This window comes from Pyricularia oryzae, chromosome 7 (genome assembly GCF_000002495.2).
Source record: "Pyricularia oryzae 70-15 chromosome 7, whole genome shotgun sequence".
Classification (NCBI taxonomy): Eukaryota; Fungi; Ascomycota; class Sordariomycetes; order Magnaporthales; family Pyriculariaceae; genus Pyricularia; species Pyricularia oryzae.
Window position 1 is genome coordinate 1,350,206 of NC_017854.1, and position 1,023,758 is coordinate 2,373,963.

Sequence of the window (1,023,758 nt, forward strand, 5' to 3'; positions counted from 1 at the left end):
AACCTGGTAAAACGAAAACACAATACCTATAGGTCTCATGGACATTAACGTGCACGTGTGCTATCAAGATCTGACGAGGCTTTGAGGTAGCTTTTAATCAAACCCCAACCAACCAAGGCCGGAGAAAAGGGCTTCGAGTAGGTAGGTTTGGGGGGGTTCGCTTTGTTTTTGCGCCGACCTTGCCGAGTCTGCCAAAGGAATTCGATCATTGGATTATTTATTGTACTGTACTAAAACTAGCACAAGGTAAGATATGCAGTACTGTATGTGGTTTTGGTCTCATACTTGTAGGTGCCTCCATGCCGGAAGAACTGGAGCTCAATTTGTCGTCAATCGTCATCCGTTTTATATATTAGCTTTGAGATGCCGACTTTGCACAAGCTTAGCTCCACTGTGCCTACATTACATTACATACATAATACCTACCTACCTACCTACTTACCCACCTACCCACTACCTACGTACCTAGACTAGGTACCTACCTACCTTACCTATTTATAGGGAGCTGTTCAATTTGCTCAATCTTTTGTGTCCATGTCTAGCCAAGGTAACTAACTTCCATACCAATTGACTGACTACCTTACCTACGACGTACCTTGTACCGATAATACCCCAAAGGGAGATACGTACCTACCGTAATCACCCTTGAAGGATGCAGCGGGCATTCCCGATCCACTGACCGAAAGCCGGGAACCCAAAGTGACATGCGGACAGAGCAGACATCATCCCCGCAGCTGGACTGGAGCACGACCCCCAGACACGACAAGCAATTGATTGATTGATTGATTGATTGATTGATGATTGATCCGTCCATTCACGTCCACCAGAAGATCCCACATCCCACTCCCGGGTCCTTCTCCGCCCACCCCCCCGTCGCCCCAAGCAGGCATAACATCATAGCCCAGCCAGGGCAAGGACTGAACTGGGTTTTTTTGGCAATTGGGAAGGAACCACCCTGGTGCAATCGATCAAATTGGCAGCCCTCCTTTCTCCTCGTCTGCCCAGATCGATGCAACATTTATTTTTGTCGGGCTCTAGTTGTAATCTAAACACAACTCCAGCTTCTTCTGTCTTGCAACCGACAAAATTCTCCGGGGAGAAAAAGAAAGACGAAGAAAGCACAGAGTAAAGGACTTGCTTCATGTAGCTCCTTCGGCCTTGTCCAAACCCAATTGGCGCCGAACAGTTATTACCTACTTGGGGGCTGTTCGTTGTGGGCCCCCTCAAAGAGGGGGTTACAAAACCTTGATTTTCGAAAAAACCGTGGGCCAGCAAATTTGTTAGCAGATCGCTAACAAAGTAGCTCATGAAAGTTCGATTCACGTTCGTAAACACTACACCCACGAAAAAGGTTAGAATTTGCAGATAAATTGAAGCCGTGAATTGCGCTGTAGATATCTATTTCTGGAGTTTTGGCTCAATCGCCCTTTTCCGGTCGCTCAAGCGGTCACAAGGCGACCCGGGTACTTCCAACTCATCCTTTCTACCACCCGGTATTGGCGGCGAGGAACGGTCTTCAAGCGGTCTCGTATCCTGAAGTTGACGGGGAGAGGGTGTAGCCAATGGTATATACCGTGGGAACGGTTTGGAAGGCCTGTTTGGGGCGGGAGGTGAGGCTGATTGCGAGGATCGTGATACGCATATGCTGATAGAACAGGCAAAGTCGGTATCCACGGTAATATTGATCTGGGTACTTGTATTTCCAGCTGAAATTGGCCCTTTATCGACGAACCATGACTGTGAGGGCTGTGAATCGGTCTTCTTCCTTTTTCCAGGGCGTTCCCTGACCGCCGGAACGTTCTCCGGCGTGAAGCCGAGGTCCTCCAGATATCTCTTCTGTTGTATCTTAATCCCGTTGGGCATGCCCTCTGTTTCTCGCCAGCGTTGAATAGCCTGATTCTTATCCCTATACCACGCATCTCTGACGAACTTTTCTTGTTGGTATAGGGCTGTTTCCTCGATCAACGCCTGTTTGGCTTCGTGAGCGACCCGCATATCTTCTAACGTATTAGCGGTCTGGAACTGCTTGTCTTTTGACTTCAACGTCATTTTGACTTTGTAACGTGAAGCGCGTTGAAGGCGTTTTTGCTTATTCGTCTGCTTTTGGGCAACGCGTTGCTGTAGGATGATCGCCTCGTTGGCAACGGCTTGTAAATCCGAGATAGCATCAACGGTATCTGAACTAAAGTGGTGCGCCTTGGCCGCCATACGGCTTGCCGCATATTTGGCCCGTGAAAATCGTTCAGCGGTAGGAAGGGAGTCCGGATATCGCGGTGTATTCGCTGCCGTGGCGTGGCCACGCAGTTTGGCGAGCACTTTGGTGCCGTCGACAGGAAACAAGCCTGTATCTTGGAAACCGCTTATTACGTGGCCAGTTGTGAAAGCCGTTTGCCAGCAGCGCTAAGTTAAGGGAAGATATATCAGTTTACCGCTAAATTAACCTGTAGATCGAAAACGACTTACTCGAATCGCAGCAACGAAATCTGAGCGGGTGAACACCGGAATACCGGTGTTTATATGCTCATGCAGGACCGCCTGCAACTCGTTTTTCAGGTGAGTGAACACGGATACGTCCATGGGCTGCATATAATGCGTTGAATGAGGCGGTAAAATAACGATCTCGATATCAAATCTGAGGCAATAATCAAGTATCTCCATGCCAAAGTGGCCGGTAAAGCCGTCGAGAAAAAGCCACCTCCAAATACGTGTTTTGGCCCGCTGTGAATTTGGATCGATTTTGGCCGCAGTGCGGTTCACAAAGTCGAATCTGACGTCAAAGTCATGACCAAACCACTCTTTCAACGTGGGAGATCCGATCGATTGCACGGCAGCAACTTCTGGCCACGAATACCGGTTGAAATGCTGTATCCAGGTGAGCTGGATATCTCCGTTGGAAAACCCCGTTTCTGACCGCGTAAAAACGATACCCTCAGGCAGATCCAGATCAAGCCAATCGCTCGTTGGCCACTTTGTGAAGATACAGAAGGGCGGTAGCGACTGCCCAACAGCGTTGCCACCGCCTATCAACGTACAACTCTCACGGTTAGCCGGATCCGCGGTGCGTGGCTTTTCATGCCTCTTTTTCGTCACGACCAATACCGGTATCCGGCCATCTCTCACACCGATTCTAGTACCACATTCGTCAGCGTTCCAGGCCGCTGAAGCCGTGATCCCAAGCTCTACCGCATGAGCCGCCGTGCGGCGATACCAGGCCTCCACAAGATCGATCTGTTGCTCCCAACTAAGGCGAGTAATCTCGACGGGTTGTTGTTTGGTAAGTCGCAGTTCCGGGTGTTTTTTACGCCAACGGCCGTACCAGTTCATTTGAATTGGACCACAGGGCGGTATACGTGACTGACGCATCAGATTGGCCGCAGATATTACGTGTTGTGAGTCGGGATATGCACCAAGTTTATCAAGCTGCATGATATACGCAACGAGAGCTTGATCTTCAGCATCAGTCAACAATGAAGGCCGCCCGCTGCGCTTTATCGATATCTTAGGACTGCCATTGATCAGGAGATTACGAGCATGCCGCTGAGTACTCGAATACGGGTAACCGTTCCTTTTACAGAACGATCGTAGCGATTCTGGCTTGGATCTGCCCTCCCGCGCGGTATCCGCCCTACTGCGGTGAGTTTCGACATATTGGGCATACATGCGGGCTCCTAAGATAGCTTGAGATTCTGGGGACGTCATGATATAGGTATATTTGCGGTAAGTGCAATTGTGTTGTTATGGAACGGGATTACACTCGGCATAAGTTAAATTGTTAACGATTTTCTAGGTAAAAAACTGATGCGGGGTGGCCCACGGTTTTTTCGAAAATCAAGGTTTTGTAACCCCCTCTTTGAGGGGGCCCACAACGAACAGCCCCCAAGTACCTAGGTACCTACCTACCTTACCTACCTACATAACACACCGCACCATACCATCCATACCTTACCCTACCTTACCTCAGCGATCTACCTTGACTTGCCTTATTCTAGTACCTCGTCACCAAAGTACTGTACCTTATCAAATCCCTCTCCAAAGCCGCCAAATACCGCGCTATCTTTGTGTTCATTCACTTTGTATTTAGGTACTTACCTACTTACCTCAAGCCATCTACCTGCCTATCTTACCCTTCTTTACCTTACTTCCTACATCTCCCTCCCACTTCCTTGCTCGAACCAACAAACTACCTCGACAACGGCAGCCGTCATCCCAATATCTGCGAGTCAACCGCAACTCAATCCCGCCTTGTCCGCCGCCCCAACCGACGCTGCACGTAGCCGCAACCCCGGGGTCTCACTCAGGTCACCCTCTGCAGTCTTACTATTTATTTTTTATACTTGTTACTTTTTTTTGCCTTTTTCAAACGGCGAACCAGAGACTCGGAAGGAGGACGTTTGGTGCAAGGGGGGAAGGGGATAGAGTTTACGTGGTTCCCAGCCCCGCATCCCAAACGCCTTGGCTCCGGCCCTGACGCCGGCTCAAAAAAATAAAAACATCAAGTACAGCAGAAAAAAAGAAGAAAAAAAGAAAAAAAAAAAAAGCTTCGTGGGCCATGGCGGCTGCTCTGGCGCATTCGTCGGGGATGATTCCTTCCATGGTTGGAGTCCCACCGTCGACATCATACGAAAATGGCAGCGGCGGCAACAGTAGCACAACAGCGGGCCATGGATCGGTAAACGACGGCAGCCGAACCAGCCGGAATGCGCTGCAAGGTGACCTCAAGTCCGATGCCGCATCTGCCCAATCACAAAATAGGAAGCTCCAACTGAGTGACTTTAAAAAGGTCCGGACGTTGGGAACAGGTGAGAGAGATATAGCATTGGCTTTTTTTGTTTTTGCTTTCTTAATCTGCATGCGCTTGGCTGTTTCTACACCAAGGCAACATGCAAGCAAAGAGTGGTCTCCCTCTCTCTCTCTCTCTCTCCCCCATCCCACTAACATGCTGCCGACCGCCTCGCAGGAACGTTTGCCCGAGTCTGCCTTGTCCGACCATCGAACCCGCAGAACGAAACGGAGCGCAACAAGGTCTTTGCGCTCAAGATACTGCGCAAGTCCGAGGTGGTCAAGCTCAAGCAGATCGATCATGTGCGCCACGAGCGCGCCATCCTCGCCGACGTGTCGGGGTTCCCGTTTATAACAAACATGCTCGCCTCCTTCTCCGACCACGACTTCCTCTACATTGTGCTCGACTACGTGCCCGGCGGCGAGCTCTTTTCGTACCTGCGCAAGTACCGACGCTTCGACGAGGACATGGCCCGCTTCTACGCCGCCGAGATCGTCCTGGTGCTCGAGTACCTGCACGAGGCCCAGGACGGCGTGGCCTACCGCGACCTCAAGCCCGAGAACCTGCTGCTGGACGGCCAGGGCCACATCAAGCTCGTCGATTTCGGCTTCGCAAAGAGGCTCGGCGGCAGGAGGGACGGCGACAACAGCGGAACCCAGGAGACGTACACCCTGTGCGGAACCCCAGAGTACCTGGCCCCCGAGGTTATCCATAACAAGGGTCACACCACCGCCGTGGACTGGTGGGCCCTGGGCATTCTGATTTACGAGTTTCTTACCGGGTACCCGCCGTTCTGGCATCAGAACCCAATCGAGATTTACAAGCAGTGAGTGGTCTTGTCTGCATTCTTTGTTTTTTTCTACTGCAAAAAAGTATCCCCTTTCAAACCTAACCTTGTTTTCCCTCGCACACAGGATCGTCGAAAAGCCCGTCGTCTTCCCGCAAGACCCGCCAATTTCTCCCAACGCACAGGACATCATCCGGCAGTTCTGCACCGTCGACCGCTCCCGCCGCCTCGGTAACATCAGCGGCGGCGCCGCGCGGGTAAAGGAGCACCCCTTCTTTGAAGGCGTCGACTGGGAAGCCATCTACAGCCGCAAGTTCCCGGGACCCATCCTGCCGCCGATCAGATACCCCGGCGACGCTCAGTGCTTTGACATTTACCCCGAGGAGGACGTCGGCAAGGATCCTTACACGGACGAGATGGCTCAAAAGTACGACCACTACTTTCAGGACTTTTGAGTAAAAGCTCAAGCGGAAATCCAAACAAGAAAAAGGACAAAAAAAAGAGATTCATCTGCACAAAGCTCAAATAGCTGTATTAATACTGTCTCATTGTGGCGCTTGTTTTTTTTTTCGTCTTTTTTTTTCTGTCTCTGCCTCCGCCTCTATTACTGACAGTGAAAGTGGAGGCTCCACTGAAGATTACCACACTTGGGCATTTACCTTGTTGTTCTGCGAACAAAGCACCTGTACATTCCTGATCGATACTATGACACGCTGATTTTTCTTGTCATGTTTTGTCTTTTCTTCTTTGTTCTCTCTCTCTGTGTTTTTCTCTTTTTTCTTGATCTCAGAAATGTGCCATGCCAAAGATAATGACTCCTTTTCTTGTCCATACCCCCTACCATATCTGTGAATTTTTTTTTTTTTTTGCCTCGCTTCGTCATGAAAGCATCATGTAAATAACTGCCTCCCATTGTCATGTGTTAAAGCGCACCAAACTTGTTTCTGAAAGCATAACCTCACATAGCAAGCACACTTCAGGGCAACCCAGGAAGGCTCAACGGATCTGGAGTTGGAGGACTTGAGCTTTGTTCCCGGAACGGGGAACCGGAACGGCCCTCGACTGGTTTAGATTTAGTTCATTTTCCTGGTGAAAGCCTTACAAATTGAGACTGAAATTTTATCAAGGATCAAAGCAGTCGAGTAGTTTACTCCTCCTTGTCAAATACTACTGCGAGCATGGACTGTTTTCTGTCGGCGAGTTGTCCCCCACAATGTGTCTTGTGTTTGATAGCAAATCACTTGAATGAAGGCGCTCGCATTTCAAGGTAATTCTGGTTGATTTCAAGGTCTGCGAATAAAATCTACGTTTCTGTGCGTGATCCCTTAGGTGCTTCTTGCAAGCAAAGGAAACCTCTGCTAAGGGACACTGTAAAGCTCCCTCGACAACACTCTTGAGCCATTCCTTAGCTCCATCGCAGAAACTAATGACCCATCGTACCAAAAGTCTTGGCCCAAGGGTGCAAACAACAATGGGCAAAGCAGTTTAACAAAAAAAAAAAAGAAAAAAGAAGAAAGAAAACAGCATTCGAATGCATAAAAATGCCGTCCAGGCAGTTACCACATGCCATATGCCAGTTAGATGGACCGTACCAAAGCACAACGCCATACTCCATACTCGTCGTAGTAATCGCGGAACCACAAACCACCGCAAGGAAAAAGAAGAAGGAAAAAAAAGAAAGAATACACGTAGAGCAGCGCCATCACCGACCCTCAGAAAGCCACCCTCCGACGACAGATGCGACAGAGGCTGCCGGCTTCCTCCTCTAGAGCACTTGGTACAGCCAGTACGTGCCCAGGGCCAGCACGGCCAGGGAGCCGAGCGCGGCCGCGCCCTCCTTGGTGCACCACAGCAGCATGGTCCAGCCCGACATGAACTCGCGGGACCTGGCCACCTGGCGGCGCGCCGTGGCGTGTATGTCGAGCGGGTAGGGGAGGCTGATGCGCACGTCTTGGTCCTGCGGTGCCGAGTCGCCGGCGGCGCTTCCATCTTTGCCTCGTGCTGCTGCTGCTGCTGTTGTTGTCGTTGCTGCTCCGGCCTTTCCGTCTTCTCGCGAAGAGTCCAGAACCTGGCCGGCGACGCCCTTGGCCTTGGCCACTTCCCTGCCCAGCTCCGTGGGCGTCAGGATGGGTACGTCGAGGCGCAGGAACACGGGCTGGTGGTCCGAGGACCGCATCAGCGGCATCGAGGTGTAGGCGCGGGCTGCAAAGGTGTGGTCCTCGCCTTGGCCGTCGTGCTCGGTTTTGGCAAACTCGGGCACTTGCATGTAGAGCACCCGATCGGTCCAGCTCGGCCACCTGTGCTTAGCAAAGCGGTACGGCACGACCAGGTCGGCGTCGCCGCGCTCCATGGCCTCCCTGGCCTCGGCCTCGTTGATGGCACCCTCGGCCGAGTGCAGCACGTCGTACTTGTACGTCGGCGGGAAGGCAATGTCCTCCTCGGTGAAGCAGCGGAGCACCTTGCCGGCCGCCTTCTCCTTGCTCAGCTGATCCCTCTCGAGGAGCGTGGGCCAGTGGTCCGGAGAATCGGGATCAAAGCTCGGAAACCTGTCTTCCTTCTTGGGGGACTTGTCCGCAGTGCGGTAGTTGAGGTCTCCAGCGACAAAGACGTGGCTGCCGGGCCTAAAGATGGTCATGTCGCGCAGCGCCTCTCGCATGTGCCCCGCCAGCACCCGATCTTGCTCCTCGGCCTCCCGCAGCAGCGCCTCGGCTTCAGCCTCCTCCTCGGCCGTCGGCGCCGGGCTCGCTGCGCTGTCAGAGACCCTGCCGGTGGAACGCCGCCTCAACAGACCCGACACCACATCCTGGTCCTCGGGCCTGGCAACCTCTTTGATGGTAGCCACCGGGTCGCCAAACAAGAGCGCCGAGCAGATGCTCTGCCAGTTGGCGTGCCTCCTCTTAAGATTCCACTCCATGGGCGCGAGGTGCGTGGCCACCAGCGTGAGCTGCGTAAAGGACCCGTCGCCTGCCGAGGAGCTGCTGCTGCCGCGCGGCGGCGTGAAGATGCACCGGATGGCCACCGCGCCCTTGTTGCCCATGTCGAGCGTGCCAAACCCAACCTCTGCCAGCTCCACGCTCGAGATGGTCGACGGGTGCAGCGCAAAGAGCATGATGGCGGTCATACCAACATTGTGCTGCTTCACGAGCGTGTAGGGACCCGGCGCCCGGCGGGATTTTCTCCACAGCGGACCCAGCAGAGGCGACTGCTGCTGCTGCTGCTCCTCCTCCTCCTCCTCCTCCACGCCTGGGCTGGCCGGCGAGGCCACATCGTCACGTTCGTCTTCGGCGCTGGCAGATGCCGGCGTGGCGGGGGTCGAGGGGGTCGATTTGATCTTGACGGCTGCTATGTTGAGCGCTTCTTCGTATCGCGAGAGGAACGGGGCCAACAGGGGACCCCCGATGAATGCATAGCTCAATGGGGAGATCTCTTGAAGGGAGCTATAGCCAGCAGCATGAAAAAGAAAGACATTGGTTGCGTTCAAGAGTCAGCGGTCTAACTCTCTTTGGGGTGTGATTGTCCTTTCTTGTTCACTGCTGCCATGGCGTTATGGGTCCGGGGAAACAACAACAGTTCAAGGTGAAAAGGAAACATAAATCGTGAGAAGCAAACAGAGATGACAGGGAAAAAAAAGAGACAAAAACAAGAAAAAAAAAGAGAAAAAAAAAACCTACAACACAACCACCTCTGGCAGCGACGTAGCATTGGTCACCAGTGTCGTCTCAAGATGGTGCGCAAAGACGCTCGAGTCAACCATCTTCTTTGCCGCGTTGAAGCTCAGGATCAGCAGATCCAGCTTCTTCTTGTTACCACCCATCATCTTGGGATGCTGCACCGAAATCTCGTCGAGTCCATGCGCTGCCTTCTTCCCTGTCGTCTTCCCTGACATGCTTGCGGTGAACAAGGTAGGGCAGCGAGATAGGTAAGTACCCGGCGAACGGGACTTTTTTTTTTCTTTTTTTTTTCTTGGAGGTGCAGCGTCCCGCTCTGCAACCAGCGTGGAGGACAGACAGTTACAGGGCAGGGTATGTATCTTCTTTCTTTAGGCAAGGTTAACGTAACAATCTATCAAATCAGCTTGTCAAGTGGGAAATGACTGATTGGTACGGCAGCTGAAAGCATCCAGCGGCTGATGCTGGTTGGAGGATTCACCCCACCGATTCTGCGGCTGCACGTAGGGGGGGTTTTGATTAATGAATGGTGAAAGCTGGGGGTGATTTACACAAGGCAAAGTGACGTACCGTACTCCAAGGTGGACCCGCTTGAACCAGGCAACGGGCAGCTAGTTTCCTAGATAACTACTACCTAATTACCTACCTTACGTACCTTTGCCTAGGTATTAATATTCCTCAACTCTGCAAGGTTAACAGACCAGTTCTTTTAAACAATCTGTTTAAACATTCACAACACGAGGTACATTTCTCTACATAATAAGCTGACTAGAATACCTTACTATCAGACGTAAGATTCAAAGTACTTACATACCTAGGTACTTATCGCCTCCATAGGTAATTCCTCGAGGCACCTATTTTACCATTTCAGCTTCCTCGGTAGGTTAGCAGCAAACGTCAGGCTCCAGTGTCAAGACATCATCCACCAGAGATCACATGGATAATTCCACCTTGCTTACATAGGTACTTATATTATTCGGATAAAGCTCCCCCCTGACTGTAGGCAATTTTCACACTAGGTACACGTAAGCTCTTACATTTGTCAATAACGTTGCGTACCCCCTGTTCGGCACCCCCCCTGTTCGGCACCCAAAAATAACAACACTTTTATTTTTATCCTCCAACTTCTATTATAAATATCTCGATGAATCTGTCACTTTTGGATTTACTTTTTTCTGATTTTAATTCTCCATTTTCCAATGAAGCAATATACTGAAAAACAGCTTATATCTGCAATTAACGACGTCAATAATGGCAATCCAATTGCAAAAACCTCCCGAAAATGGGGAATACCTAGGTCTACACTTCAAAGTCGACTTAAAGGTTCTCAACCTTATAAAAAAGCACAAAGCCCTTTTCAAAGGCTTTCCACGGAACAGGAAAAGCATTTGGCTGATTGGGTACTTACCCAAACAGCTTTAGGGCTTCCGCCAACGCATCAAGAATTACGCTTTTTTGCCGAACGAATTCTTCAAGCCGCCGGAGAGACAAAAGGCCTTGGAAAACGTTGGATAACTCGTTTTTTGGCTCGTTATCCAATCCTTAAAACCCAAAGGCCCCGTCGAATAGATAACGCCCGGGTTAATGGCGCTACTACGGAGGTAATTAAATCTTGGTGGCTTTATATTACGAACCCGGTTATTAACGCTATTAAACCGGAAAACCGTTGGAATATGGACGAAACCGGTATAATGGAAGGCAAAGGATCTAATGGCCTAGTATTAGGGCTTAACGGGATCCGGCCGTTGCAACGAAAAGAGCCCGGAACGCGTGGTTGGACGACTATAATCGAATGTATATCGGCTACGGGCGTTGCCCTCCCTCCCCTCGTTATATTTAAGGGAAAAAACGTACAACAACAATGGTTTCCCACGGATTTAAGCCCTTTCGATAATTGGCAATTTCATGCAACCGAAAACGGGTGGACAAATAACCAAACGGCTATCGAATGGTTAAAAAAGGTGTTTATTCCATATACCCAACCTTTAACCCCTGAAAAGCGGTTATTAGTTTTGGATGGCCATGGATCACATATGTTAATAAAAATGGTGCTAACAGGGGATATAGGGGTAAACCCTAGGTGCGGCGTGGTAAATAACCAGTGCTAAAAGCGCTAAATAATAGGTAGAAATGCACTATAATTTTGGTACTGATAAATAATTGGTTGGGGGAGATTTTGCTTTATTTCCCTTACATACTCTCCGACATCGAAGTGGGGGTCCGCACGCCAGAAAAGGTTCCGGTGCCGCGAATGAATTTCCGAAAAACTAATTTGTATGGGTTTTTGAAAAAACACCCTCATTTGCATACAAACCATCTCTGGGTTTGCATTTAAACGTTGACTTGGTGAAATTTTCAACCCGGTACAGGGTAGCTGACTCGCAGGTGCAGGGTGGGTATTAAACCCGGTACAGGGTAGCTAACCCCACTCGCTGACCTTTAAATTGCATTCCTGCATTAACAAAGTAACGGAATTCCACCATTCCCCACTCCACTTCGGCACTAAATAAAATTGGCTATATACAAATAAAAGTGGGCTTATTACATGCAAAATAATGCATATAATTAACAACATATAACGGACGAATTTATGCTTCTTTGCTTGCAAAATAATATTCAACTCCTATATTTACCCCCTCATTCGTCACACGTTCTTCAACCATTGGATCTATCGGTTTTTGGGCCGTTAAAAGAAGCTTATCGACGTCAACTTGGATTTGTTAGCCAATTTTGCTGTTCAACAGTTATTGGAAAACGAAATTTCCTACTTTGTTATCGAAAAGCCAGATTAAAAGCATTTATAGCAAAAACCATTCAATCTGGTTGGCGTACAACGGGGTTATGGCCGGTAAACTTGGTTAAACCACTTTTAAGCCCTTTTTTGTTAGAAAATAGCAACGCCAACGTTATAAAAGATAAAAACAACGGTTTGCAAAGGGATAAAACACCGGAAAGCCCAGCCCAAAAAATTAACGACCCGTCTTTACTTATTTGGAAAACCCCTAAAACGACCCGAGATATCCGACTTCAACTGCAAAAACTTTCCCAATCCAACAAAACCAACGCTACTTCACGTCTTTTATTTGCAAAAGTCCAAAAAAGCTTCGAAGCCAAAGATACCCTTTTGGCTAGCGCCCAGCAAAAAATCAGCTTATTGGAAGCACAACTGGAGGCAATACGGCCGGTTAAAAGGAGGAGGGTGGTTCCGGATCCAAACGAGCTTTTGGTTAACAAACAGAACATTATTGGATTGCAGGAAAATGATATAGAAAATTTGGAACCTTTAGCTGATGAAGAAGAGGTTAATGAACCGGAGAAGCGTGAAAACGATTGTATTTTTGTCCGTTGATAATTTTATATTTAAATCAGTTTATAAAAGTAGGCATTTCGTTGTCAGATTTTCAGGGTGCCGAACAGGGGGGGTGCCGAACAGGGGGTACGCAACGTTAAACTACTTTACATTTACAACCAGCAAGTAAACTCAGGGAATGCCAGAGGCCTCCTCCACTTGCCCTTGCAATCCCAAACCTCGACCAACAAACGTACCCCGACTGCTGCTCCTCTCGCTTGACCAACCTGCGCCTAATGCAGCTTGAGGTTTTGGCCTACCTGGGGTAGGTAGATATCTACCTAGCTACCTTTTCAAAGCTCAATCCCAGATATTGCTGCTTATCAAGAATAAAATTAAAAAAATTCATATGGCTTAGTGTCACTTTACGCATACTTGGGTAGGGAGAGAGAAAAGAACAGACACACAATGTTAAGAACCTATCTAGTTGTTGCTTTGTAATGACCCACTACCTTGTCCGGTTGTGTCAGCTATCCCACAAGATCCCGCCCTGATATCAGAGGAGATGAAGGCCATGTCCCTCAAGACAAACCCTTCAGAATTCGAGCCACACAAGTTCTCTATGGCCACCGCGCCAGGGAATGAGATACTTGGTGTTGCCTCCACTGCCGTCGAACCTTGTAGCAACTGCCGAAAAACCATATTATGACCAGGGAGTGGAGAGAAAGAAAACTCGACCTGAGCTAGAGACCCATAATTGAGCCTCTGGCAGAGAACCAAGTGTTGCCGCCAACATCTTCCAATCTTCTCCAACACGTTCCCATGCAGAATCGCCTTTGTAGTTTGACAAAACTAATGATACGGTCTACCCCCACGTTCGAGGGTCGAATGCCGTGCCCACTTCCAAAGTCGACTTTTGCATGCGTGATGAATCCACGAAGCCTGCACACTCTCAACTACCTCCTCGTCCCCATAATTTCCTCCCCACAAGCAGGCTCCGAAGCGATAACCACCAAAGCGAAGAAAGAGATACCAAGGTTCCTGGTCCGAATGAAAGGAAAACAATCCAAGGAGATAACGATCAGGAACAAGCAGAAATGAGGCGTCCACGATGACCGGAGGGTGGGAAAGACTGAGACAATGATCCTCACTTCCGTAATCAGGTACCGGATGCACGTCGAGGTGACGCACCTCGTGGCTGACACATTGAGGATGTCACCCACAAAAGCCCGGTAGTCGATGTGTTTCAAATTTCATCCGCACAATTCGGAAAAAAATCCCTCTTGTCACATCAAACCCCTCCGTGCCATCGGACATGCCGTTCCACCAGTCGCGGGTTGATGCCCACTCGCAGCGGCGAATGGCTTGACAGCCATACGCTCACTGCTAAGAGCTATTGTACCGAGAACTGATCGAGCAATGGTGAAGGAAAAGTTGAAATGTCGTCCACAGAAGAAAGAAATTGAAAATAACAAGTTGTTACTCCGCGTCGTGGTTGAGTGGGGTTCGTGGTTGCTTCCCATTGCCGTGCTCACCCCTGACCCGAGCAACTCATTGCACATGTTACTAGGCGGTGGTAATCTAGTAATGTGTCTCGTGGTCGCCGGGTTGATAGGTGAGACTGAGACTGATTGCGAGAACAAAGATGGCATACAACACGCTCGTGGTGCTGCTCAAAAGCAGCCCACGATGTTATACTCCCAAGCTCAACGATTAACAAGTCCAGAAGGTTTCGTATACTGACTGGGCCTTGCTTCACTTCGGTCGGTAGGCAGATTCAGCGTTCTTGTAAGCCGAACGCAGCCTGTTCATCGAGGGCTGAACGTCAGTAACCGTGTCAGCATTTTCCTCCGGCCAGCGTTGTGGTATCCGCACCAAACTCGAAGGAAAATGATTCCTTACAAGGAATGATTTGTAACTGGGCTTTACTAAACACTCACATCCTGTCGCTGCCGCCGACGGCGCCTCTGGTGTTGGGAGTATCCTCGCCGGCAATCAGGTTCTTGTTGCGGGGGCGGCTGGACTGAGCAACAGTTCCCGGCTGGGCCTGCTGGGATGGGTCCTCACGGCCCTGCTTGTCCTCGCCCTGGCGGATTGCCTGAGCATTCTTCTGGTACTTGTACACAGTCCAGTCAAAAACGTAGTCGTACTGGAAGCCCTCGCGGACAAACAGATCACGGAAGATCTTGCGGAGGTAGCTGTAGTCGGGCTTGTCGTCGAAGCGCAGCGAACGTGTGTAGTTCAAGTAGATGGCGAACTCGTTGGGGAATCCGCGGCAGAGGACCTCGGTGGGAGTAGTCATCTTCTTCTCCATGATCCTGTCGTACTTTTGCTTCTTGGTGGCTGCCTTCAGACCTTGCCAGGGAAGAGAGCCACGGCAGAAGTAAAGCATAACATAGCCGAGAGACTCCATGTCATCACGGCGAGATTGCTCTATCAAAAAAGGCAAGGGCTATTAGTATGCAAGGTAAAGTGGGGCCGACATGGAATTTCAGCGGATTGAACATACCGACACCCAAGTGGGTGTTGATAGAAGCGTAACGAGCAGTTCCCGTGAGGTTCTTGTTCTCCCGGTAAGGGATGTGGAAATGAGTCTTGGGGTCACGGTACTTCTTGGCGAGACCAAAGTCGATAACGTTGACCTGGTTACCACGCTTGCCGATGCCCATCAGGAAGTTGTCGGGCTTGATATCACGGTGGATGAACGACTTGGCGTGGATGTACTCGATGCGAGAGATCAGCTGGTCGGCGAGCAGCAAGACTGTCTTCAATGAGAACTTTCGGTTGCAGAAGTTGAAGAGATCCTCCAAGCTGGGTCCCAGGAGATCGAGAACCATGGCGTTGTAGTCGCATTCGGTACCGAACCAGCGGACGAAGGGAATGCCAACACCACCTGCGAGCGACTTGTAGACTCGGGCCTCATACTCGAGCTGGGGGTGCTTTGCCTTCACGCTCTCGAGCTTGATGGCAATCTCCTCGCCCGAGATGATGTTGGTACCGAGGTAGATGTCACCGAAAGATCCGGAACCAATCTTGCGGCCGATGCGGTATTTATTACCGACACGAAGATCCTGCCAGATACAAATACACAGTCAGGTTTTGTCACTAGAATCGGGCAAAGAGACCAAAGTTCCCCGACTTACCATTGTCGTCATTTTGACGATTGATTTTCCCGACGATCGGGGAACGATAGAACAAAGAGTGTGGTCGTGAAAGAGTGCCCTGAGGCTAAAGACTTGGGCTGACTAGACCTCGAAGTCTGTAAGGTGTCGAGTTATTTGGTTAGCAAGCTCTCTGGACGCGTGATGCCGGTCTGTTAGACGTTGTGGTTGTGGAGTGCGAGGGTATGCGAGAAGCAAAGTTGAGATATCAATCCAGAGGGGGGCGAAAGTATGAGGTGATGATAGATATTGGTTGGGTCGGGCGGGGATGCCTGAATCAAGGTAGGATCCCTCGAGCCGACAGGTAAGGCCGAATCTTTGAGTGCCAACGAGTGGGTGTCGAGTTGGCTAATCAAATGCCAAAACTATCGGCAGAATTGGCAGTCGAAGCCAGGAAGGTAGAGAGGATGCATGGAAGGTATGGTAGATATCAAAAGGAAGACTGGGGTTGATGATTTTGTGCTGAAAAAAAGGCTCACCTTGACTGTGTGATCGTGGGTTTGATGGGAAACTGTACGTTTGAGGTGACCCAGATTAGACTTCAATACTGAGAAAGTGGTGACGAGGTGCGAAAATTCGAGATCGAGTTTCGGCCCCGACCGTGGTTTTGGTAGCAGAGCCAATGTCGTGTTGTGGTGGAGGTGGAAGAGGAAGAAAAGTGATGCGGGAAGTTGAGGCAAGCGGTGACAAAGCGTCAACGACACATCGGACCAGACCGCTCTTTGCTGCTGGGGCGTTTGACGGATGGAAAAGGAAAACCAGTCAGTGAACGAACCTTTCGGGCCTTGCTTTTCGGACAAGGACAGCTAGAAAACAAGAAATGACAAAAAAATGTTGTGTTGTCCCTCACGTCCGCCTTTGATCAATCAGATGCTGCGGCGTTGTTTGAATGCGTTTGCTCAAGCAGCAGGAAGAAGAGCGGGTTTCTGGGATTGAGAAAAGGGAGGAAGGAGGGAGGGAGAGGATTTACGTGCGCTGTGCCTTGTGCGGCAAGCCTCAATTGCTCAGGCAAGGTATTAATGCTAAGGTACCAACTAACCCCCAGCCATTCTTTGCCGCCTGCCGTGCTGTCAGCACAGTTTTCAGGGCCAGCCACTGGGCACAGCGGCCGCCGGGTTGGAGAGGTGGGTCCCAAACCCAGGTCTGGCCTGTCGCGGCCTGACCGGGCAGTAGCACAAACGTACTGGTACAAGCCAATTTACTCCGTACAGTAGTAGAGAAGGGCGTCGGGTGTCCGCCTATTTCCGCAAAAGGGGTCTGCGCCAAGACTTGTACCAGTTGGGCATCGACCCCTCCAGCCGAAGCCATGGATCTTGCGCACATTGAGGGGAAGTCCTTACCGCCGGTTGAAACCAGGCCAGTGTACCGGATGTCACAGTGTCATTTCATCGGTGGCACAAAGAATGCACGGTATTTTGCAGGATCTTTACTCCGTTCTGGAAAAAAAACCCGAGGGCGAAGGCGAAACCAGTGTTTGCCATCCCATCATTGACGGTAGTCAGGTAATTAAATCAAGCTTGTCAAGCAACCAACTAAGAGAGATATGACTGTATCAGAAGGGTTGCCGACGCGAGACTTGCCTGACTAAATCAAGGAAGGCTTGGCAAGACAGAGAGAGAGATGCCGACTACAAAGCTCTCGAAGGCTCAAGTCGATCAACCACCTGACTGTACGCCCGTTTTATCGGACTACTTAGCTCCAGCCCAGCCTGTTGTCTGCGACAATCCTTGCTCGGACGAGGGACTGGAATAAATATAAAAAAAATGCGAACTACCATGAAGGCATTCAGTCCGCCTCGACGCCCGACCGACGACCATTTCGGCCCCAGCATGCACTTTTCTTAGTGGCACTTCCCAGCGACCTGGTATACGGGATGTTCTGCGCAATCGCCGTTCTCTGGTCGGAGTGGCAACTTTTGCATGGATTTCCCGATAAAAATTTGGTTTACCATAGTACGTACAGTACCGTCCTCTTCTCCCGAAGTAGGTACACGACACGACACCAATTCGGTTCGGTCGCAGGTCTAGCCCAGTCATCAAATCCGACGGATCGGTGCCCGACCGTGATCCTTGCGTTTGCGTGCGGTGCATGGCGCTTAGTGGCTGCGAGTCAAACGAGCATGATCTGCAATTGCTGGTGTCTTCTTTCCCGCTCGGTTCCGCTTTAACATCCATGCTGGGGCCGCATCTTATAACTCGGTAGAGTCTTCCGATTTGAGTGATGCAGCAGCTTGCAGCGGACCAACCATGGAATATTCCAAAGCGAAGGGCGCGCGCATGATGGCCCAAGACTTAAGCCTTTTATGCGGAACGGACGGGGTCAGGTTTGGGTCTCCTCGCTACGTCGTCACGTCCACGTCGACTGTCTGTTCTGTGTGGGTTATTCGGCTGCAAATGATGCAGATTTGCCGCGCCAACCTCGCGGAAACAATTTTTCGTCCTGTCCCTTGAAATCGACACAGTTCTCTGTCGAGAGCTAGGATATCCTGTCCACAAAAGGGCTTCATTTGAGTACTGATGCAAATCAGGCATGACCCCATATGCTTAATGTTGTTGCTCCATCAACGTGCCTTTGTGTATATCCATCCTGTGGAAACTCATTTCTGTATTTTCTTAAATACTGGGCGGCTAGCCTGACTGGCAGGCTGCTGGCGGCTCTTGTGGGAGATGAAGTTATACGAAGAATGACATATGGTGTTTATGCAACCTCTTCAATTCCATACGCTACCGACCTGCCTACCTAGGTAGGTACGAAGACGTAGGTACTAATTATCTATCTATTATCTCCCTAGGTGTAGGCTAGAATAGTACGGCAAGGTAATTACCCCGAGTGCCTGCCTGCTGCCTGCGCAGATGGACAAAAATTAGCCTTTCGGTCCTGAGCCCTACCCGCCCATCATTTGTCACTGCGAACTTGGTTGCAGCCACAAACGCCGCCAATTGCATTTGTCGCCCTACCAAGGTTGGTTTTGTCTGTTTGTCGTGACGGGGCAACATTCTTGACATTGCACACAGCCAAAGCCAACCAACCCAACCCCACGTTTTGCTGCGGTTGCCCCTCAAACTCACAATCCGACTCTTTGGCAGGTGCAGGTCCCGTATAAGCAAACGCAACATGCCCAAGGATTGAGTTTGTTTTTCTCTCTTTACGTCTCGATGTCTGAGTGTCACCAATGCTTGGCTCCAGACTTTTTTTTTTTGGCCAAACTACTCCACCTTACTCAAGCGTCATCCACGGCCTGGACCATTCCAGCACCGCCCAGCCTTGCCGATCCCTCCCGCATCCTGGTGCCGCCTGGAGATCAGCCCCTCATTTCATGACGTTCTTGGCCGCCCTGCTGTAAAGTGAGGGAGAAAAGGCGTCTTCGGCTGGACACCTCGTACCAATCATTCGATATATACGATACCGTCTCATCATGCGATATGTATATTGAGCTTGTTGAATAATCCTCTCTTCGAATCAAACGAGGACTTGCGGAGTGACAAGAAAAGAAAAAAAGAAGAAAAAAAAAAAAACTACTATAGCCTGGAGTTACACAGCTGACCGGCCTGTGTCACGAATTCCGCTCGGACACAGCGACATGTTTGTTAGCTTTGTACTCACTCACGTAGCACCCGCCGCTAACAAGGCAGCCGAAATATAAAGCTGTGAATCATTAACACATTCGAGTACTCCGTAGGGAAACGACCAGAGAAAAAAAGGTAAACCAAGAACTAGTCTGTACTAGGTAGTAAACTGACAGCACTGCAGAGCACGTGTCCTACGAGGTCCTGTCAGCATTAAAACCGCACACACACATTGGTCTCATCCTCTTAAACTTGTTGACGCCTCTTCCCCCAGGAAGCTCGGGATTTTTCATGCAGGCGCTTTGCACCGCCCTGGTCTGTGCCGCCCACATGACCTTTTTTTTTTCCCTTGCAGTAACAAGGCAAAAACGCACTGTCTCCGACCCCCCCATCAGATGTGCAGAAGTAAAAAGGCACCGACTAAACGGTAGCCTTCTTTTTTCAAGGTTCCCGTCCCGCAGCCAGCACTTTGCCCTTCCGTCCTAAAAGTGGAATCCCCTCGCCGGGCGCTTGTCTTGTCATACCCAGGCCCCTTTTTTATTGCTTCTCCGCTGCGGGCTTGATCACTTGTGATACTCGCCTCTTTTTTTTCTTCTTAAAAAGAGAAATTGCTTCTCTGTTTGGGTTGGCCGCTAGGCCCTATTTTTGAGTGACTTGTCGGCCAAAGTGACGTCTCTGGGGGTGGGGGGTTTTATGACATGAACGGTTACGAAAAAGCGGTTACGGAAAAGCGGGATTTGGAGTCATAACCCGAGCGGGCTCGATGGTCTTGTATTCACCAGCCTGCACAACTTTGAAGGGCAAGATAGATATAGGTATATTGCCAGGTGGTTCTCGCCTGGGACAGTCAATATCGAGAAATAACAGAGAAACGCCAGTTACAAAGCCATATTTTAAATCGTAACCTCTTCCGGAAGCCAAGTTAACAAGCACCCTCCAACACCGAAACCTTGTGTCTCCCATCCCAATCGGGCTTATCTTCCAGAAAAGCCATTTACGTGTGTGTGGTATAGTAAAGTAGAGGTTAAGGTATATAAGGTTTATATGTCCAAGGTAGTAGTTAGTTGTGGTAGGGGGGGTATCTCAAAGCTCGCCCTTGTTTCTATGCAAGGGGCGGCGACAAAAAAAAAAGATCATTAGTTTCTATTCTTATTTCCTCACAGAGCATAATTCTCCGTATGCAGGTATATCTCCTCCAGCATGTCATCTCCCCAAATCTCGGCCTGTAGACGCGCCACGGTGTTGGCGACCCCGACCCTCATGGCCGGGGGACCGCACACGAACACGGCGGTCCTGCGGCCCAGGATGCCTCGTCCGTCCGAGCCTCCAGTGGCCCACTCCTTGAGCATGTAGCCCAGGTCCGGCCGGCCGTACTCGACAGACCAGCCGCCGTCGATCTGGTGAGGCACGGGGAACGCGAAGCGCATCAGCGACTTTTGGAACTCGGTGGGCGTCTCGGGGAAGCCAAACTCGAAGCCCGAGGGCGGGCCAAACGTTGAGGTCGGGCGCACGGGACGCGTCTGCGGCTGCTCTGGGATGGTCAGGTGCGTGAGGCCCGGGCGGAGGTGCGCCAGGTCTGGTGGGCGAGGAGCGTCTGACGACGCGGCTTTGCTGCCTGGCTGTGGGCTGCCGCCCGGCTCAGGGGTCGGGTTTCCGTCGGTTCCCGGGGGCGTGAGGAAGAGCTGCGAGTACCTCGCGTGTGCCACGGAGCCCGGGGGCGCGTGTTGGAACTTGGGCACGTCCAGCCGCTGCGGCGGGGTGAAGTGGAACTCGCCATCTGCAGACTTCTTGTCTACTGGATGCGACTCCCTCTTGGTTTCGTCTACGGGGAGGGGCTCCTTCTTGTCCTCGTCGCGGTTCTGGTCGATGCTGGGATCGCGGCCTTCGAGCCTCCGAAGGGCGTCGTTCATGGCTGACGACCTGTCCTTGAAGGAGGCTGGGGGGTTTGGTGGCGGTGGAGGGATGCTGTGGGGCTGGAGGTACTTTTGCTGAGGGAGGGCTGTGATGCGGTCCTCATCCTCGGCCCTCAGCTCCCTCTCCCTTTCTGCATCACCCCTCGCCTCTGCGTGGATAAACGCCGAGTTTCTCTTGGACGCAATGCCCGCGACGAAGCCGTCCAGCTTGTCGTGGAACATGTTGCTCAGGGGTCGAGGTGCCCGATGGTTTTGTTGTCCAGCGGCACCGAGATACCCCTCGCCCCCGGGGCCCGCCATGATGCCCGGCTGCTGCCGCACCGCCTTGGTGACGAAGAACTTGCAAGTAACACTCTCGGGCGGCGCAGCCTCCCGGCAGATCCTCAGCTCTTCGCGGAACCAGTCCATGGCCTCGAGCCTCTTCAGCGCCCACACCACCACGATCTTCTTGGTGATGGCCTTTCCGTCACGCATGCGCTTGATCAGGTTCAAGAGCTGAGACATGAGCGCGGTGATGCCACTGCCACCTGCAATCAGAATGACCGTGTCGAAGGCGGCCAGGTCCCTGCGCATACCGCCATAAGGCCCATCGAGAAAGGCGCGGTACGTGTGGAAAGGTCCCTTCTCGATGGCCGTCTCGAGCACCCGCCTGGTAAAGCCACCGTAGGGGCGGAAAACGAGCACGCAGTCACGGTACTGTTCGCCGTACTCGGACGGGAAGTCTTGGCTGCACAGCGAGGATATGGTGAATGGGTGGTTGTCCAGGAGTGAGATTCCCGGCATGCGCAGGTACACGAATTGCCCGGGCTTCCAGCGCATCTGCGTCGGTATGGTGATCTTGACGGCGTTCTCGGCCATCAGAGTGATGGCGGCTTCGTCGCCGACCATGAAGGCCATGCGCCACGGCTTTGCCCAGTTCAGGTTGAACAGGCGCATTATTGAGCAGATGAAGAATATGGCCAAGGTGGCGATGAGGTAGTGCCAAGAGGAAAGAAAGTTCTTGGTGTGCCAGAACAGCACGGCAACGTATATCAAGCCAACGGGAACGTGGAGCATGACAAAGATCTCGTAGGCGATGCGGCGTATAAAAGGGAGCGAGGCGATGCATAGCCATGCGAGGGGCACCAGGCACGCGATGCCCGTTCCGTAGATGGCACCGCTTCCTTCGGGGAAGAGCCTCGAAAAGACCTCCAAACCACCGTCGTCCCACACGGGCTGAACGTAAAAGGGTATGCAGTGCACCAGAGACAGGAACAGCGTCAGGTATCCAGCCCAGCGGTGGAAAACATTGAGGCGCTCGGGTCCGATGCCGGTGACAAAAGTGACCAGGTTCGCCTTCATGCTGGTGGCTATGATCCAGGGGGTGAGGGCCACGGCGATCATGCCTGCCCTGACAGCCACCGGTGGCGACCCAAACTTGATGCTCTGCCAGTACAGCGGCTGCAGCAAAAAGCAGTAGAGCGTGACAAAGACGAGAGCCACAAAGACGACGGCCAGAACCGCCAAGGACGAAAAGGTGATTCGGTGCTTGCGCCACGTTATGTCGGGTATCGGCCGGTAAAAGATCCATCTGAACAATGCCAAGGTGTCGTTGACAAAGCCGACCGAAGACATGTGTGCCTTGGGTCGGAACGCCATCTCCTCCTTGCCAGCGCTGTCCTCGGGGAAGAAGTGCTGGCCCATGCTTCGTCCTGTCTGTGGGTTTTCGGCCGGGTTCGAGAAGAGCAGATTTGGATCATATGTTTGTCGATTGTGGTTTTCAATCTCCTGTTTGTAGATGGCCTGGCGGATCTTGTCTTGCCAAAAGTGCCACACCCTTGTGAAGAGAACGCATGCTACCAGTGCGACGGCAAAAAATGTCCATCCAAGGGCGTATTTGCCCGACTCGATCCAGGGGTCAACCGTGTTGGCCTCGATCAGACCCGGTGGGCTTGTCGGCGTCAGTGGTATGTATATACGCTTTGCAAGCTCAGAAAACGTTTTGGTTGCGCCACTGACCAATCCCTGAAGGACTGATCCTGATTCCGGTTGTGAAGCCATGGTCGACCACTGATGATGTCTCAAGTTGTTGCTACAGCCGAAAATGGTCGTTGTGTTCGCTTCGGCTCTGGACAGACAGCTTTGCTGACCAAAGCTACCAGTACCGGTATAGGCGCAAATTCAGAACCTGAACATGGGAGGCTCCCAATACCTCAGAAATGTGTAAACTTCACAGCAATATGCATGTCGATGCCGTCGTCGTCAAACTGCTGCAATTACCGGCCGAGGGTCTGTCGGGAAGCGGAGGATGGAGCAAGCAGGCCAGAAGTCAAGACCTGTAGGGGGCGAAATCCGGGAGAGCTGTCCGGATATATTGGCTGGGGTGTGTGCGTGTGCGTGTGTGTGTGTGTGTGTATGTATGTGTGTGTTCGTGTGTGCCGATCCGTACATACCGGAAAGTTAAGTACCTCTAGACATCCAGAACAAGAAAGGACCGCGCTGCAACCCTTTTGGGGATACCGTTGCACCGTCACGCCGCATACAAGAAAACAAAAAGGGGGGGCCAGGGACTAGCCGCCACGGTTCCCGGGGTCTGGTGCAACTGGGATGGGATGGCAAGATGGATATAATATGATATTGGGTGGTCTCTGCCTTGAACTAAACAAAGCTTGGGGAAGCTGCAAGCTTGGCAGTTGAACGAGAGATACTCTTCTGTAGATGTGTATGTACAAAGTACAAACAAAACACCCGTGTGAGCTCAGGGATGTGTGCTCAAGTGCAGGCCCAGAGGCCCAGCGGTTGACCGCACTTTAATATTGGCTGGTCGGGTTAGTGGCCGTTCCCCGCTGCTGCAGGTCACATTTGAAAATACAGGGGTGTAGTGATGACAGGCAGGGGTTTATGCTTTCTCTTGTCAAGCAGCTTGACGAATGGGGGCATGCGAATCAATCAACGGCGGGAGCATCTTTATCGAATGGTTGGTTGGCTGCACCTCTTGCGCCAAAAGTTGCAATGTGTTATACATGTTGCTCGGGGTACCGTCTGTAAGTAGATTTGGTTACTACCGAATTGTCAGACATGACTTTGGCGGAAGAAGAAGAGCTCTGTTTACCTGTCTACGTAGGCATGTACCTGACGATGGTATAGTATACTGGAATCGAATCACAATATCGAGCTCGAGATCTCCGAGACTGACCGGTTTGACTGACTAGTTTAGCACTCCACTGACGATAATCATCGTGACAACCGGCATATTTTCACACCGTGCTCGCATTGTTGCAAAGCTTCCCATTGGCCTTGGCCTGTGTGTTCATTTCATTGTGAGAAGTCGCTGGCAAATGAGTTGATGGCGTCGCACAATGCATGAGAAAGAGTAGGTACTTACTGTAAGCTCACCTTCCCAGCGGAGCGCTGTGATATCGACTCCGCAATTCACTTGTTAAGCTTGCCGGCCCCCATGTCCATGAACCATCGATCGACCAGAAAAAAAAACCCCCCCTGGACTTTCTTCGTTGTTATCCTTGAAAGCCCTGCCGACCGTTGGACACTTCCTTTTTTCTTTGTGCGCCCGATGCGACCCTGCTTTTTTTTTCTTTTGTGTCCAGGAGTTCCAGTTATCTGTACGCAAGCAAGCGAGTTAGCTGTCAAGCTGGACTAGACTAGTAAAGTAGGTACCCGTGCAAGCCGTGGCCCCCGCTTCTCGCTTGATCTGTACCATCCCCACACGCGGTTTGTTATCTATTACAAAGGTGCTTAATCTCTGGATGGGATGGGGGATTGGGGGCTTTCCGAAATCTTGAATGGTGTTGTTTGTGATTTCTCATTGGAAGAATGCGCCGTGATGGGAATTATTAAACCCATGGATATGTGCTCCTCGAGGAACGGCGACGGCAAAACTTGATTCGTCCCCGCTGCAAAGTGGAGGTGTCATTGTATCCGTAATCGCTGCATTCAGCGCACATGGTACGAGGTAATAGTGGTGGGGAAGAAACGAGCGGTTACACGCGAGTCCTGATTGGTTCCTGGGGGTGCTTAGGAGGAGCCACTTTTTGTTCGGAGCAATTGTTTTTCACACAACGCACAGGATGCAGCGGGAGAAGACATTGATCGAATTTTGGCTGGTACCGACTGTGCCGTGATGGATGGGCCTCTTGTTTCTTTTGCTGCATTGTCTTTCCAACAACCAAGGACTATTGCACCAAACGAACAAAAGACCTGGGCAAGGATACCCATACTCATCACGAAGAAACTTCCAATGTGAACACAAAAAGGTAACAAGGACATATTCCGTTATATGCAGGTTGTACAAGACTCATCACAAACTCGAGCCAACACGGAAATCACCAATCTAGGAAGGAAGCTTGACCGCCTTTGACAACAGCGGAAAGAGACTCGTATACTCGGAGCTATACGGAGTACGCAGGCAAAAGAGCACCTGCTATATCGTTCTGCAGTTAATACCCACAGGCTTTTGGAGGATCAACTCAACAAATGGCTGACCAGCAATCAGCCAGCAGGATTCGCCTCCCCTTCCTATTCCCGTGGATCTTTTGGCCCGAAGTGGTTGCCTGTCAGCTTACTATTTCTCCGCAGTGCAACTGCGAAAAGTATCCCCGAAAGAAAGAGAGACAAACAAAAAAAAGTCTTCTTTTTGGCATTCGATCCACGACGACTGCGACCGCCGAGCCTCACTTGCATGGTATTTACAGGTCAAAGCCATGCTTTGCGGGAGGGTTGCCTAGTCCCATCTCGGAGTATTGGATCACGGAGTGAGATCTTGTTTTAGAAGCTCTATCTGATTCTTGTGCTACGGCATCGTCCTTTTCTATTTTCGACTACATCAGGGTAGCAGTGTCAACCACGGCCACGCTGGATGAACCATGTCGGCCCGCATAACTAGTCCAGATATAGTTTCTACTCCGGTAACCCCCCTTCAATTCAAGAGAAAACAAAAACCACCTCATTTGTTCAGCCTCGGAGCCCTCTCGGGGTCCCGCCAGAACAGACAAGCCTCGCGCCTGGCGTCATCCTTTTCGATCTCGGGCCCACCGGGGTTCATGACCAGCTGGTCCGGCGCCGCGCTCTCGATGCCGTAGCCCTCGGGCTTGTACTTTGGCCACTCGGGCGACCCGGCGAGACGGTAGGTGTTTGGGTCGCCGGTCAGCGCAAAGCTCGCAATGTACGCGTGCTGCGCCTTGCCCAGCTCGGGGAACTCCACCGTGGGCTCGGCCCAGATGTAGCTCATGTCCGTGGCGTGCTGGATGCCCCTCCAGGCCGGGAGGTTGTCGCCCGCGTTCCAGCGCGACTTCCAGACCGGGAGACCGGCCGCGGCGCTGCGGTACGAGTTCTCCTGCGACGGGCAGATGTAGGCGTAGTCGCTCCACGCGTCCGACAGGCGGCTGAACTGCGTGCTGTTTATGCTGTTTTTGTACGGAGAGTTTGGATCCGTGGCTGGGTCTGGGTACAGTTTGGCCATGAGCTCCATGTCGTCCTCCGTCAAGGCCGGTGAGATGTTGTGCATAAAGTCCAGGAACTCCTCGTCGGTTTCCAGGTTGCCCGGGATGTACCGTCTGGCCTCATCCGTCGTGGAGGAGGAGATGACTGGCACGTGGTAAAAGGTACCGTCGATCATGGACTGAGAGCCTGATTTGGCAAATAGAGGACCTCCTTGAACCGGTTGCCACGGCCACGTGACGGCCTTGTCGTACCGGTTAAAGATGCCCACCGAGGCATCGCGAAGGGCGTCCCAGGGGATTGCACGTAGGCAGGCGATTGTGGCCTCGTCATCGTCTCCAGCGCTGTTGCAACCAGTAAGCTCCAGGAACTCGCTGAACTGCTTCTGATACATGGGATAGTCAACACCGGGGAAGGCGCGAGCGGTCGAAGAGCCGGACTCGTAGTACACGCGCGCGAACAGGGGCTTTACTGCCGAGTCGCTGTTGTTACCGATATGTTGGATTCCTGTTCGGTTTTTGTTTTGTTTTGTTTTTTTGCGCCTTTGTTAGCCTCTCCGACCCATGAGTTGTGCCCGCAAGCCAAGCAGCCAAGCCAAGCCACTTACCGACACCATGAGCACCAGCACTCAGTCCACCAATTGTGACGGTATCAGGGTCACCTCCGAAGCTGGATATGTGCTTCTGCACAAACTCGAGCAGCAGCCTCGAATCTCTGACTCCCAGGTTGAGGCCGTCATGCCTTTCGAAAAGGTCGCTGGTCGGGAACCCCAGAGCGCCGATGCGATGATGGAACGACACAAAAACCATGGGCTTGGGCGAGTTGGCAACGAAGCTCCCGCCGTCGAAAAGCTTCTGGTTGCCGCGGTTGAATGCTCCCCCCATGAACCAGATCATGACGGGGAGCTTCTCGTCCAAAGGAACACCTGGGGTCCGCCAGACGTTAAACTGCAGGCAGTCTTCGGCTTGGTCCTTATTGGGCAGGACCTCGGTGACGGCCTGTGGGCAAGCCTTTTTGAACTCGATGGCGGGCTTGATCCCATCAAAGGGGGCCGGCCAGCCGACGGCGCGGAAGCGGTTGTCGCCAACCGGCTGCGTCGCGTAGTCCATGCCGAGCCAGGCGTCCACCGGCGACGGGAGCGACTTGCCCGTAAAGGTTTCGGTCACGACGAGCCCCGAAAAGGTGCCATAGTCGGCCAGGGTCACCGGCATGTACGGAGTCTCGATGGGGCCCGCGAGGGCGCCGGTGAGCTGGCAGCTCACGGCGAGGTAGAAGAGGGTTGCCTTCATGATGGGATCTGCTTGGGCGTTGGCCTGGAGACAGCACCAATAACTGGCATGATGACGGAAAGAGTCGACCTGGCGAGCCAGAGTGCATGCGGTTCGGGGCTCTTTTTAAAGTACTGGCCATGTCCTTGCCCAGCTCGCTCGTCTGCCCGTAAAGGCTGAAGCTGGATTGTATGCCCCATAGTCCCCCCGCACACTCGTCATATCGCTGGATGGGGGTCGTGGTTCTTGTTCGGACTGTCGGGTGCCCTGCCGAAATCGGCAGACGGGACGGACGGGACGGTGATCAGTGTTCCTCACGAACCCGTAGACCTCACACCGTCTCTCTAATCTGTGGTTGTGGATTGCATGTCAAGGGTGGTTATACATAGTAAAAGAAAATGTCGCATAGCAACCCGGTGCTGATGGAACTCATGATAGGAGACAGTGTCCTTGATTAAAGGCACCATGATAGCAATACGCTCTGTATAGTGGAGAAAACCCATGTTTACGATCAACATCAAGTCTCATAAGGCTCTTATCTGCTTTGCTATACGGCTGACGGTACTATTAGCCAGCCTTGGCACTTTTATACCCCATATATCAGCGTGCGGGGTTTAAAGAACCATCTCCACCAAGGCCAGCTAGCTGGGTAATTAGCTATCTACCTACCTTACCTACCCAAGCTAACTTCCGATGTTTTCCCATTGTTGCTCGAGTCATGTTCCTTGAACCGCCTTCAAGGGTCTTTCTTTGTCATTGCATCATAATTGGAGAAGCTTTGCCATCAGCGAACCTCGGAGGGCGAGAGCCCTTGTCTTTCCCCAAATTCGCGTCTCCGAAATCTTTAGACGAACCTAGACAGAGCAAAGAAATCCACGTCTCCAATGCTGCTTCCCCTGCCCATTACCATCTCGGCGGCTACTTTCCCCGTCCCCAGGCTCAGATTGATCCCCCACGGCCCATGTCCAGCAACAAGAAAGACGCCGCCTTGGCCTCCGCCCCTCGTAGTGACGCCATTACCAAGCATTTCGTCCGGCACCCTCGAGATGATAGGAGTTCCAATGTCCGTGACCGGCCGGAAGCACAGAGCTTCCCGCGTGAACTCGAGCTCGCCCTCTACCAACTTCCTCGCAGTATCCTTTAGCCTCTCCACCGACTCTGGCTGGATTTGTTTCTTGGCCTCGGTCGCAACTTTCGGGAGTGGCATGGCCGCGTCATTCAGCCCGGCAATGTAGACGGTCCCATCACCCCATGAGAACATCTCGGGTGCCATACCGCTCATCCGCGCCGAGTACACTGCACGCGATCGTTGAAACCCAGTGTCTACAGTGTTGGCCTTCCAGTGAGGAGTTTTCAGCAATAGTGAGTATCCAGCAAGACTAAAGATCGGGAGACGCTCAACCGGTGAGTCGGGGAAGAGTGTCTTGAAGACTTGAGGAGACCATGCGCCGGCCGTGACAACCACCCTCGTGCACGGAATATCCGTCTCCAACGACGACTTGGTATCGGCTATCCGTACGCTGGCCAGCTCGCCACGGTTGTCTGCATGTACCGATAGCACAGTGGCTGGCTGGTGTAGGTGGACGCCAGCATCAATACATTGGCTCAGTAGAAAGCGACAGAGTGCCGCAGGATCGCTAGCCAAATTACAAGGTTTTTCTTTTTGCTTAGTTTGGTTCAAAACTGTCGTGCAGCTCCGCAAGAAGTGGAGCAACACGACGAACATGTTCGGGGACGGCGCGACCTACACCTGAGCAACTGTGTCCACGCTGAGACAGTCGATCCTGTCGCCCTTGTATCTCCGTAGCCAAGCCGGCGCTTGCTCCTCAACCTGGGCAGGCTCTTCCGAGTTTGCTGCCTCCTCGGACCGACTGGTTCCCTGTCGTAGCCAGTCGCCAGAAATGGTCTTGGCGGCGTCTGCCGTTTCTGGGGCCGGGATATACGAAAAGGCAGTTCCGGTCCGGTATCCCCATTTCTCGGGTCCTCCTTGCTCGCGGGCTAGCCTTTGATGCTCCTGGAAGCTCAGCTGGGCCAGACGGAGCATCGCGCCATTGAACCAGTCTTTGGCCAAGAAGCCTCCGGTGAATCCCGATGCCGACGAGAAGAGCACATCGGAATTATCTACCAGATGAATCGAGCTGGGAGCTTCTGACTTGGATAGATAAAACGCGGTGGCCACGCCAATGATCCCTGAACCTACTATGACGGTCGACATGGCATTCGGTATGGCTTGAATCTAACCATCAACTGATTGATCCCTATCAAGGTGCAAGGCTACATGATCGAAGGAGGTCCTGGAGACGGACTGCAGGATAAATAGGAGAAGCTGCGCATTATCGAATGATTGTGATGGTGAATCCACCAATGATATCACACAACCTTTCCATGTACATGAACATGAGGTGTAATCAGTAGGTGCCCATTCAAATGTGCCCCACCTCCAGAACTGAAAGTTACCAGGGACAAAGTACCTCCGGGGCCCGCCGTCATTCCTTCACCCCAATCCCACTTTCACCTGCAAAATTTCTCGAGCAGTAATTACCTAACCTGCGACTTCAAGACGCGACAGGTACAGTAGCATTTACAAGCACGGCCAAGGACGCCGGAGAGGACAAAGGAAGCAACATAAGATGGCATCAAAAGTTGTCATTATTACCGGTGCTAGCCGGGGCATTGGATTGGCAGTCGCCCAGCATCTCCTACAGGCCAACCACAAAGTAGTTTTGGTTGCAAGAACCGAGGACAAGATTTTGAAGCTCAAAGAGCAATATCCCAACCAGGTCGCCTTTTGTAAAGTAGATCTGGGAACAAAAGAGGTACGTATGCTCTTGATATCCAAATATGCGTCCCATGCCATCAACTGACACATTGCAGCCTTCAACCTCCGTCATCACTGAATCTGCAATCAAGACATTTGGACAGCTCGATGGACTTGTATTGAACCATGGTACCTTGGAGCCTCTAGGCCGCCTTGAAAACGCAAAAATCGACGAATGGATCCAGGCATACAACACTAATCTGTTCAGTTGCCTATCCCTGGTAGGTCTCCAACGTCTGCATTTTCAACGTCATTGTACGGACATCTGACCACTCGGTCCTATCAACAAGATCAAGGATGCCATCCCCCATCTCCGCAAGACAAAGGGCCGGATTGTCTTCACTTCATCGGGGGCTGCCCTGAAAGTTACTCTTCATGGGGCGCGTACGGATCTTCCAAAGCCGCGCTGCACTCCTTGTGCCAACATGTCGCAGTTGAGGAGCCAGATGTTGTCTCCGTTTCAGTGGGACCTGGTCGCGTCGACACCGACATGCAGAAGCTCATTCGAGAGACCGGAAAGGGTGTCATGGCAGACAAGGACTATGCCGGCTTTCAAACAGCGTTTGAAGAGGGCCGTCTGAACAAGCCTGAGTGGCCAGCACAGGTCATGGCCCAGCTTGTCTTGGAGGCAAAGCCTGAACTAAGCGGAAAATACGCTACGTGAGTAGTCCAGAAGAGCACTAGCTCGCCCAAACACTTTCACCTGCTGACATGACAACAGGTGGGATTCCGAGACTTTCGCGCCGTACCGAGAGTAGCGACTGCACTGGGGGTATCTATAGCTGAATAACATCCATTAGCATCCTTAGTCTTATCGATATTTTGGGATCAAAATGTAATCAGGGTATGAGCCTCAGTTGAAAGATGAAAAGCATATTGCGTATCCACATGTTAATTCAGTATTAGCATGGAATATTTTTTGCATCATCGGCTCGTCGTCGTGCTGCGTGGATGGACATTCAAGATCGAGAAAAAAATATAAAAAAAAATTCAAGCCCTACCCTTCATCCATCTGGGGTGTCTGAAGCCCTAGTAAGATCACTTGACCGCCTGACGACACTGGCAGGTTAGCCTGGCAGTCATGGGATCGGTAGTTCTGATAGTGACCCAAGGTTGTGCCGGTAATCGCTCAGGACTGATGTTGTCGCTCATGATTGAGATTCGGAATTGGAATTGTACAATATGAAGAGCATCATAGCGAAAGGGATCCCAAAGATCTTGCTGGGTTTGAAGCAATCAACCCATTCGAAAGAACGGCGAGAAAAAACCTACTTTACGGCGAATGTTAGCGCAAGCACTTCCTCGACTTGATGAAAATGGACGAAAATATTCATGATAGGCTTGAGATCAGTGTGTCCGTTTGGAAAGACGTTGTCGATCACCATGTATAGGTAAGACTGGGGCGACATAGAAAGTTCATCATGTTGGCCTGGGGTGGAGAGGGAGCTTGAGCGAAAGGGAGAGCTTTAGAAAGCGACATACCATTTATCCCATGAAATCTTGACGAGATGATACTGCGTCTAGTGCTTGCCACATGCCAATGGCGGCATCTAGATATAGCGCTAGATCATCCCGTAAGTTGAGTGTCTGCTTCACTACTTCCTCTGGTGAAGGAAGCGAAGTAAACATTTTGATCATGAACATGAAGAGGAAGAGCAAGTGGAAGAGCGAGCTTTTGAGGAAGGAAAAAAAAAAAATACTTGAAGAAAAATGGGTGAGCATGGAATGGTAAGTGGGGCTCTGGAGCTAATCCTTTATCGATAAAAATAACGTGTACATGGGTTCGCCCGCGCGCTCCGTGGCTTGGGAATTTTATAAGTGAACCTGCCCCGCGCCCCTTCAATCCGGGCGCGCGCGCTCTCGGGCGGCCATGTCAATTTGAGCGACGACGGGACTGGCACTGTCAACCTATGTGCAACAATCACACTTGTTTTCACTTTTTCACTTGAAAGTCAGCTGCTTTTGAATTTCTTGTCTCCCTTGGGTCAAACTTGATTCTGTCAACTGCACGTCCTTCATCTCCCTCCAAAGCACATTGAACTGGAAGACGCGACAAAACCTCAAGTCACCCAGCACATAAGAATCAAAACACGTGACCTGGCGAAGTTATCGTCATGTCTGACAACGAGTTTGGCGGTATGTTTGCAGCCCAGGATGTTTTCAGAGATTTTTTGAGGCTTTCTTCTTTCTTGAAATTCTCAGAAGCTAATATCGCATCTCAGCGAATGACGATTTGTCGCTCCCAAAAGGTGAGCCTTCCAAAACGGCTCTCCCTAAATCACTGCCTGTGCACGATCCATCTCCCTGATATGGGAATAACTGAGCCGCCAGGAAGCAAAGCACCACCAGGGCTGCTTGCTTGAACATTGTTTTTCAAGCAATGATTCTGGGCTGTCGATTCCACGTTTGAGAAAGACTACTTACCACTTTCTCAAATTTAGCGACGGTCCAAAAAATCGTTAGCGAGATTCTGCCCCAGAGCGACGGCATTACCTATTCCAAAGAGGCCAGGGATCTTCTGATAGAATGCTGTGTAGAGTTTATTACACTCATCTCGTCTGAGGCAAACGAGATATCGGATAAGGAGGCCAAGAAGACAATTGCATGTGACCACATCACCAAAGCGCTCGAGGTCCTGGGTTTCTCCGAGTATGTGCCGGCAGTGCTCGAGGCAGCGGCAGAGCACAAAGAAGTCCAAAAGGTTTGTCCTCCTGGTCTCTTGGCGATTTATGCTACCAATTATAGGGTGTCGCTAATCTAAATCGATCGCTTTCAATAGGGACGCGAGAAGAAGGCCAACAAGTTCGAGCAAAGTGGACTTAGTCTTGAGGAGCTGGAGCGGATTCAGGCAGAGGAGTTCGCCAAGGCTGCATCGAGGCATCATTAATCAGGACGTTGGTTTTGGATTTGTTACTAGGGACGTTTGGAGTTTTAAGGGACGGATTAGGGCGTGCAATGAAATGGGCAACCTGCACTCAACGACTTTGCATTTGTTTTGGCGTTTGGCCTTGATGGGAATGAGTTTTTCTCTCTTTAGCCGCTATTGATTTAGCAATTCAAGCACATAACTTCTCCCTACTATGAATTGGCTGGCGCATTCTGCTCGTAGCTGTTTTGAGCTTTGTGAGCCAAGGCTAGCATTTCTCAATTTGGAGCTTACACAACCCAAACCCACGGTAACCTTGGCTTGCGCGTCTAAAGAACTCCTTGTTTTGTTTTCGATTTTCAGTTTGTTTTCCTTACCAAATTTCTTCACGACGTTGAAACTCGTCAATCACTTGCCAATCGTAGCAATTGCAACCCTTCCCCTCAACAAGCTTTGGTTGTGTGTGATACAAATAGCGCAACAAGAGAGAACAAATACCTATTTGCGGTCGAGTCGAGTCCCTCGTTAACAGGCATGCACCACGACTTGGCAGCTGGCAAGGATCCAGGCTGACGTCGGTCAACTTCATGCATGCGCGCGCTGACCACCGGTATCGAGGACCCTTAACCGACAAGGCAGCGGCGTTCCAAGAGCCACACTTTACCGAGTACCCAATTCGACTTGATCTTTGACACGCTCTTTTTTTTTGTACTTTTGTTTTTGCTCTCTCTTCACCTGAGCATCAATTCGCATATTTTCCAACGCCGCCACAGATCTGCGTTGGAAAGCAACCTGGCTACCCCGCCGGAGGCAGTGCAGGCTACGGCGATCTTAACATACTTGGTCCAACTCAACGCTCCACAATAGTTCAATCATAGCCCTGTTCGCCAGACATACATACCGTCTCCGGGCTTCCATGCACCGTCTTGATAGCCGCGACCTGCACCCTCAGAGGGTGCTGGCGATAACTTGGGGAAACAACCTTTTAATGACATGACAGGTCTCGAGACCGCAAGGGCACGAACGAGAACGAAAACAGTGACGAATCCAGCGCGAAGAAGGCCACCAAACCAAGAAACCAAGCTCTAATAGAGCTCCTCTTTCACAATGGCCACCTTGGCTGTCAACCGCCCGAGTCGGTACCGTTCCTCGACCTCGGCCTCCACCCCGCCCGCCACATCGAAAGCAGTCGAGGTTCTTCAGTCTTTGTTCGACCAGCTTTCCCAGGCCGCAGACCACCGCGCGACGCCCAGCGGGTACCCTGAAATAAAGAAGATAGTCAAACACGCTCGGGAGCTCCACCAGATCGTCGCCAGTAGTAGCCCTCCCTGCCCAGCACAGGACAACTTTCGACATCTTCGGGGCTTCCACCGGATTCTTGATGTCCTCAGGGCCTTTTCGGGCTTTTATAATCCACAGGTGCGGACAGAGGAAGAGAAGAAGGCCTTGTTCGAGCTCCTGCACATTGTCCTAGCAGTCCTCTCGGCTTCTTTCCGGGAGCACCATGGAAATAGGCGGTACTTTAGACAGCGGGTTGAGGGCGGCGGCTGGGAGGCTCTGGAGCAAGCACTGGCAAGCATAGGCCTTGGCGGGAGTGACGCCGACCTATGGACAAACTGCCAGCTGTTTGGGAAGCTCCTTTCCTTCTCGCTCGACGACCAGAGGCTACACGAACTTTGTCTATGGGTTGGCTCGAGCGCAAATACAACCACGGTAACGACAGGTGACAACACAAAGGCCGAGAATGGAACCACCGATGCAGACTCAACTGGAAGTAGCCAAGCGCAAACCAAGGGGGTGGAGCAGCCCGTGGCTCCGGAGATCATACAAAAGAAAATTGATGACATAGTCGGTGTCAAGACGGTGCTTCACAACGCAGAGATCCTGAGGGCGGTGGTCGACTTCTGGGAGTCGATACCGCGGGAAAAAGGCTCCGAGGCTAACCTTGCATCCGTCCTGGTCTTGAGCACCTTGACTTCAGTTGTCAAGACGTCATTCTTCAACCTATCAGCTCTACACTCGACAGGAGTGCTGTCCAGGTTCTTACACCTGTATTTTGATCCTTCATCCTCACTTACCCAAGGAGAAAGAGAGAAGATCCTTCCGCTTTGCAAGTCACTCATGTCTCTTGGAGTGAACAACCTTGCAGATGCCCAGTTCCTACTCACAAGTCGTGACCCTGCAGCGTCGGAATTCTGCCTGGAAATGACTGAGAAGTACGACAACCCCAACTTTGTGCAATTTGATCTTTCTCTGCATGGCCATGCCTCGATTGAACTGCCTAACCTTGGCCGCTCATTCCCGCCACAGTCATCTCCGGGATATACCTTTACTGCCTGGGTGCGCATAGACAAGTTTGACCCCAACTCTCACACGACTCTCTTTGGCATTTTTGACGCCACTCAGACATGCTTCCTCCTTGCATATCTCGAAAAGGATACCCACAACTTCATTTTGCAAACCTCTGTTACCTCGCAAAGACCCAGCGTCAGATTCAAGGGTTATTCCTTCAAGCCAGGCCAGTGGTATCACATTGGTCTCGTTCACAAGCGGCCCAAGACTATGTCGGCGAGCAAAGCGGCGCTATACGTGAACGGCGAGTTTGTTGAACAGATTCGGGCTTCTTACCCCTCCGGTCCGCCTCTCTCCAACGCTAGCACCGAAAGCTTTGCGTCATTCAGCTCGAATGCGAACAAGACGGTCCCAGTGCAAGCCTTTCTCGGTACGCCGCGGGATCTCTCCACGCAGGTCGGGCCCGGCCTGGTCTTCTCTCGTTGGTCACTTGCTTCGGCCCACTTGTTCGAGGACACACTCAGCGATGATTTCCTGGCTGTACACCACCGACTTGGTCCGCGTTATGAGGGCAACTTTCAAGACTGTCTCGGTGGATTCCAAACATATGAGGCTTCGGCTGCCTTGGGCTTGCGCAACGAGCTCTTGCATCCGGGCAAGGACGAGAACTCGGATATTTTGCGCGCAATCAGGGGCAGGGCCAGCACCATCCTTCCCGAAAGCAAGGTTTTGTTGGGCAGCATGCCGACCGCCATGTTCCGGACAGATGATCAGTTTTTGGAATCACGGCTCTTCCGCTCGCTCTCAAAAGTCGCCGCCAACAACCTTCTGGCTGTGACTACTAAGAGTGGAACAGCCGTTGCAATCAACACTGCGCTTCCATGCGTCAACGATGCTCTCGTTCGTGCGCATGGCATGTCAGTCCTCTCTGGCGACCCCGTGCTCGCCGTTCCGCGAAACTTTGACGATAGCCTATGGCGGACGGCTGGATTCAAACCAGTTGTTCTCAAGTTGATAGAGAGAGCATCCACGCCAGAGGAGCTAGTCAGGATTGTCGAGTTGACGTTCCTGTGCATCAACAAGAGCTGGAGAAACAGCGACTCCATGGAGCGGGATAACGGATATGGGTATGCCATCCTGGCCATGCTCATTCGTGCAAAGCTTGGCTATGGCGGTGTTGATAACCCAAACTGGCGTCTTAAGATGACTGCCGAGGAGCGCGATCGAACGAGTTTCCAGCTCCTTAGCTTGGTGCTTGCTTTCGTCGGGTACAAGCATGCAGACCCGGTTGATTCATTCATCATTAACCCGCTTGCCTACCGTGTTCTTTTGATAGACCTGAACACATTTCGAAAGTCATCCCTCATCACCCAGGAGCTCTATTACAAACAATTCGTAACCTTTGCTGTCATGAGCAAATACCACCAGTTCAACAGCCGGAGGTTATTAAGGATGCGTATGTAATCAACCGTCATCTTACAGACTCATGTGTCCATGTGTGGATAAGACTGATTTGCTAACAAGAAAAAAAAAACATATAAAACAAATTCACAGGAATCGTCAAGCGCCTCCTGGATGCCATGAAGGCCGAAAGTATTCAAGAAGAAACTCTGCCACACTTCCTGTCGGCCTTTGAAAGCTTGACCAAATGCAATCTTAGCATCGAGGTTCACCGATCACTCGCTCTCTTCATCACATATGCTTTCCATACATCGCCCAGTTCACAACCTCGGACCCCTAAACCTTCATCGGCTACGGCAACTCGATCGGCTTCTCCCCTTGTTCCCGTAGCAACTCGCACTGCTCAACGGAGATATACGGGAGAGCTTGTGGCACCAAAAACCCTTACCAGAAAACAGCTTGGTGTGAAGATACTAGAGATGTATGCCGGATTACTCTGTGACCAAGGAGGTCTTGCGGAAATAAGAAAGTTTGCCCGTGCAGTGACAAACAAGGTAAGCCCATCCGCACGCTGGATTGATGCTTCACCCCAGGTCGTATGACCTATGAACTGACCATTGAAATAAAAGTGGCTTCTTTGCCTCATTAGTGAAGATGACCCCCAGGTGGTAGTCCTTAGCAGCAAGATCTTGGCACGCCTGTTGGTGACCCACGGCGTTAGCTACACGTCCAAGTTTGGATCAAAGACCGGAGGTTTCTGGATAATGGCTCACCGACTGAAACACTGGTGGGATATTTCTACACTATGGCCGATATGCTTTGCTATCCTATTTGGCAAAGACGTGGCCCAATTGGATTTCAGCAAACCTTTTGATGCTGCGACGTTACTGGCAATGTTTGGCAGTGGTCGCGTTTCCCTGCCAGACGTTCTTCCCGTAATCATGTCAATGCTCCAGCATGGGCTAAGAGATGTCATGAAATACCAAGACGACCCGGACTCACCAGTTTCCTCGTTTGAGGCCGACAGGACAGCCAAGATCCAGCCACAAAACGGCCACGAGGTTCAGGACACCGCTGACAAAGAGGGCGGACGGCCAAGGGCGAGGTCTATGGCTTTGGCGGACGAACTTGCTTCCAGGCAAACCTTCCGACCAGACCAGGAGAGGGTGAACACCCATTCAGCCGTGCTATACATTGTCATCCGCTTTCTTTCGGACCTACATACGAGGTCGTCAGACTTTAGAGACTTTTGTCTTGGCTCCGATTACGTCAAGATGATTCTGTCAGCGCTCTACCCCATCTTGCTCAGCACCGATCCCGTTAATCCAGAGACAGAGCTCAACTCCAAAGACTCGGCACTGACCTTTGAGGGTGGCGATGTAATTATTCGACCGGTGTCCGGGTCAGGGAGCGCCGCGCCGATTGTCAGGACAACGACTGCGAGCCTGCTTGATCGACCTTCAGCGGCACCCCTGCAGACGGCAAAGGGCACTCCTCTTCGCAAAGCATCCTCTTTCGTTCTGCTCACGTCGTCCAAGTCACCCCAGCTACCGAGCTCGGCTCGTTTCAATCCGATAATGTCACCCAAGCAGAAAGTGGTCACCCAAAAGGTGCTCAACATGGTTTTTGATGGACTTTTGGATCTTGTAGTCAAGGTCTTTGCGGATCAGATTTTTGCCCGAAAGGAATTCCAAGGCTTTGCTCTGTCCTCCAAGATACCACCTGGCTTTCAAGAACACCAAGCCTACTTGGAGTCGTACATCCTGCGCAGCACCATCTCCCATCTCGACACCACGCTTCAAAAGGATCAGAAGCTACTCTGCGAGCCCAAAATTCTCGTCAACATGTCTCGCTTCACAGTACATGTGGTCGAGGCTATCTTTGAGGGATGGTTCCTTAACGGCGCCGAGATGATGCTGGATTTTGCAGGGACGATGCTTGAATACCTCCAACGGCCGGACATCAGCTCCTTGAAGAGTGTACGACTCTGTAGTCAGCCCGTAAACACCATTCGTCATTCTTTCCTGAGGTTGGCACTGTTGAGGTTGACAGAAATGGGTGACCCGCAAATGTCAGACGCAGAGGCTCTGTCAGTGATGAAGAACATCTTCTATTGGCAAACCGTACTGCTCAGCTCGGTGTCGAGCGAGGATGATTACATCAAGCTGCTTTGGTATCAGTTGTACGCGAAGCTTGTCGATTCCAGGGAACAGATTCGTCTCGTTGCCGCCAGTGTATGGCGCATCATGCTGGTGCAAAAACCGGATGAGTCTGCCAGCATACTACGACAATGCGCTACTATCGAACAGCAGCCGTTGGTCAAAAACTTTTGCAAGCTCACCGAGGTGGACGATGGCAACTTTGTCAAATGGATAGATGAGCATCGCCCATCGCTCGATTTGCTCTTCTTTGGTGGCATGTCCCGGCCCTGGGAAGAGTACGTGGCTGTTGAGAACCAGCGCACCATGGACACGGCGCGTTCAAGACTCTCAAGGAGGAGGGAGAAGCTGCGACAGTGGCATGCCGAAGGCCTTGAACGGGACAACGTCCTCCTGCGACACGACATGTCCAATGGTGCTTGGGCAAAGAGCATATATCTCAATGAGCACCACAGACATCAGCGCTTGATGCAGGATCAACAGGACGACCTTGCGTTTCACGCCTCGGCCTTTGCCAAGATGGACCGAGACCTGAGGCGCCCAGGTGCGATGTTTGCCGAACCGACAACCATCAAGTGGAAACTCGATCGGACCGAAGGTCGAAATCGTATGCGTCTAAGGGTCCTACCCGACTATACTCCCCAGCAGCCGGAGTACCAAACCAAGCAGCGGAGGAATACCGGATCTGGCCCCCAGCCAAACATAACACAAAGTCCAACACCCGGTCTCAAACTGAATACCGATGTGAATCTGGTTGTTCACCCGCCGTCGGCTGGAGGCATCGGCTCAACGCCTCTTCCACCGGAACCTGGACAAGGACCTGACAAGAGTAAAGACTTTGACTTTGCCGCGGAGGCGGATGCAATTCCAGAGGAGGACGCAGACCCTTCCAAAGGTCTGGGGCCGGAGGATGACTTTGAAGTCATCGAGAACCCGGAACCCGATGACGACTTTGAAGACAAGCAACGCAAGGTGATGCGTCGCCTTGAGCACGGCGACCAGGTGCGCAGTGTCTACAACATATCGCGCATCATTGGTCTTGATGCCTGCGAGGGCATCTTGCTCATTGGAAAAGATGCGCTGTACCTGATGGACAACATCTTCCAGCGGGCCGACGGCGAAATCGTAAACGTTTGGCTTGCGCCTCCCGAGGAGCGTGATCCGTTCTCACAGATAATCACACAGGACAAGCCACCGGAGAAGCGACAGACCAGCAAGCGGAGTGAGCAGGAATCTCGGCACTGGAGATGGTCGGATGTGATTAGCATCTCCAAGCGTCGGTTCCTGTTCCGTGACGTTGCCATCGAGATATTCTTCCGCGATGGGCGTAGCTACCTGCTCACAGCTATCAACCCAGTCATCAGGGACGAGATCCACGGGAAGCTGCTGCAAAAGGCCCCGCATACGACTGGGCCGAACTCATTGCCCAACCCCGAGGATGCTTGGCGGCTCGAGGCTCTCAGAGTCTATGAAGAGGCGCCTCAGACCTTTGGGTCAAAGTTTGGCAGCATCTTCAACTCCTCGCCCTGGAACCCGATCATGAAGCGGTGGCAGAAGGGAGAGATATCCAACTTTCACTATCTTATGCTGGTCAACACGATGGCGGGCCGGACTTTTAACGATCTCACCCAGTATCCAGTTTTCCCTTGGGTCTTGGCTGACTACACCAGCGAAGAACTGGACTTGAATGACCCAGCCACCTTCCGTGACTTGTCGAAACCCATGGGAGCCCAGACGCTTAGTCGACAGTCTGACTTCCGGGAACGATATAACGGCCTGGCTGAACTGGAACTGCCCCCGTTCCACTACGGAACACACTACTCATCCGCCATGGCTGTTGCGTCTTACTTGATACGGTTGCCGCCTTTTGTCGATTCCTACCTGCTCTTGCAAGGCGGTCACTTTGACCACCCAGATCGTCTCTTTTACTCTGTGGCGGGCGCATGGAAGTCTGCCTCACAAGACAATGGCTCAGACGTCCGAGAACTGATCCCCGAGTTTTTCTGTCTCCCCGAGTTCTTGACCAACATCAACGGGTACGACTTTGGCATGCGTCAGGATGGTAGCAGAGTCAGTGACGTAATTCTACCGCCGTGGGCCAAGGGCGACCCGAGAATATTCATCGCGCGTCACCGTGAGGCCCTGGAAAGCCCATACGTCAGCCAACAGCTGCATCGCTGGGTGGACCTGATTTTCGGATACCAGCAACGGGGCGACGCAGCAGTCGAGAACCTGAATGTCTTCCACAACATGTCGTATCACGGCGCCATTGATCTAGATGGTATCGAGGACCCCCAAGAAAGGAAGGTTATTACTAGTATCATTCACAACTTTGGGCAAACGCCGCACCAGATTTTCAGCAAGCCTCATCCGTCGAGGGAAAATGTTCACTGCCAGATCAAGAGGCTTGACACCAGCATCTTTGCGTTGACGAAGCTACCGTACCCGCTTCTTGGTAAGCCTGAAACTGTGATCCCTCCAAGCCTGCAGATGTCCAGGAAACATGTGCTAATGCCGACTTCTTCTCCCATCTGTTCAGAGAGTCATGAGAGGGTAGCCTCGCTCATATACGCGCCCAAGTTGGACCGTCTTCTTTGCGCATCACCGTTCCGAGTGAACCTGCCACCGCACTATGACAAGTTCCTCGAGTGGGGATACGCAGACAACAGTGTCCGGTTTTATTTTAGTGACAACAGAAAGGTAAATAACATGCACATTCCCCATCGCAGAGGCAAACAAAAAAGTCCTCAAGCTCATCCAAGAAAAAGAAGGCTAAGGATAAAAACGCAAAGCTGGCTGGCATATTCGAGAACCTGCATATCGGGCAGATTTCTTGCGTTGCCTTTGCCGATTCAAAGACCCTCATAACGGCTGGCGAGGATGGCGTCATCTCGGCCTTCACCATTCAAACGAGTCCCGGAAAACCAGTCGAGCTGCTGCCTCGGTCGTCCATGTTTGGACACAAATCCCCCGTCACCACTCTAGCCGTTTCCAAGAGCTTCAGTACCCTGGTCACCGTCGCCAGAGACGGCGAAGCGTTCCTTTGGGACCTGAACCGGTTGGAGTTTATCAGAAAGCTGAAGCATTATGGCCGACGTCCAGTCGAGTGCGCCCGAGTCAACGACGTCTCGGGAGAGATCATGCTGTGCTCTGGGACGAACGTCATGCTCTTCTCGGTGAATGGAGATCTTCTCGTCGACCAGAACGTCTGCGGGACCAATACCAGCAACAGCCGGGACGATTACGTGCACTCTTGCGCATTCTACGAAGGCAGTGGCGGGAACGAGTGGCTAGAGAACCAGCTTGTCTTTACTGGTCACCGGCGCGGCAAGGTCAATATTTGGCGCAGAGTTGTTAGTCCCAAGACTGGGAAGTGGGAGCTCGAATTCCTGCGGAGGCTGGATCATATCGATACCAAGTCGGAAACGGGCGCCAATGTTGAGGCAGCCATCACTTGCATCGCACCCATGCCTCAGGTTGTTTATACTGGAGACGAAGAGGGTAGAGTGGTAAGTTGATCCCTATAACTCCTCAGTCTGGAGGGAATCGAGCTTGAACCTCTGGCTAACAAAACAAACTTCTAGTACGAATGGAACTTGGTGCAACGAGAGCGCTAGAAACGGCAACCTAGGAAATGGTGGCGGAACGCGTCGATGATTCCATTGATTCAGTGGCCCCGGCATTTGGGGATCGTTCAATACTTGATTAGGCCCTCTTGGTTTGTTTGATATTAAACTTCATGCTGAATTTTTGCATTGTTTTGAGCGATAGGGGGAAATATAAGGATGGCATAGAAAAGCATATTTGGCTAGCGTTCCGACGAATACACATGCATCTGAAATCTTGCGAGCGCGCAGAACAGGAGAGCTGCTGCAGTTGACTTTGATTTCCCCTTTTTTTGCATTTTCTGTTCTTAATATTTCCCAAACGCCTGCCGTACTTATGTACAATGGTACAACGAAGAAGCTAGCCCAACATGGTCGAAGGGCGCCGCTTCTATGTCACTGCCCCCTACTCAGCACCTTGGGAAAGACGGCAATACTGGCTGGCGTCCTTCCGGCACTTTTAATAATTCCTTCTTCCTCTACAAGTCTCTCGCTTTCCCTCATGCAGTTTCCGTGTCGTCATCGTAGCCGGTCAACGTCTTCCTTGGGCCCCTGGGGACTATATAGATGCAAATTTTTGTTTTAGTATGATGGCGACCTAGACTCAATCCGTCTAGTCCAGTGAGGGGGGAAGGGAAACCTTGGGGCTACGCACTCGGGTATGTCATGGGAATTTCGGGGGCGTCGACATCTCCCAGGCGGTACCTGATGGGAGGGACGACGAGGAGGGTGACGGGACCCATGGAGCCGATGACGACGGACCAAAAGTACGCCGGCCTCTCGCGGGCCGCCCAGCGGCAGTACCTGAGGGGCGCGGCCCAGAAGCGAGGCGAGGTCGACATGGTGGCCGCAGGGGGGGGCGTCTCGAGGGAGGGTTTGTGGAAGGGGGGGTTTCTTTGGTGTTGCTTGCTCTGGAGGAGAGCCGATGTCAGTTTTACGGGAGCGCTTTTTTGGGATACGGGCACAAGCGCTGGGATTTCCGAGTTGTGCCAAGTTCGCGTCGTGTTCCGGCAGGTTTCGAATCGGTCTAGGTGTTTGTTTTGTCAATTGCACTCACCGACGTCCAAAGGCGCGTTCGCGTGGGTTTATGCCGCAAGCTGTCGGACCTGGGTTGGGTGGTTTTTCGGCCGGGTTCAATCAAGCAGTCAATTCATTGATCGATAGAGTCCGGAGCTGCAGTCGGGTCCCAGAGGTCGTCACCCACTTCACTGTGAGAGTAAAGACCGGAAAATCTGTCGGGATAATTGGGAGTGCTGATTGGCTGGAGAGCTCGACGGACCCCTGCGTTTGATGCTGCTGGTGGGGCCATATGTCACCATCCGTAGTAAGTAGTGCCTTAGCTTCGAGGTGGGTGGCAAGATTGACTGAAGCGGTTATAAGGGCGAGATGCCTTTTCCAGCATCTTTCTACATGGCAAAAGTATCGACATTCACTCAAAAAGCTCTTGACTCCGATCTAAAACCTCAACCTTTATCCCTCATTTACAATTTATCTGCTACAAGGAGTTGTGGGAGAGACTCGTGTAAGTAAATGTACATCAAAGTCATCGGATGTTTCCACAAACGTGCAGCTAGCTTTGTCACCCTCGGTGGTTCGTACCTCGACCCCTGCCCCCTGTACCTCCCCAAATGTCTTGGCAAAGGTTTACGTTGCCAAAGTGAACTGGAGCTCGTCAAGCTCCATGACGGCGGTTCGCGACAACTGTACTGCGCTGCATTTCAAGCCCGCAAACCCCCGGAATAGGTGAATCCATGCAAGCATTGGAGCACATCGGGGCGATTTCTTACGCCAGTCACCTCTCCTCTTGATACCCGGCCTCTTCATCTTTTCTGTGTTTTTCTCATCTTGTTTTTCGCAGTCACGGAGTTACCATGTTTAAGCCAATCCTCTCACTGCTCTTCCTGCTGCTGGCCGCCACTGTGAGCGCCGTGAGCTCCAGCGGCAACAGGCTACTTGCGGTATTGGAAGATGTCGCAGAAAAGGAAAAGTACTCCAAGTTCATGGGAGATCTGCAGAGTATGTCTTCGTCAGCACATCATCTCACTCAGTGAGATAGGGCATAATTGGCTAACCCGACGCTTCCCACGTTGCAGGCAGAGGCTTCAGCATAACATACAGCACACCCAAAAGTGATTCTCTCAAGCTTTCCCACTTGGGAGAGCGGGTTTTTGACCATGTCATTATATTCCCGACCAAGTCAAAGGGTATGCAGTTCAGTCTTTCAGTTCCAAGTACATCGTGGTGAGGGCATTATGATGGCGGGGTGGTGGGTGGCCAGGTACAAAACACTAAATCGGACTTACGACTGACGTTACACACCTTTGACCGACAAAGGTCTTGGCCCCAACTTGACTCCCGCTCTTCTCCTCCAGTTCGTCAAGGATGAGGGCAACGTTATGTTGGCTCTTTCTGCCGAAACCGCCGTGCCCATCTCGATCGTTTCGCTTCTCCACGAGCTCGATATCCAGCTCCCTGCCGATCGCACCGGTCTTGTGGTCGACCATTTCCACTATGACAAGATCTCTGCCGCTGAGAAGCACGATGTCATCCTTGTCAAACCCAGGCCGGTTCGTGACTTCCACAAGGACATCTTTGGCAGCGAGAAGCAGACCAGCCAGCTGCTTGCGGTTCCGCGAGCCATTGGCCAGACCCTTGGCCAGAGCCCCCTCCTGAACCCTGTCCTTCGCGCCCCTCTCACCGCCTACAGCTACGATCCTAAGGAGCAATCGGAGGTCGTTGATGACCTTTTTGCTGCCGGCGAGCAGTTGAGCCTCGTCAGCGCTGTGCAGCCGCGTAACTCGGCTCGCGTTACAGTCGTTGGCTCTGCCGAGATGCTGCAGGACCAGTGGTTTGATGCCGAAGTCAAGCCGTCCAGCTCAAACAAAAAGGTCTCGACCTACAACCGCGAGTTTGCCAAGAAGTTGAGCGGCTGGACCTTCCAGGAGTACGGTGTCCTGCGCGTCAACTCTGTGGAGCACCACCTGAACGAAGCGGGCGCAAGCAACGTTTCGAACCCGGCTATCTACCGGGTCAAGAACGATGTGGTAAGCTAGCAGCGGATGCTGTTGTTTTTACGTGTTAGTCTTTGTGATTTTTTGCATACTGATCAGGCTGGACCGTAGACCTACACCATCTCTCTGTCAGAGTACAAGCCCGAAACTCAGTCCTGGGGACCATTTACCGTTCCGGATGGCGATGAGATTCAGCTGGAGTTTTCCATGCTGTCGCCCTTCCACCGCTTGGGCCTCAAACCTACGACCTCCACCGAAAGTGATGCTACCAAGTACAGCGTGTCTTTTACGCTGCCCGACCAGCACGGCATCTTCAACTTCCGTGTCAACTACAAGAGGCCATTCCTCACCTACATCGACAGCAAGGACCAGGTCTCGGTCCGCCACATGGCCCACGACGAGTGGCCACGCTCGTTTGTCATCTCAGGCGCATGGCCCTGGATCACTGGTATCGGCGCCACCATCACTGGATTTTTGGCCTTTTGCCTGGTTTTCATGTTCAGCGCACCCACTGGAAAAGCCACCGTTACCAAAAAGACTCAATAAATTGGGAATTTTGGAGAGGCTTTACTACAAGTGCCAGAGAAGCCTGAAGCTTTGGACGTTGAACCTCTTAAAGCGATCAAGGCTCCAGGGCAGGTCACGTCGTGCCGGTGCTTAGTGGCGTTTGTCTGTCACTAGTATCCGCTACTGGAGCATATTGCAGAAATTTGGATGGCTCACTGGAAAGGCTGAGGAAGTTCGATTGATGACTGATGAGCTGAACAGTCTTTATTTACATTTTGAGCCAGCTGTATGTATAATTCGGAAAATGGGTACCATAGGAAATAGGCCATTTGGTCATGGCCGGTTATGAGACAATTATGCAAGTGTCTCTTAGATTTTTCACTTTAAACATTGCAGTTTGAAAGTACTCCGTTGATGCGAAATCAAAGAAAACTTTTGCCGTGGTAATGATGTGACTTGTGACTGTTTACAAAGTAAGGGATGAAAAGTGTGTTTGAAAATTGAATGACTTGATGTTTCTTTGAATACTTTATATTTCAGGTTATTGAACGTCGCTGTACAGATCCCAATCCTGCCCAATGTCATGGCTGAAACGAACCACTCCATATCATAGGACCAAGAGTAGGAATTTGATATTCATTTTTGTACCTTCAATGTCCACTCAGATAGAGAGAAAAAAAAAAAAAAAAAAAAAGATGCAAATAGCAACTGTACCGGATATCTGGTTACCCAGTGCAGGAAAACTTGAAAGAGACGTAGCTACTTACTGCAATATAAATTGTCAGCGTCTTCACAAGCTTTAATTGCAACACGACGGGAAAAATGAAAAGGAAAAGAAATTACAAAGGTGCCCTCAGATTAGCTCTCTCAAGTTCTCATTGACCCAGCAGGCAAGAGCCGCCCAAAACCTCCCATTCCATACCGGGCCGCGCCTCGCAAAGGGACCAGCAGCAGGAATCAGTGGTTGGGCAGAACTCGAGCCCTTGAAGATGCTGAAGGTCTGCAAATTTGGCTTTTTGGACACAATGTCATCACCGGGCCTTTGTGTGATTTCTTGACAAAATGAAAAGAAAACGGGGGGAAATGAGGACCTTGACCGATTTCACCCCCTTCCATCCTCAAAAAATAACAACAAAACAAAAACAAAAATGAACGGCATCTGATTGAAAACTACAATATTTCTTTGGGTCATCGGTTCACCTCCCTCATGAACCACAATTAGGGCCCGCATTCCTGCTGAGAACAAGGTTCCCAGAGTAGCTTGGGGGCATGGGTTGGCTGAGAGAGGCTTTGGGAACCTCGAGAAAAGCAGATTGTCGTCATGGCCGCTGTGTCTTTTCGGCTTTGCCATGTCGTGTAAAGTGGGATAGATAAAGGGGGTGGAATCGGGGGGAAAGGCTCCTCGCTGCTCAGATCTCTGTTCTTGTTAGGGGCTCGCATCGGCCATGGGGAAACGCAGATGCCCAATAAAAGGCTGATCGGTTTGCATCCCATGCCTAAAGACTAGCATCTACGTGATGGGTTTGTCGTCATCGCAGGGGCGAGGATTGTCCCAGATGCTGGCAGTTGGGGTGTGATGAAGGAAGACAGAGAATGGTGAGATGGCCGTTGCTTGAACAGCTAGGTAGCTTCCTGCCTGACTGAGGCTGGAGCTTGGAGAGCAAGTAGCCGTGAATGATATGAGAAGGATTGAGCTTACCCTTTTGTCACGTTGTCGCCCAAAGATAGTCAAGTATATGAGATTGCCCTTTTCTGAAGACTGTTATTTACCTGCCTGTTTTACCTGGGTTTCAGAACTGGGTCCCCGACCAGAGAGAACTTTTGAGGGTACAAAACATCTTTGAAGGTGGACGAACGGTTGAATGATTGAATTTCCAGCGCGACGATGAACGCGTCCTGCAGGCTCATGGCCCACTCGCCCAACCCACAGTAGGTGAAGGCCCCCACTAAAGAAGTTCACAAATCCCCGCATTTATTTCTTATCGATATCTCATACCGACATGGTTCTGTCGTCGGTGAAGACAATCCAACGGTAATGACCCGCGTCTTTCGCCGATTGTGAATCCCGCCCCCAAAAAAAGACCCGTTCCGACAAAGTTGCCAGTCCGCTGGTGTCGTGCTTTGCTCAACCTTCAAATCTAGCCGCCCCGAGGCCTATTCTGTATCTGTCCACGACAGTCTTTAGCATACAAGGTCTCGGTCGCACAGGCGACAACCCGCCGGCAAGATGGTAAGGCACCTCTCCCTCCCCCCCGGATAATGCTCCGTGTCCCCAACGTTGCTAACCCCGTTCATTTTCCCCGTTCCACCAGGCGCGCAACTCAGAAAAGGCGCAGTCGATGCTCTTCCGCTTCCGCGAGGCGCAGGCGGCGGACCTGGGCATCATCGACGCGGGGCGCACGCGGCGGCCGCGCGCCATCACGGAGCAGGACTCGATCCCGGCGTGCGAAAAGTGGCGCGGGCAGGTGCTCAAGGACATATCGCGCAAGGTGTCGCGCATCCAGGAGTCGTCGCTGTCCGACTACCAGATCCGCGACCTCAACGACGAGATCAACAAGCTCATGCGCGAGAAGCACATGTGGGAGGTGCAGATTCGGAACCTCGGCGGGCCCAACTACACGCGCGCCGGCGGCGCCAAGGTCTACGACGAGGCGGGCAAGGAGATTGGCGGCGCCGGCAGGGGCTACAGGTACTTTGGGCGGGCCAAGGAGCTGCCGGGCGTCAAGGAGCTGTTCGAGGCCGCCAGGGCCAAGAAGGGCGACGAGAAGCCCCTCGAGGCCAGGGACGACTTGAGGAAACAGGTCGATGCCGCGTACTACGGCTACAGCCCGGACGAGGAGGACGATGAGCTGCTGGCGTATGAGGCCGCCAAGGAGAAGGAGGCCTTTGAGAACCTCGCCGACAACAGGAAGGGAGAGCAGCTTCCTCCCGGTTGGGAGCCTCTGCCGGGCGATAATGGAGACGGGAAGGGTTGGGAATTGCCAACGGTTGAGGAGGTGCAGCAGGAGCTAATAAATCGGAGGAAACAGAGGCTGCTTAATCAGTTATAGTTGGCTGATGCCATCTCGGAGCTGTGCCTGTGTAATGTGGGGGGGGGGGGGGGCGTTTGGCGTCTAGGGGCTGCATTTGGCTTTAATTCTATTTCAACTTGAACACCAACGAAATCTTTTCTGTCTTGGTTGTGTGGATTGCGTAAATGTATATATCACACTAAGCTGGGGTTAATCTACCTCGTTTGACATTATATGAGAAGAAACAAAAGAAATACCGGATATATAAAGTGTGCCAGTCCCCAACGCCTAATAACCACAATAAAATCAATAAACAATCTTCATTCTTGTACAAATGAGCTGTTCAGCAGTCTCCCTTCCAGTTCTCCTGGATCCAGTCGGCCATCATCTCGGTAAAGGTTCCGTTCCGATAGACACCAACGTCATCCGAGGTATAGTCGCCTCCCGCAAACTTGAGGGCGAGCAAAACCCACGGCTGGATGAAGCTGATGAAGACAACGTCCACCTTTTCAGGGTTCTTCTTCTTTCCGTCATCATCGACGGGAAAGCCAACCTCGGCCTGGACACAGTTCGGTACTCTATAGAATGACAATGGCGAATGCACCGCATCGTCGCCATCATCAGATATGTCGTCCTTGGTTGTGTAGCCACCAATCAAGGCCGGTTTGTGTTTATCATGATGGCTCAAAGGCTTCTGGTCGAAATCCTCAGCGGTGAATGAATGAGACGGGGTCGATGTCGAGTCGGTGACGACGACGTCCTCGGTACGGAACCACTGCTCTGGTGAGGCCATGAATCGCAGGTCTGGCACACCTTGTCCGGCCGCAAGAATCGGTCCGCCGTTGTTGAGCAGCTTAATGAGCTTTTGGGCAACCTCATATGGTACATCCTTGACGTAGTTCAGTCCCGAGGTGAAAGGGCTGACAATAAAAGTCGAGTCCCTGGTAAACGGGCCCTTGAAGATGTCGAACCTTATCCCACCGGTGTTCAAGATAGCCAGCCGGGAATTGTTCTTCCTCTCTTCATTGACGGCGACTTTTGGCAGCACTTCCGTTTCCAGCCAGGTATAAACGCTCTCATTTCCAGGGTAAGGAGCGCGGTTCATCCAGTAGGTCTGAGGTGCACATCCGTACTTCTCATCCAGCTTGAGCTCTTTTCTGGCGGCCGTAATCATTTCAGTCACTTCTTGGCCCTTCTTGGTAGGAAAGGTGGACTGGTTGAGTCCAGTGTGATGGTACAACCCCAACAGGTTGTTGTCGATGTACCGCCTCTGGAATTTGACTGGCGTCTTGCCCTTGGTAGTGTCTTTGTAGAGCCCATCTACCGACATCCACCCTATAGTCTCAAAGTACCGACCACTTGCGATAGCATAAGCGCCGTCGTCGAACTTGACGGCGTCTCTAACATGCGCATGTCCTCCAAAGAAAGCAATTGGAGTGAACCAGTTTTGCTTCCGGATCTCTGTAAAGATGTGCTTAAACTCTTGCATCCGTAACCCGACGTGTCCAATTATGACAAAGATGTCAGGCTTCTCCTTGATCGCATTCTTGAACCACTCTTCCTCGACAGTGTCCTCAACAGGTTGTACGACTGTGTTGTTGGCGTTACCGGTAAAGTCAAACAGAAAACCCATGGCTAGGACGTCCATCTTTTGGTTCTTTGTTTTGAATCTACGAAACCGCTGAGCCATGGGTTTCTTCTCGCCCGTCTCTGGGTGTATGTAATCGAGGTTGGAGGCGATGTACTTGTCCTTGAAGTTCGGGACAGTCTGCGACCATTCGCGGTCAGCGGCGTCGGCTTGGTAGAGCTCATGGTTGCCGGTGCAGATGATATCAATGTCCTGCCGACGGAATATGTCGTAGGTGAAGCGGCCCTTGGGGTCCGAAGAGTCGTAAAGCCCGTTGCCCTCAATCCTGTCGCCCGTGTCGACCAGCAGCAAGTCGCGGCCTTCCTGGTCGGCGCGGTGGCGGAGGTGCTCGGCAAAAGAAACATAGTCACCCCAGTCTGCCGAGTACTGGGACTCGAGGAGGTGACCACCGTGCCAGCCGTGGGTGTCGGTCGTGTGCAGAAAGTTGAGCTGTGCCCACTGGAGGTCCCTCATCGGAGCTTCAACCGGTTTGGCTGCTCCAGGCTGGGACGCGCGCCCGACCGTGGCCAGCGCGGCCGTGACGCATCCGACTAGTGTTGTTCTAAAAGCCATTGTGTGTTGCTCTGATAAAATGATGAATGTAACGAGATGGATTTATGACGGCCAGTTCATTGTGGGGGTGCTACTAGGACGGCTGTAGATGCCAGAATAAACAATAACGGCAGCGTTGAAGGAAACTGCACGGATTACTGTGTGGCGTCATTCATTGTAGAATTAGGACGGTAGATAAAGCTCATGCAGCTCGAGTGCAGACGACGTGGGAACTTCAGGCAGGAACCCTGATGGCCTGGTGACGTTCCCCTCGCGCCAAACATTGCCAAGGGCCAAGATTGCAAGGGTCCGTGGCCCGCTTGACCTGCAGTAGCTGCGGGGATCCGATCCGTCCTCGGATCAGAGCGTATTTGGAAAACTCGAGATTGATTCGATTCCCCTTGACTGCAATTCCATTATATATTTCAACACATCTCTATTCTGATCGTCATCGTAATGAATAAAACAAAAGACTCAAAATAATGTCTTGTCTCGCTTCTTGAAGCATCAGCTTGTGCTAGGCAGCAACACACAACACAACAAACCGGATACCGTACCTTATCTACCACACCCACAACTCAAACGCGACAGAGTTTGCCATCCACTTCCTTCCAGCGCTCATTCCCCACACATGGATGACACCAAAAGACATCATCTGGATCAACATCTCTCTTAATGGTCTTTAGCCGATCATAGTTTGAGCCCCAGAAAGCTCTCTGAAAGTTGGGCTCGTATGCATTTGCCTGCATTCATTTTCTTCGTCAGCAAGGCCATTCTCTTGGGGCACTTCACTGCACTCTACAGTTTCTGTTCGTAATGGCGAATAGCTAGGCTCACCTCGTTCATGTACGCTCCCATGTCCGGCGCGAGGTCCCTCAAGGCCGCCACACTTTGGTCGACTGCTTTGATGGCCTCGGCTTTGGCAGTCGCATTCAACGGCGGGAACCCCATTCCACAAGCTATTTTTTGAAAGACTTGGTGTAAGCATTGCAGCACCCGACAAGCTCAGTCATGTCGGCAGAACGGAAATAGTAGTATACTCACTGGCATGGAGATACGCCCTCCTCCAAGCTGGCAAGACTGCGTTTCCGCCGCCCCTAAGCTCTCCGTCCCTAACGCCCTTGCCGGCCACCAGATGCAATGTCGCCCATCCCCGAACTGCAAAGCGCTGAAAGGCGTCTTTGAGCTTCTCTCGGCTTCCAGTGAGCGCTTGTTCGTCAAGGAGCCAGCTTCCTGCAAGCCCGTTATCGCCCACCGGGTTGGAGTCAAAGTGAACCTGGATCCAGTCCCAGAAGCTACTGTAGTGTCCCATTTGGTTGGCGCTCAGGAACAAGCCAGGCCAGTTAGCTTGAATGTAGGCGTCGATGGGTTGCCAAGGGTTAGCGACGCTGCCATTGTTCCCACCCGGAATGGTGAGGGCACCAAAGAATCCCGTTATTGGTCCATCTACACCAAACCCGGGGACTGTGAGATTGACCACGGGATACAAGTATCCAGAAACTCCAGCCTTGCTCAGTCGAGGCATCTCGCTCAAGATGTATGCAACTAGATCCCAGATGGCCGTTTGGTCGTCTAGGAGGGCGGGGTTTTGGAACAGGGCAACTGTCAGGGAGCTGATCTGAGGCGTTGGATATGTTTTGAGGGTGGCTGAAGTGATGATGCCGAAGGTCGAACCTCCTCCCTTCACCACGCGAATCTAATGTCAGTCTCGGACAAGGAAGCAGTACAGGTTTGACGCGAAAATACTTACTCCTCGCATCGCCCAAAACAGTTCTTTGTTATTGCACTCGTTGAGCACCTTTATATCTCCTGTTGGAGTCACGATTTCCAACTCGAGGACCTGATCGGCGGCGAGTCCATACTCGGTGCTCAAGAGAGAGTGCCCGCCGCCAGTCAGATACCCGCCCACACCTACTGTGCTTCCGCTGCCCCCAACGACAGCCTCGTCGAACCTACTGGCGAACTCGTGGACCTGTTGCATCCGAGATGCTGCCTTGACGGTTATGGCGCTGCCGCTGTGTACGGCGCCATCTTCACTGCAACACTTGGGTTTGAAACTCCCGGCAGAGTGGTGTTGCATTCCTGTCAAATGGTGCGTCCATATCGACAGCGAGTTTGGCGCCACAGACCGACCGACATAATCGTGCCCTGTTGCTTTGACAACCAGTCGAATATTGTGCTTTTTGGCTACAGTGAAAAGCTTGTCAGCTGGCCCAGCTGGAAAATGCGAACGTATCATGTCGACCTCGACAAAGAACCTACCAAACTTGACACCAAGCTGGACATGCTCAACGGCCGATGCATTGACAACATAGACTGGATATCCACTTCCGCTGCATGGAAAGCTTGGATCCGGCAGGCAGGAGTCGTTGGTCCAAGTGTTGCCCATCATGGAAACCGGGTCGTTGACGTGGAGTGCAAAGCCCTGCCAGCCGCCGGTCTGGACTGCAGCACAACGCTCGGCATTATAAGAGGGCTGGTCTGGATGACAGACGGCACCCGGAGGAGTTGGTCGAATCAGTTGACCGCCCAGTGAGGTGTTGAATGCCTGCCACTGCTCCTCGGATGGCCACTCGTGGGCGCCGGGCACGGCTTTGCATCTCGGGGCTTCTCGCTTGTGGTGATCCTCAGCAGAGACGTGCGCTGCTAGCAACGGCACAACGTGGGCCAATATCAACGGAACAAGCATCTTCTCGGAATTATGCAAGAACATGAAGGCTGGGCTAATGGTTTATTTGTGCCTTGAGGGTGTCTCAAGATGAGGAAAGAATGCCTCCCGACGACTATCTACACATCCGACCCCAATATGCAAACTCTGGACATTCCTCTCGTTTATTTATACTGCTCCTATTCATTCGGAAATAATAGGAAACATTGCGACAAGATATAGGGTTCAACTCCACGCGGCCGGCCGGGTCATGGGGTTATTGTCAGCATTATGTGGAGGCATACTTGCTACAGCCTACAACAAATAGGCCACCATAGGCAAGGCGGCAGGGATCGATACCCAGTGGTGGAAGCGACCTCATTGGTCAGACAACGGACTGTTTATCCAGAGCTGTGTTAGCGTGTGCAGTCTCCGGGGTTTGTACCCGTGCCGGGAAAGCGATGGCTGAAAACCTGGACAGGCTGGTTGTCAGCCTGGAGAAGAGCTTGGCATCGTCAGACATGGACTGAGAAGACGTATGCGTTGGCGTCAACTTGGGCCATTTCCCAACAAATCGGGTTCATTGTAGGATCCTGTCAATTTAGATTGCTACTGGGCAAGGCCTGAAGCCCTTGTTCTCGCACATGGCCACCTTCGCCGTCAACGTCACCCTCACCCTCACCGTCGCAACCCAACCCAACGCAAACAGAGTCTAACAGGTCGACCTGTGAACACCAGTTTCCATCCTGCCCGTCCTGCCGGTGGCCTGGTGTTTCTTGTGTCGATCGTCCCTCTCCTTCTTGGCCTGGGCTCTCCCCTCTTTGCTAACATCGGCCTTGGTACAAGGCCCCTTGTGTCTGCTCCCTTGCAAGACGTTGAGGTCGAGCTCGTCCTCGTCCATCAGCTTCTGCGTCACCTCGCAAATGTCGGACAGGAGCCTGTCGAGCAGATCCAGCGACATGCTCTCGCGGACCACGACCCTCAAGATCTCCGTCTTCTCCTCGTTGGGCGGCAGCGCGTAGTTTGGTATGATCCACTGGCGTGCGCGGAGCAGCACCGACACCGTCTCCTGCTTGACGTGTGGGAACTGGCGCCGGAACTCGTCCGAGAAGCAAAACGCCACCACGGGCAGGCCGGCCACGTAGTCGGCAGACGTCTCCTTTGCATGCTCGGGCGTCACTTCGGGCTCCTTCTGCTTGCCGTTGCTGCCGTTGGAGCCGGCCGTCTCGACGCGGCGGTGGATGTCGGATACGCAGGTATACCACCCCGTCGCCTCGAGAGATTTGGACAGCAGCCTCGCGTTGGCCAGGCAGTTCTCCATGATGGCCCGGTAGCCCGAGAAGCCCAGATGGACGAGGTTAAAGTACTGCGTGATGACCTGGGCGCCGGGCCGCGAGAAGTTTAGCGTGTACGACTCCTCGGTGCCGCCTAGGTAGTGCAGCTCGAAGATGAGGTGCTTGGGCAGGAAGGACTCGTCGCGCCAGACGATCCAGCCAACGCCGGCCGTCACAAGGCCGTACTTGTGGCCCGAGGTGTTGATGGATTTTACTCTGGGGAGTGAGAAATCCCTGTGTTTTGTTGGTTTTTGTCAGCTCTCAATCACGCCTTGAAGACTTTTTTTTTTCTTCTTTTGGACACTAAAAACTTACCACTTGGGTCCACCAGCTTGTGCATGAGTAAAGGGGGCAATAAAAGCACCGCTTGCACCATCAACGTGGATTGGGATATCATGCCCAGTCTCAGCCTGGTACCTAAACCCAGGAGTACGACCATGTCAGTATCTTCTGCATCTACCAACTGAAGAGTCCAACATCCCAATGTGACACTCACTTGTCCAAGATTTCGGAAATCTCCTCTATGGGCTCATAATGCCCCGTATAGGTGCTGCCCAGGATGATGAAAATCCCTATGGTGTTCTCGTCAATGTTGTCGCGCACCATGTCGGCATCGAGCCGATACCTGCTCTTTTCCGACACGGGCAGGATGCGCGCCTCGACGTCAAAGTACCGGGCAAACTTCTCGAGGGCGACCTGCGCGTTGGCGCCCATGATGATGTTGGGCTTGCTGTCGTCCTTGCCGGCGGCCCTCCGCGCCTCCTGCCACCTGCGCTTCATGGCGAGACCGCCGAGCTGGATGGCTTCCGAGGAGCCTGTGGTTGCGCTGCCAATCTATTTTTCAGGTGGTGGTTTTTCCTCCTTTCGTGATTAGATTTTCGCTGACGACGACTGGCAATGTACCGAGTGGGGGAATTGGTTGGCTGAGTGGCACGGCACATACCGCTTTCTCTCCTTTCTGGACGTTCCAGAGGTGGGCCAGGATGCTCACGCAGCGCTGCTGCATCGAAATCATGGCTGGGTACTCATCCGCATCGGAGAGGTTCTTGGCAATGTTCTCTACCATGAGCTTCTGGGCATTGTCTTCGAGGTAGGTGCCCACGAAGCTATTTTACAAAGAGGTTTGGGACAATTCAAAAGTCAGCTCGAGGTCAAAATTTCACTTGCAGCAGCTAGCTGGCTGCATGAGCCGGTTGCCAGCTCGGTCGGAATTTACCTGGCCAAGTTCAGATTCGGCTTCCCGTCCAGGTCAAGCTCATCGCGAATCATCGAGTAGACCGTGTCGGCCTCGGCGCCCTCCTTGGGGAGCTTGTACTTGGGCAGGCTCACGTTGCTCGCGTAGCGAGACGAGTACGGCGTCAGGTGGGAAATCGCAGCCTGGGTCCGCGTGTCATTGTCGCCGTCCTGCTCCTTCAAAGACGAGTTGTGCAGGTGCTGGACAATGTCGTCCGGGTTTACCTGAAAGCCGGTTTGGGTTAGTGGGTTGCTCTCTTGTTCTTCTATTCAGGAATGCCAACAAAAAGAAAACCCCCCGACTGATGCTTACATGGCGTGAGAGGACCATGTTTGATTATTGTTCTCTTGACGATAATTGATACAGGTGGCAGGAATTGCAGTCCTTGGAACGAATGGGTTGGGGGAGAAGAGAATCCCCAGATGCCAATCACAGCAGAACGCCCACCTTTAAGGCAAGTCTGTCTGACTAAAAACAATGTCGGAAGCTAGGCTCGACAACGCGTGAACCAAACTTGTTGACAAGAGTCAAACCTTGAATAGTCTAGTTCTAGACTGGTTCGGTTCGGGTTGGCAAGTTGGCAGTTTGCCATTCTTATTCCCGTGGAGATGCATTGGCTACATGCTAACGCGTAAGCTCACTTGAGACACTATTGCTCCTCAACAAGGTAAGGAACTTTTTGAATCAGTGACTATGCTATGACATCGTTCGTATAGACTGCTTCGTGATGACGACATATATGGGTCACTAGCGGGACTTTTCATGCGGGGTTAACAGGCGGGTAGAGACCCAATTGATTATTATATGGAAATGCCTTTGTGTAGGGCGGAGGCAGCGGATGAGTTGCGATAGTTTTATTAGTTTCGTTAGCATGTTGAGTATTCATAATTAAGCTTCTTTCTTGCCGTCTTGGCTGCCAAGGAAAAGGTCGGGACAAGCTGCAGGCCTCCCTTTTTAGGTGGTGAGATTTAGCCGTATGGGGTCAGCATCCGACTGCCACCAAAGCCCCTGCGATTAAAAGAAAAAGAAAAAGGGGAAAAAAAAGAAAAGAAAACACAATCTTGGGGTAAAAATATGTGAACAGTTCAATACTCAAACCGGTAGACCAACAGCAAACCCACCGCCTGCGAGAGGAGAAACAGGGACCGCAATGTTGGAAACATTCTTGCAGTATGTCAGGTTGAAGCCTTGGCTATCAATGTTTCCAAGCGTCGGGTCGTCGTCCATGAGCTTCTGGACATGGGTATGATTGGTCAACCTCCATATCGAGTTTCGAGAGAGATCAACATGGACGTGGCTGTCACTGTGTTCCGCCACGGCCGACCCGACCCATTCAGACATTTCCTTCAGCTGCAAGTCAATGCCGCCCCTGCCGCTGACCACAATGTCACCTCTAAGGGAGGATTGTGCAACACTGAATATCATAGCTGTACTCTCGTCTCCAAAGTGCCTCTTTTCGAATCCGCTCGAGCCATCCCAGGCAGGCATGCCGGCGGCGACAGCTCGGACTAGAGTACCATTGGCTATGATTGTGCTCCGCGCCATATCCACCCTCCCTCCGGTGTTGCTGAGCCACATGCCCACCGCTTCGGGCTGTATAGCTTTTATAACCGTGTCGTTCACCCTCAACCAGGGTGTAGGTCGCGCGTTCGGACGGCTTGTATTGTCAAACATGACGATGGCCGCAAGCCCGCCTGCCTCGGCCTCAACTTGATCCAGACTGATTACTAGACGGTCCTGCCAAACAGCCTTTGTACTGTCGACTACAAGAAATGGGCTCCGAAACGAGACGCATTTGAATTGCCGGACATTCAAAGAACCACCTAGACTGAATAGGCATGGGCTCCCGGGCCCGAAGGTGAGCCCTTGTGAGTTTTCTATCCGGACGCGGGAGTACAAGGTCGATGCAGCCGCGATGCTGCTCCGAGGGCCTGTCGTTATGGCCGATATGCCGCTCATGTTGATGAAGCCGCCACCTGCAGCAAAGACCGAGTGTCCGACTGGGCTGCTGCTAGACAGCTTGGCGCCGTTCAAGGCAACCGAGGCACCATGGACGAAGAGGCCAATGGAGCCATCGTTGGCTTGGACGTTGACATTTCTCAGTATAGCGCTTGCCCCGTTGGCCTTTTTCGATGATTGATCGATTATATGTCAGTGAGCTTCAATCATACCAGCATTTGGCGAGATGGCTCAGGCTACTGACGACATTCACCGCAGCATTGGACCCCTAGGTCTCGGCAGCCAACATGTCGGAGCTTCTGCCCGATTTGACCACCTCCAAACCATCCGCCTCCCAATGCGTGCCACTGGGGACTAATACGGTGACCATGTCATCTGCATCTACCGTAAAGTGGCCTTGTCGAGTGATGGAACTCTCTGGCGTGATAATCCATGCCGACTTGACTGGTCCTTGCTGAGTGAAGTCGCTGGCGTTACGCGTTTCTTGCCACAGGCCGTCTGCTATGGTTTCTGCTGATGCCAAAGCGACATGGCAGACAAGGACTTTAATGGCAAGCAGGAGCAGAAGCATGTTAGCGAGCGGGCTCAATGTAAACCAGACAAACGGGTCAAAGTAAAATGTTATAATGTTGGGGATACTAAATGTTCCGATATGAATGCCGCAAGGGATGCGAAGTTGGACTGGGCTGGGCTACGAGATTTGAGGCTTTCGGAGGGTTTCTGCAGAGTGTTGGCAGCATCAAAACTGGAGTGAGTCGAGCGAGATATCTGCGTTCTTTTAGGTAGGTACCTACCTACCTTAGGTAGGTAAGGCAGGTAGGTAGGTAAGGTATGTACGTCAGCCTACCGCGCGAGTTGAAGAGCAGGTGCCGCCCATATATTCGACTTTGGCACCTTCCTCAGCCAAGTGTGAAATCCATCAGGTCGCTACATCCATCCAATCCCAGCCCGGAGCGTAGCAACCAGGAATAACCTACCCATTGTTCCCGCCACATTTAATGTCAAATGCCCGCCCAATATGGTAAGCCGGATATTTCGCATAGGCTAGGTAAGGTACTGTACTGTACGTATCGTAGGACTAATAATTTATTGAGCGTGACAGTTATATTCTTCAGCAACCAAATCTACCTAGCCAATCAGAGCACTACTTCCAGAACTACCTAGTTCTGGTCAAGCTGCCCGAGCGCCCTAGCGTTAAGCCTTGCGGCAGCCAACCTCGAAGCCTGCTTGGCCGTCCTCCCGGTCTGCTTGCCGGCTCCCGTAGCACCACCCGCAGCAGCACCCGCGGCGGCAGCGCCTCGGCCGCGTCCAAAGGGATTCTCGTTGCCCACGACTCCCTTCAATACGGTCGCCACGTTGATGCCCTTGACGGCGCCGTCGCCGCCCTGCATGATGTTTTTGTAGTTGTCGGCAACCAGCTGGATGCCCGAGACGAAGTCCTTGCCGTCAAAGGCGCAGTGCCCGCCGTTGGGCGTCGCGTCCACCGTCTGCAACGCGTTGATCTGGTCTGTGCTGAGACCAGCGTCCGAGGCGAGCTTCTCGTACGCCTGGATGGCCTGCGGGATGCTCTGCTGCAGGCTCGAGAGCTCCCGCTGGCTGCTCTGGAAGTGGATCTTTGTGGTTGAGAGGGTGGCGGCCGCGTCCTTGAAATCGACCGCCGGGGGCAGCGCTCCGCAGTCGAGGAGCACGCCGTTGCCCTTGAAGTTGGTCAGGTGCGCGGGCATGAAGAAGCCCGACAGCGTCAGGGAGCCTCCGGAAACACCGGTGAAGAAGACGTTGGACTTGTTGAACGCCACCATTTGGGGGAGGACATCCAGGATCAAGTCATTGACCGCCTGTGCGTCTGCAACGCCATCGGGACGATCGTTACCAGCCGGCTGGCCCTGACGGTTACCCCAGAGAAGATTAACTAAATAAAACACGAGGTGGGAAGGTACCATGGGTTAGTGTGTTGCCTGACTTAAAAAAAAAAAATAGAACAGAAGAACAAAGACTCACCCGACGGCGCAAGCACAACAACACCCATAAGGTTACCCTGAACGGCCTGGTTCGGGAAATCAAGGAAAGACTGTCCACCGTCTCCATGAAGCAGCACATTCAGTCCCAAGTTACCCTCGGCGCCGGCCTGTTGAGCGCCGCCCTGAACCCCCGAGGCTGCTGTAAACTGGTCTGCAGGACCGCTGATCTTGAACCTCAAATCAGCGCCGTTGACCTTGGCCGTCATGTCGAGGATCGTGGACCCATCGGTAGCCTTGCTGACACCCTGGGGAACCTGGGCAAATTGCTGCTGAGGAGTCTGTCTCCGCCCACCCTTCCTCTGCGCCTCGACGCCGCCGCTGAGGACGCCGAGGAGCAGAAAAACAACAAGATTGAAAAACGAGCGAACGGTCAACATTCTGGCTCGTGGGGAGAAGCGAAATTAAAGAAGAAGAAAAAAAGAGGCAAAAAAAGGTGAAATACAAAACAGAAATAAAGCAAAGAAGCGGATGAAGAAAGGAAGAAAAGAAGAAGAAAAAAAAAGAAAAGAGGCCAAGCTCAGAAGCCAATAAGGGACAAGGCGAGTAAGTGGGAACTACCAGTTCTAGATGCGGCACCCAAATATCTAAAAAGCCGTTGTCTGTCAAGTCTGAGACATGACGGGTCTTCCCTTGCATTTGCAACCATCAGACAACCCTGTCCGGCGAAGAACCGGGGGTAAACTGAAAAGTTGGGGAAGCAGGACGAATTACTACTTGGGGCGATGCCAAGAGGCTACTGCGTACACTGTAGTAGCCAACGTGTGCCAATGTGAGACACTCGGTTGCCCTATCACTCAGCACCAACCCAGAAAAAAAACATGGGATGGATGCTGTGCCTGTAAAGCCCTTGCAGCGACCGGGCACAAAGTGCTACTGATACATACAGCTAAGTTGAGACTGGAACCTAATTTGTCCGGCCGCATTCTCATCTCATGTAGAGCATGGTTTGCAATCAAGTCAGATCGGGGAAAGAGTGCTCTGGTGCAACAAGCTGGGTTTGTAAGATGAGCGTTTGTGTGACACTCGGCAGAAGTCTGTTTTAACCATAAAGAGGTGCGTGTTTTAGCCAAAACCCCATGTGCTGTAGGGGGGGTTCGCGACTCTGTGGTTTTGGGTTGGTGGAACCTTGGACCCTGTCCGTCTCCCTTTGTGATTTTACCAAGGTGAAAGCTGCAAGTCAATGACCAACAACCGCGCGGCTTTTTTTTTTTTTTTTTTTTTTTCAAAGGTCTCAATCGACAGCTTGAACCGTGTAATTTACTGGTTTTAGCACGACTAATTATGAGTGTCAGTCAAAAAGCAAATCTTTGCCGAGACACACAATGGTAGCAATAGCGGATGGGGGATAAACTCGAGAGGTGTTCCAGAAAATGACCCTCTCGAGCACAAGCGATGCCCATACTTTTTAATTTTCCCCCCAGAGCACAAAGCGCACGCGCGCGCGAGATGCATGCTTGCCCAGATTCCAGAACCTCGGCGGAAACAATGTTGCATCAGTTCCCGTTCTCAAACGTGGTAGTGGACCGGGAACAGAGTGGAGTGGCGGAAAATACTTGATACAAAAATAACTCTGGCAGTTCCGATTGAAAGGACGGAAACATATTTTACTATTAAGCGTTAACCCGAGAAACAAGTCGATAAAGCATTAGTCTTTAGTGCACACGGTTACGATGGGACCGTTAAACACTTACCTGAGAAGAAGAAGAAGAAAAGTCAAAATTTGGACGAAATCGAAATCGGTTGCGTGACCCTCGAGGAGCGAGACTACCAGATCTTGTATGTACAAACGAGGAATCGACACAAGCAAGTGTCCTACAACTTGGAGCCCTGACTCCGCCTCTTCTCCTTTTCCCTGTCCCGCAGCAGCCTCCTCAGGATCTTGCCCGACGGGCTCTTTGGGATCTCGGCGACGAACTCGACGCCTCCACGCAGCCACTTGTACGAGGCCTTGTGCTCCTCGACGTGCTTCTCAATCTCCCTGGCCAGGTCATTGTCCGACTTGCCCTTGCTGTAGGCGGCGTTCTTGACCACAAATGCCTTGGGGACTTCGCCCGAGTGGTCGTCGGGTATCTGGATGACGCTGCAGTCCTCGACGGCTGGGTGGTCGAGGAGGTGTGCTTCCAGCTCGGCGGGTGCGACTTGGTGTCTCTGTTTGCAACATTTCAGCAAAAAGAAAATAAAAAAGAAAAAGAAAATAGTCAATGTGAGCCCCGTGATCAACTCCAGACTTACCTTGACCTTGATCAATTCCTTTATCCGGTCCAGGATGACCAGGTGCTCATTACCACCCGGCGACAGCGTAAAGAGCACCTCGTCGCCCGTCCGGATCCAGCGACCGTCCTCGTCCCACACAAACGTCTCGTGCGTCGCCTTCTCGTTGTTGAGATAGCCGAGCGTGACGGATGGCGACTGGACCCAGAGCTCACCAGGCGTGTCGAGCTGCGTGACCTCGTTGCCGTTGGGATCCATGACCTTGGCCTTGACCCCCGGCAGAAGCGAGCCCGACGACCGCGTGTAGATGTCGTCTTCGCTGGTGCCGGACACCACCGTTGCCGTCTCCGTCATGCCGTAGCCCTGCACGACGACCCAGTCGGGGTAGATCTTGTTGAGGTTCCCGACCGTCTCCTCGCCCAGGGGGGCCGCGCCGCTGAAGACGCTGTGCACGCTGCTCAGATCGTATTGCTTTAGCTTGTCGTGGTTCTTGACCATCTGGATGATGATTGGCGGGACCTTTTTTTTTGGTAGTTACTTTTGCGTTAGCGGTTGAACATGTCAAAAAGGAAAAGAAAAGAAAGTCTATCTTTTCCAACGTCTTTCTCTCAAATCCCCGCCCAACATACCAGATAAAGCATTGAAATCTTGAACTTTTGGATCGCCCCGAGAAAGGTGGCCAGCTCAAACTTGGGCAGGGTGATGATCTCATCGCCCCTCCAGGTGCCGGCGTGGTTGATGACGACCAGGGCGTAGATGTGGCTAAACGGCAGGAGCCCCAAGATGGCCTGCGTGGTGACGCCCCTCTTGGCGAGGCTGGGCCCGTCAAAGACGTTGTACTGGAGCACGTTGGCGATGACGTTGCGGTGCGAGATCATGACGGCCTTGGGCAGGCCCGACGTGCCGCTCGAGTAGCAGAGGAAAGCCGTCTGGCGTGCGCCGGTGCCCCTTGCCCACCTGAGCCGCTCCAGCTGCGGCAGGCTGCTGCCCTCCCGGATGAGGTCGTCGACCGAGACCACGGGCGTCGAGGGTGCGGGCCCGGGCATCCACATGACAAAGATCTTGTCCCGGGCTATGCCGGCCTCCTTGGCGGCGGCCAGCGCCGTGTCGAGGAGCAGCGCGCACGTCACGAGGGCCGAGGCCCCCGACGACTTGAGCTGGTGCGCCAGCTCCGGGACCGAGTACACGGCGTTGGCCGGCGTCACGATGCCGTTTAGCCTGTGCACCGCGTAGGCGACGGTTTGATAATCAATCTAATACATGTATTCCGGGGGGCGTAAGCGCAAGCTTTCTTGTGGGGAAGAGGCAGAAACTTTGTCCTTCACTGACCGTGTTTGCCGAGAATATCCCAACCACCTTTTCCCAGGGTGTGTCCTGGTTGGGAGACCAGCCCATCCTCTTGCCCAGAGCTCTCGAGAGAAAGTCGGTCCGCTGTTGGACCTGTAAGATGCTGTACGTCTTGCCGGTCAAGCCACAGGTGAAGGGATTCCTGCTCTCGGCCAAAGGTCGACGGCCGCATGTTTCATTTTTAATGAACTCCTCAATGGTCATGGAGTCCGGGGGGTCTTTTGTTTTCTCTGGTCAGCTCGTCATCGCTCTGGGGTACTCATCAAATCCTGCGAAGCCGTCGCCGACCTAGATCCAAAACTCACCGAACGGCAGTTTCGGAATGTACTCCGGCGGAAAAAAGACCATATTTGCTGGTTTACAGATATGTATACGTAGGTAGGTAAATGTCTAGATACGTTTGATGTACAGTTCAGACACTGGCAGGGAACAAGCTTGAAAGAATAAATAAAGTAATTAATCAATGCAAGCCCAGGTGGAAGAGGGAAAAAAGGGAAAGGGAACCAAACACAGCCCGCACGGCCTCTCGCACAAAAAAAGCCTACTGCTGGGACACGACTCTTTTTTGTGTGTCCTTCCTTCCCCAACCAGCATAGCCGGCACAACAGTGAGGAGAAGCAGTTCGACAAAGCCGAGCCGAGTGGGTCTCTCCCCCAGGTTTACCACTTGAAACCCCGCATACCAAGAGTTGGAGGGTATGACAGAAAGTGGACAATTCGGGGCTGTCTATGGGGAACATTGCCGCCTTTTCTTTCTTGGCCACGAGCGCATTGGAAAAGATGATGACTGAATAAATTAGCCGCATTCCGTTTCTGCCACGGGCTTACAGAGTGTATTAGGTACCTATTAAATAAACCCACATGATTTCCATGACGATAAATCTTAGCAGAGTCCTTTTCTCTGGTGCATTGCACATCAACTCTTTTACCATGCACGCAATACAGAACAGTCCAGACAACAAAGCATTTCTTTCAGCTCATTCTCGATTCAACACATCATGTGGGTAAATCTTTCATATATCACAAAATACAATCCCAAGTCCTGAGATTCTTTTTCCTCCCCAGCTAGGAAAACACTTTGATAAAATTACAATTTCGAAGCGGGCCTGGCGCTTCCGGGTGTCGTGATCTCGTTATACAAAAGCCTGTCATGACATGTTAGCATCTTGAAAGATTTGTGGGGAAAATAGCAAAAAAACCTGAAGAAAGAAAAGAAAAGAGTATACTCACGTTGTCAAAAAGTCGGCATAATCCTCGCCGGTAACCTGGGTGGCAAAGTACTGCGAGGCCAGCTGCATCTTGTTGCCGGCGGGCAATGACTTGGCCATCTTGTCTGCCTCCTCCCGCAAGAGACGGAGCGCATACGACTTGTCAACCTTTTTGCCCTCTGCGGTGCTCACGCCGTGCTTGACCCACTGCCACAGCTGGCTGCGGGAGACTTCGGCAGTCGCGGCGTCCTCCCTATTTATTGATCCTTGTGTGAGTAGATGTGTCTGGCACAAAAACATTTACCCGGTTTACCTCGGCAGCTCAGAAGATTGGGGGGCCGAAACGACAAAAACAAAAAAAAAAAAAGAACAAAAAAACTCACATCAGGTAGTTGATGGGCACGCAGCCAACGCCGCGGATCCAGGCCTCCATGTAACCGAGACCAATGTACAGGTTTTTCCTGATTCCATCCTCGGTGATCTTGCCCGGTACATTCATGTTGAGCAGATCCATGGCCGTAATGTGCACGTCCTCGCGCCTCACAAACAGCTGGTTGGGCGTCGGCATGTGCTTGTTGAAGATGTCTGAAGCGATGGCCGCCAGGGCCGGGTGGGCAACCCAGGTACCGTCGTGGCCCGCCCGCACCTCGCGCAGCTTGTCGGCCCGGACACCATCCATGGCGCGGTCGTTGGCCTCCTTGTCGTCCTTGATGGGGATCTGGGCAGCCATGCCTCCCATGGCGTGCACGCCGCGCTTGTGGCAAGTCTGAATCAGCAGCTTGACGTAGGCGTCCATGAAGGGCACCGTCATGGTGACAGCCGAGCGGTCGGGCAGCACAAAGTTGGGGTGCTGGCGGAACTTCTTGATGGTGCTGAAAATATAGTCCCATCGGCCGCAGTTGAGGCCGGAGCTGTGGTCGCGCAGCTCGTAGATGATCTCGTCCATCTCGAACGCAGCCAGGATCGTCTCGATGAGCACCGTACCGCGGATCGTGCCACGGGGCATACCAATGTAGTCCTGGCCTAGGTTGAAAGCATCGTTCCACAGCCGAGCCTCCAGGTGCGACTCCATCTTGGGCAGGTAAAAGTATGGACCGAACCCGCGCTTGACTGCCTCATGTGCGCTATGGAAAAAGTAAAGACCAAAGTCGAAAAGCGATCCACTGATGGGCTCTCCGTCGATGGTCACATGCTTCTCCTCGAGGTGCCATCCACGAGGCCGCACAATGAGCGTTGGTAGAGTCCTGTCAGTCCGCAGCTTGTATTCCTTGCTGCCCTGCTTGAAGTCCACCTGCCGACGAACGGCGTCGTACAGGTTAACTTGCCCGTTGATCATGTTTTCCCATGTGGGAGCGCTGGAGTCTGCTCCGTGGCATTGACAACACAAGGTTAGACAAGGGCCTATTTATGCCTGCTATCTTACTTGGAACCGAGGTACTCACCCTCAAAGTCGGCCATGTACGTCCACACATTTGAGTTGAGCGCGTTGACAACCATCTTCCGGTCCGTAGGGCCCGTGATCTCGACTCGGCGATCAACCAGGCCCGGCGCCGGCGCAGCTCCCTTCCAGGTCGAGTTCTCTCGGATATGCCTGGTCTCGGGCAGGAAGTCTGGAAGAACGCCCTTGTCAATCTCGGCCTGGCGCAGCTTTCTGCGCTCCAGCAGCTGCTTGCGGCGCTCGTTGAAGGAGCGGTGAAGCAGGGCGAGAAAAGCCAGAGCAGGTGGTGTCAGAATCTTGCGCTGAGACTCATTGACCGTGCCCAGGACGTTGACGCCCTGGAGTATGGACTCTGTGGAAGCCATGGTGGGCGCTGTGTGCTGTTGTTGTCTTGTAAGGTGGTGAGGATGCCAAGTAGCAGGCCTGTTCTGTTTGCAATGTGTGGAGAATTCCCGAGACTACTACTACGGAAGCTCCAACCTGTGGTAATAAAAAAAAGGGTGTTTACTTTTCGGTAAAATGACGGCAGTTACAGAACAAAAGGTACTGTCGAGCATTCAAGTCTGCAGATATGTAGTGCGCGAGAGATGTGGACAGCAACAGCTCAAAATGACAAGGAAATATGGAGCTATAGCTTATACCGCGGAATCCGAACAACCTAGCTAAGGTAGGTACCTACCCAAGGAGGTGGGCAATGAGGAGAAAGCAAGCGGAGTGATTTTGCCTCAGGACCTAAAGCCGAGAGTTGCAACGATGCCGCTGGACCAGTGCAGAGGCAAAGACCAACTTGGGATGACGAAAGGGAGACGATTGGCCAAGACTCTCAAGGTTCGCCGGTACTGTACATGGCAGGATGGGCGATTGTGGATGGAGTGGAATGCAATTGATTGCACATGGTTCCGAATGCACGCTTGAACCGCCATTGCCCGAGCTCGGCTAATCGGATGGTACTGGGGAGGTTTTGGAATCCCTGACTTGAGCTTCCAAGAGCCTTGCCCATTATTTGCTGTCAAGGTAGGCAAGTAAGGTACAGCAGGTACCTAGAATTAGGTGTCTACCTTGCATGCTGAATACTTGACTACAGGGTTAGACTGTGGGGGAACTGGGTGGAAAGCTACCTGCGCTGCGCTAAGTGGTACTAAACCAACGCGACTAGTGCCATTTGACGTGAGCTTGCTAAGGTACGGACGGGTACCTCACTCAACCTTTAATCCGCATTGACATGTGCTTCTCCTCACCATTCTCTACCTTTGCGATTCCCCAACCTTGTGATGTGAGGTCACCACCCAAGAAATGGAGGGGCTGATCCCTGGAGGAGCTAGCTCGGGGGTACGGAATACCACTGGCAAGACTTGGCTTCCGGCAATGGAATATGTGCACCTCGGTCGGCCGGCTCTGACGATGATGTTGGGTGTATCTTCTATGCAATTGACGATGACTGACGTTTGTGATCTGCACAGTAAAAAAGTATTATATTACCATTCATTCCAAACCCAATGCTGATTGTTCAGGCAATGTTGCTGTATCATCAGACAATTCATCCTACCGGGAAAGTGGCCCCTAGCTAGATTGTCTGTCTTCAAGTCTGAACAAATAACAAATAAGACACAGTACGGTACGGTAAGGTGGGCAGGCACGTTCAAAGCTTGATGCACGTGCCGGGTCCACATTCCCACCGCTCGTGGAGCCAAGGGCTGAACATGACCACTGTTTATTCCGCGGAATAAGGAAGCTCACCCACGGCACAGGCAGGCAGACTGTCCACGGTGCGTTATTGTCGAGGGCATTGGAACAAAATCGAGCATGAGTCGACATCTTTCAGCGTACCATATTGATCAATATGTTGGGATGCGTGTCCTAACATGTAACCTTTTATTTCAAAGTTGAAGCTAAACAAGAATCATCTTCTGTAGCAAAATTCCAACATGCGCTTCCTAAACCCCGTCTTCCTAAACTCCGTCTCCCTAAACGCTAAGCCGAAACTCTATGCTGCGTCCTTTATCAATCCACTGTTAGCTTCAGTAATTTACGGACGACAAGATTGACACAGGTTGATAAGTGCAATTTTTGAAAGCCGAAAAAGCTCCCGGGTTGTGGTCAGAGGGTATGTTTCTTGCATCCGCACATTGTGGCTAGGAAGTCAAGCATTATATTTGAAAGATCATCATGGAAATGCAGGAGAGAAGTAAGACAGAGACAAGAAGCTAACATACCTTTTGACCACCACCAAGTATTGGCCGGAGAGTATTCAGCCAAGTGCATAGCGTGTTTTGGCCATGGGTTGGCCATGGGATTACCCAGAGAAGATTGACGACGATGCACAATGAATCTATGTGGAAAAAAAGTCTTGCGGCAAATCTTATCATGCTTATCAAGTAAATTCCAGTCTCCCCATCGGCCCCGCCGTCCCCCGGCCAACCAAGCACCGTTCAGTTACTTTGTACGATTTGTACAATTAATTACATGTCAGAGTACGCATTGAGCGCAAGCTGGCCGCCCAAGTGCGCATACAAGACGTTGCTCCCGGGCTTGATCTCCCCTTTGCGAATCATGTCCATCATGCCGGCCAAGCTCTTACCCTCATAGACGGGATCGGTGATGAAGGCCTCGGTGCTGGCCCCGAAGCGGATGGCGTCCTTGGTCTGCTGGTCCGGGACGCCGTAGATGCCGGCGTGGTAGCGGTCGTCCAGCTCGACGTCCTCGGTCGTGACGTTGTCGACGCCGTCCTCGAGGCCAATCTTGCGGCCCGTCACCTGCGCGATGCGCAGCACCTGCTCCTTGGTCTGCGGCACCGTGGCCGAGGCGTCGATGCCGATGACGCGCCGCGGCTTGGACCCGCACTTTTTCTGCGCCAGCTTGAACCCGGCCACCATGCCCGCCATGGTCGAGCCCGTGACGGCGCACACAATCACCGTGTCGAAGAAGACGCCCATCTGCCGCTCCTGCTCCTCGACCTCGAACGCCCAGCGCGCGAAGCCCAGCCCGCCGAGCGGGTGGTCGCTGGCCCCCGCCGGGATCGCGTACGGCCTTCTCCCCTGCGACTGCAGCTCCGCCACCGCCGCCGCGAGCGAGTTCTTGTGCTCGATGCCGAACCCGGACGGGTCCAGCTTGACGTCGGCGCCCATCAGCCGCGACAGCTGGATGTTGCCCACCTTGCCGTACACCGGATCCGACCAGTCGGGCACCCAGTGCTCCTGCACCAGGACAGCCTTGAGCCCGAGCTTGGTCGAGACGGCCGCGACCTGGCGCGTGTGGTTTGATTGCACGCCGCCAATGGACACGAGTGTGTCAGCGCCCTGCGCCTTGGCTTCTGCCGCGAGGTATCTGCGGGTTGTGTGGTTGGCCGTGTTAGCCTGCCTTCCCTCTGTACTTTTCCGTCGGAAAAGTACCTAGCCAAAAAGGGGCGGGGGTAAAACATACTCTAGCTTCCGCGTCTTGTTGCCGCCATATGCCAAACCCGAATTGCAGTCATCACGCTTTGCGTAAACGTTCACCTTGCCGCCTAGTGCTTCTGAGATGCGTTCCAGGTGCTGTATGGGCGAGGGGCCAAATAGAAAAGTTTCCCGAGGAATGCTCGCAAATGGCTCAGGGAGCTTGATATCGTTGGTGCTCATTATGTCGGCCATGGAATTCGATTCTCCTCTGTTCAAGTTGACAAAACTGGACTAGTGAAAGACACTGTACAAAATCTATAGAGACTATAAGACCAAAATAAAATAGAAACAAGACAAGAAAGATGATGCTCTACAGGGAGATAAAAAAAAAACAAGGGCCGTCGTTGTCCGTGGCCTTTTATATAACATGGGCCCTGCACCTGGGCTGGCTGACGGAAAAGTTGGCGAGTCAGGCTGCGGAGGCGGGGCTAATGGCGTGCGTCTGCTGCAGTTCGGGGCATTTGCCCGATACTTTCAGCGGAGACTCGACGTGTTGGAGCCAGTCAAGTACTCTTCTCAGCAACATCGGAGCTCTCGACGCCAGCTTGCTAGCATTTCAGTACTTTCCGAGATTTCTTGGCGCCAGCTTTCCGCCGGGATCGCACTCTTCCTCTCTGATATGCGGCCGGTTCCGGCTTGTCGACTGGTGCAACACTGTTATCATCAATTATGGGTTTTCCGTCATGCTGTGTGGTATACTTGATATACTTCTTCGTCTAGCTGAACGCGAAAACACATGAGATTATGAGATTACCTGGATTAGAGCCAGCTCATCTATCAAGCCATTTTTACATCGACTAGACTCGGCTTATATTTCTGGCCAAGTGAGGCTTTACAGTTTTTGTCCGTTCTTTGAGGCTCTGCCATGTATTCATAGTTCATCTTTACCTCCCGAGCCTGTGTTTCCCAAGGGGGGAAGGCTCTTTCGCAGAAACGCCTCGACCTCGTCAAGCTCCTCGGGACAAGCGGAGTGACCCATGCCTCTGTAGAGATGCATTTATCGTCAGCAGAAGAAAAAAAAAGAAAAGAATAAAAAAAGTAGCTGCGCTTACGGGTATAGCTTCATCGAGACCTGGTAGCCCTCATCCTTGAGTAGAGCCTCGGACATCATACCCAAAACAGTCGGCACCACAAGATCAGTAGTGCCGTGCCCCATCCAGATCGGAGTCGCCTTGTTCGCTTCACAGCTAGCGACTAGCTCCTTGAACTTGAGCGACAGAGGGACGTATGCAGACATTGCCACAATGGCGGCGAGCTTGACCTTGGCCGTCAGGCCGGAAAAGATGGACATGACGCCGCCCTGTGAAAATCCGCCCAGCACGATGCGCTCCGACGGGATGCCCGCGTCGATTTCTTGCTGGATCAGTTCATGAAAGTACTTTTGGCTGAGCAGAATACCCTCCTCGTCCTCGTCCTTGCGGAGGGACTCGGGAGTGCCATCAATGCTTTTCTGTGTTGCGGTAGCCCTAGTTGTCAGACTGCTGGCAGTGTTCCTTGGAAAACAAGAGGAGAATACAGGGAAATGGTCGATCAGCGTACTCTAGGAACAGTGGTCCTACTTACTATGTCATACCAACCGGGCATCCTCATTCCCATCTATTGTCCAGTGGCAATCTAGTCAGTCATCGATTTTTTTAAGTTATTTGCAAACTGACGAAGTTCGTCTCCTCGAAAGCTCTACAGGGCTCGCTGCTTCGGGAGAATGCCTTGCTCGCGTACACGGACAGCACGAGGCGAGGCCCCGCAAGAGTCCTTGGACTTCAAAGACAGTACCGTGCTTCAGATCAAGCCTGCAAGCTTCCGGCTGGCAAATCTGCTTTCCTTTGCCAAAGCACACTCACATTGCACGTGACGGGAATGGTTGGAGCGTGAGGCAGTATGAACTTGACCTCGTCAAGCTTCTGGCGCCGCCTCCAGTTCTCGACGGCCGGTGCCCAGCCATGACCACTATCCCCAAGTCCGTGGATAAAAATGACGGTTGCCGTGTGGCGGCCCGCAGCGGGGAAGCGAAGAGGCGCTGGGTAGTTCGGCATGGCGCTGAAAAAGAAAGTGATGAATGGATGATGAACAGAGACAAAACCACCAATTCCACTGAAGACCCGCTGGAGGTTTGGTCGACTCTTCTGGTTCTAGTTCTAGCTGATAAAAAGGTGGGGATATCAGCAAGGTACCTACCCAGGTGTAGCTTAGGAACTTGTTGTCCAAGGGGACCCACAACGAACAGCTGGTATTATACCTAGGCTTGCTAGGTAGGTGACGTAGATAGCTGGTAGCTTTGGGTTCTTCGTTAGAGTTCACCTGGATAATGTGCAACCTGTTGTGGTGAATGGCTTGGAGAAGTTTAATCCGGTCGTGCTGCTGATCTAGAGATAAAAGAAGAAATGGACTCATAAACTTTTCTGTCCAAGTTAACATGGAACAAGCCAAGCAAGCATGCATCCATTCAGCCTCTAGTTCCATCACGTGATACAGAGTCTCTCATCCCCTGGTCTGGTCCCCGCTTGGTGGATCATGTTGAGAACCTAAGCCAGCAGGTTGGACTCTAGCTCGTCTGGAATTATTTTGGGCTGCCAGCCCGCTTCCACTCGAGATCATTATCTGTTAGGTACCTACCTGTAAGTAAGGTAAGTGTACAAAATGTCATTCCGCTTGTACTTAATCTTTTTTTTTTTACTTCAAATTGATCCCGGTGTCTCCACTGCTTTCCCTGAAATCTTCAGCATTATTCACTGACTGCCCATGCAGGTTATTGTGCACCTCGATTTAGCATATGAAAAGACATCAGTGACTGCGTCTATGCTGCCTGGATATTAAAGGCTTCCCAGATGTCTTCCAACAGTCCCAATTATGACCAGCTGTGGTCCCCCACTCACTCATCCCATGAATAACAATCGTCAAGCTTCAGCCTCATCTCGATACAATCAGAGGATCCCACACCAACTTCCCCTCCTCTCTTGATTTTTGATGACCATCCCCATCCACATACTAAAAAGAAATCGTCCCACTACACATTTGTACTGCCATGTCCAAACAATGAGCAAGTAAGCTCCCAAGTAGCACCATCAAACACAAACATACCCGCTTGATCTGGTAGTCTGATCATCAGCACTGAGATTCTAAAAGTCCAAGCTGCCACGGGCTTCCAAGATGGAATGGGGTTGGCGGCTGGTCAAAAGCCCATCTCGTAACTGGCTTTTTTGTGCTGCCAAATTCAGCTTTGTTATAACATCCATTAACACCCAGAGCGCCTTTATCTCAGCCTAAGATACTGTTCAGGCAAGACACGGTGCATACACCGGGGAAAACAAAAGTCAAAAAGTTCAAGAAGGGAGAGGAGGGTTGTTGGGTGCCTACGTGAAGTGTCGGCGATTCGCCGACTTCACGAATTCAAGGTTTTGATCATCATTTTTGCCTTGCTCTTGTCAGTAACAAGAAGATTGCGGTTGCCTAACACGTCCCGCATCGTATCGACAACCCTTTGGAAGCTGCTAGCGGCGCCCTTCTCTTGTGTAAATCGAACAATGCTGAGGTGGTTACGTTTGCCGTGCTCGATTACTGTTATGATCTCGCACGCGAGTGCGACCTCCTTGATGTTGAGGTCTAATCGGCCCTCACTTCATTAGTAAACTGTTCAGCTCAATAGCATCTGCTGAGTCGGTGATAAACTTACGATTCTTGCTGCTTAGACGCGCAAAAACAACATTACGTTTCTTGTCAACCTCCACATCACGAATGCCATACTTGCGCCAATCACGCAAAAGAATGGCTACCTCCTGACGGGCTCGGCGCCGAGAAATCGAAAGGCAGATAACCCTTGTCACCGGCTTGACTCTGAACAGACGTGCAAGCCAGTTCTGCTGTGGCTTGATCATGCGCTCAGCAGACTCGGCGTCACCGAAGTTAAGTAGATTGTTTCCACTGGTCTTGTGCGACTTTACCGCCGCGTTGGTTTCTGGGCTTGGACTTTCCTCGAAGTCGGGCTCTACAACGGAATGTGTCAGTTTCAAAGCGCTATTCAAGGGCATGAAAGGAGATTACGCCGAGACTCCAAACTTACCTGCCAGTGACATTCTTGGCTCAGATTTGTGCCGCCAAAATGGCAAGAAAAAACTTTTCTTCTTATTCGAAGTCTTCTCCGGTGGGCGATGGCTCATGTTGATGCTTGAGTTGTCCCGCTCATTCTTGATAGGTCCTGATGTAAGACCATGCGGTACGTCGATGCTCTTTGTATCATCCAATTCATCGCAGAGTGAGCCCTTGGAGCCCTTAGACTCTCTAGAGAGTCGTTTGAACCAAGAGGACGTTTTCTTCCGCATAGCAAATGTTGAAGCACTGCCATGGGATGAGGTTTGCGCAAGTTGGGCATTCCTATGGCTGATGATGGAGTCATCTGCGTGGTAAAGGTCGATAGAAGCCTGCTTAACAGGTCCAGTTGACGTTCCCACCATTTTTGAAGGCTTGGCATTGGCCTGAATGGGATGGGGGCGACGAGTGATCCCGGACTCGCGCTGGGCAGATGGCGAATGAACGATCCGAATTGTCTGCTCTGCATTTGACAGAAACTCCAGTCCCCTAGCTTCATTTGAGGTTGGGGCCGTAGCGACTGGTTTTGCGGGCAGTGACACGATCCTCGATCTGTTTACCTCGTCCTGAATTGTATTTGGAGTAGCTTCTTCGATTGAAGGCAATTTCCCGGTAGCGCAACCTCCATATTGACCACCGTGAACAGGTGCGGAGACTACGCGACGATCAGATGGTGTCGGGGTCATTGCTACCGGCCCGGATCTAAGATTATAGCCCTGGGTGGGAGGCTGACCTCGTCTGGCAAGAATGCTTGGGTTTTCGCCAAAGTTGACGGCGGATTCCTTCTCATGGCTCGAAGAAGGGGGAGTTGGCGGCAGCGGCCGCGAGTCCCATGGTCGCGCTGACGGACGAGGAATCGTTGGTGTGACCACAGGTGTGACTGGAGTTGCAGACACAGGTGTGCCCAGGCTCAAGGAAAAAGGAGAGCCTTGTCTTGACCGATCGCCGTCAAACTGGGACACAGAAAGAAGAGAGCTATTGAAAGCCTCGTCACAGTCCTTGGCAATGCTGCTGCTAAAGTGTCGCAGCTCCTCGTGCAGGCGATCCTTGGACCTCAACCTGGCATTGCTGCTGTCAGCAGTATCTCCCGGAATATCAGGATCTGAGGAACATTGTATGTTCCATCCAGTCACCGTCTTGCTGCCATCAGTACCAAGCAAAGTCTGTTGATTGCTGAGTTTTGCTGCTGCCGCCTTCCTGCGAGCAGTGGAGAAGTCCATAGCTCTCTTCTGGCGGGAGCTGGTTCGCGAGCGAGCATGAAACTTCCTGCTGCTCTGAACTGAGCTAGCAGTGCTCCGTGGTGTGAGGATTCGGCTGCCCAGCTGACTTCTACGCGCCGGGCGCTTCCAACTTCCGGTGGAATTAGCCCTAGGTCTACGGTGGGAGGTAGATCCCAGTGAGGCTGCGTTTCGATCTGTGTCCGTGGAATCGCGGTGTATGACAATCCTGGCGTGTGTCGCCTGCGGCTGTTTCACTGCTGGAGATTTGTACGGATCATAGCTTCGAACTGTACCGAGATTTGCTCCTGTTCCTGTTTCCGTCACGTTCGAGATCACTGTGAATTTGGAGATGCTACGTCCCTGACCATTGGCCTTGTTCGTCATGAACTGGCGTGTTGAGACCTTAGTCAACCACAGCGGAGGACGGATGTGATGGTAATCACTGGGAGAATGTGTCAAGCTAGGATCGTAGTTCTCCAGTTGTCTTTCACGATAGCTATTCAACAGCCAGTAGAAGAGCTTCTGATCGTTCGGACTAAGTTGCGGCGACGAAAGAAGGGTCTCCTTTGTTAGTAATTTTCTCGACTTCAACATACGCCGGTTACTCAGGATAAGGGGGCTCACTCGTCGCTGATCAGCTTTTTGACCAGCTCATCTTCAGACAATGTGTGCCACATCGACTGTATCGGTCGCAAGATCTGAGGGTCAATGTCGCACAAATCCAAAGGCTTGATCTCCTGTCGAGTTCTAGGGTTCGGAACTTCGGGAATTCCTTCGCCCCCGAGCTCATCGAGATAGCCGTATTTCCACACTACGGGGTGCTGCCACATCTGCCTCATGGAGAGCCTCTTTCTCGGGTCAACCTGAAGCAAACGATGGATAAGATCCTTTGCCTCGTCACTGAAAAAGGATGGCATATGGTAGATTGCCTTTCTTGCTTTGGCAAACATGAGGTTCATGTCCTCGTCATCGAAAGGCAAGCGGGCAGCCATCATCGCGAATAGGATAACTCCCATGCTCCAGATATCTGACTTCTCCCCACGGTAAGCCTTCTCACGAAGTAGCTCTGGAGCTGCGTAGTGTGGACTTCCGCAAAATGTCCAGAGGGGCGTGCGAGGACCCTGGTGAAGAGCCGCCATGCCAAAGTCTGCGATCTTGACTTGACCATTGCTTTTGAGCAAGATGTTCTCTGGCTTCAAGTCGCGGTGGCAGATCCCATATGAGTGGCAGTACTCAAGAGCACTCATGATCTGGCGGAAAACAAATATAGCCTCCTCCTCAGGCATTGGCCCATGTTTACTAATGAAGTCGAAGAGGTCGCCTCTTTCAACGTATTCCAAAATCAAGTATCTGCGCCAGCCAGCAATTAGTCACTCTAATGAAGACAGAGATCATCAGCATATATGCCCACTTACATCTCATTGCTGTTTTCCCAGATGTCGTAAAGCTTTACGATGTTGGGGTGCTCGATCAACTTCAGAATAGCCACCTCGCGCTCAAGGGCTATAGGCATCCGCCGCATGCCTTCCACTTTTTCCGGCGCCGCACTGTCAATCTCGTCCAACTTTGCTAAGCTGCCCGCTTGGGTCATTTTGCAAGTGCTCTTGGCGACGATCTTGACGGCTACATACTGATGAGTTGAGGTGTGGCGTGCCAATCTGACGCGCGCAGATGAGCCTTTGCCGAGAGTTTTTCCCAACTGCCAAGGTCCAACGTGCGTCTTCGGTTTGCGGAAAGTATTCGAGCTGGATGATTTGTACGAAGCGGTTGATGCTTGAGACTCTCGCTTGCTCTGAGGCGTACTTTGTGCCTCTTCACGGATTTCATAAAGTCGCGGGTTTAACGGAACATGAGAACTGCTCACGGGAATATCCCGGCGAGTTTTCTGAGGCTGGGCGGGTCGGATGTTCTCGGTTTTCAAACCTCCATGTTGATAGTTGGGTGGAGTAGCAGAGTTCTGACTTATGGAATAGTTTGTTCGCATGGATGCCTCTTCGAGGACCGGTCGTGGAGGCACCCGAGCCTGGGGACGAACTTCCATCCTTGCTAAGCTATGTTCCTGGCTAGAACATGCTAATGATGCAGGTTCGTGTAGAGGTACGACGAGATAGGTAATTGCCAGTGAACTCTTGCGTGTGCCAAAGAATTAGATGCTGAAGAGTTGCAAGCGGGTAAAGATCGAAGCTGGGTCGAGCTGTTTTGACCGATAAAGCTAGCCGTGGGATTGCATACAGCTCGCCGCAATACAGGATCAAAGTTGTGAAAAAAGAAAATAACGAGCGTGATGAGGTAAGTCAAGGTGCTGATGGCAAAAGAGACAATGTGTGACGAAAAAAGATGAAGAAAAGAAAGAGCATTGGCAAGGCAAGAAAGCTTGATGGATACGGTGCGGGCAGAACGAGAGATTGCCGGCTGAAAGAAAAACAGAGTGGGCTCGGCGAGAATGGCAGCAAAGGTCACCACCAAATGTTGAGAGCCGGGTATAATTTTGCACAAGGTAACCTGGCTGGCACACACAGCCAAAAGACGGGACGCGAAATGGAAGAATTCTGGGCCGGCGGTGGTTTTGGAGAGTTCGGAATGCGAAGCCGGAATGAAGATGTTGGTCAAATGTAAGGCACCTAAGGTAGGAGGAGGAGTGTGGGGTGGGAATGGAGGTGAATTCTAGATCTCACATGGGTTAGCTCCTTCCTCCTCGAGAAAATCTGGACGGTCGACTACAGCACCTCGCTGTGGCAGTGGAGTCCAGTGCGACAAACGGCCTGCCTGCAACATAAGAACCATTCTAGATCAGCGGGCAGTTGGATACCCCCAGGCTAAATGTTCCATCAATGCAATTGTATCTGTGCCTGGCAAAGCACCGCCTGCTTAGGCGGTTGATCTTGCAGAACTTCCAAGCTTATAAGCTGCGCTTCCCTAATGAATCTTTTTCTCTCTCTCTGTTACCACTGCCATTCTGGTCTATCTCCATCTGTAGACGTAGAATGGAGAGTCACCAGAGGCCCAACTAAGCAAATCTGAACATATAAAAGCGGTGTAAACGTCCTAAGCTTCCCGATTCACACTACCAATCTAAAAGACATGGCCTTATATCAGTGCTTAAATATCAGCGGCTTCAACAAATAGCTAGCGTGTCGTGAGACCTACAATACTCACCTGCCTGACCAAGACTTCCCAAAGTCGTCTAATAGAATACTTGCCATAATTTACTATGCTATGCATGAGCTTGCCATTAAAGCTTCCAGGAAGAAATCTAGAAGATAAGGGAGTTATCACCGAGTTCGTGGAAGAGCTTTCAAGGGAGTAAACCCAATTCCCTTCCTGGTTCGGGTGGAAATGAGGGATTGCGTAGTCCCACGCTCGCATGCCGTCTTGACGGTATCCCAACCACTCTGCTTCTCATCAGAGACAACCTAGATCTTCTGCTGTGCCTCACTTTGCCACAATAACTAAGACGAATGTTTCTTTCACTGTCACAAATGGTATGTCAAAGACCGGGTGGCTACCTACGTGCCTAGGCACCTCTAGACCTAGACTTCAATTTGTGTCGTTGGAATTTGGAAGCAAACATGATGCTCCGCCCCACATTACCCACCTCTTTGTGCCCCGCGATTCGATTCGATAGGTCCAAGGATCAACTTAGCTGCATGGCCCACTGCAACTTTAATTGAGCGCGTCTTTCCAACGCGTCAAGGCCGAACCAAGACGTCGAACATTGGACTGGAAGACTTTTCGATAATCAACTAGGCCCGAACCTGACGATACGACTGCAAAAGGTGCCCTGTTCTGTAGGGCTAGGTGACGGAAGATGGGGCCTACATCCCATCGCCGTTCCAGGTCCGCCTTTGACGATGCTCAGAACGAGCGCAATGGCGACGCCAGCCGGAAACGAGTGAAAGTCCGCAAGAGCGAACTAGAAGAGGAAGATGTCGAGGAAGAATTCCATTCCTTCGCGCCAGAGAAAGTAGAGGAGGAGTTGAGAGAAAATGGACTACAAGCCGCGTCACAGCCGCCCTCAGGGCCACCAGGCAGGCAAGCTGCCACCTTCCAGGCCGGGTTCCAGCCGGGCGCGATCCTCCGTGTAACAGTCGAAAATTTCGTAACGTACGAGCATGCCGAATTTCTCCCCGGGCCGAACCTCAACATGGTGATTGGACCGAACGGCACGGGCAAGAGCTCCCTTGTTTGCGCGATTTGTCTTGGGCTTGGATACCCTGCAAACGTTCTCGGGAGGGCGACTAAGCTCAACGAATTCGTGAAGCATGGCAAGGACGAGGCGACGATAGAGATCGAACTACAAAAAAGACCCAAAGATGCAAGGAACCCTGTCATCAAGCTCCGTCTTCTCAGCACTGAAGAGCAGAAACGCCAGTTCTGGCTCAATGGCGAGCAGGTGCCCCAAAGGGAGATTCACCGGCTCATGGGCAAGTTTAGGATTCAGATCGACAACCTATGCCAGTTTCTCCCACAAGACAAGGTTTCCGAGTTCTCTGGTGTGAACCCTGTAGATCTATTGTCCAGGACGCTCCAGGCCACGGCGCCGCCAAAGATCATCGAGCAGCAGGTACAGCTTAGGGAGCTTTACAAGAGACAGAAAGACTTCAAACAGAATAGCGAACAGGATGCCGATACGCTGAGGATAATGTTGACCAAACAACAAGGCATGCAGGCAGATATGGAGAGGTTACGAGAGAGGGAGGAAATTGAGAAGACAATTCATGACTGGGAACGCGCCCTGAAGCACTGTCTATACCAAGAGGCCCGGCGTGACTACAAGGAATCGAAGAACAAGAAGACGGAGGCCGAAAGAAAGCTCAGGCGGTTCCAAGCAAGAGCAGGGCCTGCGATGGAGGCGGTTAATGCCAAGCAGGAGTACGCAAGGCAAATCAAAGAATGCATCCCTCATCTCAAGCGGCAAGTCGCACAAGACGCCCAACTCGCAGAGCAGATGGCAAAAAACATTGAAGCCATGGACGACAAACTGAGAGAGACCGAAGGGAAGCGCAACGCCCAGAGTGATGGACTAGGCAACAAGAAAAGAGAGTTGGCTGTGATCAGGAAAACGATCACGGACCTGGAGAATCGGCTCAAAAACCAAGAGCCCGATTTCGACGCGGCTTCCTGGAACACAAGGATTCGAGAGAAGGAGCACCGTTCACGAGAAATCGAGAGCGAACGACGCCAGATTCAGGAGGAACTGGTCAATACCGTGGTACCAAAGGGAAAGCAAACATCGCGAGAGAAGTCAAACTTGCAAGGCCAGATTAGAAGCCTAGACACAAGAGAGGGGCAGGAGCTCAGTCGTATTGAGCACCAGTTCCCGGATGTGGCCGCTGGCTACAAATGGCTGCTGGAACATCAAAGTGACTTCAAAAAAGAAGTGTTTGGCCCGGCAGCCCTGAGCTGCGCCATCAAAGACGAGACATACTCAGACCTTGTCCAGAGTGGTCTTCAGCAAGACGACTTTCTCTGTTTCGTCGCGCAGTGCAAAGAAGACCATACCAAGCTGAGTGATATCTTCTTCAAGGAGATGAACCTGTCTGTCAACATCCGGACCTGTACTACACCACTGCAAAGTTTCCGGCCACCTCTTAGTAATGAAAACCTGACCAGACTTGGCTTGGATGGGTTTGCCATCGATTTTATTGACGGTCCGGGGCCCGTGCTGGCCATGCTCTGTGCAGATAAGCAACTGCACAAGTTCGCTGTTGGCAAAAGGGGCGTATCTGATCAGCAGTATGAGCGGCTCATCCAGCCTGACGGCGTCGGAAGCTTTGCAGCCGGAGAGCATTACTACAAGACGACGCGAAGAGCTGAGTACGGGCCACAGGCTGTATCGACCATGACGAATGCTATCCGGCCAGGCCGTTTTTGGACAGACCAGCCAGTGGACGCCGAAGAGAAGAATCGACTGAAGCAAAAGCTCAACGAGGTGATGGAAGAGCTTACTGCGCTTTCAGATCGAAAAAGGGAGTTGGATACTCGGACGCAAGCTCTTGACAGCAAGCACGATGAGATCTCCCAGGAGCTGGTAGGTCTGAACCTTTCGATAACTCATCTACTTCTACTAAATAGCTGACTTTGACTTTCGACAGCGCGAGTTGAGGGCTGCCAAGAGCGAGCAGCAGAGGGAGTACAATCAATGGCGTTCTCTGCCAGACAAAATCGGTAAGAAAGCCGTGTATCTGTGTACTTTTTTGCTTCAAGCTTGAGATTGGTCTGGTCTAACAAACACATAGCTTCCGAGAAAGCAAAGCTTGAACACAAGATCGAGGAGTTGCGCGAGGTGCAGTCCACAATGCGACAGCTCGCCAGTGACATGGACTCGCAAGCCTTGGAGATTGCCAAAGAGGCATTGCGCCACAAAGAGCAGCTACCCAGGATAGAACAAGCCAATCTCGCACACATCGACGCCCAGATCAAACTAGCTGAGGCCGAATCTGATGTTGCAGCACTGAAAACAAAGAATCAGCAAGTACACGACCTGCTGGAGGAAGGCAAAAGAGTCATCGCGAGGCTCGGGCAGGAAGTAGAGACCCTCAAGGAGCGTGGCTTGGCGCTCGGGGCCGAAGTGCGAGAGTCAATGCAGGAAACCACAGAAGAAGATCTTGCGCATATCAACGAAATGCTAGGCGAAAAACCCTCAGAGGAAGTACGCAACGAGCTTCAAGCCCAAAAGTCACGTCTCGAGTATGTTCACGCTGCGGATCCTGGCATCATCCGACAATTCGAAATGCGTGCCAAGGAGATTGAGAAGTTGCAGCAGACAATGGCAAGACGACAGGGGCAGGCTGATGAGCTTTCTGGAGAAATTGATCAGATCCGTGCTGAATGGGAGCCTCAAGTTGACGAGCTTGTCGGCCGTATTAATGATGCCTTCAGCTACAACTTTGAACAGATCAGTTGTGCGGGCGAGATCAGCATCCATAAGGATGAGGACTTTTCACAATGGGCCATCAACATCAAGGTCAAGTTCCGGTACGTACAGATCTTTGTCTCAGACGGCCGGCCTTTCAAACACTAATTCATTGTTCATATTACAGCGAAAACGAGGAACTGCAACAACTGGACCAACATCGCCAGTCTGGTGGCGAGCGGTCCGTCAGCACCATCTTCTACCTCATGTCGCTTCAGTCAATGGCCCAGGCGCCCTTCCGCGTTGTGGACGAGATAAACCAAGGCATGGACCCACGCAACGAGCGCATGGTTCATGAACGCATGGTCGACATTGCCTGCGATGAGCACTCGTCGCAGTACTTTTTGATCACGCCCAAGTTGCTTACGGGTCTGCGGTATCACCCAAGGATGAAAGTGCTTTGTATTGCATCCGGGCCCTATGTTCCTGCAGACAATAGGAAGATGGATTTTAGAGAGTTTGCCCGGATCCAGCGGAGGCTTATTGCAGCCGCTTGATTCCCTTACAGCTGTATCCAGTATTTTGGTCTTTTTGCGTGGAGTCTGGCGCTGTCATTATTAGGCACAATGACGGGATGGAATATTACTTGTTTTTCTATTTAATTAAATGCCCGCCCAACTTGCTTGCGGGATACTACCGCGTCTGCAATCCAGATGACCATTTTCAGGGGCATTTTCATAGTACCAATATGCAGTACTAATTGATAACTACGTCACCCTATGAGTAATCTTTCGACAATCTAGGGCCGCGCCTTGCTGTTTACTTCTACTTGAGCTCTTTGCTCACGTGGTTTTCTGTGCCGCTGCAGACTTGTGGCGTTTGGCGTTTGGCGTTCCTGCGCGTGCCGTGCACTACGGAAGACTTCATAGCCCGTTCTCGCCCACTTCACTTGACCTCCTATTCCCTGTAAAGAGCCGCGTTTCGACCGCATTCTGGCCTACGATGGAGGCGTGGGCTAACGCCAGCAGCCCCTATGGAGCCATCCAAGCCCCCTATCAAGGTCTATTTTCCCGGCGGGCCTCCCGGCTTTTAGGTAGAATCAGGCGAGAAGCCAATTCGGGCCGAGCACCTAGGTCTTCAAGCCATCAACTATCAGATATTCAGGGCATGACGTTGGCTGGGACTTTTTTTGGGTATGGGATGTGGCGGTGGCATCTAGAAGTCGAGAATCCGGGGTGTCGACGGATGGGGCTTGACTTGTTGTCGGCTCATTTAAAGCTCTGGGCTCTTGGAGCATTGACTGATCTTTGTTGAGAATACTGAGATTACTGAGAACATGCTGCTCGTCCTCACTGACTTGCCCTGTCTGTAAGTAAAAATATATTACAGTAATTATAGTCCGCAACTAGTCTAGATAGTCGAAACTGGTGAGTTACATGCTAGACCTTGCTCGGTTTCAAAACTCAACATCTCTCACATAGCATTCATTGTGTTCGCTGATGGGAAGAGGAAATGCTCTCTCGAGTAGGGTAAGACTCTACGGCTATCTTGAATCAAGCCTGTAAATATCGCATGACCCATTAATATGTGATCAAACAACTTGGCCAATAATTCACACCAGCTCAAAGCTGGCAGACGGCAGACGGCAGACGGCGGCTTCGCCACAGCAATCTCTGACTGTTTGGATACCAATCATTCAGACTTTCTGTTGCTGACCCATAACCTATTGGACCTGTTCTGGCGCCGTGTTTACAGAAGTTGTGCAATTTCAAAAAAAAAAAAAAAAAAAAAAAAAAAAAAAAAAAAAAAGAACAAGCACAAGGGGTAGTGGCCCGCTTGCAACGTTGCGATATCAGCAGACGGGAAGCTACATCTCAGCTGAGAAGTAACAAGTCCACAGCCGGGAAATAATTAACCTTAAACGGTGACGTGAAAGGGGCACAGGAACGAAAGCAACTGATATGGCAGGCAGCGTGTGGACCGGCGCGCCCCTTTGACAAGCGCTTCCGTTAGCGCCCAGAGTCTTGAGAGATACCAGAGGCCCCTCTTCCGATCCTACAGGTTTGGTGGTTGCCACTGAGTCCGCGTACGGAAGCGCGCTTCGAGATGCATTTCGATGAGCTGACGATCTTTAGCAAGCATGAGTTGCCGTGACGATCACCATGGCTGCAGCACACGACCAGAAGAAGAGACCCGGTCGCGGCAGCTAGCTAAGCTCGACGACTGGACCAGCTTCGTTCCACGTATTTTATTCCACCCCAAGAAGCCATGGCCGGACGGTGGTAGACCCGAAATTACACCTGCAGCCGCGAGAGTATATGCAGCTCTGTCGTCCTACTGCATCAACATAACCCCCTTCAGGGTTGCTTCCAAGTCAACCAGGTGAGATAACTTCTTTGGAGGTCCAGCCACAAGGTGGAGAGCGGCAAATCAGTCGAGGAGCTTGCCACCGATGCTAAAGCACGGCAGACTGCATGGTGTAGTGGTTGGTGTAGATCCTCCTGCTACGCCGTAATTAGGGGATATGCAGGTGTGGTTGACTGTATTGGTATCTGCAACGCAACCACTGATGACCGGCTGATTACTGGGTGTTAGCATGGGTTTGATATAGTCACATATTTCGAGGATATGGTACCAGAATATCCAATACTTTGGGCAGAACCTCGTCCCATGAGCCCGACCAAGGAGCCGCAAAGGGCAAAGACGCTGAGCTGGCGGACCGGTAGTTGATTATTCGACTATGGCTTTACAAAAAGAAAAAAAAATAGGAAGGAGAGCCCGATTTATCCATCAGTTTCCCCCAGACAGATCCCTGCGATTCTGGGGGTTGCGGCTCCCTGGACCCGATGGTGACGCAACAGTAGCTGGGTTGTGGGTGATCATGGCAACTCAAGCCGCGGCAGCATAACCCACAGCTGTCTTGGCTCTCTCTTTTTCTCTTTCTCTATCTCTGTTTTTTTTTTTTTTTTTTTTTTGTGGCGGTCCGCTTGGCTCGTTCATGGGTAGGAACACAGCAAGACAGGTCAGAGGGTAGGCCAAGAAGCCGGTAGATGTGGTTTGGTTAATACGACCTCAAGTCTTATTGGGCACCAAAAGGTCGGCTCGACTGGTTCTGGTCCGGCGATGCTATTTGATGGAATGTCAATTATGGAACAGCAGAAACTACCACCCGGGATTTTCAGGCGCTTGAAAAGTTCACAGTTTGTCCAGCGGCCGAGGTTCTCCGTTTATTTCCATGTACCTACATGTCTGGACAACCGTCTGAATATTGCCTGGCAAGCCTGGCTAGAAGGATGGACAAGACGAACCACTAGCAAAATGCAATCCGTGCTTCTTGTTGACGTACTGTTGTACAATATAGAGAAACAAATGCGAACAGCCAGGCGGGCTTCACAGCATGCAATCCATGTAACGGGCCGAGGCGTCGTGCCTCGACGGAAGCGCTCACGTTGGGTGACGCGAAGTAGAAGCCAGCCGCTGCCAGTAACACTAACTACCAAATAATTACTATACTGTAATTTGCCGTAACAGAAAATAATAGACGTGGCAACCGGACTTAGAGTCTCAAAGTTTTTGTCGTCGAGGGGTCCATCGCCGTCCGAAAGATCCGCGACCAAGGGTCAACGACGCCGACCGTTATGGCGGACCAGGGTTGTAACCGGAGGCTTTGCACCGGGCTCGCCGATTGCTGGTCGTTTTGTGCGGTGATGCCCTCGACACGGACCCCTAGTCAAATGGATTGATGTTTGCAAGGGTCCGTTATGGAAAGGCTTTGGAAAGGCTTTGAATTGAACTCTGCTACGAGGTTGCAACCTGCAGAACCTGTCCACGCTACAGTAGAAGACACCCACCTCCTGCATCGACCCATTGTCACGCAGGACCGAATTAGGCGACCATTCTATCGGTCGGCATAACAATCATAATACAAGCACTCCCTCACCGGGAAGTTCGGATGGATGGGCTGGCCAAGAGGAGTGATTGGATGTCCGGGAAGAAAAGTCAGCAGCGCAGGCATCCATTGACTTGGCGAGCGAGTTTTCTTCTATTTTTTGTCCGATTTCTCTTTTTTTTTCCTTTTTTTTTTCCTTTCTCCAGTCCCATTGCTGTTGAATTTGCTATGGACCAGGATGGCAATTTAGAAAAGGTGGGGTTGGTCGGCCCAAATATCGTCGGATCAAGTCAGGGAAATTGTTTGTACTGACTGGCAACAACCAACAAAAAGGCAAATTCCTCTACTACGGTATCTCTTTCCGGGTCTATCGGACTGTTAAGCTTTCCGGAATCTGATCACTCCTCACACTCGCCTGATGGTTATTTCAGCCAATTTCGTCTAGTATTGATCATCCAAAGATGCTTTGTTTTCTACCGCCGACTAGTCTGTTGTTCCAGAATAGGCTCCCTCATTCGGGAGCATCCATCCCTATCGAAACAATCGCTACGCGTCTGAAAGTCAAGAAGGTTCAGAGGCACAAGGCCTACATAGTACAGTCGCGAAACATGCGTGATGTAGACTCCTAAACCGATCGATTGAGGGATGCCTGTCGGGGCCAATTCGCAAGCCTGTGTTGTTGATGCTACGGAGGAGTATTTCGCCTATTACGGAGTAGAGCTAAAATGTTTAATATGATGCATGTGGCGCGCATGCACTCACTCGCAATCACATCACCAACGCGGTTGGTCGCGTAAGATAAAAAGAAAAACCTGTTACATGTTGGGTTTGTGTCACCACAATCCAGGCCTGCCCTGGTCGAATCAACATGCTTTTTCTTCTCTTTCTCTCCCTCTTTTTTGTTTGTTTCAGTGGCGTTCAACACAGCCTGACCGTTCACCTGTCACTTAGTGACGTGTACTGTACTGTACGTTTCAGTTACCTTTGGGAGAAACTTTGGCAATCAAGAGTAAAAGAGGAGACAGTCTCAACGTAGAATTAGGTAAACATGACAATTACTACCACTAGTAGAAGTCAATTGTTGCATTCTATGTTGAGATCGTCTGTTTGTTTTTCATCACATATATGAAAGACAAAAAAAAATCGACACACTACGTGGTTCCAAAGGCTGTGCCTGAAAGTGCGACACGGAATTGAATACCTTAGCACGAAGTACCTTAATTATGGACAAGCAAGCTATGGAGGTCTAATTATAAAAGACACCAGGAACCTTCACCAGATACGGTAAGGCTCATGGAACGTACGTCATCAATTTACGCCTTCATCAAGATTTTACTTAGGCTCCGCCTTTGCGGGACAGGGCCGGCCATGTTTAAAGCGGGCACCCAGCACAAAGGTACGGGGCCAAGACTCAAATACTACAGTTTGACTTTGGTTCAAGTGGAACCCACCTGTTAACGGTCCCATAAGCTCCAGACAGAGCGCCCCCACCTATGTGAGCCTTTGTGGCCGCCATCGCGATCGGCCTGGGGGCGTGAGAACCCAAAGCCAGAGAGAACTCTCGAGAGTCAAGCCCAGGTCTAGTTCTAGTTCTAGACCAAGAAGACCCTTTTGCATTGCACGACATACAGTACTTTTTTTTTTTTTTGTTCTCTCTCTCTCTTTCTTTCCACCATGTGAGCTGACTTTCAGACCGAGGCGTTCATCTATCTGAGGGGTGATGAACGACCGGTTATCTACCTACCTATATATCTGAGTGTTATTACTGCCTGCCTTTCCTGGCATCTATAACTAATTGAGCTGTATAGTAATACCAACTGGCGGTGATATAGTAGTAAACCGAGACAGATAATATCGATTTTCCCGGAGCTGGGATTATATTGTAATACAGTAGGTAATTTCCGAGCCAAGGCGACTGCGCCCTCTCTCAGTGCTTACCGCATCATCAGTGGCTCGTGTACTGTCGTGTTGAACAGTGAGGAAACCCAATCAGCCGCTGCGCCTCCTCCACAATTGCACCGATTTTCGTTATTTATTGTGTACCGTACCTTAGTTCGCAGTACTGTGTTACTACTTACTAGATTGCTGTTGAGCTTTTTTTTTTGGTTGAGACCGGCCAGCTCGGAAGTACAAAGTAATTACCTCGTAAGCCGGGCTAATTCTTGATTTTATTTTATCTTACTCGATTTGCGTTAGTCTTTTGGGTTTGCAAACTTGCAAAGCGCGAGGCTCGAGATAAAAATCCAAGGAACAACAAAATTCCACACGCTGAAATGTAAATCAAGCGTCTCTCTTACGCCCAGAGTCAAAGCACACCTCCTGTAAATGCTTGGCTTTTCTACAGTACTCCAAGATGTCACTCTTGCCGTAGGCACAGTAGATTTGACATTTGTATCTTGAGCCAAGTTTGCAAGGATTTGTCAGCGGGCGCAATCTAGATGCAGTGGCTGAGAGATAGGCGTTGATGAACCGCACGCAAAAGAATCAAAACCGCTTGCAAGGTTTAGGCACCCAGCCTAGGTACCTTTATCAATCGGTCAAATCTACGATCTATTGTACCGACAAGCCGACTATAGAGCCCTATCTCCAGCCGGGAGACATGCCACTTATATTTGCGAGAGTGCTTCTTCTGAATCGGCCATTTTTTGAGAGATGCAGGGCTTCCCGTTCGCGAATTTTTTTATCCCCGCTCGCTAGCTTGGTTTTGAAGGTGGAGAACTTTTTTTTTTATTTTTTTATTTTTCTCTTACCCCCTACAATGGCATAGAATACGCCCGCAACGCATGTGGGCAATCAATCAGCCGGATGGCATCGCATCATTGGAAGGATGATGGCTGCAGGTGTCAGGGGTCCATTGAACTGTTTGATTTTGGGAACCTAATGTCATTGACAGCCCATCCACCCAAGAGTCCGAAGCTCTCTAATGGGTGTGCTCAGGCTGGGCGTCTCTTCGGGTCCCCTTCCTAGAAAGTGCTTTTTCATTTAGTTTTCGGGAAGCACCACACGGAATGTCTATCAATTGACCTACCTACCCTCCTATACAAGGTACCTTGCGCGTGTCTATGCAGCCCAGAATTGCTGTATAACCCAGCCTGCCAAAGGCTTCAACACGGGCTTGATCTGGGCTCGTATTCGTTGTGGGAAATCGGTAAATCTTGTAGAAAAAAAAACCCCCCCGGAACTCTTACTCGGTGGTACCCATTGTTAAAGGTGGTCTAGGAGTAGATAGTCATTCAAAAGTCTCTTGGCACGAGAACGAGGAACGGAATATGAACACATGCAAAGCATTTTTTGTACGGAGTACCGTGGATATTTCATGTGTGATTCGTGTACACGCATCTACGGAGGCTCTAAATTTTACTATTGGTCAAGGTGCGGCAAATACTAAAGCAGTTGATTCAGCGAGATGCTAATTAGTTGCTTGACTGGTGCGTTGGATTCACTCGAGTAAGTTTGCCATGTGGCAATTCAGCATGAACGTAGTATGAATGACCGCGGATATTCGAAGCACGGCGTAGCTGCCAAGCTGCGGAAACTGATCTAAGGTACACCTTCACCGGGCTTGGAAATATACATGTACGGAGTATGTCTTGGGACTGGGGTTGAGCGTATTGTCTTGGGATTGGAGGTTAATGGTGAGTGTGGGTGGCTTGGCTACAATTGTACAAAGTACCTGCCCATCCGTAAAAATGGATAAAAACAATAAGAAAAACTCGCCAGTACGACAGACAGTACAAGCTGGAATCGCCGCTGCCTGCTGTACAGAGTCCAGTTCCAGTCAATTTACCGAAAAGGATTTGTCATCGGCCGCGTTCCTTTGAGGAGCATTGTCTGCCATCAAACTTTTCGAGATTCATTCAGGCACAATCGAAGTGGTCAGAAACAGGAACTGGGGTGCGTTGAAAAGAACAACTGCCTGATAAGGAATTCTTGGATGTTTGACCGAGAAAAGTATCCGCGACCTGTCGGCCCCACTAAAAAAAGCGCAAGAAGCAAGTCCCCGCTACGTCTGCGGCACAGCCTTTTGCCCGCTCCCCACCTTCAATTTCCATCCAGCCGGGATTCTTCTGTCAGTTTCTTGCTATTGGGGCGTCAACCCCTGGGGCCTCGCTCAATCGATGCAGTAACAGGGCAGGCGACAACGGACATCGCAGTAATCGAGGTCCCGTTATTGCTACCCTAACGTAGTACCACCACCCAGTGCCCTGTCCACCCGTGCCTTGCCTGCTCTCCATACCAGAACCCGGGATCTATTTTCGCTCCACGTCGCTGTCCTTGTACACACACACACGCTTGCGGGCGGAAAACACATTGCAAAACTTGATCCAATCCACCATTCGCTGGCTGAAGATTGAGGATAGCAAGCTGTTTCCCTGCTAGCGAGTGGCCCCCCTTTTCTACACTATCTAGATTTGCTTGCGACCATTCCACATTTCTCCTTGCCTTTCACTCGTTGTTTTGCGTGCTCTTTTAGCGATTCCACACTCGTTTACAGTACAACGCAGCTGCGATTAACAGTAAGGAGAGCCGTTAAATCGTCTCAGCTTGTGCCGCAGAAAAAAAAATAGGGATTCACACAATAAGCAAGCATTGAAGATTCATTCGCTACGAGCCCTCTCCGGTACCCGTCAAACGCCCATCCACCACCAGGCCTGCAGCCGAGCGGAGAGTAGGGCAACCTGACGATAACCACCCATCAATCTGGTCGAACCGAACGAGACCACCGTCGAGCACAACCCTGGCTGCTTTCCGGTTTCTGACGTCTTGTTTTGTTCAACCTTGGCTGGGAAACCTCACGTTTGCTGGTGCTAGCCAGAGCTTCTACCACAACGCATCGCACACGCACGAAAACAAGCACATTACCTGCCCTGGCCACTTGGCTTTCGCAGAGCACAATTACTACATACAGTCCCCTCGTGCTTGGCTGAACAGCAACGCCCTTCTCTCGCCGCATCGACGAATTTGCCTGTGTGCTTCTGCCAAAGCCCCAGCGCAGCCATCCCGTCACACAAGCCACCTCGACCACATCCCGAAAGCTTGGCTGTACCCTCAGACGTCTGTTTCTTGACAGGTGACAGACAAAACATATCACGACGAGTAAACAGAAGGACTGCTGTATAGGAGGTGTTTCGACAGTCCACTTATCAATAAAAGACAAAAGCAAAAAAAGGGGGCCTCGGTATCATCGGCACCCAATATCGAAACTGAGACCGACTCGCTGACGCCACAAGAAGGGAGGAGGCGCTGAAAGTCTACCACAGGTGTCGTAGGTGACGATCTGCGCATTCCAGGGGCCCACGAATTAGTGCTACATACCCTACAGGTACCCTATTGCAACGTAGTTCTGCTGCGTGTGCTGTGCTGTCTGTTTGTTGTGTGTGGGTCGCCCTCCACTCTGTCAGCGGCACTACTGGTTTGGAAGTGGTATAGCGACAAGGCCTGCCGACGCGGGCCAGATTAGAGCGCCCCGCCAACAAGACAAATCACAGCAGGTAGTGCCAGGTACTTGGCGAAAAAAAAGGTGCGCCTTAAACTACTTTGGGCTGGCCAAAATGGCACCCATGACGCCCCGGCTCAAGATTCTCTCAGGTATGATTTCCTCCCCTCCTTTCCGTTCATTGGCCATAACCGTTCCGTTGCCTTGTCGTCCCTGGTTCCGTCCCAAGCCTTGGGGGTATTACTGTACCAGTGTGACAAGCCGCATTCTTGGGCACCCGTTCTTGTCATCAACTTTTTTTTTTTTTTTTTTTTTACTTTTGTCTACCCATTCTCTTGCTGTATCCTTTGCGCCTTCATTCTTTCTGGGCTTCAGAATCGGCCTCACGTTCGCTACTCTTTTTCTTTCATCCGCCTTTCCGCTCGTTTCTGTTTTATCACGCACATGTTCCGCCTTACATAATCGCCAGAAATTCCTCCGTGCCCTCTGCTTCCTTTCCACGCGCCGACCACCGACCATGGCGAGCTGTGAGCTGATGAAGGTGATTTCAGTTGGCGGGAACCCAGTGTCGGCCTTTCTGTCTTGGCGACTCCAAGCGACCAATGCCTGCGACGTGACGCTCGTATGGAAGTCCGGGTTTGAACATGTCTCCCAGTATGGCATATCGTTCAAGTAAGTCTCAGTTCTCCATTCCTTATTTTTCTTTGTTCTGGCGATTCTTCCGAGTCTCTGCTGTCTCCGGTATGACCACAGCTCTAAAACCCGTCAACTTAGGTCTCCGGTCTTTGGCAACGAAAGGTTCAAGCCTCGTCATGGTATGTGCCCTCAGCATTCCACATGCGCCTCCCTCCCTTGGTGTTCCGCTATGTAGCGCCTTGCTGACACCTTCTGAACGTGTACAGTCGTTAAATCCCCAGAAGAGGCCGCCTCGCGCAAGGACGGCGCGTTCGACTACGTTATTCTCTGCATAAAGGCGCTTCCCGACGTCTACGATCTCGCCGCCATCATCGATTCGGTCGTGACCCCTCAGCACACGTGCATTCTCATCAACACGACACACACATTAGGCGTAGAAGCCGCGATAGAAGAGCGATTCCCGACCAATGTGGTCCTGTCGCTTGTGTCAGGTGCCGAGCTGACGCAGTTGGGAGCCAGTGAATTCGAGCACAAGGGTTCAACAGAGGTGTGGGTTGGTCCCGCTAATTCTAATAGCAATATTCCGACAACGATCCAGGAAGACATGGCGCAAGCTCTGGCTATGACCTTGAGCTCTGGTCAAGTTGACTGCAAGGTGTCCTCGAACATTCGTCAACAACAGTACGAGAGGGTTGTTGGGTAAGTTTCTTTTTTTCGAGTTGAAGTCTCAAATATGTGCGCCACAGCTGCTAACCTGCCACATCCAGCCCCATTGCCTTCCACCCCGCAAGTGTAATTTTCGAAACGCCTAACCACGCCGCTTTATTGGAGAAGGTTGGGGTTCGACAGATGATTTCAGAAGTAATAGACGAGCTCCTGGCGCTTGCATCAGCCCAAGGATGCAAAATGCCGGAAGACTTCAAGCAGAAGACTATGACGGATATGACACAATCTCAAGGACCCGAGAGCATCATGTGGCAAGATTTTACCGCAAGGCGCCCCATGGAAGTGGAAACTTACCTTGGTTCACCTATCCGACTTGCCGCTGAGACCGGCATTTCAGTGCCTAGAATCGAGACTCTATATGCCATCCTGCACAACATCAACATGGCGAACCAGAACAGGCCTAAATTCGAACCCGCTCCGAGATCTATGGCCGGCTCTCCTGGCCCATCGCCCTCGCCAGTTCCGCGTGGCATGGTGGGCCAAAACGGTCCACCTCGACCTATGCAAAACGGTATGCCCAACGGTCGTGGGCCCAGACCAAGGGGATCATCTGGCATGGGACCTCCGGGTATGGGCCCCCCCGGCATGGGGCCGCCTCCTGGCATGCGCCGGCCACCGCCACCAATGAACGGAGGCCCACCAAATGGCTACGGTCGACCGCCCATGAAGGGCGGACCTAATGGATACCCTGGGTCACGAACAGCATCGAGGCGAGGATCGATGGAAGGGGCGGACTTGGAGGAGTTCAGCCACTTGGTGGTGTACGATGATATTCCCGGATCTGGAGAAGCAAATTATACCCCGGACGCCCACGAGCTTGCCATACGAGAACGCGAGCTACAGCTGCGACAGCGCGAGCTAGCCCTGAGGGAACAGGAAATGAGAATGAGGCGAGGACCTGGCCCTGGGCCTGGCCCAGGACCTGGCCCAAGGCGCGGCCCTCCCACCCCGTCAGTACGTAACGGTGGGATGTACGATGACGAGGATGAGGACGACGACTATTTTGATCCTACCGGGGCCCCAGTCCCGCGTATAGACCCCGACAATTTCGACATGATGAGCGTGACTTCCAAGAAAAACCGGAGAGCAGCGCCCCCGAACCCCGCCCAGTTCCGCAAGAATCCCGAGTTTGACCAGGGGCCGCCCTCGAGAACTAGTCGGTTCAGGCCGAGTTTTGGGAGAAATAGGTCTAGCCAAATTGGACAGCCGACGATCATGAACGAAAACTTCCTGGATGATCCTTTAATGAGCTGCTCATCCAACCGATATGGAGCCGTGGACCGGAGCACTATGAATGCCGAATCACGAGCCAACTCGCTCACTGCCTCGCGCATTGAGGATATGCAATTTGGCCCTGGAGGCGGTCCACCTCCCATGGGGATGAATGGAGCATTCAGGAGGGCGAGCCAGTCACCCGGCAACCCATATAGCCCTTCGATGCGCGGTGGTAACGGCAGGCCATCACCTCCCAACGGTTATGGTGGTCCGCCAGGGATGATGAATGGAGGACGACCCTCACCGCCTGATGGCATGCGACAGCCAGTGCCGCGGTACCCTCCTGGACACGGAAACGCCGTTGCGCCGCAACAGGTTGAGCAACACGCCGGGGTGAGCCAGCTCCAGATACCAAAACGCCAGAATGTTCGAAGTCTGACTGGAAGTGCGAGTGCCAGCGCGGGCAGTGGTGATTCCACCAACCTCGACTCGGAACCGTCTGCCCATAGCAGCCAGAGCAGTCTCGGTCCTCGACCTCCCATCGGCGTCCGTTGAGGCCTTTCACTTAGGACAGATTAACCTGCCTATAGGTTGGGGCGGGCATGCGTGAACTTTTGTTTTTTTCTTGGAAAAAAAGAATCAGGCACGAAGCGAACACGACTCATCATGACCCTTTGCATCGACGAACACATAGAAGCTGCTTGTTTGGAACCAACGCTTAAGCGTCCGACCGCCGACTCGATTCGATTATAGCAAGCTCGAGGGGAGCTGTCAATCCAGTTTTCTTTGTTATTAATGAACACTCGACTACCATTTTTTTTTCCTTTCGTTATCAGACAGGGGAGGGCGAACGGGGAGCTACCGATCAAAGATAATGGCCTTGATTTACGGTGGTCTCTGATTCATTCGGTCCCCATTTTGCCCAAAGAAATGGGAAGAAACACGCCAGGGAGGGGCGGGATCTCATTTACTGTGCTTTTATTTATCCGCTACCACATGTTTAGAAATGGTTTTGGGCTATCCTTTTTCACGGCGTACACATAATCTTACAAAGACATATTTCCGTTTTGGGGAGGAGAAAAGTCCGGTACATAAAGCATGTTCTTTTTTCTCACCTTGACCTGTCTTTTCATTTCGTTTCTGTTTGCGTCTGCTTCATCGTTTTTCTTTTGTTGAATCTCCTTTTCTATTCTCATTTACGATGGGGAGAACCAGCAACTTAACAGCTTATTTGTTAATACCTGCATTGGAGTGTGTAAGTTTGGCTGGTAAGCGAGAATGAAGGGATTAATCCACAGATGTCGAGAATCGGATGTGCGAAGGCTGTTTGTTTGGTGGAGAAAGAGGGTTGAGAAGTATATGGATGGTGTGGCTCCATGTCTCTTAGCTTGTCTAAATTTCCAACAAGGCAAATCACCATGACACGTTATTCTTGCCTAATTGCGAAGTGATTTTGTTGAATTCTGTCCTCTGATTCTAGTTCTAGTTGCGACAGGAACGCGAGGGAGGCCAAATCGCAGGCTGGCTCAACCAAGACTGTGAAGCTTATTAGTTCTAGGTAGCCGGCCAGGATGTAGACTAGAAAATGAAAGATCCTATTGATCATAGCATACGCGTATATGACCCGGTACTCGTACCAAACACTCATTGATCACTCGGTCTGGGGCAGAGCCTGACTTCATCAAGAATGGATTTACTGAGGGGAACGGACCGAGCTTACATAATCCTCACCAGAACGCTCACTTGAATTGCCAAACACGGCGTCAAGAACGCGCCGCCCCGCCAAATATTTATATTCACATTATCATTTCGTACCTCACCCTCGCTGCCTGCGCGAATGGAATACGCCAAAGATAGACTACAACCAGCGGAAAAAGACCAAAGACGACAAGGGGAATAACATTACTTTCAATAAGCAAACATGTCTACGCGCAACAACCATACGATGAACATGACAACCTCGCAAGGAGCTGCGCGGCCTTCAATGGCGACCAGTTCAGGCGGAGCCGTCAAGGCCCGACAGCTTGTGAGACCCCATCCCGCTAATGCCCCATTTCTGAACGGAACACAAACAAAACATGAGATGTATATGAAAATCTAAAAAGCAGGGCACTAATTTCAGTGGGAAACTCACAAAAACAGGCGCAACTTCACGCTCAACTAGCGCAATTGTCGAACAACCTTTCAGATACGGAGAATCTACTACGTATGACAAGCGTGCAGGCAGAAGCAATGCGTGGACTAGGAAGTTGGCATGCCGGAATGTGAGTTTTCCCTTAATTAGATGTCTATTCCCTTTTTTTCGTCTCTCTCTTTTGAATACGACATTTCTGCAACAACTTATTGAATGGGCGGCTTTCATATACTACGATGTACATGATGCTGATTAATTCCACAGGTTTATGGCGGCGAGCAAACTCGGCGAGGAGGCTGTCCGGGATCAGGGACAGGGGGATTCCAGGTCGACTTGAATCTTGGACTCCCAGTCGCAGCAGGACTAGATCTGTCTAAGCTGATCAACAAAGACGTCTGACTACCATCTGCTCCGGGAAATAATCATCGGGGCTGCTGGATCGTCGCGAGATGCATGATCTGAGAACTCTGACCGATGTGCCGGCATGATAACTGCGAGGAGCCCCCTTCGCCATATTATATCCAGATCCCAAATCAATATGGCGAGCTTCGGCGCAAGGTATTGCCCATCACATTTCATTAGTTGGGTCGGGAATTCCAGCCAGCAGCCTCGCCGGCACCGAGTTGGTCGGCCCTACGAATAGCTTGGATCTCCACGACGGGGAAGCTATTGTAAGGAGCCCGCGGCATGGCAACAAGTCAAGTGGCCAGGTGGTACCAGAGACACGGGGGCACTCGGGATTGAGATGTGCATAGACATGGAGTATGAAGATGGATAGAGGAAATACAAGCAGCTTCAGCTGGTCGTCATCTCTGTATCGTGGGTTTCGTTGACCTTGAGCTTCTCGTTGTCCTTGCTGTCCTTAGTCCGGAACGGCCTCCGTTTTTGTCTCGGAGCCGCAACAGGAAACCTCTTTTCTCTTTGGCATGTTTTGCATTTGACGACCAGGACGTCAGCCCATGGTTTGCTTCCGTCTTTACTCCTGTTCTCCACAAAAGAAGTACAGGAATCGCCCTCGACCAGTAGGGTATCGCAGAACTTGCATAGTTTGCGCTTGATGGACGGATCCATGCGGATCTGAGTCTTGAGCCCAACCTGACGTAGATCCGTGACAAAACGACGAGAAATGCCTCGTAGGTTTTCAGGACTGGGAGTTTGCTCAGGTGCTGTGTCACCTGATTTTGATGTCTCCGTTGGCTCGGCGACCTCTGCGGCTTGGTGAGTGGGGACCGGTGTGGCGTTTGGAAATCTCGGGGTGACCATGAGCGTCGCTGCTTGGTAGAGAAATGACACACGCGAGTAGGCGGGACGGTTCTGTACGCCATTGCCTTTGTCTTTTTGCTTTTTGGCCATGTTCCCCTCCCGAATTACCTTCCAGTTAGACTGATAACTTGTTGGTATATGCCAGGTTTTGTCTGGGGTGTTTGCCGAATGAAGTTTGGTTTGATATAATAACAAAATGTGATACGCAAGCTGCACTGCCAATGCTTCTGTGATGTTTTTTTATTTATTTCGGGATTGATTGATTCGTGCAGTGCAGTCACAGTGTTTTCGCCCTGGCTCCAAGCATGCAGGGCCAAGCCATGCTTGCCATTCCACTTGACTCAAGTCAGCTTGCACCGATCGGGACTAGCGCAGTTGTCAGCCTCTCTCCACTGACACTGTTACTGATCTGGCATGAGGCGGTGCACTTGTCAGACTGTGCAGTTGTCGCTGTCACCTTCCAGAGGCAATCTCAATCAGCCCGGTCATTTCTTGCCGAGTTTTCCTTCTTGGTTGCAGCGACCAAGCTCTTTTCCCATCCAAATCTTCGCCATTGTTCATTCAAAACCACGGCCTTTACGACCGGGACCGCGTTTAATCGCGAACGACCGGAATATTCACTTTAATCGCCTATCGAGGCCCGCCCTTTCTTTCTTTCTTTACGTGCAGCTCACAGCGATCCATAATCGGCCCCTTTACAGCCGACCTCGATTTGCTTACTTTTCATCCTCGACACCCATCTCCAACCAAACCAGATCACCGCCGCCAAAATGTCTGCCGAAGAAGATCTCATCGACTACTCCGATGAGGAGCTCAACACCAACGAGACCGCCGCCCCGGCCGCGGACTCGAACGGAAAGAAGGGCGAGCTCGCTGCCGGCGGAAACGTCGACAAGAAGGGCAGTTATGTCGGCATCCACTCGACCGGCTTCCGCGACTTCCTGCTGAAGCCGGAGCTCCTCCGCGCGATCGGTGACTGCGGTTTCGAGCACCCCTCGGAGGGTTAGTTCCCCGAAACAAAAACACGTTTTAATCTCCCAGCTCTATCCATCCCCTCCAGACCATTTTCTCTTCGGTCCGGGTCCGTCCATCTCGCGCAAGCAATTCAAGTATCTACAAGGCACAAAAGGCAAACAAAAACCACACATGTCGCACATTTAGGCGCGCAACAATGGGGAAGGGCAAATCAGTTGTTGGTGGTGGCGCATCATTGTTCACGAGAGTACGATGTCATCGTCAAATCGGACTTGATCTCTGTCGCATGTTCGGCGACTGAAAACATGACGGTCTTTATTTGGCAGCAGCCTCGAAAGAGCGTTTGCAGCGAATGTTGGTTGACTGCGATTTTTATCGCGGATGACAGCTTCGCCAGCTGGAGTGTGGGAAGGTCCCGCTAAAGTCTGGAGAAAGGCTTAGAGGCCCCATCTGATTTAGATGGACTCAACATCCTATGCGGATGTCAGGGAGGAGCACATGCTTGCATTGTGTGTCGCACTTTATGATACTGTGTTTCTCCCAAGTCGGCGAGTGATTGACTTTGGTCAACATCACGAGCTGTCAAGCCTTTGGCCTCTCTTTCAAAAGGGATTCGACTTTTAGTTTCTGTTTTTTTGGGTATCGCGCTGATATCGATTGCTTGCCTTGCCTCTGCTGCGACGATGGACGGACCTTTTCGACCCAGCCCAACCGTCCAACCCAAACGTACCTTTCAAGACGCGATTATCTAACATCGATCGACCGCACAGTCCAACAGACATGTATTCCTCAAGCCATGTTGGGAGGAGATATCATCTGCCAAGCCAAGTCCGGTCTCGGAAAGACGGCCGTTTTCGTTCTCACCACCCTCCAGCAGGTCGAGCCTGTGGCTGGGGAGTGCTCCGTCCTCGTCATGTGCCACACTCGTGAATTGGCTTTCCAGATTCGTAACGAGTACAACCGTTTCTCCAAGTACATGCCTGACATCAAGACTGGAGTGTTCTTTGGCGGTACCCCAATCCAGAAGGATGCTGAGTTGCTGAAGAACAAGGAGACGCACCCTCACATCATTGTCGGAACACCAGGACGACTTAACGCGCTTGTCCGTGACAAGTTCCTGCGCCTTAGCAGCGTGCGCATCTTTGTCCTCGATGAGTGTGACAAGATGCTCGATCAGATTGGTAGGTGCTGTCGGCCTCGGATTGGATCCAGTTTAAAACATTCCCACGCTCTTCCGTCGTACTAACTGTACTGTAGACATGCGCCGTGACGTGCAGGAGATCTTCCGTGCTACGCCCCAGCAGAAGCAGGTTATGATGTTCTCTGCCACTCTCTCGGATGAGATCAAGCCGATTTGCAAGAAGTTCATGCAGAACCCGACAGAGCACTACGTCGACGAGGACACCAAGTTGACGCTGCACGGTCTGCAGCAATACTTTGTTGCTCTTGAGGAGAAGGAGAAGAACAGGAAGCTCAACGAGCTTCTGGATGATTTGCAATTCAACCAAGTCATCATCTTCGTCAAGAGCACCCTGCGTGCCACCGAGCTTGACAAGCTTCTTCGCGAGTGCAACTTCCCTTCGATTGCTGTACACTCTGGTGTCAGCCAGGAAGAGCGGTATGTTTTATTTGCAGATCACGCTATCCATCTTGCCCAATGCCTGTTGGCGACTGACAGAACTGTGTAGTATCCGCCGGTACAAGGAGTTCAAGGAATTCAACAAGCGTATCTGCGTAGCCACCGACGTGTTCGGCCGTGGTATCGATATCGAGCGTATCAACCTGGCCATCAACTACGATATGCCTGCTGACGCTGACTCATACCTTCATCGTGTCGGTCGTGCTGGTCGTTTCGGTACCAAGGGTCTCGCCGTCTCTTTTGTGACCAACGACCAAGACAAGGAGGTCCTGACTGCTATCGAGAAGCGCTTTGAAGTTCCCATTCCGTAAGTTTCTCATCGAATCCTGTGAACGCTTGGATGCGTGTATAACATACTAATGTGTGTCGTCTCTAGTGAGTTTCCCAAGGACGGTATTGACGCAAGCACCTACATGGCTTCGTAAAGGATACACGCGATTTTTAGTCTCTTTGATGGGTGGGTGTTTAGGGACGAAATGTTGGTTTTCCCCTGGCGAGGATTTCTCTCGTCGCTCAGACTTGGGTGCATGATTTTTTTTCCTATCGGGTTGGAAGTCTTTCGTCGCAAAATTTGAACTTAGCCGCGGTGCACGAAAAGTTCTTTCTTCACAAAACTGTAATGGGTTCGGGGCTCGCATTTCTCTCTATTTTCCTCGAGACCCATTTGCTGAGACTGTAAAAGATTTCGCGGTATTAGTGGTTGGTACTACTAGTCACCAATACGATGGTTCTGGTATTTTACAGGCAGTTCTAGCCGTCTATCTGCCGAGCATAAGCTCCGAAAATGGAGCTAACCATCCCCACCTGGGCATTGTCGACCCATTGAACGGTGTGTGATTCTATTAATGCAGTTGAAAATGTGGTGATTTCCGTTTATACACCAGCTACCGGTCCGGTGGCTTGGTACTTGCTACTCAGGCCAGCTCGTGCCTTTCGGTTGCAACAGCTTACCTGTGGCTTCGACGATGCTCGAGTACAGACTATCATATTTCTCTTACCAATTTCTTATGATGAATAAGGGGATACTCTGGGTAGGTCCCTGGTAAGCAAAAGCCACTGCCACACCTCAAGCTGCGTCACTTTTTTTTTTCTTCTTTCTCTGCTTGGTTCTTTAGACGCATGACATCAGTGATTACCCTGGAATTACCAGCGGCGTCAGATCCCTTTCACTCTTTTGCTTCCTTTGTGCGACGAATGAATTGTGGCGCAAAGGTAGCCGAAGAAATGCCAGGCTCAACGGAGAGTCTCGACCGGGCCTGGGCCTCTAGGCTTTCAATCTCAATAAATTGATTGGCTTTCTATCTTGCTTTTATGGGATATGATCTTCCTCGTTCCGTGATTGCCCATGGGGGTGGATGCTATCACCCTGTTGGGCTTTTGACGTATGTACGTTTTTTGGACGATTAGGGGTATCAAATGACGTCATGACGTCACCGCCCCGAACAACCAACCCCCTTAGCTTTAAGGTGACCTGAGGGATTGAGTGAGCTTCGCCATGTAAAGGAGGGGGGGGGCCAAAACCCCCAAAACATCGTCATGACTACCTAAACAAACGGAAACATTTCCCGAAGATGAGATGGGTTGGTACCGTACAGGAGCTGAACGCTGTAAAGATGACCTCACCTCCTGTCGGGGAATTGCCGAGCCCACCTATAGGATCTGTTTTAAACCGTTTTACTTGGGCCCAGAAATTGTGTCTGCATGCCGTCTCGTACCACAAAGGAGGGATGACTACACGTCGAAGCTTTTCCTTTGTCGATCAGCAATGGGGGAAACGATTATCACTTTGGGAGAGCAGGTTTATGTTGATTTGTGTACCAGGGGTGGATAAGGATAGATGCGTTCATGAAAGTCATGGGAGCAGCAAATGACATGATTCCATTGGGAAGGGCAGCAGGCAGGTGAGGCAGGTAGGGGGTTGGCTTGTGTGACTTGCTCCCTTTTTTTCGTTTGTCGTCCTTCTGTTATTTAATAACGGCCGTGGCATCCCATTGCTTAACATTTTGATCATCTGTTCTGATCATCATTCAAACAAAATCTTAACCACACACGCTCATAAATCCTCACAGCTCAGGAGCTACTTAATCCTTAAGCAAATACAATCAATCATAAACATAGCAGAACCCCCTATACGCAAAACAACAACAAAAAGCTGCCAAAATGGGTGCAGTAATGTCAAGCATCGGCAACTGCCTTCGTGGCATTGTCAACGCCATCGGCTCCATGATCCAAGCCATCATTTCGGGCATCGTCAGCATCTTCAACGTCCTCATCAACTGCATCACCTGTGGTATGTTTTATTCCCCATTTCTGGCCCGTTGTCTCCAATGTATTTCTACAAAAAGAATTGCAAACGCTGACACAGATACCTTCCTTCCAGGTTACGCAAGGCGCAGCGGTGGCGGTCGTCGCCGAACCAGGACCCATAGGACAACTCGCGTATAATAGGACCCATCTGCCGCAGAAGGAGTAGAGGCAGGTGGGTGATTCTACAAACCCAAGGAGTTGGAGCATAGGGAGTTGGCTGCGATGTGTGTTGGCGTTGGACTTTTGTAATACTACGACTACGATTACCCCCTTTTTGTTTTCTTTATTCGCTGCATTTACTCGCAAACACGTCACAACGCAGCATGCAAGCACGACATTACGATTTGCAAGAAGGTAGTTGAACAGATACCCATTTCGTCTTTGAACTGCTTTAGTGCCTCTTGTGTTGTTCTATGTTCCACTTTTCGAGCCATGTGATGTGTGTGCACTATACGAAGCTTGAATTAGTTCTAGTTCTAGACCTAGTTGTTTGATTGGCAGTCCTAGTCGTCGTCAACATCTTCTATCACATCCTTGTTAAAGAACCCATAAACCTGTCGAGAGACCTCTTTGCCAGCCACGACCTCCAGCTCTGGGAGTGGCATATTTGCTATATCCCTCAGATTATCAACCTGGGCCGTGATCGCCTTAATGTTCTTGGGCGTGATCCCCGGCACGATGCCAAGCATCTCCTGCGGCTCCGTATTAAACGGTTGGTCATCGCCAACCCCCGTAGAGCCGTCCAACCCCGCTCTGACGGCTGCTATGGGATCTGGCTCGGGCTCCTGTGCTTTGAGCCGCTCGAATATCTCGGCGGTCTCATAGGGCGATGAGGACCAAATGATGCGTAACTTGGGAAACGCCAGCGTGAGGAGCACAAGACGAGATTGTAGATCCGATGGCTGAGCTGAGGGCCGGATGCTGTTCAGAGTACCCGACAAGTCCGCAAATGGCTCAAGCGTGAAAGACTTGTTCTGGTCAAACTCAATAAGTAACATCGGGTTTTTGTAGTGCTGGAACATGGATTCACACTGCCCAAACAACCGGCCGTCCTTGAAAGACGAGATCAAGTCAGAGATGGACTTTCTCTCGATGCAGATATTTGGCGACAAGATGTAGTCGCCGACCGTCAACATGCACGGCACGACTACCAAAGACCGACCATGGATGAGTGACGGCAGAGACGAACGAAACTCTCGCACATCAACCACAACGCGTGGCGGTTCCGCAGTTGCCTTGGTCGTCATTCTCCCACCGCCTGCAATGCGCGTGTTGACTGTCCGGAGAAATGCCTCCTGGGGGTCGTCTGGAGCACCGTGCGGGTCTGTAGTGATGGTAATGGCCATTGATGCGCGCTCCTTCAGGAGCTTGGTGAATGAGTCCTTCTCGCGACGGATCGTCGACAGGTACCGTTGCTCTTCTACGGAGCCACCGTAATACATAAAGTAGACACGCACGTTGCGGTCATTGTGTGAGCTCCGATAAACCTCGACGCGTCGGATAAAGGACGCATCGGGCTCATACATGACGACGTAACGGGGCTTGACTTCCTCGAGTACATGCTCGTCCTGGTCACCATCGTAGGCGTGAACTACCACGAGATCTTGCATCTCGTAAAGCTCGTAGTAATCGTCCATGTTCTCCAGAGCGTCGGGTACGGCCATGACGTCGACCTTTTGTTCCGCCTGCTCCTCTTCCTCGCCGTTCAGCTGGACCGATGCCATGAGCTCCGCCACTTCACCTGGCTTCTCAAAGTATTGGTTTATGCTGCCATTGTCAGCCCTGGCGCCACCAACATTCACTGACCCGCCACCGCGAACTCTGCGTCGCTTGTTTGGGGGTGCACGGCCGGAACCCCTCGAGTCTGTGGCGTTGGATAAGGCCCTTTGGTTTTCGGCAAAGAGGGTGGCGTTGACTTGCGCAAACTCTCGCTTCCACTTCAGATAGTTGCGCAGCTTCCGACGCATAAGATAAGCTGCCGATGGTTCCTCATCATCTTCCCCCTTTATGGCTGCCGACTTGTCGAGCTTACGCTCGCTCCGTGGTTTTACGTACATGAACTGAAGGAAATCACGGAGCTGCCGACAAGTGTTGGTATCAGAGCACATGATTAGGATTGTTCCGTTGGAATCACCTCGCGATGTAGGCTCGAAGTACGTGTCGCGCTCGATCTCAGTCAGAACATCGGCTAATACAGACCATTTTGGCTGCTCTTCCAGTACTGGTTGTAGAGAGTCAAGAGAAGCGTTTGTACCTATTTCCGTCCCCGAAGTGACAGACCTAGTGTTGCTGGCGGCATAAACTCTCTTCTTCGCCGTTTCGAATATGGTCTGCGCAGCATCTAGGAACAACCAAGGTGACTGTGTCTGTCTGGTTGAGCCTGGTGGCGGCTTATGGGCGGCGTGGATGGTATCTAGCAGCTGCAAAAACGAGACAGCGTCTAATGATACAACTGAGTGCAGCATCCCACGCAATACAGTAAGATCCCCAACAATTTGCTTCGTCTTCCAGCTGACCCGGTGCCAATTCGGGTTGAGCTGGCGCCGGATGCTGACGTCAAAGTTCTGCGTGAGAGCGCTGTCGAGGTTCCAGTCCTCCATATCAAGGAGCTGACCCGAGTTGCCCTTCTTAAGCTCGTGGATACTAACCTCCACACACTCCATAATGGCCGTCTGGATGGTGTTCATGGCTTCCGTCATTTGAACTTCAAGTTCAACCACCTCGGCCGTCTTCTTTCCCTCTAGGGACTTGGCGACAGATATGTGAAACCGCGGCCAGAGGGACGCCTTGCGCAGGAACATGTTGCGCATCATGGTGGCCAACGGAGCAAAGCCATAGGTGAACGCTTCGGGATTGTCCGAGAGGGCCTTGAGAAAACCAACTTTGTTCTTCTGGCGGTAGATACGCAAGATGAAGGCCTCAAGCGAAGTTGCCACAACCTTGTCGGCATGTAGCAACACTATACCGGTGATGGAGACCGGATCCAACAGGCCTGTGAGCAGGTCGACGACTAAGATGCGAGATGTGACGCTAAAGATGCCGCCCCCGGCATACAGCCGCTCACGCTGGCCTACATTGGTGAAGTCAGTGTTGACGACGGTCAGGCCGCGCGCCAGGGGACTCGCACTTATGGCGGCATGCTCAGCAAGCGCCTCTCCGATCCAGCCAATCTCGCGCTCGTCGGCGTTGACCACAAGGACCAGGTTGTTGCCAGCCGCATCATATGAGTGCAGCAAATTGGTAACGAGCCTCATGAGCCCCAGGCCTCGGGCAATAATGATGAGTTGATCATCGGCGCGGAGCTCCTGGAACACGCTCTGTTGGTATTCCAGCGGGAGGGAAAGCTTCACCGGCGGAGGTTGAGCCGGAGCCTTGGCGGCGGACATGGTGAGGTTGCGGAGCAGTCCGGATGACACCGGCGGCTAGTCGTTTATCATCTAGGGTGGCACATTGTTTTCACCGTGTTATAGTCTTGGGTGCTGGGGTTTCTGCTCTGAGGCCATGAGGCAGCAAAGGAGCTGGTTACGTCCGATACCTCCGATTGAGGGTCAGGGTTGTTTTGGCACAGAATGCGTGGTAGATCTGAGCCGGGAGAGGGGAAAAAAAACAAAAAAAAACACACACACACACACAGGGATTTTCCCAAAAATAATTTAACACCAGAGTTCCAAGAACTACGCAGCAAAGCCGCCCCAAAAAGGATTGGCACAAGGGATGTGCTCGTCCTAACACCGTCGAATGTACAAACTCAGGCTGGAGGTGCAGAGTACGTCAGTTGTTGCGTGTGCCTTCAGGCGGCATGAAGCGAGACAGCCTAGGAGACCAGACCACCTAGACATGGAACAGCCAATTAGACTGAGGTTGACCGTAGAAAGTTCGCGGTCGAACACTGTTTCGCAACTGGTGGCTGCCTCCCTCACCGTGTGATCCACTTTTATCTCTCAAATCAGTGTACCCCACCATGCTAAGACGAGGAAGCCCAATCCAGAATGCACAAAGACGACGTCATCACTGATCACCGACTGACTGTCTGCTTTACGACTGTAGCTTGTTTGCCCAGTGAGTGACGATGCTAAAGTGCACATGATTGAGTATGGGGCGTAACTTGAGCTGGAAGGATGTGAGTAAACGGCAGGAGGATTTTGTCTTAAAAAGTCGGAGCAACGCCTCGTATACAATACTCCGTACATATTTCATCTCTTGACATCCATCCCAAACAAAATCCACCAAGACACCATACCAACACACACAACTACCCCTATCTTGCAACAATAACTAAACCTCCAAAAACACATCCACATCACTTCAATATGGACTCTAGCAAAAACCAGGACCAAAAGACCCAAGTGGTCCCTAACCCCGACCAGGTTCGTGCAAACATACTTCCAGTGAAGAAACATACAAACCATTGCTCATCTTTACATGATAGACCGACGGCTAACATGTGGCCGACTTGCTTCTCAGGGTAACCAGGGCTCCGTGACGGACAAGATCAAGGCCGCCTTCCAGCCCCACTCGGCAAACCCAGGACCGGCCATTCCGCAAGACTTCAAGGCCACCGAGGAGGGTACCAAGGAGGAGCGCCGGGCCAAGGCTCAAGAACTGAACAAGTAAATAGACAGGGTGTAATTAAAACAGAAGTCGGATAACGCATGGATGACATCGCACGTGTTGGCAGGCGGTCGTTGAGGGTTGTGGCCAAAGATCGGCGAGGACTGCACACCGCAACTTATCAGTTAATTAATCAACAATCCTGTTAAACACACCATTGTTCTCCCAGTAATTTTGACTGTCGGTTGGCAGATTGAATATTATCATTGTGGCGGGTAGGGGAGGGGGGGGGGGGGGGTGTTGAAATCCGAGTCTCAATGGAACCTTCCAGCTGAGGAGGCCATTCCCCACCGTCCAATGAAGCAGTCTGCGTAAACTGAGCGCGTCGGACCTAGAGTATTTTACGTAGCGGGCGCAAGAAGGGTTCGGACCATTTAATATATAGTGAAATTTGGCATATATCTATCTGTTCCCTGACAAGTAGTTGCTAAAATAAGATATCTGAGACGTGCGTATTTCAAAAAGATTGTGCGATTTCAGCAGAAAACCCCATACTGAATTTCAACGTCTAGGTCATTTCGGCAACCTCCTCGACCTAAATCCAACGGTTCTTTGGGGTGGGCCGTCCGTTTGGTGACAACCCACCCCCAACTGCCTGAACAGTCGCTGGGCTGGCTGACGAGTCTTGCTCTGCAAGCGACGAGAGTGAAACGTTTGCGTGTGTTATCCACGTAATTTTTTTAAGAAAATAAACAAGCTTTGCTGGGTGGTAATTATGTTTCTGCCTTGAAAGTCAGCTCATCAAACTGGAAATAGGGGTAATTAGGCAAGTTCCAGGTATTGTAGTGTAATAAACACGCCTGTAGCTGTGCTTGCTTCCACTGGGTCTGAAAATGGTCCGTGTCCCCAGTCTTGTGCTTTTTTAGTTATTCGTCAGCCATGGTCCCTGACTTGCCCAATTCAACCCACCGCACCCCGCCAGCGAACCCACCCAGGCATCGGTACCATACTACCATACCGTATCATACCCAGCCCAGCCCAACCCAATCCAGTCCGACAAAATCCCCAACCGAAGCTGTTCATTTGCTCACTCAGCTTGAATATTGAGAGGGGAAAAGATTGGAGGGAAAGTCGGGTCTACATATATCTGATCTGATCGGAAATCAGGCCTCACACACTACAACAACCCGCCACATACCTTACCTACCTTAGATTACACTACGTATATCTTACCTAGCAAGCCAACTTTAATAGGCAAGGTAGCCTTCCGAGCTGATCTGACCGGCGGGAAAAATAAGCGCCGCCAACACATACGCACACAGACACACGCATACATATCCGCCCAGTCACTCGCTCACTGCACTGCAACGATTCGCTCCGACGCACGCGCACACGCTTGATCTTTTCTCTAGGTTTCGCCCGACCTTTCCAATCGCAACCAACCAGCCACAAGATTGCCCGCTACAGACCTTCGAACCACCGCGCCCAGGCAGGCAGGCGTAGAGGGGAGAATGGCACGTTGGGAAACCAAATAGAGCTCGCAAAGAACACGACACCGACACCGACACTCTCGCTCTTCCCGACCGCATCCCCAAACAGAAAAATCTATCGAAACAAGCAGGCAGGTACGCACGTGCCGACTGCGACCACGACGACTACTGCAGGATGCCGTCCATCCTGACGGAACAGGACAAGGAGACGGTCAAACGCTTCGTTCCCAAGCACACGAACAAGATACAGGCCGTTGCTGTCGCCAAACTTTATGTTGCATACCCGAACAGGTCAAAATGGACAGATACGGGACTGCAAGGAGCCGCTGTGCTCTGCAACGACTTGGTCGGGCATACGTACTGGGTGAAGCTCGTTGATATCTCGGTAAGCTAGCTAGCTTCTGGCTTGGAGACCTCGATTTCTGGGGGTGACAATGGTTATGCTGAATGGGCATTTTGTTTCTGTGCTGACGGCTCTGACAAACTACAGCCAGGTGGAAGGGGCGTTATCTGGGATCAGGAAATCTACGACACATGGAGTTACAACCAGGACCGTGTCTTTTTCCACACTTTCGAGCTCGAGGAATGCCTTGCTGGACTCAGTTTCGCCGACGAGAAAGAGGCAAAACAGTTCAAGAAGAAGATGGACGAGCGAGAGAGGAATGCCAGCAAATTGACCAGAGTTGCGCCTTTCAGCCTTGCCGTCGGAGCATCAGCGGCGCCAGGTTCAACAGGAGGCGCTCAGAAACACCACGGCATCTTGGGTGGTCTGTTTGGCCATCGGCACTCGTCGGCACATACTCCCCCCGATTCGCCCCAAGCTGCACTTCCCCCTCCTCCGTCAAATGGACATCAGCCAAAGCTATCTTCGGGCAGCATCAATGGCATGAACGGCCGCAAGCCCAAGTCCGAGTTCGCCATACTGGACGCGTTTGACCCGCTATGGAGGGAGCACTTTGGTGACGATCTGAAGGACAAGGGCCTGACTGATGACTTCATCCTGGACAACCAGGAGTTCATTGTCGACTTCCTTAGGCAGGAGCAACAATCCGCGCGCAAGGAAAGCCCGCCAGCCCGTCAGCAAGCCCATGCTCATCCGCCGCCACCGCCACCCCCATCAAACGACCGATCGAACAGCTTACGCGCCCCTCCGCCTCCACCCCCGGCACCTCCGGTATCATCAAACACCCCACCAGCGCCGCCTCCGCCGCGAAGAGGAGCTGCACCACCAGCTCCGCCAGCTCCGAGACGAGGTGCTGCCAAGGCTGAGGCGCCCATGGCACCACCCTCTCCGCCTCGTCCGCGCTTCGCCGCCCCGCCACCGCTCCCCGACGCGGGAAAGTATGCTCACACGGCTCCTCCGCCGAGGCAGGCACCAGCGGCCGGGCCTCCTCCACCGCCCAGGCCTCCAAAGACACCTGTCGACGACAAGGAAGATTCATCCAATCACAGATTTGGCGTACCGCCGCCTTTCCAACGGAGCGTTCCTCCACCCCCGGCACCTCCCAGCCGAGGGCCTGTTCCACCACCTCCTCCATCAAGAGAGCCAGTACACCATGTACCTCCTGTGTCCGCAATGCCGCCCCCACTCCCTTCAAAAGTTCCTGCGGCGCCAACGGCCCCGCCTTTGCCGCCTCCCAGCACACGGCCTCCGCCTGTGTTGCCGGTCAGAGCCCCTGCTGCTCCGCAGCCGCCACCTTTGCCTTCATCCCAAGCCCCACTGGCACCACCCCCTTTGCCTGCCTCGAGCGCACCCCCGGCGCCTCCCCCGGCTCCTCCATTGCCTCCGCCATCCAGTGCTGCGGCTCCTCCACCAGCACCCCCACCACCACCGCCTCCAGGTGGCCTGGCTGGCGCCCCACCAGCACCTCCGCCCCCTCCGCCTCCCGGTGGAATGGCTGGCGCCCCGCCGGCACCTCCGCCACCCCCTCCGAACAGAGATTCTGGATACGCATCAGGCGTGCCTGCCGCAGCTGCGGACCCTGGGCGTGCCGGATTGCTAGCCGGTATTCAAAAAGCCGGCGGTGTTGGGTCGCTTAAGAAAGTGGACAGGTCACAGATACGCGACCGCAGTGCCGCACAGGTTGGTGGGGGCAGCGATACTGGCCCGCATGGTAGTGGGTTGCCTCCTGCAGGCGCTGGTGCTGGTGGTGGTGGCATGGCTGATGCGTTGGCTGCGGCACTGCAGAAACGCAAGGAGAAGGTCAGCAGAAGCGGTAAGTTTTGAACGAAATCTCTCCCTGAACCTATCACGTGAAGCTCAAATACTAACTTAAAAAATAGATGACGAAGCTTCAGATGATGATTGGTAGAAACATAGAAAGGGATCGCACATTGCAATGCTGGGCGTGTTATGAGTATCGGAAACAAAAGTGCTTCACTAGAATGGCCGATGGTATCTTGGCCGCTTCAGGGAATTGATTCCCACCTTACACATTGTTTCAGGTGCCTCTGTCATAAAATAGGCAATATCAACCGCTATAGAATGGAACAAAGAAGCAAAGCGAGGCGCGAGCCGCGTTGTCACGGTGTGAAGCGATGGTTGTACAATCCCCAACAAATAAAAGTTAAAATGGGATATGAAACGAACATTGATAATCAATGTTACGGGGTATCTGTTTGTGCTACTTTATCAATACTCCTACATCCAGAGTAGGCCGACTGACCTGGATTGGTGGAGCAAATCTTGTTTATTCGGAACTGTGCGCGCGTGATCTTTTGCTTCAAGTGTGATTAATTATATGAGGTGGTAAAGAATTTAGTATTACACGTGGGCCCACCCATTCTCGGCAAGCACCTGCATTTCGTTAATCAGACAGAAAAGGCCCGTTTCGTCTTCCCCATCGCCCGCCACGTCGTTCCTCATACCGTCGTCTCCCGACGACCTCCACTGCTGGACCAACCTCCTGACCTTCCACTCCTTGACCGCCGGGGTGGCGGTCATCCTCCTCAGCCGATTCCTCCACAGGCCGGCCCAAATATCCCACCAGGACAGCCAGGCGTGGCCATCGGAAGGGTGAACGGCGTCGTAGGCGTCGCCGCTGTAGCCGACACGGACGTTGGGGTTGAGCCACACTCCGCGCGTGGCGGACAGTGGGTTGTCGGCGTGGATCAGGCAGCACTCGGACCCCTCGAGGTGCCGCAGCGCCAGGCTGTCCGGTATGCCGCGGAAGAGGAGCGGCGACTCCCTGGCTGTGAAGACGCTGGCGGGCATCGCGACTTTGGTTGTGGAGGGAAGGAACTGGGAGTTAGTAGGGCGTCTTTTTGGTATTGATAGTTGAAATTTATGGTAAAAGGGGGTTGTGCTCACCGATGCCGTTCCAACAGCTCTTGACGGGAACCGGAATACTCATCTTCAGGGCCTGTCGGGACTTTGAAGAGCGAAAAAAGGCCCAGGTGTGCGTGGCGTGTTCATGCCCCTCAATGTCCCTGAGTGCAAAGGTGTCGTAGTACTCGGGCGGTTTTGCAAAGTCGATGGAGCAGGCGGCGGCGTAGTGACCCTCCTTTGTCAATAATAGAGCTAGCACGTCGTCGACGGAGAAGACGACGTCATTTAGAAACAGCACCCTGTCAAACGCAAGCGTTTCGTTCCGACCTTTGCCCCAGTCATTGGCCTCGGCCATCTCCCGCAGCCGAGCGATAGATTTGTTGCGCAGGCGAGCGAGGTAAGGTATGCGCCGCAGCTCGCGCCTTCCTCGCGGCGTCTCAATCCAGCCTGGCGTCCCCCCGGGCGGCACGTTCTCGACCTCCTGCTTGTGAGTCCTGCTGTCGAGGACGATATCCCGTGCGACGCCAAGACTGCTGAGCTGGGCGTCAAGCTCGCGCAGGGCCGCGGCGGACCCATCCCAGCTGCCACCCTCGTGGACGGCCACGAAGACGTTTTCGGGGCCCAGGGCGCGCACCAGGTCCAGCAGGGCGGCATTCCAGTGGCTGCGCAGGATCTTCTCATTGTTCCAGTGCAGGCTGGCGATGTAGATGCGCGGCCGGCGCTTCAGGCTCAGGGACTGCTGCAGCGAGCTGATCGAGTCCTCCCACCGGCGCTCCCTGACAGCCCGCACGTTTCTCTCGTGATCCTCTTTGGACTCGAGCTCCGAGGGGGAGTCGGGAAGTGGAGGGCCCGTCGTCATCAGGACGCCCTGCTGCAGGCTGCGGCTGATATAGTGCACCTCGACGACGCTCCACACCAGGAAGATGAAGGCAAGGGCGCGAACGATCCGCCGCCCCCTCAGTTGGCGTGAGAGAGAGCGCATGGCAGTTTTTGAAAAGATGAACAAAGAAAGCAGGGGAACTTTTGAAGCGCTTTTCGTTGCCTATAGCACGGTTCTGTGGTGTGGATTTGAAGCCATCAAGACTTGTGGAGTCGCATACGTGTTGGTGTATCAATGAACGCAATAACCTAAATAGGTAAGGTACGTTGGTCGTAGCTTTGACCTTTTAGCTGTTGAAAAAAAAAAAAAAAAAAAAAAAAAAAAACACAAGGCCCAATCAAATAGGTAGTCAAACGTTGGTTGTGACCATTGACCAAGTATCACTACAGCGGGCTTCTTTTCTACAGTTGAACTGTTGCCGAGTTTGATCAATGAATGTCTTGTCTTCAATGTGGCTTGGCCGGGGCTTTGAATTGAAAGTATTATTAGCGTCTGTCTTATTTCCCCTGAATCTTTGACGTTGTTTGGAGTGGACCCACCCCAAGTGCTTGTTGTTGCATGACAGTGGAGGCACGATAAGCGATAAAACCCGTGCAGCCAATGAATTTGGCCGGTTGTCTGCTGGTAGACGAATCAAAACCCCTGGGATTTTAGGTCCGTACCTAGATAGATCAAAGCAGGCTGTGGCTGCCAAATTTTGACAAGATTGATATGCATCTCTGTCTACCTCACTCACCTTTTACAACAACTTTGCCTGCGACACCAAACTCACTCACAAGCACATGATCTTCAACAGACCTTACAATATGAATGGCCAATCCCAAGAAGCTTAGGTACTTGCCGCTTCATGAGGACCACTGCGAAAACGCTCTTACCCGGCATGTGGTACAAAACACTGGTCCCGTGTGGTCATTTCATCTGGCGACCAAGCCGCGCACACGGCGCGGCCTTTCCATTTCAATATGAGGGCATCCGCCGGACGCATTCTGCAAGTCCTACTACTGGGAAATTGCAACCGTATCCCGGGCAGATAGAGTCCATAAAAAGCGTAGTAGAGAGGATGCGCGCTGTTGGGATTGTGCTTCCAAACGACAAACTCCGCAAAATCCAAACGAAATTCACAAAAGTCTCCAAAAAGGCTAAAATAAACGACCCCATAATGCATGCGCAAGAAAGAGCCACGGCACCAGTCAAGGAACTTCTCTCGTTTTCCGTGAGTGCTTGGCCATGGCACCGGGTAACGGACATTGTCCAGGCTGATTATTTCTCCACCCCGAAGCCTCTGACGGGGAGGGTGGCCTCACGCCTCATCCACCGGAGCCAGACGGAGCCTTTGTGGATTTGTACTGCGGTGAGGGGCAGATCAAATCAGTCCCTTCACATCAACAACTGTTGCCAGTCGATAAGGACTCAGCAGGTAAAAAGAGCCTTTCAGGTGGCGCTTCGGATGCACGGCTACGATAAGCACGGGAGAAGGTTTGAGGAATCGAGCGACAAGCCTGAACAGCTGTATGGGACGTGCAATCTTGTTGCCCATATGGACGACGCTGCCAGTATAAAAAAGCCGGTCCTTGTTCAATATTATTATGACATAGTCGGCCAGCTGATGCCGCATTTGGGGTGCGCTTCTGGCGAGATACCACCCGTCCCGCTACACCACCGAAATACGCAACAAGAAGGGACTGAATAAATGGCTCGTGAGCCGCGATCCAAGAAGTACACATCAAAGATGCGGGACAGGGCTGTACTATTCTTATTTTGTATAATAGAAACATGAGCCGGTCAACCTATCCAAGTTACCTACGTAAATTAATTGTATCCGGCGTGAATCGAACTTATGTTTGTCGCCTGCTTGAATTGCTTGACCCTAACCCTTCGAAAGAGGTAGTGGATCCTTTTCAATCCCATTATGTACAAGGCTTGCAAAACACCTCTATCAAGTGCCTCCACGGAAGCTCCCGCGGCAGCTCAACCCTGCAAGGAGTTCACGAACCGTGACCGAGACCAACCGTTAGCTTGTTTGGACGCCAGGTGTGGACACATTGTGCAGCACCAATTCCTGGCTGGGATCCAGCAACGAGCGGCCGGCTCGCAACTGATCGATATTGATCCAAAACACATACAACAATTTGCACGCGACTTGCGACAAATCGCCCGCACCCTCCATCGACTCCACCATATCTGCCCAACAGCCTAAATATTGCCACTGCTGTTTAAGGAACTGAGGGCTTATTATTCTGCCACACATACATAAACACGCGCAACATCAAGATGTTGGTCTCCTTGACCGTCGGCAAGGTCGACGCTGGCGTCACGGTGTTGCTGACCCCAGACAAACGCCTCGTGAGTCGATTGCCCACCTCCTTGTCATGGAGATTTGCTTGCCAACCAGCGCGCCTGGGCAATCTAAGAAGAAATTTTGGGATCAGCTCGAGGCGAGCTTGATTGCATCGTGAAGGGCTGAGCACTGACAGACCATGGCAACCCTGCGCCACATAGATCGAGTTCCCCTCAATCCTTTTACCACCCGACATCGAATCCGGCTCAATCGTCGACATCACCGTCTCACGCAACACCGCCTCGGAGGTCAAGGCCGAACAGCTCTTCCGCGCTCTGCAGGACCGCATCTACCAATCCTTTGGGGCCGCCGAGCCCTCGCAGCCCGTCCTGAGATGCCGCAACGCGACGCAGACATCGGTCGTGCTCGAGTGGGACCCCATCCAGCTCGCCACGGCAGACCTCATCAGCCTGGCGCTGTACCGCAATGGACAGAAGGCTGGAAACATTCCTCGGCCCATGAACATGCACAGCACCAAGATCAGCGGCCTGGCCGTCGACACCGAGTATACCTTCCACCTGGTACTGCGCACGACCGCGGGCACGTTCAGTTCTGAAAAGGTCACGGTCAGGACGCACAAGATGACGGACCTCAGCGGCATCACAATCACCACGGGCATCCTGCCGGCGTCGATGCGGGAAGGGCTCGCCGCGGCCGTGGAGAGGATTGGTGCCAAGATGGTCGACAGCGTCCGCATCGACACGACTCACTTTGTCACGACCGAGGGTAGGGGTATCCAGTGGGAGAAGGCCGTGGAGATGAACATCCCTGTCGTGAGGCCGGAGTGGGTCGAGGCATGTGAGAAGAACGGTAGGATTCTGGGAGTTACCAAGTTCTACCTCGATGCCATGCAACCTGGGCCCGGCAGTAGTATGGGAGCGCCTGGTGGGAGTGTCGTTGCCGAGGAGCGTTCGGTGCCGCCTTCCGCGGCCGCTGCACAAACACCCGCGTCTGCCACGTCTGCGGCCGCTGCACATAAGGATCTGCCACCCACGCCAGCCCCTGCAGCTGGACCCTCGGGCGGCAGTGGCGAGAATGGAAACGAAGAAAGCAGCGCGGCCGCGGCCGGATATCAGCCCGCGCAGAGTCATCAAGAAGCCGAGGATTCAGACGCAGCAACAAGGGACAAGGAGACCGGAGGCGGACGTGACGATGACAGTTCTTCCGACGATTACAGCGAGGATGAAAAGGCAGAAGAAAGCTCCAAGTCGGCGGCACAGGACGAGCAGAAGTCACGAGCCGAGGACATAGCACTGCGGCCGACGGCGCTGATGCCATCCAGACCTCTGGACGATGACAATGATAATAGTCGAGGGGACGAGTCAAAGGTCACTTCACCTGGTGACGGTAATTCTTTCCAGGATGTCGCATTATGAGGGACTGGCTGGTTGGTTGCGAGATGCGGTAATAATGGGACTGGACAGGCAGATATAGTGACTTGGGCCTTACTTTTTGACGTCAAGCGAGGGAAATGTGGTGCATGCCCACCAACTTATATCTAGACTGCCGCGGCTGCGCTGGCGAATTTCGTTTTTTTTTCTTCTCCCACCGATTATCATGGGCAGTGTCTTTCAAAAGCTAAATCTGAATTCATCTCTGTGATATATCGAGAAGAAAACGCGATTCAACATGCATAGAACTGACACAAGAGCCGGCATCTATGGCGGCACCTCTGTTCCCTTCCAGTCCCAGATCCTGCCTCTCTGCTCAGGCTTCAGCCCCAATATAACATCCAGCATCCTCTCGGCCGCCTTTTCCGGGTCCTGCAGGTCCCCTCTCGCCTCAGCACCGGACCAAAACTCCTTTGAGAAATCCGTCTTGACGGTCCCCGGGTGGTACGCCACCGCGAAGGCAGCCTCGCCCCGCCCGGCACGATTCCGAAGCTGCCAGTCGAAGGTGCGAGTGAGGCTGTTGACGGCGGCCTTGGAGGCACGGTACGTGTACCAGCCTCCTTGCCTGTTGTCCTGGACGGACCCGACACGCGCCGACATGTTGACCCATACCGAGTGGTTCGGGAGCACCCCCTTGTCGTCACCACCCTCGCTGCCCATGTCTGAGCGGCCGCGGGGCAGGAAGCGGGCGAAATGCTTCATCAGCATCAAGGGCCCGAGGGTGTTGATCCGGAACGAGTCGAGCGTCTGGGCGTAGTCGACGTGCTCGACGGCCTTGTCGACGCGCAGCACGCCGGGCAGGGCAAAAGCCAGCCGGAGGTGGTGGCCCCCCTCCCGGGGGAAGTGCTTGGACGCGCACGACTCGGCGGCGGCGCGCACGCTGTCCTCGTCCGTCACGTCGATGCGGGCCATGTGCAGTCTGGACGAGAGCGAACTCTCATCGCCGGGGAGGTCGGCCAGCAGCGCGGATTTGGTCCCGTCTGGGTCGGAGCGGCACGTCGCCAGGATGGGCAGGGTGGTGCGGCGGAGGAGGGCGCGCGTGAGGTGGTGGCCTATGCCGCGGGAGGTCGGGCAGACCAGAGCCCAGGGTTTGGACATTTTTATTGATTTGGAACGGGTGGTTGGGATGGATCCAAAGGCTTGAATGGTTGGTGAGATTTGTGATGCCGTTTTGCAATTCAAGAGTCGGATGGGTCAGGTCACTCAGCGTCGACAGCTCACAACTACAGCCATGAAACTGGACAAGTGTCGTGCGTTGTTTAGGTTCTCGGTGGATTTTATTTTATTCTATCGAGGCAGGCACAGCGTGTAATTGCAAACTACTGCTTCGATGATACAAAGTCGTCCACGACGTCATGGACTCGATCGTTTGCTGGTGGATTGCGCTGTAGACATCGGGCCATTTAATCTGAGCACTGCTCATAGACATGGATTCAAGACAAAATGAAAAAGGCAATAAAGATCCCGCAATCCTAAGACATCCATAGAAGGAGCTTTGAGGCCACTTGCAAGTAGCCTAAATGTATAGACGTACCTACATAATTCATGGTAGGGCTCATGTAGAAGGCGACGAGACAAGGGTTAAACCGCAACGATCAAAATCCATCGTTTGGTTCGGGGTGGGCTGTTTGCGGAATTGCTAGACCACGTGATGGCCTGGCTAGCTGTCGACCACGTCCCTTATTATACTGTACTGTACCGTATAACAGGAATGTTTCCATCTCTCTCCACCGAGGAAAAGTTTATAAAACTTTGAAAACTTAAAACCACATATTCAAACGATAAGAAGGATCAAATTGCCTTGTGGACTCGCTTTGTCTAACGTAGAAAACGGGAACGGAAACAAAATGGAGAGGAAACAGGAAGTAGAGTTGGCCCGATGACATAAGCACTCCACACCGTTTACCGAGGCTCTGTTTCTATTCACAGCGCAAACGACAGCAGCTTGCGCACAGCCCATGCGTTCGTGGAAACAGCTACAACCTCGCCAAGGCACCCCAACTACCGTATCGCTTGTCTCCCTGCCTGCCCACCTTTACCTACCTTCCCGCGTGCATGTCTCGTTACCTTATCTGCGGCACTTACCCTAATTGACCCATGTGCAAGTAGCTTGGGTCAGTACCTACCTAGGTAGGTTGGCAGGTTTAAAAGGGCATTCGGAGAGCTGACATCCATTCAATGCCAAGATTCCACATGGGCAGAATTCTTTCTTTCATAACTGCAGGAACCTAACACCACGGCATCCTTTCTCCTTGCTCTCTTACCTATGTCCTACCTAAGCAGGTCCCTTACCTTAGTTACCTCGGCACCGAACACTGGATTTGCCGGTCGCTTCTGAACAATCGATAAAAAGCACAGTCTTTCATTGTCCCCCTACCATACCTACGCGCTCGCCTGGATTGACAACCGTCTCTGGTTCCCTGTCCTAAGCTGTCCGCTCGCTATCCCCTCTCTCCTCTGTATATACGCCTATACCATTGACTACATACCTGACCTTGCCTGCCTACCGAGGTACACCTCCTTCAAGCCTGCCTGTTGACAATGAGCCAGTCGCCCACTGAAAATGGGCCCCCCTTCGTCAGCCTCTTCTCAACCTGCTACGCCCAAGGTCACCTTGGCCGAAGCAAGTGAGGTGAGAGCCCTTGATGCCAATATATATTCTGCGAATTTCCACAAGGCATTTCGAATTGCCATGGGTGGGTAGCCTCCTCGTTCCGCAAAGACACACGTATCATGTCTACCTTATCCATCTTACCTCACGTCCTTACCTACCATCTACCTACCCAGGTACTTCGGTTGAAGCGAGTGCAGATTGATTGTCCAGCAGAGTACCCCTCGCTAATCGAATCGCATATATAACGATCGACTAATAAAGTACCCCATGGAGGCTACGTTGCAACATGCTTCCTCCGTGTGGCGGCACTTCACCTTCGCCGGTCCTCCCGTGACCAGCCAGACACGATGACTGCACACCTCGAGTATCTGGACCGCACCGAGGTGGGACCCGCCATCTTCGTTGTCGAAGAGATGAAGGCTGGCAGACAGACCACAGTCCTGCAAATCACGCTCTATCAAGCACGCGATGGAGTCAAAAATCCGCTGCCAACCTCGGCCCCGTGGCTCCCGGCCGATGGCACGGCAAAGCGTGAGGTAGTGGCCTTTGTTAAAAACACGGATTTTGACAAGCTGGAGGGCTTAACGCTCAAGACTGGCTTCAAGCTCGAGCCACCGCCCGATGCTATGCCCCCCAGCCTTGCGCGCATGCGCCAGGGCCACGACCCGCTCTGGTGTCGATATCCCGCACCTGCCCACCATCGTGCCTTGACCCAGCCTGCGTTCAAAGCCCTCGAATATTACAGCCCAAGGGCAGAGTCCAAAGCCGGCCCGACTGCCGCAGCAGGTCTCCTCGACAGATGGATCCGGTTCGCAAACGGGGAAAGGTTCACCGGCGAATCTCTGGGTTTCGTGGCAGACGCGTGGCCCATGATCGTCGAGTCCTACCGCCCGGACCCGCCACCTACGGACGATGAGACGGAAGCAAGCCAGACGCCATTCCCTTGGGACTCACTATTCTGGTATCCCACTCTCAACATGAGCCTGGAAGTCAAAAAACGACTGCCTGACCAAGGCGTTGAGTGGTTATTCTTTCGCGTGCAGACCAAGCAGATTCGCAATGGGCGCATGGATATGGAGATTGTTGTGCTCGACGAGACGGGGGATCTAGTTGCCCTTGCGACTCATGTATGTCTAGTTCTTGGACTTTCCCGCAACCTCGCTGGGCGCGTCAAGCACAACGAGACCATACGCAGTACCAAAGATGAGGGCGGTTTGATGAAGGGCAAGAGCCGCATCTGAGTACAGTGTGGGTTGGATAGGCGGACGAAATACAAACGCATCCCGTTCACATTTTGGCTTTGCACTCTATTGTTCGGTCACTGGAGGCGCTATCTATCATACGGCTTGCTTCATTCCGCTGGTGTCGTGCTAAATTTGGTCGAGTGGCTGGTTGATTGCACATCTCCTGTGGAAAAAGAGATGGGTCCAGTCCGGAAAATGCACCTCTGCGGCTGATCAAGCCAATCAGATGTAAAATTGCATCTTGTGCCACAGGTTTTCTAGGCAGACAAACAAGAGGCCTGGGGCAGTTGGACGCGCCAGCCACGCCGACCTCCTGGCATAATGCACTCGATAGTTTTGGGTTGGTGGCGTACGCCACAACGAACAGTTTCCCCTGGAACCATGACGCAAAGATGACTACCTGTAGTCCGTTTCCAGGCTAAAAGTCCAATGAAATAAGCACATACAAAGCCCTGATGCTTCTACGGAGGGTAGGACCACCCTAAAAATTCTCCTCGAGCTTACCAACGTCAACCTGCCAAGATAGCCACCGGTGCCACAAGGGGCCAGAACACTCACGAGCAGTGCATTTCTTCCCCAAACAGTTTCTTTATTAACGCCTTACATTGACGGAGAACGGGCGTATCAAAACGTACAGCTCCCTGACCCACCGGAACTCTGAATCGCTACCCGAAAATGTCCGAGTTCTAGGGTCTATCGTAGTGCGTTGTGGGGGGAAAGCCTCACTCGACTAGGTACCTACGTACTACGTACATCCGGAGATGCCACTAAGGACCTGAATCGTTAGTCTTCGTTGCAACGTTCAGCTGTCTGTCTTGTGGAGAAGACCAAGAATGGTTGGCTATTTGGAGACCAGCTTTTCTTTTTTTTTTTTTTTTTTTTTTTTTGTTGCAATTCCCACCCCTGAACGCGCCAATGTTTGGATGGCTCAGTGGCGGTTGTGCACAATGCACCACATTGGGTTTCTTTTAATTAACATACTTTACGGTTTACAACACATGCTCAGCCGTGTTTGGGGGTGCCGGTGCCGGTGCGCACATATCGGGTAGTGCCACCGAGCCAATCTGTTCGGTTTGGTTCGTTTTGACATGGGATTACTACTGTACTTGCCTGGCAAGCTTTACAACACATCCCGGCCGAGCCCATGAGGGCGGGCCACCGTCCATCACGTCTATCCAGTTCCAAATTATGGGACGGATCGGCCAAACGCTAGGCCCCTGGTCTGCATAGCCGTGACCAGTGTTTCCAACATGCAGTCTAGCGTCGATCCAGGACTTAACCTTGGCTCTTCTAGATTAGTCGACCCTTGTACAAGCTCAGCCGAGAACCGAATATGGTCCCGGGTTGGTCCCTTCTTGATGTTTCCCATAAGTAAGGGTCCTTGAATTGGTTTGCCCTAGACTAAATTGCATGTTTGATCGGTTTTATGACTTGTCACTTATCACGGCATTCACGGGTCTCTTGGCTCTTGATACTCTCTTGGGATTGACGAATCGGAGACAAGAGCCCGTCACAAAGTGCAAACATTGCTTTTCGTCAAGTTCTAGACGAATCGTAAACCACCGGAGCTCTTTCAGCGGGGTATTGCTTTTTTAAACTTCAGGCACTCCAGAGCTATTCCGAATGGCCAACCCCCCAACGTCGGAAACTTTGCCACGCGGCCAACATGTCTCTACCAAAGGTGGTGAATTCCAGTTAGGTCTAACGACGGCTACCTCGCCCGCGATAGAGCTGGAGTATCTCATCACCAACTCGGGAGCGCCTTCGACAATATCTTCCGGCTATCTAGCTACCGACAGTGGCAGCATTGAAATGCCGTCTACCGCGGTGACAGATGAGAAATCACACTCGCATGCCAGCCCATCGGGATCATCCATGCGATCGCCTGCAACAGGCTTCCAGAACGGAGGATCGTCTTCTCGAAGACACTCATGGGTATCAGCAGGGTCCAGCACGGGGTCTCAGGGGTCCTTGAGGGGTGACCCTCGCCTGCGCATGGTGATCAGGCAGCGGAGGGAGTCGCAAAACCTGCGCGAGTTGGGCGAGTTCCTGCGCAGCAAGACGCCGCCTCCCAGCAATGTGAGTTGGGAAAGGACGACTGAGGAGAGGACTCTGGCAGCGACGCGCCGACTTGAGAAAGCATGAATCATGTTACTGACCATGATTACGTAGTACATGTCGAGAGAAAACGAACCTGCTCCGGCTGCCGCGCTCTCCGAATTGGCCAAGAAGAACAAGAAGTTTTCTTTCAAGGCCGTACTGGCCCGCAAGCCAGCGCGCGAAAGCAAAGGGAAGCAGATTGCGCAGCCCCTGCAACCGATAAAACTACCCGACACAGCCGTCGCGGGGAGGACGGCAGCAGGACATCGACACATTGCCATCTCTATCCCCGTCGAGCACTCGCACCTAGGCCCCGAGATCAAGTCGCAGTATCCCATATTCGAGCCCGAAAATGCGCTGGCACATCTCGACCCCATTGAGTCATATTACATTGACCAAGACGAGCCCCTCACTGGAAACGTGTTGGGACCAGTCCCCGAGGTCAGCGGGGAGTCCGACGAGAATGAGCCGGACTTGATCAATACATCGCAGGCGTCGTCTCCGTCGTCACCTTGTACCCCGCGGACAGCTGCAGAGAGTCAGTCCGACTTTTCTGCAGTCTCGCCTAGGCATTTACGGTCCATGAATTCCGACGATAGGTTCCCGAGCAATGACATGTACAGACCATCCTCGTCCTCCGGCTACCCCCTCGAGTCCTGGGCAAGGACAGAGACGCCAATGAGCGAGCTTTTCGTTACAGCACCAAACAGCGTAAAATCGGTACCATCGTCCCCATTCGAACCCACCTTTTCGCAGCGCAGCGGCGTCCACCCGAAAGACTTTGTTGTTCACCGTCTGTCAGTAAAGAAGAAGGGCTTGGCAGCTCGCAATCGACGCGAAAACCCCTTGAGGGAGATGGAAACTGCCACGGATTCTGACGACGGTATAGGCGCTACTGCAGCGCAGCCAGCCACTGACGAGTCTACTAGCAACCAATCGGCTGCTTATTGGCAGCTAGATTTAGACTCACCGCCGAATACCGCTGTCTACACGCCGCCCGAACACCCCGAGGACATCATCCATGACGATCATAGCTTCGGGCCAGCTTGGGAACGTGGGAGGAGATTGCACAATGCGTATGACCTAGTCAAAGGCATTGATGCGCCCGGGGAAATGATCCCGGGAAGCCCAACGTCGCAAAGGACAATCACCCCTCACCAGAGCATCGACGACATCTTTCATAGATCAATCTCACCAATGGAAATAGCGCTAAGGGAACAGGATTCTGGCCTTGGAATTTCCACCGTTTACTCGTCAAAACAATCGTCGGCCCGCAAAGCTCTGGCTCCGCTCAAAACCACCACCGACTTTAATATGGGCCAAGAGGCAGCAGAGCCCAATGCAGTTGGTAAAAACGGCAAGGTCACTTTGGAGACGAAGGAATTTCCTTTGCGCAGAGAACTACGATTGTCTCAGGTCCTCGAACCAGGGCAGTCTACGCCCACGCCCTGGTCTGCGAATTTGGAAAAGCAGGCACTCCAGATGGAGCACGACGTCGATGCCATGCTGTCACCGCCACCTGAAGACATATTGTCGGCCTGGAGCGAGACCACACCGTTGTCCGCGGTTCTAAAAGAGCCCACGCCACCAAACTCACCCGAGGATCCAGTCGAACAGGCATCGGACAATGATACGCAGCAGTCGCCGATCGAGCACATGCTCAAGCCACGACCTCAGCAGTCCGCTGAAACCTCGACAACGCGTGGACTTCCACAGCAGGACCGCATCTCGCTCACGCGGCGCATCGAGCGGCGCAAGAAGCTTGCAGCGGCCGCGGCGGGGGCTCGCCAGGCTGATCTGTTTGCGTCGATCGCCGAAGTCGAAGCCAAGGCCAAGGCACTCCGAGAGCAGGACGCTAGCAGGGAAAGGCGCAATAGTCTAGCCAATCCCTTGGCCCCGCATGCTGCTCCCTCTGAATTTTCCCGATCAACGACGGATTCGGAGTCGGCGGACCAGCGCGTGGCGGAGATGGAACGGCGCGTCAGACAGCTGGAGCAGCAGCTTGAGCAGAGCGGCGAGGCCTGGATGGGAGCCCTGATGCCGCTGCTTTCGACGCTGAACAAGACGCTCGAGGGCCAGCGGGCGCAGCAGGACATGGCCGCGGAGAGCCTGCGGAGGCAGCGGAGGAGGTCGAGCGCGTCTGATTTCGGGTTCGGCTGGGGTCGGTACGACGAGTCGGCCGAGGAGCCACAGGCATCGCGTCGCAGAAACTCGACGCAAAGATACCTGACAGAGCACGATGATGACGATGAGCGTCTCTTCATTTCCCGCAAAGGCGTATCTCCTGCCCCGTCGAGGCAGTATCGCGTAATCACGCCGATGGAGGATGAGGAACAGGATGCCACCACACAGGCTACGATGCAAACGATGCGTAGCATGCGCAGGAGGAGCCTCGGCAGCACGAGCACCGGATCCTTTTACGGGCACTCGCGAAAGCCCAGCACGGTCTCACAGGATTTTGAGGAGGATTACGACTGTGGTCCGAGGAGAGGGTTTGGTGGCGAGCCTCACTGGCAGGGTTTTGACAGGTACAGCCAGCAGCAGCAGCAGCAGCAGCCCACGGCGCGCCACTGGCGACATCCCAGCATCTCGACGATTGGCACGGAGAGCATGGGTTCTGCGTGGACTCCTGGCCATGGCGCACGGCGATCGCAGGGGCCGCAGTCGCAGGGCAAGTCGAGTCGGAGGGTGTCGTTTGCGAGCAGCATGGATTTTGATCCGAGCAGAGAAGATAAGAAGAAGAAGAAGAAGTCGAAGCGTAGGGAGTCGGTCGGTGGCGCGATCGATGGGGCCAATAAGGCGCATGATTTGTACGGTCTGGGGACGTTGATGAACGAGCTGAGGGATGCCGCGAGGGTGAGCCAGGAATTCCTCCCTGAGCGCGCGACCATGACTGGCGATGATTACCTGGACTAGTTTGGATTCGGAATATTAGGGGGTGGGTGAAATATAAGGGAGTTTGTCTTGTCGAAAAAAAGAAAACACACAAAAAAAAAAACAAAAAAAGCATGGGTGTACAAGCACAGGAGTTTCGGAAAAAGGTGAAACGGCAAAGTCCATTACATGTATTCTACAAGGCTTACATATTTTGCTTGGGGCCAGAGCAAAAGAAGAAAAAACGTGTTGTTGATATGTTAACTTAGGTACGTTTATCCACAATTTACTCCATGTCTACCTTGTTAGTCGGCATTTTGTGTAAGAAAGTATAAGTGCGCGCTTACACTTGGGGTTTGTTTCATCGCAGCCTGTCAAATTGTGACTCTTTGTCCCGCTAAGGCCGATGGATGCATCTCTGCTGCCTGCGCCAGCCAGTCCAGTCACTCCACCCATCCGCCGGTTGCAGTCAGTAAATAAATCTTGGTCTTTTCCCTTACCTGCTTTATGCCTTGCTAACCGGCCATAGGGAAGCGATCGTTTGCTTGGTTTCCTCTACGACTCCATCAGAGAGCGAGGAGCAGCTTACTTTGCTTAAGCCCACCGTGGTGCACAGCTTCAAGCCTTTTCGTATCAAGCATATGGCAGCGGGCTCACACCACTCTTTGGCATGTACCGAAGATGGTCGGGTTCTGGCCTGGGGTAGGTGTGACGACAGTCAGATGGGAGTTGCCCTGAACAATATCCCCCGAGACCATTTCAAGTTCGACTCGGCTCAACGCCCCAGGATTCTCAACATACCGACTTTAGTCCCAGGTAAGAAAAAAAAAACAGTGGCGAAACCAGTACAGAGCTTCACCGTAGGGGCTTGCTGACATCTAGGCTTTTTAGGTGTTGACGCTGTTTTTGTGCCCGCCGGTATAGATAACTCGATGGCTATATCAGAGGATGAAGAACATTTTGGTTGGGGATTTTCGTCCGAGTATAGCACCGGCTTGGGAACCGAAGACACGGTTGAGAAGCCTGCTGTTGCTAGGCGCGGTGATACTACGGGGAAAATGGTCTCCTTTGTCGGCTGTGGTGGTCAATTTTCCATCGTTGCTGGTCCAAAGTAGTTTAGACCATGGCCTATTGGAAATGTCCCCAAATTTATTATACAAGGAAAAACTGCTGCAGGGGGAAGACACTGCCGGGTGGTTGGCACCTACTTTACTCCTACAACAAACAACCAAATCTTCCGGGAAAACGACACTAGGTCTAGTCCATCTATCCTCTGCGACAAGGCATCTATCCGAGTTTCTCCTCATCAAAGCATACAAACAGCCATAGCTTGACCCTCCCAAGGCATGTCTCTCACCCTTAGCCCAGTCTGGCCTGACTTTGTGCTCAAAATCCTGCTGTTTTCTGTTTCCTGGTTGACCTCGCGTTTGTTCCTTTTCTTTGGTTTCTTTCTTTTCTTTCCTCGGCCACCCCTCTCCTCCCACAAATACTTTCCCAGACACAACACCAAGTTTTTCTTGTCGTCTTCCAAAACAACCCAAAACTTCCGCGACCAACCATAGCTGACCTGAACATTCTTTCAGTCACTTTCAAGATTCGAGAAAGATGCTAACTGACCAAGCTCCCCGAGTAGACGTGGACGTGGATGAGGACGAGAACAACAATGAAGACTATGAAAACGTGGACCGCCTGAAGCGCCTGAACCGGGAATATGACGAAAGACCTCGTCGTCGACTTGTAATTGATGATGATGATGTTGAAATCATCTCAGATGACGAAGACAACGACGGCGGTCTCGAACATATTGACCTAACCGGGGACGATGAGGATGATGATCAAGGCGGCGATGGCCATGGGTTCTTCAGGAACCGGGGTCTTAAGCAGCACCAAACCCGCCTTGAAAGTTATTATCGCAATGGCCTGAACATTTCCCCAGGTGTTTTGGTGGAGCTACATCAAAGGCTGCAGCCTTTCAACATTGAATTCCTCCAAGTCAAAATGATTTATTCTCAGCCTGGAGACGGAGAGAGAAGAGTCCTTGTCCGCGGAATTCCATACGCCCGCAACCGCTCGTTGAGGGCTATGTTGGAACCACACGGCAACGAAGTTTGCCAAATCTTTGAGGTTTGTTCCCATTCCTTTTCTGGGCTTATATCGCTAGCTATTTCCCATCAATATGAGCGAGTCACAGCTAATGCCTTTTTTTCCAACTTGATTCGGCAGGTTGATGACAACGATCCCAGTCCGGCCCATGATCAAGCACTGGTCGAGATCGAGTTTGCGGCCATCAAGCGGGTTAGGCAGTTTGCTATAACGAATACCCCATACCCAGAAAACTCGTGCGTCTTGACAGACTTTAATAATGACAAGGCCAAGGCTCAGCGCATGGGCAGACTGATTTGTCGGTGGAGGCATACCATATACTACCGTGACGCTGGCAGGAGGTGCAAGGAGAAGGCGCACAGATGGAGATTAGAACATCTCAGCGAGACTGCTTTGTCCACAGCCGGGCACAGCAATCTCCACATCAAAACTTCCGACTCGAACACAATGATGTACTGGCGAGGAGGAAGAACCAAAGGAGGTTCATATTTTCCAGGGAATCGCCCGCCCACTATTGACCTCTCAGACGAGGACGACCACGGCAACAGCAAGAAACGGGCCCGAGGCCAGAAATACATCTTTGGGGACATGTTCTGCGGTGCCGGAGGTGCTTCTCAAGGCGCCAGGGCGGCAGGATTCCGGTTGGGATATGCCGTCGAACACTGGAACCACGCAGCCGCAACGTACCGGCACAACTTCCCCGAGGTAAACCTTTTCGAAGGTGACATCTTTGACTTTCTGCAGCGCAACGACCTCGATTTCGTCGACATTCTGCACCTGTCACCGCCATGCCAATATTGGTCACCTGCAAAGACTCGCCCTGGTAAAAACGACGAGATTAACAGGGCCGCCTTGTTTGCGTGCGGAGATGTCGTTCAAAAACTGCGGCCCAGGCTCTTTACGTTGGAGCAGACCTTTGGCATTCTGCGAGAGATGCACAGGCCCTACTTCAACAAGCTCGTACAGTGGTTTACCACTCTACGGTACAGCGTCGAATGGGGTATCGTTCACCTACAGGACTGGGGTGTCCCTCAGCCGCGGAGGAGATTGGTAATGATCGGGTCTTGCCCCGGTGAAGTGTTGCCAGCCCTCCCTCCCGCATCTCATGGCAAAGCCCCTGGCCTTCGGCCTTATACCACTGTCAATGACGTCCTTGCGAGCATCCCGCACGGCGCGCAGCTGCACGACGTCCAAAGGGCCGAACGTCTGGGAGCCGCCGGGACACCGTGGAACGGAAACACGATTCTTCGGGAAACCCTGTGTTGTGGTCGTGGCAAGACGTGTCACCCAAGCGGCCGGCGGCTTTTCACCGAGAGAGAGTTGGCCGGGCTTCATGGCTTTCCGCACTTTTTCGAATTCCAGGGGAGCAGCGTCATCAAGCAGATCGGAAACGCCTTCCCGCCTTCGGCTGTAGAACATCTTTACAAACATCTCCTCGACCATCTCCAAAAGGTTGACTTTGTGGCTATGAACCCGAGCTCACACCCTAGCCATCAGACTCGGCCCAGCGGACAGAACCAACCTGTACGGCAGGATGTCGCGTTGGCGGTGCGTCCTCGGAGGAGGAGGGACGACATTGTCGTGATTGAAGATAGTGACAACGAGAGCACTTCCAGCTCTATTGTCATTTGTGGCAGGCAGGAATCCCCTGTTGACAGCGACAACATCACACCACAGCGTCGGTCTTTTGTGCTCCCGCAATATCCCGAGAGCATGGTCGTCGATGGGGATGGAGACGACAACTTTGCAGACTCGGATGGTGATTCGGGCAGTGATGTGACAATGGATGGCGAAGAGGCTCCATTTGTTGAGTTTCTGGCTCGTCGCCAGGCTGAATCTGGATACCAATGAATGCCTGCAGTCCATGAACATGTTTGTCCCTATTACCGGCAGCGGAAGGCTGTACCATGCGCCTTCCACATTGCTCTCATCTCTTCAGCAGTTCTTGACATTATATGGTTGAGATTAAACCCCTTGTTCATCAAGAAGGGAAGGCTTTACCGGCTTTCTCTCTCTTTTTTGCCGTTCAATACGAGAAGCTGTCTGTGTCTGGATCGTCAGCTTCCACTAGGCTTTTCACCCATATTTCTAATCTGTTTGTTTCAGTCTTTGGTCTCTCATTGCGCCAAAACAAAGATTGAAGACATATGTGTAGTTGTTTGTGTATTTGTGTCTTCATGCTTTTTCTTTTTTTTCCCCCTCTGATCCTGGAGATACCAACCAAGGGGAGGATACGAAGGAAATGTGTCGGCATGTCAATACTGACCTACATATGGATCATGGGCTTGGAGAAGAGAACTCGACAAACTTGGGGCTGACAATGAATGTGAAAGCGGCGGGCAAAGGGACGGGAGGCTGGATTACACAAGGCCGTCTCACCTTTTATCCGCAGCATCGAATAACTAGTTCTAATACATGATAATCCGAAATTATAAAACAGATTATCATATTGATATCCAAAGTCTTCAATAGGTACTTATAAGGCAAATCCATTCATGCATGCACGCGTTCAGACGGCAATCTGAGAAAAGTATATCCAAAATCTCGTTTGGAAACAAGAAAAGAAAAAGAAAAAAAGAAGCAAATCAATCCCATACCAAATGCCCCTCAAACAAACCCCTTGCGCCTTTCCGTGAATGTCCCGTTTTACCGATTCCGTTTTGTCTAAAATGGTGGTGGCTTCATAGATCGCCAAACGTACGCTTAAATCAAAGGACCCGACATCAAATACTCAATCCTCCTCACTGACGTCGCTCTCCTCCGCAGCCAGCTCCTGTTCCAAGGCTGCCTCAAGATCTTCCTCCAGGTCGCCAAAATCATCCTGGTCGGGCTTGTTGTACTCGTTATAGTTGGTGCTCTCGTGCTCTGGCTCGTCCTCATCCATGGCCTCGGCGACATCGTGGTCGGACTCCGGCTCACCATCCGCATCAGCGTCCTCATCATCCTCATCGTTATGGTCCTTGATAAACTCCGAGAAGCGCCGTGTTGGTTGAGAGAATGGTGGCGAAAAGGCAGCGCCTTTGTTCGCCCGAGGTTTGGCCTCCTGCGAGTCGGTGTAAACAATCTCGAGGCCGTCATCGGAATCCTCGTCGTCCTCATCGTCTGAGTTGACTTCCTTCTTTTTCTGTTTTTGTGGCGGCGGCGAAGCCGGAGATGGAGCCGACGGTGCTTGAGGTAGTACCATAGTTTCTTGCGGTGCTGCTGGCTTCTGAGGGGGCTTTTTGGCAACCTCTTTCTTCTTCGGAGCCTGCTTCTTGGGTGCTCTCAAGGCAGTGTTTGGCTTAGCCTTTCCTGCAGCCTTGCCGGTGCCCGCGATTGCCGCCGCCTTTAGCTCGAGATGCCGAGGGACTCCATGGCCCGAAAGGAACGGGTGTTGCTTCTTTAATGCTGCCGGATCGTCATTGTCGGGCGTGCCGACGAGGTTCATATTGAAGAGCGAATCGAGCTTGTGTAGAACAAACGTGCGCTTGTTGGGGTCAAAAACCAGCACGTACTGGCCGTCGTTCATGGCGCGGGTTCCATTGTAGCTGTATTTGGTGCCGTCAGGCTCACGAAATGCCAGGTCAAACGTGCCACTGCCGGGCTTCGACGGGGTTATTCGTGCGCTCCCGGGTGCTTCCTCTGCTGGCCTGTGGTTGTCTACGTGAGTGGAAGGCGTGGATTAGTCGTCTGTTGCGGGTCACGTCTTCGGAACAATAGCACTCCGATTGTAGCCTTACATCGAACGCCCGTAAACACCTCCTTGGTGCTCTTTCCCAAGAGCTCGTCGCCAATCACAACGCGGAACTTTTCAGGCTTGGTCGGGTCGACCATGCTGCCGGAGGCAGCCATGGTTTCTGTCGACTGTCAAGAGCCAGACGACCGACCAGACAGGGAAGGCTTGGTGCGAGACAAGGCCGCTTGCGGCTTCAATCGGCTGACGGTAGAATTACAAAAAGTCGCTGGGCAATATTCTGATATTGGAACAGGCACTTCTGCGCGCAATAATCGAGTAGGCAAAAAGTCATTCAATTGGTGTAGTTGTGGTAGAAACAAGCCAATTGAGTGAACAAAGTAGAAGTGAACAAAATAAAACGAATGCACGGGCGGGCGCGTTGCTGACAGGGTGAATTGCAGTGATTCAGTTGTTGCTGCTGACTATTATCACAAGCCTAAAGGTTACCCTGAACCATGTGCAGTCAACAAAGAGTTGGCACGGTCCAGCGCCGACAGGAAATCAAGGGCCCAGGTGGGGTGAGGGTGGGGGCAGGTTGACGATACAAAAAGAAGCCCTCCAGCCACTGTATAGATCAGGCAGGCACCTTGTCGGAAGTAATCAGCATGAGGTGACACCACTCATCAAGGTTTTGATTGACATGGAACAATCCTTAGCCCTTTTGGACGAGTATTGAAGTTCCGGGCTTCCTTGTCATTAAGTATTTCCGGACCGACACTGAAAACGACAGCAGATTGTCCAATAAAGTTTGTTTGCACCATTTGCGCTACTCTCCCTAACCTTCTTCTCTGCGCTGTGATACATCCTTTGAACCAGAACATCCTTATTCCACCTTTTTCTCGACATTTCTAATGTTTTGCCATGTATTTGCTCTGGCGATCCATGCGTCTGAATAACGTGGTATAATGGTTCTTTTCTCTAGCTGTGTGGGTATTTCCTTTCTATTTTTACCTTTTACCTGGCATATTCCGCATTCACTTTCTATAATATTCTTTCCTTATCAATAAAGAGAGACAGTGTCGATCAGGATACCAGACTGTGGCGATACTCCACGCTAGTGACGCCCGAAAATGGGGACCGTCCCACCGAAATCGAACCCCAGATTTGCCTCCATATACAGTAAGTAATGTATGGAAAGGACTGACCATAAAGGTACGGAATAATGAACCTACCTTCCATTTTCTTTGTCTTGTGAAGCAGCAAGCCATGTGAATATCTCATCTTTTGTGATTTGAACAGAGAACGCCCGAAGACCAGAAATTTATTCCAAGAGCTACAAACCACATGTAAATGCCCATATATAATCAAGCTATTTGTACCTACCTACCTTCCCAAGAAGGGCAGCAACTTTGAAGGTTACCAACATAAGTCATCTCCCTATTTTCCTACGAAGAGTCAGGATGCTTTGCTTTGTAGGTCTGAACATAGGGTAATTGGCCTATTAATTCGTGGCCCTGATGAAACGGTCAGTTGATGGCATCGAGTATTACTTTTGGGACTGTAAGTGCTTCTATATTGTCGCGGGCGCAACTGCTTTCTCGCTATTCCCTCTGGCTCAAGGCTATACGCAGCGAGACTGGGGGGTTCAGAAGGAGCCAATACTGGAAGTATGGGTATTTACTCGACCCATGAATTTTGTTGAGGAAAAGGGAAGCGGACTGTGACTTTCCCCGCAATGGCCGGTGAAGGTAAAGGAGTTATGGTCTTTCGATGTTTCTGAACTTTTTATTATCAGCCTCCCTGATGACAATGGGCTAAATTGCTACCGAAGCACAGGAGGGGCGTTTTTTTTCTTTTCTTATCGATTTGCTCCATCCATCAGTGCTGGCGATTTACCAGGGATGGGATATATGGGTCCTTTTTGTCTCTTTTGCGTGGAAAGGTCGATGCGATCCATTCCTGGATAAGGCGACATTTCCACGGATAGTGATGAAAGTCGTACCCAAAAGCCAGCGCACCTAGGTTCAGTATATCCGACCCAAAATCCCTTTACCTTTGTTCATCCTAGGTCTAGAACACAAATTGTACTTTCGTAGGTACCTCTCAACTTACCTAATGTACTAACTACTCTTGTATTTTTTGCACTTTTTAGGAAGGAGTTCCCGGGGTACCGGGGCAGCTATCACGCCTGCCAATGGAAAATATCAGCACGAATATTTGCCCCGCTCAACGCAACCCTTTGTATGGAGGCAATGGCCAGGGGTTGGGTAGGTATCCACGACAATTGTATTGACAGGTCGCGTAGGGTGGGTAAATAAAGTCGGTTCACATTTCTTCCGTTGTCTTGTTTACCTCAGGTGGAACGGAACCTAGGGAGGTAGGAAGACAGACATTTCTTATCAACCAAAGTCACGTCGAAGGTTCAAGTCCACGAGGTATTGATTCTCTTCATCTATGCCAGGTACGCAAATATCTTCTCAGCCGGTAATTAGGTAGTTCCTCAAACGGGTTGTTGAAAATTACTGGGTCTTCAAACTCAGGTACCTCCCAAGGTACCACCAATAGTGCCCATGGAACGAACCCCAGCGTCCAAGTACAGCCTTACCAACCACCACCCACTCACAACCAGATACGAAGTTAACCGGTAGCTAATTAATTTCGATTGAACACGCCAGCCTGCACATAGCCATTGCATCAGAAGTGCAGGGGTACGAGCTTCAATTGGCTCAAGGCGTGTTACGAGTTGCCCGCATCCATCTTCCTTCTCACCCACGGTTCAAACGTACAATGTGCCACACAACCAGCACTCACTCTCTATGGAGATGGTCACGTCGTGATCCACAAAGGTCAGCCAGCCATGGGTGCGCTTTCTTTACACAACAGCCTGCCTCCCCGCAGGTTTGCCTTCCTGTCATCTCACCTTTTAATAAGTGAGTGTTGGTTTTGAGGCGGGCGGTCCTTTCACAAAACATTGCTCATTTGCGACGGGCTCACAGGCGCGACCTTGAATGATCGCGGTCACTAATTGGAAGAGGCTGCCTCACCTACCTACCTCCCTACCTTACTTTTAAGCTGTAGATGCTGCTTCTCCTTGTGTGCGAGTCTGCACGACAACTCGGTGGCACATGCGAGCCCAAGGGCCAATTCCCGATTCAACTGGTTGCCTCGACTTTGATTTGCCCTCCATTGTCAAATCCTTCGAAGGACTTAGAGCTAGCTATAAGCTTCTGCCACCAGCAGTTCGTCCGGTAGAACACGCGCACATCATCCCATCTTCTGCATGTATACTCTGACTGTCTGTCAGCCGCTAAGTCTATATACTGCTTCGTCAAGTATCAGTCCAAGATGTGGCGTCGACTTGGGGCTGGCTGCTGCTTGGCATCGGCCTCGGTGCTCGCCTTGACTGGAATCGCGCAGGCTTATACTCTGGATCCCAATTCCACAGGTTCGCATATACTTCTTCCGAGACTTGAGGGTATCGGCTGTTATTTCGCAAAACTGACGCTATATCCTTTGATGCTCCCCAGACTCTGTCAAGATGGTCTCTAGGCAAATTGCAGACGACATGATCGACAATTACTATTTTGGCCACTTGCCGGGGAACCAACCTGGGTTACTACCAAAGCCATATTACTGTAGGTAATGTTCCCAAACTAGCATTCGTACTTCCCTACTAACATCGGTCGATGACTATGCACAGGGTGGGAGGGAGGTGCTCTAATGGGCGCTCTGATCGACTATTGGTACTACACGGGCGACACCAAGTTCAATAAAATGACGACGGAAGGTCTTCTCGCCCAAGTCGGCGAAGAAAAAGATTACATGCCGGCAGCTCAGGCCTTCAACGAAGGCAACGATGACCAGGGTTTCTGGGGAGTGGCAGTTATGGCGGCAGCAGAGTACAGGTTCCCTGATCCGCCCCCTGATAAGCCCCAGTGGTTAGCGCTCGCGCAAGCCGTCTTTAACACGCAGGCCTCGCGCTGGGACACGGGCAACTGCAACGGCGGGCTGCGTTGGCAGGTCTACGACTGGAACAATGGCTTCGACTACAAGAACACGATTTCGCAGGGGTGCTTCTTCAACATAGCATCCAGATTGGCGCTCTATACGGGCAACGCAACGTATGCTGAGTGGGCAGATCGGGCATGGGACTGGATATGGGGGATCGGAATCATCGACACGGAGACGTGGTGGATTCAGGACGGAGCCAGGATCCCGGGAAACTGCACCAGTATAACTCCATACGTATGGACATACAACACGGGCGTCTTGATGCACGGCGTAGCGGCCATGTACAATTTTACGACCGGCGCAGCACGACAGAGGTGGGCGGCCCGGCTCGATAAGATTGTCGACATGTCCAAGATCTTTTTCAACGGCACGAACAAGGACGTCATGTCCGAAGTAGCTTGCGAGCCCGTCGGACGGTGCAACATTGACCAACAGTCGTTCAAAGCATACCTCTCGCGCTGGATGGCGGCCACGACGAAATGGGCACCCCAGACTTCTGACCGCATCATGCCGCTGCTAAGATCTTCGGCGGTCGCTGCAGCACAGCAATGCACTGGCGGCGAGAATGGTCGCATGTGTGGTTTGCGGTGGATAGATGAAGGGAGGAATGACGGGCTGTTTGGACTAGGTCAAATGATGGCAGCGCTCGAGGTCGTTATAAGCGTCATGGCTGTCAACTCGAGCGCGCCCGTGACAGACAATTCAGGTGGTACGTCGCGGGGTGATCCTGGTGCCGGCGGTAGAGACATTGGCAGGACTCGCTTCGAAGCCTTTGCGCCCATCAACTCAGGAGATAGGGCCGGAGCATACGTACTTACTGTAGCCAGCCTGGTGGGTCTTTTTGCAGCCATTGCGTTCATGCTGTTGGATGAGACGGAAAAGAAGTCATGGCCGCAGCGGTGGTCAGAGCTGCGCTTATTCATCGTGCATGGAGGGAGGTCCGGTGATGGCGCGGCCGCTATAGCAGCGGGAGGTTTGCTGCGCAAAAAAGGCCCCTCAGCGGAGGAAAAGGGCAAGGCCATCGATGTCGTTGATGAGGTGCATCGGTCTGACAGCGATGGGAATGGCGGGACAGCAATCGCAGAGGCCAACAGAACCAAAAACATCAACAGCACGCGGGTCTTGCCTATAGATCCGGCCTCTGTCAGAAAAGCCCCTGACAGCGGACCTGCTCCTGAACAAGGAGCAGGTTTTCGAAGGTCCGCCACTCAGCAACTTGAGAGGGCAGGGCCTACATCGAATAAGCGCAACTCACTCAAGAAGTCTGCGGCGCCGAGCAGTCAAAGACCGTCCAGGGTGTCTGCCTAGTGGGCGAGAGAGGGCAGGCGGCTACGCAAGAAAAAGACCCCGGGCTCGGAGGTTTGAATGGGACAGAAACATACGCTGTAATGTCAGCTGAAGCCCACGATGCAATGACCCGCCCTTATCTTGGATCTTTTGGCTATGATCGGAATACTGCCAGGCTAATAACATGATTCTGATATTCCCATCTGTTTGCATATTGGAATAGCTCGTATTTACTAATGTTACGGGGGAACGGGATCGAAAACGCAATAACAACATGAACAAAATGCAGTACTGAAAGATTCTTCTTTTTGGGATAGCATCAACAATGATACGATATAAAAATGACACGCACAATCACAGGCCTTCCAATTGAATGCCCCGTAATCGCATCGCCATCTGTATATTGTCTGTCGGGCAATATATCTGGATCGATTCTTTGGAATTGCAGATAGAAACCTGGAACTATCCATAACTAAAGTAGGCATCTTTCGACCATAGGTAACATTCAAAGTACTTGCTGGCTGTGGTGGCTTCAGGACATGGAAGAGCTTCACGGAAGGGTGTCATCATTGTTACATGTTCAAGTCAACCCTCGATTTTGGTGGGCGTTTCAAGTACCTGCCTACCAAGTGAGGTGGATACCGAGATAACTCACCTCGGACAGCAAAACGGCAAAACTGATCAGTTGGTTAGGGTCTATAATTAATTGTGGTAGCGCTTTTGTTTTCTTGTCTCCCATCCCAAACCCTTCTCCTGTGACAAAGTTATACATGGTTAAATCCGTCGCACATTCGGCACCTCAGTAAGCAATCAACACAGTGGTGTGGATCTTTGATAGTGGATGTCCGACTGCAACCGCTCCAGTGATCTACAGATGTGCGTTGCGGTACAACGTTACAAGCCTATCACAGCAAGGTTGATATCAGAAGACAAGGAACGCCTAAAGCTTGTTCGCAAATATACGTACCATAGTAGACACGAATACTAATTCCTGGTGCAACAAACTGAATAGGGGTTGATACAGCGTTAACCTTTTAACGACACCATAAAAACCCAATGCTGCTACTACTTTAGGTGGTATTCGGCGGAACAAGGAAGTTTTTAGCAGGATAGTAGTACTGCGTACGAGTCTAAAGTTATCTTGCATCTATATTTGGTCAGGCTTAATGGGCAAAATGGAGGCTCAGCTGTTCGAACCGGCTTACCATCCATAGCATCAATGAATGACACGCACTAAATGGAATATCACCGAATGGAGTTAACGCTGTGGTGTTTTGTTTGACAATTGCGCTGGAGTAGGCGCTGTACATGTTGACATGCCCTGTTTTTGTACCCCGCCACAGCTAGGTAAGCATACAGTATACTTGAAACAAGGGTGCAAAAGACGCAGGAAGCCCCCATGATAACCTAGTGCTTAGTATTAGTAGTACATGCCTGGAAATGCAAAGTGGCACTAAGGCCTAAACGGATATTCAGCTTACCAGACCTCGGCTGATCAAAGCACATACTATGTATGGCAGGCCCAATGATCCCCCTTTCCCACTTTGAGTCGTACAGTGTGATCCGCCCCAAGAACTCACTAGTTCTAGACTAAACAAAGAAAGGTACTGTGGCAGATAGATGCTGCATAGTACTTTGAGAGGAAGCCAATGCGGGGGCTAGTCTAGAACTAGAACTAGAACTGCGGGAGATGATTGCACTCCCCGTGATGTGGTGTCATGGATCTCACTACCTAGGTAGGTATGTCAATTCCTCTACGCTAGTATGCAATTGGTAACCACACTGCCGATTAGGTGGTAGGTATTAATCTGCAACTTTCCTGAAGAGTGCAGAGTAAAATGGCGATCAAACTACCTAATCACCTGCTCTACCACAGTTCGTTCACCCAAGGTGCCTACCTAGGTACCTTGCCTAGGTACATACCTAGGTAGGTACCTAGGCAGGTAAATGGGTAGACAGATACCTGGTAGGTATGTAAGGTGGTTGATTATACTACCGGAACCAAGTTAGCTTGATCAGGTACGTAACATTAGAACGACCAACCAAGGCTCGAACCTACGAACTGGAGGCGAATTAACCTCGCCGAAACAGACATCGGCGACCTGTTGGGAGGGAGGCGAACTTGGTGGAGGTACATAGTATTTATTCATATCCTCCAGTCCCCGCTCACCAAATGTTTCGTAAACTGTCCCCGAGCACGGGTTCTAAAATTTTCGGACGATCCGTCTTTTCCCCCTCCAAAATCTCCCGTTCTAATACCCACCTATCTACCTACCTTCCTGCCTAAGTAATCAGTATCGGCATCCACTCGACAAGATGAATCGCATAGCCCTTTGGACCGTTGCATCATTTCTTCTGGTACCCTTCACCGCACATGCTTGTCTCCAAACATGGCATATTTTGGCGGGGACCTCTTCTCCAACTGGAAAATGGAGGAGCCGGGCTACTTACATCCTGTCTGGGCTGCTGCTCAAGGTACAGTACGACCTCTTTGTCAAACTGACACTTGAGCTGCGGGCGCGGCGCCTGGGCTGCCTGCCAGCCAAGCTCTACCCGCACAAGGACCCTGTGCTCGGCTTGGACTATTTTTTCAAGGCGTTGCGCGCGGCTGGCGCTGGGCAGTTCTTCCCGTTTGCGAGGGAGAACCTGAAGACTATCGGGCACACGCATTATGCAATGGCTCTAGGGACCTGGGTCCTGCACACGGACGAACCCGAGAACATCAAGAGCATCCTGGCAACCGATTTCGACAGCTGGGAGATAGCAGGCCCGAGGCTGCTCCCCGTGCTCGATGTGCTGGGTCCCAAGAGCATCTTCACCAGCAACGGGGAGGGATGGCACCAAGCCCGTTCCATGCTCCGGCCGAGCTTCGTACGTGATCAAGTCGCCGACCTGGCTTGCTTCGACCGCCACATCAGTCACCTGCTCAAGAAGATCCGCAGCTCCTGCCAGGAGGGCATGGTTGCCTTTGACCTCCAGAAGCTCTTCTTCCTCATGACCATGGACTCGAGCACCGACTTTCTGCTCGGCAGGAGTACTGATCTCCTGGTGAAGGCCTCGCCCGAAGCCGAGGATTTCCTCAGGGCCTTCGACTACGTCCTGTTCCAGGGCGCGAAGATGGCACGGCTTGGTCCCATCATGATGAAGCTGCCACACCGCAAGTTTGACGCGGAGGTCCAGACGGTAAGAAGCTTTGTCCGTAAATACGTCTCCAAGGCCATGGCCGAGAAGGGGTACCAGAAGGAGAGGAGCTATCTGTTTCTCCACGAGCTCGTTGCATCAGGGGCCAGTGTGGAGTACATCACCGACCAGGTTCTGTCCATTATACTTGCAGGGCGGGATACGACTGCTGCTGCGCTGGCTGCCGCCTTCTACTTCTTATCAAAGTCACCCGACATTGTAGACAAGCTGAGGCAGGAGATGTTGGAGATGGGAGAGGAGAACCCGGATTGGGAGACGTTGAGAGGCATGAAGTATCTCCAAAATGTGATCAAAGAGGGTAAGTTTAGTCAGAAAATCTGGTCTTGGGATGAGACGACACTTTTGCTTACGCCAAGTCGCGTGTTTCCAGCTTTGCGCCTCGCGCCTCCCGTTGCCACCAATTCCAGAACATCATGCAAGGAGACTACCCTGCCCCGTGGCGGTGGGCCCGATGGAAAATCGCCAGTCCTTATCCCCAAGGGTACATCGTGTCGATGGAGTAACTATTCTGCGTACCGACGGGCAGACATCTATGGCCCTGATGCAGACGAGTTCCGGCCGGAGAGGTGGGAAGATTTGGTGAGTTCAGAATCCTAGCCCTAAGTACCGTGTTAGGGCAGCAATGCTAATGCGAATCGTCACACAGAGGGTTGCTTGGGAATACACTCCGTTCAGTGGGGGGCCGAGAATCTGCATTGGCCAGCAGTTTGCCCTGACGCAGATGTCTTTGGCCATATTCAGGATCTTACAAAACTTTGACAAGATCAAGTCCAAGAACGAGGGCCCTATGGGGATGCGGGCGGGCGTTACTGTATCGCTAGCTGATCCGGGGTGCTTGGTGAGCATGACACCGATTGCCTAATATGATACTTCTGTTATATTTTTCTTGATAGCTTGTCCACCCGATCCGAACAATATTCAAGAACATCATGAAAGATCACAGCATGTATATTATAAGATGCCCAGCTTGTCAGAGAAGCAGGACAAAGACAAGAACAAACGTTAACCCGACTTGACACCCCATATACAATTTATTTGTTCGAAGTGATGAACAAGTGAGAAAACACTCACTGGGCAGCCCGTGCCTTGAGTTGGGAGGGCGTTTAGGTGCGAGTCCCCAAGTGAGCTCCCAACTGCACCACAGGGGCAAGTAACGAATCCCAGCAACCCCGTTGCGCGTTGGAAGCATGCCTTGGGAGAGCTCTTATAAATCACTGGGGTTCCGTTTGGTGTGTTTTTCAAACTGTCGTCTGTTTGCCAGCCGGCAGGCTCTGTCCCGTTCCTGCTCTGGTCTCGTTGGCTTTCGTAAGAAACATCCTTGTCCTACCACCCACTTGACCTCCTGGAATCGCGTCTTCAAACAAGGTGACGCACGTCACACTTTGCCCGCAACTGTTTCTCAAAAGAGCAAAAACCGCAAGTACAGGGATTATATTATCTGCCAAGATACCTCACCAGGCTGCATGCACCCATCCGCATCCATGATGGTGTTCCGTGTATCCGGGTCGATCGACGGGTGGCTTGCTGGGAGAGGTTGGTCAAACGCAAAAGAGATGATTGCGTGGTGAAACTGTTACATGGTGTCTAAGATACCCAAGTACCTTGCATATCATAGCATAGCATAGTATGGCACCAATTCTTTCCCCAAATTTGTTGTCTCGAGGCGGAAATTTTGTGGCTTTACGATCATACTGGTAGGTGTAGAAGCACCTGATTCCAGTCGCTTTTGATGAGCCCATGGTAGGTAGGCAGAGATCATAAGCAGCTACAAATGCTAGGCAAAACAGCATGACCGAGTAAGCGGCTGGACAATAGAATTGAAGCGGGTCTAGAGGAGAGAGGATTATTGTTGCTGGATTGACCAGACGCAATACCCCGTAGGTCTACAAAGCTTTCGTCTACACCTATACCTTAGGTAGGTACGTAAGGTAACTTGACAATCCACCGTGTTCCTGTGTTTCTAGAACAGACCATTTCCACATATCATAACCCAAAGCTTATAGAATTGGTGCAAAGTAGCCAGTGAGTGAACCCTTGTGTTGGTTGTGCCTTCCTTTGGTGTTTTACGGCCGTGCTTCCACGGATGCAACCGCCCACTCGCTCTTTCTGTCTTTCGACCTTCCCGCAAATCCTCGACAAACCAGCTCGCCCGTTTGCTTGCTACACCTTGTGAGGCTTCCACATTTTTCTTTGCCGTGCTTCCACCCTTCTTCCATTCTCACTTCAATCTCAGCGGACAAACAAAGCCATCCTTTGACTTGATATCACGCTGCTTGGTGTTTGCAGCGGTGACATCTGGTCGCATTTGTTTGAGAAAAGCACATTGACCAGACCTACGTCAACCTGCCACAGCATTCTTCCCCGACTGTTAGAATCAAGGTGTGTGCAGTTCAGGACCTCACGCTGCTCCCGTGCTAGGATATTGAACAAGTACATTGCGGTTACTGACAGCTTTCAACCAGGGAGAACCCAAGAAAAGCGGAAATCTCACAGGCAAAGAGGCACTGCGAACAAAATTCAGCTTCGACGGCATCTGACAAGCCATGGCAGGCTACGGAAACGTCCCGACCGACAGGAACGCCTCGTCGGCCGTCATCGACCAGGGCTCCTACCTGGGCGATCGCGGTGCCGCCTTTTCCAAACTGAGCGACACCGAGGTCGGCATCATCGTCGGCGTCACAGTGTTCTTCACGGCCGTCATTGCCACCATCTTTACCTGGCAGTTTCGCAAGAAGAGGGCCAGGGCCAGGGCCTGCGCCGAGGCCAGCGACGCCGAGCTCAAACAGGCCTCCCAGACAGAGGATGATCAGCCACCCAGGGCCCCTGAGAGGGCTGAGCTGAGATACGACGGGAGTAGGCCTGAACAAACCGTCGATGGACTGTTGAGGAGCCTGAGGGAGGGGAAGCGTCCCGGCGCCGGTGAGGTCTGATGTGCGTTACGGCACTTGTGGGGGTGGGGGTTGACGCTCATTGCACTCGTTGAGTTACATGGGAAATTTTGAGCGGAAGAATTGCTTGGGGGCTCGCAGACTGTCAATTTTTATCTTCATTTGTGATCAGTTTGGTGTGAAATGGGTGAAAATTAGCCAGTTTTGAGCGCTATTCTGCCTGGCAATCACACAAGCTAGCCATCATATTGAGAGTACCAAATCTTCCAAGCTGTCACCCAAAGTTCCAGGCAATCTGGCCAAATCAACAATATTACACTCTTAATGGCCTCTCCGAAGCCAGCCGTTCATACTTGAGGCTCCAGCAAATTGTGAACGATTCCGAAGCACATCATATCATCGTTATGTTGAGCGGGCGGCCATTTACACAGCTCGAACTTAAGCTTCTCCTACTTCTTCTCCGTTGATCGAGTAGTATGCGGAAGGTAGCGACTCCTGAAGGCCTGGCCTATCGTACTCATCCTACTTCCGATGGTTCCATCCTGCATGTTACTTGCCAACGCCTCCTCAAGCGCCGATTGCGTAACTGAAGCGTCTACGAGATAAGAAATGTTAGCAGCGGTACTTCAATAAGGGCGTGGTGTGGGTTTCTTCAAAAGTCTCACCATCCAAGTCGCTAAAGCTACTGCCCATGCTGGGCGTTCCGCCATCGCTCCCATCTCTGGAGTACCCCTTTCCTTTACTATTGGATCCTGCTCTCCCAGAAAGCTCGGCCGTGCGCCTCGGACTAACGGGTGTGCGGTAGAATCGCTCATCACGGACAGGTGACTTGTTTATCAAAGCCGCAGATCCGGTGGAAGAGTCCGACGTGTTGGACTGGGTGATGGATCCAATCCGGTCTTTTGTCGACTGGCTTCGGACCGGCCGCCTTGAACTGTGAGGTTCACCCCGTAGCGTGGCCCCGGGATCCGAATACTGCTCACTTCTCGCTTCTTGGGGTAGAAAGGCAGGCTCAACGTCTTCGTCTTCTGGAGATTCCTGACCGTCGCCAGTTTTGCCGCCACCAGAAGGTGCCGAGAAACGAGGCGGTCGACGGATGATCCGGGACTGCGCAGGGCTCGAAGACTCCGACGATGACTCCGAGCTAGAGTCTGCCGGTCCTGGAGATTCGGTATCCTCATCGTCCCGAAATTGTCTGGCGGTGCGCATTGTTGCAGCGGTAGGAGTGGTTGGCATGCCTAGTGACGAAAGTCGCTTGCGGGGAGGATCAAGGGGCTGTCGCGGCGTGTTCGCTCCTGTCTTGCGCTGCGGTGCCGGGCCCATGCTCCCTGGGCCCGTGCCCCCTGGCGATGTACGGGTGGCGGGTTGTTTTGCAAAAGGTGCCTTGCCAGCTGTTGTTGTTGAGCCAGCTACTGACACAGGGTCACTCCTAGGGGTCTGGACATCTCTTCGGATCGAGAGAGATGAGGGGGCTCGAGCCTGCCCAAGAGCAGCTCCAGCCCCTGACCCTGTCCTCCTCATGTCAGACGCGGTAACTGCAGCCAAGTCGGACGGTGGGACTGGTGACGGCGCGGCCGATCCTTTGGCTGCCGTGAGCTTCCGCATCTGTGCCCGGACTTGGGCGGCATGGCGTTCTGTAAGGTACGTAACTTGTTGGAGAAGAAAATCGACAGTTACGTCGAACTCGACGGCACTGGAATGTACAGCATCGAGTCAGTCTCAGTCCTTATGTACTCATCACATTGCAAAATCAATTTCAGCATAGTGGAAGGCCAAAGCCATATCCCTTACATAGCATCCCCTGAGTTCGAGCAACGAGTTAGTCTTGGTTCCAGAAGGATTCGGGTCCAAAATTAAGATTCAACCAAGGTGTTGTGGAAGAGAGTGGCACACGTACAGTCAATCTCCCCCTTGGAAACACCAGACAGAATGTTCCACAGAGCTTCGTCCTTGGCGGAATCCCAGTTTACCTTTGAAAATAGAGTCATATGACTTTGTCAGCAGATGCCATTTGAACCAAAATAACAAAAGTAATTAATGACGCATGAATCCATCGCACTGATGAAAAGATAGAAGTAAAGTAGGGAATAGACTAGAGTTGCATTGCTTACAGGTGGAGGATCCACAAAGTCTCCTCTTGGGAAAGGGAGACGGATGAAAACGGTATATGTTGGTTCCGACTCCATTTTCGATCAATCAGTCAATCAATCCCTCTGCACAGTCGACGGCTTGGCGATAAATGGTACAAGGCGGCGATTGTATGTGCAACTAACTGTTGCTGGCAAACGAGGCCCGACTGGGGTAATACGTTGTAGTTCACCTATAGGTCCATCAGAAGAGGACGATCAATTGGATAATCTGACAAGACGGGGAGATGGGAGTGTATGTCCTCAGTAAGTGCCCTCAGGTCTAAACAAGTTCAGTAAAGCGAGACGTAGGTAAGCAGCTGCAGGCAGTGCAGGTGAGGGACCATCCATCTTACCCCGGATTTCAGATGACAGTATGGCTATCGATAAAGCTTTCAGTGGATAATAGGCACCGGGATGGACCCACCACATGAGCACTGTGAAGACCCATGCACTGACCAGGATCCCTGCTATTCGCTACGAAAAAAGCACGTCCTGGTCACAACTGTCGTTGCTGTGGAAGAAGTTTTGACCTCCACTGGAAACTTTCAGATCGCGTTTCCATGCGACTCTGCCTATTGTTCGATATCAACAAGCCAATTTTCGAGGAGCCAACAGCACAACACTTGCTGGAACTTCGCCCACGCAGTACCGGATTCTTGTGCCTTCTACGAATTAAAAAAAAAGTTCTTTCTTCTGTCAATCCAAATAACCAAATAATACAACCAACGCACATACAATGGCACCTTTAATCTTGCACAACGTCCCCGACGACGAGCTCTACGTGGGCGAGGACGGAAAGCAACGACCGTATGCTATGGTCTTTTCACAGTGAGCTTCCAGCACCCAAATCCAGCTTTTGAACATCATTCTTCTTATTCGTGTATTTGTTTACTGACATGGCATGCCAGAAACGAGGGGCATCATGCCTCAGCCCGCGGGCGGCGAGCCGTTGCGGAGACCGGTTCCTTCGGTCGTTCCGCTCGGAGATCACGCTCAAAGACAGCAACACCAGCCCGGAAAGAGGATCCTACCCTCGCAGCAGCAGACCAGGTATTCAAGCAGTGGTTTGCAACGCAAAAGAAATCGAAAGACGAGGATGAGGCACAGCCCACACAACAACGGAAACCGAGCGGTGGCCAGTCGACCGATAACGAAGTTGCTTCGGCAACATCATCACAGTTTAGCCAAAAACAAGTGCCCTTCGAGGTCATTCTCCGTGGATACAGGTCGGCGCGCCAGCAATACGCCGCGATTGCTCACTACGAACAGCTCGCCGGCCCCATCTGCGAAGATTACGCGAGAGATCCCCCGATCGACAACCGTCGGTACAAGTCGGAACTGAGAGACTCGGCTTTGCAGGCGGCGCACAGGAGACGGCGTGCATTGACTCCCGAGGAGCGCGCACGCGTCAATCGTGCTGATGGTGGTGAGCACTGGGTTAAGGTGACATTTGAATCGGCAGCAGCGGCCGAGGCAGCCATGTCTGTCTCGCCCCAGCGAATTCTCGGGCACCTTGTGTACTGCGAACCTTACCAAGGCATCCCACCTTCGGACCAAGCCGTACCAGACAACATTGGCGAGGCAGGAGAATTATTGGCTGGATACCAACCTCGCGCGTCCTTGTCATTCCCATCCCGCGGCCCGCCAAGGACAGTCAATGATTACGGCGGTGGCTCGACGACCATTCCCAAGTCCATGTCAACGCCTGCACTCCCGGGCAAATTCTCACCCTCCAACTCCTTGACATCTTCCCGCACCATGGACACTGGCACTCTCGACTCGCTGGCCGACTCGGCCACAGTCTCATCCGCCACCGCAACCGGACAACCCGGCTTCACAACTGCCCTTGATGTCAGCGGATCCTCTTCCAAAGATAGCGCATACTGCCGAGCAGCCCCTGCCGTTCGCAAGACAAGGCTACTGCCGGCGGAGCAGGCTCTGTTACCCCAGCAGTCGTATGCACAGCGTGCGCTCGACAGGATACCATTCCTCAAGTGGTTCAGCGGTTCCATGATCGGAAACGAAGTGCCGCGCACCGAGACTGGCGAGTTTGACTGGGACAAGGCTAGTCTGTATTGGAAGTTTATCTGGTGGCTGGACTCAACCTTCAGGTTGTTTGGCGGAGAAATTATAAGCGCGGACAAGGATGACTAGATGACTTGCATGTATAATACTCGAGGAGCGATTTCAGGGTGATCATACAACTGTGTTGAGAGAAGGCCACAGTGTTTCGGGTCATGGGTTCATAAGAAATCAGGATCTTTTAGCGTTTGCTTGTGTTAAAACAGGGCCTCTGAGGCGTCGACTATACTTGTAATGGCGGTTAATTTTGTCGGAACCATGGTCCAAGCTCATGAGCGGAATTTACTATCCTGTGTATTAAAAACGTGTGCATAAAAACATGATCGTAAGAACCTGCACGTATTGTAACTGCGCCAAAACGATAATGGGTCATGTTGCTCAATGGGGTAAACCTGCAAACATGTGACCAGGAAACATCAGGCTAGCCTACCGTTAGCTCTTGTTGATGGTAATTCCATCTGTTGGTCTCAAGAGGTAGCAGGACCCCCAATCCTGAGCAAAGGAGTGAGATATACATAAATAGGTCAAGCAAAAATATGACGAGACTGCAAGAGTATTGTCAATAGTGGTACCGCAAAACACACTGCAGCCCTAGTACCTAACCAAGTAAGAATAAAGGGGTATACTGTAAGATAGTAGTTGTACAGAAAAAAAAGCATCATCAAACGACGAACAGAAAGCTGTATAAGAGAAAACAAGAAAAAGGACATAACCCTAATCACAAGCATGTTCAGACCCATGGGAAGGCAAAGTCGTCGGCGGCAGAGGCCTCTTGAAAGCACTGTCTGCTGGTGATCGTTCATCACGCCAGGGGCTCTTGTGCACACTACTGTCATCATCTGCGTCATCGTTATCGGAATTGTCATGCAGTATCCTGAACATCCTGGAAGCCCTTGGTGTTGGCTCCTCGAGCTGTACTGGAGAAGATGATGAGTCGGTTCGAATCGTCTCAGCCTCGTGGTCCCCCGATGCTCCGGGGTCACTGCTCCCGCCTCCCATGGGCAGCTCGCCTGGATCGACTGGTATGGGCTCTGGTGAGAACGGCCTCGCGCCTCGAGGCTGGTTGAAGATACTGTCCGAATCGACGCCGCCGCCGCCGCTGCGGATGCCAACCGCCCCACCCTTGGTCGGCGAGAGCGCCCGCGCAAGACTCTGGTAATGAGTCTCGTCCGGGTCCACCAACAAGCTATCAGCCCTATGATGGCCAGGCCGGGTGGTCTCACTCGCCGAGTCTGCAAGTATGCTTTTGGGCGGCAAGATGCTGAAAAGCCTACTGGAGTCGGCGGGAACGGGCAGGTCCGCCGCGCTGGGGATGGGCTCGTCGCTGGCGAACAGGTCCGTCCCACGCTCCAAAAGGTCCTCCAGCCCGCCGCCAGTCCAGCCCTTGCGGGCGAGGCTCTCAAAGATGTCGACCTCTGCGCGGGCGATGCTGCATGCGGCGTCAAGGACACCGACGCTGGTGTCCTGGCAGTCGCGCAGCAGGGCACGCGAGTGATCGGCGTGCAGCGTCGTCAGGCCGTCGAGTTTTGCAGTCAGCTCGACGAGGTGTGTGCGGAACTGGGCGACGTCCCGACGCTTCGGGGTCTTGTGCATCTTGACCCCTTCCTTCTCCAGCCGCCTGATTTCGCGCCCCTGGGCCGTGGCGGCGGCCGTGTAACGCGCCTGCTCGTCCTCGACGCTGTGGCGCCACTTGTCGAGCTCATGGAGCAGCGGCACCTCGAAGGACCGGTATATGGTCTCGCCCAGGATCTGGTGGTGGTTCGCTATCAGGTGCTGCAGGCCGGCTGCGGCGAGGAGCTGGTCGGCTGTGCAAGACGACGAGAGTTGGTTGGGAGCGCGGGCTATGAATGAGGCGGTCATGGACGGGGGCATCCCACTCGAGTTGGCGCCGCCGTCGCCGCTCGCGGTTGGTGATATGGCTGGGGCACGAGCTTCTTTTAACCGGGCACATGCCTCGAGGGCGCTGCCGAAGGCCGAGGCTGCGGTGCCGATAGCTGCCAGAGCTTGTCTGTAGGCTTTTGCGGACGCGATCAGATCGGCGTAGGCGACCTGCGAAGCCTCGAGATCGGCCTTTGTCATGGTGGCATGGGACTGATGGCGGGGCGGGGGCGGAGGCGGAAGCTGATATGCGGCGAGGGGGTTGGCCGTCGAGGCATAGCTCATGGCCGGAGACGACGGGACGGGTGGGAGTTGGGATGGTGACAGGACGCGGCCATCGTCTGTGGTGGCCGTTGGCGACTGCCGCAACGGCAGGTGCTGTGAGGTTGTAGCCATGACTGACTTGGGTTTTGAGTGATGGACCGGTCCAGCACCAACCAGCGTAGGGCTCTTTGTGCTGTTGTGATTCGATTCACTGGGGGCGGATTGTTTACTCCGAATCGCAGTTGGGGAAGTGGGGATCTTGTCGTAGTGTGACGGCGGGAATTTTGGTCAGTGCAACCAGCGTTTATCGAAGCGAAGAAACATTTATCCAGCCAAAATCAATAAAACGCTTGCTCTTTGTGCATAAGCTACTGCACAGACCGAAAGCATAAATAAACAAAAAGAGGCCGCTGCTCAGCACGCAGCCAGTAATCGACTCGGTACTTGAGAAAACTGACGTTAGCATAAAAAATGATCGTATGAGGTTAAACCACACTGCAATAAACAGGAAAGATAGCTAAGGGCCTTGATCACAAGATCTTGGCGGGGCTTACCCATGTCACAAGCTCAACCAAAACCAAAATGATAACGAGCGAAGTCCTTGGAAACGCCCCATTTTTGCACATCCTGCTACCAATTTTAAACTTTTCCTCATCCATTTTACTCTGTCCAGGCGGGCTTTTTATTCACAAGACATGCTCCTACGAATACAGCACTACAAAAGAACCAAACAACCAATCGTACTTTCGTGCCGCTGTATGCGAACAAGTGGATCGGATCGAATCGGGCTCTTTCGATGCTGCTGCATTCCTTCAATTCGGCCGTTGCTCTCTATTGGCCCGCCCATCCATGACTTTACTGCAGGACGCAGAGCCTCCAAAAATGTTATTTCTTCTTGTCAATCTTCCCGTCTTGTTCTTGACAAGCAGCATGACGTGATACGCATATTACGATCGCTCGTCATTGCGTCTAGCCGCGAAAACTTTAGTGTCGGGTTGCCACAAGATGCGTAGACCAATCTTGAAAATCGACAGCAGGCATCCAGACCAGGACCCAGACACCGAGACGGGCCCAGCCGTTAATCTGACAGCGCCATCATGCCCCAAGGTTCCCAGGTATTGCCCCCGCTTCGACTTTACCTCCGCTGCGACTAACCCTCACCTACCCAATATCGCCCCCAAGGCCCCCAAATCAGTTCAAGTAGTATGGAAATGTGACCCTGGATTATTATCAACTCTCTAATCTCAAGACTTGTCTGATCCGGGTGGCGAGGGCCCGGTCTAGGCGAGCAGCCACCCTCCAAAACTCAGCAGGCAGCAACGAATGGGAACATGAAATTACTGCTGTCGGCTTAGATGTGCCGTGGATTGGAAGCCTCTGTTTCCCATGTCACCAGCGTAGGTACCTCTGTGGGCACTTGAATATTTCCCCTCTCGTTTGGTCAAAAATGAGAATAGAATACAAAGCGTACATTGATCACACACTGGCACAGGTATGAAAATAATCGACCTGTGCGAGTTGCGGGTATGATGCTGTGATCCCTAATGATCACCACGTGGTGAGGTTGGAGGGTTGCCTGGAATTCAAGTCAATAATCAATAGGACAGGTAACTAATATACTGTACGTAACGATCCATCAATTTGGTGGAGCCCCTGTATTAAACCGGCGTCCTTTTACACTTGCAGCGTTCTGAACGGTCCGGCTTCAGCTGCCAATAACTCGCCTATTGATTACAATATCCACATTTCCTGATTTAACGAACCCATGTTTCAACGCTCACTCTTTTTGGACATTTTCCCGAGAAGGATCTCTAAGCTTTCAGGACCAGCTCAAAACTACCTAAATATGGTGGTGTCCATAGCCTAGCCCCCTCTTTGACAGGGGCCATATGCTAGACGGGCCGTACATCGACAGGTACCGACAGCCAGACAAGCCAGAATACCCGTATGAAAGAGCAACCAAGCCTCTGAATGCTACCCAGGTCTGACAGTCAGGCGAGGGTTATGAACAGCCATGACGGCATCAACCTGTTCAAAATTGCTGACAGGCTATGAGATAGGCGGGTCCATCCTAATAATCTCTGGCACCATATTGCGGCATGCTCAGCTTCTCCGAGCTCGAGAAGTGGCGTAGTTGCTCCCGACTGGAGCTTATAAGCAAGCATCATGTATCTGTCAGGAGTGGATGCTGGCTGTTTCCAGTCCAGGATTCCATTGTCTGGCATAGACATACTTCCCCGTCTTTGAACCTCTTATATTATCATGTCTTTTACACATAATAGAGTTTTCGTCACTGGAGCCACTGGCTTCCTTGGCAAGGTGCTTCTTGAGGAACTCTTTCGTCTTAAAGCCGAGCTTTCCATCCACGAAGTCGTTCTTCTCATCCGGCCGAGCAAAACCTTGAATGCTTCTGAACGGTTTGCGGAGATTGCAAAGAGCCCGTGCTTTGACAATCTATATCAAGGATGGACTGATTCCGTCCAGGTCTTGGAAGGTGACCTCAGTCTACCTCGCTGCGGCCTGGAAGACGCCATCTATACCAGCCTGTGTGAAACGACTACCCACATCATACACACAGCCGCTTGCATCAAATTCGACAGCTCTGTCGATGAGGCCTTGTCGGCCAACGTGGATAGCTCGCTCCATATCCTCCGGCTCGCCAAAGACTGTCCAGATCTCTGCCAGCTTGTTATCACCAGCTCGGCATATGTCTCACCGCCTCAAGCTGGCCCTATTTACGAAAGCCTCGTGGCACTTCCTCGGCCAGCATGGAGCCTGCTAGAGGACCTTAGGAGCGGCGCCCTCGGAAAGTTGGAGGCGATCGAGCTCACAGGCCACCCAAACATATATAGCCTTTCCAAATGTTTGGCGGAACACATTATATGTGAGACAAAGGGTTGCCTTCCCCTCTCCATCGTGCGACCCAGCATCATTTGTGCAGCACTCGAATACCCAAGTCCGGGTTGGATCGATAGCCATGCCGCTTTCGCCGGAATAGCCCTGGGGTTTGCGAATGACATCCTCAAGGTTGTGAATGGGCGTCACGATGCGAAGCTGGATATCGTGCCGGTCGACAAGGTTGCGGCCTGCCTGATCGATGAGGCGTTCCCGATGGAAGAGCGCGAATATGAACCGCCACAGCCTCGCATCGTCTTTTCCGTTGCGACCACGACGCAATCCCTCACTCTTGGCGAGGCCTGCCAGATGCTGGAAGCATTCTTCAAGAAAGGGGGTTTCCGGTACATCGGCCCGATGGGTGGCTACACCTTTGACATACAACATTTTCTTCACCACTACCTTCGGCTGCAACTTGCTGCTGCCGCCAGTCGCCTCTCTGGCAACAGGGTCAAGGAGGCTGCTGCGATAAAGGCTTTGAGGCTACTGAAGGGCATGAATAACGTCTTTGGGCCCTATGCCAGTAACACGCATGACTTCCGGCCTCACCAGTCGAAGATTAGATTTGATGCCAAGGACTACCTGCAGCTCGTGTGCGAAGGAGTTTCTCAAAACCTTCTGCACTCGAAACTTTGAGAATTTATCGGGCTAGTGCACGATATTTGTTAGCAGTATGATGTACCGATATGAAAATTCACTGGGTCGCCGATAGGAAGGATTCAGCTTCGAGCCGGAATCGTTGCGGTCAGCTCAAGTGCGAAGCTCACAGCCTATATGCTTGTTCTTCTGTTGTTGTTATCATTTCCACTTTTCCCCTTCAGTCATTAATTTCATTTTTTTTTCTCTTCTTTCTATTCTTTATTTCGAACAAAACATAAAAGTGAGAAAGATATTCAGTAAGTAGGGACACGAGCCATTCCAAAGGCCCTATACATACGCTGCATAAACTATTTAGTTCTGGGTTCTATTCTAGATTTTCGTACTATGGTAGATCTGTCAAGCCCCTTGTCCTCTTCTTTCAACACTCTTGGCCTTGCTCTCACACAAAGACTTGCGGCAATATAGCTACGGATGACTCAAAATCGGGATCACTCGGACTCGGGCGGTCGGGAAAGAGAGCACTAAGAGGCTTGGCTCACAATAGGGTCAGCACTTCTTCGTCCGGGGCGGCAACGGGCAGCTTGACCAGATTGTGAGCAGAGCGAAGGCGACGTCGGCCTGGGGAGAAATTTCATGAGCAACGCAGAGACTTCATTCAAGTGGACGACCTGGGTTAATATGAAATCTAGGGCATGTAATTTATAACAAGACATTTGACTGGCGCCTCCGCCTACCTATGATAGATGGGATGTTGTTAATTGGAATGGTTCAGATTGATGTTCGAGGGGTGGTCAGCAGCGGGGTCGCCCCCAGTTGCGGATCTGAAGTCTCGGTACAGTGCCTAGTTGGGAACCTAGCCTACTGTAAAAGGAACCGACAGGATCCGATGGAGGCCATATTTAAATACCTTAAATAAAGGACGGACGCACTACCTTTCATCATCTGTATTTCCCTCATTTCTAAGGACTTTTCTTCTTCTTTTTCAACAAGTTGCATCCATAATGGGTGCCTTTGCAAAACTGAGCATTGTTTTTGTTGCCATATTTGGCGTACTCTTTCAATTGTACCTGAAAGATGAAATTGTTAACCTATTCGCCATAGGCAGGACGATCCAGCCTATCAGCGACTTCCCTTACACATGCCGACGCATAGAAAATTCTCGCTTGCAGGCCTGTGAAGACATGTGGCTTTCTGAACAGACGCGCCAGTTGTTCATGGCATGCTCAGAGCCGCTGGGCCGGGCCGCATGGCTGCCCGCGTGCGTTCATTTCTTTCTTCTTGACTGGTCCGCTAGCCGCGGCACACCCGTCATCTCATTTGACTAACACGCAGTTATTAAAATGACAGTGTGATGGAACTTGACTGGGAGAAACGATCGCTCAATGACGCTGTGATAGTTGCCGATATCGACAAGCCCCATGGGGACTTTTTCGTCACCAGGGTGCTTTCGACCCAGGGCTATGAAGGCATCTCGGGTGACAACAAGCGGATGTATCTGCATGGCATAGATGGTCTGGATGGGCAGTCGGAAGATGGGAAGCCCAAGATTTCCATTGCACTCATTAACCACAGGGCGTCTGTTGATGCTGTGACGGGCAAAGTTCTGGATGCCTCTGCTGTCGGAGGCAACTCTACCGTCGAGATATTCGAGACAGGCCCGGATGCTACCGAGCTAAGGCATGTGCAAACATACGCACAGCCTAATATCACTGTTCCGAACAGGGCAACCTTTGCTGGAGATGATGTTGATGCTGGCATTTACGTGACCAACGAGAGCAAGGCCAAGGTTGGCTTCGTAAGCACCATTCCCAGATCCAACCAACTATCAATTGTCTCCTACTAATGATCCATTAGGTAGCCAATCTGATGGCGATCCTCTCGATCGGCAACGTGCAGTTTTGTGATGCGACAGGCTGCGAGGAAATTTCGAGCCGCATTCGGTTTCCAAATGGCCTCTATCGTGCTCGTGACGGCCTTCTCTATGTGCCTTCGTCTGGTTCCTCTAACATCCGCGTGTATCGCCATACCCCTGGGGCAAGCAACAATGAGGGGCGAAGACACCCGGTCGAGGAGGTCGGCATTATCAACATAGGATACAGCATCGACAACATCTCGGAAGATGCCGACGGCAACTTGTTCGTCGCCGCCTTCCCCAAAATTACCGAGATCCTCAAATTCGGCGATGACCCCATGAATAAATGGAGCACGGCTACCATTTTCCGCATTCGCAAGACCCAGGAGGCCGACGGAAAGTTGAGCTTCACCTTTGAAAAGCTCATCGAGGATAGAGACAAAGAAGTCCTGCCTGGTGCAACCACGGCCGTGCGTGATGCCAAGACTGACCGCCTATTCCTGGGAGGTAAGTTTGTCGCAGCGGATTGACATCCATTTTATTGCAGAACGTTTCCATCGTCTGCTCCCCAAGTTGGCATCAGTAAGGGCCTGAAATTTTTTCTGACACGTTTTTTAGGCGTCACCACACCCTTTATCACCGTCTGCGACCCAAAATAATGGTCGCTTACAAGATGAATCAGGGAGCCCTAGAGAGGCTTGAAAATCGTGGCATCCTTTTGTACAGATTACTCGTCTGCAGTTTTGTTGGTCTTGTGCATGACAGCCCGAGCGAATCCGGAGCCCCACAGGTGGGATCGAGATCGGGAGTAGCCGGGACCGGGGTTTGCGTCTTGGTCTGTTCGCAACTTTTCGAAGCTGGTTTGGAATTTGTTGGGTGCAAATTTTGCCGGGTGATTTCCCGATTAGTTGGCCCAGCCATCTGTTTACAACTTTGCATGTAATATTTTGTACAATTTCCCATCCTCTTCTTCTAGCAAACTGAAAAAAAAAACAACAACATCAATTCGATCATTTGTTAGCTTGCACCGAGCTAGAGGCTTAGGCAACTCTCAAAGCAAGACTTCTCGACCGAAAGGGATCCATCTTGAATTTTTAGAGCGTACTTTAGCCGAAGTACATCACATACCAACGAAATCCCTTTACCTAAGCCAACCGAAGGACAGACCGGACTTCAAGGATGATGCGACAGGTGCAGGCGGCTGCGGCCAGGTCTTTTCAGACATGTGGGCCGAGGTTAGGTGCTTCAATTAACCCCTCCGCAGCTGTAACGAGGAGGGCATTGAGCAGCTCCAGTAGATGGACTAGCTCCCCTCGTTGTACCATCATCGCATCTTCACCTTTCTCCAACACTCAGACGCATATCTCCCGCAGCTCCAGGCTGTTCCACTCCACACCAGTTACCATGTCCGCGAACACTAGGGCTGAGACCGATGCCTTTGGCGAGGTTCAGGTGCCTGCCGACAAGTACTGGGGCGCCCAGACACAGCGCTCGCTCGGCAACTTCGACATCAACCAGCCTCAGGATCGCATGCCCCCGCCAATTGTCAAGGCTCTGGGTATCCTCAAGGGCGCCGCCGCCACGGTGAACATGAACTATGGCCTTGGTATGTCTATGCTATTCCCCCACGCCTCTTGCTTGGTTGCGATTGCTCACACGAGTCCCGTTCCTTTTGATGCGCAGACCCCACCATCGGCAAGGCCATTCAGCAGGCGGCCAAGGAGGTCGCTGACCTGAAGCTGCTCGACCACTTCCCCTTGGTCGTCTGGCAGACCGGCTCTGGCACTCAGTCCAACATGAACGCGAACGAGGTCATCTCCAACCGAGCCATCGAGATCCTGGGCGGCGAGAAGGGCAGCAAGAAACCCGTCCACCCCAACGACCACGTCAACCGCAGCGCCTCCTCTAACGACACCTTCCCCACCGTCATGCACATCGCCGCCGTCCTCGAGATCGAGGGTGAGCTGATTCCTTCCCTGCGCAGCCTGCGAGACGCCCTGCAGGCCAAGGTGGACGAGTTCGAGGCCAAGAAGATTATCAAGATTGGCCGCACACATCTCCAGGACGCCACGCCTCTGACTCTGGCTCAGGAGTTCTCTGGCTACGTCGCCCAGCTTGACTTTGGCATCAAGCGCGTCGAGGCTACCCTGCCGGACCTGAGGCTGCTCGCTCAGGGCGGTACCGCTGTCGGCACCGGCATTAACACCTTTGAGGGCTTTGCTGAGGGCATCGCCGAGGAGGTCAGCCGCATGACTGGCACCGAGTTCAAGACGGCCCCCAACAAGTTCGAGGCCCTTGCTGCGCATGACGCGCTTGTGCATGCCTCGGGCGCTCTCAACACTCTCGCCACCTCGCTGACCAAGGTTGCTCAGGACATCCGCTACCTGGGCAGCGGCCCGCGCTGCGGCCTGGGCGAGCTCGTTCTGCCTGAGAACGAGCCGGGCAGCAGCATCATGCCTGGAAAGGTCAATCCGACCCAGTGCGAGGCCCTGACCATGGTTTGCGCGCAGGTCATGGGCAACCATGTTGCTGCTACCATTGGTGGCATGAACGGCCAGTTTGAGCTTAACGTCTACAAGCCCCTCATCATCCGCAACGTCCTGCACAGCGTCAGGCTGCTGTCAGATGGCATGCGGTCGTTTGAGAAGCACCTCGTCGAGGGCCTCAAGGCCAACGAGGAGAAGATTGCCAGCATTATGAAGGAGTCGTAAGTTTGCAGTTGTGGTGCCCTGGCTACTGGATCCTCGTATTAGATTTACTAACGGAATTTGCGCCAGTCTCATGCTTGTCACCTGCCTTAACCCCAAGATTGGCTATGACATGGCTAGCAAGGTCGCAAAGAACGCCCACAAGAAGGGTCTGACCCTAAAGGAAAGCGCCCTCGAGCTCAATGCTCTGACTGAGGAAGAGTTTGACACCTTGGTCAAGCCCGAGCTCATGATCACTCCCAAGCCCTACAAGGCCTAGATGTATTGGAAATTCCATTGTAATAATGGGGATAGGCGCAAGGCTTCGCTGCGCGTGTAATTCCTGGCTGTTTCCGCACGATACCCTTGTACATGAACCGACTTCATTGTTCACACAAACTTTAACAAGCAAATGTGATTTTATAGACAAGGCATTCTTGCGCATTCTTTATAAGGGCGTCAAACGCACAGGTACGTCATATTACTTTTGCTGCTTTCTTCTTTCCTCGAATTTGCATGATGATTTCCAAAATTATAATGCTTGACTTCCTAGCCACAATGTGCGGAACAAGATGAACTTTCACCTGACCACAATTCGAGGCCTTTGGCTTTCACTCCCCTCTTCTCGGTCTGAATTTCGCAACATTCACGGAGTACTGAAGCTGACCACTGTGAGAAATCAGGGCATCAGGTTAAGCTCCAGCATTAAGCAAGAGAAATATAGCATTGAAGCGAGCGCATGCCGGGATGTTTACGACAAAACATAGCATTTGTACCTATTTAATTGTGATCAATACCATATGTGACTTTACAAAAGTTTTCCGGGATCCCTCGGTACTTGCAGATGCAATATGCTCTCAAGCTGCCTACCCCTGCAAGTACCTTCTTCGGTTTTGGGTTAGAGAGTGGTTAGGCAACCTGCTCCGTTTGCATTTTATTTTGAAGAATCCGGTGATGAAGGTGCCAACATATTTAAGATGGCCGCCGCTCCTCTATTCTCCTTCTATCGACAGTTCAAGATCTCTATCGCTTGGTATCTAGTCTCTCAACATTTTTGGTCTTCGTCTTGGTTCGTTCAATGAGCTAGACAAAATACTCTTCAAGCCTTCATTCAAGCAACTGCAGTCAAGACCCACTATTTAAGCTCGTTAGTCAGCTACCACATTCCAGGGTCTTAAGTGCTAACGCGCCACGGTCTCTATGGTTTCCGCGTAGTAGCGTGCCGGGGTATCGGATATTATCACAAAAGATCAGAACGAAGAAACGAATGCACGTCATTTTGCTTTTGCTGTCTACTCTGTCTAGTACCTACCTTCCTACCTGACCTCACCTATCCTCCAACCAATTTCACTTGCACAGGCAGTATCTGACGCCAGGCACGGCCCAAGTGGCTCTTGAGAATTGAAGCTCCATTCTCTTCTACCCTACCGTAATCCTAATTCCCTTTACTCGCCAATCCTACCACGGCCACGATTGCTACATCCAACTCTGATCTCAACTTCACTTTTCCACCACCTTCCGATAGGGCTACCCTCACCCGCATGACCGCACAATTCCGACTCCAGAGTTTCCGGGCCTGTGTCCCTATCGCTGCCCATCATGGATCCGAACGAGGTTTACGAGGAGATCATGGCGAGCTATACGCAGCTTGAGAAGTTTCCTGAAGATATGCATCTCTTCTGTCCCAAGCTCAGCGAAGACGACGAGGTCGATTACGAAGATCCCAACGAAGAAGTCTGGGATGGAGAAGTACAGATCACTGCCGAACAGAAGAAGGAACGGATAGAAGACTCGGATAAGCGTCTTCACATCGCAACAACGGCGTCACTCCTCCTCGGCATCAGTAAAGATGCAGCTTCGGCGTGGTTGGACGGCTGGATAGAGCGAGCTGAGAAGAACCTGACAACCTGTCCAAACTGCATCCGCGCCTGGCACAAGAAGAGGAAATCATTCCTCAAGCTACTCGGCGAGTAGGTTGACCCTCGAGGATACCCTCCGCAGTTCCCAGAGGCTAGCTGACGACCTTCTCTTGCAGTAAATTCGGCGATGAAGTCGCGAGGATTATGGCCCAGAAACTCGACGAATTTGACAAAAACCGAATAGATCGTGGACTTCTCAAGGCAGAGTCACTGCTGAAAGAGCATGGGCCGATGAAAAGCAGCACACTGACGAAAAAAGAGCCTACCGCAGTCGTTGCGCTGTACGAGGCACTCTGCTGCATGTCTTACTTGTCACGACCCCAGAATCGCATGCACTTCAACTTTGTCTTTAGCGAGATTCAGAAGATCAAGAGGCCGCTTCGGCTTGGTTCTGGAGTCATTCCCACGATGACGTTTTTCCTCTTCCAGGAGGATGAAGATGGGTACCGCAGCGGCTTCGCCAAGGCTGCTTGGGAGACCATGCCTCCTGGATCCTTGACGGCTAACCAGTTTGAATGGGCCGTTCAAGATTATTTGGCCAGCGAAATCTCGGCCGTGTTCAACCCAAGCGTTCCCGAAGCACGGATCAAGCGGTTTTGGGACGGTATTGCCATCATAATCCCCTCCATGAGTGCCGACTTCGTTCTCCATACGCTGCGCGGTATGGAAGTCCAACCAGACATTTATCACATCGCGTTTCACCATCTCAGCTATGTCCAAAGCCCCGAAGTTTTTGCAACACTCATCAAGGGCATCATCTCTTTGATTCAAAAGTCTCCAAAAGCATTCTGGGATGCTTTGGCGGATGTTTCCCCCGCCATTTTTACACAACATACCCTAGGATCGAAAGCTTTCCCTGCAATGATGGCAAGGTCATTAGAGCCCAACATGCTTGTCCGCGTGGGCGATAAAGATATCTTTCTGCTTTCTGCATTGGTCAAGATTCTTATGGAATCTCTACAGCCTACTGGACGGACTGATTTGTGTGATTCTACGCTACACTCACTCATGGATCGCTTTCGGTCCGAACCATCCCGGGAGGGCAAGTCGGCTTGCGCGCACGCGGCGCTTATGTCTATGATTTGCACCCTTGAGTGTCTCTCGGATCCTAAGCTGTCCTTTTCCACGGCACTGGTTTACATTGACATTACATACAACATTGTTCTTCGTCACAAAGATTTTGTCATTAATTGCGCAAGTCTAAAGAACGGCGACCAGTACAATGTGGGCCTCTCCGAGGCAGCACTAAAAGTTATCGACTTGGCACTCACACTTGACTCTGAGACATTTGAGAGGGAGTCCCTTGCCATCAAGGAAGCGAAGAAGCTTTCTTACGCGGTTGAGCGACGCTCCTCCAAGCTGTGGGATGCCTTTATTGATCATCTAGAGCCCTCAAAGACAACTTCACTGGCTAATGTGATTTTGGGAGCAACATTGGGCCTGAGGGGTGTCGAGAAGTTTCTGCCGCGGAAGAGAGAAGCGGTAGTCAAGGACCCCCAGAAGCTCAATTTTAACCAAAAGTTTGAGGCGACGGCTGAGTCTATAGGTCGCCTCATTGGAAGAGTCAGTGAGTTCTCTTCGCAAGAACTGCGGATGCTTTCCGAAGACCACCGAGCCTTGGGGGCAATCGTTGCGTGTTTGACACACGGCGAAGAAAACATCAGCGATGCTGCTATGAACTTTATTAAGATGTACACCGGAGAAGACAGCCGCTCCGATGCCTTGGAAAAGATGTTGAGCTCCCATCCGGAGCTTTTCTTGAGGTCTTTCTCCGATGCAGTCGGGAAGAAGATACCCCATCCTGCAAATGCAGAGATGTTCCCACCTGTGGCCAAGGTCTTGGGTTGGTATCGCGATATTCTGGACGCCGTCACCGATTCAGCGAGCGGATTACTACGCAGGGATCTCTCAGAAGAAGTCGCTGAGGCAGTTAAATATTGGTGGAAGCGACAGTGGGTATTCCTCGGTTACTTTTTTAACCAAACTAGACACTGGTCAGAGCAATACGTGCCCAAGGAAACCATGGAAACGCTTTGTCGTGAGGCTGTCGAACACGCAGATAGGCTGCTTGCCGAGGATGGCTTGGTGGCCAATGCTATCAAGTGTCTTGTGAAGTCTGACGGCCAAAATGGAGACGCGAGAACCGCGGCTATGAAGGTTGTCCTTGATCAGCCTCGAGTGATCACCCCTGCCTACTTTGCCATGTTGCAGCTTCGAGACCAATGGCTCCTTGGTGTCTTTGCGCGATCCGTAGGCAAGCTCGTTACCCGCCTCAACGAGTTCGACATGGCCCTTCCCCCTCGGCCCCTTCAGATGTTGAGAGATATTTGCATCAAAACCCACGACGGCAGGTTCAAAGTCAACTCGAACTTGCGGCCTGCGCAGAAGGCTGAACTACTGAGGGCACTGGGAACCGACTCGAGTGATGATGAAGAAGTGCAATTTGTCAGCGAGGCACAGAAGCCGCCCAAGGCTGGCATGCCTAAGAAGCAAAGCAGTCTCGCTGCGTGGTCGAAATCTGGATTCTCCGGGGAGACCGGAACAGCTCCTACTGCCCCGGCACGCACGACCTCGAAAGCAACGTCCGACGAGCAACAGCTCTCGATCATGCAATCTATAAAGGCTCAAGTACAATCAGAGCGCAAGCCCAAGCCTCAGATGCTTTCTGCTGCCGCCATCAAGTCCAACCAGTCCAGCTTGAAAGAGGCTCGCGCAAAGGAGCAAGCGGAAAGAGCCAAGGCAAATGCAGCGTCTGTTGCGAGGGCCAAGGCCATACGTGAAGCTTTTAGCTCCGGCAACAAAATAGTCGCGGGAGAAGGGTCAGGTCTTCAAGGGATATCAGGCGTTCTTGGAAAGGATCATGCCCCAACAAAGAGCGAAATTATGGTCGATAGCTCGGAGGAAGAAGGTGGCGATTCCGATGATGAAATGTCGGATCTCTTCGGGGCTGGCCAGGCGGGTAAGGATGCTGCTGCCCAACGCTTGAAGCAGCTTGCGGCTAAGCAAATGGTCCCCGTCAAAAAGACGAAGATTCAACGATCCAAGAAGGATCTACGTGCAAGAATCACACCACCAATGGAGAGATTGCACGAGGCCATTTTGGAGTGGGACATTTTCCACGAAGGCAGCGACCCTCCGAACGGGTACAAATGCAAAGAGGTCGCCAAATCTTACACCAACCCTGTGGACTACAGGGAAACCTTTTTTCCTATGCTTGTCAATGAGGCCTGGCGTTCTTTTGTAACCTCCAAGGATGAGTCAACTGCAAAACCTTTTGACATCAAAATCACTACCAGGACCTCTGTTGATAAGTTTCTCGAGGTGGCGACGTCGATGCCCATATCAGCCAATAAAGACAAGGACCGGGATCGACTATCAGATGGTGATATCGTCCTTTTTTCCACTGCTCAAGACCCTCTAAGCAGCAAAGAGAGCCCTCACTGCCTTGCCCGTGTATTCAAAACCGGAAGGAAAAGGGGAGTGCTTGAGGTTACATACCGCATCACTAGCAAGGGCAACAGTCGATTTGCCAGTGACCACCTCCTTCCAGGCAACGATTTGCGAGGTTTGAGGATTACGAATATGACGACAGTCGAGCGAGAGTTTGCTGCCCTGGAGAGTTTACAGTACTACGACCTGATGACTGAAGTCCTTGACGCAGAACCCTCGCCCATCCTGAACTTTTCCAATGATCGTATACAGTCCTACCAGGACAATTATCAGCTCAATCGTGGTCAGGCCGCCGCGATCATCAACGCGAAAGAGAACGACGGTTTCACCCTCGTACAAGGACCTCCGGGTACCGGCAAAACGAAAACCATCATTGCCATGGTTGGTGCGTTACTCACGGGAAAAATTAGCAGGGCGCCCCCTACGCGCATCAAGCCGGCCAATGGCGCCGATGAACCTATGGCACAAAAGCTGCTTGTATGCGCACCTAGCAACGCTGCGGTCGACGAATTGGTACTGCGTTTGAAAGCAGGCATCAAAGACACAAATGGAAACACCCACAAGATCAACGTCCTACGTCTGGGTCGCAGCGATGCTATCAATGCGGCAGTTCGGGACGTAACATTGGATGAGCTGGTCAAAGAGAAGATGGATGCAGCTTTGAACGTGAACGGGAGTGGCAATAGCGGTCCTACTGACCGTGAGAAGTTGCACCAGGAAGCTGGCGAAATCAAGGTTAGGGTGGCAGCATTGAGGGAGGCTCTAGAACAAGCTCGCGCAGCCGGCGACCATGGTCAAACCAACAGCCTGCAACGCAACTTGGACGAGCTGAGGAAAAAGCAGGGTCAGATAGGAGCACAAATCGACCGTGACAAGGCAAGCGGCAACACATATGCTCGTGAGGCTGAGATCAAGAGAAGAAACATCCAACAAAGTATCCTCTCCGAGGCCCATGTGCTGTGTGCCACCCTCAGTGGTGCCGGCCATGACATGTTCAAAAGCTTGCAGGTCGAGTTCGAGACGGTCATTATCGACGAAGCGGCTCAATGTGTGGAGCTCAGTGCGTTGATCCCGCTCAAATACGGTGCATCAAAGTGTATCTTGGTCGGTGATCCGAAACAGTTGCCTCCGACAGTCCTATCTCAATCGGCCGCCAGGTACGGCTACGACCAGAGTCTGTTCGTGCGTATGCAACAAAATCATCCCGGGAAGGTCCATCTACTTGATTGTCAGTACCGAATGCACCCTGAAATCAGCTTATATCCGAGCAAGGAGTTCTACGAGGGGCTTTTGGCCGACGGCAGCGACATGGCCAAGCTTCGGCAACAGCCTTGGCACGACAACCCTCTGCTGGGCCCCTATCGCTTCTTCGACGTGGAGGGTATCCAAGAGCGTGGCTCTCGGGGCCAGTCTTTGGTCAATACGAACGAAATCAACGTCGCCATACAGATATATACCAAATTCCAGGCCGACTATGCCTCGAGCATTGACATGAAGGGCAAGATTGGTATCATCACGCCTTACAAGGCGCAACTATTTGCATTGCGCCAAAAGTTCCAAGAGCGTTGGGGTGAAGGTGTGTTGGAAGATATCGAATTCAACACTACGGACGCTTTCCAAGGACGGGAATGTGAGATTATCATTTTCTCGTGTGTACGAGCCAGTCCCACTGGAGGTATCGGTTTCATGACAGATATCCGTCGTATGAACGTCGGTCTCACTCGTGCGCGCTCGTCTCTGTGGATCCTTGGAGATTCGCGTGCCCTGCGGCAAGGCGAGTTCTGGAACAAGCTCATTGAGGATTCCAAAGCGCGAGACCGCTACACACAGGGGAGCATCATATCACAGCTGCGCAACTCAAAGGCAATCAAAGGAAGCTACGTGCCTCCTCCGCCGGCTGTGCCAGCTCCAATTGGCAACGTGCAGCGACGCGGCACTGAAGGCAGTGATGTCGAGATGTTTGATGTTAACGATGGCCGGGCTCGACAGCAATCTCTACCTCAGCAAGCGCCGCCGCAAAACAACATGGCCTCTCATTCATCGAGCGCTGCGCCCCCGATTAAAATAACTGTCCCCGGACAGCCCCCTGCACGTGCAGTCAGCCAGGCACCACCGATACGGTCGTCAGTTGATATGGGGAGAAAACGTCCGGCATCTGAGGAGGCCCGGGACCAGTCCTCAGCTAACAAGCGGGTATGTTCAAAGCTTGACTAGTCGACTATACGGCTACCTAGTGACACTTCGACTCCGGCATTGAATACAAAATTAATCCGATTTAACCACTTTAACTGCAGAGCGTTTCAAACCACCCACATCCTCCTACTGGCCCGCGGGCTGGGGCACCTAGACCTCCACCGCGACCGACTGATCCCTCGGCGATGCAGGCACTTGGGCTAGCACCGCCTGATCGCCCTGCAGCTGTAAGTCAAGCTTTTCATCCCTAACAATTCTACCGCCGTTTACTGACTTTGCCGTTTCATTTTGCAGCAGCAGCCGCCGCCACCACAGGCACCTCGACCGCCAAAACAATGGAAGAAAAAAGCACCAGCGAACGTCTTTCTCCAGCCTAAACGCTAATATCCCCTCGTGCTTCTGCTACGACGCCTATTTTTTTACATGCTTTAGCGTTTCATGCGGGGCTCATAGGTTTGATCACAAAAAGCAGGTGGCATCGAATCCACGAGGTTTTTGCATTATATCGGAGTTTATCGGTTGTAATTGTCTAGAATATTGAGCATAATGGCGGCAAGGGCTTGAATTTTTCTTTGATAGAAGAGATGTTGGGCCGCCCGGATCTCTGTCGATTGTTAGCACTAGAGGGTGGACCACATTAACGTGAGGATGGCAACATGAGCATGAGAGTAGAAAGGCGTAACATGATGAGGTGCTGATAGTCTCGGATGGATCTCGAGCGGTTGTCTGATCGTTCAAGTAATTTATGCTTCAAGGCAACGATATTAAGCCCGCGAGCTTATAATACGGTACTTCACCTCAACTGACCACACGTCTTGGCTCCTTTTCCACACGGGCGATTCCACCTTGTCCAAGGCCGTCCACACAATCTGCTCTGGTGTTACATAAACGGCCCCAAGATTGTTTGCTCGCCATGCACCCAAAGCCTCGGCCGCCACGATGTTCCTGAAACATCATCACTGATTCTGTGCAAATCTATTTTCTTTGAAGGGCTCCAAAAGAAGACAAGGCTTGCAACAGCTGCAAACATAACTTTCAACGTCACACCGGTGGCTGCTCTCGTCAGGGGACTTGGCTCAGTTTCGGGATAAGGGGGAATAGAGGCCCCTCTCTGTTTGGTTCAGATACGTAAAATGTAGGATATCTCAAGAAACTGCACATCTGGGAGGCTGAGAAGGCCCCAAGAACCGTAGTTTCGTCACACAGATAAGAAAAGTACGTGACCTTGTTATATCTTTCCAAACTCCTTCGCGCGTCTTCAATCTCAACCATCCTTGACCTCTGGCGCCCTCCTGGTGTTTGTTGTATTATTGTTGGCGTTTTCGACATTTTCGTTTTCGATAACACCACTCTCAACGCGGTGGAGCTTGTCGGCCGCATTGGTGGCAGCCAGGACGTCATTCTGCTCTCCGTCAAAGAACTTTGCAATTTCCTCGATAGGCACGTATCGCGTCTCCACGACGAAGAAATACTAATGCCGGCGGTTTACCCGTTAGTACACGAATTCTATTTCTGGACCCATGCTCCCATCCCTAGATGCAATAGATAGAGGGAATATACTTACGATAAACCAAACTTCGAAACCCAGGAAAACGCAGTAGACAATGTAATAGCGCCATGCCAGCGCCTTAAGTGCGATCGGGTTGATGAACTGATTGAAGAAAACTGCCGCCATAGTGATAAAACCACCGATCATGGCCGCCTAATAGGAAAGATTAGTCTCGATGCTCTGTCTGTCGATAAGGCGAACGTCTGAATATGATTCACCTTTGCTCGCAGGCCAAAAGGCATGATCTCGATGGTGTATGTCATGGGCATTCCTGGCTCGAAAGTTAGTAAAAGCTCATCACCCTGAAGCAGGACTTTGCCTCGAAGCATTGCAGCCTAGCTTACCGGTCCTGTTCAAGTTTCAGTGTCAGCATGAAGCCCAAAGAACAATTTAAGCATTCCATAAGAGGTAGATTATACTTACTTCAAGTTGTACGAGAAGTTGTACATGTACATTACTGCGACGACACCTCTTCCAAGGTCTAGATTTACTCGTGTCAGCTGTATTCTTCCAGTTGTTGTAAAGGTCAGGCAGTGAGTGGCCTCATAAATCTCTGGGTCCAGCAATTCATTGATGCGTAGGCTTTAAATCCATGTCGATGCATATATCACTTACTTGGGTTTGATCGCCCTCCGAGGTCGTGCTGCGCGCTAAGAATCGTCCAGATGATGAAGCACTAAGAGGTTCACGTGTAAGCAGTAATCCATGTTGTTATCTAGGAAGCCGAGGCCATGAGTATCCCCTTAAATGGTGTACTGACAATCGTCATTCCCAGCGTAGAGATCATGAGAATGGGGCGGCGTCCTAGCTTGTCGATGTAGAAGGCGACCACAAGGTTCACAAGCAGCGACATTGCCTTGCTGCCACCGTTGATCTAAAGTCCGATATAAAGATACGTCAGCTTCAAAAAATTATTATAGAGGAGCAGATAGAAAGAGAGAGAGTGAGAGAGAAACAAGAAAGGAGAAGTCTTACGCCAAGCTGGTCAGACGGTGACTTGATGTCGACACTATCAAGCACGAGCTTGAGGTAGTAGGCTATAATTCCATTTCCTGACCACTGGGCAAAAACTGCAAGAGCAATGACCAAAGACATTCGGTGACGGTTGCCTTTTGTGCTATACAAATCGCTCCATCGTGTGTTCTAGATGCACATGAAAATTAGTTATACTATATGGGGGAAAGAGCGGGGACGTAAGGTGTCTGGCATCTCGTACGGTCTGGTTCATGCGATCGAGGTCAAAGGCCGCCCTGATCTCACGGAACTCGAGCTGGACAAAGGGGTCATCCCTGTCACCCTCGGCATGGTACTTGGCTAAGACCTCGATCGCCTTCTCGTCCTGGTCGCGAGCGATCCAGTACCTCGGCGACTCAGGGATCCACCAGATGACGGCAAAGACGATCAGTGTCGCCCAGGCCTGGAGCAGGGACGGCAGGCGCCAGGCCCAGTCACTCTCGATCTTTAGGGTACCAAAGGTGGTCCAGGCGGCGACGAAGGAGCCGACGGCATACGAGCAGCCCATGAAGGTGGTGATGATAGCTCGGTCCTGAGGAAAGGCGATCTCGGCGCAGAGAAGCGGGCCTGCGTTGGTGGAGAGGGTCATGCCGGCACCAATGATGAAGCGGGAGGCCAAGAAGGCATTGTAGTTGGGAGCACTGGACTGCAGAACAACACCGATGATGGTCATAACACTGCCAATGATGACGCCCTTTTTCCTTCCAAGAGTGTCGCAAATCCAAGGAACCGTTCCCATGGTTATCAGGGAGCCCAGACTCATAGCAGAGCCCAGGAGGCCAAGGGTAACACCCTCAGGGTAGCCGAAGAATCTCTGCCAGTAGGGTAGGGATTGCAGAGAGTTCATCATAGAGCCATCGAAGCCATTGGCGATATTGACGAAGATGAGCACTGTTTTTGTTTTGGTTGTGTTTGACGTCGTCAGGAAGAGATATTCATTGCAAGAGAAATACGAGTGCACTTACCGAAGCAGTAAAAGTATAGCTTGCGCATGTTCGGACGCGTCCACCACTTAACTCGAGGGTACTCCTTGTTGCCAAAGAAGAAGTATCCCTTGGACGGCTTCTGGAGCTGGGCAGCCCTTTCGGCCTGGCTGGCCTTGAGCTCGACCTTCATTGTGACGCTGTTTGCTCACTCAATGGGTCGAATTGAAAACGCTTGACACGAAGAGACGTGTTGTACGTTGGGTGTTGGACGGGTTGAGTCTGAGTGAAACCTGTTGGCCCACAGTCTCACAATTGAACCGGCTCATGAGTGATTTATACTGACAGGCCCGAGTAGCGTGCCCACCCGCCTGCCTGTTACCCTGTGTGCGTTTCCCAAGTTGGCAAGCAGGCAAGTGAGCAAGTGAGTAGCCAAGCCTCCAGCAGTACTTTACCCCAGCTCGCTTCCCCCCCCCCCCCTCCCCGCCATTCCCCAGACTATTATCCAGTTGCTGCATAGTACTTTTCATGATGATCATTCCCCCCTAATAGAAACAAAAAAAAAGAAGAAGAAGAAAAGACGGGGTCCCCGCAGTTTAGGCAAAACTGATAATGACCCGCTGGCTTGGGTTCCCCAGGTTCATTGAATCTGGGGAATGGGGAAATGGGTCGTCAAGGGTGGTTGGTTGGGCGGGCTGGTGGTCATTACTGCCAAGATGGCGTGTTGCTCCCAAGGCTCCGTATACCATGGTGTGGTTGGTCGCTGGGTCAATACCTCGAACGGCTGTTGAGCCGTGCCAATTGTCAAACGAAAACCGGTGCTGCGGAGCTCCTCTTTTGGCTCAAGGGATGCACCCAAGAAAATGACAAGCCGGTTAATATCATACAAGCCGAACTAAAACCCCTCACGAGGATGGGGAAGGCGACATGGGGTCCATGATAAAGATCCAAGAGAGTGTGAGGGGACGAATGCACGAATGGTCACCTGTAATCAGGTAGTGTAAGAGCCCGCGGCACATTGACCCGAAGCGACGGCTTTTGTTTCGGCGAGCAAAATTATTGTCTTGGAGCATTCCACGTCTCGAGTGAATGGTACGAGTCTGGGCATTTCTTTTTTTTTTTTTTTGTGTTTGTGTCTCGGGTTTTCACGTGGTACTGTAGTATGCACTGCAGGTACTTGTAACATACCTGTTGTTGGAAAGAGCCGTGGGTCGACCAACTTATGTATTTACGGTTACCACAATTCTACAAAAAGACTCCGCAGAATGTCTACGCTCATGCCTAATGTAGGTACCTAGGTGCCTTAGCTGGTACCTAACGTAACTACGCTTGGTTGGTGTCCTGCCCATCGTGAACATGCATCGATCTGGACCAGACGAACCAGGACAACCAATGTAACTGCAATTGCAGCTTAGACATCAAGATCCCAGATGATTCTTGTAGAGCTCCGTAAAACATACCAAAATCGGGGATCTGTACCTCGATGTTGATTGACAAATGACAGAGTAATAACACACGAATCTTACAATTCCACATATACTCTACTCTATGGATTTGGTGACAATATACATGAGTACACACCGCTTTAAATGTGCTCCAACGCCCAGCTATCATCCTCAAACCAACCATCCCTGTGTTGGTGATGATCTCTCCCTCGTCGTCTGCCTCACCCCCCAATACTGATGGTAAAGGCCTCCTGACTGTAGCCATAAGCTAGATTCTCTCTCGCTATCATCAGCCCCGTGTCAAGCCAAACTCGATGCCAGAGACTCAGCCACTGCCACGCGATCTCCCAGACGACACTATGCCGCGCCGTCAAGGGGGACACACACACACACATGTGCACTACTTTTCCTTGCACCCCTTAACCAGACACCAACAGCACCACGCTGCCAAACTGCCTCCTCACATCCTCCTTCTCCACATCATGAGTGTCCTCGACCTCGCCCCACACCTTGGTTTGCCAGTTGACCTCAACGCTGACAGCCTGCGCGGCCTCCTCGACGCCAAACGCGGGGGCCTCCTCCCCGCCGTCCGCGGGCTGCAGCGCGGGGCTCCACTCGCAGACCAGCCTAGTGGCTGCGAGGAGGCCCTTGCCGGCCAGAGTAGCCCTCTCCACACCGGCCAGGTCCCAGCTGCTGAGACCCATCAGCCAGCCGCGGATGACGTCGCGCACGCCGGGCGCCTGGGGCTTGGGCAGGAGGCCGCCGTCGTCGAGGGCCGGCTCGATGGTAACGCCGGGCCAGACCTTGGTCTGGAGGTGGGCGATGATGGGCCTGGCCGCTTCCTCCTGCGCCTGGCGGAGCGTGCGCCCGTCGGCGGCCTCATCGCCTCCTGCCGGCGCCCAGCACAGCAGTGTGTCGGTGTCGAGGTACCGGAGCACCGTGTCGATGATCGAAGTGCGGATCGAGCCACCGGCGGCGTCATCGGCGGCCAGGTCGATCGCACGGCACACCAAGCTCGTGAGCGGGATCAGGTGCTGTTTGGTAGCCTGCTGTGCGCTCTCCAGCTGGTCCCACTCGACAGCGAGGGCGTATGCCAGCTGCGGTTTGGAGAGGGGTATGCGGACGATCTCCTTGGTGGTCGGGTGTCGTAGTCCTCGGGTGTCGAGGTGGACTTCGTATGCGCCTGTGCTCGCCAGAATCCCAAAGTCAGCGTTTCCATGTTCCCTATGTAAAAGCCGCTTCTCCTATATCCTGCATCTGGCAGCAGACGCTACCCAAAGAGGACACCAAAGTAAAAGAAAAAAGAACAAAACATACCATCAACCTCCCTCACATGACAATCCCTCCAGAACCGCCTTTTCAGCCCACTGGCCCTCGCCGCCGCCCCCGAGCCGGAGTTGCTCTTCTCCCCGGACCGCAGCTCCTGCGCCCGCTTGAGCATCTCGGCCTGCTTCCTTCGCTTGGTGATGCGCGCGTCGAGTCCCGTGCTGCGGTCGCTGGCGATGGGCCTCGGCGGCTCGGGCGGCGGTCCGTTACCCGACACGGGGTGAACGCTGGCAGGGTTCAGCGTCGAGTTGTGGATGAGCCGCAGCTGCGGCCTGACGGCGAGACGCCGCACGCCCGCGAGGAGGGCTCGCGTCGGTGGCGTCATTTTCGGTATAGTGCGGACTGTAGAGTTTTTGTGTCTGGCAAAGTGGAAACCTTGGGCTTGGTCTTCCTCGATGGTATCGCTGCTGAACACTGGGAAGTGTGTTGGCGTGGTGGTAAAAATGGCTGCCTAGAATAGGCCAACTTCCAATACCCTGATGAAATTTTGAAGTTGCTTTGCAGGGAACCCAGCTACCAGCTAGGTACCTAGCTAGCTACAATTATTGTACCCGTCATGCAGCAAAACAGCTCCAACCGCTCCACTGGATTCAACCCTGTAAATTTTCCGATTGGCTGCGCCTCCAGACCTCGCCCCAGTAGCATCCACGGTCGTCAATTAATAGGTCTAATACCAAGTAGTACAAAATCACATACTAGGCTAGGTGCATGACCAAAATCTCTAGCTCAAGATCCTCGCTAAATTGAGTCGGTATGCCTAAAGATATAATGGTCTCATCCGCAAGTTCTATAGAATGAGGTGACGAAGAAAAAAAAGAGGAAAAGAGAAAGAAACCACGACAAACGAAACAATGGACGACACAAGCTAGCGGCGCCGCGCCTTATAGAAGGGGAAGACAGTACAAAAAGAGTCGCCTCGCCCAGTTTTCTCCCCATTATCAACTTCCAACTCCCCCATGTGAAACAAGTATTCATCTTGCAAGTAGAAAGACTACCAAAACAAAGAAACACAACGTCCCTCGCTAATTTTGGCAGGCACGCTTCGATGGAAAGATGGCCCGCTATATCTTTAATCTAATAACAAAAGAAACCAAGAAAATCCGAGCCCGCCATATAAAAATACACAAGAGCTACGCAACATCGCTCACAAAACATCTTTGTCTTCACTCACAACCTCAGCTAAGCCACCAATATGGGATAGCTTTGGCCAATCTCAACCCCCCTCGGCCGACTTAAGTGACTTCTAACGTAGATCGTGCCGATCCGTCTCCTAGTAGACCGGCCTTGTCACATTACCCAACGTGCCTTGCATATCCTTGGTATCGATACCCAGTAAAAGGGCGTCCAGGTCGAACGCAGAATCGCCCCCAACCACGCCATGGCCTGCGGACGTTGCAGGCCTCATCGCGTGCGGGGCGGGTGCGGACGGGATGCTCCCGCTCCTGCTGTGCCTGCCCCGGCTCTTCAGACTACGCGTCTTTGCCGGTCGGATGGCGCTGGATTCTAGACTGACGGGCGGCAGAACCGGTGCCTGGGTACTGGGTGACCGGGGCGACGGCGACTTTCCGTCACGGGACGGGGGCAGGGGTGGGCTGCTTACCCCTGACGGCAAAGGAGGGACAGGTGGCACCCCGTCGTCATCGTGTCTATCGTGGCGGCCATCTTCTATGGTCCGGCCGTTACCGTTACTTTTCCCAAAACTGTTTGAGCGACTGAGCTGGTCGAAACCCCCTGGAGATTCTGCGCCACTGCGACTGGCCGCTCTGCGTTCTCGTGAATGCGACCTAGATCGAGACGGGGGTCTCGGAACAGGGTGTGATGGAGTGTAGGTGACGCTTCCCGCATTAAAAGACATCTCAGACACCGTCATATCATAACTAACGAGGCTGTCGGTACTATCGTCTGCGCCGAGGCCACCAGCACCATTCCCATGGCTCGTTTGCGCACGCACTACCGCAGGCGCCACTTGGCCCGACAGTACCATCTTCAACTGGTCAACCGACGTGACGCCACTCCGAATTGGTCCACTGCTGGCCGGCGACGGGGTGGCATTGCTTCTCAGGCTCGACTTCCGCAATTTTGCCAGGGGGTTGTTCTGAGGCGCGAGGGTGTCTTTGCCAGCTGGCTGCGAGTACGGCCTGAGATTTTGCTGGCTTGCCATGGGAGATCCGGTATTTCCACCCAGCCTGGCATTGGCATAGCGACTGGTTCCTGTTGTTCCAGTCTTGGACCCGTTGAGCGAAGCAGATTTGCTCCCTGCCTGCACCATGGCAATTACCAAATCGCGCGTCCACTCCACGTACATCTGGTCCCGGAACCGGGATGGCACCTCGCGCTCATCATCCGTCGCGGTATGCGGTGACAGCCCGCTCATCTGCGAGCCGAGAATGGGTGAAGTGAAGCTGCGGCCAGGCGAGGCCGCAGGACTAGTGGGCGGCGACGCAAATGACTCCTGGTAGCCTGTGCAGATACTGTCGATCAGAGCGAAGCGATCGTCGAACGGAAGCAACGCCTCTGACTCTATCTGATTGAGTGGCATTTTTGGCTGAGGCTTGACCATGCCAGGGGTGCCGATCAGCTCCAACAACGGCGGCGGCACGTGCACTCCCTCGATCCAGAAGTGCTTACTCCTACGTCTGATGATCTCGTTATGTATCGCCCGGCCGACAAGTGTGTTCTCAAAGTCGAACTTCTCGGTCAAAGCCCAGAGATATCCGTGGACAAGACAACCGACCCGCACCTTGCCAATAGGAGCATCCACTTCCTGGATGTCCTCCTGCAGCCGGAATATCATGGGCAAGCCGTAGCGCACCGCATTGATGCCAAGCCTGTCGACCAACTTTGCTAACAGCACATGCAATAGATTTATGTCGGTTTCGTAATCAACATACTGCAGAGCATTGTCGTAGATCGCCACATGAATAAGGTTGAGGAAGTGCAGGCGTGTCGGCTTCGGTTCCCTGCGAGTCGATGCACTAGAAGCCGCTCTCCTGGCCGGCGACACGTCCATCTTGCCCAGATCCCTGGTATAACGAATAGATGCGCGAGGGTTGGGCGCGCTTTCGTCGACTGCTTTGAGGTCCCCCTTAACCGTTTCCCTATCCAGCCAAGTGATGACAGCGTCTGCATATGCCTTGCGTACAAGGCCTTCGGGATCGCGAAGTAGCCACTGGGTGCCCTCCCATACGGATATAGAGACTTTGTTCCGTGCCAGACCGAGATTGCCGGCCATCTTGGTTCGGGGGTTTGCCACAAGCAAGATAGTCTTGATGGCCTTAAGGGCTGCTACCTTGGCAACAGTCAGGGAGAAAAGCGACTCGACGGTCGAGTCCTCCGGGCTAGCGACTTGACCATCAATCTTCTCTCCTTGCGGCGAGGTATTGCCGGGGCTGTTCGATTTCGAAGGTCGGAGTCGTTGAATGATGGCAGAGATCATGTCTGATATTTGGTCGGCATAGTAGACGTGTGTCGCTAGATCCCCAATCGTTTGTTGTATCCGTTCAAGCAACTCCTTGCGAGCGGCAGCCGTGGCCTGGGCAGCCGTAGAGGCGGCGATCGTAGTCGGGGATCTTGGATCCGGTTGACCAGGGAGCAGCATGTCCGAGGCGCTGGCGCCACTGGGATCGCCCGGCAGCTGAACCAGCCTCTTCATGTGCTGCATGAGAGCCAAGAGCACATCCATGACGCTGAGCCCAATGAGATTCACGTCGGACCGTAGTAATGCTCCCATCATGGCCATCCAGACGATATGATGCCGCATCGATTCGTCCGAGAGGGGCATGCGAACCAGCGTGTCCATCGTTGTCATCAGTATGACATACCTCTCCTGCACCGGTGCCCACCGAGAGATGAGTCCAAAGATCTTGATAGCCCAGCCGCTATCCCGGCCCGTCCTTGCGCTCTTCTTGACCACATTCTCATCCTGGTTCACTCTCTCCTCTATAAACTTGAGCAGCGCCACCGTAGCAGCATGTATTTGCGAGCGGTTCGGTCCGACAAAGATCTGCTTCAAGCAGGTGATGGCCAAGACACCTATGTCCTCCTCTGCAAGTTTGTCGACGTCCATGGCCGAGCCTGAGAGGGCTATGGGGTTCGGCTCGTTGCCCCCCTCGGCGGTGCGTACCGTTGCAACACTAGTCCTCCGCCTAAGCAGTAGCTTGTCGGTGTCTACTTTCTCTTCGAGATGAGCCCGGTGCAAAAGAATCTCCAAGAATTCCTCGTTGTCCGTCCACAAATTTTCCAGTATCATTGGAACGAGTATATCGTATTGTGTGCCCTGAACCGACGCAAGAGCATCCGAGGAGGCCACGCTTCGAATAGCCTCGAGGCCGGTATTGCGCCATCGCATCGCCACAGGCTTGCTCGGTGTTGTCTTGCCGGGCGATCTGCGTGTCGATGCGAGGGACGCGTACTGGCGGACGATCGACTCGTACTGCTTAAGATACGCCTGATCGGCAAATAGCGAGGATGCATCGTGGTTCGCACAGAAGGCTTCGAAGGTAGGTGTCGAGGACTCGACCATCGTTATGTCATTGGACTTGAGGACGAGATCGAGGATCTTGAGGACGGATGGTGCGAACAGGGGTAGATCCTTGGGGTTCTTCTCGATGAGGGCCTCGAGGATCTGCAGGGTAACTTGCACATTGCTGCATTTTTGACGGTTAATGAATTAGCCTGACAATCCAGATAAGTTTCGTTCCGGGAAAGGGCAAAAGCGGGCATGAGGCATTGGAGGTGCCGATGTGCATCTTCTTGTCCGGAAGGCCCGGGAGGCAATGCCTCTCTCCGAGTTCTTTTGCTTTCGTTTGCGCGGAGGAACGATGACAGTGCCGAGCAGGGAACAGAAAGATTCAGACGAACCCAATTCGTAGACGCCAGACATCGCTGGCCGTCTTCTTCTCCAGAAACGAACCAACCTTCTGGAACTTGGACTTTCGCGATGCTGCATAATACAGCAAATAGCTGAGCTCGCTCGAATTTGGCTTGACGTCAACGGCCCCTTTTGTCGTCCTTGGGTAGCACTTGAGGACGAGGACCTGGTGCTTGGGACGGCACTTTTGCTGGATGGCGTTCATGGTCGCGCCGGCTGGTGCGCCGCTCCAGATGATCTGGAGGCTGCTGTTTTTTGTTTGTTTTTCTGTGCCAGTCTCGATTGTCGCTTTCCACGGAAGGTATTCGGGGTGGTGTTTTGGTGACCGTTATGCGGAGATGTGTTCGTTTTGGAGTCTGACAGGAGGTTTGCGTTGCGTTGCAGGGGGATGGTTTTTTTAATAATAATAAAAGAAAATTATTAAGGGAAAAATTCAAAAGAAAAAATCCGACACCGACCCAAAAGCCAGACAGATCGACGGACCCCAAAAAAAAAATAAAGCCGTAAACCAGATTTAGCCCGGAGTAGGGTACGTGCACAACAAGCCCAACGCGTCGGCGTCGGATGATCGGTCTGGTCAATTTACGTGTGTGGCTTGAGCAAAGGGCAGTATTATTGCCTGCTCATCGTTGGCGTTGTTGATCAGGTACAAGGCGGAGTGTCTTGTCTTGTCTCGCAGTTAACGGTGGTGGCCCAGACCAGTGTTTGGTTGTACCGGGTGATTATGTCTGAGGTTCTTGTTGGTTGTCCATATACCTTTTGTTCCTCCTTTTTGGTACCTGCAGCAGGTTCTATTTTTTTTTTCTTTTTTTCTTTTTTTTTCTTTTTTTTCTCTTTCTGTTCCTGGGTTTCCGCAACAACGAATGACACGACCGAAACGGCGCCTGCAAGTTTTGGGTTCTGGGGGGGGGGGGGGGGGGGTTTCCAGCAACAGTGTCAAATCTCCCCTATCTGTCGAAAGCTCTTGTCAGGGTACGTCGCTCTCGCGGTGGGCCGTCGATCTTATTTGGGGGCCTAGGATGTGCTTGGTGTACAAGTGTGTACAATTTGGGGGTATGGTCGGGATAGAAGCTCCTTGTAAGATTAATGAGCCATGCAGATCGCAGCTGAGCCTGGCCTGTTCAAGCTGTTGTACCGTCGAACGAGGAGGGATCGGATTTCCCGTCTTTATCCCAGAGATAGATGAAGATGAACAAAAGCTAAGCTGGACAATGCATGTCGTCGTGGCCCTCTATCTCTCTCTCTTCTCTGCCTTCTTTTTTATTGGGGCCCTTTCCGGCTCGGATGGATGAGCAATCCAGATTTGGAGTCTCCACAAGGTTGTCAGCCCCACCTTCCAGGACAAAGATGGACTCGGAGTGACGCTGCTGATGAGTTTGTTGCACTTCCATTCCATAGCTTCATCCACATTGGGGATTGGGTACGTCTAGGTTGGGTACCTGGCTAGCCTGACTGCCTGGTACCTACCTACCTACCCCTTACCTCCCTTACCTAAGGTAGGTAATTAACTAAAGCGCCTCTGTGTTGGTGTATGCAGATACGGGTAGATTGGTATACTTCTCAACAATTTATTTACTTTACTTTACTTGTACGAAAAATAAACCATGATAGTGAATGTCAGTAAAAAAAATTAGCACAAGATGAAAAAAAAAACCCTCCGAGCGAAGCCAGCCGCGGCTCTCATTCATCCCAAGGAAGAACCCACATACGTCTGTCTACTGGGAGTTTTAGTCTCCTTTTAGCCACCTGTCTTCCCAAAATCGTCGAAACTCGGAACCTTGCTGATTGGCAGCTATACCACAAAAGTCTGCAGCCACTCCGCAGTTGTATTTTCAGTCGAGACGACTCTTTTCAATCCCTCATACTCGCGTGGCAATGACATCAGCTTTCAACACGGACGGATCGCTTCGCACGGAGCAAAGTTGCGGTCACGACCACAAATCCGAAAAGCCCCCCGTCATGCGATAATTTTAAGATATTCACCGCAAACATCGCTTTTCTGTATGCTTTGTTGTCGACGCATTGAATTGAGTACCCAACTAATGCACTTTTTTTTGTCTCTCTCTTTTCTTTTTCTTTTCACCGGTCAAAAATCCAAGGTACCGGGTTGTTTAATACCTGCTTACTCCGTGTACACGCACTTGTTACCCAAGGCAGGTAGGGTCTAGGCAATGCAGTCTAGCCTAGATAGTCGTGTCTAGCACAGTACTCGACATAAGCCGCGGAGACAGTGTTCAGGCTACTAAAAATGGAACTAAGTAACAAGTAGAAAAGAGAGAGAGAGAGAAAAGTCAGGACGACTACTGAGCAAGCAAGAGTCAGTGCGAGGCCTTGTGAGTCGCTAGAAAATGTTCATGTGTATCTGAGACTTTGTAATAGCCGTCTCGCAGAGGGGTCTGAATCATATTTTGGAGAGCAGTTGCAGTGGTTTTACGAATTCGGGAGGTTTTATCTACTGCAGAGCAAATAAATTGTACCGGTAGTCTTTTGCAGGGCTATCCCGTAAGTACTCGGGCCAGAACTAGCTTTAGATGTTCCACTCCGTAACCAGTCTCGTTGGTCCAATCGGCGACAACTAAGGGCCCAAAGTCATGCGAAGATACGGAGAAAAAAAACAAGACAAGATAAAAGAAGAAAAGAAATAAACCAACATGCATGGCATTTCCCTGCTCGCTCTGGGGCCTCGGACGCTCGCTCCCGTGTCTCAACATTTAGTTTGGCTCGGTTTCTTGGGCCCCAGTCGAATCGACCACTTGCCCAATCGAGCAACTAAATCTATTCTTGTAGTCCCTCCCAGGGTCCCGGGCGTAGAAAACACTCGGGATTGTCTTTGTTTTACTTCTTCCGTTTCTTTTTTGCATGTGTAGTCCACAAAATGCTGCAGCTTGGTTACAAAGTGGCACACATGGATTACATGGGATCATGAACCTGCACCCCAGTGTTAGTTTTTTGTGTCTTTGTTCCGCTCAACCTCGGTAGGTTCGGCAGCACCCCTTGCACCCCTCCAGTCCGCAAAAAAGTTTTATCTTGGGACCTTATGGGCTGAGGCGGGGGATTGTACTTAGCTCTAGATATTTTTGGGCTCGGAAACAGGCAGTTAAAAGTCTTCGGCTCAAGTTTCGACGCGAGGATATCATGTACAAACAGCGATGGCAAAAATGAGGCAAATAGACGTCATGTGCCATGAAGGCGAGACGACGAATAGCCTGTGCAGAGAGTAAACAAAACAAATCATGTTTAAACATGCATTCCTCCAAACCCTCGAGCGAGGCGCAGTTCCCTTGAACCCTCGTCGGTCCTTGCAACTAAATCCACGATCCTGGGACCCCTGACCTCAACCGCCGCCCAGCGCTGCTCACGGCACTCCCTCGGCCCCAAAGCAGCACCTCCGCGACTTCCGGCCCAGACTCCCAGCTCGTCTAGCAGCACCTCAATAACCCACGAATACCGCACCGCACCGGTGTCGCCGCCAGAGAACAGCGCCTCGGCATCCTCGCGTGCCCTGGGGAGCAGAGTTGCCAGGAGGTGCAGGTCGAGCAGCTGGGTAAATAGCAGGCCGTAAACGGGTTTGTTGCGGCGGGCGGCCGTCGCGCTTGCCTCGGCGGCTCCGGGGTAGTTTGAGTTTGGATTGTACGACATATTGAATATGGATCTCAAAGTTGGATCTAGCGGTCTGTTTCGGTTCTCACCGCTGCCGCCGCCGCCACCGCCACCAACGCCAGGTATCTCGGGCGAGAAATTACCATCGGCCCTCCGTTGATTTTGTTCCGGTTCCCAATCTGGGGAGTTTGTCGCATTGAGAATCATTATTAGTGGACATCCGTACTCTAGAGACCGGGATATATGCCGCAAGTGCGAGGACAGCAGTGCCAGTTGTGAATGTGCCGAGGGTTTATCACGTGTTCGGAATAGCGATCCCAGTAGAGATGACATGTGCGTGATGAGGACCACATCCGCCGTAGCAGATATAGGTCTTTGCGGTGCCTGTTCTGTTGTGCGAGACTCCTCGGGCTGCTCGACGGGCTGCTCCTCTGCCACGTCCTGATCGACCTCCTGCGTGGTATCAGGTTGTTGCAATTGATGACGAGCCGCGGCCTCCTCTGCGCGAGATGAATATGTGGATGGCGGAACTGGCGACGACGGTGGTGACGATAACTCCGACGATTCGTCAGACACTGGAAGAGCATCGTCATCGCTGTCCATAATCTCTGTTACTTGCCTTGGTGGCTTTGGGGACGGCAGCGTAGGAGCTTCATGGGGCTCTGCCTCGTTCATAACATCTTTGATGGGTTCTTGAAGAGTCCCACAGTCCATTGGATGAGAGTTGTCATGCGCTGCCTCGGGCGAAGGAGGGACATCTCGCGCCGCCAAATCTTCGTGCAGGACCTCCCAGACCCCGTCCATGTCAAACACCCTGGAGATGGCGATTTGCTCCAGGCACCCAGCTGCCACGGCTCGCGCCTTGTCCTCGTCCTGGCACTGCAATCCAGCCTGATCAAAGAGAACCGCCCTTAGCGTAGGGAGCAGGGTGCTCATGGCGAGGGTGGTGATGACAACAACCCGGGGCCTATCCTTACCCAGGCTGCCCTGCAACGCGTCACCGACGAGTAGGCGGGCAATAACTTGTAGTCCAAGCTACGCGGGACATTTACATCAGTTCAGGAAACTTATTATAAGCTAGCAATTTGCGCGGGAACTTACCAACAAGCCAAAATCTTCCTGCTCGGAGCTCACGCCCACCACGCAGCCTCTCTCGAACCCGCTAGATAAAGCTTCAACGTCGAGCTCCCTGCATCCCGAAAGACAGTTTCCCCGCTCCCGCAGCAGATCACGCCTGGCTGCTTCGCGGCGGAAGAGCACGTGTCCACTAAAGGGATCGAGAGGGAAGTGAGAGCTGGCCTGAGAAGCATCAGGTGGTGCCTCAATGTCCTCATGGGCTTCCATTACTCCCGCATGATCTGCCAGTCGGTTTAGATCTGCTTTGGACGATCCATAGTCCTTTGGTCCTGTACAATGGGTATCATGTCGCCATTCCGGATTGGGTGGGACCTCGTGAGTGGGCAGCACGTTGGAGTTTTGCTCCAAACGGGACGTAAATTAGGTAATTAGCAAGTGATCAGAAGATTTTTTATACAGCCGACAGCCAAAGGCATACAATCAATAATTTCAAGGCAGATCTTGCTCTTTGTAAAATAACACAAAGAAATAGCCCTGGAAGTCGCGTGGTTGCCCAATCGCCAATCTTCAAACCAAGTGTTGACCAATTGGGAGAAAATCAAGGCCATCAGCACGTGACTGGTTGCAGCTTGGTTCCGGCCAGGTTTCGTTTGCACATTACCTAGAATGTATCCAACCTAATCCAACCACTGCTGTAATTATAGTGATTAGAATTGGGGGGGTTTTCCCTTTCATGTTTTCGGAGCAATTTGGAACGGCGATATGACGAATGTAGCGCATTATCTATTCAGGGTATAGTTCCCAAACCCAACGTGCATTTGGGCAGCTGTGGTGATGTAGTATACGAAACTCGGGTTAAATATATTTTCTTTTCCAAAGGTTCACGATGTTTGGTAATAAGGACCACGCATTCCGAAAAGACTCCGTATCGTTTATGTTTGAGAACAAATGCGTAAGATAAGGAATAGGAGCAATGAGACGGGAGAAGACAAACGAGATAAGGTCGCATAACATTTCCTGTAGAGGTTTGAGGGTTTCAAGGATGACAATGTTGATCATCGAGTCACCGACATAGAAAACAAAAGAGACCCCCTTCCAATAACAACTGAAATTATCACAATTTGTGAAATGTCCACAGCCAATTCAATTTTGTACACGAAGTCTACCATCGTCCCCATATACCTCTCTGAATCATCAGATCGTGGACCCCGTTTGCGAATTCAAAACCGTCCTTAGATCGACTCCGCAGGATTTTCGCGGAATCACGAGGCAGACAGGGCCGGATGATTTGGCACGGCGCAGCCGCACTGACAGCGTAGTATGTGTTAATAGGCGCATTAACCATAGCGGTAAAGTGTTGAAGGCAGTATTTGTGAACCGTGTCCGAGATTCAAAACGTTACATCCTCGTAAACGATAGCAGTGCGGACTGCCATGTGCCTGCTAGGTGTCGGCGTCGTTTGGGTCCTCGTGATACCTGAGCGCCCCTAGGCTGCGGTACCCGGGGCCGGAATGGCCGAAGGAGAGGGCTGGTCCGGAGGGCTTGGCCTGGTTCGTCGTCCACCCTTTAAGCTCTTGACACGTGCGAGCAGTCCGCCGCCAGCTCGGGCAGCCTGATCGTCATCACCACCTGTGACACGACGCTCAAGTGGCAGGGAGTCGGGGCTAGTGGGAGACTTCACACGGGGAGCAGATCCATCTCTCCTACGGACCGAGATTGATTCCTCTCCATTCTTGGCACCGTCATAGTCGGCAAAGAACGGGTTACGCTCCGCTCGCGAGCTCGACATGCTGGCTGAAGAATTGGCACCGGGAATCGGAGGCGATCGGCGCGACGAGTAAACGCCTTCGGGGTTTGTCATGCGGCCGCCCGCCTCGAAGTCGCGGCGAGGGCGGTTTATGCCGCGAATCCTCTGAGCAAGCGATTTCTTCCGTTGGAGGCCACTCTCCATGGTGTCCTGTTGCTGTTCGGCCTCACGCCGCTGAATAACCGTTCGTGCGGCCGGTGTGCCCTCCAAAAAGGTCGAGGTTCCCAGGCCCATCGACTCGTCGCCGTGCAGGATCGTGCCACGGCTAAGAGGGTCGAAGACGGGTGGCAAGCGGCTAGAAGAGCCCTGCTTCTCACCTTGGGAATACTCTCGGAAGGCCTCCTGGTCGGCATTGCCCATAAACGTCGCATGATCTGGACGGGCGTTCAGCGGGCCCGACCCTCCCATAGAGTTGTTCAGCGAGTCCTTCGGGAATGCCTGCATCGGCGCGCGGCTGCTTCCTTTCTTGTTCCGGTGAGGGTTAAGAGCATCGAATGGTCCATCGTGATGGAAGACTACATGCTTGTGTCAGTCACTGAAGTCTGCTTAATTCATTTCTCAAAAAGGACAGATGTATCACCACTTACGTCCGGTGCCATAAATGCTTGTGGCGTCCAACTGATCAATAATGTCAAGTTTTCTGTTGCTGGGTCTCGGTTTGCTTTTAGAGTCTCGGTCGCCTCGCTCTCGGTGGCGGCGTTCCCTCTCCCGGCGCCGCAAATCACGGGCCTTCTTTTCCTCCTCTGTTAGATGCTTCTCCTTATCGGTGCTGATGACTGAAGACTCCGAGTTACGTCGCAGGCGTCTTTCCGATCTCCTATGAGGAGAAGAAGACTCTCCGTTGCGGCTGTCTCCGGCGCCGCTCCCCTGCAGCCTGCGTGCTCGCATCGCTTCTTCCTGCGAACGCGTAGGCCTGTGGCTTGGGGGAGGACGACGGCCACCAGGAGGCGGCACGTTCTCTCCACGTGGAGGCCCCGGCCGGCCCATTTGGGGGCGCGACCCTGGTGGTGGAGGTGGCTTCTTGTCATTTCTGTCATCGAGAGTTAAAGAGTCCTGCGGCACCACTAATAGTCAGCAGCTAATCACTAGTCGAAAAAAATAGTCTGCCCCGTCGATTGGTTGTGTCTGTCGGAAATGGCGCTCAGGTAACTATTTTCGACACAAACTTGGTTCACGACGGGCAAAAGCCCACTGAAATTGGCGGGTCACAACTTACAAAAATCTCCTCGGCCGTAGGCGACATTCGGTCAGATTTGGAAGCCATGCTGTCTGGCGACAATAAAGGTTGTTGCAGTTGAATTGGCTTGTTGGAAGGATCGAGAAACGGATTCCGCGAAACTGGACGAGGCGGCGGATCATCAAAAGGAGAGGCCGGGCTCTGTGGCAGATTGTTAGGGGAAGCCGCGCGGTTGCGAAAGGGATTGTTGGATGAAAGATTGAGCGACAATCCCGCCGATCGTTGACCTGGTGCAGGGAGGAAAAGTAGAGACCGGGCAGGTTAGTGGTCGAACAAGGCATGCCAACAGCGTCCAAAAGGTGAATGACGAGATGATAGGGGCACATGAAACAGCAATCTCCTCTACATGACACAGCGTCCTCAACCGGCTAAGTGGACCGAGTGCGGGCGATTAAAAAGGTCAAAGAAAAAAAAAGCCCAAAAATCCAAAAATAAAATAAAATAAAAATTCCAAGAAACCCGTTCCTGGTTACGGCCTGAGATTGGTCTGCGCGAGGGTGAAAACAGGGAAGTAGAGTTGAGATGGGCTGGGTTGCAATGCAAATTGGCTTTGGGCAGAATCGTCATTGAATGACTGGCTTGGGCTGATTGTATTGTTATGCAGTGTACTGTAGGCACTTACCAGAGTGGTCCGGATGCATTCCCGATGACATTTTTGCGGAGCAAGATCTTGGGAAATGCGATGCGGCTTGCTTGGTTTCTTCGCAGCCTTCCTGTCTCGGAAGTATGCCAGACGAGAAGCTTTAGCGAAGATTTTCGATGCCGGTTCTTCCCTGCGCTCCTACTGTAAAGCTATCACAGTGTTTGTTTTGCTGTAGTTGGGCGTGGATTCTGTTTGAGCAAACCTAGGCGCATACCAAACCAAGATAAAGTCCAGAGGACCCCGGCAAACACAGCCCGAAAATCACGGCTTGGCTGCCCCTGAAGACCGACCAGGCGAGCGACACTGTGCAAATCAAATCGACTTGCTCACGGCAGGCGTGTGCGGTATACCTAACTAGGTATCTAGGTATGTTTCTCCTATCGATACCCAGCAAAGCTTTTTTTCTTTTTTTTTTTCTTTTTTTAGGGGTGTGTATGTGGACAGATACTGTCGTCGACCGGGCGCAGCCGGGCAGCCGACAACTGTGGCAGGACTGCGGCACCGATGTCTTGTGTGGTGTGGTACCTGACAGCGTGTCTGTCGCAGGGCGGCGTTTTCGGACGAAAGCAGCAACTATGATTCCGCTCGTCGGGTATTAAGTTGCCCTTTTGTTGAGTGACAACTCGTGACTCGATCGTCGTCGTTCCTTTCCGTCTTCTCGCGTTATTTGGAGGGCGTAGGCGGGCTGGTAAAGAGTCGCGCGGTGTCGCAGAAGTGCACCTTGCCGTATTTCGTCTGTGTTCCGTCCGACGTCACTTCTCAATGTGGAGCGACACAGCAGCAAATGTGCGGTAGTGGGTGCGGAAGAGCGGACGAAAGAATAGACGAGAAAAAAAGAGACAAACAAAAAGAAGAGAGACGAGAAAAAAAATAGTCAAAAGGTCGTGGTAGCAAAATTAGTTTTTATGAATGGTTGTCTCTGGCTTTCACCGGATCACAATCTCCCGTCGACAGCTCCGTTACGATCGTTGTCGTTGCGAAGACCGACGGCTGCGCGGCGAGCAGGAGGCGACAGGCGTTCAATGAATGGCTTGTCTGGCTGTCTGGTCCGGTCTGGTCTGGATCGGATCTAGGTCTGGTTTTACTGCAGCGCGAGGAATTGAGTGAAGGCACGCGTTGCTTTGAGGGGAGAGTGGACGACTGGGGCCACCTGACCACTCGGAAAATGAGGCCCAATTCTCGTGTCCTCCACTTGTCATAAGGCGGATGGAGGGTCTCGGCTTCCTTTCTCTATGCTTGAGTCCTTTCCGAAATTCGCTGTGATTCCAAGGCTCGAATCGGGGCGGCTGCAAGCGTAACCGTAGAAATCCGTGATTTTTCAATTTTTTTTTTTCTTGCTCTCTTTTCTTCAGGGTCCTCTTGCTGCTTGTTCGCCAGCTGCCGTCAGTTCCATTTTCCTTGCTGGGGTGCCTGTGCTTGCCTCTGCTTGGCCGTCCTGAAAAAGGCGGGGGGTTACCTTTTTGGCTTGACCGCTTGGGGATGGATTAGGGGCCCACCGAGTGCGACGTGAAATGGCGTTGAATACGACTCTGCCCACAGGATCCAAGGTGGTGTCGAGAAGAGATGCCGTAATTGTGATCTTGGGGAAATATGATGAGGATGAACACCTAATTAGGTGCTTTTCAACAAGAGAGAAACGAGCATTGATCAACTGGGGAGATTTGTTCAGCCACCTAGACGAGGCATCAGCGGTTTAAGCGGTTTTGCTTTTTTCTTCCCTTTCTGCATGGTACCTTTTGACAGTTTGTTTTCTCTCTAAAAGGTAGGTAGGAATTCTTGGCATGCAAAGCTGCGGCTGAGGTTATATTTGTTCCGAGACGGTACTCTTTAGCGCCTGGCGCCGTCTATTGACCTTGGGTCCAGGTTACTGGATTACAGACACCATTCTATACCTAATGGATATGCTCTATAGTGCAAACTTGATTGACATTGATTCCACAAGAGACGTTATGTCTGGGCGTGTAATCTTTCACATCATGGGAAGCACGTAGTAGACAGGAGGCCATCATGTTCTCCAAGTCAAATCCCGGCACACCTACGGCATTGAAATTGACCCGCTGAAATAAATCCGCCAAATTGGAGGTTTTGATGTGGCAATTCCGCACAGACATTAACATCCTTTGACAAAGCCCCATTGAAGAATGCAAAATAAGACCGTTGACTTCCGGCCCGTTGCGGTTTCCTTGCCCGCCTAGGTTGTTTCACAGACTAACGCGGACGATGCTTTACTTCGCATAAGGCGGCGAGGGAAGGGGCTCCATGTAGGTTGGCTTGCGGTCTTGTCTGATTGGGATTTGTGCCGGGTCTCTCTTTGCAAGTAAGCCCCAGTCTTGCTTGGCCTAAAATTTGATTTCCAATATAAGAGACTTCTATTCTGTATTTGGCACTTGAAGATGGGAGCACCGGTGTTAAACGCAGACCCCGAAATGTCCGTCTAGCAAATGCATGTTATGACATGGAAATTTACTTACTCCGCATTGCATCTAGCTAGCACACGAGATGCGGCTGACCGGTTGCCATGGGCAAAGACAGCCTCTGTAGGGCAGAACAATATCCGTAATTGTAGGTACAGTACAAATTTCAGTGGCGGTCCCTGCATCTTCAATAAGGACCTGTGCCACGTGCGCCGTCATTCAATTTCCTCAATTGGCCATGGAAATTATTGCGTAGATTCTCCTTGGATGTCGACCTACATATTTTGTTTGCGATTGACATGATGGAGACATGGACGTGTTTGAATAGGGGTGCTCGCTGATGGGTCCGAATGAACCCATTTATGGCTGGTACGACATGGAGGCTGGTGGTTCCAGTCCTGCGAGTTGTGTTGAGATGGAGTAAAAGTCCCTGTACCGGTAGGCGCATAAAACCCTTACAACTTAACCAGTAATAGCAAGTTACCCCTGATCTGTACCTGTTCACCCACATGTTCTGCACGCTGGACCCGCCCCGCCCCCTTTCTCGAGCGGTGGAAGCGCCGTACAGTATGTTACAAAGAGTACCCACAGTAGTGCTTGATAGTGTTCCGTCATTCCGTGATCCGTGACAACAAGGGAATTTGGCAACTGGTGCTTTTTTGCTACCGTCCGCGTCCCCACGTTCTGGAATGGAATCCATGTTTGCTCGTTTGTTCTAGCACTACACTAGAACTAGAACAATCACCGGTATACGTACAATACCGGGTTGTTGTACTTTCTTTTTTTCGTCTTTTTCTTCTTCTTGCTGGCCTTCCCTTTGCTTTTGTTTCGTCAACACCGTCGTTAACAGCAGCCCCAGTTAGGCATTGTTCACGTTTCTTTCCATGTGTTAGCAGTAAACTTTATTCTTGCAAGCTCGTCAGCTTTTTTGTTTTCCTTTTCCTTTCTTCTCCTTTTTCTTCTTTATCTTTTTATCATCAGACCCGGGACCAGAATCCAAGGTTTACTGTCACAAGTCTCAATGCGTGTCAATACCAACACGTCATCATCTCTCAAATGCATTACGGTGCAAGCCCAGTGGGCGATCGAGATTGCTACTTCGTACATACTTTTTCTGTCCCCCAAGAAAAACTTAGGGCATTCCTCCATCCTGGCCCCCAGGAGGGCTTGGCAGTCCAAACAACCTAACATGATCATGATCGTGTTGAGGGCAGCCCTGCAAGCCCTGCACGCTGAATAGTGCGCATTGTTTGCCGCCACGTCTCTGTCAATGACTGGGCCGGTCGGGGTGACGCTTGCACGATCGGTCTATGTATAGCTTTGAGAGGCTGCTGTTTTTTTCTTCTTCTTCTTTTTGCTTTGTCGGTGCATCCCGGCTTTCAGAGGATGGATCCTCCAAACGGGACTCGGCCGCAGCTCCGGGACGACTAACTTGTCGATAGGAAGTAAGTTGATCGGGCTTTGACCGATTTGTGCCCCTTGCCAGCAAAGCAAAATGGGCAAGCAAATTGTATCTGCATTGGGCAGAGGACGGTTCTACTTACCGTACTGTACAGTATTGCATTCGTCCTTGTAACCGCTTATCAACGATGGCTACCTGCCCTTGTTCTGGTCTTTTGATGACTCTAGGGTGTGCGGAGTGTGAGTCTAGTCTACGATAGGGACAAACCCCAGTCACGCAGCCCCGGTTTTATCGGCATCCGTGGTACCGGACGACGGTAAAATACGGGTTCTTGGTCGGGACCTCGTATGGCGCATGCGTGCTTTCCTCGAGCCAGGGGACCAAGATAACGGGGTAGCTTACAGTCGGTACTTTTGTGTCTAGGCTTGATAGGGTATGGACGACGCTGTGCCGCATAAAGCATCATGCCAGGACATGATTGTTGTTTTGAGATGAAGTAAGCAAGTAGCCCTCATCTCAGTCGGTGGCATCTCTGGCGTCGTTGGGGAAAAAAAGCAATATTTCTTGTTAGTTGGATTACTGTTATGGCCGTTTTGGGGTCGATTTCCTTGTCTAACACCTTGTCTAACAACCGGCTAGAATGAAGGTGCGAGAAATCCATGTATAGTTAGCCGTTGGTCTTGGCTACAATCAAGTCTTGCAAGTATGTGATTATCAAGCACCCACGATAAGCAAAACAGCCACAAAGCCGTGGTCGCTGCCTCACTCTCCCCGGGCAGGCGGGATCCGGACTGGGATGGGAGGCCTCGTCGATGTTTTGCACGGTTCATTCGGGGCGGCCGTGTGGTGCCCCGCGGAGAAGCGTCACGGCGCGGTGGCCTTTCCTAGACGTCTACATCTGGAATCAAGGGCATACGGGGTATAGGCGGCTAGCACAACTACTTGACTAGATGCCCTGCTGGTCTCTCGAAGACCCCAGAGAAAGTGAGAAACAGAGCCTGGGTTGGGTGTTATCGATCCAAATGTCCCAGATAGGGTATGGTTGAGTCAGTTGTGTCACCGCAACTGGAAGAGAAAAAAAGCGTCAGTAAAAGTCGATTATACACCACAAACTTGGGTATTGCACAAAAGCTGGCACAAGTCTCGAGATGATTACACAGAAAAACCGCATCTTATTTGGCGACGTCTCGGCTATTTACAGCAGCTGGAAAACAAAATGCTCTCTCTGGTAAAAAACGACACCACGGTTTTGGCAACCCTCCCAGATTAACGAATGGACTTTGACCAGTGCCCATTGCACAAGGCTCCAACTCGACACATACATATCGACACATACATATCGACACACTTATATCTCACAATAATAATAACAACAACAACACCAACAACACCTCAACCACCAGGGGTAATCCGGTCCAATTTCCTCGGAACAGTCGGATAGGCCATAATCAAGCGACGGAAGATATCTTTTCGAGAAAGGGGAGGTCCCTCTGGAAGAAGAAAAGAAAAGTCACTTTGTGTTTTTTTTTTGGATCCTTTGACCAAATTAAACAACAAGAGCAACGGCACGCTTGCCGGGCTGGCCACCGAGGCCGGTGATGCCCTGGTCAAAGGTCTGGCTGATCTGGTCCAGCTGCTGCTGGGCGATCTGCTGGCCGACGGCGGGGATCTTGGTGACGACGACCTTGCCGAGTTCTTGCGAGGCGGCCTTTTGCTCCTTGAGCGACGTGATGGCCTGCTGGGTGGCGCCGAGCTGGTCGAGCACCGACTTCTTGGCCACCAGGTCGTCCATGGTGGTCTTGGCCTGCGCCGGCAGCTGCTGCGCCGTCGCCTGCAGGCCCAGGGCGTCCTGGAGCGTGAGCTCAGACGAGGCCTGGATGGCCTGGGTCGAGTTCTTGATCGTATCCAGCAGTGCGCTCGACTGCTGGAGAAGCGTGACGCCGGACTGGGCGTCCTGGAGGGCCTATTTTTTTGGTTGTGTTGTGTGAGTTTATGTAAAGTCCAGCTTATCAAAAGATCGGGTAGGGCTTTTTTTTTATCCTGATGCTCTTCATTTCCTTACCTTGACCGAAGTGTCGAGCTGTGTTAGACTCTGGGTGATGTCCTGAAGAGCCTTGTTGATAACCTGAACCTGGCAGAGGCCGGCGCCAACCAGGAGGGTCTGGACGAAAATGGTCTTGAGCTGCATGTTGAAAAAGGGATTTAAAGTTTTAAAGTTGCTTGCTGAAATTCGTAAATTTTGGTGATGGAAAGCTCAAAGATGTCGAGATGTGATGGTTGCTTTTGGTGTTTGTGTTGTTGGTGTGATGATGAAAAGGGCTTACGAGAAAGTGAGCAATGAGACATCATGGGCATTCTTATATGTTTTCCCCTCCTCATCTCCCCTTGCTAAACCACATTGGTCATTGAGGGAGGGAGAATCATCCGACGATGACTATCTTTTGGGCTGATTTGCTGTCATGCATGCTAGTTGACCGTTTTGCCGTCTGGTCTTTTTTTTTCACTTATCTCCCCCCCTCTTTTTCTTTCTCGAGATGTGGGATCCCTCGACCGTCCGAGGATCCTCGAACAGCCCTCTCGCCGTCGAGTGACCAAGCCCTGTATTGAGTCGTCATTCCCCGAGCATCAGCTAGGTAGGTACATATGAAGATGCGGTTATCTACGTATACTGTGGAGTACCTGGCTTACAGGAACTTGATAGCATATGGCCGATGTATAGAAAAAGAAAACCATATACTCGCAAGCCAGGCAAGCGTGACAGCGTTGTACGTACTTTTGTAGGATCCTAAGCCATGTTTCTCGCGATACCCCTGCGTCAAGCTTCACATTACGCGGTACACTGCGTTAGGACCTGTATTTCTCCCCACTTTTGTTTCTTTTTTTACTTTGAGTGCAAGTTTTAGTTCTAGCCTTCTTTCTGGTCTTCTTTGTTTCCTGCCATGGTTCTGAGCACGGACTTGGTGTTTTGTTTTGTTTGACTGCGTCAAACACCAAAATTCAGCTTAGGACGTTGGACTGATGGCCGACCCTGCTGGGATGATGGCTGCGGAGTGTCAAAGGATACAGACGAGCTAGGTAAGGTAGGTATCCAGGCTTCGGTGCTGAGCTAGTTTGCTTGTAGTGAGGCAGACGTCACTAGCAGAATGCTTGTTTTGGCTGCAGCTGCAATGAATGCCAAGTAGAGAGTAATGCATTGCAATTGGCTCTTGTGGATATGCAGCTTCTTCGGACGACTGCAAAACATATCTCAACCCCACCGACAGGACCATCAGAAAATTCACTTGTCTGGAAGGAAAGAAGGGCAAGGAAGAAAGGAAGAAAGAAAAAAAGAAAAGAAAAAAAAAGGTCAGACATATCCGCCAAGCAGTGTGTCATTCCTGGTAGCCCAATCGCAAGGCGCTAATTGGTCACGCCCATAATGTTTAGTCGTGGCTCGTCAAACCATCTCAGGTCTTCGCCGTTGACAGCCGAGCCTGAACGAGTTGCGTTTGTTGGGTTTCCATGATGATGAGGTGACAAATCACTGAAATAACTTAGGTTGGCTTCAGATGTACCTCCAACAGAACGTTTGGGTGTGTCCCACAATTCTTTCTCTTCATCCGGAAAGGTCAACCAACCTCCGCTTGCTGAGACTCAAAGAGAAACCTTCTCGCTTTCTCTCGCTGTTCTTTCCCCCAAAACTCAAAACTGGAGACGGGGACTGGCCTATTGTGATAAGCCAGGGAAGGCGCTTTGCTAGGTGATCTACCAGTAGGAGAATTCACTTTTTGTGGTTCGAAACGTGACGAGTTCATCCTTAGACTTCCCCAGACCACTCCCACCCTACCTACCCAATGAACGCACACTTCTATTGCTACGAAGCATACAAGGTAGGTATACATCTACACCCATACCTCCAAAGCTACTGTCAACGTGGCTTGGCTTTGGATGTTTCGATCGTCCTCTCCTTCCCCACGTTACGTACGTGGTAAACCCTGGAGATCTCCGTGACCCCATAGATCGTCAGCGGAACGGATTGCATTATCCGGGGAAGCCGGGATGATACATGAAAGAAATGAAAACGTCCAATAGTAGTAGCAATCCAGGGAACGGCAGAACCACACTCTTCTTACACTCCTGACGTACGATCCGTGGCAATATTCCCTTGCCAAGATGAGTTTTATATCTTTGTGTGGATCTTTGATGTGTACTAGTGTACTGCATGAAAGCAACACTGTCTTTTTTTTTTCTTTTTTTTTGTTGGTGAAGCACAAGTCATGGAGCGAACCAGATAATGTCAGATATCCCATCTCCTCGTAGTCTCAGCGAATCCGAAAACGACAGTGACTACAGCTACTACCTATCAATGTAGATTATGACTCGTAGTAGCGCTAGATCTGGGAGCCCTCAAAGTCTTCAAGATCTCACGGTACGGAACCATGGAGTGCTCACATTGTGGAGTCCAGACACCTGTCAGAGACGAGTCGTGGATACTAGCGTAGGTACTATTATAAGTAACTTGTTTGGTTTTCCCCCACTATCGTGGTACTAAATACATAGTAGGACCCTCGTGGCGATTGGGGGGCAATGTAAAAGGAAGAGGAAGCACATCGGATAACCAGCTTCATGACTGGAGTGACTTACGACGCCCGGCTGCGTTGACCAAACCATGCTACGTAAGCGTGTGACGCTCGTTAGGGTTTTGCTTTGATGGTCAAACGTTGGCTCGCTCTTGTATCTCCATTCTCTTCTCCATCAAGGCTTTTTTTCTTCTTCTTTTTTCTCTCGGGTTTCCGGGACTTGGGAGTTACCGAAACCAAAGAGAGAGGGAACTAGCCCCCGGATGTATCAGTAGTAAATGTTCCATGTCAAGGGCTGGTGATCTTCCCCACAAAGACTCGGCTTGCCCCCGGGCCGGAGTTGAACTGGTGATTTGTTACAGGTCATCCAAATTCTCCAGTGGCAACGACTGGAGAACCCGGAGGAACAGCCTTATGGGATATCTTTTTTTTTCTTCTTTTACTTTTGGTTGGGGGCCCCTCTTTTCTGGAAAAACCAAAACAACTTTGCCCTGACCAACCCCGGGATCAAGGGTATCAAGGGTATCGAGTGGGTGGTATTTCCCGGAGCTATGGAATACCAAGGACTATAGTACGGACTCTGTTGATTTTTGGGTTTCCACGTTGCCATGGATGGGGGACTCATCTAAAGCTTTGCAGTCGACTGATAAACATGGCCCAAGCAAAGTTGAACAACGTGGGGGAGACTTCTTTGATGGTATTGGGTGATACCCACCAGGTGTGACATACATACTACGTACCTACTTATTCAGCTTTGATTCATCATTGCTGGGCATCCAAACCACTACCAGCAGTATGGATGTTGTGCGCCGATCAGGGATTTGTTATGGCTTTCTTACCAAGTGAGGATGCCCTTGTTTGAACATCAACCCAAAATACGCCTGTTTGACAATCCCGTTCACTACATATCAGTATTCCCGCCCGACAGTTTTTGACGACTATACGCCAGAACTAGAAGCCAGGAGAAGTCGGCCCGGAACCTTGGACTGCAACCTAACTAACTACTGCTAAGAATATTTCCGCTTATACTTTACATGTCCTGCATTGTGCTTGCCAGGAGTAGTAGATATCCATACCTACCTAGACACCACGCAAAACCCTCCCTATATCGTCTTTCCGTCAGTCTCAATATGCGAGTCATACCCGTCGCATGTATACTAAACCAGAAGCTTGCTTGCAGTTCAAAAGCCGAATCAAAGGCAAGGAAGCCAAAAGAGAGGCAAAATATACACTGGGTAAAACAACAAACTCAATCGAGCTAGACCCTCAATTTTCTCTGTGGGTTTGGACTGTTGGGTACTTTGGCAATCGCAACCCAAAAAAAAAAAAAAAAAGCTCTGACCGGTTGGTCTCAAGTCACTTACACCCCTCCCCTCCACAAAACCTGTTTACCACTTGTACACAAGGAACGTTTTACTTCATCCCGATAGCCGGGTTGATGGTCGTCGGCCTTATTACCTCTTTTTTTTAGTCAAATCGATATTGTCGGCGGCGGTGTATGTTGGTAACATGTATTCCCGATCAGGTAGTTTTATTGCTCCCGTACTCCATGCTTCAAACCCCTCTGAGCCTAGTACCGATAGCGAAAGCGCGCATATCGGGTCTTGGTTACCAGATTTGGTAATTTGTTACGATGTAGGATTTCAGTGGGTATTGTGTGTGTGTGTGTGTGATTATTGGCCAGTTTTTGAACCCGAAATCATGTATACCTCAAATCAATCTACGTCTTTCATTCATCAATCAATGAACAAAACATCTAGCCGCGCGGGTACACCCAGGCACTATTGCCTGCCGCCAAGGTAAAAGGAAGGAAAGAGGGGGGCGAGTTTGATCAAAAAGTATTGCCAATTGCGTGGCGAAAGGGCAAAGGAAAACGGGGGCCAGAAACCTCGATCTCTGAATGTGCTGACCAAAAAGATGTGGGAACACGGCAAGAAGGGTTGCGCAGCTTTTGTGCATACGCATACAGGGAAAGGCTGCGCCTCGGGGAGGAACTGCGGTTAAACATGTTTTGACGAGGGGCTGGGGGGTTGGGGCTTGGGCTTATGGGGGGAAGAGAAAAAAAGAATTATGACCTGCCTACCCGCCCTCGGCCCCCCGTTGCAACCCTCACACGTAGGTCGGCAAGCCGGCTAGCCCACCATTCAGACTTGGCAGGGCATCACCACCACCACGATAAGGCAGTGCGCTGCCTTGTGTATTCGCCCGCCACCCTTCCACAAATGGAAGAGGGAGAGAAAGAAGACATGAAAAAAATAAGACTGACAGAAAAAAAAAACCAAAAAAAAACGAACCCCACAGGATTTACGCGGGCTCGGCGGTCCGAAAAGCGCGGGCTGGTACGGCACGGGCATGCGGCACAGCGATGGGGCTATTGATCTGGTCGGGTCGGATTCATGATGACCTTTTTTTGTTGTTCGTGTTTTGCCGTGATCAAACTATCTGATTGAAGCTGCCTGCCTGTGACCAGTTCGAGGCCCAGAGGGGCGTCTTGCGCGGCAATCTTTTAACCGCGCCGCCCCCATGTTGTGCTTCTATTAGAGCATCAAACCCTCATAATAGTCAGATTGTGTTACCAATGCCCTTTGGCTTTTCCTCTAATAATGCCAGCTTGTATACTTTTGATACTAACTCGCCCCAGAAAAGAAGCAGTCAAACTCATCTATCTTTACACCTTTGGTCAGGCATAAAAGAAAAAGAAAAAGAAAACACCAAAACCAGAACTTGATGTCAGCCACGCAAGGAACATTCAGCGTGGCCGAGCTGGTTGGCATCGTCGTAGGAACCACGGCAGCGGTGCTCATCATCATATCAGTCATCTTGCTCTCTGTCATCAGGCGCAGGAGACGGAGGAGGGAGACGGCAGGCCGGGACTGGGAATATCAACCACCACAAACGTGGGAGGAGACGTTGCCAAGGCAGAGCCAGGCAGCTCCTATACCACAGCAGCCGGTAATGCGACAGACGACACCTCCCATGGACCTCTCGCCCATATTCTCGCCAACTTCTACACACAATCTAGAGGAGGCACTTCTCCGCGCTGAAAGGATCAACAGCCACACACGGCCAGAACCACAACCATATCAATATTCACATTCACAAACGACATCGCCCATTCAGTATCATAATCACCATCAATTTCCTAACCACCCTGCTCCTCCTGCGCCTGTTATCATTCCTCTTTACCACCGCCACCAACAACAACACATCCGCAAAGAAGCAGACTCCAACTCCCCCCAATCACCAACCCACTCTTCTCCCATATCCCCATACTACCCATCCCCCCAGCAGCGCTTCGCCCGCGCGGCCACCACATCGAACCCAGCCGGCAGCAGCCGGCAGTCCTCGACGAGGAGCAGCAGCCGGCGGGACTGGCCGCTGCAGCGCCAGGACTCGTCGGCGGGCGGTTTCAGAAGGCTGTCGACGCTGAGCGGGCGCATACGCGGCGCCCGGCACAACAACGACTCCCCGGCCGAGCTGTGGACCACGGCCAACGTGGCCGAGATGGACGACACGCAGACGCCCAGGCCCAAGGCGCCCTCCTTCTTCGAGAGCCCCGTGCTCGGCACCCTCGGCCTGCACGTCAGCATAGTCAAGCCCAAGCACAGCAAGGGGAGCTTGCGGACGGGTTCTGTGAGGAGCGGTGGCTGATACTTTTTTTTGTTCTTTATGATTGGTAATTTATGATGTTATGATGGTGGGCTTTTGGTCGGGGCTTTTGTTATGTTCTTGGTTGGAGGAAACAGCATAACCAGATATATCTAGAGAGTTAGATGCGGATAGTCACTTATTCCCTTGGCCTGTCTCGGGTCGAGACCTGTGGGCACGAGGTACCATAATGAACTTTTAGTACCATGATTGACTACGGCTGCCACATCGGCATATTGCCCAAAAATTATCCATCATATTCTGTATACCAGATTAGGCAGCAGACACAAAGTAGCGAGATTCCAGAAAAAGTACCTAGTTACCTACACATTCCACTATGATAAACAACTCCCAATGCTATAAGCCCTCAACTCCTCGGCAAACCAAGACAAGCTCACCCCTCGAGAAGCGGCATGGAAAAAATTGCTGCCCTTCAACCTGCACACACATAAAAAAGAAGATCAGTGCACATACCAGCTCCCCCATTCGTCATGTAAGAAAAAAAAGGCACTTACACAAAAACCCATATATGCACACGGGCGATATCGTCTGTGCGCCACGCGGCAAGCCTAGCGTAGGGCTGCGCTGCATTAAATGCATTCAAAGAGTAGAAGAGATCGAGAGACAGAGAGGGGAAAAAAAGCCCCGAAGGAAACGACAACAGCCGCACAGGCCAGATGAGCTTGCCGGCGACGGCGCCGATTTTGTGGCACAAAGTGGCGGGCCGCCGGGGCGGATGGGGACAAAAATAAAGAGACGGGGAAAAAAAAAGACAAGAGGCCTGTGAACCACGCACGCACGCAAATAAAAAAAAAATAAAAAAAAGGGGGGAAACGATTGTCCGGCAGCGGGTGTAGCCTTTTTAGTGTGAATCATCATGCACGATCGTCAATCTTTTTTTGTTCCTGCAGTTCGTCCCTCTCGGAGATGTGGGATGCTAGGTTGAAATGTCCTACAGCCTGCGTGATGGAAACAAATGCATAAGTTTTGTTCGTCATGTTCTAAATGCTATGGTGCAGATCAGGGACGACGGTTGCTAGGCTCACTTGTAATGTAAAACGGCGATGCCATGATGAGCATCACCCTTGACCAGATTCTGACAGCAACGCGTTCGTCTACACTCGGCAACAACCAAACCCCCCTTCATCGAGATGCGTCTCCCAGGAGACCACACAGGCATGAATCAGGTAGACAGTCTAGTCTCCGGTTCGACATTGTCATTTGGGATACGATGGTCTGGCGGCAGGCACCTACCGCACACAGCACCACAAGATAGGTACCTACCTACTCTCGAGTGCTAGCTAGCCCAAAGTCATGATCTAATGCATGCTGATGATCACCACTCTGCCCCCTATTTCCCACCTGGACGAATGGCTTCCATGAACCAAAGGTGAGCAAGGTGAGGTCGTACCAAGAGGTCTCAAAAAAGCCCACCTATCCACAGTCGATTGATTAAGAATGACGCAGTTCAACCCTCATCAACCAGTGCTCGACGCGCGTTGACGGGGGCTTGTTGGTTTCTGACCGGTAAAAAAAACCCCAGGGCACCAGCGGCCGGCAAAAATGACAAAACAAAAAGGGGACGTCGTCGAACGGCGTTGAACTCAACGGCTCTCCTGAAGCTATTGACAAGAAAGGGACAAGTTCCAATTGTCCGCCCATTTTGGACGCCGCGAGGAGAAAAAAAAGAGACAAACCCCCCTCAGAGGCGCCAACTAGCCAAGCTAAGGGTAATCTTAGCTCCGCCTGTTCCCCCCCGTCGCACCCGGTCGCCGTATGTAGGTACGGTACATTCCTACCTAGATCTAGGCGCCGCTCTTGATAGGAATGCTAAGGCGGGCTAGGCTAGCCATCATTGGAACGCTTGTTCGCAACGTCGGGCTTGCCGGACTAATGCAGGTGTTTTGGTGTAATGAAAATAGGTAGGAACCTCCCGCGTGAAGCTCCTTTACGGGTTATTTGCCCCGGTTACATCTCGAGTCCAGGGGGGGGTGAGACAGGTAAGCTTTCATGCCTCAAGTAGGGTATGGTATGGTATTTGGGTCTGTTACTTCTTGAAGTGATGCCGATGAGGAGCAATCTAGGTAAGGTAGGTTTGCCGAGGCACTCTTTGGGGATTCTGTGGGAGACACCAAGAAATGACAGTAGAATCCGATCTGGCACGCTCAAATCAGCTTGCTTGAAAAATTACATGCCTACAGCAATCCCAAGGAACGCTTACCTATTCCCTCTTCAGAATGCCCTGAATTTTGCTCGCAAATGATTGCCCGAAATTGGCGACCCGGAATTCCTAAACCCAGGCAGGGAGGCTCAGGTAGGTTGTAATAAGGGAGATCTTGGGGTTTGGTAGGGTCACAAAACTTAATATACAATCAGTGTTTACAGTTAGTATCCTGTACGTTAGTTAGCTGGCAGCGCATATTATCATGGATCGGGGCCCAGAAGCTATAATGGGCTTGCCGAGCCCATTACTGCATGCTCAACGGCAGGCGGCAGGGTTCGCATCACCCTCATCCACCTGTCAATTCTCAAGACAGTACACTTGCCTCAGACCACGGCGCCACTGCGCCTTATCTGTTGAGCCGCATCCCGCTACAGGCATCGACTTCTGCATGAAGCTTCTGGGGGATGGCTCAGGGTCAGTGGGCAGAAAAGGTGGCTTTGCGGAGAAGGAGCGTGAGACCTAAGACGGTGCCGGCTGGGGCTTGACGCCTAGGTAGGTTGTTCAACGAATGGATAGGGAAAGGGCCCCGGCATTCGGCGCTCGGCAGAGGCGTCTCAAGTGCAGATGTATGAGAGGTATCAGTCCTAACAGTAATTGTTTTCGGATGCAAGCCCACCAGTTAAACATGGCCATGTGTTCCGGGATGTCGGTCCCCGACATGCATTCAGAGGCGGAAAACAGGTGGTCGTCGCCTTGACGCTCCCATCATCACTTAAGGTACGATTTCAACCATGACTGAGTTTCAGTGCAACACCACAACCTGATTAGCAATAGCTGTCATACCTGCTCGCAGTGGATCCGGTTCGGCCGGACAGTTGCAGTTGTAAGTACGAGAGCAAGCTTCAAAAGGTCGTATGTATCACAGACGTAAGGTGGGAGAGAATGTGTAGGCTTGGCGGAGCAGCGGGAATCTAAGGGCCTCTTCAGCTCCTGGCGGTGGCGCAGCTAGTGCCGTGCCAAATTATTAATTTGTCTTGAGTGCCGTGGAACCCAACGAATGATGACGGTACTGGTCGATCAAGTTCGGTCTAGCAGCATCCTGGCTGCATTGTCCTAGGCCATGCTACGTGGTGCTAATGTTAGTGTCATATTTTTTGGTTTCTTAGTTTTCTTGCAAGTGCGGTCCACTCCGAGGGCTTTACGGAGTAGGCCTTGATTGTTGTTGTTGCTGTTTTTTTTTTTTTTTGTTTTTTTTTCTCCCTTGGTTGCTTCTGAAGTCCCTCACCGGTGAACTTGTTTTGCCTCCTCCAATCTTGTTCGAGAGTTTCTTCTGCGTGTTTCTTATGCCAAACTGCATCAATCCGACAAGTTGGGCATGGCAAGCGAACGGAACGGAATCAGCGGAAGACGGTGAAAGGAAAGCAGACAAGGGGTCCAACCCCCATCCGACACGACGTGTCAACCTTGTGCATCAGGTTTTTTGTGAGAAAAGAATAAAAAACCCCCAAACAAAAAAAAAAAAAAAAAAAAAAAAAAACAACCATGAAAAACATCAAATCTCCAAATCGGAAACTAAGGAGAGCCTATCACGAGTCTCGTAGAACTCTGGCATTCACGGCGTGTGACACTAGGGGGGTTCTTGAGGGCCTAACTCTACCTAGTTCTGGTCCCCCTCTCGCATGCGCACGCGGCGACAAGTATAACGAAAGGGGTTTTGGGAATTTGGGTGACCTGACTGTGTCGGCAAGGGCGCCGAGCGGGCTGGACGCCACCAGCGATCACTTTCGGCTGCTGCCATGTCCTGTGGAGAAAGGCTTGGGGGTGGGTAAAAACCAGCCCCCCATTAGGGTGGTATCCGGGCAGATCCTCAGCGGCATCTTCTTGAAGCGGGAAATTCTTCATCGTCGTGTCGACGAGGAATTAAAATTGCCAAACAAAGAAATGCAGCTCTGTGTGGGCGAATAAAAAAAGAAGAGAAATCCAGAGCCCCTACAGAACACGCCATTTGACCACCATATCTCAGTATTAGAAGCCTTCGAGTCTGGACTCATTCGTGCTGCCCCTCAAAGTCTAACATTACGATCATGTGTCGTTTTTAGTGCTTGGTCTCAAGAGGGTTTGCGGCCTTTTGCGTTGACCTACATAAACCTTTTTTTTTCCTCTTCTCTTTCTTGGCGCCATCAGCGTAGTATTGTACGTGCTTCCCAGCTGCGAAAGAAAATAGCAATAGAGGGTCGCCAAGAGGCGGCTCGTTCTCGCGAGTTTCGCTCGTTCAAAAAATAACTCGGCGGCGACCAACACACCAAATCCAGGTTGCTCGGTGCCGGAATCTAAAAATTGCTGAGATGGGCGGGGTGGGTCAGGCAAATGGATACAAAGGGAGAACAATCGAGGTCAACACTTCCAAGCCACTAGGCCAGCAAGTGCCATGCTGCGTAACATTGAGGAATATGGTTAATCAGGCACACTATTGGCCCATTGTGTTTTGTGTCATATTATCATGAACAAGTATGATGCTTGAAACTGCATTAAGTTATCGTTGTAGAAAAAGGTTCTGCGAGCAGAAGCAATTGGCGGGGTGTGCATAGTAACTTGACTCCTCTTGTGATGAACATGATTACGTGTAGGCGGTAAGTATGTGCCTCTGCATCTTATGCCGCGTTAGAGAGATCACGGATGTGTCCTATCTGGGTAAGAAAGCGGGATCTTTGTCAAGACCGCCAAGAAAGGCGGTAGGTAGATAAATGTGCGTGTACGTAGGGAGTAAATGAGATAGATGATCAAGTACGGAGTACTTCGTACAGTACGGAGCCAAGGCGTCTCTTGGATCACACTCTCCTTACCAACCGGAACGCCCACAGTCGAGACATGGTTCGTGCGACAGCGGAGAATCTGTGCAACCACGGACAGACTCGATGTAGGTACCTGGTCACTGTTGCCTGGGGATGGGCAGTGAAGCCCACCTGGCCATTTGAGATGGCCCCCAAAATGGGCGAACGAAGAGAAAGGATTAATTAGGTAGGTAGGTAATTAGGTAGGTAGGTAATTAGGTAAGGTAGGTAGGTAGGTACCTAGGGATATGATCACGTTCAAACTGGCCGTGCCGTGAAAAAGTCGTGTGGGCTTGAACCAGGGGACGAACACGTGTGGTGCAGCTGGGGTAGTAGAACCACTTTTTAGGTGTCCGGGAAGTTGCATAAAGGTAATTAACTCGGGGGCCTGGAAACACAGTTGAGCGCGACAAAGTCCTCAAGACATCAGAGAGATAAAAGAGGGAAAACGAAAGAGATTCAAGGACTGATTTCGTATCATAGCCTCTGACGATATGCTCAAAGTTTGTCGTCTCGGTCTGAAAGGGTTTTTCGGAGTAGCCAAGGTAAAGTACCTAGTGTACCGGTAGATTCGGTAGGTTGTTAGGTGCTACCTAGGTAGGTATGTACCTAGGCAGGTACGTACCGTACCTTCCTTAGTCTTGGCCTCGATTTTCGCCAAAGCCAAGTTGCCTAGGATGATGGCTGCTCGTCATAGAATCTCAGTTACAGGGTTGTGCTGTTGACCTAAAAAAGCAGGAAAGGATAAGTCGATCCGATTCGCGCACAGATGTTCATCCCGATAGAAAGTGGGGCAGAATACGGTAATGACCCCACATCCGGCAAATCAAAACCGTGTGGATCTGTTTACTTTACTATCTATAGTATAGGTCTACTCCTACCCTATTGGGACACCAGCTATTATCACGGAAGGTGCCTCACAGGCTCCATTGGCACTCAGAGGTACCTTGAGCTTCATCACTTAGGGTGGGGCTGGCTGCATCGATCGAGGACTACTGTACAGTGCAACTACCGATAGTTCTGGAAGTAGATCACATCACTACGGAGTACAGGCTCGAAGCTCTTCCACCAAAGGTGCAGTCCGTGATCATCAAAATTATCAATGCGCAAATTACGTATATCATTTCCTTGGTAATTGCAAGGAAATCAAGTACGAGATAACAAGTAAGTTGTAGTCGAGGATATTCGTAGTCGGGTTGCAGCATGGAAGATTCCCGGACGATAAGAAGAAAGTACTTTCGGTATAGAAGCTTGGAAAGGTACCAAGTATAGCACCATGTTTTTTATTATGGGAACAAAAACACAGTTTGGCTGGAAGGTAATATCCGAATTGCGTTTACAGCTGGTGGGTGCTAACATATCACCAGTCTTATGGTTTTCAGATGCAGACAACACACAGACGAAGGAAAAGGGTTCTGTTTTCTGCGCCTCTGTCCCCACTCTCTCCATTTCTATCAAGCACAGTAACAACCTTACATTTCAATAGCTACCTGGATAGGTAATAACGTACGGTAAGGTAAGGGTAGGGTACATACCTAGTACCTTTTTTTTTAATTCTAAAATTCCTTTCTTTTTTCAGCTCCCCCCAACTGCAACCTCAACAAACCACACCCACGACGATTTCCGAAGCACACCAAACACACGCCCCTACCTTTGCCAAGAGAAACACCCATCCACGTCCGAACCTGGATTACATTACGATTTTGATGAGCAGGGGTCCTCGCAGATACCTCAGGACGGTGGCACACTCAAACAATCACAAACCCTGCCCCTCTCCTTCAGCTCCTCCTATCATCTCACGTCTTTCGCCTCACCGACCGATTGCTTTTTGGGGAAAAAGAACAGAGAGATCCAGAAAAGCTCAGGATGCGGCTGCCCATAGCTGGTTTGGATGCTTCACTGGCAATCTTTTCACAGTCAATCAGTGACAGACGGACGGGCGCTAATCTTTGCTTACCCTCCTCCCTCCAAGAGTGCCCAATGCACTTACGGAGTACGTTTCCTGCCTCTCCAACTGAGCAAACCCGGGGCCCCTAGACTAGCTCGTCCGAGCTGTCACCCCAAAGTTAGGTACCCTACCTTACCTAGGTAGGTAGGTAATACTTACTTGTCTGTCTCGCTAGAATAGCCACCGGACAGCGGGGCTCACTCGGGCCAGGAACATGGTACATCTAAACACGCGTTTATCCCCTGTTATGCATTGTTCTTTGCTACCTGGACAGTTCTAAGGTCGCCATGGCTGGCTGTCACTCTTGTGTGGCGCATCTATGCTAGAGTTAGTTTATCCTCCATACCTACTGTACTTCTCCTTCTGGGCCAGATCAGACAGTACCCACGGAGCACATAGCTACAGTACGGAGGTTCGTGGTCGGAAAAAAAAGCATCCAAGGCAAGAGCCACAGGGACTCGCCCAAGAGCAAGGACGTCGCGTTCATCAAAGGTGGCAGCAAACAAGCAATTGGTTCATCCTGTCACGTTGCAAAGGCTGCCTTGGCTGCCATCTCATCTCGCTGCGAGCCCAGTACCGAGTCTGTGGTGCGGCAGATGCTCGGTTAAAGCGTCAGCTAAATGACATCGTCCGAGCGATTGGGTCGCCCTCGACATGGGACAAAACATCTCACACAACATGTAAGCAAGCAGCCTTACTGCCAGCCCTTTTTTCGTCCAGCATATTCTTCGCCATAACCTCCTATCAAATGCTGGAGAACTGCATCCCTAAGAACGCCTCCGATGCATGGGTTGATTTTTGTCCCATTAGATACAAACTGTGAATGCGTGTCTTTGATCTGGCCAAATGTTTTAGCATGTCCCCTGCACTCGACCAGCCGTCAATCATCATGTGTTCATCTGCCAGTGAAGCCAACAAGCAAGTCACTCTTCATCCGCCAATTGCCCCTTTGGCATGCTAGGTATACTGTACTGTACGGACCACGAGAAAAAAAAGGAGCCAGGAAGATCCTGTCTAGTTCCCTCCTCTCTTTAAGCATGACGACGGACAAACAAGCTGAAGCAAGGAGAGAAAACACGCAGAAGAAAAGCAAAAGTAAGTCGAAACATTCCCGTGGCGGCAGCAACCCAAATGCCACAGCACCTACCCACTGTACTGTGTCCGGTACCCCTGCCCCCCTGCATTCCCTTGCTTTCAGAAAGATTGAGACCTTGCCCACTGCCATTCAGCCCATCGACACTAAAAAGGACCTGGCCCTCGTTTAGTGCCAATCACGCTTGGTAGACGTACCCCACCGCGGCAAAAAAGGCCGAACCAGTGCTCCAGTCACCTTCTCCCTCAAATTACCATCGGGGCAAGGCTCGTCTTCCCCTCGTAGCTTGCTCTAGGTAGGTAGACGGTACTCGATCCAACAAACACTCGAGGCAGGCAGTTCCCACAGGCGGCCGCCTAGTTTTGTCGACTTCAACTTACCTAGTAAACCGTCTCAACATCCTGTTCCAGGACATGGATTGCTCGAGGGTCTTCTCGGCTGATCACTGTCCCTGTATTTTTCTTTTGCTTTATTCCAACAGACCAGTCCAGTGCTGTCCATCTTACGCATGGGGTAGCTGATACTTAGGGCGCTAGCCATAACACATACCTATAATCATAAAGGTCGTGGTGGCGGGCTTTGAGGACAAGGGAACCACGTCCAGATCTCTGCCTGGGGTGGGCACTTTCCGACCTAGACGGGGGGGGGGGGGTTTAGCTGTGTTGCCCATTCTTCTTAATCACTTGCGATACCATCCTTGCGCCGGACACGTCTTTTTCTGCTGAGATGTGAGAGCGAATTTACACACCCTCAGGACGGCCGAACCAGTTCACCCTAACAAGAAACCTACTCTCAGCTTGGAGACCGGCGATATCCTGGAGCGAGAAGGTTGATAAGTACGCTAGGCCGAGCGTACCAACCGACGGCGTCTTGTCTTTCCTGCTCTAAATCCAGACTTCACTCATTCAAAGACGGCCCTGCGCCACTTTTGGACGACATAACCTCAGTGAGATCGCTCGTTGCTTCAACGGGAACCATCTAACCCTTAACTCGTCTACGGCATTACGCACACGCCCGGGAGATCACCAGCTCTTGATCAACACAACCACCACCATCATCACAGTTGGATACCATCCCCAAGGGCTGCCAGGTCCAGAGTCTCGTTGACAGTAACCTCTCAACGTCCAAACCGTATATAAGGGGCTGCCGCCTCTTTTCCGCCTCGTCCCGCGCCCCTCACACCAACTGGTTCTCCACACCCACCGTCGCGACGCCCTGGCTTCAGTCTGGGACCGTTGTGTCTGAAGTGGCCTTGCCATATCTTACAACCCAAATGCAGCAGTCAACCTACCAGGGCCACCGGGCCCAGCCAAACTACTACTCTATGCCATCCGGCGCCAGCAGAAGTGCCGGGGAAGACACGGGAGTTTCTCTCGCCTCGGCGCCGTATGGTATGCACGGAGGCATCTCGTCGATGCTTTCTTCCAACGGAGGAGGCGATAGCAGCAGCATGGGATCAAACCAACCATCACTAGCATCACAGTTGCCGTCAACCATGCCAACATCAAACTCTCACCTGCCGCCGCTGCCGACACTGTCGCATCTGTCCCCTCAACTCACCACACCCTTGCCGCAGAACCCATCATCTTTAAACCACCACGCCGCCGTTTCGCAGGTATCCGAGACTTCCCACAACTCATCACCAGAGACCTACCGCCAGCCGAGCTATTCTTCCTACAACGGAGGCCATGCATCTTCATACTCCGGAAACTCTAATTTCCAGAGCACTCACGCCCCAGCATCTTCACTGCGCTCGCCACCGTCTACGTCCGAAATCTCACGAGCACCCTCGGTTCTGCCGGCAGCGCAATCACACCTGTTATCGCCATCACCAATGGCGCCGAACTACACATACTCAAGGGGGCCTGCCCAACCCTCACAGAACCAGTACCACTATCAACCGCAGATGATGACGCCGGCCGCCGGTCATACGTACGGTGCATCCTCGATGATGGGCCACATGGTTTACCACCCTGGGTTCCCGCCGCAGCATGCAATCTATCCACACCCGCCTTCTGACAAGTCAAACTCTGCGCGGCCTTTCAAGTGCAGCACATGCTCGGTGGCGTTCAACCGGAACCATGACCTCAAGCGGCACACGCGCATCCACTTATCGGTCAAGCCTTTTCCTTGCAAGTCGTGCGACAAGGCTTTCTCCAGGAAAGACGCGCTCAAGGTTAGTTTTGTTACCTCCGGGCGCAATGTCTCCCTAGAGTCTATCCTGTTGTCTGCAGGAAACTGAACCAGGCTGACTTTTTCCTGACTTTTAGCGGCATCGACTTGTGAAAGGCTGCGAGGCAGAGCCCGAGAGCAAGAGTAATACCGAGGAAAAGTCACCATCCCAATCCAAGCGTGACTCGGAGTCGAGGAGCGTTAGTACTGAGCTATCGCCGCACACGATAGCCCCGCCGGTATACAGCTTGAAAGGCGACTACCCGTACATGAAGCAGGACGCCTACATCAAGCATGAGTCTTTTATCAAGACCGAGTGAGTTTTAAGTTTTGAGAAGTTTTTCATTCATAGTTTTGGCTGCATGCACTCATGGTGGGCGTTTTGGTTGCCTTAAAAAGCATGGGCATTGGTGATCAGGGAAAGAAAGGCAAGTGTCTTGCTAGGGATTTCATACCGGGTTTTGGGTTTCTTTCATGTGGTCTTTGATCTGTTTTATTTTCTGACCCATTTCTCATTCTTATATTCTTCTCATCTATTTCGCATTTACACTCTTGGATCTGTTGACGCAGTACGAGCTGCTACAGGATCGGTCGTCGGGACCGCGGCCTTTTTGCCTTGTTTTGACCCCAACGTTGCTCGGCAGCTCTGCTGCTTCACGTTCTCTCGAGATACCCTACAATCAGTTTATTGTTTACCATTCAGTTTTTTTTTTGTACTTGCTGGATTATCCTGTCATGCTAGATCACGTTTTTGATCACATTTACATGCCATCTATCGACGTTCATATGTCACAGGCTATCCCTTGACATTTAGCTAATATGTCATTATTATTTGCCACCTGGGGCCATGAGGATCAAAATAAGCTGCAGAATATCCACCTAGTATTCCAAAGCGCTGGCCAAATATTGACCATAATTTGAATGCGGTGAATAAACTTTGGGCTTTTGTGTAGTAGAAAAACAAAAGAAAAACTAGACCTCTGCGTTTAGTCACCTGGACAGAGTCTACAGCAAACATCACATTATCAAGCTCGATTGCGTACCTACATCACGGCACACAGCCACCCCGTATGGCTTGATCATGCAGGGCCAGTACGGAGTACCCGATTTTTTTCATTCTGAAGGAGGTAACCCACTAGTAATTCTAGTATCTCAAGATACAAGAAGATTTAACCTTAACCTTTAGCAAAAGCCATTCCACCACAACCTCCAGCGGCAAATTGTACTTCGCCACAAGTGCCAGGCCCAGGCCTACGATTCCCTCCTCTTAACCACATGGCTGGCGAACCCAAAAAAAAGCAATAGGAAAAAAAGATTTACATGGTCATGGCTTTCGCATGTGAGCATTGGCATTGGGCCGCAATGCTGCGCTTCCGCTCCTGGATCCCCCCCCCCCCCCCCCCAAAAAAAAAGAAAAAAAAAGCAGGGTTTTTCCTCTCTTTTCTGATCGCTGTACTCTGTACCTGTCTTGCCGTCCCGCAGCTCGAGGGTTTTGCGGTGACCATTTGTGTGTGTATGGTATGTATGTATGTCTCATTTCTTTCTTTGTTGAGCAGTGAGGGGGTGTGCAGGTTTGCAAGCACCCTCCTAATACCTCCGTACTTATTTTTCATTTCCCCTCCCGACCTTTATCGGCAGCATGAACACTACCCCGAGGAGGTCGTGGAGGTGTTCGTGGGGGCAGGGGTTTGAAGGAAACACGGCTCGGAGTTGGCGGTGTGGACAAGTTGTGAGACATACATCTTCTTGTTTTTTGTTTTGTTTTTGTTTTTGTTTTTTTTCGCGAGTATTAGGACGGTATCTTTTTTTGCATCAGATCCCCCTCCTGGGGAAAGCCTTGCTTAACTTGCATGATAACAATGACAACAAACAACTCTCTGAAAATGGTCAGGCGGGGCGTGAATTGTCAGTGATCATCAACAGACACCCCGAATACACATTGGCAAGGGCAAAAAAAAAAAAAAAAAAAAAAACAAAGAACCGAAACAAGATATCCCAACAACACTAAGATGATTTCCATCATACCGTAAAAGGTTGGCAAGGTTGGGTACTTCGAGATGTTTGTAAGCCAAGACCAGCCCAGCCCAGCCCCGATTTGGATGCGGATATTCGCGCACACCTTTTCTGCTCTGCCGATGAGCAGAAACCCCCACACATGCGGCCCCAAAAGCACGGTCAGCCCCTTTTGTGTGCCACCCCGCTGTCTTCCTTTTCATCGAGGTGTGCGGGTGGTCTGTTTTCTTTCGCCTTGCCTGCGTTATATTGCAAACAAGGTGTGCATTCTGAAAATACGGGACCGAGACAACCCAAATGCAATAAAAGGCCGCAGAGAGCCGTGACCTGCCCCCCTTATACCTATTTTATCACTTTAATGAGAGTGGCGGTACATATAATATAGCCCAAGGAATCATTGATTATCCCAAACCTGCAAGCTGATTGCCGACCACATTTCTCCTCTCTTGGGAAGGAGCGAGTACCCGGTTTGTCAGGAGACTGTATGGTCCAGGAGGGTAGGGTGCGATTTTGATGATGCTTCAATCAAAAGTCCATGACCGACCAGCCAAGGAATATATTGTAACCACGGAAGAACCCGAAGCTGTGTTCGGGTCGGCGATCGCTTATCTTCCGGGCGGGCTGTATGTACGAAGTAGAGCTGAAATCACTTGGAACAGGGTTCTGATTCCGACTACTCCAGATTTAGACGGAGAATGGGGGGCGGCCAAGACAGACAAGGCCCTTGGGCGGTTGTACCTTAGATATATATGGAAAAATTCAAGTTGGTCATCGAATCTTGTCGATGAAGAAATGCGATGAGCAATATTGGGAGTCCAATACCTAAAATCTGTTCAGCTTGGTCTTGGTCTTGTTAGCCTTCACATCCCCACGCGCCTCCAACCCTATGACAGCAAAAGGTATAAGCACTAGAACTAGTCTAGACTGAATGGTTTATTTATGTGCGTATCATTTTCTGGCCAGAAGGAATGGTATATTTGCAAGCGATCAGGTCGATGCGGAAAGGGCGAACAGCAAAGAAAACGAAGAGAAAGAGAGATGGAGAGATGGAGGGGGAGAAGTAAGAAAAAAAATATATAAAAATATAAAAAAAAATAAAACTCCTTGACACCGATGGGTCCATACGGGAGTTGAACTGGCGGCACTTGAGCAGGAGATTTGTAACAAAACCTACCCTTTACATCCCGGGAAGACCTGCTGTGAATCAGTCTAGAATGGGTAATACCAATCTACCTAGTCAAGTTAAGAATCCATGCTCAAGACATTCGACAGCAGTATAGGAGGATCCTGGCCACATCCCTCGTATTACCCTGTCCCCACATCTCTTTGCTGCCGAAGCTCTCCCTTTTGATCTCCATATGTGCGTGCCAGCCGAGGATAGACTAAACTCACAAAGACTCATTTTATCCATAACTGCCGGTACTGCTATTGCCATTTAGCAACGCCAATTCTTAGTGAGATGGAAGTGCGAGTGACAGAAGTGAGTAGAGTTGGAGTTGATCACAAGACTAAATAAAGGCCAATGTTCGTGAAAACGATAACAGCAAAAATATGACAACTGGTCTTTTGGTTGGGATAGCACTGTCACTGCTTCCTTTAAAGAAAAAAAGCCCTCCAGAATTCAAGTATAAGGCCAAGGCGAAGCTTCATCTTGCCCAAGTTCGATTTGCGTTAAGGAGGCGGGCATTCGATGAAACTTTCCTACGCCAAAACAGCCATAAAGTCAGTAATACTTAAGAGACAAAGATGGTAGTAACTCTTGCATGCCCCGACGAAGCATTTGCTTTATTCTGCATGTGACAAGATGCGTTTAGTGGCTATTCGATGTCATGGTGTCAACGTTGACTATCACTTGATAGCAAAACTTTGTGACGTCGCACCATACTTTTTTCCCAACACTACAAAAAAAAGTCGTTATTTGGAAGCCAGATGGCCCAAGGAATATGCTGCGTCCGCTAAGGTTTTTAGTAACGGCCGTTCCCCCCCGGATATCACTAAAGACTGAAATTGCGGCCGCCGATGATAGTAACCACCACCATAACAGGAAGTTATGTTGCAACTTTCATTCACCCGGGCGTGGTATGTTGCCCGATTTGCTGCGAAGTAACCCCGACCCGGTCCAGACTGGCCTGCTAGAAGTTTGTGAGAACAGTACAAAGTTTCCCTTCTGGGCCCTGTGCTCCACCTGCAGGGGCGAACAATCGGTGCCGGGTGCAAGCTCGCCAAGGTCTGCAAATACCTTGCTTGGGGAAGGATCCCATCCCCGATGCTGAGCGACGGATCATGTAAAAGGTGATCGCAAAATGACAAATATAGTAAAACCGGACAAGTCTGGCTGAAAAATGTGCCGAACAGCATTTACCATGATTGGGTATGTGGTGGTAGAGGAAACAAGCTCACCACTGAGGCAAAAAAAAAAAAAAAAAAAAAAAAAGCTCAGTTCGGCCGGAGTTCGAAACAAACTTCGGAAGGACGAAAGACCCGACGGTCGGTGAATAAAGTAGGCTCTTATTGGCAGGTTTTATGATGCAGTCGTTTCATCGGCGACGTGATCCGGGGGGACAGCCAGGGAAGGGTTCAGCAACGGAGGAGGGTCTAGTTCTAGAATTTGGCAGTCAGGGGCCCGCAGGGCATGGGTTGTTGAGAAAATATTGGGGGCAAAAAGGGCTGAAGGCAGACGATAGGAAACGTGCCTCAGACTTGCAAGGAGAAACTAACCAGACGTCCGTCTGGAATGTACTGTAACTGTGATTTGATTTGCCTTGATAGCTAAACGATGGGGGTTGCAGTTAATGTTTTGAATATGTGGCTTTCAGGATACAAGAGCAACTCAAGAGAAGCTAATAAATTGCAGTCAGTATGCGTGCGATGCACGTGCCGTAGATAGAAGAGGTATTTTACCATGTTTATCTTGACTTGCTTTGCCATGTTGTTGGTTGCAATCTTTCGTTCCTCGACTGTTGTGGGTTTCAAGACAATGACTCCGTGCGCCACCCGCGAGGATAAAAACAGAAAAGTCCGATGTTTGCATTATGGGACAGGCTGATGGTGCGGTGCCTGGGGAATGGTGCGTTCGGAATAAGCTTGGCATCAATGCTTGTTCTGATATGGATCATCCGCCTATCATTAAACGGTGATCAGGACCTTGTGACTTTTTGGCCTTCCTAGTTGAAATGTAATTAATATACTGTAGGGAGCCGGTAGGTACAGTAGGTAGCATAGAAGTAAGGGACGTTGTGCATGTGCGTTTGCGCAACCTGGCTTCGTAGTGGTGAGACGATAGATGGCGTTTGCTTGTTTTCATTCCTCGCAAACTATCAGTCTTCCCCGATAGGTTACCGAATCATTTTAGATTTTGTCTGTTTTGGCGACATCTAGAGCCCGTGTAAATGTTACACACAAGGTGATTTGAAGCGCCGTGGTGGTGGCTGTGTCTGTGTTCAGTTGAAGAAACGTGATGCAAGGGCGATGATGGTCGGAGATTGAATTGACAGACAAGCCGCGGTTTGTTTGCGGTGCCACCACCGCACCGCATTCTTGCTTGACCAGCGCAAACTCGCTCACTGTCTCTCTGCACCTCGCCTCGTGGTGAGCACATTTTTTCAGGCTAGTCGTGTACCTACCTAGGTCGGTACCTTCTTCCATGCCCGTAAGGCCCGGTGGGTAGGGTACCTACCTACCTACCTACGTTGCTTGGATAAACGCTGTCTGAACTCAGGCCTTCCCCGGCTTGTGCCTCTAATTAATTCAATTAAACCATCCCTCCATACCAGGTACCTACCTTACCTACCATCCCAAAAAAAAAAATAAAAAAATCGGGTTTTGCATTCCCAACTCTAGTCGCCTAGGAATTCATTTCTCCCCCCGGCCCAGTCGCCATCCATCACGGATATACAACTTTCTTTTCGCCTTCCCTCTAGAACTAGACCAAGGCTGGGGTCTGTTACGAATTACGATTGAAGATTTTTAAGCTACAACGTGAACAGAAACGAAGCTATCTTGGCTACCAAAAGAAGCAAGTCAAACAAACCCCTTCCTTGGACCCCGGACTAAGAATCGCGACGGAGGCTGTTTCGCTCCAACCACCGCAAACTTGCTCAACCCACCACCCCGGTCACCCCCCACAGCTAGTTGCGACCCGGCCTGAAAGTCACCATACAATAACCTCCGATTCATCCCACACCTGGAGATTCCCGTGGCTACGTTTCTGTTCATTCCGACAAACCTACACCCGTTCCTTTCAATCCCTCCCATCTACAATCCTCAGCCCCCCGTGCTAGTCGCGACGGCCAACAATTCAATTCACAAATCTCGCTCTTCACTCCGACACATCAGTCAAACTCATATCATAATCAACCAAGATGATCTTCCCGAGGCACGGAGGTGAAGACCACGGCTCTACCGGTGCCGGCGCAATCACGGGCGCCGCCACCATGGACGGCATGCCCGGCATGAACATGTCAGGCGACACTAGCGGGCACTCCCATGACGACTCCAGCAGCGGCGGCATGATGATGATGATGATGTCCGTCTTCCAGACCGACCCCAAGACCCCCCTCTACTCGACGGCATGGACCCCGAAAAACGCCGCAGGATATGCCGGCACTATCATCTTCCTTATCCTTCTGGCAATGACCTTCCGCGGACTGCTTGCCTTCAAGGCCAAGATGGAGGCGCGCTGGCTTGACGCCGAGCTCAACCGCCGCTACGTCGTCGTCAACGGAAAGCAACCAATGGCCGAGCGCGCCAGCCAGGACTCACTTGCCAAGCACATGGTACTCTCGGAGAATGGGCGAGAGGAACAGGTCATGGTCGTTGCCAAGAAGACATCCATCGCCAGGCCGTGGAGGTTCTCAGTCGACCCAATCCGTGCAGTCCTAGACACAGTCATCGCTGGCGTTGGCTACCTCCTGTACGTATCCACCATTCCCAGATTTTGTGTCGATAGACAGAAATCATGTAGTACAAACGTTTACTAATCACCAACCATCAACCTACAGCATGTTGGCTGTCATGACAATGAACGTCGGCTACTTCCTGGCAGTCCTTGCTGGCGTGTTCCTTGGCTCGCTGGCCGTCGGCCGCTTCGCCACCAGCTCAGAGCATTGAGCGGCCAGTGTCTTGCTGGTTCAGGACACGAGAAGCAAAGATACAAAAGCCAACAGAGGTCATGGGTGACTATCGAAGATTTGATGTGTAAATTCAGCGGGCGTTTCGGGTCGGATACGGGTGGATATAGTCTCTCTGATACCTAAGATTGCGATCTTTTTTCTTCCTCTTGCTATTTCCTTGTCCAACCCAAGGGGTCTTCCGCCACTCGTTTCTACAGTCTTCGAAAACTCCGTCCACTCTTTACAGGATATCAACATCTGGCTGGCCCCCAGCCGCAGCGAGTGCTGTCTGTCTGCCAACGCGTGTTGACATGTAGGCGCTTCGATTCCCTGGTATTCTTAACCTGCTTCACACTTTGCGTGCGGCTACTCGCAAGCACCCAGATAAGTTCAGTACCTTCAAAGGTGGTAAATATTGCTACCTTTGGAGGAAATAGGCTTCCTAGGACAGTGCTGGCGGAAACCTTCTCAAACGTGCTCACAAAATTGCCTAATCGGGCGCTAGATCCGCCGGTTGTAGTCTAGACCGCCCCACACCCTTATTGCTCAAACATATCGGCCCCACCCAATCGACCCAGGCGAGCCAGGCTGCCCGGGGCAGACAAGTCAGGGACTTGAAGTCATGCCTACAAGTCCGTCCACTAAAAACCATAGCTAGCAGTCACTTATGGCAAGTGCGTACTGTACTGTACATCACCAAAATGTCGACTGGCGTGAAACCAGCGACTTTTTTTGATTTGATCAATTGATAAAATTGTATTCCCGGTCATTTTTACGCTTTGTTGTCTTGCAATAACATATATTGGCGATGTATTTTTGAGTTTTCATCTTGTACTCCTACGAGCAGCTGGTACCTAAAATACCTATCTTCAATCGGAGTTCCGTAACAGCTGCAGCTGCAGCTGCCAATCAATAGTTGCAGGCCCTTTTTCAGCCCTGTGCTCTCCACTATCGTGCTCGATCTGGAAACTGCAAGCCATTTGCACCGACCGATCAACGCCGTACATACCTTACCCTGCACGCTGCACGAGCTACTGGCATCTGGCTCTCAAAATCGCACTGCGGAGTAGAAAGTATATCTGATATGGGACTCACACATGGTTGGCTTTTCTGTGTCCCTGCTCCTCATGAAATCACCAGGACCTAATATCTCTTGACTGGGTGACGTGTTATTTTTATACACGCTCGCTGTTTATTCGAACTATCTCCTCCCCTGATCACATTACTCATGTCCTGTTTTTTTTTCACTCTGGTTATCAATGCTCGCTGCATAGGCAATTACGACCACAATGCGGCTTAACACAGCATGGGCAATAGAAAGCTAGGGTTGGGCTAGGACAATCAACTGTGAGTAGTAAAGTACCGAAGAAAATCCCCGGAGAATCCGCACAACGATAACCTGCTTGGATGTGGGAGCGTTCTAGACAGGTCGAGGGTGACATCATGTCTCCGCCTGCCGCAAGATGTGTCCTCTTCTTCCGTCTAAATTTCTTCGGAGATGTGTCTATCGGTCAACACGTTCTCCGTTACCAGAGTTGTATGGTTTCCTGACATGACAGGCACTGCATAGCAATGCGGTTTTTGAGCACCAAATCCATCGGACATGTATCCACCGCATCGTCCCGGAAAACAAGGACCGGCAAGATTACGCCGCCAGTTTACTCTCTTGCCTCTTATTTTCCTGCAAGCACGCACCCCTCCTTAGCCAAAAGCTCCGCGTGCAGATCAGCCCGCGCAGGACGTTTTTTTTTTCTTCTTTTTTTTTGGAAGGCGGGCGCAAGTTGCTATCTCGGAACTCTGTACTGTATATCCCTCTCGGTGATATGCAGTGTTGCTTCTGTACCCCGTGGGCACGGGCGCGCCTTGCGGTTGCACAGCGGTGGGAAAACCACAGATGATAATCACTGGCGGAGCCTGAGCACGACAAACAGCAGCATGTGCAGTCATTCGATCAAGCTTGTGTGATCGGTCTCCTGATTTTCTTTCCCACGAAGAAAAAGACGCCCCTTTTTGTTCTGGTGGTCTGAACGCTGACTTGAGCTGTTCAACCAATGCTTCCGTCCCCTAAATCAGCTGATATGCCATTTCCCTCCCCAATATTGAATTCCGGTTGGTAGCACTGTGTTGGTGACACAAAAAGAAAAAGCCGCCCGTAAAGCTCGTACTTGAACCCCCCCCCCCCCCCCCCCCCCCCAGTGTCTACAGAAAGCCGCGATTGAGACCAAGGCAGTGTGACGTCGCTAGGGCGGGCGGATAGTAAGTCTTGCGCCCCCCAAGAGCCCGTGCTGCTTTTGTCTGTTGTGCAGCCACAATTCCCAAATATAGCCTAGGCAACTTAGGATCCAGGCGCGCCACAACCAAATTACCCCAAGATCTTGGGGGAAGGAGTACCGCCGCTAGTCCAACTGGGGACGGGCTGGGACGATGATAACCTTGTTGGGCGACATGACATCTGAGATGCCACAGATGACACGGGGTTCGCGCGTGTTGACCTGACTGACTGACATCTTAGCAATGGGTAGTACAGAAATAAAGCACACGAGTACGAAACTAAATACTCCCCGGTACCCTCTGTACGCTTTTCGTGTGACTGTTTCTTGGACTGAGAAATATCCATCATATTGTTTGAGGTCAGCTGAGATCGCAAATCAAATCAAAATGTATCCAAGAAGAAGCAATAAAATAGGTGGGGGAAAAATACACAGCAAAGCCATAACTTTACAGAATGGCCACCTGCATTGTAATTTGTAGCCAATCTGTTATCGTTTGTTCGCGCTCGGATGCCGCCTGGTCAGTGTGAACGATACGCCACCATAAAGCCGCCAGGTCGGCTAGGCACATGTTAACCAAACGGGAGCTAACGCCGGGAGCTTGGGCCCCCAATGAATCTGGAGAAGGCATCATTGCGCTTTCGTCATCGCTTTGGCACCATCAATACCATCATGGGGCAGCTTCTATGTCTCGAGGTTGGAAGGTTGCAAGGAGGAGGCTGGTATTGAAACTGCAGACAGCCTCGACCGAGATTACCGGGGAGATGCTCTTATTGAAAGCATTCGAACAACTCTCAGGAAGAGTATTGCAATTGCCAATCATATTCTTGTGTATATCGTTAATGGCACCATCGCAGTTCTGCACACATGTTCCCATAACCCTCCACGCAACGGGAAACCACCAGACAAAGTAGTGTAAGGAAAAAGGCTTGAGGAAGCATAAGGAGCAAAAAGAATTGGAAAGGAGTTGTCCGACAAATCTCAAAATACCGCAACCTGCACTCCGCCGGACGCCTAAACCAAGAAGAATGGGTAAAAATTAAACCGATCTGTGATAAATGCCTTCCGAGTTCACCACTCCTGCTTCCAAAGCCAGACTTTTCAATCTTCCAACAAGGAAATAGAATCTGCAGATGATGTTGTCTTCTTTGTCAAAAGTCAAAAGCCCCGCATGGAAACCCAGGTCGGAAACATCGATGCCACCAAAACGATATGTATAGGGGAAAGCCATGAATGACCGACGCAAAAGAGGAGTGGTAGCGTGGTCATAGTGAGTGGCCGAATGGTATATACCGGGGGTTGTGGGGGCAGTGAGAAGGAGGATTGTTCATAGGACTGCCAAGGATGATGCCACCACTGAATAAACGCCAAAAGCCGAAGAAACTGTATGAATTTATTACCAAAGAAGCCATCATCAATACCATGATGTCCCGGAGAATGCGGAAATCGACTACGTGACGTCTCATAAATGCATGAGTGGGGTATCGGTATCGGTATTCGGAGGCGCAACGCAAATTTTCGTAGACGGAAAGCAGCAAGGCGCATTCCAACTCATGACTGGTGAGAGCTGTGTTGCGGCATACCCGACTGAGGTGGCATACCGTATTGCGGCCCTCCCCTCTGAACATAGCTTTGGTAGGCCATCGCTGATGGGTCCATGCCTACATTTGGCATGTTGTATTGTGGCATGCCATGCGGGTTGTGCTGCGATGGGATGCCGGGTGCGCGGCTTTGTGGCGGGGGGATGTTGGATGCCGGCTCCTCCGGCGAGTCAACTTGGCCATCATCGACACCATTCTCATTGCCAGCGCTAGGTTCTGGCGCATTTAGGCATGCCTAAATTGAACAAATGTCAGTGTCAGTCAGAGTTGCTGCTTACTGGCTGGACCTTAGTAGCCGGATAATATTAATCACGCGTCACAGTAAATGACAACGCGCGATAGGGCTATACATACCTGGATCAAGTTCTTGCCCTCGGCCTTGGTGACCAGAGGCTGAAGCTTGGGCGTTGTGAAGGTGTAGACCAGGCCGGTCTCAGAAACAACAAGTAGTAGAACTTGGGTGCCAGTGAGGACGGATAGCTCGTAAGCCTATGATGCCGAGACGATCGTTAGCAGAGAATTGATGCAAAATATGATTGAATGTCGAGTGCGTTCAGGTTTTCAGTCGCGATTGAGGGAAAAGATGGGCGCGTCGCGGAGCAAGTGCAGTAAATACGTGGGGCAGCCGTTGAAAGGCAGTTAATATGGATGCTCAACGAACCTTCTTCATGATACCGGCCTTGCGTTTGGAGAAGGTGATGTGGCGACGCGACTTGTCGTTGATGAACTTGATTTCAATCTTGCGGCGTTCGCGGCCGCCCTTCTCGTCGTCGTCGTCATCGTCGTCGGGGGCGCTTTGGCGTGCGCGCTTAATGCCTCGGTTTTCTTGGGCAGCAGAATTGCCGTTACCGACCGAGTGCGCGTCCTCGAGCTCGGTGGGTGAGGTCTGGTCGTGCTGGTCCGTGATCTCGGCCATTTTGTTTTTGTTTATGCTTTTTTTTGTTCTTTAATTAATTTCTTGTTTTGTTTTTTAAATCGAGTTGCCGGGCTGGCACGATGCGTTGGTCGCGAAAAAGGCAAATTGGTGGAGTTGCTCTTTTGAGAGGTTGGTGCCGACGCTCTAGACTGGATCTGGCTTTTGGGGCGGAGAGAGTTGCCTTGTCGCAGAACCTGGTTGGGCGTTGTGCGGCGGCGATTGAAGAAGCACGCGTGGTCCGAGTGTTCTTGCTTGATTGAGCCTGGTGCGAGCCGCTCGACCAGAAGAGGCAATTCAAGCTGTTATTCTGGCGGTCCAAGGCTGCAGTACCGTTGTGGGCGGACAAAATAAAAGCAAACGAACCCGACGGTTCCTGCAGAGGAAAAATTCAATTGCAGCAAACGTAAAGGTGCGAAAACGAGCCAAGGGGCAGGAGATGCTGTAAATTTTCCTACTCGAAAGAGAGGTAAAAAATAGGCAGTGAGGGAAAAAAAAAACACAGACTTGACTTGAGTAGGGGAGACCAGAAAGGTGGGAAGGCGGTTTGGTCAGGGTTCCTGTTTGGGAAGTAGATTGATGGACAAAGTAATGTGGCTCAATCAGTGCCAATTGACGCGCGCGCTGAAAGTAGCAGCAGTAATTGTTGTTAAACTGGCGCACTGCACTTGTCTTTGGTCAACTTTTGATCTTGAGAGTAATTCAACGGCTCGAGAAATTTCATTCTTGGGTCACGTCTTCGTTGTGTGCAGAAAGGGAGCTGTGCACTCAGTAGGAAAACCCTCGACTGGATCAGGTTAAGCTTGGGGCGGAACTGCAGTTTGCGTTGAAAGAGTAGCACGGCCTGGCGGGACACCACTTATCGCAAGCGGGAAAGGATTAAAAAAAAAAGCTAGAAATGGTGAGGAGGGGTGGCGGTCTTGCAGTCTTGGGAAAGTGCGAGACTGAGGGCTGGACCGACCCCGTGGAAGGCAGACAAGGGGAAATGGGGATCTATCTGGCACGGCCAAACTGTGCAGGAGCAGACCCAATAGAAACCGCGCTAAAGCAGTCCCCCGCACTCTTTAGAGCAGGCAAGGGAGCTAGGTACCTCTCAGTGCAAAAAGCACTGTATACACCCCCGCGTCGGTACGGAATTCGCACATTGACCTTTAGCGCGAGCAGAAAATGATTACCATGGACTGCACTGAGGTGCAACAAGATGAGTCGGGGAGCTACAAGTTTGCGTAGAGAATAGGTCTCTTAAATGAAATACGATTCAAGCGAACTTTTTGAATGTCGTTCTGACTTTGTTTTTTTCCGCCAGTGGGACGGTTATATGCCAGGTTCACAGCTAGACATGCATAGCAGTCAGGTTTAGGAAAGGTGCTGGAATGAGGGAGCGCCTTAAACCGAGAGAGGAAAATGCCAAACGTGCGTCCCGCGCAAGCCGTTGAAGATGGGCGTGGCAGCTCTTTTTCGTTCCTGTCGCGCCCGGACAGTGTGCCAGAGAGGCCCGTGCGGTAAGAGCTTGATCAGCGGGAGACCAGCGTGTAAGTACCAAACCCAGCAAGGCAAAAAGAGACACAGAGAGCAAAAAAGAAACAGACCCCTCCCACCGAATTGGTTACTTCAGCCAAGAAGTGTCTGTCGCTTGTTCAACTGATATACATGGCACCACCGTATCTATATCCATCCGATATTAATTTCTGGAATACTTCGTAGATATTTGTGCCCTACTTCGTAGGTTCCAAAGCTTCGATACCATCGGCACAGCTCAACAAAGTCGAGAAAATCTGATTGTTCTTCTTGTCGATTAATCTACCCCCTGATTCACACTGTCAGTGTCAAGGCATCCTGATCCTCGCTCGGGGAGGATTGTTCTGGGCATTTCACTAGTGCGTTTTTCTCCTCCTCCAATCCAATCCCTGCACAAAGCGTCGAGCGTTCTGCAATTTTGGTTTCGGAATTTTACGCGAAGCTAGGAAGATGACACTTGATCAGTCGCTCGCGTCAAGTTTCTCAAGCTCCAACTCTACCAGTGTACATAGCATACAATATTCGACGACATCAGCTTTATATAAACTAAGAATATAAGAGATTGCATTAAGGGAGGATAAACTGGCGACAGAATTTGGGATACGTTCTTTATTACCTTATCCGGGTGAGTAAGAATTTATTATCTTACAGGCCGTTTGCGGCAACCAAGCCAAGAAGAGATCAATCTCCACAGTTCCTGGGAACTCGTCTCAGGCGGGCGGAGAAAACGCACAGTATGGAGTATATGGAATGAGCAGAATGGCGTTTCTCGGTTTACCGTTGAAGTTCGATGCGTAATACTGTATGTCTACTTACGCGCAAAAGTGAGAGAGTAGCGGAAATATATACCCGAAATGCGAGGCTTCACTCTTGCTACCTCATGGAAAAGACATGATTGATATCTGCCGTCCGGTCAGCTTTTTGCTTACGGAGCACCAGCAAGATCAGCTGTGTGTTGTTGTTGAAAAGGTTTACGACTCCATTCTCAACTAGTACTGGGATAGCAGATCTACCCAACTACCCTACCCTTGTTGCCTAGTTCTAGTTATCATTTTTCACATTCACCAGGCTAAGGTACTCGATTATGGTTGCATCTCGATGGGTCGACTGAAATGGTGTGGTCCAGATCACCACCGTGCGGGAATGCGTCTTAACTCCGCCACGTTTTGGGGGCGAGTGCAGGTTCTTGATAAAATGGAAGCCAATGACAAGAGGGCAGTCGTCCAGAAGAGTCAACACTCGCACCTACGTGGTAATCCATCTTTCGACACTCTCCGCCCATCACACACGCTGTTCCGCAAAAGGAGATTTTTTCTAGACTTACATTTAACATATGGTGCAAAAAGAATTCGAGGTTTTTCCTGGCCGAATCGGGTGATTTCTGCCTCACACTATTTTCAAGCTCGATCGCCCTCTATAAATATTCCCATTACCAATAAATTCTGAAATTGATTCTATTTTATGCTGAAGATCATTCGGTTTGGTTTCCCCCTCCCCTCATATCGTGTCAATCACAAAAAAAAAGTCAGTCTCGTATCTAATTCCAATCAAAATCTGCTGGGCCACTCCATCTGCTCATCACCGCTGGAGCTAGCTAGGTTGTTAGGTATCTTGCCCAACCCCGTCTTGCGCGTCCCCGCTTTTTGGTTTTTTTTTCTTCTCTTTTGTCCTCCTAACCCCTGCAGCACCGCCTGTGCGGCCTCGGCCAAAAGCCCGGCTCGCCGAGCCTCAGACCACATAGCAGCCAGTGCTCTTCTTTGATCTGATCTGTTTGTCAGGCGCGGATCGAATTGCGGCAATATAATGACTTTGAGGCCATCCGTTTAAGTTCGATTCACATTTTTATCAAAGGTGAAACTTCAAAGGCAGAAACCAAGCAAGTCTGTCGTCAGAAGACATGAAAAATAAGCCAAACAAAACAGAGCGGCTGGTCCTGGGAAATGCAACCGTGTCTTGACAGCTTGGCGGGCCGCAATTTGCCTCGAGTAACAACCATCACAACAAGCACTGTGCTGAGGTTGCATCGCTCTGCAAAAGCTCCCGCATCAAATCTTATTCAGTGCCCCCGGAGACCATGCTCCTCAGCATGCGTTCGATAGCGCATCTTGCATAATATCAACGGCGTGCAATCACAATCTCATCTTTTCATGTCACCGTATCTATGAAGTGGTGATGTGCGATTATTTTTCTCCTGTTGTTGAGCTTTGCCGCAAGGACAGAAATGAAGGGGGAAAATGCGCAGGAGGATAATAAAACAATTGTTAGTCCTAAAGAACGAGTTTTAGAGGTAATAAACAACTGACAAATAATCAACCAATAGCAGCAACATCGCATAAAGAACAAGAAACTTAACAAATACTGTACCTGTACCATACCCTCCAAAAATTGCCTTTTGTAGCGTAGTGGATGCTGCTTCGTTAGCATGGAGGGCAAGTGCCAACGACCGATCTTCTGGGTCAGCCACGGCACTGGGTCGTTTCCGCGCCATCATCTATCAGTCCCATGGAGACACTGAACGAAACCTTGTGAGAATTAGGGTATAAGCCTATTGACCTATTGTTGATGATTGATAGACTAATCAATATCAGTCGATTTTTTGAGAAGAAGAGGAGAGAAGAAGAGAAAAAAAACCTATTGGATAAGGTATTTTGACGTCGTTCGTTATGAATTGCTTAATCTGGTGAATTTTAGGATTCGTGCAGCATCACCTGGAGGGTAGAGATGTCGTTTGGGCCCCTTTTGAGTCGGGTCAGCCAAAAGAACGAAAAAAGTAGCGACGACACGACGAACAGGCCAACCACATAGAGAGATATCAGTCACCTCACCTACCTACCTATTCATAGGACCAACATCGGTTTGTCGGACAAATATGCAAATGACATGACAATTTTAAGAAATACCATTGACTGTCAATGCAATTGGGTATCACCAGGTGGGGATATGCTTCCGAAAGTTTGCTTTGACAGGTGCAATTGATTACTAGACTAGAACTAGTTCTAGACTATACTGCAATGTGGCAATGTCGTGCCCAACATGGCAGTCAGTCGGGCGTATCGAAATCTCGTGATACTCGAACATGTAGGTACTATTAGCAGTACGGCAGACAGGCGAATGCGAGTCCACGTGCGCTCAAGCCCTGCTATAGCGGCGATATGCCCCTTCACTGTTTTCTTCACTTTTCAAGCGCCAAGCACATATAGGCGGCGGAGAGTCGCCAATTTTCGTCGTCATGCCACGGGATGTGGAAAGGGGTTAACAACACGCGCGTCAATGTCAATGTGGTAGTTGACCTCCACAGACCACACTACCTTAACACGCCATTCTAATGCGTATTAGAGCTACTCCGTAAGATCTTAGTTACGAATACCAAGGCAAGCCACCGACTTAATAGGGGCCTAGCCCAGAAAAGAGTGGCTGAGTCAGGCATTGCCCTTTGCCCCTGGCAAAAAAACACACTAACAACATAACGTGCCTTGTGTGCTTCTCCTGGCCGGGGTTTTGCGGCTGAGAAACTTGGGATCAAGGGCCAAACAAAAGAACCAAATTCATGTCAGGATGTGGCTCCTCGGGCTGGCCCGAGTGGCGACGCACTTGTCATGTTGGCAGGCTTGCGGACAAACGAGCTGGGTTGTGAAATTTTGCTGGAACCAAGAAAAGGTGGAAACCAGGGCTGTCAAATTCGGGACATTCTGCGGGTGATGGCTGCGAGGGATTGTCTTCAATCGGCTAGCACGTCAACTACTCAGTACACCTACCTGTCGTCGGTAGTCCAAGCTTGCAGATCTTTAGTATGTATTGCAAGATCTGCCTCGATAAGGCTGTATTGACTACCTAGTCTAGTAGTAAAACTTCGATTTTTTTTTTGTTCTACCGAATATCAGCCACCCGTTTTCTGCTAAAGCCAATAGGTAATTATCATTGGACTGAGACCACTACGAGTACAAATGGGTCGGCCATGGCCCGCTCTTTATCACTCCACTTGCAACCCTGTGGTTTGTCAAAGGTGTAATACAATTTTCAAAGTGCGGCATAGCCCGTACATCTATACTTGGGTAATATGCATTTTCGCACACGTTCGTACAAGTTTTAGCGACCAAGGCTGTGAAGGAAAGGGATTTTTCGTCAATAGTCCGTCCGAGGCGTACAGAGTACCCTGGGTAAACGTAAGTAGCATGTACGATAATTAGTCTAAAGGAAGCGGTATGATGTGATGCAAACTTTGTCGGGCTTCTAGTAATATGTTCCCACGAGAATTCAGACGAGACTCGATATTGATTGGGGATCGAATGGTTTCAAGCATCTTGTGCGGCTAATTGGCTGGAACCTGCCGACTTTTGCGCACCCAAATGTTCGACGGGCTCGAAGGGTGACGGCTTGTGGCCTACCATTTCTCGACGGACCCACTTCAAGCGCCCTTGGAGCCCGGCAAACGGCAAGCCCCCCTTACCCCTGTTCCGACATGACTGAAACCCGCGTGCATCACCCAAGAGAGAAAACAGCCCATGTTCGCCCAAATGAACGAGTTGGAGCCATGGAATCCTCTCCTTCATTGTGGGTAAACGCTTGAATTCACACCAAGCTTCGTTCGTTCACTTCTCTCGTGTCCGATTCACACTCTCTCAACACATCCACGTATTCTGCCAATTCGTTTCTTTTACTGCCCGGCTGCAGATTCTTTTTGCGTTTTTGGGTGCATAACGTGTATGCAAATCTGCCCCTGTACGCCGTCCCTCTTTCTCAAATCCTCCTTGTGGTTGCACTTTCGGGGGCATTTTTTTTCCCCACGGGTATTCTTCCTCTTCTTGCTTGACGATACCGTCACCCTTTTCCCCTATTCTTTTTCTCTTCTTTCTTCTTCTTACCCAGCCTTTGTATCCCAAGGACACACACATCACACTCATTCAACACCTCCGTGTCGACACGAAAGTCCGGAGATTTAGTGGCGGATTTCTCTACCAGGTAAATCCGAAGTTGCTGGTCGACCACACGTTCCTCCGTCCGACCACCAAATATCTCGACTGGGCTCGACTGTCCGACCGCACCGTCATTCCTTTCTTTCCCACGGGGAAACAGCGAAAGGCCTAAAGCGACCTTGACGCTAACAGACGCCGGCCGTCGACTCTCATCACGATACACCATACTTTTTATTGTTATTACCGGCCATTGAGGAGAAACAGTACAGAGGACATTGAAGCCAAAGAGGCGTGGGGCGCGTCCACCTTCGCGGGGAGAAAGAGATTGTTGGGCAATCACCGGCCTCGTAGCGGACGATCGCGAACGATTTCGATACCGACCGACGAACCTCTCACTTTTTCACGATGGCGAACAAGATTCTCGTGGCGTACATCTTCGCCGACTTCCTCTTTGTCCTTATGGGCGCCCTGATGCTGGGCTTCTCGATAGTTGTCGGCAATGTCAGGGACGAAGTTCCTACGGAGGGCAACCAGGCCGCTCGGAATTTGTTATACCAAAAATTTCCGTTGACGGCAGGGATAGTCAATGCCATCTTCATCTTCATTACTTTCCTCCTGACTATCCCGGCACTCAGCACACCTGCCCGCGGCTGGCTGAAGATGTCGGGTTACCTCGTCGTCGTGAACGCCCTTTTCAGCCTCGTCATTGGTCTGTTCCTTTGGATCATGACCCTCAAGACCAGGGACGACCTTTTCCCTATCTGGGTCCAGCAAACCCCCCAGGTCCAGTCGCTCATGGAGGTTTCGGTTAGTCATCCCTGATTTTCGAAGGACGGTGTCGATTTCATTGCGATGGTGGTGTAACATCTTGAGCTAATCGGGAGTACTCTGTAAAAAATATAGTTCAAGTGCTGTGGCTACTACAATAGTACCGCGCCCGCATTCGTCACCAACCAGGTCTGCCCTAGCCCAGCAGCTTCAGCCTTGATGCGCGGCTGCGCAACCCCCATCACTAGCTTCGCCAACGTCTTCGTTGACAACATCTTTACTGGTGTTTTCGGCATGTGTGGTATGTTACGCCTTGTTTTCCATACCATTGAATAAGTCTATTTTTTAGGTTGGTTGCTAACGCGAGATGCCATGCTAGGTATCGATGGTCTCCTGGTTATCGCTACTGCCTGTCTGCTGAAGGACCGTAAGGAGCAAGAACGCTTCCGCCACATCGACCAGAAGACCGGCCCGATGAGCACTCTGTGAGCGTCTTGAATCGCCACCGGCACGATTCAAAGTCGCGATGCCATCGGCCTCCCAATTCTGTGACATCCCACGGGCCCGCCTGAGTGGCCCCTGGGCCACCTGGCGTGACTCGCTTGGGAACAAGATAGCGAATCTGCGGTTGCATCACCTTTCCAACTTTATGTCTTGATGTATTTAGCGGTCATGTGGGAGGCTCTCGGCATTGCATCTTAGTTTTTTTTTTTTTTTTTTCTCTTTTTTTTCTCTTTTTTTTCTCTTTTTTTTTCTTTCTTTTTTTCTTCTATCTCGAAGCAAACGCTTCCAATGTTCAATACTCAGTCAGGTGATTGTTTCTTCGCGGACATTTTCGGGGCTGAGCGTCCCATTTCGCCCCAGTCGATCTTTACCGCATATGTTCACTCAACACACTCTACCAGCGAGGTTTTTGAGATTTTCGTCGCTATCATTCCCCATTGTATAGATTTTATCCTGTTGTATATACCGTAGTATCTGTCTGACCTGAGTTGAAAAGCTATGTCTAGAAAGTGTCTTCTCGAGCTGTTTATGATCTCAGGATTTGGTGGAATTAAGAGACCACTTATCTGTGGATCAAGACTCCGCACCGTTCACTATCTTGTGTTCAATTAATTTGGCAGCTTAAAAAGACATGTCTCGGGGAGATTTTTTAATGTTGCATCTCATTTGGGAAATCTTATTCCAAGCTGTTTCGGATGGTGAACTCGAAGTGTGAACGATGGTGTAAGACACTCGAGGGATTGCATTCGGTCCATGGTATCCAATTATTTAGCCGCCTGCTTACTACCCCGAGCGGCAGTTGGTGCCGCTTGTATTAGGCAGGCAACTCAAGTCACAGGACAATCTGTAACAAATAGGAATATTCTCTAATCTTGGCCAAAGTTACACAGCCCCGGTCAGACTTCAGTTGTGAGGCAAGCGGGTCTTTGCCAGATACAGATGGCGCTTACTACACGATAATGCCTACCTTTACATGAACCATTCTAAACATTGCAATTTACTATACAAACTTGAGCACTCGGCACTACGGCATCGTGTTATTGGAGATAGAGGATTTTCATCCATGTAATACTTCCTACATTTTCAACCCCTGACCAATCTCTTGGTGTACAGTAACAATGCTATGTCTGCTGGTTGAGGAAGCTTGTCTGCGATATCAATATAACTACGCATCGCCATAGGAATATCATACCTAAAGTTCGTTTTTGATATGCTATCACGACTGCCCCTTGGTCAACATCCAACATGCTGTGGTTTCATACCTTGACGACAGTGCTTCTACATCTATCAGTAGTATTGGCTGCAAACACAACGGACTGGAAGAGTCGCAGTATATACTTTGCGCTAACAGACCGCATCGCCAGGAATGAAAGCGACAGCGGTGGAAATTCTTGCAGCGATCTCGGCCAGTACTGCGGAGGCACGTTCAAGGGACTGCAGTCGAAACTAGATTACATTCGAGGGATGGGCTTCGATGCTATCTGGATTTCTCCGGTTGTTGAGAGTATGTGATATGGACACAGTCCCAACCGAAACCAAGTCGATTGACCACTTTCCAGTATAACCAACTGACTATGCTCTTCCATTAGATCACAAGGGTGGATACCATGGATACTGGGCCAAGGACCTTTATGCCATCAACTCCAAGTATGGCACTGCTGATGACTTGAAAAGTCTAATCAAGGCTGCGCATGACAAGGTATGCTCCCATACCCAGAGGAATATACACCAACCGATATCTCAACTGTTGCTTTGTTCGTCTGCTCACATACTGTCCCTCAGGGATTTCTGCTCATGGTCGACGTCGTCGCCAACCACATGGGCAACGGTCCCATTTCCGAGAACAAGCCGGCACCGCTGAACCAGGAGAGCTCCTATCACCCAGAATGCAAAATCGACTATTCGAACCAGCAGAGCGTCGAGCGGTGCAGGCTGGGCAACCTGCCTGACCTTAACACCGAAGACCCAAAAATCCGCACCCTGCTGACAGACTGGATCAAGTGGATCGTTTCAGAGTTCAAGGTCGACGGCCTGCGGATAGACACAGTTAAGCACGTCGAAAAAGGCTTCTGGCCCGGATTCGCCTGGGCGTCTGGCGTCTACACCCTGGGTGAGGTGTACAGCGAAGACGTCGACTACCTCGCGGGCTACGACAAGACCATGGGGGGCTTCTTCAACTTCCCCGTGTACAAGTCGCTGGGCCGGTACCTGCAGCAGGGCCAATCGCCGCAGGGGTTGGTTGACAACCATGATAAGATCACGCGCAAGTTTTCGGACCCGACGACGCTGGCCAACTTCCTCGACAGCCATGACGACCCGCGGTGGCTGAGCAAAAACCGCGACGCAGCGCTGCTCAAGAACGCGCTGGCCTACGTTCTGCTGGCCCGCGGCATCCCTGTCGTTTACTACGGCACCGAGCAGGGCTTTTCGGGTGGCGCAGACCCCTGGAACCGCGAGGACCTCTGGCGCGCCCGCTACCGCACCGACGGGGACCTCTACCGCGCCATCTCGCGGCTGTCGGGCGTGCGAGCCGGCGCCGGTGGGCTCCCCGCTGACGACCAAATTCACCTGCTCGTCAATAAGAATTCGTACGCGTTCAGTCGTGATGGCGGGGGCGTGGTGGTCTTGACCACAAATCGGGGCTCTGGTTTCAACGGCCAGGAGTGCTTCGACACGCGTGGGGTGACTGCCACTTGGGAGGACAAATTCGGTAGCGGTACATACACATCTGATGAGTCGGGTAAGGTATGCGTTCAGGTAAAGAACGGTGAGCCAGTGGTCTTAGTCAGGAAGAAATGAACAAACTCGGAGCAAGTCGTACTATAGTCGTAGTCTATATTGATGAAGCCATAACTTAAGGAGCAAGTTGAAACAAAGGCAACGAATCAGACTTTGACTTTGACAACATGGAACCATCACCAGTACAGATGTTAAAGCATTTCAAATTAAACGCCTACTCCAGCTCATAGTCAAAATTTATACGCTCGGATCGTTCCCCGGTGGCCCGTCACGTCTCGAAGAGCTCGGACTTTTCGGACTTGGCCCACCCTGTTCTTCATCATCAGGATCATCCCTATAAGGGGGGAAAGCAGGCGTGTCATCCCCTTGTGGATCGGCAGCAGGGCCTTTACCCTTCGACCCAGATGACGTATTCCACCACCTATTTCTCCAGAGCCCGTTAATAGCGTCTTGGATCCCCCCTGAACTCTTCCTTCTAGTCTTCCTAGCATGAAATCCTGGAAATCCGGTGGACCGCCTCCTGCGACGCAACCGCAAACGGCCATGCTGGGCCTCGGTATCCGCATCATCTCCTGCGTCCTCGGCGGCCTCAGAAACTGCCGCGCCGCCGGGACTAAATGGACTACTGCTACTGAACCCTCTGCGAGGTGGCATGTCAGATCCACCGGCCAAGGAAGGTAGTGTGTGGCTCCGACTTCTGCTAAAGGCTGGAGATGCAGGTCGTTCGAGGTCCTCGAGTTCGCCCCAAATTTCGACACGTTCGGCCCAGCTCGTACGCTTCGAGGAGTAAGACGTCTTCTTCCTTGTTGGTGTGAGATTCAAGGACAGAGGCCTTGGTCGATCTCCTATTGCGAGCAGCGATGGTCTGCGTTCACTCCCGACCCTCTGGTATGTGGTGTAAGTGCTCGACGCTGGGACATCATCCTCGTCCCCAACGCCTCCAAAGTCCGAGCCGAGTAGGAGACCTTCCTCGTCGTCTTCTTCGCCATCCGTATCCTCGACTAGGCCAAGCCCTGGAGCAAGTGTAGACTGACCGACAGCTGGCGGATGCTGCTCATCGCTGAGACGCCAAGAGAGTGCCAAGACACCGGACAGCAGAATGAAAGTGCCCAATGCTATAAGTAGAGCACTCTTCAGGCTAAGCTGGTTCATTTGGTCGAAGTAAATGAGACCGTCTAGGATGGCGATGATGTTATAGATGCAGAACACCAATGGATATAGAACCGACGTGGAGACCAGCTTGAGGCCCCGGTGTAGATAGTATAGCTGCGTTAGGGCCAGTGTCACGAGTGCAAGAAGTAAAACCCATGATTGCCAATGAACAAACTGGTTACTTCCGCCTGTCAAAGTTTTGATGACAAGCTCAACCGCTGATTTGGCCACAAGCAACGAGTGGGCTGACAAGATACCACTGATGCATCCATAAGCCAAGCCTCGGACCAGCCGAAACCTAGGGTTCTGCGCTAGTTTCTTGAAAACATGATTGAGCGACTCCGTCGCAGCCGCCACAGCGATGACAAGCACGGCTTGCAAACACATCCAGACGACGAATGGCGTGCGGCCGAGCAGGATGAGCAGCTCGTCGAGCGTATGCGGAGGGCTTGGGATGGCTCCAAAGATGGCGATAAGTAGCGCACCGGTGCAAACAAGCAACGTGCCACCGATCGACCACTGTGTGAACGGCTCTCCCAGAATGAGGGAGGCGCATATCGAGTTGAAGACCAGACCCGAAGCCTGGAGAGTCGAGAGAACTGGGAGCGGAAGCGTCGAAATCTGTACGGTACTACCCAGCAAGTTGGAGACTATAAACATGCCCATGCCAATTTGCCATCGTCTCCTGCGGTGTGGCGGTCTTCGTATATCGTGGGGACTCTTTTCGTCCTCGAGGATGTGTGACTTGCGTTGAAGCGTTATCCCAAGGCTTTGCACACCGGTGGATAACAAGCCGACAACGATTCCGACCTGTGGGAGCGTTGTCATTCACTGTTAGTTGTTTCATACTCTCGGCGATCGTCCTGACAGGATAATGTTTGTCTTACGGCTATGCTCCCTCCTGGGGAGAGATCGCCGATTGAGCCCATTGCGCTGGTGAATGGTAATCAGGGTGTCATCTGGCGGCAGTATAATACAAGCGATGCGCTCTTCCGACTTCGCATAGCCCGGAGAATTCTACTGTTTATTGGGGCCAAAAAGCGAAACGGCTTTCTAAAGCATATAGAAAATCTAGGCGTGTCTGAAGCAGATCGAAATGTCGTCGAGATGGATAAAAAAGAGAAGTCGCCTCTGGTGCGAGTGATTGTTTTAAAGTGATGATGTCGATGATGGGCCCCTCGTGCGCCGTTGCTTTGTGACTGGCTCGCGGCGACACGGCTGAGCTTCTATAACTGGATGAAGGGAGACCCCAAAACGGCGCCAAAGGATTCAAGACATGGGAGGCATGATAACATATAGCAGGAGACTGTTAAGTGGTTTTTGTTGGGGCAGTTGTTCGTGAATCGCACATTTCAAGGCGGTGACCCTTTGTCGCGCTCGCTTGCCGGGTGTGGAGGTACGGTACATGTATAAGGTATGTATGAGTAGTAAGATGCAGTTGCGAAGCGGAGCTGGGCTTGGGTCTGGGCTGGGAAACGGACGGTGATCGAAACGCTATGATGAAGGGCTGGCGCTCTGTTTACAGGGGTCTTGATCGGAAACATGAGACCGGACCCTCTATTGTGGCGGGATCCGAGTCTGGCACCATATGATTGGCCTACCGGAAACAGATTATCCGGATGCGAGCTCCAGTATTCGCTATTGCAGCCAGTGCGCCACATTGTACCTTGCGTCCAGATAAAGCGGGGTGTCAGCTGAGGCTTGAAAGCGTTTGTGGGGCTGGCTTGCAGCAGGCTGTTGCGTTACGTGCCGTCATCAGGCCAGCGCGGGAGGACTGAACTGGAGCTGGCGAAGGCCCCGGCCGAAGCTCGGGGTAACTTAACGACTGAAGCTCATTGTAACCGTACCAGGTTCGACTTTCAACTGACCGAACCTTGAAACATCACCGACCTCCAAATTGAAGTCTAACGAATTCGCATCGGCAACCACATCAACAAACCGCTCCCGGCATATTGTTATTGTGTCTTGCATATAGTGTTGATCGTAATCCTACCGCCAAAATGTCGCAAGTCCACGCCCTGTCCGACGACCAGGTACGCAAACATGAACGCCGCGTAGGGGCGCCATCTCAGACCGACGGATGCCTAGAATTGAGATTGCTATACCCATGCGCTGCTGCTGCTGCTATGTATCGCTATGGCAAATTTGACGCAGACTTGTCAAACGCATCACAATGCTAACTGGGGGTCAACTCCAAATAACAGGTCGGGCAGGAGCTCCGCAAGATGACGGCGTTCATCAAGCAGGAGGCCATGGAGAAGGCGCGCGAGATCGAGATCAAGGCCAACGAGGAATTCGCCATCGAAAAGTCCAAGCTGGTGCGCCAGGAGACCGACACCATCGACAGCCAGTACGAGAAGAAGTTCAAGCAGGCCACCATGTCTCAGCAGATCACCCGGTCGACTGTCGCCAACAAGACACGTCTCAAGGTCCTCGGCGCACGCCAGGAGCTGCTGGACGACATCTTTGATGCCGCGCAGAAGCGCCTGGCCGAGGGCACCAAGGACAAGAAAAAGTACCAAGAGATCCTGAAGAACCTGCTCCTCGAGGGCTTCTACGCCCTGCACGAGCCGCAGATGCAGGTTCGCGCCCGCAAGGCCGATTATGACATTGTCAAGAGCGCAATTGATGCCGCCGCCAAGGAATATAAGCAGAAGGTCGGCTCGGAGATCAAGGTGACGATCGACGAGAGCAACCCCATTGCTGATGGAAGGTGAGCTGCTTGCTTCCCCCCTAACTACTACCATGCACGTTTCAACATAGTAAGGACACATTACTGACAATTCGACAGCACTGGCGGTGTTGCTATTCTGGCCGGTGGTGGCAAGATTGAGATTGACAACACATTCGAGGCAAGATTGTCCATTCTCAACACCAGTGCACTGCCTGCGATGAGGGAGGCTTTGTTTGGAAAGAACCCGAACCGCAAGTTCCACGACTAAGAGCGAGATTATTCCAACATATATCATATTCCTCCAGCATAACATCACCTCATATTGACTTCTGCCCGACAATTTTCTTGCATTACGGGGCGCTTGCCTAGTCTTTGTCTGTATGATACAGTACCTCGTGGGGGCCTAGCACCTTTCGAGGCCTGCTGCAAACGAGATCATCCCATTTCAGTCTTGGTATCCGTCATCACGTGAATTGTGTCTTCCCGTTTCACGATCGCCCCTAATCTTGCGCTGAACATTTTCCTAATGTCTTGTCCAACAGGCTCTTCCTCCTCTGTACTGTAGATGTTTGACTTGGGTGGACGTCTTGTGCGTACAGTGTACTTGAGCCTATCAGGGATCCATTCGGCCAACGTTTTAGCGTCTAGCCTCGAACTATGGCCGCCTCCCGTCGCAATGATATTGCTCCATACGGACTTGAGTGCGGCTGTAAGTTCATCAACCTGGTTGTCGAAATTGTCTTGTGTCCGACCAAAACCATCATCTATGGCGATATCCAGTAATCTCAAGACGGCTGCAGTCTCTTCATAGTTGGTGTCGTTACGGATGCTCAAGGTTGATCCTACATGGCCGATGATTGCCAGCATATTTGCCGATTCGTCTGGTGCCTGACGGGCGCAGGCCATAGAATCAAACAGGAAGACCAGTGCAAGTCTGCGCCTGAAATCATGTGAACGGGGGGTCTCTCCTACAATGTATGAAAGTGGTTGCCAGCGGAGGTGGGCGGTTTCAACACTCCTGTACAAAGATTTACTCGCTTCGTAGCACTAATGTCATTGTCAGTATTAGACAGTCCATGTCCTAGACAATACCGGGGTGTACTTACGAAATCGTTCCAGTCTTCATCTGGAACGCCATCGAACAGAGAGTCGAGAGCAGAATGATAGCTGTTCATCACATCCGTGTTGTCCATAACCGCTCTGTCTAGACCCATACGAAGTAGGATTTGAGTTGCTTTGGTTGTCGCAGCCAAGGTAAGCCTGGGGGGTGTACCAGGTTTCCTTGCCGAGACTACTGCCGCTAGAAGATCCAGAAATGATATCACATGGGACCAGTCAGAGTGGGGATATGGTTCACTAAGTTCGTCCTCGAGGGGAAGCTTCACGAGCATCGCGTCAACGCTGTTGGGCTTGCTGCCCAGCCCCTTTAGCAATTCTCGAAGGAGGGTGTCATCAATCCCATGGCCGAGTTCAGTATTTTTTACGGCTGCAGCGGCCGTGAGAATGTACTGATGACGAAGCATTTTGTTCTCCTCGATAGGCAATTGTCGAAGAATCCAGAGGAAAAGCTCCGACGGGAGATTATGATGTCGTTTCGCCAGTTGTTGTGGCAGACCAGACAGAAAGTGGTGTGATCTTTGTTTGGAATTCTTCAAGAATTCCCAGCATCCAGTGGCAGCCTTTGTAGGAAACTTGTCCTTCCCTAGCTGCTTCGAGGTTGCGGGTCTCAAAATTTGCTCAAAAAAATAGTAACATTGACTGGTAGAATGCGCTTCAACCCTCTTGATGGCTGTACGCATTCTCTGCTTGCCAATATTGCCCTTGCCATCATCTCCCGGCTCGTAGCTCGCCAGCTGCTCTTCAAAAGCATCGGGCTCAGCGCTGCTGTCACGACTACTCCTGAGCATATCAGAAACCCTCTTTTGACTGGCATCAGCTTCCAGGTCTGCCTGGGTCAAGCGTTTCAGGGCGTCCAAATTGTACTTTTGATTCTCAGCCATCATACGCTTAGCACGAATGGTGAGGGGCGTAGTAGCAACTGCAGAGCGCTTTGCCCGCGGAGGGGTGATAGCCGCAGCCACGGCTGGACGAGCGGTCGCTGCGGCCGCAGCATTCGGGTTGACCCGCTGCCATATTGCAGTCACGTCTTCGAGAGAGTCTGACGAGTCCGACCCTTCATCATCTGAGGCGGCGATGACTGCATCGCGGGGCCGAGGTTTCGGGTTAGGTTGGCGGGGTGGGGTGTTGCGGCGGAAATGGGAATCTACTGGGGTTGAAGAGCAAGACCTTTTGGCAGGCGGGAAGGCCGTGATGGGTGTTGGGGAGCGGGCTCGTTTGGTTGAAGCACGTGAGGCAGGCGATGGCGGGGCTGAAGATAGTGCCGATGATTCGGAAGAACCGACGGGTTGGGGAGACGGGGATTTCGGCTCCGGCTCCGGCTTCGTACCCCGTTGGAAGAAGCCACGGATATCCTGTGATTTTCCGACCATCCTGCCGCATGTGGCGCACAGAATAATGAGAGTATGTAGGTAAGGTACTCAGGATGCGTAGACTTGAAAAGATCGTCCGTTTGATGAGAGTATGCGTTTTAATCCCGAACACGCACCAACAAAAAAAAAAAATCTGCTGCATTTATCTAGGTAGGATAGTTGTTACAAGATGAGGTAATCACATCTAAACATCCCAGTGGGTATGGGAAAGAAACAATTTGATGGTGTACTGCAGTCGCATGAGACTACCCAAAGTAAACTCTTTTTTGGTGAGGAAACCAACGCGTCACGTCACGTCTGCAATTCACGTACCAATTAACTAGGTACCTACCTAGGTGGCCAGCAGTGCTAATGGTTGAGGTGAGCAAGAGGTGTGCAGCTGCGGCAGAGTGGGGATGGCATTTTTTCTTACTACCCTACCCCGCCTGTCATTAACACAAGATATGTGGTTATTGTAGGTCACCTTCCCGTTATTTGCATTTGCTTACCTTGCTAGGTAAATGTCCATATGTATGTAGTACACGCGAGGGCTAAAATCGCCCTGCAAACTTTGATCTTTGGTAAATTTGCAACGCCCCATCAAGCTCTAAAACTACATCCAAGCAATTCAGAGTTAGTACAATCCTGTGGATGCAGGTACAGTAGCTGCATGCAGGTCAGTCCTGTGATGACTGGAAGTACGTCTTTGACGTCGTGCTCTGCTCCAGAATATGCACGCAAGGCAGCTGTCTGTACGCTAGTAGGCTTGGATTGCTATCTACGGAGACGGAAGATTGTTATCCGTCTTGTGTATTTTTTTTTTTTTTTTTCACTTGATTACTTTACCGTAATCTACATACCAGGGCGTTTTGGAGGCCGTGGAAATGCATCTTATGTCTCAGTTCTACTCCTACGATCGATTCCAGCATTCAGCAGAAAAGGCTGGCCCTCTCCGATCCAGAGCGCCAGCCTTTCCTTGGAATTGATTTTCGGATGCTGCCGACCTGCCGACTGACTGACTACATAGACCGTCCACTTTACGTATACCATACGTAGGGACCTGACCTAGGGGACCAACGGGCCACCTAGCAAGCAAGCTAACAAGCCAGCAGCGACGCTACCATTGAGTAGGAAGTAGGCCAGTGGCGTACACCACAGAGTCATCGTTCAGCCACATGACCCATTCCTCCTAGCTCAAAAGGTACAGTAGGTATTTTGAGTATGTGAAGAAGCAAAATGCATCATTGCTTCGTATCTTTGATCAGTGCCAGAAACCTGGACCAGCGACCGCCCGAGAGCGATGGATGCAAAGGGTGGGACGGGGGCCCCGTCGCGTAACCAAGGGAAAAACTGGGCCTACAACGAAACAAATTCCATCATGTCCTGCTTATGGACCAACGGTCCAATTAAAGGGCATTGAAGAGCATTGCCAAGTTGCATTTGAGCAGCCCCTGCCCTGCGGGACCTTCAATTTGGCAGGCCAAGACAGGCATTGAAGATCGAAGTCCCAATCAAAAGATCCGCATGGCAGGTGTTCTTGGAGATGCGCAGCGGTGTGTTGCTGACTGTGTCGCATTGACTATTTCATGCAAATACTGAGCAAAAAAAGTCATTAAAGACTCCGCTCTAGCAAACAACCAGAGATAGCGTGCTGTTACAATAGGTCAAGCGTAGGCGTATAAACCGTCCGAAATTGTTCAACGCTTTAGACCAGATATTTCTGACCATACTTCAAGACTTGCAGCTGAACACGGCTGTATCTGTAGAGTCTTAGATAAATGGGTAAACTAGGGGTACTTGTAGCACTGTGGCTGTATTCGGTTGTCTTGCCTAGCAACCAGGCACCTGGGGAACAAAAAGGGGCAATGGGATTTTCTCTCCCCTCCTTCTACTGTACTGTGCAAAGTGGAACGGGCGTTGAGTTTAAGCCAAGGTACCATCTACATTAGGCGAATGCAAGTTTCTGCACAGGCAACAGGCTATTTTCGAGGTACAATAGGCAGGAGGCTTTACGACGTAGGGGTTTAGCCCCTGGATCCTAATACCGTAGATGCGGGCTTGGACCTAGCAAACGAAAGAAGTAAATCGGCCGTGTGGCATCATTTAACTTGTTAACGGCTGCTCGCCAACCGGCGAAACTGGAGAACGAACACCGAGCCGCCACGAGGAGTAACGAGAAGGAACCCTGAACCCGAGATTCTTTTCTATTCGTTCTAATTCCATGCGTATAAGAAATAACCATCGCTCTCCTGCCGTATGATACATGTGCTTGAAGAGAGTATGCCTTGACTGTACTGTGCAGTTCCATGCGAGCCGTTGTTTCCCGAACCAAATGTGCGATTGGTGATTCAAAAGAGGGATTGTTCGGCGATATGCTTTTGCCAAAGCAGCGGGAAAAGCCTACTTTAGGCTTGTTAGGTGACGAATCTTGGGCAGGAATCTGAAAAAATGATGTCCTAAACCGGTGGGGCTGCACCGAAGCGGGAAACCTCCACGTTTGGTGGTTACGGTATTCACTACTGTACTGTTGTTACTCGATAAATCAAACAAGAAAAATAAAATCATAGTCTTCGGATGATGGGTTGTTACCCACCAGGGGCTCGGTTTTCGAGCTACAGGTTAGGACGGTCGTCGCTACGGATATGCTCTGGGCCTGACAGCCCGCCGTCGCCCCTGTTCGGGCTCTCGGGTTTTGCAATGCTGCGACGCGCGACAAGAGTTTACACACCGAATCTTACAAGTACAGTCGGTACGTCCCGGTACTTTTCTTTCAAGTAAAAATATAGCATGCATGGATTGCCAGGTGATTATCATAACCGAGCCAGTTAAATACAGAAATCGATCACGGGGAGATTCGCCCAATGCCTGCCTTCTGACTGGCCACCTAAAAAAAAAAAAAAGTCCCCCAAGTTGACGTGTTCATTCCAATACAAGCCTGGTCCCTGAGCGCGAGGGAAAGATGAGACGAATTCCTTAGTGCCAATTTTACAACCTTGACCACCCAGCTGGGTCATTCCTCGGGGAATCCAAGCATCTCCCTCGTCGCGGCTGATACACTGCTTTTAAGACGTATGTTTACTGTGGTACATGCCAAAGTGAGATGACATTCTAGAATCCATTCCAGACATGATTGTTTCGGTAATCTTTATTATTCAGCATCACCGTATCAGTAATTCAGTACCGGTACCTGCGCCCCAAGGTCACATTCAGGACAACTCGGGAAGCGAAGGAGCCCATCAGATTGTGTAATGCGGCGGTAATTCTACCTGTACTCGATCCACTCGTGTGCCGCCCGACCCACTTATTCCCGCCCCGCTCCGCCTTGTCCGGCGTTAAGAACTTAGGAGTCGGGGGTAAGGCGGCGACATTCCCAGGAAAGTTGATCATGATCAAGGAAATATAATGGGGATAAGGCGTTGCTCAACTCCAGAAAATGTGGCGTTTCTACCTACTGCGCGTGCTAAGTCGTGGACTGGCCCGATGTTACACAGCTGCTCGGATACCTCGGGCTAAGACATTCACGCTAATAAAGGACTGAACAAATGCAAGATTGAAACCATCCAAAAGACCAGGCGACAGAAGTTGAGAGATGAAATAAATCAGACCCTGATTCACGGGGCGCCTTGCCGTGAGTGCCCCGGAAATCAGTAGCGTGTCAAGCGTGTATCGGGCACCGATTCAAGGATGTACAGTACAATTAGAGTAGGTAATATTACCTATCTTAAGGGAGGTGAGAAAGGTACGGTTACTCGGGTCGCAAAGTCTCCTGACGAGCAAGGCAGTAATCTGCGGTAGGGCGTCGGTGGCTTTCCGAGGAATAATTAAGTAGGTTATGGAAAATAACGTAAGGTAAGCTGAGGCTATGAGTCTGTCGGACTTTGGTCCAATTGTTACGCTAAACTCCTCATGTATGCTATCAGGCCAGGGCCAATCGATCCAATCAACGCTTTTTTTTTGTTCTGGGACCGATTCCATACCAAGGATCTCTTCTACGGTAAGACGGGGTGTCGGTACTCCAGCTTGTCCAGGTACAAGCAGAATGCCTAGTGATGATTCTGCCTCACGACTGCGACTGGTGACTCGCCTAATGGCCATGTATATTATTAATTAGTAATTATATGTCTGTAAGTACTTTAGGTATGTTCATCGATTGCACAGGCACTGACTCTGCTTGCACGCACCTGCATTATTTCTGAGACCGCTCAGATTGCACACCGTGAGAATTGTTGATGGCAAGGCAAGGTTTCCAAGTCATGCTGGTTGGTCTTGGTTTTGGCCTTTCTGCTTCTGTAAGAGGTAGGTAGGGAACCGAAACCTGCCCATCTCGTCGACACCCATACGAAGAAACATTCTGTTTAGCTTTCAAGATCAGTACACTTAAACAGTACAGTAGTGCGCCGCAGTGATGATTACCAATTGGGCCCAAGGCCGACCCGCAGTTCCCACCACACGGGCCCCCTGTCCTTCTCTCCGCCAGCCTACCCCTGCCCTTTTCCTCCTTTAGGCGGCACGGCGGGTTGTGCTACTGTACACTTCCCTTTTTACGCTCGCTCGCCCTTCCATTGATCTTTTCTACTCCGCGAAACCCGGGCCATCCGAATTATTACCCAGAACCACCAAAGCAACTACTTCACGACCCCAATCTGATTTCCAACCCGAACCGTCCGGTCTTCCAACACACTAGGGCTTCTTTCACTATTTTCGCGACTTTTCTTTCGGTGGAAGCTATCCTAAAACGTCACGAATGTGCAAGAGCGAGGGGCGACTCACGACAAGACATTCGATTAGTCAAAACATACTACCATACTACCGTACAACCAAACACTGGCTTTTTTGACCATAACGCACCTGACACCAGCCGGCCAAACCCTCCGCGAAGTACGATCTCTGGGGAACTCGCGAGCTGTTTCTCGGCAGCACTCACAAATTTCGAAGCGATTGGACATTTTACAACCGATTTGATTGAAGCACAACAAACGAAGCGCGATTTTCCTCACTGGCGACGACCGCGAGGGCGGCGCGGCCATAGCGACCCGATCTGGCGTTCACCAAAAGTTGATCGGGCGTTTGCCCGCAACTTGAACATCCCATGGAGTCCTCCAACGCAGCGGAGACGTCTACACTAACGCCAGTTGCCACCACACAACGGGCAAGATGGGCCACACGCAAGATGACCATCAAGAGCAGCGGCTTGAAGCGGCTGTCGCTGCTCGGTAGGGCCCAAAATCGAGGCTCCTCGACTGAGAAGAAGAGGGCGTCGATGGGAAAGGGAGGCGAGTCGCTTCAACAATCTTCAGAAGGAGACAATGAGGATCAAGACCAGGGCGAACATGATGATCAGCCAGAAGGTCCTGGACCACGAACACTTTACTTCAACTTACCGCTGCCTCCTGAGAAGTTGAACGACAAGGGTGAGCTCGTCGACACTTATCCGAGAAACAAGATTCGGACTGCCAAATACACACCCCTGTCGTTCATCCCAAAAAACTTGTGGTTGCAATTCCACAACATCGCCAACATTTATTTTCTTTTTCTTGTCATTCTAGCAGTAAGTACTACTCCTCTAGGACCCTGTCATTACTTCCCCAATCTTGGTGTGGCCAGTTTTGTCGAGCACAGCCTCAATGTCAATCCGTGCGCATTATAGTTTTTCCCTATATTTGGCAGCGTCAATCCCGGCCTCGGCGCCGTGCCATTAATTTTCATTGTCACGGTTACGGCAATCAAAGATGCGATCGAGGATTCTAGGAGGACTCAGTCCGACATTGAGCTCAACGATTCAACCGTCCACCGTCTCTGTGGGTGGAATAATATCAACGTCAAGGAGGATAATATATCCTTATGGCGAAGATTTAAAAAGGGGAACACCAAGGTGTTCGGTGGTCTGTGGCGCTTCATGGAGACTTTGTGGAGCAAAGAGGCTCGTGTGAAGAGAAGGGAGAAGGCTGCACAGGTCGCCGATACTCCCAGAATATCAATCGACACTAGGAGAACCGGCAGGCCCGAGTCGGTGATCTCGCCCCACACCCACCGAACATCTTTTATATCCGCTCGAGAGGATATCCCAATGACCCCAGTCACGTCCCCGTTGCCGCGGGCAGAGGGTCAGCAGAACCTTGAGGTTGTGCCACAGCAAGAAGGTCTTGCATCGGGGCGGCCATCGTCCAACTTCTCTTTTCGGGGCGACTCGGCCGAACTGGCTCATATCAAGACTGACCTCATCAACCGAACCATTCCTGCTGAGGGCAAGGCGAGGTTTCGCCGCGACAAGTGGAAAAACCTGCAAGTTGGAGATTTTGTCCGCATATACAGCGACGATGAGTTACCGGCCGACATCATAATATTGGCCACTTCAGACCCCGAGGGTGCTTGTTACATTGAAACCAAAAACTTGGACGGTGAAACGAACCTCAAGTTCCGCCAGGCATTGAAGTGTGGGCGAAACATGAAGAACTCTCGAGACTGCGAAAGGGCCCAGTTCATCGTCGAAAGCGAGCCTCCGCAGCCCAACTTGTACAAGTATAATGGAGCGATCAAGTGGAATCAACCTATCGAAGGTGATGCCTCTGGCTCGTGGCGTGAAATGACGGAGCCCATCACCATCGACAATACGCTGCTTCGTGGCTGCAACCTGCGGAACACGGACTGGGTGTTGGGCGTTGTTCTGTTTACTGGCCACCACACCAAGATCATGATGAACTCAGGTATCACACCCAGTAAGAGGCCACGCATTGCGAGAGAGCTCAACTACAACGTTTTGTACAACTTCTTCATTCTCTTCGGCATGTGCCTCCTCTCGGCAATTGTCAACGGATTTGCCTTCGGCACTTCAGACAACTCCATAGCCTTGTTCGAATATGGCTCTATCGGCCCGACTCCTGCCATGAACGGCTTTATCACGTTCTGGGCAGCCATCATTCTATTCCAGAATTTGGTACCGATATCCTTGTTCATCTCTTTGGAGCTAGTGCGTCTTCTCCAGGCTTTCTTCATTTACAGCGACGTCGACATGTACTACGAGCCCATCGATCAACCTTGTATACCGAAATCCTGGAACATCTCAGATGACCTAGGTCAGATAGAGTACATTTTCTCGGACAAGACCGGAACCTTGACTCAGAACGTGATGGAGTTCAAGAAAGCAACCATTAATGGTCAGCCCTATGGTGAAGCCTACACAGAGGCACTGGCTGGTCTTCACCGTAGAATGGGTATCGATGTGGAGAAGGAGGCGGCTGAGGCCCGTGTGCAAATCGCAGCAGACAAGGAAAAGGCTCTTGCCGCTCTCCGTAAAATTCACGACAATCCTTACCTTCATGATGACGACTTGCAATTCATCGCCCCAGATTTTGTCGAGGATTTGATGGGTGCTAACGGCCAGGAGCAGCAACAGGCTTGCGAGCGCTTCATGCTTGCACTCGCCCTGTGCCACACCGTCATACCAGAAAGGCAACCGGGCGAGAAAGCCACTATGCTATACAAGGCTCAGTCTCCAGATGAGGCGGCTCTTGTCTCAACTGCCCGTGACATGGGCTTCACTGTGCTGTCTTCTAACTCGGATGGTGTCCGTCTCAACGTCATGGGCGAGGAGAAATACTACCCTATCCTCAACACCATTGAGTTCAACTCTTCTCGAAAGAGGATGTCTGCGATTGTCAGGATGACGGATGGCCAGACAGTGTTATTCTGCAAAGGTGCCGACAGTATCATATACTCGCGATTGAAGAAGGGCGAGCAGAAGCAATTAAGGACAGACACTGCTCAACATCTTGAAATGTTCGCACGGGAGGGTCTGCGTACGTTATGTATTGCCGAGCGCGTCCTCGGCGAGCAAGAATATCAGGCATGGTCAAAAGAGTATGCCGTGGCAGCTGCGGCTGTAGAGAATCGCGAGGACAAGATGGAGGCCATTGCGGACCAGATCGAGCAAGACTTGACCCTTCTGGGTGGGACGGCTATCGAGGATCGCCTTCAGGACGGCGTGCCACAGACGATAGCTGTACTGGCTGAGGCCGGTATCAAGCTCTGGGTGCTGACTGGTGACAAGGTCGAGACGGCCATCAACATTGGGTTCTCGTGCAACCTCCTCAATAACGATATGGAGTTACTCAACCTCAAGGTTGACGAGGATGAGACAGGTCTAACAACGCGAGAACAGTTTATGGCCAAACTCGAGGCCGAATTGGACAAATATCTCAAGATATTTAACCTGACTGGTAGCGATGAAGACCTGGCAGCAGCCCGCAAGATACACGAGGCGCCTCAGGCCACTCATGCCGTTGTGATTGATGGTTTCACCCTGAGGTGGGTCCTCGAGGACACGCTCAAGCAGAAGTTCCTTCTTCTTTGCAAGCAATGCAAGTCGGTTCTTTGTTGTCGTGTCAGCCCGGCGCAAAAGGCCGCCGTCTGCGCCATGGTCAAGAATGGCTTGGATGTCATGACGCTCTCGATCGGCGACGGTGCCAATGATGTGGCCATGATCCAGGAGGCCGACGTCGGTGTCGGCATTGCTGGAGTCGAGGGTCGTCAGGCCGTCATGTCGTCCGATTATGCCATTGCCCAGTTCTCGTTCCTCCAGCGACTTGTCCTGGTTCATGGACGTTGGTCCTACCGACGCCTTGCCGAATCGATCAGCAACTTCTTCTACAAGAATCTGGTGTGGGCAATGCCTCTATTCCTGTTCCAGATCTACTGCGATTTCGATATGACTTACCTCTTCGATTACACCTACATCCTCATGTTCAACCTGCTCTTCACCTCGGTCCCCGTCATCCTCATGGGCGTGCTGGATCAAGATGTGTCCGATACTGTTTCCCTGGCCGTGCCCCAACTGTACCGCCGTGGCATTGAGCGCCTGGAGTGGACGCAGACAAAGTTCTGGTAAGTCTTGTTATTCGTATCCATTATGCCTCTTTTCCAAATGCGGTAATGAACTGACGCAACCCTCCCTCAGGCTTTACATGTTGGATGGCACTTACCAGGGTGTGATGAGTTTCTTCATCCCCTACTTGGTTGTGGTTGGCTCTCCCTTCGTCACCACGAACGGCCTTGACGTCACTGATCGCGTCCGATTTGGTGCCTACATCGCTCACCCTGCCGTCGTAACCATCAACCTTTATATCCTAATCAACTCATACCAGTGGGACTGGCTCATTGTCCTAGTCGTCGTTCTGAGCGACCTCTTCGTCTTCTTTTGGACCGGTGTGTTCACCTCCAACACTTACTCGCAGTGGTTCTATGAGGCGGCCCCTCAAATTTACGCACAGCCCTCGTTTTGGGCAGTTTTCATTATCACTCCTGTTATGTGCATGTTCCCACGCTTTAGCATCAAGGCGTTACAGAAGGTTTACTGGCCTTACGACGTCGACATCATCCGCGAGCAAGTCCAGCAGGGCAAGTTCGACCGATTGCAGCCCGCTCCTGTTGGACAGACCCTTCCAGGAGGCCGATCGACTGCCGGTTCATCGCCTTCACTTGCCAAAGGCAACCCGGGCACTTTCAGCGGCCAAGACGACGAACGACCCATCTATCCTCCATCCGTGGCAACGCACACCCGAACACAGACCGGAAGCGACGGTACCAATTATACGGGTCACAGAATGTCCATGGAACAGCAACAGTTGGAGCACCAACCATTAGACCAGCTCACGCCCATGGAGCACATACCAACAAGACCATCGATAGACCGGGCACGGCCATCTTACGATCGTGTCAGGGCATCGATGGATCGCGTACGGCCCAGCTACGAGGCGAGCAACGACTTCACCTCGGCAGCGCGGCTTTCCAGAGTCGAATCATCACGTTCGCGGGGCGGACCTCCACCAAGTTCCCACAACCTGTTTGCTGGGCGACTTCGTGGGCTGTCCATAATTTCAGCAAAGAGCAGACATGGACCCGACTCTCGAGGTGGCCAATAAAGACGTGGTCACTTACCAAGACATGCCGGATGTAGGCGATGATCCCACGCCTACCTCGAAAGATTCACTTTTGCCTTTCTCTTGTAATTATACGTGGCAACACAACCAACATACAGTCCATTGCCCGGTGCTGCAACTGCTGTTCTTCTCAAGTTTTTGTCCTTTTTTTCTGGCCTCGTGATTCTTTTTCTTGGCTTATTGATATCCCCAATTCCAGATCTAGTCATGCTCTGATGATTTGCATGAGCGATCTATGAATTTGTTTTAGCTTCCTCATACGCTAGTCTTTCTCTCTCCCCCTGGGTTCGGTTGAAAGGCAGGAAGCATCCTTCATCAGTGTAACGGCACCACTCCAAGAATTGTTGTTCATCAAGCTCATCGTATTTCACACTTCAAATTTTGCTTGGGGGTTTGTCAGTTTCACATGCTACTCGCACAGCACACACGCATTACTTATTGACGTTTTAATCACCCTCCTTTCATTTTTTTTTTTGGTTTCTTTTTTTCTTCATCAGATATACATCCAAGACAGGAGCCATGGCGTTTAGAACGGAGTGAGTGGGGAGTAGTTTTGATGGTTGAGCTGGAGGAGAGAAGTGGAGGAACGTAGCATGAGATCATTCCTATAGAAACCCAATTTACTCAATTCTGAGCGCTTCTTATCTGCTGCCGACCGCTTAGGTGTAATTAATGGTTGACGCTGTGTAAATAATCCGTTGGTCATCGCACACCAACTATGAAGTACCTAGGTAGGTAGGTAGGTATGTAGGGTAATTAAGGTCAGGTACGGAAGGAACGGAGTGATGTCGAGTTGGAGAATTGCAGCGTTCCATTGGCTAACCGTTGCAGTTAATGTAACCCCGCTCCACCTTGACAAATGATGGTGAAAGTAGTGTGGACCCTGGGAAAAGGTACAGTCAGGGACGTTAAACATAGCTCAATCTGGTCTGCATCCTGTTCCTATTTCTACAAAAACAAAGCCTGCTGCAACCGCCACGGTACCCCCCATCCCGCCGACGAAAAGGCCACTCCTTTGATCCACTGGACAGGCCTTTGGCGGCAAAAGCGACCTCAGTTCACAAAATGTCGAGCGAAGCCGTCCAGTCGTGGGCTCGCCAGGTCCAGAATCTGGCGCAAGAAAAGCTGTGCGGAAGCGCCCCTGCCCAAGCTTCCAACGTCACAGGCTTTACTGACTGCGTCGCTCTGCTCAGGCCCTTCGACATCAGCGATGTGCCCCAGTATGTCTGGGCTGTCGTTGCCGCCGTCCTTGGAGGCCTCGTCTTCCTGAAGGCTTTCAGCGGCGAGAACGACAGGCCAGTGCCGTACACGGTGCCCTCGCCCAAAACGCCTGAGATGGTCGAGATACTGCAAAAGCCTAGCATCAAAGTAAGCTCGCTTTCCATACATTTGTTCCTTGAAAATGCGGGACTTGGTGTTGCCAGTGGAAAGAAGCCAGACGAAAAAGAAAGGGGGCAATAGCATAACGCTAATCCTCATCCTTTTCACACAGGTCTCTGGCTCGACCGCCATCCAATGCTACAACCCAGCAACAGGCCAGTTCCTGGGCTTCGTGAACCCTGCCACCCCCGCTGCCATCGATAGGGCCATCGAACAGGCCGCGACAGCGCAGAAGAAGTGGGCACTCACCAGCTTCCGGGAGCGCCGCAAGGTCCTACGCAGTATGCTCCAGTACATCCTCGACAACCAGGAGGAGATCTGTCGGGTGGCGGGCATGGATTCTGGCAAGACCATGGTAGATGCCCAGCTGGGCGAGATCCTGGTGACTGTTGAGAAGTTGCAATGGACCATCGCCCACGGCGAGAAGGCACTGCGGCCTGAGCGCCGGCCGACGAACCTGCTCATGATGTACAAGCGTAACAGTGTCCACTACGAGCCGCTAGGAGTCATTGCGGCTCTGGTGTCCTGGAACTACCCTTTTCACAACCTGCTGGGGCCGATCATCTCGGCCATCTTTGCCGGCAACGGCATCCTCGTCAAGGTCTCGGAAAACACTGCCTGGAGCTCATCCTACTTTGCCAGCATCGCCCGAGGCGCACTTTTTGCCCACGGCTACGACCCTTCCCTGATCCAGACGGTCGCATGCTGGCCACAGGTCGCAGGACACATCACGAGCCACAAGGGAATCTCGCACATCACCTTCATCGGCTCCCAGGCCGTCGCGCACAAGGTCGCCGAGTCGGCTGCCAAGGTCCTTACTCCAGTCTGCGCTGAGCTTGGTGGCAAGGATGCCTTCATCGTCCTGGACTCGGCTGCCAAGGACTTGAACCGAATCGTCGAAATGATGCTCCGCGGCACGTTTCAGTCAGCCGGCCAGAACTGCATCGGTATCGAGCGCATCATCGCCACCCCGGCAGTCTACGACAGGATCGTGCTTGCACTGGCGGAGCGTGTGCGTGGCCTGCGTGTTGGCCCGGGGCCCCTGGATGCTGATGTCGGTGCCATGGTTTCGGACGCATCTTTCGACCGGCTGGAGCACCTTGTTGCGGATGCGGTTCGCTGCGGCGCGAGGCTACTTGCTGGTGGAAAGCGCCTGATCCACCCGCAGCACCCCAGTGGCCACTATTTCACCCCGACCCTGGTCGTCGATGTGACGCCCGACATGGCGCTCGCCAGGGAGGAGTGCTTCGGCCCGATCATGACCCTGATGCGTGCTCCGGCCAATACCGCCAAGGCTGTTCTCGACGTCGCCAACGCACCCGACTTTGGTCTCGGCGGCTCCGTCTTCGGTCGCGATTCTGACCCTGTACTCAAGGAGGTTGTACGCGGACTCCGCACGGGTATGGTGGCGGTCAACGACTTTGCTACCTACTACGCTGTCCAGCTGCCTTTCGGCGGTGTTGGCGGCTCGGGCTACGGCCGCTTCGCCGGCGAGGAGGGCCTCCGGGGCATCTCCAACGCCAAGAGTATCTGCGAGGACAGGGCTGGATGGTTGGGTGTCCGGACGGCCATTCCACCGCCGATGCGTTACCCCGTTCGCGACCAGGATCGGAGCTGGAGGTTCGCCAAGGGGGTGGTAGAGCTTGGGTATGGGCTTACTTTGGGCGCGAAGGTGCGCGGTTTGGTCGGCCTGGCAAAGAACAGCTAAAAAGTTTAGTTGTTTCAAGTGGGTTGGTTGGATTTCGGTGGAAAGAGAGACTACAAGTTACTACTGGCACCCCTGAAGTGTAGTTGCAGCTTATTTGAGATGGATGATATCCATGATATAGAATTTCAGCAGCTCGTCTGACTGTAGTACACGAGAATAATGTAATAAAGGCATAGGATGACAGCTTGAGGCTAACCAACCGGTATGCGTGCCCTGGTTAACACATCCATTGGGAACGGAGAAATGTCTTGTCATCCCCCAGGTATGAACTTGGGTGGATGAAAGCCCACACCTTGCCTTAAAAGTCAATTTTGAAGGTTCTCTGAGATTTTCAGAAACCGGCCCTGTTAGTTCTATAGCGAGTAGTGAATATCAAAGTAATCAAATTGTCGTAAGCACTCACCGCGGTCTCGATGCCAGGCCCGCAGTACCTTGCCCAGTGGTAAAGGTGATGGGAAACACGCAGCAATACAAGGACACAATGGTTCTCGAGCAAGGCCGCTAGTGATGTCTGTCACATACGACCATACCCGCTGGAATATACGGGATCCCGTCCGCTCTCCCCTTGTCAAACCAGTGAGGGCTGAACTAGTACTCAGGTGGGTGACCACTGGGGAATCCTCGGTGTTGTATGTTTTTCATTTTCTTTTTTTGGCCCTTATTTTTCACCCATCTCTTGGGAGCTGCACTTCTACCGTATTGATGATGTACATTCGTTTACGATCTTGGGCAAAAATGCTGTCAAATCGATACTTGTGCAAATTATAAAGGTGTGACGCTGGGCGTGAAGTGCAGAGAGTTTGTGACCTCCGAGCCGGTTGTGCTGATGATCATTGCTCCCGCATTCTCAACGCCGGCCATTGGGCAGTGATGACAATACAAACTGTATGGCTAGATGTATCCAAATGTCAGCCATGCTGCTAAGAAATCGTTGCCAGTGCAACCCTCGAACAGCTTGTCGCAGAGTCTTTTGATACTGCTACTCACTCTGTAGGCTCTGTAGGCTACGAGACCAGCTCCTCTGCAAGTCATGTCCACGAGTGATGATTGTTGCGTCCCGGACGGTAGGGGGCAGCCGTGCTCCGAAAAACCGCGCGGGTGGACACGTATGCGGCCTGTTGAGCTTGCTTACGCCAGCAGTAGCTGAGGGCGATGTAGGATTCGGGACGGAGATGCATTATCAAACGCTCGACCAGCTTCAGAAGTCCGGGATCGCCGACATCAAGTAGCGTTGAGGGGACAAAATCATGGGAGGAGCTCGAAGGCCTACAATTTTCATGTTCCGGACACAAATGTCGATCCAACCGAGGACAAGGCGAAGCTGCTCTGGAGAGCCAAGGTCACTCAGATGGCACGCACTACGGGGGATATGAGGCGACGATCCTGACGATACGTTAGCAGATTCCATTGTGGATTTTTGATGCGGCACGGATTGGGATGCTGGTGTGAAACTAGCAGCACCTTTCCAGGAAGCGATCGGGAGCTCGGTTTCGCACCTGTGATAACTGCCCGAGTATTCTGCAATCCGGGCTTAATATCCAATCCGGAGCCCATAGAGCTTCCCTTGTCAAAAGCTAGCCCTCATAAAAACGGCCACTTCCTGCCCTGTGGACCGATTGGTACAAGATTACATGTGCAACCAGCGTTGGGTGCATTTTCCAAGCTGGTCGTTGATTTCAGTACAAAACCCACAGCCGCACTCCTGTACAGCGATTGCGCTTCCAATACAAAGGCCCTTTCTCTGAAGCCAGCTCGTCAAAATCAAGGTTACTGTAGCGCCCGCATGGGGACTTGTGGCCTGGCCCGGCCACGAACATGGCGGGTTGTTGGGCCATACATTTATGAGCCGCACTTTCACCCTATGTGCATGCGTTTGGATCTGATATGTAGTGGCTCTTGTGGTTTATGTACATTGTTGCTTTGTACAAGTCCATTAATTCATACGACCTCCATCTTCGGGCTCCTAGTCAGCGATACTGTTATATCCCTTGACCTGTTTAAGTCAGATCGACTTTTCGGGTAGCCTTGATGTTTTTGCGCGCAGTACGTCAACCAGCCAGCCGAGGTTGGGTGTATTCTCCAGCGCCGCCCACTCGCGCGCCGGTAGCTTTGCCCATATATCAAACCGCTCAAAGAGGCTCACGATCCGGCTCACCGTGTTGCGAGTGTCTTGGTGATCTGGCGACCCTGGTCTGCTGAGCCTGGCAAGAGCAATCATACGGTCTAGAGCCTCAACGACGAGCTCCCAGGACTGGTTCTCGGACATGGTGGCGCCGGCCCTCCCCAGCCAGAACAGCAACCTGAGATCCTCCTCGATCCAGGGGCCGGTGATCAGCCGGTCGGGGATCGAGGTCTCGGGGTGGACCTCGAGCATGTTTGGATACGGCTGCTGGACCTCCTCGTCATCATACTCCGCGAGTACAACCTTGTCAAACTCGAGGTCGAACTGACTCTGCACCTGGAAGTCTTCGTCCTTGATGAAGCCTTCTCGGCCAATGCCTGGGGCCTTGCGGCGGTGACGAACCTGCAGAAACGGGGACGGCACGCGGTAGAAGACCGGCTGCGGTCGCCGGCCGGTTGCGAGCCACACCTGTTGGGCTTGCAGTAGCCTGGCCGTTGTCAACCACTTTTGCTCGAGGATGCTGGTCTAGAGAAGCGCATTTGTGTCAGCGCTGGTGTGGAAGGAAATGAAATAAAAGCATTGACAGACGTGGCCAAGACAAGCTACTGCCACCGTCCCTCACAAACAACGTCTCCGTACCTGCAATTTAGCATCGCCACCGAACCTCTCGAGGTCATGCACGCCCATCCGGTGCGCGACGGGCATCGAGTAGCTGGCAACCTCCTCAGCAGCGCAGCCGAACCAGTTGTCCCAGGTGGGCGCAAACGCTTCAGCAATCAAGCGACGGAAGACATAAGGGTGGGAGAGGATGCGGCCGATGAAGCCGCTGCAGCGCGGGAAGCTAAAGTTGCTCTCGGTGAGGAAGATGTCGACCAGGAACCACTCGGGCAGGTCCCGCAGCGACGTCTTCCTCCTGCCGCGGGAGCCGTCGGGGTTGATGCCGCTGCGGCGGGCGGCGAGCTTCTTTTGGAGCTTGGAAGGCCGATTCTCGCTCTCGTCTACTTCGAAACTACCGCGCCGTTTGCCTTTTTGGAGGGTTTTGTTGCCTCTTGCGCCTTTCTTTTTGGGAATCGGCGTCAACTTCATCTTGACCTCCGTTTTTGTTTCCTAGAGCACCCGACCATGATCGACTGGTGAAAGTCCAGGCAGCTTGGAAAGTATGAGTAAAGTTTCTTGTGTGAGGAGAACAATGTTTGTTGACCTGAACCTGGTGAGTTGTTGTCCTAGTTCTGGTTGACTTCAAGAAGATCCAGGGAGATACAGTCAGGGGGCAAATCTTTCATTCATTAATTGTTGTAAATATCCCACTCGCGATTTGAAGACCTTTTCGGGAATATAGCGCCAATGTTTGCTTAACCTACAAGAACCAGATGCGCGATATGACCCACCACCGTAATTCACCTGGACCTTGAAGGCTATTTTTTTTTTACTTCCTTTTTGTCTTTTGTCTTCATCGGGTTAAGGATGTCCATCTGCAAAACAGGAAGAGAGATATCAATCATTTGTATGCTCCATAGTACTTGCATTTGTGCACTCTCTAGGTATTCAAATTATTGTCGCCGGCCAATGATAGCCCACCGTTGCAGCCATGGTGGGGCATTTCCAGAAAAAATGACGGCAGCAAACCAACTTTTCGCCAGGAACGCTTCAAGCGCGTTCAGTTATTACTACTACCTACCTACTTAGTGTCTGTAATATGGCAGCACAACAACGAACTCATTGGATTCGGCCGTTGGAAAATCACAACGGGCTTTGTTGACAAGATCAGCATATTCAACTCCCGATTTTTTCATCCAAATAAAAAAAGAAAAAAAAACTAATCGTATGGCCGGAGTCGCATTCTTTTGTTGAAATGCCTCGGTTGGCGGCACCACCTCTGCCCGTTCCCTCCCACAACCTGCTTCGATTCTTGCGCTCCCAGACCGATGGCCTACTCAGCTTCGATGCAGCCAGTGCGACCACCTGCAGGACCTCGAGGGTCGTGCCCTCCGCTCACGGCCCCCTAGGTCCGCGCGCGTTGACATGCAAGGCCAAGACGCTGGCTCTGCCACCGGGGCGTCGCTCGTTCTGTACATCCAACCTGCGACCTCAGCGGACGGAGGGGGATGGTAGCAGGAACTTCATCTTCGACATGAACAAGATCCTGCCCCGGGTCTTTCGACGGCAGAGGGGCTCCACGTCGAGGGGTACACAGGAAGGTCAATATCCGGACGAAGACCGGCCCAACGCCTACCCCCGAGCCACCAAGCCGACATGGCAGGAGAAGCTCGGTTGGGGCGGGGTGAAATCTTTGGGGAGCGACATGGGAGGCCCCGGCAGCAGCGACGACTGCGGGCCAGACAACAACTTTACTTTTGGATCCAGACGGGCGCAGCTCATGCGCGCTCCCATGGACCCAAGACTACGATGCACCGAGGTTGACGAGAACGGGGAGGTCATATTAGTGGATGGGGAGTACAAGAAGAGCGAGCTGATCGCAAAGGTATGTCGCACTTGTGCACACTCGACCTGCTTCATGGCTACGACCCGGCGATTGACACTGCGATAATGACAGTACGGTCTGCTCCCTCGAGATCTCCGCAAGATCGATTCGTCAAACCTGCCGCACATCCTCGTCCGTCCCTCGGCCATTCTTATTAATTTACTCCATCTTCGTGTACTCATCAAGTCGGACCGGGTGCTTCTCTTCGACGTCTTTGGCTCAAAGACGTCATACAACCAATCAGCGTTCATGTATGACCTACAGGGCCGCTTACGGCAGAAACAGCCGGCCGGAAGTAACGCGGTGCTCCCGTATGAGTTCCGTGCTCTCGAGGCCGTCCTGATATCGGTCACTAGTGCCCTCGAGGCGGATCTCCTCACGGTGCGAGAGCCTGTGGTTAGAGTGTTGCGGGAGCTCGAAGACGACATCAACCGTGACAGGCTGCGCATCCTTCTTGTTCTGTCAAAGAAGGTCAGCACGTTTGAGCAAAAGGCCAAGCTGGTGCGAGATGCCATCGACGAGCTGCTCGAAGCCGACGATGACCTTGCAGCCATGTACCTGACGGAGAAGAGGCACGACCTGTATAGGGGTGTGGATGACCACACTGAGGTTGAGATGCTCCTCGAGTCGTACCACAAGATTTGTGATGAAGTGGTTCAGGAGGCGAGCAGCTTGGTTTCCAGCATCCGCAACACGGAGGAAATGTGAGTTTTCAGAATTGTCGTTGCTCACCCTCTCCGCACCGCACAAGAGCTAACCAGGGGGTTTATTACAGTATTCGCGCCATTCTTGACGCCAACCGTAACTCCCTCATGCTTCTGGACCTCAAATTCAGCATCGGCACCCTTGGCTTGGCCATGGGCACCTTCCTGGCTGGTCTGTACGGTATGAACTTGGAGAACTTCATTGAAGAGACCAACTGGGGTTTTGCTGGCGTCACCACCTTCTCCATATTCTTCTCTCTCCTGGTCTGCCGATATGGCCTTGTCAAGCTGCGCAAGGTCCAGCGGGTCAAGATGCATGGCACCGACGGCGGCACCACCTCTTCGTGGTTCCGGGAAAACGTCCAGACTATTGAGCAGGGCAACGCACCAGGTCTTGGTGGGAACATGGGGTCCATCGACAAGTTCCGGCGGATTAAAAACAAATCCAACAACACCTCTTCCAACCCTGGGAAATGGATCTAATGACACCAGAGATCACCCATGTTCTTTTGGATCAAAAGCGATCAACGGTTGCTGACAACTGACGTAAAGGGTCTGGTATTGTCCTTCTACTCACACCAGACAAAAACGGGAGGGCTGATGGAGCTTTTCCAACTTGAATGTACCAAAAGATGTAAAATAACTACGGCTCGGGCACGAGTCCATACTTTGACGCAGCGACCAGCTGGATTTTTAGAGATACCTATCATATTCTAGAGCAAATGGCTGGGTACTTACCGCCACTCTTCAAAGGGATTTTCAAATAAACACCGTACCAGGGTATTGATACCAGTGTCTTCTCAAACCTCTATCCAAGGAGTTGCGGACCTTGACACTTCTAATCAACCAAAGCCCACTTGTCTTAATATTCTTTGTTGGCTGCAACCCAACAGCGATCATGAGTCCTTTGAGTTAGATTCTACAACCCTTCCTCGGACATTGACTTTCACCAGCTGACAAAAATGACGCACGGAGGACTTATCAGCTCGTTTACCGTAGTTGCTCGCGATCCTCGGGTGATAACGCCCGAAAACAAGCTGCCCCTCAAGGCAGCAGGTCAAGGAGCGTCTTACTTGGATCGACTGTCGCACGACGAACAGGCACCGGGGACAGCGGCAACGGATCACAATGGATCACAAAACGCTACTCGTGGGTCATCTCCAATATCACGAAAGAGTTATCGACGAGCAAGCCGTACCCAAATACGCGCATTACCTCCCGGAACTCCGAGCATTTCACTTCGACACAACGGAGTTCGGGAGTACACAACCTTCGCCTAAACATCCCACCCGACATGCGACGATGCAGCCAGGTGACGGCACGTTGCTAGTACCAAGCAGAACCGTCAAGACAGGGGCGACTAACGGCGAGTCGGCCCTTTACCGCCTCTCTGGGGCCCATCATGAGCGCTATGACTGGGACTCGTCTCCGAGGGAACAGCTAGGCAAGACTCGATGATGACGTCCCTTTTCGAACATGCCTCTGACTCCCGACACAACCGCCGAGCGACAGGGAGAGAGTCCCGACACGCCGAGTAATGCCCCCACAATCGTCGCCATCGTCAAGGGGCGATAACGCTCTGTCGTGAAGAAAGTCAAAATAATCCGCCAAGACCTGCTAGTGGGCATCACGCATCTCTCTCTTATTTTTTTTATCTTCCCAATCTGTGACGCCCTCCCGTCCACGTCCAGACCATAGTAAGCATTCCTTCAGCAGGGCTCGTATACCATGCCGTCTGCGACAACAGGGAACTGGGCGCAGCTGAAATACCACATCGTGGCAAACAAATGAGAGGGAAAACATCTGGGAGGATGACACAGAAAAATATCACTCAGCCGGAGGGCAAAAGAGCCTCAGAAAATGAGGTGGCGTCAAAACGCACAGGAACCAAATTATCTCAAGGCCTCGGCCTAATGTACGTACCCGGCCCGAGCAAGTAGATGATCATCCCGGATCATCCGGTCTTGGACATGTCAAATCGATACCGAGTTTGCCTTTGTTTGCTTTTTACACGACAAAAGAAAGCGCGAATAAAATCTCCGACCTAATCTTGCCAAGGTACCTGTGTAGGCAGGTAATGGAAAGTTTACTGTACCGGTATGCTTGACTAAGACCTTGGCCTTTTTGGTTTGATAGCTAGGTACCTACCTTACCTACCTTACCTACCTTACCTAGGAGTCATTCTTTAAAGTAGTGGGGACAAAGACCAATCAATGTCAGTCACTCATAGCGTGAACGAGTTCACGAGTACGGCCCAACCTTTTCAGCGCCCCCCTCCCCTGTAGTCCTGCACTGTTAATTATTGCTTAGCTGTAAAACATGGATCTCTGGGTCCATGGATGATGTTTGCAAGTCATGACGAACTCCAACGAATAAAGCCACAATGAGATTTTGAACAGAAAAACGAAAACAGACAAGCCAATAAAAAAGCTGAAGAATGTACAAGACCCTTCTCTTCATATACGTAGTAATATCAGATTGGGTTGGTAGTCTAATTTACGCCCCAGGAGCTTGACCGCCTTTGGGGAGGGGGAGCCACCAACCAGGGATTCTTGTGGTTGCGGAGCCTAGGTTTGGTAACAAGTCCAAAGTAGCTTTACTTGCGTGAATGAGTCACTCGATCGCTGGTTGGAAAGCTGAGAACAACGCAATCTGCCATTCACAACCATTCACACCAAGTCATCTATGTTTATGACCTGGGGGTGAGCGCCACCTCAGCTCGCACGAGGTTTCGAAGGCAGTGGAAAGTAAGCGCGTGGGCTTTTTTCCCTTGCCATTTTCCCCCACCCCTCCCGTAGCTTACCCTCATGTGCATGTGCCCCCCGATTATCGGTCAATTCTGTAGATTTCTCGTAAGCGGGGAAAAAAAAGGCCGTAGATTGTTTGGTGTCGTAGATGCATAACCCGTCCACAGGCTGGCTCCTTGGCCAGCCCAACAGGACTATCCCTCGCACATGAGCAACATAGTGAAAGCCGCCTCATTTTGGCCAAATTTCGACGTAGCTTGACTGTTGTCAAAGTGAAGAAAGGATCAAACCCTGTGAACATGTTCCCTAACGGGCCGTCACGACTTGACGTGTATGTTTCCGCATGAAAAATGCACTGCGATTCATGTATCATCCACATAACATCAACAAGCGCAGCCAAGTTTCAAAGACAAAGGGAATGTGAATTAGCGAGACATCCAAGCAAACCTCTCTGTATTGCTGGAGAACTCGATAAAGTAGAGGCATCTTGCCTCGCACTAGTAAGTCTTATGTATTTTCGTTCAAACACCCGCCAACCGTCTCCTCTCTCCTGCTCTCTTTCTCTCATCGTACAGACCACCGAGATACAGCGATGGTTATGCAACAACCAGCCGCCGTATATAACTTTGTGATATCAATCCGCCTGCTAAAACTTTATAGCAGCAAACTCCAATCAGAGGTATCCCCTTGTTATGCTCTAAAAATTCGTGCGCCCCCAAACCTCGTCCATGACATGTTAAAGAAAACAAAAACAAAAGCCCCATTTGATCCATGCAATGCAAGAACAGCAAAGAGGACCAGCTTGTTACGCCCTAAAATATGACTTTTCGAGATGAGAAGCATCAAAGTGGTATACCGCAAACTTCAACGACTGTAACTTCCCACAATAAATGGTACAAGTCAAGCTCAAAAGAAGTGATTTTTTTTAGCAATCGGGACGGGGAAAGTATAGGAAAAATGTGGTGTCACAGAACCGTACGCGTCCTGCAGATGCATTGCAAAACAATATCAAGACCAAGGCGTAATGGGATAGTCGAGTTCAGTTAAGAATACCATCCCACATACCAGGTCCCCCCATTCCACCTACGGCAGGGTGGAGGGGGTTTATTGTGAATTGCTTTGCAGCCTCAGTAGAGCAGCAGACTCGCTTTCGGCCGTCGCCCCGAAGGGCAGCGTGCGACAGGAGGGGCTCACTGATGGTCGACCCGAATCTCGGACGCACTAGGTTATCGGTCCAGCCAGATGAAGTAGAAACCGGAGTTGCCCTCAGCAGCTCCCTCACTTGATCCTGGGTGATGTCCATGGATGCCGTGCGACCTCGCTTGGAACCAGCCCGAGGGGCTGGAGCAGGACGCTGCACCATGGACTGGTGGTTGTGCAAGTCTTGCAGTGCACGCGCAGCAGCAGCATCGTCAATCTCCCGTTCCCTGCGAACCAGGGGCGTTTCTGCACCTGTGTCTTTGCCGACCGGGTGGCAGTAGGGCTCCGGGGACGAGGTGATGCAGTTCTCTTCGTAATCCTCAGGGACAGTGGCGATGATGGGCCTCAAACTAGACCTCTCACTGCAAAGCTTCGCGTAGCGGCATCGCGCCTGTACATCCAATTTGGTAGACGGCGCGCTTGCCAGTGACGAAGCAGATGAGATAGAGGACGAGCGTGAAGTCCGGGACAAATCCGAAATCATCGACTCTGGTGAGGAAGCTGTAGAGATAGTGTTTGCCAGGGAGGAACGACGAGCTGTGAAATAGCTGTGCGGAGAAGACGTGACAGCCGTGGGCCAAGGAGTTTGGATCGACCATGGTGCTTGCGCGGCAGTAGCCGAGCTGGCTTGAGCCATTGCAAGACCCATAGAAGAACCCTTGTTCAAGAGGTGGCCCGCAGCACTCACAGCGGGAGTGCTGAAGCCGCTGGACTGAGGAGTCAAACGTGGGGTCGGAAGTAGGCCCAAGGCAGGAGCCAGCCGGCCGGGAGTATATACAGTTGCCGGTGTTGGCTCCATAACCATGGGCGCAGTGTAATGGGTGAGCGTGGTAGGGGTCACAGTAGCCTCGGGTGAGGCCCGGTCGAAGCTGGGACTCTTGTCCGACGACCAATTTGAGTAAAGAGAACGTGGTGACGAAGCCAGCTCCTGAGTCTTGGATGGAGACGATGGAACGAGAGCCTCGAGATTAGTCAAGTCAGGTGTGAGATTCAAAACGAGATATCGGAACTCGTCGCACTGCCGTTCGAAAAGCCTCTGCGCAGCCCCACCCGGAGACGGCGGCTGTGAAGGGGTAAACTTCATTACGCAGTCGGTCCAACGGTTGTAAACCTCGTTGGTGATGTGTAAATTCCAGTTGACGGCAAGTAGAAAGGCGATCTCGTTCTGGTTAATCTCATGAGTAGCCAGGCCCGAGATCTTACTCCATGCACGCGCAGAGTAATTCCTATCCTGCAAATACTTGGAAGCCAGTATCAAAGCAGCCAGAAACATGCGTCGGCCGCATTGGAGGGCGCGGCTCGCGTGGCAGTCGTCTGGTTGTTCCATGGTGAAGTCGTGTTCGGGAACATGAGGCTTGACAAGAATCAAATAATAGAGAGCAACCTGTAGGGTAGAATAGCTCGTTCGGGAGCGGCGCAAGGTTTCCTGTATGAAGGTCCGCAGTGGCAGCACGCTGTTGCTGGATTCACTGCGGCAGATCACCGAGGATGTAGGCCAGATGGCCTCAACAATCTGCGTTGAAGAATCTGGAGAGGGAATGTGAGTATATGTGATCTGACTGCAAGCAGCCACTAGAGCTAGTTGTCAATATGGCTTACCAACGAGGCTGTCAACAAAGTTAACCTTGCGGTCGGCTTGGCGCACGAGGGTAGGAGGGCAGCCGATGCGAGACGTTGCCCCACTCGCAGAACGTCGAGGGTTTTGTCGAAGCTCTGCAGATACCGGGACATCGACGTGCAGAAGCTGCTGCTGCTGATTTTGTGCCCTTGCCCATGAGCTAATTCGGGACTGTGCATGAATTTCGGCGACGGCAGCGCCGGAATCCCGAGGTAATATCCTTCCACATTGCGAATCGCAAGAGTCTGACTGTGAAGTGGCGGAAGAAGCGGAAGAGTCATCGGAGGTTTGGGAGATAGAGTCGGACCAGATTTGGCTTGACGTGTCCGAAGCGGAGGCAATCGATGCCGATTTTGCTAATGACGAAGACGGGTACACGGATGTATACTGAATCTGGGACGCGTTGTAGTTGTTCAAGAGGTCGGGGCGCAAGGCGGCGGTGGCGGACGAGTCACGCGCACCACTACTCATCTTGGCTTGAGTGAAGGTCGATGAAGGGGGGTTGATTCGATATGCGGGAGGTGTCAGGTAACACAAAGTGTAAACCAGACTAGTCCAGTCGCAGCCAAACAGCTGTAAGCCAATAAACCGTATGTTGTCGAAAAATCGTATACTCGATCGGGTGCGTTAGAGCTCTTATAGTATAAGAGCTGTATTATCCGAAAGAGATGCAGAGGGCTGCTTCACACAAAGGCACCTCGAGTTGACTTTCCAAGGGCGGTTACACCGGGGTACGAGGCTGAGATGGCGGCGACTGGGGTAAGCGATGTGATCGCAAGATGCATCGCGTATTTAAGGAGGGAAAAAAAGGTTGAGCGGAGATGGTCCTGTGTAATAAAAAGATAAAGGGGTGACGAAGAGAGATGCAGTTCACTGTAGACGCATCAAGAAGTAAAGATCGATGTCATCGGAATAAGGTATCAAGAAATGTAGATAGGAAAAAAAAGGTTAGCCCCAAAGGCAAGGGAGTAAACGGAAGCACGTAAAAAGCTGTTGGGAGTATCGGATGGGTGGTGGTGGTGGTGGTGTTGTTGTTGTTGTGTTGATTTGGTGGTTTGCTTGCTTGCTGTCCTCGATCTTCGGTCGGTTCGGGCTCCCGTGGTGCGTTGCAAGCAGGTCGGGATTCTGAAGACAGACAGTGGGACGCCTTTATTGAGGTGACAAGCCAACAACCAAAGATCGATCACAGGCCGGATGTGACTCGATGCAGAGGCAAGGCGTGTTCTCAGGGGCGAGGTTTTTAGGTAGCAGCCCCCAGTAGTAATAGCCTGCCTGGTGGTGTTAACGTTATGGGGGGAGAATGACTGATGACTCCTACCCCTTCCGAAGTTAGGAGGCGTGAATGGCAAAGGAGAGTGGCGAGACCCGCGTGCCCGATTTGTTGCCGCTGGGGCAGGACAGGTTTGGGACTTTTGGGCTTGTAGTGGGTGGGTCGAGGCGCTGTGAGCTGGACACCAATTGGGAAATGGTATGACAGGGTCTCTGGCGGAAGCCTGGAAACGGGGCCCTCAGTGAGTGTGGCGAGTGAGAGATGATAATAAGTGGGGTCAGGATGACAGGCGTGTTGTCATACGTTCGTTCGGTCCTTCGGTAGCTGTTTGGTGTGACTGCGGAATCACGATCACCTCTCCTGATCTGATAGCTTTGGTTTTTCTTCGCTTCTTTTTTTTTGGGCCTTTAAAAATGCCTGTGGTTATTTCTCTTTGTTGCAGGGTGCAAGTGAATGCCGCGCAGCTGAGAGAAAATCTACAGGCTTTGTCAAGGGCGGAGTGATGAAGGCGGGTGACGAAAGCCCTTTGCCACAAGACTAAAGGGTAGCCGTTGTGTAGAGGTACGGGAGTAGAGAGGCAAGTGGCGGGTGCAAGATAAAAACGGTATTTTTAATAAGAAAAGAGAAACAAAAAATGAAAATGTAAAAAAATAATAGTCATGTAAAAACCCTCTTTTCTCAATTCAATTCAAAACTTGTTCTTTTCTTTCTTTCAAAGCAGACTACAAGAGTCGCTTTGTTCATTCAGAGGGCGTAATCGAACATTGCGTTGGTTCGATGGGGTGGGAAAGGGGAAGGGGGGACAGTTGATGGCGGAGTTTCGAGGCGTTGCAGCAGTTTTGAACATTCGTCGCGTATCAAAAAAGCCCAACTCCGCCCGGGTACGTAGCGGACAGGCAGATAGCGCGCAGGCACAGAGAAAAAAAAACGTGTGAGGTAAGGGGAGCAGGTATTCTTCGCTGCGCGTTTTGGGATCCTCTTGGCTTCTCTTTGGTGCTGCGCACTGGTGGACTTGTGAGTGGGTCAGTCAGCTCCCTGGCGACGTGCTACTACTGGCTCGACGAATCCTCTGGCCGGGGGCATATTGGACGACTGCGGCCCACCACTCGCAGCTGTTAAATCCAACAAACCTAACCCCGGCTCAAAGTATTAAATTTGGCACGTTTGCCGTCCCCGGCGTTCCGAGTATTGCCGTACTGGGGCTAGTTTGAATAATTTATCTCGGATGGGTCACTGAAGACAGGCAGTTTATTCGAACCAACCAATGAGACATTTTATTTGCGTGCAAGTTGAGGTGAGTGAAGTGCAAGCAAGACTCATACGTACATACAGTAGGTAGGTACGGTACATACCTAGATACGATAGGCACCTTGCCTCCCACATACTCCCACGGGTCGACCGGCCAACAAAGCTGTTAGACTGGGAGGGCCCGTTTGGACAGCGAGGCGGCGACAAGGTGCACGGTGGTAGATGACAATGATGGATGATGATAGTCGTGGCGTACTGCCTGTAGGTATGTAATTGCTGTCTACTACTGTACCGTACACGCGCACGCGCTCGCTCTCGCTAAACCGAGTTTAGTTACCTACCATCGGTAATCCTCGTTCCCCATACAAACATAAGTAAGGACTGTAGTAATGCCCCGAGATGGGACGATATGGATTAGAATTAGGAGGGGTCTCAGTGGCCCGCCACTGCCGGCACCTGGTGGTACTCTTCTTTTTCTGAGGGCTTTGGCCCGAGATTGGGGCCACGGGTGCAATAAGACGACGCCCCCTCACGGACCAATACGTATTCGTCGTGTCGTGATGGTAATTAATGGACAGACAATCTTCACGACATGCCAGCAAATCGGTTTTCCTGATTCTTGTGGTCAATGTGGCCTGTTGAAGTCGCCACAATCAAGTTGCCAACCACCAGGAAAGGTTTTTCTCAATAGTCTGTGGTCTAGGACAACATGACACTTGGCATATTTTACCATCTGCCCTCGTCATCGGTACCGCCGGACGCGGAGTGCATCCTGTTTGTTACCTTCTAGAAAATGTTTGATCCATCAAGCCTGCCTTCTTTTTTCTTGGCGTTGTCCAATTGCAAAGTAAGATTGGGAGTCAGGCAACCAACCTAAAAGGGATCAAATAGTCCGAGACGTGTTAATTAATTAGGTGCTCATCTCGTGGACTCGACCAGTATCCGTAACTTCACATCGTGCACCAAATATTGCTTAGCTTGGTCTAACGACAGGGCCTCCCTCGCTCCACTTGGCGAAGACGTGCCTGTGCTCCTCCAGGACAACATTTTTCGACGGGGTCTTTAACGTTAGACGACGTGAGACAACTTTGAGAGTGAACGATTACTGGGTGTGGGGGAGGGGTCGTCGGCTGTTGGCCTGACGGCTCTTCGCCTCGTCTGGCCCCTTGTTACTCAGCCCTCCCGCCATGGCTTTAAGATCTACGGAGTATCTAGGAAGTACAGTACATGTGCCAAATATATGCATGAATCCCTACCGAGTATTTCCTTGCAAAGAGTCAGGAAATTACTGCCATGAAGGAGTTTTTGAGGCAGTAAAAGTTCCCGAAAATAACGTGCAACGGTAGGAAATTGTGCTTCTTCCTGAGGCTGTGGGCTACGCTGTCCCTACCTTCACGAGGGAGGGAGCAATAAAAAGCACAGTAGTGATTTGTTTGCATTGCTTCACACCGCCGACACCAAACCTGGTCATGCTGCTTTCGGCGTATGCGTGTCCCAAATTCAAAAATGTCCCCGCCAAAATGGAGAGCGAGTGGTCCCCAGCGACAAGTCTCGTGACCTCGAGCGCCTCTCCTTCATTATCTTGTACCTGAAGAGATCTTGTACCTGAAGGAGAGGCAGACACTCGAGACACTGTGAAGACGATCAAGCCGGCAACTGGGTGCCCAGACGTGCCGGCCTTGTTACGTGTCCGAACCCCACTGTGACCTCCCCACCTCTGACTCACAGTGCGGAGATACAAATCTCAATTTGACAGGTTGTAGATAAGCCCATGGTGAAAATTTAGCTGTTTAGGCGAATTTGGGCCGTCAAATGATGAAGTATCAGGCTTTAAATCGCATATTGCTTGTGTATAGCATGATGCAAAATGACTGAGATGGGCTTGGAAGTTGAAGTTGAAGTCTCTTTTGGGCAATTGTTGAACTTCTCTGGGCACAGTTCGCGCTCGCGTTGATTTTTCACGACCCACAGATTCGATGAGTCGAGACACTGTGAGTCTTCCAACATCCATGCCCCACTCCTCATTTCTGCATGTACTGGTCCTACCGGCCACGCCGCAGCAGCTTGGCTCGTATCCGGCGGGGCCACAAAGACCAGCTGACGCATTTTCGATTGCTTTGTGCAAACATAATGAGATTTGGTGTGAGCATTCAGAGGCAGCACAGCGTGTGATGTATCTATCGCGCAACGCCATAATTAGTGTTATTGTCAACTCGATCTTAGTAGTATTTGACTTCTGGCACTTACGTATCTGCATACGTGGTGGATTCAATCTCATTTCTTCAAATCTTACAAGTCCCAATCCATGTTTTCTCAGCTTCATGTTAATCCGTAAATTTCTTTTGTAGGCTGAAACCAGCCCTTAGTTAATATAACGTGCACATTCACTCGCTCCTATGTGTGCCTTGTTGCATCTGCTTAGTAAATAAGGTGGCAGAAACTAGATTCACGTAAGGATTACCTACCTACCTAGGCTTGCTAGGTAATGAGGACCAATGAGAGATGCCCTTCTAGCGTCTTACTGGGCCTGGATTAAGACCAACTGGCTGACTAGCCAGCCTATGAAATTGCCTGTGTAGCTTATTGATGTCCTTCAAATCATGAAGTTTGTCTCCTTTTTTGGTAAGTCTTCTTGCTTCTGAGAAGGTCTCCCACGTACAACACCCGGCGCGCCGTACAACAAGACTTTTCACGCGGCAAGAGTTTACACTTGCTGCATCCGATCTCTTGAGAAAGGAAAAAATTGCGGAGTCATGCGGGCCTTTTTTTTTAATTCGTTACTGGTGAACAAGGTAGGTAAGGTAGGTCGTCACTGGGTAACTATCAAAAATCACCAAGGAGGGCTGCAAAGTGTCCAATCCTCTCGCTGCTTTACCTTTCGTAACAGAGGTCTTGGCGACATAACCGTGCCGCTTCGCTTGCGCCCAATCGACGAGACGCATGGCCATGAGGCACCCTGGTCAACGATGTGGTGAGTCAACTTGCATCGATCGTTTATGTCGAGTGGGACATGTTTTGGCATCATGATGTGCGGCTGCGCTTCAACCTTGGTTGCTTTTTGATATTTTCTTGTTTGCTGTCCTCATTGTCGGGTCGGTTACCTTTTATTCAGGTTGTGCAGGGACAGAGGCCTCATGGAGTGGGTTAGAGTACCTATCGACACTTGGGTCATGGTGAACTTGTGATTAAGAAAACAAGTCAGCAATCCAAGCTGCCTAGGTACCTCCCCACCTTGCACCTGTGTTCCTATGGTGTATACTTCGTAATTGTCCTACCCAAGACCGCCTACTTAGGCCTGTTAGTCTCAAACCTTACCCACCAGGCAGGCCAGACAGGCAACCAATAAGACTTAGCGTATTAGCTGAAAAACACTCTGCAGCTTCATGCGTACATCAACTCCAGTTGCCTTCTTTGACAATGTGCTGAAAACCCCCCCAACGCCTCCGACTCGCAGATGAACGGATTCCTCCGCGCAGTGAACTTAATCCTTTTGGAGATGTCTGTCTTTGGGCCTCTTTCTGCCAAGTCGTCATCCTACGGTTGGGAGAGCAACACACCCGGGGCGACGGGATCTCATCTTTTGAAGTACAGTAATCTGTCTCTAGACTTGCCCGGTCGTTTTTTGCTACTTTGTGGCCCTCTCCAATCCAACTCCGATGCCCGTGATTTATCCCTGGATACGAGCGATACAACACGGTAAAATATAGCTCCCTTGCCGAACCATTAGCGCCGTGCCTCGAACCGTCCGGATCTCTTTAGGTAACCTACCTTACCTAACTTGCTTCCCTTTTTCCTCTGGTCACGCATCATCCTACGGATGAACCGAGACATACTACGTACTACACCAACTCTTCCCATCCAATGAAAATCTTCCGTATCAGAGGTGGGATTTATTTGCCTTTCTTGAATCCCAAATCGGGCGATACCTGCAGGAAAGGCTTGCTGTCAAAATTATTTCCCACTCGCGTCTCCTTCCAGCCCCGTCGCTATTAGATTCGCTATGTCAATGGATTAGTTATCATGGAGGCTGAGCTTGCAGGCCTGTAATTTTGTCCATCAGACAATGGATCGACTCCCAGGTCAGATGCAACACCTCGTGGGCGCAAAGTAAGCATCCATCAATGTCGCCCATGTAATCATGGTCCTGCTTCTACGACTCTATCCCTCCGTTGCCTTGGACTCGGGCAGGGAGGACTGCTTGGCGCTGACCTGCTGCCTAAAGCAGGGCTCTCGACTGCAAAGGAGTAGACCCAACCCTGGGTATAGTCCGATATTCAATTCTCAGAGTGAGAACTACCCTAGAAGCATCACGTTGGATGTTTTCAAATGACCCTGTCATTAGTGATTCCCATGCCTGACGCTCATATGGGCGCTTCCATGTTAAGCTTGGATGTAATAAGAACCCATGATATTTACCAATGTGGTTGGGCCGAACAGACCAGGCACTCGATATGTCATTTGATTATGGGGCAAGATGCAATCCTTTGCTACATAGGCTGATCCCGAATGAAAACGCAAAAGTATTTTAAGTGACTGAAAAAAGAAGAACAAGAGACAAATAAACCTCAGAAATCTTCATGAGATACTTTCTGTTCAGGATCAGTGACCAAGGCCTTCTGAGACGTCAAATTGCTTGCCTACCGCAGATATCCCAAGCCTTAGCAGAGTTACCTCATCTTAGGGCTCACAGCCTGCCAACAGTGAAAGTGGATGAGCTTCCTAAAGCAAAGCTTACCAGCCACTGCCCTTAGTCCACGAATCGTCCATCTTCGCATCTCCATTTGCCTTGACAGGACTCCAGCCGTCACCGGTAGATTTGGCAATTGGCTCACGAGTGCCCCAGCTGTTGTTGTTGTTATCATCGGTGGCATCGTCGCCGGTTGCCCCCTCAGTGTTTCCATCTTGGCTATTGTCAGTGGATCCCCATCCACCACCAGCGTTGTCGTCAGCATCGACATTATCCTCAAAGTCAGAATCGGCTTCGAACTTGAGGTTCTCGCGGGCATCACCATCTGGGATGTAGCCCGACAGGAACTCAGGAATCTCCTGGTTGGTCTCGAGCATGGTGCGCACCAGGACACTGGCTATGGCCTCGTCGCGATCTGTATAGAAAGAAGTGGCCAGTCCCTTGTTACCAATACGTCCAGTACGGCCGATTCGATGTGTGTATTCCTCGATGCCGCCATGATCCATTGAAGGGAGGTCGTAGTTGACGACGTGAGCCACATTGCGCACATCAATACCACGAGCTGTGACGCCAGTAGTAACGAGGATGGGGGCAGTTCCTGCACGGAACGCACGAAGGGCATCCTCACGCTCACGCTGGGTACGGTCAGCATGCATAGATGTGCAGGGCAGCTTGCATTCATTGTAGAGATAGTCATCGAGCTCGTCAGCAGTCCATTTGTTGTTGACGAAGATTATTGTGCGCTGGGGAGGCATCGAGTTGATAAGGTCATTCAAGGCCCGCTTCTTGTTCATGGGAGCCGTCTCGATGACAGTCTGGATGATGTTGGAGTGCGTGCTGCCTGCTCGGCCCACTCGGAGCTGGACATGATCCTCAGAAAGATGCTCACGAGCCAGATCCCGGATCTTCTTTGGAAAAGTGGCCGAAAAGAGCAAATATTTGATCTCCTGAGCGGCTGCATTTGAAACAAAAAGTCGGATTAGTAAGTGACACATAGCCTAGCAAGCCTCGAGAAAGTCTTCATGAGAAAGAAAAAAAGGGTTCGGGCAAAGATGTTTCGTCGGGGACTTACCACCACCGGCGCTCATGATCTTTTTCATATCCTCCTCCCAATCAGCAGTAAGCATCTCGTCAGCCTCATCGATCACCACATAGCGGACGCGCTGGAGGTTCAATAGCTCGGGCTTGTCCATGAAATGAAGCAAACGGCCCGGGGTTGCGCATAGAATGTCACAGCCAAGGCCAATCTGGCGGATCTGGTCCATGAAGTTACCTCCGCCATAAACGACACCAGGGCGAAGCATACTCCGGTAGCACAGCTTGCGGGCCTCATTGAAAGCCTGGATAGCGAGCTCGCGAGTAGGGCAGACAATTACGACCAAAGGTTCTGCTCGGACAGGGCCATGGATGTCCATGTTATACTCAACTGGGTTGGGACGGGGCGCGGCAAGCTTCTTGGCCTTTCCCATTAATTTGTTGATGACTGGTATGAGAAAGGCAGCAGTCTTTCCAGATCCTGTCTGAGCGATACCTATGACATCGTGACCTTTGTGAATTGCAGGAATGCAATAAGCTTGAATAGGCGTCGGCACTTTGTAACCGCACAAATCGACGTTCTTCAACATGGCTGGATGCAGACCAGCATCCTCGAATCTAAGGGCTGGTTCGACGCGAACAGGGCCCTCTTGAACCACAGCGATCTCTCGAATGACCTTAAAGTCAATGCCAGCACAAGACTCGCCGCGCTCGCCAAAGAGCTGTTTCTCAAGCTCTGGGTACTCGGGACCAAGGTCTCCCTCTTCACCATCCCAGTTGTAGAGCGGGGCGCTTCCATCCCACTGAGGACGATCAGAAGGGTTGCCCGTGTAGGCGTCGTAGTCAATATCAGTGCGCTGAACCCAACCGTCCGCAGAAGAGAGGTCCTTTGGACCTTTGGGCTCATCATTCTGTGGGTTGTTGGAAGCGTCGTCCAGCTGACGACCAGTGCCAGCTGCACCGGTGGAGTTCTCCCAGTCGGCCATATTCAGGTACGAGTGACAACTGCTGGAAAACCGACAGTGTCAGTGCCACTAGAACCCGTAAAGGAGCATAAATTTGAAAGTGGGTTGCGCTGGCTGAATGAGGCTTACCTGGCCCTGGTTTGGTAACCTGAGATGAAAAGTGAAGCTCAGCTGATTCTCACGCGAAGTACCCGAGAAAAGAGCTGCTTGCGCTTTATGTCAGTTTTTTTGCTCGATGATATCGTCTTCGGAAAGAAACAATATAGATGAAAGCCCTCTGTACAATATGAACATGCGATAAGTAGATGGGGCAGTTCCGATGTCAAAGGTAATGCTTTGAAGTCGGGCTCAGATGAGATTTGGGGGTAGAGCGACGGAGGAGGTGGAGGGCAAATGAGGTTGATGAAGGTACTGAGGTGATTCTGATCTGAGAATCTCCGGTTGTTCAAAAAAGATACCTAAGGTAGGTACCTATGGATTGGTGTAAATGAGATGGGGAAAGGCATGAGCGCTATTATGGGATATGAACGAGTAGAATCATGCTAGACCAACGAACAACCTAACGTACCTAAGTGCGGTTGGTCAAGTGGTTGCTTCAAGGAAAGCAGAACTTCTCGCCTATTACGAGAATGAAGTCTACCGTGATGTTGGGAAATAGTAGAAGAAAATATGAGAAGGAGAGAACAGTCCGTTTGACCCAGGCCGGGTAGGTAGGGAACGGAAGAAGACCACGAACAGCTTGAACTGGGTGTCAACCCAAAGCTGCTCGAAAATTAAAAGCCTGAAAACGTGGAGAACTTGATGAATAAGTGAAGGAAGGGGGGAGAACAGGTTGGAAGAAAAGGAATGGAGGTCAATAAAAGCACAAAGTGTTGGACGCAAACCAGTCGGGTGCCCACAGGAGAACTGCTCAGGAACCAATCAGTGAGTGCAGACAGGGCGAAGCGAAAAGGTTGTCCTTGACCTAATCACTTCAGAAAAGGAAGGAACGATAGGGGCTAGCTAGACGGTAGCGGGCTTGGAACTGGCAGTCAATGCTGGCAGGGTGAGGTGGTTACAAACAACTAGACTAGAGGGAGAGAGAGACCTGGATCCAAGGCCAACCAACTGCCACAGCTTTGCCTCTCCCAGGCAGGACTAGCAACATCTAACTGGCAAAACTCGAGCCTTGGGAACGTTCAGTTCGATCTAGAAACTACCTACTCTATCTACAGGTAGGTAAGGTAGGTACTAATGGAACGTATCTGGGTACTTTTTGGGAACAAGCATGCGGAAAGTAAATACCGATATAGTAGCAGACACAATGTCCACGTTTTCCATTATTGGTCATGTGTTTCCATTTTTTTCTTTTCTTTTGTTTCCCAACCACCAGTAAGGTAGCCTGCCTGAAAATACAAGTCTACAAGCCATTGTCATCTGAGGCAAACGCGGTAGGCCAAAAAGACGGTAGAAAGATATGTAGACCAGTCAGCGTTCTTTAGAGCCATAAACTGAAAACGCAATAGCAGTAACTCGTAAATGAAAAGGCACACCTACATGTTGCCTCTGGGATGTATGTCGATCACGTTCCCATCAATGCGCAAGGTTTCGTAAAGAGTGATGTCTTCAACAGTCCGTTGTTCATAATACATGGTCATCGTAATCTGCTAGTCCATCTTTTAGTGTCTGATTTAACACAGCGCCCGCACGACCAACCGCACCCCCTTCCTTCTTGGCCTCTTCCAGGCCCTTGGTAATGACCGCGTGCCATTTCCTCGAAAAGACCCGTTGCCGGTCCTCACGATCAGCATATATCTCACTGTCTTCGTCCCTTGGTGCCCCAAAGAGGTTGAGATACCCAAAAGGATTCGAGGTCCGCGGAAGACGATAGAGGCTGTTCCAGAGGGTTCTTTGTCCACCCGACCCTGTAGCCTCTGGCCGGAATCCTATCTCAAGAAACTTTGCGAGAGCAAGAAGCTGTCTTGCGTATGAAGCGCCTCCCTTGGCTGCACCGAACGTGCTCTTGGGCGCAGATGTCCAACCCTTGTTGCGGGGTGCGGATCCAGCAGCAGCAGCAGCATTTGCGGCCACGATGCTGCTCCAGCCGAGCATAGCGGCAAAGACGTTCAGCGTCTTCATCCATCCACCGGCGCAGGAGACAACCTCACTGCCAGCAACCTCGAGCAGCCACTCCATTATACTCAACGTATCATCTCTGATATCGGCCGACAGGTGTGTCATGCCGGCCCGAACATACATTGAGATCCTTTCCACCTGAGGCTGTATATCTGCAGATGGGAAAGCCTGCAGCAGCTTGTACAATTGGGTGCGGACTCCTGAGTTGGAGTCTGATATCAGGGGAAGCAGCTTGGCCAGTATTGCTGGCGTACCAACTGGATTGTTGGGTGGTTGGTGAGACAATTGGGTGGTTAGAAAAGCTAGGGCATCTCTGCGTTGATTCTCTGAGCGAGAAGTAGATGCAAGTGACAAGTAGTGTTTGAACTGCTCGACTGGATTTGGTCCCTCAACCGTCAAAGATGATTGAGCAACAACGATGGCTGCAGCAAGTTAGCGCAAGATCGACAGAAAAAGCGACAGAGTATGACGCCCAAGGTAGACGAGCAGCTATAGGAATTCTCATACCTCTTGACTTGAAGCTTGTGTCTGTGAAGCTGGCGGGTTTCTCCTTTGCCTTGCCGACTTTCAGTTTGGTTTTCTATAAGATAAACCATTATATCGTAATTAGTCAGGAGTTGTTTCCCTTTTTAAGGGGCGATAAGATTCAACAAAGTGCACTCAGTCGGTACCTGAAAGTCCTTCTTTTTCTCCTTCTTTTTCCGAACACTCGACCCCATTATATCGTCATTAACAGAAAACTGCCTATGATTTTATCCTAGTGCAAGGGCTGAAGGATCCAGATAAACCGGCCGTATGGAGGACAAGTGAGTGAGCATTACAATCAAAGAAATTTTGGTGGTGTACAGTGGCAGAAACTGGGATTTGGCGAGTGGGGTAGTCCCATGCAGGTGCCGCGATCTTCTTCTGACAAGGGTCGGGCTAGTTGCTTGGTGCTAGGTGCGCGTGGGGCGAGCTATGTGTCAAGCATGCGCGAATTGAACCTCCAACAGGGCCCAGCCAGCCCATACGCAACGGTTGCATTTCCGCGACCAATGCTCAAGAAAACGCCTCTACTATTGCTTTGCTATAGAAAGCCAACGCGCTTGTAAACCCGGCAAAGGCATAGGATCGATCAGCGCGCTTGTACACACATATATCCTACGCAGCCATGGCAGAGATGGAATTTCGAAGCCCAACGAACCAGATCCCGCCACCGGGGAGCGCGGGGGACACACCCATCACTGACGCTTTAGAGGAAACGCTCGGCCGGTTGAGCAAGAAGGCCGGCGTCAAAGCTACAATCGTGCTCGATCGTTCGACAGGAGCCATACTCAAAATCAGCGGCGACTTTACACAGATACGGCCTTCCAAAGCAGCGGGCGAAAACGTGGGGACGTCGCAAACCGACTCTTTCCCAAAGGAAGTCACATCAGCTACAGCAAACAGCGAAGCGAGTGATGGTGCGGAGCAGCTTGCGGCCATGGTATGGGCGTTCATCGGCGCGGCAGGCACTTTGGTAGAAGATCTTGATACTGAGGTGCGTTGCTAGGCAACTTTTGCTTCCTTCTGTTGCGGCTGCGCTGTCGACCGAGTCATGAAATCAAAAGGATATACGCTGATTGTTTCGGAAACACAGGATGAGCTTAGGCTTTTACGGCTACGGACGAAGAAACAAGAGCTAGTCATCGTTCCCGACCCGAAATACCTCTTGATCGTGATCCACGAGACACTCACGCCTGCGTCATGAAATGAACCCCTCTCGGACGTTTTATAGGAGATGAAAAAAAAAAAACTTATTATTAGCAGGGGAAAACTCCGTTCCTGGTTAACAGGGAATGGGAGGATGAACGCTCGGGTGACCAAGACGCGTGCATGGATGAGTGCAATCAAGCGCGTACGTTTCCCGAATTTAAACAAAAGGTGTAACCTGTCCCTGCAATATAAAGTATTGCACTTAATTGGGATCTTATTTGCAGCTGCTTGTTGGCGGCGTAGGCCAACAAGTGAAAGCCCCAAAGAGATACCGCAAGATAAAAGGCTCGATAGCCTGCCCACAGCTTCAAGCCTGGGGCTGATGAACATGGTGTCTGGAGACCTAAGTCTACTTTAATAACCGACATTTAATTCACCATACTTATTTATGACTTTTGCGTAATGAGTATGTGCATTGACTCTTTTCTTTATTGCTCCGATGCATGTTGCCGTCCTCACCGTCGCATTCTGGATTCGGTCAAGGCCCAAGATATGAGTGACGGTGGGCAGTAATCTACCTGGGGTGGTTGCATTCAATTTTTAAAGGACATTTCGCAGTCCGACAGACAGGTACAGCTTGCATTTCCGTCCTGCACGATGCAGATTCAGCCGACATTAAAAAGGAAATGAAATACCAACAACAACCACAACGGTGTGACAAATCATCATGACGACATGTAGCGGTTGAGACACGGGTACATGAAAAACAAATTTGCAGGTAAGGGCAACATGTATGATCTCACCATATCGCTGAATGAAAATTAGGACTTTCCAAGTATCATCTACCTGTAGTTACCCTACCTACATATCATTTCCCATTGTTCCGCATTTTGAGTCTAGGTTTTCCCGCGAGCCGTGATGCCGAAAGTACCAAGGTAGTCAAGCTCCACTACGACCTGTCAAAAATCCATTGTGGAATCTGCTGAGTTGGAAAGATTCCGGTCGATGTTTGCCAAGACAATACGGAATGACCAAGGGGCTGGTTTTAGCTCCAAACTCAAGTAGAGGGTTTCTCTGACTATCAACAGCATTCGATTAGCATTTGAAATATGTGCCAGTTTTTGACTCTCACAATCTCGTGTTTGTGTGTGTGTCACGAATCTGGTCCTTGAGTCTATCGCCTTGCGCCTTTTAGCCATTGTTCCGTTTCAAGTCATCGACCCAACCTCTCGTGTACGTGCAGTAAGAGGTAGCTAATTCGTAGGTCTTCGACCAACACCTGGTTTTGTTATCTTTAGATGTCTCGTATTACGCTACTGCAATACGTAGAATGAGGTAGTATTCTGTGCAACCAACCCTGGCATTGCCAAGCATTCAAGATCTAAAACCGGTAATCGTGGGCTTTTTGGCCCCAAGGCCCACCCGAACAGGCCTTGCAGGCTCAGCTTGCATCAAGAAAGAAACATGAGATCAAATCTCAACTTCAGTCCCCCACTGGGTAGCTCGTCCACTCGCGTCAGATCCAGAACAAAAACCCCTTGCTCCAAAGACGATCAATCTAGCAAGCATAACGACGCCAGCCCTACTCGGGTCGAAACATTAGGCAGACTTTGCAATGCTCACTTATCGGTCCCTGCATTTGTTAGGCAGCAAGAGAGTCAGGATTGGAAGGATGACCAGGAGGACGGGTCATCAAAGTAGCCTAGCTGCTATGACGTGATCACCATAAAGCCCCAAGGAAGGCAGGTTGTCAGGCTCTGGGCTGAAGTTGTTTACTGTAGAAAACCAAGGTGCCTGTTATGTAAGAAGACAAGCCACCCAAGTAAGCTCGATTTGCGACTAGACTAGGTCTAGAAGCAAGAGTTTAATTATCTATCGTCCTGCGATGTTGCCGACTTGCCCCGTTATGTGCCAAGGTAAAGTACCTACCTTGCCTACCTGGTAATGAACCTATCTTGAGGTAGGTAGGTAGGGTACACCTGCATAAGGTGCCAGATACACCCTACCCGTTGATGAGATTGGCTTGAATTTTAGCTGCAGCTGTGGTCGGGTCCTGTTCGTTGGAAAGGAGGGTGGGTATCAGGAATTCGGGTCCATAATCAATGCCAGACTTCCTGGGCAAACCAGCTGCCGCAATATCCCGAAGGAACCTTCATCTCTTGGTTTGGATAATTATTTTAACGTTTTGTCATATATTTATTTTCCCTGGACACCCTCCACAACGCTTTCCACCCCTCGAGCCTTTGCTTGCTATAACCCATTGATAATAAGAGTTATTACATTACACCTGAGACAGATAGTGATTTATCGAGTGGTGTCGGCTTTCTGGGACCGCCCCTTCTTCACTCTCACGGCTGCCCTCCCGGATGCTAACACGACGTCTTTTTACTTTTTCGTAACCCCATCCGATTTCCCAAGGTGCACCTCTTCAACTCACCCACTGCAAAATGGAGTGCGCACACTTGTACAGAAGCTGACTGACTGACTGACTGACTGACTGACTGACTGACGCATAGCTTTTTGAGGGCTTATCCTTATTCTTTTCTTTTCATCCAAATATCTTCTTTTGCGCGGAGACAAACCACATGGAACATACCTGTTTTCTTTTTTGAGTTTGCGTCCCGTCGGCCCTGGGCTCTCCAGCCAATATCAAGCAATTTCCAAAACAAGCACATCGCAGTATCAAGCAATTCTTCATAACCCCATCTACTTCCTGTCGCAAATCCATCATTTGCCAAGGTCTCCCTCTATCCGCGAAAGCCGCTCCGGGATGCTCAGACAAAGCGCCTGCTCTGATCTCCAGCAGGTTGCATTGCCTGTCAGATAATGCAACTTCAGTCTATGCACAACAGGAAACCTTGACAGCTTGTGGCTTAGATCTAGGGTCTTTGACTGCTGTCAAAAGGTGCCCGGCCCTGTTTTATGCTGGGTTGTGGGGATTGGTCTGTTTGTTTATGAATGAGCGATTGCTTTTTCCTGGATTCGTCCCTTGAGTCGGAAAAACAAGAAGCAGAAGCAATAGAAGCGACCCAAAAAAAGAACAAAGCAACAGTACTACTGGGTGTACGGAGTAGGAGGTGGCAAAGGGCAGCAACTGGGCGGGATGCCGTCATTTTCTATCCTCCGACGGTCGGCAAAAGACCGAAAGCAGTCGGTCCCTGGGAGCGATTCAACAACCCACAGCGACGGATCTACAAGCCCAGATTTCAACCAAGAGACCGGCGCCGGCAGTGAAAGAGAAAGGCGAGGGTCAGCGCGGGAACTAATTCAGGACCTCATCAACCGGTCCATTCGAGGGGCCAGTAGGTCAGGGTCGGTTTCTGCAGCTTCTTCGAGTGGCAATTCGAATTCAACACCGTCCGTGGGTTTTGCTGCAGCGCTAGGGGCAGCTGGTACCCCTCGGCGAGGGCGGGGGAAGCCCTGCGATGTTGAACCAGCAAAGACGGGTCTAGCGGTAAGTCAACCCCAAGTCATGCTATGCTCCAAGGCTCCTCTTCCCCACACTTTGATCCCCTCTCCAAGTCAGACCACTGCATGTCTACAGTAGTAGCACAGCACGCATCCAACCACCCCGTCAAATCCCATACTGCTATGACACACGTCAATTCCATGGCCTGGTTCAGTTCGGGAAACCCCATCCATCCCAAGCCCATCGAGCAATACTTGGGTGGGCGCGTGATCAATATACACTCTAGGTGGTTCCTGCATCAATCGTATGACGAGGAAGCCTCCGAAACCGAATCAATTGCTGGCTCGAAACACTTCAATGCCAATCGATTCTTTCACCACCTCAGTCTAGCATTCCCGCCTTGTGTCAATGACATGAGCATTGTTAGAATCGAGGGTCCCCTATACTACCCAGCTCCCTATCTTTTACATACTGCCCACAAATCTAGAGAAGCAAAATCATATACTCAGCCCAATCTTCATCCCGCCTTAGACAGACCCTTGATCTATTCTAGTCCCGGTCTGAAGGGAGGTCAGCACCTGGTCAATCATCAAAGCACGACGGGGCCCGCAAAGCTGCAGCGCCCTGTCCCTCAGTACTGCACCCAAGTGTTGCAGTCCTCGCATGTGGCCAATTCTTTTTGACCTCTCCGCTGGTCACAACCAGCTCCATTCATCTTTGACAGACAAACACCTCCTCGCGGAATTGTGCACCGCACATGGTTGATCTATGCGTGCCAGGCCAGCACAGATAAAATAGTCGTTGAATGGAAGAACTACAAGCTGACATACGCACCTCACCCCGACCATCTGTCGGGTTTGTGTTGCACGTTATAAAAGTCACCACCTCTTAGTCCACGGTCTCCCATCAACGCAAACAAGCCACTGCCATCTCCCCCTCCAGCGGGAAGTGAAGAGCCAGTAAAACCCAAGCCGGTACTGAAGCTCGCGCGCATCATGTCCACTCTTAGCGATTCGGAGCTCGAGAAGCTCTTCTCCGGTGCCCCGCAGTTCTTTGCCCGCTCAGAGGGCGTAAATACCGGCGCCCCCAACCCGAGCGTCGCCTTTCCGTGGGATGAGACACTCGAAATTCGCGACCTGACAGATCATACCCAGATTGAGGACGAGGCATGGGGATGTGTGACGGCATTGCCGCACCTCGTGCGGAGCCCTCGGCGGCGCAGCAGCGTTTCGAGCATTGGCAAGATAAAGCGAGCACATTTCTATCCAAAGTGCCGAGAACGGCCGAACATGCTGAGCATGCAAGGTCTCGAGAAGGGTACGGTTGGCTTTTCGGCGGCGCTGGAGCTCTCGGCTGCCGACGCTCTGCAGGAAGAGCAGTATGGATTTGAAAGCGCAGGAGGTCGCAGACCTGATCCCATCATTGAGGCACGGCAGAAGATGCTAACCTCCAAAGATGGATTGCGATATCTCGAAGAACCGGCAATAATGGAGCAACTGATCAAAAACGGGCGGCGGTATGTCACCAATGATTTAAGAGACAACATGCTCTCGACCGACTTGTATAATGAACTTTTCCTGCACATCCTTCACCCGCCAACTCGAGTCCTCGATCACCAAGACCCTTATAGCCTCTCCGTCCAGATTCAAGCCTTACTAAAGGTGCTCAACACGCCCAATGTATGGGTTGACTTTTCTCACGTCGAATGGCGCATCCGCTTGGGGCAGGTCCTCTGGGGCAGTCCTAGTATGGCAGACGTCGAGGACGTCCTCGATGGTGAAGAACTTGATGCGGGCGATAGCATCGAGGCAAGGTCTGAGGAACGCTACTGGTTGTTATTGCAAATTCTGTTGGCATGCGAGCTTTGGATCAGGTTGGACGCTATAGTCGAAGCTGATGATGCGGGGACAGAACATATCAAGCCCCGTGAGATTTATCGGTTTCAACAGGAAGCCAAGACCGCAGTTAAATGGTCGATGCTGCTGGCCAAGTCATGGCTTGAAAACATAGAGGTAACGAAAGTCGAAGGTCTTAAACCGGACGAAGCAGCCACACGGCATTCTAGTGCGGGATGGCTTGCGACTTTCACGAAGCGGCTGTCTCTAGCCAGTGATAACGGCGATAAAAGCCTCGCATCCCTCGCACCAGGATCGCGACCATCAAGCCGCGCAACAGCTGACCATCCGGCGTACGATATGAGAGGGAAACACGGCCAACGGCAGGTGGATGGACTGACACATTTTGCACGCCGGCTTAAGTGGCCAGGAATCGATGCGTACGAAGCCCGGATTTCTAACAACGTCCGAGCAGTTTCGGAGAAAACACCTCTGAACACCCCCCTTGCGAGTCCCGCATCCGACATGCCCTCATACTTTGGATCAGCCGCCGTTGTGGGGAGCGGCAATAGTGCAAAGACCTCAATGCACATAGCTGACCAGGTTCGTCGTCAGCCATCCAAGCGTCGGAAAATTGCCGCAGCACTGCACCCCGCGGGCTGGCTTTCTAAAAGCTACGTTTCGGGACTTATGCTGCCAGGGGAGGGCCTCAGCCACTTTTTAATGTCGACGCTCTTGGAGAACGACACAGAGGCCATGGATAAACTGGGCCCAATGGCAAATCTTTGTGGTGGATTCGTGTATAGCGGAAAGAGTTTCTGGAGCACCTCGTGTATTGTTGGCCGTGTTATTGCCGCTGGGAAGGGCTCTGTCGAATGTATGGGATGGATCTCGAGCGATATCACCCCATATGGCTTGTCGGATGGATGGGTGAATGTAGAGGTGGCGGATATTCCTGGTAAGTGAGCCAATCTGAATAAACCTTTTCATCGGCGCGGGGCTTTTTACTGACTAAATACCCTCGGATCACAGGGGAGTCATCTCGTCTTGGAAGACAGGCCCGAATCTGGGGTAAGGCAGCAATTGAACGACAATCTTCCGTCCTAGGTGACGGTGACCTAGGCTCAGTTCTTCCCGCCGACTTCATTATCCCCTTCGAGAACCTTTATAAAGGGCTACCCCCACCGGCTCTATGGATTGAGCTCAAGGCTCTGAATCTGTTTGCCCGGCCTGATTCTGAGAGCACCACCCCAGCAGCGGAGTTGAGTACTCCCCTGACGCAGTTGACCGAGACCACGGCTAGTAGCAGTAAGACGTCGCCAGACATCCAAACATACCCAGCAGCTGTCAAATTCACAGTAGGGAGGATCGACGACTACAACGACTACGGAGATGGACTAGGAGACGATGGGGTCGAAAAAGAGTATACATTCAACCTCACCCATGATGTCTACTTTGCCACAGCCCATCCCTGTGTCCCATCTCAGCACGTCAAGGTCTTGAAATCACCTTCGAGTCCCACGATTCAACAAATCGATTTAGAGTCCAGCACTGACAGCATCAACAACGAAAACTTTTCCAACAAGCGCTCAAGCCCGGTCAACATAACCGGTCACCCTCTCCATAAATACTATACTTACACCGCAATCCACCTCTCCGAGCTTCTCGACCGCCGCGATTCGACCCTAGATGATCTACTCAACAACCCTGGTCCAAATGAGGCATATCGTCGTCCGTCAATAGCGCCTGGGCCGCATGGAAATAAGACCGCTCGGGTTCTAGTAGTGGACTGCATCACAGGCTTCCAACCTCTGCCTCAGGCACACGAAATCCCGCTATCACCCGTCGTGAGCCGATCTAGCTCGCTGAACATGGCAACTTGGGAAGCCTCGCCACCCAGGACGCAAGTACCAGTCTTGCAAGAGCCGTCCCCGCCGCGCTCGGCATTTGCGGCTGCTTTTGCTGCAGCTTCTTCTACTAGTAGCAATGACACTATGAGGTTGAAAACAACACCACCAATTAACACTAACAACACTGATGTAGATGTCAATGGCGTCGCTGTTGGTGGAGCCGTACCCGAATCGCCGGGACACAAGATGCACTCAGAGACACGAAGGCGCCAATTCGGCTCCGACATGGAAATTCTTATTCGAGCGCTCTGTGCTGAGAAGGGCTGGAATGCTCTTGTCAGTCGGAGGCGCAGAGGATGCCTGGCTTGCGCGATCCGTGAGGCAGGGGCGCTCGGGTGGAAAGTCATCATCAGGGTCGATTAGGAGTAGACCTTGGCGGGCTACAGTTGTTGCATCATCTGCGTTGAGTTTTATTGTTTGAGTCTTTGTGTTTGATTGTCTTTCTATACACTTCTCCCCTTTTCCCAAGCAGCAACGCTGGTAATGAATGATGAAAGCAACTTATGATGTTTTTTTATTTGTAAATACGGCAGGCATACATGTTTAAAGATTGGAGATGTACGACACATGTTTGTAAGCAAAAGCCATACTGTGGTTGGGGCGCTTTTTTGTCGTCCGAGATACCATCTTACTTTCTATCTCAACTCTTGAATATAGCTCTCGCCACTCTAGGCATAAGCGTCAGTGTACCAATTCTGGATTGGTGATGACAGTATTGTAGTTAAACAAGTCAAATAAGTACTTGAGTGATGAAGGTTAACTCTGTCAGTTAGGCCATGAATGAAATATATCCTAGTCTAGCAAAAAAATCGTGGCAACTCGTGGTCACAAACTAATCAATAGGAGTATGACTTTTCTCCTTCTTTTCTTGGGTAGTGTCCAGGCCGTAATACTGACGTTACAACTCTGGTACTATAGGCGAGGTTGTGGCAAGTCAGTGCTGTTGTGTTGTAGGGGGCGTTATCCCGACTGACCCGGTGTTCAAGAGTAAAGATAACAAGGGAAGGGTTATTTGGGTCAAATATGAATGCTCCTCGCCAACAGGAAGCCGTCTTCGTTATATTCGGCGAAGAAGTCAGCGAGCCCCCTTTCGCATATGTACATAGTAGATCATAGACGCATATTGCCACTTAACTGAGCTAAATGGCGAGACAGAAAGCCGCAAAAAAAAAAAAAAAAAAAAAAAAAAAAAACCAAGGAAAAAAAGAAGAAGAAAAAACGACGAACGTAAACCGCGACACTATTCATAATCTCTTCACAAATCTGCAAGCTCTCTAGTGCTCCACTCCTTCCATCCAGGCTTCTCGCCTGGAAGGCGCAGAGATTCCCATTCTTCCCTCGTAACGTCCTTCCACTCCTCAACTGGAATCCAGCCAATGTAAGCGCGGTCACCGAAGCCACCGACCCAGTATACCTTGGTCACCACAAGGCGCACCCACTCGGCCTCGTGGATCGGGTTCCCGGGGAGCCAGTACTTGGCGTCCGGGTGGGTATTGACGTAGCATGCCGCCACGCTCAAGTGCTTTGCCGGCTCAATCCTCTCGAGGTAGCCCATGAGCGAGAACCGCGGGAGGTTGGCGGCAGAGTACGGCACGGTGTCGGGACGCTCCTCCTCGGCGCTGCCGCCAACACCAAAAAAGCTCAAGAGGCTAGACGCCCACGACATTGACTTGATGCGCCGGCTGGGCGGGTAGGGCGGAACCCAGGCCAGAGCCAGGCTGATGTTGCTGCCGTGCGCGACATTGCGGAACGACGTTCCGATCTTGAGGGAAAGTATGGTCGGGTCTCCGCCCTCCTCGCAGTCGGCGACATAATCGTTCATGCCGATCGGGATGCCGGCGACTTCCGGGTGGCTCTGAGACGCGGGGAATACGGTGGAGAAGGTCGCCAGCGGGGTAAGGGCGAGAATGCGCCGCGCCATGGCGGCCGATTCGCGCGACGTCGGGATTCTGGTCGACGAGTCGGAGGCAGGTGGGTTCGAGAAGAGGTATGCGGGATTCGGAGGCGGCGGCGGTCCCCCGGAGCCTGGGGTGGCTGCCGCGTTTGCCGCGGACGACGCGAGGAGGAGCAGGATGCCGGAGAGTTTCATTCTAGCGACAGTCCTCTTGAATTGTCGGAGGAGGTCGAAGTCTGGAGAAAAATGAGAAACAGGAGAGGTCGGAGGAGGTCAAGGGAGAAATGATACTTTGCGGGCGGAGATAGGCTTGGTATTTCAACTCGAGAGGAAGTGTAACTGAGTTCCTTACTACGTAAGTGTGGGAAAAGATCGGAAGGTTTCTGTAGTGGCAATGCCGGGCTGCCAACCGAAGATGGTCTCATGAGGGGAAAGGATCAAGGCATGACCCCTGGGCCGGGTCCGACAAGGGACAAGTGATAAACGATTCAACGGTGGGGCGGCGTCGGAGTTTAGCGCTCTTGGCTGGACTGGCAGTGTGACTTGTTGACTTGGCGGGGAAATAAATGTGCTAGTGAAGATGAAAGGGATAGAGCGCACATAAAAATAAAACAATACTCAGGCCGAGGCTATCTAAGAAGCCGCACTGCTAGAAAACCCGTTTCCTTTCAATTGAAGCGCTTGGAATTGCATTTGCTATGCATCCTGTCAGTCAACGCACTTCAAATAAAACCCCACAAGTGACAACAGTATGAGATGAGTGGAGCAATCCACAAATGCCAAGACATCTAATCAATCAGATCAGTTGGTGCCTGAGGCGTTCATGAATAAAGTGGTCTGCCCGTCGGTGTGGCTTGCAATCCACTCGTTGCTGAGCCAACGTCCTCGTCCCACCTGCCCAGTCCGATCTACCTTAGATAACCTACCTTGCCTTGTGTGGTGGGATGCAAGCCAGCGTGTGGGCGCCCCTCATTTTAACGCCCAAGTTGTTGCTAAGGTACACAGGCGGTCTGTTCGTTCATGTCATCCCGCCCTTGTCCAAACAACCAAGCATTTGTTTTGCTGCCTTATTCCCTGTTTGGGATATCTGAGCATCAATTCATAATCCATAAAATTCTCAATTGATTAAATCAAGCATCATTTGGATGATTCTGCAGATCTGTCCTGCTTGTTGTGTCTGCATTTTAACAATCACAGAAACACCCCACGAAGGCCGATCCTTGGATTTTCCCGACTTGAGTGTTTTCGTCATTTCGCGTTCAGACTTTTTGGTTCGCTGAGCATCTTTCGACGACAGTGCCTTTTTTTTCACCAACCGACAGCATATACTATTCAGCACAGTGAAATCTTCGCGTCAGCCTCGCGACCCTTCTCGCCATGGCGAGCTTCATTGGCACCCTCTTCCCCACCGGGAAGCAGGAACGCACTGAGCGCCCGGGAACGCCCAATCGCAACAGCTTCATCAATCCAGCCAGCACTCCCCAAGGAAGTCCCAGCAAAAAAACTGTCCCTCCTGGTGCCAATGAACTACCAAACGCTCTGGAGGGCATGAAGCTCGTCCCACCAGTCCTCGATCCCTCCATCAAGCTCGGTCGGCCACAGAGCGTCGTGACCCCTCTATCACCCGGCCGAAACAATGTGCAAGCCACGGACGAGTCCGTCTTCGTCGACGACAGCGTACTGCACAAATCTACAGCCGCACCGGGAGCGCACATGATGAAGCAGGGCCAAGAGAATACACCTCCACCATTGAGCTCTGCACGAGCTGGCGGCGGCCTCAATATAGCTCATGCTCACACAGACCAGCAGGCCGCTCCTAGCCACAATCATGCTGCAGTATCCCGTCATGAGCACTATCTCAGGGATAGACCGACGACGCCTGCCACGAGACGATTTAACACGAACCGTGGGTTGACGCCGGAGGAGCTGGAGATCTTGAAGAAGCCAAGCATTAAGAGGCTTGTCAATGTCACACAGCTTTGTGAGTGGCCATTATATTTTAAAATTGTGAAAAGTTATGGAATATGCCCACTGACCTCTTTGTATTTTGATGTGCTGCATAGATTTCCTGGACTACTATTTCGATCTTCTCACCTATACCGGCGCTCGCCAGAACAGACTGGCCGCTTTCAAATCGGAGTACCCGCCGCCGCCAGAGACAGATGAGGAGACATACGCAGCAATGTGGCACAAGTATACGGGTCGTGAGCGCGCAAACTTGCGGAAGAGGCGTGTCAGACTTCGACAGGGTGACTTCCAGATCCTCACCCAGGTAGGCCAGGGTGGCTACGGCCAAGTATTCTTGGCACAGAAGAAAGACACGCGTGAGGTTTGCGCACTCAAGGTCATGAGCAAGAAACTGCTATTCAAGCTCGACGAGGTTCGCCATGTCTTGACTGAGCGTGACATCCTGACTACTGCCAAGAGTGAATGGCTGGTTAGGCTTCTCTACTCTTTCCAGGACGATAAGAGTATCTATTTGGCGATGGTGCGCACTTCTGCTACCCCTTGGTTTCACACGACTCTGGACCGTATGTACTGATACATAAGTGACAGGAATATGTGCCCGGTGGAGACTTCCGCACACTCCTTAACAACACGGGCGTTCTCTCAAATCGGCATGCTCGCTTCTACATTGCCGAGATGTTCTGCTCTGTGGATGCTCTCCATCAGCTAGGATACATTCATAGAGATCTCAAGCCCGAGAACTTCCTCGTTGATTCGACGGGACACGTCAAACTCACAGATTTCGGACTGGCTGCTGGAGTCTTGGCGCCTGGAAAGATCGAGTCGATGAGGTTACGACTTGAGAAGGCCTCAGAGACCTCTGTTCCATTTGGAAAGCCGATGGATCAGCGTACTATAGCCGAGCGGCGAGAAGGCTACCGGTCTATGAGGGATAAGGACGTCAACTATGCCAAATCGATTGTCGGCTCACCGGACTACATGGCACCCGAGGTACTACGCGGTGAGGAATATGACTTTACAGTGGACTATTGGAGTTTGGGATGCATGCTTTTCGAGGCACTCACCGGCTTCCCACCATTCGCGGGTGCGACGGCCGAGGAGACTTGGCGCAACCTGAAGCACTGGAAAGAGGTTCTCAAGCGCCCCGTATGGGAAGACCCCAACTACTTTCTCAGCAACCGGACCTGGGGCTTCATCACGACGTGTATCAACTCGCGCTCGAGGCGCTTTGCCAACATCCGGGACATTTATGCCCACCAGTACTTTGCCGAGGTCGACTGGGAAACTCTGCGGGAAACCAAGGCGCCTTTCGTACCGGAGCTCGACTCTGAAACCGATGCCGGCTACTTTGATGACTTCAGCAATGAGGCAGACATGGCCAAGTATAAGGAGGTGCACGAGAAGCAGCAGGCACTCGAGACTATGGCAGAGCGTGACGACGAAATGGGCAAATCACTGTTTGTCGGCTTCACATTCCGCCACCGCAAGCCTCAGGGAGAAGACAGTAGCAGCCCACGAAAGCCTTTGACAGCAGACACTTTCCAGGCAGAGACGTTCGGCACCATGCTGTAGGGACAGCAAAAGAGCCCAAAAACTATACAGCAGCACTGGCCATATGGCCAGGATCAAGATCGACACTCTCAGCCACCACATTACCATGGTGACTTAGATAACAGTCATTGCAGCGGGTTGGTGGAAGATTACTACCCCGACCACATGGATGTGAGCTATTATGGAGACTGCGGCAGTATCAATAGCCGAATGACAGACACGTCCCTCTTTGGACGCGTCTGCGATAAGGTCACTGAGCGCCGGGCATATGGGCACCGCGTATATCGTGATCAGCACAAGGCAGAACAGACGGCTTTCCGTCTGACGAAGCGATGAGCATTGATGAGGACGTCATCGGGTATGGAGCGTTCACAGGCGTTACTGGCCTTCCAAGTCAGAAGTGAGTGAGTTTGGCTCGCCTTTTAACTTTTGCAGGAATTTGGTTGCCCTGCCCACATGAGCCCTTTATGAGTCTAGGTTGTTTTCTTTTCTATACCAATTAGCCCGCCCAACACATTGGTTCCTACCCAATCATGCAGCTTCTCTCTCTTTTTTTTTGTCTCGAGTTTACCACTACCAACCATCAATTGCATGTTTGGATTACGGGTTTTTCTTTAATGTTTTTGTCGGGATGAGTTTATGTAAACATGGCGAAGTGGTCTTCGTCCTTCGGTTGCTTCAATGGGATATGAGGGGCATAGGGTAATGCGGCAATAATACCGTCTGAATTGTCTTGTGTATTGCAAGCCTTGGCTTATTTCTTTTACTGCGTCGTTTGGCATTCGGTTGAGTCCCTGGCTTTTTAATCAGTGATGGCAGGTGGGAACGCCGGGAGTACACATCGTGTTAGACCAAGCAAGGGTCATTTGATAACATGCTATTCGGACTGAATCCATCAGACAGAAAGAAGAAGAAGATACCTCCACGGAATTTGCAGTCGTCGCAAGCCGGTGCCACTTCATTGGGGGCGCAGGCCTCATAAACTTCAACTTTTTGCCACGAAGGGGTTGCCATTCATGACGACGACAGGACCAAACCGTATTGTCTTGAGCATTGTCGGAGAATCGGTGTGGGAGCCTCCGATAGTCCCATTCATGTCATGTTGGTACTGTACGGCCAAAGAGAGATATTAAAGTGGCAGAGCTTGGCAACAACAGGTGCACCGCCTCAATTCCTGAAGTATGCTAAATATAACAAACAGTACGCTTTTCTTATGAAGGCGGGCCGAACATGGGCATCTGGGCATCAAGGAATGAATGAACCTGCTGAACGGCGAAAGCACAGGCGGCTCGGCGTTTCCCCAAGCACGGTCGTTGCTTTTGTGCTAGGAACGGGTTGCTAACTTGTACAAGCACACGCCACGTTGGGTATCAAGAAATATCTGATTCTAGAAAACAAAGCTAGCCTTACTCACCGAGGACAAGCTCTGTAGCATGCCAAGGCCAAGTCTTCTGTACCAACCAACAGCCTGCTTATTGTCGTATCAGCGTATTGCACTTTGTCAAAACGGCGCTACACCTTGACAACTCCGATAGTGACAATATCCGTAGACAAAGCCAAGAAATTGGGAGAGACCATTTAGGTCAAACTCTTGAAAGAGCACACACTAAACCTAACACTTTATTGTTAACTTTGGCAGTCTTTGTGGCGCCGATCGACATAAAAGTTGGTTGTCTGTGGCATCCGGTGCCCGGACATACCCCAGGACGATGCCCGAAATCCGGTACACAACAGATTGCTCATGCCTTGCCTTGGCTTACAAAGGACTCCCTCGCATTGGACAATTGCTCAGCGACCTCTCCTAGCTCTGGGTCCCCGCCCCGCAGATCTGTAGTGCGCCTTCAGGTCTTGCAATACCGGTGGTGCAAAATAGACTAGGGGGAGCATTTCTTTGGTCAACAGAACTTTTTGAACAGCAACGTGAAGGTTTGTACGCGCGGCTACCCCAACGGGTGGCTTCGAGGCTATGGACGCTTTCCTGTCAGCCTTCAGATTTTGCTTATCATTGGGGCTTTTTTGTACAACGAAAGAGGCACACATTATGGGTGAATCAAGGGTTCTCGTGATCATCATGGTGCTGGGCCTCGTTTCTTTTCCCTCCGCTTCTTGCTTGTTCGTCCGAGCATTACCCGCTGCCTTGCCGTATGCACCCTCAAGCCCTACCTCACCGATCCAGTATACCTCGGGTCCCCTGATCCCATCAGTAACCCTTTTTTTTCCTTTACTGACCGCTTGCTGCACGACCCTTCACCTTTTTCCCCCCATATTCATCTGCAAGTCCATCTGAAACATGGGTTATAAGCCTCACTAGCATGGAAAACAGAGAAGGCGCATGCATTGCATGCTGCAGCTGCACGGCACACGGCTATACGTAGTAGCCCTTGTAATCCCTGACCCAGACACAATGATCATGATGTAACCCAACTCGAGCCTATGCTTCTGTTCTCGTCTGTGCCAGAGGATCTGTGAATCACTTTTGCAAATGTCTTGGGTCTGAGTATAGGACGGAAAAAAAAGGTATATATATACGAAGAACGATACCCCTAAACAACTAACCGGATCTCTGGTTCGGCATCAGACTCGCATCTCATCGACTGCAGCCTGATACAACAACGAAAACATCAGTTCAAACACTCTCATCCTTTGCATCATCATCTCTGCCATCTGAGCAGGATCAGACGAACACACTCTTCAACAAACTTCTCATCCCAACTAAACAACAGACAAGATGAAGGTCGCAGCCATCACTGCCATCCTGGCCCCTGCACTGGCCAACGCCGAGTGGTGGGGAGGAGCCCCTGGCTGTGCTGTAAGTTTTGATTTCCCTACTTTTCACATCATCACCATCATGATCGTCCAACCATTGAACCGACTCAAAAAAGCTGACCATGACCCTCCCCCGCATATAGGCTACTTGCATGTCCCTGGCCTGGAACGACGCCAACTCGTGGCCCTCGGCGACCTCATTCTGCGCCACCCCTGCCCCGACAGTCGCCGCGTGCGTCGAGAACGCCTGCGCCGCCACGCCGACCGCCTGGTCCAGCTTCTCGGCCATGTCCTCCAACGTCTGCAGCCAGTGGTCGTCGTGCACCAACGCCGGGCCCAACAACGTGCGCACCATCACCGCGACCGGCGGCACCTGGGGCGGCGGCTGGTTCAACGACGCCGCGCGCGGATGGGACGACGCCAGCCGCAAGGAGTGGGAGGACAAGTGGAGGAGCCGCGGCGGCCACGGCGGCCCCTTCCCCTGGAAGCGTGATGGTCCCGGCCACTTTGGTCCCGGCGGCCCCAAGGCCCTGACCTCGGGACAGGTCTACACCGTCACCGGCTGCGACTGGAACGACGGCTACTGGGGCGGCTTCGGCTGGGGTGCTGGCTTCGGCGGACCCTGGGGTTGGGGCACCGGCTGGACCGCGCTGGCCACCTCGACCGGCATGGTCACCCGCACCCTCACCACCAACGGCGCCGTCATCACGACCACCGAGGCCGCCACCGTCGGCGTTGCCGTCAGCAACGGTGTCACCATGACCTCGACCTTTGGCTTTGCCCAGGCCCAGGCCACGGGCACCAGTGACGCCGGCCGCGTCTCTGCCAACGGCGTCAAGGTCGTCGGTGCCGTGCTCGGAGGTTTCGTTGCTGTTGCTGCCCTTCTGTAAAAAAAAACCCAGAAGTCGCAAGACAAAGAATGACATGCGATACGTCGCTAACTAGAGATGATGGATGATACAACGCACGCTTCTAATGCCCCCCCTTTCCCGGCCTTTTCACTTCGGATAGACTAGATGTTTTTTTTTCTTTCTTTTTGTTTTTCCCCCTTCTTCACTTCTTTTCCTAGGAAAGAAGTCCTTCACTGCTTGTTATCCTCATGGGGGATCGGCGGTGTTGTTTCTTTCAGAGGTTTAATCAGGATTAGACGGTTTGGTGGTTTGTTCGGACTATGTTCCATTCTTAATGTATCCTAGGACGGGGTATCCCTATTTTATAACCCATACTATCAATGACTCTCGTTAAACTCAGCTTCCAGCACGCCTTCTTCAGTGATACATCATACCGTTGTGGGCCAGATTACAGAGATTACGATGAGACATGCATCGAATGGCTTCCGATAGGTACGTACATGGCGTCGACTAGTTTCGGTAAGCCTGCATTGATAGATCTGCACGTTTAGATCTGCCAGCACAGTTCAAGTTTGACCATCTCAAATTTAACGATGCTACAGAATCATGTAAACCTCTTGAAGTATATGTTGTAAATTATAGGGCACCAACTGAATAAAAGTGCCTGTTGCATGCCTCACGATAACGTCGTACAGAGCTCAGAAAGTGGTATCAAACGCTGCCCAAAGACAAAAAAAAACAGACAACCCCGCCCAGCCTCGTAACAGATAGATCCCAAAAAGAAATATGAGGGGAAAAAAGACACAAAGGGAGTCATTATATAAACAAATCATGCGGGAGAACACAGCAAGGCGTCCCGCCTGATCCTCTCTCCTTGTCGATACCCCCCAAAAAATAGACAAAAACCGCCAAGGATATCTCGTGATAGGTATCAAAAACTGATGATCAAAGAAGCAAAGATACTGACCCATAGGATATTGAAAAGTCGCACAAATCCAAAAAAGGAAGTCACCTTCTATATACGCGGAAGCGCAAATGTAAATAAATGAAGAGGACAGAAAAGAATCCGTGTGTATAGGCACCGTTGAAGCCTTGTGAGTGACGGAAAAGGTTTGAGCTGCTCCTTTTTCCCCTGTTGTTTTGGGGGAGAAGTTTACAGACTCATGGTCAACCAATCCCACTCCTGGGGCACAGTGGCAGCGGCTGAGCCTGAAGACAAGAGCCCGCCAGTCGACGAAAGTGCGCTTGTCGACATGCCACCTCCCAGCATCCCCGGTGTGATCATGGACCGCGTCGACGCTGACATGCCAAATGAGTTGGATGTCAATCCAGCGAATGACGCTGACGTAGCCGTGGTGCCGAATCCACTTGGCCTGGTAGCAGCCTCGTTCGAACCGGTCGAATTTTCGGGGCTGTCGACCTCCATAGCGTCGCTATGATTGGCGTTGTTCATGCCGATAAGACTGGCGTTGGCCGGCGACGGCTTGCTGTGTCGGCGCTGCCTCTTGGGTCCGAGGGCAACTGTTCTCGCAGCCGCCGCGGCTCCAGGCCCAGGCATATTCTTAGGGGGTGCAGCTGCTATAGGCACCACACCTTTACCGCCGACAGCCACCGAGCCACCGCTGTTGTGACTCGTCGGTGTGCTGCCGGCCGTGTTTCCACCACCAGACATAGGGCTCTCGCCCTCGTTAGCGCTTCCTGCTCTGCTCTGGGAAGCTGCCGGTGCAATGGCTGGGGTAGGCGCAACCTGAACATTAGTGGTCGATGCTGTCCGAGAGATGGCCAAGGAAGAGTTCTTCCTGGTGTTCGTCCCCGAGACTGCTGTTGAGGTCGCCCCCTTCTTCGACCTCGAACCCGAAGTAGCTCCAGGAACGTTGGATCCAGAACCGCGGTTTCGCTTCTTGATAACATCAGTCTTCAAACTCAAGGGTCTGACCACGCCATGGAGCTTCAAGAAAAGACCGCAGGCATTGCAGAGGGGCTGACCCTCAGGGTTTCGACGCCAGAGCGGAGTCGTTTGAGTTGCACAATTGGTACACGTGGTGGGTGCATCTCCGCCCTGGTTGTTGCCCTGCTGTTGCAAGTTTGTCGTCGAGCCATTTTTCGAGCCTGGCGGCGGGGAAGATGGCCGGCTGTGCACAACGGACGAAAATCCTGAAGTGTGACCATTGGCCATATCGGCCGGGGGTGAGTTGGTGTGGCCTTGCACGCCTTGCTGTTCGTACTGCATCTGGCTGTTCGGGATAGCCGTCGTTGAGGCGTTGCGCGGGATCCTACGGCGAGCGTCGGCCTGATTACCGTGGAACGATTGAGACTGTGAGCGGGCCAGTCCACCCTCGGCGTAGTCCCCGTTCTTTTCACCAAACTCTGATGGCATCCCCCCAATGGTGTTTTGCCTGCGAGGAGGGCCGGCCGGATACCTGGCTGCCTGTGTGCTAAAGTTGCCCGGTAGCGTAGCATCCCAGCCCATCGGGTTGGTGCCGAAATCAACTGCAGGCTCGTCCATGGCTCCTGGAGAGAATTCACTGGATAGTGCCAGGTTCCGGTCTGCAAACACACCACCATCCTCCTCGTCGTCCGAGTGGCCACCAAAATTGAACGCATTGTTCTCCTGCATCATATTGAAGCCTGGAGATTGGGCAGTCTGCTCGTTCTGGAAGACCTGGGCGGGATCGATATGCCCAAAAGTGTTGCCTGACGTCGCATATGACGAAGACATGCCGTTACTAGCCATCGATTGTGGGAAGAATCCTCCTCCTCCGTTGCCATTATAGGAGAACGGCTGCGTCTGCATGTTCTGGGTAGCCGATGGCTGCCTGAAAGAATGAGACCGTTGATGACGAACATCCATACCATTTCCGAAGAAGAAGGAGCCGTCACCATTTTCGTTCATGGGGTGAGGCGTAGACACCTGAGATTGGTAGGCAGACCCAGGGGGCGAGTATAGGTCTGGGTTTGCCAGTGAGTTCGTTATGGATTGCCCGTTGAACATGTGTTGGGGGAACCCGTTGGACGCCATAGGCGACGTTGATGGCGAGAAGGAAAAGTTCTGCTGGTACGGGCCGGCAGAGTGGATCATCGGTTCGCTGGGCACGTTGAAAGCATCGATAGTGAATGGGCTACGGCCATTGGTCGTCATCGGTTGGCTGACATTAATGCCATTGGTTGAATCAAGTGTGTAGTCATTGAAACCAGCATCGGCGTCCAGATCGTTGGACAAAGTGTCAGTGACGATAGAAGGAACCTGGAAGGGAGAGCATCCTCTTGGTCGTTTACGGGTTGTCTAGTACCGTGTTATATCTTAGCAATCATCGGACGACTATGCAGCCGCCATGCCGGAAGGTGCTGCACAGGAGGCGCAGGTTGCTGTGGCTCTCCGGGAGCTGTTGGAAGAAAACTCACCTTTCGATCGTCAATGCTAGTCTTCCTGTGGTGTCGCTTGAGATACCCGAACTCGTTGTCCATTCTGCCACGCTGGGCAGCAGCAGGGACCGACTGCGGGTTGAACTGTGACTGAGCAGCTACCTCGTTCTTACGAGACTTATTAATGGGAATGGCTGAGGATATGGCATTAGTGGAGGTGCTGTCGGGCTTGCCGGCTTCCGGAGAGCTGGAAGCAAGGCCCGAAGTGGCCGAGCCGTGACTGGAATCTATAAAGTCATCTAGGCTCATCTCCCCTGCTGAGCTCTTCTTCTGTGTCGGTGTCTGACGCAGTTGCTGCGCTATACCACTCGGCGCATTGGTCTTTAGTGGTGGTGATGATATCCTTGAATCATAATAGATTGTTAGCTTGTTCTCCCTGTGCCCATGCCCTCTCTGCACAGTAAACGCTGAGCAGGGAACACAACGAGGTCATGATCTCGTCCGCAAGGCAAAGGCGGTGGTCGATTGTGACGATCGATCATTCGTCTGTGGGCCGCTCAGACCATGCATCTGCAGACAAGTACATACCTCGCGGATTCTTCCTGCTGTCGCTTGCGCAGATTGACGTGCATCATGCGCCATGTTAAGTTCTCCATGCGCTCCTGGTTCGGCAACATGGTCTTGGTTTTGCTGAAGAAGCGCCATACTTGGGCGGCGAGGGGGTCCTGCTCTTGCAAGAGCTCGGGGGTGTCCTTAACACGAGCCATGCCGTTCCTCAAATCCTCAAAGGCCTCTGTCCTGGCCAGCTTGTTTTGGGCGTCATTGAATGCAGACTGACGGTCCGAGTTGAGTTCGCGGAGCGAGGCCGGCAACGGATCGTCACTCGAGTCGGAGCCGGGATCGCGGCCTGGCGCCGCGGGTCGGCGGGGGAATCGGAAATCGTGCTCTGTTATTGTGGGATTCATTGTTGCGGCTGGATCCTTTATTCAAAACTATTTGGGGAGACCTTTTTGTCGCAAGCGACCCGGTCGGGGTTTGTTGGGGGTGCAAATGGCGTTGCGGTGGTCGCACAGAGACGTTTTTTGATTGTCGTCAAAAGCAAATAAAATGGGCAAGACGAGACAGCGGAAGCGTCAAGGCCGAGAGGAGTGCTTCGAAAATGATCAGGAGCAAGCCAGGCGATCGTTGCCTTCCCCCCACGTTCCCAGTCTTCTGTGTAGGTAGGTACGGTAAGTGTGGCCTGTTTTACGTAGGTACCGTAGTCAACGCACCAAGGGCCCAGAGCAGACTGGACTGAGCTCTGGTGGTGGGTTGGACTGGACCGGACCAGCGCAGGACCGTCGGTTACGGCGCACACCAATTTTTTTTATCCCCCGCTGCTAGAATATACCCGATGAGACCAGGTAAATTCGGTCAAGTCTTATTTTTCCCAGGTCTAACCCCGTCTTTCTTTGTCTTTGTTGCCGTCCCTGTCGGTCGCAGATCGGGCGGCGCACTCTAATTGGCGGGGTTTGGAGGTGCGAGGTGACAGCCGAGGGTGAGCTATGAGAATTTCGCGCTCACTACCGCAAGCCAATATGCCTAATTTGAGTCTGATTGCTCGGGGAATGTCGTACAGGTAGAGTTGGGTTCAGTTTTATCGACGAGGGGAAGAACCTTCTCTTAGTGCTTGGTTTGGCGACCACCTTGAAATCTATGTGTGGTGCTTTCGTGTCGAGCGGGTATAAGGGTAAAGGGGTGTAAGGGTGGAAGAATAAAATAAAAATAAAAAAGAATAATAATAATTAGAAACCAAATTTGATGGAAACAGCCGGGTCACTACTAGGGGGGGGTTGGTATATTGTAGTGTGTAGTGGTAAGGTTGCGTGTTTTCCAGCTGTGGAAATCCAATTGCTACACTCTTACGAAGTACGTACACACACAATTCATTCACGGCCGGAGGGAAGGGGGAGAATCATTCACAGCCAAGCGACGGCACAAGTTACTTTGCTTTACAAGGAGCAGCCGATGCAGGCCGCTGCGCATCTTGCAGCTGACGGGGCGCCCCAAGGCAAAGGGGAGGGATTAATAAAAAAAAAAAAAAAAAAACTCACAAAGCAAGCAAGCCCACCCGCTCTCCTGGGGCCCTGCAATTCAGCGAGCGGTCGGGGGGACGGGCTGGGCTGGCCTGCAAAAACAATTATTCTTAGCAGGTTTAGTTGGCAAAAAGTGTGGGGGTCCCCTCTCTTTTCCTGCGCTGCAGCGGGGTGTGGTTCAGGGCACTCGCTTGCCTGTGATGTGTGATGATGCTTGATGTCGTCGCTCATCCTTGAGCCGAACAAGACAGGGAGGCCATGTGATGCATTTCAATACTTGCACAAAGTGTTCCATTAAACATCCCCCTCTCCGTGTATCCTTTTCGATCCGCAATCACATCGAAGATGTCGGAGGGGCTATAGGATACGATGTTATTGTAATTACTGCTTGTTGCTATGGATTCCATTGAGTCGCTTCACATATAGGCGATTTGCGCAAGCAAGAAAAAAAAAAAAAACTTTTGCCTGCAAAAAAGCTAGCTTTGACATTTGATACCATCCAGTCTTTCTTCAATTTCTTCACACCACCCATCCGAGAAAGCCACCCTTGTCGACCCCCCACCCCACCACCACCACCGCACATAACATTTAACCACCCCCGGACCAAACGCACGCACTCCACGACCCAACCTGCCACGACGAAAAAAGGAGGGACAAATACAGGCAGAAAGAACACCACTGGTAAAGAAAGAAGACTTTCCTGGACCGGCGCCGGTTTTCGGCAGGGATGACACTATGTGGAGTGCACCCAAGGATTAAAGCATCTGGTTGATTGGCCCAAGCATAGGGCCCAGACCCGATGACATCTGGGATTTTCCTGCAGGGCTGCACGTCGTCTCGTCTCCTTGTCCCTGCTGCTTTGCTCCTTGCAGTCGCGCCTCGCGTACAGACGAAAGAAAAAAATGACTCTTCCGCAGGCCAGCTCCCTCCAGTTCGGGATAGGCTTCGGGTCTATATTCGGCGTATACCCAATGCTGTGTCGAGAACAGCCCTTTGAAACGATCGTTCAAGGGGCTTTACCACATGCGTGCGTCCTTTTTTTTTTCTCTCTTCCCGTCTTAAGATACATGCGTTTGTACTAAGACTTTTCTGTGCATATTACTAAAAGTAGTTTTGAAGTCTAGACTACGAAAAAACATGAGGCTATACCGGAAACCCATAATTTTGGAACCTCTCCCTCGGTATAGTCTTTAGTCATTACCTAGGATGAAGTCTAGAATACCAAACGATACGGTAGTATATACACAGTAGCATGCATTGCTACTCAGCTTGTCAGTAACCTGCTCGTAACCCCGTAGGACTGACTTCGGGGGCGAGGGTGTTGTTTGCCCGTCTGGTCCACATCGCCCAACATATGGTTACTTGCGTGTGGAGTTTGCGACCTGGAGGTTCGTCGATGCCCATCTTACCTGGAAAAGGGTTGTACTACTTAATTAATAGGGTATTTCCCGACTCGTTGGGCTGTCACTGTTTACTGCTACTTATTTGCTCCAGGCCCCCAACAGGTCTCCAGCAAATCTCCAGCGCGGAGTAATGTGGACTTCAAAAGTGGACGACGAGGACCCCCAAGGTCCAGCCAGGCAAAAAAAAAAAAAAAAAAAAAATCCCCCAGCCCGGCGCCGCAGCAAACAAAGAGAAAAATCACGACAATTAGTAGGTCCGATATCGAGCATGTAGAGTAGGGAAAAGTCGCCGGTTAATTAGCCGACAGAACCCGCCGGAGCTTCATCCATACGACCCGGTGAGGCTCGCAGCCGCATGGTACTGTAAAATACGTACCTACTGGAGCAAGATAATACGGTACCCAATCCAAGGTCGGCATAAAGCACGGTCTAATTGAGGGTCGTCGACGATGTTCGTCAACAAAGAGACCAGACCATGGGACGTGCTTACTGTAAATATGGGGAGCATTAGTAGTCATGTTGGTGGAGCATACAACCTACCATGGTAAGGTGAATAACCCAAGCAAGGGTAGGTAGTCTTGAGAGTCTTGGTAAAATACATTTAATAGGATTTGTTATTGATTACAACGCACCTTACGTAGATGGACCGAAGATGCTGTGGATAAAGTGGCGGCTCGAGTGCAATTTGCTCAGCGTGCCTGGGCCCTGAAGCCCTGAACTTGCCTCTTTATTTTATTTTATTTTTTATGTTTATGTATTTTTTGGTCCATTCCTCCTCCCCCTCTCCGTCACGGCCACGATGACGACTTTATACCCGCAGACTATTCTTCGGTCCGAAGCCAAGGGGAGGAGGACCCTCAATCTAGGCGAAGTACATACATGCGGGCGGGCCGAAGAGCTTCTCTGGTGATTGCGAACTACATACTACTACGTAGGTATGTTGCAGCTGCCTTATCTCCTAGGACCCGTCGGGGCGAAGATGTTTGATATCCTGCTTTGAACCACAGCCCAGCCCACCGGTGATTCCCGAGCGACGAGCATTAACCCGGTAGTTTCCGACCGTTGGGGGGAGTCGACACCCCTGAGAGAGTAGGGGGGGACATGGCAAGGCCACCCTTACAATTGTCACATGCAGAATCACTGGTACAACAGGCAGTACTTGCCTGTTGTGTAAAAAGTGCAAGTTGACCGTCAAATAAGGTCGTGGTTGTCAGCAATTGAAGGGTAAGCGGACCCGGGTCCGGTTCTGCGTGCTAAAGTACTCTAAAGACGGCTCTCAGACTCAGATGCATCAATCAAAGTCCGGGAAAAATCCATTTTGCCCATGGCAAGAAAGCCCGATCGTAGGCGTGGGCTGGATGAACTGCGTGATCGGGGCGGGCGGGGTTACGACACTAGCACTTGTCGTCCGGACCCATCCTGTTCGGGACGAAAGTCTTTTTTCGAAGAATCCTAGGCGAAGTTTTGTCGGGGGAAAAGTACAAAGTAGTTTATTGACGATAATCAATACCACGTAGCATTGGGGAACGGAAGTATTAGCCTTGGATTGACGGGACGAAAGGAGAGCACAATTTAAAAAATAAAATAAAAAATAAAGAAAGAGAGAGGGAAAGAGAAACAGGAGAGAATGATTGAATGAATCGAAGGAAATTGTAGAACAAAATCTCCAACAAGGATATCACCTGCTGTGTGCTATTCGGGGTTCTCTCCTTGTACCAGAGTCTAGGAACCCCTTGCGACTCAAAGCATCGCATTGAAGCTTCAACGTCAGTGTTATGGCGGTGAATGTGACTACTATGCTATCAATGCCGCTACGACTTGACATGACTTGAAAATATTCACATGTCCTGCTTTGTCGAGAGGAAATTTCAACAAAAGAATTAATCTGTCAGCCAGTTTTCGCAAAATGCTAAATCAGTCATCCCAAAGCTGAAAGCACTTTAACCTACTTAGACAGCTAAGGGTCTTGCTATTTTTTTGCGGGGGGCCCTACCTGAAAGATGATTCGCACCAAGCCCATCCCGTTGTCGGAGTCTAGGCCGTTGGGATTGCTTGGAAAAATCAAGAGCAGCAGTTCAGTTGAAGCGGTGTGTGTGGGTAACGGTAAAAGGGAAAAAAAAAAATGAAAAAAAAATAAGAGGAAGCATGCGCGTGCTTCCTGCCCCGCCCATACCCGCGCGCACGCACAACCGAAAAGTACATGGTACAGGACTGTAACAGGGCAAGGCAGGGCAGGACAGGGCGAAAAGAGGCAGGGCCAAGGAAACAAAAAAGTGTCGTCGGTACCTAGGTAAGCCCAACGAGGCCCGGCTCAATTAATAGCCAGCCACCTTGGCACGCGTTGCGCGACTGTCGGCGGTTTTGGTCGCGAGATGAACCGAACGAACGAACGGTGGGAACTACCTCGAGCGAATGAGGAGCTCCAGGCTGCAAAGCTGGTTGATTCACGGATGAGCTCCCCCGAGCTGCGCGGCATGCAAGCGAGCGAGTTGGAAAGGACAGGAAAAAAAAGGCTGCCTTCTCCTTCTCATTCATCCTTCTCAGCCCCCGCCCTGGTCGCGGCGCTAGAAAAAGCTGCATTTGCATTTGCATGCACCGTGACGCCCGAGATGCACTACTACTTACTACGGGAAAGTGGGAGGGGGGTGGAGAATGATGGATTGGCAAGGAGGGCAGCGGAGGCTTTTCATTGTCGCAACCAACCAGCATTCACTGTTGGTTTTCCGATTGATGGGTGGGAGGGATTGTGTGAGTATGCGTGGGATTTTGCGAACAAAAGGGGGGTGTGGTACTGTATGCTTGTTCGTTTTGCATGTGGCGCGTGGGGGAAAACACGGAACGGGATGGTATTATGTACAGTATGAGATGGTACAAAGCAAGTGATGTGTGGCATGGGATTCGCTGGGGCAGAAATCGAACAGGTTGTTTTTTCTTTCCCGGGATTCAAATGTACCGCAATAGGTAGGTAGGAGTTAAAATTGCCCTGTGGTGGGTGGTTAATTTTGGAGGGCATGCAGGCAGCATGAGGCCCCAAAAGAGACAGAAGCAAAAAACCACGACAGGGATCGGATTCAGTGCGTGGGGGTCACCATGCGATGGATGGTTTTGTGTGCCCACACCCCTTGGAGTCTTCGGCTTGCTTTCCGTGAATCGTCTTGGCGGCTCGACTCGGGGTACCGGGAGTATTGTTTCGTCCAAGAACACCTTTTTGGACTCTTGGAAGGCACTAACAAATCCCTGTGATAATATAGGACCCTTACAGATCGATTTTGCATTCACATCCGAATTGATCAAATACGAGTCTTTACGTTTGCCAACTTTTGGCTGTGAAATGCCACAATGACTGACAGCTTTGGACGCCTTTGTTGGCAGTGTCAATATCGCACCTCCAAACTAACTGGCGAGCAGTAGAGCCTTGCAGAGGGTTGATTTTTGTTCTGTCCCTCGTCCTGATGTTGCCTTTTCTACATCAGTCTGACATCGAGCTTGATGTGCCAGCGTGTCATGCTTTTATCGGGTACAAGAGACACTCGGTCCCTGTCTCGTCCCCAAACATCTCGAGGTCGTGCGGTTTACATGCCTAACTGATGCCACTATATACAGGCCCAACTCGGGTCAAGGGTCCACCGGGAGACTACAGCATCTACAACTTGAAAACAAACGCCAATGTAACCATGACCAAGCCAACAACAGTATCGTACATACGCCTTTGCTCACAGATGTTCAAGGGCTCTCCTCAAAAGGGCATGTACATTTCTTATCTACGGAGTAAAGCATCCAGGGCGCATTGCCAAGGCTAGATGACTGGCGCTGTGTGTGCTGCTTCCCTGCAGAAGAAAGGTTGAAGGCCAATACCACGAGCTACATGGAATGCACCACTTGGAGAGGTGGCAGCAGCCCTGCATCTGTGTATAATTTATATGGGGGCTAGATCGGAATGCTTATCTTGATGTCCCACATTCCTGGGGTAACATGGACAGGTATGTAAGTGAGCCCTTGGACACCTCTCCGCCTTGAAGACCCCGACATGAAAGGACTTTGGCAGGGTGTGTGAAATCCTGTGATCTCTGTTAATGAACACACCAGACGAACGAACAAACACCTGAATGACTAAAAAGTTCATTGTCATATCCGTCACTCCTCGCCAGCCAAGGAACAATATGTTGAAAAAAAAGGCCCCCGAATCCGGCTCCCAGACCGGATCCGATTGCTGTTCTTTGTTCGCGGTGACATGCTCATCATATCTTTGTCTTCACCACACCCTCATGGAACCAGCAATATCACGCACGCAAAGATACTTGACCCCTGGGATAGGCCCGTCGAGGTTAACCTTGACGACGTCCAAAACCACCATGACCAACATCAAGCTCCCGGCATGCTCGTGACTTGAGTACCTGTTGAGCAGAAAAATGCATGCACTCGCCAGCGTGCGGAAACGAAAAGGCCTAGGGCCTATCGATCTTGGGTTCATCCTCCTTCTCCTTGCCTCACCGGCTCGGGGCGACGAAGCCCATTCGGACGTGACGGTCACTACCAGCATGATTCTGACCCAGACCATCACCACGCACCTCGGAGCGAGGCCTACCCAGCCGGCAAACCATGCCGGGTATGGCCTTCAGGGCTGTTACAGGAGACCAGACAACGACGGAGATGTAGGGCTCGAAGTCAAGATGCCGCTGAGCAACGCCGAAGCCAATGGGTTGACTACGAGTAAATGCCTGGAGGCGTGTGTCAGGGCCAGCTTGGGCAAAGGAGTAGAATCTTACAGCTTTGTAGCCGTCGGCGAGGGACGGTGAGTGAGCTTGGTGAAAGTGTTTTGTGGCAGTCAAATATGACATGGACTAACAAACTTCCCCTTATTGCCATGCAGGGAATGTTACTGTGCAACGAAGCTATCCCCCGAAGCCAGATCGGTCGGATCCAGCAACTGCTCAACCCCCTGCGCTGGGGACAAGAACCTTGCATGCGGCGGCCTGGACCACATCTCGGTGTATTCCCTCGTGGACGCTGCTGCGGCAGAGCGCTATGCAATCCAGGGTATGGGAACCGGCGACCCCGGAAGCCCTGCGTTTCTTGATAGCGGCAAGAACCGAGGCAAGACTGCAGCCGTCGCGATGGGCTCTCTCGCTGGCTGTGCCACCTTTGGGCTGCTGGTATTTCTCGGCTGCAAGCTCTACAGACGTCGCAGCGACCTCACATCTGGTTGGAGCCGCTCACGGATGGCCAAGGAGACGGCAGAGAAAGACAAGCACAAGAAGGACGACGGCGTCCTGGTCATCAAGGCCCCTGAGTCCGATGAGACATGGCCCGGACCGCAGAGGCCAAGACCTCCACCTCCCCCTCCTCTTTCGCCCTTGGCTGGGCTCGGCAACCATGTTGAGAGACGGGAGGAGATCATGCGCGTGCAGTTCGTCCACAGCCCACACCCGAGGAGCGAGCAGGGTGCGACGGGAGGGAGCACCGCCTACCAGCAGCCTTCCGCAATGGTGCCGGCCTCTCCGCTCTCGCCTGCCGACGATGGGCTGCGCCAGAGACGGCGGTCGAGCAGCAAGCCCGTCGACTGGGCTCGATTCGACGCCGTCATCCCCAACGGTCAGTTCTCGCCCACCACGTCGCCGACCAAGGACCGCTTCTTCCACGAAAGGCCGCGCCGTGCATCGATGACGGTCTACTGCAACAATCACGGTGCCGGTTCTGCGGCGTACCCGTGCTCTTCTTCCGACTCTGTCGCCGCAACCCCAGTCATGCACCCATCGAGCAGCCGGAGCAACGTGCGTGGCAATGGCGACTATTCTACAGACAACGCCCCTGTCCAGGCCTACCGTCCAGACAACATCCGCGTGAGTGCTTGGTCGGCATCGACGGCAGAGCCGAGCCCCCAATCCACAACGACCGTCGGCAGCAGCATCCTCGACGTATCGCCCTCGTCACCATCGACATGCAGGTTGAACCCGAGCCAGATGGCCGCGCCCGCACCCGCCGCGACGGGCGGGTTGGGCGACCGGGCCTGGAGCCGACGACGCCTGAGCACGCCGTTCCCGCCCCCGGGCGGCGGCAGTCCCGCGTCGAGCCACAGCAGCGGCTCGCGGAGGTCCAGCCTCGCCGACATTGTGGGGGACTACCACGGCGTCCGGGTTGGGCGTGTCGAGCAGCTACGGGAGAAGGAGGAGGAGAAGGAGGAGGAGCAGCAGCAGCAACAGCAGAGGGATGACCTGATGCCATCGCCGTTGCACGTCGTCAAGTGGAAGCAGAGCTTTGCCGACATGCGGCGGGCTGGGAGCGGTGCTCGCAGGGGCGACGACGGTGTGGACGACTCGCCCGTCCTGTCCGTCTGGGACATTGCGCGCACGACGCCCAAGGTAGAGGAGCTCTCGCCGAGGGAGTCGTCCAAGGGCAAGTTTGAGGACGAGATGCCGGCGTCGCCGATGTCGGCCAAGGGAACCAAGGGGCTCGATAAGGGAAGGGATGGGCAATACAAGTCTCAGGGGTCTGCGGAAAATGGGCAGGATGGAGGCAAGGCGGCGCCGGTGGCTGATGAGCTGCTCATTTTGCCAGCGACCACATTTGACGGCGGGAGGGCTTTGGCTGCTGCTAGGAACAAGAAGATGATTTAGGTTTTCATGTTTTTCTTTTCTTCTTTTTACTTGCCTTTTCCTCCTTATCTAGGTAGGTTTGTGAGGCAGTGGCTGCTCACGCAGGAGTTGCAAGGCTTAACAAACGCGTTATGGGGTTTGTTTTCTCGTATTTTTCTTGACTTTCATGGACTAGGCAGCCATAGCCAAAGCCCACACTCTAATTTCAATTGTTCTTTTTTCGTCTCATACAAGTGCAATTGTAACGTTGCTAATTTGGTCATTGTTTGCTCGGTCCTGTGCTACTTGTCAAGCGGCCTACAAGCGTTGATGAGCCACGCGTCAATGGAAAAAAGGCACGAGTATGTTCCTAGAAAATATCCAAACCCTACTATAGTGCTTTTAAAATTGAACTGGGACTACAGTACGAATTACAGACGAGTCTAGGGCGACTGCACTACGTTGGGGGTAAGTAGCTGAGGTTTCTACGTAGCTCATGACGAAGGATTAATTCAAGGCTTGAATATTAATGATTTGATAAAAATATGCCATATATGTGAAAGAAATGTAAAACATAGACGCAAGTCTAAGAAGAAGATAGTTGAGAAGGGGGCAAAAAAGTGGTAGCAGGAGGCGAACATGGCATAGACCTCGGGATATCAAAAATCGTGGAAACCAATTAAAAAAAAAAAAAAGATAGATGGTCCAAATTGAAGGCAAGAAACGAAACAGATCAAAAGAAATCACCACCAGGCACCAAAACAAAGATCAAAACCAACAGACCCGAAGCAAGCAAAGCTGCCAACATGGCCTGCACAAAGATGGTGTCCTGGATCTGCCTCAGCGCGGGCTCCTGGATCCAGACCTCGCGGTCAAAGATCTTGCGGACAATGTTGCGCTTCTTGTACTTGACGACCCAGGGCTCATCCTCGTAGCTGTTGCCGCTGCCGAACGAGTCAAACGACCCCTTGCTCATGCGGCCGCCGTCCTCGCCCACCACCTCAACGTCGCGCTCGTCCGTCTCGAACAGCTCCCACGGCCGCACGTGCCGGTGGTGCATGCCGTGGAGCACCACACACATGCCCTTGTACGCCGCCACCAGCGTCGACACCCCGAGCATCCAGCCGATGGCGCCCAGGGCCCGGTAGCCACGCCCGGCCGAGGACAGGGCCAGCACTATCGAGGCCGTCAGCCCGATCACGATCAGGGACACGCCCAGGGCCCGCGCGAAGAAGACGCGCGCCGGGTTGCCGTTGCAGATGCTCCAGCGGATGAAGTTGGGGTGCGCCTGCCGCCGGAGAGAGTGCTCCACCGTCCTGGCCACGGACCGGAATGCGCTGGGGTGTGTCGTGTAGGCGAGAGCGTGCACCAGGACGTCGCGCTCGCGAGAGGCGAGGTTGAGCTGTCGGGGGGAGTCCTCGACGATGTAGTTTGCAATGACGCGGTCGATCTCTTCGCGGAAGGGCTGGATGGTGACTAAATGATGCGTTTAATGGTTAGCGTCTTTGACACTGACATCGCTATATGCTATGAACTATGTAAAAAATGCAGGTAGGTGTGTCAAAAAGGTCATGACTTACAAGGCTGCTTAGCACCGGCCGCAGTAAAGGCCTCCTGGGCCTGGGCCTTGTAGTTGGTCGACTGCGAGCCGATGATTGTCGACTCTCCATCGCCAGACTGGGAGGCGCCCCAGTCGGACTCGTTGCGCTCGGCGGCGGCGGCGGCGTTCTTGTCAAAGTCGGTGCCCTTGAAAATCTGCGTGGCGGCGGCGGGCTCCTTGCGCATCTTCTCCGTGTGCTCCTTTTGGAGCTTGACCGTCAGCTCGTCCTCCTTGGCCTGCGTCCACTCCGGCGCCAGGGCAATGTCCGAAGTCGAGGCGGCCTCGAAGCGCGTCTTGTAGTCGCGCAGCCAGAGGAAAAACTGCAGGTTCTCGGCCGCACGCTCGACGTAGATGAGGTAGTTCATAAAGTCACGAACGGTGCACGGCTGGAAGAGCAGAGTTAGTTTTGGTCTGTTTTGATGTAAAAAAAAAAAAAGACAGCTGGACCTCAAAGCACTTACAGGACAGGTACCCCCCTCAATGATCTTGTCAAAAGATAGAGCCGAGGGGATACCCCTGCTCATCCCAGACTGACCCGACTTTACCGAAGTCCCGGCCTTCTCGTCGATGCCGGATGAGCTGCCACTATCGGTCGAGTTGGTCGTGGCACGACTTGAAGGCCGCACCTCATCCGGCTTGGGAATAAACTCGGGACGACGGTAAGTAAGAGGCAGAAGACCCATTTTGGCTGTAGTGCTACGGCACGACCCTTGTCCGACAGACGGCTTGGAGACTGTGAGATGGAACGGGATAGTATCTGGATGGTCTGCGGCGGAAAGCGTTATCACCCAAACCAGATGTTTGTCCACAGAGAGTGACTAGCCGAGACTTTGTTGATAATGAAGAGGCAATCTGGGGAGTTGGACCGTGAGCGGCATCATATAAACTTATATATCATTGACCAAAATAGCCCACACAACCACTTGCAACTTAGACGTGGAGGCGAAAAATAAAACAAACCAAATAAAAAAACGGGGTAAAAAGGGGGAAAGCCAACCACCCAAGCCACCTCAACGACACAGACCAAGTTGGCTTAGGGCTGGAACACAAGTGGGATATAGACATGAGACCACGAACCATAACGGACCAACCAACGGGCGTGAACCCAGACCAAAAAGTCGAGATTGGACCTGTTTCCCTTCTTCCCTTCTCTTTCTCATCAGTATGTTTTGGATCAAAAGCCTCGCCAAGTCTTCGCTCTGTGTAAGCAACGTGTGGAAGAGCCACTAGTCCCAGGGGCCGTCGTCTTTTCGCGTGGCCCTACTTGGGGCAAATGGTGGCTTTCCTTCGATTTCGACCTAAGGGCTGCGGCTGGACCTGGTTCGGTTGGAACAAGCGGGTTTAAGTGCTTGCGTGCTAGCCTAGTCCATCGGTCGAGGGCAGTCTGCCTGCCCTTCAGGGCGGGGATCTCGTTGTTTTGTTCTTGCCCCAGAAATTAGATAAACAAAGCTTAGGAAGGAAGGAACGCCAATGGTCTTTTTGTGTTCCTGTTTTCTCCGCAAATCCTCTCGGAACATCCACCAGTCACAAACGACACTCTTGAAATGATCTTTTCCCCGGCTAGTGTCTAGACCTAGTAAAATCCGTCAGTCCACTTAGGTCTCTATCGTATTGTCCTCCCCGTATGAGGGTTTCACAAAGCAAAATCTGGAAGTGATGGGCTTTGAGTCACGAAAAGTCCGTCCGAGAGCTGAAAGTCCATGTCCTGCAAATCGGAATCCACAAGAATGTCTCTGCCTGCCACGCGTACTTTAGCGTGGCTCCCTTCCGCATCGCAAGCTGACCGTCCTCCTTGCGTGGGACAAAGAACAAGAACAAAAAGCCACCTTAGAACTAGCAAAAAAAAAAAAAAAAAAAAAAAAAAACCCAATAGCCTCGTTTCCCTTGGTATCATACTTGGCGCTCGCGGGCAGAAGAGATACGAGCCATTTGTTTTTGAAAGCAAAGACAGATGTGCATCCTCCCTCATCTTGCCTCCCTTGCAAAAATCCAGCGCTAGGCTTGTTTCGTGTTGCCTGTTTCTGGATCTTTCAGTCTTGGAATAAATTTCTTAGAAACAACAGAAAAAGCATGTAGATCGTCGTTGATGACAATCTATTCTAGAAACAAATCGGCTGTGCTTTGGCCTCCCCAGATCTGCGTGTAGCGGAAGCAAGTTATAGCTCGATCATCGGCCTCCCGCAGTCCCATTCACGCTTAAAACGGTTGATCGCCAAAAGCAACGTGTAGGGCGGGCGGCGGGATGATGTGAACAAACAAAGAAAATGCTCGCCAAAACAATATTCCGCCGATGCTAATTCTATTGTGATGTGACAGAACGAGTGGAGAGCTGAACAGTGAAAACGGTCTCGGATGACCGGAATTCTTCCACGTGAGCCGACGGCTCTTAATTGTTCACACACCTACCCCCCTTCTCGTCGCGCTCCCGATTGTTTGCCTCTATTGGCAGCTGAAGCCTCTGCGAACAAATAGCCTGGCAGAGGAGCCCCTCTTGACCGTTAGGTTAAAGAGCTAGCCGCAACGGTGGCTTAGTCCTGAGATGCTCCTGGCTGCACACGTGCTCTGTGAAAGAAGCCGTCTTTTCTGTGGATCCATAATCGTAACCCGCATTATAACTAGGAAACAAACAGCACAGTAGACTAGCGGAGCCGCCAAGCTTCACCTCAACCAGGCCGGACCCAACAGCCGCGGCAGAGACCGGTGGCAGTGTTCGGTGCCACATTCTGCCTCGAGCGTCTCGATTTGCTTACTCGGCCGCGCCACTCGGCATGACCGGCTCCACCGGCCTCTGGTCCTCATCCTCCCTAGCGCCAAAGACACTGCCACTGGTGCCCCTTTCCCTCATCCTCCTCGTGGCGCTCTCCTCAAAGCTACCCCTCCTGCCCCAGTTGCGCGGCTGCCTCTTGAGGAAGGCTCCAACGGCGCCCAGATAGCCCTCGTGCCTGAGGAAGTATGCCTGCGACGCGCCTTTGCTCCAGAACTTGATGGCGTAGCTGAGCGTGTTCATGGTTTGCGGGTGGCCCCTAATGAAGGACCCGCCAAAGTATATGGCAGACAGCTTGTGGATCTGCGACTGGAGGTACGCAATCTGCCCAATGTTGTTGCTGATGGCGTAGAGCAGCGACCGCGACATGTCGGCCGCCGAGAAGCCGCCGCCGTCCTCGTCGGCATCCCCATCTCCGTTGGTGACGTCCTCGCCCTGTTCGGACCCCACCTCTGAAGACCCCGGTCCGCAGTCCTCGGCTGCCGACTCGGCCTGCCGCTTCATGCGAAAAACTTTTCCAAAGGACGACGCGATGGTCGAGCTCTTGAGCCCAATCTTGCCATAGTCCGTCCCGTAAATGTCACCCACCAACATATCCACACGGGAGTTGTCTCCCTTGGAGGCAAGGTCCAGCATCTCATCAAAGGACCTCGCGCCCGTCAGCAGCGATAATAGGCCCCACAGTGTGCCACCCCCCAGGGAAGTTCCCCCGACGCGTTGGTACTTCCTGGGACCCTCGACCTTCAGAAACGAAACCCCAGATCCGATGTTGACCAAAAGGTACGGGTATATCTCCCTCCCGTCGTCGTCGCACCCGGGTGTCGCAAAGTGCATGGGATCTGTCTCCGAGTACGTGAAAACCTCCCTCGGGATCTCATGGATGAAGAAATCCAAGCCGATGATCAGACACTCCATCTCGTCCTCGCGCAGCACGTCAATCTCGCCGCCCAGTGCCTCCCGTATCCGGTCGTAGTACTTGTAGGCGCCGCCGCCAGTCGCCATGACGCATAGCTTGTTCGGGACGGAGCCGTTGAGAGGCTGCTGCTCGTCGCGCAGGCGGCGCATGAAAGAGAAGCACTCCTCAATCTTGTCCGTCTCGAAGCTCGTAAAGTTCAAGCGGCCTCCAGGATCCGTGGAATCGGCCTCGCGCGAGAAGTAGACTAGTTTGGCGAGGGAGCCACCAATCTGCCATCCGGTGCGCCCGTGGTGTTAGTAGCCGAACCTTGTTGGTAAACGCGCAAGCAAAGTTTGATGCGCCTTCTAGGGAACAAAGGAGTTGATAAGTAGTAAGAAAGAAAAACATACGTCAATGGCGACATGGCTCACAACGGCCGTGTGGTTTGGGAGTCGAATATCCTGGGTCTGGTGGTGGTCCGGCGAACTGCGCCCGGTCAACAAACCGTTGCCGTTGCCGTTTCCGGACGGGGTCGCCGGCGTTTGTGTACCGTCCACAATGAATGCGCCTTTCACATTGATGCGCACAGCGCCGGGCCTGCTGATGGTGCTGTCGATCTCGGCCGTCGACGTCGCGGTGCGGGGCCTCGTGATCTGGCGCGGGGGGAGAGTCGACGTTGGGGAAAATGTGGCCGAGGGAGACATTGCTACGCCATTGGGGGCCTCGCTTTCGGCAGCGTGTGATTCTAAATGATGTGCGATGTTGTTCTGACCGGAGGTGTCGTCACTGACATTATTACCAACGGCGAGGCCATCTTTGCCGAGGCCGAGGCCGCTGCTGCTCAGGGCCAAGGTTTTTCTGGTGGGATGGAAATGGGCTGCAGTCCCGAAACCTTGAGTTCCGCCCTCGGTAAAACATGTGGGTGCGGCCTCGGCCGGAGCTCTGCTGCGGGAGCTGTGGCTCGTTGGATCCATGACAACCCCGACGGACTAGGAGCTGTGGTTTTGCGGGCGGTCGTCAAGGCGGGGTAGTAGTGTTTTCTGTGGGCGCGCCGGTTTTTGGGGAGCCTGGCAAGAGTGCTGTGCAGGTTGTCCGTTTCCAGGGACTTGGTAGTAATCAATGATCAATTTCAATATGATGATGATTCTGGTGCTTTTCTTGTTTTCCCCTTTCTCTATCGTTACGGCGGCATTTGCGCTATGTTTTCCACAGAGGCGATGTCGTGAAAGAAGCTTTGAAAGAAGCGACCACCATAATGCCCCATTGTACTCCTCGATCTTTCTCTCTTCTGTATTGCTATTTTTTTGCTGTTTTCAGTTTTTGTGTCTCGGTTGTGCCTCATTCTGAGAATTACGGTGCAGTTTTCCTCCTGGTAGAATCTGTAATAGTGATTTGCTCCTTTCGTACAGTCAGTTTAGTTGAGCTCCATTGCCATCCGTTATCTTTAGTGGAGCAGACCGGGTCCGTTCTCAAGCCGTGTGCAGGCGGGTTTACCGTCAACCGTACAACAACAACAACCCAACAGCAGCACAAATGCGTGCAGGTATGTGCACGCACCAGATCGGCGCTGCTGCATTACACTGCAGCTGATGCCCACGGGCCGTCATTGGACCTTACGTCACATGGACCCTGGCCTGACCTGCCCAGAGTGCCCTGCCCCTTTGGACCGACAGCACCCATTCCGCCAGGCCGCTATTGGCAAATGCGGTAAATGCTTGGTTTCAACAAAAGTTTCGGCAGTTGAGGATGAGAGATGGATCCGTATCTAATAGTACAAGCTAATAGAAGCTAGGGTTGGTAAGTCCCCGGTCCATTTGCTGATCCGACCTCCGTTTTGAACTTCATCCCATAAATCGGATCAATCAAACATTCTCAACCAAGAGACGTTCGGAGTTCCGGGATGCATAAAAGGTTGCCGTCGGCCAAAACAAACCAAAACTCAAATCAATTCTGTCATTGTTCAACACGACGCAACATGACGTAGCGTGATATCATCTAGTCTCGGTCCCGACGTGAATCATTCTTCGACTATCTCATCAAAGCCGCCACTAACACCGCAAAACTATCATGCGTTGTTCGTCGTGGTGTTGTACAACCACCCCGGAATACATCCAAACAAGCCAATGTAGGCTCCATTGATATCCAAGACAGACACGCCAAAACTGGTTAATCTGTGCTCATTTTGCTGCGCAATCGAAAGGCTTGACGGGCCGATTTTAGACATGATAGTGCACATGTTCTTTTGATGGTGGTTTTTGCTATGCTTATGCTGATTTGATGTAGCTTACATAAAAACCGCATCCGAACCTATTCTATAAAGCTATTGGACAAAAACCTCGAGATAGTTAGGCCTGTCGGCCTGGAAATGAACAAGATGCTTCCCGCGGTTCGTCGTTTTGAAAGCACCCTGTAGCAGCAGCAGGTCGACGAGCCGCATCTCATGCCCCGCCAGCTTGAGGACGAGCTTCTCGCCCGCCTCAAAGACCATGCCGCCCTGCTCGATGGGTATCTCCAGCCTGACCACATCGCCCGGCCCGGTCGGCTTGGCCCTTGCTGTCGACGACGCGCGCAGCATCCCAATCGGACCCAGGTGCTTGAGGGTGCACACATCCGGCACCTCGGCGGGCGACGACAGGCCCAGCTTTCCCAGTGGGATGTTGAGGCTCTGCAGCAGGGCGCCGTCGGCGCCGGCCTTGCGCAGCTGCGCCCAGACGTCGAGGTCATCCTGCTGCTCCGACGCCACGTGCACGACCAGCGTGCTCGGCCCCGCCAGCGTGGTCCGCGTGGGAAACGTGTACTTGAAGGCCAGCTCGTCCGGGTCGTCGCCCGTCTGCCGCGTGGGTGCGTCCGCCTGGTATGCGAGGACGGCCGGTTCGGCGCTCCGTGGCGCCGTCGGGCTGAGGGACTGATCGGCGTCCAGGTAGAGCTTCGTCCTCTTCGCGCCCGACGCACGCCAAGGGAGATGCGGAAGCGACTGGACCTCGTTGGGCATGTTGAAGCCCAGCAGCGAGATGCGGACGGTCGGGGTCTCTTCCCACCCGTTCTTGGCGTCCTTCATGTAGAAATCGAAGAAGCGCGCCAGGTCCTCAGTGCGCTCCCGGCTGTAGAGGTCGTACCACTCTTGCGTGTCATGTACCACCAACCTATTATTAGGATAATCCTGTAAGCTGGAGAAACAAAGGCGCGTTTGACGGGAGGGCAGAGCAAAAGCAGGCAGGTAGTTTACCATTTTTTTTCGTGGGGAATCTCTTCAAACCCTCGAAAGGAACCTAGAGTGTGGAGGTTGGAAGAGTAGCTTGCGCCGATGTAGGCCGGGACCTGAATCAGACCGATGTCGGCGCGCTTGTCCTGCCAGTATTCGTTGTAGTTGGGGTGTTTTTCAAGCATGGCTACTACATCCTCCTGCTGCTGTCGACCTGGAGAGAGCAGACCCTGCTAGTCAGACCGGTGTTCTGGCTCTCATGTTTCGTTCATTAAGTAGGCAGGTAGGTTGGAAGACAAGCTCGTACCAGGTAGCGAATGAGCAATGAGTCCGGCGAACCCAACGTCGGGAATTCCACCGCGGCAGAGTTGCTCCTGGTGCAAATCAGATGTACCTTCGAGGGGCGCGATGCAGGTCAGGTGAGGCGGGCGCTGGCTCGCAATGAACCACTGAGCAATGGCCAGCCACGAGTTGCCCGCAAAAGCCACGCGGCCCGAGCACCACGGCTGGGAGGCGATGGCCTCAACCAGGTCATGACCGTCCTCGCCCTCTCCCCGACCCCACCAGCGGATGTCGCCCTCGGAGTCGCCCGAGCCGCGCGCATCGGCGTTGACAATGGCATAGCCTCGGCCCACCCACTCGGCCGGGTCCAGTCTTGAAGGGGAAATAGTATCAGTCAAAAAGGGCCATGATCCGGAGACGACGATGGGAGGGCCCTTACCCTTCGAACGACTCGTAACCTGAAAGGGCGGATTCCGGGATGCCGCACCGGAGCGGGAACGAGGCCAGGTTCAGAGGACCAGAGCCCGATTTTCCGTAGGGACCCCATATTATGATGGCGGGAACCGGGCCAGAATCCGTGGGCCGGTAGATGTCGGCTCGGATTGTGACGCCATCTCTCATGGAGAAGGGCTGGTTATGGTCAAAAGAAATAGGAACGGGGAGAGTCCGGCTATTGGGCTGCCGGCGGTGACCCTTGGGCAGGATGGTATTACTAGGAGGTGTCGCCGGGCCCTTGAGGGGGGCGCAAGCTCGTTTGAGAATGTCGACCATGATGAAGTGGAAAGGCTTGCGGGCCTTAACTTTGAAGATATGATGGTGTTGTCTTGCAATTGGAATGCGTCAGAGGATAACTTTGCAAGATCCTGACGCATAACGACTGTGCTATACATGCCTTGTCGTCTTTTTTTGTCTTGTTCTTCTTGAGCACTAAGACGGACAAATTAATACCATGTTGCCTCTCTAAACCCGAGACGCCGTTGGCAAACGGCCTCTCGGTGATGGCAAAAACTCCTGCGCTCCGCTCCGGCACTGAGCCCCGGCAATCCGCGTCTGGGCTTACGCTTGTGGTTACAAACCCTTATAGTACGTACGAAGCTTACGGCTCGGCGCCTCGCTAGTTTCCACGGCCTTATGCCTGCCTACCTTACCTATCCGACCAGCCCCGTCTTATTTTGGACCGCGGCAATTAGATTCGCCGCGATCAAATGTGAATAAACTTTAGCATAACACATGGGCCAATTTTATACCATTTGTAGATTTCGTAGCGAAACTAACGATATTATTGCTTTTGTGTTTCGTTACACGTTTTTCAAAATCGAAAATGGGGTCGAAGCAAGCCAGTCAGCCAATCTGACCTCAGTATGATAACTGCGGGAAAGCCGGACACAACGCAAACTTTTGTATAAAAAAAAAGAAAAAGAAAAATGACGAAGAAATAACCAATGTATCGACTAGATAGGACCGCTTGTACCAATTCTGTCCTCATGGATGGATGGCTAGGAACAGCTGACTGGATCCCGTATATTCCAGTAGCCATGGTCGTATGTGCCAGGTGCCATAAACAGTCTTGCCCAGGTGTTGTCGACCAATAGTGATTAAATCGGGTAGCCCCTTTTGCAAGCGTAACGATGAGGAAAGTTAGTCCAAAGAAGTGGGAGACCAACAGCTCATGGGTATTGATGCTCGGGCGACTGCTGTTGGTGCAGATCATCCAACCGAGACCCATACTGTTCCGTATCAAGCCGCAAATGCGTAGATGCGGCATCCTCCGGGGCAATGAACGGTGCATCTGTAGGTAATAAAAACTGCTGCCGCTGCTCTTGTGCTTGATCTCGATGCGGCTGTGCCCAGATTTGATCGTCTGGCTGTTGAAACGAGCCCATTGCATCTGGCTGATATGACATGGCGCCGAAGCCAATCTGCCCAAGGAAGGGTAGCTCGGGTATGAAACTGATCGCAGCTGTGCGATCCAAGAGGTTGGTGTGTGGCGTATCAGCAGTATCACCGTTTGCGTCCGGGTTTTGATATGTTGTATTTCCCGGTGTCCAGCCAGAGGCCTCACCCATGCTGTTTTGCTTTTCAAAATGGTCCGTAACAGAAAAGGTGTTCTGGTCAGGGGCCCCAATGGATAAAAATTGTTGAAAAGGCTGTTGCATAAAGTTCTGACCTGAAGAATCCCGAGTCCTGGACTTGGGTAGATCCATTGGTTGAGTCCAGGCTGCTACACTCATGCCATCGATTTGTGATGTGCCCAGATGGCCAGAATTTCGCAGCTGGCTTGCATATGGAATGCCAGGGATTGTTGCAGGTATATCCCAAGCCGTACATTTGGCGTCTGAGCAAGTCGACAAATTCTCGGCGCTTTCTTCCGTGGAGATGGATGCAGCCGCAGTCGAGGCGAAGAAGGGTTGCGGGTTCAACGCTTGTGGAGGACTCCATGATGATGTTTGCGCCATTACAGGAGCGGGTACAGTCGGTACGTTATCCAATTCATTGTCGGAGCCTTCATCTGTATTGAAATCAAAGGAATCCGTCTAACATAGCAAGCAATATGGAGTCAGCTGGATGAATGCAAAGCCAAGCCAGTGGAGAAGTTTGAAGGTCCATCATACAACTTGATCTTCGTTCGCAAGGTGTGATCCTCTCTCTGTCTTGGTGTTCATGAAATCAGGCAACAAGTCTACGACTGATTTTGCCGCGTTAATGACAGGCTCTATTGGATTCCTGGGCGCGAGAAGAGTCTCCCTTAAGGACTCAAGAATTTCTGGTCCATTATACTCAAGTTCGCTTTCCTCATTATCCGTATTGGCACGCATCTGTGAGGGCGATATCAGGCGTGGCCGTTGTTGCGGGATAGGTGGCAGTGCTGGATAGGTGGCAGTGCTGGAAGCTGTGCTGTTTGACGTGCAGCATCACCGCCGCGAGGAAATTGATCCATGCCCAGTGTCGAACGCTGCCGGAGAACGCGGTCGCAAGTTGTCTTAGGCCAATGGTTGGTGGTAAATCGGGTGATTAACTCAGCCAAAGACGAAGCTGTGCCGCTGCTGAAGAAAGGAGTTGGATATGTATTATAATCCATGGCAACAGACGCCTGCTGCCCAAGAGCTGCTATGTGGGGTATGGCAATTGGATATCAACCTCCCATGCCAGTAATATATGCGAGAGTCGCGTTTCATAAAGAAAACAGGAAAAAGTCATCAATCCCAAGACCGTGGCAAAGGGGGAAAGATGGAATGGGTACAGTTCCAGATGTCTTCTTGGCGCACTTAGACCCCCTCGGTCGACTCTAATCCTGACGTAGGACCCTGTTGAAAAAGCATTACATATATGATGACAATTATAACATGCAACTAGGGCAGGACAAAAACTTCCGGGCAGACTGGGCCTGGGCATGGGTATCTCGGTATGAATGATGAAGATTGAACTTTTTGCCTTCACCGCTGCTTGCTGTCATTGTAACACTTGCCAATTTGCAGCTGCATATGGCTGATGGCTTCTAGAAAGCGCGCGATTCGACAGAATTGTCTCATATTATTTTTCAGCTTTGTGTCACAGCTGAAAGTTGATGGTGGGTGTGCAGCTTCGGCGATATTTCAGCTATGCCGCCAGGCCCTTGCTTCAGCGTGCCCTATGGTGTCGGCTCCGTGGTATTACCGCCTGTGGCGGTGTCTTGGTCACTTGAATCCTTGCCGAGCATCATATTGGACATCCAGTCCTCAATCTCATTTTCGCCCCCCGGATCTGGGTCGCCTTCCCCGGTGTGAATCTTCCTCCTTGCTAGGACGCGCAGATCATCCATACCCGATATGTCAAAGGCCCAGCTCAGGCCGCCCGTCATCATTATGGCAAAACTAAAGACGTTCAATGTTGCCAAGCCCAGGGCCTGGACGGCTAACGGACCCCCTTCGGCTTCTGGGTCGATGACTTTTGTCGTGTTCCCCTTTGCATCGACGCGTGGTTCCGGTTTGATGTATTTGCTGGGGGAAAAGAACTTGGGTGCCGCAGCCACCTGCTTGCGAAGAACGGCGCGGCGCGTGATGCCGACGGTGCAGGCGAGGAAGCCCGCACCGGCGAAGAAGAGGCCGAGCTGTCTGAAGGATCGCGGGCCAAACCAGGTGTCGAGGGACTGGCGGCATTCTTGCAAAAGCCTTTGTTCCTTTTCTCTGATCTGCTTTAGCTGCTGCAGCTGTTGCTGCAGCTCTGGGTCTTGTAACGCGCGAGAAGTCAAGTTCGCTTCTGCCGGCTCGGATGGGAAACGCCACTGGAAGCCCATGGTCGATGGTCGTGGTCGATTAGGATTGATGCATCGAAACAAGAGACAGACTTGCGGAGGTATAAGAAAGGCGCGGCCGTGATGGCGGGAGTTGTATTTTGACGACGGTGGAGCTCGATGAGCTCTAGTTCTAGCTAAACTGGGTACCTCCGCATGCTGAGCTCCGACTCAGTGAAGCTCAAAACAGAAACAAAATTTGGGTCTATGCTTCAATGGAGGTCAGGATCCATCAGATAAAGTGGGCTATGAATTTAGAGCCTGGGTGAGCTTGTAGCACACTGTGATTGGATGAAAACCCACAGACCCCACTCCTGGATTTACAGTATCTAGGTAGTAGGTAGGTAGCTACCTAGGTACCTACCTATGTATTACTTATTCCCCTTAACCAATTTCTATTTTGGTCCAAGAGGTAATTACCCAGGTACCTCCCGTCCCTATCTACCTAGAAACCTTTCACCTAATGCTAAGAAGAACCGTTGAATTTACCCCTTCTTGCGCTCCTTTCCATGTCAATTATCACCCTTTTAGGCGTTGCTTCCATCGAAACCATAGCCCTTTTTCACCATCTTGCGGTCGAGTCGACAAAATCTTGCAAGAGCGGCAGCGCTGGATCGGGCCGGTACCACTGTCTGTTTTTCACGTCTCCGTCATGCCTCCACCTGTCCAGTTTCTGCAAAATGATGAAGCTTGATCTTGGGCCACCACTGTCCAGCACTGTCTTGCGCACCTCCAGGATGTATTTGTAGGTCAGACTCCCGTCAAAGATGAAAGCTTCAGAAAAATCTTCGACCTCCTTGTCAAATATGATCTGTTGCTGTTCGATCCACTGTTGCGAGAGCTTGGTTAGCACTTTCCACCAAAGATGTCCGAGAGCTATACAGTAATCGAAGGGAGGGGGGAAACTAACCTCAAGTTGGTCATCTGGCCAAGTCATCCTGCAGACTATCAACAAGATTTGCCCACAGTACTGCATATGGGCGGCTCGTGCAAGCCGTCGGTCGTTCCTCTTCAGTTCTGGCCTGTAGAGACCCCTGTACTCTTGCCCGTCTGCAGTTTCGGCCCATATGCGAATGGGGTAACTGACGTAGGCTAGAATCTGTTGGAGATGCCTGGCCGAAGGGTACTGAGTTGGGTTTGCAATGAGGGCTTGGTAGAGCTCGACCATGGTCCACAACGACAGCGATATCAAATCGGCTGTTCTGATGCAAGTCTCGGCACATATGCCGTTCAGCTTTTTGACCGTCTTCCAGTGCGACTTTGTATTCGGAGGAACACTGAATCGTGTCCTTGGCTTTGGTGGCGGTACCTCCTCGTGCTGCCTTGTAAGAGGTAAGAGATGAGCCTCGAGCTCTGCCTCGATCTGCAGCCTACTCTCGTCCGTGACACAGAATCTGGATAGTGCTTCCAGGGCCGCGCTATTGCTGAGCTTTCGCCTAATGACCTCTTCATGGACTCCGAAGAGGAGTTGCCATGTAAACCGTTCCATGCAGAGTATTTCTGTCATCAAACTCATCTTGCTGTAGAGAAAAGACCTGTCCCGGTGTTTCACACTAGGTATGGGACATAGAGTAGGTGAATGGATGAGCTGAGTGGAGTTGAGAATATTAGGTCGTATATTGCAATGGTTAATTGAAGATCCGAGATAAGTTGCGCCGCTCAGTACTGTGCAGGGGGAAAAAAATGGCCTAGACCATAACTAATTCATAATTACGGGACAATTCAGATGTCCGCATCTAAATGTCCGCCAAAAGCAAGTTGAAAATCACAACTGCTCAGTGTGAGGCTGCCTGGCATACTTCCCCACAATGGAGATGGCCTAATATGGCGTGCAATGCGAATCTGGACATGGATTCGGCAACCCTGAGCTTTCTTCTCTGGCAATCGACCTTGCCAAAGTATACTTGGCGGAGTATATTAGCACAACCAGCGACGAATTACAGTGATGCTTCAGCACCCCATACATCCAATTCCCACCGCTCGAGACTCCATTTTCACAACGATTTCCACCACAATCGATCATTTCGATCTACAAAAACACACCTTTTCGGCTACGCAAGCCACACTTAACTCCGAGACAACAAAATCCTGGCGAATTAAAACGCCAAAGAACAAACGTCGGAGAATAATCCGAACCCCCGCTGAGATGAAATCCCCGGGCAACGAATAGGATTCCAAAAAAAAAGAGAAAAAAAAAAGCATTTTCTCATCTATCATCATACAACCCACCATGCCAAAGGACCGGAAGCAGGCCGGTGCCAAACCCGCGGCCCGGGGGCAGTCTCAGGCACATGCAGCAGCAGCAACGTCACAGTCATTATCGTCGCAACAAAGACAACAACAAGAGGCCCAACAGCCACCAGCATGGCCCATCTTCAAGCCCACACTGCCCGTATCAGATCTGTCCCTCGACACCATAGTGCCGGGTAAAGTTGTTGTCATGCACAACTTCTTCCCGCGTTCACTGTGCAGGGACTACGTAGCCTTCCTCAAGACCCTGCCCCTCGTCACGACTCCCGCCCGTCCCAAGAAGGGAGAGGCGGTCAGGCAGAACGACAGGTTCCAGGTCAACGACCCCGACTTTGCCGCTAGGCTCTGGCTGCAGACGGGATTGAAGGAGGCGTTGACCGGTAGGCCTGGTGATGATTATGATGATGATGATGACGATACAGCTGACGGGCGCCTCGGTCTCTGGTCAGTGTTTTTGTTTCAGTTACAGCAGCCACCCCATCGTCAAAAGGACCTCTGCCAAGTACTACACGGGGATCATGTCTTCCTATCTACTATAGGAGGCGGCTCTGTGCTGCTATAACTCCATAAACCAAGCTGACTGTAAACCAATCCCGTGCGCTTCTAGGGGCGGTGATGTAGTTGGACTATCTCCAAACATCCGTGTATATCGCTATACCAAAGGTCAACATTTTGCACCGCACTGTATGTTAATGGCTATCTTTCTCCCTTTTCTCCATCTTTTGTCACATGCTTCCCTCCCTTATGCATGACTACCCAAAGAGTGCTAAAGAAACCGAGGCTTGGGGCTGGAAGGCTGGAAAGGCTGAAAACATTCCACCCCTCCCTTCATCTTACATTCCATCACACACAGAACCCACCCGACTCTGCGCATCCCTTGCCTCCACATGTCTTGGAACAGGGGAGAGAATACTGACAAATACCAAAAAAAACCGAACCATCGGTATCTAAACGCAGACGACGATTCCAACACGTTGACCCTGGACCCTCCCCCCACCAGACCGCAAGATGCCGGGACCAACAGTAGCACCATCAGCAAGCCACCATCTGTTGCCGTCAGAACTACCTGGACCCTGCTCCTCTATCTGACAGGGACGGCAGGAGGCGATGATCAGTGCAGTGGCGGTGAGACCGTCTTCTACCCCAACGACCGCGTCAGCAGAAAGGAGGAGATTGCTGTGGCGCCCCAAACAGGCCTCCTTCTCCTTCATAAACACGGCAACGACTGCATGTTGGTAAGTTTCACTCCTGACGACCTCGGCGACGCCACAATTCTTTTCGCCTACTTCTCACGTCTGACCCGTGGATGGCATACAGCACGAGGGAAGAGAAGTGACTAGTGGAGAGAAATGGGTCATCAGAAGCGATTTATGTGTCACAAAATAATGAGGTTTGATGCAAAGTGCAAGCCTATCTTCATTGGCTATTTCGTATATTATTTACATGACAGTGTCGATAGGATCCTCGTCGTATTATCCTTCCTTTTCTGCAGCTCAAGCCGCCATATCCCCATTTTCGCTCCTCCTAGTAATTAGGCGAGAATCTCGATCCATCCATTATCTTATTTTCCACCTATCTTACAGCACCCCTGATTACGTTTTCTTGATCCCATGCACCTTCACCGACCCATTGTGAAGCTTGAATTTGAATATTGGTACTGGGCAGGGTCCTTCAGCTAGTTGGGACCCCGCCAGGCAATCTAGGCGAAGGGGAGCTTACCCTCAAAGTAGTGGTACAGCATAGCACAGAAATGTACCGGTCTGAGTGTCTCTGCGACTTAGTCGTCCGAGAACATCTCAAGCAGACGGCCTATAGCTGTCTCGGCCTTGGCTGTCGGCAATTTCTGCTCGAGTTCAATCAGGTCTCCGATCTCATTGGTCGATTCTATTTCTAACCTCATTACCCGCGGCGTGGTCGAGGTAGCCAGAGATGATGCTGCCGTCTGCTTCCCACTTGCCGAGCATATAGACGTCATGATTCTCTCCTGCAAAATCTCGGGAGTGAAGGCAATGCCAGACAGTAGGTCATAGTTTTCATTTTTCGGCTACATAACATGGCGAGCCAGTATTAGTAACGAAAGCGAAAAGTCGACCGTAGATTGAGTAGCCACGGGTTTACTCAGTACTAGATCTAGATTTAGCACGCACCTTGTATGTAGTTGATTCAGCTGCGTCCAATGTAACCAAGCTGCTTTGGGGTTCTTGGTGCGTCAGCTCTTCATCCCTATGCTCGGGCTTTTCCGTATCAGGTTGCAGATCAAGATCGTAATCATAGTTCTCGCCACCCTCTCCGGCACGAAAGAGACTGTTCAAAACCACGCCACGGTGGATCACATGTCCATCACGCGTGCGTGCGTACTCGATATTACGAATTTCTTGGTAGCTGAGATCGTTCAACCGAATCGGAAGCTGAAGATGATCCAAGTCTATGGTCATGGACCCTGCATCCAGCTTGGAAGGAGTCAAGCAGGGAAGGTTAGATTTACCAGTGACCAGCTGAACCAGGATCTGGTCAAAGATCCATGGAAACGTGATCAAGGGCATCGACTTGGGGTTTGCTTTCACTCCGCGAGTCTTGCACTCATGCAGTGCAATCTTGATTTCCTCGTCAGTGACCTTGTACATGGCGACAACAAAAGGTCCAAAGGCTTCTATGTCTCGCGGCTTGATGCCTGTTCGCCCGGAAACAGTCTCAAGGGCGGCAATGCATTTCTCCCGAAACACCGTCTTGAGGGTAGCTGATTGTTGTCCCACAATTTCCCCGAGTTTGTACTGACTTCCCACCCGACGGCTTGAGAGGACGAACGCCGAAAAGACCTCAAATTCAGTGGCAATTTCGTGCTGTCCCATAATACGCATAATTGACTGGTCATACAGGGTTTTGAGCTTTCTTGCCTCTCTGAGCAGCTTAGGGCCCAGGTCCCCATGCTGACTGAGTTCCCCGTACAGGCTGAGAATTTTGACGTCGAAAGGCATTTCGTAGGCGGGATGGAAATTAACTGGTTTGACCTGGTCGTAAAGTTTCCCTAGAATCTTTCTTGAGTGGTATCGACCTCGCGCCTTTTCCATGAAGTGTGGGAATTCATTTGGCATCAATCTGGGCCTGATGGCCGCCGGCACTCCCGTTTTGGGATAATCAACCGCCAACGAGTGCAAATAGGCCAATTCAAGACACTTCTCGTCTTTTGCGCCATATTTGTCTGCCTGCGCCAGGTGAGCATGAGCAATCCTTGGAAGTGAAAAGTTCTTCATGTATGTCACAAAAAACTGGCAAAGATCATCTGCCGTAACTTCCCGGTCAAGCTCTCGGGCAGGAGGGGGATGATAGCTTGCCGGCTTATAATTGCGCTGCGAAGGTAAAGGGAGAAGCCGCTCATCCCACAAGACGAAGAAATCGTCACCATCCAAGTCTCCTCCAGAGCACATGCCAGGAATGTCTCTATCTCCTGTTTGGGCAAAAACAACGACGTCCCTGATGTGTCGCAATTGAGGGACATCAATTGCCTGGACCACGCGGATGTCTCCAGGGTGTAAAGACGGGTTGCGGCCAACAAGGCAAAGTCCGGTTATGACTTTATAGTCACGGCTAGGGCCATCAGGGACCTGAAGGAATATCTCAGGCAGCTTCATATTGCCATTGAGGCGGGGCCTCTGGTTGGGACTGGCGGGAATATGGGTGAAGTGGCCATGTAAGGTCTTGGTTTCGTCGACACAGCCAAGAACGAATGCACCCTTCTCAACGACGAGTCTTGCCTTTTCCTTGAGAGTCTTAACTGACCAAGTCCTCCATAGGCGCAGCATGGTGCAGACAAAAGGCTCATGCGACTCCATAAAGCCAGCCTTCACAAGCCGGGCCAATGTGTTGGTCATTTGATTTTCGTCAACGTACTGTGTCAGGAGCGTCATAGCTGCTGTCGCATCTTCCATCGCCCTGTTGTATTTTGCCAGCTGCTCTGCCAACATACTTTCAAACACCTCATTTTTGACTCCCAGGGAAGTCAAGACGGAGATTGTTTGTCGGTTGAGAGACGCCACAGAGAAGTGAGAACAGCGAATGACCTCAAGGCGACTATGGTCCGTCTCAAACTTGAGCTGAGAAGGACGTATGTGAATCTCTTGGCCTTTCACGTCTTCCCAGACCACTAGAACACCCTTACAGCCGCCCATACGGAACTGGAACGCCGAAGGGATATAGTCCAGCTTCAGATTCTCGGAAATGACAACAGCCCACAAGCTAGAGATTTTGCCAACGCCGTCTGTGAAGCAGTAGCCGTTCTTCTCGATGTCTGGTATTGTCTTGATCCAGGGCATTGCCACCCTGTCAATGCTCCTTGTGGTCGAGAAACACTGCCCCAGACGTGCCGCATACTTGCCAACGTTACGAATGTGACTGAACCTGCCCATCCAAGCGCGGATGCTATCGCAAGTAACGTCGCCGGCATCGCAAAAGAAGTAGGTCGAATTCTCCCGCATCTGTGATGATCCGAATGCTAGAAACTTGTAGTGTCGGTCGCCAATGTGAATGCCATTCTTCAGGACGCGGTACACTCGACTGAAGATCTCATCATCAGCGCCCAAGTCATTGGGGGCATGAAGGCGGCCTGTTGGGAGTTCATCCGTGAACTGAACACGGAGGAAACGATCCTTGTGTTCATTGTAGTGTCTAAGAACCCTGTTTGTGGTTTCAACCATCGGGCTACTCAAATACATCGTCGACGGAGTGACAGTAACCTTTCGTGTCATGGTGCAATACTGCGGAAGCTCTTCCGGCGTGATATCAGGCCAGTAGGTGCTTGCGCCTTCATCCTTGAAAAGCTGCATCGGATTGTAGAGCTTGACGTTTCTATCAACCACATACTCGAGCATAATTCTGGCCTTGGTAGGCCTCATTTCGGAAAGTTTCTCAAGAAACTCGAGGGTAATGTTGGGCTCGGCCAGCATACGGTGAGAGATGCATGCTTCAAGTTGATACCTAACCTCCCAGGTCAGCTGAACCTTGGTGGAAGAAAAGAGCATTTCGAGTCCATAATTATCGCTTTCAGGGCTTGGTGGCTTCTCCAGATGGTCCCAGATGACTGTGGGATGATCATCAGGGCTTGCGAAGTCGAAGTCCGAAGTTTCCTGGGTACTAATTCCATAATCGCTTAGATAGCGCTCCATGGCGCTCCACTGCTGAGTGAGAAGCTCGATCCGGTAAGTAGTCCAACGACCAAGGTCCATGAACTGGGTATGCTCTTCGTTGAGGCCAAGCGGCATATCTTCGGCCACTTGAGGCTCATCGCGGAAGTGAACCTGTCTCTGCCAATCCATGACAGAAGTCCATGTCAGACTCTCGTCGTTATGCGTGATGCGTTTGTTGTCAATCTCACGAAAGAACTGGGGAGGGCATTCGAGTGGTATGAGCAAAAAGCAGCTATCTTCGTTGATGTTGACTCGAAGTAGTTTGGTGATGTTCCGGAATTGGACGTCGACTTTGTAGCGAAAGTGGCGGTAAGAGTCCTTGGAGGGATCTCGCGTGTCTAGTAGCGCTAATGTAAAGAACAGATTGATTCTTCGCTTTGTGAACTTGATCTCGAGTTTCAAGTCGTCAGGATTTCGCAACGGCTTGATAGTTCCCATTACCAACATGCAGGTCTTGTCAGTCATTAAGCCAACGGAGAGGCTCGATGCTCGAATGGATTTCTCGGATGGAACCGGATTGTTGAGGGGACTGTAGATTTCATTATGAAATCTAAACCCACGAGGATCAATCTCCACGCGGCAGACGACCATAGCTTGCACATCGCGGCGGATTTGCAGTCTTCCATGCCACAGGTCAGTGGCTGGCGGTATAATGCGGACCCTGGCCATGGACCCATTCCTGCCCTCGAAGATGTCGATGGTGAGGACGTCAACCTGGGCGTCAAAAGCACGCCATATTTCCCAAGTGGTAATGTTCATGGGAAGCCCAAACAGTTGGAGGTCCATGGAAGTATAGTCCTTCCACCGATCCACTGGAATACAGATGTGGGAGATTGCTGAGCGTTGAAAGGGCCTTGCACCACGCCCGGTTGGACTGAGACCACCGGACCTCTGTGGTGGTGGTGGTGCTGGTGGGGGGTCCATCCTGACATTCTATGACGCCTTAAGTGTCTAAACGGGCAGAGAGCAGGTGATTAGGTGCCTTAATCTTGGAGGCAGAAACTATAGCTCAAAATCAGGCCAAGAAAAGTGAGTTCCAAGAACTTGGAAGTCTAATAGCCAAGGTATTGGATGACAAAAAGAAGTGAAGAGACAGGTGCATTACGTACCTTCTGTTCTATGCCAGCAAAGAAACTGATGCGTCCAGCAAATCAGAGTGCACCTAACGATTTGATGCTTGTGAAACAGAGTCACAAGAGGCCCGTCCGCTAAGATTTAGTGCCCAGGATAAGAAGAATTGCCGTTTTTTGTTTTCTTTTCTTTTTTTGTTTGCAGTCGTGATGGATCATGTAAGTCAGGGTAGGAAGCTGATGTGAAGCTGAGAATGAAAGCACTCAAAAGACCAATTCTGGTCGAAATATTAGGTCAGAAACGTGATGAAAGAGATAGACAAAGATCAAAACTTGGTGTGAAATGAGGAAGGCTCCTTTTGCAGGTGAGCCAGCCAGTTTTGTACTTGTTGCAAGACCAGAAGCATGCCCTGTTGTAGTTGCCTGTGTCGAGCAAACAAGGAAGGAAGGAAAGAAGGAAAGAAGGCGAGGGGCGAGCTCGACAGAACCAAACCTGTCTGGCCGGGGGCTGTTGTTTGTTTGTTGTCTGTTGTTTGTAAGATAACGGCAATCTTGTATGCTGGAAGATAATTCTGAAAGATCAAGCAGCCTCTCGTGGATTTCGCTGGATCCGGTTGAGGATTGAGTCAAAATGGAAATATATGCTCGGTAGAGTGTGAAGTAATTCAAGAAATCATGTCCACTTGACGAGAAGCGGTATTTTGATAAGAAACAACTGCTCGAAGTATATGAAGGGCTGAGCAGATCCAAAACCAAAAAGTCAGCGACCTTTCAAGACTGAGACTTGTCACCGTCGTGTCTATCGAATATTTTGCCGGGATTCCTGTGGGTGGTTGTGAGAATTGTTTAGTTCTGCCTTCTTGACACAGAACAGCCAACAAAGGGTAGCCTAGGGAAGGCTCTGGAACTCACATAATCCAATGGGGATCCAATGCGGCCTTGATGGCTTTCTGTAAGTCCCAAGGGGGTTAGAGTCAGTTCCGGAGCAGCAGCACCAAGAGAATGACGTTTGTCCACCAAAAGAACCGGGGAGGGGCACAATCAAAGAGCAAGTAAACGTACCATAACTCCAACGGTCCCTGCGCCCAACTCCACCAGAAGAGATTCCTTCTTTCCCCAGCCAATGCCGTGTTCACCTATAACATCGCCAGTCAGTTAAACTTTCCATCCAATGGCTATTTATATTGAGATCAAAGAAGCATGTTGACTTACCTGTGCAAGTGCCCTCCATTTCTAGAGCCCGGTTAACCATGTTCTTGACGCACCCCTCTACCTTTGCCCTCTCGACCGGATCCCCGCGGTTGTACATAATGCTCTCATGAAAGTTACCGTCGCCAATGTGGCCCAAGATGCTTGCAAACAGGCCTAGGTCGTCCATCTCACGCTTGCTGACCTCGATCAGGTCCGCCAACCGGGAGAAGGGCACGGCGACGTCGGTGCTAAAGACCTCCTGGCCCTCCTTGCGTAGCGCCAGCATGGACCACAGCGACTCCTTGCGCGCCGACCACAGCAGCTTCTGCTCGCGCTCGTCCTTGGCGAACTCAAAGTTGCTGCCCTTGTTGGCCTTTGCGATCTGCTGCACCTTGCCTATATTCTCCTTGACGCCCGCCTTGGTCCCCGAGAACTTGAAGAAGAGCGTCGGCGTCTCCTGCCACTTGCGAGGCGCCGTCGCCCCGCTCAGGTTTACCACCCGCATCTGCACCTCGTCCATGATCTCCATGGCCGCTACTGGAACTCCGGCTTGCATCACACCGGCTGCCGCCGCCGCAGCGTCACGGATCGAGGGGAAGGTGACTACGGCTACCGAAAGCTCTTCTGGAATGACTGCAAGCTTGAGAGTGGCTGTTGGGCAGTCTGGATTAGCATATAAATTGCATAGATGCAAATTCCGCCGAGAATAAACAAGGACCCGACAAACAATACCTTCAGTTACAAGACCCAGTGTGCCCTCGGACCCAACAAACAACCCGTTGAGGTTATACCCGGCAGACGACTTTCTCGGCCTTCTCCTCGTCTTGATGACCGAACCATCAGCCAGAACAACCGTCAGGTTGACGACCCAGTCTCTCATGGTGCCATACCTGACGGCGTTGGTCCCCGAGCAGTTGGTACCCACCATCCCACCTATCTTTGCACTTGGGCCCGGGTCGATGGGGAAGAACAACCCCGTGTCCATCTTGAGCAGCTGGGCGTTCAGGTCCTGCCACCCTATACTCGGCTGCACCGTGACGTCCATGTCGTCCTTGCTGAACCGCACGATCTTATCCATAAAGGCAAAGTCGACACTGACGCCGCCAAACGGCGCCGAGAAGTTACCCTCAAGCGACGTGCCCCCAGAATACGGAACCAGCGGTATGCGCTGCTTGTTGCATATCCGGGCGATGACGGCAACCTGCTCAGTGTTGTGCGGGTATGCCACGGCCACGGGGAGGGTGGTCGGGTTGACAGTTGACCACTCCGAGTACCCGTGCGCATGGAGGTCATCTGGGTCCGTGGAGATGATGTCGTGGTCACCCAGATCACGCCGTATCTCCTCGATTGCCTGCATCCTTTGTCAGTCCGAGCGGAGAACCCCCTGGGATCGTCCTCGTTGATCATCCCCAGCAAAACATACCTTGTTCATATCTGCCAGGCTTGCATACTTGGGCGTCGGTAGCCTACTGTCGTGTATTATGGGAGTATCTTCACGGACAGTACCGCCGGCTCCGAGTGATACGGCAGCGCCATATCCGACCAGACCAGCCGCCAAAGCTACGGCAACCACGGCCGAGACTCCTATTGATCCCGAAGAGCTCTGCCTAGTCGACGAAGCAGCGCTGGATGAGGCGTAGCGCCGGGGGCGAAACAAGGTGATTCCTTTGCTGTGGCTTCCTGTTGCCACCCTCCGGACCGACTGCCTCGACGCCCTAGCCAGGAAGTTGCCAGACATATTGGCAAGCAGAATACACGCAGATCAAGCAAGCTAGATACTGCCAACAAAAACAACAGTAGGCAAGCAGCACAGACAACCGCCCCAGAAACAAGATTGCCCCCTCAGCTGTCAGTTTTCAGAACGCTAATAAATTTGAATAACTAGATGTACAGTAGAAAGTGTTTTTAGAATCAACACAAAGCTGACAAGAGGGGCGTGTTAAACCCGGAGCCGACAACCCTAGGATCCATGTCTGTCGTCAATACCCCAAAAGCTCGCGCCATCCAACAATGGGGTAAAGTGTGGGGGACACAGTAGGGGTCGGCCGAAAACTGTATGGGCCTGGGGACATGACAAGCTCGGCATTTCTTCCCGACAGCTCTGTGCTTCCAGTGCTTGCATCCCAGATATGTGCCAGATTGAGCTAGTCTCGTACGTGGTCGGACATCCCGGACGCCCATTGACTACAGTGGCTTGATGTGTCAACTCGTCGAGGCTTCAGTTCGCTCTCGCCGTGATCTGGGACTTCACTGTGGACAGAAACCATGGAAGGGATCTACATAGAAACCCACATACCAAGGTACCCTAGGTAATTATGAGGGGGGCAAATGCAAGGTAAGCAACCCTCGTCGGAGAAGATTCCGATGACCGGCGTGTTCTAGTGCCTGTTCCTGATAAATTATAAACTGGCATTTGACGTGACGAGGAGTTGTTTGGCTTACTTCCTCTGTACGAAATAGTTTATCCGAACGCCGTCTAAGCGTACGTATAGTTCATTCAGTACGGTAAGTCCATTTCTCTGGGCTGGGTTCTGTGTAGTAACTGCACAGTTGGAGCGACTAGACTAGACTAGGTCTAGACTAAACCAAGGACAAAAGTTGCTGAAAACCGTTATACCGCCGCATAAACCTACCATCTAATTCTAGACTACCCAATACATGAATGCAGCTTACCCTGAAGCAAGAAGAGCCCTAACCGACTGTCATTCTCGGGTAAAGGCGGATTTGTAAATTTTGTCGAGTTCATGGTGTGACATACTTACTGCTTGCTTCTGGAGCCAATCTACATGCCGATAGATAGGAACATTGATTGTTGTTTTAGGTAAAGGCGCCTCAGCTGAAGCGGTCGAGCTATTTTAACCTGCGCAGTAGCTTGCTTCGCTTAAACCACTCATAGCAAGAGTTCGCACTGATTGCAACAAGCCACGCACATGACAGCAACACTAGATGGGGATCCGGATGGTTCTTCATTAAACTGGACATTTCATCATCCTCGTCTCTCCTCACTGGAAGAGGGGAAAATCAGTGAACAAGTCTCTCGACTTAGAAGCTAGCATATCATGCCCTATGGAAAAACAAAGCGCCATCCTGGACTCCGTGACCGTAATGTAAACCCATGACCTTCTTTTTTGATATCACCCAAGCCAAATGCAGAAACCAATCCGAGTGCAATCGCGACCAGTTTAGTGGCCGGCGATGGTCTGGGCACGCCTGCGGTCACGCTCCTCAGCGATGGTGAGCTTGACACCCTTGCCCTTGGGCAGGGAGATCCAGGGCTTCTCAGTGCCGATGACGAAAACGTTGCTCTCACGAGTGGTGAAAGTGTTGTCAATGGCATCCTTCAAGTGCACAATGTTGAAGCCACCATCGTGGCGCTCACGGTGGGTGATAACACCAACACGACCCATGTTGTTACCAGCGGTAACCATGGCGAGGGCGCCAGTGTCGAACTTGATGAAGTCGGTGATCTTGCCAGTGTCAAGGTTGATCTTGACAGTGTCGTTGACCTTGATCAGAGGGTCGGGGTAGCGGATGCTGTTATTTACGAATAGGGCACATGTTAGTATCAACCAGAGCTTTCAGAATACATACCAGCCGTTCCGTCCCCAAAAGTCCCACTTCCAGCCCAAGACTTCATATCGAAAAAGATCTGAGGGCTCGGGCCGTCCGAGAGGACCCTGGGGATCGACCAAAGCTTGGTCCAACGGCTGATAGATGGAAGAACTCACGTTCTGGCATCATGCGTAACCAAGAATGGGATCCCGCCGCGGCCGAGCTGAACACGCTTGACCTTGCCGAGCTTGTACTCGGCCTCCTCGGCCTGGATGCGGTGGACGGTGAAGCGTCCCTTGGTGTCGTAGACGAGACGGAAGTTCTCGCCAGTCTTCTCGATCGAAACAACGTCCATGAAGCCGGCGGGGTAAGTCGAGTCGGTGCGGACCTTGCCGTCAACCTTGACCAGGCGCTGCATCAGGATGGCCTTGGTCTCGCGGCCATTGAGGGCGTACTTGAGGCGGTTGCGGATGAAGACGATGAGCGGCAGGCACTCGCGCTGCTTGTGAGGACCGGGCGAGGGCTTGGGGGCGTAGGTGCCGCTGAGCTTGTCCAACAGCCAGTGCGAAGGCGCGGCAAGGCGCTTCTGGTGCTTCTTACTGTGATGGTCAAACGCATGTTAGCATTTTAGTCCCAGGTTGTCGGTCGGCAATGCAGTAATAGCAAGCTGGTTATTTAGAATGACCACAGAGCTTTACTGCATCGGTCACAACATATAACTTACGGTCCTCTGCCCATTTTGACTGCTGTTTGACGATGTCGGTTAGTTGATGAGTGGCGGAGGAGAAGTCGTCGTTGGGAGTTCGGTCAGAACACAAGGGCGGGAAACTTTTGATATTGGTGTACGAACTTTCGCTGGAGCCCTAGCTAAGCCCCGCCGTGCACAGACCGTGTGCAAATCACGTGCATGGCGTGTGAGATCTCCATTCTGCATCCACGTGACCTTGGCAACTATAGGCTGAAGACATTCAGGAACAGCCCCCAAGTACTCATCAAAGTGGCGCAAAATTTTCGCTGGCTATTGTGAAGGATATCACGTGATAAATGGGGTACCTACCTACTGAGACCTACCAACTATTACATAGGTGGTAGGTAAATAATTACCTTATATACTCGTTGAGGGTCAGGGTTGAGGAACGGAAATAGCACCTACATAATAATACCTAGACTCTAGTTCTAGAACTAATAGTCTAGTATCAGTTACGAACTTACAGGGAGAGTGACATTGCGGAGCAAAATAATGAACATATGCACAAGGCTTATCAGACACACTCGACTATTTGACTCGGGCTTTTTGTTCAAAAAGGCAAAACTCGCTCAATTGCAACAAGTGACCGGCGTGGTCTGTGAGATCGCTCTCGTATCTAGTTTAAACCTTGGTCTTGCGACCTTGCCCTGTTCTCAGTATCCGTGTGTCCAACCCCGACTCCGAGGGGAATTTTTCACAAAAGACAGTACACCCTTTCAGTTTCTGTACCTGTAACGACAGGATTTGTCCTTTTCTAGAAGTTCCGTTTCCCAGCTGAAAAGAAAAGCACATTCAGACTTGCCTTTGCGGCCTCCAATCTAGAATCCCGAAAAAGACAGAATATAAGGAAATATAAAGCAGACACAAAAACAAAACAGCAAACTCGATAAAAGGTATTAAGAAATAGGGAATAGAGCAACAAGGCCGATGGAACCGGCCGGCGAAACCTGTCCGCCTGTAGATCAGCGTCATAAGAACAATACTGAGGATGGTAACACCCATGTTGAGTGACTGGAAACATTCCAGAAACCGTGCTTCGAAAAGCATTTGCTGTGGCTTGGAAAAGCAACTTGAGCCTGGTGGCATAAATAAATGCATGATGCAATAGAACATTGTCATAACCAGAACGGTCATGCAGTTACCACTTCGTTGGGGAATTGCTTGCGTCCACACAAAGTTCTCCCCATGGAACGCGAATGGCCGGGTTGAGAAACCAATGAGGAACAAGGATCATTTCTGCGTGTCGTCTAGAAGCAACCTCGAAATGTCCATTTCCCCGGAGTTCCCAGGGAGTGACGATCCTGGTTGGTCGTGGTGGCCCGTTGTGCTCGTCTCGGACGTGTCGTGTGCATAGTGCTGCAACGACCACTTTGGGAGGTTTTCCTTTGAACCTGTACGGTTCAGTTGAGCTTCTAGAGATGACCCTCCTGATTTGTTCACCGAGGTGAGCGAATTCTCAATGGTAGTGTTCACCGTGGGCTCCATGAGGTTGTTACGATGACTGTTGTTTGGCTCCTTGATGATCTGAAACGCTCCCTTCTCTATCTTGGCGTAGATATCTGGATACTTGTTGCGCACGCGGTCCCTTAGATCGGTTGGCTGACGGCTTGACAAATTAAAGGCCTCATCCCTCTGTATCTTGGTCCAAGCTGGCCCGTAACGGTGGATTCCTTCCAATATTTCCTTGTCGTCTTGTTCGGTGAAGGGTCTTCGCTCGCGTCGGTGTGACTTTTTGAATGGGCCGCTGATTCCAAGCTCAGCAAGATCCTCAAGCTTTTTTCGGTGAGCTCGACTCTTACGGGGTTTCTGGGATGCATCTCCGGATGCTTTTGGCTGGGGCTGGGATGACGAAGAGACAGGCGACGTGCTCGTGCTGGCTGCCGTGGCGTTTGCAGGGCTCATGTTCAGGGCATCGTGTTCCGGCTGAGAATCATTCCCAATGAGGATATTCTCAAGCATCAGAGTCCTCTTGGTTCTCGCTTGGGTATCTGTTAAATAAGTAGGCGAAGTGGTAGCTGCCTGAGAAGCCCTTCCCTTGCCTGCACCGGCGCCGGGGTTAATCTGACCCCTCAATTCATCGGGGCAGCAGGTGCGGAAGCGGTCCTTGAGATCACCGGCAGTCCTGTCGTTGAACTGAAAATCAGGGTCCTCCAATATACTGGTCCACTTCCCGACCCCATGCCGACTAACTCCAATCAGCAGATGATTCGTCTCCTCCTCTGTCCACTTCCTTCTGGGCTTGGTCCTGCGTCTGGTCTTGACAGCTGGTTGTGCTGTCTTGTCTTCAGTCGGCGTGACCGGTGCATGCCTGTCCTCTGGAATATGACCCAGGTCTTTGAGCGGTCTCAAGCTCAGCGAGTGGTCGCCATTTCTGAATTCGACCGAGGAAATCGGGGGAAATACAGCCGCGTTAGGTGGTGGTTCGTGAAGGCCATTGATTATAGGTGGCATGACCTGCTGTGCCGACTTCTGTTTCTTCAGAGGCTGTGGAAGTTGCACAAAATCCTCCTTGCCGGCCAAAGCCCGATGCCGCTTCTTGGTTGTGGCATCGTCATGAATACCTAGCTCGGGCGGCAGGTCGTCGAGTATTTTGCGAAGGGAGTGAGATGAAGACTCTACAGGGCTGGAATCTCCTAGGAGGGCGCGTATTGACTGGTTGGCTGTTTGTGGAATTCGAGCGGGCCCATCAAAGACGTAGGTGGGGTTTGGGAGTCTGGTCGGAGGACCGGATCGATGAGGCGCATCGTCGAGACTTTCGAAAGTCGAGAAAGGTGGGATCTGCTGGGACGAGGGCGTATCCTCAGATGACTCAACCAAAGACAGGGGCGGGATGTGTTGCGCCGAAGCATTATCGTCGAGGGAATTTAACGTCGAGAACGGAGGTATGTGGTGTAGTGGCGGTCCGGCCGGAAGCTTCACGGCAAATTGCTCATCACGCTGTTCGATTTCTAGGCTGAGCGAGGGGAGCGACACGTGCACAGCTGAGCCCTTGGGGATCGGGAACGACTGTAGAGGCGGAAGTTCGTTTGGATCATGATTGCTCTTACTGTCGTTCAGCAAGTGCATTAGCCGTGGCTCGATGGTGGCCATCCTGAGGAACCAGGCCGAGCGCAAGCATTGGAGATGCGAGGAAGACGACGACTAATAAGAAAGCGGAGCATAGAACGAAGGCGGAAGTAACGAGAGGACGCAAGAGAGGGGGTGAGTGAGAGAGGGATAGAGAGAGAAGCAGGGAGGGTGGGCAGAAAAAAATGATAGGTAAGGTATTTACGAAAGATAGAGAAGTAAAGGACCACAAAAGTGTTGCTGTGTATGGCAACTAAAACATGCAAAGGCCGCGAGGGGAACGATAGGAAAGGTGAGGATGGGGAGGAGCCATCACGAGAATAAGTTATCACCCCTGGAAGGTAGGCTATAACCATGTGCCGTCGACGAAGGTGGGCACGCACACCAATTTAAACCCCCGTCCAAGCTTAGTCGTCACGAGCGTTGACACATGATGGGCCGGCTTGCCGATAAAAAGATACCGCTGCGATGCGAGGAAACCCCGCTCTTTAGGTACTACTTCATATGGGGCACGCCTGTGAGCTACCTGACAGTGGGCCCTGCACCGGTTCTCGAGGAGTACCGTCTACCAGAAAGGTCTCACAAAAAGGCCCACGAGCGCCTCCCAGTTTCACTCGTCCGCTCAAGGCAGCTATATTACTTTTTGTCTTTCTTGCTTATGCAGGAATGAAAAGCCGGTCAATTCCGCACGATTGGGCTCTGAACAAGGATCTGAGAAGGAAAACAAAAATCCCTTGCAACCCGGCAATGTTAGGCTGCTCGAGGTTGATCAGCTTAAGCAAGGACGAGAGCTTGTCATAATGTTTTAGGCTTGGCTTGCTCCGAAAATCTGCAGCCCGATGATGTGATGCAGCAGAGCGCATCATTGTAAGGTCCCGCTTGGCGCCTAATACCGTGACAGCAACAGCGCCCGTCAGAGTGGATCTAGCGCTCCTACACCTTACTTACGTACTGGCTTCACTCATAATTACTCTACACCTTGATTGACTGGGATGAAGTTGGTTGGTAGCCGGTACAACCAACCATCGCTACCAACCATCAATACATCGTTCACTCAACACCATCCATCCATCCATTTCACAGCTCAATCACGTTTTATCCAAAGCGACACAATTGACTACGGAAAGCATAAACTGACCTTATTTTTACCCTCTGATCGTTGCCGATTTTTTTTGTCACATTTGCCCCAATATTTCAATTGTTGACAAAAACTTTCTTGTACAACCACACCTCAGTCGTGAGGCTTCTTCAACAATGGCTTGTGCGTGGCTTCATCCATTCCCACGGTTTGTCTTTACCGTCTTCGAGCCTATATCACTGTGAGAATCCCAGCCCCATTCTGTTCTCTTACAGCCCAACTGTGGCCAGGCTTATGCAAGTTGGCCGTTTCTTTCACAATGACTGGATGATCTGGACAACCGCTGATACGAACACCAAAACCAGGCTCGCGGGAGCCATTCCTGCCATAGCCCAACCAGCTTGGTTCATACAGGAGCAGATTACACAGCATGTTCCCGTGCCAGTTGTCCCATCCTCAGAAGGTGCTCTACTGGTAACTCGGCAGCTTGGCAATGCCTTTGGGCTTCTGGCTATGTGCGGCGTTGGTGTACTGTACACCACCAACGAGCCCAAGGTCGTGAGAAACTACCTTGTCGCGTTGTGGATAGCAGATATTGGTCATATTGCCTTGACGTATTTTGCCCTACGCCACGACAGGTTCATGGCTTTCGGGTCGTGGAACGCAATGACATGGGGCAATGTTTTTGTCACGGTTGGACAACCCCCTCTCTATCTCGAGAACCTGGCCCTCGTACTAATTTTATCACGTTGTCTAGGCCATGTTGTGCCTGACTAGAACGGCCTATCTATTAGGCCTGTTTGGGCCCGATAGGCCGGTGCCTGCTGTATCCAGGCCAAAGAAGACACGTTGAAGTGGATAAAGGTTATGGTTGCCATCTGTCTCCAGAGTCAATACGACTTGTATTACAAGTGTGGGATTATGAGCTGTTGTTGCTCTCAGTGAGAAATCAATAGCACCCATATTAGTTGCCTACCTATTCAACCACGCGTTTCCGGAATCCTTCGCGTCTCCGATAAGACAGTACGTCCCAACCTGCCCTTGTGGATTGCACGGGTATCGATGTGTGGCTACACGAAGCTACCGTACGTGGGTTCACCCGGAGATTGTAAGTACTCGAGTGCAGAACAGCCTCAGATCCTTACAACCTTAGCTAGCTATATCCCAAGCAGCCCGTACATTGATATCTCGCAGACCTACCACAAAAGACATACGGCTTGACACACCTAGAGGCAGCCAATACTGGAATGAATCAGACGGAGGCGACGGGTACGAGATCCGGTGGCCTAGATATTGGTAATCGCGCAGTGTCATATCTGTCCTACTAACTGAAAAAAAGTCTGGTCACCGTCTTAGTTCCAGATTAACATGACAAGAGTAAAGAAGAACAAAGAAAAGAAAAAAGCACCATCATTTACACTGACATTTCTAAATCTGTGGAACCTGACGAAACATCCTCCATGGTGTCGGTGTCTTCGGCTTAGGCGAAGCGACCAGGGCCATCTGTACGGAATCGGTTCTGATTGGAGACTATCAGAGTGACTTGCATGAAGGGGGCCGCTTCATCCTCGCCCAAATTCCTTGTGCCCGTCCAGCTGCTGCTGCAGCCCTGAGCGGCACATTCAGCAGCTAATTAGGTCTTCCCCAAAACTGTCGCAATGGAGTTGGGTTTCAGTCCAGAACTTCGCCAAAATGTCGCACGAATTCTAAGTCGTTCGGTGCTAACCTTGCACACTACCGCTTGCCGAACTCCAGTCAGTAACATATGCAGCGATACATACCAACTACCTAGTCTGAATAAGCATTTTTTTCAGCCGGTTCCAAATCTACAGTATACCTGCATTTGTACTCGTTTTTTTTTTCCTTTCGCCTCGGCTCGAGTTGGGCATCAATCCGTCTGACCAGGGAGGGGCTCCGCACCAGAGAACACACATGCAGCCCCAAACTATTCAGTAGCAGCAACAGTAGCATAGCAGCCCAGCCAGCCAGCGAGGGGGAAACATAATCTCCTGCAAGACATCGCACCAAAAATAAATAAACAATGGACCGTGACGCATCATCGCGCCAGTTGTTTGAGACCCTCAGGGCGCGCCTCGGTAGCCTGTCAGAAGCCCTGTTCGATAAAGCGCCATGCACACGGCGGAGCGCTTCCCGCCCCGCTACAAACAGCTTCCGTGGCTCCGGCCCTGATCTCCTGATTCTCTGCCGGGGCCTCAGCGCCGTGGATACGGTCCTTCGGCGGTTTGAGCAGAAATGGTATCGCTTGACCGTCGAGGATCGCCTGGCCATCTGGAACGAGTGGGACATCAGACTCGAGCGGCTGCACGGGGATGTCAGGGACCCATGCGGGCTGTGTTTCGTTGCGCCGGGATTCGGCGCCCCGGCAGCCGCCACGTCGTACGACTGCGCCGTGTGTAGCCATAAGGTGACGTCCTTTACGGAGGAGATGGAGCGGTATGCTAGGCGCCTCGATGATAATCTCGAATATCTTGCAGCAGTGTCAAGTTCACCACCCCCAGTCGCCCATCCCACATCAGAACCTTCTCCAGCTCCTGAGCCGCCTGCCACACCGGTACCACCGCCGGTGCCGGATGACACTGCCAAGGACGACAGGATCAGGGAGCTCGAGACAAAATGTCAAGATTACAGTGAAATTCTGGAGCAAACCCAAGATGTTTTGCAAGCGGTCAATGCAGAAAAGACTGCCCAGGAAGAGACAGCAAAGGCCTTGCTGGAGGATCTGGCTACTCTGCGCAAGGCGAGAGAAGAATCCGAGGCTCTAAGCAAATTACTCGGGAATGATCTTCAGGAGGCCATGAATGGTATTGAAAAGTATGCCGAGGATCTAGATGATTTGATGCGCTGGCGTAAGTTTGTCTTGATGCTCGCTTTAAGTCTTTTTTTCCTATCAACAATATTTCTCCTCCTTTTCTATCTTTTTCGTGGGATGGATTCGCCCAGGCGACGTTTTGAACTCAGTGCTGTTCCTGAACGGCCTCGTATCCAAGGTATCGTATGTACGCTAACAATGCAGCACCGCAGAGACGGCGCAGGTTGCATATGCACAGCTGCATCGCTTATTACACAAGCAACTGGACCGCATTATTGCTTCCACCAACGAAACAACAGCAGACATCGAGCAGCGCCGCAAGGAGCTTGATGTAAAGTCACTCAGACTGCGCCACAAACAATCCGTTGCCCTGATGCGGCTTGGTCGTCACCAAGAAGCCGAGGTAATGTGTGCAGAGGTATGGGACAGGAGAGAACTCCTCAGGGTAGAGACTTCAAAGACAGTTGTCCGTGCACTGGTAAAGGACTATTGTGATATGCTTGTCCGCAACGGCAAGCATGACGAGGCAGAACGTGAGTACCGCCTCTTGTTGTTGAACGAACTGCACGGAACGACAGACCGCGAGGATGAGAAGGAGAGGTTCATCATCTACACGCGGCTGGGGGATATCAAGATGGAGCAGAAGAAATACATCGAGGCCGCGATGCAACACAAAGATGCCCTCGAGAAGATCATGCAGCTGCAGCCGCTTGACGTCGATCAGGCTGCCGAAAGCGTGGTCAAATGCCTAGTCGCGCAGAGAATGCAGGAGGAAGCCGTTGTCAATCTGGACAGCACGATTGGCAAATATCTGGAGACAATATGGGTCAGTCGGCCTGAAAATTTTGAAAAGCCAAGCGTCCTCGCGTGCGGCCACGAACATGGTATTCGTCTTGTACAGGAAGGGAAGGACGAGAGTGCTATGGCGGTTCTGCTGGCTGTCTGGGAGCGCAGAAAAGCCCTGGTCGGCCATGAGGATCACCGTCCTGGCGCCATGGAAACAGCGCTGGCCTTGGTAGATCTCTCTGTAAAAACGGACAATCTCTCCCGCCTCGAGACGCTTTTCCACTGGATAACACAGAACCCGATCCCGGATCAAACAGAAGGGGACCGTCTTTGGTACCGCTATCGACTTGGCTGCGTTCAGGCCGTCCTGGCCAAGTACGCAGTGGCTGGCAACAACCTCCGCAAGGCCCTCACTCGACAACGAGAGTTGTTCGGCGCCGACGATCCGGACACGCTGCAGTACACCCAGCTCCTAGCTGAGGTCCTCAGAAGAGAACGACGAATAGAAGAAGCCATCACCCTAGTCCGTGACATCTGGGAAACTAGGCAACGCTACCTCAATGCTCGTGGCGGCGTCCTCCAGGCCATCCTGAGGATCGGGCATATATACGGCGACATCCTTGCCGAATCCAACGACCCCAAGACCCTGCTGGCGGCAGAGACGATTCTGCGAGACGTGTGGGAGATGGTCAGCACCAACCTCAGCACCATCCAGCTGTCCCTCCTCAGCCTCAACCAGCTCTCGGGTTTGATCTCCGCCGGCGATTGTTACGCCTTTGTCCTGATGAAGCGGAACAAGTTCGCCGCCGCAAAGGACGTCCTGGCCATCGTGCTGAACTGGAAGCGTTGGCCGTCGCTCAATTGCGACCCGGCCGCCGTCGAGCGCACCGCATACCTGCTCAACAAGGCCAACGGCCTAGAGCAGAAGGAGGCCGAGGCCAAAAAGGTCAAGTACCAGCCCTCCAACGTTACATATCATATCCTCCGGCTGAGGTATTTGTTGGATCGCTGGTATAATCCAGGTGCGGTTACTGGATATATTACAAACTCTTGAGAGAATGTGGATGCCGTCGACCGGAATCCGAGCCAACGAGCAGTCAGCCAGTATTTGCGAGGGTTATGTCATCATATCGGTAGGTTGCTTCATGCTTTTCAAGTCGTGCTCGTTGGATTCCATCCTGCTGTCCGGTTCTAGCCGCCAGCTCAAGCTTTGTATCATGAACCGTCATGCTTGTTACTGGGGTTGCTGATGTTGTTAGCTAACTCCCGCTACATTGTTCTAGAGCCAGTCAGGTTTTATACACCCCAGTGGGAGTCCAGTCAAATTCAACGGCACTGAAAGATCACCCCGCTCACTAAGCAACAGCTCGCTAGTTAGTCGGGTTCATTGGATGCGCAGATATGGTAGTTTGCGCCAACAGGACCCGCAGGTCCTCCTGGGCACCCATGGAAGAGGACACAGAGAGAGCCTGTAGCAGAATTCGGCTGGTGTGATACATGGCGGTAGGTCATAGGAGAACCATGGTATTCTAGGCGAGCCGTCAAAAGCAGGCGAGTGATTTGCTTGGTTAATTGGCTTTGATGATATGTTGTAAAATCGAGTATCTAGCCTCCAGTCTTCGAACTGAACGAGGTCGAAATAGAATATCAGGAATAATTTGTAAAAAAAAAAGTTTCAAGTGACAAGATACCTACTTTGTGGGAAACCTGGACGAAGTAAAATGGTCAAACCGAGGAAAAAAGTGGCATGCCAAGAGCAACGACATCAAATATGAGAGCAGTCTTGATGTCGTGGGAGGCTTCCACTAAGGTCCAAGTACAATCTGCCAAAGAGTAAAAAAAAAACATTTCTGGATTCAACACCTCTTCTAGGCTTCGTAGTCGGGGGGAATGGCGCAGTGGTTAAGCGCCATGGCTGTTACTTGAGTAACGTAGGTTCGAATCCTGCGCCCTCCACCTCCTCCCCGCTTACCCGTGGCAAGGATAACCCGGCTGGCTATCGACAACAACCACCCGCCTGTGCCGTCGAGCCCACACTTGTTGGGAACTTCGTCTCCATGGCTACAAACGACCGACAGCTCCGCTGTTTGGACACAGGCCCCTCTCGATGAAGAGCCGTCAACTGCCGTCAGACGAATCCTCCGTGCGCCTGAAGGCACGGGGTCGCGTCAGTGAACAAACCTGTAAGCAGGACCGGGCACGAACCCGGTCAGGCTCGATTCGCTTCTATGCCCTTGTTTTCCGCTGTGTAAATAGAGAAAATAGAAAGCGCGCCGAGATACCCCTCGGGAGGTTGCTAACGGCCGGCTAATGAGCCGGGCCGAGCCCGGCGTTAAATAATACTACTACTACTACTACTACTAGGCTTCGTAGTCGTCATCATCATCATCTTCTTCCTCGCTCTCGGTGTCGTACTCTGCAGGTTGCGATGGCTCCAGCCTCTCGTTGAGCAACCTGCCCATTTCGATACCTTCATCCTCGAGACCATCGTTGAACGAATGTACGCTGCAAAAGCCGCTGTCCGTGTTGTCACCGCCCCAAGCCGAGGCTGTCAGATGGAGGTAAGTAAGTGTTAGCATAGCGCCCAATTCGGTTCAAGTAAAAGGGCAGCCGTGGGGAGTGATTGGGAACAAGCGGAACAAACTGACCAACTACCATGGGCGCCTTGGGGTGCCAGTGTGCCTCTCTTATACAAGCTGCCGTATAACCATGATCACGCAGGTGCCTGTAGGGCGGACTGGGTCTGGCATTCGCTCGGCCGAGGATTCGCTGGCTCTCTGCGCCAACGTCGATGGTTCCTGCCAGCGTTGCATCGAGGTTCCAGATGTATACCTTGCCGTCAAAGCTGCCAGAATACACGTAGCGCGAGTTGGTACTGCCAGGAGGGCTAAAGTGGCAACGGATCAGGGTCCGGGTGACACGGTGGCCACGGAAAGTCACAACCGAGTTGTCGTGGGGATGGGGGAACCAATCGTCGTCGCGAAGTTCCGTCCACCGGTAGTCTGTGGTGCGGTTGCGTGTGCACCTTGTAGGGTCTTTGCTGCTAAAGTCAGGTTCGCTCATGGCCATGCGCAAGTCCCAGAGTTTCATGCTATGGTCCTTGCCGTTTGACAAAAGGTAGCGCCCGTCATTCTTGCTGTCAATATACGTTAGACCCTCAATGTGGCCAACGAAAGCCCCCGCGGCTCGCCGGTCGGCCATACTCCGGCGATCCCACACCTTGATGGTAGTGTCGTCCGAGCCAGAGTAAAGGATATGTGGAGATGACTTGTCGGCGAAGCAAACAGCGTTGACATCGTCGTTGTGGCCTACGACGTTATGCAGAACCGTCCTCGACTCAATATCGTAGACGATGACCGAGTTTCTATTGGTACCGGCAACGAGCTCGCGGCTATCGCCGGAATATCTTACAGAAAAGATGGCAAAATGCCGGGCATCGCGCCAGTATGCTCCTTGCTCCCTGCCTGTAAGTCCTGTGTTGGACAGGTCAAGGGTGTACGGGTCTCCAGAGTCATTGGGATCAGTGGGAGCCAAACAAACGTGTGGGAGCAGCGACGTGATGGCAAGCCAGCGATTGTCGGGGCTCAAAGAGGCGTCTGATAGGGTCCACTGGCCAAAGGGGAATCTGGCAGTCTTGTAGTATCGCCAGTTGTACGGATTGGACGTGTCGTACATGCGAACCTTGAAGTCTTTGCCAACAGCGTAAAAGAAATTGCCGTCATCGGAAAATTGCCCAGAGTAAACCGACTGTGGGAACCGAATCAGCATATCTGCTGGATCCGATGGTATCATAGTCTGGGCCAGTATACGTTGATCCATTCTTTGGTCTATCGGGTCTCTGAGTCCAAGTTCGCGGTCCAGAAGCCTGAGAGCTACCTCGGCCTGCGGAGATGAGTATTTTGTCGACGATGGCACAGCGGCCGGGGTGACGCCAAATAGCCCGGAGTCCATCAGCTCTGTGCCCTTTTCGCTCGGAACCTTGGGAAACCTATCAGGGTCGGGGGGCGTCCTTGGCCTGGTCCTACCGGGTGGCCCGAAAATGCTAGGATCCTCACGGCTAATAAGAGCGTGAAGCTGGGGAAGAGTCAGAGCCAGCATGCGACCCCCGATATCAATGAAGAAGTTGCCTTCCTGGCCGTCCGAATCATCGTCGTCGTCTTCCTCCTCTTCCTCCTCCTCCTCCTCCTCCTCGTTATCCTCGTTATCCTCATTGTCATCTTCCTCCTCTGGTTCGTCGTCGTCATGGTCATAATCCGGATCAAGCTCATCGTCTACCTCACCAGGAGCGGTGTGGTATTGCTCATCATCATCAATGTCATCGTCAGCGACATTGCTCCCACGCCCTAGGCTAGGATGTGACATGTTGATCTAGGTGATGAGATAACACGGTGGGCGAATTTTGTGAGTTTGAGCCGAGCCGAGAAATGTACGGAGAGGTACCACAAGTATGGCTATGTGGGCTGGTATGCACGCCCAGAGTAAAGGGATCGTATGTACCTCAGAGCGAGGCAAATTCGGCAATAAAAGCACTTGAAGGAAAACAAATAAGAGGCAAAATAATCGTTACCGAGCTCTCCGAGTCGGTATGTCTGATCACAGAAGTGGTTTGAACACTGATTTGGCGAGCGGGGCTCACAACATCAAATATTATGTTGGAGTTTTTGACTTGAAATCTCTTCAATTCTTATTTTTTAGGTTGCATGTACAAGTAGGATTTGTGGTATTGGATTAAACAGGAAATGTCGTTAATGCTAAAGATACCTACAGACTCAAGAGAGAAACCCGATGTGGTGACGCCACTGATTGGAAACCGAATCGTAAACTCCGACCCCGCCGAAGATCTGGGTCGCCCCCTAGCGTTCGTCGTTCCAACTCACCGTACTATACATAGGTGCAGCGGAACAGTCAAGTTAATGTTCCCCACGATTCCGTTGGAGTGGGGTCTATCCTATCCACGGGGGCGTTACAACGGCTTTAAGCCAATCACCTGCCTGAGTTGAACTGAGGTCGTCCCTTAATGTCTGAGTTGCTTATGTGGCCCAGAAGTACCATTGCACAAATGCATTATTAAGGTAAAGGATGCTTCCGTCTTGACAATGCAACATTGTATGCTATGCATTAGGACGAGATGGGCAACTGGTAGTCAAAATGTTGCTGGCATGTCCGAGAAACAAATTGCTAGACCAAATGTTTAGTCCCATTCCCCGAATATGGGTAGAGCGAGCAGATACAAACACACTCACCCAACTCTTCCAACCATACTCCAATGCCCGCCCCCTTTTCTCCCTGAATCCATGGGGTTCAACATGGTTGACGACTGTATGCTGTACGGTATAGTGACTTGACTAGCGGCATAAAACAGCGCGATCAATTGAGTTCAAAACACAAAATACGTAGACGCTTATCTCGAGATGGCTGTCATCCGTGCTGTGGGATCAGATGGTTTTTTTTCTGGTATATTACAGCCTGGTATCACACACGGCTGGGCAATCCCCATGAGCCCAGCAGAAACGATCCTCCATGTTTATGTAGTCTGTATGCCTTTTCGGGAGCGTTGTTCATCACGCTCCAAGCCAAGTGCTTGCCCAAACGCCCAATGCGCTGCCTGGTAAAAAAAAAAGGTATTTAACCAACTCCCGTAGATCATCATCGATTGCGGTCAATCGCTCCCCACGTAGCAGCATGTTGTCCTTTGACCTGTCGGTCATCATCACCAATCGGCACCCAAAATGCCTTCGCGCTTTGAAAGCTCTTTATGCGCCACCAACCAGAATGTTGTTGAGGGGAATATGAACTGGATAACGAGGTCAGCACAGGCCCTATGCAGCATGTGGGAAGCAAGCGGGGGAAAACATACCCAGCTTAACAATGTATCCAACAGCGCCCATGATCAGGAAACCAACACCAACAGCCTGGCAGATCTGCCTGAACTCCTTCTTGTCGGCTGTGAACCAAAGGAAATAAAACGTCAGCAAGCGCGTTCTTGTAGGAAATGGCGAGCGTCGCCCAACGGGCCGAAGAGCACTTACGCTTCTGGCAGCGGTTGAGGAATTGGATGCCGTCCTTGACGAATTCCCTGGGAACGTCGAGGATTTCTTGAACCGAGTCGGACATGGTGGGCTGTTTTGAATGTTATGGTGATCGCAGAGTTTGGATAGTTGTGCGCGGTGGTTATTTGTTCTTTTTGGTCGCAATGCGCAATCGTCGGTAGCTACAAGGAGTTGGTCGTCGGGGTGTGAAGGGGGGAGCTTCTTTTATCGGTGTTGCGATTCCAGAGGCGCACGCTATCTGTTTTCATCAAGTGCCAGATCGCCTCAAATTGCAATGTCGAATTTGGCTCCAGCGGCGTCCCCACATATTATTCTAGGGTGCACACACAGTGCAATTAAGGACCAATTCATTTGTCGACGCGATTGCGCCTGTCGCGTCCTACTGCTACTGCAGGAAAGCCCGACAAGCAACAGGTAGTGGGCAAAGCGGGTCTCGGACGACGGGGCGTGCCTTCTCATTGGTGGTTAGCCACCGAGTCCAAGGTACAGCTAGAAGTACCGTTGTCACCTAAGGTTTCCTTTTAGCCAAAGCCAGGTGAGTTGCATCTTGGGGGAGAAAGCTCCGATTTTCTTACTCGTCATAATCCTGTTTCTCAGCGGGAGGGATTTCTCGACGTGCAGACACCGTCCATTTCTCGAACCTCACCTCACGACTGTATTATCAGTCCTCCGCCTTATCAATCGGAACTGCCTTTGCTTTTGAATCGTCATTAAGGACTTGTTATTTTTCTTTCTTTCTTTCTTCTGTTTTTCTCCCGTTCTCCTCGAGATCAAATTTTCTTGGTCACCACGAGAACGATTGATCGCACGCACGCACAATCATTTCAGTCCGACCGAGACCCCGGATAGCCCATCACATATCTACCATTCTGAAAGAGACGTCTATCTCTTGCCCCAAAATTAACTGCTTCTAGAATCGATCAACTAGTCTGCACGACAATTTCTTTGTGGAGCTTTGGGGAGGAAGAGTCGTTCGGTCTTGGGACAGATTTGGGGCTCAGTTGGCAGTGTACCTGGACCTGGATCGTTGTACAAAGCACAGCGCGTATCTGCCGCTGCGTCGATCTTTCAATCATCAAATTTGTCGGGTCTTCCGCTTTGGAACCTTTACCTTACAAAAAAAAACAGGACAGTCGGATCAACCGCTTCCTGGGAAAGACCGCAAGCACAGAGCTTCGTCTTCGAACAGCCTTTGGCAACACAAGAGAGAAGAGAAGAGAGCCGTGTGTATCAGGTTCACGGAGTGTACGTATGGTCAAAGTTCCGCGCTTTCATTTGTTGCATTTCCATCTCTTCTATCTTTGTCGTTCTCCTTACTGCTCTTCTCTCCTCTTTTTCCTTGTGTTGGCGTTCTTTTCATAATCTTCATGTTTTCCCGACTGGTACTGGAAATGGCGTGGCCACGCGCAACCATCATGTTGATTTCGCTTACTGATATTGGGTTCGGAGACCACAGACACGCTCCTGTAAATCCTGACCGCGTAATTAGGCCTTTTCAATACAGCTTAGCACTAACTGAGCTTGACCTCGAGCATCAAGCTCGCAAATTTTCACACAATGGCCGAGGAGGATTTCGAAATTGACATTTATGGCGATGCCAACCAGGAGCAGCAGGGTGGAGACGACAACAAGCATGATCAATCTTATGAAGGTGGTGACCACCAGGATGGACATGGAGCCAACGACAATGAACAGTACCGAGATGACCAGCAGCATGCCGAAGATTCATCTCACGCAAAGCACGATGACGACTCTAGCCACACCGAATCTGCCACACCACAGCAGAGCAACCCACTGAAGCGTAAAGAGGGCTCTGATGACCGGGCCATCGACCCAGGTGCCACTTCTGCCATCCTTATTTCCGAGCTCCAGTGGTGGATCACCGACGACGACATTCGGGGCTGGATCCGTGAGGCAGGCTGCGAGGAGGAGTTGAAGGATATTACCTTCAGCGAACACAAGGTTAATGGCAAGAGCAAAGGGTACGGCTGAGATATAAAGTTGACTTGGACTGCGATTTATTCATTAATCCATACTAACAGCTGTTATAATTCGCAGTCAGGTGTATATTGAGCTCACATCCCAGCAGGCGGCAACAGCTGTCAAGCATCGCCTGGAATCCTCAGGCGAGGATGGCGCTTCACAAGCAGGCAGGAAGCAACAAGTCATCTATTCTTCACCGACGATGAACCCGTTCCGAACCCTGCCGAAGGACCAGCCCCGGACGGGTAAGGATGGCCAGAACCGTCCCACTTCTGGCGCAGGCTACAACAATGACCGCACAGGCAACATGAGCGGCGGAGGTGGCAATTTCAACGGAGGTTATAACAACCGCGGACGTGGCGGTTATAACAACATGCGCGGCGGAATGGTCAACAACATGAACCAGGGCGGATTCAACCGCAATTTTAACAACAATGCCTACAACAATAACAGCATGGGCTTCAACAACCCGATGGGTGGTGGCAATTTCGGAGGTGGCGGCGGAGCGAACTTTGGTGGCTTCCGCGGCGGCGGAATGGGCATGAACTCGAACATGCGTGGAGGTGCCATGCGTGGAGGCCGCGGTGGTATGGGAGGCGGCATGATGGGTGGAGGTATGGGTGGTCCCATGGGCAACATGGGTAATATGGGCGGCGGTATGGGCAACATGGGCAACATGGGAGCCATGGGTATGGGTGGTATGGGCGGACCCATGGGCGCCATGGGAGCCATGGGAGGAAACATGGGAGCCATGGGAATGATGGGTGGAGGAATGCCTGGTAAGTGAATTTGGAAGTTCCATATTTGGGTCTTCACGATTTCTTTGGACAAGGGAGTATGCTGGAGACTAACGTTGTATATCAGGATTCCAAGGCATGCAAGGGGGATTTAACCCTCAGGGCTTCTTTGGCGGCGTAGGTGGCAATAACAACAACAACAACGCTCAGGGAGGCGGCGGTAACAACGAGTGGCAGAATCCGCACGGTGCCAAACGTCCTCGGCCGGAATAGGGATCTGGACTTCGATCAGAGACTATACACCAGTACGCCACACCTCCAACTGGCACGCCTACCGTATCAGCCGGCCCCCCAGGCATTCAAATCGTTTCGCAGCAGCTGTGGGGAGCAAAGCCTAGGGCGTTCTAGAAGTATCCCGGTTCAGCTAGGGAGGCGGCCGTCCCTTTCCCACTCAAATTCTCAGGGACTGTGTGAAGGTTAGAGTCCGACTGTGCTCATCATCAAAGCACAAATAACCAGAGCAAAAAGAATCGCGAGTAAGCGGGCGAGCAAGCGCATGCTACACTACAAGGACCATTGGCATTTACGTACTTTTTTCAATCCGTGTTTTTTTTTTTTCTAAAGCACTTTTGTAACAGAAAGCAGAAAGGAGTTGGGATTGGCTTTTTTTTTTTCTTTTCAAAGAGCAAAAGAACCTGAAAGCTGATCTAATGGCCGATTCGAGCTGAAGGAATACACGGCTACCAAGCAGGAGTTTGGAGTTTGAGAATTTCATAAATGGGAAAAAGGAATATTCATCATCGTTTCGTTTTGTTCTTTGTGATGGCAACTTGATTTTGGCAACTCATCTTATCTTGTCTTCTTATCGTAGGTAGACTCCGTATCAGACCTGCTGCGCCCGCCTGGCTCCCTTCGCTCACGGATGACTTCTGGCCGCCGATTTGGAATATTTAGACCGGGCAGCATGAGCTTCAACACTCAGTTGATTCCGAGCCACAGTCATGTTCATACAGGGACTGAAAAAACGGCGCAATCTCGACGGTCCGGTGATAATTTTATCTGCTACCCAACACTTCTCACATCCTTCAACAGACATGAGGCCACTTCTAGAAATGTATCGGACCCGTTCCTCATGGGGTATCATATCATTCTGAACCTACGCTGCTACCTAAGCCAGCTTCGCCCCTAGCCGCTTGATTTCTTTATTCACAAGACTTGATATCTGCATCCATCTCCTCAACAACAGCTCCGTCTGCTCCTCCAATCCATCCCCATAATCGTGATTATCTTCCTCCAAAGCTTCACAGCGCTCCTCGATGATCTCGTCTCGGTACCTCGTTAGGGCCTTGAGCAGCAGCCGGTCCACCCTGCTCTGCATCCTCTCAGCGGCTCCCTTGCCCCTGACCGAGGCGTCCTCGAAGCCGTCGACAAAGGCGTGCCACGACTCCTCGTTGGGGCTGCAGACCAGCCTCAGCGCCACCTCTGTGCGGTAACAGACGGTGGCGGCGTCGAGCATGTAGTTTCCCAGAAAGTTGCGCTCCTTGAGCAGCTCCCTCTGGGCCTTTGTGAGGAGCGGAAGGATTGCGTCGTCGATGCACACCTCGTCCCACCGGTTAGCGGCGAGCACGAAGCCGTACTCGGCGAGCAAGAAATCGTTGCTGTGGTTGCCGTAGCAGATCAGAACCTCCTCGCCGGCATCGTAGTCCCTGTCGGCCCTGATGGTGAAGTCCTCGTCATTGAAGGCAACAGCGCAACCCGCGTCGGCGTGGTTGAATAGGTCCGCCACAGGCTGCAACACCATCCTGTCCTCCTTGCCGAGCCGCTCCGTGCGCGGACAGACAAAGTAAAAGGTACGCGTATTGGCGAGCAGCCAAGCGTACCGGTACGAGTCCCTGGTCGGCTTTCTCGAGAGCGGCGACGACGTCACGGCCTCCCAGTCCTTGGCGAATTTCTCCTCCTGCTTGGCGAGCAGCTCGGTCGCGCGCGTGGGGAGGAGCGCCTGCAGCGCCGGCGGCCAGGTGAAGGGCATGGTCCGAACGTCCTCCGGGGTAGGGAGCACGGCGTTCCACTCGTCATACTTACCCGAGTCCTCGAGGGCCAGGTCAGCTGCCAGGAGGCCGTGGACCGTCATGTTCTTGGGAAGGGCCTTGCATATCTCATTTGGGACAGTGAATTTTGTCCTTAGGGCTGTTGTGGGCACACGCAGCACGGTCTCATCTGCCTATATGTGTAATTAGCCAAGTACGAAGGATCATGTGCTGGGATATGATGGAATGGTGGTTAGGATTCAAGGAAAATTCCAGGTATACCTTTACTTTCCTACTAGCAATTATACCGATTCCACGCCCGGGGATCCTGTCTGGTCGAACTCCCGAAAGGACAATGCCTTGAGCTTCAGCCCACTTTGACACCAGGTTTGAGTTAGTATCAGTGAGAGTGGCATGTAATAGTGCTGGGTAGACTTGTGGGTCGGCCGTGAAGGCTGCCTCCTTACATTGATCAGTTCCTCGTGTGCCTCCATGATTTAGCGACAATGCAGTGAAATATCTCACGCAGTTCAACCAGTATCTCAATTATACTCGGCAGCGATGGGCAAAGGCTGATTGCCAATTGCGTCCAGTCTCTACTAGACGAGACGCGATGCCAAGATAGAGATGGCCCACCCTCGTCTATATCAAATCGATGAGAGAAAGACAGATCGAAGCGAGCGACGATGAAACTTGGTTTGCTATTTTTTTTTTTTTCTCTTGTCAACACATTTTCACAACTCCATCGTCTGGTACATAACTTAACGCCACCCACCAAGGTTAAAATATCTTGGATTCCAGGGGAGGTGCTTTTCAAGCGATGAGTCAATCCGATCGATCCTGCAGTCGTGGATAAGAATAAATTGTAGTACTTTGTAAAACGCGGAGACCTTTCATTGTCATTGCCAATAGGTACGACCTTACCAAACCAATAAGGAAAACCCACCGGGCCCGACGCACGCCTTGTGGGTCTGCCCCAATCGGCACGGAGCCGACTGTGGGGCCGCCTTGCCTGCCGGGAGTCATGAATTGATGGGTGCATCATTTTATCCCTGTCATTTTAGTCGGGACATTTTGCGAGCATCGAACCACAAAGTGTGAAGCTTTCGTGGCAGCTAGGAAAGCTCTCCATGTTGCCCATGTGATGGTGTAGTTCGAGCTGACTACCGTTCACCATTTTCCAAGCTGGCATCCTCAGCCAAAGTGTGGCGGGCCAACACAAAAAAAAAAAATGAATTCATCTCCCGCTCGTGCCGTGCGGGCACTCGTCCAAAGTCAGAGTCGGCAGCGGCCGACACTTGAGCGCGCTTGCTTGAGCTGCGCAACAGTCGTCCACGCTCGCAGGTGTTTTTCGGTGCTTGATAGGCCACCGCCCAACTACCCGGGCCATGTACCACTGACGAGAGTTGAGCGCGCCGGCCTTGCCGTGGGCTCAGGACTCTGGTCGCTTCTCGATCCCCGCCGAGGAGGTAAATCGACTGCTGCCCACCCCGCTGTACCGGCCTTTCTCCATCACAGAGAATAACGCAAATGTTTCCCCCTGAGATCTGACAAACCCCAAAACCTGCCCCAGACCTGATCGCCGCCTTTGCCGAAGCGACCGCGACCCCCTACTTCGTCCCGCGCCTGCGCGACGCGATGCTCGCCTCGCCCACCGGCCGCCGGATCCTCCGCGACCGACCACGCATCACCTCGTCGTCGCTCGACCTCCCTCGGCTCCGCTCACTGCCGCAGGGGACCGTCGGCGCCACGTACGTGGCCTGGCTGGACCGTGAAGGCGTCACACCGGACACGCGGGCGCACGTACGGTACGTGGACGACGAGGAATGCGCCTACGTGCTCCAGCGCTACCGAGAGAGCCACGACTTTTACCACGCGCTGACGGCGCTCCCAGTCGTGCGCGAGGGCGAGGTCGCCCTCAAGGCGTTCGAGTTTGCAAACACTTTGCTGCCCATGACGGGGCTGGCCACCTTTGCCGCCTTTACGCTGCGCGAAGGCGAGAGGAGGCGCTTCGTCGACACGTACCTGCCCTGGGCGGTCAAGAACGGTCTGCGCGCAAAGGAAATCATCAACGTGTACTGGGAGGAGGAGATGGAGACGGACGTGGTCGATCTGAGAAAGGCGCTGGGCATCGAGCCGCCGCCGGATATGAGGGACGCTAGGAAGAGGGAGAGGGATGCCAGGCGGCGGAGGAAGCAGCTCGAGACTGAAGCTCAACAGGGTCTGGATGCGGCAAGCTTATAAAGTTGGAGGTGGCCATGTGCCTTGGGTGCGGGGAGGCGAGTCGAGCTGGACGACTTGTAATACCATTTGTAGCACCATTGCTCGCTACGTCTTTGTAATGTATTGTGCTGCATTATATCGCTGTAGGTATTTTGACAAAACACATCATACGGATATATGGAAGTATTTCCCTGAACTGTGTACAAGGACGACTCCCTATGGCACTCATTATTTGCTTGGTAGCTCATCCATCCTACCCCAGCTTGTTGTTTGCAAACTGATCAAACATAGCCTGCTGCTCGAATTTAGAAATGTACGAGAAAAACCTTCATTTTCTGTTTTTCTTTTCTTTTCTTTTCTTTTTTTGGAAATCGACCGGGACAAGGCGACACTGCTCTCCCAATCAAAGATCAAGCAGATCGTCGTCGTCGTCGGCCCAGCCCTTTCTCCTGCTGACGACGATCTTCTCCTCCTCCTTCTTGTCGGCCACGGCGTTGAGGAGCTCCTTGAGCTGCTCCTCGGTCACTTTTTGTCGCAGCTGGCCCGACTGCGCCAGCATGATCAGTCGGTTCTCCACCTCGGTCGCGCGCGATTCCTTGACCATCCGGATGCGACCCAATCGGTCCATGGCCTCGGGGTGCAGGATCTGGTTCAGGATGCTGGTTCGTGCTTCGGCTGCGTAGTCCCGACAAGAAGAGTTAGACAGAAGTTTTCCCCCTTGATCAAACGGGGACTTGTCGCTTGAAAGCGCGGCGGAATTTCGGCCCGAGGGGTGTCATGGGGTTGATATTTACCTTCTTGTTGTCTGCGAAAGGAAGAAAGAAAAAAAGAGAGAAAAGAAAACAAAGCTCGTCAGCCCAAACATCCAGTCCGATTCCGTGCCCAAGTCGCCTGCGACCAGATCACAAACTCACTTCCTCTGTTCGCCCTGGTTTCCACCACCACCGCCGCCGCCGCCGCCGCCGGACTTGGCTCCCCCGCTTTGCGCCTTGAGCTGCTCGAGGCGAGCTTTGCGAATCTGTGGGAGTCAGCGCTTTTGAATGAAGCAGAAAAAAGTATAGTGAGAAGCGTCCGTGCCTTACCTGCTCTAAATCTGCGTCTTCCATTTTGTTCCAAGAGTTGAAGCACCTAGGTAGCTTAATAGTATGTATGTAAATGGACGTGTCGCGCGTCTTGCTTCGTCTGCCTCGCCTGTTATTTTCCACAAAACCCCACCCTGCGTCATAGGGTCCTGTGGGACCCGTCTTGGTAATTTCGGGAGATGTAGGGTAGGTGGCGGGGTGACCAACAACGAAATCGGGATCCTGACATGAATGCCATTACTATTGGACAATTGTTATATATATTTTGTCGGACAGACTTTCTCCAACTGTTCACGCCTCTAGCGCTAATGTCTTGTTCAGTCCTGCCGGCATTAAAAAATCGTTGTAAACATGTATGTCTGTATATCAAATAACATTGCAAGTCTAGAGTTAGTTTATAGATTTAACATCTCCGGATTAAGTACAGTACAAGTGTGGAGAAAAGTCCACACAACCCATGTAACTAGGTTTACAACAAAGTTCATATTATACAGGTCCCCAGAGGACGCTCAAAAAGCTGCTTCAGGTAGTTGTGCCTATGTTGTTTTCATTGCTGAAACAGAACAGCGGCTTGATTGCGCTTGCGAATAAGTTTGGCCTTGGCCTTGACTGACTCCATTACCGACCACGTCGTAGGCAGTTGCAGACCCAGCTCCCGACCACGCTTGACAAACCATCCGGCCGTGTGTTCAATGTCGAGGTCACTGCCATGCAACACAAACGAACGCAGCTCGCTGTCCCTTGACGGGTTGAGAGACCGCAGCCTGGCTATAATCTCGCCTCGTAGATAGCGGTTTTCCACGTAGCTGCGGAATTTCGGGTTTGTGTCCAGTTCCGGTAACCTGGCTATGACGTTGCGGATCTCATCGAGCATATGTTCCACCAGCCCAAGTCCGCTTTCAAGACGAGCCAGCTCGCTGTACTCACAGTCCAGCAGGGCCACAGTGCTATCAACGGTAGCCAGAAATATCAGTTTGGTCAACTTGAGCTGTAGGAATTGACCCATTGGTAGAGTTTGCACATCGAGCTTCTTGTCTGTTGACATTCCGTATAGAAAATGCTCATGAGCACCAACGAAGTTGGGCGGCGGATGCTTCTGTAGGGTCGCAAACTGGTCCACCTCCCCAAGCAACGCAGTGAGGTATAGTCGCCCCATTTCCGGCTCTTCACCAATTGCAAAACGGTAAAAGTCAGAGCCATCGCGTATGTGCCGCGGTAGATGGGTCATGTGACCCAAGACATACATAGGGCGGCTCTCAGGTTTTTGAAACAGACGCTCGTTGAGAAACTGAGGAAGGCCAAGTGCATCCTGAATGAGGCAGATGACTGTTTTGTTGTCTATCCGCGGAGCCAGAGGCGCAAGTTCCTTCAGAACCTTGCCGGCACGCGTAGTCACCACCAACTGATCAATGTGGTCCTCTCCGCTGTCTCTCCTTGAAGACAAACCTTCAGCAGCCAGTCTCCCGGAAGAAATCACGTCAGAGCCACGCAATACTCGTATCTGTTGGCCCTCTCGGATCCAATACTTTTGTAACTCGCCCGGAAGGAGAAATGTCACAGGTGGAAGCTGCTCGACCAATGACAAGGAGTGGGCGATGTAGGTCGAGTGTATGTTGGAAGCAAGCACATGCGTTGGCTTCAACCGGGTTAGACCTTCTTCGACTTCTCGAGCCAAAAGACTCCGGTGCTGTGGCTGAGGGACCAATGGGCCTCCCGAGATAGACACGACTGTTTCGCTTGACCGCTTCTTTTTCTTCTTTTTAGATTTCTTTGATTCTGTCCCCGGCGGCGAGCTAAATGTGGGGGTTTCATTCCTGGCTTCTGCCGGCGGCAATGATCGTTGACTTTCGAGGCCCGGTTCGCCAGTCATGTTTGACTCAGTCAAGCCAGCATCAGCAGCAGCAGTCTTAAGATTTGCCCTCTCCCCTTCACTTCTATTTGATAGTCCCTTAGACGAGCTAGGTTCGGGGTTGTTTCCATTCCTGGCGTCCGCCGGCGGCGATGTTGGTGGACTTCGGAGGTCTATTGCAGAGGGTGAATAAGTGTCTATCAATAGCGAAGGGATGCCGAAGGGGAAGTCGTAATTCGTGGGAAGATTGGAGTATTCGGTCATTCTCTCTGCTCTACGCATCGCCACCGCAAAGGATTCTGACTTTTCATATGGGCTCGACGACTGAGATCTGGTGCGCTTCTGAACGGGAAAGTAGCGCTGCTGGAGTTCCGGAGTGGGTAGAACAGGAACAAGCAGGCTTGGTACATTGAAAGGGAAATCGTAATTGACCGGCATTTGCGGTTCTTTATCTGGTGCAGAATCGGCCTTGTTGCTGCAAGGAGGTGCTGCTGGTCGACGCGGGTGGGTGCCATGGTTGTTGCCACTCAAAGACTCAGTTCCTTGAACCCTGGCCCGGCCGACCTCGTTGTTATTGCTGCTCCATCTTGTGTATTTATAGGGTATGCGCGCAAGCACCCGCGACTGCGCGCGGCGGCTCAATATTCGAGACACTGTGAACGGTAAATATCACCTAGTGTCGTATGTGGTCATTGCATCTCTGTGATAAAGAGCGGTCGGATGCTGTAAGACCGGCAGAATAGAGGAGGCTAGAAATTACAAATAAGTCAGAGGAGAAAGTAAGTACAAAGAGGACGCTTCAAGGAGCAAAAGGCTCCAATCACACCAAGGGGCCGCAAAACCGTACCTGCTGAGAGACTCGGTAGAATTCAATGTCGTGACGCAAAGAACTTTTTTCCTTAACAAGTTCAAAGTTTCCTAGCTAACATTTAGTTGGCGCAGGCCTACGATTGGTCAGAAAGCTTTCGACGGCTCCACATTAAATTCAGACCTTGCAGAAGGCCCCTTGATGATTGGCAGCCGCGTTCGACCCAGCAATAAATCTCAGTTTGATCACAGGCCCCTACTCTTGATAATCCCTATATTCGTTCGAACAAAATATACGACACTCACCACTCTGAGTAGAAGACCCAAAGAACTGCGTAATCTGTTCAAAAAGGCAGGAATTAATCCTTATTCCGGTGCACGGCATGGCTTCTCAGGATGTTGCATTCGACGCGCTAGTCGAGGGCCTCGCCGACACTGTCAACACCCTGGATACTGATCTGAAGCCGCTCATCGAGAACTTCAAGGAAATATCTTCCAAATTGCCGGTGTTAGATCAGGCCAAACTCAACGTTCTCTTGGCTTACTCAATAGAGTCCATAATTTTTAGTGTGTAATTTCATTCGTTTTCATCCAGCCCATTTCACCGATCTTGCCGCTGACATGAAATGATTATCCAGGTGCTCTGCGTCTGGAAGGAGTTGATGCGAAAAACCATGACGTCTTCAGGGAACTCACAAGGACCAGGCAGTACTTTGACAAGATCAAGAAGGCCGAAACACCGCCCGAGCCACGCCCGGAGGGGACTGGCGTTGACACGCAGGCTGCCATTCGCTTCATCAAGGCCGATCTGGTTTGTGCCTTGTGTGCCCATTTCAGCGTTTCTCGACCCTGACTTACTGACATTGTGTCTTACTTTAGGCCGATGAGAAGAACAAGGAAATGAACTTACGACTTAAGGAGTTATTGGCAAAGGAGAAGGCGAAAGCCGCGCTCAAAAAGAGGCGTGCTCCAGAAGGAGCCGAAGCCTCTGCTGAGACGAGTGATGCTAGTGTTAACCAGTCGGACAGCAGCAATGCCAAGCGGAAAAAGCACGGTAGCAGCTCCAAGGGACCCAAACTGACCAAGTGAGACCAGAATCACTTGTAGTTCCTGCGATTTGGGTTGAGCCTGTGGGGCCAAGCCAACCTTCCCGCTGATTTACTACGTATGAAGTCCGCTGCTCCACCCATCGAGAGGCTGGTACGTATTTGCACCACAGGCTTTTCAGGAATAAGGCCGTCGCTTACAGTGACAAGAAAGTATGCCTGGTTTCGGCGTCTAAATGCTGGGTTTTTGACTTCACGAATATAGAATGGGAACAGTATTGGCTGGTAGTGAGCCTGCCAGAAGAGAAAAAGAAAATCTCGACCTGGCTGGCGGCTTACAAGAAGATGAGATGAACCCGAGATACCCTGAGCATAGAGCAACACTGATCCATACAAGCCACAAAGATACGGTGTGCTACCATGAGCATAAATTCTCTTGCAGTCTCAAGATCTGAAAATAAAATGCTTACATATTACATGCAGTCCCAAAATGTCGAAACCTCTTCCATGAGCTCGAACTTGTCACGTGAATCCAGCTCGGCATAGCATAGTCCAAGGGTCCCAGCGGCTGAACAGCGTTGCCGGGGTCCATCCATGCGCCCACGGTCCACTTTCACCCGGTTTAGAAGCGGAGTTTAGAAGAAATTCCTACCACTAAGAATCTTCCAGTTTCCGCTGGTAGCGTATTTTCCAACCTGCCATATTCCACCTCGCATCTTTCGCATCCGTGAAAACAAGTCCAACCCAACTTTGCCGTTCCTTCAACAACTCATTGTACATAAGTCATCCTACAAGTTACATACCCAATTTCTACCAGACAAAATGCCTCGCCAGTCTCGCCCCGCTGCCCGCCCCGCCGCCCGTCCTGCTGCGCCCGCCCAGCAGCAGCAGAGGCCTGCCACCACCTACGCCGCCCCGACCGCTCCTCCCCCAGCGGCCGCCGCACCGCCGCCGGCCGCTGCCCCCTCGGCCGGCCCGGGTCTCTTTGGCCAGATGGCCAGCACAGCTGCGTACGTGAATGGACAATCGCTCCGGTGACCTTGAAGATAAAATCCAGGTTCACGATGAACCGGGAGGAGTTTGACACATGGAATGAGGGAAAACCTTTCTCGGGAGGACTAGGCTAACACTTGCTGTCTTTTCTTGGATTAGTGGTGTCGCCATCGGTTCTTCGGTCGGTCACGCCATCGGTGGACTCTTCAGCGGCGGCTCCTCCGCCCCGGCCGAGACGACACAGGCTGCCGCCCCTCAGCAGCAGCAACAGCAGCTGCAGAACAACTGCGCCGGTGCCGCTCAGAACTTCACCAAGTGCATGGATGACAACAACGGTAACATGCAGATCTGCAACTGGTACTTGGAGCAGCTGGTACGTTCCCCAGCCTTATTGGACTATCCCCGTCGAGGAGCACCTTGCTAATATAGAAAAACTTCCCCTTTCTCTAGAAGGCTTGCCAGGCCGCCTCTACCCAGTACTAAGAATATCCCGGGCTTTTATTTTCATGGCGTTGGGAACAGATTCGGGGAACTGTCGGTGGTTACCGGATCTAGGCCGAGGTTCAATTTTTTGACACGGCTTTGCAATGCATAATATTTTTTGGGCAACCAAAAGGAAGAAACATCCCAGCACACTACTCCTGCGACGTCACTCCATGTACTATTACAATAGCATTGAACGTTTCCACTCTGATTGAATATGGCGTTTGGGACTTTATCCAGTCCCCCGTTTGCCTGATTATTCATCGTCTGGCCTTGGCTCAAAGTTGAGCTGGTAGTTTCGTGTCAGCACTCGGATCGTTCGGATATACGGGGTATATTGTGGAAACTCTTTCCGTAGAAAGATTTGAAACTTACCGAATTTCCGTTGTACAACTGCTGGTCCCGCCTGTCATCGTCAGGATTGCGGAACCCCGTGACCCGCGAGTTGTCTGACCGATTTCGAGCACTGCCTGGAGGACTTCGGCGGCCAGTACTTGACCCTTGAGGCGGCTGAGCTTGGTTCTGGTCCAGCTCGTCCATCTCTATCCCCGCATCTCCCTGCGTGATCTGGGGAGGCCCGGTGAGCAGGCGACCAAACATGCCAAAAAAGCCGTTGAATATAGACATGACCGCTACAAAGAGCGCATTGATGCGGTCAACAATCCCTCCGTGGCCTCGTCGATAGCCGCCACCTCCTCCGTAAGCTGAAGTGAAACGGGGTACAGGAACCAGAATGAGCGTCGCTGATGGCGCCAATTCCAAGTCCAGTAGAGTCTTGTCCTCCTCTGTCTCGTCAATGGTCCGATTTGGCAGGGGCGTCAGCACGAGCTTGAACAGATACGGCCCGCTACCGTTCGGGCTCCGGTTGGCATCGACCCATTCTCGAACATCTTTCCTTAGCGTCCCACTGCTGGGTAGTCGAGTTCGTATAGTCGAGCCGTCAAAATCTCGAACCTGTAGTGCGCATATCTCACTGACGGTCCTGCTTGCTTGCGTCTTTGGTATGGCGACTGTTGCTGGAGCAGCTGCGCCGGTGTCAACAGGGGTGCCTTCCCGAAGGGCTCTCCTTTCTGCGCGGCGCTCCTCTTCCCTAGCCTTTCTCTCCGCCCTGTCGTATTCGATCTTTTCCAAGATGCGCCGCCTGTCCTCATTTGCCTCCTTCTTTCGCTTTTTGATTATCTCTGCAGCCTTCTGTACCTCGACCTGGGCTTTGCCAGGGGTCGGGTCCTCGGCCGCCGGCTGGGCCCTGCCTTTCCCCTTGTCAGGTTGTTTCGATGCTGCAGCCCCGGTGGATTGAGGCTGTGTTTCTGCTGCTCTGTTCCCAGATGCGACATGACTAGTGGGTATGGGCGTGTTGGCCTGGGCAAGGTTTGATGTGCTACTGCCACTTTGGATCACAGAATCAAGTCCTCCAGCGGTTGAGCGATGCCCTGCGGCGTACTGAGCTGGGTAAGACTCATCGGGATTAGCCACGGCAGCCGGAGCAGCTGGCGCCGGCTGTGCTACGCCCAAAGCCTTTTGCAGTCTCGCCATAAAATCGTCTTTGGATACACCGCTTGCGATGTACTCTTTGAGTTCTCCATTCCTGAGCGGATAGTCAGTCTGACTGATGTTCTGTTACATGTACAGGACCAGGTGTGATGCATTGAATTGTTTACCTGATCAGGACAAGTGTTGGCGTTTTTGGAAGGGGAAATATCGCTGCCAGATACTTGGCCTCCTCGGAGCCTGCCTGTAGGCGAAGTACTACAGCCTGTGTACTCAGAACGGTCTTGATCTACGAGAGTTGCAACGCGGTAAATCAGCACTTTGAGCTCACAGTTGGATCTGGTCAAGTTGCTCAAGGCCAAGAGTGGCGTACAGAATCGTCTACCAGATACTCCTCCTCCCACTTGGTGCTCTCCTCCCCGCCATCTATCATGAGATGTTAGCGAGTGTATTTGTTTTCTCCTGAAAATATACGACGTCATACTCACCCGTAACAAAGCTCACAACCATCTTTGCCTGCTGCACGGCGGCGGCAATGCCTTCTTGGAGGGTGCCATCAAAGAACATCCTGCCAGTGTGTGGTTTGAATGCCTTGCACCCACAGTGATAAATTGCGTTGATAATTCGCGAATGCACGCAGTCGCAAGTAGATGCCGTATTGTTGAAATGATCGGAAACACACCGACGGGAATTCGACAGTCCACGACTGGCCACTGCGCTAATTACGTGTCGGGAAATAATGATCTGGATATCTTGTAAGGAGACCTTAATTGTTGCGTGAGAGTCCTAAGAATGAGATGGAGAGCTACTGTATCGGTATGTCATCGGAATGCCACCTACCCACCATCAGTGGAATTACCGGTTGGATGCTGGTGCTTTACCACGTAGTACGCCGGGGGCTCCACCCAGGTACACTACTTGACTGCAGGTACCTAGATCTCCACCACACTCCTGAGATGACCGAAGTACCGCCAGGCTCCATGCTTTGCCAGGGGATAGCTGTAGTGCATTAGCCTCATCGCGTGGGGTCACGTCACAATTGACCTTCGCCAACTTTTTCTCTGGGCATGAGATATCATACCTCTCGGGAAGCATTGTGACCCCTATTTCCCTCCTTAGTCAGTCCAATTCGACCTTGGCGAAAGGGAAGTTTCACCACAATGGCACCGATAAACTGTAGTCCGTTAACCGGCACTGCCCGGAGAAGTGCTGCACGTTTTCTCCAACCGCAGTCCGCCTGCAGAGCTCAACCCATCATCGCACCACGGCCACGGGCGCAGCCACGCCGACCAGTCTCCTCAACCTCAAGACGAGCTTACAAACAACCAGCAGACAACCCTGATTTCCACTCTATCCTCGATAATCCACCCGAGCTGGTCCGATCCGGCCGCAAACATGGTCCCGGGCTTATTATCCTAGGTACATTTCAAGGCCCGAATATATTTTGGTCTAAGCTACTTCCTCCCAGAATCACACTAACACCAAGCCGCAACAACCGCAAATAGCCATCATACCTCTCACAGCCTTCGGCCTCGGCACCTGGCAGGTCTACCGCCTGCAATGGAAGACGGACCTGCTGGCCAAGTGCGAGGACCGCCTGGTGCGGCCGCCGCTCCCGCTCCCGCCTCGCGTCGATCCGGCCGCCGTCGAAGACTTTGACTACCGCCGCGTGTACGTTACCGGCCACTTCCGCCACGACCAGGAGATGCTCATCGGCCCGCGCATGAGGGACGGCGAGCAGGGCTACATGGTCGTGACGCCGCTCCAACCCATCACCGCCGAGCAGTCCGAGGCGCCTACGGCCAGTGGTGGCGACGGCACCAGCACCGGGTCTTCGTTGTGGCAGCGCGTGTCTGGCTTCTTCTGGGGGAGTTCTGATAACGGTGGCAAGGATACCGCGATCTCGGCGCCACAGGTCGCGGAACCGCCGCCACCAGCAGTACTTGTGAACCGCGGCTGGGTCAGCAAAAAGTTGGGAGACCAGAAAGACCGTCCAGAGAGTCTGCCCGAGGGCCCTGTTACCGTCGAGGGCATGATACGAAAGCCATGGAAAAAGAACATGTTTACGCCAGACAATAGGCCCGACATTGGAGAATTCTACTTTCCCGACGTTGAGCAAATGGCTAGTCTCACAGGCAGCCAACCTATTTGGATTGAGTCTACGATGGGTAAGTTGAGCATTCTTTTTTTTTTCTTCCAGCTCCATATAATTAATGACTAATATTGGGTATCTTGATGTTTAGAGCCGGGGTTATTAGAGGTTCTTGAAATGCAACGCAAGGGCATTCCGATTGGCAGGGCAGCCGAGGTTAACCTCAGGAATAATCATGCCCAGTACATTTTTACTTGGTAAGTCAACGTCGACTACCCTTCGCTCATTTCTAGCGCCCCCTATTTCAAGCACCAGTGTGTGATAGCTGCTGCAGGTGTCCAATCGGCATCTACCTCCTTTTTGGTACAGATGTCTCAAATAAAGCCGAAGCTAACCGTGCCTCTATTCAGGTATGCGCTGGCCGCCGCGACGTCGATCATGTTCTATTTGGTGGTCAAGAAGCCGTCAAAGGATGTGACCCGCCGTGTTCGGAAGAACTACAGCTGGTAGTGTTACGCTTGCTACTCAAGCGTGCTTGGCATCTACGCTAACCTTTTTGGTTGGCGCATCGATGTGGGTGAGAAGTTCTGCGATGGATTCGCACAAGTGTTTGTGATATTGAATCCCGTCCAATCAAAACCTATCCCAGTTCACGTCTCATCAAGAGACGTGGCATGTCCAGTGGCTTTACGGCGCTTCTTGAGAGGTGCCCGAGCCGGCATCCGCAGCACTTGCAGCAGTTCCCTTGGGAGATGTCTTTGAGCAAGCGAGAAGAGTGTAGCCTGCGAATCGATCTGCCTCTGCCTGTAGTTGTTTGGGAGCGATAGCGTCAGTCATTTGGGCTTGTAGTAGGAAACCAGGAATATACACCTGGCATTATATATGTAACACCATCTCGTTCATATGGGAAACAAGCTGTATAGATACCCCATAGATTGTAACAATTAAAAAAGGGCATACCTTTTCATCAATGTGATCACGTCGCTCTGCTCAATGGTCTTCCGGCCAGCATGATGAGCCAGGGCACGCAGGTCGTCGCCCATCTGCTCAAAGAACCATTCTGTCGATTGCATCAACGCCTGAAGCGTCTCTGGAGTGATCTTGGCATTTCCAATGCCGCTGGTACGAGCAATGGTCTCTGCCAGCCTCTTCACAACCGGGGCCGGTAATGAGGGACATGAGTGTCCATACTTGGATATTTTCAATCCAAGTTTCTTCTTGCCTGTCCTTGATTGCAGTTTCGTAGAGACCTGGTCATCTGGTTGGTCATCGGCCATTTCGGTCTCGTCGTCTATGTCTTCAAAACCATCAACATCACCGACCGCGCCAAATCTAGTTCCAGCTGCGTGTGCGGCCTCCGCAAAAACATTTTCATATTCAGTAGCTTCTTCGTCTCCGTTCATTTGCGGTGCCGGAGAACCGTCACCATAATTATCAAAGTCTGGTGGCGGCAGTGGTGCTGGATCAGAGGAGTCTTGAAGAACCGGCTCGAGTCGAAAAGGGCTATCAACGCCTAAAGGAACCTCGATTGTGCCAAAGTCGCTCTGACGACCGGCGGCCAAAGCGTCCTGCCGGCCCTGCGGCGAATCAAGCCTTTGTAGCATGTTAGCCTTGGTTCAAATATTAAATCAGATCGGCTCCGAAAAAGTAGCTCACCTCTCGATGGTATCGTTCTCTAGTCTGACGGTATCGCCGTCGTCAAAAGCGGGCGGTATCGGATCATCAAAATCCTGCCCGATTTCAACTGTAAAGTCGTCCTGGCCGTTTCCGAAATAATCGCTCATCCTTAGACTATCACGGCCGGCCCTCCTATACGGCTGCTCGCTAATGGCACGGCGCGGGGCTTCGATGGACATGACGGTGTCATCGGTAATGTTCTCCAAGCCCGAAGTCCTCGGCGGCCTCAGCTCAACCTCGTCGTCATCCCCCGCATCGATAGGCAGCGACAGCCGGGGTCGACGCTCAATGAACCCGGAGTCGTCATCCTCGTCGTCCTCGTCGATGAATATCCCGGACAGATCCTGCGCGCGGCGAGCGGATTCCGCCCCGCCGGCGACATTGCTGACATCCCCCGGACTCGACGAGGTGACGACACGCTCAGTTTGAGGCGCCAGGCGCCTACTCAGGTGGCGCAGGGCATCAAAAGGGCCATCCTTTTGCGGGTCCGGCCCGCCCTGGGAAGCGCGTCGCTTGTTAGCGCCCAGGGTCTTGCGACGGCCGCCAGGCGTGTTGAAGATGGCGGTCCGGCGGCCCTTGAACACCTCAATCGCCCGGCGGGCATGAGGCGTTGCCGTGTTGGTGACGGACGTGACACGCAGGCGGCGAGCAGATGCCGAGAGGCCATTGGCGGTCCGAGGGGCGCCGCCGGAACTGGTTGGGCCAGCGCCGGTCCTAGTGGTCTGGGTTGTCGGCGTCCGCTGAGGGACGCTGGTGCCGCGGGCAGCGAGCCGGCCTGGCGTGCGGATCGTTAGATTTGCCAGATCTGGAGTTGCATCCGTTGTGCCGCTACCGTTGCCATCTCGATTCTGACGCCCCTCGATTTTGACGTTGGTGGCTGGTACCTGAGGCGACGACGACATGCTTACGACGGCCTCTTGCCAAGATTCTGGCGATAGTTTTCACTGGGTCTTATCAAGGTGAACATGGCATTGAAATCCTGGCCATACAGCTTGTCACTCTAGAATCCAGAGTGTCGTATCATATCATACCTGCAGACGAGGATCTTTGTCTTTGATGTTGAGGCGCGTGGTGAACGCGACTGTGAAGCTCGACGCGTCATGTGCACAGCCCGCAGTTATTACTCCGAAGTGTAGCAAGCACAAGTTCAAATTGGGCTGCTCCGTCCATACGGTTTGTGGGGCCGCCAGCTTCATACAGAATCCACCATGGTTGGCTTGGCACACAAACCAGAGCTTCAAGCGGTGGCGGTCAATTAACTTTTGGACCCCACAGCCCTCACTGGTGGACGAGAGAGGAAATTTAGATGGAATCAAAGAGAGAGGGAAAAAAAAAAAAAAAAAAAAAAAAAGCAAATGACTCCATTGTTGAACATGTTCCTTTGACCGAGCTCATTGTCGGGTTCGGATACCTCCGTCACACATGTACATTTGTGGACCACCAGACGAGCTGCTATGACCTGACTGATGGTTAGAGGGCGGGAGAAGGGGAAGGGGTCTTGACGTTCCGAGAGAGACTGTTTTTGAAACGAAACCTGGGTCCACTCAAGGTCGAACGACCCCGTTTCTCGAAAAAGGGTGATAACAGACGACAGATCAAGCAGTATATTTTGTACATACCTTACCTACTACATCTAGTGAACTGGTAGCCTGTACTGCAAGTAAGGCAGTCGGCAGCAACCAGGTACCTAAGTTGGGGTATCGTATCTCTTTCCCTATTCGTCTGCCGAGGTATCCGATCGATAAATCTCCAGCCGTTAATTAGCTTCTTGTTCTGGGCGGATAAGCACCTGGAGCCAATCCTGGTATTTACCATTGATCGTACAGCATCCTGCTTTTGTTTCCTTAGTTCTGGACCGTACTACACAAAAATACAGAAACCTTCCTCCGCAACTATCGATTGGATGATCCTCCATACCATACAGCGTTGCCAAATTGCCATTGCAGAAGCAAAGGGAGGACGGGCGCTTTCCGATCCAGTGGCGCATATTCAATCCCATGGGATGGATAGGATGGGATCCAATGTTGGTTTTAAGACCCGACAGTTAGGTACTCAGTATATAACCTACATCAATAGCCCTTTGGTCAAATGAAAATGGTTGAATATCCAATTCCATCTCCGCGGTGTAGGGACGAAAGCCGAGGCAAATCTCATTGCCATCCCATCAATCCAGCACAATATGGAAAACCCCATGGATGGATGAATGTATGTTGCCAGTATTCACTTGCAGATAGAATAGATGCAACAATATCCTATCCTGGGAGAGTATTTGCCAAAGTTTCTTTATTCATTCTGTATTTGGCAAAAACTTCCTGGACATCCCAAAGTGCACAATCCAGGGTTGTACGCGCGTAAAGGGAAGTAAATGCGAGTAAGTATAGTCGTATCGCAGAGTGGTCACAGTGGTGGGCTCAGGAAACATATTACTGGTACCTTCGAAGAGCGCGTCAAGGTAGTGACACATATCGAAATCTCCGATTGCCCACTCGCTACCTTTTCTGAGCTTTTCCATGCGACAGAACCCAGGGGAATGCCTGCCCCTTGCATTTTCTGCTGTACTACCCATAGTACTTGTACACTTCCCCTCCGTATTGTTGAGCGCTGGTCACACTAAGGTTCCATACTAGGAGGTAGTCTAGGTCCCCCAAGTTCCTTCGTAGGTTCCATACTACCTCTACGTAACTAGGTAGGTATTGGCAAAGGCACCCAGGTAATTACCTACCTAGCAAGCTACCTAGGTACCTACCTACCTACCTATCGTTAGTGAATTTTGTAGAGAAAAGAGGTTGACCCCACTGGGTCTGATTTGGAGATTGCCATTGGATCCAAACCCCTCACACCACGGACCTCCCCATACCCACACACATAACACAATTTTGGGCCATCCATCAGCATCTGGTGCCAACTCTACGCGTACAGTACGGAGTAGATTGTGTTCAAAGCCATACCACATGGCTGTTACGGTTGCAATAAGCGAAAACTCGACAACAATGAGTTCAGCTTGTGACTTTATGATAAACAGAAGGAAGTCAATCAAAGGCAACAAAAACATAAGGATGGGCATTCTTTGACGAATGAAAAAGCATATGGGCATACAGGGTAGCTTTCTTGATGGCATTTTCTGTCACCACCTACTCCGTACCTACACTACCATGCCCTCCACTGTGTCGGAGCTTCCAGAGTTGGTGGGGTGCGGCCTGATTGGTGTTTCTTGCGAGTACTAACCGCCCCGTGCAGCCCAGTTACCTTACAGTTTCCTAGCACTAGACAGGTAGGTACCTAGGTAGGTACCTAGTCGATCTGAGATCAGCCTTTTCTGCCTCCACCCACGAACCAAGTCCATCCAAATCACATCCCACATGAAAGTAAGGTAAGGGAGTACGTCGCAGTAGTCACAACGGGCATCTTGTCTGTCTTTAGACATTTAAACTCGAAAGAACGTGTAGCCCAAAGGAATTGACAGTAAACTCATTTTGGAATCTGTCATCGCCGCAAAGACTTTCGTCCCATCCGCTCCAAGATCGCCTGACCAGCCAGCCACCTTTGACCAGTCTTAAAAACTCACTGACTGAATTGGACTGGAACCTGACAAGTCGACCGACATTGGACTGGCCTTGCCCTTGTGTAACGATTCAAGCCGGTCGATCAATTGGTTGTTAGTCGAGGGTAATTACCTTACTTCTGCTTATATTATACAAGCAGAATTCACCTAACTTGGACAAGTAAACAAGTTCCAACCTGCGTTGCAACTTTACTAAACGTCTCAAAAAGGCGACCTACCTAATTAAAGCTACCTTATCCACGACTAAAACCATAAAAGAAATAATTACGTAGGTAAGATACCCAAGGCCAATACCACTAAAAATTACCTTCTGCCCCCTACTCCTCCTGGGCGCGACTCGACCCTTCTTGGAGTGGTTGCAGGGCACGCTGACGCCGAAAGTGTTGCAGACGCCCCCTTTGGCCAGTCGGTATGTGCTTCACGTTCCCCTCCCCAAAACTTGCTCCCCACTTGACGGCCCACCTGAGCTTTCTCCGGTCTGGTATATCCCAGGGTTTGTCGAATCCCAACCAAGGGGGTAAAATGGGGTAACCCAGTGCCAGATTGTTGCTCTGTCTGGCTGGCTTTTTTTTTCTTCCCCCGACCGCGTCCAAAATAAAATAAAATAGAAAAATAATTAAAACCCAGACAAAAATCCTCTTGCGGGTGCTTGGACCATCCCAGGATCTGTCAGGTTGGCCTGTTATCTTCCGACAGTTTGCGCGTGGTTGGGCGGCTGCAGGGTTGAATGATTAAGTTATCATCCCTCCCTTTTCAACTTTAAACGGCAGCATTCCGTCCCGCTGCTCCAAAACATCTGCTTGCTTCCGACTTTAATGCACCACCCCATCAATACCTTTCAGCACCTGGACTTGTCTACCTACCTAAACCTGCTGACGCCTACCAGTGCGCAGGAAGAGTCCTTACCTTATCACCTACCTGCTTGCAACCCACACCACCACACCATCAAAGACCAACAAAGAAAAAAAAAACCACACCTAACCTTGACCGTTCCTGGCTTGAGAACGACTTCAGCTAAGCGCCTGCACAGAGTCAGACTGACCGAAAGGCAAAACACGTAAAACAAGAATCGCAGAAAAGAAGCAAAAAGAAGAAAAAAATATTCCCCGCTCACACAGATCCAGGCGGCAAATCGTAGCGCTCATTCGTATTACGCCTTCGATCCGACTCGCATTCCAACGCACAAGAAAATACCACCAACCAAGTACCTACCCATCGATCGCACGCACCACCGACCTACCGACGACATCTGTCACTGACCAGATTCGATCTGCGATTTCCGACAATACCCTCCCTGCAAGGCCAACCATCAATTCGGGTGTCTTGCTGTTGAGAGTTTTGCTTTTCGGGTACCACATTCTTATATTTCCAGACCACGCTGAACCATGGCCGCCCCTGGGGTTCAGTCTTTGAAGGTACGCATCGCCGCCAGCATCCGTGGAACTCACAACATGATGTATCCAGGCGCGGTCCGCATCGGCAGCGCCTATATCTCTGCTGGACTTGATGCTAACCTCCTCCGCGTTCTTGTAGTGTGTCGTCACTGGCGACGGTGCTGTCGGAAAGGTCAGTACCATTCAGTACAAACACAACGCTCTCTCGGAGGCGTCTCATCTCATTCTTTTCTGCACGACCTATCTGAAAAGATTCAGAAGACGGAATCCTGCGGAGACATGCATTGACGAGGAAGCTAACCTCGTGGATATTAGACATGCCTTCTCATCTCCTACACCACAAACGCCTTCCCCGGCGAGTACATCCCCACAGTGTCAGTAGCTACCAAACCTGTCCCATCAGCAACGGACACGATAATTCTGAGCGAGTCCAGACTATCGTGTGCTGCCGGAGTGACACGTTGCCTAACAAACTTCGCACCATGACAGATTCGACAACTACTCGGCTAGTGTTATGGTCGATGGAAAGCCCATCAGCTTGGGACTTTGGGATACCGCTGGACAGGAGGACTACGACAGACTGAGGCCGCTATCATACCCGCAGACAGATGTCTTCCTAATTTGCTTCTCGATCGTTAGCCCGCCGTCATTCGACAACGTCAAGGCGAAGGTACGCAATTCAATCATCCAGCCTCTACCATGTTTTGCCTGCTCTCAAAAGTCTGGAGCTTGTGATTTGGGGCAATTTCTGACATTTAGTGCCTGATGTAGTGGTACCCAGAGATCGACCATCACGCGCCCAACGTGCCCATCATCCTCGTCGGAACCAAGCTCGATCTTCGTGAAGACCCCTCCACCCTCGAGAGTCTTCGCTCCAAGAGGATGGAGCCTGTTTCGTACGACCAGGCACTTATCTGCGCAAAGGAGATTAGGGCGCACAAGTACCTTGAGTGCTCTGCATTGACGCAAAGGAACCTGAAGAGTGTGTTCGATGAGGCCATTAGGTATGTATTTCCGTATTGGCTACGCGTCAACTTGTAAAGTGGAGCAACCCTCTAACTCATCCGTCAACGCAACAGGGCTGTCCTCAACCCCCGACCCCAGCCGGCGAAGGTTAAGAAGTCAAAGTGCACCATTCTGTGAGCAGCCATGGCTTCACAGATAGAAGTGCGAATAAATGAGCTTTGTCAGTATACGATGGCAACGAGCGAAATGGATCACGTAATGCAAGGAATCGCAAAACTCGCCGCCACAAACGGCCGCACTGCTCGCAGCGTGCTCAGCAACGCAGAAGAGCTTGAGTAATGCTGGAGCATGTGGCACCGAATTGACTGCATGGCGAGGTGAACGCAAATATGTTTGGGGCGTTTTGAGGGCGTTTTGATGTTCGACCAAGGAATATCATCTACCAAATTTTTGTCTAACATTTTTTTGTTCCCATATACGAGTGTTATTCTCCGGCCAACCTAACGTCTATTGTTCATCCTGTCTCTGAACACTCGCATGAGCTGATTTTTCTTGTTAATTTTTTTTTCCTTCCTGCGTCTACCGCAACACAGGGTAACGGTGTTTGTTGCTTTGTCAACCTTTTTCGTCTTTTTTGATTTGCTGTTATTTTCTTGCTGCGAATGTTCGATATCTCAGTCTTATCTTTTACCCATCATTTTTACATGGCGATTCCCAACTATGTTCTTAACCCCCTCTCACCGGAGGTAGCAATAACCGCATTCAAAACAGAAAGTCCTGTCGTGACTGCAAGTAGGAGACCAAACCGCCCATAAACTGACTGCTGACTAGACTGGCTTCGTCTTTTTGGGATGATCGGCCGCCTTGTTGGGCATAACAAGCGTGGGACCAGACTTTTCGGCCTTGCCGACCAGAAAGCCGTGCTATATCGGCCCTCTTGACGTATTCTAGAAGTCGGGGAGTGGCGAATGGCAGCTAGACCGGACGAGTTGCACAGCTGGAATCATCGGACTATTGCTTGGGATCTTGTCCAGAGAGGACTTATCGCGAAATTTGATTCATGTGTCCATCCAATGTGCTTGACTACATTTCGCACCATCTTTTCGGTTGAATCAAGATTACCAAGTTGAGTCCATGTCTATAGGTGTCAGGGCCCTTGACACAGTCAAGGCGAATATAGAGTTAATTCCGCCCTTTTTTCTTCTTCTTTTCTATGAGATAGGCCGGCAGCTCATGCGTTGACGCTTTTGCCCCAGGTGCACTGTAAAAATATCTTTACAGTCAAACTCGAGCCTGGTCGCTTTCGCCAGGGTATACTTGGTCGAGACAACAAAAGAACTCCCTCCGAAAGCGGTATCTCTTACGGCGCTTTTCTATCGTATTCGTAGCATACTCTGACGGAAACGAGATAGGCTAAGCGCAGAAGGGTATACTAAACCCTCTTGCTAGAAACAACGTGGTATTTTTTGCTCTTTTTTGATTATCATATCAAGTCCGACAGCCCGGGGAAAAAAAGAAACTCGTACACTTCTTTTAGAGCCACCCTCATTGCGCATCGGCATGTTGGCTCCGATGCATCTGGGCCCTCCGACTAGGATGGATCCCATCTTGCTCGTCCTCCTTGTGCTTGGCTTCGAGTTCGGCCTTCATCCTACGCGCGCGCTCCTCGCGCAGCTTGTCGTTCTTTGCCCTGATCTTTTCGTTGCGGTACGGTGTCTTGCCGCCTCCGCCGGCACTAGATTGTTTTACTTTTCTTAGCAAATGGATGAAAACGGCATGGTAGGGAAGGGGGAGCATCGCATTTTTGTGTAAGAATGATCAAAATACATTCCGCGTTTGGATGACAAGAGGGACAACAAAAAAAAAAAAAAAAAAAAAAAAAAAAAAAAAAAAAACAGGGGGAGAAAAGGGTACGTTACTCACGTCAGCTCAACATTGATCTTCCGCGGCGCCGACACGCCGTCCTCAAACTCGGAGTGGTGCATCTTGGCCAGGCACGTCTTCATGTGGCTGTAGTTGTCAAACTCGACAAAGGCTATGCCGCGCGACTTCTTGGGGTCGTTCCGGTCGGTGAGCAGCCGCACCGACGTGGGCTTGAGGCTGGCAAAGTGCGCCTCGATGTGCTGCTTGGTCGCCGTGAAGGGGAGGTTGCCGACAAAGACGATGAAGCGCGCGTTCTTGCCTGCGGCCTGCTGCTCCTCGTCGTCTCCTTCTTGTGTGCCGGCATCCGCTGCCCCGTCGCAATTGCTCGTCGTGGTCCCGGCGGCGATACCGTTCTTGTCTCCCGCCGACTCCTCGCTGCTCTTTTCGCTCCTCTTGCCATCCTTGCTCTTCTTCTTCTTCTTCTTCTTCTCGGACTTTTCGTCGACTGCGGCTGGCGCATCAGCTACGGCACTGGTCTCCTCGGCCTCCCGCTTCCTCTTCGTTTTGGGCTTCTCCTCGTCGCCCTGACCGTCCGTGGCGCCGTCTTCCGACTTGGCCTTGCTATACTTTTTGCTCTTCTTGTCATTTTTGTCCTTCTTCTCCTTCTTTTCCGACTCTGCTACGTCTGCAACAGGGGCGACTTGCTCCTCCTCCTCCTCAGCTTTCTTTGCCTTCTTCTCCTTCTTCTGCTTCTTGTCCTTCTTCTGCTGTTCCTCGTCGTCTGCGCCCTCCTCGTTGTTCACCGCAACCTCTGCCTTTTTCTTGTCCTTCTTGTCCTTCTTTAACCTCTTCTTCTCTGCCTTGGCCGCGTCGGCAATCTCGACATTGTCGACCTCGGCCTCGTCGCGCCGCCGCTTTTTGGATGTGACTTCAACGCCGTTGGATTCTTCCGTCTTGCGCTTGCCCATGTTTGAAGTTTTTTCCCCTCCGTTTTTTTCTTTTTCTTTTGTCGTAGATGTTCGAAACGTGCCTATAGAGCTGGACAATGAGGTGCAAGCCTTGATGGTAGATAAAGGCTGGCGCGTATACAATCAACTATGTAACAATTAGCTATATCAAAACTTTTGCAAGACGCGCATGAGCTTTGTACACACCTGCGCTGCTGGACTGGGAACTTTTTTTTTCTTGGAAGAGTGGGGTAGACCCTGACAATCCTTATGCATACCACTGGTACGTACATTTACCGTAGCTAGCACATGACTCGCGCAAAAAAATGTTAAGACGCGCCCATGTGCCTAAAAAGCACTCACTCCAACTCCCATTCAATACGCTACGAGGTTCACATACTCATTTCTTGACAACTGAAGCCGATTTTCTCATACCATTTATTGCATCCTCCTTTTTAATTACCTGAGTAGGTATGTTATGTACAAACAAAATGCCCATGATGGTGTGGCCCCACCGATTCGGGTTGCCAAATTAATGCTGAGTTAGTTGGGACCTAAATAACAAAAAAAGTCTGCTATAGACTGCAGACCATAAAAGTTGCATAAAAGACAATCAGAAGGACCCGAGCCTGGCTATCGCCGCTCCTGATATGCGCTTTCCAGTAACCGAAATCGTGTCCTGACTTCCCCAAATGATACAACTTCATTACAGCTCCTGAACCAGAGACATCGACCAGCATGGGCGCTACCAAAAGATGCGACGTCGCCCAGAAAGGTTGTCAGGACTCTCTGACGCTGCGAGTATGCCAGATATTGCATCGCCCATAAATGGGCTTGAAAATGTGCTGTGCTTTCAAATACGCAAGGTTCGAAACAATTGTCGTCAGGCCCCTATTCTGGAGATGATCAAATGCCCAAATAGACGAGCGAGGCCAATACTGTGATGATAGCCACTCCAAACGAGCGCTTCTTTGCAGCATTTCCAGTGAACTGCGGAGGCTGTTCCAGCGGGGTCGTCCCCGTCCCAGTTTGTGTAATTGTGCTGTTGGGTCTAAAGATCGATGTTAAAGTCGTTCCGCCTCGCTGCTCGGATAAAGATCCATTCACCTGTGTCGGCTGTGGGATTCCAGGCGGCAGGTTTACACTTGGACTTGGTGTGGCATTGCTTCCACTAAAGGTGACGGTAATCTCTGTGATGGACAAGACCGGCGAAGTTTGACCTGGTGGTGTGAATGTCGTAGTTCTTGCAATGGTCGAGATGAGCAGGGGCTGGCCCCCGCCCGGCGGCGTAAGACCATCAGATGGGGAAGATGGGGGAGCATCTGAAGGAGGCACAGGCGGCTGCGAGACATCTGGAGGACCAACAACCACTTCTGGTGGAGATGGTGCGCCTGTTTCTTCGGGAGTCGGCGTTGGCAAGGAGCCGGTTGGCACCCCTGGCGGCTGCGAGGGCGTGGCTGGAGTAATCGTAGATATTCTTGGAAGCTGTGCGCTGATCGCATCACCTGTAGGTGTCGGGCCGGTTGTGGGAGGAGTTGCCTGAGGCGAGGTTTCCGTGCCGACCGAGGGCGTAAGTATAACTGGGCCTGTGCTCGGTGTGGTAAGTTGAGTGATAGGTGGGGACGGGGGCTCTCCAGCGGGAGGACTGTCGGGCGGGGGTGAGACTTCAGCAGGAGGCTGATCAGGTGGGTTATCAGGGAAGGGAGGCGAAGCAGGAGGCGTTTCCACAGAAACTGTCCCTTGAGTGGGCGTGGTCAACAATGTGAACACGGTCTCCTGCTCTGGGGGAGAGATCTCAGGAGGCGGGATCTGCGGCGGAGGGCTGCTAGGAGGCGTCTCCTCTGGAGGGCCCTCAGGCGGGGGTTCTTGTCTGCTGAAAGTCGACCTTGAGTTGATCGAACTTCCTGGTGGTCTAGTCCAAGTCTGTGGCCACGGCAACGGCTGGCTAATGATCAAGCCTGGAGTTGACTGAGTTGACAGTTCTCCTCCGGGTGGCGGCGAGCTTTGAACGTTTGATGGTGGCGGTGCGCCCGGGCTTGGCGGAGTGAGAGTAGTAGAACCCATCCCAGTAGTCCCGGGTCCTGATGGTCCAGGCCTGTTTGGCGTGAATGGCTCGGAGCTGGTTCCCGGGGGTGAGATGCTGCTACCACTAGATGTCCAGACACGGACCGTCTGCCCTGGCGCCTGTTGAGAGAACCCACTCCAAAGCTCCGATTCATTTGGCGTAAACGGAGCATTTGGCTGGCCAGGTGTGCCTGGGAGCCCTGGAGGACGGGGCGAACTCGATACTCCTGGTGTATTCCATGTCCCTGGGACCACAGGCGTATTTGGGATACCGGGAACACCAGGGGGACTTGGTCTGTTTGGAGTGTTCCACGTTCCTGGTGCAACTGGGGTGTTGGGAGCATTGGGGGTGCCTGGGGAACTTGGACCAACGGGAATTCTCGGGGTGTTTGGCGGGATGTTAGGAGACCCAGGTACGTTCGGCGTCTGCGGAACTATGAGTTCTGAGGGCGCTTTTGGCACACTTGGGGAAAACGAGGTCCCGGGGGCCGAGTTGGGTGGCGTGGTCATAACAGTAACCCAGGGCACCTGCGGTGTAGTGGTTGAACTGAAATCTTCCTTTGGAGGATGTTCGCGAGGTATTGTACGAGTTGATACCGACGTTGTTGTCTTGAACACGGTCGAGGAGATTTTCTCTGTTGCATCGTTGGGGGTATGCGGAACTCCGGGAAAGTTTTGGTCAGGAGGACTGACGAAACCTGGTTTGGTGCTTGTCGAACGCGAAGACAGACTGAGGTCGCCGTAGGCACTGAACAGTACTGCGGGTATATCTTGACTGGTGATGGACCGACCAATGGTCCTGCTCCCACCCACTAGGCCGCTACCAGTGCCTGGAAGGACGTCAATATTGAGAAGTGAGGCCTGATTGCCTGTACCCAAGGAGCTTGGAGAACCTGTGCCAAGCAGGCCGCCCAAGCCTCCACTTCCCACACTGACATCCGCCAAGGGGCCGACGCTGACGTCCAGTATCCCGTTGCCGCTGTTGCCACTTCCGCCATTGTTGTTCGCACCGCCAAGTATAGTAGCATCTAACAGTTGCCCGTGAGCACTTTCTCCGACACCGATACCGACGAGGGGACCAGTGTTGCCAGGTGTGTTTCCGACGACAGAACCACCGGTGCTGCTTGGAGTGCCCAAGACGCCCCCTAGGCCGTTGCTAGCCCCACCTAGGATGGGAGTACCTACCACCTGTCCATTGGCACTGCCACCACCGCCGACACCAACCAGAGGACCATTGCTTGCAGATGATCCAGGGGCACCGGGGTGTGCGTTCCCAGCGGCTCCACCAGCTGGGGAACCGATGACACCGGGAACGTTATTCGGCGAGTTGCCCGCCGCGGGTGTGCTAGGCTCGCTGTTGCCGACACCGAGGCTCGACGGCGGGCTGCCATTACTCGATGACCCAACGGCTCCGGGGAAGCTATTGCCGACGACACTATTTGCAGGGCCAGGTCCCTGGCTATTTCCCAAGTTTCCAGGCACCAAGGCACCACCCTGGCCGCCATTGGAAACAGGCACGGGCCCAGGAAGCTGGCCGGCGGCTGGAATACCGCCCACACTGTTCCCCAGCGGAAAGGATCCTGCCTGACCACCAGGAGTCCAAGAAAACCCGGGACCGGGAATATTGATAAAGGGGTTGAAGCCTCCATTCTATGGAGTCACCCCTCCTGGGTTGCCTGCCCAACTAGCAAAGGCGCCGGGAACGCCTTGAGCTAAGGGTTGCGCGTACCCTGGATGAAAACCATGACCTGGAATTTGAATCACGTATGCCTGTCCGGCACCAGCAGAGGGAATCGCAGCCATGACGGTTATGGTTTGTAGTGCCATTGTCTGTACTGCTGGCTGAGGTGCCAGAACAGTAATGACAGATGGCTGGCTGACAATCGCAGGTTGTGGCGCAGCAAAGACAGTAACGAGCTCCGGTGCTGGCTGTGGGACAAATTGGGTCACATACACAGGACGGTCAACCGTTACCGGCGAAGGGACCGGGACAGGAGATGGAGAGACCACGACAACCGTCGATGTTCTTGTAACCGGGAAAGGTGAAGGCACGGTGACTGTGGTCCAGTCGGGTGTTGGAGTAGCCACTGTTATGGTGGTAGGCACTGGCGAAGGCGTCGCCACAGTGACAGTCATCATGACTGGCGAGGGGACTGCAATAGTTTCCGTCATTGTGGTTGCCATAGTTGAGACAACAACCACCGTAGACAGTACCGTAGTTGGTGGGATTACAGTAGTTGAGACGACAGGTGGAGGATTGACGGGGGCAGGGCTGGCGATGGGAGCATCAGACGGTCGGCCCAAGACTGGCAAGTTCGCTTGAGTTTCGCAGTTCTCTGAATCGATGATTGCGCCGGGAGAAGCTGGTAGAGAGGGAATAGGTATAGCTGACTGAACCGGAGGAGGCACAACATTGAGCGATGCACCTGTTCCGTTTGGCTTGTTCGGGCCGTTTGGTTTTTCACCAGGCGGATCGTCGCCTAACCAAAGGTGTTATCAGCGGGACATCCACCAGGTGTTAGTGACGAGATGTATCGTCGAGTGAGATATTCACTAACCGTTATAACCCTCACCGGGAAACCCGGTGCTCGGGGCTGCAGGTGATGGTTGAGGAACATTTCCTTCGACAGGAAGTGTGCCGGGTGCCGCTACATTTGCACCGTTGGGGTCAGGAAATGTCGTAGCCCAAGGGCCCTGCAAAGGGGGAGCTCCGTTGCCAGTACCAGGTGTGCCAAGTCCGCCAGATCCCGGGCCATATAAAGCACCATCTTTGCCGCCAAAACGAGCCCCGGCAAACTTGGCGGTTGCGCGGGGGTCCGTGGTAAGTTGATCATCCAGCCCCCTTCCTAGATTGACGTCGGGCGGTGGAAGCACTAGAGTACCATCAGGGGCCTCGTGAATAGGATGTCCATCGGGGAAGCTAGGGTCTACTCCTCTCGGAAGAAGATCTTCATCCCGCTGCACAACTTCATTTTCGTCTGGAACGGAGTGTTGACAAGCAAAAACAGCGTTCTGTACAGCGGTCGTGTAAGAGTCCGGAGTACAGGCGTCAAAGAGGCACCGAAGGAGCTAATGGCACCGTGTCAGTTTGTCAGATTTGGCCGGCAGCTATAAAAAGTGCCAAAGAACTAACATCTGTTTGATGATCATTTCTGCAAAGGCAGGAAGTGCTCCGACAACCACTCTCGGAGAATCCTCGAGATATGCAGCCCGCTAGGCAGTCTAAATCGGAGAAAACAATCAGTCAGACCTGTGTTGAAGGACATGTTACAAGTCAATACAGAATAGGGGGTGTTTACCTTGAAGCGGTACAGAAAGATCTTTTCCATAGACCTGGGTGGCGGGACAAAATAAAAACGTGCCCCAAAGAATGGAAGGTTTCATGGTGGAGGCACTGCTTAGGGCAAACACGAATTCTCTATGAGGTTGATCAATGTAGAACAGAAGACGGAGAATGACACAAGGAATGAGCTTTGTTTGTAAACAGCTGCAGGCAAAGGATGATCTCCAAAATAGAGGCCAAACGAATGACACTAGCAAGAACTCGTCAAAGATCCAAAAAAATGGGTGGTCGGACCGTCGAAGGGGACGTCTTCCGATTATGCTGCTGTTGATTTGAGAAAAGAAAGTGGGAATTGCTGAGTGAATTGATGGGAGAAGAAGACGACAAGTAGAGTGTTGTAAGCTAGGTGCTTACCTGAATACCTAGGGTAGGTACCCAGGCAGGGAGTTTAGCAGAGACATTTCGTGACCGCGAAGAATACATCGAGAAACTTGCTAGAGGTTAGTGCCTGCCTGGACTGCCACGAGCTTGTTGTTTAAGAATGGAAGGGACCTCAGTCGCCAGTGCTAACATCTTTTTGCCCTCTGGAAATGCCAAGTCCTTGTAGGTGTCCAAGCAAATCCCATCTGAGAGTAGTGATCTCATCTAGCCCGGGAAGGAACGTATAAGACAAAGCTTTTGGGAAGGGTCAAACAGATTGCCGTGATTGAGTACTCTTAAAATGTAGGTAGGTACCTACCTACCTAGGTATGCTTGCACTAAGTCAGGGCGGCAATGAGCCTCTCCACGTGAAGTGTCAAGTTGTTTGTCCGTTGCATTTTCACCATGCGTGGCCACGGTTCCTAACAATATTCAAAAGCGGTAGATAGAAGGTGAGGTAAAAGATCTCGCATTCGTTGCTTCCTCTGCCTCGAGAAAGAAGGTGTAACACAAGAAGGGTATCTAAATTGATTGAGTTCAACTGCATCGGACCTTAGTAAAAGATCAAATCGAGCCGGTTGTCGTCATCGACATATCGCTCTTTGAACTCGGGTCTCGCAAGCCAACGGGCAAGGGGGATCGCTGTCTCCCTCATATCCATCACACCTCTCTTCTTTTGGTCAATGTGAGAAGCATCAACCACAATGCGCCGGAGGCTCTTGGTTGATAGTGCGCCTTGAATAACTTGTCAGCGTAACTGCACGTGTTGAAAACAAGGTAGATAAGGAGAGACAAGAGGTAAATAATATTTCGCAAACTTACCATTATCAAGCAAATCCATCAGTCGCACAGGAGTGCCAACTGCAACTCCCGTTGAGTTGTTCTTTAGAAAGCTAACGGCCTCTTCCAGCTTTATGTGTTTTGCAAACTGCAGTGCGTTAATTTGATCAGCCCCAGGTCTAGCCTCAACCCTGCTCCGCTCCGTCTCAGCCCCCCATGGTCCTTGACTTACCAGCTTGGCTACCGTGTTGCCTTTCTTCTGATACTTTCTCACTGCCCTACAGAGATCGGCCGCTCTCAAGCCTGCGCCCGCCACGATGATGGTATGCGGCGCTCCCTTTTCCTTGACCGCCTTACCCATCTCGCCGGCGCCGCCCTCAGCGACCGTCTCGAGGAACAATGGGAGATTCTCCAGGTTCCTTGGCTTGTCCTCACCAAAGGAGCTGGTGTCCTTGATAGCGCCCGCAGGTACATGCAAGTCGGCCAGTTCCACCGAGCTCAAGTCGGTACCAAACCTGGTCGTCTGTTGGGCCAGATAGTCGGATAGCAGCTGGCTATCCATATTGGCAATGGCTAGATTCAGGCCAGCGTCGAGGTCCAGGAGACTGTCATCATCTTGGACTGCGGCTCTCTTTCCCTTTTTGGCGTTTTGTTTCCTTTTCTTGCCGACAGGAACTGTTAAATTCGCAGCCTTTGCCGGTGCATCGTCGTCAGGACGTGCCTTGCGCTTCTTTGGTTTTGGTATCGAGCTGGTCACTGTCGCCGACATGATGTAATGTAGTGGTAATCAAACACGTGTTTCTATATGAATTCTGTAAATCTTCAAATTCGATAGCTTTGGCTAGGTTTGGTGCTTGTCATTGTTTCTTGTTAGTACGTGTGAACGGACGCATCGTATCTCACACCGGTACCAAGGAGGAAATTTTTAATTGTGAGTGTTTTTTTCTTTTGCGTAGGCCGTCAGCTTCCGCACTGTAGAGTCTGCCCCGCAGCGGCTTCTACCAACTGTGCATCGTTGGATGGGCAACTCCCAAAACACTGTGCGGAGCTGCTAACTTTTCTAGTGTGCAGTACAATACCGCACACCCTTACCCTTACAAGCCTTGCAAGCCTTACTACCGGTACAATTCGCCTTCATCCTTACTTTCCATCAAACATCATAGGAATGTTTTAAAACCAATTGTCTACTACCATACCCAGGTAGGTATGTACCGGTAAGAGAAAAGTTTTGCTATTTCCGTAGAATTAACGCTATCGAACCTATTTCTACTCGCCGACTCTCACCTGGGCAGGAAACAGTTCAACTAGACACCCCTCTCATTTCGCCAAGATTGTGTCCATGCGCTCGTACGAGGCTCCGTCCAGCCTCAACGCCCACTAAGCTCTCGATCTCTGTTAGTTTTAGGTCAAGCAATCAGCCGTGGCGGCGCCCAGCCGAAGCCATGCAAACCATGGCCTGTTTTCTTTTTTCTTTCTTTTTGTTATACCCCTGGCCTACAAGCTGGCGCTCCCCCGGATCGCATGCAAGACACGTTCTTCAAGGGGGTTTGGTTTTCTGAGGCGGCGTCATCGGCGATGACGAAAAAATTGAAGGAGCGACGACGGGCTCGTCGCTGCAGAATACTACCTAAGGCGCCCCTTTGTCTGTGGTTCGTACCCAAGGATTAGTGGCCCTCTAGTCTTTGAGAGATGTCCCTGCATCTGTCAGTCTTCTTATACTAGACCCCCCAGTGATCTTCCCTTTTCCACTAGTCAGCTACAGCTTGATGACCCGTTTCATTATTCGTTACGTTTTCTCTTCTCGTTTTCTCTCTCACTCGCACGCACGGCTATATCCGTGTGTTCTCTTTTGTTCACCTTTGGCCATTTTTTCTCGACTTTTTCCCAAGAGGACCAGGGACCTCTTATTCACACATCATCTGAGCCCGCTGAGCGAATGTGTTCTATTCTGTTGTAAATATAGTAAACGGGCCCAAGTCCTTTATTTTTCTTTTCTATTATTATTTTTTCTACTCTACCAACTATTTCAAACGTGGACAGTGTTCCACAGGTCACTGGCTTTCGTTCTCACAAGCCATCGACTTTATTCTAGCCTCGTGAAGGATCTCGAATTCGGTCCCCTTGGCAGGGCTGTTACCATCCGATATTCTCACGTTGCAACACTCAAACCAGCAAACAAAAGGCTAGTCAAGATGTCCGGTACGGGCAACAATGACTCCGGTGCCGCGCATGGGAAGAAGAAGCCTGCGCCGCTCATGACAAGCAAATATGTACCGTCGACGGAATATCAGTCAAATCGTCTGGCACCAATGAAACCTTTAGCCATGCCGTCGCCGCTCTCTCCGGCTTTCAGGTCTCCAGGTCAGCAAAAGCCTCTCATAACTCCGGTCGGGCTTCCCTCTAGTCCAGCATACGGCTTCCAGGCACCGCAGCCACCTCCATACCTACAGCCAGACCCGCCATCGCCCACATACAGTCAAGCATCATTTGTGCCACTCAACTCTTTAAAGCAAGATGAGGCGCATCCTTTGGACCTTCAGCCCCCGCGCATGGGCCAGAGCCCCTACGGTAACCATAACATTCCCAACGGCAGCACTCATAGCGTCTACAACTACTCAACCGACTGGATCCCGATGCAGCCCCCGACCCCAAGGAATGGTGGATTCGGAATCAGCAGCACTGGACTTCCGATTACGGCAGCAGACGCCGAGGCTGAGGCCTTGGCATTGAAGAAGCGAAAGAGGCTCAGAATGTTGGTTTTCTGTGGTGTTCCGGCGGTGGCGGTCCTAACTGCCCTGACACTGGGCGTTATTTTTGGCTTTATGCGATACGGATCAAATGGCAGCGCTTGATCGGCGAGGAACTCCTCCTCGTATGGGGGTCTCCGGTGGTTTCCGGTATTTAATTATTGCTTTTCCGACTTTTATGGCCAGACAAAGATGCAAGCATGGACAGCCCTGGACACCTTGTTCAAACGAGCTGTCAGTGCTTTGCCCGGTACTGGCCCAAGCGACGCCGCAGCTATCTCAATGGGATAGAAGAATCTAGACGAATTCTAGGCAAATATGGATTTTTTTCTTCTGGCGTTATATCTAGGAATCGAATAGATCGGCAGGGGGCAGGCCCCAATTAATAATACATGGATGAAAAGTATTGAATACAAGAGTCTTGCCCGGCGCAGATTCAGTACACACACCATCAGCCAACATCTAACCCCGATATCTCGTTCTAGAACCCTTTTCGAAACATGCCAACCTAGTATGCGGGTTTTTACAGTTGCACTGATATCCCGGGTTTCGAACCATGTGTCCAACCTGGATATCGAAATTTCGAAACGGCATCTCGCGAACCAGCGTCGTGTCAACAAAGGTTGCAGCCATTGCCCCCATTGGATTCAGAGTCTAAGGAGACAAAGCGATGACTCGACAACAATCGGACCATGAAGATCATCTGTTTCGCAGAAACGTGGGTGGGCCGGCCTCCTCGATTTTTTTTTCCACGACGACTTTTAGGTCACGTCTTAGACGCATACAACAAAACACTTTACGTACCCTTCTTTCTCCCACATGGCAGTTCAAGATCTGGGCCAAGCGGGGGCACACACACACACACAAGGTTCGAGTTGACGCGGCATCATGAGCAGTCAACACCACGTGAGAATCAAAAGTCAATCTCGTCGGGTCTTTGTTGTTTTTGCTATGTGGACTTATGATGTCTGTGTGTTTGTTTTCAGATGAACTCGCGGGAACATGACGGGTCTTCGACAAAGGAACAAAAAGAGAATGAGGACAAATCCACTTGACCACTCTACAAGAAATCTATGTTGCAAAGGTAAAAAGGGACGAAAAAGACGGCCTCGCGTCCTATCGGCTATTCCCACCTTTTTGACGTGGGTTGAGCGCTGTCTCTCAGCCCGGCTAGACTCGACTGGAAATGGGCCTAAGAGGAGGGGCGGCAATGGTACGTGAGCACATCAAAGAACCCCGTACCACATACGAAGGCAAGAATGGAGCACATGTCGCGTGTCGTTTTCCAAACATGACAGGAATCCACATGAGGAACGAAGTAGGTAAGGTAGGCAACACAGGCTTATGCAAACTTTATTTGTCAGAAGTTTCTTGCCGATTTATTTTTGTACTGAAAAAAAAACATGATCAATCTAGGTACCTACGAGTTGAGTACTGTATTCAAGGTGATATACTTCGCAGCAAGGATGGCTGACTATCGTGGAATACTTTAGCTCTGTGGTGTTGGATGGGAGGACGGTGTAATATTCAACAGATCGGAATTGTTCATTGAGAGGTCGATTACAGTTATTGTCGAATCATGAAAGGCTCGAATTTCTCGTCCTGTATCTTGAATCTGAGATTGGTAACGGCCGTGCTGTAGCAAAAGACGAAGATTGACTTGACTTGTATGTATTGGCGTAGTAATTGATCCTATATTCCCTGGTGAAGGACAGCCAGTGATTGGGTATGTTGATCAGACGAAGAACCACCCGAATGCAGTACATCCCAACGTTCCAATGGTTTGGGATATGGTGGACCATAACTAGACCACAGGTGATTGGTATGGATACCTAGGTACTCAAAAGTACAAATGACTAGGAGACTTGGGTAAGAATACGTAAAAAAAGAGTCACTCACGTAATTAATGAATTGCATGCGCTGATCGCCGAGCCGCATCGTTGAATGGAAGGTCCCGAATGGTGCATACCACGAATGAGTTTCTGGTATTTAGAACCAAAGACAACAGACCGGTACGGAGATACGATCCAATGTGAATGGCCGCTCCCCCGCTCGTTCTGGGGCTGACCGGCAAAGAAAGCCGGAAAAGCAGTTGACAGGGAATCAGCTTGGACCAATCCCCATCTTTCCAGACGACCATCGCAAGTCATGTCACACCAACGAACGGGAAAAAAAAACAGAGTGCGGAGAAAAACGGGGAATCGGACAACCAAGACAATCCATTGGGAAATATTCTTGTTAGGGTTGTTCGGTTGCGCGTCGGGTCGTGTATCGCACGCAGTCCTTCCCCCCACGCCCCGGCAGTGCATATCCCATCTAGCCATCCTTGCCCCCGTCCTAACGCCCGTGTTCTGCTGTACCGTACTACTGTAACACGTACTACCATGGCAGAATCGTCCCAGGGTGGTTGTGGACCCAAACCGTTGGGGTTCAACCATATCTTGCACGGGCCCTTTCAAGTTTACTTTGCAAGATGTATATTGTTTTCGAGAGATAGACTGGTGTTCGAGAGAACCGTATTGAAGATGGCAGGATTACTGGTGGTATACAGTTACTGCATTGTCCTTTCTAGAGAGAAAAAAAAGACCATCGCGAAATTCAAAGCACAATATCAAACAAATACCGGTACTAGGCGAAGATACGGGACAGATGAACAAACAGATATGTGGGCGGGGGCTCGAGCGCCAGGGCGGACACCCGAAAAGCCGCCCCACCAAGAATTGTAGGCAACATCCTGGACGCCATATGGGAGACAAGGGGACGGGAGGTACGGAGTACAAAACAGAAAAAATGGAAAGCTAGCATCAAAAGTCGCTACCAATGGAGTGGACCGTCTAATAGGCTGTGGTCAAGGTAGTCTTTAGTGCAGTTAGCTTTGTCTTTTGTCGTAGTCAAAAAAGGACCCTGATCAAGAGGGAGGATCTGTTCCGCCAAACCTCTACAAGCGCCACATTTTTGGAATCAATGAACCAATCGAACTGCAAAAAAAAAAAAAAAAAAAAACATCGCATGTCTCGTACCACGTACCAAATATTATTTCTTTCTGCTACCTGGTCTTCAATTCATTTTCTTTTGTTGTCGTCCGCATGATCTTCCAGGCCAGGCCATGCTGACGAATCATTTGCCCTGTAGCAAAGGAAAAGCAACAAGCCAGGTAGGCCAAGGCCCTTCAAATTAGAAAGAAATATTACGCGCCCTTCCAATGGCCAGTTAGGTGGTACCGCCGACCAACGGTATAAGATCAGTGTCAGATGGCATCGTGATTTTAGGACTTAATAAATCTTATTTCCTTAACATTGAATTGGCACAGCATCTCGATCCATGCTTGCCGTTTCTCTCCCCACAAGCTTATCCTCCCAAGACACCCTACAAGGCATTATTATCGTGGTTTCCGCGATATACCTACCGATAATGGCATCGTGTAGATATAATGGAATAAACGGGTCCTCTCCCAGTTTCCCAAAGAGAAAGGTACAAAACAATCTCATGTCCGTCTCGTACTCAAGACTACAAGTAATGGTCATTTTTTGATATCTGGTACTCTATGCCTCATTGAGCTAGCGGGGTTTACCCGTTATTCAGGACATCCCCTCCACTCTCCCTTTTTTGTCTTTTTTGTCTTTTTTACTCTCTCTTCGTGCTGTTCATAACATTCTGTCTAATCCTATAGCTTCATCTCTTCTTCTGTTAACGTACAAAAAGCAGCAATTCTCCGAATGGCTGTACTCCAGTAGGGTCTTGTAGAATTTCTATGTGAAAAAAAAAGTGGCAAAAGAAAGAATAAAACCAAAGAAAGCAGTTGCAACCCGAGAAAGCTGCACAGCTCTGCACATTTCAGCACAGCACGGAAGAAATTCACTGGTCCGGGATAGACCGGCGCCTAAACGATAACCCCTGTTCGGCGCCGGGGCCCAAGTTCTAGGGGCACCATCCTAGCAGGAACCCAGCAAGAACCCAGCAAGAAACAGAGTAGCGAGCCAGCCCAGGCAGGGTGGAAAAAAAGAGGAAAGAAAAAGAAAAGAAAAAAAATCCAATCCCACCAGCACAAACATTGAAATCGCTCTCGGTCGCCTACTCCATGTGCCCACGGGCTTTTTGTTATTTCTGTTCAACTTCCAGCATTCTCTCTACCCTGGGTCAAAGCAATTGCTTGGGTTTCTGGCTGACAAAGTCGCCTCTTGACAATTCGCCTCTCATTTTTCCACATTCATCCGACCCGGCCCAACAAAACCATTCAGCACACCACAGACAAAGGGAGGAGAAAATAAAAGAAGATTAAATCAAAAAAGGAGCCATTTATTAGAGGCTGTTAATGATTTAGTCATTCAAATTATTCCCACAAGGTTCCTGAGATCCCATTTAAGCATCAGGCTGCAGCTGGCTGTGCATTCAACGCGCATGCGCAACACCACTTGAAAAAGCTCTACGGTACCTGGAGCTCCTCCGCCCCGGGCAGCCAGAACGGCGATTGGACACCTGGTCGTTGCTTGTAGCGCGGAGAAAATCCCCGGAGTCTTTTTTTTACCAATTTTTTTTGTTTGTTTACTTACTCCTGACGCTCAACACTGCTACTACGAAGTACTCTGGGGTACCGCCGGCAAAGCTGTACGTTGTCGTCACACTGACCTCAGGACCAGACGACTGCAGCCGCATTTAATACAACAAAGAGGACAACAACCAAAAGAGCTGCGGGTCATGGGCGCCTGCAATTGCTGTTGCTGCTAAACAACGACATCAGAAACGAAAACCACCACAGAGTCATGCCTTCACCGCGAAATCAACAACCAACGTAAGCTTTTTTCTTTCTTTCTTTTTTTTTTTTTTTTTTTTCTTTGTCATTTCCTTCTCCTCTTGTCTTTCCCCTCTCCTCCGTTAGGCCCATACCCCCCTCTCGACTCGCCAAACGCTTTGCTAACCAAGGTGCGCCACAATAGCCGCGAGTTTCACATAGTGGTCTTGGGTGCTGGTGGGTTCCGTGAAACATATCTCTTGGACCACTAATCCAGTTGGCGACTGGGGGCACGATAGGCTGACCCGAACGTCTTGTTTGCAGGCGGTGTGGGGAAAAGCTGCCTAACAGGTATGGACTCAATGTCGCACGCCTTTTCTTTATGATCTTGTTATGAAAAAAAAGAGATTCTTTAATTTTCAAGGCGTATAATCATCAAAACTAACACAAAAACCAGCACAATTTGTGCACAATGAGTGGATTGAAAGCTACGACCCCACAATAGAGGACTCGTATAGGACACAAGTCGCCGTCGATGTAAGTCAACCGGTTTCGTGAGGTTATAGTTCAAATATTCCTTAATTACAAGGACAAATATCTGGTATATGTTAGCTGACCTCTGAATCTTGTTGTAGGGACGGCAAGTCATGTTAGAGATGTAAGTACAACGTCCAGTTTACCTAGTAGTTTCGCGAGCCCATCTGACTTTGAGATTTAGCCTCGACACCGCCGGCACGGAACAGTTCGGTATGTGTTTTCACCCAGATTCCCTTGCATGGAGGAGGGACTCTTTCGACTGACCAGCCTGCCACAGTTGCTATGCGAGATCTCTATATGAAGACAGGCCAGGGCTTTCTCCTCGTCTTCAGCATTACGTCACAGTCATCACTCGCAGAGCTAGCACAGCTGCGGGAGGAGATTATTAGGATAAAAGACGACGAAAAAGTGCCAATAGTCATATGCGGCAACAAGGCAGATCTGGAGGAGCAGCGAGCCGTCCCCCGAACCAAGGCGTTTGCCATTTCACAAAGGTGGGGAGCGCCGTATTATGAGGCGAGTGCCAGGACAAGGAGTGAGTAGGCCCATCCAGATCTTATGCCGGGTCAAAATGTCCCACATGTGAACCCTCAACTCAAATCATGTGTTGCGCTGACTGGGCACATCGCGATGAAGCAAACGTGGACGAGGTCTTTGTTGATCTATGCCGGCAAATGCTTCGACGGGACCAATCCTCACCACACGATTCGTTCCAAGACGGTGACGAGCGTACCGACGGATCCGGGGGCTTCGGCTCCAAAAAAAACGCAAAGAAGCATGGAAGGCGCACGCGGTGCGTCATACTGTGACCAAGTCCTTTTTCTCGACTTGACCTGTTTTATGCGGTTTCTCTATCGACACGTTTTCGATGAAAATGACTCTTTTTCGTACACCTTTCGAGCCTTTCTACCACCTACCTACCACATACCTTACCTATCTTGCTTTTTTAAATCAGTTTCTCTAAGAAAAAGGCGAGATTGCAAACGAGGAGAGCGCAAGCTCCAGAATTGTTTTTCATTTTTATATATATTCCCCCCAAATTGTTTTTTGTTTCTTTGGATGGCTTTGGCATTTGTTTGGCATATGGATCTTTTATGGTTATTCCTTTTGTGGAAATGGGACAGGCGCTGGTTACCATGATCATCTTTTCCTTTTTATTCTTTATGTTTCCCATTTATGGCTAAACAAACCGCGTTGGACTATCTGTCTTCTTTATATCTTGGGCAGTTTACAATATTGACACCGTCACCATGATCAGAGACGTTCTCTGTTCCATCATCGGGCAAAAAGCCTTCCATATCTCGACTCCTGGATGATGATAATGAACCATACTTGAGCCGGGACAATGAGCGGCTTGGTGACACGCTCAATCACACCAAGGTGGGCAATATCAAAGTGTTTTTCTGGCATAAAAACTATCAAGATATATACTAACGGTTGTATTGTATTTCTTCTATTTGCATCGATAAGCCTGCTTCAGATAGCTAAGGTACCTGGGTAGGTACACCTACCCTGTATCAGCTCTGCTGCAACGACCGAAAATCGGAGCATCGTAGCTCCAATGCCCCTCCACCCGTATACGCACATATCCGGGGTGCATGTTCTCAAGACCTGCCTTAGTTAATGTCTATACTGGCAGCAATCTTGCTATTCGTACCTCATTTTTCTCATTCCTGGCAACTTGCCATTGGGATTGAAGCCGAGATCGATGGGCGTTATAACTATACATCAATCCTCTACCGCGCATGCTGCAATCACTAATCCCGACCCCCTTGCCTCAACAGCAACATCTCTCACTTACAGTGGTTTTCACGGCGTGCCGGTCACCATGCGGCTTCGAAAGACTGCCGTTCGTTTCCAGCCCATCGTTGTTTTCAAAACAGGCCTCCTGCTCCTCGCCCACACCATCACAGCGACCGCCTTTGGACTCGAGAAACACCTGGATGTCCGATCAGCGTCGATATCCTCCCTCCACGACGCCCTATTCTCGGGCCAGACGACATGTCGCACCATAATATCGGCACACATCTCCCGAATACAGGCCTTCAACCCGATCATCAACGCCATCACGGCCCTGGATCCGGCCTGCCTGAGCGCAGCCGACGCCCTCGACGCCCAGCTGGCGGCGGGCAACGTCACGGGCCGGCCGCTGTTCTGCATCCCCGTCCTGCTCAAGGACAGCTTCGACGCCGCGGGCATGAGCACGGCGGCGGGCTGCCTCGCTCTGGCGCGCAACCGGCCGCGTGTTGACTCGCCCACCGTCGCGGCCCTGCGAAGCGCCGGCGCCGTCGTCCTCGGTAGGGCCAGTATGCACGAGCTCGCGCTCGAGGGAATATCGGCGTCGTCGCTCGCTGGCCAGGTCCGTAACCCATATGACCTGCGTCGGACACCGGGGGGAAGCTCTGGTGGGTCCGGGGCGGCGGTCGCGGCTGGGTTCGCTGTGCTCGCTACGGGGACAGATACCGTCAACAGTTTGAGAAGTCCTGCGAGCGCGAATGGGCTGTGCAGCTTTCGGCCCACGACTGGACTGGTGTCCAAGGAGGGCATCGTGCCCGTCTCAGCTACGCAGGACGCCATCGGGGCGATGGGGAGGAGTGTAGAGGATATCGCTGTTGCGTTGCAGGTGATGGCTGGGGCGAGGGGGGAGGATGTGCCGGACGAGGTTGTGGGGACTCATTACGTGAAGGAGATGATGGAAGGGGACGGACTGAAGGGATTGAGGCTGGGTGTTGTGGATGGCTTCTTCAACCATACCGCCGACCCCGAGACAGACCCTGTAAACAACGCCATGGAGACTATGATGTCGCTTCTCAAGAATGCCGGCGTGACTATAGTCAACATCACAGACCCGGTTTTCGACGCAGTCTCCATTCTCACCAGCCTCGACGTGCAACGCTTCGAGTACAAGGAACAGTTGGGCCTGTACCTCGGCCGAACCGATCTGGACGGAGAAGATGTGCCTCGGTCCTTTGATCAGCTATACCACGGCAACAGAGAAAGCCAAGACTTTGTGGTCCTGCCCTACCAATACGACTTTATCAACAAATCCTCGACAGCCTCCACCTCGGACGATGAATACAAAACCCGCCAGGCAGGCATCCGCAGGCTCACTGAGCATCTGGCCGCGACGCTTGCGACGCACTCGCTCGAAGCGCTCATCTACCCGCAGCAGAAGAACCTCGTAGTCGAGATCGGGTCGCCCTCCCAGGCCGGCAGGAACGGGATCCTGGCCGCGCTGACGGGATCTCCAGTCGTCGTGGTGCCTGCGGGATACTCGCCGGAGGAGGGTGGTCGTGGTGGAGTGCCGATCGGGATGGAGATACTCGGGATGTCGTGGACCGAGGGCCGGCTTTTGGGGATCGCTCGTAGCATATCGCAGCTGCCTGGAGCGCCGGCTTGGAGGATGCCCGGGACGGTGAATTCGAGCGTCGAGGTTCGGGCGTATGAAGAGGTGCCTGTTATTGTGCCTGATAGGGGCAGTGTCCCGCCAGAGTATCCGCTTGGCAACTTGTGGCACGGGCCCGTGTGAGTTGATAGCAACTGCTTGTGCGCTAGGGAGTTTCTGAGGTATTTTGAGTAGAACCAGGCTTTAGTTATAACGAATTAGATATATACATATCTATACCTCAAGCTCATAGCAGATATATCCTCGGTCAAATAGAGCAAGACATGTACCAGCACCCAGGACACCTAGTTCTAGATGTCCTTCACGGTGTACTTTGCAAGTAATTTTTTTTCTTCTCTCTCTCTCGCTATCATCCAACGTCTATGGAGCAATGCTCTTAATGTGCCTGGTATGCAACTCATCAACAGCAGGGATGATCAAACTCTCTATCTCCATCTCGGGTTCACCCTCGGGCAGACTAGCTGGATCCAGGGGCATTTCGGCCACTCGCATCTTGGCCTCGGCGGCGCCGACCATGTCCTCTCTGCCGCTGACGGAGCCCCTCCTCCTGCCGGTGGGCACGCGGATCCAGCGATCGGCGGCGCCGGGGGCGACAAAGACGACCTCCCACTTGCGGGTGGAGAGGAGGTTGCCGATGACGAGGTGATGCTGGTAGCGGTCGAGCGAGTAGCGGGCCTTGTGTACTAGGATGGCCGGGTCCGTCTCGAGCTTGAACGAGACGATCATGCCCTGCGGCGCCCAGCCGTCGACCAGGTTCTTGAGGAACTTGGGTACCGGATCCAGGTCTACAATCAGGCGCTTGGAGCGCGGCACGGCGGGTGACGAGTCAAAGTTGTCAAACGTCTCGTCGTCGGCGGCGGCCTGCTCCTTGGCGACGGCCGTGTTGAGCTCCTCGGCGCTGAGGGTGGTGGGCTGCTGGAGGGGCTGCTCGCCCGGAGGGATGGGAACGATGGGGAGGGCGCCCAACGGAGGCGCCGCCTGCGCCTGCGGCTTTCGCTCCGTGCTGCTACTGCTGTGCTTCATCCTCTCCACGGCCGTGGTGGACTGGATCTTGTGCTCGGCCATGCGCTCCGGCGGGACGAAGAAGTCCGACACGGCCGCGGCGAGGTACAGCAGACCCCTGGGTCCGAGCGGGCGCATCAGCTGCGCGACGGCCCTGAGCTCGTACAGGTAGTCGGTGATGGTGACAAAGGGCAGCATGAGCAGCATGTTGCCCTGCTTGGCGGCGCGGTACTTGCGCAGGACGCCGAGCATCTTCTCAGCGCGGCCCGGCTCCGCCACGACGGCGCCGTTCTCCTCGTGCAGGAAGTCGAGGAAGCAGTCGGTCGGTGTGTGGCTGTAGTGGCGCGAGTAGGGCAGCAGTGAGAACTGACGGTGCAGGAAGATTACTGCGTAGCCGGCCTCGAGGAAGTACTCGGCCGAGGTGGCACCGCGGGTCCCGGCGCTGAAATTGTCAATGAAGCGCACCGTCTGGCGCTCCAGGGGCACTGTCGTCCCGCCAGAAGTCACCAGCACCACTCGGCGGTTGGCGGCGGCGTGCTGCTCGATGAAAGCCGAGGCTAGCGCCACATGCTCCGACAGACCCCGCGGCGGCGGGTTGCTGCTGAAGTAGTGGTCCTCCTCGGCCGCTGCGGAGGGTTCTGCACCAGCCGGTTTAGGCGGTTGTGGTACGTTGGACATGGCTGCAATGACTGGTTATAGGTCGATGCAGGGAGCGTACAAGACTACACTTAATTTTGTGAAAGGGGCTGGCTTTCTGGGGGGTTTATTGGGGGAAATGAACCATTAATTGCGACGGTCTATGGTCTGATGTCAAACCCAAAAATAAGCAATAGCGGGTCGAATGATTTGTTTCTTCAATTGAGCAAAAAATGATGCAGTGGCGATTGGATTGATCAACTGCTGGATAGTACCTGTCACTTGTCAATTCCGCCCTTTGTGCTTGGTACCTATTATTGCACATTCAATTGAGCAGTGGGATCGCAAAAAAAAAAAAAAAAAAAAAAAAAAAAAAAAAAAAAAGCGATACCCTTCAACCGCTTGGTACGGGGTATTTTTTATTCATACCAGGTTTGACGTAGACTGATAATTAATTCCCTTTGTTTGGCAAGATTCAATTGATATCTGGATTGTTGAATAAAATCGCTCATAATATCTATCCCAAAGAAGAAAAAAGACAAATGACACAGAAGAGCTGTTGAGTTTGTTTTCTCATCTGGTTTCTTTTGTCCTCCGAAAACGCCTATAAAATGCCTGCAAGATGCCTGTAATATATGCCTGCAATACACCAGAACTGACCGCCAAAAAAAGAAAGAAAAATTCCACTACAGCTCACAAGCCAAACCATGTTTACTACCCCTCCTTCAAATCAAAAGAAAACCCAAGGCTTCCACCCTACAGAATAAACCTTTGCCGACACGAAAAACACTAGCGACAGCAGATACAACAGGCCCGTAAACACAATCAAGCCCCAGTAGTCGCCGCCGCACGCGGCCAGGATATTGCCGCCGATCGGGATGCCGACCAGGCAGGCAAACGACACGAGTGTGTAAGCCGTGGCGTAGTAGCGGCCGTAGTTTTGCGTCTTGCACAGCCGCCCGATGCAGAGCGGCGTGAGGCTGATGTTGGTCCCGCTCGCGAACCCAAACAGGATCGCAAAGACGACGATGCCCGCCGTCGTCCCGCCCGCCGGCAGCCAGATGGCCAGGCAGGCGATGAGTGACTGCAGGATGGCGATGATGTTTGCGTTGGCGGGACCGATGATGTCTGCCCACCAGCCCGGCAGCGCCCGGCCCAGCACCGAAGCCGCGTTTAGCACGGTCAGGATCTGGAACGAAAACGCCGCCGAGAAGCCCTGCGCCTTTGCGTACAGTGATATGTAGCCCAGCGGGATGAAGAGCGCAAACTCCATGAGGAAGATGCCTGCCGTCGTCAGCGAAAAGGCGACGTTGCGGAAGATGCGCGGGTCCGGGTGTGCGCTGGCGTTCTTGGCCGGTGGCAGCCGGGATCGGATCAGGAAGTTGGCCGCAACTGCCAGCGCGATGCTCACGAAACCGAGCACTCGCACCGCCCATGCCCAGCCCACCCTCTCGAAGAGGTCCGACAGCAGAAGTGGGAACACGACACCGCCGACGCCGCCGCCTGTGGAGGCGATGCCCGTTGCCAGGCCCCGGCGGTCACGGAACCAATGGCCTATGGCGGTGATGGCGGGCGTGAACATGAAGGCGGTTCCCAGGCCATCAATCAGGCCGAAGGCGATGACAAAGTGCCAAAATTCTGTATGATTAGCATCTGGTCAGCTGACAGTCCATCAAGCAGAGCAGAAAATGGTGGTAGTGTCGGAAGCAACCTGGCCTGGTACCAGTTCAAACTTACCGGTGCATATGCTGAGTATCATGGTGCCCACAGCCAGCAACACAGTTCCGAGTAATATCAGCCACCGCGGCCCATATTTATCGAATATAGGACCAATGTAAAGCCCCATCCCAAAGGACAAAAAGGTATATATCGAAAAGATCCAACCGACGGTGCCCTCAGAGTAGCTGGATAGTTGATTTTGCGCAACATATGACTGCAGCACTCCAATGGTGTTCATAAGACCCAGTGATGACACGAGCGCCATCCAAGATCCAAGGACAACGAGCCAAGCGCGCAGTCCGCCTTCAGGGTACGTCTCCTCCTCTTCATCCTCCTCGTCTGGGTCATCGCCCCTGTTGGGAGCATCGTCATCTTTCCCGGAACCGGCGCCGGCTTTCTTGCTAGCCGCCTCGACAGCCGGGTCCCTGCTGGCAACGACGAACAGCTCCGGGTTCAAGTTTGGCTGTGGGTAGTCTTGTCCAGCCTTTTCCGAGTGTGATGTGGGTGCGTGTTCTGGTGCTGCTGAATTCGTAGCGCTAGCCTGAACGGCATCACCGCTACCCGTGTTCGTCTCAACCATGGCCGTCCTTACTACAGCCTGTCGTCCAAAAGACATGAGAACAAATTTATGCTACTGACTCTCATGAGCAACCATTGACTAGATCAAGAAAGGTCGCACAAGTCAATGCCATATATACAATGGTAAAAGCCCGTTTATTGTGTATAATACTCCTCACGAGTACACCCTCATGCAATGGTGTGAAAGCAAAAAACCACATTTTGGGCAAGTAGATTGGGGGATGTTAGTGGATAGGGTAATGTAATGTGCGGCAAAAACTACTAGGAATCCATGACTCCTCATTTAGGTAATGAAATCGGCGCTCGGGAATAAAACTTTTTTTTTCTCCTCTAGCTAAGCGATGTAAGTCAGCTAGCTCGACCTTGCATGGAGGGGGAACTGGAGGTCGGGTTGTGTGGATAAAGGTAGTGGAGGTGGATATTCATGATGGAAGATCGATGGGGAGTGGGTTGGCCTGGCTGGACCCGGTTCGGAGGGTGGAGATCTACTTTGGGTGTGCATGCAGCTTAAAATATAGACTTCTATCTAGAACCAACAGGAAAGTTCAGGCTTGCCATTCAAAGCCATTATACCTTTTATCTAATCCTAGGAGAAGCTGCTACAAGGGTACATGGTGCGATCCAGAGTCCATCTTGACCGATTCTGAGACAGACCCCACACATTGCACTTCATATATAATAACTAGGACCGATTAGGTTTGTTCGATCTTATTTTAAATGCCAATGCCGACTGAGCCCGATATCGGTGCTGGCTCCCTAGACTACTGCAACTAACTGACCACACGTGGTTGGAAATGTTCATAACCATCCCTGTCCTGCACAATTCAGGAGTTTGTGAAAGTCTGCTTCCTGTACTTGCTGTAGTAGCCCGATTAAACATATTCCAATGCCAGGCCTAGGAGTAGTGCCTAGGAGTAGTGCCCAGTCACACCTTGCTTTGCACGAATTTTGCAAGTTGACCGTCTGCCCTGCGGCCGACTCCGCACCTCCATCGGCGCCCTCCGCGCTGCTTTTCATAGGTGCTCGGCAATCGGCAGTCGGTGCTTTCCGAATCGCTCTTGGCCCCAAAGATAGATGGGTCGGAGGGCTGTCCGTCTCCGTGCCTGAGTCCAATTGACTAAAGTGGCTTCTGCGAGGCTGGATTGCAGACGTTCAACCCTCCTCGTCGTCGACCTCCTCCATCATGACCTGATGCGGTGCCCTGTTCATCTGCTCTGATGCCGCATTTTCCGTCTCTCCCGAGGCAACTCCCGTCTGGGAAGGCCCTGCACCCGTAGCCTTAAGATAGCCCTCCTGCTCGAGCCGGTCGGCCTCCTCGGGCTCCAGCAGCGCGCCGCTTTCGCCTTTGCCCTTGGATAGCTTAGCCTGCACGACCGAAGGCACAAAGGCGCTGACTGCCTCCTTCCTCAAGTCCCTCACGACAGGCTTAGACTCGTAGACCACCTTGGGCTCTGTAGTAGCCACCGGTGCAGGCTTTGGCGGCAGAGCCGTGTCGCTGTTGGAGCCTCGGCCCAACCCCCTATCTTTCGTCAGCGGCACCGCATTCGCACTGCTTCCAGCGCCCGCACTGGCATCCGCACTCGCATTATTGCCATTGTTGTTGTTGCCGCCACTACGCTTCGCCCTCCTCTTTGCCCACCACTTATCCAGAACCTCCTTCGGGATGGGCGGCGGCGTGTCCCGCGGCATCGGGATCCTGGCGACGTCCTCGGGAACCTCGTCACTATCGCTGTCGCTATCCCTTCGCAGCGCGCCATCATCGCCCCTTCTCCTCTTGCCCAGCGAGCCCCTGTCGTCCCTGCCACCGTCGCGGTGCGGCCGACCGCTGCCAAACTGCGGCGCCTTGTCCCCGAGCAGCTCGCGCGCCTTGAGCACGGCCTTGAGCTCCTTCTCCAGCCCCTCGAGGACCGACTCCTCGTGCGACGAGAGCTTGCCGCCGCCCTCGGCCACCGCCTTGAGGTCGTCGATCTGCCGCTTGATCCCTTCTGGGTTGCGCTTGGCGAGGCGGTCGTTGCGGCGGGCTTGGACCTCGGCCTTGCCTTTTTTTTCGGGTGTAGAGGTTAGCTTCTGGGCTTGCAGCAATCAAGGTCAATGGTTTCTGGGTCTAAACCGCTTACCTTTTTTTATCTCCCTCGCCTTGTCGGCTTTACGCTGCGCCTGCACGGGGTTGTAATTTTTCTCTTTGGGCATCTTCGACTACTTGATTCACTCGATATGGGTGATTGTTTAGTAATTTAGAAGAAGTATAGACTAGCAACTCGGGTAAGATGGGTTGTAACAAGTCTGCAGAGAATTGGGCAGAAGCATCAAATTGCGGACCGCGACGCGCTGGAAAGGCGCTAGATGGCGATGACGACGGGCGGATAGTGGGTCCACTCCCCCTGAAGCCGGATTTTTTTATCTTATCTGCAGGCGGACATGGGTATCGTCGGCACTCGAAGTGTAGTCGCGGGCGCTTGCATGGGCGAGGGGCTCTGAGGCATGGGATAAATTAAATATGCATTTTCAAATACTACCAACGCCATTGCGATGGCTTCTCTTCGAAACTTGGATAAATGAAATCAGGCGAGCTTATTATCTGGTTCCCACGTAATTAGATGATCACATGAGTATTTACAGCAACAGAAGCAGTTTTACATGCCTTGAGAATGTTCTTGTGGCAAGTCAATAAATAGAATTTGAATAAAAAAGGCCTCTAGTTACCCATGTCACACCACCATTCAGTCGTATATACCGTTTACACCAAGCAAATATTACAAGTCCTTCTTCTCCCCGGCGCCGTTCTGCGCCTGGCTAGCACCAGCCTTCCCAAACCCAGGGGGCGACTTGAGCCCCATAAAGACACCAGCGCTGACGCCCGCGATGCCCAGCGCACCGATCGTGTAGGCCGTCTCACGCCCGGCCCACCAGTAGATGCTCGTGAAGAGAACAGGCCCCAACCCCCTGCCGAGCTGGCCCCAGCTGCGCAGGTTGCCCAGCTTGCCGCCGCGCTCCGCCTCGCCGGCCTCGAGGCTGCTGAGCGTGTTGAGGCCCGTCACGACGGTCGCTGAGGTCGTGGCCAGGCATGTTGCGGCAACGTAGAGCGCCGCCACGGACGACGCGCGGCTGAGGATTCCAAAGGCCAGCAGGCAGGCCACGACGCCGACGCGGACAGTCATGAGGGGCGGCAGGCGCCGCGTGACACCGCCCTGCAGTATCGAGGCCACCAGGCCGATGTAGCCGAGCAGGCGCCCGTTCTTAGCCGAGGTGTAGCCGAAGAGATCGTACGTCATGAAGGGCAGCGAGAACTCCATGCCCGAGAAGAATAGCAGGAAGAAGAGGTGCGTGGCGTTCAGCATAAAGTGCGAGTTGGTCCTGACGGCGCTCTTGGGCTTGGTGGTAGTGTCGTTACCCTTGGCGCTCGCACTCTTCTTGGTCTCGGTGAGAGCCGGCAGAGTCTCGGGAAGCGCAGCATACAGGTATATCGTCTCGGCCACAATCAGGAAGAGCGAGAAGCCAGCAGCGGTCGCAAACGGGTTCGCTGCCACCAAGGGGATGGAGCTGAGGTATGCGCCGAGCGCGGGGCCGAACGTAAAAGCGATGGAGAAGCAGGCCCCGATGAGGGCCATCGTAGAGCCTCGGCTGCTCTCGTCGGAGATGTCGGTAGCGATGGCGGTCGCGAGCTGCACGTTGCCTTCTGACAGACCGCCGACGACTCGCGACAGGACAAAGGTGCGGAAGTCGACTGCCATGACCCAGAGCAGCACGGAAAGAATGTTGCCCATCATACTGGAGAGAAGTGCGGTTCGGCGGCCGTAGCGGTCCGAGAGTTGACCGATAATAGGGGATGCGATAGCTTGGAGCAGGCTGAAAAGGCAATGAATGGTTGGGCTGTTGTTAGCTTCGGAACGGTGCGATTGTCCCTTTCCCAGCTCCTCCCGGGCACCTACGAGAACAAGCTCCCCAGAGCTCCACCAAGCAGTACAATGTCATATCGGGAGTCGATGGGGCGCGCAAAGGCGGCTTTGTAGGCGTTGAGGTAGTCCAAGACGTTCGACAGTAGGGTACGGGGCCGCTTGTCTAGCAAGCCAGTGGGCGCCTCGCTATTTCGGTAGAACTCGAGCAGCTTCGGGAACAGTGGAAGGATAAAGGTGAATGATATCTATGCGCAGGTGAGATGCGCGCTTCTGTCAGCGCCCACATTCTCCTACACCATGCTGCAAAGTAGCTTGCCAACAAAGCTTGCGGCTTTTTTCTTAACTCACCAGATCCAGCAGCAGGGAGATGAATATCACCCTGAGGACCCTTTTGCGGGCGGCGGCGTCAACAACCGCCATCTTTCGGTTTATGGGATAGCGACCTGCGCTCTTGCTAGGATCGAGTACCCTGGTGCGGAACAAGGCTTGCCCGAATGACGTGGTACCTGTAGCTCAAGACAAGAACTACAGAGCGCGCAAACGAAAGACACGAAAAAAAAAGGTGGGGAGGGCGAAAGAGATACTGGTTGTTTCTAACGCAAACCTTCCAGCTTTCGAAGAAAAGAATGCAATCAAGCGACAACAGATGAGAGAAAATAAAAGGAAGGAAATGAGTTAACCTTGTGAAACCAACTCTTGGGAGCGAAGAATCTACATTACGAAAAAAATATGCATGCGTGGTCAGATCTCCATTGCGCTCAAGTTCCGATCATCCCATCCGTGGTGGAATCCCACCTTGGGGGGTGCTTCACATCCCTGTCTGAGATCCAGTAGTGACCAAGCTGTGGGTGCTGGAAAGGTCCGAAAGCCATAAAAACGGACTAAGGCTGGGGCCCGGGATCCCGGGGGCGTTGTGCTGCAACTGGGCTTTCCGCCCCGCTACCCGCCCGCTTTTGTGGTTCGTTTGAGGTGCCTGAGCGGGCTTGAAGCCTGTGCACTGCAGTTAAATTGAATTAATTGATGAGATGAAGACGACGCGACATAAAGCTGGATCAATTCCGATAGTTTATTTTCTGCTACCTACCTCGTTACTTACCTTACCCAAGTCTATAATTGAACTGCCTTGACCTTAACACAACCCTATTATCTTCTCGCTTCTATCCCTACCTCACAGGACCCCTTCTGACTATGCAAAAGATGGTGGGTGGCAGGGTTACTACTATATGTGCTTGCGTTTCTGTTGGTTGCCTATCAACTTTCTCAAGCCGCTCGGACAGCATCACAAGACCCTCTCTGCGGCTTTGCAAAGGGATTAAATACCGATCAAAACTCCTGTCATGTTACCATTAAGATTTTTATCTTATCGTTTCACCCACTTGCAGTTCATTGTAGGTTGCTCGAGGTTTCGGCCGAGACCAATCCACCACTCACTCAACCTACAGTCTTGCCAAAGACGGAGAGAAGCTCCGTCACATCTCGGACACAGAAAGGCCGTCTAACCAAATTGACTGAAACCAAGAACGAGAGAACACCTTTACATAACCGCGGTGCATCGGCCCGTTGCTCAGGACCTTCGCTGCTCTGAAAACACTTGTCCAACTTGGTGCAAGGAGAGGATACTTCTTATCCCATTACTCCCCCAATGCTCGTGATTTTGTCCTGTTACTCTGTATCTATTTACGCTATGGTGTCTTAGGGTCGCCCTGATTTGTTACCCAAAAATTACTGCGCACTTTCCCTCACTGGGCTACTATGTTTTCTTGAACAACCCCTCCCCCCCCCCCGCCCTAGGAGTTTCCATATGGAGGGCGCCGCGCCACGGGTAGTGATATTCAGAGTTGGAATTGACACTCAATAGTGCATTGATATACATATATGCATTTAGCTAATGCGCGCCTGCACCAAAAAATGGGCGCAAGGTAAACCCAGCAATTGAACAGTAGTATTCAGAGATCCGGCCAAGCAACTGGAACGAAGCCCGTTTCAATAGTAATACGTAGCAAATTAGGCAAACAGAGCGTATGTACCCGCGCGATAAACTTGCTGAACTCTGTCGACGGCGTCTTGGCTGGCGGGTTGAGAATGTTTGTGCATCCCAGCCTTGTCGTTTATGGCCCGCCGCCCTATGAGCGTGGGTGGCGGGGTTGCTGCATCTGGGATCTTGTAGGCTTTTTTGAGCTGAAGAAAGCCATTTTGGTAAACAAAAAAAAGTTCTCTCGCGGTTCCAACGCGCCGACTACTTGTCTGCGTTGCCACTCTGTAAAAGTGTCTTTAACAATAACACGATTTGTGTTTGGGAATGGTGACGAACAATAATCGGGGTGGGATTGTAAGTACAAGAAGTTTAACCGTTATTTTAATTCTGAATACTTACCTCCTTGATATTCTGGCAACATTCCCAAATATCACAACACAATAGCCTGCTTACAGTGCCCCTGATCTTGAGTATACCGGCACTACGGAAAGAAAACTACATCATATCTTAGCCAGAGTCCCTTGGAACTTCTATGTTTAGCAGAATCCACAGGTCATACATAGGTCAATTGCGTAAAATTCCAATGTGCATATTTCATGACCGCATCGCGCCGTGAGCGATACTCCAATCCGTTAAGCCGCTTCACGTATTTGGGGTTTGTGCAAATCCAGGGTCAGAAACCCAACTTGCATGCTTACATACAGGCATGATAAAAGCCCAGCATTATTGTCAATGCAAAGTCTATCATAGACCCTGGACCATTTCTGGAATATCTTGTCGTCTTCTTGCCAATATGGTTACCATATGTACCTTATTTTTCCGACATTCCTATATGCGGTGAATAAGAGTTCGTAATTTTCCTACAACTAAAAGTCCAACTGAACAGGCCCAGAGGCATATCCGTGCATCCACCCATGCTTGGCTTTCATCTCATCTAACGTTGCGTACCCCCTGTTCGGCACCCCCCCTGTTCGGCACCCAAAAATAACAACACTTTTATTTTTATCCTCCAACTTCTATTATAAATATCTCGATGAATCTGTCACTTTTGGATTTACTTTTTTCTGATTTTAATTCTCCATTTTCCAATGAAGCAATATACTGAAAAACAGCTTATATCTGCAATTAACGACGTCAATAATGGCAATCCAATTGCAAAAACCTCCCGAAAATGGGGAATACCTAGGTCTACACTTCAAAGTCGACTTAAAGGTTCTCAACCTTATAAAAAAGCACAAAGCCCTTTTCAAAGGCTTTCCACGGAACAGGAAAAGCATTTGGCTGATTGGGTACTTACCCAAACAGCTTTAGGGCTTCCGCCAACGCATCAAGAATTACGCTTTTTTGCCGAACGAATTCTTCAAGCCGCCGGAGAGACAAAAGGCCTTGGAAAACGTTGGATAACTCGTTTTTTGGCTCGTTATCCAATCCTTACAACCCAAAGGCCCCGTCGAATAGATAACGCCCGGGTTAATGGCGCTACTACGGAGGTAATTAAATCTTGGTGGCTTTATATTACGAACCCGGTTATTAACGCTATTAAACCGGAAAACCGTTGGAATATGGACGAAACCGGTATAATGGAAGGCAAAGGATCTAATGGCCTAGTATTAGGGCTTAACGGGATCCGGCCGTTGCAACGAAAAGAGCCCGGAACGCGTGGTTGGACGACTATAATCGAATGTATATCGGCTACGGGCGTTGCCCTCCCTCCCCTCGTTATATTTAAGGGAAAAAACGTACAACAACAATGGTTTCCCACGGATTTAAGCCCTTTCGATAATTGGCAATTTCATGCAACCGAAAACGGGTGGACAAATAACCAAACGGCTATCGAATGGTTAAAAAAGGTGTTTATTCCGTATACCCAACCTTTAACCCCTGAAAAGCGGTTATTAGTTTTGGATGGCCATGGATCACATATAACGGACGAATTTATGCTTCTTTGCTTGCAAAATAATATTCAACTCCTATATTTACCCCCTCATTCGTCACACGTTCTTCAACCATTGGATCTATCGGTTTTTGGGCCGTTAAAAGAAGCTTATCGACGTCAACTTGGATTTGTTAGCCAATTTTGCTGTTCAACAGTTATTGGAAAACGAAATTTCCTACTTTGTTATCGAAAGGCCAGATTAAAAGCATTTATAGCAAAAACCATTCAATCTGGTTGGCGTACAACGGGGTTATGGCCGGTAAACTTGGTTAAACCACTTTTAAGCCCTTTTTTGTTAGAAAATAGCAACGCCAACGTTATAAAAGATAAAAACAACGGTTTGCAAAGGGATAAAACACCGGAAAGCCCAGCCCAAAAAATTAACGACCCGTCTTTACTTATTTGGAAAACCCCTAAAACGACCCGAGATATCCGACTTCAACTGCAAAAACTTTCCCAATCCAACAAAACCAACGCTACTTCACGTCTTTTATTTGCAAAAGTCCAAAAAAGCTTCGAAGCCAAAGATACCCTTTTGGCTAGCGCCCAGCAAAAAATCAGCTTATTGGAAGCACAACTGGAGGCAATACGGCCGGTTAAAAGGAGGAGGGTGGTTCCGGATCCAAACGAGCTTTTGGTTAACAAACAGAACATTATTGGATTGCAGGAAAATGATATAGAAAATTTGGAACCTTTAGCTGATGAAGAAGAGGTTAATGAACCGGAGAAGCGTGAAAACGATTGTATTTTTGTCCGTTGATAATTTTATATTTAAATCAGTTTATAAAAGTAGGCATTTCGTTGTTAGATTTTCAGGGTGCCGAACAGGGGGGGTGCCGAACAGGGGGTACGCAACGTTACTTGTCTCGGCACGAATTTCGTCTGTCATCCCATGGCCCCGGGCAAGTGCCTTGACTGCATGTAAAACTGTGTCTCATGGAGCCTAGCTACAGCAGTTCGTATGACGTACGGAGACGAAAAAAAAGAGGTCGCTATCTCGGCCCCGGTTAGTCGGGCCAAACCGAAGCCAGCAGGGTGGGAGAGTGTAGCACAACAGCATGGTACTATATGCAGGTGCTACAGTAATTAGTGTTGATAATCATTGCTATCGATTGGCATACCGGTATATATAAACACAACACTACAAAAAACAGCTCCACAGAATACTGATCAAGTAGGCGAGCGACGTAAAGCGAGTGAAGTGGAAGCCGAGTACGTAGGTACTTGGTTTTTGGATCAAGTCTGTCCACAAATCAACACGCACCGGTGGCAGTCCTCCGTGCTCCCCTGGATTTTTTATGTGGCCAATAAAGCCTCAACATACCAAGAGCTATCCATTATGAAGGCCGTGCTGCAAAAGCAAAATCTCCCATGTACAAATTGTGCCACACTACCTTGCCAAAGTTTCGATGTAAAGAGAATTTGGTGTGGGCGGGGCATCCGGGTGTATCTTGGCCACTGCCGCAGAGGATTACCTACAAAATACCACATTGAGCATTGTGGCACTGTTGTGGAAAAAAGGAAATATCAGCAGCAGCCAAGGTAGGCAGGTAGGTACCCGAGGCGACCACCATCAGCTTCTCAAGGCCTGGCTTGGCTAACTAGCGCAGGTACAAGCTGATCGGAACTACAACAATACTACCAGGACACCACCCATACCGGTAGACGATCTTGATACCCTCATTTTTTCCCTTCTTTCTTTTTCCCCTCTTATTATCTTTTGTTCTTGCATTTTTCTCTATCCTTCATTTCTCGCATCAACAACAAACATCATATCAAACGACTCGACTGCTGCCTGTTTATTGTCCGAAATTACGACCAAGACCAGCTGCTGCTTTGCCATTTTGTGCCCGCTGCTACAAGGTACCACCGAATCCTCTGGCCCATCTATGAGCCCGCCAGCATGCAGCAGACTGAGAAAAATTTCCGGTCTTCCTCTTGCGCCCCGCACGAATTGGGGTGGATGAAAGATAACGAAAAAAAAAAATAACAGAGGATGCAAGATGGTAGACGCTTGTCCCCTGATGACTGCCGATGCCTTGCCGCGTCCGTACGTCCATCTTAATTTGCCTTTATATATGTGGCTGATCGACCAGAGACAAGAAGCTACCGTTGCATCTCTCTCCCTTGCTGACAGAACTCGATCTTCCTTTTCCCACTTTGGATGTACTGTAGTGGATGGGCCGCGATCTGAGCTGCAAACTGCACAGTAGTATACAAGCATGTCTCGGCTGTGAACGGCTGGTGCTTGCATAGACATATTGCCTCATCGCTTTAGCCGTAACCAGAAAAGACAGGGCTCAGCCAGCCAATCCCTTCGCAAGCCTCTTACATGGGCTCCCGATGTGCTAATTCTGGTATTTCTACCCGGCGGCCACCACCATGGTCTGCGCCACAAACTGTCTGCACGTCTGGGGTCAGGTACCGATCCCACCCTCCCTTGTCATCATCATCCAACATCAGAGCGCGTTTATACCGTGTGTATACTGTCGTTGGCTGTGGTTGCTCGGCTCTCTCTCTCTGCCGTGTAGCCCTTAACAGGTGCTCCGACTTGGGTGGTGTGGGCGGCACATCGCTATAGCTTCTGCGAATCTAGACCAGAACTGGGGGTTTGCGACTGGGGGAGTGGGCTCGGCCTCGGACCCGGGGCAACTTGCCTGTTTTTTTTTGTAACGATACACCATGTACAAGAGGTTCCTCGACAGGATAGGAAAAGGGCGAGCTCCTCCTCCTCCTCCTCCTACATCCTCGTTCCCGGGCTCTCACTCGGCTTCCGCTTCACTCGCTCTACGTCGCTCGCTCTCTCCTACTTGTCATAATACTCATATCAGTATCAACCACAATAATTCCTCTTGAATATAACAACAACTGTCACTACCTGCCAACAAAAAAGTCTACGAAATACCCCTGGAAAAGATGAAGAACGTCACCTCTCTCGCCTTGCTGGCCATGGCCACTTTTGCGGTAGCCGACTATGATGTAAATCACCCTTCTTCTAATGCACCGTCTAAGCGTTCCTTCGGTTCCTCTTCCTATGGTGGTTTCCCAAACAAGGGCGGCAACCCTCCTATGCCCGACAAGCCCTACTCTTCCAAGTGCACCACGACCACGACCACCAGCACCACCAAGACCACCACAGTTCAACGCTCATCGTCAACTTTGTCCTGTTCCACCTCAGCCTCTTCTTCTTTTTCTACTCCGACCAAATCTACCTCCATGTCCACCTCCTGTTCTACTACCGCCTCTTCCTCTGTTTCTTCTTCCGCCTTTACATCAGTCTCTACCTCCGTTTCCAGCACCGCATCTACCACCGCATCAACCTCTGCCTCTTCCTCCACCTCATCTTCCGCTTATCCGGTTTCCTCGTCCTCTTCAGCCAAAACCACGACCACTCAGCTCTCCTCTACGTCATCGTCTTCTGCTTCTTCTTCTTCTTCTTTTTCTTCAGCCCAAACCAAGACTGTCGAAACCAAAACCATTAACCCTTCGTCTTCAAAGTCGCATAAGCCAAGCCAGCCGCCTCAGAGCTGGACCACCAGCACCTTGACCCTGACCTCGACCACGACCTTCCTCGAGTGCCCGACCGCGACTCCGGACTGCCCCATCAAAAAGCCCGCCACCACCACCGTCGTCGTCGTCACCACCACCGTGTGCCCCGTCACCAGCGCCACCCCGTCGCCCCCTCCGCCGCCGCCCAAGACCACAGCGGCTCCTCCTCCACTTCCTGCGGTCTCTTCGGAGCCACCCAAGACGACCGGAGCTCCTCCTCCCCCTCCCCCTCCCCCTCCTCCGCCGCCACCTCCTGCTTCCAGCGGATCTCCTGCTCCGCCGCCGCCGCCTCCTCCTCCTCCCAAGACCACCATGGTACCGCAGCCGCAGCCCCCTACCACCTCGACCACAACCTCTGCGCCGCCGATCGTCACCGCCGCCGCAAACGCTCAGCGTGCCGGTGGTGTCCTGGCCGCCGTTGCTCTGGCCGCCGCCTTGCTCTAAGCGAAGAGACTGCGAAGAGACTTTGTGGGGTAATTTGCGCGTTGGGCGCAGTGGCTGGGCTGGGATTTTGGAGTTACCTGAGGATCTTTAGTGTTGTTTCACAGAAATGAAAAGAGAGAGACTGGTGTGAAACGACAACGGAAAGAAAAAGTACCCCCTCCATGTCAACTGTTTGTCCCCCCCTCCTTCTACCTTTTTTCCCCTGAGTTTGTTTTCTGCTTTTTCCCCATCAGATAGATGTACTTTTTTGACCTGACGAGGAACTCTTTAATGGTATGCACATTTGAACTTTCTCCCATGATTCCATTTATCGTTGTCCAGCCGACCAAAAAAAAAGCTCTCCTGTTGAGATCCTCATTGTCATTGGCCTGAGAAGTGAAGATCTATATTGAAGAATAACCATAGTGTTCTTGAGACCAGCTCCGATGATGACATGCAGTATTTTCGACCCTTGCCATTATTATTGTTTTGAGACACAGCAACGAAGGAAACAAAGAGACGAGAGCGACGGTGGAAATTAGCTATGCATGTCTAGGACTGGTGTATATTCCAAGGGATGGGGGGAGGGGTTTAACAAGGGAGCAAAGCAAAACAAAGAAACAAAGAAGACGGTGTTTCAAACGAAATACGAGTATGAAATCGGAAGCAAAAGCAAAAAAGAAAACAAAAGCAATCATGCCTTTCCAGGATCAGCATTTCCAAGACCCCGCTCGGACCGTTTTCTTTTTCTATAGTACACCATCAGAACCGACGACGCCCAACGAGACCATGAAGCCGGTTGATGCAAGAGGGATTGCGTCGATCCATAAGAACCTTGACCCCTCGGATGCAAGCCTACGCAAAGCTGCAACCCCTGCCTGCACATCACCCCCAAGGCGCAATTACATTATGAGCTGTTCTAGGCCTAGTATGCTCGCATCCAGTTTACGTCCACTAGCCTCGTATGTTGCAGGATCAAGAGAATAAAAGAAACATGAAAATGCCGAACGAGAATATATCACGTAAAGAGAGATATTGTGCTTGTTTACGCGTCAGAAACGTCACATGAATGGAGAAAAGAACTCAAGATCGCGATTTGTGACCGACACGTGCCTTTGAACGGATGTTATTTCTCTTCCATGTGCTACCCAGATTTATCTCTCTGTCTGACCCCTTTCAAAGTCTCCCATGATGTTTTTCTTTCCGGGTCACCCATTGTGGCATGCCACTCTCAGATATCTGTGGGCGCCCCCGGAGGCCAAAACCTGAGTCATTTCGAGGGAGGACAACAGCATAGTACTCGGCGCGGCCGTGAGCTGACGTTTTGGGGTTGCACCCGTACACAAAACACGCCATCCACCCAGCCCGCTGTGGGGGATTTTGGTGGTAGTGCATTGCATCTGCCGGTAGGCTGGGGCCGAGGCGAAGATAGCGTGCGAGGCTCGCCCAGATCCTTGGGTTACTAGGAAATGGAGTTGCTGGCTCTTCATTTTGTCTTGTAGTGCGGCATGGTGACAGCCGGGCCAATTAAGCTTTGCTTCGTGCGCCAAACACGCCTGTAAAGGAAACGAAAACAGGTTTTGAGCATGTTCGCCACTTGTCACAAAGGTGCCCTGTTTTCCTTGGTTGTCATGCACTCGCTTGTAGCCCAACCATAACATGGTTCTATCTATCAGTGGGGTGATATATTGTATGGTCGGAGTTCGCCTCATGTTAGCAATTATTGTGTTGCACAACTAAACCGGGCCGAGCATGAAGCGATATGAATGATGGAGTCGTCATAGGCCGGAGCGGGGCCTGGCTCAGGCTCGTCGTTGGTAGACTGACTTTTGGCAGCCGTGTACTGCCCGTGACCGCCCTGGCACCCTGGGATAGCATTTTAACCGGCCACTGACCGTTGTGAGCGCCTTGTAAGCAGCAAGCGTTGGAAATTCAGTGTATGGATGCTGAACGAACGCGAACCACTGCTGCCCAGCATAGTCTGTGGGCCTCTGCCCTGACTATCCTCTCGGCGACGTAGAAACAACGCTGGATGCAAGCCTCTAGGTACCACCAAGTGGCCCGCGCAGCTTGGTAACGACGTCCTCGATCCTCGCACAATCGCCAAAGACGTCTTGCTGAGTGACGCGATCGCGACCTCCGTCTGGCAGAACCACAACCGACTGAAGCACCTCGCCACCGGGGCCGATGACGAGCCGTCCGACGCGACCGTCGCGCCAATCGAACCTGAACTGCGTCGCTGCCGTGTCGACCGGCTCAATGTCCACGATGCCAGCCACCGCCCGCCGCTGCCTCGCCCTAGACTCACGATCGTCTTCTATCGACTTCATGACGACGGCCTCTGGCGGCTCATCTGCCGGGGTGCCGACAGGAGCCTTGGACCTGTCGTCCAAGCCAACAACAGCGCGTAGGTCGGCAACAGCGCCGAGACGTTGGTGGTAGCGCACAAGCTCCCTCCTCAGCCGACGGACGAAGGCCCCCAGGTCCTGCCTGGGCCGCTTGCCGGAAGAAGCGGACCGTGGGGCAGGTAGGTAACGAGCAGCAAGCCCGGCCAGCGGTATGGCGGCGGGCAGGGTGTGACGGTGGACACGCAGGTACCTCTTGGCGGCGGCGTCCTTGTCCCACGGCCGGTTGAGGAGGACGTAAAAGGGGCGCATGAACCGGCCACTGCGCATGACCTCGATGCGCACGCCGAGCACGGCGCCGCCGTCCACGGCCGCCGGATCCGGGTCGCGGACCTTGAACGTGGTGATGCCAGCGCATGTGCGGTAGGTGTTGCGCTGGTCATGGGCGGCCTGCTTGGCGCGACGTTTTTTCAGTAGGTCGCGCTGCTTGGGACCGAGTGGCGCGTTGGACGAGGATTTACTCCTGGATTTGGACGGCGGCGTCGGCAACAGTAGCGCCGGTGCTGCTGCTTGCGCTGGTTGCTCATCCAAAAGTTGGGTTGCAGCCACAGGATTCAGGAGTAGCGTTGATGCGCGCAGCTTCACCTCAGCCCTGAGGTGCTCAGCTGTATGCATTTTGAAAGTGCTACAGTTAGTTGGGGATTAAACTCTACACATGCTGGAGTAGATGGATATAAATGAATGGATGGATGGATGGCGAACCTCGCTTCCTCAAGCTTTCCAACTCATTATCTAAAGCCGTGGGCATTATTTGAGGCTCAAAATACGCCAGAAATAATGTTCTTCATTGATAGCCTGGATCTCAGGTGATTAAGCTGCCTTGACGCGAGCAAGACGCGTCGCGCGTTGAGATATACTGGAAATTCAGCTTGTTTTTGTTGCTTCTCAAGCATACTAAAAGCCAAGATACATACCAACTCACGTGAAAGAAATCTTTCTTGGTCCCGCCCAGTGATCTAGTAGTGACCTTTTATGCGGGGAAGGTTCTGGGGGATCATACGGCAGATGCTAAGCATTCCCACCAGGGGCGCACAGACGATCGGGTTGCCAAGCACTTGTTGCTCTTGCTCTTACGAAGACCCAGTGGTTATTTCAATGATATCGGTGTGGTTTTGACGTATTCGCGGCTCAGTTGGATCAAATAATACCAGGAAAAAGATATATGAATGCAAGGTACAAGATTTCCAAAGCGTTGGACTTGTCGTCGAAGATACAAGTCCTTGCAGCATCTCAAAAAAGCTGCATTAGACCTGCAGCAGCAGATGGCGCTGGCTAAAGTCAATGACAGAACTGACATGCAGAAAACCGGGGCCAAAGTTGGTGCCTGGCCCCATTTTGTGACCCACCAAACAGGAATAGACTCCGCCTAGGATAACCCTTGAGGCAAGAAAAGAAGCTGGTTCGGTCCCTTTGTCAGCATTGCTGAGTTCGAGACTATTGTGGATTCTTCGCATCGCGACGTGTCGACATTGTTAGGTGGGTAAAAAAGAGAAGCTGAGAAATCATGGATTTTGATGGCGCATAACGCCTGACACGTTCTTTTTACAAAGCTCCCTAAGAGCTGCAGTTTTTCTTTTCTTCATTTCTTGCCAATTCCTCCTCGTTGGTTCCGTTCATCTTTTCACTTAACCTTCTCTCCATCCATTGGGCTTTTCTTGCTTGAATCCGCACATCCCTTTCGTCGCATTCAACTTTTCCCCGTCACTGAGGCCACGGTTTCCTTCAGAGTCGATTTTAGGCAACCCAGACGTCGGAGCGATCATTCCAGGCATAACTGGTAGCCGTTCAACCCAACCGGAAGCAAGCGAGTCGGTCATTTGTTTAGCACCAAAGCTGTCAGTCTGACTTGGTGTCAAACTTTTGTCTAGGACCACACTGTTCCTTCTGACACAATCCGGGTTTCCTTTCGACAACGTGCCACTTCTTCACCAAATAAAACAAGTGTCATATAACCTGACAAGTACAACTCAAGAAAAACAGCAACCACTTATTAAAAAAAAAGACTCTTCTGTTGGTACACCAACATTTAACTTTATCCCGAAGCGCACAGATTCACCCCTTCTCGCAAGTTCCTGAGCGTCAAGATAGGGGTCCATTTTTTGCGCCACAGCGTCCTCTCCCCCGAAAGCCTCCAACGCCCTCCCGAAACACCAAGTCCTTTCAAGGCCTATTCGATGAGCGTCCGGTCGAAACGAAACAAATCTCCCAAGCTGGGGTTGAACACAACCCTTGACTCCAAGGGCGGGACAGGGAAGAGTAACGGCGTATCGACAATGAACAACAACGCCGAATACAGGCGCAAGCCGGGCCCTCAAGGCTCCGAGGTTGTGACTGCAAACCTGATAGCGCGCGAGAACTTCTCTCTCGACGAGCCAGTACCAAAGACGCCTGCGCTCAACAATCATGGCTTCTTCGAGCTGCCGCTTGTGGACCAGCGCAACTTTGGCCTCCTCGTGCTATTATACTTTATGCAAGGCGTACCTATGGGTCTGGCCACTGGTTCGGTGCCATTTCTGCTCAAGGATCACATGTCATACAGTGAGATTGGAGTGTTCAGTCTGGCTTCGTACCCGTACTCTCTGAAGCTGCTTTGGAGTCCCATTGTTGATGCGATATGGAGCCCACGCGTAGGCCGCCGTAAGAGTTGGATCCTGCCCATCCAGATCCTCTCTGGCCTGGGCATGCTCTTGCTCGGCTCAACGGTGGAGAACATGATGGCCATGACCGGCAAGCCTGGTGGACCTACGGTCTGGGGCTTCACCGGCTGGTGGTTCTTCCTTGTGCTCATGTGTGCCACTCAGGACATCGCCGTCGACGGCTGGGCCCTTACTCTGCTCACGCCCGGCAACATATCCTACGCCTCGACTGCGCAGACGGTCGGTCTGACGGCCGGCCAATTCTTGTCCTACACTGTCTTCCTTGCCTTCAACTCAAAAGATTTCGCCAACAAGTGGGTTCGAACCACCCCCCTGGACCACGGCCTACTCAGTCTTGGTGGATACCTGAACTTCTGGGGCTGGACCTTCATCCTGGTCACGATAGGGTTGGCCGTGCTGAAGCGTGAAGACCGCACGCGCAACGAGGATGGCGTCTGGGACGTCTACCGCATCATGGTGGGCGTACTGAAGCTGAAGCACGTCCAGTCCATCATTGCTGTGCACTTGATCGCCAAGGTTGGTTTCCAGGCCAATGACGCCGTCACTAACCTCAAGCTGCTCGACAAGGGCTTCGGCACAGACAACATGGCGCTCACGGTCCTGATCGATTTTCCGTTCGAGATCGGTCTCGGCTACTACGCCGGAAAGTGGTCGCAAGAATATACGCCCATGCGCCTGTGGTGCTGGGCATTTGTCGGTCGCTTGATCGCGGCCCTGGCGGCGCAGTTTACTGTGTATATTTTCCCGGCGGGTGGTGTAACGCCTTGGTACATGCTGGTTGTTATCGCGGAGCACATATTTTCGACCTTTACAAACACTGTCATGTTCGTGGCAGTGTCTGCCTTTCACGCCAAGATCTCGGATCCCATCATCGGTGGCACATACATGACGCTGCTTGCAACGTAAGTCTTCTCTATATTTCTCACCGTTGTCCGAGCAACAAAAAGAAACAAGAACACAAGCCATTAACATTGTTGTTTTTACTTTCATTTTAGTGTGTGCAACCTGGGTGGCACATTCCCAAGGCTGTTCGTGCTCAAGGCAGTCGATGCTTTCACCGCCGCGACCTGTCACCCGCCCAGCTCGTTGTTGGACCAGGACACCAAGAAACTTAAAGGTCCCCTGGTCACGCAGCCCTTCTCGTGCGCCGTCCAGGCCGAAAAGGAGCGCTGCTTGGCCGGTGGTGGCATCTGCGAAATGACGCGTGACGGCTACAATATTGTCAACCTCTTGTGCGTGGGGTTCGGCATAGTAACGTTTGTCATGTTTATTCGCCCACGGGTTATGCAGCTTCAGGCGCTGCCCCTGAGGGCTTGGAGGCTAAGTAGCATGAACTCGCGATCATGAGAGCATATTTTCTTGGCGCAAGAGCCTTTCTTTTGCCGTTGAAAAGAAAAGAAAAAATTCCTTTGTTATACTTCATTTTGCGAAATATACGACATGGCATGTAGGAAAAGTGTACGATTTGTCAATAAACTAAGAACAGCTTGCTACATAAGAATCAAGACCGTATACTCTCTATACTGCCATATTTAACTAGTTCTAGACCTGGTGTTCAGTCTGCTTCACGGTTTGATCAGGGATCCGGGCGAATAATGCGTAACGAGTGGAGGCATCGGATTGCCTCATTTCCTCTCCGCGCTGACCTCATTCGGCGAGAATCAGGGGCTAGGTGGCTGGCTGCATGCACTGATGAGAAGCAACAGCACATAAAGTCAAACCCCCGACCTCGGCGCGAACCATGTCAAAATCGACGCCGGTATTTATTTGTTCTCTCCATCGCCGAATACGCCCAGCACGAAGCCTTGGAAGAGAGAGCAACTGGCCCCTAAGAGCAAGTGTGGAAATATATACATTGATACGCCAAGCAAATTCAGGCTTGTCACCTTGGATACCACTCAACAACACACAGGACGGGGGTTGTTCTTAATCCCCCCCACCCCTCCATATTTTCCAAACTTAGCCCCAGCGTAGACGAGAGAAGTGGTGGGCGGGTGTGCGCCTGAGAAATAACGATCCATGTGCAATCGGAACCTTGGAGGAATACAAGGTCTGGTCTATCTAATTCTAGATAGTCGGTAAGCATCAACGACAAAGACGAGCATATAGATGCTCACGTCGAAAGGTCGATGGAATGTCCTTGAGACACTAAAATGTCTAGTTTTTATATGTGCTATGCTACATAGTTTATGGTTTCGAGTTTATAGGTAGTGTTATCGAGGCCAAAGTCCTCCCCTATTTCTTCAATGGGCATTGCTTCGAATTGTCGCCCGGGTTCAAGCATCTGCGTCGGGTGCTCGAAGTCACGTCCCCTGCGGGAAGTTAGCATGGATAAAGGATACATCACAAATAGGAAACGGATGAAAACTTACACAGGCAATCCAGTACTCTACCGTTGGGTTCCCCTGCGAGACAATCGCCTCGGACAACGCATTCACCTATGCAAGCAATTGTTTAGTATTATACTCCCAGCCTCTAGGTGCTCAGTGTACGTGGGTTTCGTGACGCTCTCTGCTCGCATGCATATTCGAGAGGTTTGGGTCTATATTCTCTGATGGGACCTAAAGAACATACCGCATTTTCCGCGCGCAGCTGCAACGCCAGAGGCCAGGGCGAAAAGTGTAGAGCTTGGAGATTTGCATGGTGAAGATCGGTTTGTCAGCCGGCTGACAGAAGTAACTTGTTTTCGGGAGCTGTGATAAAGGGCTTTAGTTTAGATCAGAGGTGTAAATACTAATATAAAGGTGCTTGCTGAACCCAGAGGAAGTAGGATTCTTACACTGGGCTTTCTCCAATATTTATATCCGTGTCTCGCCATATATCCCCTTGATCATGTAATATTTTTCACGGAAAAAAAACCCGGAAACCCGGTTTTTTTCACATAGTCATCGTGATGTTTCATGATTTAAATCTGAATATTCCGTCTGACTAGCCGTGGACAGGAAGGAATATTCAGGAGTTACTCCCGCTTCAAAGATGTGATTATGAAGCCTCACGACTAACAAGTGAAAGTCTCTGAATCGCGAGATATACTTAGCGTATCTTCACACTTCTTCACGTCTGTCTCAGCATTTCTTCTGACTAAGTAAAAGGCAGCAATGTTCATAAATAAGTCTCACTCTAAAACGTAGTCTGGGCTATAAAAATAGACACTAAGTATATTTCAAAGATCCTGGACCGAAATAGCGGAAAGTCAACAATGAGTCGTTAGTTGCTACTGACCTGATGCGTCGTCAAGAGACCGCATAGACTCTTGGTTGGGGGAATTCCAAAGCAGAGAATAAATTTTCTTTGTACATGATTTGAAACAAAAAAGTGAAAACTAGAATAGTGTGCATTTGTCAAAGCTAAGGGAAAGAAACGGGAGGAAGTCTGAGCAGGCAAGGCCAGAAAAGCAGGTTTCCACCAAACGTTTAAAATCAAGGGGTTAATCGAGCTTTACACCAGTAGCAAAGAGCAAAGTGGCCAGACAATATGCGTTGGCATAGTTGCCTACCACCTGCGATCCAAAGCGCCGAGAGGCTGGTGCAAGCGGCCCACCATCGATCTCCCTAATGCTAATGACCTGAAGTGGGGTGGGGTCGCAGGACCCTTGTGAGGCGTCAACGAAATGCGCTCCCAAAGAGATAAGGCTGTATACAATATATGGTCATCTTGATTCGAAAATCTAAAGCCAAGGTAGAAAATAAGAGAGACGAAGGCACGAAATGCAACTTGAACAAGGCGCAGACCAGTACCATCCAACTCCACTCCCACAGGGATCCAGTTTGGCAGGTCTTCAGGTACACAGCCCTACCGAAACGGGGGGTGGGTGGCGCGGGTGAGCAGGCAATCACAAAGAGAGAGAAAACAAAAGGGGGTCCCGTCTTCTGTGCACCCTTGACGCCTAATCCACTCCCGCATGGCTGGTGAGCCTGGTGCTGTTGAACTGGCTAGGTAGGCAGCACGCGCTGGGAATCTTGGCTTTGGTTTGTCTATTGTTCGGTCCCGAGCCTATTGTCGGTCAGCTTTCTATCTCACTGACATTTTCCCTCTTTCTTTGGCCATTGTCATCTCCGACATCCAATCAGCCGACATGCACGCTATATCTAGTGTGGGTACAATAACAGCTAGGCAGCTTTATTTATTTTCGGCTTGCAAGACTGTGCCCCCCTTCCCGTCCTGTAAGACGAAAGTGATCTACGGTCTTTCAGGTCATTTTCCGGTCTGCAAGGTGAGGAAATACCATGCAGCTAAGTTAGGGAAAGGTGTGGCAGCATGCTTGGCCTGTCGGATTTTGGTCATCTGTTATTTTTTATTATGATTGTTTTCTTTCCGTTTTGGGTCCATCGAAGCGACGAGCCGGTCCCGTTTCGTTGCAACCGTTGTCATTTTGGAGGGCTTCGCCTATTCCTTGGCGTGAGCATGGCCCCGGTCTCCCTCCCTGCCCTACAATCTGTAGATCTTTGGGGGAAGTCAGACTAAGTCTAAAACTAGGATAGAACTACCTAGACATCGGGGTGCTTATAAGTGATCTCTTGTCACCACTTGTCAGCATTCTTGATATCTTCTTCATTTTCTGTATCTGAGTTTTCAGCTCCAAAACAACTCAAGGCAGTCTTGTCTCACATAGGACAAAAACACACGCTTCATATAACACCCACCCTATACATACATACATACATAGCTACACCCAGTCAGAGTCTATACTTGCATACGCCCAAGAACTCTCGAAACAACCCAAACCCAAACTTCAACCTAGCATGGTAGCCATCAACACCGCCGTCGTCCGCACTTACCTCGAGAGCCGCTCTCCCCTCCCCAAGGGCGGTGGCGGTTCCAGCGGTGGCAGCCGCAGCAGCTCCTCGAGGTCGTCGTCCAGCAAGTCCTGGAGCAGCAACAACAATAGGGCCAACCGCGGCTATTACGGCGGCGGCGTTGCCGGAGGTAGTGGCGGTGGCGGCGGCACCCTGCCAGTCTGGGCCATCGTGCTGATCGTGGTCGGCGTGTTTGTGGCCATCCTGCTGATCGTCATCTGCATCGGCCGTCACAAGAAAAAGCGCAACGAGCGAAACGAACAGCTGAGGGAGGAGAACGAGGCCCTGAGGGGCATCCCGTCCTCGCCCGTCGCCGGGGACTCGTATACCCACGCCGACGACGACGGCTACCGCAACGACGCTGCCGCCGCGCCCAGCATGAGCCACCGCAACTCGGATCCCGACTCCATCATGCTGCTGCAGCCGGCCTCGGTTGCCCTCGCTTCCAACGCTGACTACTACGCCCCGCCGCCGCCATCCTACGCGGCCGCGACCAAGAACAAGCCTCAGAGTTGACTAGCAGACCAGTCAATGTCTGTTCCGCCTGCGGCGATTGTCAGACGCTAGAGATTGTAAAAACAAACAAAACCCTAAGCGCCGGCTGTTGGGCTCCGATCAACCTCGGAGATAATCTGATCCGCAGCCATTTTGATACCCCCGATATTGATAAGAGACGGAGATTGGATAGTACTGACCAAGGAATGGTTTGCTCGGGAATCAGTACGACGCCCTGTCTCTTAAGCCGCAATCAGATGACGGCATGAAGCATGTAACTTTACTATTTTTGTTGTATATAATTAGACCTTGTAACATTCTATAGCGGACACCACGACTGTAATGATAAACTGTCAATGCCACCGCTCGCGATCAGCATAGCCATGCGAACCGAGAGCATTAAATACACAAACGTCGGGTGCAAAAGAATAAATGGCAAGAATTGATATCAAAGGATCGTATCCTCATGTAAGTCCCGAGAGGGTATCAAAAAGCTAAATGCACAAGAATGACGTATGCAGAGCAACACATCTAGAACCTATAAAATGAATGACAAGAAAAAACAGACAAAATAAAGAACGACTTTCCAGCAAAACAAGAATAACTCTGCGCCGGATATTGACCAAAATAAGAAAAAGAAAAATGTGAGAAAAAGATTAGTGCCCAGATCTCCTTTACCACAGGGTATATAAGTCATTCTTTCTGGATCTGGTAAAACATTATGTGAGGGATGGAGAAAGAACCGGGTATCAATCTAAAATGACTCTCGCCTCCTTGCCCTACTGCACTCTCGCACAACTTGCTCTTTGACGCTCAATCATGCCTCATACAGTGAGAACACAAAAAAGTATCGCTCGAGACTCCCCATTTTGGTTGTTAAATATCATGACAAAGGAAAAATTGATAAATATGTAGGCGGGCGTATTGCCCCAGTTATTCATCATCATAGAACCCAGCGTCGTCGAATTCCTCAGCATGAGCATCGGCATCGTACGAACTGGGCCTCATCATCGGCGGCGTCCTAGGGGCTCCCCTACTAGGAGTTCCCTGGGCGGCCAGCATCTTGTTGTCGGCGCTGCGCGACGCCGATGACGACGATGACATGGTTCTAGACCGGCTGGCCAGCTGCTGAGCAGTCATGCGACGGCCCGTGCTAGAAAAAGCTGTGGGCTGTTGTTGTTGCTGCTGCTGGCTTTGCGGTGTTTGACGCAGGCCCGAAGCCGGTGGCGTCATTAGTCCAGAGAAAAGATTGCTCTGCGATGTTGGGTTGTTCCTCGAGGGCGTTGACCTGTGGCCAGAACGGACCGCGGGCGAGGAAGAATTGCTCGGCTCGCGGGACTTGCGCCAGTTACCCCAGGCAGCAGCGAGGGGACCAACGGCCTGAGCAACTCTGGGTGTAGCGGCATCGCGGAGGGAGGCAGCAATGTTGGGCAGGTTGATTGCAGACCCACCATTCATCGCCCTCTCGCGCTCCTGCTCCTCCATCTGTAGGTTTGCCTTGAGTCGGATGGCGGCATCCTTGACCGCATTTCGGTCGTAATCGTCGCTGTCGAGCGCGGCGATAACATCTTGGAGATCCGAATGACGCACAGCAAGCAGCTCGCGGAGCCAGACGATCTCATCGTCCCGCTTGGTGATCTTGGTCTCTGCTTCCGGGTCGAGCTTTGAAATCTGGTGCTCCAGCTCCTCGATTGTCTGCTCCCGAGCCTGCAGTTGCTCCTGCAGCACCATGATTGACTCGCGTAGTGCCTGGGGCGAGATCTTCTCGGGAAGATCCATGGACCGAGCCGCCGCGGGCACGGCCAGAGGTGGTGATTGAAGGCTGTGCTCCAGGGCGACTGGCGATAGCTTGGCGGCCCGGGCCGCTGCAGCTGCAGCTTCCTTGGCAATCTCAAGCCTCTCCTCGAGATGCTGGATCCGCTCTTGGAGGTTCGTAGATTTGGAGGTTGAGATGCTGAGGCGCTCGAGTAGGTTTTGTTCGAGGCGCTGCGCGTCTTCCGTCGTATTGTTGACGATGCGCTCATGTCGCTCTTGTAGATCCTCGATCTCGACCTGGTGCTTGCGAGCGAGCGTCTCCATCTCGGTCTTGTGCGTAGCTTGCGCATCTTCAAGTAGCATCTCGTATTTGGCCTTGGAAGTGTCTGCGTCAAGCTTAACCTGATCCAACTGTGCGCGAACACGCTGGACCTGGTCCTCTAGCTCCTCACGCACCACGTTGACCTCATGATTGGCCTGGTCAATCTGGGACTGCATGGCGTCGCGGGTACGCTGGACCTCACGTGCGGCAGAGTCCCGTGCCTCTTGGAACTCGATCTGGTACCGCATAGATGACTGCTGGAGTTGATGATTCTCTGTCTTGAGCTCCGCAAGCAGGGTATCGAGTCTCTTACACTCGTTAACGGCCCTGATACCCTGTCGTTCACCAGCCTCCAACCTCTCGAGTTCACTCTCCAGACGCTCGCGGGTTCTGGCTTCGGCTTGAAGCTTCGCATCCAAGACTTCCTGGCGAGCGAGCAACTCCTGCTCTTTCTTAATACGGTGAGCACTCTCCTCGGTAATCTTGGCTGCAGCATCGGTCATGTCGTTCTGCAGCGAAACGAACTTGCCCCTCCAGGTTTCACGGATGCGCTCGTTCTCCTCAAGTTGAGTTCCAAGCGTGTCGATGATCTTCTTGAGATGCTTGTTTTGTTCGTTGACTTGGGCGAGATCGCTACCCTGTTGCCTGGCAATGTTGTTAACACGCTCAGCCTCAGCCTTCCAGGTTCGTGCGTCCTGTCGGGCTTCGCGAAGCTCAGTCTCAGTAGCGTTCATTTTGTTCTGGATGTCCGCTTGGGACTGCTGGTTGTTCGTCTGAGACGCTTCAAGCAGAGCAAGGCGCATCGTCGTCTTGCCTTTGGATTCCTCGATGGATTTAATCTTCTGCTCCTTTTCTTCCAGAGCCTCGCGGAGTCTTGTCTCTTCTTCTGAAGATATGCGCAGAAGACGTTGGTTCTCGGCAAGTCTATCCTCAGCGGTTCTCCTGGCCGAAGCCTCTTGCTCCGCCTTAACTTCCTGATGCTTCAACCTTTCCTCGAGATCGTGTACGCGTTGGTCATACACACTCCTGTTCATAATCTCAACTTCGATCTTGGTCTCAGCCATCTCCAGGTTACGCTGGAACTCGGCCGCACGGTCCTCGGCAGTTCTACGCAGGACGAGCTCAGTCTCGACCTTGGCCTCCTCAAGACGAAGGCGCTGTTCCAAGTCTGCAGCCTTGGCTTGGAGCTCGTTGAACTTCTCGCTAAGATCCTCCTGGCCCTTGACAGCAACAGGCTGTGGCGTAGGCACCATGCGACGCTCAACCGCATCCTCGACAATGTTTCTGAGATCTTCGCCACGGAAGTCGAGGTGAAGTGACTTGCCAAACTGCTCCCTCATCTCCTCAATTGCCTTCTTGACTGCAGAGATATCCCCGTCAGACTCGGTCCTGGGAGGAGCTGGAAGAGTGTTCCGCTGCTGAATAGCGAGAGCCTCCATGACAGCGGTGCGTATTTGGTCGAGGCGACGGTCGCGGCGTGGACTCAAGGAGCGTCTAACGGCAGGCACCTCTTCATCTTCATCGTCAGCATCGCTGTGCTGGATATCGACAGACATGCTACGGCGGTCCATCCTACTAGACGTAGGCCGTTTGCCTGAAACGGCATGCTGGATGCTGTCCAGTGCCTTCTCCAGAGGCCGGAGGCGGCTGGCTAGTAGCCTTCCAACAACTTCATTCACATGGCCGTCGAAGAAATTGACCCTGGATTCAAGCTTTTCGTGCTGTTCGTCGCTGAAAGCCCTCTCCCAATCACTGTCTGGGGCGGTCTCGCTGCCCTGAAGATGGTGAATGTTTGAGCCAGAGAACTGCGATCCAGTTGGTTGATCGACAAACGGATCCTCCAGCTCAGTAGAGAGAATAGGCTGTTGAGCGTCGACAGACTCGAGGCGGTGACGTGCTGGGCTCGGACTGGGAGCGTCGCTGCGGAACACCTCATTGGGAGCAAGATGAAGTGGTGAGTTGTTGGTGACAGCAGCAAGAGAAATGTGTCGCTTGGGACTGGGCTGATGCCATTGGCCGGCATCAATGGTCCTGTTGACTCCGTGAGATGGGTCGTTGTTGATGTAACGCATGATGTCGTCAATCTCCTCAAAGCTAGCACCGGCGCGTTCACTCGCTGGTGTCTGCTCAGGGGGCTCGACTTGGTTACGTAAATCTGCAACTGCCGGTGGCGTAATGATCAGAGGCTGGCCACGCTCAGTCGGGCCACGAAGATAATTGTTGACAGTATCCTCTTCAGAGGCCGGGGGAGGCGACGCGGCGTAGCGTGAAGCAGACAAGCCGGAGACCTTACGCTGAGGCGGGGGAGAAGGCGAAGCAGCGTATCGTGATGCTGACAATCCTTTCTTGGCAGGCGGAGCCATGGCACCAGCCTTGGGCGGGGTGGTATCGATATCCGCCGTAGGGGCTGGCAATTCTGAAGTAACAAGTGACTCCGCCTCCGCTGTTTCCTCCCGAGTCTCTTCCTCCACATCTTCACGGTCTGTAACATGAGCCTCTGGCTCACCAGCAGTCTGTCGCTCATCCGCAGTCTCTTGTTCGGTTTCGTCTGCAGTAGCCTCGTCTGCGGTAGCTTCATCAACCTCGGCCTTGGGTGAGTCGGCCTTGGGTCCGGTGAACATGAAGCCAGACGGGATGAAAGGCTGGGCGGTGGCAGATAGAGTTTTCTTGTGCTGCCTCTTGAAGCCTGCGTCCTCGCCAAATGGCCTGGCGGAATTGAATGCCTGGACATCGACTTGTGACTTGAACTCGAAGGGAGTCCAGTTCAGGGAGCTGGTCTGCGGTGGCACGAGTGGCGGCGGGCTATTGGCTGCCTTTGCGTTCAGGTTGTCAGAGAAGGCAGAAGAAACAGTTGTATCCGCACCATTCTCGTCTCCAGATTTGACGTCGACATGGATGTTATCAGATTGAGGAAGATCCTCTGGTTGAGCCTCTGTCATGGGGGTCGGCGCCGTAGGCTCGGCGAAGAGAGGAACGTCATCACCGTCGTCGGAGCGAGCTTTGGCGCGTTTGGTGCGAGTATCATCAATAACCCGCCCCTCTTCGTCGTATTTAGATTCTTCCTCGTCAGCCTTCTCGCGACTCTGGGGTCGTACAATTGGGATGGCCTTCGTCTTCTTGGGTGCTTTGCCAACGTCGGATGCGCTAAGGTCAATGGTTCCAAAGATGGAGCCACCAAGGTTGCCTCCTGGGCCCTCGTTGCCAGACATAGGTGGACTTGTGAGCGAGTTTGTGAATGAGTGCAGCGGCGTGAAGGTTGGCGCATCGGGACGGAACTTGGGACCAGATGCCGAGAAGCTGAAGTCACTCTGGCCAGGCGAGAACACTGGGGCGGTGGCATTAATCTTAGAGCCGAAGCTGAATGTGCTCGAGTCGGCAGAGAGCGGCACTTTTGGTGCACTCGTTGGGGTTCCAGCCTGGAACACAGTGGTAGGCTGGAAAGAATCGCTCGTGAAGCTGAACTGAGAAGGCTGGAAGCTACTGCCCGGGTTGAACTTGAATTCTGGGGCCTCCACGTTGAGGCCGGACAGTGAAGCCTGGCTCTTGTGGCCAAGCCGGCGGGAGGCGTGAGACTTGACAGATCCCGCCTCACTCCAGGGGTTGCTAGCCATGGAGAAGTTGGATTGGTGTTTCTTCGGAGCCTCTGGAAACTCAAAGTCCATGCTTTGAAGGGGCTGAGGAATGTTGCCGCTTGTGGATGCGAGTTCCTGAGATTTGGATCCACCATCATCCGTGCTGTCGCCCTCGGGCTCTTGGAAGTATTTCTGGGAAAGCGAGTGTCCTCTGCTGTGAGGCTGTGGGTGGTGAAGAACTCCGCCCTCTGTCCCGTCTTCTCGGAAACGCTCAACTTGTGGGGCAAACTGCACAGAAGGCCCCCTGGCGTGGGCATGCTGAGCGAGAGCGGCCTCCATTGAAGGTGCCATCTCGTCCGCGTCCTTGTGGGGACTATAGTCCTTGTCATGTTCGAGCTGGGAGCGCATCTGCTCTTCAAGATGATACTCAGCACCTTGCATTGCCCCATCGATCTCTCCCTGTAAAGTTTCACCGGTCTTGTTCATCGAACGAAGGTCCGCATCGAGTGGCTTGATTGGTATCCGCTCTTCGGGTTCTTCGTCGTCTTCACGTAGTTCCTGGAGGCGAGGCGAAGCGCGAGCACCTTGGAAAACTTGATGACCAAGCATTGGGAACTGCATCGACTGATGACGTGTATGCATAGGCGGGACATAATGATCCGGTTGAAACGGCGAGGTAGGCGACATCATTGAGCTAAGATTGGCCAAAGATGGCGATCCACCTCTGGCATGCCCGTGATGGAACATCGACTGAGGAGAGTAGCCATGCGGGCTGGGAAGAGATCCGTTCATATGGAAAGCTCCCGCCGGTATCGAGATGGATTGGCGAGGGAACCTGCCATTGAAAGACACCGGGGATGGCACGGATGGAATGCCAGGACTCGGCGCACCCGAACCCAAGAAAGATGCCGGAAAGGGAAACCCTCCATTGCTTGCCGCCGAAGATGTTGGCAAAGGTGGCGAGAAGGGGAGAGGTGGATAATGCGTAACAGACGGTTGGCGACTGATGGGTGCCGGCGAAACCGATGACGGAGGGTCATCATCGCCAAAAGAGACTCCAAGGGCTCGTAGTTTTGCCTCTTGCAATTCTTCCACATAAGATTTCCATGCTGCACGGCGATGACTATCAGTATTTGAAGATCGATAACTTTGCTGAGGCATACGCAAGGGAAAACTCACCATTCAAGTCAGGCAACGTTACTTTATAGTTGCGCTGTTGCCTGTCGCTGGCAAGATCTTCCCATGTAGGCCACTCCCTTCGGCTTTGTGACTGATTGCCAGCCTCGATGAATCCCATGGTGTCGTCCAGGTGAAATCCTTTTGTGCTGTAGCCAAGTTCCTCCCAAGATTTCATGATACCTGCCACGTCTTGCTCGTTCAGTGGCAGTGGTGCGTGACCAGGCTTGCCTCTGTCACCATCACGGGGCAGCAAAATCATAATGTTCTTTCCCTTCCAAGGCACCTTCTTCCTAAGTCTAGGTGTCGCTGGGGGCGGCTGCTTCATCGGTGATTTCTTAGGGGTTTGCGGCAGTCTCTTTTCAGCAAGTGGACTGTTGGCAAATCCGTTCGTCATGGTTGCCTCGGACAATTTTGGGGTTGATGGGGGCTCGGGTAGCGCTTTTTCTGTGACATTTGTAGCCATCAACCCCTCAGGGCTGATGGGTTCGCTTTCGGAAGCCATAGTTGCTGATGTGGTCCCGGACAGATGCTGCACGTCTGCTTGCTTCAAGGTCTCGTTACTAGACCGTGTTCTCGGGTACTTCTGGTGTGATCTCGGAAAACGGGGCGCACTGGTTGTGGCCCTAGGCGTTTTCAAATCGCTTTCGTCGAACCACGCGGCTTCCTCGCCAGAGATAGATCCGCTCAATGAAGAGTTCTCGCTATCTCCGGCACCGTCACTGAGCCAGTGTCGTGCTTCGGCACTTCCGTCACCTGCTGAAGTGTGTTGGCGTATCCAGTCTTCTGTGAGACCTCTGGCCGGCCGACGAGCTCTGTTGGCAAGGATGGCGGCGCTCACGAAAGACGGCTGATTCTGTTCCGTGGGAGACTCCTCTATCAAGGATGGTGGCAGTCTCAGGAATGGTGTCTGGATCTCCAAGTGATGTCCGGGTGAGGAATCTGCCGAGGATGCGCTACTCAGACTACTCAGACGGTCTAAACTTTCGGATTTTGGATACGGCGAGCCCCAGCTTGCGGTAACGTAAGTTCTGTCTTCGTCCCTGCTACGTGGGGGTGTCCTCAGTAGCTGCTGCACACGGTCTGGCAACCGTGGTGCTTGAAGAGGCGGTAGGATGGGGGAAGCGTCGCCGTCAGCGGTTGAGGTGGTCGATACGGCGGGTGATCTCGGCGAGGACGGGTGGAGGGCCCTGTGGTCTCTCGTGTTTTCCTGGGCTGTAGCTCCAGGAGGAGACTGTATCTTTGGCGAAGACAGTTTTGACTGGGAGCTGCAGAGCAGGCAAGTATGTCAGACCCTGATCACTAGTTGTGTGCTCATCCGTCCCAAGCCAAGCAATGGACAGCATGCATTGGGCTGCACTCGAGGCTTTCCGGTAGGCGAGAGAGGCAGGCAGAAAAGAGCCCAGCACAAAGGGTGCAGTTAATGACTGTAACTCACCGTACCGAGATTCAGTGCAGGCGAAGCTAGAATCGCCTGCAGCTGGATCTCAATTCACGCGTCGTTACTGACCTGTAACACCAACGATCCTGACCGACGACCTACAAAAGGTCTAGGTAGATCAAATGTTTCTGGGTGTTCTGGTTGGTGACTAGATTGGCAGTCCGTGACACTCGAGTCGGCAAAAAGGGAATACCCTTGATCGCGAGATGGGTGCAGGCAGGCAAGAAACAAGGCATTAAAGGAGCGACATTAAAAATGTATAACAAAAAACCTCGGGACCATCGAAGACATGAGGTCTACAGCTGGCAGTACCTCCTCGTTGAAAGAAACAGAGGAAACAACGTCAGCTGCCAGTCGAATCTTCAAGAATCCGAACGTTGGGTCTTGAGGCTGACGAGAGTCGTCTACGAGCGACGCGAAGGACAAAAAAAGGGCTTGTTCGAGTGAGGTGGCCAAGATGAATGAACCTCGAGCATTGAGAACCCAGCATCGTTAATTTTCCAGCGGAACACGCTAAACGGTTCCCTGCAGATTTGGCATGGCCCCACCCGCAGGCACATTGTGGACACCCTTCCAGTGCAATTCATTTTGTCCCCAAATTTCGCGCTCATTACCGTGCGGGCATTTGATGGCCGCCGAGTCCCAAAGGCGCCCCGTTCAACCCCTTTTGATTTATTATCCCATGCGCTGTTCGAAAATGTATGGATATTAACTACTCTTGATGATGTGTGCTATGTCTGGTTCGGTCGTTGGAAAAGGCGATGTCTTGGGCGAGACCGGGAAAACCAGGGGTTCCCGATTTTTTTCTTTACTTCTTCACTTTTTTTTTCTGGTTCAAGTTGTTGACGTGTCTTACGTGTCTCTCCCTGTCCCGCTGACTTTTCTTCTCCCAACCTCTGCTACTCAAAATAAACTCCATCGCAATCCCACGCTCCAATCGCCGCCCCCCCCCCCCCCCCCCCCCCCCGCTGCATTCTCCCACAACCAATTGGCATTTGGCAAACCGTAGAGGCATGGTCCTGGTCGGACCCCAGGGTCTTGTGAACGACCCCTTTGAGTCCAGAAGCCCTCAATTCAATTTGCGTCCATAACGACAGCGACGTGGTTCCACACCAGCGGTACGAATTTCGCGAGTGCACGGCACCACGGCGTTGCGTCGTTCTAAATTCGTGTCGAACTTTGGAGGAAACGGCCATTACCACAAGTTCCAACGGTCGGGGCGCGATCTCTTTTATTTTGACATGGTCGCATCGTTTCACAGGTCTTGTCTGGTCTAGCTGTAGTTCTGGTGTAACCTAGCCTAGTGGCCATTTCAGGTACCTAAGGTAGGTAGGCAGTCTAGAGTCTTAACGTTTGCTGATGCCTTCATAGGTAACGTCCACCCAAAGAAGAATATAATGGAGAAAAGAACAATAACTGATTATGAGGTAGGGTATACATGAAAATAATTTTTGGGGTGTTTCTATGAACAAAACCCTTTCAAAGGCAACAATGTCTGTCCGGCGCTGCAAAATGCCGCTTGCTCTCAATGCGTTTACATCGTAACCTCCCAAAGAAACAAATAAATAAAGGAATAAGGAAATAAAATAGCAACAATCATTTCACACATGGGAAGTTGAAGCATAGGAGACAACCCCACCGCCGTGTCTCACAAGTCGCAGAAGAAGTCGAACTCTGCGTTGGAGCTGACAAGTGCATTGAAGGCCGTCTGTGTTGCCGATGCCGCTGCCGCCTTGCACTCGGTGTTTTGCCTGTCGCACTCGCTCACGGGCGCATCGATCTTCTTGCTGTTTGACAGCTCAGCACACGCATTCTTTTGGTTGTCGCAAGACCTGTCAGCCGCGGATTTGAAGTCGGTCTGTATCGTACAAGACAAGTCGTCGTTCGCGGTCAGCCACATCTGTGAAGAGAGAAAAAAAAGAAGAAAAAAGTAAACTTTTCAGCCATGCATGATGGCACTGAAGACAGGAGAAATCTTACGAAAGTATCCCCGCCCAGTTGGAAAGGTCTTTTTTCGTCATTGGACTGCGTTATCTACATCAAAAGACGGCAGAGGTCAGCCACAGATCATCTAGATCTTAAATCGCGTTGTCTATGCATGCAATGACTCCATTCGCATATTGGGCTTACCTCCTGTGCTTTAGCGCCGCCTAACGCCTTGTCGAAAACCTGCAGCGCTCTCGCCTGTTGCCGCGGGTAGATGACGCCCATTCTAAAATCGCCTCCGGCTAGGTGTAATGAAGCTGCAAGAGCTCCTGCGAACAGCGCCATGAGAACTGCTGTTGCAGACACGAGTCGAGTGGCGAACATGATTTTGGTTTCTATCGTGACTCTCAGGGCGTTTTCGTTCGGTTCGTTTCGAGGAATCAAGTCTCCGAATGCGTTCGTTGGGCTGCAATCAACTTGTATTCGCAGTAAAAAATAAATAAAAATAAAAAGACCATCAAAAGGACTGTCGCAAACAAATTCGCTTCAAATGCTACAATGAGGCTTTTGACTATAAAGCTGTGTATACCAAACCAGTGGCAGCGAGAATGTGGAAGGATGAATGAATGTCGAACGCTGCCATCCAAAGTTTTCCTTTCCTTTCGTCTGAATCAATCCACCACATGAAACGAACTTGAGACTGTGCCGAGTACAAGGCCCCCAAGTTTTCCTGTAGTGACGGGATTTCACTTTTACAATATGCGAATTGATCAAGTACCTAGTTTTTGTTTTTCATTTATATTCAATTTTTCTATTGCTTTGAATTCGAAATGAAAAGCCGTAAACTGTGACGGTTGATATTAAATGAATAACAATAAAGGGGGCGCATGCAACACACCCGAATCATCCAGGCTCAGGTAATCAAGACCCTCCGACAGTCGTTGCTTACGAGAGCCTCCCACCATCCTCCACCTTGTCCGAGGCATCCAGACATGTATGAGATAGATTGCTTACATGACAACAAGCCCAGTGCGTTCAAAGCCGAACGAGTTGAGCACACGCGCCGCATGAGCGATTTCCAGACTGCTTTGTTTGTAGGGAAATAAACCCCTAAATTCTTCTTAGGAAGGAAAAAAAACATGTACACCGAAGCTATTCTCGCCGTTTAAACAGATTATGAAAAGTGAAATAAAATCCCGCGATGCTGCCGCAACCATGCAAACTAGAAAACGAGAGTGTCAACTCTCTTTTTTGTAGGGTGTTGACTTGTAAATCGGCGTTTATCGACAATGAGAGGTGATGAAATGAGCTCCAGTAGAAATTCTATGCACAGGGGTATCGTATCATTTCACCTGTAACAGTCATTCGGCCAAACAGTGCCCTCCTGATTGCTAACCTTTCCGCGATTGCAGTTCTTGCTGCCAATCGCTCATCGATGGCTTTTAGAAGTTAGAGGCCGTGTTCACCTGGGTGGGCGCGTGGTAGCTCTCTAGAGTGCTTTGGAAGGGCGTACGGCTGTTGGTCGAACCAGCCACCGGTTCGGGCTTCTCAGCGACGTTGTAGGCAGAGGTTCCAAAAGAGTTGTCCACCTCCTCCTGGTTCTTCTTGCGACCCCATACACGCCAAGCAACCAGACCAATGACAGCCAGCACGATGGCACCACCGACACCACCGACAACAGCTCCGATGATAGTGTTGCGCTGCTTCTCGTCCATACCCTTGTTCTCGTTGTTGTTGGAACTGGGCACAGTAGTTTCCTGGACAATCTGGCTGGTCTGGGTGGAAACCGAGCCATCGCTATTGGTTGTAGTCACGACAGTGGTTATGGTGGTTCTTGATGTGCTTGAGCTCTCAGGTGGGGCCGGTGTCGTGTTCTGGTTTTGAGACGTCGTGGATGACGTTGACGACGGCGGAGCAGGCGTAGTTGGACCGGGAGTGGTCGGGGTGGGTGTTGGTGGGTTAGGAGTAGTCGGGGCAGGAGGTGTCGTGGTCTCGCGGCTGCTTGATGAAGAAGTCGGCGAGGCTGATGTGGTCTTGGCCGACGTGGTGGTCGAAGACCTTGATGGGCTCGACGAAGAACTAGGATCCGACCCGGATTGTCTCTTGACAATCTCATGCATTTGTGGTATCCTGGGCGCCTGAGGACCAGCGATAGATGCATGGGCGACGGAGAATGTTGTCAGGGCCACCGCCAGGACCTGAAGAAGTTGCGTGGAATGCATGGTGTTCGATTTTGGGGCTTGTTTGAACGAATGAACAATGTCGACCAAGAAGAAGTCGCAAAAGCCAATTTACGACGGATAAGGTGGGCAGTCCGTGACCGTCAGATCCGGTTAACTGAGTGAGTGTCGATCGTGTTTAAACTGCTAGTCTCGCGTGACGTAGCAGTTCGAGGTTTCGATCTTCTCGCTGGCGATTGACTGTGAAGCGGTTGGAGAAATTAACCACGGCTCGCCTGCTATTGGAGATATTCTGGGAATCGTAAGAATTAAATGGCAGCTGTAGCGAGAAGCCACAGCAGTGATAACAGATGAAAAGGATAACGAGTGGAATGGACGGTGATCCGTAGCGAGCGAAGGGCTGTCCTGGAAGTAATATGAGCCTGGAAAAAGTCGAGTCGACCCAGAGGCGTTGCTTTTGGTGTGGGAGGTGTGGTGTGGGGCCTGCGTTGCCCGTGGCTCCGTGGGCTCGTGGCATGCGTGACCGTTCAGCGGCCTCTCACAGTGCAGAGTTGAGTGGTTCTCGTATCCAGTCCTAGAAACAGGGCCCAGCAGTCCAGGAACGGCCGAATGTTTGTCTCCACTGGCCGTTCAATTTTTTGGGCCCCGTTACCTCCGTTACCAGACGCCGTTTATAGTACGACGAAGGCACAGCCTTTGTCTTCATATCCGACCTTGCCGTCTTTCATGCAGAACTTGAGAGAGCAGCACAGAGGCACACGGATAACACAACTTACCACTTATTCCATCACGTAGGAGAAATCACCTTGACAAGTATCATATTTTTATTCTCAATATCACATAGATATTATCATCACTGCGCATGCCGGAACCCTGATTTTCAATGGGGTCGATATATTATTGTGCATACGGTCCTTCACATGGCCACAACGCAAAACGGATAGAAAGAAAATCGACATGGGTGGCCTTGGGCTTACTTCACCGCAGTTCGACATGAGTGAAATCATTCAGCTCAAAAGATGCAGACGGCCTTCGGAACACCCGCGCCAGTCAGTTAGCTCAATGCCGGCGCCTACAATCTTATGCGGTCTGGGCATCGGACGCAACTGTGCCTTGTCTCTCTGGTGCATCCGTTCCACTGAAGAGACTTCTTTGTTTGCCGCTCACAGATATTCAAGACCCATCCAGAATCCCTCGGCTTGTCTTGGAAGTAGGGCCTTTTGGTCGCAGGCCCAGACTAGAAAATCAAAAGGGGGTTGGCTTGGTTTTAATTAACGAGAAATGACCAACTAATCGCACCATGCTACACCAATGTGAAAGCGCTAGCCCTAAGCTGCTCGTAGCGCACTGTGGCACGATGTTAACCCTCTGAAGGAATATGAAGGCGCAAAAGGAGGAGTACGAATCCCAGCATGGAAGGCAGATGGAGCACAATGGTTTTCGATGAGTTTGTTGAACAGGGTAGGCAAAACGGATCTCACAATGCAAGAAAACGGTTGCTACTTCGTCCTTCCGTTAGGTGACCGAAGTGGTGGCCCTGACCCTGTCCTACTGGTTGTAATGATCCGCTTCATGTCAAGTGACAACAAACAATTAGCACTGTAGTAAACAGAACAGCAGTCAAGACAAGCGAATTAATTAATTCATCTGGCTTTTACATATGTGGTAACTGTATCATCGCCTGTCTGTTACTTTTGAAGCTTGTTACTTGCGTCTCTATTGTGCATCGGTTCGGAAACTGACCAAAATTGGTGCTAGTGCACGCCACCTCCAAGGATAGGGCGCATGCCCGACATCACTTGAGGCATTGCAATAAGCGCGCTGATGCAACATGAAAGTTGTTGTTCAACGATCAACTGCCGGCTTTGTACATCCACCGTCGAATGTGCCAAACTAGTGCAATGGAGCCCATTGGGCAATGCATTAGCCTCTCTGTGTACACTGTACAATGCTATGAGGTGTGAAGTCAGCGGTCAAGTACCTAGGGTGGCAGCATCGCTATTTCGGCAACAAGTTGAACGGCAGATCAACCATTGCTACTAATTTACGGCAAGGCAAGTAATGGGTTTGAACCCTGAAAAACGGCGAGCACTAATTACTGCATCTATTTTCGTGGTACAGTGTAAGAATAGCACGCGAGCAATGGTCAATATTGGATAACAAAGATTCCGGGCCGGTTCCCACCCGTTGCCAAGTAAGAAAATTAGGGGTTCTTTGAGGGCCATGTTTGTAAAAGGGTCTGCGATCTTCATCGATTCTGCTTCTTTCCATTTGCACATTCGGAGAAACTGCAATATAGGAAACTTCCGTCATTCAGCCCACCTGTAGAGTGGAATATTGACGTGGACTCCATCGTTCAGAAAACCGGTTTTACTCGGGGAGGGTTTGCTGATCTATCCAATCTTATTTTTGGCCACAACCAAGCATTCGCTTATGGGGGTCAGCAAGGAGAAGCCAGGGACTCCATCAATGCAGTCGGGTGGTACGGGTTTTTTGTGATTGTCAGATCTAGGAAGTGTACTATGGTACGACTGACAAAATATTCTGGGTGTTACATCATCGCCTACTATAGTAAGCAGACAAACTTTTGAGTAATTACCTAAGATACTCTTGCTGTTGTAAATACTGACATGGTCTAGAGCTACCTCCCTAGAAGTCAGAGCCGTCCCGAGACTGACCGACTCTTTCGTGTAATAATCCATCCATCGGAGGCCATCTCACGTGACTGACAATGTCGGTCCCTTGAGTTGGATCGCCACATTCATGTCGTGGCTGAGATTAGACCTGAAGAGGCTGTGTTTTCCACCAATGAGAATCATTGCGCGGAGAAGACGTCACGACGAAACCGTACCCAAGGGCGGATTGAGTACCTCCCAGGCGATAACCTCATCTTCAATGTGAGTTCGCCACGGTACAAATCACTGAATCGTGTAATACAGCAAAATCTCAAAATGGCTCCCAAAGCACCAAACTACAAGTTGTGGGCCAAGATGATCCTAGGGTGAGAAAATCTCTTCATTTGCTGCAACACTGCAAATATACTCAGGACGCATCAGCTAACCAAGTTGAAATCCGAAGCGGCGCTGGCATTGCAGTCGGAGGCCCAGCCTTTGTCATGTACATTTCACCGACTGAGGAGGAGCTCTTCAAGAGGTACAACCCAGACTTGCAAAAGAGAGCCCTCGAGAGTCGGTATGAGCGACAGAAGGAGTACGATGACTTTGTCACGGAACTCAAGAAATCAGCCAAGTCGGATAAGAATAGTGAGTTGGGCTAAAAAGCCATAAGCAGAAAGATGAGCATGATTCACCTTGGGAATATCGATGTTTAAATCACTGACGTGGGCATGCTCGTCGCTCCAAACAGTCTGGATCACTCAGCAGATCGAAGCTGAGAAGAAGGAAAAACTTGCTAGACAGATGGCCAGCGCGAATGCAGCAGCTGAGCAGGCAAGGATGCAAGAAGAAGAGCACGCAAAGATTGAACAGATGAGGAGAGAGGCTGGATTACCTCCTACTAGGTAATATGGGCACATTTTATGTCCCTCAAAATCGCTGTAAGATCATATATGTGAGATATCGCAGACATGGCCGGCCCATTCACTGTCGAAGGGCACACCGTGTATTAAATATTAAATATTTGAGCAGAAAGGATTCCCTTATCCTGCAGCATAATGTAAATCTAACATTTATGCTCTACGGCTCTCATCGAATATTTCATTCATAGCATGTGACAAGTGTGAGATGTCTCTAAATTTCATTGATTGCTGTCTGTCTAAAGACAATACGCGCGCGGTTGGCACGATATGCTAGACCAGCGCGTGGGTCATCGGTCGCAAGACTCAATCTGACTGGACGTCACACAAGGCGGGGAGGGTCCGTGCAGCAGCTTCCGTGCCAAGACATGTCGATGACCTTTCACGGAAAATGGATTTTGCACAAGCGAAAATTAGCTTGGCGGCGCACAAATTCCCAGCGAGCTTTCGATACCCAAGTCAGCCACCACCTTGACCAGCGTAGAAAAGAAGCTATCAAACGGGCCCTATCCATCTTTTACAAGAGAGGATACCACAGGGTTTATGCAATAATTCGGGGTAAGGTCCAATTTTCCTTTGGCGGTTTTTTTTTGTGTTGCGGCCTGACATTTCGGCGGGACGTGCTGCAAAGCAAACACCATTGGGGGGCAGGCCCTCCCGCAGACCTTTGTGACCACAAGTTTTACTGATTATTGCAAGGGTGCCCGCGAGACAGCCATCGATCTTTTCCGCCCACACCACGATAGTCCATATCCTCGCCCGTTCTTTCTAGAAAAACACAAATCGCAATCATGGCCGACGTCCAGGAGCGCCTCAAGAAGCTCGGTGCGAGCGCACGCATTGGTGAGTGGTGCCGTACAAATAGCCTGGAATGCGATGCGGTCAATATACTGACTCGGAGATTATAGGGTACGTTCTTGTCAACTTTTTCTTTTCCCAAGCCTCGATCGGTTCTCGCTGGAAGACGTCGCGCTCTTGTGCCAACGACCATTTCCCGGCTTGTACGACATGAGAAAATGGTCGATTCAGTGCGGAAGACTGGCGGTGGATTTGGTGGAGATGAGGGGAAATAGACTCTGCGAGTGCAGCACGACAAGACAAACCGACGGCTAACAAGGCGCCATACTGGCATTGCGATGATCTAGTGGCAAGGGAACTCCCCGGAGGAAGATGAAGCGCGCGCCCGCGCGGTCCGGTGGTGATGACAAGAAGCTCCAACAGACCCTCAAGAAGCTCAATGTCCAACCCATCCAGGCCATTGAGGAGGTGAACATGTTCAAGAGCGACGGCAACGTCATCCACTTCGCTGCTCCCAAGGGTGAGATGAACCCCTACTTGATCACAGCTGTAGCACGCCCTACCTTCTGGTTACGACCAAAGATGGTCTGTGTTGTGGCATGCAAGTCGTGAAGCAACCCCACTAACACATGAATTGATTGTCACAGTCCACGCCGCTGTCCCCGCCAACACCTTCGCCATCTACGGCAACGGTGAGGACAAGGAGTTGACCGAGCTCGTTCCAGGCATTCTTAACCAGCTTGGCCCCGACTCGCTCGCTTCGCTCCGCAAGCTTGCTGAGAGCTACCAGAACATGCAGAAAGCTGACGGCGACAAAGAGGCCGATGATGACGACATCCCCGACTTGGTTGCTGGTGAGAACTTTGAGGACAAGGTCGAGTAAGAAATAGACTACGGCCAACCCTCTTGACGTCAAATCAAAAAATGAAAGCAACATACTTTTTTTTTCATGCGCGATATGGGTCACTTTTCTGGAGCTATTTTGGGCGGGGGCAACTGGCGTGTTCGGATCAATGGATTTATTGAGCAAGCAAAAGTCTCGGTTATCTTCTCTTTGAGGAGCGGAGCAAAGGCCAGGAATGACCTTACTCCTTGTGTCGTTCCGTCCTGACGACCCAGAAATAACAGAAACATGGAACCAGTCCTCGACATTAGTCTGCACTGGTAAGGCTATCGCATGCCTTGTGATGATGTCGTGTGGCCACCAGGGCGGCTGTATGCAAAACCCTTCAAACGCGTATTGTTCTAAGTATGTCAGCTTTCGTAACAAAGGGCCAGCCGCTTCTATAACTAGCCTCATTGGCGATACAGTTGGATTGAATGAGCATTCCCCAAATCGCCTTATGGGCTTGATATGAGGAGGAATATCTCTATGATGTCGGTATCCGTGGTATCTTGGATTTTGGCTTTGCTACAGCGGATCCGAATGTGTCATCTCCAACATTTTGCACCCATCCGCGTAGGGCCTCCTCTCTGGCACGGGACTTGACCAATCTCCTGGGCGTCAGTAGATCTCCGTTTTTGACCTCGGCGTAAGTGCCGCTGTCCAGAAGCTTCTGCACGGCGAGGGCACCACCTGCTCCGACCAGCGCCGAAACCTCAAGTGCCAGACCCCACATCCTCAGCCTGCAGAGCTTGCTGCCTCCGCGTCTGTCCAGCTGCTTCCGGCCCTGGAGCACTCCATTAATAGTGCTCTCCTCGAGTCCGTTGCGCGACCAGGTCACGGCGAGCGGGCTTGATGCGATGTTGTCCCCCGTGGTGGAGATGCCTGCGGCCTCGGCGCGCGCAGTCACCGTCCGTTTGGAGTAATCAAACTCCGTCTCGGTCGTCTCGACCGTGAACGGATGGAACCCGTATCCGCCGGGCCATGAATCACTCGTTAGCAAGGGACTCATCCTTCCTATGCCCGGCGTGGCGGAGAAGGCCCGTGCGCATCCCTCGCTTGAAAATCGAGACTCTGGCAGAATCACGTTTCGGAGGTAGACGTTTTTGGGAGAGACGAGCAGCGAAGTTAGTGATGAGAGGAGGGATGTGCACTGCTTCAGGGCGATCTTGTCGGAGCACGACTTGGATAGCGTCCTTGGCGCGTCGCCGCGGGCAGGCTTTCGACGAACCACGCCGAGCTGGGAAAAATAGGCGCGGCCAGGCAGGTTGGGAATCTCAGTTGTAGTTGTCCTTGTCATACTGTCTTCAGATGACAGGGAGGGTGGTGTTGTTGTTGCCGAGTCAGAAACCGGAGGGTCCCAAAAGTCCCACGGTGAGGCGTCTTCTTGGGCTGCCATTATCAGCTCCATAGATGCATCGCCACCTGGTTCAAAGTCAATATCATCTGAAATATTCGGAGTGTCTGCCTTTGATGTTGTACTTACATGGAGACTCTGAGCAGTACATGTAGAGGCTCACATCGTCCCTCCACGCATATGGTTGTCTGTTCCAACCCAGACCTTGTACCTCTGCAGCTTCAGCCTCCTCGAGTTCCTTATCGCTCCTAGGGCGTATGTATTCGGATGGCCGCTTTCCCAGCGCCACGGCCCTACATTCCTCCAGGACAAAATGGTTGAAGGCCCGTAGAGCAAGTATCTCGGCATGCCAGTCGTGAAGAATGACTCCGTTAGCTTGTGACATCTTGTTGGCCGGGAGGCATTTCATGCCGGTTCTTGATGGATCATTGTTAGTTACTTTGCTTACTGCGGTATCAGACAATGTACAGCTTACGCAAGAGACAAGCACTGAAAGGGCGATGTTGGATCAGTCCCCTTTGCTACTATACCACTGAGCGGAACCCATTCAGGCACGCCATTGCCCCGGATTGGGGGTTTTCGCTTTTTGGGCAGCTTTGAAAATTCGTCCAAAACCACCCGGGTGACCTCATCTGCCCGTTCGTGCGACATCTTCTCGCAGCGGTGCAGTATTTGAAGTGAGGTGAGCCCATATATCATACCAATACTACTCCTGCTGTGGATACGGGAAGCGGAAAAAGGCGTTGGGAGGGGAAAACTCATAGAAAGGCATGTCCACGGGTGAGAGTTTTCAGGGGCCTAATTAAAATAGCAACCAAAATAAATAAATATCTTCGACATATCACACCAAATCTGTACACTTGGGTTACAAAAAAAAGCAAACTAACAACCAAACCTCTGGTCTAGGTCATGATGATTGACCTTGCGGTACCCTAACCTCAGATGCCAGTCAAGGACCACCACTTACTGCACCTGGCCAATCCATCCGGACCAATTTCTGCCAGAGCCACCTATGCGGTCGGTTGGCTACGGGCGTCATTATGGATAATAATAGTTCACGTGATCTACACCAAGCCAGACCCATTTTAACGATGAGTCAGCCAAACCCCACCCAAGTCGAATTGGAGGGCTGCAAGTGATGCCGCCTTACGCACAACAACAATTTTGCAAATTGAGAGGTGCCAATCAACCCCCGACGACGTCGACATCCACCCCGAACCGACTAACCCCGACGACAACAGCAGACCTTCAAGATGCGGACGTACGACGACACTTTCTCCGGCCAGAGGATCTACCCCGGCAAGGTACGGCTGATTTATTCATTTACTCGCCAAAGGACGGCAGGAGCGCGGGAATGGCAAGATTGAGACCCAGAGAGACAGATGGAGCGGCGGCTACACAAAAAAGACGACCGGCTCTATGACTGGGTTACCAAATAAATGCCAATCAATTGGCATGCGGGCAATGCCGTTGGAACAGCACATTATACACAACATGGAGGGAGTTAATGAGGCTGACTTGTGGTCCTGTACCTTTCTCTTGCAGGGTAAGCTCTATGTCCGTGGCGACAGCAAGATCTTCCGCTTCCAGAACGGAAAGTCCGAGTCCCTTTTCCTGCAGCGCAAGAACCCTCGCCGCATCGCATGGACCGTTCTGTACCGCCGGGCGCACCGCAAGGGTATCTCTGAGGTATGATGAACCCTTTCCCAGAGCCTACTAGGCTTGGTCTTTTAGCACCGAATAGCGACGACCGATCCGGAAAGCACACACACACACACACACACACACACACACTATATCGAAAACACAACCCCCGACGGATTTTGGAATAAATTCGTCTAGAGACAGATGGCTGACCAGTCGTTCGTTCACCCCAACTACAGGAGGTCGCCAAGAAGCGTACCCGCAGGACCGTCAAGTCGCAGCGTGCCATCGTTGGTGCTTCGCTCGATGTGATTAAGGAGCGCAGGACGATGCGGCCTGAGGCCCGCAGCGCCGCCAGGGCTGCTGCCATCAAGGAGAGCAAGGCAAAGAAGGCTGAGGCTGAGAAGGCCAAGAAGGCCGAGAAGGCAAAGGTTGCTGGCGGCAAGGGCCAGACCGGTCGTCTGACGAGCAAGCAGGGCGCCAAGGGTGCGCAGCAGAAGGTTGCCGCCAACACTCGTTAAGAAAACCAGGTTTTGTCAAGCAGATACACAAATACCCTTATCGGAACGAACTTCTTCACGGCGTCTTCTTTTTTGATGAATCCTGGGAACGACGGTCTCCGAAAGGCGAACATAGCATGATAAAGTTTACGGTCTCATGCAACGAACCTTCTGGGGCCATTGGGCAGGACGGGATATGTATGTACTGCGGCTGCTGTTAAGCTCTTTATTTACGGCGGCGGCGGAACGGACGGACTGGAGTCGAAACGGAACTTTTTGTCTTTTGCCACAGGGTGCTCTCACCGGGCTTCTTTCTTGCCCAACCTTGCGTGGCCGGTAGCATGGAATCATTTTAAAACCAGGGATTTGCATGGGTTATTCAGAGAGCAAAAAATGCGGAACTTGTGCTTTTTTTTAGAGGTGTCCTAAGTGTCCGCGCCTATTACTTATTTTACTTTTAGGGCTTACGGAATGATTCCGTATCTACAGCTTGGCCAAGACGGCCTCAGCGCCCGAGACGGCGATGCCGCCGGCCTCCTCCTTCTCGGCGTAGGTAACCTTTCCGTGGTCGACGACGATGGCGTACCTGGCAGTACGGCCGCTGTCACCGAGGTTCCAGCCGATGCTCTTGGAAAAGCTGATGCCGTCGTCAGAGGCAAAGATGATGAAGTCATCGTAGATGTCGTTGGCCTTGCCCCAGGCGCTCATTACCCAGTGGTCGTTGTCTGGAGGATGTGTTAGTGACGCCTATACTACTTTTGTCAACTACTTTGACGGTAACTCACATGCAATGAAGACGACCTTGTCAACGCCCTTGGCCTTGAGCTCGTCCTTCTTCTCGACGTAGCTCTTGAGGTGCTGCTCCTGGCACGTAGGGGTGAAAGCACCCGGAACACTGACGATGACAATTTTCTTGTCCTTGGCCTCTGAATGTATATCAGGTCAGCATGTGCTCCATGGAGCTTTTTTTTTGGTCTATACCAAACAAAGAATGCAGTATCAAAGTGGGTTTTCTTACCGGTGCTGGCGTTGTACTTGATACCGTTGCCGCAAGCGGTAACATCCTCCTTCTTGCCCCCCGTAGGAACGTAGGTGAACGAGACACCGTCGGGGAAAGCGTCACCAACCTTGAGGGCAGCCATTTTGTCTGAAGTGGGTTCTAGAAAGGGGGTTATGTGTGATTGTATAATTGTTCCTAGTGGTTTGGTAGTGGTGATACCTGGAAATGGAAATAGATTCGACTTGGCAATTTTACTACGTGGTCTCAAAAAAAAAAAAAAAAGAGAAGAGTCTCAAAGAAACAGGTAGAAACTTGAGCTGTTTAACCTTCCATGGGACTGGACTGTCTGCACTGGATGTTGTACTACTGTGAAGCGAAGTGGGTTATGATTGAACCCCCACCTTTTGCTCCGTTTTCAAAGGCCGTTCCGTTCGCTGCCTCCCCGCTCTGTGACGATGGCGGGGGTTAATCCGATTTGAAATCAAATCATCAACCAGCTGGAGTAAAACTCAAATAAAGCATATCGTTTTATTTTTCTTCTTCCAAAACCAACCCAACTAATGGCCCCTTGTGTGATGTCCTATTGAGGGGATACTGCCTATATTCGCAGCGTTATAGTTGGAGGGGAGGGGTTGATCCGTTGTTCACAGGTCGAGGGTGTGGGACTTGCAGGTGTTGCTTGGCTGCACACCTTGATGGCAATGCTGGGGTGCTAGTTCACTCGTAATTGCACATTTTGCCATGTAATTAGCACGTAGAGGTATGTAACAGGTACTTTTCTACCTACTTTCTTACTAAATATGGTTTGGGCAAGGTATTTTGAGATGTTCTTGAACTTTATTATGCCACGTCGGCGTGGAGGTTGGGCGGTATTTCCTGGCGCCAATATTGATCAACCCGGGCTTTGAGCTGGGATTTGAACTGGGCTTTGAACACTTTCGAAAAGGCGCTGAGTGAGCGCATACATTAGCTATAGCATCAATCAATCAAGTTACTTTCATTAGGGATTTGCTACCAGGCGTTTGTAGGCATCTATCTATATAGCAAAACCCGTTCTTTTGACTCACTCTGGTTCCATAATAAGTTGTCCTATATATACCGAGCAATTCCAACTTTCACAGCTCGACAACAGAGTCATTTTTTTTCTCACTTTGATTGCAGATATCTCTTCAATCACTGCACACCAATAACAACATCAAGACCTCTCTTTGCTTACTCGCACAGAATCTTTCAATTATACACTCGATCCACCCAGGCATACTCCACCATGGCCTCTGAGACTAAACCGCCGCTGCCCCCTTTTACAGCCGAAACGGCAAAGATAAAGGTCAAAGCAGCACAAGATGCTTGGAACACGAGGTTTGTCACCTTTTGCTATACATTGATGACTTTCTGACCCCAATTAAAAAGTATTCCCATCGCAGAGAGAATGGATTAGTTGCTTACAGTAAACACGCCAAACAGAAATCCGCAGGTCATCAAGATGGCATATACCCCAGACTCCATCTGGAGGAACAGGGACGAGTTTCTCACAGGGAGGGACGCAATCGAGGAGTTTTTGACCAAGAAGTGGTCCACGGAGAACGGCTACAAGTTGAGAAAGGAGTTGTTTGCTTTTACCGACAACAAGGTCAGTATTTCACACGGCCCTACCGATGGGATGTTATTGATATCCATGTATGCACACGAAATGCTGACAAAACTCTGATCTGCCACCTTTGACACGAACACAGATTGCCGTACAATTTTGGTACGAGTGGCATGATAAGGACGGCAAGTGGTTCCGGACCTACGGCCTGGAGGACTGGACCTTTGCGGACAATGGACTCATGCGCAAGCGCCAGATGAGCGGCAATGACGTTGAGATTTCCGATGATGAACGCTGGTTCAAGGACGGGGTTGACGTCAACGCGGTAGATATTAGTGAGAAACACTGGTAATTGATTCCTGGTAACAGTCCGTGTGAGTCGGTATGGTGCTTTTAGAGCCGAAAGAATTAAATATGGGGGAAAGTGAATGAATATTTTCTATATGAAGGTTTGGTCAAAGTTGTCTATTATATACTTTTGCATGCCAATAGCTGATAGATCGATGCACGCTATTATGTAGACTTGGAGAACATTGTTGCGTGCATCATATTACTCTCAATGTAAAATCCGACTTGAGCTCGTGCTCGTCGGCCTTGGGTTGGACTCACAACATGATTCACGCTCAAGTCGCTTGTCATTCGTTGGTTGATAAATTGGGCATGCAGCATACGTGCCATGTTGGATCAATAGCAATTGGGCACAAAGTGAGTGTGTTATTCAGCAAATGAATGCCGTAACCTAAAGCTACACTATACAGATCATTCTAATTTCAAATAATCAGCCGCGCCACTTGACCAAGAGCACCAACTAGTTTTTGTTGGTAAATCATTGTCCTCACCAGAGCAAACCTAGCAAGCCTAGACTAGCCAAAGGTAAACCCCAGCCGAATCCCTCCCGTGATGTGATACCGACGACAAATGAAACCCGAAAGACGCTTAAGCAGTGTCCTTCTTGACCTCCTCGTCGGTGTACATGGGGAGAGTGTCATCCTCCATGTTGGTCATAAGACCAGCCTTCTCCTCGACCACGGAAGCCTCGTGAGCGGCAGCCTTGCGAGCAGAGCCCGCGCGGCGACGGCAGCAGCGGCGAGACGGGAAGAACGACTTGCCACGGACGAACACGCGCCAGGTACCGACGATGAGGGTGCCAATGATCATGCCAATACTGGATAGTTGAGTTGGTCAACATTCTATTCAGGTCTCGATACTAGCAACGGATAGAGCAGGGGCAAAACTTACATGCTGACGCTGATACCAGCCACGATGCCGATGAGGATAGGCAGGATGATCGAGTAGCTGAGCTGCTTGAACAGGCTGGCCCATGTGCGCTGAGGGTGGTGGTGGATCTGACCCTCGCCCTGGTTGACCTTGTTCTCCGGCTTGGGCTCGGCTTGCTCGGCGTGGTGGGGAGCCTCCTTGCCGATGTGGCCCATCATGTTGGCAAAGTTGCCCATGTGGTGGTGGCTGGGGTGGTTGCAGCGGTGAGGCCGGACCTGGTTCATAATCTTGTCCATGCTGCCCATGAGCGCGCACATGAGGGTGCGGCAAGGCTCCTTGTTGGACTGAGGAGCCGGGTTCTCCGAAGGTCCCGTCTCGACCTGGGCGATCATGAGGGCGCCGCTGTCGGTCTTCTTCAGCATCTTGAGGTGGACGCTATCGAGACCCTGGATGAATGTGTTTCCGATCTCGATGACCTGGAAGTCGACAGCGACGAGCTGGTTCTTGCCGTCCAGGCTCATGGCCATGGCGGGGTTGACGCGGAGGCTGAAGCCCAGATCTTGGGAGTCGATGGGCAGGTGCTGAGTCTCGTAGTCGTCGGTATCAGGCTTGACCATCGCTCGGAGGGGCATGGGGCCAAGAGGATCCGACTCGGGGTAGATCTCGAAGCCGTTGAGCAGCAGACGATCGCCCGAGCGGGCATGGTCGATGGAGAACTCCAGCTCGAGGTGGCTAGAGTCACCGGCACGAGTGCGGTAGAGAGCCGAATCACCGGCCACGACGATCGGACATCCTGGGCAGTTGAGCTTGACGGTCTGGTCCTCAGCATCGGGGCCAATGGCGAAAGGGAGAGCCTTGAAGGTGGGTGCAGCGGAGCTGAGGTCGTAGGATCCAGGTGGGAGAAGAATGGCTTCCGAAGCCGCCGCTAGGCCAGCTGCGGCGATAACGGCTGACGTCTTCATAATGTTCTGGGGTTGTTGGTTTAAAAAGAAAAAGAAAAAAAAAGTCGAAGGACGCCGATACAAAGTAAGGAGAAACAAGTTCAGTGTAGATGGATGGTGGCTCCGATCGACACTTTGTTCAACTGAGGGATATTTGGAAAAAAAAAAGGAAAAAGGTCGTTAGTTTCGTGAAATGTTGAGAGAAACTGAAATGGGTTTTGGTAATTGGATGATGGAAAAGAAAGGAATTGAGTGGCAGAACAAGAAGACAGGACGAGAGAATTCAAGAGAAGATAAATTGTCACATCAAGCAACATAGATCGGGACACCCAAGTCAAAAGAAGGCGCGGGTGAAGGAGGCGAAGTCAGCCCACCAAGCGAACACGGCGATGACCACCACCTGGACCCCTGTTTGACTGTTTGCAACAAAGGCCGTCTTGACATGCCATACTTTACGTGAGGCCAATCACATTATGCAGATCCAGGGGGCCGACGTAATCAGTGCCTGAAGGGTGAGGCACAAAAGCCAATACAGTAAGTCTCCCGATTCAGATTTCCCCACTCTTGAAACTTACTACGACCCAATGGCCACAAATGGTTATGGGACACCGGGAGCCTGCTTGCCTGCCTGACGACCCCCAGCCATTTCATAGGCCCATCGCCTATCGGAGTGACAGTAACCACGTAAAAGGCCCCTGTTACGCAGGCAAGCAGACTTCTGTTTACTGAATTTCTAAATTTACTTTCTTGACAAAAAAGAACCCAGCACCACGTCAGCAATCGTACAACAAGCCACATCTTTAATGATTTGCGTCCATGCAAACATGAATTGAGGGCTTCTGAATCTAGGTGCAAGCTTTTTTTTTTTTTTTTTTCTTTCGGCCGGTCGCACCGATGAAGAATGAGGGGATCCATCCCATCCGTCCTTGTTTGTTGGACCAACCCCACGCTTGACGCTTGAAGCTTGACACGATGCGGTTGATCTAACGGCTTAACCAACAGTACGGCTCGGTAATGTGCCAGATATTCTTGGCCACCTCCCTACCCATGTTATTGCCTGTAGATTATTCTAGACCACCTACAACAAATACCCGTCAATCTTCCACAGCCTGGGAAACCTATCTACTAGGCAGGCGCCAACGAAAAACTTGTATCACGGTCTCCTCCGATACAATTTGCGATGAGCAAAATACCTAGTCAACCACAAAGTGTTATCTGGGGATATGCAATTAAATTTACAGGCATTTTCCATTGCGATTCCGAATTCTCAGCAACCAGCCAAGTCAAGTTGTGGCCGAATCATCCAAAGGACAACCATCACCCGCCTTGGGCATATCGGATTTTATATGACATGTGCAGCGACTATACCCGTCTGAGGCCATGCAGCTAAGCCGTTGAATTATATTTATCGTGTGCGCAGCGACTCGCCTAGTGTGCTCGTTTGTATTAGATTAATCGTATAGTAGTAGTAGACAGATCACTGCGTCTTAGTCTTATGCAGCACAGACGTTTGCTAGTCAACATGACTTCTGTAACCGGCAGGACAATGCTTTCCTTCCAAAGAGGTTAATCTTGGGGCGAAATACTGTCATCCTGTAACCACATTTGAACCTTCTGATCCGCTTTAAATACTACTTATATTACTCTATAATCAGAATACCGTGTGTTTTGCATCTATATCTAGACAGGTATGCCATCTCCGTCTAATCTTCGGACACAGCCATGTCTCGACACATTCCATCCACGTTATGCAGACACGAGTCCAAGGGCGCTATTTAAAACGGCGTTTCTATAGATTGCGCATAATGTTTCTTGGCCCGCCATAAACCTTATCAGGATCGGTAAATAGTTGGATTTTTGTACTAGAACTAGAACTATAACCTAGGTATTCCAGTGGTTCGTCTACCTCTGCAAACTACCGCGTATGGTTGTAAGTAGGCAATAGCTCGGCTCTTGTTTCCGAAAATCCGGAGGCGTTTGCGATTTCGTACTATATGGGACCCGGGACCCGAGGCCCGGCTTCCCCGCCTCAGTGTCGAGGGGACATGGCGACAAGGACTGCGATCAGTGCTATACATAACATGTTCCGGCATATTGTATCAGCTTCTGGGCCATCTTGTTCCCATAGTGGAATGATGGTTGCTCTTCCAACCATGGTTTCTGCATTTGTTGATACATGCGAGGCTCCTGCCTACCTTATGCTACATCAGAACAATTCAGAGTATCGTGGTTTATTCATACCCGTCCATATTCGAAGGGCAGGGGACGATGACTCGGCGTCGCCAGTTGACAGGTGACAGATGACAAAACAACGCGTTCCAGAGATCGGGAAGTGGGCGGTTTGTCCATCTGATAAAAAGCAAGGTGGGTAGATGATGGCAGGATAGCTTTTCGCGAAATAAAAGTACTCCAAAAAAAAACGAACAAAAAAACATACAACACCGAGGATTCCCCAGTGGTCACCCACCTGAGTACTAGTTCGGCCCTCACTGGTTTGACTAGGGGAGAGCGGACGGGGTCCCGTATATTCCAGTGGGTATGGTCGTATGTGCTGGTCCAGTGAATGGCGTTTATTTATATTGTAAATTTGAGACCCAAGACTTCCAAACACGATGTTTTGCGCTTCCAGAGACGGACATCTTTTGCTCCACATATTCTCTCAGCTAAGTCTCTGCTTCACCATCTCAATCTCGCTTTTGAACTCGAGACCACCTTTATAAAAATTCAGGGCAGTGACAAATCCCAAAACCTACCAAGAAGGATCGTGTTCGGAGAGCGCCTCGAAATCACACTCGATTGTCTGACCTTTGCACAAAATCACGGCATGCTCCTTGGCCTCCTCTTCCGTCTTGAGGAACGGACACCTTCTTTTTGCAGACGAAGGAATTAAAGTTGAAGCAGCCACCGTCACCAGGCTTAATCGAGGCAGTAAAACACTACATGTAAAAAAAAAAAAAAAAAGAAAGCGAATGATGTGGATGTATGTGACGCCGGCCTCGTCTGGACCCGTGGCTAGGAAAAAATAGCCACTTGTCGTCTTGGTCGAAAGGCCTAGAACCGGCCTGAAATTTCTTGAAATCTCTGTTCTAATGTCGATAACCTATGGTGTTGTCTCGGGCTCTATCATTGGGGGTGGTTTGTATCCGTCGGGCACTAGGTCTTGGAAACCTGATCCTTTGCTGTTCGAAATATCTTGTTGGCAGAAGATGGCGGTGTTGTCCTGAACTCCACCGAGAGGTTTGCTGGCTCGTACTCTTCGATGACATCCTCCAGCACGGTGTCCTTGTCCATGGCGTCTCGCGGGGGTAACCTTTTTGTGCCGTTTAAGGTGTTGTTGTTAGCCACCCATGTATAGTATACCAAGTATATGTTCAACCACGGCTAGAGGTAGATGCAAATTGATAAAACTTGGTATTCTAGCACAGATATTTAAAGGGCGCTGACAACAGCCAACTAACCCAGCGTAGAGACAAGGCCTAAGCTTACCTTTGATCAAGGCATCTATTGCTCCCTTGGTACGGGACGGTGTCGGAGTAACAACGTAAGCCAAAATATGTTATTTAGAGGACTGTTTTATACGCGGGATATACCGTCTTCGTCTTTTCCAATAACAATCGTTTCTAGAGCCAGGTTGTGGTGCTTGTTCAGGAGTACGAGGAATGATAATATAATGAGAAGCGAATGTGTAAGTGATGAGTAGTTGTTGACACTTGTAGTGATACAAAGCTGTATTTCTATTTGTCTTTATCATTTCCCCTTTGTACCGCCAATACGGTAGGCAGTTAATCGCAAATTTCAATCTAGATATGGCAGTCCGAAGTACTCAGATTAAACATATATCACTAAAATGCTGGAACTGCGATGATTGAACAATATCTGGACGTCAAATGCGTGGTACAGTGGTGACTTTAGCGGTCAATATTTTGTTTCATTACTCCGACACCGTCCCGTACTGAGGGAGCAATAAATGCCTTGATCAAGGGTAAGCTTAGGCCTTGTCTCTACGCTGGGTTAGTTGCAGTCACTTGATCTGGAGTAAAACCAAGTACACAGTTCACCCAGCGCGGCAACCGCTATGAGTCAATTCGGGGTTGATTGGCCTGACTATGTCTTTGTGCTGGACGAGACTGGCCTGGACTCTTGACTTGTTAAGTTGCTGGTCCAGGGAGAACATATTTGCCGCTCTGTTTGAGGCGAACACTTCCCTGGCATCTGTCTGTAGGAACAACACAACATTTCCACATCTCTTTCTCAAAGCAGGCCCCCATCGGGAACATGCCCGCTTGTTCAGAAAGAGCAAAGTTTGTCACAGAATAGTTTATTTGCACGAGGAACCAAACAAAATAGGGGAATGGTTCAGAAGTGAGACTTTGACAGTGGGAGGATGACACAATTCGAGGCTAGTATCTCTGACAAGATAGACAATGCTATGATGATTTGGTAAGAGGCACTCTAAGCCGGGAACAAACGTTTACACAAGTCAATCTCATTATATACATCCAATGCAGACAGTATACTACAGACAGAGTTGGAAGCTTGACAAATTATTAGAGGGAACACCTAGCCGAGGACAGTCAATATATTGCAGTCGTTTCACTCGCAACAAGCCCGGCCTGTTCCCATCAGCAAACTGCAAGGCAGACCATCTTTTCTGTTGCCTCCCACCGGGCCACGCAGCATATGATCTGGCGTTGCATATCTTACTCAACGCAAGCATTTGCGACATACTAGATACCGCCAGTGTCATACAAAACGCCATGGTTCTGGAGAGTCGTGCTTCCCCGCCGAGACCTCTGGTGCATGAGTGGCATGAGGGAAGAGGACCGTCTCCCGGGTAAGGCGGCCCACCGTCCTCGTATGCCGACAATCGCGAGAGGCTATTTGACGTGTTCAAGAGCTCAGGTGTGAATATGTTTATTCCCATTAAGCGGGCGCTCAAGGGGCGCTAGTGTAGGCTTGTGCTTACAAGCCTCTCCTCTGACGTCGTTCGCTTTAGATCCTACATCACGCCAGCAGGCCACCAAGTTGCACAGCCATACGACGATGCCTTCTAGTCTTGTAAGACCTAGACTTTACCGGTAGGACCCATGTTGCATTTCATGGACTATATTATGTGTCTAGTACTACCCAAGAGTCCAAAAAGGTATCGGGATCTCGTATAGGCATGTCATCGAACTTTGCAGCCTCACGTAATCCTTAGGCCATTACAATGCCACGCGAATGTACACCAGGTCTTTCATAGGCTACTAAGAAACATTATAACTGCTGCCTCGTCCTCACTGCCATGAGCAGCTGAGCAGAGGGCTGGGAGCGCGAAGCTGTAGCTTTTTTTTTTTTTTTTTTTTTTTTTTTAGCTCCAAGGAAGCTCTAGCTAGGTGCGTAATACATCATTGTTTGGTGGGTAGTAGCGCGATAATGCTAGATTTTGTACCTTTTCTCCGGGATACTGAAAAAAAACCACCATCCCCTTCAAATTGACTTACTTGGACCACCTACCACTGCTTCGTCAGCTGCGTTCTCAAGACATTACTTTCTTTCATCCATACCAGCCTTGCAGCGTACCAACATGCACTCCTGCCATCGGCAGGTTGCATGAGAACCTTGGAGATACTGCAATTTCCAGGGGTAAAGGGGCTCGGGGGCAACTGCAGACCTTTGGTGCAGCGTTCATCTTTCCCCGAGGCTCTTGGCCCGAGATTTCCCAAGTTAGCCTGACCCCCGATGTCAATTATGTAATTGTCGAACCGTGTTTACTCACAACGTGAGCCACCGGGTATTTCTTTAATGCAAGGCTGTCTACTTTTATTCCGATGTACAGGAGTATAAGATTGAGCGAGCTTGGGTTCCGAGCGACCTCCATCAATCGACGGAAAGCCTGCCACAACTTTGACAAGTATGTTCCCGTTGGCGCTTGTTTGAGCACAGCCTGTTGCTAAAGCTTGCGAGCTGTTTTTGTCCTTGTTCATCAAGCGCCAACTTTAGACGCCACCACCTGACCTTGAAAGGAGACCTGCAGTAGGGACAGCCCCGGCCAGCAAACAGGTTCCAAGTGCCGAGCCGTAGAAACAGCAAGTAGGAGACAAAAAAAATAGAACAAAAAAGTTCAATGCGATTTTTACTTTGGCCATGCGATTGAACCGCAAAATCCTGCCAAAAAGTTAGAGATTTGAGTCGCCAACAATAGAAAGTCTAGTGCAGGAGAAGTTTCTATCAATAGCCTTATGCCTGTTAGTGAAAACCCGCCTTGCGGCCAGCCCCTGCTAGGGGGGATGTGGGCCTGAGAAACACACCAAGGTTAGTTCTAGGTAGGTATTTCTGTAGTAGCAAAACACTTTGGGGCAAACCAGGTGAGGTGGTACCGTGTCATTAACAAATAAGTGGTTTGCTGCGGGCGTGCAAATAACCACAGAGTATTACATGCATTACCGAAAGGTAAGGTAGGTAAGCTAAGGCAGGTAACTTAGTCATAGGCCTTGAGTCCAAGTATTGTCGTGGTACTCCTCTTCCACGACGCAATCCAAGCTTTTGAATTTGACCTTGAGAATGCTCTTTTCTGACTTGTCCACAAACATACCAAACATGATTCAAGGAGCGGGGAAAAAAGAAAGGAAGAAAAAAAAACCTTCTCGAAATCCACGCCGTGCAGGGCTGAACGGAGATCCTAGAACACTAGTCGTAGGAGCGGAAAGTAGAATCAGGATTCTCGAGACGCAGAATTGCGTTGAGAAAGACCAAAAAGGCAACATGCAGTTTTGGATATGGAGGCTGGCCCTTAAAAAAAAAAGAAATCAGGGGCCCTTGAACATGTCTGACCCAAAGCAATGCTGATCTTGATGCTTGCATCAGGCTGTAGAAGATCAACAGTCTAGAAACAAAGCGCTGTTATTATAGAGTTTTGAGACTCTGGTCTGTAGCGGGAACACTGACGCGAACCTGGGAGATCGACCACGTCATGTATCAAGCGAGGGCAACAAACACCCCAACCCCATTCGGAGTGTAACTCGTGTGTAGGTATTTCATAAAAAAAGACAGTGCCCAGAGTTAGTTGGTTTTTGTTTTGTTTTTTTTTTCTTTCGCGTTAGAACAGAGCTCACTTTTGTCTCTTTCTTCAGCTGGCCAGGACTCGCCTTTGTCTAGTCCTGCGCCCCCCAATCCAATCCTTCCAGTGGGGGGAGCAGCGATCATGGTAAAAACCTTGTGATTCACAAGCGAACCGAACCCAGGGAGCGGTAACCCCAAATAGATCTGTTCTAGCATGCTTCCTCGTTCAGCCGATCCAATATTACCAAAAATGGCAAACCAGAAGCAAAGCTGGGCCAGGAAGAGATGGACGAAAAGCCTTTTTTTTTTTTTTTTTTTTTTTCCCTCTCTCTCTTTAACTTGACTTGCATAGAGCTGAACGAGCCCGCATCTGTCACCGTGCCGAGGCTGACGAGCGCAACGTTATCATATCACCTGTTGCAATATAGAATATGCAGAAGTAACTGATCTTCGGGAAGCAAATTTTAGCGGTGCTACAGGTAGCCTTTCTGTGACAGGCAGACGGGCTGACCGTTGATGCAAGGACGGCGTATAAGTGCTTCCTTGTTTTCAGGAAAGGAGTTTGCCGATTATTCTGGTGGGACTCTTGGAATCAGACGCGTCAAATAAAGTCATTGTTTGGGAGGCCGCCCTTTCTGATTGAAACGGGTCGCTTTGTATAATCAATAACATTTAAGCGGGACACCAGAAACCAAAAGGGCCATTCTTGGCGAGGCGAAACTGCCACTTGGCTACAATTCAGAGTGTGAGGCTTTCTTTTTCTCTCCTTCTTTCATTTTGGTCAAGTTGGCAAAGTAATGAAGAAAAAAAAAAGCAAACATGGGCAGAGCCAGCGGGGCCGCGCTTGTTTTGCCGCCTCTTGGGCGAATCGGTTAGATCAAGGCGTTCAGTTCGGTTGGCTGAATTTTTTGTGCTCTCGAGTTCGTTCCCTGCGATTCGAGGTCACTCGAATCAATTAGAGGTTCCATCCATGGTAAAAAGTCGCGAACGAGAGCGTGTTCATCCGCTGACCATGATTCGACTGAACTCGGGACTCGGAAGGCGGGGGGACATGTTGAACTCTAGCGTCTCGCAACTCGGCCTGAAACACGGAGAGCTGTGTGAGAATTTTTTTTTTTTTTTCTGCGTCCTGCTGGGTCGAGTCCATCCACGGAACTGGGTGTCTCAAACAGACCTTGGGTCTTTTCAATGACGAACTTGGAAAGAAAGAACGATGGGACGAAGATAAACCATTACTTGACTGAGCATAGGCTGGTCGATCTGATATTTATTCGGGTTCAGTGACTAAGTGAAATAGGAAGCATTCCATCTATACTAGGAAGCCAAAACCATATACCATCGTAGCGACGTACTTCGTACAACTGTAAACAGAACGGTTTTTTTTTCCCCTCTCGCCTGTGAAGATCTCTTGTTCTAACATTGGACGAGTGGACCGGATTTGCGGCCAGCCGAGTTGCTACCACCCAAAAAGTCCCCAGAACCCCACATAGCCAGAAACCGCATACCTGCCAACTGCTTAGCACTACACACACGTGACCTCGGTCTCATGTCACCAAGGTACGAACTAGGTAGTAGGTACGTACCGTCCGTAGTGGGTAGTAGTGAAAAAACACGCCGTTGTCACTGGATACCATAGCTTTGGCTCCGAACTTTGAACCAATCTTCAATTCCGAAGATCGATCCGAGACCCGGAAGTAAAAACTATTAAATATTCCTTACCAGAGAAAGAAGAGCTCTTTTGTATAAAAGACAATGTTTCTTGCATCGCGATTAATAAACATCCGTTGTCCAAGAAACGAGGCGTACTTTTGGGGCGTCTTTTTTTGTTGCAATTCGGCTAATATAACCTGCAATTGGAAAGATTTCCACCCACCACCCAAACTTCTCCTCCACATAGCATGGGAGCACTTTAAGGCAGGAAAAGGCTGCCTGCAATTCTTACTCCCATTAATTGTCTGTGGCTGCTTCTGTTTCTTATACATTGGAACGCGATGGCCCTATCGTACCATACGGCACCAACACATGCATTACCTCTGTAAGTGTAATGGTCAGTTGACAAGGGATGATCTGTCAGCCCTGATTTGCAACCAGGATCATTCACCTTGCTCTTTTCAAACATCATCTCTACCGATAGGTAGAACGCGTGCTGGGAGCAATTAACCAACCCAAGAATAGATTGGATGCATATTCTACTCGACATGGCTCAGTGCTTACGATACTAACGTAAACGTAAAACAATTAATTCCCTTGGCCGACTAATTAACGGTTCCCCTCAGACGTCCGACAGCCTAACGAGGTAGATACGAAGCGGCCTTTGTTTGCTCACGTTCCGCCTTGCGTCCCAGTGAGCTGCCTAAAAGGCGACCATGGCGGTTTTCTATCAGGTACCGTGTATACAGTGTGGCGCATTGTGGTAATTGGGGTAAAACCACGTTTCGGAGACTGTATCGGCAAGCCCCTATTCCTTTTAACAGCCCCTGCTCGAAGTAAGGTCGGTCCAGAATTCTGTTGACCACAAGCGAGGGAGGCTCTGAGTGCAAGGGCCGACCACCGTGAAAAAAAAGAAAATTTAATACAACTGTGGACGGTACGGTGCCACGTCTTGAACGTCATCAAGCTTCTCGGTCTCGTATTTTCCGAACACTGTGCCTGTAGCATCACGTACCGGTATCGCATATGATGTAACGCTTCCGATCCCTAATTTCAAGACAAAAGATTCCTTACCCATTCATACGCCTTAAATAAATACGCTGATGTGTTACGATGCCCATGGAGAGATGGAGAGATAGAAAGAGACAAAACACTGGCTACAGAGAGAGAGAGAGAGAGAGAGAGAGAGAGAGAGAGAGAGAGAGAGAGAGAGAGAGAGAGCACTACGGTAAGTGTCCGCCCGCAAATCTGCGTTTTCCTATGTTATTTGCCGCAACCGACCGACCGATCAAGGTAACACACCTGAATCATAAGTGGGATAAAATGCAAAGTGTATGCTATCTATCAATAGTGAAGCGCAGATAAGGACCGTGCCGTGCAGCATTGCGGCGCGTGACGAGTCTTTGAATACACATAGCGCTCATATTTCTTTGGTTCACATCCACCACTGGAAAGAAAATGCTACTCACGAGTTCAATACTACGACAAAAGAAAACTGGTGCCGAGATAAAACGCCATCAATAAGGATGAGGGGCATGGCCCAAGCAGCCCGGCGGAACCCGAGCAACCATCCGGGGATGTGGCGTCGCTAGCGTGCAGGTGGCGCTAGTCTTTTCTTCGCCCTGCCGTTACCGTTGCCGATGCCGTTGAGTACCTACCTATGCATCAAGACATATAGCAAGATCCAGCAAGCCGGTCACCATCCCGTGGTCTTTTAGTGTGCCATGTTTCTGCATCGACTAATTTGTTCCTAGCCTCATGATAGATTCTCTGTAGAAGCATGCGCCGCACCAAGCATCCTTCAGGACCATTTGCGGTCGTTGGCTGAAATCATCCATTGTTACGCCTCTTATCTGGGGAACCTCTCGCCCCCAAGCGACTGATACGGTAACTCGAGATGAATTTTGAAGTGATGTTTTTTTTTTTTTGGTTGAGCCATACATATTTGGATGTGGTACTATGCATGTCACGTCGTATTTTCCGTCGTACCGTAGAGAACCCCACCAGAGCCTCGGTCCCATAAGTATTATCATGCTCCTCTTGGCTGCAGTAGCCTTCCGCGAACAAATGTTATTTTTCCGCTACTTTATTCATCGGGCATAATTTTCTGCCTCGCGTACAATATCTCTCCTGCAGCATCGCAAGGCTAACCGTCTTGCTGCGTAGTGAAGGTAAGTATGTGCTTATTGTAGCCTAGGGGATGCAGCTTGTGCGATTAATTAAGGTGGTCACGCCTGATTGTCTCTTGATCTCCTGTTTCTAGCCAGGGGTCTAACCCCTGCTTGTCCCGCAAATCTGAAACGCCACTCCCGCGAGCAATGGACAATTCTCATTGGCTTACGGAGAATGAGGTTAAAAGTCTGCCCCCACCTGGATGGGTTCCTGCTGCAGAAAGCAGGTACGGATACAACCACAGACCCTTTTTTTTCTTTTGTCTTCCTTGTGGTTGCTGGTTTGCTACCGTGCTCCTGCAGGTGCACATTCATCCCATCCATCCCATTCAATCCCATTCTGCACGGCGATAACCTTTCCTGGTTTCTTTTGCGGCGGTCGTGCAGCACAGTCTGATCAGATCAGCCGAAGCTTCTTTTGGGGCCTTGACCTTCACTGGTCTTTATTGTACAAGCGATTATTGTCAACCTTCCCCTCGGGCAAGCACGGTGAAAAATGATGACTTGGCTACGCTTGGGGCCTATTGCATATTCTAAACAAACACTGCTAGCCACCCGGCTTTCCCTTTGCCCCCCTCTGTAGTCGTCTTGTACAAAACCTACGCGGAGCCTCGTCATCCCGCGCTGGTTATGTATATTCCGCTTGAACTTTGCCTCCCGTTTCTTGCTGTGACCCCGTACGTCGAGGGACTGCCACAAAGAGCAGCGAAAATTAACCGCTGGAAACAACGGCGGTGGCCTAATAGCGCAGCCACAACAGCACCAAGAGCAACCAGAAAGAAGACGGACCAGGGCCAAGCGAGGCACTATCAATCAGACCCGAGATTGTCCTCTCTCTGAGTGCGTGTTTTTCTTCAACGCAAGCAAAAAACACCCCACACGCACAAGCGCAGCAGCAAGCAGCAACCCACCTGCCCGTCCGTCCAGCGATAAACGAGCCGACCTGCGTGAGTTTGATCTGCCTCCTCAACCTCCCCTACATGCGACCCGGCTTGTTCAGGTGTCCCTTGTCTCGTTGGACGTTCCCAGAATCCACCAAGAGTGACCACTACTGCCGGGTACTGCCCATCTATCTCCCTGGGTCATACTCGGCCCGCCCACGCCTTGAATAGGCAGATTGCTCCACGGGGTTCTTGGCCATTTCTTTGTCTCGAGTCGTCCGTCTGTCACGACTGCATATCGAAGAACCCCTGCTCCATCCACATTTATCCAGTTACCCGCAACGTGCCATACCGTACCATCCATCACTGGCACAACAAACCTTGTCCTCGTCTACACCACCCCCCTGTTCCTACCCACACGCTGCCCTCCATGTCTCTCTGTCAATCGTTCAACCAGGTCTAGAGCCTTTTGTCCTTCCGATTCTCATTCTTCTTGTTTGCTTTGTCAATTTTACAATTTTTTGCGGTTTTGGTCTTTGCATGGCGGCGGCTACTGACAACATCTTCCAAAATTCCTAGTCGCCCTAATCGAGGCCAATTTCGTTGAATCATCTTTTTTTATTCGATTTCTATTCTTCAATTAATCTTTGGTTGGTAGACCTGATCTCACACCTCCTTGGACAGGGAAACATACATTCTTTTTCTACTTTTTTTCTTTCTCAATTCCTCGCTTTCACTTTCATTTATTGCTTGGTTCCTTGAAGGACACTTTTCTACGACATCCGCCGATTTACATCATTACCGACAGCAACCGCGCCGCTTATTTCAAACCTAGGGAACTGCTGGGATCTAAAACGGTCATCTCTTGGATATCCTACGTCAGCCACTCATTTCCCATATAGAACTAGTGCCCGCGGCGCAGACAAAGACAGCGAAAGCGCGCAGTACAGCTTCCCGCATCATCCGCACATTTTTCCCTTGTCACGAACTCGTACGAACCCGACTCACGAACTGGACGAAACACTGCATAGCCTGTCGAATTACGCATGCGATTCTCTTCAGCGAAGGATATAACTCGGTGAAGTACTCCTCTGTTGGGAGTGGGATAGGGATACTCCGTCCGTTAAGAGAACGGAGCAGCTGTGGAAGCACCTGAATGCTTCCGTCTACGGCACATTTACGGTGGCTCTGCTAAATGAGTTACCCTCAAGATGGGCGAGACATGGAGGACCGACCGACGACACCGGGATCAGTCAAGAGGGCCAGGGAGAGGGCCATGGCTGGAATACCACGGGAAGCACCAGGTTTGCCTATAAGCCCGAATGCTGGGCTTTCAAGGATACCACGGCCCGTAGGAGCTAGCCGAGATGGCTCGTCAGGCCCTCCCACGATCTCGAGACCGACGCCAGTACCTCAGTGGCCTCTCGCCGGTCCTCCGGCATCTTCAATATCGAAGCCAATCTACCAGCCGCCCCCAGGAAGGGGACCTGCCCCTCAGCGACCTCCTCGTCCGAGCCCGAGCCATGTACCTTCAATGTTGGATGCATCAAAAATCCAGGAACACATTCCTGTATTTCAATACACTCCGCAAACGGGACGCGAATCCGAAGTTTCTGTGGCACAGTCAATGGCATCATCTCAATCCCGTCCAACGACCCTCGACTCGGTTGGGTCCATTCCTGATTTTCCGCTACCCATGACTGGCGGTGTCACGGGGCCCCCGCGAAGGAGTGTCACACTCGGCCCGCCCCCATCCGCGCGACGCGGGGCTTCATCCTTTTACTCGAATGCGTCATTTGTCTCACCGATTCCAGAAGAGAGCCCAAGAGCCAGGTCACACACATCGTATGCTTCCAGTGCGGCTATGCCCAGAGAAAGCTGGGCCTCTTCAGTGTCCCCAGGCCCGAGTCCGACCGAATATCAGGATGGGGTGTTTGACGACAGGCTCCAGGTGGGCGGCAGAGATGCCTTCAACGATGAGGCTGGCGATGAAAGCCAACTTGTGAGGAGTGCGAGTGTGGGCAAGAGGGGCAAGGCTTCACTTGTGAATACGTCTACGGCAACTAGGGCGTCAGAGATCCCAGAGGAGGATGAGCGCCCGGCTCCGTCGCCCCTGCAAGGAGGTCCGTTTGGTCAGGGTACTGGCTACCGTGACTCTTCAAGTTCGGGAAGTGTGCCCAGGGCAAAGCCTGGCGTGGGCATGGCACTTACAGCCGACTCTATTCTGAACGCATATGGGGCAGCAAGCTCTTCCGACCCGTCGGATTCGTATAGCCGGCGCATGTCTGTTTCCCCACAGCCGCCAGTTTACAGCCACCTCTCCGCCATCCGCAGGCCACCAAGGCTGGACGTCGATGGTATCAGAGCTGCCGAATCCCGAGGCAGCTTGACAAGTCTACCGGACCTGATTCGTCGGGCGACTAGGCTTGCAGCAAGTCTCGAGAAGGGCCGCAGGCCAGCAAGCCGCTTCGACAGCTTTGACGCAACGGAATCTTATGGTTATCCTAACGCCAATATTGACAGCGAGAAGGATGCATCAGGTGAGTAGAGAGACTAATACTTCAAAATTGCAAGCGTCGAATGCGGAAGATGCTGATATTCAGTTCAACCAGATGATTTTGAAAAGCATCAATCAGGATTGTCAGACATGCTGGCGGCTTTCCCTCCGCCAGCTCAGCCTTCGCTCCCCCGTCGTAGCTTCAGGCAGAGTGTACGGGACTCCATGGGTCAGTCGTGGCCTCTGCCCGCTCGGTTCAGCACTAGCCGGTCACCGCCCCAACCGCGTGCTCTTGACAACGATGTGAACTCATTCTCGGAGATGAACCTGAACAACACCGAAAAGGGCACCCGCAGTGGCAAGAAAGAGGGCCGCAGATGCTGTGGACTGCCTATGTGGGGTTTCATCCTCCTCGTGCTCATCATTCTCATCATTGTGACGGCAGCTGTCGTGATACCGGTCGAGTTCTTCGTCATTCGTCGCCCGCAAAACAACATATCTCCTGGCCCTCCTCAGTCGGCAATAGGTCAATGCCAAGCTCAACTTACGTGCGCTAATGGCGGTATCAACATTGTGACGGCTCAAGGCACCTGCTCGTGCATCTGCACAAACGGCTTCACTGGCCAAACTTGCACTCAGCTGCTGACCCAAAGCTGTACGACCACCAACATCGTTGACCAGAACCCCAACATCGGTGCTTCGCAGATTAGCAATGTCACACTGGGGGATGCGATCCCGCGAATTGTTGCAGCTTCGCAGGCAACGTTCGGAGTGCCTCTATCGGTCTCGCAAATCCTTGCCAAATTCAACACGGGCAATCTGAGCTGCACAGCAGAGAATGCATTGGTAACCTTCAACGGCCAGAGTCAGAACCCCAATGGCCCACCAGGAGGAGTTGCAAACTTTGGAGTTAGTGACGATAACGCAGTCGTCAAAGTGGAATTTGTTACTGTTTTCGCGAAGAGGCAGGCAGAAGGCTTCACTACCGTTCTCACCGGACCCACAACCTTCTCGACAACTCTAGGCATCTTACCATCCATCCTACCGACGACAACCATCACCATCACTACCACCATCCGACCTACAGCACCTCGGCCGACAACAATGACGACGCCAGCGACGACGCCACCAACCACTCCGAGTGCACCACCCGCAAACACGCCAAAACCATCAGTACCTGCTGTTCCTGCGGCACCATCTTCTTCGTTCCCCGTGACGAACGAGGTGATCGACTTTGCGCGTGTGGCAGTCCTCTTCATCCTGCAGCAGGAGTCGCTGCAGACTGCTGAGCAGGCTCAAGGTGAACTCCAGCGCTTCTTCACAGCTGCTGGCGGAAAGGCGGGCACTCCGGGCGTGACAATCGAGCAGGCGCGGAATGTGACACTCCTGAATGGCAACTCTGCCAACCTGGTCGATTTTGCCATCGACCTAGGCGCAGGCCTTGTAGGCAGGGGAGCACGTCCCACGTCTGGAAACGCAGTGGTCGCCAGGAGTTTGAACGAGGCTGCCATGGGGAACCAGCTGCGGTCTCTCCCCGCGTGCAAGGACAACCTGCAGCCGGCATTCATGCGACTGTTCAGACGGTGAACGCAGCGGGTGAAGGATGGGACCGACAACCCTCATCATCTAATATCGGTCTGGCATCATATTACGACACACTTTATGACATTTATATATACACCCGTTTTGCCTCGACGGCTGGCAGGGCTTCCTCATCGCCACGCACAGAACAATTCTGCCTGCTGATGAGGTGACGCCTACAATAGAATCGCTGGCGTGAGCACATAACTTCCTTTCACATCTTGTCACCTATCAAAAGTACTAGATAAAACCCTCTTATTTCTTTTCGGAGCCAGGGCCTGGCGTCTTCCGCTCATTAACAACAAAATCAACAACAAACCGACGAGAACGGTGGCTAGCGGGGTTCGATCCGAAGCTATCACCGGAAGAGCGATTTCTTTTTCGCGTTCTGCATATATCTTATCATACCCACGAATTAATGCTTGAGGACGGCAGGCGACGGACAGGAGCAGATTGGAGGCGAGGAGGGATGGGGGGAAAAGAAGAGATACCGAGGAGTCTGGATACTTACGCAAGACATGCCCCCCCGGCAGATATCCTCACAACACACGTGTACAAATATTTTAAGTTGGCTTATTCTTTGGCTTTTGTGTTTTATCACCTGCGTGTGCTTTTTGAACAGCGTTTGTGACATATCACAGTGGGGGGTCACCAACAGCAGTTAGTTGAAGCGGGGCGTTATTGGAAATACCATTGCCCGGGCTGGCTTGTTTTTTGTACATCAGCAAGGCCGTCTATCTGGACTCTCCTGAACAAATCACGCCGCCGTGTGGCTTATTTTTGTCTAAATAGTTTGGATAGTTGGGAGGGGTGGCACGACAGAGTCTGAGCAAGTGTACCGTGTCTTGGGCCAACGTTTGAGAGGACATCCCTTCTGCCACGTTGCAAAAAGACTTGGGGTAATTGAACAGATGTTACACCACTATCCCATCCGGGAGCAATCGCCATGTTGAGTGAGGATTAATCTGTTTTGCGTATCAACCAGAGACGTGAGCTGTACTCGGGGCACGATCCCCACGCTGGAATACAAACAGCGCCTCGTCCTTAATGATGGATCGGATGCGATTGGACGTCAGCGAGGTGTTTCAAAAACTCATACACAGGGTTCAGGGTTTCCGTGGTCAAAACCGAGCCAACAAGACGGTTGACACAAGTCAATCAACGTCTGACAGGGCGATGACGCTTTACCCAAAGAGACTCTTAAGATGAAAGAAAGACGGGGGATTAGGGAGTGGTAGTAGTTCAAGGAGAGAAGAAAAGACCTACCTTTGCTGCAAAGCTGGGAAGTGGTATCTGGGCCACACGCACCCATTTATCGCTGCTGGGGCAGTCCTTGGCCGCCTCTTGCTCCATGTACTGATCCATGGTCATACCCGCGAAACCTGTATATCCGTTGCGGTTCTGCGTCCCCACGACAGCGACGGTGTCGCCCGTGTACGCGGCTAGGAGGGAGCGGGTGAACTCGCCCTTGCCATCCTGGCCAACTACTGGGCTGTGCGTTCAAAATAAAAGAGTCATCAGTATGCTTGAACGGGGCCAAACAGAGGGGGGAAAACCAAGCCCCCCTTCCCCACGAATGTTCAGGAAAAAAAGAAGAAAAAAAAAAGAAAAAAAACTTACTAAACCAGCAACAAAACCAAGTCCCTCCCACCAGCCGGCTCCTGGCGACGCAGCCACGCAACGCCATCGTCTATAACGGTGTCGTCTACCCAGTTGGCGCGCCACAGCGACTGCTCATTGTCTACGGCCAGGGTGGGGACGCCGTGGCACCGCAGCATAAAGGACCAGTAGCCGTTGCCGGAGCCGAGGTCGGCGACGGTCCGGCCGGCGGCCAGGACGCGCAGGACCTCGAGGGCCTCGCGCGACGGCACGGCGCAGCCAAAGTGGTGCATGAGCACTGGCAGCACCGGGTGCGCCATGCGCACTCGCTCCGTGGTCGGGTGCGGGCCGCACCACTGCAGGCGTCGGCACGACCAGGCCCAGAAGGTGAGGTAAGGGTTTGCGGGGTGGGTGTCGGCGGAGGTGGTGTTGGTCGTGCTGGGTTTGCGGAGCTTGGGGATGGTGAGGGGTTGGGTGAGGTCGGGGTGGATGAAGCGCTTTTCGGCTAGGAGGGTGGCGCATGCCAGGCGGATGGAGTCCTTCTTTGCGTTGGAGCGGAAGGACTTTAGCGCCGAGGGGGCGGATTTTGCTGGATCGAAGATGGAGATGTATGCTTCGACGTCTGGTTGTGGTGGGGATGGGAGCTGTTTGTTGTTGGTCAGTCGCGGGTGAGTGCTGGATTTGCTTTCATGGCTGCTCGGGACTGTGCAGACAAAAGAGGACATACAGGTTGACCGTCCTCGCTCCTCCTATACCAAGCATGGCGTCCCCCAACCCCGCCCGCCTCGACGGCCCGCTGCACCTCCTCCAGCTTGACGCTGGCCAGAGCGTGGTAGACATAGTCATCCCCAACCGGTATTTGGAAGAAGGAACGGATCGCGCTCGCAAAGTCGTCCTTGGAAAGCAGCTCCTCAGCGGCCTGGAGGGCGGAGACATCCCTGCAGCGGCTCTGCGGCTCAAATGGCGGCCGGCTTCCGACGCAGTGCACCACGGGCTTTTTAGGCCTGCGATCCTTGGTGATACCAGGCATGGTTTGGCTTCCCTTCCCTTCCAGTCGCTTGGAGGTTACCACGTATAAAAATGCACGGGTGTATTTGCCGCCAATTCGAGAATGTCGTGCTACCTCTATTATGCCTACCTAGGTACCTAAATATGTTACCCAGGTGGGTTAATTTAGGTTCATTGGTAAAACAAAATGCTGTCCCGTGACTGAGCTGTGGAAATGGTATGATTGAGAACTGCATCTGCAGCTGAACCCTACGTCATCGTCACGTTGAAGCTACCCCCACCTTCGGGTAGACCCGCAGATGTGAGGTCTAGGCTAGTCCGCCTTGTCCGCGTCTTATTTATTGACTTGGCGGTACAACATCCTTTTTTTTTTTTTTTTTTTTTTTCTCTTCTGCCTGCGACAAGCATTGCCTTTCCCAACCCCCGGAAAGGCAGACACTAGCCCCTGAAAATCACAAGACGAACCCTTTTGATTAATCACCGCCACTCCGATTCAACAGTGTTCTCTGACTTGGCCGTGATTCTACTCGAATTTAAATTGATGGCCAGAGAGGCTATCCCCATGTCAAACAGGATGCCAGATGTATTAACACCCATCATCTATTGTGACTCTGGGTATTGACCTTGCCACTCTACTAGATCAATAGTATTTGCCAAGTGGCTCAAGCGCCTACGGTCTGGATGCAACGCCATGATGGATGGTATGTTGAATAGTGAAGATGGCTTCTTTTAAACCAGTCATACCAGGCAGATATTGCCTGCAACACCTCACCTGACACGAATAACCTCAAGGCAGGTCACCCAGACGGCAGCATCCAGACTAAAGCTTGTGTATTAAACGTGTGCCTTTCTATGAGATATATAAATCCAGCTCAAATCCCTTGTAATTCTTTAGTATATCATCAAACACCTGCCTCTCATCCATCAAAATACCGAACAAACCGAAAAGAAAAAGAAACAAACACATCTTGTGCTACACAACAAGACATACAAACGCTATAAGATGGCTATCCCACCATCCTTCGTTACCATCCTGTCAGTCAGGCCGTTCGGCCAGTCCACACTAGCCATGGCACAAAGCTACCTGTCCATCCGCCCAGTGCAGATCAGAAAGACCTTTCGGTTTGACAGTCAGTGCGATGCCCACGCCCACCGATCTCACCCTTCACTTCTGCTCGCTGTCACGCTCCGTCGCGTGCCTCTTGCAAACGTGAGCTAACCCCTGAACGCCCCCGGTCAATGTTGGGTAGAGCTCCCTGAGCCAATTTCGCCGACCATAATTACTTCAAACACAAAGAATGCTCAGTTCCGACACAGCATGGTCAACAGCGTTGCTGTTAATCCTTGTAGTATTTCTGCTTTTACTCGCGCGGGCGAGATGGATAATGCGACAGAGGCAAATACCGATATTGTAAAGGCGTCCGGACGGACTGTGGATGATGTCAAAATTCTTCATGTATAGTGTTAATGTTTGAGATGTTTAACATCTGCCTTTGTTACTACTGGGTAGGAAACTGGTGCGACATCAGCAGTGCTGGTCCAACTGGCCGGGTCGCCGCGAGATTGCAGCCGATATGGTTCCGATGCCAGACAATTCTCACCCATGGACAGCCAAGGAACAGCTTGCAACCACTGAGTGATTTGCACTACAAAACAGTGGGGGTGCGAAAGGCTGTAAATCAGACCACTGCTGGCCCAATGCGCTTCGCGTCTAGTTCTAGCCGGTAGAACTCGAGCAATTCAAAATCCTACCGTGGCATAAAGTCGTGGCAGAGCCCCCAATCAGTATGCTCAAAGCGTTCCATCTGCCGTCATCTTTGGCATCATTCATTATGTCGGTCGTCTCGCGAAACTTTTCCCAGACGGGCAGGAATTTCGCCTCCTCCCATTTGCCAGTCGAGCTACTTCTTCATGACGAGGCAAACGTTCAATCACCTACCCTAGGATCCAAAGACCATGTCATAGCGGTTGAATCTTGGTACCTTTCCGCCCCTTTGGTCGGCTATGCTATTGTTTGAGTCCCCCAATTCGGATGTTGGTCAGGACACTGGTCGAAGCTGGTGCGCGACTTAGTCTCAAGAATGATCGAGGACGTACTTTATTATATCTTGCCCTCTACTCGCAACCAGGCATGATGAGAAAATTTCTGGAATCTCGTGCATCTTTGGATATTGAAAGCAGGGACCTTGGCGGTAAAACGGCCTTGCTAGCTGAAGCTTACCCTGATGCAAGTAGCACTGGAGAAACACCACTGTTTTGCGCAGAAAAATGCAAAGCTTGATTTTGTCGGGAAGTGCTGCCGAATTCGAATTATTATTTGTGTATCGAATGCCTAGGGTCCGTTGGGGTGTCTCCTCTCTCTAGAGGATGAGGAAGCCTCCCGCCAACGTAGTACCGACAACCAAAACAGTCGATACGCTTGAGCTAGCCCTAGCGCCAGGGGTTGTAGGCGTGGGAGTTGCCGCAACAGCCGGAGTTACCAACGACCCAGTCTCTGCGGCAGTCGTTTTACCAACAGCAGCAGAATCGGTAGTCCTCGGGGCGGCGGCGCTTGGGAGCATGGGACCGAATTCAGCCGCACAGGACATGAACGCTGTGTGGCTCGAGAGGGCGGAGGACCTAAAGTAGACCGGGCATCGGGAGTGCAAACTTTCGCTCAAGGCGACGTTGGAGCTCGTCATGAGCCATTCTTTGAGCTTGATGCTCCAGCCTTCAATCATTGACCCAAACTCGTCCAAGGCCGACGTCTGAAATGGACGGCCTGATGAAGAAAGAGGGATCGAAAAAGAGGGAAGAATATCTCAAAGGGATATAACACTATTACCTGACTGACAATGTTATACAATGGACCCCTGTTGGCTATCTCTCGTTCATATGGTTCCGCCCCCATTTTGGCAGCATACCACCACGTCGCGAGTTGCCTAGAACCGGCAAATCACAGCGACCACGGGGTCCATTCATTGGCTGTCAGAGTGTCGCTGGTTCATGCGAAAGTCTGGAAGTAGCTACTCGTGTCATACCCTTATTTTTTGCTTGGCCTTTTGGTACGAAAAAACCATCTCGTGTTGAACAAATACTGACAATACGATTGACTGCTGATCAACTTGGGCACCCACATTTGATCAACACCGAATCAACTTTTCGAACAAAAAAAAAAGGACATCGCTCCTCTCCGTAACTCGCTGTCAGCAACCAGAGCGCGTAGCCGCCAACTCGGATGTTGGATCCGTTCCCAGACGCGCTGCTTCTCCCAGTTTCGAGAGCCGCCGGACCTTGTGATGTGCTTGAGTTCGACGTAATTTGTGGTACTGAGACAGGCCACCGTCTTCGAATAGAAAACCAAAACCCGTCAGCACAATTCAAAAAAAAAAAGAAAAAAAGAAAAAAAAACAGGATGCTCAGTGAAAGAGATTCCTAAATGCAGAAAGAATTACTAGCGGGCTGATTTAGTCACCGCAAAAAAATACTGGATTAGCGTTGTTGCTTTGCATACAGCTGCACTCATGCCGCGAAAAAAAGCAAATCAGGGAGTGACCCCTGATAGTGTCGATAACATCAACTTCCAAGCTCGAATACAGGCTTAGGATATGTGCACCATTGCCAATCGCTCGTGTCTTTTTACTGTTGAGGACTACGACCTCAAACCTTTCCCTTTCCACAGAACGTACCTCTCAGCCGATTCAGACCTGGCCACAGCGAGAAGTGGCAAGGCCTTAGGGAATTGCCAATTGGGAACAAGTATATGCACGGCTGCATTCCCGTCAAAAAGCGAGGGCTGTGATACGGTAGTCATCACCATTGTGTATTCATACCTGCTTGAGGAGTGACCGGGTTTCTCTTGCGCAACCTTCTCTCCCGGCAGCAGGTTTGTGAGGGTATAACTTGAAAGTATTTCTTGGGTTCTGGATGCGTTGATCTGGTTGCTGTGCTCACCACTGTTGTCATCACTCCGCTCTGCGGCTTTTTACTCTCTTCTCGTTGCGAGTACCAGCATATTGTGTCTAATATCGAGTAGAGAGACCAACACTTTCATCACCACGTAGACAAGCCCCGCTTCCAGCCTTTAGACTTATAATTTATAATCCATACCTAGTTCCTTTTGTTCATGTCTCATGGTACTTCCAAACAGATCATGAAAAGCTATAGAACCTGAGATAACCTGGGCAATATCGACCGTGACTGTCAATTTTTCCAACCTGCTGAGCAGCCTTGTATCAGTTCATACACGTCACTCACCTCAGAGCACCTCAAAACATCACAAATCCGATGTCGCTTTACTAGGATTTCTGTGGGCCTGGAAGCGACCGAGGTGTTTACGGCTTAGCCAGGCCGGTGTTTTACTTTTGGAAGTTCCGGTTGTCTTCGGCCCCAGTCGCCTCGACTTATCATGCCAGTGTCATGATTTCTCCCCTCTCCGGATCTCGATGAAAGGGCAGGGGGTAAAGCTGAAAGCTCTGGCAGGCTAGCTTGCAGTAGCCAAGTTGAAGTCTTGACCACACAGAGTGGAAAGTATGGTCCCGTCTCCTCATAAGCGAGGCGAGCAATGTGAGGCCGTGGTCAGGAAGCCTTGGGCAACGGGGGTTTCAACCCGACGGCGCTAAAAATGACAGGATGCTGGCAGCTTTTGGTGGATTATGCTGTGCATGCGAAGTCCCTACTGCAGGCTTTTTGCCCGCAAAGTTTCCTGATTTGGTGGCTGCCTCTCTATGACTTGCCGTTACAGAAGCAATACTCAACCCACAGCAGGCGCATGTATGCTTAGCGTCCCACTAACATAGGTTACTATGTCTGTTTTGTACTACGAGTAAGTAAGCTAATGTCGGGTATAAGAGAAAGAAAATAAAAAAGACTGGGTATATCAGACAATGTCGATTGATCTAATAGGCCGGCTTGGCCGGATAATTCAAACCGCAACCACAGCTTCCCTGCCTTGAAGTGGCTTTTTCTACATGTGCAACAAAGACCAAGGCAGGTACGCTAGGTGCGCATGCTACTTTGCATCTCTGGCCAGCCTGTGATCATGCTTGCCCACTCATGGAAGACTCGGGCTGCACAGGAACTGAAGGCTCAAGAACCCGGGGCCTTGGCAAGTTGGGGTGGAAATGTCCAAGGAACAGGCTGTTAGCTTTTAGTTGGATCCTTGATACTTTTGCGTGGACATCGTATTATTACACTCCGTGTTATAAGAAGCTTATGGATGGGATCTTGCGGCTCCTTGTCCGCCCCAGCTGCAAAGTTTCCTTGATTGGGCAGCAGCAAAGTTGTTGGAACTTCGGGGGAGTGGTGGCCATAATATGGAGTCTGCAGTGCCGATCAATTTTTTTTGTAAACATTGACCCTTTGATTGATTGTTGAACGTTGTACAAAAAAAAAGGGGTTTGGAAGGGTACTGTTCTCGCACGTGTCCTCCGCCGATCATCCGCTCCTGTAAAACTCTGGTACCAATTCCTTGTTGCGGTCAAGAGGAAGCGGCCAGCCGTCAAAAAAAAAAAAAAAAAAAAAAAACGAGGATTAACGCCAAAGAAACCATCAATCCTGCACACAATTAGGCAGAGGGGTTCACGTCGTAAAACAAGTTGTAGGCTGCCGGACGGACGATCGATCGGACATGAGGGGGGAGCTGCTGACGTTCTTTGTGCGCCATGGCTTGTGGCAAGAACTTTTGTTTGACGGACGAGTGCATATGTCAATGTTGATTGAGTGCCAGACTAGCTAGTTTACTGCGTAGGTGCCGAAATACCTACGGAGTAATTAGGTATCCAAGCCTACCTACCTACCCAACGTGCAGGAGACACCAGGGGAAACCCTTGCTTGGCCGCATGTCCAACATCAAAAGACATGGCCATCATCGGGCCGCAAGAACAGGAGGAAAGAGGGGAGAAAAAAAGGGACGAACGACGGATAAGGTCAAGGCCCAATCGCAAATAAGTTTTAGTCATGTTAGATTTGTCAAATTCCAATCGATTTGTAGCTAAGCTGCCCGGCGCTTTGGGTTTCCGTAGCAGCGTGCTGCCATTCCATTATTGCGGTCTGGCGGTTTCCTCATGTCGCAACTGAGCAGTGGCGATCTGCGACAGGCATTCCCAAACAAGGGCAAGAAGAAGCGCCCGAAATGCTTATCGGTACTACAGTACCAACGGTGTGTGGTGTCGTAACCATGTTGTTTACAAAGTTTGTACGCCAAGAGCCCAAAGAAAGTCGGTCGATGCCCAATCCTGTTCGAAGTTCAATCAAGGGCAGGGCGCGATGAATTGACGAGGAAAAAAAAAAAAAAAAAGAAGCACACCGGCAACGCAAGCAGGGTCTCACGGCATGCAGAGCAGTGTTCGCGTAATGGGGCGATTGGTTTATTCGGCTGCAGGTGCATGGCCTGATAGTGCGGCAGAGTTTGGAAGATGCCCTGTCGATAATAAATAACCCTTCAGGAGAGCTTCCATCTTTGGCTCAGGCAAAATACCTTTTTGGACGACAGATGATCGACTCTTGCCTGCGGATAAACATGCATTTTGTGAAACCACGAAAGCCCTGCTTGGGCATTGGCACCGGTGGATCGGTTTACCCGCCCTAGTACTTCCTAGTTGCCGTGGTTCTTTACTGAGTAAGCATTTCGTAGGGCAAAAATCGCCCGATAGAAGCTGATAGAAATCGCCCAGCTTCTGAAACCGAACAGGCAAGCAGGCCCAATAATGTACCAATAAGTTGGAAATGAACCTTGTAGTTTTGTCCCTTATGTACCTAAATAGAGTAGTACTTCGTAGCAAGAGTAGGTACACCAAGTGGAGACCCCTCATTGTGGCTCAAAAGCCATGACGGCGAAAAGTTCGCCGACGTAGCGAGTTGCTAATTAATACCGCTTAACACCAAGTTCAGTGCTGGGCAAGCTGGGGTCCAACATCCTGGAAAATAGGACGTCATCAAGACTTCAAATCGACCCCACCAGCTCAGCTACCCTCTACCTAACCCATGAAAGCCATACGTAGAGGAGAAAAAAAAAACCCAAAAACCCAGAAAAGCCCCTAGCAACTCAGCCATGTCCTAGCAAATCTAATACCCTTATCCAGACCAATGGATACCTGCCCCGGAATCTTTTGTGCAAGAAATACGTATTCCTGATCCTGAACTGGAAAAGAAGATCAACGTCATGTTTCGAGTACTCCGTACTCTACGTTGCACCTGTAACAATTTCCATGCTTGCAAGAGCCGCAGCAGCGTGATAATCCGCAAGGGGACAATGATACTGCGCCCAACTAAAATAGTACCACATAGGTAAATAGTAAAGCCGAGGACAAAAACATGGGATGGAGGTGACGGTACACGACGTTCAAGCTTGGGTTGTACCTGGGGTTAGTCCCATCACATTGACTGCGGTGGAGTTGGGATACTAAATTTGATGGTGGAAACCCGGCCGAATGTGGGGACGGTTCGTATGTTTGCCCAAGCTACCTTAGTAACCCTGGATTTTGACCTGGGAGATGGGCAGAAACAGAGGGGGGGAACGACTCGTTCCTGCTCGGTTGGGGGGCAGCGTGGCGTGCCATAGTGGACCAAGGCCAGACGGTCTTTCCATGCGCACGCAACGGAATAATAATACAATACTGTCAACTGAGGTTTGGTTGAGGTTACCCATGCACGTTGGGCTTGGGAGTTGGCCGCACAGGGCAGGAACTGGAGCTTGGCCCTCCTTACCCTCGGCGCCCTCCCGGTCCGTCTGCTTCTATTCTGGAACTAGTTCGAGGGAAAATCCTTTCAAAGATGAGAGAATCAAACGGGAAGGAAAATCAACAGTGGAACGGAAAATCTCTTGTCCAAAAGAAATAAACAAAATCGCCTCTCTTTTCCATCTTGTCATCTTGGTTTGCCACCCTCTAGTCTTGCGTTTCTTCTGAAGCCTTCTAGAAAAAGAAGGTTTGCTGCTATCCAGACGACAGCTAAGGTATTCAGGCACGCGACCATTTCTGCCCAAAAACGACGCCGTTGGTTGTTCTTGGCAACAGCATGCTTCGTTCCTGAGGGGACTATTTTTTTAATATATATATTTTATGTTTTTTTTTTCATTACATCTCACGCCAAGCACATTTAGCAACTACCCTGACCGACGTACAGCAAAGCGCCTAGACACCAGTCAGACAGACGCCGACGGCTTGCTTGCTTTGCTGGTAGTGGTTCTGGACGGCCCGCTGGCTTGCCCTGCCTGACCAGAAACCCCCAAAACGACACCAATCTGCAGCCCTTCTGCAGCATCGGCCATCTGTCTCTTTTTCTGGTCGCATTGCATCTGCCCGTCCGTCGCATCATTGGCAGAAACAGCTCCTTGACGAGGTACGCGCGGCCGCATAGCTTCACCCAATCCAATCCACCCCCACCCACACTTATCCCCCTCTTAGGCTTGCCTCAGCGGACATTCTGGCTCCATGAGCAGCTTGAGGCGGGAGGTCCGTCACTTGCAGCAGCAGTAGCTCGTGGTCCGCCCCCTTTGCATCCGTGCCGCTGGGTGCAGACTGACTGGGGCTAATACTGGGCTGGGCTGACTGGACTGACATTGACATACCCAAAAGAAAAGGCCCGGGCTGACCCCGCTTCCTAGTCTTACTTTTTGTCGATCCTTCTTGTCACTCATCCCGCGGCTCGACTCTTGCTCGACTCTTGACTTTTTTTTTGTACTTGACGCTAAGGGTTGGAACCATTCAGCTACCTCCCCAACAAGACATATCCTGCAACTCATCCGCCCACGTGCGACAACGCAGCAAATCGACAACACTTTAATCACACGAGATTTTCCGCAATTCGATCTCCTAGCGATATCCTCGTTTTTCGGCTTTTCGACAACCCAAGTACTACCCATAATCCAGGCGATCCAAAACAACCTCGAGGCGTGGTCTCTGGCGCCTTGCTTCAATTCAGTAACCGAGCCTGCTCTGTCTAAAGTCGTCGGACGCAGGCTCAGAAGATCAACATGTCAGAAAGAGAACGCCGCTATAGATATGCCATCCCACGGCCTCGGTCGCCTACATTCAACCCTGCCAGGGCCACGACTGATGGCTTTCCCTCCTTTTACAATGGTGGTGACCTACCTCCGATGTCTACTACCTCACTTTACGACATGATGACGCCACGGGGACAAACTGCCGACTATCGCCCTCCAGCTATCCCTCCCTCGACGACCCATCATGCCACGTATGTCGTTTCCGACTCTGCTGCTGCTAGAAGGGAATCTTTGAGGCCCAGGAGCTCAAGCCATAGAGAGCACGGTCGGAGCCATCGATCGCACTCTGATGCCGCCACCCGGCCAATCATTGTTACCACCACGAAAAGACCAGAGGCGCCAAGCTCGCATACATCGTCCAACGCCAAGCCCGGAAGCCCAACACGCGACGCTTATAGGTCGAGTGATGACGGTGGCTCTTACTATTCCCAACCCGCCTCGTCTCTGCGACCACGGAGCCGGCAGTCGTACGGCGGTCATCACCACCCACCATACAGTGCTGGCCTTGACAATGAGGAATATCGCCGTCAAAGGGACCGCCAGACGGCTGACGACCGCTATGGCCACTCCCGTCACGACTCGCATCGGACCCGACCGATGTCGGTTTACGCCAGCATGCCTCCCTGCAAGAATTCCGCGCCCATTGACTACGACAATGGGGATGTAGAATACACGAACCCTGGACAGCTCGCGAGATATGATCTGGAGCACAGCCGTCCGGAGCCGCGCCGCCGCGAGAGCCTCGACAGGTACCACCGGCCCAGCACCAGCATCTCTTCGGATATCGGTGGCAGACCCTACCACGAGTCTTCGCGCCGTGGGCCCCCACCTACCACTTGGGGTCTTGACAAGATGAACCAGGGTATATCTTCGGGACTATACGATCAGTCCCGTGTGCCCATCTCGCCGCTCACGTCTGGCTTTCCCCGCGAATCGCAGTCCCGTCGGCTTAGTGGCAGCCTTGAGGTTCCAAACAGCCCATTGAGGCACCGTAGCAACTCGCGAACTAGACCAGTCTCGCTATACCAGGAAGAAGAGCGTCGACCATCGCCGCCTGATCAGCACCCTACCCATCACCACCGCGGACGGGGCCGCGAAGACGAGCAGCACGTTCGCCGAGAGTCGCGAGACCGTGATAATGGAAGAGACGCTTACACGACCCCGCAAAGTGCCATCGAGCAACGCGGCTTTGGTGTGATTGTGGACGGGAAGCCTGTAGAGCCTCACCGCCGGGATGAGTCTCGAGACCGGTACCGTGAACGCGACAGAGATCGATATCGAGACGACGATATTGACCGAGTGTCGGATGAGCGTCGTCGGGAACGCCGGGAACGAAGAAAGCTGTACCACGGTGAACCAAAACGACCTTCCGATGACAGCTTAGACCGGGTCATTATCCGCGAGACCGAACGCAAGCCTGAGAAGGACGATCAGAAAACCCGCAAAGACAGCCCGCGCCGCGACGATGATATCAAGGACGACAAAGGCAGCAAGGATGACAAGCAAGTCAAGGAAAAGAAGAGTGATGGCTCAGTTGATGGCACTTCACACGAGCCCAAGCGGCTGCGTGATACTGTAGCTGCGGGGCTCAGCCTTGCCGCCGCCTCCATCGGTATTGGCTCTGCACTCAAGGACAAGGAAAAGGACAAGGATAAAGAAAAGGACAGCGAGAGCAGCAAAGCTGACAAAGTAGTGACGGTCGAGAAGGTGGGAGGCGATGACCGAGGTTCCTCTCGACGTCGCGAATCAGTTTCTGCCGGTGCGCCACAGAGGCCCCTCGATGAAGCGGAACATCGACCACCGGTGCGAGGAAAGCCTGCGCCAGTGGTTGTTGAGTCTAGACCGAAGCCAGTTACAGTTCATGATGAGTGGGAGATGGTCGACCGTCCGTCCGAACACAGGAGGAAGCCAAGCCCAGAATCCATGCCTGTGGCGGACATGCATGAGCGCAGTCAACAAGGACCCGAAGGGCGACTTAGCGATGATTCGGCAGACCGCATAGTTCTTGTCGAGCGTCCTGGAGAGACAGCTCGTGCACCAAAATCATCGCACGAACCAGTTGCTGATAAGGACGTCGAGAAGAAACCGGCCGCACTGCCTTCGAGCCCAACAGCTGAAGATCAGCAACCATTGCGCCGTTTTTCCCGCCGCGCACGTGGAGAAGCGGGCAGTGCGGCTTTCAGGCCAACCGATACTGCCGATCTCGTGGCGTTGAAGGCTCAATTGGCTGCTCAAGATACATCTTCCAAGGAACCGGAGAGGGCGGCAGCGATCCCTCCAGCAGCTCCATCAGAGACGAACCCTCAGCCTGCTGCGCAGTCAGCCGCGCCACCTCCCCCTCCCCCTAAGGAGATGCCTGTTCGCCGGGAGCCCTCGCCGGAGCGACGGCGCACATCAGCTAGAGATATTTCGGCGGAGCGTCGGCGACCCCGGGAGAACTCGCCTGCAAGGCGTGCATCCCCACCATCGCAAAGAGACGACGATGTTGAATTCATGGATCAGAGTGGCTCAGTTGTCCAACAACGGGACAAAAATGCTGGCGGAAGCTTCGACAGTACGAGCAGTCGAGGCCGCGAGCTGGTTGGACCCCACGATGAAAAGGCGGTCAGAGTAGTCTCGCCACCGCGAGAAAAGGACGACAAGAAGCCTCTCAAAGGTATCCTTAAGCCAAGCTCAAAGTTCCCCGAACCCGAGAACTTTGTTCGTGAGGGAGTGGCCCCGCACAAAGATGACAAGACCAAGAAAGATGTGCCTGCAGGCGCTCGATGGACAAAGATTGCTCGCAAGCTTGTCAACCCTGAGGCGTTGACTATTGGGAAAGAGCGATTTGAAGTCCGCGACGACTCTGTCATTGTTTTGCGAGTCTTGAGTCGGGAGGAGATTGAGGCCTATACAGTTGCCACTGCTCAACTTAGAGGTATGCCATGTGGTTCCGAGCGAAATTCGCGAGCAAGACAAACCTGACTAATTTATGCTGCAGAAATGAGACTCAGGGAATATGAAAAGGCACGAGACCGGGATCGGCGCAGGGACGACGAGAAAGACAGGGAACGGGATCGCGACCGAGACCGTGACCGTGACAGAGAAGGTGACGATGAGAGACGGCGTACCAGGCGCAGGGAGAAAGACGAAGATAGCGATGATCGAGAGCCAGATCGCAAGGACCGAACTCGAGACCGGGATGACGATAGAGAGCGAGACCGGGATCGCGACAGACGCGAAAGAGATAGGGATCGGGATCGGGACCGGAATCGCGATCGAGACCGGGATGATGAAAGGCGCCGACCAAGCCGTCGCCACTCGGACGACGACGAGGAAGATGATCGTTCCGGTCACCGGTCGCGCAGGGAGCGTCCTGCGAATGACGACTAATCCTTGGATTTGTACCCACTTGACGATTGGATATGTTTTTATGATGATGCCACATACCCCAGTTTTTTTACATTTTGAAGCATTGTTTACAAAGCAGGCGGGCGAGCATTCATCTTATTGGAATTCATTGAGAACCCTGACTGGTCTACGTTGCTGGAAGTCTATGCTGGACATTAGACGGCTACTTACATCGTGTCTATTCGTGACTCCAACAATCCATGTGACCGTTCCGAGACGTCCTCTTAGGTTTGCGGACTAAATACTCCTGCGGGTATCCTTGGCCCTGGACCAGCTTACACGAGCTGCCGGGCCACGTCGAAAAATCTTTGGTCCACTGACTACTGAATAGGCCTATATTGATACATGTTCCGCCATGACGTATACATTTTTCCTTGTCAAACATGTAGAGAACGTAACATGATTAGTCGGACGCAAGGACGAAAGAAATACACCAGAGAAGTAAAAAAAAACAAAAAAAAAACGAGGTTGCCAGAGAGTATGCAAGGCGAGTCGTGAAGTCGGTAGGCAAGCAAGTAAAACGCTTCGGCTGTATGGTGAATCGTTCGGCAACCACCATACATCGCCATGTTGGCAGGTCATCGCGCCTAAAACAAAAAACACGAAAATAACATGAGAATTCCAGGCCCCGGTGATTGTGTCATATCAGTATCAAATCGATCGGTGAACAATCGGCAAGTCGTTTGCGACTACAAACCCTTTTTTCTTCTGTTTCCCTTCTTCTTTTCCCGCTCGGCCTTTTGAACTGAAAAGCACAGGCAATCTTACAAAACATCGATTTGCTCAACGCGCTAGGAAAAAAATACCGGGCAACACAGAAACCTTATAGGACCCATTTCAAGTAAACATCTACGGCTTTGGGGAGGGTGGGGGGCTAGCCCGCGCAGAGCACGCGACATCTTTCTTTTCCTTTCTTTTCTGCATCTTATGATGATTACACATGAAACACTTATCTTTGCGACGGTGCCAAATAAGAAAAAAAAACACAAACACAAACCGGAAAAGGAGGGGGCGTGGAATTTTATTTTGTGCTTTGTTCGCGGTGAACCACCTGGAGGAAGCTTTTTGTGTTCGAACACTGGGTAAAAAGCGAGTCAGAAATATACATTCCTTTTCAACGCATACGCCACGACTAGGAAAGGTCAATTTTGTGCCAAATATGCAGCAAAGAAGAAGAAAAGTTTTACCTGGTGCGCTGCAGGATAAGCCTCACGATGAACTGAGATGACGGAGGCATTTGACACGCATTTTGATCATGATCAAGGTTTTATTTTTGTTGGATAAAAGGGAGTGGAGGGTGTACGACGTACGACATATGGAGTCACAGTTTCATACCCAGTTGTTGGCTCTGCCAAGATGGCCGGATGAACTCGTAGGGGTGCCTGATAATCTTATTTGGACCATGTATGTGTATAGCTGTGATGTCGCCGTCCTAACGGCCAAGGAGGCAGCCACACTTTTTGACAGAGTTAGACGAAGAAACAGAGGTTGAAAACAAGAATGTTAGCAAAGACATTTCAGCGTGGGCACGTCATAAAAAAGTATCTAGAGCTTAGTCTAGGAGACGAGTAGCAAGAGAAGACGGCAAACATATTTAGGATCGCACGTATCTTGGTAGTGAATGAACTACAATATGATCTTTGAAGTCAACTATTCGCAGTACCCTCCGTAATGCAGTTTATGCCGCCACAAGAGACCAGAACCCAACCTTCTAACCGTGATAAAGATGAGGAAAATGAGTACAATGAAAAATAAAATAGAAATAAACAAGCAACAATAAACGCGCGTGGATTCCCCCGTGAGGGAGTTGAAATTCCTTTTGAAAGCATCGCGCACAAAGTCTAAGAGGTTTGAGGTCATATCCACGTCCCGCAGTGAGAACCCAAAAGGAAAGGAACAAAGACAAAAAAAGAGAAAAAGCAAGCCGGAAAAAACAAACCAAAGCCGCCCCCAGTCACGTATCACGCCTTGCCTAGATAGAAAAAAGAAGACTAGAAACAAGTGTAAAAAAGAGGTAGGTCCGCGAAAGGAAGAAGAGAACAAATATAACCCCACCAATAACGACAGTGAAAAAGTATGAGTAACCCATGGCTAGTAAACCCCTCTACTCCCGTCTCTAAAAAGAAAAAAAAAATACTATACCGCGCAATTTTATTTCCGATTTTGCCAGTTTTGGTTATTGACGCGCATGTCCGATGCCCACCCAGCCCAGTCGATCGCCAGTCGCCAGTCGCCAGTGCCAAGAAGAATGAGAGCTTAGAAAAGTACCAGTAAAGAAACGCAGGACAAGACAGACAAAGAATGAAAAAAAAGCAAATGATGATGGAAAGCAGGTGCAGGTGCAATATAATAGTGGTAAAATGCGCAGTCCCAGCCAAACGATGATCGATGTCGAAGCCGCAAAGTACGAACAGTGGAGTTGACAGACAACATACAGTCAAAATCGAATAGGCTAGAAGTGCAAGTGGGGTTCGGCAAGTGCCGAATCCATGGGTGCAGTGACGCAAGGTTGTGTCGCTGATTTCTCAAGAAGACTCGGTGTCGTCTTTCTTCTCACTGCGACGCATCCGCTCGTTCCACTTCCGCTTGCCAACGCGAGTCTCAAGGTGCGGGCTGACCGTCTTGACGTCCTGCATGAGGGACTCGATAGCAGACCGCGTCTTGTTGCGGTAGCAGTCCACTGGCGAGTAGAATCAAATCTGGTTAGCCAGCTGTTCGAACTACGTCGATGTGAATACCGATGAATGCGTGATTCAAGTAAGAACTTACAAGCTCGCTGCAAGAAGATGGTTCTTCCAGCAAATACACGGCTCTGGAGCCAAGCCATACGGTATCCAAGATCGTTGAGGCGGACCTCCTTGCCACGGAAACCCCTGCGCATGCGGGGGATAGCAACCTCTCCCTCGGAACCATCCACCATGGGAACGCGGACCATAGCCTTGGCCCTCGCCCCTCTTGCAGCCCTACGACCCTCTGTGTCGGTGGTGCCGTCATCCTCGGCTCCGGGGTCGTCACTCAGGTCGTCCTGGAAGAACTTTGACCCGGTAGCGCTGGGCGGAGGGCTCTGCATCTCGCGCGGGAAGTACGAGCGCGGATATACAGAGCTGTTCTTCCGGAAGCTATCGGGGATCTCGCGTGTATCGACGCCATCAAGCGTGACGCGTACCCTCAGACGGGATTGGCGGTCGCTGTCCTCGACCAAAATGAACTTACGTTTCTTTGCCTCGGGGATGTCGGGGAAAAGGTCATCAGGTTCTTCCGCATCAGCTCTGCTGTGACGACGAGCAGTGATGGCGCCGCTGCCAGAGGAGTGATGACCGCTGCCATGGTGAAGGGTGTCGTGGATGGAAGGCATCGACGACGATCCAGAGGGTGCGCCACTCTGGTAGCCCCCGTATCCGCTGAACTGGTGCGAGGGGCGGACATCATCCTGGCTACCGCCAGTCTGCGGCGGGGCTTGGTGGTGGTGGTGATGATGTTGGTCATCAGAGAAGGAGTCTCCATCCCCTAAGCCAAGACAAGAAAAAGCGGATCTAGTCAGCATAGGAAACCCCTTAAAGTCTTGGCATGATCAATCGACGGGAGGGGGTTGACGGAATGAGCGGAGAACAAAAGCGGGCAATACAGGACAACGCAAATATCAGTGATGCAGAGGGATTCCAATACAATGGAGGCCAGCTCTATGTCTAACAATAGCTGCGAAGCCTATTATTTTCTTTCTTTCTCTCTTTCTGCTGACTGGTGCTATGCCGTGGGGTATGGACATGTCAAAACTGAGTGTGCAGTGATGACGAGGCTTGGATAAAAAGGAGGTCTGTTGCCAGCCGCAGACGCAGCAAACGCTGCAGAGCATCTTGCCAGTAGCCAAAACCAATCCAGAAAATCCATAGCCGCAGATGCAAAAACCAAGACCAAGCAACAAACAAGGCCCGAGAACTAGATGTAATGTACAAGGCCGTCCTGAGTCGGGAAACCTTCCGACACTGTATCTGCCGGTGACAGCATCGAGACGTTCTTTGTGTTTGGGCTGCGGCGCCGCTATATAACGACAAACGAAATCGGGTGCTGCGCAGATTCCATTATCCCAAAAAATAAAAACGTACCCGAAAGGAAAGGAAACAATGATGTAGCAAGTGAAAAGAAGAAATAAAAAACGTAGAGCCGATCCGAGGAAACAATGTAGTGATGAAAAGAAAAAGGAAAACACGCAGCACAGGTATAGTAAATTGCAATGATGCTGACATGAGGTGTATCTTCAAGGAAAATCAAAGCAGCTCAAAATCACATCTGGTGGAACATACCGACTTCTCCGCCCTCCTGGCCGTGACCATCAGCGTGGTGGTGGTGTTGTTGCATTTGACCCATACTGTTCATGATGGGTTTACCCATGCCGCCACCGGGCCCCATAGATCCGGGGCCGCCGGGCATCCCTGCCGGACCGCCGGGACCCGCGGGGCCACCAGCCATATGGCCAGCAGGCATAGGGTTCGTCTTTCGTGTCGTCATTTTGGCCATGCGACGAACGCGCCTGCTTCGTAGGCGCGGATCCCTGTTGCTGTTACGCCAGCTGTCCACAGCGCGCTGGATCAGACCACGCTTGCCCCGCAGTGGTGTATTCAGCTGTGCAAGCGCCCAACCGACCGTGTTACATTCCGTCTCGTACTGCAACCGGTTGCCACGATATGCCTCCTTAGCCACACATGCCCTAGGATATACGCAATTTTCTTGCTTGAACTCAGCCGACAGCTCGTCCGTGTTGACAGACTCCACATCGCATCGAATAGTGTATTCCATCTTAACGCGGTCGCGGGAGTACTCAAATGCAATCCATTGAACACCATTTTGATCTTGCCTCACTACCAAAGGTGTAGTGGCGGGGATTGGGCCGGGGGCTGCGTTCGGGTTCACACCCGCAGCACCGCTGCCAACGTTGGAGGCATTTTGCATTGGTGCCCCGTTTTGCGCGGGCTGCGACTGGCCCAGTGGCTGGTTCATTGGTGGCTGTTGAGGCATAGAGGGCTGCTGGCTCATCTGCTGTGGTTGTTGTGTCATGGGCTGCTGCTGTCCAGGACGCGAAAGCTGCGGTGGCATGCTGTGTGTCTCGATCTTGGGGTGCCTCGGGCTTCCAGTCATGGCGCTCTGGGCGTGCTGCGTTGAGTGGCCATGTTGGCTCATCTGGTGCTGGGCAGCGTTGTTGTGCGACATCATCATGCTCGGTTGGGAGGTCATGTTCTGGTGCGACTGTTGCGGGTGCTGGCCGTAGGGTGACTGCGCGGCCTGGGCCGGCATCGGCGGGTACTGAGCTGTTTGCTGTCCATAGTACATGGACTGCTGATGAAGCTGAGATGTGGGTTGTCCGTACATGCTCCTTTGTTGATCATGGCCAGACGGTGACGCGACAGAAGCTGGAGAGTTGGACTGTGGCGTGTGGTAAGACATGGGTGGGTAAGGTGGTCTGGGCATCGCGGCGGCCATCATTTCTGATGTGTCTACGGCAACACGCGTGTCAATGGATGCACCAACGTGGGACGGGGATTCGTTGAAAGTCTGTGCAACTCTGTTCCAAGGGACCCGACTTACCTGCGGATGTATACCCGCTAGTCGCACCTGGGGTGCTGTATGGGCTCTGGTGAGCGTAATAACCTAGGTCCTGGGTGTGCTGCCCGCCGCTAGTCTGATTTTGCTGCTGGTTGTGCTGATACGAGGAGTATGCCGAAGAATGCTGCGGCTGCTGGGGAGGAGCGTGTGGATGGTGCTGCTGCACAATGCTCGAGGGTCGAGGATGTGGCTGTATATGTGAGGGTGCTTGACCCTGTTGCTGCGGGTGGTGGGGATGATGCTGTTTGTTAAAAAGAGAACAACGCTGTTAGCTGATTTGTGGCTACCACAGAAGGAAGATATGGACACGGCTGGGTGAATGTTTTTTTTTTCTCCAAGAACAAAAAAAAGTCGACAGCAGGGGTAGGCTTGTGGCAACCCTGGCAAGCGACTAGGGTATCTGGACGCGGTCAACGCAGGGAAGCGGGTGGCGTGCCCACGCTCGCCCCGGTGCGCAGCCAGCGGCGACCTCAAAAAACCCCGAACAAAGAATTCTGGAGGCGCTCTGCTGACCCATGCAAACGCGAGCACTTGCAAGCAGAAAAGATAAAAGAGAAAAGCAACGAAAGCATGGACAAAAAGAAAAAGAGTATGTTGGTTTTCGGCGTGTTGGCGCAACTATCAAGGCCACTAGACCCTTGTGCAAAATGGCAAAATCTCCTGCGAGGGTCCTTGGAATTACCCTCTCATCTAGAGATGTAGCCAAGAAGTCGCGATGGTTCAAACAGGTGTGCAGGCGGGGAAAACAGCAGGAAAGAGTGGTGACCAACCAGCAAAGCTAGTAGTAACGGTGTGTGTACTAGATGGGAGCAGTCGAGATGGTTGTGCGGGAAGGTGAGCAAGGACGCAGCACAGGCAGCAGGGGATGGCACGGTTAAAAGTAGATAGCCTAGGGGTTACTGATGCGGGTGTACCGGGATTATTGGATGGGGGGGAGGGGACAGAAAAAAAAAGATTGCTGGGTGCTCCAGAGAAGATCACAAGTACTGTGTAGCAGATATGTGGGGACGTGAATGACAAAGTAGTGACGGGGGGCGGCCGCTAGGATGGGTTATTATTATGTCGACGATAGCCCACGCCAGTATACCAGGCAAGAAATAAGGGGGTACTAAAACTGGAGCAGACGTGATAATAGCCCGAGATTGAGTACCCAAAAAGTAATAGGCGTCGTCGTCAATGCCACCTAGACAGGCAACTTGCCTGCAAGCACAGTACCTATCCAGTGAGCGCCATCCAGATGTACCACGTCCTGCAAAGAAGACTCGGTGACCTTTGAGACGTGTGGATTCGCGGTGGGACCCAGACTCCATGGTAGAAGCATGTTGACGACAAGCCAATCAGATAGCTGCTTGGTGCCCAATCAAACATTACTTCGTACATGGTGGAGAGTGGTGTGCTGGCAGGGGGTGCGGCATTGGGGAGGCCCGACTAGCCAGGGTGACAGACAACATGGGTAAGGTGGTGTGGTTGAAGAGTGTGTGGGCCGGCGAGGATGCATTGGATGAGAGGCGGTGTGTGCGAGGGCCCCTGTCCTTCTCCAACGGATGCAAATTTGAGCCGGGGTCACAAAATACGACCAGGCCACGCCCCAGTTCCCCCAGCACTTCAGCTCTTTTCGGTGCCTAGCACTAAACTGGCCTTCACGTCTGTTCCTGAACGGCGCAAACGGACAAATGCCTGGGTTGGTTTGCTGTGATCTGGCACTGGCACTGGCACTACTCGTAGTGTTGGAGTGTGTGAGAGAGGGGGGGGAAACATTTGACACTTTTCAACTTGAGACCGGTAGCTTCCTCTCATGCTTCGTCTGAAGTACTGCATGCGATGCGCTGCCACTTGGGCGGCAAGCAAGCCCCTGTTCGCAAGCCTTGCCTTTGCCAGCTCGCATTCGCAACTAGCGCGCCATCCCATTGATGATGAAATGAAAGTTTTGCTTGCTGGTCACGTTGTTGTTGACTAGCACGTGCATCATCCGCTCGCTCGCTCGCTCGCTCGATGCTATCAAGGAGGCAAACCAGTGGCTGTTTTGACCGGCGCATTGGTTTACAGGCTCTGCATCTTTTGCTGGACGCACATATAAATCAAATGTATCCAGAGGATGAATAAACCACCATGTTGGAGGGACGAGCACTGCACGTTCACCACTTGGTAGCAGCCTGCAATGCGTTGGAAGGGTTTCCCAGTCTTGACACCGTTGGACGATCCGGTTGTCTTAGCCAGGTCCATGGTCTTCTGACTACAACCCGGCAGTTTCGTGCTAGCGCGTGGCTTATTGATCATTTTCAATTATCAAATTGCGGCGACTCGCACACTTGCAAGAGTATGGGATGAGACTTCCCCAACTTTGACATCTTGTCTTTTTCCCCACGGATGGGTAATGAGATAAAATCTCATTTCCACCATGATCAAACTAGCGCCGGCTTGTTTGAGGTAATCGGTCGCAATGCGGCAACAGGAAGGAAGAACAGTATACAAAAATGCAGTATAAGAATAAAACACAAATGAATAAACAAGGGGACCAAAATAGTGCACCAGGGCAAAGAGGTGTGTGGGCTGATGCCGCGCTTGCAAGCATGGGACAAACCTGGTACAGCCAGCCACAGTGCCGCGTCGCAGGCAGGCCAAACCCGGCACCATTGAAACAGGCAACCCTGCACTTCAAGTGGCTATACCAATCCCAGTCAAATTCGCGACTAACCTTGCTGCGTTCTGGAATCTATCCATGAGGCAGCGCGGAGTTACATGGATTGGGTGCTTCCATGCAGGGACTTGAGAAAATCTTGAGCACTTGCCCTGTGGTTGTATTCCAGCATCAGAGAGCGCAGTCAGGGATCGTCGCCGGCACTTGATACCCTGACGACTCAGCTCTGACATACACACTATCGTTGACTCTGTCACTTGCAACTAGAAGGTTGTCGCAGATAAGATGATCTGCCGCGGACTACCGTCGGCTGAGCAGGTGAAAAGGCATGTAATGGTGTAGGACGTTGATTATGGGGGTAGATTTGTGTATGAATTGGGTTTTGGCAGCAGAAAAATAAACTTTGCCAATTGAGTGCGTTTCGGTGGAGTGAAGATCTATTGTGCAACACTTACAGAGTCGTTTGGCTCTTCCTTCAATTGGCCTGGGGCCTGACGGTAAGGAGCCATTGCCAATCCCATGGACGCTATTCACGTTGGTGAATTTCCTGTTGATAAGCCGAACTGGTTAGTATTTTCAGGCAGAGGACTCGACCCCATGTTCCCCGCCGGCCGCGTGCATGTACAACCACCATCTCTGTGCTTTGCTTGCTGGGGAAGCTCGCGTGGGCAGATATGTTCAGACGGATCTAGATGCATGGTACGTCGTGTGCCCAGGACCATGCAGAATCCACCGGCGAGTCGTACTGGCACAACCTGGGTTTTGGGCTTGGGTAAAGGCCGCGCGCCTACAACGGATCCGGCGAAAAATGACTTACTAGGCCAAGACGGCGAGGTACTTGGAATGATTTTGGCCCCAACTTATTAGCCTATAAAACAGGCCGGGGAGTGTCTGTAAAGTTATCAGAGACAAATTAGCGACAAATTGCAAATGTTGAGCAATGCAGACAGGCTTGGGTTGTGAATAGAACTGCAAAACATAAAAATATATGTACCAGAAAATCATGGGCAGGGAAATGGGAAAATAAACACTCCGAGTAATAAAAATAGAATGACGTTCGGGGTTGTGGATGATTGTAGGATTCCGGCCAAGCATGACTACAGCGAATTCATGCAGTTCCTCAAAACAGAGGCGCTAGCGAAATGTAACAGGCTGCCTGCAACCTACAGCTCCAACCGGCCAAAATCCCCGATATGGTTCTTGCGCGCCAACGCTGGAACGCCGACCCCCTGAAACCCAGTGTATTCGCGTCTGCGACGCGCTTCACACTGCTTGCGGCGCGAACGTCTGGCACAAAAACAAAAGAAAAAAGTGTGATATTGCTGAAGCAGAAGGCAAAACGTAGACTGACTTACCCAAACGCAGAAGTTGTTTTCTCGGGTCTCACTGCAAACAAGATGTCGTGCCCTGCACTTGGCTAGACACTGTGGTAGACGCGGTTGACGCGACGTTTAAGCCTGGTAATCGGTCAGTCGGGTCCACCCGTGTCTCGCTGACTGCAATTGCGGTAATCCACCGAAGGTGGCGCGATTCGCAACAGAGAATGCGTACTTTCAGGGTCTTTGTAGAACCGGCTTTTAGGATACTGGCTTCGAGTCCAAGAAAACGTTAGCCTTGAATACAGTCTCCCAGTCGACCAATTGGTAACTGTTCGTTTGTCAAAATTTCGAGCTTGGGTTCCATGCGCCGCGGCTTGGCTAAGCAAGGGACCAAGGGTGCGGGTCGCTGTGTACCACAGCCACGGTGCAGCCTGTCAGGATTGGGGTAGGGTAGTCAAGATGCCAGGGATGATGATGCACCAGCGACTCATGACGCAACGAAGTGCCCGTCAGGCCAAAAATAACGGTCTCTAGAGAACTTGCAACTGCAATCCTCGCGAAAGCGTTTTGAGTCATCTAGATCGACAGCATCGTCTATGCGCTCTATACTGGTCGCTTGACCAATTAAAGAATTGTCTGGTCAAGGGTGTTTGAATGTGGCTTTTTCAAGGTGAATGCATCTTCCGTCTGTCAAGGAACCGGGGTTCATGGTAGTCATGTCGCGGCAGTATCCATGTCTTGGTCACCATGGGATGGTTACCGACAAGATAACCCTAACATGATAAGCCAGTACCTAGCCAGGTATGAGAGACGAGAAAACGAAACCTGCAAATGCTTACCTAGATAGCGTTGTCGGCTCCTAGTTTAGCAATGGGATGTGGAAGATCGCGCGACACCCGCTGCTACTGTAAGCCACGAGCTAAAAGGTTAGTGGTGCGGGCCGATGAGTATGATTTATGGGGTGCAGTGCACAGGCTAGGCTGCCGCGACATACACTACAGGTGACCAGCTGTAGGTACCTGAACGCGTTTGGTTATTAGCCCGGTGTTTAGGGGCCAAATATCAAGTCGGCGAACGGTGGAGCGCTGTGTGTCCCGAGGTGGCACGCCGCTGTTGGTTTGATCGAGAATACGATCGGGAAGGCGAACACCCGTGGTGTATATCTCGACCACAACTCAGCTGGGAAGTGAGACCGAGGCCGAAGCAGAATTTACGGGAGAGCTCGGGTCGAAGAACAGAGCCGATTGGGCCTGTGTCGGGTTGTGCGATCTGGTTGTGCCCTTCCAGATTGATACCTTTGTCAGTCGTCGTGTGGCAAGTCCAACCAGAGCAAGGTGAAGTATTGCCGTGCGTTCTAAGATCTTAACGCTGCTTTGTCGGCCGGGTCTTGTTTCCTCTGGTTGTTGTGTTTTTCGTCGCTGATAAAGAGGGCTGAAGAAATAGCTGGGTCCTCGAAAGGCGTTCGTGCTAAAAATCGCGAAATTGCAGGGGTGATCGTGGTCTGCAGTTGGACTAGAAGCGTGCCACAAAGTGTCAGTTGGCTGAAAGATGGGATTAATCCGTTGGTGCCTCGCGGATTCCTAGAATTCCAGGGTAGGAGCATGGAGTAGAAGTTTTTTTTTTTTAAGAGAAAAACAAGTGCCATTAAACCGCGACTGGGATGCTGAAGAAATTTCTTCCCGCTGGAGTCTCTTCACGCCTGGTGCAGTAAAGATCCATGTTCGGGCAGGAACGATTGGGCAGGTGGAATCCACTGAGTGAAAGTTCGCAAGGCAATGTTGGAAATGGTTCCAGTGCGTGCGTGAATCGCTGATCGTCGGGAAGGCCGGTCCAAGCAGCACAACAGGCGAGCCTTCAGTCCGTTTTCCCACACGCAAGGCAAGGCATCTCTGCTCTCTTGGATTGCGTTGCATGCAGTCTGCAGCTGCAAAACCGTTCGTCCGTCCACAAAAAAAAGCTCAAATTGACGTCGTTGTTCTTTCTTTAGTCGCACGTGGCGCGCGTGGCGTAAACGGGCCGGTTCTTGTCGATGAAATTTGGGATTTGAAAAAAGGCGGGTGCAGGAAGCCGTTTGACACACAAAAGAAGGAACTATTCTCACCTCGTAGCGTCGCCCAGGAGAGCGTCTGGCTTCTAGAAGTCCGTATCTGGTCTGCCTCAAGTGACTGGAAAGCTGGTACAGTCTGGCATAAGAGAAAGAAGCGCGGTGAGGCTCGGTGAAGGTGGGTGCACCAAGAGAAATAATTATAATGTACAAATCTAAGGTACGTGGGGTTTTGAGGGCGTGGCAGGTAATGGTTTTTTTTTTTGTTCCTTTCTTCCCCTTCTTCCTGCAGAGGTGAAGATGGCTGGTCTACCGTGTCTTATCCACGCGGAACGTATCCGAAATTAGACCACTTGGAAGGCAGTGAGCAAGCGGGGCGGGCACGTGCCTACAGAAGAGAAATTGAGAATTTGCTGTTATTTGCTGTTGTTGGTTGATTGCTTAGAACCGAACCGAGGAGGGGACAATAAGAACCGTTTTTACTGTTTTACTTGGCCACAGAAACGACTAATCACTTTCTACTCTTCCTTTTTTTTGTGCCTTCTCTCAATTCACGCGAGATTTTCTTTTGAGCGCAAGGGATAATGAAGCTTTCCATTGACGCGCCTTTTGTTTGTGATGTCAAAATCGACTCGTCTCGTACCCTAGTTCTGAGAGGCACACAGACAGATGCAAGGTGAGCCAGGCTGACGGGAAGACAAGGGGAGGGACGAACTTGACCGGTGGGAAGATGCAGAAGCTGGCAGGGGCCCTTGTCAGAAGGGAGATCAGGGGTGGAAGCTCTTACAGGGGCGAAAGATGAGCTTGGCCTAGAAACAAAACTGGGATCCGAGGTTCAAATGTCAGGGGGGCTAGGGAGGAGTCAGGGCAAGGATGTGCTGACTGAACAAATTTGGGGTCATTGGGGATTTGTTAGGTGCCCACCACAAAGTCACCCAAGTGACCCAAGGTTCTTTGTCCAAGTTCCATGCACAGACTAGGGGGCTTGTTGGTTGGGTCTCTTAATTTTTAATGTTTTTTTTTTCTCCTTGGGTTAACATTAACCACCAGGCCAGGCAGGGTTCAAGGTATAGATTAAGTGTACAGCTGGACGGACGGGATCGAGAGACGGCGTTGACGGCCGCACCCACGGGAAGCTTATGACAGCATCGCACTGGTCGTTGCCCTAGTTAGTCCCGATTTTGACAGTTTTCGGGATCTATCTACGGGCGCCCGTTGTGCCATGATTTCCGTAAATCATTCACGTCAATGAATTACTCTGACATTTATGATGCACACAAGGATCCACCTGCGCATGGGCAGAGGTTTGAGTGCCCAGGAAAAATATGCCCACCACTCCTGCCTGATCTATGATTACAGTACAATTTAATGGATTCATCCCTGAATGACATTTACTCGTATACGCGCGGCAATCGCCGTCTAGCTCCTGCAGTCCTTGCCTTGCGACCCTCCTTCTCGCATTCCACCAACCAAATTTCCACACCGGGTATTGTTTACGGCTGAACGAGTTAAAAGTGCAGGTTCTTGTACAGTAAAGACTCGTCGAGGTGGAAGGGCGGCATTTGATCAAGGTACTTACCAAGCTACCTTACCTTACCCTAGGTTGGATGTGTTGCCCTGGTTGCAAATATGCTCTCGCAGCTCGTCTTTAGATCTGTACTCCGTAAGCAAGGCGGAAGAAATCATGACGCACAACATATTTGCCCATGTTCGACCTTTTAGCTAGAAGATGGCAAAAAAAAAAAACCATTGCGTTCTCACGCCCATTGGCGTCCCCAAAGACGAGCAACCCCAGAGCTGAAAAGTAAAATTGATGTTGTCATCTATCTCTACTCCGTAGCGCAGAGTGCGTTCCCCATCGGTTCACGTTCGGACGAGTGACAGAAAGGCTCGCGGCCAAAGAGAACCAACACATCATCATCCAATAACAAGATCCTAATATAAGAAGCAATACAGATCGAAAAGAACCCCCATGTTGGACTGTTTGGATCAAAAAGAATAGAGGCTCAAGGCCTCCCATGCTCCGATGGGCGCACCGCTGCTGCATCCTGGAGCCGGTAGATCTAGGTTCATCTACAGTACATCTCGACCCGTTGTGACAGGCTGTCTTCTGTCGTCGGACCCCCAGTCGTCAGCAAGCAACATCCCGCTCACATCGTCAGCAGGCATGTTCGAGGAGCCCTGCCCTGCAGAACGTTTTGCAGCTCTTTTGGCCACCCGCCGCCCACATTCACCCTCATCCCGCCGCGGTGGTTCTGGGTGGGCTGGATTGACAAGGTGGGAAGGAAAGACAAGGAGCGAGGTGGAGGGGAGGGGATATCTGCTAGGTTGTATCGTAGTAATGCGGGCTTCCCTTGTGGCTGCGTGTGCATCCAGCCGTCCGCCCATCCTATCCCATCCTATCCTGCGCTGCCTACCCAAGCTACCCTCCTTTTCCAGAGCTGCGGGAAGCTCTTTTCGTCCCGCCCACACTTGCACATATTTGTACCGTACTGTACGAGCCTTGCTCCTGTTCCCTGTTATGTGCATCCAACTGCGTCTCTCGGAGACTTTCCCACCCAGGTCTCCCAGCGAACATCAAGTACAGTATCCAAAAATTCCCCAACCGAACCAGGTCGCGAGATCTGGCCAAGCAATCCCATGCATCCGATTTTTTGTGCAATGGATCCTCGACAAGTGACAAGGGGGGACCTCGCATCTTGCCGAGTTTTTAAAGACAGGTGAAATAATAGAGAGAGGATAGAAAGAAATAAAAAAGAAAGCCCAAGGAACTCGGTGAATGTACTGAATATAGTTGCGATCCTTGATCCTATAATTACCATCAGCCAAGCAACCATCACGGCCAGACCGATAATCCCTCAAGTGAGGCCCCGACGACTCGCTCATGAAAAAATTTGCAAGTGACGGGCGCACGGGGAGATCAATTCGCCGAAGTTGGCTATTGCATTAATTAGGATCGGGGCTTTACTTCATACGTAAGGTATTTAACTTGCTTAAAGGCGTAAAGTATTTATTAATTAGGCGGCAGCAAATTTGGGATGACAACCATATTTGCTGGATTCTCTATCGACCGGGGGTGTATCCTTATGCAGACTAGCGCAGCCTCCAAGCCGACGTCACTTTTTATTAGCAAGCAAATTTCTCATATGTATCTCTCTTTCTTTGTAGATCACTTTTTGGCCACGGCGGTCGCGAGGTTGGTTGCATCAATTTTTTGCCTACTTTGGGTTCTCGGTCAGGTCTCAATGATACAAGACGGCCAGTATTACTGAAACGAGCCTGACTTGCCATACTTCCTGCTCCAAGCAGAATGTGCCCAAAATTACACGGCCGCGTGATAAAAATAAAAGGCTGTATTGAAGATCTTCGGGCATACAATTTGCTATACAAAGTCTTTTTTTTTTTTTTTGCAGTACCGGTACTGGAGTTCCCTTGTTCTTGCATTTGATGTAACCTAAGGTACTTCTGTCAGACTTGGTAGTATTTGTGGACTGGAAACATTACCTCCCACATCCAGACATACCCTGACACCCAAGATGTTTACCACACGAGGTTCCACTTGATAGTTCCACCTTAATGAGTCCGGGTACCGTTCCGCACCGTGTCGGACATTACCGATAAATACTGTACCAAGCCACCCTTACCACGCTGGGTGACCCACCCTGAAAATACTGGTAAAGTCCAGATCGCTTAGCGGACAAAGGCATTTACCTCACTGGTAGTGTAAGGTAGCCAATCGTAGCCCCGCACTGCGAACAAACAGCAACATAACAACCTCAGTTAGTTAACTTGATACCGCCTCTTTCCAAGACTTCCAACAAACCAAGTTCTAGGCAAGGGAATCAACGTCACTTCTCTGGACCGATCTAGGTAGGCTAAATTATATATTTGCTGCGCGATTTTTTTTTTCAAATTCGCGGGTTATCAAAGGAGAAATGCAGTACAGTACAATACTGTATTGCAGGGGTTTTTTTTTTCTTCCTTTCTCCTCGTTGAAGGTGGCAGGAAGCGGGTCATTAAACTCAAAGGCGCGGGTCTGCTGCTAAATACGGTAATCGGAGTGGTTCCGGCGACGGAGGCCTTTGATACCTTAATTACGCGTGGGAGCAAATGATTTCACAGCCGAGATATTGCTACTGTATGGGGAGAAGACCAGACACCAGTAGATGCATCTCGAAATGAAAGGCCCAGCAAAGTCACGCCATTTGGGAAAGTCGTCCACAGATCTTCATTCCCTTCCACTTACGAAAAGGAGATGCTGATGCCCCTGAGAGACTTTTTCGGTAGCCGACGTGGTATCAGTTCCACGATCTAAACTTTGTTGGGAGGATACTTCCCCCTCCTCTTTTCTCTCACCAGCCTTTTTCAAAGAACTCTTTCGGGCTTTTCACTCCGTGCAGGACGCCGTAGCAATGTGCAAGGTACGTACCAATTATTCTTTTTGCCGCGGACCCATTCACGTAAAATATGCCTTAATAGGAAACAGGCCTTTTGGTCGATGGAAAGTTCGACGCGTATGGATCCACAACCACACACCCCCCCACCCACACGCACAACACCAACTTGGTTGCTGCCCAATCATTCGCGTTTTTTGATCTTAGGAGCTCCCCCTACGGTACAAAGTTTCCGTCTGCATTATCAGACGGATTTGCACCACGCGCTGCGTGTGTAACACGCAGGCGAAAGAGAATACCAGTACCTGCGGTACTGTACCGGTGTGTGCTTCGGACCTTGACCGGTGTTGGGTAGTGCGGTGTGACGAGATTTCTGACGGTTGTCTCTTTTTTTTTTTTGTCTTCTCACTCATACAAGTGTCAAAGTCTTTTTTGGTTACATCCTGCTCTCAAGTACCTATCATCCATCCTCTTACTTAAACCGCCCGAATTAGTGTTAATCCGTCGGCTTCTATCATGCCTTGTAGGTAAATCAAGTCTCTGTACGGAGTACGGAGTTGTACGCTTCATTCATGTCACCACCGAATCACATCAAACCTATTCTTCAACACAATACGACCGACGCCTCCGAAAGCAATGACAAGGCACCCCATCTCTCCGAAACCTAGCCAACCTTTATGGAGTATGGACCAGTCAGGGGGTAGGCCCCCAAACTCTTTGGGTAGTAGTATTCATGGCCCCCCTTGCGCGCAGCATGGTTTCCCCAAACTGGATCCCAACCACTGTCTTTTTTGTTCTTTTCCCTTTTTCTTCTCTGCTATTACTCGGCAAGCTTGTCATAGTCTCCCAATAGTACTCATTCTACTATACAGTACCGCAATACTAATATTGCGCCCCTGTTTCAAGCAGCAATCACCACGACTTATGCCAGCATGACCATGAATCGTGGACCGCCACGGCAGATATTACTGCCGGGTAACAAACAAAACGGCTTGACGCGTCCCTTTGACAATCATGACTTGTTTGCTTTGCCCATAATGTTAAAGATTGACGAGTGGTCATATAATTACGACTTGCCAATTACAAATATACTTTGTATTGCATTGTGGCGATCCTCATATTTTTATACCACCTTCAAACAAGAAGGGGGACCAGCTAACTCGTCGCAAAAAGTCAATAGATAGAAAAAAGAAAGAAAAAAGAAAAAAAAAGTGATCGTGTTCCCCTGCAAAAAGTCAATAGATGAAAAAAGTGATCGCGGTCCCCCTTCCACGGGTTCCCCGGAAGACTTGGTGTGGATGGTTGCCGTTGTTGAGAGGACTACAGGGAATTCCCGCGGGCTTCCCTGCTCGCCCCAGAATCAACCGCGCGCGCGCACCACCAAGATCATCAGCCTTACGGAGCTCACAGGCACTCCTTGTCTTTGAAGTCCCTGTTGTTCAACAATACTTATTATAGCTCTTCCAGTTCTAGAACATCTTTGGAGAAGAAGCCTGCCTGCTGCAACGCTCTGCCTACCGTACATGTTCTGGCGTCTGTTTGCAGAGACGCCTTGACAAATCCGATGCCCTGTAAATTCATTCACCTTATTTTTGTCCCGGCGCCCTATTTTTTTTTTTTGTTTTTTGGCGGGGTTTTGACAAGGACCACGTCCAGTCCAACGTCTAATCGGACTGTTTTAATCAACCTGTTATAAGTACCTATGTTAGTTGAGCGGGTGAAAGCGTGCGTGATCAGTCCCCCTCTATTTTGGGTTCATTGACTACGGAGTATCAAATGCTTTGTGTGCCTATCCGTACAACTAACTGATTGCCCTTCTGCCCCAAGCAGCCAAACCCCCCCCCCCCCCCCCCCACACTCGACCACACCTTGCAACACGAGCCATGAGCCAAGGGGCTGGATGAGGATTGGCGATCTTTGTTTCGATTGGTTATTCAGCCTCGAACGGACTATGTATGGCTGACCCGCCCATTAATCACTTGAAGCTGAAGCTGAAGCCCCGTCCCGCGCGGCAAGCCTTTGCCTGCCTCCTATTACTCGGCTCTTTGACACGGTTTGTTGTCTACCCGGGGCGAAAAGCGGTTTCTCGTAAGGTGATATCCAGTGGATCAATCACTGTGATGAGAAAGACCAAAACAAAAGCCTCGTTTTGCTGCTTTGACCGCCAAACGCCAGTGGGCTATGTGGTATGAGTTGGCAAGACAGCGCTTGGCAGTTTTTTTTTTTTTTTTTTTTTTTTGTGGCAGTGTTTGCCCGTCAAGCGCGGTTGTTACCCCCGTGTAGATATGCTTTCCTCCTTGCCTCCTGCATGATCACGAAGCCACACGGGGGTGGGACAATGCAGGGCATGTTTTTTTTTGTCAATAGGTAGATTACTGCGTGGCTGTCCAATCGCGACATTTCGATCCTCACCGCCAACGAGGCCATGAATGATGAGAGAGGAAAATCGACCATATCTGCAAATTTCTGTTTGCGTATCTTGTCTTGGGTGGCAAGCGTTGGGGCGGTTGTCTCCGGGAGCCCCCTGCCCCTTTGTTTGTTTTGTTTGCTTCTTGCTTTAATTCTTTCAATATCCAGGGTCATTTGTTTCTCCCTATCCGCATGTCTTTGCCCTGATTTGCTTGCCACCTTTTTTTTTCTTGTCTCCGATCCCTATCTCCGTCATCGATTTATTTTATTTCCAGCCTCCTCCTTCCTCACGCATCAAATAGACTAGTGAAGAGGATTGTGCGTGCGAGCAGTCACTTTTATTTTTTCTTGTTAGAGAAAAAAAAGAACGTCCGTGTGATGTCTGGCGTGGTGTGTTTGCTTGGCTCGTGCAAAACACCTCAGTCTCGCGTGGGTTCACACTCCTCCTCACTTTACCGGAATCCACTTTCCGGTTCCCCCTCTCCTCTACAGAGTTACCTTCTCTACTCGGTCTGGAACATGTACTGCTGCTGCAGCCTGCCGCCATATTTTTTACTTTTTATTTTCTATTATTTTTTATTCTTATTTACATGTCTCTCGGTTCTGCGTCTTCTTACACCGCCGGGAATATCTACGCATCCGGAGCGCTAAAGCGTGTAGTGCGTAATGGGGTAATAAAAAAGAAAATAGGAAAAGAAGAAAGCCCCGCAAGAATTTATTCGTAAATAGAAATAAAACATAATAAAAATAGTCTTGCTTTTTCTTTTATCTTGGAGCTGGAAATCTTGACGCACGCAGGTTTGAACACATAATAGAACTATGTTCTTTTAACGGCCAGTTGAGGCTGTACAGTACATTTTTTTCGTTTGTTTTACCGCGGAGCTCATGCATCATCGCAGTTCTCATCGTTTTTCGTCGCCGTCCGGCAGTCAAACCTGCATCCGCCGGCGAGCTAAAGCTAAGAGTAGATCAGACAAGACAGGCACAAGGTCAAGGAGGACCCCTTGGAGGCCCTTTTTCCTCGCTTCCCGCAAGGGGGTTGGGTGGGTGTGTGGGCAGTCAGCACCAAAACAGCCAAGTAGGGCCAGACTTTTCCAAGTGCCCAACAAACAGCAAGGCTACCACGAGTTGATATCCCCGTCGAGGGCCTGGGGTCCTTGCAATCTTTTTTTTTTCCTCTTCCCTTGTGTCTTTTGGTGGGTTTTCTTTCTGTTTCCGGATCAAATAGTCCATCTCTTACAGTACTACGTAAATCCATAATTAAGTGAACAATATGGAAACCCCACCCACTCCAACGGTAGCATCGCGTCATATTAGACTTTTTTTTTGTTATAATTGCGGTTGGGGTTTTTATTACGTCGTATGTATGCTGAACTTTGATACAGTCGCGTCGCGACATCACATACTTCGCGTAACTTGTCGCGTCTTGGTATAGGGTTTCTTTCTTCCTTTTTTTTTTTTTTTTTTTTCTCCTGAATAATTCACCGTCGCGGATTGGCCGTGGAGAAAAAAATTTATACGCGACAGATAGGCGAGCCCAGGTTAGTCCTGACTGGTGCATGGTGGTTGCAGCCTGTACGGTTCACCGATGTGCCATTCGCTCCTGGATTTGGCAGCCGGAGAATAAATTCCATGTTTTGTTGGATCCTGCTGTAGCAAAAAACTTGTATAGTACTGGCGAAAAGAGGGAGTGAGAAAAAGGAGCTAGTCCATAGCCAAGGCACAGGCACACCCACACAGAAGAAATGTGGCTGGCTGAACACACACACACACGCATATATATTGAAACGAGAAAAAAAAAGGGTGCTCATCTTATTCGATAGATGCAAAAAAAGAATTTCTGCAGTCTCGGGCAAATGGCTCGCTCGCTTGACCGCCCCGGGTCGATGCTGATTCGATAATGGGTTACTTTGGCTGGGCTCTTTTTCCAGAATTGGGATGACGAGCTAGGGAGCTTCCGCGAGGATGACATGACATGACGTTTAGTAGTCGGCGACCCGTACAAGCGTGTAATGTAAATGGGAGTGTGAGCTGTGTGGTGTAAATCTCGGGAAATCATCCAAGGACCTGGCCTACCAACAGATACAAGTAATTATATCATTATTAACAATCCAATTTCTGTCAGCATGCATCATGCCGTAGCCTCTCCTACACCACCTCTGATGGAAACACAAAAAGAGTTGAGCTTGTTGGTACGTGTGTAGTACAGCCGAAGAAGAATTGAACACGCCTGGCAACTCTTGGGGTCTTGCCACCTTCGGTCTAGCTTTTTTTGCCAGTGACGCAACACAAATCTTGTCGTTATTTATTTTTATTCTTGTGTTCGATGTTATCGTGAGTACCTAGGTTCCACAACACTATGAGGCACCCGCAACATCACAAGAAAGCAATTGGGGGGGCGTGCCACACGAGTAAAGTAGTGTGTGATGTACCTGACAAATATGCGAGACTAGAACTAGAACTATCTAGTTCGAGGTATGATGTATGTATTTCCCCCCTGTGCCTCCTTGTGTATATATCCGTAGATTAGTACTATTTAGTACCTCGCACTCGCACAAGCTTTATAATTGTCTACCTTGGCTGGGTAACCAAGGTACGTAGGTACCTAGGTCCATGACCATAGGTAGAATCGTGTGCCGTCCCATGGCCGCACAGAGATCTGACGTGGTACGAAAAATAAGTGTGACGAGTGTGATTCCTCCATGTCGGATCTGAACAAATCATCCCCGAGGGAGGGGAGGCAATTGCGGACCGTAGTTTCCTGGTTGTGCTTCTTGACCGACCAGCAGCCAATCGCGCAACTTTCCCCCGTTGCAAAACTTTTTATTTTGCTGCATAGTGCTACTTCGTAGGTCAAAATACAAGTTTGTCGGGTGCGACGTTGGCGGAGCCCAGGCTGCTTATTGGGTAGAGGTTCGAAAGGACTATAAGCAGGCTACCGGCAGGTGGCGTTTTTCTCGGATGTGCAAAAGTCATTTCCGTCGGTGGTTGGAAAAGTCTGGCCAGCACAGGTGGCGATGATTACGGATTAATGATACTATCTGGTTTCTGTGTGCTTGCTTGCTCGGAAGGGGTGCCGGATGTTTTGTGGGGGGGCATCTTGTCCACAGGAAGGAACGGCGGGTGCCGACATATTAGTTATTGTGACGATGATATGAGTTTGTGTACTCCAAAAAAACAATCTGCTTGAGTGAAGGATCGTCTGATTATTACTTTAGTTTAGTACGAAGTATACGAGAGCGAGTGTTGGCTTTGCTCTATTCATTGTCTTTTTATAGCAGTAGTTGATGCCAGAAAATTTTGATAGATAGGTGTATATCTATAATATACCCCATTGCTACTATTGGTAGTATAGCTTCCTTACCACTCACAATGCCCCAAGGCTGATGGAGGGCTTTAATCGAGCAACTGAACCACCAATATTCTTGTGAAGACTCGTTTGTTGTGGAACAGTATATGTACAATAGTGAGCAGTCTTGTTATTCAAGGTACGAACATGCTCCGTGGTATACTGAACACTCTTCCGATGGCACAGACGAATACCTAATTTGCGGGAAATCTGTGTCAGATTTTTTTTTCTTTTTAGAGAACATAATAAAGCAGGTATCAATGATATTCCCGCAGGGATTGGTATTGCGGAGAGAACCGAGTAGTCTCTTCCTTCTACCAGGCTAGCCATGACTATCAAAACTAATCGCAAGAGGCATCAAAATTGGCCACAGATCCTCCGCTGTCCCTTCGTAGAGTCAAAATGCGCTATATCAAGACTTGATACTGACGGTCATTTGCATTCGTTGAGTGCCATGATGCCAGCACCAATATATATTCCTCTCAGTATATCCCCTTTTTAAAATAACACCGCACCGCTCAAATAATGCCCCGTCCGTATGCCAGCGGAAATAACACACTGTAGGCTTCATCAGAAGTCTAAAGTATCAACCTCCGCTAGCGGTAGCATTTTTTGATCATGATCCTGGACTGGCCATCCGTGGCTTCAGGCCCGAGGATATAATCGTACCTGTCGCACTCATGGATGAAGGCGAGCTGCTGCATCAGCCGGGGCCAGGTCAACCTCTGACCACTGCCAGGTGCCTCCATCATGTCCCGGGTGAGCCTTGCATGTAGCGTCGTGCTCCAGGCTTTGATGCCCTCGATGGCCCACCACAAGACTTCACGCTCGCGATCGTCACTGATACAGAGTACCGAACAAAAAGTAGATTTTGTCTTGCTGTCAGCACACCAAGAAATGCAATAAAAATGGCTCATTGCCGGAAATGTCTTAAAGGGATATAAATGACAACCTACCGTGACCAGAAACCCCCGGCTCTGAGATAGCGGTTACGCAGAAAAGAAAGACGCTGCTGATAAGCCTCGATCGGCTTGAAGGGATCCGGCTGGATCTTCATAAGCTCTTCCTTTGTACTATCCTCGGTCCAGGTGGACAGTTGTGTAAAGACGTCCTGGACGGCCTGAAAGTATCGCGCCGGGTTCTCCTCGCTCGCGTCGAAGCCGTGGAGGACCAACCACTCGTGCACACCCACCAACGACTGCGACATGAGCAAGACGGCCTCGCTGCGCTCCATGCTGCGCTGCTTCTCTTGCCTAGCCGACATGTCGCTGGCGGCATCGACGTTGCTGTTCGTGTGTGACTGGCTGGGATGATCGTTGGTGCAAACATAACACTCCGTGTCAGAAGTCGTTCCGAACGATAGCGGTCGGGAAACTTCAAAGTAGTCATTTGCATCAAAAGAGCTCACGGTACAAATCTCGACCGAGACCTCGGGTGCCGAGGAGCTGCTGCATTCCACCTCATCCTGACTGCTCTCTTGGTCGTGTTGGACACCCTCGAGGACGTGAATCAGTCCTCTAGAAGTGAGGGCCCTGAGATTCAGCTACCGTCAGTTCCATCTCGTACAACCATGTACAGGATCTGTGCGGATGGTATGGATTTGACTTTACCGTATGACATTTCTCTTCCACTCGTCCAAGTTGTTTTCGCCTTCCAAGGCTGGCACATACGACATGTGATGCCTATGGTCTTCCTGGACGGGAGGCATAGTAGGCAAAGTGGTAGATTGAGAAGTGTGACCGTAGCAGAGATTCGCGATATTCGCAGAGAGTAAGAAGGTAGAAAATCGCAGTTATGGGTGCCCTAGAGTGACTTGACGATGAATCGATGAATTTGCAAACGTGCATGTGGGCTTCAGGCCGAGAACAGACCAAAGAGAGATAAATCGAACGGGTCAGAGAAATGGTAGGCCATTGGGACGGTGAAGAAGAATCCAGAAGCCCAGGCAGTAGGCAAGCTGAAGTCTGAAATGAAATGAAAGTGAGAAAGTGCTACGCAAGGAGCCCATTCTGCCGAAAGCCAAGGTCACAACACGACGCAGAGCTTTGTTGCTGGGTTAAAGCTGGAAGAAAATTACGTAAAATTGCACCATTCTTGTTCATTCCGACGGATGCCAACGACATGTATAAAATGTTGGCACGCAAGCATTGCCTTGGTCATGTATGGGAACCATTGTGTTGACTACTTGGAGCAAATTGACCGCGTATATAATGCATGTGCTGATGACGTCTCCCAGAACAGGCCCCAAAAATATAAGGAGATCATGCAATATAAAACAATGGTATAACCACCCTATGCCTATCGCTTCTTGGATCCCTTTCCGCCCCTATCCCCACCGCCGCCACCACCTCCACTGGCACCGCCAGTCATCATGATCTTGACCTTGCCAGCAAAAACGCAGTTCATGGCTTCCTCAGGCTTCAGGCTTTTGATGAGAGCTATTTCGCATGGCCACATGCGCTCAGTATCAGCTGCTTGCTCGTCCATGACACCCTTCTTGGTTGATACATTTTTCCACGCTTCGAGAATCTCCTTGATAGCCTAGAAAATGCCAAATCACGTTAGTATCGAAGCAGTGAGGTACATCGCAATTCGGAAGCCATGTTTCTTACCTTTCCTTTCTTCTGCGCGCCGGGCTGAAGCTTGACCTTGTACTTGATCTTGCCCATAGCCGCGTACGGCGCACAGATGGGGATGGCCTCGAGGATCTCATCGCCAGGCAACGGGGTGCCGACCAAGGTCTCCAAGGCACCAAAGTCAAATGAGCCACCCAATATATCACCGTCGTCTTCGCCCATCATTTGCTTTGCGCGTGCCTCTTCGTGCTTGGCAGCTTCCTTCTGCTGTCGCCTGTGTTGCTCTCGGCGTCGTTCTCTTGCAGCCTCCAGAGCCGCTGCCTCTTCCGCCTTGGCCTTGGCCTCAGCCTCACGCTTCAGCCTGCCTGCAGTGGCACCCAAGAGAGTCTCGGCTGCGATGCGATCCTCCTCAGTCTGGTCTTTGTATTTCTGTGCTATCTTTTTGGCCTTTGCACGCTGACCTCGTTTCGGTTGGCCTTTCTTTTGCTGAGGAGTTGAAGTTCCAGTGGTAGACAAGGCAGGAGTAGCTGTGTCAGTATGATTACTGTCTTGCTCTCCGGTTTCTTCCTCAATACTCTCTGATTTCCCGTTGCCGTTCAGCTTCGCTCCGGTATCATCTGTGGATCCGGGTGTCTCTGCACCGCCCTCAGTGACATCTAGCCTTGCCATGGTATCTGTGGGTACTACGGCGTCCTCGCCTTCGTTGTCAGAATCACCGCCATCTCCACCGTCTCTAGATTGGAGAGGATTGGCCCTGGTAAAGTTTGCGTCATCGTCTGCCTCAGCGCCCTCGTCATCACTTCCTGACTCTTGGTCGGCTGTTTGCATTGGCATGTCATCCTCGAGAGGCTTCGTGCTGGACGCCTCAGCTGAGGCAGGGTCAGTTTCGACTGGATCATACACACGATGCTGTTTGGCATGCTTAGCCTTGCTCTCCTCGCTGATCCTGAAGAGAAGGCCGAATCCGATAACAAGGGTGGCCGGAGGCAGCTCGTTTTTCTTTCCCTTGATCATGAAACTGCCCGCGGGTAAAAATTCACCAGTTGGGGCAGCTTTAGAGACTTGATCGGCATTGACCCAGTACGCCCCCATTGCGGCCTTTCCATCCCATGCATTCGAGGCGCATACAGTTAATTGGCCAGCCTGTGATAATGTTGATGGTGGTATGGGAGCCTCGGGAGTCCTCGGGTTGTTCTTGATGATTACACTAGGGGCGCCTTTCAAGTCTGCATGAACATAAACGTCACCGCGACCGAGGTGTCGGCGATAAATCATCTCGTTTTGCTGAGCATCCCGACCACCCAAGACCAGGTATCCATCCGAAGATACAAACCACAGATACTTCTCGAACCACACCTGGTGTCGAATTGGCTGTATGACTGGCTTTTCTTGTTTCAGCCCTTTCTGTAGTTCTCGAGTGATCTTTTGCGTGGCACTCTTGAGAGCAAGGGAAGATTGCGCAATAGTCTTCTCTCGTTTTTCAGCTGCACTGCGCTTTTGGTCGTAGTACTCTCCCGCGTTACTCCAGGGCGACAAATTGAGTTTGATATCCACCTCCAGCTCTCGCTTCGAAGGCTGTTGTGATTTCGCGTCGGCCTCGTCGTCATCGTCAGACACGGTCGAGTCCGTCTCGTAGCCCGCGTCGACATCATCCTTGGAATCATCCTCCTCCTCTTCACCGATGCGCAAAGTGATAGTGTTATTGGCAAGGTCCATGGGTAGCTCGATGATGGCGGCAACTGGGTTGTTACGCTTCTGCTCCCTCTCAACCAGCTTGTTGATGTCGACCCAATCCATACCATTTTCAAGGAGGCCAATGACAGCGTCCATGGCCTCCTGAACCCTCTCCACGTTAGCCTCGATTGCTGCAGCCTTGCGGAAATTGAGCAGTTGGCTTTCTTCCAGCCCCTCTATACGCTTTGCCTGCTCCTCTCGCGCGGCATCCAACTTCTTCTTGGCGGCTTCTTCCCTTTCTGTCAATCTGGACTCAAGCTTTTGACCTTCGAGGGATGAATAGAACTCGTCGACAGTCTTGTTGAACCCTTCAAACTCAAGGATGACATTGGTAGGATCACTGGAGAACTGTTTGGGCAAAAACGGTTGAAAGTCCTCGTATAACAAGTCCTTGCTCGATCCAGGAACAAATGGCTTCACAAGGGCCCCTTCTGAAACCCGGTCTTCGTTTTGAACACTGGCGGCCCCGTCTCTGGTCTTAGCTACGATGTAACCTGTGATCTGAGCAGCGCTCGTAATGCCAGCCAAAGTCTTCCGCGCCTCCTCAAGCGCTTCGAACAGGGCGTCAAAAGTATCATCGTTTTGTAGTATGTCGGCGGCTTGTGCCTGCGCGTCAAAATTGCTGGACCGGAAGGCATGGTCCACAACTATTGGCGGAAGCTCTGTGATTGTAGACGCAAGACCCCTCCTCAGGTCAGCGCCAGACTTTCGTGCTTTTCTTGTGGCACCGGATGTATTAGCTGCCTTCTCGGCCGTCTTGGTGAGGGCATCACGGAGACGTTGCTTAGTGAACTCGGGAACGCCGCCGTAGTTTTGTCTGTTGTCGAGGGAGTAGCTAAGGCCGATGCGCTGGGGTTCTTGGCCCTCTCCTTCCTTGACGTTGCGCAGGATGGCTAAGATCTTCAGTTCGTTATCCGTGAGTATGACATTGCCGCCGGCAAAGAACTCCAGAAATAGGCGATATTGACCGTCGCTGAACTGAAACTCAATAATTCTATCGGTACCGATCTGGGAAACGGATGTAAGACGGCGGGTCTTGAGAAACTTCCTTAGCCTGGCGACGAAGGGGGATGGAGCTGGCTATAAAATAAGACGAGACGGTTAGCTGCATGGTTATCTTCGGGATGTCTCCGGTGGTTGGCCTCTTGGGTGCCCGGGTAAGCATACTGCGGTGGTCCGCGCAAAGTCTGTCAAGTGGCAACGAAAGCCCGAGTCGATAATCAGTTGCGCTTTTTGGTCTGGCTTTGCAAATTTGAGCAGGAGGATTTTGGAAGAGAGATCGTAAATATTGCTCAGTCGCAGACCGGGAAGTTGAGCGTGTAGCTCTTGTGATATGGCCTGTGCCAATCGCGGGGTTAGCTTTTCTTCTCCGCTGAGGCCGGCGCAGTGGGATGAGGAACTGAGGACCAAGAGAAGACAACATGCCTTGCAATCAACGGAAGAAAATCTTTGCTTCATTTTTCTAATACAAATGCTTCTTTTTGGCAAATGAATTTAAAAGTACTGCGGCAATGGAGGAATAACATTTGGTATCGCACTGGCGATGGCTATGGAATACGTTGTAACGTACTGCCTACAATAATTACTATCCATGCGGGGAGTCATGATGGGTCATAATCGCGCCGCATCTGGCACTGACGACATCAAGCAACCAGCCTCAACTGCTGGCAAGAGCAGAGCTTGGTGCTAGTGGGGCGCTTTCTTATTAATCAGCCACAGTGGCGAGTTCATAGGAATTCTGTTCATCGTACCGTTGTATTGCCGACAAAGTAGTTCGTTCCATCGAAGCCTACCTAGTTCTAGCTGGTCCATACACATGTTGAACTAAGTGACATTAAAAAAGACCCGACGCAATCTATATTGTAATTAAAATCCCCATTCTTTTCGTCTCCAGCTGCAAGTTGAACTATTGAGAAAAAAGAAAAGAAAAACAAAACTTACTTCGTAAATAAAATTCATTTGCCTGCCCTGACTTGCCTGAACATGCTCCGTGCAACACTGCGAGTTGCACATCCCAGGGTCCCGCCCAGGGAAAAGGGGATTAGGAGATAGCCAGGGACAATCGTCGATTTCCCCGTTGCAGACCAGACCAAGAAAGGCTAGGCCTGAACGAGCCTGCCAGCAAAATCTGCCACCTGCAGCCTAGCAAAACAAATAAACGCCACAGCAGCAACACAGACTTCATTTTTGACGCAATCCACCTGTCAACTAAGCTCGCCGGCGATGTCAAATTCTTATAGCAAGTCGACACTAGTATCCTCTAGGAATGCAAATTGCGGGACAGCCCGGCGCAGGCCCCAGAGACATGTCAAGGTGAATTTCACAAGCTTTCGAAAATCGAAAATCGGCATTCGTGTTCATGGTTCGCCGCGGCTCAGACTCCCCCATACAAAAGCGGGTGAAAGGCATTGGATCTGAAGCAGCAAGTTACCCGGACCTTGGCGAGGAGGGTTGTCGTGGTGACAAGGTAGTAGAAGAAGCAATTGACTCGCCCCACTCATACACAGCTGGCTGAGCTCGAGCCAAGTAACCCGCAACGCGAATTTGCTTGCCCCGTCCTCCGAGGGCAAAAAAAAGGCTCATACGAGGTCTTGGTGGTCTTGAGATGTGTATCATTCTTTTCGTCGGCCGTCAGAGTCTTCAATTGGGTTCGTCGGCTTGTCAATTGGCTGCATAGGTCTTGCCAATGGCTCAAACTTACGGCTACACAGATCTTCAGTGTCGAAACAGAGTAGCTGAGCATTGGTGGGTTGGAGATGGCGGGTACTGGGCTGCAGAGCTGCCGGTGTGGGCCAATTGGAGCATCGTTTCCGTTCAATTGGCGCCCCAACCTCGTTTCGATGAGGGTCTTACCTGGATAATCGACGCGAGCTGGATACCGACCGCCTCCGGTTGCCTGGTGGCTACCTGGCACTTGGCACAGAATGCACCTTGGATGGTCAAGCGCTAGGTCCTTAGTAGTTGGGCACTTGAGAGCCCGGCGGTGACGGGAGCAAACAGGGTTGTATGTGATGGATGGGTGGCAGATCCAATTAAAGGACATCAACAACTCCACTCAAGTAAACAAAAACCCCTGCTCTCTCATCTGCCACGCAAACAACTGGCGTGCACAAATAGCAAGCCCACAGCTCAGACCGCCCCCTGAGTTTTTCTCTTCCTTCGACATCTCCATCTGCTCCAAAACCAAACTTCACATTCCCATCCCTCCTTTCAAAGAAGACAAAGTTGTAGAAGAAGACGCATACATACGCGTTTCTTCTCCCCTTCTGTTACCCCGACTTCTTTTCAGAAAAGAAGCCAGAGTAATCTTCTTGTCTTCCTTTCTGTGGAAAGGTTGAGAGGAAGGCGACTCTTGCGTCTGAAAAGTCGTCACCCTGGATTTTGAAGCCAGAGTCCCGGTTCCTTTCAGCATCTTCCCGAGTTCATACCGGGAGGCCGACCAAGACAAGCCGGCTGCGGCTACCACCACCACCCAGCACACCCACGAGGAAGTAGAGATCAAGATCCCCCAGAAGCCCGGACGGGAAGGTCATTACTCTTCGTCAAATATCACTGTCAACGCTGCCGATCGTCCCGTTCGTCACGAGGAGCATCGTCACGAAGAGCAGATCCGTATCAGCCGTGAAGAGGATTACCGCCGTCCCGGTTACCGTCACGAGGAGCACCGCCACGAGGAGCGCATCTACGCATACCCTCAGCACAGGTACGTTGTTTCATAAAGATAAACACCCCCTCTCTTGAGCCATTGCTTTTGCTCCTGCACCTTGGCCTTGGCAACCAGTAATCTAATCTCGTATCCGCCCTATTTATTTAGACCCTCCCCTGCTACCTTCCAGGACACTCGCGTCGAGATCGACCGCACCCACCGCCCTAACATCTCTGCCATTGACAACATCGAGCGCGAGTACCGTGCCCGTTGCCAGCCCCAGTACAAAGAGGAGACCAACACCAGGACCACCGTCGACCAAGCCGAGCACAAGCACCACCACCACCACCATCACCACCAGCACAAGCGTCCAGTTTTCCGCCAGGACGTTCACATCGAGGAGACCGTAGAGATCCCCCGTACCCGCAAGTCCAACAACAACAACAACACCACCACCACCACCAAAATGGGTTACTACGAAGACGGTAAGCTTATCTCTATCCTGTTTTCTTTTATCTTGTCTCTTTATCCAATTGCCCTTCCCTCTAACACCGTTCCTTCACTTCTCCCCCAGACCACCACCACCGCCACTCCGTCCGTGATAAGTTCCACAAGATGGCTGACCGTATTGTCCACCCAGACCGTGAGACCATCGAGATCTCGGAGAGCCGAGTCTCGCGCGGCAGCTCCCGTGGCCCCCGCTCGCGCGGTGGCGACTACGCTCCCAACACTGTCTCTATCCCCTGCCACCACATCCGCCTGGGCGACATTCTCCTGCTCCAGGGCAGGCCTTGCCAGGTCATCCGCATCTCGACCTCGGCTGCCACCGGCCAGCACCGCTACCTTGGTGTCGACCTCTTCACCAAGGAGCTCCGTGAGGAGTCATCCTCCATCTCGACCCCCTCGCCCAGCGTTGTCGTCCAGACCATGTGCGGCCCCGTGTTCAAGCAGTACCGCGTCCTTGACATGCAGGCTGGTCACAGTAAGTTTCAATCCGCCACTTGGCTCAATCATTTTGATACAGACGCAGCTTCTAACCGACCCGCTTTAGTCGTCGCCATGACCGAGACCGGTGATGTCAAGCAGAACCTGCCCGTCAGCGAGCAGTCCAACCTCTACGAGCGCCTCCAGCGCGCTTTCGAGTCTGGCCGTGGCAGCGTCCGTGCCCTCGTCGTCAGCGACAACGGCCGTGAGCTTGTCTGCGACATGGCTGTCCTCCACGGCAGCAGGCTGTAGATGCACTCTCTAGCTCTAAACCTAGATAGATGTCTTTTGCTTTGCTGGCTTAATACTTGTAGGATGTCGGACGCTACTTCTCTGGATACTCTATGCCTTGAGTTTGGACCAAAGTTTATCTAGATATCAAATTGATAGGTAGCGTTGTGTTAATAAACGGTTGATGATATACGAAATGTCTGCCTTGACCCTTGATGCTCATGATAACTATGTGCTAGAGCGATTCTAGACAACGCACATCCTAGACCTTGTGCATGCACATGGAAGGCGATATCGGCCAATACATTTATTTGTATAGTCCCTAGTACCACGCCATCCTTTTTTGACCTCACCTGATTGCCAGGTGATCCACACTAAAGCAACTTGGAATGGAGGTTCACGTGTGTTGCTTGATGCGGGGAAGCTCCTTCCTTTGCGCACCTTGATAAGCTCCGAAACACTGCCGCTTCCACCAATCCAAGATAGTTGAGACCAGACGTTGTCTCGCATGGCTTTCTTGCCACTTCGACTGCCAGACAATAACATCCTCCCTCAATTGTGCTCGCTGGCTGCTGTTGTCTGTCTTTTGTCTTTTACCCCGTCTTCTTCATCATAGTAGCTAAGGATTATAGTAGCCAAGAGCTCTTCTTTATAGCTGCACTGAGCTCTGTCCATCATGGGTGTTGAACAATCAAAGCTACCTGTCGAGCAGCACCGCGAGAAGGCGCTAGCTCGCCGACCTCACCACGACCACGACCTGCTCAACTCTGACGATGATTACGTACATATTGACGAGAAACAAATAGGCGGCGGCCCTCAGCTCGCCCGAGATGCGGAGGATTTGCCTATTTCCCAGATGGCAGACTGGCAGAGTTCAATTCTTGCTGATCCAAAGAATAGGTACGTACCCGCAGCAGACTTGAGCAGCCCGTCACCGACCCAAAGGCACCGAGAACCTATGCCAAGCAACCACGATTAGCTGATGAATATGCATACCTGTGTTTTAGACTCGCCCTTACTGCACTGTCTGCATACCAGCCTAAGGAGCTGCTGATGAACCGGAGACTCACAAGCAATGACCTCCATGTCTTCAACCTCAAGGTTCCGTTTGAGGGTGGCCCTATAACGAACCAGAGGAGCTCCGGAAGATGTTGGCTCTTTGCATCCACGAACGTCTTCCGTGTGGCAATTATGCAAAAGTACAAGCTTGATGCTTTCGAGTTGTCACAGAACTACCTCTTCTTCTGGGACAAGCTGGAGAAGAGCAACTATTTCCTCGAACAGGTGTTAGATACGGCAGACATGGATCTCGACTCCCGTCTGGTACAAACTCTGGTTCAAGCTCCCCTGAGCGATGGAGGACAGTGGGATATGGTCGTAAACCTGGTGAACAAGTACGGGCTGGTACCTCAGGTTCTTTATCCCGACACCTTCAACGCAACCGCGTCCTCAACGATCAATAGCATTGTATTTAGCAAGCTGCGTGAGGATGCCCTGATCCTCCGCAAGATGATGCGCTCTCCCAAAACGACCGCCGAGCAGCTCTCGCACACCAAGGTCAAGATGGTTAAGGACATTTACACGGTGCTGACACTCACACTCGGCCCTCCACCCTCGGCTACGGAAAAGTTCACGTGGACCTTTGCAGACAAGAACGGCAAGGCCCGCGAGGTTCAGACCACGCCGCTTGAGTTCGCCAAGGACATCTATAGTGCCGAGTTCCGCGTGACGCACTCGACCATCACGAACATGGTGTCGCTGGTGAACGACCCCCGCAACGACTACATGAGGTTGCTGACCGTGGACCGACTCGGCAATGTCGTGGGGGGCCGTGGCATTACTTACATCAACGTAGCCATGGAAAAACTCAAGTCGGCATGCGTAGCCATGCTCAAGGCCGGTCAGCCAGTCTTTTTCGGCTGCGACGTCGGCAAATTCAGCAACACGGCCCTCGGAGTGATGGATCTTGACCTGATCGACTATGAGCTCGGTTTCAACGTTGGGGTGCTCGGAATGTCCAAGGCCGATAGGTTGCGGACGGGCGAGAGCGCAATGACCCACGCAATGGTTCTCACGGCGGTACACATCGATGAAAAGACTGGCAAGACCGTCAGGTGGCGTGTCCAGAACAGCTGGGGCGAGGCCGCCGGTGAAAAGGGTTGGTTTGTTATGAAGGATTTGTGGATGGACGAGTTTGTGTACCAGGCAGTCGTCGATGTCCAAGTCCTCTCGAAGGAGGTCAAGGATGTGCTCAAGCAGAAGCCAGTTGAGCTTCCGCTGTGGGATCCTATGGGAGCACTGGCTTGATATCTTCCTAATGCCTGGCTCTTTACACTTTCTTTCCAGTGCTGTTCTGCTTATTTTGGATTCCGTCGCATTAGCTGACGACTTACCGGCCTGTTTTATATATAGTTTCTATATGGGGCGTGGTCATTATGAATCTGGTTTTTGGATATGGTTTTGGATTGTTTTTCATGAACTTAACAATGGAATGCATTGCATCCTTTCTGCACGATCCTCGTAGATGGTGCTTAGAACTAGTATGTGCATGACATTGCTACCATACCTACCTACGATTTCTTATATCCTTGGCACAGCTCCTGATATCCTAGTGCTCTTCAATTCTACGTGTCTTTGTTGCTGCCTCCATATGAGATTTGAGCGTGGCTCTACTACATGCGAGCCAAGTAACTATCTGATGGCTTCGCTTGTATATATAGCAAGAAAAGTTGGATGCTGGCTATACCCGCGGCACACTACGAATGCCCCAGAAATCGGAGATGGTTGTGTAGGTACCTAATGTAAACTTATTACGCCGAGACCGGAGGAAGTCCGGATCGATGAAGCGGAGCAAAGCACTGACATTAGCGTGTTCATTTCCAGAAACAGCAGGTGCCTGCAGGAGGGTTCCTCCGTTGGCTTACGAGCAACGTCACCGGACGGTCCCTTCTTTCCAAGTCCACCTCGTTCTGCCAGCCCTTTCTGATCTTCCATATCATCAGATTTCATGTTTACCTGCTGGGATTAATCCCCCATCAGAAGAAAAATCCCCCCACTTGATCACTTTTGTTTCATCACACTCTTCCTCCCCAGTCCTCACCCTGCCGGGTATGCCTCGAGGTCGACTTACCTTATCAGCCTACGAGCATTTCCTCTGTTCATTCTTCCACTCTCGCTGAGCCTAGACGAAGCATTCAAGTGCACGGTAAATCCTGTCATCTTCTTTCTTACTTCTACATTCCCACCTAGCTACCAGTCAATCTCCCGTCACTGTCACTTCTCCCCTGCCGCCATTCACAGCATTCGGTCACACCAATCTGGATTTTTAGACACAGTCCACGGCTTTGACCCGAGCTGTCTAACATCTATCTTTACCAAAAGTAGACCAAGGATTCAAGATCGCACAAGATGGCGTCGCTAGGCATGCGCAACATGGCAAGCATGCTTAGCTTCGTCACCCACGCGCCACCAGACATAGTAAAACCACCTCACATCGTGGGACTTTCGACGACTCCGCTTCAGTTTGCTAGTCCTCAAAAGATGGGGTTCTTTTTCACCGAATTCCTAAAGTGGAAGATGGTCTTCCATGGACTGGGAAGTCCCGACCACCAAGCGTGGTATTCTCTTTTTGAGCCGCAAGACGCCATAAAGACGCATAATTTCACTTATGGCACAGATCATGTCAGTGACGACAAGCGTGAAGCCATTCTTTCTCGAATCCGAGTATCGTCCGATACCGCCTTCCTGCTCAAGGCCTTTGTTGAGGAGCTTCATAAGCAGGCCGAGTCTGCCGCAGCGTGAGTCTTGCATATTACCTTGCTGGGGGCTTTAAAGCTTACTAACACAGTTGGTCACGCATAATCACAGTCAGGATGGATGCCTAATTGTAGTGGTCTCTGGGGAGATGACTCCCGAGCTCAACATCTGTCTCAGTCTAGATGGATGTAGCAGCTACCTGAGAAAGAGCTCTTGGTTTGATGATCTATCCAAGATGTACGGCGTTCCAATCACGCTTATGACACCATCGTTGTTCTCAACAGGATGGAAGATGCATCCTTTTCTGGGTCAAATCAAGCCGGAACTCACCTCTCCCGAAGAAATGGAGACGATGCTTGCCCAGTCCTGCGGCGGGGCATTCACAGAGGCAATAATCAAAGCTCTTCTCAGCCTTACTCAGTTCGAAGGATCGGTTGTTGAAGCAGCCAACGTAACTGGAAAAGAGCTTTTTGCTCCACTTTACAATGCTATCCACGATAGCCTCATTAATCGGACTCCAGAGGAAGGCGTCGCCGTGGGTGAGATGTCCTTCCCAGAAAATGATCAGTGGCAGACATTTCTCGGCCGAAAGGGACCATTCTCACTTGTTGGCTAGCAGCACAGGTGGAAAGATCTCAAAACGCCTGCAAACCCCAGTCAAACTGTCGGCAATTCAGGTAACGGCTATCCGTTTTTAAAGGGCGCATTTGGAGGCTCGAAGGAGTCTCAGCTGTGCCACATCCAATTCCTGGCCCAACAGGAGCTTCGATCTTGCCCCGGCGATTGGGACCAGCCTGGCAACAAAGAATCCCGCAGCACGCTACTAACGCTGCTCCAGTCCCTGAACCCGCAGGAGGATCGAGTCCGGGAGACGTTTACTCTAATAGAGTGGCGTTGTTCAATGAACTTTGTGGCTGATGCAACTTTACTCTACCTTGACTTGCCTCAACCCCAGGGAGAAACCTGTCGCAACTGGAATTGGGACATACAGCAACATACCGACGCAGCCAAAAAGGATTTTGGACGCCTTCGCTCTGAGATTTTCGGTCAACTCACGGAGTATTGGCCCAGAAACTCTCTCCCAGTAGGAATTCAACGCAACAACTTTCGCGATAATCTGTACTGGCGTCCCCTGCAGTACTTGTCCACGGCCATTTGCGAAAATGTTTTTGACTCAAGCAATTACACAAAGTCTGCAGCCGCCGGGTTCGAAGCCATGAACAAGGCCAAAACCTTTATCACGAGAATGGCTGAACTTCAGTTTCTCATGATCCGCAACGGAAACAGCACGGTCATGAACCTTGGTCAAGCTTGGGCTGATTGTGCCCTAGGTCCGAATGCTAGCGTAAGATCTTTTCTCCTATATACACAGCTTATACTGCCTTTGGAATTTTGACTAACATACTGCTTGTCCAAAGATAGACCTCGCCCGCGCCTGTCGTTTATACAACGCCATCTGCACTCCCTTTGACTGCATCTGTCGCACATGCTACACTGGATGGCGCCAGCCCAAATGTTTTTGTTGTAACGGAGAAAAGGACAGCATTCCCATCTGAACCTGCTTTGATGGCCGCCCAGAAGTCGGCTGCCGCGGTAAAAGCAGTACCAAACCCCGTTGTTAGTTCTGTATGCATGCCCAAGTATTTCGAAACGTAAAGATTGACTGCAAAAGGGTCGAAAGCTAACCTATTTCAATGAGTTGTAGCAGCAAGAGAAAAGCGACGTTACGGATATTAGCTTAAAGCTGCAGGCCGATCCCCAGCTCTTGGAGCGAGTGAGGCTATTTCTTGCCCATCAAGGGCAGAGCAGTGACGAGAAAACAGCAAAATCTGTAGACTGTCCTATCGACTCAATTGCTCGTCTCGGCGCCTCGCCAGACAGCAAGGCCAAGTTGCCCACATCGTCGGATCTCGTGCTGGGAACTGTCCCACCCCTCCAGCCGTTCAAGGCTACGTCGCCACAGATGAAATCAATGCATGAGAGGAAAAGGATGCTGGATCAGATGGATGCTAGGGCTCAGGAGGAGGACGCAAAAGTCAACGAGGCCAGAAAGATCCAGATGGGCGCCAAATGGTCGGCGAAAAACTGTTGGTGATGACTGCTCGGAGTAGTTGTCGACAGTTTTGCCAAATACTGAGGGATATAGGTGATCCAGGTAGAGCAAGCTATTCTGATGCAGAAGGTAGCCTATTTATTCCAGGTTGTGACTATCACGGGTGATGTGGTACGCTTTTAGTCGAAACCAAAAACACACAGCTAGGAGTACTTGCTTTAGGCTCTTTTATGGCATCAATCAATGTATTATTTTCTTCATTGCCTTGGAGAATCACGATACTCGGAATACTGACCTTGAGATATTGATATCACCAACTACGTACTTACATGGGAAGGGTCTTGAGAGGCGCACGAAGCAAAAGCCTAGACCCATTGTTCAGTACCGACAAACTTGCTGCTGATACGGCGATCGGTGCAAGGAGTGCACTCGAAGCCCCTTCCATCACAGAAGCAAAGTGGCTGCACGGCACTAACAGCAATCTGCTTGGCGGCCTGGATCCTGAGCATATTGTGATCACGAACAGGGAACGACTTGACCTGGCCACGCATTTGCAGATGCATACTCTCGTCGTCACACTTGTGACAGATGCCATCCTGGGCGACGATGGCGCAGTGACGCCAGCAAAAGTCGACACTGGTAGAATCTTGCTGCTGCTGCATCCTGGCCTCGAAGCCGGGGGTGCTGGTGGCGGACCGCGACGGAGGGCTATAGGCCAACGGCTTCAGCGTCTCAAAGTTGGGACAGCTTGCATGTTGAGGCTGGGTTGCAAGGTCCGCCGCGGCGTGCTTCTTGGCCAGGTGCGCCATCAGCGGCCCGGCCGAGCCGGGCGTGGGCGGCATGGGCTTGTCGATACCACCACGACAGGACCTGCTGCGGCCAACCTGCCTCTTTGCAGCCCACTTGAGCATTTCACCGCGGAATCTCGTCGCTTGGATCCTTGCCTGTGCCATGGTGCATACACCCGAACTGGCCTGCGCCAGCGCGACGGCCAGGCTTTCGACCTCGGCGACTGGCACGCGAGGGTCTTTTCTGGTCGCGTGCGCGGGCGATTCCAACAGCGCGGTCCCGGGGATCCTGTTGGGCGCGTCGAGCGGCTCCAGCATGCCGTGGGCGGTCTTGAAGGCCCAGTAGTTGCGGATCAGGGCCTCGTTGTTGAGGTCTGTGGGCGCGTAGAAGGCGGTGCAGCCGGCGCACCAGCCGAAGCGGACCTCGGCGCGGCTGGCGGGCGTGCAGACGGTGGCCATTCCCGTGGTGTTGGTGCTGGTGCTGCTCCTCGGGCAAAAGGACGTCCACTGGGAGATGGGGGAGGTGTGGGCGCAAACCATGTAGATGGTCTTGACGACGACGCAGCCCTCTCGGCAGACGGTGTTGGACATGATGAGGATGTTGGGGGGTTTGAAGGATGGGGTGTTAGTGTGCCGATAGGGGCTTCTCCTGTTTGGGTTATATATATATAAAGACACAAGGAAACAAGATAGGAAGAAAGAAGGTGCCGGAAGAAACTACAGCTCTGCTGGTTTCTTCTACTTACTCTCTTCGAATTGTTTGCTTATTTTGCCTTGACTTGGAGGAGAAATTCTATCGGCTGAGTTGTTCTGTTGTTGCTGAGTATGTCGAGTAACACTGCGTAAATGCCCACCCTCGCTGGGCGACATGGCTGTTTTATACCATGGACACCCTGCAGCCATTGTTTTGATAGACGTCATTGTTAAATTCAAAAGCACTTCAAAGGGTGAATGGGACAATTGTCATTGTTGTATTTCTGGGACCTGAACGGGTTGTGGGAGACAAAGCACGCGGCTTCTTTAGAACAATACATCCTTGGTTCATCGTTCAGGGGTTGCTCTTTGTTTGTCTTTGCAGCTGCGGCATATTTTTGCAATGTGGCGCCCGAGGCGAAGCACGAATTGAAGAATAATCACACTTTTATGACTTTAAACCTCATTCGAAAACAAGATCCAGACGAGTCCAATAGGATTCAAGGCGACCGACGTTTTGCCCAGGAGGCTGATGTCTGGATGATTATGTCATTTCAGACAAAAAGCACTGGGTGCATTGTTTCCATTGACCTTTGTTCAGCATCCAGTACTTGCCTACCGGAGATGATGAAAACGATACAGGATGGAATTTAGTCTATGAAAAATTCAAGGATCGAAAACAAAAGTTGCCTTGCTTGAGATAAACCCCCAAGTCCTAGCAATAGCGCAACGAAAATCCAACAGTTGCCCTGTGCTTCATCTCGGCACAGGATCATGCCAGCTGTCATAGGTGATGTAAAAAGTAGCCTTCTCCTGAACAAGCAAAGTCTGTGCGGATCAAGGCCCAGGACCTATCGGTAGAGTTACGCACCTGGGGATCCTCTCGGCTCCGCAGCAGTCTTTTGACGTCGGTGAAGTGATCCGTCAGCGCGATGCCTCCTCGAGATGTTGAGAGCTACGGGTCGTGCCGGTGTGGAGCTAGACGTCAAGTATCTTGGCATTCTACAGCGTTGCAAGTCCAGAGATGGTTCTTATCCTCCTTGATTCGGCTCTAGATCCGGAGTGCTGCCGGCCGGGGACATGAGAGTACGGCGCAAAGCCTCTCAGGGCTGGAGGGCCGGATGCTTCTATTTATCTTGACTGAAGTAGGTTGAATTCTATCTAATTCTGATGTTTCATGCCGGGGGGAAATGAAGGCACGTCTTTTACCGATAGCACAAGTTCATATAGTGTATTCTGGATGGTTGAGTATGGGTCTTACACGGCCACCCTGGGTCCTGATGCCGTAGGGTGGAGGATCGCATCCTACCCGCTCGAGATTATTGCTATTTGCGGGGAAAGCAGGGGGGAATGCCATCGCGACGGGCACTTGGTATATGTCTACGGCAGGTATCAGGCGAATCCTTTCGGCAAGTCGTCCCGGCAGGATGGTTGCTGGAATACATTAATGTGACCGTATAAGAGATAACGAAGACAGTTATCCGCAAGCTGTAGTGATCAAAACCATAGTCCTGGACTAAGAGGATTACTTGTTCATTAAGGCATGAGATGCGATTGGACAGCTCAGGTAACGGCCTACGTGTGCCTCGATCGCGTCAACGCGTGCATCGCAGGAACTAGCGTAGCCGCCAACCTGGGGCTAAAAGACCTGTCAAACAATTTTCAGTTCGCCCAGCAGCGAGCACCCCTGACGCTTGTTTCTCTTAGTGCATCTTCCCGTACCGGTAGAAAAGATCCAGCACTACGGTATGGAAGTGTTTGTTTCGGAAGGGTGAAAGCAAAAAAACTCATCACACGCGCCGTTGTAGGTAAAGCAGGAAAAAAGAAGTCTCGTTAGAATTTAGGATTGTCACACCATTGCGCCGAGTCGACTCGAGGCGGAACGCCAGGCCCTCGTAACTTTGGTGCTATCAACCATAAAACAACGCTAGGCCCTGCGTTGGATCAGCTTCATGTCTCTGTCTACCATGTCAAGGTTAGACACCGGAGCGTCTTGTTTTGTTCACGGAATGTCGCGGTCCAATCGGATTTTTTGTCGCTTGCTGTTTGTGACGACATATCGGGCAGCCCAATGTTTTTGGTGGGAAAGTCCGCGATATGTCAAGACGCATAGCTCTCGACTCGTAGATATCTAAAGCGCTTTGCCCCTCCCCGGTTTTGATGCTCTTACCCTCGCGTGTACCTATTTCTTTTGCATTCTCAAGCTGTGACCTGACAGGACACAGTCAGGCATGTTCAGCAATGACGGCTTCAACCATACCGCCCAACACCAGTACGGCGCTGGCATTTGTTATCTCCAATGTCGCCATTGTATTTTTGACGATGGGGGTCGTTGGGCTTCGTTTCTTGGCGCGTTTTCGGTTCATGGGCTTGGGCTGGAGTGACATCTTTGTGTTTCTTGGATCTGTAAGTTTTTCCTCTTCACTCTTGAAAACAAGGTATGAAGAGGGGTCACATTCAGCTGGACCGAGACTAATACTTTGTGTACAGATCTGCGCATTGGTGCTGGTCAGCATGCAAATCTCAGGTACGTGTGAGCCCCGCGAACAAAAAAGAGATCTTACTGTACTAACCAGCACCGATCACAGCGTATTGCGTGGAAGTAGAGCACACAGTCAAATCACGACAGTCAGATGCAACAAATGAACAAAGAGCTATAGGTAAGTGGCAAACAAGCAGCTAGCTTTTCAGCTGTGAAGAAACTCGGCCAGGATATGCTGACAGAACGAAATTATGACCAGCTATGAGATATATGGCAAACCTTTTAATGGTGAGTACGCCTAAATCATTTTTGGCCCGCCCTGTTAGCTATCTTGTTGCTGACCACAGAAATCCTCAAAAGCATACCTTTATTTTCAACATATTTTATATAATTGGTTTGGGTGCGACCAGGATGAGCGTGCTTCTGTTCCTTCTTCGTGCCATTGCATGGCGGCCGTTGAAAATCGCTTTCCATGTGGCAATTGCCATGACGGCCGTCTGGACGGTCGCTTTTGTGCTGGCTCAGGTGTTTATTTGCACCCCGGTTGCTTTGCAGTGGGATTTGAGTCTGGGTGGGACGTGTGCCAGCCGGATTGGCATTTACGATGCCCTGATATACACAAATATCGTACTCGACTTGGGTATCATGTTGCTGCCATCGTATGTTACCCTGTATTCTTTTGCCATCACTGATGTGCAGACTGAGATCTGCTCTGACACTTATTTATTGGTGCCCAGGTATGAGATCTGGCATCTCAACTTTAGCCGCACGGAGAAGGCTGCCCTTGTAACAACATTTATTCTTGGCTTTGGGTGAGTTTTCATTGCGCCGCCAAGATGGCACCCCCCCCATCACGGGCTCAAGGTACTGACCATACCCACGCATCCAGTGCCGTCGTCGCCAACTGCGCCAGGCTGACCACCGAAGGCGTCGCCGACATGTTTGGGGAATTTGCCGGCACCGTGGACGACAAGTTCTACTTCCTGGCAGCGCTCGAAGCGATGCTAGGAGCCGCGGCGGTCAGCATCCCTGCGCTGCGGCCGCTCTACTGCCAACACGGGGGCCCGGGCTCGTGGCTGCGACTGTGTCGGTTGATCCGAGGCGGCAGTGGTGAAGGGAACGATGATAGCGGAGGGGCTGAGCTAGGCCGTGTGCGTGGGCGGAACACGGGAGGTATCGAAAAGGGGATCACGGTCGAGACGGAATTTATCCTCTCGTCATACCGCACTTCAAATTAAACAAATTTGATTGCCGCGCCACCAAGGGTTTCACGGGCGCTTTGCCCTGATGAAAATGCGTGACATCGACGGGAGAGGTATTTAGCGAGCTGGAGGAGAAGACTGCTCCTGCAGCAGATTTACTTGGGATGGGGGAAAAGGCGGCATTGATTGTCTGGTTAGGGTCCGTTGGAAAAGGAGTAAAAAACCAGCATAATAATTATTTAATGGTACTGTCGAATTTTCGGTCCGGTGAATTTTTTGTTTGTGCATCAGGAGGTGGTAAATAAGCCATGCAATGGTCTACGGGTAGTTAGGGGCTTTTGAGACATTGAGGAAATCGATTTGCCTGCCCGCCCGATCAATTTCGGGTGATTTGACGTACCGCCCCGCCTGGTTGATGAATTTACAGTGCAAAGCCGCCTGTCTGTCTGGTCTGTCTGCTGGCCTACGGTAAATTGCAGGCACAGTGTGCTTTTTTTCTGTAAAATTGACAATCGACCCACCAAAAAGCACAAGGCTCGATCGCCACGGCTTGACGTGATTCTCCACGTTTGCTTTCCCGCACTTGCATTGTTCTACTGTAAGTACGGTGGAATTCCATTTCATGCAAAATTCCCGTTGAGTTCCTGACTACTTGCAGATGAAGAGTGGCACCTACTCCATCAGGCGACCAGCAGTTGAAAACAGAAGGGGTAAGTCGAATCCAACACCTGGTACCTAAGGTACCTACCCTAGAGACAGTCAGGCACGCTGCCTCTAATTATGACGGCATGGGATTTGGTTTGGCGGCTGGAATCACGGCTGTCTCTCTACCTGCAAGTCAACACGGATGAAAACGCCTCATTGTGTCGTTTTACCCTGAATGTATTCAATTCTAGCGTCGTTCACAGACAACGATAACCAACCTCGGTCGCGCAACACAACTCGGGAAAAGGAATACATAATCTTTGGCTTGTCGACTGGCTGCTAATAATCGCGTTTGAGACTTGAAATATTGGTCACTATGGACAAGCAAGCAAGTCACCTGCATCTGCATATGCATCTTGTTTTTGGGTGGTCAACTTTTAACCAACGCACAGGCCGTTGACAATAGGCGGGTTATCGTTGCCGGGAAGACTGCTTGCTTCTCCATCAAAATGTTGTTTATGCTCGATTTAGGGGATAGCCAAGCAAGACAAGACAGAAACGAACGAGCGGGAGACTAAAATAATGACAGAACAAAAGCACATGCCTCCAGAGATTTTACAGAACGGCTGTCAGTCGACTCCCCTAAACACCTCAGGGCATGGACAAACAGATTATCGATAAGAAAGGAACAATGTCAGTTGATCGATTGCCAAAGACCGTATCTGATATTTCGAAACATTATTGATGGAGACTAGCCGTACTAGCCCGCCTCCCCCGCGATATCCACCCTGTTTGGCGAGAAACACGGTCAAATTGTTATCAAAGCAAGCAAGGCTTTACTCAAACATTGAGATTAGCATTTTCTCTCGACCCTAGAGAGCGCCGAGCTTTACGCCATACGGCAAACATGTTGCTTCCTACACTCCACCATATACGGTGAAGTAAAATCATTGGGCGGCATCATGGCCAAGGGTGCTGTTTGGCCCCAGAGGGCTTGCACGTTTGCTTTTGGTCCTTCCCGAACTTATATATCTCTTAACCTCGGGGTCTCTTCCAAATCTCCTCGTCTCGATCTCAAATCAGCCTCATCTCCTCTGCAGATTCCAACAAAAGGTTTAACAAGTCTCATCCTCTTGTATAACCCTTGCGAGCACTTTTGCTTGCGTCCTTTCCTTGCTTATCAGCATACACTCTTTTTCTCACCCCTACAGCTTTACAGCTTCCCCCCTCACTCTCTACAAAGATGCGTACCAACACTGTCTTCCTCATCTTCGCCGCGGCCGCCGCTTCGGTGGCCGCCCAGGGCGGTCACCAGGGCGAGAGCCAAAGCGGCGACGTCCGCCCTGCAGTGGAGCCCGAGGTTGACCACGAGGAAAAGCCCGAGGCGAAGCCCAAGGCAAAGCCCGAGATCCCCGAGCCTGCGCAAGACGACCTCCTCTTCAACCTGGTAAGGCCACAATCTTCTTTTTTAAGTTTCTGAATCTGGGATTTTTTTCCGAATGTGAAGACCAAAAAAATACTGACAAAAACACCCCAGCTGAAGCCCGGTTTCCGCGACCAGGTTTCCCGTGACCACTACTGCAAGGGGCACCCCGACAGCGCGAGCCAAGGCAAGATGCGCAAAGCCCTGTGCAAGCCTGAGGTGAAGGCACTGGCCAGGGAGCCCCAGGAGGAGGAGCTCAAGTCGCAGGAGCCCGAGGAGGACCCCAAGAAGGACGAGTCACCCAAGCAGGAGGCTTCCAAGGAGAAGGAGCCCAAGGAGGAGATGTCCCAGGAGGAAGCGCCCAAGGATGAAGAGGTTGAGGAGCCTCAGAGGAACCCTCAGCCGCTGAAGGCTCAGGAGGAAGCCCATGTCGACCAGCCCAAGCAGTCCCGGTTCAGGGAGAACGCGGCGCACAACAACCCGGCCGCCGCAGCCGAGGGACCAGGGGCCTTCATCATGGTGAAGAGGGACCACTCGCGCCCGGCAGCGTCCAGCACTTGCACTTCGACTCTCGCTACCGTCGTCAAGCCGACGAGCACCATGGCGCCGCTCGCTTCCTCGTCGACCTGCACCAGCACCACTACCGCCCGGCCGACCACCTCGCTGCGCCCCGTCCCCTCCTCGTCGACCACTTGCACCACCACACTCGCCACCAGCAAGGTCCCCGAGACTCCCAAGGCTCCCAGCTCATCCGTCCCCACTACCACCAAGGCCTCTGTCACGCCCGTGGCCTCGTCTACTTCGACCTGCACCACTACCGCCACCCCGGTTGCCGAGACTTCGACCAAGGCTGTCCCGACCACCACTGCCCGCACCACTCGCTACGTCACCTGAACCCCAAGACCTCGACCACCCCCGCTGCACCCAGCTCCAGCAGCAGCGTGACCCCCGTCGCCGAGAGCTCGACCGCGCCCGCTTCCACCACCACCCGCGCCACTCGCTACGTCACCATCACCGGCAAGTCCTCCTCCACCGCCGCCGTCCCCACCACCTCCTCCGTGGAGCCTGCCTACGAGACCTCGACCCCGACCCCGCAGCCCCAGACCACCGCCGCCCCCCAGAGCAGCTCCGTCTCGACCATCTACGCCACCCAAAAGGTCACCGTCACCTCGTGCGCCGGTGGCCAGAAGCAGTGCACCAGCCAGGCCCAGACCTTCGTCACCACCCACATCGTGCCCATCTACACCACCGTGTGCCCCACCAGTGCCCTCCACCCGGTGAAGCCCACCCACCAGGCCGCCTACCCGTCGGTCAAGCCCAGCTCTGCCGCTTCGGTCAAGCCTGTCCCCACCGCCAGCTACAACCAGACGAGCGCCGCGCCCACCGCCGCCAGCAGCAGCTACAAGGTTGTTCCCAAGCTCAACACGACCCTGACCTCGTCGGCCAAGAAGGTCCACGCTCCCACCTACGCCCCCACCGGCAAGGTCAACGGCACCACCTCGGCCGTCTACCCCACCGGACCTACCGCCGGCGCCACCACCGGCGTCGCGCCCAGCAAGAGCCCCATGCCCACCATGGGCTCCGGTGCCGACCGTACTGTTGTTGGCCTGGCCGCTCTGGCCGTTCCCCTGCTGTTCTTGTAAGAGCTTTGGGAGTGTTGTGCGTGCCTTGAAGTTTAGAGACTTTGGTGCTTCGTTTTTTCTTCTTTCTTCCTGATGCTTTGATGGGCATAGAGCTTTCTCTCCTTGTGATGATCTTGTACTTGGAACGTTTTTTGTACAACAGGGACTGCTGATTAACGACGAAAAGAAGGGGAGGGCTTGCCTGCAGAGTTTTGTTATGCCTCCCCCTTGGTTCTCATCCAAACCCACTTCTTTCACAGTTAAATGGTATTCTGAGCGAACCAGCTCGATATCATTTCTCCTTTGTTATGTTATGTTTTTATACATTTCTACCGGAGAACCTTCTTTCCTCAAACCCTCCGGCGCTGAAGTTGTGGCAAACTGTGTCACCCAGCTTTTATCTAATCCCTTGTTCTCTCATGTCAAAGTTTAGAAGCTGGCTTTACGAATTTTAGAAATAAAAACATAGAATCTTTAACCAAAAATCGCATTCTGGACCTTTCTCAATAGCCTTCCTACAGCTGCTTACAGCTAGACCTAGAGTACAACAAGACGCAAAACTGTCTGCAGGATATGCTAGAAAGCCCCCAGCAAACAACCTCCATCCGGTCCCTATGTGATCTTTGTGCCACTGCACACCGTCGCCTTTTGTCTTTGTTCCCCTCCCATCGACCCTCGCAGCAAGGCGCGCACAAAGGTCGGCGACCATGTTCACTTTTTGTGTACCCGCATACCCGGTCCGTCCAGCAGAGGCTTTTTTTGTTCATGAAAATTGATTTGCTAACGACCGAGATCTTTTGTGCAACGATACACCTAACCCAGTCATCCTTACTTCAAGTACCGGTGGCGGGCGATCAGGGCTCGTGTCTGGAGGCTTGGGGGCGGCCCTGTTTAATATGTAAGAAAAAAGTCCCCCCCCCCCAAAGGTCTTTTGCTCGTGGTATTTTGAGACATTCACTTATTCAAGACCAAGCTCATTTCTGGTTTTTTTTCTTCGCATTCCTTGGTGCCCAAATCAGTTTCCCGACTCCAAAAGTATAAGAAGAAATATCCGAAAAAAGGTCTTGTCTAGAAAAAGAAAACAAACTAAAATTTGCACCTTCCACGCCAATAATTTCGAGGAGACACCATTTCAACCGCTTCTTTTTTTGATCGCTCTGGCCCGTTGTCTCCCAAATACCAGATGAAAGCCGAGAAAAACCAATGTTGCTCTGTTTCTCACGCTATAAACGTTTGAAAAAGGCATGTGTAGAGATAAATGGGGAAACAATCCTCATTAAACCTGCGCTGCTTTTGTGAAATCAGAAGCAAAACTGTAGCCTAAATACAGGTACTCTCGGGGTTCTGGGCCTGCTCCCGGATAACCGGCTCTGGGGGTCCGGCTGCTTCTCATGAAGTAATTTGATAATAATAAAAAATCCACTTCAAATCGGCTTCCAATCTCGCTTTCTTGTGACAGTACGAATTCTTTACTTCTCTGGGATGCTAAGGAGCCGAATCGTGCGGCAGGTTAGCTGTGTTGAAGTCAGGATACACGCGACTGGGTGTTGCGAAACGATTCTATTATTCTAAGCTGAGAAAAACGCTTTAACAGTTGAGCATGGCTGCATATTTAGCAGGCTCTGGCTCATCCGGCACCCCGTTTCTGTTCATAGTAGACGCCAACCGAGGTAGGTATAGCCGATCCGAGACATTTCCCCATCATATGTACACCCCAAACCCCATTCCTCATATAACAAATATGTACAGCACCATGAGGGAAAAAATAACAGACTTTGCTACTTTACTTGGGCAAAATTGCAAGGGGCAAAGTAGGCATCCGTCCCAGCTCGATACTATCGAGCCGTCCATCAGACTCCGAACCATTGCCTTCCCGGGCTCGATCGTGGCTCTCCCTCGTGCCTCGATAGTCATCAATGGTGACAGCAGTAGTCATCTGCTTAGGAAGACGAGCCCGCGGCCTCGGCGATGTGGTCGGTAGCGATGGGAGGTTGACGGGCGGTGGGTTGGTTTGATAGGTGCATAGTGCCATGGCAAAAGCGCCAGACGAGACGATGGCCAGAACGAGCATGATATCAGTAAATGAGGCAGTATAGATCTGGCGAACCTCCTCTCGCGCCGGTCCCTGAAGCAGCAACGCGTTTGACGGTGCGCGGTGCAGCATATCTACCTGCTGGGGAGTGAGGAGGCCTCCATTTCGCTGGTCGACGAGCAGGCTGTTGCTTCGTGCGTGGCGATTGAATATGATGGTCCACATGCCAAGCCCAATCGCTGAACCCAGGACGCGGGCCTGTGCAATAGCACCGTTGGCGACGGCCATGTCAGCGCCCCTTCCAATGACATTGGCTATTACTGTCGTTGATGAGAGACAGAAGCCGAAACCGAGACCGAGGATAACCTTGAAGCCGTACACAGCGTTGATCGCCTGTGATTCCTCCATGTTCTCAACTGCCGTCATGAGACTGCAGCCAGCGGTCATAAGACTAGCACCAATGGTGAGGCTTAGAGTGGTTCGGTTTTTGGGTCTGGTGAATGGAACCGATGCAAATGTTCCAACGGCCACTGCAGCAAGCAGAGGTAGGAGATCGACACCAGCCATTAGTACATCCCGGCCATCGACAACCTGAGAACGCTCGGGAAGAACTACAACGCTGGTCATGAAAACGAAGCCGAGCAAAAACGTGGCGCTGAAGTCCAAAGTCAGCTACGACGTGCGGGTATTGCAGCGGGGGGAATTGATGACCTACAACAGACATGCCAGGTATGCTCGGTGACCTGCGAGCGAGAGTGGGAAAATAGGCTCAACCTTGTCGTCTCTCAGGCCCACGGATGCTTCCCAGCACCAAAAAGCCACCCAACAGAGTGAAGATATAACAAGCATTGTTACAATGGTGGGGGACGACCAAGGAAGCTTCATAGATCCCCCTTCTTGGATACAGTAGACAATCATCATGCTCGCTGCAAGAAGCAGAACAGCTCCAACAAAGTCCATCTGTCGCAACTTGTCGGTGACTGATGTCTTTGGTTGGTGACGCTTCCTTGGATAGACTACAAAGAGGCCCCCAGCCACTGCGCCAGCAATAGGAACGCTGTGATTCATGTCAGATTCGTGGGTACAAGATTGAAAGATGAAGTTGAGAGACTCTGGGGAACCTACTTCATGAGATGCAAGACTCTCCAGCTGCTGAGATGTGGAATGACTCCTCCAAGAATGGGTCCGAGTACATATGACACAGAGAGCATACAGGCAATGCTGGCGCCCATGAGATGCCACTTGTTTGCTGGAACGACCTCATGGATGCAAATGAAGGGAAGACTGTACAGACCGGCGCCGCCAATTCCTTGAAACGCCCTCATTACAATCCTGTTGTATGTTTTGTTAAAAGATCTTGTGCGTTAGACGGATGGACATTAGGGTATGTGTTCAAAAGCGACGTACAACTGAGTCATAGTCTGAGAAATACCACAGCCAAGCGAGAAGAGTGCAAAGATTAGCCATGAGATCTCGAGCATGGCCAGGCGTCCAAAGATGTCGCTGAGCTTGGCAAAGATTATAGAAAATCCTACCGGGTGGAGAGGTTAGCATTTCTTGTTGACGGCGACACATTGAAGGGTAGCAAGCTAAGATGAGCTTGGCTCATGAGAATACACCCACCCATATAAGTGAGGAGATAGGCCAACATGATCCAAGAAATGTCTTCGACGTTTCCCAGATCCTTGCTGGTCTCCAACAGAGATGTTGATACAATAGTAGTATCAAGAAGTGAGAACAGTAGACATGTGAGCAGTCTTTACGAATCGCTAGTCAGCCGAGGTCATGGTACATATCTGAGAAGAAGCTCAGAAGAAGGTAGAGAAAAGAGCTCGTACAGAATGACAACAATTATAGTGCGTGGTCGACCCATCTTTTCCACCTCTGGCTCGTTGACGTGCGCGACGGCCTGCTCAACGTCGCGATTGGGATGAAAGTCATCAGCCAGTCGAATGACATCTTCCATCGACTCATTGAGGTGCCTCGAGGATCGCGCCGTGTACTGGCGAGCCATGGAGCGACGCCTGTTGGGCGATTGCATCATGGCAGCCATACTCACTGATGGAGCGGCTTCTTTTTGTCAATGTAACGAATGGCGCACCGAGTCGGTGAGTTTCAAGATGGTTTTGTTTTTTTCTTCCCTGCTGAGTTGGTGGTGAGTTGGATAAGATGGAATTGTTCTTCACGATTCCTGCCGCAGGCTTTTGGATGAAAGACTGCGTTGGTCGGCAAGCGGCCGTGAGTAACCGATCATGTGGCGTGAAGAATGGAGGGACGCTCTTGCCCTCAGCAGGTCGCGCGGTCTGCAGGTGGGGCAAAATGAGTTGGGCCTGGGCAATAAACCAATGCCTGTGATTGACTGTTGGTTTCTTTTTCAGCTAAGCTAGGGCTCAAAGATGCTAATCCGGCTCAGGTTGTGTCCTGGGTGGGTCGGAAGTGCTCGTTTGCTTGTTATCGCTCTTGTTGCTTGAGGTTTGCCACGTCAAACGGCGGGGATGAAGGACTGGCTCGTATCTTGCTGATGCTAATGTCGTTCAATGAAAGAGAGCGACAGCTGCAGCATCCAGGCCAAACCAAGGGACTGGGAAGCAAAGATGAGCCCCAAATAACTCACACAAGAGCAAGGCCGTTTTTAAAGTACCTCTGCATGGACTTGTCTCGGTAAAGAGGCTCAGTCTGTTGACAGTCATTTAAAAAAAACACGTTCTGCTGGAGCACCAATGTCTTCGATATCCTGCTCTGCTCAAGGTCTCATTGTCGTTTACGGTTTGTGAATCACAGAAACCTTAGGTACGTTGGAAAGGGGAAGAGGACAAGTTTGTCTTGAAATGCTGATTGATCAGATTATGGTACGTACTTTACATGAACAGCCCAAGTGCTGCTAGACAACCAACACTCCAGCCACAACGTAGCCCTGGTGTCGGTTGTTGATCCGCCCAGTGGTACATGGCAAAAAGACAGAGGGCCAAAACCACATCAAAATCTGTTGGTCGTGCCCCGTGTACAAAAAGAACCCGGTTAGCCTCGTCAAACCAGCCGGATTTCCTGGCCCGCTTTCGTTCGGCGATGAGGTTGAGACTCGGCTCGGGTCTTTCTGCGCCCGTACTTTTCTTCGCGTGCCTTTCTTCTCAAGTGTCACGAGGATATGGCTTGAGCTTGGAGGAAGTGACCGGGAGGGCAGGACCACCTGAGGAACCGGACCCTAAATAAACGAGACCGGCGCGCTTCTATGACGGCTGCTGTACGACATTCCAAAAGTCGATAGTGCCAAGGCCGATCAGCCTGTCACTATGCTGTGCCCCAACTCGGACCGATAATCATGAGTTGTTGCCGCTCTGCGCTTGGAATATGGAGGCAGCTTTGCGTTCTGCATCTCGGCCTATCAAGACTAACTAGGTAGGTAGACATGACCAGATTGCTCAGATGTTGCTGCGGCACAAAACCCCATCCAAAACAATTCGTAATAACAAGGGCCCCGCGACAAAGAGTTTGCTTGCCATCTTGATTACAGTTCACCTTGTACAACCAATGCCATCTGCCAAGCTCAACGAGACAGGTCCCCGCTCCCATATTGAACCGAGACATAGCTAGGCGACCAAAAGACAGACTATAGGCTCGAACGGGAGGTGGAGGTCACGGGCCATGTGCGACGAGGTAAGGGGGGACACAAAGGACGCGGCCACCCGCTGCGTTGAGGCCGTTCATCTAGATCGAGTCACCAGGGGGAGCTTGTACGACATTTGGCAAGGGTTCCGCAGACCGGCTTCTGGACGGTCTTTTCCGGCCGGCAGATGGAGCCAAGTGAGCCTTGTGAGACCCCAAAGACAAACAAACTCGGCGGTTTCTTGGTTCATAAGCTCGACCCAACGGCTGAGCGTGCGTTGCAAGCGATGAAATACTATCCAGGTATATTTACACACGCTTTGCCAAGGCACTTTGAACATGCAGGTAATCCTGCCTTGCTTGTGATGAGGCATTTTGGTTGACCGACCGCCAGTATCGATCACGCCCATGGATGGGATGAAGTGTCGTTTGTGTGTATATAGTGATATATTTGCTATTCTTGGTTAAATTAGCTAACAAAGTCGTTCTTTGGGTTTATTTCTTGTTTGTCGATATTGACTGCCTTGATCTCAACTGTGCAACATCACCATTGATGGGTCATTCTGTCCGGCAGGATATAGCCTATCTGTATGAATATGTAGAATATAACAAAAAGAAATTTGCGTAACACGACTATTATACTGCATGCTATAACTGGAGAGTGCAGACCTCTTTTTTATCTTCTTTCTTTTTTTTTTCTTTTTTTTTTGCAAGTCTCCCATTCGAACCTCAACTAAAGGGGGTGGCGCACGCGAGGCGGTGCGTGGCTGGAGAAACACACAACTGGACGGCCTTGGCCCCACTTCATCTCCAACTGGAACCTCTCGATTTTGGCCAACATGCATTGCATGAAACGAAAAACCGATCATGTCGACGTATGCGGCAAGAGAACCTCTGGAAACATCCCCAGACGTCTGACGGGTTTCACTGGGTGAACGTTGCAACGCGGCCGTGGAGAGATATATCGCGATTTGTTTGTCTGACGAGGAGACTGGGGTGGGGGCTGCGCGCCCCATCGAAAGAAGGACGTCCCTCTTGGTGCCGCACCAAATTCAAGGCCAAAGGCGTGACTGACATTCTGTCAGCACGGCTCATGCGGTCGTGCTCTTGTTTTGCTTCCAGGGGCTTCTTTGTCCAATTTGGTCTCCTTGCGTCGCGAGGTTGATGCTTTTGTTTGGTGGAGGTCCTTGGCACGATTCGCCGTTGTCCATGAATGACAGACAGCCTTTGGGAGACGATTAGTTTCGGCAGGATTTGTCCTACTTGCTCTGGATCAATAATGTAGGCAGGGAAGCCTATGAGCAACTTCAAGTGATCTCTTCGTCCGCATATTATACAGCTAAGAACAGTGGTTGTGGGCTGTCAGGACCAGCGCCCTGCGTTTGTAACGTGGTCGTTCGAGTAGCCTATCGTGGGCTATTCGTGAAGTCAAGGCAGCGCTCAATCGTGCCACGGATGCTTCTGCCTTTGGTTGGCTCTTGATAGGAGAGTATTTTCTCTTCTTATTGTTTATTTACGTATGTCAATGGCAAGAATCCTCGCATAGCCAACTTGACTCGCCGAGGTTTCTGTATTTTATCCATTTTCCTAGAGACATCTATTGGAAACAGTAATTATACTAATATAAAAAGAGAGTCACCAGCAACACTCGATTATCTCACTTCTTTTCGGCTGAAATCGCACCTCTTCTTCATCTGTAACTTACTCCTGCTGTCTGTGGTGCCTGACATTAGCATCGTCGCACTACAGATGTCAATCCTATCAAGGTTTGCTTGTACCGTTTTGGCATAAGCTTTGTGCTTGGCGGACCGCACTACAATAGCGTTGTGATGTCATATTGGGCAGAACAATAGGCAATCTATACCGGGAGTCTTGATACTGTTAAGCCGGGCGCATGCTTTGCGAGGGCCATGTGCGGATTTTTCTTTAGCTGATGGGTTCAAAAGAAAGACGAGGCAAAGATGAAGTGAATAGTCTGGGAAACTATGCACAGGCGCCTCCAACAAGGCAGTCGTCTCTCGGAGCAGCCTCATCGTAGGTGATTATATCGCAAGACCCAAACCCATAGAGGCAGGCAGCACAGTCCGCTTAGACCACAACTAGCCGGCAGAAAAGTTTTGCTCAAAAGGAAAGAAACTTGTGGGGACTGGCTTTGTTTGTTTTCCTTGTCCTTGTAGCCCTCCCAAGGCGAGGCACGCACCATGTCTTCCAGCAAACGCTCACCTTGAGCTGACACTGGCCTCATTAGGGCTCCGAGCAGCGACCTTTTGGCAAAGAAAAAAAGTGCTTGAATTGGTGCCTGGAGGCCCACTTGTGGGTTTGGGGCTCGGGCTGCTTCTTACTCTCTTCTGGGACTCGTCTGGACTTTTTCACCCCAGACTTGCTTCAGAGCTTCTTCACCAACTGCTCTTTTTTTGACATCTTTTCATCTTTTGTTCGCGTAGAATTTACACCCAAGCTTTCTAGCAGAGTACTCTCGCGTCGTTTTGTCATTTTTGAATCGTTGCTTGCTTTGTTATATTCTATTTTATAGCCAGAAAAGCCGGCTCTTTTGATCTCTCTGTGGAGGCCCGCGACTAGGCTTTGAACTAATAGCATCTCAGCAGTGTTTTTCTTTACTTCCAGTCTCTTGCTTTTTTTTGCATGTAATACCATCGCCAACGTCCTTCTTTCGGTCGCAAGATGAGCACCGCGGAGGGCCAGGGAGCCGCTCCGGCGGGCTCACCTTCGTGTCAAGGCGCGATCGCGGTGGTTGGCCTCGCATGTCGCTTCCCAGGCGATGCTGCTGACATCAATGGTCTTTGGCAGATGATGGAGGATGGCAAAAGTGCCTGGACAAAAATCCCAGAGTCCCGAATGAATGTGCGTGGCTATTATCATCCTGACCCCAGCCGCCAAGGAAGTGTAAGTCACGATGCCCGCCCCTCTTCCTCTCTGCTGCTTTTCAGAGCTCATTGCTGACACGGAGTCTTGTACAGTTTCACTTTCGTGGAGCACACTTTTTGCAGAATGATCTTGCAGAATTTGATGCAGGAGTAAGTCGGACAAGCTCATCTCTATTGTATTGTACATGCTATAATCTCTTGGAGTTCGTACGCTGACGTTGATCAAGTTCTTCTCGATCTCTCCGAACGAAGCCATTGCTATGGATCCGCAGCAGAGGATGCTCCTGGAAGTCACATATGAAGCAATGGAAACAGGCAAGTAACGACGAGGATGTAACATTTATGGCTTGTCTGTCTGACCATTCATTCCATTTTGTAGCTGGTATACCCAAAGAGGCAATAGACGGTACCGATGCAACAGTCTGGATCGGCTCCTTTGTCAAAGGTTTGTCTCCTGCCACTAGCCTAGTCTAGTCTAGTATCCACAGATAGACGCAACATACTAATTGTTTTACTGGGCAGACTACGAGCAGTTGTGTCTGCGAGATCAAGACCAGACGCCGCAATACGCGGCAACCGGCAACGGAATTGCTATCCTGGGCAACCGAATCTCCCACTGCTATAATCTTGCTGGAACAAGCCAGACCATGGACACTGGCTGCAGCGCCAGCCTTGTCAGCATTCACCAAGCGTGCCAAAGCCTGTTGAGTGGGGAGTGTTCTACAGTAAGTCCGCCGGGTGATGATGCTTCTGCTATCCTATTATCAGACTCCTTGGAAACACAAAGTCAGCAGACTGTCTAATTCTTGGTGTAGGCAATCGCTGGCGGAGTCGGCCTGATCCTGACCCCAAACACCATCCTGCCCATGACCTCTGTAGGCTTCCTGAGCTCAGACGGCAGGTGCTTTGCATTCGACTCCCGCGCCAACGGCTACGGCCGCGGGGAAGGCGCCGCCATGGTGATCCTGCGCAGGCTCGAGGACGCAATTGCCAACAACGACGTCATCCGCGGGGTAATCCGCTCGACGGCGAGCAACCAAGACGGCCGCACGCCGGGAATCACCATGCCCAGCCAGGAGCGCCAGATGAGCAACATCCTCCAGGCCTACCGCAAGGCCGGGCTCGACACGGACCGCACCGAGTTTGTCGAGTGCCACGGCACCGGCACCAAGGCGGGCGACATGCGTGAGCTGGAGGCCATCTACCGCGCCATTTCCGTCAATCGTGCCGTCGACAATCCTGTCATGGTCGGCTCCATCAAGACCAACATTGGGCATCTCGAGGGAGCCGCTGGTATTGCTGGTGTCATCAAGGCCGTCTTGGCCACGGAGAAGGGCTTCATTCCGAAACATCTGAATTTTGTCCAGCCGAATCCAAACATAGACTTTGAAGGCTGGCGAGTAAAGGTCCCCACGGAGCTCACACCGTGGCCTGTCCATGGCCTCCGCCGAGCCAGCGTCAACTGCTTTGGCTTTGGTGGGACGAATGCTCATGCCATCATTGAGGACGCGGCGCATCACCTGTCCGAAGCCAACCTCACCGGTTTCCATGCCAGTTACCTCTTTCCTGGAGACGAGCTCCTACAGCCTAGAAAATCCGATGCCAATTCTCAAGACTGCCTTGTCGATGGTGACGCCCCTCGACTGTTTGTCTACTCGTCCCATGAAGAGGAGCGGGTTTCTTTGGTCGCTCAATCACACGCACCCTACCTCCGCAGGCGTGTAGAGGACGGATCGGCGACTTTACAACTGATGGACCAGTACGCACACACGCTGCTGGAGCGCCGATCCAAGCTCGAGTGGAGGGCATTTCTGGTTGCCCGCGGCCCGGCAGACCTTCTCCAAAAGATCTTCAACTTTGACAACAGCCTGGTGATGGACTTCCCACGAGACGCCGAAGTCCGACCTGCTCTCGTCTTTTGCGGACAGGGTGCTCAGTGGCACGCCGTGGGTCGCGAGCTGCTGGACTATGCAGCCTTCAAGAGCAACATCGAAGCTGCCGACTCTTATATCCGTCAAGAGCTGGGCGCAGATTTTAGCCTGCTCGAGGTGCTGACGGCGGACCAGGACAGCTCCCGGATCGATCTTGCGCACGTGTCGCAGATCTCCACCACCGCCGTCCAGGTGGCGCTCGTCGACGTCCTTTTCGCGAGCAACGTGGTTCCAATCGCCGTCGTGGGCCACTCCTCGGGCGAGATTGCAGCAGCATACGCCGCCGGTGCCGTAACGCGCGAGAGTGCATGGAAGATTGCCTACTACCGTGGCTACTGCGTTGCATCCTGGCAAGAAAAAGACCATGGCCCGCCTGGCCGAATGCTCGCGGTCGGACTTTCGGCTCGGGACGTGCAGGCTTTTATCCATCAGACCTCAAAGGGCAGTGTCCAGGTTGCTTGCCACAACGGGCCCTCGTCTGTCACTCTCTCTGGCGACGAGGCTGCGATACTCGAGGTTCAAAACATCCTGGCCGAGGCTGGGGTCTTCAGCCGCCTCGTGCCTGTGAATGCTGCCTATCACTCCCGACACATGGAGCACGTCGCCGCCGACTACCTGCAGAAGCTCGGCTCCATCGAGATTCGGAACGTGACGCTGGGCCCGGTTCTGTACTCTTCCCTGACGGGCTCCGAGTTGTCTCCCAGCAGACTGGGTGCCAAGCACTGGGTCAAGACTCTGACCTGTCCTGTCCTCTTCCACCAAGCAGTGCAGACCTTGATGCGGAATGCGAACCCGACCGTCGTCGTCGAGGTGAGCCCCACCGGCATCTGGGAGGGGACCATCCGTCGTATCCTTAGCGCCATGGACTATCGCGAGCCGGTTCCCTATTTTAGCGTCCTCCAGAACGGCACGGGTGCGATGACTTCTACACTGCAGGTGCTTAGAGAGCTCTGGATCCGTGGAGTCCCCATCAAGATGGACTGGACCTACTCCAAGTCTCGGTCTCAGTCTCAGCCTCAGTCTCAGTCTTGGCAAAATGGTCTTGTGCAAACCAGTCGCCCGCCGCAGCATCTCCACGATCTGCCCCCTTACCCCTGGAACCACGACAAGCTGTACTGGTACGAGTCTCAGCTGTCGAAAAACAACCGCTTCCGCACTCACGGCAGGGAGGATCTCATCGGCGCGCCGTTCGACCTCGGAATCAAGACGGAAAAGTCGTGGCGTGGCTTCTTCCGCCTCAAGGAGAACCCCTGGATCGAGCACCACCAGGTGCAAAAGTCGATCCTGTATCCCGCTGCTGGAATGATAGCCATGGCAATCCAGGCAGGGCAGCAGCTTGCGGAGCTGGGCCGGCAAGAGGTGGTTGCCTTTGAGATCAAGTCCTTTTCCATCCTTGCCCCAATCGTCATCCCTACCTCCACCGACGGGCTTGAGCATGCAATCAGCACAAAGCTGGCCAAGTCGGAGAGCAGCGAGCCGCTGCAGGGTGTCGCAATCTACCACTTTTCAATCTATACCAAGCCTGACGGCGTAGCCACCACCAAGCATGCCGAGGGCCAGCTGCACATCATATACGGCGACGTGGCGAGCAGCACACTCGAGGAGATGCAGATTGAGGATTCGGCCCATCGCAGCGTGTACGACCAATACAAGGAGACCAGCGACGAGGAGGTGAGCCCGCGCCAGCTATACGAAGATCTAAACAATCTCGGTCTCAACTATGGGCCTTTGTTTCGCAACATCAAAAACATCTCTCGCAGCTCGCAGCACGGCGGCTACTGCCACAGCCAGGTCCAGATTCCCGACACCGCATCGGCCATGCCCTTTGCGTACGAGTTCCCTCATCTCATCCACCCTGCAACCCTGGACTCGTTCCTGCAGACCATCTTTGCCATTGGCGAGGACGTCATGCTGCCCTGCTCCATCGACAACATTTTCGTATCGGCGGAGATGCCACGGGGCGCCGGCGGCCGATTTCTTGGATATACGACGGCGCAGGCGACGACTCGGCGTTCTGCAGTGGCGGACGTGGTCATGTTTGACGAGCAGCTCGACCAGATCAAGGTCTCCATCAAAGGGCTGAAGCTCAAGTCGGCTGTCGCAGCAGTGGGTGACGGTGGGGGTTTCTTGCCGAACCATCGCAACCTCTGCTCCGAGATTGTTTGGAAGCAAGATGTCGACAGGTCTAGTCTCGGCAATTTCATGGCGTGGCTTGACAGTCTGGGACACGCCATTCCTGCCATGCGCGTGCTTCAGCTGGGAGGTCTTTCTGAGATTGCTTCCAGCGTCATCGAAGCTCTTGAGAACGGCCATGAAACACCCCGCTTTGGGTCGTTTACGCTCTGCGATAGGGAGGATTTGATCTTTTCACAGCTGCAGCAGAAGTATGTCGCGACTCCCGTCATGCAGCGCCTTCTCTGGGAGCCCCTGCAGCAGGTGGCAATGTCATCGCCGTATGACCTCGTCATTATGAAGGCCTCACAAACCCAAGACTTGACGGCAGTGGGCCAGGTATTGAGCCCGGGTGGATATGTTGTTGTGCAACTGGAGGGTGTCGTGGACAAGACCGACAAAGACTCGCTTAGAGTGATCAAGCGACTTGCAGATGCCGGATTCCGCAATGCCGAGAAACTTGATCAAAGCTCTGGACGACATTCTTATATCGTTGCTTGCAGCTCTAAAGTTCCCGACAAGGCAATCGGAGGCCAGCGCAACATCACCATATTGCTACCCGATGTGCTGACCCCTTTTTTGGAAAAGCTGCACAAGTCCCTTCTCAAGTGCCTTACAGCCCTGCCCCAAATCACCTATACCTCTGGTGCCGTTTCTGCTCACCCCAAGTTCAACCCCAAAACGGTCTACCTATCGTTGTTGGAGGCAGAGACGCCGCTCATCTTTGATCTCGTCGAGTCCCAGTGGGAAACCCTCCATAGCCTCTTCCGCACCAAGAATCTCCTTTGGGTGACTGCAGGTGCCCAAATGTCAGACATCAACCCACTAATGGCTGCTTCTATTGGCTTGATGCGCACCATCAGGTCAGAGGACGACCAAAAGAGACTCGTGTCCGTCGACATTGACCCAAGAACCAACAACGACATGGTCTCCACCTCAAAGGCCTTGTGCGACATCTTGGAGGCCAATTTCATCCTCTCGACAATTGCCAAGGAGTCCGAATATGTCATCCGGGACGGCAAGCGCTTCATCCCTCGCCTCATGACACTACCCGCCGTTAACTCGCTCATCGAGAAGGAAGCCCACCTCCCCGAGCGCCTTGAAGAGTTTCCGCTATGGCAACAGGGCAATCATGTGAAGCTGGCGCCGAAATCTGTAGGCAGCCGCCTTGGCTTGTACTTTACAAAAGAGGACACCACGACCCGACCTCTGAAGGAAACCGAGATTCGAGTCAGGGTGCACCAGAGCCACCTGCTACCGCGCGACATGGACGCCCTGCGAGGCAACGGCAGCGAAATCGGCTCCGACGCGGTCGGCACCATCCTCGAGGTCGGATCAAAAGTCTTCAGCAGTTTCAAGGTCAACGACCAGGTGATGGTGTTTGCCCGCGGCACCATCAGCAGCACCGTCACCGCCGACCAAAAATTTGTCTGGTCCCGCGCCGCCACCAGCCCACCCCATGGATCCTTCAGCCCGACGGCCTTCATCAGCGCAGCCTACGGACTCGTCATTTCTGGTCGTCTCAGGAGAGGAAACACCGTCCTCGTCCACGCGGCGGCTTCTGCCTACGGCCAGGCCGCCGTCTGCATTGCCAAAGCCAAGGGCGCATCCGTGATCGCTGCCGTCTCATCTCCCGAGCAGCGAAAGGTCGTGCAGGCGCTTGGGATCACTGATGATTGCATTGTTGACGGCCAAGACGATGCGTTTGTCGGCCCTGTCGGCAGACTTACTCGAGGACGCGGCGTCGATGTAGTCTTTGGCCCTGCCTCTCGCAGCCTCGTTGCCAACTTTAGGTCCTGCGCAGAGTTTGGTCGCATTTCTCAGCTGGCGAGCGACACTCTCGAGCTGCCGTCCATGGATCAGGCCATCCTCAAGAATCTATCTCTCGAGACCTTTGACATTTCCAAGCTGGTCGAGAAGCAGCCGTGGGTCGTGGACGAAGCAATCAACGAAGTCAATGCTCTCTTCCAAGACAGCGACTCCGCCTGTCGCATCCAGCCCATGATTTCTCACGACCTCGAGAGCTTGGCAACCATAGCAGCCGACCCTACCACGGATCCATGGTTGGGTCTGCATGCCGTGGACACCAAAGAAGACACCCGTGTTATGATGCCCGTGAACCTCACCAAGCCTTTGCAGCTGAACAGCAACGGCACATACCTTCTCGTGGGTGGCCTCGGGGGCATTGGCCGAAGCATTGCTCAGTTGATGGTCGAACGGGGCGCGCGCCACTTGGCATTCCTCTCTCGGTCCGGCGCAAAGTCTAAGGCTGCGACGGACCTAATCTCTTCATTGCAGCTCAAGGGCGTCCATATTCAAGACTTGAAGGTGGACATATGCGATGAGAACCAGATGAGGGACGCTATCTTGTTTGTTCAACACAATATGCCTCCCATAAAGGGGGCCGTTCAATGTGCTGCAGTTCTCGAGGTAAGCACACTCCAACACATCACCCCTTGACAACATCAACGAGCATTTGTTTTTGGCTGACTTGCAGGAAAAAAAACCACAGGACTCCATCTTCGACAAGATGACCTACGCCAAGTGGACAAAAGCCTTCCGCCCCAAGGCCATCGGCTCGTGGAACCTGCACAACACCCTCCCCGACACGCTAGACTTCCTCGTCTTCCTCTCCAGCTCGGCCGGCGTGCTGGGCAACCGCGGCCAGGCCAACTACGCCGCGGGCAACACGTTCCAGGACGCGCTGGCCCACCACCGCGCCTCCCTCGGCAGGCACAGCGTGTCCCTCGACCTCGGCCTCGTGCTCGGCGCCGGCGTCGTGGCCGAGAACGAAAGGCTCCTCGACATGATGCTCGCCAGCGGCTTCTTCGGCGTCGCCCTGCGCCACGTCCACCTCGTGCTCGAGCGCGCCATGGCCTCGCTGCCCCGTGCTGCGGGGCCAGACCAGCTGCTGCGCTTGCCCACCCAGGTCGTCACGCAGATGGGGTCGGGCGGGCTCGTCCTCCAGGACCGGCCCGTCGATCCCTTCTGGACCCGCTCGCCGCTCTTCCGATTCCTCAACCAGGTCGACCTGCCCGCCGGCACTGTCAATTTCTTCGCGACCGGCGCCGCGCAGGACGTCGTCGGGGACGACCGACTCCACGGCCGCACCGGCAGCAAGGGCAGCAACAGCAGTACCAGCACCAGCAACGCCGGACAGGACCTCCGCGTTGCGATCCGCCGGGCCTCGAGCCCCGAGAAAGCCGCGTCCATTGCAGTCGGCGCCGTGACCCGCGCCCTGGCGAGGTTCATGGGCGTAGGGCTGGGAAGCAGCAGTAGCAGCGCCGCGGGCAGCAGGCCCACCACGGCGGCCGGGTCGGCCAGCACGTCGTTCGCCTCGACGCCCGTCAGCACGTCGTTTAGCAGCGGTGCCGCGGCTCCTGCTGCTATGCCCTTGCCGCGGGCAACGAGGGGTGGCCTGCTGGATCCGTCGCGGTCGACGGTCAGCTACGGAGTCGACTCGCTGGTCAAGCTAAACATCACGCGCTGGATCGTCGACCAGTCGGGCGTGGCTGTTGGAGACGTCGACGAATTTCCCAGCATCAACGAGCTCGGGGCCAAGATTGCCGAGCTGGTTCTTGCTGATTCGGATGGAAAGACGAACTGAGAACGAGGGGCCAAAAAGCAACTTGCAGTATTTGCTGTTTCTACAATTTTGTAATCCGCTCTTGGAATTCTGGGCCTGTTTTTGTCATCTGTTTGGAGTACGATACCCTGGGTGTTTTTGGCTGTCAATTTTTGCGCTTCGAATTTTCTGCTTTGTTCCGAAAAAGTTTCTGGCTTACATATCTGAGACGTGGTTGTTTTCCCTCCGACCACAAGTCCTTGATCGCGGCTTTTCCAATGCGGAGAATTGTCGATTGTTCTCAAGGAGGTGCAACTGGCTTTTGCCATCTCAAGCAGCGGGATGCTAAGATACATACCATGGCTCACAAGACTGTAGACAAAAGTGCAGCGTGCACAGCGTCTATAGATATGGTATGATTGTCGAGAAGGGAATGATAACTAAATCTTTTGTCAATAGAGAACATAATAAAATGGGCGACTAGACTAGAATAGAAAAAAGAGATAGATGATAAAACATCAAGTTGACCACTGTCAGCTACTTGTCATTAGAAATTCTTGTTGAAGTGAGCTTCTAATGCTGTCTAGATGTCATGTCACGTCGACCAGGTGACTGTAGCCTTTGGCATGACGCCGCCCATATGCTCTAATAATCCGCCGTTCCCTATTGCCCTTCATGTTGAAGATGATTAATACATGTAATCGAAGTAAACTATAAAATACCGTCTATTCTCATTTATGTGCACACTCTTGTTCCCGCGCTCATGGCAGCGCAGAGGGATCCAACTTGGGGGCGTTTGCGGTGGTACCTGAAGCGGCAGCGGCTGCTGCTGCTGCCTTCTCGCCCGCCCGCTTCTTGAGCACGTTCTCAATGAACGCCTCTCCAGCCTTGTACGAAGACCGCACAAGTGGCCCGCTGGCACAGTACAAGAAGCCCATGTCCAGCGCGCGCTGGCGCCACAGCTCGAACTCGTCGGGCGTTATGTACTTCTCAACCTTGAGGTGACGCTTTGTCGGACGCATGTACTGGCCAAAGGTCACTACATCAACCTGGGCTTTGCGGAGTTCTGAATGAAAAATCTATTGTTAGCAAGGAACGTAAGATTGGATGCAGACGGGCAAAAAAAAAAAAAAAAAAAAAAAAACCGTCGCATGCACGGTGCTGAACTTACCCCTGAGTGCTTCAAACAGCTCTTCCTCCGTCTCACCCAGACCCAACATTATGCTCGTCTTGGTGATGATATCATCGCCCTTGTGCCTCTTGACCTCGGCCAGCACCTTCAAGCTCTGCCTAAAGGTAGCACGGCGATCACGCACGTACGGAGTCAAACCCTCGACCGTCTCAACGTTGTGCGCATACACGTCCAGACCACTATCGGCCACCAACCTGACCATCTCCAGGTCACCCTGAAAATCACCCGTCAAGGCCTCGACCAGCAGCGTCGGCTTCTTGGCCTTAATTTTCCGTATGGTCTCAGCAAAGTGCCTGGCCCCACCATCCGCAAGATCGTCACGATCTACCGAGGTCAGAACGACATAACCCAGTCCCCAGCGGGCCAGGGCCTCGGCGGTGTTCTCGGGCTCGTGCGGGTCGAGGGGTGCCGGGGCGCGGCTGGTCTTGACGCTGCAGAAGCGGCATCCGCGCGTGCACGTGTCGCCCATGAGCATGATAGTTGCGGTGGCGGCGGCCTTGGAGCTACCACCCCAGCAGTCTGAGATATTTGGACAACGAGCCTCCTCGCAGACGGTGTGCAGTCCCAGGCCGCGAAGGTCGGCCTTGATGCTACGGAAGTTTTCGTTGGACCCCGGGTTGGGTATCGGTGTCTTCAGCCATTCCGGCAGGCGTGTGATGGTCTTCTTGCGACCGGCAGGGCCGACCTCGGCGGTGCGAAGGGTGTAAGCCTCAGATGGAGACAAGGGAGCTGCTGGGGAGGACGTGGCGAGAAAGTCGGAGAAGGAGGCGACAGAAGTGTCTTTGAAGTATGTTGGACGGGAAGATTTTGGTGTTTGTTGCTGTGATGTGACCGACCCCGCTGATGAATCGGCGCTGCTTGCACTTGGGGTAGGATCGCTGTCCTTTGAGGGTATTGTTGCATATGCCCTGCAATTCTTTGCGCTTGTCGTCGATGTTGCTGTGACGGTGGCGAATGTTCTACGGAGCGGAGCGGCCGCCCGCCGGAGGGACGAAGGCAGTGAGCATGACATTGTGCGTTTGGGCCAAGATGAGCAAAAGAATAACAAATACAAGCGAAGCCTAAAAGACTTCGATTCGGCCCGTGAAAGGTGCTTTATCCAGGTACCCAGCAACGGCGAAGTTTGTAAGTGCTTGCAAATCCAAGCAGTTAGAGAGGCTCAACGGTTGCACCTGGTCGTGAAATTTTTGGTCACGTGAAGGCCGATTGTAACCGATTGGTGTCCCGCCGTACACCCTTTGGGTACTTCACCAAGCTCATGGTTGATTAATCCAAGGACTTGATCAGGCAAACTGAGTATGACTAAGGCCATTTGTTGATATTTCTTGCTCAAACCACAAGAATACCTAGTCGACTAGTTGAGCTCAAAAGTGCAAGTGTCAAAATACTGTTTACCTTGGCTGTGCAGCGCAAACAGCGCAAAACGGGGGTATACAAAGTATTTAGGAAAGGAACCTCTGAAAGACCCTCGCCTCCCGGTACCGGAGAGATTATGCTCCTACCGCAACCAGCTGTTGTAGTACCACGTGATTTGCATAAGCTTTAAAGCAGGTTCGGATTCTACAAAGTAAACCTATCACCCTTTGAGTTAGAACGATTAGTTCAGTTGACAATGGTGAGCCGACAAAATTAATCGCCTTACAAATTCTAATACCAGCATCTTGCGCAGCTCACTCATGTGGTAGGATAAAGTGGTGAATGGATGAAACAGATATGTAACCGAACGGTACGCGCCAGCGGCAACATCCATAGGGCATCTGTGGAATCCATATGGTATCTGTGGAGTGCATCAACCTGATTTGCAGTGTGTACTGGAGTAATTCATTAGTGCAGTTGTGCAGGTTGGTTGCCAAGTTCCTTAGACAACATGTCAGTCGATCCAATGTAAACTACCTACCTAGTACTGTAGTGTTGTACGTATCACATCGTCAATTCTCAAAGACGGTAAGATACCTAATTACCTTAGTTATTAATAAATTTCCCATACGCTGGCGACCATCAGCTTTCGGCTGATAAAAATCGTTACTTTTTGCCACATAATCACACACGGGCGTCCATCCAAAGGGTTACCAGCACAGCCACGGGCACGTCGTCATAGCTTAGCGTGGCCCGTGTCTGCAAACGTACGTACTTTGTCTAGGTACCTACCTTGGTACTTCGTACAAGGGCTGGCTGAGTGACCGAACCCGTGCAGGATTGCGACGGCTTCTGGGGAAATCTCAGGTTGAGAAATGAATCGTTTAACACTTTCTCTCACAAGGAAAGACGATTGGAATTGCTTAGGCGAAGAAAGGTAACAAGATCCAATTGTAGTGATTAGCATGATCATGTCAAGGACTGGGTGGCTTCGTTCCAATAATTGGCAGGGCGTTGCTGGGTCACCTAACAAGCGCCAGGCTTTGCTTGTCTTCTGGGCCTGAGCAACGGGTTATGCTTGTTAAATGTGTACCTGACCTGCCAGCCACTCTGAGCGATCATGTCAGGTACCTCATAACAGCTCGTGTGGTCAAGGAGACCCACCTGCCATCAATGGCTGCCACCCGCCGCAACGCAAAGAGCGACACCTGCAGGACATCTGTGGGCAAGACGTGTTCGGGTTGGCTGGGTCCCTTTCTCGTTTCAGCGGGCTGGCTGTCTTTTCATCCCCATCCATCCTAACCTCCCCTAACAATCCCAACCTCATTGTCTTGCTACGACAATTAACCAACCACTTTTTAAACAAACACAACCCATTCCAACCAACACCACCGATCCGTTTCGAACTCAAATCACATTCGTATCGCCTTTGAGAATATTCGATTACCGTTCATCTTTCGCTTCAAGAACCCAATCTACCCGAAAGAGCCGCAACCGCAAACATGCCCGAAGACGCTCCCTACGACCCTTACATCCCCAACCAGGGCGCCGGCGGCGCTGGTGGAAGGGGAGCAGCGACGCAGCAGGGAGCAGGTGGAAATGCCAGGACACAGGCGCTCCAGAGCGTAAGTCGACCAGAACAAATCCTCACGAGGCCGTCGTCTCCGAACCCAGCGACGTCGACGTCAGGGTGGCGCCAGACCCGATTTCAATTGGCTGAGGCTGCATCGCCGAACATGGCTGACAATTACTTGCGCGCAATTAGCAAATCGACGACACCGTCGGTGTGATGCGCGATAATATCAACTCGGTCGCTCAGCGTGGCGAGCGCCTCGATGTGCTCCAGGACAAGACAGACAACCTCGCACAGTCAGCCCAAGGTTTCCGCCGAGGTGCCAACAGGGTCCGCAAGCAGATGTGGTGGAAGGTAAGAATCAACCAAGTCACCTTGAAAAAACGCAGCAAATTCTCAACTCGTATCATTCACTAACAAACTGTCACCTCTACCGAATTTAGGACATGAAGATGCGGGTCTGCATTATCGTCGGCATTATCATCCTGCTCCTCATCATCATCCTACCAATTGTTTTCCACTTCAAGGGCAACTAAACGAAAGCACCACGACCATGAACCAATCAATCAGCAACGACGATGACTGCCTGTGTGGCGCGCATTAAGCGCGCATTTGTATGTACGAAACGGGAAGCCTGGTGGACTAGGCGCGGCGTTTTACCTTTTTTGTCTTTTTTCTGCCCCTCTCTCTCTATATCCTTGCTGCATCATAATGAAGAGACGCTTGTTCACGACCAACTCTACCCATGAATCCCTCGGTTTGTTAATGATCTGAGGGCAGTCGGACTTGGGTGTGACGGGCTCCGAAGACTGAGCATCAAGTGCCTTTTTGGGGAGAGCGAGCTACAGCCTTGTCTTGGAAAGGGATGGAAGATTTCATATTGTGGCATGTGGCATGGGAAAGCCAGCGTAACCCCCATAGACTAGCAGCCATGGATGGAGGCTTCTTTTGGATGGACGTCTCAATCCGCCAGAGGGACTGGTCCTGTAAATTTGGCACATCATGAATGAACTGTTGTAGCATTGTGTTGACACTCGTCAGACCTTTCTTGACTATTATCATGCAGTCACTATCGTGATGTCGACGGAACGGAGCAACCCTTGTAGTGATGACCAGTGCCGGCCTGTCCACCACTCAACTCACACCCTTGGTTGACAGCTCTTCACAGCCTATAAGCTCAACATCTCGAGCTAGCTGTGGTCTTGGTGGGGAATGTGCGCGCGGCCTGACAGAGACGTAAGCGGCATATTCCTGTGACAGGACCACTGGGGATCAGACGAACGGCAAAGCTAGGCCCTCCCCGCTACGAGCTGCCACCGAGTTGCGAAGGCTGAATGTCGTGGTGCGGATGAATTGCTATCAAATCACGGATGGCCAGAGACACCTCTTGTGCATTCGTTCCACGTTGTTGTACTGCATCGGACGCTCCACTGGTAAATGCAATACACAACATCAGCACGCAAGACAACAGAGCCTCCTTTGTAGTGCGTTGTCACTCACAAGGTCTCCTTCACGTGCAAACACTTGTTACTGAGGTATTTATCCGCATCAGCAATCGAAACCCCAACCGACAAAAACTTTGACAGTATAGCCTTGTTCTAGACCTAGTCCAAGTTAGATATTCGATTGATTATCCACGCATTCTTTGCCTCGTGTCGTGTCTACGTGGTACATCTTGTGTGGAGCCTCTGTCTCCCGAGTCCCAAGAGCTAAAGCTTGCCTCCACTGCAAATCGCCAAGGTGCAAAGCTACTGAAGCGGGCCAGAAGCGGTGGCAGGTTGGAAAGTTCCAGTTTGTATGCAGTACTGTCGACCTACCCATGGTACGCAACGGGGCTTGGTGGCTCCAAGTCGTCCATTGCTTGAATTGGGCTTGGTTGGATCATTCAACTGCTCAGAAATTTTGGCGTCGAGGGTGACACTCCCAAGGTTAATATTCTCAGAGGGAAATACGGCGGAGTCTCAATGGAGCGTGACTCCCAGATACCTAGGTAGATATCTGGAATACCCCCAAACAATAAATTCATATGTGTCGGCTGCGAGTCCCGGTGCAACAGTCAAAGTTCATACATGGGCCTCCATCCATCGGAGACATGGGAACTGAATGGAATGGACTACAGTGTGTAAAATGCGAGTCAGTGGTGAAATTCGCCGTCCAAAACAGTGCGGTTCCTGGGCCAAGAATGCCTACATCATAATTTCGGTAGGTACCTCCTACGTAACTTGTGCAGGGTTGGTACCCAACCTTGGCTGGCCAAGCTTGTATGGGTGCAGTGCCTGGAAGCTGGAGAGCGGTTTCGGGGGAAGGAGTCACCACACGACTCGATTTTTTTTTTCTGCCGACCACTCAGGTGCCCCTCCAACGCTAACATTTCTTGTCGAGGTTCCGCTCTGCCCACATAATTTCCAATGCTAAAGGATCCAATTCCGAGTTAAACGGGATACCGTTGAAGCTTCCAGCATCTTGCAACCAGACTCCTGCATAACGTCAGGTGTGCTCAATTGGCTGCTGAAGCTACTCGGGAAGCCGATTGTTCAAGTTCAGTCTGCTCGGATAGCAAAGGCGGCCGATTTGCGGGTCATTCCTCTCGGCAATACACAAAGGTGAATTGACGCACCGCTCCAATTCTGGTCTAACCGCAGCCACGCCAGAACTGACATACATCCTCTTGTCACAAGGTTCCTTTCGACCGCCCTGTTTGAGCTTCTCGGGGCTCCCCAACCCAAAGCCTCACCACCAGCCGGCCCAATCGGCCTCGCAACTACAATGCTTTCTGCCGCACGGGGCGCCTTCAGGGCCGGAGCCCGCCGGTGCATTGGCGCCCGAGCTATCGCTGCGCCTGCTCGCACCCTCCCCGTTCCTCGCCTCGCCGCAGCTCACGCCGCCCGCCGCTCCTTCTCCGCCTCGGCGCCAGTCCTCTCCCAGTCCAATACCCGAGGCGTCGTCGTCCAGGCCATCAGCAGCGTCGCTTCCCAGAGGGAGGTCCAGCAGTACCTCTCCCTCTTTACCTCGGTCGAGTCACAGAAGTTTGCCGTCATCAAGGTTGGTGGTGCCATTCTCACCGACTACCTTGACGAGCTCTGCCAATCCCTCGCCTTCCTTTACGAGGTCGGCCTCTTCCCCATCATCGTCCACGGAGCCGGTCCCCAGCTCAACAAGCTTCTCGAGGATGCCGGCGTCGAGCCCCAGTTCGAGGAGGGCATCCGCGTCACCGACGCCAAGACTCTTGCCATTGCCCGCCAGCTCTTCCTTGAGGAGAACCTAAACTTCACCAAGAAGCTCGAGGACTACGGTGTCAATGTGCGTCCGGCCACCGCAGGCGTCTTCTACGCCGACTACCTCAACAAGGACAAATGGGGATACGTGGGCAAGATCACCAAGGTCAACACGGATATCATCGAGGGGGCTATCAACCGTGGCTGCTTGCCGGTGCTGACCTCCCTCGCCTGGACCGCTGACGGCCAACTGCTCAACGTCAATGCCGATGTTGCCGCTGCCGAGCTCGCCAGGGCTCTTGAGCCGCTTAAGGTCGTCTACCTCTCTGAGAAGGGTGGCCTTTTTGACGGCGATGGCAGCAAGATTTCGACCATCAACCTTGACGAGGAATTCGACTGGTACATGGGACAGGAGTGGTGCAAGTATGGCACCAGGCTCAAGATCAAAGAGACCAAGCAGTTACTTGACACCCTCCCCCGCACCTCTAGTGTCGCCATCATCCACCCCCGCGACCTGCAGAAGGAGCTGTTCACCGACTCCGGAGCCGGTACGCTTATCAGGCGAGGCGGCAAGTTCCTTACTGCGACCAAGGTCTCCGAGTTTGGTGACCTTGCCAAGATCAAGGAGGCCTTCTTGCGTGACCATACCGACGATCCCGAGGCCAAGACCCAGATGGAGAACTACTTTGACTATCTGAGCAAGGACGTCAACTTCAAGGCCTACTACGACGAGCACGTCAGGGTCTTTGCCGTTGTCCTGCCCCCCAAGCAGGATGGCGGTCTGGCAAAGCTTGCCACCCTGACCATGACTTCTAGCGGTTGGCTCAGCGGTGTGGCTGACACCATTTTCGCTGCCATCAGGAAGGACCACAAGAAGCTTGTCTGGGTTGTCGACGATAACGATGAGAACATCTCATGGTTCCAGGAGAAGGCCGATGGTGCCGTGAACCAGAACGGCAAGGTTTTCTTCTTCTACGGAGTCCAGGACATGAACGAGGTGGTGCCTGCCATGAACCAGTTCTTCAAGGAGGGTAACGCGACTCTGTACAGCGAAGGAGATATGGCCAAGGTCGAGCAGCTCAGCTCTGGCGTGAGCACCTCTGGCGCCACTCGCCCCGTTGGCCGTCCGCAAGGCCAGCAGATCAGGTCGTACCACACTTCCCCTCGCAGGCCTACCGTCACTCAGCCGTTCCGTACCAGCAGGGGGCCAGCCTTTTCCCGTAGCTACGTCAGCACTACGAACCCCAACCCTCCATTGGGCAAGAAGAACGCGTCGAACACCAGGCAGGCCAAAGTTGCACTGATTGGCGCTCGTGGTTACACTGGCCAGGCCTTGATCACCCTCCTCAACTCACACCCACACATGGAGCTGAAGCACGTCAGCTCGAGGGAGTTGGCGGGCAAGAAGCTTGAGGGCTACAACAAGAGCGAAATCATCTACGAGAACCTCAGCCCGGAGGACATGACGGATATGGAGGAGAGTGGCGAGATCGACTGCTGGGTGATGGCACTGCCTAACGGCGTTTGTGCGCCATATGTCAACGCTATTTACCAGGGCCGCCGCGGACGTTCTGATGCTCTCAACAGTGTCATCGTCGACCTGTCAGCAGACTACCGCTTCGACGACAGCTGGACTTATGGTCTTCCTGAGCTTGTTTCGCGTGACTCCATCTCCCAGGCCAAGCGCATCTCAAACCCGGGTTGCTACGCCACAGGCGCGCAGCTCGCCATCTCTCCTCTCCTTGAGCACGTCGGCGGTCAGCCTTGGATCGCAGGCGTCTCGGGCTACTCTGGCGCAGGAACCAAGCCGTCGCGCAAGAACGACACGACCTTCCTGGCGGACAACATGCTTCCCTACAGTCTGACTGACCACATGCACGAGCGTGAGATTAGCAGGCAGTTGGGCGTCGATGTGGCTTTCGTGCCGCACGTCGCACCCTGGTTCTCTGGCATCCAGCTCACCATCGGCATCCCGCTCAACAAGACCATGAACAGCCGTGACATTAGGCACATCTACCAGGACCGTTACGCCGGCGAGAGGCTAGTCAAGATCATTGGCGAGCCTCCTTTTGTCAAGGATATTGCCAACAAGCACGGTGTCGAAATTGGTGGCTTCCAGGTGCACTCGTCGGGCAAGAGGGTCGTCGTCTGTGCTACCATCGACAACCTCCTGAAGGGTGCTGCGACTCAGTGTTTGCGTAAGTTAAAATTGCGATGTGCTCTAACTTTGTCGAGAAAGGGGGGGAAAGGGACCCATGCTAACATGAAAATTCTTTGCGGCAGAAAACATGAACCTTGCTCTCGGCTACGCCGAGTATGACGGCATTCCCATCATGTAGACAAACACAAATGCGAAAGGGCACAATTTCATCCACCATCTATGTATCGGCTCCCTATCCCCATGTTTCAAAAAAAGAAACCGCGCGAGGAATTTGAAGGCAGCAAGTAGATCCCATTTCCCGTTAGGCGTCAGGCATCCAAGGAGTTTTAGCTTTCTTTCCGTCTCTCTCTTGTTCCTTTTATGCTTGTCTAGTTTTATGTTTTCGCGAGATACTAAAAAGAATCTTCATTGCTGGGTCTCTTTTTTTGATATGATGGATCTCTTCTGGTATATTAACTTATTTCTCTGTTATCTTATCAAACGCGCAATACAAAATTTGCATCTTTTTTTGGTTCTGGTTAGGTTTGTGGGCGCGTCCTGTCTAGTGCCAACTCTATTGCCATATAAGTGCAACTCCTCGGACCAAAACAATGAAATGATTTTTAGACTCTCGCGAGTTAAATGTTTCCCTTTCTCCAATTCCTGCTTCAATGACCCCAAGCCTGGAGCGTCCCGTCAATTGGATTTTTGGCCGACATTGCTGGCGACTCATTCATGTGCAGAACCCGAACCCTTATCTGATTTGTCTGTCGATCATTTATCAGATCCCCTTTCCCGATCAACTGCCAAGGAGAACAAACTCTCATCGATCGGGTGGGTTTGGATCGTATATACGGTGTGTTTGTGCATGTGGAAGCTTCGGAATTCCGGTCCACTTTTTGCTAGGGAAAAAAACGCAGGGTCCTAACCATACAAGCCACAATCCGGAAGGTGGGTGGATGGGCAAAAAACGAAACAAGCCAGTGTCAGCATCATTGATGGACTAAGAATGATGCGATTAAGCGTTAGGAGGGAGAGTGTTCTGAACCCAATTAAAGTCGCTCAAATGAGCGGGACGGGACGGAGAACGTGCTGAAGCACCCCTGCTTGCGTGTGTTTTTTTTTTTTTGCTGTGACATTATGACAGTCCTGCCTACCGAGGAGAAGATAGAACGGTACACCACACTACCTAAGATTTGCCTTTCCTAGTGAGATTCACCTCGCTGTAGTGCAGCCACCAGCTCCATTATCTAGTCTGATAAGAGAGGAAAGTGGGCAGGAGCTTGGACTTTAGCAGAAATATCCGTCGCAGAAATCGTCGTACGTTTCTCATTTATCTTGCGGAGCCTGTGGGTTTTGTTCTTGACGTCCGATCTTACCCAGTGTCCCGGGGATGATATCGTGGCCCATCAAGAAAAAACTTTGAAAGATAAGGCACAAAACCCGTGAACTAGACAACCAGGTTTACGCAACATGCGACGTAACAAATCAAGCGATGATGGCCTTGGTGCACTCAGCCCACGCGCAGCCGGCATCATCCGCGAGGCAAATGTCGCGGACGGCATTCCCTTCCGGGCCAAGGCCGGCCACGTGCACCGCACATGGGCGCGGACCTTCAGTTCGCTGCCGGAGCTGTACCTGCAGCCCGAGTCCGAGGCCGAAATCGAGAAGATCATCAACTTAGCTCGACGGTGTCGGCGACGGGTCACTGTCGTGGGGTGCGGCCACTCGCCCTCGGACTTGACGTGCACGTCTGGTTGGCTGGTCAACTTGGACAACTACAACAAGGTCCTGGACATAGACCGCCTGACCGGCGTCGTCCGCATGCAGAGCGGCATCAGGCTTTATGCGCTGGCAGCAGAGCTGGAGAGGGTTGGCCTGGCGATGCCGAGCTTGGGAAGCATCAACGAGCAGAGCATCGCGGGGGCCATATCGACGGGCACCCATGGAAGCAGCTTGCAACACGGGCTGATTTCAGACGATGTTGTTGAGCTGAAGGTGACCTTGGGGAACGGGACGACGCGGACCTGCAGTGCAACGGAGGACCCGGATTTGTTTCGGGCCGCTCTGCTCTCGCTCGGTGCCCTGGGAATCATCAGCGAGGTGAGCTTCCGGGCCGTGCCGAGGTTCAGTCTGTCCTGGTACCAGACCATCGACACGGACAAGAAGATGATGGCGCAATGGGACACGACGTTATGGACCCAAGACCACTTTGTTCGTGTTTGGTGGTTCCCGTACATGCGTAAAGCCGTGGTCTGGCGGGCATCGGAACCTGGACCCGTCCTAGGGCAAGATTACGCCGAGCCAGAACCCCCGAGACTGGACCCACCTGCGAGCTGGTACGGTGGCACCCTCGGATACCTCGTCTATCACAACTTGCTTTCGCTCGCACAGGTGGTGCCCAGAATACTTCCATGGGTTGAATGGTTCGTGTTTGGGATGCAGTACGGCTTCAGGAACGGGACGACGATCCACGGCGTCCAGCCCAGCAGGGAGGCTCTTCTCATGGATTGCTTGTACTCTCAGTTCGTGAATGAGTGGGCCATTCCCTTATCGAAGGGACCGGAGGCGCTTATGCGGTTGGGGTCATGGCTCAACAAGCTCAAGCCAGGTGACGAAGGCTATGTTGAGCACGGAATCCCATTTTCTGTCGAAGGCCTATGGGTCCATTCTCCTGTAGAAGTCAGAGTTGCAGACACTTCTTTGAATCGGGAGAAGAGGTGCAGGCCCTGGCTGGACCCGACGGTCGAGGATGGGCCGACACTGTACCTGAACGCCACGCTATACCGACCCTATCACCGAGACCCGCCGTCGTATAAGAGATACTACGAAGCCTTCGAGTGGTTGATGAAGGATATGGGCGGGAGGCCACACTGGGCCAAGAACTTCAGGTGTCAAACCATCGAGGAGCTATACGGCGACAACCTCCAGCAGTGGCGTGCAGTTCGTGATAGGGCTGACCCGGAGGGTATGTTTGCTGGGCCATGGCATCGTCGACTTGTTCTCGAGGCTGGAGATGATAAACACTACCTGTTGCCCCTGGAGGAGGCAGAAGTCGAAAGACGGCAGGCCGAGGGTGACGGTCTTCGTGTGACCGGGGACTGCGGAGGCAGAAAATAGGTGCGTTTACGCTGAGAAGATTTTGGATGCCGGGTGTGGTAATGGGATAAACGGAACTTTGCAGAGAATACATGGTGGGCAGTCTGGTAACAGGAATAAGCCTTTGGGGTAGGAGACTGAATGAACTGTTTAACATGAAACGGTGCGTCAGTGGACGGCATGGACAGATGAATAGACACACACAGTATGGGATTGAGGACGGTCATTGGTTGATTTCGAAATAGGCAGGAGCGTGTTTCCAAAAGAGCCTTCCTTGCTCTGGTTGGTAAGGTACCTACCTACCTTATCTGGCAATGGTAAACCAACGCATCAAAATTTAGCAAACGCCTTTCCATAGGTTGGCTGAGGCCACACCAGAAGCGCGTGTGCCAAGAATTATCCAGGGGACGCATTTCATACCTACCTTACCTTACCTACACCATGGCAGCCAAGGCGTGACGTCTCCTTCCCTATCATCTCCCCAAACCAACACTCGATTCCCTTTTGTTTCACTCTTTTATCCTCCAAAGGCCAAATCGGTTCGGTCTGATGCAAAGTTTCCATTTCAACAAGTCAAAGTCGTTCTGTTCATTTTGTTAACGTTATTCCGGGTTTCACCTCGGTGACTCTGCTCCTGCACGGGTGCCCTGTACAGGTGCCATTCACCTTGGCCTCACTTCATCTCACCTCGTACTCATATCGACAACAAAATCTGTAAACAAGTCGCCCAACGAATCAGGAGCGCACCGGTTGCGATAGCCCAATAGGGTATTGCGTCAGAACTATGTTTTACAGCCACGAGAGTAAGCCGGTTTACAAGTAGCTGCTCACTAGTTGCCCTCAACAGCTCGAGCTGACAGTTCAATCTGATTATATCAGTCTTGACGAGCCAGAAGCATGGCGTTGCTACAGTCTGGTAAGATGCCGCTCACCTCGTCACCTTTCACTATAAGGTGTGAATCCCGTAGGCTAATGCGTTCAAATTCTCAGGGTTCTTGCTACGCTGGATAGGAGCTGTGCCAGCCGCAAAGTATCTCGAAAGGCAATACAGGAAGTAAATGTCCCAAAGGCGTGCGTCACCATCGACGAGCCGCCAGGAGCACCCATCGCCCTGAGGCTCCAGGCAAGCCTACTGTATGGCGTATCTAGAGTTTATCAGCAGCAATGCCACTACGTTCTGGGAGATGCCGAAAAATTCCGCATCAGCATGCGAGGTCTGATGCGCGTATTGGACTCTGGCACCTTGGATCCAAATGCTGGGAGGGCGAAGTGAGTGTGAAACCAGTTACATCTTCCACCAAAAGTCGCTAATTCCTGGTACAATTGTAACTAACGATGCCCTCAGAAAAAAGCAGTTGATGATCCAAGACGACCCTGAGTTTCACATCAGTAACTTTTTTGACCTGCCTCCGCTTGACCTTGATGAGCTAGGTAACTTGAGACCAACTGCTTTCGAATCTCAGTTCACCGGCAAGTATTCTCAACTTTCACCGTTTTCTTCGCAGCAACGATCATCGTCTGGACGCAACTCATTGGCCATGGATTTTGGTGCGGCTTCCTTCTTTGGAAGCCAGTTTGGCCCTGACCCGTTTGGAGGAGACAGTTCTGCCCAGAAACCTCATCCGGGGGCAGACATGTTTGCTCAGGATGAGCTACCTCTGCGCCTGGAAGATTTTGACGCTGGATTCACCATTGATGCCGACGGGAACATCCACGAACATCCAGAGCCGGAGCAACCTCAGGCAGCTGTTCCTATCGCCGCCCATCATATGCTAGATCACCCAGGTCCGCAGCACCATTCGGATGATTTCATTCCTCTTATGCTTGGAGATGAAGCCATCCTTAACCCTGGCGATGCGCCACTGCCAGACGCAGATGCCCTCCCAGTCAGACAGCATGAGCAGGACCCTGATTATGCGCAGCCAGAAGACGATGCTGTTGTCACTGCCGCTTCGAGGAGAAAGGGACGCCGTCGGAAGGCCCTTGCGCCAGATACAGCCACCGAGGTCAGCAGAACCGAATTCCGCGACTGGACCGAGAATTATGTACAGAGAATGGAGGAAGAGAACAAGCGTCACAGAGCGCGTCGGGATCATGTGACAAAGGACCAGGCAGCCCAGAACGCCTATAACATCATGTTTGGTCGTGGCATAGGTGGGGTTGGTCAGGACATGGGCCTTCCAGGCTTCCAACATGAGCTAGCTGAGCACTTTGCCGGCCACGGCCTTCAGATGGCAGTTTTTGGCCGTATCGTCGGAGACGACCCGCATGGTCGACGCAGGTCGGCTTCGCAAGCTTTCGGCGACGAAGAAGATTCTGGATCCGAAGAAGGCCGGCGTGTCCGCCCTCGATCTGACGATGGATATGAAGCCCGTCAAAGACTCTCACAGGAGAGACAGCTCGAAGACGATGGCAATGGACTCAATTTTGGCGACTTTGATCCTCTACCCGAGGTCGGCCGCGAGATAGGCCACCCACTATCAGACCAGCATCCACCCTGGCACCGCCACTCCATACTACACGGATCATCAATGAAAGGCAGTAGCGCCAAACCTGCTGCTGGTCAAGGCCCTCGCCAAGTTCAAGAAAGCCCGCTCCAACATCGAGGCAGGGCTGTCCAAGAGTTTGTGCGATTTAGCGACAACGATGGCCTCGGATTCGATGGCAGCGCTGGCATGGGCTCTGTCGATGACCACCCTCCTGATCAACCTGACTTTCACTTCCAGGAGGACCCCGCAAATCACAACAGCTCTTCTATCAGCACCGAGGGCCGCGACTTCCTTTCCTACGTTCAAGCACATGCGCGTGAGACAGGCACCCCGCGTAGCAAGGGAGACGAGCTTTGGGTTGACTTTGCCGGCATATTCCCTCCAAGCTCGACTGCTCGATTTAATGCGGCATCAGCATTCTACCAGCTGCTGTGCCTGTCAACCAACCGCACTATCAAGGTCGACCAAGAGGGCAGAGACCGTAACAACATCTTTCCTTTTGGGAAAATCGAGGTCGGTGTGTGTATTGACGCTTTACAATCCGAACAAGGCGAGGAGAGTGATTATGATCTCCCCAGTATTGGTGATAGGGCATATCATAATGACGGCAATGACGACAACGAGATGGGTACCGAGGCTGATGCCCTGCAAACGCACTAAGATATCGGCAGTACTCCGATCACGCACTTCTCCTGGCTAATTTGTTCAATTCTTCTTTTATAAGAATCCCCTTTCTTTTATTTATTTTTGCAATTCAAGACGAAAACCTTTATCAGAGAAGGTATAGGCAGGAACTACAGGGAATCGGGACGATCACCAAGCTCACGCGCCACGCCTTGAAGCCCTCGAATTATGCGATGCGAATGGGGTTACCAAATGGGAAACTGCAGCGCGACTCTACTCCCTTTATTTCTTCTTTTCTTTCTTGGAACGGGAATCTTATCAATTTGGAATGGGTTTCGGATCTCAACTCATCATACATGCGTCGTCGGAACAGTATATCTGGCATGACATAGATATCTTGCATTTGTCTGTTATTCATCTACTCAAGATAAAATGGGCAACGATTTGGGAAGGACTTTTGAGCATATCGAATAGTCACCTGGCAGAGGACGGAAAGGGTGCCAGAGCAAGGGGAGGATGATGAGATACGTTTGCACTATATCCCCACTAGCTTCGAGCATATCAAAACATTCTTTGCATTATTTTTCAAAACATGGAAATCATAATCGTGGTTATTATTAAAGATACCAAATCAAAATAGACGCGTAATCTTGCGCTTATTACATATCGTTGTCTTCGTCACCCATACCTTCCCGGTCCGCAAACTTCATGTAACTTTCTGGATCAGCGTCCTCACCCATAACGACCTTCCAAGCCTCAAAGACCGGATCCAGGGTCTCATCGCCGAAAGCAAGTGTAAGCGGTACTCCGGGAACCGTCACGACTTTGCCATCGATCTGAGTGGATGAGGTTTCACGTGTCTGTTCGTATGACAGCGACCAAAGACAACGGGGTGTAGATGCACCACTTGAGCTGGTCACAGAAGCTAGGATGGGCTCGATGCTTTGCTGCAGCATCTTTTGCGAGCTTATGGTCGACTGAGTACTGAGGTAAAGTAGGCCTGAGTGAACAATCATTCTTGTTAGCAGATTGTCAAGACTGAATTGGATGTTGAAACATGCGAGATTGTGTTGAGCGCATCAGTTTGTCAGAGGATATTATCGTCAAAGCAATTGCTCCGATAATGTAGATAAGTATTCGTATGGTTTGATCATCATAGTGCTCAAAGGGGAAATGTGAAGGATTTGCGGGCAGGTATGAAATCTGCTTGACTTACTTTGACCTGAGGGACATTCACCCGTGTCACTCGAATGCACAATCATGTATACTGGATATTCTTGGGAACCAATGTCACCAATGCCGTTCAAGGTGCCGGGAGCACATGCGATCACGGCAACCGCAGGTAGCGGTGCCCCTTCCACCACTGGCTCGAATAACGAAGACAGTGGCGAATTCACAACCGCGACCAGCCTGCTCAAGGATTGCCTGTCTATCGCATGACCTTTGTCGGACGGAACCGCCGGTCTATCTTCCATGCCACGGACAAGGAGCTTCGTTCGTACTACGGTCTCGTTTGAGAGCTCGATGCTGAGCGAATCCACTTCAGACTCATCCGACTCTGCGGTTTTGATATTTTTGATCCCTGTGCCAAGCATGTAGACGCCGCCACCGACAGCGCCAGACCTGCAGGCTACTTGAGCAATCTCACTCGCACCGCCCCACTTGGGGTAGACAGCAGCAAATCCCGGACCGAAGTATCCCATTGAAGTAAGATGACGGTGGATCGCCGCCAAGCCATCTTTGGTTGTGATGGCATTGCCGTCCGGCGCGAGGGTTAATGTAACAACATAAGCCCGGAGGTCATTATCGAGCTTGAATTTGGTCTCCAGGAACCCGGCAAGCGGCGAATCGGCCTCGGCCTGCCAGATCTCAGTCTGAGGCTCCGAGTTGTAGTCCAGTACGAACTTGAGAAATTTCATGAGCGACCGCTTGGCGCGGGCGGGGATCGAGCTGTCCGAGAAGACATCCTCACGGGTTGAAGGGATGCGAGTGAGTCTTAGGGGATTTGCCGTATCCTGTGAGGAGGAACGAGAGAGAACAAAGAATGAGCCTACGGCCAGGAACTCAAGCTGCCTGAACGCGCGTGACGATACTAGCTGCTCGACGAGCCGCGAGCGGGCGTGGATGATGTGTGGTGCGAGGGCTAGTGAGTATGCGCGTGGCGATGACAGACCGCCAGTTGCTTCATCGCCATCTTGCGGCCTCGTGACATTTGCAGATGCAAAAGTCGAGGGCGCTGAAGCGCACTTCAGGTCCCCACTAGGGGACTGCTGTTGTGACGAATGCGCCTTGGCCCATTCCTCTGCTTCCAGCAAGGTCAAGGCAGCTTCAGGACCACCGTAGAAGTTGTTTGGGTCAAGGTGAAGAACCTTCTTGTCAGACCTCGATAACGCACTTTGCGTCACACACAATCATGCCTAGGTTAGTTAGAAGGGCGAATGGAACAACGGAGAGACGTTAATAAGGGGAATAAAGAGGCTTACAGGGCAAGGAGAGACTGTTGTAGTCCTGTGCCGCAAATCACGACATCCCACAATGTCTCGTTGAGCGACTCCATATTGCCGACTTGTTGTTCTTGAAGAGAATGAGAAAATGAAATTAGTTGATGATAAGAAATTTTATGTATGCGTCGCGTCAAGCCTGAGGTGGGACCAAGGGCGGGGCTTCCTACCCGGAGGAACGTACGTCCGATGCTTGCTGTGCGGGGCGTGCTCGCACCTGACGTGTTGATAACTCAGGTTGGTGGGCGCGATTTGCAGGCGAAATTTTCTTCCTTTCTCAACCAACCGCTCGGCCTTGCAATGAAGCGCTTCAATCTTGACGGCACTTTAGCAACGGAGTTTCCTTTCAGTAGGATATGCTCAAAGCCGAGTGGGAGATTAACAATGTCCTCCTGTATCTTCTGCTCTTAAATCCCCAACGTGTGAGGGTGGCTCGAAAGGTCGACACAATTCATTCAATCCATCAGGATTTCCTGGGAGAACATGCTTCTTTCCCACGCTGGCTGAGGGCAAGTGGCTTGCTCCGTTTTATCCGGGTCAATGCTCATTGCAAACATTGGCAGCTGAACTCTTGGTACCTTTTGTGATCGCTCAAAATTGCTTCACAAACGATATACCGCTGAATAGTCACTCGTGAAAACAATCACCTGATGCATTGTCCTAAATACTGTATTACTACTTACTACCAGGTATACTTGGTAGATAACTTTTTGATATATAATTAAGTTGTATATCGCACTCCCTCTGCTTGAACCATCTAAACATCTGTGGCTCGTCTACATATTGCCCTTCTATTCGTCTCTTCCCATGTCCCCTGATTCTACATAGCTCTGGGTTATCCTCGGTTCTCAGACAAGGCCAAGTCTACAGCATCGGTCGCCCTGGTATCCTCCCAGAAACGGATGATCGTTCTAGCTATGTCGTGCCCCTTGGTTAGCGCAATCTCATGACCTGCCTCGAGCACAGCAGCCTCGAATCCATCTTGTCCCAAAGCCTCAGTCGCATCGTGAACGAGCTCCTCCTTCACAATCACGGGGTCAGTCCTGCCGAGAACCAACAGCACCTTGCCTCCCACCAAACCCCGCGGCGTTGAGCCCCCAACGACCCTCCGCTCGGCCAACAGTGATCCCAACCGCCGCCAGTGCCCCCACTCCCCGTAGATGGGCGCGTGCCGTATCGTGCTCATGAATGCCGGCACGAAGCCAGAGTGGTGCCGCAGCTGCCAGCTCATGACTGACGAAACGGTCGCGCCGCCGGGGAGCACGGCCTTGTCGAACGATTCGCCGCCGCTGGCGTCGCTGTTGCCCTGCGGTCTGACCCCGAGGTCTTGCGGCGGTGCCTCGGCGGCTTCCATGACCACTCCCTCTTTCAAAAAACTGCCTTGCTGCTCTTCCGTGGACCCGGATGTCTGTGGCATCAGTCTCGACTTGACGAGCCGTTGCAACAGCCCTTCGGGTAACCACCCAGATGAGTAGAGCAACCTGCTACGCCAGCCGACGTGGCTCTCGCGGATGAGCCCACCTCCGGCGACGAGGGTTAGCGAGCGCACCATGTGCGGGAAGTAGGTTGCAAAGGGCACCGAGATGCCGCCGCCGAGGGAGTACCCGACCAGGTGAAAGCCCTCATCACCAGTCCAGGGGAGGTGGGACGATGCCAGGACTAGTAGTATTTGGGTTGTGTACAGGCGCATGTCGTAGGGCAGGTCGGACGGTGCGTCTGAGTAGCCTCGACCAAACAAATCTGCGGGAGGCTACAGTCAATAATGCATCACAAATGAGAGCGAATATGCAACATATATGAAACGTACCGAACACCATCACCCGGCATTTCCCCATCTCGACCAGCTCAGCCGCCATGCCGCCGAGCGCAACGCAGGGAGTGCCAATGCCGTGCACAAACAGCACACGCTCTCCATCCTCGGGACCCCATTCGAAGACGTGGATGACACCGTATGGCGTCGGGACGTCTCTCCTGCCGGGTAGTGCGTCTGGCGGGTACGGCAGTGCCTCAGCTTCTGTGGCCGAGAGCTCAGGTAAAAGAGTTCTTAAAGGACCATCGAGCCATGGCTGCTTCGTCTGGATTCTCTGACGCTGCCTTGAAGCCAGCAATGTGGCTAAAGCCGCTACACCTGCCAGTGCGACGAGCCCCTTTTGCAGCTGGCCGAGGTTGCTGGTCGCCATCATCACCGACCTATGCTCCGGACCATACAGGCGGGGGATGGAGCTACCCCGCGGCGAGCACTTTGCAAGTGCGATCTAATTCTGTTCTAGACTAATATCGACTTGCGGAACTAAAATTGTCAAATTTTATCGGGATGATACGCGCTTAAATCATGAGCAAAAAAATACGACAAAACACAGGTTGTCACCCCTTTTTGGAGAATGCTGTTGCTTGTACTGTCAAATATGTGGCTGGGCCCAAATACGGGAACTTGGGGTGGAGATACGTCAGCTCCCTTTGCTCTCACCCCCACACTTTTTCCAACCCCCTTAACCTAGTTATACTATCTAGTCTAGTCGTTTCTAGTGGTCAACCTGGAAACACAAAACTAGACAGCATTCTCAACGCCGTTATCCTGTGTTACTTCTCTGTCACGGCCTAGATATAGTCTAGACTAGTTGAAGTTGTTTTATATCCATAGTTTCATTTTGGTAGCCAAGTCCAGGTTTGAGATGAAATCTACAAGAGGGCATGCAGGCAGATGAACTTTGGATCATGCAGCTGGTGAGGGAGAAAATTAACCAACAATATAAACGGTACATGTCTATGACCTTGTATAGATGCGAAAAGAAAAACCATTCTCGTAGACAAAACACCTGACGAGATGGCCCATTGCCCAAAGAACTCCAGATGAACACAACCCAAGGGAAATACACAAACCAGCCAATATGCAAGCAAAAGCGACCCCGAGCTCTTTCCCATCACCTATCCCCTCGCCGATACAGCCCAAACAGGCGATCAACAACCCTCCTCCTCATCAACCCACCCGCACCACCCCTCTCATCAGCAGGCACCCTCATCTCCGCGCCCCCCGTCGTCGCCCTGGGCCTACCACCTCTCCTCCTCTCATCCCCGTCCTCGCCTGGAATCTCCAGCGAAAACGACGGCCTCCCCGACCCGCTCGTCCCGGGCTCCTTGACCAGCTTCCTCATCGGCCGCGGCTGCCCACCCAAGTCTGTAGTGGAACCGCCGCCCCAGCCGGACCCGTTGCGTCCCAGCATCCAAAGCCGAGGCGGCGATCCGTACTCTGCGCCTCCCCCGCCGCCGCTCCGCCGCCTGGCCGCCAGCTCCCGCTGCTCGCCCGTCATGTGGTGCGCGAGGAGCGAGTCGAAGCCGCCGCCGCCGCTGGTGCTGCTAAAAACAGACGGGGCGGGCGAGCCCGACGGCGATATGGACAGGGACAGCGACGCCGTCGGCACGAGGCATGGCTCTGCTTCTGACGGAGACGAGTGCTGCTGATATTGTGACTGGCGCCTTTGCGTTATGCTCATCGACGCTGGGTAGCCGGCTTCTTCTGCCTGGTCCCACGTCGTTGTTGTTGTGTTGTTGGCAGGAGCGGCGGCGGCGGCGGCGGCGACGGCCGTCTGTGGGGCTCTGTGGCCGCCGGTGTGCTTGTATGCGGGGTTGCTCCGGCGCTGTAGAACCCGCCTGGGGACTTGAGCTGCAGGTGCCGCCGAGTCGTCCCCTGCTCGGCGTGTGAATATGTGGTGCGCCATATTTAATTTCCTTGGTGCTATGAGAAAAAAAACACCAAAAAATCCAGGAGATTCTTTTGGAGGCTTTCTCTATGTGAGCCACAAGAGAGCAAACGAGTCCAATTAAAAATAATCCCCGCTGTGGTGAACAAAAATCACACCCAAATGTCCGAGGGTTTATTGGTGTGGTCCGTAGGCGCTCGCTTTGCTATTCCCGCTCGGCCCACGTCTGTGGGGGGCCAGCGAACTTGTCAATTTGCCTCCCCGCCCCCAGTTCTGTCGTTCAAGTTTCCCAGCCAGCTTTGCCAACCAACAAACCAGCCTACCTATGATTGATGTCGGGAATTCAAGGCCAACCCAGCCTCGTGGCTTTTTATTCTGTAATTGAATATTTGTCTCTTGCGGAAATTGGGAAAATGGCCAGCATTCGAATCAAGAAGAAGTAAGCAAGATAATGAGAGAGGAAATACTCCACAGACAAGTAAACAAACAAAAAAGGGGGGAGACGCTGATCAGTGGCAACCCCAATGTCGTGTCCCAGCTGTTTGGCTGTGCTTTCCAGCTGCCAAGTTGCTGATCCGCTATCAGCCTGCTGTATCTTGCAGCTAAAATACAGTGGTGGAGGTACTTTTAGGTCTTTCCAAGCTTTTTCCTTCCTTCCAAGGCCGTTTATTTGCCTTGCCTTGCTTGCCTTTGCTCACGCATGACCTAGCTGAAAGCGCTTATGCAGACCAATCAGTCTACCCTTAGATAGAAACATTGTTTGGTTGGTACCTCCTACTTTGTGAGAATGCCCTGATCTTTTGTTTTCAACTTCCTACACAGTACCCATTATGCACAGTAAATAGTAATTATATTGCCGACCGCCATGTCGGTACTCCGTGAAGCTGATAAGCAGTTTTTTTTTCTTCTTTTCTTTTCCTTATCAACGGACAACAGCACGAGGTAAGAGTTGGAATTGATGACCTGGTACGTACCTAAGGTGTCCTCGTCAAGTGAAAATTTCAAAAGTAGAGTTAAATAAAAAGCCCCGGCTGACAAGCAACGGGTAAGCGCACCGGAGGGATTTTCGTCGGAACCAGCACCGAAGAGTCGGTTGCAGAGCGGTGGCCAGTCCATCCTTGCCCATACTATAATTCACAAAGCAAACGCAACGACAGCCAGTGCCACCTAAGCGCCAGCTCTTCTTTTCTTTCTTTCTTTTTTTTCTACGGAGTTCGTACATGCACACCGGGCACAGTACCTTTTCCATTCAAGTATCTGCATTCCCTGCCTCGCGGGAGCAAAAAGCCTCACCGTCTCATGGACCCTTGCCTAATAGTGAAGTATTGCCCAAACCACATTTACTTTTAAACGTGTTCTGGCCCCCCTTGTCGTCAGACGGACCGCACCCATGCAAGCCATGCTTTGCACAAAGAAACATCGGCCAAGTCACTTAGGGACGTCTGCTCTAGCCCCCTCTCTCCCCCCCCCCCCCCCTTCGCACGGTATCTAGCTAACCTCAGGGTTTTTGGCTTTCGGACAAAAACCACAGAGGGTTGCGCAATCCAAGGGTACATGCCCACGCAACCCCTCTCCGTCCCCGACCGACTACCGACTTTTGCTTTTTTGTAGCGGATGACTGCAAGACTTGCCGCGGCTCGGTGATGCCAGGGTCCTGCCAAGCCTGCCAAAGTCTAGGGTTCATGTGACTTGTGGTAACTTCCCTATCATCCCAAATAAGTGTGGGAGAAATCCCATCGCCTAATCTTGCTACCCGAAGGTCAGACTTAACAGATACCGGCATTTTCATCAGACGTCTCGGGCGGTCTATAATGCAAAATTGAGGGTTTCATGGTCCATTGGATTCATCATAGTAATACACGGGCCGACTTGCGACCAAACTACCAATCAAGCCTCTCTGGTGGTGATCTCCACAATACACCTTGGCGTCCCTTTCAACATGTGGTATCAGTCTGATGTCTTCCGCTGTGACAGAACGCCTCACCCCCGCCGTGTTTTGCAGAGGATAAAAAAAAAGTAAAGCAAAAATTCCCAGTACGAAGGTAGACAAATCCAGTGTAGATGGCTTGGTGATGAGTCCCAATTTTTGCCAAGTGATAGCTTTGAACTCTCTAAGACCAACGTTAAAAGCTTCAAATAATGAAAATAGCATGGGGCTTTATTTACCCATATTCCCAAATAAACAAGGAAAATCGTCGCAAAAGAGAGAAGAAAAGGAACGCCATTCAAGCATAGAACAAAAACAGACAAAACAAAACAATAAGCCAATGACGAACAATTCTTCATGAAATTGTTGTGTATACGCTGAGTAAAAGTACAAGGCCGAAATGCCATGGGTATATGTGCGGTAGATGTATGCGGCGGCCGTAATCGTCCTTGGACGATGGAATTAGAAATGATCAACGCCATGATATGACTGCTTTTTCGTCGACAAAAAAGAGAAGAAAAGGGGACTCATGGTTCCTAGAGATGACCCATGGCCCAGTGATGATGAAGAGGCGAGCCAAACATTTGTGTCTGCTCGCCTTAATTCCGTACTGAAAAAAAGAGAGATATAGCGCCAGCCAACCTGACGCATACCGTAGGTGTTGATGGGCAATGCTTTGCGACCAAGAAATCTTGTTTCTCGCTCGCTATTTAACCCCAGATGGGCGCATTCCGATAAGCAGGAGAATTGTAGCTGTGAAGGATGCGGTACGGGACCCCCTGGCCAGGCTGGCCACTAGCAGGTGCTGCCAAAGTCATACTCCTATTTCGACCGTGACCGCGAGGAACGTATGGGTGATAGCGCCCACCAAGTTGCTGTTCTTGCTGATCCCAGTGTTGTTGGAACTGCTGCGATGGACCGCGGCTCCACTTGGGATCGAAGTTTGGAGACGACTGCTGCTTAAGAATTCCTCGTTGCTGGTTTGCGTGGGCAGGAGGAGGTCGCACTGAGTTCTGGGAGGCAAAGTCATGGCTGAAACGACGGTCTGGGCCGGCACGGTGCGCAGATTTAGGCCTAGGGTATGCTCCCGCCCCAGATGCGGAAGGCCTCTGGGTTATGTCATCCGCAGGTAGCTCCGCAATGAACAATCCAGTGCTGTTCACTTGACCTATCGCTGTATGTCGCTTGTTGAAGCTGGTATGTTCACTTCTGATAGGCCAATCGGGAGGCATAAACTGGGGCTGACTGGTAGGTGCTGCGTTTGAAGGAAACTGTAAAGGGTCAAGACCACCCAAGAACTGCTGCTGGGGCCTCTCGCGGCCGTAGGATGAGGGTGACTGCCTAAGAAGCTCGTGACTTATGGCGCGTCGAGACGGACTTGCAAGCATATCAGACTGTGCGTCAGCAGGCGGCGTAGACATTGCCCGCAGCGGCTGTGATGCTCGCGCAGTTGGCTGGTTTCGCGTCCTCATGCTGACTGGGGGAGGAGTGCTGGTCTTCTTCTTGCGCATGATTTCCGGGATTAAAGGGCTCGGGATCGATGCGGGTGACTGTGGCATAGAAGAATCCTGTGGCCCAAAGCTTGAGAGAGTAGGAGAAGGTGACGCCCAATTTTTGATGCTCCAGCTGCGCTCAACCTGCGATGTCAAGCTTTTTGCCCTGCCAGTTGGTGAGGGGAACAAGCCCTGCAGTCTACCCTCTTCGGTAATTGCCCTGGCTTCTGTTCCATATTTATTGTTGCTCAGATTGCTGTTGTTGGCAGCATAGGCGACAGGCTCGGGGTCGGACGCAGGAGGAACGTCTGTGGTGGCCTCGGGCTCTTTCTTGTAGAACTGGGCACTCAGTATCCTCTTTACACTCTCGCCCCGGCTAGCAACAGGTTTCCTTGGAATGCTGGGGGTTCGCGTAGGCTTTGGTGCTACCAAGTCTGCCTCTACAGCCGCCTCGGATTCGGCAAAGGTAACCTGGCCGAGAGATGATGGCGCAAACGTATGCCTGTGGTCCACAGTACTGGAGCTGGCAGAGTTTGCTGACGGCATGTACGGAAGAGCATCTTTGGCGCCGGCGTGCATCTCCAGGCTTCCCACGCTGATGATGGTTTTGAGGGTATCCCTACTCCTCTGTGGCCTAACTGCCAGCCTCTTTGTTGTCATCGGAAAAAGCCCAGAGTGTGTACGCAAGTTCCTTCGCATCTGTTTTGGAACAGGTGGAATGTCGGTCTCTTCGGCAACATGTGTGGCGTGTGTTGTTAGCGATTTAGACCGACCCGAGCTTCCGATGCTGAGAAACCTCTGTAATCGGCCCGGCTTGACCGGGCTACTGCCGATACTCAGAGCGGAGCCAGAGTGCTCAGAAGTTGCGCTGTGTGGCGAGCTTGGGGATTCTGGAACTACCTGCCAGGTACGTGAACTGCTAGACGGAGAAATGGTGTCCTGCTTAGCATCGCGGGCGTCTAGTTTGCTCGCAGCATTTCCGGTCTGTTGACTAGTCACCGCTTGACCCGGTTTCAAAGAGCTTCTTCTACCTAGAGCAGCCACGGGGAAATCTTTAGGAGGCGGGGTCGGCGGCGGTGGAGATCTTAAAGGCTCAGCAACTGTTTCTGGGTTGGAGATTTCCAGAGAGCCATCCAATTTCAACTCTGGGACGGGAGCCTCGAGAGCTGAACCGGCGGATGACATCCTCCTCAAGGCCACTGTCCACGAGCGGTCACCCTCAGCGTTGCCCTTCGAAGGCCCATCTCGCAGAGAACGCAGGGAAATGTTGGAGCTGTAACCCGAGTCCGTCTTGCTGAGTGCCTTCTGAGGGGCGGGATAGTCTGAATTCGGGCTTGACACGAATCCACTGTCTGACCGTGAGATTCCTCTTGCTTGGGTCGGGTTGTCGCTCTTCAAGTCGCGTTTTGCACTTGGATCCAAGCGCAAGTCGAGCTTCTCTACCATCGAGTACTCAGGTTGCACATCGTCTTCAAACAGATTGTCCTCTACCGCATTGGTTCTCGATGTTGTCTGTAACCAGGGGCTAGCCGGGGAGGAACCGAGTACTAGTGCGTTAGAATCAAAGAGCGGATTCTCGGCCACTGTTTCGGGGAGCTCCGCAGTCGATTCGATAAAATCTATGCTGGATCGAGCAGTCATTTTAGCAACCTGTGTAGACCTTGAACCTGGTATAATCCCGTCCATGCCTCCCACAGCATCTGCCTCCGGATCGCCAAATGCTTCCGCTGCAGAGAGCTTCTGCGTGAAGTAGCTTGAGTTGTTTGGCAGCTGCGGTGAAGACGGGGCTGGCGGGTTTATCATGTGTTTCTCGTCCGGCTCTGGGCTTGGAACGGGGCTGGCGCATCCGTTTGTGATCCTCAAAGTTCCCAACTTGAAAGCTCCAATGGTTTGATAGTCGCCTTCGCAAGGTGTAACAAGCCCCAAAGGCTCATCGGGGTCACGGAGTCGGGGCATTGGAGGCACTTCCGGCATTGGCATTGGAGGTGGCGGCATCGATTTTACACGGCCTTCAAATTCTAACGACGGCTGGCGCGAGAGGTTGCTCGGGGTAGGAGGGTGGCTGAAGCGGTGATTCACTGATGGTGGCCTGCTGCTGTTATGCCTTGTTGCAACACCTGGAGTCTGGATAACTGAGCGGCGCCTAACCGGGGTGTACATCGAGAGGTCGGAGTTGACTCGAGGAAGAGAGGCGTTCTCAGCTGGCTGTGCAGGATGTGAACTTTTCCACGTCGTCTCGGAGACGACCGAAAACCGCTGTTCGGATACGGCCGCTGAAACACCTACCGAGCCCTCTTCCTGTCTGGACGCATCTGCGTTGTCCTGGACGAGGTTAAGAAGCCGTTTTGCGTCGTAAGTCTTCAGATCATAATGCCATGAAGTTCGATTGTCGTTGATATGCCAGCTGTTGCTTGTGATGTCTTGGTTAGCACGCTTCTTGTTGGGGATCAGTGAGTTGAGGAGGCCACGCACTTTCCGGGGGCGGCTTCGTCGAGATATGGCGAGTCGCTTGGCCCAGCAAACATGGACATGCGATTCGGAGGCAAAGCCACACCCTGGCCCTCAATGGGTGGTAATGGTGGGGTCGAAGTAGCTATGATGGTGTTTCGTCTCTCTGGCTTCGCGCGTCGGGTCGTCTCGGCTGACGACGATTTTGATCTGAAGATGCTCCGTCGGTTTCGGTCCTTTCTCTGCTTCTCCTCGGCCGTCGAGTCTAGTCTACTGCCAGCATCGGACAATGGCTCGCGGCCGGCGGAGAGTAGATTAAGCGCTGTGCTGCTGTTTTGGCGCGTGGGAAGCGGCACTGAGTGGTCGAACGAGGCTACAGACGGCGACTGTCCTGCCGGCATGGTGTAGCGACGAGCTGGGTGGCCACCCGCCAATATGAGACCGGGGGTGGAAGATGAGGAAAAGAAGCGCATTTCGTCGGCGTTTGCATCGTATCGCTGCTTGACCAGCTTCGCGGGGGCCTTTCTCTCGTAGTCGGGCCCATGGCTAGACTCTTGCGACTGGGTATTCCCCATATTTTAACCGATTGTGTGAGTGTGAAGCCTGGATCTGGCAGGAACAGCGAATGTGCTGTTGGGAGGCCAAACACGCAATAAGCGGCTTGAAATTGGCTATACTGATGTTGAAACTGCCATGCCCGCAAATCACTCTGTCCCAGGGGTCGCGCCCAGAGAGCACAACCAGCAGACAGACAGTTCAAACACAGGACCAATTCGAGGAAGGGCGGCAACGGCGATGCAGAACAACGCCCTAGTTCATGTAGCCAGGCCCAGCAGATTCCGCCTATATGCACACGATAGCACCAAGGAGGCAAGGCGGGACGATAATACGGGCCTGCTGTTGTCGACAGGGAGGGGAGGAAATGCAAGGGTCGTTTGTCTGAAGAAAAAAAAAAAAAAAAAAAGAGGCGGCAGACGTTTTACAGACGAACGGGAGGAAGAAGGGGGAAGGATAAGAGTTGCACCAAAGAAGTGAAAAGAAAGAGTTTAGTGTCGGTTCAAGAAGCCCCGCCTAGACGTATGAGGAATGGAGAGTGGTGGTGTTTAAGGTGGTTTTTCGCGCGCAATTGGAAAACGGAAACCAGCCGGAGACGTAGGTACAAAGACCGCGGTTGGTTGGTTGGAGGTCTGAGCCGGCCTGCTAGGTTTGGTTTGCTTTGCTTGGCCAGGAACCTCACCCAGCAGAAAAAAGAGGTGTGGGCTCGCGATGATGCAGAGGCTGAGCCTTTAGCTGTCAAGGAGCGGAGCTTGCATTTTTTGGGGCTGGGGCCAGGTCCAGGGCAGTTGCCGGGGTCTTTGTCAGGTCTTGGTTTTGGTACTGTACACAGTACGTACTCTGTCGGGGAGCAAAACGCCCAGAAATTTCGCGTGCCGGTTGGCGGTTAAGGTGTGCCGGTCACTACCTGCATCAGAACGCAAGTCAGGTACCGAATCGACCTTATTAGTTGTGATACAAGTAATTTAGCTAAGATGGTAATAAGATAAAAGAATAAAACACGTACGTCACTAGAGGCACCATGTCAAGATGTGAGATTCTACCATAAGGACAACGAGACGAATAATTTATGACAGCAGAATTAATCCAGACGATTAAGATCCGTCCCCCCGGCCAAGCCTCGTCTCAAGCTCTTTGAGGTTCCAGTTTTTGCAGACGCCAAAAAAAATCCAGTTCAACCATCAGCCATTTACTGGTTGGCGTTTGCTCCGTGTGTCGGTCAATGGTCAGTAAAGCATCAGAAGCTGCAAGGGTGTGGTCCGCCAAGCCAAGCTTTTGCTTTTATCTTCTTTTCTCTCCCTCTTTTTTTCTTATGTCTACAGAGTTTAGGGAATGGACTAGAGAGGGGCTTCAAATGGCGACATTCGCTGACTATGAGGCGTCGGCGCACTCTGTCGTTTAATTTTCTGTACCGTATCGTATTCTTGTTTTGTTCTGCAGAGTGAACAAGATCCAGACCAGTCCGCGCAGGTGGGCATTGTCATGCCCACTCTCCGCGCGAATTACCCGCTTTGATAGCAGATTATACTTATGATAATTAATGATCGGTCAATGACGAAAATGGCTCCATCCCAACACGACAGGATTTTGTGAAAGGACGATGAACCCACCGGAGGAAAGGGCCGACATCATCCAATATATCAGACCTACTGCGCATCAAGTAGGCCTGAGTGTACCGCGTACATTTGTATATGGATGCACTTGACGTGGTGAATGAATACTTCACAAACAAAGGACCTGGGAGGCATCCTATTTGATCGATGCGTCGCATATGCATACTAGTGGACTCGGGCTTCATGGTCCCCCTAAAATATCTGGTTTTGTTCGGAAATAACTCACATTTACAGTACTAGGCTTGTAGGCTAGCATATCCCGTTGGCTGGGCATGAGGGGGTTTAGAGCAGGTCAAGATATGAAAAGAGGAGAACAGGCAGTTGATCGAGATTATTCGGACTCCTGTTTCCAGAGATGGCCCCGACAAGTAAACACAGACCCACACAAAACTTGACATTGTCACAGCCAGGCAGTAGTCTACAAAATACGGAGTAGATGCTCTGCTACCTTGGGTGTACCATAAAAAAATCAAAGGCAGTTATTAGCTCACTACCGTGTGTACCAATTGACCACCTACTTGGTAATATTCGAGTTGAAGTATTACTTGTTACCAGGTAGGCTTGGTGAACCAAATCATTTAAAGGAGCGGTTCCATTCAAAATTGTGTCAACCAAAAGCAGGGTTTCTCCCCGGGGACAAATCCTGTTTTTCAAGACCAGTCCCGGATGCCGATACGACCATGCCAATTCCTTCATCCACTTCTGGCCTATTGCCAACGTGATGTGAGTAGCGGGTGAGTGCGACTTGTTGCAAACATCTCTGTCTCGGTCATTATTCACCAACCAATACAAGGAGGGGGCTTAAGCTTGTAACAGGCTGCATTCGCACCCGTCGCACCCACTGTTGGGGTTTGATGGCGGGCGGCCTTTACTTTTACTGTACCGAACTAGTAACCAACCTAGGCTTGCTAAATAAGGTACCGTACGGAGTAAATGGACAGGTAGGGACTTTGGCTGCGCTGACAATTAAAACGGGACGCACGTCCATTGAACTACCTCTACCCATGAAACTAGGGACGGGCTTTTCCAATCTGCTGAGCGCCTTGTGTCGTACAGTACAGTAGTAGCAAAAAGGTTTTGACGGACGGTCATGTTCATCTAGCCCGCCCCGTCGGATCTACATGAGCAGTTACTGCTACGCTACGGAGTAAATTCGATGGCGATTGGACGAGGCTTCCCTGCCAATGAAGGATGAGAAGGATAGCAGTCTGGGTCGGGCTCCGCTATTTCTTTTTGGGCTCAGCCAAGCGCGGCGGCTGACAGGCGGCCCTTGAGGCTCGGTTTGTTTCATATTCCTGCGAGTAATTTTGGCTGTGTAGCAAGAATCTCATGCCGTCTACTTTTGTGGCAGATGAATCAGCATCTACTGCATGTTAATGACTTGCAAACATGCCTCTGGGATATCACAAATCATCCAAGTTGGGTCACTGATTAATCGTAAACCCATCAGGTTCAGTACCGCGCCTAATCTAATGTGCTGTACCTACCTTATCTGTCACCGAAGGCCAGATAACAAAAAGAAGCGATGGTACAGTAGGATGAATGGAAACAAACCACCGAATGCACGCCGACTCCAAGTCAAGGAACATGGATCTCACAATGCCATCCATGCCAGCTGCGGCGGGGTAATCGGACGCCACAACATTTGCAAACTGTTCCCCGTACGCTGTTGCAAGCAGCCTCAGCGGTCACCTCATTCCTCCCACCGCCGAAGGGGCGTTTTCTGCAGGGAAGAAATTTGAATACCGGGAAATTCTTCAGGAAGCATATACGACCTTGTGCGCATTACATGCACCGGTACAATCATCAGGTCTATCGGTTCTAGCACATGCATGCGCATCGAACTGTCCGAGGGAGAAAAGAAAATGGGGGAAGCAGTTTAGCAGAGGGGCACATTGACCCAGAGCCTCGGGCTTGCCCCCCGAGACAAGCCTCAAATCATACGACGCCACGGCAAACGTGCGCCTCTCTCACCGACTTTGCATTCCAGCGTTCCAGCAACAACAAAAAAAAAAAACGAAGTCCAATTATGATCGCGATCTCGGTACTTTACTTATCCGTGGGTTTAGTGGGTTTAACATCCTAACGAACGAAATAGGTGGGTCTGGGGCTCCATTTATCATAAGTGAAGATCATTAGTGGGGCCTTTGTTGCTTGCGCGTTCTCCATTCACCAGTATCCGTTCCTTTTAGAACTAAAACCTAGTCCTTACGGAGAAACGAAAAGCGCTTGCAATTTGAGCGGGAACTAAGCAAATCAACCTCCAACTCGCCATTTTCAGCAGCGCGTAGCTATCTACACAAACAATCTATTGACATTCCAAAAACACAGCCAAGCTCACCGTTAATCACTCTATCCCCTCAAATTTTCTGCTATTTATTATGTCCAAATTGTAGTGATTTTGGGGTAAAAGTTTGCAGTCCCGGGTTATTCTGTCCCCCACTTGCTAGCCAACGTACAAGCTTAGTACTGGTAGTATGACAACTCCGTTAGTCTCCGTAGTTTTCCATTTTCGCGATCGATCTAGGCCTTGGTCCTGGAGAGAGTGCAGCAATAATTAGTACCATACCAGAACCAAAAAGAGCAAAGCCTGGTCTCGACTGAAGAGGAAACTGCACGGACTTGGCTCCAGCGTAGCAAAGAAAAAAAATATGGCCCCCACGTTGGTTTCTCTCCACATCCCAATCGTCAAGTTTACGGCATTATCGCGAAATAGACGTCATACGTTACAATGGACATTTTTTATTCTTCCACACATTGTGCGCCAACTGCTTTTCCACGCATCGGCAAAAAAGCCTTGGTAAGTGCTGCAGCTTGCAGGTTGTCAGACGACATCGTGGCGTCTTGAAATCAAGATCGAAAAATCATGTTCCAGGTACAGTAGGCACTCGTTCAGATGTCGTACCGACACGGTTCGAGACGGGATAGCGGTTGGGAAAAATGAAAACAGGGTTAGCATGCTGCTCCAGTCATGACCACACTATCGGGCTTCTTTTTTTACTACCTAACCGATGTGGTATGTATGTAGCCTTGACTCTTCCTCTCTATCTCGGGTCCATCGGCAAACTTCTTCCAGTTGCATTGGGCAGGGGAACCCCCCCCCCCCCCCCCCCCCCCGCGCCCAAGAGCTAAAAAGGTTTTCTATCAGTTCGATAGCCGCGACCCTATATCCGGCTTTACGATTAAGTTCACAATGTCCCATGGCCTCCAGGCGCCATGTGCCGTCGGACTTCACCGCGCTACGTAAAAAGAAATATGTGAGTCGCGCCTGGTTTGAGGCAACAGGCGAGGATGTTTGTTCGCGTTGCTAGACTAGACTAGTGCATTTTCCGATCCAAGACAACTAAGCGCTCGTGAGCAAACCAATTGTCTAGTTTTATCAACTAGCTATAGTTAGACACAAGCTCTCCCCGCATCCAACCGCAGTAGATACCCTTGGATCGCTTCCTCATTGCCGGTACTCGTTTAGACGGTGATCAGTCCAGTCCCCCGTCCAGTCCAACTATAGTAAAGGCTGCGAGAAGCCTTGTCCCGCCCGGCAGACGAGTGTTGATCGATTTGCTCGTGGTATATGGTGTGGTGATCAGTAAACGGGATAAATACGCCGGTGCGGAACCTTGTCGATGCCTGCCGGAAAGGGAATGGATGCAGTTAGTTGCCTGCAGGTAAACAAGAACAAAAAAAAAGACTGAAAGCAGCTGATGTTTGACGATCCTTCTCAGCATCGTCTCTTTCTTATGATCTGGTTTCCCTTGTCTTTCTCCACTCCCTAGCCTTGTGCCCGCAAAAAGGAAATACTAGCCCGATGAGGTGCATTGCGCCGTTTGACTTTACTGAAAGATAAGGTAATTATTTATCGGGCAGACGACTCTTACTCCTGCCCGTACGTACTGTTACTACTGATTATTTGTATACCCACTTCCCAGGCGGCTTTCTACGTGCTGGACTTGACTAAGCTCTTGACTCCTCCTCCCCCTGTCATAGGCTTGGTTACCTACCTGGGTACTCAAGTCAATTCAAGACAAGAACATCAGACAAAATATTTGAGCCAGTGTTTTCACATGGATGAGGTCACCTCTAGTTGCCAGGTACCACCTTTATTGAATTCGACTCAATCCTCGCGCGTTAACTGTATTCTTAGACATGCGTCCTTCTCGGTCTGTTTTGTTCCATGTCATCCATTTGCCCAACTCGTAGAGTATATCCTTTTCTAGTTACATCAGCTCCATGCAGCACGTGTAGCCCTTATGTGCTAAACCCTTGAAACTTCCTCCTGAATCAAATTGTGACAGTTAATTTTTTTTTTTCTGTTCGGTGGTTCTATAGCCCAAAAAGAATTCTCGCGTTCCGATTGTCCGCCACGACTTCCTCCGCTCGACGCTCGCCTTGCCGATTACAGCCAGCGGGCATGCGCGTCGACGAGGAAGATGCCGCTTTTGTTCCCGTGGAGGCGGCAAACTCTTTTTGTCACTTCCCCTTTTTTCCAGGGTCCTCCGTGGCACAATGCGTTTCTAGAATATCTCCAGCGCCCACGTCCCGGAACTGCTAGTGTTGGTCTACTCGTGGCAACCAGTTTCAATGTTATCCGAACCCCAAAGGGTCATCCTGAAAGAAAAAAAAAAGCCGCCATTCATTGCCGCGTTCGGGCCGATGATAATCGAGGCTCTTTTCTTTCCCCAGGGCTGGTTATTCTTGTCTGCGTGATTGTCTGTACTGCGCCCGACTTTGCGAACACGCATCCTTGCATGGAAAATTCGTCCCAGTTGTGGTAGAGCGGGCCTTTTTAGGATATAGGACCTTTTTTTGCCAATGTTTCCCCTCCGTATTTTCAGGCTTGGTGTGCCCGTATACGAGGCTGGCTGGGGTGTAGGTTGCTGCTTTTAACATTTTCGTAATGATGATGCTGAGCTTCTTGGACTACTGGCGCTTGGCCAGAACTCATGCTTACTTGGCTTACTTGGCTTGCTTGGATAGATAGGTAGATACCTAGGCAGATAGCTGGAGCTTGCCAGGTTGGTCCTGCCTTTACTTGGCTTGAGCCAAGCAGATCGTACAGATACGAGAGACGGAGCAAGTCCTCGGAAATACCCACCGACGACTTTGTGAGTATATCGGAGATTTCTGCAGGTGGAAATGCGTAGATATATGTTTGGATTCGGCTTTAGGGGGTTTCCTATGCGAGAGTAGAGGGATACCCAAACCATTTTTTTTGCTAATTTTATCTGCTTCTTGTTACTGCGTTGTAGCTAAATTTATTCCTCCCAGGGATGATGTCGCCCGACACTATTCCAGGCAGCCCTTGAACAAGAACTTTGGACTGTCTAAATTAAATAGGTGCCGAAACTACTGAACAAACTGAATATTTTGGACGTCGATAACATGGACTTGGTGATGATGCTCCGGACACTCACCATGCAAATGTGCCCACTCATAACAGGACACAGTTGTCTACCATTCAGTTACGAATCCGCATCGTTTGGGGCTTGCTTATAACTCATCAAAGCTGCCCTCAAGCAAGAAGGGTAGAAGAAATGCAAACTACTTCAAGTAAATCTTCCAAATTGTAGCTGACAAAACTCCTTGTGCATTGTATGTCCTAAAGGTCGATTTGCCAGACAGCATGGTGACTATGCCTTTTCCCCTGTGGACCTCCTTAAGCTGCTCCATCTTGTAACAGAGAAAGGTTTGGCTGTTAATTGTAATCCCCTGAGTAGACTTTGGCAGAGCTTCTATAGGTTCTTCTTATACAGGGTCGATATCCTGACAGCCAATAGGACTTGGCGACCCTTTAGCAAGAAGACATAAGCGCCATAGCGCTAAATGAGGCACTTGGCTGCGCCCTGCCTCCTGTATACGAAGGAGAGTCACCATACTGCCAAAAGCTAAATCCAAACTGTCATCGATGTCAACTACCATGTATGTGGCCGCGCGTGAGAGCTTTTACATCTGAGCTGGCTTCTATTACTCCACAATTCCTTCAAAGCTGACCACAAAGTCTCAGGTACGGTCAGGCGGCCCCCTAGAGTGCTCGTCGGTATTTGAGTCCGGCCTATATTAGTGATCATATTGCTTTGCTCATATCCAGTGATACGAAGGCAGTTTCGGTGACTTGATAGTTCTGGCAATTGATCAACCTCTGCTTCCAGGCCAAGGACGTTGTTATGGTTGATGAAGTACTCAATTGGTTTGACATATATGGAAAGTGCCCCAGGGCTAAGCAGGAAGCATACTCAGGCACACTTGTGCTTGGAAAGAGTCAATGGTTCTAGGAGATTGCGAGTTGACCAATCAGCTGCACTATTGCTACCTAGTTGGTAAACGAAATAACAATATAATATCGGCTGTATATTGAGGATGCTATCGGTGGCTACAGTGAGTGGATAGGGGACTAGTATAACTGCCAGTAGTCAGGAAGAGCACTGGAGGAGTAAGATCGTCAAAGAAAAGAGAACAACCCCGGGGAACATGACAGTACGGCGGTGTACCAAAGTGATGTCTTGCTTTTTTTTCTTTAACCAATCGATCCATAACTAAGCAATCATCGATTCTTTTCCGGGTGATTGATGGGGTTCGAGCTTTGCCAACGAAACAATTAGAACTCCAGTTGTCGCCACTCAATTATAAGCCTTGGACTACAGGGCTTCATTATTATAGATGAAAGGATACTGCAGTGATGTTCCCAGACCACCTGCAAGACTGTTTAATGCCTGCCGATGAAAATGACCCGAAAGGTACAACTTAGAACCCATATAAGCTCATTCATCATGGGCACGTAGTAGGTCCAACCTAGAGATTGAAACGGACTGATGCAATCCCTGGTGTTATATAAGCCCAACTAGGTGGTCAATCAAGCTATCTGACCTCCTGTCAACCGTAAGCAGCAAATTTGGGACTCTTGCTGGTCCAAGGGGGATGTGTCTTAGGCTCTCTCATCTATGCGGCGTCACTTTTAGAGCAAAATTTGATGATTAGGGAGATCTCTAGCTCAAAAGACTGCAAACATCAGCATGCCAGAATAATACCTCGTCAGTACGTAGCCAGCACTCCGCATCAGCGCAACAACCTGCAAAACACAGCTCTTAAAGGCCGCATACAGGCATTGATACAAATATCGATACGACACAAAGCGTTGGTTTCACAAGAGGCAGACCCACGAAAAGACACTGGCAACATGTGAGCGTATATCTTCTACACGTACATGAAGAAACTCCATAGATACTTCTCTAATGCCTTTTCGGTATAGGTATTCTCAAGCCAGATGCATACATATACGGCTTGTTGGGTTCATAGCATTCGACCTGGTAGCCGACAACGTGTATCAGTGAAATGTGCATGACCTGTTACCTACCTTACCTACCTACTAAAAACGGTATCCACGGGACTCTGCTCTCAAATCTCTCCTGATAGCGTGGGATTCAGGAAGGAATGCTCAATACCAATTGCGATATGTGTTGGACGCACTTTCCGGTCATCAAGCTCGGGCAGTTCATGGCCATCTAAAAAAATAATATATATAAAAATGACAGCGCAAGCTTGGTCAGCAAGCTGTTTACCTTGTCACTGGTGAAGCTAGACACGACCTAGGCCACAAGGAAGGAAGAAAAAAAGTGGCTGCTTGTTAAGGGGTCCCGAGAAAAACCCGAACAGATAAATACGAAGTAAACATGGAATTGACTTCAAATGTCAAATCAACATTGAACCTGGATTATCGTTGCCTGCGGCCCCACCCTCTACCCACCCAGTTCGTGACTGGTGGATCTGGGTTCTTTAATACCCCACCCCACATATAGCCGTCAACAGCGTCATCGCTTCCAATCCTACCTCGTCCAATTTGAATTCATCTTGCAAGTGAGACAAATCTTTCGGCTATCGCATTCATCAACATCGTCTACTTGAATAACCAATCGTATGGATACAATCATGTCGCGACGCGAAGAAGAAGCCAAAGTAAAGTCTTGGGGATTCCCCCACGTATTTACCTGGACGGATGGACCGTATGTCTCAATTCAACTGTTCCGCCCTTCAACTTTAATGAAGTATCCAAGGGTTGGTTCATGCATCCATCATCCATTGCCGCAGTATTGACATGCCAACCAGAAATGCACACTACACCCCACATACCCACAACGGCCTCACCACCCATCTCATCCTCGATGGCGAGCTCACCATCACTTATCCCGAGGATGAGAATCCCACCAAAGAGACTTTTGGCGTGGGCAGTCGGATCGATGTCGACGCTGGTCGATTGCATGAAGTCTGGGTCGGCAAGGCTGGCTGCACCTACGTTATTGGAGAAAAGTGACGGGAAGTTGCATTCAGAGCAAGCCCCGTCGGAATTGCCCAGTTGATCTTTGTCTGTTGCTTTTTGGTCAAAACTAATTTCAAATGGTTGAACACAATCCACGCTTCCTCCATGTCTCGCATGCTTCCCCAATCCCATGCATCATCTCTTTGTTGATTGTGGCTTAAGGATTAATACCACTGGTAGAAGGTCTGGGCCTGACGAGGCGCGGTACACGCATCCCGAGAACGGGACGATCCCACCCCAGCCCTGTAAGACACAGCCTCGACCGCGACTTGGCAGGACGAGGACGATCGCGGGCCTGTGAAAACACCTGCGTATGGGTCGATTTCGTTCTTGATAATACTCCGTATAAGTAAACGCATCGTGATACCCGCATACACGGAATGAAGTACAAGAGACTTGGGAGACTAGCATGAAGAATGATGGATTAGTCTTACCGAATCCATTCTAGGCGGCCGCGCAATTCTCATCGGAAACAACACTAGAATAATCGTGCTTGATCTTAGTACCTGGACTAATGATCTCTGACCTTGGTATTCCTTTTACATTATCCACAGGGTTCAAACAAGCAATATTATGGAGAGCCTTACCTAGCAACTAGGTACCTACCTAGGTACCAGGACCATCCATATTAAATGCGCGGCAAGCGAGAACCCAGCTGAACCTGAGCTGCTTGTCTGTCTTACTAGGCGGCAGTAAAAGCATGGAACATTCCAACAGCGCATCCCTGACTGCTGACACCCTTTCGCGCGGTTGAAAACCGACCGACATTAGGTAATTGTAATTACCTACCTACACACTGGGGCAGGAAAGACACAAAGAGGGAAAAGTTCCTCAAATAAAAAAACCCCTATTGAATCTTGTGCATTCACGAGGTCCCCCTTCAATCGACCAGCCCGATTTCTCTTCCCAATTGTAGCGGGGCCTCCCCCGCCCCCAAACCGACAACCTGCACGCGATTAACCCCCCTGTCGCCGCCTGCATGCCCTGATCTGACTGTCGCCGCCAAGAGAGCATCCACTACAGCTTCTGGTAGTCTCGGCTCTGGGCTTCGTCCCACCTTGATTGAACAATGTGCTTCTCTGTAAGTTCAGCCTGCCCACCCGATTCTGGGTGTGTGCTCCCTACATTTTCCTCTCTTTTTTTCCTGTCAAAAGATGCGACGAACCCCTTCTGCCATCCGATCCACCAAGGATCTCGAATGTTATACATTCAATCGCACCGCTATACAATATGAGCAGCGCGCTCGCCGACCTCGATTAGCACAAGCCCTGATACAGAAGCCAAATCGCTTACCCCACACGCGCCCCCCCAGTTGCCCTGCCGAAAGGCCTCCAAGGTCGCCTCCGACCAGACCTCCGTGCGCTACAACATGCCGACGTTTGGTCGCCACCAGGACGCCGGCGGCGCGCTGCGCCGGCTTGTCAACATGACCACCCTGATGGTCCCGACCCAGGGCGGATTTCACAGGCCGCAAGCCACCGACCACATTGACAGCGCCGTCGACAGCAACATGACCATCTGCCCCGGATTCGAGAACCACATTGTTAGGATATTCAAGAACCTGTGCGGGCCGGGCGCGGTGACTTTGAGCAGGGAGAGGTTCCAGGCTTTTCTAGAGGATGTCCAAGGGGACGTTGTGACGAAGCCCCTGGAGAAGGAGATGTATACTCTGCACGAATTCTTCGAGACGTGGTCGTACGTGTATCGAATGAAGCCGCAGACCAAGATCGACTCGGCGCAGAAGGACCTGTCTAAGCCTATTAGCCACTACTTTATCAGCAGTAGTCACAACACGTATCTCCTTGGAAACCAGCTGACATCGGTCAGTTCGGTCGAGGCATACAAAACGGTAAGGGAACTATGCTGACCCTCAAGTTTTCTGGAGCACAAGATGTTGTCCCACTGAAACACTGCTGACATAAACGTTGCACAAACCATAGGCACTTGAACAGGATTGCCGCTGTATCGAGATCGACGTGTGGAACAGCCCCGAATACGCGTTAGGCTTGCGAACTCCAAGCAGGTCCAAGTCGCCGCGGCCGGGCCACAAGAGACACCTGTCAGCCTCATCGATAACAAGCGCGTTCGAAGAGCGACTCGACTCTCTGAAGCAAGTTTTAACGGGCAAGTCGTACTCTAGTTCTCAGACGACGACCGCCAAGACACTCAAAGTCCCACCTTGCGACCGCCGAAATAGCAACAACCTAGAAGTACCGTCCACGAGGAACAGCGACACGACGTTCACGACGGGCTCCAACACTGCTGTGGATGATGCAGATGAAAAACACGTCCCCGAGACTCATGCTCGCAGGCGGTCACGGTCGCTGGCAAACCCATCCATGGAACCCGTCGTTATGCACGCGCATACTTACGCGCAGAGGGATTGGACTTTGAGCAACTATGTTGGCTTCCGGGAAGTGTGTCGGACGATAGGCAAAACCGCCTTTGTCACAAATCACCTGCCCATTATCATCAGCCTAGAGGTGCACGCGGACGCGCAACAGCAAGATCTCATGGTGGAAATTATGCAACAGGAATGGGGAGACCTCCTTTTGCAGGAGCAAATTTTTGGCTGTGATCCCAGATTACGACTTCCGACTTTGGAGGAGCTCCAGGACAAGATACTTATCAAGGTGAAGAAGGCCTCGGTCGTTGCCAACTCAAACGGCACCGCCGACTCGCTGGGCATACCACTCACGGCACTCATCAGAGGCTCTGTGCCGGGCACCAGCTCGGACGAGGAGGCAAGCGGGAACCCGAACCGACCCAAGATCTCGCCGCGCCTCAGCAAGCTGGCAGTATATACGCACAGCAAGCACTTTGGGGGCTTCAGCACCCGGGTGGCCAAATCACCGTCCCATATATTCAGTTTGAGCGAGGGCAGCATCCAGCGCTGGGCCAAGGAGGACCCCGAGGGCATGAAGTCGCATAACAAGTCGTTCCTGATGCGAGCTTACCCTGACCCAGTGTCACGCGTTGACAGCGGCAACATGGATCCGGCGTTTTGTTGGCGGCGCGGTGTGCAAATGGTCGCCATGAACTGGCAGACGCTGGACGGCGAGATGATGATCAACCATGCCATGTTTGCGGACCAGGCTGGGTGGGCGCTCAAGCCGGCGGCGATGCGCGGGCTCCCCGACGACTCTTTCGGGCCCAAGACGGTCGAGCTGCTGAGGATAACAGCGTTTGCGGGACAAAACATACGACCGACCACTCACGAGACTGTGAGCTCGTTCGACCCATCGATCAGTATCAGCCTCTGCGTGGAGGGCCAGGACCCCATCAAGCATCATCTCCCGAGCCGGGAGACGAGCAACCCGGACTGGGGTCACGAGGGCAAGTCGGTCTGCTTCAAGGATGTGACCAACGTCATGGAGCGCTTCAGCTTCGTCAAGATCAAGGTCGAGGACGATGGGGAGCTGTCCTCGTGGGCATGCTACAGGCTCGACCGGCTACAGAGGGGCTACAGGTTCGTGGAGCTGATGGGTCCTCGGGGCGAGCGGACAGAGGGCAAGCTGCTTGTCAAGATTGACAAGGTGATGCGGTGAAAGGGGGCAAAGATTACAAACAATATTCAAAGGTACTAGTTTGGATGGATAATGGTCTTGGATAATTTCCTATGTCATGCTTGGCGCTAGCTCGGGTGCAAACAGCCACAGGCTTTGGATTTTTGGATTTATGGGGTTGGTCGTTTGTTTGTTGGTAAGCTTTGGTTTCAGTGTTCTATACTTCCAGTGTTATGTTTTTTTATTCTTTGTTGGATAATATAATTTTTGGTCCAAGTGTATGTGTGTGTAACAATAAGTATCCGGAAAACTATTGGGCAAACGCATTGTACTTGTACAAAGAATCGCTCACTTTCATAAAACGCAGTTGTCAGAGCAAGATTTAAAAGCAACTTTATAAGGAGTCAAATGGCTGTACATACTATACTACCAAAACAGGCTCAAGTCATTACGGGAAATTCCCTCTGAATAACCAGACTTCGTCATCAATCATAGACGGAGTGATGCAAGATACTCCAAAAATGTCATACGCAAGCCGCCGTCTAAAAGACAATGCAATATGCAAAATTAACCACGCGGGGAACACCGGCAGATCGATTTAAATGCTCAAATCTATGCAGTCATGCCAAAAACAAAAAAAAAAAAAACAATAACACAAGACGGACGGGCGCATCACAACTTGCCCTTGAGAGCAGGAGCCTGGCAGCAAGACTTGGCAGGCACCTGCGCCTCCTTGCCAAACGCATTGCGCGACGTCTTGTCGCCGCCGCCGAGCTGGGCCGGGGGCAGCCAGAGGGCGGGGTTCTTGACGAAGAAATTCGAGGCGCGCAGCGTGACGCTGACGGGCTCGGCGGGCATGACGGGGAAGTCCTCGGTGCGGGGGAAGTGGGTGAGGCCGAACTGGATGTAGCAGACAATGTCGGTGTCGGCGATGGGGCCGTCGCGCGCGGCCCAGTCGGCCACGGTCGGGTTGTACGGGTGGCCCAGCTGGCCCTGCGACTGCGGCACGTAGTCGCCGGCCGGGAAGATGCGCCAGTCCTCGTAGGGCACGACCCACAGCGCGTGCTGCGCAAACGCCGCGCGCTTCCACACCATGCTGCCCGGCTTGGCGAGGATGCGGGGCGACGACGAGTTGAGGATCTTGTAGGCGATGGGTTTGCCTGTCGACGGGTTCAGCTTGCTGGGGTTGGTGATGTCCCAGGACCGGCTCGTCTCGTGGCAGTAGTCGGCGGCGCCGGCCTTGGCGGTGAGGAGGGGCGTCTTTTTGCAGTAGAAGCCGTTGCCGTAGAGGTTCTCGGCCGAGCCGAGCGGTGCCTCGGACGGGACGGCGTCGTTCTGCACCACCGAGTTGTTGGGCCCGTCGATTTCCGGGTCGATGCGGAGGGAGAAGATGTGCTGGTGGTTGTGGGCAGTGATTCCCCGCGCCACCTCTGTGCCGTAGGGGGCGGCAGTCTCAGACGAGTGCAGGCAGTACGTGTTGAGCATGCCCGTCAGCTTCATCTCGAGCTTGTAGGTGCCGTCGAGGTTGAAGATGTGGTAAAAGGCGTAGTCGTAGTTTGCGGCGGTGATGATCTGCGAGATGATGAGCTTGCGGTCGCGAGCCGAGATGGCCTCGCCGCTGCGGTAGTCGGTGTGCTTGAACGCGAGGCCGTTGTCCTCCTCGTGGATGCAGATGGCGTTCTTGATGAGGGCGGGCTCGCCGGTGCTGACGGCCAGGACGGCGTCCAGGTAGTGGATGGCGCCCTTGCAGTCGCAGCCGAGCGACAGCGAGTTGCTCATGAAGCCCGAGCCGTACTCGCCCACGTCGAAGGCGTGCTTCTTGTGGTGGGGCGGGCTGGGGTTGCCGTAGGGGACGACCATCTCGACGACGCTGACGCGGTTGAAGAGGGTGCGCTCCCGCTGCTCGTGCTCGTCAAAGATCCTGACGTCGGAGAGGACGATGCCCTCGCGGTAGTTGAAGCCGATGTGCATCTTGTAGCCGGCCCACGACAGCTCGTTGCCGCGCATGCTGAACGAGACGCCCTCGGGTTGGGTGATATCGATCGGCTTCAGCCTGTCGTGGCGGTAGCCGGCCGAGAGGAACTCTGGGGTGTAGTTGTGCTCGGCCAGCGGCGGCTTGGTGCGCTCGCCGTTAACGTGGCGGACGTCGATGGCGAGCACGATCTCCTTCTCGGTGTCGATGACGACGGAGAAGTCGAGCGGGTGGGCGTACTGATTGTCGTTGGGCGTGTTGCGGTAGTAGACTAGCCCCTGCTGCAGGCGGCGGTCCATGCCCCAGCGGTGGTCGAAGCCAATGGCCCAGCCGTCGACAAACACCTTTTCCATGTCGGTGATGCCGACCTCGCGGCAGGCCTCCTGGAACTTGGGGTCGGCGCGGGCCACGCGCTCACAGATGTCGAGGTCCTCCAGCGTCAGCATTGGGCCGATGTCGTGCACTTGCTGCCAGGTCTCGACGGCAAGCCGGTCCAGGTTGACCAGCACCTCGGCCGAGTCTGGCGTGCCCCGGATCAGCACGACGCCGAAGGCGCGGCGGACCGGACGGGGTCCGCGGCCGGCGCGGAAGGCCTGGTACTCGGCCTTGGCGGGTTCGCGCAGCGAGAGGAAGTTGAACTTGAGATTCTTGGGTGTGGCATAATCACGGATTATCTTGGTTGCAGCACGTATCTCTTCGACGGAGAGAGGGTCTGATTATTTGCAGGCTCAGAAGAAAGCAGTTCTGTGTTAGTTTTTGGTCTTCTTTTGCCCAAGACAGAATGATACCAGAGAAAAAAAAAGAAAGTCAAAACTCACCGAGAGGATGAACCGGACCCTGCTTAGTCAGGTCTGGAGCGGCGTCGTTGGCCTCTTCCCGAAAAATTGTATAACCGGCTATAGATGAAGTGTCTGGAATCATTTTGGTGGTTTTCTGGGCTCAAAGACTGTGCCATACGAGGGTAGTTTGAGCTAACAAAATAGTTGTTGGATAAAGAGAGGCTCTCTTTTTTTATGTGATCTTGAACTGTTTATGTGCAGTATAATATGATACTTTCTGGAACAGAATGGCTTTTGAAGTTAAAGAGTAGAATCCAAAAAAGAAGAAAAAAAGGAGAGCGATTTCAAGTGCTCTTTATCGTCAACCCGATTTCCCGGCTCCGAACTGTTAGCCGGAGGAGTAATAAAAATTGACCTGGCATTGTACTTACTTCGTAAAAAAAAGCAAACCCCATTTCCCCCCGCAACTGCCGATTGACTACAGCGAATTGAAACCACCAACCTCCATGCAAGGTGCGAGTCTCCAAATCCTGTCCCCTTTCAACAACTAAAACTAACGTCGCATTCTCACAGTGTGTTGTGGGGCCACACCCCCGATCGAGAAAACCCGCCCATCGAGTCGGCCGGGGCTCTGTCCTGTTATCATTGGTGGGTTCAGGCTTGTATGTATTCGATGCGTTCTGTTTGGTCGCGGGGCTTTTGCTGCGCATATCTGCATCGTACCATATCGATTCGAGGTACATTTTTTTTTACGGGTTTAGCCGAGATTGCTGTAGTGCTCAAAAAAAAGGTTGGCCAAGAACTATCTACTACGTAAACGTAAGTTTGGGTGCGGGCATTACTAAACTGGAGAACAAAAAAAAACAACAGTTGACAGCCCACCCGCCCATAGGTCTAGAATAGTATAGACTATAGAGAATCAATCGATAAATGACGTTCCCCCTATCCACATCCAGTAAACCGCTACCGGAGATAGCCAAAAGACCCTGAGAAATTACCGGTTTCGGCAAGTTTTCAGACCACACCACATACCGTAAGACATCGGGAGCATCCTGCAAACTAAACATGGAGGGAAGAGGGTGGCACCCCAAAAACTTGTGGGGCTTGTCAAACCCCCCGATCCTACCTCCCTGCCTATCAGACAAACCCAAGCAAACAATTTACGAAGTAACATCTCCCAATGCACCAGGAAGCAACCAAGCTTGGTTTTGGCCTAGATCTGCTTCCAGTAAGATCCAGAAGGGCCATAAAAAAAGGTACCAAGCTTGCAAGGTAGTAGCGGACGATATAGATAGGCGAGTCATGGGAAGTTTTGGGTAAGCAACGTGACCGACGCGTACGATACATAATTACCAAAGAAAGTAATATATTTTGTCATCGGCTTGAAACTGTGTAATCGGAATCGGTCAGTAGTGCTATCTTCTCTACACCAACGAGTAGCGCAAATAAAACGATGAGACCATGCCAACTAGACGCAGGGGGATAGGTCAACATGTATCATGAGCTGGCGGCACTGAATCTCGGTTGAACTCACTGTATACAAACTCCGCTATAGAACAAACAAAGTCTCGTAAAACATGCGGAAAAGAAACAGAGCAAAACATCATACAACATCTGCCGACGGTAATTAGTAGAGCCAAATGCCCCTAGAATATGTACATGCGTTCGGACAAAAGAACAACAGCAACAACAACAAGGCACACACACATACGTTCCAATGTCACCAAAGCAAAGTCTCAACCCTCTACTTCGAAGCCGCCCCATTTTCCTTGCCGTCATTGCCGTTGGCCTTCTCGCTCTCTTCCTTCCCAATCCCGTTGAGAACCTCCACCTCGAGCCTGCGGGCCTGCTCCATCCGCTCCTCCGCGTGTCCCGTACGAAGATACTTGTGCCTTCCCTCGATCACCCAGAGCACGAGCGCAATCACCATCATGACCCCAAAAACCGCGATGGCGTAGTTCATGTCCTCTGCCGTCGGGTCCGGGCTGGCGGGGAAGAAGAAGAAGACGGTCGTGACGCAGCAGTAGATCAATGAAATGACGTTGATGACCGGCCCAAACCTTCCAAGTGGGAACTCGCCACCCGGCGGCAGCTTGTCGCGTCCGACCCCGAGTAGGACCACGATCGGGATCGCGTAAGAGATGGTGAGCGCGATGGTGGTGACGCTGACAATAGCCTGAAGCACGGTGTTGGCGAACGTGTACAGAATACCAACCAGGCCGGTAATAATGCCTTGTAGCCAGAGAGCTCGCACCGGCACTCTCCACGTCTCGTCCACATGACCAAAGTACTCGCCCCACGGCAGGCCTCCATCGCGTGCCAGACCCCAAGTGAGCCGCGAGGAGCTGGTGATGATGCTGAATGCCATGCCAATGCCGTTGAAGATGAAGAGGGCCAGGAGCGCCGTCGCGCCGTCCAGTCCGACGGTTTGCACCAGTAGATCGACAAAGGGAATGCCTGTGGGCCCGTTGAGGACTGTATCGAAATCCTGAATGCAATACATGCAGACTATCATGAACAGGAATCCGGTGACGGCTCCCGAGACCACACTGGACCACAGGATGCGGGGTACGTTCTTGCGCGGTGCTGGGATCTCTTCGGCCATGTGCACCGCCGCATCAAACGCCGTCAAGCTGAAGGCTGCTTGCACCAGGCCAAGGAAGAACGCTACCCCGTCGCTCCAGCCATCCTGGTTAATCCATGTGGCAAAGACAAATGAAGCAGGCTGAAACGACAACAACTCCGACTTGCCAACCGAGATGACCAAGGCAAGGGAGAAGACGAAAAATAGCGCGACGAACCAAACTCCCACAAAGTTGTTGATGAACGGGAGGATCGCGTCGCGGCGCCCGGCGCCAATGTTTGCCAGGGTGCCAGCTATAGACATGGCGAAGTAGAGCAAGAACTGGACCCACCCCAGTTCAGCACCTTCCCACTCTGGGTCGTAATTGACCTTCATGCTTAAAAGGAATGAGGTCATAAAGGCCAACTGCGAAGCCGATAACGTCCACCAGCCAAACGTGTTGATCCAGGCACAAAGGTACGATGTAAACCGTCCCCATTTACCTGGCCACAGGCGCGAAACCCAGTATGCTTGTCCCAATGCTGTCGGCATACTGCTGCAGAGCTCGGCGAGGGAGACGGCGACACAGACATTGCATATGGTCACCAGAACGAGACCCCAAAGAATGAGCGCCGGCCCACCACTGCCGAGTGCACTGCTTAGAGACTGGCCTGCTGTGCTCCATGTTCCAAGAACGATGAAGGACAGGAAGAACAAGCTCAAGCTATTAAACTTGCGACTTAGGGTCTGAGAGTGACCCATATCCGCGAGTGAGTGCACATCGTCCTCGGCTTGGGCATTACCGGGTGACTGATTCCCATGCGACTCGGTATCGGGACTGCGCATCGAAAAGGTGAAGCGTTGCTACCGGACGGGGTGTTGGGTGTTATGATTTGGCGCAATTTTTTCTTGTCGCTCCGAGGTTGAGGTTGTGCCCTGATGTTGTCTTCTGCATGAAACACGAGGTTTGAAACCTCGTTTGTATCGTGGCTCTTGTAAATGCCCGGCCCTGGGGTGAATCGATTGAGACAAACTTATGGCGACAAGGTCAAACTCATCGTCGGGAATGACTTTCCAAGCAACCATCGAGATTTCTGGCAAGCAGGTTTGAATGACGCTTCGCGCATCTTATCAATATTGTGGGGGTAGGATTGCCAGGTTGAAGCGGAGCTGTACCGAATCCCGGGGTGCACAGCTCCATCCAGGAGTTCTTTATCAGGTGCCCTATCTGATTAGCACCCGGCGAGTGGGGGAATACAACGTCAAATGATGGGCCAGTGTCTGGCCGTCGCAATATGTCCTAGGCAGAACTAGGGGGTTTCTCGGCGAAAATGCCAAAGATATACAATTGCGCAGCTCTGATGGTTGCACCTCCGATATTGCTATCAAAGGGCTCCGCAAGTGAAAGAGGTGGGGTCTGGACAAATCACCCCTCGATAGGCTATATATTAAGGCAGTGTCCATACCCGGTAATTAGATTGCCCATTCACAGAATTTCAAGTTAGATCGAATCGAGGCGATAGACGCGTAAGACTTGTGGATGTCGCGCTTGTTGGTGTAACCATCGCAGTCGTCGGGTGCACTTTCTTTTTATACAACATATCTTTGCTGAACGACGAGCCGCGATCGCCATGGTCTCCGCAGTCATGCCAATTATTTTCTCTGGTTAATGCATCAAAAGGTTGTAAACAGCTGCTTGAACGGATTCTTGGCAGGGATATACCCAGACTTTTCAAACTCGGCTTCACAGAACCAGCACGTTAGAGTCCAATCCGCCAAAAAGCTCTTGCCAGGTCAAGTCCTGGACGTGGGAGCCCCATACATTTTGGAGCTCCCTCATCACGGCCCTGACCGAGGCAAAGCGCATATTTTCGTACAACAAGTTGACCAGATCAAGAACCGTCTCTCGATGCTCTGGTAATTTTGCATGGGCGCCGACAACGTATAGTGGAAATATGATGCAGTTAAGCGATTTGGACTTGCGGTCAATTTCTAAAAGGGATTGTATTCCGGCCTGGACGTGTTGCTGGACCAGTGGGTGATTGATGGGCAGCCTGCAGATTGCCCGATATAAAAAGATGAGTGCTGCGTGTTGAAAGGCGCGAATGAGTGCAAAAGCGTGTACAGCTGTGACGTCGTCCCTGGTCGTCATGACGTTGCTTTTGTCGTCGCTGGTCGGTGATGGAGGGTTCGAAGACGTTTTCTCCAACTTGATTGCCGGAGATGCATATGAGGGGAGAAACGACCGTTCAAACATGCGAACCGTGTCCATCGACATCTCGACCTGCCCGCTCCGTATGCTCTCGAGGTAGAAAGACATGGCGCTCATGTCGCCAAAGACCTTGGCGAGCGACGCACGCTGCAGCGGATCTCGATTCCACCATACGGCACCCTCGTCGACAGTGGCCCAGACGGAGGCGGGAAACGAGGGCGGGCGGCTGTGTAGTAAAGAAGTTGTCAGGTCGGCCGACACAAACTCGGCAAGAAGCATTTGTAATGACGGCTCGCTCCGCTTCAGGACGCGCTCAATGCCGCCCATTTGCCCAACAAGAGCCATGACGCCTTTGTGATGACTCGACGTAGACACAAAGCCGGTGACAAACTCTATAAAGCCATCGTGGAGGTAGAGTAACAAGACGGCAAAGAGAAGAACCATGGGCGGCCTCTTGTCGAAAAGACAGCTATCGACCCTGGACCGTATCTCGGCCAAACATTCGGCACGTTTCGGTCCCAACCCACCCCGCCTCACCACCTCTGTCTCTTGGCCTTCCTGCAGCAGTCGGTGCGAATCGGCCAGGACGCAGGTGGTGAGGAGCACGACGCGGTTCTCGAGGGCAAAAGGCAGCGGCGGTGAGCTGGGGGCCTCTGCACACTGCAGGAGCGGCCAGATGCGGGCGTGAAAATAGTGCAGGGCCCGCCTCTCGCCCTGCGACAGCACGCCGTCGTTTGCGAGGCCGGGGCTGAAGATTACCGAGGAGCAGACGGCGGGGGGTGTGGCGGGAGAAGGATTATTGCTGCGGACGGGTGGCCGCGTGCTCCAGCGGATCAGGCGCGTGTTGTAGTCGCAGCGGACATCCTCCTGGCCTTGGGCGCCGTCTTCGGCACACCGACGGCACACGGGCTTGGCGAGGTCGCATTTGACCCGGCGCTTCTTGCAGGGCCAGCAGGAGCCTGGTACGACCCGCACTCTTGAACTGCGCATCGCTCGTGCAGTGCAGAATTAATCCGTCCTTTTTTACCCTGTCGTTTGTTTTATTATGAAGAAAAACTATTTTTCTTGTTTTCGGGAAAGTTACCGTGGCCGCCGGAAAGGGTAACAATTGTGCCCTTTGTGTGGGACGTCGGTCAAGGCGGAGAGATTTTCAATCACGAATTAGCCGCGTGGATTTTTTAACTCTGGAGGTGGTTCAAGGTGAGGCTGTGCCCGTAGCTTTTTGTCACAGATTAGACTTTGCATCCCTATCAAACAGAGTCCTATTCGACTGCTAACTTTTCAAGATTCAACCGGACTAGGCCTAATGTGGAATTTCCCAGCCGGGGCCTTCACCTTGGCGAGGCTTGATCTCCGCAGCTTGCTGCGTCATGCTCCTTGTAGTGGTAAAACTACCCCGCACTACCCCCAACAATTACATAGTACTACTGGTAATTCATGAGAGCGAGTGGGGGGGTTTGGAGCTCTGTGAGGGAAACCGCCACTAAGGATGGAACGGTCCTGGAATGCATCAACGGCAGATCAGCCGGGCTGCTCTTAGTTCGTCTACTATCGATTCCAGACTTTACAACGGTGTGTGCCCACTACGTAGTTTACGTTTAAATAAGGTATATGCTTGCTTGACTACCCTATTTGCTTGACAGTTCTCAAACTACAGGCCTTGTGAGCCCGGGGATGTTGCTGTTGACCTACCCAACGCGCAAGCTCACTGTGAACAAAGAAAGTTTTGCAAGCAGAGCCGAGTCATGGTTTTGGGGTTCGCGTTTGACAAGAACCAGGGACATCGCAGTGGTGATGCCGTGCGCCGACCACGAGTTGACGACTTTATTAATACATCGCAGATATCCAAAAGTTGGGGAGGCTGAATCTGTCAAGTTGATGATTGGCAGTGGGATAACCAAACATGACAAAGCAGTGGCAAAAAGAAAACCCAGACGGACTACTTAACACGTGTGTTGTAGACAAATGGTTGGTTGGTCTGGTGGATGCCGTTTATCATCCGCTTGATCTGATCTTGCCTCCCCCTAACTTCCCGACAAATTTGGAGACTGGACTGTCACATTCTGTGCGTTTCCCTCAGACAGTCACGGAATGGACAAAGACAAGACTGCCGCTACTTTGCCTAAGCCTAATCCGGCTGAACACAATTGCCATGCCTCGGCAACAGATATGGGCACAAAATTGCCACGATGATATCAACACCAACGGCCTTCTCAACATCAAAGCAATACAAGAACAGCAAAATCTTATCACTACCATAGATTGTTTAGAATCCGTTGGTTTCCAAAGCCAGTGCCTGTACCAAGGTCAACTGGCAGAGATGTTTCTTTGATCGCCAGGCATGACCTAAGACATTCAGGCAACCGTGATGTGATAAACGATTCCCCTAATATAAGCCGCAGACACCTAAGATGCGAACATGATGATTACAAAGCTTTGCAAGGCACGACATGAACCATGTCAGACACAGCTGAACCAGGAACGACTGGGTCTGACCCGGGAGGATTTGACAACGGGAGCCCCTGGCTTCCGCTTGCCGTTGACGCCTGAATAGTGGCAAGCGGCAGTTCCCATCTGCCCCCCGATATCGTCGGAGACTGATAACATCGATCAGCTCCAAAACATGTTTTCCAAGGCATATGGAAACCCATCGACAGATGTGGCGGAGTTGGCGACTACCATCCGTCTTACTGCTAGCCCGGTTGTTGAGGTTGATCAACCCATAAGCACCCGCTCACTTAACACTCAAGTACCTTTCGCCGACTCTTATCACAGAGGGCTTGGTGAACCTGTGGAAGGCATACTCACTCCGTGGTCTCGTGGAAGTTTTGGTCTAGTATTCGCTTGTGACGACACTGTCGTGCACAACGCGGCCAGACCAACGCCACCCAGTATCCTAATGTTGGCAATGCATACTGTAATCATACAAACAGGCCTACCCTACCGCGATGAACGTACGTGCAGGTTGGTAGTCCCTGCTTACAAATGACGCCGGGGCAGCACTCGCAGCCTCTTATAGAGCGTCGATGCTTCTCGGACGACGAGCTTTGCCTTCGCAGCGCCTGCCATCACCACGTCTGTTACGGGTGGTAGGCACCTGGCCCCGACTTCTTAATCTCAGCGACGTCGATCTGAAGTACGCGGTTTGGGTGGCATGACGGCCATCATTCCCAACAATCGCGAAATTTGTCCCGCAACTTTCGGAAACTCGGGGCAACGTGGATCTATCGCCGTCTTCTCGACATGGTCAGCAGGTTAGCGAAGATGGTCAATAGTGAGATGCAAACTCCTACCCAACTCCTGAGATCCCAAAGAGTATAGGTCGATCTTATGCTGAGCAACACCGAAACCGGCGATGATAGTGCGGTATTCAGGCCAGGGTAGGGTAAGCTCGTCTTTTCTCAGCGTGGATTAAACGCAAGGGTAAACGCTCCTGCATTTCGCCAGCGACGTCAAAACGTGTGGAGCCCGTATCTCTCGCGCAAAAGTCATGCCATTGCGAGCCGACTGCCTCGACTCGAGCGAATAAAATAGTTGCGCTGGCACTGGCAGGTGACAATATAAGCAAGGTAGATAGATGGATGCATCTCAGCCCCAGTCAGGACCGCGAAATCACGGGCGCAGATCATTCGGCACGTTTTGGACCAGAGTGCGATCGGCATTGACTTTCGTGAAGGCGGGCCGGGATGGGCTACCTTGCAGATCTCAAAGGCCGCGCAAGTCGACGCAGAATTTCTCGTGTTGCCGTGTCATGTATCTTCTGGAAGAGGGCAGGCGGTGATTGAAAGCCGAATTGATGCGGAAAGCATGCCGTAATTAGTGCATATTGTTGAAATGGGAAGGAAATATTACCAAACATTACAAATTAAAATACAAATAAACACTTTTGGGTTGGTATCATAATTGAATGACGTTTTAGGGGTGCCGTCCAGTGGAAATAGGGAGATCAGGTTACCCCGCACCTCGGCCGGGAACCCGATCGAACCAAACAAAATCCAGGCTGGGAAAAGGGACGTCGCAAACCATGGCAATTTTGTGGTATACAATCGGATTTGACAGCTTGTCAAACAAATGCATAAGCTTGAATTCCGGTCGTTCGGTGAGTTGAAATGGGTGGACCATTCTAACGTAGGCATGCAGTGCGTTTTGCTGCACAAAGATGGGCAATTTGCCATTGATCGGCAGGCAATTACCCGGTAAGAGCAAGCTTCTGAATAGGACCGCGGTACAGTAGTAAGTACTGCAACCCGACCTTGTCATAGGCGGTTGGCAGGAAGATCGGGGTTCAGAACATGCAGTCGATGTGCTGAATTTAGATACGAGGTGGGCCGGGGAAACGTCTACGTAAGTGAGGTACCTGTGTAGGGCATGCTTGGTTGCCGATCTCTGTCTCGTCGGCCTGGTAGCTTCACTAGGTAGGTAAACAAGCAGTTTGTTTTTACGTATTCCAGTGTTTTTCCACGGTCAGTATTGGGAATGGACTAAACGTGTTGTGCTAAGCTGCAGCGCAAGAGACTGTACGACGTACATTAGCAGATCATCAAAACTCCATAAATATGCAAACTAGAAAGTTTGATAGTGTGAAGCTCCTTGTTCCAAACCAATTAAGGGGGAACCGTTGTATGCGAGGGGCATGCATACTATGTACTTGCTTTGCTGGGTAACACCCAATTGCCAGCCTACCATACAGGCTACCTCCCAAGCTACGACCTAGGTAGGTAAGGTAATTAATTAGTGGAGATTTGCCGCTGTCAGGAAAACATGATGGATGTCAATGTCCCGATTTTCACTACTTTCAGGGTCCACACCCTCTCGTGTTCCGATGTGTCCCATGACGTCGATTTGGGTTGATCCTGTTTTTTTTTTTTTTTTTTTTTGCAAGGTGGTGCGGGCCGGGGACGGCACAGCGTAACATCGTGAGAATGACAGGAGCCGGAGATCGTGTATATGAAGGCAGCGGCACTTCACCTTGTTCCATTTCCTGGACTCTCTTTTCTTTCCCATCCACAAAGCCAATTATCACACACTCGCTCACATTTCCACTGCAACCATTTATTAAAACAACTTAACAACCTTTAATAATAATCACCACTACCACTACAACCTTCACCATGCGCTTCGCCACCATCACCGCCCTCTTCGCCGCCGGCGCCCTCGCGGCCCCTGCCCCGCAGGCGCAGGCCACCTCGGGCGAGGTGATCGCCGTCAGCGACTTCTCGGTCCGCAAGACGGTGGACAACACGCCGACCAACGTCAACTTCAAGATCAACGGCGGCGCGGCCTCGAACCAGACCTGCACCCTCGACAACCCGGCGGTGCCCAACTCGGCCGTCACCAAGTGCGGCGACAGCGCCTACTCCTTCGCCCTGGTCAAGGGCACCGCCGCCGACTACGCCGTCCGCCTGTACAAGGAGCTCGGTCCCGGCGTCGGCCTGTACGGCCAGGGTGACGTCTTCACCTACTGCCACACCGGTGGCCTCGGCGACCTGCTCTGCAGCCAGGTCGCCCCTGCCGCTATTGCCATTGACGGCTCCGCTTAGAGAAGTCTCGGAGGCTGCCTTTCCTTATTTTTCCCCTTTGTTTGAAATAGATGGTGGAAATGTATAAATAGAAGAGAGAAAACACATTATATACCTACAATTAATGTTAAAACCACAAGTTAACCTCAAAGAGCGTTTGGGTGAAGCGGTGCCATGCTTTGTGATGTTGCTTGGTTGGTAGTTGGTGGTTTGGTGTCATTTGCTTTTTTGAGTGCAGACGTGTCGTCGTAAAAGAGTTCATGTGGTGACGCAGACAGGGCTGACTAGCTGCATTTACTCACCGGTTTCAGTTGGAATTTGTCTTTACTGCTGCGTATGCAACACGCCCCCCTTGGATAAAATGTACGGAGTATGCGTACCTGCCTAGGTGCCTAAGTGGGCTAATTTGAAGCCGGCATTCGAGTCTGCCTTGCATTATCTGGGAACAAGTTGCTTCTCTAGTATGCACCCTCCTCAAGCAGGGTTTGAGTTGATAAACGAAAGCAGAATGACATCCTTGCTGCACTGCACATTCATTCCTGTGGGGTTCACGTGGTAGTGAAACTTGACCTCATAATCGGATACGTGGTATAGATGTATATTATATCACAGTATTGTTAGTATACGTGGCATACATATCATATAGGTAGGTGGATGTATTGTATTATACAATAGCTAAGGTATTATAGGGGAAAACTTGGGCGGGAATCAGCTTTTACCCCGCCAGGGCTCCAGCTTGCCAGCACATATCAACAATTGTTTGTGACAGAATTCAGCTGGGGAACAAAAAGGATCAGCGTTGTAGCGGGGAAGGGGGAAAGGAGAATACAGAAGTAGCAATATAGGTAATAGTTCATACGGAGGTTGAGGCCTCCACTTTGGGAAACCTGGATGGTGTGTTTCCGTCCTACCGCGCGTTCCTTCCTACATGTAAAAAAGTTCGGACGACCCCTGAACCAACAATAATATGCAACTGACTAAAACAGGCACCAGGTACAGGTAGGTACATACAGCAATGTTCGTACTGCATCGGAGCGCATTTTTTGGGAATTGCTTCTTTGGAAAATTTCTGCCAACTGCCGTGCCGTGGCTTTTTAGCCCCCAATCCCCTCTGCAAAATATAGGAGCCTGATTTGTTCATACCAAGAAAATTTAATATCAAATCCTCGTAACACATCCATCCATTCAGGGGGGTTAGGAATTCCTGTAGTGGTCAAGGTAGTATTCGCAACCTTGACCTGATCTGTGGTTTTTTCTTTTTCTTTTCTCCATCAATGGCAAGAATGCACATTCTTTCAAAAAGAAACGAACAAAAAAAGGCCGCGAAGGGCAAACCAAAAGGACAAAAGCAAATGAGAAACCAACTAAACCCCCCTCGCCGTTGCGCAATATGCCGCCACTTTTTGTTATGGAGTAGCTGAGAAGGAGGGCAGGGGCAGAGCTAAAGAAAGGCGTCGAACTGCCGACTGGCTTTGCGCGAATGCCTGACCCGGCGAGGAAGCCACATAAGCAATCGTTGTAGAAGCCGCCACGTTCTTTTTTTTTTTTTTTTTTTCTCTCTCTCTCTCTCTCTCGCTCACTCTCTTCCCTTATAACTTACCCCTTGTCCATCAATGATCGAGGCCTTGTCGCATTGTTTCTCAGCCTTTTTTTCGGCCCTTTTGTCGGTGTCTAATAAAACTCTCCATCAAGTAAGGTCGAAAGATGGTGTTCAGACCCTGTCACCGAGGCTTAGCTCCGGGATGCATCGGCTGGGTTGGGTGGCCCAAATGGCGTGTGCCGGTTTTTAGCTATCAAATAACGTACGTGTATTTCCATGGTTTTCTAAAACATGTTTTTGTCGGGAAGGCCCTTCCCCGAATGCAAGGTGAATTGATATGCAGCTTGTTTCTATAGTACCATAAAAATAGCCGTATCCACAAAGGGTCTTTTATAGGTACCTAACTGGTAATGTAGGTAAGGTATTAAGCTTGGAAATAGTGCATATTAGTGGTATGCGACGAAGATACGATACTGAGCGACAGGACACAAATGTTTCGTTTCTCGTTTCAATTATTAGCTAGTCTAATTCCACTAGGAAAAATTAGTTGTAGCTCTAATCATACTTGCAAGGTTGTCATTATACGTGATTCCACAACGGCCACAACGTCCACTCGAAACAATGAGCAGTCCAGTCCCTGAAACTTTGTCCCCAGACCTTGACCTTCCTTCAGCCCGGCGGCTTAGAATCCGCCCATTCAGACCAACAAAGTATAAGCCACTCCCGCGCGAGTCCGGGGGCTATACGGAGGATCCAGTTTTGTTTTAAGAAATGAAATAAGAAAAAAGGCCGAAGCCATGCATATTTACCGGGGTGCGAGCTGGGGTGACCTGTGGCTCCCCCCGTCCAAAAAGGCCTAAAGCGGAAAACTGGCACCGTATTACTCTCAAGGGCAGCAAGGGGCTGGCTGCTCGTTCCTGATAGGATTTTCTCAACCAACACAACCAAACCCCCCCCCCCTGCTTACCTTGTCTGGTCTCCATGTTGGAGAATTACTAGACTAGTCTAGACTTTTTCTAATTTGTCGCATAGGCCGGTTATACCAAGTTTAGTGCAAGCCATCCCACGTGTTTCTAGATTACTATTTGTCCAAGCATTAGAAGCAAGGAAGCAGTCGCGTGTCACTTCAAAACTTGTCTATTTTGTCACAGACGCTCCTGCCAAGATAACATACAAAATAGTGTATTTATTTTCGGTATGTAGGTATGTAAGTGTGTAGGTATGTACCTATGTATGTATGTATGTATGTATGTATGTAATAGACGATTAGAGATTATGTACCCCTCCGTGCCACATATATCGGCGTGTCTAATTATCTTTGGAAAACTTGTTCTTCTTTTGTAAAATAAAAAAACCCCTAATAAAACAAAACAATATCACGGGATCCGGTCTGTCCTCCCGTCAAAGAGCTCCATCTCTAGCCTCTGTAGGATTCGTAGTATGACCGAAAGCGAGCTTGGGGCGTGCACAACCACGCCGAGGAATTCTATGGTTCGTCGAAAGAGGTCTCTGAGGGTGACGCCGTCGACGAGGCGGCCGATGCGAGGGTCGCGGTATATGGCGACCAATGTAATCAGGTTGCTCCATTGCCTGTCATGTTCAAGTCAGCAACGAACGGAGCAAAGCAAGGTGGTGCTTTGTACTAGAACTAGGCCGCGGTTGGGACTCACATGTGTGCCGTTCCAAAAACGTCCGGTATGACGAGTCGGGCGTCTTGGATAGCGTGAAAGGCTCGTGTGCTTTCGACGAGGGCCTTGACGGCCTGTCGGGCATGCTCCAGCATGATCGGGTCGAGCGGGTACAGCGATACATCGACTCTGTCCTCGAGATTTGCCTCCCCGCCAAGATTCTCATTCTCCTCCACCTTGTAGATGGGCATTTCGTAGGGCATGTTGACGATGGCGCGGATGACGGGCCTGAAGGTGGCGACGAGTGCCTTCCAGTACTTGGCGCGCAGCCTCGCCTGCAAGAGGTTCGGGGAGGGCGCGTCGTTGTCGTCAAACTGCAGACGCTCCGAAGCCCACTCCGACTTGTCGAGGCACTGCTTGAAGGCGCGTATCAGGGGCGTCGTCGGAGACATGGGCTGCCGGTGCAGCATGTGTTGGGGGTCGCAGGACGGCTGGAGCATATCGTGGATGTGGTTGAGCTGCCGTCTGAGGTAGAGCTGCGCCATGTAGTGTTCCATGACGTCTTGTTCGACTCCGGTCTGCAGGGCCTTGACGGCGTTTGGCTTGGGCATGACGTGCTCGTACAAAAGAATCCCGGATCTTGGGAGACGTAGCTGGTCGAGAATTTCACTGCTTCCCCCTCCATTCTTGACTGTTAGCACCCAGTAAAGTATAGTATCCTAAAAGAAAAAGCCCATTTGATATAGTGCTGACCTCTCCAGTTGTAAACACGTCCAAAAAGCAAAAATTAGTTGGTTGTCCTTTACTTCACAAATGCCCATGTGTTGAAGGCGATAAAGATAACTTGAGCGGCAAAGCAGTGTTAGTTTTTTTTTTTCTTTTCTCTTGGCTTTTGGTGTCGGGGGAAAGAAAACATCATATAAATTCAGGGGTGGGTCTTACGATCTGATCAGCTGCTGGATCATCATGGCCGCTTGCTGCACCTGCTCGAGACTTTCCAGCGCGCGACCCAGCTGTCCGTAGTAGAGCCCACAGAGTATGCTGGCTTGAACGTGCTTGAGGGTGCAGGCGTGCATCTGACTTGACATGATGTCGGTGGCTTGTATGAGATATTCTAGACCCGGCATGTCGTGCATGTGCTTCCTCGGGCTCGCTGTAGCGTGTTGGTCCGGATGTAACGTGCCGGGCAGAGGAGGGTAGCTTTGCGATACGGGGGCTGGGTATTGCTGTTCCGGTCGCGCCGGCGACAGACGGTGTTGCCACGAGTGCACGTCTTCGGAGAAGCTGCCCGAGAGCCTCTCCTTGTGAGAGCTGATCTTGCCGAGGGCTAATATGCACAGGATGACAGCGTCGTCAATAGTCACATCCGACCTCGCCAGCTTTTGTGCATGCTGCGGTGTGTGCGAATCCGAGCCTTCAGACGCTGAAACGTCTTGACCATTGCAGATAGGGGACCGCTTCCTCTTGTTGAGCCTCCTGACTGTAAGCTTGGCGGCCGCGGCCGATTGCTTTTTTGCAGGGCTGGACTGGTTTTCGAGGAACTTGTTGACCATGGCTTCCAGCTCCTCTTGGCCCATGAGTGGGTGCATGTTTTGTATGTTACTCTTGTAGCTTTGTACAAGCTTCCAGACCGTCTCTGGGCTCATGTCGGGCTCAGAGCTCCCCTGGGGGCTTGATCCGGCTCCCTCAGGGCTCATGTGGCCAGACGGAACACTTGCTGGCCCCCAGTCGATGCGGTTTGGTAGCGGCGGCCCCGAAGGTCCGGTTGGTTCCAGCTCGTATTGAGTGATGGGGGTAAGTTTGTCTGTCTTTTCGTAACTCTCGCCTGCTCCAAACGATGGACACAGTCGGTCTCTCTGCTGCTCTTGGGGAAGTGGAAAATCTGCAGGGGATTGGATGCCTTCGCTGGCCAGTTGTCTCTGAAGAAAATGACTGACTGCAGGCCATTGCAGGATCTCCTGAGCCAGTGTAGGGTGATTCATCATGATGGGATCATCGTTGGGGCCCACGGGAGGTCTCGTGTCAATCTTTGCTGGCGCCTTTCCAAATGGCCTGCCAACCACATCTGGGACGACGGCGGCCTGCATGCCCGGATCTATCCTCGCTGCTTGAGGATGCCACTGCTCTCTGATTGCCAAAGCCTCGCCGTAAGCTACCGTGCTGTTTGTGAGAGCTCTGTCGAGCGCCGGTGCGGTCATGATGCCGAGAACACGCTCAATGTGCTCTGTCCGCTCTTGCAGTTTGGCCATCTCATGCTGGAGGCCATCAAACAAGAGCTGTGAATATCTGTCGTGGTACTTTGATACCGAGCCAGAATAAATGCAATCTCCCTTTCTGTCACGGCAAGTCTTACAAGGTCTGGCCATGTCGCACTTTGTCTTGAGCCTCCTGCAGGTGTTGCAAGCCTGGGAAGCTCGTGCATTAGTCCGTCTTGGCGGCAGCTGAAGCACAGAGTCGAAGCTCATCTTTCGCGTGTCATCGCGCTGCTGCGGCTGTGGCTGAGGGGAGCGAGGCGGTAAGGGAGCAGCGGTGTGCTGGTGGAAACGGTGTGCGGACATCGGAGGGCTGGGACTGACGGTGTACTCGGAAGAGACCTCGTAGGTTCTCTCGAAGCCGAGACTGCTCTGATCAGACTGTTGCTGTTGTTGTTGTTGTGGTGGTGGTTGTTGCTGCTGTTGTTGTTGGGGTGGCGGTCTGGGCGGATAGTGAAGATGATCATGAGTTATTGCTGACCGTTGGGCCGGTTGTTGGTAATGCGCTCCGGGCAGTCGATGACTTGCGTCCAAGTGATGGGCCGTCTGAAGTTGTTCAGGCCATCTGATTGCATTCCTGTGCGAGGTTTGCGCCGGTGATGTCGGGGCCGAGGGCACCCTTATCCATCTTCCATCAGGGGCTTGGTTCATCGTCTCTTTGTTTTCTCTCTGTTTTCTCTTTTGCTGTTTTTTTTGGTCTTGTTGACGGTAAGGGATAAAGAAGCTAGACACACTACCCAGGTGTAGAAAAAAATGATAGCCGACCAAAATGTCAGCGAACAGAAGCCATTTAAAAAACCAGCCCAGCAGTAGTCAAGGGGCAGAGCGGGATGACTAGCCACTTTCTGCACGTTTAAAGGCGCCATAGGTACAAGCCACTAGCGGGGGAGCATGATAACAAACAGGGTCGCGCAGAAGCAGAGTAGCGCCAGGGGATGGATGGATGTGCGACTGGTCACAGTTCACAGGCATAGGTACCTTACTCCATTACAAAACAATACGGATTAGGACGAGAGACGTCCCACGCCCATGTCGAACTGACTTCGTAAGCAAAATTATCAGGTCATAGGGATTGAGATAGGGGTGGGGGAGGAGAACAAAGAAGAAGAAAAAAAAAAAAAAAAAAAAAAAAAAAAAAGAGTGAAAGTTTCAAGCTCCAGGACGGAAACAAAGCAACTTCAACATGATGATCAGTTAAAACCTCATATAAAAAGCAAAGAAGAAAACATGTGCCTGGCAAAGCTGACTGACGTTCCGCTAACCAAACAGAGATTTTCCGCACGTAGGTGAGCCATTGTCGGAGGTGAGTTGCATCATCATCTATCTAGGTAGTGAGTGACATGCATGGAGACAACTTTCTCAAAATGGGGTCTAACCGAGAGTCATGCCATGCGCAAAAAGCCACCCAGGCGGGACATCACATCCATCTCCTCTGAGGGGGGGTTAGGACAAGTGCAAGGGGCTGACAATACCATGTACTAGGATGCGAGCGAGCCCCATGTTCAGAGGGCTCCCCCGCGGGCTTCGGGCTGTCTAGACATGTTCGCATGAGTGACAAGAATGATCGTCTAGACAGGCAAGGATCGTACGGGCCACTCACACAACAAACTTCCCGGTCCATAATAACTGCCGGACTAGCCTATACGGTGAAGGCCATTTTTTTGCTCAAGTGTATCAAGTTGGAACTTTTAGCACATGTTACCCCACAATTTGTGCTCATCAGCATGTAGTATCAAGGTGCAAGGGCAACAGGAGGACCCATCTCTCCACTTGATTCGCCATTCACCTTGTTGACATCGAGGTCCCCAGGTAGCTAGGTCGCTGCCTTGAAGCGAATAGAGATACAAGAACTCAGCTGCGGCTGCTTCTGCTTCTGCTTTCAGCGTACGCGTACAGTATACGTCCGAGGAGTTGTTCTCCACAGCGGCAGTGGGAGCGGCAGCAGCAGCAACAATAACTAACATCAGTAGTAATTTGTACAGCATCCTCGCCAGGGGGATTTTTTTTTTCTCTTCCTTACAGGCATGGACGTGGAGTCGTCCTCACACACGACCCTTGATGAAGATCCGGGCTAATTTACCCAAAACGACGATCCAAGCTAACTCGACTCTGCCGAACAACCACGACTACCGAGTTCTGAGTCAAGCAGATAGATGTTGGTTAAAGTACTAGAGGTTGGATTTCGTGTATAAAGAGAGAGAACTCTCGAAACTCTTCTGTTGTTGTGTTGCTATGAAGAGAACACGTGTCTCTACCCTAGGACGCAGTCAGTCGCTCGGCCTACCTGAGGTGCTGACAGATATTTCGGGATTCGGTCTATATCTAAATCCCAATAGGTAGGCTCTTCAGAGCTAGTGCAGGCATATAGGTAGGTAGGTAGGTACCTAGACATGTTGGGCTGTTTGAGGCAGGGAAGCGTCCTTGGTCGAATCAGGAAAAAAGGAGTAGAAAATTAAAATAAATAAAATGGCACAGTACTATAGGTACAGTAGGTTCCTTCTCGGTTAGAATGTACACCCAACCTTGCACCCAACTAGACCCAAGAAGAAGAAACTGTCAAAAAGTGACAGGAGCCTTCTCGGTTAGAACAACCGGGGAGACTAGGAGGAGACAGGTTACAATCAAAGTGGAGTCGACGGAGTAACTGAACGAAGCTAGAGCGAGAAGATGCCGCGTTGACAACCCGAAACCTTGTCCACATATCGCACCTTCCGTATCTGGCGTATTTAGCAAGTCTCCGAACAAGCTGCAGGGGCACGGGCAACAGCAAGGACGAATTGCGACATTCTGGGCAAGGGCAGCATCTGCACCAAGGGCCCAAATAGGCACTCTAGCAAGCATATCATTTCCTCAAAACAGGATTAGGATTGTCCTTTCTATCCTTTGTCAGTAACACTCGGACTCGTTTTCCGCACCCCATTTGCCCAAACGCTTCCGAACAGGGCCTTGAAACCTTGTTTAACTCTCCGCTGCGGAACGCCCGAGTGACGGACGGCACGGTAGGGCAAGGTTACCGAGGTTTGCTAAGGTAAGGTAAGATACCTACCTAGGTAAAGCAAACCTGGCTTTATAAGACCTTTTAGAGCGTCGCTTTAGCCGAGATTATCGATTATATGGGACTGGGAGCTGCCATGGCCTTGTCGTTTACCAGGTTAGCCATAAACAGATGGCTAATTTTGACCCTGATCACCATTTGCGATGTGACCTTGACCTGCAGCTTACTCTCAAACCCAGCGATCTGGAACATGACCTTTTGTGTGATATTGTATCATTGATACTGCGTGGGGAAAACAAAAAGGGCACTTGTACGGTTTGGAAAACCAATACCCGAATCCTTCCCACAATGACGCCCTAGGTGCCACTACGTCTTATGGGGGCCAAGAAATTTCCCACATCAAAGCAGCGAGACCAGCAAACAAATCCGGCAGGCAAAAAGACAAGCCTCGGGAAAAGACTCGGCTGTTCGCTTAAGGTAGGACAGGTACCTGATTTAGGTACCAGTCCAACATACCTGACCTAGCACGGTATTGATGCACATATGGTACGGGGGATAACTTATTAACAGACCTCTGTTTCCATCCAGCTCTGTGATTAATACTTCAAGACCCGTTTCTGGAAACCTCAACCGAGCTGCCAAACCTATAGTTGCCTTACCTAAGACAGCGCCGTATCGCAGCAAACTTGGCATTGGCGGGCCATGGCCCTGGCCCTGGCCCTTGTTCTGCCAGCAAGCAGCAGCTCGACCGCCTGGGCTCTTTCTTGCCTGCCGGGAAAAAAAAGCGGCCCTTTGTGCTAATCCAATGGAGCTCATCCACTCTCCATATATGCAGGGCTGCGCACCCAGGTGTACTATGTACAACGTACGCTGTACAGCTTTCCAGGCTGCCTCCATGTTCGTTCATGCGGAAACCGGCTGAAGGGGCCGATGGGTACCTGAGGTAACTGTACCTGCACATCTTTTTGCACAAAGAGTAATAGCACATACTTTTGTAGCAGCGGTATCCCTGCGGCCTCCTCTGTACTTGTACAAATTTGTAAGTGTAGCGTAGCAACGCAAAGAGCGAACCATCAGGGCCCCCGCATTGATGAGCAAAAACAAGCATCCTCCTTTCATCAATCCCCAGCGGGCCTTTAATGCTATCCGGGGCCATTTTCTTCCCTCTTCCATTCAGCACATTGTTACAGGACGCAAACCCTTACCTTATTCTTTGACTTGAACCAAGATACAACCCAAGTCACAGGAACACACCCCAACACCGCCCAAGTCTTTCCCCCCTGGTATTCTTGCTGACGATAGGACCAAAAAAAATTATTGACTGGTATGGTATGAGCCCTATCTTATTCGTGGGATTCCTGCGGGCCTCTCGTAAAAAAAAGCCCTGCAATTAGCTGAGAGAGAGATCATGCAGATGACATGGATGAACTGATTGTAGGAATGGGGCGTCTTGTGGTCCTCCGCATTTGAAGATCATAATATAGTACCTGCGGAGTTTAAAGCCAACTTCTACCCGCTACTCTGATCTATTCTGAGCGCCTACGGTGCTCGTGCGGAAAGAAAAAAGGCTTCATACGAAACATGAAAATTGGCTAGCGGGAAGTCATCAAAATGTGATTGGAAAAGGCTCTCCACCCCCTGGGCAAGAGGATGATGGTCTGGTCTAGAAACTTCAACCGTGCTACTGGTATGTACGAACTAGGGCTTTGCCAAAAGTCACGTCAGGTTCTCAAAATCGTATGAGAAGATGTCGTCTACCGAAACAAGCTGAGGAGGCTAGATAAGCTAGAGCTCGGGAATGAGGTCGAAGAAGTCGGTAGAGGAGGGATGCTTTCGACAAAAAGGTGGTGGCGACCCCTGATACATTCCCATCTTTCGCTATCACACACCCTCACCCAACAAGGCCCGCGAGAACGGATCTGGCCCGCTTTTATAACGACATTTGGACTAACTTGTTCTGGCGCTCCGTCTTTTTTTTATGACGCTGTTTGGTGGCAGTGACGCTCTGCTCGGTTTCTTTTTCTTCAAATTTTTTTTCATTCTCTCGTTCTAGCTTCTGTCTGTGTCCTCTCCCCCTTTCTTACTGACCGAAAATGCTCTCATCAAATCTCCCAACAAGCAAAGTAATGATACGTCTGGGCTGGTCTTGCTCTGCCCTGATTTCCTACAAGAGGATTGGCCGACATACGAAATAAGGCTGGCTGTCCAAGGGGGTGTGTATAGGTATGTTTAGCACATTCACGCACACATCCGAAGCAGCCGCTGTCACGCAGATATGTGCAACTCTTGGGGGACCCATTCCCCGTGCCTTTGCTTCCCGTTGTGCATAATCTCCAAGTCGTCCAATCTCCATAGATAATGTACCGTAGCAAATCGGCCTGAAACACTAATTTCAACACGCAGCTGCAGACTCTTTCTCAGCTCTTTTTTTGTTTTCATTGTACATCCTTTGTTTTCCTAGCTTGACTTGTCTTGTTTCCACTGGACAAGACGTTCGGGGTGCCTCGGGCCGTGAGCGGATGGCATGTGAACCGACCCTGCCAAGATTTTAACAAAAAAAAGGGGGTGGGGAGGGGAGGACAAAACTCGGTGTGCCCGCAGAGAAATGGACATATGCGGGGAGACGGTAGGAAAACCAAGAGTAAGAATTGAGTAGTTTGTTCACCGGCTTGGGGGGGGGTCTCTCAGTAGGTAGTTTGGATGAATAAACATCATCGATCTAGTTATCACTCATCTCGCTTTGTCCCACTATATATGATGATGATTCATTTTTTATAAGCAGCCAGCCAGCCTGCAAATACTTCATGCTAGCCAAGACTCGTCAATCAGGAAATAGGCGAAAAATAAGGGGGCGAACCGAAGAACCGTACAAGCATAGCCAGGGGAAAGCTCTTGAACGTTGGCAAATTATCTCTAGGACAACACTCACCGCTTGTAAGCAGGCGTTGGATTTCAATCAGATAAGAGGCAGATAATCCTTGCTGTGCGGTGAGCCATCAAACGTCATGTATTTACTGACTTGACTTGCATGTGCAACTGTATTCTACATGGTGCCTCCAATCTAAATATCTCAAAACTCGATGGACTTGACTTGACAAGAGAGGTTCGACATGTTGTTGAGGACACGAAGCATAAGATTTGCCAGTCACACACAGACATCTGAGGCTGTTTGAGAGACTAACCTCCTCCCGAGAGGCTTCTATACTAATATTCTTTTCTACCCTATTCCGGTATGGGACAGATGCACGTTGCCCGCAGGTATAATGTCCTTTTTGTTGACTAACTGTACATAGTAAAGACCCAAGCACTACCCTCCATCGCTGAGCCAGGATCTTTTTGAGCGCTATCTTCGCAGGGCCGCCGTATCCGTGACGCTATAATATTCCCTGGAGGGTATTCTAGGTTACATGCGAAGAGGTCTCCCGAGACCGGTCAGGAAGCGTTGGACCAGGGGGGTTATGCATGCCGCTCACTTTAGACAACTACCCACTAAACCCATGCAGTCGCCAACCAAAGAGATATCTGGCAGGCCCTTGAGAACAAAAAAAAACGTATACCAGTCTACTTTCTGTACGTTTTGTGACGGTGTCCTTTTGACCGCAGCAACAGGATTTTCGCTCCCCCGAGGCAAAGCGGAAGGATCTAGACCATGGAAGGGTCCAGAACCATGAAAGCAAAGAAACCCAGCCTCTCTGCCTTGCTCCAATAACTCCGAATACCTCCGAACATGACCATACACTTGCCCCAAACCCCTCATCCCCTTGCTGTAGTGGAAATGAAGGGGACCCTGTCGGAGTGTCCGGAGAAGCCCGGCGGCCACCATCCCCAAAGCGCCGACAAGGCAGATAGGTTTTATGAGATCCGTACTATAAGGGTGGTGGGTTTTGATCGTAAATTGCCTTGATTGTAAACAAAACAAAACCGAGCCCAGAGCCGGTCACAAAAGACAAGACTCTAGCGCAGGCCCCGCCTTGCAGATCATTCCTGAAGAGTTGGACAGAACAGGCGCCTGCCTCCATCATCGACGATCATAGAGGCAGTGCATCCTCTATTTGCTGGCTTGGCTGGCTGGAAAAAATCTACGCCCCCTGAGAAGGTTCTGCGCACGCCTGTTGGCCAGTAGCTCTTTGTTGGACCTTTTTCCGGTGTGTGGTGAATAGACTTTATTCGTTTTTCTTCTCGGTATCACCATTGATGTCACCAGTTGATCAACAGTTTGGCGGTGAGGTCATGGTCCTGTTCGACCCAGGCCCAGGCAGGTAGCTATCGCTGTGGTGATGATTATGATCGAGCAAAGTGGCTGTGACGCATGCTCTAGTTGTGATGAACTGGGTTCCAATAGTGAATGCTTTTGTCTTACTCTAGCAATCCGAGGGTATCATCAACACATATCTTGTTTACATGCTTTTTTTTGTTCCGGCAGGGCTCCTTTTTGTTCACCTCATAGCTCCCCTAATCTCCTTCCACCTCCCCTCCGCCAGTGTAACCAGCCGGTTGATAAACTCCATCCCGGCAGAGGTGCCTCCGAGCTTGAGCAAGCTGAGGATTTTGGTACCGTCCCCACCCTCGCTGTCGACGACTACCGACACGAACTCGTCGCACAGCTCCTCTTCCGACCGGTCGGGGTCCACCAGCACCCAGTACTGATCGCCGGCCACGTCCGGGTCGTCGCGCCGCCGCCGCACCACGGCCGCCGTGCACGCGACCGGAAACCCGCTCACGCCAAGCGGCTTGGCCGGTGCCTGTCGCGAGCACAAGACCATCTCCCTGTCCTCATCCCACTTGGCGGCCGGAAGCTTCGTGTCCCGCAGGGCGGCGAGGACGGCCGTCCAGGCCACGTCGAACGGGTTGCCGTCAAAGGAAATGAAGAGCACGTCGATGAAGAGCGTCCAAAACGCCTTGGTCTCTGGCTTCTTGCCGTCGTCGTCGTCGTCCTCCTCCTCCTCCATTGCCTCGTCGCCATCGTCAGGCCTGCTGCTCCTCGTCGCTGGCGTGTGCACAATGCGCAGGTCGTCGACCGACAACAAGTGCGAGGCGTGCAGCAGCGAGTAGACGCGACTGCTGAGCGTCTGCGCGAGCGTAGAGGGCGGCACGCCCGGCAGAAACTGCGGCGCGCAGCCGGTGGCGAGCTCTATGTTTGGGACCAGCAGGTCGTAGTCCCTGAGCTCCCTCCGACCCCTCTCGGTGCCCGCCGCCAGAGTGCCTGCGTCATCTTCGAGGGCGCGGTAGTTGGGTATGGAAGCCACAGGCAGGATCTCGGCCCTGACGCCGCAGATGACGGTGGTGTCGCCGCAGCGGACGACGGCGCTACCCTGTGCGTGCGACAGCGAACCCGTGTTGACGTTGACGACGCGACTCTCGGTCTGGGCGCGGCCGTTTGTGCGTGCCGGCGGGTGAGAGTTGTCGGTCGGGGCGAGGTTGGCGAGTAGGAAGGGGTGCGGGGAGAGCTTTGCGAAGGTTGACCGGGGAAAGGTCGTCGGTGTGTTTGATGTTGTCGGGGCTGATGCCATTATGTGCGATTGGGTTGCCCCGGTAGGACAATTAAAAGTAGTCGAGTTTTGCTTTGTCTCCTTACCAGAGAATTGTATGCTATGTGTAAAGTTTGGGATGTTGAACCGTTGCGGTCAAAGCGATATGTCAATGGTGGTGACGCGGTTTTGGACGCGCAGGCGCAAGCTTAGTTGAAAGTTTTCTAGATCGGCGGAGCTGCCGGCCGTTGAGGGGTAGGGTTATTAGTGGGGTTGGTGCCGTGAACTGCCTTGTGGGGTATTCTACCGGTAAGCCTCCACTGCCGCAGGATCTCTTTTCGGTCATGTTTAATAGAACTCATCTTTCTCAATGCGGTCTGATGACTCCAAATACTATCTAGTTATCATTCATCATCGTTGTCTCCGAAAACAAGAGAAAGAAAAAAACGAAACAAAAGAGGTTATTAACAAATAAAGCATTGAATCGGACTTTCTGATATTCAATTGAGGAAATCGCGCTAACGTTTGTGGCGGTCCTTTCCCACGTGTAGACGCAGCCGCCCCTAGTTTTGCAGTTTCAGAGTCTTGTCTATTTCTTCAAACTTGAAATTGGTAAACTCTAAATCTGTGGCAGGTCGACCAGGGGCCATACATATTCGACTGCAACAACAGGAATGAAATGACAACATCAGCCTTGGCGAAACTGCTTGCTTACAGGTTAGAATAACCTGGTGTCACATGAGCGAACCCTCATGCGAAGCAAATCCCTCGCTAACCCGCGGATCCTGTGTCACCCAAAGAGAAAGAAAGCTTATGCTTTTCACCCCCATGTGGTTCCCCGCAGCGTGATGAAGCAGTAACGACTTCCACTCAAAGTGATGCTCGTCTATAGTTAACCGCCCTTGACGAAAAAAAAAAAAAAAAAAAAAACATTTGCCACTTGTATAACGCCAGATTTTTTTTTCTCTGCCGTTGATTTAACGACTACCCAACCTCACTTTAACCAAACTCATCCTGTCGTGCAACAGCTATCAGCCGTCCTGTGCCACCCACCAAACACCCTATCACTGCGCGCGTAGCTTTGGGCCGCCACACCTGCCTACCCGACCCGGAACCCGTCTGTCCCGTCTCTTGACACGAGAGCTTCCCGTCGAATGACAGCATGGCCAAAAAAGTCTTCGCCGCTCCCGTGGGAAGCCAATTCCAGACCATTCTTTCCGCGCTGCAACTGTCCCGGGTAACACTGACAACATCTAAATAAGGCTGGTAGAGGCATGTTCCAGGGCGGGCCGCTAAGTGGTTAGGTATTTTGTTGATTTTGGGCCAGTTAAAAAAAAGAGCCGGAATGGAACAACATGAGAGCCCAAGCCGAGGGAACACACGAAATTCTTTCCATCCTTCCGACCGGATCCGTTCCATGCGAGACAAGTTTTCTTCTTTTTTTCTCTCCATGACCGCTGTGCCGGACGAGGCGAGCCGAAGGGCACAGATCCGCTCCTTGTGCGACTATTGTCATATATGTGTTTTCTTCAAAACTTCTGCTCCAACTTCCTCCTCAAGTTTGCCACTTCACCACACACAAGAGACACTGCATGTATATCAGCTGCGGTGGTAGGGGGCGCGCATTAATGTGGTGATTATCGAATGATCTCTCAACATATCGAGCTGATGTCATGACTCGAGAAGCAACATAATAATACCAAAAATCTGTGTGCAGTAGACAGTTCATTGAAAGATAACCCGGGTGGGAAAATTGAAGCCCATGGTAGGTAGACCCTAATAGTAATACAGCTTTCAAGAAGGAAAAATACCAAGATTTTTTGTTGTCCTGAGTCCCAATGTAAAATGCGCCTGGTAAAATCCAACCCAATCCAGTCCTTACTCCAAATGTCCCAGAGATGCGCAGGCAAAGCCGAAGAAAAAAAGTCCAAAAAAGAGGATAGCCAGAAACAAATAAAGTGGCGTGTATCTAGTCTCCTTCCTCCTCAAACCCCGCTTCCAAGGCAAAGACTAGGTAGGTAGGTAGTTTAGGAAAGAGAGATAGAGCTGTGGCTCAGAAGCAAGGAGTACCGCAGGTGCCACAAGCGCGACCCTGAATGACCCAGACCTCAGAGCCACTGGCGGCGCAAGTGGGACAGCGCACGCCTGGGATCTGATGGTTTGCGCACAATAGTCAGCACCTTCTTTCTTCTTCCTCCAACGTGCCCTGGTAAGATCGCAATGCTGTATCCACTGATCGGCTGGAGAAAAAGATAAAGAATTCCACTTACTCCTGCCTTTTGACGGATCCCCGTATCTGAAGATGATGGCATGTTGGGCCGACTGGGCTCAAGGTCGCGCACATCGAACTGTGCGGGCGGCATGGCAAATGGTGGCGCAGCCGGCTCCGAGTACTTTGTGTGGCGTGCCTGGCAGACCATTTTGGCTGTGGGTTCGGTTTGTACGTAGTAGAGAGAAAGAAAGAGGGGGATAAGGGTTTGATGCGTCGAGAGCTAAGGAGCTGTCGAAGTTACTTCTGGCAGCGATTGCTTGTGTGCTGAAGGTCTGGAGGTTTAGAGCTGAGAAGGTTAAGGGTTCTTGCTAGTGCCTTCAAGAAAAACAGATGTCTTGAATCGGAGATGTCGTGGTTTAAGTATTCGTAGCCGGTGGTGGACAGAAGTGCTTGTTACTTTTGCTCCATAGCAATGACGATCAAGGACTGGATGGCTGGCTGAAAACAAACCAAGTCGAGGGAGCAAGACAACAAACGGCCTTGGTTTGGCAACTTGAGAAAACGAAGGTTCTGAAGTGGCAACGGGAACGGGCGGATATGCTGGCACGCTTGATTGCGGCAAACGGCAAGACACAAAAAAAGACGGCGGTGAAGATATTAAACAACGAAAACGAGTAGAAAAAAAAAGAAGTCGAGTGCACGAAGGAAGCTCGAGCCGGGAGACGGAACTCTGCAGCGGCAGAAGATAGTCAAGGGGCGCTCAAGACGTGTGTAAGGAGTACAGCCGCGACTGGACAAGCTACTTGACTAGCTCGACTCGCCAGATTGTGTGACAGGAGTCCGTCCTATAGAGAAGTGAAAAAAAAATTAAGGGCGGAAATAGCGTCGTTGGAATAAAATCAACTTTAATTGTCGGAAAGCTACATTTTTTGGGGGTGGCAGTTTTTGTGTCATCCGTTTTGCGTACGTCCCCATGTCCATTTGGGAGGCAGAGAAGCAAAGCAAGGGCCGTCCCCTATCTCGCAACTCCTTGTCAGCCCCGGACTTGAGTTGGAGCTAGCTAGCGTTTTGCGACCTGGGAAGCCTGCCGACAGATCAGTTTTGGACGGGACCTGTCATATTCTGTGCCATGCTTGCCATGTTTGGCCAAAGGAGCGGACCAGAAAAAATAAAATTTGAGAAAAATTAAAGAGAAAAAAAAAGCAAATACAGCAATGGAGAAAAAGCGGAGATAAGAAGGGACAAAAAAAACAGCAATTGTTTGGAGGCTTGCTGCTTCGTCCAAACACAAGGCAGGGCCCAAAAGCCAGCCCCAGATGGCACTGGCCAACCGGACAAAAAGGACATGCAGAGGCGTAAGACAAAATCAAGCCCGCGGAGGACAGTGTTCGTCATTCACTTTCATGCTGTGGCCAGCATCGCGATCTGTGGCCCCAGGATGAAAAGATAAAAATAAAAAGTTGCAAATACAAAAGAAAAAGTTCAATGAATTAACGAATAGGTTTTTGGTGATGAAGAGTTGATTTGATTCATGGGTTCGTCTCGTGGTAAAGTATCATTCTCGGAGCTTTTACCGCGCCAGATCGGTGCCAGAAACTGCAAAAACCAGGTCCAGAGTGCAGGTAGAACCGCCTATTGGCTGCGACGGAGATCATTTGGGGGTCCATGTTCCTGTATAGGCCTTGGTAGTCGTACTTTGCAGGCGAGCCTTGCGACAAATGCAACAAGGGGGGCAGGCACCAAGGTGTGAATTGAGAGCAAGGGTTCAAAAGAGGAGATGGAGGGAGAGAGAGGAGAGAGCGAAAAAAGTGGCGTGGAGGTGAGCTGCAACCGGGGAATTTCATGCAGTGTGCCCCGCTACTGCGTGATTGCTCAGTTCGTTCTTGGTTCCTTTCCAGCTCAGATTTTGTCTGACTTTTTTCTGACACCGCGCACCGCACTTGATGAGCTGCTTTTGCAATGTTATCTATCAGTTGTTTGCTCGTCAAATAGCAACGCGACAAGTCATAATGTTAAGGGAGCACGGCGTGGTTGTTATCTGTCAATACAATCTCCCTCCATTGCTTTACCAGATTGTCCATTCCAGCTTGTGCAGCAAACATGGATATGAGCAAGCAAACTGGGCTTAAGCCTCCACTTCTGCGGATCGGTGGGTCTATTCAATCCCCCTTCTCCTTGGTGGGTGTTTGATCGGACAAGTTTGGTGGGTGACAACTTTTTTGCTTGTCGATGCGACGCGGCATAACCAGACCCTGCCAACGGCAGTCCATTAAAGCCGGCCATCAGCCGTGAATACCTTATTAGGTAACACCCCGTACAACCTCGCAACGGTTTTCAACTTTTGGTCTACCTTCGCCTGCAGTTTGAATCAAGCGTAGGTAGGTATGGAAGCAAAAAGAAGATTTAAGTTTTTTTTTTAGTTTTTTTTTCCCCTTTCCTCTTCGCAATTCGTACTAATTGGACCTAGGTAAGGTACCTGGGTACACATAGAAAAGTACCTGAAGTGTTGGACCTGAGAGGCGGGATGGAACGTTGTGTAACCTCCCGTCCATCCATCTCAATGAGAAAAAAAAAGATGCTTCGACGCATCATTCCGTATTGCCCATGCATAGCATGTTTGCTTTTTAAATCTTACCATTTTTTATTCTTTTTGCCGATGCCAAACAGAACCCTCGTCCGACTGGGTTGGCCCAAAAAGAAACAGCGGTCAGACCACCCGAGGCCCCGCGAATGTTGGCTAACAGTAGTGTACTCCGTAGTAGTACCACGTATAGAAGCAAGAAATCCGACCCAAGTCCGCCCGCACTTGTTCCTGTGTCTCGCCTTGCTTCACCTTGTCTGTCGTGATTCCTCACCGGAAACCCCTTGGACACATTTCCCGGTTCCGGGAAGGATTTTTTTTTAGCATAGGTACGTCAGACGGGTTAATAGACAGAGGGACAACTGACAACAAATCACGGATTCAATAATGCTCAAAAACAAACAGCGCCTGGGAGGGCTGGCAAATCGACTTGATCTTGGCTGGCTGACATGTTTCTTCTCGGTTTATTTGAGCGGAAGTAATTGACCGATAGAAGACTAACAACGTAAATATCCTGTATCGGACTCTTCAGATCTCCGTATAAACACTTATGTTGGTAATGAAGCAATCTTCTCTTTTGCAGCAATCTTTACATGTTCGTCGGAAATCCAAGAACTTTCTTGCACCGCACCAGCGTGCGTTGTCTCGTGCTGTCTGTCGTATCGTATGGTGTCATGAAAGCCATCCATGCCTACCTACCCTACTCCGTACGCATACGACAAACATACACGATGTTATTCGTAGAATTCGCTTTGAGGTTCAAAGCTTTTAGTGCCCTCGTCGGTTCCTGATTCGGTCCATATCTGGTACCGATATGATTTCTTCGGGGATTCTTGCATAGCAGGACAAAAAAAAAAGGAACAATGATTAATTACACGCATTCATCGCCCCGCCCCACCCAGTTAGTTCCCCAAATCGCCTCCAGCCCTGTCGATGCCCCCATTTTTATCTCCTTCACCGGTCAACTCCACTCGCTTGTGTGCGAGGCGTTGTGACTGTGAGATGAAGCACACCGGTGTAGGTGTTGCTCAACTGTGAAAGATCCATAATACTGACCCGCTTGATCACACGGCAACATCTAACCGCTCGAGTATTCCATGTCTTTTATCCTCGTTCAAAGCGAGGCACGACATTGCTCGTGTGCCGGCAGCGACCAACCTTTGGGCTTGGCAAAAGACTTCAAAAAGTCGCAGGGGCTTGTATTTCAGCCATTCATTGATCGACCAGGCCATTGTCAAAGGGAACACCATTGCACACTTCAAGCAGGATCGGCCTGTCTAACATGCCCGACTTGTTTACCAAGCATGTCCGGGGTGATGAAAATCCCAGAAAAAAAAACTTTACTGCGTCGGTAGGAAGCGCTAATATATGATGTTGTGTACGGCCAGGTAGTGTCTGGGCGGTCCTACATCACGTGTGGACCTGTTTCGAGAGCCACTTAGAGCCCAAGCGATCACATCTCGCTACAGATAAACGAGGATTCTAGTTTACACCAGGTACCGAAGGCAAAAAAAAAACTTTCTCCTGGTGCTCTGCGCCACGGTCCGGAAAAAGGGCCTTACCTACACCAGAACAAAAAAAAAATTAGGGGTTCGGCTAGGTCTCTAACGCTGGGTTGATCAGTTAGCTCCGGACCGTTCCTTGTGCGACCATGTTGAGGCTCTACTGGGTACCTAGTCTAGTTTCCTGGTCCGGCATAAAAGCCAGCGCTTACCGGTAAAAACAAAAGCCCTGACCAAGTGTTCGACGACGTGCCTAGCCTCAGAAAAAATGGACTGTGTAAGTTTGTTAATCCCGGCGTATTTTGACAATAGCTCAATGGATTCATCTCGGATACACCTTTGGTGACGCTCTGAGGAACAAGATCAATGCGTTAACGGGGAGCGGGGGCTCTCTCAGGATCAGCTTGCTAGCCCAGAAAAGTGAGGTGTCACATATGTGCTCACGACTCGGCGATCATTCCAACCAAGAATCCAGCAATATCTAAATTTGGTGTTGCCCCATACGCAGAAAGATTGTATTGATGCTCTTTATTGACACCGTCGGGCATCCACACACACTGACCAGTACTGGCTGGGTCCAGCCGACGACCCGTTTACATATCACTACAAGCGGCCAGTGTTACGTGCACAACGAACCACGAGCGCTTCGAGACTCAAAACTCGGCTGCGACAAACCTTGGCCCTGGTTAGGGCGAGATATCTGGGTTGCCGAATCGTCTTCATGCTCACATCGGTTATACTACGGAGTAGTGACTAAACCCTTTGACCAGGTCTCAAAGGCTATCTTCCATCACTGGCCCGTTCTCAAGGGCCTCGGCATAAATCAGTTTAGTTGTCTCCACATATTCTTTATTGATCTGCTTAAACCCAAACCGGACCGTTCCTGTAGTCTGTTCCACTGGAGATAGCTGTGGTCTTTCGTTCATCATTGAATCACTTAGATACCAGCCTTAAAGCCGTCGCCAAGGCGGCGGAACTAGTGATTCTCCGTTGACAAAGCTGCATGTACTGTAAGCGGAATAGCAGATGCTCGCAAGCTTGTCTATAGACGTCCATATCCGACCAAAGCGCCAAGAAAAGGCTCATCAAGTTGCTCTAGATTGATTTAGAAATCTCCGCTCCGACTCATGGTCTTGCATCACACACCTTTTAGACAAAACGGGAGCGAGGCATGCCTCTCAGCCGCGCGCTCCATTTTTTTGTCTAGTACCGTTTTCGAAAAGGGTCCAATATCTTTATTTTTTTTGCCTCCGTCTTTTCACGTTATCAGTGATGAGATTAAAAACCCTTGGAGTTATTGCTGAGGGGCGCATTCATCTAGGGCAGCTCCCTCCAGGCTAACAGCATGGCTGAAAAGCCAACATTTGGAGATGGGCTGATCCGAACGGGCTTTTGTTGGTAGCTCCCAAAAGAAGCAAGCTTTTTTCAAGGGCTATTTTCAGGGACTGAAGCGTCGCCATCTTTCTGTCGATACCCGCCATTGGCAGATAAGCCCAATAGTCACCCGTGGCGTAGCGACTCAGTTAATTGCGCGCTGGTGGTTTGGGGGGCGGCGAGGTCACGCCATCTTTCGTTATTGCGGCGATGTTAGCTTTTGCCACTCTATGTGGAGGGCCGCAATTCGCGGGGAACCGTTGGGTTTTGCTGAGCTCAGGCAGCACATCCAAGGCGCAGCTGAAGATAGCTGGGAAGGAGCGGCCCCCTCAAGGTTGTTGGCATAATTCAGGTCTTTGCCCAATATTCCAACGGTGGACTGGGGAGCTGAAGAGGTTTTGTTCGGGCATCACCAGTTCCTACCGTTTACGGTCCAGCCAATTAATTTCAACCCCCCAAAGCGCGAGTATATTTGCCATCCCCCGAAACCCAAAGCTGAAGACTTGACCTAGGGTAACATGAAGCTATATCCAGGTTCTGAATTCAGTGTCAATAGTTCATCGCCGCCTGAGCAAAAAACAGGCCATGGCGTAGTTTCGGCCCTGGTCCTCCTAGCTGAACAGGTCAAGGCCCAGAGCATCGTCGTCATCGATAAGCCTCTGACATGCTGGCTGGAGGCGTTCAGCCTTACCGGTTGGACGAGCAGCTGAGGGTTGCTGCGCTTACACCAGGTGAGCCAAGCAGAGCGAGATGCGTGAGAACGTTGTCGAGATCCTGAAGGGACCCGTCGGAGAGGGGGACTGCTTCTCGGTGTCAGGCTCATCTTCAATCTGTCAATCCAGTCAGGCCTTCCCCATCGGTAACGCCTTCTCCGGCGGTCAAGGTCGTCACCGACCCGAGAATCGGCAAAAAGTGGTTCACCTTCGGAGGCATAGCCCGATTGCTGCGGTTGCCTATATGCGTGGACCTTAATCAGCGATTAATTCACTGCATAAGTTTTGGTGGTACGATGTCAGCCCAGCCGATTCGTTTTCCATGTTTTGGCGGCCAATGATAAGTAAATGGAGTGTCTTTCTGTGCGGCCCTTTGTAAGTTTCTTGGTTTCTTAACATTCATGTTGTGATACGATTTGTTGCCCCCTTTTTCTTCGGCCCCCAAATACCCCAAGTCAATGTCACGTTATACTTGCCGAGGTCGGTCTTTTTGGGGTTGCTAGTCAAAGGCCCGATCCGTGCCATTTCCTTCACGTACATAATTTTCTTTCCCCGCGCCAAGGTGAACTTGAATGCTTGCAAGGCTTGGTGTGGGAGTTGTCTGCACGAGACCAAGAACCATCATTCGCTGCGACCCTCGAAAAGGAGCTAAGTGTTGTAACTGTACTGTACTTCCCCGGTATTTTCGAACGCGGTACGTCCGCCCGACCGTGCATATTGAATTTCTTTGTCCGCCCCTGTCAATCATTGCAACCATGATGTTTCTCCGCGCGACGAATGAGGGTGTGATTGATGAGTGAGCTGGCTTGCTGCTCAGATCTTGGCGAGCTCGTGAGGGGTTCGTTATGTTTGCGCCGAGGAACGAATATAGGCAGATCTGTACTGTACGCATTTTGTACTACTGGCAGGGATAATAAATCCCGTATTTGCCCCCTTTTCAGCACGTAGGACATGGCAGGAATAATAATTGGTCAAGTCATACTGGAACAGCGAACAGCTGACAGCAAACAAAACAAAATCCGACAAGATGGCAGAGACCAACAAAACCTACGATTTCATAGTCGTCGGCGCCGGCCCGGCAGGATGCACCATTGCTGCTCGCCTAGCAGATAGCAACGCTCAGCCATCCGTGCTCCTCCTAGAGGCAGGAGCTGATGATGGGACCGATATGACCAAACGCATGTCGTCTAATCGCTTTATGCAGCGTTACGATGAATCGCAGACCTGGGGCTATGAGAGCGAGCCTACAGAAAGCCTAGGCGACCGTGGCTTCCCGCTCGACCGAGGCAAAGGTCTTGGCGGAAGCACTGCCGTCAACTTCAGCTGCTGGACTAGAGGGCCCAAAGATGACATGGACGAGATGGCTCGCCTGACCGGGGACAGCAGCTGGGAGTGGGAGAGAACAGTCGAATGCTTCAAAAGCATCGAGTCGTTCCATGGCGATTTGGAAGAGATGCCCAAGGGAGCCGGGAATTATATCCAGTCTACCCAGAACACGTCTTATGGAACGGACGGTCCAATCCATATTTCGTTCCCCCAAAAATGGGACGCCGAGGTGACCGACATGATAGATATATGGAAAGAGAACGGGTACGCGCTGAACAAAGACCTCTCGGACGGAAGCATGTTGGGACTTTCGGTCACTCCGTCAACCGAGTATAGGGGCGTGCGGGTCACCGCGGCGGATGTCCTTTTCCCAAGACCCTCGAATCTGAACATCATGGTAGAGGCCCCCGTGCACCGGGTGCTTTTTGATGAACAAAAAAGGGCCACGGGCGTCCAGCTCATCGACGGTCGGCAGCTGCACGTATCGAAAGAGGTCATCATCTCCGCCGGAGCATTGGATTCACCCAAGATACTCATGCACAGCGGCATCGGACCGGAGGATCAACTTACCAAGTTTGACATTCCGGTCTTGCATGACCTACCAGGTGTCGGTGCGAACTATGCCGACCACTATCATGCCTCCTTCGTATGGAGACGCAAGGAGCATACCTCAATCAGGCCAGACTTCTTCTCTGATCCTAAGCGGATAGAGAAGGCCCAGCGCGACTGGGAGCTGTACCGCACCGGCGACTACGTGACACTGGGCACGCAGCTGAGCACCGGCTTCTTCAAGAGCGAGGCGACGCTCAAGAGCGCCGAGTTCCAGGCGCTGCCGGACAAGGAGAAACAGCGGATGTGGAAGCCGACAATCCCAACGTACGAGATCGTCTGGAACGCGACGGCGCCCATGTACTACGAGACGACCAAGAAGCTGCCGGCGCTGTCTGTCGCGCTGCTGATCCTGCTCAACAGCCAGGGCCGCGGCGCCTTTACGCTGCAGAGCGCGGACCCGGCCTTGCCGCTCAGGTTCGCGCCCGACTTTCTGCGCGCGCCGTACGACCGGCGGGCGGCGGTCGAGGCCACCCGGGAGCTGCTCAAGGTGACCAGCAGCGAGGCGTTCCAGCGGGACAATGTCCAAGCCGTGTTTGCGCCCGCCAGTGACTCCGACGAGGACATCTTGGCGTTCTGGCGAGACACCACGTCTAGCACTTGGCACATGTGTGGGACCATCATGATGGCGACCAAGGCGGATGGTGAGGGCGACGGAGGTGATCCGGGCTGTGTCGATACCGGGTTCTGTGTGCATGGCGTTGAGGGTTTGCGGGTCGCTGATATGAGCATCATGCCGATCCTGCCGAGGTGAGTCTTTTTCTTTTCTTTTTTTTTTATGTGTTTTTATTCTGATTGCTCCATAAGTGCCCTCAACTCTGATCTGATGCTAACGTTGGCCGGATGTAGTGCTCACACACAATCAACGGCATATCAAATTGGCATGATTGCGGCCGAGAAGCTCATTGAAGAGTATGACCTGTCTGTAGCACGCAGTAGGTTGTGAAGTGTAAGCAGAATACGGTAGACAGAACCAGTACGGGGCAAGGGGGTCGTGTTACGTAAAGCAGAAAGCGGAGCATAGATCGTTCTTTCCATATCACGTGATTCGGCCAGCACCTTCAAATTACTCGATCCACGCCCCGAAAATTTCTTCCTCTCCTTCCGATTCCTTCCCCATGACCATGTTGGAAACAGCAAAACATCACCGGCAAGCGTACTGCTTTCCCGCATGAGCTTGCCGGTGTCTCTATCTTCATCTGTAAGTTACAATTTCCTTTACTTCACCACGTTTTCAGCGTGCCGCCGCCTCGTATGATGAGAAAAATTTGCGATTGATTCCATTCGGGTGGCCCTCTTTCGCCGGAGGGCTATATCCGGTGGATAACTGATATTCAATTTCTTACATATTCTGACTCTTGCTTGGCTACCACCACTTTGCTGTCTGCATTTCTAAGCTGGTTATTTGACTGCTAACATTCGCGGTCACAGATGTCAAGTTTTCGATGAGGCAATGTTGGTGGACTTTCCGCCTCTGGGAACAGAGGAGATGCCGGGAAGCTGAACTGCAAGCAGCCTAGACTTTTGCCAGGTTGGCTGATAGACATCACCGCTGGTATGTCTCGGATTAAGTTGGCTCATCTTCGGCTAGGCATGGAAAGCAGCATGGTTGAGAGCTCGTAGTTATTCATAAAATTCTATTGATATAATGTAATATTTTCTGTCAATGATCGCGCACCGTCTATGGTGTTGGTGCATAGCCTGATATCGTGATATTTTCGTCGTCCCTGTAGGCATCAGCGTGTACTCACTCAAATTGCACCCATGCAAGCCATGCTAAGTTGGTGCACCCATGTCGAAAGTTCTGGTGCTCTTGCCCGCTGGTCCGTCCGTATTCCAGGCACCCCACTGTGTCCAAGCTCCAAGCTGAGCTCCGGTCGGAGCTATGGAGCTCGGTAGCTCGGCGGCGGCCAGAAAAGGTAATAACGACATCATCGCGCCAGCCAAAAAGCAACAACCAGGTACAAGCCGCGACAACACTCAATCGTCAACAACCTCGACGTTAACTTTTCGACAACAAATAACGATCCACATCGACTAACCTTCAAGATGTTCCGCTCATTCGTAAGCATCAGTTCAGTGAAGTTTAGGTGGCAGGAAACATAATTGAATGCTCAATCGCTAATCGCGTCCCAATGATTCACATCACCAGAAACCCCGCGACACGGTGACGCTCTTCCACAAGGCCAGCAGCCCAGCCTCGATGAGGGTCCTGACGCTGCTCAAGCAGACGGCAGCCAGCGCCAGCGAGACGGCGACCGAGGATCAGGTCGGCGACCACTCCGCGCACAATGAGACGCAGCGCTCGCGCCCCGAGTTCGAGCTCAACGTGACCGAGGACCTGCCCACCGAGGGACAGCTGCAGACAATCCTGGAGTATATCGGCCAGCCCGCCATCCCGGAGCTCGTCAAGGGCGCCAACTCCGTCACCGAGGCGCTCAAGAAGTACAAGTCGGACAAGGAGAGCTTCCAGAGGCCTGTGGTGCGTTGTTTTCCCTCCCTTTGGTTTCTAGACGTGTGTTGGACGAATGGATTCTGACTGACGATATTGGGCTTGCAGGTTGTGGACTGGAACAATGGAAGGGCCGCGATTGGAGAGAACGAGTCGCAGATTCTAAAGATGCTGAACGAGCTCAAGAAGGATTAGGAGAGTGGCTTGCTGGTGTTACAGTCTCCATAGCCATGGCCCTGCTTGCAAATACTTGTCAAACCGCATAAAAGGATCCGGCGCGATATAATGAAGCGTCACATTTTTAGTTTCCTGACAAGGCCTGTACGAGTTGTTCAGTCTGAATGATAAAGCGCTGAGGTGCGAAACTCCCCTCTCTCCATGTGACTTCTTTTTTGTTTAGTCAAATTTGTATGATTTACTACGAGCACTCTTTTTCCTTGTCTTGTCTGGTAAACGCCACTTCTAGAAGACGGAAGAAAGTTTTGTTTGGCATGGGTAATGCCGCTTGTCAATATGACGGTGAGGTGGTGTGACATAGGGGCGGCGCTCCCGTCGTTTGTTTGCACTTGGCGATTGGACGGGTTAATATCCGCCAACAATGTTTTTCTTACCTGGCTACTTGTTGCCTCGTTTGCGTCTATAGCTTGTTGATACGGGTTTCGCCGGGCTGTCAATCTCAGGGAGATTGTTGGAGGGATTGGTTTTCTGTCCTAATCTGAGTATAGGGGCTTCTCACTCTTATACCGCTCTTCTACACCTTCAATGAGCGTTTATTTGGCCATCGGTGATATATGTGGTCAACGGCCTATACGCTCTATCAGGCTTGGGCAAACGCCAGGGGGACACGAACATTGGGTCAAATTCCCTGTATATCTACACGACTGTGCGCTTAAGGACTTCAGTACTAAGAGCAGCATCTCCTCAAACACGACAAGGCATGAATTCTTGCACTTTGAGGGAACAAGGGGCTGTCTAGCTCCTGGAGCAGGCAAAAAGGTAAAGCCTGGCTGGGAGTTACAGCTAACGCATTGGCCAACAGTTTGGTCGGCATCCCTCCTGCGGACTCTCAGTTTGCTCTCACCTTCACGTCACTTTTCGGGCTTTTCCGTATTCTGGCTCTTAGCTGGGAGTTTGCTGGCAGTGCATTCCCACTTTTCTCGCTCGTTTCACACAATATTTCCTGAGTTTTCTCCCTTGCCTTGCACGTATCACAACCACCACACAAAAAAACGATCCGTCTGCTCGGCTCTTTTCTACTAATCGCCTTGATCTGCTTTATTCACTAGTACTCTGGCATTGTTCTCTCTTTCTTCAATATTTGGTTTCGCCAGATTTCTGCTCTGTAGATCTGCACCCGTCACTCACTCTACCAGGCAACACTTCAACTTCGGTGGTTTTCTCGCGTCTTCCTTCACCTTCATACTTCACTTTTGTTCTCTTGAAATATTTTAGGCGGCAAACTGCATCTTTTCTATCATCTCTGCTCAGGCCAGCTTTGCCTGTGGATCTGCATTCTTTTGATAACAGTGATTTACGCAGCTTGATTGCTTGCAGTCTCACCTTGCGTCCACTTTGACTTCACGGGCGCCCTGGACTGGCAGCAACAATCTAGTCGAGCTGATCGACTTTGCGTTCTGGAAACAACCCCCCCCCCCCCCCCCCAAGCTCACCTCACTGTTAGCAACAACATCACCGCTCCCCTTCTCCCTTCTCTAGCAGCTGTGGACAACTATTCAAGATGGCTTGTCCCATTCCTAGCGACCAGATTCGCCAGAACCTTGAGCGGTCCGCTCGCGAAAAGGGATTTTGTTCGCCTTTTCAGCTGGGAGGTCCATACAAACTAGGCTCACATATCGAGAACCCAACTGTGGGAAATGGTGATCTCAAGCATCCGGAACCAGACTTCTACTTCGCCTGCCCACCAAACAAGTCTTATATCTTCTCAGTTGCCAGGAAGAGCGGACATGGAGGGCATGGTAGACCATCCGGGATTCGGCTTCAAGGTGGCTTCCTTCCCTACCGAGACATCACTGCCGACACCTCTGAGCACACCTGGTATCGGGCGTCTCAACTCCAAAAGACCCACCCGGATATTTGTAAGAAAGTCAACAAGCGCCCCAAGGAATGGGAGGATCTGTACGACTACTTTGATGGCGAGGACATCTACCAGATGGGTGCCTACAACGCCTGGTGCGTGGTTAATCTGCTCTACGAGATGAACCTCCACATTAGCGAAGACATCGAGGCCGAGTGGAAGAAGCTGATGGATTTGGCTCTCTACGAATGGCTCGCCAACTTTGATGATGCCAAAGAAAAGCTTCTCGCTTTTGACAGGCACAAGACCACCCGCAGCATCCTCACCGTCCTGGATGATGCGTCCAACGTCTTTGATCTTGACGCACTGACGAGGAACCAGAAGGCAATGCTCGCGATAAGGACTGGCCTACTGCGTGAAAAACTGCTGGCAGAGTCAACAGAGAACAGTGGCGTGACTGTGCCTACCCAGTTCAAGCCGACCTTGCGGGTTCCTGAGGCTACACATGACCATTACGTCAACATGCCACTGTCAGCTCCACCAGCCGTGTCCTATTTCCAGACACAGTCGACCCAGCCCCAGTCTTCTCAGATTCCGGCCTCGACGCCAGTGCTTTGCAGTACTCTCAGTGACGAGACTCGATCGAGCTTCAAAGAAGAGACCAAAGGCCCCAAGAATGACTACCCAAAGACTCCAGAGCATGGGCGTTTCCATAGTCGCAGCAATCACGTTTCCCCGGTCAAGTTTCCTCAGCATCGTCAACATGCACCCACTGCTCCAGTGCCTGTCTTCTTCGGCTCACATTCCCCTGACAAGGGAGATCAACGGGGCCAAGTGCCAGCGCCGTCGCAGCCTGTTCAACGGGGAGTATCTGCTCCTTTTGGTTTCCAGTCGCAACAGCAGTTCCCTGTTGCGGTCCCTCAAGGTTATCAAGGTCCGCAGATGCAGCCTCCGCCTGTAATGCCGGAGCAGAATCATCGGGTTCGCTTCCACCCGTCCTCGTCGGTCGACAACAATCAGGCCTACAGCAACAAACAGCAGCCGGCTCGGTCCCGTCATGCTCAGCAGCCTTCTAATGGCAACATGTCTCATCGCTCACGCAATTCGAGCACAAGCCCCCAGAAGAACGGCACTTGGGAGCCACGCGACGTGCCAAACTCCATCCACGGCCCTGTGGTGTGCCGCCCCGGTTCCCGTCGTGACAGCACCTGCCACGACGGCGGCTCAAACCTGTCACTCAACAGCGAGACCCGTCACGCTTCATCATCGGTGTTGGAGGACCGACAGAACCTACCCCATGGCCAACATAACGGCCATCACCACAAGCAACAACTGTGCGCCAATCATCACCTTGGCCCATTTGAGCCTTCGGTCGAGTGCGAATGCCGCGCGTGCTGCGAGAGGAGCCGCAGCGTCATCGTCTTCTTTGACAAGGAGTCTGTGGCCGAATCTCACTTGGAGGATCTGCGCAGGATCTTTAGCCACTGGGGGCAGATAGAGCATGCATGCATCTTGTCGAGACGTCCTTATTATCATCACAAAGCCACCTTTGAAGTGGCTGCTGTTCGGTCAGTACCCCCATTTGACATTGTTTCTGATGACTTGCTTGATTTGATCTTCTAACTTTATCTTCTTTCGGTGGTACTTCAGGTACCATAGCGATTCCGTACCACCAGCCGTCCTCCGCGACATGTTGCCGTCACGCCCATGTCGTCTGGGCAACAGTATAGTCCGCGCCAGGCATCCCAAGGGATCCAAACACTTCAAGGGCTATCCGACCTCACCGAACCGTCGTCGCAACTCTGTTGCCAACAGTGCAGCGGCTTCGGGGTCTCGGCCGTCGCATCAGTACCCAGGTCAGGCCAACCACTCCATGCCGCCGCCTTCTTGGCCTGCCAACGACAAGCAGGTTAATGGCAACGGTCCTAACCATGGTCGACATGCCAAGAAGCCTGCACACGTCGGGCAATTGACGCTGGGCCGCGATCAACAGCAACCGCAGTATGGTAACATGGGGCAAGGTCAGACTGGTCTGCCGACTCCACCTATGTCGGCAAATCTCAACATACCAGCACCGCCAGTGCAGGCATCAGTGCATAACATGGTGGGATTGCCGTACCAAATGGCACCTCTGCCTACTGGAATGTCTACATATGCCCATAACCAGCCACCGTTCAACTCGGTCACGACGTACCCTTCAATGGCTAGTGCTCCGTTGCCTGGCCAGGCCACGTTCGCTTACCACCCGCAACCCGCTCCTCACAACCTACCTCAGCAAGCTGGTCCGTTTCTTGGATTACCCGCGCCTCCTGCGGTCCCTGCGGTCGCTGCTGTTCCTGGTCCTGGCCTACCTGTCAAACCCATGGTAGTTGCGAGCGCCAATGGAGGGCAGAGCGTCTCATCTCAGACCGGAAAAGACACCCGCCATAATAGCATCACGGTATCTCGAGAAGGCTCTCACAAGAAACAAGTTCCTAGCAACAAGGTCCAACCACCTCTTGCGGGCAGCCCAATGACCCAGAAGGAGTTCGCTGAGAATGGCAAAGTCGAAGCGACCAAGACCAACGAGCCGAAGAAGGTGCCTACGGCCATCGTCACAGATCTACATGGCCAGGCCGATTCCGGATCATCCACTGCCAATTCGTCCTTTGTGATCTTGACGCCCGGCTCATCCTTCAACAGCGCCAGCAACGAGAACTCGCCGTCTCGGACCCAGCCTGAGCCAGAGGCCCGCGACCGCGGTGTAATCGACTATGGTACCGTTCGTATTCGCATCAAGAAGAACCTCGGTCCGAGCTCTCTTTTCAATGAGTGGATGGTATCTGCCGAGAACGAAGCAAGCGACACTGAGGGAACGGTCATCGAACCTTCGGCGGACGCTGAACAAGGTGACGTCGTTGTAGTCTCGACCGACACTAGCAACGGTAAGGGTTTGCCGCAGGCCGATTTGCACTCTGTAATGCCTGCGGATGAGAAATCGGGAAACCCTGATCTGAGGTCGGATGGTGGCAGGCACGTTTCGGCCACGACGAACGCTGACATAAATGCGACTGGCATGCCTCTGGCCGGTGACCACGAACAGCACGATGTGCCGCAGAAGCAGAGCGGGCCCAAGAAGGGTAAAAACAAAAAGAAGAACAAGGCCAAGCAGCAGCAGGGTCAAGAGAGCACAGCTACAAGCTCTGTCGTCGACCGCAATGAGGCCCACTTTGCAGCGGACGGCAACCAGAACTATGGCCAGGAGACTGGTGTGCAGGGTCAAGATGGGCAAGATAAGAAATCATGGAAAAAGAACAAGCGAAACCACCCCAAGAAGACGTTCCAGGCGCCTTCGGAGAAGAGCGACGGAAGCCGCGCAATGAGCTTGGCGTCTGGTCCGTCTGGTCGAGTAACTCCAGAGCCTGCGGTGCATGACAACCAAGCAGGCGGTACGGCCGCTGAAGCCAAGCCTGCTGCCACCAACGGGCCACCTTCACCGCCGCACGGAACGGCTGGCTTGGCTGTGACCAAGACGCGCGCTGGTCGAGAAGGACCCGCAACTCTAGCCCATGATGACATCCCCGTCATTGCTCCTCCATCGGTCCAGACCGGGCCCGACAGCTCGCCTTTTGCATCGCAAAAGGACGAGATTACTCGGCAGTTGAGCGACCGAGAGCCTGCGGTTTCTACGGTCATGACCAAGCCTCCTCCCAAGTTGATGATCACGCAGACGAGCAGGAGCACCACGCTGCCGGCCGGTTTTGATCCGTTTCCTCGGCCTTTGCGAACCGCCACTCCCAACGCAGCCACTGTTGCGGCAAAACAAGACCAGCCCAAACTGCCTCCAGCGCCGCCTCCAGCACCTGCACGCGAACTAACACCTCCTGCCACGCCAAAGAAGGATCCATCTTCTTCCGACCCTCCTCCTGTTCAAGCGGATCAAGTCGAGCTGCCTCCTTCTCCACCATCGAGCAGGCAGCCCAGCTTTAACCCCAACGCTCAGGTGTTCGTGTCTGGTGGAGCGCGACAGCCGTCGCAGTTTTCGCAGCCGGCTGCTTCACAGCCTGCTGAACAGCAGGAGGCAAAGAAATTCCAAAAGAAGAAGAAGCCGGCCAAGAAGCCCCAGAAGCATCAGCAGAATCAGGGGCATCAGCAAAACCAAGAGGAGAAGCCCGCCGTGCCCAAAACCAGCAACGAGTTTATGAATAGCACCAACTGGCGCGCCACGGCTCCAGCCGCGAGTCCGCAAAAGGCCAGTGGTGTCCAGAAGCCGCAAGAAGCCGCCAAGTCGCAGAGTGCTGCAGCGACAGTCAACAATAACACTAGCAACAGCAACCGCAATGCGGACCGTTCAGTGACGCCATCGACGCCCCCCGAGCCCGCCTACAAAAAGGGCGACAAGGTAGACGTCAGCAAGGGCGAGACCTTCCTCAAGCACCGCTTTAACGTCATGTCGGAGCTCAGAGGCCGGTCGCAAAAGGAAGACAGGAGTAGCAGGCTCACCTCGTCGACCTCCACTTCCGCGCCTGTGCAGGGCGGCGCTGTTGACTCGTCCACATCATCCTTCGCGGCAAAGGCTCGAAACTCTGACAACGGGAAGCCGATCCCCTCGCCCGAGTCGTTTAACGCATGGCCCAGCCTCCCCAGCAGACCCGGGACGGACCAGCCGGACGCGTCGTTGTTGACGCCCCGAGGTGGCGGCCTCAAGCGCGATGGCGAAAAGAAGGCATCTTCGCCAGTGAGCAGTGAGAAGAGCGCCGGCACCGCCGCCGCTGAAGCTAAGGGTTCTAGGGTGGCTACGTCGACGTTGCTTAGCTTGAAGCTGACGCAGCACAAGACCCGTGCTATGAGCAGTGCCAACTAAATAGGCGACATGAGAGAGAGAGAATGAAGAATGGAGATTAATCTTTGGGATTTTGCAGGAAATGTTGGTGATATATGAAGGAATGAAGTCACGATTGAGAGATGAATGAATGTATGGGTATGAATCAGCCGAGTCTGATGCCATCGTGTAAAGAGTTAGCTTCTTTTCTTGATCTCCCCTTTTTTCAACAGGCAAAATATCAGTACTTACCACTTTAATCAAACCTCTTTGCAGCCCTTGGCGCATACCGTGAACGCTAATCTTTACTTTCAACGATAGTACCACACCCAGCAAAGCAAAAGAGCCATCAAAAAAACAATGCCTGAGTTCGTTTTATACAGGTGGGTAACAGGCCTCCCCCTTCTAAGATTTTCCACCCAAAAGTACGAGAGCCTGGAGCTTCGGTATGCTGTCGCAGGCTGTATGTACAAAGCGGCATTCCTTCTCCCGTCGCGGACCACGCTCATCACCCTTGCCTGTCTCTAGTTGATGGTTGATCGTAGGCCCAACTCTACATCCGTCCCTCTTTCTTTTTCTTACTGTCCCTGCTTGACAAGCCCCGTAACTGCATCCTCAATTTGCTTGTCTGAAAGTCCTGTGGCGGCGGCAAATTCAAGTCAGCAGGGAAGAAAACAAAACGAGCAAAGCCTTATCTTTCCCAGTGCCCCCATCCCATACAAAAGACACAGCTACAGCTGCTTAACGACTACGAACCTTCTAATGACTGGCTCTTCTCGACGCCAAGGTCGTACCTCGCGTAGACCTTGGGGATGGTGCCGGCGGCCTCGCGGATAAGGATGGGGGTGGTCGGGTTGTTCTTCTTCATGGTCGGGTATGCCCTCATGAGGAACGACCTGCAAGCGTCCTTTCGTCAGCAAGTCGGCCGGTGTTTTTGGCCAGTATTTGCAGAGAGATGCCTAAAAAAACTGACCTGACTCCTGCGCTGTGGTCGGCGGTCTGGCAGAAGAGGAAGCGCACTTCCTTGAGGCTCTGCGTAAATGCGTACTTGGCCGACATTCTCGAGTTTATATGGGTGATAAATGTGTCAATTAGTCGTCCTTCGTGCTCGCGCGTCTATCAATCGTGGTCTGTCGCCGTGTATCGCGTCTATCCGGACGTGGTCGATGTCAATTGGGAGCGCAGGGCTTTCGCGGGGGTCGTTGCGGTTGCTGTGACGTTGTTGTTTGCGGTTTGCAACTCAACATGGCACTTGCTTTCGTCTGGTCCTCCAACAGCTACCGGAGAGACCCCAGTGCAAAGCACGGACCTGGTAGCTTACAGCCTTGCAATTGTCGGTCCCTGATTGGTTGGATCCACACATGCAACCAGCTGAGAGGGCAAGGCCGCTTTATCTCCGGAGTCCGGATCGGAGAAGGATCCACTCAACATCTGCTGTAAACCCCAAAGAAAATCAATCATCGCTTCTATCGTCTCTACGTACATCCGTTCAATCCGCATCGGAGCTGTCTTTGCCTGCATCGTTGGTCTTTTTTTTTTCTCCTTTTATCTCTCAAATTTGCCCAGGGGCGAGTGTCAGTCACCAGTTGAAATACGACCAACGGACGAATACCAATTCCCCCGATAACTTTTCAGATAAGGAAAAGACTACAGACGATAAAAAAAAATGTCGGCAGCAGCAGCAACCTTTGTGCGCTCGACGGCTCGCCCCGTCTTCCGATCCGGCCAGATCGCCGCCCAGGCTCGCGCCGCCTTCCGTCAGCAGCAGTGGAAGCAGCATGCCGGCAGGAGGTGGCAGAGCAGCGCCGCTCCGGAGGCTGAGGCCAACCCGAGCTTCTTCAAGCGCCTGTGGGACAGCCCCATCGGTATCAAGACGGTGCATTTCTGGTGAGTCCTTTCCGCGTGGTCTGGTTGGCCGTTGGTTATCCAGAGGCGCTGCTGCGTGGTTCTAAGTCTGCAATCTTGTGTACGGGCCTTTTGCTAATACTGCTTCCTTTTCCTTGCGCATAGGGCTCCCGTCATGAAGGTATGCAGATAACCTCTGGTTTCTCGACATCTGAATGAATAAATAAGTACTGGCTACCGCCGATCCAGCGGGCTGACAATTGTACACAACTTCGACACAGTGGGCCGTCGTCCTTGCCGGTGTATCCGACTTCTTCCGACCAGCAGAGAAGCTGTCTCTGACCCAGAACGCCGCCCTGACGGCAACGGGCTTCATCTGGACCCGCTGGTGCTTGATCATCACGCCCAAGAACTACCTGTGCGTTACCTTCCCCGTCTGCATCATCTCCTGGGCATATTTTTATCCTTTGGATGTTCTTCAAGGCCTGGGAGAAGTCCGGACATTCTGGACGTGTATTATGACAATGACTAACGCAGGATGTTTCACCCACCCCAAAATAGTCTGGCTGCCGTAAACTTCTTCCTCGGCATTGTCGGCACCATCCAGGTCTCCCGAATTCTCATGTACCAGGCTTCTCAGAAGGACGCCGTCCTGCCTGCCATTGAGGAGAAGGTTGAGGAGGTCAAGGATGCTGTCAAGTCTTCGTAAAGAAGAGAGAGAGAGAAAAAAAGAACATAATTCACTGTTTATAATCTTTTTTTTCACTTTTCAGAGAGACCAATTGATGCAGACGAAAAAGACACCCGCAATGCGCTCATACAGATGACTGGAATACGATTATTTTAGTCGCGACCATACAAACTAGCTAACTAGCCATGTGGGTTTTGTCTTGGGTGAAAGCAAGCTACAGCAAAGCGCCTAGGGCCACAGCGTATCTCTCCTAATGCGGGGGATTTTGGGGTTAGAAAAAACCGACGAATCCCCGGGTCTAAGGGGGGCTAGGAGAATGCAGGCTGCATTGGCAACGGCCAGGAAGGTGGTGTCGAAATGCCGTGATATATCCGAGACTTGACGGACCGGGCTCACTCGGGGTTTTGGCATGCACTTGTCTGCCAATGTCTTTTTTGTATGCTTTGCCTTTCTTTGCCTGGACGTGAGGTCAGACACGAGGCTCGAGGGGTTAACCACCTTTGGTGGCGGCGAGGCTGCACCGGAATTGCCGGGATGGGGATATGCATGGCATTGTACACATCTGCCTATAGGCACTTGCATAGTGGGTTCAATTAAGTTTCTCTTGCTGCTCATAACATGACTACGCTTGCCTGTCTGTCATGGAATTATCCAGCATACACCAAGGCTCTCAAACCCACAGCCACATGGCAAAGTTATTCACAATGCCGAAGATATTACATAAACTAGGGTCACAGTAGGCACTTGATTAATCGACGATTGCGAACAAAGGCCTTGGCAGGAAATGCATGCAAAGCAAGCAGACAACGAAGCTATAGTTTTACATCATATTGAAACCTAGAAAATATTACGCCAGACTGCCAGAAGCCTATGCTACTCCTAGACCGGAAGAAATACCATAAAACGTACATGAATTACCCGGTATGCAGCCCATTCCTTCCATCTCTTGAGAGAGAAAAAAAAAGAAAAAGAAAAAAAGAAAACGTAAGAAAAATGTTTGTCCATCCTCCCCTTATTTGATCTTTTGTTTTTCTCGTGCAGAATACGCAAAATTCAAAGGATTTTGAACTATTTTTGAGTCAGAAAAGAAACATAACAGGAAAGCCATTTTTTCCATAGCCATGACTCCCCGTGATCAAATTCAAAAACGTGGACGCATATACTCCAAACAAGTATAAAATCTTTTGCTCATAAGATTCCCGCCGTGGAAATAAAGTGAGAGAAATGATACGGGTGAAGAAAAATCAGCGCGTCGCATCATCTCCCGTTGCTTTCAGGATTCCAGCTGATGCGTATTACATGACCACGCATTCTCCCTCCTGTTTCGGGGTGCTTCGAGATATACGTTCCCGCTGCCGCATGGGGCCGTTCTTGCCAGCCCGCTTGAGATCTTCAAGCCGTTCGCGAGCTTTGGGGAAATCCTGGGCTGCAAGGGAGAAAACCAGAGCCTCCGAGTTAGCAATTTGATTCCTGATCCAGTTCAAAACCCCAAACACGAAAAGCAACTCACCAGCAGCTCTCCAATACCACCTCTTGGCATCCTCCAGATTAGCAGGGACGCCGATGCCGACCTCGGTGAAGTAACCCATGGCATACTCGGCCTTTGCCAGACCTGCCAGCGCCGCCTTTCGCGCCCATAGATACGCCTCGGTATCGCTCTGCGCCAGGACACCCTCGGAACCTGTCAGGTACCAACCTGACAGTGCCAGCTCCGACTGGTGCTCCTCCTGCGTCGCCGCTTTGCTGTACCACATGATACTGGACCTCGGGTCGATCGGGCACCCCATAAGCCCGTACTCGTACGCCGCTCCAAGTCGAAACTGACTGAACTTGTATCCCAGGTCGGCCGCCTGACTGAAGAGGCTAAAAGCATAGCCCTCGTCGCGCACGATGGCGTCGTTGGGCTGGGCGCTCTCGTACAGGAGACCTAGCTCGTGAAGCGCGTGTGGATTCTCAGAGTCCGAGCGCTCCGCCGCCCGCTTCAGCCAGCCCACCGCCTCACGGGGGTTCTTCTGCTGTCCGAGAAGACCCTTGAGTAGAATCATACCGACCTTGTACATGGCAGGCGTGTCGCCCAGCATGGCCGCACGCTTATACCACTGGATTGCCTTGAGGGGGTCCTTCCTGGTTCCGCCACCTTCCTCGTGTCCGATCTCGCAGCAAACAGCTGTTCGGTACGCCGCGGCTGCGTTGCCCAGTTTGGCTGACGACTGGTATAGAGTGAAGGCCTCCTTGTTGTCAGGCTCCGGCCCGAAGACGCCTCGGCCTAGGCAGTCAGCCATAAAGAACATAGCTTCTGCGTTTTGTGCATGAGAAAGCTTCTTGAGTATCTTGTGCGCGTCGTTTGCATAACGTTCACGCGACTTTTGTCGCCCCCTAGGATCAGGTATGTTGGGTACCAAAACATCCATAGCCTCAACCAGTCGCTTAGCCAGCCTCAGCGCCGAATTTTGGTCATTAGGGTCTGTCTTGATGACCGCCCTGAGGTGCTCAAGCTCCTCAACAGTGACCGAGGCTTGCGGCTCCGGCCGTGGGGGTGCCATAGGGGCACTTATTTGAGAGACAGGCGGAGCGGACATGCTCGAGTTCATTGGCGGTGTGTTGTTGTAATGCCGGACGGGCGGCGGCTTGTTCATCATCTGACTTGCCACTGAATTATGCATCAACCCAGGCCGAATCGGAGCCGGGTGAGAGGGAAGGTTGTCTGCATTTTGACCAGGAAGGGGAGCAGACTGTGTCGATGCGCCGCTTCCGGCCCGAACAGGTGCGGGGCCCATCGGAAGGCCTTGGCCGCCAGACATTCTTTGGTCGTATCCCTGGTCATAACCCTGATCGTAGCCTTGGTCATAGCCTTGACCATAGCCGTCGGGACCAGGACCGGGACCAGGACCATTAGGTTGGCCAGCCGGGTACGGCTTGTACTGGTTGGGAATCGGTGGCACGTCACCTACCATCTCAAAGACAGCTGCTTGAGGCTGCCGTAGATCAGGTTGAGATTTTGTCCTGTTGAGATCAGGCTGCCTGCCTAGGCCTCCACGCTCTTGTGGGCCTTCAGGTTGCTGGCGCATGTGTTGGTCCATCGAGCCGTTACGCAGATGATTTGCCGATCGATTAAAGTCGGGAATTTCGGCGATGCCGTCGTTTCTTGGTTGCTGCTGTTGTTGTTGTTGGGGAGGGTTGTCATAGTAGTCGTAGAAATCGTCAAAAGAGACAGGCCTCTGGGCTTGCTGGCCATAGCCATCGTTAGGATCGTCAAAGCCTCGCTGGTACTGCCCATCTTCCCGCAGCGGAGCCTGAGGCGGAGGCATGCCGTTAGCTGGATAGCCCCGTGGTGGACCGCGCATTCCCTGTGCCGTGGACGGTCTAGCCGGTAGACCCATTCCCATACCCCGACCTGCCGGTCCGGGTCCGGGTCCTGGCCCGGGTCCAGGTCCAGGATAGGGAGCAGTTTCGGCGCGCCCAGGCGGAGGGCCACGCGGACCAGGGCCGGCTCGTGGGTCGTTAGGCATAGTCATAGTTCGTTGCGGAGGCCCAAACTCATCCCTGAAGTCCCCGGGAGCACCGTAGCCTTCATCTGAACCTGGCGGTCCACGCTGGCCCGGATATCCACGATCTTGGCTAAAACCTCGCTGCGGCGGACCTCTTGGCCCATCGTTGGGACCAGGTGGACCCATAGGGCCCCCCCTGTTTGCTGGTGGCGGCGGCGCATCCCCTAGCCCTGTTCGATCCTGGATAGCCATGCCACCCATTTTCTCTAGAATCTTGTTCTCGTCGTCGATTTCCGTTCTTTTACGCTGGCCGGGGAAAGCAGGGAAAGCGCCCCCAAAGCCCATCTCCTGGGGGCTAAGCATGGGTCCGCGTGCGCCGCCACGCCCTGCAAAGACGGTCAGACACAAAATTTCTCAAGATACTTCGAACCGAGAGATGGAGTAGGTATACATACCAGCAAAGGGATCCGCTGTTGCGGAACGCTGAAGAGGGTTTGGGCCCCCTCCGCGACCAGGCACAGGGCCATTATGAAATCCTCTGCCCGGCCCAGGACCAGGTCCACCGCCACGAGGCGGCATAGGTCCACGCGGCGGCATGCCCCCTCGTCCTCCGGGGCCTTGCATCGGCCTGCCCCTCCCTGGCCCTGGCCCCATAGGTCCAGGTCCAGGCCCGGGGCCGTATTGATCGTGCGGTGGGTAGTTTTGAGGTGGCCCTCTCTGGTAGTTCATATCGTCGTACTGCTGGTCATACTCGGGACCGCCGTACCCTCCGCCACGACCACCATAATCATCATAGCCGCCGTATCCATCATGGTATTGTTGGTCATACGCTTGCGGAGGCGAGTTGTAATTTTGGGCAGGTGGTCCTGCGAACTGTCGACCTGGCGGTCCGTTAGGGCCCGGAGGATACTGTCGCTGCGGGGGCGGGCGTGGCGCAGCTGGGCCGTTGTAGGGCCGTTGTTGTGGGTAGCCGCCGTCGTATGACATGACTGAGACGCCGGCGAGCCTGCCCGGTTCTGGATCGCCCTTAGCGTGCTTTTCTCGTCTGATTTACTCTGGCGATATATTGCTCGTATCTCTGTCCCTGCCTCTTGTTCGTCTCCTCTTCACGTCGCCCAAACCCTATAAGAGAAGGCGTTTGAATAAGAAAAACCAAAATAAAAAAAAACTTGTCGTCGAGCGCTTTAGTGCGCGCACTCGTTCGTATTTGTGCAGTCAGGACAGGTCAGGTCGCGTGGTAGTGCTCGTCGAGGCCCATTCGTATGGCGCAAAAACAAACAAAGACACCGAGCGATTATGGCGGCAGGCTAATGAGAAACGGGGATTGATTGCTGAACAAAAAAAACGACCAGGGAACACAACTTGGCTTTGGTTTGGCGGCACGTGGGCGGCTAGCGCTAAAAAGCTGACGATACGCTTGGCAGTGAGTCGTCTGAAGCTGAGTGACCATATAAAGTGTACTCCAGGTAACAAAATGCTCAAACAAAGAGAATTGGGGGCTGCGACTTTTTTGTGAGGTGGCTCGCAGGTGGTTTCGGTGACTGCTGATCGACGTTTCGGCAGGGCTTCCCTCGGGAACGGCGGGTGGGCGGGCGGGCGCTTCAGCTGCTGCAACCCAACTCTCGGCTGTCGAATGTCAAAACAGTACAGAAAAGAGGTGCATAGACGTTTTACGGGTAACTTCTGAGCAACGTTCTTTTTTCTGGGGGGCAGATTTGTTTGGGAATAAGAAACAAATAAAAAGTAAAAGGACGAAAGAAGTCAATTAGTAAAATTGAAAGAAGAAAGAGTGGCGAAAGAGATAATTTGTCTGCTGCACCCTTGAGATTGAAAAGGACCAGTCAATGCATGCAAGCAAAGAAGAAACGCGAGTGAGAATGCTGGTTGGTCTAGGTCGAGTCGAGAGTGAGTGCTGAGTCCGCAAACTGCGAAATTGGTTCTCGCCAGCCTTCGATGCAGAAGCGGCAGTGGGGGTTTAGGATCCACTTACCGGGGGGCAGCTGGGAGCGGATGGTGGCGGCCCGTTGTGATTTCCCTTTCCCTTGCCGGAGGCCGGCTTGGAATTCTACGATTGTTTGATTGCGTAAAAAAAAAAAAAAAAAAGGGCATTGCTTGTTTTCCATGTCTACCGTACTTTCGGCACCTAGGTAGGCTTTTACATCGCCTTACCTTATAATTTGCATCACTTCAACTCAATGGTGAAAGTTCAATTTTCATCACTTGGAAATACGGCATTACCGAATACGATGATGGGATTTCTCTCCATCATCCTCTTTGCGGTAGAGACAATTCTAACCGCCCCAAAGCAGCCTGACCAACTTGTGTTTGGCGTGCCTCACAGACAGACTGCCGAGTAGTTGAAACTCAACCCAGTCAATTCCCCAGTCCGGCTTCAGCCAGGTAGCCCGAGGTACCTGGGGTGCCTAGCTTACCTACGCTACTGTAGGTAACTTGCCTACTTTGGTACTACCCACTCGTACCTTATTACAACTTTGTACCTTACCTTACCCTACCTTGCCAACTTGCTTACTACCACGTTTGCCCTTTAACCTTGAGGCCCAACAGGACCTGGCCCACGGTTCCAGTCTCAGACATCCTGGGTTCACCTTCACCCGTTTCGCCCTATTTTTAAACGGGAGAGGAAAAAAGAGTGCTTCCGCAGTTTTGCGAGAAATGGCCTTGTTATAAGGAGATTCACTTGGCGTGCAAGGCCGTTCGTCCACATACAGATCATCCGTGACCATTGTTTTGTCGACATCTCTCTCCCTACGTCCTTTTTTGACAGCACGCCTTGTTCCTGCGTCTTCCCGTCAACATGCATACATATTACCTACCTACCCGCAAATAATTACGATATACCTTGCTTGGGGGTCTTGGGGGTCAAGGTACTGACTGGACTTTTGTCTCCACCCCGACCGATGCCGCTACGTACGTTGACAAGGAAGGTGGTTTTGGGACGGTCCCTCGTCGCTTGATTGGCCAGTTCCCCTGTTGATCGGGGCTTGGATGTCGATTGGCTTGTCCAAGCTGCATACGATGGAACCTTCAGGGAAGCTAGGCTCGCTAGTAGTGGTAGGTATGAAGTACAGTAGAACAATGGAAGCCCAGTCGCAACGACGTACGCAAGCTTCCAACTACTCTAGGTCGGGATTTATTAGCACGGTAGACGCGACTGGACCACCCAGGTCTTGGCTGAATGCTCACTGTGGCTTTGCAACGTTTCGAACCGTGTTGTCGCCCTTTATAATACTGAGTAATAGACGTCAGGTACTCAGTCATCTCTAATATTGCTGGTCCATTCGAGAACGGGCCGCTGGGGGCTACCTAGACCAGACCAGGCTGGCCTGTCTGATGATTCCGACTGGACATTTAATATATCAGACGGATTCTGCCTGTCTCACGGTCCCAACAGGACGAACCACTCAAATCATAGCATGATGTTATGGCACGGCCTACCAACCACAATACTTTGTGCCTGCATGGTTGATCGCGGTAAGCGTCCGCATGAACGGCGCCGCATGTGGACTGATCAACAAAACAATAGCATACATCAAAGTATTTCGTAGTAAGCGGTTCCGAGAGGGGTATGGTGGAATGAGTTCTTTGGCAAAACTTAACAAGAACAGATTGACGAATTGCTCTGCCAACGAACAAGTGCAAAAAGCTTATCGAATCTTGGTCAGATGATTGCGGTAATATGTTCTTGTTGGAATGTGGTTTAACCTTGGCGTCATGGAGGCCTCGCAAAAAATCATGGCTGGTGTTTTCCGTAATTGATTGGCCTTTCCACCCCACTTTCGCCAGGTAAAATAGCATGTTTGTTGCTGCGAAGTACCATCAACCATGTGCTTGTGCCTCATTTGTCCTGGAATCTCTTCTTACATAAGCCCTCCGATCGACACTTATCAGCGTCAGAATATTACTATTATCCTTCCTGTACTGTACGCAGCTTGGCAGCTTGTGAGGGCACATTCCAAGTCGGGCTCAGACGATCTTGGCCCTGATTGGGTGACCGCTGACCAAAATCCCCCGGGGTACCAAATTTGTTAAGAATGGATTCCCAATATTATTAGCACACACAGCATGCGACCCTGACTATTTGTGCACCTGGCACCTCAGGCGGATCAAAGAGAACCCAATTCCTTGTCATCGAAGATCTTGCCCTTCATCAGCTTCAAGGCTGACAACGTTACTCAAGCAACTCATATGTGCCAGCTTCGCCTCCACTCACTGCCTTGGTCTTGTCAGGACTGCCATGGATGGCCTAGGTGTGTCCCCACAAGGCTCCCCCATACCACAGCATAACTAAGGTAGGTACCTACTTCAACATCTCCGGTCAGGCACCAAAGGATTCCCCATACGAGTCCGCTACCAAGGTTTGACTATTGTCAGGAAATGCATCATGTTCTCGACGAAACATCAAATCGATTTTGTCTCCATAATCGCGATGTCTCTAATATCCGTCTTGCACAGCGACAAACATTTGACATGACTTGGTGTTATTCAAGCAATCCTCGACTCTACTCCACGCTCTAGTTTTTCCTGATGCAACAGTACAAAAATCGCTTCCAGATATACAAATACGTAGACCAAGCCAAATTAAACAAATCCTCCCAAGGTACCTAGCCACAATCTAGCCAGTCACCGACCGACAAACCGAGGGGCTCCGCCCTCTCTGTAAAGACGCCGAGCAGCTCCATCTCCGGGCGGGCGTCGACGAGCCACGCTCTCCACCCGCGGACTGCTCCTCCTCGTGCTTCTGCTCCTCGTGGTCGGGGAACAGCGTACCCGGCTTCTCGCGATAGGGCACCGAGCTCGACCGGCCGCGGGCTTGCGAGTTGTCCGGATGCGGCGTGTAGTATTTCAAGACGATCACCTCGCTCCCGCGGCTCTTGGCCCCCACGTAATCTTGTGTCTCTTTCGGTGGCCGCTGCTTCGATGGTGTGAATGCTGTGGTGCCATCTGCGGCACCGTCATCGTTTTGCTGGGCAGCCTTTTGCCGGCTGGCCCGGTTCTTCTTGGACGGTCGATGTCTTCTGTTGGCCATTTTCTTTTTCGTGTTACTGCCTCAAGTCGGGGAGTGTATGGCGAGGATGATATGAAGGTAAGTGAGCGAAAAAGGTCGAGTCTTGGAGAAGAATTATCAAGAAATGATATTGTATGATTGGATTTTTTCCACTCTGATGGATAATTCTGGTTGGTATGTGATCATATCCTTTTCTGCTCTTTAGCAACCTAGGTAGGGAACGGGCACCCGTTTTATACCCAAAATCGGGAGGCGAAAGAATGGAAGGCGCTATGAAAACCTGGACGCCCGACATGATTGTGCTTGCCTGGCCCTACATATATGTTGGCTGGGAGGCCGCAAGTGTGAAAGTCAATATAAAGTCTAGTGACCTCTTGCCTCTGATCAACACATGTGTTCTAGCCGGCAACAACCGTGTTTGTTAGCAAGACGACCTTGTGACTGGTACTAGCTGAGAAGGCACAGCATGTATATGCAGAGCAAATAAAATTGCAAAGGCTATTCAGTGCTGCTTTCCTCTGCGTCCCAGCCTCTAAAGCGCCTGCTGATACGAACACCAGATAGTAATAAAAATATTCAAGGGTCAAGGGAGGGCTGGTGCATGTGCACCTAGGCAAGGTTGTACCATACAACCGCAGAGTTTAGAGTAGCTCATGATGAACCAGCAGTTATGGCCAGATCGACTTCTTCACGTGCCCGTCTAGCCCGGGAGCGCGTTTCCGGGCAACAATAGCCAAGTCTGGAGTATAGTTGCCACTCCTATCCATCCTGCGCGCCCAGAAAGTTTGTCTTTCGAACGGCTGAGTATCCTCTCTGGCGCACTTGACGGAAAGAAGAGTGGCACTCTGTTACCTGTAGCAAACCCGCAACCCGGGAACGACGCTCACTGGAAAAATCATAAAGCAGAGAGATAGCATACTCGCCGTGGAGTGAAATACCTGTTGACTGACCGAGCGATTGAAGCTGCAGGGTAGTGATAACGAGAACCGATGAACCTGTTTGTATTAACTCTTGTAGTATCATGTTTGCAAATCACTGAGCTGACCATACACGGACAGCTAAGGCAAAGTTTCATTATCAGGCTCAAGCGTCTATCTCTAATGATGTCTATAGACGTGCATGCCACTCAAGCCCTTCGAGACGGAACCCGTCTCCCAGCAAACAAAATCAAGATCCTCGTGAATAAACCTAACTCCGTGGCAATGCCAGTCGTGATGCAGAAACTCCGTCTCGTGACATGAAATCCCCCCAAACACCAAAACACCCGCACTCGGTGATCGTCATAAATAAAGATAACTTAATAGCACAGAAATGAATAAAAAAAGTAAAAAAGTCCCTGCCTCTTAAACTCCCCTGGAGGAAATGACACGGAAAAGAAAATCCATCCATGCGTAGGGCGGGGTGCCTGCCAATGCCCCATCCATAATCATTCACATAAAAGTAAGCCAAGTCATAAAGAATGGTGGGAAAATATGTGTGAAGTTATACACCGAGGACAAAGACGAGAATATCGAAGGAGAAAAAAAAAAGAACAAAGAGGCAGACTCGTAAGTTGCCAGAAAGAAGGACGATGAATCCGGCGAAGGGTCGTCACACCGGCTGGGCTTTTCCTAGCCCTGTCCATCTGCTGCTGCTGGTCACTCGCTGCCGGCAGGTGAAGTCGCCCTCAGACTGTTCAACACTATTCTCATCTTCTCCATGAGCTCGGGCATGCGATAGGGTTTGACCAGGACGTCATCACAGCCTGCGGCCTTTGCCTCGAGAATCTGCTCCATGCGCGCGTTGGCACTCACAGCGATGATCGGCAGCCTGCTGGTCCCAAGCCCAGGTCGTGTGATAATCTTGCCCTGTCGCTCCAGTTCTCGAATTGCGCGCGTGCACGCGAGACCGTCCTGTATGGGCATCTCAATGTCCATTAGGATAACGTCCAGTTCAAATTTGCTGCTTGGCTCCACGGTGGTCGTAGATACAGCAGCAGCGATAGCCGCTGCTGCAATCCCGTTGTGGCTACTGGCGCTTATGTTGGGTAGGTTGTCCTTCTTGGCAAGATCTGAATCGTTGCCCACGAATCGGCTCGACGTCCTGAGCTTTTCCAAAGCCTCCAATCCATGATTCGCAACATCGACGGCGTAGCCACGATCTCCGAGCATTCGTCGCGTGACCTGTTGGTTTATCAGATTATCCTCCACAATCATTATGCCCTTGACGCCAATATCCTCCCGCATGGGCGACGGAGGGACGCGAGATGAGACCAGCGGAGGCCGCTTGTGAACCGGCTTGCTGGTCTTTGGAGGTGTTCCGGAACTTTCAGCGGCAGCAGCCAGGACCTTAGCCGAGCTACGTGCCTCCTCAAGTGCCTCCTGATCCGGCCACGAAGTCTGAATATAGAACGCAAATGTTGACCCGACGCCAGGTGAGGACGCAACACCGATCGCTCCATTTTGCATCTCGGTAAGTCGTCGCGAAATGAACAGACCAAGTCCAGACCCGCCGTACTTAACGTGCGTCCGCGAGGAAGCCTGCACAAATCGCTTGAACAAAATCTTCTTTTCCTGTTCGTTCAGACCCTGCCCCGTGTCCTTCACCTCGAACATGATACAGATGGGTCCATTCTTAGGCTTCCCATCGTCGCACCCTCCATCCACTTGCTTATAGTCGTTGTCATCATCAGTTTCTCTCGCTTTCTTATCCCCTACCGAATCATCTTCTCGAGTGATGAACTGTACGGCCGACGTGCCCTCGTCCGGTCGTTTTGTAGACGCGCTGATTCCCACTGACACCACCCTGGTAGGCCCGGAACCGGATGTGAACTTGAGCGCATTGGTCAGGAGGTTGATGAGAACTTGCTTTACCCTCGAGGGGCCCAGATTTAGAAACTCAATGTCCAAATCTCGATAAGACTGGTCGACTGTCATCCTCAACTCGATATCAACGCGACGGGCTTCGACCTCAAACATCTTGAGAGACTCTTGTACTATCTGGATCGGATCGGCGGTCACAGGCGTCACAACCAGGAGCTTCGAGTCGAGCTTGGACATGGTAAGAATGTCATCAACGATACGCTTCTGGTGCTGCGCACACAAAATAATCGTCTCTGCGTTATCGATGCCGTTCTTGATGAGCTGGGGACGATCGGCAGAGGCCCCGAAGCTGCTGGGATGAGCCAACAACGAGTTATCTGCGACTTCGGCTGTTGTTGGGCTCGTAATCTCCTTGACCCAGCCGCGTCCCTCGTTTCCACGGCCAACCGTCAGCTTCTCGAGCTTTTGGGACAATCCGCCCTGCTTGCTCTCATTGCCCAGCGCGCGCTGCTCAATCCTCTGGCATCTGGTTAGCGATGCTATCACAGCGTCGGCACAATGAATGATGGCGGAAAGCGGATTCCTCATCTCATGCGACGTCATGTCAATAAAGCTTTCTTGTTGTCGTTTGGACTCGATGGCATCCTCCTTGCGCAGCCTCTCCCGTTCCAGCTGCCACTTTTGCAGTGACGCATCGCTCAAGCAGCCCGTGAAGGAGCAGATAACACCATCCGCATCTCTCACAGGCATCAATGTCGCAACCATCCACCGTGGAGCTACAACCCTGACACCACTATCCTCGTCCTCAATTGACCAGTCTTTCTTGAACCTTAACTCTGCGGTTTGCGTCTTCCCTTCGCTGACCAAACGAGAAATTGCTCCCTTCAAGACGTCGAGATCCTCGGCGACAACGCACTGATCGAACGGCTTGGTGTAATGCCCGCTTGTTTTTGAATCGTCGGCTTTTCTGATGCCGCACATCTCATAGAAAACTTTGTTCGCCTCAAGAAGCGTTCCCTCCAGATCCATACCGTACATCCCGACGGTCGCGAGCTCGGCCATCCGCTTTAGGTTCTCGGCTTGCTGTGCCCTACGCACAGCTTCCTCCGCCGTCCTCTTGTGTAGCGTAACGTCGGTCAAGCAAATCATGATGCGTGTGGGCTTGTTGCTGTTTGCGGACATCTCCGGCTTGGCCGAGGCAAGACACACTCTGGTGTCACCAAGTCCCACCAAATCCATTCCCGCCTTTTCGAAGCTTGGAGATTGAACCCCGGACAGAGGCGTCAAGGCTCCATTTCCTTCATTCCGGTCGTATCGTTTGACCCTGAACTCAAATGTCGCGTTTTCGCCTCGTCTAAGGCCATTAATAGCACGCACCACGACCTTGCGGTCCTCGTCCAAAACCACAGCTAAGAAATCCTCTGTGGATATGTGTCCATTTTGTTGGCGGCTCCGCTGAATCCCAGTAATCCTGTACCAGGCATCGTTGGCAAATGTGATATTCCCCTGGCCGTCTCCAAAGCTGACACCGACCGGCAAAAACTGGGCCACCGACTCAAATCGTTGCATGAACTCATTGGCTTCTTTGGCCTGTTCGCCGATTTTCTCCATCAGCAAGGCCTGGTTCTGAGCAGCTTGCTTGGCAGCCTTTTTGCCTCTACGTGCCTCCTCTTCAAGCAAGACGGTCGAGGCCAAGCAGGTTCTTAGCATCTGATCGAAAAGAGAGATGTACTGTCGATATCCATTGTCGTAGGGCCGCCGAGGATTCAGGCCGAGGACTAAAATCCCCATGACTTCTTCGTCTTTGGTCGGTCTTATGGGACAAACGAGCGCTTCTTGGCAGGGGTCTCCAAATCCACGCCATTGGAGACCTTCCAAAAGTTGAGGTGGGAAGTTCTCGGTATCCATTCGAATCGGAATGGGCTTTAATTCTTGGAGGGCTAGTCTAAAAGCTGCAGCAAGACCCCTATCGCTGACTTGAGGGTTCAGCCTAGGCGGTGCAATGGGATGGCCCCTGGGAACGCCCAGCGAGCCTTCGAGGTGGCACAGTCTAGGTTCGTTCCTGTTGTTCGAATCGGACGAGTCTCCGGAGTTCCTCCTGCCGCTGACAGAGTACAGAATCGCCAGCGGGATGTCGTAGGTGGGCCTTACGGCTTCCAGATGCTCGATGGTCTTCCTCCAGTATGCCTTGATGTCTCTGGCAGTGACCAGCGACTCTCCAAGATCGATGAGCATCTTCATGCGTCGCTCCCATAGCCGCATAGAGGTAATCTCGATAACAGAGTGTATGAATCCCACAACCTTCCCGTATTCTGTTAACGGAATCAGTGACCACTTCAAATACGTCTCACGCAGAGACCCGTCCGCCCCTCCCACAAAGACACAGCACTCTTCCTCAATGCAGTTTGGCCGCTTTCGGAGCGCGCTCTCAGCCATCTTGGCTCTCAAATGCTCGCCCTTCCCCGGCCAGATTTCATCGACAGGCTTGCCCAGAGCAGTGCTGTACCGCTTGCCACATAGGGTGCTAAAAGCTTCATTGTAGATTGCCGTGTAGTCGCTTCCCCAATATACTGCCAGACATCGTGAGTCCACCATAATCTGGTTGACGGCATGTTGAAGCTGAGGCGACCAAGTATGGTGAGGACCAAGGGGTGTGGAAGCCCAGTCATATGCAGTGATGATTTTGAAAAACGGCTCCTCGTCTGCTCCTGAAGTCGACACGGTCCATTCCTGATCGACCGAGTCATCTCGTCGCCCTTGGGTGTCGATTGAGCCGCCGGCGGGTACCAATTCGATCGTTCGCGGTTCTTCGTCGGGTGTTATTTGGAGTGGAAGTCCCGTATCATAAGCCTCTCGCCCACCGGTCATTATGCTCTTGGGCAAGAAATCCTTGGCATCTTGAGGGGGTGTTGGAAGAGGCGACAGTGGACTGTGCTGTCTTGTATCGGGGGCCTGTGCGTTCCCACTGACCACAACCCATCGGTCTTGTATAGTAGTTCGGGTCCAGTAGACGCCGACGTGCAGCTTTGAGGACTCGGCGACAGGTTTTGTGTGCGCCGTCACCCATCTCCATGTCTCCGCATGGCGATTTCGAGACAGCTCCGATATGACCGCCGAAAGAGTTGCATTGCGATTGAGGGCTGGATTGAAGTATACTATGGCGGGTGACGATAGTGATTTGTTTTCGGGCCCGTCGAGCTCGACAACGAAAGTAGGCCTTGGGTCGGAGGTCAGGAATTCGGCAATGCTGAGACTGGCAAAATCTGCTGACATCGCGGCTGATCCATAAACCCCTCTCGATGCTCGTGGGGACGGGCGTCGAGCAAGGACCGGGAGATGCGACTCGAGGATTTGACCAGGTCTAGACTAGGATGCGCTCGTTGGCGGCGGGCATGAGCTACAAAAGCAACTGACAGAACATGAAAAGACACAAAATAAAGAAAGAAAAAAAAAACAGATTCAATCCCCCAAATTCGTGTACTGATGGGGCGATTTGACTGTTATTGAAGGAAAGGAAGAAGAAAGAGGCAAACGACGAGATATTATTGGGCACCAATAGCAAAGAGGTGTAATGACTTAGAAAACAAGAAAGGGAGATTGTGGCAAGCGGAGAATGGGCGGGCCGGCTTTGCTTGATTCTACCGTGGTGGATATTCTAAAAGAGGATCCATCCCCTAGAGCAGACGGGTACATGGAAGTCCCCGAGTTGGTACCGGGTGGAACGGCAGAGCGACACTGGATCGCTCTTTCCTTCAGGTCTTGATGCAAGGCTGAGCTTGAGCTTGAGCTGAATAGGCAGGTTCTGAGGTTCTCGGGGTTTGCTTATCCATGACGGGAGGCAAGATGATGGGGTGGCATGCGAACATGCGAACGGCAGGTACCTACCCCAGCACGAAACAAACTGACTGACTGGGAGCTGTGCGGGTAAAGGTGCTATCCTCAGAATTACTGTGGGTAACGTACCTTGGTAATTTGATGCCCTAATATCTTGTCGACTTTGGCATCAATTGGGACCAAGGTACCTGGGTTGGTAGATTGGGTAGGTAGTTGTAGTTGGTTACCTAGCTATCCAACGCATAAAATCGTGTTTTGTTTGCAGGTTGGTACGTGAGTGGGCACAGCGCAAGGCGCGCGGGTTGACAAAGACTGCTGACTGATAATTAGAGACAAAAATGCTTTTTCTTTGGGGAAATATTGCTTCCGCCAAGTTGCTACTCGGACAAGTCGGGCTGGTTGGCCTTGGACCCTTGGCAACGATTAACAGGGTTTGGTCTCACTAGGGTGGTAGTCGTCTGGCCGCCTATCGACGTATACATCGAGATCGACAATAGCATAGGCGGTTTCCCCCGTCTACAAACACGCAAAAGTTAAATACTCGATTTTGCTGATAGAATTCATTGCTGATGACCAAGAGATACTAGTCAAAGTTACGCAAGTGAGGGGTGCCAAGGGTGCGTTGACTGTGAAGAGAAAGGTTTTGGATCGAAGATCGGTCAAGGGACGTTTGTCGTTTTTGCAAAAGGGATGACAACTGGCATAGGTTGTATGATCGCGAATTCTGGGGTGGGGTTCACGAAACCAAAGGATAACAGTTGATGAAGCCGGGGTGGACCTTACCCGCAAAACCGGCCGATGGCGGCCGGCGTCGATGGATTGAGCCACAGCCAAAAATTCGTTTATTGTATTGGCTGTGGTACCTAGGCCTGCTGGGGAGGCTAGTCTAGATCCTTTCCATTTTTTTGTTTGTTATTCGGGCAGGTCATAACACTCGACGTAAAACCAAACACCGTCAACTTGTGGCTCTTCATTCCTAAAAAGACCAGAGACGCACTTGTACCTGACTAAGATCAACCGGGCGAAAAGATCGCCAGTTGAACATATCAGACTTTGTTCCGTGCTAGTCTACGTAAGGTAGGTAGGTGATTACCTTAACCAACTGGGTCTGCGCCTCGAAAGCTTCCATGAGCCCTGCATGGAACAACCCGAAAGCCCGATCTCTCAGCTCCCGTCTGATCTTAACTGATACAATAGATCTCGATGACCGGGCTGTGCGTCCTGTACATGGCCGCTGGCAAGCAAGGAAGAAAAGTCTTCGTATCAGCAGAAAGAGCTTATTGTGCGAATGAGAGCCGCGGTGACGTCAGATCGCAACGTTGGGTCCCTTTCATCTCGGGTAGATTTTCAATTGGTCGCAGGTGGGGTCCCTGTCGTACCAGCCTCGTGCGTTGTCTTGGCAGTGATGTGGGACCTTATAAGCGGAAGCTACAATTTGTACCAAGGTTCTCTGGTACCATGAACACAGTTGTAAAGAAGCGGGGTCCGCGCCAGACATTTCAAACCCCGACTAGCATATGGTAGCATGCTCAAGGTTTCGCGAGAGCTTGACCTCCACTGCTTCTTTGCATCTGGACCTATTGTGGAACTTTCTGCAAGGTTGACCACGTGAAATATTTCAACCATGGGGAATCACCATTGTCTGAGTAGACAGACGTTTGCTTAGCATGCATTTGCAGTAAATCTGCTCAAGCTCCAAAAAGCATAGCAAATCAAAGTAACATCCATACTAAAGCGCAAGACTGACCACAAAACTATGGCAAATTTATCAACCGTTGCCGACCAGGTACACGAATCAGGCTTTTTCTGGCTTTTTTTCTTTGTCTTTTCTTTTTGATGATTGGATGCCGGTGCCAGGTGATGTACCCCGTACGATACTCGTAATTCCTGCACATGAATTGATTGTTGTCTATACGCCGGCATTCATTCCTATCTATCCACAACACGCTCATTTATTTTCGTATTGATAAGGGGAAAGGACCCCCCAAACCCCGACACGAAAATTGAACGAAGCCAAGTCTTCAGAAACTCGATCTATCCACCCTCCCCGTAAATTACTCATCTGGCCCAAAGGGGATAGAGGGGAAACAGCCCCATCGACCGGATGAGATTGAGCCAGCTGAGTGGGCTCTGCCTAGTGCAAACCACTCAGTTACCGGCCGTGAACAGACTGACGTAGACGCCCCAGGCGATACCAGCTAGTCCTCCGACCAGGTTCCTCATCTCGACCGTCTGCACAAACGCAAAGTTGATCAGGCTGACCACGGGCCAGAGCCTCCAGCCAGCCGACAGGAGTGGCATGAACTCGGCCTTGGCCTTGGGCATCACCTCGTCCCACCGGACGGCCGTGAAGTCGAGCGCCGGCCTATCGTCCTTGCCGCTGCGCGCAAAGCTGCGCACCAAGAACATCATGCTGTGCTCGGCACCAACGGGTCGGTGGGCCATGGCCATCTGGACCGAGTGGAAGAACACGGAGAACATGAACGTGTTGGCCGCAGATCCGATCGTCTGGTCCAAGATCAGCTTGATGATTGTGTTCTTCATGTCCAACTTCGGCACCGGCTCCAACAACTGCCCCTTCTTGGCGGTGCGGTCGAGGGCCTTGTCGTCCTTGGCCGAGGCCGCGGCGACGGCCTCAGTCGTAGGAACGACCTTCTTGGTGGCCGGGAAGGATGACTCGATGAAGTCTTGCCTGTGATTGGGTTGTTGATGTCAGCCCCGAGCAGTAACCCGAGGACACGAGCGTAGATCATGTGACCTGGTGATTCGCGAGCAGTTGATTCATTTGGCACTCTAGGTGTCTCGTATGCTTGTGCAACGTAGACTTACCACATGAAGTTGGGCGGTGTACTGAGCACCGCGTAGAGTACAAACTGGAAAACCGGGATCCAGTCGACGATCAGCTTCTCCTAGGTGTACATTGATATCAGCTCCTTGAACTCTCCAGGCAAACCGAAAATGCGGACGATGCTTACCTCTTCCCTAAAGGCGGTAAGCGCTTGAGCGAGCAAGTTTGCGACAGCCGCCAGGACCGACGACTGAAGCGTCGCCGTCACTATGGGAGGAAGTGCCATGATCGCTTGTGGAGATGACGGCGCGTGTAAATGAGATGAAGGCCGCCCGGCGGAGGTTTTAAGTGAGGCAGTAGAGATAAAGGAAACGATCGCCCTGTAAACCTGTCTTCTTTCAACAACACACCAACACAAAGCGAGAACTATTCAATATGCACGTTCGCGCTAGTTCCGTGTTAAAGAGAGAGAAAAAAAAGAACAAAAAAGCCCCAACCGATTAGGAGGCAACAAACGCAGGCACGCTACGATGTAAATAAATGTTTACGGCGACGAAGGCCACCTCTTATCTGCTTGGCAGTAAGGTTTCGAGAGCACGATGCCAATGCAACTCCAATCTTTCTCTCTTAGGGCAAAACGGGACAGGACCCCGCAAATCGACTACGACAGGATTTGAGAACGAATCATGGGCCTACCCTGCACTCTTCACCTGGCGCCAATCATCTCCAAGCCATGTTAATGCACATTATTCTGTTTTCCACGATCAAGAAGCGGTCAGAGATATCATTGTTTGAAGCTTGTTCATTCAGGGTCCTTTGTTTTTGCTTTCTATTGCTAAACCCATTGGATCCTCCAGTTTGAGACCGGCAGGACAAACATACTCTGCCACACCTAGTCTAGACTAGTCTAGTCCCAGGTTCACTCTTTTCGCACATCTTAGGACAGGTCAATGATTTTCTGCTAAAGCACCGAATTCCTCTCCCGACAGCCATCGCTTTTCATGGCCTAGACAAGATCCACATGAAGAAAAGCTGCACCACATACGAGTAGAAGAACAAAAACTGCGTCCGCTGGTTCCTCTTGGCCCGGGTGTCGGTCTGCATCCTACTGTTGTCGGCATTTTCAGGCAGAAGAACATATTTCAGCGACCTCATCTGTAGTCTTGTTAGCATTTCATACGGCTGCAAGGTTGATGTAGGTTGGGGCCCGACTTACCAAGAAAAGTGAGTTGGCCAAGAACGTGTAAATGAATACAGACCAGCCAGACCATCCGCCAGTGCCTTTGCCGCCGTTCATAACCTCGGCAACAGCGACAGTAACAATAACACCAACGAACTTGTATCCAGAGTAGGCAACCAGGTCTAGTAGTTGCGAGTTGTTGGATATGCTCATAATATAGCACCCGAGCTTGAGGATGATGATTTCAGCAGCAACCACAATGAGCGCCGTTCCTGCGGTGTTTCCAAGAAGCTCCGGTTGGAATTGTCCTCTGAGACCCGCGATTGCAGTTGAGAGAAGAATATACGTCACCAGGGACATTACTGAGCCAGGAGGTTAGTATAGTTGGCCAGGATTACGGAGATAGGAAGCACCAACCAGGAATATACATGTCTGGACTGTTGACGTCGTCTCTCGGCGGCAAATATCCCTCCTGGCCACCAGGACCCATGGCTGGCTTGCGCGACCATGGTTTATGCCTCCAGGGGAAAAGAACCAGGTAGATTTTGTTGATGACATAAGAGTTTGTAACGTTGAAGTAGTGTTTAAGCAGGTGCACGCTCAGGTACCGGTTTATCTGGTTGACAGTCAGTTACAAACATCTCGTTTTGATTGCTTGTGTCAAGCTAGGCAACAAAGCCTGGGGCAAGAATCAACACACATTCTGGTCAATAATCTCCTGTCCCTGTCGAAAGGCCGTACTTCCAAAATGCGCTGCAACCTGCGCTGCCGGATCGTTCATAAACTGTCCATACTGCCCAAACATGTTCTGCGGGCCGGCGCCGCCTTGCTGCTGCTGAGGGTACGGGCTGCCGCCGTAGCCCTGACCGCTTTGCGCAGATTGTGATACTGGCGGGGGAGGAGATCGGAGCTGTGGCACGGTCGAGACATGCTGGGGTACCGGGTGGTGTAGAGGGGGCGACTGCCCATATGCCTGCGGCCGCTGCATCTTGTTTTGAGTGCCGAAAACGTTGGTTCGGTGAAATGAGGTTAGACGATCAGCCTTGGGAAAATAGAGTCGGTGTTTTCGGGTGGTGTGTCGCCGCAGCGTGTCGCCAAGTTTGTTTGGGCGCAAACGGTCGATTTGAAGTGATGCAGCTGATGAAATGAGCCTAGAGTGCAAGGAAGTTTGGAAAATGGATCGAAGCTGTCCTCAACAGGCCGTCCTGTGCCCGCCAACCGCAAAGCTTTAATTGGGCACTGTTTCGCACACGGTCTAAAATGACAGCGCCTGGCCCGATAACCAATAATAATTCAGCCTTATCGCGCAACCCTTGAAGGTTGGGGTTCAACTTACCCCAATTAGCTTCCCACTTTCATGTCGTGGCAGTGACACCCAATTTCACGTTGGATCTTGGCTGTCCGATCTCGTCATTGAATCGGTCATCTGTTCCTCTGCGCAACCTCTCCGGTCGGGTTTCTCGGAACAAACTGCCACTGTCAAGGACCCTGGATATCGATTCAACGCCGTCGAGGCAACGACGCCACTATGCTGGACACATTCGAAATTGTCACCACAACGGGAGTGGTGCTTTGGTCGCGAACTCTGACCCCGGTCAGTCCCTCGGTCATCAACAGTTTTATCTCAGATGTCTTTATAGAAGAGAAGGCCGGCGCCGGTAGCACACGCGAGAGCAGCTCGGCCTCATCTAATCCACCATACCGGACCGATAGCCATACCCTCCGGTGGGCCTTTGTCAAGGAGCTCGGCCTAATCTTCGTTGCCGTATACCGATCCCTCTTCCACCTATCATGGATCGACAAGCTCGTAGATAACATCCGCGCTATATTCGTCAACCTATACGGCGAACAGTTGACCAAGCCCAACACGACGATCGTGGACTGCGCCGGGTTCGACGATTATTTTAACCAACAGGTCAAGGAGCTTGAAGGCGCAAAGGACTCTAGGGCCTCCGAGACTGCGCGCCCACTCGAGGATGCGTTCGTGTCCGGAAACCTCGGCGAGGAACCACCCCTTCCGTCGGCGCCAGGGCTACATCATCGAGGCAACCGTGCCGGCGCCGCCGCCCAGGACAAGTCTGTCGATTCGAGTCCCGTCGCATCCCCTACTGGCTCGCGCCCTGCCACCCCTGGCACCGGGACAAACCACCTCCTCGTCGCCAAGGCTGGCCCACTGGCGAAGATGTCGCGCAGGGCGCGCAAGGCTCAGTCGGCCAACACATCTGGAGATGAGACTTCACCGGCGCGAAAGGCCAAGGCTAAAGCGACCGGGAAGAAGGGGAGAAAGTGGGATGCCGACGGCCTGGCAACCGAAGACGATGATGTGCAGCTGGATTATTCCCAGACGAACGCTGCCAGTGATATTGACGACGGGGTGGGCAGGTCGTCTGCTCTCGAAGAGGTTGACGCTGCTACGTGGGGCACCAAGACCAAGGGCAAGTTCGTGCTCAGGGACTTGGGAGACGAGGTTCATTCCATCCTGGAATCGGAGAAGAACAAAGCCCAGGCAAACTCGTCATCCAAGCAGGACGCTGGACTTATTGGGTCCAGCCTCAGCACGATAGGGGGTCTGTTCAGGAATGTCGTCGGAGGCAAAGTTCTGACTAGGGAAGATCTGGACAAGGCCATGAAGGGCATGGAAGATCATTTGCTGCGCAAGAATGTTGCTCGCGAGGCCGCCGTCAGGCTATGCGAGGGTGTTGAGAAGGAGCTCGTCGGAGTGAAGACAGGGAGCTTCGAGAGTATGTCTCTATGCACATCGACTTTACAGTACATGTTTGTACACCCATGCTGACTTTATGCATTCACAATTCATAGGCATAAATACCCGAGTACAGGCTGCGATGGAGGCATCTCTCACGCGGATGCTAACCCCAACCTCTTCGCTCGACCTCCTACGTGAGATCGACTCGGTCACACAACCTTCGGTAACGTCTCTCCGCAAACCGCGACCATACGTCATGTCTATCGTGGGTGTCAACGGTGTCGGGAAATCCACCAACCTTTCCAAGATCTGCTTTTTCCTTTTGCAGAACAAGTACAAGGTTCTCATCGCGGCTGGAGATACCTTCCGGTCCGGTGCAGTAGAACAGTTGGCCGTTCACGTGCGCAACCTCAAGGAGCTCACCGCCCGCGAGGGTGGTCAAGTCGAGCTCTACCAGAAGGGATACGGCAAGGATGCCGCTGCTGTGGCCAAGGACGCTGTGAGCCATGCTGCGCAGGAAGGGTTTGACGTTGTGCTCATTGACACGGCAGGAAGGAGGCATAACGACCAGAGGCTCATGTCATCGCTGGAAAAGTTTGCCAAGTTTGCGCAACCGGACAAGATTTTGATGGTTGGAGAGGTAAGCAGCATGATCATGGGCATTATCTGTGACTTTGTTTTACCTGCTCTCTTCATTTCTCAGCACTAACCCACATCTCGTTCACAGGCCCTTGTCGGAACGGACTCGGTCGCTCAAGCGCGCAACTTCAATGCAGCCTTTGGATCAGGCCGGTCTCTGGACGGTTTTATCATCTCCAAGTGCGATACAGTCGGCACCATGGTCGGAACACTGGTGAGCATCGTGCATGCGACCAATGTTCCCGTCCTGTTTGTCGGAGTTGGACAGCACTATTCAGACTTGCGTAACTTTTCCGTCAAGTGGGCAGTGGAGAAGCTTCTCAGTAACGATTGATCGGAACTTGATGATACTTTTTTGTAATACAAAAGAATGGATATCCCATTGTTCTTCTCGTTCTCTCCAAGATTATACTATGTCAACGTTGAAGCATATTTCTATCTAGGGACTCATGGTCGACTCTTCAACTGTGAAATAAAGCGCGCTCGTGCCAGTCCGCAGCGGCAACATCTCGAGTCGGCTCTGTTTTCCTCGCCCGGCATCAACCATGCCGCTCATACTCCTTGGAAAATCCTACCAAAAGCGCCTCGATATGTTGCAGAGAGCATCGGTTGCAACTACACGGACTAGACAATGATGTTCTGCAAGGGACGGCTAGCCCCCTATACGTTCTTGCTTCGATGGCGCACGTGACGCATTCCACTCTGTGGGCTTTCGAGACCAACATGGCAAGCACGGGCCACCCCCTGACAGACGCACGTGATACCCCTGACACGACATGATATACCCATGGTAAGCATCACCGCCATCAGCCCGTTCTGGTACTCGTCAATAGGGCATGGTGAAATAGCCAACAGATCAGTTCACGAATACGCCACAGTTGTGGTATGAATGTGAAGTGTTTTTTGCTGAAATGGGGATGGTATGGGGCTTTTGCGGCTTTTGGGTAGAGGAGAGTGCTGATGTCTGGATGAAGACTGAGATTTTTCTGAGGTTTTGTCGGGTGTTGCCGTCCCGCATTATACTCTTTCATCGTCACATTGAACGACTGCTATGAATCTCAGCCTCCTCTGAACGGCTCTAGACCTAAGAGTACTCCCTTTCTCAGCCTTTCCTTGTCAACTACTATGATAGACCCCTCCCTGAACAGAGAAAAGCGAATTGCCCAATCTGGTCGGGCGCAAGCAAGCAGGATGCAAAGGCTGACGCATATGCACAGATACGGCGTATTCTTCCAAGAGTCGAGAACAACCCTTGCTCTACAGCTCTCAGCTCATCCATGAGCGTTTAACCGGAATGTCAGCTACAATAGCGTTTCTTTTGGGCTAGCAGCCTTCTACGCGTCTGTTCCAAGTAGTATGAGACGCTTTGGCTGCCTGAGAAGCTGCTTAGGCATTATCGGCATCATGAACTATGGCACCTCCTTGCCGTGGACATTCTTGCTAAGATTGGTTCCCTATCAAGATTGGTTTTTTTACTGCCGTCATACTAACTAGGTAGGCATCGTACTCTCTGCCTGACTGAACCAGCCGGCCTTTTGAGCCGAGGCCTTTCTGCAGCCGAGTCATAACCCCTCTTGAGCTTCAATAAATATGTACTAATAGTATACACAGTGTAGTGAACTAATATGTTGTGTTGAGTTTCTGGGAATGATCTGCCAGCCCTCCTAACATTACATTCGGTCCTGGAAGCATCGTGTCTACAGACGAACATCTTGGTTCGTCTAGAGAAGGACTACTCCGTATGCCGACCACTGCAGCTGGTCAATTTCTGGTTAAGTACCTAGGTATCTGCAGGATCCTTTTCCTTTCCGCATTCCCGGGACTCAGGTCGACTTGCGTGGATAGACAGAGCAAAGCAAATCAGGCGCAGGCAAGACTTCTGGATTGCAAGGTATATTTCAAGAGTTGGGGGCTAGGAAGAAACAATTACAACATATGGGCTATTGTTACCCATCACAAGTAACCAATTTATATTTATCTATGGGACTAATGCTACAGTCCAACCCGTGTCAAGTACTTTTTTATTCATAGGCTTGTATACTCAGCTCAATCTTTTTTTTTTTTCTCAAACCCTGTCTTTATGTCTCGATACTCTCCAAACGAACCATTGTGCTTGTTTTAGAGTATCAGGGGCTACTGTTGCTTCCCTCAAGTTATAAATACATATTTTTACGTACTGCCTTTTGTAGAAGTTGGTGACTTCCCTGGTCCTCTCCCCGCAATTAGTGTAGGTAAGGCTGGGGACTAGCGGAGAACACTGGTTGGTCAAGATGCATACTGTAATGGGCAGACAAATACGGCAGGCACATCATCACGGCTGGGCGTTTGAAAATCTTTTGTTTGTGTAACCTTTTTGGTCGTGTGAGTAGCCGCGGTACTGTAATTTAGGGAGCCTCATCCCAACCATGAGCACTCGCATCTCTCCTCTTTGGCATGCATGCCCGATCAGCTGTTTCCTCGGGGGAAATTCTCCGCTGTGCCGATACGGCGTATCCAAATAACAAGCGCTCTTTTTATCCGATTGACAACGACGTTTGAGCAAACAGTTCTAGGGGCGAGGAAACAAGGAAACGGCTTGCCATGCGCTCCCATTCCAGACTACTGCGATACATTTATTGCACCTTTCAACTTGATGAATGGAACGAAATGTTTTGCCCGCCCGTCAACCGCCCATAAACCAGCAAGCAGACTGACGAATAAGCCAGGAAACGCGCGCGCCAGCATCTTGATTATCTCTTTTGGGTATTATTTTCTTCACAGTACGCTTTTGGCAGTACCAAATCCCACCCAGACTGACATGCTTCCCCAATCCTCAAGCGGCACCTGACGGACTACCTAACAACCTCGAACGCTGCCTGACCATCTCACTGACAATGCGACCAATGCTGAGGCTGCTAGGCCTGAGAAGGCTTCACATTGCAGCCGTGGTAGTGGCCTTGACAGCCAACAACCATTTCTCTGACGGCGTCCTAAGCGACAACCTCTTTCGCCCCCCGGCGATCCCCGATGATCCACCAGGCGCATTAGACAACCGCCCCATCGTACAGCTGCACCAGCAAGCACAGGCAGAGTTCCAAGCTCTTCTCGCCCGGCAGTCGAGGAACCCGGACGATGCCGAAACTGAATACAGACGACGCTATCACAAACATCCGCCTCCCGGATTTTGCCGTTAAGTTGAATATGCCCTTGCCAACAGATCACCCATCATCGACGATTTTGTCATAATCGCAGAGGGCGTCCACCCTTTTTGAAGTACAGTGCCCGGCAGGTTAGTCCAAGTGTCCACCACGCCCAGCAGCAAAGCAAGACAGACTTCACCTCCATATGCGAGTTTTCGGCTGAAAGTTCGGTTGCGGATGTCGAGCTTGGATGGAGCCTCTTACCAGATTGTTGGGTGATGCGCACAGGTTCGTTCCGGATGTCAAGCTGTACATTAACTTTCTCAATGAATTATCGGTGGTGCCAGCCCCAGAAGCAGCTACACAGTGTGACGGCGATGGACACAAGGCCCAGAAACAGTCCATGCGGACATATCTCTCGCATCACTCAATCACCATGCACTGTCTGAGGCTTGTCAGGTACGAAGCGACGAGCTTCCCCAGTCGGCAACATCTCCGCTGGACCACAGCGCTGGAAAGCTCCAGTATTCCTTCTGAAAGAGAACTCGTCCGGAACCCAAAGGCGCAAAAGAACCTCCACGAAACCCCAAATTTTGCTTTTCAGCACGGCTTCGTCATGCGCCCCGCAACACTGCGGCGGCTTTCGTCCCAGGTCCCGATACTTTCTCTCGCGGCCCCTTACTTACCCCATCTCTAACATACTATTCCCCGCCACTCACTACTCTCACAAATCAAGCCTGTATAGCTCCTGGTGGGACCACTCCTGGGGCGCAGAAAAGAATGCCGTCTACTGGGCCGGGTCCTCGACGGGGGGACACTGGACCGCCCACACGTGGGCCAAAGGCCACCCGCAGCGGCTCGTCGCCCTTGCCACGGGCAAGGCCGAGACTTCCACCGGCGCCAAAGTCGACATCTCGCACCGTGATGTCGCCTTGACTCGCATTGTAGGCTGCGAGCCCCGTCCTGTCTGCGACGCCATGTCTCGCTTTTTCTGGGGCGGTCTACCCGACACCACGACCGGCGGCCGTAGCAGCCGCGGACCGGACCCAGAAAACCGCGCGCTTGGGTACCGGTTCGCGCTCGACGTGAACGGCAACAGCTTCAGCGGGCGCTTCTACCGGCGGCTGGCGTCACGCGGCGTCCCGCTCAAGATTAACATCTTTCGCGAGTGGCACGATGACCGCCTGCGGGCCTGGGTGCACTATGTGCCCTTCAGCGTCAGCATGGAGGAGATGCCGGAGCTGATGCGGGTCTTGACCTCGACGGCGACGGGCCAGCGGATATCGAGGAGCATAGCCGAGGCCAGGAGGGAGTGGCACCAGCTAGCCGTGTCGCCCCAGCATCAGGGCATCTACCTGTACAGGCTTATGCTGGAGATGACCAGGGTGCGGGATGGGCGGCGGGAAGCTAATTACGAAAAGAAGAAAAATAACTAATAAAATAAAATAAAATAAAATAAAAAACACGCAAAGCAATGCGGTATATATGTAAAGTTATAAGATGTCCGACAATGTGAACAACCTCGAACAAGCCTCGAGGACAACAGCTACGGCAGCCACAATGTCGTTTGTGCTTATAATATAGCGCGACACAAATTTTCTTTGACGCAATGCTGCCGTGGGTGATTCTGCCCACGTTGCTATTGGATTGATTGTGCTCTTCAGGTCCAAGAATATATGTACTTACTTATAATCTGACGTGACCATTGTAGTAATATGTGGGTCAGAACCTGGCCATGGGTGCTATGTTATATTTATCAAGATTCGCTTCGACGTTTAAAATGTTGCACTAAAAACATCGTCAAAAACGAAGGCCTCCGTCAATGACTAATGCCAGTGACTTTGGTAAATATAGCCTGCAACATAAAATACCCCAAGCAGGCTATTAGAGCAATCCAGAGATTTGCCACGTTTGCTTGATACCCTCACTAAAGGCGCATGAAGTTCTCCTTATGAAAACCTTGGAGGATTTATTACGCAACATTGAGAGGTTTAAAAATGCCATCATTACTAGACTAGTTCTAGTCTAAAACAGACTAAAATTTACACGCACCCTATAAATGTAGTAGCTACTTGGCAACTATAGCTTGGCAAACAACAACATTAAAATTTCCAGCCAGACAATTAGGTACTTTCTATAACTTCCTTTGTTCTGAGGTTCCCCAACGGGCCCAGGCGTATTAATAATATAGGAGCCACCACCTAAAGCAGTCGCTTATACTTACAAGTGCCAGCTCAACAGTAGTAGTGGGGATGTAAAAAGCGTTCAATAACTCAATAATTAAACAAAGTCACTCACTGTGTGTTTCTATTCTTTGTGTAGTGTAAATTTCAATATTGAGTATAGCGATTTTCTAACGCAGATGTTGTTTGTGATAACATTATTGCATGGCGACCTGCATGCATGGAACGCCAGTTTATACAAGGCCCAGCCTTCTTCTTTCCCATTCTGTCCATTTCATTTGTATGAATTGATTTTGTCCAGAAAGATGAAAAAAATAAAATGACAAAAAATCCAAAACATACAACACCGAGGATTCCCCAGTGGTCACCCACCTGAGTACTTGTTTGGCCCTCACTGGTTTGACTAGGGGAGAGCGGACGGGATCCCGTATATTCCAGTGGGTATGGTCGTATGTGCTAGACATGTGCTTGTCCCGCAATTATAAATGAGCTTTTGTGAAACACAAAGCGAAAAATAAGAAAACAAGAATAAAGAGCTGAAAGTCTTACTCGTCAACTCCCGTGTCTCCTTAAAACTCCTCATCAGGGCCAAAACGTTCATTTCGAATCTCCTTCAATCAGGAATGCATGTACGCCTCGAGCGCTGAACGCTGTTGTTGCGAATTCCATTGCAACAGAGACCGAACAAAGTCCAGGAACAGCGTCTTTCGCTCCTCAAAGAAGCACGTAAAAAGTTCCTCGGGACTGATCGGTGGAGAGGGGGGAACGAGGCCCTTCCAGCTGTCTTCAATCCAGTACTTTGCGGACGTGGACCTTCGCTTCAAAAAAAAAAAAAAAAAAAAAAGAACCGAGGCGGCGGGCCTAGTAGTACAACCATGTGGGCTATATGCATTGTCTTGTCCAGATCGTCGTTTTAGGGATCATAAATCCGGAAGAACGACTTGGCCTCTAGCAAATCCCATGCCTAAGGTCATTTTTAGCACCAGAAATAAAGTTGAAGGAAATGGAAGAAATGTATTTTTTTTTTGCAAACATACCTCGAGCGCAAGACTCCAGGTGTCAACAGCACAATCCCATGTCGTATCTAACAACATCTCTGGCTGGTGGTAATGTGCCAACATTGCCCTCCAACGTTGCGCATGATCTGTGGCAAAGTTATGAGCCAGCCAAAGTCACAAATCCGCGGCAAAGCATCCACAGCATCAGGTGTGAAGGATGTTCTGGATGTGTGAACTACACGGGTGTCGACAACCTTGCGAGGCGGTGGCTCGACATGCTCACTTTGCTCGAATTCTGGCAGAATCGATTCGTTTCTGGTACCAAGGAGAAGATTACCAGAATGAATATCTTGTGCCTGTTAAGTTTTGGCAGCCGGTCAACAAGGTGACATGGAATTAATGAGAGCTTCGGGATTTTACCAGCATGAATAACTCAGGCTTCCCTAGGGGGGAAATCGAGGGCGAGCAATGCTGACTGTACTGTAGATAAGGCAATATGCTCATAAAAGACACCGCTTGGTCGACAGAGTTGAAGTGTTTCCACGCTGAAGCTGAGTGGAGGAAGAACAAAACGTCACAAAGTCCATCAGGTCCATGTATTTGAAAGAGGTAATTGAGCATGCGAATGAACTGACCTCCCATATGGTCCGAGTTAGGACTTTGAAGGTGGCGAAACAGTTTAGGTTCCTTATTTTCGGGAAGCAAGTTCACAACGATTTCAAGGACGACATATCGATGGTTCCTATTCAACGACTTTTGTGTTAAGGATTATCAGAGGAAGAACACTAAGGTGCAAAGTGCAATCGATTGTTTTGACATACGCAAGATCATGACATAACCATACTGTAGATGAGGCGCCATATCCAATTTTGGCAGCAACCTGGTAACTGTTGTCGAATACCTCGCCTAGAAGAACGGCGTAAAGAAGATCTAGGCGGTAGAATAGAAGGGTTTCCTCCTCTCCTTTGATGGAGGGGTCGAGCAGTACAAAGTACAAACCCCTTAGATGGGAATTCACGAGGCTTCAGCGGCGAATGAACCTCTTTGGGAACCTGTGTTGACGAAGATGCCGGGCCAGATGTGGTGTGGCTTGATGCATCTCGATAGGGAAAACTATCGGGAGAGGAACTACATGGGGAGATTTCGCGCGCGCCTGGACATCGCCAACAAGCAAGTGCGCTTTATTCGTCAAGACTGGACAGGGTGAATGAATCCAAAGGAGTTTACATGGTAAGATGTTTGTCAAGTTTAGGTCGACAAGACAGGAGTAGGTGGTGTAAATGTTCAGGAAGGAAAATGAAAATGTGATTTGGGTAGAGTGAAGAGCCCCAAATTGCTTGCTGTTTTCTGGCAAGTTAACTAGGCGTACGAGTCCAAACAAACAAATGAGATCAAGGTACGGGTGATTACTGCCGAAGCTGATGCAGGGGTGGTCACAAAATAAATTGTCCGGTTAACTTGAATGCGAGGAAGAATCCAAATCCAGATCTCATGTCCGACTAAAATACTAATGGCAGGCGCATCAACTGTTATCTTTCCAAAATCCTCGATGTTTAGTTTTACGCGCAATAGACGCTGGTGTAATCGTTGGACCCTTGCATCATCTCATAATTCATGTAGCTTTGTATTAAAAAAAATGGCAAGGTACTAACGTATGCTGTCTGCTTACTGACAAACCCAAGCCAGCGCCTCCAGCATCTCGTCGTCCGCCTTCCTCGCCCTCTCCAACTCGGGCGCCTTGAGCCAAAACGTATGAGGCCAACCCACCACGACGTCGACCCTGACGTCGACCCCACAGTCATCCAACCTCCGAGCATAGCACACCCCGTCCGAGTAGAGCACGTCGTTGGTGCAAACCTGCACCCACGTCCTGGGCATGGCGCGGAGCACCTCGTCCCCGGCCTCGAGCGGCATGAGCGGCAACCCATCCCTCGGCACCGCCCTCTTCCAGGGCCGTAGCATCGAGTTGGCAAAAGACGGCTCGTCGACGCTCGTGTGCATGTGCCGCACCGACTCGGGAACATAAGGGTCCAGCCCCGTGAAGGCATCCGAGGTCACCGGCCCGCGGAGCAGCACGCCCTGCAGCAGCGCGCCATCCCGCGAGGCCGAGACGGCAGCGGCCTGCGCCACGAGCGCCGCCAGCTCGCCGCCGCTGGAGCTGCCCACCACCAAAACGCGCGCGTCACGGTGCAGATCCCCGGCGACGTGGCGAAAGGCGTCGAGTGCGTCCGAGACACACACGCTGGCTGGGTGTGTGGGCATGAGCCGGTAGCCCACCGAGTAGACAACGTCGACACAGGGGCTCTTGGCGAGCTTGCGGCACGAGAGGTCCTCGCTGTCGGCCTCGCCGACAAACAGCCCTCCGCCGTGGTAGTAGACCACGACCGTCTTTGGAGCTGCGGTGGAACGTGGCGACGTGTACTGGAGGATGGGGATCTTGTGATCCTCGTCTGAGTTAGAGGTCGGCACCTCGAGCCACCGAGTCGCCACGTCCTGCGTCAGGTGGTGGTCTGGCATGCCCGGGGAAATGATACTGGCATGCCTGGAGCGGCAGCGCTCGGCGTACCATTTCTGCCGCTCAAGTATGTCGTCTGGCGGGGTGAACGGTGTATCCGACTGCTCGTAGGCTACCCATGCGGGGTCCAATTGAGGTGCGGTCTTGAGGATCAGGGAGTCGGGAACCTGTCGAGTCGCCATCTGCGACACTTGATAGGTTGAGGGGAGCTGTTCCAGCAGAATATGGATAGACTGCACGGTTGTCAATACGATAATCCATCAACTGGAAGTAGTTCACCAAGATCAATAAGAAAGCTGCGGATGCATTATGTTCTAAGACTTGGTTTTTAAAAAAAAAACTGCCGGCTCAGTTTTTGACCTGCGGTTGAATCAATTCAGCCGGAGCCCCGCATATAAAGCTGTATATGATTGCAGCCCCCGGATGGGATGAGAGTATGCCGAATGTTGCCTTGTACGGAATGGGCAAGTAGAATGCTAGCTAGATGAACGCACCTTAACACTAAGCTTTGTTGAAAAGCAAAAACGGACGATAATCATTAGCCGGACAGTAAGGACCCTTGAATCTGAACGCTTGGTGCAAGTAGAATGTGAAGTGACAAGAATATATCCATAGCTCAAGGAGCAGGCAGATGTGTTCTTGTAAAGGTTTTTGCCTCGCTTGAGGATATGATCGGGAGATATTGCTCTGCTTAGAGCATTGCTTATCGTTCACAGCCTTGAAGGTAGTTATAAATCCAGTGTTCCTGGAGCTGTCCACAAAACGGAATCGACACAGTAGGTTTTGATTAAAGATATGGCGTGATATTGCAGAATTCTGTAGAAATAGTCTAGTCGGCCCCTTTTCGATGCTGCCGGTTCGATCTCGCCTATCTACAATGCTAGAGTACACAAAGGGAACAAGGTCGCGGTCGAGATGCTTATAGCACGGACAGGTCGCCGAATTTCTCCTGTAGGGATTGTTAGCAACTCTCAATCGAAAAACCAATTGAGGACCGGATGGAAAAAGGAACTGAAAACTTGCCTTGTATCCAGGCACCTGCCAGCGGCCCTTGGAGACCAACTTGGCGGTCTTCTCGTCAATCGAGGGCTCGGCAGCGGCAACCTCATCCTGTAATAAAAGTGCCACATTAGTATCAACACAGACACGCGTGTTATTATCAACCCGCTAATTCCACCACATACAACAGTGAGGTCCTCGAACGGCCTGGCAGTCTCAATGTTCTCGAGGGTCTTCTGGAGGTCCTTGAGGGTCATGTCGACCTGGTTCTTGGTGGCTTCGGCGTTCTTGACGGCCTCGACCTCGAAGGCGTCGATGGCCTTGAGCTGGCGCGAGACATCGTAGGTGGCGGGCTTGAAGGCGGCGAAGCGCTTCTCGATCTCGTCGACGATGGCCTGGTTCTTGAGGACGGAGCGGTAGTGGGCAAAGTCGACCTGGGTAGACTGCTGGGACAGCTGCTGGACCTTGCGCCTGACGTCGTCGTTACGCTTCTTGAAAGCCTGGAGCGAGGCGGCCGTCTGGCCACGGAGGCCCAGCGAGGTGGTGACCTGGGCCCAGTCGATCTTGAGAGCTGCGCTTCGCTGTTTTTTTGGGGAGGTTCGGCAAAATTAGCTCGGGCGTTCTCGGAGTGGTTGCTGGCGATTGACGGACGGGAACTTGGGGCAGCGATTGTGTGACGGCGATGGTCTAAAAGCACCAGAGACTGGCTCCAGAACGTCAATTGGTACGGAAAAAACTTACTGCGGCCATTTTTGCGGTTGATGTGCGTGTTTGGAGGAGTGGAGATTGAAAACGAAGTCGTCGTTGTCGCGATGATGCTTGCCGAAGTTCCTACAGCAAACTCGGACAAGCCAGCCAGAGTGATCCACTTGTCACGTGACCGATCGACCAGAGTCCATGCCATCTGTATGTTTAGTCATTCAAGCTGTCAACAATAAACCAAGACCGAGTGTCTCACCTTAAACGATAGATCGGATCGATAAATGCATCCAACATAAGAAATCGAAGCTCGCAAGTACCATTTAAGAGACATCGCAAAATAGCAGATTGTATGTGAAAAGAGGTACAGTGCAGGCGCACAATAACCGTAGCAAGAGGCACTACATGCAAGGCTTGTTATCGTCACCATCAGAACGATCGAAATTGTCACAAAGATTCAGCTATGCTTTTTTCATTGCTGTTTCATGGTCGTTCTGGTCATGAGCCACATAATACCCGGACCTCCTATCAAATCATGCCTGGGAGGCGTACGAAAACGCTCGTCCATGGCCGAAAAAACCTCAGCCCAAAGATACACTAGCAATCAAACCATCCCCCCATTAGACGCTTAAAGCCATGATGGAGTTGACTATATCATTGTCGTTCTCCTTCAAAGCCTTGATGGCCTTTGTGCGCGAGACGCCGGCCTGGGTCATGACAAGCTCAATGTCCTTGTCCTCGATACCGTCGGCGTCGACCTCCTCGTCGTCGTCCTCCTCCTCCTTCTTGGCGTCACCCTCGCTGGCCTTGGCCTCACCGTGGCTGTGGCCAGCGTGGTCGTGGTCGTGGCCGGCCGAGGAAGCAAGCTGCTGGGCAGCGGCAGCCTGGGCTGAGGCGTTCAGGTCTTCAATCTTCGCCTCACCGAAGACGCTGTAATGATAGGCGCGAGTCAGAAATGGAGCTCGCGACTCGCGATGTAGCTTAGCAGAAGGGGCTACTCACATGTATGTGCCGCTGTTGGGCGACTTGTAGACTTCGGGGTTGTTGATGACAAAGAGAATCTAAGTCATAAGTCAGACTTTGAACCAATAAGAAAATGTAGAGCGCATATCCAAAAAAGCTATTGCACCAAGCCTGGAGCTCTCCCGCATGTTGTCTAGAGCTTCGAGGCCCTCTGCTACCCATTGTGCCCACCTCTTGCCACGCGCACATCCCACTATGGCTTCCCATGTAATCGACTTACGTTCTTAGGGCGGCGGAGGGTGACGCGGGTGATGCCGTCGACGCGGATCAGATGCAGTTTCTCGATGGCCTTGCGAGCCTTCTTCTCGTTGCGGGAGTGGATGACGGCGGTCGAGCCGGCAGGGAGGTTGGTCTCCTCTTCGCCATCGGAGTCGGAGCTGCTGTCGTCATCGTGGTCGTCGACGACAGTCTTCTTGACCTCCTCGTCGGGAAGCTCTTCGACTCTAGGGTTGGCCATTTTGAGGAACTATTGCGGGGTGGTTCGGGTGGTTAGTGGAAATGAATGTACAATTTGGTGCTCAGTGTAGAATTTGGAGGGTCAAGCAAGCCTGAACTTTGCCCACTTTCACAGAATGAACAAAGAGGGCGAAATTTCGAAAGTGGGTAGGTAAGGTAGGTAGGTAAGGTAGGTAGGTAAGGTAGGTAGGTAAGGTAGGTAGGTAGGTTGATTGCTTGAGAGCACTTGCGATTTAACAGCTTTTGGGCCACAAATCAATTGTTCAAATGTTGAAGCCGTTCTCAAGAATCCGATTTGATCGGGACAATTTCTGCAGCAAATTCCCACTTACTCTGTTTATGATTAATACCGCCCTGCTTTTACTGGTCTCGTCGTTACTCCAAAGCGCACTCTGAGATGTGGGACGCAAAGTGCTCAGAGACAGAAGAATTCACAACCCTAGAATTTCGCGGGTGGTCAATGCACACAAAAACTTCACCCACCGACCAACCCGCAGCGTGCGCACTACCCACCTCAGGTGACGGGCATGTTGGCAGAGGTAAGGTACTGACTACCCATCGCACATTAAAGCCAATGAAGACGCCGTGTGGCGGTTTGAACGTCTATTGAAAAACTACGGGGAAATTCGCTATGAATGGCTCAAGATTGTGTGAAGGTCTGCTGCACTACTTTCGGGATATCAAAGGCAAATGGCAATAGCAGTTTTCATTCTTACAATTCAGACGCGTTTATATGCAGTGCCGTGGTGTTCTTGATATCATTAGGTAAGAATGCTTTGTTTTGTTTGTGAGCTTTCGAAGGACGAGGCATCCCCACAAACGAAACGAATGGTAGCTTCGGAGTATATCAGTCTGCCCGGCTCCCTTCAGTATCACCCGACCGCCCCGATTGTCACAATATCAAGCGCCGACGGTCGTTTGGCTCAAAAGATTTCCTCATTTTACGCCGCGACACGCCATCTCGTAAGATGATCGTGACTGTACAGGGTCGTCCCGAAAAAAGTGCAAAGAATCGCAATAGCCCTAATGCCGATTGGATATGATCATGCAATCCATTCCAAAGGTGAAAACCGTTTTCCGCAAACCGAAACCGCGTCGAAAAAGCCCCTTTCCTTCCAAGTCTGCTCTAATTTGACGCCCGTCCCCTCGATGCAAGCCACGCCGAAACAGTCCCAAAGATTCCTTTTTATGCTTCCGTCAAAGTCGTTGTCGTCTATGCCGAGGCCTTGACCTTGGCCAGAGCCTTGCGCTCCTCGAAGCGGGCGCGCTTCTTGAGGCGCATGACCTTGAAGCGGTCGAAGTCGGTGAGGGCACCCCTCCTGACCTGGCGGTCGGCCTTCTTGGCCCAGTTGCTGTTCTTCCACTTCGAATCGACCTCGGCCTTCTCCCAAGCAGCCTTGACAGCTCCTGACCTGGCACCACGGGGCAGGTTGGGGATAACGTGTCCGGTAAGAACGGCTTGGCTCAGGGGAACGGATTGTCTCGCAATGGCGAGGTTGGAGTCTGAGGAGGGCCCATCGACGAGGACCTGCAATTGGTAAAGTTGCATGTTAGTCTGGATTGTCGTGACATCTTGGTCCCAGAATTGCCGATCACGGCAACTTCCAACTTCCGGCACCGCACCAGCAAATCCGGGGGGCTTTTCTACGTACGCGCTTGTGGTCGATGATCTCGACAATGGTGGCAAGCTTGCCAGCGTTGGGGCCGTCGTTGATGAGGAGAACGCGGCCGACCTCGACCTGAGGCCACTGGGCAGCGACGATGCTGATATCACCCATTTTTGGCGGCTAGTAGGGGTTGATGTGAGCGAGAGTGTGGTAAGGAGGTCGAGGGTATCGTCGTCGTGATGTTCGTTTTCAAAAGTGTCGTAAAGAAATGGCTTACCTTTTCACGATTTGTGACAAGAATCTAGGCGTGGCGTCGGTTTGCTTGACTTGAGGGCATAAGAGGGGACCGTCGTGCGTGAGCAAAATTTCGTGCCCTACTAAGGCCGCGGCAGCCCCACACTTTCTAGAGTGGGCCAGAAAGTGGCCCAAATCACGTGCAGATTCTGTCAGGTGGGATCACTCCCGTCATTTCTGGTAGAATTTGGAAGCATCATCAATTTGTATGGCAGTCCCGGGTTGAGGCAATTGCCTGGCAGCAGCAACCAACAACAGATATTGTTACCCATTTCAACTTGCTGAATCTTTTAACCCGTCACAATATTTCGCACATTGCAGGATGCCTTGAACTGTTTAGCCGCTGCTGGGGCACACGTACCCTGGAACTACACCGTCAGTACACAGCCGGACTTCAGCTGTACCGTCGATCTACAGGTTTTCATTGCATTTCATAGATCTGTTGAAAATCAATCGGCTCAAAATGATATCCAACGACATCGGACCCCAGCTGAGATTCGGCCGTCTCCTTATCAGTAATCGTATTTACTATGAGAGTCGTCATATACTACATTCATCTCAGGATGGCTAGACTAGGAAGATCGGGCACCAGCCACTCTCCAAGATAGCCCACGTCTGACCCCCACGAGTGCCAGCTGACCTCAACTCCTGTTAATGCCTACATACTTGAAAATTCAAGCCCCCGTTCTCTTGCAGTTTAGGTACCCATTTGCCATCTTCTTGAGTCTCAGTGCATATAGAATCCAACGCGGTTCACCATCAATCAACTTACTTTCCAGTTCGGATCACCGTGGCTAAGCGTCTTGGCAAAGTACTGCGGCTACACGTGCCACTGAGGGTGCATACACATACACGAATCGACAGCCTCATGCACCCCTTTTGACAGCTATCCCGCCTCGTAAATATCAAGACTTGTGACAGTCGCCCAAAAAACTTGAACTACTTTCCTCGAGTTTCATCTTTATCCCTTGGACTGTTGCGTGCCGATAGCAACTCCAGATTTTCAAAAGCACTATCGCAGCCAGCTGGGGAGCTTTTGGCGGGGTCAACTGCTAGCCACCTTTTACCTCAAGCTCCATTTACGGAGTACTTTCATTCCCCTTTTTCGTCAAATAAAATCACCAGAAAGGAAAATGTAAGCGGCGCTATAGTCTCTAATCGATTACCGCACCCTTTGTACTGCCGGTTAGTCCGCTGGACTTCTGCTCGAGCACGAGATTTGACTTTGAAGGAGGTTGCTTCTACACCAGATCCTTTACACCCCACTATCCCTCCCTTCCAATTTAGAGTCCGCATGCTTGGCGTGGGTCTTTCTGTCACCACGCGCGCCGGGTTTGAAACTCGAGTCAACATCGCTAGTTCTTGCCATATTTATTTATTAACTTTCTGTTCATTTTGCATAAAAGACGAAGAACAGATATCCTTTTTAAACCTTTCAGACCTAAGGTCGAAACCGCTGACATATACAATAAATACCTTAGTATTTTCCTCATCCGAACGCCATGGGGGACATGGACTTGGGCATCCCGATGCCAACGGCATCCTTGGATGTTGTCTTTGCCGAGGCAACCCCAGAGCAGGCGATCATATTCCGCAAGCTGAATAGCGACTCTTGGTCCAAACCTTTAACGCTCGCCCAGTACATGGAGGCTGGGGAGCTGCTTTCGCACACAGAACTTGCGAGAAATGGTAGCATCAAGTTCTGGGTTTTGCACAAGAAGTCAGATCCCCTGGAAGTGGTTGCGGGTTGTGAGACTGTCAGGAAGACTGTTTTCATTCGTGAGCCAAGACTTCCAGGAACCACCGATGCTGAGAAGCCCGTTAGCATCGAGGAAACAACGGCGTTTGGAGTTGCCAGTGTCTTTACCAATCCCAACTATCGTCGACTTGGTATGGCAAACTTCTTGCTCAGAAAGCTCCAGGAAGTGATGGACAAACAATCTGCGGCCTGTTCGGTTCTCTACAGTGATATAGGCAAACTGTATTACACGAACATGGGCTGGAACGTCTTTCCCCACCAGGAAGCCAGTTTGACCTTGCTGAACGAGGGGAAGAAGCTGGACCCGGAGTCATGTTGCACTATCAAAACAAGATGGCTTGCACTAGACGAAATCAGACAGCTATGTGACCTCGACATTGCCGACCTCAAACAGCGACTGCAGAACTGCCCCGCGGACGGGAAGATACACTTGGCTTTCTCACCTAACTTCGCGCAACTTGAGCAGCAATTCGCGGCCGAAGAGACTTTTTTGAAGCTACACATGAACACCGAGGTGGAGCGCCGAGGCGCAACGACACTTGACGGCAAGAGCTGGATCACTTGGGTTCACAAGCACAAGAGACAGCGACTTGTGGTGCTTCGCATCGTCACAACTTCTCCGGAATCCGAGGCACGCAGAGTCGAACACATTTGGGCACTACTTAACGCGGCGGTTGCCGAAGCGTCTCTAACAGGATTAAAATCCGTCATCGTGTGGAACCCGGATGAGGCTACAACATCCGGAATCAAGGCGACGAGCAATGCGTACGAGAATGACATCAAGGTGGTGTTTACAGAGCGAGACGGCTCTATCCCCAGCTTCAGGTGGCAAAAGGATTTGAACACATCCAACACTGTTTGGGACGACAATTACTACTACTGTTGGTGCTGAGGATCCTGCGTTTCTTATTTCGGGGAGAATGTTACTGGCGTTGGTAGTTTATTAAGTTTTTCTTTTTTTAGCTGGACAAGGTCGGGCACAATCTACGTCTTGGACAATAAATGTATGGGATCTCAAATGGGTTGGGCTATCTCTGGTATCTGCGGCTGCAACATTTATTTCGCGATTTTACGAAATGCCAAACACTATTTCCCCTTTCCAGTATGCAGTGATTTGTGATTTGCTGTCTCACATGGGCCTCCTTCACAGCAGCTTTGGTCAGCCGGACACTTCAAGCTCCGATGGCGGCTGAAGTGTGTGTTGGCAAAACAGCCTTGTTCAGGCAAGCCATAGACAGTGGGTAGACCAGGATGTGTACTGTATGCGCGAGTCGTCGTTCCACTGTCCTCAACTGGGGATTTTGCCACTAAAATGTCCAAGACCGATTATTGACAGAACTTCAACCCCTGCAAAGCCCCTGTTATCAGTACTCAGTAGTGCTTTCATCCTAACATTTGACGAACATCTGTTCCGTCCAGAAACAACTTCAGCTGCCTCACCGTTATTGTCGTTGTCTTTCCGGTCTTGTTTTGCCAATGGCATAAAGTTTTGGCAGGAAGGGCTTCTTTGACGCTCAATGCTCACTTAGCCTTTCGACTCGCAAACAAATTGCTATTCATAATTTTGTACCCAGCCCGAAACTCGGTGGGCTCTCTACAATGCCTCTCCAAAAGCCGAGACCAGTACCGGCCGCGGGCGGTCGGGGCAACAACTCCTTCCTATCCCCGGTAGATTATGATGCCGACGCGCGGTCAATCCACAGCGACCAGGAAGCCGATAGCGACGACGATATGCTCCTTCAGCGAGCGCGCAACAGCCGAGAGCTTCGAGCGCACGACCGGCTCGTATTCATGGAGGAGGAAGAAACAGATAAGCTGGTGTTGGATGCACGACGACGCACGCAGGAGAAGGGTAGACGTGAGAGCGGGCTCACAATACCGAACCCTTTGAAGTTGATACGGCGCTATAGCGATACCTCGTTGCGGTCGTCCGCTGCAGGAGATGAAGAAGATGGAAGGGAGAAGGCGGCGGACAAGAGGAAGCAGAGGAAAAGCAGGCGCAAGATGAAAAAGGACCGATTGTTGGCCGAGGCGCAGCATGGGGAGGACGGCGAGCTCATGTATGAAATGGAGGAAGGGGGTATGAAGGAGGGGAGCGAGACGGGCGACAGCAGCGAGAGGGAGGACAGTGAGGAAGTCGACCGTGTGCGGATGAAGTTTTTGGAAGATACCAAACGAAGGAGGTGGGGGTGCTGTCAGTGGACTCTCATAAATGCGGTAATCGCAGTAGTCTTTGCACTGCTTGCCTTGGGGGCATGGAAGCTGTCCCAGAAGGACAGGAGTCACAAGCAACAGCAGTATGTCAGCAACGGCACTGCGTTGTTCGGTCCAACGACAATTATCATCAGCCTAGACGGCTTCCGAGCGGATTTCCTGAATCGAGGGCTGACACCAAGGTTGAACGCTTTTGTCAAGGAGGGCGTGTCACCCTTGTATATGCTACCATCGTTTCCGAGCGTTACATTCCCAAACCATTATACCCTTGTCACCGGGTTATATCCCGAGAGTCACGGTGTCGTCGGGAATACATTCTACGACCCTGAATTGAAGACCGACTTTTACTACACGGACCCTGGCCGGAGTCTCGACCCGAAATGGTGGGGTGGGGAGCCCTTCTGGGCGACCGCGGAGAAGGCAGGTATCCGAACTGCCATCCACATGTGGCCAGGCAGTGAAGCACATATCCTCGGCATTGAGCCTAGCTTCCTGGACAAATACGACGGCAAAGAGAACCTTTCAAGCAAGGTATCCAGGATCCTCGAACTTCTGGACAAGCCGGGCATGGAAGACGAAAAGGCAAACCCCAAAGATATGCGCCCGCAGCTTATTGCAGCATATGTCCCAAACGTCGATGCAGATGGCCATACCTACGGGCCTAACAGCACGGAGATAAGAGAGACCATCAAGGAAGTGGACGGCATGATGGACGACATTTTCAAAGGGCTTGAGCAGAGGAACCTGACTGGCTTAGTGAACGTCGTTGTTGTGTCGGATCACGGTATGGCGACCACTGATAGAACGCGTCTTCTTCAGCTCGATGATCTTGTCGACTTGTCGAAGGTTGAGCATATAGATGGCTGGCCTCTAGTCGGTCTGAGGCCACGCAAACCAGAAGACCTGCAGTCGCTATACGACGAGCTGGTTCGCAACACCAAGGACAACCCGAACGTTGACATCTACCTCAAGGATGTCAATATGCCCAAGCGATACCACTTTTCCAACAACGATCGCATCGCGCCGCTTTGGGTAGTTCCCAAAACGGGATGGAATGTGGTGCAACGAGAAGAGTTCGACCTACAGGAGGCCAAGACAAAAGACTTGACCTACCACCCCCGTGGGCTGCATGGCTACGACAACGAGCATCCCTTGATGAGAGCTATCTTTATTGCAAGGGGACCGGCATTTCCACACGCCCCGAATAGCAAGCTGGAACCATTTCGTAAGCTTTCCCAACCCGTTCTTAACAACACATACCGTGTTCCTGGATATCTTGTAAGCTAACATTCACGCAGAAAATATCGAGGTCTACAACATTCTGTGCGACTCAGTGGGACTCGACCCAGTCCCAAACAACGGCACTTTGAGATTACCTCTCAAGCCCATTGGGCTACACAGCCCCGAGGCGCCAATACCAGATGCTGCAGATCCCGTCACCTCGAGTACGACGACGGAGAGCACCCCGACACAGTCGGTCGGCGTTGATCACGTGCCGGAACCCACACAGGCAGGAACTCCGGGCAGCAATAATGGTGGCGGTGACGGGAAGGATGGTGCAAGCCAGCCCAAGACCGCCAAGGAGAAGCTTGAAGATCTTTGGAAGTGGTTCACGGGCAAGGTCAGTAAGGCCTGGGGGAAGATAGCGCACCCAAACAGAGGAGGCTCCAGCACGGCGGACTCGAATAGTGCTTGATATGCTCATATTGTATGGGCTAGTTGAGTTGGATGGTTTTGTGTTATTAGCGTTTTGTTTTTTTGAACCAAGTTGTACCTTTAATACACATGTCCCTTGAGAGACGTTTGATTTTGGACCGTTTTCCCGAATATGAATTCAACCGCAGTGGAGTTTTGATATATACACATAGCCACTAACTACTCAATAACCAATTTGATGTTGTCAAGCAAGTCAAGCAAGTCAGGCTAGCCTGTGCTACTGGTGTACAGGAAATAGGGAAAGATGGAGAACCCCCGATTTTGACCGTCAGTCGCCAACAAGCTAAGATCTCGCCCTGGCATCATGGCAAGGGTCCCCGGCAATATGGGGATACAGCCAGGCACAGCCAATCCCGCACTCGCAGCGGAGAAGGTCTAGCCCCGCTGCTTCTGCAATCATATATTAGCACTGTGCCGAACTTCTCTCCCTGTGGGACGCGGCTGACGCGACCGTGCTTAATTCTATCTTGATGACGAACTCAACCAACACTGAGGGACGGTAGGGCTCGCAGTCAAAGTTACACCGAATTAAGCCACCCAGCTCAAGGACTTTTTCCTTTTGTGCACCGAAGACCTCCTCACATCTGGTGCAGGCCCCTAAAGTCCTGTCGCTTTAAGGATTGGTCGCCCTCTTATCATGAACCATAATTGAAGGCAGGTAAGTGCAAGACGTAAGGCGGCGCGCAAATCCATCGATTGGATAAAATAGTCCTCAGCAGTTACGCCAGATCGAATTTGGGGATTCGTTCGCCTGAACCCCGCCACGCCAGGCAGCTGCCACCTTAGGGCGGACCGCCGCTGTCATATAAGCATCTGGTCTCGATCTTTTTTTTTTTTTTTTATTTTTTTTATTCTGTGGCAAACCCAAACTTGCAGGGAGATAGATGCGTATCCATCAACTTCTACAGCCTCTCTATTCGATCGCTTGATGAAGCAACTATCAAAGCACTGCGGCAGTTTGCGTCTTACCGTCCTCGCGCAATCAAGTCGTGCGACTGGAAGCACGCTTGGGGTGGCACGCTGCGTCCCCACTAATTCAATCTTTATGCTCACCTAGTCCAAATCACAATGGACGAGATGGACGCTCTACAGAACGATATAGATCTCCAGCTGGCTGTGATCGCTTCTCTTGAGGATGACAACTCTATGGGATCCATCTCAGCGGACCCCGAGGAAATCCAGAAAGCAAAGGACCGGCTTCGTGAACTCCAGAATCAGCGGTCTTTCATGCAGCGAAACCAGGGCTCATCATCTCGACATGTCAAGCCAGGTTAGTTACCTGCTGTGGGATGCCATCTTTTAATTTTGGTGCTGATACCAACCATCTCAAAGCAGAACCGGAAACGTCGCAAAGCCCTGCAAGGTGGGCGCCTACCGCTTCCGGCTCAACTTCTTTCCAGGCCAAGACAGGTTCGCTTATATCCTCTACTTGTCCTTGAACTCATTTCTTCTGCACTATTCTTGGCATCTCACCGTAAACCCTTTACCTTTTCTTCACGTCAACATCACCTTTCATCTGCCCCTCATGTGAATTTGCTTATCAAGTACCTATCTGACACTTTCCAAACAGAGGCGGAACCATCTCAACATTTCTCTCAGCCATCTCATGTCTCTAACTATGTTTCTCCATATACCAAGAGAGGTTTGTCACTAACATCTCCCTTCACCGAAAACATCATTAAATATATTCTAACATCCTTTAGAACCCGAACCATCCATAAACACTACATCGCAAACTCGGCAGACAGTATCATCAGCGCTTACGCCAGAGATTGACGCCATAATCTATCGATTTGACAAACGAGTCTTGGAATTATCAAGGAAAATTCAGTCTCTAGTTAAGAACTTACATCGCCTTGGTGGCCCGGTGGCAGAAGTCAAAGAACATGTTGATTGCATCGATGAAGATTTTGAGGACGAAGTTAACCTGACTGAAGCTATCGTTCGATCTCTTCTTGCGCCCAATGCAAGCTTCGATGATGTGAGCGACCGCATGTCTAAAACTAAGGAAAGATATTTCTTATCCAAGAGGGCTGCTGAGCAAAGTTTTGGTAAGATCTGACCCTTCTACCTTGAGAATTCACACCTGCTTACCTACTTCTCGATAGCTACTGCAAATGGAGTTGGCAGCGGCTCATATGGTATGTGACACCTTGTGCTTTTGGTATCAGCTCTAACTGTCATCCGCGAGCACTTCTGGCCTCACCCCACTACTTTCAACTCCTCCCTTTTATGCGGACAATCCACTAATATTCGGCCTTAGCCTCGACTTTAAACCCGGCTTCGCCTCCGAAATTATTCGTACCTGAGAATGGCAGCCATGGATACGGCTCGCATAGCTCTGGAGTCGATAATAACCGTAAGCGGACTTATAGTACGCTTGTGAATGGCCATGCGCACTTGAAGACGGAGCCGGTTGAGGGAACTTCCAAGTCTCAGCGAACTGGGAGGATGACAACGCCAACGCGTGATCTTAATGACGCTTTCGCGACGCCCTCAAAAACGAATCGTGGCCAAAATTCAGATGTCATCGACCTTACTGGGTAATAATCAACTATCGGGCAGGGCAAATCTATAGCGAGTGATAACTGATCTTTTTTCTTTTTTTACTCAGGGACGATGACGAGATATATGCCACCATCCAAAAGCATGTGCAGAAAAGCGCCCAGTCTGCGAACCACTCACGCGCCTTTCACAATCCGTATCAACGCTATGATCCAGTAAACAATTCGCCATACAGCCAGACTCAACTAGTTAGTAGACCTGCTCCGAGTGCCTCTTCCACTAGGCATGTCTTGCCAACGCAGCAACGGATGCCGGGGGGTTATGTCAGCTCCGATTCCGAAGACGAATTTCGTCGCATGAATAACCTGCCTCCCCGGTCCTCGACCCGTCAGCAGCCAGGCCGGCCGTCTCGAAACATGGGATCCTCCCCGCCCTGGACCAATCAACCTAACCCGTTCGGCAGTTCAGCGATCCCCTCTGCTGCCCAGGCGATACCAAGCATCTCTAGAGGAGTTGCCAACATGCATCGCCCTGGAACTTTGCAGGGCGGGCTTTTCAACCCCTGGAGTTCGGCATCGACGATGGTTTCGTCTGCGTTCAGCGGCCTTGGAAATCTCATTAACCAGACGAATAATTTCGATTACCTCAACCTCAGGGACAGCAAGGGTAACCCACTCCCATCACGTTTGGCCAATTTTTTGGACTCGGACGATGATTATAACGGAACGATTCCTCCATACTACAGTCCGGCAGACGACTATCGCAAAAAAGAGGAGCAGGCCATCAGGGACATGCTGGCGTCCATTCGACCGGACGAGGATCTTGCTAAAGGCGAGGTGGATGAGACGCCCGAAGCGATGAAGTTCCCCCTATTCCCGCATCAACAGCTAGCGTTGAAGTGGATGAAGAACATGGAGATGGATGAGCTCAAAAAGGGTGGCTTGCTTGCTGATGACATGGGCCTGGGCAAGACTGTGTCAACACTTTCGCTCATGGTGTCGCGTCCAAGTCCAGACTCAGACGTGAAGGTAAGCATGCCCAGGTACGAACTTGGTTGTTCTTTACTAACATTGGCTTAGACCAATCTCATAATTGGTCCGGTGGCTCTTATCAAGCAATGGGAGGCTGAAATTGCCAACAAACTGAAGCCGGACCAAGGGATGAGCGTCTATCTTCTTCACGGCGCCCATAAAAAGCCATACTCAGAACTTCGAAAGTTCGATGTAGTCATGACTACTTATGGCACCCTTGCCTCCGAGTTTAAACGCATGGAGCTGTACAAGCTTCAATTCAAGAAGACGCCTGAAGAGTACGCAGAAGACATACAACTGCAAAAGAAGTGTCCCCTGCTACATTCCAAGTCTCGGTTTTGGCGGATTATCCTAGACGAAGCTCAGTGTGTGAAAAACGAGAACACACAAGCAGCGAAGGCCGTGTCTGTACTCCGAAGCGAGCATCGGTGGTGCTTGACAGGAACCCCGATGATGAATGGAGCCCACGAGCTCTTTTCGCTGATTAGATTCCTAAGAATTGCACCCTATAATTCGGCAACTGCTTTCAAATCGGTGAGTCTCGGTCATATTATTGAACTCCACATGTTCTTGACCAAGGCTGACTTACACATCTGTAGGCTTTTGGTTGCCTCACGCCGAAGGGAGCTACAAATCGTAGCATGGCCTCGCGCACGGCAAAGGCCATCAAGCAACTTCAAGTTGTTCTAAAAGCCATAATGCTGAGACGTGAAAAGACATCCAAGATCAATGGAAAACCTATCCTAGAACTGCCACCAAAGTTTGAAGAGGTCGTTCATGTCGTGTTCTCCGAGGACGAGGCGAGCTTTTACAGGGACCTTGAGACAAGCTCGCAAAACCAGATCAACAAATATATCAGACGCGGAACCCTTCGCAAGAACTACGCCCATGCGCTGGTGCTACTCCTGAGACTAAGACAGGCGGCTTGCCATCCCCAGCTCAATACTGACGTGGAGTATACCGGGGATCCCGAGGTTTCCGAGGAGCATCTGCTGGGGCTGGCAAAGTCAATGTCGAGCGACGTCGTTCGCAGACTGAAAGAAGTCGAAGCCTTCAGTTGCCCCATCTGTATGGATGCTGTTGAGGATCCGGCTATCGTACTTCCTTGCGGTCATGCACTATGTCGCGAGTGCCTTACCCAATGGATTAGCAATTCGGAACTAAGGTCAGGAGACAACAACAGCGCGAAATGCCCTGAGTGTCGTGGCCAGATTGACTCCAAGAAGGTCGTTAACTACGGTACCTTCAAGCAAATACACATGCCTGAGCTCATGGAGACAAACTCCCAGGAAGACGATGAAGAGTCAGAAGAGGGATTCGACTCGGACTCTGATACAGCAGGGTCTGAAACAGAGTCTGGAGATGAAGTTGACGACAATGGCGACCTAAAGGATTTCATTGTCGGTGACAGTGATCAAGGCTCCGATACTGAGTCTTTGCCATCTCAGCCTAAGCCCTCAAAGGGCAAGGGCAAAGCACCCATGGTCATGGATTCGGATGATGAAGAACTCTCACCTGCTGAGAGACCTGCCAAGAAGAGGAAGTCTAAGATTCAAGCCAAGGCTAAGAAGTCGGACGGGGCATCGAAGAAGAAGAAAAGGGCCAAGGAGGAGGTGAAGCCTCACCAGCTGGCTGAGCTACGCAAGGATGCCAAGCGCAATAAAGCCTCTCGCAAGCGATACTTTGACTACTTGGACGACAACTGGATCACATCAGCCAAGATCAGCAAGTGCACTCAGCTGCTTAGCGAAATCCGCCAGAAGGGAGAAAAAACTTTGATCTTCTCGGTCTTCACCAGCCTGCTCGACCTGCTCGAGGTAGGAATCCGCCATGACCTCGGGCTTCGGGTGTGTCGCTACGACGGCAGCCTTGGTCGTGACGCACGCGACAAGGCTGTGCAAGATTTCCAATTCAATCCCAACGCGACCATCATGCTGGTCTCGCTGCGGGCTGGCAATGCTGGTCTCAACTTGACGGCAGCATCACAAGTCATCATCATGGATCCGTTCTGGAACCCGTACATTGAGATGCAGGCAGTTGACCGGGCGCACCGGATGGGCCAGCTGCGTTCGGTACATGTCCAGCGTCTTGTTGTTAAGGAAACAGTTGAGGACCGCATCATCAAGTTGCAGGAGCAAAAGCGCACTCTCGTCGAGGCGGCACTGAACGGTGACGAGGCCAAAAACTTGGCGAGACTTAGTGACCAAGAGCTTGGATATCTCTTTGGTCTCAATCAGCAATCCGGTGGCGGTGGACGTTAAAATTTGCATGTTTGCTAGCGAGCAAAACACAGACGAGACTGCGAATCTTCCCTTGAGAAGGATTGCGGGTCTTTGGTCCGCATGTGATTGCATTTTATACGATACATTTCATTTGTTTCTCCTTTTGCAAAGGCGCTTGGGCCACGTTTATGAAGGGTGGAATGGCGAGATCAATTTTCTTTAGCAGCTATCTCCGAGAAACGACCCCTCACTGATATTCATGATTTGGCTGGCTTTGATCTATACATTTACTTGCACATTGAACAGTACTTGGAGACATGTGCCGAGGTCAGCGAGCAGGGTTGTAGTGCACAAGTGGAGGGAGCCTTGAATACCCTGGAGACATCCCTGACTATTCCTTCACGCCCAATTCTCTCACAGTGACTGGTCATCGAACCAGTGCACCAGAGCGATTTCGCAGTTTTGTTGTCATCATATTATAGCATTATGGGGCAACCCATCAAATACAAACATAGCTGTCTAATCTCAAAAATAAGCTCTAAACTTTGACAGGCAGATCAAGTTGTTGAAAACACTTCGAGCCCATCTTATTGTCACATCAGATCGATTTTGTGACTACCTAGGCATTGTGTGTTGCGACGGCTTTATTATCTGCCTCCAATTTTGAAACGTCAACATCGGAATGAAAGGCTATGCGGTGTCATTTTCTTCACGCCCTTACCATAGTCACGTAATTCTAGCCACACAATCCGAAAGATGAGGTCCAGGCCGGTGGGACCGACTGCTTGGCGTGTGCTCAGTCTTCGTGATGCCATCCTATAACCTTCTGCCAAGCCACCGCCTCAACATAATAGATATCAACAGAATGCGTCTGTGAGGCAATGTTTATCTGGGCGAACTACCATGCGACAAAAACCACACTCGATAACAGCTTACGAGCTGCAAAACATTACGAGATTTAATAAGGCCTATTTGTGTTTGGCACCTTGCCGAAGCTGGGATTTTTTTTATTTTTTTTTATTTTTCGGGTCTTGCACAAAGTGACCATCTGCCTAGGTATTTATGCGACAACCTTTTGTCAGCTGTGCAACTATGTGTACGGATGATATGCCGGTTCGTCTCGAGCCAATTTAGCTTCGCACTTTCTTTGTACGGAGTACGTGATAAACCACCGGCTATCTTACCCCCCAAGGCTAGGAGGAAAAATAAAAAACACGTCATTCCCGTCAAGCCCGATCGTTCTACGGGAAGCACGGATGATGGATCTGTTTGGCAGTTTGTTTTTGTGTACGGAACTGTCGGAGGTTTAGATGAGATGATTTGAAATTAAGCCGCTTTGGTGCAACTTTTTTTTTCTTTTCATTGCTAGCTAAAAAAAACAAAAAACGAGGGGCAGCTTCCGACTACGCCCCAACGTTGAGAAAAATGCCTAGACTATAACTAGGTCTAGAACTAGATGTTACAAAAAAAGACTATAGTGTGTCAACGGCAGTTTCAAAATAGTAGAAAAGTTCGAGATGCCGATATATGATATTGAGAAGAGAGCAGGAAAAAGCGTGTGCTTCGAAAACGTCTTGAAAAAAAAGCCGCCCTGGGTATTTGTATACAATATAGTCGTCAACGTGATAGTCCCCCTGAAAAATGAACGCCTTGCAGTAAGCCATGTTTGTGTCCTATAAGAAGTAGCGAGTGTTGTTTTATAAAGGAAAGGAAAGGTTGGTACAAAGGACGGCTGGAAAAGCCGGGAATACAACGCTTGCTAAAATATTAAAACCAGACCAACATAAGAAAGTTCGCGAAAGGGGTAATAGGGGTATTGTGCTCAAGGGCTCAAAAAAAGTGATTAGAAGACAAGATACAAGAAAAGAGTTTCAAAGAGAATATCGGTTGGGTTTGCTGTTTGCAGTTGCTTCTTACGGGATCTCGAAGCAGTCTTCCTCGGTGACCTTGTCGGTCTCGGAGACGAAGACGATACCCCTCCTCTTCCACTCGCCCCTCTTGAGCAGGTGGGCCGGGGTGTCCGGCTGGGTGGAGGGCGGCCGCCTGCTCCTGGGTGAGGGCAGGAGCTCGCTGGGGACGCTGTCCCGGGAGCAGTCGAGGTTGAGCCACGAGGTCCCCGAGTGGTCCGACCCCATGGTAGACGAGGTCAGGGGCCGGGGAGGCGTGGTGCGAGCCGCCAGGTGGTCGTGCCTGTGGCCGTCGCGGTTGGCGGCGGCGAAGCCAAAGTCAAAACCCTCGTGGATGTCCATCTCGGCCGTCTTCATGCGCTGGAAGAGCGGGCGACGGTTGGCGAGGGGTGGTGGTGGGCGGAGCGCTGTCATGCCGTAGTGGTTGATGATATCGTCGAGGTCGTGCTCCGCCACGGGGGTCTGTAGGTCAAAGTCGTCGTCGTTATCGTCGTAGTTGTTGTCGTGGTTAACGCCGCCACTCCCCCTCTGCAGCGGTGCCTGCCGCGGCGTGGGGATGTACGGGGACCTGTCGACGTCCAGTGGCGGGTGGCATCTGAGAGGGTCCCAGTCGGATGACTGCCTCTCGTGGTCACTCGGTGAGCGAGAGTGGTGGTGGTGAGTGGGGGTCGATATGCTTGCTGCTGTCGACGCCTCTGAGCTGAAGGATGAGGTGCTGGCGGTGCTGTCTTTGCGGACGTGCATGGGTGGGCTGATGCGGAGCTTCTTCTCGCTCCTGCATTTGCGGAGGAGTCGGTGGCCGGCCTGGGAGAGCATGCTGTGGTGACGATGCTGATCCTGGTGAGGAAGGTTGGTCATGATTGATAAACTGGAGGGAGATAGTGAATGTGTGTTTCCCCTCCTCTTTTTCTATCTCTCACTCTCACTCTACTCCCCCGAAAAGGAGTGTGGGTGACCGCCGGCGATGGGCTTGGCCTTTGTAGTTGGAATATAGTTACTCGTAGAGAGAAAAGGCGGGCAGGATCAAGAAAGGAGTGCTGATCCTCCCTGTGGTATAAATGGAGAAAAGGAACCTGGTTGTTGGTAATGGGATATTCTGTTCCAAGCGAAGAAGCCAAGGAGGAACCATAGCCGAATGAGGGTGGGGAGGCTATGATGATATATGTATGTATGCATGCGTGCAAAAAGCAGGGAGTGCAAGTAGATCGGAGCCGAGTATCCATCCTAGTCTAATCTTGCTCTTCTCCTCCAAGTTAACCGCAGCGCCGGGAAATTCGGTAGTGAAAAAGCAAGGGTGTGTGAGTCGAAAGAGAGGGGGTGCGGCGTGCTGAATGGATGGCATGCATGCCTGCCCTGCAGGGGTGCGAAGCCCGGGAGGAGTGGAGTATACGTCGTAAGCCACCAAGTGCGTCTTTGGCAAGCCCATCATCAGGTACCCCACATGGAGAGGAAGAAAGAAAGAGGTGACACTGACATGATGAAAAGAATAATACATAAAAAATCAAAAATTTTACAGAGCGGGCCTGGTCCTGGAATGCACCAGCAAGCAACGGACGGCATCTTCGATCTTCGGGTATGGGAATTGATCGCGCCATGTACGTAAGGTAGGGGCGAAGCACGGTGTTTTTCTGTCGTTGTTGTTGTTGCTCAGATGCCTTACAAGGTGCACAAGCAAAACGCCTATTGACTCGAAGCCTCGAACTTGACGTCGATTGATAAACAAACGAGAGAAAGCAAACGAAAAAAAAATAAACGACCAAAGGCCATCCGTGCAGAACGGGACGTGCCTTGATTTGCAGCAACGCACGCACGCACGCATGCATGCAGTCAACCAGTCAGTCAGTCAATCAATCATGACAGCGTGATCGCCCGCTCCGCCAGTCAATTAAGCCTAACGAAAAGAATTGCGCGGAAACTCAAGGTGTGCAAAAAGCCTCGGAAAAGACGACCGAATCCGAAAAGTACCTGCACCACCCACCCAAGACCCGCCTAAGCCTATACTAGATTAGGTACTTAGTTGGCGCGTTAATACCCAACGTGGAAAACATCGGGGTTTCTCGGAAATAGGCTTCTTCGCGGTGACCCTGATAGGTATAAACTTTTTTTTTCTGTTGTTTTTTTTTTGCTTTCAACTCCCCTGACCGGGCTGAATCTTCTGCCAAGCTTCTTTTTAGAGATATTGTCTACCCAAAACATCTGTACCCGTCCCAAGGAAAATTTCCATTATAGGAATCTCGTTTTCGTTATGTGTTTCCAAGTTGGTGAAGGAAAGCAGATAGCCTTGTACTTTGTAGAAGCTGCAAAAAATAACAATACGTCATTTGAGCCGTGCTTTGCGCGTTGTGTCATCTGGTAAGACCTTTTGGAACAGGGGGGCCATGGCGTCCGATGGGGACTGGGGCAGCTAATGATCTACACCTTACCTCTCTCTCGCTTGCCAAGGTAGAGCGGGGATGGATGGCAGAAGGAAAAAATTAGAAATTTGGAAGAACGGAACAAAAAAGAAAGAAGAAAAAAAAAGACCAAGGGAGACGACAACAGTGCGCAATACGTTACGTGAGAGGTTGACGTTCTGTCATCCAGACTTCATCGTCCGTTTCAAGTCAATTCACATTTCTCCATTTTCGTGGTTAAACTCATCAGGTTGAAGCAAACGGCACGGCTAACGAGTGACAAAACAGGGCAATTTGTCGTTTCCCGTCCAAACATTAGGTATTGTATTTTTTCCCCCTCTTTATTTTTGCTTCTTGGGTATCTGCAAGTTTTCGCCCTGCCACGCTGTGCCCGCTTTAAAATGGGATGGACAAGGGTGGCGTTCAAGGACAGGGGTTGGCGGTCAGGGACAGGGGCGCTTGAAAAGCAAAAGCAAAAGATCAAAGAGCTTTCTAGGGTACACCACTATTAAACCCCGTCTGCGTTCGGACGGAGTGAGAGCTCCAGCATATACCGTACGGTACGGTTCGTGTGCAAAACCCATGCAAAGTCTGTATGCCTGCACCTAATTACTACAGTACCTATTACGGACCACGATGAGATCCCCTCCCCGCCATCCTTCGGGTAGTCGGCGATGATTCATTGACTAAATGACCAACTGTCCGACTTGTAGCATGCAAGTATGATGGATTGTTGAATTCATTCTCTTTCATCGTAGGTACAGAATCGCATCGGGCAAACATGATTGGGCATCTCTCTCGTCCAACGGAATGAAAGGAAAGGATTCGTGATTTGCTTACACCGTCAAGACGGTTCATGACAAACCCTGACCGAAACAAGAGATCTGCCCACCTACAGGATCTCGTATACATCATTGTTTTTCATGCTTCGCCCAATGGGCAAGCCCGAACAAGATGCCATGAAACAGCTTTGCCACTGGTGCTTCCCACATTCTCCAATGTGAAAAGCAGGCAAAAAAATGCAAGGCACATAATAGATACAGTACATAATTTACCGTACCTTTGCGTACCTAGGTTATGTAGTTATTATTCTAACTATTTCTAAATAGGTAATTACTATCCAGGCACACGAGGCTTTTGCGCAGCAGCATGCCGGTAATATCACATCCTGGCTATCCCCAGGTGTTTTACGCCAATGGCAAAACTTGAGACGATTTGGACGATACGGTAATACCTGACCGATCTTTGCCCAACCAGGGCCACTGAGCCCGCTAGTACAATTTCTATTCTTGAGTATACTCGAATTGGCCCCCCCCCCCATTGATAGGCTGGCATTCAGGCCGCTTGTGCCTTGGTCGAGCAGCCACCAAGCGCCACCCGTCCAAGACCTAAATCCTTCGCACAAAAAAAACATCGAGATGTCCCCCATCCCCATATCCGTACCTAAGCCTTGGACAACATCATCAGCATCATCGCCAATGAGCCCGGCATGGCAGAGCATTGACGATATTACGCAAGTGTGAGGACTCTAATCAAGGTAGACTTGTTTCTAGGGACATATCCGACCCTCCTATGGGAAATTCTTTAATGCACTCCAACACTCATTCTTATTTTGTTTCGAGGCCCATATCCTCGACTCTGTCTTCCCTAGTCGCCAAGGCTTAGCATGTTTGGTAGCGGTGCGACGTTGCCTTGTTAGCTTTAGATAAACTTGAAGCTATCGAAAAGCAAGTCCCCACTTTCTTTTTTCCTCTCCACGCGGGTTACGGTCGGCTTGTTCGGCAGGCTTTTTTGGCAACTGGGGCTGCATTCACCTAATTTTAATAGCTTCACATGACCGTGAAAAGAGGAACGAATTGGAAAAGCACGTCAGAATGTCCGGAGCAATCCAGAAAAGATACGGAAGCCTCGCGCGGCCCGAACGTTTTGCTTTTCGGTCTGACGATGCAAGTTCAAGAGATTTTGAAAGGCGGCAGTGGGCAGAAGAATAAAAAATAAAACAGACAAGTGACTGATTTCAATCCCTATAATGCCTTGTGGTAAGATTGTGGTGCCTTGGTCAGGCGGTGCTAGTACGAGGTAGAGGTCAGCTGCTTGACAGAAAAAAGATGTGATATCGAAAAAAATTCCCACACCCACCATTTTTTTTTTTTTGATAACGTGGGACTTAAATGCGGGCATCTTGGGGCAAACGCAAGTTCATCAGGTACGAAAACTGTGTTCCTGCACGTCCGATGTTCCCACCACCTGCACCTCTCCCAATTGGACTGAAAAAACTTCCGGGTAGTCAGGGGGGGACCTGCGTGGTAAGCTGTCAGGTACGGAATTGTGGTGGGTTCATACATCGGGCTAAAATAATTGCCGCGACGCGAGCCCGAGAAATGTGGCACGAGAAGCTTCAAACTGGGCCACGTCTATACACACCTCTCGCCATTTTTTTGACACGAGTAGTTTCAAAAGTCAGTATTTTGCTCAGTTTTCCGCTGCTGCTGCTGCTCCCCCTCGCTTATCCTATCAGGGCTAAACTAGCTTAACAACCAAAAAAAAAAGAGTTTGTTGATTGAAGCCTGGGAATAAACGAAAAAAAAAAGACTTGGCACCAAGCGTAGGTACTTGGTAATAACCATCAAACAACTCTGTTGTACCTGGGACTGAGCTAAAATAGCGCCCCATCGTCCTTAGCGCAGGTCCAACTCGCAAGGCGAAGCGAGATGCTATTCTATTGGAAGCCATACGGAACTTGGCCGACACAACACAAACCAGGGGGCCGGCCGAGAGGAGTTGCGCTTCCGGCAGCGAGCCGGGCACAGAACTAGACAAAACTATACTACTTCCTCTTCAGCTAGCCACCAACATCCACAATAGTATCTTGCCTGAGCATCACACCGACATTGCACCCGCACTTTTCCTTCCCCAAAATGCCTTTTACCTTGTTCTTTTCACAGCCCTACTCGACAGCTGATAGACAAAATCTTGGAAACCGAGAACGCTACTAATGAACCGGTGGTGATAGCTGAGCAGGCTCGTGGGTTGTTCTCTCGATTGCCATACACGTTTTCGATCAACAGCAGCCATGCCAAACATCTATCTAAATGCGACTTGTGCTCCAAGGACGCCAAGATACGTGTCGACGCATGAATAATGACGCGATAAAATAAAACAACAAACCGTCACATTGCTTCGCAGGGCAAGTAAAAAGTGTCTTTGAATTTCGACGAGGGACGAAAGGTACCCAGGTGCCACGCGCGGTATGATTGGATGTCATTTGCATTCCGGCCGCGGCCGCCCGAGACCGCCCGTGACTCTGCCTCGCGGACAATCCCTCGGACCTTCAAAGTTTATGACTAGTGTTTTGGTGATCCCCCAGACTTTTCGGGTTACAGTAAAACACACACCACGTTGACGCGTTCCTCGACTTGTTACAGAAAATTAGACCCCGAAGGTTCGGCGACGGGAAACAACAAAGTTTGTTCCCACCCTTGCAGCTCAGGGGTAAGATAACTACCGCTTTAGGCGAGACTTCAAGACCTTGTTGAGTACCTTGGTTGCCTGGGCTATAGCTTTGGAATCTCAAAGAAAATATGCTTGGTGCCTGTTTAATGGCAAAATAAGTACGGTAGCACACCTGATAACCAACGTAAAACGACACGGCCGAAGCATAACTGCCCGTGGCTGACAAGGCCTCAAAGGCTTGCCAGGGGCGCCACATAAAAAAAAAAAGTTCCAAGAAAAATCCGCTAAGACCTTGCTAGGAACTTGCTGAGAAAAACCGGTCGCGAAAGAAGACGTGTCGATCGACATGCAACAGCTGTCCTTTCGCTTTCAATGAGACAACGCTCTCAACCCCGCCAACTCGGCGTGCGTTTTGGAGCGGCACAGCACTGCCAACTGATCGTCCTGGGTTAAGGGATGGGATCTGCTCGTAAAATGTCTGACATGCGCCCATCAGGCGGCGACATCATCTATTGGCTCCCGCTGAAGACTTGGGAGCCATCCGTTGCTCCACGCATACGCATGTGGTGTTGAATTTGTTGGCACCTATCATAGCTTGCCGTCGCTCTCGCCCTTGAACCGCTCCACCCGCTTTTGTTCCCAGTTATCGAGATCCTTGGCCGCGAGCCTCTGTTGGTTTGCCAATAGCAAAGATTGTCAGCGATCAAGGAGTCACACACGTACATCAGTCTTTTTGTCTTTGCCTTACGTAGTACTCCTCCCTGATGTCGACCTGTCTCCTGTCCTTGCCCAGTCCCAGCTCCTCCTCTTTGGTCATCTGCCTGACCCGGCGGTCGTGCTTTTCGTATCGGATGGCGGTGGCGGGAGTGAGGACGAACGATCCGGCTACTATGATGCTGATGAAAGGCAGCCCGAAGAGCAGGAACGGGTATTTCTGCATGGCGGTACGGTATTTGATGCCTAGCTTGTTTGCGTCCGCCGCGCCGCGGAATTTCTTGTTGGAAAATATGGCCATTGTCGTGGAGTTTGCGGTCTTTGAGAATAAAATCTAGATTGACGTTGAAAAGAAAAGCCCGTATCGTAGCACTGTGCACGATGTTGTTCCCTAGGCTATCTCTTACATTGGTACAATCGACCGATGTATGCGGCTATCAACCTAGAAAACATGCAAGGCTGCGTCGCGCTGAGACTGATCTCCAGCTTCTGGCCAGAGTGGGGCCCCCACCGTGACGCATTTACAAGGACCCGCTGGTACAAAGAAGTTTAATGGGCTCACGTGACTGCGCGTACACCCAAGGGCGCGTCCAAGTTATCGGACGGCGCCAGACTTGTTCATTCCACGTTCGTCAGTCAGATCTACCCCGCGACAAGTTTCGCTCTGTATACTGCCGTCCACCAGCTCTCCCATAAGCATATGAGGGCTGCAGAATGGCTCCAGAGTCGTTTGGTCGAGTCGCGCCGGTCGAGCGGAAAATCCCGGCAGCCATGGCGCCTCCACAGGCACCCAACCAGCCGCCGCCCTCAACGTTGGCCGCGCAGCTCGTCGAGAACTTTTCTGCCTCGGTGCGGTCTTCCCGTGCTGCAGACGAGACCGCCGAGCTGCAGAAGTTTCTGCCGGTAATAGAGCGTATAAAAAACGATCCTGAGCTGCTCAAGACGGCTCAGGATCGCATCGAGCACAACCACATGCTGATATACGTGTTTGGACTCATCTCGCTCGACGGCTTGAAATGGGGCGACCCGTTCGTCTCGCGTGCTCAGATCGAGCAGCTTGAGGGCGAGACCCTCAAGGCAGTCAACTTCCTCAAGATGACCATCCGCGAGACCCCTGCTGTCCTGGCTTACGTCGCGGAGGAGGGCACTTTTCTGTTCCGCAAGAGCGAGCCTCTGTGGCTTTGGATCTTGCCGAGGGTCTTGAGGCTTCTAGGCATGGAGATGGCTTCCGCATTGGCACGTCCCATCGAGGAGCTTTGCCGTTTTATTTTGCTTACTGCGAACCAGCACTGCGATTTGTGGGGCCATACTGCCGGGATTCTGCGCTACCTCCAAGGATGTGTTGACTGTGAGTGTCCTTTGTCTATGAGCCTCTTGGATCTCGACGGAATACTAACTTGCACAACTAGCTATTCTCGGCCACCTCTTTGAATCTCCCCTTCTCAGTGTAAAATCTTCTTTCTCCTCAAAACTACCAACGAAAGATTTCTTGCCAGACGCGTCCTTCCAGGACTGCACCTACAAGGTAGCTACCGTGAAACATGCACTTGGAAACGCATGGTCCGTACTTCGCACAATATGCGGCGCCGTCGCATCGACCGGTCAACCTGAACTGGCTCTTGCTTCACCTTTCCAACAAACCATACCATGGCTTATCGATTCGTTGCAGTCGTACTACGGCGTGCATGAAAGCTATGCAATCGGCTTGGATGTTCAGTCGGTCGCCGTTATACAATGCCTTGTGGATTTGATAGCGTCTCAATACACCCCATCGCATGCCGCAAACAGCGACCTCTACTATAAAGCGCTTAGTGTCTTGGTTCTTTTGTGCGGCCGCCTGCTGGAACCGGCCTCAGAGGTCTTCGCCACCGATGACAATGGTATAGCGGCCAGGAAAGTCTTTAGTTTTGCTCTTGTCTACATCAGTCATGCTGCAGTTAGATACAAACCAATTAGCCGGCTTGCCTTTTCGCAGATACTCAACCCATTGGGCGCACTGTCCTCACAGATCAATGAACTTGGACCTGGTACAGACATTATGGTGAGTTTTGAGACCGATATCTGCTAGCCAGAGCGAGGCAAGTTTACGTACTGACACAAATCCCGCTCCAGCATTGCATAAGCCTCCTGAACAACGCGACCTCTAGTACAGATCTAGAGAGCTTCCACGCCGGCGTCCAGCTCGACAGTTTTGTCGAACCAACACTCAGGCAATGTGTTGCAAAGCTAAAGCTTTATGAACAACCTGCCGGTGCATCTCAGCCATCGGCTAAGCGCAGGAAACTTTCAGCAGAGCCTAGATTCCTACCTCACCTCTTAGACTCTATCTGCAGAATCTTCAATGCGGATGAATTACGAGACTACACCTTGCTTGAGAGTCTTATATCGTGAGTTCTCGGTATATCCTAACAATCAATAAAGCCACGCATGCTCATAGTTCACCTTTCTCAGGAACGGCTTCTCCTCACTCGATGAGCACCAGGCTTGTCAAGTCCTCGAACTGCTTGCCTCTATATCCTGTGCTACCGACAATACCCTGACCACCACCAGCAGCCCTTCGAACACGCAAAATGTACACTGTAAATTTTGCTCAGTCTATGACAGGGGGCGCAAGACACCATTGTGTCTCGACATTAGCGCAAAGTCTATGGTTGCCAAGGTCTTTGGGCGAATCGTCAAGCTACCGTCTTTAACCAATTCCAAGAAGTCCAGAGTTGTGGCCATGATGGCCTTGAGGAAAGTAGCATCGCATACTAGAGACCCCGATCTCCTGGATTTGGAAAAGTCGGTGACTGGTCATTGGTGCCTTCAGTCACTGAACAGTTCTGTAAGAGAATTGCGTATTGCGGCTGGGTAAGTGCAAACCTGGTTTGTTGGTTGATATAAAACATGCCTACAGAGGCTGATCGTATGCAATTTAGGAGAACCCTGTCCGTGTTTTTGCAGGATTCCGAAACAGCAACACCGGGGACCAGGGACCTCGTCGCGCGGAACAAGTCGCTTGCACTTGGTCTTCTGAAGAGTCTTTCTGACAAGAACGTTGCCCACCTAAACGAAACGTGTATAATGGCATGGGGCCAGGTTGGGGTGTATGTATTGCTTCCATCGTTTGTTGCCCTGCCTCACATCCTGCTAACGCTTCACAGGATTGTGTCTGATGAAGGATTGAGCCTAGTCCTCGTCAAACTACTCGACTTTTTGGGGCACAGCAATACAATGGTTTCGGCGTTCGCTTTCAACGAAGTAAGTGTGCCTCTTGCGTGTTCTTTACATGATTGTGCAACTGACAGATGGCGCATTGTACTAGATATTGAACCTTGTGGCTGCTCGTAAAACAACACCCCGGCGCTTGTTCGACCCATTTTGGAGGAGTATAGCCTTCTCAACCGTCAAAGACATGATCTCTAGGCCTCAAACCACACGGCTTACCGCAGAGCTCCTTCAAATCAGCGTCACGGATCACTTGCTTTCGATTCAGCAGTACGCTTTGCCATGGCTTGTCTTGACCAAGAAGAAGGAGATTGTACAAAAGATCGCTGAGGCTCGTGGCGAGAAAGCTGCGTGGCAGCCTATTCTAGACTGCAACAACCTTGGCTACATCCTTGCATTGCTACTTGTCCAAGATGTTCCTGACACACACGAGTTTGTCTTGAGTAGCTTACGGCAAATTTCGTCCCACTTCAACAATACAGAACTTGCTGCCTTAATTGCGGCAGACCCTGTCATTACGGTGCTAGAAATCCTGCGAGATTCAGGTGAAGGCAACGAAGAGAAGAAAACTCGTGTGGGTATTCTGTGGCCTGTCAGCAAACCCCAGAGCACCTTGTCCCATGCTGATACTTGTCGCAACGTATAGGCCCGCTCCGCTCTGTTGCTCATGGCAGAGCTTACCTTTGACGACCATCTGAAGCGAGAGTATAAGAAGAAAAGGGCTATGGTTGCTCGGTATCTCCAAATCCATGCGCTAGGCTTGACAGCAACTATCGCTGAAACCCTAAAGGAGAGTTCCTCCACACATTACCCCGTTCATGAGAGGAAAAGATCCCTTCGAGCCATGGAGGAAATGATCAAGCTATGTCGTTTCTTCATCAGAATTGCCAGGCCCCAAGTAAGTACAGCCAACCCTCCAGCTGGGATATGTCTGCGTGTTGCGTATAGCTGATCTTTGTGACTGCCAGATCACTGCAGTTCTACTTACCGCCCTGGCATACGACGAGCTCAGATCCGCGGCCATGTCCTGCTGGGCCGTGCTGCTCACGAATCTCGAAGATGACGACGTCGACGCTTTGCTGGAAACCACTTTCTTCATTATAGGGCAATATTGGCAACTTTTCGATGAAATAACCAAAACCGTCTGCCAGGAGATCTTGGACTCCCTTCTCGCCAACAACCAAGATATGCTCAAGGCAAAAATCTATGAGCTGCCATCTTTTGCCCAGCTTTCCGATCTTGCTGATGTCGAAGCTCGTCTCAACTCTCTCAGGACTCCCCTGAACCCTAGAGAGGCCTTCTTGATATTCGCGAAGAGGATCGGGAACGAAAACCCCGGCGTTGTTCTTCAAGCCCTCAAGGAGCTGTCACCTTATTTGCGCACGAATCAGTCCTACTTGCAGACATCGGCTATCAGTGAGAAGCCTGACAACTCGGCCACTACTCTAATGCGGGCTCTGCTCGATTGCTCGGCCAGGTACAACGGCGTCCATCTCGAAATCAGTAGGCTATGTGTTCAGTGCCTTGGGAACGTGGGCTGTCTTGATTCAAATCGACTGGAAACCGTTCGAGAGAGCCGCCAGTTCGTTGTCGCTAGAAATTTCGAGGATGCTGGCGAAACTACCGATTTTGTCTTGTTCGTGCTAGAGGAGATATTGGTCAAGGCATTTCTTTCAGCGACCGACACCAGCTTTCAAGGTTACTTGTCCTACGTCATGCAGGAGCTTCTCGAAAGGACCGACTTCAAGACAGCCTACGCACTCAGAGGGGGTGAAGGCGAGCATATATACCAGAAGTGGTTGACGCTACCCGAGAGCGTACGAGAAGTACTGCAGCCCTTCATGAGCTCTCGGTACCGCGTAAACGCTATAGCGACTGGCAATATTGAGTATCCTCTTTTCCGCCCCAACAAGCCGTATGCCAACTGGCTCCGGACGTTCGTATTCGACCTACTGCACAAGGGCCAGAATCCTTTTGCGCAGATATTGTTTGAACCGCTGCGGCGTGTCATCAAAGTGAAAGATCCGATCGTCTCCGAATTTCTGCTTCCATATCTGGTGGTCCATATAGTGGTTGGGGATGACACGGTTCAGAGAGACCGCAAGAACGTGCTCGGCGAGTTGAAGGGCATTTTGCAACTGGAGCTGCCAGACAATGCCTCTTACGCGGAGCGGGATAACATGAAGCAGTATTGCGAGGTTGGTGTCTCTTTTCTGGCGGTCTGTTTTGCATAAGAACACCTGCTAACTCTGCTACCACGATACAGGCGGCCTTCCGGGTTTTAGATTATTCAATGAGATGGCTACAGGCACGAAAAGCGCAAACCAAACATGAGGACAGTCATAGCCGTGAAGCAATACGGAGAGTAGAGCAGCTTATCAACTCAATACCGGCTGACCTTCTTGCAAGACGAGCCATGGAATGCGGACAGTATGCAAGGGCTCTGTTTCACCTCGAGCCACACGCTGCCAAGATGCGGGACAACGCCAAGGCTGACCCAGACGAGACAACACGTTTGATGTCAGAGCTGCAGTTCATATATACGCAAATCGATGAACCAGATGGTCTGGAGGGTATCTCGGCCAGCCTAGGCGTGGTCGATCTCAATCAGCAGATTCTGAGCCACCGAAAAGCAGGTCGATGGTCACAGGCACAGTCATGGTACGAAATACAGCTGGCGGAGGAGCCTGGGAATGTGGATGCTCAGCTTGACCTCCTCAACTGTCTCAAGGAATCTGGGCAATACGGTAAGATGAACATGGCAACGTCAATTTATATGCTTTTTTTATACAACTGCGGCGCAGCTAACCAGTTACATCTCCTTTGTAGATGTTTTACTGAACTACGTGGAAGGCATCAAGACAACACCAACCACGATTAATAGGATCGCTCCGTTCGCCGTAGAAGCGTCATGGGCAACAGGCCGATGGGAGACAGTGCAAAAGTACCTGGCCTCATATAACGCGGGTGATACCACTGAGGTTTTCAACCTCGGAATTGGCCAAGCCCTTATTTGTCTGCGAGAAGGACGCCGTGACCAGTTCCATGGCTACGTTCAGCTTCTCAGGGACAGAGTTGGCTGGTCGCTATCATGGTCAACTACCTCTTCCCTGCAAGCCTCTCACGATGCGATGCTGAAGGCACACGTACTTGCGGACTTAGAGCTCATCGCAGAAAAACATGGGGTTGCTGATGGCGACACTGTGAACCAGCAAGATGTGTTGACAACACTTAATCGTCGTCTAGAGGTCATTGGTGCTTATGTGAACGACAAGCAATATGTTTTGGGCATCAGAAGGGCGGCAATGGAGTTAATGCGCCCTGGTTTTGGCGATGGCGACATATCTTCGCTCTGGCTGACAAGTGCGCGCCTAGCAAGGAAAGCTGGATCAATGCATCAGTCTTTCAATGCAGTACTCCATGCACACCGTTTAGGAGATGGACTGGCCACAATCGACAACGCCAGATTATTGTGGAAAGAGGGCAACCACCGCAAAGCCATCCAGGTCCTGCAGAGCGCCATCAAAGGCAACAACTTTGTAGGCCCCGGTCTGGGCTCCGTCCCACCCACATCGAGCAAAAATCCCGAATCAGAGAAGAAGCTCCAGACCGCCCAAGCACACCTGCTACTGGCGAAATGGCAAGAGTCTGCCGGCCAGACCCATACCAGTGCCCTTCGCCAGCAATTCCAAATTGCGGCAAAAACACACTCGCAGTGGGAGAAGGGCCACTACTACCTTGGCCGCCACTACAAGAAGGTGCTCGAGTCGGAAGAGGCACTCAAGCCTGACGACCAGAGCGACGAATACCTGAGTGGTGAAACGGCCAAGCTGGTCATTGAGAACTACATTCGTTCTCTTAATTACGGAACAAAGTACCTCTACCAGACCCTACCGCGGATCCTTACTCTGTGGCTAGAGCTCGGAGCTCGAGTAGATAAGGCACCGGAGGGCAAGGTGTCGCTGTCGCGCGAATTGTATCAGCGGCGCAAGCAGCAGCTAGAGGAGCTGCACAAATACCTTACGAAACACATGCAAAAGATGCCAGCATACATCTTTTACACGGCACTTCCCCAGATTGTAGCACGAATAGCCCACCCCCACCCGGCAGTATTTCAGCTCCTGCAATCAATCATAGTAAAAGTGATCGATGCGCATCCTCGACAGTCCTTATGGAGTCTGTTGGGCGTAATGACCTCAAGAATTCCTTCCGAGAGGCGCAATCGAGCTATCCAGATCATCTCGGTGCTGATGAAATTTGGCAACGGCAGGAGGGTGGAGGGTGCTAGCTTTGATTTGAAGCAGCTCATGCGGATGGGCGAGAAGCTGGCCGAACAGCTTCTGACAGCATGCAACAATGGCGATTTCCAAAGTAACAGGACAACAGTTGCCAGTCTCAGCCGGGATCTAGGCTTCAACTCTAAATGCACGCCGTGTCCTTTGGTAGTTCCCATCGAGAAAACTCTGACGGCAACTTTGCCAGCCCTGACGGACAATGTTCGGAAGCACAAGGCTTTTAGCCAGGATCTGATTACTTTGGATTCGTTCCTTGACGAAGTCTTAGTTCTGAGTTCGCTGGCCAAGCCGAGAAAGCTACAGGCTCGTGGGTCGGACGGCAATATCTACGGGGTGCTGGTCAAGCCCAAAGACGACTTGCGGACGGACCAGCGTCTGATGGAGTTCAACGGCATGATCAACCGGTCCCTGAAGCGCGATGCTGAAAGTAGTCGAAGGAGACTGTACATCCGAACCTATGCCGTCACACCGCTGAACGAAGAGTGCGGCATCATTGAGTGGGTTGATGGACTCAAGACTCTCCGAGATATCCTACTCAACATCTACAAGGCCAAAGGAATCTCCCCTAACTACGGGCAGATCCAGACGCTGATGCGTGATGCTGCAGCCGGAGATGGTAAGAACATCAAGGTTTTCACAGATCAGATCCTTGCAATGTTCCCTGCGGTGCTACCATCATGGTTCGTGTCACAGTTCCCGGAGCCATCGGCATGGTTCGCTGCTCGTCTCAAATACACGAGGTCTTGTGCGGTCATGTCCATGGTGGGCACAATCCTGGGCCTCGGAGACCGGCACGGCGAGAACGTTTTGCTTGAGGAAGGGAATGGTGGCGTCTTCCACGTTGACTTCAACTGTCTCTTCGACAAAGGCCTGACGTTTGCGACTCCGGAGCGCGTACCGTTCCGACTGACGCACAACATGAGGGCCGCCATGGGCATATACGGACACGAGGGTCCCTTTCGCAAATGCAGCGAGCTGACTCTAAGTATCCTCCGGCAACAAGAGGAAACGCTTATGACGATTCTCGAGGCTTTCATCTACGACCCGACGCTGGACCTTCAGAGGGACAAGAAGCGCGACCGGGTGGGTGGGCACGGCACGGTGAGGCTTAACCCGCACAGCGTCGTGGAGAGCATCAGGCGCAAAGTCAAAGGGTTGTTGCCAGAGGAGAGCATCCCGCTGGGAGTCGAGGGGCAGGTGGAGGAGCTGATAAAGCAGGCCATCGATCCGAGGAACTTGACGGCAATGTATATTGGGTGGTGTCCGTTTTTGTGAGACTGAGCGTGACTTAAGATTTAGTTTTCATGTTGCTTGGCACTTTGTTGTTTCGGTTTATCTTTCTTGGGCTATTTAGCGCAGGGCATGGCGGGTGTATTTAATACTGTGAGCGTACTAAAAAGGTGACGGGTTGTCATCAAAAGACATGGTAGAGGGTGTAAATCTGAAAATGTCCAACGGTTCATGCAGCGGGGCACTGTATCTGTACTTGACGGGCAAGACTGAATATAAATTAATTGATAATAACTCCTTCCATGTCCTTCTTGCAACCCTTTTTAACAAATAACTCAAACGATTGACGCTTTAGAGTACGGTACACCGATGTTTTATCGGTTCTCTTGGTGTGCTTGTTCATTGTTCATTTTGGCAAAAAAGCAAAGGGACTGCCACGGCACTGCCGAATTAGGCACCCGCAGGCAGCATAAGGTGGGGCGCCTTCGTTGCAGATTCCAGGGGAACGCGACTGTTCTGCGCGTGTGCCGTGCGACCAACACTTTCGGCCAGCCGCTCTCAAACTTTTTTTTCTCCCCTCCATCTTTGTCTTTTTGAGAGAGGAAACGAATGCACTTCTCGTTAAAGAAAGCTCTATCATCTACAAAATCTCCAAATTATCAAGTCAAGTGTCGCTTGTTTTTGGTTTACTTTGTTTGATTTGTGTGTTTCTCCGCGCAACCAAGGCTGAAAGCTCAAAGCTCAAAGCTCGAGCAAAAAGCTCTAGGTCTGGGACAGCTCTCGAGCTCTGGGGCAGCGCGTCATCGCGCCATCATTATACTTTGTTTGTTCAGCGCAATCGCAGAGAGCAATTTCTCGACGCTACTCTTTTCCTGCTTGTTCGCGATATTTTTCAAGAACAAAACAACGGCAGCAGACACAATCAAAAATGTCATATCGAATCGGTGAGTTTTCTGCCTACATTCGTGACCTTGTAATTCTCGACGCTGGCGCGAACAAGACTGCATCGAAAATGCAGATATAAAAAAAGCTTGTGCCGGTCTGATCGCGTGTTCGAAGCAAAAGAACCCTTTACTGACGTAATTTGATATCAACCGAAAACAGAGTTATCGCCCAACAACCGGGCCAACTGCAATGACACGGTATGCAAGGCGGCTGCCGAAAAGTGCACCAAGGGCACTTTGCGCTTCGGTAGCTGGTTTGTCATTCCCCAGTCTGAGCATGGAAGCTGGAAGTGGAAACACTGGTAAGATTGGCCTTCATCAAGCTGTTCATCCTTGATTGTTTTCTTTGCGATTTGGGGTTTCCCCCCTCCCTTTTCTAGCCTGATCTTTTTGATCTGCTTGCTGACGTGACTATTTTTCCAAAGGGGCTGCGTCTCCGGCTTCCAGCTCTGCAACGTTCGTGACGCAGTTCAGCAGGATGACGGAACTTTCGACTGGGATCTGCTCGACGGCTATGACGAGCTAAAGTTGGTGCCCATGCTATGTATGATCCGAAGCCCGTGGCAAATGTTGCTGACACACTTGACAGTGATCACCCCGAACTGCAGGCCAAGATTCGCCGTTGCGTAGAGCAGGGTCACATCGATCCCGAGGATTTTAGGGGCGTAAGTTTAAAAGCTAGAAGATATCTGGACAAATTCTCGCGATTGAGGCTGTCGGTATAGTTGGGACAGATGGCTGACTGTGTTGCTCCTGTCAGGACCCCAAATTCAACGTCCCTGGCTCAAAGGGCATTCGCGGACGTGCTAAGGTCACGAAGCTGAAGGCTAAAGCTGAGGGTGATGATGAGGAGGAGGGAGAGGAACAAAAGGTATGTCATGGAGGAGAACCTGGACTATTGCGCGGGCTCTGTCATTTGCATGTCTCTTGAGTACCCGTATTCGGATGCTGACAACAAACAGCCCAAGGGCAAGGCTGCGGCATCCAAGAAGGGAGCCAAAGGTGGTCGCAAGAAGGCCAGCGCTGAAGATGACGAGGAGGTAGAGGCAGAGCAGAAAACCGGGGCCCCCAAGAAGGGCCGTGGTCACAAGAAGGCCGAGGTGGACGAAGAGGATGCAGATGCCGAACCGCCCAAGAAGAAGGGTCGTGGCCGTAAGTCCAATGCGTCTGTTGCCGCCAAAGAGGAGCCTGAGGAGGAAGAGCCAGCCAAGCCCACCACCAAGAAGGGCGCCCGCGCCAGCCTTGGCAAATCCACCGACACTCCCATCAAGGGTGAGGCAGAGTCGGAGGAGAAGCCTGTTAAAAACGGTCGTGGCCGCAAGTCCAACGCCTCGATCGTCGCGGAGGACGAGGAATCCGACTCAGCCCCTGTTGCGGAGCCCAAACAGGCTGCTAAGCGCAAGCGGGGTGCCGCAAAGCAGGTTGAGGCTGATGAACAGGACGAGGACAAGCCGGCTCCCGTTAAGAAGGCTCGTGGACGCCCTAGGAAGTCTGATACTGTTGTCGAACCTGTCAAAGATGAGGAGGATCCCGAGGTCGAGGAAGATAGCGAGTCCAAGCCCGAGCCGGCTAAACGTGGCCGCAAGCCCAAGGCTGTGGCTGCGGCTGCTGCGCCCAAGAAGACTGCAACCAAGGAAAAGACCGACGGCAGAAGACGGTCTGGCCGTGGTCAGAACAGGTGAGCTCGCTACCGTCATGCTTCCTCAAACTACATGGGATTTTGTCTGCGAGTTGTACAGTGCTGACTTAGTCTACCCAGTTCCTGAGTTCTCGGCATGTGAAAACTTCAGTTGATGGCTCGTCGTCATTTTGACGACAGCAAAGCTATTGTAACATCACCCACCATGAGGCGGTCGACAAGGCCTGTCCCCATAATGTCTGAAATTGTCCTGATTTCGTTGCCTGATATTACCTTGTGTTGTTGGCGAGATACCTCCCTGGGATGCCCTACGGCACCGTTTCATTATTCGGAACAGCAGAAATAGTTAGCGCTGCCTTGCAGTTTTGTTTTATTTCAGCTTAGTTTTGCGGTGAATTAGTAAGATATTGCTGGCATAGGGACGCTGTGGTTTTTACGAAGCGGAACAAAATTCGAATGGAACGTTGAATCAGGCAGCGCTGGCATTATAACGGAATTCACAAATGCTAACACGTGCCGCTGTGTAGGTGGGAAAGAGTGGACTGCCGAACATGTCATTCTAATTCAGATCTAGTTTTGTCTACGCCGTTGTCCAACCCGATGAACGCGTCTTACAGGTCTCCGATAACCAAGCCCATACAAGCCAGCACATTTTTTCACAATTGTATTCTTCTCCTTCAAACCCACTGCAGAGTGAAGACATCAGCGCCGGCTTTGGAGATGCCGACCTCGACGGCACCATCGTCGCTCTTGATGCTGGCGGGGATCTTGTCGCCCTTCCTCTCGAGCACGATCCTACCAGCCGCCGGTTCGGGCAGCTTGTAGAAACGCCTCCCGGCCCGGCTGAGGAACTGCTCCAGGTGCTCCTGCGTGACGTCAGCCTCGTCGATAGCCCCGCGCTCGACGGCGGCCTCGAGCGCAAGGAGAACCAGCTGCGTGGCGAAGGGCTGGGTGAAGACACCGGCCGGCGCCGGCTTGTTGGACTTGGTCGGCAGGAGGTGGGGGGCCGAGTCGCTTCCGCTGCAGGAAGGGTAAGAAAAAAAAGCGGGTTGGGTTAGACGTGAGTTGAGGCAAGAAGAATGAAACAAAGAGAGAGTTGGGAAATCAAAGAAAGGCTGGTGCTTACAAGAAGAACTTGGGGTTACCGCTGGCTGCGGCCTTGAGGAGCGCATCCCGGTCCTTGGGCTTCTTGGGGATCGGCTTGCAGAAGGCGTGCGGGTCGACCTCGCTGTCGTCACCCGTCAAGTATAGGTGGTGGGCCGTAATGGTGCCTGCAATGAGGACACCGGGGAGTCATGAGCATAATATTCCTGAGCGGAAAGGTGGTTTGCAAAAAGAAAAACCCAGGACGAGAAGTTTTGAGCAGAAGGAGGAAAGAGTCATCGACACGCACCAGCAACAGTCGGCCCGCAGGCCTTAACGGCATCGATAGCGGCAGCAGTCGAGCAGTGCTCCAGGACGACCCTGAGATTGGGGAACTTTGCGTGCAGGCGATGGAGCTCGGGCAGGAAGGCCTCCTCGAGCGAAAGGTCCTCGGAGGGGGCGACGCCGGGCACCTCTCCGTGCAGGTTGAGGACCATGTCATGGCGCTCCATCTCGGCAAACACGGACGAGAAGGCCTCGAGGAAATCGGCGCCGGCGCCAGCCTCGGAGTTGGTCGTCACGCCCTGCGGATACATCTTGACGCCCGTGACGCCAGCGGCGGCGGCTTCGGTGATGACGGCGGGGGTCACTGAGGGGTGAAGCTATATTTGGGGGCGATTAGATGTTATTCTAGAAAAGAACTTGTGCCTTCTTGGGGGACCGAGAACGCATATAAGGGGCTGAGCTATGGGGCGGGGCATACATATAAGGACATGAGGTAGGTCACCTCAGGGTCAAGAGCTTGGAGCTTTGACTTGTACTCGAGAACCTGAGCCACAGTGGTGACAGGTGGTTGCAGGTTCGGCTACGTTGATATTGCTCATGCATCAGCCGTTTATTCGCCATATTAGATGTTCATAGTTCAAAACTATTGGGCTTGATGGAGGAAAGGAGCCACGGTCCCGTACCATAACGAAAACAGTATCTACGCCTCCCTTGCGGATACTCGGGACAACCAGGTCCATGAGCTTAATTATCACATCAACAGTGTCAGCAAATTCCTGTCACTCCGAGAAAAAGAGAATAAATTACGGCAAATAATAACCTGGCCTTGGCGCAAATGAACGTGCATATCCGCCGATGGCGGCAGCTCCAAGCGTTGGGTCTCCTTGAGCTTCATTTTGATTTCGATAGTTTTGCTTGGTGAGTGATAGTTCAGGCTTTTGTTTGTAGGTTTAATTTTTCTGTTTTCTCTTATTGAGGTTGTATGCAAGTTTTTTATGAGGGTATTCCCAACCCGTCCCAATCCATCATATCCCTGGGACATCAAATCGCGGGGCAGTACCGATAAGCTTGCTCCAGGTGCGATAAGATCATGTAGCATGGTTCTTGACCCACATCCCGACTTAAATGAGCGCCACAGGGATTCGAAAGCCACAACTTTATCGGATGTTCGTTCTGGTTGCGGCTTGACACGCAAGCAAGACAAGATGTCATGATATCATGGCTTGCAGGCCACACTGATAACCACAAAGTGGCTTTTAGAGAGGATTTTTATTTTATTAAATGATTGGAAGCAATTTCTTGTAATCCCTCAGTAGCCTTCAACATCAGACAAGCGTATTATTATTTATCCATTGCTTCACTGGTCAGAGACTGGCTGCCTGGCTGCCTCGCCTGCTCTCCTGACTGTACCAGTATGAGTATTTAGAAATTAGTTCAGTGCCATGTGACGGTAAAATTGCTCACCCCGAGCGATTGGGTGGCGCTTGTTTTCGCAGCTGCCTTTGGTTCAACATGACGCAAATTAGACCAGGCACATATAAGAAATCGCGTGTTAGTTAGCCAGATCCAAGAGCCTCCGGCTGGTCGCGTTTAATCTAACCAGGCTGATGTGCATATCGTGAGGAGAACGAGGCTTCGATTTTTGGTATTACTGCGTAATGGACCATATATGTGAGATTTTATAATTGAAAAACGGCAAGTCAATTCAGGTTTATCAGGCAAATAAAAAGTCAAATGCCAGAAAGTGGATCCCAGCAACAACTGCACAATTGCGTCAGAGTCAGCTTGGTTGGACATAACCAGTCATGCCAGTCAAGCCAGTCAGCAGCCAGTTCGTACTCTTGTGTCCGGGCATAACCCAGCAGGGAGACAAGGCTCGAGTCTATTGCTACTGAAACAGTAAGTGTGGTAGGTACCCAAGGTACCTTACCTTACCGTACCTTATACCACGGACGAGTCATGAATGGTCATTCTCTCTGGCTCCGTCGGGTACCAGGCAGAGTACGACGGTACGAAATCGAATACCACATAGCAGGCTGAGGAATTTCCTGGAACAAAGAAAGGGTTACGCCGATGACGGCGATTTCCACCAGGTTCCATGTTTTTGGGTACCAAAAAAAAAGTTTGAAGAACCTTCATCGAAAAAGGGGAAGTGAAAGGAAAAAGCAAGAAAAAGTTGAAAAGAAAAAGAAAAAGAAAAAGAAAAAGAGAAAGAGAAAGAGAAAAAGCAGTCGATTCACAAGACAAGAGGCTTGCTAAATCGGGACAATCGTCTTCACACAAACATGGGCACGAGCACGATTCGGCGGGGCTTGGGGTCTCTGCTGAGACATGTTGGGCCCCGCGACTCCCACTAGCTGTCACACCCTAACCAAGGGTTCACCTGGCCCAAGAGTTTGTGTCTAGGTAGGTAAAGAAAGTTACTTCAGGTGTGCCGCAAACAAATTGATGGGCAGGTAGACGAGATGAGGCATTCTGAAGATCCCTACAGTAGTTGGGCATCGTGATATATGTTGATCTGCTAGTTCTAGTTGAAGAAAATAGAGAAAAAAAAAGAAGAAAAAGAGAGGCGGGCGCATCTGCACTCGGATTGTAATACGGACTGCGGGTTACACACCCTAGGGGATATGGTTACGACCAAGTCTTAGCCGCCTCGCCTAATTAAGGTAAGGTACCTAGGTACTTCGTAGTTGGGCATTGGCGGGTGCCGCAAGCAAAGTCCTGCAGTGCAGAGCAGTGCAGTGCAGGACTTTTAAACGGCATGCAAAGACGAGCAAAATAATAACGCTGAGATAAAATAGACTATCAAGAGAAATCAAAGACATCAGACGGCTTAAAAACGACCCAGCTCTACAAAACAATCCCATGTCGCGGCAATTACACGGCTCACAACTCCTGTTGCTATTTCCTGATCGTCTGCATTGATTCCCAGAATATCTCGACTCCGCTTCTGTCTTTGCCCGGTTACCGCCCGTTTGATGCACATCCCTGTCGTCCGCTGCCAAACTCTGCCACAAATGCTTTTCCCTAGCAGAAACAGCAGGTTCAGTCCGTAACCCCTGCTCAACCGTCCGAACCTAGTGGGGTCGCCTGCTATCCCAGTGGTTACACTAGCACAGCTCCCATGTTGGCAGTGCTGGCCGAAACCCCTGCCCACTTCAACCCAAACCCAAAGTCCAAACCCAACCCCTCCAAGCCCACCCTCCACTGTCATTCTCTCATCCGAACCAAGCAGAGCAAAGCGGGCGGGCAGACCACATTTGGATGACGACGTTTTTTTCTTTCCATCCGTCCTTCTTTTTTTCGCGCTCTTGTTCCCTGCATCTCCGTCCGAGTTTGTTCGTCGTTTGCCTGCGACTTGACGAAGACCCTGAAAAAACCCCCCATATTCGGTTCTTATCGTCTCATTTCTCCAACATCAAGTTGGCACTTTTCTTTCTTTTTCCTTTGTCCCTCTTAAGCTCGCTGTAGTATTTCGCTCCTTGTTGCTTGCTTCCTAGCTAGCTGTCAAGCAGCAGCTTGTTGCAGACCACACCTTGCTTGGCCTGAGCCGGGACAACCCAAGCAACACAGCACACCTTGAAGCGCACAATCGCCTGAACACACCGTGATCTACTGCACGCTTCTGACCTGCACGTCGAGCTTCCAACTACCGCCGTACGTGGTCATCAACACCTCGATCTTTTCTTGCACAGACTTTACTCGTCTGCTGAAACCTCTAAGCCTGTCGGAATAGACAGCCGCGCGCTCGATAACGTGCGTCAGAGAAATCGCCAAAGTTCAATAAAAACCCTTGAATTTACCTTTCAAGTCTCAAGCCGTCACCATGTCGCACCGCGATCGTGATTTCTATGACGACCGCGAGTCGTATTACTCGACGGGTCCGCGTCGCTCCCGTGCTGGCTCTGATACGGACCTGTACGAGCGGTTCCAAGAGGTTCGCCGCGACGACAGGAGGATGCCTGTACGGGAGCGCGACCGGGACAACGACTCCGACTCACGCCTGCCCTCGTTTATGAGGAGGGATGAGTCCCGTCGTCCAGCAGAGTCCTCTGGGCCGCTGGTCCTGCGCCAACGTGAGGTGGAGACTGTTACGAGGCCGCAGCCCAGGTCACCCAGCCAAGTCAGATTTCAGGAGGAACGCAGTTACATCCGCCGGACAAGAAGCCCCAGTCGCAGCCCCAGCCCGCCGCCAGCCAGAGACAGGATTGATATCAGGGAGACCAGGATCATGGAGCAGAACAGGAGGAGCCCCTCGGTCGAGCGGATTCGTAGCGCCACGCGGATAGTCAAAAGGGAACAGGAACGGGAGCCATCCCCGGTTCGTATTGTCCGGCGCGGTCGGTCGCCCTCGGTTGAACGAGAGCGCATTCGCATTATTGAGCGTTCTCGGTCCAGGGAGCGTCTGCCATCCCCAAGCCCGTCGCCCCCTCCTCCACCTCCTGTACCTGAGGTAATTCGTGCGCCCACCATCGAGAGGGAGGTTATCACGCACTACAAGAACATTGACCACGGTAAGCTCACATCAGTCTTATGTCACTTATAATCAGTCACTGACATTTCCCAATAGGCACCATCCACCTCCCTAAGCCGCGCTCACCGCCGCCACCACCACGTCCAATCCTCAAACAGACTCGTGATTATGAAGTCACCACCACCCGCGACACCGAGATCGATATCTCCCGCAGTCGTGACCGTACCGAAGTCGACATCCACGAGAGACGCCGCCGCTCCGTTTCCCGAGACCGTGGCGCTCTAGTTGTTGCTCGTCCACGGAGCCCATCCCCCCCTCCACGTGTCGTCGAGACAGAGCGGGAACGCAAGATCCGCGTTGATATCGACAACAACTCCCGACACCGCTCCACCAGCATCAGTGCCGAGTTCCGCAAGGGGCATGGCCACACCCACTCCCTTCCCCCTGCCCGGCGACCCGATTACTCGGAAGAGTCTGACCGCATCACGTCCCGTATCGACAGTCGCGGTCGTATGGGTGAGGCGTGGAACGGTTCAACCCGCGACTGGACCATCGTCGATGTCCCTCCTGGAACCGAGCGTGTTCGTATGGACGGCGTGGGTGGCGGCGCAGCCGAGGTGACTTGGCAGCGGTACAATGGCGTCCGGCGTGCCAAGTTCATTCCAGAGCGCGACCGTGATGACGACTCCTACACCAGCGTTAGTGATCGGGATCGGACCGAGACTCGGACCGAGAGTGATCGTCTCGCAGTCGAGATTCGGGACAAGCGGACGACTGATGTCGAGATTGAACAAACTACCCGGCGACGATCAAGGCGCCAAGACGAATCAATGTGGACTGAGATAACCAAAGATCTTGTCTGCCGTGAGGCAATAGTTGATATGGGTTACGAATTTGAGGAGACGGACCTTTTCTACTATGTGATGCAATACCTGAAATACGTAAGTTGTTAATTCTGTTACAAAGCTGATGCCCGTCAGAACCTTTCACTAACAAAAGTCACAGGAGGACGTTCTTCGCCTCGTCGAAGTTTCAGACGACATTCGCCGGCACCGCAGGAGACACCTGCGCGAGATCGAGTGGGATCGCGAGTACCGTGACGTGGACTACTACCGCCGTTCTAGCAGGCGGCGGGGAGACAACTATTACGACCGCGAGTTCGAGGTCGATGTCGACAGAGAGGTCGTTTATGACCGCCGCCCACGTGGCTACATACGCTAAGAAACGAATATAAGAAAATGTAATGAATGACAAGAGACGGACAGCATCTTTTATTCTTCTGCAATAGTCAGCTGGATGGCCCGGCTGTTTTCTTTCTTCTTATGCTTTTTGTTTATGAGCCATGGACTAGGATAAACTCTACTTTTTTGAGCTGTACATCTGATCCGCTTCTTGGTTAGGGTGGACTACATGTCATCTACCATGTATTTTGGGTTTGATATTTGTTACGACTTGACGATTCTGATGGGACATTTGCATTTTACCGTTAGTCTAGACTGCTATTTATCCTATATGTTTGGATTACTATGGATTATCGTGCTTTCGCTTGATGTTAAGTTTGACCTCGTTTCTGTCGGACTTACAGTGTGTTTATGCCTTAATGTGTTGTAGATATCCGAGACGGAACGAAATCATGGGCTATTTAGTGAAGACGGTCGCAATTGCATCGTGACTATGCAAAAGAATGCAGATGTACTACCAGGCTTGCGCTACTCGCAAATTTCATAAACAGCAAAATCGCCCGAAAAGTACAATAGCAGTGGCATAATGAACTTGAGAATATATCAGGATTTATATGCGCAGTCGAAAGACCGGGGAATACGCAGCCATCACCTTCATAATACAATACAGCCATCAAACATTACCATAAACGCCATCCAAGTCAAAGAGGACCGAACAATGGCTCCAAAACAAAACAAACCCAAAGCTAACAACGCTGTTACGACGCCAGGCCCCACACCATTCTACATTATCCCCCGTTCTCCCTGTTTTATATCCACCAAAAGATTTACTGGACAAAGATGGACGTGTTCACCGATGCGTGCTCTGCGGTGACATGACATCGCTCCCTCCATCCATCTCGGTCGCGCGCCTCTGCTCGGGCAGCTCGTACACGACCGGGGTGGCGTTCATCTCCTGCGGCACGGGCGACGCCGACGCAAGCGGCGCCTTCTTGTCCGGGATGTAGCCACCGTAGTGGTAAGTCGTCTTGGGGCTGCCCATTTCGCTGCCGAACTGGCTGGTTCCGTTGCTCTGCGGGTAGTGCGGGCCCCCGTGCTGCTGGACCTGCTGGTACTGATACGGGTTGTACTGCTGCTGTTCCTGCTGCACCTGCTCGTACCGCCTCCTCTTCTCCTCCTCCTCGTCGTCCGCCTGCGCCCTAGCCGCCGCCTGCGTCTTCTTGAGCCGGCGCACGTACCAGACACTCATGCACGCCGCGCCGACGGCAACGACTCCCAGGGCGATGCCGACGCCCAGCCCGATCTTGGCGCCCGTCGACAGTCCGCCATCACCTCCGGACTGCGAGTCTGTCGTCTCCTGGCCCGTGGTCGGCCCGCCGTTGGTAGAATCGTTGGGGGTGCTGCCGCCGCCGCCGGTCGAGGTGGTAGTACCAGGGGGCGCGACGACGGGGAGCGCGGCGGCGATCTTCCACTCGTATCCGTTGCCGGTGCGGGCCTTGTCGTGCCTGAGCTCGTGGAGGAGACCGCCGACGACGTAGTAGAGGCGGACGTTGTCGGTGCCGCGCTCGTAGGCGAGGGCGAGGTCCGAGTCGGCGTCGGCGGCCGGCCACTCGTCCACGCCGACGTTGGTGTCCTGCAGTGCCCAGCCCTGCGTCGTGATGTAGAGCTTGTGCGGGCGACGGTCCGAGCCCAGCCAGAATACGTTGCGCTTGGTGCCGCTGTCGGTCGACAGGGCGAGCTTCGGGTTCGATGTCCAGTTGGGGAGGCGTGGGACTGTAGTCATGTTGAAGTCCTTGTCGAGGACGAGGCCTGTGCGGTTGGCCAGGCTCGTCATGTTGCCGACGTTGGAATCCTTGAGGGGTCGGGGTAGGATTGCTGGGGGACAGGGTGGGCTTGTTAGTAAATGCCGCCTTTGAGCAAGGCATCGCCCCCCCATGTATGGTTCCACGGGACGCCGGGTTTTGCATGATTCCAAGACTCACTGATCCCATGTCTGCTATCATCAGCCGTCGCCCGGGCGTGCTCCAGGTTTTCGTCATCCCTGGGAAACACGACCGAGTAGTTCCTGTTCGAGTTGAACCCTGCGGCCAGCGCCATGCCCGAGGGCAAATCCTGCGACACGATGCCGTCGTAGTAGAACTTTGAGGTCGCCGGTCTGAACCCAATCACGTTGACCTGCTTCTTGTCGTCATGGTAAAACAAGCGGTAGCCCTCGTTGGTACCTTCGTTCGCAAGGAGGACCGATGCCAGGCCCGACTCTGGGTGGATGGGCGCCGGCGCATCTTTGCTGATGATGTCGGTAGTCAGGCGACGGAACTTGCCTGTGCTCAAGTCGCACTCCTGGTAGGTGTTGACCAAGGAGCCATCTTCGGCTTGGTAGAAAATCGACGCCTAGAATTACAGAGGTTTCTCTGCATGAGCACCACTGAGCTCGCAACACTCGGGCATAAAGACAGAGTGGGCAACAAAGAAGTACTTACAGCAGTAGTCTTGGAATTCCACCACCCCTGCCCCGTCAACGAAGTCCCATTGCGCGGCTTCTGAGCCACGTCCAAGACGTTTGGCGGATCCAGGGGAAACGCAGGCGTGTCCTTGGTATGGCAGCTGCTATAAGTTATGGCTCCCAGGGTTGCGTTCCAACGCAGAATCTGCGGTGCCCTCTTGTCGCCAACCCACCACGCCGCCATCGACGCAGAACATAGCTGCACCGCGAGTGACAAGAGGACAAGGCATGAGGGCAGTGCCCGCGGACTCGCCAGGGTGACCATCCCCGCGGTTGTTGCTCGTAAACCCTTGATGCTCTATTGGTTCGTCGTATTCGTGCACAAAAGAGATCACCTGAATAGGCCAACAAGCATACTATCTTGGCGTCGCGGTCTCAAAAAGGAATAGGATCCCTTGCAAACGTTTGCTGAGACCCCGAAGGAGCACCTGGATTCAAGTATATGTACTGTTACTGACTTTGAGAAAGCTGCAGTGAGAATGTGGAATCAGGGGAAGATAACAAAACAAAAAACTGGAGACAAGAAAAAATATGGTGAGCAGCCTAGAGGTGAGAAATGTCGCCCCAGATCATTTTCTTCATTGAGGGCCGCAGCATGTGCAAGTGTCCCAGAAGGGGAAACCCGTGAGTGGAGGGATTACTACGGTGTAATGAAGGGGCCGAAAATGGATACCACCTCTGCGCTCCAGACCTCTCTTATCGCTGACATGAGAACAAGAAGACATTGGAAATAGCAATAAGTAGCGAGCTTGACCACGGAAATGTGGTATTGCTTAGTATTGCCCCCAAGCATGTCGTAGAAAGGGACCGTCATCATCACTTGATGATGCCAATTTTGTCAACCAACTTCTTGATGCTGAGCCTGGAGTCCTTCCAGCGACTGGGCAATAGTATTGTCCATCTGCGAGTCTGGGACTTCCTCAGCATCTCGTCCCTCTTTCACCTTTGCCAATACTTGCCCAAAATGGGTTGGGCTGGTAGTGGATACTACATGGGGTGAATAAGCAACCTGCATATTTGGAGATTTGAGGCTGAGCTCCGGACAAGGGCTGAGTGGACTGGAGGTGCCGGGGATGCATCTAGCCGCCCAAGTTTTTCAGCATCTGGGTAACCTAGCCCCCAACCTTTTGACGAGAATAGACGGGGTGGATAGCCGAGCTTACGGAGTAATCGGGACCGAAACGGGAGCTGAAGATCAAAGGTTCAGGTACGATTGAGAATGGGGGTATGAAGGATTGATGCCATTTAATGAGAGAAATTGTGTTTACGAGGACACCAATGAGTTGCTCTGAAGCAAATAGGGTATGGGGTAAGGATACCGCAAAAATTGCAACCCTGAGCTTTGTATAACCCCACAGCGGTGCACATAAGAAGACCCCACGTCCTCGTTCCTCGAGATTGACGAACATGGGAATAGGATAAAGAAGGAAGATTCTTTTGACGCCGAATACATGTTCGCTTTCTTGTAGTGGACAGCTCACCTGCTGTCTTTCCTTACGCAGCCAATACAAGTCCCGCGAGAAATTCAAAAGAATAGCAAAAGATAATCGGCAAAGACGACTTGTAAAGAGAAGGGAAACAAAATCTGCATCGGTGAAGCCATCGTACTCCATACCATTGCAGATCACCAGTGCAGTGGGAGTGGAGAAACATGCCAGCCACACGAAGGGTTCTCTCGGTTGTGCGCTGAGTAAGACCCTTGTCAGAAATTCTGATGCCCTTGCCCTGTGAGACATTGCCAAAATGAATACGATAAAGATATATTCTCATACCTATACCGACAGTAAACCAGGAAGAATGGTTAAAACCCAGGGACAAGGTTGCTTGAGGAGAAAATGAGTTCGCGAGCGCGTGGTGCGACAACATTTCGCAAAATAAGAACGATCAAGCTCGTCGCAATTCAGAAATCTCAAGTCAGGCGAATGACAAAACCGCAGATCTAAGCCAAGGGGAATAAGATATAATTTCCAAAAAAAACGTCATATTGTCATTAAACCATGCTTCAGTTAGAATTTTGTGCCGGTTGTGTTATTGGCAGGCCATGCGTCAGCACGCCAAGGCCAAGTAACATGGAGCGGATGCTTAAACAACCAGACGTGTTTCCTACTCCAGTCCACGTTTGACATCTTTAGCCTTAAGCCCCTTCAAAGTCGGCTCAGGCCTTGGGTAAGGGCCTCGGCTTCCTAGAATATCGACGCTCTCCTTCATCTCGGTCCAGAAAGCGTTCAAGGGACGGCGGTTTGGCCAGTCCGTCTCCGTGTCCTCCACCTCCTTCATCGGCGTCATGACGACATCGGCACCGCGAATCCCAATGACACCGGCGCTTCTTGGGTCAGCCTTGACCTTTTCATGCGGCTTCGGACCATACTGCTCCAGGTGCTGGATACACTTGATGGCGAGCCTAACAGCCCTCGAGCGATCCATTGGAGAAGGTACGCCACCCTGTTGCACGTGACCAGGGATGCTGTCTCGAGCCTCGAATCTACCGTGAGCTTCTTCACGGAGGATATCGGCGATGAGCTTAGCGTTGTAAACGTTGCTGGCCTTCTCATTGACAAGGACAAGACGGCCTGCCCGTGACTGTCCCTTGTCATGCGCAAAGATCTCCTTGAGGTGGGCTACATCTGCAGCCAGCATGTCGAGGCTTATACCCTCCTCGGGGGTGTAGACAGCACTTGCGCCACAGGCCATGCCGGCCAAGGTAGCCAGGTAACCACATTTGCCACCCTGCGTCTCAATGACGAAGACACGTCGCCTTGTGGCCGCCGCGGACTGCTTGATCATGTCACTGTAGTCTACCAAGGCGTTCAGGGCCGTGTCGGAGCCAAGCGAGTACTCGGTACCCGGAACGTTGTTGGAAATGGTCGCTGGCAGCAAAGCCATGGGGATTCGGAGTGAAGGGTACTCCTCTTGTGCCCTCCGAAGCTCCGAAACGGCCTGGAAGGCCTCAAATCCGCCAATGACAAACAATGCATCAAAGCCGTACTGCCCAATTAGTTTCGCGATCAGTTCCATACCTGACTGGCTGGGCACTTCTCGGTTCGTGCCGATCTCTGATCCACCCCTGCTTGCCCATCCGTCCACCTCAAGTCGATCGAACGGCCGAACGGCGCCAAGGGGCTTGTCGCCATGATGCCTGGCGAATCCTGCAAAACCATTGTGAATAGCAATGGCCTCGTGACCCCGGGACTGACACCACAGTACACCGGCGCGGATGGCAGCATTCATGCCTCCTGCTGGAGCACCAACGTTGATGAAGGCAATTTTCATACGCTTATATGTTGTTAGCTGACCGAGAAAAGTCACAAGTTTGACAGAAACCAGGAATAGCGCTTACCTTCTCCTTTGGCAGAAGCAGGGCCGGTTCCGGCGTGGTCATGATTTGGAACGATTGGTACTGCTCTGCAAACTCGGAATCACGAAGCGACATGGCTTGGTCAAAATCTTGGGCCTCGATTGCTGTGGCCACCTTTTTCGTATCTTTCACTGCCTGCATTAAAGGCTTGCGGACAATCTTGTTTTCGTTGACAGCGATGAAGCAAGTCTCCGTCTCGGGCGTTGCCTCAATGACGGCCCTGACAGCCTCTACGCCCATCTGTGTGGCGATGATACGGTCGTAAGCAACCGCTCGTCCACCACGCTGGACGTGTCCTAGTGTAGTAATTCTTGTATCCAATGCCAGACCGTTCTTGTCTGCCAACAGATCCTTGACCTCCTCGGGTGTGATCTTCTTGCCATTGCGGTCATTGGCACCCTCGGCGATAATTACGATTGTCTTGCGCTTGCCCAGTTTTCGGTGCTGTATGAGAGTGTAAATTTAGCGACCGTCGACACCAGCTGCGAGGTTTTAGAGTCAAATGAACCAACCTTTTCCACTACGGCATACATCCCCTCCTTCCAGTTGCCCTCCTGAGGGTGCTCCGGGATGAAGATGAAGTCAGCACCAGTGGCAACTCCGGCGAGTAGTGCAAGCCATCCGCAATGCCTTCCCATGACCTCAATCACAAATGCACGGGAATGTGATGCAGCGGTGGCCTCGATGTAGTCGACCATCTCGCAAATTCGAGAGAGAGCCGAGTAGCAACCGATCGTTGCGTCCGTTCCAGACAGGTCATTGTCGATCGAGCCCACAAGTCCAACGATGTTGAGGTGCTTGTAAGGGGCAATCTGCTCCTCCTTCAGTTCACCTTTGCTTACAAGCTCCTCCAACAACGAAGGCCACTCGGCGCGGAACTTGTCGGCACCCGTTAGAGAACCGTCTCCACCGCAGATAATGAGTGCGTCGATGCCGTTAAGAACCATGTTCTTGGCCGCGGTGAGACGTCCGGGCCGCTCGTAGAACGCCATGCACCGTGCCGTACCAATCAGCGTTCCGCCCTCGGAGAGCCAGCCTCGGACGTCCTCTGCCTGCATTTGCCTGATGAAGTTTCCTCCCTGCACCAAGCCCTCGTATCCTTCATAAACACAGAATGCGTCGCAACCCAGATGTATGGACATGCGGACAATGGCGCGAACAGCTGCGTTCATGCCCGGGGCGTCGCCGCCGGACGTCATAACGGCGATTTTCTTTTTGGGCGCCATGATGAAATTACGTGTCTAGGAAGGTATTCGTATGCGTATGGCCTCTCGGTCGTTTCGTTTTTGCTCCTGACGAGGTCTACGGGGTATTTGTGAAAGAAAGAATACGGATTCTAGGTTGCTGGGGTAAAACAGTCAACGCAGTGCGCAAAAGAAAAGTTGGACACAAGAAGCCCAAGAGATCGTAGATGCAAGTATGGGCTGTGCCAAGAACGTGGCTGTCTGTTCAACAACTGGAGGGTGCTCCGAGCTGACGTCGGTGCCCCACGAATGGAATTGAAGAATAGGCTAACTATCTTATCGGCAGTCGCGCGGGGATCTCTTGACCAAGCTGCCAACACTGTGCGTGTGGCCTGATTTCTGACAATTTATTGGCTTCCATTGCGCCGGACAGGGCACAAGAGGGTGCCTGCCGCCGACCTGGGTCTGCGTGGGTAAGATTGTTGGGTCGCAAAAAAAAGTTTTGCGGGATTTACAATGGTAGTGGAACTTCATTGCGGCCATGATGAATTTTTCTATGAAACTATACCTGGACTGGAGGGGTGAGCCTTCCATTGATGGAGATGCTGATGACGAAACCTATTCCACAGTGGGTTTCCTGAATGCCCCTCAATGCCCGTACGTCAGAGCTCCGGACAAAAAGTCACCGCGTCATGGTAATTGAACATTTTTTTATTTTACAGTATATGTCTGATAGTAGCAACAAAGTATCGTCAATATGCCGTATCCAAGCTATGAATTTCATATCTGATACTCAATTGCATCAGCCAATGGCATTTCAATCGAATGAATTCAGCAAAATGAGGAATTGAGGCTCGTTATGGCGGGGTTGTGCTGGAGCTATGCGAAATCATAACTATTGTCTCAACTTCGGGTTGTTATCGTTATCAGACCATACCCACTATACAAGCCACAAGCCACCAGCCAGGCCCATTCATAGCCGTTAAAGATCGGCAAGGATCAACGACCTGCCAGCGCGTCGCGCCGAGTCCAAGCTTAATCCTCTCAAATGCGATTGCACAAAGCCACTCAGACATTTGATTGACCTGGATACAACTAGTTACACAGAACTCGGTAGGCTTGGCGGAGGATATTCGCAAGGTCGCGATGCCTCCACCTTCACCATTCTCTCTGCGGCCATGGCCAACCGGCGACAAGAAGCCCAAGACAATGGGCGAGTTCATCGCGCGGGCCAACGCCGGACCAGGCGGCTTTAGGAGTCTCAATGCCGATGACCTCCGGGCCCAGATCGAAGCTCGCAAGACAGGCACCACGCCCGTAGAGCCGAGCGCCGAAATGGAAATCGATGCGGCCAGCGACTCGGACGAAGAAGGAGACAATCAAACCATGACAACTGAGGCATTGAGAAAGGCTCGAGACGAAGTGCTGAAGAACATTGAGTATGCCTACCAGAGTACATCTTGTTCGGAAGGCAAATAACGAACACTAACGTATTTTCGTTCTTCTCAGAATTGCTCACCAAAGCGCTATGATGACCCAAGACTTGGTGTCCCTGCTGATGTCCAAAGAAAACCCCACGACGGCCAAGACAACCATATCTCCTCACATTGCCTCTCTCAAGTTAATTGGTACATTGGGTGCCGACAAGCTAGCTGCTCCCCAGGTGAACGCCGCTAGGATACTTGACGGCAAGACAATGGCTACGGGTTGGAAGCTTATTGAAGTTGACAAGACTGTCGACTCCGTTATGGTGGCTGCAACCCGGCTCCAAAAAGAAATTTCGCTTGAAACTGCATACTGGGCAGAGGTTCTTGGCGTCAGTGAGAAGGGCTGGTCCGTATGTCGCCTGCCGTATGAAAAACAAACCTTGGGCGTCAGATTTGGCTTTTCAGAGTGTACGGAAACCAATCATCTCCCGAATGGCATCAAAATCATAAACCGAGAAATTTTGCTAACTAGATGTATGGTGGCTTAGCGACCCCTGAGTTTCAAAAGAAGAACCTGGCTCCTATGCGACGAAAAGCTGACGGCTCTGTTGATCTCGCCGCGGCCAGTGTAGCACAGAGCCAACGGGTACGTGTATCGATTGAGAGGGATCAGACAATAGTTGGCCGCTCTGCCCTGCCGAGCCCAACTCCCCCTGACGCGCCACTCGAAGCTCGTGTTCTAGAGGCAAGAAACACCATTTTCCATCAAGAGCTATGGCATGAGATCAACCGGGAGGCCCGCACTCTTTTGGCTCACAACGTGCGTCTTGATGGTTCTACAGTTGTGGTCGAGATGGACAAGAGTACCAAAGCTGTGTTCAGTCTGGTCACACTTGGCGAGAATGAACCGGCGGCAAGCACAGGCAGCGACAGGTCTTCGGAGGACGTTCTTGCTGAGACTGTCAGTAGTGCGCTGAGCCTGCTCCTATCTCATGCACACCGTCTAAACATGCGTATGCGATCACAACCTGGTCCTCCGCATCTGCGGCGATCACGCCTTGGACAGCCGTACGCCTTGATCAAGGGAGTCATGGCATACTTGGAGTACGAGAATTCCGTTGGAAACGCCACTCGCTTTATGTCGGATCTCACTGTAGTCCTTCAATCTGCCGGCTACCCGCATGCATCCTACACGCTGACTGAGCCGTCCATCACAATCTCGAGCTCCTCTGCACGTCACGCGTCGTCCTCGGAGGCTCTTTTGAGCTCTCTCACTACCCCTCGGGAATTTCAGCTAGAGCTGACGATGACCCCTAAAGCGCGGGTGCTGATCAGCGGAACAACGATCCTTTATCCGAATCTTCTCACGAGTTACACCGTTAGGCTTTTGCCGCCCTCTGATGACGCAGACGCCCCAGAAGACGAGCCACCGCCATCCAATGTCTTGCGCACCTTGTTCCCACCAGCAGAATTTTACCCCAACTTCAGGGAGGTGATGCTGTGGATTGCAGGTGCTGTCCCGCGCGTTATGGCCGACGAAGCAGAGGAGTTTGCGTTCAAGCTTGCCAAGCTCACGCCTGTAGACTCGGAAGAGCGGCGTGACTTTGTAAAGTCAATAAGCGGCATCGCTGTGCATGGCACCCAGCCGGATCAATCTGATGTCAAATTCGAAATTCGTCTTTCGGGCATCGATCTGAAGAGCGGAGGAGGGCGAGAATCAGATGCAGAAAAAAGGCTATCAGGGCAATATACGCCTGAGTTGCATGTCTTTGGGAAATGGTCGGCACCGAGCGGCAATGGTGATGTTCTCCAACATGAGTGGATCTGGTCGGTGGATCGCAAGGAAAGCATGTCTCTGGAGGAGGTATATCAAGGACTTCTGAGGGGTGATCTTGTCCTGTGAGCAACTGATGTACCTAGCTAGTCTAATATGTTGTTGGGTCGCTAGGGGACCTTCTTAAACAATCAACCTCACAGTACAGTAATAGGGTTTATAGCCAATACAACGTTCTCAGTGCTAATGTCTCCTACGTATTTTGTTGACTCTGTCTCCAGCGGCTGCACTAAACAACTCTGGAATTCGCAACCTGATGTTAACTACCTAAGTAGGACATGCGCGTTTACGACGTCGAGCTGTTTGATCCACTCTGCCTTACGTAACGCCATTGCCCACCCAACAATGTACAGCTTCAACTTCCGGATTCAGAGATTTCATGATTGGGTCAGATTCAGGCTGGAAAAATGAGAAATATTTCAACCTCTCAAAAACAACATCACATTTTCCAATTACTGCGTTACTGGGAATTCCAAGCCAGAGGAATCGCCGTCTCGCAAGTCAGTTCAAAGCAGTAATAAACACAGAAGAAAAATATATTAAAAAGCCTCACGTCAACTATGGCAAGCAACGACGCATCAGGCCCAGTCACAGACTACGACAAATTCATGGTTGAGGGCTGGGGCAGCGTGCAAGAGTTCATGGCCGCCTTCAAGCTTCAGCCGGGCGACATGGCCAAGGCGCACCGGATCATTGACGAGATATGCGCGCCGCAGCCCGACGACGAGGATGTGGACGAGGATGGCGACGGCGCCATCGACTATGACAAGTTCATGAAGGACGGCTGGGGCTCCGCGGACAAGTTCTTGGCGGCGCACGGGTTGAAGGCGGGTGAGATGGACAAGGCTAGGAGGATCATCGATCAGATGTGCGCACCTGACGAGGATGAGTGAAGGGTGGTGGGTTTACTCTTGTTCTTTTGCATAAGAAGGCGATGATCGGAAACTACGATGCCCTGACATCACCCGAGCCGAGATGGGCTGCATTTACGCGCCGACTCGGGTGTGTACGCCGGTTGCGCTGATGCCATGATGCGTCCTGGTTTGAAACTCGGGTGTGACTACATGGACCTGGGACTTCAGGGCCTACACTCACAGTCTTGGGCTCATTCCACGTCCCAAGCTGTCGGCCACCATTTGGCTGCTCGAAGCCCAGAAAGAATCAGACACTTGAGCATAGAGTTGATCAATCTGCAGCAAGCCGCCTCCATTTGGGCATATCCAACCTTGTCAATTCCGGCCAGGGAATGTCAAAAACATAGAAGCAACCTCATTTAAAATGGAAATTATAAGTTCTTTCCATTCATTATGTTGATGCAAAGCAGCCTTCCTCGAAGTGTCGGGTGAGAGGAATATAGTCTCGCATCGGCGATATCTACTAGCACGATCCGATGGGTGGAACGAAGAAACTCCGCCGAGTCCAGGCGGGCAGGATTGTGTACCTTTTGCGCTGTTGAACGCCTCAATCTCCAGCAGCTACAAAGTAAAAAGCAACAACTGAAATTGGACAGAAATAGCCAATGGCAGTTTCTCCGTTGTCGGGCAGGCACCGGCCAGCAAAAACAGTGACCCCTCCCCCACCTTTTCTTTGGGCCCTGTGGGGCGTGCCTCAACAATCAGCAACCTTGCGTGGCAGGAATACTCGGTATCAACAGCCTACGCAATTTTGCAGCCATCTATCTGCAGCCACGCTATCAGCCAGGACTGCCTACGGAGTGTTTGTAAATCGGAACCGAGCTCTGCGTCGCAACATGGGACAGGATATCCAAAGGGGCTCATTCCTGCATGCGAAGATTGCCTGCAGGAGGGCTGGAGCTTCCCGGTGCTCGGCGACGTCAGGTCCGCTCAACGAACCTGGTTCAATCTGTCTGCCACAATAACCAGTAGCAAAAGTCAATTTTGGTTCATAGCTTGGCTAGGGTTCATCGTGCTCGATCTGATCACTGGACAGAGATTGATGCGCTGAGATTATCCTTTCTTCAGATGATGACTTCTCCCGGTGCCTTGCCTAAATCTGGTGTTACAAGGCCTAGGTTTAGTTCTAGGTAAGGTAGTCTAGGTGGTGTACTGTATGTAGGTGCATTCAAGAATGCCGACCAGCTGGCAGTTGGATTTGCTTCTCCACCCCGAATGTCCGTCCGAAATGGCCGGTCTCCAGGTCTTCTTCCCGCCCGCTTCCATCATCCTTTTCACTGTCCACAGGCCTTTTAAGTAGAACAACCACCGCAACCGGGGTACATTAGCGCGGCCTTCTTCTGCGCTCATTCCCATGCCCCTCAACCGCACCGCCCCGCAGTTCATTCTCAAGTCTTTGGTGTCGACTCTGCCAAGACCAAGCAACTTTGCACTCAAACAAGTCAATCTACACCTTCAATCCATCAAGAGACTATCTTCATACCCACCATCCAAAATGTCTGGCACAAGAGTTCACCGCGTCACCATGTTCAAGCTGCCCAACCCGGAGGACCAGCAGAAGCTCCTGGCGGCTTACGAGCAGTTGGCCAAGACTCAGTCCAAGGTAAGGCACATGATATGGACATGTTTCCTCACTTTTGCCCAACTACACAACCATAGAGCTTGATTGTTGACAAGAGGCTTTTATTCCTCGTTTCAGGATGGCAAGCCATACATCCTGTCCCTCTGCGCAGGCGCGGCAGCCGACGATGCCAGGGCGCAGGGCTACACCATCGTGGCCAAGAGCGAGTTTGCCAGCGAGGAAGACATGAAGTACTATGACACGGAGTGCCAGGCCCACGGTGAGCTCAAGAAGACGGCCCACGGCCTCACCTTGGCCGACAAGCCCTTGACTGTCTACTTTTCGGGCTCGCCGCAGCTGTCTGTCTAAGTATATGGGAGAAAGCTCGGTCACTGACAGAAGCCAAGCTGGATGTTTTATTTTTTTCTTCAGGAGTGTGACTATTCTCAATGGAATTTGTGTATTCTCTCTCTTTTCAGGATAGGAATCATTTCTCTGAATATGCATTCATCTCGAAAAGTCACCCTGTTGTTTTGTAGTCTCACTCTTTTGCCGTTGCGTTTTGAATGAAAAACACAACATGATTGCGCTAATATGGCTGTTAGTCACACATTCTCATGGGTGCTTAAAAGTATCAGACTTCACCGAGAGGGGATACTTTTTGCTCAAGCAGAGAGCCAAACTGACCAAGAAATACAGCACAGAAACTGACCAATCGTGCAGGATTCCAAGATCACAAGGCAACCCGAGCAAGATGAGCACTACCAATGATTTCGGGGCAGGCGGTATTTTCGACGAGCCCACCCTCGAGGAGCTCAAAGCGGTGGGCATGAGACAAACCGCACTTTGCAAGGAGTGGCTCGAACAGTTCGACCTCGAAACCGCAACCACTCGCACCCATGCTCTGGCGAAAATCGAAACCTGGACCGTCAAGGAAATGCAGGATCGGGAGGAGGCTCTGTCCAAGCTGAACCGGCTCGTCGCGCAGAGTTGCCAGGGTCGCGAGGCACTGAGCCGTGAGGAACAGGCCAAAGTGGACGAGCTGCGGGAGCTGATCCGCAAGGACGAGGCCAGGACCTTCGCCCTCATGCTGCAGTTCCTCAAAGATACGAGGGAGTGGTCTTTGAACGGCCTGGCGAATGCCGGGAGGGTTGAAACGGAATTGGAGGCCATCTCGTTTGCGATGGACATTCTCGACAAAAAGGGTCTGGAAGCCGTGAATGAGCACCCCCGTGGCAATCATGTCGGTGATTTGTTTGCTTCATGGGATCAGGATGTCAAGATGAGCAGGCTGGGGCTGTCTCTTTGCAGACACTACGAGTCTATGGGCTTGCCCCGAAGGGTCCCTCATCCGGACATGGAGAAGGGAAGAGGTGATGTTCGTGAATGATTGGAGGTTGAATTTGGTACCACTGCTGAGACTGTAGCCCTAGCGAAAGCTGCAACCAAATATGAACAGCCGGCCTTGATGAAAAACCGTCCAAGCCAGAAAGCCAACACAGCCCGTACTCTTTGTATCATACCCCCCTACCCCCCTGAAGCAAAACATCACACTCGACAAAGCCTCCCGTTCTGCGTAGGAACCCACTCCCTCTGGCCCGTGACAGTCCACTCCTCGGATCCAACGCCCTGCGGGACGTAGAACAGCCCATCCGGATCCAGCTCCTTCTTCAGCTTCAGCAGCCTCCCATAATTCTCACCCCAAAACGAATCCTGCCAGTCCGGCTCGTTGATGTCGCTCTCGCTGAGATACGCCCCGGACCCGGGACTGGCGTCCCTCAGACCCTGAACCCAATCCGTCGTGAGCACCTCGCTGGCGCGGGCGTTGGCCTCCCAGAACTCGTCCCCCTCGCCCGCCCAGCTGGTTCCCAGAATAAAAAAGCCGTACGCGGCGCGGTAGGCCGGGTTGACGGCGTTGGGGCCGGCGACGGACGCGCCGCCGACCTTGATGTTGTAGCCGACCAAAAAGGCGCCCGACTCGACGGCGTGCCGCACCGCCGCCGCGGTGGCGTCGAGCTTGTCCGCGTCGGCAAAGTTGGCGCGCGGGAGGAGCCGCGACCCGGCGTGGCCGTCGGGGCGGGCGACTTCGTCGAGCGGGAAGTTTGCCACCCAGGCCGTGTGGACGCTGGGGAACTCGGTGATGTTGGGCGTCGCGGTGATGTTGAGGTCGGCGAGGTCGGCGAGCCACGGCTCGACGAGGGCTTCGAGCTGGGCGCGGGTGTGGTTGGCGCCCCAGAGGGGTTGGAGGATGAAGGAGGTGACGGCGGTGGTTGGGTCTTTGGTCATGAAGAAGTAGCTCATGGTTCCTGCGTCGGCCAAGGTGACATAGTGTGACATGAAGGCTTTGATGCCGGCCCAAAAGGTGTCGCGTGGGAGATCTGGGCCGGTGGAGAGGGCAAGGGTCATTGTGGTCGTGGTCAGTTTTGGATGGGCGACGACAATGATGGATGTCACCACGCCAAAGGTACCTCCGCCGCCACCACGGAGGGCCCAGAAAAGCTCGGGATTTTGGGTCTGGCTGGCGGTGGTGAATGTGCCGTTGGGTAGGACCACCTCCATGGAGAGCACCTGGTCTGCTCCCATCCCGTACATGCTGGTCAACATGGAGTGTCCACCTCCAGCGGTGTAGCCACCTGCGACTCCGACGGTCTACAAGAGTAGGTCGGTTCAGCTTTTGTTCAAGTATCGACATGTTTCCTGGAAATACAAGACAAAAGTGAGAAAACTTACCCAGCACAGCCCACCAACTACCGAAACCCCCTCCTTCTCGGCTGCTTCGTAGATCTGGTACACCATGACGCCAGCACCGAGCTTGAAGGCCGGCCCCTGATAATCACCATAGTCGTAGTCCTTGATAAAAACAATATCATCCAGGTTGTGCGTCCAGATGGACAAGGCACCCGCCCCCATAGACTTTGCAGCAAAGTCGTGCCCCGTGTTCTTGATCACGAAACGCACGTTGGTGTCGCGCGCAAATTTCATAGCCAGCTGAATGTGCTCCACGCTGCTGACGTTGACCGAGTATGAGGCATACCCGCCGAGGGTGCAATTGTCATTCCCGATGCTGCGTTCAGTCGGTAGGCAGGTGAGGCCTTGGTAGAGTGGCCAGATGGGCGAGGTTGGATGTGAGACGCTGCCAGTAGTCGGCACAGTTAGCTTGCGAGACAAAAAAAGATCTGCCACTGTCGGCTATAGGGGCTGAACTCAATGGACCTACTGTAGGTTGGGATTCATCCACGCGTCCCCAATCCTTTGGCACTCGACTGGGTCATACTGCGGCCATTCAGGATCGCAAGCGGCAGCCAGGGGTACAGTCTTGATCAAAGCACCACCCGTAATGGAGTCTAACTGATCCCAAGCCTCCTGGCTTGGATAATCGACATCTCCCGGATAGACTTTGCAGTCCCCCGAGCCACTTGCACGCTTGGCCTTGTCGGTGGCTTCGAGAGCGTCGAGCCTCGATCGTCCAAGGTGGACAGCCTCCCATTCAAAGAGCGGCGCTTCTCGCTTGATCGCAGAACCAGATACTGAACTCGCCGAGACGACTTTGCTCCTCATTACTGCCGTTAGAACAAGTTTCTCAAACGACAACTGACCAAGTATGGACTTTTCACCATCTCACCTTGACTCAGGTCTAAGAAGACGGTAGCAAGGACACCAAGCTTTCTGAACATAGTGGGAGCCATCGCGGCTTGACCCTTGGTGGCGAAAACAGAAGGAGTCGTACTTTGTATGCGCACCCCAGAGAGAACCGTGGCTGCTCTGGGGAAAAGGGCGAGATGCGGGTCTAAACCAAACCAACTACCTGTCCATCATATATATCGTTGCTCCCCTTCATCTCCCCACAACCCCTTTCGCCACACGGCATCATCGAGTCGTTTGTCGTGCAGCGGTTCACTGTCCATCATATGCGATGCAACGCAGTGCTATCCCTTGCCATTGGAAGCTTGGCATGTTTTTGTCTCGACAAGGTAACCTCAGGACTGCAATGTAAGCTTATGCTCGGCGGATGTAATTTTCTTTCTTTCTCTTCTCCGCCCGGCAGGTCTTGATAGGAGTTGAAGAATGCATTCAGGGTGTCAAGCAAATTGGCAGGTAATTGGCTGTGTTTTAGCGGCTTTTTGATAAACAGTACCACAACATAAAATCGGGAGTTGGATTAGCATCTAGGCTTGGGAGGGATATTGATGGAGAAGTTGTAGTGAGGCACGGGACAAACCACTGGGCGAAAAGAATGGTAGCACAAGGAATGGAAAAATCTGTTTTGCAGAGCAAATTTTGCAAACGGAAATAGCAAAGAAGCTGGAGAACGAACAACAGGTGTAGCTCCTTCCTACCAAAGCCAGACAAGTCAGCCAATAGGAACTTGCACGTTCTAGACCCTATTCTGGTGCTGGATATGCCCAAAATAAATAGTTGACCACACCGACTGCAGTGCGGTACTCGACCGGTTGCATCGGCGACGCTGGGCGACGGAGCATGCAGGCCGAGTTCACCTACCCCCGTTGCCCCCAGCATAGGAGCTTGTAGCGTACTCCGGTTCCGCAATTGGAACGGCAGCTATTTACACTTCAGGCCACCCAAGACTGCGGTCAAGGTGAACATAATATCCCATCCCACCTGTATAATCACTCTGACATCTCCCTAGTTATTCTAGGCGTAGTAATAGCATAATTACAATATAAGCTATCGGCAGGTAGAAAGCATGGGGAAAGTGCATGAATTTGCTCGTATTGTAGTATTTATGTACAGTAGTGTACCGTAAGTCGGTGCCCTGCTGTAAAAGGGGTGGGATTTAAAATGGGCCCCAAATATTCCATCGTGAACGCAATCACCATGCTTCCTTCCAAAAGCTTTGCAGAAGGCTCTACAGGACTGGCTGAACAATCAGTGTATTTATCCTCCCTATTTCCCCGGACTTGGCGCATTCATTCCGTCCTGAAGATCCCATTGTCAAGGCTCGTTTCTCGACGTGGCTCGTATTTGCGGATTAAAATCGCAGATCATGCTGTCTGCCCGCGCACTTGACATCCTTGACATTGAAGCTTGGCACAAAACCTCGTTCCTGCAATGTCACCTTCCCAAAGCGTCCCCATCTCCCATGCCTTGGAAGTGTTCATCAACAAAAAAAGAAGAAACAAAGTTCCACATCACATAACTGTGACTGGTATATCCGTCCTTCAAGAGCCATGCATCGGTCTTCAATCCAGCTCTCTTCACCTCCAGCGATATTTCGCTGCTGCATGTCAAGAAGATGCGATCCTCGGCAATCCTAACCACAGCCATCCACCTTTGCGGTGTGTATGCGCTGAGCCGCCGCGATGAAATTGTGGAACAGGCAGCCGCAAGGACAGCAAACCAGTATATTGTCGAATATAAAACGGTACGCGCCAAGAAGTCGTCTCTCTGCTTCTTCAAAGTCCTTCTAGCCGAACTTATCCTTGCCAGCCGAATAAACGAGAGCCCGCTAACCAAAGTCGTCGTTTCTAGAGCGAACTCGCCGCTCGCGATGTAGAGGCATCTCTCACCTCGCTCGAAGGCATCGCGGTCCGCAGCTCATTCGACAGCCCCATCTTCCAAGGAGCCAGTGTGGAGGTCGCTGATGGTCTCGACGTCAAGGGCCTCGCGGCGCTGCCAAACGTCGCGCGCGTGTGGCGGAACGAGATCGTCGCGCTTGAGGAGGCCGCGCCGGGTGAGTTCTTCCCCGACGATGCCGCCGCCATCAAGTATGACGTCTACTCAGCCACCGGGGTCGACAGGCTTCACGCAGCCGGTATCCTTGGCCAAGGTGTCAAGGTCGGCTTCATTGACACTGGTGTTGCGTACAGACACCCTGCAGTATGTATACCTACCTTATGTTGTTGCATCATTATTCTCGATGTGGACCAGAAATTAACTCCCACGGAAGCTCGGTGGTGGCTTTGGCCCTGGCTTCAAGGTTGCCGGAGGCTGGGATTTTGTGGGCAATGGAGCATACCCGTCGGACCCGAAGAAGCCCGATGCCGATCCAGACGACCAGAGAGGCCATGGAACTCACGTCGCCGGGATTGTCGCCGGTGCAGGCAAGGCTTGGACCGGTGTAGCCCCCAACGCTACCATCTTTGCCTACAAGGTAATGGGCACACTGGACGTGACCGACGTGGAGACACTCGTCGAAGCCCTGCTGCGGGCCTATGACGACGGAATGGACGTCATCACCATCAGCATTTCGACCCCGGCCGGCGGTGGCTTTGCAGATATTGCCTGGGCCGAGGTGGCATCTCGAATCGTGGAGCAAGGAACCGTGGTCACCATGTCTGCCGACAACAGAGGTGACCGAGGCTTATTCTGGATCGGAGACGGGGCTTCGGGCCGCAACGTGATTGCCGTGGCTTCTGTCGATGCCAACTCGAGTGCATCGGCCGGCTTTGCTCTTGACTTTCACGCAGCGGATGGAACCAAGAAGAGTGTTGTTTCAGGATATATCGGAGCTCCTAAATACTGGCCATCTACGATCCGCGACTGGCCCGTGATCCCAATGAACTTCAACACCAGCGATCCTGCAGACGGATGCCAACCGTACCCCACTGGCACGCGGAATCTTACAAACACAATCCCCCTCATCCGCCGTGGAACCTGCAAGTTTGCAGTTAAGCTTGGCCATCTCGGCGCCCTAGGTGCTCAATATGTCATGATATACAACAACGACGACCCACTTCTCGATCCGGCCACCGACGACGCCAAACAGACCATGGGATTGGTGACCGCCGAGACAGGCAAAGCCATCATCGAAGCCGTGCAGGCCGGAGGCAACGTAACTGCCAGCTTCACGCTCGACCCCGAATCCCCCGTGGGCATGCCAAACCCGTCCGGAGGCCGCCCCAGCATCTTCACCTCGTGGGGCCCACTGTACGACCTGACCCCGAAGCCCGAGATCGCCGCGCCCGGCGGGCTCATCTTCAGCACGTACCTCAACGGCGGCTATCTGCAGATGAGCGGCACCAGCATGGCGACCCCCTACGTCGCGGCCACGGCGGCCCTCTACATTGGCGTCCATGGCGGCGGGGATAGGTCGAGTCGACCGACTGGGTTCGCAGCCCAGGTGCGCAGGAGGATAATCACAAGCGGCGTGGCGCTGCCCTGGTCCGACGGCAGCGAGACAGACTTTGGCATGGCGGCGAGCGTGGCGCAGGTGGGTAATGGACTGGTCAATGCCTACAAGGTCGTCAAGTACGACACGGTGGTTGACTCGGAGCCCCTGGCTCTCAAGGATACTGCCAACTTCAAGGGGGAGCAGAAGATGGTGGTGCGAAATGGTGGTAGCTCCACCGTGACATATACCGTGTCCATGTCTGCAGCTGGGGGCTTTGAGATGTTTAATGCCCAGGGCCAGGTGAAAAAGTTTACCGAGATCAGCCCCCTTGCCATGGAGGTGGACGCCCAGGTGCCTGAACCTTTTGTGCTACAGGCTGGGGAGGAAAAGATCATCACGTATGCTTGCGTCTGTTGATTCTCGCTATTGTGGAGCTCATTCACTAACAATGTCAATCTTTAGTGTAACATTCGCCAATCCATCCAGCAAGGGATGGAACGCAAAAGCGCTGCCTACTTACAACGGCAAGGTTTTGATCTCTGGCAGCAACGGCGAGCAGCTGTCTGTTCCGTACCTTGGTAAGTTTCCTTTCTTGCGTATCGACCACCAAACATCAACTCTCCCGCAGTGCTAACTGTGTTCGCCGTCCCCAGGCATGGCATCTGACCTCGAAGCCGAGATGAACCCTATCTGGGCGACGGGCTTCCCTTTTTCCAAGTCGGGCACGGGATTTGTAGATATTAAAGACAAGGCCTACTACACGTTCAACCTCAGCCGCACCACCCAAGACTTCCCCAAGATCTTCACCAGCCTTCGGTACGGATCCGATCAAGTGCGGTGGGATGTAAGTTGTCCTCTTTCTATCGCGTTTGATCACAAGAAATGGCAAAAAGTCTGGATAGAAGCTGAATAATAGCAACTCAAACATAGATCTTCGAGGCTGGATGGACCGAAACCAGCTGGACATGGCCCCTCGTCCCCGGCACGGGCGGCTACATCGGCCCCGTCGCCGAGTGGACGCAGGATGCCAACTACATCCCGGGACAGCACAATGCTAGCCTCGTCACGCCGCTCCCGCGGCCCGCCGGCGACCGCCACGCGGCCGGCCAATTCTTTTGGCTCGGGAAGCTGAGCCACAATGGATCTCAGATCGCGCCGGGCAACTACACGTATGTGGTCTCTTTCTATTCCCCCTAACTGTTTTCTTTTCAACGCTCGACTGACATGGCCTTTTCCCTTATTTTCTGTAGTATGCGCTTCGCCGCCCTCCGACCCTTTGCCGACCCAGCAAAGTCTGAGTCGTGGAGCTTATTCAAGACGCCTGAGATACAGGTGCGGCCTTGTCCTGGGTGTGTCGATTTGCCCTAACCGAATGAGACTTTGTATGATGTATATACTGGTAATTGGTGTTTCAGGGACATAAATATAGCCACGATATACAGCAAACAAAAGAGATGCTCCCCCAGAAGCAGTAACCGCGTGGATGTTGGCGCCCCGATCGAGAAGCGCTTTGGTGGTGCCGACGTGGCCATACTCAGCAGCACGTATTCGTGTAGAAAGCCCTCTGCATAGCTCTCACAATTCCAAATCGAACTCATTTCTAAGTTAGATCTCAAAAAAAATTTCAGTCCTGCTTTGATCAGATAATATCTTTAGGGGGTTGTGGTGACAGATCCACATGGCGCGGGAAAGTTCTTCGAGAAAATCTTTCCGGCTCGAGCCGTGCTTCTCGGCCCCATCACTGTGGAATAAAATGTGTCGGTTTGCATACCATACGAAAGGCAGTCTGTCGGTCGGGTGTCATCGCCGACCAAGCCGAAATCTTTGCGCCGAGACGAGACAGGCTTGCTCTGAACCAACAAGAAAATCACGAAACAAGCGGCCTCACGCCTGAACGATAAGTTCCCAAGCCAGTAAGATGACGCTTTGTCTGACTGGTTGATGACCAGAAAGGTGACTGGGAGTGCTTTTTCGAGCGTGCAAAACACTCCCAATTGGTGTGTACCTATGTGGCCAAGTAGAATTGGGCGGCAAACAAACGGCGTGATTGACTGGCCATCCATCATGATTGCGGCCAACAAAGCATGCATACAGCGACCTGCTATGCAGCAGTCTTAAAGAAGTTGCCGATGGATGATTCAAGCCAATGGGGTTATCGAGTTGGTCGCACTGCATCATGTTGGCGATGCGGGAGGCCCTCCATCTGTGGCCCTCCGCCTCTATGCGAGGCTCTGAGAGTAACAACTCTTGGCGGGATGCCTACGGGTACCTACCTATCTGGGTGGTAGGCAGAATTTCCACGTTACGGGCTACTACGGTCAAGAAAGTTTCCATACATTCTTTTGTTTGCATAAAAACAATAGAATAGTACATTGTTGTTCGCGTTCTAGTTTCCTCCTCTTTCTTCCAAGCATTCAATTTGCTCTTGCTATACACGACACAATCACTGCCTTTCATATTCCCACATCAGTCTCCATGGCACATCAATCCAACACTGACCTCCAGTCCAAAGAGCATCGGGTGCTCTTTGACATCATTGACAAGCTCCGCTCCCACGGCATCGGACAAGTGGTCGACCTTCCCGAGATCATCGTCTGTGGAGACCAATCGGCCGGCAAGAGCTCGGTGCTCGAGGCTATTTCGGGCCACCCATTTCCCACCAGGGATGGCCTTTGCACCCGATTCGTGACCGAGCTGGTCCTCCGCTGGGATCACGTCGACAAGTTCAAGGTATCCATCAAGCCCGGCCCTGAGCGCACCGCCGAAGATGCCGCCAGACTGCGAGAATTTTGCGACACTCTTGCACCCAACACTCCTCTGGATGAGGTTATCGAGGCTGCCAAGGATGAAACGGGCCTCGGTACTTCCAAGCGATTTAGCACGGACGTACTCCGCGTCGAGATCAGCGGCCCAGACCAAGCACATTTGACTATGGTTGACCTTCCTGGCCTGTTCCGGGCTGGTAGCTCCCAGCAGTCGGTCGAGGACGTTAAGACAGTTGGGAACATGGTGCGCAAAGCAATGTCGCGACCCCGTAGCGTCATACTCGCTGTTGTTTCAGCAAGCAACGAGTTCAACAACCAGGAAGTGACGGAGTTGGCGCGGAAGATGGACCCCCAAAGAGTTCGTACCCTCGGGCTCATCACCAAGCCTGACAAGCTCGAGGAGGGCTCGGAATCGGAAAGAAACTACTTAAACCTTGTACGCAACCAAGACGTCGTCCTTGAGCTCGGCTGGCACGTCCTTCGGAACCAGGGTCACCGTGAGCTGAACTCGAAGAATGGCGTGCCCTCTCGTGACGAAGTGGAAAGGGAATTCTTTTCCCAGGGCGCCTGGCGGAGTGTTGATTCGTCGAGCCTTGGGGTGGCCGCCCTTCGCAAACGTCTCAGTGCCGTCTTGTGGAAGCAAATCATGCACCACCTCCCGAGTCTCCGCGAGGACATGGAAGAGCGCATCCGCGAGTGCGAAGAGACCCTCTTCAAGCTGGGGGAGTCGCGTGATACAGTACCCAAGCAGCGCAGGTACCTTCTCGGGGTAAGTCAGAGATTCTGTCAGCTCATGACTGCCGCCATGGAGGGAAACTACAGCGGTGCCTTCTTTGGGGACGCCTATTCGGATGAGGGCTACTCAAAGCGCATCAGGGCCGTGGTGCAGACCTCACTGCGGGACTTTAGGGATACTATGATCCGCGACGGAAAGACCGAAGATGTCGTGGAATGTGCAGTGCCAAGCGTAGAGGGAGATTCACAGCCTGCAAAATCGAGGTCGACCCCACGGCCCGACTACATCGAGCGCGTGATCGAACTAATGGATCGGAGCAAGGGTCGCGAGCTTCCAGGGACCTTCAACCCCATCATTGTGCAAGACCTTTTCAAGGAGCAGTGCCAGCCCTGGAAGACGATTGTGAGGGATACAACCGACTCGGTGGTCGCTGCCGTGACAACGACGGCCATGTCTATCCTTGACCACGTTGCCCTGCCAAAAACCGTCGACGGGATTTCGGCCATCGTCAACCAGGGCATAGCCTCGCTGAGAACAAAACTTGAGGTCAAGGTTGCAGAGCTCCTGGCACCGCACTACGAAGGCCATCCGATTACCTATAACCACTACCTGACGGATATGGTGCAAAAAGCCCAGGCCCAGCGTCGACGCAAGAACTTGGAAAGATTTGTCGCTTCCAACTCAAAGTTGTCACAGATGAGAGGAGGTTACCGTGAAAACTTTTCGTTTGTCGAGCTTGTGGAGCTCCTTTCGAAAATGGAAACCATTGAGCCCGACATGGAGCAGCAAGCCAGTGGGCTCGCGGTCGACTACTCTGAAGCATACTACAAGGCAAGAACTTGGAACGCCTATGAACGAACCCTGCAGACACACAGCCCAAGCGTGCTAATAATTGTTGATAATGGACAGGTCGCCCTAAAGAGGATCATCGATGAAGTCAGTGACCTCGCTGTCGAGCGCCAGCTCATCCATTTCCTACCCTCACTCTTCACCCCGGAAATGGTCTACGATCTAAGCGACGAAGACGTGACTGCACTGGCTTCCGAGGACGAGCAGGCAGCTGCGGAGAGGGTCCGATGCAGCGAACTACTTTCTGCCCTTCATGCAAGTATGGTGGAGCTGAAGCGGCTCGATGGTCACCGGACCGCTGCTTACAAAGTTCTAAATTCCCGTAAGCAACCCCTCCCGCCCTTTTTATTCGTTTACATCAACCCCTGTGCTTCCTGTCATGTCTCAGGTCTGCCAGGACTGGGCTGTCCAGATCCTCGTCGCCAAAGAATTAGTACATCATTTCGAACTTGTTTGGCTAACAAAGCCATTTTCTACACGATATATCAGCACTCGCAGAATCCTTCTCAGACCCTCCATCTCCTGACGAGTACTCGCAGTCGGAAAACTCAGAGCCGAGGGAAGATTGGTAGCCCATTCGCCTTGTCAATCCTTGCAAGGTGATGAAAGGATTCTTTGCAAGGCTCTAGCTGATCCGAGGCCTTGAGTACAATTCTGGTAGTTTTTGGCAGTGTCTTTGTCCTTGTGAATGTAAACAAGGCATATATATCCACATTTTCGTATACATAGGTAGGTACCTAGGTACCTACATATTATCGAGCTAGGTAGCTTTTGACAAAAAGAAGAATAAAAAAAACATCAAAAAGCAAGCAGATATTACTCGGCACAGCTTCGGTACTTTGGACTCCCCCGGCTTACCTGACACGTAATACACATACTTGCTGCACAGCTGTGGTCAAGATATTGCTAGCTTCCCTCCCCGCCACTATCAAGACTCGATTGATGTATGTACGCTAAAAACAAAAGGACCCTTGTCTCACCTGTCACCGGGAAGCAAAAGCTAAAATTAACCAGATGACAGACGCCCCAATCACATTTCTCACCACGAGCTGAGCGGCTGAGAAATCATCAAGATGCAAAAGCAAAAAAGGGAAGAAACAAGCCCAACCTTGCCCCTTTAATCGCAGCACACATGGGCAAAGTGCCGTAAACAGTTTAGGCTCCGGCCCTTGGCGCCGCGCCAATCCTTGCAACCTCTGCTGCTTTTGCTCGCCCGCTGTGCAAAAGCCTCCTAACCGGGTTTTCTACAAGCGCCATATCGGGAGCGCTAAGAACAAACAACCTTTTCTTTTTTTTTTTTTTTGTTTCCTTCCAGCGGGCGAACCATTTCTCTCGAAGTGCGGGGGTCGGGCCGAGCAAATGAGAAGCCAGCTCCATCTCGCCCCCAATCGCTAGCGTTATGATGGCATAGGGATGAGTTTTAAACGTCGAAAGGTCAAATGCAAAAGGTCAAAGGTCAAAGGTCAAGAGGTGCGCCAATGGAGCTGAAAAGGGTGAAAAGGGCCCACTGGTGCCTGCCGGGAAATGAGATTGGATCTCCAAGCACATCGATGCAGATTTCGGCCGAGATCAACATATGCACGACGTGCATCGAGAGGGGACCTGTTCCAGACCCATGCATCGAAAGGAAACATGTCTACTTCCAGACCCCCCCCCCCCCCCCCCCCCATGCAGGACGATCTTGGCTGCGATTATATTTGACGACGCCACGATCCTCGTCCCAGCTTCCAATAATCGGCATCACAACAACCATCAACCCTCCCAATAATGGGTTTGCTAATAATTTCCGACACGATGGCAGGATGCAGCATTTTTTTTTTTGTTTTTTTTGTTTTTTTTGTTTTTGTTTTTGGGAGGGGAGGGAGGCTTTCGGACAAAGCTCCGCACGCCTGTGGTTTGTCGTTGCTTGTTTGCCGCGCACACGTGCGGGCCTTTTGGGGGGGGGGGGGGGGGGGGGGGGGGGGGGAAGCTCTTTTCTAGAGCACGGGGACGGCGCCACCCGCGCCTCGCGAATAAGCAAGAAGGGTCCTGCGTGGTTTAAGTGGTCGCTCTTGAACCGTTAGCTTGTGATGTTTGACGCCGTGGAACATTTGGAAAAAGTGACTGCAAACCACCGTGAACCGAGGTCTGAGCAAGAGACAAACATGGGTAGGGATGGCGAGAAATTGTGATGACCTTGTCTGCTAGTATTTGTCAATTCTTTTACGTGATGCTAAAGGCAGAGAGAGAGAGAGAGAGAGTGAGAGACAAACTAAGAGACCAATGTCGTCAAAGGGTTCATCGTAAAGGTGTTGAGGCGTTACCTGGACTATTCCCTTTGCGGACCAAGCTCGATGCCCACTCACACACACGCAGCTGCCTGGATAGGATATCGCCCTCACCGTCAAGCCATGTTAATACTTCCATCCTTGATATACTCTGTGTTGCATCGCATAGTGCCCAGCCAAGCCACATTCCTAACACGCAGTCAAGGTTGGCCAATGGCGGCACTCGAGGCCGCAACGAGGCGATTGGCTTTTTTTTTATTGTCAGCAAGTGTGAATTGAGCCGAGACTTCACCATGTTCTTGCCATGGTGCGATCAGAGGTGGGTGCGCCAAAACACCAGAGAAAATGCCAAGAGCGTTTTTGCCATGGTTTGGTCGGTGTTATCGTCCTCGAGCTGGTTGCGCCACATCAACATGCCGAGGGACGGACACGAGGGTGTGAATGCCGTGCCGAGATCGTGAACTCGGACAGCAGAAGAGCTTGAGTGAGTATGAGGATCGGGGCCTGGTTGTTGATGCCATCTCTTGGTATATAAAAAGGCATCAACATCCTCCTCTTATGCTCCCTTTTTTTCTCCTCTCCTCACCATCCACAGAAACATCCTCTCGCTCCCCATTCTCAGCTACATCAATCGATCCAATCGCTTCATTCTCAACATCTTGAGCCTTCCTCAAAAACCAAAAAGCCCAAACACCATCAAAATGCAGTTCTCCATCACCAAGCTCGCAGTCGCCGCTCTGGCCGTTGGTTCCAACGTCGTCCAGGCCGCCCTCACCCCGGCCCAGATCATCTCAAACATTCAGATGCTCACCGCCAAGTCGCAGGCCATCCAGGCTCCCGCCCAGTCCATCACCATCCTCAACGGGCCTCTCATCGTCATCGGCCAGGGTCCTTTCCCGCAAATCATTGCTGGCTTCACCGACATCATCTCCACCACCACTACCGCCATTGCACAGATGCAGGGCACCAATCCCGTCCCCGCCGGCGCCGATGCCGATGCCATCTTCAATGCATTCCGCGAGTTTGTCCGCGTGCACCAGGCCCTGCTCAACATCCTGATCGGCAAGGCTGGCCTTTTCAACACCGTGCCCATCATTGGACAGCCTGTGGCTGCTGTCCTTCGCCAGCTTGAGAGCGTTGTCGACGTGAGTGACTTTTTTTGCAATGACCAACCAAAAGTGGAAAGACAGGAAACTAATCGAGCAATGATAGACTATTGCCTTTGGCCTCATCGACCTCGTCCAGAGCCGCGCCTCGGACCTCACGACCCAGGCCAACCAGCTCGGCGGCACCATCGAAGTCTGCATCCAGTCGTACGAGGGCCTTGGTGTCACCAAGCGCGAGCTGAGCAACAGCGCCAAGTTCCGCGCCGCCCTCCGTGTCTAGAGTATCCTGCTCCATGGCAACTGTTTTTTTTCGCTTTGGCTTTCCTGATTGCGCACGCGCGCACCAGGCAAACAAAAAGAACGGTACACGATGTCTTACCCCGCTTGATGATGACGAGAATTGGCTTTCGAGAAGCCTTTTTTGGGGGTGTGGTTGATTCACTAAACCAATCTTTTTTCCTATGTCCCATATTTTTCACTTTCTGCACAAAAAAGACCTATACCGCTCATTTTATCGGTCGATCCTTTTTATTTCCTTATTTTCGGGGGAGGGATGGATGTTTTGTGGTTGGTATCATTCCCATCTCTTGGCTCTGGCATTATAAATGCGCCTCTTGGCCATTGGCGTCATTTGTCGGATAGCCTGTAAATACGATTGCAATCGATTGTTAATGTTTTTGGTTTAAACTTTTCTTCTGTGCCTGCTTCCGAGTGCCAATTTGATAGTCCGCGTGACAAGTCGAGAACAAGAGGTCTGCCTTGCCAAACGACAAGGCTGGAAACCCAGTCGCGCAGATCCGGGCAAGCCGGAAAAAAAAAGGATTCGAGGGGAGTCGTTCGACGTGGGGGCCAAATGTCGCTCGGTGAAACGCGCGGTTGTTTCTTTCGGGCCACTCCGAGGGGAGCGTGGGGGTTAAAGACGACTACACTTGCATTATTTCTTCTCTTGACAGTACCATGGCGCGGCTCAAGTTCTACTAAAGCCTTTTTTTGCTTTTCTTTTTCCACACCCGACCATCATTCCCCAACGCGCTTTTGACGCGCCTTCCGGATCGACATGTCACGAGGCTCTACCAGCACGCCATGGAAAGAAAGAAAACCTCCGACGATCATGTCAGGAAGGAGGCTTGTTCTCCACATGTTTGCTCGTATACTTTCTATTTATCAAGCCAACTGTTTGACAAACATAGCAAAGCAAGTTGATAGTATACGGCGCAAAACTCTGGCTACTTGAATTCCCGATTATGATCTGACTAAGAAACGGAGCAGCGCAACAAAAACAATTCATAATCGTCATAGACATGTACATACATACATAAATACCTCCTCCGAGGACAAAAAAAACAAAAACATACAACACCGAGGATTCCCCAGTGGTCACCCACCTGAGTACTAGTTCGGCCCTCACTGGTTTGACTAGGGGAGAGCGGACGGGATCCCGTATATTCCAGTGGGTATGGTCGTATGTGATGAATGATTAAGTGCAACCTCCTCATAGCATCATGAATTCCGTTTTGGTCACTTACAAAAAGAGTTCCAGGCGATGAGCTCCACCACCAAAAACTAATACCTGCCCCCGCCCAGGATTGAACTAGGGACCTTCGCATATATCACGACGGAGGTGCTACAAGTGCGACGCGCTACCACTACGCCACAAGGGCAGTTGTTCCTTGCACCCCAAAGTTGGGCCTGTGGCTTAGCGGAACGCGCGCTCGTTGCGCCCACGGGAGGGGTTACGGTAGAGCTGCTGGGAACCAGACGTCAATTTAGACAATTATGGGAAAAGATGGAAAGCTATAGCTCGGGTGTGGGGTCGATTCAGGTCAGTTCCACCAAGCTTTCCGCGGATCCATGCTTGCTCGTCCAGTGTTCATCCCCAAGCAAAATCCCCGAGTATGGTGTAGGTAAGGGTTGGCAAAGATCCAAAAAGTCCACATCGCCATGTTCTAAACCACCTCTCTAAACATTTTCTTGGTGTAGAAATCTCAGTTATAGCAATTGCGGTGATGAAGTCCGCAAATGACTAGATCACAAGAGAGGTTTCAGTACAATGTCCCTGCACAAAAAGAACACGAAATCTCGGAAACATTTCAAAGCAACTCACCACAACTGGCGCCCCAGGTGAAAAGCACAGCCCAAAAGTTGCAGGCCCCATCGCAAGGATCAACCGGACATTTTGGTTGCTTCTTGGGAGGTTCCTCGACGCTGTCGAGGGAAACAGCACTGTGTGACGTTGATGTGCCGTTGTTGCTGCTGCTCATTGTTTCCTCCAGGATTGGTTGGGCTAGAGCTATGGCTGCAAGGAGGCAGGTGATGAAAGTGAACAGCTTCATTTCTTGTTCGATGATGATGAGGATGAGCAACTTGTATGGGTAGGTGGATAGTAAGTTGTGTGAAGAGTAAGTTATGTGAACAGACGATCAAAAGCACCAGCAGCAAGAGAAGGCATGGCTTCATATAGTTGCCTTTTGGGGCATGTTCACGCTGCAAAAAAAAGGTTCAGCCACATACAAAAGACGCACATCACATGTCACCAACAAACCACAAACACCAAAAAAATATGCAAAATTCTAGGGTTCACGGTTTTAAAATTCAACACTACATGCGCGCCCTCCCACTCAAAGCCACTCATCCACCCTGTCATACCCCAACTCGTCCAACACGTCGCCCCTCTCGACCTCGCTCCTCTTGACGATATTGCCCCCATCGTCAAAGCAGCCCGTCACCCGCCCAGCGGCCCCGTCACAGAGCGGGAGCACCTCCCTCGTCTCCATGTTGCAATACAGGCCCTCCGAGTACGAGACGAAGTCGGGCCCCCGCGACGCCGGATCCGCGCACAGCATCGACGCGCTCTGTCCGCGCCGCGACTTGATCAGCCTGCTCGCGTGCAGCGACCGTGGGCAGCTCCTGTCACTGGGGCGCACGCTGCGGCGTCGGTCGTCTTGTGGCTGTCCTGGCACGTGGACGATTCCCCGCGTTGAGTTTAGGTCTTCGGGCCTGCGTGTTTCCCACTGTGGGTTGCGAGAGACGAGACTTGGGTTAGCTTGGTGTATGTGTGTGTGTGTGTGTGTGTGTGTGTGTGTGTGTGTGTGCGAGGTAAAGGAGGAGGGAGTGGGAGGAGCTTACCCGGTCGATCTCAGTGGGGTCAGACTCCGTGTAGAATTTCATCGTGGGGTTTCCGGCGCAAAAGCTGTTTGCATGATAGCGCTGGTCAGCAATCACATCCACAACATGACAACTCTTCTGCATCGACAAGCTCGACTCACTAATCAATCGACTTGTTGTTACTCTCCGTGTACTTGAACTCATGGATGTGGAGCTGGATCCCCGAGACACTCTTGTCGTCAATATGGTGCAAGGAGATCCATGTACAGGCCAGATCGTCATAGCCGTCGAAGACAACACCTGAATAGTACCTATATTTGGGGAAGTTGAGGCTCGTCAGCAGCTGATGGACCTTGGGAAGGAAAAAAAAAAAAAAAAAAAACCTCACCACGGCTTGGAACAAGTCCGCGCCCACTGACCCGTCCAACTGTACCTCTCGCCCGTGGCCAACGTCTGCGTGATGTAGGCTATGCAGACGTCATTCTCATTGGCCGAAAAGAGCGCATACGTGGGCTGATGAGGCTTCTCCAGGTCAATGGTGAAGTCGAAAAAGTCGCCCGCCGGCACGTCCTCGTCGTCGCCCAAGAAGCGCCCCAAAAAGTTGCCCCTCTCGTCCCAGACGCGCACGTCCGGAATATCGCCCCCGAGGTTCTGACCCGGGCACGAGTCCAGGCCCAGATGGATGCGGAACGCCGTCTGGCGGTGGCTGTCGGGCTGGTGCGGATGCTCTGCCAAGCTCAGCATGAGCGTTACAATCGAGAATATGAGAATCGATATGCCCGTCGGGTCGATGAAGGGGGCCACCGCCGAGGCCACGCCGAGGACTGCGCCGATGCTCTCAGACATTTTTTGCAAAGATGGTGTCGTCTGTGGGAAGGGCTGGGTCGACCAGTGGCTTGGTCTTGGGTGCCTTGTGTGCCTTGGGTGGTTGGATCTTGGAAGTAAGAACTCTCTATGGTGAGAGAGAGAGAGATGAGCGTTGTAGTTGGAGTTGGAGTTGGAGCTCCAAAGGTCAATGAGATTTGGGGGAGATGAGCTTGGTTTTATAGATGAAAAAGGAGACAAGTAGTGTTGAGCTGATTGAGAAACAGAATAAATCTGGACCAGATACAAGAGAATCGCCTTCCGCCTTTATACTGTTTTTTTGGGAAGCAAGATCACCGTCTTAGGCCATAGAGCTGCCCAAGGCAAGCACTCTGTGACTGTCTCAGGCCGACCAACTTGGCAGTTCAGACCTCTGCAGACTAGACCATGAGCTTCGGGCTAAAGTTCCCACCATGTACCGGAAGGAATGACGTCTAGATTTTGCCATTGAGATCTCAGTGAGCTGGAACACATTTGATAGACGTCCTAGGTATCATTCTAACAAATCCCAGCTGTTGACATTGTGCGCGATTCGTTACGCAGAACCTCTCCGACATCGACATGTGGACGTCCAGATCGACGACATCATTGCCTGCAAGGCGCATGCAAGAGTAACACGATCATGAGATTTTTTTAAAATTCAGTCGGCTTCAAAGCAAAGTGACGCCGACTTGGAGTCTGCTTTCTTTTGGTGTTGAGAAACCAGTGATGGTTTCCCTGCTACTAGGTGTATGCCCCAGGTAGAGAAAGCATCTAGGGGTGACCCCTGAACGGATCCATGGGTCCAGGGTAGGTTCAATTGCTGCTTCCCGTCAAATTAAGCTTTGACTTGGTCTGCGACCTTGGCCTAGCTTACAAGGCAGGCTCAAGAGCCATCATTAAATGGACTGGTTCTTTCCCCTGGTTTGCGTCCCAAGCTCCTGGAGCTATGGCCTCGATTTCTCCTTCGCTATATTGTCATCTTGCAAGCTGTCCTTTTGATGTTGGCAAGTTGGCAAGCTACCCACCCACCTTGGCAATATAGTTTAGCCCTAACACCGCACCTTTCAATCAGGCAAGTCCACCATCCGCACCACATTGCCTATGACTTGGAGTCTAGTCCTGGTGTTGGAGAAAAGCTTGGCTTATGTTTGTGGTCCGAGGTGCCTGCCCTACTCAAGTCAAGTTATGCTTACTTGTGGCTTGTTTGGCCTGGCAGCCGCCCGTTGCCTCTTCTGTACCTAGCTACCACCTACCTTGTCAACTTAGGTTCCTACCTAAGTACCTACCTACCTGCCTATCTACCTAACATCATAGACGAGGATGAGGAGCTGTTTCACAGTGGACAGTGGGTCGCGCCCTCACTTTCTTCGAGGTTGCCCGACTTCTTGCTTTCGGCTAGTGATGTAGCTCTTGCGATGGAACCAACTCACTTTTGAAGCGCGTGAAGCCAGTTGCAGGTAGCTTGCAGTAACCTATCAGTTCTACCTTATCAACAGACAAAAATCACCATGCCTTCAATGTTCTGGCTCGATCGATAGCTTTTGGCTTTCTGGAACACCGTCGAATCTTGGGCTCTGGTCCCCCTTTTCTTCTCCTAAACGATGCATATAGTCTGAAAGTTTAACATGCATTTGACCTTGACTACATCAAGTACATTCGCAAGACATCGGAGACCCAGGCAGTTGAGCAGTGGTGCAAACATGTACCATTGATGTCCCTAACTGACCTGCCATCAATTTCCTCAGTACCACATACCAGGTTGGCTCCTTTCGAGCCTTTGGACTGTATCCGTGCGTTCAAATCTATTGCGACTAGCAACCTTGGGAAAGCAAAGCTTTGAAGATGTAGAGCCTGGCAGTAACAACAAAGATATGCTTGCCCAGTAGCAAGATGAACACAAATGAGGCAAGCAATGGTTACAGACAAATCCCGTCTTTATAAGTAGCCTCGATGTCCTCTCTCTCCGATAATCCCTTGTTTCCTGACATCCAGACAACATCACATCAAGTCGTCAATCCTTCTATCCATTTCTCGAATCGATCAATCTAAAACTCGCAGCATCTTCGTCTCTCTCATACACATTCACAGAAACCCGGCATTTTCCTTTCTTCAATCCATTATACAACCAAGAAACATGCAGTTCCTCGGTGCCCTCGCTTGCCTGCTCCTGGCACTTGCCTGCGCGTTTCCATCTCCCCAAGGACCAGGGAGCTTGTCAGCATCCGTGTCGTATTCTTCCTCCAGAGATGCCGTCCCGCCCCAGATGGACATTGACACCACAACCGCCATGGCCACGACCAACAACAGCACCGAAATAACCACATCCGCATCCGACCGCAAGGCCCTTCAGTGTGAGCCCGACCCTTGCATCAAGGCGTGTCACCTAGCGTTGACTATTATCACAATCGGCGTCAGTTGTTGTAAGTGTGTTTTTGTGTTTTCCATCTCCCTTTCGTCATCGCCCATCCTTTTTCCTCCTTTGCTTGTATTGATTTAAAAAGAGAAAACAAAACCTTGAACTGACATCCACTGGGATCCTGCTTTTCCTCATCAGTCGCCTGCGTTCACGTCCACTTTGATTGTTATCCATTTTGATTGTTATTGGCTAGATGTTGATCCCGTACGATCCAAGGTTGAACTGGGGCGTGATTCCGCAGGATGAGTTCTGGTCGACGACTGGTCCCTGGGAATTGGACGGAGCACAAAAGGGAGAAGGTGGCTCATCATAGAACCAGGCCAGCTGTCGCAAGATGAGCACGAGCTCCTTGGTGTGAATGAGCGGCGGGGGCAAATTTTGTTTGTGGCGAGTGAGGGCGTGTAGAATCGATAGAACCGGTATGTCAAAATATATTTGAGAGTCCTCAACCCTTCACGTAAAACAGTGCAGAACAAAAAGAGGCATGGAAACCCAAGAATATGTATTCATTTCGAGAGATTCCCAAAATCGTCCCTATGCAGTGGTATCTCGCCGCAAAGATGCAATAATAATATCAGACATGATGCTCGTGCAAAAGTTTGAAGAAGCGAAGAAAGAGAAAAAAAGAAACTTGACAAATCCGTCAATGCCCCTTGACAAAAAGAACCAAAAAATAGAAAGAAAACACCGCCATTCCATTTCCCTACCCGTCATAGTTCATCAAATTCGTTCTCATTTACACACATCAAGTCTTCTAAAATTACTCTTCCTCCTCCTCAATCGGCGCCGGCGTCCTCCTCTCGTTCCTCCTCTTGGGCCGCCTGTGCCTCGAGCTGCTGATGTTGCTGGCCGAGTCGTCCGGCCGGAGCTCACCAAACTCGTCTGCGCCCCAGTCTGATTCGTTGGCCATGGAGAAGGTGTCGTCGTCCTGACCATAGAACGTGTCAAACCGCGGCGAGCCGTCCTGGCCCGTGCCTACGCTCCCGCCAGAAGCCACAGTCGGCAGAGCCGTGCTACCGGCCCGCCGCCGCGACAAACCTATCTGCAGGCCTGCGTTGCGCTGTCGCAGTGCGTTGCGCACCGCCTCGGCCCGCTGGTGGAGCACCTCAAAGGCGTCCTCGAGCGCTTCCATGCCCTGGTAGATGTGCCGCTCCACTTCGGACAAGACCTGAACCTCAAGCTCCTCGTCCAGTGTCACAGCGGTCTTGCCACCAACGTTGCCGCCGCCCGGCATCCCAGGGGGTACGACAACGGCCGACGACACGCCGCTGATGAACGACGCGGGGGTCGGCCCGCGGCTGTAGGGCGTAGGACCCCGGGATGGGGTAAAGTTCCGCATCGGCGGGGAGAAGAAGCCACTCGCGTTGGGCGTTCCAGCGCGGGACGAAGGCGTCTCGGCGATCGGTGTAAGCAGATCATTCATCGAATCATCGGCACCATTCCACAAAAATCCATCGAAACGGCCCGAGGTCAGCAGCTCCCATTCAGAGGTGTTGATATCGCTGACGGCGCGGAGGAGATCGTGCATGTGCAGATTCTTGATAAGATAAACAGCCGTCTCGGCGTCGCGCGGCACCAGTTGCAGACCATACCAGCGCTGCAAGGCGAGCCCGGTACGCACGAGGAAATCCTGTCGGGGCTTCTTGCGCATGGGCGTTGGTGCGCGCATCGCAGGCTGCAACTCCTTCGACCCGGCAAGCAGCGCGTTGAAGTAGGGTTGCTCTTCAATATCGAGGTTGGTGAGGATGGCAAAGGTGAGTGTTTCATCATCCACCTCCTGCGGCGGCGGCGCCTCAGCGCAACTAGTCAACCACTTGTCAACAGCCGCCTTGACCTTTTTGTTCTGCCGCAGGTAGTGGCCGCGGAATTCTTCTGCAATATCGGGATCCATTTTTATAGGCGAGTCAGGTCGCGGCGGGAGACTATCGACCACCTCATCGGGATCTCTAATGCCTAGAGAACTCAGGTCAAAGGGCGGCCACGGCGGATTCTCGCTCTTGTACTTTTCCAAAACCTCTCCCCATCCCAGACCTCGGGCGAGCCTGCCGGTCTTCTCACACATGACACAGCTGCAGCCATCATCGGGCAAGTCTCTAGTGAATACATTGTCCAGACGGTCCAATATCCGCCTGGCAATGGTTTTGTGGCCCGTGGCCACAGCGACGGATCCTTGGTTTTCCAACACCGTCTGATACTGGTCTAAAAGGTTAAAGAAGGGGGCAAAGAGCGTCTCGGTGCCGCTCAGCGGAGGGTTGGAGGGCCTGGTCCCGTTCTGACGGGGAAGGGCGTCTAGGAAGTTCTTGGAGACGGGTTTGGGCAGCCCGCCGTGCTGCATTAGATAGTTGACCTTGGGTGTTTCGGATATACTCAGGGGCGGAGGCGGGGGTGGCGGTGGCGGAGGCCCATAGCCGTGAGAGGGCGTCTGCACGGGCTCTGGCGGATCGTGGATGCGTAGGCCACCGGCGCCGCGCTTGCTGTCAGAGAACATGGGCGGTGGCGGCGGAGGGAACTGTGGAGTGGCTGTGGGTGTTTTGGGAGAGGAATCCTGCGCCGATTCTGGAGAAAAGTTAACGTCAATTGGGTCTGGACGACTCGTGCTAACGTGAATTGTACGCTTCGACGACGCCGTCGAGGGTGCACCTGATCTCGAGGTCGCCTTGGTCTCCGTCTCGGTCGGCGCGCGCAGGTACGTGGCTTGGCTCGACGACGCTCTAGACTTTGTTGAAACCTTGGACCTATCCTCGTGCTTTGAAGATGCTCTCGACAGCCACGACGTGACGGTCGAGCGCACCCCGCCGCCTCCACCTCCTTCAGCATCGTCTCGATCCCGCGATCTCGTAGAGGTCGGAGTGCCCGAACTCCTGCGATCCTTGGGCTCCGACAGGTTCGTCTCGGGTGGGCTGGGCGGTCGGTCGTTGCTCTTGCGGAGGCTCGAGGATGACTTCCTCTCGTCGACCGACTTGGATCGCTTGAGCTTGTCGCTGCCTGCATCACCGCTGCCAAAGTCGGTGGCTTCGGGGGTGGGCGGATCGTTGCTCCGGCGGGTCCTCGACACTGCGGGCGATTGCTGCTGTGAGAGGTCCTCCTTGCTGTCTAGTGCGACGCTCTCCTTACTGTGTGCTTTGCTGAACCCCGGGTACGGCCGCGGGGCGCGGGTACGGGCAATCTCCGGGACCACGTCCGCGCTCAGCTCCGACTTGTCCACGCCATCGGATCGGTTCTGCCTGTCGCGAGACCGGGATCTCGACCTCGACCTGTCGCGGTCCTTCTCCCTGTGTCGCTCTCTGTCTCTGGATCTGTCACGGTCCCTGTCTCTGGATCTGTCGCGTTCCTTGTCTCTATCGCGGTCCCGGTCCTTGGGTCGGCGCTTGCGGTGAGAATGGGACGAAGACTGCAGATCGCTATCGCCCGTGGTCCGGGGATGTCTCGAGGAGCGTGACGACTTGTGGCGGAGTTCGCGGTCTCTCTCTCTGTCTCTGTCTTTGTCCCGATCTCTGTCGCGTTCGCGTTCGCGGTCCCGGTCGCGGTCTCGGTCTCGATCCCGGTCTCGATCTCGGTCCCGGTCTTTGTCCCTGTCGCCCGAAGGACGCTCAGCCCGGCTGCTCTTCCGCTTCGGCAGCGCGGATGCAGTATCTTCGTCGTCGACGTCGACATGAATCATATTATCCCTGTCGTACTCTTTGGAAGGCATGGTGGACCATGCCAACACCCCTTAAAGGGTGCTTGCTTGAGACGAGATGGAGAAGAAGAAGGTTGTTGAAAAGATGAGGCTAAGCTGAATTTGGACTCTTGTTTCGTTTCATCACACGGGACGACGAAAGGGTTGGAAAGATTCGCAGAGAAGAAAATCGACAGAGTTTGTGCGAGGAAGAAGAAACGGTCCCTCCCAACTCGAGATGATAGCTGAATAATGGGGGGTCGGTTCGGAACGATTTTTTGTTTGGTTGCTACGAGACTGCAAGGCAAGGTTGGGCTTCACTCGGCGGTGTAGGGGCGTGGAGCTCCCAAGATGAGACGGGATGGATTCCCAAAAACAAAATAAAAATGATGAGGGGGTGGTTGGTTGGTTCTCCCAGAAGAAAAAAAAAAGGATCTCCCAATCAAAAGATCGCAGATAAACAGAAAACGGACAATCTACAAAAGAAGAAACAATCAGACGCGCCCTGGGTATCTCAAAGAGTTGAAACCTGAAAGAATGTAAAACATAGAAGCCTAACGACACGATGTGATGGCAGGTCAAAAAATGCTGGAGAGGGGAATGGATTCGCGTTGGCAATGCAGCAAAGGTCAGTCACAAGTCCAGGGGGGGCAAGCCTAAAACGCTACCGCGCACGCCACGCTACCTTTCACCTTTTTAGTAGCAGGCAAGTTAGCCTTGGGTTGAACCGGCGGTAAAGTAAGGCGAGGCCCCAAAAAAAAGCTTCCCCCCTGGCACCTTTGTGGATCGATTGCTCACTTGGATCGGCAAGGAGGGGGGGACACGTCAAAAGCTGATTCGCCCAGACCTCTCACAAAATATGGGACTGGACCCGCAGGAAGCGGGCGGCTGGATATGTGTGCTGGTGTGGAGGGGCACGTCCGATGTGCTCAAGTAGCACCACGCACCACCAAGTCCGCTCTTGCATTGCTGTGCTGTGCGTGACGAAGGAGGAACAGGCGCGAGGGAACCAAACAAAAACCCGATGATCTGGTTAATTTCTACGGTTGGGCAGCCAGGCATTCACTGTAACCGGTAACACGTTCCGTTTACACATAGGTCTTTGCTCCTCTTTCCCGTTAAGCGCTTTGCCCAGCCGCATCTCGCTTTGTTTCCAATCACCCACTTTGCCAAGGCACCCTCGGAGAATCAAGGGGGTGCCGTGAGTGGCGTCTAGAGTTTCTCGGCCCGGCGCGCTGGCTTAAATGCAGTCAATCAATCTTCGTTGGTGATGATGTATGTGCGACCGACCCTGAAGAAGAGAGATCTTGTCTACCGTAAATCTATCTAAGTCTACCTGCATACCTAATACCTTGTTCAATACCCAAGTTGTTCTTAGTCTGTTTGTTCACATACAGCAGTAGAAAGTGGATGAAACAAGCTAAGAGAATAAAACAAAAAAGATCATCTCGCTATATTGTTTGCTGAGCGGTATCCCTTTTTCCCAGGGTTCTCACCGTCTATTCCTTATCACATAAAAAAAATAACAGGGGGAATGGTACCCAATTTTTCCCCTTTAAACCCAACCTCTCGCAAAAAAATATTTTTGAACCATTCATTAGATCATGAGAAGTCAAGTAACAAAGACCCAGAAAAAAATAAACAGGAGAATAAAAAAAAACCGAAGCAGTGCAAGGCTTCTGTTTTACAAACGATCAAGCAGCCCCTTGCTCTCCAACGTCAGCACGATCTGGTGAACAATGGACCGCACAGACTGCTTGGAAACGTCGACCGTCAGGTCCGGTTTGACGGGGTTCTCGTAGGGGTCGTCGACTCCTGTGAAGCCCTTGATCTCGCCGGCGCGGGCGCGCTTGTAGATGCCGCGCTTGTCCGTCTTCTCGCAGTGCTCGAGCGGTGTGTTGACCCAGACGAGGTAGAAGTCGCCGTGCTTTTCCACGAGCTCCCTGGCGTGCTGCCTGGAGGCCTCAAAGGGTGCGATCGGGGCGGCGATGACGGCCGCTCCGGAGCGGGTCAGCTCGGATGCAACAAAGGCGATGCGGCCAATGTTCTTGTCGCGATCCTCGCGCGAGAAGCCCAGCTCCGACGAGAGCTCACTGCGCACCGTCTCACCGAGCAGCATTGACACGGACCGGCCGCCCTGCTGGTTCAGCGTCACCTGGAGCGCACGCGCGATCTGGTCCTTGCCGCTGTTTTGGTAACCCGTCAGGAAGATGGTGAAACCCTGCTGCGATCGAGGCGGGTGGCTCTCGCGGAGAACCTTGACCACCTCGGGATACGAGAACCACTCAGGAATGTCCCTGCCGCTGCGCAGCCTGGAGCGAAGCTCGGTTCCGCTGATATTGAGCGTCCTGACGCCCTTCTCGATCGTGTCGACGGGAGCGTACTCGTCGCTGTCGGGCAGGTAGGTCATCATCTGGAAGGGCACGACCTCGATGCCAAGCTCGTCCTTGTACTTCTCGACGGCGTACTGGGCGTCGTACGGGCCGTAAAAGTCGACGCCGGCGCTGTTCTTGCCCGGTCCGGCGTGGTCCCTGCCCACGATGAAGTGCGTGGCACCGTGGTTCTTGCGGATGATGGCGTGCCAGATGGCCTCGCGGGGTCCACCCATGCGCATGGCCAGCGGCAGCAGACCCAGGACCGCCATGCCGTTGGGGTAGCGAGGGAGGAGGGCCTTGTAGACGCGCACGCGCGTAAAGTGGTCAATGTCGCCGGGCTTGGTCAGGCCGACGACGGGGTGGATGAGGACGTTGGCGTGGTGCGAGCGGGCAGCGCGGACCGTCAGTTCACGGTGGGCGCGGTGCATGGGGTTGCGGGTCTGGAAGGCGACGACCCGGCTCCAGCCGAGCTTGTCGAAGTGTGTGCGCAGCTCAGCGGGGGTGTACCGCAGGTCGACAAAGTCGTAGTGCTGCAGGCGGTTGACAGCCTCGAGCTTACCGCCGACGTAGAACTCACCAGCCGTGTTGAAGAGGTAGTTGACGGCAGGGTGCTCGGGATCGCCGCCAAAGACCTCCTTGGCCTCGAGCTGCTTGTCCGGGCGGTAGACATCCTCAACTGTGAGAATGGTCAGGTTGCGGTCGTCACGGAAGTCGCGCAGAGTGATGCGGGCACCGGGCTTGACACCATTCTCGTCAATGGTCTGTTGCGACAGGTCGAGGGTTATGGGCATGCTGAAGAGGGCACCGTCGGTCAAACGGTTCTCCTTGACGACGCCATTGTAGTCCTTCTCAGTCATGAAGCCCTCCAGAGGGGAAAAGCCACCAGTGATGATCAGCTCCAGATCACAAAGCTGACGCTCGGTCAGCAGGAGTGCGGGCAGCGTCTCTGCCTCGGCGGCCAGCTCAGCATTGCGGGGAGCATCGCGGGCCAACAGGTCCTTGAGGACACCGCCGTGGGGAGGGTTGGCCATTATTGGCGTGCGTGAGGGATTGTGCGATGGGAGTTCAAGGTAATGTGGTGGATTAGAAGTTGGTTCACGCGGATGCTAAGAGATTAATGTGTGTTCTTTCCGAGTATCACTTTCCACACGACTTGGAAAGTAAAGTAAAACTATAAAGATGTTCACAGGATGAAATGGACAGACGGAGCGTTTTAGTTCAAAAGAATCTATTTCTAAACGGCGGCACTATGCCGGGTAAAAAAAAAGCTAACAGCGGGTCTTATACAGGCTGGATCGTCGCCGGCGGCTTCTCGCGGTATGTAATCCATCGTATGGGATGCTTATTAGTCGCGATGACGTGCTCATCGCAACTTTTTGTGTAGACCAACTGGCACTTGCCAAAGGCTAACCAACCACTTGGCGAGTCGTGTATATCAGGTTCGTTACCCTTGGCGTGGGATGGAGAGAAACCGAAGAGAACCCGCTGCGAAGCTAGCCCCTCCATCAGTGAAGGCTTTGATAGCTCCCAGCTGCTTCATTTGCCCCGCCGCGGTTCTGTTGCTTAGCGGGCGGGAGGATACCCTCCCCCCGCAATGACGTGCTCCCATTTCCACTTGTGCGTCTAGACATTCATTCAGCCCTGGATCTGTTTCGCCTTTGAACCACAAGGCCCTCTTTATCGGAAGAGACTTGACTGCCGCACCCGGGAATTGACCAGCAATACGCTGTTCATTCCGTGGAAAAGTAGACTTTTTATGTGGTAAAACTTCCAGTTCCCTTATTACCCGCCGATAGCCGCCGGCCCGTGGTTCGTCGGTCGGTCGGGTGGTCGGTGCCGGTATTTGTCTAGATTGATTGCACCATAGCTTGGTTTTATTCATCGGAGCCTTCACAAACGCGGCAACCAAACAGAGAGAATTGATCCTTGGCCATTGCTAGGCAAAATAATATCACGGATTCAATTTGTAGCATTATGTCTCCTATCTCACCCTTCCAAAATCGGCAACACAGAACAACAAAATATTCCCCCAAAAAGGCCAGCTAAACTTCAATTTGTTAATCCCTCAAGGGCTCCAAAACAGCAAACAAGATTGGACAGATAAAAAAAACAGCTGCATAGGGAAAATGTAAATCTTTCTTGCCACATACTTGGTAACCGGAGCAAACGATCCTTCAATCAAGCGATATCAAGGTTGGCAGAGGAGCCCAAATCTCCATCTTTTCCATGTTATTGGTGCTGTCGCTCCAGATCATGACCCATAGGCGGGTAGCCTGGTCCTAGGCGCCCGCCGCTCGTGGCTATGCTGATACTGCGAGACGCGGCCGAGGCTGATATGATTTCTGTCAAAAATGTGGTTGCGCCATCTAGCAATTCATGTCAGTCTTTGGCTATGATTACCTGCGCAGCTCCCTCTTTCCTTGAACTGAGACAAATAAAAACAATTGGAACTCACCCCAACTTGTTGTCGAGCCTGACCACCCTGGCATGTCGCCAGAGCTACTCGTCGATGACGGCGACTCAGGAGCATCCGCGAAGACTGTTGCGATGTGCGTGGTCGTCGTTGTGCTCGGGGAACTACTAATTGAATCGGTTTGATTCGAAGACCACGCAGTGCTTTGAGCTTGCGATCCCCTAAGGGCATCCACCAAGCTCGTGGCTATTTCTAAAGAGCTACTTGTGCTGTTCGAGGTGACCGTCGTGCTTGGGATAGCTGCGGTTGGACCATATAGTGGAGATGTTGTTTTTGGTGGGTAGCCAGATAAGGGACTGGTATCGTTGAGTGAAGGGCTAGACGGAGGAAGAGGGCTCTGTGAGCATTCTGCCACAGTTGGGACAGCGGCAGTGACCCCTGGCGTTGATTTAGAAAGCCCAGCAGTGCCGATGACAATGCAAGGTCCGCTCATGAGGCCGTCAACGCAAACTGGCAAAGCAATTGACGAGGGCCCGGGCAAAGCCGCCGGTGTCGTGCTATTGCGGGTTGGAGAAGTCCCTGGCGTGGATACAGATCCCTCCACCGTCGAGGTAAAAGGTCCTGGGGAGAAAATCGACACACTCCCAGTCGTGCCAGTGGCCACACAAGGCCCGTCCATGTCTCCTCCGGTACAGATTGGAAGGGCACCCGACGTGGCTTCGGCGGTTCTTGTTGCGTTGGTCCAAATTGGACTGGTAGTTGGAGTTGAAGTCGAGGTACCAAGAGAGCCCGATAAGATACAAGGCTCGCTCATTAATCCTCCTGTGCACCACGGAAGCGCCGACGAGGTAGATATGTCCTCGTTCGTTTGAGTCGATAAGATCGCACCTGTCGACGTAGGTAATGCCGAGGGGGTCGATGTAGCAGTACCGGCCGTCCCGCTGACGATGCAAGGGCCACTCATCTCTTCGCCTGTGCAGATTGGGACACTGTTTTCAGAAGGCAAGCGTGACGATGAGAGCGGAAGACTGTCCACTGTCGTCATTACAGTCGAATTCAATGCCGAGGACGATGTTGTTGACGGCCGCGTTGAGATTGTTCCAGAGCCACTCAAAACGCAAGGGCCGCTCATCTCTCCCCCGGTACAGACTGGCTGCACTTCCGACACCGATGTGACCGGTGGCCTGTTGCTGGTCGTAGTCGTCTTGGTAGTGGCAGGCCCAGCACTTGAGCTTGACCCTCCCACCGGGGACACGAACGACGTGGAAAGGCCTGCTGTTCCGCTCACAAGACATGGGCCGCTCATCACACCTCCGGTGCAAAATGGAAGAAGGCTCGATAGAGAAGATACTGCAGTCGGTGCAAGCAAGGAGGTGGCATTTGTGGGAGAAAATGAAGGCGACGAGGTGGACATGGCCGCAGTGCCACTCACAATACAAGGACCCTCCATCACTCCGCCTGTACACCAAGGCAAAGCTACCGTGGATGCCGAGCTCCGGTCACTTGTTGCTGTGGATTTCCGAGTAGTGTTTACAGATGTCATCGGAGGCATCAATGTTGACATGCCTGCCGTACCACTGATGAGACATGGTCCACTCATCACTCCCCCAGTACAAAGACCGAGGGGGCTGGTTGTCGGGACGGATGAAGTTGGAGATGGCCTTGTAGACTCGACAGCTGAAGATGCAGTAAATGGGTGTGGTGTTGACGTGGAAAGTCCCAATGAACCACTGATAAGACAAGGCCCACTCATTATTCCCGTACACATTGGAAGAGACTGGTCAGTTGGTGATGATCTAAACTCTGGACCAGTCGCTGATATCACGGAAGCAGTACTATTCGTCCAAACAGGCAGCCTTGTTGATGTGGGAACCCCTGAAGCCCCGGTAACCAGGCAGGGTCCTTCCATGATGCCACCAGTGCAATATGGGAGCGAAGCAGATGTTGTAGTCATGTTACTGCTGCTGCTGCTGCTGAGTGGTGGGACCCGGCAAGGCTCTGTCATTGGGCCTCCGGTACAAATTGGTAGTGACGATGAAGAAGAAGTCGAGCTCATTGTAGGCAGTGGGATAACTCTGCATGGCTCCGACAAAGGGCCACCAGTACAGATTGGCAGAGTCGAGGATGCAGCTGCTGTCGCCTCCGTTGCTGTCTGTATGGGAGATGAGGTAGACAGTGTCGGCAATGATGAGACAAGGCAAGGTCCCGTCATCAGGCCGCCTGTGCACATTGGTAACGGTGCGCTCACCGCGCAGGACCCCGTGGTGGCACCAGGTGTACATGAAGGAGGAAAAGAAGTTCTCAACGCATCAGTGGCAGATGTTTCTCTTCCCAATGCTGTTGAGGTTGTGTTGGGAGCACTTGCATTGGACGAGCGAGATGTGCTGATTGCATCTGACAACGGGGTCTCGATGAGTAGCACGGTGCTGCCAATGCAGGATCCCGAGAGTATTCCTCCCGTGCAAGCCGTGGGAGATGTCGCTGAAGTGACTGTCGCATTGGGAGTCACCGTAGAGCTCACATTGGCTGTGGTGGCAGGACAAGATCTCAACTCAGTGCCAGTGGCATCCTTGAAACATTTGTGCCATGAACTGGTCCAAAAACCGATGGTGCTCGTCCATGCTCCATCCTTTCCGCTAGTTGTGGAAAGAGACTCAGCTGCTGCGGGCGTAGCTACAGACACACTTCCCAGGCATTGGCCATCCGCTCCGCAGCCTACCGAAGTGTGTGGAGTCGTTATTGAGGTAGACGAAGCTGTCCTTGCCTGTCGAGTACCGCCAACTGGAAGTGCAGCCCATGTTGTAAACCCTGATAGTGGTGCACTTACAGACGTGCTCTTTGCAGACAAAGCCTCACTTTTAGCGGCGTCCGTAGGAGTAGTGGCAGAATTCTGAGCCCGAGACGCTTGCTGAGAAGCATCAGAGAGGGCAGCAGAATTTTCAATGCCATTCGTAGCCGGAACAACTGGTGACCCTATATTTTCTGTAGAATCAAGAATGACGGTACCCATGGAACTTCTCGGTGATAAAGTGGTTGCGTCCGACACTATGGGGTAATGTGGTGTGGCGACAGGAAAGGCCGATAACGTATTGGATCCATTCGATATGGAGCTTGACAGAGCTGGTCCTGTGGATATAACAGGCAAGATCCAGGAGCCTGCCACTGGCAAGACAGATGAAGTGAACTTGATCTCGGATGTTGTCTCTGTTGAGCTAGGCGTTAGGCTAAGAGTCTGAATCGAGGAAGCTGGTGAGGGAAGCGAAACTGAAGAGCCACCGCCTGTAGCATTGGAATGGGAAGCAGCTGAATGGCAGAAGCACTTGTTAGTGCCATCATCGAGAGAAATCTGAGCGAAATAAAGACTAAGGGCCCCAAGATATCTCACAAGTAAATCTGACACCATCTTTAATTGTTGCGATCGATGCCAGAGGGTCAAGGTAGTCAAATCCGTACGGCTGAGGCGGAACCGGATCAGCAGGACAGGCACGCGGCTCGACAGCCGCGGCCCCGGAGTGGCTTTGAACTAGGGATACATGATGTGCTTGCTGGCCCTGCGTGTCTTTTCCCCGCTGTTGTCTCTGGTCAGGAGAGGCGGAGACGGCAGGACCATCATGGGCTTCCGAGCTGTGGCGAGCTCCTGCCACACATAGCAGCGGAGACCCCAGCAGTAAACACCACACACAGACAAGTTTCAGGAACATGCTGGTCAGGGCGAGGATCCCCATTGCTGTGTCTTTTGGCTTGCTTCCGGGTCAGAGTTATTGAATAGCCCTAGTCGAACTGTCAACTTGAAGTCTTTGCTAGTAGTCCAAGGAAGGAAAATTCGGCATGAGGAGAGTGGGTGACCAAGACGCAGGGCGCCAATGCTCCCGGGACTCGGTCGATATGTGTGTTTGGTCAAGAAAGACAAGACAGCCGAGCGAGAGAGTAGAGCAAGTTATGGATGAAGGTCTCGAATCGGATAGCTCCTCCCAAGAAGACGGTCCAAAGTGAAAGCTTATCAAAAGCGAACGAGCGTGATCAAGGTCCCAAAAACTGGCCAAAATGCAATTTCCAGGTGCCCCAAAAGCAGAATGGACTTTTTGGACAAGGGGAGAGGTAACAAGTATGAAGATATAAGACCTTTTGGGCCTTGTTGTACACCCGGGAAAGTCCTTGGAGAGGAAGGAACGAGAGTCCGTTGGCATACACCATTAGAAATGGTCCAAGTGCTTCCCTGAGAGGGATACCGAGGTAGAGTTGGGAAAGTGCGTTTCTTTCGGTGACTGCACTCTGTCAACTGCAAATTTGTCCCCTGACTGTAGTCGAAAGCTAGAGAGGTCAATCAAGAAGGTTGATCTGGTACAAACATCAGAGCCGACTGTAAACGACAACCGGACGCACTGCCCAAGAGTCCAGATTCCCGATATGCACCAAAACATGAACTCTGTAGCATAAACCAGGACGTGCATCGGCGTTACAGCAATCAACTCACCGCCAGCTCAATCTCTGGATGCGGTGCCTACTTGGTCGTAATCTGAACCGTGTTGGACAGTATCACCAAGATTCTCCCGTCCACATGATACGTAGCCTACCTATATTGTCTCGCCTGGACCAAGCCGGTCTCCTTATATTTTTCCCAGGTTAGAAAGGGGTGAAATGCTGTCGAGAAGCAGTTGACTACTGCCAAAAAGTATTTTCTTCCAATAAAGCCGTTGCCGTCATGTTTTATTTGTTCTTCATCTATCGAATCAGCAGCACACAAACAAAAGACCTACCCAACCCATAATGTTACTTACAATCCACATGCACAAAATGCCAAGCAGCACAGGAAATCATCAGAATGGGGCACTGCCGTAGCAAAATCGCACAGCGCAGACCGACAATTTGGTTCATCGTGATGCTGAGACCTGTGCATCCCGTTACCATCGCTTGTGCCATGCATTGCTGCATCTTACTCCCACAAGGCATGGCACCTTGGCAAGGCTGTCTGTCGAGACTCATGAAAACTTGGGAAACACACTGTTCATTTGTGGTGGTAGGCATTTGGATGGGGCAGACATCGTAACATATTGAGCAAAGTATTATTATCGATGTGATGGTCAGTATGAAACTTCCAGTAGAAACAACAACAAAAGATCCAACCAGATACCAACTTTGTTATCGCGTCAGCACAAGGACATCAATGAACGATGCATCGGGCACAAGGTAGCACCACCATTTACCACAAAGTGTAACAACAGCACTTATTACAACATATTTTTGGTGTGCCTCGAGTCGCCAAGAGAATCGAGCCGTCCGACAAGGATGTATAGATCGTGTCTGGATAAGAGATAGGAACGAATCCGGGGATCCGGGTTTGTCGCCATTGGCTACACAGTCCTGGTCATTCCGGGCGTTATGCAAGCAGACTTGGGTTCGGAACGCACTGACCGAAGTAACCGAGATACCGGGCCTTGTTTCTATCTAGAGTGATCAAACAAACAATAAACTTATGCTGAGGAGTGATTGGCCTCGAGCTGAGAGGGGAAATATGATCGATCATAAATCATAAATCAGAATAAAAAGCATCGCACCAAGGTGAAATGATAACGCAGACAGCAAGTATGGTCATCAATAAACTCGAGACTTCTCAGCTGCATCCTCCCTTGCCCGAGAAAAAAAAATAATGAAAAATAAAATAAACAACAGGTCCCAAGTCAAAGTTGACTGCATCATCCTGGCCAACTCGGCAGCATGCGAATGTGACTGTTTGCTCGCGGGGAAACAATTGACTAATTGCTAAAAGCAATCAGGCTGGAAGAGCCATGCGCAAAAAGCGGAAAAACTTATTTAGAATCCATTTATAGATCCGGGCTGGTTCCGTAGGTATCTATGAGCTCAGTCATCTTTGTTGTTGCTCGAGGCAGGCTGGTCCGATGGTTCCGTCGCCTGGGTTCCCTGGGCCTCCAGGTCCGCAGCCCACAACGCAGCGCCAACTATAGAGTGAGGGGGTGGCACCAGTCAGCGGTTGTGTACAAAACGTGTTATCAGGGTATTCAAGAAGAAAAAAACAGACAAAAGAAAATTAACAGCAAAAACGAGAAGCAGTGGCTTCTTTAAAACGTACCTGCGTTTGTGAATGAGAAGAACATTGAAGCAACGGGCACGATCTCCAGGAGAGTGGCTACCACACCAAAGCTGGGTAAGGGGACCACGCCATCGTTAGCGCCACATAATATGCAATATTTGCACTACTGAAACGATTATATTCATCGAGGTAGCAGTTCTGAGGATTTCGGGGCACTTACGCCGAGTAAGCTCCAGTGTGAGCGTGCAGCCAAGCACGCCTGCGTGAAGCAGACCAGGACTTCAGTTGAAAGTACTATTCCGGTCCCAGACAGTAAGAAGTTAGTCTAGAAGTAGAATCATGCCACCGATGGACGATCTATTCTCAAAGGTATGACGTACGCGATCATGGATACTCTGTCCTCTGTTACGGCCCTGGATGAGGATGAAAATTATGGTGCCGACCACAGGGATGAAGTTGAGAGGCAGGTACATAAAGTACCGAACCAGGGCCTTCGGGCTGAAGCGCTCAAAGGGAGACTTGACAATTTTCCCGAGCTTGGCGATGGGGTCGAAACCTGGTTGGAGCTCCCGGCCTTCCTGCACGATATTGGTGGCGCCCTTTGCCACCAGGGTACCATCAAAGGTGTCAAGCAATGCCTCCTGCAGCAGGAAGTTGCGTGAGATGACCGAAATGATGGTAGACGACTCGCTGAGGATCAACAGAACCGTGGTGAAGACGGCGACGGGTCCGTTCACAAACACCAGCACCGTGAGCTGCGGCACGTAGGTGAAGATGAACATGGGCACCGTGACACCCACGGAGAGGGCTAGAGTTGGTCCAATGCGGGACAGCAAAGGCTTCCAGAGCGAGCGGTGGGTTAGGAAGTAAAAGATACCCTGTGGAGTTGTGGGTTGGTAGGCTTGTTAGCTCATCTCTGGCATCTAGAAACCGTCGGTCCTGCCATTATCCACTATTTTGTTTTGTCCCCTTGGGGAGGCTTTGGTTGATTGCCCGGTTTACAAACCTTGATGGGGTAGAGGTACGCGCCACTCTTGGTGGCATCGTTGACAAGATCCTTGGCTTGCTGGAAGTCCTCCTTGCTATTGTTTCGTTTTGGAAGGTATACATTTGCGGATCAGCATGGGCGTATGGGTATCAATGAAGATGCATGCCCGCGCGACGGGAAAACCTACGCGACCTCTTGCGCCCTGGCCTGGACAGACGCAGCAATTCCTTGATTTTGAGACATGGTGATTTGATTTCGCTTCCTCCCTTACAGGATTCGGAGAATTATTGGCGGCCTGGGCTCCGTGATGTGGTTGTAGGCACTCCGTCTACCAGGAGCACCAGAATTCAGGTTATGATCAATGGGAAGTGGGGGGTACGAAGAAGCAATATTGTTGCCCTCCCTAATTTCGTAGGTAGAGAACCGCACAAGGATGGAAACGGCCCCTTGTCCTGCGAAGAAACAGTCCCGACGAATCAGTGCCTAAAGAGTGCGGCGTGGGTTGACGGGTGTTCGGCGTGGCGCTTTGCGGGCTGGAGAGCTGAGAAGGCAGCAGAGCTGTAATCAGTGAGTTTGAAATACTTGGAGGTTTGTAAAGTCCGGAAGTATTTCGTGAGAAACAATGTGAGATAATATCCAGGATTGATGGATATGATGCGGAGTGAAGCGTCACTGTCGACAGGAGGTTTAGATTGAAAATAAAGCAAAAAGTAAATGCGGAGGGCCGTTTGTTGAAATTTCCATCATCAACATTTCTTATGTACTACGAGCGTACCTTACTTCAGAGTGAGGTAGGATTGACCTAAAAAGCGCCCCTTCAAGACAAACGACTTCGTCGACGTCATCATTTGACCCGCCAAAAAAGGGCTGCCAGCTGAGCGGGCGGGTCACAGCGTTGGTGAGTGAGGTAGGTACAGGGCCACTTTTGAATGCCCTCCCTCCAGTTCTACATGCCGCTTGACACTTTTGTCTCTGATTTGAACAGGCGAGCTTTCTGGGTGACGGTGGAGCCCAGACCGTACGTCAAATGCACAACATCCACACCCTCTCGTTTTGACCCTCGTTCTCTTTCCCTTGTGATGCGATCGCCGGATTAAACATCCAATTAATCGCTGACCATCGCGGAAGACGCAAGCTTGACTCCGTAGTGTCAATCTCGGCAGTGACCTTGCCTCGCGATGCATCCCCTGGTGGGGCACAGGCCTGCCTCAAAAGGACCTGTCCCCACTGTTGATGCACTCTGGAACCCCAAAAAAAGCCCCCAGTAACCACAAGCAGGTGCATGCTACAGCAAACAAATAACAACTTGCCCGCCAATTAAATCAAGTAGCGCATCCTGATTTGGCTGACACTTGAGAAGAGGTTCACTAATGATCCAAAGCCCGATTTTATTAAGCTTGTTGAGGTTGTTTGAGCTGAATTGAACTTGATTTAATCCGAACCCTTTTTTTGCTGCCCCGTGCTCGTACGATCGCCTACTGAAGCCATACCATTTTCTGCCTAGACTAGACCCTGAGATTGTGATTTTTTTTCTGCAACTTCTGAAGTTGAAAGTCGACTAATTCTAGGTGCGCTCCAACAATCTAGCGCAAAGTGTTTGCCTCAACTAACAAGGACCCCTCACTGAGAAGCAAGTATGGCCATGCCACTTTCTATAAAAAAAAATGATATCTCTTAACAATAGCCCACCCAGTAACAGGGTTATAAACTGGTTCGCAAGCCATTCCATTTTCATCTGGGCCTGCAGAATCATAAAAAAGTAACAACAGGTCTGCCCAACAGGGCAAGGCAGAATTACCATGGCTCGGAAAACGCCCTTGTTATCAAGCGAAAAAAGGTGGGAGGACTTGGAGGAGTAAGATGATGGGGAAAGAAAAGTAATGTATCCGCACACGGATCAACCGGCGGGGTGTTTGCCGGTGCTCGAGAAACAAAATCGACCTTGCAAGGATAAGGAGACCGGATACCCTGTTCACATTCGTTGTCTTGGTTGTCTAAGAAAAGCAATAGAGGGCAAGGGGCTTGCAAATTGTACTTTCCCCTTTCTGTCCCGAGCCCTCCCCTCGCCTCTAACCCTGCCAAGACAGAGAGATATGGCGAGAGTGTCACTTTTTTTTGGATTATCTCGATGGTCCACACACAGGTGAGAAAGAAAGAGGTTCTTGGACAAGACTAAAAATCTTGTATATCAAGGGCATCATCTGTCCCTTTTGTCTCGTCCCTGATTCCCCAATGTTCTCCCCCACCAACCAGCTTTGCTTTCCAAACAAAGCTTCCGCCCTATCTAGCCAGCAGCTAGAAGCAATCCTAGTTCCAAAAAACATGCACAACCGCACTACCAAGTTCTTCAGACGGACTCGTCGGGTCCGTCGCCGAGCGATTGTCTGGTCGCCGGTCAGGCTGACCCTCACCTTTGACAAAGACACACGCCAAGCCAACTTTATCGTGCGCAGCCAGAAGGCTTCGTACAACCAAAACACCAGGACGCTTACCATCACACGCTTCTCAGCAGTCAGGCCGGCTTGCTCGTTATAGCCATGGGTCGAGACACAGCTTGCTATGGAAGTGAGGCTGTTTGTGTTTTGTTCTCGAGAAGCCAGCATATCGATCATTTTACCCCCCTTTTACAACCGTCGCATCTCTTCCCACTCATACAGTAAACCAACAACCCATGGCTCGTTCACCACATACTTCCAGAGTCGTCTTCTGCCACTGCCAGCAGGCATGCCTCACAGCCTCCGGCAGCGGCGGCGATCTCCCTTTCTTAGCTCGAACGCCGTGCCCCGTTCTCCACACCATGCATCTCCGCTGGCGATGTTGCATCCCGCCATGGTGCTCGGTACTCCTCAGGGGTCCCCCTCCGCCTGGGCTGCGCCAGGGACCATGGCGCCTCCGGACTCTTTTTTTTTCTTGCTCTATCTCTCAACAACAGTCATTCGCGGACCTTCTTTTCGACACTATTGAGTCTCTGGCGCCTCTGCATATGTACATACTAGGCCAGTGTACTGGGCTCTTTGCTTTTCCATGCAGTTGCCCTCTCCCGCCGATTCCTTCACCGACTGGATTCGACGGGAGAGTGCTGTCCTGAAAAGGTGCATAGATACCTTAGTAAGTTTTGCTGTGTCTCTACACCCTGGTATATGTCTGCATCGTGGGGAGCACGTCTCGCTACGTTCCCTCCCTATTTTCTTATATTAACACCTGTCCCCTCAGCCCAAATCTCTTCGCGGAGCACCTCTCTTGCAAACCAGTCAAACTCATCATCGGCATTGACTTGGAGCATCTCTCTCTCTGTCTCACACCTGACCATCACGGGCCGCATTGATCGACAACATCGACACGTTTTCTCCTGAAGATCCGCCACGAGGTGTGCCGCATCTGGTGACAGTTTGGAAGCGTACGCAACAGCGGCCGATCCTTTTTTGTCCCTCAACCGCTACCACGGCTCCAATGCTGCGGCTCATTCGCCAGGCCGCCTTCAGCGCAGACACGGCAAGGCGATCCCTTGGCGACCTTGCTGACCCAGGTGATCATCACTTAGATCCCGGGTCGCTGGGCTACTGTGAGGTCCGGGTTGAGGACGTCAGCATCGGCGATCGTCATCATGTGTACAGTTTTGAGAAGATGCTCTGGCGGGCTCAGCGCGGTAGGGTACGGAGACGATATTGGGCTGCCGAACGAGACGGCCTTGCTCTGGCGCAAGGCGTGGGCGGCGCCGCTCGGCATGAACAAAAGTAAGCATGCCCCCTGCCTGACCGCTAGTTCATCAACTCTTCTTTTTTTTGCATTATGAAATTCATCAGAAGGTCTGCAAAAGACCACTCTCTACCAAAATCCCGTACAATCTCCAGTGCTAACAACAGTTCATCAAAACCAGAACCCCAACTTGCAGACGCCAACATTTACGTACGAGCTCTGGATCATCCCAGCCCATCGGCATGACGACGACAACCGGTCCACGGTTCGTGTGCAAAGTCCCGCGCAGCGATGCGGACCGCCGCGCCGCCTCAGAGGAGCTGCTGCTGCTGTTGGTGCGTCATTGCATGTCTGCAATGCCTGCATCGTACCTTGCCAGTGCGCTCCCGTTTCGCCGGTACATGCTGCCCTTGGTGGAGAAGGTGGACAAGGTGTTGTTGAGGCTCAGGTTGCTTGCTCGCCGCTTGAGATCTGTTGGGCTTTATCTTTTTTTCTCTTTTTTCTTTCTTGGCGTTGGGCGGGAGAGGTTTTGACCTTGTTTCATTTTCGTCAACTGCATTTGGAGTTGTTGTCTACCTAGAATTCTTTTCCTTTTGTTTTATCGGGGCTACTTGGCTTTTTTTTCTTTTTTTTTGGAAGCTTTCATTGGCGTGGTTTGTTAATCCTTGTGCTTGGGTCTTTTGCTCGAGGGTGTTGGGGTATGGTAATGAGAATTGGATGAAGTATGATTGGTCTAGTTCAGGTTTTTTTTCACTATGCCTACACGACTCTAGACTATTATGAGCTTTCCTTTGTTTATTTCTGGGGTATTGCCATCTGGAATTATCTGTTTGGGCAGTTGTCATTTCCTAGCTGATCTTGAGAACGAGACTTGGAACTCGGACTCATCTTACATCATTAGATTACAATAGAAATTTCCTCATCAAATCATAAACTCGTTTACTCCTTCATCGTCATCATCCACACAGCCCCGTGGGGGAAGAGTCGCACTCCTGCTCGTACACAATGTTGACAATCCTGTCCCCATTCACATCTGTGAAAGTTCCCTCCTGCCACTTGCTCTCAACGCAACCTTTCAAAACATTGCCAAATAATTCCTAATCAAGAGGCGGGTTGGGGGACACGTCAGCCAGTGACACAACAATTGATGGACCAAAGAAGCAACATCAAAAGAAGCTAAGCCAGCCACAAAAGTAAAGTAAAAATGGGGGGTTGGACCAAAAAAAAAAACTAACCAGACAATCGTGAACATCAATCTTGTCCTGCCTCACCCCATTCCTCGTGCTGATGTCGATCATGACGTGCGTGGATCCGTCGTCGCTCCACTCCTCATCGAAGCAAAAGTTGTGCAGCAAGTCGGCCGAGCCCAGGCAGTCGGCCCGGTCGGCGTGGCACAGGCGATGGATGGCCGCCTCGGCGACGGTGTGCAGCATGATCCGCTTGGCTGCCGTGTCAGCCTCGAGGGGGGCCATCCAGACGCCGCACTGCAGATTGCCCTCGATTTTGCCGTGGGCCGAGACGGTGGGTAGGAGTAAGGCGATGAGGAGGATGAGGGAGGTTATTGGGCCGTTGGTGTGGTTGAGCAGCATCTTGAGAGAAGTGGTGGCGGAGTGATTGCTTCTTGTTCTCGTTCTTTGTTCTTCTTTTCGAGGGGGCGATCTGGTGACGCACTGGGTGAGATTGAGTGTTTATTGCCTTTGCTGTGGGGAGATCTTGCTCTGGGAGAGATGCATTGAGAGGATCTGTGAGGAACCGTCAATGGGAGACGGAAGTGGTGTTTTTATGTTGGTGTTGCGAGGGTCCAGAACGAAGTCGATTCAGTATAGGAGGCTGGGAGGACTTACTTTTCGGCTTTGGTGTTCCAAATCTTAGCGCTTACCTAGTGCAATATACTCCGTATACCTACGGATCCGAGCCTCCGAATAAAAACGGGCTTTCTACTCGTTATTCTTCTCCTTTTTCCTCCTCACGTTTCAATATATTGCAGCAGGTGACATTCATCGCGTGAGAAAGGCCAAGACTCGGATGCAAATAATATGCACGGTCAACGCAGAAACATCGCACCACCAATGACGATGGCATGATGCCGCCTGCTCGAGAGCCAACATGTTATTTTGCTTTCCGTCCCCAGAGAGAAGGCGGGGAAATATAAGACATAATTGAATATCGCCAGAGTCCAGACACACATGGTGGCGTCGTCAATATCGTCGATGCGCGCAGTGAGGAGGGTTGATTAACAGCATCCTGAGGGTCCCAAAAAAAAGCGTAAACAAATGCTCAATTTTCCCAACCTGTGGCTGCTCTCTTTGTTTTGCAGTTACATCCAAGTATATGTGAGATGACCATGTTGTGGATCAGATCTAATCGAGCAGAAATGGGCAGATGGCGCATAAAGGTTCCGAATTCCGGGGAAACTGAGTACAAATAATTAGTCGTCGATTCGAGTAGGGAAATTACCTATTTGGGATATCGGATGCCATCAGTGCCAAGGATTTCCCATCGTACACATCTGATCGCTTTTTGTATGGATCGTACCTACCTGTCATCCAATGTTTTTTTTTCTTTTTTTTTTCTCTTAGAATCACCATGCGAGCGTTAGACGACGCTCGTGCAACACGAGCAGAGATCAGCCAACTTGCTGGTTTGGAAGCAAAGGAGACGCACAAGGTGATTGTCAATTACATCATTCACGTCCAAACAGAAGAAGAAGAAATCGCTTCTTTGGCTTAGGTACTTGGCCCCCAGATATATTCTTCCTCGAATATTACTACATACTCAATAGCCGCCGGATCCCACATGGCTATAATGGGGCGACATTGTCCGTTTGACATTGATCAGAAAAAAAGTTGAAACCAAATCCAGCTTTGAGACTCAGACGCACTGGAGACCTCCAAATCCCCTTTCTCCCTCCTTGCATTGACCAGCCTGCTACCTTTCGTATATTCACTTTGGAAGAGAGACAGAGACAGGACTCGAGTCACTATCAGCTGCTCAGATCTAGTTCGCCAGCGTACTCGCAGAACAACGTCGGCCCGCACGTTATAAAACGTACCGATCAGCTCCATCGCTTGGGGCAGGGGCGACGTTTTCGCTTTCGGCCGTCGTTCCAAAGCCGTCCAACGACGAATTGCGCTGCCCAACGTCGGCATTTGCAAGCAGGCTGGAATGCTGATTGACAATGTCATCTTGGCCTCTTGCGTTGGCCTCATCACTGTCTGAGCTGAAGATGTTGGTGCGCATAATGTCGTAAAGCTCCTTCATGCTGAACTGTGAGGTGCCGTGGGTGGGAGTGTGAATGTCGTGGTGGGGCCTCCCCGACTGGGCTGCCGCCTCCGACATGACATACGGGATCGGCGGCGCCGTCATGCTGTATATGTACCTTGTATCCCCGTACCGACCACGAGCTGTGGTAACTCCTACGAAGCAACCCGTTAGTGAGTGTGATGTTGACGCCAACGCCACCGGAGTCACGTCATGTTTCCGAGACAGACCCGTATTGTACACCAGAATAAAGCGAGCATAGACTATGACATGGAAATATGGACGGGGACGTTGACGAAAATAATACATGCTTGAAGTCCATAATGCGCTTGAAGGTTCGAGCGATAGAGGGGAAAAGAATTATAGAAAAGCCTACCATTTCTGTCCCGCGAGGTTAACTGCACGGCACAATACGCAAGGGCAGCGATAACTGCAACGGATCCAGCAACTATAGCGGAGTACATAAAGCTCCGAAGCATTGCTTGTACCATTTCTTCCGACATTGTCTGTTCCGGTTGTTGCTGTTGCTGTTGTTGTTCTTGATGATCCGGAATATACATGGCTCTCGGGGGGTGCTGTCTGGTTATGGATTTCTGTGTACTGATGTTTTTTTTTCATCAGATTTCGACTAGGTTCAGTTGTCAAAGACGCTGCTAAAACAGCCTAAAAGAAAAGGTCTGCAGTCGATGGAATTGCGGGAACGTCTTGACACTCAGGCGGGAGGGAAGCGGGAGGGGCAAGCTTAAAAAGAGGGTCAGGGAAAGTATAGAAATACTAGAACTAATATAGTTTTGACAAAAAAAAAGGATAGACAAATAGAGAGTGCGCGAGAGATAGGCAGGAGATGGGAAGAGATCTGCATTCTTGTCGATGCGGAGCTCCGCAGGGACTGTGGCGGCGAAAAAAGGGTGAGGCAAGGGTTTGAGACATGGCAAGTGTACGTACGTATAATAGGTACCTCTACCTCACTATCTAAGATATGCAGGTGGGTACTGCGAGATGCTCGCCGTAGTGATATCATGCCCATGTAATGCTACCTTACTCTGTAAATATGTATATCATCTACATATGCATCCTCGCTCGCTTTAGGTAGTCCTTTTTTCTTCTTCTGGATGCTTTTCAGTGAACCCACTTACCTACCTAGTTTAGTACGGTGTGCAGGTAGGTACTCGTTTGCAGAAAAAAAAAAAAAAAAAAAAAACAAAGCGACCAAGGCCAAAAAAGCCGTTACAGTACCTGGCAAGGGAAAAAGGGCATGCATGCATGTGTTGGCCCTGCTGTGATTGTCACCGCGGACTGCATAGTGCAGCTCATTTGCGTAAATGCTACTGGGACCTAGTGTACGGAGTGGTAGTGTACAGTACAGGGTAATCATGATCTGGTTGTGTGTGTGGCGCGCCCGGGGGACAAAAACCAACCTCAACCCCCATCAGGAATGTGGGCGAAAGAAGCAAAAGTTTCGAGGGCTTCGAAACATGTGAGCATCGTACTGGCTCAAACCATAGCTTTTACCAGTCACCTCCCCTCCTGCCAAGACCAGCCCCAAGTCCATGGATCGATTTTGACCGGTGAACAAAACTGCCGTTGGTTGGTGGCTAGGTTGGGTTCAATTACCGGTAGTCCAAGTAAATGACACCCAAGTTGCCAGGCTTGAGGGCATGTCCCATATCCCCGCGGAGACGACGATCACGGTCTATATTTTTGTGCTTTATTTTTTTGATCAAGGTCAGGGTCGTACATAGCCAGATGGGAAATTCCAGGCCTTTCAAACATCCTTGGCTGCAGGCTGCAGCCTCGTTTTGATATTTATTGCTGTTGTTGCGATAATCGAGCAAATAAAGTACTCGCAGGTATCAGTCGACTGCGGCGGGATGGATTGTCAGGCTCCAAGGTGTGCCGTGCGCCTCAAACCCCCTCACCTCCATCCCTGGCGGGTTTGTTTAATTGAAGGTGGTACCTACCCGGTAAGCACCTACTTTATGTGTGGCTGGCAGCTGTCAACTAGCAATTCCAAGACATCCAAACCGCATTTTGAAAGACCACGAGACTTGGGGCAGATAATCTTATTTTCTTCATGTCAACATGGCAAATACTTACATAGGTACTCAGGTCACAATCCAAATCTCTTTGTCCTTTCTCAAGCTCTGCTTCTCGCCAATCAATACAAAGGACTGCCCTTCCCGAGTCGATGAAGACTGTAAACCAGTCTAATGTAAGGTAAGCAAGCAAGGTACCGAATTACCCCTCCACAACCCTTGGAATACTAGACTAGGTCCTTTGCTTTTTTGAAATTTTGTTCGTTTGTGATGAACCGCCTGGGCAGCAAGAAGAAAGTCCTTTTGAATTGCTGATGGGCTCACTTAGCATGGTTCCTGGCTCTTGGTGTGTTGCATTTGCCAAAATAAAAACCACTATGTATAACGACAATAAAAAAATAATAAAAAAATAAAAAAAAACCCCCCATTAAATGACTGCATAACACTACAAACAACCTATTCATGCATATCTTGGTCACATACTCCGCATGTAAATACTGTACGTCCTTGTCGTACAGTACCATACTTTCGTCACCTTGACCACCAACCAAGAACAAATACCAGACCTTCCCAAAGCGGCCTGCTGCAGCATGAGGATTTAATTGGACGCCGAGAGATTCGTAACCCCCTTCGCTGGAACAGGGTACTTGGCAGGCAACCAGGTTAAGTAATTGGATTTATTATCTGGAAATTTTATATCCAGCCAGCCATGAAAAACCAAAGGGGCAAAAATACACGACATCTGCGTGCGTTCAAAATCCTTCAAGTTAATTTTCTTCTTGCTTCTGCCCCCCCCCTGACCACTATACCGGTATTAGCAACCGGTCAAGTTTGTCACAGGGGCTTTATCAGCCGAGAGACCTACCACTTGGCGGGGGTTTTGCTCCGATACAGCCTGCTTTGACCGTGAACTCTAGCAGTGCGCGTTCTGTCGTCGGCAGTAGCGCCCTTTTTTTCGTTGATTCAGCAAAAAAAATTAAAAAAATTAAAAAAATAATAAGACAAGACTCAAAAGTTCAAAGATACGGATACGAAACATGATAATAATAGTTCATTACGGTATCCGTTCGGGGAGAGAAAGAAAAGCAAGAAGCAATCAAAAAGAGAAAAAGAAAAGAGTCGTGCAGCCATTTTCTGCAGGATGTCGCCAGCAAGCGAGTGAGTTGGTGAGCAGCAGCCACCTTTTTTCGGCTCTCAACAACGGTGTGTTTAAAGCGTAGGGCTTCTTTTTGGGTGGTGGCGTGTGCAGAAATCAGACGCGTACTCGGTAAAAGGTACATAAATGATACCTACCTAGGTACCTAGTTCAGGGTTTACAGTGTTTATCTAATCCGCAATTTCTACGGAGTAAATCCCTGAAGTTGCCTGGGGTTCGAGGGCTGACTGCAGCCGCTTTTCCCGTTTGAAAGCTGAATCCTTTCATATCTCGTTTTTTTTTCTATCCCAAGGCCCCGGAGCTGGGTCTGTAGTCCGAGACAATCGCGTCCAGCAGGGTGGCTGTGAGAATACCCCCAGCTCCTACCGGCTACCTTATATCGAGGAGTAGCGGTGACCGCAGGGGAGGTAGGTAGGTAGTTATGGTTTACAGATTGATGGATATCGGCAATCTATGATGGATCATATTAGTGTCATATTATATGAAACCCCCACATCCAAACTGTACTTTTTATCCTTGTAATTCTTCCTGGGGGATAAAGGAGAGAGCCAATCCTAATCTTGTCAGCCTGCCCGTATTAAAACAAAAAGGATAGACTGCTTGTAGAGGGATAATCTATACCGCCTTCCCCTCTTTCTCTGCTAGCAAGAAGTAGAGGATTGCCAAGGTAAGGTAGGTAGGTAGGTAGGTAGGTAGGTAGGTAGGTAGGTAGGTAGGTAGGTAGGTAGGTAGGTAGGTAGGTAGGTAGGTAGGTAGGTAGGTAGGTAGGTAGGCAATCTACATCGTGAAGGAGGAGGAGGTGGGGCAAGGATGTGATTTGCTTCTTTTGATGACCTTGCATGATACGAAAGATTTTTTGATGTTTCACCAAGTAGTGTCACCCATATGAACCAGAGCAAACTCGGAATCGCGAGTGAAATTACTCCGGCATTGGTTTTCTTCTCCTTTTTCCAGGACGATAGAAAAACCGAGATCTATTGATGTCTGCAAAACCCTTGGTAGCCTACAAAGCCACCGACGGCAACGTTCCAGCATTATTGCCTCGGAATCTTGGTGAGATAAACTCAAGGTGAATGTAAGCACAAGCTCCTCAGCACCAAAGTGTACGCGAAATGCATACATTTCAAATCGTCAACATTATCGGTGATTTATCTGTATATATTCTCAAAGCAACTTCTGGACCTCATTTGGGTCGGTTGTTATCACCTGCAGGCGCTGGCCGGTCTTCGAGTGAGTTGGCCCCATAGAAGTGGTGGCGGCTACATTCTGCGTAAAGGCCAGAGCCACAGCGCCGGTTGTAACAAGGTCAAATGAACGTAGTAGATGTTCATGTAACGCGCAAGATATCCCCCAAGGATTTGATGTAATCGAGCAAGGCCATGGCTTTGGTGGCGACGGGAGCAAAAGCAGCAGGGAAGAAGATCAACATGGCAGTTACATAGTCGGTTTTGTACACGAGGTCTTGTTTATATCATGATAATTTTTGCTTTTGACACTCAGATCAAATACCTAGTCACGGATTCGTCCGTAGATCAATTTAATCCTCATATCGATGCTGCTTTGACTCTCCTTCGTTAGTATTGCCCAAGATAGCATATCGTTAATTGCTCAAATACCGGGTGTCCTAGACTATAGCTATGGGATATCACAAGATGTAAGAGTCATGCCCCGCTAACATACCTAAGGTAGGTAGGTAGGTAGGTAGGTAACCTACCTATATATCTGCTGTTTGTTGTGGGCTATATTTACCGAAGTCACTGACATTAGTCATTGACGGGAGCTCTCGTTTTCGACGGTGTTTTTTAGTGCAACACTGTTTGCCTGCAGGTAGTACCGTTGGACCACCTGTACTAGCTCAGCGGTTATGCTGATAATGAAGCTCATTCTTCTACAATCCCCGTATGGTCCAACCCCATAATACGCACACACAAAAACATACGTAGTAAGAGGAAAAGAAAAAGCCCCAATGATAGTTTTATTGCAGATTATAACTAAGAGCCACCACTGACTCGATTATTCTTGGGCTTGTCGTTAATGAACTGAACTTCCTTGGAACCTTCCCTTGATAACCTTATGAACCAGTTCTCAGGGATTCTGCCCGCCCCCTTGACCTTTGTTCCCTTGCATTCACCATCAATGTCAATCGCAAAATCGGTTTTGCGAGCACGTGCTTCGATGGTAATCTCTGCACGTTGTCCAGGGTCTATGAAAGAAGACAGAAAAGGCTCAGTGTACCAGATGTGAAGAACCTCGAATTTACAGCGATACGGATGCAGCTGCTGGTCGTTGGACCGAACTTCTTGTAGGTTTACAGGACCGGCCACGGCTGTGTTCGACATAATGGCCACGGCAGTAGCGGCAGCCGCAAGAAAATCGAAGAATTGCATAATTATAGTCTGGGTAATTTTCAACCGGTGATACCTGTTGTTGTGAACCTTCAATCGGGGCCTTGTTAGTAGGGATTGGGAAGCAATTGTGAATCAAGCCAAGGGATCGACGGCAGAAAAGACTAACAAGAAAAGTTTACTCCATGCTTCTGCTTCTTCTTTCATGAGTAAATCGGATATATTCCATCGAAGGACTGGTGGCGGAGTTCTCTGATGATGAATTTTAATACCCAATCGCATACCTACTCTCATTTTCACTTCCTACTGATTAATGTGTGCTGTGTCGGTAATGTCCGATGATCTGGATCAGGTGCCCACAATCGCATGAATCCCAATCTCTCTCAGTTTGCATGGGTAATTATAGGCCTTCTAGGCTTACAGGTGTATTTTGGATGCCGCTATAGAGCCCCATGAGATGCTTGATCCTGAATTCATCATCGGTAATTGCCGCCATCTCAAGATGATGTGGGCTTAAGCATATTTGTAGATCTTGCCGAGAACATGTCTGTTTCCAATTGTAAAGCATCCATGAGCCGACACTTGTGGGGTGCTTTGTTGTCAATATATAACAATGAACGACTTCTAACCGTACACGGCAAGATCAACAATGCAGAGGCGGAAACAGAATCCGCTGCCTACCTGGTTTACCCAGATGCAATGCTCGAGTAACGTGGTATGCTTGCCTGGTATAATACTCGGGGCTGTTTTGAAGTGTTGCCAGAGTATTACTGTTCATTTGCCTCTAAACATCTCTATGGATCGTCAGCTGAGCTACTCTCGCTGTGGCGTCTATTCACAAGGTGAGCTCATGTCCAGGTCTGGTTGCATGCCATAAATTGTATAACATGGACGATGGTTGAGCCAAGATTCAACAAGAGACGCCAGGCTGGATTTGCAGCTTTCTCCGGTGATGACTTGTTCACATTGGCAGACTACCCGCCTTAGGTCAGCAAACCGATTAGAGGACAACAGACCTATCTAAGCAAAGCGACGAGTAGTTTTGGACCAAAAGTTCCAGCAAGCAACACCTCTCCAGCTGAAAAAAAGTTGTCAACCGATTGACACTCCAAAGGTTGTTTGACATATGTGTCCAAAAAGGGACTTGATTCAGGTCTAAGGTGATCTCGACGTGTCGTGGCGGTTACCGCCAGATTTATGCGATTGTCTGGTGCAGGGTAGGTGAGTTATGGTTCATTTCGATTCAGGGTAGGGTACTGGAGCTGTCTGAGCGCAAGCAAAACCCGCATGGGAATTTCTCGGCGAAACTTCTCAATCGCGATAATCTACTCCAAAAAAAAGTCTTTGCACAAGCAAAATCGAGCTCCAGCATGGATGAGATGGATCTATCGTTGAAGTCGGAATTGAATTGCATTCACCAAAAGGGGTATGCCGCATGGAAGAATCACGTGCAGCCTTGTCTGATTGAACCACCAAGTGCACTCCACTCCACAGCACCTCCACTTCCGAAGTTCTGCCACAATGGCGGTCATCCCTGTGTGGGGTCGAATTGGCGACGTCGCGATTATGGTTTGGGCTTGGTTACCTACCTTAAAACACCACGTTGAAGGTGTTACTTATCTCCAAAGCAGCACGGCCCGGCGCCCACCACAATACTTTTGAACCCTTTCTTTCTGTTGTTTAGTTGCCCACCATGAACTACGGAAAGAAGGACGAGGACGCCGAAAATGGTCTGGTCAAGGTTGACCGGACCCAGGTCTTTCAAGAAGGTGAGCTGGCGCACATAGATATACATGTAGCTTCCATCACCGCATTGGGACCTGGTGATCGCTCAGGTTCCAAATATATACATACAGTTCGCTGACCGTGGCCACCATTCACCTCGCCATCAGCCCGACTCTTCAACAGCTCCCCGATCCAGCCGCGGCAATGTCGAATCCTCCTCACCAAGATCGCCCTTCTTCTCTACACCGGCGAGAAGTTCCCCCAGAATGAAGCCACGACCCTCTTCTTCGGCATCTCGAAGCTCTTCCAGAACAAGGATGCCAGCTTGCGCCAGATGGTCCACCTCGTCATCAAGGAGCTGGCCAACTCTGCAGAGGACATCATCATGGTCACGAGTACCATCATGAAGGATACCGGCGGCAGCACCGACATCATTTTCCGGCCAAACGCTATCCGGGCACTGTGCCGTATTATCGATGTATGGCGACTCCGAACCCCCTACTTAGAATGGCAGGGGTGAATCGGTAAACCTGGTTCAATGTTGCTGACCGGTCTTCTACTTGATATCTAGGCGTCGACTGTGCAATCGATCGAGCGTGTCATGAAGACCGCAATCGTGGACAAGAACCCCTCAGTTTCCTCCGCCGCCCTTGTATCTTCGTACCACCTCCTTCCCATTGCTAGGGACGTCGTGAGGAGATGGCAAAGTGAGACACAGGAGGCCGCTGCCAGCAACAAGTCGTCAGGCGGCTTCTCGCTTGGCTTCTCCTCCGCCTCCAGCTCCATGCCGGTGAACAACTCGACCATGTCGCAGTACCACGCCATCGGTCTGCTCTACCAGATGCGCATGCACGACCGCATGGCCCTTGTCAAGATGGTTCAGCAGTTTGGCGCCCCAGGTGCAGTTAAGAGCCCCGCGGCCCTCGTCATGCTTGTCCGTCTCGCCGCTCAGCTCGCAGAGGAGGACCCCCAGCTGCGCCGTCCCATGATGCAGTTGCTGGATGGCTGGTTGAGGCACAAGAGCGAGATGGTCAACTTCGAGGCTGCCAAGGCCATCTGCGACATGCGGGATGTGACGGACGCCGAGGTGTCCCAGGCAGTGCACGTTCTGCAGCTCTTCCTCACCTCGCCGCGTGCCGTCACCAAGTTCGCTGCTCTGCGCATTCTCCACAACTTTGCTTCATTCAAGCCAAATACCGTCAACGTGTGCAACCCGGACATTGAGCTTCTCATCTCCAACAGCAACCGTTCCATTGCCACTTTTGCCATCACCACTCTTCTCAAGACGGGCAACGAGGCTAGCGTCGATAGGCTTATGAAGCAGATCACAGGTTTCATGTCCGAGATCACAGATGAGTTCAAGATCACGATCGTCGAGGCTATTCGCACACTCTGCCTCAAATTCCCCAGCAAGCAGGCCGGTATGCTGGCCTTCCTGAGCGGCATCCTGCGGGACGAGGGTGGTTACGAGTTCAAGAGGGCTGTGGTCGAGAGCATGTTCGACCTCATCAAGTTTGTGCCCGACTCAAAGGAAGATGCCCTTGCGCACTTGTGCGAGTTCATTGAGGACTGCGAGTTCACCAAGCTCGCCGTCCGCATCCTGCACCTTCTAGGCCTTGAGGGTCCCAAGACGTCTCAGCCGACAAAGTACATTCGCTACATCTACAACCGTGTGGTTCTGGAGAATGCCATCGTACGTGCTGCTGCTGTCACTGCCCTTGCCAAGTTTGGCGTTGGTCAGAAGGACCCTGAGGTTAAGCGTAGTGTGCACGTGCTGCTCACCCGCTGTCTTGACGACGTCGACGATGAGGTCAGAGATCGTGCTGCGTTGAACCTCCGCCTTATGGACGAGGAGGATGCCTTGGCCGAGAAGTTTGTCAAGAACGGTATGTGCATGCCTGAGACCCTGTTCAAGTGCTGAGTTGAATACTGACCCCTGAAACAGACAGCATGTTCTCCCTTCCGTACTTTGAGCACCAGCTTGTCATGTACGTGACTTCGGACGACAAGTCTACATTCGACTCGCCCTTCGACATCTCCAAGATCCCAGTCGTCACCCGAGAGCAGGCCGATGCAGAGGACAGGACCAAGAAGCTCACGGCCACTACGCCATCACTGAAGCCCCCGAAGGTCGGCCCGACAAAGGCTGCCCCTACAGGCGCCGAGGCTGCCGCTTCTGCCACAGCGGCTGCGCAGAAGTACGCGCAGGAACTTATGCAGATCCCAGAGATGAAGGAGTTTGGCAGCGTGCTCAAGTCTTCACCGATTGTGGAGCTCACCGAGGCAGAGACCGAGTACGTTGTCAGCGTCGTCAAGCACATCTTCAAGGAGCACATTGTTCTCCAGTTCGAGGTGAAGAACACGCTGCCTTCTACAGTTCTCGAAAACGTGTCCGTGGTTGCTACGCCTTCAGATGAGGAGGAGCTCGAGGAGCTCTTCATCATCGAGGCAGAGAAGCTGCCTACGGATGAGCCAGGCAAGGTGTACGTCGCATTCAAGAAGGTTTCTGGCGAGGGTTCAATGCCCATCAGCACCTTCTCCAACTCGCTCAAGTTCACCACCAAGGAGATCGACCCGACAACCAATGAGCCCGAGGACGAGGGATACGAAGACGAGTACGAGGTTGCCGAGTTTGACGTATCAGGCAGCGACTATGTTATACCTACATTTGCTAGCAACTTCAACCACCTGTGGGAGCAGGTTGGTGCTGCTGGAGAGGAAGCAGAGGAGACGTTGCAGTTGAGTGCCATGAAGAGCATAGCAGGTAAGTTTACTACATCGGCCTTGCTATGGGGCATGTCTGTTTGCTTGCGGTGTACAAATTCTAACGTGTATGTTTCCCAACCCTATAGAAGCCACAGAACAGCTGTCCAAGGCGTTGTCACTACAGCCGCTGGAGGGCACGGACGTACCAGTCAATCAGACGACGCACACCCTCAAGCTGCTCGGAAAGACGGTGAACGGCGGCAGGGTGGTTGCAAACGTGCGGATGGCATACTCTTCCAAATCGGGTGTCACTACAAAGATCACAGTGCGCAGCGAGGAAGAAGGGGTTGCTGCTTTGGTCATTGCATCAGTCGAGTAGAAGAGGTAGTTGTTTTTGTGACGCATTTTTTATTACTTCGTTTAGTTGTCACTTTGACAGAAAAGTAACAGCAGGCGTTTTGCTCGTTCCGTTCCAGGTTATGCAACACTATATACAGAGAAAGTCTAAAGTAGAGAACAATGTTCCGGTAAAGTTTTTGCTTCTTCTTTCTCCTGTCGTAGATTTAGGGGTCAAACACTTGGGAAACTCTGAGCCTATGGTCCGGGGGATGTCACTTGTCTCGCGGCGGTCAATCCGTCCGATGGATTGACTCTGGGCGGGTAAATCATCGGCGGGGTTTCATTAGGTAGGAGAAGCAACCAGAAGATCTCCGAGCAACCGAAAGAGCAAATAACGATAAAAAAATAAAATAAAAAAACTGCCAGCGCACATGAATCCATCACCATGCAGCATGCATACCGGCCTAAGGTATGAACACACATGTACGAAAATTTTGATTCTAATTACTACCTTAGGTATGTAGGCAGGACTCAAGCACATGTCAACCAGAACCAAAAACTTTCAACATGACCAACAAGTCGGTCTAGAATGGCAGGAACGCTAAAACAAATAAAAAACGTGTGAGTGGGACAAGAGGAATGAGGAACAGTATCTAGGTAACTTAGTATAACCACGCGACAAGATGTCATCGTGAACTTGGTGGTCACAAGGAGGCCAAAGCTCGATCATTTGTGTCACTTTGTTTTTGGATGGAACTTGGATTCCCCAGCCGACTTGGCCGTGTATACCACTGTAATAGACACAAGAAGGCAAGGTTCTCTTTAGGTAAGGGACCGTTGAACACGCCGTTTATTCCCGTATGCGGGTGCCGAATCACAAACGGGAGTCCGGGCCTCCCCACACCCCCTGTTCTCTCCGCCGTACGGGTGTCGTGGCATTTGGGACTGCGCCAAGGGATTGCGAAAAAAAATGACGGGGGTGTCAAATGACGTTGCAGTTGACGGAAAGACTGCTACCAAGGAAAGAAGGAGACAAGGGGACAAAAAAAAGTCGCGCGTTGCAAATTGCAACATGTCCAGACGCGACCGCTTTCAGCAACTTTGATTCCAAACCACGTTTTCTGCCGTTTTCTTGCACATGGTGATGAGCTCTGCCTCGATTTTGTTCAATAAGCATCTGCATATTTCGTCGGTGGCCTTTTTTTTTTGTTTCTTTTTTAGTCTTCCCCCCTCAGGCAGGCAGTAGGGGCTCAAAAGCTTCCCCGTTGAACGCCCGCCCACGTCGAAGCTAGTCGCCTTGGTCCGCTAGTTTCCGCACCTGCTTTCCAGCCAGGGTACCCCCCGCCAAAGAAAAGTCGACGATCCCCCCATCCACCAGCATCGCATCGACTTGTCTTTTTTTTATCTTCTCCAAAGGCTCACACCAACTCCCAAAGCCCGACAAGGACGACGAGCATCAGCAACATACGAATTGTAGAACTCGCCCAAGATGGTCTACGTACGTCAGGAGCAGCTCCCAGCGCTCAAAGAGTACAAGTACTCTGGCGTCGACCACTCGCTGCTGTCCAAATACGTGCTCAAGCCCTTTTACACCAATGTCGTCATCAAAATCTTCCCCATGTCCATGGCGCCGAACCTCATCACCCTGACCGGATTCACCTTTGTCGTCGCGAACCTCCTCACCCTGCTGTGGTACAACCCCACTCTCGACCAGGACTGCCCACCTTGGGTCTACTACAGCTGGGCGCTCGGCTTGTTCTTGTACCAGACCTTTGACGCCGTCGACGGCACGCAGGCGTAAGTTTACGGGAAAGAAAAAAGGGGGGGCGACAAAGGGATCCCAAAAGTTGGAAAGTATAGAAAATACTGACCACGAGCAAAACAAAACAGACGTCGTACCCACCAGTCCGGACCGCTCGGCGAGCTCTTTGACCATGGCGTTGACGCCGTCAACACTTCCCTCGAGGTCCTCCTCTTTGCCGGCAGTCAGAACATGGGCCAGAGCTGGTACACTGTTGCCGTGCTCTTTTCATGTATGAAGCTCCCACTGATTCTGCTTGTAGAATCATTTCGTTCCTGCAAAGTAAAGAAGAAGTAGAAAACAACACATAAGCTGACACTCTCCTTTTCACAGCCCTCCTGACCTTCTACGTCCAGACCTGGGATGAGTACCACACCAAGACCCTGACTCTCGGCATCGTCAACGGGCCCGTCGAGGGCGTCCTGACCATCGTCGTCGTCTTCATCCTGACGGGCTACCTCGGCGGAGCCTCGTTCTGGCAACAACCCATGCTTCCGACCCTCGGCGTTCCCGTCTTCGAGTTCCTCCCCAGCTTCCTGTACAAGCTCTCCTTCACCCAGATCTGGATGGTGCAGGGCACGCTGGTTCTGGTCCACAACACGCTCGAGTCGTGCCGCAATGTGATCAAGGCCCGTCGCGCACAGGGCGACCGCTCCCGCTACGCCCTTGTCGGCCTGCTCCCCTTCTTCGGCACCTGGTCCTGCATCCTGGCGTATCTGTTCCTGCAGCCCAACATCAGGCAGGGCCACCTGGTTCCGTTTGCGCTCTTTGCCGGCATCGTCAACGCCTACTCGGTCGGGCAGATCATCACGGCCCACCTGGTCCACCTCAAGTTCCCCTACACAAACGTCCTGACCTTGCCCCTGGCCTGGGGCGTCGTCGACTCGCTCGGCCCCTGGCTGCTGTCCACTTTTGGCTTCGGCTGGCCCTCGGCCCTCGGCGACGGCGTCTACCAGGTCGCCTTCATGTTCTGCCTCCTCGGCATGGCCATTGGCGTCTACGGCAGCTTTGTCGTTGACGTCATCGTTACCATCTGCGACTACCTCGACATTTGGTGCTTGACCATCAAGCACCCCTATGTCGAGGGGCAGGATAATGGCAAAAAGACGAACTAGAAAGGGGCTGCTGTAGAATAGAGTGGTGTTGGGGGTGTTTTAGAAACGATGAAAGAAGGATATTATCAACATACTCGCATGGTCCTGTTTTCTTTTTCCTTGATTAGGGATGTGAGCGAGTCGAGCTTTTGCCATAGGACATGGGAGCACACAGTCGAAGATGAGGGGCAAGGAACCTAGATTTGGTATTCAGGGTGACAACGGTAGGGATCTAGGGATTCTTTTTGGTTTCGTTTTTGCTTGTTTTTTGAGTTGAGTCCTGGTCTTCCCCAGTCAAGAGTTCCCGGGATCGGCTTTCCTGTTGGTTTTTGTTTCCTTTTCCATCCTTGGTCTTGTGTCTTGTTCTTTTCTTTTTCTACAGAGATACCAAATATGCAGGTCCGGTTTTGTCTTTTGGTTGGTATAATTTTGACGGAAACCTTCCCGCAAATGGTGGCTTTTTTTTTTTTTTTTTTTTTTTTTTTTTTTTTTATAAAACAATTGGACTTTTTAGATATAGTAATCTGGGACGGGGAAGGGACGTTTTTGGCAAGGAAGCATTCTTATGTCTAAACTTTGAAATCCACTAGAACTGGTCTGGATTAAGTACAACGTAGGATGACGACGGTAAGTACCACGAGGGTTTGATCAGACTACCCAAATGGTAGCTGACTAGTGTCGAATCGTTGGTGCCATGAAGTCTGGACCGCCCTTTTTTTCTTCTTGTGTTTTACAACAGTACTTAATCCGAAAGGCAAACCAGAGAAACTCCAGAGTGCTCGAGGCGTAACCACATAACTTCATGTCTACCTGACAAAATGAATGTGCACCAAGAAGGTGAAGAGATGAAACCTTCGGAAGAATGAACAAGGTATCCGGAAAAAAAGAAGATAGAGAAAGAGAAGAAAAAAAGAAAACAGAGACAAAGAAACAAAAGGACGCCGATCGCTTACCCTGCTCTGCTGTAAATAGCGAGATTCCACCTGTTTTGAGCCCGAAATAAGATATAAATAATAAAAATCCCGTTGTTGGGGACGACCAAAATATACCACTTTTAGAAGTCAAAATTTTGTTTTCAATTTGTGACAACTCGAAGAAAAAAGGGGAGTAGAGGCATAGCCCCTAACTCGGAAATTTTCAATCGAAGACAAATAGAAGCTAGAGATCACGTTGCTGTCCAGCAATGCCTTAATCCAGCCTTGGATTCTTGCCGTGGGGCGTGGGGCGTCGCAATTATATCAGCGTGTCGCTTCCGTTCGCAACGCTCCGCTCGATGGCGGTGACAATGTCGCTCTCCTTGAACACAGGCCCCTGTCCGTCGCACTTGGCCAGTCCCTTGAGACTGTTGCTGATTTCGGCAACGTCGACGAGGCCCTGCTTGTACAGGTCGTGGTTGACAATCAAATCCCACGTGGCTCCCGCATCGTACAGCCTCTCGCCGTCGCTGCTGAGCGAGATGCGGTGCGAAAACGTCTTGTTGTCGTGCCCGTCGAGTACGTCGCTGTAAAAGTCAGTTGGGTTGTACCTCATGGGACCCGTCTCCAAGGGCGGCGACCCATGGCTGTGCGATGGGGAGCCACCTGCGCCTCCGGAGTGCGATGTCGCTCGCAGTATCTCGTTCTCTGTACTGATCTTCTGCAGGTCCCGCTTGAGCTTCTCGTTTTCCGTGGCGGCTTGCTGCTGCGCCGCCTCTAGGTCGGCCAGCTTGGCCTCAAGATCCTTGACATGACGTTCTTTGCGTTCCCTAAACGCTCGTTGGCTGTACCCCGGGGTCAGTAGCCTGTCAGCGATCCGGCTTATTATGGCCACATGGTTTTGTCCTACCACCGGGACAGCAGTGAGTTTGCATAGCAAAAAGCAGGAACAACCGCAGCTAAGGGTAGAAGCAGGGGAACATGTCAAGTCTCGGGGAGAACGACGTGGCTGTCAGACCCGAAGTTACCCATGACTGATGATGTGTTGAGGAGTTGGTGTCTCCCGAGTTTGTTATACACTCATGCACAGTTCCAGGGAAACCCGGCGCTTAGAAACATGAATGGCTAGAAGGTACAGTGGGGTAGGTGATACAAGGAAAGGGTCATATGCTATGTGTAACATTTGAAAAGGCACATGTCGAGAGTACAAGGACCACGACAGATTTATGTCGGGGGTGGAAGGAACATTTCGAGGTAGGAAAATGGTGGCACATACGCAGCTCTATTTTGTGCCTTCCTCTTATTTGTGCCAAGCCCGGATTCCTCTTCTTCGGCACTATTGGAACCGGCACCGGCGGTGTTACTCGATGTCTTCGGAGCCAGTTGAGGAGCTCGTTGTTGCTCTGTTAACTCCTCTTTGGGTCCCTGAAGCGGCGGGGAAACGACCAGACCACCGGGGCTGCCGTTGAGAATCTGGGCTGCATGTGCATGGCCGTGGATGGCGGCAGCATTAGGCGGCGTGAGTGGCGCAGGAAAGGTCTGTTGTGGGTGACGCTGCGGCGGTTGCTGTTGCGGATCAGGGTTCGGCACTTGAGGGAAGGGAGCCGGCGTGTAGCTCTCAAATGTCTGGAACTGTTGTTCGTGGGGGTTGTAATCGGTATAAAGCTCCTGAGTGGGTATCTTCTCTTGTCAGCGATTATCAAGCAGCTAGCTAAGGTTGGGTAGTGGCTGTCTAAGCAAGGGACGGGCCGCAGCCGGGTCACGACGCGCCATGCGATGCAAAAGTGCGGAGATGACGGGATTTGCGGTTGCATAGACATAGCAACAATTTCTGGTGACCACTTCTAGACCCATGGTTATGGTATAAGAATAGCAGCATTGCTTGCTTCCAACGCCACCCGGCCGTGCGTGCCTTGCCTTGCTACCCTGCTTTTCTTGGGGTAATAAGCTCTGGCCGTAGGGCAGCATCCTGCAGAGCACGGTCTTAAAGACAAGCCTTAAATGCAGCAAGAAAGCCACCACAGATCAGAAGATGCAGAACATAAATAAAGAAGCAATCCTACCGGAGGTGTGGAGTTGAACTCTTCGGAGGGCCCCGAGTTGGAATGCGATGGCGTCAACGGCGGCATGCCTATGAACTGATAGGGCTGCGCGCCAGGGAAGTAGGCGGCGGCGCCTGGGTGCGTGTGATGGTATTCCATTGTGTCCAATCGCTTGCTTTCGCTCGTTCCTGTAGGTAGGCAGGTGATTGAGGTCCGATCCGGAGCTCGGTCTTTTGGTCGTAGTCCGGGTTGCTTATGGTTCAGGGATTCGGCGGAAGCTGCTTCGGCTCACGAGGATTAGGGCACGGCTTCAAGGGCGAGGGCGAGCCCAAGATATCTTGTTGCCTTCAATCGTGCTTGTCTTTTTTGTCTTGGTTGTTGTTGTTGTTGTTGTTGTTGTTGTTGTTGTCGTTATCGTCGCCGTTGTTCAAAAGTTGGACTGAACGAGTGTCCGAATCACGACGGACTAGACGGACGAGAGGAAGTGGGGGCTTTTTGAGAAGGAGCTCCGACACTGTTCCCGATGCATACGGATTTGCCTGGCAAGGGGGTGGTGTGTTGCACTGCAGAGTGGCTAGTGGCCGATCGGTTTGTTTGTGGTGGTGCTTAGATGGGCGTGTGCCTGCGAAACCCAAAACCAGCAATGGCCCGCTTGGCGAACGGTAAACGGCGACCATCCAAAACGTCGAGGTGGCCGAGTGGGTCCAATCCGTTTTTTTGATTCGGTTCTGGGCGCTCTGGACACGACGGTCCGGCCAGGGTAAGCTGTTCAAAATCCGCTTTTTGTCTTTGTTTCTGCAGCCCGGGATTGGATACTCTCAACGATCGTGAGTGGGATGCATCGATTTACTCCACCCATCCCGACTTTTGCCATAATAAGCCTGGTAGTTAGAGTTGCGGATCCTCCCAGGTTGAACACGGCTGCCAACCTTGAGTTGCGTGACTTCTCAGATTTTGGCTTTCACGGATTCGGCACGCAGCCCGACGGCAAGCCTATGCCTGTGCCAAACAGTTTGACCGAACAAGTATGCATTTCGGAAAGGTGATGAAAATTCCCACGGTTGCTGCCCCCGAAGAGTATGGTCTTTCCTAAGGTATTTAGGCAAAGTACGGTTAGGTAGGTAAAGTCAATATGACAATGCGGGTACCGTAGGTATGTACATTAGTCAGTCCGTTGTAGTTTGAAATATGGACCACAAACGGGTCTCAAGAGTTGAGTTTGGTATGGAACTAATATACGTATAGTACACGAGTACAGTAGTAAGCAAATAGCATTGCCAAGATTTGTCGCCTAGGTACGGAGGGTAGTTTGTCGACATGTCATATTATGCCTTGCAAAGCTGTTACCGAAGTTGCTTTTGCTACTTTCCGGAGCTCTCTATTCGCTCCGTTCTGCAACCCGGCCTTGCAGTAGCGCGATGCAGCATGTGTGCTGGAGAGGTAGCGCAAGCGAGGGTCATCCTGGAAATAAGTCCGTATTATTTCGTCTGTACGGTACCAGTCGCAAGTAGCTAGCCTCACTCGTTGCCGGACAAGCCCTGTTCTGGACCACATCACCATCATCCGATGGTTCTTTTTTTCTTTTTTTCTTTTTTTTCAGGAGAAACGTGATTGCGGAAATATGAGCATCGCAAGTTTCTTTCCGATTGTGCAGCGAGTCGGAATTTATCCAAGGACCCTTCCAGGATGGTCTTGAAGCTTTTTTTGTTCTTGTTTCGTGATGCCTGACTATTTGCAGAAAACAAGGTACGCAATACGACGTGATAAGGTACGGATTCGCATGGTAGAAATCACAGATCGTGATAGGTACAGAGAGGGGGGGTCCAGTTTGTGCTAAAATGTGGCTTCCAGTCCCATCAAATTACTCTACCACAACGTATTCCATCTATCCACTATCGTACGGACACCGACTATACTATGGTACAAGTTCTTTGCGTTACATACGGAATATTCAATGTACAGGGCTGGGACGACGATGTGACCGGCTACTGCAGAGTCGCAGACTACCAGTCGGTGGGGTCGGCTGCTTGGCCCGCTTTGCCTTGGTACTTCCGTTTTCCTTTTTTTTCCATGTGGAGCCGACACCGTCCCGTCCGATGTCTGGCTCCCAATCGGTTGGTTGTTGACTGCAAATGGAACTCATGTTTGCAGCTAGAAAGAGGACGATCAGGTACGTTCTCCTCGCCTGAACTTTTTTTTACGAGTGTGTCAGTCAACTTAACGCCCGGCCTTCAGGAGTCAGCGGCTCGAAAAACCTAGAGCTCAATTAAGTAAATCCAGTGCGGATCATGCGGCATCCTTGTTTATACTGTAGGGCCACTAGCTCAGGCTGTCTTTCAAAAAGGGTTACCACCAGTAGCGTCCCGTCAACACGTGCTCGAGAAAACTACCTACCTATGAACGAGTCGCGTTCCTCGGTTCGATGCTCAACTTGATGAACCCAACCTTTAATCAAGGCCAAGGTAGTACATTTTAGGTCTTGATGGATGTTGACACCAGTCGCACTCTGCCATGGTTATAGTCGGACGAAAAGAGTCACCGCTTACTTCATGTCTGGGGGCTATAAGTAAATCATTATCATGGACAACATGCTTAGTCGCAATTACCTGGTATCTGCCTAGGTGATTCAACATGTTCATGCCAAGCAGCCTTGGTTCCGTCCCAACTCCGGCTTCTATATCCAAGTGGGCATACCACGTATTGCCATAAAACAAGCATTCAGACATTCCGGAAATGAGCGACAATATCTACGGGACATTGAAAAAATGCGAATACCTACAGGAGCGCGCATTCGGACCTCCCCATCTATGTTCGAACTTTAGATCTGAAGGGATCCAAGGGCTCAAAAAACAAAAACAGGATCTGGCAAGTTGGGATCAACCTGCTACCCTGGTGCTTTCACTGATCCTAAGCAGTTGGTAGGGGAAGCAACATGATCGGACCGCGGCAATTTGGGAGTCCAAGCTTATGATGGCAAGGTATGATTGTTACAAAATCCCAGCCGATTTGGCGAAAAGAGGGAGAAAGAGAGAAACAAAAGTCAAAAAAGGCTGCTTCTTGTTCCTGCTGTCGCTAATTTGTCCGGGTTTCTATATGAAGAGCCTGGTATGGGTATCGGCTGTCGTCCCATCAGTTTTCTATGCTTCGTTCGGTATTCCACTCGCCATATTCTTAAGTGAGTGGGAAAAAATCTTGGGCGAGGGCCTTGCCTACAGTACAGCACAGTACAGTACCGGCTTCCATAACCGCGGTCAAAAGTACCTATGGATATGGATTGGTCGGCCTGTTAAATCTATTAGTTGCAAGTTATTGTCTCTACGCAACCGGGCAGCTCTCAGCTTCTTCGTGACGACCGCCAAGTTGAGTACACGCCTAATCATACCTAAATGTCTACAGTTTCCCAGTACGAGCCTGCAATATCTACCTGAGACTCAAACGAATCGGATACAGACCCAGAGCAGCGCAGCCCTTTATGTTTGCGCCAAACCTTCATGGGAGCTGTTGACGGTTGGTGCTGTGGATAGTGTCAATCACTGCAGGGTTAATGAGGATTCTAGGCTTCTGCGGCGGATCAAGCTTGTTCTGAAAGTTGCTTCGGCATCTGCTGCAGTCCAGTATCAACAATGCGACTGGAAAGCGTCTGCAAGCTGCAGTATATCCTGCGCGCGCACGATCACATGGCTCTGTAGCAGAGGAAGAAATGTGCTGTGTGCATGCTTGCCATGGCAACAGTCGTGCTAGAATGCAGCTCGATTTGTAACTTTTCCTCCCCATTTCTCGGACAGCCTCTAGGGTTTTAAGCAATCATTAGGGCAGGCGCAATCAAGCAACTTAACGCAGAGGGTCCCGTTTGCTCGATCCCCATCGATTCCTTTATGTGCTTTTTGCGGGGAAACGAGGTTAGCATTCTCGCCAATTTACTGGAAGGAGCCACGACTGCCTTCCTTCTAGTTTCTATCAGATAGCCCTCATCACTCTTCCCATGTTTGGCTGTCGTTTACAGCCTGCACAAAGGCAAACTTTGGAAAACAAACGTTGCAGCAAAGAAACTGCATTAGTTCATGCAAAGAAAGCATACAATCCACTCTCCTCCTTTCACCTGCCTGTCCAAAATACATTAACGGCATTGCCCTCCTTACCTGCAATGAAATGTTTGCAAATCTCAACCAACAACAACACACACTCCTTTGATCCGAGTCTCTGGTGACCCGCAGTCTCTCCCTTCTTCTAATCCCGGGATTGTCTCTTGCTGGCCCCAAGCCACTTGCCCATCGCGCCACCCATCACTTTCCGTCACATATCACTTCTTCCACCGTATAAACACCTCTAGAGTCCTGGAGAAAGGCGCTGATCGTCAGCTAAAAGTCAGTCCTTCTGATACTTGAGACTAGTGCACGCCCGACAGGACAAAAAGTGGCAGGCAAGGCTAGATAGGCCCGCTCTCTTTTGACTTCAGTCAGTTCCTGACCTGTTAAGAATTCATTCTGCAGGGCGTCCCTCCATCTATGGGCCAAACTGCGTCATTAGCCCCCACGTTCTTTACCCAGACACATATCATATCTCACATTTGCATCTGGAGCAAAATATCCCCGGCCCGCATCAAGCCACCTGCACCTTCTGGAAGCCCTGCCACGACCGCTGGCCCATACCCCAGCCACTATGTCCTTCTCCCAGCGCCATAGGCCAGACCGGGTCCAACAAGGTTCACTGTTGTTCGCAAACCCCAGCGTAGAGGAGCATGCTACTTCGCCTGCTCTCACTCCAGGCTCAGATGTGCCCGACAAGCTAAGGCCAACCTACACCACCGCCGGCACCCTCTACAATCCCGGTACTGCTACCCCCATTCAAGCTCCTATCAGGCGGGGACGAAACAACCGCTGGCAGCCGTCGCACGTGTCTGAGTTGGCCGGTCTTCCCAAGTCCATTCTCGCCAATCTGCCATTGAACATGCACAGGACCAGATCCCCTGCGACGACAGCCTCCAGCCTCAAGCATTACGCGCCGCTCCAACAGAACTACGATCGTGCGATGACGCCTCCAGCAAAAGAAGATGGCTATTTTGAGTCTGCAGACATGGAAATAGCTGCTTTATCGGCTCCCTCTTCGATACCTCATGACCAGGATCGGCTGTCGCAGCCCCGTTTGTCTGCCACGCATAGCACCGGCACTTCCAGAGCTGTATCACAAAACAGTAACAAAGAAGACAAAGAAGACAGCGAAGATAGCGACTCCATGGTCGATGCTGCCGCCGATGCTCTGGCTGCTCGTCTGAACTTCAAAAGTCTAACTAGCCTAGCTTCTTATGAGAACCCTTCTCAGCAAATCGCGAAGCGTGCTTTGGCACGGGGTAGAAATTCACTCAAGTACCCCGATCTGCCCGTGCACGGAACAGCAAACACTGCGCTACAGTCTCCAAGCTTTCATCAACAGGGGAGACAACAGCCTCCTAGTCTCTCACAGTCGAGTTTATCGGCCACCCGAGCCGATCGACAGTTTGCCGGCTCGACAAAGAGCCCGAAGGCGCTGTGGCCCGTCAATGAAACGCTTTTGAATCAAAATATATCACAGCTATCGCTAAATCGGGGACCCAAGGCTCTGGTTTCGGCCATCGATACAGCATATCCATCCGCTCTCTCCACAGGCCCAGGCGCTCCTCTTCCCCTTACAGCAGGCCCTCCAGGACTTCGTCAGTACCGACCGTCCTCGTTTGAGACAAATGCACCTGCAGCTAGCGGGGGGTCTAAACTGCCGAACAGAGTCTACGAGGCTGAGAATGAGCAGCGGAAGCGGAATGAATCGCCCCTCTTGACACTTCGAGAAGCTCGCGAGCAAGATCTCAGTCATGTCCCATACATGGACGAAAATTCCCTGCCGGACCAAGTCGACTCAGAACCCGCGACAAGAGACCGCCTCGAACCAGCAAACTCAGATTTTGGATTACTTGCTAGGTCTACACTGCCAAGCTCTTTGGTCTACGAGACCGAGTCTCCCGATAAGATCGACCAGTATTATCCCGATCAGTTCCCCCCAGACTACACACCTAGCAAGAAGTCAGATTTTCAAACAAGCGACTGGGAGGCAGAATGTGTGGCACGACGTCGCTTCCCCGGCCGCAGAACCGCAGAGCAACTTGCTCGCCACCAGAAAAAGGTCGACGAATCGTGGTACGCCGGTATCTCACGTATTCATGAAACTATGGACGACGCTATTGCGCAGATGCAGACAAGACAGCTTCTTCATACCATTGGACGTCCAGAGCATGCCGATGCATTCAGCATGAACGGGTCTACCGACAATGTGAGCCACTCGATAGGACGTGAACTCTCGTTGCAAGACGCCATCAGGACGGATCGTCCAAGGCATGCCGCTCCGCTCCTCAACATGGCTTTTTCGACCCTTTTAAGCTATGTCGACGAGTGCGGAGCAAACAAACAACGTTCCCCCTTTATGGACTATCGCGAATGGAGGGACATGAAGACTGCAGAACGACATCGTGCTTGGTCGACAGAGAATTTACAGTGGTAGACCCGTCGCGATGGAGCACCCAGTTGTGTTTAGTTGGACCCGGCCAAAGGAGAACGTCCACACCTAGCTGTGTTTAGAAACATGCGCCGTTCTTTGCCCTTATATTTTTCGTTTCCCTTCCGACTTGTGGAGCAAAATTGATGGAATATCACGAGAAACCTAGGATTTGCAGGACTATGGTGAAACAGACATATCCATTGCGGAACTTCTGGACTGGACTGTTTATGGGAGCTTCTTCTTGTCATTCCCTATTTCTGACAAAAGCCATCAGGCCTTATTTTCACTTTTTAGTTGCTGACTTGCACAACACACTAAGAAGCACAAAAGGCGGGATATTGAGTTTGGGTCTGATGGTTGTTATGAAAGTGCATTTACTTTCTGTTTGCATGATTTTTTTGGTTCACAACTGCAGATATTTGATGGTCAACCGCATTGGAGAGGAGTTGAGCCATCAAGGCTTATTTAAATAGAAAGAATGGGTTATCTGGACTGTTTAAAGCTTGTTCCAATCACCTGCGGAAAAGGTCATAATACACTACATCTTCACTAACCTGGACATAATCTTTCTCTATACAACCATGAAAATGACAATGAGGGTGGCAGACTGCCCGGCCGAGATGGCCTCAATGGCGTGTTAGGAAGACATCATCAAACTGGCGGTACAGTTTGCTCTTGGCAGTTGCAAGAGGAAGAGAGCGTTTGCTGGTGTGTGGTGTTATTCTAACCACAGCAGCTGTGTAGACATTGGGAAAGTCTGTCCTTGGTCTGGCTTACATCTTCTCGAACTCTGTGGTAAGAGTTTGTTTCACAAAATAGCACGATTAGATCTGGCTGCAAATTTATCATTTTAGGTGGATGGTAAGCTGCCTGGATATGACAGCCCTGCTCATGACCGGCGTGGACGATTATGGTAATAATAATCAAGCGGGCAGGAATGAGACTTTTTGCACGTCGTGGGATATGAGTTTATCCACCAAGCCCCTGATCCCACTCCCTATTATACCAAATTCGTACAAAGAAACCTCAAGAGGTCCCGTATGAGAGGCATATACGAAGCCAGAGAGGGGTCAAGATGTCGTCTGCTCCATAATTTCGGCCAGCTCCGATGGGACGGACACATGGTTGTGGGAATATGCTTGGCCAACTTGGCTTGCAGGGCCACCGGTCAAGAGAGTGTCGACGGTTCCAGGCCAGCGAATACGGAGAGACAAAAGTACCGCTTGGATTGCGTGATGGGCTTGGCTTGCATGGACCGGTGAAGAGAGGGTGACATTGGTTCTCTGCGTACGGAACATGGAGCGCAGAGGCAAGAGGGCATCGATATCAGACTTGACTGGCAGAACCGGTCAAGGACAAGAAGCAAACCCGTTATCGTGGTAATATTTATGTAGGATCAAATATCAATTGCATTGGTGCAAGTAATCGACCTGTGTTAATTTCTGAGACCAAGACTAATGTATAGCTACAAGGACTGCTAAGCACAACTTCAAAAGCCATAAATCTTTTCACATTGGCGACGATTATTGTTTAATTTATTTCTTGTTTCTTTTCATCTCGTCTCCTCAAGCTACTACCTAGCCAAATGGCTGCCGGTTTCCATGTCTCCTTTCATTGTCTTGGAATTCTTCAGACAACACATCTTGAGCCATACAGGACTATCGGCCAACTCAGACACGAGCTCCCTATCTCTGTCTCCTATCTTCCAACGGCAGGCCCAACGTATTAGATCAACCAGACTCCTTGTGGCCAAGCAGACATTAAAGGCCCGGTTAAATAACCGAGTCTGGCCCATTCCTCCCACCCTCTTCTTTCCACTCGAGCTCCCCAATCATGCTCGCCCTCAACGAGTCCCTGTTTCCAAAAACAGCCTCCCGCGCCTTGGTAACTCTCTATCGAGTATCCAACAGGACAAATAAGTCCACCTATATACTGAATTGCGAAAAAAAGAAAGGAAATGAGAAAGGAAAGCAGAAAAAAGAAAAGGCAAAACACAGATATCCCTGAATGAACAAAGAAAAAGAGTAAACTCCATTGTATGAGAGCCCAAAAGTTATAAATATATGAGTATGGACGGGAAAGCAAAATATAAATCGAATTTTGGTTGTGAAATTTTGAATATCCCAGCTCTTTCGGGTGTATGCAAACTGCCGTCCACCAATATCGAAAGGGGTACGGCTGTGCGCAAAAGGCGTAAAAGAAAAGAAACCGACCTCTATATGATGATGTGTTTGGCTCGAAGCAAGGTAGCTTGGGGCTGGGGAGAAATGACGAATCGAATGTTTGAATAAAAGATATAGGAACTGGAGTCGTACGGGGAAGGATAGTATGGGTTTATGGCGAATCTGGATCAGCACAGTAACCAACGGCTGCTGGTTTCCTACAATCGACCGTTGGGATAAGCGCTACCCGGGATCATCGATGTCCCTGGTGCCCTAGGCGGGCTACCGCCCCTACCTCCTCGATTGGTAGGCAGCTCAAAATCTGGGTTGCTGTTCAGCAGCATATCGTTGCGGTTTGGTCGCCTTTGTGGCGCTGGTCCGTAACCAGGCATCATAGACGGTGGCGGTGGGTTCCACCTCGGGTTGATGCCACGCTGGGAGATGCTAGTAAAAGTTGACCTCTCCGAGGCGGCTGGACTGCGAGAGCCATCCGGCATCTCGTCAAAATCTGGCCCACCTGCAGGTAGGTTTATGGGCGGTGGTATCCTCCCACCAGCTTGTCCCGGAACTGGAGTCCCACGTAATGAGGGATCAGGAGTAGCAAACCTCGGAGCTACGTCCTCGTAGTATTCCGACGTGCGTGACCTTGCCGGAGCACCCCCAGGTCCCGGTGAATTCCTCGATATAGAGAGGTCGGTCCTTGATGCGTTGAGTGGCTGTGGCATCATGCTTGGGTGTATTACGCTCTCTGCGCCAGGGGTTTTGCTGCGTTGGTCATTCCAATTCTGTCGGGCAGGTACGTATTGGGGTCTACACTTGATGTTAGCAAGGCGGGGGACTGATTGAAGACAAAAATGAGGGCCCTAGGAATATCGAATTACTAACCCTTCCTGGCTATAGTGGCTCGGCTCGCTCATGAGAGTTTGATGTCGCTGGGACGGAGGTTGTTGACCTGCAGGCGTGATACCCTGCTGGAGCCCTACCATCCCCTGTATGTCGGCATCGCTGTCTCGGAACTGCTGACCACCTCCGAAGCGGTTTGGCGGCGGCATTGCTGTGAAGCCATTTTGAGGCACCTGTGGACTACCTGTCTTGGCGTCCATCGCGACCGCCTGCCCTACTGGCGGCATAGGTTCTGTTCCAGGCAACGGAGGAGGCGATTCCGCTCTCGGTAGATCATCTGAAGGTGTGTGTTGGTGGCCGTACGCGGCGGACGAGACTGTTGGCGTTGAACCATTCATACCGTAACCAGGCGCTGAAGGAGGCCCTGGGGATTGTTGCCTCTGCCCATATGGTCCCTGTCCTGGCGGCGGGCCGTACGCCTCCGCCGGGGAGCCTCTCCTGTCATATTGGTAGCCAGGTGGTGGCGCGCGGCCCCTCATTGGTGGACCATAACCACCTCTTGGAGGCGGTCCATACCCTCCCCTGCCATTCGGCCCAGGTCCATATCCACCACGGCCTGGGGGCCCATAGCCTCCTCGGCTGCCGGGTGGCGGGCCATACCCGTAACCTCCTCTCCCTGGTGGACCGTAACCGCGGCCTCTGTAACCACCTCGAGCACCAGGGTTCATGCGCTCCGCTGATGGAGCCCTTTGCACACCATACGAATCTGTTGGTCCTTCCATCGGGTTTCCGTACTGATCCCTGCCCGAAGGTGCCCTGCGAGGCTGGTTGAACTGCCCATCTGGTCGGTTCGGGTCATTGTACTGCGCATTGGGGGAGCGGTTGGCCGGGCTGTTTGCCGTCAAAGGAACCCTATCTTCGCTGCTCAGATCGTCCCGCTTCTCGTAAGTCGCAAAGCTAGGCAATTTGTCGCCGACCGCGCCGTTAGCACCACTGACAACGGGAACAGTCGGTTTGTTCTCCGCTGGAGGCGTGACTTGCTGCGCTTGACGGTTGTAAAAGTTCTCGCCGCTCATCTCGGCGTTCTCTTCGATCCGCTTTTTCCTAGCTTTTCTTGAAACCAGCGTCCTCCGCATCGCACAAGCAACTAGTCCACTGAGCGCAACCAAGATTGTCGCCGCCAGAACCAGATATGAACCCCAAGCCATGTGGGGAACGAAGAGCAAAACGTCGACCAAGAAGGCAAGCAGGCAAATGACAAAGTTGAGTAGGCCAACGATGAAGACGATGAGAAGGTATCTCGCCGAGTGCGATGGCGAATGGAAGTGCGCGGCAATCGACATGGCAAACATGATCAGGGTAACGAGTGCGGCGACGGGATGGATGATCAGAATGGTAGAAAGCGTGCGTCTCGCCTGGCTCGGGAGGTCGAAGTTGGCGTTCTTGTCGGCCAGCGCGGCGGCTATAGAGTTTGGAGGTCAGCAGGGTCAAGACGGAATCAACAAGGTCAAGGTTTAGTAAGGAATCTTACCCAGGCCTTCGTCGTAGCCAATCTCTATGGGGCTACATCTCGCATTGTTGTTGATGCAATACCCAAAAACACCAAACGTCACGCCGACGTACTCGCCAAGCGGGATGGCTTTGATGATGGGTGTCGACAAGACCGAAATCAACAACAGGCCAAATGCCGCGGCGAGCAGAACCGCCAGAGGCGTAGCCGGCCGTAACATGGCAGCGAGTCAATAGGTTCGTTGATCCGAGTCGTAGAGATGGAGGAAGTTTCGTTATTGCGAGTCCGCGTCTTCAAGACGCGGCCAAGGGAGCGAGAGCGAGAAGCTCCGCCAAAAGCGATCAAGTGTGGCCCAACCCTGATTTCACCTGAAAAGTTGGCGCTTGTTGAGGTACGAGTACGAGTGTAGAGCGAGGCGTTGGTAGAGATGATTCAATTGAACCCTTTTTCGAAGACATGTGACTCAACTCGGAAGCACCAAGAATGTCGGAGGGTATTGATCGGAAATGTGTTTCTGATCGTATCGTATAGACGTCGGTCGTTAAAAATGGCCGGTTCGGCTTCAAAGGTTCCGTCTCCTCGTGTCGGCCGCAAAAGCTCTGCAGCCCTTTCAAATTCCACAGTCGCCAATGATGTTTTGATTCGTGACCCAAATTCCAATGCAGCGTGTTCCGATCCAGCAGCCAGCCGCCCACTGAGAAAACGAATGTAGTTGCGTCCTTTGATTTGGACCCAGGTGATGACCTGTCTCCGGCGGCGTTGTCGTCGTCGTCGTCGTCGAGTGTTTTGTTGGTTAATATTTTTTTGTTCGGGTCCCATACAGCGAAGGACTTGGTGTATCAAGGAGGAAGGACGGAGACTCTGTGTCGTGGCGGCACGAGAATTTGGGGTGCAGGCCGACCTTGTGCCACCCGCACCACTCCAACCATGCTCACCCACGCTCCGCCTACCGGAAGGCCCACTTTTACCGCTCGCGCAACTCTTGCTGCGTGTGGGAGTTGGCCCTGGGTCCCTGGCTGGCTCGCTTGGCTCAGTCGCATGAGTTGACCGCGCCCCTGTCCAATCAAGTCCCCTCCCCGAGTCGATAAAACTGACCCACCGTCGAAGCGCCAAGCCTCGCGCGAAACGACGCTGGGTCCAGGAAAATCGCCCGCCCAGTGCAGATTAATGGTCTGCAGTGATACTTTGTAGCCATTTTCGGTGTCCTTGTCCGCAGATAGTTCTACTGTGGTAGACTAACCTCTTGCATGGATAATTTCCGCAATCGGTCCATCAGCCTTTCTGTGTGTGTGGGTGGGTGATCTTTAGCTCGTATGTGTCAAGGTATGTGTACTGACTGTAAGGCAAGAATTTCCTTTTGGCCTCATGACTGTGTATCCTAGTTCTCAGAAAATAGCCAAACTTATTACCGGTATTTTGATTTGCATGATAAAGAGTCATTTCAAAGTCCACATTCACAAAATGTAACTCTGTGTAACAGAAAGAAATCCGACTTTGAGAGTGATCTACGCGTCCCATTTTCAATTCAATCCAGGGCCTTTCAGTGTTACATTCAACCTGCTTTGTAACCTGTTCGTCTGCAGCACCTTTCGCGGAGCGCAAAAAATGCGGTCCGGCGGGCAGAATTTTCTGTTCAATATTTCGCGAGATTGCAACAGCGACCCCTCAGCCTAAAATATCGAAAAGCTGCATGTCATGTTACCCGTGTGGCCCAGCTCTTGGGTCCGAGATAGCAATGCAGAATTTTTAGATGAGCACAATGTTGATTCAGCGGAGTGAAGAGTGCGTGACTACAAGCGCAGTGTTCTTTAGTCAAACCCGCATGCCGGCATGGGCAAAGTTTCGAGGCTTTTGATTTACTTGAAGTGTATTTTTCCTTTCTCTTGAGGATCAGCCAACCTCGAAGCGCTACTACTGGAAAGCTTCAGCATCGATTTAAGATGCTCCAATAATAATACATCACTCTTCACTCCGCCCTGACCGTTAGGGCCATTCAAGAAATCATGCGCATGGCCTTACTCAAAATCCCGCATTCAAGCGCCACCCGGCTATCACACGCGGTAGGCCAACCTGGTTGAAAGGTAAGCATCCCAAGCAGCCGGGTTTGTCCGATTGTTGGCTTACAACATAAATTACGACGGAAAATATGGCGAAACTCACTGAAGCCTCCAAATACATGCGGTAGTGATTGGGTGCTTTATCTCTATGTATAATGAACATGTATTTGATAGCTGTGGATATTCCATTTTTTTATTTTACTAGCTATGAATATCAGAGCTCTAGGAACGCTACCCTCTCTGATATTCGTCATTCTTCTGTGACCTCCTCAAACTATTTGCCTGAACATAAAACACCTGGTTGGCGACGTTCAAAAAAACCTAACAACGATAGAACCCCATTTATATCGTTGCCGGGCGTTCTTGACTTCGCCCAGAGGAGCGTGAGGCCCTCGGCCACCTACAGAGGGCCACCATATTCTTGGGGTTAATATATTCACACCGCCGGAACCGAGGACATGTATTTTTCAGCGTTAGTGAAGCTGATGTGTTTGGACCGTGGGTCCACCGAAGCTTTGATCAATGGTTGACGACTGGAAAAGTGCCTTATTCGCATTTTGTGGCATATGATACGATTGTCGGTGCTTGAAATATTCCCAAGCTGGATTCGTTACACACTGTTTTCTTTTTCTTTTTCTCTTTTTATCGTGTGGTTTGGATCCAGTTTACTGAAGCCACAAGTATAGATCTTTATTGCAACCAAGGTTCAAGCAGGAGTTCTATTTATAACCTACGGTGTAGCCTCACCTGGGACGGACACTGGCAAAACTTGCAATCAGGGAGATGATGGCGCGACAGATTGCAAACCTGCGGTGATGATCACAGTCTGATGAACTTTTGATCCTAGCCCTCCATTGTTGCATAGTTGCCAACCACCCAGTAGGTACGTGCGAATACGTTTGAATGCTCGTATAATACCCATTGGTGCGTAGCTTCCTACGCTAATTTGTTGCTCTGATCTATGACTGACTACTACCAGAAAAGGCTAGGTGCAGCACTAAGAAGTCCGCCCCTCAGCAGCTAGCTGGCAGTTCCCTCGATCAAAATGACATCTCACGACCGAAATGATTGGCTTGATCCTGCGTCGAGGGATGTCACGATGCAGATTGGTGTGCCTGAAAAAGCAAGGCAGTAAACGGAGCCATGGGCTGTCGCCCAACGAACCATATCTCCGGACCAGAGCCGAGACGCACTTCAATCAAGCACACATTTCGCACAATGGACCAGAACGCCCGGATCATCGAGTGGGTAAAAAGCAACGAAAACAGAATGGTCTTGGTAGGGCATGTAATGCATCGAGCTTCCGTTTATTTTTGTGCACCGCCACCACCCGCGCGTCAGAGCAAGGCCAATCCGACGCCCAATCGAACAGGGGCCTGTCCGAGGTTGGCCAGCATTTGAATGGATCTCGGCTGCCCATTTGCACTTTTGGAACGGTCCCTGACCAGGCTTTTGACACAAGCTTCCAAAAAGAAAGTAAAGCCGGACGAAAGCAAAGAGGCCAGATCAGCCAAACCCCGCTTCACTCACAAGTGAGAAAAAAAGAGAGAGTAAAAAGTGTATAAAAAAGGTGATGAAATAATAAAAATAAGAACTCCAGTGGCTCAGTCCCCACATGGTGCAATCAGTACCAAAGCACGACCACAAACTTGGAACGGACGAGTTTGTCTTTTTTGCATGCATTGTACGTGCGTACATACTGTAGGTAGATACCTGGTAGCTTGGTAGCAAGTAGGTACCTACCTTAGGCAAGTAGGGGACGAGTTGTGCAGTATACAGTAGAATAGAAGCCATGCCCGACTAATTTAGTAGGGCTGATCCTTGGTTCACGGAAGGGTGGGGGCCTGGTCTCCGGCAGGGATGGCCCAAACGGTACGGAGTAAGCCGCTAAACAGCCTGCATGAACCCTCGAACCGTTCAAGCAAATCTCCAGATTCTAGTTTTAGATTTAGATCGACTTAGCATAGACTACTACTGCTGGGTAGAGGAAGATCCGCCTCGCCACTTTTGTTCTTAGTCGACTCGCTATGAGTGCAAATTTCCCTGTGAGTCTGGTAAGCATGGAATTCAATGCGCGAAGACGCTTTATATAGTATGGAAGTTATGATTGTTTGGTTGGGCGGTTCACGTGTACAGAAGCAAGCCACTGGTGTGAATTGACTCTGGAACCTCCTCAGATCAGTGGAGCACAACCAAAAGAAACATTATATTTTCCCTTTACTGCTGTCGTCCTTCAATTCCAACTCAAAACTGAGATCCTGGATCTGGAGGTTGAACCCCGGACGAAACGCCCCAATCATGTTATTGTTCGCAGACATCCGGTTTGTGCTGCGGTAATCGTTGAGGAGGCATGCTTTCTTCTAGCCGTTGCAGATCATCAACTCTAATATTTCCTTATGGTTTGTAATTCTTTGTTTGCTTGCTCTCTTACAAATCTGTTTCTAACTAGTTTGGGGGTTGTAAAAAGCTTCTGGTTTCTCGTAAAATTATAAATGACACCAGGCGGGTTCGACCGCCTGCTTGATCATACGCAGGCAAGGCACCGCCGGGTAACATCAATACTGACACTTTTTACTGGGCGATCCAGTGATTAGTGCTTATGCACTACCAGGCTTAACTCGCATAGTACATGCCTCTCCTCTGCTAAACGCCGAATAAAATCTGGATATCCCATTTTTCTAGGCGAAACATCAAAAGTTTTACCCTTTTGGGTTCGTGGACTAAGCTCCTACTGCCAAGCAAACTTTCTAAGCGTACAATTTGCTGTCTTGCACGTCGCAAATTATAAAGCCGGGAGCGAATATGGAAAGGAAGGAAAGAAAATAAGTATTATGTAAAATCTTCTGCTCTGTGTATGGAAAAGTTGCTCCTCTGTCGTGTTCCCATTTCAAGACTTGTTAGTACCGGACTAGAATAGTCCTTGATAACAACCCAACACAGAAATATGGATCCCAATGGGACGGTTAGCTAAATATCTAATATCAAGCCGAAATTAATAATTTGAGATGAGCTTGCTGTTAGGGATGGGCTGCTGTTGGGTTTTACGCTTAAAAAGACATACACCACAACAAGACTCGCCCGCCATTGGTGTTTATATCACAAAACGCTCTTTCGAGCTACCGGAATTCTACTGTTCTCATGTTGCATTGGTCCCTGGCTTCTCCTTTCCCATTTTGCCCTCTTATTCCCTTCAGTATTTGTTCTTTTATATGGGCTGGGTGTCTACCCGCAACCTTTTGGCTGTTATGACCAAAGACACGATAATAAGGAATATCTCTGATCCAATAGCCATAAAGTCCATGCATTCATGTTCTTTAAACTGCCGTTATAGTTAACTGTACCAATTATTTAACATACCCTCGCTGTGGGCTGATTTGAGCACTCAGCTGCAGGTTTACCCCGCCCACTGTCACAACGCCGCGTGGATTTCATACTAGCCCATTGACACACGATTTGAAGCAAGTGCCGTTTCTCTCGAGCTTCAGGAATATGTACAAGCACAGCCTCCACAGCAGCTTGGGTCTTTTTTTTATGGTGACGCCCACTACGGTCACGGTCCAGGTTTTTTTGGCCCACAAACCTTGTCGAGGAGAACTTCCTTCTTATCAACGCCTCCGACATCTTAAAAGACATCCAGATAGGTGTGTTCAAAATACTGTTCCCAGGAAGTAGCTTGGCCCGATTCTCGGTACTGATGGATAGCCGAAATCCCAAACTTTGTCCCGGCTGCATTCAACATATATCCCAATATCATCCAGGCCGCCCAACAGAGGCAACCCGGCGATGCTAATGTTCCAGACACGGTTGATCTGTCCTATACCCTGATCTACATGGCAGTGAACTTGCCACTATCATCGAGATTATGATACAGAAAAAAAAAACGAGCCTCTGGAGGATTGGCATACAGGTACCATGTTAGTAATCCCTGCAAATATAGATCTGATGGAGCGGCGACCTGGCATTCAGGTTCTTGATGATCTCATATGGAGGTATTTGCCATGGCTTACATATTGGGTAGTATGCAATGGGTGGCGGCAGGGGTATTGTCAGTTTCGGCCCACGGATATCTGAGGAGAAGGCACTTGATCCAGAAGATGTCATTTCAGAGGGCGCTGCTGAGGGATCTGCCAATTGTCACTCGAGGTAATGTTTGCGCAATGAAAGATGTAGCTGGGTTCGTATTCACTGCCATAGTCATTAACAAGGTTTGTCTCCGGGTGGAATGACAAGTGGTTACTTCAATGTGAATTAACAGACACCATACGCTTTCAGCTACGAGGACGACAAGCAGCAGCTGGTTGAGAATTGGGATCTTGCAAGTGCAACTCAATTCGGGCATAGCGTTTGTGTGTCGCGAGCTTGGGGGTGTTATCGGGCGACACGTAGGCACGTGATGGAAGGTGGGGATATCGAGGATCGGGATACCGCCGGATAAAGATTTTGTTCATCAAGCGCAGTGACCCACCGAGCTTGCTGCCCGTCGAGAAACTTAATTAATCAACACTTGGACGTTTGTTCTCTAATCCTCATGGAGTTATCAGGCGGGCGAATGAGGGCACCATAGAATTGTTCTCGGAGACTTTTGTATCTGAATTTTTTCTTTTCTGCCTCCGCCCGATCCCGAGCCGTTTTCGTGAACTGCGCAGGTGGACTGAGCCCGATGCGGATTTAACGGAGCAACCTTCCCTAGATCGGGGATTATAAATCGCCGACGTCAGCAACGGCAAAGATAACGCCGCTAGAAAACAACTAGCTCACAAATACCAGATAACCGCCTTCTCTTACCAGAATTTACGAATGAAGTTGTTCTTTTCAAGTATACCATCAATGTCGCCATTCAGCCCATACCGGTAGAATAATAATACCTCATTGGGTTTTGTTTGTCTCGTATTACTGCTCGCCTTGCGCCAAGGCAGCCATGTTCCGACTCAATATAGCTCGCCTGAGCTCCGGCGCCCCAAACAGAAGATTACTCACCGCGACCACCGCCCGAATACCGAGCTGCCTGTCTTGCGCATCCCTCGCGCGACCGACACGCCGAATCCCCACGGCAATCTTACCATCCATCCGAACCCTCCAAACGCAGCACACACCCTCGGACTTTCGCCCCGCAGTACCGCCCTCTCCCTCATCCCTTGGCGGGCCAAGAAAGGCACGCACATATACGCGCAGCCGTAAATGGGCGCGCCGACTCTTCATCGCCAGCGCGGTGCTGGGCACCCTCTACGCGATCGACAGCCAGGTGTACGCCTCGGGCATGGGCCGGTCGCTGCGCACCTTTGGCACGGGACTGCTCGTTGCGCTCGACTACAAGATCAACTTCCGGCCGGACCCGCTGCCGCTGATCGGCTCGTCGGGAACCATTGAGGACCTGCACCGCCGCAACGCCGAGCGCCTGTTTGAGCTGCTGCGCAAGAATGGCGGGCTGTACCTCAAGATTGGCCAGGCCATCGCCATGCAAAGCGCGGTGCTACCGCCCGAGTTTCAGCGCATGTTTGCGCGCATGTTTGACGACGCCCCCTCAGTGTCGTGGGACGAAGTCGAGAGGGTCATCAGGGAGGACTTTGGCGGGCGGTCCGTGCAGGATGTGTTTGGTGTGAGCTTCGCGGGCGCGGATGGCCGTGGCGTCATGGAGAGGTCGGCCAGGGCAAGTGCCAGCGTTGCGCAGGTGCACTGGGCGAGGTTATCGGACGGCACCGAGGTTGCCGTCAAGATCCAGAAGCCAGAGATCGCCAAGCAGATAGGCTGGGATCTGTGGTCGTTCAAGTGAGTTTGTATAGCAGGGCCTGCCACTGGTGAAAACAGGCTGCCTTACCTTGAAGCTAACCGAATTCTTTCACAGGGCTGTCACCTGGATCTATTCATGGTGGTTTGATCTTCCCTTCTACAGCATGGTGCCCTTCATTACAGAGCGCCTGGAACTGGAGACGGACTTTATCAACGAAGCAAAAAACTCAGATACAATGCGTGATCTCATCGCCGATGAACCTTATCTACGTGGACGTGTCTACATCCCCAAGGTCTTCTCTGAACTCAGCAGCAAGCGTGTCCTAGTTACAGAGTGGATAGAGGGCGTCAGGTTATGGGACCGCGAGGCAATGACGAGGCCCTGGTACGGCGGCTACGGCAAGGGCTCTCTGGGCGTTAACGGAACCCCGCTTCCATCCCCAGACATGGCGGCCGTGCGGGCGGAGCTGCGTCGAAATCCAGAGAGCTCAAAGCTTAAGCCGGAGCGTGACGAATGGCGAGGCCGGAACGGCAAGGGAGGGCTGGGCCTCAGCAAGAAGGACGTCATGACGACCATTGTGGACCTTTTTAGCGCCCAGATCTTCAAGTTTGGTGTGGTCCACTGCGACCCGCACCCGGGCAACATCTTCATCCGCCGGCTGCCGGGCGGGCGGGCGGAGCTGGTGCTGATCGACCACGGTCTGTACGTCTACTTGACGCCCAAGTTCCGACGTGAGTACTCGGAGTTCTGGAAGGCGCTCATGACCTTCGACAACAAGACCATCGCCAGGGTGTGCGACCAGTGGGGCATCAAAGGGGCGGACCTGTTTGCGAGCGCGACGCTGATGCGGCCGTACGAGGGCGGCGACGGCCACTACCGGCGGCAGCTGCTCGGCATGGACCTGCCCGAGGACATGACACCCAAGCAGCGGCGGTTCGAGCTGCAGAAGCGGTCTAAGCAGGCAGTGCGCGAGATGCTGGCTGACGAGAACAAGTGGCCCAAGGAGCTCATCTTTATCGGCCGCAACATGCGCATCGTCCAGGGAAACAACCAGCACATGGGATCCCCCGTCAACCGCGTCAAGATGATGGGCGAGTGGGCGAGCAGGAGCATGTTTGAGGACCGGGATCGGCCATTCCGTGAACGCGTGGCCAACATGTGGCGACACGCGCTGTTCAAGACGGTCCTGACGGCCAGTGACGTCGTGTTCTACTTTTTCAAGCTCCGGCAGTTCCTGGGGCTCGGCGGCGGCATGGAAGACGAGGTGGAGGCAAGGATGAGGCAGATGGCCGGGGATTTCGGGGTCGAGTTGCAGCATGATGTGTTTGCTGGGTGAAACAAAGCTCGGTCACTTGAGAGGGGGACATAATTTCTATTACATGAAAAGGGCTTTGAAAGTCGTTTTGTACAACATCATGGCATGATTACGCATACGCTTGTTAGAAGGGACGCAGCATAGAGCGCAACTCTACGGCGCGTTTTTTTCTCGGCGCAAGGAGTTTTCTGTAGACATCGCAAAAGAAAAATAAATTCATCTCATCAGTTATTCCATCACTTCTCCCAAGACAGGATGGCGTTATTATTCCGAGAACATGGAATAGACCCTGCCTTCGGCCAAGCCGTAATATTAATATCTCGTCAAGGGGTCAGCTTAATAATAGCCAAGACCAATGAGAAAAATCATTCACCCCTGCTGTGCTCGTAAACAGTCAGGAATATCTTGTCTCTCTCTTAAAGTTCCGATGAATTCAGGGTAGGTGGTAGGTGGTACCCGGGGCCCGTTTTTGTCTCCTCTTATCAACAGCAATTACCGTGAAACATCAGGAACCCATCCATCCGTGATTCTATGGGGTGCAAAAAAAGCTCGGGTCACACTTTGTTTGAGAGAAACCAATGCCTTTATCAGGGTGTAATGCGCGCATCTTAAGGGTAACCAGGGGATGGTGTGCAAGGAGCATCATAGGGGCTTTTGAGTTATATCCCCTTCGAGCCCACCCCCAATTCCGCCGAAACCTTTGCATGTGTTTTTTTTTTCTGTTCCTAATTGTACTGTTTGTTTGTTGATACCGACTCTCTTTTTTTTCGTGTTCTGAGGAAGAAAACCAATCTCACAAAATTGAGCAAGATCGGCCACGGCTAGACTAAGCCCTGACTAGCAACCGTCACACGAGGCGACAAACGGGATTTGTTCAATCAATCTTCTTTAGCCGAGGTACCATTGGACGTGGTACGCTGCGTAAAGGTACCTGCTGTTCTCCTAGTAAGTTCACCTAAGTGTGTTGGCTTGCTGGGCAGTCATCCTTGCCCACAAAAAGACATCTTGGTCTCCATAGCGAGAAATGACAGGTGCGGGGGGTGGGTGCCCAGTTTCGCGCCGAAGAGGGAGAGCAGCAAGGTTGTTGCTTGGCCCTTTTCCTACGCTACCTCTCCTAGGTGGGCCGTCTACTGTGTGTTGTCACGTTGCGTACTGACTTTTGTGTGAAGGAAAACTTACTATACAACATTGACGATCTGAATGATAGACTGCACGAGGTTTGCTCATCAAGGCGATCAAGTAAGTATTTTGAGGAAAGAACAACAACGCGTCAGCGTCTACTGGTGTTAATGCGTGAGGCTTCTCCGACCAAAAAAAGAAGAAACAAAAATGCCTATTGAACTTGTCAGGATCGAAACATGCCCGAATTAATTCAAGCAGAGATTTTACACAAGGTCATGTCAGTAAAAAGGGAGAAGGTGTGAATAAAAAACAGAGAGACGACCTTGAGGCAATGTCAGTCTTTGATTGGCGGGCTGTGCCGAGTGCGTTGCTGCAATCTAAAGGGGGGGCGACCACTCGCAATGAGCGGAGGAGGACGGCCCCCTTGAAATTGATCAGAGCATAATTACACTACCAAGCAGCTGCCAACAGGGAACAGCGATTGTGGTGTTTGCAGCGTTGCCCTATGCAAATGTGAAGCTTATGAGGCGCAGTCTGCAAATATCGAGGCAATGCAATTTGCATTACAGTGGATGACGGAAAGGATAAAACTTTTTTTTTTTAAAAAAAAAAAAAAAAAAAAAAAACCTCCGCAGAATCAAACAAGAAGAAAAAAGGCTGAGTTCAAGGTTCCCGGATTGGAACCGATGCGGTGCGCCGACAGGGAAAAAGCCCACTCGAGATCGTAATGCAGTTGAGATGTGAGGAAAAGAGGACTCCCCACGTTGACAAAGACGCACTTGCCATCGATTGTGCACATGCAAAGCCCTGCAAGTTCCGTCTGCGATCTATTCACTAGGGTTCCTTGTACCAAAATGTCTTGGGTTAAGTGAAGATTGCATGTAAACACCACTTTGTGGCCCATCATAAGCCAAAAACAGAACGAAGATTACCATCCAACGGTTTTGGCATGACCACACAAGATTCCAAAAATTGTCCAAAGTGCCCCTGACTATCACGACGGACTAAAATGACCCAACTCCCGAAAAGGCGCCTAGCGCTCTCTGTCTCTCTCTCTCTCTCTCTCTCTCTCTCTCTCTCTCTCTCTCTCTCTTTTTTTTTTCCTCCCTGGCCCATGACGAAAGCCAACCGGTTCATCCATGTTGCATCCTTGATCAGGCAAGCCAGGGCAGCTATAATCCACCCACAAGCCTGATGAATGAGAAGATGGAGGTCGGGCAACCAAGACAACTGACAGGGCAGGGCTGTGGGACATCGAACGTCCTTTTCCCCACTGGCTGTGCGCCTCCCCCCCAAAAAAAAGGGCGGCGCGGCGCCTTCTAATCCCCATCGATCCGCTTTCCCATCAATTTGTACCTGCATCCGCTTCAATGCAAGCATACCCGCTCTCTTCAAACCCACCTAGGCTAACTCCAGTTAGAGGTCAGAAAGCTGCAGGTCCCGATTCGTATGTGGGCAGTTGATCTTGGTCGTGGACTGAATTTTGTTCCTTCAGCCCGTCACTCTTTTCTTTCATAATTAATACCATCCGGTCTACCGCCGTTAACGCAACCCTTTCGTTTCTACGCTTCCTGATTGGGGTGTAGCGGTAGCCGCTCTTATTCTTCCACAAACTGCGTGGCATACACGACGTATCACAGCGCGTAGGAGCACCGTAGCTCCTGAGGAGTGTATTATTCCGTAACCTTTTTTTTACTTGCTTACAATTCCCTTTCATCCCAACTTTTAAACCTACCACGTTCTATTAGCCCACCCCGGGAGCGCGCATAGGCTTCCATTGCAAAGGCAAAAGAAAAGAAAACAAACAAGAAAAGGCTGGCGCCGTTGAAGAGCCACATTACTACATTACTAGCAATGTAAGTATCCCACTTAAAGATCACTTGTCATACAAGTACTAGCTTCGGCGCAAACGGAAATGTGAGCACAAGTGGGAAATAGTATGGCGTTTGATGGGAGCAAACGAAGTGACGGCATAACCTTACGTTAGCGCGCACTCCTTAGCCCAATCTACCAAGACCTACCTCCTGCAGTAGTCCCTTTGATTCAATCCTTTCCGATGCTGGGCAGATTTATCAGCTGAACTGCGCACGGCAATCAGATGACGGGATGCAATGTTGTTGAATCCCATGAAGGCTGACCAAGATTGAGTGCGAAGAAACAAGGAAAGGCCAAGATTTGAACAGCGCCTCCGAACAAAGAAGCAACTTAGTCTCAACCCCTCTGCCGAACGCGCAGAAGAAAGATTGCTGTTGCGCCCGCATTCGTCCAACAAAGACGAGACGCAGTCGAACCAAATACCTATATGCGACGTGAAGGAAAACAGGTGCTCTCTGTATCCTGTCGACCCTAATCAACACCTCAATCGAACACTGTCACGCGTCGACTTGTACCCATCGATTCGCCTGAATAAAAAAAAACCTATAGAGTCGACGACATAGAGGCAACGCAAGCAACTTGAAAGCAACGAACACCAGGCGGGGCAGGCGAACGGAAAGAATATAGCACCAAGTCTCGTTGTGTAACTGGACGTTGATATCGCCCATTTTCCCGTCGTTGATTTGACGACAAGGCGGTGTAACGCGACACACAAGTCGCATTCGTCTTGCTGGAAGCTTTTTAAGAGGTAACTGAGCCACCTCAACGTAATAAAAGGTGAGTAACGAAATCCGGCAAGCTACATATTTGGTTAGCTGAGGTGCAGGTCGCCAATCATATACCCAATTTCACTCTGTTCACCAAACCTGGTCGAGCTAGCTGTGGTCTGGTCTGGTGGTCCCAGTTTCCGTGTCATTCATATCTGAACATCCACATCCACCCACTCCAATAAATGCTCTCGTCGCATTTCTGCGACCCGCCAATGTTTGCAGGTTTCAAGGGCTAACGACCAGTCGCACGCGTAAATGATAGAGGCGCTTCCACCACTCGAAACGAGCCAACCGGAAGAAAAGAATAAACCGAAACAGATCAGGGGGAGCCAGCCGCCAGCAACAAAACAAAATCCATCTGCTGTGCCATCCTGCACCCTATTTGCCTGCGTCTCCAATTCTACATCAGCGCCATTCGACTGGCTTACCTACCTATTCAATTAATCAGACGGAGCTCCTTTTTGATCGTCGGCCTGTCCGCCTTCGATTGCTGGACCCCGAAATTTCCTTGGGCCGTGATTGCCTAAATTACCGGTAAGTTGGAAAGGTACTTGCCCAAAACCATCGAATCTCCGGGCTGGATTTGGATTTAGTTGGATCTCGCACGGTTTCTCCTCCCATTGTTTTTCACTTTGGTACCTCATCTCATCCCAACTTCCTTCCCGTTCCGACGAACCAAAGGAGAGAAAAAAAAAAAAGAGAACAAACAAACAAACCAGACGCACGCGCAGCTTGTCCTGCATGTGTGGATCGTTCGTTACTTCCCGTCGCGACTCAACATGCATCGAATCAGACAACCATCCCAGCCGCATGATGAGGACGATGGTTATATCCACGGCGATCATGATGCTGACGTCAATGCCCTTTCCTACTCAGCAGAAACAGCTGCCGAAAAGTTACCCATAGTGGCAGCTTCCCAGTACACAGCCGGCCCGGTCCCCGCCCGGTCGCCTTTACGACAGGCACCCTCGACAGAAGATCCCCGAACAACCATGAGCCCTCCCACACGCCGCTCAAGTCTCGGAATGTTGTTAAGACGCAGCAAGTCAGGCGAGCTCAAGGGCAAGAAGGCCCAGCTCAGAGAACAGGAACTTCAGCGACAGCGTGACGCCTCGGTTCCCAAATCCCCTCCTCGCCTCCCCGTGCTCTACAACGGCGCACCAGCCCCGGAGCTGCAGTCCTTTGGCGGCGAGAATCCTCGTCCGGACAGCTTCCAGATCGTCTCTGGCCAACACTCGTTTATTGACAACCAGTCCCTTCTCTCGCGTCCCTCGATGGAGCCCAGCTCACGCTCCGCGATCAACATTCCCGTCCCGCCCATTCCCAATGGCGCCTGGGTCGACCCCTATGCTCGCACCGAGAGCATGACGCATCGTGGCAGGTACAGCTACGCGAGCAGCGCCATAAGCTCGGTTAACAACCCGAGGAGGGTTCGAAGACGCAAGGACCCGACTCCTTTCAAGTATGTCTTTTTTTTTTTTTTTTTTTAATCCTCAACGCGTCGGCCTGCTTGTGACGATAGTCAACTAACTCGATCGCTTCGCGCCAAAACAGCATTCTAATCGTCGGTACGCAAGGTTCTGGCAAGACATCATTCCTAGAATTCCTCAAAACTTCGCTCGCCCTGCCGCCAAAGAAGCGCACCAAGAGTACCATCGATGGCAGTGAATTGACGCCTAGGGCTGCTGCTTCGGGCAACTTTGTTCCTCACTACCTCGAAACCGAAATCGATGGCGAACGCGTCGGTCTGACACTATGGGACTCGGAGGGCTTCGAGAAGAACGTTGTGGATCTTCAGCTCCGCGAAATGTCGGCATTCCTTGAAAGCAAATTCGAAGACACATTCACTGAGGAGATGAAGGTTATGCGTTCTCCTGGTGTCCAAGATACCCACATTCACGCCGTTTTCCTTGTCCTTGACCCTGCTCGTCTTGACCGGAACATTGCTGCGGTCAAAGCTGCGCAAGCTCCTGGCAGCAAGACCCAGGGTATTCCCGCGCGCGTTGTCGGCAGCCTAGATGAGGACCTGGACCTCCAAGTTCTGCGTACGCTGCAAGGCAAAACCACTGTCATCCCGGTCATCTCCAAGGCCGACACAATCACCACCAAGCACATGGATGTGCTCAAGCGAACCGTCTGGGATAGCCTGAAGAAGTCAGGTCTGGATCCACTGGAGGCCCTCGGGTTTGACGACGATGAAGCGACTCCGGATTCTAGCAGAATCGACGAGGAGGATGAGGAGCCGGCTGAGGACGATGAAGAGGTAGCCAGCGGAGAAAAATTAACAACACACGAAGATGACGAAATCGACGGCGAGGTGTCAAATCAAGACGAGGACGATGGCGATGTTGTAGGCGCTAACTCTGCCTCGCCGTCGTCGAGGGCGTCGAAGAGGGATTCAATTCGTCGTAGTCGAACTGCAGAAGAACTCAAGCAGGACGAGCCGCCTTTCATTCCTATGTCGATAATCAGCCCGGACATTTACGAGCCTGGTGTCGTCGGACGCGCGTTCCCGTGGGGATTTGCAGACCCCAACAACGAAGATCACTGCGATTTTGTCAAGCTCAAGGAGGCCGTGTTTAATGACTGGCGCGGCGAGTTGCGCGAGGCCAGCAGGGAGCAGTGGTACGAGACGTGGAGGACGAGCAGACTCAAGGAGCGCAAGCTGGCCGGTGGCGGACCAGTACAGACTGCGCGGAGGTTTGTTGGCCAGTGATTTGTTGCCCTCCCTTTCATTTGTCGCGGTGGAGATTGGTTTCTTTTCTCCCTTCAGCTTTGGGCACGGCTTCGCCACCTTTATCTTGTGTCCTGATTCCCTCGTGTTTTCACCCTCGACTTGTTGGTATCTTGTCGTGGTTTTATTTTTGTTCAAAGCAGCATACCCAATTGTGCAACTGGCTTTTTATTTGTCTTTTTTTTTTCTCGCATATTCGTTTCCACAACCGTGTAGGCTGGATTGTTGACTTGTTGACATTCCACGCTATGTGCAGGACTGGCTTCATAGAAACTTAGGGATGACCACAGTGTCTAAAACCAAATCCCGTTATTTTACTATTCTCATACTACTTTATCATACCTGTTTCTTACTAGGTACGTGCGTGGGAAATATTGTATTCACAAACCGGCTGGTAAGCAGTCTTCTGCGCGCACTTTGGCCGCGATTCTTCAGCAATTCAAGTTTTCGATTCATCTGTATATCTTATTCAAGGGGAATTCGCTTAGCCTTGCTTCTTACATTTTGGTTCATGCACAGAGTCTAGTCTGACTCGGTCAAGATTGGCAATTTGACAATCGGGTATCTTCTGAAGACAAGAAAGACCCAAAGCCTTGTGTCTTTGGGGTGTTCCCTGTACCGGGATTATAACAAATGAGTGAGGCTTAAAAAGATATTTGTTATTCCGTGAGTGAGAATTTCTTGGCAGCTATTCGTTGGTGTGCAGATCAAACAGGTTTGAAAAGGTGAGAGTTCATCGTGAGACGAGCACCACTACGTGCCATTGGACTTTCCGAAGGAGAGCCAGCATCTGCATAAGACTCTTGATGAGAGTTTCCTCATCAATGATACTAACTAGGCTCTATATAGGATCCTTAGGTAGAGACTAGAACTGATTTGAATATGTCAATGGAAACCATTTACATGGATGGGGTGGGAAGTCAACAAGCAACACGGGCAAACAAAAGGCTGTCTGGTTTTTGCAGCGAGTTCCAGCAGAACAGACTTCCTGATGGAATATATAAGCTGGGGAGCCAGAACATTCCAAGTTAGATGATGGCTTATATGGTCTGTGGAACTTTTACAGCTGAGGGAAAACGCAGCTGATACCAAACACACCCGCACTGGGGTCATAAACAAAAAATTCATAAAACACAAACAAACAATGCGCGCTTATGGACATATTGGAGCAAAAAAAAAAAAAAAAAAAAAAAACAGAAAGCGAGTAAGCCGGAAACAGAAGCCCTGTCTGTGAAGAGTCATTAAAATCGAAACAACATGGGAATATTGACCCATTCCTACTGCAAAGTTGAAAATCATTCTCTCCAACCATGATTCAGCACCAATAGTATCAAACCCGCTTGCCCTCTCCAACATGGAGCAGGCCCAAATGTTTCCCATCCAATATTGTTCACGTCATCCCAAACCGAAGAAAAGAAATTGGACTTGGTTGTCTTGTCCGCCTGAAAGCCATTCCTTAAAATAAAATTACCCCTCCCCAAATAATGAATACCATCTCTAAACGCATCTTTTACCACTCTCCATTATGACTTCTCTAAATGTCCATCGTTCAACGCCATCTCCAACACAATCTGACTGCCAGGGACCTCGGGGTGGCTCATGCAGATCTTGACGGTCCCTTGAGAATCCACCGGCAGTGCGCCTGTGGCCACGCCCTGTCCGGGCCCGGTCGGTCCGCGATAACCGTAGTCGAGACACCTGACGTCGCGGCCCGCGATTATCTGTCTGAGGCGGCCGTTCTCCGCGTTGCGCACCTCGACGTAGTCCTCGTTGAACAGGAGTAGGTACTGGCCAAACATGGTGGCCGCGCGGGCCTTCTTTTGCTTGCCGCTGTATTCCATGATCAGCGTTCGCGAGACCTCGCCATGCTTGTCCATGTACACAGCGCAGTCCTCGTAAGTGAGCAAGAATTCTTGGTCGTTAAGCTTGAACATGCCTAGGGGCCGCTGGCTCTGGATGCGCTGCGCAATGTCGGCGATGGCCGGCAGGGTCAGGTCTCGCGGTATTGACATGGTCTGCTTCTTGTCAAGCGTCAAAAGCTCGAAGCCCTTGGCCGTGGACACCGCGATGTACGTCTGCAGCAGGTTGAGCGAGTAGCATTCTGTAGGGAGGTAAAACTCGTCAAAGTCACGGAAGTACTCGGTACTTCCTGAGCCTCCCTTCCTACCGCCGAACAGACGTGACTTCTTTTCTGACGACTTTTGAAACACAGGCTCAAGAACCTTAAATGTGTTGTGCATTCCTTCTTTTCGCTTGAAGAAAACCAACATCCGATCCTTCATACGCGCTGTTGCAAAGAAGCTGACATCCTTGGCTAGACGCACCGGAGCTCGGCGAGGACTATCATGAGACGGTGCCGGGAAGTTGGAAACGGGAGCTATGACGTCCAGAGGATATGAGATGAGCGACTTGTCGGCAATGATCAAACAAACCGAGAATTCCTCCAACACCGCGATCTGTGTCACTTTGCTTATCTGCACAGAACGCGTCCAGCCACGCGGGTTGCTGGCCTCCGAGATGTAGACGCCAAAGTCAGTTCCAATCGCGATGATCGACTTGCCATAGGCATTGAATGCCGTCGCACAGTTGACCTGTGCCCGACATACTGCTGCCGGACCTCGGCCAGGCCCGTAAACCTGCTCCATTTCTCTAATGGCACGATCCAGGGGTGTTCCACGGATTGGCACTCCTGCTGTCCTTCCCATGGCGGAGATAGAATCGTAAGCAAAAGCTCCATCGGCCACAACACGCAGCCGGAAAGGCTCCGCGTTTTGTGCGTGCAATGCCCTGGCATAATTTGTCTTGGCCTCGATCAGTTGGTTGCACCACTCCTGTCGGTTCTGCGCTGTCGTGGCGTATAGCGTATAGACTTCATGACCCAGGTGCTTGACCCTGAAAGGGTAGAGGATCTTCCCTTCTTCGTATGAGTTGGTAGTGTTGAGCCGCGTCACAGGCTGCATCGATGAGGCAGACGAGCTTGTATTCGAGTGTTCGAGACCTGGTCGATCACCGCCGTTCGACATGACCTTATTTAGCTGAGTCCCTGACCCAGCTGTTGGTGCTGCACGGTTCAGTGGAGCAGTTATGCCCTTTTGTTTCGAAACCGGATCATCATTCATGCTCTCGAGGAACAACAAAGGCATTGGTATTGGCTGGGACCCGTGTTAGTACATATAATGCGCCTCAGTAGTCAAGAGTCAGATTGTAGGCTTACCTCTTTCGACACATCGTATTTCTTCTCACTTCGCCCATCCTTGCTCGGGATGATCTTGGCTAGAATGAAATAGTGGTCAAATAACAGCGCATGCGTCTCAACCCATCGCACGCCTCGAGATCCCATACGCTGAAGGTCTCCCTGCATCTTGAGCTCGCGACCCAAGTGATCAAGGTTGAGCTTGGACTGGAACCCGGGGCGTAGAACCAATGAGGACTGCAGCTCGATGAGTGCCACTTGTCTCGTCATGTCATCTACGAGCTTATCACACTCCATGGTCACCGCCTTGATTTCCTCGATGGCTCTACCCAGGTTTGCCTTTTCCTCGTCATCTTTGACCGAATTCTTGTGGACCGTCTGAAGCAGTAAAGAATATCGTTGCAGTCGTGTGATGGGGGCTTTGAGATACGTATCCCAGCCCAGCCTCTCGGATCTTCGGTGGCTTCGCACATGATCAAGGAATTGCCGGAAAAGCACGTTGCGGTCCTTCTCGCGTCGGACGAGGAACTGCGCGTAAGGGTACGATGCCGAGAATGCAATATACGGTTCCCTGGCCTTCCGAATCCACTCGCGGAAAATGTCACTGAAGCCATGGATCCATGGACCTTGCTCCGCTTGCCTGTACTTGAGTTGTGCGAGCAAGTACTCCTTGTTTGTCTGCTGCACTGCCTCGGCTTTACCAAAGACGTTGTCGATAAACTTGCCGAGCCTGTTTGGGGTGATGATTGGTGGCTGCCATGCCTTGAGCTGCTCCTTGTACAGCACACGAAGAACCTCCATGTGGTTCATGAAGACCTCCTCGCTGTACACAATCTCATGCAAGTTATTCTGACGCTCGACTTCCTTCTTTCCTCGAGAAATCATGACGGTATCCGTGAGATCGTGATACTCCTTCCAGTCTGTCTTCTTGATGGTCTCTCCCGACATCAGGTCGTCCAAATTGGCCTTCTTGAGAGTTCTCGTGCAGTAATAGCTGTAGCACCTGCCTGGGATCTCTTCGTCGTGGAGCTTGGCCGCATAGCAGCCGTGGCCAGTAAGTTGTGTAAGCACGCCAGATATGGTCCCTGGGCCAAACTTGACCCATTCCTCCTCGCGAACTATGATGCCTGCCGATAACATCCTGTCAAAGACCTTGCTGGCCAGTGTTTCCGCATCGGCAACATTCATGGTTGGGACCTTGGTAGTAAATAACTTGATGAGACCCTCCTCAATCGTCTTCTGCTTGAGATCCGGCTCGCCCTCAGCCATCTCACGGATCCAGGAAGCAATACCACTGAGAGCCCATGGCTCCAGGCAGCGACGAAGATCACCAGAGGTCAACTTGGCAGGCACAAACTTGCGTCGTCGTCCAGTAGGAAGTGTGATGGCATCATAAGTAATCGCAGAAGACGGTGTTGCACTTTCAAACCCGTCGTAGGGTATATTGGCCGCACTGGACATCTGTGCCTGTTGGGCCATGGTCCTGTGTGCTTTCTTTCTCTCCTCTGCGGCATCAGTCCTCGACCGACCAGGCAAAGTTACGGTTGGGGTGCTGCTGTGGTTAGATAGTGATATTGATCGTTCGACTTGCTGCTGCTGTTGTTGTAGTTGGTTATGCAGACCAGGTGCTGCGTCGGAGCTCTGCGAGTAGCCATGGTGCTGTGAGCGGGTGGAGGGGTGGGCTGAGATCATCGAGCTGCTATCGGAACCAGTTGGCGGGATCGCTGGAAGCGGCCTGCTGGATAGACCCGGATGGTAGAACATATCAGGCATATCGAAGTTATCATCCTCCTTATAGGGCGACTCGCTCCCGCTTCTCCTGGATCGAACAGACACCTCTTCGTCGCCCTGGTCAAAGCTCGGTGCTCGTGCGAGTGAGGCCGACTGAAGGCCACCAGTTCCCCCGAAATCTACATCGGCGTCTGCAAACGCACCGGATTGGTTGTCGGCTGGAGGGGAGCTGATGTTGTTGTCGTAGGACAAGGTCCCTGCGTAACCTCCGCCCAAAGACCCGAGGTCCATGCCGCCAAAATCCATGCCACCAGCCCACTCATTATCGCTAAGACTGTCATCCGGCGGTGCTGCTGGCGGAGCAAGTGTCGAACCCTGCTGGAATCTCGTGTCTTCTCTCAATGCTGAGCTCATCTCGTGGGTGCTGAAGGCACCCTGACTGTCGGCGAGACGTGACTCCCGAAGAAGATTCCGCTCGTCATCAGAAATGTTGCCGTTGATCGGCCTGGGCCGCCTAGACTGAGATGACGATGCTTGTGAGGTTGAGTGCTGTAGCATTCCAAGGTCGGCCTCTATCTCCCGAAGAAGGTTATCTTGAGTGAGGCGGCCGTCGTCGACAGTCGGCCCGCTTGGGTCCCACTCTTCCGGTACATCGTCCATCGGTCTGTTCGGCAGCGGCGCGTTCGTTGGGTGTCGTTGGAGACCCCCTCCGGAGGGCTGAGGTGGCTGATACTGCGGCGATGGTAGGGGAGAGCTCTGTGAAGTAGACCGTGGACGGTTGAGGCTTTCGGAGGAGTAGTTCGGCCCTACTGGTATTTGATCATCCATGGGGTATGGCGTCTGCGGAGCACCGGGCTGATAAGGGCTTGATGACGACGCACCCCCATTTGCCGAATAACTGCCGCCGTACGCGTTGTTACTTCCTGTGTACGAGCTGGGATAAGCCGAAGAGCCGTAAGGGACACTGTACTGAGAGGAGTAGGAGGCATTTGACGAGTGCTGGGAGTAATTCGATGCATTCGATGACCTGTACTGATGGTTGCTCGCCGGTTGCTCAAATGAGGGCTGAGCGATCTGTTGCGCCTGTGGCGACCCGTACCCGTAGGTCGGAGCGGCAGAAGCCAAGGATGGCTGGAGAGGGGCGGCAGGATTATAGTTAGGAGTATAGTTGTTGTAGCCGTGATATGTCGCCTGCCTCTGCGGAGCGGCCGCTGTGCGGGTGTTCGCATACGCTGCTGGGTTGTAGGCCTGGGGAGTGTAGCTTGTTGGCGACGCAAGACCGCCGTAGGTAGGGGATGCCGGAGTGTTGTAAGAGGATCTAGTGGTGCTGGGTACTTGGTTTGTACTCAAAGACCTGCCAAAGCCAGCCGTAGACAACGGCTGCGTTGCAAATTGTGCAGGGTTGTAGGATGTTGGCGTAGGCGGCGCCTGGTACTGGTGTTGGTAGCCAGCCATGCCAACGTTCGCGGTAGCACCGTAACCCGTCGGTGGTCTCGTGCTCGCAGAGTTATGTGTCTCAACCGGGCTGGAGACGAAAAGCTCGTCATCGGCGCGAACCATGCCGTTACCCTGCTGATCAAGAAAGCTGGAGTCGTCGCCACGGTGGAAGCTGGACCGACGGGCGGGGTCTTGCGATTGTGTGTTCTGGACGGGGTACTGCGCCGGAGGCACATGGCCGTAGCGGCGCCCGTCGTTGAATGACATTGCGATTTCTTGTTCCTAGTTCGTAAGCGTGGGCGTATTTCTGAAGCAAGCGATGTCGCTTTGGGAGATGGTCGAATCGATCCTGGGCGTACAGAAGCCCGAGGTGATGTCAGACGAGGGAGACTTGGGCGCGCACGGTTGTCTAGCGCCGGCTAAGGTAAGTCTCGAACACAAGTTCAAGCCGCTGCTGGCAGGTGGCTTGGGGCTGGACGCCTTTGATTATTCCGCAATGTCGTCAAAGCGGAGAGGTATTAGGCTTATCGCATCCTCTCGCTCAATCTTCAGTATTTTGGTGGTGACAATGTGCGGAGGGATTAGAGGCTGAAGTGGTGTAAAGGTGCCTAGGTAGCGGGCCCGATGAAAAATGTCGCGTTAAGTTCGGGACTGTCTTGCCGGCCTTGTGAGGCATGCGATCGATGTGATTGACGGCTTGCGTGGAAGTGGGCTGTAGGCCGAACAAACGTCGCAAATCGTGGTGGGTCCTTCAACTGGCCGCGGTGTTTGAGGGGACCATAGGTAGCAAGGTAAGGTACCTTAGTGGTAGGTTACCTTGGCTGGAGGGTTACTTAGGGTGCAAACATCTGTCACAACCAATTCCAATTCCACTTGAGCCCAGCCTTGGTGGCCTTGGGGTTGGTTGAGAAAGCTGGGTCCCTGCCCTGCAAATCAAAGTGAGGGGCTAAGCCACAGGTTTGGTCAAATGTCACGCGTCAAAAAACATCGTTGCGCCCGGTCATAACGCCAAGTTAATAGAGGAACACACCAAAACGTTTTCACCCGAGATATTTGATCATGGCCTTCTGTAACGGCGCACTAGCTTTGAGCGAGAAGAATCGGATATGATCCTAGCAGCCCGGTGAAGAAGGGCCTTTGCGGGTTTCCTCTAATCTCGGGTTGGGCGGCAATCTGTGGTCAGCATCGCCGCGTCAGGTTCCAACCGTTGCACGCAGCAATGAAACATTTAGAGCTGGGTACCTTTGCTCAAAACCAAAACGAGATGTTTAAGCTTGGCATATGCGTGTGGCTTGTGCTCAAACTCCACAATTCCGACGTGTGTTATCGGAAGTATCTTAGCCTTACCGTGCCAGTGCCACGATGGGAGCTTTAATTTTGGTTCATCAAATAGACAACGACAGACGCTTACTAAATAAATGTATAAAATTCTCAACTTGGGTCAGGACAGATAAGATGACCTTGATCGTTCGCAGCGACTTCCTTTCGTTCCTTACTAGTCAAGATCTTTTCGGACTTTCAAGTGGAGGTTCTGAGAGTCAGGTAAGCTACCTCTTCTTACCGAAGGTACATAAGTAAGGTAAGGTAAGGTACCTGCAGGCCAATCAGGTGCGGACTGACCTTCATCGGGACTTAGTTTGGTTACCCTGGCTGAGTAGTTAGGTAAATTGCCTACATACATTGCTTTGGTAGGCAGCTTCAGATTGTTGAAGCAGGTAAGCAGGCACAAACATATACGGGTATATAGGCAGTTGTCTACGGTGATATTGTGACGATCAGATATCTGCCGCTTCACTACAAGGAAAATAGGGGGGAAAAACCCCCTGGCGGATTGGCTGAACTCGCAGGGCTGGAAAGAATTTGTCTCCAGTGAGGATGCTGTCCTTCGTAGATGGATTGATCTGCCTTGTTATCGACTCACTATGGAATACTCAAGCACATACCAATTGTCTCTTTTGTGCGCTTGAAATAGTTGGGCGATTGCGGGAGATGAACAGGCTCGTCTCGCTCGGGACTCTTGCCAGGAAATGTCCCGGCTCGGAGCTTTCGAAATCCATCAACGGAACGCCGATTGTGAGATGTCGGGACTTGGGAGCGGTACTATTTGTAAGCCGCCCCTCATTCTCATCAGTGGCGAGATGACGACAAGTTGAGGTCGCTCACAAATGCTGTCCCCCTCCACTTGGAAAGCTCCATGTAAGCCAACCTAGGCCCGTACAGTACCCCACTTGGCTGGCTTGCCGTGGAAGTCTGACGAAGAAGGTTTCGCCCGAATATGCTCCGATCTGTTTAAGTCCCCTCTCTCCTCTCGGGACCTACGGCTGCTGCTTCCTGCTTCTTCTGCTCTATAAAATCGTCTCGAGAAACAAGCAAAAAACAACCATTTGAACGACATTTTAAACCCAAAAAAAACTTGTTCATACCAAACAACCGTCAAAATGGTCAAAGCTGGTAAGTTTGGGAAGGTCCCTGGTTTTATACATACATGGTTTACCCCGCTATGTCCATCGAGCTGCCATCCGGGTGCATTCACTGCCTGCCTGACATGGCCACGCTGAGCTTCATTGAGCACGTTTTTAACACCACACGCCGGCTCGATGCACCTTGATGGCCTCTTTGTATTGGATTCCTTCCAATCGGGTAGTAGAGCAAGACCCAGACGTAGACCCTCCGATACAAGCTGATCATTGGGGCCCCAGTCCTACGCTTGTGCCTGGTCCTACCTCAATCTGGAGCTCCTCGCTAACTAGATTGTTTCTTACCCACAGTCGCCGTCCTCCGTCCCGACCCCAACGCGACTGTCCAGGTCTCCGGGCACGTCATCTTTGAGCAGGAAAGCGAGAGCTCCCCCACCAAGGTGACCTGGGACTTCAAGGGCTGCGACGCCAACGCCAAGCGTGCCTTCCACATCCACACCTTTGGTGACAACACTAACGGTTGCACTTCGGCTGGCCCTCACTGTGAGTTTAGAAGCTAATCCAGGGATGAATACTACATAGTATCAAAGGCTATGTTATATGCCTAGATGGCTAGTTCAAACGCCACTGACAGTGCTGTTTCTCCACGTAGTCAACCCCCATAACAAGGAGCACGGCGCCCCCGAAGATGAGAACCGCCACGTTGGTGACCTTGGCAACTTCGACACTGACGGGCAGGGCAACGCCAGTGGATCCAAGGAGGACAAGTTCATCAAACTGATCGGCCCCGAGAGCGTCGTCGGCCGTACTTTGGTTGTCCACGCCGGCACTGACGATCTCGGCCGTGGTGGCCACGCCGAGTCCAAGAAGACTGGCAACGCCGGCGGGCGTCCCGCCTGTGGTGTCATCGGCATCTCGTCTTAAACGGCTCTATAGCAGCCCGAAAAAAAAGATTGAAGCTGTGATCCCGTACAGACAACCGAAAAATCCAATGTCGATGCGGACATGAGCAAGATCTTCATATTTTGGCAGATTATATAGGATCAAATGAAAAAAGGATGCTTGACACTCGCACTTTGGTTGAAAAGTTATAGATCGTGTTTACTTTGCAAAGTAACGTAGGCTGCCTAGGTGTTCAGCTTTATTTCCTGTGGCAAAACATCATACTCCTTAGGTAGATCGAGTGTTGTTGTTGAGCAAGGTTCTTGAGGTATGTGCCCTCAAGCCACTAGGTACGTAATTGGAACGGTTGTGCAATGACCTAGGCAAGCTTGCTAAGGTAAGGTAAGGGAGATAGCTGAGGGTTTTCTTGAGCTCAAATGCGGGGCACAACTCAGTTCCTCGACCCCTGCTGAGGGAGACCCCTGGAGCTAGCTGCTCGAGGCATATGGATGGCCTTAGCTTTTCCCCACACAAGACTTCATTGCTACTTCATTGCTGGAGAGGGAGGCGGACCTAGCTTATGTGAACGTGTTCAATTGGTGGCTATAAGCTAGACAGACCAAAAGGTCACCGCCAAAGAGGAAAGGCACACGACAGCTGATTTCATCCATCCATTTCTGCCCCAAATCTCTTGTCAACTCTCAACTCCCGCGCAGAAATCACTTGAAAAGAAAAACAGGAAAGGGGCTAGACGCATCAAATTTAGCTTCTTCATTTGTCTTTTTCTCTGCTGGATGTCATTTTGGTACGTACCCTGCTCACTGTTCATGCTTCTGCGAACTCCATCTCCTCAACCCTTTCATCCAAGCCTGCCACCCAAGCTAGATTCGCTACTTATGCTTTCGGAGCAAAGCGAATAAATTCCTACATGACACGCACAAGCTGCTTGACTGCTCGATAAAATCCCAGTTGGCTTGATGCGAGTGTCAAGTTTCAAGTTGCATGTAAAGGGAAGAGCAGCTAGCGAGTCCCGAAGCTTGGTAAACTTTTGTTTTTATACACCGGCATGCAGAAGGCGCTGAAAGTTCTGTGCTTAAGGTTGTATGCAATCATGTCCCTCCCCATTCATCTTTCTCTGTTTTTCGTGTGTTTCTTTTCTCTTGCATTGCAAAAATATATAAATTCACAGTCCTTGGCTACAAGTCTCGGTTCTCCCTTGCCTTTTACATCCTAAAATAAACATATTTCAACCGTTCGAGAAGGATTTTACTTGGTCTCATTATCCAAACACATTCCTCAACTATTGATCCCCGGTCTCCATATCTAATAATACCCACACCTTTTTTCATATCCATTTCACGCTGGTTGAATCTTGAGCTACAACTAGATTGGGCACTCAAGCTTGCATGGGGCAATACAACCCTCACATCCTTTTTTTCATTGGACTATCTCACGTGCAGAAGTCAAGACTAACATAACAGCAAGACATATCAAATCTACCTTCACACCCTCCGCTCTCATCCTCGTGGCCCTACCTTCGGTTCTTCTCGCCCAATATGTCCAGCAAGACATTCATAGCTGTTGTGAAATCCATATTGAGTGGTGATACCTTAGTTCTGTCGAGTCCCAACAACCCGAACTTGGAAAGGACCTTCTCGCTCGCCTTCGTCAGTGCGCCGCGCCTTAACAAGGATGGCGACGAGGCATTTGCTTTCCAATCCCGTGAGTTCCTCAGAGAATCGTGCATTGGTAAGCCCGTGCAGTGCAAGATCCTTTACACGATCCCTGGGTCAGGTCGGGAATATGGCTCGGCAATCGTGAAAGCTGGCCCCGAACTGCCCGACGCTCTTGTCAAAGCTGGCTGGGCCAAAGTTCGTGAGGACGCCGGCAAGAAGGAAGAGGACGAGGAGGTGCTTCAGAGACTTGAGGTCCTCCGTCAGCTTGAGAACGAGGCCAGGAGCGACGGTAGGGGTCTCTGGGCTGGTACCGGTGGCCACATTGAGGTGCAGAATGACCTTGGTGGCCCTGAGTTCATGAAGGAGTGGAAGGGAAAGACCGTCGATGGTGTGATCGAAAGGGTACTCAGCGGAGACCGGCTCTTGGTCCGTCTGCTGCTTTCGGACAAGAAGCACTGCCAAGTCATGACGCTAGTCGCCGGAATCCGCACCCCTGCGACACAGAGGGCCGGTCAGAACGGCACCACCCAACCAGCAGAGGAGTATGGCAACGAAGCCAAGGCCTTTGTCGAGACAAGGCTGCTCCAACGCAAGATCAAGATCGACATTGTTGGCGCCAGCCCACAGGGTCATCTGGTTGCCTCGCTCATCCACCCTCGTGGTAACATCGCCGAGTTCCTCTTGGAAGAAGGTCTGGCACGGTGCAACGACTTCCACTCAACAATGCTGGGCGAGAAGATGGCTCGTCTTCGTGCCGCCGAGAAGAAAGCCCAAGACGGACGCCTGAGGCTCCACAAGAACCGCGCCGTCAAGGCCGCTGGCGAGGGTGGCAGCCACGACATGACAGTGGCCAAGATCATTGGTGCCGACTCCATCATTGTGCGTAGCAAATCCGGAGCTGAGCGCCGCATCAACTTCAGCAGTGTTCGTGGGCCAAGGACCGCCGAACCGTCTGAGGCCCCCTTTCGGGAGGAGGCCAAGGAGTTTCTGCGTAAGAAGCTCATCGGAAAACATGTGCAAATTACGATAGATGGCAAGAAGGAGGCAGAGGGTGATTTCGAGGCTAAAGAGGTGGCAACAGTCACACAGGCCGGAAAGAACATTGGATTGATTCTCGTTCAGGAGGGCTACGCAAGCGTCATCCGCCACCGCAAGGACGACACTGACAGAGCCCCCAACTACGATGAGCTCCTTGCCGCTCAGGAACAAGCCAAGACGGACGGCAAGGGTATGTGGTCAGGCAAGGCACCTAAGATCAAGCAGTTCACCGACGCCTCGGAGAGTCTTCAGCGGGCCAAGATCCAGCTCTCTGTTCTCCAGAGGCAAAAGAAGGTTCCTGCTATTGTGGACTTCTGCAAATCCGGCTCCCGTTTCACCATTCTGATCCCTCGCGAATCGGTCAAGTTGACACTCGTCCTGGGTGGCATCCGCGCTCCTCGTGCTCCTGGCCGCAACCCCCAGACCGACAAGGGTGAGCCCTTCGGCCAGGAAGCACTCGACCTTGCCAACAAGCGGTGCAACCAGCGCGATGTCGAGGTCGATGTGCTCGACCTCGACAAGGTTGGCGGCTTCATTGGCGACCTTTACGTTGGCCGTGAGAGCTTTGCCAAGATCCTCGTCGAGGAGGGTCTGGCGTCGGTCCACCAGTATTCCGCCGAAAAGTCGGGCAACGCTACCGAGCTCAACGCCGCAGAGAAGCGGGCCAAGGAGGCTCGGAAGGGTATGTGGCACGACTGGACTCCTTCGGATGACGACGAGGAGGATGCAGGCGAGCAGGCTGCCGCCGCTGTCGAGTCGATCAACATCGACAAGAAGCCCCAGGACTACCGCGACATCGTCGTGACCAACATCGAGCCAAATGGCCGCCTCAAGATCCAAGAGGTTGGCAAGGGCACAGCCGCACTCGAGACCATGATGACCGAGTTCAAGAAATTCCACAACAACCCTGCCAACAACGTCTCCGGCGGCCTGACCAACCCCAAGGCGGGCGAGTACGTGGCGGCTAAGTTCTCGGCCGATGGCCAGTGGTACCGTGGCCGTATCCGGTCCAACGATCGAGCCGCCAAGATGGCCGAGGTGGTTTACATCGACTTTGGAAATCATGAGAAGCAGCCGTGGTCCAAGCTGCGACCCCTCGACCAGCCGCAGTTCACGGTTCAGAAGCTCAAGGCGCAGGCGACCGACGCCTCGCTCTCGTTCGTCGAGCTGCCTGTCAACCACCCCGACTACATGAACGAGGCTCTCAACGCCATGGCCGAGATGACTGAAGGCAGGCAGCTCGTGGCCCTGTACGACTTTGTCGACTCCAAGGACGGCAACCTCGCCTACATTACAATCTTTGACCCCAAGGCCGGCGGCTCTGGCGGCAGCGGCTCTACAGCTAAGGACTCGCTCAACCGCGAGATCGTCGCCAACGGCTACGCCATGGTCCCCAGGAAGCTCAAGCCCTGGGAGAGGAGCAAGGTCTTTGAGGCCACCCTCAAGAGCTTGAAGGAGGTCGAGAGCCAGGCCAAGCAGGACAGGCTGGGCATGTGGGAGTACGGAGACATTAGCTTCGAGGAGTAAAGGAAACAAAAAATATGGGGGTGTTGTTTGTGTTAACTTGTCAAAAGTCTTATATACTACTAGTCAAGTGTGTATATCTCGATTAGCGGGCATTTTGTCTTGAAGAGTTTCCACGTGCGCTTTTAGGTATACAGAAAACAACAAAAAGAAAAGATGGATCGTCTTGCTCTTGTGATTTGCTTGCCGATAGGAGAGTTATCATCACCGGAATGAACACACGATTGAAATAACACAAAATAAAGCGTCGTGCCATATGCTAGATCTGTCTCGCCCCCTGACCTCGTACAGTTCCCCTGGCAATCTCGAGTTGAGAGATTATATGTATCCTCTTGTCTTGCCTTATAAGGCTGTATGAGCCTGCCTTCATTACATACGCCGTTCTGTACCTTACGACAACCACTCGTAGCTATGCATGCTTAGGGAATCTTGTTAGTTTTCTAGGATCTTTAAATATGGATGAATTGCATACCACTTTACGACAAGGACAGTCGATGGAACAAGTAGGTCATGTTTGCCACCCTTGAGCGAAAATAAAAACGGGATCTTACAAAATGCTTCATAAAAGTTTCATTTACCAGCTAAAAAAGTCGTGTGTACACTGAGACAATCTGGCACCTCTATTATACGCAGCTTCCCCCAAAGATTACACACTTTTATCCCGCAGTGCTTAGGTATCTCATGATTCATTCATCCTCCACAAGCTCACTTCTTTTTCCTTTCCCATTATCTCCATACACCTATGCCTGGATCTTTTCCTTGAGAATGCCCTTGAGTGTGTCGGCATCGGCGGCGAACTTGCTAATACCCTCACGCAGCTTCTCGACAGCCATCTGGTCCTCGTTGAAGTCAAAGCGGAAAAGGGGCTCGTCGCTGATGTAAGTCTTCTTCTGGATGTCGAGAGCGGCGGCACCCTGAGCGTCCAGCTTCTTCGGGACGGCCTCGGACGAGTTGAGGAGCTCCTCAAGGAGGTTGGGCTATTTTTTTGGTATGTGTTAGTTTATAATTCTTTAAGCAGTGCCTCTTGTCCTCAAGGAGAGGAATACTACTGGACGAAAAGAATGCCAAAAGGAGTCTATGCTTACCGAGATGGTCAAGTAGTCGCAGCCAGCAAGCTCCGTGATCTCACCAGTGTTGCGGAAAGAGGCACCCATGACGATGGTCTTGTAGCCAAACTTCTTGTAGTAGTTGAAGATGTTCTTGACCGACTCGACACCGGGGTCCTCCTCCTTCTTGTACTCCTTCTTGTGGGCGGCCTTGTACCAGTCCAGGATACGGCCGACAAAGGGGCTGATGAGGAAGGCGTCCGCCTCGGCGGCGGCGATGGCCTGGACCAAGCTGAACATAAGGGTCAGGTTGCAGTTGATGCCGTGGTCGCGCTGCAGGATCTCAGCGGCCTTGATGCCCTCCCAGGTGGAGGCGATCTTGATGAGGACGCGGTCCTTGGAGATCCCTTCAGCCTCGTAGAGCTTGATGATGTGCAGGGCCTTGTCGACCGAGGCCTTGGTGTCGAAGGAGAAGCGGGCGTCAACCTCGGTCGAGACCTTGCCGGGGATGATCTTGAGGATCTCCTTGCCGAACTCGACCAGGAGACGGTCCAGCGAAGCATCGACCTGATCGTCGACCGAGCCGCCCTGCTTCTTGGCGTAGGCAATGGCGTCGTCGATGAGCTTGGCGTACTCGGCCTTCTTGGAGGCAGCCAGGATCAGGGACGGGTTGGTGGTAGCATCTTGAGGCTTGTACTTGCCAATGGTAGCAAAGTCACCTGTTTGTTGGTATCATGGTTGTGGTTAGGATATCTTGTTTGTGTTTGCTCAACCTGTTGATGTCCAACAAAGCAGAACTGGGAGGGGGAACCAACCAGAGTCACACACAACAGTGGTCCCTGAGGACTTGAGCTGGTCGAGTGAGTTAGACATGTTTGTGATGGAGTTGTATGTTTTAGATGTAGCGTCTCAAAGGTCTAAGTGGGGTTTGTTTGTGATGTTGTTTGTGTGTTTGTCTTGAAGTCAACTCTTGTTGGGGGGTATAATGGAATAGAAGAAGAGCAATTGTAGAGGAAATAACAGAGTTGAGAAGGTAGAAAGGTACAGACGGAATCAAATAAAAAGACGTTGGCAAAGGTGGGATGGATACCTTGGGAGCGATACGGTCTAGCTTTCCTGTCAATGGGAACCTGGGATGGGAGTGGAGAGCAGGGGGGCGGCAGCGGGTGGCGGGGTAGTTTTTTCCATTGCGTTTAGGCGGCTGGCGTCACTGCTACATCAGCTGGGTCGCTACAGTTTACCAGTCAACAGTGTGTTTGCTTTTTGCTGACTGAGCAAACCAGAAGACTCTTTTTTCGCCTCCGATGTGTTTCCGACTCGTCTCCAGCTTGCCCGGCTGTTCCGTCCGGGTGGGACGGACCACACTACGGAGTCTTGTTGAGAAAATGCCTCGTCATAGTTGGAGCGCATACCAAGTCCGTCTATGCCTTTCCCTGTCAAGTCATACCTCATTAGTCGCGGCAAGTTTTGAGCGGATTTAAGATCCAATTCAACTTGACAACAATATCCAAAGTAAAATGCACTTGCACCCTCCACGCTGCGGGTAATTGTTTGTGACTGAAGTACTGACATCCGGATACTAATGAGAGGCGATATAATTTTTCTCCCGCCGTCCGAACCAACACGCGTATTGGCGTAATCACCCAGACTCACTCCAGTATTGGATGTATCTGATACACCCTTGGCTATGCTTACCCTTGCTTGGGTAGACCTTAGTAAGTTTACTCAACAGTTGGCCGTTAACAATACCACGTGCCTTGGCCGATTGGTAATTGATTGGTTAATCCAGGTGTCGAGTTTTGTTTCTCTTTTTGCATGTTATCCGCGCCAGACACAGAACACAATCGTCCAGAATATGCAGGGCGGCCTCGAGGCAAAAAAAAAGGTCATTTCTCAAATTACCACCATATATAGGTTTCTTGGAGCAGGTGACCGACGGCTGCCGGAGTGAACGGCGCATCTCCACGGCGTGGTCGCCAATTGGAACCTAATGGAATACCAGGTCTGGTACGTAGAGCTAATTGAGGTCCGATAACACTCCGACGTCATCCTCTGGAGTCTGGACATCTGGACAGACATGTTCTGCTGTCATTTCAGTGGAGCTGGTGTAGATCTTGGCAAGGGACCTAGCCTGTGTGTTCGCTTCTGGCATCACAACGTGGAATACCAGTATAGTAATTAATCACGTACTCGACGAAACAACTTTACTCGCATGGTTTCAAGTTCGTGTACAATTTCTTTGACAGATTTAACGATATCTTATATCTATCAGTATTCGGACTCCCAATTCACGCCATGTACGCCTAACCATGGAATCCCTCCAAATGCAAAATAAGCTCTTCCAAATGGAAGAGACCAAGAGACCCCAGAGACAAAAAGACAGGGGAAATAACTGTAAAGCGACAAAAAAGAGAATGCAAATTGGTATATGGTGCGATTTGGTGCAATGCAACTCGACTTCTCTGCACACAAAAGAAAACTTGTGCCGCAGCCTGCTCAGCTCCGTCCCTTGTCTTTGGGACTGCTGCTACTACTCCTCCTCTTCTTGTCGGTGCCCTTCGAACACTCGACGTTCACAGTTTCATACGTAACACCCTTCTCGGACGCCTCGATCACGAGCGCCGTCAGCTCTCGGCCGTACACACATCCGCTGTCGAGTCCGAATGTGTTCCCCGGCTTGGCATCCTTAGGCACACGAAGCCCTCGGCTGGCGTCGTGACCATACACCACAGTCATGCGCTCCTTCTCGTCTTCCACTTTATCGTTCTGATACTTGGCCCACACGCTAGACCACGGCTCTCCGTCCTTGCCCTCGATCGGCAGAAGGATTTCGTCGTGATAATCGGGTTGCTCCTTGCCCTCGCGGAGTCGGTTGGCCAGCTCAGTGTCCACCTGCTCATCCGACGGGCCAGGTGCATCTTTGTTGCCCGTGCGCTTCTTCTCGGCGTCATGAAGCTCGGTCTTGACGCGCTGACGACGAGCTTCGCGGCCAGGATAGACGAATGTACGCATGTTCATGACGGCCCACGGGTCCTGCATCTTTAGTTCTACGCCTGGAACCAAGCCGGCGTGGACGACGACAAGGTTGGTAAAGGGCGATTCGCGGATTGTCCCGATGCGTAGAATCACGGGCAGGTTCGAAAGCCAGTTGAGCTGCGACGGCGTCAGGGAGTAAACGGTGGTGCGGTCGCTCTGGTCGCCATGCGAGAATGGGTTCTGCTCCAGCGTGTCGGTGGCCGGTTCGGGCAGGGCGAAGCTGAGCGGCGCGTCCTTATCGACTTCTTCGTGAACATCTGCCTCGGCAGAGACGCCGAAAGCACCGGGACCATCATCGCCGTTAGTGCCTGGGATAGCCTTGTTCTTCATCGAGCGATGGGCAAGGATCACACGGTCTTCGTTGTTGCCGCGCACTGCACTGGCGCGCAGCTTCATCGCGAGGTCAATGACGCCGGCGCTGTCAGGACCTTTGTTGACCATGTCGCCTACTAGCACGAGGTGGTCGCCCTGTTCGCGCTCGAATTTGACCTTCTTCAGAAGGGCCTCTAGCTCCGTCTTTTGGCCATGGACATCTCCAACGATCACTAGTCTCTTGGCACGCGGGTGGCTATCACCATCGCTGCTCTCGCCATCCTTCGGGATTTGCGGCACTAGATCCTCCGGCAATTCCGCCAAGAACTTCGGCATGGCCTTGAATGGTGGGCGCACCGCCGTGCCGTAAGACATTTCCGCCAGCGGCTTCTGCTTTACTTCCTCCTCAACCGGTGGTGGCTTGGGAGCTGGTTCCTCTGCCGGCGTTTCGGGCTCGGGAGTTGGTGGGTTGTTGGCGGACTCCGCCGCCGGTTTTTCGGGCTCAGGAGCTGTTGGGTTGTTGGCGGACTCTGCTGCCGGCTTTGCGTCGCCGTTGCCCGACTTTTGGTCATCTTGGGCCGGAGGTGGGACTGGTGCCGATACGGGTGCACTAGATACTTCTCCGGCCATATCTGGTGGCAGAGGTCGCCCCATGGCAGTGCCGTATGAGCGGGTGTATAAAATGTAAACTGTAAGTAGCGCCAGTACGGCGCCTATGAGAACGACGGGACGGCGACGACGTAAGCCTGCGCCCATTGCTGATTGGACAGCCATGCTGTGTTGCCTGCGGAGCCGGTGCGGGGATTTGATGCGACTGGTGATAGTTGCCTGTGGCTTATCTGCAGGTGGTTGTTTGTCGTTGTCGAAGCGATCACTGCGTGTCATGTTAGAATTAGGCTATCAAGAAAAACAGCCCAAAAGATATGTGTGACACAATTGTACGAGGAAAATATAGGAAGAGTCATGTTTGGAGGTGAAATGGTCCGGTGTGTCGAATGTAGTTTTGGACGGTGAGGGCAAGAGCAAAAAAGTAATACGAAGTGTTCGAGATTCCTTACCAGTACAATTGAGTTTGCTTCTTCTCAGTTGTATGCGCCGCTCGGCTACGTCAGCGGGTTGGGCTGGAGAGTTCTGCAGTGAGCTCGTGCTCGGTACAAAATCCCTCAATGTTACTCCAACCCGAGCCTGTGTCTAGATGGCCGACTGCTGTACCCACGGTAGTATGGTGTACAGTTCCTCAGGTCGATTCGTTGAAAAAAGAAGGGTGAATGAGGAGAATTCAAAAACAGAAAGAATAAAACAAACAGCGACTCAAAGACAAGCAAAGGACAAGAAATTCCCCTAGGTCAAAAGGGTGTGGGCAAAACCCGGCGCGTATTTCGGCATGCAAGGCATGTTCAGGGCAGGAACATAAAAAAAAGAGGGCGCAATCAATGGCCAACAGCGCAGGCAAGTCAAAGCCGATGACGCGTTTAGAGTCTTGGAAAATTTGGCATCTGGATACCATGGGGATCTTGGCCCCAGGAGGTCAACAGGCACCTGGTCGGTCGTGTGAGTTTTTTTTTGCGACTTGTTCGGAACTATCCACCAGCGCTGTGCGATTGGAATTAACCTATGTGGTATCTCCACGTACATCTCCCAATGCAACTCAAGTCCACCTGGTTGCCCAAAACCCCAACAGCAAAACTGTACTGACTTTCTTGCCATCGATAAGCTTAACAAACTTGACAGATCATCCATATAATCCTCAGTTCCAAAACAAAGGAGAAGGAAGGTAAAAGTAAATGATACCCACCTACAGCCTCAGCCCGCGGCTGGAGAATGTCCCGGGTATAACGGCCACTAGGTTGACTTATGTGGAATGCTGTTCAACCGCAGCCAAGATACCAAGACGCCAAACACCGCTTTGGGACGGTGCCGACTTATCCACCAGCCACCAATCAGAAGATGTTTGATGTTGCCCAGCCCGCCGTGGGGGGACGGCCGGTACCAAACTCGCTACCCGCTTAAGGGAAACCACAATTAGAAATCTCGCGGAAGACTTGGGGGCCACAAAAGGAGTTCGGATGTCACGCATAAAGGGGGGAAGATATTAATTGAGGGATTGAGCAACCTTGTCTTGCCTGCCAAAGTCAACGCAATCTCATTATTGATCTCTGTTATTAATCTCTGCCTTGCCTGCCTCAATTCGCCAGTAGGGCAGTACGGCTGGATTGGCTCGCGGATTTTTGAAGATTTTGAGTAATTACCGTAAAAATTCCTGTTACTTGTCACCAGTCACAAAAGTACGGTATGCAATAAGGCTTGAGTAAGGGGCAAATTGTCTTTCACGAAAGTACAAGATCAGAGAACAGCATCAGGCAATTGGTTCTCTCATTCCACATATGGTCATGAGAGTCTACTCCTAGCAATTCTCATGCTGTATGGTCAGTCGAGGAGGCCTATGACCTCCGCTGAACCGCCAGATAATCGCATCGAGCGTATATGGTCGGTCTGTTTGGTGATTTAGCACTCGGATGCATTTCATATATCTAGATGTACATCATCAATCCCGAGCCTGCGTATGTCTTGAGATAGATTGTGGCCAAGAAAGCATGGTCACCCTGTGAGAAGGAATGCCTATGATGGCGAGTCTGTTGTAATAGCACATGTATATCATCCCTGGTCGTACATTCGGTCGGTTCTCATGGGCAGAGGCTAATACCTCCAGAACCTACAAGGTAAGCCCTACGCTGGCTTGACTATCACTTCTTTTGGAACCCCTCCAGCTTCTGTTTTTGATCCTCCCTGTATTTGCGGTTCTCGGCCTCCCTCCAGTCCTCGGGCTCCTTCTCGTTGCCGTCGGTCCTCTTTACACCACTGGCAAACGCACTCCGCCCCGCGTACAGCTGGTATCCCTTGCCATCGTCCTCCGTGTCCTCAAGCTGCTTGAAGGTGACGGGCATGTTGCCCCGGAACCTAAGGCGCATGTCGATCATGCCGCGGCGGCAGTCGCCGAAGCCCTTCTTGAGCTGCTGGCACTTGGTAGGGAGCGTCTCGGCCAGAGGTGACCGTAGACATTCGGCGGCCGTGTGTCGCTGGACCATGACGCATTCGGATTCCTGGAGGCATTGCGCCAGGGCAGCTCCTGTGGTGGGTGGACAAGAGGGCTATTGTCAGCTTTGTAGTGCCTTTTTGGTGCGGTCTGTTAGAATGTTTCCGGCTTATCAGACGTACTTATTTCTTTACAAGAGCTGGGCATTTTGATACTGGTAGCTAATAGAGCTGGGTCGGTTGTGCGACAGGTCTACACGGTCGAAACTTTCGGCATGACATCCATCTCATCGCCGCGACATCGCTTCACCGTGGCACTAGCGGCATGCGGATCTGGCACTATTTCTTAGCCTTCCGATTGGTGGTAGACCAAAAGCGGATCGCTGGAGAACTGTCGCAAATCGCGACATCACGTGGCTGCTGATGATCCGATCCTAGGTTCGGATGATTTTCTTTTTCTTTGCTGCTTTATCAGACTGCGTCGTAAATCCATCTGATTTGTACAAGTGATTGTTTCCCACTTCACACTGAAATTTTCTTATTCTAGAATACGCTCTACCCTACTCAATGACAAAGGTTTCTGCACGTTTTGACAGAATTTGTTGACCATACACTCAGCATTTACTGTTGTTGTCGGTCTGTCAGTGCATCACCCAATCGCTGCTGCTCTAACGCAGCACACCGTCCAACGACAAGGATGCCTCAACCTTTTGAGGAGGCGCTATGACGTAAATGTCCGGGCCCCACCAATTATCGCTTATTACCCCTTTGTCGAATTACAGGAGCTACCCTTCATCCATGCCACACGGACAACGGGATCCCTCTACGCATGTGATAGCGCCCACATCAGTCTCGTCTACTGCAATGAGGATGACTTCTAGCCCTGCACTTAATGCGAAAAATAAAAATAAAAACTGTTTCCCTACCACACAACCACTTACCTACCTACCTACTTACCTTAGCTACCTAGGTAACCTGCCGGGAACGACCTTGTCAAGCTGCAAGACAGAAGCAATTGAAGCACCAAGCCGCAATCCCTAGCCTCTTGGCAGGCCGATATCTCTATCGTAACCATTTTGTGGCTTTTGTTAAGAATACCTGGAGACCGCGCCGGAGACGATCGCCAGCGGGGTTTGGCGCGCAAACAACCGCGATAATAATGCCGTTGCCTTTCCTGGGGCGACTGAATATGTATGCAGGCGCAGCGAGGTTACTATCCTGTTTGCTCGGTCCAGTGAGCTTACTGACTTTGTGACCTCTTCGTTCCAGTCCCGAATATGTCGCCCTTCTTGGTTCATTCTTTCTCGTCGGGCTCGAGGCCTTTATTCGTGTAATCACATTAGCGCTGCGTACGCCAACGCCTCATGCCCCTAGTGCTGAAGAACTTCAAGACAATCGACGCAGTCATAAGCAAGATCTAACTATAGTCCTCGACTACAGCCTCGACACTAATATCCCTGTTATATGGCGTCTCGAGACGAATCTTCAACCGATATTCCACACCTAAGCAGAAGATAGCCGTGGAAAAGCAGAAACGTCCGTATTTGTACTTATTTACCCCTGGAGCGGAGTCCGGATCGTCCTGACTGACACTTATTTCTCGATTTTGTCACAACAGCTGTGTCTACTTCGATTCGAGATGCATCCGATTTTGTCGAACTTTGCGCCCTGAACGGCTACCAGGCTGAAGAACATGTTGTCCAGACCAAAGATGGCTATCTACTCGGCTTGCATCGCCTCGCCTGGAGGAAAGGGGAGGAAGACCAGAGAGTCAACAGCGGCCCGAACAGCGTCCAGAAGCGTGTGGTGTACTTGCACCACGGTTTGCTCATGAACAGTGAGGTCTGGGTCTGCCAGACGGACACAAACCGATCGCTCGCGTTCGTGCTGGTGGATCAAGGCTTCGATGTCTGGGTGAGTTTTGTTTGCTCCACGAGCGTGATCGTCCTCCCCAATTTCCAGCTTGAGGATCTAACCAGAGGTATATATGGCAGCTTGGAAACAACCGCGGCAACAAGTACTCGAAGAAGAGTATCAACCATTCACCTGCTTCCACAGCCTTTTGGAATTTCTCCATTGACGAATTTGCTTTCCACGACATTCCGGATAGTATCGCGTACATCCTCGAGACTACGGACGAAAAGTCGTTGTCGTACATTGGCTTCTCGCAAGGAACAGCCCAGGCCTTTGCCAGTTTGGCCGTCAATCCAAGACTTAACCAGCAAGTCAACGTGTTTATCGCCCTCGCGCCAGCCATGTCACCGGCGGGACTTTCCAACAGAGTAGTGGATGCTCTGATCAAATCGTCGCCTTCGGTTCTTTTTCTGCTCTTTGGTCGCCGGGCGATCCTCAGCTCTGCTACCATGTGGGAGACCATATTGTATCCTCCGATCTTTATCAAGGTCATAGATGTTGCTGTGTCTTTCCTATTTGGTTGGAAAACCAGAAACATCTCGACAAGCCAGAAGCTGGCTGCTTATCCCCACTTGTACTCGTTCACCAGCACCAAGTCGGTGGTACATTGGTTCCAAATCATCCGTACCAAGAGCTTTCAGATGTACGATGATGATGTCCAGCAACCATTGTCGCTGAGCACAAGCTCCAGGTTCACGAAAGTGGCTAAGTATCCTACGCGAAACATCAAGACACCGATAGTTCTAGTCTATGGCGGTTCCGATTCACTGGTGGATATCAAAGTCATGCTTCGCCAGCTGCCGCCTCAGACCGTCGCCACCGAGATCCCGCGCTACGAACATATCGACTTTTTGTGGGCGCGCGACGTTGACGCACAAGTATTCCGCCACGTATTTGACGCGCTGGACTCATTCACTGGTGCGGAACATACCAAGGAAGAGTACAATCGGTATAGGACTGCTCGCTCGTCCAGCATCAGTGCCAGCGTGAACTTCAGGCGACACGCTCATCATGATAGTGTCGACACTCAGGCAGATGTGACAGATGAGACCACCGCGACAACCACCGAGGCGGAAAGCGACTCGGGTGACAGGACTCTCGTCAACGGTCGAGGCGGATCGAGGTCTAGACTTCGACACCAGGCCACAGAGGGCTTACGCAGCCCTTCAAGGGGCTCTGAGGTCTCGGTAGGCCCGGCCAGTGGTGGCTTGAATACAAATGGTACAGTAGCCTCCGATGGTGAAAGCTCCTCGGGTTCGCCCGCAAGGCGAAGGGCAGGCATTCAACGCCATACCAGCGGTGTGAGCGTCGACTCTCTACGTCAAGGCCGTGGAATTAGGGTGGGTGCCAGTCGGGCCGTAGGGGGTGTCACTGCTGCGATCGCCGGCGGCAACTCTCCCAGTAGCGGGACGGATTAGGAAACACCGCCCTTGGCTATGGAAGTGCTGGCTTCACAGAGGCCTGGTTAGCCGGCTGTCGCAACAAAGTTGTAGAGACAGTCGAGTCCCCTTGCGAGGAGCTGAAGAGAGATTCTCTGGTCCGTTTGCCTCGTATACAACCTGCAAACAGTTTTGTGATTGGAGCAAGTTTGTGATCATTCCTTAGTGTCTCACTGAAGTCTCCTTGAAATTTTGGTTTATCCTGTACATCTCTATATGTACAGCGAATTTGGCGTTGGGGGTTGGCTTTTTACCGTTTGGGCGGGAAAAAAAAACAGATTGCGTTTCCTTTGTTTTTAAAGCAGGAACTTGACCTATAGATATCAGTCCCTTACTATCATATATCTATATACACTGAGCAGGTCCTGTAACAATTTGTTCCCGATCCAATCCAGCATGTATGGTCAAGGGAGCTAAAGAACTATTTGGCTACAATCTGGGGGATAACCAGGTTTGCTCGTCATGACATGTTCAAATTGAGACAAGGCCAAGCTCATGCTAACGGAAACATACAGGCCCGGGGCACTGGTGGTGCGCAACTGAAGAGGCTGAAGGTCCCTTTCCATCTTTCGCCACTGAAAACGCCGGGCAACGCCATAGATTCGCAATGGTTTTACTCGTAGCTTCAACTCTATACTATGCTAGTTTATATAAGGGAGTTACTAAAACAGAAACACAGATACCAATAATGGAACTCGAACGGAGAGGTTACAAGAAACTTTTCAGTCAGACGCTTAATCGTAACTCTTGTAATGGAAGTATTTTCATATGGTTATGTTAAGGTGCCCGTCGAGCTATCGACAAAAGCCAGTCGCACCAGTTACAACCAGGCCATATGCAGGCTCGAGCTGTGTGGTAGACATGTATTTATTTGATGGGGTCCGCAGGTTGCTGGGGGGGGCATCGATATTATCCATATCTCAGAAAAGAAGTTACGAGTTATCCAGGACAAGACTTGTCGTCTGTTCGCTGTCTTCCAATGTTTTTAGGCCAGTAGCGGCCCCACGAATGAGCACAGAATATATCTACATCCGTGTAATTCTCATCTCCCTCATGAAAGCCCACGCATAGAGTTCGTTGACGGACAAAAGACATGTAATGACAATGAATCACGTGAAGATGTACGTCACAAGCTGCATACAGTGCGCCAGGCGTCGATAACCATTCCGCTGTAAAGCTGATGTAACAATTGCACGGTAGATGCGCAACGATGCGATGGACCTGCATCATACAGGAATACCATAAGGTAGGTATTTTCAAGCCGCTCAGCTCTCTCAAGAAATACCCACTGGCCAGGACCTCTACTATGACCACGTCAAAGGACGAGCTGCATGGAAACGCTAGTACAGTGTGTGTCACAGTTTGCAGGTTACGTCGGCAAGTTCTCACCAAAAGAACCCCGCCATAGCCATGTCACAGTAAACGGCAATATCTGCAGCTCCTTGAGGGAAGGGAATCCCCAAAAATGACAACAAAAATCCCTCCTCTGCTCGAGCCATATCTCGGGCTTCCGACAGAAGCCTCTCTCATAGTGCTGTCCAGCATACTAGGGGCAAGCACGAACTGGCTCGTGTTGCGACATTTATCCAGTTACTTGGGTGGTGGTGCCAGCAGTCTCAGACATGACGTCGAGCTGGACGGGAGCGCAGGTGGTGTTGACGATGGGATGCCACCAGCAGTGCTGCTCGTGAGCTTCTTGCGCGGCTACGGATTCTGGAAGGATAGTGCCGGGCGGTTGGTGAGTGAATAGCTTTCTCTTTTTCTGGCACTAAGATAATTACGTGAGATATTTCGCAACTTAACTATTCAAGGGGTTTTCTACGAAGTCATGATAGCAGAAATGACAGGAAAAAAAAAGAAAAAAAAGCCAAGCTTTCAACAAGAAGCAGCCAGAATACCCATTGTACACTGTAAGCTAACAATAATGTCTACCACCAGGGCATAGATCTGACAGCCCTCGGCCGCAAAGGCCGTTTCGGCTTTGTAGATGGCCTGACCGGGATGTTCACGTCCACACCCCCAGGGGCCACAAAGACACCACCAACGGCGGGAGCTTCTCCCAACTGGCCCTATCTGTCGTGGGATGAGCGCAAGGGATTAAATGGCATCCAGGCCGCGATACGCGCCTCCATCGACACCCTCCGCGGCGCCACCTCGCAGAAGGTGATGCTCATAGTCGACCAGCCGGACCTCCTCCTGGCGGCGACCGGAGCGACCGTCTCAGGGCTGCACGACATGATGTTGGAGCTGCGCGAGGCAAGTTTCTACACCACCTTGTATCCGTGATACTTTCTTCCCTTTCCAAATGGAATCACCATCAAAAAATTAGTCCGTCTGAGCACCAGCTAACAATTTAGGGGAAAAAAAAATAATAGCATGTCCACGCAACCGTCATCACATTATCTTCGGACGAGCCTCTCGTCGGCCTCCAGCAGCAGACCACCCTAGAGAGGGAGCACGCGTCCCTGACCCTGTCGCTGGCCCACGAGGCCGACGTCCTGCTTGCCCTACGCCTTCTGGACACGGGCACCGCCAACGACGTGAGCGGTGTCGTGAGGATCACTCGCGGTGGTGGATCTGGCGGCGGCAATGGCAGAGCGCCGGTCGAGGAGCATGAGTATCTGTATCAGGTCGGTGGCGATGGCGGTGTAAAAGTCTTTGAGCGTGGTCAGTAGTAGTTGGGTAAAAGCCCTCGATGACTGTGTCTTTGTGGTGCTTTACACTGCATAAATTCCTGCACAGTGGTATGAGCATGTCTTAGGCAAAGACGTGTCTGAGCATCTGTTCCGATGACGCGGGCGCGCTCAAAGTTGATAGTTCACTAGAAATGGCTGACCCATCCAGCCAAAATTGCACCCAAGTTTCACATACAACAACCATGAGCCAACACAAGATCATCAGAGGAGTTCCTGTCGTTTCACTTTTTTATCTGGACGGGAAGACGATAAGAGCCCGAAATGCTTTCAATAACGCCGTGACCGATCCTGTCTCGACCACCACAAACAAATGCGATATGTCATAAAAGTCCGTTGCCCTCACGGCTCTTCTTTTGTCCGTGGGGCAGAATACCAGACGACCCAAAAATTCAATCCCCCCTTTGTCCGTTCCGTGTTGCTGGTCATCGTGACGCGCCGTTTTGTGCGGTTGAGAGTCGAGAGAAAAAAATAAATCTTTTTTTGCAAAGGTTTTTTTCCCCTCAAAAACTAAAACACAACTCCATTGCCATCCCTTCCCTCAAAACAATGCCCGAGAAGAAAGAAACCGTTTATGCCGTGACGTTGTTGATGCCGCGCGAGCCCTTGGGGGTGCCGGTCTGGAAGTCGTTCTTGAACTTGCGGGTGACGGTGCTGAGGTATCGCATGCGGCCGGTACCGGTGGTCTTTCTCCGCTTGGCCTTCTCGCTCCAGTTGTCTGTGGTTTCCTGTCAGCTTTGCGTCACAGTAGTTACCCAAAAACAATTGCCTCTTCGCAGCTGTAATCTTCCGTGCTAGGCAGTGGTCAAAGTTGGACACGCCGGATGCGTATGGGAAGAAACGTACACTTCCGGGTCTTAGCAGCAGGGTATCCGCACGAAGCGCAGGTGTGCTTCTGGACGTGGAGGGAGCGGCGACCTGTAGTATGGTTTTTGGATCAGCCTCCAGTCCCTGACTGTACTTCATCATCGGATGCCATGCTTGGACGACCAAAATTCCTCCACAAAATTTCCAGCACGGGAGAAACGCGCTCCAGCCAGTCGTAGCTGATCAACACAGATCCCCCGGGTCGCCCAAGTTCCCGTTCATGATAAAAATTCGCTGGTGGGGGTACTGACCGCAACGACGGCACAGAGTGTGCGACTTGTTGTGGCGCTTTCCGAAGCTGGAGGTACCCTTCGCTGTTCGCGTTCAATCATCAATCGTCAGCAAGTTGTTTCCGGTCGGATCGGGGTGGCTCGAGTGGCTTCGTTCGGCGGGGGAGCAGGTAAAGGGCTGTGGGCGGCGACGTACTCATTTTGCCGGTATTTCTGTTTGAGAAGTTAGTTGATTGAACGTCGTGAGTATTCGAGCGAGCAGTAAAGCTGGTGTCAATGACATACCTCTCTTACAAACCTTGTTGGGCGGCTGGAGGGGCGATATTTGTCGATTGTCGTTGTCGTCTTGATGGCGATAAAATTCCAAGGGTTGCAACAATTGAGCCCTTGCTCCCACCGGTGGTTCTGTGGTGCACGTGAGTTTGTGGTCTGTGCTTTAGTAGGGCAAGTTGGAAATCGAGTTTGCGACTTGTGGGGTTTGGGAGAGTGAAGTGGGGCAATGTAATATTTGCGAAGATTGGGTGATGAAAAGGTCACATGATGGATGCTAATTCACGTGCTGGTGTCGGCAAGTGGCTTCCGAACCAGACAACGTTTCAATGGCGAGCCAACACAACAAGTCTATGGTCGGATGGTTCAGGACCCTAACTCTAGATAGATTTCAGTCCTGTCCATCACATGCAGGATTACGGAATATTTTTCACGTACATTGCCTACCGCATATTTGCTCCCCGCTCAAGGCGCAGTATTTCGATGACGGACTCTGTGGCTGGCTCATACCTTGGTCTGATCCTAGCTCTACCCTGACAGCTTCGCACTTTGTAAGTGGCTGAACCTACCATTTTCCAGCCATCGCCCACAGGCATTGCTTGATCTTGGCCACAAAATCTTGTACTCTGTGACGGCCACCTCCTCTTAATGACGGCGAGTTCCGTCGGAGGTGCCCGTCTATTCGTCGGCACCCTCCGAGGCTCATCGCTCGTCTCCGTGAACCTGCCATCGGAAAGCGCCGTCACCCTATAGAGATGCTAGTTTTGCAGTCAAGACATGATTAGCTTACCTTCTTCGCCGTTCCTGAAATCTTCCACCGCGTCATCACCATGCGAGAATATTTTTCCCTGGCGGACACTTTCATCTTCGGTTGAAACATGAACAGTGTCCCACGGTGGCTAGGAGGCTTTCTACAAAATTCGAACATCCCAGGACCGGTATTCCAGCATTATTGTTGCAGAAGCCGGAAGTCTTAACCCAGAACTTGTCAATTCTTGACATTCGAGCTAGGGCCTTGATATCCATAAAAGACTATCTAGTCCAGGTCCGTTTCGCAATATACGACATCGGATGCGGGTTCGTATGACCATCAAGGGTCTCCAGGGACATGATGATACATTGAAAAAGTCCTAGTCTGCGGTCCGGATGCCACGACCTGGTACCACGGGGGACGCATATCCTGACGGAGGAGGACAAGGACGGGAGCCAGTGGCTCCTAGTTCTCTTCCTGGAGGCGTATCTGGCATCCCATCGCACAAGGAACCGGTCAAGTTGCGATCGATCCCGGGCTGCCACTGCATATACCCAGTCCCTGACATTGGAAGTGCACAGGCAGCCATCCGAGACCTGATCGTGGGTGGGTCGATCCGTGCATGATCTCGTTCATGCCATCCAAATCGCCGGGAATTTTGGGACGTGATTTTGAGGCAAGATGAATCGCTGCATCCCACAGCTGCAATGAACCGGCCCAGGACAGTTATTTCTGTCAATATCCCAGGCTCTTGGAGTGCACATGCCCTGCGCTTGGACTGGCGGGGCATACTGAGATGGTGTTGCACCTCTATATCAGTGGATGACGTTGGGTACACGGCTGCCACTGAAGGTACATAGCTCGGGGATTTATATGAAGATGTCGTGCTATTGCCTACCCGACGAGATCGATTACGTATTTTATCGGGCAGTCTAGCTGAGATCATCACTACAGGAGAAGTCGTGGCTGGTCTAAGGCATCTTTAATTGCAAACTATTCGAGGTGACTGACTACCTAGCAAGCTAGGTACATTCATACTTTTCTCAAGGCATCTATGATTGTTCCAAGAGTCGCACCAGTCACCGCACCGGAGTCGATCAAAACAAGTGCGATCAAGGCCCCAGTGTTGGGCAATGCCGGTTGGTCTGCAGATGACAGCTCACAGCTGAAGAAAATGGGCAATTGTGGAGAGCAAGGCCTGTATGGCAACTCAGCACGGTACTTGAGGCGGTTTTGTTTGGATGGAATACCCCGCACTTTTAGTATGGTTCCCGTCTATTATCCCCTCCGTGGCTCAGAATGTGTCAACTGTTTAGGCGCTTATAGTATCCGCTTAGTTGGCTGCCAGCCATAATTCAGTATGGTACAGAGTGCTTTCTTGCTATCTTCACTTGCTACCAAGGTGTGCAAATAACGTTCTAGTCTAGACCTAATGCTAAATCCCGCTTCCGCAATAGATCTAATACATTCTCGGAAACTCCAGGTACAAATATAACCCGCCGTCCAAGCTTTTGTTTTTTTGAGCCCGTTCCAAACCAAAAAATGTGTGACTTGGTGATTACTGAGGATTACTGAGAATTACATAAACAACCTAGCGCTATGGGGCAGCTTAATGTGACATGTATTCGCGACTGCGAGACCTAGACGTCGATTAGCGCCAAGTTAGGATATATTCGGTCTTAGTTCTGGCTTTCCTTAAAGAGCGACTTCCCCAAAAGGAGACGACATTCTTGGGGTTTTGCCAAAATTCAAGTACCTGCCTCGGACTACTGTACCCAATTTCAAATCGCGTGCCAGTGTTTGGACCAACACAGAAGAACAAAACTGAATTTGAAGAGACAAATCAACATTAACATTACCAACTACCAAAAATGGCATCACAATCAACTCCAGGAGGGCGGGGGGCAGCGTCGTCATCGACGCCGGAGCTCCTCGACCTCACCATCGACAACATCACGCAAAACACAAACGTGATAAACTCGCAGGCGCCATCGGCGCGCCTCCGCTACGTCATGGAGCGGCTGGTGACGCACCTGCACGACTTTGCGCGGGAGACGCGGCTGTCGACGGAGGAGTGGATGGCGGCCATCAAGTTCTTGATCGCGACGGGCCAAATCTCGGACGACAAGCGCAACGAGTTCATCCTGCTGTCGGACGTGCTCGGGCTGTCGCTGCTGGTCGACAACGTCAACCACCCGACGCCGCCGGGCTGCACCGAGGGTTCGGTCCTGGGTCCCTTCCACACGCACGACGCCCCGACGCTGGCCAACGGGGAGAGCATGACGTCGGACCCCGAGGGCGAGCCGATGCTGGCCGTCTGCACCGTCAAGGACCGCGATGGGAACCCGCTGGCCGGCGTCAAGGTGGACATTTGGGAGACGGACTCGGGCGGCCACTACGACGTGCAGCACCGCGACAAGGACGGCCCCAGCGAGCGCTGCGTCATGATCTCGGACGACCAGGGCCGCTTCTGGTTCCGAGGCATCAAGCCGGTCAGCTACCCGATCCCCAACGACGGGCCGGTCGGCAAGCTTTTGGAGAGGTTGGGGAGGCACTGCTGGCGGCCGGCGCATGTGCACTTTATGTTTGAGAAGGAGGGGTGGGAGAAGCTGATCACGTAGGTTTCTTTGTTTGTTGAGTGAGGGTTGTAGAAAGACAGACGTTCAGCTAACACCAAGATAACCAAGCGCTCTCTACCTCCGCGGTGACCCCTACGAAAAGACAGACGCCGTCTTTGGCGTCAAGTCCAGCCTGACCATCGACCTGGACAAGGTCGACGCTGCCACCTCGAGCGAGTACGGCGTGCCCGAGGGCACATGGCTGCTGCGCCGCGACTTTGTGCTGGTGACCGAGGAGGAGACGTCCAAGCTGCGCGACGACAAGGCAGTCGAGGCCTTGAAGAAGCTTGGGCTCAAGGTCAGGCTGGAAGACCACTTGCCTGTGCCGGATCTGGACTAGAACTAGATAGTTTTAGTTCTGGTCATGCGTTGATGCTAGTCACAAAGGCTGCAAAAGTGGCAGAATCTCGCAAGATAGAGAATGCTTCAATGAATGAATGAAATCAATGGAGACAAAGGAGGCTCATGGCTCATATGTACAGGGGGGATCACATTGCGCAATCTACATATACAGAAGGTTTTGTACGTACACGTTGAGGTGTCCAAAAAAGACCATAGCCTCGGCCGGCAGAAACATGTACAGATAGCTCGCCCTAGACGTGCCGGCCACTGGGGTCATCTAGGGCGAAACGCCCGCAGCGAGCTATTTTTGTTTCATTCTGATCCAGATTCTGAGACAAAGAAAAAAAAGAGAAGAAAAGAGCATCGTGTCAGGCCCCCCGATGCAAAGATTTTATAACAAGTCGTGAAGCATTATAACACCCAGAGAACATAACTCACCACAACTATGAAAGAGCTCATAAGAAGGCAATGAGATTTGAAGCCAGAACGCCACCAAGCCAAAATCCAGACCCTAAATAAGCAGAAGACGCTTTTTGTCTCACTCAGTACGCAGCATGCATCTGCGGTAGATATTTTGTCAGCAAAAGGGAAAATCATTTCAGCATTGGTAAGCCATGACGTCTCTGGTTTGAAACGGCAACGACAACAGATATGAAAGCTTGCTGCTTACGTTGCTACTGCTAACAACCCAGCCTGTCCAGAGCCCTCGAGGTTGGATGACGATTCGCCATGACCAACGTCAAAGATTTGATCAACAAAATCACCCCCCCCCCCATTGCTCCTTTTGGAGTGGTGGGGGTTTATGACAGTAGTCAGCTTCCTCGGCTGGTCCCAAGAGGGACATCAAGGCAAGCTGGCGGGCTGCAGTATGCCGCCTTGGTAAAAGAATGCCTGGCAGAAATGACCGAGATGCGGCGAAGAAGCTTCAGAAACACGTATTGAAAAATAGTCGCTTGGAGGGAGAAATAGAGAGCAATGGAAACCTCGCAGCTTGTAGGGATCAAGACAGTTGCAACATCGGGATAAATCCGTGTTTTATAACAACCGCCAATGTCAAGCGGTGAGCACGAAAACGTATAAAAGCCGGCTTGTGAATTACTCCGTAACCTGCCAAACCTTCTTAGATCCTGAGCCCAATCTAGAACTAGTTCTAGACTACACTAGCATGGCCAGTTAAAGTCAAATGGACCAAAAAAGGCCAGACACCCCGAGTCTGGACGGGAGGCTGCGTGTAACAAGTGCAGGCCTGTCGGTTGCCAGCCGTTGCTTGACCCCAATAATTCAACAAGCTCGCCCAATCATATGTCTTGGCTATTCTCCCTGGCCAGTCGCAGCGCAGCCGTCGGTGTTTGCTGTCCATATTTACCTGCCGATTCCGGCTCGCATCCCATCGCCAAGGTGCGGGTAATCCCTTACATTGACGCCCTCAGTAGAAAAAAAAAGAGGCAAACATGCATATCTGAGATGGTGAAGATCGTCCAATAGTTTCAAGACCGATTCGTCACCCCAAAGGATACTCGCGTAGGAGGCAAGGCGTCGAAATGGTGTAAGCGGCAAGGATAATCCAGCCGGGGAAACATGAATGGGTGGTAGCACAGGCTTCCCAGACAGCCTTGACAGCCTTGCTTGTGGTCTGCTGCGGGTCTGCTGCAGGTCGACTATTACTATCCCCTGCAACTGCTTTTGGAATCAATCAAATAGGGGAGGTTTGGATCCGGACGTTTTGGCCCGCTACATCTATCCTATAGTCTTGACCTTGATAAGTAGCTAAACACTACGGCAGGTCGCCATCAACATCCGAGCCTTATGCAAAAGACCCGATTCGGTGGTTGCTCTTGATCTCAGTCGCATATTTTTTTATTTATCTGAGAGGGTGGGGGGAAAGGACTGTCAACAGACTCGCGTCCAATGGGATCGAACCGGAAGAGAATGAATGCATGCCGCGCTTCCCGGCAGAGTTCCGAATTTTCGAGAGGAAAATCACCGTGTCTTGGTTTCTTGCACACAAGGGATCGTCACAAGATGCTTTTTTTTCAGCTCGGGAGCAGGCATTGTTGGACCGGATGCTTGTTCTCTGTGATAGCCGGGTCTAACCGAACACTGTTACACGGGTCTTTGGACCTAAAAAAAGAGAAGGCTGTGCGGTTTTGAGAGGCTAGCTTCCAAGAAGCTCGATGTTTAGGAGACTGATACAAAGAAGATGAAATAAAGTGCTAGTCTAGTTGCTTGATCACCCGGCTCCAGGGGCTTCCATAGTCAGCGTGTATGTGGGTGGTTATTGTGCAAATTTTGTTGTTCGATCCGTGAAGGCAAGGCCCGGCAACAGCTCACAGCAAATGGCTGCATTTGGATATGTGCATAACATTTGAGGGTCTGGATTACTGCCAAGGAGGAGACCACTCGTCGTGATAAAGGGGTATTCAGGAGGCTTTAATGTTGGATCGGTTAGGTAGGCAGACGAAAGAGGACATCAATTTCCCATAATTCATGCGCTTGAAGATATTCCAAGCTTGTGAAATCATCGAGTGAACAGTTAGTAGGCTCGGGCAAAATGCCGTCCACTCGGGTGACGACATTGTTTGTGTCCTCGTACTATTCCAACTCAAGTCCAGCCAGACCTGGTGTACCGGCTGCACCGACCCTGTCTGGCGTCGACACCCGTCATTCTTAAGCAACTAGCCGCCAGTCAACTGTGCTGTTTGGTTTGTTTTGCCTACATTATGTACTGATATCTATGCCTTCTCTTTTTACTGTTTAGACGTAACCGGAAGTAATGACCGACGGCGAAAGGTGGCGTTGAGTGTACCAAAAAGAAGAGAAAAAAAGAAAAAAAAGCGGGCAAGTGCGTTGCTTGCTGTTTGCTATTGCCCATAAGGGGATGCATAACGTAACCCAGCCAGTCCAGATTCATGTGTACCGTGCAATAGATGATGCGTTCAAAATCTCGGGCTCCCTTTTTCACCGAGATATGCTCCCACAAAAAGGTAACTAACTCTAGGTACCTATACTCTTTATTTAATTACCCCACGGGGTAGTATAGCCTCGCAGGTCGAGCCACCGCGTGAAGGACACGGCTGGAAAGGTTTGCTCGAGGTGGACATGCTCACGTTGGTGCAAGCAAAAAAGACAGGCGCCATTGGTCAATGCGAGTGATCAGCCATAATGCACCACAGGCAGCATCAGAGACCCGTCACACCGGCCCTAAACTCCCCAGTTTGGGACTGCCGACAACTACGCCACAAGAATGTTTGTGCTTTTGGTCGAGCTGCAGATATCCTTTACACGGGAGCACGCATACACTCGCTCCTCACCTCAAAAATCACCAAAAAAGCGGCACCCGAAAGCTGGTGGCCGAACAGCCACGTCACTCGTCACTCGTTGGTTAAAATAAAATACTTTATTCTAAGCTCTATGTTTTTACACAGGCGGGAAACTGATCAAACAGAGCTACTTGCCCGCCCTCCATTGCATTTATAGTGCCAAGATGGACCCCTGATAAACAACTGCTTATCGCCGTCAGGTCTGGATTCGATAGACTCGCACCATGTTAAAAACGAGATATATTGATCTGTGGACAGCCTTGCGAATGACTGTAGGTCATATCTATAAGCAAAGCCATCATATACCCAGCAAGTCCTCATGGCCGACACACACAAGGCATATCGTCATTAGAGATACAATCATTTAATTCTTGCACCGAGTAAATAGCATGTCGACATGAGGCGGCTTAGAATTTTGGCTTGATTGACTTATGCAGATATGAAATGTCGACATCGAGATGCAAAAAAGACGAACAGAAGAAGTAAATCACGAAAAAAGACATGGGAAATGAGCAGAAGATAGAAAAGATCGTCATCTCCCACCACGGAGGGCACGGAACCTTGCCATCACTCTGTAAAGCGCGCCGCCAGACACCCCCGTGAAAAAACCCATCGCCGCTTTCGATCCAGGCTAAACTCACTTCCCTCCCTCAGGAAACCAAGAAGCAAACCGACACGCCGAGTATCAAGAGGGTTCACGTTGGATTTACTTCCTGCACGTCTGCCACTGGAGGTTGAGCTGCTGGGTGAAAGCAACGGTGGCGTCGTCGTCCGAGATGATGCCGATGGCGGAGGACTTGGTGCTGGTGAGGCTGATGCGGTTGTTGATGTTGAGGATGCCGTTGGCGCCGCAGGGCGAGTAGACGACCGAGGTGGTGGGGACCTGGTCGGTCTTGGTGTAGACCTGTCCCTGGGCCCAGATGCCTCCACCGGTGATGGAGGTCTGCGTCGTCGTGGTCGACGGAGCGTCCTGCGAGAAGTAGTATGTCGAGTAGAAGGTGCCGGTGACGCCCTCGTCGAGCTGAGCGTAGCCGTGGTAGGTGCTCTCGACGACCGAGAACTGGAATCCACCGGGGTATTTGAGGTTCAGGTGGAGCTGGCAGTTCTTGGTCCGCTCGGTAGGGTTGAAGCCGGGGCCGATATAAGTCTGGAAGCGGTCAAAGCCAAAGGTGACGACCTTTTTTTTGGAAGAGAAGAATTAGACTACGTTAGTTTCTTGCAACGCTTGGTATTTCTTTTCACGGGATGACATATTCCTCCAAGAGATAAACTAACCGTCTTGTCAGGCGAGATGCTGGTCACCACGGTTCCCTGAGGGCAGCCGTTACCCGAGAAGCTCGCATTGACGATCTGGATGTCCTTAGGGTCAGGGCCATCCTTAAACTCCTGAGTAGGAATCAAGGGGGAGGCGGCAACCAGGGCGGGAAGGACGAAAGCGGAGAAACGCATTTTGATTCGAAGATTTGAAAGTCGAATAAAAACTTGATCAAGGGTGTTGCTTGCGCTGAAGATGTCGTTGCTGAAGATGTTTAGCTCGAGAGGCTGATTTCCAAACAAAAGTTGATTGACAATAAAACAGCAGAGCTGCTCTGTATTTATATTCGCATCCAATCGAGACATGCACCTGGCGATGCTCCAGTCTCACCATCCGTGATGCCTTGTCTTGGTCTGCAGGGACCAGAACCGGGCCAACAAGAGGCCATGCCCGTGGATGATACGACTCAGAACCCCAATATCACCGCCCCGAAGTCCCATCTTGCCGGGTGAAGGTTGCAGACAGGGGTTCTGGGGTCACAAAGGCTGGATCGCAATATGTCGACGCCGGCGAACGAGAAGAGGGGGTTCATAGTTCTAGCTGAGTTGCAGTCGGAAGTAGGCGAATTGGTTGCAGGGGAAATGCTCTGTTTGCTTACGCGACCAGAATTCGGCCATGCTGTCGATATTGAGCTGTATATTGCTTTGGTGGCTTCGGTGTTGTCGTTCAGCCTCGGGGTTGAAATCGCGCCAGTATGATTCCTGCTCTCTCCTGTCCAATCCACCTCTCGCGCGCAAATATTTCTTCGTACAGGGACCCAGGTCCATGTGTTTAATCTAGCTAGCTCGTGGTGAGGTTATGGAGCTGCAAATTTGCGGGTGAAAAGCAGGATAAATGAAATCCATATTAGGCGGGAGAAAAGCACCTGCTATGCCCTCGGCCTGGCCACACGTTTGTCTTACTACCATGGAATTGAACAGGGCTTGGCAATATCCGTGTATTGTCCCATATTGCCTTCGACAAGTTAGTACGGCTTCAAGCCCTGTTCCGGCGCAGGCCAGACTGGTCCAAAATTGCGAGCACGAGGTTAAATCTTTTTATAGTCTCGCCCGAGAGCTGCAATGCAATTCGCTCCGCCACTTCGCACCCTTCAACATCAGGCTTTCGAATAAAATGTTGCCGCTTCATCTTTTCCGATTGGCGGGCGTGATAAATATTCCTCCAAGGGAAGCGTACCTGAACGAGGCAAATCTGGGGTACATCTCGCCACACCACAATGTTCAGTCATCACGGCCCACGGGGTGTAAAGGGGAACCTGCCTCTGTGGGCTGACTGACAGATTCCTACTGATCTTGCTTGTTTGCCATTGTTGCCAATGTGGGAGGCTCAACATGCTTCCCGATGTCACACGTTAGAAAAGACGAGCAGAGTTTCAAGCATGTCGACCGACAAAAGAGGCAGCCATGCAAAAATGGTAAAATCAATACCATGATACCATGACGCTTGGTATCTCCATGAGGGTACTGCACTAGAGGCGGTGTGACCATTCCGGCCGAAACTGAACCTAGGTCTGCTACTGCTAGGAGTCTGTCAGCATTAATTTCATGGTAGCGATACGGACTTTCATTTTCGACCGAGGAAATACCCCTTGCCACTTGGGACTGCCAAAAAAGAGCTTGGATCTAGAGTTTTCACACAAGATCCCAGGCTCCCGTCTATGCGAGATGCCCGTATCGTTTGGGCTTGAAGCGAGGGGCGATTCGAGGGCAGTCGATCCCGTATGCTGGTTTCCCGTGACCTTTGACGCAGGCCGGTCATCTATCGGCTAAATTGCCAACGAAGAAAAGACAATAATAGAAGCATGAAGGTGGTACGGTAGGCCCGAGAAGGCAACCGTATACCCAGTAATATCCGTGGTTCAGATTCGAAGGGCGGCCCTAAATTAATCTTGCTCAGAAAATCAAGGCCGATGTCGCCGTTCGCCTCAAGAATCAATATGATGGCCCTTGTGGTGAAAGTCGATAAAGAAACAGTGTCAGGGGTAATTTGGGCCGGTATATTGTGGACAGAAGGGAACCTGCAGCACAAATGAAGCAGAAGAATTTGTTGGAACAAACTTGTTGACAAGTCTATGAGAGAACGCTAGAAATGAGGTAGCAACTACAGACAACATCAAGCATATCTTCAACGACAAACTTGACTTTTTTTCGGAGCAAGACGAAGTCACTTTTCCGAAAAGCCGAAAAAGCAACGTCGAATCAGTGTTATGATCAAGCCTCTAGCTCTTGTCACCGACAATTTTGAGAATTCCCTCCAAGTTGATGCTCTTGGGCCTCTCAATTGGCAGACCCAGCGCCCGGTCCCAGATGAGCTGGGCAAGCGGTCCAAGACCACGGCTCACGCCGAAAGTGGCGGTGTAGTATAGTGTTTCGTGGAAGCCGTAGTGGTGGAAAAGCACGCCGGAGCTCGAGTCAACGTTCGGGTACGGGTTCTTGGTCTTGCCGTGCTTTTTGAGAACCTCGGGAGCAACCTGGCTGTTGAGCTGGACGAGCTGGAAGACGGGGTCTTTGGCGATCTCGGGACGCGACGCAGCGTAGTCCATAAGGGCCTGGAATCGCGGGTCAGGCTTGCGCAGCACGGCGTGACCGTAGCCGGGTACTACGCGACCCGAGTTGAGCGTTGACCAGAGGTAGTCGGTTACGTCCTTCTCCGAGTATGTGGCAGGAATAGCCTCCTTCATCTGGATGATCCAGCGGAGAACCTCCTGGGCAGCAAGACTAGAGAAGAGAGGTCAGTTATCATCCCCATTTACTTTCACTCATTTTGAGAGCAAACACTGACCCATGAAGAGGTCCAGCCAGACCCTGCAGACCGGCACTGTAACTGAGGAACGGATCGCTAAGAGCGCTGCCCACAAGATGTGTGGCGTGGGCTGAGACGTTGCCTCCCTCGTGGTCGCCATGAAGAGCGAGGTACAATCGCAGAAGGTCCTGGAAGTTCTCGTTTCCCTTGCCACCCTTGCCCAGCATGGCAGCAAAGTTGTATGACCAATCCTGCTCCAGGTCCACCTCGGCAGGCAGAGCACCACCGCCCTTGTACGAGTTGTGGTAGATCTTGGCTGCGATTGTGGGCAGCTTGGCCAGCAAGCTAATGCTGTCGTCAAATGTAGGCTCCCAGTAATCAGCCTTGTTGAGGCCATCGGCATACGCCTTGGCAAATTTGGATGTGTGGTTGAGGGCGGAAACTGCAATAGCAAACTGCGTCATGGGGTGCAGGTCGCGGGGGAAGTCATCCAACATCTTGTTGACAAAAGCCGGGAGTTGGGCCTGCTCAGCAAGTTGACGAGACAGAACGCGAACCTGGTTGGTGCTGGGGACCTGGCCAGTGAGAAGCAGCCAGAACATAGCCTCGGGTAGCATTTCAGTGCCAGTCTTGCCCTTGGGCAGCTCACGTTGGCAGTCTTTGATTGTGCGGCCGTGGAAACGAATACCCTCGTCGGCGTCAAGAACAGATCCTTCCCATACCATGGCCTTCAGGCCACGCATGCCTCCAATAGTGTTCTCGACCTTGACTTCGCCGATGACCTTGGAACCATGGGCCTTGACCTTCTTGAGGAGTTCGCGCTTGGCTGGAATGACACTCTTCAATGTGGTCTTCAGGTCTGGCTCTGAGCTAGCCGAGTAGTTTCTGGTGGATCGCACGTTGGAAGTGCATGCTGAGCGGGTTGCAAGAGGCTGCAGTCGAGTTAGTGATCATGAATGTGGACGTATACAGTCCCACAGTCCAGCTACAACTGGTAGTCTGTGGCTGGCGGCTTACCCGGAAGGCCCCCAACGCCCGCGACGTTGTCCTGAGGCTCATGGCTAGTTTGAGCTCTGTTTATAGGATTGCGGGACTATCAGAGAATTATGTAGATAACGAGTAAAGCGGCAAAGTCCGATGCTATCACCAGAATGTAGTTTTGCTGATGGAATGTGGTGAGGAGAAGAAAGTTAACAAAAAGTAGGTCAGGAATCGCAGAGGTCAAGATGTCAGGCTGAGAGCTAAGGTAAGGTACCTCTATGGTAGCTAGCCCATTGTCTCACCCGAGGGGTTACTCGGGCCAACAGCCAGGCTGCTAGCACTGGAATTTGCCCGGTTGCATGCCCACGCATGATTTCACAAGCTCCCCCTCACCCAACCTTGCGCCGGTAGAGACAGGCAGGTGGTAGGCTAACAGGTACTGAGAGGAGAGTTCAGCCGAGGGAAGCCGCAACGCACAAGTGGGCTACGGTCGAACGGGGGGCACCCATGATGCTGGTCATTGACCAATCAGCGCTAATGAACCTCAGCACGGACTGTCTGACAACCCCAACTCGGTAGTTCCCCGCACCGTAGCATCCCTCCGCGATTGCCTCCCAGAAGGTCCACTCACCAGGTTTCCTCGTTTGTCAAGCAAAGATGTTGCGGGGAAGGAGTTCTTGACCTCGGCTTTGTCAACTGCTGCGTAGCGTCGACGGTGGACAGCAAGACAAAGAGCCAAGTCCCTGTTTATTGATGTGATTTGACCCAGTCCACCTTGAGCCTAATCAGCCTACATTCTGCATTCTCAATGCTACGCTGGAGCTTTGTCATACATAGTAATTGAGCTGCTTTTGGGACGATAAAATTTGGTCGCGCCCAATTGTGGACGGAAACTATCGCATTAGTCAGGCAGCCAAAAATTGACCTCTGACAAAAGCTATCACCGATCGGCCCCGACGTCATCCCTTGCCCCTCCGAGCAACTTTGTAATAGAAAGCTAGTCTTTCTCGCTGGTTACTTGACGCTGGGTCCCTGCCGCTCGTGATCCTGCGACGACCGTGTCTATTGAACGGAACAAACTCGAGTTCATTGCAGTATGTTGCGCACGATACCGACCCGGGTCCTTCGCAGGACATCGGCTGCAGCATCCCGACCAGCCTCATTCTGCCGCTGCGGAAGATTGCTCTCGACGACGCCTCGCAGGGCGATGCCTCCAATAACGAGCACTTCCCTCCCTTCCGTCAACCCGCCTTTGACCGCCGCCCTTCCTTCCGACTCTTTCCATCTCCTCCCCGAAGCCAAGAAGGCCGGCGCCGCCGAAGATGCTCTCTATGAGCAACAGGTACGCGACGTCGAGGCCTGGTGGGCAACGCCTAGGTATGCTGGTATCACCAGGCCGTACACGGCTGCCGATGTGGTATCTGCCCGAGGCTCGCAGCAGCAGTCATACCCGAGCTCGACAATGGCAAGAAAACTATGGAACTTGATACAAGAGCGCAAGGCCGAGGGCAAACCCATTCATACTCTGGGTGCCATCGACCCAATCCAGATGACGCAGCAGGCTGCTCATCAAGAGGTGCTCTATGTTTCCGGTTGGGCGTGCTCCAGCGTTCTGACTAGCACGAACGAGGTGTCTCCGGACTTTGGCGACTATCCGTACAACACAGTGCCCAACCAAGTACAGCGCCTTGCAAAGGCCCAGTCGATGCATGATCGGAAACACTGGGATGCACGACGAAAGATGTCGGCACAAGAACGCTCCTCTACTCCCTACACCGATTACCTGCGCCCCATTATCGCGGATGGCGACACAGGCCATGGTGGCCTGACAGCAGTTACCAAGCTTGCCAAACTCTTTGCCGAAGCAGGTGCCGCAGCTGTTCACTTTGAAGATCAGATGCACGGAGGCAAGAAGTGTGGCCATCTCGCCGGAAAGGTCCTTGTGTCCACGGGTGAGCACATCAACCGCCTGACTGCGGCGCGTATGCAGTGGGATATCATGGGTACCGAAAACCTTGTCATTGCCCGTACGGATTCAGAGTCTGGTCGGTTGATTAGCAACAACATTGATGCCCGCGATCACGAGTTTATCCTCGGAGTGACCGACCCATCAGCGGCACCGCTGGCGGGAACTTTGCAGAACATGGAGGCGCGCGGCGCATCAGCTTCAGAGATTGACGCCTACGAGGCTGCCTTCACGCGCGATCACCCTCTGGTGACCTTTGACGAAGCAGCTGTCTCACACATGAAGAAACACAACGTTGACCCAGCGGAGTACGAGGCTGGCGTTGCAAAGGACCGGGACATGAGCATCTGGGATCGCCGAGCCTTGGCCAAGGACATTCTGGGTGCTGATAAGCCTGATGTCTACTGGGATTGGGACGTTCCCCGTACGAGAGAGGGATACTATCACTTCCGCTCAGGGATGCGTGCCGCTACCAAACGCGCGCTCGCCTTTGCGCCGTATGCTGATCTCCTTTGGGTCGAGACCGGCGACCCCTCTGTCTCCGTCTGCCGACAGCTCGGGCGCGCAGTGAAGGAGGCCTATCCGGAGAAGGCTCTGGTGTATAACCTGAGCCCGTCGTTCAACTGGATGGGTCACGGGTTCACGGAGCAGACGCTCAAGTCTTTCATATGGGACATCGCCAAGGAGGGCTTCGTCCTGCAGCTCGTGAGCTTGGCGGGTGTACACACCAACGCTACTGCGACGTGCGAGCTCGCCAGGGCATTCAAGGACGAAGGCATGCTGGCGTACGTCAACCTGGTGCAGCGCAAGGAGAAGGAGATTGGCTGTGACGTCCTCACTCACCAGAAATGGAGCGGTGCGGCGTACATGGATCGCATTGTCGGGGCTATCCAAAGCGGAAGCTCGACTAGCAAGAGTATGGGAGCTGGCAACACAGAAGGACAGTTTCACTAAATACGTTGTACAAGTTTAATTGAGTCACAAGTTCATTGCATGGTGCTTGTGAAGCCCTTCATTCAATTCCCTCTGCTCCGCCTTGAATTAACGTTATGTCCACCCCATTTCCAACAAGGTTCGCTGTGCAATGCCAAATGAAAACACGAGTTTCATTATTTCCAATCCCAATCGCTCCGATGCGCCATGCCAACAAAAAATAAAACCAAAAACCAAATGGGTATCATTTCCAACCTCTATCCCACCCAAACTCCGTTGCGCCACGCTCAAACAAGCCCAAAACAAACAAAAGCAACGCTGACGCTGGAATGAAGAAGAAGCAACGCTGATCGAGTGTAAGATCTCGCTGCCAAGAACCGTTGTAATGCCAAGAGATGGCCGCCAAGAGGCGTTGAGATGTCGAAAGATTGACGACTTTGTTTGAATGTGACAGTCTTGCTGTCGTTGTGTTTCTTTTTTTTGGATTTTGTGAGTTTCAAATGTTTTTCCGGTCCGTTTTCTGCGCCCATTTTTCTTGGTCGAGGGAGTGTAATCCCGTAGTCTTGTGTTATATCCAAGTTGTAAAATGACTCTCAGTGCCTTCAAAACTCGGGCTCCGGGCCCCCAGCATCGATGAGATCCAGCTGTCGCTGAAAGTCCTTGAGTCCTTATTTTCTGATGCAAGCAATACCCAGCGGCTCATCTTCATATTGTCCGCGCCGGATGGGCTGGTCGCTCGGACCCAGAAAGTCTTGCTTGGACCTCGGCGACGCCTCCTCGAACTCAGTCTCGTTCTTGAGGTCGTCGATTGTGATCTCGGCCATCCGCCTCGCGATCGGAGTGCGCTCGCTGGCTCGTAACCTGCACAGCCGCGTCTGATGTGTGTGTTTTTTTGGTCTGGTCACCTCGCGCTCCATGTCCTGCGGCCACCAGTCCGGAGTGTCAAAGCCGAAGCGCCAGTAGCCGTGCTCGGGATGTTCTTCATGAAGCTTGCGGAAGGATTGTTCTCGCGCTACCATGAGGTAGGCCTTCGCGGCGTCGATCTTCTTGTCGAGCGGATCGTTGACAATGTGGGAGATTTTTTCCTCGCCGGTTTGTGTGTGTTTTTTCTTTGCCATGACTTGTTTGTTTGCATCGTGCTCCGCATCTCGACCAGAAAGAATGGCTGCATCTTTTTCATTCCAGAAGATGACTTGGCGGCCGGGAAACTCGGCGGCTCGTGGGTTTTTAATGAGTGTGAGATGCTTTGGCAGCGGGTATGGCTTTGATGAGAAGAATCTCGAAGCAGTTTCTTGGTCTGAAAGCAGGTCGGCCAGAGGTGGGAGAGCCCTTAAACGATAGCCTGAGTTGTTCAATTGCGAACGAGCGTTTGGTCTGGGTTTGGTAGTATCTGTTGTCATCATGGCGATTTCTCTGAAATAAAAGAGATATGATTTGTCCTCATAATCTCAAAAGGACCAGACTTGTTCAAGTGGCGAGCGCAAGATGCGAGCGTTATTAGCGACAACCGTATCGAGGCTTGTCGGCTTCCCGGAGACTGAGGCCGGCAGGACGGGCAGTGAGAGCGGGCAGGGCGTTACGAGCACCGGCTACCTGTGTGAAACTCTCACCAACCCGCCCCGAGGAGAGAAGAAAGAGCGGGAGAGAACCGAAGGAGTTTCGGAGGGCGGGCGGGCGCCACTTTATGGGGAGAGAAACCCCATTTCTGATCTCAGGTGACTTGGACCCCTGTCTGCAGGCATACCTCCCATTAACGCTGTATGCAGCACATGTTCTATTTGCAGTTGATGTTTTTTTCAGATGGCTGGTAGACCGCTGGCAGGCCAACGGGACGTCATCACTTGCAAAGCGCTGTTAGAGCTCAGTCGACTACAGGGGGGAACCAGGAAAGAAAACAGTCACGAAAGTAAACAAACAAAGTACTTCGTAGTCCGATGTCATTGGAAGGACGAGACTAATACCAAATTGAACGAAAATGACGTTACTGACGAGGATGTATCTTGTTGATGTATGGGCAGGATATGCGCATATAGAAAACCTTCAGTATCAGTTGGACCCTTAATTCTTTTTCTCCGAGCGGGTGATCTACAAAAGATAATTTAGCGCTGAGCTAGTGTGAATTAGCGTGAACGCTAGGCTCTAGCGCCAGATCTGAACGTGAGTAAATTTTATTTGAGCACCTCTATGTCTACAGTACAAAGTCCGTGCTTGCCCACACAGCTATGGCAGGCAGGCTGAACCGGACGATAACCTCCTGCCTGTAAACAGTGCGTGGTTCCTTCCGAAAGAAACCTTTTTATCGCAGCCAAAGGCTACCAAAAGCTCAGCCTTCTGTTGCAGGCCAAACGTTGAAGCGAACTCGTCATGAATAACCAAATGATAGCCAGAAAAGAAACGTAAAGAAGCTCGTAAGATATATCAATATCCAAACAAGCACATAAATACTTAGACCTTGCCCTACTCGTCAAGTTGCAGCAACAGCTCCCTGCCGTCATCATAAATCCCAATGTGCTCATTAAGGTCGATCATGGTCTCCTTCCACATCCCATCCTTGTCGGGGCACGCGGCATAGTAATACCGTCCTAACCGGAGGGAAAAGTTCCTGCAAGATTCCTGATAATCAGAAGAAAACCACTAATAGGGGAAGTTAGTAAATTGTTTTTTTTTTCTCTGTAACTTGAAACGTTTTGAGCGGAAAACCAATGACAACAAAGATGGGGAGGACATTATGAGTCAAATATAAAAACCTACCACAAGGTTCCCATCAGAGTTTCCCAGCCTCTTTCCTAGGTTAGCCTCGCATTCCACCCTCTTCAGGACCGATTCGGGCTGCCCCTTGGTCGACCTGCAGACACACCACATCTTGTCCTCGCCCCGCATCAGGCACCCTTCGCAGTGATCGATGTAGCCCTTGAAGGTCGATTCGATCTCTTCACGGCCCACAAGGGTGTGGTTAGCCTGCGGCTCCATCGGGGCAAGGGCAGACATTGTGGTGTCTGGGTATTCAGGTGTCATTGGCGAGAGCTCGTCGTCGTAGTTGGGGATGACGATACCCGGGGTCAGGTGAGGCAAGTACTCGCCCTCATCGAGCCACTCCTGTTCCTCCGGGCTCGGAAGCTGACCCGAGACCAGCTGGCGGCTGTTTTTGTACTGCTTGGCGTCGGAAGTTGAACCCTTGGCTGGCTGTTGGGTCAAGTTTGGCCCCCTGGGCAAATCGGGTGGGTCGTAGTGTGGCATCGGTATTGCCAAGTCAGGATCTGGTGTCGGTTGGCTGGGAGAAGGTGTTTTGATGCCAGGGAAGCCAGCTTGCCAGGACGTCGTGGCCGTGGGCACAGCGATGGCCGGAACGACCATAATCGCCAATGAGGCGTAAACGTGTTCAAGGCAGCGCATCTTGAGATGTATACCCTAGTTTTGACCAAAATCGTTCACCCTCAAGGAACTGTGCTCCAAAAAAGACCGAACAGTTGGTGACTGGATCTTATGTCGTATGGTAGTAGGGGCAGGAGAAGGAAGGAACTACAGGATGGCCTAGGAAAGGAGAGGTCTTTTTATAAGATATTTGTCGGGGAGTTGTCTGGTAGAAGCTCCCAAACTTTAGATCCGCATGGTGAAAAGGATATTTGATACGAGTAGAAGTAGCTAGGCTCAAAAGCCCTAAACTATGATGCCACTTTGGCTTGCAAATTCTTCAACTCTTTATATTAAGGCTGCGCCAACCGGGCCGGCCATGCATATTTCTTTGCGTGGTGCAGATTTGGTCATAGGTAGTAGCCAGAAACGTTCTTGGGGGCTTTTGCACGATACCTGCGGAATGTTAGATTGAACCGACAGTCCGTGGGCATATTCCCACAGATCCTAACTCTGTTGTGGGGGTGTATTGTCTTCAGCGTCTTCCGTGAAGGTTTCTACCAACGTAGCATACCATTTCCACTTTCTTGTCGGACTTCGACCTGGTGAAGACCCGAAACCAGAGGGATTTTCAGGCCTTGGTTTGATGGCAACAACCAGTAATATGTGGCGGGTCAGTTCGCAAGCATTCAACTAGACTGGGTGACCTCCATGGTAGATAGAAGTCAAAATGTGTATCGACCAGTAAGCTCACTCTCTTACCTGCCTAGTCATCCATTTAGGTGAGCAAAACGCATGGGAAGATTGTGGGTGGGTGGCTAAACATGCACGTATGGGATTGAGTGACAATTAGTGCGAATGAGAAAAGCAAATCGACTGCTTCCTCACCCACGGAGGATCAAGTAAGTTTAACGACGAAAAGGAAAATCATATTAGAGAAAACACGCGGGTCTATAAACCTGTATACCCATACATCTGCTTTGTGTACACAAAAGACATTACGATCATGTATCAACTGTGCCCCCTGGGCCGGGGAATAACAACTCCATCGCCGCGAGCCCTCTTGGCCACCCACATCCTCCCCCTCTTGCCAAATATGTACATGAGAATTCCGCTCAGCATCACAATGGAGTGAATGACGCCCAGCCACATGAAGACCCAGCGACTGCCGTCCTGCAGCAGCCAGTCGGTGAAGAAGAAGCTGAAAATCATACCATGGAAGACGTTTTTACAAAAGGTCAGCGACACCAGCGTCTCTACGCTGTACTGGCCGTGGCTGTCCATGACAAACGAGATGGCCGTGGTGGCGCCTAGCGAACAACCAAATGACACCAAGCCGAAGAACGTCGTTGGTACCATCCAGTGTTCGTTCCATTCTGCCGACCAGCCGAATCCGACCAGGCCAGTGACAGTGGCAATGAATGCCGGCACAACCATGACAAGTCGGAACTCGGGCTCATACATGCCTCCATTCCGTCTTGCCATCTGATTTCGAAAGAAGAGCCATGTTAGTTGCAAGATCCACATTTTCAGTTGCATCAAAGAGCAGGCAAACGTACCTTCGGAACGATCCAATCCGATATCTTGCCAGCGATGGCTGTGCCCAAAATTCCTCCAATCAGTGGCGAAATATACACCAGTCCGGTCTGCAGCTGAGTGAACTGGTATGCGCCGCCGATGAAGATGACATCGACCGACTCGGACATGACGACGAGCCACCCCACTGAGCATGCGTAAACTAGCGCCGACCAGATAACAGCCGGGTACGAAAATAGTGTAAAAGGGCGACAAGCCACCTGTATCCAGCTGTCCCGAATGAGTCGACCGTGGTACGGTTGAAGCTCCTGCGCCATGGTCCGCCGTGGCAGACTTCGCAGCTCATCTGTGTACCTGGAGTTGTGAAGGTCGGGTCTGCGCTCCCAAAATGTTTCAGGGGCAAAAAATAAGATCAAAATACCGATCAAGGCAGCAAGGAAAGCAGAGATCCTGTAAAAGGTGACGAGGTCAGACACAGATGGCAGAATGGCAAGGCCAAACCTGATCCAGCTCTTCTAGAGTCACAAGGGATTTTTGAGACCATCAAACTTACCAGAACACCCATTGCCAGTCCAGACCCTGCATAATACCCGCACTTGCCAACGGGAACAAATTCTTGCCGATCATAAGCAGCAGCGTGTAAATGCCCAGGCGGAATGCTTTCTCGTGTAGGAAAAAGGTCTCGCTGATCGTTGACCCCGGAAGGCACTCAATGGGACTGACGGCAATTCCTTGAAACACCCGTGCCAGCACCAAAGACTCAAAAGTGGGTGACAACGCACACCAAGCGCAGGTAACGACGAGGAGTGCAGCCCCGCCTAGATACACCGGTCGCTTGCCATACAGTAACGCCGTGGGAGCCACAAAGACGGATCCAATGCCCATCCCAAGCATGTACATGCCTGTGGTGAGAGGAACACGATCAACGTCGATCTGGTACTCGTTTGCTATGTCCGTGAAGCCGGCGGCCAAGACTGGCGTGAGCCCGGCTCCCATCATGCAGAAAAGGCCAACGGACAACAGCACCATGTTTCGACGCCATACCGGCCAGTTCAAGGGGTCATTAGGGGAATCTTCTGGTTGTGGGTGAAGGATAATGTTGCTGTGGTGCGTCTTCTTCGCGGACGTGATGGGAATCAAGGCCCTTTCAGAAACCGAAGTGTCGGGGGTTTCTGGCGCCTTGGATTCAACGTCTGTTGTCGATTGAGAGTCGCTGCCGCTGCCATCTCTAGCGACCAAAACCACAGAGCCTGGTACATGGATGGTTTCGTGATGGTTCAATATGCCGAAAGCCCATCTTGGGTGGAATGAAGGGGCAGTCGGCATTCTTCCTTTGTTCCTCTCCGTGTTGGCTTCTTTTCCCAGCTGGAAGACCCGCTCAGCGACTTTCCAATCTGCCCTTCGGAGTGTTAGATGCTGTCAAAAGAACAAAAGTGCCGAAGTATGAAACCACAAATGCAAGAAGAAGCTTGGCAAAAAGCTACCTGGGTAAGGTCGAAATAAGAAGGAAATAAACGGAAGGCACAAATTGCGGTGTTCACGGGCCACCGAAAATAAACGCAAGGAAATGACGCCAGTGGACGATCACGGAAGAGGGACTCTCCAGCGCCCATCTCATCATCCAGCCCTGTCGGGTCTTTGTATGAATAGTACTTGGACCGGTCGTCTGTGTGTTTCCAAACCATCCTGAAGTGGCATTACCGCGTCTGTTCCCCAATAAAATTCAAAGACATGCGGGTACAGGTACAGGGTATTGCTAAAAAGCTACCGGGTCATGGCGGTCTCGAGCGACCGGGGAATTTGCGACGGTACCCGCGCCAGCAAACTGGGACAGTTCACCGTCTGAAGCTGCCCATATTGGGTTTCAACGAGAATTTGTTGGCGGGCATGGAAATGAGGCTGACTCAAATAGGCCAGCGAACCAGGTAAGAGTAAATCAGGGGGAAACAAAAAGCCAAATTGATTTGAATTGCTTGGCAGTCGGAAACTAATTCTCGTTCGACACGACTTCGGCAACTTGCGTGTGTCTGTATACCAAGACCGGACAATAACAGAAGTCAAAAAGAAAGAAGATGTCCATTTTTGGTGGTACGAAATCGGGAGAGAGAAAGTAAACCCATAAAAAAGCGACAATGAGACCAAAAAAGACGAAAAAGAGTGAGCTGAACAAGTTGAGCAGATCCGACCTAGCGGCAGCCTTAATCACCGGAATTACGGCGTCCCTTGTTCGTGTGCTGAAAATGTTTTCGGTCGGTTGTTTCGACGAGAAAGACACACTGCATCTCAACGGAGATGGTGTTGCTGCTCTGCAACTGAGATCAAGCTCGAGATTGCCACTGTCTACTGAGCGAGGCGATCGAAGGGTCTCTTTTGGTAAAGGGCGACCTGACTGTACGGATGACTGAGAACCTACATCGTTGTTTGCAAACCCACAGAATCCACCTCAAACAAGAGTATAGAAAACGATAAAGTTTCTACCTCATCCAGGTCTGTGGGATTCCCCTAGGTGAGCAGTACACACTTCCATGTCAGCCCCCAGTAATCAATCAATCAACCGGGAGCGTTGATGGGATGGTTTCTTTGTTTGACCTTGATGGCCGGGGTCGGCACCCCAAAGACTCCACCAATGGGTTGGGCCACAGTGAGTCCCTGTTGTGGTCTTTGAGTGCTGACTGCTGACTTACCAGCTGTGGATCAAGTACCCGTTGTGGTACGGTACGGTACTGTGCGTGCAGTACGAAGAACCCTGGAGCGTATATGGCGGGGTGCGCGGGGTCAACACCACATGCCACTGACTGAATTGGACCACCCTAGTCGCACCGTCGCGGCCCCTCGATATGTCGTGTCTCGCAAAAAAACAGGTACGAAAGTCATGAGTCTCAGGTGGATCAATCAGTTCCAGAACTTGGTTGCATCCAATTTATCTCGCGGGATAAGCCATAGATAAACAAGTTATCCCGCGCGGGCAACCATATGTAATCAAAGAGAGCAACAGCTTTAGGTCATGCGCTATCATGGCCCCGGCGCTTTCCGTTCTCGGAGGTGAGGAGCGCCGCAATGAGGCGGTATGGTAACCCGCCCGCCCTAAGCAGATTAGTATGGAGTAAGCCCGCCCTCGTGATACCAACGGTGCCTATCTAAGGTAGTCCAGATTGGAGTCTGTCTGACTCGATTTTCAGGCTTGTTTATCTTTCTTATGACAGATATTCAGGAGTTGAATAAGTATTCGACAAACTATTGTGTCAACCCTAACCTATCCATCCCTAGTCTTGTCATCCTTTCTTCACTATTAAACTTCTAGCCGACTTCCTCTTCCACGACCAATACCGTAGATCTTGAGAACGCGTCAGTTCGCTAAACGACGACAACAATCTCCTATTTACCTTAATTCCACTTCTCAACAAACAGCAACTATGGCTGGTCGTCTCGCTGGCAAGAATGCCGTCATAACCGGTGCCGCAGGGTATGTACACGGCTGATTCCGGGACTGCATATCCAGAAACTCTATTTTGGATCATCTATGTCATTCACCATAGAGTGGCGTAAGGCGATAGCTGATCAAGCAAACTATCCCATAATAGTGGCATTGGACTCGAGACGTCCATCTTGTTCGCCAAGGAGGGTGCCCATGTCCTGATGGCCGATATCTCTCTCGACGCCCTGGCTAAGGCACTTGACAAGGTTAAGTCGCTGGTGCCTGGCGCTCAGGTTGAGACAGTGGTAAGTAACATCTCGATATAGCCTTTTCTTGATTATTCAATCAGATCATATCCGCACGGCTATGGGTTTTTGCAGAGCCCGCATTGATAAATCTATGTCTCTCAGAAATGCGACGTATCCAAAGAAGCCGAGGTGAAGGCCATGATTGAGCACGTCGATGCGTGGGGCGGCCTGGACATCATCTTCAACAACGCCGGCATCATGCACGCCGACGACGCCGACGCGGTCGACACACCCGAGAACATCTGGAACCTCACACAGGACATCAATGTCAAGGGCGTGTGGTACGGCAGCAAACATGCTGTTCTTGCGCTCCGCCGCCACAAGAAGACAAAGGGCTCCATCATCAACACGGCCTCAGTAGTGGCGCTTGTCGGTTCCGCGACCCCGCAGCTCGCCTACACGGCTTCCAAGGGCGCCGTCCTGGCCATGACGCGCGAGTTGGCCATCGTGCACGCCCGCGAGGGCTTCCGCTTCAACAACCTCTGCCCGGCGCCGCTCAACACGCCACTTCTGCAGGATTGGCTCGGAGACGACCAGGCCAAGCGCCACAGGCGTGAGGTGCACTTCCCGACAGGCAGGTTCGGCGAGGCTGTCGAGCAGGCTCAGGCCGTTCTGTTCCTGGCTAGCGACGAGAGCAGCTTTGTCAATGGCCACGACTTTGTCGTGGACGGCGGCATGACCAAGGCCTACGTCACCCCTGAGGGTCCGGCTATGGCGGCCCCGCAGAACAATGCCAGCAAGTCGTCGCTTGCGTGAAGAGGCATCGGACCGGTTGATGCAGGATTGATGGAGGTCCAGGGGCAAACACTCATGCAGGGCAACATTGGAAGTTGCAAGGCACCCGATCCTAAAAGCCATGGATATAATGATTGATTGGGTCACATATTAGTCTGCACTAGACCCCTGAAAATGCCATCAAAGTTCGAACTCCTTTTCCAATGGCGCCAGGCGCTGTTCCAAACTTTAATCTCGGCCCGATTTGATTATTTTCTATGCTAAGAACTGGCGGATGATGTTTCACGGCTTGCCACTTTATCCGCGACTGACGATCAGGTACATTGGCAGGTCTCTAGAACGGTCTAAATAATATTCGGTGTCTGTGTGTAGTTTTTCCAGAAAAGAAGTTTGACCTTGGCTGGCTTGGACCAAAACGTGCCCAACACCTAAAGTGACCACCAAAACATACCCCTCCATCACGAGTCAGTTTAGGAAGCCTGGCTCTGGGGAGAGCTCCCGCGCCAAATTGCCCCAGAATTAAGCATCCATGCCAAGAGCGGCTTCCGATGTCGCAATACCGAATGTCATTGTGGATCAATTTTTTTTACATTCTGCAGGGATCTAATTGAGCTTTGAAAAGTCGAGTCACCGTCACCAGAGTTACTCACTCTTCTTTTTTTTCAGCAAGCATCTTGGTGGGCTGCTGGCTTCTTGTTTTGCTTGATGTCTGTAAAAGATTCAATCGAGGCCAGGGGCAGTTTTAAGTACATATAAACTTTGCAAAAAGCTAGGGTTCACATACCAGTCAACGCATACACACTGGCGCAGTAGTACCCCGCCAATTGTCCCCCATCACGATAAATCGTCACCATGGCGCATCAGCTCCCCGACCCAACGGTCGACCTCGACTGGTCTGGCTACGTCGGCGCCATTCATGAGATCTTTGCCACTAATGCCCAGAAGCACCCGGAGCGGGTGTGCGTGATCGAGACAGAGTCCTCCGAGGCACCGGAAAGGATATTTACCTACAAGCAGATCTTTGAGGCGTCAAATGTCCTGGCGCACTACCTACATGATGCTGGAGTCACTAATGGCGATGTGGTCATGATCTGGGCGCATAGGTCAGTTGACCTGGTTGTCAGCATCATGGGTGTTCTTGTAAGCTGCATCTTCCCTCCCTATGAACTTGACCGATTCCCCGCCTTGTCTTAGCCAGCACTGTTTCTCCGAGAGAACGGAAACACTGACATGACCAAAACCATTCCTAGGCTGCCGGAGCTACATTCAGTGTCCTTGACCCATTATACCCGCCATCTCGTCAGCAGATCTACCTCGAAGTATCCGGCCCGACCGCCCTTGTACAAATCGCGCGCGCCACCGACGAGGCCGGCCCGTTGGCCCCCCTCGTGCGCAGGTACATCGACGAGGAGCTGAAGCTGAAGGCCGAGGTTCCGTCACTACGCATCGGCGACGATGGCCACCTCTCGGGTGGAGAGATCAACGGCGCTGATGTTTTTGCCAGCGTGCGCGGCAAGGCATCCTCACCGCCTGCAGACATTGAGGTCGGACCCGACTCGAACCCCACACTTAGCTTCACGTCAGGCTCGGAAGGCCGGCCTAAGGGCGTGCTTGGTCGACACTACAGCTTGGCCAAGTATTTTCGATGGATGGCCGAGACGTTCGGCATGGGCGAAGAGAGCCGCTTCACACTGCTCTCGGGTATCGCGCACGACCCTGTGCAGCGAGATATCTTCACGCCACTGTACCTGGGCGCGCGCCTACTGGTGCCGTCCAAGGAGAATATTGCACACGAGCGTCTAGCAGAGTGGTTCAAGCGCTTTGAACCAACAGTGACACACCTGACGCCGGCCATGGGTCAGATTTTAGTCGGCGGCGCTACCGCACAGTTCCCTGCCCTGAAAACAGCCTACTTCGTCGGCGATGTGCTGACGACGCGAGACTGCCGCAGTCTGCGTGAGCTCGCGGCAAACGTTGACATTGTTAACATGTACGGGACGACTGAGACGAGCAGAGCTGTCAGCTACTACAAGATCCCGAACCGCGCCTCAGACCCGGACTTTCTGGAGAGATTGGGCAAGGACACAATCCCTGCTGGAACTGGCATGGAAAACGTTCAGCTTTTGGTTGTCAACCGGGAAGATAGGACAAAGCTTTGTGGTATCGGCGAAGTGGGCGAGATCTACGTGCGTGCGGCTGGTCTGGCTGAGGGCTACAAGGGCGACCCCGCTTTGAACGAACAGAAGTTCCTGATGAACTGGTTCGTGGATAACAACAAGTGGGTTGAGGCGGACAGGGTGCACCCAACCAAGGATGCGGCATGGAGAAAGTACTACAAGGGCCCTCTCGACAGGCTGTACCGCACAGGTGACCTCGGAAAGTATTTGGATTCGGGCGATGTGGAATGCACTGGTCGTGCAGACGATCAAGTCAAAATCAGGGGCTTCAGGATTGAACTCAACGACATTGACAGCAACCTGAGTCAGAGCTCCCTCATCAGGGACTGCAAGACGCTTGTGCGAAGGGACAAGAACGAGGAGCCGAAGCTGGTCAGCTACGTTGTGCCTGAGCTCAAGCAATGGCCCCAATGGCTCAAGCTTCATGGCTACGAGGATGCTGAAGACGATGAGGGCACGCAAATTGGAGCAACCAAGGTATACTTCAAGAGGTATCGTCGTATGCAGGCTGAGCTTCGCGACCATCTCAAGTCAAGGTTGCCGACCTACGCCGTTCCTAGCATCTTCATTGTCCTGGAGAAGCTGCCATTAAACCCCAACGGCAAGGTTGACAAGCCCAATCTACCTTTTCCCGATATTGCCGAGCAAACCGCGGAAGCTTCAAGCGAGGAGATTGAGCGATGGGAGTCTTTGACCGAGACTGAGCGTGCTGTTGCCACCAGGTGGGCTGCGTTGATCCAGGGTCTGAACGAAAAGTCGATCGCGCCCGATAACCACTTCTTTGACCTCGGCGGTCACAGTATTCTGGCACAGCAAATGCTGCTCGACGTGCGCAAGCAGATGGGTGCTAATGTGTCTATCAACACCCTTTACGAGAACCCCACGCTTGGGGCATTCAGTCTTCAGATTGACAAGCATCTTGGAGCAGCCAATGATGCTAGCACCAGCCAAGTCGAGGATGAGGCAAACTCGTATGCCAAGGCTCGTGATGATCTCGTTAAGAAACTTCCAGCCTCATACAAGACAGCAGATCCGTCGTCGATCCGGGCGTCATCCAGACCTACCATCTTCCTGACTGGCGCAACGGGTTTCTTGGGTGCCTTTTTGATCCGCGATATCCTGCAGAGGACGAGCCGACAGCTGAAGCTCATCGCACACGTGCGTGCCAAGGACCAAAAAGCGGCGACAGAGCGTCTGACGCGGTCACTACAGGGCTACGGTATCTGGCGCGACGAGTGGGCTGGGCGCCTTTCCTGCGTAGTGGGTGACCTAGCCAAGCCGCAACTTGGTATTGATCAGCCCACATGGGAGCGCCTGTCGAACGAGGTGGACGTAGTTATCCACAACGGTGCGACAGTCCACTGGGTGCGCCGCTGGCAAGACATGCTGGCCGCCAACGTCACATCGACAATCGAGGCCATGCGGCTGTGCAACGAGGGCAAGCCAAAGTTGTTCACTTTCGTCAGCTCAACTAGCGTCTTGGACACTGAGCACTATGTGCAGTTGTCGGAGAGGCAACTGAGCACCGGCCAAGGCGCCGTCCCCGAGTCTGACGACCTCGAAGGCAGTGCCACTGGCTTGGGTACAGGTTACGGCCAAACCAAGTGGATCTCGGAGCAGCTCGTCAGGGAGGCGGGCCGACGCGGACTTCGAGGCTCCGTTGTCAGGCCAGGCTACATTCTGGGAGATTTCGAGTCGGGATGTTCCAACACAGACGACTTCCTCATTCGCTTCCTCAAGGGCTGTATCCAGCTCGGCACGAGGCCCCGCATTCTCAATACTGTCAATGCCGTGCCCGTCAACCACGTTGCGCGTGTTGTTGTCGCGGCTGGTCTCAACCCTGTACCCGTCCAGGGTAATGAAGGTGTCCACGTGGTCCACGTTACGGGCCACCCGCGCCTGCGGATGAACGAGTATCTCTCGTTGCTTGAGTTCTACGGCTACAAGGTGCCCGAGGTGCCGTATGATTCATGGAAGGAGGAGCTGGAGCAGTACGTGTCTGCGGGCGCGGGTGTCGAGCGCGACCAGGAGCAGCACGCGCTGCTACCTCTCTTCCACCTCTGTATCTCGGACCTGCCCGCCAACACTAAGGCACCTGAGCTTGAGGACCAAAACGCTGTCGCGGTCCTCAAGGCGGACGCTGAGGCCTGGACCGGGCTCGACGAGAGCGCGGGCTACGGCATCGGCAGGGAGGACGTCGGAAGGTACCTCCGCTACCTAGCCATGATCAAGTTTGTCCCCTGGCCTACGTCGAGGGGCAGGCCTTTGCCTGAGGTCAGCATCAGCACGGAGCAGGTGGCTGCTATGGGTGCAGGCGTCGGTGGACGTGGTGGTGCGGGTGCGGGACAGTGAACGAAAAGAATGGTGGACGGCTAGCCATCTGAGTATATGACTGTTTTCTTTAAATGAATTGGTAGCTTTGGCTTTTTAAAAGGTGCTTGGTTTGGAATTTAAAGTTGATTTCTCGGGCTACAAAGATCGGTCATGCCAAGCTTACGGTGATGTATAACACCAGGACTGTTCATCCCCGATGGTAAGTCTTCTTATTCCAAGTCCCTCTCAACCGTGTCTACAACTTGAGATTTGTCTTCGGATGGTTTTCGTTGTCATTTTCGCATATTATTCAGACGCACTCAAATACCAGAGCCGTGGGACGCTAACTGTGAGTTCTAGAATTAACAACAATGTCTAATACTCGATAAAGCTGTTGCGTGATGTCCGTGAGAGGGATTATATCCTAAACCAGCCGATATGGGCTGCCTCCGCCGCGACAAACATCTAGAGAGTAACAATGGTGCCTCCAACTTGTTCGCGGAGTAGCACAAGGCTACCTAGTTCGAATCGGATCTTTCTCATCTAAACCTTACCTTTCACCAGAACCCGGCAGAAGAACAGCATGTCCTACACAAGAGGACTCACAGTCAAACCAGCCCATCTAACTGTGTCGAGGGGCTTCTCTACCTTGAAAGTGAGCTGTCACTTGCATGGTCCGCGTGGCACTCGGGGAGATCGTTTCTCTCTTGGCTTGCCCACATCTGTTTCGAGAAAGAAGCAGGGCATTAACTTAACTGACAGGCGAAGTTTTGATTAAGATTGTCGCGGATGATGAACGGACAAGGAAAGTAACGCAGAGTACAAGTTTCAACAACTGTCTCCCCTAACAAGGTAAACGAGGAATTTCGGAATGTCTCAACGGCGCCATAGCCACGACGGAGTGACCGACGGCCTTCCTTATCCCAAGCTCTGACCTTCTTATCAACCTGATACTCCAGTGGCGGCTCGGTGCAATTAGGGCCAGCATTAACATTGACAGTTTTTTTTTTTCGTTTGGTTTTTTACCTGCCAGCTTTTGCCGAGCGCCCCCCGTGCTCGGTAAATTTCGTTTTTTTCAGCCATACACCAACGATCACAAAAAGGAACTTTTCCTACCGTCGCTGCCCAACCGCCCCCTCCACGACCTGCACGGGGTTGTTGATAGGCTTTTCCAACAGTGGCGTTGCTCGCCTCCCACGTCCCCCAAGGACAATGACGGCATGAGTTTTGCAACACGTGCTTTCCCGATGCAACTCATCTTATGGGGGCCCGAATTTGGGACAAGGAAAAAAACATCCAATCGCTTTATCTGATGTTTATACGGACCTCGTGGCATTACTTCAGAGAACCACAGTTTATTGTCGTTTACGTGTGGACCCTTCGAGGAAAAGCAAGCGAAACGAAGTGGCAAAACAACATAAAAAGGTTCGCCACGATGGTGCTGAACTACCAAGCTATCTCGCTGTCTTGGTGTTGACGGCAAAGTGGCTTGGAAGATGGAGAGAGGAAAGTCCCCCCTGGTAAATATCTACCTTGCTACACACCCTCTCACTGCCTTGATTAGTATTCAGAAAATGGGGAAAACAACGCTCCCGGGGGGGCCTTGAATGCCTTGGTTGCTTGGGTAGCAGTACCCCCTTTCTTTGTGGCCCAAGATGGACAAGTCCGATCGGCAACCAAGGAGGGGACTGAGGGCCTGGAAGCCAGGGGGAGCGCTGAGGGAGGGAAGTGTGGAGGCCGCCAAGGCTGCTATATGACTGCAGAAAAGGCTCAAATGAACGGCTTGACGGTTGCATCCCGCTGTGGTTCCCCCCGTTCAGCCGCGGTTGACCGCCCTTGAAATTTGACCGAGGTTGGCTTGGTTTGGGGGGATGTTTTGGTGTGTGGATGTGGTTTGGGAAAACAAGAAACAAGATCAAATGAACTTACTTCGTAGCCTGCCTTGCTCTGCGGTACATTGAACCTCTTCTAGACTGGCCAGCATGAACATCGCCAGGGAGGCGGGAGTGTCTCCCCGTGCTTGGACAAAACGACATGTCATGCATGTGTCATGGAACAGCTCGGGTAAAGGGGACCACACGCAAAGCCGTCCGTCCGTGTTGGCTATGTGACACGTTATATTCTTTTTGGTTCAAACGGAGAAGGAAGGCAATGTTCCCCGGGAGGGCGCTGAGCGCTTGCTGCCCAATGAGGCTGTTTAATGTGGGAAGCAAAAGTAAAAGGTCTTGAATGCATTGGCTGCCAGGTTCCTAAGCAAATCTGCTGCTGCCTGTAATTTACGTAAACTTGCTCAGCCGAGTTCGGTTTCTTTTAATGTCTACTTCATTGATTTAATAAAACATTGATAGTCAAAATAAAACAATCGTGATCTATCTAGGCTTATTAGGTAAATCTCTGAGGCAATTTCCGTGTACCTAACTTTCTAACTGCCCTTGCTGCCTCGACTTTCAGCCTTCAGGGTACTTAGGTATAGATGGGTGAGGCAGGGAGCTCATTGGATCGTCGGGATTTGTTTTTCCCAATTTAGCCACACCTGTTTGGTGGGGTTAATCGAAATCGAAATCGCCCATCTTCGACAGATGAGGTCGGCACTTAGGTAATTTTCGATTCGCAAACCGAGAACCGGGGATGGGGAGATCGCCAAGACTGTGTTAAAAACCAGCATAACCACAGCGTGGAGGTACATATGATCGATGGCGATCGAACGGGCGGTGAGGAGCTGTGATTTGTTAATTACGACGTACTAGAACTAGTTGGTAGAGAATTGAATGTTTGACTTGAAAACAAAACAACAAAAAATCAAACACCATACAAAGAAAAGGGTGGGTAGGTGAGCGGGTTGAAATCATTTCTCATACAGTAAAGCAAAAAAAAAAAAAAAAAAAAAAAAAAAAGAGGGAGAGAATGCATTTTGCCTGCCTGGGCGGGCATCTCACCGGCAGAGACATCGATTGACGGCAAGACGGCAAGAACGGAAAAAACAAGCCTATCTCTCCCAGGGATCTAGGTAGGTATCTATGAGCAAAAGTTCCCAACTCGTCCTAGTCCCTCCACGGGCCTCTCGGCTTCCAGGGATCAGGGCAACAAATATCGAACCTATGGAACCCTTCCTACTGCTTCAACGTCGTAGGTACCCTTGTGTGTGTGTGCATCCCAGCCCCACCACACGCTTGCTCTTTACGAAAAGTAAGGTACTTTGTTCAAGGTTTGTGTTGTATTATTGTACGCCGTACTCCGTATGCGCACATCAAACAAGCAAAGTACCTAACGTAAACTTAGGTGAAGGTACCCTCAGATAGGCAGTTGCCCTACAACTGCGTGGAGCCCTAACGGTTTTGACCCCCTCAACTGCCCGCTGGCTTTGCCTCTAACGGTGCCCTTGTTTCCAAGCTTGGTAATATTACAGGCTACACAAGAAGAGACACACCCTTTTTTTCCCACAAAGGCCCTGAGAATGGTCAAGAAGAAAATCTCCGGCGCTAGGGTTGCATGAAGATTGGGCGAGATTCGCCCAAAGTTTTTTTAACGCTTTTTCTCCATCCTGAATGAACATGTAACCTATTATGTACCTCGCTACCGAAAAATGCACCAAACATACCGGCGACACCGCAGATACAATATCTGGTACGGTATCAAGCCAAGCGTATGTATCCAGTTCAAAAAAAAAAGCCTTATCCTTACCTTAACAAAACACCTATATGCGGGCACGTCTTACCGTACGATACGTCCCGTCTTGCCGCTAAACCTACGGTATGCTGGTAAACCCACTACCACCACCACCACCACCACCACCACCACACGGCTTTCGTACCGTACCCAGATTTTATTTTAATTTTTCGACGCGCACACCGGCGTACCTGGTTCATCACGCGTTGCAACGTCGATGTGATGTGACGTTAAAAGAGACCCCCAATCGTTCAGACCAGGAAAGGAAAGTCAGCGGACCACCCCTCACCCCTCGCGGGTCGAGATGGGCCTGGTTTATGATAAGCCTGGGGTTGGTGGACTTGAGACTCTAGCCTGATATGTGTTAGCGAGCACACTAAAAGCGATGAGCACCTTTTTTTTTTTTGTTACGGCAATAGTAAAGTGGGCATATTACTTTGTAATGTATAATTAAAAATCTGGTCTGGGGGTGGTGTGGGTTTTGCTCGCTGGAAATGCTCCCGATACTTTTTATTTTTGATATTTTTCTAGTCTTTTTTAATCCTGTGAATCCTTCTGGCGTCGTCCTATCCCTTTTTCTCTTTCCTCCCTCTCCTTGCTTCCCCTTTCCTCTAGGTTAGTATCCGCTTTGGGCTTCTAGGCTCTTGATGGGTGCTACGTCGTACATTGTTCTGGCCACCCTATTTTATTTTATTTTTGCCTGAACATTTTTTTTTTTTTTAATTTTTCCTCCTTGTTACTTTACGAAACCCCGACTCTTCTAGATCACCTACCTTACCTTTGGGGGAAAAGTCTTGGAAGCCTAAAAAATCTACCCGAACAAGATCGTGACTGCTTTCTTCGGAAGCGAGCAGCCCCTACCAAACGCGTCCATCCCTGCCTTTCGAATGTCATCCACCACAGAAGAGAGGCAGGTCTGGCAGCCGCTGCACCCTCAAGTCCGGCCACGGCTGGATCCACAATATGTGGAGGTGCACGATAAACTGCTCCAGTATGCCCCGCCGACCCATACTCAGCCCTGGAGTGCAGCTATGCGGCAGCCCTCGCAGGCGTCGGTGAAAACGGGGCTCGATGTTGTCCCAGTCCTTACCGAAGAGGTTCAGCTGGAGCGCTTTACCATACTCGTCCTCACGCCAGTCACAAACGCCGACGACGAACCCAGACCCGAATCCGGATGGCCAGTCTTTGTTTGGTTTCACGGCGGAGGCTTCGTCCTTGGGGATCACTCGAGCGAGCTGGACCTACTGACGCGTATTTGCGCAAGTAAGTTTCACATTCGGAGAGAGCAGAAACCCTGGAATTCGGCCCTTTTTGTTTTATAAATATCTTATATTCACCTTTTTTTATCACTCCACCAACCTTGCAGCCGCCCGTTGCGTCGTCTGCTCGGTCGGCTATCGACTGGCCCCTGAACACCCCTACCCGGCAGCCATCGAGGACGGCACCGACGGAGTGAGGTGGATTCTATCCGACGCCCAGGATGGCGGCGCCACCCGATTCAGTATAGATCGAAACCGCTGGGCCATCGGCGGCGTCTCTGCCGGTGCGCTCTTATCGACCGTGACGCTCATAAGTCTCGGAGAGGCCGGCGACCTAGACTCTGGCGAGATGGCGAGGCCGCTCCGCCAGGTCCTCGTTGTACCTGTGGTCGACAACACTGCAATGCCAGGCTCCGGCTTCTGGTCCATTAACCCCCACGCCATCAGCCCCTCGGCCGAACGAATGCTCTGGTACCGACGCCTGTGGCTGGGCGACGCCGACCCGCGTGTCTGGAGCGTCAGCGTGAATCACGCCTCCGATAAGCAGCTGGCCTACATGCCCCCGACATTTACCGCCATCGGTGGCGAGGATCTTTTGGCTCCGGAGGGCCTGGCGTTTGTCGACCAGCTGCGCGGCGCTGGCGTCGACGTTGAAACCATGATGCTGCCTGGCTGTCCACATGCCATATTGGCGTTTGCAGGTGAGTTTGCAGCTAATCCTCAGCTCCTCAGTAATGCTATATCTATAGACTATAAATGACTGGATGCGCTAACTCAAATGTTTAGGGTTTGTCTTTCATTCGACTTGCGCCGCGCGAGGTAATGGACTGCTAACACATCACGTAAACACAGATGCGTCGACAAGGCAAAGGACCTATTCGACATGTGCGTGGATCGCATCTCAAAGTCGTTTGGCAACTGAACCAGAAAAAGAAAAAAACAAAATAAAAATAGTTTAAGAAGAATGTGGGTGGGTTGAAGGGTGCTTCTAAGCCCAGTTTTTTTACTATCTCTGGGACGGGTCCAACTTATAACAGTTTCTTGTTTGGGTGTCCAGAGTTTTTTTTTTCTTCGGCCCCGAGAAAAAGGTGTTTCTCTGCTCGGATTTTCTTCTTTCTTCTCGTGCTTTAGGTTTCTGTGTGTCAATTTCCTTGTTATGTTCTGCACGTTTTAGAGCAAGTTTTCCCTCATACCCTCAACCAAAGGAGGGGAACTTGCGTGTCTTTTCAGAGATTTCTTTCCGGGGAGAAACCGTAGGTTTTGTTATATAGACACGAACTTGATGAAAAAGTTTGTATTACAGGGGGCGAAATCTGTCACATATACAAGAGACGATGATCGCGCTAGAGTCGAATCGTTATCATGGGATTGTCTTTTACGGACCTGGTGGCTGTCAGTTGTACTCGTTTGCTTGAGATTCCGGCTGATTGTTTTGCCAATCTCCGGTTCGTTTGCTAGAGCGGAGACTCTGGGGCTTAGTTGTAGTAGGCAGCTGATTGTGCACTTGCCTGCTCTCTTCGTTTCGTCCCTTTTCGACAGAGTACCGGGACTCTGCCCCGGGTTTTCAGGGCTAGGCAAGAAAAAAACCTTCACGTGGAACAGCTCGGGAGTTTTTCAATCATCTAATCATCAGGATCTTCAACTCACTCCAGGCCCATTCTCGGCATTTCGAGTCTTCATGCTACGTGCTACGTTACAGTTCCCCCCGCCACTAGCCATACTCTTCTAGCTGTGGAGTTTCCCACATCTTGTCCGCGTTTCGTTGAAGTCTAGTTCCGTTTAGTACAACTCTCGTTCAGAATTCAACGTCAACTCCGTCTCGAGTTTATATTTGGGGGAAATAGTGTACTCCTTGTCGAAAGGTGCAGGAGAAGATGCTCGAGGTGTCGGGAGGTGTCAAGACCAACAATCACTACCCCGGACTACAGCTAGTTTTCTTTTTCTATCTTTCTTCAAAAAAGGAACAATAGCTTGTGTATCATGTATTGAACCTGTCAGCTATAGGTATACTTGGTCCTGCATTCGGTCTACTGATAGATGTAAAATGACTTTAACAGTTGTGTAGCAGAAAGCCCCCATGACAAGCAAAAGTTCTGCATCAGAACAAGATTATGGCGATACACAGGACAAAAACAAGCCTGTCGCAGAGTCTACCACAGGTGGTGAAAACCAGGGTTGTCAGCACCGACAAGGAACGACATCTTGATTCGCGGCGAAGAGTCATCTATTCAGCCCATATCATGGTGAACCCACTCCTCGAGAAGGTACGTTAGCAGTCCGGACTCTGCTCGAGAGATGTCAGGGAGATTGTATAGGCAATTTCAGGAAACCGAAGCTAACATATGCAGCGTTTACATAATACGTAAAAGCACGCCATCACTTCGGATCGCGCACACACCTTCACCCACACCCTAATGAAGCAGGTCGTCACGGTCTCCGACCTGCAAAACAACCCCGATCATATTGAATTTTCTGAGCGCAAGGTCTGGCAACTTCACGACGGTTTGTGGGTGTTCCTCCGCCGCGAGAGCCACACCGGGATCAATGCCAATGGGCAAAGACCACCCAGAAACTTCGGCATACACCTGCGTAAGTTGGACCGCCTAATCAGGAAAGGGAAGGGCATGCAAGTCAAAATCCTCGAGATGTACGGTGTTCTTGTCGATGATTGCGATAACGACTGGGCGGCCGGGCACAACCACCACGTGGACGAGATGTGGGACGGTTCCCGCAGCTATTCGCAAACGATAAAAACAATAGCAAAGAAAGCGAAGACGATAACAGACACAAAAACAACAAGAGCGCTGGAGGTCGTCGGCGGTGTGGACTAGGAGGCCAGTCCGAAGAGTGACTTTGAGAGGGGCCTCGAGTTTGGCCAGTACTGCTGGGTCCGACGGACCAGGCACGCCGTGCTCATCCCCGTATTACCTTGGGAGGAGCTTAACGACTGCTCCGGGAGGCCGTCGCCCATCGTCGGCATCATCTACGACACGGTGCTAGCCAAGAGCATCCCAAGTTGCTACGAGCGATATCCTGAGTCTAGACGAGTTTCCGGATTGAAGTCTGAGTTTTCCTTGGGAACAAAAAGATCGGAAGATCGATGGATGGCGGTTGTGGAGATCCATAACCCGTATCTAGGTACACCAAAGTGGCGCCACGGAGGCATCTTTCTTGAAGATCAGCCGACGGAGACGTTTGCCTGGGTGAAAGCTAAGGACATCACAAATAGGAAGCACGGAGAATGATGCTTCACTGAGCTGGGCATTTGGCGGTCATGAGGTTGGATTATAAACACCAACTGAGTTACAGCCATGTTGTCCATCCGAAGAGGACTTTATCGGTGAGGCTGATGGGAGAAACCGGAGGTTGTCATTCAGGAGTCAAGCTTGTATCCTAGATGTGATATAGATAATTTCGAGGTGCCATTTTAAAGCTTGCGATATTCTAAGTGTAAGACGAATACCAGACCATGCGCTGCCAAGTTGCAAGCAGGCGGGTACCAAGTCACAACAACTTGTACCTCTACTGTGACACTGCATTGACAACGGCATCAGGGGTCTCGAAGGAGATTCCGTAAAAAAAGCAAAGCTGGATAAAAATGTACTATAGTAGATCCCGGTTAAAATGTTGCTCCGGGATTGTCCTCCAAATCCGATCTTGGTCATGGAAATGAAAAGGAAAGTCGACGGACGGACGTCAAATAGGAAAGTTAATTCATTCACGTGACTCTACCTCAAAAGTCTTCCATAATCCATATACTTGGTGGGGCACAGATGAGAGCTTGGGCCAGTCGAGGATCCACTCTTCCACGCAACGTTGGCCTGCCTGCGGAGGCTCAGCTTGGTGATGCATTTGACGCCCGCTGACACCAAAGTCGGTAGCTCTCTCAGCAACCAAACAACAACCCGAACTCGATCCGCATCAAATCATAAACACCCCAGCTCATACCAAACGAACATCGAAGTTTGCCATCCATCACTGCTGACCACACTCACATTCGGATTACCACAATCGAGCACTGATCTGATCTGACCTGGCCAGCCGCCCACCTCAACAATGGCGGACGCCGCATTCAAGCCGGAGAAGGACTTCTCCAAGGAAGCCGACAAGCTCATCCCCGAAGCGGAGAAGCTTGCCAAGTCAGACATCCAGGGCGCAATCGAGAAGTTGAGCGTGTTGGAAAAGCAGGCCCGTCAGGTTAGTCCTGAAAGACCGCCAATGTCCCCGCACCCATCGGATATCCATGCGGTTTTGCTAATCCATATCCTGCACTGGTACAGGCATCAGATCTCGCAACTACATCACGAGTTCTTGTCGCCATCGTCACGATATGCAAAGATGAGGGTGACTGGAGCTTACTTAACGACCAAGTCTTGGTTCTATCCAAGAAGCACAGCCAGCTGAAGCAGGCCATCACCAAGATGGTCCAGACGGTTGTGACATTCCTCGACTCCACGCCAAACCTTGAGACGAAGCTCTCTGTCATCGAGACGCTGCGCACCGTCACTGAGGGCAAGATCTTTGTCGAGGTGGAGCGGGCGCGCGTCACCAAGATTCTTTCCGACATCAAGAAGGAGCAGGGTGACCTCAAGGCGGCCACCGACATTCTGTGCGAGCTGCAGGTTGAAACCTTTGGCTCGATGGAGCGTCGGGAGAAGACACAGTTCCTCCTCGACCAGGTCGCATTGTGCATCGAGAGTGGAGACTGGACGCAGGCAGGCATTTTGAGCCGCAAGATCAGCACCAAATACCTGGCGCGCAAGCCCAAGAAGACACCTGAGCAGCTGGAGAAGGAGAAGCAGGAACGGGAGAAGAAGGCGAAGAAGGGAGATGTTGTGCCCGAGGTCGAGGTTGACGACACGACCGATCTGAAGCTGCGATACTATGAGCAGCAGGTTATATTGTCCCAGCACGAGGATAAGTACCTCGACGTTTGCAAGCACTACAGGCAAGTCCTGGACACGGAAGCCGTTGAGGAGGACCCGGCCAAGCTTCGAGCTGTAAGTTCATTCATAGAACCCGCGGCCAGAATATACATGGAGAGCGTTTACTAACATTATACTTACCAGGTTCTTCAACGAGTCATCTACTTTATCATCCTTTCTCCCCACGACAACGAGCAGCATGACCTTCTTCACCGTATCCACCGAGACACCCGCAACAGCCAGATACAGCTGGATGCGGAACTGCTCAAACTCTTCACCGTTCACGAGCTGATGCGCTGGCCCGAGGTTGCCAAGACGTTCGGCCCCCATCTCTGCTCAACAGACGTCTTCTCCAACCAGCCCCCGCCATCCGCATCTTCCAACACGACTCCTTCAGCAGCCACTGATAAGGTGGTCAAGCCTCACAAGCGATGGGAGGACCTGCGTAAGCGCGTAATCGAGCATAACGTGCGCGTCATCGCCCGCTATTACACGCGCATCAGAATGGACCGCCTGACGGAACTGTTGGATCTGGCCGAGGAAGAGACGGAGAAGTACATTAGCGACCTCGTCACCTCCAAGACTGTATACGCCAAAATTGACAGGCCGGCGCGGATCGTCAACTTTGCCAAGCCACGTGATGCGGATGACGTCTTGAACGAGTGGAGCAGCAATATGAAATCGCTACTTGGTCTGCTGGAGCGCATCGATCACCTGATCACCAAGGAGGAGATGATGGCAAACATTCAACCTGGTGCCAAAGGCAAGGGTCAGGGAGAGAAGGCGCCGAGCACACGGGTAAAATAAACAACGATGATGGTTGATTTTGTATCTTTGGTGATCAAGGAGAAGATAATCCAAGTTAGGAGGTTTACGGAAGTTGGTCAACCTTAGAATCACGAATAGATGGCTGCTTTGCTCACTCTGGGTTCCAAGCTATTATGATCAGGTGGGAATCATGACAGAAAACCACATCGGGTGTACTTGTATAATTCTAGAGCTTTGAGGCATGGAAATGACTTGGTCTGGCCATTTTCGAGTCTCCTTGGTGTGATACTAGATCGAAAGGATTTTAGGAGTCTATATCTGGTCTATGCTACATCAACCTACCAAGCACTGTATAGAAACAGGGTGAAAATGAACACAGAAACAAAAATGATAGGCTTCTCCGTCTCTAGACGTTGCTGCTGAGGACATATAGATCTTGCCCCTACGCAGCAGCAGCATCAGCAGCAGCAGCATCATCCACGCACTTTTGCTTGATAAACCCAATCAACGGCATCGCGTGCTCCTTGCCCGTGGGAACGTGATGCCCGCCCGGGTGCTCAATCACAATCGAGTTCACGCACTTTTCTGCCAGGTCCCTCGACCTCTTCTCGTCCACGACCGTGTCCAGGCTGCCGATGAAGTGCATGGTGGGCGTGTTGATGCTCGGCTCGTACATCCAGCCCAGCCCCGGCGGCTTTGCGGCAAACCCGCTGTAGAAGACGGCAAACTTGAGTGCTCGCCCTCCGTTGGCCTCGCGCAGCTCTGCGACCCATTGCTTCGCCGAGTCGCTTCCGGGGACCTCGCGCCTCGGCTCGTCCAGCACCCCTGTCATCATGCTCGCCATTACCGCGCCCTGGCTGAAGCCGATGACGCCGTCGACGCCGCCCGCGTCCCGCACCGCCTCCGTCAGTCGGCTCATACCCTCCCGCAAAAGCCGGTAGGCGCCCGTGGCGTCGAACATGCGGAACCAGGACCACGAGTCGGTCGCGCGCGGGTCATCTTGGCCGGCTACCGGGTTGCAGCCCGGTATGTCGACGGACCGGAGCTGGTTGGGCGCCGTGGGGTAGATCAGGGTGGGCTGCAGGTTGAAGGGGGCTAGGGACTTGATCATGAGCTTTTCCAAGGCGCGCGTCTTGGCGTGGAAGAGCGGGCCCGACTGGGTGTAGCCTGTTTTTCGGGGGTGTTTTGTTGTAAGAAACAAGGTTGTGTATATGTGGTTTATTGGTTTCAGGGTATTTATTCATTTACCATGCAGCATAAGGATCTTGATCTCCTTTTTGGCCGGCTTCTTAGCCGCTTGTGGCCTCGACTGAGGGGCGGCTTGAGGGCGATTGGCCTGTTCAGTATGATGCTCGTTTGCAGACATGGTTGTTGACTTGTGTCGTAAAATGTAAAAATGTGAGACTGGTAATCTAGACCCGAAGCAGATGTTTGGCTTCGCAAGCAGACAACTTCTTATCATATTCTTTTGTCTCTCTTTGTCTAGTCCCCAGTACTAGGTGAATGACAATGACAGCTTCCCAGCGAAGCATCCCATTCCCCAAGTTGCTGGGGCATTTGTCAGCGCCACGACGCCGACTCGAACCGGACAGCGTTCCTGTTCGGGAGGGTGTCAACAGGGCGGGAGTGGCGTTGTAAGTAAAGTGAGTGGTTCGAGTAAAAATTTCATTCATTTATTAATAACTTCATTTCCACACACGCATTTGCAACATATTTGAAAATTGACGCTAAAATTTCACCAATGAGATGCCGAAATAGTCCCGTTTTGAACCTTAGAAAAATCAATCTGACGCTCGTAATGCTGAGGTTCGGTTCGTTCACCGCGGTAACGACGCTTCTTGTGATAGTAAAAAAAACATAAAAATACAAAATAAAAATAAAAAACAACCATCGTCAAAGCCATTTACGTTATATCTCGGAAGGCGTCGAGATATCGGGCAGTGTGGTAATTGCTTATTTGCCCACGCACCTCGACATACCAAATTGGGCTTCAAAGCTCTCAACCGATCGAGCTTCAACCGAGACAGGTCGGCCATCATTCAACTATTTTTGGCACGAGTACACGAGTACATTGATGCTGTTTGGCGACTGATAGGCTCGGATGTATTTGGTTTATCGTACTCATGGGTATGAACAAACCTGGCAGAATAGATGGATTGGTCTGGGCTTGGTCTGGACCTAGTCTAGTTGTGCTATATATGTAGGTAGTTTTAGGCATCCTATCTGATTACGATCAAACCTACTTCAGCACGGCTGACCTTTTATGATTGTCCTAACTGACACATGTTGATCAAATATTATCATATCTGCAATATCAACTAGGTCTCGTCGTCCTCCTCCGGCGTGGATACGAGCTCAGAGCCCACCCGCTTTCGCATCTCACTCAACGTACCATACTAATATGACCCAAGTCGACATCATGATATTCGGCAAAGGTTCCATGAGTGAAAACTTAGTGCCCATCTCAAAGCAGATGAATGTATGCGATCCATTCTTAACAGTTCTCTCACCAAACATAGAGAACCAGGTCAAGAAAGTGCCCCGTTGCCAGGACTACTCGCCAAATGGGGTTTGATATCAGCACATCTTCGGCACAACAACAGTCACTGAAAAGACTGAATTGCAATTTGACATCCGTGCTAGCAGGGTTTCGGTTATCCCGAAGGGTATCTGAAAGTCAGTTTGGGTTTCTTGCCGTTGGCCCTTTCTGAAACTGTCGTTGGACAAAAGCATGGGAGGCGGTCACTGTCGCAGTCATGCGTTTTGGACTCAATCGCGCCCGTCATTGACGCAGATCATTGTCACGGGAGCTTGGAGAGATGCGTCAAAGTCATCCTGCTTTCTCGTTTCCGACCCCTCTATGGTACAGTGGCATCCGTCTCTAATGCTGTTCAAATCGACATTGACTGGCCGTGATAATCCCGGACGCTCCGCTCTATTATCATGCTCGTAGCATAGGTATCTATTGGCGGGACTTGTTGCGGGGGTCGTTCTTCCACTCGTCGCCTGCAAATGGGGTTAGATGAGCTAAACAACTAGGGGCTTCGAACGGTGATGGTCGCAACGTACTGGCCTCCATGGCGGTCTGGGCCTTGTACACTCCGTAGTAGATAACGGCACCTGTTATGACGGATCCCAAGTCAGAACGATGACCAAACGCAGGTAGATATCGTCTGAGTATCAACTCTTCGTAGCTGATGGCGCGACGCATGCCATCTGCTCGTTCGTATCATTGAAACGTACCAGCAACGAAGAAGGGGGCCATGGGCTCCACTAGTAACATGGCAAATAACGTCAGTAAAAATTCTCATGTTTCGCTCCATCCGTTCGAGGTATCGGGAATCGGCATTGCGCGTGGTAACACGTCGTCGGACTCGACTTACTGACGGGGCCGGGGAACTTCTTGAGCGGCGTGACGCCGAACATCTTGGCGAAGGGAATGCGGAACATTTTGGCGGCAATTGAGCAGCTCAGAAGGATATACTGGGCTGGGAGTCGAAATGGTGATGGGTTGATCGTTTTCCTAGCTTTGGACGTCGCCGTTAACCGATTGGCTTGTCCGAACCTTTTTCGCAGCGCGGGTCTCGAATTGAGAATTTGTTGCCTGAGGCAAGCAGCTCCTCAGTTGGCACTAGGAGCTTCGACGGAACGGCAACAACAATATTGCGGAAAGCTCTCCCTCCCCAAACACAGGACCCACACTCCAGTCGAAGCTAATGGGAAGTGGAGCCGAAGCTTTTAGTGACGTACCTTCCCCCGCAAATGAAGCTCGTTCCATTCCCAGGGTCACTCAGCTGAGCTCCTATCTGAGGTGTCTCAAGTCCCGGGTGTCTTGGCCACTTCTCATGCCATCCAACCGAAGCTTGTCCTGTTTTTCGTGTCAAGGTTTGCTTCCTCCTCTCCAAACTCACCTTTCCAACTTCATCGCTCCATCTATTCCAGAGCTGCCAGCCAAGTGCGGGGTGCATAAAACGTCCAGACTTTTGGCTGCGGTTCAATTCATCCAATTGATTCCAAACACCACCCTCCTTGTCCCCGGCAATACATCCGCTTTCCCCTCTCACAGACGCCAGTGTCTCCCTACCTACCTCATCTCTACCCACGCTATTGCTGCATTATCGAACCGTTCAGTTCAAGCTGCGGCACCCCTCAGAAATAACCAGGCTTTCTGCCTGCATAGGACCGAATCACACGACTGACTGACTGCATTGTCGCTGTGCCTGCCACTGCCTCTAATTGCTGCTGCCGCTGCCACCTCTGTCTCTGCTTCACTCCGACCGTCCTCTGCCCGAGTCGATCGATTCACACCACCCTCCATCACCGTTTTCGCCAATAACAGTCCTGCCACAAAGTAGATTGACGTCCTGTGACACGCTTCCTGAGGATTCTGGATTTGTTGCAACCGACGAACCTCTACTTGCAAGGCTCCGTTTTCGGCCTGCCTTGTAAATCCGGCGTACATCCGATAACATATTCAACTTTGACTGAACATACTTACTACCTCGCCTTACCCTCAATCATCACGACTTGTAATAATGCTTTCTCGTCGTGTCCTTCGGGACGCAGCCACCCCTCTCCGCAGCGCCTCGCGGTGCTTTGCAACCACGGCTGTAGCTAGGCAACAATCCAAGCAGAGAACACCCTCCCTCGCCGATATCGAACCCAACAGGCAGACGACCTTTGCGGAAAAGCAGAAGGCATTTCGGCAGCAGTTAGCAGAGGCGCAGAAACAGCGCGATGCCAGTTTGTCCACTTCCTCCCCTACTTCCTCCACTTCCCGTTCCTCGCAGAGCAACTCCGACGTCGATGGCATCCCAGGGAGCGGACAGGGCTTGGGCTCACTTAGCACCGCCAACTCTAAAGGAACGGCCGTCGATGCTGCCAAGGCTGCGGATCCGGAAGAGCCTCCGCGCAAGCTTGGCCCGCTGACCAGCCTAATCTACGGCACAAAGGAGGGTCGCGAGATGGATGCCCAGATCGAGGCCAGCTTCAGCCAGGTGCTTGCACGTGGCAAGTACGTACACTCTATCGTGTTTCACGAGGTCAAGCACAAGAAGACGGACGAGTACATCGATCTCGTTGGCAAGTGGTATCCTCGCATGGCTTCGATGCCTGAGAATAAGGTTCATCTTGTTGGAAGCTGGAGGACCGAGGTTGGAGACTGCAACACATTTGGTACGTTGGTAGAAGCATTGATGTTGCGCTTGAAATGCTGTTGCTAACTGCCAATCTTCAGTTCACATTTGGGAGTATCAGGGCTACAACGGATACCATGAATCACTCAGCTCGATTTCGAGGCACCCAGAGTTCCCAGCATTTAACGATAAGCTCAAGAGCCTCATTATATCCAAGAACACGTCACTCATGCAGGAGTTCTCCTTCTGGCCCACGACGCCGCCGCGCCAGCTGGGTGGACTCTTTGAGCTGCGATCGTACACGCTACACCCGGGCAACCTCCTAGAGTGGGAGACACACTGGCGTAGGGGACTGAAGGCCCGCCGTGAGGTCATGGAGGGCGTGGGAGCATGGTTTGTCCAGATTGGAGACCTCAACACGGTTCACCACCTTTGGCAGTTTGCCGACCTTGAGCAGCGCAAGGTTACGCGTGAGAAGAGCTGGGGCATTGAAGGTTGGAGCGAGACGGTGCACAAGACAGTGCCGCTTATCCAGACTATGAAGTCCAGGATTCTGGTCCCACTGCCGTGGTCTCCAGTCGCTTAAGACGTCCCACACTTGTCCCAGTCGCCTATATTCGAACCAATGACCATCCGGGCCGTTAGTTTTTAGCATACTTGTACACTGCGATCGCGTTGCATGGTGCATTCTTCTGTGTTTAGGAGTTTCTCATTTGTCATTTTTAGGCTCATTATGGTTGTTTGTTGGAATCAGCTGTGCTGATATTAGTACATTTAGATTCGGTGCAATAACAATTGATATCCAGCTCATTTTGTCATGGAAACCCGACCATTGTGAAGTGATCACTTGAGCCTCGTTCACTCTTCCAGCTCCTCTCCCATGACGGCGGCAAGGTTACGTCTAGCCATAGTCAGAGTATGGCTCAGCGCACCCAGTTTTGCAGACAGAGACATCAAACTCGGGTCTGCGCTCTCGACACGGATTTTCTCCCTCACGTAGACCTGCACCGCGTCACCATCCTTTTCTCTACCGCCCGCAGCCCCACCAGGGTTTCTACTACTGCTCCGCCTGGTGCTATCCCTCGTTCCCGATAGCACGGGTGGTCCGCTTTGACTCACAGGCCGTTTGACGCTCAGCGTGGGTGAGGTCCTAGGCCCGTGTCGGCGGTGCTCCTCCTCGCCACCCGCGGGCTTCCCGTCCAGACCGGCGCAGCAGTAGCCAAAGATGACGTCGCTCTCGTCGTGCTCGAGGCGGCGGGCCGTGCCAATGGCCAGCGCGAACTTCATGCCGAATGAGGGCGCCGCATCAGCGGGCTCGAGGCTGCGCACCCACAGGACCAGCGCGGACTCTTGGAGCGAAAAGTAGATGGATATGTTGTGCAGCGGGTTAGCGGCCGAGGCGTCAGTTTGCTGCTGTGGTGCGGAGAGGAAGTTGTTGAGGTTGGAGGTTGGTGGTGGTGGCGCCGGCGGGGCGAGGAAGTGCCCCGGCGCTGCTGAGAGCGTCGTCCAGCCCGGATCGGTGTCCGTCAGCGGCCGGCCCTTGAGTATCGCGGAGGATTCGTGCAGCGTCGTTGAGAGCAGCCTCAGTTGGGCAGATACAAAGGCCGCGGCGGCTGTTGCGTCGGCGGCAGGCGGCAGCGTCGTCTTCGAGCCGCCTCCTTCCGGTAGGAACTCGAGGGTACGGGTCAGGACGTCGAGGGCGTCAGTCAGGCGGGCATGCAGCAGTGTTAGGGGTGCGAGGTGGATGGGATGCGTCGGGTCGATGGACAAGGTCTGCGGAGGGGCGGTGCGCAGACGCAGCGACAGCGTGCCCTTGACGATGCGGGTGCCGACCCGCGTGACGTGGCCCTTGACCGACTCGTTGCGCGGCGTGCTCACAACGAGAGTGCTGCCTGGGTCGATGGGCGCGAGGAGAGCGTAGCAGTCCTCGAGGCCGTGGCGGAATTCGCCCAGAGTGGCTTGGAGGTCATCGAGGAGCCAGGTGAGCTCACGGCGCTGGAGGGCGGGTTGGCTGTGGGTTAGTTGTGTGGTGTTTGAGGGTGAGAGATATGGTTTAAGGGTGCTTTGTTATAGATCATATCATAGAAAGAACACATCACGAACCTGCGTGTCCTGGATTGCCAGCTTGAGCTCGGCCGCAGCTATTGGTGGGTAGATATCGACAGACATTGTAGAGGTTGGTGAGGTTCGGGGCACGTGAGGATCGATTGAATAAACAATCGCTAAGGATTGGTAATATGGTACATTCTAACACTATCAAATCATTCGCTTGGAATGAGAGGGGCTGCCCATCTGGATGCCAGTTGCACAGTTATGATATGGGTTGCGCGAGCCGTTGCTCCGAATTGGCGCAAGTTGGTCGTAGGTTTACATGAAGACGTTGAAAAGCCAGCGTGTGACGCAATAATGCGTGGAGAGTTTGCTACACCTGCAGTGACAATCACGTGATATTTCAATCTGCGTCTGCTGCAACAAGACATACCAATCCTAAAAAGCATCATTCTGTATATCTGGACGTATTAATGGCGGGGGTAGGGTTGTGTCTTCTTCAGAATAAAACAGAAGTTTTGTCGTCGGGGAGAATGGTATAGATATTGGCCGTGAAGCTGATAACTCCGTTTATTGTTACCCGTCATTCTATGGGCCTATCACTCAGGCTAACAAGCTTTTGCACGTTTTTTACTAGACTTCGTGCAGGTTTCACAGCCTATCGTACACAGCCAAAAAGCATTGGGTTCTAAATCGAGCATAAAAATGGATGACCCTTTGCGGAACATGGGACCTGATATCAGTGAGCTGCAGGTGATTTGTGGTGGGTGGGGCCGCCCGACAACAGCAGCTGTGGCTCGGCTCCGGCTCCGGCCGCCAATTGAGCTCCAACAGTCAAATCAATAATTTCGTCACATGCTCGCAACTTACCATATTTCCAACCAAGATACTAATCGTAGTCCTCACCGCAACCCCCGCGACAAAATGCGCAGTCAATAACAACACATCATACTACTCAACTGCCTCTGTGCTACTCACAGCCCACCCGCACAGACTTTGATCAGCAATAAACAGAAAATCACAAATGGCCGATCCATTATCACCACCAGCAACCGCAGCGCAGGGCGCATCCGCACCAGCCATGAAGACGACGCTCCCCTCCCGCCCGGCCAGCTCCGGCACTACCAAGAAGCCTCGCCTCCCGACTGGCGCGCGTATCCTATCGCGCACGCTCAACACCTCGCGCCCGCCGCACCATAGTAACCACGCCAAGGCCAGCGCCGCCGGCGCGCCGGTCACGCGCGCGGACCCGCACCTCGCCCCGAAGCGACGCATCGTCATCCGGCGGGGCACGAACCTCGTCGCGATCCTGAAGCGCGTGCAGAAGCTGCTCGACAAGAGCCCCGGCGGTGCGCTGTCGATGGGCCTGGGGGATTTGGTGGGAGGTGGTAAGAAGGGGGGCAAGGGTGGTGCTGGTGCAACGGGCAAGAAGGGCGGCGCCAAGCCTTCGGCCGCCGAAGATGACGGGGTGCAGGTCGGGGACGACAGGTTCCCCGTGGTTGTAGTCGGGGCGGGCGCGCTCAACATAGAAAAGGCTCTCAAGACGGCGGCCGTATTTCAGCGGAGGGGTGATTGCGTCGTGCGGATATACACCAGCACAGTGAGCGGGGTGGATACCTACGAGGTTGAAGAGGATGAGGATGAGGATTGTGCGGACGGTCATGATGCTGGAGCAGACGCCGACACGGAGATGTCGGGCATTGGCACCACCGGGAATGCGGCCGGTGGTGGACGAACGCTGGGAGGGAGGGCGACGGTCGTGAAGCAGAGGAGTCGCAAGGCCAGCGCGCTAGAGGTGGCCATCCGTCTCAAGACGTGAAGGGGGTTCTTTGTGCATTGCCTACGATATTTGGCGGACGGATACGGGCTTTTTTTGCGGTATGTTTTATTCCTTTGGGATGATGAAGTCCCACCTGAAACAACACATTCCAGGTTGCATGGACGTTGCCGGCGGGAAAGGACTTCACAGGTTTGCTTTTACGGAGTTTTGCATGGAGGGATAGGTCACTATGCATTCTTGGTGTTTTGGCGTTTTGCTAGAGAAGCTGTCATGTTGCATCTCGAGCCTCCTCATGTTTAAGGTAATGGGATTATCATTCCATCGGGTTTGGATGTGCTGTTCAAAAATAAAAATTACCATGTCGATTTCGTGCATGACTTTACCTTATCGACTCGGTTGAACATGTTCAAAACGTATTTTTCCTCGGGGCTTGCCAGTGCATCCCTTGTCCAGGGCTGTACGGAATACTGTATAACCGTACTATTTATTCTTCGGCTCCGAGGCAGTACCGATATGGTTTTCTTTTTTTTGTTTATCTATTTATGTACATGGGTTGAGGTTTGGACTTATTACATCTGATCCAGTTACCGACCAGGCGCAGTGACTGCGGAGGATCATCAGAAGATCAGAAGAAATCCCACAAAAACCCATAATCCGCGGAAAGGAGGCCTGTCAACTGGATCCCAGCTCATCTGAAGAAGCCCGTTTGCGACAAACCCTTCAAGCTATTTGGCTGCCGTTGTCACCTCAGCAAACGTTAAAGAGTCAAACACAGACAAAAATACCATGTTCTTTGTTACATTCTGTCTGCCGTTCGCTCAGACGCCAGGTAGTTGGCTAAAAAGCGGGGAGGAACACAAATCATGCCAGAACAGGGTCCTTTCCTGGACGAGTGAGTCAAAATAACTTGTCACAAACCACTGAAACAAAACGCTTCCCTTTGACGTGATGTGGATAGTAGTCACGTCATGTTATAGCCTAGGTTTCCCTCCCTTTTTTGTGACAGTTTGACAACTCCTGCGGGTCAACACATGGCTGGCTTGGAAATGCAATCAACGAGAAACAAGGGAGCAAGAACAAGAAACACAGAGAGCAAAGAGATCAAAGCGAACAAAAAGAACAAAGGAACCGTGGCTGTTGATTCGTGGATGAATACGAAATTGTGGCACAATAATTTTTGTTACTCGATTTTCTTCTTTTACTTTTTTCTACGGTGTGAACTCGATGTAAGTGAGGCGTTGCGTTCCCCGGTGGCTTTCTTGAATATTCCATGTTTTTCTTTTCTTTTGTTCTCTGTAACACGGACATTGGACCGTTCCCAATAAGTCGAAAGTCCGTGTTGAGAACTTTTGGAATGTGATCAATTGCTTTTCTACCAGCTATGACTTTGTGCACCCCAGTATCCATGTCAACAAAAAATTGAACTCCAAAAAATGTAAGCAGATTATGTGAGCATGTAAATCAGAGTAAGAAGACGATCAGATTCTAAATGCAGCCGCAGTGATAATGGCAACATCAGCATCAGCATCGCCGTCTGCATCGCAACAATAATTAATCAGTACGACGTGAGCCCATGAAGCCTGCATACGTCGGTAACACCGCGAAGGATCTCTCGGCCGGTATGCGGGGGTGCTATATAAAGCTGACCGCTTGCCGTCGCACGTACTCCGTATATGCACCTCCAGTATGCGGCAGCCCTGACCGCACTAGGACAAGCGCTAGAAAACATCTCGAAAAAGTCTGCCCGAGATGTGCTGGCCGCTCGTATCACCAGCTACGTGTTACAGAATGAATAGTCCGGCATTTTTTGTCAAGTCACGTTAGTCAAGCAACCGGCCTATGAAGAGACTAAAACGAAACTAGACACTGGAGATCCCCATGATTAGAACTGCTAGCCTAGTACTGCTAGTCTAGTCTTTTGTTGGCGTGGCTCTGCAGTCTGTGTTGTTTGTGATCAGTGCTGCATAAAAGATATTCCTCATAGTATTGTAGTATTGACTGTAGTCATTACTTCTTGCAGTGGCAAACGCGCCAATATCGACACGGAACTATGACGTTGGCGCGTTGGAGCTGCAGACACTATACTGTAAACTATAAGCTCACTTTGCTTCTTTCCCTGCTGTTCGTTTCTCTCCGCTATCGACCTGACTAAGGTGAAGAACAAAACGTGTGACGCCATTCATCAAAGACAATCCGTTGCGCTGCCAGCCAAACAGGGGGTGCATGGGCAGTTGACACGCAAGGATCATGGGGGTTGTATGGGCAACATGGGTGAAAAAGAACACCGCGCACACTACGTTAAAGTGCACGGAGGCTCAAGGAACGGGCAGACCTTGTTCAGCGCGCAGAGCTTTGACAACTGGGGAATCCCTTCCCCTTGCGAAACATGGAGGTCACAAGTATTCAAACTGCATTTAGGTAAACTGTAAAGAGACTGGGGGGTTTGTCGTTAGTGCTATCAGGCGCGATTGCGCCCAGCGCATTCTATTCTGCGATTGGAAGGCGACAAAGAGGAAAAAGGGTCCATGAAATTATCCAAGAGTGCGCCGCTTCGCAAAATCAAAATGCGCCCACTTGATCATTTCGCGCCGTGATTGTAGTGGGATGGAGGGAGAGAGAGAAAGCTGTCGCAAACGCAAAAGGACTAGCCACGAACAGGGCGTTGTCCTTCGCGACGAGGGACCTAGCAAAGAAAATCGGTTAGCGCAAAAAGGACAAGCAGGCATTAGGCCGGGTGGTTCTTGGTCCCTTGCTGCGAACCAATGAGGGCTTTTGGTGAAACCCCAACGGCGCCTGGGGGAAATTAAAGCAAAGAAAGGAAAAATTGATCAAGGACCCCCAAAGTTGCGCCAACCGATCGCTTATGGTCGCGGCGTCATGTCGCTTTTTTTTCTTCCTACCTTGCTGCCCCTCTTTGTGTCAGCAACGCAAAATCCCAAACTTGCCCATGCCGTCCTTTGTCTATTTGATCCACCTCTTGCCGATTTTTGCCTGTGCGGGTCAAAAGAAAAAAGGAAGAAATATTTGCCGCGACACGGAAATACGGAATCGTTGGTTTTCTTCTTTGGTTCTTCGGCGTCCAAAGTTGGCAATACTACAGAAGAGAGGCGACGGAGAAAAAAAAAAAAAAAAAAAAAAACCTTGCTAGACCGTAAGCTTCCAGAATAGTATCTCGCAACATGGTTGGCCCAGAGGCAAAGACTCGCTGTCATTGCTGACGCATAAAGCCCATAAATAGAGGGATTCGTGGCGGTGGGCAGGATTGTGCATCGTGGCCCACGGTCCAGGCCTCGTGCGGGATTTCTCCCGTCCATTGGTTCGTTATTCCCCTGTTCGTCGTAGAGTCACCAAAGGCGGTGGTGACGTGTAAATTGGGTAGCGAGAATAGTAAAGTCGTGTGTTGTAATGTACAGACTTGCAATGCTTCAATTGGCTTCTTTTGAGTGCTCGTTCAATTTGACAAAATACACTTTTTTCTGTTGCGACGACATATTAGACTGAAGGTGATATTGTATACCACTAATAACTTACCACATCTTGGGTGTGCCTTAATCTCCGGATGAAGTAGGTTTTGCAACAAGCGACTCCGTTGTTGCATGGGGTTTTTCAAAAGTCGAGGGTACGTCCAGACAGACTAATTTCCCAGTGCAGCTGCCAAGTCACCGCTACAAAATGCCTCCAGTAACCGGTAGGCTGGGATCAGTCTGTGCGAAAGTGCCTCAAGCCCCAAAAGTGTGGGAACATTCGAAAATGGTAGCAAAAACCCCATCACTCCATTTGATCCATCTTCTTGGGGTGTCCTTGGTCGGTCAGGCACGCCGATGCTAGCCCAAAAAGGCGTACGCCAGCGCAGGTACCCGCGGGCCAACATTGGGCAGAGGCGTTATAGGTGTCAAGGGAGGTGGGTCCGTTCCTTGGTTCGTCCCACCACACCATCAGCAAGCGACTAGCCGGATCTCAATTTGGGAAGGTACGTACTTGTGGGCTCCACTATTTTGGGCGTGTCCCTGTGGTCGGCCGTTGCCGCCCATTGTCTTTAATCTCCCGCTCTTTGTGTCAGCGCCGCCCCAGGATCATCGTGAATGGATGAGATCCTTCCTGCTCTCAAGTCTCTTTTCTACCCTCGCCGTCCTCCTCCCACACCTCCTTCACTTCCATCTTCTCTTCACCCTGCAACGTCCACCACCGTCACGATTCGACATACAACAAGCTCACAGACTTCGTTGGCAAAGTCTCAGACAATCGTTTTATGATATTGGATTACAAGCCGCGCTAGTATTCTCATTTCACATCGACATTCTTTCCAGGCCTTGGAGCATATGATCGATATCTTTGACCAAAGGACAACACTTCCGACAAACATTCCCGCCTTGGACAGATCGCGGTACATCACCATTCACTAGTCCCAAAGACATAGCTCAGAGAGCACTTGTATCATTCAACCAGAAAACAAAACTCCCATATCAGACACAATGCAGTTCAAGTCGATAGCTGCTGCGCTCCTGCTGCCCCTCGTGGCCGTCAACGCCCAGGACAGCCTCATCACCACCACCATGACATCGACAGAGACCCTGACCAAGACGATCAGCTTGACCCGCGTCTCCACTGTCACCAGCTTCACTGGCAACAGCACGGCAGCACCAACGGGTACCGGCGCCGTTTCAACACGCGTACCAACTGTTGTTCCCACAGCGACCTCGCCGCCGACCATACCAGAGAATCCCGCCTCGATCCTGCAGGTTTCCAACATGGCGTATGCTGGTGTCGCCGGTCTTGTCGCTGCCATGTTGCTGTAAGAGCCGTCGTTGTACGAGCCTTTCGCATGGAGCCAGCTTTGTGCGCGCATGCGCGGCAATCAGAACGAAGGGACGAAGAAGAGACGAACGGGATCGTCCCCGCGCTATGGGACGCCCCGAAAGTTTGAGACATTAACAGGTCTCGAACTCAATCGACTACGAAACCCCCACGAATTCTTCGATGCGAAACATCAATTCAATTGTTTCCTTTGTCGCAAATATCTGCCTTTTGTCTTTCAGCCTTCATCATTCACGCGCGCGCGCGAGTATTGATACCAGCCTGCATCGCATTGCTGCCTTTTCAACCAACACGATCACGACCAACGACACGACTCTTGTTGCAACAACAACAAGCACCATTACCCAACCTCTTCCTGCCTCGTCGACGCCTGCGCCGCCTGGCAGTTTCTCCAATTGACTTTGTGACCTATCGTCACCCCCATCGTCCTGGCTTTTTCTTTATCTTTGGCGACTGGAAAAGTTTTGAAGCTTTTATTTTACCATTATACTTTAAACCCCCACAATCGGCACGTGTGGTGGCGCCGACGGGTGACCGACCCTTGACTCGCCGCCGCTACCCGCACGCCCAACGCAAAATGACGTCGATTGTTTTCAATCTTATTCTTTCCTTTCCCAGCAAGAACCCGTCTTTGCAATCAGCTTCATGGATGGCGCCGGCTCTCTTGGCCTTGTTCCAACATGTACTGTTTTGACGGGTTCACTGGGTCATTGGGACTTTGGGCCTATGGTTCAACTTCACCTTGTTATTCTCTGACTCTTTTTGAGATATACCAATTTGGCATTGTCTCAGGTTGGGTTGGATTTCTTGATACCCCGCGCTTCACATTCGCCTTGCTTTTGAATTCAGCCGACGCCATACTTTTTTCCTTTCTTATTTTCTGTGGCAATTCTTTTGTTTCGCTTCTGGACCTTCATTTCTTCATTTTATTCGCATATGTTCTTTTTTTCTTTTTTACATGCACGAAGGAGATGTCATGTATCTACTGCTTGGAGCCTTTGATAGTTTGGAACCCTAATGGTTCTTTTGTGAGCGAGGAGCGTTTACTGGCGCTGGTTTTGTTTTTAGCTAGCCATGAAGACGTTCTATTTCTCCAACTCTACATGACAAGCGTGAATCTGATCCGATGAGTGTTGTCTCTGAACCCAGCCATTGTAAACCGATGTCGTTGTATTTTACTTGGGTTGTTGGCCCCCATACTCCACGCGTAAGTGATCGACAAAGTGACAGCGTCCGTGCCGACCTTGGCTTGCTCCGATCGCTCACGAATGTTGCTGTGGATCGAACTGCAACTAGCACGGTGTGGAAATCCGGAGCACCCAGCGCAATATATTACAAAACTCAGTTAATAAGGTTCAAAGATTTGATTTGAGCACGACAACGAGGTTGGCAATCTGCGAAAATGAAGTCATTTTGTTGGAAACGCTTGTCTACTCGACTAAACAGCACAATATCCTTGTCAGATTCGTCTTTTCTTTCCCACGTACGTCTCCTCAATAAGCGGCGCCAGATATGTCACCTATTCATCGATTGGCAGGATACCCACGCCGTCGAGACGGCATGACTGTATTGGAAACGCGGGGAAGCTGTGCAGCAGTGGTGGGAAGCAAACCACATGGTTCTTTTCTGGAACTAGTTGTAATCTAAGCTGCGCAAAGTATGCAGCTTGGTATGATGTGTAGACTTAAGGAGCATGCATCATCCCTTTTTCCGCCAATGCCCACGATGAGGATGACAAGGGCCGTTCTATGTTGGCAAGTGTATCGGATGTCTACAGCGAGTCTCAAACTGGGATGTCTAATACTCTAGTAATTTCCAGTATAAGCAACTGTTCCTTCAAACTATGGGCCTCCTTGCGATGTGCTTACATACCCTCTGTCCTTGATTCGTACTACTTTGCTGCTCTTACTAGCTAGCAAAAAGGGAGACGATGCAAAGCTGAAAAAGAAAGAGAAAAAAAAACAGGAACAATCGATATGCTTCTCATTCTCTCATAATCAACCCTACCTAGTTTGTCCAAGTTTGTTCAAGTTTGTCCATATACATTTTTCTTTCGTCATCCACCGTTGAGATCCTACTGCAGCGCAGTCATGCGAGGAGAGATTGCTCGCTCTACTACACGTAGAATAGGATTCTATGTCGATCTCTGGTCTATATTGCATAATCACATCCCTGCCCCTCACCTTTGCTCCAGAGCCTCCTGTATAGGGTCTTTTTGGTGCACACAGTTAGCTACAACGGTCCTATCATAGGCGCTCACCCTACACTGCGGTACCAATCTGACGACCTTGAAGCGACGTAGATCGGTTTCCGTATTTGCGTGAAGACTTACTGGATAGGTCTATCATGTTTGTGGATAAACACAAACATGTCTCTCATGTATATATACACATCATGATGTATCGCCTACAGAGGGCCGATATATTGCAATTGGTCACTCGAGAAAAGTGATTGATATGCACGTGACAACAGCAGTACAGTATTTCAATTCTCCTTCTATCAATGATATCCCTCTTACACTCAAGGCAAAGCAAACTCTGTGCTCCCGCACCGCAATATACGTCCTAAAAACCAAGACAGGTCATTTTAAGAGCAAGTCAGAAAGAACGAGGCCGTTTAGGATTATGCCAAAACAAATGAGAGACTTGGCACACATACATTCACTCGGCCGGCAACCCACCATGACTGATGCCATCCGGATGCAACTTCACACAGAGCTGGTATATTTTTCAGTAGGCCTCGTAGACTACGTGGAAGGGCTTACGCAAGCAGTAAGCATTATAGAAGATCTCTATGGGGCTATTAATCGCTCGCAATTTGGTTCATGTTCAATGTGACGCAAGTTGAGAGTCGAACCACACGGATGTCTCGTCAGGTTCTCGGTACTTGAACTGAAGTCGAAGCTCGTTTCCCAACTGGTCTTGTGGCGCAATGGTAGCGCGTTGCTTTCCGGTGGCAGAGGTTTTGGGTTCGAGTCCCAACGGGATCGGTGGAATATTTTTCTGCGTTTTGGTTTCTTTTTTCGTTTGCTGCGGTGAACAGGAGGTTTTATGAACTTGAATTCTTTGGATTGTTTTTTTTGTGCTTAATTATGCTACTCGTCTGTTGGTTGGCATTTGCGTGTATTTTGGTTGTAGAAGGTATAAATATCACCCACGGATGTTATCCTGCTTTTGCACAACTTCTGTCCATGAACCTGAACTGGAGTCGCACTGAAGGCAAACAAGGTGGACCGGAAGCATTGACCTCAGACCCATGAGGAGAGGCATGATGGATCGGCAGCGGTGTCATCTCGCAGGCGAGATAACATTATCTCCGAGACCCATGTGCCCATCAATATTTGAATCTAACATACCAGGGCAGCAAGATACGTGATACCATGCATGATGATAAGGTCGAATTGGCCAGGGCTGAGTGGCATGGGTTGTTATTCTCCCAAAAATTCAAGTCACCCAATAATAACAATAGACGATAGATAGAAGAGAGATTGATGGTATTGAAAATGTGTATCGACAACAAGCTTTACAGATGTGAACTAGACAAAAAAATTTACGCCAGCTCTAAGGAAAACGCTCGACGTGGTATGATGAAATCCAGACATGATGACAAGTTTTGAAGTTTAAAAAGAGTCCAGCACTCAGAAGTTTTAGGGTCATTCGCAAAGAATTATTCATGGAAACTGGGCCGATCGAGGGCGTGAGTGACGCGCCCCGGGCAAGAGAGGGTTGGAGACTACCTCCAGCCGTTGTTTCCTTGCTGCGGATGACCAGCTGGTCCCCTGTAGCTGTCGTTGGTCAAGCTCCTTTGTGGTCCGTTCATCGGGCCTGGGCTGTTCATCCTGTTGACCGGAGCGGTGGCAGAGCGGTCGGGGTGAGGGTAGCCGCCCGGGGAGCCGAGAGCAGGGCTGGGAGGGCCCCTGGGAGAGCCGCCGGGTCCTGTGGCATACCCTGCGTGAGGGCCGGAGGGCGATCGCATGCCGCCAGAGTTCGGGGGCTGGTCAAAGTACTGGTGCTGCTGCTGTTGACCGTCGTTCATGTCGGGGCTGTGCGGGGTGCGAGAGCCGTTGTGGAGGAGCGGGGCTGCGGCAGCACCGGCGCCGACAGCAGCAACTCTGCCGTGCATGCCATGCTTCTCGTGGATGGACTGGGCCGGGGTGGCGAACGGGTTGCCGTTGCTGTCGGCGTGCTGGACGGTGAAGCTGTCGGGGTCGATGCCGGCGGCGTGGAACTGGTTCAACTCCATCTGCTCGCGCTTCTCGCGCTCGACAGCGAGACGGGCCTCCTCCTTGCCCTGCCTGCGCTGCTTCAGGAAGTACCAGAGGAAGAGGCCCGCGATGATGGCGACGAAGGAGGCGGCGCCAATGTAGATACCGGTCCTTGCACCGTCAGTCAAGCTGGCCCAGCGCTCACTGAGGCTTGGCGAAACGGCCAATGCCTCGGTGATGGTCTTGTTGGCAGGCGATTCACCCCTGATAAAGAAGGTCAGTTTATGCACGCTGATGTTGGGTCTGGGTGGGGGGCCTCTACTCACTCAACGATCTTGATACTCTGGTAGCTTCCGCTCCTGTCTGAGAAGGCGTATTCTTTTCCGCTGCTGTAATCCTTGATGTAGGTGCTCTTGACGTGCATGCTGAAGGGACCCTTGCTGAAGTCGGTATCGCCACCAGCCCAATCACGGGTGCCTTGGGCCAGGCGAGGATCGCTACCGGCCCAGATTCCCAAAGAGAGGCGGCAAGGTGTCTGAGGGTACCTCTCGCCGTTCTTTGCATCCGCAGGAGTAAGAGTACGAACGACGTTTCCATTGATAAACCACTGCAGCCGGTCCTTGGTCCAGTCGATTGTGTAGTTGTGGAACTCGTTCTGGACAGGGCCGCCCGGGACCACGATCTCCTTGCCGTTTGTGAAATCTTCGCTTCCCTTGCCAAAGTAGTTGGTGAGGGCCATGGTGTTGTTGATGCCGAGGAACTCCCAGTCAATCTCGTCGAGGTTGTCACTCAGCAACATGACGGAGCTGATAATACCCCTGCCGGGGGAGGCCTTCATTATGATCTCGACGCGGCCAAAGAAGATGTACTGTTGCGTGCGGATGGTCGGGGACTCGCCCTGCTTGGCAATTGTAAAGGTTGCGCCGTTCTCATTGTCATATGTAACGGGCCCAACGGTGGTGTCCCAGGCGGGCTGGGACTTGTTGAAGACGAAATTGTGCGCGATTCCGAATGCCGGGTTCGGGGGGCAGTCCTTTTGCATGGGGTTGCAGTCGCTGTGCACTTGAGCGACGGCATTGCCAAAGAGGCTGGCCGACGCGAGCAGCGCGACGGCCGAGGAAAGAACGGATCGTGAAGGCATTCTTGCGGCGAGTCTGGGGCTCCTAGAAACAGAGTCGAACACCAAGCAAGGGCAGCCGATTGGGGTCTAATGCGAGTTGTCGCGGTAGATTAAAAGGAATGTCGTTTATCGGTAAATAGGGAGTGGAAGCGTCTATCACCGTGCCGGTTCGCAACCAACCAGCCGAGACAGGAATCTCGACAGTGATCGATTGTCGTCGGCCTGTGAGTGGAGCGCAAAGCAAAAAGCGTCACCCGCGTGGTATCGGGAGAGCTCTTATTGTTATATTTAGGGAACAAAGGAGTGTGAGGATGGCTGCGAGGGGACTTCGAGTCAACCTTCGAGGCCAGAAATAGCTCCCTATCAAAGAATTGTTTCTGAAGGTCGCTGACTGAGGGACGGACTGTGTCAAGGAACTCGGAAATGGGAGCAGGGAAGACGGGTGGACGACGGGTGGAGGCAGCGGGTTGTTTTGTCTGGGGAGAGGGACCCAGTAGCCAAGGCCCAAGAATGAAGGAGTGGAGTTTTGGATGCAGGCTTCCGTGGAACTGCGGTGCCGTGAGAGGCGACAAGACGGATCGACTCCTGTGTGTTTTTTTTTTTCTTGGACCAAGACAACTAAAAAAGAAGGGATAAAAAGAAGAAAATCCAAAAGAAAGAAAATCAGGTAATTAACCAGAATCAAAAGAACAAAACAACCCATAGTATAAAACCAACTGCCGCCCCCGGCCGGTCGACAACTGTACAGCCATGAATGGTTTGTGTCTCTCAATTGCGTCTGCCGCCGATGATGCTGATGTGGGGGGCAGACGACAAGATGGTGATCCTGGGTTGAGGAGATTTCAATTTCCCCTCTTGGAAAGGGGGTTGCGATCGGCAGAAGAGACATAAAGCCCCTGCGTCAAAAAGAACCTGTCGAATCCCTGCATTTTTCATGCCAGGCACACCAATGACAGCCACTCCAAGCTGTGCACTGACACGAGCCGCGCAAGTGATTGCTTTTCTGAGGAACTCTTCCAAGCCTGTGAACCCACCCCAAGCCTTGGGCTTGGCCAATAGTGAGCCTGACACGATGTCGGGCGAATAAGAATTTATGGGTAGGTGGTATGGGGGCTTACCGTGGTAGGTTCGGTTACCTCCCGTCCATGATAAGGTAGTTGAGGGTATTGGACAAGGCAAATGCAATGCTATTCATTCAAACTTTACCACTAGACAAAAAACTTTCCCGTGGCCCGGGTGCACGTGCTGGACGGGGACCTTGTCCGTCATTTGCCACTTGCCGGAGACTCCCAACAACCGTACTGTACAAACCACTGGGCAAACCCTAATGAGTCTTTCAAATGTTCCATTGCTTGTGCAGAAGCTTTCCCGCAAAAACAAAAGCGAAGAAGCATTTTGCACAACACTCGTGGTGAGATTTCCAAATGACCGAACACACAATTGACTGTCAAACTAGACAGCTTGCCCAGGCCCGATAAAGCACAAATGTGCGCTATTTGTGGTGTGATTGGTTCACCAGGACGATCATCACTTAAGCCGACACACATGGCGATGTGACACAGCAGCAGCGCGTCGTATCAACCCAGTGGCACAATCCAGCAACCAACTATTTGTCCAAGGGGCAACACCCAACTACCCCCAAATACATTGTGGATTGATTGCTCAAGTCTACCGGTAGATGAGAACCCTCACAACACCAGCGAAAAAAAAGAAAGCATTTTTCTATCGCAAAGAAGGTAGACAATTGCACGCGCATGTATGCTTGTGATATCTTATGAAGCTAGGTACCTGCCTAGTCGCATACAATGCTACGTGCACGCGACGTTCTTTTCTCGCTGCTTTGGGGTTTTGGGTTTTTGGAACCTGGAACGTGTGAGGTATGTTCCCTCTCAGCATTACTGGCTCAGCCACCTACGTGGGTAGGTAGGACTGAGAGGCAAGGTAGGCATGTTGACCCAAGCAAAACGCCTGTCCACGTGGCATACCACGTACAGTTTTCCACAGTCTAAAAAGAGTGCATTTGTTTATTTATAAAGCTGTACAAAATATGCCGGGGCACGTGAGAGCATACACGTCTACAGCGAGCAGAAGCTTGAACTTGTCTAAGATTTTGGCGCATACGCCAATAAGCCAGCCAAGAGTCGGAGTGAAAAAAAAATGCATCAACTTTGCTGAACCTAAAATGAAGCGAGGCAGGAAAGGGAAAAAAAAGAGGTTGGAATTACACAACTTAGCATACGGCAGAGTATGATGTGCACGTGAGGAGGAGGCCAAAGTTTGCAGGGCGACTTTATTTATACCTTGCGTGTACTGAAATTTATTGATGCATACCTTAGGGTGCCCGATTTTAGCTGCGGGAGGCCTCAAATATGTAAGCTATATCGTACGAATACTCGAGAAGATTGACGCAATAATGATACGAGCAGAAGCCACACTTGTTAGATAGCAAACCTAGGTTAGTACCTAGCTGTCCAAGAGGGATTCGGAAATGGCAGATGGACAAGTGACAGACGAAGGGTTGTGCCAGTGAGTGACCTTGATGGTAGCACGCCTACAATGCGATGTTTTCCGGATGCCTAGGTAGGTAAGGTACCTACCTACCTACCTTAGGTACCCAAGGTTGGCTTCCTACCTGCATACCACCTTGCTGAGGCCAGCCATAAATTTGTGTGCTTGCATGCGATACTTTGACATATGGAGAGCATTATTATAGCTGACTGGAAGATTCAAGCGAGTTAGTGCCTCCTAGCATGAGCCACAAATGGTAAAAGGGATACTGTCACACACAAATGCCTCTCTTTTGCGCCAAGTGCAAGCAGTAGCTTCTGTCTATTCGGGCAGTTATACTTTGCCTCAAAATTGGCCTCTAACCATATCTTGTTCATATGAGAAACCATTCGCCACAGAGAAAGGAAAAAAAGGGAGGCAGCTATGGTTCCCAAATGTCTATAAACAGTCCCTGATTTTCACGTCTATTTCTCTTCCTCAACACCAACACCATCACCACCAACACCACCAATACCACCAACAACACCTTCAAAATGTCGCACAAGATGGCCGAGAACGTGATCCACACGATCCTCTTCGCGCTGGACCTGGGCCTGGGAGCGATGCACATGGCCGAGTTCACCATGGGCCACGGCAAGCACCCAGAGACGGGCCACAGCAACGTCGCGGCGCTGCGGGTCTACGCCGGCCTCAACACGGACGACCTCAAGGACGCCGGCGGCACGTGGCCCGACGTGCGCCTGTGGAACGAGCGCGGCATCTTCAGGGGTGCCAGGTGCGCCGAGAGGGACTGGGGCGGCCAACCCCCGGCGGACTTGCAGCTCAGCTCGGGCGACTGGGCCGACATCAAGGTCGGCATGTCTGAAGGCGAGGGCCAGCCGACGTACGCCCTCTTGTCGGGCAACAGCGATGCCCTCTGCATCGCGTACGTCACCATGACGAGGCCGGACGGCGGCAAGGGCAGCGTCTTGGCCGGTAACTGGGCCCGAGCCTGCGACACGAGGCAGCATAACGTGTCGATACACCAGACGTACCCGGATAACCCGGCTCAGATTCCCTGGTAAGTTGCCCTCTCTCGTCTATCCTCTTTCCATCCACCTAACAAAAGGGAAACACCCCCAACCCCAGGTACTACTCCAACGTCGTCATCGATGACAACCGGGATCCCCTCATGTGCGTGTGGCTCGGTCAGGGCGGCGATGTCTCGACCACCGGTATGTCGATGCACTTCCAAGACTTTGCGGCCTCGACGCCGCACAAGGGTGAGGAAGGCATCCAATTGTAAGTAAACACAGCAAACTCCCCCGCCCCCCTCCATATCGCGGAGCAGATAGACCCTGACAGCAAACCAAACCACAAACAGCTACTGCGAGGGAAACCCTTCCCTCAAATTCTACACCGAGAACCCCGCCCAGAAAGCGTTTGTCTGGGAGCCGGAGCCATACACTCCGGTGCCTGACCCAACGCCCGAGTACCTCTTTGACGACGTGGCCTTCAACAACGTGTCTCGGGCCCACTGGGAGGCCACTCAGCGTGGCCAACCCATCACCTACCAGCCGCCGCCGCCACCACCGCAAGAGCCCGAAGAGTTGGAGGAGGGCGGAGAAGATGACACGGCACTCTCCTTATCCGCCAGGCTACGCAGCATCCGACGCTGGCTGACGGGCCGCCAGGAGCACGGGGGTGGCGACCACGAGGAGCACAGCCACGGGGCCCCGCCCAAGTCGCCGCCGCCGCCGCAGCCCATCCCGCCCAAGATGCGCCGGCCGTCCTTCATGACCAAGCGGGCCGAGAAGTGCGAGTGGAGCGGCTTCAACGGGAACCCCCTCGTGCCCTTCTACGGCCCCGGTCCACCATTCGGCATCGCCGGGCCCGCCGGTTGGGGGCCGGATGCGGGCGCCATGGACAGGTGGGCCGCATCTGGACGCCCGAAGCGGCGGTCTACTCTGGCGGCGTCGGACACGCGCATCGTCTTCTCCAACAGCACCGCGCAGACGGCCACGGCGCTGTGCGTGGGCGGTTCCAGGGGCCCCAAGTTCGTGTCGTGGGCCGAGGGCAAGTACTGCAACCCGAGGACCAACGAGGTGCTCCCGCTCTGCGGCAGTGGCGGTGTCGAGGAGGACTGCTTCGACACGGACCTGTTGGAGCTGAGGGTGCGCAGGAGCCTGGCCAAGCGAGAGCTCCTGACCGATGGTCACATGGAGGACGACGACATGGACCACCACCTGCTGCTGCAGTGGTTCGAGCCGGGCAACGAGGCCACCACGCTGCTGCGCCCCAACAGGGAGAAGAGGGATTCCATGGCCGAAGTTAAACGTGCTCGTGTGCTGGCGAAGAGGGACCGTGCGACAATGGGGAGGTAGGGGGACGGGTGATTTTTCTTGCATGTTTTGAGCGTTGTTGGGAAAGAAATCGATTAGATAAATAGAGTGTCTAGGAGAAAGGAGGGAAAAAAAAAAAAAAAAAAGAAACGCCAGCCACACTTGGCCCTTTCTATACTGCCAGCCAAGTCCATCTGTTTCGTAAATTCGTAATACGCAACTGGGAATAACAAAAGTTATGTTGCGCTGGTATATATAAAACTGGTCCCCACCTTATATCACGCGTCGGGGAAAAAAAAGTTCGAAAACTCGCCCTTTTCAAGCATCTCAAACAATCACATCTCGTCGTGATCCCAAAGCAGTTGCCTCCCGTCACGAGTCGAAAATGGATCCGTCGGCGACATGATGGTTTCGGCCTCCACCTGGGTCCTGGAGGGATCTTGCTGCGGGTAGGTGTAGTATTGCTGTTGCTGCTGCTGCGGCTGCTGCAGGAAGTCGCAATCCCACCCCGCCGTCAGGCACTGTTCGCAGGCAGGCCTGCCCTCGTCGCACTTTTTGTGTCTTGTTCTAATCCGGTTGGCCAGGGCGGAAAGAGGCGTGCAACTGGTCAGCTACTTTGTCTATCCATTTTCCCTTCCACGCATGGGGTTGGAAGAAGTGTTGAACCACCCAACACGGAACTGCAAGAAAGCTATAATTCCCTATTCCTTTTCCAAAACTCTGCCAAGTACTCTGGTGATAAAAAAGGCCCAGTAATTAAATAAAAACAAATAAAAAAAATAAGACAAAAAGACTCACTTGCAAGTCTGGCACCCAGTGCGGACCTTGGATGTGCCCCAAGCCCCCGGCCGGCGCTTCCTGGGCGGCTTGGACACCTTTTGTGAGCCCGAGTTTTGCTGCGACGCCGAGCCTCCGTTTGCTTCGGTCTTGCCTGATCCGTGGGTCTTGGAAGCCGGCATGACGCGGGATGTGGCTCTCTTCTTGACATGTACATTTGACAGCAACAGAAAAGAAAAAATAAAGAGACGACACAAAAAATAACAAAGAAAAAGAAGAGGGGGATATTTTGTTTATAGATATCTTCTAATGAAACATGTTTATTTTCAGCCGCATTTAAATAGTTCCAAATTTCTTGAAGAAAAAAAAATAGGAGAGAAAAAAGCGGAAGGGCCGGCAAGGCTTATACACAAGTTTGAAATGATCAAAAAGTGCGGCTGGGGGTGAGGAGGGAGGGAGGGGAGGGGGGCGAAAGCGAAAAGGAATGAATGAATGGTGACCTTCGGGTTAATGTTCCTATTTTGTTATGTTGCAAAGACGCCAACGCACGTCGAAAAATAAAACCGAAAAAAAATAACAATAAAAAAAAGGGCCAAGCTCTAGCTAGGACTAAGCCAAATAATCAATCACCTGCAAAACAGAAGCGGTCGTCTTACCTCTTGTTTTGAGTCAATGGAATCATGGAACAATAATAGGGGCATGGACAAGTGTACGATGATTGGCGAATGGCGGCTCAGAACGCGTATTTAGGCCTCCAGCTGATTTATCTCATTTCTCCGATGGAGTGGAGCAGAGAGCATGGCTCATTCAGCTCTTGGCAGCAGTTGGGAACGCACAGTAAGCTGGGAACGGGTTGTTGTCTTTTTTTTTTTTTTTTTTTTTTTCCTTTTTTTTTTTCCTCTCGTCTCTTCGGCCCCATGCCAACGCCCGCTTGATTGCGATACCAAATCTTGGGGGTGGGATAGGCTAATGAAATGACCAATCCTTCCCTCGAGAGCGATTCCGAAGGGGGGGAAAGGGGCTCAAAGGGGGCAAAATTTCTGCTCTGCGTAAAAAAAAAGTACCCTGGTTTCAATGGCAGGACCTTTATCCGCAGTGACCTATCAGAGCGGCTGAAGTTCATTTTTCTGTGGTGATATACATAACCCACACGCCCACAGCGTTGCCTGGCTTGTCAGCACTCTAAATGTCTCCAAAGTGTCAGCTCCAAGTTCCGACCCAACAGCCATCCACATGCAGCTGAACGCGAGTTTTTTTTTTCCCACAAGCAACACACAAGCAGAGTCGTTCTGTCAATCACCGAAATACGCCGGATGGGGACCGCAGGATTGCCGAGAGACAGGGTCCTTTTGTTGGTCGGCGACCCGACACTTGGCCTAACTTGCTGACCTGGCCTGACCCGGCCTGACCCGCGTCAAAAGTTTCAAAGGTTCAGGGGCCGCCCATCCTCGGTGTTCCCGTCAGGTTATAAATCTTTTGCACGTCCTTGAGAATGGCCTCGTGGTCGACCTTGAGATCCTTCAGCCGGCCGTCTTGGAAGCCAAAGACCCAGCCGTGCACAATGGGGAAGCTGTTGGCCTCGTAAGACTGCTGGACCGCCGCCGTCTTGATGACGTTGCGGCACTGCTCAATGATGTTGAGCTCCACCAGCCTGTCGTAGCGCGCCTCCTCTTCCGGGATGGCGTCGAGCTCGGCCTCGTGCAGCCGGTAGACGTCGCGGATGTTGCGCAGCCAGGGGTTCAGGATGCCCAGGTCGCGAGGGGTCATGGCAGCCTTGACACCGCCGCAGCCGTAGTGACCACAGACGACGATGTGCTTGACCTGCAGGTGCTGCACGGCGTAGTTGATAACGCTCATGACGTTGAGGTCGATGCTGCAGACGAGGTTGGCGATGTTGCGGTGGATGAAGGCCTCGCCGGGCCCCAGTCCCGTGATCTGCTCGGCAGGGATGCGAGAGTCCGAACACCCAATCCAGAGGTATTCAGGCTTCTGGCCAGCCGTCAGTTTTAGGAAAAAATCCGGATCCTTCTTGGTCTGCTCCGCGGCCCAGACCCGATTGTGTTCAAAGACGCGGTCATGGGTCTGTTGCAGGTAGGTTGCGATTTCCTTTTTTTGGTCCGCCATGCTGGCAGTTGATGCGTTGGCACTCGAGTTGGTGGTGGTGGTAGTAGTGGTGGTGGTGGTGGTGGTGCTACCTTTTTGCCTGGATGCTGCTGATGGTGGGGCAGCAGAAGACGAAAAGGGCGATGATGACTGAGCAGAACCAGATCCCGACGGTCCCGAGGCTATGGCGCGGACCGATTGCAACACAGAGGGTTGTGGAGGGCAAGATGAATTCTTCTGGTAGCAGCTGGAAGCGAGCCTTGTTAACTGTCGCAAATGCAACTGCGGGCGAGCAGCAGCGGACAGGCGGATTTTAAACATGATCGGCCCAACGACAGGACAGCGTTAGTAAGATGGAAGTCTCTTGGATTTCTTCTTTGCGCACCCTCTGCAGAGAGAGTTTTTGCTAGGCGTACCACAAACCGCCGACTTTGTTGAACGCTAACGACGAATCGGGCAAAATACCGCAGTTCCCTCTCTCCTCTCCACCTTGCAGATGCGCCCGCGAAAGCAGAGTGAAAAGTGGGTGGACCTTGTCAAGCTTGGGTTCGTCAGCCAAGTTGAGGAACGATTAGGTAACTGCTGCGGAAAGCTACCACTATCTCTGTTGTGCAGATGCTGAACGCGATGAGATTGGTTGGGGAAAGACGTTTAGAGTTGGTCAGCTGCCAGCATCACTTGCAATGTCAGATTCCACAGTAAACCATGGCGTTGAAGTAGAGGGTAGACCCCAAGAAAAATGATGAAAAAATTACACAAATTAAAAAAAAAAAAAAAAAAAAGAAAAAAAAAAGTTGTTCACGTCGCTACAGAAATAAACACCAACTAATTAAGACAGGCGACGCTGGATTGCATTGGCAGAGGAGGGGCAGGACTGTCCTGAAGGGTTAGTGCTGGTCTTGGCGCTCAACATGATCCTAGGTTTGCCCACGCCGATTCGCGGATCGAGCAAAACTGAGCCCCACACCATCGAGGGAAAACTCAACAATCGGTATGTCGGTATGGGAATCGAGAAATCCCATGTTGAGCACTGCAAATCTGCCCGATCAGGCCTTGCAGGCTTCCATGGTTACCATGGATAGGAGTCACGAGACAACAACTGGGCACTATTACACCAAGCTACCTGTAGGCATGCAAATCACTTGGTAAGAGAACATTGACCCTTTAATGATTATCCGCAAGGGGAAGACTTTTTTCTGGTGCGAGAGGAGTCATCCTGCATGAACGCTACCATCCTTGGACGACCCGACACGAACGAAAAAAAATCAGCACCATGGCGTGACTCCAGCGCAAAGCTTATCAAGAAGTGTGACACGGATCAACTCCATAGCAGAGGGCTACATGTTTTTATGTTGTAATTTGAGCAGGGGACGGGACGGCACTACCACCATAGTCCAATGACAACAATGGGTTTTTCTTTGGCAGCATGCCAAGATGCGACATTGTTCGATCCTCGTATTCCATACCAGTCGTTACCATATCCCGCGTACTTGAACAAATACGCTGCGTACCGGTACACTAGGCACGTACTCCGTAAATAGAACAAACAGCCATCATACCTTAAAACGACAACAGCGAATTGCACTGGCGTGTGGGTGGACCAAAGGGCCCGCAGCACAGAAGCTCTGCCTACTGTATATACACAGCCTGAAAATAGTGCCCCAGCCCTAGACAGTGGCACTGACTTCCCGGTCTTAAAACAAGGCATATTTCCTATACCCTCCCTCACTATGACAAAAGAACCAGGGATATGCACATATATTTCTGTCAAAAAAGCACTCTTTCCATTAGACGCAAGCACTTGGCTAGGCTGACAGGCCGGCATTTGCGACCCCCTTTCCCCTCACATCACCTGTTGTCCCTGAGTATGTTAGCCCCTTTTATATCCCGCCGAGCTAGCCACGCCCTAGGGCAGGACCGTCACTACGTGGGGGCCCGGGACCTTGTCCGTTCCGATTCGGCCTACGGACATGTCACTAGTGGAGGTGAAAAGCATGAAATAGCCTTTTTGACATCCTGCCATCCTCCCTACTTAACAGAAAGCACATTGAATATTCATCAAACTGGGGAATACAGCCTGGTTTCCCTATTGCGACTGCAAGAAAACGCCAAGAAACCTACGCTGCAAAAAGGCTTTGAACCCCAAACCAGGAAGACGGCTTTCCACAAGGATGGTAAAGGAGGTCTTTTCGGAAATTATTGCATGTTTGTGTGTCAAAATAGGCTGCTCCGAACTGATGTAAGCAACGCGTCCTGGAAACAGGAACCTTTCGTCCGACCAACTTGATCCTATACACGCGAGCTCTTGACGTACTGCGGTGTACATCCACCCCGAGCAGGTTAGTCTGTGCAAAAAACAAGAGAAAACTCAGATGACGAGGATGTGAGTTTAGTTCTTTGTTTGCAGTATTGCATGCGCCAGGCGCCTCCGCGGTTCACAACGTGTCGTGCTCAGTGTCCTTGCGCATGCGAAGTCCAGACCGCTTTTGACATTGTGCAAAAGCCAAAGCAATATCAACCCTGATCGTCGTGTTTCTCAATAGACCAAGTCACTCCAGCATCTGCACTGTATTGAGGTGCAGCCAACTGGCTGCGAAGGAGTGAGGTGCTCCTAATTTAAAGACGATCAAAAAGGCCATCGATCCATGCTCTCATAGGTAATTTCTATTTTTTTTTCGTTGTTGTACATTATACAAAACATTGCCGCGCCGTCGCAATAGTACAGGTAAATATAAACATGGGGTGGGTTGCGGGTTGTTTGTTCCACAGTCTCGTTGCGTTCACGAAATTCTCTTTCCGGTCGACGACAGCTTGTAGTTGGGAGGAGGTGTATACTTTGGCTTTGCTGCTTGTTTCGGTTCTAATATTCCCAGCTGAAATGGGGGAAGAGGTAAAGTTAGCAGGGTTTGTCGCATGACCTGAACGAGTATCAAAGGGCCGCTGTGTTCCAGACTGAATTCTTTAAGAGGCGGAAAACGGACCATTGTCAACAGCTTCCACACGACATCTGTGGGTTGTGCTCCAACACCAACCCAGTACTTTGTTCTTGTGATGTCCAGCCTGATGTCCTTGTGCAGCTTGCCCGAGCTATCGTATGAATCCGGCTTGGGGATCGGGTCGTAAGTGCCGAGCACCTCCATAGGCTTTGAGCCAAGCGCCGTCCTGCCGGGAGAGGAACCGTTAGCGACCTCGAACGCTCCAAAATCTAGATTTAATGTTAAAAAGGCATGTATGTACCTGGCTTGGGTAACAACAATGTTGTAGAGGGGCTGGTGTGGCCGCCCGAAGCGGGCGAGACGAATTTTGACGACCATGGCTCGTTTTGCAGCAATTGACGATCGATAAGCGTGGGAACAGATGTGCTGGTCACTGTTTCGGGTTTCAGGCAGCAATGACTGCCTCGAAGGATATTTGGTGTGTTCGGTCTCGAGTTGCTGGTGCGATCAAGGCCGCCAGTAGGAACTTTGTCGATATCGAATCCTCGCGACTGCAGGCGGACGGGTCGCGATCTTCGTAACGCCAATGTGAGAATGGAGCTCCAAAAATTTGGGCGGGTAACGGCGCATGGATCTTCCGACGAGCTCCCTACAGAAGCCCCACTCGTGCGTGCAAGACCGCAACCAGGAGCGCCTGTGGTACCACGTGACTACACACGTGATACAACCTTGCCGGGCCTGGACAGTTAAAGGAGGAGTTGCTAATGTACGTACATGTGATGTCAGGCTGGCTCATACACATGCATCTGTCCGTCGATGTGTCGTCATTTTCTGGCTCGCGAGACGGAAATATTTTTTATCCTGTACTGCCCTATTTTTTCGAAAAAATCCGTTGTGTGACCGCTCAATCTCAAATATAAATATCTTAGGAAACGTCAAGACAAGAGAGAACCAGATTGAAACACCAGCAATACCGGCACATTCGCATTCACCATGACCCTCAAGGTGAGAATGAGGCTATATAATAGAAAATTCATTGAATATCAGTCTCATCTCTCATGGGCTGTCTGACGCTTTACCCTGGTTCAGACCCTCTCAGCAAAGGCAGCCACTGCACTTGACCAGGAGCTCATGAGCACCTGCGCCTTCTCACTTGACCAGTTGATGGAACTTGCTGGACTTTCAGTCTCACAAGCTGGTAGGTATAAATCGGTATAGCCTTTGTTTCAATACGCCTGTCTAGGCAGATCACTAATATTTACGCCGTTTACAGTGTTTAAAGTCCACCCGCCTACCCGAGGCCGTCGCATCCTCGTTGCTTGTGGACCTGGAAATAATGGTTCGTCAAACTCAGTTCCTCTGCCAGCTGAGGCAGTTTCTGACCCCCATTAGGTGGCGATGGTCTTGTTGCTGCTAGGCATCTTCGACACTATGGATACCAACCATCTGTTTACTACCCCAAACGGGGAAAAAATGAACTCTACCAGGTACGCTCAGAGATTCCATATGTTCCACGAACCTCCCACCGATCTCGAATCCGTGCCTCCCTCAAACTAGACACCTATCGACACACCTAATTTGTTGGTGGTGCTGGCTGCCTCATGCAAGGACAGAATGAACTTTTGCTCTATTCTGGGCTTCTTGTTCTTGCTTAAAGACAACAATGAATGGAGATGGTTTTAGTAACACAAAGATGCTTTCTGCACTTGGGACCTCCCATTTTTTTTTTCCACCAGCGTGCATTCCCTCACGCCTGTTTTTGTTGGCCCAGACGCTGATCGTATCTGCAGCGTCTAACAAAGCAGCTCGAGGACCTCGAGGTCCCTTTCGTGGATGACTTCGGAGTTGCCCTAAGCGCATCCGACCATGTGGTGGACGCTATATTCGGTGGGTAACTCCAGTTTGTGGGCACTGAAGCATTAACTCGTTATGGTTGCTGATGATGAATTGTTGCGGCTGTAGGCTTCAGCTTCTCTGGTGAAGTTCGTGAGCCATTCCCAGCTGTCATCCGGGCTTTGGCAGAGACCAAGGTCCCAGTGACAGCGGTTGACGCACCCTCGTCGTGGGATATCGAGCATGGCCCTCCAGAGTCTGGACATGTCGGGTCAAACTTCAATCCTGCGGTTCTAGTCAGCCTCACCGCGCCAAAGCCTCTGGCCAAACACTTTAAAGGGCGTCATTTCATCGGTGGCAGGTATGTGTTCTTTTCTTACATAATCTTCGTGTTTGCTCAAGGTATTTTGCTCCTGTCGATTCAGGACAAAGGTATAACATGGTCCTCACCAAATGCAGGTTTGTCACGCCGGCGATCGCGAAAAAATACAACCTCGACTTGCCCGAATATGACGGGCTCGACCAGATCGCCGAAGTTGCAGCGGGCAGCGCCAGCCCCGAAAAACTCTGATGTTGTTGCACAACGGGTGCTCAGTGAGGTGTCGTCGTCTTTTGAGATTCTACCGCCCGCTCGTTGGGAACCACTGGCCGCAGCTCTGTTCCTTGTCACCGTACGTTCATGGTTCTGTCGTCTGCTTGTTCCAATTCCACGGTCTTCATATGACTGCACAACCTCCCGTACGACTGTTTGGGCAGACGGGGCTTGGACATTTTCCATTGTCCATTTCGGTAAGTTCGACCTTTGTCCCCTTCGCGCACTCGAGCAGCGGGGGATGGAAGTCATGACAAAATGCGACGTATACCAAATACTCTTTCCCACAGACAGGGCATTCAGCAGTGTGCTCAGTGCACATCTAGGCCGGCCAGTAGGACCGCCTGACGAGACCGTCGAACGGGCCTGAGGAGCTTCGTGGTTCGGATTTGTCTTGTTGATTCGGCTGCCAATGGGCACGAGGATGGTTCAGGTCTGATTTGGAAAATGGACCCAAGCTGTGAACATCCACGGTCTGTCGACTTTTTCTTGGCGATTTCGTGATAACAGGTGTAATGCGATCCAAAATATGGACAGCTTTTTTTGTCGAAGTTTTGGACTCTGCGCTTGATCTTATATTTTCCTCTGAGCAGACGAGGACTTGATGGTGATGTGTCTTCAGATCGATGATGGAAGCGTGGCGTTGGGCAAATACCACGGACTCCAGGAACAATATCTCCGGATGGACCCGCCGGCCGCTCACCCAAACTCTCCCAGCGTTCGGCCTGCTGCAGGGGACGCTGTCGACGACGATTGTGGGGGTGACCGGAGTTATTTGCGGGCAGGCTTCGGGTCAGGCCGCTTCAGCCGAGTTTAAACTTTTTCGAACTTACTGGCTCGTGCTGGACCGTGCCTTTTTTTCCCTGTTATAAGCGAGACTGCTCGTAGCGAGAGTTGTTTTGTAGGTAGACACAGTCCATCTGAGGCACCGAGGGCGAAGAAGCGGCGACGAAGTCGCACTCGCAGCATGGCCTAGCGTACCGACGCAATGGTGACAGGCTTGACTTTGGGGGGTGGGTTGTGACAGCGAACCAAATTGATGGGCGGCCCTCGAGGATGCAACACAAGCTTGGTGCCGACCACCACTTAAGTTGGGAAAAGAACTATAAAGCCAGGCAAGGGAGCCCCTTCACCTTCCCGACTACTGTAGTCCCTTTTACCCTCTTTTTTCTATCAACCAAGTGTGGCGCGTGTCTGTGAGGAAAGGGGAAAAAAAGCTACCACTCCCCTCTTCAGCCGCCCAGATTATGCTCTCTTTGGGCACTACCCGCCGCTGCACTGGGCTTTGTGTGGTGGCGCTTGCGTGCGTTATTGCACTCGCAACAACGCCCAGGGCCCGGAGCAAATGCTCCTGTATTCCCCTGACAGGCCCCGCCACCCGACAGGAAAAAATGGGGCCTGACAGGTCTAGCCTTCTTCCACTGGAAGAACAGCAGAAGGGTGTTTCGCAAACACGCCAAAATAAAATCAATCTCTTTTTGCGTTTGTGAATAGGGCTGTGTATTCGGGAGGAACGACATCAGTCGAGTAGTACATGATGAATAAATGAAAATGGGGCGCTTCTCAAATGATAACAACAGTCTACCCGTCCGTGCCTTGATATGTGACACTGGCGAAAATGCTGGAAGTTTTCAGAAGTTTCCTTGGGAACCTTCGGATGCGACCCTTCTGACACTAAAACCTCCGGGTTGAGGTTACACGCAGATCTGGGAACCGTTGCTGCCCAAAATATTAAAATTTACAATTAATCCCGCGCGTGAGAGAAAATCCCTACAAAAGTAATAAGAACAATAATAATTATCCCGTCAAGAAAAAAAAAAAGCTTGGCCGAGAACCCTGAATCGGGGGTTCCAAAGCACAAAGCTGAACCGTAGTCGGTCGGGGACTTTCAGACCGGGGCAGCCTGCCAAGCAAACGGTGGTACGCGGTTTAATGGGCTCCCACCCAGAAGGTAAGTTGACCGTCGGCGGCAAGTTGGGCCGGCGCAGGCGCATCTAATTCTTTTTTTTTTCTTTCTTTCTCATTGTCTCATTTGCCTCCCGATCCCATCAGACGCTTCGTACCCTTGCCCACCAACCAGCAATCGGTTTTTTTTTTGTCTTCCACGTACCGTAGCCTGTCTTTTTTTCTTTCGTTTGCAATGCAGTATACAGTATCTCTCCACCTACCACCTATCTACAGTAATAGTTCCTTCCTTCCTTCTTTCTTGTGATAACGACATAGTGAGGGGCTGAAGGCCGGGACAGGGCTACCTTCTCCCGTCTAACTCGCCCGATCGCTGCACGACACGCATTTGGCGTGACCGTACCCGAAGATCGGGTGGAGCAAGAAACCCTGCTGGTGAAGATATTACCCACTATGTTCTTTTTTTTTTCCTCTCCTTCGCAAAATGGACAAGAAGGGGAAAATTAGTTTCATGAAATGTTAATTCGTAGATACACCGCCCAAGATGCCGCGATGGAGAGTGCTGCTGAAACCCTCATGCAGGCCTACCAAACTAGGTAGGTGAGCATGTATGTGCTTCCAACAGTCTACCCTTGGCATACATGCTACCGCTGATTGGTAAAAGCACCTCAACTTACTAACCGCGACGCTAGTGCTACCCTTGGCACGGTATAGAGAACGGCAAAAAAACACAAGTTGAAGCCTCCAGCCTGTCCGCTCCGTATCTACCTAGGTACCCATGAGAAGCGCCACCACGTGCATGCCCCGCTTCTCTTGAGCAGCTGGCTTTTTCGTACTTGGACCCCGCCATCAAGGTGGTAAGTGGCAGTCAGCAGCCCCATGTCACCGAACCTCCCGTTCGCTTTGCCCGTTACAGGCATGCATGGATCCCCAGTGATATGGACCTTTTACTGTGGCGCCGAGGAAACATTTTACTAATTGGTAGTGGTATGATGAGGCTTCGAGGGGTCTCTTTTTCTCTCTTTTTTTGGGAGGTAAATGTCTGATCTTGGTTGCAACTATCTTGCTGGAGAATGCAATGCGACTTACTACGTACTTGCATACCAAAATGTTTCGCCTCACTTGTTTTCTTCACCGTGGACCCTTCCCCCCGGCATTCAATTTGTACCACCCGTGCTAAGCAGGCCCAGCTCGCCTCGGCCGGCCTATCACACCTGTTTGCCTGCCGCCAAAAGTCAACGTCTACTGTACAGTTATACTGCGTAGTAATTTAGAGCGGGCATCTTTTTTCTAGAATTAAGACGCGAGCACTGTGAGGTTGTACGGGGTACATGTGCTATCCCCCTCCCTGACCGAGTCCACTAACTACGTGGTATGCAGGACAGTGCCTACATAACCCGGTCCGGCTCAAGCCCCCGTCTCCCGGATTCCCAAATTAGTATCGTTGCGTGTGACACCAAGAGTAGGTACGATATCAGCTTGTGATAGTAAGTAGACTTTACAGTAGTTGAGATACTTCAATAATTTAGGTACCACATAGGGAGTGGCAAGATAACTTCAAAAATTGCCAGACCCACCTCGCGCATGCTAAGTTTGTACCAAGATATCATGCATTCTGGACGGGGCGAACATGGCTCAACTCCCTGTCGCAAATCCTTGTGCCATGTGAACTTACACAATCGTCATGTACAAAGTATGAGAATTGCAAAGGATGTACTTTGCACGATGTATCGTCCTTCGCGTCCCTACCCATTCGTCTTGATATTCGGCAGGCATGGGGGGTGGTGGCCCACTTCGCCCGGCCTGCCGGGATGTCCACCATGTGGCTGTCCCTTGCCGATGAGCTGCCGGCCCGCGTTCCATTATAGTGTTGTTTTGACAGATTATGCTACATAGTATTAGTTCTGGATGCAAAAGTACTTTACAGGTGTACTATGGTAGGTGTAAAGTAGTACTGAGTGGCAAAACTTTGCCAATACTCTCTTAACTAATCACAATTGTATTACTGAATACTTCGTTCTAACCTGTTATGCAGTTGGCAATTCAAGGGTCCGTTGTAATAAGCATTGTGGACATGGGCACTTTGCTTGTGGCGGAGGTTGCCGCTCCAACCCAGCTTGCCGCCGGCAATTCCTATTTAGATGACCGAGTCGGCATCTCCCAAAATCGGACAAACGAAACGAATAAAGAATAGAAAACAGGGTCACCTACGTGGCAGCAGCATCCGACTAAACTTTTTGCTACATCTACATTCGAAGCCAGAAATTCACTCTTTCAGTGGCGATGTGGGCAAAAGCTTCTTCAAGAGCCTACCACGTAATTACAAATCTCCTCGAATTGCAAATCACGTGAAATTGTACGAGTCAAAAGTTGCTTTGACTTGATGCCCAAAATCCAAATTTTTCAAATTCCAAAGAGCCTGACCAATTCCAGAATATTCCTCCAGTCCACCCATCATCGAAAAATATTGTGCCCTTGTACGTGGTATCATGAGACCCCTATGACGCAATATGGTGCTATTCGTCAATTTCCGTCTGATGTTTTCACATCCATGCTTTCGCGCTTAAATTTTCCATTTGCTTTGTCCATATTAGAACAGAACTACCCTGCGCTATTGTCAAGGTTTTTTTTTTGACAAGCCCCGGAATTACGTCATGGTTTGTTTCACAAACGGCAGGCAGTCTAGACTCTAGTCTAGAGCCTGCAAAAGTACTGCGGAGTAATTAGAGCAACCTTTTTTTCTTCTCTCTTTTTGCCCAACTGCGACAGACCTCGGCTTGGCCAAGATCCCTACACCACGAACCTTTAATCGTCTTATATGTACATACTGTACAGTAATCCAGTACGAAGTGCACACCCAATGTCCAGGTTCATGTTCTTGTTAATTGGGTGTTACTCGATGGCCTGCCAATGTTCCCTCCCGTACCACTTTACCGACTCAAGGCCTCCTTTTCCATTGAATAACTGTACCAGTGATATTCACGTCAATCACCCTGCGCTATCTTGTTTGCTGGATACCACTGCATACATACCACGGTACTGCACGAGTTGCATGACTTACACTCAAGGCTACCGACTCCACCGACTTAATACTACCACGGACGCTATTGCTAGGTAGTCTTAGCAATGCGTGCCTAAAAAGCCCCCAATTTCTTGGCGCCTATCACGCGTCAGGCCCATCAGAGTGGCAGATATTGAGATATCCAGACTTAAATCTCAACATTGACAGATATGACTGCTGCCACCATGGCCAGCCAATGTCGATCTACCTATTCTTGCATAGTGATGGTCCTGGTGGACTTTCCCCCTGCCAGGGACAGGATCGCCCATGCGGTGGGTAACGGACCCGGTCTGTAACTCAGTAACCTGCAGACGTTGTAGTACTATATACGTTGGGCGACTGACAAACGGAGCACTTTCTTTCTACGGCATAGCGGTGCCTCCTTCTTGGATGACATGCATGAATCGCGTCCATTCACTCACTACTATTCGTGGTATGAATACCACGTACTCTGGTAGCATACTACGTAATCCCGCCTCATCGGTCGAGACCCGCGCTACGTTTCATGGAACTGTGGGAGGGGATGGCAGCCTGAGATCCGCTTTGATCGAGATTGCTCTGAGGAAAGGACTGGCATGTGAGGCGACGAGCAAGCCGATGCCTATGCTTACGTAGGATGGTCCCGGTCTCGTCTTTGGCAAGTGGTAAAGGAACACGACGCAGGGACCCGTACGGGTGGCCAGTTCGTTGACACCGCCACACGTACTATTATGCGTCGACGGCGAGCCCGAGAGGGGTGAAATGGCCTAGTATCTCCAGATCTATACCTCTGGAAGATGAAAGCCAAAGCAGGGGTTTAGCTCGCCCAGGCTTGGACCCGGGCCTGCTCGAGCACTTGGGCAGTACATGCAATATGGTATGACACAAAATTCAGCACTGCAGCGGGTATCCCTTTCTCTAGAACATGCGACTGCCATCTCCGATCACCTCACACCGTTGTGAGATAAAGCAAATAACATGTACGTTGTATACAGCGTAAGTTCCACAGGCTAGCTAAAACCACCTCGGGGTGGCGAGGTCAGCGCGGCCTGTCTTTTGGTATGCCCTCGGTGGCGGCGACACCGACCACGTCGCCATCATCACCTTGGCCAAACTCCTCAGGAGTGCCACGTACATACCATCGGAGTCACCGACGCTTTGATTGGGCCACGATCAGCACCGAGATGGCATCGCAGATGGAGACATGCGTCGATTGAGTGGCCTTCAAGCATAAACTATCTTTGTCGCAAGTTAATAGTACGTCCGAAGGATCCTAGCTTTCACATACGACCATACCCACTGGAACATACGGGATCCCGTCCGCTCTCCCCTAGTCAAACCAGTGAGGGCCGAACTAGTACTCAGGTGGGTGACCACTGGGGAATCCTCGGTGTTGTATGTTTTGCCAGTTAGTCTTTTTATATGTTTCGTTTTTGCTCGTCGAATTGAGCGAGAACAAAAATGTTGGTTTCCTAGGCAGTCACTGTCGAAGTTTGCCGAATTGGTGAATGTGCCGTCATGGCAGAACGGATTCATGATCAATATTAGCTCTTGTACTTATTGTTTACTGCGGGAACAACGCTCGTCGCCATTGTGCAAATATAAATATACAAATCATAAAGGTTATTGCGCCAAAGACAAAGTTTCCTATCGGCACTGATCAATCTGGGACAAGAAAGTCCTCACGAAGAACTGCGTGTGGCAGGGCTATACAGAACGACATCGACGAGGAAATTTCCGCGGGGATCATGGTGTTGTTTATATAAATGTCCATTTAGTAATAAATAACAGCGCAGCTCGGCTTGTGCCAGGATATGTGAGTATCATTCACCAGACTCCCAAGTTGGACCCAATTTGCCGGCCGGGATGGGAAAACTGGGCCGCTGAATGGCGGATCGGAGCGCGATCCTAGGTTGCTCGGAACCGATCCAGAGCTTCGGGTACGCTCTCCGGCGATCGAGCTCAGGAACAGTCGTAATAAAAGTAATAGCCAGGTCCAGCACCTTCAGAGTGTTGCGACTGATCTGAACTCGACATGGACAGGTGCTGAGGCCCTTTTTTGTCCCTCCATCATATTGCCGGCTGGGCTACACCTACCGGCATCTTTTGCCTGCCGGGGCTAGCCATCATGAAATTCCAAACGTCGATTCAGTCCCGGTCGATTTCCTATTTCATTGGATTGGATGAATCGAGCTATACCTCAAAAAAAGCATCAACAAACAAAGCTCGATGCCGAAGCGCGCATTCCGTTCGGGCATCGTAGTACACCAACCGCCAGGTCGTGCTGAGGCAGGCACGATTTAAAGGCGCGGTTGGGACAGCTCTGCTGCCGGATCCAGTTAGATTACGACACAAGGGATTTTGACAGGGAGTGGTGGTGGTGGAGTGTGCTACGGCGCTGGGGAAGAATCACGTGGGAATTCGGCCCAACCGATCGATGGCTTTTTTTACGCCTAATCGTTCTCCCGCATGATATCGCGGGAGATGTGCGGGGTCTAATCTCGACCCTCTTGCGGTATCGGCGCTTATTCCGCGGAATAAACTGGACACAGTCACTACACTTTGACGGAAGGACCTCTTGTCTTGCTTTTCCCGATTAATATCACACCAAGCTATCAGTTTTTTTTTATTCCGCGCAGACGTCTTGCGGACCGTGGCAACCATGTTTGATCCCGTGCTCTCGACTGGCGCCCAGGAAGAGTTGCCGAGCCCTGGGCCTCCGGGCCCGGCATCCGACGCATCCAAGGCTCGGCTCATCAGACGACGGAGGCTACGCGCCGTAAGTTGACCTTGCAAGCCAGTGTGACTTTCTTTTTCAATTCAAGACCGGGGTGGCTGACTAAACCCGATTTGATGCGATAGTGTGATGGCTGCAGACAGCGCAAGGTGTGTTTCCGTCCACAGCTGCGGGATTACGAGAGTGACTGGGGGAGTAGCTTATACATTTTTTCTCTCTTATCTGTGCCGCTCCTTAGATACGATGTGACAATGGCCCGGGATCGTGTCGCAATTGCCGGATATACGGCGTGGACTGCGTCATCACTCGCGCCGAGGACGGCACTGATATTAAGCGAGGGAGCTGCAGGTCTGACTGCAATCGGCACGGAGCGAAAGCCGACTGTCATTGTCAGAACCCAGGCTCTCCCCCAAAGACAGGGAATGTTCCTGTATCCAGCCGTCCGAGCCCAGCCAACAGCCAAACCAATCGGCAAATAACGGTGGGTCTCGAGCGCGATAGCAGCAACAACAACAGCAGCAACAGCAGCGTCAACAACAACCCCAACAACGAGACGCAGACTACTAATGGCGAATCACCTAGCGCCTCATCTCGGCCACACGATGTTCTGGAGGGCGTGGTGGTCATCGAGACGAGCAGGGTTCCGCAGAAGAGCAAGTTCGCGGGGATGAGCTCTGTGCACGTGCTGGCCAAGTCTGCCGAGGAGCTGTTCAAGAGCGAGGACCGGACAGGCCAAGTAGACGTCATGGCTTTCTTTTGCCCGCTGATGGCACTCTCTGAAGAGGTCGCCACGCCGCCTTTGATGCTTCGACCCCTGGTCGAGCGCGAAAAGGCGCGAAAGTGTTTGCAGAGTAAGCAATCACGCCGGTGACGGCATCGGCATTCAGTCTGGGCGCACAACAAGACTAACAGCTTCTTTTTATCAAGAATATTTCGCTACAGTGCACTGCATCGCGCCGGTATTGGACGAGGATACAACCTGGCGTTTGTTCGAGGACCTCTATCGGGATGGGAGCTCGAGCGACGTGAGCAGGATGTGCTGTCTGTACCTCGCCATTGCGATAGGAGACTCGTCGCCGGACGGGCATGCGACCCGAAACGTGCACTTTACGACGGTGTGGAGCTTGTACGACCGGCTGATCGCAACTCCATATCTCCCCAGTGTGCAGGCACTCGTTTTGTTGGCAAGTTAACCCGAAGAATCCATGACTGCATTCATGGCGTCCGTCGGAGCCTCATTTGCTAACATCTGCATTCCACACATGGCAGACGCTGTTACTCATGAACCTACACCGGGACGGACAGGCTTACCTGGCCATTGGGTCTGCAGTACGCATGGCCCAGTCAATAGGCCTACACCGGCGACTTGCTGCCCACAAGCGACCGCAAGAGCTTGTCTTTGTTCAAAAGGATATCGGGCTGCGTAGTAGGGTCTGGTGGACTTGCTACTGGCTAGACAAGTGAGCTTCCCGATAAACTAGAACTGAAGTTTGACTTGCCTGGAACTTGTGTAAATCGTTCATGAACTGACAGCCCGGGCCTGTGCCAGAAAACTCAGCTTCGAAGGCGGCCGGCCATCATGTATCAGCGACCCAGACTGCGATGCCGATCTCCCCACCTCGGACGAAGTCCTGTCCAGCTCATCATTGTCTCAGCAAAGCAGACAGCCTGCGCACCCCAACGTCTTCTCGGACCTGATCAACTTGTGCAAGGTCCTCTCCCTTATATCATCGAATCTCTACTCGCGTGACGTGGCTGAGTGCTCCGAGGAGGAGCTGCTTGCGCGAATATCTCAAGCCGAGCGACAGCTCCGTGGCTGGGCTGAGACGCTGCCAGATGGCCTCCGACCCGGTAGGGCCGAGTCACTGCTGGCGGCATTCGAGTCGCAGCCGGCTAGCCCTCAGTTTGGGTCCCGGGTGCTGCACTGCATGTACCACAACGCGCTACTGACGATCCATCGCGCCTCGCTGCTGAGCTGTGCAAACATGTCCAGCGAGGGTGCGCAAAAGATGGCTGCGGCTGCGAGGCCGGATGCAAGGATTGTCGCGTCTGCCAATGCATGCCTGAGTGCTGCGGCAGGGCTGGCACGGTCGGTTGATGAGTTTGTCTGTACGCCGAGGTGCTGTGCCATGGTTCGGTAAGTCTTGTTTCCCGGCTGTACATCGCTGATGTGTTCCTGGATGAAGTCAACCCTGAACTGACAAGGAGAAACAGCTGGGCCATGCCATATATACTCAACTCGGTCTTTACTCTTTATATTGGCGTCATGAAATCGTCACTCAGTTGGTCTTGCGAGACCTATATAGCCATCATGACCAGCCTGTCGCGCTGCGTGCCACTGATGCACATGGACGCGCAGACGACAGAAGGGTTCAATGCACTTTTTGGGAGGCTGAGGGCCGCGATGGAGGCTTCGAGACAGAAGGGTTTGGGTGTCGGCAGTGGTAGCGGCAGCAGCATTGGGCAGGCTCCTGCTGCAGCCGCCTTTTCTGCCAATGGACATGTGCAACATCATCCGCCGCCAGACGATGATTCACCATCCTCTCTGGCGATACAGGATTGGAGAGCTGGTGACGAGACGCCCAATCAACAGCATGGTCCAGGGGATGTCGGGGAAGAGGGCCTGGGCGGCTTGCTTGACTACCAACTACAGGACTATATGGGCGACGACTTTGGTTTATTGAACGTGGACCTTTGGCCAGCGGCTGGGGAGGATTTGGGCACGATGAATGGTAGGTAGATACTGGCACCGAAAGGTCTGGTTATTTACCCACTGAACTTCTGTCTGGACCGTCATGAATATGCATCCACCCCCGACGGACACTTGAGCAGTCTGTCAACATATTTGCGCAGCATTTCAAGAGCTGTCATCTTATGGCGGGCTTTGCGCAGACAGTATCTCGTCGCGACTCGTCGGCCGATGCTCTACATACAGCTCAACGACATGCAGCATCAGACGCTGCGGGTGTTGCCCGCGGCCGCAACCTCGAACTTCCTCGGGCTATTGATCTCGTTTTCCATCAACGCCCATGGCAGCAGGATCTAGACGAAGGAGAATCGGCCAAACGGCGAAAAGATAAAGGGAAGACACAAAGACTGGCAACCAAAAGGCGACTATCAATCTTTGGTCTGCTGTTTCCTTGTAGTACCTTGGATCGATTTCTTTCGCAGGGGCAAGGCAAGAAGACGCCGACGACATTGTTGCACCAGCTCGTAGTTTAGTATCCAACAGGCACCCACACATGCCACGGAAATCAATGATCAGGCGGAACGAGATTATGTTGGCAGAAACCTGACAGACTAGCAAGCATGCAATGTGAAAAGTCCTTGACCACCTCTCTGTCGCCTGCTCCGCCGCCCCCCCAATATGACTGTGATCCGCATCCTATCATCCCGCGCCATGTATGTGATTAATAATAATTCAACTCTCTCCTGCTATCGCGGTGACTTTCTTGTAAACATGGAGCCCCCAGCCTTTCGGAACGCTCTTCTTGACGTCGTCGGTATTTGTAGGATTGCAGTTTGCATCAACGGAAATGACAACTTCAGTGCTAAACTCTGTAGGCTGGAAGGCAATGGAGCCATTTGCCGGCAACGCGCTACCGTAGTAGGTTTCCTGTCCTCCATTTGCATCGTACTTTAATATGGAAGCGGAGCAGCCATCTTCCATGGCCAGAGCCGGAACGGCTTGTAATGCCGCAATACTTAGAGCGAGAGCAGATTTGAATTGCATAGTTTAGGTTTTTGTCAAAAAAAGAAAAGAAAAATAAGCAAATTATAGATCAGTGTAGGTAAAGAAGCAATAGCACATGAGGGAGAAAAAATCAGCAAGGCTTGAACCTTTTGTTTATATACCTTGAGACGATCTACCTTTTATATTGCCATGTACAACGGCAGCCCTGGGTGGGACTTGGCCGTCGTTATAAAAAGAAACACAGGCCGGGCATGGCGTGTTTACTATGACTCGAGTCTTGCCGTGTGGCCAGGACACCCTACTCAGCGGAAGGAAAAGCTGGGTGGCAAGAAAAAGGAGCCCAAGCTTTTTGAATGTAGCATTTTCTTCGTCGTCTTTTTTTTCTTTTTTTCTCAAATTCAAGCCCCAAACTACAAGAAAGCTGTCTAATGGGGGCCACGGGGCCAGCGCACGGGTGCAAAGACTAGAGGTTTCGGCGGAGACCTGGTGCTAGGGCTGGACGGGGATCCCTCCAGTACTTTGTCACTGCGGAGTCCCCGAAAGTTGATGCCATCTTTAGAACTCAATTTTGGCAGCAATCCGGGGTTGTCCTGGTCTCAAGTTGATCTTGCGTGCTCAAACCCAAGGATGGCGATTCCGCTACTAATTTTGAACCAAGATTCTGGAGTAACCGAGATGGATCGACAAACTCAATTTGTCAGACCCAGAATCCTATAGCTACCGAGACCAAATGTACAAAAAAAAAAACTTGGGCAAATGCAAATGTCCATAACTCGCTGCTTGCAACACGTGACTCAAACTAACCCGGAGGCAGCCCACCAGCAGCCATCACCCAGAAAAACCATTTTTGCAAAACAATGGACCTTTAATCACGGGAACAGGGCACAGCGACTTTTGGGTTCGTCAGTAACACGGCCATGATTACTTTTCTTGGCATCAGAGGAAAGAACGAGGGCGACTGCTTACTCCTTGGTGCAACCATAACCGGCGCCTTGGCATTTCATGCAGGGGTACTGTGGTTCAGGGCCATGAGGTTGGCTGCGAGGGGCGAGAGCGTCGTGCTTGGCCTGTCCGTGTTTGATACAATGGCTGTTTTTTTTGCGACTTGTTAACAAAAATGGTCCCAGTTACCCCGTCGGTATTGGAGCAAAAAAAAAAAAAGAAAAAAAAAACAACAACAACAACAACAACAACAACAACAACAACAACAACAAAACAACAGGGATGCATGCTTACTCGCTGGTGCAGCCCCAGTCGGACCCGTGGCACTTTGGACACTCGTCGACAATCGTGCGAGCAGCAAGAGTGCCGTCTTGTGCAGCAAGCTCGGAGCTGCCGGGCAGACCGCCGGTGGGCAAGGCGTTGACCGAGACGCCGAGGGCCAGGATGGCGAGGACTTGAGAGAACTGCATGTCGGGCGGATTTAACGACAAAGATGAGAAGAGACAGAGAGAAAAGAAGAAAGAAAAAAGACAAAAGAAGAAGAAGGCGAATATCGAATGGTTGCGGCGATGGTAAGGGGGAGAAGAGACGGGGTATAATTTCCAAAGCAGACAGCGACTCTATATATTTGTTGAAACTTTGTGACATAGTTGTTCTCTGCTTGCAGAAGAGTTATTTATTACCAAGGCCATACTAGTATTAACCAACATCTTAGCTTACTATTGTTGGAAAATTGACCAGCTTTTAACTTGGTCGCAATTATGCGATAATGCGAGTGGCCCGACTTTTGAAGCCCCAGCATCAACACCCTTCTGCGCATTACTGATACCAGAATTAATTAAAGGCGAATGTGCTTACTACTTAGTATAATATACTATGGATTGTTATTAGAAAGAGCACTAGTACAAGCACTAACCTGTATAATTACTCGATTGACTTTTCCTCTACCAGTGCGTCTTTTCGACTTGGCACCAGCTATCAAAGACGTCAGCAACATGACCGCAAAAAGGATTTCAAGGGGATGGGGGGTTGCTTATTTACCCATCATCGCAGCCTTTGCCCGTCTTGTGGCAGTTGGGGCAGGTGTAGCGGGCGGAAATCTTGGCGTCACCTTCGGCCTCGGGCGCTTCCTCCCGAGCGGCGAGGGAGCCGTGGGCGTGGGAGCCACGAGGGGGGCAGTGGCACCTCTGGACAGCGCTGCCAGGGCTGCCGGGCAGACCGCCGGCGGGAAGGGCGCTGACGGAGACGCCAAGGAACAAGACGGTGAGGATCTGAGAGAACTGCATGTTGGGCTGGAAGGAAAAAAAGAACTTTGCCAAAGGAATGACTAGAAGGAAGACAGAGAGAGAGAGAAAGAGAGTGACAGTAAGGAAAAAAAGCCAAGAGATAAAGAAAAGAGAGAAGGGGTTGTCGAATAGCTGGAATCCTGTGGATGGGGATAGGAAGGAGCAGAGGAAGTGATTTCTTCGGCAGCGAAAGGCGGCCTTTATACTCGTCGAACAGGTGCCCAATATCTTTTCTCAGTGTAGGACAGCCCCAGTGTAGGAGAGCCCCAGTGTAGGAGAATGATGTTCATGGCGACACTCAAAACAAGTGCGTTCCAACTCCAGCCCCCAACGAACCAATCGGCCAGACCGTCATGAGGCGTGACTGATGATAAACCCACCTGCCGACTCGTAACCGCACTCATCAGACTATAGTCCACGCCCCGAAGCGCCTTTTGGTCACGTCGAGTATAGGACTGGATAGTGGAGTTGGGAGGGGGTAAGCAAAGCAGACAGGACTCATGGGCTGCTATATCAGATCTGGTATGATCATGCAATAATGTTACTTTATGCTTACACAGGTCATATTTTTGTCCTGTCCAAGAACAAATGTAGCGATTCTGGAAAGGGGGGATCAGCAGTAGGCCACAAAGAAGGCCAAACAAGATGGAGCAGTGGACCTATGTTGTTCTGCTCCCAAGTGCATGGTTTGGGTTTTACCCTTTTCGTGCAACAATACCACCCAGACCAGTCATGCGGTTATTAGGATCGCCGCGCAGCTTCGAGTTGTGGGGAGTGGATATCTTCGGTGGTAGCGAGGCACTCCCACAACCGCCGCGGCGACTACCTAGACCTATTCATAGCTTGACCATGCCGAGGGAAGTAACTTGGAATAGACGGCAGCACAGGAGAAAACAAAAAAAAGGAAAAAAAAACAAGAACAAAAAGAAATCACGCGATAAGCACACATGGGATTTTGGGATGCGGTCTTTAAGCGTTAACCGAGCCCACCTCACCATGTGCTTATGTGCGAGGGGGGCGGTGTTGATGTCATGACTCTGAACGTAGCTAAAGCCGCAGCCCACCACCAACAACGTGTTTCAGGACATGGAAAACTCACGGCACTGTGAGCTGCGCTTTAAGCTTGTCAATAACAGCCAGAGCTTCTGATCGGACTTCTCTGACAATCTCGCCGGCGGGCTGCGACTCGTGAACCAAACCGACTCCGGTACCACTGGGAGAATTTGTCACTGTCAGCCCGTGTTTGTCTTTTTTTTTTTTTTTTTTTTTTTTTCTTGTCAGACAAGGCGGGGGGAAGGAACAACTGATCAATGGGGCTACTTGCGCAAATGTGACCATTCTCGTCTCGTCGTCTTCCGCCACTGCCTTTTTGAAGGACTCGTGGACCTCTTGCAGGGGGACGCCGTTCGCCAGGTCTTGGAGACCCGCGTGTCTGATGACCCTGCCGGCGTACAATTCCGACCAGGTCGGATAGCCCATTATGGCGTCGTTCATGCAAGACCTGATTTGTTCATGTCAGCTTGAAGGAAACAAAACATGCTTGACTGTGATGGCGTTCCCTAACCTTGTCGTTGACGCGCCGCCATCGCTGGCGTTGAGGATGGCTTTCCGCACGAATTTGTTGGAGTCTGCCTCGTCGCAGGCAACAAACTAGATGCCATAAGTTAGCCTAGCCGTTTGGCATATGTTGCAAAACAACCCCTCTTTTTCTTTTTCTCTTTCTCTCTCTCTTCCTCTCTCTTTTTTTCTCTCTCTTTTTCTTTCTTTCTCTTTCTCTCTCTCTTTCTCACTCTCTAAAAATAGACCACGACAACGAACCACACTCACCCGCGTCCCCATCGTAACCCCCTGCGCCCCCAGCGCCAGCGCCGCCGCGACCCCCCTTCCGTCCACGATGCCGCCGCCCGCCACGACGGCGACGCCCTCCTTCCCGCGCAGCGCGTCCACAATCTCCGGCACGAGGGTGACGACGCCGGCGGCGTCAGCCCACTGGTGGCCGCCGGCGTCGCAGCCCTGGGCGACCACGACGTCGACGCCGCAGCGGACGACGGCCCGGGCCGCCGCGACGGACCCGACCTGCGCAAACACGCGCATGCCCCAGGCGGCGCCGGCGTCGCGGAACAGCGTGACCAGCTCGCCGTAGGCGGCGGGGTCGGAGCCGAACAGCCACACAAAGGCCGGGCGGTGGCGGCGCAGGATGGGCAGCGCGTTGGCGCGGTAGGCGTCGGCGGTGGCGAGCAGCGTGAGGAAGCCGACGCCGATCGGGAGAGGGGTGTCGGTGTCGGTGGCGTCGTGGTGCAGGAGGCGGCTGGCGATGGAGAGCTGCTCGTCCAGGGCGGCGAGGTGGGGCGAGTTGGCGCTCGGGTCCATCCCCGCTGGGACCATGCCTTTTGTTCGTCGAGACACGATACACAAGATTAATCGTTTGGGTTCTGTGGCGTGGATGCGTGCAAGAGGGCCGGCGACGGGGGCGGGATTGACCTACCGAGGCCTCCGGCTTGGGTTACCGCCGCCGCCATCGCCCCGTTCGCCACGGTGAACATGGGAGCGCTGATGATCAGGGGCAGTTGGGTGGTGGGGAACCACTTGTGGAGGAGGTTGTCGGCCATGGTGAGTTTGGAGATGGTCGAGAAATTGCAAAAAGAAAATAGAAACTCAAGCATCTTTGGCTTGTCAATAAACCCCGCAGCTTGCCAAGGTAATCAATTGCTGACAGGTTGATGGTCTTATTTTTTTGTGGATGACTGCTTAGTGCTTAGCGGAAAACTGCCTCGGTACAATGCGGATCCAAAGATGATGTGTGCGACTGGCCAAAAGGTATGATAAGCAGGTATCACATCGGTCGTTCTTTGGGCCGGATTATTGAAAGATATGGATATGACCAGTAGTTAGTTGCCGTAGATGGATTTCCAGAGGACTATTTGCAGGCTACATCGAAATTCTTGGTGCAATGTATGACCTGGTGCTGAAATAAGACCATGAACCATATGAGCAAAGGCCCGAGGTAGCTACCTAGGCTCAATTCATTATCTCAAATCTCAACTCGCCACATCTAAGCAATCTTGAAGAAACAAAAACACTGATGGGTATGATACAGGCACGAAAGTTTGGATTTTTATCAACCCTATATTAGTTCCCCGAACAAATTGACCAGCAGTATAAAAGTCAATGGGACATCGATGTCGGGTGGATCATTATAGACCCCTAAATCTTGCCTTGCTATATACAAACATATACAGACTCTTGGCCCTCCAATGAGCAGCAGAGCTCCGGCTGTTATTAGTCACCCCGCGTGTGATAACCTCTACAAGCCAAGCAGGAGCAGGTGCCAGCTAAAGTACACGGCCCCCTCTGCCTCCCAGTAAAGCTCCAAAGGCTCATGAAATCAAGTGGGCCCACTATTTAGGTAGGCACGGTATTCGCAAGACATGTTAGTCCAGGCCTCGTGACATGGATAGTCAATCGCCCGAGTTCGGCAACTCAAGGTGAGGGAGGGCACAACGCGGTGGCTCGCGTAAAGAGCTCATCCAGGGACAAAAAGCATGCATCTGGACCAAACCGGTGGGAACTTTGGGTGAGGGTTTTCTCGGATGGCCTTCCGGTGAACAAGGGACAAGGGGTGAGCGTGGGGTGATGAAAAGGTTGAAACTGGGTGTGCCCAAAGGTTGCAATGGCATGCATCTTTGGTTGTGGTTTTTTCTTTTTTTTTTTTCTTTTTTTTTCTTTTTTCTTCTAGAGGTGTCTTGGATCCAATCACGTCAGCGATCAAGGAGACTTTAATCCGCCAGCAACCCCCAACATGAATTTTCCATCTGCTTTCCTCTTTTGGTCTCAAAGTCCGACGCAAGGAATGGGCCGCCAAACCTGCCAAGATGTCGAACCCAACTAATCCCCAAAAGCTCTTGGCAGAAAAAAAAAAAAAAAAAAAAAGCTACACCGCATCACTGGGAGCGCACTCTTTTCTCCGGGCCAATCAAGACCATCTCCCGCCCACCCTCCCACCGTTTAGGAAAGTCGATCTTTATCTCCAAGGGGTTCGTTTTTCGTATCCTCTCCAACCTGGGTTGGCCTGCACGGTCAGTTTGGTCCGGGCTTACACCAAGCTGGACTTGCACTGCGAGATTACCGACTGCACCAGCCTTTTGCTCCCTTGCATTCGCTTGGCCGACTTTCTAAAAAAAAAAAAGGCTGCCCCAAAATATTTTGGGAGAATAGCCACGTCTTTTTGTGACTTGCAAGATCTGTGTCGCTTGGCCTCGTACGATCACGACATGTTCGCATGGAGTTGCGCGCATGTCCAATCAAGGATGCACAGATCGCGTATGGGACTCGACAGTCGACCCCTCATAGCTTGTACAGTCAAGTCGGACTAGCATCGTCCAAGAGTTTACTTACTTGTATGTACTATTCTAGAAATGCAATCACTCGCCTCCTAAAAGCACGGGGTTTCAATTTCTGCATGTCTCGAACAGTAGGGCACCGTAACCATGACGCAGATCATGAATGCTGATGTGCTCATGGCTCCAGGATTTGCGTATTCCAGCCTAGTTGAGAAACGCTGCTGGCGCTTGATTGGGCACGATTCCCCCTGCAGCGTTACTTTTCAATCCCAAAAGCCGCCCAGTTTGCGAGACCATCCAAGCCATGCCACCACACCACCTGAGAAGTCTTGGGTCTAGTCTGGTATGGTAGTGGGTGACCAAGGGATGAAGGGTTTGTTCAGCTTTTGATATTGCCTTCTTTGGCCTTGGCCCTTTGGGCTCTATTCACGCAATATGGGTACCGCTCAGCTCGTTGCTTTTTCTTAACATTTTGCATCTTTTTTTGGTCTCTGTGTCATAAGGTCCTGTCCTGGTACTATGGCTGGACTCTGTATGTGTGTGTGCATATGTTTAGCTATATAACAGGATGTGTGAAACCAAATCCCTTTGAGCCACAATTCTTTCTTCCCCAACCACTGCTCCTTCCACAGAAACACTTTTGAGCTTCTACGCCTCATGATTCCCTTGGGATCGAGATCTCATGCACCAAGACCCATCGCATCTGACTGGTCTACTGCCGCCCCATTGTCGGTCGTACAGATTCTTTGTTTCTCGAAGGAATCAGAAAAACCTTCTTTTCCAGATTCCAACGCTAGTCTCCATCGGGTCACATTCAGCTACGTACCACATGTAGGCTTCCCATGGTACGACCAAGCCAACATCCGCCAGAACCACATCCTACCCTGACCTGCGTGGCCGCCCACCCGCTGCCTACCCCAACCATCATGGACCACCACCCCCTCCAGCCCAACCAATCCCTCATCGCCAACCTCCGCAGCCTCACCGAGTCGGAAAAGTGGCCCGAGTTCGACGCGCTCGAGGCCGAGTTCAGCCGGAGCTTTGCCGCCGGCTCCGAGGACGCCAGACAGCTCGACGAGCACGACTCGCTGATGCTGATCATGCGCGACGCCGAGGCGGGCATGCACCGGGCGCTCAGGACCAAGACGCGGTGGGCGGCGGTGGAGATGGCGAGGGTCAAGCGGGTGCAGGTCCAGGCGGACGCGCTCATGGCCGAGGCTAAGGTGATGCGGGACGAGGCGGGCAGGGAGATGAAGCGGGCCAGGGAGGTCGAGGACCAGGGCGAGAGCGACATCGCGCGCCTCGAGGAGGTCGTGGCGTCTATCAAGGGCAGGCTTGGCAGGATCGCCCGGGAGAGGGAGCGGAGGCGCCTGGCTCAGGAGAGGAGATTCAAGGCTGCGGTGGGGAGGCTGTGGCAGACGGTCGAGGTCGACGAGGGGCAACGTGTGCGGCCTGCCGTGGGTGAGACACGGGCGCCACTGCAGTCACTGGCACGACCCAAAAGGGAAAAACCACAGAGACCAGCGCAGCTTTTGCTGTCGAGTCCCTTTAGTCTCAGGAGATCAGGCTCAAGTGGCCAAGATTGTTCCGAGGAAAAAAAGTCATTACCAACACGGAATCGGCCAATAGGAGCCTTGTCCATCTCTCAACTGTTGGTAGACCCCAAGGAAGAAGGCACGCAGCTGCCCATGCCCGAGGTTTGTGGTCAGTTTTGCTGGCCACCGCCTTGCCAAGGCCCAAAATCGGCAAGAGCTGATGCCAAGTCATCACCACCTTGTCTTGTGTCCCCTCCCAATCACACCGCATGGCATCAATACCAGCCAGTCCACCCACAATTTCAACAGGAAACAACACCGCGGAAAAGGCGCGCCGTGGAATGTGTGTCACAGCTTGAAGCGAATGCAGCCGTGACCGTACCACAACTCTCGATACCATCCGGTGCTTCCACGCGGTCCTTTTCCACAGCCAGCTGCTCTCCACTATCGACAAGCTCGTCCCTTTCACACATACCCACCGCCCTGCGCCTGCCCCCTCCAACCCGGTCCTTTCCATTGACAATCCAACCCTCGCCTCCCATTTTTTTACCACACGTACCGCCGGCAGCACAACAGCAGCCTACAGGCCAAGTGCCATTCAAACGCAAGCACAACACCAAACCGCCGCTACCCCTATCCCACAAACAGCCCAAACCCCCCACCCCCACCACCACCTCCACCACCCACGCCCCAGCCCATGAGCGCTGGGACGCATCCTGGCTGACCCCCGAGCCCGGGCTGCTGGGCAGCGTGTCGTGGGAGCAGTTCCGCAGCGACGGCAGCAGGTACCCGCTGTCCAAGCGGTGGCTGTGCCAGCGCCGGCCGCGGGTCAAGGGCTGCCGCGCCCCGCCGCGCTGGCTCGTCTTCAAGTGCCCCGCGCACCCGGCCCGCGTCATGGACAGCCAAAAGGAGCTCGAGAAGCACTACGCCCGCGACCACGCCGACGTCGCCACCCCGGCCCAGCGCCTGAGGGAGTGCGGCGTCCACGTCAGGGGCTGTCGCCAGTCGCTGGCCAGCAGCCACAATGCAAGCATCACGAGGGACACCTACGCCATGGATTGGGGGAGCGAGGGGCCGGTTTCTGGCGGTGAGGGACGACAAGGCGGGCGGGAAAGGGTGGGCAGGGCGGTCAGCGAGCCTGCTGTCGATGCCTGGGAGAGCTGTGCCCTGTGGGAGGGCTGCGATCGAGACGCGAGGAGTGCGTGATGGTTTTCTCTTCTTATTATTTTCTGTCGTCTGAGGCTTGACGCATTTAATTTCAAGTCTCGTGGATCTAAAATAGGTGGGCTGTTTTGTAATGCAGAATATGTCTGTGCGACTACGAGGTACATGATATTTTAGACGCAGATAATACCTCCTGATTGGGATGTCAGAGATCACCATGGCCCAGATTTGACATGTGCTTGTCGTAGCTGCTTGGATTGTCCACTCAACACACTGCCCCCAAAACCAGATCAAAAGATGCAAAGCTCTCGATCCATCGGCCCATATGCAGGCCAAATCGATCCCAGCTAAGAAAGAAATGCGAAAAGGGTATATTCATCGCTCAAGATGGATTGCCTGTATCCAAAAGCCCGCCAGAATGCCCCAAACAAAGACCCGTAAATGCCCAAAGAAAAACAAGGACCGTGACACCAGGCTCACGCTCGAAAATTCCCGAAACCCAAAAAGCCGCCTCTCGTGTTCTGTCGAGTTTATGGTTTCGCACTGCACTGAGGGCCCCTCCCGGTTCCACCAATGGACACAGAGCACAGGGTATAAGTGTTGGTAGGCTTGTCAAAGGCGTAGGACAAGATGAACTTCTTTTGCACCGAGACCTAGCAAAAGCAATGAGGGTTTAGTCGACCAAACATGCCAAAGCATACTCTGCAGCACAAGACCGAGGGTAAAAGACGAAGAGAAAAAAAAAATACGTATATCGGCGTAGATGCCAGGGTCCGCACAAAACTTACCTTGAATAGTGGCGCCTTGACCTTGTTGCATCCCTTGGTAGCCAGATTGTCCGCCCTCTTTTCCGTCAGCGTGCCCTTGGGCCCCACCATGGCAGCAACGACCTCGTCCTGGGTGGCGCTGACGCCGGTCTCACAGGTAATGCCGCCGGCGGCGAAACCCACGAATGATTGGGCAGAGGCGATGGCGGCGAGGCCCAGGATGAGGATGTTGTTGGCAAGCATTTTGTTTGGTGTTGGTTTTTTTGTGTTTTTTTTTTTTTTTTTTTTTTTTGTGGAAAGAGGAGAGCGATAAAAAAAAATTAAGAAGAGAGTAAAAGATGAAGAACAAAAAAAAGAGATCAAATCTGCAAAGTCCAGTACTCAACCCAGTTGAAGATGTTTGCGATGGGGACGAGAGATGTGCGGGGAAGAACATCCTCGGCGAGAGATGCTTTAATACTTTTCAATCAAAGATCCAGTGCCTGCCCATCTCACCACGATTTCCCTCTTTCGTAGCCAAAAGAAGGCGGCGAAAATAGAGTTGATGACGGGTACCCTGTTTCACGGCCAGGAAACGACCAAACGCGGCAAGTGTGGATCTCCTCACCCGCGGGAGGCGAACCATGCTTGACCAAACAAGGTCCGATGCACAGCTTGCAAGATGGAGATCATGTAGTTAGTTTATTTTGGGGGTAAAAAATCGCCAAAAAAAAAACATGTGGTGGCCAGGTAGGGCGGCAACTGGCAGCGGCAATGTTTGCGGTAATGGGTGGGGAGCGATCTGATTTGGCGCCACCCCTGGCAAACGTGGCGGGCTGCGGATGATTTGCGTTTATGTTTATGCGTTCTTGAAAATAGCACCACCTTCGAAACAACCCTCGATCAAATCAGGACAAATCCACTCAACTTTGCATATTGGACGACCATCAATACGGCCCCCAAATGCGTCGGTCGCTTTCCCTCCATTCGGCAACGTTTTCTGGTATGTGACTTGGTATGACCTGTTCGGGTCAATTGTAGTATGGAATCGGGGCATGCGGAGCAGACTTGCGGGATCAACTTAATTTTTAAAGTATCGAGAAGCTTTCGGTCCTCGGGCGATACTCCGACTGGCAACACCCCATATGGCAAAGATATTTCTCTACTACTGACCCACGAGAGTTCAGGTCTGCTTGGTAGGGCCACTGCGCCGCCTTTTCTGGCCTCGATCATCGCAAGCAAGACTGACTGGAAATGACATTGGCGCCGTAAACCAATTGGATGGGCCCCCCGAACAAAGGACGAGAAACTTGGAGCGTGTGGTCTACCAGATTCATCAACATAGGCTTCGTCTACCGCGCACTATAGCATAGAAAAAAAGAAAAAAAGAAAGGAAGCCGAATCTGCCAATAAAATACGAGCTAGTTGATAAAATCGCTAAATGAGTACTCGTAACACACATAGACATGAAAATGACAAAAGTATACATGCTCCCCAAACTCCAATCCCAAGTATCTCCCTCTTGCCAGCAGTGGAACCCACATTACGGATCAACATTCAAGGACGCCGTTCCTGTTGCCAATACAGGCATCTATGACCGAGGACCAGAAGAAAACGATTAATTTGGGATTTCCTTTGTCAAATAGTAAAGCCAGCCTCGATCGGGAGACGCGCGGGGTGGGAGTACTCACCGAGATCCACGTCGCTTTGCACCTTGGCACCTTTGCTATTGTTGCAATTGCATGTCATCGATTTGTTGGTGGCCAGTTGGCACTTGCACGCGCCGATGCTGGAAACCAAATATTGCTGTCAGCAACCCACAACTAGAGTCGTTTTTGTGTTTTTGTGTATGCACGAATGGGCGCAAGAGAAAAAACCAAAAAAAACTCACTCTCCCTTTTTGCAAGAAATCTTGCCCTCACCGTCGAGGGAAAAACATTTCGAAACGTCGAGCTTTGTGTCTTGCCTGGGTGTTACGCCAAATCGACCGGGCTCGTCACACCTGCCTCTGAGAATGAGCCCGCTGAGCGCCACGTTGCTGCAGGAGCTTGCAAAGCCGTTGGCGGCGTTGACGCCGCTCGAGGCCAGGAGGATCGTTGCCAAGATGGACAGCTTCATTGTGTCAACAGACGAAGCGGCTGAAAAAAAAAGACGTTTCGAGGTTTGAAAACAGTTGGACCAGTGCAAAATGCAAAATGGTAGGTTTAAAAGTGAATGTGTGATAGAGCAAAGAATGCCGTGATTCCTGTTAAAAAGGCTCAAACCTGTGGAGGACGTGATCGTGACCAGTTCAATATATACTGGCGAGCACGTCGTATTCTTGCAGCTTCCAAATTGGGCAAAACCGCGTATCAAACCGTTTCGCTGCGGGATAAAAGGTGAATTGAGTTCCTGCCCAGCCAGGGCGCAGTCGGCTGAAACAACTGAGGGCCTAAATCGAGCGAACAAGTTTCTAAAAATTACATATACCTCACAGTTGAATCTACTAACGTTTTATAAAATATTAATTGCCAAGCGCAATATAACGCTAAAATTGAAAAAAATTGTGACAGCTATATTTTTTTGTACTATGGTGGTAGGGGTAAAAATCTCTCCCATGGCACAGTTGCTCAATGGTGTTGGCTGTATAGGTATTTCCGGCTTGGGTAATAATTGTTGCGAAAAAACAAATTCAGGCACCTGAAACTCCCCGCGAACAGTTAAATTGGTAAAGGCCCACGCATAGACGTACGGTAACAGCGGAGGGTTTTTTTTTTCGCACGATACCATAGTAATAATTTCCTGTTGCGGGGATAAGGTTTATTGCTGGGACATTGATTTAAATTTGTAAACGGTGGCCAAGATAACGATGAGCCCCGCATGTATGGGAAAGCAGGATACTTACCAGTGGCTTGAAATGGAAATCCATCGGCGGAAGATACGCGATGTGATATCAGGGTTGCTACGGTCCTGCACATGGTGATTGAAATAAGCGTCGCCCGTCTATATCCTTTGGTCGGGCCCTGCACCCATCGTCGGAAGCGCTGAAAGCTTGCATACTCGTTTTTGATACTCCCCCGCGCGAGAAATTTGGGGAGGGCAAAGATGATGAGCAATTGGTAGACATTTTTGTGAAATTTGTCCTGCATAGGCGCTTCGGCTTCCAGGCATCACCAACGGCGAGGCACGCGGATCTGACCTCACCAAGGAAAAAAAGACCACCCGCGAGGCTGCTCACGGAAAGAACGCCACAAGGTGCCAGGTGTGCATCAGACATCATACCAAGCGCTTACTTTTGATTCGAGCCCAAGGGTAGACGGGGGGCTTTTATATAGTGTTTAAAATGGCAAGCGTATGGTACTGGTACACGTAGTAAAGAATGTGATTTACAAAAGGGTTCCAAATTGGGTACGAGACTATTTCCCATCCTCAAAGTAAGGCAATACTTGCAAGCTCAATATTACGAATTTATGCCTCGATTGCTTGTGGGCCGTCCCATGTGGGCCGCATCTGACGGTGGGTTGATAAAATATGGATCATGTTGATAGGCCTTTCGTAGATCGATCGATCAACAAAACCTTGTACGGGTACAAGTGGTGTATTGTGCATGTTCTATGAAGCTATCTAGGTTCGAGCTTCTAAACGTCTTTCCTCCTTATACCCGTAGTCGGGACCGGGTGAGTCACGTGTATGAGTCACGTGCAGTACTGCACGTGAGTTATCAATCGAATTGATGAATTGCACGCGTTAACCTCTATTCCAACAGATCAGGTTTGAATTTTGGATCACTTGATTTTGTATGGAAAAACGTGCAATCGTGTAGGACAAATAATTGTCACAATGCTTGGTTTTCTGCGTTTCGATAATAACGAGTTTCAAAAAGGTGGGAGTAGGTTACATTATATTAAACTACCGAATAATATATCCATATATAAAGTTTTAGAATATGGTAACGTTGCGTACCCCCTGTTCGGCACCCCCCCTGTTCGGCACCCTGAAAATCTAACAACGAAATGCCTACTTTTATAAACTGATTTAAATATAAAATTATCAACGGACAAAAATACAATCGTTTTCACGCTTCTCCGGTTCATTAACCTCTTCTTCATCAGCTAAAGGTTCCAAATTTTCTATATCATTTTCCTGCAATCCAATAATGTTCTGTTTGTTAACCAAAAGCTCGTTTGGATCCGGAACCACCCTCCTCCTTTTAACCGGCCGTATTGCCTCCAGTTGTGCTTCCAATAAGCTGATTTTTTGCTGGGCGCTAGCCAAAAGGGTATCTTTGGCTTCGAAGCTTTTTTGGACTTTTGCAAATAAAAGACGTGAAGTAGCGTTGGTTTTGTTGGATTGGGAAAGTTTTTGCAGTTGAAGTCGGATATCTCGGGTCGTTTTAGGGGTTTTCCAAATAAGTAAAGACGGGTCGTTAATTTTTTGGGCTGGGCTTTCCGGTGTTTTATCCCTTTGCAAACCGTTGTTTTTATCTTTTATAACGTTGGCGTTGCTATTTTCTAACAAAAAAGGGCTTAAAAGTGGTTTAACCAAGTTTACCGGCCATAACCCCGTTGTACGCCAACCAGATTGAATGGTTTTTGCTATAAATGCTTTTAATCTGGCTTTTCGATAACAAAGTAGGAAATTTCGTTTTCCAATAACTGTTGAACAGCAAAATTGGCTAACAAATCCAAGTTGACGTCGATAAGCTTCTTTTAACGGCCCAAAAACCGATAGATCCAATGGTTGAAGAACGTGTGACGAATGAGGGGGTAAATATAGGAGTTGAATATTATTTTGCAAGCAAAGAAGCATAAATTCGTCCGTTATATGTGATCCATGGCCATCCAAAACTAATAACCGCTTTTCAGGGGTTAAAGGTTGGGTATACGGAATAAACACCTTTTTTAACCATTCGATAGCCGTTTGGTTATTTGTCCACCCGTTTTCGGTTGCATGAAATTGCCAATTATCGAAAGGGCTTAAATCCGTGGGAAACCATTGTTGTTGTACGTTTGATCCTTAAATATAACGAGGGGAGGGAGGGCAACGCCCGTAGCCGATATACATTCGATTATAGTCGTCCAACCACGCGTTCCGGGCTCTTTTCGTTGCAACGGCCGGATCCCGTTAAGCCCTAATACTAGGCCATTAGATCCTTTGCCTTCCATTATACCGGTTTCGTCCATATTCCAACGGTTTTCCGGTTTAATAGCGTTAATAACCGGGTTCGTAATATAAAGCCACCAAGATTTAATTACCTCCGTAGTAGCGCCATTAACCCGGGCGTTATCTATTCGACGGGGCCTTTGGGTTTTAAGGATTGGATAACGAGCCAAAAAACGAGTTATCCAACGTTTTCCAAGGCCTTTTGTCTCTCCGGCGGCTTGAAGAATTCGTTCGGCAAAAAAGCGTAATTCTTGATGCGTTGGCGGAAGCCCTAAAGCTGTTTGGGTAAGTACCCAATCAGCCAAATGCTTTTCCTGTTCCGTGGAAAGCCTTTGAAAAGGGCTTTGTGCTTTTTTATAAGGTTGAGAACCTTTAAGTCGACTTTGAAGTGTAGACCTAGGTATTCCCCATTTTCGGGAGGTTTTTGCAATTGGATTGCCATTATTGACGTCGTTAATTGCAGATATAAGCTGTTTTTCAGTATATTGCTTCATTGGAAAATGGAGAATTAAAATCAGAAAAAAGTAAATCCAAAAGTGACAGATTCATCGAGATATTTATAATAGAAGTTGGAGGATAAAAATAAAAGTGTTGTTATTTTTGGGTGCCGAACAGGGGGGGTGCCGAACAGGGGGTACGCAACGTTAACTGTTCGTCTCCTAAATTATCGCCACCACTTTTCCCCCACGCAACGACGTCTCCAGACCAAATGGATACCATTCCGGGTTCGATGGCCCCAGCAGCGCGCCTGGCACCACTGAGAGGCATAGTCTTGTGCATCGTGCTTCCACCTTTCTCTTCTTTTGCGATTTGCCCCAAAGCGTTTGTAACCAAACATTGGCAGACGCTGTCCCGGCATTAGGATTTGTTTTTTTTTTTTTTTTTTTTTTTTTTGGAGAAGATACAAATCGGCAGCGTTGGGAAGGGCGAGGTAGTCGACATCTCCGGCTGGCGAAATATGCTGGAGCGTCAAAGCTTGTTGGCGTGGTTCTACTTGTCATCACCGACCGCCCTTTACATTTTTGCGTATCGATGCCCATAATCCCGCCCTGTACTCCGGGTTCGGGACCCTAAATATACCATGGTAACTTGAATGTACCCACTCGGTGACCTTGCTAAAGGGGTATCTAGATATGTCTGGTTGGTTGTTGTGGGTGATTTCTTCGGGGACGTCCTCGGCCTTCACCTCGAGCCAATAAATCCAAGCACGGCCCTTGGGGGCATACCTGTTTATGTATTCCGTCGCGTGCGCCTTGTCTTTCCACGTTGCTCCCCACCTGTCTAGGAGATTGTTTTCCATGTAATGTAAAGGCTCGAAATTTTCTGGCAATACTTGCGGACAGTGTATTTTGAAGCCATTGCATCGCTGTATCACGTCAGGGTCGCGGGAATCGACGCGAACTAGCACTTTTCCTGCCATGGTCAGAGTGTTGCCCAATAAAACGGCAAAGGTGAGGAGTGTCAAAGTGTGCATGGTTGCAAGTAAAAAGGAGAGAATTGCTAAAGTGAACGACGTGACAACTCTATGACCAAAAATGTCCGATCGACTGAAAAAGATCAATGATCGAGCGCAGTTTAATTGTTTTGCGCAAGACCATCTACTTTATAAGCGCAGATCGCTTGGGAATCGGAGAGCGTAGTGGGTGCGTTGCATTACCGGGGCTATTATTAGCGTTTAGCATGGCGGCATATCCCGAACAAGTTCTTGACGCTTTATTACAAAGTTTATCCGTAGGTTTAAAAATAAAATTCAAAACTCGGCATATATTCCCGCAAATTTGACAGGCAAATTCGACGAAATCTTGTAATGGAGCATTATTCTGACCCGCAAGTCCCATGGCAGTGATGGCACACGATTGGACATTAATCTTCCGGATGGGATTTACTTTCACATCAAGTCTTTTCTCCTTTTGACTTGGCCAAATGGGGCTAAGCCCTTTTTAAACCGTCACTTGCGGAGAACAGCTACAACTCATGATTGACAGTTATCACTCCATATGATAAAGCACTTTGTTTCTTGAAGTTTTGGGGGGGTATTTACAGTTACAGGAGGAGGCTAGGCCGTCGTGAGGTCTAACAGAAAATTTGCTTTGTGATATTCAAACTCTGCCAATTTAGTTGTCTATTCACTCTACTCAAAAACCTTAAACTGGTTCGAGCTCTATATAGTATTTGATGCCTTCGATTCAGCGATCGATATGCATTTAAATTAAATGTACCTATATATGTCATCCCGAGTGCTACCAGCTCGACTCTTATTAGCCTGGGCCCACTTTCATGACTTGGATAAACGAAAGAAATATATAATTAAAGTCACTATAACATCAATCTTATTTCAAGTTCTATTAGCGAATTGTTTGTTGACCATTTTTCTTGTTTTCTTTACTGGCCAAAACAGGTTTGACTTTGTCAAGATTGTTTGCGTCGTTCAAACTCAGCCACTTGGAAACTCCCTGTTGCTTGTTTCAATTTCCCAATACCATAATGCAGCAGTTGGATCTTTTGAAGACCCTCGCCGTGGTCGCTTTGATTGTTCCCGCCGCGATCGCCCTTCCCACAAGAACCGAATCAAGTATTAGCAGCTTTGATGCACCAGTCACCTCTCTTGCCGACATCCAAGAATCTCCGTTGAAAGATCGACGACGCCGCGAGGAAGCCAAAAAAGGTTGTGTGCCATTTCTTGGAAGTGGTGGCCAGCGCTGACAAATCGTCCGAAAAAAATGCTCCATGGAGCTAGGTAGGGCTCTGGCTAACGGACAAGCATCCCCACAGGCACTTGTAAAGGCAAATGCGCAGATTGCGCATGGGAAGGATTAAGAATCACTCCCCCTCAATGTGAAGCGGCCGACGTCCTGGACAACAAGGAGCAGACTGAAAGTTCAGGGCCCGGAGTTGTTTACGCACTCCAAGAGTCTAAAAGGATGATGAAAGAAATCACTCAGTGGCAAAAGAGGCAACGCGAAAATAGATACAAGGGCTCGTGGAGGCTTTGGTAGTCTGCCGCCGTCGTTGATGGCAAAAATTATCTTGAACCAGGCGTGTGTTGGGCAAAGTGGGGACAAGGATGATTGATTCATTGATATGAACCGACTCATGGTAGCATCTGCTGTGCTGCTAATTGCATACAAATAAAGAACACTTATCAGGACAATCCATGCGTGTTGTAATCTTGGAACGAAAGACTTCCTGGTAGCAAACCCTTGCCCCCGGACCTTTGCTATCGGCACCACCGAGGCGCCCACAATCCGTCGTACTACGATATCAGGCGAAAGAAACCACCCCTTCTCGCCATATTATATAGCGTGTATGCGTGGGCCTCTATTGATTTAACTGTTCGCGGAAACCGCCAAATACCGTAATTTATTCCTTTGGCAGAACCAAGTGGTATTGACAAAGTCGGCAGCACCCACAAAGTCCACACGATTGAACTACTGTGCAACGGGGAATTGGGGGATAACCTTACCACCATAGTAAAATGACCTCATGTGCGCAGGGGTCTCTCGCTTAAAGTGCTTTTTGCACCTATAGATTACCAGGTCTTGGCGCTGCAGTAAAGCACACCAACGAGTGCCAGATTTCTAATGAGAAGCTCGAGCCTCAAACCATACCCGCGGCGGAGTCACCCTTACCGCCAAGAATGACGCCCCCATTGCATGCAAGCTACATATAATTACCAGGCGCCCAGCCCAGCCAAAACCCACGAGTCAACTTTTGATGGATTCTCGAACTGAAAGCCCGACGGGGGGCGAAAATCAGTAAGCTGCGCACATTGGCTCAAGTTTTGTTCAAAAATATCGACCCTAGAGAAGGTAGGCGAGGCGAAAGATTACACAATTGAGTTTTCTCCAAAGTCACTCAGATATTGGGGTATACAGGAGACCTAAGGATATGTCCATCTCCCTACCAAGATCGAATCTGGGCGAGTAAACTGAATGTTTTCACTGTGCCTTGAAGGTACTTGGAATAAACTTGCCAAAGCTTCAGGTTCACCTTCAGGGCTGCTGAATTGATAAACGGCTTCTCATTATATTATATTGTTCGCTATACGTTATCTGCTAAGGTCCTGGAATCATCCGTAAATCCTTTCATGTACCTAAACACATGCACAAAAAAACATACCCGCCCATATACTATTGTAACTTGGAGTCGTCAGGGGCTGGACTACTATCGAGCGGCCGTTTTTTTGGCTATCCAGCGGTCAACGACCCTACTTTCAACTCCACCCACTCAGTACTATGATAACACCGCTGTTACGACCAGACAGTTGGGCCGGTACCAGAAAGGCCAGGTGGGGTCACACCCCTCCTCGCGACACCTACCCAAAAAAAATCACCGACCGGCGGAAAAGGGATTATTTAAAAAAGGAAATTACGTAATGCCACGTAAATGCCAAAAAAATAGTTTTAATAATTTTTTGAAATTATAACAAATTAAAAAAAAAATTTTATTAATTTAATAAAATTAGGAAAATTATATTTGGGATATAATTTATATAAAATACGTTTCTTATTATATAAATAAATTCGATTTTAAAATTATTTAGCAACAATTAAATTTTACTTAATTTTAATATTTATTTAAAAATAATTATAATTTTACCCCCCCAATTATTAAAAACCCCAATTACCCGATTAAACGTTTAATTGTTTTAATTTATTATATTTTACCCTAAAAATAAATTACCCCGATATTTTAATTATAATATTTTAATTGTTTTTATTTAATATTTTATTTTAAAATATACCAAATAGTATTTAATAATATATTTTCCCAAATTTTTAAAGAAATATCCCCAATATTTTTATTACGACCGGCAAAACGGCCCAAAAAACCCTATTCGGCCCAATAATAATAATAATAATAATAAAAATAAAGAAACCAATTCCGCAAACAAATTATTAAAACCAACCAAAAATTTTACAAATAAATATTCCGCGCAATCTAATTCCAAAATAAATTCCAAATTTTTCGAATTAATCTTAATATTATTTTAATTTTTTTTTAATAAATGTAAAAAATTTAATTTTAATTTTCCAATTATATTTAATAATATTTTTGGATAATATAAAAAATATTTTATATAAATACGCATTTATTAAATACTTTATTTGGAAATTTCTTATAATAAAATAAAAAAAATAGTATATGCGGTGTGAGGATCAGGCCCCTAGACCTACCCTCAGAATCACGACTCGGCTCCACACCGAGCCAGGGATCGGACAAGGATCCACTACCTCCGGATTTAAGCGCGTCTCTTGAGCGCGTCGACGATTGTAATTTCTCTCTTCTCTTCAGTTTAGAATTTTCGTCGATAGCGCCTAATTGTTACGATCAAAATATCGGGGTAACCTGTTCTTAGGGTAAAGTACAGTGGGTTGAAGCAACTGAGCGTCTGACTGGGTAACTGGGGTTCTCAATGACTGGGGGTGAAGTTATGATCGTTCTCAAGTAAGTATTGAGGTTAACTAGAGTTTGATTGCTGCTAAGCAATCCTAGAATCGAATCTATCTACATGGTAATGAGCGTGCCTTATATAGACTATGTCCCTCGACGTGATATGCTTAATATGTTCCATAGCCGACATATCACTTGTTCTGCTATGATTGATATGCGACATATCAATCATATCCCTCTCTTGGCAATCACGTGATGTCACGTGTCTTTTCCCCTTATGTAATCCTTTCCCGACGGTCGGTGATTCTTTTTGGCGAATGTCGTCAGGAGGGGTGTGACCCCACCTGGCCTCCTTGGTGCTGGCCCAACTTGTTTGGTCGTAACATCAGGTCTCCTCTCCTTTGGCCAAGTCCCTTTGGCCTTTAAATAGTCCGTATTCCCCTGATCCTTGTCTTCTGGTTCTATTCCTTCTTTGCTAACTGCTTTGCGCCATGTCTAGTCGAGTTAACAAATCTCGCGGTCGCTCTTCCACCGCTCGTCGCAACGACTTGCTTTCTGTGCTTCTTTCTTCGGCGGTTGAGATGCCTTCTTGTTCTGCTTGCGAGTCGCAAGGGATTGCAAAATGCGCTGTGTCGCCTCGTGATTCCTCTCGTTGTGTCGAGTGCGTCCGCCTCGGTCGCTCGCGATGTGATGTGATGGGTGTCTCGCGGGAGCAGTTACACAGGATCGCGGCTCAACATTCGAAGCTCGAGTCTGAGTTGGAGGCGGCGGAGGAGAAAGTCCTTCGCCTGCGCAGACAAAAGAAAATGTGGTTTGAAAAGATGATGAGGGCGGTCCGTCGTGGTATTGACAATCTGGAGGAATTGGATCGGGTGGAGCGTGAAGAGGCAGAGCAGGAGGAGCGGCGGCGATCAGCCGAGGTTCTTCCTGAAGTGTCCCTGGAGTCGCTTCTTCCGGATTCCAATTTTGTCTGGGATTCGACTTTCCCGATGGGTCCTCTGAATCCTTCGTTGTTGGATGAGATGAATGTTCTTGCGCAACATTCCGTTGGTACGTCGTTTTTCTGGTGTTTTTGTTTTGTGTTGCATACTGATCGTTTCTTTGTAGGTTCGTCTGGTGGTATGGTTTCGAGTCCTGGTCGGCCCTTAACTTCTGGGAATGGTAGGTGGTGCTTTCTTAGGTCGTCCTCTCTTTCTTGGCTGACTTGCTCGCAGATCCAACTCCTGATAGTACTGGCGGAGCGGTTCCTGGCAATCCTGGAGGTGGTTAAGGGGTTCCCAAGTGTTTTCTTCATGTCCGTAGTTTTCCCATTTAACAAGGTATTCTGTTTTGCCGTGGTTGCGTCTGTGGTCGAGTATTCGTTCAACGTCGTAGGTTTGTTCTGCGTCGATCTCGATCGTTTCTTGTGTGCTGGTGCCGTGTGGTGCCGGTTCCAGTAGTGATACGTGAAATGTGGGGTGAATTTTCATGGTGTCTGGTAATGACAGTCTGTAGTTGGTGTCGCTGATTTTCTTGCTGATTTTAAAAGGTCCAAGCTTCTTGAAATCGAACTTGCTGTTTGGTCGTTGTGTTTTGATGTTGCGTCGAATGAGGTAGACGCTATCTCCCTCCTTGAAGGATGGTCCCTTCATCCGATGCTGATTGGCGTAATTCATCATTCTTTCTCGTACGAACTCTAGTTCCTGCTGGAGTTCTTTGTGTAATTGTCGTAACTCGCTCGCTTGTTTATCGGCTCGCGGTGCCGTAGTCGTGGTTCTTGGTTCTCCATAAGCCGTAGGGTTGAATCCGTAGTTGGCATAGAACGGGGTTGTCTTGGTACTCTCGTTCTCTGAGCTGTTATAGGCGAATTGTGCTGTGGGTAACAATCGTACCCAATCGTCTTGCTTGTGATTTACATAGCATCTCAGGTACTGTTCCAGTGTCTGATTGGCTCGTTCTGTTTGTCCGTCTGTCTGGGGATGGAACGCTGTTGATAGCTTGTGGTTTGTTCCTAGTTGTTCCATCAGAGATTTCCAGAATCTTGATGTGAAAAGCTTGTCTCTGTCCGTGATGATGCTTTCTGGAAGTCCGTGATTGCTAACAATCACTCGTAGGAATGTGTAGGCGATTTCTTCGGCGTTGCTGCTTTCTTTGTATGGTAGGAAGTAGGCATATTTGGTGAGCTTGTCCACTATAACCAGTATGCTGTCGTACTTGGTCTTAGTGAGTGGTTCTTCCGAAGGTGGTAATTTGACGATGAAGTCCATTGTAATAGTTTGCCAGGCCTTGCCGGGGGCTGGTAAGGGTTGCAATAGCCCGTAAGGTTTGTGTCTTGCGGACTTGCTCTTGGCACAGAGTTCGCAATCCCTAATGGCTTCTCGTACTTCTTGTCGTGTCCCCTTGAAGTTATGGTGCTGCTTTAGCCGTTTCCATGTCTTAGAAATTCCTTGGTGCCCGTGTGCTTTGCTTTCGTGGATCCTCCGTATCTCTTCTGGTGTGGTTACTGTGTTTGTTGTCATAAGGCTTCGATGTGCTGGCAGGAGGTTCCCGTTTTCGTCTGTTGTGAGGATAACCCGTGTTTCCTCTGGTACTGTGTTCTCGTGATCTGGTCTTCGGCTAAGGGCGTCGGCCCTGCCGTTTTCCGTTCCTTTTCGGTAAATAATCCTAAAATGGAATTCTGACAGGAATTCTGACCACCTGATTTGTCGTTTGTTCAACACTTTGCTAGTGGTGAAGTGGGTCAGGTTCTTGTGGTCCGTGTAAACTAACACCTCGTGTTTAGTTCCGGATAATTGTGGTTTCCATTCTTCAAATGCTCGAATAATGGCCATAAGCTCTTTATCGTGAATCTGGTAGTTGAGTTCTGGTCCATGTAGTTTTTGTGAGAAGAAGGCGCAAGGATGCAACCGTCCTTCTTCGTCTCGCTGACTGAGTTGTCCTCCGATCGCATAGTCCGATGCGTCGGTCTCGACTTCAAAAGGTTTCGTTGGGTCTGGTATCTTGAGGATTGGTTCTCTGGCTACTGCGTCTCGTAGCTGTTCAAAGGCCTGTTGTGTTTGTTCCGTCCACTGGAATTCTAGGTCCTTCTTGGTCATGTTGGTCAATGGGGTGGCAATCGCGCCGTATCCCTTGATGAACCTTCTGTAAAAGTTCACGAATCCGAGGAATGCCCGAACGTCTCTTACGTTCTGTGGTTGAGGCCATTCCTTTACTGCTTGGATTTTCGATTCCTCCATCCTAATTTCTCCAGGAGCGATAGTGTATCCTAGGAAATTGACTTTCTTGCTGTGAAAGAGACACTTCTCGGGCTCAACTAAGAGCTTAGCGTCTTGCAGCTTCTGTAAGACTGTGTGAACGTGTTGCTTATATTCTTCCAACGTCTTGGAAAAGACAAGGATGTCGTCCAGGTAGACAACGACGAAAATGTCTAGGCATTCCCTGAGAACGTGGTTAATCATAGTTTGGAAGGTTGCTGGGGCGTTGGTAAGACCGAAGGGCATTACTAGGTACTCATAATGTCCTCGTCGGGTGCGAAACGCTGTTTTCCACTCTTCGCCTTCCTTCATGCGGATCAAGTTGTATGCTCCTTTGAGGTCTAGTGTTGTAAACCACTGTGCTTAATAGAGCATGTCTCGGAGTTCTCCTATTAGTGGGAGTGGGTAGCAATTCTTTATGGTGATGTCGTTTAATTGTCTGTAATCCACGCATAGTCGTAATTTTCCGTTCTTCTTTGGTACGAAGAGGATTGGGTATCCTGCTGGTGATATTAATGGTCTAATGTAACCTTTCTTGAGGTTCTCTGCGAGGTACTCGTCTAGTGCCTCCATCTGTGTCGGGTTTAAGCCGTATATCTTGTGGAACTTGGGCTGTGTTCCTTCTTTCAATGGTATCTCGTGGTCGAACGGACTATGCTCGGGTAGTCCTGTTTCGAGTTCGGGGCTGAATAGTCGTCCATACATCCGGTATTCGGCCGGGATGTTGTCGATCAATGTGGTAAGGTTCGATCGTTCTTCGCTCATGGATAGTCGCGATCCTTCCAATGTTGGCTCCAGGCGTGGCTCGCTTTTCCTCAATAGCGCCATAATTTTTTGTTGATTTCGCTCCTGTGCCCTACGCTCGTTGCGTGAAGTCCGTTTCTCGGATTTTCCTTCAGAGGCTAACGGCTCTTCCCATTGGACTTGGCCGGTTGTCCAATTTATCCGGGGGTTGCTCCTTCTGAGCCAGGGGATTCCTAATATCACGTCTTTGTCCCCTATCTCCGTGATGTCTAAGGTGATTTGTTCCTTTCGTCCATAGCTCTCCATCCAGAGGTGTACGGTCTCTGTTTCGATGGTGCCGTTCCCGTATGAAACTGCCTCTCCTTCCACGGTCTGCAACTGGTATGGTTCCTTCTTTTGTTGCCAAGGTATCCGTCGTTTCGCTACGACCCTTGGTGAGATGTAGTTGCCTTGTGCTCCACTGTCGAGGAGTGCTCGTATGGGTCTGCCATCGAGTCGTATGTCGAGAAATATGTGTTCATGTGCTGCTATGGTGTCTTGTGTAGCGTTCAGGGTTCTTTGTTCCGTTCCTGTTGTCGCCGTTCGGTGCCCTGTGCCGTCTGGCTGTCCTAGTTTTTTGACTTGCTGGACTCGCGTCGTGGGTCCTTGTTTTTCTTGTCCCTGGGTGTGTGGCTACTTCTTGTTTCGACTAGGTCAAGTGGGTGCTTCGCTGGCACGGGTGTCTTGCGTGCGTTCGTGGTTATCTCGTTATCTCGTACGTTGGGGTTCCACACAATTCTGGTCATTGGTGCAGGTCCTGGTTGCCGTGATTTCTGTTCGTGCCAGGCCTGTGCTTTGGCTAGCATATGTACTCTGCATACGCTTCGGGTGCACTCATACCATGGGAACTGTTTCTGGTTGCAACACGCCATGGGATAGTTGTCGTTAGGCGTGAAGATTGCGGCTGGCTCAGTGTTGAGTCTTATTTTAATTTCCCAATTTGGTAGGTCGGTTGTGGTATATACTTCGTGAATGCCTGTTGCTTTGCGTCGTCGTGGGAAAAAGTTGTGGACTATCTTCCTGTTTAAGTGGAGTCCACAGTTGTCTCGGAAGCATTCTGCCCAAAAGATCTCTGCGTGTTGAGGGTGTTTGGTGTCCAAGGTCGGGTGGTCTCCAAAAGTTGCATTGACTGGTCCTGTAGGATGTCGAATCTGTGCCTGAAGTGGCAATCCGGGAAACTGTACTAATTGGTCGTCTCGGTGTAAGTCGATGTGCTTCTTTTCGTATATGTAGGGGTTGTTTTCCCTTGCTGCGTTGTACTGGCTCGAGGGCATGGTCTCTTCCTCGCTGGACTCTTCCTCGGAATCCTCGCTTGATTCTTGTGTTGAGGATTGATTGGTTGTCCTGATGTGGTGGGTTTGTCCCAAAGGTTCCTCATCCGATTCTCCGGAGGCATCCGAGTCCGTGAGTTCGGGTAGTTGGGTCTCTTGTCGGTGTAACTTCGTTGATTGTCCTGTCCCTAGGGGTACTCGGTTTCCTACTGCTAGGGTTCGAGTGCCTCGGGGCTTCTGTGGGTACCATCCTGCGTCGATCTTGGAACTATTGTGGGTCATACAATTGTCATCGTAGCAGGTGGTCCAGCTCATCGTGCTATGTTGGTCAGGCCGTAGTTGCTGGTGATTGGTGGCATTAAGTCCTCGTGGTTTTTCGGTCTTGCCCCTAAAATCAGGGATATCTTCCTGGTTTCTTGGGCAGTTTCTGGCGATGTGCCCTGTCTTGTCGCACTTGAAGCACTTGCCACTCTTGGGGTCTTTACGGGGCTTCTTGTGTTGTGTGGCACTGAGGTCCATGGGTCCACTGTGGGTACCATAAGCTGTACTGTAGGTCTGGGGCGCCATGTGACGGGGCTGCTGCCATCCACCATTGTTTTTGTGGTATATGGGTTGAGGGTGTTGGTACTTGCGTCCCGTGTTGGCTTGTCGAGTTGAGGTGACGAACACTCGCTGTCCGCCTTGTTTTTCCTGTCGGCGTTCGTAAATCCGGTTGTCAAGTTTGATGGCAAGTTCGACGTACTCGAGGAAATCCTCGGGTCGGTCGAGCTTGGATACTTCGTCTTTTACTTCTGACTTCAGTCCCTGGTAGAACTGGAGGATCTTGGTTTCTTCGGTCATGTCCAGCCTTGTTGCTAGCCTTCTGAACTCGGCTGCATAAGCGGAGGCTGACTTGGTTTGTCGTAGGTTGGCCAAGTCTCGTTCGGTCTGTCGTTTCTCATCGGGTTCCTGGAACAAGGAACGGAGGGTGCGTTCATACCCTGCGAAGGTTGAGAAAATGTCGGTGACTTCTTGGCGTCGTTCTTCGGGGGGTACATCAAGCCATTCCTGCAACAGAGGCTCGAACCAAGACAAGGCTCGTCCTCGGAGGAAGGTGGCCGCGTGTACCACCTTTTCTGTTTCACTGCGGAAAGTTTCCAAATGGAATGCTTGGTAGGTGCGTACCTGTACAAGGTACCCTTTAAGTTGTCCAGGTGTGCCATCGAACGTGGCTGGGGGGTTAAGCTTGAGTCTCTCGCGCCCATCAAGAGGGGTTGAGGTAACGTTAGCACTGGCTCGGAGAGCCTGGAGTTCCTCTTGGAGTTGGGTTGCGCGGAGCGTCTGTTCGTGAAGCTCCTGGTTGGTCCTAGCAACCTGCCTGCGGAGCTGGTCTTCCTCGTCCTCGCTGTCGCTATCGTCCTTGGGCCGAACAGGGGCTTTCTGGGCCGCCTTGCTGCTCGTAGCCGGGGTGCTGGGGGTGTTGTTCTTGGACGTCTGGGAAGACACATTGTCGGATACTGCTCGGTATGCTTCAAGGCAAAGTACTGAACAGGAGCAATCAAAATGTTACGATCAAAATATCGGGGTAACCTGTTCTTAGGGTAAAGTACAGTGGGTTGAAGCAACTGAGCGTCTGACTGGGTAACTGGGGTTCTCAATGACTGGGGGTGAAGTTATGATCGTTCTCAAGTAAGTATTGAGGTTAACTAGAGTTTGATTGCTGCTAAGCAATCCTAGAATCGAATCTATCTACATGGTAATGAGCGTGCCTTATATAGACTATGTCCCTCGACGTGATATGCTTAATATGTTCCATAGCCGACATATCACTTGTTCTGCTATGATTGATATGCGACATATCAATCATATCCCTCTCTTGGCAATCACGTGATGTCACGTGTCTTTTCCCCTTATGTAATCCTTTCCCGACGGTCGGTGATTCTTTTTGGCGAATGTCGTCAGGAGGGGTGTGACCCCACCTGGCCTCCTTGGTGCTGGCCCAACTTGTTTGGTCGTAACACTAATACACTGAGGTTCTCCAATGTATGCCTGGCCGTGACATAATTCTAAACTCGCTATAATTTGCTGGTGAAGCAATTAAAATATATCGTTCAATCCCTTCATTCAATCATTCACTACGTCGGCTGTGCACGACGGTAAACTAGGCCACAGAAGACACCATTCGCGAAATCAATGTCGCCGCGTAAGAATTACGGCCCACCGATTCGCCAATCCCAACGCGTGACAAACGCAAACTCAGCAAAGCCAGATAATTTGGCTTCAGGCACTGCTACTCCCAACACCGAAGGTTCGGATCAAAACGGAGAGATTACAGTTGCCCCAGTGAGCCCAGAGCCAGTAGAGCCCGCTCCTACCAGCGCCAACACAGAGCCTGAAGAGCCCGTTGAGCCCCAATACGACACAGAGCAAGATCAGCCAGTCGACAGCATCGAAGTTGACGGATCGTACGAGTACGAGTTAGTTTCCGAACACTCAGGAGAGGCGCGAAGCCCTCCCCACCAACCTTCTGCCAAGACGTCAGACGGCAGGAACGAAATTCCGAAATTTCCAAGCAGAGCGCCCTCGCCTGCCGCCCAAATGAGAAGCGAAATGGCAAACGAAAGCGAAAACACAACCGGCCAGGCCACCATCACTCAATCGCATTTGCAAGACCTCTTGGCTACTATTGCCCAACTGAAGGACCAGTTGGCCACCCAAAACAACTCCACCAGTAATGGAGCCCGTGGGGTTACACCCTTTAACAGCGCCTTCGGTGGGACCGATTTTAAACCTGTTGGATTTGCCGCCCATAATGCCTTTAGGCCCTACGGAAATGGCCAAATTAGCGTTAACCCCGGGTATAATAGAAAAGCCCGCAAGACCGGCGTTAACCCCGGATCTTTCGAGGGTAAGGACGACACCTTCGACACGTGGATTATCCAAGTCGCCGATATGATGGAAGAAGATGAAAGCACTTACAAGACCGAACGTAGCCGTATGGCAGCCCTTTTTTCGTTAACAAAAGGACCGCCTAACGACCTATTGCGTAGCCGTTACGCCTCGAAAGAAAACCCTTTTAGCGGTGTTGCCGAGATGGTCGCAACTTTAGCTGCGGTGTACCACGACGATAACCAAGGCACTAAAGCACGCCGAGAACTGGCTGAAATGATGTTTGACCCAGCAGACAAAACTATGGACATCCATGTTTTTGTTGGCAAAGTTAACACTTTGGCGGACCGCGCCAACATTCTCAAATCAGAGCGTAAAACCCTACTATACGAACATATTCCGGCAAAATTGAACACCCAGCTTTTCGACGACGCTAAAAATCCGGATATATCGTACGAGTCTTTCGTGAACAAAGTCGCCAACGCTGCACTGGCTAATCAGCGCGCCTACGAGGAAAACCTTAAACGGAAACAGGCTAAAAAGGGGCGCCAATCGCCCGAGCCTCGTCGTCGCCGTTCCCGCGATTACGAACACAGGAGAGAGGTTAAAACAGCGACTCCCACACCCGTTAAGGAAGTAGTCACTCTTTCCGACAAGGAAAGGAGCGCTCTTTTGGACGCAGGTCTTTGTTTTCTATGTAAGAAGGCCGGCCACCAATCCCGTCACTGCCCCGATCGCAAAATTATCGCCAATATGTTACAGGCTCTGGACCATGGGGATTCGTATTCGCAGCCTGACAATTCGACTCGCAACTCGTCGTCGACTTCTTCGTCTGATTCGGAAACCTGCTAAGGCTGCCGGAAGTCTCCTCGGCAGTCTGCATGCCTCAAATAGCTAAAATCGATAAATCACCTAAATTAAACACCTTTCTTGCTCCCATTCAATTGCAAGACAAAGGTCGTGGTCTCAACGCCCAAGCTTTCTGTGACACCGGAGCAGATGTGTACTTATCCATCCGACCGAGCCTCGCGAAAAAGGTCGCCCAACGTTTAAAGCTACCTATCAAAAAGCTCCCCAAACCTTTGGACTTTGGAGATTTTAACAGGAAGGTTACCGCAAGAGCCACCGAATACCTTCGGCTCACTTTGCAAATCGACGGACGACAATTCCCACGGCAGAAATTCATCCTCCTTGAAACGGCCCACGATGTGTTTATCGGACAAGAATGGTGGACGAAACATCGAGTAGGTTTATTCCCAGCTACCCGCAGCTTCGTTTGGCCCAACGACCTGCCCGCCATGGCCCAATATTTACCCGCAATCGTTGTACAACGTTCGAATCCGCCTCTGGACCTTGAGGCCCAAGCTGACGCAGTCCGCCGGGACCGCAAGATGGAACAAGAAGACCGTCGCATCCAGGTCCGCAAGATACTTCGAAGCCCTAAACGCCAACACGAAAACCAGGCTCAGATTACAAAAATTAACGCCTTCCCGACTATCCCAAAGACCGTTTCCAACAAAGGCCTGCCAGCTAGTATTTGTGCCCTCCTTAACGACCCTCGTCAAGATCGATGGAAACGATCCCCGTTACCCACGGAGCCTATACCGTTGGTACCAGTAAACGATACGTCTACGACCAGCCTAAATGCGGTATCAGCCCTGCAATGGAACAAGACTCACGATGGACATCCCATTCCATTTCCTGCAGGCGAAGACCCGGAGCACATCGCGCAAGTACGAGCCAAGTTACCCAAAGCACTTGCCCACCTTGAGGGTTTCTTTTCCAAAAAGGCGTCGACGATTCTCCCGCCTAGCCGACCCGGCTTCGACGTGGTTTTGGAACTCGAGAAACTTTTGGAGGGGAGGCCAGCCCGCTATTCGACCCCTTTCGCGATGATGGAGTTGGAAAAGGAAACCATCGACGAACTTCTGAGGATCGATTTCATTGAACGGACAATGGAGGAGACCGCAGCTTCGACTCTGTTCGTTCCTAAACCGCAATCGAAGGAGCAGCGTTTTTGTGTGGATTACCGATGGGTAAACAAATTCATCAAAGGACGACAAGTATTTGCCCCCGACGTGGCCGGGACGTTGAGCAGATGTGGAAAAGCCCGGAGGATGACCAAGATCGACATTATTCGAGCTTTTAACAAATTGCTAATGGATCCGAAGTCACGGTATTTAACGGCGTTCAAAACGCGACAAGGCACATTTCAGTGGAAGGTCCTACCCTTTGGACTGAAGGTCGGACCCGCCTGGTTCCAAGCTTTTATTAACGCTCAGTTTAATAAACTGCTGGACGCTTTCGCGAGCGCCTACGCAGACGACGTGTTAATTTATACCGAGGATAAATCGGAGCAAGTCCACTTTGAGCAAACCGAGGAGGTTATTTACAAGTTGCACAAAGCCGGACTCCAAGGCGATATTAAAAAGTCAAGTTTCGGCGTTTTCGAAATCGAGTACCTGGGTTTACTTCTAGAGATCGGTAAAGGTATCCGCATCGACCCCAAAAAGGTCGAAGCTATCACCAGCTGGCAATGGGACGACATCACCTCCGTTTCCGCAGTACGATCCTTCCTAGGCTTATGCAATTTCGTTCGGACGTTCTGCCATCACGCCAGCGAACAAGCAGAACCTCTGACCCGATTATTGAAAAAGGGAGTCCCGTTCGAAAGAGGCCCCGAGCAGAAATCTGCCTTTGAAGCGCTGAAACAACTGGTGGTCACCGCCCCCGTGATAAGTTTCTTCAAACCCGGTATGCCTGTCAGGATGGACACCGACGCCAGTGGCAGGGCCACCGCCGGTGTCGTGTGGCAGCAACAGGACGATGGCAGCTGGAAGCCAATCGGCTATTCGTCCAAAACCATGTCCCCTGCTGAACAAAACTATCCGATTCAGGACCAGGAGCTATTAGCTGTGATTAATACGCTAAAGGACTTCGAACCAGCCCTGTTGGGTACCAAGTTCTGTGTTTTCACCGATCACCAGGCCCTAATTTATTGGTCGACCAAGAAACTTTTGTCCGCTCGCCAGATACGATGGGCTGACTACCTGGCCAACTTCGACATTACTTTTAAATACCGTCCCGGCAAGAATAATGTGGCAGCCGATGCCCTTTCGCGCAAAACCATCGACAACCCTACGGTCAAGGCCCGAGCTGTGTTAGACCGCACCATTGCACTAATCCCTCCAGAAAAGATCGACTCCCGACCCGGCGAACCTCTTCCAACCATTAGCAACTTGGAACCCTCCGCACCGCAGGGAGCTGACCTGGTGGCCCTTATCCTGGAAGAAAACCTGAAACAGAACCTAGGTCACCACGACAATTTGTTAACGGTACCCGAGACTACCCAGAATGGCAAAATCTTCTTAAAAACGGCTCTTATCCGCGAAGCTCATGAGCCCAAGATCTTCGGCCATGGAGGCCAGAATAAAACCCTCAGCCGCCTGAAAAAGGACTATTGGTGGCCCGACCGAAATCGAGACGTCAAACGCTACATTAAGAATTGTCGCGAATGTTAACGCAACAAGGTACGACATGATAAGACGCCTGGGCTGTTGCACCCACTGGAGATCCCTAGACGGTGTTGGCAACACGTAATGGTAGACGGCAAAGATATGCCCAAGGATAAAGAAGGCTATAATTACGTCTGGGTCTTCATCTGCCGATTGACCAAACTTTTGGCCACCCTACCGGGAAAAAAGACGGACACCGCGGAGACCTTGGCCATGCGGTATTATCAGACCGTGTACCGTTGGAAAGGCGTCCCCGATTTATGGCTTTCCGACAACGCCGGACCGTTTATATCCGAGTTCCTAAATACTTTAAACGAGTTGACAGGAACAAAACATAAACATGGAAGCGCCCGCCACCCTCAAAGTCAGGGCAGCGTCGAAATTACCAACGCTGAATTGGATCAGAAAATGCGCTTTTATGTAGACAAATACCAAACGAATTGGCGACGGCATATCCCCGCTTTCGACTTCGGCCACAACTCGTCCGTCCACGCCTCTATTGGCATGGCACCGATCGAAGCAGAAACCGGAGCTCGCCCTAGAGACCCGCTCTCTTTACCTTTACCCGAAGAAGACCTGGAGACCGGTCAGCAACAAAAGGCGCTGGAAATGGTCCGCCAAGCCCGGCAAGCTCAGGAACTGGCCCGCAACAACGGACTCGGAGCGCAAATAGAACAACAGAGGCAGGCTAATAAGAAGCGGCGACCGGTCGATTTTACGGTGGGAGATGCGGTTTACGTTAGCAAAAAGGGTTTTTCCACCGAAGCTCCTACGACCAAGTTGGACTCGCAAAATGCAGGACCATGGACGATTCTCGAGGAAAAGGGCCACAGCTTCATTCTCGACACCCCTGCCTGGTATAAAGGTAGTAAGCTGTTCCACGCCAGCCGATTGCGCAAAGCAGCAACGGATCCATTACCTCAGCAGTATCAAAAGCCGGAACCGCCGGTCGAAATTAACGGAGAACCGGAGTGGGAGGTGGAGCAAGTGTTGGCCTCACGTTTATTCGGACGAAAGAAAACGTTGCAATATCAGGTATCGTGGGTCGGACTCGACCCTGATGAGACATGGTATGAGGCCCGCGACTTGAAAAATTCACCAATACTGCTGGATACCTTTCACAGGGAGTACCCGGACGCAGCAGGACCTCCGGTAAATTTGCAACAGTGGATCAGGAGCGCAGCAGAGGATGTTTTTGCGGAGGACGGACCCGAGGACAATGTTGCCGAGCACGATGCGAAAAAGACACGAGAGCGGAGGAAGGCCCCGAGGAGACACACGTGACAAACTCAAGACTCTGACCGCCTACGTCGATCAGGCCTTAGAGGGGGGTAATGTGAGGATCAGGCCCCTAGACCTACCCTCAGAATCACGTGAGGATCAGGCCCCTAGACCTACCCTCAGAATCACGTGAGGATCAGGCCCCTAGACCTACCCTCAGAATCACGTGAGGATCAGGCCCCTAGACCTACCCTCAGAATCACGTAAGGATCAGGCCCCTAGACCTACCCTCAGAATCACGACTCGGCTCCACACCGAGCCAGGGATCGGACAAGGATCCACTACCTCCGGATTTAAGCGCGTCTCTTGAGCGCGTCGACGATTGTAATTTCTCTCTTCTCTTCAGTTTAGAATTTTCGTCGATAGCGCCTAATACACTGAGGTTCTCCAATGTATGCCTGGCCGTGACACGTATCATTATGGGTAAAGAAATGCCAGACCTGCCGCCGAATCAACCCGTCCCGCGAAGGCCACCAGGGCCTCCTGCGACCCCTGCCCACTCCTGAACGCTCATGGCAACACCTGTCGATGGATTTTATCACACATTTGCCGCAAAGCAACGGCCACGACGCCATCCTAGTGGTCGTAGACCGCCTGACTAAGATGAGACACTTCGTCCCTTGTAAAGGGACCTGCAATGCCGAGGACACCGCCAACCTGTACCTACACCACGTATGGAAACTACACGGGTTGCCCCTGACGATAGTTTCGGATAGAGGCACCCAATTCGTGTCGAAGTTTTGGAAACACCTGACAACCCGTTTGAAAATCGACAGCCTGCTATCCACTGCTCACCACCCCGAGACTGACGGACAGACCGAGCGTTTTAACGCGTCCCTGGAACAATATTTGAGAGCTTATGTGGCCTACCTGCAAGATGATTGGGAAAGTTGGCTTCCCCTCGCCGAATTCACAGCCAACTCCCACAAGTCCGAGACCACCGGAACCTCCCCGTTTTACGCGACTTACGGATTCCATCCCCGCATGGGATTCGAGCCGGTACCCCTGAACCAGCCTTTGCCCGCCCAGCGGGATGCCGAAAAGCTAGCCGCCCGAATGGAAGCCATTCTGGAACAAGCCCGCGCCGAAATGACCGCCGCCCAAGCCCGTTACGAAGAACAGGCGAACCGACACCGTACCCCGGCCCGCCGGCTTACCGTCGGCCAATATGTATGGTTAGACGCACGGAATATCCAGACCGCCCGCCCGCAGAAGAAACTGGATTGGAAGAACTTGGGACCCTTCCGAATTTCTGAAGTGATTAGCCCGTACGCCTACCGTTTGGACCTGCCGTCGTCTATGAGAGTACACCCTGTTTTCAATATAAACCGACTAAAACCTGCTGACGTTAAGCCCCTGCCGGGCCAACAACCTGCACCGCCACCCCATTTGGAAGTGGAAGGTGAGAGAGAATACGAAGTCGAAGAGATCCTCGACTCCTTTTGGGAAACCCGCGGCCGAGGAGGCCGCCGGCTGAAATATATCGTCCGTTGGGCTGGATATAGCGAACCCACGACTGAACCTGCCGATTACCTGGAAAACGCTGCTCAATTGGTAAAGAATTTCCACCGTCGATACCCCCATAAGCCCGGGCCCCGGCCGTGACGGAGCTCGGCCTGGAAGGGGGGAATACTGTCACAGACCTGAAGGACAGCCACTGGGCTGTCGCTTAGTCATGACCCCTGTCACGTGAAGGCGCGAGGGCCGAGCGCCTCGCGCGCGTATATCTACGCGAAATCTCTGCAGTCTCCGATATGTAGCTCCTCGAGCTACGTCTTCGTCAACAACCACCTGCTACCCTGTACCTGGAAGACTAGATAGCCAATATACTCTGTCCTGTTACCTGATCGCCCGCACCTACCTGTCCGCCCTGCCTGCCCGTGACACAAACGAATTTATAAAAAAAATAATTAATATATATTATAAATTAAAATATATAAATGCAAATTATTTACCAATTATATATTATATAAAAACATTTATTTTATCCAATAAAAAAAAATTTAAAAAATTTATTGGGAAAATCAAATTCCAAATAAAATTAAAATCCGGAAAAAACGATTCCAAAAATATTTTAGGTAAAATTTTAGTTAAACGCAATTGTTTTTTTATTTTGTTTTTTTACGTTCCACCCGGACAAACTTTTTTAAATTATTAATATTACGACGGACCGTTTGTATTATTTTTTTAAATTATATTTCTTTTTAATTTCGCAAACGAAGGATTTCTTTTCCGCTGTTTCCAATTTAAATTTAAATTTCGAATATTAAACCGCGATTTTGTGCAATTATTTTCGAAATATAGTTATAATATTAAATTGCAAACGGCCCAAACGAATAGATTTAATATAACGAAAGAAATTCCGAAATAATATAACGCATTTCGCAATTTTTTTGCAATTTGTAAACGGAATAAAAAACATTTTAACCGCCGAAAAGAAAACACAAAAAGCAAATTGTTGCGACGAACGGTGGAAAAACGACCACGGAATTTATTAATTCGGTTAAATATAACGCAAAAGAATTAGCAAAAAAAACGAAACCAAAAATAAAAATTAGGGAAATATAAATTATTTAAAAATTAAAAAAATTTGGCTAAAAAAAGGAAATTTAATATTATAACCAGATAATTGGGCTGGTATTAAAAAAACCAGGTGGGGTTATACCTTTTTTAATAATATTTGTCCAAAAAAATTACCAAACGATAAAAACGGGATTATATAAGGAAAAAAACACGTAATATTACGTAATTGCCAAAAAAATATAATTAATATATTGCATATTAATTATAACAAAACAAACAGTATATTAATTATAAAATATATTAAATATATTATATTAGGAAACAGAATTTATATATAATACGTTTATTACCATATAAATAAATTCGATTCTAGGATTGTTTAGCAGCAATTAAATTTTAATTAATTTTAATATTTATTTGAAAACGATTATAGTTTTATCCCAGTCGTTGAAATTACCCAGTTACCCAATTAGACGCTCAGTTGTTTCAACCCACTATATTTTATTATAAGAACAAGTTAACCCGATACCTTGATCGTAACAGGGGAGTGGCCCTGTTGGGTTGCAATATTTTTGCACAGGTACTATAGTTGAATTTATTTTTTCCCGCTACACTATTGCCAGAACCGGTAATACCCACAAGGCCAATTCCCTTTAACAATCGTACCATAGGAGGGATTTTTACCTTTACCACCATAATAATATATATAGGCCTGGATTATCGAGCGGCTACTTTTGGTTATACAGCGGCTATTTGTATCCATCTGCAGGTTTATATAGCGGGTGTTTGCACTGGGTACATTTTGCGTGCAATTATATATATATCGGTTCAAGTCAAAGATAAGTTATAGTAACAAATAAGGGGCCGTGCAAAGAACGGGGTATTAATGGGCCTGGGCTTGATGCGTGACTAATGCACAAGAAATACGTGATTCGTGATGCGTTACGCTTTGCGGGTTGCGTCTGGGAGGTGTGAATAGTTTCATATACTGGGTGGGGGTGGTAGGATTTGTACACAAATCTGATACGGGCAAGCCGTGGTGGGACAAATCTGGGTGGAATTTGGCTGGGGAAAAGTTTCGCAACGTATTTGTGTGGTGTTATTATTGGAGTCAAGAGTGAAAAGACTACTAACCGGAAAACTGTTGCATTATATCGCAAGGTTTGGAAGGTTTAGTATTCAGAAGACTACCTAATCCACCATCTTATACTGACTCGCTTGAGTAACCAGAGCATATGGATACTATACCACGACCTACAAGATATCAATACTGAATGAGTAATGGGGGATATTGGCCAACGGGTTTAAAGGGCAACGTCTCCCTTTGATTTATCAAGGCCAATCCTCTGTTCAAACACAAGCACAGTAACAGTTACCAAGTCCCCAATCCCCCAAAAAACACAAAAACACTTTACAGTCTACACTTTCTCGTCCTTTTACCCAATCTTACGACAAAATGATTGCTGTTCAGGACTAATCAGTCGACAGTTTCAACTCTATTGGCGAGCTCCATACCGCCAAGGAGAAGTTTGATACAGTCGGCGGAGACAAGTTGGTTGAGCAAGCATTCCTCGAGCTATTTCGCCGCCATGGCGTTGACAGGATCTTTGGTCTGACCATGGTTCACCGTCACTTTGAGCTGAACGGGAAAGAACGTCTGGTCGACTTCCAAGGTACCGCGGTACCTTGGGAGGAGGTTGACGAGCTGAACAACCCGGGCATCACCGCGGCCAGTTGGGAAATCACTCCCCAGGGTATTCGCCCTTACGAATTCAAGCTCGATCCAGCATCGATCGGGGCCCAGGAGGTCGACTTCAACGATCCCAAAATTCAAGCCTTCGCCAAAGAGTTTGTCGAGTTGACGCAGCGCGCTGGTGCGACTGGTCTTTTCGGCCTTTGCGTATACCCCGGAGATGATTTCGAAAGCCTGATCGAAACCACCCAGGGCCGCGCCAATATCAGCATTCCTTTCAAGCCCGTGAGTATTTGATTTCTCTATGCGGGCTTCTGTTCTCTAATTTTCCCCTGGTTTTGAACCTCTACCCGGCCTACGCAAAAAGAAAAAGAAAAGGCAAACATTGGCTAATAATATTTTCCTTCGTTTTTCTCAACCCAGTTTAACAACATGAAGGACGGTTTCGTTGATGCAACCTGGTTTTTCTCCCCCAAGATCTGGGAAGCGAGGGGGAGATGTGTGTGCGTTTACAATCTTTTGGGTAAGCACACCGGGCACCGGTGGCGCGGCTAGACTGGTCACTATGGCCTGCCAAAGCTCTTTCCGATAAAGTTGTCAAAATTGGAGACTTTAGTTATTGGGGTGGTGGAACTTGATATTTTGCCGTTATTATATTTGTTGCTTTGTGCAACCGATAAATATCAAGACAGTTTATTTTAGTCCCTCGTCCATTACCCGAAAACCTTAGTTTAGTTGTAATGTTGCGATACATCTTCAATTGATCCCATAGTTCTCCTGGTTCAAATTTGAGGATAATTTCTCGAGTTTCACCGTTTGGTAAAATACAAAATGCTAAGTATTTGTTGTAAATATACACTTAAGATTAAATTTAAATTGTTTCAAGTGCAAAATATTTAAGTTATATGACTTTGTGCGGATATAGTACGCGTATAAAATAAATATTATACCCACATTACCTCAAACGGTCATACTTGACGAATTCTCCTGAAACTAAAACGAGCGGGATTTTCTGGGGGCCAATTTGATTCGCCGAGAATCAATATAACTAGTAAGATATATGGAGCCCTCGGTCCCCTGTATAACGCAATGGGGATTGGTCTAAACACGGAGATTAAAAATAACTTATACAGCACTCAGCAGAAGGGATATCTTGTACAAAATCCGTGACTTTTGATTGATCGGAAATTTACCTGCAGCCCGGAAGTTGTTACTTAAATGCCGTCCCCCATTTCAATGTCGGAGGGTATATATTGAAAACAGAGCAAAACTCTCCCCAACCGACACAGTTATCATAACCCAAAATTAACATATCAGCAGCCGTTATTCCAACACAACCAGTGCATTGTTACGCACTGGTTGTAAATCACGCTGCACTCAGGTCATCACTTTAACCCTTGTTAACAGTTACTATTATTAACACACTTGAGTTGATTAACGGCCATTCCACTCAACGGTTATTGCATTGTCAAGGTTCAAAAAGTTCTTAATTTGCAAATTTGAAACTTACAGTGGCCCTAGCAGCCTAGCTAATCTTTCAAATTTTCGGACCCTAGATTCCAGAGAAAGAAATGTTGCACTCGTCACTCAGGTCTTGCCAAATTCATCCTTGTCCGAAGAAAGGGCAGCCCCGTAAAATTTGCATTGAAATTAATATCTAGTAAGACCAGGTTGCAATGCGTGGGAGGTCGTTTGCTCTGTTGCTTCCTTTGCCAACAGCTCTCTATAGCTTCCATCTTTTACAATTTTGCCGCCCTCCCCGAGCAGTATAACCCTATCAAAGTCTTTAGCAATCTCAACGTTGTGACTTTTTAAATAACAATATGTTAGCATGTTTTACACGCCAGGTAATCTCAACCGCTGATAAAAGCGATAGGGGGAGAAAGGCACTCACGTGACAACGATGACGGTAGTGTGGACAAACTGATTTATAAGGTTCCCAAGAACCTGCATTTCGGTCTCGGGATCAAGGCTGGATGTTGGCTCGTCGAGGATGACGACTTTGGGTTGTTTGAGGAACAAACGAGCAAATTCGATACGTTGCTTTTCACCACCAGAAAAGGAACTAAACAGTAAATATGTAGGACATAACAATTAGCTCATGTCTTCGATATCATCGTACTGCTCTAGCCTCTGTATGACTTACCTTCCATTCTCACCCATCAAAGATTCATATCCGCCAGGGCGAGCTATTATAGTGTCATGGATCATGGCACGTCGACACGCGGCGTAGACCTCTTCATCGCTGGCGTTTTTCTTTCCCATTCTAACGTTTTCCATCACCGTGGTGTTGAAAATGTGAGGTATTTGGGGCATCATCCCGACTGATTTGTGGAATCTGTACGAGGAATAAAGTACCAAGTTGTTAGTTTGTGCACAACTGCAGGGAAAGTATGCGAATAGGGGAGCCCCCAAGAAAGAAAAAAAGGGGAAACACTTGCGAGTTTTTGTCAATGTTGCTAATGTCCTGCCCGTCAATCAAAATAGTACCAGTACTGGGCGACATATAACGCATGACAAGCTTGAGTAAGGTTGACTTGCCGGTCCCGCTAGGCCCAATCAATGCGACTTTGGCCCCCGGCTTGATCGACATGCTCAGGTGGTCTACCACCGGGGTATCCCTGGCCGGGTACGTAAACGATACGTCGTGCAGGTCCAAGCTCCCCTCACCGCATAGGAGCTCCGCGCCACTTGTCTGGACGGCCGAGCTCCTCTCCAAAACCCGACGCAGCGGCGCTGCGTCCAACAGGTCATCGACGAGATCGGGTATTGTGCGCGTCAGCTCCCCGATCCGCATCCACAATGTCGCCCAGACCGAAGTATAGAGCATCAGGTCCCCGACCGTGGCAGCCCCTTGGCCATACCGGTAGATCATAAAAGAGTACCCAGCGGCGACCCCGCAGAAGCTGACAATGTTTTGAGCGAGGCAGAAGTTAAGCCTGCACGAGTCAAGTTTTCGCTCTTGGTCGATCAAAGCCCCCGTGACTAATCTAAAGCAATCGATCTCGTGTTCGATCAAATTTTGGTTGAACAATGTCGTCCACCCGCGTAGACCGTCCTGGCGACGATGCTCTTGGTCGACTTTGAGTTTGTGGACTTTTGTAAACGCTTCCGCCCGCTTCTGGGTCCCTTTACTATTAATGACGCAGGTAAAGGTTATTTGATAGGCCATGATGATAAACAAAAAGGGCCCATGCAAGCTGACGAGTTTTGTCGCGGCCATGACGATCCCCATTATGTTTATGAAATGGGAAAAGATGATTGAATCAAACAGGCTTATAAACTCTTTAGCGTCGTCGACAGCCTTTGTCAAATCCGTGGGGTTGGCCAGCGAGTGGAACGTGGGGTCCATGGAAAGGATTTTAGCGTGGACGCCTGTAGCGAAAGACTCGGCCCGGTGCAGTTTGATTTCGGCCCTCAAAAGCCCAAAGATATGAGAAAGTGCAGTATTTACGGCTCGAAGTAGTAATGCTTTTTTGAACGAGGTTTGCACCTGAGACCCTGTCGCAGCTGCGTCTAAAATAGAGGCGAAGGCAAGCTGTTCTTGCAACTCCGTAACCTCGTGGGTCACCATCAATAGGAACGAAGCGACGAAACGTATCTGGTGTACTGGTTCGCCCACGGGAAACATGTATCTGGAAAAAACCCCAAATAGTTTCAAAAGGGGCCACCACCCGCCGAGCTTTTCCACTTCCCGTAGCGTATCCATTTGTAAGCTTAAAATGTCGGCCGGGTTGCTGCTGGCGTCCAAAGGCGAAGCCGGGCTGGGCTTGGACGCGGTGTTGCAATTTGCGATGATGGCTGGCAATATTTGCAACAGGATCATGACGCACGTGGCCGCTTTGCAAACATCAATTGCGGCGCTGACCCGTGAGGCCAACGGAGGGCTGGTTTGGCCGCCCGGCAAGCCTGTCCAAACGACGACGAAAAGCTCGATGGCGCAGAGGAGGCACCAGGAAACTGCTCGATTGAGATGAATTGGACTCTTATCGTCACGGTCGCCCAACCGCTCTGCATTCATAAATGTGGCGAGGACGAGGGCAGTTTCTGAAAAGGCCGCATGGATGCTGGGGAGCGAGTTGCGGGACACCGCCTCAGCAACGAGCCGAAAGAAAACGGCCGCGTAAATAAAAAATAAAGCCAGAAAAAGAAACAGCAGTGTGTTTAGGTTGCAGTTTGTTATGCTGCGACCGGTGCCGAAAATTTTGAGTGTGGGGATCGGGGTTATGGCTGTTACAAGAACAAGGACGCCGCAGCAGCCACGGACGAGCTGAATCCAAGGTTCGAGCTCGATGGCCATTTTGATCAACTCTGTGCAAACGATTGCTTGCAAGAATAGTGAAAGATGCAAATTGAAACAAAAGGAGGCGTTGCAGAATATGACTAAAAGCACAACAACAAAGTAACAAAAAGATAATGGAATCTAAGGATGCGGCGTAAAAAAGAATTTGACAAAGCAATGGAAAAGGCCCAAGTACATACCTACCTGTTTGAGACGGCTGATATATCCAGCGGCGATAGAACAAGATCTATCAAATTGCATGATTATTTTGGTCCATACTTCTCGAAGGGGAAGGGGGGCATGCATAAAAATTACCATGTTAAAAATAAGTTTAAAATGATGCAGGTCGACATGATATTTGATGATTGTTTATAAAGTAATGAGATATTATAGATGGAAAAAGGGGGTAGTAGTTTTTTTTAGAATGATAAGTGTTTATTAAGAAGTCAGCTTCTATGCTCAGCATGATATATTATACAGGTATTCGGGTAAAAAAAACAAGTTGTTGTTATTATTTAAAATTAAATCAAGGTGCATGCATAGGATCCGGGCCACTTTTGGTGGTGCCTTCATCTTTTCTCCTTGGCATGCATTGATTCCACCACCAGCGATGTAATCACTCCATCGGATAAGGTAAATGGATCTGGCGCCAATCAAGTTTCGACCTCGGTTTGTTCTGGGCTTTGTGTCAGTCCTCTTTGCTTCCTCCTCCCTCCAATCTTCCACTCACGCCCATAATGCCCCGAACTGGCGCATAAAACCATCAAGACCTCTGTGTTCTAGCCTGTCCCTGCTAGGTAGCATCTGCTCTGTCCCACATAAGTGATTCCCTTGCCCAAAGATGACGCGGCAGGTATCTTGTTGGGTTGGTTGGCCGGCCACTGGTTGAGCAGTTTGAACGCGTCATCATTTGGACAAATTATTTACTCTTCAGCCCTAAGCTTCTTCACTGATAGCCCTCGAAACATGGTTGCCAATTTCAACCAAAAATCCGTCCCCAGGGGCTTGTCTGCTACTGTTACATTCCGTGGTGAACTGTACAAAGTTTAGTTGATGAAAGCGTAATTAAATTAGAGGGCTTGGACTTTCTACAATATTCTGCGCTGATCGAGACTAGTTCTCGGCTCTATCTTGCCGCCATCTCCTGACGCATTTGGGGAGTTTCCAACTCATAAAACACCCTGGACCCCTGCAGCTCCTGCGCATTGTACACAGTGGACATTTCATGAACGCTGCTGACCGTGGCCATTTCCTGCGGCTTGCCGAAGTGGCCCATCTCATGTGGTTGGTAGGCGGATCCCATCTCATGTGATTTGTGGGGGTACCCCATCTCAGAAACTGTCTTGTACGGAGTGGCCGAACCATCCGTGGCAGGACCATCCGAAGCATGTGGGGTCTGACTCTGATCCTCCTCGGCCTGGGGTGTTTGCTGCCGCCGGCGTCGGACCATGATAAAGACCAGGGTAGCAAGCAGCGCAATAAAGACCACGCCGCCCACGACACCTCCGGCGATGGCGCCAATGTTGGAACCGCCGCTTCCGCTTCCGCTTTCTCCCTGCGTGCCACCACCTCCATTGTTTCCGGAGCTGGAATCGCCTTGCCCACCACCACTGGAGCCGTTTTCGGTGTTGTCGGTGGCCAATCCATCGACTTTCATCGAGGAGAAGAGTTTCTTGGTCTCCTCGCTACGCCACTTGACCGATGACAGACCTCTGTGCCGGGGGAATCAAGCAAGTCAGCACTGCGCAAAAAAAAAAAGAAAAAAAAACTCACCCGTTTTTATACCAATCCTTGACAACCTGGGGCGACTCGTAGGGCCCAGCAGCAGGGTCGTAGCTGTCCAGCCACTGGAGCGCAGTCATGTCAAAAACGCCAATGCCCTTGGTCCAGGGGTCGGTGGTCCGCCACGACTCGCCCCCGAACCCGTCCTCGTAGCCCCCGACGTTGACCATCAGCCGTTTGCCCGGGATGGCGTTGCAGGTGTGGCCCTGCCGGCGGTGCTCTGGGTTCTTGGAGTAGTCGACCTTGAACCACTGGAAGCCGGGCACCGTGAGGATGTGCAGGTCCGCGAAGCCCTGGTTCTCGCTGAGCTTGAGCGCGCTGGCGCCGCCGTACACAAAGATCTCGTAGCTGCCCGAGCCGCCCGAGCGCGCCGCCACTACGCAGTGCCGCGTCCTCGGCAGCGGCGCCTCCCCCGTTGTCAGCTGCGAGTGCCAGCGCCGGCCGTCGTAAAACGTGACGTTTTGGAAGTCGATGCCCGTCGTCTCCGACATGTCGCGCCGCGTGAGCGCCGCCCCGCCCATGAAGAAGGCGAGCCCCGTCGCCTTGTCGTCGGTGCTTTCCGGTGCGCCCAGCCCGGGGAGGCACACGGCCCGGCCGAACTGGTGCGTGCCGAACGGGGGGTGGACGAGGGCGGTCTCGTTGGTCCAGGACCTGGCGGCGATGTCATACTTGATCAGGCCCGGGATGGGGGTCAGGCCGCCCTGCCGGACGCGAAAGTCGGTCCGCTCGCTGCTGAAGCCGCCAAAGGTGTACCCGAACCCCCCGCAGCCCACCGTCGACGGCCCCGCCACGCGCACGATGGACTGCGGCTTGGGCAGCTCCTCGTGCGCCCAGGACCCGCCGCCCTTGCCGTCCGCCGTGAAGACGCGTAGCCGGGGATTCCTGGCCTCGTCCGTCACGATCGTGTAGCCTCGCTCGCCGCCCCAGATGTACATCTTGGTCGCTCCGGCCGAGTCGCTGCCTGCGTCGGTCCACACCGAGGCGTGGTTCATCGACGACTCGTTGTCCACGGGCGTCTCTCTGAAGACGACCGTCTTGTTCGTCCATGGCTCGTTGAGAGGTATGGAAAACGTGCTGTTGACTTTGAGCGTAGGGAAGCGTTAGACAAAAAAACGACCCCAGACTCAGAGTGAGTCTTGTTGTGAAAATGCACCTTGGAACCGACTCACCTGTTCTGGAGGGCCATGGCTCTTCGACTTTGCCGTCTACAAGCTGTGACACCTCGCCTCCATCGAGGTATAGGTAGTCTCCCACCACGGCAGCTAAAATTGTTCAGGCTCCTGTTAGTACGGGATGCTTGCAATCTTTTTTCAATAATTCGCTGCGGCTAAAAAAATATGTCGTGTAACCGTGAACCTACCCACATGATTCCCGCGCCGCGTGAAGGCGCTGTCAGGGACCTCTTGTGCCCCTGTCTGCGACAACAGAGGGCCGAGACTGGCGAGGATCGCCAATGCATTCCGGTGTAGCGCCATCATTTGCGGCAGACACGGTAGTTTTTCTCGGCCGTCAACCTTTGCATTCACAGTCTTGAAGCTTTTTCAGCGACAATCAAAAAAAAACAAAAAAAAAACCAGAAAAGACAAAAGAGAAAGACGAGAACATTTGCCGATTGGGGTGGTGGGTGAGCCGCATACTACAGATATGGCAGATAACAACAGGGGTTTCCACATTCTACGCGAAGAAAACCCCCCCTTGTCCCTAATTTAGCATTTTTGTATCTTTGTTCGCCAGCCTTACCGGCGCTTTCTCAGTTTTCACACAAAGATTGCCATCTCGGCACGCAAAAAGGAAATGAATAGTTGGACGCCAAGCTCAGTAGAGGATCCAAAAAGTCGCCCGGCTAAGCGCCGACCATGGATTACAGGCCTTTTGGGGGGGCCGTCGTCCAGTAAAACACTCTGGCTGGGTGGGGAGCGACAAGATTGCAGACTTTTGTCAGCAAGCCAAAAGCACAGCACAGCCCGCTGGCTCCTCTAACGCGCTAGGGAGGAGATCCACCCGACCCGTTGCCGAGTCCCGCCTATGCGCCCGACTGAAAGTTGGTTCCGGAGCCGGGTGAGGCAACGGTCTCGTGTTTGGACGGCGGATTCTATCACCTACTAAGCACTTGCTTCCCGTCCGCGAACACGGCCAGTCAATGAAATGCCTAGGTGTGGGTTTTTGAGACTTGCAGCTGTGAAGGCTTTGTGACAGTTTTGAGTGCGAGGGTTCGTCCAACATGCGCAACACGGGTTACTACTTCTTGAATACAGGCAAAGTATGAGTGGTATCAATCGCTCAATCGCTAAATTCGCTAAACAATATGCAGAAGCTAATACCACAGTAAAGTACAAAAGAAACAATACAAAACAAAAACCCTCTTTTCCCAAACCCTCATTTCAAGCAACCAACAAAAGAAACCAAAAGACTGCCATGGTGGACACGCAGTAATAAACGGCATGCGATCGCACACACCATGTGGCCCTCAAATCCCATGACGACCCAGCGCCTTTCCGCGCTTCGACACCTCGCGCGCGCCCTGCTCCTTGATCTTTGCCAGCCTGGCCTGCTCCTTGGCCTCCCTCTCGAGGGCGAGGATCTGGTCCCTGGCGTCGCGGACCTCGCGCCTGGCGATGTCGAGCGCGCGGTCGGCCTGGCGCTCCGCCTCCTCGGCGCCCATGATGCGCTCGCGCGCCGCCAGGATGCTGGGGTCCGTGGTGTCGCCGTGGCGGCGCGACAGCAGCGTCGAGCGCCGCCGCGGCGGGCTGGCCGACGTCGAGGCCGTGCTCATGCTGCTGACGCTGTTGGTGTCGACCGACCGCCGCCGCCGGTTGAAGAGCCCGCCCCGCTCGCGGCTTCTGTGCTGCGTCGAGGCCATCGGCGCCGGCGCCGGCGCTGACGTCCGCCGCGCCGTCGGCACCGGGGACACCGAGCGCTTGCGGCCAAACAGGCCCCGCCGTTCTTGGCGGACCGGCTCCTGGACGACGACCTCCTCCTTGGGTGGCTCGTGGCGGGAGAAGAGAGGCATTTTGGTGGGGGGGAGTGGCTTTTGTGGTTTGCTTTGGTGTGTTTACAAGGGGTGTATGTTATGGTTAAGGCTACTGAGCTGGGGCAAAGCGTGTAGTGGGCTTGCCAAGTTGGACTTGTGGAATGCTTGTCTTGTTAATGGTGAGTTCTAGTGAGTATGGAGAAAGTTCCCAGTGTGCCGATTTTCCGGGCGAGGTCCCCTATTTCACTTGTTTCTTGGAAAGCTTGGTCCTTTGCTATCATTGGCTTCGGATTGCCGACGATACTTTCTACATTGGTTACACCAAATTCGTCATTGTTTCGCTCCCAGTCTCACTACTTTACTTCGATCGCGAGTGGGAAAGGATTCTCGGTGACGTCAATTTTCTGCTTCGTAAAGCGGAGGGAAAAGGGAGTTTTGGAGGGGATCAGCACTCGATCCTTGCTTTTCCGGTTGTAGCGAGCCAATAGGCTGATACACCAAAATGTCAGTGACGCATGCGGGAAATGTTCAGGGTCCAAGGGGGCCAACGGGACGCCAGCGATGGTATGCAGGGTCCTGGGATTGGTTGCTTGAAATGCTTCGAAAAGAGACAGAATAAAAAGTAGCGCTGATGGTAGGACCCCTCGCTCAATTGAGGGTAGAGCTGAGATCATTATCGACGGGAGGCAGTCAGACTGATTGCATCATCGTCAGAGGACAGGTGTGTGAACTATCTGAGCTGAGCCACGCTAATTAAATGTCGATTGATGCAGCCATTTCGGTATGTGGCTTTTAGCGTTCATGCCATACAAGCTAGGTCGTGTTTGGCTTAGCTGGCTGAGAGAATCGAGGATGTATTGGTATCAACATCTTCCGACGGAGTGAAGAGTGAAGGAGAAAGAATATAAAAAAGGAAAGGAGAACTAATCTCCGATTAGAAGGGCTTGAAATCAATGCGCCATGAATGAATGGGTGACCTCATTTGGCCTGAGATGGCAATTCCTGGTCGGCAGCTGACCAAAACACGATCGTTGACAATATTGTGAAGCCCATTCCGGATATCAACGACCAAATCCTATTCGAGTTTTCCGCGGAAATGTTATCGGTGACCTCGAACATACAAAGAAACGCAGGCAAGTTACATTGCTACATTACCCAAGGTGTGGACGGTTGGATACGTAGTACGTAGGCCTCGGACAGATCAACAATCTTGACCTGGAGAGATTTGATGAAAGACTGTAGGTAGGTCGCCGACAGGGCGAATCCTAGAGGTCTGATGAGAGGATCTTACTGGAGACTGAGATTGAAGGAGAAGGGACGTGATTTTTCGGTCAATGTTACCTAAGGTGGCTATAGGCAACATGCTAAGGTCAGTCTTTTGGCAGGACCACTTGCAAGCACCGCTATTATTTCGATGGGGGTTGGTTGCTCACTGTTGCAGAAACGTTTTTGCTGAGGCTTGTTTTGCAGCGGGGACCGGGGAAGGTGTGGGTCTGAAACGGCGTGCACAGACCATAGTTTGTTCATCGACTCCATTCAAGCTTCTGCACGTGACTGGTGCGCAATGGGAGTCGAGATCGCGTCAGGAATTTTTTCCTAGCGTCAGGCGCGCGTGCAATTCCACAGCGCCATCAAATGGTTTGTTGCTCCAGCTAAAGCCAGCCAGCCAATGTGGCTCCCTCTCAACTGTTTCACACAAAACAGCTATCGTTACGATTGATGCGACTGATTCCGAAGGATTGATACCGACTACCCACCCAACCCGTCATTTCTACACCCGCATCGTTTGACAATTGCTGTTCTCCCTCCCTAAACTCCCCAACCAGCCAAATATGGCGTCGAGATCTCGCTCGCCAATCTCAGATCGAGGCTCGCGGGCAAACAGACACCGCCGCTCACCCTCCCGCGGTCGATCGCGCACGCCTTCACACTCTCGCTCGCCGTCGCCACGCCGCAATGGGCGATCACGAGGCGCCGACAGTCGCAGCCGGAGCAGAAGTCGAAGCCGGACACGAAGCCGCACCCGTACCCGAAGCCCGTCTGCCGGTCGCAGTCCCAGTCGTGGCCGAGATGTCAGGATGAGAAGTCGCACCAAGAGCGTGTCGGCCAGCCCGGCGCCACGCAGTACCAAGGTGAGGCGAGGTTGATTTGCAGCGGGTTCCGCCTTGTCGGCGCGCTTACATGCACAGAGTAACTTGGCGTACTGACGAGAACCCCTGTGCAGATTGTCATTGAGAGGCTCACCAAGAATGTTACCGAGGATCACTTGCGAGACATATTTGGCCAATATGGCGAGATTCGCGATCTTGATTTACCCATAAACAGACGTGAGTTCCCTTGCTTGCCCTGGGACAGTTCCGTCCTTTTTCTATTCCTCGAAGCTGACAAAGGCAATACCGATGTAAAACAGAGGGCACGAACCGTGGCACAGCATACATCCTGTACGTGCAGGAGCCCGACGCCGAATCGGCCATCGCCCACATGCATGAGGGCCAGATCGACGGAGCCACCGTCAACGTATCCATCGTCCTGCCGCGCCGCAAGTTCTCCCCCGAACCACCTGGAGCTCGTCGCGGCAATCCGCACATCGACCCGCGTCACATAGCACAAGCCGCGCGTGTGGGTGGACTGGCCTCTACCGCCGCCGCAGGTGGCTCCGGAAGCTTCAGGGGATCAAGAGGACGAGGAGGAGGCGGCGGTGGCCCACCAGCTGGACCTCGTGGAGGTCGCAACAACGATGTCTACAGGCCCTCTTCGAGGAGCAAGTCGCCAGATGCGGGACGTGCGGGCGGTTACAGAAGCCGATCTCCTGGATCGGCGTATTCCAACAGGTCTGAGTCCAGGTCGAGGAGGCGCGGCGGTGGAGGTGCCAGGAGAGAGACGGGCGGTGATGATTATGGAAGGCGGCGAAGCCCTAGCAGGGACAGCTACAGTAGCTATGGTGGCAGGAGGAGCAGGTCGCGGTCGCAGAGCCGGGGCCGCGGTGGTCGAAGCTACCGCTGAGATGTTGGAGGATCATGAATGGAACCAGTTTGGCCCTGTTTGGCCTAGTCATGTGGGTACGTGAGGCAGGTTGTGTCCCAAAATTTTACGGCGACAGGTACCCGCTTAGGGTGAAGTGGAAAGAATTGAAGCATCAAAACGGGCTCGGAGTTCCTCGTCAGATGCGACGTTGAAATCCTTCAAAAAAAAAGAGCCTTGGTCCCTTCTCATTAGCACTGGAGTAACCGGCATTTCTTTTCGGTCCAATCAAAACTTGTAATGTACGATAAGCGAATCTAATGGATGGCAAAGCTCATGCTATGAGGCCCGGATCGTGCAAATTGGGTAAACAACGACGAAAGGAGGCATTAGTGCCAATCCTCTTGGATGTGAGGACATATCACCCCAGAAGCCTGCCGATTCTCAGTGAGTTCAATATAAGTCCTGATGTAATTACGGAGGCTGTCTATCACAATATGGTCATATTTGCAAGGACAAATTCCATATGCTGTGCCAGACATGAGGCAGACAGCAATTTTTGTATGCATGGTTTGGTTCTGGTTGCTGGTGTGGGGCAAAGCTGTTGCGTTTGCTCCATAGGGCTGAAAAGTTGCGACAGGCGGGGATTGGGGGCGGCAGGTCCATCCCTGCGGGCCACAACTGCAGCCACGTACGGTACCTGAAATCCTCGAGCGGCAAAGAATCTTGAGAAATCTACTCTAGGATAGTATGATGATGGACCACATTTTTCTTTAGCCTCGCTGTGTCGGGCTTGGTGGGGGTTTCCAACGGGACGCGAAATGCCCCCTCGAGCAAGAAGATCAACAGGCGCATTGAGCCGGCGCGAATATGGGTTCATGTCGAGGGGGGCTTATGAGTTCGATAGAAGGATTCCCAGTCCGGGCGCCGTTGTCAGGTACGGGGAGGAACAAGCAGCCACTCAAAGGAGACGACAACCCACCCTTGACTAGACTCGATCCGGCCTAGATCGCAGATTTTTGGCCCGTGGGATTTTAAACATTAGCTAGGGCACCGTACCTAGCCACATTGCAAAGTTCCCGCCTGCCCCAGGTCACGGTTGTCGCTTTTTACCATGGATACCATCAAAAGAGCCGCAAGGGGCTGGAGCGCTGCGTCTAAAGTACCACGCAAAACGTTTATGGTTTTTTTTTTTTTCCTCGCTCTTTTTTGACTGAGCCGCATCACCAGGCTGACTTTTTCTGTCTATAGCGACTCCGATGGAGAAGGTCGCGGGCGCGTGAAATCGTCAATCTCCCAAATCTGGTCCCAGCTCAAAGTCCAACAAAAGAATCCTCCCGGCTCTTATTCTCAACAAAGTTGCAGTAATTGAGATTGCGAAAGCCCCCCGCAGATTTACCGGCATCGCCTGCCATACGGTCGCCCAGTACGGCCAGTACGGAACTTGCCACATGTCTTGCGCCGGCTACGTACATGATCGAGGTGGCACTGAATCTAACTGTTGCAGTCTCGCTAACGACTGGCCTGTCAATCCACGGCCTGTACGCGTACCTTGACACACCGGGTCCTTTTTTTTTGTAACCTTCTTGTATCCCAACCACCGACTACTTTGTCATCGGTGATCTATCGTCGGGCTGGTAAGCTTTTTTATTTTATTTTCTCAAAACTGCTTGCCCATTCTTTATCATATTAATTCATTCAATCGCGACCTTGACAGTATGACAACACCCCCAAGCAGTTGCAGCTTAGAACAACAGACCCAAGGCTGTGCCACACAGTCGTATTAACCCCACAAGGGAAACCAAGGTCGAAGGAGGCGCACATTGAAGAAATTACCTAGATCGCTCGCGCTGGCGTCAATTCTTGGCCGGGCTGCTTGCCCCCAAGATCGATAACCAACATAGCCACCCAAGATCCCACGCCCGCCCCCAATGCGCCTTTCAGCGTCCTGTGGCTTTTTTTCGAGCGCGTCTCGTTCGCGTAGCACTGCTACTTCTCGCCGTTGAATGCCTTTTTTTGGTTCTCTCTCTGTACCATTCGGCAAGGCATACATGAGGAAAATCAGGCTAGTGGTACAAGCTTCCGCACATCATCTCAGATGAGGCCACGAACCGTTACTGCCGTTGGTCCTCCCGTCGGCCATGTGCCGATTCGTGTGTTTCTCCGTTTATTCTTTGTCTCACTTTATTCTCACCGGAAACTACTTCCGACTTTTGACCTGGACCGAGATGGTTTCGCCAAGAGATGATGTTTTTTTTTCCTGATGCGAAATCGTCATGTCTTGTCATCGCTTTTTTGCTACCTGACAATCAGCCCTGTCCCACTGCAACCCTGCGAGTTGAGTATACGGATATGCACGTCGTTTAACCTGGTCGAGTAAGCGCACCTCTGTGCCGAGCCAGCGATTGACTAGGACACAAAAAAAGTGCTTTGCGTTTTTTTTGTCTATTCCATCCCGAACCCAAAAAGCCTACCACGACAACCCTCGCCGTCCATCGCGCTGACATGTGGAAACATTAATTTCGTGTGGGGGCGGAGGAATGCCGGCTTACAGCCAACTGCAAAATATACAGACACTCTATCCACTGACTGATGTTGAGCAGTCTAGAGTCCATGGTTCTCGACGTGATTCCCGATGTTGCACACGAATTCTTGCAGCTATTTCGAGATTGGACCTTTTTTCTCGAGTCACCATTTCTTGGCTTTGACCTGGTGTGAAATTGAGCATTTTGCGGCTCAGGATACGAGGACATCTCTCTCCCTTGTCAGGTTTCCTGATGCATGTCTGCCTTGCTTTTCTCCTACGCCATAGCCTGGGACGAAGACGCGTCTTTGATGGAAGGGTCATTGCACCAAGTGGTGTATACTCGATGGCTCCTCTTTATGCTCACACCGGGGGACGGGGGAGGGGGAACTGCAACCATCTTCGGCCGTATTCGCGCCTCACCCTTCACTTTCTCAGATGGTGAACCGTAGGCCTTGGAGTCACCACGGATGGTGTCCACCATATCTGAAGGTGGTTCGTATCACCTGGAACCTTTAATCTGCTGGGATCCAAATATCTTTTGTCTTTTTTTGTCTTGTGTTTTTCTTGGCCTTTTCTTTTCTTTCATCTTATTTTTTCATCTCGGTGTTTTCCTAAACTTGATTTTTTTTGTCGTCTTTTTTGGGGGTGCTGGCGTCACGAGGCGATGCTAGCAGATTGCTGATCGATGAGACATCATAAATAGCTCCCAGCATCCCTCATGATACAGCATTGTCAGTGACAGATGGAATCAAGTCAACAGCAGAAATCATCACAGAGCATTTTTCCTCTTCATACTGCAACCTGAACAACAACAAGACTCGACAAGTCCAACAGCACACCACACAGCATCAAAAAAGAAGCGGTTGGTGAAACAGTCGTCAACAATGCAACACGCCGAGCTATATTGCAGAGCCCCGACCGCGCTCGGGCTAGGAACCCCGACAAAGCGTCCAAGGCCAACCAAACCACCCACTCCACCGCCTGGTCCTCGTCCCGGCCCATTGGCGCCGATCCCACCGGGGAACCCTACGCCCCCTCCTTCACCGAGGCGTCGGGCATCGCATAAACATCTACCTGCGCAGGCAGTCGGGCTCATCAGTCACCCTGCAACTACTTTTGTGAATTCTGGGCCACCAGCAACATCACAGAAGAGACAACCTTCCTGAGGGTCGACTTTGGTCCTGGTTGGAGCTTTCGGCTGCATGTTTGGTCAAGAACATGTTGTCAAGCTCGCTGGTGTTTATTGACCCACGGTGAACTGGGATTCTGGGATTCTGTGTGGAGGGCCAAGCTCTGACCAGTCGGTTACACAGACCTCCTGGTCCTTGTCCCTTTTACCTGTCTACTCGCGGCGCCTTGGCTCATCAAGGGGATACTTTTTCAGCATTCCAAGCAGCAATCTTCAGCACCATCCTGCAGTTTTGCTTTTCTTTCCGTTGGATTTTCAGGTCTCATGCTCCTGACTCTAGGCCTTGCTGTCATTAGAGGGCTGTGATTGAGTGTTTTTCTAGGATATTATTTTATAATCAGGCGTTGATCAAACTCCTCTTATAGCTCTTAGTCTAGTCCTTGAAGCCGGGCTCGGTTTGGTAGTCATTTTTGTACAGCTTTTATCTCTTACTTTGTCGATTTCCATAGAGAATAGAACATAGCCATTCAGAACATGGAAGATATGGAGCAATTCTATCTCAGCCTCAGTCGCAGTTGGAGGGCCTGAGGCAAAGCAAATAGTTGTTACCTGGGCCGCTGAGCATATAGCAGGCCAAGTTGCAGTTAAAGCATGGCTCTAGGATATATTTTCAAGTTTTTCAGGCCATTTGACAGGGTTCATTGATGGGACCAGATGTGAGAGGGCACATGATTGAAATTGGTGACTTAACTCGAGCCTCAATGTGAATGCGCCCAGTCTAGTGTTAGATTACAGAAAAGAAAAGGCAACCCCTCGTTTCATTTTTTTTCTGGCCATGTCTTTTGTTTTTTGAAGTGCGAGCAATCCTAATGACACTCCGACCTTGAAGGGCACGCCTTACAGTTCCCCATTGGTGCCTCGGTGGTGGTATTGGAGTCTTTGTCAATGTCCAAACGAATGACGTCCCCCTGCGCCGTAACATGGAAAATCTGTCTAGAAATGCTCACTACGCATACTTCGGCCACTCTCCGATCAGCTGGATAACCTCGTCACTGGGGGATCATGCCACTGCGGAAACTTCCGGTACCGACGTTTGGCATCTCCTCCGGGTATGGTTCTGATCCATGACGGGATCCTTGATTGGATCTGTGAGGGGATCCTTGAATGGATCCGTGACGGGACCCGGGATAGGATCCGTGAGATCCATAAAGGGACTCGTTGTCGTCGTCGTAACCGTGGTGGGAAGCGGGGAAGTTTTGAGTATCAAAGTGGTCCTGAGGATCATAGTCTAGCCCAGAAGTGGGTATGCGACTCCCAGGAGATGGAGGATAGGTAGCATGGTCGGCATGTTGAGGATAGGAATCAGATTGAGGCAGAGGATTATGAGGCTTAGGATAGTGGGGACTGTGAGGATCAGTGGGATCCAGATGGCTGAAAGGATTCCAATAGCTTCCACTCATGGCGATAGCAGAGCCAAGGTGTAAGGCGAGGATGGTGGTTTTTAGGACTCTGGACCACATTTTGAGTTTTCTTTTTTTACTTCTTGTAGAAGGAGCCAATTAACTGGGGACAAGGTGAGCAAAAGTCATTTCTGAAAAGGCCACAAAAGTAGCAATTGTGAGGGGCTCTATACAAGATGAAAGCTACTTGCCTTGATGGGACAGGGCGTTAAAAAAAAAAAAAAAGAAAAGAAAAGACAAAGTGTTTTCTTTTCACTGTGTTAAGCTTTTCAAGGCGCATGTATCAAAGTCGCCTTGCGCCACAAGTGTATATTTATTTAGCCACAGGGACTCGTATAAACAGAGTTACATATTGCGCGAGCACGAATCCATGCATAAGACGACAAGGTCAGACTAATAGTGCCAGGACGCTTCGTACTACGTATCAGGCGAAAAAAGCCACCCCTTGTCGCCGTATATGTATGCGTGAGCCTTTATTAGCTTCCAAGTAGCTCCATCAATTATTTTGTTCAAAACTATTACCAAAGTCGGCAGCATCCACAAAGTCCACACCATTCAACCACTGTGCAATGGGGGGCTTTTTAACGTTGGGCTCCACATCTCCGACCCCCCTAAAGTCCGGCCCCCTTGAAAAATGTAACGACGAAATACCCCTTTTATAAACCGATTTAAATGTAAAACTATCAACGCACAATAATACAATCATTGTCAGGCTCTCCCGGTTCGCTAACCTCTTCTCCATCGTTCAAAGCTTCTAAACAGTCCCTATTATTTTCCTGTGCTTCATAAACGTTTTTTTTGCTGACCAAAAGCTCGTTGGGATCCGGAATTACCCTTTTCCTTTTGACCGGCCGTACCGCCTCCAATTTTGCGTTTAACAAACTGATTTTTTGCTGAGCTTCAGCCAATAAGATATCCTTGGTTTCGAAGCTTTTTTGGACTTTTGCAAACAAAAGCCGTGAAGTGGCGTTACTTTTTTCGGACCGGGAAATTTCCTGTAGTTGAAGTCGAATATCTCGGGTCGTTTTAGGGGTTTTCCAAATAAGTAAAGACTGGTCGTTAATTTTTTGGGTTGGGCTTTCCGGTGTTTTATCCCTTTGGAAGCCGTTATTTTTACCTTTTTCGACGTTGGCGTTGCTATTTTCTAACAAAAAAGGGTTTAAAAGTGGTTTTGCCAAGTTCACCGGCCATAACCCCGTCGTACGCCAACCAGATTGAATGGTTTTTGCTATAAATGCTTTTGATCTGGCTTTTCGATAGCAAAGTAGAAAGTTTCGTTTCCCAACAACCGTTGAACAGCAAAACTGGTTTACAAATCCCAGGTGACGTCGATAAGCTTCCTTTAACGGCCCAAAAACCGATAAATCCAACGGTTGAAGAACGTGTGACGAATGAGGGGGTAAATATAGGAGTTGAATATTGTTTTGCAAGCAAAGAAGCATAAATTCGTCCGTTATATGTGATCCATGGCCATCCAGAACTAATAACCGCTTTTCAGGGGTTAAAGGTTGGGTATACGGAATAAACACCTTTTTTAACCATTCGATACCTGTTTCATTATTTGTCCACCCGTTTTCGGTTGCATGAAATTGCCAGGTATCGAAAGGACTTAAATCAGCTGGAAACCATTGTTGCTGTACGTTTTTCCCCTTAAATATAACGAGGGGAGGTATAACAGCCCCCGTAGCTGATACACATTCGATTATGCTCGTCCAACCCCGCGTTCCAGGCTCTTTTCGCTGTAATGGCCGGATTTTATTACGCCCTAACACCAGGCCATTAGATCCTTTGCCTTCCATTATACCTGTTTCGTCCATATTCCAACGGTTGGCCGGTTTTATAGTATCGACAACGGGATTTTTCAAATAGGACCACCAAGATTTAATTACCTCGGTTGTAGCCCCATTAACCCGGGCATTTTCTATTCGCCGGGGTCTTTGGGTTTTCAAAATTGGATATCGGGCTATAAAACGGCTAACCCAATGTTTCCCAAGGCTTTTTCTTTCTCCGGCGGCCTGAAGAATTCGTTCCGCAAAATAGCGTAGTTCTTGATGCGTTGGCGGAAGGCCTAACGCGGCCTGCGCAAGTACCCAATCTGCCAAATAGGTTTCCTGCTCCTGTGAAAGCCTTTGACAAAATCTTTTCGCTTGTTGAATTGACTGGGCCCCCTTTAAACGATCGTGAAGGGTACTCCGAGGAATACCCCATTTTTGCGAGGTTTTGTGAACTGATTTGCCATTTCTTATGTCAGAAATGGCAGCAAGAAGCTGATTTTCAGTGTACTGTTTCATTGGAAAGTTTGGAGCAAGAATCTTCAAAAATCAAGTTCTAAAGTGAAAAATTCGTCTAGATATTTATAAAATAAAACAAAGGGTTGATGTGGCTGAGTAGATATTTTTAGGGGCCGGACTTTAGGGGGGTCGGAGATGTGGAGCCCAACGTTACCTTTACCACCGAGGTAGTTGCTGAATAACGCATATCATTAAGCAATTTAACAAGCCGACCTGGCTCAGCTTATGCCGGTGGTACGGAAATAGCCGCAGTTACTAGTTTAGACTAATCTAGTTTTTAATTCGACTATTCTCTTCGCTCTTGGAAAGTTTTGGATATAAAACAAATCAAGAGCTGGTAATAATATGAATTATGTTGGTTCATGGGCAGACATGCGTGTAGGCAGATCACGTGTTTAACCACGTGATCTCATGACACGTAAAAGAATCTTCAACCGATTCTGACGAGCATGTAGATAGCTAGAGGAGAGAGACTAGACTACGTTTAATTTGTTATATTGTTTTTACCGATCGCAGCGATCATACGATTCCTATCAACAAATTAAATATAATACCTATGTTTTCACCCTTCCGAAATCCATAGATCTACCTATTTCTCAATCCACTCTACAATTATAAGTATATTAGTTACAAACAGTTGAAAAACTCCAAATAATTGGAAATAAAACTCTAAAGCTAATAATATTTAATTTTTCTTTCTTGGGGGATTGTCTATTAATTTTTACTATAAATTACCTTCGGCTTTGGCGATAAAACTACTTATTTAGGTTTTCTTTTAATAGTTCCCATTATTAAGCGGCCCGCAATTCGCAGCAGGTTACAATAAATTTGCCCGCTTTGCTTGGTACTAGAACTAGACTAGTGTAATTACTGATTTTGTTGGCAAGTAATCCGAACTTGGCATCTTGGGGTTGTCTATGAGAAATTTGGAGTAGGGATCACCGGCGTCGCCGGCACCATGGTGGTCGGTAAAATCGGCCGCCAGTGCAGGGCTTTGGAAGCCTGTTTTCTCGAGGCATTTGGGGAAGTGCATCAAAGTCGGGACGGTCCAGGCGGGAATGCCTATCCAGCGGGACGAGAAATCTTCACCTTCAGCTACGGCTCTCGCCCATTGGTACAGTCCCGGGGAGAAGACTTCCGACTTTTATTCGAGTAGGAAGTAAATTCATAATCACGTGGTGACGCCACCGGCTCACGGCTGTAGCGTAAGATAATTTAACAACTTTTTCGAGAGGGTCCGTGCATCGGTTGAATTGTTGCTGCGTTCCAGACAGGTTACCCCTCGCAACGTACGTCTGGAAACGACTCCACTCCGATCAGGCCTCAATCACAAACGTTTGTGTTGCGACACGAACGTCCGACTCATAGCCGCACCACGACTTATGCCACCACGCGTTATGAGTGAACAAACGATTATTGAAGAGCTGCAAAGGCAGCTGCGAGAGTCAAAGAAACGCCAGGAAAAAGCAGAGAAGGAACGACAGGAGGAGCGACAGCGCGCGGAAAAAGCAGAGAAGGAACGACAGGAGGAACGACAGCGCGCGGAAGCAGCAGAGAAGGAACGACAGGAGGAGCGACAGCGCGTCGAAGCATTGGAACAACAAACCCAACCCACTAAACTCGACGAGTACATCGCTGCCTGCCATTTTTTGGTTTTTTCAAACTTGAACATTGAACGGAACCGGGAACTGACCTCGAAAGGATCCATCACCAACCCGCGAAACAAATGGTGTCCCACATATATCCAGCCATGGTCCGATTTTATTTAGCAGCAGAAAATAATATTTGGCACAATTTACGACACCTTTCCCGCTGACCGCCGTGTTTTCGAAAATCGAGTTTTCCTTTCTGGTTTAGGAAAAGGATTTTATTGCGCAATATATTAAACGAAAAAACGCTTGAGTTATTTTTGCATAATAATGTCGAGGATCCGGTTAAAACGATTATAAATTAGTTTAAATAGGTGGAAAGCGTTAGGAACGCGTTCGACCTGGGAAACGGAATAATTTTCGAAAATTATCTATATATTATTAGCAATCTTTTAAAGGAGGTCGTTTACCGCGATACCCCATCGACACCACCGGTTATTCCGAACCATAATTTTAATCTTAACCGGTTACGACCCGATTAAATTTGCGTTTACCGATCCAATAATACGGGCTTGGAAATACGTATAATAATTTATATTTCCGAATATAAACCGCCCCACAAATTAACCGCGCCGCACCTCCGTCTTAGTTTACGCCCAATAAATATTTATAAGGAAATAGTTAACCGGAAAATAATTCCGACGTTAATAAACCCAAACGGACGTTTCCAATATTACGCCGAAAAACTAATTGCAGCCGCGATTACGCAAACGTATTATTATATAATTAAAAGGGGATTTAAATATGGTTTTTTAACGACGGGTGAGGCGATTATATTTTTTAAAATCGATTGGTCCGAACCTGAAACGCTTTTATATTATTTTACAAAATCCGATGTTAAAATGTTGGTTTATCCGAATTATTTTTATTTATATACGGCAATCGGTTAATATTTGGTTTTTAATTTTATAACGCTGGGTTTGCAAAGTAAACGGCGATTGCGCGGACAAAACGAGCGGCACCAGGTTACCGAAAAATTTAAAACGTGGGTGGAAAATTTCGAAACGACGTTATAATTTATTCCGGTAAACGAACGATACGCGCCGAACAATTTACCCGCCTACCAATTTAAAATATATTAAAATATCGATCGATTTCCGTATTTTTTCCGGAAAAAAAGATTTCGGTAAATGGGAAATGAACCCAATAAGGAAAAGTTATATAAAGAGCCAGGAAAATTATCAAACGACGAATTAGCACGGTATTTGCCCGAAACCCCGAATCCAATTAAACGGCGGATACGTTAAAGAGGTCGGGGAAATTAGGGAATTCGACGCAGCGAGCGGATTTTGGCCCGACGGCCGGGGATGGGGACGGAGGAGGAAGTAACGAGCAAGATAGGCCTTATTGCACCCAAAAATGCCTATTGGGTTTCGTTAAAGGCGGATATCTCGACGTAAAATGCCATAATATCGCATTGCACAATAGGCAGTCCAATTCGCCTTGCGACCACGATCGTGGCCCGATTAGCAGTTGTATCCGCCATCCAATAAATTACGTTTAATTCCTCGAAATTCTTTTCGAACAGCTGAAACGGTTATTAAACGACGGGATTACGCCGCTAGTCCACGGAGGTGCATGCGGCATATTGTTCAAAATAAGCTTGTTTAAATTCGGCTATATATTTGTCAGCAAGGGCACGGTTCAAATATTTGTCAAAGACCTTGAACACGAGGCGACGGTTTATAAACGGCTGCAACCCGTCCAGGGTATATATATGCCCGTTTTCCTCGGGAACATCGACCTCCGGTTGATAAATAGGGTATATTATTATGACCACCGAGTCTATATAATATATATGATATTTTTGTCGTGGGGTGGATATGAATTTGACGCGACAGGGGTCGTAAATGGTGAGGGACAGTTTAAAGGGAAAGCGATGCAGTCGTTGCGCGCAATTTATCAATTGGGAGTAGCACACAAAGATGTACGAGGGGCAAACATGCTTTTTAACGAGGAGGTTAACGGTGTTATAATGATCGATTTTGAAAGAGCATTGCTGTTGGAGCCACTTCGCCCTCCATTGGTTCAACTGGTGCCGAACAAGCTGTTACGACCAGGATTGGTACCGACACGATTGGGCAAGAACGAGAAAGATGTCGGGAACCCAAGCCAGGACTACCAAGGAGCACGAGGTCACGTGGTGATAAGATAAGAAACCCTAACCCGATCACCAGGGCCGGAGTGATCACGGTCATCGCCAAGGAAGTGATCAACCCAGCTGTGATCACCCCAGGGTGATCATGATCACTTACACGGGAGTGATCACACCTGGGACATAGTCTATATAAGGCACGCTCATTACCATGTAGATAGATTTGATTCTAGGATTGCTGAGCAGCAATCAAACTCTAGTTAACCTCAATACTTACTTGAGAACGATCATAACTTCACCCCCAGTCGTTGAGAACCCCAGTTACCCAGTCAGACGCTCAGTTGCTTCAACCCACTGTACTTTACCATAAGAACAGGTTACCCGATACCTTGATCGTAACACAAGCGTGGATGGAGGCCAGATACAGCAGAATCCATCAAGTCGGTAGGGAAGTCAGGTGACCGAGGTGAAGCTAGCAGGATATTTTCCGATGAGATTGGGCTGATGAAAATCGTGTTCGGAGTTCATAATCGGTAAAAGGTTTTGCAGTTTATCCTTCCTTGGGCGAATCAAATGGCGGGCGTTTGCCTTTACACTCTTTAGAGTTGTTTTTGTATTAATGTAAGAGCTCCACAAGCGAGTTTTCACATGTTTAATTGGAGTATTTGCCGAACTACGTCGGCTTGGCGTTCATGACTGTGAGGCTAAGTCGCGCAATATCTCGAACGTTTGGCGTCAATGGATGTGTAGAGGAAACGGTTAGGATCTTGGTCAAGTACCCGGTGATGCGGTTGAATAATTGTGGTGGTGAAGAAAAAGGACGGTGCAAGCTCGGTGCGTGTGTCGAAAGCGAAAGCTTGAGTTTTGATAGGGCTGGTAGACAATGGGACAAGTGCTCATATCTGCATCTGGGGTCCCTAATCATAGTGTGAGCCAATTTGCGGTGCACCGTTCAGATCACATGTGTTGGTGGCACAGATGAGGCCATGTTGTATCGATAACAGCATGGCAAGCGGTTAGCCAAGGAATAAGCCACAGGCCTCCCAGGGGCTACCTCAGCAATCTATTGGATCAGGATTGTGTGTGCTGTCTGCCTCATTCTTGGCTTGAATTGGCCCGATGCCGTCCGCCAACTGCAATGTAGAGCATTGAGGCCCGGGAGCAAACAAGAAAGATCTGGACCTTTTTGGCAGTGGCAATCTTTGAAGCCTGGAGTGCAATATAACTAACGATCACGAGAACTGGGGAGGTCGAACACCAGTGATCATACGCCGCCGGGACGAGATTCTTTCCATCCAGGGCGTCATGCACTCGATACCTTTGGGCAGTATCTCTGAGTCTGTGCACGAGGTAATGCCTCGGTCAGCCAATGTGCGAAAAAAAAAGCACATTGGGGGAAGTGGTCATGGGCTCACTCATGTGATAGCAGCCAGTTCCAAGTTCGATGATCCAGGGGCAGTCCAAGGGTAGAAAATGTCCCCATTCCGGCAACCCAAACATTATTTCGACTACTTTTGCCCCGTATTGCAGCAACAACTCCTAGATTCGCACCTTTTCCAAGTTCAGGTCATCTGGTAGCAAGTAATGTAAGGGAACCAACCCGTCATCGTCAAACACATTCGGGTCGGCGCCTGATTTTAAAAGCAGTTTGGCCACAATAGTTTCGCAGTTTAGAACTGCTCATGTCAGAATACAAATCCATTTCGGTTGCAAATTTTAAAAATTTCAATCTGTTTTGCTTACCCGGTTATTCAATGTATTAAACTACGTAGTATTGAAATTAAAAAAATTATATATGTATTTAACGTGGTTCATCAGGACCCCGGACATATCAGGACCCCGGACATTTTTCAACCCAGTTTCATCCTTTATTTTCCACACGTGTTCTTTCCCCCAACAGTAATGGAATCATCAAATTGCGAAGCGCGAATCATTCTTGCTCTAAATGAGCTCCGATCAAGCAAAAAGAAAAGCATACGAAAGGTTGCATTAATATATAATGTCCCAAAATCGACACTACACGACAGAATAAACGGCATCGCTTCTTTGGCCAATCGTCGGCCAGGCAACCAAAAGCTAACGGAAAGGGAAGAGGAAGTAATTGTCCAGTATATACTGGACCTGGATTCCCGAGGGTTTCCAGCCCAGATCGCTGATGTGGCCGCAATGGCCGATCATCTTCTCGCTGCGCGGGACGCGCGACCGGTCGGCAAGCAATGGGCTTATCGCTTCGTACAACGACGCACAGAATTAAAAACGCGTTTTTCTCGCGCTTACGATTTCCAAAGAGCTCTTTGCGAAGATCCTGACGCGTTAAACGCGTGGTTTCAATTGGTGGCCAATATGAGGGCCAAATATGGCATCCAAGACTGCGACATGTACAACTTCGACGAAACCGGCTTTATGATGGGCCAGATTTGCGCTGGAATGGTCGTAACTGGGTCCGAAAGACGCGGAAGAAGGAAAAAAGTACAGCCTGGCAATCGAGAATGGGCGACTGCAATTTGTTGCATCAGTGGCGACGGTTACGATATACCCCCGTATATCATCGTCAAAGGCTTTTACCATTTGTCCAATTGGTATACAGAAGGCGGTCTTCCGGACACGTGGCGCCTCAAACCCACCGTTAATGGATGGACCGACAACGAGACTGGCCTCGACTGGGTTCAGCATTTCGACAACCATACAAAATCGCGGACAAAAGGCGTATATCGGATGTTAGTGCTCGATGGGCACGGCAGTCATCGATCCCCTGAATTCGAGGGCTATTGCAAAGATCACAATATTATTCCACTTTACCTGCCTGCTCATTCATCTCATTTAACCCAGCCACTTGATGTCGGAGTGTTTAACGTCCTTAAGCGGGCGTACGGTCAAAAAATTAACGACTTTATCCGGGCCCACATCACTAACATCAGCAAAGTCGACTTCTTTTTGGCTTTTGCAGCGGCTTACAAAAAGTCAATGACAAAAGAAAATATGGCCGGGGGTTTTCGAGGGGCGGGAATTATCCCCCATAGCCCGGAAATGGTCATATCTAAGCTGGATGTTAGGCTACGGACGCCGTCACCTAAAGAGCTTGATTTTTCCAGCACCGAAACCTGGGTCTCTCAAACACCGCACAACCCGACAGAAGCCGTTAATCAATCTACCCTTGTTAAAAGTCGAATCAACTGTCATCAGGGAAGCTCGCCAACGCCTATTTTTAATGCTGTAAAGCAGCTAGCAAAAGGGTTGGAGTCGATTGCTCATCGAACCACACTTTTGGAAGCGGAGAACCACAGCCTTCGGAAGGCCAACGAAGCGCTTAGCAAGCGGCGCAGGGCTCAAAAAACACGTATCCGCGAAGGAGGGTCATTTACCATACAAGAGGGTCAGAATTTGCTTCAATCAAATGGTGCCGATGGTCTAATATACGAAAAGAAAGATGAAAATGGGGAGGGGAGTAGTGCGCAGCCGGCGACTAAACGACGTTGCGGCAACTGCGGTAAACCTGGACATAATGCACGCACCTGTCAGGAGGATGCAGAAATGTCTGATGTACATATATCCGATTGCATTGAGGTAAATTGAACAACGCTGGCGTTGCAATTGAAATTGGAAGTAGTATTGTGCAGGAAAAGTGTCCGGGGTCCTGATATGTCCGGGGTCCTGATGAACCACGTTATATAAAATAAATATGTAAAATCCCCCACGTGCAAAACTTCGGGAATATTGTTTAACAATAAAATAGTAATAAAACGAAAGCCAAAAGTCTTTAAAAAAAAAAACTTCCCAATTGGAAAGAAACAGGTGAAATATTTTGCACCCGAGGGCCAATATTAACGCGGTTTTGTTAAACCTGAACCGACATAATTTTTGTTGGGATCCACAGGTGCAAATAAAACCACGAATTGAGCCACAGCGCAATTATGGAGCTTCGGGCTTCAGGGATGAGCCCTGAGACTATTAAATAACGCCTGAGCAACCTGAACAGCGATTGAGCAGCGATTCCATAGAGTAAACCAGAATTGAACAAGGGCGAACATAGCATAAACGCGGGCGAACTTTGCCTGAACAGCCTGAACAAAAGCCGGTCAAATCACGTAGATGTCAGGTATGCAGTAGTCCAGACTCGGCGCGGATAACAAAACATAGTAAACTTTATGAAAGTGATTTAACTTGAAACAGTGTAGGAAATCAGTTCGCTGCGCTGCGCGTAATTAGCAATGGACGCCTAGGCTTGGTAAATCTGTATTACGCATTACCTTTGAAAGTTATTTGTGTATTCATTTACTTGACTACAGCCCACAGCACCGCCCACAGAACAACATCATTCAAGTTATTTTCTATTTCGACCGCGCACGACTCGCAGGATCAACCCAGTTGTAACTTCGTAATCACCCAGCTCTCAATGACTTACTTTGTTAATGCCTCTGTTTTATTTAGAACTTTTGACTAAGTCAAGATTTTCTTGCTTTCATGCCTCTCCACCTTTCCCACTACTTCGGAGGACAAAACAAGATAAACCATCCGGTCCTCTCAGCACTGTGTTATGTTCGTCTGGCTCTGGTCAATGAAGCCATTACTCCAAGTCGCAAGCAAATTCCACCACATACTCCTCTATACCCGAATAACCGACACCATGCGTTGTTATTTTCTCGCTTCAGCCCTTTTGTTAATAAACTCTGTCGCCGAGTCGAGAATCCTTGTTCGGCTGGATGTTCGCAATGAAGAAGAAATAAAACAGTGCGGCGGCTTCACTAAGCATTGCAAAGTCCAGATGCCCTACGGCTTCAGGGAAATCACGCCTCTTTATCAAGGCTACGATGACCCCTATGGAGCGACATGGGATACTACCTTTGACGCGGAGAAGTATTTTGAAGACTTTGTTAGTCCACATTATACAGAAGCTTGGAAATATTTCATCAGGCTAGAAATGGACGAAGATATACCTATTGGCCCCCATAGTCAACCCGACCTGTCGCAAGTCGGATGGGGTCATGTCAGAGAGTACATACAAACCTTGGACAGCGAGAGGACTCTGGAGGAAGAACCACCAAAGCTTACATACAACAAGGAACACCGGGTGGAAAAGCCAAGGATCCACATGATTTTTGAAAAGTTGCTACCTAGTTTCTGGACTAATGCATAGTACGCACCTAGCGAGGCGAGGCTATTCTTGATGTACTCTATGACTAAGGCTATACAAGGCTGTACGCTGTGGAAACCAGCTGTTGCAGCTTTGCTCTATCAAGCATCCTCCACCATTCATGGGTCAGACCCACCTTTGTTAGCGATTCACACCCAAACACACCAATAAGCTTAACAGCTGAAGAATTTTCGCCCTCCGGGCGCTGGTCGTCATGGCCTCACCAGAGGTCTCAAACCGCCGCGCGCGCCCGCAGAGCACGCCGCAGACTTTGCCGCAGGGCCAGGCCGAGTCGGGACACGTATCTCTCGACACGCGCACCGCTAACGCGCCTGAGCCGGCTGGCCGCGGAAGGTACTCCAGCCTCCCGGCCCTGGCCATCAAAACACTGCAGCAGGAGTTGGAAAACGTGGAAACAGTCGGCAGCTGGCTCGAAGAGGTCTTTGCAGCCAAGCTCGAAAGTTTACAGGCCCCGGAGGACGCCGCGCTTAGGAGAATTGTTCTTGAACTTGACGACGTGATCAGCGGCTGGTTCCTCAGTCGCACCCTCCCTGAAAAAGAGCGTTCGCGCTCCCCGTCGCGTTCGCCGACCAGTTCCAGCGAAAGGCGCAGCATTTTAATTACGAGGACGGGCACGGCGTCGTCGGCCTCTAAAGGCAGAGGCACGCCCACTAACAAATCGGTCACATGGGCCGAGCGAGCCGCCACGCCACCAGCGGCGGCCCCAACGCAAATTTTAACCCCGGCCACGCGCTCGTACCCGATACGTACGACGCCCGGCAATGCACCTGACAGCTCCGCAACTCCCTCCCAATCGGGCCGGGACCGCTCCCAAGCCCCGAAACGTTTGACAGAACAGCCGTCCAACCGCATCCTGATCCGCGTAAATAACAAATTGCGGATGGTGACGAGGGAGCCATACGCGGTAACGACCAAACTGGCCGAATTGGTCTCGGTGCCACACAGTGAAATCCCAAACGCCAAGCGTACCCCCACGGGCTGGGGTGTTACGGTGGCCTCTGAGGAAACACGGCAAAAACTCCTCAACCCCAGCGCGGTCAAGGCCATTATGGACGCATTGGACGCGCGGGAAGTCACTGTCCCGATAACCTGGCACACATACGCCGTCTCTGGAGTGCCCCGAACGCTCAATTGCCTGGACGGAAGAAAGGACGTACATGAGGTAATCCAGGAGGAGATTACCGTGGCAGCAGGCCAGCAGCCAGTCAACTGGCATATTTCCAAACATGGTTACGACCCACATACGGCTGAGGGCACGTGGATAGTGTCCTTCCTTCAACCCGTAAAGCCCTTTCAGCTTTTTGGAGTGTCGAGACGTGCGCGGAAGGTTGAAAAATCACGCAAAATTACACACCACCACGACGGTTGCCAGGGATATTGCGAAATACGTCGCTGCGTACGGCAAGCGCGTTGCGGCATATGTGGTGAAGCAAAACATGCGACAGAGGAAGAGCCGTGCAAGGCAGCCCCCAAATGCGTTAATTGCCACGGCCATTTCCCATCCGGACATGAGAATTGCCCTGCCCGACCTTTGGTGGTAAATGGGAAGTTTGAACGACCTTCACAGCGTAAACTTAAGGGGATTCGCAGAATCGGACGTGCCAACCGTGCCGCGATTATCAACGACCGGGCCGAAACGGCCCGCCGAGAGCCAGCACCTGCAATCCCGGTCCTAAGCACCTTATCGCAGCATTCGCAAACCTCGAGCTCCCGATCGAGCATTTCAAACAAAAGAGCGCGGCCATGCGAGGCGGCAGGGGCGGACATCCGTAACTTCCTGCAGGTTGAACAGGAACGCGTGCACGACGAAATCGTTTGGGCAGCCGAAATGGAGGAGGACGCAGCGGCTGCCGAACCTTGCCCCGCTGATGGGATAGACTTGGAAGCAACCCGTCGATTAATATGACGAAATACTCGCTCGGCAATATGCAGCGGGAATGCCTCGACGTAGTTTGGGCCAACGTAGGTAAAAGGATGGGTGTGCATCTGAGCCTATTGGAGTTGTGCCACCAGAGAAAGGTGGACCTGGTTAACGTTCAAGAGCCATGGTGCGGGCTAAATACGACTACACAAACGCACCCGGGCTATGATGTTTTTGCGCCAGTGGACGAATGGCACGCCAACACTTACGAAGCCATGACTGGGCTCCGGCCCCGGGTGCTCACCTACGTCAAGGGGGCAGCCCTAAGGGCCGCACAACGACGGCTACCGCAGGGCCAAAATACGCGGGACATACTCTGGCTCGAAATTAACGGAATACTGTTTGTTAACGTATATAGGGCTCCGGGCACTGAAGCCGCGCTGGAAATGGTATGCAATACCGTGCCAAATGGACCCACGGTGCTAGGCGGCGATTTTAACGTAGCGGCTGCTGCATACCAGCCGGGCCGCGCAAACGCACGCGGAGGGGACCAACTGACGGCATGGGCGCAAGCCCAGGGGATGAGTTTCACAGGAAATATCGGCGTGCCCACCCACCGCGACGGGGGTTTACTGGATATGGTCTTTTCCAACCTCCCCAGCACAATAACTGTGGTTGACAGCAGTCTTTACACAGGCTCCGACCACGAATCCCTTTATACCACGCTGCGGACGCGCGGCGCCCCCCGCCCGGAGGCGATCAACGTTTCGGTTAGGGACGACCGGTTACCAAAGTTCGCGGAGCTACTTGCTTTTGGCATGCAAGACATGCCGGACCCGGGATCCGCGGCCGATGGCTACGCATTGGACGCGTGGGTAGCTGAATTTACAACTTTATGGGAGCAAGTGACGTGGGTCGTGGGTACGCCGGCGGGAAAAAGGGACAGCTCGGCTCCCTGGTGGACCGAAAACTGCCAGCGGCTCTGGTCCGAATTCCAGCGGGTTAAACGGAGCGCTGTAAATAGGGCAGACGCCTCTGCCGAGGAAAAAGCCTATACGAAAGGGGTGCGGGCCGCGAAGCGGAAGTACTGGAGGCACCGGATCGACCAACTGCGCGACGATAAAGATTTGTGGAACATGGTGGGCTGGCTGGGAGCCGGACCACGCCTCCGGTCCCCGCCGCTGGTTATTAACGGCGAGCAAGTGAGCGAGCCTTTAGCAAAAGCGGAAGCACTGCAACGGGAGGTGCTTGGCCGATTTTCGGCGGAGGATGACCTGCAGGGAGACCCCTTGGAGGCCTGGTCGCCGGACGAGGCTAAAATCCCTTGGGACACCCAGGTTAGTGCGGAAGAGGCGGAGCGCTCCTGCATTGGGGTTACGAGCACGTCCCCGGGCATCGACGGAATAACCGTCCGGCTACTAAAAGCCGGATGGGTTTCGTTGGCCGAGCCGGTGCGCAGGCTCTACCAACGTTGCCTGGAACTCGGACATTTCCCAGCGCCTTGGAAGAAGGCCGAAGTCGCGATGCTACCGAAAACGGGGAAGAAAGACCGGAGCAGCGTTCGATCCTGGCGGCCTATAGCCCTCCTCTCCTGCATCGGAAAAGGCCTCGAGAGGCTCGTTGCACGCCGGATAGCTTGGGCCATACACGACAACGGGCTCCTTAGCTGCACCCACGGCGGTGCCCTACCCAAGCGATCGGCGACGGATCTGGTTTGTGCCCTCGCCCACGATATCGAGCAGGCTTTAGCTCGCGGGGAGGAAGTTACCCTTGTCGCATGCGACGTCCAAGGCGCCTTCGACGCCCTCCTCCATGGGCGATTAATACGGAAAATGCGGAGCCTTGGGTTTAGTAAAATGCTCCTCAGGTTCGTGATTAACTTTTTAAACGACCGCCAGGCCCGAGTCCGGCTGGAGGGTACGACCACGGGCTTTAGGCGGCTTGGGTGCGGCACCCCGCAAGGGTCTCCCCTTTCCCCGATCCTATATATGCTATATTTGGCGTATCTCGTCAAAAACGGTACGAAGTGGCGGTTGGCATACGCAGACGACGTGCTTACATGGAAATCGTCACCATCGTTGGAGGAAAACGTACGTTGGCTGGAAGATAAACTCCGGGATATGCACGAAATTGCGGCGGAAGAGAAGATCCATTTTGCAGCGGAAAAGACAGAGGTGATTCATATCACTAAGAAAAGGCACGGTCGCAACCCGGAAATCCGGATTAATGGTAGAACGGTTACCCCGGTCCAACTACCGGGCGGTCGACGCGGACAAAGCGCCTCCGGGGCCGAGCGCTACCCGGGCATGCGTTGGCTTGGTTTTTGGTTCAGCCGACGGCTAGACGGGCGCCGCCACGTGGCCGAAAGGGCTGCCAAAGCAATGGCGGTCGCTGCTCACCTTAAAGGTTTTGGGGCAGTAAGATACGGACCGCCTGCGGCTGCACTTCGCAAGGCAGCGGTGGCATGCGTGGGTTCCTCGGCCACCTACGCAGCCGAGGCATGGTACAACCCAGCGCACAAGCAAAGAGGACTCCTCAAAGCATTGAACAAACCGCTGGTTTTAGCGGCACGGGCAATCCTCCCGGCGTATAAAACCACCCCCTCGTCCACTGTTCTCAGGGACGCAGGACTACCCTCGGCCCGCGTCGCGCTGGCCTACACCCGCCTGAAATACGGCGCCCGACTAAGGCTCGCGGACAAGGGGCACCCCCTTGTCAGCCGCCTGCGTGAAACACCTCGTGCCCGCAACTCGGGCCATTCGGCCACGACCCTGCAAACGGCTGCACAACTTCTCCCGCGGATCCGGAGACTAGAGTTGCGCGCACCTCGCAATGCCCCGGATTCTCGCACTGACCCCACCGGAGGAGTCCCGAAAGAGGAAGCGGCCCGCCGCTTTATCGAATGGCTGGACATGGTATCACCTGACGATATCGTGGTATATACGGATGGTTCGGAAAAACACGAAAACAACTGCGTCCAAATAGGGTACGGATGGGCCGCTTTTAGGGCGGGCCTGGAATTTGCCGCAGGCTCCGCATCTATTACGCCGGAAAGCCACGTTTTCGACGCCGAGGCGATTGGCGCCCTAAAAGGGCTACAGGCGGCAGCCAAGGCCCAGCCAGGCGCCCGGATCTGGATTTGTGTGGACAGCACCTCGGTTATTTGGGGTCTTAGAGGCGACGCGCCGCGTTCGTCCCAATGGGCCTTTCTGGAGTTCCATAACCTTGTCGATCTACTCCGAAAACAAGGTACCGAGGTTCGGGTCCGTTGGTGCCCTGGGCACCAGGGAATCCCGGGAAACGACCGGGCTGACGAGCTGGCCAAGGCCGGCTCCGCCGGACCGCCGGACCCAGACCCGAGGGCTCAGCAAACCACGTATAGCGGTGCCGGCACGGTCCTCAGAGCCATTCTTTCGAATATAGAGAAGGACTGGTGGCGTAAAGAACTCTGTGAACGGTCCCCCGCATATAGGGAATGGAAATTCCAATACACACCGAGAAAGGAGCCCGAGGAACTGCGTTTGCCAAGACCCCTACTGGGCCATTATTTGGCCATGAGGACCGGCCACGGCGATTTCAAGGCCTACCATGACCGTTTCAACCACCAGGATGCAAACACCTCGTGTGCCTGGTGCTGGAAGCGGACCTCCCCTGAGCACCCGGTGCACTGCCGCTATTCGCGGGCGGTGTGGAGAAACTGGCCGTGGCCTAATAACGACCGGCCGGCCGGGCCGCCAAATCGCGCCCAACGCTGGAAATTCTTCCAGACAAGCTTCGGGCAACCGAAAAGCTTTGAGGCGTTTTCGATAGCCACCAACTACTTCAGCGCCCGCCCCAGAGCGGCCCGCCAGCGCCCCGCGCGCCACGAACGCACTTTACGCCTAGGGACACCGATCGTAAACGACTCGAACTCTGACGAGGAATAGACTTACTGCCTTTTCACCCACACTTCACGGCACAAGCCGTCAGACGAACCCTCCGTGCACCTTAGGCACGGGGTCGCGTCAGTGAACTAACCCCCTAAGCAGGACCGGGCCCGAACCCGGTCAGGCACGATCCGCCTCTGCCCTCCTTGTTTTCCCCCTGTGTAAATAAAGAAGATAGAACGCGCGCCGAGATACCCCTCGGGAGGTTGCTAACGGCCGGCTAACAAGCCGGGCCGAGCCCGGCGTTAACTAATACTACTACTACTACTACTACTTTGCTCTATCGAGTAGTTTGAGGGGGGACGTTTATTTGGACTTGGTGTCCAATGGTACTTCTTTTGATCCTCCCAAGTTCTAAACATACCTTCCTAGGTATATACGTTTTGAAGTGGCAGGAACGTTTGAACAACGTCACTGGATGTTAATTAGGAAAGACTGCCCATTGTAACTACCTACCTTGTCTAAGCTGGTGCCGACCCGACGTGTCCAGGCCTCCCATAGGACGCAAAAAACGGTTCCGTGGAGAGAACGGAATGAACGCTTTCCAGGGCATGATTGGTATGAGGAGCGACTGAAGATGATCAGATTGGAAGAAAGTCGGATCTCTGGGGGTGATGGCATGGAACCGCCCGTCAAAGCCCTGAGTGAGCTTCGGGATGAATTCCCCTTTCAAGACGCACGGCAACAGGTAAGTGATTTTGCAAACATCACCATCCGTTTGTCGGCTTTGACCCCAGGGTGCACGTCCGCCAGTTCGATTGCGTTAGGAGTCTCAGCATTGGGACTTTAGATCTTGTGCAATTCAGCCAAGGACTATAGCCTGCCCCTCGAGCACATCTTTACCCAGTTCACCCAGACAGTTACTCGCAGACATAAAAGCCTTGCCGTCCTCAGAATTGTCGAAAATAGCTCCGGACAGCGCCTGGATCACCTCTCGTCCTGTGTATCCAACTACACTAGCCCGGACAGATGCCCCTCTTACACTCTTCGCACGTCAAACGGGGTTGAATCTACCCTTGTCCTAAAGGAATTTCCCTACCGTCCGTTACCAGGCTTGGATTTTCGCGACGGCGGCACCTTCCTGGTACCAAGGGGCAAGCTGCTCGACATCATCGGCGCCGTCGGCCCGACGCTTCCCAACAAACCAACTTTTATGCCCGGAATTGCGGGAATTGCTGACGTCTTGAGGGCCTGGGAGTCGCTGGTCGTCACGGTGGCAGACGGCTTCGATGGGCGCGTCAGTGACACGTACAAGCCCAAGCAGCCGGGAGAGACGAAGTTCCTATAAATAAGTATGTAATCCGTTGAGCTATTGAGCTGTCCCTGTTCACTTTCTGCATAGCAATAAGCGCTAAGATGCTCCGGAGAAAAGCCACTCGTATCGAGGGGTACCGACTTGGGAAAGTTGCGGTTGTGTCTTGCGAGGGAGTTGGGCAAGCCTGCTCCTGCGACTGAAGAAAAGCACGAAAACAGCAGTGACTGGTTAGTCTCTACCGAAAAAGGGGAAGATACGATCCAGGCTGACCTCATGATGTCACCAGTTAACTGTGTCCGCTGATGTTGGGGTTGACGGCAGTAGGTTGCTCAGCGCTGGCAAGCCGCCGTTGGGCTTTTCCGTGCGGCTGCCTGCTTGCTCATCCCGGCGTGGTGAGAGGGAGGGCTAGTCCAATGGTTAGAACAGAGCTTTGTCCTTTTCCGTATTCTGTGTTCCGGCCAAAATAGAGTGCCGGCGTCTGATAACTAGCAGAAACTCTGGAACTAGCGGTCGGCAGCCACTCAAGGAACCAGCGCTGCTGCTAGATATTAAGGAATACAAGTGTCGCACATCAGGCCTCGTATCACATGCCAGCCCAGGAAAAAAGAAGTACAAGTATGCTCATGGTCTCGTTAAGTATTGTTCATGTATATGTCTAAACCCATCCCAGCCTAAGCCTGTACTGTATCTCTAGAGCTATTAGAGCAAAGAAACTCGCAAAAATTTAGATACCCAAAAAGAAAACAGAAACGATATTTTAGAGAAAGCGCTGCTGATTGCAAGGCACAACAGCCAAGTAAACATGGCATAGATAGATAGATCACTGGGAGAAAACCAAGGTTACTCCTACCAATCCAAGTCGTGCACCATCTGGTCATCTCAACCCGCGTCCGCAATTACCACGAGAACGTCATAAGGGCAGGGTTGAGGGCCAGCGGCAGCAAAAAGTGCGAGGCTGCGATCGTAGCCATGGGCAGAATAGCCACAAAGTCGGTGATGCGCCAGTCGTGCGGCACAAAGGGCGCGACGGCGAGTATCACCATGCCGACGATGAAGACGGTCGAGAATATCATGGAGAATTTAAACTAAAGATCACGACACGTGGTTAGCTGAAAAAGATCAAATCCAATGACGAAAGGAAAGCCAAAAAGAAGGCTCATTGGAGTTTAGTCTCGAGTTCAGGTGTGGAGGGGGGAGACTTGGGATGGAATGAATAAGAGCCCCGCGGCGTAAGCAAAGCTAAAATCAACGACAACGATTAAAAAAAAAAAAAAAAAAAAAAAAAGACTAACCTTCTTCAAAACCTTGGGGACCTCAATGAAGAAGTTCGAAAACTCGGCCTCCTTGGAAGTTGCACCCCATGTCATGTTGATCTCAAACATGTGCGCCAGCAGCGCCTGGGATACGTGAAGCGACAGACCACCCAAGAAGATGGCCAACATCAAAGTCCACTTGAAGTTCTCAAAGAATGCGTACAAAAGGCTGCGCTCGCCCAGCCTGTATCGCATCAGAGCAAGCGCAACGTTGCCGAGTCCGTTGAAGACGATGATGATCGAGAACCAGACCTTCCAGCTGTCGACGTAGTACTTGTCCAAGTACCCGTTGAACCAGCCCATCAGGAAGTAGTTGACACATGTCATGATCCAAGCCGCACCGATAGCGTAGTAAGTTCCAATGTACGAGATGACGGTGATCTTGGACGTGAAGCGGATGTTGCTGAAGAGGAAGCGGCGGAACAGCGGAGTAAAGGGACCTTTCCACAGCCACTTGCGGATCGGGTGGAACAACAGCTCGTTGCAGCCATAGGCGTACTTCTCCCACCGCGCAAGCTCGTCGTACACGGTGAGCGATACACCTTCCTTGAAGCCTTCGCCGGCCCAAGCCGCCAAGCGGATGATGTACCCGGCGCACTGCAACCGGAGCGACATGTCAAAGTCTTCAGACACGTGGCTCTCGGACCAAAACTTTTCGTATCCGTCCTCATCCTCGTACGAGACCTGCTGAATTGCGGACCAGCGGAGGATGGCATTGTGGCCGACAAAGGGCGCCACGTCGCCGTTGGAGACGGTGTATCTGATAGCCGAGTAGATCAAGTTGGTGAAGAAGGTAATGCCGTTCTCAAAGTACGTGTGAACAACCTGCATGACGCCCGAAGAGAACTGCATGATGCCGACGTCGGGTGATTGCTCCATCTCAGAGACAGCATCGAGAAGGCAGTCGGCTGGGACACGGGTGTCGGAGTCAATGATGAGGATGTAGTCACCGACACGGATGTTGCCATCAGCCCAGGCACGACCATCCTTTTCCAGAACTTCCTTCAGAGCATGTTCGTAAGCCTGAGCCTCATCGTGCTGTGTCCACTCAGGGCCACGCTGGACCTTTTCCAATTCTTCCTCGACCTTGCACGAGATCATCAGGGCAAAGTTCATGTTTGACGCCTTCTTGAACTTGCCGCGTCTCAAGAAGCCGTTCTCACCATGCTTGGGCCGCGCCACCCAGCCGATGCTGTTGTCGGCGTAAAAGTCGATACGGGCATGACGCTCCTCCTCCGTGATGAGCTGCAGACCATCATCGTTGACGAACATGTTGGCTGACCCGCCTTGGAGCTCATAGGTCGACATGGCCTGCTTGATGGACTTGACCGTTGGCATGATGACACCCTGAAGACCCTCCTTGTACACGGGGCACTGGACGGTGACGTGAGGAAGGTTGGCGGTCTGCAGTCTCGGAGGCGTGCGAGCCGAGTAAAACTTGGAGTTGATGGTTAGCTGTCGGACAGGGCCAAATATCTGTGCCAAGCAACCGACAATGACCTGGGCGAAGAAAAGAGTGAAGAAGATCTGCAGAGGAGCAAGTCCAACGAGGGCCAGACGGATGTAGCTGCCGTCGACCAGGACCTGGATTGTGAGTTCTCTCCACGCAGCACCGAGCGAAACTGTGACCAGGACCAGAGTGAAGCACACGAGCCAGCTGTTCAAGAGGTGAACTGGCCGCTTCTCGGGCTTGATCTCGCCGCTCTCCTCGTCAATCTCGTACTCGGCCACCTCTCCACCTCCCTTCTTCTCGTCATCTTCATCTTCATTACCGGCCTTCCAGACCAGCTCCATCAGCTCAGCTTCAATCTGCTTTGCCCTCTGGATCAGGTGGAGGGCATCATCATCCCAGACCACAAGCAGCCCCTCCGAGGCTACAAAGGCAGCGAACTGATGCTTCCTTGCGCGTGGAAGGTCTTCAATGGTCGGCAAGATCTGCACCCGAAGACCGTTCATCAACGGCACGTCAACTGCGTCGGGCATCCACTGCAGAAATGTCCTGATGACCCTGGAGTTGACAGTCATGGCGCACTGCAAGGCATCTGGTGTTAGCAGGTCATCTCGGAGACGAAACATAAAGTGCCTCATACCTGAACATTGAGCGCCGCGCAAGCAACTGCGAATGGTGAGGTGCCTAATTGTGGCGGGCAAGCCATGTAATGCCCCTTGGATTTGCGAAGGAGCACGCCCTCAACCTCGCCGCTGCCGTCAGAGACCCAGAGCTGGGAGCACTGTTGCTGGTACATGTAGTTGACCATGACCTCGTGCTTGATGTCCTCGACGATGAGGGAGCTATTGTTGGACCTATACGACCGAGCCGAAAGACTGGCCGGCCGGGAGTTGAAGCGCGTAGACGGCGGCTGCAGCTCATAATCGTTGCCGCCGTCGGCTCCGCTCTTCTCTCCATTGCTACTCGGCGATCGCCCCGAAGGCCGCAAATGGCTCGGTTGAGGGGCAGATAGCTTGCCGGACCTTGACACTGCAGCGGGCGTCGATGGAGATGAAGTTGGGGAGGATGCTGCAGGCTTGTCAGCCTTGAAGTAGCTGCCGAGTCCCATGATGAGTGACGGTCAAGGCTGCAGTATGACCTGTCACTTGGGTCGCTTCCGAGCTCGGAAGTTGATATGAGATGCGCGGTGTGTTGGGTAACGAGGGAATCGACCGAGTCTTAAAAGTAACGACAGTGGGCCGTCACACCACAACAAGCAGCGTGGACGTATTTGATATAGCGAACGGACAGCACTCAACGAGGAGGCCAGAGGGGTGCCTGCGATTCAGCTAATTGTGATTTGTTGATAAGGGTCGACTGCAGCAGAGAAGACGAATGTAGCCTTGCTTCGAGCTGAAGCTGGCGAGCTACTGTCTATAACTGGAGACTGTGCGGTTCATCACTTCACGGTCAACAAACTGCTGCCATGGGCTTGTGAAGTGAGGCGCGCTGAGCGAGAGGGATGATGGCAAGCGAGTGGAGGCACGCCAACAGAAAGAAAAGGAACCACAGGGTTGGCGGGGAGAGAAATAAACTGGTTCCAATTCCGTCTTTTCTTGGCCCATTCACCCTGCCTGACGCACCGACATGGGGGTGTCGAATGGTTGGGCTGGGCTTCGCATCGAGACAGAAGCGCGCGCCGGCAAGGCCATCGACGGGGTGGGTGGGATGGGACGCATGGGTCACATCCGTTCGAGTTTTGGAAAGGCCTTTGGGGTAGGAGAGGGAGAAGCGAACGAAGCTGGGCTTCCAATCTGTCCCGGCCGGCCCGACATGGAACAGGGGTCTCTTCGATGGCTGGCTGGGGTGGGGTTCAGTCGGTGATGTGCCTGAACTGTCGCCATGTAGAGTGGAGCCTTTGAGGTCTTGGGGAGCATGGTCAACACGAAGAAGGAAAGAGTTGCACTGTGTGAGTGCAGGCGAGGACATGGCAGGCAAGCAAAGTAGGATATCCGCAGCTGTCTTGGCTGTCTCTTTTTTGCCATTTTCCCTCCGTTGGGTCGACCGCGGGTAGCATACACGGACTTCCACACGAGCAGAGATGCAAGGCATAGCATACCATAGCCTATTAGCCACCCAAGATCCAGATCAGCCAGCCCTTAACTCTCGGCCTGGTATATATCGATGGCGTCCAATTGGTGGTGGCTGATTTTTTTTTCTGCCGCGAAAAGGACAATGAGACCTGGTTCAGAATAATAATAGTTGACCGCCAAGTTAGAGCTGACCCTGACTTGATGAATTGAAGCAAATTTCTTTATCTGGAAGTTGGATTGCGGTAGACCTGTTTGTTACTTGTATCACCATTGTACCGGTCAATTCGTTATCCGTCCGTTTGTCGCCCGGTGTGAAAAAAAAAGTGCATTTGAGACAAGACAAACTGTAATCAAAAAACCAAATGAAAGCGCTTCCCCAGGGGTGGGAAAATGACATAACCCCACCCTTACAGAAAAGGAAGGCGCGATACAATGTGCCACAGGGGGGTAGGGGCAGCAGCCACCTCCGATAGGGGCTAGACACCAACAAGTTTTCTCCCGCTGAATTTTGACCAGTCGTAACAAGCCCCACTCATCAGTGCTGAAAATGAGCCCTGTACAAGCATCTGGGTATGTTATTAAGCTAGTTCCTAATTCAACTTCGGTTACTTCGCCTATACAACAAAGCATTCACAGCTCGGCGTATTTCAAATCTCAGAATAGAACATTACAGGGCTGCTGCTTGTGTGATGCTGTCAAAGTGTTCTGTTGATCACAGATAAGCACCTTGGAAATCCCCGTGGGTCACTGATGGGAGGTGGATACGTTGAATTTTAATTTTTCTCAGCCCTTTGGGGTTAGACGTTCCGGGCACGCGAAAAGGTGGGGAAAGGCAGAGAAAGGAAAAAGGAAAAAAGAGACAACGGTGGGCCGCCGTAGATCTAGCACGGAAGGAGCAGCTAGTGTGGTGTGCTTCCCGGTATGGTCTGGCCGGCCGCCGACTACTGTAATTCGCCGTCCTCTTTAGCCGTTGCTTCCGGTACTCTGTACTGCACTTGTCATCTACGACACTCCCACACCCACTCGGATTACCGGGAGATGAATTGGAGTAGGAGGGCAATTGAATTATGTGGCAATCTCCGCAGACAAACCGCTTTGTACTACCTACCACTTACCTCGTGCTTGGAATTGACGACCTCCGCCACCCACAGATATATTTTGATGCATGTGTTGATAGTAGTGGAGGCAACACTGACTAACTTTTCAACAGAACCCATCACCGTGGCATCGCCGTCCAGCTTCTTTTTGTTCTTGTTTCCAGTATACCGCCATTTCCTTGGCACTCCACTGAAATTGGGTTTATTGATTTGAGGTGACAGCTCCCAGTCTGTCATCCATACTGTATTTGCCTGCCAACACGCACCCAGCTAGCCGTTATGTGATAGGGCAATTTAGACAACAAACCTCGGTTCGATCGGCAGATAAGCATCGCATATTATACCGTGCGTTGACATTCTACAGTGATTTTGCTTCCCGTTTGCTCATTGCTTCGTCCGAAACTCTTCAGGTGAGTGTTAACTGGACGGGCTTAAGCTGGTATGGCCCCACACCAAGTCTGGAGCGTAGGATTTGTGACGGGACGGCAAAGCAATCCAAGTACCAGATTTGTTCTTGTAGTGGTGGCGTAGTGCATACCCAATATTTTGAACCTTTTTTTAAAATCTGGCTTGCCAGAGGGTATCCAGCTTGCCATCCAGCTGAGTTGACAATGGTGATTGGTGATAATACCATGCCACCTGGATCCCGGAGCGAACAAATAATGTACGCAGGACGAGCTGTATCAGGGCCGTTTTTTTGCGCTGAAAAGGCCCAAAGATGGATCCCCTTTTATGCGATGATATACGCTAACGCCCTGCACCCGAAAAGCCGCACAAAAAAGCCTGCAGGTTGATGACCAACACGAGGTGGTGCAGAAACCACAGTAGCGAATTGGAGGGGCGATCTCCAATGGGACCAGATTCTAGCTCCAAACGCACGTCGTCGTAAAGTCGAACACCCCCACCCACACCCAGCCAACACGTCAAAATCTGTAGCTCTACAGGTAGTTCTTCAACGCGTGGTGGCCATTCGATTGTTCAATTGCCATCGAAAAAAATTCTATTTTGGGCGCCAAGAGGACAACAACCCACGCGCATATGCAGTGCACTGCAGCTTATTTGCTCCGTAAAGTTGCTTTTTTTTCTGGGTGTCCTTTTTGTCTGCCGTTTTGCACAGATCTCGGCTTTTGGACTTTTGGTTCTTACGTTACCATCCATTGTGTCAACCCTCTTGGAAACTTTCATCATCACAAAACAAAACCGTTCCAACTTCCAAGATTGTTGAAACCATGCAACCCTTTTTCTACTCCTCTTTGTGACGATAAGAAAAATAAAGCTGACCACAAACGGGCCGCAGATGCTCGATCTGACACAGATGATAATATCCGATCCCTTTTTACGTGGCAGATAAAGAAAAACAAGAATGAAAAAGAAAAAAAATTAGACCAGTCGATTTCCTTAGTCCCTGTGAAGAATTTAATGACAGCCAACGTTTATCCCGTAATTACTACAACCTGTGATGGAAACCCACATGCGGCGCTTAGCTGAAAAAGGAAAAAAAAAAGAATAAAAGACAGAAAAATAGGGCAAAATAACGAAGGCTTTATTCCTCTGTGACGGGATACTGCACGCGCGTATCTCGGCGGGAAGAGACAAAACGAACGGGCCCCCGGTATTAGGTAATTGCAAGCCCAGGAGCCGCAGCCGCAGCTGTCCTGAGACTGAGACCTTGCAAGAAAAAGAGAACATGGGGGGTTGCAGTTGGAACGCATCCCTTGCTAACCGCCGACGAACCTTTTTTGGGGTTTCCTCAGTCCGAAAGGAGGGTCGTCTTCTGCACCAATACTGTACTGTACGGTTCTTGTGGTCTCCCACCGACTTTTCGTAGCCCTGCCTTATCGATGACGCTCTATAATATGTCCTATAGTCGTGTTCCTACCACGTAGGTACTCCACTGCAGGCAGCATCGTGTAAGGGAGTATCCATAACCGGGATAGTTGTCGGGAAGAAGCAAAGAAAAGGATATCAGTGCTGCAAAATATGGTGATAGTAATCTTGTTGAAACAACCACTATTGACACAAGATTACACAGTACGTTGGGGTGTAGAATGTAAGAAAGCCAAGATAGTTACTCTTCTCATTATTCATCCTAGAGACCTGCAGAAAAGGTCACTGCCCTACTGTAATCCAAACTAGACTAGGGTCCCATGTACTATTTGCCAGAAATCAAGACATTATGATACCCAAACACCATCTATGTAGTTAAAACAGCACAACAAAAAGCCAAGGCAAAAAAGTGAAAGGACGCGTAATCCATCGACGAAAAAAGAAATCCAACAACAGAGTAGTGCTTCTCCCTTTCTACAGCTCCTCGTTTCCGTTACACTGCTGCCACATCTTGACGCTGCGAATCTCCATCTGGGGGCGCTTCCAGGTGGGGAACCACTTGTCTCGCGCCTCCCAAAAGTCCTTCTTGGCGTTGGGGCTCCCGTTCAGCCACGGCTTGCCCGACTTGCCGTCCTCGAACCAGCCATTGGTGCCACCGACGGCCAGGTTCAGGATGAGGAAGAAGCGCTGGTCAAAGGGCGTCTGGCTGCGACCTGTCTGGGTCCAGGGGTCCTGGAGACGCGTGCCGTTGGCTCCCGCTTCTGGGAAGTTGCCGCGCTTGTACAGCGGCTGGTCAAAGTTGACGTACATGACTTGCAGTAGGCGGCTGTTGATGTAGGTGAAGAGGTAGTTTTGCGACCACTCAAGGCCGAACGTGTTGAAGTCGGAAGAGTAGGTTGACTTGAGAGCTTGCCGCTTGTTGTTGGTGCGCCACCAAGCATTGTTGGCCGCGTTAGGGCCCCAGTGCAGCGCTGACGACGCAATGTTGTTGCCGCCCTGGGCGTATCTCCAGTCATTGCCACGGCTCTCGGCAATGTCAATCTCGCCGGATCGTGGCCAGGGACCGTAAACATCATCGACCGGCATCATCCAGATTGCCGGCCAGAGCCAGTCACCCTCTGGCATCCGAGCCGAGACCTCAACACGGCCGTACTTGATGGTAGCGCCCTTTTTGGTGTGGATACGGGCCGAGCGAGTGGGCGGGACGATGGTTGCGTTTCCGACAGTTGTGTTTGTGGCGGCAATGCAGTCTTGCACAAGCGTAGATGTGCAGGTGCCATCCTTGATCAGGTCGATAACAGTATCCTGTTGGATCTTGGTCTCATCTTGTAGAGTGGCCTTGATCTTAAGGACTCCGTCTTCGACAAAAACATTTTCGTCGGTCCCAGTTGTTTCTTGGAACTCGCCATTGCTGTAAAAAGTTTGTTAGTAATCTGCCATGCATTTCTTGTGGTAGCGTTGGATAATTCGAGGACATACCCAAAGCCGCCCACTGTAACTTCCTTCGTCCACACATCGTCCCGCAGACCGCCCGAAAAGTTCTCATCGAGGACCATGCAGTAATTGTGCTTTACGACGCTCCTGATGCCGTCCCAGACCAGCACGCCCGAGATACCCAATCCGACGAGGATGCCAATGATAGGCAGGATGGTAACCCATTTCTCCTTGGGGTGACGCTTCTCGAGCCAGGGCTTCTCCACCTCGCCCTTGCGGACCCTCCTGCTGTGAAAGTACCGCTGAGCGCGCTCCTCGAACCTGTTGCCGATCCCACTTCCGGATTCGTAGCTTGACGCCGGCCGCGACATGGCGGGCGTGCCAAAGGGGTTGTGGCCTCCTGCCGAAGATCTATGCGAAGCCCGAGACTCGATACCGTCGCCAAATGGATTGCTGCTGCTGGCGGCTCCGGGTGTGGCAGTGAGATATGGGCTCTCTGGCGTGCTCGCGCGGTGAGGAGTCATTATATCATTTGGTGACGTGGGGGTCTCCGAGGTGCGGTGGTTTGCACGAGAGCCTGTTCGGCTGCTGTAGTTGCCATTATAGGGGCGTTCTTGGTCCATGGCTGAACGGGCTGATGAAACAAGACTGCGCTCTTTGTGCAGTTTTGCTGGTTGCCAAAAAAAAAAAAAAGAAGAGTATCTCAAGGTAGGGGATGGTGGTTTATCTGCGTCGTCCAAGAAGCCGCAGCATCAATAAAAGCGAGTGATAAGAGTCGATCTGTTCTAGGGACGATAGCAAGACGGCAAGTTGCCCAACAGCCTCACAACAGCGCTATCCCGATTAGGCGATCTCAGAAAAGCCAGAAATACACAAAGTAAACGATAGGACGGACACACAAAGATGCCTCTACCAGTCAGTCGCGGTGCGTAGACGTCGTGGGTCAAAAGGCAGCACCGCCAAAAAAGAGAGCCTCTTACAGGAGAGCAGATCGAAAACAAAAGATGGTTGCAATTGAGGAGACTTTGCGCGCAACAGCTGCTCCTCACGGCATCCCTGTGGCGGCGGGGATCATGGCTACCTCCGCCAAGAGACAGGTACGTACCTCACTAGGTTTGATCCCTGCCGATACGTACCTTCCAGCCGGGATTCTAGAGTTTTATCGCATTTGATGAATTTCCCCAATCCGTTCTTGGCAGGTCTTGGGGTCCACATCGTGCGCGTTTAGCAGCAGACACTGGGCTGTCGGGGCCAAGGCCAAGGGAACCCCTGTCAAAAAGTCAAGCCAACAAACACGAAGACCTTGTGCGGGTTCGTGCGTGGATTCGGATTTCATATTGCCTGCTGTTTCCCCCCCTCACATGTGCAAACACGTGGTAGTCACCGTAGATAATCCCAGCATTGATCAATGGATCATGTTCAGCTGCTAGGTATACGTCACTGGCAATGTGACAAGGTCCATTGGCAGCTGAAGTGGAATTCTCTGACCGCCCTCACTCCAATACGGGGAGTATACTATCTTTGGCATCATCGTGCCTGGAAAACGGCCATGCGCTGCTGGCGTTCCGGGAAAGCTAGTCTAGTCTAGCCTAGCCTTGCGGTAAAAGAAAGCTGCCAATCGGATGGAAACCTATATTGTCTAGATAAAGATTCCACCTCGAGGGTGGGAAACAGCCAGACTAGCCAGTCCAATCAGTGGGGTGAAAAAAAAGTAGTCGATATGATGAGTTAGCTCCCGTCGGGTTTTTGTAGAAAGCAAGCAAAGTCAACGTTGGCCCGAAGCTGCCTTTGGGACCCAATTCACTCTCCAACAAATTGCTAACCAAGTTCAAAGGCTCATACGTAAAAGTACCTTACAAATGGATCTAGAATCGGCAACACCATCGGCCGAGCACTTTCGAATTTTGAGGGAAAGGGGGCAAAACAACAAATAAAAGAACAGGAAAAGAAAAAAGTCTCCGCAGCCACGCACGCCACGCCGCCCTCAGGCCCGCGTAGCCGAGCCCCGAGTATTGCATTTGACGTCTTGGTATTGACTTTCAGCCCTCGGGAAATATCTTTGGCCTGTCTATTTTTCTTTAGGCATCTTTGTTGGTTCAATATTTACCCAAGAGATTTTAGGTAGTAGTTGGGTTCGGTGCCGACGAAGCTTTTTTTTATTTTTATTTTTATCTTGCTGCCTATTTTGCGTTAGTCTATCCAGGTATAGTTCTAGGCCCAAGAGGACGGGACGGTAAGGCTGTACTAGATTGATAAGCCTCTGATACAAAAGCTGCAAAGCCAACGCTGGACTGCATGCTGCAAAGTTCAGCAGCATGCAGGTAGAAAATGTCTCAAATTACGGGATCGCTCCGTGGAATGAGAACATACAATAGCAAGATTTTGGACCAAACGTGCATGTCCGTACTGTCTAACTGTCCAACCACATGGCAAAGTAGAGTTCGTGTCTAATCTCCAAACCTGTCGGTTTCATGTGCGTCATGTTTCTGCATCTCGCATGCCATCAAATGAGCATCCTGGACGCCGGCCCAATATCTGCACATATCTGCACAATGGTAGTTAAGTTCTTGCCATGTTGAAAGCGGTGAGGTTTTTTTTTCTCGTTCTTTACTTCACAAAAAAGAAAAAAGGAAAAAGACAAGGCAGCCAACGTTCCCTCGTGATCATTCGTGGGTGCAGTCAAATCTGCACGTAATGCTTAACCCCTCTGGGCATGGACCCTGGACGTGATTCTCTGGGCGAGTTGCTGTCCATAATAGGTTTCAGCTGGTATCCTTGTGTGTCTATTTCCTAAAATAAACTCCCCTCTTAGCATCGTGAAAAAAGTAATGCCGAGAATAATCTCGCCTCCCATGGCGGTCGCCTCCAGTCTTGGTACTCAGAATATCAGGACCACCTACCCATGCTCAACCCCCACCGCTGCTCAGCCGCGAGAACCGCCATCAAAGTGATGACTTGCTATATGCCTGATGCCAGAAGTTGTCTGCCAACAGACATGGGTAGTATATCCTCGAGCCTTCGCAATACATACTCAAGGTGGGACTAGCTGACCATTGCTATTCGTGATGACGTCCGTGTCCCTTCACCAGAAAGACCACCTGGGCGAGGAGCTGACACTCGACCGCCTCGTAGTATTGCAACGCGTTTTCCTTGGTATCGTATCCCATACGACTACTGTCTGCATCTTCAGGGGCCCTGGCGTGCTGATAAGGCCTTTTGTCAGGGCGGCGCCGGGATATGCTCAGGGGATGCATGGAAACCCGACTTTGTGTCACTTTCGGGCTTTGCTTGACGCTCCAAGCACTTATCTAATGCCCATGGATCATACTCGTCTGCACCCTCCTAAAATATTCCAGTCATCTCGGCCACTCGTCGGGGCAACAATCCAGATCGTACGAGACAAATGGTGATATCGTATAGGATGCTTTCGGGAACCGTAGCCGGGCCCAGTATAAGCTACGCCAGTCACACGCAGAACAGTTATCAGTGTAAGCAAACCGTGAGATAGTCGTACCGAGGTCTATTCAACTGAGAAAGAAGCAAGCAAGGAAAAAAACAAACAACGTATAAAAGAAAATAAAAAAAACGAGACCAAGCTTGTTTTGTAATCCTCCCAGCTGTAAATCCCATACCCTTCTATAGTCAAACGCCATGAAGTATGCCAGAAGAAGACAAGAAAATGACAAAAAAAAAGAAGCCCATTAAACAACCAACATCAACAGTGACCAGTCAACCCTCGTCCTTCGTGGGGAGCTTCTCATCTAGTCTAGAGTTGATACCCGCTTGTCACTGTAAGACAGATGTATCGTAGCGCTAGATTAAACCAAAGCATGCCTGTTCTTGTACCCGGATCTATTGTTTCTTTCCTTTTTTTCCCCCTCTCTATCCCCTTGTCTGGATTGTTGTCATCGATGTATTATGGTTCTCATCCAAGAGAGCAAAAGCAGTAAATATCGTAGCTTTTACACATTTATTCGGCCTCATCATCCGTGTCCGGGGGATGCGGCGTGCCCTTGGGGCTGTTGAGCCACTCGATATGCCTCAGGCGTCTGCGCACCTCCTGCTCCTTGAGCTCCTTCTTTGTCTTCTTCTTCTTCTTCTTGGCCTTGAACTTGAGTTCGCCGTTGTCCTCGGCACCACTGTTGACGGCACTGTTCATGGCGCTGTTCATGGCGCTTGACACGGCGCTGCTGGCGAAGCCGTTAGGCGTTGCTGCACCGCTGGTCACACCAGAGCCCGGGCGGGAGTCCTCGAAACGATCGAGGGCAATGGCGTTGTGACCCCGGTGGGCAACCCTGCCGTCGGCAACGTGCCACTGCTCCGACGAGAGCGCACCAACGAACTCGTCGTTGTGGGAAATCATGACGACACCACCCTTGAACTCACGGATTGCAACAGCAAGACCACCAAGTGAGTCGCGGTCCAAGAAGTTAGTCGGTTCGTCAAGAACCAGCAGGTGAGGGTTGTTCCACATGGCACCCGCAATCACCACCTTGACCTTTTGTCCACCAGAGAGCGAGCCAATCTCGTTGTGGTTGGCAATTTCAGGGTCCAGGCCAAGGTCCTCAAAGTGCTTCGAGATGACGGCCGGCTGGAGCTCACGGTATCCCAAACCTTCACGCGACGCCTCGTGATCGTCGAACTCTTGAACCAGCTTGTTGAACCCAAGCTCGATCAGGGTCTCACGGGAGATCTGCGAGTTGTACTTGGGAAGCATGGCCTTCCATTTACTGTGCCGTTATAGATGTGTTAGTACGGCGACAACGTAATATCCATATTCGGTTTGCTGGGAAACTTCACTTACACTTCGTATTGGAAAGTCTTCTTGTACTTCTGTCGTCCAACCAGAGATTCGAGCTGCCTTGGGCCTCTGCCGTCACCCAGATCAACAGGCTTCTCCATCTGCTGGCGGTCCTCTTCGGACAGGACACGCGTCTGCTTCATGTGCACTTCACGGTCATCGCCGTGCTGGTAGCGCCATTGAAGGTACTGATTGGGGGTCTTCTCGAGATGCATCTCCACGTGCTCCAGAGCGTGCTGCTTGATGTAGCCGATTCGCAGATTGGGGTGCTTCTCGACCTTGCCGGAGTTGGGGATGACTTCACCCGTCAGCAGCTTGATAAGCGTAGATTTGCCTGCACCGTTGGCGCCAATGATGGCAACACGTGAGGATAGCGTAAGCTGGCAAGACACATCGCTCAGAGAGGGCTTCGGCGCTCCAGGGTAGGTGTACGAGACATTGGTCATGCGAATGACTGCGCGCGTCATCGACTTGATACCAGAGAGAATTCCCGGCGGAGGGAACTTAAACTGCACGTTGCTCGCAGACAAGGTGTAGTAGCTCTTGGCCTCAGGACGGATCTTGACAAAGTCGGAAAGGTTGCCCTTGTAGTGACCAAGCTTCTTGCCGGGCTCGTAGTGGTAGATGTCTGTGGTGACCTCGTCAAGGAACTTGGAGTCGTGAGAAACGATCAGACTTGTAATGTCGGGGTGTGTCTTCAAGTAGTTCTCCAGCCAGGCAATGTTGGCAACATCCAAGTGATTGGTAGGTTCGTCAAGAAGCAGGACGTCTGCCTTTTGCAGCATGGCACGTGCCAAAGCCAGCTTCATCTTCCAACCACCAGAAAGGGACCCGACCTTTTGGGATTGACGGCCCTCTGGTCCAGCAGTAAAGCCGAACTCAGCAAGGACGTCCGAGATCTCTTGTCTGGTGTAGTTCTCCTTGGCAACGGTAGGATCCTTGACCATGAAATCAAGGATGCTGATATCAGCGTCTTCACCTTGGTTGTGCTCGACGTAGCAGGTACGCAGGACTGACTGCGGAGGGAAGCCCTCGAGCTTCTCATTGGCGATTGATCGCATCAGAGTCGACTTTCCTGCACCGTTGCGGCCACAAAGACCATAGCGGTGGCCCTTGAGTAAACGCAAGTTGGTGTGAGAGAGCAGAAGCATGCCACCATAGGCCAAGGAGAAGTCTGCATTAACAATCTCAGTCTCGCCATCGTCCTCCTTCTCCGGCACGCCGTATTTCCTCTGATCCTCCTCGACGTAGTACTTCTGCACAGCAGCAGCAACAGCTTCGTGCGACTTCATCAGCGACTTCAAGTAGGGTGATATCCTTCCAGCAATACGCGTGACATGTCTGTGGTTTACATCCTCGGCGACTTGGTCACTGATGTATGACCTGAGTGACTTGTAGAAGTCCTGGTCACCGGCCAGACCGTTGGCCCGCTTGATCTCGGCATCCAAAATCTTGCCAACATCTTCGCCCTTGGTGCGCTCGACGACGTTGTCCTTGTCCACGGCCATGGCCTTGTTCATGACGTTGAGTGCCCTGGTTGCAATCTCACGAACCTCAGGAAGTGCCGCCCTATCAGCCACGTTCTTGACACCGGGTGTGAGCTTGGGCAGGAAAGTCCGAGCCTCAATCGGATCGTGCACAAGCTTTGTCAGGTTCTCAGTAATGACAACCGTTTGTCTGAGCACTTCTTGCGGTGTGGTCGGGGTGTTCAAGGACCTCTCAAGGAAAGGCGTGAGAAGCGCGAGAACAGGGGATGTGACAATGGCCACAAACGTGGTCATGGAAAGGGCGTGGATAGCCTTCTGCAGCGACTGCGCAGATGGCTTCTGCATGGTCTCAATGAGAAGAGGTATCCTCGGCGCAACGTCATCGTTGGTAAGCAGATCCGTAAGCGACTTCATGGTCAGCAGGGACTGCTTCTCAACCTCTGACTTGAGGTCGTGCATGCCAGCCTCGACGAGGGGAATCAAGCCGGCGAGCTTGTTGCCCATGGCCTCGCGGAGCAGGTCCTTCTCCAGTGCCTCCTCCTTAGTTCCACCAATCGACAACTTGGCCTTGTCTGCCATCTTCTGCATCATCTTGAGAGCGCCGACAGTTCCCTGCCACTTGCCCGTTTTCTTGGACAAGTAGTTCACCAACGCGGGCAGGAGACCGACCACCAGGGCCTCGGGGCTCAGGTGCCCGAACAGCGCATCGAGACCATATTGTGCGGCATCACGGACGACGGCACCCTTGTCAGCAAGAGCGTCGAGGGCGCAGCCGAGGATGCCACCGTCTTGCAACAGGAAAACGTATTCGCTAGGAGCATCCCGGGGAGGAAATTTCTCAAATAGTGCGCCCAGAAGGTTCTGAGCGCTTTCGCGACGAAGGCCGCTCTTCTTGTCGGCCGCAGCCTTCTTGACCTCGGCGAGGACGCCATATGCGTTCAGACCACGGAAGCCGACGCTGGGGGAGTTGAGAAACAGTTCGCAGAGGGCATAGGCCGCGTCGATGGAGGCATTTGAGGACTGCGCATTGAAAACCGTGTCGAGAATGGCCGAGACATCAGCCTGCGACGGCGCGGGGCCGTCGCCCTTGACGACGATGGTAGGAACCGACATCGAATTTTAGGGAGACGAAGAAAAACGACAAACAAAAAAAATTAAGGAAAAGAGAAGACGTTCTCCCAGCCCAATAGAAGCCTCGATAATTGAAGGCAGGGCGATCAAGGGAAAAAAAAAGGAGTAATGAACAGTGGCGCAAAGAACTACGGCCGGAGAAATGGCGGCTGAAACTTTTTTGCTGACAACGCGCGCCAGAAAAAAAATTGTCCCGCGCCGCCCAAACAGAGCGACCCCTCCGTTCCCTTGAATTTCTTGCAGGGAAAAATCCTTATCGGGCAGCATGATAGCTTGTGAAAGTGGGAATCAGTCAAGCCCAATCTTCAAGGTTAACCCCTCCAAGACCCACCCGCTTACTATTTATGAAAGTACTGGCTTGATGGGTGCTCCGTAGTTGAATCCGGCATTTTCTGGATGACGTAAGCCAGACTTGTCAGCGTACCCTTGGTTCAACGCAACAACGACTGGACCCCACCTCATCATCGAAGCCCATTGTTGGGCGATACTGATGCACGTTGTGGCATTCACTCACCATGATTCGTAAAGTCAGACTTCACCCTTCAACCACTTTTATTAGCCGAGTTTTAGGTAGCCAACACCCCATCAGTTACTTTACCAGAGTTCAAATGTCCAACCCTGCCAAAGTTGTTTCCACGGCACCTCTGGTTAGTTAGTTGTACTCGCTTGTTAAACTTTTTGATCAAAACCAGTCCTACTGCATGATAGTGTTGACAAGCTAACCATTTCCGTCACTTGCCTCATATTCTCACCGAATCAGCCCGATAATGAGGCCAAGTGGACAAAATTAGTCAAGTATGTAAAGCTGTTCAGTTGCATGCCTGTATCTGGCAGTCTCCTATCCTGCTAGTCGGTCTATTGGAACCATGAATGAGCGATCTTGATTGTTGATGCCGAACGCCCGTCAACAGGATCGCCTACAAGGACCCCAATGGCACCGAGCGGACATGGGAGTCTGCCGAGCGCCGGACTCGCCCAAAGAACAGCGAGATTGATGGTGTAGGCATTGTGGCCATATTGGAGAAGTCTACCGGTAGGAAGCATGACTTTTTGACATCATATGGCTTAGGGTAGCATGCTCATTCTGTGTTTTTGCTACTCAAATCAAGGCCCCGAGATTATCCTGCAGAAGCAATTCCGTCCACCACTCGACAAGGTCACCATTGAGGTTCCTGCAGGCCTTGTCGATGCTGGCGAGACTGCTGAGCAGTCTGCCGTCCGCGAGCTTAAGGAGGAAACTGGCTACGTCGGCAAGGCTTCGGAGACGTCAACTATCATGTTCAATGGTTAGTCGGCAACTGCTGAGAAGGGCGTCGTTCTGTATTGCGTCTTCCCAAAGACTTCACTAACCGAATCCGGGTTCCATTGCCAACTATAGATCCGGGCTTCACAAACACGAACCTGCGCATGGTTCATGTCACCATCGACATGAGCCTGCCTGGGAACCAGAACCCCAAGCCAGAGCTGGAAGAAAGCGAGTTCATCGAGGTCTTCACTGTTCCTCTCTCGAAGCTGTGGGAGGAGTGCAAGAAGCTTGAAGCAGAGGGCTGTGCGATTGATGCCCGTGTCGGTACGATGGCTGAGGGTATCGAGCTTGCCAAGCGCTTCAAGCTTTCTTGAATGAAACTGAACCTCCCTACTCCAGTTGATTAGCCGCAGCCGTGTATTTATACCCACCCTGTATAGGACCTAGTCGGATACAAAGAACTAGAACCATTGTCTGCCACCACAAGCTTATGAACCGCAAATCCCGGTATGGATTCTAGCGTCCATACTGCTCCCTCCCAGACCTCGGTCCCTCCCTGATCATTACATGTCTCATCGACTCCTACAAAGCGTGCAAAGTCGAATCGTTTCTAGTCCCAATAGGCTCCCGGCACCAAACCGAAGCCCGCAATTGCAAAATTGTCCAAATCATTTCCGCCGCGGCCCGATCCCTCACACTAACCACCACCCTTCCCGCAGAACCACCAATAACCCCTACCGGGGTGGCAGTCCCGCGCGTCCCCGCGCCTCTCGCCCTGCGACTCGGCTCAACTCCCACTGTCCTACGCCAACGGATGCCCGCGACATTGCAAGACTGCCTCAGCCTCCACCTCGGCTCGTTCAGGTGTATCTGACCCATCCCAAGGCCCCTGTCCCGCAAGGAGATGCGCGACCGGGACTGCCGGTCCCTAGACGTCCACGAGCGCCCACCAACCCTGCTTTCTTGCATCTGTTGGTGCTTCTGCTCCTCGGGCTCTGGCGATGGCGCATTGGAGCGGCGCCGGCGCATCGTCGCTTCAGGTGGGTACTCGAACTCATCGGTGCAGGTGGTGGCGAGGGCTGTCTTCGGTGCATCATGGCGAGATGAACTTCTTGAGGAGCAGGGCAGGGTTTGTTGTGATCGCGTGATGAACGGGTCTTTTTCCATCTTTGCACTGTCTGCTCCTCTTTTCTTTCTGGCTATAGCTGACCGACGGGAGGGGTTGATGCACTTGGTATGCCGGGCTCTCACAGTTTGTGTGTTGTTTTAAGTACAAAGAGCGGGCTTGAAAGTGGAATCCTAGGCCTGGTTTTCTAAACTTTTTGCTTCTTTGTCCTCTCTGAATCGTTTTCGACTCCCAGCTGGAATTTGCTGGTTGCAACTTGCGGTTTTGGGAACAAAGAGACCCAAGTCGGATTGCTGAGCTAGCGGATTTTGTTCAATTGACATAATCCGGTCTTCACAAAGATTCTGTGACGTTTTTAAATATGACTGTAATGGCGCTTCTCTATATTTCCAGTTAAATACTTTACCTCTCAACCCACTCTAACAATACACTTCGTCTCTACTTCTCAATTGATGTTGCTACTTCGCAGGATGACCTCTCGAGCCAACATGTGAAGCGCCGTAATGAGGACGAGCCAAAACCCATTCCGTACTTTCATCTGTGACCACTGAACCAATGAACGTCAATTTTACTTAATTTTATTAATCTACTCTGAGATCTTCCCACGGCAATCTACACGCCACAGGATGCTTCGGTCCCGCAAGTCCCATAAGCTCAGTTCCAGTTCTTGCCAAAGAACTCGATCACGGTCTTGTAGCCGCGAGTGTACTCCTCCTTGACCCTGGCATCCTTGAGGTCCGCCCTGGCCGCCATCCAGCCGTGGACCTGGTCGCCAAAGGTCTCGATGTGCTTGGGCACCGAGGATGGCAGCGACTCCTCGAACGCCGAGACGTCCTTCGCAGCTTCATCTTTTGACGCAAGCACGATTAGGGGCACCTTGATGTTCTTGGCGTCGGCGGCGTCCACCATGGCCGGGTGGATCGAGGCTCCGGCTGCGAACGGGTTGTTGTCGGACGAGGTGGTCAGGCAGACGATCTTGCCGCCCCAGCAGAACTGTTTTGTGGGTGTTTCTCGAGTATCAGCAATCATGTCCGTAGTGACAGAACAAGAGAGAAAAATAAAAATAAACATACGCCAATAATACCCCAGCTCTTGATACCAGGGTTCTTCTCCCGAACAGCCTTGACGTAGTCTGGTACCTTGGCCGCCGTCTCGGCCGGGTTCCAGTCCTTGAACCAGTTGCCAACTTTTTGCTGCTTCTCCTCCGTGTTGGGCGGGTACCACTCGATGGGGCACGGGTTGCCCTTGAACCAGTCGGGCATGAAGACACGGTACTTTTGCGACGCGTCGCTCGTCGCCAGGATGTCCATGCCCTGGAGCGTCTGGTCAAAGTAGCCAAAGATATCATAGATGGCGATGATGCCCTTGGTGGCGTCCTGGGGGCCAGTCACATCTTTGTTTTGTTGGTTTGGTCTCGTTAGCTTTCTGTCTAAAAGTCTAATGGAACAAAATTTGGACAAAACTGAGAGTGAAGGGATTGGAAAAAAAGAAAGAAAGGATACAGAGAATACGTACATGTCTTGTAGCCACCAACCTCCTCATAAGTGCCCTTCTTCTCATACCCCGACTCGACAACGGGAGGCACGTTGCAGCATGCCTTGCTGTGGCCAGCGGTGGCTTCCATGGTGGACATTTTGGCAATCTGGACAATGTTTTTGGATCCAATTGGTTTAACGCTTGTTTTTGTTTTTGTTTTTGTTTTTGTGAATACTGACGAACGAGCGCCGGTGGTTATATCGTTTTGCTGTTGAACGGCGGCCAGAGCACGAAGCGATGACGAAAGTGGGCGGCGCGCGCTTCTTATCGATGCGGCCGATGCTCCTGCTGCTGCTGTTCCTGCTGCCGCCCAAGCTCCAGTTTGTGGAGGGGTCATTGGTGGCAACCGAATGGGGAACCGATGGGACTCTTCTCCGAATGTAATGGAGAATTGGTCTTCCCTGTAGCGGTAACCGCGGCACCAATGAGATAAACTCTTGAGATGGAATACAATAGAATCCAATTGATAAGTCGCAAAATCCGCAGTGGGGGATGACAACCTAATCCCGATATGAGTTTTCACCCGTTGCTGCTATGATTTATTTGTTGAGCTTAAGAGGCTGCTCGAGTCTAGAATCAAATTTTTACTCAAACCTCCGTCTCATCTGTTCTCTTTCTCCTTGTCAAGTTATGGAATAACGATGGGATGACAGACGTTGGGTGCACAACCTCCAATATTGACATTGATCAAACGCGGGGTAAGCAACCTAGCAGCGGGTATAGGTGATGTCATCCATGTCAGTGGCTGCATAGAGTTGGTAGGTAAGTACAAATAACGGTAACACAGTAGGCGCCCTGTACTCGTACCGGTACCACTAAGTGTATAAACCATTGCAGGACAAAGTGAAGCCAATTTACACTTGGTAGCTTAGCCAAGTCGGCAACTGCCGAACACTGCATTGATCTTTGGTATCGGGGTTACATAACGATTATATGGGGTTCTTAAATACCTAGATGGGTGCTTAGGTACTCTCAACAATAAATTACATCCGATATACATACACCTAAACAAAAAAACACCATAAACCACAATGCTACGCTCGTTCAACCTAGAAGAATTTTTAATATCCCGCCACTGTGTCACTTTTAGGGCATCTTCTTCTGCAGCACCCCGCCGCTCCTCTGCCTCAGGATCGACGGTCGTCCAGTCATCTCTCCCACTTGCTTCCGCAGTCGATTCAGATGTGCCGCGGCAGACGGCAATCTTGAACCTGCAGGCGTAGTCGTGCCTCCCGACCCCGACCCACTTCCGCCAGGAGGCAGAGTTACGCTCTCCCAGCCTTCCCTATCCATGCCCTCCTCCCCATCTTCACCCTCCTCTTCGCGAAGCCGCCGCACAGGATCGCCTGCATGGTGCTGCTTTTGTGTATGCTGCTCTTGCTCGTGAAGTCCAATCCCGCCCGGCATACTCTTTCTTCTGGGCCGCGCGGCGTTGGGCGACGCCATGGGCGGCGTGATGAACCCCGCAATGCCGGCCTCCCGAGGTAAGTTCAGCATCGCCGGGGGCCCACCTGCGACACGGACTGTCTTGCGGCCCCTCGCTGCCGTCGCCGCCGCCTGCCTCTCTTTCTCGGCTTTTCGAGCCGATAGCAGCGCCGCCTGAATGGCAGCCCAACTCTCGATCTTGCCGTTATCTGCCTCAGACCCGCAGTCGCATTCGTCGCCGGCAGGACACAGTCGCTCTCCCGCTGCATGCCACTCAGCCAGGCACTTCTCGTGACTCGGGCACCCGCATCCCAGACATGCCGGGTAGAGGGCAGCGACAGGCTCAGCGCAATACACGCACCGCAGCTGCGACTGCAGACTATGTTGACAGCGCTCGCATGTGCCCACGGCGCCGCCTATCGTCATCTCGGCCGTAGACCCGTCAATAGAGACAAGTTCTGAGCCGTAGTGGCTGGGTAGGGGCCGCCCGCTGGTCTGCAGAGGCTCCAGATTTGTTTCGTGGATTCTGCAGATCCCTGTGACGTCTAAACCGCGACCCGATCCCATAAGTGTCTTTAGATGCCTGCGTTTGCTAACAGTCAGAGTCGGCGATGGTGTACCGGTCACGACCTCTTCACCGTATTCGTCCTTGACTGTTGCGCCCGTGTCCCTCACATGAGGCGAGTTTTGAGGATCCTTATGCCCGCCGTCCTCGTCGTCATCGTTGTGCTGTCCAAACATTGACTTGGAGTCCGGATTTCGATCGCCACCCTTGAGTATGTTGAACTTCATGATTTCGAGCCTTGCCAGAGGCTGGCCCCAGACTTGCAACATCTCGGCATACGCATGCCGGTAGCTAGCGTACAGCGCCCCTAGCTTCGGCTCCAAGAATGGAGTTGTCATCCAGCCATCGTCGTCGAAACTGCTCTCGTTGAAGAGTTTGACGCTCACGCTGACTGCCACCATCGATTCGAGATGAGTATACGGCGCATCGATGCCGTCAGTTGATGGTGTCCGCGTTCCAGCGACACTCGCCGCTGCCGCGGCCGCCCTCAGCTCAGCAGCAACTGCCGCTGTCCCAGCTGCCGCATCAGCGTGACGGGCCGCTGCACCGGCGCCGAAAACCGTCGACGCACCCCACGTGACGGCTGGTGCAAGATTGCCCAAAATCTCTGCAGGACTGACTCTTTTGCGTGTAGGGCCATCAGGTGGCGATGATGAAACTATATTATGCAATGTGCGGGGCAAGCTTGCGGCCAGGCCTGGGGCTGCTGCGATGGCCGAGTTGGACCTGCGAAAACCTGCGATACGCGTGTTGGGAGATGTAGATAGGCTTTGCGTATAGTCCACTTCTCCAGCGGAATGATGGTGGTTGCGGGGAGCCCTGATGCCCACGGTCGTAGCCGGTGGTGTCTCTCCGCACGAATAGGATCCAGGATCTCCAAGCCAGACCCCAGGCTCGGACCCTAGCGAATTCGAGTAAGAGTAGAGGTTAGGCGTTTGCGACGTGCGTGGAGTGGTAATGGCCGAGCTCGCCTGGCTGCGGAAGTGGTGATGTTGGTGCTGCCAATTGGACTGCAGCTGTTGTTGATGCCACAGCTCAGGATTGGTGGGAAAGTACTCGAGGGAGAATGAAGGGGCCTTCATTGGTAATGGCGTTTGTGGTTGTGTCAGATGCGACTCTGCGTATGCCAGGCTGTCCTTGGCCCAGGAATCACCGAATACGCACGAGAGCATAGCCAGCATTTGGATGTCTGCCAGTTGCTCGAAGTAGGCAAACACATCGCTGATAAAGTCATGTACCAAGGGATGTTGGCCCCATTTGACCTTGCCAAGAAACATATCTGCTTCATGTGGCGGCGACGTGCCGCCAAATCGAGAGACGGCGTCACGAGCAATCACGAGGAAAGAATTTGCATTCTTCCTTGGGAACTGCTGATCATCTGCCAACCGAAGGGGTATATCGGAGCGCAGGAGGAGACCAGCGTAACGCCAAATGTACATCAAGTCTTTATCTCCATGCCGCTCCGCCACCTGTGCGTTGTGTTCACAAACTTCCTCTCCATCACCAAAGATAGCATATTCCTTGGCATATGCTTGCTTGGAAGGGATAAGGTCGCGCATATCATGTATAGACACAATGTTCTTGGCCTTGACCGTAGCGGTGCGCCTACTTCCCCTAATCGTCCCGGCTTGTGTACCGGTGCCAGTACCGGTTCCACCACCGCTAGACCGTACGGATTCATTGGCGCTCCACGACTTTCGGAATTTGCTACGGCCTTGCCTGTACCAGAAGCTGATGCGGTTCATGGATGCCAACTCGGAGTCAGAGGAAGAAGATGACGACGAGTCGTCCGCATCTGACCCGCCTGATCCATCGTCACTTGCGGAATCATCGGGATTGCGACGGCCGGTGGGGGACTGCGAGTTTTGCAAAAGTCGACCAAAACCTGCAAACCTGGGCTCGCCCTTGGATCGTTCCCTCACAGAGTCAGTACTGACGAGGAACAAAGCCCTGGCCTTCTCCTCCTTGGTCGGGAAGAAGCATGCTAGCTTCCCATCATTAGAAAAGCGGGCCCCACAGGTCCGCTTCACGGGTATGACTGTCTGTCTGAATCCTCCAGAGAGTGCTGCCGGTGCATCAGACCCAGTAGTCGGTTCAGGAAGCTCCTGCGACATGGCCGCAGAGCCCCCTGGGGGTATGTCCGACTCACTATCGCTAGAGCTCTCCTCATCGGCTGCGGCATTCCTCCCAGTGGTCTCCATGTCTTCGTCTTCGTCGTCCATGTCGTCCATGTCTCCCAGATCTCTCAAAAAGCTGGTGCTTCCGGCAAGATCAACTTCGCCGAGGAGGTAAGCGAATGCGGGCCCTAAAGAATTCTTCTTGTGCTGCGCAAACTGGGCAACCAGCAGAGAAAGTTCATTCTGGATCTTGGTACGTGTTTCTTCCGTCATGAATGAACTCTTGTCGATAAAGAACCTCGGGGCTTTGGACTTTGGATACTTTTTTGGTATGTCAACTTTGACCTTGATATGTATCGGGTCGCCACTGACGCCCCATGGTCCTTTAAGGCTAGCATTTATTATGAGATTGTCCATGTCGATGTGGTTCCATTTCACGTTGGGTAGTTGACTGGTGAGGCGAACGAACTCGTCCTGCAGAGTATCAGGTTCGCCCCATTCATTATCGTGATATACTGAGCCAAAAATGGAGTCTTGATCGGTGGGCGATAGAGCGTCCCGGTTACTGCTCGAAGTTCCAGTCTGCGTCTTACGCTTGCTCATCGTCACGCCTCGCATCCATCCTATCTGGGCCAGACTCCTATTGGACTCCTTGCCCATAGTTTTGGCTTTCATAGATGGCGCCCGCCATGCAGATGCGGGCTTGTGGTATGCGTTTTGGCTACCGGTGGCAATGCCATTGCGCCGGAGGGGGTTGGAGGTATGACCTGCGCGGGGGTCCGTCATGGTGCCATTCCACCTGTCACGATGCACGCCGTCATCCACGGTACGAAAGGTCTTGTAGGTGGCACCCTTGCGGGTAAGGACCAGATCCTTGGGGGCAGGCTGACCTTTGACGTAGCCGACCTTTTCTAAAACGTCTGCCTCCATGCGCTCCAATCGCAGCTCTTTGTCCGCACCCCAGGAGACAAGCTGGAAGTCTCGACTGTCAATGCCATTATCATCTACCCCTCCCCGGCTCCTCCAGAGAAACTCCTTGGCCTTGTGGTCTCCATGGCCCTTGAACACAAAAACAGGATCTTCTCTGCTGTCTTGAGGGTCGCCTTCACGGGATCGACCGTCAAAAAGATGGAGATTACCAGGCTCATTTTGGGGCATGGCAAGCACTCCCCAGCCGAATGGCGTATGCCTGGCACGCCAAACGGGGAAGTCGGTACGGATAACGCGTTCTGGGGCGTCGCCCTCGTTTTTGTAGTCCCAAAACTTGATGCTCTTGTCCAATGAACATGTCACAAGAGCAGACGCTCTGGTGCGATTCCAATCGATCCCATAGATCTTGGACGAGTGCGCCATGATGGTCTTTACGGGCTCGACTGGCCGTCTTTCGTCCCAAATGTGCAGGAGGCGGTCGTGAGACGACGCAAGCATATGCGGATCCTGACGACTGAACTTGACCTGCGTGGCACCAGCGGTCCAGTCACAAAAGCTCTCCGCTGGCTGCTGAGGGCGACGAAGGTCCCAGTTATGGACATAGCCGTCGACGGAGCACGTCACAAGCAAATCCGGGTGGTGAGCCGAAAAGTTGATGTCAGTGATGGCACGGCTGTGGCCCTGCAGGGAGTGTTCGATGGGGCCAGAAGCCGAGTCGTCGCGAAAATTGAGGTTCCAGACCAGACAACGGTGGTTGGCGGTGGATGCAACCCAGTAGTCGCGGGCTGCGAAGGGCGACCATTGAACATCGACCACGAGCCATGGCAGACCACGACTGCTCAGGCGGCGCGGAGGGCTATAGGGCGAATCGAGGTCGATGATGGCAAGGCCCTCAGGGGATGCAAGGGCGACATCGCGACCCGAAGGAGATATTGTCGCCGAGCCCACAAGGCCCGGGACGTGGATAGTCCAGTCGGCATCAAAACTCTCACTGTCAAAGGCAGTCTTGACAGTGTTGCCCTTCTTGGCCGAGTCGGACTTCTTCTGGTCATATGCCGAGGGCATCTTTGCCGCACGCAGGAGAATGCGCGGGATAGAGCTGGCGAAAGGGCATTATTCGCCAAGACGCCGCGGACCGATTTCGTCCGGCAGCGTAGTATGCGATCGAGTTTTTAATGTATTAATAACATCGGGGATCTGGCAGTTTAAGAGATGACAGCAAATTTGGTGTGGAAAGATGTCAAATGTTGTGTTGGCAGCGCCTGAATGAGTGGATGGATCGATGACTGCCCATGTAAAGTTGGTCGTGAAGGTTGCAGCACGAGACGGATCACGAGATTTACCAAATAACTCATCGCCCGAGAATGCGCGACTGGTCTCCAAGGTACCTCCACACTAGAATTTGGCACCCACGGTACCTACCTCACTTTCTGACATGGATGTCCTACGCCAGCTTGCGCCCCTTGTCTTATCGCACCAGATCAAACTCGTCCATTCCTCTCCGGCGCTCCCGCAATGAGGGCCCACAAATTGTTACGTCGTCAACGCCGCTGTCAAACGAACTCCCCAGTCAACCCCACCTTTGCAGTTCCCTAGACCACGACATTCCATAAGATAACACCGCCGCGTTGCCATCTGCTGCATATGCGCCTACCGCAATCCATCTCTCGAGCCTTAAATATTTAGAATCTTATTGCGAAACCTGAGAGTTTCCATACCATCGCAGCCATGGCTTTGCCGAAGAGGATAGTTAAGGAAACGGAGAGGTTGATGGCAGAACCGTACGTTAGGTCGCCCCCCATGAGCTCAACGGCCAGCCTACACATTCTACCCCTCTCAACCCTGACATAATGCGACGAACCCAATCACAACTGAGTCTAGATTCTCACATTTTGGCCTCATAGTGTGCCCGGAATCAGCGCTGTGCCCCACGAGGACAACCTGCGGTATTTCGATGTCGAGATACACGGCCCAAGTCAATCACCATACGAAGGTCAGCATTTGCCGCACGCGCCGGGCCGACCCGCATCAAACATGCTCCGCACCTTTACTCAATCCCCTTGGGGCACAGATAATCTGCCATATACACAGAGAATCACTGACAAGAGACTTTTGGTCAGGCGGCGTCTTCAAACTCGACCTCTTCCTCCCTGACGACTACCCGATGACCCCGCCCAAGATCCGCTTCGTGACCAAGATCTACCACCCCAACGTAGACAAGCTTGGACGTATATGTCTGGATGTGCTTAAGAGTACGGTTCTTCAAGATTATAGAGCGATCAGTCGCTAGACACAACTCGAAGTCTTCTAACATGTTGAGCGATCTCCTGCAGATAACTGGTCTCCAGCCCTCCAGATCCGAACGATCCTTCTTTCCATTCAAGCCCTGCTCGGAGCGCCCAACCCAGACGACCCGCTCGCGCCAGATGTCGCAAAGGCATGGAAGGAGGACGAGCCGGCCGCTATAAAGACGGCCCGAGACTGGACGCTACAGTATGCCACCCCGAAATGAAATACGCACTTGCAGTCGCAAACGGTTCGGAGGACATGTGGACAAGAGGCAGATGGCTAGAGTCGGCGTCCCTACTTAGAGATGGCCAGAAGTGGGAGCTGGGAACTTATCATAGTCTCGGCACACTTGTGTCAAAGAACACGAATGAGGGACGGCAGGATGCCATGACAGACAAGGCGGGCAGACGGCAGACTTTTTTGTGCAACCCTCAGGGTAACGAGTTCAAATGCGGCATTAGAGGTCGTCGGACTTGGGTCAAATTCCGTCTTGCACCGGTAAGTTCGAGGCTTCAGGAGCCTCAAGGTATGTTTAGATTTCAGATGGTTATCAGAGCGACTTATGAAACCAATTCTTTATGGCATTTGGGTTTTGATAACCTTTTCAATTACAAGCAAGCGGGGAGGTTTGGTTTCGCAATTATTCAGTGCATAGACACTGCGAGACTGGTGGTTGACAGGGGCTATATTCGGTTAACCATGTTCTATATCAGTCCCAATTGTCTACAGTGACAGCACAAACCATATATCTATTCTGTTTCTCGTTGTGTTTCCGTTTATTTTGCGACTAAGCCGACCTCTTTATTCGTTCGTACGGAGGAGTAGACTGCCGGTAGCAAGTTATTGCGTGGATAATCAATCAAGCTTGGAGTGGTTATTTTATATCGAGCCGAAAAGCTTGTTGCGTCCACATGACCAAGGCACGACACGGCCAATATTGCTGGAAACAGTCATTCACCACATGCCAGGCACGTATTATAGCAGACGATACTATTGACACAGGGGGTGAAGAAAGCCCCCCCCCCTACAGAAAGACAAGGAGCGAAATGAGACCGAAAGCACAGACGTAATAATAGTGATTGCAATTGTCGATATATGTTCCATGGATTGAATAATGTCATTGCTATCACATTGATCTGCCTCGGCGATTTTGACGCAATAAACAGAGTGCCAGTTAAGCATCTATTGTACTGCTTATCTGAAAAGGCAGGCAGGGAGATGATCGGAATAGTTTATTGGAGTTCCAACTACCGAAATGTTCCCAGTGCACATCGGTTATCTCTATGGGGGCCCAACCCAAATCCAGGTTCCTGGTTTCGGGATTCTGGGCCCGGAAATGCAGTCGACGGGGCCGCTCTTTTTATTGTTCCATGGGACGCGCAATAGACGCATAAAGCGCGCGCCGTCTTAGTTTTAATGCGCGCCGAACTTGGCATCTTGGAGCGCAGGAGCATTGCCTCTTCTTCTGGGTTTCGTCCGCTACAAAAATAAACACAAAATGCTAAATGGATAATAAGTAGAAAGGTACCTAGCTTGCCTAGCAAGAAAACCTAGGTAGGTCCACTGTACCCGTACAGCGAATCTCTCCTGTTTTGAGCACACACTCACGGCTCGGACGTCGATTGGTCGGGTCTCTACCGGTACGTACGAAGTACGAGAATCTCGGAAGAAATTGAACCCCATAAAATCCTACAGTCCCTCTAAGCTTGTCCTTCCGGGCGGGCAATGATGACGGATTGTGGGCCGCAAGAAGAAACAAACGAAGAAAAAGAAGCTGGCAATCTCAAACTAGACTAGCCTGAACTAGACTAAAAATCCGGAAGGAATCCCATGGCAACCCGGGTTTGGAGCGAGCCAATAGTCAGTCAGAGAAAAAAAAAATTTTAGTGGTAAACTTGGCCGGTCCAATTTGGTTGCGGTTCCTGGGCGATCTCCTGCAGAGACAAATTGATGTGAGCTGGCGAAGTACCAAATCAGGAGGGTGATGGGTGAGGCGATTTTACCCATTCCTGTCTGCGTCGCCTGGCCTCTCCCCGCTCGTGGTAGTGGGTGTGGATGAGACCCTTGCAGTAACGTTGTTTTTTTGTTTTTTCAACAGGTCCGTCCCCTGTTTTGTTTCTTTCGACCCCTGCGACTCCGTTCTCTCGCTTGGGTCGTTATCCGCGACCCAGATTTTGCAATGATTTGATCCATTTCACTCTGGTTTTATGGTATCTCATTTGAGCTGCCTTGCGTCGTCTCATTTTGACTTGTTCAGTTGATCTCGCCATGTACCTCATACTAATGTACGTAAATAGGTTTGCCCCTGGGCTTAGCTTTGGCGTGCGCCATTGTTTACTTTGTACCTCTCTTTTGAGCTCCTCGAAGCTGCCCCAGGAAAAGTCTTGGGTACATGCCGCTCCACTACCACTACCCCCCAGCTTGTCAAGCACGCAAGGGCCTAGGATCCCCAGGGCACTACCCAACCTCCACTTGAGACTAGCCCAGCCACCCGACAGGGTCGGACTTGGTAAAGAAAAGCAAACAAAATCGGCTGCCATTGCCACAACTTGGGGATGATGTTCCTTTCTGCCTACCCCGTCCCGGACTTTTCATTCTTAGGGTCCTCTCGCTCTCGGACCCAATTCATCTGCTTTGCATCTGCTTTTCATTCGATTGGCAAATCCATTGTCCATTGCTCCCGCCTCCAAAGTGGCTATCGATCTTGTGCTAGCCCGAGTCGAGAAAGAGCCCTGACGTCCGGTCAATTGCCTTTTTTTTCTTAACTCAGACATAACCACCCCACATCCCGCCCGTGTGTCTTGATTGTCTGTGAGACAGGCGCTGTTCTGCTTCCAGTCCATCACTTGAGCCCGCCAGTCCTTTGTGCAGTACCACGGACCTTGTCTTGGCCTTGTCCAGCACCTGTCAAAGATCAAGCTACCGCATTAACGTTGTGGACGGCGCCGTTGCCACAACCCTTTCAGCACATCGTCGTTTCTCTATCGTGTCAAAAAATAGTTCAGCTCAATTTCGCCTCGACTGCGCAAGGCCGATTGGCTCAGTTCATCGCTTTACCTTTTCAGCTGAACATCAGTCCTTCAGCAAAAATATCCGTCCCAACCGTACATTTACAGGAATCCCCAGGCCTCCCATCGATACGAACAACTCAGGGTCCAATCATGACGTCCATAGCAAACTCCAACGGCGCTACGGCGACCTCGAAACGCTTTGAGCTCCCCGCGCTCGACTTCAAGTTTGCTCCTTTGACTGACGGCACCAACATCCCACCACCTCTGCCGTCTCCAATTGAAGAGACCCCGCCTGCTGTTGCTGCCGCTCGCGCCGAGACACCAGACACTTGCGCAACAAGCAACGGCACAGAAGACCAGAAGCAGGAGCAGCAGCAAACATCAACCAGCAAGGCCGGCACGAAACGTCCCGCCGAGTCGCCTATATCGCCTGTGTCGCCTACCAACTCTGCTCGTCCCGGCAGCATCCGTCGCCTCTTCAGCAGGAATCTGCTCAGCCAGTCATATGCTGAGAGCGAGGCTGGAGAGCCAGAAAGCCCGGGCCTCAGGAGGCCGGCGAGCCAGGCGAGCTTTCTTACCGACAAGAGGCCGAAGCGATCGAGCGGCTGGTTCAGGCGGTTAAGAGGTGGCAGCAGCGGCGATAGCACGACCGACGCGGCCTCTTCGAAACGCGCAACCGTGGGGAGCTACGAGGACATCGTCGGCACCAGGAAGACTAGCGGGCCGCCGCCGCCCATGATACCAGAGCTGAGCGACCTCGAGGCCAAGGTTGGCCTGGAAAATGGTAGCAGTCTTGGGAATGACATGTTCAAACACATCAACTAAGACTGGCAACCATGACGAGGCGTTTTCCTTTTGGTTTTATCACTTTGACATGTTAGTTTTTTGAGTTTTTTTTGCATTGCTACCTTGGAGTTTGTTTCTACATACGATGATTATTCGATATGGAAGGTTTGGGCTTCTTTTTTTTCGTTTGAAGAATACGTTTATTATGACAAATAATTCTCTCCATTATTTGGCTTGCCCAGTTGCCCAGACTACTACCCCATTTCTTCTCATCACGAGCTGCTGTTGTTTTTGTTCTCTTCAACCCTTGTTTGTTTTTGTTTTTATTCTTTTTTTGTCAAGACAACAGCGCATGGATGAGGCATGAACTATCTCTTCGTTTTTGCTATTCCGTCAGCCAGGATCAACCTTGGGAAACGGGAAAACGGACGAGTTGCCGCTTGGATCGAGTCCTTGGTCACGCAATTGAAACAAGGGATTATTGCGGCTGCACGACGGGAAGATTTGGCAGAGGAGAAGAAGGGGAAACGCAAAGATGGGATGACAGGTTGGAGAGACGTGAAAACCGAGATACCCCCTTGGCTTGCTTGCTTTTATTTGAGCAGCAAACCGATAAAATCCGTTTATTTTGTTTTCTGGTTGATATTGTTACCAACCGTACATTTGTTTGCAAGAGTTTTCCTGAACATTTGATTTCTTTGGTCTTGGCCTTGGTACTCTACCCAAACAAGACATATTTGTTTCTTGACGATATTTGTTCCATTTGTCTGCTTAATAAAGTCTCTTTGCAACTGGTATTTTTTGCTATGGGCTCGACTGTTGTTTACCGGTAGATACAATCTGTGCCGGGTGCCGCGCAGCACTTGCTTCTAGGTGTGCCACTGCCTTATTGACTTGGATGAGGCCGTGGTTTCGCTCCGATGCGGCGTGGCTTGTCGCGATGGTGCTCTTGTCCTTGGTCTTTGGTTTCCCGTCCATCGCAGTTGTAAGGATCTGGCCAAACAAACCTGGGTTATCCTGGTTCTATGGTGGGATAATACCAAGCGAAAGAGCACAGAAACAAAGCAAAAAAGACCGACCACTGCCTAGATGGCCTTCACGTGATGCATAACAACTAGTTTTTGTGCAAGATCCAAGTGAAAAGACCACCTCGGGATCTATCCGAGCTGCATTGAATTGTCGTCTGTCGCACTCGGTGTCGTTGCCTCATGGTGTAGCATCCCAGACCGGACGGCCGGAACTTGGTCTTCCTGGGGCGGGGAAGCTTTAGACGCGGCGGCATGACTTTTGGCGCACTGATTGGCCCGAGCTCGACGCAGCTTCAACGTCATTGCCCGTCGCTTTTTACGGGGTGCCCAAAGTTTCTTGGAGCTCGAAACCGCCATTGATTGACTGTCGAGGAGATTTGCTTTTACTGAATCTATTTTTGCGGCAAGCCTCACGAAGCCATCACAGAACAATTGATTGCACGAAAAAAAAACACACAATCGGGAAGCAGCAACAATTTAGCAAAGCTACCAAGTCACCCGCCATGTCTGCCCCGAGGCTAGCCAGCCGGCTGCCGACCGCCGGCAGCTTCCTTCAGCCATCCAGGACGACCCTGAGGTTACCGAGCAGGACAAGCGCCGCGACGGCATCCCAAGTCCGATTCAAGTCAGGGCCTTATGGCTATACACAGACCAAGGCATTGGTGTTTTCCAAATTCGGTGAGCCCAGCGATGTCTTGCGGTAAGATGTCTCTCCCACGTTGGACCCTTGAACTCACGCCAAGCCCGGAACCAAAAACACTAATCGCGCGTCACACACTCTCTCGCCACCACAGGCTACACACCCACTCCATCTCGCCCTCCCTCCCGTCCCACGCCGTGGTGCTCCGCACGCTCGCGGCCCCGATCAACCCGGCCGATGTGAACACGATCCAGGGCACCTACGGGGCCAAGCCCGACTTCAACTCGCCCGCCAACATGCAGCTCGGCACGGCGGAGCCCTCGGCGGTCCCCGGAAACGAGGGCTGCTTCGAGGTGGTGTCTGTGGGGTCCGGGGTCAAGAATCTCAAAAAGGGCGACTGGGCCATTCCCGCCAGCACGGGCATGGGCACGTGGCGAACGCACGCGCTGGTGGAGCAGGCGGACCGGGCGCTCCTCCGCGTGCCGGACGGCGACTCGCCGCTGACGCCGATCCAGGCCGCCATGGTCAGCGTGAACCCGTCGTCGGCGTACCGCATGCTGCGCGACTACGTGGACCTGGTGGAGCTGAGCGTACAGGCGTTCCGCAGCGGGACGGGGGCGGACGGCGGCGCCTGGTTCATCCAGAACGGCGCCAACAGCGGCGTGGGGCGCGCGGCGATCCAGCTGGGCCGGCTGTGGGGCCTGCGGTCCGTCAACGTGGTGCGCGAGCGCGACACGCCCGAGGCCACGGAGCAGCTCAGGCGCGAGCTGCGCGACCTGGGCGCCACCGTGGTGGTGACCGAGGCGGAGCTGCTGGACCGCGGCTTCCCGGCCCGGCTCAAGGAGGAGCACACGAGGGGCCAGCCGCTGATGCTGGGCCTCAACTGCGTGGGCGGCAAGTCGGCCACGCAGCTGGCCAGGGTGCTGAGCGAGCAGGGGACGCTGGTGACGTACGGCGCCATGTCCAAGCAGCCGGTGGCGCTGCCGACGGGCCTGCTCATCTTCAAGGACCTCCGGTTCCGCGGCTTCTGGCTCAGCCGCTGGGCCGACGGCGACCGCGACGGCAAGAGGCGGACCATCGAGGAGCTGCTGGGCATGATGCGCAAGGGCCAGTTCAGCGACGCGCCCGTGGACGAGGTCAGGTGGGACTGGGACACGGAGGAGGAGACGCTCAAGAAGGCGGTGCAGGGCACGCTCGGGGGCTTCAGGAAGGGCAAGGGAGTGTTTATGTTTGGTGAGACGTGAAGTGGGGGTTTTCTGGTGAAGGGAAGGATAATTTCCTTGTACATGTCTCTTGTGTATATTATTGTCTATACCGGCTTTTGGTCGTGCAAAGCATCTTGTTGGATTTGATGCGTGAGTTCAGAGTCGCTGGTAATTACGTTGAGAGAGAGAGAGAGAGCGCGCGCACGCTACCGGGCTGTCTAGTCCTATACTCATGAACACGGGGAGATGAGTAGTATGTCATGCACTCGGGTGTCGGCGACTTTGTTGGCTGTAGATCCACGACCATAGCTGGACGACGCATTTTCTGGAGATGGGCAAAGAAGCTTGAGCTCAGCGTACAACCGTGGTAAATGAAAGATATCAAATCGCTTTATTATTCAACCAGAACGCTGGAGCTGTCCAAAAAAAGAAAAAAAGAAAAAAAAACATGACGTGTCCACTGCCCCTCCAAAACCCAACCGTCTTGCGCTCAATCAGCTTCGTCGCTCACCGGCTCAAAGTCATCAGCATCATTCTCCGACAAGGCCCCTCGAATCGAGCCCGCCTCCGAAATGTCGGGTGGCGGTGGGCGGATCTGCATCCTCACGTCAACGGGCACAGAGCGCGACAGGTAGCGTGATGGCTGCATCCAAGGGGGAATTGGATGAAACCACTGCCACGTCTGGATAGGCTGGGCCGGGGTGTTTGGCTCACATTGCTGGCATCCGCCATGTGACGGCCAGTAGTTTGAGCCAGCGGTGGATGTCTCGCTCCCAGAGTGATCGGACCCAGCGAAGTCTCCCTGGTGTAGATGAGACTCTATAGAAGACGAAAAGCCAGATCGCACAGATTCAGGCGGACTCAACGGCTGTGAGGGAAAGCTGCCGTGATTGGAGCCGTGGTGACCCCAGGGAAAATTTAGAGGAGCAGGCAGTGGAGGGAGGGCTCGATTGTTGCCAGGTGCCCCAGCTTCGAGATGGTCGGGGGAGTAAGTGATGTTCCCAGAAAATGATGCCTGCAGGTTTTCTTGGTGGGGAGATACGTCTGGCAAGCTGGCTCGTGTGGATGATGACTCTGAATCGGGTGTCATCCTATCGGGCCTTGCACTGTCACTGGATGCCGTACATACCTGGGGCAGAGGGACGCTGATTTCTGGCCCTCCATCCTCCTCAGCTTGTGGCTTTGTTGTTGCTGTGTCTATTGAGCCTTCGCTGCTCCCAAGGAGCGAATTTCTACTTTGTGAACAGCCCTGTGCAACTGGTTGCGATGAGCCAGAGTCGGTCTTGGCCGACAGCTTTCCCTTTTTTGTCTTTTTCTTAGGCTTGTTACGATTCCCAGTCGATTCCGCTGCAGGTTTTGGACCAGGCTTTTCCTCATCCTGCCCACTGGTTTGACTTTCTGAGCCCACTCGCTTGTCAGGAATGTCACTTGGGACAGCGGTGGGTTCATTCGTGGGCTTGTTCCCTGTCTCTGTCATGCCATAATTCTTGTTGCTAGAAACAGCCGCCTTTCCATCTGCCTGCTTTCTTTGCTGACGCTCCAATTCTTCTGTCATCTTCCTCTGCTTCTTGGGTATCTCCCATCGCGCCAGCTTTGGTTCGCATGGTAGCTCAGAGTCTGAAGGCAGTAAAGTGGCGGCGTCTGTGTCATCAGTGTTGGACTGAGCAGCGGCAGAATGCACGTGGGATGATGATGCAGGTTGCGACTGAGAGATTGATATTGGTCCACTGGCCAAAGGCTTTGTGTGCTCTTCTGCCTCTTCATGGCCAGCAGAAACAGCAGGCGATCGAGTGCCGGAATAAGCTGCCCCTCTGGCTCGCTGAACGTTGGGAGAAAAGTCGGCCGGTTGTGACCTTGGGGAACTCGAAGATGAATCGAACGAGTTTGACGACAGTCCAGCCGCCGAGATGCGTGAACTACTGTCTGGAGAGGACTCGCCCTCAGACTGACTGCTGAGACCCTGGAGAGTGCCGCTGAGGTCTTTGAGCTGCATCTTGAAGATCGCATGCTGCTGCGTCATGTCGTCGAATCTTTTCATAGCTTCCGTGGCTTTGCTCTTCAGACGTTGGAGCATCTTGGTGCAGGGCGCTTGTGCGATCTTGGCCTTCAAGTCCTCAATTTCCAAGGTCATTGCACTTATGGAGCTCTCTTTGGATTCGAGTTCATCAGAAAAACTTTTGCTTTGTTCCCACAAGAGCCACTATTGAAGTTGAAGGTCAGCTCCAGTTCTGATCCTGAAAATGCCATGTTTTATCACTGCTTGCCTTGCCATGGTCCTCCGGTTTTGTTGACATGAAATTCTCAATCAGCCGTGCGACTTGAGCTTTGTTGTTGAGCAGGAGCTCCAGCTTGCTGTGATCGCCAGCGGGAGAGACAGTGGTGCTGAGGATGGCTATACGAAATGTCAGCCATCATTTCGGCCACATAAGGAAGGTCTTTGCAAAAATTGCAAAAAGTTGTTACCCGTCACCGGCCAAACATTCTGATCAACCATGTCGGGAAATACCACATGCAGAACGTAGCGACCGTTGATGTGACGGTGTTGTTGTGTTAGCTCCTCGTATTTCTCCCCTCGGAACATGCTTGTGCTTTTTTGGTTGTCCGAGGCAAATCCGAATGCAGCCCAGGCTGAGGCAGCAGTCAATTGACAAATCCTTGTTTAACAATATTCAGGCGGTAATAGGTTATTGATGTGCCGTTTTGTTTCTAATATATAGGTACCTAGGTAGGTAGGTAAGCGAGGCGCCCAGGTAATGTCGGTATGTGGGTAGTTAGATGTTATGGAAAAAGGACAGCGCAAGAGTGTGTGAAAAGAACATCTTCAAATTCAAGAGAATATCCTCTGGGCCCAACGGAGGTTAGTTGTTACTTCCTTGGTGAGAAAGGGCCGTGCCAAGCCTTTCCCAACACTATCGCTCTTGCACTTGGCCATTGTAATTTGTCACCACTCAGCTGGCAGCTTTCAGCTTTGTTGTTTCCCGACCAAGCGACTTCGATATCTACCTAGTCAAGGTATGTAAGGAGATCATCCCAGTTGATACATTGACCAACAAAGACAGGACTTTATTGTCCAATGTTGATCTTGGCATTGTATTACCTATGGAAGCCGAGGGGAAAGTTGAGGTTTAGGGGCATCAAAGGTTAATCTTTAATCCCTTTCGACTTCTCAGTATTCTGCGTGAGAGCTTTTCGCCGAAAATACGAGGGTGATATTAAAAAGCTCAAAGTCCTAGCTTACACTGCATAGGTACGTTGGGGTATTCGTTGACGCAAAGGCACTTTGTACATGAAAGACGTGGTCACGTAGATGGATAATCAAAGACTCTTGTAACAGAAATCAAAACTTAAAATAAGGCACAAACAAAAGACGCCAAGTGCAACACGTATAAAGTATGATGTCTAATTAAACAGCAATCGCTTCCTCATCCCACCGTTGCCCCAACATGTGCTTTGATAAAGCGAGCACTAGTTGATAGCTTTTTTTCAAACCTAGGCCTACCTTGGACATTGGAAGTCTCTAGTCCCTAGGGAAGATATTTACTGACCTCGAGGATTCGGCTAGAAAGCCCGACTAGGCTACCTGGGCCCAACCTGCTTGGAGGATTGAGTTCCCTTTTGCAGCCTTTCCCGCTCCTGAGCTTCCGCAAGCTGAGCCGTCAAGCGTGCCCTGAGATCGTCCACTTCGGTCTGTATCGCCCGGCACTCTGACAACAAATCCTCCAAGCTGGAAGCCTGGAGCTTTTTCCGACCCTCGTGGCTATGCCATCCATTGTTGCCGCTGTCGACGCACTCTGCGCACCAGCAAGGGCCGGGCGGGGTGGGGTTGGTGTTGCCGTTGCCCGATCTCGGCTGCTTGGCCTTTGCGCCCAGGCGTGAGATTGCCGCTCCGCACACCTGCATACACGTTGCCGCCTTGCCGCGCAGCTTACCGAGCATCGACGCCTGGCTCGCCTCGGGGACGTTTTGCTCTTGCTTGGGGCTGGAGCGCCGCTTGACCTGGCTGCTGTCGCGGCCTGGCCTGGACCGAGGGGCAAGCTTCGGCTGCAGATCCCGCTTTCGGAAGTAACCATCAAAGTCAATGTTGTGCCTTGCCCCGCGATTCAACCCAGCCGAGCCCTCGGCCTTTTGATGAGAGAGGTCCTGGGAGTGACCTCTAGCGCCAGGCGACGGCGGAAGACCGTGCTGGGCATGCTGAGGCTGCGTAGCCGCGCCGGCGGCATCCTCGTGCTTGCGGAGCCACTGTCCAAACTGCTCCGGGGTAAGTCTCTTCACCTCCTCTAGCTCCGCGGCGGTCAGAGCTCCTTGGCTGTCGGCCTCGAGACGAGGGCTGACGGGAGGGCTCCCGGCAACAATCGCTGGGGGAGAAACCGTGCGAGAACGGGGGCTGCCGGTGCGCAAAGACTGGCCGGGGGAGGAACTGGCGATCGCGGCGGGAACGATCGAAGCCGCAAGGGCGAGGAACTCAAAGAGGTTTGTAGGCCTCATTGTATCGATTAATAGTTTTTTTCTTGTAGACAAAAGAAGCAGTTAGGTCTAGACTTGGAGAAAAAAAAAAAGAAAAAAAAAAAGAAAAACAAAAACAAAAAAAAAGCCGTTTGCCAATGGGGAGCGAATGTGGTCAACTTTCAAAAGTGCAAGGTGGAAATGCCTCCTCATTTATCCTGTACAATGTGGATTTTTAAAAGAAAACACCTCGAATGGATTGCATACGGCTCTTGAAGTCTAAATTAGAGCATTATCGCAGTGAAAGAGTTGCTTGATCCTGTCGGGCTGGCCAGCAGGGTGAAGCAATGCGCACTTGACTCGTATTACAATGGGATCCCGGGGCGGCGCAGTACTTTATTAGACTAATTGCTATGTACTATGGTAAGCAAAAAGTAATTAATGTCTTGGCAGGTGTGTATTTGTCGGCCACGCCGTAATCCCCTCCCTCGTCTGCGAAATACTTGGTCCATGCGTCTTAAATATATTTAGTCAGTCAAGCTTGACGGGGAAACCCCCATGCTATTTGACAATGTACAAAAAGTAAGACATTCTTTAGATTGAGGAGAGGTATAAATATATCATGACTTTACACTACATTCCCTGAATGGATGTGAATTTCATGCGTGTGCAGGCTATGGGGGGTCCTGGGTTGTTACTGGAGTATTCTTTTTGTACAGCTTTTCAATACATCAATCTACCGTGCGTTTGCACCTAAGACCCATGCTTCTTGTGTACCGGAAACCCCATGTGAGCGATACCAACGCTGTTGTATTGCCTTCAGAGGAACAGGGCACCGTCGGTACGCATGAAATTCATATTCATTCAGGGGGTTACTGTATTACTGTAACTAGATACTAACAGGCCACACCGAATGGATTGTAGTGTCATTAAATCCTACCCGTATCATCCCAGTTGTACCGCCTTTTGATTTGGCATCGAGTACCTGTTTATTCTTTTGGTTCTTGTGTGAAGTAGCCCGGATCGTGCAACTCGGTCGGTGACCTCTGTGCAGCATGCCATCCCACCTATGTATTGTCAGCTCATGTTTGACAGAAATAATCGAGTCTTTGCTTGGAATGCACCTACAGCACCCAGCTCAGCATAGGCGGGGCTGCGTGGCTGAGGTAAAGTAAAAATTGAATGCAAATGTAAATGCCTGCCGGAGTGTAGGTGTAACCGTGTAAGAAAGAACCTTGCTTTCGTCCACAGCTTGACGAAACGGCCGGCGAGCCAGATGATCACCTGGCATGACTCCCAATACGGCCTACAAATGGAGCTCTTGCCCCATTGCTACCGTGACAAGTTGGTAACCAAAGACGTTGGCTAGTACGTCAGACTGGCAAAAGAACAATACGGGGTCCCTACCCGCAACAATTACATTTGGCACGACCTTGAAAAGCACGAATCTTGCTATGCCAACTGTATTTGTCCAGTGGATGGTACTGATGGGCCTTTTTGCCCCTGGCACACGGCCCTGCATCTGGACTCGACCCAAGCGGTGCAGGAACAGCTAGAAACCAGGCCGCATGTCACAGGACGGCAAGTGCAATAAAGAAAGTAGGTAGGGGACGGGAAGCACCGAAAGATGGTTGTCAGCTCGTCAAGATTGCCGAATGGTTGGTTGATGCATTGGCCAGGCAAGGTCCTTGTCGTAGGGCTCCTTGGTCCAAAGGTCTTTTGACTTTACTATGTAGAATTTCTTTTTTCTTCCTCATTTCTTATTCCGCTCGAGTCACGACTCAACAACCTTCTGGGGCCGAAAAGGACATGGTTAACCGATCGAAGCATTCTCCATGTGACCATCGGGTTTCCCGTTTCATGATTAGATCAAATGGGTCGTGGTCCCTGGGACCGAATCGAAATATCGACGCCATCTTGGGGAGCCCAGCCTGCGTTTGTAAAAATTTAAACCGGACCTCGCTCAGATCCCGAGGCGGAATAAGATTTTTGAGTAAGGAATAAAAAAATTTGGAATGCTGATTTGTTGTTATTTTCGCTGCACCCTGGCGGGGCTGATCCTTGGTGCCAGGCCTTCCTTGCCCGGTCAGTCAGAGCATGACGGACCAGGAACATGGGGACAATAAAAGAAATTCACAACGCAAATATCTACTCACAAACACCATTCATAGTCCTCTCGGCACCCAGCACATATCCAGTGCGGAGTCAACCCCGGCGACGGCCCTGTCGGCTTATGTAAGCCTTGCGCGGCCAGCCTCGCCGACACAGGATGCCTGGGGATGAGCAGAGAGGCACGGGAACGCGTTCCCGGCCGAAATTGTGACTTGGGTGCGCTTGAGCTTCATCATGGCGAACCGGCCAGTTGGTAACCAATCGTATCGCTTCTGGCGCGGCCCTGCGTATCGGGCTCAGCGCTTTCGGGTGCCAAGCGGCCGTGAACGCAACAAGCCGCAGATACTCGATGCTTGATTGGGTGAGCCCCTTCAGATTAGGCGCCAGAATCCACCGGTGAGCCGGGGTCACTCGGGAAGCGTTGAATTGTTAAGGCACAAGAAAATGAGGTGGCGATGAGCCCAAATTGTTTGTTGGTGTTGTGTTTCATTCCTCTGTGGCCGGGGGGGTTGAGGGCTGTGTAGCAGTGTTAATCAAATCCGTCGCCCTCCTCCGTCGGCCCCAACATTTATTCCATTTTTCGTTCTACGCAGCGCCCAAACATGATTTTGGCATTTCACAATCGTTTGACAGCCAAAGTGCCGGCTGCCTTGAGCTTTCTCACAATATGCTTCCTCATTCTCAATTTCCACAGGCCTTCGGAATGGAAGGCCGGCCCCACCTTTGCGACACCCCGGATGAAGCCCGCGCCGCTGCTGGCACAAGAAACCACCACGTCTGCCGCGTCGAGCTCGGGGCCGACTGCCGTCGCAGCACTACCACAAAGGCTGTGGTACAAACTCGGGCCTGCAGGCTTGAAGGACGACCTCAAGCCCCACGTCGACTCCTGTGTGTCCAAGAACCCCGGCTTCAAGGTCGAGTTCCTGACGGACGAATCAGGCGACGCCTTTGTCAAGAGACACTTTGCCGCCTTGCGCCCTGACGTGGTCGCCAATTTCCTCGCCATTAGGATTCCAATCATCAAGGCCGATCTTCTCCGCTACCTGATCCTGTACGAGTTCGGCGGGGTGTGGAACGACCTGGACGTCTCGTGCGAGGCACCGATCAGCGAATGGGTTCCCAAGCAGTACAAAGACCAAGCCAAAATTGTTGTTGGACTGGAGTTCGATGTGGACCAGTGGGTTCGGCAGTTCGCCAGTTGGACTATCATGGCGAAACCAAAATCGCCGCACAT

At 51.5% G+C, this 1,023,758-nt stretch overlaps 330 protein-coding genes, 7 non-coding genes and 1 pseudogene across 343 annotated transcripts in view; 158 read left to right on the forward strand and 180 right to left on the reverse strand.

Annotated features, from left to right (window-relative positions):
- Positions 1 to 3,964: 3,964 nt before the first annotated feature.
- Positions 3,965 to 6,834, forward strand: MGG_02832 (AGC/PKA protein kinase). The gene is made up of 3 exons (XM_003720859.1): positions 3,965 to 4,799; positions 4,958 to 5,606; positions 5,695 to 6,834. The coding sequence occupies exons 1-3, from the start codon at positions 4,550 to 4,552 to the stop codon at positions 6,020 to 6,022; spliced, it is 1,227 nt and encodes a 408-aa protein (XP_003720907.1). The 5' UTR covers positions 3,965 to 4,549; the 3' UTR covers positions 6,023 to 6,834.
- On the reverse strand, positions 6,823 to 9,727 carry MGG_02831 (uncharacterized protein). The gene is made up of 2 exons (XM_003720860.1): positions 9,239 to 9,727; positions 6,823 to 9,004 (listed from the first exon to the last, which is right to left on the reverse strand). The coding sequence occupies exons 1-2, from the start codon at positions 9,451 to 9,453 to the stop codon at positions 7,333 to 7,335; spliced, it is 1,887 nt and encodes a 628-aa protein (XP_003720908.1). The 5' UTR covers positions 9,454 to 9,727; the 3' UTR covers positions 6,823 to 7,332.
- Positions 9,728 to 12,935: 3,208 nt separating this feature from the next.
- MGG_02829 (CK1/CK1/CK1-D protein kinase) lies at positions 12,936 to 16,682 on the reverse strand. The gene is made up of 6 exons (XM_003720861.1): positions 16,461 to 16,682; positions 16,165 to 16,196; positions 15,668 to 15,783; positions 15,034 to 15,595; positions 14,427 to 14,957; positions 12,936 to 14,342 (listed from the first exon to the last, which is right to left on the reverse strand). Exons 3-5 carry the CDS (start codon positions 15,677 to 15,679, stop codon positions 14,461 to 14,463), a joined length of 1,071 nt encoding a protein of 356 aa, XP_003720909.1. The 5' UTR covers positions 15,680 to 15,783; positions 16,165 to 16,196; positions 16,461 to 16,682; the 3' UTR covers positions 12,936 to 14,342; positions 14,427 to 14,460.
- Positions 16,683 to 20,050: 3,368 nt separating this feature from the next.
- Positions 20,051 to 24,987, reverse strand: MGG_02828 (ferric reductase transmembrane component 7). Its single transcript, XM_003720862.1, has 3 exons — positions 24,540 to 24,987; positions 24,256 to 24,347; positions 20,051 to 24,185 (listed from the first exon to the last, which is right to left on the reverse strand). Exon 3 carries the CDS (start codon positions 23,202 to 23,204, stop codon positions 20,409 to 20,411), a length of 2,796 nt encoding a protein of 931 aa, XP_003720910.1. The 5' UTR covers positions 23,205 to 24,185; positions 24,256 to 24,347; positions 24,540 to 24,987; the 3' UTR covers positions 20,051 to 20,408.
- A 1,116-nt stretch (positions 24,988 to 26,103) lies between these two features.
- MGG_02827 (para-nitrobenzyl esterase) lies at positions 26,104 to 27,886 on the reverse strand (the record flags this gene model as incomplete). The annotated part of the gene is made up of 2 exons (XM_003720863.1): positions 26,104 to 27,104; positions 27,205 to 27,886. The coding sequence occupies 2 exons, from the start codon at positions 27,884 to 27,886 to the stop codon at positions 26,104 to 26,106; spliced, it is 1,683 nt and encodes a 560-aa protein (XP_003720911.1).
- A 374-nt stretch (positions 27,887 to 28,260) lies between these two features.
- On the reverse strand, positions 28,261 to 30,218 carry MGG_02826 (FAD dependent oxidoreductase superfamily protein). The gene is made up of 2 exons (XM_003720864.1): positions 29,614 to 30,218; positions 28,261 to 29,502 (listed from the first exon to the last, which is right to left on the reverse strand). Exons 1-2 carry the CDS (start codon positions 30,078 to 30,080, stop codon positions 28,710 to 28,712), a joined length of 1,260 nt encoding a protein of 419 aa, XP_003720912.1. The 5' UTR covers positions 30,081 to 30,218; the 3' UTR covers positions 28,261 to 28,709.
- A 277-nt stretch (positions 30,219 to 30,495) lies between these two features.
- MGG_02825 (short-chain dehydrogenase) lies at positions 30,496 to 31,441 on the forward strand (the record flags this gene model as incomplete). The annotated part of the gene is made up of 5 exons (XM_003720865.1): positions 30,496 to 30,681; positions 30,740 to 30,904; positions 30,974 to 31,067; positions 31,118 to 31,343; positions 31,405 to 31,441. The coding sequence occupies 5 exons, from the start codon at positions 30,496 to 30,498 to the stop codon at positions 31,439 to 31,441; spliced, it is 708 nt and encodes a 235-aa protein (XP_003720913.1).
- Positions 31,442 to 32,525: 1,084 nt separating this feature from the next.
- MGG_02824 (negative cofactor 2 complex subunit beta) lies at positions 32,526 to 33,761 on the forward strand. Its single transcript, XM_003720866.1, has 4 exons — positions 32,526 to 32,819; positions 32,906 to 32,932; positions 33,125 to 33,384; positions 33,463 to 33,761. The coding sequence occupies exons 1-4, from the start codon at positions 32,798 to 32,800 to the stop codon at positions 33,568 to 33,570; spliced, it is 417 nt and encodes a 138-aa protein (XP_003720914.1). The 5' UTR covers positions 32,526 to 32,797; the 3' UTR covers positions 33,571 to 33,761.
- Positions 33,762 to 34,101: 340 nt separating this feature from the next.
- MGG_02823 (beige/BEACH domain-containing protein) lies at positions 34,102 to 43,293 on the forward strand. The gene is made up of 6 exons (XM_003720867.1): positions 34,102 to 37,297; positions 37,396 to 37,796; positions 37,872 to 41,856; positions 41,941 to 42,101; positions 42,194 to 42,910; positions 42,986 to 43,293. The coding sequence occupies exons 1-6, from the start codon at positions 34,657 to 34,659 to the stop codon at positions 43,016 to 43,018; spliced, it is 7,938 nt and encodes a 2,645-aa protein (XP_003720915.1). The 5' UTR covers positions 34,102 to 34,656; the 3' UTR covers positions 43,019 to 43,293.
- On the reverse strand, positions 43,097 to 44,202 carry MGG_02822 (uncharacterized protein). The gene is made up of 3 exons (XM_003720868.1): positions 44,064 to 44,202; positions 43,662 to 43,917; positions 43,097 to 43,565 (listed from the first exon to the last, which is right to left on the reverse strand). Exons 2-3 carry the CDS (start codon positions 43,846 to 43,848, stop codon positions 43,507 to 43,509), a joined length of 246 nt encoding a protein of 81 aa, XP_003720916.1. The 5' UTR covers positions 43,849 to 43,917; positions 44,064 to 44,202; the 3' UTR covers positions 43,097 to 43,506.
- A 519-nt stretch (positions 44,203 to 44,721) lies between these two features.
- On the forward strand, positions 44,722 to 46,970 carry MGG_02821 (dolichyl-di-phosphooligosaccharide-protein glycotransferase). Its single transcript, XM_003720869.1, has 4 exons — positions 44,722 to 45,022; positions 45,100 to 45,210; positions 45,341 to 46,050; positions 46,129 to 46,970. Exons 1-4 carry the CDS (start codon positions 44,878 to 44,880, stop codon positions 46,561 to 46,563), a joined length of 1,401 nt encoding a protein of 466 aa, XP_003720917.1. The 5' UTR covers positions 44,722 to 44,877; the 3' UTR covers positions 46,564 to 46,970.
- A 1,580-nt stretch (positions 46,971 to 48,550) lies between these two features.
- MGG_02820 (pre-mRNA-splicing factor ISY1) lies at positions 48,551 to 49,648 on the forward strand. The gene is made up of 2 exons (XM_003720870.1): positions 48,551 to 48,754; positions 48,837 to 49,648. The coding sequence occupies exons 1-2, from the start codon at positions 48,752 to 48,754 to the stop codon at positions 49,572 to 49,574; spliced, it is 741 nt and encodes a 246-aa protein (XP_003720918.1). The 5' UTR covers positions 48,551 to 48,751; the 3' UTR covers positions 49,575 to 49,648.
- MGG_02819 (uncharacterized protein) lies at positions 49,641 to 51,976 on the reverse strand. Its single transcript, XM_003720871.1, has one exon. It carries the CDS (start codon positions 51,733 to 51,735, stop codon positions 49,879 to 49,881), a length of 1,857 nt encoding a protein of 618 aa, XP_003720919.1. The 5' UTR covers positions 51,736 to 51,976; the 3' UTR covers positions 49,641 to 49,878.
- Positions 51,977 to 52,032: 56 nt separating this feature from the next.
- On the reverse strand, positions 52,033 to 54,542 carry MGG_02818 (isoamyl alcohol oxidase). Its single transcript, XM_003720872.1, has 5 exons — positions 53,977 to 54,542; positions 53,465 to 53,901; positions 52,759 to 53,395; positions 52,552 to 52,673; positions 52,033 to 52,457 (listed from the first exon to the last, which is right to left on the reverse strand). The coding sequence occupies exons 1-5, from the start codon at positions 54,425 to 54,427 to the stop codon at positions 52,293 to 52,295; spliced, it is 1,812 nt and encodes a 603-aa protein (XP_003720920.1). The 5' UTR covers positions 54,428 to 54,542; the 3' UTR covers positions 52,033 to 52,292.
- A 398-nt stretch (positions 54,543 to 54,940) lies between these two features.
- Positions 54,941 to 57,609, reverse strand: MGG_02817 (glutamate decarboxylase). The gene is made up of 6 exons (XM_003720873.1): positions 57,242 to 57,609; positions 56,912 to 57,153; positions 56,639 to 56,801; positions 56,192 to 56,529; positions 56,011 to 56,112; positions 54,941 to 55,929 (listed from the first exon to the last, which is right to left on the reverse strand). Exons 1-6 carry the CDS (start codon positions 57,257 to 57,259, stop codon positions 55,074 to 55,076), a joined length of 1,719 nt encoding a protein of 572 aa, XP_003720921.1. The 5' UTR covers positions 57,260 to 57,609; the 3' UTR covers positions 54,941 to 55,073.
- A 412-nt stretch (positions 57,610 to 58,021) lies between these two features.
- Positions 58,022 to 58,603, reverse strand: MGG_17955 (uncharacterized protein; the record flags this gene model as incomplete). The annotated part of the gene is made up of 1 exon (XM_003720874.1): positions 58,022 to 58,603. One exon carries the CDS (start codon positions 58,601 to 58,603, stop codon positions 58,022 to 58,024), a length of 582 nt encoding a protein of 193 aa, XP_003720922.1.
- Positions 58,604 to 59,156: 553 nt separating this feature from the next.
- MGG_17956 (uncharacterized protein) lies at positions 59,157 to 59,459 on the reverse strand (the record flags this gene model as incomplete). The annotated part of the gene is made up of 1 exon (XM_003720875.1): positions 59,157 to 59,459. The coding sequence occupies one exon, from the start codon at positions 59,457 to 59,459 to the stop codon at positions 59,157 to 59,159; it is 303 nt and encodes a 100-aa protein (XP_003720923.1).
- A 446-nt stretch (positions 59,460 to 59,905) lies between these two features.
- MGG_02814 (uncharacterized protein) lies at positions 59,906 to 61,474 on the reverse strand. Its single transcript, XM_003720876.1, has 2 exons — positions 60,887 to 61,474; positions 59,906 to 60,797 (listed from the first exon to the last, which is right to left on the reverse strand). The coding sequence occupies exons 1-2, from the start codon at positions 61,281 to 61,283 to the stop codon at positions 60,049 to 60,051; spliced, it is 1,146 nt and encodes a 381-aa protein (XP_003720924.1). The 5' UTR covers positions 61,284 to 61,474; the 3' UTR covers positions 59,906 to 60,048.
- A 382-nt stretch (positions 61,475 to 61,856) lies between these two features.
- On the reverse strand, positions 61,857 to 65,037 carry MGG_12589 (4-coumarate-CoA ligase 1). The gene is made up of 7 exons (XM_003720877.1): positions 64,770 to 65,037; positions 64,447 to 64,682; positions 63,747 to 64,370; positions 63,139 to 63,636; positions 62,598 to 63,054; positions 62,309 to 62,513; positions 61,857 to 62,181 (listed from the first exon to the last, which is right to left on the reverse strand). The coding sequence occupies exons 1-5, from the start codon at positions 64,810 to 64,812 to the stop codon at positions 62,719 to 62,721; spliced, it is 1,737 nt and encodes a 578-aa protein (XP_003720925.1). The 5' UTR covers positions 64,813 to 65,037; the 3' UTR covers positions 61,857 to 62,181; positions 62,309 to 62,513; positions 62,598 to 62,718.
- A 410-nt stretch (positions 65,038 to 65,447) lies between these two features.
- Positions 65,448 to 67,699, reverse strand: MGG_02813 (malate synthase). Its single transcript, XM_003720878.1, has 4 exons — positions 67,114 to 67,699; positions 66,055 to 67,033; positions 65,694 to 65,924; positions 65,448 to 65,608 (listed from the first exon to the last, which is right to left on the reverse strand). The coding sequence occupies exons 1-4, from the start codon at positions 67,472 to 67,474 to the stop codon at positions 65,551 to 65,553; spliced, it is 1,629 nt and encodes a 542-aa protein (XP_003720926.1). The 5' UTR covers positions 67,475 to 67,699; the 3' UTR covers positions 65,448 to 65,550.
- Positions 67,700 to 69,206: 1,507 nt separating this feature from the next.
- Positions 69,207 to 70,723, reverse strand: MGG_02812 (1-aminocyclopropane-1-carboxylate deaminase; the record flags this gene model as incomplete). The annotated part of the gene is made up of 4 exons (XM_003720879.1): positions 69,207 to 69,241; positions 69,323 to 69,438; positions 69,573 to 70,433; positions 70,530 to 70,723. The coding sequence occupies 4 exons, from the start codon at positions 70,721 to 70,723 to the stop codon at positions 69,207 to 69,209; spliced, it is 1,206 nt and encodes a 401-aa protein (XP_003720927.1).
- Positions 70,724 to 71,222: 499 nt separating this feature from the next.
- MGG_02811 (acyl-protein thioesterase 1) lies at positions 71,223 to 72,943 on the reverse strand. The gene is made up of 5 exons (XM_003720880.1): positions 72,759 to 72,943; positions 72,385 to 72,682; positions 72,107 to 72,139; positions 71,596 to 71,993; positions 71,223 to 71,526 (listed from the first exon to the last, which is right to left on the reverse strand). The coding sequence occupies exons 2-5, from the start codon at positions 72,574 to 72,576 to the stop codon at positions 71,415 to 71,417; spliced, it is 735 nt and encodes a 244-aa protein (XP_003720928.1). The 5' UTR covers positions 72,577 to 72,682; positions 72,759 to 72,943; the 3' UTR covers positions 71,223 to 71,414.
- Positions 72,944 to 73,285: 342 nt separating this feature from the next.
- Positions 73,286 to 78,038, reverse strand: MGG_02810 (CAMK/CAMKL/GIN4 protein kinase). The gene is made up of 5 exons (XM_003720881.1): positions 77,262 to 78,038; positions 76,471 to 77,196; positions 74,601 to 76,381; positions 74,214 to 74,525; positions 73,286 to 74,143 (listed from the first exon to the last, which is right to left on the reverse strand). The coding sequence occupies exons 1-5, from the start codon at positions 77,885 to 77,887 to the stop codon at positions 73,923 to 73,925; spliced, it is 3,666 nt and encodes a 1,221-aa protein (XP_003720929.1). The 5' UTR covers positions 77,888 to 78,038; the 3' UTR covers positions 73,286 to 73,922.
- Positions 78,039 to 79,513: 1,475 nt separating this feature from the next.
- MGG_12590 (uncharacterized protein) lies at positions 79,514 to 83,518 on the forward strand. Its single transcript, XM_003720882.1, has 4 exons — positions 79,514 to 81,877; positions 81,942 to 82,014; positions 82,086 to 82,824; positions 82,890 to 83,518. The coding sequence occupies exons 1-4, from the start codon at positions 79,655 to 79,657 to the stop codon at positions 83,257 to 83,259; spliced, it is 3,405 nt and encodes a 1,134-aa protein (XP_003720930.1). The 5' UTR covers positions 79,514 to 79,654; the 3' UTR covers positions 83,260 to 83,518.
- A 1,324-nt stretch (positions 83,519 to 84,842) lies between these two features.
- MGG_17957 (uncharacterized protein) lies at positions 84,843 to 85,297 on the forward strand (the record flags this gene model as incomplete). Its single annotated transcript, XM_003720883.1, has 2 exons — positions 84,843 to 85,084; positions 85,222 to 85,297. 2 exons carry the CDS (start codon positions 84,843 to 84,845, stop codon positions 85,295 to 85,297), a joined length of 318 nt encoding a protein of 105 aa, XP_003720931.1.
- A 5,568-nt stretch (positions 85,298 to 90,865) lies between these two features.
- MGG_02809 (uncharacterized protein) lies at positions 90,866 to 96,282 on the forward strand. The gene is made up of 5 exons (XM_003720884.1): positions 90,866 to 92,180; positions 92,580 to 92,700; positions 92,803 to 92,843; positions 92,931 to 93,363; positions 93,432 to 96,282. The coding sequence occupies exons 1-5, from the start codon at positions 92,144 to 92,146 to the stop codon at positions 95,158 to 95,160; spliced, it is 2,361 nt and encodes a 786-aa protein (XP_003720932.1). The 5' UTR covers positions 90,866 to 92,143; the 3' UTR covers positions 95,161 to 96,282.
- Positions 96,283 to 96,295: 13 nt separating this feature from the next.
- Positions 96,296 to 97,666, forward strand: MGG_15008 (uncharacterized protein). The gene is made up of 3 exons (XM_003720885.1): positions 96,296 to 96,631; positions 96,748 to 96,869; positions 97,004 to 97,666. Exons 1-3 carry the CDS (start codon positions 96,527 to 96,529, stop codon positions 97,074 to 97,076), a joined length of 300 nt encoding a protein of 99 aa, XP_003720933.1. The 5' UTR covers positions 96,296 to 96,526; the 3' UTR covers positions 97,077 to 97,666.
- Positions 97,535 to 98,092, reverse strand: MGG_02807 (RNAse P Rpr2/Rpp21 subunit domain-containing protein; the record flags this gene model as incomplete). The annotated part of the gene is made up of 1 exon (XM_003720886.1): positions 97,535 to 98,092. The coding sequence occupies one exon, from the start codon at positions 98,090 to 98,092 to the stop codon at positions 97,535 to 97,537; it is 558 nt and encodes a 185-aa protein (XP_003720934.1).
- A 359-nt stretch (positions 98,093 to 98,451) lies between these two features.
- Positions 98,452 to 101,482, forward strand: MGG_02806 (ATP-dependent RNA helicase SUB2). The gene is made up of 5 exons (XM_003720887.1): positions 98,452 to 99,004; positions 99,748 to 100,158; positions 100,235 to 100,595; positions 100,666 to 100,923; positions 100,993 to 101,482. Exons 1-5 carry the CDS (start codon positions 98,773 to 98,775, stop codon positions 101,039 to 101,041), a joined length of 1,311 nt encoding a protein of 436 aa, XP_003720935.1. The 5' UTR covers positions 98,452 to 98,772; the 3' UTR covers positions 101,042 to 101,482.
- A 1,158-nt stretch (positions 101,483 to 102,640) lies between these two features.
- Positions 102,641 to 103,405, forward strand: MGG_02805 (uncharacterized protein). Its single transcript, XM_003720888.1, has 2 exons — positions 102,641 to 102,906; positions 102,997 to 103,405. The coding sequence occupies exons 1-2, from the start codon at positions 102,777 to 102,779 to the stop codon at positions 103,059 to 103,061; spliced, it is 195 nt and encodes a 64-aa protein (XP_003720936.1). The 5' UTR covers positions 102,641 to 102,776; the 3' UTR covers positions 103,062 to 103,405.
- Positions 103,406 to 103,426: 21 nt separating this feature from the next.
- Positions 103,427 to 106,309, reverse strand: MGG_02804 (DNA repair protein rad16; the record flags this gene model as incomplete). Its single annotated transcript, XM_003720889.1, has 1 exon — positions 103,427 to 106,309. The coding sequence occupies one exon, from the start codon at positions 106,307 to 106,309 to the stop codon at positions 103,427 to 103,429; it is 2,883 nt and encodes a 960-aa protein (XP_003720937.1).
- A 725-nt stretch (positions 106,310 to 107,034) lies between these two features.
- On the forward strand, positions 107,035 to 107,718 carry MGG_02803 (uncharacterized protein). The gene is made up of 2 exons (XM_003720890.1): positions 107,035 to 107,290; positions 107,388 to 107,718. The coding sequence occupies exons 1-2, from the start codon at positions 107,234 to 107,236 to the stop codon at positions 107,535 to 107,537; spliced, it is 207 nt and encodes a 68-aa protein (XP_003720938.1). The 5' UTR covers positions 107,035 to 107,233; the 3' UTR covers positions 107,538 to 107,718.
- A 1,421-nt stretch (positions 107,719 to 109,139) lies between these two features.
- On the forward strand, positions 109,140 to 111,004 carry MGG_02802 (uncharacterized protein; the record flags this gene model as incomplete). Its single annotated transcript, XM_003720891.1, has 4 exons — positions 109,140 to 109,349; positions 109,455 to 110,138; positions 110,161 to 110,305; positions 110,337 to 111,004. 4 exons carry the CDS (start codon positions 109,140 to 109,142, stop codon positions 111,002 to 111,004), a joined length of 1,707 nt encoding a protein of 568 aa, XP_003720939.1.
- A 656-nt stretch (positions 111,005 to 111,660) lies between these two features.
- MGG_02801 (uncharacterized protein) lies at positions 111,661 to 113,429 on the reverse strand. The gene is made up of 2 exons (XM_003720892.1): positions 112,275 to 113,429; positions 111,661 to 112,183 (listed from the first exon to the last, which is right to left on the reverse strand). The coding sequence occupies exons 1-2, from the start codon at positions 113,212 to 113,214 to the stop codon at positions 111,729 to 111,731; spliced, it is 1,395 nt and encodes a 464-aa protein (XP_003720940.1). The 5' UTR covers positions 113,215 to 113,429; the 3' UTR covers positions 111,661 to 111,728.
- A 372-nt stretch (positions 113,430 to 113,801) lies between these two features.
- On the forward strand, positions 113,802 to 114,997 carry MGG_17958 (uncharacterized protein). The gene has a single exon (XM_003720893.1). The coding sequence runs from the start codon at positions 113,960 to 113,962 to the stop codon at positions 114,800 to 114,802; it is 843 nt and encodes a 280-aa protein (XP_003720941.1). The 5' UTR covers positions 113,802 to 113,959; the 3' UTR covers positions 114,803 to 114,997.
- A 37-nt stretch (positions 114,998 to 115,034) lies between these two features.
- MGG_02799 (uncharacterized protein) lies at positions 115,035 to 117,127 on the forward strand. Its single transcript, XM_003720894.1, has 2 exons — positions 115,035 to 115,455; positions 115,612 to 117,127. Exons 1-2 carry the CDS (start codon positions 115,384 to 115,386, stop codon positions 116,824 to 116,826), a joined length of 1,287 nt encoding a protein of 428 aa, XP_003720942.1. The 5' UTR covers positions 115,035 to 115,383; the 3' UTR covers positions 116,827 to 117,127.
- MGG_02798 (short-chain dehydrogenase/reductase SDR) lies at positions 117,109 to 117,939 on the reverse strand (the record flags this gene model as incomplete). Its single annotated transcript, XM_003720895.1, has 1 exon — positions 117,109 to 117,939. The coding sequence occupies one exon, from the start codon at positions 117,937 to 117,939 to the stop codon at positions 117,109 to 117,111; it is 831 nt and encodes a 276-aa protein (XP_003720943.1).
- A 645-nt stretch (positions 117,940 to 118,584) lies between these two features.
- On the forward strand, positions 118,585 to 121,587 carry MGG_17959 (uncharacterized protein). Its single transcript, XM_003720896.1, has 2 exons — positions 118,585 to 119,537; positions 119,717 to 121,587. The coding sequence occupies exons 1-2, from the start codon at positions 119,405 to 119,407 to the stop codon at positions 120,694 to 120,696; spliced, it is 1,113 nt and encodes a 370-aa protein (XP_003720944.1). The 5' UTR covers positions 118,585 to 119,404; the 3' UTR covers positions 120,697 to 121,587.
- MGG_17960 (uncharacterized protein) lies at positions 121,564 to 125,966 on the forward strand. Its single transcript, XM_003720897.1, has 2 exons — positions 121,564 to 122,778; positions 122,872 to 125,966. Exons 1-2 carry the CDS (start codon positions 122,323 to 122,325, stop codon positions 125,713 to 125,715), a joined length of 3,300 nt encoding a protein of 1,099 aa, XP_003720945.1. The 5' UTR covers positions 121,564 to 122,322; the 3' UTR covers positions 125,716 to 125,966.
- An 89-nt stretch (positions 125,967 to 126,055) lies between these two features.
- MGG_02795 (RIP defective) lies at positions 126,056 to 129,627 on the forward strand (the record flags this gene model as incomplete). Its single annotated transcript, XM_003720898.1, has 5 exons — positions 126,056 to 126,141; positions 126,203 to 126,375; positions 126,565 to 126,756; positions 127,307 to 127,797; positions 127,897 to 129,627. Exons 1-5 carry the CDS (start codon positions 126,080 to 126,082, stop codon positions 129,625 to 129,627), a joined length of 2,649 nt encoding a protein of 882 aa, XP_003720946.1. The 5' UTR covers positions 126,056 to 126,079.
- A 426-nt stretch (positions 129,628 to 130,053) lies between these two features.
- MGG_02794 (uncharacterized protein) lies at positions 130,054 to 131,957 on the reverse strand. Its single transcript, XM_003720899.1, has 2 exons — positions 131,496 to 131,957; positions 130,054 to 131,415 (listed from the first exon to the last, which is right to left on the reverse strand). Exons 1-2 carry the CDS (start codon positions 131,605 to 131,607, stop codon positions 130,508 to 130,510), a joined length of 1,020 nt encoding a protein of 339 aa, XP_003720947.1. The 5' UTR covers positions 131,608 to 131,957; the 3' UTR covers positions 130,054 to 130,507.
- Positions 131,958 to 133,795: 1,838 nt separating this feature from the next.
- MGG_02793 (glycosyl hydrolase family 76 protein) lies at positions 133,796 to 137,131 on the forward strand. Its single transcript, XM_003720900.1, has 4 exons — positions 133,796 to 133,892; positions 134,107 to 134,876; positions 134,959 to 135,066; positions 135,132 to 137,131. The coding sequence occupies exons 2-4, from the start codon at positions 134,777 to 134,779 to the stop codon at positions 136,748 to 136,750; spliced, it is 1,827 nt and encodes a 608-aa protein (XP_003720948.1). The 5' UTR covers positions 133,796 to 133,892; positions 134,107 to 134,776; the 3' UTR covers positions 136,751 to 137,131.
- A 1,524-nt stretch (positions 137,132 to 138,655) lies between these two features.
- Positions 138,656 to 140,957, forward strand: MGG_02792 (cytochrome P450 52E1). Its single transcript, XM_003720901.1, has 4 exons — positions 138,656 to 138,748; positions 138,821 to 140,228; positions 140,301 to 140,509; positions 140,577 to 140,957. The coding sequence occupies exons 2-4, from the start codon at positions 139,046 to 139,048 to the stop codon at positions 140,790 to 140,792; spliced, it is 1,608 nt and encodes a 535-aa protein (XP_003720949.1). The 5' UTR covers positions 138,656 to 138,748; positions 138,821 to 139,045; the 3' UTR covers positions 140,793 to 140,957.
- A 1,516-nt stretch (positions 140,958 to 142,473) lies between these two features.
- On the forward strand, positions 142,474 to 142,860 carry MGG_02791 (uncharacterized protein; the record flags this gene model as incomplete). Its single annotated transcript, XM_003720902.1, has 1 exon — positions 142,474 to 142,860. The coding sequence occupies one exon, from the start codon at positions 142,474 to 142,476 to the stop codon at positions 142,858 to 142,860; it is 387 nt and encodes a 128-aa protein (XP_003720950.1).
- A 61-nt stretch (positions 142,861 to 142,921) lies between these two features.
- MGG_02790 (uncharacterized protein) lies at positions 142,922 to 145,233 on the reverse strand. Its single transcript, XM_003720903.1, has 5 exons — positions 144,930 to 145,233; positions 144,716 to 144,788; positions 144,610 to 144,619; positions 143,484 to 144,511; positions 142,922 to 143,413 (listed from the first exon to the last, which is right to left on the reverse strand). The coding sequence occupies exons 1-5, from the start codon at positions 145,002 to 145,004 to the stop codon at positions 143,268 to 143,270; spliced, it is 1,332 nt and encodes a 443-aa protein (XP_003720951.1). The 5' UTR covers positions 145,005 to 145,233; the 3' UTR covers positions 142,922 to 143,267.
- A 214-nt stretch (positions 145,234 to 145,447) lies between these two features.
- MGG_02789 (uncharacterized protein) lies at positions 145,448 to 147,371 on the forward strand. Its single transcript, XM_003720904.1, has 2 exons — positions 145,448 to 145,775; positions 145,856 to 147,371. The coding sequence occupies exons 1-2, from the start codon at positions 145,684 to 145,686 to the stop codon at positions 147,099 to 147,101; spliced, it is 1,338 nt and encodes a 445-aa protein (XP_003720952.1). The 5' UTR covers positions 145,448 to 145,683; the 3' UTR covers positions 147,102 to 147,371.
- On the reverse strand, positions 147,264 to 149,649 carry MGG_02788 (uncharacterized protein). The gene has a single exon (XM_003720905.1). It carries the CDS (start codon positions 149,301 to 149,303, stop codon positions 147,744 to 147,746), a length of 1,560 nt encoding a protein of 519 aa, XP_003720953.1. The 5' UTR covers positions 149,304 to 149,649; the 3' UTR covers positions 147,264 to 147,743.
- Positions 149,650 to 150,975: 1,326 nt separating this feature from the next.
- MGG_02787 (uncharacterized protein) lies at positions 150,976 to 153,184 on the forward strand. The gene has a single exon (XM_003720906.1). It carries the CDS (start codon positions 151,434 to 151,436, stop codon positions 152,700 to 152,702), a length of 1,269 nt encoding a protein of 422 aa, XP_003720954.1. The 5' UTR covers positions 150,976 to 151,433; the 3' UTR covers positions 152,703 to 153,184.
- A 404-nt stretch (positions 153,185 to 153,588) lies between these two features.
- MGG_17961 (uncharacterized protein) lies at positions 153,589 to 155,605 on the forward strand. The gene is made up of 4 exons (XM_003720907.1): positions 153,589 to 153,924; positions 154,014 to 154,461; positions 154,521 to 155,025; positions 155,137 to 155,605. Exons 1-4 carry the CDS (start codon positions 153,668 to 153,670, stop codon positions 155,175 to 155,177), a joined length of 1,251 nt encoding a protein of 416 aa, XP_003720955.1. The 5' UTR covers positions 153,589 to 153,667; the 3' UTR covers positions 155,178 to 155,605.
- MGG_17962 (fumarate hydratase) lies at positions 155,517 to 158,131 on the forward strand. The gene is made up of 4 exons (XM_003720908.1): positions 155,517 to 156,124; positions 156,202 to 157,225; positions 157,296 to 157,676; positions 157,889 to 158,131. The coding sequence occupies exons 1-3, from the start codon at positions 155,698 to 155,700 to the stop codon at positions 157,483 to 157,485; spliced, it is 1,641 nt and encodes a 546-aa protein (XP_003720956.1). The 5' UTR covers positions 155,517 to 155,697; the 3' UTR covers positions 157,486 to 157,676; positions 157,889 to 158,131.
- A 305-nt stretch (positions 158,132 to 158,436) lies between these two features.
- MGG_02784 (DNA-binding protein SMUBP-2) lies at positions 158,437 to 165,615 on the forward strand. The gene is made up of 4 exons (XM_003720909.1): positions 158,437 to 159,175; positions 159,241 to 164,767; positions 164,869 to 164,994; positions 165,062 to 165,615. The coding sequence occupies exons 1-4, from the start codon at positions 158,805 to 158,807 to the stop codon at positions 165,149 to 165,151; spliced, it is 6,114 nt and encodes a 2,037-aa protein (XP_003720957.1). The 5' UTR covers positions 158,437 to 158,804; the 3' UTR covers positions 165,152 to 165,615.
- A 416-nt stretch (positions 165,616 to 166,031) lies between these two features.
- MGG_02783 (lactose permease) lies at positions 166,032 to 168,477 on the reverse strand (the record flags this gene model as incomplete). Its single annotated transcript, XM_003720910.1, has 8 exons — positions 168,296 to 168,477; positions 167,533 to 168,221; positions 167,292 to 167,459; positions 167,077 to 167,190; positions 166,932 to 166,992; positions 166,535 to 166,635; positions 166,332 to 166,469; positions 166,032 to 166,238 (listed from the first exon to the last, which is right to left on the reverse strand). The coding sequence occupies exons 1-8, from the start codon at positions 168,444 to 168,446 to the stop codon at positions 166,032 to 166,034; spliced, it is 1,629 nt and encodes a 542-aa protein (XP_003720958.1). The 5' UTR covers positions 168,447 to 168,477.
- Positions 168,478 to 169,762: 1,285 nt separating this feature from the next.
- On the reverse strand, positions 169,763 to 171,531 carry MGG_02782 (ATP12 chaperone). Its single transcript, XM_003720911.1, has 2 exons — positions 171,016 to 171,531; positions 169,763 to 170,881 (listed from the first exon to the last, which is right to left on the reverse strand). Exons 1-2 carry the CDS (start codon positions 171,347 to 171,349, stop codon positions 170,118 to 170,120), a joined length of 1,098 nt encoding a protein of 365 aa, XP_003720959.1. The 5' UTR covers positions 171,350 to 171,531; the 3' UTR covers positions 169,763 to 170,117.
- A 213-nt stretch (positions 171,532 to 171,744) lies between these two features.
- MGG_02781 (EFR3) lies at positions 171,745 to 176,758 on the reverse strand. Its single transcript, XM_003720912.1, has 2 exons — positions 175,885 to 176,758; positions 171,745 to 175,670 (listed from the first exon to the last, which is right to left on the reverse strand). The coding sequence occupies exons 1-2, from the start codon at positions 176,097 to 176,099 to the stop codon at positions 172,295 to 172,297; spliced, it is 3,591 nt and encodes a 1,196-aa protein (XP_003720960.1). The 5' UTR covers positions 176,100 to 176,758; the 3' UTR covers positions 171,745 to 172,294.
- A 1,530-nt stretch (positions 176,759 to 178,288) lies between these two features.
- Positions 178,289 to 181,136, reverse strand: MGG_02780 (uncharacterized protein). Its single transcript, XM_003720913.1, has 2 exons — positions 180,596 to 181,136; positions 178,289 to 180,529 (listed from the first exon to the last, which is right to left on the reverse strand). Exons 1-2 carry the CDS (start codon positions 180,836 to 180,838, stop codon positions 179,132 to 179,134), a joined length of 1,641 nt encoding a protein of 546 aa, XP_003720961.1. The 5' UTR covers positions 180,839 to 181,136; the 3' UTR covers positions 178,289 to 179,131.
- Positions 181,137 to 181,332: 196 nt separating this feature from the next.
- On the reverse strand, positions 181,333 to 185,707 carry MGG_02779 (uncharacterized protein). The gene is made up of 4 exons (XM_003720914.1): positions 184,238 to 185,707; positions 183,595 to 183,842; positions 182,966 to 183,431; positions 181,333 to 182,893 (listed from the first exon to the last, which is right to left on the reverse strand). Exons 1-4 carry the CDS (start codon positions 184,266 to 184,268, stop codon positions 182,058 to 182,060), a joined length of 1,581 nt encoding a protein of 526 aa, XP_003720962.1. The 5' UTR covers positions 184,269 to 185,707; the 3' UTR covers positions 181,333 to 182,057.
- Positions 185,708 to 186,253: 546 nt separating this feature from the next.
- Positions 186,254 to 186,960, reverse strand: MGG_17963 (uncharacterized protein). Its single transcript, XM_003720915.1, has 2 exons — positions 186,730 to 186,960; positions 186,254 to 186,644 (listed from the first exon to the last, which is right to left on the reverse strand). The coding sequence occupies exons 1-2, from the start codon at positions 186,855 to 186,857 to the stop codon at positions 186,467 to 186,469; spliced, it is 306 nt and encodes a 101-aa protein (XP_003720963.1). The 5' UTR covers positions 186,858 to 186,960; the 3' UTR covers positions 186,254 to 186,466.
- A 2,660-nt stretch (positions 186,961 to 189,620) lies between these two features.
- On the reverse strand, positions 189,621 to 190,262 carry MGG_02778 (uncharacterized protein; the record flags this gene model as incomplete). Its single annotated transcript, XM_003720916.1, has 2 exons — positions 189,621 to 190,037; positions 190,137 to 190,262. The coding sequence occupies 2 exons, from the start codon at positions 190,260 to 190,262 to the stop codon at positions 189,621 to 189,623; spliced, it is 543 nt and encodes a 180-aa protein (XP_003720964.1).
- A 2,154-nt stretch (positions 190,263 to 192,416) lies between these two features.
- On the reverse strand, positions 192,417 to 194,184 carry MGG_17964 (uncharacterized protein; the record flags this gene model as incomplete). The annotated part of the gene is made up of 6 exons (XM_003720917.1): positions 192,417 to 192,546; positions 192,698 to 192,725; positions 192,865 to 192,885; positions 193,473 to 193,514; positions 193,714 to 193,736; positions 194,180 to 194,184. The coding sequence occupies 6 exons, from the start codon at positions 194,182 to 194,184 to the stop codon at positions 192,417 to 192,419; spliced, it is 249 nt and encodes an 82-aa protein (XP_003720965.1).
- Positions 194,185 to 194,725: 541 nt separating this feature from the next.
- Positions 194,726 to 196,335, forward strand: MGG_02777 (uncharacterized protein). Its single transcript, XM_003720918.1, has one exon. It carries the CDS (start codon positions 195,361 to 195,363, stop codon positions 196,282 to 196,284), a length of 924 nt encoding a protein of 307 aa, XP_003720966.1. The 5' UTR covers positions 194,726 to 195,360; the 3' UTR covers positions 196,285 to 196,335.
- Positions 196,336 to 197,962: 1,627 nt separating this feature from the next.
- Positions 197,963 to 199,165, reverse strand: MGG_17965 (uncharacterized protein; the record flags this gene model as incomplete). The annotated part of the gene is made up of 4 exons (XM_003720919.1): positions 197,963 to 198,437; positions 198,503 to 198,674; positions 198,828 to 198,902; positions 199,095 to 199,165. The coding sequence occupies 3 exons, from the start codon at positions 199,163 to 199,165 to the stop codon at positions 198,572 to 198,574; spliced, it is 249 nt and encodes an 82-aa protein (XP_003720967.1). The 3' UTR covers positions 197,963 to 198,437; positions 198,503 to 198,571.
- A 1,893-nt stretch (positions 199,166 to 201,058) lies between these two features.
- On the forward strand, positions 201,059 to 201,645 carry MGG_17966 (uncharacterized protein; the record flags this gene model as incomplete). The annotated part of the gene is made up of 3 exons (XM_003720920.1): positions 201,059 to 201,075; positions 201,250 to 201,362; positions 201,626 to 201,645. The coding sequence occupies 3 exons, from the start codon at positions 201,059 to 201,061 to the stop codon at positions 201,643 to 201,645; spliced, it is 150 nt and encodes a 49-aa protein (XP_003720968.1).
- Positions 201,646 to 203,778: 2,133 nt separating this feature from the next.
- On the reverse strand, positions 203,779 to 205,576 carry MGG_17967 (uncharacterized protein; the record flags this gene model as incomplete). Its single annotated transcript, XM_003720921.1, has 6 exons — positions 203,779 to 203,806; positions 203,923 to 204,055; positions 204,372 to 204,463; positions 204,867 to 204,950; positions 205,062 to 205,201; positions 205,517 to 205,576. The coding sequence occupies 6 exons, from the start codon at positions 205,574 to 205,576 to the stop codon at positions 203,779 to 203,781; spliced, it is 537 nt and encodes a 178-aa protein (XP_003720969.1).
- Positions 205,230 to 207,388, forward strand: MGG_02775 (uncharacterized protein). The gene is made up of 2 exons (XM_003720922.1): positions 205,230 to 206,493; positions 206,588 to 207,388. Exons 1-2 carry the CDS (start codon positions 205,591 to 205,593, stop codon positions 206,807 to 206,809), a joined length of 1,125 nt encoding a protein of 374 aa, XP_003720970.1. The 5' UTR covers positions 205,230 to 205,590; the 3' UTR covers positions 206,810 to 207,388.
- Positions 207,389 to 210,445: 3,057 nt separating this feature from the next.
- MGG_17968 (uncharacterized protein) lies at positions 210,446 to 211,001 on the forward strand (the record flags this gene model as incomplete). Its single annotated transcript, XM_003720923.1, has 3 exons — positions 210,446 to 210,581; positions 210,858 to 210,873; positions 210,938 to 211,001. 3 exons carry the CDS (start codon positions 210,446 to 210,448, stop codon positions 210,999 to 211,001), a joined length of 216 nt encoding a protein of 71 aa, XP_003720971.1.
- An 839-nt stretch (positions 211,002 to 211,840) lies between these two features.
- MGG_02774 (copper transporter) lies at positions 211,841 to 214,421 on the forward strand. The gene is made up of 2 exons (XM_003720924.1): positions 211,841 to 213,414; positions 213,503 to 214,421. The coding sequence occupies exons 1-2, from the start codon at positions 212,864 to 212,866 to the stop codon at positions 213,609 to 213,611; spliced, it is 660 nt and encodes a 219-aa protein (XP_003720972.1). The 5' UTR covers positions 211,841 to 212,863; the 3' UTR covers positions 213,612 to 214,421.
- Positions 214,422 to 216,629: 2,208 nt separating this feature from the next.
- MGG_02773 (MADS box protein) lies at positions 216,630 to 219,317 on the reverse strand. Its single transcript, XM_003720925.1, has 3 exons — positions 218,146 to 219,317; positions 217,839 to 217,973; positions 216,630 to 217,719 (listed from the first exon to the last, which is right to left on the reverse strand). The coding sequence occupies exons 1-3, from the start codon at positions 218,398 to 218,400 to the stop codon at positions 217,435 to 217,437; spliced, it is 675 nt and encodes a 224-aa protein (XP_003720973.1). The 5' UTR covers positions 218,401 to 219,317; the 3' UTR covers positions 216,630 to 217,434.
- Positions 219,318 to 219,835: 518 nt separating this feature from the next.
- Positions 219,836 to 221,026, forward strand: MGG_17969 (uncharacterized protein; the record flags this gene model as incomplete). The annotated part of the gene is made up of 3 exons (XM_003720926.1): positions 219,836 to 219,929; positions 220,567 to 220,717; positions 220,984 to 221,026. 3 exons carry the CDS (start codon positions 219,836 to 219,838, stop codon positions 221,024 to 221,026), a joined length of 288 nt encoding a protein of 95 aa, XP_003720974.1.
- Positions 221,027 to 223,830: 2,804 nt separating this feature from the next.
- On the reverse strand, positions 223,831 to 224,465 carry MGG_17970 (uncharacterized protein; the record flags this gene model as incomplete). The annotated part of the gene is made up of 3 exons (XM_003720927.1): positions 223,831 to 223,902; positions 224,061 to 224,068; positions 224,258 to 224,465. 3 exons carry the CDS (start codon positions 224,463 to 224,465, stop codon positions 223,831 to 223,833), a joined length of 288 nt encoding a protein of 95 aa, XP_003720975.1.
- Positions 224,444 to 226,879, forward strand: MGG_12594 (tetraspanin). The gene is made up of 3 exons (XM_003720928.1): positions 224,444 to 225,635; positions 225,732 to 225,897; positions 225,976 to 226,879. Exons 1-3 carry the CDS (start codon positions 225,234 to 225,236, stop codon positions 226,083 to 226,085), a joined length of 678 nt encoding a protein of 225 aa, XP_003720976.1. The 5' UTR covers positions 224,444 to 225,233; the 3' UTR covers positions 226,086 to 226,879.
- Positions 226,880 to 227,320: 441 nt separating this feature from the next.
- MGG_12595 (alpha-amylase) lies at positions 227,321 to 228,899 on the forward strand (the record flags this gene model as incomplete). Its single annotated transcript, XM_003720929.1, has 3 exons — positions 227,321 to 227,604; positions 227,690 to 227,799; positions 227,883 to 228,899. The coding sequence occupies exons 1-3, from the start codon at positions 227,346 to 227,348 to the stop codon at positions 228,897 to 228,899; spliced, it is 1,386 nt and encodes a 461-aa protein (XP_003720977.1). The 5' UTR covers positions 227,321 to 227,345.
- Positions 228,584 to 231,434, reverse strand: MGG_02771 (uncharacterized protein). Its single transcript, XM_003720930.1, has 2 exons — positions 230,879 to 231,434; positions 228,584 to 230,801 (listed from the first exon to the last, which is right to left on the reverse strand). Exons 1-2 carry the CDS (start codon positions 230,918 to 230,920, stop codon positions 229,077 to 229,079), a joined length of 1,767 nt encoding a protein of 588 aa, XP_003720978.1. The 5' UTR covers positions 230,921 to 231,434; the 3' UTR covers positions 228,584 to 229,076.
- A 314-nt stretch (positions 231,435 to 231,748) lies between these two features.
- Positions 231,749 to 233,277, forward strand: MGG_02770 (V-type proton ATPase subunit E). The gene is made up of 3 exons (XM_003720931.1): positions 231,749 to 232,024; positions 232,196 to 232,704; positions 232,783 to 233,277. The coding sequence occupies exons 1-3, from the start codon at positions 231,992 to 231,994 to the stop codon at positions 232,931 to 232,933; spliced, it is 693 nt and encodes a 230-aa protein (XP_003720979.1). The 5' UTR covers positions 231,749 to 231,991; the 3' UTR covers positions 232,934 to 233,277.
- On the reverse strand, positions 233,101 to 235,154 carry MGG_02769 (uncharacterized protein; the record flags this gene model as incomplete). The annotated part of the gene is made up of 2 exons (XM_003720932.1): positions 233,101 to 233,712; positions 233,772 to 235,154. 2 exons carry the CDS (start codon positions 235,152 to 235,154, stop codon positions 233,101 to 233,103), a joined length of 1,995 nt encoding a protein of 664 aa, XP_003720980.1.
- Positions 235,155 to 239,696: 4,542 nt separating this feature from the next.
- Positions 239,697 to 245,705, forward strand: MGG_02767 (phospholipid-transporting ATPase 1). Its single transcript, XM_003720933.1, has 3 exons — positions 239,697 to 240,681; positions 240,781 to 244,013; positions 244,087 to 245,705. The coding sequence occupies exons 1-3, from the start codon at positions 240,223 to 240,225 to the stop codon at positions 245,048 to 245,050; spliced, it is 4,656 nt and encodes a 1,551-aa protein (XP_003720981.1). The 5' UTR covers positions 239,697 to 240,222; the 3' UTR covers positions 245,051 to 245,705.
- Positions 245,706 to 245,988: 283 nt separating this feature from the next.
- On the forward strand, positions 245,989 to 248,393 carry MGG_02766 (the record flags this gene model as incomplete). 2 transcript variants are annotated; one of them, XM_003720934.1, is made up of 3 exons in its annotated part: positions 245,989 to 246,195; positions 246,262 to 246,436; positions 246,561 to 248,393. In XM_003720934.1, 3 exons carry the CDS (start codon positions 246,134 to 246,136, stop codon positions 248,154 to 248,156), a joined length of 1,833 nt encoding a protein of 610 aa, XP_003720982.1. The 2 variants fall into 2 exon arrangements, with proteins under 2 accessions (XP_003720982.1, XP_003720983.1); XM_003720935.1 differs by having other exon boundaries at positions 246,134 to 246,436; positions 246,561 to 248,156.
- Positions 248,394 to 248,676: 283 nt separating this feature from the next.
- Positions 248,677 to 248,792, forward strand: MGG_20359. Its single transcript, XR_001729814.1, has one exon. It is a non-coding gene; the product is annotated as a 5S ribosomal RNA (ribosomal RNA).
- Positions 248,793 to 249,520: 728 nt separating this feature from the next.
- On the reverse strand, positions 249,521 to 251,742 carry MGG_02764 (uncharacterized protein). The gene is made up of 3 exons (XM_003720936.1): positions 250,918 to 251,742; positions 249,653 to 250,803; positions 249,521 to 249,539 (listed from the first exon to the last, which is right to left on the reverse strand). The coding sequence occupies exons 1-2, from the start codon at positions 251,362 to 251,364 to the stop codon at positions 250,159 to 250,161; spliced, it is 1,092 nt and encodes a 363-aa protein (XP_003720984.1). The 5' UTR covers positions 251,365 to 251,742; the 3' UTR covers positions 249,521 to 249,539; positions 249,653 to 250,158.
- A 187-nt stretch (positions 251,743 to 251,929) lies between these two features.
- MGG_02763 (inner membrane magnesium transporter MRS2) lies at positions 251,930 to 254,334 on the forward strand. The gene is made up of 3 exons (XM_003720937.1): positions 251,930 to 252,760; positions 252,833 to 253,464; positions 253,536 to 254,334. The coding sequence occupies exons 1-3, from the start codon at positions 252,131 to 252,133 to the stop codon at positions 253,945 to 253,947; spliced, it is 1,674 nt and encodes a 557-aa protein (XP_003720985.1). The 5' UTR covers positions 251,930 to 252,130; the 3' UTR covers positions 253,948 to 254,334.
- Positions 254,335 to 254,514: 180 nt separating this feature from the next.
- On the forward strand, positions 254,515 to 255,070 carry MGG_15010 (uncharacterized protein). Its single transcript, XM_003720938.1, has one exon. It carries the CDS (start codon positions 254,593 to 254,595, stop codon positions 254,920 to 254,922), a length of 330 nt encoding a protein of 109 aa, XP_003720986.1. The 5' UTR covers positions 254,515 to 254,592; the 3' UTR covers positions 254,923 to 255,070.
- A 2,180-nt stretch (positions 255,071 to 257,250) lies between these two features.
- On the reverse strand, positions 257,251 to 259,500 carry MGG_15011 (uncharacterized protein; the record flags this gene model as incomplete). The annotated part of the gene is made up of 2 exons (XM_003720939.1): positions 257,251 to 258,938; positions 259,011 to 259,500. 2 exons carry the CDS (start codon positions 259,498 to 259,500, stop codon positions 257,251 to 257,253), a joined length of 2,178 nt encoding a protein of 725 aa, XP_003720987.1.
- Positions 259,501 to 262,649: 3,149 nt separating this feature from the next.
- On the reverse strand, positions 262,650 to 263,320 carry MGG_17971 (uncharacterized protein; the record flags this gene model as incomplete). The annotated part of the gene is made up of 2 exons (XM_003720940.1): positions 262,650 to 262,758; positions 263,274 to 263,320. The coding sequence occupies 2 exons, from the start codon at positions 263,318 to 263,320 to the stop codon at positions 262,650 to 262,652; spliced, it is 156 nt and encodes a 51-aa protein (XP_003720988.1).
- A 57-nt stretch (positions 263,321 to 263,377) lies between these two features.
- Positions 263,378 to 264,000, reverse strand: MGG_17972 (uncharacterized protein; the record flags this gene model as incomplete). Its single annotated transcript, XM_003720941.1, has 2 exons — positions 263,795 to 264,000; positions 263,378 to 263,724 (listed from the first exon to the last, which is right to left on the reverse strand). The coding sequence occupies exons 1-2, from the start codon at positions 263,868 to 263,870 to the stop codon at positions 263,378 to 263,380; spliced, it is 423 nt and encodes a 140-aa protein (XP_003720989.1). The 5' UTR covers positions 263,871 to 264,000.
- Positions 264,001 to 266,244: 2,244 nt separating this feature from the next.
- Positions 266,245 to 268,255, reverse strand: MGG_02762 (ATP-dependent RNA helicase DED1; the record flags this gene model as incomplete). The annotated part of the gene is made up of 2 exons (XM_003720942.1): positions 266,245 to 267,189; positions 267,307 to 268,255. 2 exons carry the CDS (start codon positions 268,253 to 268,255, stop codon positions 266,279 to 266,281), a joined length of 1,860 nt encoding a protein of 619 aa, XP_003720990.1. The 3' UTR covers positions 266,245 to 266,278.
- Positions 268,256 to 269,401: 1,146 nt separating this feature from the next.
- On the reverse strand, positions 269,402 to 271,177 carry MGG_02761 (pre-rRNA-processing protein IPI1). The gene is made up of 3 exons (XM_003720943.1): positions 271,021 to 271,177; positions 270,857 to 270,929; positions 269,402 to 270,771 (listed from the first exon to the last, which is right to left on the reverse strand). The coding sequence occupies exons 1-3, from the start codon at positions 271,066 to 271,068 to the stop codon at positions 269,855 to 269,857; spliced, it is 1,038 nt and encodes a 345-aa protein (XP_003720991.1). The 5' UTR covers positions 271,069 to 271,177; the 3' UTR covers positions 269,402 to 269,854.
- A 121-nt stretch (positions 271,178 to 271,298) lies between these two features.
- Positions 271,299 to 272,506, forward strand: MGG_02760 (uncharacterized protein). Its single transcript, XM_003720944.1, has 2 exons — positions 271,299 to 271,868; positions 271,968 to 272,506. Exons 1-2 carry the CDS (start codon positions 271,500 to 271,502, stop codon positions 272,076 to 272,078), a joined length of 480 nt encoding a protein of 159 aa, XP_003720992.1. The 5' UTR covers positions 271,299 to 271,499; the 3' UTR covers positions 272,079 to 272,506.
- A 1,964-nt stretch (positions 272,507 to 274,470) lies between these two features.
- Positions 274,471 to 274,850, forward strand: MGG_17973 (uncharacterized protein; the record flags this gene model as incomplete). Its single annotated transcript, XM_003720945.1, has 2 exons — positions 274,471 to 274,475; positions 274,694 to 274,850. The coding sequence occupies 2 exons, from the start codon at positions 274,471 to 274,473 to the stop codon at positions 274,848 to 274,850; spliced, it is 162 nt and encodes a 53-aa protein (XP_003720993.1).
- A 725-nt stretch (positions 274,851 to 275,575) lies between these two features.
- On the forward strand, positions 275,576 to 279,917 carry MGG_02759 (uncharacterized protein). Its single transcript, XM_003720946.1, has 2 exons — positions 275,576 to 278,225; positions 278,300 to 279,917. The coding sequence occupies exons 1-2, from the start codon at positions 276,428 to 276,430 to the stop codon at positions 279,538 to 279,540; spliced, it is 3,039 nt and encodes a 1,012-aa protein (XP_003720994.1). The 5' UTR covers positions 275,576 to 276,427; the 3' UTR covers positions 279,541 to 279,917.
- A 172-nt stretch (positions 279,918 to 280,089) lies between these two features.
- MGG_02758 (uncharacterized protein) lies at positions 280,090 to 281,266 on the reverse strand (the record flags this gene model as incomplete). The annotated part of the gene is made up of 2 exons (XM_003720947.1): positions 280,090 to 280,117; positions 280,437 to 281,266. The coding sequence occupies 2 exons, from the start codon at positions 281,264 to 281,266 to the stop codon at positions 280,090 to 280,092; spliced, it is 858 nt and encodes a 285-aa protein (XP_003720995.1).
- Positions 281,267 to 282,022: 756 nt separating this feature from the next.
- On the forward strand, positions 282,023 to 285,876 carry MGG_02757 (AGC/NDR protein kinase). Its single transcript, XM_003720948.1, has 3 exons — positions 282,023 to 283,052; positions 283,135 to 283,559; positions 283,628 to 285,876. The coding sequence occupies exons 1-3, from the start codon at positions 282,449 to 282,451 to the stop codon at positions 284,609 to 284,611; spliced, it is 2,013 nt and encodes a 670-aa protein (XP_003720996.1). The 5' UTR covers positions 282,023 to 282,448; the 3' UTR covers positions 284,612 to 285,876.
- A 1,442-nt stretch (positions 285,877 to 287,318) lies between these two features.
- Positions 287,319 to 288,246, forward strand: MGG_02756 (uncharacterized protein; the record flags this gene model as incomplete). Its single annotated transcript, XM_003720949.1, has 2 exons — positions 287,319 to 287,399; positions 287,500 to 288,246. 2 exons carry the CDS (start codon positions 287,319 to 287,321, stop codon positions 288,244 to 288,246), a joined length of 828 nt encoding a protein of 275 aa, XP_003720997.1.
- A 552-nt stretch (positions 288,247 to 288,798) lies between these two features.
- Positions 288,799 to 293,615, reverse strand: MGG_02755 (nitrogen regulatory protein NUT1). Its single transcript, XM_003720950.1, has 3 exons — positions 292,159 to 293,615; positions 291,610 to 291,973; positions 288,799 to 291,490 (listed from the first exon to the last, which is right to left on the reverse strand). Exons 1-3 carry the CDS (start codon positions 292,533 to 292,535, stop codon positions 289,361 to 289,363), a joined length of 2,871 nt encoding a protein of 956 aa, XP_003720998.1. The 5' UTR covers positions 292,536 to 293,615; the 3' UTR covers positions 288,799 to 289,360.
- Positions 293,616 to 295,564: 1,949 nt separating this feature from the next.
- On the forward strand, positions 295,565 to 296,141 carry MGG_17974 (uncharacterized protein; the record flags this gene model as incomplete). Its single annotated transcript, XM_003720951.1, has 3 exons — positions 295,565 to 295,616; positions 295,869 to 295,979; positions 296,056 to 296,141. The coding sequence occupies 3 exons, from the start codon at positions 295,565 to 295,567 to the stop codon at positions 296,139 to 296,141; spliced, it is 249 nt and encodes an 82-aa protein (XP_003720999.1).
- A 2,071-nt stretch (positions 296,142 to 298,212) lies between these two features.
- MGG_02754 (uncharacterized protein) lies at positions 298,213 to 301,871 on the forward strand. Its single transcript, XM_003720952.1, has 2 exons — positions 298,213 to 299,840; positions 299,919 to 301,871. Exons 1-2 carry the CDS (start codon positions 299,458 to 299,460, stop codon positions 301,660 to 301,662), a joined length of 2,127 nt encoding a protein of 708 aa, XP_003721000.1. The 5' UTR covers positions 298,213 to 299,457; the 3' UTR covers positions 301,663 to 301,871.
- Positions 301,872 to 302,231: 360 nt separating this feature from the next.
- On the reverse strand, positions 302,232 to 303,903 carry MGG_17975 (uncharacterized protein; the record flags this gene model as incomplete). The annotated part of the gene is made up of 3 exons (XM_003720953.1): positions 302,232 to 303,096; positions 303,201 to 303,606; positions 303,682 to 303,903. The coding sequence occupies 3 exons, from the start codon at positions 303,901 to 303,903 to the stop codon at positions 302,354 to 302,356; spliced, it is 1,371 nt and encodes a 456-aa protein (XP_003721001.1). The 3' UTR covers positions 302,232 to 302,353.
- Positions 303,904 to 304,010: 107 nt separating this feature from the next.
- MGG_17976 (uncharacterized protein) lies at positions 304,011 to 308,240 on the reverse strand. Its single transcript, XM_003720954.1, has 2 exons — positions 307,290 to 308,240; positions 304,011 to 307,169 (listed from the first exon to the last, which is right to left on the reverse strand). Exons 1-2 carry the CDS (start codon positions 307,851 to 307,853, stop codon positions 305,967 to 305,969), a joined length of 1,767 nt encoding a protein of 588 aa, XP_003721002.1. The 5' UTR covers positions 307,854 to 308,240; the 3' UTR covers positions 304,011 to 305,966.
- Positions 308,241 to 309,077: 837 nt separating this feature from the next.
- MGG_12599 (uncharacterized protein) lies at positions 309,078 to 311,428 on the reverse strand. Its single transcript, XM_003720955.1, has 5 exons — positions 311,256 to 311,428; positions 310,803 to 311,186; positions 310,389 to 310,735; positions 310,106 to 310,295; positions 309,078 to 310,022 (listed from the first exon to the last, which is right to left on the reverse strand). The coding sequence occupies exons 2-5, from the start codon at positions 311,132 to 311,134 to the stop codon at positions 309,200 to 309,202; spliced, it is 1,692 nt and encodes a 563-aa protein (XP_003721003.1). The 5' UTR covers positions 311,135 to 311,186; positions 311,256 to 311,428; the 3' UTR covers positions 309,078 to 309,199.
- A 602-nt stretch (positions 311,429 to 312,030) lies between these two features.
- On the reverse strand, positions 312,031 to 312,819 carry MGG_02752 (uncharacterized protein; the record flags this gene model as incomplete). Its single annotated transcript, XM_003720956.1, has 1 exon — positions 312,031 to 312,819. One exon carries the CDS (start codon positions 312,817 to 312,819, stop codon positions 312,031 to 312,033), a length of 789 nt encoding a protein of 262 aa, XP_003721004.1.
- Positions 312,820 to 313,991: 1,172 nt separating this feature from the next.
- Positions 313,992 to 316,445, reverse strand: MGG_17977 (uncharacterized protein; the record flags this gene model as incomplete). The annotated part of the gene is made up of 4 exons (XM_003720957.1): positions 315,544 to 316,445; positions 315,296 to 315,462; positions 314,937 to 314,962; positions 313,992 to 314,803 (listed from the first exon to the last, which is right to left on the reverse strand). Exons 1-4 carry the CDS (start codon positions 316,147 to 316,149, stop codon positions 313,992 to 313,994), a joined length of 1,611 nt encoding a protein of 536 aa, XP_003721005.1. The 5' UTR covers positions 316,150 to 316,445.
- A 6-nt stretch (positions 316,446 to 316,451) lies between these two features.
- MGG_02749 (uncharacterized protein) lies at positions 316,452 to 318,487 on the forward strand. Its single transcript, XM_003720958.1, has 4 exons — positions 316,452 to 317,327; positions 317,491 to 317,567; positions 317,841 to 318,118; positions 318,201 to 318,487. The coding sequence occupies exons 1-4, from the start codon at positions 316,864 to 316,866 to the stop codon at positions 318,267 to 318,269; spliced, it is 888 nt and encodes a 295-aa protein (XP_003721006.1). The 5' UTR covers positions 316,452 to 316,863; the 3' UTR covers positions 318,270 to 318,487.
- A 173-nt stretch (positions 318,488 to 318,660) lies between these two features.
- MGG_02748 (RNA-dependent RNA polymerase 1) lies at positions 318,661 to 322,987 on the reverse strand (the record flags this gene model as incomplete). The annotated part of the gene is made up of 2 exons (XM_003720959.1): positions 318,661 to 318,927; positions 319,031 to 322,987. 2 exons carry the CDS (start codon positions 322,985 to 322,987, stop codon positions 318,661 to 318,663), a joined length of 4,224 nt encoding a protein of 1,407 aa, XP_003721007.1.
- A 917-nt stretch (positions 322,988 to 323,904) lies between these two features.
- MGG_12601 (D-lactate dehydrogenase) lies at positions 323,905 to 326,062 on the reverse strand (the record flags this gene model as incomplete). Its single annotated transcript, XM_003720960.1, has 6 exons — positions 323,905 to 323,956; positions 324,046 to 324,083; positions 324,196 to 324,269; positions 324,346 to 324,975; positions 325,057 to 325,675; positions 325,748 to 326,062. 6 exons carry the CDS (start codon positions 326,060 to 326,062, stop codon positions 323,905 to 323,907), a joined length of 1,728 nt encoding a protein of 575 aa, XP_003721008.1.
- A 1,444-nt stretch (positions 326,063 to 327,506) lies between these two features.
- MGG_02747 (40S ribosomal protein S4-A) lies at positions 327,507 to 328,614 on the reverse strand (the record flags this gene model as incomplete). The annotated part of the gene is made up of 3 exons (XM_003720961.1): positions 327,507 to 327,858; positions 328,053 to 328,475; positions 328,601 to 328,614. The coding sequence occupies 3 exons, from the start codon at positions 328,612 to 328,614 to the stop codon at positions 327,507 to 327,509; spliced, it is 789 nt and encodes a 262-aa protein (XP_003721009.1).
- Positions 328,615 to 328,993: 379 nt separating this feature from the next.
- MGG_02746 (uncharacterized protein) lies at positions 328,994 to 332,018 on the reverse strand. The gene has a single exon (XM_003720962.1). It carries the CDS (start codon positions 331,712 to 331,714, stop codon positions 329,855 to 329,857), a length of 1,860 nt encoding a protein of 619 aa, XP_003721010.1. The 5' UTR covers positions 331,715 to 332,018; the 3' UTR covers positions 328,994 to 329,854.
- Positions 332,019 to 332,944: 926 nt separating this feature from the next.
- MGG_02745 (uncharacterized protein) lies at positions 332,945 to 333,621 on the forward strand (the record flags this gene model as incomplete). The annotated part of the gene is made up of 3 exons (XM_003720963.1): positions 332,945 to 333,009; positions 333,134 to 333,461; positions 333,526 to 333,621. 3 exons carry the CDS (start codon positions 332,945 to 332,947, stop codon positions 333,619 to 333,621), a joined length of 489 nt encoding a protein of 162 aa, XP_003721011.1.
- Positions 333,622 to 334,809: 1,188 nt separating this feature from the next.
- Positions 334,810 to 337,438, forward strand: MGG_02744 (uncharacterized protein; the record flags this gene model as incomplete). The annotated part of the gene is made up of 2 exons (XM_003720964.1): positions 334,810 to 335,635; positions 335,811 to 337,438. The coding sequence occupies 2 exons, from the start codon at positions 334,810 to 334,812 to the stop codon at positions 337,436 to 337,438; spliced, it is 2,454 nt and encodes an 817-aa protein (XP_003721012.1).
- Positions 337,439 to 338,268: 830 nt separating this feature from the next.
- On the forward strand, positions 338,269 to 338,340 carry MGG_20301 (annotated as a pseudogene). Its single transcript has one exon. The product of its transcript is annotated as a tRNA-OTHER (tRNA).
- A 325-nt stretch (positions 338,341 to 338,665) lies between these two features.
- MGG_02743 (WD repeat-containing protein 23) lies at positions 338,666 to 341,680 on the reverse strand (the record flags this gene model as incomplete). Its single annotated transcript, XM_003720965.1, has 4 exons — positions 338,666 to 338,932; positions 339,033 to 340,683; positions 341,150 to 341,183; positions 341,628 to 341,680. The coding sequence occupies 4 exons, from the start codon at positions 341,678 to 341,680 to the stop codon at positions 338,745 to 338,747; spliced, it is 1,926 nt and encodes a 641-aa protein (XP_003721013.1). The 3' UTR covers positions 338,666 to 338,744.
- Positions 341,681 to 341,755: 75 nt separating this feature from the next.
- On the reverse strand, positions 341,756 to 342,788 carry MGG_02742 (protein transporter Sec61 subunit gamma). Its single transcript, XM_003720966.1, has 3 exons — positions 342,414 to 342,788; positions 342,242 to 342,328; positions 341,756 to 342,178 (listed from the first exon to the last, which is right to left on the reverse strand). Exons 1-3 carry the CDS (start codon positions 342,496 to 342,498, stop codon positions 342,138 to 342,140), a joined length of 213 nt encoding a protein of 70 aa, XP_003721014.1. The 5' UTR covers positions 342,499 to 342,788; the 3' UTR covers positions 341,756 to 342,137.
- Positions 342,789 to 342,980: 192 nt separating this feature from the next.
- Positions 342,981 to 346,055, forward strand: MGG_02741 (RRM domain-containing protein). Its single transcript, XM_003720967.1, has 4 exons — positions 342,981 to 343,679; positions 343,891 to 344,416; positions 344,493 to 345,196; positions 345,282 to 346,055. Exons 2-4 carry the CDS (start codon positions 343,992 to 343,994, stop codon positions 345,425 to 345,427), a joined length of 1,275 nt encoding a protein of 424 aa, XP_003721015.1. The 5' UTR covers positions 342,981 to 343,679; positions 343,891 to 343,991; the 3' UTR covers positions 345,428 to 346,055.
- Positions 346,056 to 346,197: 142 nt separating this feature from the next.
- MGG_02740 (uncharacterized protein) lies at positions 346,198 to 348,076 on the reverse strand. Its single transcript, XM_003720968.1, has 3 exons — positions 347,649 to 348,076; positions 347,464 to 347,556; positions 346,198 to 347,375 (listed from the first exon to the last, which is right to left on the reverse strand). Exons 1-3 carry the CDS (start codon positions 347,673 to 347,675, stop codon positions 346,323 to 346,325), a joined length of 1,173 nt encoding a protein of 390 aa, XP_003721016.1. The 5' UTR covers positions 347,676 to 348,076; the 3' UTR covers positions 346,198 to 346,322.
- A 313-nt stretch (positions 348,077 to 348,389) lies between these two features.
- MGG_02739 (uncharacterized protein) lies at positions 348,390 to 349,658 on the forward strand. The gene is made up of 2 exons (XM_003720969.1): positions 348,390 to 348,650; positions 348,755 to 349,658. Exons 1-2 carry the CDS (start codon positions 348,413 to 348,415, stop codon positions 349,423 to 349,425), a joined length of 909 nt encoding a protein of 302 aa, XP_003721017.1. The 5' UTR covers positions 348,390 to 348,412; the 3' UTR covers positions 349,426 to 349,658.
- Positions 349,471 to 350,646, reverse strand: MGG_02738 (uncharacterized protein). Its single transcript, XM_003720970.1, has 4 exons — positions 350,487 to 350,646; positions 350,319 to 350,422; positions 350,199 to 350,209; positions 349,471 to 350,079 (listed from the first exon to the last, which is right to left on the reverse strand). Exons 1-4 carry the CDS (start codon positions 350,508 to 350,510, stop codon positions 349,808 to 349,810), a joined length of 411 nt encoding a protein of 136 aa, XP_003721018.1. The 5' UTR covers positions 350,511 to 350,646; the 3' UTR covers positions 349,471 to 349,807.
- Positions 350,647 to 350,812: 166 nt separating this feature from the next.
- Positions 350,813 to 353,226, reverse strand: MGG_02737 (uncharacterized protein). The gene is made up of 2 exons (XM_003720971.1): positions 353,183 to 353,226; positions 350,813 to 353,084 (listed from the first exon to the last, which is right to left on the reverse strand). The coding sequence occupies exon 2, from the start codon at positions 352,771 to 352,773 to the stop codon at positions 351,034 to 351,036; it is 1,740 nt and encodes a 579-aa protein (XP_003721019.1). The 5' UTR covers positions 352,774 to 353,084; positions 353,183 to 353,226; the 3' UTR covers positions 350,813 to 351,033.
- A 149-nt stretch (positions 353,227 to 353,375) lies between these two features.
- MGG_17978 (uncharacterized protein) lies at positions 353,376 to 354,806 on the forward strand. The gene is made up of 3 exons (XM_003720972.1): positions 353,376 to 353,709; positions 353,781 to 353,953; positions 354,022 to 354,806. Exons 1-3 carry the CDS (start codon positions 353,526 to 353,528, stop codon positions 354,229 to 354,231), a joined length of 567 nt encoding a protein of 188 aa, XP_003721020.1. The 5' UTR covers positions 353,376 to 353,525; the 3' UTR covers positions 354,232 to 354,806.
- On the forward strand, positions 354,775 to 356,155 carry MGG_17979 (uncharacterized protein). Its single transcript, XM_003720973.1, has 3 exons — positions 354,775 to 355,198; positions 355,341 to 355,554; positions 355,632 to 356,155. Exons 1-3 carry the CDS (start codon positions 355,011 to 355,013, stop codon positions 355,662 to 355,664), a joined length of 435 nt encoding a protein of 144 aa, XP_003721021.1. The 5' UTR covers positions 354,775 to 355,010; the 3' UTR covers positions 355,665 to 356,155.
- Positions 355,563 to 358,011, reverse strand: MGG_02734 (uncharacterized protein). Its single transcript, XM_003720974.1, has 5 exons — positions 357,641 to 358,011; positions 357,526 to 357,578; positions 357,323 to 357,441; positions 356,040 to 357,249; positions 355,563 to 355,953 (listed from the first exon to the last, which is right to left on the reverse strand). The coding sequence occupies exons 1-5, from the start codon at positions 357,717 to 357,719 to the stop codon at positions 355,921 to 355,923; spliced, it is 1,494 nt and encodes a 497-aa protein (XP_003721022.1). The 5' UTR covers positions 357,720 to 358,011; the 3' UTR covers positions 355,563 to 355,920.
- Positions 358,012 to 358,177: 166 nt separating this feature from the next.
- Positions 358,178 to 360,219, forward strand: MGG_02733 (COX1 assembly protein). Its single transcript, XM_003720975.1, has 4 exons — positions 358,178 to 358,571; positions 358,658 to 359,320; positions 359,396 to 359,501; positions 359,655 to 360,219. Exons 1-4 carry the CDS (start codon positions 358,313 to 358,315, stop codon positions 359,752 to 359,754), a joined length of 1,128 nt encoding a protein of 375 aa, XP_003721023.1. The 5' UTR covers positions 358,178 to 358,312; the 3' UTR covers positions 359,755 to 360,219.
- MGG_02732 (uncharacterized protein) lies at positions 359,306 to 362,049 on the reverse strand. The gene is made up of 3 exons (XM_003720976.1): positions 360,901 to 362,049; positions 360,205 to 360,837; positions 359,306 to 360,048 (listed from the first exon to the last, which is right to left on the reverse strand). The coding sequence occupies exons 1-3, from the start codon at positions 361,821 to 361,823 to the stop codon at positions 359,895 to 359,897; spliced, it is 1,710 nt and encodes a 569-aa protein (XP_003721024.1). The 5' UTR covers positions 361,824 to 362,049; the 3' UTR covers positions 359,306 to 359,894.
- Positions 362,050 to 364,922: 2,873 nt separating this feature from the next.
- On the forward strand, positions 364,923 to 367,676 carry MGG_02731 (Ras-like protein ced-10). Its single transcript, XM_003720977.1, has 6 exons — positions 364,923 to 365,898; positions 366,017 to 366,049; positions 366,193 to 366,251; positions 366,367 to 366,547; positions 366,649 to 366,881; positions 366,957 to 367,676. Exons 1-6 carry the CDS (start codon positions 365,869 to 365,871, stop codon positions 367,018 to 367,020), a joined length of 600 nt encoding a protein of 199 aa, XP_003721025.1. The 5' UTR covers positions 364,923 to 365,868; the 3' UTR covers positions 367,021 to 367,676.
- MGG_02730 (RNA binding protein) lies at positions 367,664 to 369,864 on the reverse strand. Its single transcript, XM_003720978.1, has 2 exons — positions 368,767 to 369,864; positions 367,664 to 368,578 (listed from the first exon to the last, which is right to left on the reverse strand). Exons 1-2 carry the CDS (start codon positions 369,672 to 369,674, stop codon positions 368,389 to 368,391), a joined length of 1,098 nt encoding a protein of 365 aa, XP_003721026.1. The 5' UTR covers positions 369,675 to 369,864; the 3' UTR covers positions 367,664 to 368,388.
- A 204-nt stretch (positions 369,865 to 370,068) lies between these two features.
- MGG_02729 (uncharacterized protein) lies at positions 370,069 to 375,046 on the reverse strand (the record flags this gene model as incomplete). The annotated part of the gene is made up of 4 exons (XM_003720979.1): positions 370,069 to 373,367; positions 373,482 to 374,197; positions 374,276 to 374,786; positions 375,017 to 375,046. 4 exons carry the CDS (start codon positions 375,044 to 375,046, stop codon positions 370,560 to 370,562), a joined length of 4,065 nt encoding a protein of 1,354 aa, XP_003721027.1. The 3' UTR covers positions 370,069 to 370,559.
- A 604-nt stretch (positions 375,047 to 375,650) lies between these two features.
- Positions 375,651 to 377,099, reverse strand: MGG_12603 (uncharacterized protein). The gene is made up of 3 exons (XM_003720980.1): positions 376,433 to 377,099; positions 376,243 to 376,348; positions 375,651 to 376,155 (listed from the first exon to the last, which is right to left on the reverse strand). The coding sequence occupies exons 1-3, from the start codon at positions 376,967 to 376,969 to the stop codon at positions 375,974 to 375,976; spliced, it is 825 nt and encodes a 274-aa protein (XP_003721028.1). The 5' UTR covers positions 376,970 to 377,099; the 3' UTR covers positions 375,651 to 375,973.
- A 227-nt stretch (positions 377,100 to 377,326) lies between these two features.
- Positions 377,327 to 379,414, forward strand: MGG_02728 (uncharacterized protein). The gene has a single exon (XM_003720981.1). The coding sequence runs from the start codon at positions 377,967 to 377,969 to the stop codon at positions 379,050 to 379,052; it is 1,086 nt and encodes a 361-aa protein (XP_003721029.1). The 5' UTR covers positions 377,327 to 377,966; the 3' UTR covers positions 379,053 to 379,414.
- A 2,809-nt stretch (positions 379,415 to 382,223) lies between these two features.
- On the forward strand, positions 382,224 to 382,691 carry MGG_17980 (uncharacterized protein; the record flags this gene model as incomplete). Its single annotated transcript, XM_003720982.1, has 2 exons — positions 382,224 to 382,418; positions 382,653 to 382,691. Exons 1-2 carry the CDS (start codon positions 382,269 to 382,271, stop codon positions 382,689 to 382,691), a joined length of 189 nt encoding a protein of 62 aa, XP_003721030.1. The 5' UTR covers positions 382,224 to 382,268.
- Positions 382,692 to 383,707: 1,016 nt separating this feature from the next.
- On the forward strand, positions 383,708 to 385,022 carry MGG_02727 (uncharacterized protein; the record flags this gene model as incomplete). The annotated part of the gene is made up of 8 exons (XM_003720983.1): positions 383,708 to 383,736; positions 383,882 to 383,913; positions 384,001 to 384,027; positions 384,134 to 384,213; positions 384,312 to 384,334; positions 384,395 to 384,423; positions 384,491 to 384,748; positions 384,850 to 385,022. 8 exons carry the CDS (start codon positions 383,708 to 383,710, stop codon positions 385,020 to 385,022), a joined length of 651 nt encoding a protein of 216 aa, XP_003721031.1.
- A 466-nt stretch (positions 385,023 to 385,488) lies between these two features.
- Positions 385,489 to 385,764, reverse strand: MGG_17981 (uncharacterized protein; the record flags this gene model as incomplete). The annotated part of the gene is made up of 2 exons (XM_003720984.1): positions 385,489 to 385,628; positions 385,725 to 385,764. The coding sequence occupies 2 exons, from the start codon at positions 385,762 to 385,764 to the stop codon at positions 385,489 to 385,491; spliced, it is 180 nt and encodes a 59-aa protein (XP_003721032.1).
- A 48-nt stretch (positions 385,765 to 385,812) lies between these two features.
- MGG_02726 (glutamyl-tRNA(Gln) amidotransferase subunit A) lies at positions 385,813 to 387,939 on the forward strand. Its single transcript, XM_003720985.1, has one exon. It carries the CDS (start codon positions 385,922 to 385,924, stop codon positions 387,740 to 387,742), a length of 1,821 nt encoding a protein of 606 aa, XP_003721033.1. The 5' UTR covers positions 385,813 to 385,921; the 3' UTR covers positions 387,743 to 387,939.
- MGG_17982 (phosphopantothenate-cysteine ligase) lies at positions 387,789 to 389,571 on the reverse strand. Its single transcript, XM_003720986.1, has one exon. The coding sequence runs from the start codon at positions 389,297 to 389,299 to the stop codon at positions 387,980 to 387,982; it is 1,320 nt and encodes a 439-aa protein (XP_003721034.1). The 5' UTR covers positions 389,300 to 389,571; the 3' UTR covers positions 387,789 to 387,979.
- Positions 389,572 to 389,723: 152 nt separating this feature from the next.
- On the reverse strand, positions 389,724 to 391,859 carry MGG_17983 (MFS monocarboxylate transporter). Its single transcript, XM_003720987.1, has 2 exons — positions 390,995 to 391,859; positions 389,724 to 390,895 (listed from the first exon to the last, which is right to left on the reverse strand). The coding sequence occupies exons 1-2, from the start codon at positions 391,590 to 391,592 to the stop codon at positions 389,988 to 389,990; spliced, it is 1,506 nt and encodes a 501-aa protein (XP_003721035.1). The 5' UTR covers positions 391,593 to 391,859; the 3' UTR covers positions 389,724 to 389,987.
- Positions 391,860 to 392,210: 351 nt separating this feature from the next.
- On the reverse strand, positions 392,211 to 393,847 carry MGG_02723 (uncharacterized protein). The gene is made up of 2 exons (XM_003720988.1): positions 393,673 to 393,847; positions 392,211 to 393,594 (listed from the first exon to the last, which is right to left on the reverse strand). The coding sequence occupies exons 1-2, from the start codon at positions 393,743 to 393,745 to the stop codon at positions 392,708 to 392,710; spliced, it is 960 nt and encodes a 319-aa protein (XP_003721036.1). The 5' UTR covers positions 393,746 to 393,847; the 3' UTR covers positions 392,211 to 392,707.
- A 357-nt stretch (positions 393,848 to 394,204) lies between these two features.
- On the reverse strand, positions 394,205 to 396,194 carry MGG_02722 (uncharacterized protein). The gene is made up of 3 exons (XM_003720989.1): positions 395,800 to 396,194; positions 395,485 to 395,696; positions 394,205 to 395,401 (listed from the first exon to the last, which is right to left on the reverse strand). Exons 1-3 carry the CDS (start codon positions 395,869 to 395,871, stop codon positions 394,309 to 394,311), a joined length of 1,377 nt encoding a protein of 458 aa, XP_003721037.1. The 5' UTR covers positions 395,872 to 396,194; the 3' UTR covers positions 394,205 to 394,308.
- Positions 396,195 to 402,278: 6,084 nt separating this feature from the next.
- MGG_02720 (uncharacterized protein) lies at positions 402,279 to 403,355 on the forward strand (the record flags this gene model as incomplete). Its single annotated transcript, XM_003720990.1, has 1 exon — positions 402,279 to 403,355. One exon carries the CDS (start codon positions 402,279 to 402,281, stop codon positions 403,353 to 403,355), a length of 1,077 nt encoding a protein of 358 aa, XP_003721038.1.
- Positions 403,356 to 403,982: 627 nt separating this feature from the next.
- On the reverse strand, positions 403,983 to 406,981 carry MGG_12605 (uncharacterized protein). The gene is made up of 2 exons (XM_003720991.1): positions 406,442 to 406,981; positions 403,983 to 406,344 (listed from the first exon to the last, which is right to left on the reverse strand). Exons 1-2 carry the CDS (start codon positions 406,485 to 406,487, stop codon positions 405,377 to 405,379), a joined length of 1,014 nt encoding a protein of 337 aa, XP_003721039.1. The 5' UTR covers positions 406,488 to 406,981; the 3' UTR covers positions 403,983 to 405,376.
- Positions 406,982 to 407,169: 188 nt separating this feature from the next.
- Positions 407,170 to 409,975, forward strand: MGG_02719 (acetyl-coenzyme A transporter 1). Its single transcript, XM_003720992.1, has 2 exons — positions 407,170 to 409,298; positions 409,392 to 409,975. The coding sequence occupies exons 1-2, from the start codon at positions 407,914 to 407,916 to the stop codon at positions 409,741 to 409,743; spliced, it is 1,737 nt and encodes a 578-aa protein (XP_003721040.1). The 5' UTR covers positions 407,170 to 407,913; the 3' UTR covers positions 409,744 to 409,975.
- A 303-nt stretch (positions 409,976 to 410,278) lies between these two features.
- On the reverse strand, positions 410,279 to 411,539 carry MGG_17984 (uncharacterized protein; the record flags this gene model as incomplete). Its single annotated transcript, XM_003720993.1, has 6 exons — positions 411,516 to 411,539; positions 411,176 to 411,448; positions 410,967 to 411,089; positions 410,769 to 410,834; positions 410,514 to 410,544; positions 410,279 to 410,430 (listed from the first exon to the last, which is right to left on the reverse strand). Exons 2-6 carry the CDS (start codon positions 411,212 to 411,214, stop codon positions 410,279 to 410,281), a joined length of 411 nt encoding a protein of 136 aa, XP_003721041.1. The 5' UTR covers positions 411,215 to 411,448; positions 411,516 to 411,539.
- Positions 411,540 to 412,472: 933 nt separating this feature from the next.
- Positions 412,473 to 414,124, forward strand: MGG_02717 (uncharacterized protein). The gene has a single exon (XM_003720994.1). The coding sequence runs from the start codon at positions 413,139 to 413,141 to the stop codon at positions 413,706 to 413,708; it is 570 nt and encodes a 189-aa protein (XP_003721042.1). The 5' UTR covers positions 412,473 to 413,138; the 3' UTR covers positions 413,709 to 414,124.
- MGG_02716 (uncharacterized protein) lies at positions 413,958 to 422,653 on the reverse strand. The gene is made up of 3 exons (XM_003720995.1): positions 421,951 to 422,653; positions 420,516 to 421,780; positions 413,958 to 420,445 (listed from the first exon to the last, which is right to left on the reverse strand). The coding sequence occupies exons 2-3, from the start codon at positions 421,015 to 421,017 to the stop codon at positions 414,621 to 414,623; spliced, it is 6,327 nt and encodes a 2,108-aa protein (XP_003721043.1). The 5' UTR covers positions 421,018 to 421,780; positions 421,951 to 422,653; the 3' UTR covers positions 413,958 to 414,620.
- A 277-nt stretch (positions 422,654 to 422,930) lies between these two features.
- On the reverse strand, positions 422,931 to 424,549 carry MGG_02715 (uncharacterized protein). The gene is made up of 3 exons (XM_003720996.1): positions 424,084 to 424,549; positions 423,934 to 423,987; positions 422,931 to 423,811 (listed from the first exon to the last, which is right to left on the reverse strand). The coding sequence occupies exons 1-3, from the start codon at positions 424,261 to 424,263 to the stop codon at positions 423,602 to 423,604; spliced, it is 444 nt and encodes a 147-aa protein (XP_003721044.1). The 5' UTR covers positions 424,264 to 424,549; the 3' UTR covers positions 422,931 to 423,601.
- A 133-nt stretch (positions 424,550 to 424,682) lies between these two features.
- On the reverse strand, positions 424,683 to 426,516 carry MGG_12606 (uncharacterized protein). Its single transcript, XM_003720997.1, has one exon. The coding sequence runs from the start codon at positions 426,099 to 426,101 to the stop codon at positions 425,322 to 425,324; it is 780 nt and encodes a 259-aa protein (XP_003721045.1). The 5' UTR covers positions 426,102 to 426,516; the 3' UTR covers positions 424,683 to 425,321.
- Positions 426,517 to 428,513: 1,997 nt separating this feature from the next.
- Positions 428,514 to 429,785, forward strand: MGG_02714 (assembly factor CBP4). Its single transcript, XM_003720998.1, has 4 exons — positions 428,514 to 428,630; positions 428,699 to 429,060; positions 429,138 to 429,322; positions 429,426 to 429,785. The coding sequence occupies exons 2-4, from the start codon at positions 429,011 to 429,013 to the stop codon at positions 429,581 to 429,583; spliced, it is 393 nt and encodes a 130-aa protein (XP_003721046.1). The 5' UTR covers positions 428,514 to 428,630; positions 428,699 to 429,010; the 3' UTR covers positions 429,584 to 429,785.
- A 600-nt stretch (positions 429,786 to 430,385) lies between these two features.
- On the forward strand, positions 430,386 to 431,275 carry MGG_02713 (nascent polypeptide-associated complex subunit beta; the record flags this gene model as incomplete). Its single annotated transcript, XM_003720999.1, has 4 exons — positions 430,386 to 430,437; positions 430,503 to 430,560; positions 430,740 to 430,912; positions 431,040 to 431,275. 4 exons carry the CDS (start codon positions 430,386 to 430,388, stop codon positions 431,273 to 431,275), a joined length of 519 nt encoding a protein of 172 aa, XP_003721047.1.
- A 113-nt stretch (positions 431,276 to 431,388) lies between these two features.
- On the reverse strand, positions 431,389 to 433,591 carry MGG_02712 (uncharacterized protein). Its single transcript, XM_003721000.1, has 3 exons — positions 433,108 to 433,591; positions 432,762 to 433,048; positions 431,389 to 432,700 (listed from the first exon to the last, which is right to left on the reverse strand). The coding sequence occupies exons 1-3, from the start codon at positions 433,392 to 433,394 to the stop codon at positions 431,763 to 431,765; spliced, it is 1,512 nt and encodes a 503-aa protein (XP_003721048.1). The 5' UTR covers positions 433,395 to 433,591; the 3' UTR covers positions 431,389 to 431,762.
- Positions 433,592 to 433,766: 175 nt separating this feature from the next.
- On the forward strand, positions 433,767 to 435,283 carry MGG_02711 (uncharacterized protein). The gene is made up of 3 exons (XM_003721001.1): positions 433,767 to 433,936; positions 434,178 to 434,321; positions 434,516 to 435,283. Exons 1-3 carry the CDS (start codon positions 433,886 to 433,888, stop codon positions 434,795 to 434,797), a joined length of 477 nt encoding a protein of 158 aa, XP_003721049.1. The 5' UTR covers positions 433,767 to 433,885; the 3' UTR covers positions 434,798 to 435,283.
- On the reverse strand, positions 435,110 to 436,145 carry MGG_02710 (peroxiredoxin type-2). The gene is made up of 3 exons (XM_003721002.1): positions 435,795 to 436,145; positions 435,562 to 435,702; positions 435,110 to 435,501 (listed from the first exon to the last, which is right to left on the reverse strand). Exons 1-3 carry the CDS (start codon positions 435,916 to 435,918, stop codon positions 435,260 to 435,262), a joined length of 507 nt encoding a protein of 168 aa, XP_003721050.1. The 5' UTR covers positions 435,919 to 436,145; the 3' UTR covers positions 435,110 to 435,259.
- Positions 436,146 to 436,793: 648 nt separating this feature from the next.
- MGG_02709 (uncharacterized protein) lies at positions 436,794 to 437,948 on the forward strand. The gene is made up of 3 exons (XM_003721003.1): positions 436,794 to 437,135; positions 437,241 to 437,406; positions 437,510 to 437,948. Exons 1-3 carry the CDS (start codon positions 437,044 to 437,046, stop codon positions 437,714 to 437,716), a joined length of 465 nt encoding a protein of 154 aa, XP_003721051.1. The 5' UTR covers positions 436,794 to 437,043; the 3' UTR covers positions 437,717 to 437,948.
- A 352-nt stretch (positions 437,949 to 438,300) lies between these two features.
- MGG_02708 (uncharacterized protein) lies at positions 438,301 to 439,544 on the reverse strand (the record flags this gene model as incomplete). The annotated part of the gene is made up of 2 exons (XM_003721004.1): positions 438,301 to 438,529; positions 438,604 to 439,544. 2 exons carry the CDS (start codon positions 439,542 to 439,544, stop codon positions 438,301 to 438,303), a joined length of 1,170 nt encoding a protein of 389 aa, XP_003721052.1.
- A 2,409-nt stretch (positions 439,545 to 441,953) lies between these two features.
- On the reverse strand, positions 441,954 to 442,069 carry MGG_20360. Its single transcript, XR_001729815.1, has one exon. It is a non-coding gene; the product is annotated as a 5S ribosomal RNA (ribosomal RNA).
- Positions 442,070 to 442,182: 113 nt separating this feature from the next.
- MGG_17985 (uncharacterized protein) lies at positions 442,183 to 442,458 on the reverse strand (the record flags this gene model as incomplete). The annotated part of the gene is made up of 2 exons (XM_003721005.1): positions 442,183 to 442,235; positions 442,329 to 442,458. Coding segments are annotated over 2 exons (183 nt in total), but the record flags the coding sequence as incomplete, so codon positions are not given.
- Positions 442,459 to 444,250: 1,792 nt separating this feature from the next.
- MGG_15014 (uncharacterized protein) lies at positions 444,251 to 446,104 on the reverse strand (the record flags this gene model as incomplete). Its single annotated transcript, XM_003721006.1, has 8 exons — positions 444,251 to 444,400; positions 444,490 to 444,522; positions 444,595 to 444,627; positions 444,804 to 444,841; positions 445,007 to 445,033; positions 445,086 to 445,133; positions 445,282 to 445,449; positions 446,098 to 446,104. The coding sequence occupies 8 exons, from the start codon at positions 446,102 to 446,104 to the stop codon at positions 444,251 to 444,253; spliced, it is 504 nt and encodes a 167-aa protein (XP_003721054.1).
- Positions 446,105 to 447,519: 1,415 nt separating this feature from the next.
- Positions 447,520 to 448,973, reverse strand: MGG_17986 (uncharacterized protein; the record flags this gene model as incomplete). Its single annotated transcript, XM_003721007.1, has 4 exons — positions 447,520 to 447,660; positions 448,130 to 448,265; positions 448,571 to 448,597; positions 448,891 to 448,973. 4 exons carry the CDS (start codon positions 448,971 to 448,973, stop codon positions 447,520 to 447,522), a joined length of 387 nt encoding a protein of 128 aa, XP_003721055.1.
- A 2,408-nt stretch (positions 448,974 to 451,381) lies between these two features.
- Positions 451,382 to 451,630, reverse strand: MGG_17987 (uncharacterized protein; the record flags this gene model as incomplete). The annotated part of the gene is made up of 1 exon (XM_003721008.1): positions 451,382 to 451,630. The coding sequence occupies one exon, from the start codon at positions 451,628 to 451,630 to the stop codon at positions 451,382 to 451,384; it is 249 nt and encodes an 82-aa protein (XP_003721056.1).
- Positions 451,631 to 451,712: 82 nt separating this feature from the next.
- On the forward strand, positions 451,713 to 456,303 carry MGG_02705 (uncharacterized protein). Its single transcript, XM_003721009.1, has 2 exons — positions 451,713 to 453,806; positions 453,879 to 456,303. Exons 1-2 carry the CDS (start codon positions 452,462 to 452,464, stop codon positions 455,348 to 455,350), a joined length of 2,817 nt encoding a protein of 938 aa, XP_003721057.1. The 5' UTR covers positions 451,713 to 452,461; the 3' UTR covers positions 455,351 to 456,303.
- On the reverse strand, positions 455,360 to 458,157 carry MGG_02704 (uncharacterized protein). The gene is made up of 5 exons (XM_003721010.1): positions 457,671 to 458,157; positions 456,965 to 457,587; positions 456,611 to 456,836; positions 455,856 to 456,387; positions 455,360 to 455,732 (listed from the first exon to the last, which is right to left on the reverse strand). The coding sequence occupies exons 1-4, from the start codon at positions 457,971 to 457,973 to the stop codon at positions 456,322 to 456,324; spliced, it is 1,218 nt and encodes a 405-aa protein (XP_003721058.1). The 5' UTR covers positions 457,974 to 458,157; the 3' UTR covers positions 455,360 to 455,732; positions 455,856 to 456,321.
- Positions 458,158 to 458,913: 756 nt separating this feature from the next.
- Positions 458,914 to 459,493, forward strand: MGG_15015 (uncharacterized protein). The gene is made up of 2 exons (XM_003721011.1): positions 458,914 to 459,161; positions 459,249 to 459,493. The coding sequence occupies exons 1-2, from the start codon at positions 458,955 to 458,957 to the stop codon at positions 459,411 to 459,413; spliced, it is 372 nt and encodes a 123-aa protein (XP_003721059.1). The 5' UTR covers positions 458,914 to 458,954; the 3' UTR covers positions 459,414 to 459,493.
- Positions 459,494 to 460,311: 818 nt separating this feature from the next.
- Positions 460,312 to 461,010, reverse strand: MGG_02702 (uncharacterized protein; the record flags this gene model as incomplete). The annotated part of the gene is made up of 3 exons (XM_003721012.1): positions 460,312 to 460,712; positions 460,855 to 460,915; positions 460,972 to 461,010. 3 exons carry the CDS (start codon positions 461,008 to 461,010, stop codon positions 460,312 to 460,314), a joined length of 501 nt encoding a protein of 166 aa, XP_003721060.1.
- A 4,676-nt stretch (positions 461,011 to 465,686) lies between these two features.
- Positions 465,687 to 471,499, forward strand: MGG_02701 (uncharacterized protein). Its single transcript, XM_003721013.1, has 3 exons — positions 465,687 to 466,270; positions 466,536 to 469,851; positions 469,915 to 471,499. Exons 2-3 carry the CDS (start codon positions 466,905 to 466,907, stop codon positions 470,304 to 470,306), a joined length of 3,339 nt encoding a protein of 1,112 aa, XP_003721061.1. The 5' UTR covers positions 465,687 to 466,270; positions 466,536 to 466,904; the 3' UTR covers positions 470,307 to 471,499.
- Positions 471,500 to 472,849: 1,350 nt separating this feature from the next.
- On the reverse strand, positions 472,850 to 473,679 carry MGG_17988 (uncharacterized protein; the record flags this gene model as incomplete). Its single annotated transcript, XM_003721014.1, has 2 exons — positions 472,850 to 473,004; positions 473,094 to 473,679. The coding sequence occupies 2 exons, from the start codon at positions 473,677 to 473,679 to the stop codon at positions 472,850 to 472,852; spliced, it is 741 nt and encodes a 246-aa protein (XP_003721062.1).
- Positions 473,680 to 474,605: 926 nt separating this feature from the next.
- On the reverse strand, positions 474,606 to 475,763 carry MGG_17989 (uncharacterized protein; the record flags this gene model as incomplete). The annotated part of the gene is made up of 1 exon (XM_003721015.1): positions 474,606 to 475,763. The coding sequence occupies one exon, from the start codon at positions 475,761 to 475,763 to the stop codon at positions 474,606 to 474,608; it is 1,158 nt and encodes a 385-aa protein (XP_003721063.1).
- A 3,990-nt stretch (positions 475,764 to 479,753) lies between these two features.
- On the forward strand, positions 479,754 to 480,328 carry MGG_17990 (uncharacterized protein; the record flags this gene model as incomplete). Its single annotated transcript, XM_003721016.1, has 3 exons — positions 479,754 to 479,871; positions 479,994 to 480,027; positions 480,193 to 480,328. 3 exons carry the CDS (start codon positions 479,754 to 479,756, stop codon positions 480,326 to 480,328), a joined length of 288 nt encoding a protein of 95 aa, XP_003721064.1.
- A 6,007-nt stretch (positions 480,329 to 486,335) lies between these two features.
- On the forward strand, positions 486,336 to 486,985 carry MGG_17991 (uncharacterized protein; the record flags this gene model as incomplete). Its single annotated transcript, XM_003721017.1, has 2 exons — positions 486,336 to 486,344; positions 486,845 to 486,985. 2 exons carry the CDS (start codon positions 486,336 to 486,338, stop codon positions 486,983 to 486,985), a joined length of 150 nt encoding a protein of 49 aa, XP_003721065.1.
- A 3,867-nt stretch (positions 486,986 to 490,852) lies between these two features.
- MGG_17992 (uncharacterized protein) lies at positions 490,853 to 491,747 on the forward strand (the record flags this gene model as incomplete). Its single annotated transcript, XM_003721018.1, has 4 exons — positions 490,853 to 490,918; positions 491,186 to 491,208; positions 491,267 to 491,319; positions 491,566 to 491,747. The coding sequence occupies 4 exons, from the start codon at positions 490,853 to 490,855 to the stop codon at positions 491,745 to 491,747; spliced, it is 324 nt and encodes a 107-aa protein (XP_003721066.1).
- Positions 491,748 to 492,276: 529 nt separating this feature from the next.
- Positions 492,277 to 494,145, reverse strand: MGG_02698 (uncharacterized protein). Its single transcript, XM_003721019.1, has 3 exons — positions 493,686 to 494,145; positions 493,032 to 493,607; positions 492,277 to 492,915 (listed from the first exon to the last, which is right to left on the reverse strand). Exons 1-3 carry the CDS (start codon positions 493,781 to 493,783, stop codon positions 492,672 to 492,674), a joined length of 918 nt encoding a protein of 305 aa, XP_003721067.1. The 5' UTR covers positions 493,784 to 494,145; the 3' UTR covers positions 492,277 to 492,671.
- Positions 494,146 to 494,203: 58 nt separating this feature from the next.
- On the reverse strand, positions 494,204 to 497,963 carry MGG_02697 (serologically defined colon cancer antigen 1). The gene is made up of 4 exons (XM_003721020.1): positions 497,811 to 497,963; positions 497,553 to 497,723; positions 494,688 to 497,465; positions 494,204 to 494,616 (listed from the first exon to the last, which is right to left on the reverse strand). Exons 1-4 carry the CDS (start codon positions 497,841 to 497,843, stop codon positions 494,374 to 494,376), a joined length of 3,225 nt encoding a protein of 1,074 aa, XP_003721068.1. The 5' UTR covers positions 497,844 to 497,963; the 3' UTR covers positions 494,204 to 494,373.
- A 1,433-nt stretch (positions 497,964 to 499,396) lies between these two features.
- Positions 499,397 to 501,440, forward strand: MGG_02696 (woronin body major protein; the record flags this gene model as incomplete). Its single annotated transcript, XM_003721021.1, has 5 exons — positions 499,397 to 499,490; positions 499,773 to 500,088; positions 500,200 to 500,516; positions 500,672 to 501,013; positions 501,083 to 501,440. The coding sequence occupies 5 exons, from the start codon at positions 499,397 to 499,399 to the stop codon at positions 501,265 to 501,267; spliced, it is 1,254 nt and encodes a 417-aa protein (XP_003721069.1). The 3' UTR covers positions 501,268 to 501,440.
- Positions 501,441 to 501,616: 176 nt separating this feature from the next.
- Positions 501,617 to 503,889, forward strand: MGG_02695 (cysteine proteinase 1). Its single transcript, XM_003721022.1, has 2 exons — positions 501,617 to 502,146; positions 502,254 to 503,889. The coding sequence occupies exons 1-2, from the start codon at positions 501,923 to 501,925 to the stop codon at positions 503,551 to 503,553; spliced, it is 1,524 nt and encodes a 507-aa protein (XP_003721070.1). The 5' UTR covers positions 501,617 to 501,922; the 3' UTR covers positions 503,554 to 503,889.
- Positions 503,890 to 504,654: 765 nt separating this feature from the next.
- On the forward strand, positions 504,655 to 507,097 carry MGG_02694 (uncharacterized protein; the record flags this gene model as incomplete). The annotated part of the gene is made up of 5 exons (XM_003721023.1): positions 504,655 to 505,043; positions 505,114 to 505,541; positions 505,680 to 506,347; positions 506,425 to 506,628; positions 506,708 to 507,097. The coding sequence occupies 5 exons, from the start codon at positions 504,655 to 504,657 to the stop codon at positions 507,095 to 507,097; spliced, it is 2,079 nt and encodes a 692-aa protein (XP_003721071.1).
- A 323-nt stretch (positions 507,098 to 507,420) lies between these two features.
- On the reverse strand, positions 507,421 to 508,434 carry MGG_02693 (uncharacterized protein; the record flags this gene model as incomplete). The annotated part of the gene is made up of 1 exon (XM_003721024.1): positions 507,421 to 508,434. One exon carries the CDS (start codon positions 508,432 to 508,434, stop codon positions 507,421 to 507,423), a length of 1,014 nt encoding a protein of 337 aa, XP_003721072.1.
- A 2,343-nt stretch (positions 508,435 to 510,777) lies between these two features.
- Positions 510,778 to 512,256, forward strand: MGG_02692 (uncharacterized protein; the record flags this gene model as incomplete). Its single annotated transcript, XM_003721025.1, has 6 exons — positions 510,778 to 510,942; positions 511,027 to 511,063; positions 511,278 to 511,306; positions 511,379 to 511,677; positions 511,756 to 511,830; positions 511,908 to 512,256. 6 exons carry the CDS (start codon positions 510,778 to 510,780, stop codon positions 512,254 to 512,256), a joined length of 954 nt encoding a protein of 317 aa, XP_003721073.1.
- Positions 512,257 to 514,108: 1,852 nt separating this feature from the next.
- Positions 514,109 to 516,408, forward strand: MGG_12611 (uncharacterized protein; the record flags this gene model as incomplete). Its single annotated transcript, XM_003721026.1, has 3 exons — positions 514,109 to 514,312; positions 514,403 to 515,140; positions 515,191 to 516,408. 3 exons carry the CDS (start codon positions 514,109 to 514,111, stop codon positions 515,929 to 515,931), a joined length of 1,683 nt encoding a protein of 560 aa, XP_003721074.1. The 3' UTR covers positions 515,932 to 516,408.
- A 1,285-nt stretch (positions 516,409 to 517,693) lies between these two features.
- On the reverse strand, positions 517,694 to 519,995 carry MGG_12612 (drug resistance transporter; the record flags this gene model as incomplete). The annotated part of the gene is made up of 6 exons (XM_003721027.1): positions 517,694 to 518,597; positions 518,658 to 518,999; positions 519,068 to 519,274; positions 519,350 to 519,473; positions 519,566 to 519,699; positions 519,781 to 519,995. The coding sequence occupies 6 exons, from the start codon at positions 519,993 to 519,995 to the stop codon at positions 517,694 to 517,696; spliced, it is 1,926 nt and encodes a 641-aa protein (XP_003721075.1).
- A 775-nt stretch (positions 519,996 to 520,770) lies between these two features.
- On the forward strand, positions 520,771 to 521,133 carry MGG_17993 (uncharacterized protein; the record flags this gene model as incomplete). Its single annotated transcript, XM_003721028.1, has 2 exons — positions 520,771 to 520,791; positions 520,855 to 521,133. 2 exons carry the CDS (start codon positions 520,771 to 520,773, stop codon positions 521,131 to 521,133), a joined length of 300 nt encoding a protein of 99 aa, XP_003721076.1.
- A 3,094-nt stretch (positions 521,134 to 524,227) lies between these two features.
- MGG_12613 (polyketide synthase) lies at positions 524,228 to 532,140 on the forward strand (the record flags this gene model as incomplete). Its single annotated transcript, XM_003721029.1, has 6 exons — positions 524,228 to 524,449; positions 524,524 to 524,580; positions 524,746 to 524,875; positions 524,953 to 525,155; positions 525,246 to 530,963; positions 531,046 to 532,140. 6 exons carry the CDS (start codon positions 524,228 to 524,230, stop codon positions 532,138 to 532,140), a joined length of 7,425 nt encoding a protein of 2,474 aa, XP_003721077.1.
- A 396-nt stretch (positions 532,141 to 532,536) lies between these two features.
- On the reverse strand, positions 532,537 to 535,245 carry MGG_02691 (lipoyl synthase). Its single transcript, XM_003721030.1, has 3 exons — positions 534,933 to 535,245; positions 533,270 to 534,863; positions 532,537 to 533,164 (listed from the first exon to the last, which is right to left on the reverse strand). The coding sequence occupies exons 2-3, from the start codon at positions 534,300 to 534,302 to the stop codon at positions 532,860 to 532,862; spliced, it is 1,338 nt and encodes a 445-aa protein (XP_003721078.1). The 5' UTR covers positions 534,303 to 534,863; positions 534,933 to 535,245; the 3' UTR covers positions 532,537 to 532,859.
- Positions 535,246 to 535,981: 736 nt separating this feature from the next.
- MGG_12614 (uncharacterized protein) lies at positions 535,982 to 537,311 on the forward strand. Its single transcript, XM_003721031.1, has 3 exons — positions 535,982 to 536,271; positions 536,412 to 536,573; positions 536,663 to 537,311. The coding sequence occupies exons 1-3, from the start codon at positions 536,149 to 536,151 to the stop codon at positions 536,753 to 536,755; spliced, it is 378 nt and encodes a 125-aa protein (XP_003721079.1). The 5' UTR covers positions 535,982 to 536,148; the 3' UTR covers positions 536,756 to 537,311.
- Positions 537,312 to 538,449: 1,138 nt separating this feature from the next.
- On the forward strand, positions 538,450 to 542,248 carry MGG_02690 (Arg-6 protein). The gene is made up of 3 exons (XM_003721032.1): positions 538,450 to 538,822; positions 538,898 to 541,632; positions 541,718 to 542,248. The coding sequence occupies exons 2-3, from the start codon at positions 538,986 to 538,988 to the stop codon at positions 541,771 to 541,773; spliced, it is 2,703 nt and encodes a 900-aa protein (XP_003721080.1). The 5' UTR covers positions 538,450 to 538,822; positions 538,898 to 538,985; the 3' UTR covers positions 541,774 to 542,248.
- A 295-nt stretch (positions 542,249 to 542,543) lies between these two features.
- On the forward strand, positions 542,544 to 545,243 carry MGG_02689 (D-arabinono-1,4-lactone oxidase). The gene has a single exon (XM_003721033.1). The coding sequence runs from the start codon at positions 543,048 to 543,050 to the stop codon at positions 544,692 to 544,694; it is 1,647 nt and encodes a 548-aa protein (XP_003721081.1). The 5' UTR covers positions 542,544 to 543,047; the 3' UTR covers positions 544,695 to 545,243.
- Positions 545,244 to 545,457: 214 nt separating this feature from the next.
- On the forward strand, positions 545,458 to 547,903 carry MGG_02688 (uncharacterized protein; the record flags this gene model as incomplete). Its single annotated transcript, XM_003721034.1, has 4 exons — positions 545,458 to 545,476; positions 545,553 to 545,589; positions 545,664 to 545,942; positions 546,019 to 547,903. The coding sequence occupies 4 exons, from the start codon at positions 545,458 to 545,460 to the stop codon at positions 547,820 to 547,822; spliced, it is 2,139 nt and encodes a 712-aa protein (XP_003721082.1). The 3' UTR covers positions 547,823 to 547,903.
- A 542-nt stretch (positions 547,904 to 548,445) lies between these two features.
- On the reverse strand, positions 548,446 to 550,343 carry MGG_12615 (rab protein geranylgeranyltransferase component A; the record flags this gene model as incomplete). Its single annotated transcript, XM_003721035.1, has 3 exons — positions 548,446 to 548,786; positions 549,003 to 550,180; positions 550,270 to 550,343. The coding sequence occupies 3 exons, from the start codon at positions 550,341 to 550,343 to the stop codon at positions 548,446 to 548,448; spliced, it is 1,593 nt and encodes a 530-aa protein (XP_003721083.1).
- A 599-nt stretch (positions 550,344 to 550,942) lies between these two features.
- On the reverse strand, positions 550,943 to 552,692 carry MGG_12616 (uncharacterized protein). The gene is made up of 2 exons (XM_003721036.1): positions 552,095 to 552,692; positions 550,943 to 552,027 (listed from the first exon to the last, which is right to left on the reverse strand). Exons 1-2 carry the CDS (start codon positions 552,468 to 552,470, stop codon positions 551,123 to 551,125), a joined length of 1,281 nt encoding a protein of 426 aa, XP_003721084.1. The 5' UTR covers positions 552,471 to 552,692; the 3' UTR covers positions 550,943 to 551,122.
- A 428-nt stretch (positions 552,693 to 553,120) lies between these two features.
- Positions 553,121 to 554,497, reverse strand: MGG_02686 (uncharacterized protein). Its single transcript, XM_003721037.1, has one exon. The coding sequence runs from the start codon at positions 554,001 to 554,003 to the stop codon at positions 553,209 to 553,211; it is 795 nt and encodes a 264-aa protein (XP_003721085.1). The 5' UTR covers positions 554,004 to 554,497; the 3' UTR covers positions 553,121 to 553,208.
- Positions 554,498 to 554,813: 316 nt separating this feature from the next.
- Positions 554,814 to 555,167, reverse strand: MGG_17994 (uncharacterized protein; the record flags this gene model as incomplete). The annotated part of the gene is made up of 2 exons (XM_003721038.1): positions 554,960 to 555,167; positions 554,814 to 554,869 (listed from the first exon to the last, which is right to left on the reverse strand). Exons 1-2 carry the CDS (start codon positions 555,099 to 555,101, stop codon positions 554,814 to 554,816), a joined length of 198 nt encoding a protein of 65 aa, XP_003721086.1. The 5' UTR covers positions 555,102 to 555,167.
- Positions 555,168 to 555,763: 596 nt separating this feature from the next.
- MGG_12617 (uncharacterized protein) lies at positions 555,764 to 560,950 on the reverse strand. The gene is made up of 2 exons (XM_003721039.1): positions 559,878 to 560,950; positions 555,764 to 559,809 (listed from the first exon to the last, which is right to left on the reverse strand). Exons 1-2 carry the CDS (start codon positions 560,426 to 560,428, stop codon positions 556,623 to 556,625), a joined length of 3,738 nt encoding a protein of 1,245 aa, XP_003721087.1. The 5' UTR covers positions 560,429 to 560,950; the 3' UTR covers positions 555,764 to 556,622.
- Positions 560,951 to 569,856: 8,906 nt separating this feature from the next.
- On the forward strand, positions 569,857 to 570,511 carry MGG_15017 (uncharacterized protein). The gene is made up of 2 exons (XM_003721040.1): positions 569,857 to 570,015; positions 570,119 to 570,511. The coding sequence occupies exons 1-2, from the start codon at positions 569,930 to 569,932 to the stop codon at positions 570,321 to 570,323; spliced, it is 291 nt and encodes a 96-aa protein (XP_003721088.1). The 5' UTR covers positions 569,857 to 569,929; the 3' UTR covers positions 570,324 to 570,511.
- Positions 570,512 to 571,099: 588 nt separating this feature from the next.
- Positions 571,100 to 574,311, forward strand: MGG_15018 (1-phosphatidylinositol-4,5-bisphosphate phosphodiesterase 1). Its single transcript, XM_003721041.1, has 2 exons — positions 571,100 to 572,178; positions 572,270 to 574,311. The coding sequence occupies exons 1-2, from the start codon at positions 571,699 to 571,701 to the stop codon at positions 573,875 to 573,877; spliced, it is 2,088 nt and encodes a 695-aa protein (XP_003721089.1). The 5' UTR covers positions 571,100 to 571,698; the 3' UTR covers positions 573,878 to 574,311.
- Positions 574,182 to 577,150, reverse strand: MGG_15019 (peroxisomal copper amine oxidase). Its single transcript, XM_003721042.1, has 2 exons — positions 576,626 to 577,150; positions 574,182 to 576,519 (listed from the first exon to the last, which is right to left on the reverse strand). The coding sequence occupies exons 1-2, from the start codon at positions 576,726 to 576,728 to the stop codon at positions 574,508 to 574,510; spliced, it is 2,115 nt and encodes a 704-aa protein (XP_003721090.1). The 5' UTR covers positions 576,729 to 577,150; the 3' UTR covers positions 574,182 to 574,507.
- A 1,180-nt stretch (positions 577,151 to 578,330) lies between these two features.
- Positions 578,331 to 579,995, reverse strand: MGG_15020 (amino acid permease; the record flags this gene model as incomplete). The annotated part of the gene is made up of 1 exon (XM_003721043.1): positions 578,331 to 579,995. One exon carries the CDS (start codon positions 579,993 to 579,995, stop codon positions 578,331 to 578,333), a length of 1,665 nt encoding a protein of 554 aa, XP_003721091.1.
- An 898-nt stretch (positions 579,996 to 580,893) lies between these two features.
- Positions 580,894 to 582,351, reverse strand: MGG_15021 (uncharacterized protein; the record flags this gene model as incomplete). The annotated part of the gene is made up of 1 exon (XM_003721044.1): positions 580,894 to 582,351. One exon carries the CDS (start codon positions 582,349 to 582,351, stop codon positions 580,894 to 580,896), a length of 1,458 nt encoding a protein of 485 aa, XP_003721092.1.
- Positions 582,352 to 583,984: 1,633 nt separating this feature from the next.
- Positions 583,985 to 584,454, forward strand: MGG_17995 (uncharacterized protein; the record flags this gene model as incomplete). Its single annotated transcript, XM_003721045.1, has 2 exons — positions 583,985 to 584,197; positions 584,326 to 584,454. The coding sequence occupies 2 exons, from the start codon at positions 583,985 to 583,987 to the stop codon at positions 584,452 to 584,454; spliced, it is 342 nt and encodes a 113-aa protein (XP_003721093.1).
- A 1,836-nt stretch (positions 584,455 to 586,290) lies between these two features.
- On the forward strand, positions 586,291 to 587,089 carry MGG_15022 (uncharacterized protein). Its single transcript, XM_003721046.1, has one exon. The coding sequence runs from the start codon at positions 586,473 to 586,475 to the stop codon at positions 586,899 to 586,901; it is 429 nt and encodes a 142-aa protein (XP_003721094.1). The 5' UTR covers positions 586,291 to 586,472; the 3' UTR covers positions 586,902 to 587,089.
- A 1,197-nt stretch (positions 587,090 to 588,286) lies between these two features.
- MGG_17996 (uncharacterized protein) lies at positions 588,287 to 588,537 on the reverse strand (the record flags this gene model as incomplete). Its single annotated transcript, XM_003721047.1, has 2 exons — positions 588,287 to 588,415; positions 588,481 to 588,537. Coding segments are annotated over 2 exons (186 nt in total), but the record flags the coding sequence as incomplete, so codon positions are not given.
- A 1,063-nt stretch (positions 588,538 to 589,600) lies between these two features.
- MGG_15023 (uncharacterized protein) lies at positions 589,601 to 593,446 on the reverse strand. The gene is made up of 4 exons (XM_003721048.1): positions 590,991 to 593,446; positions 590,802 to 590,891; positions 590,091 to 590,717; positions 589,601 to 590,010 (listed from the first exon to the last, which is right to left on the reverse strand). The coding sequence occupies exons 1-4, from the start codon at positions 592,949 to 592,951 to the stop codon at positions 589,797 to 589,799; spliced, it is 2,892 nt and encodes a 963-aa protein (XP_003721096.1). The 5' UTR covers positions 592,952 to 593,446; the 3' UTR covers positions 589,601 to 589,796.
- A 518-nt stretch (positions 593,447 to 593,964) lies between these two features.
- On the reverse strand, positions 593,965 to 594,692 carry MGG_17997 (uncharacterized protein; the record flags this gene model as incomplete). The annotated part of the gene is made up of 3 exons (XM_003721049.1): positions 593,965 to 594,257; positions 594,585 to 594,622; positions 594,685 to 594,692. 3 exons carry the CDS (start codon positions 594,690 to 594,692, stop codon positions 593,989 to 593,991), a joined length of 315 nt encoding a protein of 104 aa, XP_003721097.1. The 3' UTR covers positions 593,965 to 593,988.
- A 717-nt stretch (positions 594,693 to 595,409) lies between these two features.
- Positions 595,410 to 596,369, reverse strand: MGG_17998 (uncharacterized protein; the record flags this gene model as incomplete). The annotated part of the gene is made up of 5 exons (XM_003721050.1): positions 595,410 to 595,538; positions 595,812 to 595,885; positions 595,955 to 596,063; positions 596,165 to 596,233; positions 596,286 to 596,369. 5 exons carry the CDS (start codon positions 596,367 to 596,369, stop codon positions 595,410 to 595,412), a joined length of 465 nt encoding a protein of 154 aa, XP_003721098.1.
- A 3,142-nt stretch (positions 596,370 to 599,511) lies between these two features.
- On the reverse strand, positions 599,512 to 601,000 carry MGG_15024 (exosome complex exonuclease RRP43). Its single transcript, XM_003721051.1, has one exon. It carries the CDS (start codon positions 600,803 to 600,805, stop codon positions 599,732 to 599,734), a length of 1,074 nt encoding a protein of 357 aa, XP_003721099.1. The 5' UTR covers positions 600,806 to 601,000; the 3' UTR covers positions 599,512 to 599,731.
- Positions 601,001 to 602,463: 1,463 nt separating this feature from the next.
- MGG_15025 (uncharacterized protein) lies at positions 602,464 to 604,529 on the reverse strand. The gene is made up of 2 exons (XM_003721052.1): positions 603,034 to 604,529; positions 602,464 to 602,915 (listed from the first exon to the last, which is right to left on the reverse strand). The coding sequence occupies exons 1-2, from the start codon at positions 603,181 to 603,183 to the stop codon at positions 602,817 to 602,819; spliced, it is 249 nt and encodes an 82-aa protein (XP_003721100.1). The 5' UTR covers positions 603,184 to 604,529; the 3' UTR covers positions 602,464 to 602,816.
- A 2,797-nt stretch (positions 604,530 to 607,326) lies between these two features.
- On the forward strand, positions 607,327 to 607,815 carry MGG_17999 (uncharacterized protein; the record flags this gene model as incomplete). The annotated part of the gene is made up of 2 exons (XM_003721053.1): positions 607,327 to 607,335; positions 607,624 to 607,815. The coding sequence occupies 2 exons, from the start codon at positions 607,327 to 607,329 to the stop codon at positions 607,813 to 607,815; spliced, it is 201 nt and encodes a 66-aa protein (XP_003721101.1).
- A 758-nt stretch (positions 607,816 to 608,573) lies between these two features.
- On the forward strand, positions 608,574 to 612,792 carry MGG_15026 (uncharacterized protein). The gene is made up of 4 exons (XM_003721054.1): positions 608,574 to 609,163; positions 609,275 to 611,830; positions 611,930 to 612,281; positions 612,512 to 612,792. The coding sequence occupies exons 2-3, from the start codon at positions 610,173 to 610,175 to the stop codon at positions 612,024 to 612,026; spliced, it is 1,755 nt and encodes a 584-aa protein (XP_003721102.1). The 5' UTR covers positions 608,574 to 609,163; positions 609,275 to 610,172; the 3' UTR covers positions 612,027 to 612,281; positions 612,512 to 612,792.
- A 40-nt stretch (positions 612,793 to 612,832) lies between these two features.
- Positions 612,833 to 614,492, forward strand: MGG_02671 (uncharacterized protein). Its single transcript, XM_003721055.1, has 3 exons — positions 612,833 to 613,144; positions 613,233 to 613,562; positions 613,641 to 614,492. Exons 1-3 carry the CDS (start codon positions 613,130 to 613,132, stop codon positions 613,725 to 613,727), a joined length of 432 nt encoding a protein of 143 aa, XP_003721103.1. The 5' UTR covers positions 612,833 to 613,129; the 3' UTR covers positions 613,728 to 614,492.
- A 778-nt stretch (positions 614,493 to 615,270) lies between these two features.
- MGG_02670 (uncharacterized protein) lies at positions 615,271 to 620,644 on the forward strand (the record flags this gene model as incomplete). The annotated part of the gene is made up of 2 exons (XM_003721056.1): positions 615,271 to 617,135; positions 617,218 to 620,644. 2 exons carry the CDS (start codon positions 615,271 to 615,273, stop codon positions 620,408 to 620,410), a joined length of 5,058 nt encoding a protein of 1,685 aa, XP_003721104.1. The 3' UTR covers positions 620,411 to 620,644.
- MGG_02669 (uncharacterized protein) lies at positions 620,385 to 621,663 on the reverse strand. Its single transcript, XM_003721057.1, has 4 exons — positions 621,342 to 621,663; positions 621,125 to 621,264; positions 620,621 to 621,005; positions 620,385 to 620,544 (listed from the first exon to the last, which is right to left on the reverse strand). Exons 1-3 carry the CDS (start codon positions 621,425 to 621,427, stop codon positions 620,947 to 620,949), a joined length of 285 nt encoding a protein of 94 aa, XP_003721105.1. The 5' UTR covers positions 621,428 to 621,663; the 3' UTR covers positions 620,385 to 620,544; positions 620,621 to 620,946.
- Positions 621,664 to 621,791: 128 nt separating this feature from the next.
- On the forward strand, positions 621,792 to 623,523 carry MGG_02668 (uncharacterized protein). The gene is made up of 4 exons (XM_003721058.1): positions 621,792 to 622,255; positions 622,379 to 622,394; positions 622,495 to 622,631; positions 622,775 to 623,523. Exons 1-4 carry the CDS (start codon positions 622,035 to 622,037, stop codon positions 622,920 to 622,922), a joined length of 522 nt encoding a protein of 173 aa, XP_003721106.1. The 5' UTR covers positions 621,792 to 622,034; the 3' UTR covers positions 622,923 to 623,523.
- A 109-nt stretch (positions 623,524 to 623,632) lies between these two features.
- Positions 623,633 to 628,071, reverse strand: MGG_02667 (uncharacterized protein). Its single transcript, XM_003721059.1, has 3 exons — positions 626,848 to 628,071; positions 624,415 to 626,778; positions 623,633 to 624,330 (listed from the first exon to the last, which is right to left on the reverse strand). Exons 1-3 carry the CDS (start codon positions 627,377 to 627,379, stop codon positions 624,200 to 624,202), a joined length of 3,027 nt encoding a protein of 1,008 aa, XP_003721107.1. The 5' UTR covers positions 627,380 to 628,071; the 3' UTR covers positions 623,633 to 624,199.
- A 210-nt stretch (positions 628,072 to 628,281) lies between these two features.
- On the reverse strand, positions 628,282 to 628,987 carry MGG_18000 (uncharacterized protein; the record flags this gene model as incomplete). Its single annotated transcript, XM_003721060.1, has 4 exons — positions 628,282 to 628,317; positions 628,383 to 628,457; positions 628,562 to 628,577; positions 628,923 to 628,987. The coding sequence occupies 4 exons, from the start codon at positions 628,985 to 628,987 to the stop codon at positions 628,282 to 628,284; spliced, it is 192 nt and encodes a 63-aa protein (XP_003721108.1).
- A 1,900-nt stretch (positions 628,988 to 630,887) lies between these two features.
- On the reverse strand, positions 630,888 to 631,651 carry MGG_02666 (uncharacterized protein). The gene has a single exon (XM_003721061.1). The coding sequence runs from the start codon at positions 631,437 to 631,439 to the stop codon at positions 631,026 to 631,028; it is 414 nt and encodes a 137-aa protein (XP_003721109.1). The 5' UTR covers positions 631,440 to 631,651; the 3' UTR covers positions 630,888 to 631,025.
- A 752-nt stretch (positions 631,652 to 632,403) lies between these two features.
- MGG_02665 (uncharacterized protein) lies at positions 632,404 to 638,814 on the reverse strand. The gene has a single exon (XM_003721062.1). The coding sequence runs from the start codon at positions 637,490 to 637,492 to the stop codon at positions 633,056 to 633,058; it is 4,437 nt and encodes a 1,478-aa protein (XP_003721110.1). The 5' UTR covers positions 637,493 to 638,814; the 3' UTR covers positions 632,404 to 633,055.
- A 945-nt stretch (positions 638,815 to 639,759) lies between these two features.
- On the reverse strand, positions 639,760 to 641,453 carry MGG_12627 (uncharacterized protein). The gene is made up of 3 exons (XM_003721063.1): positions 641,029 to 641,453; positions 640,883 to 640,962; positions 639,760 to 640,745 (listed from the first exon to the last, which is right to left on the reverse strand). The coding sequence occupies exons 1-3, from the start codon at positions 641,125 to 641,127 to the stop codon at positions 640,202 to 640,204; spliced, it is 723 nt and encodes a 240-aa protein (XP_003721111.1). The 5' UTR covers positions 641,128 to 641,453; the 3' UTR covers positions 639,760 to 640,201.
- Positions 641,454 to 641,613: 160 nt separating this feature from the next.
- MGG_12628 (Hrf1 domain-containing protein) lies at positions 641,614 to 643,178 on the reverse strand. Its single transcript, XM_003721064.1, has 4 exons — positions 642,722 to 643,178; positions 642,439 to 642,637; positions 642,058 to 642,383; positions 641,614 to 641,996 (listed from the first exon to the last, which is right to left on the reverse strand). Exons 1-4 carry the CDS (start codon positions 643,007 to 643,009, stop codon positions 641,841 to 641,843), a joined length of 969 nt encoding a protein of 322 aa, XP_003721112.1. The 5' UTR covers positions 643,010 to 643,178; the 3' UTR covers positions 641,614 to 641,840.
- A 174-nt stretch (positions 643,179 to 643,352) lies between these two features.
- On the forward strand, positions 643,353 to 645,836 carry MGG_02663 (signal recognition particle receptor subunit alpha). The gene is made up of 3 exons (XM_003721065.1): positions 643,353 to 644,762; positions 644,839 to 645,365; positions 645,453 to 645,836. Exons 1-3 carry the CDS (start codon positions 643,550 to 643,552, stop codon positions 645,696 to 645,698), a joined length of 1,986 nt encoding a protein of 661 aa, XP_003721113.1. The 5' UTR covers positions 643,353 to 643,549; the 3' UTR covers positions 645,699 to 645,836.
- A 937-nt stretch (positions 645,837 to 646,773) lies between these two features.
- On the reverse strand, positions 646,774 to 647,056 carry MGG_18001 (uncharacterized protein; the record flags this gene model as incomplete). Its single annotated transcript, XM_003721066.1, has 3 exons — positions 646,774 to 646,818; positions 646,872 to 646,959; positions 647,034 to 647,056. The coding sequence occupies 3 exons, from the start codon at positions 647,054 to 647,056 to the stop codon at positions 646,774 to 646,776; spliced, it is 156 nt and encodes a 51-aa protein (XP_003721114.1).
- Positions 647,057 to 648,237: 1,181 nt separating this feature from the next.
- Positions 648,238 to 649,947, forward strand: MGG_02662 (uncharacterized protein; the record flags this gene model as incomplete). Its single annotated transcript, XM_003721067.1, has 4 exons — positions 648,238 to 648,458; positions 648,623 to 648,771; positions 648,831 to 648,942; positions 649,220 to 649,947. The coding sequence occupies 4 exons, from the start codon at positions 648,238 to 648,240 to the stop codon at positions 649,917 to 649,919; spliced, it is 1,182 nt and encodes a 393-aa protein (XP_003721115.1). The 3' UTR covers positions 649,920 to 649,947.
- Positions 649,948 to 651,001: 1,054 nt separating this feature from the next.
- MGG_20361 lies at positions 651,002 to 651,117 on the reverse strand. Its single transcript, XR_001729816.1, has one exon. It is a non-coding gene; the product is annotated as a 5S ribosomal RNA (ribosomal RNA).
- A 2,135-nt stretch (positions 651,118 to 653,252) lies between these two features.
- Positions 653,253 to 654,955, reverse strand: MGG_18002 (uncharacterized protein). Its single transcript, XM_003721068.1, has one exon. The coding sequence runs from the start codon at positions 654,359 to 654,361 to the stop codon at positions 653,330 to 653,332; it is 1,032 nt and encodes a 343-aa protein (XP_003721116.1). The 5' UTR covers positions 654,362 to 654,955; the 3' UTR covers positions 653,253 to 653,329.
- On the reverse strand, positions 654,943 to 655,989 carry MGG_18003 (ATP synthase subunit D). The gene is made up of 4 exons (XM_003721069.1): positions 655,920 to 655,989; positions 655,364 to 655,759; positions 655,203 to 655,289; positions 654,943 to 655,128 (listed from the first exon to the last, which is right to left on the reverse strand). Exons 1-4 carry the CDS (start codon positions 655,926 to 655,928, stop codon positions 655,099 to 655,101), a joined length of 522 nt encoding a protein of 173 aa, XP_003721117.1. The 5' UTR covers positions 655,929 to 655,989; the 3' UTR covers positions 654,943 to 655,098.
- Positions 655,990 to 656,321: 332 nt separating this feature from the next.
- MGG_02660 (nascent polypeptide-associated complex subunit alpha) lies at positions 656,322 to 657,854 on the reverse strand. The gene is made up of 4 exons (XM_003721070.1): positions 657,689 to 657,854; positions 657,121 to 657,366; positions 656,880 to 656,938; positions 656,322 to 656,807 (listed from the first exon to the last, which is right to left on the reverse strand). Exons 2-4 carry the CDS (start codon positions 657,355 to 657,357, stop codon positions 656,498 to 656,500), a joined length of 606 nt encoding a protein of 201 aa, XP_003721118.1. The 5' UTR covers positions 657,358 to 657,366; positions 657,689 to 657,854; the 3' UTR covers positions 656,322 to 656,497.
- Positions 657,855 to 657,972: 118 nt separating this feature from the next.
- On the reverse strand, positions 657,973 to 659,329 carry MGG_02659. Of its 2 annotated transcripts, XM_003721071.1 has the most exons (3): positions 659,241 to 659,329; positions 659,009 to 659,143; positions 657,973 to 658,884 (listed from the first exon to the last, which is right to left on the reverse strand). In XM_003721071.1, the coding sequence occupies exons 2-3, from the start codon at positions 659,132 to 659,134 to the stop codon at positions 658,570 to 658,572; spliced, it is 441 nt and encodes a 146-aa protein (XP_003721119.1). In that variant the 5' UTR covers positions 659,135 to 659,143; positions 659,241 to 659,329; the 3' UTR covers positions 657,973 to 658,569. The 2 variants fall into 2 exon arrangements, with proteins under 2 accessions (XP_003721119.1, XP_003721120.1); XM_003721072.1 differs by having other exon boundaries at positions 659,009 to 659,329.
- Positions 659,330 to 659,477: 148 nt separating this feature from the next.
- MGG_02658 (uncharacterized protein) lies at positions 659,478 to 662,112 on the forward strand. The gene is made up of 2 exons (XM_003721073.1): positions 659,478 to 660,392; positions 660,739 to 662,112. The coding sequence occupies exon 2, from the start codon at positions 660,760 to 660,762 to the stop codon at positions 661,906 to 661,908; it is 1,149 nt and encodes a 382-aa protein (XP_003721121.1). The 5' UTR covers positions 659,478 to 660,392; positions 660,739 to 660,759; the 3' UTR covers positions 661,909 to 662,112.
- A 224-nt stretch (positions 662,113 to 662,336) lies between these two features.
- MGG_12630 (ectonucleotide pyrophosphatase/phosphodiesterase 1) lies at positions 662,337 to 665,135 on the forward strand. Its single transcript, XM_003721074.1, has 2 exons — positions 662,337 to 664,455; positions 664,529 to 665,135. The coding sequence occupies exons 1-2, from the start codon at positions 662,616 to 662,618 to the stop codon at positions 664,924 to 664,926; spliced, it is 2,238 nt and encodes a 745-aa protein (XP_003721122.1). The 5' UTR covers positions 662,337 to 662,615; the 3' UTR covers positions 664,927 to 665,135.
- Positions 665,136 to 665,418: 283 nt separating this feature from the next.
- On the forward strand, positions 665,419 to 671,289 carry MGG_12631 (uncharacterized protein). Its single transcript, XM_003721075.1, has 9 exons — positions 665,419 to 666,216; positions 666,282 to 666,356; positions 666,517 to 666,588; positions 666,650 to 666,997; positions 667,055 to 667,087; positions 667,210 to 667,489; positions 667,561 to 668,479; positions 668,531 to 669,016; positions 669,082 to 671,289. The coding sequence occupies exons 1-9, from the start codon at positions 666,015 to 666,017 to the stop codon at positions 670,741 to 670,743; spliced, it is 4,077 nt and encodes a 1,358-aa protein (XP_003721123.1). The 5' UTR covers positions 665,419 to 666,014; the 3' UTR covers positions 670,744 to 671,289.
- Positions 671,290 to 671,993: 704 nt separating this feature from the next.
- On the reverse strand, positions 671,994 to 673,760 carry MGG_12632 (uncharacterized protein). Its single transcript, XM_003721076.1, has one exon. The coding sequence runs from the start codon at positions 673,467 to 673,469 to the stop codon at positions 672,618 to 672,620; it is 852 nt and encodes a 283-aa protein (XP_003721124.1). The 5' UTR covers positions 673,470 to 673,760; the 3' UTR covers positions 671,994 to 672,617.
- Positions 673,761 to 679,045: 5,285 nt separating this feature from the next.
- Positions 679,046 to 679,472, reverse strand: MGG_02657 (cytochrome c oxidase assembly protein cox-16; the record flags this gene model as incomplete). Its single annotated transcript, XM_003721077.1, has 2 exons — positions 679,046 to 679,126; positions 679,206 to 679,472. The coding sequence occupies 2 exons, from the start codon at positions 679,470 to 679,472 to the stop codon at positions 679,046 to 679,048; spliced, it is 348 nt and encodes a 115-aa protein (XP_003721125.1).
- A 334-nt stretch (positions 679,473 to 679,806) lies between these two features.
- MGG_02656 (protein kinase rad3) lies at positions 679,807 to 688,208 on the forward strand. Its single transcript, XM_003721078.1, has 11 exons — positions 679,807 to 680,519; positions 680,581 to 681,212; positions 681,284 to 681,558; positions 681,623 to 682,024; positions 682,093 to 682,260; positions 682,318 to 682,414; positions 682,479 to 682,955; positions 683,028 to 683,279; positions 683,350 to 684,579; positions 684,648 to 685,128; positions 685,211 to 688,208. The coding sequence occupies exons 1-11, from the start codon at positions 679,886 to 679,888 to the stop codon at positions 687,949 to 687,951; spliced, it is 7,389 nt and encodes a 2,462-aa protein (XP_003721126.1). The 5' UTR covers positions 679,807 to 679,885; the 3' UTR covers positions 687,952 to 688,208.
- A 240-nt stretch (positions 688,209 to 688,448) lies between these two features.
- On the forward strand, positions 688,449 to 691,137 carry MGG_12633 (uncharacterized protein). Its single transcript, XM_003721079.1, has 7 exons — positions 688,449 to 688,850; positions 689,011 to 689,152; positions 689,276 to 689,377; positions 689,440 to 689,515; positions 689,611 to 689,721; positions 689,813 to 690,528; positions 690,610 to 691,137. Exons 1-7 carry the CDS (start codon positions 688,835 to 688,837, stop codon positions 690,614 to 690,616), a joined length of 1,170 nt encoding a protein of 389 aa, XP_003721127.1. The 5' UTR covers positions 688,449 to 688,834; the 3' UTR covers positions 690,617 to 691,137.
- Positions 690,948 to 692,961, reverse strand: MGG_12634 (dihydroorotase). The gene is made up of 6 exons (XM_003721080.1): positions 692,678 to 692,961; positions 692,541 to 692,600; positions 692,336 to 692,437; positions 691,883 to 692,234; positions 691,616 to 691,760; positions 690,948 to 691,509 (listed from the first exon to the last, which is right to left on the reverse strand). The coding sequence occupies exons 1-6, from the start codon at positions 692,954 to 692,956 to the stop codon at positions 691,167 to 691,169; spliced, it is 1,281 nt and encodes a 426-aa protein (XP_003721128.1). The 5' UTR covers positions 692,957 to 692,961; the 3' UTR covers positions 690,948 to 691,166.
- A 2,113-nt stretch (positions 692,962 to 695,074) lies between these two features.
- On the forward strand, positions 695,075 to 697,862 carry MGG_02655 (uncharacterized protein). The gene is made up of 3 exons (XM_003721081.1): positions 695,075 to 696,371; positions 696,428 to 697,272; positions 697,337 to 697,862. The coding sequence occupies exons 1-3, from the start codon at positions 695,684 to 695,686 to the stop codon at positions 697,550 to 697,552; spliced, it is 1,749 nt and encodes a 582-aa protein (XP_003721129.1). The 5' UTR covers positions 695,075 to 695,683; the 3' UTR covers positions 697,553 to 697,862.
- Positions 697,863 to 697,926: 64 nt separating this feature from the next.
- On the reverse strand, positions 697,927 to 700,547 carry MGG_02654 (uncharacterized protein). The gene is made up of 3 exons (XM_003721082.1): positions 699,993 to 700,547; positions 699,495 to 699,903; positions 697,927 to 699,387 (listed from the first exon to the last, which is right to left on the reverse strand). Exons 1-3 carry the CDS (start codon positions 700,278 to 700,280, stop codon positions 698,363 to 698,365), a joined length of 1,722 nt encoding a protein of 573 aa, XP_003721130.1. The 5' UTR covers positions 700,281 to 700,547; the 3' UTR covers positions 697,927 to 698,362.
- Positions 700,548 to 701,217: 670 nt separating this feature from the next.
- On the reverse strand, positions 701,218 to 704,972 carry MGG_02653 (6-phosphofructokinase). The gene is made up of 3 exons (XM_003721083.1): positions 703,883 to 704,972; positions 703,353 to 703,814; positions 701,218 to 703,288 (listed from the first exon to the last, which is right to left on the reverse strand). The coding sequence occupies exons 1-3, from the start codon at positions 704,594 to 704,596 to the stop codon at positions 702,119 to 702,121; spliced, it is 2,346 nt and encodes a 781-aa protein (XP_003721131.1). The 5' UTR covers positions 704,597 to 704,972; the 3' UTR covers positions 701,218 to 702,118.
- A 292-nt stretch (positions 704,973 to 705,264) lies between these two features.
- Positions 705,265 to 708,000, forward strand: MGG_12636 (uncharacterized protein). The gene is made up of 3 exons (XM_003721084.1): positions 705,265 to 705,993; positions 706,064 to 706,449; positions 706,530 to 708,000. The coding sequence occupies exons 1-3, from the start codon at positions 705,701 to 705,703 to the stop codon at positions 707,882 to 707,884; spliced, it is 2,034 nt and encodes a 677-aa protein (XP_003721132.1). The 5' UTR covers positions 705,265 to 705,700; the 3' UTR covers positions 707,885 to 708,000.
- Positions 708,001 to 708,206: 206 nt separating this feature from the next.
- Positions 708,207 to 709,120, forward strand: MGG_12637 (uncharacterized protein). The gene has a single exon (XM_003721085.1). It carries the CDS (start codon positions 708,376 to 708,378, stop codon positions 708,706 to 708,708), a length of 333 nt encoding a protein of 110 aa, XP_003721133.1. The 5' UTR covers positions 708,207 to 708,375; the 3' UTR covers positions 708,709 to 709,120.
- Positions 709,121 to 709,958: 838 nt separating this feature from the next.
- MGG_02651 (uncharacterized protein) lies at positions 709,959 to 710,899 on the forward strand. Its single transcript, XM_003721086.1, has 2 exons — positions 709,959 to 710,332; positions 710,429 to 710,899. The coding sequence occupies exons 1-2, from the start codon at positions 710,084 to 710,086 to the stop codon at positions 710,657 to 710,659; spliced, it is 480 nt and encodes a 159-aa protein (XP_003721134.1). The 5' UTR covers positions 709,959 to 710,083; the 3' UTR covers positions 710,660 to 710,899.
- A 36-nt stretch (positions 710,900 to 710,935) lies between these two features.
- Positions 710,936 to 711,787, forward strand: MGG_18004 (uncharacterized protein). The gene has a single exon (XM_003721087.1). The coding sequence runs from the start codon at positions 711,045 to 711,047 to the stop codon at positions 711,678 to 711,680; it is 636 nt and encodes a 211-aa protein (XP_003721135.1). The 5' UTR covers positions 710,936 to 711,044; the 3' UTR covers positions 711,681 to 711,787.
- Positions 711,788 to 711,838: 51 nt separating this feature from the next.
- Positions 711,839 to 714,097, reverse strand: MGG_02650 (FAD binding domain-containing protein; the record flags this gene model as incomplete). The annotated part of the gene is made up of 4 exons (XM_003721088.1): positions 713,913 to 714,097; positions 713,508 to 713,835; positions 713,021 to 713,423; positions 711,839 to 712,939 (listed from the first exon to the last, which is right to left on the reverse strand). Exons 1-4 carry the CDS (start codon positions 713,974 to 713,976, stop codon positions 711,839 to 711,841), a joined length of 1,896 nt encoding a protein of 631 aa, XP_003721136.1. The 5' UTR covers positions 713,977 to 714,097.
- A 1,313-nt stretch (positions 714,098 to 715,410) lies between these two features.
- On the forward strand, positions 715,411 to 719,033 carry MGG_02649 (uncharacterized protein). The gene is made up of 7 exons (XM_003721089.1): positions 715,411 to 715,673; positions 715,781 to 716,128; positions 716,199 to 717,760; positions 717,825 to 717,940; positions 718,016 to 718,206; positions 718,293 to 718,531; positions 718,613 to 719,033. Exons 1-7 carry the CDS (start codon positions 715,545 to 715,547, stop codon positions 718,728 to 718,730), a joined length of 2,703 nt encoding a protein of 900 aa, XP_003721137.1. The 5' UTR covers positions 715,411 to 715,544; the 3' UTR covers positions 718,731 to 719,033.
- A 665-nt stretch (positions 719,034 to 719,698) lies between these two features.
- Positions 719,699 to 722,519, forward strand: MGG_02648 (interferon-induced GTP-binding protein Mx). Its single transcript, XM_003721090.1, has 3 exons — positions 719,699 to 721,694; positions 721,773 to 722,034; positions 722,202 to 722,519. The coding sequence occupies exons 1-3, from the start codon at positions 719,838 to 719,840 to the stop codon at positions 722,282 to 722,284; spliced, it is 2,202 nt and encodes a 733-aa protein (XP_003721138.1). The 5' UTR covers positions 719,699 to 719,837; the 3' UTR covers positions 722,285 to 722,519.
- Positions 722,520 to 724,680: 2,161 nt separating this feature from the next.
- Positions 724,681 to 725,365, forward strand: MGG_02647 (UVI-1; the record flags this gene model as incomplete). The annotated part of the gene is made up of 2 exons (XM_003721091.1): positions 724,681 to 725,124; positions 725,192 to 725,365. 2 exons carry the CDS (start codon positions 724,681 to 724,683, stop codon positions 725,363 to 725,365), a joined length of 618 nt encoding a protein of 205 aa, XP_003721139.1.
- A 1,068-nt stretch (positions 725,366 to 726,433) lies between these two features.
- Positions 726,434 to 726,549, reverse strand: MGG_20362. The gene has a single exon (XR_001729817.1). It is a non-coding gene; the product is annotated as a 5S ribosomal RNA (ribosomal RNA).
- Positions 726,550 to 726,656: 107 nt separating this feature from the next.
- On the reverse strand, positions 726,657 to 726,746 carry MGG_20302. The gene has a single exon. It is a non-coding gene; the product is annotated as a tRNA-Thr (tRNA).
- A 324-nt stretch (positions 726,747 to 727,070) lies between these two features.
- On the reverse strand, positions 727,071 to 727,427 carry MGG_18005 (uncharacterized protein; the record flags this gene model as incomplete). Its single annotated transcript, XM_003721092.1, has 2 exons — positions 727,190 to 727,427; positions 727,071 to 727,108 (listed from the first exon to the last, which is right to left on the reverse strand). Exons 1-2 carry the CDS (start codon positions 727,416 to 727,418, stop codon positions 727,071 to 727,073), a joined length of 267 nt encoding a protein of 88 aa, XP_003721140.1. The 5' UTR covers positions 727,419 to 727,427.
- Positions 727,428 to 727,658: 231 nt separating this feature from the next.
- On the reverse strand, positions 727,659 to 729,036 carry MGG_02646 (uncharacterized protein; the record flags this gene model as incomplete). The annotated part of the gene is made up of 4 exons (XM_003721093.1): positions 727,659 to 728,096; positions 728,212 to 728,275; positions 728,352 to 728,501; positions 728,624 to 729,036. 4 exons carry the CDS (start codon positions 729,034 to 729,036, stop codon positions 727,704 to 727,706), a joined length of 1,020 nt encoding a protein of 339 aa, XP_003721141.1. The 3' UTR covers positions 727,659 to 727,703.
- A 2,134-nt stretch (positions 729,037 to 731,170) lies between these two features.
- Positions 731,171 to 731,698, forward strand: MGG_02645 (uncharacterized protein; the record flags this gene model as incomplete). The annotated part of the gene is made up of 2 exons (XM_003721094.1): positions 731,171 to 731,456; positions 731,646 to 731,698. The coding sequence occupies 2 exons, from the start codon at positions 731,171 to 731,173 to the stop codon at positions 731,696 to 731,698; spliced, it is 339 nt and encodes a 112-aa protein (XP_003721142.1).
- Positions 731,699 to 731,806: 108 nt separating this feature from the next.
- MGG_02644 (uncharacterized protein) lies at positions 731,807 to 735,790 on the reverse strand. The gene has a single exon (XM_003721095.1). The coding sequence runs from the start codon at positions 735,141 to 735,143 to the stop codon at positions 732,213 to 732,215; it is 2,931 nt and encodes a 976-aa protein (XP_003721143.1). The 5' UTR covers positions 735,144 to 735,790; the 3' UTR covers positions 731,807 to 732,212.
- A 555-nt stretch (positions 735,791 to 736,345) lies between these two features.
- MGG_15027 (sulfate adenylyltransferase) lies at positions 736,346 to 738,751 on the reverse strand. The gene has a single exon (XM_003721096.1). It carries the CDS (start codon positions 738,514 to 738,516, stop codon positions 736,795 to 736,797), a length of 1,722 nt encoding a protein of 573 aa, XP_003721144.1. The 5' UTR covers positions 738,517 to 738,751; the 3' UTR covers positions 736,346 to 736,794.
- A 1,623-nt stretch (positions 738,752 to 740,374) lies between these two features.
- Positions 740,375 to 742,792, forward strand: MGG_18006 (uncharacterized protein; the record flags this gene model as incomplete). The annotated part of the gene is made up of 2 exons (XM_003721097.1): positions 740,375 to 740,746; positions 740,879 to 742,792. 2 exons carry the CDS (start codon positions 740,375 to 740,377, stop codon positions 742,790 to 742,792), a joined length of 2,286 nt encoding a protein of 761 aa, XP_003721145.1.
- Positions 742,793 to 745,118: 2,326 nt separating this feature from the next.
- Positions 745,119 to 747,706, reverse strand: MGG_02641 (uncharacterized protein). Its single transcript, XM_003721098.1, has 6 exons — positions 747,123 to 747,706; positions 746,954 to 747,029; positions 746,328 to 746,825; positions 746,168 to 746,241; positions 745,987 to 746,057; positions 745,119 to 745,855 (listed from the first exon to the last, which is right to left on the reverse strand). The coding sequence occupies exons 1-6, from the start codon at positions 747,176 to 747,178 to the stop codon at positions 745,758 to 745,760; spliced, it is 873 nt and encodes a 290-aa protein (XP_003721146.1). The 5' UTR covers positions 747,179 to 747,706; the 3' UTR covers positions 745,119 to 745,757.
- An 849-nt stretch (positions 747,707 to 748,555) lies between these two features.
- MGG_18007 (uncharacterized protein) lies at positions 748,556 to 749,766 on the reverse strand (the record flags this gene model as incomplete). The annotated part of the gene is made up of 5 exons (XM_003721099.1): positions 748,556 to 748,587; positions 748,830 to 748,903; positions 749,077 to 749,107; positions 749,364 to 749,506; positions 749,669 to 749,766. 5 exons carry the CDS (start codon positions 749,764 to 749,766, stop codon positions 748,556 to 748,558), a joined length of 378 nt encoding a protein of 125 aa, XP_003721147.1.
- Positions 749,767 to 750,472: 706 nt separating this feature from the next.
- On the reverse strand, positions 750,473 to 751,034 carry MGG_18008 (uncharacterized protein; the record flags this gene model as incomplete). The annotated part of the gene is made up of 3 exons (XM_003721100.1): positions 750,473 to 750,682; positions 750,846 to 750,951; positions 751,003 to 751,034. 3 exons carry the CDS (start codon positions 751,032 to 751,034, stop codon positions 750,473 to 750,475), a joined length of 348 nt encoding a protein of 115 aa, XP_003721148.1.
- A 348-nt stretch (positions 751,035 to 751,382) lies between these two features.
- MGG_02638 (uncharacterized protein) lies at positions 751,383 to 753,112 on the reverse strand. Its single transcript, XM_003721101.1, has 2 exons — positions 751,867 to 753,112; positions 751,383 to 751,728 (listed from the first exon to the last, which is right to left on the reverse strand). The coding sequence occupies exons 1-2, from the start codon at positions 752,218 to 752,220 to the stop codon at positions 751,588 to 751,590; spliced, it is 495 nt and encodes a 164-aa protein (XP_003721149.1). The 5' UTR covers positions 752,221 to 753,112; the 3' UTR covers positions 751,383 to 751,587.
- Positions 753,113 to 753,318: 206 nt separating this feature from the next.
- Positions 753,319 to 754,767, reverse strand: MGG_02637 (uncharacterized protein). The gene is made up of 2 exons (XM_003721102.1): positions 754,269 to 754,767; positions 753,319 to 754,047 (listed from the first exon to the last, which is right to left on the reverse strand). Exons 1-2 carry the CDS (start codon positions 754,450 to 754,452, stop codon positions 753,671 to 753,673), a joined length of 561 nt encoding a protein of 186 aa, XP_003721150.1. The 5' UTR covers positions 754,453 to 754,767; the 3' UTR covers positions 753,319 to 753,670.
- Positions 754,699 to 755,373, forward strand: MGG_18009 (uncharacterized protein; the record flags this gene model as incomplete). Its single annotated transcript, XM_003721103.1, has 3 exons — positions 754,699 to 754,833; positions 755,037 to 755,053; positions 755,232 to 755,373. Coding segments are annotated over 3 exons (294 nt in total), but the record flags the coding sequence as incomplete, so codon positions are not given.
- A 102-nt stretch (positions 755,374 to 755,475) lies between these two features.
- On the reverse strand, positions 755,476 to 756,520 carry MGG_18010 (uncharacterized protein; the record flags this gene model as incomplete). The annotated part of the gene is made up of 3 exons (XM_003721104.1): positions 755,476 to 755,753; positions 755,990 to 756,087; positions 756,412 to 756,520. 3 exons carry the CDS (start codon positions 756,518 to 756,520, stop codon positions 755,658 to 755,660), a joined length of 303 nt encoding a protein of 100 aa, XP_003721152.1. The 3' UTR covers positions 755,476 to 755,657.
- Positions 756,521 to 759,045: 2,525 nt separating this feature from the next.
- MGG_02635 (uncharacterized protein) lies at positions 759,046 to 759,874 on the reverse strand. Its single transcript, XM_003721105.1, has 3 exons — positions 759,851 to 759,874; positions 759,599 to 759,772; positions 759,046 to 759,519 (listed from the first exon to the last, which is right to left on the reverse strand). Exon 3 carries the CDS (start codon positions 759,469 to 759,471, stop codon positions 759,076 to 759,078), a length of 396 nt encoding a protein of 131 aa, XP_003721153.1. The 5' UTR covers positions 759,472 to 759,519; positions 759,599 to 759,772; positions 759,851 to 759,874; the 3' UTR covers positions 759,046 to 759,075.
- Positions 759,875 to 760,955: 1,081 nt separating this feature from the next.
- On the forward strand, positions 760,956 to 764,428 carry MGG_02634 (coatomer subunit gamma). Its single transcript, XM_003721106.1, has 5 exons — positions 760,956 to 761,198; positions 761,322 to 761,632; positions 761,726 to 763,040; positions 763,100 to 763,918; positions 764,007 to 764,428. Exons 1-5 carry the CDS (start codon positions 761,123 to 761,125, stop codon positions 764,237 to 764,239), a joined length of 2,754 nt encoding a protein of 917 aa, XP_003721154.1. The 5' UTR covers positions 760,956 to 761,122; the 3' UTR covers positions 764,240 to 764,428.
- A 796-nt stretch (positions 764,429 to 765,224) lies between these two features.
- MGG_02633 (ethanolaminephosphotransferase) lies at positions 765,225 to 767,552 on the forward strand. The gene is made up of 3 exons (XM_003721107.1): positions 765,225 to 765,996; positions 766,090 to 766,232; positions 766,334 to 767,552. The coding sequence occupies exons 1-3, from the start codon at positions 765,689 to 765,691 to the stop codon at positions 767,113 to 767,115; spliced, it is 1,233 nt and encodes a 410-aa protein (XP_003721155.1). The 5' UTR covers positions 765,225 to 765,688; the 3' UTR covers positions 767,116 to 767,552.
- Positions 767,553 to 767,624: 72 nt separating this feature from the next.
- MGG_02632 lies at positions 767,625 to 770,551 on the reverse strand. 2 transcript variants are annotated; one of them, XM_003721108.1, is made up of 3 exons: positions 770,072 to 770,551; positions 769,285 to 769,676; positions 767,625 to 768,853 (listed from the first exon to the last, which is right to left on the reverse strand). In XM_003721108.1, the coding sequence occupies exons 1-3, from the start codon at positions 770,207 to 770,209 to the stop codon at positions 768,328 to 768,330; spliced, it is 1,056 nt and encodes a 351-aa protein (XP_003721156.1). In that variant the 5' UTR covers positions 770,210 to 770,551; the 3' UTR covers positions 767,625 to 768,327. The 2 variants fall into 2 exon arrangements, with proteins under 2 accessions (XP_003721156.1, XP_003721157.1); XM_003721109.1 differs by having other exon boundaries at positions 769,285 to 769,688.
- A 4,031-nt stretch (positions 770,552 to 774,582) lies between these two features.
- On the forward strand, positions 774,583 to 776,728 carry MGG_02631 (uncharacterized protein). The gene has a single exon (XM_003721110.1). It carries the CDS (start codon positions 774,710 to 774,712, stop codon positions 776,573 to 776,575), a length of 1,866 nt encoding a protein of 621 aa, XP_003721158.1. The 5' UTR covers positions 774,583 to 774,709; the 3' UTR covers positions 776,576 to 776,728.
- Positions 776,729 to 778,085: 1,357 nt separating this feature from the next.
- MGG_02630 (pH-response regulator protein palI/RIM9) lies at positions 778,086 to 781,959 on the reverse strand. Its single transcript, XM_003721111.1, has 3 exons — positions 781,109 to 781,959; positions 779,620 to 781,039; positions 778,086 to 779,544 (listed from the first exon to the last, which is right to left on the reverse strand). The coding sequence occupies exons 1-3, from the start codon at positions 781,305 to 781,307 to the stop codon at positions 778,953 to 778,955; spliced, it is 2,211 nt and encodes a 736-aa protein (XP_003721159.1). The 5' UTR covers positions 781,308 to 781,959; the 3' UTR covers positions 778,086 to 778,952.
- Positions 781,960 to 784,208: 2,249 nt separating this feature from the next.
- Positions 784,209 to 785,027, forward strand: MGG_18011 (uncharacterized protein; the record flags this gene model as incomplete). Its single annotated transcript, XM_003721112.1, has 3 exons — positions 784,209 to 784,620; positions 784,745 to 784,828; positions 784,957 to 785,027. 3 exons carry the CDS (start codon positions 784,209 to 784,211, stop codon positions 785,025 to 785,027), a joined length of 567 nt encoding a protein of 188 aa, XP_003721160.1.
- Positions 785,028 to 786,814: 1,787 nt separating this feature from the next.
- Positions 786,815 to 787,579, forward strand: MGG_15030 (uncharacterized protein; the record flags this gene model as incomplete). The annotated part of the gene is made up of 3 exons (XM_003721113.1): positions 786,815 to 787,058; positions 787,163 to 787,349; positions 787,400 to 787,579. Exons 2-3 carry the CDS (start codon positions 787,164 to 787,166, stop codon positions 787,577 to 787,579), a joined length of 366 nt encoding a protein of 121 aa, XP_003721161.1. The 5' UTR covers positions 786,815 to 787,058; position 787,163.
- A 49-nt stretch (positions 787,580 to 787,628) lies between these two features.
- On the forward strand, positions 787,629 to 790,423 carry MGG_02627 (atypical/ABC1/ABC1-B protein kinase). Its single transcript, XM_003721114.1, has 2 exons — positions 787,629 to 788,910; positions 788,987 to 790,423. The coding sequence occupies exons 1-2, from the start codon at positions 788,063 to 788,065 to the stop codon at positions 790,206 to 790,208; spliced, it is 2,070 nt and encodes a 689-aa protein (XP_003721162.1). The 5' UTR covers positions 787,629 to 788,062; the 3' UTR covers positions 790,209 to 790,423.
- A 2,310-nt stretch (positions 790,424 to 792,733) lies between these two features.
- On the forward strand, positions 792,734 to 797,273 carry MGG_02626 (septin). The gene is made up of 5 exons (XM_003721115.1): positions 792,734 to 793,165; positions 793,465 to 793,961; positions 794,217 to 794,488; positions 794,834 to 795,416; positions 795,509 to 797,273. The coding sequence occupies exons 4-5, from the start codon at positions 794,947 to 794,949 to the stop codon at positions 796,668 to 796,670; spliced, it is 1,632 nt and encodes a 543-aa protein (XP_003721163.1). The 5' UTR covers positions 792,734 to 793,165; positions 793,465 to 793,961; positions 794,217 to 794,488; positions 794,834 to 794,946; the 3' UTR covers positions 796,671 to 797,273.
- A 584-nt stretch (positions 797,274 to 797,857) lies between these two features.
- MGG_12644 (Rho1 guanine nucleotide exchange factor 1) lies at positions 797,858 to 804,303 on the reverse strand. Its single transcript, XM_003721116.1, has 2 exons — positions 799,903 to 804,303; positions 797,858 to 799,840 (listed from the first exon to the last, which is right to left on the reverse strand). Exons 1-2 carry the CDS (start codon positions 803,314 to 803,316, stop codon positions 798,212 to 798,214), a joined length of 5,043 nt encoding a protein of 1,680 aa, XP_003721164.1. The 5' UTR covers positions 803,317 to 804,303; the 3' UTR covers positions 797,858 to 798,211.
- A 1,184-nt stretch (positions 804,304 to 805,487) lies between these two features.
- MGG_02625 (superoxide dismutase) lies at positions 805,488 to 806,390 on the forward strand (the record flags this gene model as incomplete). The annotated part of the gene is made up of 3 exons (XM_003721117.1): positions 805,488 to 805,500; positions 805,818 to 806,009; positions 806,119 to 806,390. 3 exons carry the CDS (start codon positions 805,488 to 805,490, stop codon positions 806,388 to 806,390), a joined length of 477 nt encoding a protein of 158 aa, XP_003721165.1.
- A 474-nt stretch (positions 806,391 to 806,864) lies between these two features.
- MGG_12646 (nuclease domain-containing protein 1) lies at positions 806,865 to 810,860 on the forward strand. The gene is made up of 2 exons (XM_003721118.1): positions 806,865 to 807,153; positions 807,834 to 810,860. The coding sequence occupies exon 2, from the start codon at positions 807,905 to 807,907 to the stop codon at positions 810,587 to 810,589; it is 2,685 nt and encodes an 894-aa protein (XP_003721166.1). The 5' UTR covers positions 806,865 to 807,153; positions 807,834 to 807,904; the 3' UTR covers positions 810,590 to 810,860.
- A 308-nt stretch (positions 810,861 to 811,168) lies between these two features.
- On the reverse strand, positions 811,169 to 812,787 carry MGG_02624 (transaldolase). Its single transcript, XM_003721119.1, has 3 exons — positions 812,448 to 812,787; positions 811,672 to 812,351; positions 811,169 to 811,563 (listed from the first exon to the last, which is right to left on the reverse strand). The coding sequence occupies exons 1-3, from the start codon at positions 812,503 to 812,505 to the stop codon at positions 811,327 to 811,329; spliced, it is 975 nt and encodes a 324-aa protein (XP_003721167.1). The 5' UTR covers positions 812,506 to 812,787; the 3' UTR covers positions 811,169 to 811,326.
- A 1,032-nt stretch (positions 812,788 to 813,819) lies between these two features.
- MGG_12647 (Ser/Thr protein phosphatase family protein) lies at positions 813,820 to 816,538 on the reverse strand. The gene is made up of 2 exons (XM_003721120.1): positions 816,039 to 816,538; positions 813,820 to 815,854 (listed from the first exon to the last, which is right to left on the reverse strand). The coding sequence occupies exon 2, from the start codon at positions 815,752 to 815,754 to the stop codon at positions 814,129 to 814,131; it is 1,626 nt and encodes a 541-aa protein (XP_003721168.1). The 5' UTR covers positions 815,755 to 815,854; positions 816,039 to 816,538; the 3' UTR covers positions 813,820 to 814,128.
- Positions 816,539 to 817,404: 866 nt separating this feature from the next.
- MGG_02623 (uncharacterized protein) lies at positions 817,405 to 818,552 on the reverse strand. The gene is made up of 2 exons (XM_003721121.1): positions 818,197 to 818,552; positions 817,405 to 818,107 (listed from the first exon to the last, which is right to left on the reverse strand). The coding sequence occupies exons 1-2, from the start codon at positions 818,219 to 818,221 to the stop codon at positions 817,725 to 817,727; spliced, it is 408 nt and encodes a 135-aa protein (XP_003721169.1). The 5' UTR covers positions 818,222 to 818,552; the 3' UTR covers positions 817,405 to 817,724.
- A 620-nt stretch (positions 818,553 to 819,172) lies between these two features.
- MGG_02622 (sterol esterase TGL1) lies at positions 819,173 to 821,345 on the forward strand (the record flags this gene model as incomplete). The annotated part of the gene is made up of 5 exons (XM_003721122.1): positions 819,173 to 819,204; positions 819,283 to 819,362; positions 819,454 to 819,549; positions 819,632 to 819,927; positions 820,008 to 821,345. 5 exons carry the CDS (start codon positions 819,173 to 819,175, stop codon positions 821,343 to 821,345), a joined length of 1,842 nt encoding a protein of 613 aa, XP_003721170.1.
- A 421-nt stretch (positions 821,346 to 821,766) lies between these two features.
- On the forward strand, positions 821,767 to 821,989 carry MGG_18012 (uncharacterized protein; the record flags this gene model as incomplete). The annotated part of the gene is made up of 2 exons (XM_003721123.1): positions 821,767 to 821,817; positions 821,882 to 821,989. 2 exons carry the CDS (start codon positions 821,767 to 821,769, stop codon positions 821,987 to 821,989), a joined length of 159 nt encoding a protein of 52 aa, XP_003721171.1.
- A 538-nt stretch (positions 821,990 to 822,527) lies between these two features.
- Positions 822,528 to 824,558, forward strand: MGG_02621. Of its 2 annotated transcripts, none has more exons than XM_003721124.1 (3): positions 822,528 to 823,276; positions 823,336 to 823,622; positions 823,742 to 824,558. In XM_003721124.1, the coding sequence occupies exons 1-3, from the start codon at positions 823,195 to 823,197 to the stop codon at positions 824,039 to 824,041; spliced, it is 669 nt and encodes a 222-aa protein (XP_003721172.1). In that variant the 5' UTR covers positions 822,528 to 823,194; the 3' UTR covers positions 824,042 to 824,558. The 2 variants fall into 2 exon arrangements, with proteins under 2 accessions (XP_003721172.1, XP_003721173.1); XM_003721125.1 differs by having other exon boundaries at positions 822,528 to 823,104; positions 823,305 to 823,622.
- MGG_02620 (60S ribosomal protein L37) lies at positions 824,261 to 825,750 on the reverse strand. The gene is made up of 5 exons (XM_003721126.1): positions 825,442 to 825,750; positions 825,353 to 825,369; positions 825,178 to 825,240; positions 824,906 to 824,977; positions 824,261 to 824,777 (listed from the first exon to the last, which is right to left on the reverse strand). The coding sequence occupies exons 2-5, from the start codon at positions 825,354 to 825,356 to the stop codon at positions 824,632 to 824,634; spliced, it is 285 nt and encodes a 94-aa protein (XP_003721174.1). The 5' UTR covers positions 825,357 to 825,369; positions 825,442 to 825,750; the 3' UTR covers positions 824,261 to 824,631.
- Positions 825,751 to 825,757: 7 nt separating this feature from the next.
- Positions 825,758 to 829,654, forward strand: MGG_02619 (hydroxyquinol 1,2-dioxygenase). The gene is made up of 3 exons (XM_003721127.1): positions 825,758 to 827,579; positions 827,661 to 828,794; positions 828,865 to 829,654. The coding sequence occupies exons 2-3, from the start codon at positions 828,049 to 828,051 to the stop codon at positions 829,133 to 829,135; spliced, it is 1,017 nt and encodes a 338-aa protein (XP_003721175.1). The 5' UTR covers positions 825,758 to 827,579; positions 827,661 to 828,048; the 3' UTR covers positions 829,136 to 829,654.
- Positions 829,655 to 830,439: 785 nt separating this feature from the next.
- Positions 830,440 to 830,976, forward strand: MGG_18013 (uncharacterized protein; the record flags this gene model as incomplete). Its single annotated transcript, XM_003721128.1, has 3 exons — positions 830,440 to 830,535; positions 830,623 to 830,683; positions 830,921 to 830,976. 3 exons carry the CDS (start codon positions 830,440 to 830,442, stop codon positions 830,974 to 830,976), a joined length of 213 nt encoding a protein of 70 aa, XP_003721176.1.
- A 2,177-nt stretch (positions 830,977 to 833,153) lies between these two features.
- On the reverse strand, positions 833,154 to 834,107 carry MGG_02618 (uncharacterized protein). Its single transcript, XM_003721129.1, has 2 exons — positions 833,733 to 834,107; positions 833,154 to 833,634 (listed from the first exon to the last, which is right to left on the reverse strand). The coding sequence occupies exons 1-2, from the start codon at positions 834,075 to 834,077 to the stop codon at positions 833,164 to 833,166; spliced, it is 816 nt and encodes a 271-aa protein (XP_003721177.1). The 5' UTR covers positions 834,078 to 834,107; the 3' UTR covers positions 833,154 to 833,163.
- A 1,707-nt stretch (positions 834,108 to 835,814) lies between these two features.
- On the reverse strand, positions 835,815 to 837,904 carry MGG_02617 (2-methylcitrate synthase). Its single transcript, XM_003721130.1, has 3 exons — positions 837,532 to 837,904; positions 836,554 to 837,446; positions 835,815 to 836,489 (listed from the first exon to the last, which is right to left on the reverse strand). Exons 1-3 carry the CDS (start codon positions 837,571 to 837,573, stop codon positions 835,991 to 835,993), a joined length of 1,434 nt encoding a protein of 477 aa, XP_003721178.1. The 5' UTR covers positions 837,574 to 837,904; the 3' UTR covers positions 835,815 to 835,990.
- Positions 837,905 to 838,147: 243 nt separating this feature from the next.
- MGG_02616 (isocitrate lyase) lies at positions 838,148 to 840,565 on the forward strand. The gene has a single exon (XM_003721131.1). It carries the CDS (start codon positions 838,592 to 838,594, stop codon positions 840,413 to 840,415), a length of 1,824 nt encoding a protein of 607 aa, XP_003721179.1. The 5' UTR covers positions 838,148 to 838,591; the 3' UTR covers positions 840,416 to 840,565.
- MGG_02615 (uncharacterized protein) lies at positions 840,428 to 842,009 on the reverse strand. The gene has a single exon (XM_003721132.1). The coding sequence runs from the start codon at positions 841,795 to 841,797 to the stop codon at positions 841,063 to 841,065; it is 735 nt and encodes a 244-aa protein (XP_003721180.1). The 5' UTR covers positions 841,798 to 842,009; the 3' UTR covers positions 840,428 to 841,062.
- An 842-nt stretch (positions 842,010 to 842,851) lies between these two features.
- Positions 842,852 to 843,787, reverse strand: MGG_02614 (uncharacterized protein; the record flags this gene model as incomplete). The annotated part of the gene is made up of 2 exons (XM_003721133.1): positions 842,852 to 843,028; positions 843,146 to 843,787. The coding sequence occupies 2 exons, from the start codon at positions 843,785 to 843,787 to the stop codon at positions 842,852 to 842,854; spliced, it is 819 nt and encodes a 272-aa protein (XP_003721181.1).
- An 868-nt stretch (positions 843,788 to 844,655) lies between these two features.
- On the reverse strand, positions 844,656 to 847,882 carry MGG_12650 (uncharacterized protein). Its single transcript, XM_003721134.1, has 3 exons — positions 845,835 to 847,882; positions 845,305 to 845,731; positions 844,656 to 845,230 (listed from the first exon to the last, which is right to left on the reverse strand). The coding sequence occupies exons 1-3, from the start codon at positions 846,605 to 846,607 to the stop codon at positions 844,757 to 844,759; spliced, it is 1,674 nt and encodes a 557-aa protein (XP_003721182.1). The 5' UTR covers positions 846,608 to 847,882; the 3' UTR covers positions 844,656 to 844,756.
- A 546-nt stretch (positions 847,883 to 848,428) lies between these two features.
- On the forward strand, positions 848,429 to 850,213 carry MGG_02612 (3-oxoacyl-[acyl-carrier-protein] reductase). Its single transcript, XM_003721135.1, has 3 exons — positions 848,429 to 848,744; positions 848,863 to 849,001; positions 849,107 to 850,213. Exons 1-3 carry the CDS (start codon positions 848,695 to 848,697, stop codon positions 849,758 to 849,760), a joined length of 843 nt encoding a protein of 280 aa, XP_003721183.1. The 5' UTR covers positions 848,429 to 848,694; the 3' UTR covers positions 849,761 to 850,213.
- Positions 850,214 to 850,375: 162 nt separating this feature from the next.
- On the forward strand, positions 850,376 to 854,644 carry MGG_02611 (L-aminoadipate-semialdehyde dehydrogenase). The gene is made up of 3 exons (XM_003721136.1): positions 850,376 to 850,879; positions 850,990 to 854,449; positions 854,590 to 854,644. The coding sequence occupies exons 1-2, from the start codon at positions 850,592 to 850,594 to the stop codon at positions 854,266 to 854,268; spliced, it is 3,567 nt and encodes a 1,188-aa protein (XP_003721184.1). The 5' UTR covers positions 850,376 to 850,591; the 3' UTR covers positions 854,269 to 854,449; positions 854,590 to 854,644.
- Positions 854,645 to 857,520: 2,876 nt separating this feature from the next.
- Positions 857,521 to 858,095, reverse strand: MGG_18014 (uncharacterized protein; the record flags this gene model as incomplete). Its single annotated transcript, XM_003721137.1, has 4 exons — positions 857,521 to 857,636; positions 857,828 to 857,850; positions 857,979 to 858,031; positions 858,087 to 858,095. The coding sequence occupies 4 exons, from the start codon at positions 858,093 to 858,095 to the stop codon at positions 857,521 to 857,523; spliced, it is 201 nt and encodes a 66-aa protein (XP_003721185.1).
- A 687-nt stretch (positions 858,096 to 858,782) lies between these two features.
- On the forward strand, positions 858,783 to 860,076 carry MGG_02610 (uncharacterized protein; the record flags this gene model as incomplete). The annotated part of the gene is made up of 3 exons (XM_003721138.1): positions 858,783 to 859,158; positions 859,262 to 859,859; positions 860,007 to 860,076. The coding sequence occupies 3 exons, from the start codon at positions 858,783 to 858,785 to the stop codon at positions 860,074 to 860,076; spliced, it is 1,044 nt and encodes a 347-aa protein (XP_003721186.1).
- Positions 860,077 to 861,265: 1,189 nt separating this feature from the next.
- Positions 861,266 to 861,985, forward strand: MGG_02609 (uncharacterized protein; the record flags this gene model as incomplete). Its single annotated transcript, XM_003721139.1, has 2 exons — positions 861,266 to 861,418; positions 861,524 to 861,985. The coding sequence occupies 2 exons, from the start codon at positions 861,266 to 861,268 to the stop codon at positions 861,983 to 861,985; spliced, it is 615 nt and encodes a 204-aa protein (XP_003721187.1).
- A 1,019-nt stretch (positions 861,986 to 863,004) lies between these two features.
- MGG_02608 (26S proteasome regulatory subunit RPN5) lies at positions 863,005 to 865,320 on the forward strand. The gene is made up of 3 exons (XM_003721140.1): positions 863,005 to 863,351; positions 863,435 to 864,154; positions 864,224 to 865,320. The coding sequence occupies exons 1-3, from the start codon at positions 863,211 to 863,213 to the stop codon at positions 864,884 to 864,886; spliced, it is 1,524 nt and encodes a 507-aa protein (XP_003721188.1). The 5' UTR covers positions 863,005 to 863,210; the 3' UTR covers positions 864,887 to 865,320.
- MGG_02607 (uncharacterized protein) lies at positions 865,040 to 866,645 on the reverse strand. Its single transcript, XM_003721141.1, has 2 exons — positions 866,096 to 866,645; positions 865,040 to 866,014 (listed from the first exon to the last, which is right to left on the reverse strand). The coding sequence occupies exons 1-2, from the start codon at positions 866,307 to 866,309 to the stop codon at positions 865,290 to 865,292; spliced, it is 939 nt and encodes a 312-aa protein (XP_003721189.1). The 5' UTR covers positions 866,310 to 866,645; the 3' UTR covers positions 865,040 to 865,289.
- Positions 866,646 to 866,874: 229 nt separating this feature from the next.
- Positions 866,875 to 868,462, reverse strand: MGG_02606 (uncharacterized protein). Its single transcript, XM_003721142.1, has 4 exons — positions 868,231 to 868,462; positions 868,091 to 868,120; positions 867,917 to 867,967; positions 866,875 to 867,853 (listed from the first exon to the last, which is right to left on the reverse strand). The coding sequence occupies exons 1-4, from the start codon at positions 868,295 to 868,297 to the stop codon at positions 867,810 to 867,812; spliced, it is 192 nt and encodes a 63-aa protein (XP_003721190.1). The 5' UTR covers positions 868,298 to 868,462; the 3' UTR covers positions 866,875 to 867,809.
- Positions 868,463 to 868,575: 113 nt separating this feature from the next.
- MGG_02605 (nipsnap family protein) lies at positions 868,576 to 870,836 on the forward strand. Its single transcript, XM_003721143.1, has 2 exons — positions 868,576 to 870,022; positions 870,084 to 870,836. Exons 1-2 carry the CDS (start codon positions 869,383 to 869,385, stop codon positions 870,566 to 870,568), a joined length of 1,125 nt encoding a protein of 374 aa, XP_003721191.1. The 5' UTR covers positions 868,576 to 869,382; the 3' UTR covers positions 870,569 to 870,836.
- Positions 870,676 to 872,366, reverse strand: MGG_02604 (uncharacterized protein). Its single transcript, XM_003721144.1, has 2 exons — positions 872,086 to 872,366; positions 870,676 to 871,977 (listed from the first exon to the last, which is right to left on the reverse strand). Exons 1-2 carry the CDS (start codon positions 872,149 to 872,151, stop codon positions 870,841 to 870,843), a joined length of 1,203 nt encoding a protein of 400 aa, XP_003721192.1. The 5' UTR covers positions 872,152 to 872,366; the 3' UTR covers positions 870,676 to 870,840.
- Positions 872,367 to 872,913: 547 nt separating this feature from the next.
- On the forward strand, positions 872,914 to 874,185 carry MGG_02603 (uncharacterized protein). Its single transcript, XM_003721145.1, has one exon. It carries the CDS (start codon positions 873,056 to 873,058, stop codon positions 873,848 to 873,850), a length of 795 nt encoding a protein of 264 aa, XP_003721193.1. The 5' UTR covers positions 872,914 to 873,055; the 3' UTR covers positions 873,851 to 874,185.
- A 3,686-nt stretch (positions 874,186 to 877,871) lies between these two features.
- On the forward strand, positions 877,872 to 879,753 carry MGG_02602 (uncharacterized protein). Its single transcript, XM_003721146.1, has one exon. It carries the CDS (start codon positions 878,284 to 878,286, stop codon positions 878,605 to 878,607), a length of 324 nt encoding a protein of 107 aa, XP_003721194.1. The 5' UTR covers positions 877,872 to 878,283; the 3' UTR covers positions 878,608 to 879,753.
- MGG_18015 (uncharacterized protein) lies at positions 879,641 to 881,895 on the reverse strand (the record flags this gene model as incomplete). Its single annotated transcript, XM_003721147.1, has 7 exons — positions 879,641 to 879,678; positions 879,806 to 879,900; positions 880,499 to 880,564; positions 880,810 to 880,957; positions 881,145 to 881,190; positions 881,285 to 881,343; positions 881,784 to 881,895. The coding sequence occupies 7 exons, from the start codon at positions 881,893 to 881,895 to the stop codon at positions 879,641 to 879,643; spliced, it is 564 nt and encodes a 187-aa protein (XP_003721195.1).
- Positions 881,544 to 881,615, forward strand: MGG_20303. The gene has a single exon. It is a non-coding gene; the product is annotated as a tRNA-Arg (tRNA).
- Positions 881,896 to 882,043: 148 nt separating the features above from the next.
- Positions 882,044 to 885,095, reverse strand: MGG_12652 (extracellular cell wall glucanase Crf1). Its single transcript, XM_003721148.1, has 2 exons — positions 883,157 to 885,095; positions 882,044 to 883,094 (listed from the first exon to the last, which is right to left on the reverse strand). Exons 1-2 carry the CDS (start codon positions 883,969 to 883,971, stop codon positions 882,359 to 882,361), a joined length of 1,551 nt encoding a protein of 516 aa, XP_003721196.1. The 5' UTR covers positions 883,972 to 885,095; the 3' UTR covers positions 882,044 to 882,358.
- Positions 885,096 to 886,899: 1,804 nt separating this feature from the next.
- MGG_02601 (uncharacterized protein) lies at positions 886,900 to 888,821 on the forward strand (the record flags this gene model as incomplete). The annotated part of the gene is made up of 3 exons (XM_003721149.1): positions 886,900 to 887,518; positions 887,587 to 887,739; positions 887,822 to 888,821. The coding sequence occupies exons 1-3, from the start codon at positions 886,992 to 886,994 to the stop codon at positions 888,819 to 888,821; spliced, it is 1,680 nt and encodes a 559-aa protein (XP_003721197.1). The 5' UTR covers positions 886,900 to 886,991.
- Positions 888,822 to 888,848: 27 nt separating this feature from the next.
- On the reverse strand, positions 888,849 to 890,002 carry MGG_18016 (uncharacterized protein). The gene is made up of 2 exons (XM_003721150.1): positions 889,578 to 890,002; positions 888,849 to 889,346 (listed from the first exon to the last, which is right to left on the reverse strand). Exons 1-2 carry the CDS (start codon positions 889,736 to 889,738, stop codon positions 889,115 to 889,117), a joined length of 393 nt encoding a protein of 130 aa, XP_003721198.1. The 5' UTR covers positions 889,739 to 890,002; the 3' UTR covers positions 888,849 to 889,114.
- On the reverse strand, positions 889,929 to 892,049 carry MGG_18017 (uncharacterized protein). The gene has a single exon (XM_003721151.1). It carries the CDS (start codon positions 891,978 to 891,980, stop codon positions 890,988 to 890,990), a length of 993 nt encoding a protein of 330 aa, XP_003721199.1. The 5' UTR covers positions 891,981 to 892,049; the 3' UTR covers positions 889,929 to 890,987.
- Positions 892,050 to 894,222: 2,173 nt separating this feature from the next.
- MGG_02598 (30S ribosomal protein S16) lies at positions 894,223 to 895,237 on the reverse strand. Its single transcript, XM_003721152.1, has 3 exons — positions 894,897 to 895,237; positions 894,641 to 894,821; positions 894,223 to 894,532 (listed from the first exon to the last, which is right to left on the reverse strand). Exons 1-3 carry the CDS (start codon positions 894,971 to 894,973, stop codon positions 894,440 to 894,442), a joined length of 351 nt encoding a protein of 116 aa, XP_003721200.1. The 5' UTR covers positions 894,974 to 895,237; the 3' UTR covers positions 894,223 to 894,439.
- A 198-nt stretch (positions 895,238 to 895,435) lies between these two features.
- MGG_02597 (YjeF) lies at positions 895,436 to 898,631 on the forward strand. Its single transcript, XM_003721153.1, has 7 exons — positions 895,436 to 895,600; positions 895,685 to 895,793; positions 895,869 to 895,934; positions 895,988 to 896,082; positions 896,386 to 896,482; positions 896,558 to 896,789; positions 896,888 to 898,631. The coding sequence occupies exons 1-7, from the start codon at positions 895,589 to 895,591 to the stop codon at positions 896,997 to 896,999; spliced, it is 723 nt and encodes a 240-aa protein (XP_003721201.1). The 5' UTR covers positions 895,436 to 895,588; the 3' UTR covers positions 897,000 to 898,631.
- A 2,192-nt stretch (positions 898,632 to 900,823) lies between these two features.
- Positions 900,824 to 901,979, reverse strand: MGG_18018 (uncharacterized protein; the record flags this gene model as incomplete). The annotated part of the gene is made up of 5 exons (XM_003721154.1): positions 900,824 to 900,857; positions 900,950 to 901,058; positions 901,137 to 901,171; positions 901,754 to 901,802; positions 901,958 to 901,979. The coding sequence occupies 5 exons, from the start codon at positions 901,977 to 901,979 to the stop codon at positions 900,824 to 900,826; spliced, it is 249 nt and encodes an 82-aa protein (XP_003721202.1).
- A 1,272-nt stretch (positions 901,980 to 903,251) lies between these two features.
- On the forward strand, positions 903,252 to 903,367 carry MGG_20363. The gene has a single exon (XR_001729818.1). It is a non-coding gene; the product is annotated as a 5S ribosomal RNA (ribosomal RNA).
- Positions 903,368 to 904,542: 1,175 nt separating this feature from the next.
- MGG_02595 (uncharacterized protein) lies at positions 904,543 to 908,284 on the forward strand. The gene is made up of 7 exons (XM_003721155.1): positions 904,543 to 904,744; positions 904,828 to 904,851; positions 904,941 to 905,553; positions 905,630 to 905,886; positions 905,972 to 906,162; positions 906,252 to 906,839; positions 906,917 to 908,284. Exons 1-7 carry the CDS (start codon positions 904,628 to 904,630, stop codon positions 907,440 to 907,442), a joined length of 2,316 nt encoding a protein of 771 aa, XP_003721203.1. The 5' UTR covers positions 904,543 to 904,627; the 3' UTR covers positions 907,443 to 908,284.
- MGG_18019 (uncharacterized protein) lies at positions 908,124 to 908,435 on the reverse strand (the record flags this gene model as incomplete). The annotated part of the gene is made up of 1 exon (XM_003721156.1): positions 908,124 to 908,435. The coding sequence occupies one exon, from the start codon at positions 908,433 to 908,435 to the stop codon at positions 908,124 to 908,126; it is 312 nt and encodes a 103-aa protein (XP_003721204.1).
- A 923-nt stretch (positions 908,436 to 909,358) lies between these two features.
- Positions 909,359 to 909,808, reverse strand: MGG_12654 (uncharacterized protein; the record flags this gene model as incomplete). Its single annotated transcript, XM_003721157.1, has 2 exons — positions 909,359 to 909,485; positions 909,633 to 909,808. 2 exons carry the CDS (start codon positions 909,806 to 909,808, stop codon positions 909,359 to 909,361), a joined length of 303 nt encoding a protein of 100 aa, XP_003721205.1.
- Positions 909,809 to 910,282: 474 nt separating this feature from the next.
- Positions 910,283 to 910,624, reverse strand: MGG_12655 (uncharacterized protein; the record flags this gene model as incomplete). Its single annotated transcript, XM_003721158.1, has 2 exons — positions 910,283 to 910,313; positions 910,380 to 910,624. 2 exons carry the CDS (start codon positions 910,622 to 910,624, stop codon positions 910,283 to 910,285), a joined length of 276 nt encoding a protein of 91 aa, XP_003721206.1.
- Positions 910,625 to 911,719: 1,095 nt separating this feature from the next.
- MGG_02593 (2-nitropropane dioxygenase) lies at positions 911,720 to 913,233 on the reverse strand (the record flags this gene model as incomplete). Its single annotated transcript, XM_003721159.1, has 5 exons — positions 911,720 to 911,837; positions 911,949 to 912,125; positions 912,189 to 912,274; positions 912,452 to 913,011; positions 913,110 to 913,233. The coding sequence occupies 5 exons, from the start codon at positions 913,231 to 913,233 to the stop codon at positions 911,720 to 911,722; spliced, it is 1,065 nt and encodes a 354-aa protein (XP_003721207.1).
- A 1,255-nt stretch (positions 913,234 to 914,488) lies between these two features.
- On the forward strand, positions 914,489 to 917,882 carry MGG_02592 (uncharacterized protein). The gene is made up of 2 exons (XM_003721160.1): positions 914,489 to 915,021; positions 915,152 to 917,882. Exon 2 carries the CDS (start codon positions 915,807 to 915,809, stop codon positions 917,703 to 917,705), a length of 1,899 nt encoding a protein of 632 aa, XP_003721208.1. The 5' UTR covers positions 914,489 to 915,021; positions 915,152 to 915,806; the 3' UTR covers positions 917,706 to 917,882.
- On the reverse strand, positions 917,700 to 918,724 carry MGG_02591 (uncharacterized protein). Its single transcript, XM_003721161.1, has 2 exons — positions 918,452 to 918,724; positions 917,700 to 918,316 (listed from the first exon to the last, which is right to left on the reverse strand). The coding sequence occupies exons 1-2, from the start codon at positions 918,671 to 918,673 to the stop codon at positions 918,194 to 918,196; spliced, it is 345 nt and encodes a 114-aa protein (XP_003721209.1). The 5' UTR covers positions 918,674 to 918,724; the 3' UTR covers positions 917,700 to 918,193.
- A 1,323-nt stretch (positions 918,725 to 920,047) lies between these two features.
- Positions 920,048 to 920,527, reverse strand: MGG_02590 (uncharacterized protein; the record flags this gene model as incomplete). Its single annotated transcript, XM_003721162.1, has 2 exons — positions 920,048 to 920,198; positions 920,301 to 920,527. 2 exons carry the CDS (start codon positions 920,525 to 920,527, stop codon positions 920,048 to 920,050), a joined length of 378 nt encoding a protein of 125 aa, XP_003721210.1.
- Positions 920,528 to 924,551: 4,024 nt separating this feature from the next.
- MGG_15031 (uncharacterized protein) lies at positions 924,552 to 925,025 on the reverse strand (the record flags this gene model as incomplete). Its single annotated transcript, XM_003721163.1, has 1 exon — positions 924,552 to 925,025. The coding sequence occupies one exon, from the start codon at positions 925,023 to 925,025 to the stop codon at positions 924,552 to 924,554; it is 474 nt and encodes a 157-aa protein (XP_003721211.1).
- Positions 925,026 to 926,035: 1,010 nt separating this feature from the next.
- On the forward strand, positions 926,036 to 926,547 carry MGG_18020 (uncharacterized protein; the record flags this gene model as incomplete). The annotated part of the gene is made up of 2 exons (XM_003721164.1): positions 926,036 to 926,219; positions 926,324 to 926,547. The coding sequence occupies 2 exons, from the start codon at positions 926,036 to 926,038 to the stop codon at positions 926,545 to 926,547; spliced, it is 408 nt and encodes a 135-aa protein (XP_003721212.1).
- Positions 926,548 to 929,257: 2,710 nt separating this feature from the next.
- MGG_18021 lies at positions 929,258 to 930,653 on the forward strand. 2 transcript variants are annotated; one of them, XM_003721165.1, is made up of 4 exons: positions 929,258 to 929,374; positions 929,445 to 929,995; positions 930,053 to 930,106; positions 930,160 to 930,653. In XM_003721165.1, the coding sequence occupies exons 2-4, from the start codon at positions 929,527 to 929,529 to the stop codon at positions 930,213 to 930,215; spliced, it is 579 nt and encodes a 192-aa protein (XP_003721213.1). In that variant the 5' UTR covers positions 929,258 to 929,374; positions 929,445 to 929,526; the 3' UTR covers positions 930,216 to 930,653. The 2 variants fall into 2 exon arrangements, with proteins under 2 accessions (XP_003721213.1, XP_003721214.1); XM_003721166.1 differs by lacking the exon at positions 929,258 to 929,374 and having other exon boundaries at positions 929,378 to 929,995.
- Positions 930,654 to 945,356: 14,703 nt separating this feature from the next.
- On the forward strand, positions 945,357 to 946,667 carry MGG_02584 (uncharacterized protein; the record flags this gene model as incomplete). The annotated part of the gene is made up of 3 exons (XM_003721167.1): positions 945,357 to 945,388; positions 945,908 to 946,397; positions 946,536 to 946,667. The coding sequence occupies 3 exons, from the start codon at positions 945,357 to 945,359 to the stop codon at positions 946,665 to 946,667; spliced, it is 654 nt and encodes a 217-aa protein (XP_003721215.1).
- Positions 946,668 to 947,664: 997 nt separating this feature from the next.
- On the reverse strand, positions 947,665 to 950,456 carry MGG_02583 (mitochondrial ATP-binding cassette sub-family B member 6). The gene is made up of 4 exons (XM_003721168.1): positions 948,554 to 950,456; positions 948,259 to 948,450; positions 948,007 to 948,177; positions 947,665 to 947,919 (listed from the first exon to the last, which is right to left on the reverse strand). Exons 1-4 carry the CDS (start codon positions 950,410 to 950,412, stop codon positions 947,763 to 947,765), a joined length of 2,379 nt encoding a protein of 792 aa, XP_003721216.1. The 5' UTR covers positions 950,413 to 950,456; the 3' UTR covers positions 947,665 to 947,762.
- A 986-nt stretch (positions 950,457 to 951,442) lies between these two features.
- MGG_02582 (uncharacterized protein) lies at positions 951,443 to 953,943 on the reverse strand. Its single transcript, XM_003721169.1, has 4 exons — positions 953,537 to 953,943; positions 953,346 to 953,438; positions 952,168 to 953,257; positions 951,443 to 952,106 (listed from the first exon to the last, which is right to left on the reverse strand). The coding sequence occupies exons 1-4, from the start codon at positions 953,652 to 953,654 to the stop codon at positions 951,521 to 951,523; spliced, it is 1,887 nt and encodes a 628-aa protein (XP_003721217.1). The 5' UTR covers positions 953,655 to 953,943; the 3' UTR covers positions 951,443 to 951,520.
- Positions 953,944 to 954,643: 700 nt separating this feature from the next.
- On the reverse strand, positions 954,644 to 955,186 carry MGG_02581 (uncharacterized protein; the record flags this gene model as incomplete). The annotated part of the gene is made up of 2 exons (XM_003721170.1): positions 954,644 to 955,016; positions 955,059 to 955,186. 2 exons carry the CDS (start codon positions 955,184 to 955,186, stop codon positions 954,644 to 954,646), a joined length of 501 nt encoding a protein of 166 aa, XP_003721218.1.
- A 1,552-nt stretch (positions 955,187 to 956,738) lies between these two features.
- MGG_02580 (uncharacterized protein) lies at positions 956,739 to 958,488 on the forward strand. Its single transcript, XM_003721171.1, has 3 exons — positions 956,739 to 957,279; positions 957,372 to 957,474; positions 957,558 to 958,488. The coding sequence occupies exons 1-3, from the start codon at positions 956,980 to 956,982 to the stop codon at positions 958,148 to 958,150; spliced, it is 996 nt and encodes a 331-aa protein (XP_003721219.1). The 5' UTR covers positions 956,739 to 956,979; the 3' UTR covers positions 958,151 to 958,488.
- Positions 958,489 to 958,791: 303 nt separating this feature from the next.
- On the forward strand, positions 958,792 to 959,480 carry MGG_18022 (uncharacterized protein; the record flags this gene model as incomplete). Its single annotated transcript, XM_003721172.1, has 2 exons — positions 958,792 to 959,045; positions 959,360 to 959,480. The coding sequence occupies exons 1-2, from the start codon at positions 958,930 to 958,932 to the stop codon at positions 959,478 to 959,480; spliced, it is 237 nt and encodes a 78-aa protein (XP_003721220.1). The 5' UTR covers positions 958,792 to 958,929.
- Positions 959,481 to 961,519: 2,039 nt separating this feature from the next.
- MGG_18023 (uncharacterized protein) lies at positions 961,520 to 961,861 on the forward strand (the record flags this gene model as incomplete). The annotated part of the gene is made up of 1 exon (XM_003721173.1): positions 961,520 to 961,861. One exon carries the CDS (start codon positions 961,520 to 961,522, stop codon positions 961,799 to 961,801), a length of 282 nt encoding a protein of 93 aa, XP_003721221.1. The 3' UTR covers positions 961,802 to 961,861.
- A 952-nt stretch (positions 961,862 to 962,813) lies between these two features.
- On the reverse strand, positions 962,814 to 963,284 carry MGG_18024 (uncharacterized protein; the record flags this gene model as incomplete). The annotated part of the gene is made up of 1 exon (XM_003721174.1): positions 962,814 to 963,284. One exon carries the CDS (start codon positions 963,282 to 963,284, stop codon positions 962,814 to 962,816), a length of 471 nt encoding a protein of 156 aa, XP_003721222.1.
- Positions 963,285 to 966,473: 3,189 nt separating this feature from the next.
- On the forward strand, positions 966,474 to 967,646 carry MGG_15032 (uncharacterized protein; the record flags this gene model as incomplete). Its single annotated transcript, XM_003721175.1, has 4 exons — positions 966,474 to 966,667; positions 966,750 to 966,804; positions 966,940 to 967,167; positions 967,479 to 967,646. The coding sequence occupies 4 exons, from the start codon at positions 966,474 to 966,476 to the stop codon at positions 967,644 to 967,646; spliced, it is 645 nt and encodes a 214-aa protein (XP_003721223.1).
- Positions 967,647 to 980,775: 13,129 nt separating this feature from the next.
- Positions 980,776 to 981,486, forward strand: MGG_15033 (uncharacterized protein; the record flags this gene model as incomplete). The annotated part of the gene is made up of 2 exons (XM_003721176.1): positions 980,776 to 980,886; positions 981,010 to 981,486. The coding sequence occupies 2 exons, from the start codon at positions 980,776 to 980,778 to the stop codon at positions 981,484 to 981,486; spliced, it is 588 nt and encodes a 195-aa protein (XP_003721224.1).
- Positions 981,487 to 982,011: 525 nt separating this feature from the next.
- MGG_02574 (uncharacterized protein) lies at positions 982,012 to 985,937 on the reverse strand. The gene is made up of 3 exons (XM_003721177.1): positions 984,857 to 985,937; positions 982,746 to 984,797; positions 982,012 to 982,538 (listed from the first exon to the last, which is right to left on the reverse strand). The coding sequence occupies exons 1-3, from the start codon at positions 985,322 to 985,324 to the stop codon at positions 982,350 to 982,352; spliced, it is 2,709 nt and encodes a 902-aa protein (XP_003721225.1). The 5' UTR covers positions 985,325 to 985,937; the 3' UTR covers positions 982,012 to 982,349.
- Positions 985,824 to 986,761, forward strand: MGG_18025 (uncharacterized protein; the record flags this gene model as incomplete). Its single annotated transcript, XM_003721178.1, has 3 exons — positions 985,824 to 985,971; positions 986,104 to 986,164; positions 986,658 to 986,761. The coding sequence occupies exons 1-3, from the start codon at positions 985,843 to 985,845 to the stop codon at positions 986,759 to 986,761; spliced, it is 294 nt and encodes a 97-aa protein (XP_003721226.1). The 5' UTR covers positions 985,824 to 985,842.
- A 1,371-nt stretch (positions 986,762 to 988,132) lies between these two features.
- On the reverse strand, positions 988,133 to 988,543 carry MGG_18026 (uncharacterized protein; the record flags this gene model as incomplete). The annotated part of the gene is made up of 2 exons (XM_003721179.1): positions 988,133 to 988,315; positions 988,532 to 988,543. 2 exons carry the CDS (start codon positions 988,541 to 988,543, stop codon positions 988,133 to 988,135), a joined length of 195 nt encoding a protein of 64 aa, XP_003721227.1.
- An 836-nt stretch (positions 988,544 to 989,379) lies between these two features.
- On the reverse strand, positions 989,380 to 991,744 carry MGG_02573 (beta-1,3-glucan-binding protein). Its single transcript, XM_003721180.1, has 2 exons — positions 990,692 to 991,744; positions 989,380 to 990,623 (listed from the first exon to the last, which is right to left on the reverse strand). The coding sequence occupies exons 1-2, from the start codon at positions 991,267 to 991,269 to the stop codon at positions 989,687 to 989,689; spliced, it is 1,515 nt and encodes a 504-aa protein (XP_003721228.1). The 5' UTR covers positions 991,270 to 991,744; the 3' UTR covers positions 989,380 to 989,686.
- Positions 991,651 to 992,334, forward strand: MGG_18027 (uncharacterized protein; the record flags this gene model as incomplete). The annotated part of the gene is made up of 2 exons (XM_003721181.1): positions 991,651 to 991,743; positions 991,846 to 992,334. The coding sequence occupies 2 exons, from the start codon at positions 991,651 to 991,653 to the stop codon at positions 992,074 to 992,076; spliced, it is 324 nt and encodes a 107-aa protein (XP_003721229.1). The 3' UTR covers positions 992,077 to 992,334.
- A 1,799-nt stretch (positions 992,335 to 994,133) lies between these two features.
- MGG_02572 (prion formation protein 1) lies at positions 994,134 to 998,331 on the reverse strand. The gene is made up of 2 exons (XM_003721182.1): positions 995,451 to 998,331; positions 994,134 to 995,376 (listed from the first exon to the last, which is right to left on the reverse strand). Exons 1-2 carry the CDS (start codon positions 998,045 to 998,047, stop codon positions 994,617 to 994,619), a joined length of 3,357 nt encoding a protein of 1,118 aa, XP_003721230.1. The 5' UTR covers positions 998,048 to 998,331; the 3' UTR covers positions 994,134 to 994,616.
- Positions 998,332 to 998,509: 178 nt separating this feature from the next.
- MGG_15034 (ADP-ribose pyrophosphatase) lies at positions 998,510 to 999,851 on the forward strand. Its single transcript, XM_003721183.1, has 5 exons — positions 998,510 to 998,712; positions 998,826 to 998,860; positions 998,977 to 999,098; positions 999,175 to 999,351; positions 999,444 to 999,851. Exons 1-5 carry the CDS (start codon positions 998,581 to 998,583, stop codon positions 999,683 to 999,685), a joined length of 708 nt encoding a protein of 235 aa, XP_003721231.1. The 5' UTR covers positions 998,510 to 998,580; the 3' UTR covers positions 999,686 to 999,851.
- A 42-nt stretch (positions 999,852 to 999,893) lies between these two features.
- MGG_18028 (uncharacterized protein) lies at positions 999,894 to 1,000,492 on the reverse strand (the record flags this gene model as incomplete). Its single annotated transcript, XM_003721184.1, has 1 exon — positions 999,894 to 1,000,492. The coding sequence occupies exon 1, from the start codon at positions 1,000,476 to 1,000,478 to the stop codon at positions 999,894 to 999,896; it is 585 nt and encodes a 194-aa protein (XP_003721232.1). The 5' UTR covers positions 1,000,479 to 1,000,492.
- A 501-nt stretch (positions 1,000,493 to 1,000,993) lies between these two features.
- Positions 1,000,994 to 1,002,631, reverse strand: MGG_02570 (dienelactone hydrolase). The gene is made up of 3 exons (XM_003721185.1): positions 1,001,953 to 1,002,631; positions 1,001,511 to 1,001,830; positions 1,000,994 to 1,001,430 (listed from the first exon to the last, which is right to left on the reverse strand). The coding sequence occupies exons 1-3, from the start codon at positions 1,002,308 to 1,002,310 to the stop codon at positions 1,001,092 to 1,001,094; spliced, it is 1,017 nt and encodes a 338-aa protein (XP_003721233.1). The 5' UTR covers positions 1,002,311 to 1,002,631; the 3' UTR covers positions 1,000,994 to 1,001,091.
- Positions 1,002,632 to 1,002,857: 226 nt separating this feature from the next.
- MGG_02569 (uncharacterized protein) lies at positions 1,002,858 to 1,008,332 on the reverse strand. Its single transcript, XM_003721186.1, has one exon. It carries the CDS (start codon positions 1,008,073 to 1,008,075, stop codon positions 1,003,060 to 1,003,062), a length of 5,016 nt encoding a protein of 1,671 aa, XP_003721234.1. The 5' UTR covers positions 1,008,076 to 1,008,332; the 3' UTR covers positions 1,002,858 to 1,003,059.
- A 406-nt stretch (positions 1,008,333 to 1,008,738) lies between these two features.
- MGG_02568 (ubiquitin-conjugating enzyme E2 35) lies at positions 1,008,739 to 1,009,522 on the forward strand (the record flags this gene model as incomplete). Its single annotated transcript, XM_003721187.1, has 4 exons — positions 1,008,739 to 1,008,791; positions 1,008,915 to 1,009,003; positions 1,009,131 to 1,009,262; positions 1,009,344 to 1,009,522. The coding sequence occupies 4 exons, from the start codon at positions 1,008,739 to 1,008,741 to the stop codon at positions 1,009,520 to 1,009,522; spliced, it is 453 nt and encodes a 150-aa protein (XP_003721235.1).
- Positions 1,009,523 to 1,011,656: 2,134 nt separating this feature from the next.
- MGG_02567 (uncharacterized protein) lies at positions 1,011,657 to 1,013,952 on the forward strand. Its single transcript, XM_003721188.1, has one exon. The coding sequence runs from the start codon at positions 1,012,461 to 1,012,463 to the stop codon at positions 1,013,133 to 1,013,135; it is 675 nt and encodes a 224-aa protein (XP_003721236.1). The 5' UTR covers positions 1,011,657 to 1,012,460; the 3' UTR covers positions 1,013,136 to 1,013,952.
- Positions 1,013,953 to 1,014,482: 530 nt separating this feature from the next.
- Positions 1,014,483 to 1,016,430, forward strand: MGG_02566 (trans-2-enoyl-CoA reductase). The gene is made up of 2 exons (XM_003721189.1): positions 1,014,483 to 1,014,824; positions 1,014,919 to 1,016,430. The coding sequence occupies exons 1-2, from the start codon at positions 1,014,628 to 1,014,630 to the stop codon at positions 1,016,006 to 1,016,008; spliced, it is 1,287 nt and encodes a 428-aa protein (XP_003721237.1). The 5' UTR covers positions 1,014,483 to 1,014,627; the 3' UTR covers positions 1,016,009 to 1,016,430.
- A 29-nt stretch (positions 1,016,431 to 1,016,459) lies between these two features.
- Positions 1,016,460 to 1,018,100, reverse strand: MGG_02565 (uncharacterized protein; the record flags this gene model as incomplete). Its single annotated transcript, XM_003721190.1, has 1 exon — positions 1,016,460 to 1,018,100. One exon carries the CDS (start codon positions 1,018,098 to 1,018,100, stop codon positions 1,016,460 to 1,016,462), a length of 1,641 nt encoding a protein of 546 aa, XP_003721238.1.
- Positions 1,018,101 to 1,019,545: 1,445 nt separating this feature from the next.
- On the reverse strand, positions 1,019,546 to 1,020,454 carry MGG_02564 (uncharacterized protein; the record flags this gene model as incomplete). The annotated part of the gene is made up of 1 exon (XM_003721191.1): positions 1,019,546 to 1,020,454. One exon carries the CDS (start codon positions 1,020,452 to 1,020,454, stop codon positions 1,019,546 to 1,019,548), a length of 909 nt encoding a protein of 302 aa, XP_003721239.1.
- Positions 1,020,455 to 1,020,983: 529 nt separating this feature from the next.
- MGG_18029 (uncharacterized protein) lies at positions 1,020,984 to 1,021,968 on the forward strand (the record flags this gene model as incomplete). The annotated part of the gene is made up of 4 exons (XM_003721192.1): positions 1,020,984 to 1,020,994; positions 1,021,132 to 1,021,253; positions 1,021,625 to 1,021,634; positions 1,021,782 to 1,021,968. 4 exons carry the CDS (start codon positions 1,020,984 to 1,020,986, stop codon positions 1,021,966 to 1,021,968), a joined length of 330 nt encoding a protein of 109 aa, XP_003721240.1.
- A 995-nt stretch (positions 1,021,969 to 1,022,963) lies between these two features.
- Positions 1,022,964 to 1,023,758, forward strand: part of MGG_02562 (initiation-specific alpha-1,6-mannosyltransferase) — a 1,412-nt gene continuing 617 nt past the window's right edge. Inside the window, exon 1 of the mRNA XM_003721193.1 lies at positions 1,022,964 to 1,023,758. This exon is cut by the window's right edge and continues 617 nt beyond it. Coding sequence (XP_003721241.1) covers positions 1,023,127 to 1,023,758 — 632 coding nt within the window. The 5' untranslated portion in view covers positions 1,022,964 to 1,023,126.

Excerpts from the sequence above, each read along its gene's own strand:
- MGG_02597 (XM_003721153.1), top strand. Across the intron at positions 895,794-895,868 it reads ACTTTCAGTCTCACAAGCTG|TGTTTAAAGTCCACCCGCCT; the intron begins GTAGGTATAAAT and ends CGCCGTTTACAG. Across the intron at positions 896,790-896,887 it reads CGTCATTTCATCGGTGGCAG|GTTTGTCACGCCGGCGATCG; the intron begins GTATGTGTTCTT and ends CACCAAATGCAG.
- MGG_02572 (XM_003721182.1), bottom strand. The coding sequence starts at position 998,047 with ATGTCGGTTCCTACCATCGTCGTCAAGGGCGACGGCCCCGCGCCGTCG. Across the intron at positions 995,377-995,450 it reads AAGACTTTCCAATACGAAGT|TAAATGGAAGGCCATGCTTC; the intron begins GTAAGTGAAGTT and ends ATAACGGCACAG.
- MGG_02793 (XM_003720900.1), top strand. The coding sequence starts at position 134,777 with ATGTGGCGTCGACTTGGGGCTGGCTGCTGCTTGGCATCGGCCTCGGTG. Across the intron at positions 134,877-134,958 it reads TCTGGATCCCAATTCCACAG|ACTCTGTCAAGATGGTCTCT; the intron begins GTTCGCATATAC and ends GATGCTCCCCAG. Across the intron at positions 135,067-135,131 it reads ACTACCAAAGCCATATTACT|GGTGGGAGGGAGGTGCTCTA; the intron begins GTAGGTAATGTT and ends GACTATGCACAG.
- MGG_02749 (XM_003720958.1), top strand. The coding sequence starts at position 316,864 with ATGCCAAAGGACCGGAAGCAGGCCGGTGCCAAACCCGCGGCCCGGGGG. Across the intron at positions 317,328-317,490 it reads GACGGGCGCCTCGGTCTCTG|GGGCGGTGATGTAGTTGGAC; the intron begins GTCAGTGTTTTT and ends GTGCGCTTCTAG. Across the intron at positions 318,119-318,200 it reads ACGGCAACGACTGCATGTTG|CACGAGGGAAGAGAAGTGAC; the intron begins GTAAGTTTCACT and ends GATGGCATACAG.
- MGG_02655 (XM_003721081.1), top strand. The coding sequence starts at position 695,684 with ATGTCGCACCGCGATCGTGATTTCTATGACGACCGCGAGTCGTATTAC. Across the intron at positions 696,372-696,427 it reads CTACAAGAACATTGACCACG|GCACCATCCACCTCCCTAAG; the intron begins GTAAGCTCACAT and ends ATTTCCCAATAG. Across the intron at positions 697,273-697,336 it reads TGATGCAATACCTGAAATAC|GAGGACGTTCTTCGCCTCGT; the intron begins GTAAGTTGTTAA and ends CAAAAGTCACAG.
- MGG_02760 (XM_003720944.1), top strand. The coding sequence starts at position 271,500 with ATGGCAGAGATGGAATTTCGAAGCCCAACGAACCAGATCCCGCCACCG. Across the intron at positions 271,869-271,967 it reads TAGAAGATCTTGATACTGAG|GATGAGCTTAGGCTTTTACG; the intron begins GTGCGTTGCTAG and ends TCGGAAACACAG.
- MGG_12605 (XM_003720991.1), bottom strand. The coding sequence starts at position 406,487 with ATGCCCACGGCTTTAGATAATGAGTTGGAAAGCTTGAGGAAGCGAG. Across the intron at positions 406,345-406,441 it reads GGAAAGCTTGAGGAAGCGAG|CTGAGCACCTCAGGGCTGAG; the intron begins GTTCGCCATCCA and ends AAATGCATACAG.
- MGG_02573 (XM_003721180.1), bottom strand. The coding sequence starts at position 991,269 with ATGGACCAAGAACGCCCCTATAATGGCAACTACAGCAGCCGAACAGGC. Across the intron at positions 990,624-990,691 it reads GTTACAGTGGGCGGCTTTGG|CAATGGCGAGTTCCAAGAAA; the intron begins GTATGTCCTCGA and ends AACTTTTTACAG.
- MGG_02651 (XM_003721086.1), top strand. The coding sequence starts at position 710,084 with ATGCCCCTCAACCGCACCGCCCCGCAGTTCATTCTCAAGTCTTTGGTG. Across the intron at positions 710,333-710,428 it reads TGGCCAAGACTCAGTCCAAG|GATGGCAAGCCATACATCCT; the intron begins GTAAGGCACATG and ends TCCTCGTTTCAG.
- MGG_12589 (XM_003720877.1), bottom strand. The coding sequence starts at position 64,812 with ATGGTCTTTTTTCCGCCGGAGTACATTCCGAAACTGCCGTTCG. Across the intron at positions 64,683-64,769 it reads CATTCCGAAACTGCCGTTCG|ACCCCCCGGACTCCATGACC; the intron begins GTGAGTTTTGGA and ends AGAAAACAAAAG. Across the intron at positions 64,371-64,446 it reads GGATATTCTCGGCAAACACG|ATTGATTATCAAACCGTCGC; the intron begins GTCAGTGAAGGA and ends TACATGTATTAG.
- MGG_12647 (XM_003721120.1), bottom strand. The coding sequence starts at position 815,754 with ATGGCTGTCCAATCAGCAATGGGCGCAGGCTTACGTCGTCGCCGTCCC.
- MGG_02799 (XM_003720894.1), top strand. The coding sequence starts at position 115,384 with ATGTTGGTCTCCTTGACCGTCGGCAAGGTCGACGCTGGCGTCACGGTG. Across the intron at positions 115,456-115,611 it reads TGACCCCAGACAAACGCCTC|ATCGAGTTCCCCTCAATCCT; the intron begins GTGAGTCGATTG and ends TGCGCCACATAG.
- MGG_12603 (XM_003720980.1), bottom strand. The coding sequence starts at position 376,969 with ATGTCGGCGACAGTGACCAGCTCGATACCAAAACCAAAGAAGCGCAAG. Across the intron at positions 376,349-376,432 it reads GCAACACGGTAGCCAAGCTG|TTTGCAAAACACATAAAGCT; the intron begins GTAAGTCAAGGA and ends AACGCACTGCAG. Across the intron at positions 376,156-376,242 it reads GATGGATTTGCTTGATAATG|GCGCACTATCAACCAAGAGC; the intron begins GTAAGTTTGCGA and ends AAGTTATTCAAG.
- MGG_02567 (XM_003721188.1), top strand. The coding sequence starts at position 1,012,461 with ATGACGTCCATAGCAAACTCCAACGGCGCTACGGCGACCTCGAAACGC.
- MGG_02582 (XM_003721169.1), bottom strand. The coding sequence starts at position 953,654 with ATGATGGCGCTACACCGGAATGCATTGGCGATCCTCGCCAGTCTCGGC. Across the intron at positions 953,439-953,536 it reads GCGGCGCGGGAATCATGTGG|CTGCCGTGGTGGGAGACTAC; the intron begins GTAGGTTCACGG and ends GAACAATTTTAG. Across the intron at positions 953,258-953,345 it reads GCCATGGCCCTCCAGAACAG|TCAACAGCACGTTTTCCATA; the intron begins GTGAGTCGGTTC and ends CTACGCTCAAAG.
- MGG_12636 (XM_003721084.1), top strand. The coding sequence starts at position 705,701 with ATGCCTCCACCTTCACCATTCTCTCTGCGGCCATGGCCAACCGGCGAC. Across the intron at positions 705,994-706,063 it reads GAAGTGCTGAAGAACATTGA|AATTGCTCACCAAAGCGCTA; the intron begins GTATGCCTACCA and ends CGTTCTTCTCAG. Across the intron at positions 706,450-706,529 it reads CAGATTTGGCTTTTCAGAGT|CGACCCCTGAGTTTCAAAAG; the intron begins GTACGGAAACCA and ends ATGGTGGCTTAG.
- MGG_02619 (XM_003721127.1), top strand. The coding sequence starts at position 828,049 with ATGGCATCACAATCAACTCCAGGAGGGCGGGGGGCAGCGTCGTCATCG. Across the intron at positions 828,795-828,864 it reads GGGTGGGAGAAGCTGATCAC|CGCTCTCTACCTCCGCGGTG; the intron begins GTAGGTTTCTTT and ends AAGATAACCAAG.
- MGG_02714 (XM_003720998.1), top strand. The coding sequence starts at position 429,011 with ATGGCTCCCAAAGCACCAAACTACAAGTTGTGGGCCAAGATGATCCTA. Across the intron at positions 429,061-429,137 it reads TGGGCCAAGATGATCCTAGG|CGGCGCTGGCATTGCAGTCG; the intron begins GTGAGAAAATCT and ends TGAAATCCGAAG. Across the intron at positions 429,323-429,425 it reads AGCCAAGTCGGATAAGAATA|TCTGGATCACTCAGCAGATC; the intron begins GTGAGTTGGGCT and ends CGCTCCAAACAG.
- MGG_02668 (XM_003721058.1), top strand. The coding sequence starts at position 622,035 with ATGTCGGCAGCAGCAGCAACCTTTGTGCGCTCGACGGCTCGCCCCGTC. Across the intron at positions 622,632-622,774 it reads ATCACGCCCAAGAACTACCT|TCTGGCTGCCGTAAACTTCT; the intron begins GTGCGTTACCTT and ends ACCCCAAAATAG.
- MGG_02811 (XM_003720880.1), bottom strand. The coding sequence starts at position 72,576 with ATGCCGAACTACCCAGCGCCTCTTCGCTTCCCCGCTGCGGGCCGCCAC. Across the intron at positions 72,140-72,384 it reads CCATTCCCGTCACGTGCAAT|ATGGGAATGAGGATGCCCGG; the intron begins GTGAGTGTGCTT and ends ACTGGACAATAG. Across the intron at positions 71,527-71,595 it reads GTCTCGATGAAGCTATACCC|AGGCATGGGTCACTCCGCTT; the intron begins GTAAGCGCAGCT and ends GCATCTCTACAG.
- MGG_02774 (XM_003720924.1), top strand. The coding sequence starts at position 212,864 with ATGATCTTCCCGAGGCACGGAGGTGAAGACCACGGCTCTACCGGTGCC. Across the intron at positions 213,415-213,502 it reads GCTGGCGTTGGCTACCTCCT|CATGTTGGCTGTCATGACAA; the intron begins GTACGTATCCAC and ends ATCAACCTACAG.
- MGG_02612 (XM_003721135.1), top strand. The coding sequence starts at position 848,695 with ATGGCTGGTCGTCTCGCTGGCAAGAATGCCGTCATAACCGGTGCCGCA. Across the intron at positions 848,745-848,862 it reads GTCATAACCGGTGCCGCAGG|TGGCATTGGACTCGAGACGT; the intron begins GTATGTACACGG and ends ATCCCATAATAG. Across the intron at positions 849,002-849,106 it reads GCGCTCAGGTTGAGACAGTG|AAATGCGACGTATCCAAAGA; the intron begins GTAAGTAACATC and ends TATGTCTCTCAG.
- MGG_02648 (XM_003721090.1), top strand. The coding sequence starts at position 719,838 with ATGGCACATCAATCCAACACTGACCTCCAGTCCAAAGAGCATCGGGTG. Across the intron at positions 721,695-721,772 it reads ACTCTGAAGCATACTACAAG|GTCGCCCTAAAGAGGATCAT; the intron begins GCAAGAACTTGG and ends GATAATGGACAG. Across the intron at positions 722,035-722,201 it reads TTACAAAGTTCTAAATTCCC|CACTCGCAGAATCCTTCTCA; the intron begins GTAAGCAACCCC and ends ACGATATATCAG.
- MGG_02611 (XM_003721136.1), top strand. The coding sequence starts at position 850,592 with ATGGCGCATCAGCTCCCCGACCCAACGGTCGACCTCGACTGGTCTGGC. Across the intron at positions 850,880-850,989 it reads TCAGCATCATGGGTGTTCTT|GCTGCCGGAGCTACATTCAG; the intron begins GTAAGCTGCATC and ends AACCATTCCTAG.
- MGG_02663 (XM_003721065.1), top strand. The coding sequence starts at position 643,550 with ATGCTGGACACATTCGAAATTGTCACCACAACGGGAGTGGTGCTTTGG. Across the intron at positions 644,763-644,838 it reads GAAGACAGGGAGCTTCGAGA|GCATAAATACCCGAGTACAG; the intron begins GTATGTCTCTAT and ends CACAATTCATAG. Across the intron at positions 645,366-645,452 it reads AGATTTTGATGGTTGGAGAG|GCCCTTGTCGGAACGGACTC; the intron begins GTAAGCAGCATG and ends TCTCGTTCACAG.
- MGG_12650 (XM_003721134.1), bottom strand. The coding sequence starts at position 846,607 with ATGCCGACTGCCCCTTCATTCCACCCAAGATGGGCTTTCGGCATATTG. Across the intron at positions 845,732-845,834 it reads GACTGGCAATGGGTGTTCTG|GATCTCTGCTTTCCTTGCTG; the intron begins GTAAGTTTGATG and ends CACCTTTTACAG. Across the intron at positions 845,231-845,304 it reads CGGATTGGATCGTTCCGAAG|ATGGCAAGACGGAATGGAGG; the intron begins GTACGTTTGCCT and ends TTTCGAAATCAG.
- MGG_02701 (XM_003721013.1), top strand. The coding sequence starts at position 466,905 with ATGTCAGAAAGAGAACGCCGCTATAGATATGCCATCCCACGGCCTCGG. Across the intron at positions 469,852-469,914 it reads TGCCACTGCTCAACTTAGAG|AAATGAGACTCAGGGAATAT; the intron begins GTATGCCATGTG and ends TTTATGCTGCAG.
- MGG_12652 (XM_003721148.1), bottom strand. The coding sequence starts at position 883,971 with ATGCCTTCACGATCCGTTCTTTCCTCGGCCGTCGCGCTGCTCGCGTCG. Across the intron at positions 883,095-883,156 it reads CAGAGTATCAAGATCGTTGA|GGGTGAATCGCCTGCCAACA; the intron begins GTGAGTAGAGGC and ends CTTCTTTATCAG.
- MGG_15022 (XM_003721046.1), top strand. The coding sequence starts at position 586,473 with ATGCGCTTCGCCACCATCACCGCCCTCTTCGCCGCCGGCGCCCTCGCG.
- MGG_02771 (XM_003720930.1), bottom strand. The coding sequence starts at position 230,920 with ATGGGCTCAATCGGCGATCTCTCCCCAGGAGGGAGCATAGCC. Across the intron at positions 230,802-230,878 it reads CCCCAGGAGGGAGCATAGCC|GTCGGAATCGTTGTCGGCTT; the intron begins GTAAGACAAACA and ends ACGCTCCCACAG.
- MGG_12633 (XM_003721079.1), top strand. Across the intron at positions 689,516-689,610 it reads ATCCCGAGGATTTTAGGGGC|GACCCCAAATTCAACGTCCC; the intron begins GTAAGTTTAAAA and ends TGCTCCTGTCAG. Across the intron at positions 689,722-689,812 it reads AGGAGGGAGAGGAACAAAAG|CCCAAGGGCAAGGCTGCGGC; the intron begins GTATGTCATGGA and ends GACAACAAACAG.
- MGG_12634 (XM_003721080.1), bottom strand. The coding sequence starts at position 692,956 with ATGCTACATGATCTTATCGCACCTGGAGCAAGCTTATCGGTACTGCCC. Across the intron at positions 692,438-692,540 it reads TAGATACTGTTTTCGTTATG|CCGAACCTGCAACCACCTGT; the intron begins GTACGGGACCGT and ends ATATCAACGTAG. Across the intron at positions 691,510-691,615 it reads GGTAACCCCAAGTTCTTCTT|CGGAAGCGACTCGGCCCCCC; the intron begins GTAAGCACCAGC and ends CCCTTCCTGCAG.
- MGG_18017 (XM_003721151.1), bottom strand. The coding sequence starts at position 891,980 with ATGTTTAAAATCCGCCTGTCCGCTGCTGCTCGCCCGCAGTTGCATTTG.
- MGG_02767 (XM_003720933.1), top strand. The coding sequence starts at position 240,223 with ATGGAGTCCTCCAACGCAGCGGAGACGTCTACACTAACGCCAGTTGCC. Across the intron at positions 240,682-240,780 it reads TTTTTCTTGTCATTCTAGCA|TTTTTCCCTATATTTGGCAG; the intron begins GTAAGTACTACT and ends TGCGCATTATAG. Across the intron at positions 244,014-244,086 it reads TGGACGCAGACAAAGTTCTG|GCTTTACATGTTGGATGGCA; the intron begins GTAAGTCTTGTT and ends ACCCTCCCTCAG.
- MGG_02787 (XM_003720906.1), top strand. The coding sequence starts at position 151,434 with ATGTCTTTTACACATAATAGAGTTTTCGTCACTGGAGCCACTGGCTTC.
- MGG_02624 (XM_003721119.1), bottom strand. The coding sequence starts at position 812,505 with ATGTCTAACTCACTCGACCAGCTCAAGTCCTCAGGGACCACTGTTGTG. Across the intron at positions 812,352-812,447 it reads CACTGTTGTGTGTGACTCTG|GTGACTTTGCTACCATTGGC; the intron begins GTTGGTTCCCCC and ends ACCAACAAACAG. Across the intron at positions 811,564-811,671 it reads GCGACTACTTGACCATCTCG|CCCAACCTCCTTGAGGAGCT; the intron begins GTAAGCATAGAC and ends CCAAAAAAATAG.
- MGG_02660 (XM_003721070.1), bottom strand. The coding sequence starts at position 657,357 with ATGGCCAACCCTAGAGTCGAAGAGCTTCCCGACGAGGAGGTCAAGAAG. Across the intron at positions 656,939-657,120 it reads CCCTCCGCCGCCCTAAGAAC|ATTCTCTTTGTCATCAACAA; the intron begins GTAAGTCGATTA and ends CTTATGACTTAG. Across the intron at positions 656,808-656,879 it reads CCCAACAGCGGCACATACAT|CGTCTTCGGTGAGGCGAAGA; the intron begins GTGAGTAGCCCC and ends CTATCATTACAG.
- MGG_02828 (XM_003720862.1), bottom strand. The coding sequence starts at position 23,204 with ATGGCTTCACAACCGGAATCAGGATCAGTCCTTCAGGGATTGGTCAGT.
- MGG_02759 (XM_003720946.1), top strand. The coding sequence starts at position 276,428 with ATGTCCACTCTTAGCGATTCGGAGCTCGAGAAGCTCTTCTCCGGTGCC. Across the intron at positions 278,226-278,299 it reads AGAGGTGGCGGATATTCCTG|GGGAGTCATCTCGTCTTGGA; the intron begins GTAAGTGAGCCA and ends CTCGGATCACAG.
- MGG_02604 (XM_003721144.1), bottom strand. The coding sequence starts at position 872,151 with ATGTCTGTCGATATCTACCCACCAATAGCTGCGGCCGAGCTCAAGCTG. Across the intron at positions 871,978-872,085 it reads TGGCAATCCAGGACACGCAG|CGCCGTGAGCTCACCTGGCT; the intron begins GTTCGTGATGTG and ends CCCGCCCTCCAG.
- MGG_02665 (XM_003721062.1), bottom strand. The coding sequence starts at position 637,492 with ATGTCAGCAGATTTTGCCAGTCTCAGCATTGCCGAATTCCTGACCTCC.
- MGG_15017 (XM_003721040.1), top strand. The coding sequence starts at position 569,930 with ATGGATACAATCATGTCGCGACGCGAAGAAGAAGCCAAAGTAAAGTCT. Across the intron at positions 570,016-570,118 it reads TTTACCTGGACGGATGGACC|AAATGCACACTACACCCCAC; the intron begins GTATGTCTCAAT and ends CATGCCAACCAG.
- MGG_15010 (XM_003720938.1), top strand. The coding sequence starts at position 254,593 with ATGGATCACAAAACGCTACTCGTGGGTCATCTCCAATATCACGAAAGA.
- MGG_02574 (XM_003721177.1), bottom strand. The coding sequence starts at position 985,324 with ATGGGACTCGGCAGCTACTTCAAGGCTGACAAGCCTGCAGCATCCTCC. Across the intron at positions 984,798-984,856 it reads GCGCGGCGCTCAATGTTCAG|TGCGCCATGACTGTCAACTC; the intron begins GTATGAGGCACT and ends GATGCCTTGCAG. Across the intron at positions 982,539-982,745 it reads TCCCCAAGGTTTTGAAGAAG|TTTAAATTCTCCATGATATT; the intron begins GTTAGTCTTTTT and ends CGTGATCTTTAG.
- MGG_02637 (XM_003721102.1), bottom strand. The coding sequence starts at position 754,452 with ATGTATATTCCGGATCATCAAGAACAACAACAGCAACAGCAACAACCG. Across the intron at positions 754,048-754,268 it reads AACCTCGCGGGACAGAAATG|GAGTTACCACAGCTCGTGGT; the intron begins GTAGGCTTTTCT and ends GTTGCTTCGTAG.
- MGG_02813 (XM_003720878.1), bottom strand. The coding sequence starts at position 67,474 with ATGGCTTCCACAGAGTCCATACTCCAGGGCGTCAACGTCCTGGGCACG. Across the intron at positions 67,034-67,113 it reads GTACATGGCCGACTTTGAGG|ACTCCAGCGCTCCCACATGG; the intron begins GTGAGTACCTCG and ends GCCACGGAGCAG. Across the intron at positions 65,925-66,054 it reads GTGCCCATCAACTACCTGAT|GGAGGACGCCGCGACTGCCG; the intron begins GTGAGTTTTTTT and ends ATCAATAAATAG.
- MGG_02792 (XM_003720901.1), top strand. The coding sequence starts at position 139,046 with ATGAATCGCATAGCCCTTTGGACCGTTGCATCATTTCTTCTGGTACCC. Across the intron at positions 140,229-140,300 it reads CCAAAATGTGATCAAAGAGG|CTTTGCGCCTCGCGCCTCCC; the intron begins GTAAGTTTAGTC and ends GCGTGTTTCCAG. Across the intron at positions 140,510-140,576 it reads CGGAGAGGTGGGAAGATTTG|AGGGTTGCTTGGGAATACAC; the intron begins GTGAGTTCAGAA and ends ATCGTCACACAG.
- MGG_02814 (XM_003720876.1), bottom strand. The coding sequence starts at position 61,283 with ATGTTGACCGTTCGCTCGTTTTTCAATCTTGTTGTTTTTCTGCTCCTC. Across the intron at positions 60,798-60,886 it reads TGTTGTGCTTGCGCCGTCGG|TTAATCTTCTCTGGGGTAAC; the intron begins GTGAGTCTTTGT and ends TGTTTTATTTAG.
- MGG_18003 (XM_003721069.1), bottom strand. Across the intron at positions 655,290-655,363 it reads CGTTCGAGGACCTCACTGTT|GATGAGGTTGCCGCTGCCGA; the intron begins GTATGTGGTGGA and ends CTTTTATTACAG. Across the intron at positions 655,129-655,202 it reads GGCAGGTGCCTGGATACAAG|GAGAAATTCGGCGACCTGTC; the intron begins GCAAGTTTTCAG and ends CAATCCCTACAG.
- MGG_02822 (XM_003720868.1), bottom strand. The coding sequence starts at position 43,848 with ATGTCGACCTCGCCTCGCTTCTGGGCCGCGCCCCTCAGGTACTGCCGC. Across the intron at positions 43,566-43,661 it reads AATTCCCATGACATACCCGA|TCCCCAGGGGCCCAAGGAAG; the intron begins GTGCGTAGCCCC and ends GCATCTATATAG.
- MGG_02566 (XM_003721189.1), top strand. The coding sequence starts at position 1,014,628 with ATGTCTGCCCCGAGGCTAGCCAGCCGGCTGCCGACCGCCGGCAGCTTC. Across the intron at positions 1,014,825-1,014,918 it reads GAGCCCAGCGATGTCTTGCG|GCTACACACCCACTCCATCT; the intron begins GTAAGATGTCTC and ends TCGCCACCACAG.
- MGG_02709 (XM_003721003.1), top strand. The coding sequence starts at position 437,044 with ATGGCCTCTGAGACTAAACCGCCGCTGCCCCCTTTTACAGCCGAAACG. Across the intron at positions 437,136-437,240 it reads CAAGATGCTTGGAACACGAG|AAATCCGCAGGTCATCAAGA; the intron begins GTTTGTCACCTT and ends CACGCCAAACAG. Across the intron at positions 437,407-437,509 it reads TTGCTTTTACCGACAACAAG|ATTGCCGTACAATTTTGGTA; the intron begins GTCAGTATTTCA and ends ACACGAACACAG.
- MGG_15027 (XM_003721096.1), bottom strand. The coding sequence starts at position 738,516 with ATGGCCAACCCTCCCCACGGCGGTGTCCTCAAGGACCTGTTGGCCCGC.
- MGG_02788 (XM_003720905.1), bottom strand. The coding sequence starts at position 149,303 with ATGGCTACAACCTCACAGCACCTGCCGTTGCGGCAGTCGCCAACGGCC.
- MGG_02638 (XM_003721101.1), bottom strand. The coding sequence starts at position 752,220 with ATGCTGCTCAACCACACCAACGGCCCAATAACCTCCCTCATCCTCCTC. Across the intron at positions 751,729-751,866 it reads TTGATGTTCACGATTGTCTG|GAATTATTTGGCAATGTTTT; the intron begins GTTAGTTTTTTT and ends CCTCTTGATTAG.
- MGG_02608 (XM_003721140.1), top strand. The coding sequence starts at position 863,211 with ATGGCGGACGCCGCATTCAAGCCGGAGAAGGACTTCTCCAAGGAAGCC. Across the intron at positions 863,352-863,434 it reads TGGAAAAGCAGGCCCGTCAG|GCATCAGATCTCGCAACTAC; the intron begins GTTAGTCCTGAA and ends GCACTGGTACAG. Across the intron at positions 864,155-864,223 it reads ACCCGGCCAAGCTTCGAGCT|GTTCTTCAACGAGTCATCTA; the intron begins GTAAGTTCATTC and ends TATACTTACCAG.
- MGG_17958 (XM_003720893.1), top strand. The coding sequence starts at position 113,960 with ATGAGGACCACTGCGAAAACGCTCTTACCCGGCATGTGGTACAAAACA.
- MGG_02746 (XM_003720962.1), bottom strand. The coding sequence starts at position 331,714 with ATGGCCACCATCGAGCCACGGCTAATGCACTTGCTGAACGACAGTAAG.
- MGG_02740 (XM_003720968.1), bottom strand. The coding sequence starts at position 347,675 with ATGGAGGCACACGAGGAACTGATCAAT. Across the intron at positions 347,557-347,648 it reads CACACGAGGAACTGATCAAT|TGGGCTGAAGCTCAAGGCAT; the intron begins GTAAGGAGGCAG and ends CTGGTGTCAAAG. Across the intron at positions 347,376-347,463 it reads TTGCTAGTAGGAAAGTAAAG|GCAGATGAGACCGTGCTGCG; the intron begins GTATACCTGGAA and ends TTACACATATAG.
- MGG_02824 (XM_003720866.1), top strand. The coding sequence starts at position 32,798 with ATGTCTGACAACGAGTTTGGCG. Across the intron at positions 32,820-32,905 it reads GTCTGACAACGAGTTTGGCG|CGAATGACGATTTGTCGCTC; the intron begins GTATGTTTGCAG and ends ATCGCATCTCAG. Across the intron at positions 33,385-33,462 it reads AGCACAAAGAAGTCCAAAAG|GGACGCGAGAAGAAGGCCAA; the intron begins GTTTGTCCTCCT and ends CGCTTTCAATAG.
- MGG_15024 (XM_003721051.1), bottom strand. The coding sequence starts at position 600,805 with ATGGCATCAGCCCCGACAACATCAAACACACCGACGACCTTTCCCCGG.
- MGG_02627 (XM_003721114.1), top strand. The coding sequence starts at position 788,063 with ATGTTCCGACTCAATATAGCTCGCCTGAGCTCCGGCGCCCCAAACAGA. Across the intron at positions 788,911-788,986 it reads TGGGATCTGTGGTCGTTCAA|GGCTGTCACCTGGATCTATT; the intron begins GTGAGTTTGTAT and ends ATTCTTTCACAG.
- MGG_02821 (XM_003720869.1), top strand. The coding sequence starts at position 44,878 with ATGTTTAAGCCAATCCTCTCACTGCTCTTCCTGCTGCTGGCCGCCACT. Across the intron at positions 45,023-45,099 it reads GTTCATGGGAGATCTGCAGA|GCAGAGGCTTCAGCATAACA; the intron begins GTATGTCTTCGT and ends CCCACGTTGCAG. Across the intron at positions 46,051-46,128 it reads ACCGGGTCAAGAACGATGTG|ACCTACACCATCTCTCTGTC; the intron begins GTAAGCTAGCAG and ends GCTGGACCGTAG.
- MGG_02649 (XM_003721089.1), top strand. The coding sequence starts at position 715,545 with ATGCGATCCTCGGCAATCCTAACCACAGCCATCCACCTTTGCGGTGTG. Across the intron at positions 717,941-718,015 it reads GCTGTCTGTTCCGTACCTTG|GCATGGCATCTGACCTCGAA; the intron begins GTAAGTTTCCTT and ends CGCCGTCCCCAG. Across the intron at positions 718,532-718,612 it reads ATCGCGCCGGGCAACTACAC|TATGCGCTTCGCCGCCCTCC; the intron begins GTATGTGGTCTC and ends TATTTTCTGTAG.
- MGG_02731 (XM_003720977.1), top strand. The coding sequence starts at position 365,869 with ATGGCCGCCCCTGGGGTTCAGTCTTTGAAG. Across the intron at positions 366,252-366,366 it reads GGCGAGTACATCCCCACAGT|ATTCGACAACTACTCGGCTA; the intron begins GTCAGTAGCTAC and ends GCACCATGACAG. Across the intron at positions 366,882-366,956 it reads GTGTTCGATGAGGCCATTAG|GGCTGTCCTCAACCCCCGAC; the intron begins GTATGTATTTCC and ends TCAACGCAACAG.
- MGG_12599 (XM_003720955.1), bottom strand. The coding sequence starts at position 311,134 with ATGGTCGACATTCTCAAACGAGCTTGCGCCCCCCTCAAGGGCCCGGCG. Across the intron at positions 310,296-310,388 it reads CATTGCTCATTCGCTACCTG|GTCGACAGCAGCAGGAGGAT; the intron begins GTACGAGCTTGT and ends TGCTCTCTCCAG. Across the intron at positions 310,023-310,105 it reads ATTCCCCACGAAAAAAAATG|GTTGGTGGTACATGACACGC; the intron begins GTAAACTACCTG and ends TCCTAATAATAG.
- MGG_18021 (XM_003721166.1), top strand. The coding sequence starts at position 929,437 with ATGTCTAGTCGAGTTAACAAATCTCGCGGTCGCTCTTCCACCGCTCGT. Across the intron at positions 929,996-930,052 it reads TCTTGCGCAACATTCCGTTG|GTTCGTCTGGTGGTATGGTT; the intron begins GTACGTCGTTTT and ends GTTTCTTTGTAG. Across the intron at positions 930,107-930,159 it reads GCCCTTAACTTCTGGGAATG|ATCCAACTCCTGATAGTACT; the intron begins GTAGGTGGTGCT and ends ACTTGCTCGCAG.
- MGG_12616 (XM_003721036.1), bottom strand. The coding sequence starts at position 552,470 with ATGATGGCGACCAGCAACCTCGGCCAGCTGCAAAAGGGGCTCGTCGCA. Across the intron at positions 552,028-552,094 it reads ATGCCGGGTGATGGTGTTCG|ATTTGTTTGGTCGAGGCTAC; the intron begins GTACGTTTCATA and ends AGCCTCCCGCAG.
- MGG_02832 (XM_003720859.1), top strand. The coding sequence starts at position 4,550 with ATGGCGGCTGCTCTGGCGCATTCGTCGGGGATGATTCCTTCCATGGTT. Across the intron at positions 4,800-4,957 it reads GGTCCGGACGTTGGGAACAG|GAACGTTTGCCCGAGTCTGC; the intron begins GTGAGAGAGATA and ends ACCGCCTCGCAG. Across the intron at positions 5,607-5,694 it reads CCAATCGAGATTTACAAGCA|GATCGTCGAAAAGCCCGTCG; the intron begins GTGAGTGGTCTT and ends CCTCGCACACAG.
- MGG_02631 (XM_003721110.1), top strand. The coding sequence starts at position 774,710 with ATGTCCTTCTCCCAGCGCCATAGGCCAGACCGGGTCCAACAAGGTTCA.
- MGG_17983 (XM_003720987.1), bottom strand. The coding sequence starts at position 391,592 with ATGTCTTTTGGACGACAGGCTGTAGTAAGGACGGCCATGGTTGAGACG. Across the intron at positions 390,896-390,994 it reads GATACTCAGCATATGCACCG|AATTTTGGCACTTTGTCATC; the intron begins GTAAGTTTGAAC and ends CTAATCATACAG.
- MGG_02782 (XM_003720911.1), bottom strand. The coding sequence starts at position 171,349 with ATGACGCCACCGACGCGAGCCCTCCTCGCGGGCGTGCGGCGTCTCGCC. Across the intron at positions 170,882-171,015 it reads TCATGTGAGGGAGGTTGATG|GCGCATACGAAGTCCACCTC; the intron begins GTATGTTTTGTT and ends TGGCGAGCACAG.
- MGG_02635 (XM_003721105.1), bottom strand. The coding sequence starts at position 759,471 with ATGCAATTCTTCGATTTTCTTGCGGCTGCCGCTACTGCCGTGGCCATT.
- MGG_02633 (XM_003721107.1), top strand. The coding sequence starts at position 765,689 with ATGGTCTACGTACGTCAGGAGCAGCTCCCAGCGCTCAAAGAGTACAAG. Across the intron at positions 765,997-766,089 it reads GCCGTCGACGGCACGCAGGC|ACGTCGTACCCACCAGTCCG; the intron begins GTAAGTTTACGG and ends AAAACAAAACAG. Across the intron at positions 766,233-766,333 it reads TGTTGCCGTGCTCTTTTCAT|CCCTCCTGACCTTCTACGTC; the intron begins GTATGAAGCTCC and ends TCCTTTTCACAG.
- MGG_02823 (XM_003720867.1), top strand. The coding sequence starts at position 34,657 with ATGGCCACCTTGGCTGTCAACCGCCCGAGTCGGTACCGTTCCTCGACC. Across the intron at positions 37,797-37,871 it reads CCCGTGCAGTGACAAACAAG|TGGCTTCTTTGCCTCATTAG; the intron begins GTAAGCCCATCC and ends TTGAAATAAAAG. Across the intron at positions 41,857-41,940 it reads GCTACCGTACCCGCTTCTTG|AGAGTCATGAGAGGGTAGCC; the intron begins GTAAGCCTGAAA and ends CCATCTGTTCAG.
- MGG_12644 (XM_003721116.1), bottom strand. The coding sequence starts at position 803,316 with ATGTCATTCAACGACGGGCGCCGCTACGGCCATGTGCCTCCGGCGCAG. Across the intron at positions 799,841-799,902 it reads AATACGATGTGTCGAAAGAG|CCAATACCAATGCCTTTGTT; the intron begins GTAAGCCTACAA and ends CACGGGTCCCAG.
- MGG_02591 (XM_003721161.1), bottom strand. The coding sequence starts at position 918,673 with ATGCTTGCCAACAACATCCTCATCCTGGGCCTCGCCGCCATCGCCTCT. Across the intron at positions 918,317-918,451 it reads TCAAGGCGCCACTATTCAAG|GTCTCGGTGCAAAAGAAGTT; the intron begins GTAAGTTTTGTG and ends TGCTTTTGCTAG.
- MGG_02705 (XM_003721009.1), top strand. The coding sequence starts at position 452,462 with ATGAGTTACCCTCAAGATGGGCGAGACATGGAGGACCGACCGACGACA. Across the intron at positions 453,807-453,878 it reads CAGCGAGAAGGATGCATCAG|ATGATTTTGAAAAGCATCAA; the intron begins GTGAGTAGAGAG and ends CAGTTCAACCAG.
- MGG_17960 (XM_003720897.1), top strand. The coding sequence starts at position 122,323 with ATGGCCAACCCCCCAACGTCGGAAACTTTGCCACGCGGCCAACATGTC. Across the intron at positions 122,779-122,871 it reads AGACGCCGCCTCCCAGCAAT|TACATGTCGAGAGAAAACGA; the intron begins GTGAGTTGGGAA and ends ATGATTACGTAG.
- MGG_02730 (XM_003720978.1), bottom strand. The coding sequence starts at position 369,674 with ATGGGCAAGCGCAAGACGGAAGAATCCAACGGCGTTGAAGTCACATCC. Across the intron at positions 368,579-368,766 it reads AAGATCAATGTTGAGCTGAC|TGCCGGCGGAGGCGGCAAGA; the intron begins GTGAGTAACGTA and ends AAAACAATCTAG.
- MGG_02710 (XM_003721002.1), bottom strand. The coding sequence starts at position 435,918 with ATGGCTGCCCTCAAGGTTGGTGACGCTTTCCCCGACGGTGTCTCGTTC. Across the intron at positions 435,703-435,794 it reads CAAGTACAACGCCAGCACCG|AGGCCAAGGACAAGAAAATT; the intron begins GTAAGAAAACCC and ends ATATACATTCAG. Across the intron at positions 435,502-435,561 it reads CAAGGTCGTCTTCATTGCAT|ACAACGACCACTGGGTAATG; the intron begins GTGAGTTACCGT and ends CACATCCTCCAG.
- MGG_02671 (XM_003721055.1), top strand. Across the intron at positions 613,563-613,640 it reads AGAGCTTCCAGAGGCCTGTG|GTTGTGGACTGGAACAATGG; the intron begins GTGCGTTGTTTT and ends TTGGGCTTGCAG.
- MGG_02689 (XM_003721033.1), top strand. The coding sequence starts at position 543,048 with ATGCGACGTAACAAATCAAGCGATGATGGCCTTGGTGCACTCAGCCCA.
- MGG_15015 (XM_003721011.1), top strand. The coding sequence starts at position 458,955 with ATGGCTATCCCACCATCCTTCGTTACCATCCTGTCAGTCAGGCCGTTC. Across the intron at positions 459,162-459,248 it reads GTCGCGTGCCTCTTGCAAAC|AATGCTCAGTTCCGACACAG; the intron begins GTGAGCTAACCC and ends TCAAACACAAAG.
- MGG_02621 (XM_003721125.1), top strand. The coding sequence starts at position 822,832 with ATGACAACAAAAATCCCTCCTCTGCTCGAGCCATATCTCGGGCTTCCG. Across the intron at positions 823,105-823,304 it reads AGGATAGTGCCGGGCGGTTG|GGCATAGATCTGACAGCCCT; the intron begins GTGAGTGAATAG and ends GTCTACCACCAG. Across the intron at positions 823,623-823,741 it reads TGATGTTGGAGCTGCGCGAG|CATGTCCACGCAACCGTCAT; the intron begins GCAAGTTTCTAC and ends AAAAAATAATAG.
- MGG_02605 (XM_003721143.1), top strand. The coding sequence starts at position 869,383 with ATGCTTTCTCGTCGTGTCCTTCGGGACGCAGCCACCCCTCTCCGCAGC. Across the intron at positions 870,023-870,083 it reads TGGAGACTGCAACACATTTG|TTCACATTTGGGAGTATCAG; the intron begins GTACGTTGGTAG and ends GCCAATCTTCAG.
- MGG_02789 (XM_003720904.1), top strand. The coding sequence starts at position 145,684 with ATGGCACCTTTAATCTTGCACAACGTCCCCGACGACGAGCTCTACGTG. Across the intron at positions 145,776-145,855 it reads TATGCTATGGTCTTTTCACA|AAACGAGGGGCATCATGCCT; the intron begins GTGAGCTTCCAG and ends ATGGCATGCCAG.
- MGG_02592 (XM_003721160.1), top strand. The coding sequence starts at position 915,807 with ATGGTACGACCAAGCCAACATCCGCCAGAACCACATCCTACCCTGACC.
- MGG_02809 (XM_003720884.1), top strand. The coding sequence starts at position 92,144 with ATGGCACCCATGACGCCCCGGCTCAAGATTCTCTCAG. Across the intron at positions 92,181-92,579 it reads CCGGCTCAAGATTCTCTCAG|TTGGCGGGAACCCAGTGTCG; the intron begins GTATGATTTCCT and ends AGGTGATTTCAG. Across the intron at positions 92,701-92,802 it reads CAGTATGGCATATCGTTCAA|GTCTCCGGTCTTTGGCAACG; the intron begins GTAAGTCTCAGT and ends CCGTCAACTTAG.
- MGG_15008 (XM_003720885.1), top strand. The coding sequence starts at position 96,527 with ATGTCTACGCGCAACAACCATACGATGAACATGACAACCTCGCAAGGA. Across the intron at positions 96,632-96,747 it reads CCGTCAAGGCCCGACAGCTT|GCGCAACTTCACGCTCAACT; the intron begins GTGAGACCCCAT and ends TCACAAAAACAG. Across the intron at positions 96,870-97,003 it reads GGAAGTTGGCATGCCGGAAT|GTTTATGGCGGCGAGCAAAC; the intron begins GTGAGTTTTCCC and ends TTAATTCCACAG.
- MGG_02626 (XM_003721115.1), top strand. The coding sequence starts at position 794,947 with ATGAGCCCTCCCACACGCCGCTCAAGTCTCGGAATGTTGTTAAGACGC. Across the intron at positions 795,417-795,508 it reads AAGGACCCGACTCCTTTCAA|CATTCTAATCGTCGGTACGC; the intron begins GTATGTCTTTTT and ends GCGCCAAAACAG.
- MGG_02603 (XM_003721145.1), top strand. The coding sequence starts at position 873,056 with ATGGCCGATCCATTATCACCACCAGCAACCGCAGCGCAGGGCGCATCC.
- MGG_12627 (XM_003721063.1), bottom strand. The coding sequence starts at position 641,127 with ATGGCACTTCCTCCCATAGTGACGGCGACGCTTCAGTCGTCGGTCCTG. Across the intron at positions 640,963-641,028 it reads TTACCGCCTTTAGGGAAGAG|GAGAAGCTGATCGTCGACTG; the intron begins GTAAGCATCGTC and ends ATGTACACCTAG. Across the intron at positions 640,746-640,882 it reads ACACCGCCCAACTTCATGTG|GCAAGACTTCATCGAGTCAT; the intron begins GTAAGTCTACGT and ends ACCCAATCACAG.
- MGG_02623 (XM_003721121.1), bottom strand. The coding sequence starts at position 818,221 with ATGCCCAGCTCTTGTAAAGAAATAA. Across the intron at positions 818,108-818,196 it reads CAGCTCTTGTAAAGAAATAA|GAGCTGCCCTGGCGCAATGC; the intron begins GTACGTCTGATA and ends CACCCACCACAG.
- MGG_02606 (XM_003721142.1), bottom strand. The coding sequence starts at position 868,297 with ATGTTCCGCATTCCCTTCGCCAAGATGTTCGGCGTCACGCCGCTCAAG. Across the intron at positions 867,968-868,090 it reads GGCCCCCTTCTTCGTTGCTG|GTGCCGTTATCTACTACGGA; the intron begins GTACGTTTCAAT and ends CCGTCATAACAG. Across the intron at positions 867,854-867,916 it reads CCAGACCGCCATGGAGGCCA|GCGACGAGTGGAAGAACGAC; the intron begins GTACGTTGCGAC and ends CCCCATTTGCAG.
- MGG_02641 (XM_003721098.1), bottom strand. The coding sequence starts at position 747,178 with ATGTCTCAAAATCAAGGAATTGCTGCGTCTGTCCAGGCCAGGGCGCAA. Across the intron at positions 746,242-746,327 it reads GACAGAGTATCCATGATCGC|TACTTTCAACTGAAGTCCTG; the intron begins GTACGTCATACC and ends GGACCGGAATAG. Across the intron at positions 746,058-746,167 it reads CACACTGGAGCTTACTCGGC|CTTTGGTGTGGTAGCCACTC; the intron begins GTAAGTGCCCCG and ends CCCCTTACCCAG.
- MGG_02781 (XM_003720912.1), bottom strand. The coding sequence starts at position 176,099 with ATGAACGCCATCCAGCAAAAGTGCCGTCCCAAGCACCAGGTCCTCGTC. Across the intron at positions 175,671-175,884 it reads GTCTGGCGTCTACGAATTGG|CAATGTGCAAGTTACCCTGC; the intron begins GTTCGTCTGAAT and ends TCAAAAATGCAG.
- MGG_02695 (XM_003721022.1), top strand. The coding sequence starts at position 501,923 with ATGGGTGTTGAACAATCAAAGCTACCTGTCGAGCAGCACCGCGAGAAG. Across the intron at positions 502,147-502,253 it reads CTTGCTGATCCAAAGAATAG|ACTCGCCCTTACTGCACTGT; the intron begins GTACGTACCCGC and ends CCTGTGTTTTAG.
- MGG_12630 (XM_003721074.1), top strand. The coding sequence starts at position 662,616 with ATGCCTCTCCAAAAGCCGAGACCAGTACCGGCCGCGGGCGGTCGGGGC. Across the intron at positions 664,456-664,528 it reads TAGCAAGCTGGAACCATTTC|AAAATATCGAGGTCTACAAC; the intron begins GTAAGCTTTCCC and ends ACATTCACGCAG.
- MGG_02764 (XM_003720936.1), bottom strand. The coding sequence starts at position 251,364 with ATGAAGTTGACGCCGATTCCCAAAAAGAAAGGCGCAAGAGGCAACAAA. Across the intron at positions 250,804-250,917 it reads GTGGCGATGCTAAATTGCAG|ACCAGCATCCTCGAGCAAAA; the intron begins GTACGGAGACGT and ends GCGCTTCTCTAG.
- MGG_12617 (XM_003721039.1), bottom strand. The coding sequence starts at position 560,428 with ATGGGGAATACCCAGTCGCAAGAGTCTAGCCATGGGCCCGACTACGAG. Across the intron at positions 559,810-559,877 it reads GACGAAGCCGCCCCCGGAAA|CTGGCATATCAACGACAATC; the intron begins GTGCGTGGCCTC and ends CACAAGCAACAG.
- MGG_02634 (XM_003721106.1), top strand. The coding sequence starts at position 761,123 with ATGAACTACGGAAAGAAGGACGAGGACGCCGAAAATGGTCTGGTCAAG. Across the intron at positions 761,633-761,725 it reads CACTGTGCCGTATTATCGAT|GCGTCGACTGTGCAATCGAT; the intron begins GTATGGCGACTC and ends CTTGATATCTAG. Across the intron at positions 763,041-763,099 it reads CGAGAAGTTTGTCAAGAACG|ACAGCATGTTCTCCCTTCCG; the intron begins GTATGTGCATGC and ends CCCCTGAAACAG.
- MGG_02717 (XM_003720994.1), top strand. The coding sequence starts at position 413,139 with ATGGTAGCCATCAACACCGCCGTCGTCCGCACTTACCTCGAGAGCCGC.
- MGG_02723 (XM_003720988.1), bottom strand. The coding sequence starts at position 393,745 with ATGCCCAAAGAGAAAAATTACAACCCCGTGCAGGCGCAGCGTAAAGCC. Across the intron at positions 393,595-393,672 it reads GGCGAGGGAGATAAAAAAAG|GCAAGGCCGAGGTCCAAGCC; the intron begins GTAAGCGGTTTA and ends CCGAAAAAAAAG.
- MGG_17959 (XM_003720896.1), top strand. The coding sequence starts at position 119,405 with ATGGGCCCCCCTTCGTCAGCCTCTTCTCAACCTGCTACGCCCAAGGTC. Across the intron at positions 119,538-119,716 it reads GGCATTTCGAATTGCCATGG|TACCCCATGGAGGCTACGTT; the intron begins GTGGGTAGCCTC and ends CGACTAATAAAG.
- MGG_17976 (XM_003720954.1), bottom strand. The coding sequence starts at position 307,853 with ATGGATCCAACGAGCCACAGCTCCCGCAGCAGAGCTCCGGCCGAGGCC. Across the intron at positions 307,170-307,289 it reads TGAGCCATGTCGCCATTGAC|ATTGGTGGCTCCCTCGCCAA; the intron begins GTATGTTTTTCT and ends ACCGGATGGCAG.
- MGG_02653 (XM_003721083.1), bottom strand. The coding sequence starts at position 704,596 with ATGGCGCCCAAAAAGAAAATCGCCGTTATGACGTCCGGCGGCGACGCC. Across the intron at positions 703,815-703,882 it reads TGTATGCCGTAGTGGAAAAG|CACCGAAAACTGGGCAAGCG; the intron begins GTTGGTTCATTT and ends ACTCTCATACAG. Across the intron at positions 703,289-703,352 it reads TGCTTCTGCCAAAGGAGAAG|CGTATGAAAATTGCCTTCAT; the intron begins GTAAGCGCTATT and ends ACAACATATAAG.
- MGG_02666 (XM_003721061.1), bottom strand. The coding sequence starts at position 631,439 with ATGGCCAACAGAAGACATCGACCGTCCAAGAAGAACCGGGCCAGCCGG.
- MGG_02644 (XM_003721095.1), bottom strand. The coding sequence starts at position 735,143 with ATGCCTTCCAAAGAGTACGACAGGGATAATATGATTCATGTCGACGTC.
- MGG_17962 (XM_003720908.1), top strand. The coding sequence starts at position 155,698 with ATGATGCGACAGGTGCAGGCGGCTGCGGCCAGGTCTTTTCAGACATGT. Across the intron at positions 156,125-156,201 it reads GAACATGAACTATGGCCTTG|ACCCCACCATCGGCAAGGCC; the intron begins GTATGTCTATGC and ends TTTGATGCGCAG. Across the intron at positions 157,226-157,295 it reads GCCAGCATTATGAAGGAGTC|TCTCATGCTTGTCACCTGCC; the intron begins GTAAGTTTGCAG and ends AATTTGCGCCAG.
- MGG_02806 (XM_003720887.1), top strand. The coding sequence starts at position 98,773 with ATGTCTGCCGAAGAAGATCTCATCGACTACTCCGATGAGGAGCTCAAC. Across the intron at positions 100,596-100,665 it reads GGTGTCAGCCAGGAAGAGCG|TATCCGCCGGTACAAGGAGT; the intron begins GTATGTTTTATT and ends AGAACTGTGTAG. Across the intron at positions 100,924-100,992 it reads CGCTTTGAAGTTCCCATTCC|TGAGTTTCCCAAGGACGGTA; the intron begins GTAAGTTTCTCA and ends TGTCGTCTCTAG.
- MGG_02826 (XM_003720864.1), bottom strand. The coding sequence starts at position 30,080 with ATGTCGACCGTCATAGTAGGTTCAGGGATCATTGGCGTGGCCACCGCG. Across the intron at positions 29,503-29,613 it reads GTGGACACAGTTGCTCAGGT|CGATCCTGCGGCACTCTGTC; the intron begins GTAGGTCGCGCC and ends TAATTTGGCTAG.
- MGG_02780 (XM_003720913.1), bottom strand. The coding sequence starts at position 180,838 with ATGGAAGCCCATGAGGACATTGAGGCACCACCTGATGCTTCTCAGGCC. Across the intron at positions 180,530-180,595 it reads AGGAAGATTTTGGCTTGTTG|CTTGGACTACAAGTTATTGC; the intron begins GTAAGTTCCCGC and ends TGTCCCGCGTAG.
- MGG_12646 (XM_003721118.1), top strand. The coding sequence starts at position 807,905 with ATGTCCAGCAAGACATTCATAGCTGTTGTGAAATCCATATTGAGTGGT.
- MGG_12632 (XM_003721076.1), bottom strand. The coding sequence starts at position 673,469 with ATGACCAACCTTCCTCACCAGGATCAGCATCGTCACCACAGCATGCTC.
- MGG_02805 (XM_003720888.1), top strand. The coding sequence starts at position 102,777 with ATGGGTGCAGTAATGTCAAGCATCGGCAACTGCCTTCGTGGCATTGTC. Across the intron at positions 102,907-102,996 it reads CATCAACTGCATCACCTGTG|GTTACGCAAGGCGCAGCGGT; the intron begins GTATGTTTTATT and ends CCTTCCTTCCAG.
- MGG_12614 (XM_003721031.1), top strand. The coding sequence starts at position 536,149 with ATGCCCGAAGACGCTCCCTACGACCCTTACATCCCCAACCAGGGCGCC. Across the intron at positions 536,272-536,411 it reads GGACACAGGCGCTCCAGAGC|CAAATCGACGACACCGTCGG; the intron begins GTAAGTCGACCA and ends GCGCGCAATTAG. Across the intron at positions 536,574-536,662 it reads GCAAGCAGATGTGGTGGAAG|GACATGAAGATGCGGGTCTG; the intron begins GTAAGAATCAAC and ends TACCGAATTTAG.
- MGG_12637 (XM_003721085.1), top strand. The coding sequence starts at position 708,376 with ATGGCAAGCAACGACGCATCAGGCCCAGTCACAGACTACGACAAATTC.
- MGG_02801 (XM_003720892.1), bottom strand. The coding sequence starts at position 113,214 with ATGCGCTCTCTCTCACGCCAACTGAGGGGGCGGCGGATCGTTCGCGCC. Across the intron at positions 112,184-112,274 it reads GAGCTGTTGGAACGGCATCG|TCGCGATGCCCGCCAGCGTC; the intron begins GTGAGCACAACC and ends CCACAACCAAAG.
- MGG_02722 (XM_003720989.1), bottom strand. The coding sequence starts at position 395,871 with ATGGCGGTTGTTGACGCCGCCGCCCGCAAAAGGGTCCTCAGGGTGATA. Across the intron at positions 395,697-395,799 it reads TCTCCCTGCTGCTGGATCTG|ATATCATTCACCTTTATCCT; the intron begins GTGAGTTAAGAA and ends ACCTGCGCATAG. Across the intron at positions 395,402-395,484 it reads GCTCTGGGGAGCTTGTTCTC|CCTGCTCCAAGCTATCGCAT; the intron begins GTAGGTGCCCGG and ends TTGCCTTTTCAG.
- MGG_02618 (XM_003721129.1), bottom strand. The coding sequence starts at position 834,077 with ATGTCTCGATTGGATGCGAATATAAATACAGAGCAGCTCTGCTGTTTT. Across the intron at positions 833,635-833,732 it reads GCATCTCGCCTGACAAGACG|GTCGTCACCTTTGGCTTTGA; the intron begins GTTAGTTTATCT and ends TCCAAAAAAAAG.
- MGG_02794 (XM_003720899.1), bottom strand. The coding sequence starts at position 131,607 with ATGGCTGCCTCCGGCAGCATGGTCGACCCGACCAAGCCTGAAAAGTTC. Across the intron at positions 131,416-131,495 it reads GGTGTTTACGGGCGTTCGAT|ACAACCACAGGCCAGCAGAG; the intron begins GTAAGGCTACAA and ends CCACTCACGTAG.
- MGG_02602 (XM_003721146.1), top strand. The coding sequence starts at position 878,284 with ATGCAGTTCAAGTCGATAGCTGCTGCGCTCCTGCTGCCCCTCGTGGCC.
- MGG_02583 (XM_003721168.1), bottom strand. The coding sequence starts at position 950,412 with ATGGCCATCGAGCTCGAACCTTGGATTCAGCTCGTCCGTGGCTGCTGC. Across the intron at positions 948,451-948,553 it reads AGCAACATTGACAAAAACTC|ATTCCACAAATCAGTCGGGA; the intron begins GCAAGTGTTTCC and ends TTCCTCGTACAG. Across the intron at positions 948,178-948,258 it reads TTGATGGGTGAGAATGGAAG|TTCCTTTTCTGGTGGTGAAA; the intron begins GTAAGTCATACA and ends TTTACTGTTTAG.
- MGG_02734 (XM_003720974.1), bottom strand. The coding sequence starts at position 357,719 with ATGTTCTTTGATGGCACCCTCCAAGAAGGCATTGCCGCCGCCGTGCAG. Across the intron at positions 357,442-357,525 it reads AGTATCTGGTAGACGATTCT|ATCAAGACCGTTCTGAGTAC; the intron begins GTACGCCACTCT and ends CAACTCTCGTAG. Across the intron at positions 355,954-356,039 it reads AGTTGTACAACGGAAATTCG|CTCAACTTTGAGCCAAGGCC; the intron begins GTAAGTTTCAAA and ends CGAAACTACCAG.
- MGG_02790 (XM_003720903.1), bottom strand. The coding sequence starts at position 145,004 with ATGGAGTCGGAACCAACATATACCGTTTTCATCCGTCTCCCTTTCCCA. Across the intron at positions 144,789-144,929 it reads ACTTTGTGGATCCTCCACCT|GTAAACTGGGATTCCGCCAA; the intron begins GTAAGCAATGCA and ends CTATTTTCAAAG. Across the intron at positions 143,414-143,483 it reads TAGCTTTAGCGACTTGGATG|ACGCTTCAGTTACGCAATCG; the intron begins GTGAGACTTTTG and ends CTTATCTCGTAG.
- MGG_02656 (XM_003721078.1), top strand. The coding sequence starts at position 679,886 with ATGGCTCCAGAGTCGTTTGGTCGAGTCGCGCCGGTCGAGCGGAAAATC. Across the intron at positions 682,261-682,317 it reads GCATGGGGCCAGGTTGGGGT|GATTGTGTCTGATGAAGGAT; the intron begins GTATGTATTGCT and ends AACGCTTCACAG. Across the intron at positions 682,415-682,478 it reads CGGCGTTCGCTTTCAACGAA|ATATTGAACCTTGTGGCTGC; the intron begins GTAAGTGTGCCT and ends GCATTGTACTAG.
- MGG_02580 (XM_003721171.1), top strand. The coding sequence starts at position 956,980 with ATGGCGTCGAGATCTCGCTCGCCAATCTCAGATCGAGGCTCGCGGGCA. Across the intron at positions 957,280-957,371 it reads CGGCGCCACGCAGTACCAAG|ATTGTCATTGAGAGGCTCAC; the intron begins GTGAGGCGAGGT and ends ACCCCTGTGCAG. Across the intron at positions 957,475-957,557 it reads TGATTTACCCATAAACAGAC|AGGGCACGAACCGTGGCACA; the intron begins GTGAGTTCCCTT and ends GATGTAAAACAG.
- MGG_02726 (XM_003720985.1), top strand. The coding sequence starts at position 385,922 with ATGGGCGTTATAACTATACATCAATCCTCTACCGCGCATGCTGCAATC.
- MGG_02777 (XM_003720918.1), top strand. The coding sequence starts at position 195,361 with ATGTCAGCCACGCAAGGAACATTCAGCGTGGCCGAGCTGGTTGGCATC.
- MGG_02615 (XM_003721132.1), bottom strand. The coding sequence starts at position 841,797 with ATGATGACAACAGATACTACCAAACCCAGACCAAACGCTCGTTCGCAA.
- MGG_02742 (XM_003720966.1), bottom strand. The coding sequence starts at position 342,498 with ATGTCCGACTCGGTTCAAGAAATCCTCGACGTTCCCAGGGAATTCGTC. Across the intron at positions 342,329-342,413 it reads CCTCAACCGCTGCCAGAAGC|CCGACAAGAAGGAGTTCAGG; the intron begins GTAAGTGCTCTT and ends TTTGGTTCACAG. Across the intron at positions 342,179-342,241 it reads TGGATACATTGTTAAGCTGG|TTCATATTCCCCTCAACAAC; the intron begins GTATGTTTTCCC and ends CTCGTTATCCAG.
- MGG_02732 (XM_003720976.1), bottom strand. The coding sequence starts at position 361,823 with ATGTCGTCGTCGCCTCAGGTACCAGCCACCAACGTCAAAATCGAGGGG. Across the intron at positions 360,838-360,900 it reads GAGAACGATACCATCGAGAG|GCTTGATTCGCCGCAGGGCC; the intron begins GTGAGCTACTTT and ends CATGCTACAAAG. Across the intron at positions 360,049-360,204 it reads GTGATCACATTGATGAAAAG|GCAGAGGCAGATCGATTCGC; the intron begins GTATGCCCTTTT and ends AAACAACTACAG.
- MGG_02704 (XM_003721010.1), bottom strand. The coding sequence starts at position 457,973 with ATGCCTGGTATCACCAAGGATCGCAGGCCTAAAAAGCCCGTGGTGCAC. Across the intron at positions 457,588-457,670 it reads GGAGCGAGGACGGTCAACCT|CTCCCATCCCCACCACAACC; the intron begins GTATGTCCTCTT and ends AACAACAAACAG. Across the intron at positions 456,388-456,610 it reads TTCCCAGCTTTGCAGCAAAG|GACGAGGCGCTGTTTGTATT; the intron begins GTAGGTCTTTTC and ends TCCATCATTAAG.
- MGG_02654 (XM_003721082.1), bottom strand. The coding sequence starts at position 700,280 with ATGGTCACCCTGGCGAGTCCGCGGGCACTGCCCTCATGCCTTGTCCTC. Across the intron at positions 699,904-699,992 it reads GGAATTCCAAGACTACTGCT|GCGTCGATTTTCTACCAAGC; the intron begins GTAAGTACTTCT and ends CTGTAATTCTAG. Across the intron at positions 699,388-699,494 it reads TGATAGCAGACATGGGATCA|CAATCCTACCCCGACCCCTC; the intron begins GTGAGTCTTGGA and ends CCTGTCCCCCAG.
- MGG_02818 (XM_003720872.1), bottom strand. The coding sequence starts at position 54,427 with ATGTTCTTGCATAATTCCGAGAAGATGCTTGTTCCGTTGATATTGGCC. Across the intron at positions 53,396-53,464 it reads TGTTTTGGGCGATGCGAGGA|GGAGGAGGTTCGACCTTCGG; the intron begins GTAAGTATTTTC and ends CGCGTGGTGAAG. Across the intron at positions 52,458-52,551 it reads TGGGAGCGTACATGAACGAG|GCAAATGCATACGAGCCCAA; the intron begins GTGAGCCTAGCT and ends AAATGAATGCAG.
- MGG_02616 (XM_003721131.1), top strand. The coding sequence starts at position 838,592 with ATGTTGCGCACGATACCGACCCGGGTCCTTCGCAGGACATCGGCTGCA.
- MGG_18016 (XM_003721150.1), bottom strand. The coding sequence starts at position 889,738 with ATGCCGGCTTCCAAGACCCACGGATCAGGCAAGACCGAAGCAAACGGA. Across the intron at positions 889,347-889,577 it reads ACTGGGTGCCAGACTTGCAA|AACAAGACACAAAAAGTGCG; the intron begins GTGAGTCTTTTT and ends CAACCGGATTAG.
- MGG_02770 (XM_003720931.1), top strand. The coding sequence starts at position 231,992 with ATGTCGCAAGTCCACGCCCTGTCCGACGACCAG. Across the intron at positions 232,025-232,195 it reads ACGCCCTGTCCGACGACCAG|GTCGGGCAGGAGCTCCGCAA; the intron begins GTACGCAAACAT and ends TCCAAATAACAG. Across the intron at positions 232,705-232,782 it reads AACCCCATTGCTGATGGAAG|CACTGGCGGTGTTGCTATTC; the intron begins GTGAGCTGCTTG and ends ACAATTCGACAG.
- MGG_02779 (XM_003720914.1), bottom strand. The coding sequence starts at position 184,268 with ATGTCATCGGGAATGCATCCGGACCACTCTG. Across the intron at positions 183,432-183,594 it reads CTACGGCCGAGGAGATTTTT|GACTCTTTAACTCTCGATGA; the intron begins GTAAGTTGTGAC and ends GTGGTGCCGCAG. Across the intron at positions 182,894-182,965 it reads AAGCATTTATGGCACCGGAC|TCTTCCATCACGATGGACCA; the intron begins GTAAGTGGTGAT and ends ACAAGCATGTAG.
- MGG_02716 (XM_003720995.1), bottom strand. The coding sequence starts at position 421,017 with ATGGCTTCCGAAAGCGAACCCATCAGCCCTGAGGGGTTGATGGCTACA. Across the intron at positions 420,446-420,515 it reads AACGTTGCCTGACTTGAATG|CATGGAAATCTTATGTGGAA; the intron begins GTGAGTTTTCCC and ends ATCGCCGTGCAG.
- MGG_02598 (XM_003721152.1), bottom strand. The coding sequence starts at position 894,973 with ATGGTCGTCAAAATTCGTCTCGCCCGCTTCGGGCGGCCACACCAGCCC. Across the intron at positions 894,822-894,896 it reads ATTGTTGTTACCCAAGCCAG|GACGGCGCTTGGCTCAAAGC; the intron begins GTACATACATGC and ends CTCTCCCGGCAG. Across the intron at positions 894,533-894,640 it reads TGTGGAAGCTGTTGACAATG|CTGGGAATATTAGAACCGAA; the intron begins GTCCGTTTTCCG and ends CCCCCATTTCAG.
- MGG_02712 (XM_003721000.1), bottom strand. The coding sequence starts at position 433,394 with ATGAGTTTTCCCCTCCCAACGCCTTTTTCCGCTTCCCGTATCCACAGC. Across the intron at positions 433,049-433,107 it reads TTTCAGTGCTTGTCTCTTGC|AACCGGCATGAAATGCCTCC; the intron begins GTAAGCTGTACA and ends TGATCCATCAAG. Across the intron at positions 432,701-432,761 it reads GTACTGCTCAGAGTCTCCAT|GTGGCGATGCATCTATGGAG; the intron begins GTAAGTACAACA and ends ACTTTGAACCAG.
- MGG_02569 (XM_003721186.1), bottom strand. The coding sequence starts at position 1,008,075 with ATGCCCTCGGCATATGACCAGAAGAAGTCCGACTCGGCCAAGAAGGGC.
- MGG_02620 (XM_003721126.1), bottom strand. Across the intron at positions 824,978-825,177 it reads CACTCTGTGCCGTCGTTGCG|GTCGCCGCTCCCTCCACGTC; the intron begins GTCAGTACCCCC and ends ACCATACTACAG. Across the intron at positions 824,778-824,905 it reads TGCTGCTAAGACCCGGAAGT|ACAACTGGAGCGAGAAGGCC; the intron begins GTACGTTTCTTC and ends AGGAAACCACAG.
- MGG_02810 (XM_003720881.1), bottom strand. The coding sequence starts at position 77,887 with ATGGAAGTTCGTCCCCAGGCTCGGGTGCCTCCACGACCGGTCCTCGAA. Across the intron at positions 77,197-77,261 it reads TGGGAAAACAGCAATGAGAT|ATACTTGATTTTGGAATACG; the intron begins GTAAGTGGGCAT and ends TGGCTGGCGCAG. Across the intron at positions 74,526-74,600 it reads GCCAAGAATGTCACTGGCAG|AGCCCGACTTCGAGGAAAGT; the intron begins GTAAGTTTGGAG and ends ATTCCGTTGTAG.
- MGG_02741 (XM_003720967.1), top strand. The coding sequence starts at position 343,992 with ATGGCCGAGGAGGATTTCGAAATTGACATTTATGGCGATGCCAACCAG. Across the intron at positions 344,417-344,492 it reads GTTAATGGCAAGAGCAAAGG|TCAGGTGTATATTGAGCTCA; the intron begins GTACGGCTGAGA and ends TATAATTCGCAG. Across the intron at positions 345,197-345,281 it reads GATGGGTGGAGGAATGCCTG|GATTCCAAGGCATGCAAGGG; the intron begins GTAAGTGAATTT and ends GTTGTATATCAG.
- MGG_02711 (XM_003721001.1), top strand. The coding sequence starts at position 433,886 with ATGCGGACGTACGACGACACTTTCTCCGGCCAGAGGATCTACCCCGGC. Across the intron at positions 433,937-434,177 it reads AGAGGATCTACCCCGGCAAG|GGTAAGCTCTATGTCCGTGG; the intron begins GTACGGCTGATT and ends TTTCTCTTGCAG. Across the intron at positions 434,322-434,515 it reads ACCGCAAGGGTATCTCTGAG|GAGGTCGCCAAGAAGCGTAC; the intron begins GTATGATGAACC and ends CCCCAACTACAG.
- MGG_02761 (XM_003720943.1), bottom strand. The coding sequence starts at position 271,068 with ATGGGGTCGAGTGTTCGGAAAAAGAAGGAGAAAAAGAAGGACTTTCAG. Across the intron at positions 270,930-271,020 it reads AGAAAAAGAAGGACTTTCAG|AAAACCAAACTGAAAGTCGG; the intron begins GTACCGACTGAG and ends TTTATCTTATAG. Across the intron at positions 270,772-270,856 it reads CACAAGCTTCAAGTCAAGAG|CCATCGTTGTTGCTCAATCA; the intron begins GTATGAGAATTC and ends AACTTGCTGCAG.
- MGG_02715 (XM_003720996.1), bottom strand. The coding sequence starts at position 424,263 with ATGTTCGCCACTCGACTCGTGTCTGCAACAGCAGTTCTCATGGCGCTG. Across the intron at positions 423,988-424,083 it reads GCGGCGCTAAAGCACAGGAG|ATAACGCAGTCCAATGACGA; the intron begins GTAAGCCCAATA and ends CTTTTGATGTAG. Across the intron at positions 423,812-423,933 it reads AACTGGGCGGGGATACTTTC|ACCGACTTCAAATCCGCGGC; the intron begins GTAAGATTTCTC and ends TGTACGATACAG.
- MGG_02733 (XM_003720975.1), top strand. The coding sequence starts at position 358,313 with ATGGCACCGATAAACTGTAGTCCGTTAACCGGCACTGCCCGGAGAAGT. Across the intron at positions 358,572-358,657 it reads TCCCGGGCTTATTATCCTAG|CCATCATACCTCTCACAGCC; the intron begins GTACATTTCAAG and ends AACCGCAAATAG. Across the intron at positions 359,502-359,654 it reads GCCCAGTACATTTTTACTTG|GTATGCGCTGGCCGCCGCGA; the intron begins GTAAGTCAACGT and ends GCCTCTATTCAG.
- MGG_02698 (XM_003721019.1), bottom strand. The coding sequence starts at position 493,783 with ATGCCTCCCGTCCAGGAAGACCATAGGCATCACATGTCGTATGTGCCA. Across the intron at positions 493,608-493,685 it reads TGGAAGAGAAATGTCATACG|GGCCCTCACTTCTAGAGGAC; the intron begins GTAAAGTCAAAT and ends GCTGAATCTCAG. Across the intron at positions 492,916-493,031 it reads GCCGGGGGTTTCTGGTCACG|TGACGATCGCGAGCGTGAAG; the intron begins GTAGGTTGTCAT and ends ACTCTGTATCAG.
- MGG_12606 (XM_003720997.1), bottom strand. The coding sequence starts at position 426,101 with ATGCATTCCACGCAACTTCTTCAGGTCCTGGCGGTGGCCCTGACAACA.
- MGG_02739 (XM_003720969.1), top strand. The coding sequence starts at position 348,413 with ATGAATTCATCTCCCGCTCGTGCCGTGCGGGCACTCGTCCAAAGTCAG. Across the intron at positions 348,651-348,754 it reads TCTCGATCCCCGCCGAGGAG|ACCTGATCGCCGCCTTTGCC; the intron begins GTAAATCGACTG and ends AACCTGCCCCAG.
- MGG_02754 (XM_003720952.1), top strand. The coding sequence starts at position 299,458 with ATGCATGCACTCGCCAGCGTGCGGAAACGAAAAGGCCTAGGGCCTATC. Across the intron at positions 299,841-299,918 it reads GTAGCCGTCGGCGAGGGACG|GGAATGTTACTGTGCAACGA; the intron begins GTGAGTGAGCTT and ends ATTGCCATGCAG.
- MGG_02755 (XM_003720950.1), bottom strand. The coding sequence starts at position 292,535 with ATGAATCCCACAATAACAGAGCACGATTTCCGATTCCCCCGCCGACCC. Across the intron at positions 291,974-292,158 it reads CAGCAGGAAGAATCCGCGAG|GATATCATCACCACCACTAA; the intron begins GTATGTACTTGT and ends TTATGATTCAAG. Across the intron at positions 291,491-291,609 it reads CTAGCATTGACGATCGAAAG|ACAACCCGTAAACGACCAAG; the intron begins GTGAGTTTTCTT and ends ACACGGTACTAG.
- MGG_02803 (XM_003720890.1), top strand. The coding sequence starts at position 107,234 with ATGGACTCTAGCAAAAACCAGGACCAAAAGACCCAAGTGGTCCCTAAC. Across the intron at positions 107,291-107,387 it reads TGGTCCCTAACCCCGACCAG|GGTAACCAGGGCTCCGTGAC; the intron begins GTTCGTGCAAAC and ends CTTGCTTCTCAG.
- MGG_02728 (XM_003720981.1), top strand. The coding sequence starts at position 377,967 with ATGACCCGTTTCATTATTCGTTACGTTTTCTCTTCTCGTTTTCTCTCT.
- MGG_02831 (XM_003720860.1), bottom strand. The coding sequence starts at position 9,453 with ATGTCAGGGAAGACGACAGGGAAGAAGGCAGCGCATGGACTCGACGAG. Across the intron at positions 9,005-9,238 it reads CTGCCAGAGGTGGTTGTGTT|CTCCCTTCAAGAGATCTCCC; the intron begins GTAGGTTTTTTT and ends TGCTGGCTATAG.
- MGG_02757 (XM_003720948.1), top strand. The coding sequence starts at position 282,449 with ATGGCGAGCTTCATTGGCACCCTCTTCCCCACCGGGAAGCAGGAACGC. Across the intron at positions 283,053-283,134 it reads TGTCAATGTCACACAGCTTT|ATTTCCTGGACTACTATTTC; the intron begins GTGAGTGGCCAT and ends TGTGCTGCATAG. Across the intron at positions 283,560-283,627 it reads AGAGTATCTATTTGGCGATG|GAATATGTGCCCGGTGGAGA; the intron begins GTGCGCACTTCT and ends CATAAGTGACAG.
- MGG_02737 (XM_003720971.1), bottom strand. The coding sequence starts at position 352,773 with ATGCCGGTCAATTACGATTTCCCTTTCAATGTACCAAGCCTGCTTGTT.
- MGG_02817 (XM_003720873.1), bottom strand. Across the intron at positions 56,802-56,911 it reads CCGAATCTGAACTTGGCCAG|CTTCGTGGGCACCTACCTCG; the intron begins GTAAATTCCGAC and ends TTTGTAAAATAG. Across the intron at positions 56,530-56,638 it reads TCCAGAAAGGAGAGAAAGCG|ATTGGCAGCGCAACCACAGG; the intron begins GTATGTGCCGTG and ends CCTGAAAAATAG.
- MGG_02632 (XM_003721109.1), bottom strand. The coding sequence starts at position 770,209 with ATGGAATACCATCACACGCACCCAGGCGCCGCCGCCTACTTCCCTGGC. Across the intron at positions 769,689-770,071 it reads AGTTCAACTCCACACCTCCG|ATACCCACTCAGGAGCTTTA; the intron begins GTAGGATTGCTT and ends TGACAAGAGAAG. Across the intron at positions 768,854-769,284 it reads AAGGCACAAAATAGAGCTGC|CCAACGAGCGTTTAGGGAAC; the intron begins GTATGTGCCACC and ends CCCGGGGTACAG.
- MGG_15025 (XM_003721052.1), bottom strand. The coding sequence starts at position 603,183 with ATGGTCTGCCAGGCACGCCACACAAAGTACTCGGAGCCGGCTGCGCCA. Across the intron at positions 602,916-603,033 it reads GGATCCGTCAAAAGGCAGGA|ATCCCAGGCGTGCGCTGTCC; the intron begins GTAAGTGGAATT and ends GCAAACCATCAG.
- MGG_02775 (XM_003720922.1), top strand. The coding sequence starts at position 205,591 with ATGCAGCAGTCAACCTACCAGGGCCACCGGGCCCAGCCAAACTACTAC. Across the intron at positions 206,494-206,587 it reads CCAGGAAAGACGCGCTCAAG|CGGCATCGACTTGTGAAAGG; the intron begins GTTAGTTTTGTT and ends CCTGACTTTTAG.
- MGG_12590 (XM_003720882.1), top strand. The coding sequence starts at position 79,655 with ATGGGGCCTACATCCCATCGCCGTTCCAGGTCCGCCTTTGACGATGCT. Across the intron at positions 82,015-82,085 it reads TTCTCTGCCAGACAAAATCG|CTTCCGAGAAAGCAAAGCTT; the intron begins GTAAGAAAGCCG and ends ACAAACACATAG. Across the intron at positions 82,825-82,889 it reads AACATCAAGGTCAAGTTCCG|CGAAAACGAGGAACTGCAAC; the intron begins GTACGTACAGAT and ends TTCATATTACAG.
- MGG_02763 (XM_003720937.1), top strand. The coding sequence starts at position 252,131 with ATGCCTCGGTTGGCGGCACCACCTCTGCCCGTTCCCTCCCACAACCTG. Across the intron at positions 252,761-252,832 it reads AGAGCGAGCTGATCGCAAAG|TACGGTCTGCTCCCTCGAGA; the intron begins GTATGTCGCACT and ends CGATAATGACAG. Across the intron at positions 253,465-253,535 it reads ATCCGCAACACGGAGGAAAT|TATTCGCGCCATTCTTGACG; the intron begins GTGAGTTTTCAG and ends GGTTTATTACAG.
- MGG_02691 (XM_003721030.1), bottom strand. The coding sequence starts at position 534,302 with ATGTCATGCTCACTGCCTTCGTCCCTCCGGCGGGCGGCCGCTCCGCTC. Across the intron at positions 533,165-533,269 it reads GCTGTTTGAAGCACTCAGGG|AACTCCGCAAAGCCCAGGTT; the intron begins GTAAGTTCAGCA and ends TTTTTCATTCAG.
- MGG_02686 (XM_003721037.1), bottom strand. The coding sequence starts at position 554,003 with ATGGCGCACCACATATTCACACGCCGAGCAGGGGACGACTCGGCGGCA.
- MGG_02667 (XM_003721059.1), bottom strand. The coding sequence starts at position 627,379 with ATGTCATACGACGGCGGCTACCCACAACAACGGCCCTACAACGGCCCA. Across the intron at positions 626,779-626,847 it reads AACAGCGGATCCCTTTGCTG|GGCGTGGCGGCGCACGCGGA; the intron begins GTATGTATACCT and ends CCGTCTTTGCAG. Across the intron at positions 624,331-624,414 it reads GTGGTATTGGAGAGCTGCTG|CCCAGGATTTCCCCAAAGCT; the intron begins GTGAGTTGCTTT and ends TCTCCCTTGCAG.
- MGG_02669 (XM_003721057.1), bottom strand. The coding sequence starts at position 621,427 with ATGTCGGCCAAGTACGCATTTACGCAGAGCCTCAAGGAAGTGCGCTTC. Across the intron at positions 621,265-621,341 it reads GACCACAGCGCAGGAGTCAG|GTCGTTCCTCATGAGGGCAT; the intron begins GTCAGTTTTTTT and ends GGACGCTTGCAG. Across the intron at positions 621,006-621,124 it reads GAAGAGCCAGTCATTAGAAG|GACTTTCAGACAAGCAAATT; the intron begins GTTCGTAGTCGT and ends CCGCCGCCACAG.
- MGG_02784 (XM_003720909.1), top strand. The coding sequence starts at position 158,805 with ATGGATCCGAACGAGGTTTACGAGGAGATCATGGCGAGCTATACGCAG. Across the intron at positions 159,176-159,240 it reads TTCCTCAAGCTACTCGGCGA|TAAATTCGGCGATGAAGTCG; the intron begins GTAGGTTGACCC and ends CTTCTCTTGCAG. Across the intron at positions 164,768-164,868 it reads AGTCCTCAGCTAACAAGCGG|AGCGTTTCAAACCACCCACA; the intron begins GTATGTTCAAAG and ends CTTTAACTGCAG.
- MGG_02829 (XM_003720861.1), bottom strand. Across the intron at positions 14,958-15,033 it reads CAACACCCACTTGGGTGTCG|AGCAATCTCGCCGTGATGAC; the intron begins GTATGTTCAATC and ends CTTTTTTGATAG.
- MGG_02697 (XM_003721020.1), bottom strand. The coding sequence starts at position 497,843 with ATGAAGCAAAGATTTTCTTCCGTTGATTGCAAG. Across the intron at positions 497,724-497,810 it reads TTTCTTCCGTTGATTGCAAG|GCCATATCACAAGAGCTACA; the intron begins GCATGTTGTCTT and ends CGATTGGCACAG. Across the intron at positions 497,466-497,552 it reads ACTTTGCGCGGACCACCGCA|CCAGCTCCATCCCCCTTCGT; the intron begins GTATGCTTACCC and ends CTTATTTTATAG.
- MGG_17979 (XM_003720973.1), top strand. The coding sequence starts at position 355,011 with ATGCCTCGCCAGTCTCGCCCCGCTGCCCGCCCCGCCGCCCGTCCTGCT. Across the intron at positions 355,199-355,340 it reads CAGATGGCCAGCACAGCTGC|TGGTGTCGCCATCGGTTCTT; the intron begins GTACGTGAATGG and ends TTCTTGGATTAG. Across the intron at positions 355,555-355,631 it reads ACTGGTACTTGGAGCAGCTG|AAGGCTTGCCAGGCCGCCTC; the intron begins GTACGTTCCCCA and ends CCCTTTCTCTAG.
- MGG_17961 (XM_003720907.1), top strand. The coding sequence starts at position 153,668 with ATGGGTGCCTTTGCAAAACTGAGCATTGTTTTTGTTGCCATATTTGGC. Across the intron at positions 153,925-154,013 it reads CGGGCCGCATGGCTGCCCGC|TGTGATGGAACTTGACTGGG; the intron begins GTGCGTTCATTT and ends TTAAAATGACAG. Across the intron at positions 155,026-155,136 it reads TGACCGCCTATTCCTGGGAG|GCGTCACCACACCCTTTATC; the intron begins GTAAGTTTGTCG and ends CACGTTTTTTAG.
- MGG_17982 (XM_003720986.1), bottom strand. The coding sequence starts at position 389,299 with ATGTCCAACGTACCACAACCGCCTAAACCGGCTGGTGCAGAACCCTCC.
- MGG_18004 (XM_003721087.1), top strand. The coding sequence starts at position 711,045 with ATGAGCACTACCAATGATTTCGGGGCAGGCGGTATTTTCGACGAGCCC.
- MGG_15026 (XM_003721054.1), top strand. The coding sequence starts at position 610,173 with ATGGCAGAGACCAACAAAACCTACGATTTCATAGTCGTCGGCGCCGGC. Across the intron at positions 611,831-611,929 it reads ATCATGCCGATCCTGCCGAG|TGCTCACACACAATCAACGG; the intron begins GTGAGTCTTTTT and ends GGCCGGATGTAG.
- MGG_12594 (XM_003720928.1), top strand. The coding sequence starts at position 225,234 with ATGGCGAACAAGATTCTCGTGGCGTACATCTTCGCCGACTTCCTCTTT. Across the intron at positions 225,636-225,731 it reads AGTCGCTCATGGAGGTTTCG|TTCAAGTGCTGTGGCTACTA; the intron begins GTTAGTCATCCC and ends TAAAAAATATAG. Across the intron at positions 225,898-225,975 it reads TGGTGTTTTCGGCATGTGTG|GTATCGATGGTCTCCTGGTT; the intron begins GTATGTTACGCC and ends ATGCCATGCTAG.
- MGG_15034 (XM_003721183.1), top strand. The coding sequence starts at position 998,581 with ATGATTCGTAAAGTCAGACTTCACCCTTCAACCACTTTTATTAGCCGA. Across the intron at positions 999,099-999,174 it reads CATATTGGAGAAGTCTACCG|GCCCCGAGATTATCCTGCAG; the intron begins GTAGGAAGCATG and ends ACTCAAATCAAG. Across the intron at positions 999,352-999,443 it reads GTCAACTATCATGTTCAATG|ATCCGGGCTTCACAAACACG; the intron begins GTTAGTCGGCAA and ends TGCCAACTATAG.
- MGG_02607 (XM_003721141.1), bottom strand. The coding sequence starts at position 866,309 with ATGATAAGAAGTTGTCTGCTTGCGAAGCCAAACATCTGCTTCGGGTCT. Across the intron at positions 866,015-866,095 it reads CAAGATCCTTATGCTGCATG|GCTACACCCAGTCGGGCCCG; the intron begins GTAAATGAATAA and ends CCCGAAAAACAG.
- MGG_02738 (XM_003720970.1), bottom strand. The coding sequence starts at position 350,510 with ATGGAAGACGCAGATTTAGAGCAG. Across the intron at positions 350,423-350,486 it reads AAGACGCAGATTTAGAGCAG|ATTCGCAAAGCTCGCCTCGA; the intron begins GTAAGGCACGGA and ends TGACTCCCACAG.
- MGG_02630 (XM_003721111.1), bottom strand. The coding sequence starts at position 781,307 with ATGTTACGGCCGGCTACGCCTCTGGCGGTTCTGCTCGCCGCGGCATTT. Across the intron at positions 781,040-781,108 it reads TGGCTACGACGAAGGCCTGG|CCGCCGCGCTGGCCGACAAG; the intron begins GTAAGATTCCTT and ends CAAACTCTATAG. Across the intron at positions 779,545-779,619 it reads AGCCACTATAGCCAGGAAGG|ACCCCAATACGTACCTGCCC; the intron begins GTTAGTAATTCG and ends CATCAAGTGTAG.
- MGG_02658 (XM_003721073.1), top strand. The coding sequence starts at position 660,760 with ATGGGGGACATGGACTTGGGCATCCCGATGCCAACGGCATCCTTGGAT.
- MGG_02719 (XM_003720992.1), top strand. The coding sequence starts at position 407,914 with ATGAGCGTCCGGTCGAAACGAAACAAATCTCCCAAGCTGGGGTTGAAC. Across the intron at positions 409,299-409,391 it reads TACATGACGCTGCTTGCAAC|TGTGTGCAACCTGGGTGGCA; the intron begins GTAAGTCTTCTC and ends CTTTCATTTTAG.
- MGG_02690 (XM_003721032.1), top strand. The coding sequence starts at position 538,986 with ATGCTTTCTGCCGCACGGGGCGCCTTCAGGGCCGGAGCCCGCCGGTGC. Across the intron at positions 541,633-541,717 it reads TGCTGCGACTCAGTGTTTGC|AAAACATGAACCTTGCTCTC; the intron begins GTAAGTTAAAAT and ends TCTTTGCGGCAG.
- MGG_17963 (XM_003720915.1), bottom strand. The coding sequence starts at position 186,857 with ATGCAGGGACCGCCACTGAAATTTGTACTGTACCTACAATTACGGATA. Across the intron at positions 186,645-186,729 it reads CTAGCTAGATGCAATGCGGA|TGCCAAATACAGAATAGAAG; the intron begins GTAAGTAAATTT and ends CCCATCTTCAAG.
- MGG_02819 (XM_003720871.1), bottom strand. The coding sequence starts at position 51,735 with ATGGCTTTTAGAACAACACTAGTCGGATGCGTCACGGCCGCGCTGGCC.
- MGG_02570 (XM_003721185.1), bottom strand. The coding sequence starts at position 1,002,310 with ATGACCCCTCCACAAACTGGAGCTTGGGCGGCAGCAGGAACAGCAGCA. Across the intron at positions 1,001,831-1,001,952 it reads GGTTGGTGGCTACAAGACAT|ATGTGACTGGCCCCCAGGAC; the intron begins GTACGTATTCTC and ends AACAAAACAAAG. Across the intron at positions 1,001,431-1,001,510 it reads AGAGCTGGGGTATTATTGGC|TTCTGCTGGGGCGGCAAGAT; the intron begins GTATGTTTATTT and ends CCCACAAAACAG.
- MGG_02659 (XM_003721071.1), bottom strand. The coding sequence starts at position 659,134 with ATGGGTGATATCAGCATCGTCGCTGCCCAGTGGCCTCAGGTCGAGGTC. Across the intron at positions 658,885-659,008 it reads AGATCATCGACCACAAGCGC|GTCCTCGTCGATGGGCCCTC; the intron begins GTACGTAGAAAA and ends TACCAATTGCAG.
- MGG_17978 (XM_003720972.1), top strand. The coding sequence starts at position 353,526 with ATGGCTTCTCAGGATGTTGCATTCGACGCGCTAGTCGAGGGCCTCGCC. Across the intron at positions 353,710-353,780 it reads AATAGAGTCCATAATTTTTA|GTGCTCTGCGTCTGGAAGGA; the intron begins GTGTGTAATTTC and ends ATGATTATCCAG. Across the intron at positions 353,954-354,021 it reads GCTTCATCAAGGCCGATCTG|GCCGATGAGAAGAACAAGGA; the intron begins GTTTGTGCCTTG and ends GTCTTACTTTAG.
- MGG_02617 (XM_003721130.1), bottom strand. The coding sequence starts at position 837,573 with ATGAGCCTCAGGACAACGTCGCGGGCGTTGGGGGCCTTCCGG. Across the intron at positions 837,447-837,531 it reads GGGCGTTGGGGGCCTTCCGG|CCTCTTGCAACCCGCTCAGC; the intron begins GTAAGCCGCCAG and ends ACTCGACTGCAG. Across the intron at positions 836,490-836,553 it reads CTGGCTGGACCTCTTCATGG|TCTTGCTGCCCAGGAGGTTC; the intron begins GTCAGTGTTTGC and ends TCTCTTCTCTAG.
- MGG_15023 (XM_003721048.1), bottom strand. The coding sequence starts at position 592,951 with ATGAACCAAGCCCCTGATGGAAGATGGATAAGGGTGCCCTCGGCCCCG. Across the intron at positions 590,892-590,990 it reads ATCCAGCAGCTGATCAGATC|TTATCTTTATCGCCTTCAAC; the intron begins GTAAGACCCACC and ends TTGCCGCTCAAG. Across the intron at positions 590,011-590,090 it reads GTTTTTGGAACGGCACACAT|GCAATGGAGCAACCTGATTA; the intron begins GTGAGTCCCAAC and ends TGAACATGACAG.
- MGG_02595 (XM_003721155.1), top strand. The coding sequence starts at position 904,628 with ATGTTTGATCCCGTGCTCTCGACTGGCGCCCAGGAAGAGTTGCCGAGC. Across the intron at positions 905,554-905,629 it reads GGCGCGAAAGTGTTTGCAGA|AATATTTCGCTACAGTGCAC; the intron begins GTAAGCAATCAC and ends CTTTTTATCAAG. Across the intron at positions 905,887-905,971 it reads TGCAGGCACTCGTTTTGTTG|ACGCTGTTACTCATGAACCT; the intron begins GCAAGTTAACCC and ends CACACATGGCAG.
- MGG_15019 (XM_003721042.1), bottom strand. The coding sequence starts at position 576,728 with ATGATTCCAGACACTTCATCTATAGCCGGTTATACAATTTTTCGGGAA. Across the intron at positions 576,520-576,625 it reads GGGTCCGGTTCATCCTCTCG|ACCCTCTCTCCGTCGAAGAG; the intron begins GTGAGTTTTGAC and ends GCAAATAATCAG.
- MGG_18002 (XM_003721068.1), bottom strand. The coding sequence starts at position 654,361 with ATGGCGACTCGACAGGTTCCCGACTCCCTGATCCTCAAGACCGCACCT.
- MGG_02773 (XM_003720925.1), bottom strand. The coding sequence starts at position 218,400 with ATGGCCGAGATCACGGACCAGCACGACCAGACCTCACCCACCGAGCTC. Across the intron at positions 217,974-218,145 it reads AGGCCGGTATCATGAAGAAG|GCTTACGAGCTATCCGTCCT; the intron begins GTTCGTTGAGCA and ends TCGGCATCATAG. Across the intron at positions 217,720-217,838 it reads AGGGCAAGAACTTGATCCAG|GCATGCCTAAATGCGCCAGA; the intron begins GTATGTATAGCC and ends TGTTCAATTTAG.
- MGG_15018 (XM_003721041.1), top strand. The coding sequence starts at position 571,699 with ATGCCGACGTTTGGTCGCCACCAGGACGCCGGCGGCGCGCTGCGCCGG. Across the intron at positions 572,179-572,269 it reads CGGTCGAGGCATACAAAACG|GCACTTGAACAGGATTGCCG; the intron begins GTAAGGGAACTA and ends CACAAACCATAG.
- MGG_12628 (XM_003721064.1), bottom strand. The coding sequence starts at position 643,009 with ATGCAGCGGCCGCAGGCATATGGGCAGTCGCCCCCTCTACACCACCCG. Across the intron at positions 642,638-642,721 it reads AGGAGATTATTGACCAGAAT|ATAAACCGGTACCTGAGCGT; the intron begins GTGTGTTGATTC and ends ACTGTCAACCAG. Across the intron at positions 642,384-642,438 it reads TCCAGACATGTATATTCCTG|TAATGTCCCTGGTGACGTAT; the intron begins GTTGGTGCTTCC and ends CTCCTGGCTCAG.
- MGG_12631 (XM_003721075.1), top strand. The coding sequence starts at position 666,015 with ATGGACGAGATGGACGCTCTACAGAACGATATAGATCTCCAGCTGGCT. Across the intron at positions 666,357-666,516 it reads TTCTTTCCAGGCCAAGACAG|AGGCGGAACCATCTCAACAT; the intron begins GTTCGCTTATAT and ends CTTTCCAAACAG. Across the intron at positions 669,017-669,081 it reads CGGCAACTGCTTTCAAATCG|GCTTTTGGTTGCCTCACGCC; the intron begins GTGAGTCTCGGT and ends ACACATCTGTAG.